The sequence below is a fragment of the Manis pentadactyla genome, chromosome 4, assembly GCF_030020395.1.
Source record: "Manis pentadactyla isolate mManPen7 chromosome 4, mManPen7.hap1, whole genome shotgun sequence".
In the NCBI taxonomy this organism is placed as follows: Eukaryota; Metazoa; Chordata; class Mammalia; order Pholidota; family Manidae; genus Manis; species Manis pentadactyla.
This window is the reverse complement of record NC_080022.1, coordinates 155238225-156206876: the sequence shown is the minus strand read 5'-3', so window position 1 is coordinate 156206876 and position 968652 is coordinate 155238225. Positions and strand designations below refer to the sequence as shown.

At 39.0% G+C, this 968652-nt stretch overlaps 4 protein-coding genes, 1 long non-coding RNA gene and 1 pseudogene across 12 annotated transcripts; 1 reads left to right on the top strand and 5 right to left on the bottom strand.

The window, feature by feature from the left end:
- Nucleotides 1-147392: 147392 nt before the first annotated feature.
- On the bottom strand, nucleotides 147393-177328 carry TBX4 (T-box transcription factor 4). 6 transcript variants are annotated; one of them, XM_036911120.2, is made up of 9 exons: nucleotides 177233-177328; nucleotides 172531-172719; nucleotides 171578-171672; nucleotides 163411-163530; nucleotides 161915-162062; nucleotides 151836-151988; nucleotides 150740-150828; nucleotides 150384-150619; nucleotides 147393-148133 (listed from the first exon to the last, which is right to left on the bottom strand). In XM_036911120.2, the coding sequence occupies exons 2-9, from the start codon at nucleotides 172714-172716 to the stop codon at nucleotides 147514-147516; spliced, it is 1647 nt and encodes a 548-aa protein (XP_036767015.2). In that variant the 5' UTR covers nucleotides 172717-172719; nucleotides 177233-177328; the 3' UTR covers nucleotides 147393-147513. The 6 variants fall into 6 exon arrangements, with proteins under 6 accessions (XP_036767015.2, XP_036767016.2, XP_036767013.2 ...); XM_036911121.2 differs by lacking the exon at nucleotides 177233-177328 and adding an exon at nucleotides 176460-176675 and having other exon boundaries at nucleotides 147393-148130; XM_036911118.2 differs by lacking the exon at nucleotides 177233-177328 and adding an exon at nucleotides 176460-176674.
- On the top strand, nucleotides 167211-171750 carry LOC118925342 (uncharacterized). Its single transcript, XR_005030013.2, has 3 exons — nucleotides 167211-167348; nucleotides 171023-171131; nucleotides 171677-171750. It is a non-coding gene; the product is annotated as an uncharacterized LOC118925342 (long non-coding RNA).
- Nucleotides 177329-206969: 29641 nt separating the features above from the next.
- On the bottom strand, nucleotides 206970-216500 carry TBX2 (T-box transcription factor 2). 2 transcript variants are annotated; one of them, XM_036911116.2, is made up of 8 exons: nucleotides 215592-216500; nucleotides 214222-214489; nucleotides 213103-213249; nucleotides 211884-211960; nucleotides 211617-211780; nucleotides 210530-211167; nucleotides 208889-208977; nucleotides 208275-208385 (listed from the first exon to the last, which is right to left on the bottom strand). In XM_036911116.2, the coding sequence occupies exons 1-7, from the start codon at nucleotides 215987-215989 to the stop codon at nucleotides 208918-208920; spliced, it is 1752 nt and encodes a 583-aa protein (XP_036767011.2). In that variant the 5' UTR covers nucleotides 215990-216500; the 3' UTR covers nucleotides 208275-208385; nucleotides 208889-208917. The 2 variants fall into 2 exon arrangements, with proteins under 2 accessions (XP_036767010.2, XP_036767011.2); XM_036911115.2 differs by lacking the exon at nucleotides 208889-208977 and having other exon boundaries at nucleotides 206970-208385; nucleotides 215592-216493.
- Nucleotides 216501-223143: 6643 nt separating this feature from the next.
- Nucleotides 223144-847066, bottom strand: BCAS3 (BCAS3 microtubule associated cell migration factor). Its single transcript, XM_057499516.1, has 27 exons — nucleotides 847009-847066; nucleotides 846022-846042; nucleotides 844516-844603; nucleotides 837847-837901; nucleotides 832868-832943; nucleotides 824614-824720; nucleotides 785966-786047; nucleotides 742987-743059; nucleotides 685464-685571; nucleotides 680551-680627; nucleotides 665952-666028; nucleotides 662875-662958; nucleotides 646406-646576; nucleotides 629383-629476; nucleotides 599001-599134; nucleotides 573150-573414; nucleotides 549292-549442; nucleotides 522870-522914; nucleotides 515159-515283; nucleotides 512737-512902; nucleotides 510809-510909; nucleotides 478294-478394; nucleotides 475868-476064; nucleotides 471295-471392; nucleotides 244754-244921; nucleotides 235919-235984; nucleotides 223144-223939 (listed from the first exon to the last, which is right to left on the bottom strand). The coding sequence occupies exons 1-27, from the start codon at nucleotides 847064-847066 to the stop codon at nucleotides 223791-223793; spliced, it is 2937 nt and encodes a 978-aa protein (XP_057355499.1). The 3' UTR covers nucleotides 223144-223790.
- A 17497-nt stretch (nucleotides 847067-864563) lies between these two features.
- On the bottom strand, nucleotides 864564-937634 carry PPM1D (protein phosphatase, Mg2+/Mn2+ dependent 1D). 2 transcript variants are annotated; one of them, XM_036911113.2, is made up of 6 exons: nucleotides 936946-937634; nucleotides 917124-917349; nucleotides 909988-910112; nucleotides 881594-881784; nucleotides 876323-876565; nucleotides 864564-866052 (listed from the first exon to the last, which is right to left on the bottom strand). In XM_036911113.2, the coding sequence occupies exons 1-6, from the start codon at nucleotides 937412-937414 to the stop codon at nucleotides 865495-865497; spliced, it is 1812 nt and encodes a 603-aa protein (XP_036767008.2). In that variant the 5' UTR covers nucleotides 937415-937634; the 3' UTR covers nucleotides 864564-865494. The 2 variants fall into 2 exon arrangements, with proteins under 2 accessions (XP_036767008.2, XP_036767007.2); XM_036911112.2 differs by having other exon boundaries at nucleotides 917124-917352; nucleotides 936946-937633.
- A 23030-nt stretch (nucleotides 937635-960664) lies between these two features.
- On the bottom strand, nucleotides 960665-962936 carry LOC118933435 (regulation of nuclear pre-mRNA domain-containing protein 1A-like; annotated as a pseudogene).
- Nucleotides 962937-968652: the final 5716 nt, after the last annotated feature.

The following is a 968652-nucleotide window of genomic DNA, read 5'->3' as shown; positions in this document are numbered from 1 at the left end:
TGATCTAGTATAATATTATCTCAGTATCTTGATATTGCACCTTCAAAGGAACTAATAAACCTGTTAGAATTTGGTCCATCTGCTGAAAATATTTTGAGCTTTTTTGAAAAAATTCTATATCATTATTTTACTGGTGAGACTTAAATATTGTGAAACTTTATTTTCCATTTTTTCCATTTCATTTTTATATCTTTAAATGTGTGCACACTGCAAACAAAAAGTTATCAAAGGAAAACATGCATAAATTCCATTGAGAACATTCTATGTAAGATCCATAGGACATGGTTTTGTTTTTGTTTTTGTTTTTGTATTTTGTTTTAGTCTGTGTTTACTACTGTACTCCCAATGTTATATTTGCTAACTAAATGAACTGAATGAAGCATTCTTCAAACAATATCTATTTCTATCAGGACTTCATCAAATGATACTTGGTTCTCATAAATGCCTATTTCATTTGACCAATTTCTAAACTCTGGTGATCTTTCTCTTTCTAAATTTTTGTTCTCATTGGCCTAACAGCATTAAATCCCTCACACTTTTTCTCTGTTCTTTCAGTTGTGAGCCAAATATTGTTTTTCTTTCTTTTATTCTAAAAGGTATACTTTACCTACAAAGAATATTGGACTCTTGCACATTTCTGAGATGTCCATAAACAGTATTATTCTGACAATTGTGTTCTATAATATGAATTAAATTTTACTAACTGGTTAGCCAAAATGTCATCTATTTTATAAGCCTTGCCTTTTACCACCCTGGGACAAAATTAATTTTTCCTGCCTTAGTGTCTCCAGTGTAATATTTATTTTTTGATATTGCAGTTAATTGTATCTCTGGCACACTGTGATCCCCTAAGTATAAGGACAGCTTCCCATATTACTTGGCATTTCTTCATCCACCCACTCATTAATCTGACATTTTGAGAGACTGCTTTGCATTAATAGCAATGATATGCTCTAGGGATACCAAAGATGGATCATATCCACCAGGAATTCATAGCCTAATTAACATAAAAGCAAATACTTATGTTATAGTGTGATAAGAATTGTAATAAAGGCAAGGGACACGGCAGTGTTTGTTGAGTATATGATACTTGTGTGCACCATTATGATTCTAGTTAGAGGACCTGCAAGTTAACAAAATTTAACACAGGAAACAACAGATTTTCTTTCATTTTTTGATAAACTTAACAATCTTGAGGTATATTCTTGAGGAAGTTCAGGATATGTTGTTTTTCTTGATGTTCCCATCTTCAGCTCTCTTAGCCTCTCTACTATGAGTTATTGAGTGTTAACTTACCTAAAGAGATCAAAGCAAGAACATAGCAAGTATATCTTTGTAGTACTTTAGTGTACCGCACATAGTGTATCATGGAGCTTTCACAACCTTTGCTCATTTGGTTCTCAGAATAACCTGCTGAAGTCAGTGACACTGGTGGTATTACCCTCATTTTATAAATGAGGCAAATGAAACATTAAAATGAGGCCAAATCAAAGTCATGGTGCTTTTACCCACTGTTTTGATGCATTTTGATACTTTCACATTGATTTAGTCTACCTTTATTCCCAAAAAATCTCTTTATACATGGTATAGTCTTGGAATCCTGAAAGCAAACCTCACTATCTTATTTAAGGAGTATTTTCCAGAATCATCTTAACATTTTTATAATATTAAATGAAAATACATTAACATCCATTAAGAAGTGTAGGCTCTTTGAAGGCAGAAAAAGTCCTAGAGCTTGACACAAAGTTGGTATTTAGTAAATATTTTTTGGTGAGAACAATCATCTCACTTCATTTCATCTACTCACTTCCATTGACTGTCCCATAGAATGTTCCCCCTCATGTCACCTTGAACATAATATCCCTCTCTCTGATCACCTTTCTAATCCTCTGTCCTTCCACCTTTTATTCTATTCCTCCTTGTACACCTATTCCCTCAGTTTTCTTCCTGTTTATCAGCTTCCTTCCAAGTTGACTTCATAGTCAGTCACTGGAACTATTCTCTTGCTGAACTATCCACGTTTTTATTCCACTATCCTAGTTCAGCAAAATCCTGAAAGCTACTTTGATATCACAGTCTGCCTTTGCTGTTAGTACATTTGGAAAGTTTAGCACTACTGAAGAAGGTTGTGTAGTAGTATGGATTGGTGTCAGTAGTGTTGTGGCTTTTAGTCTTAACTGAATTCTCAACACTGCTTTTCAGTTCGTGTATTTTCCCTGACTTTCTCTCCTCACCCATCAGCAACTGGATTAAACTAAACTTAATGTTACTTCTTTTCTCAGTCCAGTTCCCTTCTCAGTTGATATACTTCTTCTGGCTAATCTTATCCTTTCTTGAACTGTAAGCTGATGATTGCTGACCCATCATCCACCTGTCTGCTGAACATCTAGGATGCTGGCATCTCAAACTCAATTTGTACAGAACAATTCTTTTCTGAAATCTGCTCTTCCTGTTTCAACTGGTGACACCATCATTCTAGTTCTCCAAATCTTAAACTAGCAAGCCATTCAAGTTTTTGAGTTGAACAATATTACTTCTCTCCCCTATTACCATCTTCACTGTGATTGCATTAATTCAGACCTTCATAATTTTTCTAGACTAGTGTAATAATTCTTAACTAGTCACTTTGCCATCAGTCTTACTCCTAAAGTCCACCTTCTACTTTGTTACCAGTTAGCCAGTCTAAAATGCAAAACTGACCATTTCACTCACCTGTTTAAAACTCACCTGTATATAAGATCAAGTCAAAACTCCACATGAAGGTACATCAGGCTTTTTATGATCTGGTCTTTGTCAGCATCTCCAAACTCATCTCCTGCAGCCCTTTGCTAATTTTACATTCAAGAATACCTATAAAAACAGACCATGCTGTTTCATATCCATTGCCTTTGCTAATGTTCTTCCACCTGTGCAGAGTTCCCTTCTCCTTTACCTGACAAAGTTATGCTCATCCTAAGAAATTCAGCTACAGCATTATTCCTCTGAAAACTTAGCATGTCCTCTCCACTGCATTAAGTGTACTTCATCGAATTTTCATGGCCACCCAGTGCATAACTTCAACATAGTATATTCAACATTTAATTTTTGCTCTTGTCTTCTGTACCAGACTTACATGTTTGTACAAAGTAAGATCTTCATAACTCTTGAATCTGTTACATGCTTTAAAATAGTAAGCACTCAATTTATAGCACTGTTCAGTTCCACATACTGATCTGAACCATGCCATCTTGAGACTGGAGACTTTTACTTAGGTGCTGCTTTAATTTGTTTATTATATTGTTTATTACAGTTTTCATATTTTAGAGTAGGCCAGGACTTTAGAAATCATCTATTTCCCTAATATTAAACATAAGATAACTGAGGCCCAGAGAGATTTAGTACCTAGATCAAGGTCATTGATAGCAAAACAACACACTGTTTTTAATATATATTTCATAGTAACAACTTAGCCTCTTTCTGAAGGCATTCTCAGAGAAATGTACAATTTTAGATAATTGAGAAGTTAACAAATTAAGATACTAATTAAAAAGCCTACTCAGTCACATTGTAACTGCATTTATCTATAGAGTATATTATGAGAAGCAGTGTATGTTGATGATAATAAGATTTTAATGATAATATACTTTCTTGTTTTGTTGTTACAATGATGTGAAATAATTCTCCATTGAGCTGTCTTCTGATGACCAAAATACATATACAAATACACCTTAATAAATTATCACAATAGTGTATTTTCTTGGGAAATTAATATAATTGTTGGTGGATAGGCCTTTCCTAAATCTTTTCACCTTATTTTTTTCTAATCAATTTTTTAAAAGCTTTTTCCAAGAATACTGTTCTCATAAAAATTCAAAGAATCTTCCTGATATTAAATTGCACAAAATCCCTTTGCCATTGCTAAAGTGAATCAGAGCGCAGATCAGAATAAGAAAATTTATTTTATGTCACCAATGACAGTGCTGCCCTTAACCATTTAAAGACCACATTATGGTTAATCAGACTTCAGTGAAGAACTAAGGTAAACTTACTGGCTCCTTTGCTTCTTTATCATTTTTTAAAGACTTCAAATGTAAATAAAGGATCTTTTCATTTTTTATTCATTTTCATGTGAATTCTGAAATGAAAAGCAATTTTTAAATTACTTTGTAAAATATGTTCCACTGTCTCAACTGCAAAGAAAGAAAAAATAAAACAATTTCAAAGTCTGTTCAAAACAAGTAAAAGTATAAGTAAGAAATGTTACATTGGGACAGATAGGCATTGATCTGTCTGATTCCCAGGCACACATAATCCAGATCTCATGCTTTGGCAGACTTGACCTGGCTAAAGGACAGTCAGTAACTCTTGGAAGCAACCTACAGGATCAAAGGGTCTGGGTTGCACCAGCTTTCCCTAAAAAACAATAGGATGGATACTTACATACAAACAAATGACCCATAAACCCAAGTTTCTTCTTTACATAAATATGTCTCAGGTTGCCGGCTGCTCTTTTTCAATTTCCCAGCTACTTTCAATGCTGCTCATCATGTTCATTTTTATTCTGCCAGTACCTGTTTCTCATGTTGTATAGAAGGGACTTAACCACACATGATTTATCCCAGGCCCTGCACTCACCCAGAAACAATCCTAAACTCCGTTATTCCTAGAAGCACTATTGCCAAGGAGAAACATATTTGTATTCCAAAGTGCATGGCTGTAATAACCAAGCATCTGTTATTTACCCATTTGCAACATCAATAGATCCATTTAAACTCTCTCTTCTACCCATTTAAAATCTGACAGTAACAAGCTCTGTGATAATATCCATTCATTCAATACTTAAGTATAAAATACTCTTAAAACCAAAATTTGGGATTTTCCCTGCTGCTACCCCCTCAAAGGTGTACCATGCATGACAAGTCTGAATGTTTACTTTGGTTACAAATGTCTGCAGAAACATATGATCAGATCATATGGTTCTAATAATGTTCCCTTTAGTAGTACTTTGCAGCTTTGACCAATTTCAATATTTTTTCTGGAATTGGAAATTCTTTCTTGTGGGAATGTACTCATTTATCAAAAAATGAATATGTGGTTGTTAAGAACTTTTTGGCTTAATGCAATATGGAATATGGTAAGAAGTTTTCTGAGAAATACAACTTTGCATAGATTGGTGTCTTATTACACAAATCTTTCCCATTTCAACTGTATACTTTTGAGCTTGAAGTAAAAATCTATGATGTTAATTTTTTTCTAGGCTACATCATTCAATATCTCCTCACTCTAAGTTTCCACTCTTTTTACAGTGACTGCCAGGCACAAATGTAATTCAATCCCAAAAGAGATTGGGCAAGTGGAGTGTAAGAGAGGTTCTCTCTTGGTCTATTGTCTTCTCTGCTATAACTGAACACCTCTGTTGTATACTACCATTAATTGCTATAGAAGGTAGTGAGTGAGTGCTCATTTAATACCTGAATCTCTCACTTCCTTCATGAAACCTTGGAGATTTACTCACTTTATACAAAAGTCAGTCCAACATAAGGAAGATTGACCTTGCATATTTGAGATTTGTTTGGTGTCTTACTTAACTAAAGAATATGAAGAAACTTTATGCCCTGAAACCGGATGTATAACAGTGATACCTATTGTTATGAGTATACTGTAAAAGGAATGCTGCTCCCACAGATATATTAGAATGTGGAAGGAAGCTTGAGCAAACTTTGCTCTTTGAAATTGCTGAGGGAATATTTGCATCTTTTAAAATATTCTCTTAAAATATGAAACTTCCATGTAATTTCTATTACAACCTCTATTATGGGAAAGATTACATCCTCATGTTAATCAAATTTGTTTCAAAACTGGTGTTAAAATTTTGAAGGGTATCATTTCATAACTAATATAGACAGAATTTCTTATTGTAGAATATGGAGGTTTGTTAATAGTATTCTCAATTCTGCATAATAGTTTTATTTGAAACAAAGAATTATACTTTTCTCTTGAAAACAATTTCGATTCTGAAGAAGGCACTGAGCCAAAGGACCAGAGTATTAATTTTGCATTTGGACATACTAAATTTCAGCCTTCTGCTTTCTAACTTTTAACTCCTACTACCTGAAACTCAGTTTCCTCATCCATAAAAATGAGGACAATAATACCTATACCTCACAGAGCTGATATGAGAATAAAACTAAATAATGCATGTACATAACAGGCATTAGCAAATGTAGGCTATTACATTTTTTTGTTAACTTGTTTTCTATACTCTTTTATGTTAGACTAAAGATTGTTAAAGTTAAATTTTCTTTTTTCCCTTAAATATACTCAGCTTATGGTTTTCAAAAACATTATCCAGTCTTAACATCCACTCCATTTTCTATTAGACCTTTATAAGTGAAACTGAGATGTTGAATCTGCTAGTTCAGGGTGTATGAAAGGCCTTTTTTTTTTTTTTTTTTTGTAGGCATGCAGACAGGTTTATCTTTAAATGCCATCTGGAATATGAAAGAATGTTCTTTAACCAGCTACTTACAGTGTAGAAATTGTATCAACCAGTCTCTATTCCCGTGTCCTTTAACTGGTGCTGGAATAAATGACACTTAAAGTATTGCTGAATCACGGGTAAGTTTTTATACATTTTTCTTGAAATTTAATATGGAGCTGTTTATGCATGATACTTATGATGAAGGTATCTGAAGTATTGCTGTGCTGCAGATAAATTTAATAAGGCCCATTCTCTTTTTTAATAAAAAATATTAAGTATGATACACTATTAAAAATGAATTATTCTTAGATATAGCATGTTAGTAAATTGGGTGTTAAATCATAAGTATCAAACAAAGCTCAAAAGCCATTTAGTATGGCAGCATAGAAAAATCAGACCCATTATGCTTCCACGTTACAGTGAAATTGCACTTTAAAAACTTGCATTTTTAACGTAATTCTATCTTATTTCTTTGTGTGATTTTTAATCTGCTCATTTAAGACTAATCAGGATTAAATATACATTGGAGACAAAGTCATGACCCACCCAAAGATTAGCCTTGTAAAATAAGGATATGATTTCCAACTAAATATAAAATGCTAGAGCACATCCCTATACCAAGCAGATTCAAAATTATAATGGTAATATAGACAATTTTGGTTATAAAAAAGAGTTCCATCAGAGGCTGAAAGTATTTTCAGCAAATATGTTCTATGAATAAGACTTGGTATGTTCTGAAAGAACCCTGAATACAAACATCACTTTTAAAAAACATCAAATACCAAGTAACTAAATGTGGTAAGATTTTTAAAAATATTTTTAAAAATATTTTCTTAGTGTAATATAGTGTAGCAGGGAAGAATGTGATCTCTGTCTGCAATGAGACTGGTTGGATATCAAATTCTACTTCTGCCTCTTTATTAGCTCCATGACCTAGAACAAGATACTTAACTTCTCTGTGCTTTTGGTTTATATTTTGTACAAAAATAATAATACTTAACCAATAGGGTTGTTATAAGGATTAAATGAGCTAATTCCTATAAACCACTTAGAATAGTGGCTGATACAAGAGCTCATACAATAATCATAATGATACTGATACTATATCATTATTATTATTAACATTACTTTAAAAGTCTTTATTAAAAAGTAAAGAACCATTAATATCTCAACAATAAATAACAATTAGAGGTTAAAACATTTATCCATTTTAGTATTTAAATTGTCTGATGATGGCTAGGCATATGAACAATTTAAACTATAATATTCCTCCTTAGCACTATGAAATAGTATTATAGTCCCTTAGCAACAAGAACTGCTCTACTGCTGTGGATTTTATAAGGTGAGTTTCAATACACATTCAGAGGAAATGCCATTTATAAGCACACAGTTAATTGAATGCTCACAGGAAGAGCATAGTTAAGTCATATTCCTTTGTGAGCTGGTGAATTATGCCTTAGAATTAATACTTCTCTGTGGGGAAAAAATAGAGCCTGGCTTTTTTCCAAGGAAGGCAAAATTGGCAGTATGGGAACATTGGAAAGTTCTGGCAGAGTTACGTATTTTGTTTTTTAAATTAACTCTTCCCAACTGGAAATGTAATACGGAGATTGTAACAGGTTTTGTTCCATTGTCTTGCCTGACAGAAATTTAGACAGGCAGGTAAGCATAACTATTTTGGTTGGGACCACTGGGAATTAACTTCCACATATGACTTTCCTTTTTACACTTTTGACCATATCGTATTTTACACTTATATTAGTGAGTTAGGAAATTACATTGCTTATCATACATGTTGTTTGAACATAACCATCACCAGTATACTGAAAGATAATTTGGTTTTTATACTCTTGTTCAATCTTACTAATAGTAACATGCCAAAACTTAGATATTATTTTTTGCTTGTTTTGCTCTAATGATTTCCTTTAAATATTGAAGATATTTGGGAATCTAAAATCTGAAATGACTGTACATGTAAATGTGTATGCAAATGAAGGATTAGTTCTGCTGTTTCTGACTTTGCTGAAGGTGGTTTTTACAGCTATTATTGGTAATCTTATTGATGAAAATGCAATGTATGTTAGAGATGTTGATATTTTTAACCTAAATACATCATTCATAACTTTATAATAGTTGTGAAAGATAATTTATTATATTTTTATTATGCAGAGTAAAGAAACTACATTTTCTCTGGTCTATAGTTCTTCACATCTTTCTTTTTCCTTCTATCTTCAAAAGCTGAAGGTAACTGCAAAATGTTAGTTTCTTTTATTTTCTGTAAATTAATTTTTTCTCATTGTCTTATTTCTCTCTTTTTTGCTACTAAATTATACTAGTTTATACTAAATTAGAGTTTTTATACTGGAGTTCCTTAAATGACTGCATCAATAAAAATCACATTACTCCATAAAAATATTGTCAGTTTTAGATAGTTAACAGTCTTACTAAAGTAGAAAAGGTGGTAGGAATGTTTTTACATTTTACATGTATGACTTGATTATGGACCTACATTTATATAGCTTGAAACCTGTACTTCAGTGGAAACATCATTAGAAAACCAAGAGTAAATAGATAACAAGGAAGAAAATCTGAAAGAATAAAAAGAATCCCAAAATGTTATAGCAAGCACTTGAATCCTACGTGGAAGTTATTAAAAGAGAACATTGTGTCAATCTGAAATGTACAAATCCTCTCAGTTAAGACTGCTTCTGCCTAAGAATGAGGCATACCTTGGGATCATTGTGTCACTCCATAGCAATATCTTTCAGCAGGATAAAGGATGAACTAAAAATCTCCAGCTATATTCAAAGATCATCAAAATAATGGTCCAGACTGGTAAAAACCTGCTTTCTTTCACATCTCCCAGTTTGGTTTGTATAAAAACTGATAAAGTATATATAAATGAAAAAAAAACTGTTCTAAATAAATTATTTTTAAATGCTCTTTTTAATAATTCATCTCCACTCATGTTATTAAAGCTTCAGAAATTTTGTTATCCTTAGAATTTATATTTGTAAACTTCTAGATTCTTTAGATACCTTAATGCAGTTGAGAAACCATTCACACATTTTTAGTAATCATTAGTGAAAGGATTAAGTGACTATATTATAATTATTGTCTAAGTTTTTCACTAATTTAAATATTTGCCTGATTCAAATTTACTGGGTAATTTTTCCATTTGTTATTATGGAAATCTTTTAGTACATTCCATTTTAATCTTAAACTTGCACACTAACCCCATAAATTCAAACTAATTTTATTTATTAAAAATTTTTTATTTATTGCAATATATCAAACTATATCTTTGGATAAATTCCTAGAAGTGGAATTATATTGTTTTCAGGTGTATATCAGTGATTTAATGGCTATATACATTACTAAATGCTTACTACAATAAGTTGTAGTTATGATCTGTCAACATACAAAGATATTACAATATTAATGACTATATTCCCAATATGAAATTTATTTTATGTTGATGAAACATAAAATTTCATCAATATAAGAAGTCTGTACCACTTGATCTCCTTCACCTATTTCACCCACCCCTTCATAACCCTCCTCTATGGCAACCACCAGTCTGTTCTTTGCGTTTATGAGTCTATTTCTGTTTTGTTTGATTGATTGTTCATTTGTTTTGTTTTTCAATTGCACATTTAAGTGAAATCATATGGTATTTGTCTTTGTCTGGCTTATTTCACTTAGCATAGTACCTTCTAGAACCATCCATGTTGTTGTAAATGGCAAGATTTTGTGTTTTTTATGTCTGAATAATATTGCATTGTATAAATCTACTACATCTTTATCCATTCATCTATTAATAGACACTTCAGTTTCTTCCATAACTTGGCTATTATAAATATAATGCAGCGATAAACATAGGAGTACATATATATTTTCTAATCAGTGATTTTGTTTTCTTTAGGTAAATTCCTAGAAGTGGAATTACTGGGTCATATGCTATTTCTATTTTTAGTTTTTTGAGGAACCTCCATACTGTTTTCCGTAGCAGCTACCACTAAATTTACATTCCTACCAACAGTGTAGGAGGGTTCCCTTTTCTCCACATTAACCAACACTTGTTATTTCTTATCTTTTGTACAGTGGCCATTCTAACAGGTGTGAAGAGATATCTCATTGTGGTTTTGATTTGCATCTTCCTGATGATTGGTGATGAGTATGTTTTCATGTGGGTGAAATAGTAGAAGAAGATAAAGAGGTACAAAATCCCAATTATAACATAAATTAGTCACAGGGATGTAAGTACAGCATACAGAATATAGTCAAAAATATTGTATGTCTTTGTATGTTGACAGATAATAACTACCCTTATTGGGGTGAGCATTTAATAGTTTAGATAACTGTCAAGTCACTATTGTACTCCTGAAATCAATGTAATACTGTATATAAACTATACTTCAATTTTTAAAAATGTTAACAAAAAACCCTATATCCCCAATTGGGAGATTAGTACGTATGCCAAGGTCATAGTTCAACAGGGAGTGGGTGAAAATTGTATTAAAAAAAGAGAGAGAAAATATTGAAATCAGCAAGAAAAATATAAGGTATGCTCAACAAATTAAGTTGATTGTTCATCAGAAACCATGGAAACTAGAGCAATGGGCTGATACCTTCAAAATATTGACTATCAACCAAAAATGTTATATAGAACTAAATTTTCTATCCTAATGAAGATATTTGAGAATTAAATTATTTTATACATTTACCAAAAAAAAACTATCTCCTAAAACTAATAAGTTCAGAAGGGCCATGAGATGCCAAATAAGCATATAAAAATCAATTTTTGTCTATACTAGCAACAAATATGTGGACCCCAAAGTTAAAAATACAGTCCCACTTACAATCAGAAAAAAATGAAATATTTAAGTGTAAATCTAACAAAATGTGTTGGACTTGTATGCTAAAAACTATGCAGTGCTGATAAAAGAAATAAAAATCTAAAACATATTTTTAAATAGATGTAATGTGTTCATTGCTTGGAGGACTAAAGATATCAGTTTTCCTCAAATAGATATATGGGTTTTATGTAATTCTTGTCAAAATCCCATCAGGATTTTCTAAAATGTGTATTGATAAGCAAAGGCACTAGGATAGCTAAAACTATATTTGAAAAAGAAGAATAAAGTAGAAGTGATCAGTTTACTTGATTTCAAGACTTTTTATATATAGCTACAGTAATCTAGATGTGGTATTTGTGAAGGGATAGACACATAGATCAATGGAACATAACAGAGAACCCATAATTAGAACCCCACAAGTATGCCCAGATAATTTTTGACAAAGTTACAAAGAAATTCAGTAGAGGAAAGATTGCCTTTTCAACAAGTGACAATAGACCAATTGGACAGCCATTGGCAAAATAAAACAAACCTTGACATAAACCTCACACATTATACACAATTTAACTGAAAAATAATAAAGAATTCAAGTGTAAAATATAAAACTATTGAACTTTTAGAAAAAAAAATTGATAAAATCTTTGGGATTCAGGGCTAGTAAAACGTTTTTAGACTTGGACTTTAAGTGTGATTAATAAAAGGAAAAACTGATAAAGTGGACCTCATCAAAAGTAACACCTCTTCTGTAAAAGATCCTCTTAGGATGAAAATTCAAGCTACAAGGTGGGAGAAAGTATCTGAAACCACATTTCCGACAAAGGACTACTATCGCAAATATATAAAGACTCTCAAAACTAAACAGTAAAAACCAAGCAATTCAACTAAAATATGGGCAAAAGACATGAAGAGACATTTCACCAAAGAAGATATACAAATTACAAAGAAGTACATGGAAAGATGTTTGATATCATTAATCATAAGGGAAATGCAAATTAAACTAATACTTATCAGAATGACTAAAATTAAGAGTGTGACAGCACTAACTAATGTTGACAATGCAAAGAAACTATATCACTCACACATTGCTAAGGGAATGTAAAATACCACAGCCGCTCTCAAAAACAGTTTGGACATTTCTTTAAAAACAAAGAATGTGCATTCACTAAGATAGAGCACTTCTGAATCTTAAGTTACAGCTTAACAAATTTAAAAGAATAGAAATCATACAATGTTGCTCTCAGACCACCATGGAATTAAATTAGAAATCAGTAACAGAAAGGTGACTGTAAAATCCCAAAATACATAGACATTAAACAACACACTTATAAATAACACATGGGTCAAGAAGAAATCTCAAGAGAAATTTAAAAATATTTTGACCTGATTGAAAATAAAAACATAACTTATCAAAATTTGTGGGAGACAGTAAAATCAGTCCTTATAACTGAGAACCCATATTACCTAACTTGTTCTCTGTAATGTTTATAATTTTGAATGCATATATAAGAAAAGAAGAAATATCCAAAATAAGTCTAAATTGATACCTCAATAAACTAGAAACAAGAGAGCAAATTCAAAGTAAGCAGAAGAAAAATAATAATTTAGAGCAGAAATCATTGAAATTGAAAGTACTAATTCAATGTAGAAAAACAAACCAAAAGCTGCTACTTTGAAAAGATAAAAAGTCATTAACCCTGTAGCCATGTGAACTAAGGAAAAAAAGACAAAAATTACTAATATTAGAAATGAAAGAGGAAACATCACTACAGATCCTATGGACTTTAAAGGTCAATATAGAAATACTATTAATAACTCAGTGCCCACAAATTTGATAACTAGATGACAAAGACCAATTCCTTGAAGGACATCTGCCCAAACTAACACAAGAAAAAACAATCCAAATAGGCCTATGTCTATTGAAGAAATTGAATCAATAATTAACATACTTCCAAAACAAAGCACCCAACCCCAAGTGGGTTAACTCATGAATTCTACCAAACATGTAATGAAGAAATAATACCAATTCCCTACAGTCTCTTTCAGAGAATAGAAGAAAGCATAATGCCTAACTTGTTCTCTGAGTCCAGCATTACCATAACACCAAAACCAGACCAATACCAATACCAATATTAGAAGAAAACTACAGACACTATGTCTAATGAAGATGCATGCTAAAATCATCAGCAAAATATTACTAAATTGAATCCAACACTATATAAAATAACCATTACACTATAACCAGATGGGGTTTATCCCAACTATGCAAAGATAGTTCAACATTTAAAAATCACTTAATGTAATCCGTCATGTCAATAGGCTAAAAGAAAAATCACATGAGCACATCAATAAATGCAGAAAAACCACTTGAAAAAATCCAACACCCATTCAGGATAAAATCTCTCAGTTAAACTACAAATAGTGGGGAATTCCCTCAGCTTGATGAAGAATATCTAAAAAAACCTACAGCTAGGTTATCCTTTTTTTTTTAAATTAAGACATCATTGATACACAGTCTTATGAATGTTTCACATGAGCAATATTGTGGTTTCAACATTCACCCATATTATCAAGTCCCCACCCACCCCATTGCAATCACCATCCATCAGCATAGTAAGATGCTATAGAGTCATTACTTGTCTTCTCTGTGCTAAACTGCCTTCTCTGTGACCTACCTATATTGTGAGTGCTACTTATAATGCCCCTTAATCCCCTTCTCCTTCCCTCCCCACCCACCTTTCCCAACTCTTTCCCTTTGATAACCACTAATGTCTTCTTGGAGTCTGTGAGTCTGCTGCTGTTCAGTTCCTTCAGTTATGCTTTGTTGTTACACTCTACAGGAGAGTGAAATCATTTGGTACTTGTCCTTCTCCACCTGACTTATTTCACTGAGAATAATACCCTCTAACTCCATCTATATGTTGTTGCAAATGGTAGGATTTGTTTTCTTCTTATGGCTGAATAGTATTCCACTGTGCATATGTACCACATCTTCTTTATCCATTCATCTACTGATGGACACTTAGGTTACTTCCATATCTTGGCTATTGTAAATAGTGCTGCGATCAGCATAGGGGTGCATATGTCTTTTTTGAATCTGTGTTCTTGTTTTCTTTGGGCAAATTCCTAGGAGTCCAATTCCTGGGTCAAATGGTATTTCTATTTTTAATTTTTTATGAAACCTCAATATTGCTTTCCACAGTGGTTGAACTAATTTACATTCCCATCAGCAGTGTAGGAGGGTTCCCCTTTCTCCACATCCTTGCCAGCATTTGTTGTTTCTTGTCTTTTTGATGTTGATCATCCTAACTGGTGTGAGGTGATATCTCATTGTGGTTTTAATCTGCATTTCCCTAATGTTTAGCAATGTGGAGCATCTTTTCATGTGCCTGTTGGCTATCTGAATTTCTAGCTAAGTTATTCTCAATGGTGAGAAAGTATACTTATCATATTTAATAGTGAGGGACTTGAAAATTTCCCACTAGATCAGGTAAAAGGCAATGAAGTTCCCTATCAGCACTACTTTTCAACATCATCCTGTAAGTCCTTAATGCAATAAGACAAGAAAAAGATATAAAGCATATATTGATTGGAAAAGAAGACATAAAACTGTGATTGTTTGCAGATGATATGGTAGTCTATGAAAACAATTGAAAGAATCAACAAAAAAAGAAACCCTCCTGGAACTAATAAGCAGTTATAGCAAGATAGCAGGATACAAGGTTAGTATACAAAAATTAATTGCCTCCCTTAATATGAGCAATGAACAAGTAGAATATTAAATTAAAAACAGTATCATTTACATTAGCACCTACCCCCAAATTAAATACTCAGATATAAATCTAATGAAATATGTACAGGATCTATATGAGGAAAACTAAAAAATTCTGATGAATGAAACCAGAACTAAGTAAATGGAGAGATATCCCACATTTATTGTTAGGAAGGCTCAATATTATCAAGAAGTAAGTTCTTCCCATCTTGATCTATAGATCCAATGTGATCCCAGTCACAATCACAGCAAGTTACTTTGTGGATATCAACAAACAGATTCTAAAGTTTATCCAAAATAGCCAACACAGTATTGAAGGAGCAAAATAATATTGGAGGACTGACAATACCTGACTCAAGACTTACTATAAAGGTACAGTAATCCAGACAGTAATATTGGCAGTATAACAGCCAAAAAGATCCATGAAACAATACCGAGCCCACAAACAGACCTCATAAGTATAGTCAACTGATATTTGACAAAGGAGCAAAAACAGTATGATAGAGAAAATAGTCTCCTCAACAAACGGTGCTGGAACAACTGGACATCCACATGCAAAAAAAATTAACCTGGACACAGACCTTATAGTCTTGATGCAAATTAACTCACATGGACCACACACCTAAATATAAACCACAAAAATATTAAACTCCTAGAAAATAACATAGGAGAAAAACCTAGATGACATTGTGTATGCTACACCACCAAAGGCATGACCCATGAAAGAGGTAATTGGTAAGCTAGACTTCATTAAAATTTGAAACCTCCGCTCTGTGAAAGACAATGTCAAGAGAATGAGAAGACATGAAACCAATATAAAATTGTATATCAATGATACTTCAATTAAAAAAGGGGGGGTTAAAAAAAAAGAATGAGAAGACAAACCACATGTGGTAGAAAATACTTGCAAAAGATACATCTGAGAAAGGACAATTATCCAAAATACACAAAGAACTCTTAAAACTCAACAAGAAGAAAAAAAAAACAATTAAAAAATGGGCCAAAGCAAAATTTGAATATGGGCTGTATATTAGATAATAGAATTACACCAATCTTACACTTCTTGAACTTGATATTAATATTGTGATTTTGTAAGAGAATATCCTTGTCCTTAAGAAATACACAGTAAAGTACTTGGGAACAAAGGGTCAGGATGTCTGCAAGTAACTGTCAAAAGGTTCAGGACAATAATAATAATTACAATAATAATATGGATATGCATAAATATGTGTATATATGGAAAGACAGTGACAAATAAGGAGACATGAAAGCAACATGAAAATATTAACAATTAGCCTAGGGGAAAGATTTGTGGGCTTTTGTTATACTGTTCTTGTAATTTTTCTACAACTTTAAACACTTTCGAAATAAAATACTGGAAAAAGAAGTACCCGTTCCCCACCCAAAAAAAAATGGGCTGAAGACCTTAACAGACACCTCACCAAAAAAGATAAAATAGTACACTGGAAAATATTTAGCATGAAAGAGATCTTAATCTCTTGTTATAAGGACACCAGTCATATTAGAACAGGGACCACACTCACCTCATTTTAGCTTACTTACCCCTTTAATGGCTCTGCTCCAAATAGGCTCATATTCTGAGGTAGTGGGGGTTCAGCTTCAACATGAATTTGGTGGTGGGGGGACACAGTTCAGCACCATAATACTGGCATATATAACATTTTTTAATGAAGAATTTCTAACATTTCTTGCAAAACACAGAAGTTGTCTACAGGCAACAAATTCCCTCAATTTTTGTCTGTCTGAAAATGTATTTATTTCTCCTTTATTTTTTAGGGATAATTTATTCAGATACAGAATTCTGGGTTGGTTATTTTTTTCTTTCACCATTTTAAATATTTCACTCCACTTTCTTCTTGCTCTCATGTTTCTTGAAGTCTAATGTGATTATTATCCTTACTCTTCTATAGGTAATGATTTTTTTTTCCTCTGGCTTCTTTCAAGATTGTCTCTTTGACTTCCTTAATGGCTTCTGAGCCTCTTGGATCTGTGGTTTGCTCTTCATCATTAATTTTGGGAAATTATCAGTCATTACTGTTCCAAGTATTTCATTTGTTCCTTTCTCTTTTGTCCTCTTATTACACATATGTTGCACCTTTTGTTATTGTGATTTGTAATTGTAATGGTAATTACACATTTCTTAGATATTCTGTTCTTTTTCATTATTTATCCTTGCATTTCACTTTTGGAATTTTTTACTGACAGTTCTTCAAGCTCACTGATTATTTCCTGAGCTGTTTCTCTAATCTATTGATGAGTCCATCAAGGCATTCTTTATTTCTGTTCCAGGGTTCTTGATTTCCACCCTTTCCTTTTGGTACTTTCTTAGAATTTCCATTTCTCAGTTTCAATAATCCATCTATTCTTGCAAACTGTTCACTTTTTCCATTAGAGACCTTAACATATTTATCATACATATTTTAAGTTCCCAGTATGATAATTTCAACATCTCTTGCTTATCTGAGTCTGCTTCTGATGCACTGCCTTTTCAAACTGGGGTGGGATTTTTTTTGTCTTTTAGTATATCTAGTAATTTTTTTTGAAATCTGCTTCATAGGTGGTACTATATTCTTCTATCAAGAAGTATGTTATCTTCTTTTGATAGAGTTACCAACCTTTGATGTTCAACACCTAGGGCCATTAATTCATTAGGAGTTGCAAAATAGTGATACTGCAATTCATTCTTTATTCATTTATTACATAGAGTATTTTAGGAACAGGAAATTCTCCCTATGTGATATTTGCTATTCAGAGGTATAATTTAAATAGGAATGTCAGAATGAGTACCTTTATCTTCCTTCCCCATAACTAATATAATGAGTTGGTTCACTTACATCCTACAATAGTGGTGTTTTTTAGTTAGTTGTATTTTAGTTTGACTACAAGCTCAGAAACTTAAACATGTTGATATAGTTCAATTCCATTCACATTTTTAAAAACTCAAATTTATTTATATACTAGCTAATATAAGCACTTTCAGGAGACATTACTGTTTGACGTAGAAAAAAATGTAGACCAACGACTTGAACAGACACTTCACAAAAAGAAGGTATTCAAAGGGCCAATAAACACATGAGCAGATACTCACTCTTACTAGTTATCAGGAAAATGCAAAATAAAACCACACATATATAGTGGTATATTTTCACAGAGAGAGTGAATGAACTATAACTATGCTCAAAAACATTGAAAAATCTCACAAACACAATCTTGAAGGAGAAATCCAGATACAAATTCAAAAGCAGGCCAAACTAATGTGTGGTATTTAAAGTTTAATGGTTACTGGCCTGGCAGGGAGGGATCTGTTGATTGGAAGGGACTTCTAGGATGCTGGTTCATAATGTTTGGTTTTTAAAATCTGGGTTAATGAATGTACTCACTTTGTGAAAGTCCAATAAGCCCTTATTATTTGTGTACTTTTCCATATGTACTATTCTTTGATAAACATTTTAAAATATAATAGAAAAATATCTTCCCTTTCATATTTTATTAATTAGTGCTTATTTAGGTAAGAAGCAATTATCAAACCTCATTGGATCCAAAACATTTTAGGAATGTAAGTATGATTACAGCAGAATCCCTTCAAGTTGCTCAGAAATGGTCACTAACAGAAAAACTTAAGCAATGGAGCTGCTAAATCTCCTATGTGATTTTATCATGTTTGCACTAGAAACCAAACCAAATTAATTTAAAACATATATAAAAAAATGAGAGCACACAACTCACAAAGAAGTTTGGCCATTATTTTCTGAACTCATCAGACAAAACAGCTGCTAAAAAGATAATCTTTGTATAATAGGGATTTTGTGGGTTTTTAGGGGAGTCCATTTTAGCACATTTTATCAACTTGTATCTTTTTTTTTATTAAAGTATCATTGATATACACTCTTACAGAGCTCTCACATGAAAAACAATGTGGTTGCTACATTCACCCATATTATCAAGACCCCACTCCATATCCCATTGCAGTCACTGTCCATCAGTGTAGTAAGATGCCAGAGTCACTACTTGTATTGTCTGTGATACAGTCTTCCCCATGATCCTCCAACCACCATGTGTACTAATCATAATACCCCTCAATCTCCTTCTCTCTCCCTCCCACCTCTCTCCCCCACCCCTTCCCTTTGTTAATTGCTAGTCCCTTGGAGTTTGTGAGTCTGCTGCTGTTTTATTCCTTCACTTTTTAAAATTAAGGTATGATTGATATATAATCTTATGAACATTTCACAAGAAAAACAATGTGCTTACTACATTCACCCTTATTGAGTCCCGCCCCATACCCCATTGCAGTCACCAAACATCAGTGTAGTAAGATGCCACAGAATCACTATTTGTCTTCTCTGTGCTACACGGTATTCCCGTGACCCCACACACAACATGTGTACTAATCATGATACCCCTCAATCCCCTTCTCTCTCCCTCACCCCTCCCCTTTGGTAAACGCTAGTCTGTCTTGGAGTCTGTGAGTCTGCTGCTATTTTCTTCAGTTTTGCTTTGTTGTTATACTCTACAAATGAGGGGAATTGTTTCATATTTGTCTTTCTCTGCCCACCTTATTTCATTGAGCATAATACCCTCCAGCTCCAACCACGTTGTTGCAAATGCTGGATTTGTTTCTTCCTTATGGCTGAATAGTATTCCATTGTGTATAGGTACCACTTCTTCTTTATCCATTGATCTTCTGATGGACACTTAGGTGCTTTCATATCTTGGCTACTGTAAATAGTGCTGTGATAAACATACTGCTTATGTCTTTTTGAATCTGAGAACTTGTTTTCTTTGGGTATATTCCTAGGAATGGAATTCCTGGGTCAAATGGTATTTCTATCTTTAGTTTTTTGATGAACCTCCATATTGCTTTCCACAATGGTTGAACTAATTTACATTCCCAACAGCAGTGTGGGAGGGCTCCCCTTTCTCCACATCATCACCAGCATTTGTTGTTCCTAGTCTTTTCTGTGTTGGCCATCCTAACTGGTGTGAGGTGATATCTCATTGTGGTTTTTATTTGCATTTCTCTAATAATTAACAATGAGGAGCATCTTTTCATGTGTCTGTTGGTCATCTGAATTTATTCTTTGGAGATTTATCTGTTCATATCTTCCACCCATTTTTTTTCTTTTTTTTTCTCTTGGTATCATTAATCTACAATTACATGAAGAACATGTTTACTAGGCTCCCCCCTTCACCAAGCCCCCCCACATACCCCTTCACAGTCAATGTCTATCAGCATAGTAAGATGCTGTAAAATCACTACTTGTCTTCTCTGTGTTGTAGAGCCCGCTCCATACCTCCACCACATTATACATGCTAATCGTCCCGCCCCCTTTCTTTTTCCCAGCCTTATCCCTCCCTTCCCACCCATCCTCCACAGTCCCTTTCCCTTTGGTAACTATTAGTCCATTCGTGGGTTCTGTGATTCTGCTGCTGTTTTGTTCCATCAGTTTTTCTTTGCTCTTATACTCCACATATGAGTGAAATCATTTGATACTTGTCTTTCTCCGCCTGGCTTATTTCACTGAGCATAATACCCTCTAGCTCCATCCATGTTGTTGCGAATGGTAGGATTTGTTTTTTTTCTTATGGCTGAGTAATATTCCATTGTGTATATGTACCACCTCTTCTTTATCCATTCATCTACTGATGGACATTTAGGTTGCTTCCATATCTTGGCTATTGTAAATAGTGCAGCGATAAACATAGGGGTGCATCTGTCTTTTTCAAACTGGAGTGCTGCATTCTTAGGGTAAATTCCTAGAAGTGGAATTCCTGGGTCAAGTGGTATTTCTATTTTGAGTTTTTTGAAGAACTTCCATACTGCTTTCCACAATGGTTGAACTAATTTACATTCTCACCAGCAGTGTAGGAGGGTTCCCCTTTCTCCACAACCTCACCAACATTTGTTGTTGTTTGTCTTTTGGATGGTGGCGATCCTTACTGGTGTGAGGTGATACCTCATTGTGCTTTTAATTTGCATTTCTCTGATGACAAGCGATGTGCAGCATCTTTTCATGTGTCTGTTGGCCATCTGAATTTCTTCTTTAGAGAACTGTCTATTCAGCTCCTCTGCCCATTTTTTAATTGGATTATTTGCTTTTTGGTTGTTGAGGTGTGTGAGCTCTTTATATATTTGGGATGTCAACCCTTTATCGGATCTGTCATTTATGAATATATTTTCCCATACTGTAAGATACCTTTTTGTTGAATTGATGGTTTCCTTTGCTTTTCAGCTTGATATAGTCCCACGTGTTCATTTTTGCTTTTGTTACCCTTGCCCAGGGGAGATATGTTCATGAAGAAGTCACTCATGTTTATGTCTAAGAGATTTTTGCCTATGTTTTTTTCTAAGAGTTTTATGGTTTCATGACTTACATTCAGGTCTTGATCCATTTCGAATTTACTTTTGTGTATGGGGTTAGACAGTGATCCAGTTTCATTCTCCTACATGTAGCTGTCCAGTTTTGCCAGCACCATCTGTTGAAGAGACTGTCATTTCCCCATTGTATGGCCATGGCTCCTTTCTCATATATTAATTGAACATATGTTTGGGTTAATGTTTGGAGTCTCTATTCTGTTCCACTAGTCTGTGGCTCTGTTCTTGTGCCAGTACCAAATTGTCTTGATTACTGTGGCTTTGTAGTAGAGCTTGAAGTTGGGGAGCGAGATCCCCCCCACTTTATTCTTCTCAGGATTGCTTTGGCTATTTGGGGTCTTCGGTGGTTCCATATGAATTTTAAAAGTATTTGTTCCAGTTCATTGAAGAATGCTGTTGGTAATTTGATAGGGATTGCATCGAATCGTATATTGCTTTGGGCAGGATGGCCATTTTGACGATATTAATTCTACCTATCCAGGAGCATGGGATGAGTTTCCATTTGTTAGTGACCTCTTTAATTTCTGTTAAGAGTGTCTTGTAGTTTTCAGGGTATAGGTCTCTAACGTCCTTGGTTAGGTTTATTCCTAGGTATTTTATTCTTTTTGATGCAATTGTGAATAGAATTGTTTTCCTGATTTCTCTATTAGTTCACTGTTAGTGTATAGGAAAGCCACAGATTTCTGTGTGTTAATTTTGTATCCTGCAACTTTGCTGAATTCAGATATCAGTTCTAGTAGTTTTGGAGTGGAATCTTTAGGGTTTTTTATGTACAGTATCACGTCATCTGCAAATAGTGACACTTTAACTTCTTCTTTACTGAAGGGCCCCTACCCATAAGATGGCGAACCTCCTGCTTCTCTTCCGAGTCCTCGGTTCCCGCCGGCGCCACCTGAAGCCCAATCACCTCTCTCCCCCCTCCCAAACCCAGCACCTGGCCAATAGCCACCAGCCCCGTAGAAGTGACACCTCAATCAGCTCATGCCCCTTCCTATATAACCCAGCACCTTTCCCTAATAAAGCGGAATTCTCCAGCTGAATTGCTGCTGTGTGTCGCTCCTTTCCTTTCATTGGTGCCGAAACCCGGGAGACGGGACACCCCAACTGGGCCCCGTCTTCCCCCCAACACCAGCAGCAGCTTGCCCTCGTCCTCTTTTTCTGGCGCTGGCTCCTCACACTCACCACTCCTCTTTGGCCTTTGGGTAAGTTTTCCCCCGGAGTGGGCCGCTCTTCCCCGACGAGGAGGGAACTCTCCCCGCCTTAGGCCTTCACGGCTGCGGCGGACCCTCAGGCCCCTCCTCCAACAGCCATAAACGAGGTGACTCCTTTGCGGATGAGAACGCTCCCTTTTCCCCCCCCTCCTCCTTCCGTTCCTTCCACTGAAAATTCCTAGTACTAGGTTCCTCGTGACTCCGGCACTCTGCCTTCTTAGAGAAGTCTGGGTGATGACCCACACTTCCTAAGAAATTCCAACTCGTATACGAGTTTCCGCAGACCCCCAAGGATCATCGGGGACGCCCTTTGTCTCCTTGCGCTCTGCTCCCAGTCCGAGGGTCTCCGTTCGTCTTCCCCTGTTTGTCTCCTTCTCTGTCCTTTAGCCATGGGAGCCTCCTCATCCCTCCCTGGAAGCTCACCTCTTGAATGCCTGCTCAAGCATCTAGCCACCCTCTCCCTGACGCCTGATATAAAACCAAAACTTCTCCGCAAATACTGCTCCCAAGATTGGCCGACATACCCCCTAGACAATAACAACCAATGGCCCGCAGGGGGAGCTCTTGATCCTAACATCACTCGCGATCTCTTTAACTACTGCCAGCGCCTGAGAAAATGGAAGGAGATTCCCTATACCGAATCTTTCCACCTCCTCCGCCCCCCACCTCCCCCCAAGTTCTCCTGGGCTGCAAGCCATCTCCCTCCCCTCCACACACTCCCAGTTCCTCCTCGATTAGCTTTGACCCAGCCGACAAACCTCCGCTTCAGGATTCCCCCTTCAGCCCCTCCCCCTCCTACAGCCCCTCCGCCCTCTTGCCGCCGCCTCCCCCTCCTCTCCTACAACAGCCCCTCCCCCTTCCTCCACCACCATCTCCTCCCCCACCTCACCCCCCTTGCAGTTCAAGCCTGAGCCTTTCAGCCCCCCTCTAACTAAGTTCCAAGATCCTCCTCTGTCTTTGCCCCCATCACCTGTTTCTCCCCCACAGACTGAGCCTGAACCCTTCAGTCCCCCTCAGACTCGGTCCCGAGGGCCTCCCAAAATTATCGCCCCCCTCTGGGAGGTAGCAGGATCCAAAGAATCGTGCGCGTTCACGTCCCTTTCTCCTTAGGAGATTTAGCCCAACTTGAGAAACGCCTAGGTTCCTTTTCCACTGATCCCACGACATATATCAAGGAGTTTCAATGGACCCTCCAGTCATATAGCCTCACACATCATGACATTTTCATGCTCCTGGCCAATACTCTCCTTCCTGAAGAGCACAGCCACTGAAACCCACAGGACTGACCCCACCTATCCCCCTGGCCCCACCGCTGTCCCTGAACAAGACCCACACTGGGATTATAACACTGCCGTGGGTCTATTTTTGCCTCCTGCTTAATAGCAGGTCTGAAAAAGGCAGCTCGTGAAGTAGTCAATTTTCAAAAGCTCCAAGACATAATTCAAAGGAGGGAGAAAACACCCTCTGAGTTCTTAGACAGACTCACTCAAGCCCTATTACCGTATACCAGCCTAGACCCAGAAACGCCTGACGGGAGACATGTCCTTATGACATACTTCCTGGCTCAAAGCTACCCCGACATTAAAGCTAAACTCAAAAAGTTAGAACAGGGCCCTGCTACCCCACAGACTGAGATCCTAACAGTGGCCTTTAAAGTCTTCCATAACCGGGAGGAGGAGAAAGAACGCCGTAAACAAAAGGCTGATCAGGCCAATTTCCAAATGTTGGCCCAGCTGATATAACCACAACCTGGGCACTCTTCTACAAACAAGCCCCCCCCAGGAGCTTGTTTCAAGTGCTGACAAGGACATTGGTCAAGGGTGTGCCCCTCCCCCAGACCTCCTACCACCCCATGCCCCAGATGCCACAAAAAGGGCCACTGGTGGTCTGATTGCCCAGCCACCCGAAGGGGAGGCTGGACGAACAACCCCCATCCTAAGCCCGCCGTAGTGGGGCTGGCAGAAGAAGATTGACGGGGCCCGGGGGCTTCTCGCCCGACCATTTCCATCACCAAACAGGAGCCCAGGGTTACTTTAATAGTAGATGGTTGCCCCATCTCCTTCCTCCTAAATACAGGAGCCACCTTCTCAGTCTTGCGGGAATACCGGGGCCCTACCACGCCTGCCATTACTCCTATAGGTGGGGTAGGAGGTAAATATATTTTCCCATTAAACCCCCCCCCTTTTATGCACAATCCAAGACAATCCCATACCTTTCTCCCACTCCTTCCTGGTTATGCCCCAGTGTCCCATCCCCTTACTAGGACGGGACATCCTTTCTCTCCTCCATGTTTCCATAACTATATCCACTCCCACAGCCCCCAGTACTCCCTTTCTAATGGCCCTCATAGCCGACGACCCCCCTCTACCCAATGAAAGCTCCAGTTCCACCCTCATACACCCTGTAAATCCCAAAGTTTGGGACATTACAAGCCCCTCCGTGGCTCTATGTCCTCCTGCCTCTATCAAATTACGTAACCCCTCTCAGTATATCTCTCAGGCCCAATACCCCCTAAACAATTCAGCCCTCATAGGCCTCCAACCCATCATTCAAAATTTTTTAAACAAAAATTACCTCAGACCCACTCACTCCCCGTTTAATACCCCCATATTATCTGTTAAAAAAAACAAACAGATCTTTCCACGTCGTCCAAGACCTTCGCCTCATCAACATGGCCATCGTTCCTATCCATCCCTTAGTCCCAAATCCATACACCCTTTTATCGCAGATCCCTGCCTCGGCCTCCCACTTCTCAGTCCTAGATGTCAAGGATGCATTTTTTTCTATCCCTCTGGACCCCTCCTCCCAAGATTTTTTCGCCTTCACCTGGACGGACCCATACACAAGACATTCTGAACAACTCACTTGGACAGTTTTGCCACAAGGCTTCCGACTCCACCTTATTACAATACGTGGACGATCTTCTACTCTGCAGTCCCTCGTGGGAACAGTCTCAACTGACACTGCCTCCCTACTTAACCTTCTAGCTTCTAGAGGTTACCGGGTATCCCCCGTCAAAGCTCAAATCTCTTCCCCTTCTGTCACTTACCTCGGGTTTCTTCTATCTCAACAAAGAAAGTCCATTACCTTAGACAGAAAACGGCTCCTCTCTGACCTGCCCGTTCCCAAAACCAAGACAGAAATCCTTTCCTTTCTAGGCCTGGCTGGGTATTTTAGAGCGTGGATCCCTAACTTCTCCCTGTTGGCAAGACCCCTATACGACCTCAGCAAGTGCCCCCCTGAAGAACCATTATCCTCCTCACCCCGACACTCCTTCATTAAGCTCCGTCGAGCCCTTGTGGAAGCCCCAGCTCTCCATCTTCCTGACTTGTTGAAGCCCTTCTCATTATACATTCATGAGAGGTCCAGTCAAGCTCTAGGAGTCCTAGGCCAATATTTTGGCCCATCCTTTGCCCCAGTAGCTTATCTTTCCAAGCAATTGGACCCCACAGTTCGGGGATGGGCCCCCTGCCTACGGGCATTAGCTGCTGGACAGCTCTTGCAGAAGGAAGCTCATAAACTGACATTCGGGGCGCCCCTTACCATTCTGTCCCCACATCACCTAAAGGATCTCTTAACCTACAAAAGTTTACAGACTCTCCCTCCCTCCAGACTCCTGACCTTACTGTCCTCTTTCCTCCAAAATCCCGTTCACCCCCTTTGCCATCCATACCCGAATCATGACTTTTTCCTCCTTTACTGCTCCCTCGCTCTCTCTAGCTTTTTTTCCTCATTCCTATTGTCTTCCCCGCCACCCCAGCCTCCTTTGTATGGCGATTCAAAGTCAGACAGACTTACACACAGCATCAACCAAAAATTACTGCCCTCATTGCCACATCAGACTGCCCTCTGAAAGGCTGCTCTGAGCCTTTATACCTCCACTTTCCTCCCTCCACCGAAGTGTTCACTAGCAGCTACCTTTATTCTCCCTACCTCTGCTTCCTCTATGACCAAAAATAAGCCTGTTGCAGGTGATGACCAGACACCTATGAAGAATGTCCCTACAAGTCTTGCATCATTCACTACATGGGTAACTCCCGGTACCCACAGTATTACCCCTCCAACCCATTCTCTTCAATACTAACAAACCCCTTCCTTACCTGGCTTTAGCCCATTGCAGGCCCTATAATAATCATTCTTCTCGCCTGTCTCTTCTTACCTTGTATAGTAAAGTTTATCAAATCCCAAGTCGGTAAAATCTCTAATCAAACTTTCAACCAGCTTTTACTCAGGAACTACCAGCTTTTAGCCACAGAAGATCCCTCACCCTCACGTAACCTCCTCACCACACGCTGAAATGGACCCCTCTCCCCACTGTAAACTGTTCCTGAAAACAATGGCCGCAGATGCCTGGCTTCTGGCACCCGTATCCTCTTGGCACCATTAGAATCAACAAGTCCTCAACCTATGGTTACAGGGAACCTTCATTGATTTCCAACCTGAAGAAGTCCACATCTCATTCTTACTGTGGGGAGTCCTATCAACCCTTTCCTCCCAGTCCTCAAGCCCTCACTCCCTTCTCCGCCCCCATTCAGCAGGAAGCAGTCAGAGAGAAAGCAACGTCCACAACCCCATAGAGGAGAAAGGGGGGAATGAAGGGCCCCCACCCATAAGATGGTGAACCTCCTGCTTCACTTCCGAGTCCTCGGTTCCCGCCGGCACCACCTGAAGCCCAATCACCTCTCTCCCCCCTCCCAATCCCAGCACCTAGCCAATAGCCACCAGCCCCGTAGAAGTGACTCCTCAATCAGCTCATGCCCCTTCCTATATAACACAACACCTTTCCCTAATAAAGCGGAATTCTCCGGTGAATTGCTGCTGTGTGTCGCTCCTTTCCTTTCATTTACCAATCTGGATTCCTGGTTTTTCTTTGTTTTGTCTAATTGCAGTGACTAGGACCTCCAGTACTATGTTGAATAACAGTGGGGAGAGTGGGCATCCCTGTCTTGTTCCCGATCTCAGAGGAAAAGCTTTCAGCTTCTCGCTATTCAGTATGATGTTAGCTGTGTGTTTATCATGTATGGCCTTTATTATGTTGAGGTACTTGCCCTCTATGACCATTTTGTTGGGAGTTTATACCATGAATGGATGTTGAATTTTGTCTAATGCTTTTTCAGCATCTATGGAGGTGATCATGTGGTTTTTGTCCTTCTTTTTATTGATGTGTGGATGATGTTGATGGATTTTCAAATGTAGTACCATCCTTGTATCCCTGGGATGAATCCCAGTTGGTCATGGTGTATGATCCTTTTGATTTGTTTTTGAATTCGGTTTGCTAATATTTTGTTGAGTATTTTTGCATCTACGTTCATCAGGGATATTGGTCTGTAGTTTTCTTTTTTGGTGGGGTCTTTGCCTGGTTTTGGTATTAGGGTGATGTTAGCTTCATAGAATGAGTTTGGGAGTATCCCCTCCTCCTCTATATTTTGGAAAACTTTAAGGACAATGGGTATTATGTCTTCCCTGTATGTCTGATAAAATTCCGAGGTAAATCCATCTGGCCCGGGGGTTTTGTTCTTTGGTAGTTTTTTGATTACCGCTTCAATTTCGTTGCTGGTAATTGGTCTGTTTAGATTTTCTGTTTCTTTTTGGGTCAGTCTTGGAAGGTTGTATTTTTCTAGGTAGTTGTCCATTTCTCCTAGGTTTTCCAGCTTGTTAGCATATAGGTTTTCATAGTATTCTCTAATAATTCTTTGTGTTTCTATGGCATCCGTCATGATTTTTCCTTTCTCGTTTCTGATTCTGTTGATGTGTGTTGACTCTCTTTTTCTCTTAATAAGTCTGGCTTGAGGCTTATCTATTTTGTTTATTTTCTCGAAGAACCAGCTCTTGGTTTCATTGATTTTTTTCTATTGTTGTATTCTTCTCAATTTTATTTATTTCTTCTCTGATCTTGATTATGTCCCTCCTTCTGCTGACCTTAGGCCTCATCTGTTCTTCTTTTTCCAATTTCAATAATTGTGACATTAGACTATTCATTTGGGATTGTTCTTCCTTCTTTAAATATGCCTGGATTGCTATATACTTTCCTCTTAAGACTGCTTTCACTGCGTCCCACAGAAGTTCGGGCTTTGTGTTGTTGTTGTCATTTGTTTCCATATATTACTGGAACTCCATTTTAATTTGGTTGTTGATCCATTGATTATTCAGGAGCATGTTGTTAAGCCTCCATGTATTTGTGAGCCTTTTTGCTTTCTTTGTACAATTTATTTCTAGTTGTATACCTTTGTCATCTGAAAAGTTGGTTGGTCGGATTTCAATCTTTTTGAATTTACTGAGGCTCTTTTTGTGGCCTAGTATGTAGTCTATTCTGAAGAATGTTCCATGTGCACTTGAGAAGAATGTGTATCCTGTTGCTTTTGGATGTAGAGTTCTATAGATGTCTATTAGGTCCATCTGTTCTAGTGTGTTGTTCAGTGCCTCTGTGTCCTTACTTATTTTCTGTCCGGTGGATCTGTCCTTTGGGGTGAGTGGTGTGTTGAAGTCTCCTAAAATGAATGCATTGCATTCTGTTTCCTCCTTTAGTTCTGTTAGTATTTGTTTCACATATATTGGTGCTCCTGTATTGGGTGCATATATGTTTATAATGGTTATATCCTCTTGTTGGACTGAGCCCTTTATCATTATGTAGTGTCCTTCTTTATCTCTAGTTACTTTCTTTGTTTTTAAGTCTATTTTGTAGTATTGCAACACCTGCTTTTTTCTCCCTGTTGTTTGCATGAAATATCTTTTTCCATCCCTTTACTTTTAATCTGTGCATGTCTTTGGGTTTGAGGTGAGTCTCTTGTAAGCAGCATATAGATGGGTCTTGCTTTTTTATCCATTCTATTACTCTGTGTCTTTTAATTGGTGTATTCAGTCCATTTACATTTAGGGTGATTATTGAAAGATATGTACTTATTGCCACTGCAGGCTTTAGACTTGTGATTACCAAAGGTTCAAGGTTGACTTCTTTACTACCTTACTGTCTAACTTAACTCGCTTATTGAGCTATTATAAACACAGTCTGATGATTATTTCTCTCCCTTCTTATTCCTCCTCCTCCATTCTTCATATGTTGGGCATTTTGTTCTGTGCTCTTTTTAGGAGTGCTCCCATCTAGAGTAGGCCCTCTAAAATACCCTGTAGAGATGGTTTGTGGGAGGCAAATTCCCTCAACTTTTGCTTGTCTGGGAATTGTTTAATCCCTCCTTCATATTTAAATGATAATCGTGCTGGATACAGTATCCTTTGTTCAAGGCCCCTCTGTTTCTTTGCATTACATATATCATGCCATTCTCTTCTGGCCTGTAAGGTTTCTGTTGAGAAGTCTGATGATAGCCTGATAGGTTTTCCTTTGTAGGTGACCTTTTTTCTCTCTCTGGCTGCCTTTAATACTCTGTCCTTGTCATTGATCTTTGCCATTTTAATTATTATGTGTCTTGGTGTTGTCCTCTTTGGGTCCCTTCTGTTGGGAGTTCTGTGTGCTTCCATAGTCTGAGCAACTATTTCCTCCCTCAGTTTGGGGAAGTTCTCAGCAATTATTTCTTCAAAGACACTTTCTATCCCTTTTTCTCTCTCTTCTTCTTCTGTTACCCCTATAATGCGGATATTGTTCCTTTTGGATTGGTCACACAGTTCTCTTAATATTGTTTCATTCCTGAAGATCCTTTTATCTCTCTCTGCATCAGCTTCTATGCATTCCTGTTCTCTGGTTTCCATTCCATAAATGGTCTCTTGCATCTTATCCATTCTGCTTATAAATCCTTCCAGAGATTGTTTCACTTCTGTAATCTCCCTCCAGATGTCATCCCTTAGCTCTTGTATATTTCTCTGCAACTCCGTCAGCATGTTTATGATTTTTATTTTGAATTCTTTTTCAGGAAGACTGGTTAGGTCTGTCTCCTCAGGGGTTGTGATTTTGCTCTATATCAAATTTTTCTGCCTTTTCATAGCGATAGAGATAGTTTGTGGAGCTGTTGCAAGTGATGACTGGGAGAACGTCCCTTCTTGTTGGTTTGTGGCCTTCCTCTCCTTGGAGAACAGTGACCTCTAGCAGCTTGTGCTGGGCAGCTGCGCAGAGACGGTGCTTCTGATTCTTGCCTGGCAGCTATGGAGTTTAGCTCCGCGTTTGCTGTGGCCATGGCCTGCCTCTGGCTGGTGCTCTGATATGGCAGAGCCACATTGGAGGGGAAACAGCTGGGAGACTGTTTATCTCAATGAGGGGCCTCTAAGCTGCCCTGCTGCCCAGGGGGTTAGAGTGCTCAGAGTTCCCTGGGATTCCCAGCTGTTGGGCTATGTGTCCCATGACGCTTCCATCCAGCTGTGGGGTCCCTGTCCCTTTAAGACTTTCAAAAAGCACTTGCTTTTCTTTGTCCCAGGGGCACCAGCTGCGGGGACCTGCTCACAGGTCTTACTGTCCTGTTTCCCTAGTTTCCCCCACGCATGCACTGTGTCTGCGCTCTGGTGCGGATGGCTGGGGCTGGATGATTAGCAGTCCTGGGCTCCCTCTCACTCCCCACTCCGACTCCTCTTCTCCCACTGGGAGCTGGTGTGAGGGGCGCTCGGATCCTCCCAGGTGGCGGCTTGTATCTTACCCCCTTTGCGAGGCGCTGGGTTCTCACAGGTGTGGATGTAGTCTGGCTGCTGTCCTGTGTCTTCTGTTCTCTGTTTTAGGCAGAGTTGTATTTGTTGTATTTTCAAAAATATATGTGGTTTTGGGAGGAGATTTCCGCTGCTCTACTCATGCCGCCATCTTGGCTCTGCCCCCTCTCCAAAAGATTTTTAAAACTCAATCTATGTAATATTTTTAATAGACTTAAAAAGAAAATTCATGACATCTCTATAGATGTGGAAAAAGCATTTGCAAAACTTCACCATCCATTTGCTTTCAACAAACAAGCTGAGAAAGAGAATCTGTGAAAAACCTACAAATGAACCCATTTCTTGAAAGACATAATTTACTAAACCTCACACAAAAATAGAGAATCTGAATTGGCCTATATATATTAAATAAGTTGACTCAATAATTAATAACATGAAGTACCAGGCCTATGTAAATTCACTGGTGACTTCTACCAAACATTTAATGGAGAAATCATACCAATTATCTACAGTCTTTTTCAGAGGCCAGAAGCAGAAGGAATACTGCCTAACTAATTCTGTAATGCCCGCATTACCCCAATATTAAAACCAGATAAAGACATTACAAGAAAAGGAAACCATATACCACTATCTCTCATAAACATGGATGCAAGATCTTCAACAAAATTATTGAATCCAACATGTATAAGAAGAATTTTCCACCACACCCAAGTGGAATTTATCACAGCTATGTAAGGCTAAGTCAACATTTGAAAGTCAGTTAAGATAATCCTTCACATCAATAGGCTAAAAGAGAAAAATCACACAATCACATCAATAGAAGCAGAAAATGCATTTGACAAAATCCAACACACACTCAAAAATTCTCAGTAGACCAGGAAGAAAGGGGAACTTACTTAGCTTGATTAAGAATATTTTTTGAAAACCTCCAGCTAATATCATACTTAGTAGTGAAAAACTTGAATATTTCCCACTATAATCAGGTACAAAGGAAGGATGTTCCTTCTTATCGTTCATTTTCAAGATTGTACTGGAAATTCCAGCTAATACAGTAAGACAAGACAAAGAAATAAAAAGTAGACAAGTTGAGAAGGAATAAATTAAACTATTCCCAAAATTCATGGATATCTACAGGAAAACACAAACAGAAAAAACCATCCTAGAACCAGTAAATGATTATAGCAAGGTTGCAGGATGCAGGTTAATATACAAAGTCAATTGCTTTCCTTAATATGAGAAATGAACAAGTGGAAATAGAAATTAAAAACAATATCATTTACATTAGCACCCACCCCCAAGTTAAATACTTAGCTATAAATCTGACAAGATACATACAGTATCTATGTGAGGAAAACTACAAAATTTGATGAATGAAATCAGAGAAGAACTAAATAAATGGAGAGACATCCCATATTTATTGTTAGGGAGACTCAATATTATCAAGATGTAAGTTCTTCCTATCTTGATCTGTAGATCCAATGTGATCCCAGTCAGAATCAGAACAAGTTACTTTGTGGATATCAACAAACTGATTCTAAAGTTTACCAAAAGTGGTAAAAGACCCAAAATAGCCAGCACAATATTGAAGGAAAAGAACAATGTTATAGGACTGATACTACCTGACCAAGACTTATTATAAAGCTACAGTAATCCAGACAGAGTGGTATTGTCAAAATAACAGCCAAAAAAAATCCATGAAACAGAATACAGAGCCCAGAAACAGACCCTCATAAATATAGTTAACTGATATTTGACAAAGGAGTAAAAACAGCATAATAGAGAAAATATAGTCTCTTCAACAAATGGTGCTGGAACAATCGGACATCCACATGCAAAAAAATTAACCTAGACACAGACCTTACAGTCTTGACACAAATTAACTGACATGGAGCACAGGCCTAAATGTAAACCACAGAAGTATAAAACTCCTAGAAGATAACTTAGGAGTAAAACCTAGATTACATTGTGTATGGCAATGACTTTTAGCTACAACACCAGAGACATGATCCATGAAAGAAGTAATTGGTAAGCTATACTTCATTAAAATTTGAAACTTTTGCTCTGTGAAAGAAAACGTCAAGAGAAAGAGAAGACATGAAACCAATATAAGACAGAATATCAATGACACTTCAATAAAAAAAAAGGGAGGGATTAAAGAAAGACAATGAGAAGACAAGCCACAGGCTGGTAGAAAATATTTGCAAAAGACACATCTGAGGATTATTATCCAAAAGAACTCTTAAAACTCAACAAGAAGAAATAAACAACCAAATTTAAAAATGGGCCAAAGACCTTAACAGACACCTTACTAAAGAAGACATACAGGTGGCAAATAAGCTATGAAAAGATGTTCCGCATCCTATATTATTAGAGAAATGCATATTAAAACAATGGGATAGCACTACACACCTATGAGAATGGCCAAAATCAGGAATACTGACAACAGCAAATGCTACCAAGGTTATGGAGCAACAGGAACTCATTTATTGCTGTGAAATGCAAAATGGTACAGCCACTTTGGAAAACAGCTTGGCAGTTTCTTACAGAACTAAACATACTCTGCCATACAATCCAGCAGTTTCACTGCTTGGTATTCACTCAAAGGAATTGAAAACTTATGCCCACACAAAAACTTGCATATGGATGTTTATACTATCTATATTTGTAACTGCCAAAACTAGGAAGCAAAGAAGAGTTAAAGAAATATACTGAAGGAAGTCCTTCAGTAGGTGAATGGATAAAAGAAAAACTGTGGCACATCCAGTCAATGGAATATATTCAGTGCTATTGAATGATGTAAAGATGTAGAGGAAACCTAACTGCATGTTACTAAGCATAAGAAGCCATTCTGAAAAGGCTACATATGGTATGATTCCAACTGTATGACATTATGGAAAAGGCAAAACTACAGAGACAGTAAAAAGATCAGTGGTTGTCAGGATAAGGATGAGGGAATGAACAGGTAGAACACAGAGGATATTTAGGGAAGTAAAAATGTTCTGTCGGTATAATGAAGGATACTTGTCATTATATAATTGTCCGTATCCATAGAATGTACAGCATCAAAAGTTAGCCCTCAAGTAAACTCTGAATTTTTAATAATGATGATTTTTCATTGTGGGGTCATCAGTGGTAACAATTAACACTCTGGTGAGTGATGTTGATAATGGGGAAGCCTATACATGTGTGGCAGCAAGGAGTGTATTGGAAATCTCTGTACCTTCATCTCAGTTTTGCTGTGAACCTAAGTCTGCTCTTTTTTAAAAAAAAATAGTCTTTTTTTTCATTAAGATGTCATTGATATATAATATTATAAAGGTTTCAGATGAGCACCATTGTGGTTACATTCACTCATATTATCAAGTCCCCCCCCCACACCCCATTGCAGTCACTGTCCATCAGCATAGTAAGATGCTATGAAAATAGTCTTTAATAATAACTATAGCCAGCAATATACTTAATTATGTTGAAAGATTAAATATTTTCACCTATGATCAGAAACAGAAGGATATTTACTGTCACCACTTCTATTCAACACTGTACTGGAGGCCCTTGCCAATGCAATGAGGGGGAAAAAACTGAAAAATTGATTATAAAGGAATAAATAAAACTATTTACATACAACATGTTCACCTATATAGAAAAATCATAAGAAATCTGCAAAAAGATATAAGAACTAATCTACTGAGTACTAGAATAAGGTCTCATTGTACAATATCAAAGTAAAAAAGTAAATTATATTTTTATATATAATGGCATTTCTTTTAGTGTGTATCTGCTGGTGATGAACTCTATCAGTATCTAATCTGACAATGCTCTTCTTTCACATTCATTTTTGAAGGACATTTCACTGGGTATAGAATTCTAGATTGGAGTTATTTTCTATAACCACTTTAAAAATAACAGTCTATTGTCTTCTAACTTTCATTGTTTTCATTGAAATGTCATATGTCCTTTCTTTCCTCTGGCTACTTTTACAATTTTCTCTTTGTATTTGGTTTTCAGCACTTTTACTATGAGACTCCTATTATACTTTTCTTTGTATTTATTGTCCCTGGGATATTAGCACTTCTTGACTTTGTGGCTTGATATCTCTTGAGTGTTTGGCAAAACTCTCAAGTTTTATCTCTTCAAATATTTCTATTGTCCCTTCCTTCTGGGACCCTAAAGGAAACTCAGAAACTTATACACCTTACTTATTCCATATTCACTGAAAGAAATTGCCTCAAAGTGATCTTGTGTCTATGTTAATTTTTTTTAGTCTATTGTGCTATAATTTTGTTGCATATTGTAACAAAAATATTTCTTAATTTAATATCATCCCCAACGCCTCTGGTTAGCTTTCAAAAGAATAAGTATAATCTTTCTTTCTTTGATTTATACCTTTTTGTGAATTAAATGGATATTTTAGCTTTAAAAAAGAAGCATCAATCTCAAATACTGTTTTGGTACTTACACTGTATTTTACAAGCATTAACTTCTCTTCATCCACATTTATGGAAAAAGTCTGCATCCTTCATTTTTTACTACCAACTAGGGATATATGATTGTGGATGCATATTTCTGTTTCAGTTTTTGTTTGAGCAGCTTCCAAAACATCATCCTATAGGTTTTTGGAATCTGTGCCAAGTTCAGCTCATATTAAGTTTCTTTGTTAGAATAGCTTTTTAAAGCATCTGGATCAGAAATCATATACTTCTGCTGCATAGTAAAGAAACATTTGGAAATCATCAGAGACATCATAATAGAGGGTGATAGTATTGTATGTTTTTCTCAGGGTAGGTAAAAGCTAAAATAAAAAAATGATTTTATTAAGAATTTGGAAAATCTGGGCTGATACTGTTAAAACATCTTAAGTAGTTGATGGCTTGCTTTGAAAATAGTGTTATTCTCAGTATCATTGTTCCTAAAGCTATCATGGAATATTTCTGAGTAAAAGTAGAGATTTCTTCTTTTAACCTATTTTCAATGCTTCATAAACACACACACACACACACACACACACACACACACACACACAGGTTAAGAAGGCATGCAAAATTAAAAATGTTTAGTTTAATATCATAATTTTATTTTTGCTTCTCCAAATTTGAAGCAGAGATGTAAATTATTCTTCAGATCATTTCAACAAACAGCATCCATTTGAGGAAAGAGGTTTTAGGTTTGGTTTAGATCTCACTAGATGACAGTAATCTATTTGCTGCCTTAAAGAGAAATACCCCTCTTTTTATTTTAAAAAACTGTAAAGGAAGCCTTCAGTTTCTAATATAGTTCATTATGCCATTTTCATAAATGGTCAAGAATTTCAAAAATAGTCTCAGAACTTTTGTACCTATGAAGTCAACCTAAATCTATGGTTTTTAGCCTAATAGTTTCCAAGATGATTGATGGGTTTTGGAGAGGTCATTTGATTATCCTTTACATAGCTATGAGAAGGTACAATTTAGGTTGTGGTCTGGAAATCCAAGGGATTTAGTGAATAAGCTCCAGACTGTGGAACCAGAAGAAAGTAATTCTTTTTCTGCTTGGAGTGTGACCTTTTTTCTGCTCCCTTCCATGCTATTCTTAAATTTAGAAATAACTTTGTCTTCTATGTTCACTTGCAAATGATAGTGAGCCTATGAAATCATTGAAGTATCATAACCTAAATATACCTTCTCAAGGCTATATAGGAGATAAACAAATGATCTCTAAATCTCATCAACCATAAAATCATATTAATTGTAATTAGTATGACCAGTTTGGTGCCAATTAAAATACCTGTAGTTCTCATTTTTGTCAATCAGACACTTTCTATTGGTAGAGTTTTTTTCCCCAAAATCCCTAATACATGTTTCTTTTTCCTCATCTTATTAGCCAAGGAAGATATTAGAAGAAAGGTAGACAGATCCTTCAGGGAGTAAGGAAATATACTTTTGCTTCTTTATAATTTACCTTATCTCCACCTTAAAGACACAGCTAAAATGTGATGTCTGAAATACATGTAGCAATGAAGTTTTTATTGATTGGTATAAATATGGATGGCTTCATTTAGTGAATACTGCTGGTAGGAGTTACTGGCGTATGTAAAACATTATCTTATTACACTCATTTTATGGAAGCTGATTCTGATGGGACAGTGGAAGGAGAGCTTACTTCAGCTTTCTGGAAAAGCAATTAATCCTACTGCTTATGTAGCAACCATGTCTTGGATCGCATTGGTGTGCTGGCACCCTTTCTCCTTTTATTAAAACAAAAATGCAGCTGCTGACCAGAAGTGCAGTGCTACAAGTAGGGCTTTCATCATGTTGGTAAGAGATTCATATCCAGGGTTGACATCATTTCAGTTATGGCTCTTTCATTATTAAATTTTGGAATTTCAGGTTTGTTTATTAAAGATTTAAAGCTATAGGTTAAATCACCAAATTGAAATCCACTTATTTTCCTATCCTATGATAAGTGGATAAGGTGTGCTAGAAAATGTATTTTTCACATTTTACCACCAGATGAATTATTTTAATGTGTAATGCATTGTATCATAAAGTGACAGTTTTTTTCCCTGAATCTTTAGTATTTCTTCTTTATACATAACTCTCCACAGCCCTCAGTTTTTAGTAAATAAATTTAACAAATGTTTTAGAACTACTGACTATTAATTGTTGGTAAAAATAGTGGGTAGGACTTTTACTTAGCTCTGTGGCAACTTTACTGTGTATTTCATCTGTTTCTCATCAGTCTTGAAAACTGGTAATTCTTTAAAACATGTGGCATTCACCAATGTTTACAAAGATTTTTTACTCTTAGCCTAGTCTTGTATACAGGGCTGTCAATTCATAACCCAATCTTTTTCATGGCAGTGCATCTCTTATTGCAAAAACAAATTAGCAGGATGCCAGAATTAACATTGTATAGTTAACAAAGACATTCTATAAAGACATTAATGAAACAGAAAGTTCTATCTGCAACATTTTATATTTTTAGTGTTTTATATTTCTAGTGTTTTGGGTTTTTGGCATTTTAGCTCTTTCTTTTCCATTAAATCATAGTCTTATTGGGCTTCATTTTTGACCTCTATAAAAATCTTTGCAATAAAAACCATATACAATGGTTGTCTCATGCCCTGTGCCTTCTGTATATGTATTAGTAGGTAATAGTTGTTTTTTTTTAAAATAATTGCTATTTATAATGAAAATAATATTTGAAAAAAGGAACTGGAGTAATGCTTTTGGCATCACTCTGCGTATTTTCTTCAGACTATTTAAATTGTTTGGTTACATATTGCAGGGGGCAGGGTTGAAATAAATCTAAAAGTTTACAGTTCTCAAGATACAAGTATTCACTGTTGTGTTTCAACACCAATTCTCTGACATTAACTGGGTGTCCTGTAATTTAATTAAATTCTGACACCGATTACCCAGAGTCAGAGTCAGACTCCACAGGTTTAGGATGAAGTCTTTCAGAGGACTGCCCCCACTTCAGATACCAGTCACAAGTTTTGGGTGTCACCAAAACACCCACACTTCCGGATAGCTGTTGCTCCAGGAGGGAGGGATTCCCCACTCCAGGCAAGTTCAGTATGAACCCAGTGAGGCCAAATAACGGCAAGAGTGTTGGGGGCATAAAAGGGGCCCATACCAAGCTTTATTCTCACAGCAGGAGGTCGAGCGCTAGACTTCCATCTGCCCATCTCAGTCTCTGGCCCTGGCTCCAGGCTCTGCTCCCCAGGTGCTGCCTCTGCTGGTGGCTCCATCTCCACTCCCTCCTGCTCTTAGCCCCAGGCTCTGCTCTCCCCTCTCTCCTGCTTCCCTCTCTAGGCTTCCTTCTCTCTTCCTAGCTCCATGGGGCTCCAGGACGTCTCTTAAAGCAATATTGCCAAGAAGAATGCAAGCAGGCTAAGTATGACCTCATCGCACATATTCAGTGGGTGATACTAAGATCAGGTGAGGATACTGGCCATTAAATTTCCATTTTCCCCACACCAGCCTACTACAGATTCAGTCAGAGCTTCCCTCAACCTCTTCAGGTTCAATAATTCACTAGAATGATTCAGAACTCAGGAAAATGCTGTACGTATGATTACCATTTTATTATAAAGAATACAAATGAACAGTTAGGTGAAGAGATACATAGAATAAAATCTGGGAAGGTCCAGAGGACAGGAGCTTCTGTCCCTGTGGAGTTAGGGTGTGCCACCTGTATATCGTGTTCACCAACCAGCAAGCTCCCCTGGGCCTGAGTATGCAGATGGTTTCATTACATAGACATGATTGATTCAACTGTAAGACACTGTGATTGATCTCTTCAGTCTACCTCCTCCCCGTGGAGGTTGGGCTGGCCCAAAGTTCTAAACCTCTAACTATGTGGTTGATCTTCCTGGTAACTAACCCTCTTTCTGAATCAATCTAAGAGTCCTGTCTTCAGTAACCTTGTAAGCACAACAAAGACAGTCTATCACTCAGCAAATTCCAAGGGTTTTTGAAGCTCTGTGCAAGGAACCAGGAAGAAAGGCCAGATATAGTTATACTCATACCACAAATATAATCATACCACAACTATCTATTATAATGGTTATAATTACAAGTATTTTTCATTGGGATAAAACAAATAGATATTTAGAAAGATAATTCTGATCGAATATTACAAGCAGAGGTAACCAGTAAATCCATGGCAGTCACACTGGATATGCCTCTTGGGGGAAATGCAATTTTTAAATTTCCGTATCTACATTTAAAGTAGGTTTAAAAATGCATAACTGGTTACTTATTTGATACTAGATTATGAAAATAATAATCTGATCCCAGTTTTATATTTTAAAAAACAAACTTTGCAAAGTAAATGACGAACAGCATTTAGGGTACTTGAAATACGCAGTTTCAACCCATGGAAAATTTTTTATTTATCATTAACCAACTTGTATTCATAATATCCAGGTCATTGCAATTTGCTAACAGAAAGATCAATTTATTTCTTCAGTCACACACTGTTAGTGCCAGTAACTCAAATCTGAATGCTGACTCTCCATAAACCTAAGCTCAACATGCTCATCCATAATATAATTCAAATTACTAAAATTCAGCTTTATGTAAAATACTTAGATGTTCAGATTATAACATAAGATAATAATGATTTCATTGTATGTATCACATTACCAGATCTTATTTGTCCTTTTGTTAATATGACTTCCCATTGACACAATAGATTTCCTTATGAATAATGACTGAATGACGGTGTTCAAATCTTACACAAATAGAAATGTTATAATAGGTAGATAACCAGACATGAACAGGGAGGGGACTGGGGACTTTGGTGTTTGCATTCAGCTAGATACTTGTTTATATTCTAAACATTCTGTGTAAACTGTTCCTGTGGGATGTGGCGAGTGAGGGTATAGATGACAGACCTGCTAAAACTTACTGGTTCCAACATGGAGAAGTTGACCCTGACTTCACTTCAAAATACATTATACACTCATTACCATAGTAAAATTCACACATCCCTGCACCGTGACAGTTCTGAGGCAGACCATCTAAGGAAAAAAACAGGGTATTACCCTGTTTCCTGGAAATCCCCTCCCTATTCTGAGAAAACTCAGCCTATCCTGATGAATATTCCAGCCCTGTTTAAACTCCAGCTATAAGACCACCCACCCCAAGCCCCGCCATATTGCTCATCTCTGGAACATGTTTGCAGGCCCTCCTTGAGTATGTATTTGCTTTACTGAAGTACTTGGCTGCTCACCTCTGGAGCATGCCTGCACTCCCTCCTTGAATGTGTACTTTTGCTTTATTGAACTACTCTGCTTGCACCTGCTTGACCTGCTCATGAAGTCTTTCTCAATCAGAGTCAAGAGCCCCCGCCTAGATTGAGATCTCACCTAGGTGTCAGGGAGATCTCCCTAGATTGGATTTCCTGACAACAGAAATTGAGCAGCCATGCTGTTTCTTATTTTTAGAAGGGTAGGATTTGAATTTAGGTTTGTAAGTTCCAGGTCTGTGAATCAATTACTATACTAAATGTACCTCTTTGTATAAAATAATGTCCTAAAATAATCATAAAACACAAAAAGATATGATCTAGGAATGGCTGAGCATTGAAGCTGAAATAAGATTGCTAACACCATGATGAGGAGAAACCAAGAATGATTTTTTTTAATCCTTTCATTGGGAACAACCATCATTTTCTTCCAGTGGAATTGGCAAACGCAGCAAAACATACAGTTGTCAAGAAATTAATAAAATCAAATAACTTAAGTAGCAAATGTGACATTTGAGTGAATTTATTGTTTTATTTTGGAATAATGTGGACCAACCATCAGAAGAAAAATTTTTCCATTGGGAAAAATCAGTTTAAGATAATAAAATCATTTTTATTTCCTTTTCTAGATTTCTTCTAAGCAGTAAGATAGGAACAGATAGGAACAAGGTATACTCATTATGTATATTTAAACCTCAAATCATCAATTATATAAAATTATATTTTATAGTGTATAATTTTTGTAAGGATGTTATATACCTGGTATTGTCTGTACGTGTATGTGTACTTAAATTGTGTGTGTGTGTGTGTGTATCATGAGAGTGGGAGGAAAAACAGAAGTCCTGCAGTAATAAATTGAAGGAAAAGTGAGACTCAGAATAAGCCATAAACAGAAAGTAAACAGACTTATCTAATAAAATTGGACTTTGGGAGTAAAAAATTCATCTAGATTTTTTTAACAGATAAATATTTCTAGAATTTCACAATCAATTATCTACTGAGTACATATTATGTGTTAACACTATGCTAATAAAGGAAATGAAGGGGAAGTTTAAGACCTGGTCCCTGCTTTCAAAAAGAATGTAAAATCTAATAGGAGTTAACTGAATTAACATACATGAGACAGCAAGAGAAATAAGTTTTGTGGTATTGGTGTGGAATAAATTAGCTTCTTAAAAGAAGTAGAATTTGCAAATTTTAAATAAAAAGCATGTAAATTCCTTCCTAAAGTTTAATACAAGCATTCCTGAAATCAGGTCTTCTTTGTTTTCATTAGGAAATAATAGCTTCTTTGCCAAAAATTATAGTTAACACAGTTCCTTTTACAGAGAAGCAGATTTATTTTAATGTTATAGCATCCCTATTTTATGTTTTTCTAGAATGTAGTTGTTAAAGATTTAAAGCCCTGTTTTTGCACCTCTTTCTGTTCTCCAAAAGCCAGATAGTTAAGCTAATGTTTTGATTCAAGCCCTCATATTAGGCTGGAAGTTCTTCTTCCTCTTTTGCCCCTCCCTTTTGTGCATTATATAAAGAAAAACTATTAACAGAAAGTACCTACAGAAATGCTTAAATTATTAATGAGGATACATTTGCAATAAATAATTTTCTCATTACTCTAAAACTATTGAAATTATTTCAGAAAACATCAGTATTTGATATGAAGACTTCAAACTAAAATTAACATCCACTTGGTGAACGTCATTGTTATTAGAGTTGTACAGATCAAGATTGTTTTACAATAGAGAAGTCATTTGTGGTCAGTAGGGCATAAAATGTGGTTTGAGATGCCAAAGTGTAATGAAATTAAATTTATGCCACTTTATTTTTGCTTTCTTTTCTATAGACTAATCATGAATCTACCATGTCACTTGAGTTTGCTTAACAGCTGGTGTTGATGAAAAGATACTGGTCTTAATATATAGTGAGGGTGGTTATAGTAAACCTAGCATAATATGTTGAAAATTTTTATGAGTCAGTCCATAATGTACATGTGAACTTGTCAAAAAAAAATCAATATCTTAGTGAAGGATAAGTTTGAGGGAAAGTGACTGAGATCAGAGTTCTCAGTCCATTCTACCATTTGTTTTTAAATTTTTTGAAAGTATTTTAAGTTATATGTGGGTTGGATTTGCATATTTTTAGCTAGCTATTTTGCCTCATTAGATTAGTGGACAAATCAAAGATACTTAACTAGGAAACTTTTTCCAATCTGATAGCTTTTAGATGTTAAGAAAAATTAGGTATGATGATATTAACTTGCTGTTAACTAATGTTGTACAATGTTGCTAAATGACAGTCCATCTGTCAAATTAACATCATGACATCCTACTTGTTATTTTAATATGTTGTAAGGATGAAATGTGTTTTTTAGATATGTTTTGCATTTGCACTCAGTAATGGAAAGTACAATATATTATGTGCCTGTGCCCTGAGGAGAGTTTTTAACAAAAATAATTGAAGGTAATAAATCTTACCCCCTTTCCCTCTGTGTTGCCCTTGCCCCAGTATACCATCAATATTATTGAATCTCCTATATGTAGCAAGCTTTCTAGATAGTGAAAGAGACTGAACCCCATTGTGTATATTATAGAATAAACCCTGCAACAAATGCCAAAAATTTGCTTTGTTCTGTAATGTTGATTTAATAAATGCTTCCTATGATCACTTTTATGATGATTGGATCCCTTTTCCTAAGATTGAAATGTGTTCTTGAATGATGTTGCTATTGAACATAAGACAAGTGTTTCAAATAGGAGCATCTACAAGCTAATAAATCTCTTCTACAGGTTTAATTTGATTGCATATCTGGTAGATGTTTTTGCATAAGACACACTGTGAAGGTGCATGATTTATAATGTGTTTGGGTTTTTCTGTTTAAATTTTCATAGGCAGCAGTGATAAAATTTGGTACAGAGAAGTGATGCAATCAAATTTGATATATAACATTATTATCTTGATAGCTTGATCTTGCCAGCATTTCCTGATGTAAATTTTTTAAATCTGAAGATGGTTCATTTTGAGACACATTATTCTAATAACTGGTGTTCCTCCTAGTACTTTTTTTTCATGTGTAAATATATAGTACAGGTGATTCTATACACTATCTTTTCAAAAATGATTACAGGGTTTTGTAGCTTTTATGTAACATAATCCACAGTATTTTCAGTGACTTTCAGTGCATATTTAAATTTGACAATATATTGTGAAAAGCTATTTTTTAAACTATTTAAATGGAAAACTTTTCAACAAGAAATAATGATGTGAATGAAAACTAATCCAATATATATGAATGTAGCCCAGGCTTGCAATATTGGTTTATCCATTAATTTTCTTAGCCCAGGTGTTTGTTTAGAGGGAAGTCATCTCACAAAGTGATGATAGATGTATTTTACTCAGAGCTGGCCATACAAGTCCAACATCTTGTACTTTTTGTGCTCAAAACTGTTTGGTTAGGAACTATTGCATATAAATATTTAAAAATCACAATTCAAGAAAGTTGTTCATGATCTTTCAATAGAAGAAATATTTTTTAAAAGCTTTCAATGAACAAATTAGAACATTTAAAAACCTAGGTAGAAATGAATTTTATTCATAATTTTATTGTAAAATTCTTATTGATAACACTGGAACAGAATTTTTTTCTAAAATTATAACCTTTTACTGATCTTTCACATTTAAAAAATAATGCATTTTGTTGTAAAAATCAAGCAATACAAAAATTGGAAAGTCTACCTATAATTTTACCTCTCACAGAAAACTATTGTTAATACTTTGCTGTGTATCTTCCCAGGATTTTTTTTACAAAATATTTTTAAAATTTACTTATATTTATGCATATTACTTTGGAAGCTACCTTTTTTTCACTTAATAGATCATGGATATCTTTCCATGTCAACCTATGAAACCATCAACACAGTCAAGATAATGAACCTAAACAAACATCACCTCAAAAAGTTGTCTCATGCCTCTTTGTAGTCCCTTTCTTCTACTTCTTTCTCCTCCACCCCAGAAACCCATCCCTAAGCAACCACTGATTAACTTTCTGTCACTGTGTATTAGTTTGCATTTTCTAGAATTTTATATAAATGGAATCATACAGTATATGTTATTTTTGTCTGACCTCTTTAACTTAGTATGATTAAGATTCATCTACGTTGTTGCATGTAACAGTAGTTCATTCCTTTTTATTGCTGAGTCGTGTTCCATTATATAGACACACCAAAATTTGTTTATTTGTTCACATATCAATGGACATTTAGCTTATTTCCAGTTTTTGGCTATTACAAATAAAGCTGCTATGAACACTGATGTACAAGACTTTGAATGGACATATGCTTTCATTTCTCTCTGAGTGGAATGTCTTGATAATACAGTAGGTGTGTGTTTAACTTTTTGAGAAACTAACAAACTTTTCCAAAGTGATTATAACATTTTACATTTTACCAACAAGGTGTTTAAGTTTCAGTTCCTTAATTTTTGCCAATGGTCAGTCTTTTAAATTTTAGCCATTTTAGTAGGTGTATAGTGGTATTTTATTGTGATTTTAACTTGCATTTCCCTAATGATTAATGATTTTGAGCATCTTTTATGTGTTTTCAAGCTATTCATATATCTTATTTGGTGGAGTGTTCAAATCTTGCATCCATTTTTAAAAATTGGTTATTTGTTTTATTATTATTAAATTTTGAGAGTTCTCTATATATTCTGTATTCAATCCTTTATTAGATATATACTTTGCAAATATTTTCTTTCAGTCTGTGGCTTGTCTTTTCATTCTCGTAACAGTGTTTTTCAAAGAACAGAGGCTTTAAATTTTGATGAAGTCAAATTTATCAATTTTTCCTTCTTCGATCATGCTTTTGGTATCATACCTAAGAAATCTTTGCCTAATTCCAGGTTACAGAGATTTTTCTCCTACATTTTCTAGAAGTTTTAGCTCTGTGACATACTTTGGGTAATGTTTGCATATGCTACAAGATATGGGTCCAAGTTCATTTTTTGTATCCAGTTGTTCTAACACCATTTGTTGAAATGAATATCTTTTCTCTACTGGATTACATTTGCACTTTTGTCAAAAATATGTTACCATATGTTTATGAATCTATTTCTAAACTCTCCATTCTGTTTCATTTACTTATTTGTCTTTCTTTATAATACCATAATGTCTTGAATACAATACCATGAATGTCTTTATAAATCTTAAAGTCAGGTAGTATTAATCCAATTTTGTTGTATCAGTGTTGAATTAACCCATTGCGTTTCATATGAATTTTAGAATCATCTTGTCAGTTTATACAAAAAAGCTCACATGAATTTTCATTAAGATTACAATTGGAAGAATTAACACCTTAAAAATATTGAGTCATCAAAAAAATTGAGTCCCCACACTTGAACAAGGTATATCTTCATTATTTAGGTCTTATTTCTCTCAGCAATGTTTTATAGTTTCCCAAGTACAGGTCAAAATATGTTACACATATTTTGTAACATTTATTCCTAAATATTTCATATTTTATGCTATTGTTTTTATTTCAATTTCTAAGTGTTTGTGTTTAGTATATAAAAATATGATTGATGTTTATATACTAAAATATAATTGATTTTTATATATTCATCTTGTGTTCTGTAACTTGCCTAGACTCGCTTATTATTTCTAGTAGTTTTGTATATTGCATTGGGTATTCTACATTAATGATCATGTCATCATGAATAAAGACTTCCTTTCCAACTGGAAGCTTTCAAATTCTTCTTGTTTATTGTACTGAATAAAACTGCCAGTACAATATTGAATAGGCAAGATGAGAGGAGACAAACTTGTTTTGTTATTGGTCCTAGGGAGAAAGTATTCAGTCATTTATCAATAAGTATGATGTTAGATGTAAATTTTTGTAAATGTTTTTTAACAAGTTGAATTTTCTTCTGTTCCTATTTGCTGAGAGTTTTTATCAGGAATGTACATGGGGTTTTCTCAAATGTTTTCTGTGTGTCTATGATTATATGATTCTTTTTTCATTAATTAATTTAGTGATTCACATTTATTTATTTTTGAATGGTAAACCTACCTTGTATTCCTAGAATAAACCCAACTCTACTGTGATCCATTATTGTCTTTATATATTGATGGATTTGATTTGCTAAAATTTTATTTATAATTTTCACATCTATATTTATGAGGAATATTAACTTGTAGTTTTCTTGTAATATCTTTGATGGTTTTGGTATCAAGGTAAGGCTAACCTCATAGTATGAGTTGAGAAATATTCCCTACTCTTAACTTTTATGAAAGTTTGTGCAGAATTGGTGTTATTTCATCTTTAAGAAATTAGGTAGGATTAAGAGCAGGAGTTTTCTTTGGGATTTTTTTTAACAGTTTCAATTTCTTTAATAGATACAGGAGTATTCAGGTTATCTATTTCTTCTTGATTCAGCTTTAGTAGGTTAAATCAAAGGATTTTTTTCCCTCATAATTTATCAAAATTGTTCACAATATTCCCTTATTATCCTCTCAACATCTGTGGGATTTATAGCAAGTATTCTCTTTTATTCCTGATATTAGTAATTTGTGTTGTCTCTCTTTTCTCTTCCTGATTAATCTGGTTAGAGGTTTATCAATTATATTGATTTTCATAAAGTACCAGCTTTTGGTATTATTGACTTTCTCTATTGCTCTCTTTTATTTTATTGATTTCTATTCTATTCTGTTCTTTATTATTTTCTGTCTTTTCCTTACTTTGGGCTTACCCTGTTCCTCCTTTTCTGGTTCTTAAGATATAAGTTGAGGTCAATTATTTGAGAACTTTCTTCTTTTCTAACATAAGCTATTACTACTAAAAATTTCTCTCTAGTCAAAATACTTTCTAATTTCCCTTGTAATTTCCTCTTTGATAAGTGGTTTATTTAGAAGTATATTGCTTAGTTTCCAAATATCTGGGGATTTTAAAGATATCTTTCTGTTATTGATTCCTGATTAAATTGCATTGTGGTAAGAAAACATACTTTGTGCGACTTAAATAATTTTAAGTTCATTGAGACTTGTTTTATGGCCCAAAATATAGTTTATATTGGTAAATGTTCCATAAGCACTTGATAGGAGTGTGCATAATTGGTTGGAGTGTCCAAGTTGATTGATAATGTATTCAAGTCTTATGTACATTTACTAGTTTTCTGTCTCTCATTCTATCAATGATTAAGAGAGGGCTTTTGAAGTCTATAATTGTGGGCTTGTCTATTTATACTTTCAATTTTATCAGGTTTTGTTTCATGTATTTTGGAGCTCTGTTAGTAGATATGTAAACATTCAAGGTTGTTGTCTTCTTGATGAATTGAAATTATTTGGGCCTTGAAGAGTAAGAAGTCAGATAAACAGGAGAAATCATGAGCTCATTGCAATTAGGTTTATTCAAATACATTTGTTTTTCCTTCTACCTCATTCCAAAAAGGATATGAGGTAGATACATTTATTTAGTACTTAATATATTCTAGATACTAAAGGTCTAAGAGAGAAGCCTACACTGGTTGATAACTTCCCACTGGTTTTGAACGTCTTCATTAAGATTGAATCATCAATGAACACTTTTTAAAGGATGTAATGCCTGAAAAATAATATGCTAGACACTGGGGAGGAGGATGATACAAAGTAAATTCATGGTTCTTGCCCTCAAAAACTTACTACCTAGTGAGAGAGAAGGAAATACAAATAATTAGATTCAATATACGTTTAAATTGGAAAGGAAGCCCAAGAAACACATGGTTGTACAGGGAAGGAGTGGCCAGATGAAGATAGGGAAGACTTCCCAAAGGAATTGGAATAAAAATACATTAAAAAGAGTAAACATTTATATAGTGCCATGTACTAGGCACTGTTCTAAATGCTTTATACATATTAATTCATTTTTAAAGATTTAAGTGGGTTTTTAATATGTAACTATAGAAGGAAGATCATAAGTCAAAGCACAAAAGCCTAATCATAAATTCTCTCTTACCTATAAAAAGAAAAGTTGGGCTAATGTTATCTCATTCTCATATTGACCAGGAAAGGATTTATGTTAGATTGAAGAAGTAGCCCATGTGGCTGAATCAAGGTGCCTAGACACAAGATCTTTTACTAGGTTTATTCCCTGTGATGGGAAAAGGCAGACTGTGAAGCTACATTACCTACTGTAAGTTATAAAATCTCATTAAGTTGTAAAGGATTTTTTCCCATTCAAAGCAGATAATTTTGACGGTGTGTTGCTATAGTCAATTTAAAACAAGGAAAAGTTCAAGAGAAAGGAAGGGCTACCCTCCCACAGGGAAAAGCTTTAAGACCTCTGGTATTGGCCACAAAAGCAGAAGTTTAGTATTTCATCACACAATGCAAGACAATGATCTCCATTTATACACATAGAGAAAACAACACTTAAATAGTTTGTCTAATGCTATGTAAGGAATTGGTATTGAACAATGGATTAAATCTAATTTAGCTAATGTATTTGATCAGATGTAATAGGAATAACCTTAGGTACTAAATAAGCAGGTGATAGAATATATAGCTTTGTTAATTCTGGTTAATTTCAAACTACTGTATCCTACCTGTAACCCAGTCTGCTGTCATCTTAAGACCAGGGCCAGCCCTTCCATTTACAGTACTGTGAATCCCTGAGGTATATAAATTAAAGCTGGCCACTTATGGAGATCTCTTTGGGACCACTTATATGAAATGTATAATAAGGTTAAATTTTTAAAAATTAAGTCCAGAGAGGTTTCCCAAAAGTTATGTATAAACTTTCATTAGACACATTTTCCATTTTGAATTCTGGTGGATGGGAGCCAGTAGGTTGGTGAAGCCAGCACCACATACTGTAATATACTCAATACTTAAATGCTTAGTACTAAAATATTTCATGTATTTGGCTGAGTATAAAGCAGCATCTCTCTCTCAAGCCAAGTGACAATAAATAAAAAGAGAAAGCTTTTGCAAGCAAAAACATCAATTTTAATAAGATACTAGAATTACATGATACTTTGACACCTAACCCGAATTTTTGAGTGCAAGAGAAAATATATTTATCTTTGATGGCTTTGGGGAAGAATATATATATATATATATATATTCTCCTTTATTTTGGTTTTTAAATCTCCAGACTTCAGAAGTTTGCCAAGGATAAACAATATTAATGCATACTTAAAATAGCTAAAAAGCCAATTCAGAAAACCGGTAATATAAGTTGAAATGGATAGAAGCCTGAAGTGGTGTCGTTCTGTGTTGCTTTGCTGTTGCTCTCGCTGGGAAAGTGATGGATTCATAATGTCCTTGGAAGGGTGATGAATTGAGAAAAAAATTGTCTTCTGGTAGATTCTGAATTTCAATGTAATCATTCTTGGGATAGCGGGAAGCTTCACATCAGCAGTCACTTTACAGACCCAGCAAGTTACCAGGACAGAAACTTTGGCTTTTTCTTAGAAATCTAGAAACAATAAGCAAGGTATAAGGAAAAATGCAATTTCCATGCATGTCAATGGCCTCTGCCCTTGTTTATGTTTTTCCTGGTTACACTGAAAGGAGAAACTTGGTCCTATTAGAAAACAAAATGCCCAAGACTTTCATACATTCAGATTCTATAAACCGAGGAGGAGATTTCAGAACAACGACAGAGTTTTAATAAAGGAAAACAGAATACCAAACCAGGAATTTAAAAATTGAGGACATTCTCAGTGTCAATGAGAGGAATGGCTACGGAAATTTAGGAACTGAAGGAACTGATTTCCCATGCAGGGTCTTAAAGCCTTCTGGGAGCATTCTTCCCCTAGCATTCATGTTGAATGCAATTCCACTTTTTTCCTGTTCCTGAAATTCCTGGCACAATGTCCTTTGCCAGCTGGGACTAATCACATTCTCTTGTTCAGTGTAATTAGAAAGCTTTGTTTCATTTTGAAACACAAAATTTATGTTCATCCAGAATTACTATATTCCCACTATGAACCAATTAGCCATCACTAGGTTTAAATAAAAATATATCTATGAGTCATATAATCTTAATTCACATAGAAATTCAATGACTAAAATTTAATTTCTCAAAAGATGATGATGCCAGTCAGTTCTTAGCAACTAGAATTCAAGAAATAGAAAATTCACTGGATCTGGCTATAGCCCTCTGGAAAATACATGGGGATTTAGATTCATTTTGTTTTGCTTTTGCATTTGCTGAGGTCAAGTTAGGCAGTGTGGTGTAGCGAGAAGAGGAGAAAACAAGGAGTCAGAGAAACCTGGGTTCTCATCCAGAGTTTGCCACTTATTAGCCAAGTGACATTGGGCACATTATTTAAGCTCACTGAGCATCGGTTTTAAAACTCATATACTGGGGGATAGCAACACCTATTCTGCATTCCTCATAGACTAGCTGTGAGAATCAATAGAAAAATAATGTGATTGAAAGATCTGTATAAAGAATGAAGAAGAATCCAAGTGAAAAGGATTATTCCCACATATAAAGAAATATATAACTACTAAGTAATTGCTACCAGAATTGTAAAACATAAATCTGATTGTGCTGTTTCGCCACTAATTAAACTCTGATGGTTCCCTGTTGACCATAGTTCAGAGCACTTTATCATAGCACAAAAAACCTTTAACAAATGTTACTGCTTTATTTTTCACCTCTTTTATCATCTACCACATAGACATTCATCAGCCACACTGACCTCAGTGTTCTGCAAACACTTTCACATTGCCAATTCTTTGCTTATGCTATTCCCTTTGCTTACCAGGTCTATTCTCTTTACCTATCAAGACTCAAGTGGAAAGTCATAGAGAGTAATGGCTGAGTGGTTGGAATAAACTGGAGGTGGATTCAAATTACTGCTCTGTTTCTTATTAGCTAATGGGGTGTTGGGCAAGTTAATTTATTTCTCTTTATCTCAGTTTCTTTATCTGAAAAATGGGAAGTATAATATCTACCTCATAGAATTGTTGGAAAATTATATGAAATGATATAAGTAAAGAACATATTAAGTAGTCAGTGAATGGTAGCTAACAATTTTTAAATGTTTCTTTTTCTGTGAAGCTTTTCCTGATGTCAGGCAGAGTTGTTCCTTTAGCTTCCTACCACTTTTATACAGACTCTGATAGCACTATGGGAGCACATACATGGCATTTGAAATGACACTCAGTCTTTTATTGATTGATTAATTGATGTTCTTTTCATTGTGAATTATAACTTCAGAAAAGTGTTTAAGTATAAATGTATATCATAATAGAGAATTATAAAGTGAAACTCCTGTGATCACTTGTGCAGGATCATTTTGTTTTTCAAATTGATTAATCTGGGAACTGTGTTTCCCAGAATCCCCTTCCCTACTTGGTTCTGGTTTAGAGTTAGCCAAAAGAGCAGTTTGTGTGAGATTTGAAGTAGTACCCATTAATCTCTGAAGGTCATTCCAATTGTCCTTGCTCTTCTCTGCTTCACATGCAACTTTCACTCAACATGAAGTTTTTAAGATTCATTCATGTTGCTCTGTGTAGCCCTAGTTCACTAATTTTCACAATATGCCATAATTTTTATTTTCTATTCTTTTAAAATTGTTTATATGTCTCTCTCCATTATTTGATTAACCGGAGCTATGTTTTATTTATTTTAGCATCCTCCTCCCATTCCAACCCTGTTCAACCCGATGTATAACAGCGATTATTTATCTCAACTAAGACCTCAACATTGAGTTACAATCCTGTTTCTTTAGTGATCATTTTCTTCCTCCTATGCAAGAACTATTTCCAGTCTTTTCCATTGTCCATAAATCTTTAACTCTCTTGCTTTCCCCTCACTTTCCGCAGATGATTCCTCTACCTTCTCAAAAAAAAATTAGTTGTTATCACACATGAACTCCTTTGACTTCATGCTACCAAACCTAAAACCCACCTGTGCCCATATCCGTTTTTGGCTCCTTCTCTCTTATTACAATGAAAAAGATGGGTTTCCTATTATTCAAGATTAATTATTCTATGTGTGCAATGGAGTCCATTTCTGCTTAATTCTTAGAGCCTTTATTGATCATCTTCCCTCTTTCTTTTATATTTAGCTACTCCTTCTAGTATTTAGACTTGTTCAAGTCTCTTCTTTCTTAAGAAAACTGTGTATTTATCCATCCACCATCTATAGTAATGTCTTCAGTTACTGCACTCTTTCTCCCCCACAGTCAACATCTTGAAAGAGTGGTCTAATTCATTCCTTCTCTTCCCTCAACTTTTACTTATCCTTCAGCTCACTGCATCATTTCCTCCTGATCATCCTCTGGAACTAAAGTAGAAACTCTTGTAACTAACCTCTATCTAACCAACATAACAAAAGTAACTGGTACTCTCCATTACCTTTATAAAACATACAGATTGATGCCCACAACTGAACACATATGGGTAGTATGAGTACACACATGGATTTTTTGTTCTCACTAGATAGTTCTAGGCTTACCAAGAACCAGTTGTGTTTATTCAACTTATTTATTCTAGGTATATTTGTTACTGTAATTTCATAATTGAACTGAGTATTTTGTAACTCATTACATAAATGTTATGTGAAATATAAATAGGAAAAACAAAATGGTTGTTACTATGAAAATTAAATTGAATGCTTTGAAAAAATTCAAAAGAGGAAAATGGCTTTAAATTTTTTCATTGGATTAGGGTAATCAAGAAAGGATTGAAGAAAATGTTAAGTATTTAGGATTCTCCACACAGATTGCTTCATGAGCACTTTTTTCCAAAAATTTTCTTTTTTACTGTGGAGCAAAAAACATAACATAAAATTTATCATCTTAATCATTTTTAAAATTTTGTTATCATTAATCTACAATTACATGAAGAACATTATGTTTACTTGGCTCCCCCCTTCACCAAGTCCCCCCCACCATACCCTATTACAGTCACTGTCCATCAGTGTAGTAAGATGCTGTAAAATCACTACTTGTCTTCACTGTGTTGCACAGCTCTCCCCATGCCCCCCCATATGCTAATTATACATGCTAATCGTAATGCCCCCTTTCTTTTTCCCCGCCCTTATCCCTCCCTTCCCACCCGTCCTCCCCAGTCCCTTTCCCTTTGGTAACTATTAGTCCATTCGTGGGTTCTGTGATTCTGCTGCTGTTTTGTTCCATCAGTTTTTCTTTGCTCTTATACTCCACATATGAGTGAAATCATTTGATACTTGTCTTTCTCCGCCTGGCTTATTTCACTGAGCATAATACCCTCTAGCTCCATCCATGTTGTTGCAAAGGGTAGGATTTGTTTTTTTCTTATGGCTGAATAATATTCCATTGTGTATATGTACCACTTCTTCTTTATCCATTCATCTACTGATGGATATTTAGGTTGCTTCCATTTCTTGGCTATTATAAATAGTGCTGCGTAAATCTCACTATCTAGTGAGAACAAAAAATCCATGTGTGTACTCATACTACCCATATGTGTTCAGTTGTGGGCATCAATCTGTATGTTTTATAAAGGTAATGGAGAGTACCAGTTACTTTTGTTATGTTGGCTAGATAGAGGTTAGTTACAAGAGTTTCTACTATTGTAAATAGGGGTGCATCTGTCTCTTTCAAATTGGGCTTCTGCATTCTTAGAGTAAATTCCTAGAAGTATAATTCCTGGGTCAAATGGTATGTCTATTTTAAGCTTTTTGAGGAACGTCCATACTGCTTTCCACAATGGTTGAACTAACTTACATTCCCACCAGCAGTGTAGGAGGGTTCCCCTTTCTCCACAACCTCACCAACATTTGTTGTTGTTTGTCTTTTGGATGGTGGCAATCCTTATCGGTGTGAGGTGATATCTCATTGTGGTTTTAATTTGCATTTCTCTGATGACTAGCGATGTGGAGCATCTTTTCATATGTCTGTTGGCCATCTGAATTTCTTCTTTAGAGAACTGTCAGCTCCTCTGCCCATTTTTTAATTGGATTATTTGCTTTTTGTTTGTCGAGGTGCATAAGCTCTTTATATATTTTGGATGTCAACCCCTTATCGGATCTGTCATTTATGAATATATTCTCCCATACTGTAGGGTACCTTTTTGTTCTATTGATGGTGTCCTTTGCTGTACAGAAGCTTTTCAGCTTGACATAGTCCCACTTGTTCATTTTTGCTTTTGTTTCCCTTGCCCGGGGAGATGTTCATGAAGAAGTCACTCATGTTTATGTCCAAGAGATTTTTGCCTATGTTTTTTTCTAGGAGTTTTATGGTTTCATGACTTACATTCAGGTCTTTGATCCATTATGAATTTACTTTTGTGTATGGGGTTAGACAGTGATCCAGTTTCATTCTCTTACATATAGCTGTCCAGTTTTGCCAGCACCATCCATTGAAGAGACTGTCATTTCCCCATTGTATGTCCATGGTTCCTTTATCGTATATTAATTGACCATATATGTTTGGGTTAATGTTTGGAGTCTCTATTCTGTTCCACTGGTCTGTGGCTCTGTTCTTGTGCCAGAACCAAATTGTCTTGATTACTGTGGCTTTGTAGTAGAGCTTAAAGTTGGGGAGCGTGATCTCCCAAACTTTATTCTTCTTTCTCAGGATTGCTTTGGCTATTCGGGGTCTTTGGTGTTTCCATATGAATTTTTGAACTATTTGTTCCAGTTTGTTAAAGAATGTTGTTGGTAATTTGATAGGGATTGCATCAAATCTGTATATTGCTTTGGGCAGGATTTTGATGATATTAATTCTTCCTAGCCAGGAGCATGGGATGAGTTTCCATTTGTTAGTGTCCTCTTTAATTTCTCTTAAGAGTGTCTTGTAGTTTTCAGGGTATAGGCCTTTCATTTCCTTCATTAGGTTTATTCCTAGGTATTTTATTCTTTTTCATGCTATTGTGAATGGAATTGTTTTCCTGATTTCTCTTTCTATTAGTTCACTGTTAGTGTATAGGAAAGCCACAGATTTCTGTGTGTTAATTTTGTATCCTGCAACTCTGCTGTATTCCAATATCAGTTCTAGTAATTTTGGAGTGGAGTCTTTAGGGTTTTTGATGTACAGTATCACGTCATCTGCAAATAGTGACAGTTTAACTTCTTCTTTACCAGTCTGGATTCCTTGAATTTCTTTGTTTTGTCTAATTGCCATGGCTAGGACCTCCAGTACTATGTTAAATAACAGTGGGGAGAGTGGGCACCCTGTGTTGTTCCCAATCTCTGAGGAAAAGCTTTCAGCTTCTTGCTGTTCAGTATGATGTTGGCTGTGGGTTTATCATATATGGCCTTTATTATGCTGAGGTACTTGCCCTGTATACCCATTTTGCTGAGAGTTTTTATCATGAATGGATGCTGAACTTTGTCGAAAGCTTTTTCAGCATCTATGGAGATGATCATGTGGTTTTTGTCTTTCTTTTTGTTTATGTGGTGGATGATGTTGATGGATTTTTGAATGTTGTACCATCCTTGCATCCCTGGGATGAATGCCACTTGGTCATGGTGTATGATCCTTTTGATGAATTTTTGAATTCAGTTTGCTAATATTTTGTTGAGTATTTTTGTATCTATGTTCATCAGTGATATTGGTCTGTAATTTTCTTTTTTGGTGGAGTCTTTGCCTGTTTTTGGCATTAGGGCAATAATGTTGGCTTCATAGAATGAGTTTGGGAGTATTCCCTCCTCTTTTACTTTTTGGAAAACTTTAAGGAGAATGGCTATTATGTCTTCTCTGTATATCTGGTAAAATTCTGAGGTAAATCCATCTGGCCTGGGAGTTTTGTTCCTGGGTAGTTTTTTGATTACCACTTCAATTTCTTTGCTGGTAATTGGTTTCTTTAGATTTTGTGTTTCTTCCTTGGTCAGTCTTGCAAGGTTGTATTTTTCTGAGAAGTTGTCCTTTTCTTCTAGGTTTTCCAGCTTATTAGCATGTAGGTTTTCATAGTATTCTCTAATAATTCTTTGTATTTCTATGGGGTCCATTGTGATTTTTCCTTTCTCGTTTCTGATTCTGTTGATGCGTGTTGATTCTCTTTTTCTCTTAATAAGTCTGGCTAGAGGCTTATCTATTTTGTTTATTTTCTCGAAGAACCAGCTCTTGGTTTCATTGTTTTTTTTTCTATTGTTTTATTCTTCTCAATTTTATTTATTTCTTCTCTGATCTTTATTATGTCCCTCCTTCTGCTGACCTCAGGCCTCATTTGTTCTTCTTTTTCCAATTTTGATAATTGTGACGTTAGACTATTCATTTGGGATTGTTCTTCCTTCTTTAAATATGCCTGGATTGCTATATACTTGCCTCTTAAGACTGCTTACGCTGTGTTCCACAGAAGTTGGGGCTTTGTGTTGTTGTTGTCATTTGTTTCCATATGTTGCTGGATCTCCATTTTAATTTGGTCATTGATTCATTGATTATTTAGGAGCATGTTGTTAAGGCTCCATGTGTTTGTGAGCCTTTTTGCTTTCTTTGTTGAATTTATTTCTAGTTTTATACCTTTGTTGTCTGAAAAGTTGGTTGGTAGGATTTCAATCTTTTTGAATTTACTGAGGCTCTTTTTGTGGCCTAGTATGTGGTCTATTCTGGAGAATGTTCCATGTGCACTTGAGAGGAATGTGTATGCTTTTGCTTTTGGATGTAGAGTTCTATAGATGTCTATTAGGTCAATCTGTTCTAGTGTGTTGTTCAGTTCCTCTGTGTCCTTACTATTTTCTGTCTGGTAGATCTATCCTTTAGGGTGAGTGGTGTGTTGAAGTCTCCTAAAATGAATGCATTGCATTCTTTTTCGTCATTTAGTTCTGTTAGTATTTGTTTCACATATGGTGGTGCTCCTGTGTTGGGTGCGTATATATTTATAATGGTTATATCCTCTTGTTGGACTGCGCCCTTTATCATTATGTAATGTTCTCCTTTGTCTCTTGTTACTTTCTTTGTTTTGAAGTCTATTTTGTCTGATACTAGTACTGCAACACTTGCTTTTTCTTCCTGTTATTTGCATGGAATATCTTTTTCCATCCCTTGACTTTTAGTCTGTGCATGTCTTTGGGTTTGAGGTGGGTCTCTTGTAAGCAGCATATAGATGGGTCTTGCTTTTTTATCCATTCTATTATTCTGTGTCTTTTGATTGGTGCATTCAGTCCATTTACATTTAGGGTGATTATTGAAAGATATGTACTTATTGCCATTGCAGGCTTTAGATTCGTGGTTACCAAAGGTTCAAGGTTAGCTTCTTTAGTATCTTACTGCCTAACTTAACTCGCTTATTGAGCCATTATTGACACTTTCTGGTGATTCTTTATTTCTCTCCCTTCTTATTCCTTCTCTTCCATTCTTTATATGTTGGGTGTTTTATTCTGTGCTCTTTTGTGTTTCCTTTAACTGCTTTTGTGGGTAGTTAATTTTATTTTTTGCCTTTAGTTAGCATTTGATTGGTCTGCTTACTTTGCTGTGATTTTATTTTCTCTGGTGACATCTGTTTAGCCTTAGGAGTGCTCCCATCTAGAGCAGTCCCTCTAAAATAGCTTGTAGAGGTAGTTTGTGGGAGGCAAATTCCCTCAACTTTTGCTTCTCTGGGAATTGTTTAATCCCTCCTTCATATTTAAATGATAATAGTGCTGGATACAGTATTCTTGGTTCAAGGCCCTTCTGTTTCATTGCATTAAATATATCATGCCATTCTCTTCTGGCCTGTTAGGTTTCTTTTGAGAAGTCCGATGATAACATGATGGGTTTTCCTTTGTAGGTGAACTTTTTCTTCTCTCTATCTGCCTTTAAAATTCTGTCCTTGTCCTTGATCTTTGCCATTTTAATTATTATGTGTCAGTGTTGTCCTCCTTGGGTCCCTTCTGTTGGGAGTTCTGTGTACTTCCATGGTCTGAACGATTATTTCCTCCCCCAGTTTAGGGAAGTTTTCAGCAATTATTTCTTCAAATACACTTTCTATCTGTTTTTCTCTCTCTTCTTCTTCTGGTACCCCTATAATGTGGATATTGTTCCGTTTGGATTGGTCACACAGTTCTCTTAGTATTGATTCATTCCTGGAGATCCTTTTATCTCTCTCTGCATCAGCTCCTATGTGTTCCTGTTCTCTGGTTTCTATTCCATCAGTGGCCTCTTGCATCTTATCCATTCTGCTTATAAATCCTCCCAGAGTTTGTTTCATTTCTGTAATCTCCTTCCGGACGTCATCCCTTAGCTCTTGCATATTTCTCTGCAGCTCCATCAGCGTGGTTATGACCTTTATTTTGAATTCTTTTTCAGGGAGATTGGTTAGGTCTATCTCACCAGATTACTTCTCAAGGGAGGATGTATGGGTTAGTCTGGTCTATATCAAATTCTTCTGCCTTTTCATGGCGATAGGGTTAGTTGCGGGAAGCTGGTGCGTATGTCGACTGGGAAAATGTCCCTTCTTGCTGGTTTGTGGCCCTCCTCTCCTGGGAGAATGGCGACCCCTAGCGGCTTGTGCTGGGCAGCTGTGCACAGATAGGGTTTCTAATTCTTGTCCGGCCACTGTGAAAGCTCTGCCCTGCTGCCTCAGGTGGCCGCTCCACTATGGCGGAGTGGCTTCGGAGGGGAAACGGGCAGGATGCTGTTTATCGCCATGAGGGGCCTCCAAGCTGCGCTGCTGCCCAGCAGATTAGGGCGCCCGGAGTTTCCTGGAATTCCCAGCTGCTGGGCTAAGTGTCCCGGGATGTTTCCATCAGCTGTGGGGTCCCTGTCCCTTTAAGTCTTTCAAAAAGCACTCATTTTTCTTTGTCCCATGGGCGCCGGCTGAGGGGACCCGCTTGCATGTTTAACTATCCCATTTCCCCAGCATCCAGCACACTACACACTGTGTGTCTGTGCTCCAGTGCGGATGGCTAGGGCTGGGTGTTTAGCAGTCCTGGGCTCCCTCTCCCTCCCTGCTCCAACTCCTCTCCTTTCACCGGAAGCTGGGGTGAGGGGTGCTTGGGTCCCACCGGGCCGCGGCTTTTATCTTACCCCCTTCGCGAGGCACTGGGTTCTCGCAGGTGTAGATGTAGCCTAGATGTTGTCCTGTATCTTCTGGTCTTTCTTTTAGGGATAGTTGTATTTGTTGAATTTTCAAAAATATATATGGTTTTGGGAGATTTCTGCTGCTCTATTCACGCCGCCATTTTCTCATCTTAATCATTTTTAAGTGTACAGCTCAGAGGTATTAAATATGTTTATGATGTGCTACCATCATCACTATCCATCTCCAGATCTCTTTCATAGTGTAAAACTGAAACTCTATACCCATTAAACAGTAACTCCCCATTTTCTTCTTTGCCTCAGCCCCTGGCAACCACCATTCTATTTTTTTTCTGTATTTATGTTTTTTACTAACCTTAGCAGAATCAGATAGCATTAGTCTTTCTGTGACTGGCTTATTTCACTTAGCATAATGTCCTCAAGGTTCATCCATATTGCAGCATATATCAGAATTTCATTCCCTTCTAAGTCTGAATAATATTCCATTGTATGTATATACATCTACTTATCCATTCACCCATCAGTGGACATTTGGATTGCTTCCATGTTATACCCATTGTGAATAATGCTGATATGAACTTGTCTGTACAAATACCTCTTTAAGACACTGCTTTCATTTCTTTGGGGTATATTTCCAGAAGTAGATTTGCTGGATCATACAGCAATTTTATTTTTTAATTTTTGAGGAACCACCAAATTGTTTGCCACATTGACGGCACCATTTTACATTCCCACCAGCAGTGCCCAAGGGTTCCAATTTCTCTGTATCCCCATCAAGACTTGTTATTTTCTGTTTTTTGAAAGTAGCCTTACTAATGGATTTTAGGTGGCATCTTATTATAGATTTGATTTGCATTTCCCTATGATTAGTGATATGCATCTTTTCATGTGCTTACTGGCCATTTACATATCTTTTTTGGAGAAATTTCTATTCAAGTTCTTTGCCAGTTTTTGAATTGGGTTTTTCAGTTTTTTGTTACTGAGTTTTAGAAGTTTTTATACGTTCTTGATAATAATCCCTTAAGAGATATGTGATTTGCAAATATCTTCTCCAATTCTGTGGACTGACTCTTTGTTCTGTTGATAGTGTCTTTTGATGCATAAAATTAAAAGTTTTCATGAAATCCAATTTGTCTATTTTATCTTTTGTTGCCTGTGACTTTGGTGTCATACCCAAGAAATCATTGCCAAACCCAATGTAACAAAGATTTTGTGCTGTTTTCTTCTAAGAGTTTTATAGTTGTAGCTCTTACATTTAAGTCTTTGATTCATTTTGAGTTAATTTTTATATTTAGTATTAGGTCAGGGTCCAACCTAATCCTTTTGCATGTGGATATCCACTTTTCCCAGCATTATTTTTTGAAAAGACTGTCTTTTCCCTGACTAAATGATCTTGGTATTCTTGTCAAAAATCATTTGACCATATACACGAGGGTTTACTTCTGGTTTCTCTATTCCATTGGACTATATATCAGTCTTTATGCAGTACCACATTGTTTTGATTATTGTAGCTTTGTGTACAGTTTTGAAATCAGTAAGTCTAAGTCCTCTAGCTTTGTTGTTTTTCATATTGTTTTGGCTATTTGGGGTCTCTTGAGATTCCATATGAATTTTAGGATGGGCTTTTCTGTTTCTGCCAAAATCATTGTAGGGATCTTGGTAGGGATTACATTGAATCTGTAGATTGTTTTGGGTAGTATTGACATCTAAATAGAAAGTCTTCCAATTTAGAAACATGGGAGTGTTTCCATTTATTTATGTCTTCTTCATTTTTTTTTCAGCAGTGTTTTGTAGTTTTCATTGTACAAGTCTTTTACCTCCTTAGTTAATTCCTAAGTGTTTTATTCTCTTTGATATAATTGTAAGTGGAATTGTTTTCTTAATCTGTTCACTTGCTCATTGTTAGTGCATAGAAACACAACTGATTTTTGTGTGTCAACTTTGTGTTCTGCATTGCTCAATTCAACTTTTAGTTCTAACATTTTTTGTGTGTGTGTCTTTAGGGTTTTCTACACATAAGATCATATTATTTATGAACAGAGGTCATTTTACTTCTTCCTTTGCAATCTGAATTCCTTTTATTTCTTTTTCTTGCCTAATTGCTCTGGCCAGAATTTCCAGTACTATGTTTAATAGAAGTAGCAAAAGTGGGCATCTTTGCCTTATTACTGATCTTAGAGGAAAAGATTTCAGTCTTTCACCATTGAGTATGTTGTTCACTGTGGATTTTTAACATATGGATTTTATTATATTGAGATAGTTTCCTTCTATTCCCAGTTTGTTGAGTGTTTTTATCATGAAAGCATGTTGCATTTTGTCAAATGCTTTTTCTGCATCAACTGAGATGGTCCTGTGGATTTTTTCCTTCATTTTGTTAATGTGGTGTATTACACTGATTGATTTTCATACATCGAAACATTTTTGCATTCCAGGAATAAATCCCACATTGTCAGTGTGTAATCCTTTTAATATGCTGCTGAATTCAGTTTGCAAGTATTTTGTTGAGGATTTTTTTTGCATTAGTCTTCGTAAGGGATATTGATCTATAGGGTTTTTTTTCTTGTGTTTTTGTCTGGCTTTGGTATCCTGGTAATGCTGGCCTCAGAGAATAAGTTAGGGACTAGTCTTTCATCAATTTTTTGGGAAAAGTTTGAGAAGGATTGGTGTTCTTGCTTAAATATTTGGAAGAGTTCATCAGTGAAACCATCAAATCTGTTGCTGGGAGATCTATTCTTTGTTCGGAGATTTTTGATTACTGATTCAATCTCCTTACTAGTTTTAAATTTGCTCAGATTTTCTATTTATTCATGATTCAGCCTTTTGTAGGTTTTGTGTTTCTAGTTATTCGTCCATTTTATCGAGGCTATCCCATTTGATGGTGTACAGTTGTTCATAGTAATCCCTCATAACCCTTTTTATTTCTGTAGAATCAATAGTTATGTCCCCACTTTCATTTTTGATTTTAGTAATTTGAGTCTTCTCTGTTTTTTTTTTAGTCTATCTGGCTACAGACTTGTCAATTTTGTTGATCTTTTCAAAGACACAACTTTTTATTTCATTGATTTTCTCTATTGTTTTCTGTTCTTACTTTCATCTCTCATTTGTATTATTCCCTTCCTTCTGCTAGATTCATTTGTTTGAGTTTCATTTGTTCTTCGTTTTCTAGCTCCTTCAGCTATAAAGTTTTATCACTGATTGAGATCTTTCTTTTTCTTTCTTTTTTTTCCCCTTTTAGTACTCTGAATGTATCAGCCCATGCCTTCTGGCCTCCAAAATTTCTGATACAAAAATATTGATAACTTCACTAAAGATCTCTTGTATGTGGTAAGTCACTTGGCTCTTTCTGCTTAATCTTGCCTTTCAAAAGTCTAATTATTATGTGTCCTGGTGTAGGTCACTTTGAGTTCTTATTGGAGTTTTTTGTTTTTGTTTTTGTTTTTGTTTTGAGCTTCTTGGGTGTTTATTTCTGTCTTTCATCAAATTTTGGACGTTTTCAGCCATTATTTTTTCAAACATTCTCTCTACCCCTTTCTCTCCCTCTTTTCTTTTTGGGATTTAAACAATACATATCTTGATCTACTTGATTGTGTCCCACAGGTCCCTTAGTCACTGCTCACTTTCTTCAATCTTTTAGTTTCTGTTCCTCAGACTCAATAGTTTTCTATAGACACTATTGACAGGGAATTATAGACAATTCAAGTATACTTCAAGTATACTGATTCTTTCTTCTCCCAGTTCAAATCTGCCTTTGAATCCCTCTAGTGAATTTTCATTTTGGTTATTGTACCTTTCAGCTCCAGAATTTCTTTTTGATTTCCTTTTAGGTTTTTCTATCTCTTTATTGATATTACCATTTTGTTCAGACACTGTTTTCTCGATTTTTCTCCACATCTTCCTTTAGTTCTTTGAGCATCTTTAAGACAGTTATTTTAATGTCTTTGTCTAATAGATCCACTCTCAGATCTTTTTCAGGAACAGTTTTGTTGATTTAATTTTTTCCTTTGAATGGGCCATATTCTCATGTTTCTTTGTATCCCTGTGCGCTTTTTTGTTGTTGCTGAAAACTGGACATTTGGCTCTAATAATGTGGTAATTTTGGTAATCAGATTCTTTATATACAGTTGCTTTTGAATGTCCTAATCTTTAATGTCTGGCTCCCAAAAAGGAAATAAGAAAGATGAAGGGACAATAAAAGGGTAACCATCCTTTTAAATCCCCTGGAAGTCACTTCAGCTAAAAGGGTGGCACTTGCAACAAAATCAGGGGAGGTGCAACAAAAAAAGCAACCTGCCTCTCTGTCTGCACCTCTGAGGTTAGAGCCAGTTATCAACAATCAGAGCACAGATCCCTGATATTTTTTGCACAGGGTCTTTTTTGCTACCTTGGCTCTTGCAAGGTAACTTGCAAGGCTCCTGCTCCTAAAACTTGTGCACAGCTTCTTGCCACCAAGTTAAGGGGTGGGGAATAGTAGCTGCTACTTTGCTAAGAGATGATATTGATCAAAATAAACCACAGTTTACTATCTAAATCTTCCCCTGGAAGTTGCAAACCTTCAGTAGACTCCAGAGTTTCAAAACAGTTACAACAAACTGATTCTGCAGGTACAATTGTTATCTAGATGAGGAGACAGATTCCTTGTACTTCTTACCCCACCATCTTCTCAGAATTCTCCTCAGGAACACCTTTATGTTATTAATTTACTTTAAATAACCAAGACAGGGAATTATAGACAATTCATTTTTGGATATTATTTATGCAAAAAGTGGAAGCTGATTCCAATAAACAGACCCTAGTAACAGATCATACTCAAAGAAAGATTTAGGCCCTATATCAAGGACTGGCAAATTAATGTGCAGTTATATTTCAGTTAAAGTAACATGTTAAAGAATGTAAATTTTGCTTGTGAACCCTCCGTTTAATCACTTTTTCAATGAACTAACCATGGTCCTAGGTCCTACTCACCACACACTAAATAAAGGGGTTTCTACAGTACTCTGGATCATCTATAACATATTCTCTAAATCCTAGATTCGTTTCAATTCCAACCTTATTTGACTTCTTGGCAACATTCGACACTATTGACATCTGTCTTTTTAAATGCTCTTTTTCTTTGGTTTCCAGGCCATCACACTGCCCTGATCTTCTTTCCTCTGTGGCTTAATCCTCAGTTTCCTTTGTGGGCATCTCCTCTTCTGCCCACCAACTCTTAAATATTGGTGTGTCTCAGGGATCTTTGCTAGCCTTGTGCTCTTTTCAGTCTATATTCTCTATACACTCACCTTAAATAATCTAAATTATTTCTGTTGCTGATGACTCATAAATCTATAATTCCAAGTCCAATCTTTGTCCTAAGACACACACTTGTATATCCAACTGCCTACTTAACATCTTTATTTAGCTACCCCTCTGTCACCTCAAGCAAAGCATATCCAAAAGTAAACTAATCACCTGTCTCCCACTGAATGACTAGAATTCCTTCTCCATTGTTCCCATCTCAATGAGTGGTACCACCACATCCCTTATTTCCAAACCAACAACCCAATAATGATCCTTAACTATTCTCCATCCTTATCTCTGATATTACAATAAATCTTCAAGTCCTGTTGTCTTTACCTACTGAACATCTCTCAAATCCATGTACTTCTCTCCATCTCTGTTTGTTTCTTTTTTTTTTGTAATGACCTCTCATGATCTCTATACCTCCAATCTCTCTTCTTACCAATCCATTCTACAACCAGAGTTGCATATCCATTCTTCAGTGTATGTACAACTGAAATAGTCTGAACTCTTTAATTTAGCCTACTAGGCCTACCATTGTCTGACTTCTGCCAGTCTTTTCTTGCTAATATCCCAAAAATGTCAGCCATACTGAATTTCTTTAAGTTCCTGCCACATCATACTTTCTCACCCCCAAACTGTTACATGCTATTCCTTCTACACAAAACACTATTACTTATCTTCTAAATCTCAGCTTTAAAGTTTTTTAAACTTTCCTCAGGATCCTTAGCCTGGATCCCATAGACTAGCTTAGATCTGCCTCGAATATGTTACCATTACATCTCTCTTTCCTGCAATTACTTGTTTAATATTTGTTTTCCTGACTGGATGAAAAGTAGTGGCCATATCTGTCCTATTCACTGCTGCATCTACAGCCCAATGACTATCACAAAGCAGGTACTCAATAAATACTTTCTGAGTAAATAAATGAATAAACAAGTTGACAAGTTAATGCTCAATAACTGTTAGTTGAATAAAACAATCTTTTAAAAATATGTATACCTCAACTTCCTATTCAGAGGAAAGTTGTCCGAAACAAACTCATTGCCATGGGAGACATTATTCAAGCATCTGAAATTTTGGAATTCTTTTTTGGATGGCCTTCAGAACATGTGATAAATTCTCCTAAATACCCTAGATAGCAACAAATATTCACCCTTTGAAGTTGGATTTTATTTTGGAAGTAGCAAAATTACTCAGAGCCAAGATGGGTAATCAAGCCAGTTAATACTATCAGAGGTGAAAAGTCATGTGTGATTATAAATTAATGAGTCTGACTTTTCTGTATGGCTCATAAACTGTGTCATAGGCAATTCTAGAAGAGAAGTTCCAAAAATGTTGTCAGCAATGGCAGAATTGTTAAGAGTGTTTGCATAGCTTCCCAAGGTAACTCCTTTGCAGGGGGTCCTGCTCATTTAAGATGTATACAGTCAGGAATGTTTTGTTTTGTTTAATAATTCTTGTTTCCTTTAGACACAATTTCCACATCCATGAGGTTTACTTAAAGCTTTATGACATAGTAGATAGAACCCAGAAATATTAAATATAATATTAAATTTTAAAAAATTAAATATAACATTATAAATGTTTCAAAAATTAAATATGATATTAAATGTTACTTATCATCATTATTGTGAACACTTAATAGCATGCAAAACACTTTACAAATTAATCCTCACCATAATTTGACCACATATCACCACAAAATAAAGCTACTTTAGCCCACCTATCTTAAACACCTCCTGCAGCCAAAGTGTTATGAAATATAGAATAATCCTTTGCCATCTAAAATAGCTCTCAAGGGTACCAACCACTGTGAGATTGGGTTGGCTCGGTTTATTGAAGTTAATGAGTGAGTCCAACTGCCACAAATAGTGCCTTCAGACTCTAGTCAGACATCTCAAAAATATGGATTATTGGTCAGTAGGGAAATCACAAGCAAGAACAGAAGTACAGAAATAAATCTATCTTTGCTATTAACAGCAACAATAATAAATCTCATTTAGGTCCCTCACAGTGATGTGCCAGAAATTATGCTAAGCACTTAATATGCAAGTATTATTTTTTTCATTTCAGAAGCCAAAGCTAAAAGAGGTTAATTAATTTTCTCATTATCATACATCTAGCAATTTGAAGAGCTAGACTAAGAGCATATGGTCTACGTAATTCCAAAACCCAAGTTCTTTCCACTTTACTCAAAGTACATAATGAATTAAAACCAAGCCACCATCACATGCAAAGTACATCACATGTACATTTTAATCCCCCTGCTTTCATTCTAATTCTTTTTGTAGCCCACCTTCTCACTAGTGTCTTCTGGAAGCTTCACTTTCTTTAAAATGACCATCAAGAGTTTTCTGTTGATTTTCTTATTTTCAAATGTTTATTACAATGTTGAACATTTTCTGACTGTGTTCTCAAGTGCCCTGAAAAATTGTGCCTGGTTTCTAATTTCCATTGCAAAAAGTTGTTACTGAGGCTCAGATCCTCCTGCTGATGACTTGCCCTGCAGAAACGAACTTTCCATGATCTTTGTCTCCTATAGAATGGCAGTGCACCAATCCTTCTCTATGGGGAATTTTTCTTACCACTTGATATTGAGTCTTATGGGGGTGGCGGCGGGGGCAGTTGATGGAACAGTTCCAGTTACTAAATCTGATATCTATACCTTGCCTAAGCACAGACTCCAGTTTGTGTGTGGACTTTGCTACTAGACTCTTTCAGACTCCCAGGAATACACTGACTGTCAAAACATTTTTGTTTTCTTTCCACCCTGACTGTGCCATTATGCAGATGGAACCAAACTGAATTACTGTTTTTAACTTGTTGCTCTTGTTGAGGCTCTTGGAGGGAAGAATGATTTGTGTTGTGTAGGTAGGCTGACACGTTATCTCTGTCTTCTGGCTTAATACTAGCAAAAAGACTATGATGCAAGAGCCTTTAGTGCCCAATGACAGGGAAATATCCAACTCAAGGAAATTAGAAAGGAATTAGTAAAGCTTTGTGTCGTGAAAATCAGCAATTCATTCAAATATATACCATGTTATAAATCAATATTTTTCTACCTATTACAAGCTAGCACACTTTAACCCCACCTCTTTATGTTTCTCCTCTTATCTATACTTCTGATTGACTCCATGGTGTTAATTTTAAGATCTGTAGCGTCTGTTTCTAGCTCCTCATAAATTATAACTCTTCACCAGTCTTTACCCTTCATCTTGACTTAATTATTTATTATAGGCATCTCTTAAGTCACATATGTTCATAGAGCTTTTCTAAGCCTTAGAATGATACTGAACCTTCTAAGTCATGCTCTATATTCTCAAAAAGCTTCTTAGCTTATAATGGGAGGATTAAACACATGAAAAAAGAAATCTTACCTAAGAGAAACATTTTTAAGGTTAGAAGGAACAATCAGAAGGAAAATATGCAATGAAGAGAATTAACAGGGATCTTAAAATTGCTGTTCTAGCAAGTCTCTCCATCCATGTGTTTATCTTACATCTTACTCAGAGCAGCCTACGGTATTATTAGTCTGCTAACACTAACTTTCCAAAGGTTCTGGAAAGTGATTTAGCAGCAGGAATTATTCTCACCAAATATACTAGGGAACTAAGTCACAATAGGACTTGTACAAGGTCTCATGACAATTATAGAAATAATATTTAGATGTCCCGACTTCTAGTTAGTTATTTACTAAAAATAAATTGATTTCTTGGTGGGGGTCAGCTATATGTTCCTTCACTATCTATTAGTATACATGATCGGTATACATCAGAATGCTAATATATATATATGTTAATATACCCTATCTCTTACTATACATATTTCTTCCTTCTGCAAAGCTTTAGGTGTGGGAAATAAATTCCAGGATATGATCATTAATGACAAAAGAGTGAAGAGTTACCAAGAAGGAAACCAAAGAAGAGAAATATGCACAATATTTTGAAGAAAATTAACAATGATTTTCATAATCATTTTACACTAAATCAGTGCCTTTCAATCTTTTTTAAATCATGATTCACAGTAAGAAATACATTTTATCTTAAAACTCACAGTTGTTATCCTTACTATACATAATGCACCTTTGATGCAATTTCCATTTTATCTTTTAAAATTCTGGTCAGGACCCAATAAATGGGTCAAAATCCATAATTTGAAAGTCAATACTTAAACTGTCCACAGCTACCATAAAGGAGTAGAAGGAGGAGGAGAGGGTGGAGGAGGACATATGATGATATAGGCTAGTCCAGGTCAGTTTAGTAGAGATATTTAACATGATCCTTTCCCCTGGCTGACAATATGTACATTTTCTTCCAAAGAAACCTAATGTACTTGAGTTCGTATTTTATTGTAAGACTCATGTGGTAATATAGACAGTTTTATTTACCAGCTATGAATCATAAAAAAACATGTTTCTGCATCTTATACCCATTTTTTAAAACAAAGGAAATTGTGCAAATGGTATTCTAATTCCATTTTTTTTTAAACTTCCAAAGAAGGAAGTTATATATGCTCAATGCTGCATATTTGCAGGGTGCTAAAGGATTTTTAGGTAGGTCACTTCTTCTTATTTCAAAGTAACAGTCCAAAAGCAGACATATTCTTTAAAATAAACTAGTATGAATTTTAAATAGCTAATTTCCACTTTTTGCAAATTAATCACTTGCATCAAATTCATCTGTACCTTTTCATATAGTATATCACAAGTGGGTTGCAGCTGGCTGCTTTACAAACTGGAATTGGGATTCTATTAACAGCTCTAGTGAAAGATTCCACTCCAGTATCTGGGCTTCCTCATTGCTACACACACTGAACATGGCTGTAGCATAATTACTTAAAGCTCTTTCAATTAAAAATTGCAAGATAGCTGTCATCAAACTTATGTAATGTGGATCAGCTAAGCATCTGGTAGAATTCATATGTGCAACAGATTAAATACCTATAATGTTTTCTCATCTTGAAGCAAATACATTGCTTTTATAGCTAATGGAAAAATCAGAAGTGTTTCCATTATCCGGGTTTTAAAAATACACATAAACCAAAGCAAATTTCAAAGCAAAATGCATGTTTTTAGAAATTACAATTAAGATACAAAAAATAGCTTTACTTTCATCAGAGTGAAATTACTCTGCATTAGCATTACTTTTAAGACATGCAATACAAAAATCACAAGAGATAAATAGCTTTTGAATAAGTAACATGGTTGCTAAGCATAGTGAATTTTTACCATCTGGAAATCCCATTTAAAATTCACTCTACTTCTTAGCAATATCATATAGTAGAAAATGTACAAGAGAGTATAAAAAGCCTGGGATTTGGTCTTAGCTCAGTCATTATCTGAGAGTGTAAGTTTGGGTGTATTGCTTAACCTTTCTAGGCTTCAATTTCTTAATTTAAAAAATGAAAATATTAAACTGCATGCTTTCTAAATTCCATAATATCTTGGTAATAGTGAGGACTGAGATAGTTATTTAGTATATAAATGTTAACAAGCAGGAATTGTCTCCTTTCCACATTAATTGGTGGGTATCTCTCACCATATAGGGAGAGATAAAGCAGTATCTTTGCTTGAATGCAGGAGAGTTTAATAAACCTTAAAAATATATATATCTACCTCAGTTAGGAACTAACAGAAAAGGGGTTTCTAGAAGTCTCTTCTGGTTATCTAGACAAACCTTGTGATCACTATAATATAAGAATAAATCATATAGAAAAACACATTAGCAAAGACTGAAGAGGGTAATAAGATAAAACAGTGTGCTCATCACCCCTTATCAGTGAGAAAAGGCAATGTGTTTTTATACAATTGAGTTGAACAAAAATAATACTGTAACTTGCGAATACTAGGGCTACCAGAGAGAATGGTGACCATCTGGAGCTAAGAAGTTTCTTCTTTATGTAATCACAGTGATGACATCATTCACAAGAGGCAGAACTTAGTAAAGCATTTATCTTTCATCCCATAACGTGGTGTGTCTTATGTGTAAATTATTTGGGGTGTTTTTTTTTTCTAAGTCTAATGATGTGTTTTTTAAGTGGTTCTGTTATTTTGCCTTGTTAGTACACCACTTAGAATCCTGCCTCTGGGTCTAACAAATTACCGATCCCAATGTAGATACATGTACTTGCTCCCAAATTGATAACACATGCCAACATTTTCTGTATTGCTCTCCAAAAACTCACTTCTCAGGGTGCTCTTGACCCTGATTCCAGTGAGAACTCCACCGCTATTCCTTCTCAGCAAGATCAGCTTTCCTGCGCTTTTCCCACTGTGACTATGGCTTTAAAAATTCGATCTACTTCAGAGAAATAACATGATTTTTACCTATAAATATTATTTGCATATAGTATAGGGCTGAGTGAGGTTTGTGAAATTATATTAAAAGTTATTTAAAACAAAATCTGAAGGATTGTTGGCAATAAATTTCGCCAACTTTAAGGATCTACATAGAGCCTTCCAAATATCTAGGATTCTATCTTTATCTTTCTTCCATAGTGACTTTTTCATCTAAATTCTACAATACTAAACCCCTCAGATACTTACTCTCAAAGGAGCCCAAGATTAGTTTCAAGGAGTTCAAGTTAAAGGTATTTGATTTCTAATTCTTTATGTTTGCCTTCTAGATCTTTGTTTCATATACATCTGTAAACTGACCATCAGTCGTAAAGTACAGGCTTATGCATAAACTGCAGTGTACGTTTAGAGCACATTGGTTATTTATCCATTCATTCATTATATCACTCATTTGTCAGATCTTTATTTAAGTCCCTTCATTGTTCCAGGCATTGTGTTAAGTATTGAGGGTACAAAATGAAATGAGCTGTCTCTTTAGAGTGATATTATAGAAATGATAGCATTAAACCTAATACTCAGCAAGGTCAATGAGACTTAATAACTTCTTATTTTCAAACCCTTATTTGCAATGATTTTTCTCTGTTTTTTTCTATTATTGATTTGACATCATTGTTTCATTCATTTTCTGCTTTCCTGTTTTCAGTAGTTTAACCTAAGAATTATTTATGGTTTAAACACATCTTGCCAGAAAAAAAAGGTATCAGGAAGTGCATTAAAGTATTTTATGAGTTCTTGGTGGATCCTAGTTATTATTCAACTCTCATTTTTGCTTTAAGATAACTTTAGGTTCTCCTTTAATGCTTGGGTCCTAGATGGTGGAAAAATGGAGGGAAATTATCTCTGCCAGCAGGTCTATGGGGATTGGAACTTGAATGTTATCTATTTACAGAAGATTATAATAGGTATGAGCTCAGAGATCAGAAGACAGTGCACACTACAAAAGCAAATATAATTATTAATAGGACACATAATAGAAGGTTTAACTGTGTATACAACAGAAATGAGTAGTCGCTTTCCACCCTGGGAGGGGCTGGTTGTCTTCTTAAAGAGTGTCCTGGTTCAAATGGAAAGCAAAGCAGTGATCAAATGCTTTCCTAGCTAGAGATTAGCTCAGGTGTTTACCTTTAACAGTCTTTCTATTCAGGACATGAAAAATGGCGTGTTAAAATGAAAAAACATTCTGTGTACTGAAAGAATGATGCTGCTAAATGGTAATGTAATTCTTATTCAAACTAAAAATGTCTCTTTAACTCAAATTGAGTCATCAGAATGATCAGTAATATGCTTAAGCCAATAAAAGAAAGAAAGAATGAAATATTCAGAAGTAAAACATGTCCATACTTACATAGCTTCAAGTTAGAAATGGCTGACAAATTATCTTATTAAGTTATCTTACTAGCTATCCACTACAATACTGAATGCTTTATATTTCTGAAGTGCTGCACAAATATTAACGAATTGAATCCATAACACTCTTTAAAGTTTATTGTGTTGTCACTGAGATTTCTAAGGCAAAGAGAGATCATTTCAATGAATGTTCTTTGGGCTGGAGGGACTACATACAGCACGTTCGAGATGCCCTTAAGTTAGACCTGTTTTGGAAGCAAGGTATGCACTTCTGTAACAATTAGACAATAATTCAAGATTGGACATGATTAGTGCCAAAATAGGCAATAAGTGCTGTAGGTCAGAGTAGAAGGTAGAAAACCAGATCTATAGTCATTCTCAGAACTAAGGTCCATTTTGCTCCTTACAAACAGGAGGCATTAATATACCAGTATTTTCTATTACACCCTGACTATTTAAGCAGTTGCTTTGAGACCAGGGGAGGTAATTGCCTTTCCTCAGCCAACTCTGAACACATATGGAGCATACTACTCTTGGACTCAAAGGCAGTTACTTTAGCATCTAAGATGGATACAATTCTACTTGTCAAATTTTCCCAAAACAGAAGACAATTAAAAGGAGCCATTCCCCTGGAGCAGATCTTCAAAATCAGAAATGTGACTGGCAAGTTTGGAGAAAAATAAAGAGTTGGGGCAACACTGCAGTTTTCTGCATGAACTCCCCCTACCACTACTGCCTTTTTAAAAAATAAATTAACTCATCATGTAATTTACAAATGCATTCTTTTAACATATGGTAAGAGTGTAAACATACTGGATTTATTTCAGGGGAAGAAGTAACCTGATTGATTCAAACAGTACCTCAGAATTTATTCAATAATGTCAAAAGTCACAACTTCTTTTTATCACTTTGAATTCACAAAACTGCATCAGAGAAAGAATATGCTTGAGTGTGATTGCTCCCAGACTTGCATTTTTCCTCCACCAAGGATCTGAAATAATACTAAAAAGCCAACCTGGATTCATGTGGATTTTAGTGGCACTCACCCAGAATGATCACCACTGAATGTCATGCCAAACCTGTGAAACAATAATGATATATCCTGGCACCAGTAATTTTCTCTCGGGCATCTGAAATTCAGATCCTTCTGTTAATAAAACTATTCCCCCATTTAATTAGCTAGCTTGCATTGCTTTTGCGAGCTGAGCGCAAGAGTGCTGAGCAGGCAAGTATGGGGGTAAACATGTGAAAAATTAAAAGAATGTTAGAAATTGCCTAATAACAGAAGAGTTCTAATTCCAGAGATGATAATATTCTTACACTTTGAAATGAGCATGGAGATATTCAAAACACAGTTCAGCTGAATGTAGAGAAAGTATACACGGGAATGGAGTCAAGTACTGCCAAGGACTAAGTCTTCATTCCTTTTCATTAGAAAGAGCCCCCACCCACCCCCCAGGCACACGTGTCACCACACTAATAGGCATTAGGAGACACTATTGCACCGTTTTCATCCCAACGTGAGAGGCCTAAGGATGAAATCAGAGATTATCTGCTTGTGAATATGGGGAAAATAACCCACTTTTACTGCCAAGATTTAATGTGATGCTGATGGTGAGTGACATGATCACTGAGAACAGATGCCGTATGGAGTCTCACTGATTGATGTGCAGATCTCCGACAGCAGAAACCTGGGTTGTCGGTTTGCCTTTATGGTTATCGTGCACAGATCTAGTCAGAAAAGGATCCTGTTCATTTATGATGTTGGGATATACATCACACTGACACAGAAATAAAAGTTTCTTCTACCTGGCCTTATTACTCTAAAATGTAAGCAGCAGGGGGAAGTTTTCTAAAGGTGAGACTTGGGAATTTTTTTTCCTTTATCTATTTTTAAAATATTTTTTATTGAAGTATAGTCAATATACAATATTATTTGGTTTCAGGTATACAACATAGTGATTCAACAGTTATATACATTATTAAATCCTCTCCCCAACTAGTGTAGTTACTATCTGCCAACACAGGAAGACGTTACAGAACCACTGACTATATTCTCTATGCTGTACTTTCATCCCCATCATTAATTTTATTATTGAGATTTTGTGTCTATTTATTCCCCTCACCTATTTCACCCACCCAACCCAAGCCCTCACTCATAATTTTAAAGTCCCCTTTAATAAGTTATCTTCTTTAAATGAAGAATATTTTCACTTAATTAATTAGAACTGTTTTCTTGTTTAGAACATAACTTGAAACAATGTTTTATTATCCTTTTACATGGTTGCTATTTTAAAGCGTTTGCCATCCTTCTGGATCTATGTGTGACAACTTTGTTTAACTTGAGATTTTAGAATATGAGGAATCATGGCCCCTTATGCTTCTGCATGAGTTTGAATGCTGCCACAGTATAAAGAGAAAACATGACTTCATCAAGTGCAGTAATAGAGGGACTGACTTGGATCAGGAAACCCCTCAGAAAGCAGCCAGAGGAGCCTCTCCACCTGAACGAAGTTTGGAAGACATGTGCTGCTCGGTTTTAATCGATGTGGTCTGACGAAGCAAATTAAAGAATGAAGTATTTATATAAGCTGCAGAGTGAATGCTATACTTCAGAACCTCAAAGAACTACATATCATGTTAGATACTAATCGTATGTGATCCTGGAAAGGAAAACACTTGGCAACAACATGAGAAATGATGGTATTGGATAATGTGAGGTAATGGAAAGGCTTCTGAACCGAAAGCCTATAAATACCACATTCCACTGGTAGATTCTAATTATACTTTCTGAATTGGTTGGCTCATTTCATGTTTGTTTTAATAGTAACATCTACTAAAGATTTTTCTACTATAAAAGCAAAATGTACTTTTCATTAAAACATTGGATAATATAAGAAAAACTACCCATATTTTTACTACCCAAAGATGAATAATATTTTCTTCTACATGCAGGGTTTTTAAACTTAAAAAAAATAAACCATATATAAAATTTTGTATTCAGCTTTTTAAACTTAACACTGTATCACATGATTTTTTTGTGTTAATTCTTCTAAATTTCTTTTATTAGCTATATCTTTAATCATCAAATAATATACTATAGTGTTCTTAGCCATTCCCTCATTGGTGTTTATCACTTATCAGGATAAGAAATGCTGCAATGAACATTTTCTGCGAAGTTGTCTCTGGATCTTGGTTTATATTTATATAATTGGGTTAAATTATAGAAACTTTTTAAAGGCTTTGATAGAAATTATGAAACTGTTCCAGAATGGTTGTTTCAACTTACATTCTCTCCAGCAGAGTGTGATAGTGTTCACTTCATGGCTCATTCAAATGGCTGATTTCTGAAACTCTCTTGGGTTATCATGAGGCACAGTGGAATTTGGAAAGAGCTGTGATTGCTCCTTGACCCTTTCCTTAATCCCCCTTAATCTCTGCATGTCCAGTCTTCTTCATTATGAGATGATTACACCTCACAAAATTGTTGTGTGAAAAAACAGTAAAAATAAATAGAAAATAAGTCATAATTTAAAAGTACTTCTTAATCCTCTGCTGTGTATGGAATTGTACATACAATTTTTTAAAATTGGAAACAACTAATAAACTTTTATTTTTCCAAAATGATAGGGAAAAGCTTTGGTTAGAGAATCAAGAGACCCATTCTCTACTTTATTCTTTCACTAAATTGCTGTGTGACCTTAAGCAAATTACTTAACCTCTTTGGGTCTCTATTTCTTCATCAAGGAGGGCAGGGGAGTTAGTCAGATTCTCTCTAAAGTGCTTCTGACTCTCAGGTTCTTTGATGCTGTCAAAACCATTTTTCCAGAAATGAACTACCTTTCTAACTATTCCTCCTTCAAAATCCAAATGGAGAGTGTCTGCAATATTTATTTCCAAAAACTTTCAGTGAGTTCACATCTATTTGGCCGTACTAGGGTAACTTTCATGTTTCTATCCAGATTTACTTAAAAAAATATCATGATATCATGATGAGAGCATAACCTTTGCTTGATCCTTTTGTCAGTTAAACAAAAACAGATGAAAGTTATAACAGAGAATCCTAGCATACCACAGAATGTGCCAAATTATGCCCTAAGCTTCTTTATAATATAATGGTTACTGGTTTTGGTACGAATTTCACCCAAATCTTTGAGATTAGAATTTGGGGCTCATACTATAGCACGGAAGATACCCTATTCTAAACAGAGAGCATTACCTTATCTGGGTTTCAATGAACACTTATTTTATTTCACTTCTGTATATACTTTTAAATATGGTGCTAGCAAGGAAAAAATATTTATTATAATTTCCTAGCAGAATTTTTTATGGAAAATTTAGATTTTTTTTAAGTAATAGGTTCTTTTGAGATATAATTCACATATCATAAAATTCACTCTTTTAAAGTGATTTCAGTGATTGTAGTGTATTCACAGAACTGTATAACAATCACCAAAGGTGTGTTAAAAATAATGAATCATGTAGTCAGTATACCAATTGCTTGTTTCTGTTTATTGGATTTGGTATTATGAATAGATCTTTTTATTTTTTTATTCAGGACCTTGTTTGGTTGTAAGAATTTAGACTATTCAGAATTCATAAAATAATTGGCTGTGTTATTGGCACATTTTCAGTTTAATCTGAAATCCACCATCTACCAAATCCTACCTGGAAATCTTTTATTTATGTAATGTAGAAAAACTAAAAGTGCATGTGTGTGATGGTTTTGCAATATGATTAAAATGAATAAAAGGCTGAGAAGAGTTTATTTTAAATATTTAGAGTTATTTAAAAATTTTGCCTTCCTCTGTTGACTTAGAATTCTTAAAATGGATGATTAAATATTATGTCTGGAGAAAAACATATGAAAGTGATAGAGGGATAAGAATTGTCTTTTCTCTTCAAGCCATGAAAAAACAAAAACTACTTGTGTTTTGAGAAAGCCTAGGTATGAATGGTTGAAAGTGATAAATAATAATTGAGACATATTTTATCCTAAGCATTTCATAAGATCAGTTCTGAAAAATGTCTCAATTATTATGACTTTGAAAAGTGATTAAGTAGAAAATCTACTTAAGCCCTTGCCATAAGCTTGCTAGTAATCTTTTCTTAACTATTTTATAAACCAGCTGAATAACTTACTACGGCACCAAATAACTTTTTAGTAACCTGTACTACCAAAGCTATAAAAACATAATACTACATTGTAAATTTAGATAAAAACCTTTTCTCTTTAATATTTCAGTATAACTTTCCAATATAGCATCTCATTTTTCTTCCATACATTATCATAAATTATTCTCTCACTGTTCAATTTGAGTTACTGATACCCATTTTCAGATGGAAAATTTGAAATAAACCTCTCACTAGATAGGTAAAAAAAAGTGAGGCTTAGCTTTTTGCTAGGACCTCAGTAAAGAGCTTAATAAGAACCTCTTCTCGAAGAGTGTTCATACAAATGACTTAAAATGACTTTGAATAAGTCATTTAACCCATATACACCTTATTTTTCTCCTTTGTCAAATGAGAGAAAAGAGTGGTCTAGTTGTGTGGTTACTTATGATAACCAAAAGTAGTTGTATAACATCAAGTAATTGTATATATTGTGTCCCTCAGAAAGACATCAACAAACTAATATTTTTAATATGACCTATAAATTTTCTGATATTTTTATCCACATCTGGGAATCTAGTTGAACTCTTAATCTAAAATACACTGAAACACTATAAGGGTATTAACTCATATCATATCATAGTAACTCATAATATTCTAGAGAGATTATGAGCATTGACTTTTGTTATTTTTCCTTTAAATGAACACTGAGATATATGAGAAGAGGCCTAGCTTGAGGAAAATAAAATGACTAATAATGAGACGTAAGAAAAAAATTTTTTTTAAATGTGAAACAGTTAGCAGAGATCAAATAATTTGCCAAGAAAAAACAAACTTGGAAACAAGTTAGAGACTGGAAATAGTGGGCATGATTTTCATTTCTATAAAATTGGTCGGTTATTTCTGGGAATGTTCTGTGTTTTATAAATGTGATTTATGTTACTTGGGTGCTAGTTACCTAGGCCGCATTGTCCTCTAGAAAGCAACGGATGTCCTCTGCTGTCATCTTGTATCCTTCTGCTAGCTGTGAAAACAGGAGAGAAAGGGCAAAACCCAAGCAAAGTGGTCAGGGAGCTATACTGGGCAATTCTGTCATCAGCAGCTCCATGCACTGAGTCACCTGCCTAGATCTGACTGTTTTATAATTTCTCTCTGAAGTGAGTTCACGTCATCATTCGAGTATAGACGCATAATTCTTTTTTGCAAGATTTTGTAGTGACACCATCTGATAGAATGTGTGCTGTGGAAATTCAGGAAAACTAATATGAGGTGGGAGCATCATCTGTATGAGATTTTTGTTGAAGTGAAACTAAAGTGGGTTCCTTTGGTAATCAGAAGAAACCTTGGGCAAAAATTCTTTTGGAACCAATGAGTACCTCCTTACTCGAGGAAGCAACCTAGAAGATCATTTAAAGTGTATGCTGACTGGACAAGTCTACAACTGTTTAGTTTTCATTGTTTTATTGAAGCATTTGGAAAATTCTGGCTGTAGATGGCAGCATCACACTAATGCATCCTTTCCAAAGGCAATTTGTGGGTAAATTTGTGAGAAACATGCCAAAAGCTCTCTAGAGGACAACAGCTCCTTCACTAAAAAGCAGTCACAATTTTTCTTTGTTGAGGGTAAAAAGTTTCCTTTGACTTTGCAAGCAATCACCTCTAAATTTATATGTTCAGACTTATCCTCAGAGTTTTGAGCATGTTCCTTTAGTTGTAGGATTTGGGAGACACAATGAATGTATATTTTATTAGTGTTTCTGAAAATACCAATTGTAGGGCCTTTGAAAACACGGATTCGTCAGCATTTCACATTAATGGGCCTTTTATTTGTTTATTTTCCTTCCTGATTTATAGACAGCACCCCATTATAGAGGCAATATATCTTCATTTAAATAACTTTCAAGTTATTTATGACTGGCAATGACTTTGAGTCTGGGGTGTTTTGCTTTGTTTTATTTTTGTTAACAGATTCATTCTGGTGCCAGTGATAACAGTAGAGCCTAAAATAAACACAGTTTTACAGTTTTCTGGATGATTGGAAAACTGTAGTTAATTGCATTAAAAGACCTAATTTTTCCATGAAAAGTCCTTTTGCATTTCTGCTATATTCTAACTCAAATTTTTAACAAAAGAAAATAATAAATAATCAATAAATGGTGAAAAATCACTATGTGAAATATTTTGTAAGGTCCTTTCATATCTTATTTCATTTAACCCCTATTACAAACCCATATTATTCTTATTTTGCACACGAGGAAGCAAGGGCAAATAGATTCAGTGACTTACCCAAGATTTCACAGCTAATGGTCTGTAATGTTGATTTTTTTATGCTAAGATCAGTTTCTTCAGAGTCATTTCAGCTGCTTCTCCAAGGAAAAAGACACTAGTAAGTAGGACATGAAAGACGTAAGATAGGAAAATAGATGTAATTTGTAAGCACCTAGATTGAATAGTGGTTGATTTTTTAAATGTGTTTGTTTCACAAGTCAATAAATATTTATTAAATGTCTGGTGAGTACCAGGCCCAGGATAGAACCTGAGGAAACATTGACACAGTCTGTAATACACAGTTCTTGACCTTTTGTCAAGACTACAGACTACAAAAGTCTGTAGGGGGAAGCCAACACATAAATAGATAATTACCACACAGTGTGTCTCTATCAGTGCATTTAGCACATTATAATATATGGTAATATGGGAACACCTTACCTGGGGCAGAGGGAAAGAGAGGCTTCCTGAAGGAAATGATACTTCAGTTGAGCCTTAGAGGCTAGACTAGCCAATTGGAAAGGATAGTGGACGGGCATTCCTAAAAGCGAGGATGCCTAAATCAAGGACAGCATGGTATTCTCATTAAATAATATAATCTAGCTCTAATACTGAAGTGTAAAATTTAGAACATAATTTTGTTAAGTTCAAAGGAAAGAGGGTCACTATTTCTCATCAACTCTTAACTATAACCTAAAAATGTTATAATAATGCTAAATCTCAAGGACACCTAGATGACAACCTCAGCCATTAGACATATAGCTGAGAAGCTGGGAGGGGAAGGAAAATAAGAAGATCAACATTTATTGAATAGCATTCATGTCTCAATACTTTACATTAACTCTGTGATATTAATATTAATGTGTCTCTTTCATGATAAGGCTTAAAAACTTTAAGGAACTTGGCCATGGCAAGCTAGGAAACTGTAGAGCCAGAGCTGGGGCTGTGGTGACACCAAAGTCCATGCTCTCTTTATGCTTTTGTAGGGTTAGGAAATACATATTTTCCGAAATCTTGACTGGGGCCCCTGTAACAAAAGACAGATTAACAAAAGAGAAGCATACAAATTTACTTAATAAAGACTTACTGGACACAGAAGCCTTCATAAGGAAATGAAGACCCAAAGAAGGGACTAAACCTGAGCGATTTTATGCTAGGTGTGATTAAGAGTGCAAAGTCATGGGATAATATGATTCTCAAAAAGCATTTGAGCTGTGTGTAGTGAACTCGGGGAAACTTAGTAAGGCCTGTTCATTCAGATTCCTCTTGAAGTCTCTCTGTCTTCAGAGGCGAGGATGCTCCCTTCCTCATGACTTACTTCAGAGGAGTATCAGGATGTTCTTCCTGTACTTGCTGTTCCTCAAATCCCTTCATCTTAGAATAATCAATATGCCAATATAGGTACGGCAGTAGCATGTCCTAAATCCCGTCACTTTCTTTGCTCATAGTAGCCAAAAGCTAAGCATCACAAAGTCTATATACCATGATTTCCTTATGTACTTTACCCATAAGAAAGTTCCTCAAACTCTGACTCAGGTGGTTTACTTTAATAAATCACAAATCCATTCCCATTGCCTATGCCTCATCATCTTATACAGATGACAAAAATTAACTTCCTCTTTCTTCCTCAGTCTTACCACCAGCAACACACTCCATACCACATGTTTTCCTAAAGCAGAGCTAGTCAAACTCTATCGAAACAAAAACCTTTGCTGCCTTGCACTTGCCTTCATAGTAATGTTCAAATTCATTAGCATAGTATTCAAAGCTGTCCGTGTATGTCTGTTTCTCTCCCGCTCTCTCCCCCTTTCACTCTCTATCTGTTTTTGTCTCCCTCTTTTTTTTCTCTCTTTCCCTCTCTCTCTCTCTCTATGTGTGTGTGTGTCTCTCTCTCATCACTCTCCTTTTTATCATGACTCTCATCACACTCGAATATTTACTGCTCTTGGAACATAGTATGTTTTTACCCTAAAATGTACTTTTCATCCTTTTCTATCTGATAAGATCTGACAAAATTCAATTCAACTTTCAAGGCATAGTTTATATGTCACCAACCTGTGAAATCTTCACATATCTGCCTGGGTTAAAGTAATACTTCCTTCCTTATACTCTCACAGCACTGTTCTTACCTTGTTAGTATCCTTAGCATTTTATTTCACATTTAATTGTATGCATGTATACCTGTTAGACTGTGAGTGTGTTTATACTCATCTTAGAGTATGAAAGTCACTAGCAGTTCCTCAGAAACTAAAATATTGGACACTCAGGATATTTATGAATAGTGAAGCTCCATTGTCTGAATTCACAGAGGCATTAAAATAATGAATTAGGAAGGGAAAAATAAGATTACAAGCTATATAGGCATCCTGATTGTATCAAAGATGTGACAGCTCTCAATAAGGGGAAGATTGAAAACCATATAAAACATAAAAAACTAAAAATACCAACCTGGGCTTATTTACTGTGGAGTCAAACATCCAAAATTTTTTCAGTGTACCCTAAGGTGCCACTGTTACTACACAATACACTATAATTGCTACTAAGAATAATGATCCTATATCATTATGAAAGCATTTACAATTTATTCTGTATAGCACTTTTTAGAAAGCATGATGTCAAAAGGATAGGCATATAGATTAACGGAATAAAATTCGGAGTCCAGAAATAAACCCTTCTGTCCGTGGTCAACTGATTTTTTACAAGAGTGCCAAGACTATTCAATATGGAGAAAATAATCTCTTCTGCAAATGGTGCTGGGACAACTGGATAGCCACATGCAAAAAGAAATGAAGCTGGGCTCCTACCTCATACCATATACAGAAATTAACTTAATGGATCAAAGATTTAAGTGTAAGTGCTTAAACTATCAGAGGAAAACTTAAGTGTCAATCTTCATAAATTTGGATTTGGCAATGGATTCTTAGATATGATACCAAATGTGCAGGTAACAGAAGAGAGAATATAGAAACTGGGCCTTGTCAAACTTTAAAACTTTGTACATCAAAAGGCTCTATTAAGAAAATGAAAAGACAAGCTAACTAATGGGAGAAAATATTTGCAAATCATGTATCTGATAAGGGCCTAGTATCTAGACTATATAAAGAACTCTTACGGCTCAACAACAAAAAGAAAACAGCCCAATTAAATAATGGGTAGAGGACTTGAATAGACAATGTCCAACAAGCACATGAAAAGATGCTCAACATCATTTGCCATTAGAGAAATGCAAAGCAAAGCTGTAATGAGATACTACCTCACACCTACAATGACTATAATTTTTTTTTAAATGGAGAATAACAAGTGTTGGTGAGGCTATTGATAAACTGGAACCCTTGTGCATTGCTGGTGTGAATATAAGATGGGGCAGCTGCTGTGGGAAGTGGTTCCTCAGTAAGTTATAAAATTACCATGTAACCCAGCAATTTCACTCCTAGGGATATACTCAAGAATTGAAAACATGTATTCATACAGAACCCTATATAAGAAAGTTCATAATAGCACTATCGTAATAGCCAAAAGGTGAAAATAACCCAAATAATCCATCAACTGAGGAATGGATTCAACGAATGGTAACATTTTGTTATACTGGCTTTAGTTTTGCTTCTTCAGAAATAAAATGTTGCAGGTACAGGTCAAGTCCCATTTTGTATCTCTCCTTGATCCCATTTCCCTCCCTCCAATCTCCAGAGGCAACCACTGTGCTGAACTTGGTGTGTGCGAATCTGTCTCATTTATTTTTTATACTTTTTACATGTTGAAGCCATAAGCAATGTGTAGTATTATTTCATGTGATTTGTAAACTTTATATAAAACACACTATTCCTATCCCACCGCATTTTGCTTTTTCACTCAACATTTTAAATATATTGTAAAATTTCTTATGTAATTTTAGGACATTAAAAGATTGTCACAAATGTCTCCTAACTTGGTCTCCCTCCGTTTAGTGTCCCACTATCTCCAGTGCAGTCCTGTTTGACTGTTTCATCAGCTGAAAAGTCTAATGAACCTAGGTAACATATGACGTAAAAGGCAATTCTATAGTCCAAAAATATAGTTTTATATTTTTATGTTACAACTGAGATTACACAATTTAAGCAATAAGACAAAAGAAATTCAAAGAAAACCATAGTTAAAAGGTACAGTAAGTTCCCAAGAATCTTTGTTTAATTATATTCCACTTTCTGGAGAACAGTGGCCACATATGTAATTCTAAGCATTTTATAAAAATTAACACTATTGAAAAAAACTAACGAATTATATTAAAAATATTTAAATAATTTGGGAATGGAACTTTGTAGATAACCACATAAAGTCAAAAGTAGGGGCTACATCATAACCATATTTAATATCTATGCACAGCCCCTGCATATTTGTATCTTTAGATTGGAACTTGTACTAGTTGTATTCTCATACCAGTAGTTAGCCTTCAACCAGGATTTGCTTTGACAAACTAATTTTATCAGAGGGTGAACTTCAGTGTTTGATGGTTTTTGTACATCCTCCAGGTACCCCTGCATCTCCCCCAGTCTGGCAACTTTTCATAGTTTGTGTACATAACAAAGGCAATCTCTCCTTTGACTCAGGAAAGACATTTGTTCTGGCCTGGAGTATGAGTCAAGTCCCTGATCTCCTCCCTTCTCTTTCTGCTCCTTTTTTGTGCTCACATTGTCAGCTACAGAACTCAAAGATGGGCCAGAGGTTTGGCTCCAATTAGTACCCTCTGGCACCTGAGCCACGAGGTTGGCAACTCATTTATACATCTTTCTGGCTAACTCACGATCTCATTCAATAACAGTATTTTTCTGGGTGGTATTTTTTTGTTGTTGACCTTTATGCTTAAAAATGAGTCCTTATTTTTCTCTCTGAATCATTATGGCAACATAGGTGTGGTTGGTGAGGTAAACACCGAGGAGATAAATGAGCTAAATCTGAACCTGTAGAAACATCCTATTTTCAGTGCTGATAGTAATGACTTGCACCTTTGTAATATTTTTTTCTGGCTTCTTTTTATGGTGGGTACTGAGTAAGGACGTCGTAAAAAAAAAAAAAAAAAAAAGGAGCTAGGTGGAGGTAAATGGAGAGTGCTTCCCGCCAAGAGCTCCAGCCATCTAAATAAAAGGTTGGCTTTTGAGTGACAAAAATGCACAGGGAACACGTAAAAGAAAGCAAAGATACCTAATAGTTCTCAGGTAGAATTAGTTACCATAACTTTGTAATATGTTCCAAAGTGTGCTTCTTTGAACGTTCAGTTAGAATGAAACCTGTGTTAATTAACATGCAGCTTCTTGTCTTGCAGATCTCTGCCTTTAAAAACCAGGTGGAGAAGTCAATCTCAATGTTAATCTATGATGTTTGAAACTTCTTTTAGCTTTAAAATGCTTTAAATATTCAGCCTCCCAGCTCTGTGGAAAAATAGGTGTTTGTCAAGGAAATTTTCAACTTGCTTTTCCTTCATTTTCGTTGTTGGTTTTTATACAAATAATAGTTCCTAGTAATAATTGTTTCCAGTGAAAAGAAGGTCAAAGTAAGTTGAAAATATTTTTTAATAAGCTCAAACCATTTATAATTTATATAGAATACAGTACTCTGTTACTCATAGGTAATACTGTTTGATCACTGTTAACATGTTAGCTATAAGATAATGATTTCTGCTTGATAATACCTTGCACTTAAAAGTGTATTTAGTGTTTACTTAATCTGGTTTTAATGTGGTGGAGTCATAATACATAAAAGAGAATATTCACAAGACCCATCTTTTGGGTTACACCCATTAACACAAAAGTTGTAATGTTTTCCAAAGTGCCTTCATTTAATTACCAGTTATGCTGAACTTTTCACAAGTTGCATCAATGGTGAGTCACTTAAATTAAAATCCACCAATGTATACAAAAGAACAAAAAAGAGTGGCAAAAGAAGGTTTAGTCTCTAGACAAAAGCAGAATTTTCAAAAGGTACAAAGAAATAACCCTTTGTCGACTTCCCATCCTAAGAAGAGCTGTCAGAAAAATACTGAAGAGTTTCTAGGTATCATGTAAACATTAATAGAAAACCAGTATTTCAGCAGGTGTGTATGTTGCTGTTTAAATTGAACACAGTGGTCCTTTGATCATGTCTCTGAAGAGGTTTTCTTTCCCAGATATGTTACAGCAACTTTTCTTAAAGGTATAGCTAGCTTCCTTTTCTGGAAATTTCTTGAAATCAATATTAGTTCTTGTTAAAAAAAAAATTTCCATAAAAGTAATTTGGAAATTAATTATTGCCCATTCTGAGAACATCTGTTTTTCTTTTAGAATTTCTCCTATTTAGATGAATTTGCCAACTTCTATTATTAGCCATATAATTAACTGATTCTAAGCTTTATTATAGTCAGAACTATACTTTTCCTTGTAAGGCCACACTGTAGTAATATACTAATCAAGGTTCACTAATAAACTATTTATAGTGTACCTACTACATATTTAGGACTAGGCTATGTACTGTGTTAGATAAATATAAGAAAAAAAAGAAAAATTACTGTCTCCAATGAGCTTACAGTCTAGATGAGGGAACAATATTAACATATATTAATATAGTATGTGTAGGACTAAAAATATACATTTTACAAAAATGTAACAAATAGCAAGGTCGTTTTTTTAAAGAAACTATAAAATTGGTGATACATAAATGTGTTTTGAAGGTATCACCACTGCAAATTGTTTTTACCAGTTTCACTTTTTGCACTTTTTGTCAGTGCCCCATGGATATAGCCTAAGAACAAATCTCTCCATCTTTAGGATGAACAATCTAATTCAAACCTGCACCGTATCTTGCCTTCTAGCTAGGCTTCCCGCCTCTCTCTAATCTTACCTTCTCCTATATCTGTCGTGCCTATTGCACCCAGAACATTCTGCTTACAGCTCCCTGCTTAAAACTTCAATCCTTCATCATTGCCAGCTGAACAACGTCCAAGATTTAAATATGCATGTATGACCTATGGCCCTCATTGCCCAACCATCTTCTGCATCTTTCTATCCAGAATTTTATGCTCTTGTAACAATGGATTTTTTAAATGTTATATATACACACATGCTATTTCATACCTTTGGTGTTTTTTTTTTCCTCATTACGTTCCCTCTACATGGATTGCCTTTCCTATGAATCTTTGCTTGGCTAATTATTACTCATCTTTTAAGACTCCAGTTCACACATGGTTTTCTCCTGAGGTTCTGGTTGAACTTAGAAGTCCCTTTCTTTATCATCTTGTGATAATCTATGTAAGTCTCTATTCAGCATATTATATTGAAATCATGAATATATAGAGATTATGCCTTATTTCTTTTTTATGTCATCAGTGCCTAACATAAAACTTAATGCATACATCTGTATGTTTTCTGGAGTAAAGAATAGTTTATAATAGCACACGGTTTATTTTCTTATTTATAGCTTTACTACTTTTTAGCTAATTGCCCTTGGGCAAATCACTTGCCTCCTTGAAACAGTTTTTTCATCTTTAAAATAAAGATAATAATTGCTAACATTTATTTAACACTTATGTTACAGGTTTTCTCATAGCTACTTTGCATATGCACACAACAATGCTGTGAGGTAGATACTATTATTATCCCTCTTTTACAGATACGTAAAACTGAAGCACTAGAAAATGTTTTTAACCATATAGCATAGTCAGTAAGAAATTTAACCACTTTGCATAGTTAGTAAGTGGGGAAGCTAGACATCCAGTCCACACAGTCTGATTCCAGAATCCATACTCTTAACAGCTACACTATGCTTCATCACAGGAGCAAGGCTGTTAGGAGGACCAAGTGAGATGCCGTAGGACACTTTGTAAAGCACATAATATTATGCAAATAATAACTACCTTTTTAGAGCACTAGTATGCATTGGGCATGATGCAAAGTAATTAACACACATTAATTAATTTAATGCTAGGTACTATTGTAGTCTTTACTAAAGATAAGACAATCAAGGCAAAGAAAGGTTGGCCAGCACTGGGTGGTAGAGCCTAAATTCAAGCACGCCACTCTGAGCGCAGGTAACATGTTTAACCATGAAGCTATACTGCCTCTCAAACAATAATTCTTATAAATACAGTCATTGTGTGCTCCATACAGGTGAATTTTGCCATTTACATACACATAAATCTTGCCATTTACACTGTATGTATTTGAAACTATATATGCTTTAATCAAAGTGGGTTTATTCCATTTGGAATCACAAGGAAGTGTTACAAAGCAAAATATACCCGTCATGCAAGTGAAGACTTCCAAGGTTGGCACTTATAAAATACCTGCTTGTCTCCTTAATAGTGTGTGTTTAAAGACAGAATCACACATATACTAAATGTACATACATATATGTTGTCATCAATAAAAGAAATCAATGAAAAATCCAGTTATGATTTAGAAATCAAACTGCCCAGTACATTATTATCTAATTCATTACTTCTTAAATAAGAAGTACCAGCACTATACCCTCTTCTGAAGAATTATAGTATGAGCTAACCTGAGACATTTTTTTAAAATCCTAAATTGGGATCCACTGCTTAGTGGAAATAGAGAGATAAGAGCTCCTAACACCCTGACTTTGGTGGAGTTAGGTGAGAAAATAGAGTGATTTCATTTTAGTACTAGTTTTTAACATTTTATAAGAGTAGTTTGACCTTTATGGGACATGGGAAATAAAAAAGGACTGAAAAAATGTTCCCTCCATGGTTTCTTTCCCATCCCTTCAGAATCACCTACAAAAGAATTCCTAGACCACCTGCTTGAGTATCACTCAGCTGTACTCAGATGGGTTGGCTAATATCTCCTAACAGCAAAAATGCTAAGTGATTCTCCTACACGAGAGACCTGCACGATAATGTGGTCCCTAGCAGCTATATACTTGGCAAAATATGGTGTATTTACCTAATGGCTTGCTATGTGCTTAGTATGTGAAGTTCCTTTCCATGGCTGTTTGTTTCTGTTGGACTGCATGTGTTAAAAATAATATAAGGTCAAATTCCATAGGAAAGCATGGTTCTGATTGAATTTCCAGTCCCAAACTCTGGATGTAAGCCAGGAGGATCTGGGAATATGGCAGGGATAGTATGGCTTACATCGCAGCACACAAAAGTGACTACTTAGGTTGATTAACTAGTGGTAAGGATAGGGTTGGAAAGATATTGCAACCAGACTAATTAGCAAGCAGTCAGATATGGCAGAAAAGTGGGTAAATATTTGCCCCCTCTCTGGAAGGGAGCTAAAAGAATGCACTGGGAAAAGAAGGAAATAAGTGGAATATATGCTGGAACCATGGTGAGAAAAATTAACTCCACAGCATGTCTCACGCTGTTTAAAACTAGAAGTGAAAACTCTTAAATGTGATTTGAGTTAGACGAACCATACAAACTCTGAATATATATATTCAGCTATATAACTTTTGGTGCAATTTATTATAGACAGTGTAAGCCCATTTTAGAGTACGAATTAAGACACAAAATCTTAAAAAATAAAAGAAGTCTGTATAATGTCCCCCAAACTACATTTGTCTAAGTTTAAGCTCTGAAAGGATCCATTTCTAATCTTTTTAGTTTCCTTTGTAAAATACCCAGCAAAACACATGTATTCATGATGGCACTTTGGGGAGTTAACCATGCTGTTATATGACACAGTGTGCCTGAGAATACCACCCTTGAAAAATGGATTGTGATTGTGAGGACGGTGACTTCTCTCACATGGCTCAAACAATTAAAACTTTAACCATACTTGGGTACCCTCATACTCAACATTTTTCTTGGATATTGGTTCTCACTTGTATTTCCACTCTGGGACACTTCCTTTCCATCATCTGCCTGGTTTGCTTTCTCAACTTTTCAACATAATGAAATCTTATTCATTTTTCAAGGAATATTAAATATTACCTCCTGCATAAACTGTTCTCCATTCTCTACCCTCCATCTTCCCCCAATAGAATTATTCCCCCTACTCTATGGATCCCTAGGATCTGCTTCTATTCCAGTATTTGTCTTATTATAGGAAGCATGTATTTGTCATTCTCCCAAATTAACTGTAAGCTGTTTGAGGGCAGGAACTGTCTTATTTATACTAGAACACCTACTCTCCATGCTTGGGAATTTAACATAAAGTCTCACACATGGTTGACACTTAACTTTTCAAAACTGAAGGATCTTCAAAGTAGAAATCATTCTACTTTGTGGGGCGAAAGAAATAAGCATCCTTCCAAACATTCCCCTGCTTTGTTACTAAACTAGTTTCTTTATTTGCTCACATTCTCCACAATGTGAATGTGAGCTTTTTTCTCCTTACATCTGCAAATCTGTTTGCCAATTGTTCTCATGGTGAGACTGGACATGTTATTTTGAATCCATTTATTTATTGAGAAAGTATGTGTTGACTAGCTACTATGGAATTGCTGAAATTTTTATCAGCAAACACTAACTCCTTATTTTTCTAAAATGCTGATAAATATAATATCTGCCACCACATCGTTTATATACCATTTTACAGCTTATGAAAACAAATTTCATTTCATTAAATTTTCCAAAATTTGTGAAATGGACATTATTATTATCTCAGATTTTCAGGCCTTTGTGAGATTCCTGGCTAACTTCACTGAAGAAAGCTTTTGTTTAATTATGTCTAATTATAAAATTTAAGATCTTATGTTAAGACTGAGTCCTGTGCCATCCTCATACAGAAGAGCAAAATGATATCCAGACAGGGGAAGTGACTCCTCTGTCACATATTCTTAATAAAGTAAGAGTCCAAACTACAAGCGAATCTTATCTTCTGAGTACATCACCACCCTCATTCTTGAGGAATTCTATTTATTCACTTAGGGGAAGTGTCATATCTGATATGGTATGACATATTTTGTAAATCTCTTTGTTCTTGTCGTGGTCTTCCTCCTGGATTTGTGTTCTCTTCTCCCTTCCTACTTTCTGAAGTGGTTTTCATGCACACCTACACCACATATAACAACTTTCTCTATAAGTTTCCTCTCTCTAGTAGATTTTATCTGTCTAGCTTGCGGATCCTCGTTTTTTCAAATCTCCTAGTTCCTTGGCCTTTTGTTTTTGTTTTCAATATTCAGATAATTGAGTAGTTTTATAGCATTTAAAGAGAGATCTGGGTGATGTGGTCTCAGGGCGTCATTGCCCAATATTCCTCCTCTGGAGAGAACTGAGTTTTAATAAACTGGAATGAATTTTTAGAGATACTTAGTCGAACTTCATTGTTTTCCAGATGAGGAAAATGAGCTCCGGTGGAGAGAAACTTGCCTAAAGTTAGACACCCTGGATCCAAATCCAGGATTCTAACCATGGTCTTTCTGCTACTTGTATTGCTTGTTGAATGGAAATGAGATCTCTGGGGAAAGGCACTGGCCGAGTACAGGGAAAGGAAAGAAGGAGTTTATGCTGACAAAGCCCCTAAACTTGATAGTCCTAAATTGGTTAAAAATTGAAACAATTCGAGGAGTGTAAGAAGTGACCTTAATTTGCAACTAAACCTGAAGAAGTCTTCTGAAGAGCCTAGCAAACTTTATCTTCCTATTCCAATTTATCAAGTTATTAGAGGTATAATCATTTTTTTTCTTAGGAAAATGATCTTCATGTGACAATTTCCTAGCACTTTATGTCGTTTTGTCTTTAAATACAAGCCCTATTTATTTCAATGGCACATTATGTAGAAATACTGATAGTATCTCAGCTGAACTAGCTGAACTTAAACATAATATGTGAACCCTTTATAATTTATTAACAAGAATTGAGTATAGAGGCTGATTTTCATAAGATTTGGTTCTGTGAAACAGAGTCTTTTGTATTGATTTAGGAAACCTAAATTGAGACTGAAACTTTCCAGACATGGGAGCATTCACATTTTTGTAGTTTAATAGTAAATCATCTTTCATTTAGAAGATTTAAAGACAGGCTAAAGACCTAAATCTTTTCAGTCACCTTCCTGACTAGGAAAAGCCTCTAGATGAGCCTTATTATGGTTTTTTCCTAGTGGATTAGAACAAACAGTTTGATAATGTCCAAATAGGACAAATACTATCACAGGAAAAACAACTTTCTCCTCCAAGAGTTAAATATAAAATTAGGTATCATTAGAGGGCACTTGGAAGACTTTTGAAAGCCGTCTAGCCCAAGCAGGCCAAACCGCTCCCCGGGAACGGGCAGCAAATCAAACCCAGAGTGATAGGCTTGTTGTTCTCCTATTTGTTTTGCTGGATTCTGCTTGATTATTTTGGCAAAGTTAAGCTGAAACGGCACTGCTCTAGAAGTTCTGTAAATTTAAGCTTTTAATTAGGTAAAAGGCTCCTTTGCAAATCTTGTTGAGTGCTCATTTTGTGCTCGAAATGCTTTATTCTGTACCTTGGTGTGTTTTGAAAAGAGCTGTGCTACTCTGAGCTGACTCCCTCCAGTAGCCATGAAAACCCTCCATGGATGCTTCTGAGTTTTATCTGTTTGGATGTTGCTCTGAACATGCCTCGTGCATTTGGACATCTCTGGGATTTTCTGTACGTTTAAAATCTTATTAAAAGAAAACTGAATTCTGCTAAAGTTAACCCCATTTAAAGGTCTTCCCATTACTTAAAAGAATTTTTACTTTAATTTTTTTAAATTAGCTCTACCTGTGAATGGTGGATTTTTTTCAGAACAGTTTTTTTCTTTTTTTCACTAGTATTTTCTCAAATGTTTAACTGATTTGCATGTATTTTCGTATCTGTGGTTTAAACAAAAAAAATGGAATATAGGAGAAAAACAATTATTAATAATGGTGTAAGAGTGTGGCTGTTTGTTTTGTTTTTTTCTAGAAAAAAATTATGGTCTTTAAATTGATATTTTTCATTTGCTAAAAAAAAGCATTTCCATAATACTCTCATATACTAGGGTATTAGAACATGCCTTATAAAAAATTCATTTAAACAATGTAAGGATCATTAGGGAAATCTTGATCAGAATCAGGTAGTGTGTGTGTATGTGAAAACATAAGCCACTTTTTGTGTTTTTTGGTGCAGTTGGAGAAAATCTCTAAATCAGCTTCCTTCTGAAATAGGAAATATATCGCTTATGAATTAGTAACCAGTTAGAGGATACTCTATTTTCAAATAGAATCTGGTCTTCTTTCTACTTAGAATACAATATTTACTCACAGATAGAAAAAGCAGCTACCTTAATGAAAATGAATCCTAAAGTGTACGTGTCAATATTCTAAAGTTAAAGATGTCTACAGAAAAATAATTGCTACCCACAAACAATCTTACCACACTTACTCTTGTGAAACAGGTATCTGAACTGACTGGGGAGCTTTGGTTTTATTTTTGTCAGTGTTTAATTTCCTGCCACAAGCATGCACTTCATGTTAAGGGATTTATGTGATTAAGTGACAAAATGACAAACAAGGCGGTCTGGTGCTCATCTTCCTTCTTTAGTCGACTGATCACCTCTGGATTCTGGGCTCTTTTCAATGAGTGAGTCCCTTATACAAACAAGCTACATTTATCAATCTAAACATTTGATCTGCACATGACCACATTAGTTAGAGATGAAGTCTAAGATAAAAGTTACAGTTAGGATTTAGGAAGACATTTTCTAATTCTGGGTTGGAAATGGTTTCTTGGTTAGCATAACCACCTTTCCTCCTGGTTATTATATTGACAGCACAGTCCTGCACATGTACTTCAGTTTGAATGGAATCACAACACTGTTGCCAAGGTTTAAAGCCTCAAGAGAGGTAAATTAGTCATGATCATATCTTCTCATAGCAATGAGGTTACTTAAAAATTCAGGATCATTTTCTTAAAAGCAAAATGTGCACAGTGAAGGCTTAAGGTTTATACAGAATTATTCTGACACCAGTACTATAGTTTGCATATCTCTCACTTGCCCTTGACTTGACACCCAACTTGAGGGATTTGAGGTGATTAGTAGTGCTCTCTCGCTCTCTTGCGCTCTCTCTCTGTCTCTTTCTCTTTCTCTCTCTCTCTCTCTCTCTCTCTCTCTCTCTCTCTCTCTCTCTCTCTCTCTCTCTCTCTCGTCTCTCCCCCCTCCCCAAGGTGATGATTACTTCCCTGCAGGTACAATTATCCCAACATATCAGTGGTTATGATGAGTGGGATTTATGTAACACTGTCATAAGATTGTGAAGCATTTTATGCTTATTATCTCCTCCCTTTGAGGAACAAGCCAGAATTGTTATTTTAAAAATTCTAGTAGGGAGACTGAAGCACTGTATTTTGAAGGACTTGTCCCACTGATAGGGAGTAATATAAACAACATTTTGAATCCTTGATCTCCTGATTGCTAACCCACTATTCCTTCAACCAGATTGCTGCTCCCTCTTCATTTTTCAAAATGAATAGGAGCTGTTAGCATTTGTATTTCACCCCAAGCCTTGAAAACAACCTGGCAATTGAAAATACATTTATGTATTAGCTTGAATTTGTATTATAGCATATGCTTCTCTGCATATAGTTTGATATCTCTTGTAACAAAAGAAGTGTGGCAGGATGCCCTGACTCTGAGTCATTAGGAGTGAGGCATGGGAGCTGTTGAACTCTCTCTGTGCAGACTGCCCAGGTGCACATGAAGCATATTGTAAGTGTGATTGGATGGTACTAGAACCTCTTTTGCCTTTGGGTCTCCAGTTTCTCTTGTGAAATTTTCTAGGATTCTTCCCTTATCAGCCCCTGTACCAAATCACATATTCACATGCAACTGTAGGAGTTGACTAAACTCTTGCAATGCTGTCAAATTCCTTACACAAAATGGATTATGTCTTTGGTGCTTTATGTGAACAACCAAACCCTCTAATACCCAATTCCTGTAGTCAGCATCAACCTTACTCTAACTGCCTTTCTTTAGATAAAGAAAGAAATTCTTCACAATCTAGTGAAGAAAAGAATTTGGTCTGACTCACATTTAGCTTAAAAATACGCTTTTGAACCTTCCTGTGTTGACAGATAGTAACCTCACTGGTGGGGGTGAAGATTTAATAATATGGGTAACTGTTAGACCACTGTGTTGTGTACTTGAAACCAATGTAAGATTGTGTTTCAATGATACTGCAATAAAAAAATAAAAATAAATATGTTGTTGATCTATTGTTAGGCACAGATAACTCTTGCTTTGAAGTGATTATTTAATGTGTTCTTTATAAAGGACAGGGAATGGAGGATGAAGGAAACTTAGGTAGAGCATTAATTTTGTCCTGGTCTGTCATAAATGTTTTTATAAATGCTATCATATTCAAGCCTCATAAAACCTGCAAGATAAATATTGTTTTCTCCCATTTTAATAGGGGAGAAAATTGAGTCAGAGAGGTTAAGTAACTTGAGTAAGTTACTTAGTAATAAACTAATAAATAACAGAGCCCAAATTCAAGTCCTAGGGTATCTGATAGTTATTAGCCAAACTATGCTTGGAGAGGCCCTTGGGTTAGTTTAAATGCTATCAATAAATATCATGGAAATATGGAACTAAGGCTCTCTTAAAGAGAAAGCTCACTAAATAGAGCCATACGCATGCAAATATTCAATGTAAACACAAAAGAAATCTTTCCCAATATGACAGCTTACGGCATTTGAGAAAAGCTTCACAAAAAAAAGCCCACTTAAAAATATAATTGTATTGTTTTAAAATCTTCTGAGATAACTGTGAGGAAATCTGAGGGGAAATGTGTGTCATATGCTCAATGGCTTGGCAGAATCAAACATCTTTTGGATTCAGACTTTGTGCGGGGAGTAAACTGTAAGAGAATCTGGGACTTTTCGTTGACATTTCAACATCTGGGTAGAGTAAAGGAAAAATTTTCTGAAAAGGGGATTATTTCTATTGACCATTTTACTTTCCTGTGCACGAACCATTTTAGATGGAGCTCTTCTCTCTAGAGGCAAGGGATACATATAAGAAACACTCTTTCTGCTTTCTAAAGGATGTAAATATAGCCTAGGAGAAATTAGATAATAGATTACTTCCAACTCTTAGCATCAGTGGTTAAATTGTGTAAAGATTAAATTTGTGCCTCAAAAAGACCTCAGAAAAACTGTAAGTCCCAAAAAAACACCAGGGTATTCAGATCCAGTAGAGACTCCTAAGGCCAGAAAACAGCACCGAGCTGCTGGGTACCTGGACGTGAAGGAGTAGTTACAGGAGGTAGGAGGAAACCTAGATTCTACCTTATAAGCACTTCTGCATAGACTCCAGTGACACAACTATCCACGTGTTCTGAAAATATTTCTGAACTTTGGGCAGGCTGTAGATGGCACCACGTTTGGTTCGCGTTTTTCTGAATGTTTCGTCTTAACATTGAAGCTATTCATATTCTCAACAGTAGAGGTCCTCAGTACCATAGTTCTCCAACTCAGATGCTGAGAAATCCTCCCGCCCTTGAATTACTTGGCATTTACAGTTGCTTGTGGAACTTAAGTCATTTTAGGGACACAATTGCCTGTTTTTATGTCATTTGTAAATGAAAAAGTTTAGTCCTCATTGTTTGGTCTTGTCTTAAAATTTCACAATCTTTTGTAACAACTGAAATAATGTGTGAAAAGTGACTCAATAAGTGAGATATTTGAAATCTATAAACCATTTTCTTGAAATTTTGTAATTAAAAGACCATGAGAAACTGTTCAGAGAAGATTTTAAAGTTTCTTGAGGTGAAAGACAACAATGATTGGGAAGTGGCTTGGGGTCACTTCTGGTTTTCTAAAAACTGCCAGTTTATTTATTGTCCATTGTGTTTAGAACTTTGAACTTACAAGATACTTGGAGTTGGGGGCTGGGGTATTGTTTTTTGTTTTTTGTACTGGGGATTTTTATTGAATTTTCTGCCTGTAAACACAGATCACTAAGAATATCCCCACTTATCCTTTCTTTTCACCAAAATCTGACTTTATCCTTATATCCTCCAATTCCTTCCTCTCCATAGCTAAGCAGTCATTAAATCTTTATCAGTTCTACCTCCTATATATGGTTAGTGCCATTTTCCATCTCTTAAGCCCTCACTGCCTAATTTAGGCACTTAATTTAGCAATTGTAACCATCTAACTAATTTATTCCCGTTCTCACATCCTTCATAAACCATTCCCAGCACACTTAAAAAACCACCTTTCTAAAATGCCAAATCTCTGCTTAATACATCCAGTGGTTTACCATCACTACTTAGTAGAGTCCAAATTTTCTTAGCATAGCCTGCAAGTTCTTTTATAACCTTGTCCCTTACTACCTTTCCACCTTTACTGCTTCCTTCCTTCACTACAGTCCTCAAATCTATGTTCCAGCCATACACTGAACTACTTAAAGTTCTTCAACCACATCTGTTTTAACCTTTCTGTCTTTATATGCTGTTGTTCTAATATTGCTAATCTTTTTTCTCTCACTCCTTGTTTACCTGACAAACACCTAACTCATCTTCGAAAATCTAGGCCAAGTATCTTCTGCTTTGTAAAATACTTCCTAACCCCAGACAGGGTTAGCCATTACCTTCTTTGTACCCATACTCTACTGTATATATTCTTCTACCAACATCCTCCCCTATTACATTAATTACTTATGCCAGACCAGTGGTTTGGAGCAGGGGCATTTGGTTATGTTTGGAGACATTTTTTATTGTTACACAGAAGATGGGGAGTGCTGTTGATACCTAATGAGTAAAAGCCAGAGATGCTGTTAAACATTCTATTATGCCCAGGACAGCCTCCCACAACAAAGAATTATCCAGTCAAAAATGTCAATAATGCCAAGGTTGAGAAATTGACAGACTGCAAACTTGTGTACTTTGGGTCCTCAGGATATAGAACAGTGCCAAGCAAAAAATTAGGTGCTAAATAAGTCCTGGTTCAATGAGTGAAAAATTTCATAAAATTCTCTGAAGAGAATCTATCCAAAGATAGAAAAACAAGATTCTTTGAGAAAATAACAGAGCCCAAACCACATTCAAAGGTGTAATTTAAATTTTAATACTCCCTTAATAATGCATAGAAATTGGATTAAAATTGTGATCTGATTATGTGTCGAACTTCCCCTCCCAGAAAGTCTTGAAATGTAAGAAAACATACATTAAAAAGAAGAAAATTTAACCATATTAGCTATTTGAAGAATCTCTGAAAAAGAACACTGAGGATAAAAGAAAGGAAATAATCAAAGAAATAATAGAAGAAAGTTTCCTAGATCTAAAGGAAAATAGAAGCCTTCAGATTGAAAGTGTCTACATCAGAATGCCAAGGATAAAGAGAACAAATACAAATAATCTACAAAGGAATAGATATCAGTTTGGTATTATATATTTTGTTACTAAAGCTGGATGCCAAAAGACAGTAAAACTAAATCTCAATATAATGAGGGAAAATTATCTTAAGGCTAAAATCTTATTCCCAGCCAAGTTAACATTTAAATGGGGGGGGGGCAAAATTAAGACATTTTCAGACATGGTAAGACTTGGAACCTTAATAAGAATTTATCAGTTCTCTTTAGAGAATTACTAAACAGTATAATTCAACCCCCACTCTCAGCAAAAGAAATTCACAAGAGATATAAGAAACAAATGATCAGCAAAGAAACAAAGCCTAACGTAAGTCTAGTCATGTTCAGGAAGAGTTAAAAATAATTAACAACAACCTGGAACTAAAATACCAAATGATTTCAGCATGGACAACAAGATAGAAGAGATGAGAGTAGAGGGAAGTGAACAAATGTTTGCTAAGACTCTTGTGTCATTGGGGGCAAGAGGTATGTTGGTATATAGACCAACTGGTAAGAACAATGATAGAAAAAAAATTTTATCAATGTTATAAATATGATTAACTATTAAAAATAGGATATATTGTTTCCAAGTCAATACAGAGAAAAAAGAAAACTAAACCCAACAGAAGGAAATAAAGAGGAAAAGAGAAACAATAAGATGTCATAGTAAATAGAAAACACAAAATAAGATAGCAGAATTAAGTCTAAGTATGCCACTAATCACAATTAATGTAAATAGGTTAAATTTTCCAATTAAAGGATAGAAAATCCAACTGAGCTTTTCACAAATCTTGCTGTATGCTGTTCATAAAAAACATAATATAAAATGATAAGGAAAAGTTTAAAATAAAGAAATGGGAAAATTTATTCCATGTAAATGCTAACAGAAAGAAAGCAGATATAGTAGTATTAATTTGACACAAAATACTCATTTCAGTCTAAAAAGTAAAAAGCAGCAAAAGGTTTGGAAAAAGAAGAATTTTTTGTACAATCCACCAAGAAGAAATAAGAATTTTGAACTCTTATCAACTAGAAACATAGCTTTGAAATTATAATATTAAGTAAAAATTGATAGAAATACAAAGAGAAATCAATCCACCATTAGAGTTGGAGATTCTAACAACTCTCAGAAATCAGATAATTAAGTAAACATGCAAAAAGTAAAGATAAAGAGGATTTAAATTACACAATCAAGCCTGTTATAAATGGTACATGTAGAACATTGTAGCCAACAAAGACAGAATATTTACAAACAGCCATGAAAGATTCTTAAAATTTAGCCGTGTATTAAAGTACAAAGGAAATCTTAACAAATACCAGAATAGAAAAAATCTTATATTCTACAAATCTCTGAACCACAATGCTATAAAAATACAAGTCTTTCTGCATGGAAAAAAATTAAATATCCTTAATACCGTTGTATCAAATCAAAGACTGTCTAGAAGGGGAAACCAATAAAAGCACAACAGATCAAAATGCAGTGGATTCAGACAAAATGATATTTGGAGGAAATTTTAGAGCCTTAGCTGAATTTATTACAAAATAATAAAGATTAAAAATTAATTAACTTTAAAAAAGTTCTGAGAACTACGGGAAAAAAATAAAATAAAATATAGCCCTAAAAGGAAGAAATAATTAGGATGAAAGCAGAAATTAATGGGAAGATCAAACTAGTAGATACAATAATAAAACCAAAAACTGAAATTTTTTTTGAAGGCCAATAATATATACAAAGCTTTGGCATATCTGATCCAGAAAAAAAAGTAGTCACAAATAAAACACATTGGAAAAGATTCAGATGTACTTACCAACCAAAAATTTGAAATCTAAACAAAATGGAAGCCTTTCTGGAAAGTATACAACAGCAAAATCTATTCCACAAGATAAATAATTTAGTATTTCAAAAATAAAAGAAATTTTTAAAGTAGGAAGAAATCTTCCTCTAAGAAAGCATCAAGCCTAGTTTTTTACAGATGAATTCTATAAAGCCTTAAAGAATAATTGTTTCTTTCCATAGATAAAATGCTCCAGAGCATAGAGAATAAGGTAAAGTTTTCTAACTCTGCCTCCTTGGCTGTAACCAAATCTAGACAAGGGCAGCATGCACTTATAGATCAATGTTACTTATGAAAAATTAAAAATTTAAATAATATATTCACAGATCATACCCAGTGATGTATTAAAAGACAAATGCATATGTCCAATTAGGATTTATCTCAGGAATACAAAGATTATTTAATGGTGCATAAATTATCAGATTAGCAGAGGATGAAAAAGAAATCTCAATAGGCTCCACCTCCAAAAAGAACATTCAATGTAACTCAGCACCATTCCTCATTAAATGGATAAAAACCCTATTTTAGTAAATTAAGAATAGAAGCAAACTTTCTTAACTTGATAAAGTTTACCTATCAGAAATCTTCAGCAAATGTATAAGCATTCCTTTCAAAATCTGGAACAAGATAGGATGCCTACTAAAACCACTGTTTAATGTCATACTGAATGCCAATGCAATATGAAAAGGAAAAGAAATGAGAATAATAAATCTTGGTAACAGAAACAAAAGTGTTGCTGTTTGCAGACCACATGATAGTCTATTTAGAAAAATCAACAGCTGGTTGATTAATCAAAAACTAGTAAGAGAATTTAGCAAAGTGGCTAGCTAAAAATCAATACAGAAAAATCCATAGACTGCTTGTATCCCAGCAATTACATGAACTGAACAAGTTCCTAGGAAAAAAACTAACAAGAAATGCATATGACCTACATAAACTACTGAATTTCAATGAAAGTTATAAGAGAAGAATCAATGGAGATAAATACCATGCCCTTATTGGCATGACCCAACATTGTAAAAATACCAGTTCTCAAAGTTCCCGTAAGTTTAATGCAATCCCAATGAAAATCCCAGCATATATTTGTCATAGAATTTGACAAGCTGATCCTCAGTTATTGAAGAGAAACTGAATGAAACCCTAAGAGAACATTTTGATACAGAACAGTGAGGGGGGACCTGCCTTACTGGATATGAAAATATACTATAAATTCATGATAATTATTTGATATGATAATGATAATTAAAACATTGTGACATTGTACAAGAATAGACACTTGGGTTAATGGAACAACTATAGAGGTCAGAAACAGACACACTTACATAAAGAAACTTAATTTATGATAAAAATGGTATTTCAAGTGAATGAGAAAATACTGCTGAGGTAATTAACTATCAACCTAGAAAAATTAGCAAAATCATACCACATCCTCACATTAAATACGACTAAAAGGCTCAATACAAAAAAAATTAGCATCAGAAAAACTATAAAAGAATTTTCTAAATTTCATCTGTAGAAATCCTTCCTAAGCATAATGGAAAATTGAGAAATCATAAAACAGATTGACAGTAAAGAAAAACTCCATACAAAAACTACATAAAAAAATGTAAGCTTTTATAAAAACTTTTGAACTGTTTACTTACCATATGTAAATTACACCTCAATTTTTTTAAAAAGGAAAGAAAAAATGGCAGGGGAAAATAATTGCAACATATGAACAAATAAAGGTAACATTCAAAATAAAGAGTACTACAAAGCAATCAGACAAATTATAAATCTAGAGTAAAAAAGGACAATTGACAGAAGAAATAAAATTGCTAAAATAACATCTGAAAAGATGTTCAGATACACTAGTAATCAGGAAAAGGTCAACATAAGCAACAATGAGATGGCCCTTTTTTGCTCCTCTAGTTGACCAAAATAAAAAAAGGTGATAATATCCACTGTTGATGATGTAAGCAGTAGGCCTTACAACAATCAGAGACTGGTAGAGTTGGAAATGCAATTTTGAGTTTTCATCAACCTATCACTTCAGTTTTTTGGTTTTTTCCTAAGTAAATATTTGTACTTATAGACATTGAAATATGTATGAGGATGCTTATGGAAGCATTGTTTATAATAGCAAAAACAAAAAGAGAAATAACACATTCATGAAGCTAAATATACTAGTTCTGTAGATTCATGGAATATGATCCCATTTATAAACAAAATTTTTAAAATACACACATATGTAAGATATAAATATGTAGGAAATGGTCAAGAAGGATATGTCAAACTATTAACAGTAGTTACATCTTGGAAAATAAATAGATTTGGGGTAGAGATGGGAAGAAAGAACTTTTCAGTATTTATGCTATGTACTTATGCATTTTTAAAAATTTCATGAGAATATATTTTTTGTACAAATAATTTAAAATGTACATAAATGTTTGAGATGACACCCTTGTTATAAAAGCAAGTTTATATTAAAAAGTTTACTATAGAAAATTTAGGAAATTCAGAGAAGGGAAATAGGAAATAAAAATAAGCTTGTTACCCAGAAATAACCACTATTAACATTTTGACAGACTTTCTTAATTCACATATATGCATTTTTAAAATATGAAAGGCACTGTGTATTATGACTATCTTCCCTAACATAAAAATATTTGTGTACAATATCCTTTTTAAAAGGTTATGCATTCCTTCATTTGTTCAGCACATGCAAGGGACACATTGGTGAGTAAAAGTGTAATGTGCTTAATCAATCTGTGATACTTTCAGATTTTTCCAAATGTTTCTGTGTTGAAATACCTTTACAATTAAATTCTTATCGTGATTCTTCCTCAGAGTAGACTCTTAAATTGCTAGAAGTGTGGTTGCTGGGTCAGGCGTAATGTACATTTTTCTATATGTATATCCACGATCCTTTCAGCAAACTATTATTTAATACCCACCAGCACTGCAGAGACTACCAGTTTCTCAGAACCCTGAGCAGTGCTGGATACTATGATTTTTTTAAAATGTGAATTTGATAAGTGAAATGTGGCATTTTGTTTTTATTAATGTTGATCAATTCTTTGATCATGAATAAATTTAATATTAAGAATATTAACCCTTTGACAGTATGTTGCAAATACATATAAACTTTTTGGCTCTCAAGCCATAAACTGAGATTACATTTGATTGCCTTTAGAGGTCTCAGTATATTAGTTGCTTAAACATGCTATTAAGCATGTATTATGCATTGTATGTATGTGTATGTGAAACACATGACTCAACATTCAAAAAATAACATTACCATCTTAGCTTGTGATTCCCTTAAAGGAAAATTATTTTACTTTCAATCAATTAACCATGTTTTAAAAATTAAAAATGTTTTCTGGAAAACTACATTCTTTGGGAAAGCTGTCTTCATGAGAGATTAAAATCTGCCTTAGACTTTTACATGGATTAAGTTTTAAATTAGCATAGAAGAATAACAATATGAATCAATTTGATCAAAGAAAAAGTGTCACTAATTATTTAAACAAGACACTTAGAACAGGGATTTAAAGGCAAAGAAGCGGATTTCCCTTGCATGTGGATCAAATCAGAAGTATCCCATAATTGACTCTTTACAAGACCCTGCTTCAGTATAATGGACTAGATATTAAAGCTCTAAGTATTTAGAGCTAGTTTCCGTCTTTCTCTAAATGGAGGCCCGCCACTAAGAGCTATTTTACAAGTCTGACACATTAGCTGCATCACGGGGAAATACACTGGCTCTGCTTCTAGGGTCCGGAATTTCAAGTGCTTTCAATAGTTAAATGGTGTGAAATGGGTAACGTTGAACCTGTGAGAAGCAATGAGTGCCTAAAAAATAAATTCCAGATGGGAAGGTTGATGAAAAGGGATTAGATACTGAAAAAGAGCTCATACATTTTTTTTGTATATTTAGCCAACTTATTTGTGCATGGCTTTTGAGGGGAAAACTGTAATTTTCCCCCTTCTATTATTTAATGTTCAGAAACAAAGGAGGTTTTGTAAATTATTACTGTCAGATCAAACACAGGACTAGAATAAGAGGAGTCACAGAAGGAGTTTTCTATAACTTTCTTAGAGTAGTAAAGTCAAAAAGGTCAAGTCAAGACCACAGCTCTTCTGTACAGTATAGACTAAATACTAACCGCTTCATATTCTAGTATCCCCACTGCAGTACAGTATTCAGGGACACGTATGTGCTTTAATATACCCAAATTGTTTGCCCTCACAGCATCTTTAGCCATTCACAAACAAAATAAATGAATAATAAAAATAACAAAAATGCTTCGGAAGAAGCATTGTCATGTAATGAGAAGAATTTTAGTATTTGACTAAATGTGGATTCAAATTCAGTATTTGACTAAATGTGCCACTTGATCTGAATCAGATTACTTAATTTCACAGAGCCTGTTTCCTCACTTATAAAGCAGCGATAATAGTCGTATCAGGCAGAATGTTAAGAGCATCACACAGTTCTTTGTCTGAGAAGCATTAAGCAGAGTGGCTAACTTATAAGACCTCAAAATCATAGCTATTATTATTCATAATAAATGCTTGTAGAAATTAATTGGTTTGTAATTTTTCTTCCCAGTAATCAAACTAAAGGCCAGTTGATAGTGTCAAAAAGAGGTCCTATTTGACACTCAAGTACTGGCCATTCTTTCTTTCTCTTGCACAAGATACAGAATATGGGAGAAGACACATCCACACCTACCATCCATTATAATGGATGGAATAGAGCTAAAGCACCACCCTCAGAGCGGGTTTCGAAGGTCTAGCTTCGTATCTTACCAACACCACTGCAAAAACCAACAGCTTCAAGGTTTGCAGTGCTCCACTAGAGCGAGAGTCACTCCGCAACTCCCAGTGCCCCATTTGGCAGTGACTACCCCTAAGTGACAGGTGCTGGAGGATTTGGGATAGAGATCTGCCTCTGACTAGTTAAAATTCTCCATGTTTTCTTAACCAACTCTTTTTATGGTTTGGATCTTGGCTATAGTAAACTCCAGGTTGAACAGACGCCTCAATTATACATCTGAGACCAGCATTTAGCCTTAAATAGCAGTCAAGTTGCCTGCAGATGCACTTTTTGAAATGGGACATAGGCTTTTTTTTTTTCAGCCATCAAGTAGCCTCACAAATCATTTTTACGTGGCTTCCTGGACCTTCGTTTTTTTAGCAAATCCTTTAACGGGGGATTGACTTATTTGGGTATTTCTTCAAAGGAGGGATTTTGCAGGTAGCTCTTCATGAGTCCTGCCACCTTCTAGGATTCGAGAGAAAGAGAGTTTTAAAAGAGAAGAGATGTTTACTTTTGAGAAGTCACTGTTTGATACCTGCAGTCATTAGCTCAGTAACTGAACCTCTGGCAATCTCTGGAGTAAAACAGTGCAAGTGTCTGTATGGTCCTGGCTGGCAGCACTACAGGTTTGAGGTCCCAGGAGCAAGCTGGACAAAGCTGTGATGTTTCAGAATCTCATTAGCATTATTAATAAATGGACATGGTTTCATGTTAACCTAAGAGCTGATTGTGGCTTCTTTCATAAATATGAATTCTATTGTAGGATGACTGCTTTGAAAACAAAACTACTTAAACATTATGAAATTACCTTTTGTGCCTTCACATTGGGTTTTTGAAATAAAAATATATGTATGATTTAGATGGCATACGCCTCTAAGTTAAAACATAAGCAAATCTGCTTAGCCAAAAAGCCAAATTCATTCTCATTTTATTAGGCAGGTGGTGTACATATTAGGTGATTTCCCTCTCGGGTTTTACATTTATTTCATGTGTTTTTCTCCAAAGAACAGGAGTTATTCTGTCAAAAGTGGGGAGGTGAAACCTCGGTTAAGGGGATACTGCAAATTCTACCCTTTCAGCAGAAGTAATTTATAGTTTCATAATATTCCAGAGTTTCTCTTTGTCTTTTACATGACAATTTATGACCAAGGTATTTTTGAGTTTCCCTTACTCCTTGCAAGCCTGAACAAATACACTGTGTGCATACAGGGTCTGTTTCCCTATGCTGTTTTCCAGGTATCATTTTTTTTTCTTCCCCTGACCTCATGTGACATAAGCTGGATTCTGCATTGCATTGTTTTAATCCAGAAGGCACATAATATGAAACTTAACTAGTGAGAATGAGGTTTTCTGTTGTTTTGTTTAAAAGTAATCTTTAAAGCAATCCAGTTGTTAAAATCCAATATTCTGAATATAGAAAAACAGTTCCTGGCTGTCTAGAAAAAATATATATATTTATAAATGTTAAATATAGTATATGCATATTTTATATTATACATGCATATATTATATATATAGTATATTTAACATATAGTATATATAATAAAATAAATGTTACAGATATATATATTATATATATGAATATATAATGTGTGTGTGTGTGTATTTCGTATACCTAAAGAATGACTCTTCTCAGGCATGTGCCTTAGGGTTTAAAAAAAAATTATTATAACATATGTAAAACCATGTAAAAAAAAATAACATAGCAAACACCTCTCTACTCACTGCCTAACTTAAGAAATGAAACATTAGCAATAAAATTGACGCCCTCTCTGTGCCTCCCCTTCCCACTTGCATCCTCCTTCCAATCCCCTAGATGAGGGAATCAGGTGTTTGTCATTTCCAAGCATTTCTGTATATTTTCACTATATATACATGTATTCCTAATCAATTTGTAGTATTAATATCCATTTTTAAAACTTTATGTAAATGTTATACTATGCAAACTCTTAAGAAACTTGCTTTTTTTCTCTCAACATTTTGTGTCTCAGATTCATGCACATTGATATATGCAGCTCTGACTCATTAGTCTTACGGCTGTGTGGTATTATATTGCATGGTTATACCACATTCTATTTATGAATTTCCTGTCAATGGACATTTAGCCTGTCTATTGTTGTTTGCTATTATTAACATTGCTACTATGAACATTCTTGTGCTTATCTGTTTGTGCACACATGCAGTGATTTTTCTGGAGCATATCCTGAAAGTAAGTGTATATTCACTTTTTCTATTTGTTGCCAGAGGATTCACCAAAGTTGTGAATTCTCCTCCCACCATCAGGTTCTACTTCACTATCTTACCATTATGTAGCTTTATAAGATTTTTAGTTTTTGTTAATCTGATGGATGTGAAATCTCCTATTTTCCTGATTACTTAGTGAGGTTTAATATCTCTTTGTTAATTGGCCATCTATGTTTCATCTCCTGTGAAATATAAACTTATGCTTTTTGCCCTTTCTGGGAGCAGGGGGATTACTTATCTTTTTCATACAGATTTGAGAAATTCTTTATGTATCCTGAACTCTTATCTTTGGTTTGTTCTATGCATTACAGATATATTTTTCTAGTCTGTGTCTTATCTTTTCACCTTTTCTATGGTGTATCATTTGTAAACTGAAATTTTAATATTTAAAGTAATTATATTTATCAGGCTTTTCTTTATGGTTTATGCTTTTTGTGTCTTAATTACTATGGCTTTATCATAAATTTTTATTTTTGGTGGGACAAGCTTGTCCACCTTGTTTTCCTTCACAATTATGTCCTCGAATTTTGAAATCGCAGTTACTCCTGCCTTTTCTAACAGTGTGACTTTACTTTGAATATCAATTTCTGGCCATGCAGTGATTTCCACGAGTGGGCTGACCACACCTTCCCTGCCTCGGCTCCTCCCCTGCTCCATCTCCAACCCAGCTTTCTTCTGCCCTCTCTGATTTTCAGAAAAATGTACAAAATGATGGCTATTTCTACATATTTCCAATAAATGATCAGTTGCTCTGTAAAGATTCACAAACATTTCATGCTATTTAGAAATTTTCATGATAAAAGGAATCAAAGAAATATTGATTTAAACTCCTTCATAAATGATATGAAGATGAGAAAAAATTTAACCAAACCAAATTTCTCCACGCAATAGAAATCTAATTCATGACCGAGTACAAAGAACACATGCTGTGGATTCAGACACTTCTTCCTCTTATGAGCTACATTATTCATCCTCTCTTAACGTTGGTTTCCTCATCTATAAAATTATCTCACAAGGTTTGTGTAAGCATTAAATGTTAAGTATCCTGCATGATGCCTGAAATATGGTAGATAATAATGTCATTCTCTCCTTACTTCCATACTGACCCTTCCCCAATGGTAAGCACAGTAAAGTATTAGGGGATTTGAGAAAGCTCCCCAAAAGAGATAGTACCTCAGCTGAAACCTGAAGAATACACTGTATTTAGGGCTCCAGAAGAGCCAAAGAATATTCTAGGTCCAAGGAATAATGTGTTTGGGAGCAGTTCACAGTCTAGTTTCCTTTATGTACACCACAACTATTTTTTTTCTTATTAAAGTCTCATTGATATACAATTTTACAAAGGTTTCACATGAGCAACATTGTGATTTCAACATTTACCCATATTATCAAGTCCTCACCCCCACATTGCAGTCACTGTCAGTGTAGTAAGATGCTATAGAGTCATTACTTGTCTTCTCCGTGCTGTACTGCCTTCCCCGTGACCTACCTATATTGTGTGTGCTAATTATAGTGCCCCTTAAACCCCTTCAGTTTTGCTCTGGGTTTTTTTTGTATGTGTGTGTAGTTTTTTTTTTTTAGGTTATCACTGATATACAATCCTATGCTCAGGTTTCACATGAGCAGCATTGTGGTTACTACATTCCCCCCATTATCAAGTCCCCCCCCACACCCCATTACAGTCACTGTCCATCAGCATAGTAAGATGCTATAGAATCACTACTTGTCATCTCCGTGCTATACAGCCTTCCCTGTGCCCTCCCGATGTTATTTTTGTTAATCATAATACCCCTTAATCCCCTTATCCCTCCCTTCCCACCCACCCTCCCCAGTCACTTTCTCTTTGATAAATGTTAGTCCATGCTTGGGTTCTGTGAGTCTGCTGCTGTTTTGTTCCTTCAGTTTTTGCTTTGTTGTTATACTCCACAGATGAGTGAAATCATTTGGTACTTGTCTTTCTCTGCCTGGCTTATTTCACTGAGCATAATACACTCCAGCTCCATCCATGTTGTTGCAAATGGTAGGATTTGTTTACTTTTTATGGCTGGATAATATTCCATTGTGTATATGTGCCACTGTCTTTTGATAATTAATAAGTAAAAAGACTTGCAGAAACTTCCCTGCAGGTTAGGTACTGTGGTGATGAGCTGCAACAAAGGGGTTGGCTCTTCCAGTGAGTTTTGACTTGAGTCTCTTGTTAAGGATTCCAACTGGTTGTGGGTGTGGGTGTATTCGGGCAGTGGATCGTGACTTGGACTGACCCCTGGGACTTCCCAGGATCCTTTCAGGGGGCCCACAAGGCAAAAGTATTTTCTTAACAGTACTAAAACATTATTTGCCTTTTTCACTCTTCTGATATTTGCAATCACTGATAGCTCAAAAGCAATGGTAGATAAAATTGCTCACTAGAACGTAGTAGTAGTCATTGCCTCTTCACTACCCACACTCACAGTAAAAACAAAAACACAACAATAACAAATAACTATAGCCAGTTTCACTTGAGAATATCCTTTTGAAGCAGTAAAAACCATTAATTTTATTAAATCTCAACTCTTGAGTAAAGGACTTTTTTTAATGGTCTATATAATAAGAAATATAACATATCTATATAACATAAAGCAGCCCTGCTGCGTACAAGTGCAATGGCTGTCTCCAGGAAAATTACCGTGCAGTTGTTTGAGTAGCACGTTGAACTAGATGCTTTTTTCCCGGAACCTTATTTTTGCTTGTTACTGACAGACAAGTTGTGGTTACTCAGATTTGGCAGATATTTTCTTAATGATGATAAAAGGGAGCCGGTCACTTCAACAACAAACATAGCACTTGTTGCCAATGATAGAAGTCCAGCTTCCAAGCAAAAATATAATTTTTGAAAACCTTAAGATTTTCTTGAATCATATCAATTGTCATATTAACAAGTCTGATTTTTTTGATATTGTCTAATAAAATGTGTCAATATTTGGAAAGTGTCCGTAACTCAGTAAACCAATTATTTTCCAAATTACCAATGATTTTAGTATAACAGAGTACCAAAAATTCACTGATAAGGTTTCAGATTCTACCTTGCAACTAACCTTTAAGAAACCACCACTTTCAATTTTTGATACAGCATCAAAGAAAAATAGCCAGCTATCGCCAAATGCTACTTAAACATTTATTGCTTTTTAAAATTTAATTAATAAATATACATATAATTTTTCCCCATTTTAGTTTCTCATGCAGTGAACACTGGCAGACATAACTCACATACGTTAGGACTCTTTGTGGGTCCTCACTAGTTTTTAAGAGTAAAGGATCCTGAGAACAAAAAGGTTGGTAACTGCTGGTATAGAGGGAGAAGAAACTGGGATCTGAAGAAAAAAGTGACAGAATTCAGAAGAGTGGAACTAGAGGTAGAGGTGGGGTTGAAGGTGGTTGACACCCATGCTATTTATTAGTATGGTTGACTGCGTTGAATTAGGTAGGGCAACCCTACAATGTATCTAAAAATATCACAGTATATTTCTTAACAAACCACTGGAGTGAGAACTGATTTCTCCTAATTCATCATTAAGCACTAGTTACTTCAAGTCAAATAACTAGAAGTCACTTCCTCTTTAAGGTGCCAGATTTAGCCAATAAAAATACAGATGCCCTGTCAAATTTGAATTTCAGATAAACAATGAATAATTAGTTAATAGAAGTATGTCCCAAATATTTAATGGGATTCAAATTTAACTGGGTGTCCTGTATTTTTTCTGGCAGAGCTACTTCCTTTTCCAGGTCTTATTTTTCTCCAAAGTAAAATGACTGTACAGCTAAACTCCCATATGCCTACTCTTGTACTAATGCTGGTCTTTCATGGAAAAATGAGAGAAATTAGGAATATGTAGTGTGCGTGTGTGTGTGTGTGCGCGCGCGCGCATGTATTGCTATAACATTGCAACTGGTTCTTTATTGAGAGGGACTAGCACTTACTTTGAGATTGTTTTTGTACTATGTGAATTCATAGGCTGGATGCCTACCATCTTCAACTCCACTTCTAATTCTGATTCTATCCTTTGAATTCTGTTACCCTCTTTTTTAGAGCCTGAAGTCTCTTCTTCCTCTTTATCAGTATTTATCAAACTTTTTTTTGGACTCAGAGTATGATAATATCCCCTTTTTAATGAAATGAAAGGTAATTTTTTTAATGTCCTTTTGGCAAAAGATATATTTAATCACTAAAATTGCTTTGATTTTAATTTGTATATAAAATCTAGATGATTGGAAACCACTGCACTAAGTGGTATCTAAGTTTTCTCCCAGATTTCGCACTCTGTTGACTTTGCCTTTGCAAGTCACAGGACGTGAAGGGCACACAGCCTCTTCCACCTGACATCTCATGTGACTCTAACATGGTTTCTAAACCACATTTTCCTCAATGTGTAATATAGAGAGAATAGCTCTTGCTCTCCTTTCCTGCACTGTTACTGGGAGAGTGAATTAAGTAATGTCTGGAAAGCGCTCTGAGCTCTTCAGAGAAGTACCCAGAAGGGGAGGGAGGTGCCATTATCCTGTTTTGGGAGCAATAGTTGAGTTTTTAGGATGTATTGAAAAGCTGAGAATATGTTTAAAGTATTGTTTTTGATTTGCACATCTTCAGTTTGATCCTTAACATGTTTGCTATGATTCCAGGAATTTTGTGATCTTAGTTCAGTGTTGACATTCTACATCCTTCTCAGGACTCCAAGTCCTCTTTAAGGAATACACGGTTAATGTAATAGAGAAAAATCCAAAATTACACTGAATCTGAGAGCCAAAAATCCAGCTTTTCATTGGCCTCTAATACTGGCCTTAAACAAACAGGACATGTTTTTCTGGAAACACCTGTCAACTTAATACAATAAAAAAGGACAAAGCCAGAATCCTCCAGGTTTATCGAATAACTAAGTCAGACATCATTTGTATTCTTCCAAAGTTTGTGATTGTTTGTTTATTTTTCCATACAATTACTTAGACTAGCCTTTTACCAAAAATAAAAGCACAATAAAAATCTCTGCATCGTGGACAGAGAATTCTTGATCCAAAGCCCCAGAGAGTACCTGACTTGCTTATTCCGCATACTCTGTATTCTCAACCAAAATAGACTTATTTTTAAAGAGAATCCAATTTCCAATGGGTTTAACCTAGAAAAACAGCAAAAAGCTAATAAAAGCTCAGAGGCTGATCCAAGGAAAGCATTGTGGCTGCTACACATTTGGAGGCCTGGCCTCGTGGAGAGCTTTGGAATAGCTGCCAATTCCTCCAGTGAATTTGCTGTGTTCTGGGATATGGGATGGGGCACTGGTAAACTCCTGGTAATTTCTTGTCCAGTTATAAATTATACTTGACTGCTTTCCTATATTGCCAAAACTTGGAATAATTAAGATACCGGAGTCGATAACAGACTTAATCTTTGGAAGGAAATAGAGTGTTGAGGTAACTTCTTCTCTAGGTTCTTTGTACTCACTCTTCACCACCCAAATTAAGGTGATGCCAAATTCGTATTTTATGGTGCATCTGAGGACAAGATTTCTTCAGAAAAAGCATATTTTAAATGCCTAGAGTAAGGCCCACCACTCCATTATCCATTCTGTACCCAAGTATCCCACACTAGGGGTTTTCAGGTATTTTATCCAAGAGGTATAACCTACAATCACTCTTTAAACTTCAGTTGTATTAAGTTATCAGCAGCTGGGTAATCTCTGCAAACATCAGGTGAATAATGAGCTTTCTTATTCCCCCCATATTTGTAAGATCTCTGAATCTGGTGATCTAAGCTCTACCATATATCAACATATATTGTATGATAGATTTTATTCTATGTACAGTGTGGGGTCTGATCAGGAATTTCTTTCTTTCCTGATAGATTTCAAAATCTACCTTGTTTTCCTCATTCTCAGATGGATTGCCTAAAGATAAGGAGCTCAAACAAATTTGGCTATCAATGCTATTAAAATGAGAAGATTTTTTTTTTCTGCTAGATTAAGGATGTAGCATGTCCAATACTTCTCTGAGTCCCAGGTTTCTTTGGCTGCTTCTCTATACCTTAGAAAAATTAATTGGACACCCTCTATATGAGAAGTTCTACCTAGTGAATAACTGTAAAGCAATTATGAAGCATCATAGTCTTCAAGGAAGAAAGCACATATCAAGTTCAAAATAGTAAATGTCACTATGTTAAAAAGTCTCATTGAGGTTCAGATTGATGCTATCATGTGATGTCTCATTTCTAGTATATTACATACACGGGATCCTAATGGTTTAGATTTAGAAGGGCAAACAGAGAACTTTTTGAGTTAGATGAACTCAGCCTATTGGGTTATGCTGGGCCTGAAGCACTGAGAAAGACAAGTGACTCCAAACCAGCTCCTAAAACAATTTTGAAGAACTTGCTTCTCTTCTGCCAGAGTAAATCTACTAGCTCTCTCCCCTGGACCATAGAAAAAAAATCAACAACTATCCTTAAAAAAACAAAACAAAATTTATTTATTGAGGACCTACCATGAGCCAGTAATTATTGATATGTTATTCTATTCTTAAGACAAGTCTGCAAATTAAGATATAATTGTCCCCATTTTAGAAATAAGAAAAACTTGTTTTGAGAGATTAAGGGATTTATTCACGTTAGTAAGAGAACTTGACTTTAAAATGTTAGAAATCCTCTAGTATAAACTGGTCCTCTTTATACAAATAGGGAAACTGAATCCCAGAGAAAGAAAATGAACTTTCCAAGTCCATATTGTTGATAAGTACAAAAGCTGGAGTTAGACCCCAGTTGGATGGTACTTTTTTCTATCACACTCAGATTCTCCATGATCTGAGGGCTCTTCAGCTACAGCTTAAGAAAAGAGGACTAGGATAGGCAACATGCAGCCCATAAAACAAACCAATATATTTAAAAGGAAAGAAATAATACAAAATATGTTCTCCTACCATGATGAAATGAAACTAGAAATCAATATACAAAGAGATTTGGGCAAATCATAAACATGGGGAAATTAACACACTCCTAAATAACCAATGGGGCAAAGAAGAAATCAAAAGGGGGAGTCAAAAATACTTTGAGATGAATGAAAATGAAGATTACGTACCAAAATTTGTCAGATGCAGCTAAAGCAATAGAGGGAAATTCATAGCCCTAAAATGTGTCTGCATTTTTTAAAAAAGAAAGATCTCAAATAACCGAACGTTTCATCCTTTGACATATGAAAAAGATGGGCAAACTAAACCTAAAGGTTGGTTTAACATTTGAAAACCAATTAATGCATTAATTAACATTGCTAGAGTAAAAAACAAAACCTCATGACCATCTCAATAGACATAGAAAAAGCATTAGACAAAATCCAACACAGTTTTAAGATAAAAACACTCAACAGACTAGGAATAGAAGCAAACTACCTCAACCTAATGAAGAGCATTCATATAAATGAGTAAGTCCACAGCTAAAATCCATGCTTAATGCTGAATGATTTGAATGATTGAAAGCTTTTCCCATTAGATCAGGAACAAGACAAGAATGTCCACTTTTGTCACTTCTGTTCAACATTATATTGGTGGCACTAGCCAGGGCAATTGGGCAAGAAAAAGAAATAAAAGACATCAGATAGAAAGGAAGAAGTAAATCTGTTCATTACTGACATGACCTATGTAGAAAATTATAAGAAATCCACTAAAAAACCATTAGAGCTAATAAATGAGTTCAGCAGGGTTTCAAGACACATGATAAATATTTTAAATATCAATGGTATATGTAACTGTATATATAGTTTGTATGTAATAATATACAAAAATCAATCAATTATATACATTTTTAATGAATAATTCAAAAATAGAATTTGAAAAAATATACTTAAAATGGCATATAAAAATAAAATACTTAGGAATGAATTTAGCAAAAGAAATATAAGACTTATAAAAAAATTTTTGAAAGAAATTAAAGACCTAAACAAATGAAGAATATCTTATGTTCATGTGTTAGAAGGCATACAGTTAAGATGGCAACACCTCCAAATTGACCTACAGGTTCAATGCAATCTCTTTCAGAATCTCAGCTGGTTTCTTGGCAGAAATTGACAAACTAATTCTAAAACTAATATGGAAATTAGATGGACCAGGAAATAGCTAAAAAAAAAATCTTGAAAAATAGAATAAAGTTGAAGGACTCACACTTCTCAATTATAAATCTTACTAGCAACAATAATCAAGACAGTGTGATAGTGATATAAGGATATACATACAGATTAATGGAATTAAATAGAAAGTCCAGAAATAAACTCATGTGTCTATGGACAAGAATGTCAAGATCATTCTATGGAAAGAATTATCTTTTCAACAAATGCTACTGAGACAACTGGGTGATAACCATTTGCAAAAGAATTAGATTGGGCCCTTACCTCATATCATATGCAAAAATTAACTCAAAACGAATCAAAGACCTCAATATAAGAGCTAAAGCTGTAAAACTCTTAGAAGAAAGCATAGAGATAGATCTTCATGACCTCGGATTTGGCAATGGGTTCTTAGATATGGCACTAAAAAAATAGATTAACTAGGCTTCATCAAAATTAAAAATCTTTGTGCTTCAAAAGACACAACCAAGAAAATAAAAGCTAACCCAAAGAATGGGAGAATATACTTGCAATCAATCATACTTGCAATTTCTGTTAAGGGACTTGTACCTAGAATATATAAACAACTCTTAGAACTCAATAATAAAAAGATAAATAACTAAATTTAAAAATGGGCAAAAGATCTGAACAGAGATTTCTACAAAGAAGATCAACAAATGGCCAAAAGCACATGCAAAGGTGTAAAATATCATTAGTCATCAAGGAAATGCAAATCAAAACCACAATGGGCTACCACTTCACATCAGCTAGGATGACTAGAAAGTCAGCTAATAAGTGTTGGGTTGGTGGGGTATATGGAGAAATCAGAGCTCTCATATACCACTGATGGGAATATAAAAGGGCACAGCGGTTTTAGCAAACTGCCTGGAAGTTCCTCAAACCATTGTTACCATATGACCCAACAATTCTACTCCTAGGCATAAACCCGAGAGAAATGAAAACAGATGTCCACACAAAAACTTGTTCTCAAATCTTTATAGCAATATTACTCATAATAGCCAAAAGGTGGAAACAATCCACGTCCATTAACTGATGAATGGTTAAACAAAAATAGTATATGCATACAATGGAATATTATAAGCACATTAAAAAGATGAACTACTAATACATGCTACCACATGGATGAACCTTGAAAACACTAAGCAAAGGAAGGGACTCACAAAAGAACAAATACTGTATGGCTGCATTTATGTGAAATGTCTGGAATAGGCAAAGCTATAAAGATAGGAAGCAATTAGCAGTTGCCTAGGGCTATGGCATATGGGAAACAAGGAGGCTATAGCCAAAGGATTCAGGGTTTGTTTGTTTATTTATTTTTAAATCTTTTTTTTTTTGGAATATAGTTAATTGGTTTCAGATGTACAACATGGTGACTCAATAATAACATACATTACTAAATGTTCACCACAGTGAGTATAGTTACCACCTGTTACCAACAAGGATATTACAATATTATTGCTTATATTCTTTATGTTGTACTTATATTCCTATGACTTATTTGATATAGGGTTTATTTTTGAGGTAATGAAAATGTTCTAGAATTAATTATGGTAGTGGTTGACAACTCTGAGAATATACTAAAAAACATTGAGTTATATACTTTAAATAGGTGAATTATATGGTACATGAATTATATCTCAATAAAACTCTTTTAAAATGCTTGACAATGACAGAGAGTTTATAATTAGAGCGCTAATTTCTGTTATTTTTTACAAAGCCGAAGAAACATTTTTAAATTCTCCAAATGTTAAAAAAGAAAAAAAATGAAGCTTAAATTTAAAAATATATATGGTTAAATAAGGTAATATCTAAAATCTCACAAAATCAAGGCTGGCTGGAATCAAAACACCTAACAGTTCTCATCCCATGTGTTGAGATCTTTCTATATATCACAAGGGTTTCCATTGTCAGCTTCAAGTCCTGTGTTTCTTCACACTTCTTTTAAAATTTTTCACGAAGAGTAAAGGGCTGAGTTAGTGATAACAAGAAGAGGAAGAATGCTTTCTCCCAGGGGAGGAGGCCCAGGCACGGAGAGGGTGGTTAAAATCCACAGGGGTTTATTGAGAGACTTCTGTATGTCTTGTACTAGGCTTTGTAGGGAAAACAAAGACAAATAAAATATGATTTCCTTGCTCACAAGGAGCTTACAGACACTAGGAGGAATTCAGTAGAGTAAGTGACCGAGCTGTTTGGGCTGGACAGATGGAGAGAGGAGAGAGATCTACCCTGGAGTTTCCTGGCAACTTTGCATGTTTCACAAAGTTAAAGAATGGAAAAATACTAACCTGATTGGTTACGTTCACTACGCTGTGGGATAGATGACTCTTTTTCACTTCCCTAGTCAGGTCAATCTAAACTTTTAGAGTTTAGACCATCCAACAAATGTACTTTTTTATCTCCATCATCTCATGTTGATCTCCCCACATCTAAATGGAGGGCTCAGAGCAGAGTTCCTCTCGACCTTAACAATACCCAGCCCCATCTCCTAGGACAATCATAGTTTACCTATTGGAGCCCCAAATTGGCCACTTGTTGCATACAGGGTTTCTGTTGCCTTTTTTTTTTTTTTAATAGAGCCAGTAATGTTCTGGATGACTCTGTGGTTAACTCTGGTCTGACCCTGCACCTCGGTGGTTTTATTAGCTGTGTGTTTGGCTCTGGGAGTCTCTTTCTAGCTATTGCTGTTGTTGAGACTATTTGTGTCTCCGGCGAATCTCTCCTAAATCCCCGGCTGTTATCTGGCCTGGGGACGGGTGTCTACGAAGTGAGTGCATTCTTGTCTGAAGTATGTCCTGACTGTCTCTGATAGTAGCCATTTCTGACCTAACTTTACTGGGTACTCAGATATGATTAAGATTAATGAGGCTTACTCTCAGTCATGAACCTATTCAAGGACAAACTTGTAAATCCAATGAGTTCTGAAGATGACTAGTTACTACTTACCTTTCAACCTTAAAGGGATTTGAGGGATGATTTATAACTACTCCTTTTCCCTCCAAAAACATAATTATAAAGATATCATGGAAGATACTGCTGCTGCAACCCACAGATTATGATTCACAAAAAATACACTTCATTAATAATTCGTAAATTGTATTTATGTGTTTGTACAAATTCTACTCATGAATGGTGGTTCAATAAAGTCATTGCTACAAAGCCAGGTCAACACACACCCCAGCTGAAAAGTGGACAGTTCTCATGACTACTATGACAAAATTCAGCCTGAATGGGATTTTCTTCAAAATGTCCACTGACATGACCATGTAAGATCACCTACAAGAAAGACAGAAATGATAATTACAAAATTGTTCAAATGTTTAGAGAAAGTTGGGACACAGGTAAGGATCCTGATGGTAAGTTGCTCCTCTGTTATTATGTATCTGGTCATTCTGGATAGTTTTCCAGGTAGTTGGCTGCTTGCCATTTAAGCACACTTTTCCATCGGTTTAACCCATGCAATTTCCCTGGCTTTTTCTTTTAATGATTCAGAGCCATGCCTATGAATGTGGAGGCAGCATGACAGTGGAAAAAGCACAGGCTCTGAAGTCAGCAGACCTGTGTTTAAATACTGGCTCCTGCTCTTCGTAGCTGTGTGACCTTGGGCAAATTTCTCAAAGGTTTTTGAGCTGCAATTTCTCATCTATAAAATGGGAATAATAAATAAAAATCAAACTTAACTGTGATGACTTGAGGATGAGGTGATATGATGCAATGGTTTTTTAAGTATTTTTCATTCTAAAATTATTTTTACAAATGAAATTGTATGCAGAGCCCCACTGTGAACAAATACAAGTGGAAATGCTCTGTCTGGACTTGTTAAATCATTGCATCTAGCACGAAGCCTGGCACTTAGATACTGTTTAAATGAGAGCTGTTCAGTATTAGCATCACTTAATGTGAAGCTTTTATTCATATTTATGCTTTTATTCTCATGTGTGCTTTTTAATATGGTTTTCTGTCTTACCATCAAGCTGTCATTTGTCTTTTCTCACTATAATTATTGTACCTGTTCACAAAAACCCATCTCCCATCTTTTAGTTTGCTAATTCTTTCTAACCATCTCTGGACTTAAAAACCAGACAACCATGACTTAGAATTATATATAAAATAAAGAATAACAAGGTGCTGCATGAGGGTTTTAGACTCCTTATGTGAGTAAAATACATGATCACATGCCTTGGGATCATATTTTATAAAACAAGTCTTGATTGTTTAAGTCCTGGTTAGCTTTTCAGAAAATAGTGTGATATAGTAGAAACAATATGAGTTTGGGAGTTATGCAGACCTAAGTCTGAATCTCAATTCCTCTCCTTAGTTGTGTGACCTTGATCTCTCTGAACCTCAGATTTATCATCTTTAAAATAGAGCCTATATCATATAATTACAATGATTAAGTAAAGATATATATATATATATATATAAAGCATATAATGGAGTCCTAGACATAAAGTAGGTGACACATGAAGTTTCACTTTCTTTATTTCACCCTTCATCTTCCTTTTCTCCTTGATATTTTGCTGTTCCTGGATAGATTAACTTGCAGACTGGCTCAGGTTAGATACATGATCTATTGTCCATTTTGGAATATGTTAGGAAAAGGGGTAGCAGTAAGACCCTAGGAGACTGAGACTGTGACAAGCTGAGATGAAGTATGGCTATGATTTCCCATAAAAGAAAAAAAGAAAGAAAAATGCCAAGATGATAAGGCAATTTTGTGAAGGCCACAGCATAAAAAAAATCAATGACACAAATATCAGTACAATATATGCAGTGGTGCACCCTTAGTCAGGCACTATTCTAAGCTGTCTATCTTGCCTGCTAATTTTTGACTTAAAATATTGACTATGGTTGTGAGCTGGAGTCCCAGTTAGTTCAAGTATCATCAAAAGTTAAGGTCTGTTTGAACTCAGGACTTCATAAAGACTTTTATAAGGATCTTTGAGGATGATTAAATCGGTAATGTAAAATGAACTATATTTTATCAGAGAATTAGTTTAAACATAAATCCATGAACACAACAATAGTAACACAGAACACAATCCTGACGTTCAGCACCAGCGAGATGGTCTCTTGGTCCTGCTGAGACCCTCTTCTTTGATGGTCAAGCACTGCACAGCCCGCCCAGCTCCTGGGCCCCCAGGCTGTCTGGTGGTCCTCACTGTTCTACTTGTCCAAGTGCTTTTAACTAATCACAGAGAATTTTCAGCTTCTGTCTGCAAGTGCTCAAAGTTTAGTCTTTAACTATAGTCCTTTCGAACTGTATTTCCACAGTACTAGCAAAACTGTTCCACATCTGCTCCTGAAGAGAACCATCTAAAGCCATAACACTCTTTCATCGTGCAGCCTGCAAAATGCATGCCACAACCAGCCATGCTCTACCTTTCACAGCCCTGATATCTCTTGTTCTCACTCACTGGCTTATGTATTCTCCCTTTCTCTTACTTTCTGTTTCATTTTTTAAGGGAGAGAACAGTAACCAGGGTGGAACAACCTGAATAGTCTTCTGCACCGTGAGAGTTGTGTGTTGCACCATACCTTTCTTTCTGGCTATAGCCAACTAGAGTTTTGTGGTTTAATTATTTCATGGCCATATCTATATGGGCATCAAATGCACAAACACATTTTACTGAATTATGAAAAATTTCCTAGCAGTTCCCTTTGTTTTTATGTTTTTTACTCTATTCTTTTTTAATTAAATTTTGATCACAGATTGAAAGGTTTTGTAAGATCATTCTTTGAGGAAAAATAATTACTAAAGCCAAAATTGGGGAAAGTATAAAAGAAAGAGAAATTAAGCTACATAACTCAATTTAATCCCATTTAAAAACTTATATGCTTATTTGAGCCTTGATTGTACCAATTCCAAGTACTCTCTGGGCTTTCCAGTGATAAAGAAATGAGATACCCTCTCTTTAGATAGTGAGGTTTTTTGAAGGTATAAAAGCAGTCATTAAAATTAATAACCCAAAGAAGAACAAATGAGGCCCAAAGGCAGCAGAAGGAGGGACATAATAAAGATCAGAGAAGAAATAAATAAAATTGAGAAGAATTAAACAATAGAAAAAATTAATGAAACCAAGAGCTGGTTCTATGAGAAAATAAACAAAATAGATAAACCCCTAGCCAGATTTATTAAGAAAAAAAGAGAATCTACACACATAAACAGAATCAGAAATGAGAAAGGAAAAACCATGATGGACACCACAGAAATACAAAGAATTATTAGAGAATACTATGAAAATCTATATGCTAACAAGTGCTTTTACAAAAGCTAACATGTACTTTTAAAAAACTGGATAACCTAGGAGAAATGGGCAACTTTCTAGAAACATACAACCTTCCAAGACTGACCAAGGAAGAAACAGAAAATCTGAACAGATCAATTACCAGCAATGAAATTGAATTGGTAATAAAAAAAACTACCAAAATTCCTGGACCAGATGGATTCACTGCTGAATTTTATCAGACATTTAGAAAAGATATAATACCCATTCTCCTTAAAGTTTTCCAAAAAATAGAAGAGGAGGGAATACTTCCAAACTCATTCTATGAAGCCAGCATCACTCTAATACCAAAACCAGGCAAAGACACCACAAAAAAGAAAACTACAGACCAATATCCCTGATGAACATAGATGCAAAAACACTCAACAAAATATTAGCAAACCGAATTCAAAAATACATCAAAAGATCATACATCATGACCAAGTGGGATTCATCCCAGGGATACAAAGATGGTACAACATTCGAAAGTCCATCAACATCATCCACCACATCAACCAAAAGGACAAAAACCACATGATCATCTCCATAGATGCTGAAAAAGCATTCAACAAAATTCAACATCCATTCACGGTAAAAACTTTCAACAAAATTGGTATAGAGAGCAAGTACCTCAACATAATAAAGGCCATATATTGACAAACCCACAGCCAACATCATACTTAACAGTGAGAAGCTGAAAGCTTTTCCTCTAAGATCGGAAACAAGACAAGGATGCCCACTCTCCCCGCTTTTATTCAACATAGTACTGGAGGTCCTAGTCACGGCAATCAGACAACACAAAGAAATAAAAGGCATCCAGATTGGTAAAGATGAAGTCAAACTGTTACTGTTTGCAGATGACATGATATTGTACATAAAAAGCCCTAAAGAATCCACTCCAAAACTACTAGAACTAATATCTGAATTCAACAAAGTTGCAGGATACAAAATTAATCACACAGAAATCTGTTGCATTCCTATACACTAATGATGAGCTAGCAGAAAGAGAAATCAGGAAAACAATTCCATTCACAATTGCATCAAAAAGAATAAAATACCTAGGAATAAACCTAACCAAGGAAGTGAAAGACCTATATCCTGAAAACTACAAGACACTCCTAGGAGAATTATTATTATTATTATTATTATTTTTGGTATCATTAATCTACAATTACATGAAAGACATTATGTTTACTAGGCTCCCCCTTTCACCAAGTCCCCCCCACAAGCCCCTTCAGTCACTGTCCATCAGCGTAGTAAGATGCTGTAAAATCACTATTTGTCTTCTCTGTGCTGCACAGCCCTCCCCATGCCCCCCACACTATACATGCTAATGGTAATGTCCCCTTTCTTTTTCCCCACCCTTATCCCTCCCTTCCCACCCATCCTCCCCAGTCCCTTTCCCTTTGGTAACTGTTAGTCCATTCTTGGGTTCTGTGATTCTGCTGCTGTTTTGTTCCTTCAGTTTTCCTTTGTTCTTATACTCCACATATGAGTGAAATCATTTGGTACTAGGAGAATTAAAGAGGACACTAATAAATGGAAATTCATCCCATGCTCTTGGGTAGGAAGAATTAATATTCTCAAAATGGCCATCCTGCCTAAAACAATTGACAAATTCAATGCAATCCCTATCAAAATACCAACAGCATCCTTCAACGAACTGGAACAAATAGTCCTAAAATTCATATGGAACCACAAAAGACCCTGAATAGCCAAAGCAATCCTGGGAAGGAAGAATAAAGCAGGGGAGATCTTGCTTCCCAACTTCAAGCTCTACTACAAAAGCCATAGTAATCAAGACAATTTGGTACTGGCACAAGAACAGACCCACAGACCAGTAGAACAGAATAGAGAGTCCAGATATTAACCCAAGCATATATGGTCAATTAATAATTAATATATGATAACAGAGCCATGGATATACAATGGGGAAATGACAGCCTCTTCAACAACTGTTGTTGGCAAAACTGGACAGCTACATGTAAGAGAATGAAACTGAATTACTGTCTAACTCCATACCCAAAAGTAAACTCGAAATGGATCAAACACCTGAATGTAAGTCATGTAACCATAAAACTCTTAGGAGAAAACATAGGCAAAACTCTTTTGAGTACAAACATGAACAACTTCTTCATGAGCATATCTCCCTGGGCAAGGGAAACAAAAACAAAAATGAACAAGTGGGACTATATCAAACTAAAAAGCTTCTGTATAGCAAAGGACACCATCAGTAAAACAAAAAAGCATCCTACAGTATGGGAGAATATATTCATAAATGACAGATCTAATAAGGGGTTGAAATCCAAAATATACAAAGAGCTCATGCACCTCAACAAACAAAAAGCTTCTGTATAGCAAATAATACAATTAAAAAATGGGCAGAGAATCTGAACAGACACTTCTCCAAAGAAGAAATTCAGATGGTCAACAGGCATATGAAAAGATGCTCCACATCGCTAATCATCAAGGAAATGAAAATTAAAACCACAATGAGATATCACCTCACACCACTTAAGATGGCCACCATCCAAAAGACAAACAACAACAAATGTTGGTAAGAATGTGGATAAAGGGGGACACTCCTACACTTCTGGTGGGAATGTAAGCTAGTTAACCATTGTGGAAAGCAATATGGAGGTTCCTCAAAAAACTAAAAGTAGAAGTACCATTTGACTCAGGTATCCCACTCCTTGGAATTTACCCAAAGAATACAAGTTCTCAGATTCAAAAAGACATATGCATCCCTATGTTTATCGCAGCACTATTTTCAATAGCCAAGAAATGGAAGCAACCTAAGTGTGTCCATCAGTGGATGAATGGATAAAGAAGATGTGGTACATATACACAATGGAGTATTATTCAACCATAAGAAGAAAACAAATCCTACCAATTGCAACAATATGGATGGAGCCAGAGGGTATTATGCTCAGTGAAATAAGCCAGACAGAGAAAGATGAGTATCAAATGACTTCACTCATCTGTGGAGTATAACAACAAAGCAAAAACTGAAGGAACAAAATAGCAGCAGACTCACAGAACCCAAGAATGGACTAACAGTTACCAAAGGGAAAGGAACTGGGGAGGATGGGTGGGAAGGGAGGGATAAGGGGAAAAGGGGCATTACAATTAGCACACATAATGTAAGGAGGGGCACAGATAAGGCAGTATAGGAGAAGACAAGTAGTGATTCTATAGCATCTTACTGTGCTGATGGACAGTGACTGTAATGGGGTATGTGGTGGGGACTTGATAATGGGGGGAAATCTAGTAACCACAATGTTGCTGATGTAAATGTATATTAATGATACCAAAATAAAAAAGATTAACAACCCATAAAGTGATGAGGACTCCACCATCACCACTAGCCATTACTTCCAGTTCCATGAAATAGTGAAAAGAGCATCAGGCTTAGTCTCAGAACATGGTTGAAGCCCTGGCTTTTCACTTACAAGGTATATGAACTTGGCCAAGTAATTTAGCTTCCCTGAGCCTCAGTCTGTAGCATGGAAATAATCTAATTGTAAGGATCCTCTGATTAAATTATGAGACCATTAAACCCACAAATAAAATTTCATTCTGAAGTCATCAATTTCCATTCTTCTCTCCCTTGGGCTCACTCATGTCCTCTTAGCTCTTGACTCTGCCTCTTGATTCAGCACTACCCTCACCCAATACTTACTCGGCGAGTGTCAAGCTCTTTACGTATATTGCTTTGTTTTATCTTCAAAATAATCCTGTGCAGTAGTCACTGCAAGGATTTTAATCCAGGCTGTCTGACAAAGTCTGAGTATGATTAAAGCAGTGCTGAGGCCACCTTCAGGCAGCCGTAAATACCTGTCACTCTTACTGCCCTGAAGGGAAAAGCTTCTGATAGAGGTTTTCTTTCAGGCGGATGCAAACTCGGCACTAGCCAAAGGCCATTGGAAAATCCAGGGGGAGCCCTGGACATGGCAGGAATGGTGCCCTTCTGCTTATGGAAGATCCCCAGGAAGACGGTGGCTGGCCCTAGGACTGTAGCTTGATGCAGTACCTCTCAGGGCCACGGGGGCGATCTGAGGCCAGACGGGCTTGGTAGTCAACTGCAGTTCAGGGCAGCACCGGAGAGTCTGGAAACCAGAAAGGTTTCCACAGGCCCGGCTCTGCAACCCGTCCAGGCGTCACACTGACCATCTCCAGATGCGCCCTGTCTGAGCTGTCTTTCCTAGCTGGGCCACAGGGAGGCCTGGGGAGATCGGAGAGGAGAACAGCAGGCCCCAAAGTAAAGAAAGCTGAACAGGATGTTTCCCAGCACAGCAGAGGCCAGCAACAGCAAGAGAATAGCACTACCCCCACCAGCACTCAACTTTCTATGAGGTGCAAAGATTGTGTCAGCATTTCCATTTTAAACCCCTAATTTCATAGGCTTACAGCTCAAGTCATAAAAATTCACTCCAGGCTAAAGTTTGGCATCCAGTCTCTTAACTGTTCTTAAGTTGCGTGCTCAAAAATAGAGACGTTTCCAGTTTCAGACAATTTGGGGACTTCTATAAACACCCCAAAACTTCATTTGGTAAGAATGGGTTTTTAAGCTGTTAGTCTTCAATTCAGAAAAAGCCTGCCTCTGTAAATATGCAGAAAATGTGTTTTGAAGAAGTAATCTTGTCCCACCAGAAATATGGATTCCCTACACACTGAACAAGGGCGGTGCGAGCGGGATCTAATGTTATTGTATGAGCACAGTGGCACGTCACGTGTCCTTCACAGCCACTCGCCATCTGGGGCTGGAGCTGCTCTTGCCCTAAAAGATGTTTGAATTTCCAACTGGAATCAGCAACTGATTCAGATTTTTATAGGTATTGGACTTTGACCAATATATATTTGAGCCACAATTATACATTCCTTGCAGGTTTCGCACATACAGGAAAGACAATATATGTCAACACAGCCTGACACAACAGACTGACCTTTACTGGTAGCAACTTATTGGTAATTCAGAGTTGTGAAGGTATCTACAGTAGTCATTAGTGAAAAGTCCTCTAACTTCTTTATTTTAAGATTTCTGTCCATTGTGCTTTTCCCCTAATACTTCTCACTGGCCACTGAAGCCATAAAGACATCCAAAATATTAGGTAAAATGGAAAATAAATTCCCAAGGGAAAGCTCCCAAGAGGGACTTTATAAATCTTAATGTTTGAGAGATCAAATAACAAGAAGCTAATAATTCTGCAAGTACAGTGGTGTTCCCTGAGAGCTGTGAAAGCTTGACTCAGACGACTGATGTGGCTCAGGCTGTCCTCAGGCAGCTCCGCTCCTTGTTCAGTCAGTCAGTCTGACCCCAGGGAAGCGTGAAGAGTCTGGTCTTCTCAGGTATTGGGACTTCGGCAGCTAACAAAGAGGAGAGATGACAGTAACTCAGACATACGCCCCAACTGAAGGAAGAGCAGACAGGGAGCAGGGCAGCCACCATGTGGAATCTCCCCATCCCTGAGCAGGGACTTGCCCTGCTTCCCAAACAGTCCAGGAGACTTGGGGAGTCAAGGCTTATCTCAGGGGAGAAAGGGAATGTCTGACTGTGGCGCCTGGTTTGGGGGCAAGGAGAGGAATCCAGGGCTCTGAGCCCCAGTCCCAAGCTGCCAGCATGGTTTCTATTTCTGGAAACAAAGTTGCCGTCAACAAAGGGATTTTCAGAAACATCTTCTTCATGAATGGAGGCACTCCTGAGTGTCCATGGAACATTTAGGGGTCAGTCAAACATGAAGTTTAACTTTTACTTTTTAAATGTCAAAGGTAAACTGAGATCTATCAACAGTTAACATTTTTACCTTCTGCTGTCTAATCCTTTTATCCACTGCAAATTCCATTCCAAAGGGAGTCCTTAAGGCAGAGTAAAAGTGTTTGATGAATACTAACTGATTAGGGAGGGGAAGCTAGTGAAGATCCTATTAAAATTAATGCATTTCTAAGCCCTTAATACTATTTCTTCATATTTTTAAATTATGCATTCAAATAAATGTATATAGAGTTTATTTGAGGCAGGAAAATATAAGATTGACATTTCTGTACCCAAACACAAGTTAAGAAAAAGAACATCCATGCCAACAAAGACCCCTTTGTGCTCCTCTCCCATTTCAGATTCTGCTCCCTCTACTCTGGAGGTTACCCTGTCCTGAATACCATGTTTATTACTCCTCAATTCTCCTTTAGCATGTGACTCACCTATGTAAATAGTCCTAAACTATGCAACTCAGTTTTTGTTTTGAGCTTCATAAAAATGTCATACTGCATGTATTCTTCTGCACTTATTTCTTTTCATTCAGCATACTTGCAGTGTTCACCCATGTTGATGTACACCCATGTTGACGTACATGACTCAATTCATTTTCACTGCTATATAATAGTCTGTTGTTTGTACTAAAATGTACTTAACCATTGTTCCCTTGATAGGTATTTGGATTGATTCTGTTGTTTTCCTATTGCAAACAGTTCTGCTTTGTTACTGTAACTGCCCCCTGAGGAACATGGCAAGAGTTTCTCTAAGGATTTATTTCTGCCCAGTCATAGCATTGGTACACCTTCAACATCCTAAAAAATGCCAAATTGCTTTCCAAGTGGTTATACGCAATCACCATCAGTACTTATTTGTTCCAGTTGCTCCATATCTTTCTAACTCTTGGTTTTATTTGACATTTTAGGTTTTGGCAATCTAATGAATGTGAGATATTATCCTTTTGTGACTTTAACTTGCATTTCCCATGAAGTTAAACATCTTTTCATATGTTTATCAGTCATATTTGTTCTTTTGTGAAGTGTATGTTCAAGACTATTGCCTAGTTTTCTATGGAATTGTTTGTCTTTTTCTAATTTGTGGAAATTCTTTATATATGCCATATCTTTGTCACTTGATAATGTGGAAAATATATCGCTGACTAGCCTTTTCACTTACATATGCTGACTTTTGATAAGTGAAAGTTTTAATGTAGTTTATTATTACTGTATTTGATCTTTTCTGACATAATTGCTTCACAGGAGGAAAAATAAGCTGGAATTTAGTTCACCTTTAGTGAATGGCTCCTCTAGTCCCTCTCAGATAGTATTGGGTAGGATGAATCTGGAGTTGATTCAGTTTATTTCACACACATTTTTTTTCCAAAGCAGGAGTCTGTCTCTAGAGGCCCTCAAAAAGTACAGGCTTTTGCTGATGACTTTCACCTGTTCTGGGGGAATTCTGCTTAGTGTCAAACAACCATCAGAATCTCAAAAAAAAATTTTTTTTTTCCTGAGAGTCGATAAGAAATTGTAAAAAGGCGTCCTTACCCCCTTGCTTAGGGTTCAGGGTCGTGTGGTAATATGGAGCCAACAAACCTGGTGTCTACACTGAGTTCCAGTCCTTACCCACCATGTAAGCTCTCAGGCCCTCAGTCTTCTCATCTGTTAAATGAGATACTTTCACTTGCTTCCTTACTTGTGAGAATCAGTACGATAATACAGATCAAGTGCCTAAATGACACACAGCTCTCCACAAACGTTGGTTCCCTTCACCTTAGGAAGGCTGTCCTTTAACAGCGGTCAGCCTGTTCAGCCCATCTGTGTTCTTTGGCCAAAAACCTTTCCTCCACCACTCTCCCCGCATTTTCATCTGCAATTCAGCCTAGCTGAAGGCTATAGTAGACAAATAATAGTTGGCCAGGGCTTCTGATTTTGTTTTTTCTTTAAGTACTCAGGAATATTAGCACCATGTTCTTAACCATTCCAACTCAATCACTCACCATGTTCCGTATATTTGTCAAATGGAAAGCCAGTATTATTTTTGCAAGCATGAAACCTCAGAGAGAAACACTTATGAAAAAATGCAATTGGACATTCTGATTGTCATGTTTCACCCACAAAGTTTCACTCACAATGCCGCACAGACTTTCATTCATATTCTCTCTGTCTGTCTATTTTTCATACACACATGCACCTTCTTGTGCAGGTATTTCTTAATTACTGTAATCAGCTCAGAGTAGTCAGCTATGATAAGAATGAATCAGGAACATCTACAGTGGTGTTTTGGTTAAAAGACTCCAAGCCATCTTTACTGCTTTATCACAGAATCTAAGAAGCTTTCTAAGACCTTTCTCTTTGATCAGTCTTTTCAGTTGACCTCACCCTGGCTAGCACCAGGATTTGTCATCTTGGTAAAGTAATGAGATGCCCTAACGTCTATGCTGCTCTTTCTTTGGTCAAATTTATTTTTTAGTAAACATACCAATTCAGGATCTCAGATACATTCCTTTATTTTACAATCTTTCCTGCTTAATCAGTTGCACTAGGCCATTAATCAACTTCCCATTCTGAATTACTTTAACAAATTCTTAATACTTAACATTTATTGATTAAATGAATGAATGAAGTTTTACTTTTTAAAATGTGCTCTTAAATTTACCACTGCTGAAATCATTGTTACAGTTTTTGGTAACTTATAGAATATTTATCTGTGTGTTGGTGATATGTATATTGTTTTTATTATATATTATGTTCAGATACTTCTATCTCATTCTCCTTTCATTAATATCAAAGCCCTCCCTCAACACAGTGATTTTCAATGTTTCTGATTTTCTGAACTCCAATAGTTCTTTATATGTACTGCTCTCATGGCATGTATTCTATACTGCTTCATGTCATAGTTATGATTTTACTTGTGTTACTCTCCACTTCTGGATTGCACATGCAACCTAAATGTCTGCCTGCCTCCTTTCGAAGATCACTTTCTTCTTATATCCTTTAGTACACACAGGAGGAGGAAACTTTTTTTGGTGAGGAAAAGAATTCAATTTTGAATATGTCAAGCTTGAGGTTTCCACAGGACATCAGATCATAATACCCAGAAGGAAATAGGAATATAGATTTTGATACTCAAGAGAGAAGTAATTTGTCTCTTGACCTGAGAATTATTAGTGCATACAGCACCAGTTAAGGTATAAGAGAAGTCACTCTGAATGCCAGGGAAAAGAGAAGAACAACAATGAGACAGTACATGATAGACAAAGAAGTCAATAGATGCTCCTAGGAAAAAAACAGAACAAATGGTAAAAAATGCAATAATCAAATATATAATAAGAGGAAAACATAAGGCAAAAGGATTTCAATAGAGGTCAGGGTCAAGACAAGAAGGTCCACTATCACTACCTTATTTATCATTGTTGTTAAAGTAAATTCTATCCAACAAAAAGACAGAAAAGAAGGGAAGGAGGGAGGGAGAAGAAAGGCGACAGTATTATCAGTATTTGAGAACAATAAGATTGTCTAACTAGAAAATCCAAGAGAACAAAATAAAAACTACTAAAACCAAGAGAATAATAGTACCCAATTACAAAACAAAAATTGTTTTCCTACTGTCTCAGAAACAACCACTTAGAAAATATAACGGAAAAGTGTTATCAATACCATGCACAATAAAAATGAAAATAAGGAAAGAGCGACTTTTGGAGATACAGAGGAAGGAAGTAAAGGAACACCTTTCTGTGTCCCATGTTATGGGTAGCAATTATTTCTTCTGTTGCTGCACTTGAGCTAATTCTGAGTCCCCAATTAAATAACAAACTCCTAGACCACAGGACCATGTCCTCCCTTCTATTTCTCTTCTTAAATCTACTAGAAAGCTAAGCACAGAGGTAGGGGGCCAAGACTACCTGATTCATCCTATTTCTATGCATTTTTCTCAATTTGACTTAAACTTTATGTGGACACTTAATAGAAGGAAATAACCACCTTGTGAACTAATGAAAAAAATCCCTATATCAAAATTATTCCTCCAACTCCTTCCTCCCCCAAACTGAAAACTAACAGTTCCACAAAACAAGATTTAGTATGCACATTCCTGTTAAATGTCTTTGCTTCAGCTGGACATATTTTATAAAAAGACGTTTTAAAAATGAATCTGCTAGTATAACCATAAGAACCACCATTCTCAAACAGAATAGGGTCAAGGAGAAGAGAAAGCAAACTCTTTCAGACAAGTTTCCTGCCCTGTCACTTCTCTCTCCTCATCTTCTTGCCAGCAAATAGATTACCTGGTGCAACAAGGAAGATAATTAGTACATCTGAGGCTGACAGAGAAAGACAAATACTTATGATCTCACTTATATGTGGAATCTTTTTTTAAAAAAAGAAAGCTCCTAGAAAAAGAGATCAGACTCATGGTTACCAGAGCCAGAGGGTGGGGTGAGGGGGCACTGGAGGCAGGTGGTCAAAAGATACAAACTTCTACTTTTAAGATAAATAAATACTAGGGATGTAATGTAAAACGCAGCAGCTATAGCTAACACTGCTGTATGTAACACAGGAAAGTTTTAAGAGAGTCCATCCTAAGCATTCTCATCACAAGGAGAATTTTTCACCCTTTTTTCTTTTCTCCTTTGTTTTCTTTTTACTGTATCTATCTAAGAAAATGGATGTTAGCTCAACCTGCGTGGTAATCATTTCACAATATATGTAAATCAAACCATCAATGCTGCATGTCTTGAACTTATACAGTGATGTGTCATTATTTCTCAATAAAACTGGGGCAAAAAATCCAGGTAAGTCCAGGTGAAGAAATAATGAAGTGAGTCCAAATGAAGAATCATTTGTTAAGACTGTTGTAAATCACTGATGTCTTTTGCCTTATGGTCAACTGAGCCTAGATCCCTGCTTTAATTAGAACAGTCACTTGAGAAGTAAAAATGCTTAAGTAAATTCAAACAAATGGGAGCATAATAGTATTGTACTGTGGATATAATTTGCATTTCCCTGATGACTATTGAAGCTGAGGGTCCTTTCATAGAAGACTTTTTGTTTTGGCAATAGTGTGACTTAAATAACCTAAGAATGCTCCTGCTCAAGAAACTCTTGAAAGATAAAATACAGAAACTTTCTGCTAAGAGAATAGATGTTAAGAGACCTCATTACAAGAAAAAAAGAATTGTAACTGTGTAAGATGTTAATTAAACTTACTGTGGTAATCATTTCACTATATATATATATCGAATTACTATGTTTTATACCCGAAACTAATATAGTGTTATATGTCAATTACATATCAGTTAAAAAACACAGCAACTTTCACTTAAATACATGGCTGAGTTTTAAGAAAATAAGAAAAATCCTCTAAGATGTAGAATGTAAAAAGAACTAAAATCAAAGTTGTAAATTTAAGCTGATGCTTAGACTACCTGAGGGTAATGAGTCAATCTTACTAACCCAGGGGCTTAAATTTTGTTTTTCTCTTTTTAATTGGTTAAGGATTGTTTTTTTAATAAAGCATTTTTAGTAAACTTTTTTAAAGCGTAATCTGCATACAGAAATTTGTACAGATCATAATTGTACAGTTCAATGAATTTTAACAGAGGTAACACATCCATGTAACCAGTGCCCACACCAAGGGACAGACTCTTTGCCCGAACTCCAGAAGCTTCCCTTGTGCCCCATCTAGTCACTACCCACCTAACCTAACGTCTAACAGCACCAAACTCATTTTGCCTGTTAGGACTTGTATAATGAAAACACATGGCATGTACTCATTTTTTGCTAAACATTGTTTGTAAGACTTTCCTATGCTTTTGTATCAAGTGGTAATTCATTCATTCTCATTGCTAATACTCCAGTGTATGAATATGCCACAATTTGTTTATCCTTTCTACTGCAGGTGGATATTTGGGTTGTTTTCACTTTTGAGTTATAATTAACATGAATGGTGCTGCTGTTAATATTCTGTTCATCCCTTTTTGTTAACATATGTACACATTTCTTTTCCACCTATACCTAAGAGGGAAATTGCATGGCCCTTGAGTATATTCCTATTAAATATAATTGTAGGATACTGACTATTTAGTAGATACTGCCAAATAATTTTCCAAAGTGGTTACAACAGTTGACATTTCCACAAGCTATATATGAAAGTCCCACCAATACCCAGTATTGTTTGCCTTTTTCATTTTAGCTATTCTGGTGGGAGCATAGTCATACTGCTTTTATGGTCATGAGTGGAATTTTCCTGATCACTATTGAAGTCAAGCACCTTTTCATATGTTTCTTGCAAATTTGGATATCTTTTTTTGCAAAGAGCCTGTACATGTCTTTTGCCCATTTATCTGTAGGTTCTTTGCCTTTTTCTTATTGATTTATAGAAGTTCTTTAAATGTTCTGGATTTGAGTCCAGAAATATACAAAAAATATCTTCAATATATTCTATTCTACACTTGCTTTTCATTGTCTTAGTGATGCCTTTTGATAAATGTAAGTTTTTAATTCCATATAGACTAATCCATCAGTTTCTTCCATTATGGTTAGTGTTTCTTGTGTCCTCTTTAAGATATCTTTGCTTAGCCCAAGTTCATATAGATATTCTTCTATGTTTTCCTTTAAACATTTTATTTCATATTTCTTATATAAATCACAATCCATCTGGAAGTGGTTTTTATTTTTTTTGTATGGTGTGAGTCAGGAGTCAGACTTCATTATTTTGCACATGGATTTCTAATTAACACAGAACCATCCTTTTCTACCACAGTGCCATCTTTTTGGTAATTCAATTACTGCAAGTGTGGGTCTGCTCCTGGGCTCTCTGTTCTGTTCCACTGGTCTATTCATCTATCTTTGCACCAGTATCATACTGCTTTAATTGCTATAGTTTTATGACAATTCTTCCTATGTTACAGTATAAGCCCTCCAGTTTTATTCTACTTCAGTGCAAGGGGCTTGAGCTTTAACTGACCTAAACAGACAGAAAAATAGGGGAGCTGAAAATGAAACTCAGAATAGCTAAAACCCTCAAAACTTCCCACCTGGCACAAACAAATTTTGCCCTCCTTTGGGTTCTGGGTCTGATTTTGCTCTTCTGAATTGTCTAAGATCCTCAGTCTGAAAAATCAACATAAAAGGTAATCTTCAAATGCAAAAACAAAACTGTTCCAAAGAGATCTGACAAGCTATAAAGACTGGGTTAGGATGAGTTCTTACAAAATTATGAAATAATAGTAGAAAAAAATGTTGTGAAACATCAGTAGACCCAATAAATAGCAGAATCAGACACTCCCCCAAGAACCTCAGATAACAAAATTATCATCCAGAGATCATAGATACTTAAGATAATTAAGTACAGAAAAAGAAGAGTTCCCAAACAGAAAAGGTAATATTTTAAAAAAGACTAAACTCTTTTGAAAGGGGATTGAGGAATTTCAAAGAACGAATATATATTCTTTCAAATTGAGACTATTCATTGATTCTATGGAAGTGGAAAGCCTCAGTTAAAAAGTTGACAGGTTTTAACTATAGAAGCATAAACACAATCTCTGAGCTTTACCCTTTCCAACTGGAGGCATCGAGTGACCTTCCATGTTTGGTTGTGATGTGCTTAGTGCCAGCAGAAGTAGAATAAGCAGGAAATGTTCCGAATGGTCTGGACATCCCTACCAATTCATGTCAAGGATATTTTTCTATCTTAAATGTTAAATGTGGCATTTGTAGTGAAACATCTCCAAGAAAGTAATGCTCAAAAATGACTCAGCAAAATAGAAGTTCAGAGGGAGTTTTCCTGGTGGTTAAGCTATTAGCATTGGAGGGGTTTTTAATACAACCTAAGCAGAATAGGCCCCCTCTGGCTGTTTCAAGCTTAAGTTGTGTGGCAGGCAGCTGAGATAGCTCTCCATATTTAATTTCCCCAAGCTGGATAATGGCACCAGGTTTGGGAGTCAGATCTGGATTTAAATTCTGATTGTAGCAGTTACTGCTGTGTCTGGTCCAGAGCAGGCATCCAGTCCCTGAGACTTCCCTTCCCCTCCCACTTCCAGAACCCTTAACAAAGCCTAGCACCCACAGTGATTGTGTTTTGCCCTTCTGCATCCTAAGGACCCTCATGAAATAGTGACGGTAGCCAGTCACAATCCCTCCTGTCAGGTGCTGCACTAGATGTTTTATACACATTCCTTCATTTCCGTCTTCACGACAACCCTGAGATTATAGATAATCTCTCCCATTTTACTTGCTCAAGATCACATGCTGAATTGTGCTGGAAATGAGATTTGAACCCATGTTAGTTCTAGGTTCTTTCCATAACACTAAATAGCCTGACTTGTGGCTTATTTCAGTATTTTCTATATTCAGCTTCCTTCTGAACACTATTTTCATAAAATTTCAAACACTGGCAAGTAAACAAAAGGGCTTGGCTGATTTTCTTCTAGGAGGCTCTGCGGTCTACCTAACAGCCATGTCTCTGTCGCTGGTCCCTCAGCTATGCCCTGCCTCCCACTCCTGTGTAAACCCCTCACCTAAGGACACGCTTCACTGATGCCTCCTTCAAAGCCAAGGCAGCCATCTGAGAGGATGGAAGAACCCTGTAAAAGGCGGGATTCTGGGGAGCCATCCTGGGTAGAGTTGTGTTTTTCTGCACCAGCACATTTGTGGAGCAAATTCGGTGTGCCCATAAGGCAGCTAATGAATACAAGTGGAGTTCAGTTCTTTGTGTAAACGAGGGAGAGAGCATATGTCTGAACGCAATGTCGACTGCATCAAGGTCATTTTAGAGCTGGTGGAGCTCTATTTGTCTTAGGAAATCTTGAAAACTTTTATAGGAATTCGGAAAATATTTTCAGCCAGCAGGAAAGATAAAATCCTTGCACACAAAGTACAGGCAAAGGCCCAGAGACTGAACAGACAGACTGCTGTAAAACCCCATTTAATAAGGCATTAAAATGCCATCGACCTGGACACATTAAAAAAAAAAAAGCTATGAAAACAAATACCATTGAAATAATTAGGATCTTATGCCTGGGGCCCCCCTGATGCCAAGCAGGGACCCCCCTGCAGGGATCGGAGGAGGAGTGGGCTGAGACAAAGGCGGCGCCGCGCGGGTTCCCAGCCCCCGATGCTGAAGGCATTGCGCTTGTAATAGTTTCCCTCGCCCACAGTGTGGATGACTTGACAGTTCAGTAGCTCAAGTGGGGGTTACGTGCCCGGGAGGACCACCGACCTGTCTTCGGCAAGGGCCGAGAACGCGCTCCCCAACGTGGCGCTAGGACCTTTCTGCTCCGTAAAGGACAAGGAGGCATTTGAAGGCCTACTCAAGTGGGTAAATATGCTCCAAATTGGGGTGAGGGTTGGAGAGTGAACATTTGTTTATGAACGTAGCTATGAGAGGAAAAAGATGTCTTTTCACTAACTCTTGCAAATACGGAAGCTGCCGCCAAGCTATTTCCTGCTGCCCAAGCTTCTGAATAGTTGAAGACCAGGTGCACAGCAGCCAATTTCTTTACCCCCTCCCCCAAGGTAGTTCCCAAGGGCTGCACCCCAGAAATTTGAAAAATGAAGAACTTGTCTTCTTAATATTTCTGGAGTGATTATTTGTTTGGGGTCCCCAGTATTGTGCAAAGTTGCCTGTTATGAAATGCTGCTTAGCAGGCCTAATTGAGGGAGCTTTCATAAAACTGAATTTTAAATCAGATGATGTCTCTGGTGCCCGTTGAGAGCTCCTTGAACATTTTGCCTTTTCATTCTCTTTTTTAAAATTCTCATGTAAATTTGCATCACTGCTCAGTAACTTCCCTTAAAGAAAAAAAATCCTACAGAGAAACTTGTGACCATCTGAATATGTTTCTCATATTTTACTTTTTCTTCCTCCTGTATATTTCCTTTCCTTTTCTTCCAGTAGATTGTATTCACCGTCAAAAGTTGAAAATGAGTAGAGGAAGGCAGAGAAAAAAAAAGAGAAAGGAAAAAGAATGAGAGAAACATTAGAGTCTGCATTTTCTGGGGATTAATTTGAATTGGACCAGTTGGTTTCGTTTTGCAATACAAAAGAAAAATTCAAGTCTTAGGGCCTAAGGCTTTCATTAAATTCAGCTTTGGTGAGTTCTAATAATACAGTGGTTTATTAAAAGCGTGAAAAATGTCATTGCAGCGGCCTTCCCTGAGCAGCAGCCTCACCTCTCTGGTATGACTCATGCTTCCTCCACGGCCGCCTGAGCCGTAAAGTTGTGGCAGGATATTTAAGGTCCAGTGAACCCGCTCCTTGAATCTTTCTTACCATTTGGCTGGCATCACTTCCCAATTAGCAATCTTGCCATCCAGAGCGGTAGCTGGGCACCAAAAGTGAGAGAGGGGCTGGGAGCCTAGGGCTGCTGTAAATGACTGGTCCAAAAAAGTAGTGTGAAACTTAGAACCTCGTCCCCGGCAGGCGTCTGCTGGAGGAAATGAAAGGATCAGCAACCTGGGAGGAGCCCTGTGGCCGACTGCTCCTGACCACAGCCACAGGCTTTTCTGTGTGTGCCGGAAATTGACTGAGGATGCAGGCAGGGCAAGGATAATGATAAGGCAGGCGATGATGCTAAATCATCTACCTCTCAGGGCTGATGAGATTGCTCAATACCTTGCCATTTACCTTCTTGGCCTATAAAAGCAGTGGTTTTTTTTTTTTCATAAAAGTGCAAAAAATGAGCACGGACTGATACTAACTGAACCAACAGGAAGCTTAATTACAATCCCTTTCATTTCTTATTAAGTATTTTCATGCAGAGCATCTCCTTTTGCCCAGGAGCCAAGCCTAGGAGACTGGCCACATAGGTATTACTCATCCCTTGTTGTAAATGAGGAAATTGAAGCCAAGAAAGACTGAGGGACCTGTCCAAGGCCTCCAACAAAATAGTGGCAGAGTTGAGACTTCCTTTCAGGAATAGATTAATGTCCAGCGTCACTGAGTTTGGCAATGGGCTTTGAATGAGGGGCAGGACACTCCAGCCGTCCCCTCCTGGAGGCACTGGTGAAAACGCCTGCTTCTTATTGGAGGAACACTCTTTCTCCTATGTCCTTGAATGTTATCCTGAAGCCTGGATGGTCCCCAGACCCCTGCAAGTGGGAGGTGCTCAGTGGGCTGGAAAGACCAAGCCGGAGTCTTCCCAGAATGGCCCTCCCACCCCCTGGCATTGCACCCCTAACTGTGCATACATCTAGGCTTTGGCATCTGTTAAAGGAGGCTTAACTGTGAGACAGGAGAAGCAATAAAGTCTGGAAAAGCAATAAAAGGAATCTCCCAGAAAAAAAAGTCTCACATCTTTGAAGCATCTAAAATGAAACCTGTGCAGATGGGCATCCTGTGTTAGGGGAGGAGGGACGGCTTGAATTAAGCACAGTTTTAGCTGTATTATCTCATTTAATCGTTTCTATACCTCAGAAGATAGGTAGCACTTCATTACCCCTAATTAAATGGGGAGATAGAGGCTCACGGAGATTAGTAAGAAAGCATATATCCAGTAAGTGGCAGAGCTCCAGGCCCATTCTTTCTCCACTACCTCACTGCGCCTCTTCATCCAGAGCTCTGGTAAACCATCTCCGGGAGGTCACATACAGCCCAGAACCTCACGGGGACTTCTCCATCATCCCAGAGTCTCCACATTGTTTTGATCTCACCTCCCTTTAAAGCAAGAGACTCCCAATATATTATTTATTATTTATGAATTTATCTATAAAGTATACATATATGCTACTGTCCTAATATAGACATTAGATATTTGAAAATGGTGAAGTTAAAATAAACAGAAGAATAAGTTCTAGTATTTTCTTCCATTATCTTACTTTGGAGCGTGTACTGCTATAGATTCAGATAGAGTCCTGAATAAAACTAAGAAATTCATGATTGCAGACATTATTCATGGAATCACAGACCTTTAGTGCTGCAAAGGAGATGAGGAGCTGCGTGGAAGAAGGAAAAGGAGGGTCAGAAAGAGGACAAGTTGCACAGCCAGAAGGTGACAGAACTGGGGCTAGGACCCACAGCTCATACCAAGTCCCAAGGTCTTTTCACTGCTCTCTGCTTATGTAAAAAGGAGCCAAAAGCTCGTTTTCTTGGGCTAGGAAATTACATCCAGGTCTCCAGTGTGACAAGTCAGAACTTAATGCCTGAACCTTTGGTACCAGGTCCATCGACTGCCATGAAGAGACAGCTCCTGGCTTTCAGTCCAGGCACGGACAGAGCAGGAGGGCCAGACTGTCAGCATGTGGGGTCCAGGGAGAAGGAAGATGACACTGAGCTGTATTTGATGCTATTAAAAGCACCTTACATAGTTTTCATCATTCCTAATGGAGCCACGTCATTTTACAGACCCAGCCCTTTCTTCAGGCACCCTAGCTAGGAATTTGTGGGGCAAAGAAAAGGGACTCCAAAACAGGTCTCCCCCAGGTCACGCCAAGGAAGCACACTGTGACCAGGAGTTGGAGTGGCGAGGAAAGGACACCCTGGCTCCACTGCCCAAGCCAAGTGGGGCTTGTGACCATCCCCAAAACATGGGGACCAGTTGTTTCAGAGGCACCTGGATTGTTTACTGCCTCCATCTGTTTGGACCAAGCTGACCCAGCCTCCTGGAGAGGGTGAGACCGAACGCAGTGGCAGTCCCCTCCTTTCTCTGTGAATTGGAGGCAGTGGAAAGCCCAAGTGCTTGGCCTGGTTGCAGATGGTGGAGACGATGGTATATCTAAGTGTCACAAATTATTCACTAAATTATGCTTGGAGGAGTCTCTCAATTCCTTAGGCCCAACTGTAAAGAAGATTCAGATGATAATGTGGGACTCATCTAGCTCAACAGCTTATGTGCAGGTAGGATGACGCCTGGCCCACCTGTTGCAGTCGCCCAGTTCGTACAGGCGTCTACTCGGGAGACAGGTCGGGCTGGAAAGGGAGGAACGGCCAGCAGCCCTGTGGTTTCCTAAGCGGGCATCCCGTTCTTGGTGCTCCACGTAAGGAACCATGCTTGCGGGGCTTCCTGTCTTCCACTCGGTTTGGTTTTTCTCTCCTTAAGAGAGATGAGGCCCGTACTATCTTGGCATAGGCTGTGTGGTCTCCCAAGGAAGGGCTTGGGGGAGGGGACAGTTTGGAATCCCTGAAGGACAAAGAGATGTAGGGACGTGGAGGGCAGATGCTGGAAACGGCCCTGAATCCTGGGGCTCAGTTGCATCCGGGTAGCAGCTGCCTAAGCTGAGAGGAGCTGTCAGTGTGAGCATCACACTCCGGATGCAGGCCTATAGGGCAGGAGGGTGCTCAGACAGCTTGTGACCCCAGGGGCTAGCCTGTGACCCCGCAGATGAGTTGCAGGAGCAGCCTGCTTCCTCACCCACCCATGGCAGCAGCCAGAGCAGAGGACTCTGGCCACACCAAGCTGAAAGCAGAGTCGCCACGGAGGCAGCTCACCTGCCCTTGAGCAGCCTCCTGTCTTCCGCGTGGGCAGTTCCCCACCTCCACGTGTCTGAACAGCCATCAGCCCCGGAGCCACACTTCAGTGCCCAGGAGCGCCACTCACTATAGCCTGAAATTCTTCAGCCTCACGCAGGTAACCCTGGAGAGCGGGCAGCCCACACCGAGGGACTTCCCACGGCGGGCACAGTGCCAGGCCTGAGGAATGAGAGACAAAGTGTGCAGATGGAAGTGATCTTTAGGAAATATAATCTGTATCATTTAACAAGTGTTTGGGGGCAAGCCAGTAGGGAAGGGAAGGAGTCAGTGCTGAAGCCTGGCTTTCTGACTTCGGCAATGGGAGGTTGGCTAATGGTGCCATTTCCCAAAACAGAGAAGGCCCAGGGAGGTTTGGAAGGTAATCATGGGCTTGGGTTTGAACAGGGGGACTTGGGGAGCCTGACATCTCTTAAGCAGAAATGTCCAAGAGTCAGTCTCAGGAGAGGGAAGTGAAATTAGACTTGAGATTCATCCGACATGTTAGTGAAAGAAGCCACAGGAACAGATGGTGTTGCCCGCGGAGAGCACGCCTCAGCCGGTGGGAAGAGGAGGCCAAAGCCCGGCTCCGGAGCACAGCAGCGTGCAGGGCTCGGGCAGAGGGACATGTGTCTGAGAGGGAAGCTGGAGAGCAGAGGGGAAAACAAACAGGGCGCGCGGCCCAGAAGTCAGACTCAGTTCACCTGACGGGCTTCAGCAACCACTTCCCCGAGTGACCCCGCAGCACTTGGATACAGTTTCTTCTACCCTTCTGCTATTTCAGGCACTTTTGTGATCACAACTTACTTTTCTTTTTTCTTTAATTAAGTCTTTTAGTTGGTAATATATACTCATTAATAAAACAGACCTATGATGGAACAATCAGAAACAATTCTTCCTAAATCTTCTCTGTGCCCCTACCACGCACATGCACAACTACACACACACTCACATACACACAACCACACGCTTCATCTACGTCCACACAGATACACATCACACGTTCACACACCATTTGTTTTTATTACAAACAAATGGGAAACCACACATTTTACTCAGAAAATTTCTTTTGCATAGTCTATCATGGAGATATATATTTATATATCCTGTTCTCTTGTTGATTGTGATTTAATGATCTGTAGGTTGGCTACACCATTTTTTTTTACTTTCAAATATTCTTGAGATCATACTCTATAGTATAATCCTCTTTTTCCACTTAGTTTGAAATCAGTTCTCCATGTCATTAAACACACTTTGTAAGCCTAGTTTCAATGACTACATCATATTCCAGAATATGAGTATTTCATAATTTACTTAACCATAATTTACTTTGGGCCAATTAGGGCTGTTAAAAATAATACCACAATGAGTGTTATAGAGTATTAAGCTATGCCCACATTTCTGGTTATTTTCTTTAGGATATGAACACTTTTAGAGTCTTTGTCCATGCTAACCAAATTGCTTTTTCCAGAAAGACTGCAACAATCTGTGCTCCCACTAGCGATGATTGGGAGAGGCTCCCTACATCTTTTCTTAAATGCTTATCAATTTGTTCAGACAAAAGTGGCATTTTTTTTCCACTTTAATTTGCATTCGGATTATTAGTGAGGTTAGTTTGTTCAGGTTAACTGTCATTCTTAAGAATGATCTGATCATGGCACCCATTGCTCTCCTTTTCTAAGTCAGCCCTTCCTCCCTCACCACCAGCCCTGCCCCAGGTGTTGATTCCCAGCCCGGGGCCTCCAGGGGGTTCTCTCCCTCCTGAGGCAGCATCCCTTGCCCTCTGCTCCTAAGCCTCCCCCACTCCCTCCACAGCCCCTCAGCTGCTCTGTCTCGTGGGTTCAGGGTCTGTGGGAGCCCCTTGCTCTGCCTCCTCCAATCCATCTGCACTGGAGAACCAAACAGGAGCCCAGACTTTTCAAGCAGGCAGCCAACATCTTCCACTGGGCTGGGATCAGTGTTGACTGAGGCTGACCCTTCCTGCCCCACACAGGGCCCAAGTAAATGGGGGCCACAGCCTGGGCCTAGCCTGCTGGGATTTGCCCAACTCTGTCTCATTATTTCCTTTTCCACTTTCCTCATCTCCCCATTATTCCAACCCAGGCTTTAATTTTCACAAATGATACAATTTGGTGGTTTGGGGTTTCGACAGGAGAATTCCTATGACCCTCAGAGCGCTGGGACCTGTTTGCCCTTGTTAGAGAAGAGGGGCTCTGGACGCTCTGCAGACCCCGTCAGGCTGTGGTAATAAGCAGGGGCTGTTTGGGCTGCAAAGTGTAAGCCTGGTCCTTCTTAGTGAGACTCCACAGAAATCCCACTGGAGATTTTTCTGCCCCTGCCCTGTCTACTTTCCTTCGTAATGATAAATGGCTGAAAGGAAAACTATCTAATCTCCAAACTGCTTGCTTTTTTCTACTCTTTCTTCAAGGAGAGAAGGAAGAATACAGTCACATAAAACAGAGTCCTTCATCGCCTGCTTCTCAGGAGACAGGTCTTTCCCTTTACATCCCAGGCCTGTTTCTGATCTGTGACGGGCTTGCGTTGGACGCTCCTGCCCGGCGCTCTCTAATCAGCTGCGACACAACTGGCAGTTGCTTGGGCTGCCCATCGAAATTGAATTGATTGCCCGGCCCTTTTGCCATTTTGTTCTGCATACAATTGCTTAATAGCTGTCACCTTGGCTTTTGGTCCCAGCCGGCTGCAGGCTGACTGGTTCCCATTACTCAGGATGGCCAGTGCAAGTTCAGCACCTTTACAGGATGTCCCTGATTGATTCCGTCTGCCTTGGAGACCTGTGATACATTTGCATAGGAGGGAGGAAGGCGCTGGGGGACGGAATAGCAGTCTCTTGGCCGCAGGGAATGCCAGGTTTGGCTGTGAAACTCGCCGTGTTTGAATCATTGCCAGGATTTCTTGTCAGGAGTCTGGCCTCTGCTGACATAGCTGCTAATGAATTTGTAAATTTTTAAAAAATACAAAACAACCTAGCCTGTCCTAACCTTTGCTGTCGCCACCTGCTGCCTGGATGGGGGTGGCAAACAGCATGGCTGCTTTTCCAGCCTGAGCTTACGCTGGCCTTTGAAATGACAGTTTCCTCCAATCCCCCACCCCCTTTCCCTGCCCGCCAAGCGGGAGAACTGGGGCTTTGAGGGAGACATCTTTCAAGTGAAATCCTTTGCACTGGGAACTACTTCAATTAGACAGCAGGGGGAATGTTAACATGCCCTCCGGCCTTTTAAGTGGGTTTTAATTTTATGTTGTAAGATAAGACACTGCAAGCCTGGGGCTGCTACTCCCGCAGCAGGCTCCATTAGCAGGGCAAGCTGCGGCCTCTTGACCCCCTGAGGCACAGCCGAGGCTGGAAGTTAGTTTGGTTTTTTAACAATTTGTCAGGTGGACCCAGCTTCTCCTTTCCTTCTTCCCTTTGTTGCTCCAGGCTGTCCTGGAGCTGGAGGGCAGTTGGGTGGCTATGCTGCTGCTGAGAGTGAAGCCCTGCTTCCCGCAGTGGCCTGGCCAGGGGCTGGAGAGCAGAGCTTGGGGGCTGCCTGCCTTGGGCCTCACAGCTGAACGTTCATCATATTTTTCCCCTTCCCAGGCAGGGCACAGCAGAAGCAGACACCTTTCACGTGGCAGGTTTCTGGCCCCATGATGTATGACCTGTTGGCGCTACTGAATGGTGCCCTTTGTTCCAGGGTGTCCCACGTGCCCCCTTTTTATTGACTTGTTGATTCAGAGGGGCAGGAAAGTTCCACAAATCCCACTGCAGGCCCTTCTCTAGCCATGCCCAGGTGGAGAAGCCCAGCAACCTCATGCTTCCCAGAAAACTAGGAGGAAGCTGTGGCTGCTAAGCGCAAACTGTCCCTTAAGCAGCATTCTTTACCTTGGTCTCAGGCTGCCATAGGTCTGAAGAGAGCCTGGGAGCACGCATGTAGCTCACAGCCCTCTGCCTGGGGTCCTAGAGGGTGTGGAACACCCCATAATGCAGGCTTCACCCAGAAAGGAAAGAGCGGAGCAGGTGTGAGGAACAGCACCCCCTCCGCAGTCCTCTGAGCCAAGCTCAGTAAAGTTTTCCCCTGTGACCAACAAGTCTATGGAGCACAGCCAAGGGGGGAGGAGCTTGGCCTCCTGCAGGAGGAAGTCCCGCCAGAGGACAACCCCAGGGCCACAGGGAAGGACTTTGGGGAAATCCCATCCTAAGCCTGACGAGGACCAGGATTGACAAGGCACCTCTTACCCTTCCCTTCTCTTCTCCTTGCCTCCCAGACCGGCCTGCAGTGGAGATGGTGGGTGAGCAGCTTTGGAAAAGGAGCCACGAGGGGAGGGGCGGGAGGCAAAGGGTGGGAAGCAGGGAGACCTTCCGACGCCAGCTTCTCTTCTGGTCTAGTAGGGGGACCCTGGATTGGATTTCCTCTCCGTTTTCCCACTCCCGCTTGTGGCTGAGCTTCAGGGATTGGTAGAAGAATGCAAGTGAAGGGCCCAGCCAGGCCTGGATCCCTCCTCTCTGGGGTGCAGGTGGCTGATGAGCTCACACATCTGACTGCTGAGGAAGCGCTGGGCTCTGACACAAACCTGCTCTTCTCTTCCTTTTCTGGAGTAGGCGCGCAAATCCCACCAAGAATTCCCTACTTCTGAGACCACCTCCCCCAAATTGCCAGGTTGTGTGCTGGCTACTAAAAGGTGGCCGTTTCTTGCCTACGGCTTTCCCTGCCCATCTGAGGTCTGTGTGGGCCTTAGAATCCAGACCCAGCATCTGGAGATCAGCAGGAGCTCAAAGATGCAACTGCCCCATTGGTCCTGAGTGACTTCACTCTAAGCTCAGAGGCTCCAGGGTACACTGCTCAGAGGCACTAAGGACTCCATCTGGCTCTTGAGAAAAAAACGCAAGCAAAAGGGAGGAAGAGACCATTGCTGAGCCAAGAAATGACAAGCCAGTAGTAAAGAGCATCCACACACTTCACTGTTGTAAAATGGCTTTATGTTCCAATATGTAAAGGGAAATGTCCATGCTATGTAACAAAACACGTGAAGTTGCATATCCCTTGTTAGCTAAGGTGTCTCCTAATAAAGTTTCGTCTGTAATGTGTGTGTGTGTTTTCATATATATATTTATTTATTTGTTTTATCTAAACCATTCTTAGTTTTAACATCAAACGTGTAATAAAAATTTAAATAGATGCCTTTCCAAATACCCCCACCAATGTTCATTTATTAAGTTTATTCATTTGTAAAAAGCAAAGCTGAGTTTGACATGTGGCCTGCATTTGTGAGATATATATATTTATTTATTTATTTATTTATTCATATAATATATAAATAGCTGCTCAGCATGCAAAGAGTTTAGTGATTTCCCAATTTTGATTACAGAGTTCACACCAGCCACACAGATGGTCTGGTGGTGTTCAATGCTGAAAGGCTGAACGGATGACTATAAGATCCACCTCACTGGAGAATTTTCCTTGCTCCTCTGAGCTCACTGGCTGAATTTACTGAAAGAAATGAATATTTTCTCAGTTCTTGTGTTTATTTCTGTTGGGCTTTCTTGCGTTGGAGGCAGGAATTTTCAGGGAAAAGAACAGGCTCTGGAGATGTCTGGCAGCAGCTTGGATGTGCTCTCCTGGGACACTGCCCTGTGAGGTGTATTTCCTAATGATGGTTGTAGTATGCAGATGGTGCCCGAGAGGCAGAGTCCTCCTGCACACCGCAGAGGGTGAGAGATTGTATGATAGGGACCGAGGGTGAAGGGCTTTGCACTTTATTAGGAAACCTGAATGATGACAGAGATGCTACTGGTTGCATTTTTCCTTCCTCTCTGAAGAAAAAAAATGTTTTAGTACTCATCAGGTGGCCCTTAGCACATGACCCTCTCTGTAAGTCATCCCTCAGATCTCAGAGCTCCAGAGATCAATTTCCAGGCCACTAACTGAGCGATCTGCTCTCCCCTCAGAGCAGCTTTGCGGTTTTGCTGAGTACACTTCTCAGGGGGCCTCATGGAATCTCCAGGAGTCAGTGGAGTGGGCCTCCTGCTCTCAAGCCCCCCAGCTCCCCTTACAAACAGAAGGCCAGGGACTCTTCAATGTGTGCAAAGCCCTCCAGCCCAGCAATGAAAATCTTCCCCCAGCTTTCCCTGTGGGAGAGACCTCACTACCTGGCCTTGAGTAAAGCAAAAACCTCTAAATGACACACATGAACTCTCCACTCACATCCCATCCATGGGCATGTCAGGAGAAAGAAGGTAACAGTGGACCCAGGTCCTGCAGCCGAAATCTGAAAAATCTTAGAAAACTCTTTTCCTTGTCATGGCCTCAATTGTATGTCAGAGGACAGATGCTCTCCCAATACACACACATGCATGCACACATACACACACATACGCACGCACCCACACATGCACACACACCACCTTTTGAAATACCATCCCATGTGTCTGGGCAGTACAGGCCACCCACAGAGGTTAACACTGGATTAGGGTCCTGGGGCTGCCAAGGAGACATGGGAGTTATCCGTCAGCCCAGTTCTCTGCAGTCCCCATTCCTGAATGATACTGTAAGGAAGCTTCCCGGGTCAAGGAGAAGCTCTGAGAGTAGAGAAACTCATTGGCAGCATTCAGGTGTGGGGAGGGCGGCTTCCTCTCACACACGGCGGGGAGGCCACGCTCCCTGGGGAATGAGGCGGTGGGCCCCCGCTCCCGGACCTGAGACTGTGAGAGCTGGTTGTAGACACTGAAGTGGGTGTTTCCTGGAGGCTGGGAGCTCTGAGCGGAGATAGCAGGCAGCCGAGGCACCATCGTGGTGGCGGTGAAGTGCGTGGGGAAGGACTGGTAAGGCACAGTCTCCACGGTCTGGACGCTGTAGCTCGTGTACGGTGAGACTGATGTCCACATGTTACAGCCCAGTGGGGGCGGGGGCAAGTCGTCCACCCCGGATACCCCAGCGATCTCGGGCCCTGAACCTGAGTACATACAGGCTTCTCTTGGGGTCACCTCACTGCAGTAGGAGGGGCTCAGCATCTGTTGGTCATAGGGAGGGGGAGAACGGAAATAATGATCCTCTCCCACTGCAGAGGGAGCTTCCAGATAGGGGCGCTTGCAGGGTAAGTCCAGATGGCGGGCACTGTCTGCTGGAAGACAAAGAAACCTTCAGGAAGAGCCATTTCCACCAGCCCAGGGCCCAGAATACCCCTGCTGGATGCCAGGACAGCCTATCCTTGTCATGCAGGGCCCGCCCTTGGCCCATGTTTCCATGGCATGGCCAGAATCATTTTAATCAGGGACAACTTTGATAAGGTGGTCAGGTTTGAGTGTGACCCTGCTCAAAGGCCACAGGGGACATCATTCACTGCACACTGAGCGATGTGCTTAGCCAGGCAGCATATAGCTTCAATCCTTTGCCACCCTGACTCTCAGGAATGGTAGAAAGCCTTGCTGTGCATTGGCATTCTTAGGTGAGGCACATCCTAGCCAAGCGAAGGAGAGGCAATTGCCAGGCCAGACCAGGTCCAGTGGCCACGTCTGTCAGAACCAGCCAGAAATTAAAGCCACAATGCTTCTGCCTCAATCCTCAGCTCCCAGGAAGGCCTTGCAGCTACTTGCAGGCATGCTCCTGTTGCTTTTGGAAGAGGAAGTAAACTTTACATCTGTTCAAAGCTGTCCCATCAGATTGTTAGTATACAGGTTCCAACCTAACAGTGTTTACAAAATTAAGGGAGCTGATAATATGTAAAAGGTGACTCGTACTTTTAAGGCTAAGCTGATACTCTGTTTGGGCAAAGATGAAGTCAGCCGCCCCAAACCGTATGTTGTGTGTCTTCCAACATCCTGAACCGGGAGGGCTTGACCGTCTGGGTGGGACATCCTCCCTGGAACTCAGGGGCGACCCAGGCCCAACCACTTGGGCAGCAGCCCACTCAACAAATTTAAGAGCACTTGCGTAGTGGCTTCTCTTGGCCCCCCTCCTTCTGTTTTCCCTAGGGATCCATCCTGGGAGCTGTCTGTGCACCCTGGGCAGGGTGGCCTGGGAGAGGAGTGGACCAAGTCTGAAGGCCTGCACTCACCTCTCCCCCCACTGCTTCTGGAAGCTTCTTCCCTGATAAGGAGGAAAGTGCCTCTCTCCCACCCAGCTGTTGCTCATCCCTTACTCATCCCTCCTCTCCATCTTCTCTCCAGATTCCTCCTTCCTCTCAAAAGCACTAAACTCTTGGGCTTGGAAACTGGCCAGTCACTCTAGGCCAGGAGTGAGCAAACTTCTTCTGTAAAGGGCCAGACAGTAAACATTTTAGGCTTTGTGGACCAGAAGAATATCTGATACAACTACTCCATTCTGCTGCCATCACATGAAAGCAGCCATGGGTTACTAACGTGTATGGCTGTGCTCCAATAAAACTTTATTTACGGATACTAAGATTTGAATTTCAGATACATTCACATATCATGAAATGGTCTTCTTTTTTCAACTATTTAAAAATGTAAAAACCATTTGGTATGGCTCATAGGCCAAACGAAAACAGGCATCACTTGGCCAAAGGGCCACCGTTTGCCTGCTATAGGTCCTTAGTTCCCACAGCACTGGGGCAGGGGACACCGGGAGCTCCACCTGGCTATCCCCAGGAGCTGGGCTGATGGAACATTTTGGACTGTAAGAAAAACCCTCCAAACCCATTCCCAAGAGAATTTCAGTGACTCTGCAAGGTATTCTGGTGTAATAACGCAGGGCATCTGTATTTTGCAGATGGAGTGATCCAGACCTGTAGCAGAGCCCGAAGGTTCTGGTTCTGGGTCAGGCCTCCTCTTCATCAGAGGCCACGACGGTTCTGCCTGCCTTCCCGGCCTCCACGAGAGTTTGTTTCCACTCTCAAGTCTCTGACGACCCTGCTGTGGTGAGGTGGAGGGCCTGCACTCGTGACCCTAGACCATCCCTATTTTAGCCTTGAGGCTGCTTTGATAAATGACAGCCCCAGTCCAAAAGCCCTGGGCTGCGACACCTCAGCCTCCCTCCATGCTTAGAGGGAGCCCAGCCGAGGACATGCTGTCACCCGCCCTGTGGAGGTCTTCAGAGCAGGGGCTGCCAAGCAATGCCTGGAACTGGGGAGGGGTGCCAGTGTCCAGGGACACCACGGCCACAGGCTACTTGGAAGGATTCTGAAGGCCACGTGCAAAGCAAGAGCGAGAGCCAACGCCCTGTCATGAACTGAGCCTGGCCACCATCCCTAACCCGCAGGCTGATGCTCCCAGGCCACACAGGTAACCAGGGGGGTGTGTGTGTGTGCAGGTGCGTGTCCAGGCACACTCACATGTCATGGGGGCGTTCATGGGTGAGCTTACCCACCCCCCACCCCTGACTCATTAGGACTTCCAGACCAGGAGGGAGCTACCTCGTCTTTTCAGGCAGTGGTAGAAGAGGCTTGAGTCCCTCTGGGCTGGGAAGGTGTTGAGGGGAAGGTCCTGCGGCTCAGCCGCAGCAAACTGCATGTGAGCCCCGTTCTCATACTGGTAGTGCTGGAGCGCCTGGTGGGCGCCATGCAGGGGGCTGACGTCCGGCTTGGCTGAGAGCTGGGTGGAGACGAGCCTCTGCCTCATGATGCTTTTGGAGATCACAGGATATTCCTTGCTAGAGGGGTGGGGAAGACAGTCAGAGGGAGACAGGAAGAGTGTAGATACTTTGAGGGTCACCAAGACCACGTGCCTGAACTCCTTCTGCCTGCCCACCCCCAGGCCCGGGCAGCCCCACCTCTGCAGCCGAGCCACACGCAGGTCACTGTCGTCACTCCCCCGGAATCCCTTGGCAAAAGGGTTGTTCTCAATTTTCAGCTGTGTGATCTGTCAGGAGAAGACACACAGTGGAGTCACTGGGGTAGGGGACTGGACTGCCCTCTGACCTTCCCCACCTGCCCCAGGTACAGACCCCACGGCTGGGCCTGGGGAGCTGCACACCCCAGCCCTAGGCCAGCCAGGAGTCTTGCCAGGTCCTCCTTGTGGCTCAGTGCTGGCACTTATCATTTCTACTTGTTGCAGGCCCTCTGATTCTGTCTCCCACTCTGTGGCCCCACTGTGCTACCTGGCTTCAGTCCCTCCTCACTGTCTCCTGGGTGCCTTTAACAGCTTCCAGTCCGTGTCATCTCCATCCAGTGCGAATGCCACATCAGGTTCTAAGTGACCATTCTAGATGCAAATCTGACTGTCACTCTTCTGCCTAAAATCTGCAGCAGCCTTTGGCCCTTCCCCTACAACACCCACCCACCTTGCCAGTCCCAGTGTGCATGAGGTGAAGGTGTCCTGAGAAGGGCAGTGTGGGCAGAGGCAGAGAGGCCGAGGGCGGTGGCAGTTTGAGATGGTCAGGCTGGGGAGGGCAAGTAGCGAGGTGGGAGGCAGGCCAGGAGACCCAGACCCCCATGGCCACAGCCTGTCTCAGTCTCCCTGCTCCCACTCAGCTGAAGTGCCCCAGGGCCTCTCTCCCCATTCCCTTGCCCTGTCTCCACAGGCCCAGAATCCAACCTTTGAATCCCACCAGGGAGAATATTGTAGAGTGAAAGGGCCTAACACTCGAGTGACAGGGAGAGCTCTGTGCCCCCAGGTTTTACGGTTGCCAACTTCATCCATTCCCCACGACAGACCATAATGACCTCACGTTGGAGATTTAGGAGTCTGGTCTCCTTCCCTGATCGTTACTCAGCTTCCCACTGCTCTAAGGGACATTACAGCTTTCTGAGATCCCTGGACTGGGCCTGCGTCTGCCTTGCTGCACCCAGGGCTTCATTCCCTGCCTCTGTCATGGCACAAAAATGCCCGGTGGTGTCAGTGGTGGGGCTGAGGGCCTGTGGCTGTACCTTGTGATTCTGGTAGGAGGTCACAGAAATGAAGGAAGTCTCTGGGAACACGTGGGTGCAGAAGGCTGTGTTTTTGGAGCCAAAAGCATTGTTCTCATCAGCTTTCACAATATGCAGCCGCGGCTGGTACTTGTGCATGGAGTTGAGGATGATCTGGAAGAGAAGGTTCTCATGCTGAGCTCCAGGTCCCTGCCCTCTGCTCTTTGGCCTGGTTCATTCTCCTAAAAGCCCAGGCTCCAAGACCTGACTACTGGGGCTGAGCCCAGAAAGGTCCTAAAGCTCCCAAGTGAAGAACCAGGCCCCTAGGCCCCAAACTCAGCCCCACGGTCCCCACTTAGGCCCAACACTACTGCCTGGTCCCAGGACCACCCTGATGCCACAGGTCATTCCACTGTGGTAATGGTGAACTTAACTGTTTGAAAGCCCCCAGCGAACTCAGCACAGTGTAGTAGGTGGAATTCTGGGTTGTAGGCAAAAGTCCAAGGTGCCTCTGACTCACTGTATGACCTCATGTAAGTCACTGGACTTCTCTGAGCCTCTGTTTTCATATTTGTAAAATGGGATTGTGATACATAACTTAGAGCCCCCAAGGGAGGGGGGTGTAAGTTCCCCTTGCTTCTCCCTCTCCTCTCCTGCCTCTTCTCCCCCTGCTACCTGCTCCCCGACACTGATGGGGACCTGCCTTTCCTAGACACACCCACGGTGGGTGCTCAGCCCCTCTGCTCACTTCTGTCAGCAGCAAAAGCAGCCTGGCAGGGGGAGAAGGGAGCTGAGCAAAGTGTTTTCTCATCCAGGCACTGGGTCACTCAACATTCACAGAGGCCTGCCAAGGGGCTGCCGGGAAGATGCATGTGCCTCCTGCCCTTAGCACTGCCCCAGGCAGCTCTCAGCCTGGAGGGAAGCACCTTCGTGGGCTAGAGCTCCAGGTACCGAGGTAGGAGAGAAGCAAAGTTCCTAAAATAACAGGGAGGAAGGCCAGAGGGTGCCTGGGGCTGGGAAGGCAAAGGCTCACAACAGGCGGAGCTCATGCAGAGCGCCCAGGAGGCTCGGCCCCGCGGCCCCTGGACTAACATACAGTAGTTGCTGCTCCAAACCTGCTTCGTTCGGCTGCACCCCACGGTAGCAGCTGCATCATGTGCCATTAAATGTATTTTTTATTGTTGACATTTGCCAGACGCTCTCCCCACTGGAGGCAAGACCAGGAATTTGGGGCATTTTATCAGCACTGCTGCTTTTGTTAACCCTTTGGCTCCCGGCTGGGCAAGACTGGCCCCCAGGTCCTGTTCCCCTCTGAGCTCCCTCCTCTCCTTCCTCTTGGCCTGGGAGAGCCCCTTGCCGGGCTGCCTCTTCAGGGTCTGCACCGCCAGGTTCCCAGGCCCAGGCCTCAGGCTGAAGCCTAGTGCAAGGGTTAACCCCTGCGTGACCAGAGCGCCAAGCAGAATGCCAGAGCCGGGCTCTCCCACGGTGGCCTGAGTGTGGGAGGGCCCAAGGTCCATCCTGGGGACAGTCGCTGCCCTGAAAGCAGACCCATCAGAGGAAGTGGGTGGGTTAAGGCCTCTGGCCTTCCCTGGGCTCACCATTTTGGGGAGGATCTAGCAGGAACTAGTTTTTCTGCCTTCTGCACTGGCCACTCCTCCCTCAGCCCTTAGGGACAAACCTCTGGGCCCTCTTTGAACAAGTACAGAGCTCCCCAAACCCTAAGGCAGGTCCTATAGCTGGAAGAACCTGGGGCCTGCCAGACAAAAATCTCATAGTGGGACTGAAGGGCGCAAGAAGGCCAGGAAGGCCTCGTGGACTCCTTTCTGGGAGCCTGGGGAGGGTCCCATGGCAGGGGAGCTGGGTTTGGGGAATCACTTCCCAGTCCCTGTAGGTCACCCCATCACCTGCACTGTTCCACAGCTGCAGGCGCCAAAAAGGACCCGAGTCCCCAGAAGATCCCACTACTGAACCCCCGGGAGGGGCCGCAACACTCCAGGGTGCCCCACGCTCCTGCCTCTGCACCTTTGCACATACAGTTCCTCCTGCTGTCTTGGTCTTCCTTTCCCATTCTCTCTCACCTGCTGGGCCTGTCATCTTGAGGTTCAACTCTTCTGGGAAGCCTTCCCAGATGGCTAGGCCTCTTCTGAACTCCCAGTTCGGAAACTTCCCCCCATGCGCTGTCTGCTTGGCTACTGTGCTGCTTCCTGCTCGCCTCCTATTTCTTCTTGGCCCTCCAATGAAGCCACAAACTCCTCAAGAGGAAGGGCCTTATCTTTCATTCCTTTTGTACCTCCATGAGCCTGCACCCCAAAATAGGAACCAGGAAGTACAGCACAGGGTCACAGGAGCAGGCCTGGCTCATGACCACAAACCCTCAGGCCCCTCTCCTCCTGTCTGTCTTTGTTCACTAGAGACGAGATAACCTCTAAGGCATTTTTCAGGTTGAAAGTACTGATTGAACATGTGCATAGGCTTTCTGTGAGCGCTCACATGCTTCAGCGCCCCCAGCACACAGGGCCTAGTCACTGGCTCTCCCAGGGTGCGGGACACATGGGGAGAACAGAGACAAGGGCCTGACAGGACCTGAAGCAGAGGCCGCAGGCACCTGCACGGCCACATAGTCCTAAGGACACCCGAGGACAGATGGCAGCACCCACTGTGCTCATCTGCCATCTGGGCATAGGCTGGGCATCACCAGCTCCCCTGCTCACAGTCACCCATCTCCAGGTCCAGTCAGTGACCAAGTCCTGTGGCCCCATCTGCAAAACAAAAGCCTCTCATGCCCACTGCACAGCCCATCTGCCCTGGGTTTTGGGACAGCCTCCTCCCCGTCTCCATCTACTCCCTCTCCACGACAAATGAGGCCACCTACCTTCTTAGGACCTTCCAGTTCATCCAGGCAGACTATACGTTGCCTGAGAGCAGAGCCCTTTGTATCTCCCCCTCTTGCCTCCCATGTGCCCCCACCAGTCCTGCCACCAGTTAGAGTTCAGTAAATGTCTTATGCATATAATGCCACCTTAGATGGTTCCCTCTTGCCCCTTGGGAATAAAGGCCAGACTCCTTAGACCATTAGGCAAGGTCTTCAATGACTGGGATGAGAGACTGCCAAACACACACACCTTCTGGGGAGGGAACCAGGCAGGCTGGCAGGGAAACCTGGGAAAAGAGAAACTGCCAGACCTGCAAGGACAGGTAGCAGCCTCCACAGGGTGCAGTCCCAAGCACAGAGAACTCAAGAGGACCCCAAAAGCCTCCATGGATCTCTCCTTACCAGCTGCAAGTCTTGAGCAAGCTCTTGCTGCCTAGTCATTGGAGTCTCCATCTGTAAAGTGAGGCCTTCGGCTAAGTGGTCCAAACACCCCTCCTGACTCCAATAGTCTGGAACCTTGACAGGTTGTCTGGAAGAAGGTCCCATGCATTGAACCAATGCCTCCACCCCAGCAGCCTGGGAGAATGGGAAACCAGCTCAGGGACTCACACCTGGCTTTACTGGGAAGTAGTTCCTCAGGCACCACCTTAAACTACTTTGCCACAGCCTCACATTCATATTTGTTGCAGAGGATATTGGGCCAAATGGGCCAGCTACGTCAACGAGCCCCACTACGTGACTGGTCCCATCATCAACACTGCTTTACAAAAATGGAATTCATTAGGTTTTGGCGACGGTTCAGAAGCCTGTTCTATTTTAGCAGCTGTGATAGCGCCAAAATCCATCTCCTCAAGACATCACCACAGCATGTCCGGCCAGTGAGCGCCAGAACCATCTGCATAGAATCACAGAACATTAAGGGCATGGAGACACAGACCTCAGGGATCTCCTAGTCCAACCTCCTAGTCTACAGATGAGGAGCAGGAGGGCTGTAGTGGGAACGTGACTTGCCCAAGGACACACAGCTGGTTGGAGACAGAATTCTGAGAAGATTCCAGATGGCTTTTGAGAGAGCACACTGCTCTCATCAATAAGCCAAGTAATTAATGATAAGGTGGCGACGTTAGGGCCGAGAATTCACCAGGCCCTATTATTCATCACAGAACACAGTGTATCTGGATGCTAGCCACACAATGTGGCTATTGTCCATTTTATCACATATTAAAACCAGATTTTCCTCTGCATCATAATTTACTTTCTATCATCCCCCTTACCCTCTCCAGAACTGCAAAGAGGTTAGGACAGAGACTGGATCTGTAGCTTAGAAAAAAAGAAGAAAACAGAGACCCAGAGAGGTAAGTGATTGGCCCAAAGAATATCCAGACTAGAACTGAGTCAGGCAAGCCAGTAGGCCACTCCTGGAGCCTTGGCCACATAGGCCCTTGGCCTCACTTGCAGGACAGCAGCCCAGGGGCCTGGGAACCATTCTGCCTTCTCTCACAGTCACAGGAATAACAGTCAGTGGTTACCGAGCCCAGCCTATGTGCCATGCCCTGTGCAGAGTATTCCACACACATCGTATCATTAATCTTTTCAACATCCTGCAAAGGAAACACTGTGATTAGCCCCATGTTAACAGATGAGGGCCTGAGGCTCAGGGAGGTGGAGGCAGCTGCCCAGCCTCAGACAGATGGGAGGCAGAGCCAGAACTGGGACTCATTCTGAGCTGAGCTCGTACCTATAGCTGGCCAGGCCTTGTCTGGAGTTGTGTGGAGCACCTGTTATCTCCCAACACACCCAGCAAGGGTTTGGCACATTCTCAGGGCTTAGTGAACATGGAAGAAAAAAGAAGAAAATAGAGATCAATAGCTCTGGGTCCCCACTGGCAAGCTGACAGCTTAAGCTTTGGGGGGATGTCAGCTTCTGGTGTAGAAAGGACCGTCTCTGTCTAAATACCATCCCTTCCAGCGGGTTCACTCAGTCAGTCACTGCTTACCAGCACCCACTGGTTTGCCAGACACAGGGCTGCGCAGTAACATGTAATAGTGATTAAAAACCTCTAGGTTTCCTATCTAGTGGAAAAGCCACACAGTAATCCAAAAATCAAGCAAAAATAAGCAGTGAGAAAATGTAGGGAAGAAAGATTGCATTTCTAATAGCAACAAACATAATGAGACTACTAACAGGAAACGGGTGGGACCTTACAAAGTAAAACTGAATACACTTTTGAAGGACAAAAAGGAGACTTCAGCAAAGAGAGACATCCCCATCAATCCTCCTAAGTAAATTTACGATTTAAAGCAATTCCAACAAAAATATGTCAGTTTCTCAAAATGACAAGCTGATTCTAAAGTTCATGTGAAAAAATAGACAAGAGTAGCCAAGAAAACTCTGAAAAAGAAGGGAAATGAGGGGAACCAGCCCTGCCAGACACTAAAACTTATTATGAAGTCTCAACAGTTAAGGCACTGGCACACGAACAGACACACATTCAGATGGGGATTTAGTGCACAGAAATAAGGCATCCTGCACCACGGAGGAAAGACAGCCAGTCAATTACTGGTGTTGAGACAACTGGATAGCTCTCTAGAAAAAAAAAAAAAGTTGAATTCACACCTCATTAAATGCCAGAATAAATTCCAAAAGGATCAATGGTTTAAATGTAAAAGTAAATCCATAAAATATTAGAAGAAAACACAAGAAAATTCCCTTACAAGTAAGGAGTGGATTTCAATTACCAAAAATCTAGAATCTATAAAAGACCAACACATTCGATCAAAAACTTCTGTGTAGGAACTCTGGCAAAAATCAAAAGACAAAAGACAAATTGGAAAAACATATGAGCAACTCATATCACAGATAGGAGCTAAAGCTTCCTAGTTGATAAAAGCTTCTGGAATTAATAAGTGATCAAAAATCTAAGAGGAAAATGAGCAAAGGGTAAGGACCGCAGTTCACAGAAGAGGAAATATATTTAAAAATATGCTTAACCTTACTCATAATAAAAGACATACAAATTGAAACTAAGACTGATACATGTTTTTTCCTCATCCTCCCATCCCCCTCCCCTATGGCTACCACCAATCTTTCCCTGTGTTTATGAGTCTGTTTCTGTTTTATTTGTTCATTTTGCTTTTTAGATTCCTCATATAAGTAAACTCATACAGTATTTATCTTTCTCTGATGTATTTCACTTAGCACAATACCCTCTAGGTCCATCCATGTCATCAGAAATGGCAATATCTCATTCTTTTTATGGCTGAGTAATATTCCACTGCATATTTCACCCACAGATCGGCAAAAATCCAAAACTTCGCTCTCCCCAGTTGGTGAGGTTCCAGTGATGGTGGGAATATACACCAGTACAACTCCAAAACTATAAGATACAAATCCCAATACCCTTCAAACAAGCAATTTATCCCTCAGATGTGCTTGGCACAAGTATAAAATGATATATACGTGAGTTTAATCAAAAGAGTTAAAACAGGAAAATATCTGATTCCTTCAATAAGGACTAGCTACATAATTTACATACTCCTTATGGGAAGAAATTCTATGCAGCTATGAAAAAGGGAATGAGGAAGCCCCATATGAATGCCATGGACTCCATGACATACTAAGTTTACAAAGCCAGGTGTGAAAAATGTTTATAGTATGCTACCTTTTGTGTGTAAAAGAAGGGATTTGAGGCTCTGTATTCTTTTGTATATGTCCAAAGACTCACCAAAAAGAAATCAGTACCGGTGGTTACCTGTGATGGGGGTTGGGAAAAACTGAGTGGATGGGGAACCAGTGGAGGGAGATGTTTTTAATTAATTCATTGATTTATTCTTAAACCATGTAAAGACATTGTAGATGTTTGGGTTGATTGATTCTTAAACCACATGGATGTATTTCCTGTTCAAAAACAAATTAGATAAGTATGAGTTATAACTGTGGGAAGTACTGGGACAGAAAGGTGCATGGTGCTCTGAGAGCGCATAATGGGGACCTTGAACTGTTACCCTGAAGAAGTGGCATTTAAGCTTGGATCCCACAGCTCAGGAGAAACTAAAGGGGTGAAGAGGCACATGGCGAGAGGAGGAAGCAGCACAGAGAGGGCCATGCACACGCTTTGCAGTCAAGGCGCTGCCGCCCACAGCCCCATCCTGGGGCTGACTCAGCCTCTGGAGTGGTTAGACTCACTGTGTCAGAAATCATGAGCTGGCCCTCCTCCTCTGCAATCCGGAAGTCCTGGGCCACAAGAGGTGGTGAAGGCCATCCCCCTTCTCATGCAGACACACTCACACAGACATGCCCCCCTGCAGCCATTACCCCCGTCTCCAGATCAGGAGAAAAGACCCACGTGCTGGCAAGCTTGGCAGGATTTAGGCCCCACCCCAGGGAGACGCCTCCTCAACTTTCTGAAGCAACCTCTCTCTCCATCGCATGGTCAAATGCCACAGGACCCCGCTGGGGTGGGAGAAGAGCAGCAAGTAGGAGGGGATGATGGGCAGGCAGCCTCTGTAGCCAGGAGAACAGAAGTAGAGCTCAACTGGGGCCATGGCGTGGCAGCCACGTCCTGCCCCGCCACCCCCGTGCTCCCTGACCCTGCAGCCTGCCCATTCTCTGGCCTTGAGCTTCCTCCCAGAAGCCAGTAGTCATACCATGAACCTACCACTCAAGAACAGAGGGCTTTCCTGGACTCACAGCAAAATCCCACAAGGAGTTTTCTAGCCAGACTCCAGTCCTATCTTTTGGGAACATGTGGCCACATTGTCTGAGGGGTTCCTGTTCCAAGGCCCCACCTGCTGTGTAGGACAGGCTGATGACTCAAGCCTTCACCTGGATCCTGAACCTTTCTGGGAGAAGGCTGCTGAAGTCCCAGAGGTACTGTGAGACCCAAGGGGAAAGTCCAAAGTCCATTTAGCCAAGAAAGTACCTTGAGGTCTGGAAGCTTTTAGGGAAAATTCAAAGTGTGGAGGTGAGTTGTGCAGAAGGAAGGGTTTGTTTGGGGCAAGTGCACAGCACAAGGTGGCTCCTTCCCAGCCTCCTGGACCGAGAAGCCAAGAAAGGTGACCAGGAGGGCTCACAGCTCCCATCAACGCAGGCCGAGGAGCAGAAAGCCGAGGTTCACATGGGCTGCTTTGCCCTGGGGTGTCTAGCAGTTAGCTCACCCTTGCCTACATGCTCAAGGCTGCTTCCTCTCCAGCAACGCTCCAAATAGCTGAAGCTAAGACAGCTCAAGCCCTGGGTTTAGAAAGATAGGAGAAGCCAAAAGAGCACTGGACAAGGAGCCCGAAGGCATGGGTCCAAAGCTCCTTTCCCCCCAGCTCCTGAAACAATCGCCTCACCTCCCTGGGCCCTCCGCTCCACAGTGGGTGTCATAACCAATGAACTGCATGCGCTGAGTAAATGTGGGGATGGGGGAAAGGAAGATGCTCAGCATCCCAACCCTCCAGGAAGAAAGCTGAGTTAACATGGGGAATATCCCTATTGCCGAGGGCAAGCATGGCAAGCGTAGCTAGGGCCAGCCCAACATCACGAGCCCATCAAGCAGCCCCACTGGCCCAGACTCAAGACTATGCAGGGTCACTGCAAACTCCTATGGGCCCCAGCAGAGCCACCAAAGAGGCAAGTCAGGCTGGGACTTGCTGAGCTATGAAACTAGGTCTCTCCTCCATTTCCTAAAGAGCCCAGATCTTCAGCCACTTGACTCCCTCCCCTGCCACTTTCTGCAGGGTCTCCGGGAAGTGGACGAATCCTCTGAGGCACCCCTGCAGCTGGGAACATGACAGCAAGCTGTGCATCCAAAATTCTTGCCAGAGGTCTGATCCCTGGCCCCTCTGGCCGCTACTCAAAGACCCAGCTTCTGCCAAGTTCTGTGCTCACCCCAGTGGTCTGCCCCCTGGGGTCTGCATGTGGGGGCATTTGTGGACAGACACATGCCTGCCAGCTAGGATCCCCACCTGCTGCCCCAGAGGCCCCCAAGCAGAGCAGGCCAGGTACGAGCCAACTGGGAGCAGGGCCTTGGCCAGGATAGAGCTCAGGAAGACCTTGAGTCCTCTCTGCCCCTCAGCTAAAGGCCCTGTGCTCTGGGAGGTGGGGCCTTGGCTGACTCTTCCCACTGGGTTGGTGGCTTGTCTCTCCCCAGCAAGAGGCTAGCGCTGCGTGAGAAGTGCCACTGTGCACCCCTGCATCTCTGGCACCCATGCAACAGCATCTGCCTGCCCCGCATGGGAGACCCTGTGCTACTTTCCGGTTACATACCAACCCATCAGAAAGGAAGCATTGCTGGCATTTTCTATGAGGAACTATGATACACAGAATTCTGATTTGCATGCTGCCCCCAGAAATAGAACTGAGGTGTAGAAGATGCCACAGCTGCACTGCATCCCACTCCAGCTCCCACCTCCCACCATCCACACACTGCATTACATCTGTAGCCCAGGCATCTGCCCCACGCAGCCTCTCCTGCGCCCACACTGCCTCTCCTGCCCACACGCTCTGCCCCAGCCCACCCTGCACCTTCCCTGCTGGATAATACCAGGTCCCCAAGCTTCTGTTTGCCACACACTTGAGCTAAAAATTTCCACGTAGAACACGTATTGTGGGTCTGCCAGGGCTACATGAGGAAGGAATGAGCTTCAGCAGCCTGGGTGGGGTGTGAGCAGCAGCATCCGTGGAGCTTCAGAATCTGTCCTGCGAGAGCCAGGACCCAGGCAGGGCCCAGCCCAAGCTGACATGGGAGCCAGAGCCGGTCCCTCCCTCCCAGAGGGCAGGCGCTCCAGGCTGGCAGCGGCACCGCCACCGCCAAAGAGAGGCTTCAGACCTGTCTGTGACTCTCCTAAGGAAAGTTTGCTTGTCTTATGCTCCAGCAAGTCCAGCTCCAGGGAGATCTGATCCACCATCAAGGTCACTGTCAGAGTTGCCAATTTTTTAGAGCCTCCTATGTGCAAGGTGCTTCATGTGTATTGTCTTATTTAATTCTCACAACCATGAAAGGTACATATAGTCATCTCCATTTTCTAGAAAAGGAAACCAAGGCTAAAAAAGGCTAAGAAACTTGCTCCAAGTTACTCAGTGCTAGGGGACGGTTGTACAGCCGTGGGACTAAGCCAGCCCTTCCACAAACTGGCCTGGCAAAAATCAAAGCCTGGAGCTGGATCCCAGGAGCAGATTCTCCAGATTCCAACCCCCAGTGCCGTCTCAGGACACACCCTCAAAGCCATGCAGTCCCCAGTCTTACGTGGCCAAAGGGGTCCAGGTGGTTGTTTGTCAGCTTGAGCTTCTGGAAGGACACCAGCTGCCGCATCCAGTGGGCGCCAGTGGCAGGAGAATCCGGGTGGACGTAGAGCCTTCCTGGCATGGCGGGCTCAGCCTTCCCTGCCACCATCCTGCCAACAGAGCAGATTGAGCCACAGCACCTGGTTGCCCTGGGGGCTGGGGAAGCTGAGATCCTCTGTGCCCTGGGAGGAAACAATTGCCCCTAGTCCTATCACATTCTCAACTAGGACTTTGCAGAGAGGAGTGAGGAGCAGAGGAGAGAGTGCTGAGGAGGGGGTAGCAATTCTGAATCTCTTTTATTTTACTGCAGTGGAAACACAAATTGTGATTATTTCCTTGAAGGAATGGGGCTAGTCACAAATATATTGTGGGGAGAGGTAGGTACCTCTGTGTATGTATCATATTAACAACTGTATTTACTTCTTTTTTATATTGAAGTATACAATAAAATGCACACATTCTAGTATGCAGCTTGATGAATTTTGACATGATTATACGCATGTGCATAAATCTTTTTGGATTAGTGATATATTTATAATTTTAAATTGTCATGAATTATATTATTTGAAGGGAGCTTCTCAGAGGACGCAGACAACTTTCAAGTTGCTTGCCCCCCAAAGAAATTAAATAATACCAGTCCCCTCAGCCAGGGCCAGCCTTGAGTGCTAATCCAGCCCAAAGAAAGAAGAAATGGAAGCATGGCCTTTGGCCCTGGCCACCGAATCCAGCCTCCTCGGCCCCATCTCCGCTGGCCCTCCTACCCCCCCACCTCAGAGCCCACGTCCTGGCCTGCTCCAGACCGATTCAATCCCTCTCTCTCCTTGACTGTTGTCCTGGGCTCTGGGGCAGACAGGGTTCTGAGGAGGTGGCTCAGGAAAAGTAGCCCAGCATTTATTTACTGAGCCCCAGCTTGCCCTTCAACCCACCTGTTCCCTCTAGCCTCCTGTCAAAGAGTCCGTCCCCCACTGCCGGGCAGCCCACTCACTCTGGGTGGTGGACACACAGCTTAAGACAGAGGGCTCTGTGGCAGCCAGAGGAAGTGAACGGAGAAACTTGGCAGAGACACCTCGGACCAGGCAACTGGGCCCTAACGCTTAGATAGGGAAGCCCCCCAGGAACGCAGCTCCCACCCTCCCCGTGCAGCACTGCCGGAGCCTGAATCTGCCCAGCGTTGCTGGCTGTGTGTCAGCCCCCAGCACAGGCACCAGTGCTGTTTGTCCACGGCTGTGGGGAAGAGCACAGACCCTTGAAACTCAGCAAACGCCCAAACACTGCAGCTCATTTCAGCCCCAGCCACAGTCCCACCTGCAGCAGGTGTGCAGACACTGCAGGACAATTCCAAGGCTGCAGACGGGACTTCCTGGTGAGTCCTGGGCAGACCATCAGGTGGACACAGGCATGGTGCATTGGAAGAGGGGTTGAGGGAAGGCAGGTGGTGTGCGGGTCCCAGGTTCTTACCATTTGTTATCACAGAACTTGTAGCGGTGGTCATCTGCAGGGATGATGTCTATCAGCAGGATGTACTTGGTCTTGGGGTTCATGCCTGTGACTTTCACCTTGTAGCTGGGGAACATCCTCCTGGGGGAAGCCAAGGGGTAAGGCGGAGGCGTGGATGGAGTCCCAGGAGAGATGGCATACTGGGCGGTGGGGGTGCGGGCAGAAGGCCTTAAGAGGCACTGTTGCTTTAGCAGGAGGTCTCAGCACCGGTCAGAGCTGTGTGACCTTGTGTCAGTCACTTCCCTCTCTGGCCTAGGCCTTCCCCTACACAAATGGAGGGCTGCACTAGCCTTTCTCTTTCAGCTCCTGAAGCTGTTAGTCTGTGTGCTTAGAAAGGCAGTGCGTGGTTTCCCAAATTCAATTCCACCTCCCCCACAGTCCCCTGAGAGCTTGGCCTAGTGGCTCGGAGTAGCATAGAGACCCTGGTCAGGAACATGAGTGAGGACTTTGACCCCAACCTGGGTACTTTAATTTCCCTCTTGTCCTTCACCAGTCCATACACAACTGAAGTTCTGGGTTGCCATTATAGGGGACCAGAGCAGAAGACCTGGAAGTCCCTGTCAGCTGCTTCCATAATCAGTGAGATGTCTCCTCTGGGTCGTGTGACTGTGGAGACTCTCGGGCCTCAGACCTACTTGGAGGAAAGGTCTTTGGATTCCTGTGGTGTGTTGAGCAGGGGTGTTTTATCCCTGTGAAGGCCTCACCGGGCCTCTGCACACTAACTGGGTATCAGGGGAAGCGAGTCCAGGAGCCTCATGGAGAATAGCATGGATTCTAGAACCAACCTGCTGTGGCTGACAGCCCAGCCCACCACTGACAAACTTGCTGGGATTTCTCTGTGCCTTGGTTTCCTTATCTCTAACATGGGGATGTGACTCCCTGTCTCATAGGTTGCCGTGTGGATTAAATGAGTCCATTTAGGACTATTACCACTGACCCTGCTGCAATTCCCCTGCCCCAAACCACTGGTTGTGACCTGCATGTATGACAATGGATTCACCAGAAGACAAAGTTTTCTGGTTGCTGCAGCTCATGCTGAGAATATCCAGGACCCTGAGGCTCAGAGCACATTCCAGAGGAGGGCTTCCCCAGGCCCTGCAGCACACATGCAGCACACACACCAGGGCAGCAGCAGGCACGTACCTGCAGGGGCACAGCTCCCCAGCTGGTCACCAGGCCCACGCACCAGGGCAGCAGCAGGCACGTACCTGCAGGGGCACAGCTCCCCAGCTGGTCACCAGGCCCTGAACGGGACTTCTGGGGGCTGGGGCTGGACAGCACTTCCTCACCGTCCTCCGCAGACCCTCCCACCCCATCCTGACTGGTCTCCCGCAGAGGTGTTCCCCAAAAGAGAGAGGCAGAATCCATACCTAACTGAAGCCTCTAAGGGTATTGGGAACCGAATCCCCTGAGCTGGGACAGGGCCCAGTCAATCCACTTTAGGAAAACTGTCCAGTGGTCCTCTGCCTCTCACCAAGCCGAGAGGACCCCCAAGAGAAACTATCCTAGATGCCTCAAACAAATTATTGGAGTCCCCCATTTTGTCATCAGGGTTACCAGCTTACCTGGACAGGACAGGGCTTCCAGAAGGGATGGAGGTCTCTACAAGCCACCAGACCCTACAGCAAGCCCGAAACAGGACCCTGAGGTGGAGGGTTCAACTCCACCCCCAGCCCAGCCCCAGCCCAGCCCCAGTCGGTGAGCCCATGACAGCACCGCAGTGGCTGGGGGGTGGGAGGTGTGTGGCCTAGAGTCTGTGGAAGTGTGTGTGGCAGAGAACATGTGCCTGAGCACACGGTGGAGTGCACATGCGTGCATGCCTGGCTGGAGGAGGGAAGTTCTAGCTGCAAGTCTAGGGACTTATAAACCGTGTGGAAGAATTTGTCTCAGATGTCAACTGAAAGCATTTTCAAATGTCCACCCCACCCCCTCTCCAGGAGTGAGGGCAGTGAGAGGGCTCAGGAACCCAGTCCTGCCTGCTGCTTACCAGCCCCCTGCCCCGCCTTGGGGCACAGCTGGAGCCCTCACCACCCTTTCCTGGCCCAGCCTCTTCCCTGGTGGGCCTAAAGCTGAAAAGCTGAAGAGGGGGACGGCAGCAGCTGCCTCACAAGCCCCCTCCCAAGGGAAGGCCTAGAAACCTGTCCCCTCCAGGCCACCATTTTGTAACTGCTCCATAAACCTCCACAAAATGGGGCAGCCCTGGCTGTGCTCGGCCTGACCAGGCACCGGTGCCCTGCACTTAGCCTGCTTCTCCTGTAATCACTCCAGGTGGCAAAGGCAGAGGGCACACACGTCTTTTCCCCAGGCCAGTGTCCACAAAGGGGGCTGGGAGAAAACGGCTGGCTGCCACTTCACCAGTCCTCATAACCCAGGCTGGCGGTAAAGGGCCCTCCGTTCCCCTTCTCCTATTCCCTACCGCGCTGGGTCAGCTGCTCAGCAGGCCGGGCTGACATTGACTAAGTGCTCTGTAGGCCTGTAAGAAGCCTATGCTCAGCACCCCAAGGCAGGGAGCTGGTGTCCTATGACTGGGTCTCTCCTAGAAGCTGACCGACACCGGATTTCTGACTGATAACAGCCTAAGGGAGGTTTTGTGGACTTGGGGCCCAGAAGATACCTCCTGGCTTCTGTCTCCCCCGCCCACCAACTCCCCTCTTCCCAGTGCCCTAGGGTCTTAGCAGCAGAAGCAAGAAAGGAGTGCAGGACTCCTAGTCTGAACGCGGAGGTCTGAAGCCGCAGCTCCAGGCTGGAGCTCAGTGACCTCCGATTGCCTTCATGGAAACATATACCTGGGTCTCTGTCAGGGTCCAGTTGGGAGACTGCCTCTGGGCTGTGGAGAACACACCCCATGGGGATCTGCTCCACCATCATTTCCCCACCTAGGGGTCTCCACGGGGGCCACGGGGCAAGGGGGCAAGGCGGAGTGCGACTGACGTCGGAGCGCGCTCCTCCCACCCCGTCGGCCCCCAGCCCAGCTGAGAGCACCTGCCCTTGGCCCGGAGGGGCCTAACACGGGAGCGCGGGGGCCTCCCCAGGTCGCCGGGCTGGGCTTGGGGCTGTGCCTTCCTCTGGGCTCACCCTGCGCGGTCAAGCTCCCCCTACTGACACAGAGACCCGACGGGGTGAGACGTCAATTGCTCCTGTGATTTAGGGCGCAGAACGTACCTGGAAACCAACACCTATGGGGGAAGTGAACGTCCCAGAGGGTCGGGAGAGGGCCAAGAAGGGAGCGGATGACTCTGGGCCGCCGGATGCTCCTCAGCGCCGCCACCAGCGCCGGCCGGGCCTGAGTCCGGGTCTCGCGTCGCGGCCTCCCCCTGGCCGCCCCTCCGCCCGGCGCCCGCGCCTCCTCCCCGCTCCCCGCACCCGCGGAAGCGGCCCCGCCGCGGGAATAAACAAGCCGCCTGCCCCGCCGGCCCGCGAGGAGATGAAAGCCCGGCGTTCTCCTCTGATCATGCCCCGGCTCTGGAGGGCTGCGGGGCTGGAGCCTTTATCTACTTAACTCGGAAATGGCTTTGGAATGAGCTGCTAGGATAAGCGTCCTTGGACGTCTCTCCGTGTGGGAGGCTTGCGGGGCGCGGGGCAAGGGTCTCGGGGCATTTTGATTTTGGCAACAACTCAGCTGCTGAGAGCGGACTCGCAAGCTACAGCTGGGCTGGGAGGGCCACGGGGCTCCCGGCTCCCGGGCCAGAGCCGTTGCCAAATTCAAGGCGCTGACCTACTCGCCCCGCACCAAGCCCTCCCGGGGCCCAGGGAATAGCAGGCCCAGGGCAGCCGCCAGATTCTCCGCCCCGGGCCGGGCCCCCTACCACCGCAGCCCGACTTACTCGGGGGTCCCAGGAATCCCAGGAGCAGCCATATGTGCCTTTCCTTAAGTGTGGGCGCAAAACCAAATCGAAGAGGTAACAAGTCTGGAGAGAGGTTTCGAAGGGGGGGAGTGGAGGCGACTGGGGGGCACAAAAAAGGAATTCTGGGGGCCAAAAATGTTCTGTTTCTTTTTCTGGGTAGTGGCTACACGGGTGTGTTCGTTCTGTGACAATCTATAGAGCTGTACAATCAAGATTTGTTCATTTTTCGGCAGAAATGTTCCATTTCAATAAAATGGACATTAAAATCACACACACACACACACACACACACACACACACACACACACACACACACACACACAGGCTGTGGAGCCCAGATCAAGGCAGGCTGCAGGCAAAGGGTAGGATCCACAGAAAACCCCACCCATCTTTCTATTCCTTAGTGTCTGGGGGTCTTAGGAAGAATTCCAGGTATGTTGGGAGGGGGCCGGGTGGCAACTGACAAGGCGGAGTGTGGCAGCATGGAAGGGGGGGTGGCCGCTCCTGCCGCCTGTACTGAGACCACTCCTTTTGTAGCCAAATGATTTCTAAGAGCAATGACAAAGCTACATGATTTATTTCCACTTTTCTCACACACATGCACGTGCACACACACTCAGAGTTTTCTAATTCACTCAAAGCATTTTTTAAGAAATATTTTCCCTGAGATAGGGGGCAGGAATGAGGGTGTGTAGAATGGATGCTGTTTTGGAAGGTCAGTTGTTTCTCTTAGATTTTTTTTAAAGACACTTCCTTCTGATAGACTTTTGCTTTCAGAAAATACTTTAGAAAGAGATCAAAGCGCTCTCTCCCCAACCCACTTTCCCAGTGTCTTCAATCCTTACTTCTCTTATCACCCACGCCACTGGGCTCTGACGCTCTGTATACAGAATGAGGGCAATTGGCTTTGAAGCCCTGGATTAAGCCCGGCCAAATCCTTGCCTCAGAATAACAAACAATACAGGTTCAACAGGAGTTCTCATCGGTAGTTCATTTTTCAAGCGCAAATTCACTGTCACTAACACAAGCAACATTGAACTCAACAGGCTATGAAGGCTGATAGTGGAGATTTATCTGGTGGCAAAGCCATGACCTAGGAGTAGAGCAGTCAGACGGTTAGGAAATTTTCATTTGGGGGAGGTTTATATTTAAATTTTTGTGGAGCTAACTTTTATCTGTGTTTGGGAGAAAATGCAGTTTCTCACATGTATCAAGCTCGGCAGGGATGTTGAGGAGGCAGAGAGAAGGGTCTGCTCTCTGCAATTAACAGCATAAGGCCTCTGGAGGCAGGGCCCTGAGAAATACAGAGACTGGCTGGGGAGGACTTGGCCTCATTTACACCTGACATCAGGGGTTCCTGAGCATTCAAAAATTGTTCTCCCGCTGCGGTTGGCATTTTATTCACCAGATGAAATTGTTTGAGAATTCAAAGTCACTATCCAATGAGGGGGGCTGTTCCCTGCTTTGGCCGTCAGACCTTCGGGCGCTTAGTGCAAGAAACTTATGACCCTAGGCTTGAGAACATTCTGGCTTCCTTCTCCAGGGCCATCCCCTCCCTCAGTCAGACAGTAATTCTCATGCCCCTAAACAGCAAGGGTCTCTGGGGCAAATCAACAGCCCCACATTGAACGCTGGTAAATAAGCATCAAGGGAATTTCTCAAAGTTGGGGTTTTGTTCTGGGGGTGCCTTGGCCTGGCAGCTGCCTAACCCTACTTCTGCCTAAAAGAACCAAGTGCCTTGCTTTCTCTGGGGTTGGGTTTATGTTCTCTCAGTTCTCCTCCAGCTCTAGCCATTGGAGAATCTATGATTCAAGGTTCAGGAGAAGGGTCCAGGCCATCTGCTGGGAAATGGAAGTGTCCCAGGAAGGGTGCCGGTAAAGACACAAAGCAGAGAAAAGAGAAAGATGCTGGACAGGATGCTGACGAACCACAGCCCAAGCAAAGGGAGCTGCCTCCTAAGGCTGCCCCTGGACAGGAGAGGGGTGGGGGGCCCAGGATCAGAGCAGTGAATGTGGTCTTTGAGGCCAGTGGCAGCTGTGCAGGAGGAAAGGGGGTCTGCGAAAACCATACGGGAGAGGGGATGAGTCTAGTGACTTTCTCAAGGACTAGACCTCGTGCAAGGATAACTTTCTGTCAGAGAAATGAAAGACTGTGATGAATCGGTAATTGGTCAACATCATCACAGCCATTTTAAATTGTTATCATCATTCCAAGGCCCACCACTAAGCCTTCACTAGGATCAGGCACAAGCATCTGCCTGAAGCAGGACACTTCTAGAAGTGTGTGTGTGTGTGTATGTGTGTGTGTGTGCTGGGGGGAGGTAGGAGGAGGACCTACATAGATGCAGAAAAACCCACTGAGAAGAATTACAGATGCCTTTTGTTTAAAATGGCAAAGGCCAGGCATGCCCCCAAGAATATGCTGGCCATTTATTTTCAAGAGACAAGGCTATTTCTGCTGCCTAAAAATGGAAATTCTGGATCTTTCTCTTTCTTCTTTCCTTCCTTCCACCCCAGCAGTCACGAGAAATAAATCCTCCCTCTTCATACATGTAATCCACTCAACAATTTACCAAGCACTGCTCACAGGATCCCGGGTTTGGGTCTCATAATAACTGAAACAGGAAGGGTGGCAGGTAGGTCTACAATCACCAGCTCTATTTTGCCCGACACCACTGGGCCACAGGAAGTTCAGTGACTTGCCCAAGTACACTCAGAAAGAGGCAGGGCTTGTAACACCTACCCCCGTCTCTCAGCGACCACTCCTGTGCCATCCTCTGTCAGGCCCCCCAATGCATCCTTCTTCACCACCCCAACATGCAGCAAACTCAGGCCCTGATATCTCCCTGTGCCCTCCCCAGTGGAGGCCCTAAGTGGCCATTCCACCTCTCTGACTTGTCATGAGGATAACCAATTGCACACACACCCATGCACAACAAAACAAAGGAGACTTTGCCAGGCCTGCCAGGGAGGAGACAGAAGGACTATAGCAACCCTGCGCTGCGCCCAGCAACATCCCTCCAACCCCGCCTTTTGGTTCTTTTGAGTAGCCCAGCATTCCCTAAGCAGTTAAGTGGAATTCTTTATAAAGTAGAAGAAAAATGCTGAGAGAATGCCAGACATTTCTAATTATGATTACTAGTATTATTAGCTAACATATATTGTGTGCTTACATGTGCCCAAAGCTGTGCTAAGTGCTTTCTGCACAACTTTATGAAAAAGGACCTATTATCTTAGGTGGACATGAGGAGAGAGCGGAGACCCTGAAGTCTGGCCTGAGGGACGCGCGGATGGAAGTAGCTGCGCTGGAACTGGGAGGCTGGCGGTCTGCTTCCCCATCCCTAGCCCTTGATACTTCACCACTTTATTCCTCAGAAAAATCAATTATGGGCTCCCAACCAAGCAAAGGGACATTTTCCCACCTAACCTGTCTCCTCACCACCACCACCATCCACCAACTGTGAGTAGGTGGGGGCGGAGGCCTGGGGAAGCAGGTTCCTGAACCAGAAGCTCGCAGCTTCCTGTCTGCAGCGATCTCCCTCCGCCGGACAACCGCTCTCCTTGCCAGGCCTGCTAAGCCAGCCGCGCAGCCCCGGCCAAGCTCCCGGTCCTGCCTGGCTCTGCGCCTTCCTCTCCCCCCCACCCCGCCCCCACGGCCCCCGGTTCTCTCCCACAGACACCAGCGCATTTTAAAGATGTTTCCACTTTATAAATCATTCTCTTTGGCAGAGCCAGTCGAGAGCTGCTCCCTGACACACACACACACAGGGCCCAGAGGTGCCTTCCCCTTGGCCGAAGAGGAGGCTGGCAACAGAGGAGCAGCACCGTGGACTGAAAAGTTTGGGGTTCGCGGTAATCCGGAAAAGGGAAATGGGAAAATATGGTCCTGTCCCCTTCCTCCACATGTTGAAGGGCATCTCCGGGTCCCCAATCAATGCAATCTTGAGGAACTCGGCAGGTTCCCAAAAGGTGGAAGACAAAGCAGTCCCCCAGGGGGCCAAACCCTCAGTTGCAGGGACCTCCGGCGTCGCGATCCTTATTTGCATTTATTTGCATAGTGTTGCCCCTCCCCTCCTTCCATCCCTGCTTCTCCCTCGCGCGGGGAGCCCGCTGTGGGCTTCAGCAGCGCAGTCTGAGCCATAGCAGGAGTGGCGGCGGGGACTCCCGTCGCTCCCCCGTCCCCCTCCTACCATGCTGGAGACCTAGAAGACTGCTAGGGGAGCCCCTGGGGATCCTCATTGCTCCCACCCTTCATCGCCCCCAAGTAAACCTCCCAGCGCTGACCTGCCCGCCTTGGTGATGATCATCTCGGTTCCCGCCTCGTGGAACTTCTTCCAGAGCTCCTTCTCATGCAGGCCCACCTTGATGTTCTCGATCGTCTAGGGATGGGAAGGAGGACGACTTACGTTGGCCTGGCCCGCGGCCCCACGTGGAGGCCTCAGAAAGGAGAATACAGACCCGAGGAACTATGCAGAGCCCTACCGTTGCCGGGGACCCACGCCTGAAGATTTCATTTCACAAAATTATCCTGTACCATTGAAGAATTTTAAAAATTTAATGGCTGAAACCCCTCCTTCGGAACTGTACCTATAGTTGGGCCCTCGGAGACACATAAACTGACCGTGCCAGGGTAGATGACACATTCCCACACAAGCATAAACACTCCACGTGGCCCGACATAGCCACAGGCTTGCAGGCAGACACACCGACCAGGAGCGGCACACACACCCTGGGCCAGATGAGCGCACCCGGAGACACTGCAGGACCACATGGACCAAGGGAGTCCACAGAAGGATTCTGTCCATTGTGACCATCAGGTTATCCCCGTGATCCACTTGGTGACTTCCCCGCGCTCTGAGCTCCGTGGGGGCTCCCGCTCGCACGGCCTGGTCTGTTCTTTATGCTCCGTCCCAGGATTTAAGCACCCTCCCCTCTGCCCCATGCCTCGGGGTCGTCGGAGCTGGACAGTTGGTCTGAGCTCGCTCCACTGCCCTAAGGGTCTCCTCCCCCGCCTGTCCTAGAGTAGCCCCGAGGGCTCGAAGAGGAGGAGGGAGGAAAGGCAGAGAGAGCGAGCCCTGCCCCGGGGATCTGGAACAAGTAGATAGTCCAGGATGCAGCCAGAGCCCCCAGGAAGGAGGCCTGCCGTCCGCGGGGTGGACTGACAGACAGAGGCGGCCCTGCAGATAGACTGATGCCCGACCTGTACCCGACAGCCGAAGCGGCCCTACCTGCCCTACCTGCTCTGCGATTGCAGTGGCTGCGACGTCGGCGCCGGAGCCCGGGGGGCTGCCGAGAGCGGCCCCGCTGAGGCCTGGCGCAGCCAGCGCGGGTTCGGGGGCGTTGGTGGCGCTGGCCTCGGCGAGCGGGGGGCCCGGGGCCCGGAAGGCCTCCTCACTCTCCGACAGGCCCTTATCCTGCAGCATCTCCTGTGGGCACACACACCGAGTCACATGCCCAGATCCATCCACACTCGCCAGAAGCCCCGCAGCCCTCTGGAGGCGAGCTGGGGGCCTGGGGGCCTAGCGGGGAGGCCACCCCGGTGCACGTGGACCCCGCCCCCTCCTGAGCTGGGGCACGGCGAATATGTGGAGGATGGACACTCCCCTCCTCCCTCTGGGTTCTGGACCTGGGAGGGTCTGCGTGCAGATTCCGGTCTGCCTGTCCCTGGGTGTGCGGCTGTGTGATGAGCAGGTCTGGGGAAGGACCGCCCTCTCAGCGTTGCCCCAGCTGCACCCCCAATCCCTCCCTCCTGCTGGGCTCCAGTGGAGCTTGAGGTCTTTGGGGTCTTTTCCCGCTGTTGCCTAATACCTAGGATCCAGGCTCACTCTTGACCTCAGGCAGGAAGGAGAGGAGAGCCAGGCCAGGAGGGCAGAGCTGGGCCTCTGGGACGACTCCACACCTGCAGAAGGTGCCTAGGGCTGGGCCGCCCATCAGACCACTGCCCACCCATCTGCCCTCACCCACTCCCTCTGACAGCAGTCAGGTAGAGACTTCGCAAGCCAAAGGCTTTCACTCCTGCACATTCCCACTACATAGACACCCAGTATGTCACCCACATACGCATACACATCCTCACATCCAGACATGGCGCCTTCACACAGCTTCCTAGTCACCCAAACAGCCACACTCTCCTAGGCAGCTCTGATTCAGGCCCTGGACCCCACCAGGGGCCTCCTCAGCCTTGCCCTCACATTCACACTTGCTGGCTCCAAAGGGTTCTGTTTTGGGGCAAAGGACCCAGACCCTCACCAGCTAAGGACCAGGCTGGTTGGGTGGGTCCAGTTCACAGGTACAGCCTAGTCCTGCCACAGGACACAGTTATCCTTCCCCAAGGGTCTGGGACTATTTCACCGACCTTCCCAAGTGCCTGCTCCCTTCTAGAAGCTGGTCCTGAGATATCAGGATGAGACCTCAGCCTGCAAAGACCTGCCTGGCCTGCCTGTGTCCTGGGTGCAAGCCTGCACCGCCTCTGCTTCTCCTTCCCACCTCCCTGCTTTCTCCCTTCTTCTGGATCTAGGCAAGTTTCAGTGGTGTTCCATATGTCTGGTTCCCTGCTTGTGACAGAACCTTCCCCCTTTTTCCTTCCACCTTTCTATTCTCACCTGGAGCTCCCTGGGCATACCAAAGCCCAGGCCCCTCACCCATCCTTTCCACTGGCCTCCCCATCCTGGAGCCTAGACCTCAGCTCCCAGGGCCTCACAAAGTAAACAAGCCAAGTGCAACCGAGGATATAAAAAGGGGCTGGGGCCAGCTGGGGCTGGGAAAAGCCCATAAAGATAAGGCGGACAGTCCCACCGGTCCTCGGGGCCACAGGCATCAGGGAGCAAGTCTCACCGGGCATGGCCAGGGACAGCAGCCGCCTTGGGTCACGTGTAGGTTAAGGGCCAAGAGACCCCGGCAAGGGAGAGCAGCTGTGCAATCTGGCCCAAGTTGCTTGTTCCGAATATATATGGGGTCAGCCGGGATGGGTGCCCGTGATGAGCTGGTCTCAGGTGCGGCGGCCTGGAGCCAGGCAACGGCGTCGTGCGGCTCGCGCCCTGCGCTCCCAGTCCTGCGGGGTGCCGAGCACGTCTGCCGCCCGTGTCCACTGACACCGGTCCCGTCGCGCGGGCTCGGAATGTCCAGGGTTGAACCGTGTTCTCCTTCCCCTCCTCGAGGTTTGCCTCGTCCTTTTCTCTCGGCCACCGAGTCACATCCCGACATGGCCACAGCTCTCCCTCGCTGAAGCTCCCCGCTAACTTCCTTTCCTTCCCTCCCGGCTGCCCCCCCGCCCCGGGTCCCCGCAGACGCCGAGCCTTGGCGCCCTGGGCGGCCGGCTCCGCCGACCCGCCGGAGTCCGCGGCCTGAGCCCGAGGACCGCGCAGACCCCGCGGACCCCGCAGACCCCTGCGCGCCCGCCGCCGGCCGGCTGCGCGCCCTTTTCGCTCGGGTGCATCGCTTTCAGCCGCCTCGTTTTCTAATAGCATTTTTATTTTCACTCTAGATTACTGCTGATATTTTTCTCGTCCTGGGGGAACTGTTATTATTTTGTACCGTTTAAAATATTTTAATTATCTCCATTATCAGAGTAGTATTCTGGTCAGTTCGATAACTTTAAAATTATCCCGCCACACAAATTACTAGTATTTTCTCCTTTTAATACTGTGTGGTTGAAGTACTGTTTTGATTTGCTAATTCATCATTATTAAATACGTTGCTGCTTGATTCTCACTGCTCCATCATTCTAGGGCCTCCTGGCACATTAGTAACAGTACTACTACTATTTAATAATTACTAGATATAGTGTTCTGATAGTGTATCTGATAGATAGTTGTTTCTGTTTTTACTCTGTACCCCTAAAGTGTTCCATCGTTGCTCCTCAGTTTCTGTACTTTGTCACAGTTTCGGATAACTTGTTACGTACCATAACATGTATTATTTTTCTCAATATTCACGCTAATTTTATTCACATCCTTGTAATACTTATTTTACCACAGTTTTGTTAGGATTATTCCTAATACTCCACGTATTCTTCATGACATCGGTAGGATATCCCATTACTTTGTCATTATTTGTAATGTTGCGGACCTTAATTCTCTTAGTTGTTTTTCATCACATCATTACTTCTTGTTACTGCATCATAATTTGTAATATTGCTGTAGCTCTTAATTCTCTGATTATTTTTCATCACATTGGTACAATATTTATTATTACTCTACTATTAATTGATAATGTTGTTGGAACTATTAATGTCCTAGTCATAAATTGTCATATTACTTCTGCAATTCTTGTTACTGTCTATTTATATTACTATTGATCTTAAGATTTTGTGTAATATTTATTTTAATAACTCACCATAGTATTAATAATAAATTATAGTATCCTGTCAATACTATTCATATTTGTATTTCCTTTAATAGCATTTTTCATTGTTCACCTTTTTTCTACAGCTTTGTCATTTGTTGTACTATTACTATTTCTTATACTATTGCTATTTATTTTAATACCGTGTTCTTATCACATTGTCCCTATATTTGGAGTCACTTTAAAATATGTGATTACAATTTTCACTTGTTCCTGAAAGTGCCTATTATTTTACCGTTGTTTTAAAGTACCAGAACTATATTAGTTACGCCGCTTGGCCCTGCGTCCTTGGTAATTGCTCACATTCTGATAATTCTTGATCATCGATCATTATTTTTACATGATGCTCATTTGCTTAAATTTTGACAAGCCTGCTGCATCAAAGGCTCTAGAGTTCAGTGTTCTGATTACACGCATTTCTACATCGGTATTTGCCGCAAGTACCCGGGCCCTCTTCCTTGGCCGTTCTTATTCTGCAAACACCAATTTCAAGGCCACCGCTGTGCTTGTCGCGGCTTAACCTTGTTCCTTTGGCGCTGGCGCTGTAGTTTCTATGCCCTTGGGTCTCTAGACCCAGTTCGTCGGGTTACTCGGAAGAGAGGAGGGCTGGCTCCCCAAACGCTGGGAGTCAGGCCCAGGCGGCAGCCCGATCTGAGGCACTTGGCGCCGCCCTACTGCCGCCTTGACTATTTCCGAGGTCCTTACCCCAGTACCGTTATTCGCCCCCCTTCCAGCTCATCCTCCTCGACCCTGCAGTGGGCTCGGGGTGGCCCCTGTCCCACACGGCCGGCTCAGCCCCATCCCCTCCAGAACCCGCACTCACCCTAACTGCGCCGCCACATGCGGAGGCGCCTGCGGCCCGAGGTCCACTGCAGGCTCGGGTCCGAGGAGCACGGGACAGCCAGGGCTCCGACTCGGGGCCGCTGGGTCAGGGTCCCGCTGCCCGCCGCGCCCTCGGGGCCGGACACATCCCGTCTCTGGATCGGGCCCTTGATCTCCGAGGCTGCACTTGGGGCCTCAGCTCCCTCCTCCTCCTGCCTCCCTGCGGGGCCGCCGCCCCCCCACTCCCCGCTCTGACGTCGCCGCTGTCAATTAGACAGCGCCCGCCGCCCCCCGGAGAGGGGGGCTCAGGGTCCCCGTGCTCCACGGCCGCAGGACCCCAAGCCCCGAGCCGGCCGCCCGCGCCCCCACCACGCAGCCCGGTGCCTCCCGCCGTCCCAGCCGGGCTAGGAGCCCGCATGGTTTAGATTAGAGGGGCGGGAAGAGAGGGAGAGCGGACGGGCCGCGCCGCCCGGGTCCTACCCGAGGCTCGACCGGCAGGACGGCACACCCGGAGCGGCGACACGGCCCGCACCCTGGGCGCCCCGCGGCGGGGTCCGGCCGAAGCCGAGGCGCTCTTGCAGACAGTCGCCCTCCACCGAGCCGCAGGCCGCGGGCTCCCCGCCCGCGCACACACCCCCACCCGTGTCCTAGGCCCGCTCCCAGCAGAGCACGCACTGAATTCATTAGCCCACGTCCCCGGGGCGCGGGTGCACACACGCCCCTCAGCCCGCGATCCGTCTCCCGACCGTGCCCGCCTCACAGTCTCACACCTACACTCTCGGGCCCGCGCCCACGCTGCTGTCGGGCTCGGGGCACCGTCGCGACCGCCAGGGCACGGCCTTGTCTGGGAACGGCCCCTCTGCTCGCCGGCCCCTGCTTGTCCGGGCCCAGGGGGCAGCGGGCGCCGACCCGGCCTGGAGCCCTGGGAGTCGGCGGCGGAGGTCACGGGTGAGGGCAGGCCTTGAGCTCAGGCAGAGAGGAGGCCGGCGGCCGGGCCTGGAGTGCGGCAGCGGGGGAGTGTTGGGCCGGCCTCTGAATCGGAGCCCAGGCCCAGGCTCCAAGGTGCCAGGGCTTGGCAGAGCCTCCTGGGGAAACTGCTGCGGAGGACCAGGATTCTGCCAGCAGCTCCCCGAGATCCCAGATTGCTGACGAGGAAGCCCACAGTGCCTGTCCAGTCTAGGAAGGCAAGGCCACTCTGCTTGCTCAGCGCCAGCAGCATCTGTGCCTCACAAAGTGAGGGCCCCTCATCCGCTTAGACGCCTGCCCAGCCTCTGGCTCTCCACTCCCTCTGTCTTCACTTACCTCTATTCCCCTACATCCATCTGTTTCCTCCCCATAGGACCCTTCAGCTCCACAGACAGAAAAACCCATGTGGACCTCAGCCCATGCCCAAGCCTCAGAGCCTGTCACATGCCCAAAACACTGGGGCAAAGATAGGCCTGCCCACCCATTCCAAAGGCCCCAGATCTCAGTCAGTAGGATTCCCAGATTAGTCCCTGTTTCTCAGCATGGGGTGCATCCTCCCTCCACTGGTTTCCCCAACATTTCAATCAACCTCTGTTCCTTTCCAGATTCTGACCTCAAAATCAGATTTAAGGGAACTGGATGGGGAAATTCCTTCCCTGAAGGGGTCTTTCTCTTTTCTAATGCTAGGAAATAGAAAGCCAGTATCAATGCCTCCCCCACCCAGCTGCACTCAAAGGAGGAAGAAAAACACCAACTCAGAAAAGCCAGTTGCTGCTGTAAGGAACCTGTAACCCGGCTTCCCAAAGGGCCCATGACTCAAGATCCCACTACCCCATCTGCCCTTCACAGCTTGTCTCATGGAGTCCCAAACCAGGAAGGGGAATTAAGGCCTAAGAAGGGTGGAGAAACTGAATCCTCCCCCAGTCCTGCCTCCTCCTGGACTGGAGAAAGGGAAGGCCCTGGTATGTCAGGAGATGCCTAGGGAGTCATGTTTCCTGTATTAAGGAGAATTGGATGACATGCCCCAGCTTCTGCTCCCAAGCCCCCTCCCATGCCTTCTCTGACAGCGACAGCCTGTAGGGAAATACCTTGCAAATAAGTAGTGTACAGACTAGCCAACCAATGATGGTGTGGAATTGTGACCAGGGAGGGCAGTGAACCCCCAGGTACGACGGGAAGACTAGAGCTCGACCACACTCTGGAAAGAATTTGTTGACAGTCATTGGAGGAAGTCCACAGTGAGACCATCTATGTCTTTAAAGAGACTAGAGTGGAGACTTTCTATAAGTGCAAGGCTTTCTGGAGACTCATAGGAGATGGTCCAAGCCAGTATCAACTAGTTCATGATGACATGGAGAAATGAGATACGGAAGGGGTGGGCAAGGCTTGGCAATGAAAAGGAAAGAGCAAACCAGCCAACCAGAGAGATAGGGAGGCCATATGTACTCGTTCTCCATTACTAGACTGGAATACCTTATCTCATTGATTCAAAAATGTACACTTCACATTTTGACCTCTCTGAAACTGGGATGGGCTTTAAGAGCAATGGTGTGCTGCAGTTCATTAGCATTACATACAATAATAGAGAAGCTTACAATTAATGAAGTGTAGTGTTTGCTGATAAATGACCAGTGGAGAAAAGATAAAGACCAATTCTTTGCCCCAAAACTGATTTGAGTCTTAGGCACAAAACCTCTCCTCAGCTAGCTAAGTAGCAAGCTAACTATAACCAGGGATCTATCATACCAACTTGGTTTGGCTTAGGGGAAAGCTCTCAAGTTTGACGTCAGACTGACTTTGGTTTTGCAAACTGGCCCTAAATCCTGGCTCAGCGGTTAGCAGCTGTGTGACCTTGGGCAAGTCCCTTAACACCTACATATAATGGGGGTAATCACACCAACCTACTAGTTATTGTGAGGTTCAGCCAAGTTAACGTATGTAAATACCTGCTATGTGTAGGTAGTTAGTAAGAGTTAGTTCCCAAATATTAAAAAAATGTATCTTATCCCACTTCTCAAAAAAAGGCTTAAGGTTATTTGTGACCAAAATAAGCTAATAAAAATAGTAGGAAAACAAAACAGGATTGAGGAAAAAGGAGAAAGAAGATATGTTATCACTAGGTGTTGACTATGCTGCTGTAACTGAGAGCAAAATCTTACTTAGCAGCAGCAGAGTAAAATGGTGTTCTCCATGTCAGAAAAGTAGAAACAGTATTTATTTGCTGAAGGTAGGGAAACAAACTTTGTCCTGGCCCTAAATTTTAAAGTAATTTCTCATGTTAAATTTTATCCTTATATCTGTACATTGTCTCACCATTTATAAAATAGCACATTTTATGCTGTAATAATGCCATCTTATCTCCATTTTATGGATTCAAATAAATATCAAGTGCTTACTAAGTGCCAGACACATCAATAAGAGGGAAGGACAATTAACCATTTTATTAGCTAGCCAACTGATTGGCTAGCCACGTACTACAAATTCACTAGTGAATGATCTGCACACTTACTAAATAATCAGCTAAAGAAGCAACCCCAAAAGTAGCAAGGACAGCAGGATGATAAGCTGGAGCATCTCAGTCAGTACAGTAGGGTGGTTGGTACAGAGCCTAGGGTGGGTGTGGTTGAAGATGACCACTTGAATGGGCACCATAGTTTGGTGAAAAGCAATTATTAATTTTTTTTTAACCAAGCTTTTTAGAGCATTTTACCAAGCCCTACTGCCCTATGCCAATCATGGAAATTCTACTCCCTGCTCTCATAGTCTCCCTTGTAGCTAGGAATGGTCTGTGACCCAATGTTGGCTGATGAGGCCTAAGCAGAAGACTAGAGGGGAGGAGGTTTGGTGGGAGATTTTTGCTTTCTTGATAAAGGGAAAGACAGAATTTTATTTTCACTTGTGGATAACATTCTTGGAGTTCTCACTCTCTAAATATCTTGAGGCAATAAGGATGAAAGCAGTATGCTAGGGATAGCTGAGTAAAATGAAAGAGCTTGAGTTTCTAAAGGCATGACTGAGCAGGTAAACCAGTGCCAACTTGCTTCTAGTAACATGAGAAAAATAAACTCTACCTCATCATTGTTAGTCTGGGTCTCTGTTACTTACAGCCAAATACACTTCTGAGACATATGTAAATGTCCCAGCTCAGTGTTGAGCACATCCTTAGATACTCCATAATGAAAGATACATATCTGAGTGCCTGTATGTGTCCTTGTGCATGTGCACAAAACTTTCCATTCAGATCCAAGAAACAAAGTCCCTCCGTACTCCCTTACCAGCCATGTTTTACTGTGTGTGCTATGATCTAAGGCCTGGTATACATTTTAAGCCACCCAAAAAGGGAAAGGATAAGTGAGGCAGTAGGGAATTCTCCTGTCCCCTATGGCTTTACAGTTACCCAGCAGCCCCAAATCTTGGTTCCAGATTCTCCAGCTCACTTCCCATTGGGATTATCAAGCTCAGGATGACTGGGGTGGGGACAGGAGCTTGAGCTGATTCTGGACACTGGAGCATTGAGCAAGGGGAATGGGGAGTAGGTAGCAGCTATGGCTGCAGGTGCTTCCTCTCCTACCACAGGTGCAGGTCTGATCACTTGACCTCACCCTGGCCTCCAAGGCCTTCTCCCACAAGGAGAATTAGGAAACTTACAGTTATAAGAATTTAGGACTGGGCTGATCCCTGTCCTGGGTGAGGTAGATTGGTCTGAGCCCCTCAGGACTGAGAGCAGAGGTGGTGATTCATCAACAGCCTGGGTGGTTCCCTCCTATAACTCTTACATGAGGCGCTACAGAGATAAGGAATGAATGATCAAGGCCAGGTTTTGCATAGTCAGGGGTAGCAACCTAGATCTTCTGTTCCAGAACCCATATCTGTCGGCAGATTCTCCGCAAATTAGACTTTGTCCCGGTGTGATCCTGAAAGGCCACTTCTTTTCCATTTCCTCCAGTAAGATTTCCCTAAACATACACACTTACTTTACTATTTTTCTGAGGAAGGTATATCTGCTAGGGTCATGTTAGGTTAAAAAAGAATTCCTAAGTCAGAGAAAGCACTTAATTATGTAACCCCCCTTTTCTTTCCTTCTCTTTTTCCTCTCTGTTCTTCCTAAACATGGATTATCCAAATTGGCTTTTAATTTAGATCCTAAAGGTTTATTTTGAACGAGGCTGAAACAAATTAGAGTTTAAGAATGAGAGAGTATGTGGGCTACCAGAAGTTCTTGAAATTTGAAGTTTAAAAACGTGAATTCAGGTCCCTAGCAGGCTGTTTATAGAGTTTAAGCCTCTGTTTCCTCATCTGAAAAGTGAATTTAGTAACAGCAACTGTCTCTTAGGGTAGTAGAAAGGATGAAGTGGTGTCACATAGATAGAAATGCTTTAAGGGCTTACGATAATAGCTAACATTTATTATGTACCTACAATGTGCACAGAAGTATTCTAAGAGCTTTCTGTACATTCTCTCATTTCAACCTCACCACTCTGTCAGGTGGGTACTATCATAATCCTCACTTCACAGATGAAGAAATTGAATAACTAGCCCAAAGTCATCCAACCAGGAAATGGAGTCAGGATTTGACTGGATCTTCAGTGCTCAAGTGCTTTTAAATATACTGCTTCTACAGTCACTTAACCTAAGTTGACTTCATTTGTTAAACAAGGATAACAATTCCTCCACCACAAGTTGTTGTAAAAGTGTAAAATATTGCCTAACACATAGTAACACTAGTATCATTATTATAAATAGGACTTGCCTAGCAAGAGAAGAGGTCATTGACCTGGAAGACTCTAGAGCCCAATATTTTATTATTATTGTTTATTATCTAAAAAATAAAATACCTACCCAGAAACCAAAGACTTAATCTTCTCTCTCCTTAGACTCCCAAAAGAGAGAAATAGTATATCCTTCATGGCCCCAAGAACATTACACTGTGTCTCCCACTGACCTCCACCAAACTGGCCACTGGGAGAGTCAGCAGGACCCCTGGGAGTGGCTGCTCACCCACCAGGACACGTTGGTGGTAGAATGAAGTGCACTGTATACACAGACTCTACCACAAGCAGAGGTGGTGCTGATGATGGCCCTTTCTACTGGTAACGCCATCTTGGCCAAGAGTAAATGCTTGACTAACCCAGGCACAAATGGAGATAAGGATAAATGTGCTTTCATCTGGAATAAAATCCTCTTTAACAGCTCTTGTTCCTGCCTCCAAGATCCGTAAGTTCCCTCTATCCATCTAATGTTTGGGAAGTGCCTCCTAACATCTAGCTTCAACTCCTCCTGCTGCAGTTGGTCCTTTCTCTAAGGAATCAGAGGCATGCTGGGGCTCTATTAACTGGTCAGACCTCCACAGTAAGTTTCCATTTCCTCAATCAGCCCTGGAAGCTGGGTGCATGGCACTGTCCAAGGAGCCCTGTGCCTAGGAGCTATGCCAGCCCTGGTACCGCACAGGGAATGGACCCAGTCTGTGACTTCTGGGAGGCAGGGCCCGAGGCCATGGCTCCTACAGAATTCAACAGGGCCCAGAAGGGGAGGGGACGAAGGAGTCCCGGGGCCTGACCCCCACATCCCTTTGTTTTCTGAAGTTCCTCCTTTGAACACGTTTATTTATTGGGCCTCATTTAACCTCAGCCATGTCCTCCTGGGATCATTTATTTGGCAACTGTCACTCAGCCTGCTCTGGCATTAACCTCATAATCCTATTGATTTCCTCCCAGTTAGTTGGGAGTCTTCTCAGCTTCCTGGGCCAGTAGGGGCTGATTCCCAATTTTGGTCGTTACCTAGGAAGAGATCCTAGACTGGTAAGGACCTGCCTGGAGGACCATCTGGGGGTTCCTTGTTCCCACCCTAGCCCTTCCCAGAGACCCATTTGCGAGGCCTCCGTAGTTGCTTCAAGTGTGAGGTAAGGGGGCTGAGTGCCCGCCACGACTGCCAGGAACCCTCTGAGTGGCTGCTGGGGTCATCCGTCAGCGCAAAGGACCTCAGTTCCACCAATCACAGCTTTGCTTGGCCCAGAACCCCACCTCCCTCCACCATCTTGGATCCGGAAGGGTAAGGGGCCCAATCACGGAGGGGGAAGTGGAGGAGGGTGGGACCGAGTCCCCAGTGGCTCCCACATGGCCGCTGTGCTTGAGCCTTCCCGCCACCTACAGCTGCAGCTCCCAGACACCAGCCCAGCCCGTCGCCAGGGGATTAGTGTCCGTCTGTCAGCTGGGACAGCCTCAGTGGGGGTTGTCTTGGCTCACATGAGGGCCTCCCCTCACCCTTTCCCAGGACCACACCCCCGGAGTCTGGCTTGGGCCAGGGGAACTTTGTTCAGGGGGTCCAGCAGCTTGGGGTGCTGATCTCTCCCAAAGCTGAGGTGTGGGGTGACAGGAGTCCCCCTCCCCACCAATCCTGGGCCACATGTGCTGGGAAGTTCATTTCCCCTTGTTTTGCAGAACGGGCTTGGGGATTGACCCCAGAAGTGACCCCAGTGTCAGGAGGCATTAATGATCTCCATACGGGCAATAAACAGGCAGACGGGCTGGCTTGGTGTGGAGGTGCCCTGGAATGGGGCTGCCTTATTAGCCTCACATTCACTCATGGGTAGAGGCTTAATTAGCAAGGGCTCCCTCATCTGTCTCCCCTCCCCCAAACAACCTTGAGCTCCATGTGAACATAGCTGGGGACACTGGAGTCCTCTGGCCGGTTCCTCTGCTCCTGGTGAGACTCCTGGAGGCAGCTTCTTCAGGTATCAACTCAGCCATTTGTCCACCAATAACAGGACTTTGAACGTGGTCCTTTTGATAAAGTCTCTTGTTTTAAAAAGCCTCTAGAGGCTAAGTCTACGCATTCTGAGTCGACTCACATTTTTATCATCACAGGTGTGTGACTTAACCTCTCGGGGCTTTAGTTTCCTTATCTGTATAGTTCATTTAAGATTCACCAAGCTAGGCACATGTACATGCTAGGCACAGGGCTAAGCAGCAGCAGAAAAAAGCAGTGGGAAGCCCAGGCCCTATGTTAGGTGAACTCTCAGTCTAGTAGGGGAGACAGACCTCTCAAAAAATGCGGTAATAAAACATGCTCAGGGCTATAAAGCCACATCAAGTGTGATAAGATTACAGAAGAGGGAATGACCAACTCATCCTGCCTTGCTGAAGAAGGTTCAGCAAGGAGACGACATGAGGAGATGACATGGGAGTCTGTCTCTGAAAGATGAATATGCATGATGCCCTGAGAGAGAGAGAGGATGTGCAAAGAGCATCCCAGGAGGGGAGAGCACGTAAGAAGGCACAGTTTGAGGAGCAGTTGGGCTCCGGTAGTGGAAATGGTAGGACGGTGAAGTTTGGGAAGGGCCTTGTAAAACCAGGTTCATAACTTTATCTAGACAGCCATTGCCAGACACTGAGCACCATAGAAAGAGTTCTGGGCAAGTGAGAGCCAGATAGGCCCTGGGCAGCAGAGCCTCACTACAAAAAATAAACGTAGCCACAGGAGATTCTAAGAAGCTGAGAGGCAAAATTCCATCATATGCATTCTTTGTGCCAACTTACTGGATGAACACAAGATGAAGCGCCCAGATGCTTCAGTCGGTGCCTCACAGTTTTCTAAGAGCTCAGAAAGGTAGAAGACCATGTCTGCTAAAGAGAAATGCAAATTTGAAGGCATGACAAAAGCAGACAAGGCCAGTTAGGAAAGGGACATGAACACCTACATCCCTCCCAATGGGGAATCGAAAAGTTTTGAGGATCCCAAAGCACCCAACAGGCCGTTTTCATGTTTTGTTCTGAATATCGTCCAAAAACCAAAGAACATCTGGGCCTACCCACTGGGGATGTTGCAAAGAAACCAGGAGGGCCATGGCATGGCATGGCTGCTGACGACAAGCAAGCAGCCTTAGGCAGAGAAGGTTGCCCTGCTTAAGAAAAGGGTGTTGATGCACGCCGAGCTACAGGCAAGGTGATGGGGCAAAAAAAGGGGTCATCGAGACTGAAAAAAGCAAGGAAAAGAGAGAAGATGAGGACGAAGATAGTAAGTTGGTTCTAGCACTGTTTTCTTATCTACAAAATATTTAACTCCCCTCCTCTGTACACTCACTCCTTTTAAAGAAAAACATCGAAGTGTAAGGCTGTGTAAGATCTGCTTTTAAACTGTACTTTTTTTGAATAGGGAACACACTCCTGAACGTGTCTTCAGCTAGCCCTGACAGGGTGGTGTTTTCACCAGCCACTAACCACCTGGTACAGTGTGGGGGCGGTGACCTGGCATGGAAACCTAAAGCGGGTTCTGGCTGGTGCACAGCACAAGTGAGATGTCTATGGGGATGGCAGTTTTTTCATCTTCAGTTGTCGCTGATGCAGCTTACACGAAGTAATTATTCTGTGAATGGAATACTACTCTGTAATTGCCAAAAAAAAAAGTTGCAGACCATTTAGTTGACATTCTGAATGCTTCTAACACCATTTTAAAAATTAGTATTGTTGTCCTTTTCATAGGTTTGAAATTTTTCTTCTCGAGAAGAAGCAATGAGTTTTGTTTTTGTGTTTGTGTTTTTTGCCTATTTTGGATCACATGAATGGTTACAGTGTTTAGCTTTTCAATTAGCTAGCTGTTGAAAAGCTTGTGTTCACACACCCTGCATATGATGAAGGTGATAAAAGCTGAATTGAGACCAAAAAAAAGTAAAAGACCTTCAAGGGCAATGGGAAGCTGTAAAGTGTTTTTAGGAGGGAATGGGGCTGGACTGATCAGATTTGTATTTTAGAAGATGACTGGTGGTGGAATGGGAAGATTTGGGGTGAGAAGTGGCAGCAGAGATACCAGTTATGAAAGCAGGGAAACTGTTGAGTGATATTTATGAGAAGTGGAGTGGGAAGGAGGCAGGAGCTGAGGATGTCTCTGGGCAGGAGTACAATAGACATTTGTGATTTTGCACACCCTACCCCTCCTGCCAAGATCCACTCTCCTTTTCCAAGGTTCAGAACCCCAGTTTAGGGGAAAGAATCACTCCCATTGGGTATAGTTTGGTGGGACTTCTCAGTGAAGGGGCTCTGCCCACCTCCAGCCAAGACCACATTGGGGGCTCTCTTCCTAGAATGTAATCTTGTGCATAATGCAGAAAGAATTAAGGGATAGGAGTTGGATCGTCTTCTTTGGGCCTCAGCTTCCTTACCCATGTAGTTCATTTAAGGTTCAACAAATACTACATGGTAGGTAACATTCTTATGCTATGTTCTTCAGTCTTTGCACCCTAAAGGAGCCATTCACCTGCACCCACTCAGCTCTCCAGAGCTGCTCTGGTCTCCATAGTTTCTGAACCTGAATCTTCAGTCTTTCCTTCAATTTGGTGAGTTGCTCTGTCCTTCCAATGAATTCCCTCTCTGCTTAAAGCAGCCAGGTGCATTCCAACAGCTTTGAGAACAGAACCCTCTCTGGTCACGATGCCATTGAGTGAGGGACAAGGTGAAGTTGGACATACGAGGGCTGATGAGTGGGAACACATCAGTGCATGAGGCGGGCTTTATACTGGTAGTTGATGAGTCCATTAAGGGAGAATTCACAGAAGGAGAAAAGAAGACCAAGCAGAGAATCTGGAGGGTGCGGAAGGGCCGGCAGAAAAAGGGGAACTTTTCAGAGCCGGGAGAGAGGTCGGCAGTGTGAAATACTGGCAAGATGTCGAGGAGAAAGTAAATGACTAGAGGAGGAGGGCAATTAGAGGTCACTGGGGACATTAGGAAGAGCAGATTGGGTGCTGGGGAGAGAATAGTCTGCCTACTTCCCAGATCGTTGGAGGATCCAGTGAGCTAACTATGGTAAATAGGGAGGCTCCAACAAATAAGAAGCTCATGCTCTGATTTCCCCGGGCTTCTGAAAGAGAGTAGTAGTGCTGGTCTTCTGTACCATCCTTTCCGCTCATGGACATAGTCTTAAATTTGCCAGCAAGTCCCTACACACCACTGGAGCCCCCATCCTCCCATAGGTACCCTCTTCTGTCCTTTGATTTCTTGCCTACATGCACACTTTGCAGTTTGCAAGGTAACCTCACAAACCTGAACTGATGACAGCCCTGAGGGAAAGGAAAGCCTCCAGATGGTATCACCATGGCCTTTTTACAAGTAAGGAAGCTGAGGTTGGGGGTAGGGGATTGAGGGATGGTAGTTAAGGGACTCTCCCAAAGTCACCCAACTAAGAAGTGGCCCCTGCAGACTTCTGGAGTCCAATGGCTTCCAAAGCCTGGCCCCAGAATCAGGAAGCTTAGTGTAATTGTTGATCCCTTATCAGCATGGGGCAGGCTGTTGGCCACAGGCAGTTTGGCCCAGAATGACTGGGTGAGGCAGCACGATGTGGTGGTTAAGAGCGTGGCCTCTGGAGCCGCACAGCTGGGCAACTACCTCGGCAATTTAGCCACTTTGAGCTTCAGTTTCCTCATCTGTACAATGAACAAAGTCATACTCAGGTACTTCACCAGATCACTAAATATTTGGGAAGTGTTTAAGACGCTAGAGAGTACATAGATTTCCTTGAAAGCAAGTTAGTGAACCAGTGACTTAGGCACTTGGTTAGAAAGGACTCCAGCCAATCACTCATCCTTGGCATGGCTGCTACTTTAGAATAAAATATCCTCTTTATTATAGAGAACCTGGCAACCACAGCAGGGTGCAAAGGAGACAAAAGAAAACCCCTGTCAACATTTTGCCTGATTCCCTTCTTTCTTTACTTAAAAAAAAGTTATTTTTAAATTATGAAATAAAACAGATTTGGAAAAGTAGTCATCAGCTTTTCAGGTGAGCATGTTTGATGAATCACTGAGCACCTTTTGTGCATATTTAAGCATTGGTGTCCAGTTTTTATAATTTTTCAGGGTTTTCTTTTTTCTTCCCAATTAATATTTAATCCATTGTGCTCTCGACTACTTGTTAGAGCAAAGAGTTGTAACAACATAAATGCTACTTAATTGAATTATGGCCACTTACCGAATTGTAGGTATGGCATGATCCAAATTTTACAAAAAATTAATTATATCCCTGCAGGGATCCACAACAAGGTGTGACCAGTAGTTGTCTCAAGAGGGAAGGATTGTGGATGTTCTTCGTTGGCTTATACTTTTCTTCATCTCATCTGTAAATTTTTCTATGAGTGTGTATTGCTATTTTAATAAGAAAACAGAGATAGGAACAACAATGATAAATAATAACTAACCTTAAATACCATATGGCAATGTCCTAAATACTTAATATAAATTCTATTACTGAATGCAACAATATAACATAGATACAATCTTCCACTTTTTAAAAATAAACTCTTTATTTTAGAATAGATGTATAGAAAAGTTGCAAAGATAGTAAGTACACAGAATTCCCACATAGCTCATACCCAGTGTCCCCTATGGTTAACATCTTACATTAATACGGTGTGTGTGTCACAATTAATGGGTCACTATTGATGCAATATGGCGAACTAAAGTCCATTCATGCTTATTCAGATTTCCTTAGTTGTTACCTAATGACCTTTTCCTGGGCCAGGGTCCTGCCCAGGATCTCACATTTCATGTAGTCATCATATCTCCTTAGGCCTCTCCTGGCTGTGATGGTTTTTTTGCCTTTCCTTGTTTTTGATGACCTGAGAGTTTTAAGGGGCACTGGTCTGGTATTTTGGAGACTCTCCCTGATTGAGGTTTGTCCCGATGTTTTTCTCATGGCTAGCCTGAGGCTATAGGTTTGCTGAGGAAGGTATCAGAGGGGAAGTGCCCTTCTCATCCTTTCTATCCAGCGTACACATCATCAGTACAACTTAACCACTAATGACCTTGACCTTGACCACCTGGCGGAGGTAGTGTTCACCAGGTTTCTACTATAAAGTTGCTTCTTTCTGCCCCCTCTTCCCACGCTGCAGTAGTTGGGAGGAAGTCACGGCCCACAGTCCGCACTTCAGGAGTGGGGAGTTATGCTCCCCTCTTTGAAGGAGGAGATTCTATATACACTATTTGGAATTTTTCATAGCAGATTTATGTCTTCTCCTTTATTTATTTATTTATTTATTCAATCATTTATTTCTATCAGTACAACTCATGAATATTTGTTTTATACTTGAGGTTAAAATACTATGTTACTTATTTTGTCACTCAGCTTGCTCCAGGTTTGGCCGCGGGGAGCTTCTCCAGCTGGCTGGCTCCTTTGTCCCTTTGACATACCATCATTCTAACCCACCTTTTACAGATGGAAGAACTGAAGTTGAGAGAAAATGAATAACATCCCAAGGGGAAGGGTCACACTGCTGGTAAATAGGGTATCTTTCTAACTTCTGGGCAAAAGCATGACCACTATACCCTACTGCCTCTCTAAAAAATTATACACACACCGACTTCCATATACCTATATATGTTTTTAGAAATTTGGGTTAATTTTTCCCTACTTACAAAACTTCTCATGTCTCTTAATCCACTTTCTTCAGCTCTGGCTTTCTTTGTGTGTGTATGTCTATGAACATCTAATTTGTTCCCACAAGTCCTTGTTATTAGCATTTAATACTGTTCCAATATATGTTTTATTGTTGGACATATCAGTTATTCCAAATGTTGGCTAATACACATGACCTAGGATGAAAATCATTAGCTAAAACAGCATTAGAAATTTAAAGGTAGACCTAAAACACCTTGAGGAGATGGGAAAAATGCTTAAAGACATCTGAAGTTGCAAAACCACTTGAGAAGGAACTAAAAATACAAACACTTTCAAAACATCAGTTGTGCATATGAATGTTCCTCACTTCAAAAGGCCATGCTGCTAATCAACCTGCGCAGAGCCCACCTGCTCCAGCCCATGTCTTCCCGGCCCCTGCACAGCCCCGCCCTGCGCCCTTTGTCTGACAGCCACGGGCGAGAGAAGGCTCCGCCCGCTGCCCGGCTCCGTGTCACCGCACCCCGACCCCCTCCTTGTGCTGCAGTCCCTCCTGGTTCTCTGCATCCCACTGGCTACACACTCATTCCTCCGGCTCAGAGGTGCCCTCCCCCACCTGCTGGCCACCTGGGAAACTCCTCTATCTCACCCACAGCAGGGCACAGTGGATTGGTGCTGCCTGACCTGTGTGCTTTCCAAAACTCTGTTGTGCCCTTCATCTCCTGTGTGCTTTCCAAAACTCTGTTGTGCCCTTCATCTCCCCGGAGCCTCCCAACCGTGAGGAAGGCACCTGTGCCCACAGTAGGCACCGAGGAAACAAGTCAGAAGCAGAGCTGGGCGTTGCTGCATCTGGACTCTGCTCTGGACACTCTCCCGTGGGACATGCCGACTCAACACCTTGCCTGTCTCTTGCCATGTGTGTGTGGGTGCCTGGGCCCCTCCTTGAAGGCGGTTGTCTCCTTGCATTTGCCTACAAAAAAGGAAACAGCAGAGAGCAAAGGGGCCCCAGGTCTCTCCCATCTGACAACAGCATCAAGGCCAGGACCAAAGGGGGGAGGAGGAAAACAAGAGAGCCCACACCCTGGGGGCTGCATGTGCGCCCTCAGGGAGCCTAGGCCAGGGTCTCCCAACTCGGCACACGTAGACATTTGGGCCTGGATAGTTCTTCGCTGTGAGGCTCTCCTGGGAAATCACCCTGCTCTCACTGTAGGACGGTCAGCAGCACCCCTGGCCTCTACCCATTAGCTGCCAGTGGCATCCTCACCCCAGGTTGTAAAATCCAAAAATGTCTCCAGACATTGCCAAATGTCCCCTGGGGGTCAAAGTCACCCCTGTTTAGAACCAGTGACCTAGATTTTTCAGTACAGTGTCTGCCTTGATTGCATTCTTTTCCAGAAATATAATTTATTCAACATGTAACTATGACTTGATTTGTATACCTTTAAAGGACTTTTTAACATTGCTTAAGCCACAGATTTTTTTATTAGGCATGACATTCTGATTGGGGCTTTAAAGATACAGTTGCTGTGGCATATTCTCAAGAGAGGACAGTTATCCTCTTCTAAGAGGAAGGAGAGCGGCCAAGGCCTGAGCTCTTGCCCTCTGCCCAAAGACCTGGCACCCTGCAGAGGAACCCAGCCAGCTCTAGGAAGAAGGGGTCTGGCTGCCGACCCCGATGTCTTGGGTGATCTCTGGCTGTGACACAGACCTTTTCTGAAAATGTTGTATCCCCACTACCCAGATCAGCCCAAGAAAAAATGAAGACAGTAACCCCCAGTGTGTAGATTGGTGTCCAGCAGTGGTCCGTGAACAGCCAGCACAGAAGGGTTCCTAGGCATATTAATATGAGTCAGTATTTATTGATCACTTATGTGCTAGGCTGCAAGCTGAGTGTTTTTTATGCATTACCCTTTTAATCCATGTGAGGTGAGATTATTATTGCTATTTCAAATAAATTGAGGCTCAAACAGATTAGGGTCTGACTCCAAATAATTTGCTCTTATCCCAAAACAGCAGTGGTTCTCAAAAATGTGGTCTCTGGACCAGTGGCCTCAGCATCACCTGGGAACTGAGTAGAAAAGCAAGTGCTGGGGCCCCATGCAGACCTCCTGAATCTGAGGTAAGGTGGGCGGAGCCTCCAGGTGATCCCGATGCCTGCTCAAGTGTGAAAGTTGCCCTGCATGACCCTACCTCCTCAAAGACCCAGGCAGGCCAACGTAATCGCTATTTCTTTTGTAATAGAATGTCTAGACTAGTAGATGAAGGAAATACCCTCTGTCTTGAGTTTAGTAAAGCCTTTGATCTAGTTCTCATGAAACCTTTGAGGATAATGTGGGAAAATGTGAAGGCTGGTGAGGAAAGAGGCAGGACATGGCGTGATGATGTGTCGTTCCAGAGGCACAAGTAGGACTGATGGCAATTGGACTTGAGTAAGAGTGTCAGTTAGCAGGTCGATTCCAGTTGGGCGGGAGGTCTCTACTGAGGAGCCTAGTTTTCTGTCCAGTTTGATTTTTTAATCAATGGTGTGGGAGAAGGCATAGTATCAGCTCAGCAGGCATCACAAAGCTTGGGGAGATGGCAAATACACTGGATACCAGAACGAGGACCCGACATGACTTTGACATAAATATCAGATCTGGCACATTGTCACCAGGCATGGTTGTGCAGGCTGTTCACTACCTAAGTGCATCTTTTAAGTTGAGGGACTAAATAGGGGCTGAATTTCAGCCAGTAGTCCACTCACTTGCACCCAGAAGAAGAGGGGCCTTTTAAAAGTTCACCTGGAAGGTCATTTATGGATTTGCAGCCATGCTGACCCATTTTTTTTTTATTGGGGTAAAATATATATAACATGAATTTGCCATTCTATCATTAAAACATTTTATAATTGTGGCATACAATATACATAACATAAAATTTACCATTTTAGTCGTTTTTAAGTGTACAGCTCAATGGCATTAAATATATTCATGTTGGTGGGCAACCATCAGTGATATCTATTTCCAAAAGCATTTTTATCACCCTAAACAGAAACTCTCTACCCATTAAGCATTAACTCCTCATTGCCCCCTCCCAGGCCCTGGTACTCTCTAATCTGTTTTGTCTCTGAATTTTCCCATTCTAGATACTTTGTATAAGTGCAATCATACAATATTTGTCCTTTTGTATCTAGCTTATTTCAGTCGGCATAAAAATGTCTTTACGCTTTATCCATGTTGTAGCATGTATCAGAACTTCACTCTTTATTATGGCTGTATAGTATTCCGTTGTGTGTGTATACCATAGTTTATTTGTCCGTTCATCTGTGGATGGACACATAAGTTGTATCTACTTTCCAGCTATTGTGAATAATGATACAATAAACATTGATGTACATATAGTTGTTCGAGCCCCTGTTTTCAGTTCTTAGGAGCATATACTTAGTAGTGGAATCCCTGAATCATATGGTAATTCTGCGTTTGGCTTTCTGAGTAACTGTCAAACTGTTTTCCACAGTGGGCTGCATCATTTTAGATTCCCAACAGGAGGTCCAAGAGTTCCGATTTCTCCATGTCCTTGCCAGCACTTCCTTGTTTTTAAATTTTTTTTAAGGTTCTAGCCATCCTAATGGGTTAGCCTTGGTGAAGTTTCTAAGCATTAGACCAGTTCAAAGCTGGAACAAGTTGCCTTGGGAGACAGTGAGTTTCCCATTGTGGGCAGTGTCCAGACAGAGGCCAGGTGATGGATTTCTGGCTCAGTATGGCAACAGGAGTCAGGGACCTCAAAGACTGCCAGGCATGGAGCAGAGCTTATAAACAATCTTGTCTGAGGGTCTGTCTGTCCCTACCCCGAGCATCCTCTCTGTGACAGCTGCTGCCAGGGGTACTGGGAATGTCAAGGCTGAGAATAGAAATCTACTTTTCAAGTGATGTTTCAATATCACTTTAAAAGGAGGCAGAGTGATGTTCTGGGAAGAGCAGACAGGTGTAGTTTTGAATTCCAGCTGTGTTTCAAGTCTGTATGGCTCCAGCAAATTATATAATCTCTCCAAGCCTCAGTTTCCCAGTCTATACAATGGGGAAATTATTGTGCAATCTATCTTCCCCCTCCTGGTTCTGGCAGCACCAAGCCCCACAGTGCTGCCCTATCCTCTTGCTGCAGGGGTGGGCATATGATCTGGCTTAGCCAATCAGAGCTGCCTTTCCCCTGTCCACTGAGTAGATACATGACCCTCAGACAAGCCAGTCAGTCTCCTCCAAATAGTTTGCTCCACGCAAGGAACAGGTCTCTCCCTTCCTCTGGGCTTGAGGGCTATAAAGGCTACCAAGGCCCTGTCTGCCTTAGTCCTTTCTCCTGTTGTGTGGGGACAATGTGCCTGAGATCACAGCCAGTACAGAGGGGAGTCAGGCCAAGGGCGGTTGCTAATAAGGGACAGCCCAGACTAACCAGACTCCCTGGATCTTGCTACACCTAAAGTCCACGCCTGCTTTTATCAATCATAGGAGCAATAAATTCCCTTTTTGGTTTCAGCTAATTTGATTTAGGCTTCTGTTTGTAGGAACCAAAAGAGCTCTGACTAGTATGCCTTTCTGCAGGGCAGTCGTATGAATTAAAAGAAGTCATAGTGCAAAGTACCTTGTGGGTAGCAGGCATCTGGGGAGGGACCAGCAAGCCTGGTTTTCTGGTGTAACCAGTGGGTGGGAATGGGTTGTTTATACGGGTGTTTGAGGGAAGTGAGTGTGTGATCCCTGCTGGGCCAGAGTCTTCCCCTGGGCGGTTCTGAGTGGAAGAAGAGGGCGATTTCCTTTCCCCTGGGGCCAAGCTAGATTTCTGCAACCCTGCAGCCAAGCTCCCTGCCCCATGAGGTAGCTCATGTGTGGTAGGAGAGAATGCATCAACACACAAGAAAAATGCAAGACAAGGCAGAGTGAGAGAGCCCAGGGCCACTTGTGTAGACCAGCTGCCCCTCCTCTGTGCTTCTGGAACCACATGACCCAGTGAGCTGCTCCTTTTCTTCTGCTTCAGCTGGATCTCTGTCCCTTGCCACTGAGGAGTTTCTGACTAGTGTGCTCAGAGGCCTGCTGAGGTTAGGCCACAGACAATTCACTGGGCCGGCTCTATAGCTGAGATGTCTATAGCTGTCCCTCGTTCCTTTCATAGGAAAGGCCAACAGGCCTTCTTGTCAAGCAGCTCTCACATCTGGTGTCTGAGGCAGACTGAGTGCTGGAGGGGGACAGGACAGGCTGATGCAGGGCCCTGATGTCACAGCAGAATACCCTCGCCAACAGCCACATTTCAATTCCTTCCACTGAACTTTTGCCTTGTCAGTATAGCACAGAGAAATAAGTAATGACTCTATCGCATCTTACTATGCTGATGGACAGTGACTGCAATGGGGTGGGGGTGGGGATACCTGATAATATGGGTGAATGTTGTAACCACAATGTTGCTCATGTGAAACCTTCATAAGAATGTATATCAATGAAACCTTAATTTTTAAAAAACTGTTGCCTTGTCTATATACCTGATAGGTGGGCCTATTGTAATGACTACACAGCTAACAGACTTGCTTCCCCGACTCCTGCCTAGTTTAAGAAGGAGGTTTGGCTCCCCTTTGCCCTGGTGGGTGAGGGTGAGTGCATGAGGGGCCTGGGCTGGGCCCCCACGACAGATCTGACAGGTGAAGAACACACAGGCAGGGGGCCTCAGACACACACAGGCATCCTCTGGAGTCCTTTCTGAAGTTTGGTCCACCTTCCTGTGGCCTCAGGCACACTCATTCTGTCTCCCTACAGATTGCCACATTCTACCCTGTGTGCTCAGCACAGCACACTCCGTGTCTGCATTCACATGCTACTCAACAAACATTTTGCGAGCCAGTGCTACGGGCCAGCCACTGTTCTAGGAACAACGGGACAACAATGAACAAAAAGCTCACATTCTAGTGAGGGAGACAACAAACGAAGTAAAATATGCACAGTGTGTCAGATGTCAGTAATGACACAACGCCCAGAGGAAGGGAAGAAGAGGGTGGGGAGGGTGAAGGTGGGTTCCGACTCCACAAAGGATGGCCTCTAAGAAAGAAGTTGGGAAGCAAGGAAGAGTGTGCCTGGCGGGCTCAGGAGATCCAAAGAATTGCTGGTGGGACTGTACAATGGTACAGCCACTTTGGAAAACAGTTTGGCGGTTCCTCAAAAAGTTAGTTATCATTTGACCCACCAACTCCACTCCTAGGCATAGACCTATGAGAAATGAGAACATATGTCCACACACAGGCTTGTCCAAGAATGTCCGAAGCAGCATTATTCCCAAGAACCAAGAAGTGTAACAACCCAAATGTCCATCAACGGGTGAATGAATAAACAAAAGGTGGTATATCCATGCAATGGAATGTTATTTGGCCTTAAAAAAGCAATGAAAATGCTGACACATGCTACCACATGGATGAGCCTTGAAAATATTATGCTAAGTGAAAGAAGACAGTCAAAAAAGCATGTAGTTTATGATTCCATTTAGATGAAATGTCCAGAATAGGCAAATCCACAGAGACAGAAAATAGACTCCTGGGCACCAGGGCAGAGGCCCGGGTCAGTGGCTGCTACTGGGTCCAGGGTTTCTTTTTGGGGTGATGGAAATGTTCTGGAATCGGATAGTGGTGATGGTGCACACCCTTGTGAATATAATTAAAGTGACTGAACCATGTGCTTTAAAAGGGTGGATTTTATGATGTGCGAGTTATGTGTCAATTTTTAAAAAGAAAGAACAAAGCAGGAAGAATGGCGACTGCAAGGGAGCGAGGACACGCGGCCGTTGGCAGCTCCCTGCCGAGGCGCTGGGAAGGCCAGAGCAGCCGGCCCCTTGGTGGCCGCTGCCTTTCCTCCACGGGGAGGCCTGGGCTCCAGAGCGAGGCGTGGGGGGCAGCACCCCCTGGGCCCGGCCAGCTCTGGGGTCTGAGCAGGGAGGCTTCTCACACAAGTGCCTCCTGCTTCAGAGGAAAGACAGATGCGTTCTGGCGAGGCGGGGGCACGCGAACCAGGAAGAAGACAGGCGAGGAGCCATCCCGAGCTGCATGTGCTGCCTCTCCAGACCCATCCCTCACTTTCCCACCTGGGGAACCTCCCCTGGGCACTGCGAACCTCAGTTTTTCCGCCTGTCAATGGAGGAGAAGGGACATCGTCTCTCATTCCCGGCCCAGGGCCCGATGGAGGCACGGGAGGCATGGCTGGTGTGTGATGGGGAGGGGGCTTCAGAGCATCTGGGATGATGCCGTGGGACCCAGGCAGAGTCTGCCCCCAGGTGCTGATGGAAGCTGCGAGCATGGCCTCCTGGGGACTCGCCAGCACGGCCAGAGGAGGAAGCCCAGAGCGTGTAGGAGGTCAGCATGCATGGCCATGGAGGAGTCCTGAGGACTGGTCGCCAACGGGCTGGGCCTCCGCGTGAGCCCAGGCGCGTTCAGCCTGCAGCTCAGCCGCTCTCCTCAAGGTGGTGTGTGGGGGCACAGCTGGGGGAAGGGTGGGGACCCCTGTGGGGGGCACTGGGGCACCACTGGGGGCAGAGAGGCCCCAGACAGTCTACTCAGGGGCCCGCAGGTAGGAGAAAGGGCCCAGCCACCTGTGGTAAAACATTGGCTCCTGATGCCTCAGGACACACAGTCGGGGGGGTATTCTTACTCCCATTGCACAACTGGGGAAACCCACTTACTCAGAGAGGCAGAGTCACTTGCCCAAGGTGGCCCAGCTGAGAGGTAGCAGAGCCTGTCAGAAGTCAGGTCCATGTGACCCCACAGTCCCAGTGCTTCCATTCTGTCCACCTGGAAAACTGAGCTGGGAAAAGAATGGAAAACTGCTCCCAGTGGGGCACACAGGGAGCCACCCGGGCCCCAGCTCCATGGCAGGTTTTGAGTCCAGTGACTGCCCCTGAGGTGGTGGCTGAAGAGGAGATGGGGCATGGCAGGGTGAAGAGGGCATGGAGGCGGTACCATGACCCCCCAAAGAGAGGCAGGACTAGGCTTGGGCTCTGCCCCAAGACAGGCTGTGGCTTTGGGGTTTGGGGCTCCAGGCAGGCCCTCTAAGGAGCCAGTTCCTCTCCTCCCCGCCAGCCCCCAGGTCTCCCAACCACCTCCGCCCTTCGGACCTGCCTTCATCTCAGAACTGCTTGCCCTGAGCAGACGTCACCCCTTTTCTGAGCTGGGGATGGTGCCCCAATTCCTCACATGACCCTGGTGCCCTACCCTGAGCCTTTAAAATGTCCTTCCATCTTTTCGGCATTTTTGTGTGAAGTCTTTTTCCTCTGGCAGTGTTCTCATATGTGCATTAAGCATCTCTTCTGTGTCAGAAACCCAAACCCAGCCCCAAATCTCTGACCCAGTGAGCCAGTGCCAGCGGAAAAGGACAGACGAGGACTGGGGGCGCCTAAGGTTGGAGGGAGGAGGAGCCAGACAAGGCATGAGGAAGTAAAGGACTTTTGACATGAGCATTAGAAAATAATGAAGCATTTAGAGAGGCAGGAGAGGGTAGAACAGCATTGCAGGCAGAAGGAATCTGGGGTTGTCCCTACCTGGGAGGATGAACAGCCCAAAGCCCTTTATTCCCACCTTCCTGTGGACCTGGCATGTTCTGGCCCATCCTTGTCCATGAGTAACCCGAGAGAGAGGACTGGACTGTACTTCCTTGGGGTGAGAGCAAGGGGCTCTGGAGGAGTTGTTGGACTGGACAAACAGGGACTGCCCTGTGTTCAGCTCCTCCTGGGTCAACTTGTCTCACATGAGCATGAGCAATCAGAACACCATTCCTCCCCATCGGAGAATAAGTAGACATGAGTCTGTTTTAGAGAAGAGACTTGAGGTTCAAGGGGTCAAAGCCACAGAATTTGAGGTGCAATCGGATTTGAACTCAAGTCTCTGGCTGCACACTGTCCATGCTCTCATTTACTTCCCTTCATGCCAACGCATGGCAGCAGGACCAAGCTAGAAATTAGAATGGAGGCACAGAGAGTGAGGAGGCACAGACAAGCCCAGAAGCAGCCGCCAGGACGGACTGGGAACCTCTGACCTGAAACAGGCCTGAGGCCGGAGGGGCCGCAGGGGCCGCAGGCCTGAGGGTGGGGGGCTCCAGGTAGAGGCGCAGGCTCCAGACTCCAGGCTGGGACGACTCCAGATCGCCACCTAGTGGTCAGAGGTAGCCACTGCCGCTCAGCTGAGGCGGCTCACCAGTAGCCACGATCCAGCTAAGTGACCTGCAGCCCCGCCTCCAGCAAGAAACCCCCTCCCTGGGCCTGGCTGGGTTCCATGGGAGAGAAAGAAATCTCACCAGTGGGCACATGCACTGGTGTTCACTGCCCTCATAGTTTCTCTGCAACAGCCCAGTTGCCCATGGGCGCTCTGTCCTCAGCTGCAGACACCCCAACACACAGGCCTCTCAGACCACCCCCCAGACTATGCCCTGAAGTCTAGGCCAGATTCCTGAGGCTCAGGGATTTGGCAGCCCATCACCCCAGATGGCAGGGTCCCATCAACCTGCACCTGCCTCAAGGGTAGGAGAGGTCACCCAGCTCTGGTGGGCTCAACCCTGAATGCTATGCAGGGCAGAGGAAAATTTGCCCTGCCCCCAGATGGACCCCAGGCCCCCATCTCAGACTCCTGAGGCTCCTCCGAAGGGGCAAGGCCTCCTCAGGAGAGATAAGACATGTGCGCTCACTGTGCCAGGCACTGGTGTAAACAGTGTCTTGCTTAAACCTCAAACGACCCCATGAGCCAGGTATTATTCCCTCTATCTAGAAGAAGTGATGGGGAATGGTAAGTGATTTGCCCAAGTCACACTTTCATTGAAAACGAATTCCAAAATGGTGTGCATGGGCACCTTACTCAGAATGGAGACAGCAGAGGGGAGGCTTTCTGAAGAAGCCAGCAGGCTGAGTTTTGAAGGAAGACGGGAAGAGATTCAAAGCAGAGGGAAGGGCACCTGAGGGTGAGGAATACCGAAGCAAAGTCAGCACAGCTAACCGAGACCTGGGAAGGCCGACAGTGGGATGGGCCCCTGGGGAGGAGGGAGTGAGTGAGCAGGCCCCCCACAGGCCCCACTGCACAGGGAGCCTCTGGAGGGCTTTGCAAAGGGCAGTGACCCCATCTCATCCTCATTTCAGGAAGGCCCTGGCTGGCAGGAGAGACCAGCAGGCAGACTGCTGGGAGGCTCCCCTGGATTTGGGGTGGAGCAGCTTGCCCTGGAGTGAGGGTAAGGTTGTTGCTCAAGGCAGGGGCTCAGTGACAGCAAAGGGCCCCCTAGGGAACAGAGAATCACCAGCAGGGCTGAAACGCAGGGACTGAAGGCTGGGAGGGGCTCGTTGTGGATGGCGCTTAGTCCATTCAGGCTGCTATAACAAATACCACAGACTGGGTACCTTATGAACAACAAAAATGTATTTCTCACAGTTCTGGAGGCTGAAAGTCCAAGATCAGGGTGCCAGCACAGTCAGGGGAGGACCCTCTTCTGGGTCACAGGTGTCTCATTGTATCCTCACATGGTGGAAGGGGGAAAAGGTCTCTTTTTTAACAGCACTAATCCCATTCATGAAGGCTCTGTCCTCAAGCCTTAGTCACGTCCCAAAGGCCCCACCTCCTAATACATCACCTTGGGGGTTGGGTGTCAACATGAATTTGTGGGGGACACAAACATTCAGACCATAGCAGCCTGCAGCCTTCTCCTGCAGAGGCAAGTCCCTAGACAAGATATACACCCTCCCTCAGGAGAGAGAGACCTGTTGACTGGGACTGAGGTCCTCAGCCCTTAGGAGCTTGCTGCGGCCTACCCCCAGGGGACTTGAAGTGGGGGCTTCTGGTCCAGGGCCTGGGCAAGCATATCCTGGAAGGACCAGCCATGGGCCCTGCTTCTGGTGGGTGCATTTCATTCATTCATTCAGGAAATGCTTTTTGCTCCTCCATCATATGTTAGGCAGTTTTAGGTCTGGTGACCCAGCAATAAGTATCCCTGCCCTGAGGTAGCAAATGACCTCCTAAGAGTCAGAGACCTTAAACAAACATATCTCCACCAGAGGAGACATGGGGATGCGGAGTGGAGGGCTGGAACTGGGGCCAGGGGTGCACCTTAGAGCCTTAGGGAGGCTGGGGAGCTGGGTTCTCCACGGAGATCTTGGCATAGGCATGTCTCTGCATGTCGGCATGCGTGTGTATCTGTGTGGTAGGGACAAGTGGGTGTTTGTAGGTGTGTGGGCATTTGTGTGTCTGAGTGTGTTTGTATGTGCACGTCTGTGTGTTTGTATATGTATCTGTATTTGTATGTGGTTGTCAAGTGAGAGTGCCTGTGTGTGTGGGGGGAGTTGTCCATGTATATATATTTTTGTGTGTCTGTGTGTGGGTGGATATTAGCATAACGTGTTTGGGTCTCCATGCGTATGCACGCTTGGGCATCTGGGGGGAGTCTATGTGTGGGTGTCTGTGTAAGTGGTAGGGTGACCTAATGGGTGACTTGCTAAGATCTAAGAGTTTTCCCGGAACTCAGGATATCAGCTCCAAAACCAGAACTGCAGCAGATACCCCGGGACAGTGGTGGGAGGCCAAAGCTGGAAGGGTGGTCAGCCCCTCTATGAAGGGGTTAACACTCAAACTTGGGGCAGAGTGGAGGAACCAACCTGGCCGACCAGGGCCTAATGAGAAGCAGTCCCACAAGAGCCCACCACAGGGGGCTGGGCTGAATGCCTGTTGGGACTTGGAGGCCCCGGGGCTTCAGAGCAGGAACTCTCAGGGCACCAGGAAGAGCACAGGGTGGGGCCGACCAGACCTCAGGGTGATCTGTGGCCTGCTTCTTAGTAGGTCTACACCTTTGGTTTCTCCTCTGTAAAATGGGGATGATCATACCCACAGCCCAGTGCTGAGAACTGAATAAGAAAATGTATGCCTAGTGCTAGGCACACAGAGAGGGTTGCTCAACTCCTCCCATCTGGCCGAGGAGGAGGCACCACAGGTCTGGGGATATCTTGTTCTCTTGGGGATGGAAACCAGTAATAAGGAGAGTGAACTTGAGATTTGCCTGTTCTAAGTACTTGCCATGTGACATCTCAGGTAACTGGCCAACACCCTTGCTAATGTTTTGCACAGGGGAAGTGCCCGCCCCCACCAGGGGTCCCCAGCAGGCCCTGCTGGGCTGACATGAAGTGCAGAGGCCGCCCTTTCCTTGATCTCTGACAGGCTGCTTCCTCCATGGACGCGTCTCCTATAGGGCCACAAGGGCATTTGTTCAGCTCCTATGCCCTTTCCCAGCCATGAGGCTGAATCTAACTCATCATCACTTCATCAGCTAACATTTCCAGACAGCAGACCCGTGGGATTGTGAAAGAGCTCTTCCTTTCTTTCCTGGGCGGCCTGGGGCACTTCATTTCTCTGAACCTCAATGTCATCACCTGTGAAATGGAGACTCATGATCCACACCTTGGCCAGAAAGGGCTCAGTGAGAGCCCATTGGTGAAAGACGTGTGAACACCACAAAGCCTTCCACAGAGGTAAGGAATTAACATATGGGGAGCACAGATGTGGGGGGCATGGATGTCCTCCATCAGTATCCCCGATTCTTTTGAGGGGGAAGACATGCTCAAGGAACTAGTGGTAGATGCCAGTCACCCTCCACCAGTCTGTGCCTCTCCTGCAGTTTGCTCCAAGGTGGAAAGCAAGCAGGGGCACAACCACATCCCACATGGAGTGGATGCAGCTGGAGCCAGCTGGTTCCCTGAGGGTTTCAGGACCTGGGATGTGATTTCCTAATTGTGAATTCATCCTGGCCACCAGCCGTGCTCCCACCCCAAGAATCAGCAAAAACAGCTTAGGTCTGTGGATGACCCTGCCTGTCCCCCAGGTTCCTCAAACATTAAATGGAATGTTTGCTCCTTGTCCACCTCTTGTCTGAAGATGCTGAGGCCGGGATCACTGGGAACTGGACCAAGGTCCATTGGTCACTCACTGATTAGTTTTTAGTCCAAACCACTTAATTTTCAAGAAGACGATTCTGGGGCGCAGAGAATAAATTCACATTGTCCAAGGTCACACAGCTAGAGCCAAAGCTTGACACTTTACCTATCTCCAGGGTAGGTAAGCAGTAGATGGACGTGTAGATAACTACTGAATTCCCAAAGCCTAGTCTAGCAGGGAAGACGCACACCTGGCTGGGGTCACGACAAATTGGTGACTGTGTCGTGGGGAAATGACCTTAACTGATGTTGACTAGGCTGCTTTCTAGCTGTGAGCCCTTAGTTAATAATAAGGGAGATAATCTCCCAGGGTGCCAGGGCTCATCCAGGGATGTTAAGGGTCAGCTGGGATCAGGCCTCCAAGCCCCACATTGGAATCAGACTGGCAATCTGGCCACCCAACCTCCCCCTTCTCCACTCCCCACTCAAACCTGACCCAGAGTCTTGGCAGCCTTTAACCCAAGGGGGAGATTCTCATGCTGACACCCCTCTGCCCTCCCATTCCCTACCACCTCCCACCGGAACAACGCTGACCCAAAGCCTCCCCACGGCTCTGGCACCGGGGGCCCATGCAGGCAGGACGCCAAGCTAGTAGCTCCGCAGGACTTGCCCCAAGGGCGGCATGCTGCACGCCCCTGAGATCGACCTTAAGGACCCCAGTGGGGGAGGTGAGGAGCTAGAAGAAGGAGCCTAGGCGGACCTTCTGGCAGGAGGAGCATTGGATCCCGCCCCTTGGCCCTGGAGCCTCCTCAAATTCCTATCCCTTCCCCCGGCGCCGTCGAGTAGGTCCCACAGTCACAAGCAGTTAATACCGCGCGCCGTGGATCCAAACCCATAGCGCCTTTCCGAGAGTCCCAGAGGGCCAGAGGCAGGCGATCTCCCTGCCCCCAGAGGAACGGCGAGGCCCCCAGCCCAGCCCGGCTCACGGAAGGCGGCGGGTCGGTGTTTGCAGCCGGGTTTCGCAGGTCTGGAGTTGGCATGGCAGGGCGCAAGAGAAGGGAAGCCCCGGGCGCTCTGGTCCACGCCTCTGCAGCCCCGTCCAGAGCCCCATTCGGGCTCCGCGGAGCGCCTCGGTCTCCCCGCTGCCTGTGCCCGTCTCTGGGCCTGGATGTACGTCAGTCTATGACTGACTCGATGCCCATCTGGCTATGCACCTCTCTGTCCACCCCCGACGCTACCCGGAGACTGGCCGTCTGGCCGCGGCTCGGCCCCTGGCCTGGAGCGCCATCTCGTGGGCACATGCGGGAGTTGCCGCGGCCCGGGGACTGGGCAAGTTTCAGGCTCGCTTCTGACTAGGAGGTGAGGGAAGTTAGCCAAAGGGGCGGCCTGTTGCTCTGGGAACCAGATGCTTTGGGAGGCGGTGTGGGGTGGGGCCCGTGCATCTGCGCCTCTAGAGGGCCCCAAAGAGCTCCAAGGGCAAATCATCATCCCAGGTGCATTCGGACAGAGGAATCAAAAGCATTCGGTGAGAGGTGACCAGCCTGCTCTCCTGGGAGCGCTTTCCGGAGCGTTCCCAGAGGACCCGGCCCTCAGGCTCCTTTTCCGTGGCCCCTTTTCCCGTGTGCGCACCGGTCTCCCCGCTGCTGCCCGGTCTCTAGAGCGGCCCTCCGCCCCTCGCCGGGGCCTACCTGCTGGGCTGGCTCTTCGAACTTTGGGGTCGACGACCGCCGAGAGGAGGAAACGGTGGGGTTGGACTTCGGGTACTTCCCAAAGCAGGGGAGAAAGGCAGGCTCATTGTATAAACTTCGGTCTCGGCGAGCCGCTGTCCCTTGAGCCGTCCTATTCCCGGGAAATGCGGGCATGGGGGCGAGGCCTCGAAAGCGGCGTTCACCTGTGGGCGTCCTGGGGAGCAGGAAGCTGAACGCGCTCCTCTGGCTTCTAGGGGTGCCCTGCGTGGGAGCTCACGGTGCACGGGGACGGCGGACCCCAGCTCGGCGCTCTTCGGAGGGCGGGGTCAGGCCGCCAATGCTCGAGATTTCCCTCGCAGCACCGGAGCGGGGGAAAGGAATCCCTTGAGGACTTGGGAGATTCGCGTTAACCTAAGAGGAAGTGAGGGCTCCTAGATCTCGCGATCCCTGCTGTTTTGCGTGGATTCCACTCCCACACCCGCAGCCTCCCAGCCCTCCTGTGAATCACACTCAGAATCCCACACCGACACGCACAATTCCTTCTCAGATCCCACAGTCCCAACGCACAGGGCGCCGCCGTGCCGCACCAGGTCACCAGCAAGCCTGAGACTCCTCAGTCCCCAGGCATGCCCTCCCTCACACGTCCGCGCTGTCCATTCGGCCGTCTGGGGGCCCTGAAGGGTTAAGGAGGCCGTGGGGCACCGGAGCGGCGGGACGCCAGGCGCCTGGGCTAATTGGCGACTCCGGGAACAATGAGGGCTGGGAAGCCGAGGAGGCGAGTGGCTTAATTGGGCTTAGGGAGCGGGCTGGCCTTTGTCTGGGACAAGGCCCTGCCTCCGACTGCTCGGTTCCGGCAGCCAAACTCAGGCTCACAACAGGGACACAGCGGAGTGACGCGAGGGAGGGGTTGTGGGTGGCTAAAGACGGGGGAAAGTGGGGACGCCTCTCCAAACTGCGCCCCGAGCCGGGGCCCCTCGAAGCTCCGAAATTTTACTCCATCTCACTCGGAGTGCCGCAGCATTGATGTGGCGAGAATGCGGCCTCCGCCTCGCAGGCCAGCCCGACCCTAGCAGCGACCCTGCTCAGGTTACCCTTCGCAGCCCCTCCCGTGGCTGCAGGCCGGTGCTGCCCCCTGGTGTCAGTGGTCCGCTCCGCAGGCTGCTGCGAACCCGCAGCCTCTTCCCAGCACTCCGTCCTAGACGAGCTGATCTTGAGAAACTGGAGGAATGCGCCCTTGCTCATTGCATTTTAGAGGCTTTTAAAGCCTAGACCTCGAATAAGCACACTGTCCACGAGGGATGCTATATGGGCTGAGAAAGGGGCCTCTCTGTCCCGCCCGGTTCCTGGACTGCCCCTTCGCTACCCTGCCCTCTAGAAGGTCGGAGACAGGGAAGCCGGAGCCCACCCTTAGAGGGCTGGGACTGAGTGCTCCCATTCACCGGCTGGGCCTCTCGCCGAATTCAGCGTGGCCTGGAGCCAGCTCCTTCCTTGGAAGAAGCAGAGAGTTCTCTTTCCTCGCAAATGTGTCGGCTGATGGTGGCCTGGGCTCTTGGAGTCCGGATACTGTCAGTTTCGCCTGCACCTTCTCTTTTTCATCATCCCTGGTGTCCCTGGCGTGCTGGAGGCCACTGCTTACAGCCTCCTCCTGCCCCATGTGCCCAAAGCAGGCAGGCTGCTTGGCTAGGGCGTCACGGATCCCCAAGGCTTAAAGAGAGCACCAGGAAGGAGGGGGAGGGGCTCAGTGCCGGACAGACCCGGGGTGGGCTGAAGGAGAGTGAGCGTCCATCTCCCACCCCTTCCCACTGCTAGGACTTGGGGCCGGTTAAAGCGTGAGGATGCCCCCTCAAGAGCTCACAGGATGGGGGCGGGATGGGCCGCGGGAAAGGACGGGCCAGATGGAGACTGGCACAGCGGGACTTTCAGGGAAACCCCTAGCTGGGCCCATTACTACACAGAGGAAAACCGAGGCAGGAAAGGAAATACCTATTGACCCCACACTCCCAAAAGAGATTTAATGAGTTACACGAGAGAACTTTCAGGCTAGACTTACCCACTCTACCAACAGCTCTGACACAGAGAGAATGTTTCTGGAGTCCGGAAGGAAGAGAAATGTTAAAAGATTCTGGGGTCCGCAGTGTAAGGGGGACCACTGCCAAAATCCTCGGAAGGGGGAGAGAGCAGCGAGAACCCATCTTACCAGCCCACCTACCCAGAGGCGCTAAAAGGGGATGAGTTTCCACTATGGTGCCCCAGAAAGGGCGCAGGCAGTCCAGGCGCGGCGTGGCTGGAGAGACGGACAGGAGCGAGCAGCCAGCAGAGGGAGCCCGGCCCTTGGCCTGGGACGCCGCCCGCGCTGGGAGCGCCGGGGGGCTTGAGGCGGCCCGGCGCCTTCTGGCCCAGCCCCGCGGCCCGCGCCGGCACCGCCGGGCCTCGCAGCTCCGCCCGCTGCCCTAGCCTTGCTGCCGACCCCGGGATGCAGCTGCTGCCGAGCCTGGGGCGCCCAACCTTTTGTCCCCGCCTCCAGGCCCTCCTTACGCGTTTGCTGCGCCCCTGCCCCGCGCAGCCCACAGAGCGCACAGCGCAGTTCACTTCTCATAGTAGCGTTTTATTGTTTTCTCGCGTTTTTGTCGTTTTGTCTCGCTCCGGAGCGAAAAGTGAAAACCTGAGGTGGAGCCCGCGGGCCGGGCGAGCAGAGCCCCGGCAGAGGGGCCGAGGGGCCGAGGGGCTGGCGGGGTGGGAGTTCCTTCAGGGGTCGGGGTCTTCTGCAGCCAAGGACCGCGCCCCCCCAGCCCTGTACAATATAGATGCTCATGTAAAATGAAAAAAAATTTAAATGCTATGAATTAATCTCTAAATATTATGTACACAGCAATGTACATCTTTGAATAAATTAATACCAATTTGCATTTCTGGGACCCTTAAAGCTTATTTACACAAATTACCATTTATTTCATAAATATCTTTCTTTCCCCCCTGGGGACTCAAGGCAGGAGTGCCACTCCCGCAGTCGATCCAGGGGTGGGAGGGGAGCCTGTCTCTTGGGGGAAGAGGTGGGAGGACTAAATGAACAGGTCCCTCCCAGCCCAAGCCTACACTGACTTGTCTTCACTGGCGCTAGCTAGCATCCTTCACCCCAGATTCTCAAGTGGCCCTGGCCCCAGGCTAGGCGCTCCGGGGCTCCTTCCAAAGCTCCCACCCCTGACCCCTACACCCTCTGGCTCCTAAAGAGACTGCTGGGCCAGGATGAGGCCTCCCCACAGCGCTGGAGGACCCGGAGAGACCTCCCTGGCCGATACCACCTTGATGCTGGAGCAGATCTGGACCACGTCCAGTGGCTCCAAAGTGACTGTGTTCCCAGCAGCCCGATTCCTTGTGAGGCCCAGGGAAGTGTCTCAGGCCCCGGCTGGCTGGCTGGGGCTCTATTCTGGCTGCTGCAGCCTGCCTTTGCTCCTTTATTTAAATAAATACCCATTATGTGCTGTACACGTCCCAAGCAGTAGGAGTAGGCAGCCCGGGAGGTCTGTGTGGCAGCGGAGCAGCTGGGTGGCCCCTTCACTTGGGTGACTCCCTGCCCGGGGAGAGGGCTCGCTGGCTCTCCAGCCCACTCACCAGTCTCTGGATGCTTTGCAGTTCACTGGCCGCCTCTTTGGCTGAGCCGCTGGGTGACAGGGCACCACGGGGTGGGGCCCCCACTTTGCGGAGAGTCAGCTCTGGCAGCGGGCTGGGCTCCCGGCTGTTGCTGCCTGCAGCCTTGGAGCCCTCCACCACCAGCCCAGTGGAGAGCAGGCTAGTGCTAGGCGGGATGGCGACCGGGATCTGGTAAGGGCTGAAGCGCAGGCGGGGCCGGGCACTGCCCAGAAAGGGGCTCCGGGATAGGGAGCCCGCGGCCGCGGCGGCTGCCGCCGCAGCACTGGTAGCTGGCAAAGCAGAGGCCGCTGCGGCGGCCGCCGCCATGTAGGTATAGGGGTAGGGGAAGAGGCCTCCGAAAGTGGGCATTGGAATTCCCTGGAAGAAACAGAAGACAAGGGTTAGGCAACCCTCCTGAGGTGTTCCTGCCTGGGTTCTAGGGATAGTGCTACCACTGGGAATCCTTATCCTATTGCTTTAGGAATATAAGACCAGAGCTCACATAGTTATTCCTCCAAGCAGCACAGGTAGGCATGAACCAGTATGGCTATGGCCAACCCCAGTTAGAAGAGAAGCTCATTTCAGGTTAGGATGCAAAGGCCAGGCACCATCAAGCCCTATGCCAGATATTAGAGTAAGGGAAGGACATTCCAGGCGGCTGAACTAGCATGGGTGAAGGCCTAGAGGTAGGAAACAGGGCAGGCACCGGGCCAGGTGCAGGCAGGCGTCTCTGGCCATCTTGGCAGGGTCTGCCCACTTAGAACAGTGTCCTCCGCAGCCTTTCTATCTGCAGGTGTCCCAAGGGGCTAAAGAAACACAGATGTGGGGAGGAGCTTTCTAAATTCTCCCTCTGCCTGCCCACCTGTTCAGGACTCTCCTACCTGGGCCAGGAGGAGGGCACAGATGCCAGTCAGTTTATAAAGTGACCCGAACATTCTACAAAGAACTCCTGGTGGCCCCTCAGTGGCAGCTGAGGAAGGAATGCAAAGTCTTTGCCTGTGGAGAGCACAGTAGCCAGGAAACCTTGCACAGACACCATCTGAGTCCATGAGGCCGACTTTTGGATTATCTGACCTTTGAGATAATGACTCTCTCCCCAGAGTATGTGGGCATGGGGAGGAGGGCAGGGAGCTGACTGTGCCGGGCTTCCAGGGAGCCTCGGGCCTGGCTCAGGCAGGGAGCAGGAAAGAAGTAGCTTAGTCAGGAATGAAAAAATATCTTTACTGAGAAGATCAAGCCCTACTGGGCATTCAGACTTCACATCTGAGGTAGGAAGGAAGGAGGAAGGCTTCTTCAGCCCTCCCAGGATTTGGCTCTACTTGATGGCCAGGGGCGGGCTACAGTGGCTTGGGAACTTCACTACTAGCAGGACTCCAAGTGATGCTTCCCAAGTGCTGCGTGTTCTAGGCTTGGCCTTGCACCTGTTGACCAGGCTGTGTCTAGAAGCCCTAACTGCGCTGTGAACTGTGATACCCATGCTTATGACCAGAATTTGTCTGGGGAGGAGACATTCAATACACAGAACCAAGTGTTCAGATTAAAACCTCCAGGCCCTAAACTCCATTTTCTGGATGCTTCCTTGTCAGCTCGAGGCCCAGGTATGTGTTGTTAGTGATTCACTCACACACTCCATACACCCCTGACACCCAGCTCTGTTTAAAACTCATTTTAGAAACCCCTCCCCCACTTTAAAAGTATTTGCTTCTAAACCAAAGGAGACTTCTCAGACCTGAACTCCTATTTTTCTTCCCTTAAGATACGATCTCAAGGGTTCAATTTGCCAGAAACCTCAGAGGGAAGAAAATGAATGTAGAGATTCCAAATCTTTCCACAGGGAATATTCCACCCAAGCAACCAAAGAGGCCACTTTCTCCGTCAGATCTCCTTACTTTGCTGCTGGCTAGTTTCATAAACTCTCCACTGGGAGCTCAGAATTTCAACCTAGGCCAGAGGAACTGAGCCCCTCTTCCCCAAGATGTGTGACTAGCCCTGTCCTTCCTCAGGTCAGAGAACTTCCTGGAGGGCCTGAAAGAGCTAAGAGGCATGTGGGAGGTGGGTCACTTTGGTGGTCAATTGTCCAGAAAAAATTGCAAATTTTCCTACTCCCTTTATCCAGCCACCTTAGCCTTTCAAGGACTGACACTGAGCAAAAGGGTCTTTATTCTCAAGAAAAATGTCCTGAGGTCAGGAAAGTGACTTCACAAAAGCCAGAGGTGGCCCCAGTCTGTCAGAGCTGGAAGAGTCTAGTGTTTAGTGAGTGCCACTCTATGCTGGGGCTATAGGGAAGGAAACAGGCCCACAGAGGGTCAGCGACTTGCCCAAAGTCACACAGGAGTTAGAAGCAGGCCCTGGGCCTATAGTCTTAGCCTCCCTGAACCTAGATGTCATTGAGAGTGTCCACTGGTTCTTCCCAGGATGGAGTTCTTACCGGCTAGCAGCTCAGAGCACCTAGGGCCCCCTCAAGCCCACACCCGCCCCAGCTACCCACCTAGGTCCACCTGCCTCCAGATCACCGGCCTTACCTGAGATGCCAGCATGTGCTGGGAGAGGTGGAACGGAAAGGGCGCAGCGGTGCTTGCTGCACTGGCCACGGGACCCAGGCCGCCTGTGTCCAGCCCTGTGGCGGACCCGGGCCCACTGCCTCCGCCATTGCCGCCGCCGCCGCCCGCCACCGAGGCCAGTAGGTGACCCATGCCCATGGCGGAGAAGGCTCCGGGGCCCATGGCGAATTGTCCCGGGTGCAGAAATAGTGGCTGGCCAGCTCCCAGTGGACCGAAGAACTGCTGCCCGTGTAGGTGACCTGAGAAAGCCAGGCCCGGCAGGTGTCCTGCTCCCAGGGGCGACGCCCCGTCTGTCTGCACCACCAGGGGCGTCAGGCAGGGCTCCTTGCCCTCGCCTGCCTCCTTGCGTCCCTCGTCCTTCCGCCGGACTTCGGAGCGCTCCTTCTCTACGCTGCGCAGGCCAAACGGGCCGTCCCCGACGCTCTCGGCCGGCTCCTTGCCCCTCTCAGGGCTGCGCCGCTCCCGGGCGCGCTCAGGTTCGGTCAAGCGAGGGGGGCTGCCGCTGTCCAGGGCCGGGCTGCGGCCTAGCGCCGGCCCCGCGCGCTCCTCGCTCAACCTCTCGGGCTCTGGGTCGCTGTCCCCGGCGCACTTCTCTTCAGCTGCGGAGAGAGAAGGTGCGCGGGGTCACAGGGGCCCAGGAGGAGACGAACGCGAATACTTTTCCGGTGTCTTGGCGGGGTCGGGGATACTTGGAAAGGCCTGCTCTCCGGGAGGGCAAGTCGGATGATCTTCTAGATCCCGGTCGGGCAGGGCGCAGCTGCAGGTCCCCTAACCAGGACCCCTTCCGTGACAGTGGGAGAAATTCAGCCCTACAGAGGAAACTACTGCCCCAGTCACACAGTGCCAAGGACCTAGATCGGAGCCCAGCCGGGTCTTCTGGCAACCAGGGACCGCCCTCAGGGGAGTCCCGGGTTGGAAGCCCCATCCCAGACACACCGTGGACGCTTCCCGCAGGCCTTAAGGTTAGCGGGACGCCGAGCGAGGAGCCAGCCTGGCGCCCGGACGAGACCCTCCCCGCCTTCCCCTGGTCCTACCGCCCGAGCCTCACCTCTGGTCCGGTGCAGGCGCAGGGGACTAGGTGCTGCCCCCGGGGAGGGTGGCGGTTCCCTCGCGGGGGGAGGGTCGCAAGACGAGGCGTCGGACTCGGCGCCGTCGCGCTCTGGCTTGCAGTGCTCCTCGTACAGGCGCAGAGACGGCAGCGTCAGCTGCTTCCTGGGAATGAGCGGAGGGAGCGGGTCACAGGAGACCGCACCCCACGGCACCACGTCCTGTCCCTCCAGCCCCCCGCTGCAGGGCGGTCCCCTACACCCCTCACCTTTTCTCCCGCCGTCCATTCCCGGTGTCTCGGAAGCCCTTGGCAAACGGGTTGTTGTCTATCTTCAGCTGCGTGATCTGCAGGGACCAAGAGGGAGTGGCGACAAGTCAGGATGTGGTTTTACAACCTGGCCTGGGGCACCCCGAGGTCAGCGGCTGCCAGCCCACCCATAAGAGAGACTTGGGAGTGTCCATTCGATACCCGCCCGCCTGGGAGGAGACCCTCTTAGCTAGAAGGTGAAGTGAGGCTAACTGGAGGGTCTTGCAGGAAGTGACAGAGTCCTTTCCTCCTCTAAAAATTTTATTCGAGGCATAATCCCTTAGTTTGCACGCAGAGTTGAAATCTGCCCAAGCATGCACACAGGCCCATGCGGTCACTAAAGTCAAACAAACCAGCACCTGAGCAGGAGCGCAAGACAGCAGAACACACACATACGGCCTCAGACACACTCAAAGACAAATCACACTCGGCTGCGCACACACAAGTACACACAGACAAAGCAAATGCCCACAGAACCCAGTGAATTCACATGCCTCTACACGTATCAAGGCGCCCCACATGGTGCACGCACACCAGCTCTCGCTCACAGGAGAGCAGCACACACCAGTGCAGGCCTAATGGAGGTGGTGCTCTGCCCCTCTAGAGAGAGGATGTAGAAAGGCAGCGAGCAGAAAAAGTCTTTTAACTTGAAGGAAGTCTCTAAGCACCCCTAGGGTCTGGGGCTTGAAGGGGCTGCTTTGTGGAGCTGTCACCTGTCCCGATCTATGGCTCCCGGGAGCGTGAAAACTGGGCCCTGGGTTCCTAGCGTTGGGTTCCTAGGGTCAGGGGAGCTTGGGCAGATTGCCTCGGGCGCCCTCTCATTTTAAATTCCCATCCCTGAGCCAAGAAATAAACGAATAAAATGTTAAAATGTCAGCACTGGAGTCTCTGCTAATTGCTAAGTAAACATCCCCACCCCAAAGAGCGCCCAGCTGTTCCGGCGTCCCAGGAGCATGTGTGTGCGTGTCTCCGACTTGACAAGAGGGAGCCTGGGGGATTCCAGGGGGTGCTGTGCTTACAGATTCGAGACTTGGTACTCGGGACTTGGCTGTGAGGGCCCGGGGCTGGTGCGGGGGTGGGGTGGGGGCCCTGCGCACTGGTGAGGGTTGGAGCCTGCACAGGTTGGGGTTGGGTGGGGGGTGTCAGTGCTGGGGTTGGGTCCACGGCCTGCCCCGCGCACCTTGTCGTTCTGGTAGGCTGTGACCGCAATGAAGTCGGTCTCGGGGAACACGTAGGTGCGGAAAGTGCTGTAGGGCAGCTTCAGGATGTCGTTGGCTCGCACGATGTGGAAGCGCGGTTGATACTTGTGCATGGAGTTCAGGATGGTCTGTGGGGAGGGCGCGAGTTAGCTGACACCCCCAGACTTTGGCCCCATCATTTCTACTCTCTGGGGACCAGACCTCTTTCCATCGCTGTCTATCTCTTTCCTGGTTCTGCCTTTCCCATCCCACACCCTTCGCTATTTTCTCCTGTCTTCTCTGCTATTCTTCTAGCCTACATTTTTCTTCTATGCTTCATTCTCTCTCAATTTTCTTTATTAAAATTTCTCTCCATTTAAAAAAATTTACCCCAATAGAAAAAAAAAACAAAATAAAAACTCCTACAACTCTTCTCTTAACTTCCCTTCCTGGGCTCATTGTTAAGCAACTACTAGCCCTAGGAGAAAAAAATTGGGTCCTTCAGGGACTCACTGACTGCCCTGCCTCCGAATGGGCAGTTCCGGTTGCCCCATGAAAATCCCCTTCCCAGTCACTGGGGCCCTGGCTCTGGCAGAAATGAAGAGAACCCCCAAATCCCTCCTGGTCAGACATCTGCCTGTGGGAAGAGGGAAAGGAGTCTCAGAAGGGTGTGGAGGTGGCTGATTTGTTTTAGATCTCCTAGTCTGGGGAGCCGGATGGGGACATGGGTCTTAGGGAAGGGTGAGGACAAACTGAGGTAGTGGACAGTTCTTCCAAGCTCAGCACTCAGAGCCCAGTGGCTGCACGATTGAGTTCTGATCACACCTGCCTCCCACTGGACTCAAGTAAGGGCTTTCCAAGGCCTGATCCTTATGAGATAGATTATAAGTAGCCTCGATCTTACTGGCCCCCAACCCCACCATTCCCCAGGCTTGCAGAGACGGTCCCTCTGGGCCCAGGCCCAGCCGGCACAAGCCACAGTGCAGCGACACAGGCAGTGGCCCTGTAGGGTCCTGGCCAGCGCTCCCCTCAGCAGAATCCAGCTACAACCCTCTTCCACCACCGCCCCAGGGCCAGGAGCACAATCTCCACTCCCATCCCAACTCCCGCCCCACACTCACGAAGCCATGCTTATCGGAGATGTTGTTGGTCAGCTTCAGCTTGTGGAAGGCCACAGGCTTGGCCATCCACTGCTCTCCTGTGGCCGGGCTGTCTGGGTGGATGTACATGCGTTTGGGCATCTCTGGGTCGGCCTTGCCCGCCACCATCCAGCGCGAGTTATGGAATTTATACCGGCAATCATCAGCGGCCACAATGTCCATCAGCAGGATGTATTTAGCCTTCTTGTCCAGGCCACTGACTCGCACTTTGAAGGGAGGAAACATCCGCCTGCAAGGAAGGGAAAGGGGGAGAGCCATGGGACCCCGCTCTGTATCAGAGGACTCCTCTCCCCTGACGCACACCACTGCCTGGAGCTTCCCTATCTGTGTTTCGGGTGTCTCTGCTCTGCCGCGTATTATTGCCTGAGGGACCCCAACTGTGGTTGTTACTCTTGGGAGATCCCATTTCCGCCCGTTAGACCTCTCTCATTTTAAGGTTTCCCACTGGCCCTATGCTCAGATCTGGTGATCCTCTTTCTCCCTCATCTGAGATGAAATCCAATGTCCAGGAAAGAAAACCAGGCCATCGAGAAATACCCCCTCTTCTCTTGAATCTCCTCGGAATTAGTTCAGGGGGATATATCCACTTGTAACTGAATAAATTAATTCGGAAGACGTTTGGGGGATTGGGTTACAACGCCCAACAAGGACCCTGACTCTGAAATTCGGGGGAAGAGGGTGAGCCTGAGGCCTCGGTGGCTGAGTCAAAGGGTCGAGGCGCTGGAGACTGTAGTTTTCTTCTGGCCCTGAGGCCTGGGGCTGCTTATGCGGCCGGTGCGCCTCGCCTTTCGGCTGGGTCGAGGCCTCCGGCCCGGTCAGGCTGTGGCTGGGCCGGCTCTGGGCTCGCTGCGGGGAACGGGGCGGCCGGCGGGAACCGACGGGCCAGCCTGGGCCTAGCAAGGCGCGAGTCCCATTCTGAGCTCCAGGGCTGGAGGAGAGTCCGGGAGTCGCTGCGTCTTCCCGGGGCTCAGAGTCAAGCCGGGAGTCAGGAGAGAGAGGCCGCGGGGCTGAGAAGTTGCAGCCGAGACCTTCAAGACCCGCCAGGGCCGAGCGCCGGCGCCTCCTCCTCGGCTTTGGGGCTCAGAACGGTTGGCACCATTCTTTGGGACTGTATTTTCGTTATACCTCATTCGGGAGATTTATATGTTTATCAGGTTTTAAAAATTCGCTCGGTGCCCAATGAGAAGAGTCAACTTGGGTGTCTGTGGGAGCTAAGCGTGGCGCCGGGCCGGAGCCGCGAGCCGCGAGCGGCGGCCTCCGCGCTGGTCGGTGCTGCCGGGTCCCCAGGCCGCCCGCCCGTCCGCGCGACCGCAGCCAGCCGGCTGCCCTACCTCCCGGACTTGGTGATGACCATCTCGGTGCCCAGCTTATGAAATTGGTCCCACAGCTCCTTGGCCTCCAGCGTCACCTTGGGGTCGTCCTCCACCTCGTCCTCGGGCTCCAGGCTCTTAAGCGAGCGCAGATGCGCGGCGGGCGGGTGCGGGCCGAGTGCCGAGACGTGCAGCCCCGCCTCGGCCGCCGCCGCCGCCGCTGCAGCCGCCGCCGCCGCCGCCCCCGCCAGGCCCGGGTCGGGCAGCGGCTTGGCCAGGGCCCCGGGCGGCAGTGCGAGCGCTGGGAAGAAGGAAGGCTGAGCTGCCGCCAGGAAGGCGGACATGGGGAAGTCGGCCGGCCGTGGCGCGTGGAACGGGTGGTAAGCCATGGCGCTGGCCGCCAGCGCCGGCTCTCTCATCGGGACATCCGGCCCAGGCGCCCAGAGGCCGGGGCCGGGGGCGCGCGGCTCGGACCCCCGGCCCGGGAGGCGGCGCGCGCCTAGGAAGGGCGACCCGGCTGGCAAGCGCGGCGGCGGCTCCTCCCGGCTCCCCGTCCCGCGCTCTGCGAGGGGCGCGGGGCTCTGGGCGCGGGGGCGGCGGGGGCTCTGCGCGGGGTTGGGCTGGGCTGGGCTGGCCCGCTCCGGCGCCGGGGACCACGCGCGACTGGTTAGATCTTGTCGTGATCTCTGGAAAACTGTGACTATCTCACATGTCCTGCCCTGCTCGGATCCCCTGCGCTAACGAGCCAGGCCCCCCTTGATTGCTGATTTTACGCTTTTTGGACCAATTGTGGGTCTCCGGGGGCGGGGTTTTGACAGCTCCGGCCAAGCTCTGGCCGGGAGGGGGGCCGGGGAGAAGGTGTCGGAAGCCTCAGCAGTAAGAAAACATGTCAACAGAATAAAATATTAACCAATGACGGGCCAGCGGGCCCCGAGACCCCTCCCCTTGCTCTGGCCCCCACCCCGCCGCCCGCGCCAGCAGCTGCCTGCTCCTGGACGGGAAAGCGCTGCTGGCCGACCCGCCCCGCCGAAAGGGCTTGAGGCTGGGGTCGCCCGGGTCTCAAGGCCCTTGGGAAAGAACCCCCAGCCGCACGCCCGCCCCGAGTGCAAAGCATTGACATGGCCCCGAGAGGAAAGCGGGCGCCCTCCTCTCGCGCCCGGCAGCCCGGCCGCTCCGGCCCGTGCCCCAGCTTGGCCTCCGACTATTTCCTGGCTTCCCGGCCGCGGCGCCTCCCGGGGACCCTGCACTCGGGAGGGAGGCTGCGGGTGCTGGAAAGAGAAGCCGGTGGGCGGGCGAGTCGGGAGGCGCGGGCCGCCGAGGTCGTGGAGCGGAACCCAGGTGGAGGGAGCCGGTGAGTGCAGCCGTGGCAGAGCTCGTGAAGGGCCGGCGTGGGAGGGAGCGGGACGCGGCCTTGCACTCGGGAAACACGGGCACCCCTTAGCCCGAGCCTCCTCTCACTAGAAGACTCAGGAGGAACCTGGAATTCCGGGCGAGCCCTGGACCCAACTCAGTATCTGTCTGCGTTCCGGACCTAGCGCTGAGCTCTCCGACGGCCTGGAGAGCCGTTCATCGGGGGGTAGGAAGGTGATTGTACCTTCCCCCTGAGCACGGGCGGCATGGCGCGGGCCGATTCCGGCCGCCAGATTCCTGGCTCGCGACCCAACGAATTTTCGCCGCATCCGGTATCAGAGACGCAAGTGTGTCTCCCTAAACACGAGCATCCTCTCTACGCTCTCTGCCGCTTTCCTAGAGTTTATTTCCGGCTCTCGGAAGCGCACGTCTCCCAAATTCAGTAGTGCAGGGTGACGAGTTTGGGGGCCGGAGTGTCTGCGCGCACCTGCGGCTGAAAGCCCCTCCGACTCTCCGCAGTCTTCGTTGTCTGGCAGCAACCCCGTCCGCGGTGTGTGTGTGTGTGCCCAGTGTGGGGGTACCCTCTATGCGCAGTGGGAGCCTCAACTTAAGACTTGCGCTCAGAGAGTGAAGCGGACACACACCTGCCTTGAATCCAGCTCCGGCGCTGACCCCCGGACTGATTCCTGGCGGTCGCGTCCCGAAGGACAAGCTAGATCACGCACTAGACAGGGGTGATACTCTTGCCCGCACAACCAATACAAGGGCGGATGAGTTCGGCCAGCGCGGGCGCGGGCCTTGTGCCGCGTGGTGGGCGCGTAAAGCCCACCTCCAGCGGTGACCCGGGAATATCCTGCCAATCCGCTGCGCACACCAGTTGCAGGGTACTTTGTCGCTGCACATTCGGACCTGGCGTGTAAAGCCCGGTCGCCCCAGGTAGTGCGGCTTCGGGACGAGCCGGATCGGTTTGGCCTCCGAAACCTTTTTCCTACGTTCCCGCGCGGGCCCGACACTCTTCGCAACTCCCCTACCCAGTGCGCAAATGGGCGCCGCCCCCGCAGGGTTTTTCTAGACGACCTCTCTCTTGGCTGGGTCGCTCCTCTCACAGTGCCTGCTCTCTGCGCAGAACGAATCTGCGACTCCGCTCTGCGCAGTCTACGCAGCCGGGGCAGGATGCGTTGCAGCTTTGTACCAGCAAAGTCCTGTCGGCTCCATTTTAGGCGGGATGTGGTCCCTGGGGAAGCAAGTGTATGAACAGATTTGCGCATTCGGCTAGGTGACAAGATACTGGGCAGGGCAGCGTTCCTTAGCTGGGTACGGGCCTGGGAATCCGTGAATATATTTGCAAAGTCGTGTGTGTACAGGAGCTTTCATACTTGTAAGAAGGTGTGTACACCTAAGTGTGTGCAATTTAGACATTTTCCTGGCTAATGTCCGTAGCTGGTCCAGGGGTCCAAGGCCCGGAGAGTTTGAGGCACGCTGGCCTTGATTGCTTCCAAGGGTCCTGGCCCAGAAAATCCCAGGTGGCGATGCAGGGGCCGCCTAAGGGATTCAGGATCCCACCTGCCCCAGCCACTGGGCCGCGGATCTCAGCCGGGCTGCCGCCCAGCAACCAACGCGAGGTCCCTCTCAAAAGTTCTGAATATACCCGCCAGCCAAACTCTTCCAGAGACGAAGATCCTAGTCTCATCGAAAATCCACGCAGGGGAGGCCGAGGCAGTCCCGGAGCGGCGCGAAGGGTCAACAAGCTCCCTCTCGATCCCTCCCCCACTTGGGTCTACTCTCTTGCCTTCCCGGGAACTGGCGCCTCTGGGGGGTCCCGGGGACTGAGAGTGCGTGTCTCTTTAAGAGGCCCCGGGGGGCGCCTTGCGAGCCGCCCGGGGCTGGAGGGGGAGGGCACGGGCGGGGGCGGCTGGCGCCAGGCGGCCGAGGCTCCACAACAAAGCTCCGGCCCCTGTCACTTCGCATCGGTAGGGCCCGGCAGACGGGCGGGGGACGCGCGCGCCCCTCCCTCTCCCAGGCTGTCCTGGGCTCCGGCGGCGGGCGCAGGCCTCGAGGTCTTCGTTCCGGTGCGCGCGTTCAGTACGTTCCGCGTTTCCCCCAACAAGGAAATTGGGCGCGGGCGACGCTGTCCCGAGCCTGGCTCGGCTGCGCGTAACCTTTGCGGGGTCAAGAGCCACTGCTGGGACCTTCCTTGGGTTGGTCCTCGCCGGTATCTTTGATCTGTGTGACTGGGCATGGATCAGTGTGCACCCGCGTGGATGACTTACTTGGGGATGTATGGTCGTGTGGCAGACGGGACGTGTGTCCGGGTAATGGAGCGCTGTCGTGAGATTGGTACTAAGTGAGCGGTCGTATATTAGTGTGCACGCTAAATTCAAGTGTTGCGTGTGACCAGGAGTGGAGGTGCCCCTGGGCGCGTCAGTCCCCGTCTTGGAGTGTTGTGTGTGAATGTGGTGGTGGTGGTGGTGGTAGTGGGCGGACAGAGTTGCTTCCCGTTCCGCGCTTCCCCAACTGGACCAGCACCTCCCGGAGTCTTGGCGCCAGTCAGCCCCGCTTAGCGGCCGGACCCGGCTCCCCCGCGGTCCCGAGTCTGGCTTGGATGGGGGCCGCGGCCTCGATGACCCTGGCCCACAGCGGCCTGTCCTGTCCCGTCCACTTAGACAAATTGCCGCTGACAGGCGCGCAGTCTCTCTGGAGTCGCCGCCCGCCCGTCGCCTCCCTCCCGACCCAATTACCCGGCGTAGGGTCGAGCCAAGTGGCTAGGGTGGGGCGGGGGATGCGGGGAGAGCAGGAGGCGCGACCTTTTCCTGGCCGCGTTGTGGCCCCAGACTTGCGCCAGGACGGGAGCCGGGCCACTTCTTCCGCTTAGATCCCGGGAAGTGCCTGGGCAAACACGGCCTGAGTGGCCCAGTCTCCAGTATTCCAGGCTGATGCAAAGGCGAGGCCCAGCCCGGCCGCTCTGGCCCAGGACAGATGTGGCCCTCGTGCCGCGGCGTCACTTTGCACCTTAGGACAAGGTCACATGGTCGGCAACCAAGGACGCATCCCCGTCGAATTTGGAAGATTTCCTGAGTTTTGGGGATTCTGGAACTCTGGGAGCTCCAGACTAGTCGCTGTTGTGGGGTCGAGGTCGGCGGGGTCGCAGCTGTTTGCTTGGTAACCGGGGTTGGCAAAAGTGAACCTGTGTGTGCGTGGACGTGCACGGTTGTGAAATCATGGGTGTGGGTGTCTTGAGACTGCGGCAGCTTCAATGGCGCATGCTGCTGTGTGGTATGACGGGGGCGCAGTGGGGGGAATCACTGGAAGGACCCCTAGGACCCGCACACCTGCGAGAGGGGGCGGGGCTGGCCGGCGCGCGCTCAACAGGCTCTGGATTCGCTTTCAGAGGGAGCAGGGCGGGGATTCCCTGGAAGACCTTCGGGGACAGCGCGGCACAATCCGAGCCCCTGTTGCGCCGCAGTGTCACCTTCCCTCTCTCTCCGCTGACGAGCTACCTAGCCTGTCGGGCCAGCCTCTGGGCCACGAATCAACCTTTTGCCTTTTTGACCTGCAGTTTCCTCTTTCCCTGCTTCAGCCTCTTCTCTCCTATCGGCAGGGCGTGGTTCCCTTCCCCCACTTTACAGATGAGTTTCTGAAGTGCAGAGGTGCGGTAATTTACTGAGGCCACATGGCCAGGTGTTGTGGCAGGGCTGGGATGCGACCCTGGGACCTTAAAAAGAGCGCACGGCCAAATCCACTCCTTAGGAGGTGATGAAGTTATTGTTGTCCTGCTAGCTACCCTGCTCCTAACGCAGGGCCCTGCTGAGACTCCAGGGCCCCACCCTCAGGCTGGGCTCTTGCTTTGAATACAGACATACTAGATGTTCTCTCTCTGCTTCTAGTTTCCAGCTCTGGGTCGCAGGAGGAGGCTACCTTCACAGTTACACAGGGACAAGGAAAGCTTCAAAGTTAGGGGCGTGGGGTTGGAAGCTCTTAGGGGAAGGGGATGGGGGTGAGTGGGATCAGAGTCTTGGACTGTGTAGGGGCACAGGAGAGGTTCCTCTAAGGGAACCCACCAGGGCATGTGTGGTAGGAAGGAGCAGACCTGGGGGATCAGCAGATTATGCCTGACTTCATAAACCTGGGCAAAGCCCTGGCCTTCTCTGGGACTCAGGCTTCTCATCTACCAAATGGGGATGAACAATGTTCTCTTGGGCACCTCCTAGTTTAGATTCTCTGATACGTGAAAATCAGAAAAATCAGTACTGAGAAACCATTTCCAACTCCAGGTGGGCAGCTAACTGCTCTGGCCTCTGCTTGTTTCCAGAGGAGCTGATACTAGTATTTGAGAGAATGCTTGTGAGCCTGGATTTGCCTTGAGACCACTGGGCCTTTTCCCAAATCAATCCCAGACAGTGCCCTCCTTCCTTGAGCTGCCACCCCAGCTTCCATCAGCTTCCATCAGCCTCCTCAAAGACCAGGAAGAAACAGGGAGATCACATGGCTTCAAGGTCAACTAGTTAGGCCACACTGAGATGCAAGTTCTGATGGCCTCCTAGGTGATGCCATTATGGAGGTCTGATGGGGCTGCTGGGGGTGAGGTGGAGATCGCCCTGGGTATTATCTCAGAGGAGAGGAGGCTGGCTGTTCCAGGGCCAGTGGGCAGTAAGGTCCCCTACCCAGGGGCCCAGCTTGCACTTTCAGCTGATTACAGGCTGTGGCAGGGTACGTAACCTTCCCAATTAGCTGGGGGCCAGGCCCAAGGCCTCTCTGATAACCCGACCTCCAGTGGCAGCCGCCATGGGGCCAGCTTATCTGGCCTTTCTTATCCTTCCCCTTCCCCCACATACTCAAAGAATTGCCCTGGCTGTGAGCAGATGAATAACCAGATTGTCCTGTAAGCCCCGCCAGCAAGTCCAGCCCTACACCCACCACTTTCCCTGACTGGAGGAGGCCACAGCTGTCTTGTACCCCCTGGAGGGAGGTGGGCAGAGCCAGGAAGGACTCAAGGCTGCAGGCTGGTTCCCTGCATGGCTGGAGAGAGCTCATAGCTCACTATCTTCACCTCATCTAAGTACCTAGGGTGGATTCAGGGGGCTCACCCTTCCTAGAGCTCTGGACCCATTCCCAGGGAGCCAGGCCATAGGCAGTGTGCACAGGCAGCCTGGTGGCATCCCCCTTCCTGTCCCCTTTTGACTGAAACAGGGCTCTGGCTGAGGGTGGGGACTGTGCCAGGCACATCAGTGTCTCCAGTTCACCAAAACAGGGCAAAACTGTTGATCCAGCAGCCCCCACTGGCTGTGCCCAGGCCTCCTGATGTTCCCAGCATGCCTCACTCTGGCATGTGATTTCTCACTCCACAGGTTGCTAGGCAGGACACCCTGTGTTGAGCTGCCTACTCGGCCTATAGAGCCTAGTGTGATTCGGGTTCCCCTTCTCCCAGCATGCCCAGCTGATCAGGTGGAGGGAACCGAAGGTTCAATCTCTTCTTAGGTGCCAGATTGGGTGGCAGGTGAAGGGAGCAGTGGCCCCTGGAGCTGCCCCAGCTCTGGCTGACGTTTGGATGGGAAGGCCTTGCTTGTTTGTGGACTCAGCTCTTCTGCAGTGGTTACATTAAACTTCACCCCAAACCACACCTGGCTCAGTGGATTTTCTTCAATTCTTCCACACCTCTCTGGGTCTCAGGGAAGGAGGAACCAGGGCTGACATGAATCTCATTTCTGCTCAACACCCCTTTTGCTCCCCCTGCTCCTGTCTCCTTCCTACCATTCACTTTAGGTCCAGAATTGAGGGGAGAGAGGGAGACAAAATCAGGAACTTGCCATCAAAGGTTCCAGCTAGGTTTCCACAAGAGACCCACCATCCTCCCTTGCTCCTTCTGAGTTTGAGAAGAGACAGGTATGAGGTTCCTGCCCCAAAGATAAAGCCAAGGTCTTCATGAGGTGCTCCTTCCCACAGAAGCCCACCAGCACATGCCACAGCCAGGCAAAGTCCATGCCTGTGCTGCCACCAGGACTCACTGGCTCTAGTAACAGGCAAGAAGGTTGGAGAATGGATCTAAATCAGGCCCTACCCAAAGCCCAGAGCAAACATTCTCCTTTTCCTTCCTGTCCTTTCATTGGCCCCCCTCTCAGTTGCCCATGTTGAGGTGGGGGCTGTTGGGAGAGGGACATGTGGCCAGCCCACAGCACTCTGCTCAGCACGTGGAGAGAATCCTGACTCCAGAAACTCAGGAATGGACACCAGTTGCAGCGTGATTTATTGGACAAGACGTGCACTTGTTGACAGGGCCTCAGTAACCACAATTTCCTTCACTGAACAGTACAGGACTAGGGTAAAAGGGCTTACAGACAAGAAAGACAAATCCTTCCCAGGAGCCAAAGGGGAAAGAAAAGAGGAAGGGGGCTTTGTCCTTCCCCCTTCCCTAGTACTCTGGGCCTCAGTTCACCCCATGCCAGGGGGGCGTTGGCCAAGAGAAGCTGGGCAGTGTGTGCCGCAGCCAGGTGAGGGCTGGGGCTGTCCACTCAGGGTCAAAAGGCCCAGCTGGGCCATCCACCCTCTCCTGACCCAGTCCCCCTGCGGGGATGGTTAGAAAATACAAATGTGGATCCGATGTAGGACATCATGTGCAAACGGGGGAGGGGACAGTGCTTCTGCAGTCCCTGGGCCACAGCCCCACTGACTGGGGACAGAGGTCAGAGTGTGCCGAGGTGCTTTGGAGAGGGGTCTCTTCTTAGTCCTGGGAGGGAGGGTGGCTGTTGTCACTAAGCTTGGGGAAGGTGGTTGGTGGAAGAGGAGCCTAGACTGAAGGGTAGGACCAGAGGGGGGTTTCTCCCCCTCCCTCCAGCAGGTGAGTCCGCCAGCCAGTCAGAAGTGTGTTGCTGGTACCTACGGGAAGCCGGTAGGGAAGAGGCTGAGGGGCTGACTCTCGTTGATGGGCAGCGGAGATCGATAGCCATCAAAGTTTCTTGGGATGCTGCCACTGGTGGAACCTGAGCTGTTACTCAGAGTCTCGATGCTTCCCTCTCGCTGTAGTTCTGCAAGACAGAGGAGAGGACCAGGCCTGGTCAGAGTGGGGTCTGGGATGAGGACACACCTGGGCTGGGCTGCCTGCCTCAAGATACCAGCCTGGGTCCACTTACATCCTTGAGCAGGGGGAACTGCACCCGCTCTCCACATGGGCCAGGCGGCATCATGGGTCACAGGGAGCTCAGCTGGAGGAGGGAGAAGCTCCTTGGCTGGAAGACTCCAGTTGTAGGCCATAGTCTTTCCCTCATTGCAGAAACCCCCTTTAGGCCAGAAGTATGGCCACTCTGATGATCTGTCTGGACCACACTGCCACATGGGGGACATGTGGCCATGCCTACATATGCATGCTCAGAAAGCATGCTCCCCCAACTCCACACGTGGCTCCTGTCCCAGATCTACAGGTCAGGCAGGAGGGGAGAGGCCAGGACATGGGAAGGGCTGTGCCTCCCTTCCTGGTCTGTCTCTACCTCTCCTCCCCTGCCCTACCTGCCCCCGGAGCTGCCAGCCTGGCTCAGCCACGCATTTGCTCACTAGTTCTCACCCACACAGTCTTCCTGCTGGCCAGGCCTCAGCTCACCTTTGGTACCTCCTGGGAAGTGCTCTGTTTTCCTGCAGGAGGGAATGCCTGGTTTGAGAGGGGCCTACTCCAACACAGACAGAGTCCCTGCTTGCCTGGAGTGCCTTCTTTCTCCCTTCCTCTTAGCCCTCTAGTTTCCTGGAGGCCCCTCAGAATGTACATGCTCAGAGGCGGGAAGTGGACAGGGAAGCTCCCACCCCCTCTTTTGCCCCTTCGCTGGCCCTGGCATAGCCATGCTGCCATCTTGGATACAACAACTGGCCCCAGCTCATTTGGCTGTGGACACTTAACTGCCCCACCATCTCTTGATGCAGGGCAGTTAAGACAGGTACTGGGGTAGGTGGGTTGGGAATAGACTTCCTTGCATGCTGAATGCAAGGAAGAGGAATTACTTTTTGTCTTTTTGAAAGTGGCCAGTTCCTATCCCCTTTCAGTCCCTCACAGTGGGCTCTGAGATGTGGGCACACACATCTCTGGTCAGCCTCTGGGAGTCTGCTCCAAGCCAGGATGTGGTAATCTGCAACCTCTCCTTCTCTAAAGTATGCCTGCCTGGGACTGAGGGGGGTCTTGAATGTTATACTTATCTGCTCTAGCTTGCAACCTTTATCTCCAGCTTGTCCCCAGGCCCCTGCCACCATTCACACACAGCACAGCTGGCTCTGCTTAGGGATTGGGCCATGGCTTTTACTCCTGGACTCGCCATTACCAGCCAGCCTGGAACTAAACGCTGACCCCTGCTCCCTGCAGGCTACCCCAAAGCACTGAAGCTGCCTGGTAGCAGCAGCCACAGAATAGGATGGGGGAGTCTGGGCTGCCCTCCAGCAGAGCAGACACCTGGGCCCAGGTGTGAGGGGCCCTCAGGCCTCACCAGTCATGTGTGGGGCCTGCACCCAGGCTGGAAGGGTGCAATCAGACACCAGAACCTCCCAGCAAAGGGGGGGCAGTGGATAGAGGGGGCACGGGCCTGATGACGGTCCCTGATCTCCATCAGACACTGGCTGCCCTGTTGGGCCCGACTGTGGGATGAATCAAGAGTTATCTAGATACAGATATAAAACAAGGCAGGTGGCTGTCGCATGAGCTCTCTGCTCCCCTGCTCATTGTTCAGCCTCGCCCTAATTTGGGAGTACAGGCCATTGTGCCAACAGAGGGAGAGCAAAGGACAGACCTTGGGATTTCTATATGCAAGTTTCAGATTCCAAGAAAGTTCCCTCCATTTCCTTCCTTCTTCACAAGCAAACAGAGGAGTTTCTAAGAGATCTCTGAGGCCCCCTGGGCTTCAGAGGCCTGGCCCTCATGCGTGGCCATCCCAGCACTAGGGGGCGCTGATGGCAGGGCCAGGAGGGCAGGAGAGAGGACCACTGGCAGCAGCGAGGAAAGCAGGGGCTTCCTGAGAGCTGGGCACCAGGCCCAAGGAGGAAAGCCCCAGATGAAGGAGCAGGAAAGGCTACTAGTATGAGCAAGAGTGGCCCCTTTCTGGAGCTGGGGGACAGGCCCCGCGCTCTTGATGCCGAGTGCCGACACATCCACACGGCCAAGGAAGCGGAGGAGCCTGGAGCCCGAGACCAAGCACACCCCCCCACTGCCCGGGGCGCAGGCCCGCACAGCCGCTGAGCAGCCCCCTGTAAGTCCGAGTGGATGCACTTCATTCCATCACGTGACAGTGCAGACACAGCTGCCAACGGAGTTTACGAGATGAGTTTGCTGTTCATGGGGGCCAAGTACGGCCCGAGCTGCCCTGTTCCTATTTTCTGTTCACCAGTTAGGCCAGGGGTAACACAGAAGTGGCAGTTCCTCCCCTGCCCCATATCCCAGGGTGACCAAGCTCTGCTGGTGAATTTATTTCCCTTCTCCCACCTGTGCCCTCCTCTGTCCCTGCCATGGCCTGGTTAGGCCTGGGCTTCCCTCCTGGGTAACTTCAAGAGCTCCCTACTGGGCTCCTGACCTCCAGACAGCCCTCTCCAACCCACTGCCATACCAAAGCTGGGCTGTCTGTCTGCAGCACAAACCTCATGTTGCTTTTCCTCTGCTTAAAGACCTTCATTAACTCCTAGCAGTCCTCAGGATAAGGTTAAATTCATCAGCACTACAGCCACCTCCAGACCCCACCTCACAAGTGGCACCTGTTGCTAGATTTGAGGAACCAAAGTAATGAGCTTGTATAGTTTTTGGATCTCCCCAAGCTGCCTTAGGCCTCTGGGCTTGTGCTCATGCAACTCCCTCTGACCATAAAGCCCTTCACAGCCTCCCTTGGCCCCCAGAACACCTACTCATTTTCCAGAGCTTAGCACGGGTGTCTCAGCCTCTAAGTCTGTCTCGCTGCCCTGGCAGAGCCCCCAGGCCTGTGCTCTGACTCCTGCCCCAGGCCCTCTACCATTCCAGGCACCATCTTCTCACACGTGTCCCCACCCAGGTGGAGAGCCCCTCAGGGGCCAGCTCCGTGTCTTATCTTTGTGTCCGTAGTGCCAACCACAGGGCCTGGAGAACAGTGCTCAAAGAACATTTCTTGAATGAATGAATGAATGATAAGGTAAAGAGAGGCTGGGCCTCTTCTTCAGCACAGACTACAGTAAAAGAACCAGAGGCCTGGCTAGTCTTGGGTACTTTTCTACACGCCTTCTGTCAAACCCCCTTCCTCCTCTTCTTGCTGACACGGGACAATGAGTGTGTGCATAAGTGGCAGTGGAGGAGGGGCGCACACACCTTCCCCCCTTGAGTTGTCCCAGCCGCCCAGCCCTAGGAGCAAGCGGCAAATGGAAATGTGTGGCCTTACCTTCCTCCATCCCGAACACATGCTTTGTTACTGTTGGGTTGCTCACGGACGCTGGGCTGTTGGCATTGTTTTTTTTTTCCTTTTTTTTTCCCTTTTGAAAAGAAAAGCATTGAGGAATCTTTTTGGAAAAGATATGGACAATGATCGAGAAGTACACTGAGCCCTGCAAGCAGGTAGAGAGGGAGTAGGGATGTGGGGTGTCACCCTGGGAGGAGGGCAAGCTTGCAGTAGGATTCTGCAGTCAAGAAGGACGTGCATGTGTAGGGGGCTGGGGACCAGCCAGTCTTGGTGGTCCCAGAGATGGAACTGTTGTGACAGAGCTGTGCCCCCCTTCAGTGCTGGGGGTGGGGTGGCCCCCCTTCAGTGCTGGGGGTGGGGTGGGAAGGAAAGGGAGCCTCCGGCCCATGCAGTGCTGGGTGGCACCCATGCAAGCAGGTTGCCAGGAGAGGGAGAGGAAACAGACAGGCTTTCGGGGACACCTCCAGTCATTTGACTCAATGGCTGAGCTTCTGGTGCCACCCTCCTCCCCCGTTCCCAAGACCCCCAGGTTTGGGCAGCTCACCTGCAGCTGAGGTGGGACTTGTGGGCCAAGTCCACCAGACACCTGCTGGGGCCACGGAAGAGTGAGCTGGGGGATTTGTGACAGGGGACTAAGGGGCATCCCAGCAGCCTCCCCACTTAGTCCAGGTATGTAGATTCTGGCTGGTGGGAAAAAGGTAGCTCTAAACGAGGATGAGTAGCAGCTGGCAGGTACGTGGCTGAACCCAGAGAGATGATCATCTTACTGTGACCTCACATTCTCCAGAGACTTTGTGCACCTGGGACATGGGTGTTGGTCTCCCCAACTTACTCAGAGCAAAACCAAGGAAGAGGAGGACGCCACTGGTCCCGAGCATGCAGGCCCCAGGGCGGAGGCGCTGACAATTCCAGCCGGCACTGCAACTGGCTCCCAAAGCCCACCACTGGCTGTGTCCACCCCTTCCTTGCTCGCTTTCGCTGGAAAAGGGACCTGCTACCCCCACATGTCCCTCAATGCCACCGGCCAGGATGGACAACCCATAACTTGTAGGGGGACAAGAGAATGAGCAGCAACTAAAAGGGAGGAGCCTCAGCTCTCAGGGAATAGGTGAAGGAATGAGAAAGCTACATCCTTGTGTTGCCCCCTCTCTATATGGAGCCTGGCAAGATTCAAAGGTGTCAGAGAGGGCAGAGAAGTGGCTGACCTTGTTAGGGAGAAGCAACTTGGATTATGTGGGTGTGTAAGCCAACAGAGACCCAGAGAAGAGTCGTTCCAGTCTCTGTGAAGAGGGAGGAACATGGCTGCCTGCAGACGTCGCCCCACTTCCAGGCCGGGCTGTGCAGAGCGAGGGAGCCTCTCTGTGGCAGCTGACCCTGCTGACACCCTGCACCTGCATCCCACAGTGGGATGCTACGGCCCCTGGGCAAAGGCCGGTGTAGCAGAGAATGGCTCCTGGGAGCTGTGAATGGGTGCTGACGCTGGTGGGGGGGCAGAGGATGGAGGCAGAGGGGGACTCTCTCACAGGCACCAGGTGGCACCCGGGGGCAGGGCACGAGGACCTCCCTCTCTGTGGGCTGTCCTCTTCCTGGGTACAGGTCTTTCCTCCCTGGAGGCCGCCCACGCCTAGCAAGGCAGGGACTTCAGGGAACAGACTGGATGGAGGCCTCTTTCACACAACAGTCCCTTTACTCAGCTCCACGGTCTTGGCTCCCCCATTCCCTGGGGAGGGGGTGTAACCCTGAGGACACAGGGCTTATGTGAGCCTCAAGGAAGAGCTGGGGAAGCCCAGGCAGGTGGGAGCCCCAGTGGGAGGCCAGGAGTGACGTCACTGGGCTTGACTTTCTCCAGTCTCTTCCAGGCTGGACGGCAGTGGGGACAGCTGGCCAAGCAGAGACTATGAGGGAAGCCTCCTTTGGCCCCTGGTAGGGGGGCCACTGTGGAGAGCTCAAGCGGGATCTGGCAACATCAGTGAGGGCAGTGCCGTGTGTGCGTGTCTGTGTTTGGGAAGAGGGTGCCTGGGACCCACTGCCAGTTCAGCCTCCAGGTAGCCCTGGCACTTCCCTGCTACAAAAGGAGCAGAATCTACAGCCTGGGCCTTCGGTGTGCTCAGCAGTCAGCCCTGCTCTGTACACTTAGAGCCTCACGATGCTGCTCACTTGGGGGATTAGCAAAGCACTTTCATTGGGCTCTGACTACAGCCACACACCGCGTCCTAACCCAACCACCAAGCGGCCTCCAGGGAGTAGGACTGGACTCGGGGCAGAGTCCTACTCGGCTGGCAGGGAGGAGAAGGGAGGACACTCCGCCCGCCCCAGCCTGCCACCTCGAGGGCCAGAGAAAGAGGAAGGCGCAGCGTCTGCTTAGGTAGAGGAGGCAGTCTGGGGATGTGGTTAAGAACTTGGCTCTAGCCCCCTGCCACCTGGGAGGCTTTGGGCAAGTTACTCAATATCTCTGTGCCTCAGTTTCCTGCACATGAGGATAACAGTGTCTGTTTCATACCATGCTGGTAAGAATTAAATTAAATAATGCGTGTAGAGTGCATCACCATGTGCTTAAAGCTTCCAGTCAGCAAATGTGGGTTACTATAGTTGCTGCAGTTACATTAGTGATTGTGATTGTACACAGGCCTGCAGGGTCCCTCTCTGTGCCCCCTCTCCAGCAGGTGTCTGCCGTCCAGGCCCCTGCAGCTTGCTCTCCACTGGAGCCTGGGAAAGATTCTTTTTTTAATCAAGATATGGACCAAGGAGAAAGATGGCAGGTATGTGTTTACAGCTTTTCATTTCCCTCCTTGCCTCTTTGTAAATACCCTCTTCCAAGCTGTAAAATAAATTTCTAACCCTGTTGACATGCATTGATTTTCCCTCCTGCGTCCACCTGCCAGTTCTCCCCCATGAGCAGGGCCTGTGGTTAAGCCCCTTGCTTGTGTTGAGCTCAGTGGCACCTCAGGGGAGGGGTGGCCCCAGAGCACAGGGCATTCAGCTAGACTGCTCTATCTTGCCCAGTGCCTGGCTTGGAGAGGTCCGCACACAGAAACAGTTCCAGCCCCCTTCTGCTGTGAGGGTTCTTGCTGGAGAGTGAGGTGGGGCAGTGGGGGTGGGTGGCTCTGACTAGGAGGTTAGGGGCCGTCAGCATCCCTGGGTGGGACATATGGACAAGAGCCCAGCGGCCCACAGGATGGCTGCACATTCAGTAAACAGGTCCAAGTGGGGCCTGGCACAAGCAAGCAGCTCGGCCAGCAAGGGGCCTGCCAGGGCCTGGGACCAACTATGCAAACTTGGGCTTGGAGAGAGAAGAGCTAAGGAGGTTGGGGGCTTGAATGTATCCTGCGGGGCTCAGTGGGACTGGCGGCTTCCTGGTGCTGGAGCCTGGAGAGATGGCCCAGATGCCAACCATGAGGTGGCCCTGGTGGACACAGTCGCAGGCTGCTTGTCTTACACCAGGAGACTACTGCTCTCTCCAGAGTGTGGCTGAGGCAGGCAGAAGTCTGTTCAGGGAGACAGAGATGGAGTTGGCTGAGAACGCGGACAGCCCTGTCGGAGACCACACTCTGCGCTGCAGCCAGCCTCAGCCCAGGGCACTTTTTAGAAGGTTAAAAGGGAGGCAGTTAAAGGAGGCAGCCCGTAGGGAGGCCTCGTTTCCCTCCTCCTCAGACACACCCACCTTTGTGGCTGCAGGCAGCCACCCTCCCTTCTCCTGTCTCCAGCCCTGCACACAGTCTGGGCTCCTCTCACACAGGCTGCACAGCTGGCTGAGCCGCAGCAACGGCAACAGACGAGGGATCCTCTGCGCCCAGCATGGAGGTTTTGGGAGGATGGGGGTTGGGGGAGACTGAGAAGGGATCCCTTTCTCTTCCAGCAGGGCTTTTGGCCCCCTTCCTGGGCGTGCTGGTGGAAGGAGGGGTGGCAGTTTCTCAAAGCTGAGGGGCCCAGGATAAAAGGCTCCTCACATTTAGATAACAGGAATCCTGGAGTAGATGAGAAGCAGGGCTAACTCTGGCCTGAACACCTCTACCTGAGCATAGAGCCCTGGCCCACGGATGTCCCTTATATCTGGCCAGCTCACTGCACACACAGCCTGGGGCTCCTGAGAGCTGGGGCTGAGGCCCAGTTCTGCAGCCCGAGGGCAGAAACACACCTTCCTGCACTGGACTCTCTTTCAACACACAGGGCTCCCGCAAATGCACTTTCCTTTCTCCTTGCTCTGCTCCTGTTCCTCACAGGTACTGAGACCCAGAATGCCTTAGAATAAGGTCAAGACCATATGGCCTGCCCTGCCCCCACCCACCAGCTCTAGACACTGAGGGTAAATCGCTAGTGCTCTTGGCTTAGGACACCATGAACTGCTTGCCTCGGCCACGGGGCCGTGTGTGTGCCTAGTTACCTCTGGGTTTGTGAGGAGACCTGTGGCCTAGGGAGGACCTCAGAGCTTCCTCGGCATCTACTGGCCCCTGGAAGATGAAAGCACTACCAACAAAACACCTGGGCAGGAGCCTGGGTGAACAGACAGCCCTGTCTGTGTGTCAGCCTCCACCCAGAAAAACTGGGGAAAGGGCACATCACCTTTCTTCCCATTGCCTTTTCCCTCCAGGAGTCAAACAGGAAAGGGTCTCAGGCCTCTGGAAATCCTACTCACGGCTGCAGGGCAGTGTGGCATTAACATCATGAGGCCAGGGCTTAGAGGTAGACAAGATGCCAAACTTCCTGATGGGGTGGCCAGGGGCAGGATGAGGGGCAGTGAGCAAGCTGGAATGCTGGGGAAGGGAGAATAAAACAGAAAAGAGTAGGAGGGAGGCCTGAGCAATGAGAACTTGTGCTACGTCGGATAGTGTGTGTGTGTGTGTGTGTGTGTGTGTGTGTGTGTGTGTGTGTGTGTGATATTAGCCAGACGACACAGTACCAATCCCAGGCAGTAAGGGGCTCAAACCAGAAAAGCTGCCACATCCCTACTCCAGGAAACCCGCGTTACCCAGGCCCACCAAGTCTTGGCTTCAAAGGAGAAGAGAGCAGGCTCACTGGCCCAGACCACCTCGACCAACCAACCCCATGTGCAGCGACCCTCTCAGTGCCACAATATTAGTATGACTTTAAATCCTGACCAAGCCAGACTGTGTCCTGTTACAACACAGCACACATGGGGACAGCAATGGCTGAGCAGACCTGGCTCACATCGTACACATGGGGACAGCAATGGCTGAGCGGACCTGGCTCACGTTTCCCTGGCTTTAAGGTCTTTGATAAATCCGTCTGAAGCCGTGCTTCAGGAGCAGCCCTGAGCTGAAACTCCCTGTGGATGCAAGGTGGAGGAGGGCTGCAGTAGGAGGCTGAGAAGGCGCTCTAGCCCCAGTTCTTCCACAGACGTGCTGAATGACCTGGGCCGGCTACTTCACTTCTCATCCGCTTCATCATCTGTCAGGCGGATGGGAGGGGATGCTCTGGCAACCTCACGGGGGTGAGTGAGGCTCTAAAGAGAAAAGGATGTGATGGGGCTTCACAAAGCAGAACACACACCCAACACATGTGAGAGACCACTGTCACTGTGGTGGGGCCCTGGTTAGAAGATCAGACTGCCATCTCTGGAGTTTCAGCAGGCTGAGGCTCCAGGAAAAGTGCCCCTCACCAGAAGGGTCTGAAATGCCCTTTCTTGCTCCAGCTCCTTGACATGATGTTGAGGGCAGATGCCGTCTAAGGGACAGGCTGGGCTGGGTGGTAAGGCAACATGTCTTCGGTGGTAGAGAATGCCCAGCCAGGTGCCATGACATGACTTCTTTGTGTGGGTGTGGCCGCATGCAGGGCAGTGTGGGCACTAATCAGGGCCCTGAAAACATACCCACTCAGCATGGCTATGAGGAGAAGATAAGGCTTGGAAACTCTCCCAAGGAACAGCTGCCTAGCAGCTGGCCTTCACCTGCCTGTCTGCTGAAGTCCGGCCTCAAAGCTCGGTAGACCCCACTGAGCTCCCAGATGGGGTCCTCCCAAGCTGCCCTCAGGGCTATGAGACAGCACAGGGGCCTGCAGACCACAGGAGAGACGCTGCTGGCCTGGCGGGCCAGAGCCACAGCTGGTTCTCATTCAACTGTCCAAACGTAATTAAATTCTCTATGATGGAGCAGAAGAGTTTGGTAAGATGTGGCTTTCCCCACTTTCCATCAATGGTAAGAAATCAGTCTCTCATACCACCAGCTGAGCCTCTCTCCTCCCTGCCCCTGGTCTGTCCTGTTCTGCTGAGGCCGAGGCCTGTGCGCTCTGCTTTCCAGAGCTGATGGGACTAGGCCAGCGTGGGACACATGGAGCGCCTCTCCCGCACTGTCCCTTTACCCACCAGAGAGGATCAGCAGCTGTGGCCAGAGCAGCAGGCCCTCTCCGGAGCAAGTTAGCGCACTGCGAGTTAGTTGGGCAGGGGCGGGAGGTGAGGGGCCCTGAGAGGGCCGCTGCTGTGCCCTGCTCTCCTCGGCGACACACCAGTGTCCTTCCACTGCTGAGAGGTGAGGTGTCTTACAATACCCTGCTGAGAGGTCCCCTCTTTGTAGTTCCTCACAATAGGAAGCACTTGAGAGTTACGAGTCTGGGGTGTCTGGCTGGGCCCTATGCTCCTCTGTGGAAATGGAGCTTCCCACAGCCAGGGCGGGGTGAGGCGGTCTCCCCCTGCGCCCCTTCATCTCTCACATGCAGGCTTGGGACTGCTGAAGAAGGCAGCCTGCCCCCGGGCCTCCCCCACACCTGAAGGAGGGGTGTCACGAGAAACGGAGGAATGGAGAAAAGGCTGAGAGCAGCATGTGAGCCTTCTCAAGGAACCCCTAGGACCTCCATGACTCACGGGACTGCTGGTCATTTCTGGCCTTGTCAAAGCTCTGAACAGGTTAACGGGTAATGGGGTCCAAAGTGCAACCTTCGGAGAGGCAGGGCGGCCTGCTCAACAGAAAGGAGGCCCAGTAACCCGAGGTTTCAGTGCCTTTCCTTGGCCTCCCAATCAGGACTTCCACGAATTCAAGCAGAATGTCCTGGAGAGGGTCTTTCTTTTTGAGTTTCCCTTCCCAACTGGGAAGCTTCAGTTTATGGCTCCTTTTTATGATGGATTTATGACATTCATGGTAATGGGGTCCATTCTACCTCCTCTATGCCTATTTTTCTCATCTTTGTGGTATAGGCTTTATGAGAGATTCTTAATTAAGTTGGGCAGGGTACTTTTCCTTTCAAAACAAACTGTCCTGTAAGTTAATGACTTATGGTGGGTGTGGACGCTACCCAGAGACAAATGGGAGGGAAAACCAGGGGATGGGAGTAGGGGAGAATCTTCTGGAACAGAGCTCTGTGGAGGTCCCTTTAAGACCAGGCCAGCTCCCACGCAGAGTCCCCTGTGCTGCTCACCAGCATCCCTACCGGAGAGCCAGGACCTCTTTCAGGCGGACATGGTGTTTCTGTGCCGAAGAATGCTCACCCTGCGGGTAGGCAACCCCCCACACAAGAGTTGGTGTGAATCAACCAATCCCAACACTGCTAATCTGGATCTAAATAGGAATCATTTTATGCATTTGTTTCTGTTTCCAAATTTTAAAGTTTAGTTTAATAATGGATTTAATTTAATTTCTTGACATCGGTGCCAAAGCAATGTGTCTGGAGCCTTTGTATCAGTGAAGAAGGTTTTAAGGAAATGAACCCAGTTCTTGGTCTAGTTGTCCTAGGCCAACCGGGCACAGAGGATGGCAGCAGGGCCAAGGGTCTCTGCTGCCCCCCTCAGGGTCCCCACTAGGTGCTCTTGAACCCATGCTCTGTGGCTGGGAGAGAAACCCAGGTCCCAGTTAATTGCTGTGGTGCCGCCTGTCCAGATCAAACAGCCAGGCGGAGGCCGGGTTTGCCTTTGTGCTCTGTTCACAGACTGGTTGCTGGTGCCGGGGCTCTATTCATTATTCAATCCAGCTAGCTCAGACGGGCTTTTCCATTTGCTCCTCCAGGAGGAATAACAAATCTAGAAATGCAATTCCACTTTGGTGTATTAAGATATTGATTTGCCTGTCGAGGACCAGTGCATTTGTTCTGTTCAGCCTCCTGTGGGTAGGAAGGGGTTAACCAAATGTTTATCACAAGGCTGGCTTCAGAGTTGAAAGTAATGTGATCAGTAATGAATTTTGTGTTACATTAGGTTGTATAAATGGACAGACAAGCGCAGACAACAAGTGGCCAGGAGTCGGGGCTAATCTAATGATGTAAAAATAGAGACAGCACCAATTATACTAGGGGCCAGCTCCAGGCTCCTGCAGGGACTGCAAATGAATAGGTACAAATCAAATTACTCACTAATAGACGCACTACAAGAGGGGCAGTCAATGGTAAATGCATTAGAGCCTAGTGACCTCTCTGCTCTGCACAGCAGAATCTGAAAATTTGACTTCCATCTTAAAAGTGGGGGGCAGGGAATGAGGTTCTCAAAGAAACTCTTGTTGGGTGAAGACCAGCAACTATTCCCCATCCCAAGCAAGTCTATTGCCAGAAGGTACCTCCTGTCTGAGCTGACCTCTTACCCTGAAGCCTGAGCAGCAGGGGGGTAAGGGGGGAACCTCTTGAGGGACAGAAAGAGCAGAGGGACAAAGCCTTGCACATAGGCCAAGACAGGAAGTTACATACCAACACACTTCACAGCCATGTGTCTCTCAGGGGTGATGTTTTTTACTGCTACATCAAGGGCTGTGTCTGTATTGAAAATAAAATACTTTAAAGAAGATCACGAAATGAACCTTTAAGAGAGCAGCAAGAGCTCAGATAAAAGGGAATAGGTATCAAAATCTGGTTTGACTACTGAGAGCTTTGTAGGGTGTGTTCACAGTCTGTTTCAAAGCATATCGGGTTTTAACATATTTCTCACTAGCCTGAACTGCTACCATTCTTCCTTCTACATCTCCTCCCCAGTCCTGCCTATGGAGTGCCTATATTCATGCCTGTTGCATGGGGCTGAGCACAGGAAAGGATGTGAAAGTAAGGCCAGCATCTTGGGTAGCCCCTCAGGTTTCCTTCCTCCTCTAGGATTCCATGGATGTAGAAACCAGGCTTGAAGTTCAAAGCTGCTTGGCAGTGTGGCTGGGCTGCTTAGAGAAGGATCATGGTGACATGCTCAAATGCAAGAACTATATATGCTTACAATCATCTCCCAGTGGCTTGGGGGTGAATAAAGTATGAAACCAAAGACACTCTAGGCCTTCCAAGGGCCCAGCCCATGACCAGATGGAAGCAGGACCCTGGTAGGCTTAGCCCACACTCCCCCAACCCACCCCTAAGGCCAGCACCAGTCACACACATCCAAGTGGAGATGGCACGCTGGGCCCGGCCAGCTGGAGCCTGGAGATGATGGGAACATGCCAGTAAAATGAGCACAGGGGGCACAGAATGGAAAAAGTCATCCTAAACAAATGAAGCAACTGGATGTTGATTCTCACCAAACTCAATTAAGCACACAGAGGGGTAGAATTGCAAGCTATCGAGCTACACGAAATAAAACATATGTGGGGGGAAAACTGGGGAGGTCTGTGAAGCCTGGTGCTGGGAGATTTTACCAGTGAATTAAAAAATGTCTTATGCAGTGGGCCTGCCTGGGGCAACGGTGGGGTTCAAAGAAAACTGGGCAGGAAGAAATCACCAAATGTCAGGGGTTAGACAGCTGATTCTGGTGTGGGTATTCAGAAATGCCTCCTCCTGTTAACTTCAATCAGATTGGCATGGCTTGGCATTCCTGGTACAGAGAGGCTCTGGGTTTCAACGGGTTAGAGAGTCATTTCCACTCTCCATTTCTGGGTGTATGTGTGTCTCTCCTCTGTTATCAGCTACTGAACCTAGAGGGGTGGTCCGTATACCTTGGACCATCTTCCGAGGGGCAGAGGCAGGAGAAGGAGGGAAAGATGGGTATTTAACCATCCAGGATTGTGTTCAACTTTGTTCAGATCTCACACCTCACAGAAAGGTCAATGATTAAAGGTGAATTCTCTGGCAAAGGAGGAAGAACAGAGAGAAATACTCCCTTCTGTTAACCATTTACCTATGTTAATGTTTCCAGGGGAGGGCCCTCGTCTTGGGATCCAACTGCCATTCCCTACCCTTTTGTCCAAGCCTGTCTAATCCCCACAGGAACTCCATGCTGGGGCAACACAGGGAAGGGGACTCTGAAGGTTCACCAGTGGGGTCACACTAGGGAGAAGGCTGGTAGTTAGAGGTAACAAAGGTGAGGCTTGGTCCAGGGAACCAGAATTGGGTTAATATGGACAGTGTGGCTGAGAGAAGGACTGAAGGGACCACCAGAGTGGGGCCTTTCCCCAGCACCATGTAGAAAAGAATCAGCCATTGCCAGTTAATGGAAAAATGCCACTTGTCCAGGGCCAAGCGGCCAGTGAGTAGGTGGTGCAGCAGCTCAGAGGAGAGAGAAAGAGCATTTGGCTGCAGGGCCAAGGACAGTGTCCCAGAGAAGCGCAGATCTGAGCTCAGTCTGGAAAGGTGACTGGGCAGAGGGGGAGGCAGGGCACATGCTGGGGATGACGGGACCGTTTTGACAGGTGAGTATGTTCTCATGAAGGTGGTGGTGCTGGTGAAATTCGAGAAACGGGTTGTCGTAGAAGGGATCAGGTTGGAAAGGAAGTGGGTACCCCCTCTTGTTTTGAAAAAAAAGGATGGGAGTAACTGTAATATCCCTCTGACCTGGTGACACTGATGGATCTTAAGAACTGGAGACTCTTCCTGGGTGTCTTATTTTAATCCCACATCTTTTAGATAACCTTACCTCAAATCTGTCATTTTCTCTCCCTCATAAATTGGAGAGAAAGGAACATCTACTTGGCAGTGTTGTGATGATCAGAGGACATGCGCGTGGCTGGCACAGAGTCTGAAGCACAGCAGTTATTTGGGAGGTGGCCACCGTCACTCCAGTGGAGAGGAGGAGGTGGGACGACATATGCAAAGTGCTCGGTGCAGCAGTGTGGGACCAGGCCATGAGAGGCCTGGGAGGCAAACGTTCACTACATTCACTGGTTCCCCTTGCTCATGGCTTTGGAGGAGAAAGTGAGCCGCAGAGGGGAAAGGAGCGTGCACAAAGCTTTCCCCATTTCTTAATGAGTTATTTCCAAATGTTGCCCAAAAGAAAAAATCAATCATGCTTCCTAATGACAGTAGCTGGGCGCTGGGGACTGAAAGGACTCTCAATTTGGCCTTTCCTACCTGTGGAAAGTAGCGAGGAGCAGGCGATCTGATGCTGAACTGAGACGCAGCAGCTCTCACAATGCCCCCCACTGCAGCCCCCTTTCCCGCCTCATGAGCAGCAGTGGCTCCCTTCCACCCTCAGCGATGGTGGCACCTGTTCTTGGGGAGTTCACATTTTTGTCTTTGCATCCTGGAAAGACCATGGCATGTGGGCAGGGGACCAATCTGGACTTCTGCTTGTCCAGCGTGGTCAGGTGGGCCAAAGTGGGCAGCTGGGGTTAGAAGCCAGAGAGGAGCCCACCCACTCGCATACTATTGGCTCCTCTAGGGCTGTAAGCTCTGCAGGCAACCATGCCTTACTTCTCCTTCCTCATAGTGCCCAACCTAGCGTGGAGAAACCAGTAGACTACAGAGGGCCTGACTGCCTGCTGTGGCCACAGAACGTGCGCGCCCACTGAGGGGGTCACTGAGAGAAGACCCTGGAAGCATTCTGTAAAGGCACTGTACAAGAGGGAAAATTCCAGGCCTGATTGGGTAAAGCAGAGGAAGGACTTAAGTGAGTGGCTAAGTTGCCTGGATGAATATGTTTGCCTGAGAGTAGGGATATCTAGAAGATAAGAGAATTAATTCACTGCCTGATGCCTGTAATTACTGTCACCTGATCATGTGGCACCTTGAGATGGGAGGGAGCTAATATGGCCCCTCCTGGAAATGCAGCCCTAGCACAGAAATGTTCCCAGCCCTCAGCAGTGGGGTGAGCGTGAGTGCCAAGGCACTGGAAGAGCTGATCCTAGACGCAGGACAGACGCCCAACACACTGCGTGGTTGGTTTTGGGGGTACACATCTGGTCAACTACAGTAACAATAGCTAACATTTATTGAGAGCTTGATTTCTATAGTCCTGAAATAAAGTATGTATTCGAATGCAAACACACACACACACACACACACACACACACACACACACACACACACACTGCTTTTAGTTTACCTTTTGCAAAGCCAGGCAATCATTAGGTATTTGTTCATTAACTCATTGAAACCATCCTGTGACCATTTAAAAACTGTGTATAATGTTCAAAATGTGCTTTTCATGTTAAGAAGGAAAAAAAGGCACAGTCCTCTCAATTAAGTAAAAGTAGTTTCTGACAGAAATCTTTGAAAGGGCTTTAGCTGAAAATAATCTTATTAGCCTTTTCTCCTGAGTAATTAATACATACAAACAGAAAAACTCAGAGGACTTGGAACAGAGCACTGGTCACCAAACTAGACTGCAATTCACTGATATATCGTGAATCAATGTAGTGGGTCATGACTGCATTTTAGAACGTGAAAACAAAAAAAGAAAGTACTAGAATGCAGTACTTATAATATTGTTTTGTGAAAGTTTTGTATATTTGGGCAAGGAAGTAAATATATTTCTGACAGAAGGTAAGAGGCAAAGATTGAGTCCACAGTGTGATCCACAAGAGCAGCTGCTTCTGGACTAGAACAGTCTGTTAAAGAGGCAGTAGACAGGAAAGATGACGGCTCTTTCCTACCTGTAGTGCTGTAATTATAAAGCAGAATGAAACAGTGTTCCCAGGACTGCAGAAAGCCACAGGCATGGGGAAGAGACAGTCCCTCTTGACCTTGAGAGGTGACTTAGTGAACTCTTAAGAGTCAACAGCAGCAAAAGGCAGCTGCCTGAACAGAGATGTGTCAAGAAAATTTTAAACCACTGATCAGGACCTGTGAAGTAGCTCCGGAGCTCTTGCTGTTAGATGTGGAACCAAGAAAGACAAGGTTTGGCAAAAGATTGAAAGAGTTAAAGTCTAAAGAGAAAATGTACTTAATATGTATCCAGAGATGTTCATTAAAATTTTTTTGTATTAGGTTATATCTTTACCTAGACAAAAATCAACTGGAATAAGTAAATGTTTTGCTTATTTGAAAAATTCTATTTTTCTAGAAAAGGCAATATTGAAAGGAATGTCTGCTAAGCAGGAATTACTCAAGTTGTTTTGAGGGGGGTGGTAGGGAGAGGAGAGGCTGTAGGAGACAGCATTCCAGGCAGAAGGAAAAGTACGTGCAGAGGCCTGGCAGGCAGAAAGCACGTGTGCCTAGGGACCCTCCGGGGAGTTCAGCTTGGCTGGAGTTTGCACAGAGAAGTGAGAGAGGAGTCGAGTGGGGGAAGTGGCTGGTCATGAAGGGTTTTATACATGGTGAGAGGGGGTGAACTGAGGTAAGGACAGGGCTGGGGGAGAGGAGTTCAGCTTTGGACATGTGGAAATGTCAGTAGGTGGCTGGATCAATGGTTCTGGAGATGAGGAAAGAAAGCCAAGTGGGAGATTGTTTGGAAACTGTTGGTTTAAGGATAGTAATTGAAGCCACAGAAGCTGAGTAGACTGTCCTGTACTGACTGAGAAAGGAGAACGAGGGCCAAGAGGGGGCCTTGAGAAGTACACGCTGGGCTGACAGAGAAGGAAAGCCAGGAAAGGGAGTGAGAAGTAGCCAGAGGCAGAAGGAAGAGCAAGTGTGCGTGGCTGAACAGGTGTCTCAGGAGAGCTACTCAAGCCCACGGAGCACGGTTCCCGGGGCCAGGGGGAGGCCAGGTGAACGTCCACTGGCAACTCTGGGGAGAGCAGCAGTGGTGGGCAGGCTGTGGGCAGGCGCCGTCCTCCTCCAGGACAGGAGGAGAGGGACAGGTTGCTGTGGGGATGACGAGGGTCTGGGGGCGTGAGGTCAAGAGATTTCTTCAGTGATGACCACCATTCTCTCTCTGAGAGTGAGAGACAAGACGGTGGGGCCCGAGGCTTCAGGAGAATGGGGAAGTCTGAGGCAGAACCCACAAAGGAGGCAAGACACTGACTTCAGGATGACAGACTGAGCACACACGCCATACTAAATAAATAACAAAAACAAAATAAAAACTCCTAGAAGAGCAGAGATCTGTGGAATCGCTAAGAGAGTGAAAACAGGCCAGAAGCCACAGCAGCAAGCAGGGCCTGTGGCAGGATGGCCACCATCTAGGTTGAATGTAGAATTCACTTGTATTGTAAATAATTCCTGTGTGCCTACTCTGTGCCAGACACTGTTCCAGGCACTGGTTTCTGCTACGAAAGATGACTGCAAACTGAGACTAGGGAGGCTGCTGGGAAAATACAGAAGGACTGCCTGGGCTTCCTGGAGAGGAGAGACCACAGATTTGTATAGGCACCAAACTGCACAATTTGTGAGTTTCCTTCAGCAGCCTAAGGGTAAGAGCAGAGTTGGACTGACCTCAGTTTGGAGCTGTGCTGAATGGGGGCAGTGGAGGAGTAACGGGGGCAAGGGGCACAATGCTACTGGTAGGAGGGCAGTTAAGCCAGTTACTTTAGAGCTGGACCTGCCCACCACACATGTGATCTAATCAGACAAATTGGTCAGCACCTGCCTCATAAGTTAGCTGTGTTTTAAAACAGACCTGTGCAAATGTACACGGAGTTCTTGCTAAGATGCAGGTACTGAGTCGGTAGGTAGCACTGGGTGGGGCCTGAGACTACATTTCTCATCGGCTCCCAGGTAGATGCTGTCATTGGTTTGCAGACCATTCTTTGTAGTCAGGTTTTAAAATACCTTGCTCTACTTTTGGGGAGAGCTGTTTTGCCTTATGGTACAGCTCACCAGCAGGGTGCTGGAACTAGCTGACTGTTACATTTTTCAGGAATTCTGCTAGCCAACCGACATCATGTTGACAGCTTGAAATGGGCCGTAATGGGAATTGGAATACTATAGAAATAACCAAATAATACCAATCAGGGCTTTCTGCTGCCCTTTGGGGAGCTGGCTGGTAAACACCAACCAGCCCACCACTAGCTAAACCTGTGTGATATGCAGGGCGCTCTGTAACGGGCTTCAGCATTGGGGGCCGTGGGAGGGCGCTCCATTCATGCCTTGATAATGAGGCCACCAGTACTGGCTGCTGTGCTAAACAAGTGCCTGCTGGAAGGCACTACAGGAGCTGGTAGTCTATGTTGCCTCAGTGGACCTAACAGAGGCAAACACTGGATGTCACCCCACTGGGGTGTCCTGTGAGCCACCTAGGGAAGCAGGGGATGGGAAAAGAGGGACTGTGAGGCTGCTCTGGGTAAAAGGTGACTTGCTGGACATCCTCAGCCATGCGGCACCATACTCCCCTGGCTATCCCCAGGCAGTGGGCTGACTCCAGTGTTGGTGTGTACAGCTGCCCTTCCAAGGCCTGAGCTGAACCACCAGGCTGATACTTTGTCTGAAAGGTGATTCTCAGCAATGGCAGAGGAAAACAGGTTAACTTCCAGAATATGTGTTTACTCGCTGGCCTTTAAAATGGAGGCAGTTTCAAAAAACAACAACATACATTTAATATAGTCAGAGAAAACCAAACGAGTCCTTTTGGTGATAGTTTGAGGAAGAAAATGAAATTCCTCTGCTCAAAAAGGGCGTCTCCTATTTTCTGACCTGTGGGTCATGTAGTTTTAATTTCCTCTCTTTTTTTAAATTTATTTATTTCATGAACCTGCTTAAGACCACAGAGACGCTCCTGAACCCCTCAGCTGCTGGTAGATGGATTGCTGCCAGTTTTGCTCAGGTTCCTCGCTGTCTAGGCCAGGGTGACGTTCCCCAGCTCTGACTGACGGCGGCTTCCTATTGGCTCACTGGAGGACGCTGAGGGGATCCAAGCGGCTTCTGAGGAGAAGCCAGAGCAGCTCTAGCCCCTGCAAGGGCGGCCTCTGGGCAGCGAGCCTGGTGACTCTGGGACCTGGTTTATGTGAGCTGGGCCTGGCCAGGGGCCCCAGAGATGCAGGGGAAAGGCTGTGCTGTGAGCAAGGTTCAAAAAGGGAAAAGCTTTCCTCCCTTTGGCCAGCTTCCAAGGAAAATGGGGTTAGAGCCCCTGGAAATGGCAGAGCTGCTCCTCCTCACCAGACCCAGATGGGAGAACAACGGCCTGGGGACCTACTATCCACGGGTGGGAGGGCTTTATGACAGGGTAGAGGGCTGGTGTGCACATGTCTGTGTGTGTGTGCACAAGGGAGGGACGCTGCTTGCTGCAGCTTCCAAGGTCCGAGTAGTCTTCCTGGCCAGGGTAGAAGGTGCCTGGTCCTCAGAGATGGCTATCTCCCAGGGCCGAATAAGGCGCTTTTCTCCCTCTCTTGCATCTATTCTGTTCTTTTGCCAATTATCGCACAAGCACTACAGGCAGACATGAAGCTAGTGCCGTGAAGACCGATGAGTACGATATGTCTCTATCATCTCAGTGTAGGAGCAGAGGAACTGAATGGGATGGGGAATAAGAGAGAAAAGCTCAACCGCTAAACCCAAGTATCTAACAGACTGGGAAGATCTGCAGGAAAGTGAGACTGTGTGATAAATCCAGGCATTTCAAGCCCTGCCCAAAATGCTTTGAATAATATTCTTGAGCAGACACAGGCAAGCAGGAGTGGGAAGGCTTGAAGCCAGGCTCTGCTCGCCCCAGGACAAAGGTCCCACTGACACTGGAAGGCCGGAAAGAGACCGGTTGGGGTGGTCTTTCTCAGGCATAAGAGCCAGGCTAGAGCAGTCACGAACAGCACAGGCATCTAGAAGGAAGAGGTGCTTTGGAGAAAAGGAGAGGTAGGCTGTACTGTAACTGTGTGGAGTTGGAAGAACTGTGGTCTTTCCTACATGCATGCTGTGTGTGTGCACATGCACGCATGCATATGTGTATACCTGCTTGCTAGAGTAGGGCTCACACATCATCCAAGGATGTCCTTGGCTGCTCTATGGATGGAGAAGCCACCCCAGGCCCCAGATGCTGGGCCAGCTCAGAAGCAAGAGTGCATGTGCAAAGGCAGCATAAGAAAACGCTGTCAGGGAGCTCAGACCAGCCCTGCCGACCTCATGCTTGCTCCCCCTTAGCCTGCCAGCCTATAAGCTGCAAGCATGACAGAAGGAGGTGTGTTCCCGTAGCACTCAGTGCCTAAGGGCTACAGAAAACCGAGGGACCCCAAGGCTGTCCTTTGCCCAGGGAAGGTGTCCCTCTGGGAGCCACGTATACATTATGAGAGTGCTTATTACAGCATTTTTGTATGCATTACCCCACTTAGGAGGGGTTCGGTCCACTGGGAACTCCCCTTTACATAGGGTTTCCCAATACCAGAGGCTTCCAAACTGGCTGGCAGTCAGAGTGCTACCTGAAGGAACAAATAACTACCACAAACATACACCCATCTCCTGTCAGAGAAGCTCCACACCCGCTGGTGCCAGGCATGACCAAGTCAGGCTACAGGTGTGATTCACCTTTACCTGTTCCAGGTCCCACAACGTCCCGGCTCGGCGACTCGGCCATGGCATCGGCGAGCCGCTCCCGCAGGCCCTCCTCCGTGTGCTCCATGGAGGACATGTGCCGCAGCCCGAAGCCCTCTGGCCAGCTCCCGCACACCTCCAGAAGGGTCACGCTCCGGTCGAAGGCACCTGCAGCACACAGGGGACATCTGACATTGAGAGTGTGGCCGCAGCCAGCAGGCGGTTCCCTCTGTCTACACCACTGCTTCCCCCACACCTGGGCTCCCTTTAGCTCTTCCACAGGACGGATGCAGGCGGGGACACCACAGATCATATATGTGCAGGGCAGAATGAAACACCTCGTGCCACTGGATCAGAGCGCAGACCTCCAGAAAATGACTCCATGCCATCGGGCTAGTGGTTTGCGAACTGCTTCCTGAGGGGCTGCAGGGTTCCTCCGGAGTCTCCCGGGGCTGCTGAGGAACTAGATCAAGGGTAGGAAGCCACCCCCATGTTCACCCAAAACACCTCTACAATAGGACTTCACCTAAAAACTCATTTCAAAAAAGGGCAACATAGCTTAAAATGTTTAAGAAGTTTTCTAAACCACTTTATCCTACAACCTATACCAAACCTTTACATTTGAAGCCCAGAGAAGTTATGGCCCAACACCCAACAGCAAGTTTGTGGCAGACTTGGTTCAAGCTTCAGACCTTCTGATTTCTCAGCGTAGAACTCACTTTACTGCATACCGGCTCCCAGCTGCCCAGGGGCATGTGCACAGCTGGGGCACCATTTTGGGGATGCCAGCAACAGAGGTGGCGGCGAAAGCATCTTCAGCAAAGATCCTTCCTTAATCTGAAGCTGTTCCCCAGTTCCAAAAAGTACATGGTGCTCTGCTGAATGCCAAGATTAGATTTTACATGCAAGATCACTTCAAAGTCTAAATTTAAATTACTCTACTTTATTATACAGCAAGTCTTCTGTGAAAGCTTATTTCATCCACTCTCTCTTGGAAGGAGATTATAGTCATGCTCTTTAAGCACATACCATTTCCCCAGTGATTAGGTAACTGAATCCACTGCATTTATTGGGCTTGGTTCCTGCCAGCACCAGGAAGATGGGGAAAAAATGCAAATGCCAACATTTCCCAAAGTTAAAAGTACATGCAACACACACTCTTTATCAGGCCTCGCTTCTCTTCTTTGATCAGCCGTCAGAAACTATCTTCCCGAGGCAGCGGGGACTGGGCAGTGTCAGCACACACCGTCTGCCAATGACAGGTGGTAATAGAGAGGGTGCGAGCCCCAGCCCCGGCAGGCGGCCCTGCCTCTGATAACGGCCAAGGCTCGGAGGTGATAACCGTTAGTAAACACTCTGGCAGCCGCTGACTCCATACATCAGCAAAGAGGGCCGGATAATCCTGTGCTCTCCTGGCCAGACGAAGGCCCTTGGCCAGGCCATGGGGATTTATACGTGTGGCAAGGGTCACTACTGGCTCCTGAATGTCATCAGCCAAGCTTGGCTTTGATTTATCTCTTGCCTCATGGTAGGTTAGATTCTTGGTGCTGGGAGAACAGGCAGCTCGCTCTAGAGATGCCTCTCCTCAAGGAGAGGCCACCTTGGGAGTGGGTGGCCGGGGACCAGCATGCTGGGCAGGACTCAGGAGTGGGGAGCTGCCCTATACCAGCTTCTGTCTCTGTCAGGCAGGGTCAGGGTGTGGGTCCAGGGAGGCAGGCACTGGGCAGTGGGGGTGGGTGCCCTGTCGGCCTTTCAAGGGCCTGAACTGTGCTAGCCATGCCCCGGCAGTGCCAAGGCCCGAGCTAACACTCAAGCAACTGAAGGTGCCCAGTCCCTAGGGACACACCGGGGTGGATGACATAAGCTAAACTTTTGCTTCCACTACCAACTCCCTAAGTGATGTTGGACAAGTCCTTCTATCTCCTTTTTCCATCTCCGAGGTGGAACCAGTGACTCTTCGCCCCGTCCCAGAGGAGTGAAGGGCTAAGCAAGACTCCCGCTAGCAGTCTGTGCTGCCTCACTCTGAGTGGATCAGACCGAGACCCTCTCTGGAGGGTCTGCCTGGGACAGCTGTGCTGAGTGATTTCCCGAAAGGGGAATTAACAATAAAACGTGGGCACTCTCCCTCCCTGGACAAGCAGGGCTGGGCGGCAGCCTTCTTACAGGCAGGAGTGTCTCAGAGCCTGAGGAAGGGCAGGGTGTCCGCCCCCAGGAAGGTGCTCAGTCAGGGTTTGTGTGTCCTGTGCTTAGAGGTCAGGACAGTTAAGCTGATAGCAAGGGCCAAGAGGACTATCAGACGCCACACCAGGAAGACAGGAAAACAATCCAGAGAAAGAGGCTAGAGCAAGGAGGCATCAGGTAGGAGGTGGGCCTGGTCCATGGCAGATGGTAAGAACTAGAGAAGCATGGAGTATTCTCTATTATTCTCTATGGCCAAAGCCAGAGTATGCAGGAGAGAAGAAGCATGGGCAAGTGGAGAGTGGAAGGAGACCTGGACTTAACTACAGGCTCTGACACACAGTAGGCGCATGGTTCCAGGAAAGCTCTTCACCTTCCTGAGCCTCTGATTCCTCATCCATAAAAATGAAAAAAACAGTATAAGCCTATAGAGCTGTTGTGGGGATTGTACAGATAAGTGTAAAAGCACCTGTCACATAGTAAGTGCTCTGCACATAAATATGCTGGTAATTACTAATATGCAAAACTTTATGCCACAGGAAACATCGTCATACATTTTGACTGTCATGATGCTCCCGAGAGGTAGGGCAGGCACTCGATTCCTGGGAGGTTAAATGGCAGGCTCAGAGTCTCTAAGTGACAGCTCTGGAGCACAGGCTCCTAATTCTTAGCTTGGAGCTCATTCCATCAGCTCGCATGCTGCTTCTCTTAGCTGTAGGGGAGAAATGTTACATGGAGACATCACCTCTATTTTTCCTAACTTGTTCTGAGAACTCCTGTCACCTTCAACCAATGCTTTAAAAAACTTTCCCACTCCCAACCGGCCCAAGTCCGTCAGACTATCACGGTCATGCTGATGAGTCATCCTTGTCTACTGGATGGCACACAGGAGAAAAAAAAATGAAAGGAGACCTACTCTGTTCTGTCTCGGCATAGGCGCTTCTAGGAAGTTGTGGGTAGGAGGTTGGGGATATAAGAAATGCTCAGCAAAGGAGCACTGGGTCATTTCTACAGTCCTGAGGAGTCACAGACAGGTTACACTTAGTGGTCCTGCTTATCGTGCTAACAGGGGTCCCAGCAGAGGCTCTGCGATGCTCCTGCCTTGTCCCTTCCTTCCACCCCTGCCGGTCAGATGAGGAGAGCAAAGGAGCTCACGGAGTCTCCCAGGCCTGGAGGGAAGCAAGGGCTGCAGGTGAGTATGTCAGCAGGGCCGGGGTTAACAGGCCAAGCCCTTGGAGGGTGAGGTCACCTCTGCTCGTAGGCAAGTGCACATTTTGTCAGCATTGTCGGCACAGCTATTACTCATCTGGCCAGAGCAGAGACACTCCATCAGATGGGCTGGCCCTCGGAGTCCCATTACGGGAGGAGAAGGAGTCCATTTCAAGGGGGAGAAGACACTTAGTGCAGGCTGCTTGCAAAGCACAAAATGTAAGTACTTAGCAACAAAGATCTTTTGCTGAAGCAATGCTCTGCTGTTTACAAAGCCCTTTCACATTATTTCAGTTAACTCACACATTCATCAAATATTTATTAGTGTCCACTATGGTATCAGTCAAGCACTGTACTGAGGTATGGGGATACAAAGTGAACCCCCTCAAAACCCCAAATCCCTCCACAAACAACAAGAAACCATGGTCTTTCACAAAGCTCTGGGAAGCAGCAGTCATCAGCCTTTTGCAGATCTACATTCTACTGACGCTGAGGGAAATGAGGTGACTAAGGTCACTGGTTCGAAGGGTTACTGTCTCCCTGTGATGCTTCCTGACGCCTTCCTTCAGGGCTGCTCCCACCCTGCTGTTCTCTGAGTCCCACTTTCTGAGACGGAGTTCAAGTCTTCCCACTCACTGAAACCTTGAGTGCCTACCCATGCACTCCCCCATAAAGTCTGACTGTGTGAGAGGTTCTTTACTTTTTGGGGTGATGCTGATGAAAGCTATGACTTATCCCCCAAAACGTGTGTCTGCATACCTAAAATCACATAAGCAATTTCCTGAAACGGTGTGAAGCAACTATGGTTGTGGGTGCCTCTGAAGCCCATCCTTAGACCCCAGGATGGGGTTAGGTCAGGTGCATGGCATTATTCCCATACTGCCCTATGATTATTCTTCTCAAGTTCAGCTCTCTAACCTAGTTCAAAAGTTCCCTGAGGATATGGATTCCTCCACAATCCAGAAGTCCATAATAAGTGCATGGCTCTGTGCACTGCGCTTGCTCAAAACGTGTTTATTTATTGACCGATTATGACCATCTGAGAAATTTGCATCACTTTGGACTCAATACCCTTTTGTGCAGTGTCCCAGAGCCTAAACATCTAGGGCCAGGATTGGGAGGAATAAGATGGAGGTAAGCAGACAAGGGAGCTAAAATTAAATAAGAGAAGGGAAGAAGACTGTAAATGTGCAGAAAACAATGTCACTGTGTCACTTCACTGCCTTCTGTGCCCTTACTTTGGATTTGAGATTCTGGGAATTGGAAGAACCAAAGCAATCTGCCTTGGATGGCACAGAGAGCCAGTCTCCTACAGGTGAGCTTCCTCAGTCCTGCTTCCCAGCTTGGCATCCTGCATATACACTCTTTCCCCAGAGGAGAAATGGGTCAGATTCCTGGGTTTCACAAACCCATTAAAGGCATGCTGTGACAGCTGGCAAGCTGGCAGCTCCCAGAGAGGCTAGGCGAACACGTGCTCTGTCTTTTGTATACTGCTGTTGACGGGCGAGGAAGCGCAGGGGGTGGATGTGACGCTGGCAAGGTGGGATGTTCCTCTGCGCTGATAGTGTCTAATCACACCCTTGCTATTTAGGAGGCTGTGGCACAGTCTCCCCTTCGCATCAATTAGTCTAGCACAGGGTCGGGCTTCGACAAGAGCCTGTTGATCAGATTTCAAGCCACCAGGGAGGCCAAGTGCCAAGAACAAAACTTGTCATTAAACAATGTTCTTTAGGACACAAGCCCTCCTGGGTGAGAGCTCATGATAATAATGACAGCTAAGAAATGATCCCAGGCATGAAATAAAGCAAGCACTGGAGAGCCTGCTTGCCTGCTTTACAAACAGGCTTGCCAAGCTGAGCTCAAGACTGTGCTGCGGGGTGGAGCCCCTCTCCCTACACTCGAGTTGGTTCACAGAAGCCCAGGCTGGGGACACTAGCTTTTCTCAGCTCCTGGATGTGGCCATGGGCATACTTCATGATGTCAACATGCTCTGTGTCAGGACTAATGGAGACTGGTTCACTGTGGGAGGGTGAGAGAATAGGAGGACCCCATCTGTTCTTCTCAATCCTCCAGAGCAGTTCCCAAGATAACCATAATCCCATATCTACAACTGCGTTACAGAGCAAAGGGGCCTGGACCCCAGCAACCTCTCACGACTCAGACTACCTGACACTCCCCACACTTGTGACAGTGTACCATGTTTGTCCCATATTCATCCATCTGGCGGTGGGGTTTGGATTTGGGGGTAGGTCATTTTTAAGGATTTACTACCCCAGTTCAGAAGTGAACTGAGCAAGAGGAAGGAAAGGTACCAGCAAAGAAATGCCTTAGCTTGTGTTGGTGAGCCCAGATATGCTGCCAGGCCAGCAGCAGTGCAATGCACACCTGTTCGCACAGGTCTGCAGGGCCACTGGTGGGCAGGGACTGTTCACTGCTCATCAGAGGCCCATTAGCAGACTGCTGTGTGTGGCCAACATATCAAAGGGGCCTCAGCCAGGGAAGAGGAGTTCAACAGTAATTGAGACACCAAGAATTTCTTTGCAGTGCAACATAGAGTAGTTGTTTTAACCACAACTTTCACAATTGCAAAATAGGATCACAACTCATACTTTAAAGGTTAGTATATATAGATTACAAATCAAGACATCTGGGTTATAACTGGAATTCTCCCATTAACTTTTCTGGTTACTCTAGGTCTTAATTCCCCACTTTCCACATGGAGAAAAACTGAGTAACTCCTATGAGGGGCTCATTACACTGGCACTGACAGTTCCCAGTGTAACTACTAATAAGACACTAACAGGGTAATGGTGCAGTGATGTATCCTAGGGTAAAAGGTACCAGATTTCATTGCTATGAGCCAGAGGCATAATCAAGCATTTACACCATAACAGAGTCTTATCTTTTCTTACAACATGGCAAGCAGAAGATCTGGGTTTAAAGCTAGTTATTTTCTCACTGTAGGACCTTGGGAAAGTCATTTAGCTTCTCTGGACCCTGGTTTCCTTACCTACTGCTGAAGGGTGAATTGGGTTCCCCCAAAAGATATGTCCACCTCAGAATGTGACATTATTTGGAAATAGTGTCTTTGAGATGTAATTAAGGATCTCAGGAGAACATCTTAGATTTAGGGTGAGTCCTAAATCCAATGACTGGTATCCCTGTAAGAGAAAGGGGAGGGGGGTCCCAGACTCAGAGGGAAGAAGGCCCTGTGGAGACAGGGGCAGACGCTGGGCTCATGCCAGGAGAAGACAGGGAGCACCAGGAGCTGCCAGCAGCTGGGGGGCGTGAGGCAGGATTCCCTCCCAGACCCCCCGGAGGGAGTGTGGCCCTGCTGACACCTTGACTTTGAACTTCTGGCCTCCAGAAATATGAGAGAATACATTCCTGTTGTTTTGAATCACCAAGTTTGTGGTAATCTGGTATAGCATCCTTAGGAATATAATACACCTATAAAACAGGGAAACGAATATTTGCCTTCCAGGCTGTCGTGAGCATCCGACCAGACAGTACATGAAAGATGGCTTTGTAAAACTGCACAGGGCCACTCAAACACAGAGCCCTGGGGCTCTGTGAGCAGCTCCTCTTGGGGGATTCTGGGACAGGGGTAGAAAGTGGAGCAAGTGGCTGGGACACCTCTAGGCCAGCAGACAAGCAGTGAGATGAGTGATGCTGGGAGGGGAACAGTCACATCAGCTCTCAGGCTGGGCAACCCCATTATTAAAGCTGAGGGGTGCTGTGTGGTTTCATAGCAACTCCCTTTTAGTGGGGAGTCATGGCATCTAAGTGGGGATGTGTCCCCTGCTTCTCTGAGGATGCCTGTAGTGGGCACAGGAGAGCAGGGAAAGGGGTCTCTTAGCTCTGCGGTTAGGTCCTTACATCCCCATGAATTCCCCATATCTGAGGTTGGGATAGGGTGTTTCAGCTCCCTGCATTCTTTAATACACAGACAGAAGCACAGTCAACATGGGTAAGGATGCAGGAGACAGACTGTTACTGGTGGGAATGTTACTGGTATGAGCTTATCTGTAAGGCAATTTGGCAATGTGCAGTAAGAACCTTGTAAAAGCATGCCCTGCTCCCCACCTAGGGATGCTCACCCTTTCAGAAATCCAGCCCAATACGCCACCAAGCCTTCATGCATAAAGATAATCAACGGTCACTTTAACATAGCCTTGCAAGGGGGTATTTGTTAAGCAAATTAGATTTCCTTCTTATAGGAGACTATTAGGTAATCAGGGAAAATGATGTTTAACCAAGGGAAATTCAAGATATAATGTTAAATTAAAAAAGCTAAGTAATACTGAGCAATGTAAAGGAAGCACAGAAGAACATTTTAAATGGTTTGTGAAAAAAGGTTAATAGATTGCCTCTGTGTTGTTGGGTTATTGGGGTTCTTTTGTTACTTTCTGCGTTCTTATATGTTTCCTGTAACTTTTATAATCAGTAGAAAACAAACAAACATAACACTGAGAAAAAGCTGAGAGAGAGAGAAAATGCCCTGTAAGAGAAGCACTTGTGCTGGGACCTAGACAGCAGGCCTGTGAGGGGCACTCGGGGGGAAGGGCCTGACTGCTGAGGTGCTTCCCCTGTTGAGCCCTGTGCTCAGCCTTGATTTGGCTGCAGCTCCACAGCACATATCTGACTCTTCTCCCAGAGGCCATGGCTGGCTGCACGCAATGTTGACTATGCCTGTGTACATCTGACATAGTTCTTTTTAATTTATATCAGGAATGTGCACCAACTTGCATGTGAAAAATTGCAGAAACAGTTCCACCTCTGTACAAATTTCATACATCAGATCAGAAAGGACCAGAAGACCAGATCTGGAAGGACTTGATTTAAAAATCAAGTCCCTTTACCTGTCACCTTTGTCCCTGCCCTGCCCGCCTCCCGACCTCTACTGTCTTTTGGTTAAGGACACAGCTTCCTAGGAGGCAGCCTTTTGTGACTGCCAAGGAATGTCTCAGCCCCTCACACATCATTAGGAGGTCCCGGAGCTGGGCTCCTGCCTTTGGCCTGGGAGCCCAAGACATCAGCCATCACTGGGGTCCCAGTAGGAATTGCAATGGGCTCCACACCCAGCAGACCTGGAGACGCCTCACACAGGAGCGGTTTCCAAGTCAGGCTGCCCCTGGCCTTTCTCAGAAGACAGGATCCCAGAGACCCTTTCCTCCTGTGCTTTAAAAAATCTGACCCAATCAAGATTGCTACTACCCCTCCCAGTGGGGAGAGAAGAATCATTTTGCAGCTTAGGCTGCAATGAAAATATTCCCTTTAGGATGCTCTGGCCTGCTTCTGAGGGTACAGAGACAATTTATACCCTGTTATAGGATTCCTATGGTAAGGCTCACAGTAAGACAAGACTGCAAGACAAACTATATCCTTGGAAACTTAACATCTCCTTGAATGGAAAAGCTTCATAGCACGGTATCTCTCAAGACAAGTAAGCAAACGAACTGGGTTTTCTGGGACAGTCCCAACCCCAAATAATTTGTTCTGTGATCAGACCACATATCTGGAGAGGCAGGAGAACTGACTTTGTTGTCTGTTTTGTGCCAGGCATGCCATTTCACAGGCATTACCTCCCTGAAATGACCCCCAGAAGCCTATGACATTGATGCTAATATTCCCGTTCCACAGATCAAGAAACTGAGGCAGAGAGAAGTAAAATTTTTGTTCAAATGACAATATCAAGGGTACATCTTATCCTAGGTTCATCTGGCTCCAAAGCCTATGGTTTCCCCACTAAAACTCAGGCATGAATTTTAATTTTCAAAATATGGCTGCAGTATCAGCAAGGAGGTTTTCAGCTTAGTACACCCATCCCCAAATTTAAATGGTTCTTATAGCTAGGCAGTAGCTGGGTGGAGAGAACCATCAGCCCAAATCCTGGGTTTGTCTTAAGATTTCAGTGCCCCACAAATAAGCCAGATTTGAGGCTCTCCACTGAGAACTCTGAAGTCCAAAACCTGGGTCTCAGAAGTCCTCTATTTTTCTTAATTAAAGAAGATGCTTCAAAACCATCAGATTTATCATAAATGGATTTCAGATGTGAGACTCAGTGACACGCAGACATGCATGGCTGGCCCTTTTGGGTTATATCTGGTGCTTCCTGATGATCTGCATTTCCTCAGACGAGACCTCTCTGCTCCTTGGGCTGGCGGAGATGTCTGGGGACCTGGCTTTGCAGGCCTAGGCCCCTGCTGGCCTCAGGGGAGGGTGGGCAAAGGGACTCCTACTGCCATGTGCTCCTCTAAGGCCCTGGGGCAGGAGCTGAGGCGAAGGAAGGGAGGGCCACCCTGCTCTGAAAGAGGGTCCTGGGAGTGCCTGCAGGCCCTGGAGTTGACTGCTTTGACACCCTGCCTATTTTTGGGTCTGTTATTTTGGTAGTCACCTAACCAGGCGGGCTTTAAAATGGTGCTCCCAGCGTGGGCAGTGGGCATTTCCATTTTTAGTGTGTGGTCAGCTTTCTACCTCTCTGCCATCAAAACCCATCAGCTCTCACTCAAAGGCGCAAACCTAAACCACAGTCTTACCCGCAGGGGTTCTGGGATGGAGAGCAGGCCTGGCCTGCCTCTATGACACGGGGTATATTATATAACAGGATCCCTACTTTCCAGGCCCTCTCAACAAAGCTGTTCAGTAAAGACTTGGCCTCAGGGCCTGAGAAGAGCAAGATGATTAACAGCACTGTTTGGACAACGGGGACACCCGCTGGAGCTGGGGTGGACGGGGATGGTTCCCTTCAGCGTGGAGGTCTGTGGGGGGCGGAGGACATCCCACCCTGGGGGGTGGTCGGAACGCAGGCACAGAAGCAGGGATGTTCCTCACGTAGGGGCAGTGAGCAGAGTCCACTGGAGCGGGAGGTGTCTCAGGAGGAATAATACCTCAGCTGGTTTCACAGAACCAGTGCATACTTTGCCTTATTTATTTCATGTTGATTGTGGGATCACAATCACAGCAATTTTTAACATAGGCAGGACAGACCCTGCTGACTCCATTTTACAGATGAGGAAACTGAGGCTGGGAGCAGTGGTGATAATAACTTGCCTCAGTCACCTTAGTTTTATGCCTCACAGGGAAGTTGTGGAACCATCTGGAGGGTCCACGGTGAGCAGGCTAACACACTACAGAAATCCCATCACGGCTGCCTGAGGTGGGTGCAGAACTGGGTCTCACGGTGGCCTGCTGACTCACCCTGCTGAAAACCAGCGCCTGCCCCGCCCTTGTGCCTCAGTGACATCCTTGGCTTTTGACATCTGGCTTGTAGCCCCTTGGGGTCAGGATGGGGCTCAGCTTGGTATCACTTAAATTTATCACACAAGGTGTGCTCAGGGTTTGCTCCACGCCTGAAACAGTGTGGTGCCAGGGAACTGTCATTTCCTGCCGCGACATGTCCGAGTTATTTGCTCGGCCTTGGCTGGTCATACTGACTCAGCCGCCCAGGCGTGGAGACCAGGGAGGATGTAGAGAAAAGTTGAGAAGCTGCAGGAACACACCAGCGGAGCTATGAGGCATGGAAACCTTACCAATGAAAATAACCCCTTACACTGCACACACTGCTTTAGCCTTTATAAGGCCCTCCTAATCCTCACAACACCCCTAGGGCATAGGCGTAGCAACTATCACTGGTCCCATTTCACAGGGAGAAAGTCAGTGCAGGGAGCGAGGTGGGCAGCAGCCCATAGTATCCAATCCTGTGCCCCACACCTTGGCTGCTCCAAGTGTGGGCCTCCAGCAGCTGCCACACTTGGAGCCCTGTTAAAAGTGCAGCCTCTCAGGCCCTGCCCCAGCCTTGTAAGTCAGAATCTGCACTTAAATCAGGTCCCCGGGGGGCTGTGTACACACTCAGGTGGGGAGTGCTGCTTACACTCCACACTTCCTCACTGAGTCCTGTCCCCCAGAGCATTTTCAGCTGTCAATCTCTTAGAGTCTATCTGGTTCTATCTAGTCATTTAAAGACAAGAAAATTGAGGCCCAGGGAGACCGGGACCCGCCTGTGACAGAGGCAGAAGTGAGAGAACCCTGGACTAGCCAATCAGTCCTGGGTCCATGACAGCAGTGACTGCCAACTCCTGTCTGCTTTTCTCTTCCTCCCGCCTCCCTTCAACCCTCAAACCACCCTCACCTGCCAGTCCCTTGGCCTCTTGCCCTCAGTTCCAGCCTTGTGTTAACAGGAGTGCTAGGGCCTAGAGTTAATACTCTATTAAAGCAACAGAGAAGTTCATACCTCCTGCTACCAGTCTAGGAGCCGAGCAGGGGTGCGGAGCACCCAGAGGCCCCCTCACCCAGCGGGGGAGCAGGGGAGTTCAGAGGGCAGCCAACACTTGGGTTGCTTCTGCCCTTTCCCCTCTGGCCCTACTGTCTTTAGGATAAAGAGAGCTAAGGAATTCTGCATGCCTGATGGGGAGACTCTGCAAGGCCTTGTAAAATACCCACTTCATTAGCAAGTGTGAAAAATGTCCAAATAACTGTTAATCTGGTTATGACTTCCCCTCCACTCACTGGTCTGTGTGCCAACTTTGGCGCCTGTGGGGAAAGCGATTCCCAGGCCACGGCTGGAGCTTGGGGCCAGGAATCCCCCTCCTTTCCCCACACTTCTACTCCATTGAGGCCAATCAGGATGTTATTCATTTCCCTAGCCAAGAAGCAAGTTCAAGAGGGCCAGTAGAGCCTTCTCTACTCTGTCCCTGGACAAGAAGTGCCAATTCCTCCTGGGAGGAGGAAGCAATATATTTTGTTTCTGCTCCACGCAGGCAAGGAGCAGCCCAGAGTGAGTGTGTTTGTGGGTGCAGAAGCCTATTTTTGTATCTTGGACCTAGGGTTCATAATGGATTAGAGGAAGATCAGAGTCATCCACAAGGAGAGAAAAAAAAGGCCAAGGAGCCTCCTGGGGCCGGGCCTGGAGACCTCGTATTACTGTGTCTGAGAGACACAGACGTGTCACCCAGCCTTGCATTAGGGCTAACAGCTGAACGAAAGATTAATTTCTCATTGTGCCTCATCTGAGTTCTAGAAATGCCTTCAGGGTTGAAAAGCTACTAGAATAGCTTTTTCATATCCCTCAGACTGTAAATAAATAAATAAAACCAAGCTGTACTTGTTGTAGAAACACCTACCAACCAGTTCAATGAACAACCAGCTCAAATTTACCAAAACTCTCCCGGGCAAGTCATTAGCTCTTTCTGGTCCCTCCCTTAAAACAAGGAGCTGGATATGAGCTCTATAATCTTCTCACGGAGGCAGTGACTTTCCAGCTCTCAAGATCCAATGTGGGTGGTGGAACCCCATTTACTGGGTGAACCATCCCTTCTCCTTCTGCCCCCCATCCACGGGGTCTACCTCAAGGCCCAGCAGCAGTTGCTTGTACCCTTTGAATCTCGCCGAAATCTCTTCTCTTCATTTAGCACCTTCTTATATCTTATTTTTAAAACATTGTGAGATGGGGTGGGGACGCAGATCCTCTGGACAGATGAGGTGGTTGGTTATAAGGTCACTGAGCTCTCTGTTGGTAGAAAGAGCATTCAGTTAAGAGTGGGAAACTAATGCTGGTTCTGGCTCTGCTATGTTCCAGCTGTGTGACAGTGTGCTAAGTCACTAACGCCTTGACGCCGCAGTGTTCTCCACTGCAAAAGAGGAACAGTAATGCTAGTTATTCCTAATTCTCAAAATTATGCTGATTCAAATGACAACGTATGTGATAGAATCTTCAACTGTAATGTGTAATCTCTATGTAAAGTACTGATTTCGCTCTTGGAAGCCAGATGGCCTTATGTTGGTGATTTTAACACTTCCTTCTAGATCTTCTGAGACTTAAGCGTGACGTCCAAGCTGTTTGGCTTCTGGAGGTGTGGGAATGCCCACACAGCTCAGCACACTGCTCATTTCGAAACCAGGAAGTGAAGGCACCAACAATGGCTTCAACACTGTGGAAGATACTCAATGGTTGCCCTCCAGGATCACCCTGAAGTCATTCTGATGCACCAAAGGTATCCAAGAATCAAAGCCTACAGCATGGACCTTGCCACATAACAGGTGCCAAGGAAGTGTTTATTAAATTAATGGATTAAAGAACAAACCTTCACGACATTTTGATCTCAAGTTGTATCATGGGTCTGAAGGGGAACTAAAGGACTTGTCAACCATCCTCCTGCCTCCAGGCAGCACTGCCCTTAAACGTCTCATTCTAAAATAACTCTGAAAAGGATGGTCCCTCTGCTCCTTAGAGGCACAGTTGTGAGTATTCTACTCAGCAGGTACTTCTCCCTGCAATATTAATATAAGTATGATTAATATCTCTACCTGTCCTGGAAAGATAATGTCCCAAGGCCAACTGTTTATTTCTACTATTCATTAATGATAATGTTTGAATTTTAAGGATTTGCAATTTCACACAAGGGGCACCACAGGCCCTCTGAACCACTTTTTTTGCCTAATAAATATACTGTTAGTAGAGACAAAGGCCTCATTCACAAAATTGACCCTGAGAATGGAGTATTAAACATACTTCATGAATTTCACTACTAGGGAAAGTGAGCAGTGCTAGGTCTTAAACATATAAACAAGTAGAGCCAGTTCCTGCCATGGCAAAACCTAATGTCTTCTTTGTATACACATGGTGCCTCTTCTAAACTTCTTTAATGGTCAGCTTTTTAACATATGGTGGGTATTTTTTTTTAATGCTGGATGACATACAGGTCCATTATCCCACAAAATGGAGTGGGCAACCAGACTGTCTACACCAGAGGGCAGTGAGGGTGCTCCCGTCTAAATGCTTTCAGAGAAGCAGAGCTGGACCAATCATCTGTCTAAATGCAGGATTTCCACTGGATTCCCGAATACCCAGACAGCTGCTCAGAAATGGTCCTTTAGATCAGTGGGTTTAACATCTCCATCTCAGCATATCTGGTGGGTCCCATCGGAAAGAGCGGCTCATAGCTATGGGGATTTTCCAGAATCTTGGGCTGGAATCTGTGTGTAGAGTGGGAGGACAGGGATGTGATCTGTGGAGTTGGAAAGATCCCCCAGGTTATTTCTGGCCAACCTCTGGCCTGGGCATCATTCCTAAATTGCCCTAAATGAGCAGAATCACACAGGCTGCTTATTGAACAAACAGATTTCCAGACCCTCTTCCAAGATATTCCAGTGTTCTTATTCTTACCTGGAAATTTGGAGAACAACTGCTCAAGAGCAGCAGACCCTTAAATTCAGCCTCAAGAATCTCTCATGACTGAAAAAGCATGTGACTATCCCCCCCCCCCCCGCGATTATGGCAGCTCAGTCCTAACCATGCGAGCCCCTGGGCATACCAGATGCTCTAAAGGAAAGCTGGCTGCATCGAGAGATTGCTGGCTACTCCCATCTTTCCTTCGTTTCCTCTGGTTTTTCCCTCTCTGACCACCCCCAAGTTTCTCCCAAGGCCTTGCTGTGTTCCTTCTGCTCCTCCAGTTTTGGTGCTTCTAAGGGTTTCATCCTTAGCCCTCTTCTCTTCTTTCCCTGTACACTTTGCCTGGTGAGCTCAGCCACTCTCATAGGCACAACCACCACCGACATGCTGCTGACTTCCAGTCAGTTCCCTCCAGGCCTCCAAATCCACCTGTGTCAGACCAAACATGTCCTACAGGCACCTCCAACTCAGCACGTCCAAAACAGACTCACCATCTAACGTCTCCAAAACTCGCTTTTCCTTCTCTATTCCCTGCCTAAGTGAACGTTAGTGCTGTCTTCTCAGTGCCCCAGCCAGACTCCCTCCTCTCCTTACCGCTTCCCCCTGGCCAGCTGATGAGGAGGTCCTATGCCTTTCACTTCCAAAACCCTCTCGAATCTGTCCCCTATTCCACAGCCACTGAGCTTAGGCCCTCATCAGATCTCACTGGGATTATTCCAACAATCTTTAAACTGGTCTTCCTGTCCCTTAATATAGCTCCCTTCATTTAATTCTTCTTAGTGCCACCAGAGTGACCTTTTCTACAATGCAAATCTGAACACTTTACTCATCTACCCTCAGGATAAACCCCAATCTTCTTAGTGCCACCATCCATCATCTGGCCCTGGCCTGCTCTCCAGACTGTGTACCCTATGCCTCATCTTTCACTTTGCCTCCTGTGTCTTTGCTTCTGCCTGGAATGTTCTAATTCCTTCTGGGTCCAACTGAGGTCTTCTCTGGGCTTAATGTGAGCATAGCACCATGGTGCAGTCAGTTCAGCGAGAGACTTACTGGGTGTCTATCATGGCCCAGCCACTGTGCTGGGTGCTGGGAATTTTGGTGAAGGAGACAGACTCCAAAAGCGGCACTGAAGTACTTTCTGCTCTACCTTTCTCACTGGACTCTACATTCCTGGAGGACAGCATCTGCTGCCCTTTTTCTTTTCTTTTTTTAAATCTCTATCCTAAATGCACAGCATAGCACCTTAGTTCCTGGCAACTAGCAAGAAGGAAAGGAAGGAGGAAAGAAACTGAGGTTGTTTAACCTGAAGAAGAGATTAAGAGCTGCAATTCTAGTGCTCAAACATTTGAAGAGCAATTCTGTGGAAGAGGGAGTAGATTTTTTTTTTTGGTGGCCCCAAGGAGCATGACAGGACAACAGAAGGAGAAGACAATGAGTTGCCGTATTTCAGACCAACATGAGAAGACGTTCCAACTGACAAGCTGCCTCCTACAGCATGGAGACTTGTCCCAAGCATAAGCTCCTCCATGAGGTCTTCCTGGGGATACCTGGGCGAGGAATGGTCCCTCGGCTGCATCCCCACAGTGCTGCACACCCCCAACGTGGTGGTGTGGCACTGTGGTGAAGCCATCTGTTCTTACATCTTCATCTCAATTTAGCACTATGAGGGTTTTGTCTTATTTTTATATTCACCTAGCCTAAAGAGGTTCATGGTTAAAGGAAATGGTTAAAGGCTCTCAGGCTTTAGGACCCTTGTTCTGTTCTTTAATAGCTGCATAATGTTGGGCAAATTAGTTACCTCTTCTGGTTCAATTTATACTGCTACAACATGGGAATAACAAACAAACAAAAAAAATTAAGGCTTAAATGAATGTACCCAGCACAGTGCCTGACACACAGTAAACGCTTAAATGTGCCACTCCTAGCCCACTGATCCTCACAGTGACTCCGGGGAGCTGTTCTGTTCCAGAAAGACGCTGAGACATAAAGACACTTTTTGTTAGGCCACAGAGCTGGACCCAGTGTTTGAGACATCTCATATGGTATTCCTTTCAGGCATTTTTTAAAAGTTTTCTCCCTGATTTTGCCATCATGCTAAAATGACCTGACAATTAAAGGAAGTACTTTCTTCTCTAAGGGAATACAAATGTTCTTTATGAATTACATCACTTCTTCCAAAGGAATTATCTTATCAATCAGGAGAGAAGCTCCGAGCTCACAGAACCTCTCTCCAAAGGAGCTCACTGCTGTCACTGGACTCTCTAGCCCTCCCAGGTCAGTCCCTTGACTTCAAGGACGGCTGTGGCACTGCACCATGGTCACCTTCTCAGAAACAGCCCTTGCCAAGTGCTCAGAACGTGTGAGGCTCAGGTGCATGACCTTCACCTTCACTCCAGCAATTCACTCACCTGGATACTGCAATTGGCGCTTCTAGCATTTTAAGCACGAAACTCCACATTTTGATTGTGACACTTCCATTTGTCTCTCCCCCTTACGTCCCTACTCTTACTATAATGATGCTTTGCAACCTCATTGAGCTCACCAGCCCCTGGAGCCTACCTATCATCTCAGTCCACTGGATCCCTTCTGGGGACACTTCTCTACTGTCCATCCCAGCGTTCAGGGCTCATAGGTCCAGTGACATCCTCATCAACCTTCCAGACCCTCATCACTGCTCCTCCTGGTGTATCTGTCCCTCCTGCTTTGTCAGACCCATCCAGGATGACCCCTTCAGACATCTGACTCCTCTGCTCCTGCTCCCGGGCTGCTGAGCTGCGCTGGAGACAGCCACACACGGTGTTAACTGGCACCATGACAAATCCATCAGCCAGGTCCTCCCTGCTCCTCAAACTTTCTCCCCGTTTATTCCCGGCCAGTTCCCTCCTGTACTTCCCCCTCTTCTCAAGCTCCCAAACCTGTCATAACTCTCTTCCTCCTTCTCAGCTGATGACCTGCCAACTAACTTCCTTTGGGATTTCCTTTTTAGTTCTTTCTTTTAAAGATTCAGAAGTCCACGCATCTTAAAAGAGACCCAGTGCAGGAGCGACAAGCACAAACACAGCCCCTGCAGAATCGCCCGGCCAGCCAGTCAGGCGTAGTGGAAGCGGTGTCTCCGCCGACAGGGGAAAGCTCGCGTGCAGGTGTCGGCTGGGAACAAGAAAACAGCTCTTCCCGCCTTTAGTTTCCCACTGAATACATTCTGGGGAGTGTTTGATTTTGCCCTTGTCACTTCTGTTCTGCATCAGAGAGCTGGTGCTGTGTGAGGCTGAGTGGCATCCTAAGGTGGAAGAAGAAAATGATTACAGCAGGCACGTGAGACTCGCCCCAGGCGGACGGTTTCTAATCCAGATTACCTTGTCCTGCCTCCAAACAAGCAGGAGCAGAGCGGTAATCATGCCTGTGGGATCTGTGTGTGTGTGTATGTGTATTTCAGAGTCATCCCATGAGTCAGAAAATACTTGTCCAAAGTGGCAAAAAGGTGCTAGCGTGACACCGCGACTCCTTGTCACGGTTGCCAAGTTGCCTGATGACCTGGCCCTGCTCCTCCCTCCCCCCAGCCTCTCCTACTGCCCCTTGTCCCTTGTGTTAGGCATAACAACCTCTTTTAAAAAGTCCCTCCAGTGTACTGTGCTCCCTGTCACCTCTGGGCCTTTCCACCTTTGCCTGGCTCATCTCTTGATGACAGCTGAACCGGAACTTCTCTGGGAGGCCTTCCCTCACTGCCCCCAGATCAGGCCGAGCACCCCAGCTCCATGCTCCCATGGCAGAGCCTCTGAACCTGTGTGACCGTAGCACACTTCACAGGCATGGCTGGTTTGTGTTCCCTTTTCTAGAATAGAAGCCCCACTGGGCAGAGATACTATCTGTCTTGTTCCCTATGGTATCCTTAACATTAAGGACCCACCTCCTCTAATGTCTCTATACTGGTCCCAGGGATTCCAAAATTGTAGATGTGGACAGAACATGGATATGTATGTGTGTACATATTTCAGAGTCATCTCACAAGTCAGAAAATACTTGTCCAAAGTGGCAAAAAGGTGCTAGAGGCAAGAGAGCCCCAGAGGGAAGAGAAAGCAGGGCCTAAGAGGGAATCAGTCTCAACCAGACCCAGAGTTTTTTTGTTTTTTGTTTTTTGTACCATTAATGTACAATTACATGAACAACATTATGGTTACTAGACTCCCCCCATCACCAAGTCCCCCCCACATACCCCATTACAGTCACTGTCCATCAGCATAGTAAGATGCTATAGAGTCACTACTTGTCTTCTCTGTGTTGCACAGCCCTCCCCATGCACCGCCCCCCACATTATATCTGCTAATCGTAATGCCCCTTATTCCCCTTCTCCCCCCCTTCCCACCCATCCTTCCCAATCCCTTTCCCTTTGGCAACTGTTAGTCCATTCTTGGGTTCTGTGAGCCTACTGCTGTTTTGTTCCTTCAGTTTTTTTCTTTGTTCTTATACTCCACAGATGAGTGATATTATTTGGTACTTGTCTTTCTCTGCCTGGCTTATTTCACTGAGCATAATACTCTCTAGCTCCATCCATGTTGTTGCAAATGGTAGGATTTGTTTTCTTCTTATGGCTGAAATAATATTCCATTGTGTATATGTACCACGTCTTCTTTATCCATTCATCTACTGATGGACACTTAGGTTGCTTCCATTTCTTGGCTATTGTAAATAGTACTACGATAAACATAGGGGTGCATCTGTCTTTTTCAAACTGGGCTCCTGCATTTTTAGGGTAAATTCCTAGGAGTGGAATTCATGGGTCAAATGGTATTTCTATTTTTAGTTTTTTGAGGAACCTCCATACTGCTTTCTACAATGTTTGAACCTATTTACATTCCCACCAGCAGTGTAGGAGGATTCCTCTTTCTCCACATCTTCGCCAACATTTGTTGTTGTTTACCTGCTGGGGTTTTATGATGCAATGGCTGTAGCCCTAGGCACAGGGTCTTGGATGAAGGTGCCTGTGTCTCTAATAACTCAGAAGCAACTTGTAAGAGGCTGGCCCTTTAAGACAAGGGGACATAATGTCAAAGGATGCACCCGGTGAACTCAGGTTCCCCTCAGTAAAAGAGGATTCAAGTGTTCCAGTGCCTTAGGGTATCACTGAGACTCCCAGACTCAACTGCAGTGTTCTCTCCAACGGAGCTTTGTGCTGGTCTGGCTTGTGCCTCAGCCTGCTCTCCAGGCTCCCAGCCCTAGTTTCCTAACTGTCTAATCTTATTATTGACACTTGCCAGGAGTTTCTTGCCAACTGGATTTCATTTGGCCAACTATACCCAAGCCTGCACTAAGCCAGGCCCCAAGTCCTCCCAGAATGAACTGACTTTACCATCAGCCAAAACACTGGGCTTTGTGGTGGGAAGAGGAAGGGGGAAGACAGGGCGAACAGAGGGGCCGCCCCGTGGAGGCTGCAGAGCTGAACTGAGTAAAGAACACTGCCACAGATCTGCTCCTCTCGCTCCAGGCATAATCCCAACTGGCACTGTTTTCAGAGGAATTAAGCTGCTTCTGACTTAGACTGAGGATAATCACAAATTCCTGGAGGGTAATACTGAGAAGGGAGCTGTCCGGAGAGATACTCGATCACACTCAGACCTGGCAGAGGAACGGCAGTGGGATGCTGGGTATCTTGCCATCCAACTTCTGGGCACAAACCTTTGCAATGACTACATCTCAACTAGGGCTACACATCAGAATCAACTGGGGAGCTTTTCAGAAATATGGCGGTATAAATTTCATCCCAGATCATAATCAGAGTTTTGGGGACATGAGACTGGGGCCTGGGCATCTGTATCTTTAAAAAGCTCCCACAGTAACTCTGAGGCACTCCCTGGTGCTATAAACCATGACGAGATCTCTATCCCATTAGGTCAGCGCATCTGCTTTGGCCAATGTGTTCGTGAAGGAACACAGCAGACCGGGCTTGTGGAGGAGTTCGGTGCCAGCCTTCCATGAACTGAACTCAGTGGCCTGGCAAGATGGGAAACTAGGATAGGATGAGGTGGCTAAAGAGAGGTTACTTTCTGGAGTAGGCAGCATATTCTCATTTTCCTTTAAAAGAGTCTCTTCATACAATGCATGGTTAGAAACCTCTAGCCCTTCACCACATTTGTCTCTGTGGTGCAGTGTCACCTCTGTATGGCCCCCACTGTGACAGGTAAGCAATATGTGCTTGGTGAGCGAGTGAGCACCGGAGGCCGCCTTCAGGCCTGGGCTCTCTGCCTGCGCGAGGGGCTGGCCCGAGCAGAAGGCGGGGTGGGGCAGCGCTGCAGTCAGGGGAGTCCTGGACTGCCATACTGCCCACTCCCTCTGCCTGGGAGCAAAAAGGAATCTGCATTCTAAGAACCAAGCCCTGAAACACCACAGCCTCAGCATGTTCTTAGACACCTAAATTCCTTAAAACTAAAATACCACATTATTTCTATTTAAGAACGTCATCCAAATCATCCCTGAAAAACCAATGTCCCAATACTGGCTGCAAAGTTTAAGATACTGTGGATATCACAGAGAATGGTCATTAACATCTAGGTGGATGAGAGAGCAGAGAATAGGCTGAACTTGTCCGGGTGCTCTGGAGGCAGCGTGGCCACAAGAGCTGTGATTTTGGATTGAGTGTGTTTTCGTGGGTTCTAAGGAAGGACTGTTGGCCTCCTTAAGAAGACAGTTTGATATAGTGGGAAGAGCACTGGACTTGGAGTCAGGAGACCCATCGCTAACCAGCTTATTTCACTGCATAAATACTTTACCTCTGTAAGCTTTGGTATCCTCATGTATGAAGTGAGGGTAAGATATCTGTCCTCCCTACTGGAAGGGTTGTTGAAAGAATAGAATAAGGTAGGAAGTGTATATACACTATCTCTCTCTAAATTCTAATATGAAGTATTTCGAGAACTATCAGGATTTCCTCTGAAGACAGCAGCTTCCCAGCAGGCCTCCCCTGCGGCTGGTTTCTCTCCCATATCGCTTAGACCCTCAGGTGCAGTCAGGGTCCCATTTGCTCCTCACAGATGCAGACTTCTCTGTTTCATGAAATCCCCGGCTTTAAGTTCAGTGTGGGAAGAGACTATGCTGCCCCCTACCCCTCCTTGTTCAGCCCCGTCCCTATCACACCCCTTACTTGGAAATTTTACCTCCTGATTCACTGCCACGCTCTCCAGCACAAATCCCATCAATAGTCACACAGGGGATCCTTCCAACAACCCGGCCTCAGTTCCTGAACTCCTCACTTCCAGTGCTCCTCTCCTATGCCTCTGCCACGGCCAGTCCTTCAACTAATTAACAACATGAGCAAACCCCATCACAATCTCAGTATCAAACACCCCACTCTGACCACCACCTTGGATCTTTCTGGTATCCCAACTCCAAAAGTCCTTCGATCCTGCCAAGATATACGAGCCTCTGTCCCTGCCAGCATCCCTCTCCCTCACCATATTTAAATGTCATAATCAATTCCTCGCACACACCCTCCACTTCTGCACCCCTCTTTCCCTTCACTATACTCCCCCAGTGAAACAAAGATCTTGTTAAATCTGCCTATTCCCTGCCTCCATGAAATTACTTGTAGCTGGAAAAAACATGCATGGTGCTAATGGTCTTAATTTAAATTTATGATCACAAACTTCAAATGGGCCTTTAATGCTGCCCTCTAATCCATCTCAGTCCATTCATTCCCCCACTCTCCCACTCTCCTCTATCCTCAAACTTCTAGTACCTTCTCCACCATTCTCACATTCAGCTCAAGATTTCACTTCTTACTTCACCAAGAAAACCACAGCAGTCAGAAGGGAATTTAAAGTCCCACTGCTGCACCTCCCCACTCACCTGCATCTGAGAGCAGACACCATCCCTCCCTCAACTAGTCTGTGCACTGGGCCCCATATCCTCTTGTCATCCTCATGCTAGTATTTCTTCCATTAAAAGAAAGAACCTCTTGACCCCACTTCCCCCTCTAGCTACCATCCCATTTCTCTCCTTCCCTTAAAAACTCCTTGAAAGAGCTGTCTGGACTTGATGTCTACAATTTCCTCCTTCTCTTTGTCTCTTTGAAACCACTCCAAACACGATGTTGCCCCCACCCATCTACTGAAACTGCTCTTCCAAAGGTAATGACCTCCACATTACTAGATCCCACAGCCATTTCTCAGTTATCATCTCACCTGACCTATCAGCAAGTCAAGTGTGCATAGCTGATTCCTCTCTTCACTTGGTTTCTGGGATACTGCACTCACCCGGTTTTCCTCCCATCTTTCTAGCTGCTACTTTCAATCTCTCCTGCTCTTTTACTTGTCTCCTCAACCTCTAAATGTTGAGGCCCCCAAGTTTACATGCAAAACCTGCCTACTCCCCGTCTTCATGAAATTACTCGTAGCTGGAAAAAATGTGCATGGTGCTAATGGTCTTAATTTAAATTTATGATCACAAACTTCAAATGGGCCTTTAATGCTGCCCTCTAATCCATCTCAGTCCATTCATTCCCCCATTCTCCCACTCTCCTCACATGCAAAACCTTGGTCTAGTCCAGAAAGGATCAGCATGCCAAGGGAAATCCTAGTTTGAGTTCTGTTAGGCCCCTTCTTACGTCTTCCCATTGTATCCTCAGTACCCTTATCACCTTGGTTAGGAGAGAGCCAGTGCCTGGGGGCTCTCATTCACGGAACCAAAGCTTTCTCCTCTTTGGCTTTTCAGGTGTGCCCTGGAGCTGAAGAAGAGGGAACCCTGGGAAAGAGGTCAGAAATCAGACCAAGGAGGGGGCAACTGCCACTGCTGGGATCGTATTCAGGCCCAGTGTGGTGGAGCATGATTGTCAATAAGCAACCTCCACAGAACAGCCTTCCCAGGAGGTCACATGTTGCCTCTTGAATAGGCCAACTGAGGAATAGAGTCCAAAAAAACCATGAGAAAATGGGAGAATCAGATGGGGTTTTGCAACTTTTTTTTAAAGCCAAGATGTTCAACTTTGGCTCACTGAGAACTAGAGTAAGAAGAGGGACGTGACTGCCACGGAGGAGAGAAACAAGGTTCATTTTAGTTGTTATTTTTCTTTTTTTTTTTTTTGGTAAGGGCACCAGACAGGCTTCCTATTTGAGGACAGATAAGGATTTGCTTTGGGACACTGAAAAAAAAATAACTTTTCTCAGTGTCACAGGGGAAAATGTATTCTTCCTGGGAAATGGAAAAGGCATTAGTCAGGGTGAGGGCAGAAGGATTCTACTCCCACACAGGCCTGATTTGCCAGATCCATGGTGTCGGGTCGCCTCCTACCCTTGGGACAGGCCCTCTCCTTCCAGGCTGGGCTTAGCCTAACTTACAGCTCCGAAAGACCCTACCTCCACTCAGCAAACAATGCCAGAAAAACATCTGCTACCCCTATCCCTCTACTTCCCAAAAGAAATGATTAAAAAGTTAAAGAAACACTTCCATATGGAAGAATCCTATCCCAACAGGTCACCACAAAGATACTTCAAACAAAATAAAACGGGAAGAGCTAAAAAAAGCAGAGAAGTTCACAGAATCCACACAATCTTTTATACAGGAGGGAAAAAAGCCACCCCAGTAACTTTACACAGTTCAGAACACCATTTGGCAGTTAAATATGTCCTTAATCTGCTCAATTTGCTTATTATAGTAAAGGTTTAGAAAAATTTGAGAGTGGCATCCAAAACAACTGCAATAATCTCTATTCCTAAAGTAAACTCACAAAATGAGTTAACTTCTTCAACTGAAATATTTCAAAGTTGAAAATCTCCCCACTCCGCTCACTCTCCATCCCACCCCCAAGAGAGTGGCCACAGGGAAGACATGGTCACTTAAAATCAGAACCACTTGAGTGGATTTATGGTTATTCATCTAACAAACATTTTTTGGGCACCGAAAGGTCAGGCCCAGTACTAGTCACTGGGATACAAAATTAAGCATGACATTCAACCTACCTTTGAGGTGCTTGCAACATAGACAGAGTATTATAGTTCCTATTAGAACTCAGGCCCGAATGTAAGCAACTCGGGGAAGCAGCAATGCAGAGACAGCTCATGCTTGGGAGGCACACAGATCTGGCTGCTTAAAATTTAGCCCTGCTGCAGCTGGGTGGCACTGGACAGGACCCTCACTGAGCCTTGGTTTCCTCAACTATAATATGGGGATGCAAGTATCTTCCCTGCAGGGCTGTTACAAGAATTAACAGAAATATCCAAAGGCACGCCACCAGTTGTTGTTGATGCTAGCAAGATTTTCCATCTCTAAAGCCCTGTGAAATGCTAAAAGGTTTCAGCTAAGAAAGAACCTTGTGGATATTTTAAGGCCAGAGGAGAGGCATGGACAAAAAATGACCTTTAAGGAGAGCAAAAAAGAAAGAGCAAAAAAATAACCCCAACAAAAAAGATTCCACTGATATTTAGTTTAGGTAGACTAGAAGTCATAATTTTCTTCGGCGAGTAACAAAAACAGAGGCAGTTCACAGGGAGTTTGGCAAATCAAAGGCCCAGGGAAGCCTGTCCGGGGCTTGCAGAATGATGACGGAGCACTTTGTTGTTCCAAGGGAAAGACCTGGGGCTGAGGGCGCTGAGCAGAGCTGAGCCTTCCATCCAGGAGGCTGTGAGCTGACTTCTTTGGCTACCTCCCTTGGGCCTTAAATTGCTTCCTGAGGCGAGGAACCGGCTAATGGTTTATTTACAACAGGAAGAAGCAATTACCTTGGAGAACACGAGTCACAGACCTCACCATTAGCCAGGACACCGGCCCTCTCCGCCAATAACCGCCAAAGCCATATGAACAAGAAACTGCCCCCACTTACAGAGACCGCTGTCACTCTCCTCCTGGCTCACTCTGGCGAGGAGATTTTATATAAAGTTGAGAAGGGCAGTCTGAGCTGCAATACGAGGCTTTGAGTTGGGAAAGTATAAAGTTATTTTTGGTTCTGTTGCTGCTTTTCTTGTGTGTGACACTGGGCCTTTTTTGTGAGACCCTTGTCCTCCGTGGACAAAATGACATGACACATCATGTCCCCAATCTACCTTCTCCAAAAGAATACTGTTGCTAACATTAAAACCACCAAAAATAGATGCAGAAAAATCCTCGAGGGTGAGTAAGACACAGCACCAGTACAAGGTGCCCAGGCCTGGGGGGTAGGGAAGCCAGGCCTGGAGGGAACACATCGCACCTACAGATTGGAAAGCCACATTACATGTTAAGGAAAAACTGGCAAGTCTGCTGTCAGGGCAGCTGGGTGAGGGTGGTCATAGGTGGGTAAGGTTTCTAGAAAGGCCCACCGAGAACAGCAGGAAAGCCGGGAGCTTCCTATGGGAGTAGGCTCACAAAGACAATGGAAAAGAAGCCTAAGGGAATGCAGGCTGTCTGTTCTGATATTTAATATCCAAGAACTAAAGGCAGAGGAGGTGCAAAAAGCTTAATAGTATTTGTAGTTCAAATTAAAGTGTTCAAAGCCCCGTTATAGAGCAGGGTAATGTATGCAATGACATCTGGGACTGTAATCAGCGAAGCGCTTTCAAGAGCTGCCAAAGCAAACAGCCAAATAACAAATCCACTTTACAGATCATCAATCTGGTCCTGGACTTGCCAAGGTAAATAGTACAAGGCTGAAGTTTGCTTTGCAAACCAGGCTGCTGAGCGTTTAGTAAGGCCTTGATCCAGAGTGGCCCTGTTGGGGCAGGGCCTCTGGAGCTTCATCGCATCAGAAAGTTGACAAGCCCTACATCTGAGCAGAATACAGAGGGGAGGCCTGCACAGTGGGCTCTGGAGCCCAGGAGGGGATGTAGGCCTCCCTCCGGGGTGGGGTCTGAAGGCAGCCGTGAATCTGTAGGCTGCTACAGCTGCCAGGCGAGGCGGTGCCCTCGCAGGTGCCCACTCTCTCACCCAGACTCTGGCCAGACAGATGTTTGTGGATTTCTGAGAAGAAAAACCAGCCAAAAATTGCTTTTTCTCCTTTTCTTCTAGTCATTATGAAGGGCCATGAATTCCCAGTGGCGGAAAGGCATTTCTCAGAAGTCAGCATCCAGAGGACGGGGTGCAGCGCCAGGGCTGGGGATCACCGTGGATGCCCTCCAGCACTGCAGGCCCACAGCGGGCCCTGACCCCCTGCTGCAGGATGTGTGGCGTGGCTCTGACGGGGCAGCGGCAGAGGGGTGCCCTGCGGTCACTGCTCAGGTTTAGAAATGGAGGAAAGGGTCCAGACCTTTCATTCAGACCCAACAGACTCCAGCCTCTCTTTATTTCGGCACCCAACTAACTTTTAGCCTAGAAATACAACCATTTTTCTTCTCTTTCCTCCACCCAAAACTGATCTTGATGCAATATGCCCCAGGCCCTGGAGAAAAGAGAATGGAAATGTGTAATGACCTATTTATTTATGCAATTACTTGTTTAATGTCTGCTTCCCCTCTAGACGGGGCTAACAGATTCCTGGTTGTTTCAGTCTCTCCACTATGTTATCCCCGGGACCCACTGCAGTGTCTAGTCTATGAGCGGCCCCAATAAATATTTGGGAGCCAAAAGGGCAAATGAATGAAAACTACCATGTCCTGAGCACCTTGTATGTGCTGGGCTACCCATTCAGGCTCATTGTTTAACCCTTAGCAAGAGCTTTAATGAGATATTATTACTACCCCCATTTTCCAGGTGAGGACAGAGGCCCAGAAAGCAAATAACCAGTTAGTTAAACTCCCTTCAGTCTGTCAACACTAGTTAACTGGCAAAAAGAGCCCTGTTGATGGGAACACAGCTGCTCAGATGGTCCTTATGCCTTGTGTATTTTGTAGCACGGGGTTCAGAGAAGCAACTAAAGAAATATCTGACAAAGAATACCAGAGTCCGCTTACTTATTTCTAACTATGTTAAAGATACAGGACAACAGCAGCTGTTTTTGGAGACAGGGAAAGAAGAAGTATTCACAAAATATCAGGTCCCTTGACTAAAAACACACTGTAAATCATTCCTGGACACAGGACTCCACCTGCGAGGTCAGAGGGAATGTGCCCCCTCTCCCCCTCTGGGAGGGATTTGCTGTTCAGAATTTAGAGAGCACATAGAAGGCCTTAAATTCCTTAGTCAAAGAAGACTTGAGTAAAATTTGGTCTCCTAAAGGGAGGTCTACCTATGTCAACTTGTTGAGAAAGGGAAATGGGTTGGAAATACTGCAAGGCTGTGAGAGAGGGCAATGGTGTACCAGAGCCCTTGGCCTGTGCTGGGTGCCCCTGGGTGACACGGGTGTGGGGCCACAAGAGCTTACTGGGTGACCTTCTTGAGCTCCTGCACTGGATGTAGGTCAGGGTCTTTCTCCCCAGAGACCACTTCTGCTTAGGATGCCCAGACTGCAGCACAGGTCCCCACCTCAGGTATGGGGCCAAGACCAGTGAATGGGTCCAGCATTTACTGGGCACAAGTAAGTACCTGTTGCTATTATAATGAACTGTCCCTGTGACAACTATTTTTCCCCAAATTGCAACCCAATATCCTTTGTGGCACCTTTGCTTGTTATGACCGATTATGTGCAGGGCACTGGCCCAGGGCTTGAATACACTCTACAAATTCTTACAATAAAACTGTAACATAGACTTTCTCATCCCATTTTATAGATAAGAATTTGAGGCCCAGAGAAGTTAGTTAACCTGCCCAAGGTCATCCAGCTTACCCTTGTCCTACAAAAGCTCCTCTGTGATTTCTAAGGAATGATCCCCATGTTCTCCTTCCCTCAACAGCTTTCAATGGAGATAGCTTTGACGTGAGCTGGGAAGTGCTTTGCTGATGTTCCTACTGTATCAGGATCATCTGCTTACACATCTGTCTCCCTTGCTAGACTGTGAAACATCTGGAGGACAGAGAGATCGTGTCTGACTACCTTTCTGAACGTCTAGGGCTTGAGGACCTAAAATGTGAACCTTGGAGACTTATCAAACTGTATACTGAATGCTGCATTCATGCTGACCTCATCTCCCAGTCAGGGAGACAAAGGGCCAGAAGGGTTCAGGAGCCCTATGAAGCTGGATCGCTAGTCTTGGGGGCAAAAATGGGGCTCTTGGGCTCTGAAGGAAGAAAGGGCTGATGTATGTGTGTTGTACATGGGACTGGCTCGGGTTGGGGCAGAAGAGTGTGGGCTGGGAGGAAGGTATGCTATTGACGATGGTGAGGCAGAGGCCTACCTGGTGCACAAAATGCCTCCATTTTGTCCTGGGCCTGGCTTGACATCCACTGAAAGCTGTCGCCTGATGAGAACTGGTACCCCCTGAAGATGCTACGTGATCAGTGGCTGGGCACACACCCCTCTGAAGATGGAGTTTTTCCAAGAGCAACAAGCACAGTGGCCATGGCTGACAGTCTGGGGGAGCTGCTCCCTGTGCAGTGACTATGCTCGTTATTCTCATGGATTTCATTTTTACACTCATACAGTTTCCCCCTGACCCATATGCTGACCAAGGTCCAGAGACAGGCTTGAGGTAGCACCAGGGAGACAGGAAGAGGTCCTGAGAAAGCATCTTGGGGGGTCTGTGAATGGGTGTGAGGGGCCACTGGGCTGCACAGTATAAGTTGGGGGGCTGGGATTTTCAAAAGAGCACTGAACTTGGACTCAGGAAGCCAGGATAGAGTCCTGGTTCTCTCTGCTTCTTACTTGCAGCCATGACTTCTCTGAGCCTTACAGAGAGTAATTCCCACCTCAGAGGTAGTGGTGGGGATTAATAAAAGTAAAGAATTTGAAAGAACTTTGTAAAATTGTAACACGCTCTCCACATGAGGTTTCTTATTCTATTGTCACATTGTTTCTCTCCTTTCACTCTGTAGCCATAAACCCTCTCCAACTATTCACCCCTCACAAACATGGCGAGCAAGGGCTCCATCCTTCTGAGGAAGGAAGCTGATCTCTCGGATGCTGAAGGGAGAGGAGGAGAGGATGCTCTAGTCAGAGCAAGAAATACAAGGCCTATGGGGCCCTCACCTGAGAGCCGCATGTTGCCTGGCTGGTGTGGGGCATCCTTTACGCCCCCTGTCCTGGTGAGACTCTGCTCCACGTGGGTCACCAGGCAGTAGCTGTTCAAGAAAATCTTCTCACGGCCCACGAAACACCAAAGAGAGGCCTATCTGGGTGCCTCTCCGGAGAGCCTTTCCAGAAGGAGCAGGCCTAAAGGAGGCTGCCTTTTGAGAGAGAGCTGGCCGGCGGCCCAGCTCTAGAGCCTGGCAGCTGGGCGGCAATTCTCCACACTTGTCTGAGGCAGCCTCGCCCTACTCATGGGAGGTCGGGATGCACAGGCCAAACCAGCACACATATGGAGAAGATTAGCCCAACACGCAGAAGAGAGACCAGCCCAGGATGATACATGGCAAAGGCTGGTTTGCTACAAACCACAAAAGTACACCACCCAGATCCATCACGGCCTCAGTTATGGGCAGATAAAGCTTTTGTCAGCCCCAGTGACAGGCTGAGGGTTCAGAAGGGTAGTCACCTGAGGCCAATAAACACAAGCCGCACAGCGATGTGCCGAGTACACGTGACAAGCCCACACCAGGAGGAAATGATGGAAATGGCACTGAAATGTGTTCTTTGTTCATGGTTTTCTCAGTAAGAATTCCCCTTTCCCTTTCCCTTACCCTAAGGAGTGGGATGTATTATTTGGACCTTTCTGTAGGGTGGCAGCAAAGGTATGCTAGAATAAAGCGTGGGGTTATCTGGCTGCTTTCCAACCCTCTGCCACTCACAAGGAAATTTCAGAAGCTCAGGTGTTCATACCCTGACAGAAACTGATTCAGAGAACAGGATGTCCTGGAGTGAAATGAGCCAGTGGGGCTTGCCGCGTGCCTTATACAAGCGGCACTTCTCTCAAGATCAGCAGGAACCTTTGGAAACTGACCAGCCAGAGCCTCTCCCTCCCAGCCTCCACCACCTCCATCCCTCTGCCCCTTCGTCCTGAGGCTTTGAGGGGTTGCTACTGTTCCATAAATATTTCTCTTGCCTTTCAGAAAAGGTTGGAAGCTTCTGGAATGCAGGACAGTCTTTCGGTCTTCTCTCACCTCTACCACATCCAGCAACTACAGTAGGCTGTCAACAACAGATACGTGCTGAGCACCTATTATATGCCTGGGACTGTGCCTAGGTGCCCCTGACAGAACACCAGTGCACGCTCCTAACCAAGAGACAGGCCCTTTGGGAGGCGGCTTCATCCGGCCCACCAGGGACATGGCAGAATTGTTTCACCATGATTGAAGGATGTCAGAGCTAGCAGAGACAACTCATTACCATCTCATTTTGCTAATGAGGAAACTGAGGCCCAGAGAGGGAAGTCGATGTGTCTCAGGTCATGCTGTTGGCAGAGGGAGAGTGCTGGGATTGCACTCTGGGTCCCGGATGGCCCTCTGTGCACATAGGCATCCCCTGTGGGCTCTCCGGATATGTCGCTGTGGGATGACCAGGTGGGCCTGGGGACTCTCTAGGTGGGGGAGGGCTCAGGTCTGAGCAGTTATCAGGTCATCAGCTCAGCCAGGTGGCCACAGACTCCTATGGCTGCCTCCTCCATAAAACCTTCTGCTGAGGGGAACAGCTTGCTGCCCAGTGCATGAAAGCCTGCATTTGGGGGCAGGCCAGTTCAGGGGTGAACACTTGGGGAAGTAGGAGTTACTCACACAGCATTCCTCCCAGTCCGTGAACAGAAGCCAGAAATTCTGGGGACCTTCTTCATTGAATTGAAGGCTTTTCAAGTTGGCAGAGACCTCAAGGCATCTACACTAAATCCAGTCGTGCGGTCATTTGTTCACTTCCTCGGAAACCCCCCGAGTACCTTTCAGATGCTCTCATACCATGTGGAATTTTTCCTACCTAATACTTCACAGAAGTTGGAATTAGGTTTATTTGTGAGATTTGACTGATGTCTTTCCCCTCTCTAGACCACAGACTTCATAAGCCCTGCTGTGTCCAAGCACAGTGCATTTAGTGGTACATGGTAGCACTGAACAGATATTTGAAGGGTGTTGAACTAATGAATGGTGGGCACTCAGTAATGTATGAAGACATGATCTTTCTTTTCTTTTTTTGTCAAGATTTCCTTACTGGATATTTTAGCCAGATTTAACCTGATACTGTGAGTGTTTTGGTGGGAGATACATTCAGCATGACTGTTACCTGGGGCATAGCCCCTAGGGACCACCTATCCTGTTTATCCTGCCACACAGCCCAGGAGAAATGGAGACACTCTTTTCAAAAACACCTTGAAAGAGTCCCTGCTCTGTCGAGTTGGCCCCTCTCTCTCCTGATAGACAGGCCTGTTACTCCTAGAATCCAGCCAGTCACTTTTTGAGAAAGAACCGCTGTCACTTGAAGACTTCAGTCCCTTGCTGGGCCATATATCAATGTTCTTGCTGCAGTGGCTATGTTGCCTGCTGCTCAAATTTGTCCCATTAGACACAGCCCCACGGGGTGGGAATCAGTGTGAAATGTGCCTGTCAGTGACCAGGGAGGAACTGGTGTGTAGCTCTGTTGCTCTGCACAGCCCTCAGGGAGAGCTGACACAGGTCTTTCTAGGCCCAGCTCACCACCCTCTGGGTAGTACTAGCACCCTGAGGCGGAGGGCCACCCTTCCCACCCCAGCGGCCCAATTGTGTAGGGCAGGGCAGGCAGGGCAGGGCAGCGCGAATCTGCCCGAGATTGAGGGTCAGTCCCTACAAACAGGAAAGCTCTTTGCACGACCTGTGTGCAGCCCAGATACCAGGATTTCTGCCCCTCCTGTGACTGAGACTGAGACTGAGGCTGATGGTGCCCCGCCTGAGGTTGGGCTATGGTCCATGGAGACGCAGACTCAGATGCTCTATAGGCTCTGACGCGTACGTAGCTCAGCTGGTGGTGGGAAGAGGGCAGGGTGCTTCCAAAGCAAAAGCAAAGCACTCATGATGGGACCCTAGTGGAAATGGGGTTTAAGATACGAATTTTTAACACACCAACCTCCTTTGCTTTAAGTCTCTAACTTATTTTAGAGTGTTTTTTATTTCTCCTCAAACTTGGCTTTCTAAAAATGCATGACATTCTCAGAACACTAGACTTTCTGAACATGGAGAGACTTTAAAAGATCATTTAATTTAAATCTTCATTTTATAAACTAGGCAAATGAGATGAAGGAAAGGAAATGACTCGGTCAAGATCATACAACCAGTTATAGGGTTGGAAGCAAGGCTGATGACCCCATGCCCAGCTCTTGCCTCACTATTTGGTGCTGCCTTCCCTTCTGGGCTATTTTGATTTGCTTTTTAACACACAGCCAACTCTGAGTTAGGATACATATATATATATAGATAGATATGCTAGAACTGAAATTTTTATATTTATATAATATATAATGCACAAATAAATTTACATATACATATTTACATTTAATCCCAGTTCTAGTCTTCTCTGTGTGATTAATCCACATAGCAACTGTGGGCTTCGATTTCACCAGTGTGAACGATGAAGGAGGTTGGCTCTAAGTACTCCAAGTTTCCTTTCATCTCTAGTTCACTCATACATTCACTCATGCAGACATTTACTGAGTGTTTAGCATGTGTCAGGCACTGGGGATACAGAGCTACAGAAAAGAGTCGTCCCAGCCTGATAGGAAGAGAACCACAGATGGCCCTGTGTGCTAAGTCCTCTAGCAGAGGCTTACACAGGGAGCCCTGGGGGCACAGCGGCAGGAGGCCCTAGGTGAGGAAGTACTAGGCCCCAGCCAGCTGGGGGGAGCATGATGAAATGAGCCCCAGCCCCAGCACCTCACAGACACTATCAACTCTAATCTTTTTTTTTTTTTTTTGTAGATAATTATTTTTTTATTGAAGGGTAGTTGACACACGGTATTACATTACATTAGTTTCAGGTGTATAACATAGTGATTCAACATTTATATACATGACAATTCTAGGTACCAGCTATCACCATACCAAGCTGTTACAATATCTTGACTACATTCATTACATCCCGGTATCAACTCTAATCTTGTCTTTGACAATGAGTTACCATCTTCCTCCAGGAGGAATGTACAGAAGAGAAGGGAAAAGGTAGTGTGGGAAACAGGAGTGACAAGGAGCCAAGTAGTCCACATGGGGCCCGCAGGGTAAGAGAGGGCTGCCTGCTTCTTCAGGGTAGCTTACACGCAGCGGAGCACAGCCGACAGGCGATGGGCGGCCTGCTTCCTGGGGACTCTGCACCACAGTGATGAACAGTCGCTGAATCCTTAGAGGGATGTGGGGGCTACTAAGGCAACAACGACATGCCTTTTGACTGAGATGCCATATGGAGGAAGGAACTGCGAAGCTTGGTCGCCAACTCCTTCCCTAAGCTCTTCTGCCCTGCACACTCTCAAGTTCATAATTCTGAGAACATCTAAGACATTTCTTAGAGCATTTTTGCATTATCAACTAATTTTCCCTTCTAAACCAACCCTCCAAGCTAGGGAGGATTCGTCTTATTGCTTCCATTCTATGGAGTAGAAAAGCCAAGGCAGTTGAGGGCCACTCTTGTGCCTAACAACTTCCTAGGGTGCTCCAGAGGGGAGACTGGAACCCAGGGCTGGAACTCCCTTGGGCTAATTTCTCACTGTGCTACTTATTTTTACGTTGTAGCTGAGTGCTCCACACATACTCATATTTAACCAGTGAGATTTAAGAGGAAAAAAATCCTCAGAATGGGTTATAAATGAGTCCTTCCCTCTGGGGAAGTTTAGGCTCTAGACAAAAGTCTTCTCATCTTTAAAAGACTCCCTTTTGTGAAATGAACAATCTGGCCCGTGGTCATCAGCTGTCTGAAAGACTGCGGGGTTACAGCGAATTTCCCCATGTGATATTAAATCCATGTGACCATTATCCTTTTTCTTTTTTTAAAGCCAACTGCTTAGCAACTCAATCAAATTAATTGTGGTGCTTTCAAAAGGCATCAAAATAGCCACAGCTCTCCCTGAAAAGAAGGCAGGCGCCTTGTTCCAGGAGAAGATGTGAAGCCCCCACTCCGGGGCACTTAAGCAGATATTCGTTCCATGACAAATCCCCCCTTTCTCCCAGAGCCTCTTTTTTTTTTTAAAGAGAGGCTTAAAAATATCAACATCCATAATGAGACTATACTCTCAGCTTACTTCTGGCCAAATTTTATTTTCAGCTTCAAGTAACTGGGAGTTCTTTATGGTCAAGGACAAAAAAACAAGAGGCTGGAAAAACGTCATTAAAAACTAACCAACACAACTCATTTGTTTGAAGTGAGGTGGAGGCCAGAGGAAGGGAAGAAGACTAGGGAGTCCAGGGAGGCCATGTTCTTGGCCAAGCCTCAGGCCTGAAGTTCTGTCAAAGCCAAATCGTGGCTGTTTTAGCCTCACTCCTAAGAGGATGGCGGGAGGCTGGAGGGATGTGTGTAACCCCAGTAGGCAGGACTGGTTCTCACCAAGAGTGATGAGGGAAAAGAATTCTTCCTGTTCTTAAACAGTTCCGTTTGGCGGCTCCCCTAAAGCCTGCTCTTCTAGAGACCAGCCCCTTCCCTCGGAGGGAGCCCCTTACATGGGAGCGGGCTTTAGAACAAGCAAAATGCCTCTACACATGAACTCACTCTTGCTGCGTAATAATAACCTGAGGAAATAAGTAAGAATTGGTGTTATTATCTACATTTTACTGATGAAGAAACTAAGCTGAAGTTCACAGAGACTAAATACCATGCCCAGGATCATACAGACTGCAAGGCCTGAAGTCCAGCCCTCCAGGGCTCTTCCTGCTATTCTATTTCCTTTCCCAGCCAAAGCTTGGGCCAGAATGGAGAACACCAGGCCAGGCTGACTCTCACAGCCTAGAGCAGCCCCAAGGGCAATTCGCTGGTCATCCTGCTATGGCTTGCTCCAGTGTGAAGAATTCCTGATGACAAGGTCCAAACACCAACCTAGGTGACACTTAGCAGAGCAGGTTTCCTGAAAGCACGGAGAGCCTCATGGTCCTCAGGGCTACCCAGAGGGCACACGGGAAGAAGGCTGCTGGGCCAAAACCTCCTACTTCCCTAGGCTGAATGGGGTCATAAGCCACTCACCATCACTGCTTTTTGCTTATGTGTGTTTCCTCCTCGCCCTGGACCATAACCAAGCTCTTTGAAAATGGAAATCACAAGCGCCCCAAGAAGCCAGAGGATGGATGGCTACAGGAGGGCGGGGGTAGGGGTGAAGGAGGTGGTGTATGCATCCTTCTCTCGGTCAAATATAACCAGCATCTTTCTTCTTTTGCTACTGCTGTGTCCTTCCTTGGGCTGTAGATTTAACTTCATGCCACATCTATCCAGAGGACCAGATGCCAGAAGGAAACCGAGAGCCTAATTTAAACAAATGAGCAAAAAAAGGAAATCGGAGAAACTATATTTTTAGTTATGTTTGTAAAGCTCATTAGAAAAAAAGGATAGAAGGCTAAAAGCCACTAGATTTAGGATTCAGAAGACATGAGTTCTAGTTTCTACCCTACTACTTACTAATTGTATGATATGGAAAAATCTTAAAATCTTTGGGTCTCTTCTAAAAAAAATCTATATAATGAGCTAACAGTAACAGTCCCTGCCTATATCCCAGCATGCTGTAAGGATCTTCTGAGATATGGTATATGAGAGCCCTTAGTAAGCATTAAAACATTACACACATGTAATCTATTATTATTATTATGACTGAAGAGCTTATTATACATGTTTTAGGCAGACTGAAGAAATCCTCTTTGCCTATTAAGAAAACATATGTAACATCCAAAGCAAATATTAGAAGAAGTCCAACTATACCCTTTGGGTCCTGCCACTAAAGCAAGTACATGTTTTGTGACTTAAGCAGAGAATTGGGCCGAGAAAAGAGTATCAAGTATTGTAGTCAAGTATTTTCTTTCACCAGTTTTCCCTGGCTAGGAGTTGCAGGGACAAGCGGGGAGCCCTTTTTGTTTTGAAGTGTAACTGTCTACAGACTGTTGGCTTGATGCGGAAGAAAATATGGGTTTTAGAGACCAAGAGACCTGAGTTCAAGTCCTGGCTCTGCCCATTACCAGCCATGCACCTACAGCAATTTGCTGAACTTGGGCCTCAGTTTCTACATCTGAAAAATGAGGACACAAATGTTTATTTATGCAGAGTTGCCATAAGAATTTGGAATGATGCATATAAAGTGATATATAGCAGATGCCTATAAAGCAGCACATAGCAGATGTTCACAGTAAGTGATCTGACATCTTGTATCTTACATATCTCCTAAAATGCGATAAAATTCTAGTGGCTTGCTGAAACAGACATGAGAGAAATTACCTAAAAACAAGAGTAGAGCATGGCTTTGAAGGCTTGAAGGCCTGGGTTACTAGCTGTGAGACCACGGACAGATTTCCTCATCTGTAACACAGGAAAAATACTAGCCTGTTAATATAAAGACTATAAAAGACAAACTATGAAAAACTCTAGAATGCCAAGCATATAATAAGATCAATAAATATCAGTTACAGGGCACAATTTGCTTTCTCAATTTACCTCTTTTCTAGTTCTATCTGAAATTTCCCTGTGCATATTGCATGGATTTCTAAACTCATTTGCTGTTTCTCTAGGCCTATAAGGCAAAGCATAGATGTACAAAGTGGCCAGTTTTTTTTCCTGGCCCACCACACAGAAAATGTTTTGGTTTCTCCCTCTTTTGGCAAACATCTAGGGCCTTGGATTTAAAATAATGGACAGCTTTAGTGTCACAAGAACAGAATAAGCATATCAGAATGATTCTGAATAGGTAAACATCAGAGATATAGGTGTATCTTGTGTATCTCAGAGGTCTTCCCCTCTGTCTCTCACTTCCTATTTCTATTGCTGCCAGTCTTGGCCTCTACAAACCTCTTGGACAACTGTGAACACACCTTTGCTGCCAAGCCTGTTCTTATAATCTAATCCAGAAATACCTCTCTTCTCTCAATTCCTACCTTATTTGATCCTATCTCCTTAGCTAGTAGTCTGTGTCATGTCTAGTAATCTTAGAAACATAAGAGTTCACTAATAAATCTATGCTTATTTGCTGGTTCCGTGTTGGAAGAATGAAACTAAAGGCCAGAAAAATTGTAAAGATGTACTTTTTCCTTTGGAAAAATACTCATAATAAATGCATAGAAAAAAGACTGTCCTCTGAAAACTCTGAGTTCAGACAAAGACATTTCACATCCACTTGCAAAGACACATACTACTTTTCATTTTAATGGAATTATAGCTATTTAGGCTGACTGAAGGCTAAAAGAGATACAGTACTACACTAGAGAGGAAGAAGAAATTACTTTAGTCAATGTCAAAATGACAAGCCATCAAAAATTTGTGGTTTATTAAGGAAAAAAAAAAAGATCTCTTAAACAGACCTAGATGGCCTGGAAAACTTTTGAATTGAATCCTGTGATACACTGTAACAACAAAAGGCCTCCATGGCACATCAAGCAAATTTATAAGAATATGATCAATACATTTGACATATTATTTAATTATGATCTTTAGTGACATAGACAATATGAAAACCTAACATCAACGTTCTGTCAGTGGAATAAATAAATAAATATAATTATTCCTCATACTAATCCCAGCAGAATTATAAATTAGCAGGCCAGAGTGCAGACCTGAGTTCTGAGGTTTCCTTATTAATATGATGGAGTTTGATGTAGGGGGTGTCGTATCACCATATCACCAATAGTGTACCTTTTTATTAGAATAAAGAGCTCTCTGAGGATTTCAGGTTCGAATGGTCAGAGTGACCCTAGGTTCTGTACATGTTACTACTATTCCCGGATCACGGCTGACTACTGGGATGCACACTGGGAGGACTGGGAGGCAGAGGCAGACGCTGGAATTGAGAATAACTGAGTTCTCCTGATCTTGGAATCTCAGATTTGCAGGTGGAAGGACTTGGAAGATCCACTAGCCCTCACCCGTCATTTCACAGAGCAGGAAAGTGAGGCTCTGAGGAGGTAATGGGCTTGCTCAACATCACGTGGCTTCCCAGCAGAACCAGGGTCAAACCCAAGTGTCACGATACATGGAACAAAACTCCTACGTCCCCACAGGAGAGAAAGCAGTTGCTGAGGTGGTCTGCTAGGGCACAGCCAGTATGACCGTAGCTATTCTCATGCCAACAGAAGGAATGCACTCTTCAGTAAGGGCCAGGAGAAATTATAGTTAACATTTAACATTATGGGACCAACTTCAAAGGCACCCCAGCTGGACTCTAATAATGGGAGATGAAACTGCTAGCACCAGCAGAAAGTTGCAGGTGGACAACTCTGGCTGGAAATAGTACTGGTCCTCAGAGCAGGAGCGCTTGCAGAAACCCCCGTCGAGGCTTGGCCTCACCGCAGGGTGGGAGGAGTGGGGAAGAAAACCTTAGGTCTGTTTGTGGTTCAACATGCTATTAAGCCATCCACCCCCTGTTCATGCTACGGGACACTCAGACACTTAGATAAAGCCACATCTGCCCTTCAGGGGAGGGGACAGGGTGTGGCTGCAGAAGACAATAGAGAAGGGAGACGGTGCTGCCCTGGTGGCTCCAAGAAACGGGTGTATTTTGCTACAAGACAGGAAGTGGAGATGGTTGCTGCTCAGAAGCCACAAAGGTGTAGAGATTGGACACTGCATGTGCTGGAGCCTGAGAGGGGAAGCTCCAATTTAGAGAAGTCAGTTAATTTTGGAACCATGGAAGCTCTCTGCCCGTTTCCCGCACATCCTGGGATGCCCAAAGCACAAACACTGCCCTTGCTGTCCCTCTGCCATGCGGTTCCACGTGTCAGGCCTGCAGCGCAGTCTCAGGGTGCTCTGGGTTCCCCTACCTGGCTCCTCCCCACACTCCGAGCTCACCCAGGGTCCCTGTCCGAGGCCGCCCGCAGGTGGGCAGAGGGGAGGAGATTCAGCATCAGGCCCCGCTGCCTGAGGCAGACCATCCAGCTGGCTCCGATTCTGAGCCTCCACTCTGAGAACCAGGCTGCTGTGGTATCCCTGAGGGCCAGCCCCCAGTCTGTGCATTGGCTCTGCCTTGATCCCCTTCAGTTGTCTGAGGAATGAAACTGTGCCTCCTCACCCTGTCAACCACCACTCCCCCACCTCACCCAAGAGAGTCTTGATAGATTCGCCCCACTGCCGGCTGCCCCTAATGCTGCTACCACCCTGCCAGCCCAGATGTCTGCACAGGGCCATTTCCTAGAGCCCCTGTCACCCCACGATGCCAGGAGCAGTGCCGTCTGGGTCCCACAGCCAGGACACCAGGAACCGTCTGGGTTATCAGGCCTAACTCTCAGCTCAGGCCACCACATGAAAAGGCATTTGAATGACTTTTTGCCAATAGTGACAATAATGCCATCAGTAAATGAATGAAAGAATAAAATCACATGACCTGTTAGTTAAGCAGTGGTGTCTTTATGTTGCTTTATTACACCTCATACATCCAGCGCCCCAGGGGAGGCTCTGGAGAGGGCCCCTCTCTCACCAGTCCACCGGCCGGGTCCTGAGCTAGTGAGGGTGGCAGAAAGATGTGGAGCACAGGCTTCTTAGAAGCCTGAAAATGAATTGCACAAATTGATCAAATACCTGGGGAAAACAGCTAAATATAATATAATGGATATAATATGTAAATATATTAAATTCAGAGAGAAGACACTACTCTTTGGAAATCTGAAATTTTTAGGAAAATAAAGCAGTCAAAGCAATTTTTTATACACGCTCTACCCATCTCAGAATTGTATGTATAGGAGTCTCCCCAACTTTGAGGGTATCACCAGTGCCTGATGTGAAAAAAGAATTTTGGATCACAAGGTGGCAGTTTCACAAAAGGACTGGCAATGTTAGCTTCTTGCACAAATCATTCGAATACGTGAGGAATTCTTTAGGGGAAAACAGCTAAACATAATTTAAATTGAAACTGTTAATTTAATAAAACTAAATGGCAGGAATTGTTGTCTATTACCCTGAGGAATCCAGCCCAGCACACATAGTCCTCCATGTAAGCCTGAGCAGAGCTGACTGAAAAAAGGGCCACACCATTCAGGGGCCCTGGATTCCTTTTCTGAAGAATGCACCTCTTTTTCTGATTTATTTTCTCCTCCCCCTCTCCTTTCCTTTCTTCCTTTTATCAGACAACAAAAGTGCATACAGCCCTATGATGAATGGCATCTTAGGCTTTCCTTCAAATTGCACCTCCCATTCAGCATGCATTTGCTAATAAGCACCTGCTCTATATGCGACATTATTCTAAGCACCAGGGAATCACAGATGAGAAGATAAAGTCCTACTCCTGAAGAAGTTCAGTGAAATAGAGACATAGGTGGACAATGGAGATGGAGTTAAGATATTAGCTGTGGGAACCCCTGAGCCTACCAAGGGATGAAGGAGAAGCAGGTGGCACCTGGCAGATGGAAGGCAAGAGGGAGGTGAGGTGAGGGGATGGATAAGAGGCATCTCAGGGACAGGTATGAGCAAAGGCAAAGGGGTATGAGACAGGGGTCAGGAACTGCAGGCCATTTGGCCTGGTCAGAATCCAGAACCCACAGAGAGGAGAGCAGAGGGCTGAGGCTGGAGGCCCGCGGGGTTAGGGAGAATTACTGGCATCCATAATCCTGACTCTCAGCAACCATCGACTCTGGGCCCCCTCTTCCATGGGCTACTTTGCTCTCTGAGGTGACAGCACAGGCACCAAGGCTGAGGTTCCATTTGAGGCTGCTCTGCAGGCCCTCCTGTGCCTCAGAACAGGGAGTACCGGCTGAGATGTGCCGGAGTGCACAAGGGCACGCCACAGGAATGTTTGGGAGAAGATTAAAGGCATTTTCTAAGCAAACTGTTCCTCAGATGGGTGAAGAGGAGTTCCAACATCGGACAAATGGAGTTATTGCTAATAACATTCAAATCTGGAATTCCCTCTGGTGGCTGAAATCAACATTTCTCACAAAGGAAACCTGGACAAGAACAATCTGTATAGAGCATTATCCACTCCCTGCAGACAATTTATTGGCCCAGATTATCAGGTTAGCAAGCCGAAATAATTAAACATCAGGCCAGCTGTTTTAGGCAATTAGGTAACATTTTTCATTTAGGAGACCACACAACAGAGAGGAGAGAATAGAGAGATAAGACCTGTGTTTTGATTTACTGAGTCTCTGCTGCAGATAAAGCCCAGCTTTTTGGAATCCTTCAGGCAATTACTATTTCAGGCTTGGCAGGAACTTGAGTCTGAAAGTAACTATTGGGCTTGTCTTGGCAAGACTCAAAGTCACTGTAGTTCTAAGGTTGTCCCAGGCAGCCCTAGAGGGGAAAATCAGAGGCAAGAGGAAAGCAGGAACCCTAGGGCCACTAGGAGGGTTGCTCCAGGCTTGGAGCTCAGAGGAGGCCAAATCTGGTCCTCCCACAACACGTTCTTAGAGAGGGAATGTGGTCACAGGGTGAGGGCCAGGACTGTGAGTTGGGACTCTGTGGTTCCCTTCCTGGCATCTGTTCTTGTCCGTCCTGTGGGCATAGCTTACACTCTTTGTCTCAGTATCCTTTCCTGTAAGAGGAGAGGAGAGCTGAGCCCTCTCCCGTTTGGGGAGAAAAGGCAGTGAGTGTGCCTGGCAGGTTATCACACAGTGCTGGTACACACGGCAGGGAGGGGCGTGCTGATATGGACATCGGAACGGAACGTTAACCTCCTCCCCACCACTAACCTGGCTACATAGTGACTTTGATCAAGTCCCTTCCCCTGGCTGGGGCTCAGTTTCCACAGCATTAAACCAGGGAGTGGGACTAAACTAGAGGGTCTCTAAAGACCCTTCTAGATCTGACACTGTATTCTTCTGAGATGCCAGAAAAGATAAATCACTGGGCTGCAGGCAAACAAGTTTTTCTTTGAATGGAAAAGAGAAAAGGCCTGTGTGCTGCCAGCTGACATCCCCCACAAGAGTCTGGAGCCAACACTAAGTATGGGGCGGGGAGAGTGGGGCCGTCTGAGGAGACAGCAGGCCCGCGTGTGGTCACTGGCGACACTGTACTGAAACATCCCTTGCTCGAGCTCTTCCACTTAATTGGGAGCTTGCCTTTCCAGTTGTGTATTTTTATCCTATGCCCTGGAACCCAAACCATTAGGTTCGTAGCCAAAGGCTGCTCCTTGTTTAATCGTTAACTGCCTCAGCACCGTGGAGCTCTCCCTCGGCCGGAAAGTCAGCATCCAGATGCTGCACCTCCTCAGTGAGCAGGACTCGAGGGAGGATGTGGAGCTGGACTAGAATTCAGGTTCTGTCCTCCGACTTTGGAAATGAATCCCCTACACCGTCTGGCCCACACTGATCCCAGTTCAGCTGGGCCTCTCCTGTGGGGGTTATTCTGGTAACAAAATGCTTGAGGTCAGCATTTCTTTTCTACTCTTACCCACTCTCAGTGAGGAGCCATCAGGGCTATTCCTTAGGCTCCACTTCCCGTGTCTGAAATGTGGTTGAAAACGAATATTCCAGATGTTTCCTCATATTCTAAATGGAACCACAGATTAAGCTTCCTGCAGGAAGGCAGTATGGCACAGTGGAAGGGGGGAAGTCTTTGGAGCCAGACAGGCCTCTGAACTAAGGCTCTGCCCTTCACAGCTTCATGGTCTTGAGAAAGTATTGATTCTTTGAACCTCAGTTTCTTCTTCTATGGAAGTAAAAGCATCCACTTCTACTACTTGGCAGTAAAACCTCCGTACGTACAAAGACTGATTTGTTCATCATTATGTTGTCTAAGCCTAACACAGAGATTTCTCAATTAATACACACCGAGTCAGTGGTTAAAAACCTCGCAGGATTTGGGGGAGATCAACAAGATTAAAGATGTGAAGTGCCTAAGCTTGTACTTAGCACTTGGAAAGTGCTTATTTATTCGCCAGCAGTGCTTAGGGACAGACACATTTCTTCTACCTGACTGAAACAGATGTTCAAAAAAGAATATATGCCTTTGGTTTTTCCCATTGAAGTCATGAAGAGGCTACCTCATGGGAGGAAACACAGGCACTTAGAAAGCTCTTTGATTTGGGGGTATTTTCCAATATTTTCCAATTAATCAGGGCCAACCCTGAAGCTATTGCTGAAGCTTACTTTCTGGCAATGGAAAAAGAAGCCAATCAGATACAAAGCCACTGATGTCACTGATGGTGGCAGGAGGCCCTTCAGTAATACCAATGGCTTCCTGGCCTTAGGGTCTTCCAAGGAGAATCACAAAACTAGACCTGGGCATGGAAACCAGATTTTCAAGGGCTCCTGGTATACTACACTATTGTTCCAGGACAGAAACAACTCAGAACAAAATGATGAGTGGGATTTTCCTTGCATTGGCCACAATACATATGTTTGTTCAAGAAAAAAAAGTTGGAGCAAGAAGACATGAACGTCTGTGGCTAAAGAAAAGCCTGTTTGTGCCAGCCACAGTGGTGAGATTGTTCAGGGAGTTCATCTTGAAAGTCCAATTACCCCAACAGCATGGCCAAGGTCAGTGTCATTTCGGGGCGTGCCAACACTCCGCTCCAGCCTCTTCAGTACAGATGTGAATTGCACAGGGCATCGGCCTTGCAGGAGAATTGGCCACCAGGAGACATGCCAACCCACGGGGGCTGAGCGCACCTTTCTCCATGCTCCCTTCCATCTCCTGGGACAGCATCTAACAGGCACTGCCTAACTGTAGATGTAGAATCTTGGGCTTGGATTTGGGTCACTGGTCCTAGGGAGTGAATCACTGAGAATATTTGCAAGAGCCAGCACCTCTTAATGACGTGCTGGGACTTACATTTGAGAAGCAAGAGAGCAAAAGATTCTCCTGCTCTGTTTCTAACAGAACTCCCAGAAAGCACAACAATCTAAAGAAGTACAAGTCTTATGAGGCTGAGATATGAAGTGACTTATTTACCCTAACACTTAACTTAAGAAAGTATCTTTTAAACACAGGATGCCAAGTTCCCTTCTGCCCCATATTTCAGGGGGATTTACAAGCAACAATTTACTGACAAGTTTTTCAAGCAGCCTAGAAATTAGAACACACTGATTTCTCCAAACGGTGCATAAATAATGTGTCCTGATATGGATTAAAAAACATTATCTAACATTTTTACAAATCAAATAGTTTGAACAGAGATCCCAAATTTGGACTTTGAAGGATGTAACTCCATCAACCACAGTAAAATCTCAGAGAGATGCTACCACATAGAATCTCCAATCTGGATTTTCTAACTAACCCCATAATTTTATAACTAACCCCAAAGTGGTGGCCTGTTTATGGGTTCATGGGCTACATGGGCCACATGGGCCACAACAATGGGGTTAGTTATAAAATTTCTCAAAAAAAGTTGATTTTAAATCAGTGTTGTAGGAGAAATTTGTATGTCCTGATATGGAAGGCATGTTAGGATCTCTGTATAGTATGAGCTCAAATAAGAAAAAAGCAGGATAGATATATACATATATGTATAATCATTTACACAAAATATGTGAAAATAATAATAACAGCTAATACTTATATAGCATTTACTGCCAGCAGCATTTTTGTGTGTGGTGGGTAAGTAGTATTTTAAGTGTTCCAAACATATTAACCCACTGATTCCTCACAACAACCCTAGGATCTAGTTAAACTATTTTATGGATGAAGAAATGAGGCACAGGGAGGTTAGGTAACTTGCCCAAGGTGACACAGCTAGTAAGAGGCAGAGCTGGGAACTGAGGTCAGTGTGGACTGCTCAAGAGTCCATGTTCTAACCTGCTGAGCTAAACAGCCATGATGTCCTGGGAGATCCTCAGAAGCCGTTCAGAACCCAGCGTCCCCTCTTCTGCCCTCCACCTTCCTTCCAGGTGCCTCCCCCACCACAAGGTCAAGAGAACCTGGGGGTCTTTTGCTCACAGTATTTGCCACCAGAGTGATCTGCTTATTCAGAATGAATTCAGAATGAGACTGGGAGCTCCCTGAGGCCTCTTCTTTGTCACATCTCTTGCACCTTTAATTTTTGGTTCACAGCTTGGCTTAATAATTGGGGTCAGGGGAAATTCTCGCTTCTGAGGGATGGTTCACACGCAGGTGAGACAAGAGATCTGAGAGTTCTTTAGATGGTCTCATTCCTGATTATTCAAATGACCCTTCAAAACAGGGGGTCCATGATATGGAAGCTCATACGCATACACACATTACCAGGGAGGAACTGCTGGAACTATGGAAGCTGAGAAGGAAGAAACGCCTAGCAAATCCATGGAATTCCCATGAATAGTTGAGAACCAGAACCAGGTTCATTAACCTTTGCATTTTTATTATTTATTATTATTAACCACATGGACAGCCGTGACTAATTCCTGCCACATGGCTGGAATATAGCTTCCTTGTAGTTTTATAAGGAAAACCGCTGTATGCCTAAGCTTCTCCTTTAGTTTTAGGCATTCATCTTTAACTACAGGTGTTCTCATTTGCTAGCGTTACAAGGCTTCCTTTTACAGATTGCTGCTGCCTTCATGGGCTTCTTCCAAGGGCTCCTGTCTTCCCCTTGTCATCCTGCCCTTCCTCCTCAACCCATGAACTCATAAACAGGCCACCACTTTGTTACAGCTGCTGTTCCACAGTCCAAAATCCCCCGGGGTCACCTCCCTAGCCCCACACTTCTCGGCCATGGGAGGGAGGGTGCACTTTGGGAAGAGGGGGCAACAGCTACCTGAGATGGGAACTGTTCTTTCTCAGGGCAACAAGCAAGTCAAAACATTCTTTCATGCTGTGATGAAGCTGGGAAGCAGAGGTGTCAGTGAGGCAGTGGAGGACTGGGGCCATGCAGGCCGTACCACAGCACACCGCCACCCACGTCAGGTCCAGTTCTGCGCCTCCTGGTGGCTCCCTGCTACCTCTCCTACACAAGGGCAGTTTGGGCAGGGATGACATAGAGTTTGGTACCGGAGCATTCTCATCTCCCCACACCAGTTCCCACAAAAATTTTATAGTACTTCTCCACAATCCTTCATTATCCAACAATGAACGGGGAGGAGAAAAGGAGACTCTAAATATCTTTTCCATCTCGAAAATTCTGAAAGATGTTTGCAAATCAGTAGAGAATTATCTAATTCCTCTATAAACATTCTCACACAAGCCAAAGTTCTTTTTTCTCTCCTGTCACTAAACCTAGGCTGAAAGAAGCATTAAGTCCTTGTACGGGTAAAAAAATTGACCCTTGTTTGGGTCAAGACACATGGACTCCAAAAGGAAACAGGACCCCAAGCTGAAAACACTCAGAGGACGGGGCGGACAAGCCCTCAGAGTCGCTTCTGGAGGAGCCCCCGCAGCCGATGTGCCCATACGGTGCTCTTCCAACCTGCTTATACTTTGGTACATAAACTTTTAAGTACAATGTTGCCAGATTCTGGTACGTAAAACACTAGCCCCAAAAAACTCAAACCATAAATAATGCCAAGTAATAAAGGAGGGGAATGTTTCTGTTATTAGATTCTTTCATTGTATAAATCTGTTTAATAAGCTGGCTAGGAATCACTGATAGAAAACAGACTTAGTGTGGTGTTACAGACCAACCCGTTCTAAAAGGCCGATATGGGAACTCGTGCCAAGTTATACTTTTCTGTTCTTAACCAATGCAGCTTAAAATGTAATCGTCATTTCCTTGTTCAAAAATGGAAAATGTCTTATGAGTTAGTGTTTAGAGGGAGCAGGGAGAGCCCTCCCCTTGCCCCCCACCCATGCGACGCTCACCGTGTGAAGGCATTTCAATGTACTTTTAGATCACGCTCGCTGCCTTTGTCTTACTGAGAGGAGCTGGGGTCTGTGTATGACTCCCACTTTTTAGTGTCCTATTTCTCAATATTTATGTGTGTGTGTTTGGAAAAATCCCTCTGAATATCCTCCCTTTGACCCACGAACCATGGCAACCACTCTGGCTAAAGAAAATCACTGAACACCAAGGGGTAGGGAGGGGGTGTGATGAGATGGCGGGGTGGATGGGACGGAGGTCTCTGGAGTCACATTCATCTTCCAACACTACGGTTCCTAACGGCTTGTTGATGTTTTTCTGGGGTTGGTTACTGTCATCATGATGGGCTGTAAAATGAAATGCTGTAAACTAGCTGAGGGCCTGAGGAGAAATATTTGCCAAACAGCATAAACAACAACACCGGGAGTCCCCACACACTCAGCCATGCTCACGGGGCCTGGCCGACTGTACCCGCACTGCTGTTTATACCACTGTGACGCATCAGCCCCACTGCTGGCCCAGCGACTTTTTGACCCTAGTTCCCAGGTCCCTTTTTAGAAGGCCCACACATAGCTAAACAGATAAAACAGAAGGTAATTGGATGAAATAGGTGTTTCTTTCTGCCCAATCTAATTAGCACTTGGAAAAGCTTAAGTCTCAACAGTATAAAGGGGCATCATTTTGACACGGGAGTAACTCAGTGTCAATGTAGAGTACTTGGGATACGAAATCAGAGGGCTTTCTGAAGATTCTGGGATTTATATATAGTTCATTTGTTTCTGCATACTCATTTTTGGGGACAAAATTCCATTGAGGAAGATGGGAATTGTTCTATTGTACACAAGTAGATGCCAAACACGGAAGATGAGGTCTAAAAGCGGCTTAGTAATGTACAGCATGATAACAATACAGTACTGTATATTTGAAAGTTGCTAGGAAAGCAGATTTTAAAAGTTCTCATCACAAGGGAAAACATTTAAAAATATGTGAGGTCATGGATGTTAACTAATCTTATTGTGGTAATTTACTTTGCAACATATACATATATATCAAATCACTATGTTGTACACCTTAAACTTTAACAATGCTATATGTCAATTGTATCACAATACAACTGGGGGAAAATAATGAAAAGGTTGCTTACATGTCAGCAAGAGGCTAAAGAAAGTTAATCCAACATTTATTATACTTACAGCTGTGGGAAATACAGTGGGAAAAAGAAGGATGGGTCAGATTATTCTCTGAGATTACTCCCAAGGAACTTGAGCAAAACTCTAGTAAATGCTAGTGAAAGGAGAGGAAAATGGGGAAACTTACAGATAGTATTTGTTTCCCGAAAGAGCAAAGTAAAAAATGACAGAAATCTTTCCTTCTGGAACCGTCTTAGAGGAATTAAGTGGCTGCGGTAGACTGAGGTGTGCTCTCCATGACTGCAGAGACAGAAACCAGCATTTAGCAAGTACCAGCCAGAGCCTGACACTAGGCTGGCCCCTCAGTTCCATCCTTCCTCTTCTAATTCTGTGGCTTATGGGGAAGGAGGCAAAAGGAACCCACAAGGCCTCAGTGGGAATGACTGTCTGACAAACATTGTCAGACCTTTGGGAGAACCACAAAAGCTGAGGGAAAGGACCCAGAGGCTCTGATGTCAAATTTGCCAAGAGATGCAGAGCTGTTCCTAGAAAGATCTGATGCTAGGAAATAAGTAACAGGAGTTAGAAATACCCATTCTACTTAAGCCTGGGGAAAAATCCAAAGTTCCATTAAGGAATGATTAGTAATAGTGAAGACGTATGTACCTATTTTCAAATACTTTCAAGTATTTTAAAGAAAAAGGCTTCTCGAATTAGCTTGGAAAATTAGTATCTGGTGATACTGATTATGTCCCACTGTTAAGGTGTGCTTTGTTTTCATTTAAAAACAAGACAAAGCTTGCTAATCTCTGAGAGCTGTATCTAAGGCTTTAAGTCTGACTTCTTAACAGTTATAACCAAACCACTATTATAGTGCCAAAGTACTTTCATTTTAAGTGGAGTATTCACAGGAAATAAAAAAGCACATCCAGTAATAGAAAGTTCCATATATACATTAACCTCGTGGGGTCTTTACAACTCAGGCGCAGAGACACTAAGGGATGTGCTTAAGTCATGCAGCCAATGGAGAAGCCAGGACGAGGACTCAGTGCACCGGCTGTTTATATCACACTGCTTTTCCACACACAGGACTGGGGGGCTTTATCATGTTCCCATCAACTGTTTGAAAACTGGAAACACATACTTGGGTGTCTGAGGCCTCCTAAGTCAGAAGCCACCCAGTACTCTGGTTAGGGCACTAAGGTAGAGCTGGAGGTAAGCCTTCCCTCTCTTCCTTCCCTCCTTCTGACAAGGCTTCCTAAAGGAGGTGACAGATGTGCTGAATTCATAGTGTGACTGAGAATGGAAAAGCCAGTGAAGGGGCACGCTAGGCATCAAAGAACATGACTAATACAGGGAACTACAAATAAGTCTGGTGATGCTGAAACATAACATTCAAGGCAGGAAGTGGCCAGGGCTGTGGACAGAGGTGCAGGCAGAAGCCAGACCAGAGGAAGGCTTTGTAGACCATGCTAAGAAGCTTGGTCTTTTTACTATGGGCAATCAGGGAGCCTCTGAAAGACTGCAGACAGGGTTGGTGACCCAGTCAGAGATGCAGGGTCACAGGACAGATAAGTGGAGGTCAAAATGAAGGTAGGAAGACCAGATAATTGCAATAATGAGGTAATAAATTAGGTAGTGGTAATAGGAATAAAAAGGAGAAAGGACAAATTTAAGAACTATTTAGCAATCAGCAGGAACTAGTGATTTATTTGTGGGAAGTGAAGGAGAAGGAGGCAACAGTGAGGATGACTCCCAAATCTCTAGTTTTGTTGGCAGGGAAGGTGGTGGTACTGCAAACACACATCAGAAAATAATGACAATTGCACAGCTGGAAGCAGGGCATAGTTAGAATAGATCAAGCTAGTAAAATTATGTCTACTCTTCATCCATCCAACATGTTATTAAGGGCACCCACTAAGTGCCAGGCACAGAACTTGGTGCTGGGGTCACAGAGCTGACTTTCTGGCCTCTGCTGTTCAGGAGCTTATAATCCAGAAGGGAATAAAAAATATAAGCAGAAAACTACAGCCTGGTGTGGTAAGTGGCAAATCCAGAGGGAATGAAAGAGGATGGGGAACACTGCATCTGCCTGAAGCCATGCAGAGCCACAGATTGGCAATGGGAGAGAGGACGCGCCCCCAAACGTTCCCAGGCCCCCTGGGGCCTAGTACCAACCCACTAAAAAGAAGGTAAAGACAGTAATGAGAAATGACAGCAGGAGGAGAAAGCACCAAAGTCCGATTAACAGCAGGTGGTAAGGCTGGCAGTTCAAACTGCTGCCCTAGAAGCCAAGCAGAGATGGGGCGGAACCTAGATCAGTATTCAAACTCTATGAAGCCTACAGCACTAATTGATCAGTGAAGCCCATGTGTTCCTTCTCACCCACTGGATGTTTCTCTGGCAGTTCAGAAGTTCCAGGCTGCTGCTGCATCCCCACACTAGGCACTTGTTTACATTCTTTCCCCAATCTCACAGATGAGAGCCAGGGTTTTTTTTTCCTTTATTTTTTTTAGGCAGCTCAGAAGATGCCCACAGACTGGGTCTCTTGCAGCAGTGTGAAGCTCTGGTTCCCTATAAATCCTCTTCATTTTGTCTCAATAAGATGTCATTCACATATTATTTGAAAAATCAATAATCTCCCTGGCTTTGCTGCATCAGCAGAGCTGCTCGGTACACAGGACGATGGCTGCAGCGCCTGCTGCTCTATCTCAGAGGGCCCGTTGCCGGGCAAGCCTTTGCCTTTTAATGGCTGGCCTGAGAGGCAGGCTGGGGGCACACTGCAAGCTGGGTTTCCACAACCGAAGGGGTCTTATCAATGGTCTTCTTTCTCAAAGCCCTTATTGCAGGTGGTAAGACAATAACTATGTTATATTTGTATATATATTAATAAATAAATAAAGATAAGAAATTTGGGAGATGATCCAGATTCTAATAAATACCTAGATTACAATAAATAAATAAAGATGAGAAACTTGGGAGATGATCTAGATCCTAGCTCGCCTGAGTCTACAGCCAGAATTATTCCATTTCACTGACTTGCTCTGCAAAGTTTGAACTACTACAGGATTCTCTTTGATAAAAACATACCGAAGGACTAGAGATAATCCTGCAAATGAAGGGTTGTATAAAGTATGGTTGCCCTTTCTCTCAAAGCTGGAAATAATACATGAATTCTGGAGTCCTGTCACTTATCAATGTGACCTAAGCTATCTACATTTTAGTTTTCTTAGCAGTAGAATGGGAATAACAACAATATGGACCTTTTGTGTCTGCTGTGAGGATTAAGTATGACTATTCTAGGGCTTTAGGTAAAGAGACTATTTAAAATTAGTGAAATGAGACTCTGCATCTTTATTTACAGTTCTCAACTCATAATAAAGAGGACATTCCACTCCTCAAGAGCCTTAAAATGACCATACTGAAGAAAGCAGAAAAGTTTGCATTTCATTATCAGAATGGTGTGGTTAGCATGTTGAAGATCCTATTAGACGGTACCAATTTTCACATTAAGTGGACATGAGTTATTGCTGAATATTTGAAGCTGTCCCTGGAGAATAAGACATCATAGCCACATAAATGGTAAAGTCAGATTCCGTGGTATGTCTTGATGTGACATTAAGAGGCAAGATGAGGCAAGTCATATTATACACCAGACAGAACAGAAGACTGGGAGTTGGGGAGGGGAAAATTCTGGCTCTTTGTCCCGGCAGGGAAAGAGTAGGATGGGGCAGTGGTAATGACCTGGTTGTATGTGTGGAGAACCTCCAGTTTTTCTTAGCATTAGCTGACAGAATGAGCCTTTCCCCATAGACACTGGGTCTCTGAAGGACGGTCTTAAGTCCAAAGTGACTCTGATTCACCAAATTCTAGGGATGACCTAATTTCTTTTTCATTTACTACCTAAAAATCCCTTGTATGAAAATGTGATATTGGAATATATAAACCTGTGAGAGGGAGCAGATTTTTCATGCTGTAAAAGAATGATTTCTTTCTGTTGAAAGGTCCTTTAAATTGTGATTCCATTCAGAGGTTATCACAGGCCCCCAAGAGATTCATAGATAGAATTCAGGTGGTCCATGGATTTGGCTGAAAAAAAAAGTCCACCTATATTTTTGCTAGCTTCTAACTGAGCACTTACATAAATTATGAATGTAGGCAACAAATAGTAGTTAACAGTACCTGTGACTGCCGCCAATAGAAGTCAGCATTTTTATTGCACATTACTATTGTTGCAATTACACAAGGGATTGGGAAACTTTTTCTGTAAAGAGCCACATGGTAAATATTTCAGACTTTGAGGGTCATATGACCTTAGTCCAACTATTCAACCCTGCTGCTGTAGCATGAAAGCAGGCAGAGATGATATGTACATGAATGAGCATGGCTGTGTTGCAATAAAACTTTATTTACAGAAATAGTATGTGGGCTGTAGTTTGCTGACCCCTGGTATACCCACATTATGTCTTTGAAATTATAGTAGTGATCACTTAGTTAGGGCTATTTAATATGTTAAAAATATGGACATATAAAATATTTTAACAATGATGTTCCTACATATTTTATTTAATACATTGAAAAATATTCTGAAAAGGGGTTCATAGGCTTTATCAGATCACCAATAATCCTTGGCAGAAAGAGGAAGATCTTTCTGTCTTGTGCCTGTTTACAAATGATTCCTGGGCAGAGAACAGAAGTGATGGGGGAGAGGGAAGCTAGAGAAACAAAGTCGGCGTTGTTGAAGACATTGTTGATTGAAGCCAGTCAGATATGAAACAAAAATGTCCCTGGACTTCCTAGGGCAGTTGATGGAAAAAAAGGAATCACTTTCTCTATTTTCAACTATTGCACAGTGTCCCACTTTCTCTGCACCTCTCCCTTGGTTTCCGACAGCATGCACTATTGTTGTCTTGCCTTCCCGTGCCTTTACTTCTTGTTGTCACACATTTTCCTCAAGAGTTTTTGATTAAGATCTGCTCCTTAAGCACAATGGATTTACACAACCCAATTGAAACTTGTCTTCCTGGCGATTTCCTCTCCCAAATGTCACCTGACGAATGCTTTCTGGGGTATCAGGGAGCAAGTTTTCTCTTTGGAATTTTCGATTTAACACCTGAAGTTGAAGGGACAGGGGAGTTGAAGGGCAGGAGGGGACATGGGCCCCAGGCTCCTCTGTGCCTGGTCAAAGCTCTACAAAAACATCCTTGGTGGCTCAGAACAGTGAAACCAACTGGAAATTTATGTGGCAAGTTGCATCTTTCTCATAGAAGGCAGGCTGTTTTGTCTTTTAAGTATAAGCCGTATTTACTTCTAACAGTACAACGGCAAACTATAATGTGAGGAGAGAGCACCTTCTGCTTAGTACTCTACTAAACAGCTCTGGACTACATTTACAATTTTAATAAACTGATTTGTCAAAACTGTCAGAATCAAGGGAGATCATCTGGATACCAGATGAACAAAAATATCTGTAATTATAAGTTGTCCATTTTTCTCTTTCATCTTCTATATATGTATCTGTGAGCAGCTACATATTTTCATGCACATACATACACATAAATTTTAAATCATTAAAAAAAACTCTGTCATGATAGAATTCAGGAGCGTAGAAAATACAATTCTCCTGGGATAACAATGGGACCGGCACGCTAAGCTGCACCCTGCATCTTAGGACCGACATCCTTTTGCTGAACTATTTTGTCAGAGCCAAAACATTTCAGTTTCCTTTCTACTTGGATTGTTCCTAACCCTTGCTGATCACTCACCTGCTGTGTGACCATAAGCAAATAACTAAACCTTCCTGGCTCTCTGATAGTTGTGTGTGAAACAAACATTTTGATACATGATAACTGTTCCACACAAGCAGCGTAAGTATTAATGAGATTCTTTCAGTAAAGAATCCCAAGCCCTCTGAAGAATACTATGAAATTGCCATGAATTGGTCATGAATTAATTAATTTGTGCAAATACTTATCCCAAGTTTAACCAGAATCCCATCATTTGCAGTGTCATTGTTAAATTATGACACCTGGCTATTTTCACCTAGAAGGTAGCCTGTATTGGGGCACATGGAAATCTCTGCTCCCACAGAAGGGGTGAGCAGGCCGAGTGGGATGGCGGTGGCATGCCGCCTGAGATACAGAAGCTGAAGGAGCATGAGCACCACCTCCTAGGTGCGGGACATCCCTCTGGGGGCCTGGATCTGACTTCCTTTTGGAGTGGTTTGCAAAGGCAGTAGGATAGTCATCAATAATCTTTTTCATCTTATTCTCACGGTACAGAATTTGAGCCCGAGAATCGACTCACAGAGAGAATGAAGATGCTGAAGCAAGCCAGTGTTAGGATGGCCAGAAAGATTGGGAAATTGCAGAGAGTTTCCATGTACTAGAGTTCAACATCCTTTTCATTTCATTTTGTTTTTGAGGATCAATAGGGAATGCAGCCTCTAGATGAGGCTGGCTAGGAAGCTGACTCTTTTGGGGAGGGATGTGGCATGGATAGTTGATTTTTAAACCTGACATTAAAATATGACCCCTGATGGGTTAAGGGCTTCAGTGAGTGTCTCTGTGGCAATTTTCCAGCCCTGCTACACACCAGGCATAAAGTGTGCTGGGAAGTACAATTTACCCTGAAGTATTTTGCTGATGTCCAGGCCTGTGTCTTTGGGGAGCGAGAAGAATCTGCCATTCTAAGCAAGACTTGTGGCCTTTTCAAATCAGACATGGACAAAGATTTAGAATGATAGTGCTAGAAGTGACCCTAGAAGATTGCTAGGATATGTTACTTAACTCTCTGGAGGTGAAAGCTAAGGTCCAGAGTGGGCAAGTAACTGGTTCCAGGCCCCACTACTGAAGCTGAAGGGAGGGCCAAGCCAGTGTCCAGGTACTGGTCCAGGGCATACCCAATGGCAAAATGCTAAGCAATGCTCCTTCTTTGATACTATTCTCTCTGGACTATTTAGAAACAGTCTTTTTAAGGTATGAAACACTTTCCACTACAGAGAAAAGCAGAATACGTTGCTAACAATGGATAAAATAAAACATTGTTGAAAGCCTAGCCATTGGGCAGAAGTTGTTCTCAGAATGAACACAAAAACCTGTACTTTTTCTAGACTCCCTACCTCACCTTCTCCATCAGACTGTGCTCACCTTTTTAAATCTCTGTCCATCAAACACTGAGGACCCCCATCACACTGACCTTTCTAGCAGGAACACCTGGACCTGGCTTTCTCTGTAGCCTTGCTCCTTTGCCCACCCCTACAGGGGTCTAGGTCTGCCGAATGATGCTTTAATCATTTGTTAATTTGCTTAAACATCTGGTCAAATTTTGGAAATAATCTCAACAGGAGGGTTTATGCTAACTTCTCTTTGAGAGTTTCCACATGCCCCCTCCCCCTCCCTCTCTCGTACTCATACGCAAGAACAAATCACCGAAGAATGAATGACCTTGGCTCGCTTTTCTCTCAGTTGCTCTTTGGGCACCTTAAACCCAATGTTCTGAAGGAAACACACCGCTCTCCTCCATCCCCACCCCCTTTCTCTATGGACAGTACTGCTTTTTGCTCAGGTGCCTAACCAGACCTCGACTCCTCCTTCTTCATGACAACATGCTGTAAATCTGCTTTCTGGATGCACCATGCCATTAACCCTCACAGAGTCCCCGAACCTTCTCTCACCTTTGCATCCCTACTACGACTACCTGACTTCAGGCATTCGTCCCTTATTATTCAGACTAATACAGTGAGTGCCTGATGGTTTTTTTGGGCCCACACTTCAGTTTGTTTTCCACACTGTAGCCGAAGTGGTTCTTCCAAGACACATATCTGATCATTCTGCAGGAGCTCCCTACAGCTTTCAGGCTCTCAGCAGGACATCCAAATTCCTCATGATCAGCCTTCTATTTCTCCCACTTCATCTCCCGCTTGTGCCCTATATCCTGACCTTCCTGAGCAAAATGAAGCTTTGCTTGCACTCGGCCTCTCTTGTCCTTGGAGAATAAGTAGGACAGTCATGCTGTTCCAGCTTCACTGTCACCTGGCTAATTCCAGCTTGCTCTTCACGACTTGGTCCAAGCAATCATTTCTCCAGGAAGCTTCCCTTGACCCCCAGTTGGTGCTTACTAGATTTGTTGAATAAATGAATAACCCCCAAAAAATGGGAGAAACATGTTCTGGTAAAGATGCCTCTTCCCTATAGAAGCAAATAACAGCTGCCAAGGGAGAGGAAAGAAGGCATGCAGGGCAAGAGGACTCGAGCTGCAGAAGATGCCAGAATCATGGCTTAGACAGAGGCACCCTGTTAGGGTACCTTTGTCACAACTGCCTTTTCAAACGTGAGATCTTTTGAAAGTTCCTAAAGAAGAGTCTCTCCACACAAGACCTGAGCTTGGGGCAGTGACATAATTGCCTGCTTTGGAACCGTCAAATCGGTGATGATGCTATTTGCCTTCGCTGATTCTACCAACTGTCATCTCAGATGGTCACTGGTTCTGACTCAGGATGATCAGGAACGGCCTCTGGGTGGAGGCTCTTTAACCCGACTGGGGGAAGCCAGGGAGCTGTGGAGGCAGACACATTCTGCCTCACACGGTGATGATACACACGTGGCTTCCTGTGTCCTTAGCAGAAAAATAGGGAGAGTACTTTACTAAATATCATCAGCAAAACAAAACTCATTTTTAGAGGAGCAAGAGGAACTTTTCGTGACCCTCCTGGGCTAGGGCAGGAGCTATCTGAGCACCTGTTATGCTTGAAACTGTGATGATCTTCAGAAATTCCAAATGGCAACAACAGACGTCCGGTAAGCCTAGTCTTGAGCTGAGTGGCCTCAGGAACAGGTTTCCCATAGCACATGAGGAACTGGACAGAAGACCCTTCAGCTAGAAGCCACCGCCGTGGCTCTTGGCAGCAGCAATCTCATAGCAGAGGCGCTCTTTCCACTACCCCAGCAGCAGAGGGTCAGCCGCTCTCCTGAACCTGCTCTCAGTCTGCCCTTTGCCCTGGGGATGATGCTGGGCACCCTGGGTCTCAGAGACTGAGGCCCCCTCCCCCTCCCTCTGCCCAGGAGCCAGACAGCTATCACAGAAGTCTCCGTCACCAACACCTCTTCGCCGCCATCACCTGCTCCTTATAAACCTCTTCACTTGAGAATTCAGTTTTAGAAAGGAAGACAGGGGTGGCTAGCTAGGCTGGCTAATAATCCAGCACGATCATTCCAGCGGTTGTGAGTCACTTAAAGGGAGCTCCTTGTCTGGACTGCCCGTCGCAGGCAGCTTATTAGGGAGTGTGGCCTCTAAAGGCTCAGAGATAAGCCTCACCGGGGAGTGCACTCCCCAGTCAAGACGTCATCACCCAGCAGGGGCTTTTTAAAAGCGGGATTTCTCAGCTTGTCTGCTCCATAAAGTGATACCAAGGCCTTCCTGTCAACCATAATCTTGAGTGGTGATGCCATCAAAGGCTTGGTCATGAGGGTGGGCCTGCCTTTGTTTTCTGAATCACTGAGGTGGCTAAATGCTCACCTAGCTCGCCACATTGTGAGCAGAGAGAACTGCCTTAGGGGCAGAGACCTCAAGAGTGAGAAATGAACCAGAAGTCTCAGTAAAAATTGTCTTTGACAAAAAAATTGACGTTTGAAAAAGATTCATCTTATCCCCAAGGCCAGTTGTCTCAAATGCAGGCTCTACCAATCAAACGGGGTAAGAACAGAGCCTGGAAGAAAGGAATGGAGCTGTCTGACTGTGTTTAAGGGACAGACTGTCTGGAGAATTCTGACAAATACGGGCACAGGAGAGACGGAGCAGAGGAGTCCCCAAAGGGACCAGGCATTTCTGTCACCCAGCCGAGGCCTGAAGTCCAAGTGTGAATGCTGAATTTCCTTCCAAAGCTATTTGCCCACCGACACCTGAAGCACTGCATCAGACCAGCACTGGGTGAAAGCTCTCCATTTCTTATCCCTCCTCAGACTCCCCAAATTCATACTACTGGTGTGGAATTTTTTAATAACAAAAGGAATTCCAAATGCCATGCTGTGGGTAGCATGACTCTGCTTCCCCCTTGTATGGCTTAATCAAAAGTCTAAAGGCACTTTGGATAGATGATTCTTCCTACGCTGGGGAGGAGTTCCACATTCCTCAAATGAAGAGGTAAAGGGACCTGTGAGGGCAGGACAGGATACTAACCCAGCTGCTACCTGTGGGCCCAGAAACACTGATGTAATTACCTTTCAGGTTTCTTTTCAAACGCAGTGAGTAACTCCATTATGAGTTTAACTATAGTTGTTGGGCATCTCTTAGATATATACATTTATTTTCTTTTTAAGTAACAGCTTTCTTTGGTGACTGGAAGGCATAAGAACAAAATGTTCTAATCCATTACTTAACTTTACTTAATTACTTTGACCATGGACACAACTGACTTTCCAGCAAAATGAGTTGCTACTTCCAGCAGATGTCTGAACTTGCTGCACATAATGGAATTTACACTTGTGACCATTTGTAGTTACTCAGATCATCTCATCAATAACATGGTAATTTTTCCTTCCTCCTTGACCACTGTTGACCCCCTGGTCACCTGGGAACTCCATGAGGACGGTGACTTGATTTCTTAGAAATGCCTGGTTCAGGTTATGACCGAATAAGACCTTTGTCAGGCTTTTTTTCTATAGGAGTTCTCTGAGCCCTAGTTTGCTCATTTAAAAATGAGTCAGAAAGCTTAAATATTAGTGGTTCTTAACTTTTCTCCCTCCATCTCAACATATCTGGGAGATATGCATCTCTCCCAGTAAGACTGGATGTGATTTTTAAATTGAGGTGGGGACTAGAAAAGAAGTTATCAGAATCTTCTGGAGGGGCAGGGGGATCTTTCTCTAACTTTAAATGAAATTTCCAGCCTAAAGGATTTCTAATATCCCTTCTAAATAAGAAACTGTGACTACTTCCCACCATCCCCTAATTTTCTTTCCATTTTTTCCCCAGTGAGGTTGGGGCCACATTTCTTTCAAGATGACATCAGTAATGTATTTTGCTAATACACTGGTGGTCTCTGAGCTTGCTCACAGAGCATGAGTTCACAGAAACTCCTCTGGTTGCCAAATTTCAGAGGTAATTGGCAGTTATACTCTGAGAAGTCTTTATCAAAGATCTTATATATATATATATCAAATAATACATTTGTAAAAAATGACTCCCAATAAATGATTTTTTCTGCTGTATATAATTAAAGGTTATTGCTTAAGTTTATATGATTTAATTGGAGATGTTTAATCACTGAGTTCAACTTTGCAAATACTCTGTATGTACTGATGAAAAACAGACATCCCGAGGCAGTTTTAAAAAAAATGAAATCCACATATTTTGTTACTTACATGACATCATGTAAAAGTGAGAGTTGGCAAGGCTATCATAACTCGTTCATCAAGTACAAATACAGGGTGCACAATTGGGAACCCTCTGTATTCTCCCAGGCTGGGCTCATGGACCCAATTCCCAAGCATACAGGACCCTCCCCTGCATCCACCACCAATTTACTTTCAGTCAAACAGTCAAACCTGGAAACTGTCCTCCTCTCTCAGTTCTCTGCAAACCTACCTGAAAAAAATGAGAACTACAAGCACTGTTGTGAGAAAGTTCAGTGGCAAAGAAGGGAAGTGGGGGGCGGGGGGGGGGTTGGAACTCATCTAAAGAAAACACTAGGGTGATCCTAGAATCCTATTCCCTGAAGGGGTGAGTGGGTGCCAAGTTCTGCATTTCTCCTAAGTGATCCCAGCAGCTGCAGCACGTTATATGTGGCAACTCTTTTAGGATCTGAAAGGGTTTTCAAAGTCACGCTGGCAGCTGCCTCCTGTCGCCCCACTCTATAATGATTGAACCGCTTGTTCCTTTTATAGAGTTGTTCTCTCCTAATAAAACACTAAATGCTGGTCTGAGCAACTGTTCCAGGATCACTAGATGAAATCCTCCCTCCCGCTTCCTCCTCATCCTACGTGCCTTTTCTTTCCTGGTCAAAACGGCCCCTGTGTAAACCGCTACAGCACGGGCTTACAGAGCACAGGCAGCCCACGTCCTTGAAAACGTGCACATATAAACACACACAAGAGCCACCAATTCCACTGCAACCAAACCTGAACTCCACATCCATTTCCAGCTATTTTAAGAACAGCTACTTTAAAACTGGGCACCCATCCTAAACACACGAAAGCATCCACAAAGCACAAACTGCCATAAATGAAGAACCGTGATTCATTGTGTCAGGAGTCTGCAGAGGGGACACCGTCAAGCTGTTTGTCAGAATCAAAAGCTGTGTCTTGTTTGGATGGGAAGCCCTTCAAAACAAGCCATTTTTTCCTGGCAAATATGAATCATATTTTAAAGGTGTGAACTCTCTTCCAAACTTCAAAATGCAGATGGAAATAACACCATATACCAACCTAGACATCAGCTCAAAGAGGGTTCCTTAATGATCTCCAATCTCACAGTCCTTCTCTAAGTATAAAAGTAGAACTCTTCTGGGAGCTACAGAAAGAAAGCACAATTCCCTTTTTTTACATTGAGTATCCCAACATTTCAAAGTGGCCTTTGTTTAGTTTTAAGGGTTCATGCCTACTGTATATTTAACCTGTATTTTTGTATCCATTGACTAGCTTCTCAAGAGTGGGAGCCCAGGTTATTCAGCTTTTTATCACTGGCAGCTAGCAATGTGCCTGGGATGTAGTAGCTCAGGAAATGTTTGCTGAATAAACAAGTGAAACACTGAAAACAAAATGGACTAGCTTGTAGGTGCTTGGCTAAAACACACAAACTGAAAAAGTCTCTTGATCACATTGGGCTTCTAATGATGGAATCCTACCTTCTTGAAATAATTTTATTTAAGTAATGGCTATTTGACTATAAATGAAAAAAAAAAAAACAGAAAGAAAGTTCAAGCTCCAATGGGCAGGAAAATAATTACTAGTGCTCAAATTCTCTGAGCAGCTTTTCTTTATCTTAAGATCACTTTGAAAATATAAATACAAAAACTATAATTTGTGATTTAACATTTTAGCTCACACTGGTTTGCATACTTTCTTTTTTACTGAGTGTTAAGTACTTAATTCAAACTGATGTTTTTTTATTATGAAAAAAATTTAAACATATAAACAGAGAAAATGGTATGATGAACCGCATCTACATATCATCAGCTTTAATGATGATCAATTCATGGCCACTCTTATTTCAAATATATAAATTTAATTTTTTACTTAAGTTTTGTGACAATCAGACTTTTGCCTAGAGTTCCCCAATTAGTTTATAATTACTACCAACTTCTTAGTTTTGAGAAACTGCCCATTCAGAAGGTGGAAGTTTTGTGCCAAAATATGACATCTGACATGGGTGCAGCTGCTTAAAATATGTCTTCATTAAAGTCAGATGAAGGCGATAAGCTTAGTCCCAGCCTCCAATGGAACGCAAAGTTTGCATTTTTTCTTTAAGTATAAAAGTAGAACTCTTCCCACCAACATACTCCCTCCCATGCTCCCTTCTCACACACACACACACACACACACACACACACACACACACACACACACACACACACACACTCTTTCTCTTCAAGTAAATACCCTAGTTTCTGAACAATTCCTCTAAGAGTGAGTTCCCAGACCATTTGGCCTTGAGCACCCGCACCTCCTGTTCCCCGTTTCTGCACTCACACTTTGAAGGAACCTGAAGGCAAGGGCATGGGGCAAAATAAACGCTCACACAAATTGATTTTAAAGGAAAGAACTTTATATATCTTTTTACTTTTATGGCTTAAGATGGTGCAAAAATGTTACTTACTCCCTAAACAGTTATTAGTCTCTGTAATGTAACACAGCAGATACTTTCTAAATCCTTTTAGCCTTCTCCCCCTTACTGGAAAGATCATCATTTTTTTTTTATTTCAAAGTGGATTTAATAAAGAAAAGGAGTGCTGTTAAAGTAATATGTGAGGCTTTGACATTAAGCAGGGCAACCCTGCGGAGTCGGCAAGAACAGGGTCTCTAATCTCCAGTGATTTATAGAGGCTCTTCCTTCATCTCTGTACTTGGGGAGGGCCAAAAAGTTTAGAGACAGCCTGGCGTCCTTCTTACTCCACACCACTAACTCCTGCTGGCCAGTCTGCCGGCTAAAACTTTTAACCCTTTAGCTGCTAGCTGACAGCACACCCACTAAAGCCAGTTGATGTGTTTTCAGATAGAGTGGTTTCACATTGCAGTAATGCGTATGGAGGTAAACATCTATGTCTGATACTGGGAAATTATAAGCAAAGAGCCAAAAAGAAGCTAAAAACCAAACTGGGCTCATTTGAAAATGTTTGGAAATGGTCAGAAGGGAAGCCCCTTTTCATGAGTGAGAACTTACAGGTTCAGCACCCTCTCCCTGCCTCCGCGTGAGCTGGCTGAGTCACGGTGGCTGCCCTCTCTCCTATGTGGTGCTTATACTTGGAAATACAACTGAAGGGCAAAGTCAAAGTTCCAGAATGTGATTAGAAGGATCGGGCTATATTAAGAGCCCAGAACAAGTTCCAACAAGTGGACTAAAGGGGTGAAGGAAGGACCCTCCTGGTGTGCGCTGGCAGGGCAGCCGGGCCCAGGCTGAAGGATCTATGCCATGGAGCTGACAGGAGAAACTTCAGACATTTTACTGGTTGATAGATACATACTACGAGCATTATGTCCTCGCCCTCTACCCCTATGCTCCAAACCCCAATCCTCTGGTCCAAGGCTCCCTTTGACATCAAGGGACATGCACAACACCAGCCACTATCTGGGCCTGAGCAGGATTTGGTGGGTTTTGGTACAGGGCTGACTATAATCCTCTCGAGAGCATCGGCAGGTGAGGTGGTAGCCCCCTTCTACGCATCACTTCATTTAAAACTGGCAGGGAAACTTCCTGGCCCTCTGGTAGGCCACACTTTGTGGTTTCCTCAAACTTGGATTCTTGTGTCTATCATTCAGACAAGAAGCACTCCTCTTAACCCACCAGGAATGAAGGAGAACTTAGCCGAGTCAAGGTCTTGGACTGAACTGAGTCTGTTAAAGGATGAGAGCATTGCATGTGGCACCAAGTCCCAACAGGACCTGAAGCAGAAAGTACATGCTGATCTAAACCTAGGACAGTCTGCAGCAGAGAGGGCCCTGGCAACAGAGCCCTTGTACTCGATAACCTTGGGCCCCTGCTGCCTGGGCCTCTCCTGACAAAGGAAGATACAGAGCCCCACTTTAAGAGGCTTTCTGGAATCAAGTACACAGGTCAAGAAGACAGACAAAGATCAATATCACTTACTTGAGTGCTGGCAGATGGCAAGTCAAGGTCACAAAACTCACAACTGATAGTAGCACCAGCAAGCAGCAGAAATCTTACTCTTTCCCTAGCCTTTGCCCTGTATTTTCTGTGATTCAAGAAGCTAGTTGAGTGTATCACTGGACAGTGGGGATTGGGAAGGAACCAAAGCAGAGATAGGAAGCACCCCTGCTCAAGAGCTCACAGCCAACTGGTGAGCGAGTCAGCACCAGGGCCTGGAGCTTCCAACTGACAGCCCACTTACACCTTGATGAAGAGCGACAGTGGTTGGGAGCTAGAGCTACAGAGACGTCAGACCTGAGTTTGAGTCCTGGGTCCTATCTTTGGCAAGTTACTTAATCTCCAAGCTTCAGTTTACTCCTCTTAAAATAGGAATAGTAATTGTACCTATCTAATGCTGTGAAGATTCGACTGAGACAAGGAACAAAAGCCCTTAGGACAGTACCTGGCACTCACTGCATGCTGGATGAATGTTCTTAATTGGTGTACTTTTGCTATTACTGTTTTTTCTTCATAAAGTCATGTGCCAGTCCTATTCAAGTGCCAGGGACAGCAAGTGCACTTTTTTGGAACAGCACACGGCCCTCAAGCTGACTGCAAGCTCTGAACCAATGCAGTATGGCAGCGAATTTTCCCTCTTGACAGCCTGCCACCATATGCTTCCTTATTTCTAACACAGCACACACCACATTTGGTTGTAATTTAGCTCTATACAGAATTGTTCCCCAACTTGATAGAGCTCTTCTGGGGTAGAGTCCATGGATTATTGCTAGTCATCTCTCCAGTGTCAGTGTCTGGCTCAGTAGGTGGCCCACTAACAGTTACTGAGTGAATGAATGAATGTAGTTTAAAGGGCCTAGGATGCCTTCTCTGTCTTTCCTCACTCTGGCCAGGATTTCTAGAGTGTAATTTGTCTGAATATGCTGCTTTCTCACTCAAACAGGCCCAGGGCAGAGTTTAGATTCCAAAACATATTTACAATCCAACCTTCTCTGAAGGTGACACATTCAAGGAGTGGCTGTGATATTCTGGGCAACTCTTTCACCAGGCTGTAAAGTGAGCATTTAACACATCACACCTCTTAACAGTGTTCCCACAGATCCTGGCACACTGTTAGCGCTCTCTGTTAGTGTGAAAATTCCCATTTTGTCATGTTATTCTTTTGGTGCCATACCAAGCAGCAGCATGCTAATGTGAGAAAATCTGGAGAAACCCTCTTAGGTCGATGGCCTATGGGGTCATAAACACCATGTCACAGTCCTCCTCTGGTGGCCCATTTACCATGCTTGCACAAACCAGAGGCCTTTCCACGTGCCAGGCGTCACCCGCCCAGGAGTAAGAGCCAACGCTGACATAAACCCAACTACTGCTGCGTCATTCTCATCCTGATGACTTTCAAATGCAGATTCAGATAATTTATGAGCAAGAAGAATTTGTCACACCCCCAACTAGACTCACCAACTGCAAAGGGCCAATTGCAAAGACTCATTTCTAGCCAACAAGTAACAGAGGCGTCACAATATTCTAACAGCCAAGGCCTGGTGTTTAAGTCTGAGGTTCCACAAGGTAAAATCCAATATTCACTTGACTTTTTTTTTCTCTTATTTTAAAGACAAGCTTTCCAGGTCTTGAAAATCAAGAAGTAAAGTGGTGGAGCTCTAGGATTTAGAGGACTAAAACTGATTGGCTCAAAGTCAGGGACAAGAAATGGAAAGGACATGTCACAAGCAGGAGTCTGAGCCTCAGGCTCTTTACCTTTAGAAAGCTGCCAACTCCCCCCTAGCTCTCCCATACCCAGGACAAACAGGCTTTATCGGCCACCCACACTACTTCAGTTAGTAAAAGGGCTTAGGAATGTAAATCACACTGGAGTGAAGTGTGATCCTAATTTGCACTTAATCAAAGCCAATTAGAAGTACATTATTTACACAAAGCCCATGCATCTCAATTATGCTTAGCACAGCCCAAGACAGTTTTGAGTTCAGACCTTAATTCTGCTTAATTAGAGAAGTAAACATTTTCACTGAGTCAATCCTCCAGTCTAGTCTAGAGCCTATGGGTAAACCGAACCAAACACACAGAGCTCCTTACTTTACGGCCAAGAAAGGGTAACTGACACCTGTTGGAAATCAGCAGAAAACAAAGATAAGTTCAGACCTGGGGGCTACTCTGGGTTGGACAAGTAGCACTGGGCTTTCTCTTTTACACAATTATTAGCACCTACTCTGCCAGACGCAGCAGCGTATTTGTTTCTCTTCCTTGTCTGTATTTTAAGAAGACAAACCACAACCTGGGAGGATAGGAAAGCCAAGGAACCCAATTCAGCTGTTAGGTGATAATCTCCATTTCTCTGGTTCATGTGGCGCCTGGTCTCCTGAGGCTGAAGCAGTTCCAGGGTAGCTGGTTTGAGTCAGGAGGGAGCAGGAAAGGTCCCAAGGTCGGAGCCAGGCAGCAGGCTGGGAGAGAGCCGTTTAGTCCGGGTAGAGACTGAGAAGAGGGAGATTAAGGCAACAAGGCTTCCAAAGCCTGCAGACCAGAGAGCCAGGAGAGCACGTGGTGACAAGGCTTGGGGGCAGGCATTCGTCCCCCCGCTCAGTGAATAGGGGCGGGGCACAGAGCGGGGTGCTGGGGAAGCCTCTGCCGCCCGTTCTGAGGGGGCCTGGGGTCACTGTTCTGGGCCCTGCCATGGCTGCGCAAATCCCTCACTTTATTGGTGAGCAGGAGGGTGGAGGACTTATCTGATGGCTCCTCCTCCCCGTGTTTACAACAACTGGCTTGGCCCCACAGGAACGCATGAATGCCCAGGAAGGTGGAAAAGCCAGTAGGGTGAAGCCTAGGCAGCATTTTCTGAAACTCAGACGGAGAAAGGAAAACAGAGCAAAGAAGCGCAGCTGTGGACTGCACTGCTAACTCCAGGCGCCAGAAGCAGTAGAGGGCGGCAAGGACTACGATCACAGCACCGAAGGTGCATTTAAGCGGCCCAGGCGAGCGAGTTCAACTTCTGACTGGAACTCTACTTCTCGGTTCCAACCACTAAAAAATCTATCCATTTTTAACTTCATTTTGGTAAAAATCCCCACTAAGTTCGCTTGGCCAGCCCCTGGTCATCTCTATTTCCTCCCAAGTAAGGAAAAAGAGAATGGAACAAATACAATATAAAATACCTGAGTTTCAGACCTTAATTCTGCTTAATTAGAGAAGTAAACATTTTCACTGACTCAATCCTGCAGTCTAGTCTAGAGTGGGTGTGCAATAAATGCCTGGTGGATCAATCATAGGAAACCAAGACTAAATCGACTCAGCACCAATGGTCCCCTTAGTATTAAAAAAAAAAAAGTAAAATCTCTGAAAGGACTAGGCAGCACCACTGAGTGTCCCAGTGGCTCAGCTGTTTTTGACACATAAAGGAGCAAAAAACGAAATGAGGCAACCATCACAACTTCTTGTATTACAACAATACAACATCAGAGTATTATTCAGATGCAATGCCACGGGCTGCTGTCTTTTTCATTTTAAAGGTGGGGGGGTATCACAAATATATACCTAGCTCTATCTATCTATCCAATTGTTAAAATTCATTTGATGACACAGGTAAGATCTGTGCATTTCACTGTATGAAAATTTTACCTCAATAAAAAATGTTTAAACTTCTACATTTCAGGTAAAGGGCTGGTATATTTTGGCCAACTCATTAAACCAGGATGGAAACAAAAATGATAGTGTTTGATTCTTCTCAAACTGAGGTATAGAAACTTCTAGAAGGGTTTGATCTACAGTACTCTGTGTTGACAGGCTTCCATTTTTTTCATTCAACCCAGCTCTTCTATTTTATTAACAAGGACAAATCCAAACCTTAACTTTCTATAACTTGGGCATTTAACATGTCCTTGGAGCCTTTGTAGGTCAAGCTAGGGAATTTTCCCTTGCTGGCACAGGAAGTCACATCTGTCTAAGAGTAAACCAACTTTAGTTCTCAAAAGATTTTGCCTTTGAATTCTTTTAGCACAACCCAAATGAACTAGGTTCTCTGCCTTTGCATAGTAACCAAATGCCTCGCCCACTTTTTCCAACCATCCAACTATTAGAAGTCACTAGTCTGGATACTTAGTGATAACTTCTCACTAAAGGCTCAATCTCTTCCTCCTTTTTCAGCTCCCAACCAGGAGGCTGAGTAAAGACTTTACATTGGTGAAATATTCCCAGAGAAGCCATAAAGGAAATTTCACATTTATGAGGTTTGCTTTTTCCTAGAGACAAATTTTATTTCAAACCTGAGACCAATTAGGGAGAAAAATAACAAAAGCATGTATGTAGTTAAATGTTCTACCCCAAGCTATACCCTCAACAAAAGTATGAATGTGGCCACCGAGAAACAATCCTGAATAATTCTTTTACAGTGTAAAAAGCACTTTCTCATATACTATTTCATTTAACTTATTAGATATTCACAAAAATCCAAGAGGCAGATACACAGTAGATAACTGGCATGTATATGTCATAGTTAGTCAATGAGGTCTTCTGAATCCAAATTCATTAAATGGAGTGAGGCAACCATCACAACAGTTTCTTCCACTGTTACATGAAACAGTCTAAATTGAAATAGTGAATTAGGAAAAAAATTCTTGACCATCTATTACCTGTGTAGCCTTCTGGTAGAAAAGAAGTAACAGAGAGAAGAAAGTAAAGATTCATCATAAAAACAGAGGACAACTTTTAGTCAACAGAGAAGGGGAGAAAATTATTCTAAATACAACACAAACCCTAGAAACCATTAAAAATTACTGATAAATTCAAACACAGAAAAATTCAAAATATTGCATGGTTAAAAAGTATCACAAACATGTTAAAAAAATTGACAAACTGGGAAAAATATTTGTAGTACATATGATACATAAAGTGCTAATTTGCTTAGTATGGAGAAAGTTTCTCCAAATCAATATGAATAAGACTAATAACCCTGGGAGAATATATTCATAAATGACAGATCCGATAAAGGGTTGACATCCAAAATATATAAAGAGCTAACGCACCTCAACAAAGAAAAAGCAAATAATCCAATTAAAAACTGGGCAGAGGAGCTGAACAGACAGTTCTCCAAAGAAGAAATTCAGATGGCCAACAGACACATGAAAAGATGCTCCACATCGCTTGTCATCAGAGAAATGCAAATTAAAACCACAATGAGATATCACCTCACACCAGTAAGGATCACCACCATCCAAAAGACAAACAACAACAAATGTTGGCGAGGTTGCGGAGAAAGCGGAACCCTCCTACACTGCTGGTGGGAATGTAAACTAGTTCAACCATTGTGGAAAGCAATATGGAGGTTCCTCAGAAAGCTCAAAATAGAAATACCATTTGACCCAGGAATTCCACTTCTAGGAATTTACCCTAAGAATACAGCAAAGTTTGAAAAAGACAGATGCACCCCTATGTTTACTGCAGCACTATTTACAATAGCCAAGAAATGGAAGCAACCTAAGTATCCATCAAAAGATGAATGGATAAAGAAGATGTGGTACATATACACAATGGAATATTATTCAGCCATAAGAAGAAAACAAATCCTACCATTTGTAACAACATGGATGGAGCTAGAGAGTATTATGCTCAGTGAAATAAGCCAGGCGGAGAAAGACAAGTACCAAATGATTTCACTCATATGTGGAGTATAAGAACAAAGAAAAACTGAAGGAACAAAACAGCAGCAGAAGCACAGAACCCAAGAACAGACTAATGGTTACCAAAGGGAAAGGGACTGGGGAGGATGGGTGGGAAGGGAGGGATAAGGGCAGGGAAAAAGAAAGGGGGCCTTACGATTAGCATGTATAATGTGGGGGGCATAGGGAGGGATGTGCAACACAGAGAAGACAAGTAGTGAGTCTCCATCATCTTACTACGCTGATGGACAGTGACAGTAATGGGGTCTGTCGGGGGGGGACTTGGTGAAGGGGGGAGTCTAGTAACCATAATGTTCTTCATGTAATTGTAGATTAATGATAAAAAAAAGACTAATAACCCAACAACCATAGAAAAATGAGCAAGAACATGAACAGAGCATGAAAAACTTATAGAATTTATATGAGAAAAAGATGCTCAATGAAAATCTAAGTGCAATTAAAATTACAATGAAATATCACATTGAACCTATCTGATAGACGAAGCTAAAAAAAATCACATAATATGTGAAAAAATATCAAGTAACATACTGTATTGAAAATGTGTAGAGAAACAAGCACAGCCATATATTTACAGTACATATGTATTACATAGTATAGCAACTATGATGGAAAATTTGGCAGTAGAAAATAAAATTATAAATGCACATACCTTTTAACCTGGAAATTTTACTTCTGGGAACTAATTGAACAGCTACAATTACACAAATGTCTAAAATTGCAAAAGGATATTTACTTGAGCACTGTTTAGAATGATAAATGACTGAACATCAACTAGATGTCCAACAATAGGGGGTTCTAAGTAAACTATAGAAAACCACTGCAATGAAAAACTATATTGTCTACAAAAATGAGAAAAAACCATGAATATTAAAAAAGGAAAAATTTCCAAGATATACTGACTTATGATACAACTAAAGTACAAAAGATTATGCATAGTAGGGTGTCCTTTTGACATAAAGATGTACACAGAATATCCTTGCACTGACAGACTGGTAACAGTGATTACCTTTGGGGAAAATCTAGGAGACAGGGGTTGATGACTTTTCACTATATACCATTTCGTGCCTAATTTTCTATTTTTGTTGTACAGTATGTAAGACCTATTTAAACAGCTGAGATACCGTGGGAATAAAGTGGGCCAATGAGTTGAGACTTGCCAGAAAAAGGCTTCAGTCTGTTAAAGGTCCAGGTATACCCACATGGCTCCATCTCTGCTGCCCAACCGAGCAGACACATGTGAGGAGAGCTGGCGGAACCCCTGGCTCTGGTACTGCCCAGGTAAACACTCATGTGTCACAAGAATGTACTGAATGGGCCACTTCCAGCAGGACGCACACAAACACACACACACAAACAGTACCAATCTTCTCATGTGAACACACCTTTTTTGCCAAGTTACAAGAAGCTTTTTTCATCATTTGATCAAATCTTTACAGGTTCCAAGAAGGAACCTTGATTTCTTCCTGTTATATAGATCTGTACATTGAAGCTCAGAAAACTTAAATTACTCACCCCAGATGCAGAAAATCTTTATGTGGCAGAGCTGTGACTCAAACCCAAATGCCCTAATTTCAAATTAGATATTCTTTCTTCCATGCCAACTACCTTATATTCCCTTTCACATGTAAATCTGTGACTCCTCCTCCATCCCCCTGGTGGTGTGGATTAAAAGCTATGAAGTATTTATTTTACCTATAGAAGTCCCTGGATTCAATGGCATCCAGCAGCCTCCTGCACTTTAACAAACTGCAACTGCCTTTTTCTGGACATCCAGGGTGCTCATGTGTAAAGAGGGCACTTGGACTGTAAGACTTCTGAGATCCCTCACAACTCCACTTTGAAGAGAAGTAGAGGATTTCTTGAGTTCCGCTGACAGTGGGGAGCAAATTACCCCAGGGATGAATATTTAACGTAAAAAAAAAGTACTCATGGCTCTGGAGCCAAGCTAACTACAGAGTTAATGTAAAGAGAGACCGAGAAAGGGAGAAAGAGTGAGCCAAGGGAGGCTCAGCGGACTCACACCGGCACAGTGGTCTGGCCGGCCTGGCGCAGCTGAGCCCAGCGTGGCTTGTGGTTACCTGCCTGGCTTTTTTTTAACCCAAGCGAGGGGTCAGCGCCACCTCACCATGGAGGCCCAACGGCTTGGCCCACTACTTTAAACATGGTTTGTGGGCTACACCAGGATGAATTGAACTCTGTGTCCTCCAAGGGATTAAGATCAGGTGTGCTTATCCAAATGGCGGTGATGGGGACAAGTGAACAGATAATAGGCTACATCAACATCAGACTCAAAATCTTTCTAAAAATATCCTCTGGAGGGCTCCAGGGAAAAATCTGTAAAATATAAACAATGGCTAGTGAATCTTGTAGCCACAACAGGCTAGCCAGAAGCTGCCATTCAATAAGAACCCAAATGATAAGGAATGGAAGGAGCTCCTTGTCTGCTTACACACCTGCACAAAGGGCATCACTGACTGAAGAAAAAAGAAGAAATAAACAAGAGCTTCCGTTCCGTTAAGTGTGTCATACTAGGTTGCCCCCTTTCAAAAACAACACCTTTACTAAGATATAATTCACCTACCATACATTCTACTCATTTCAAAGGTACAATGCAACAGCTTTAATGTATTCATAGAATGTGCAACCATCACCACATCTATTTGACATTTTAATTACTCCAAAAAGAAACGCTGTGCTCTTAACCATCACCTCCCCAACTTCCTGTCCCTCCCGTCAGCCACAGGCAACAACTGATCTACTTTCTGTCTCCCTAGATTCTGCCTATTCTGGATATTTCATATAAAAAGGAACCATACAATCTGGCTTCTTCCAGTCACAAATGTTTTCAAGGTTCATCTCTGTTGTAGCATGTATTAGAACTCCATTCCTTTTTAAGGCTGAATAATATCCCATTGTATGGACATATTATATTTTGTTTATCTATTAATCTGTTGATGAACACTCAAGCTGTTTCCATCTTTTAGCTATTGTGAATAATGCTTCAATGAATATTGGTGTACAAGCATTTGTGTGAATCCCTGCTTTCAATTACTTTAGGTATATCCATTCATCAGTTGATAATAGTTCCCACTGCTTGCCTATGAATGACCACTAATTATTATTTGGAATTAATGCTGCCATGAACATTTGTGTACAGGTTTCTGTATGGACGTGCTTTCTTTTCACTGGGGTATGTGACTGGGTGTGGAAATGCTGCATCACATGGTAACTCTATGTTTAACCATTTGAGGAAATGACAGGCAGCTTGCCAAAGAAGCTGCACCACTTTGCATTCCTAAGGGTTCTAATTTCTCTACATCCTTATCAGTATTTACTATTATCTATCTTTTTTATTACAGTTATCCTAGTGGGTATAGAGTGAGCCTCCCTTGGCTCACTCTTTCTCCCTTTCTCAGTCTCTCTGGTGTATTTCCCTGGTGGTTAATAATGTTGAGCATCTTTTCACATGATTGTCAGTCATTTGTCTATCTTCTTTACAGAACTATCTATTCAGATCCTTTGTCCATTTTTAAATTGGGCAATCTGTCCTTTTATTATTGAGTTGTAATAGTTATTTATATATCAAGATACAAATCCCTTATCAGATATGTGATTTGCAAAAATTGGCTCCTATTCTGTGAGGTGTCTTCTCACTTTTGTGATATTGTCCTTTGAAGCAAAAAAAGTTTTTAATTTTGATGTTGTCCAGTTTATCTATTTTTTTGTTTGTACTTTTGGTGTCATATTTAAGAAACCACTGCTTAATCCAAGGTCACAAAGATTTACACCTATGTTTTCTTCCAAGAGTTTTATAGCTTTAACTCTTATATTTAAGTCTTTGATCCATTTTGAGTTAAGTTTTGTATGTGGTATGAGGTAGAAGGTTCAATGTCATTTTTTTTTGCATGTGAATATATAACCGTCCCATCACCATTTGTTGAAAAAACTGTTCTTTCCCTAAAGAATTGTCTTGGCACCCTTGTTGAAAATCAATCGACCATAAATGTGAGGGTTTATTTCTGGGCTCTCAATTCTATTCCATTGATCTAAATATTTATCCTTATGCCAGGACCATGCTGTCTTGATTACTGTAACTTAGTAGTAAATTCTGAAATTGGGTAATTGAAGCCTATAATTTTGCTCTTCTTTTCAAAGAGTATTTTGGCTACTCTGCATCCCTTGACTTTATGTATGAATTTTAGGACCGCCTTGCCAATTTCTGCAAAGAAGTCAGCTGGGATTTTTATGGGGATTTCGCTGAATATGTAGATCAGTTTGGGGAGTTCCACCATCTTAACAATATTGTCTTCCAGTCCATAACATGTATTTCCATTTACTTAATTTTTTCTGTCAAGCAAAAAAATTTTCTTTACCAAGTAAAGGCACAAACACCTCCCAAAGTCAAACATGACTAGAGACATAGAACTTCAGTGAATTATAGAAAATTTTTCAAAGTGGTTCTGTTTCTATAATCAAAACCTATGTTACTTATATTATAAATGGTATGATCTGGTGTGGATGTTGACAGTGGAGGAAGATAAAAGTTTGTGGGGCTGGCATATATGGGAGCTCTCTGTACTGTCCGCTCATTTCCTGTGAACCAAAAACTGCTCTAAAAAATAAAGTCTATTAAAAAAACAAATAAAAATTTAGGAAGGATAAATAGTGCATCATTCCACTTCTTTGAGGTATCTAAAGTAGTCAACTCAGAAACAGAAAGTAGAATGCGGTTACAAGGGGGTTGGAGCAGAAGGGAAATGGGGAGTTATTTTTCAATGGGTAGAGTTTCAATTTTGCAAGATGAAAAATTTCTAGAGCTCCACTGCACAACAATATGCATAAAGTCAATACTACAGTACATTTAAAAATGGTTAAGATGGTAAATTTTATGTTAATTGCTTTTTTTACCACAAAATTAAGAATTTGAATCTGGTAAAGGGAAAGCAAAAGAAAACTAAAAAATGTGGTGGTGGGGGTTAGTGGTAGTGATACAAAAGGAGAGGGATAGACAGACAGACACTATCATTTACTATCTAATTCTGCCTTCCCAATGGGAATGATGATATACCTTGAAGATAAGAGTTTGTCTTATTTACTTTCATGTCTGAGTAGTCAAGAGAATCTTCAGTTAAGAAAAATATTGAATAGAAAAATGAATTAATAAATAAATGCAAAACAGTCAAGTAAAGGTACAAACAGTGCTCAAAGTCAAATATGACTAGAGACACTGAATCATCAGTGAATGAGAGAAGATCTGTGGCCTGAGTGACATCTACACGTGAGTAATGGTTTCTCTCCAGGCACAAAATGTAGGTCATGATATTAAATATTCAAGAGATACATGACCTAGCATTTTGGGGGGTGGGGGTGTTGGGTTTTCAGTGAGCTCTGAGCATACACAGACTGATCTAGGACAGGTGGTGGACACAGAGGAGACAAAACAAAGGAGAGTCTTTACCCTACGGTCATGTTTCAAGTCAAACACAGCCCTTCCCGGCTAGGCTCTGGAAAATTCCATGTTTTGCCTCCTTTCCACGTCCCTCCTTGAGTTCAGAATCAGATTGTAAGCCCACTGGCATCCCATGCTTCTTGCCAAGGATGACAGTTTTTGGCAACATGGCATTCATTCATTCGTTCATTTATTCACCCACTCACCCACCACCCATGGCTAAGTGTTGGGAATTCAAAGATAAATAAGACATGATCCCTGTTACTGTAGCTCTTGGTAAGGACCCTGAATATTTCTGAGGGACAAGTCAATTTCTTGTTTAAGTTTCCAAAGAAAAAAAGCCTTGACATCACTACTTACTATCTTTTCATTTACTAACCACTGTGGCAATTTAAAAATTAACTTTCCTACCCTAGTAATCAGGGGACAAGAAGAAAAGAATCTTGCTTTTGGAATTCTGGCTTTATAAAGACTATATGGAGTGTCCCCCCATTTGAATGTATCTCTGGCCGGAGATAGTTAATCTCTGGCAATGGATGATGTGCGTGTGTGAGGACACTGTTTATTCTAGCATTTCTGCAATTTACAAATTGAAACAAATAATGGTGGAGACACTCGCAACTAAGGAAAAAGGGTGTTTACAAAGTGGGAGAAAATAGACTAAATAGGCTAGATTACAGAAAATTTCTAACACGGCATGGGATGGGCTCCATAACAACAGAAGGTGCAAAGGGCTATGAGTCACACTTATTGTAGCAATTAGATCTTTTAAAAGATTTCCTAAATATGTCAGTTATAGAAAACTATCTACATGAAGGGCCATCTTGGTAAACCCTGGGGATATAGACAGGAAAATTTTCCGAGGACTCTTGTTTCATCTCTCCATCCTCGATATAGCTTCTCAGATATCAGGTCTAAGTTTAGTGTTAAATCATTCAAACTCAAGGTGCTTCTCACACTTTCCTTTGGAAACTAATTCTCCTTTCCCAACGCTTTCCTTAAATGGCATTCCTCACGGTGACTTTCCTTGTGAGAAGCGTGCAAGAAAGATTTCCTCTAAAAATCCACATGCTGGTCATTTTCTTTGTCCGCTAATGGGCTTAGAGCTCTCTCTCTCTCTCCCACTTTTTCCCTAACCCCTCTCAATTTTTAAAGTTATCTGTCTCCTTTGCCTTTTGTATACCTTCTCATTTTATCCTTGAATGTCATATCTAACTCCTTAAATACTAGGACAAATATGAGGTCAATCCTAAACCACAATTCTTCATTTGCTATCTTGGTTGCTGCAGAAGTATTCACATGAAAAACATCAAATTACTTGTTAATGATCCAAAGGGGACTGCCTAGAATAGATATAATTTTAATGAAAGTGAGGACAAGTTTCCCCCCTGTAGAAACTGACCCTGACCACACAGACTTTCATATGATTTCCTATCTCCAGAAAAACAATAATCAAACAGCAACTCATTAGAGATGAGGAAGGGAAACAGTTTAGTACCTCTGAAAGGTGACACTGGGCTTCCACAAGATAAAGACATATATCTTTTATGGGTGGGTAAAGAATAAGTAGCTCCCAGCTCATTTAGCAAGAGAAGGTATAAGTTCACAAGTGCTTATTAAAAGAATAGTATGGCCTAAGATGTTTTTAGGATAAAAGGATAGACTCTTTCATACACAAAGCCCAAGACAGGACCACACAGACACTGCGAAATATACTACTTGATAGAGTAAAAAGAATGATGATATATGCAGCGAGATCCTGAGGTTCATTTCTTTATTATATGAGCTTGTTTCACTAAGTCTGGGTATGAACTGGCAATCCTTATGTGAAATCAGCATGAACTGAAGCCAAGACAGGATTGCAGAAGCCAGGCCCACAGAGGCAGAATTTTGGTCTAGAATATTTTCCAAGGAAAATGTTGATTAGATGTTTTTCTTCCTTGGACAAGAGGGAAAATAATGGAACAATTATCAAATATCTATTATATGTCAGGCACTAGGCACTTATGTACAGTATCTCATTTAACCTCAAAATATCCTGTGAGGTAACCTGTGTAAGTTATATCTATCTATCTTATACAAGGGTAGTATCTCATATAAGGTGACACAGCTAATTAAAAAAAGGTGGAACAGAACCCAGGCTGTCTGCCTCCAAAGACTGTACTTCTCTGCAAGGTAGTTTCTTAATATCATACGTCTAATATCCCTTTCATATCTTAGAAACCTGACCATAACTTACTGTTCAGCTCTCTTTTTGGGTCAGAGTTTTAAAAAGGATTTATAAGATTTTAAAGATGTAAAGATACAGCTGAAATCTCTGTGTACCTTATACCAGTCCCATTTCCCCCTCCTGCTCGTACCTTACTAATTTTATTCCTCTACAATCTGTTTTTTTTTCCTCAATGTATTTTTAAGGTTTATCTATGTTACCACATATAGTTTTAGTTCATTCACTTCTACTCCATATAATAAATGTATCATGATTTTTCAAGAAAATCCCTCCTTTTGTTCACTTGCAATGAACATTATCTTATGAGTCTTCTTTTATACAACTCAGAACTTTTCTGTGGAATACATGTTTAGGTGGAACCACAGGATCCTAGAAATAATAGTATTGATAATAAATGACACTTCAATAGTACTTATTTTGTGGCAAACATTGTTCTAGGTGGTTGACTAACTTTTACTTTTCACAAAAACCTTATGAGGATTCTGTTACTATCTATTTTTTAGATAGGAAGTAGTCTGGCTCTAGAATCTATGCAACTTTACTAGATATTGAAAACTCCCAAAATGATTATACCATTTTATACTTCCACCATCAGCATACGAGATTCTACATTCTTGCCAACACTTGTGGTCAAAGTTTTAAATTATGCCATCTTAACATGAAGTACTAAATTTTTCCTGTATGGACAATCATTTGTCCCTGCACAATTTATTGACTAGTCCATCTTACACTACTGATCTGTAATGCTATCTCTATCATATTTCAAGTTCCACATACATGTGGATTCCATTTGACTGTCTATCTCTGTAACAATAACATTCTGTTCTATTACAGTTTATAATACAATTTTATTATCTGTCAGACAGAAATTAAATGAGATACTAAAGAAAATCATAATACATCTGTTGTTCTCCAAAACTGTTCTTCGCTGTTTTGACCCTTCGGTGTTCCACATGAAGTTCAAGATCACCTTAAAAAATTCTATGGAAAAAACCTGCACTGGACATTCTCTGATTTCTCTTTCAGACCTACTTTGCACTCCTCTCCACCTTGCTCTCTCCCCATGAGGCTGTCCTCCAGATGGGCAGCCTCAACAGCGCCCCTTCATCCTGGGTTCAGCCAATGAGAGTCAATGAAGGAGAATGAAGAGCAAGAGGAAAAATAAGTCAATGTATTTTCCCCCTGTGGCTTTCCTGCCATGGGGCCCAGGTTAGCAGTGACTGTTCCTCTACAGAAGGCCTGTCAGGTGGGCTTCTCCTAAAGCTATAGGTATAGTACTCTCTGGATCCTGACCACTGTTCCACCCCTTGCTGTTCTTGGCCCTGGGGTGCTGAAGGCTTCTTGCTTTTGATAGCTGAGGATGCTTCACCTTCCCCTGTTGGTTTCTTGGTTTCCCTAAGCTTTGTCTAAACTTTTGTAAACAGACCCTTCATAAACTCTCTTCAGTAGATATTTCTGTGTGTGCCAGGGCTTTGACTTACTCAAAACCTATTTATGATTTTGATAAGAATTTCACTTCAATTTCTTGATTAATTTGAGGATAACTGACAACTTTAATATACTGAGTTTCCTTATCCATAAACATGTTATATCCATTTATCTAGGTCTTCTTTCCTCCCTTCAATTTACTTTTATAAGTTTTCTATAAACGTTTTACATATCTTTTTAAATAATTATTTCTGGCTTCCTTATGCTTTTAATTGTTATTGCAAATAGGATCTCCTCTCTGCTTGGTTATTGCTGGCATGCAGGAACACCATCAATTTCTGTATCCAACTTTGTTAAACTCTTATGAATTCTAATAGCTTGTTGATTCTCCTGGATTTTCTGTGGAGAAAATCTTATCATTTGCAAATAAGCTCAGCTATGTTTCTCTCTTTCTAATTCTTGTATCTCTTACTTCTTGTTCTTACTTCCTTACATTGGCTAGGACTTCCATACAGTGTTGAATAGAAGTGGTATTAAGGGACATCCTTGTCTCATTTCTCACAGCATTCTCTGTGCTAAGTAAAACCACTGTAAATCCTAAAGCTATGCCTTCTAGCTTCCATTTTCCTTTAATTAATTATATTCAAATTTAAATGCTGAGGAGTCACATTTGCCAAAAAAGTCATGTTACTGCTATGTGCCCAGAAATGCACAATATAACATTCTAATATAGAAATGACACATGTTGACAATCACAGTCTACACTGACACAGCCTAATGTGAGCTGTGAGCCTTGGCTTGGGTATAGCTATTTAAACAGTAAGAGTCAACCAATTCCTGCATAAACTGCCACCAATTCATATACTAGAAATTTTGGAGATGGTCACATCAAACATCACATGATTTACCATTTTAGCTTTTGGGACTGGGGGTAAAACGTGCAGAAAAGAAATAAACAGCTTTTTTCTTTTTTAATGAACGTAATAACAGAAGAGTAATGAGGTTGGAAAACAGATGTGGACAAAGGGAAAGCGCATGCTACAGTGTGGCCCACACAATCTGGAAAGGGATGATAAAAACAACTTTACAAGCTGTTTTGAGTCTTGAATTAAAAGGAGTAATCAAGCAAGGCTGACTTATAAAGGGTCAGGGGGGTAGCATCCTGCAGCAGAGACTAAGCAGAACTCCTTTTCCTTAACTATCCCCTGCCCAGCTAAGTCTGGGAAGAAGGATTTCCCTGGGCAGCAGCCTCTCTGAACATATTCTTGCTTGGTGTTTAATAACTGCCATCCAACCTCCATTCTCTGCCCACCCACTCCCCAGGGAGGTACTTCCCTAATGGGTTGGCTCTTTCTAGTCTGGTTTTAGTCTCTGGCTCTTTATATTCTGATGGGGGCACCTCAGTGTCTTTCTATGGCTTCCAGGCACAATGTGTCAAATTAGATAAATGTGTTTGATGTTGGTTTGGGAGGGCTCTCATCCTCTAAATGATTTCTTCCCACACCCTTTCCACCATGTCTGCTTCCTAGAGTAATTAGAATGTGAATAATAAAACAATTCCCACTTGTGAGTATCTAACCCCTCAAATAGAGGTGTTTTTTTAATTTTAACAGTGCACATATAGTAGAGCAACATCAAGAGGTAAATGCAGCATACTGGTGAAAGGAAGATCAAGCCTTATCCTGTTTCCAAGGAGATTAACCACACAAAGAGAATTTTCTTCTGCTCTCATGGGCATTGTTATTAATGGTGTTTTACGGCAGAATTGTCAGACACTCATCAGTTTACCAAACTATGTTAGTCCGCACAAAGTGTCTCTCAAAGTGGTGCTGTGAGAAAGCACTCTGCTGCAGTTGTCTGACTTGGCCTCTGAAAGCTTTCAAACTCAACTACTGAAGTCCAGCCAGCATCTAATTTTACCCGTGAGTTCCAGGAGAGAGTAAAGCTGGTGGGAAGATTACAGAGTTCCTTGAAGCTCTGACCTACAACAGGAAGAGAGTTGTCAGCCTTCATGTCTCTCACCCTAAATCCCAAGGAAAACAACAGTGGCAGGGCGTTTTATAACACGTTCCCATTGTAAAATTGCATATTTCAGAAACATGATGCTGGTTCTCTCATTTTCCATAGACCTCGTGTCAGTACAAACAGATGACCTTAAAATGAAGATTCTTACTTAAGCTTTTCAATTCCATCTGTCTAACCTACTTGGGCTCTCTGGGTTTTCTTGTAAAACTGTAGAAATAATCTGTTTTCAAACTGGCTAATGTCTCTACATACTCAACTCGGATCACTGCATTAACATCCTGGGAATTTCTGATAATGTTAGTGTAAATACCACAGGGATTTCAAAGTTTCAGGGGCATTTTGAGCTTTCTGTAAACAGAGTAGAAAAATAGGGCTTTGAAGTTAAGTCTTGGCTTTGGCATTTAACAACTCAGGAAAGTTGCTTGACTTTTCCAAAACGTATGTGTAAAATGGGTGTAATAATACATACCTTAAAGCATTGTTGGGAGGATTAATGACAATCTGTGTGAGGCAACCTGCACAGTGCTTAACTCATACAGAAGTTAACCCACATATAAACATTGGCTAATGTCAGTCTAAAGTGACAGAAAGCAAATCCATAGTTTTGTTCAGTAAAGATGCCGTGGGTGACACCCTCTAAGGAAAAAGATGACCTCTGGTGCCCCTAAAAGCAGTAGGAGGATCAGCCAACAGGAAAGCAGAAGTGATAGCAAGTGTCTGATGTCTAGGGAGATGTCCAATATGTCTGCCCTAGGCCAGTAATGGACAACTGCCCGGTCTAAGGCTCCTGCCTGGGAAAGAACATGAGCCTCTTCTTGGAGGCAGGCTGACGAAAGGAAAAAAACAAGAGAACCAGTTCCCATGGGTGGAAAACTTCAGTGGCTTCATTACAATTCTCCTGCTGACCAATGTGCTTTCTGGAATAGCAGTTCACATAGTAGCCAGTTAACCTAAGAATGGACCACCACTTAGTGGAGAACCTCAGCTTCTGCGGTGTTAAGCAGGTGATCTGATGTTCTCAGCCTCTATGAACAGGCCTGGACAATTGCTGTGCTATAAAGGACAGAGCTGGACTCTAGTAAGAACAAAGCACAAACGATACCAGAACATTGACCATAATTCTGGGTCATTATCTGGCTAAATTCAGTGTTCTCAATTTCTAGGTCCCCTAGAGAAGAAGAGAGATCAGCATAGATTGGTTCTGCTGACTCCCCCCAGCCTCTTTCAAAATAAAAAAAGTCAGGATCATACTACTTTTTCTAAGCAACTATGAAGTACCTGGTACTACTGCTCATCTATCCCCTATCACACTTCTGCCTCCTAAGAGGAGAGATTTTAGAAAGGGCTCAGACACTAGAAAGCTTCTTTAGTATCCAGTGGAGAATAACAAGTTTACTTCTGACATTCAAATAAGCTGTTTAGGGGAGAAGGGCACTGTATACTTAGACACTTGGGTTTAAGAAGGAAACTCATTTTTTAATCAGGAACAAAAACAAGAATCCCCAAGAGCTCAAGGCTCACCAGAACATCTGTCAGTTTAGAATGGATTAATGAAATTAAGAGGTATGGTAAAATCTTATCTAGGGGGAATTACAAATACAAATCCATACGTTGGAATGGAATGGAAGAGTCAGTTGTCAGTATTTAGCTAGTGCTCTGTGATTCTTCCACAGAGCAACACCTGACTTCCCAAATCAACCAGAGAGTGTATACCAGTCTCCATTATATCAGAGGAGTCTACGGAAGCTGTAGAAAATCATGGCGTTCTACTTAACAGATTTTTAAATTATGAGCAAGGGAAAGAATCTAACACTTATTAAGCACCTGTTTGGTACCAAGCACTCTGAATGTTTTTTCATTTAATTCATGAACTAGGTATGATCTTCTACATTTTACAGAGGCTCAGAGGGTGAAGTAACTTGTCTAAGGCCAACGGCTAGTAAGGAAATAGGAGACCCAGAATTCAAAGCCAGATAAGCCTGCCTCTAAAATTTGTGTTCGTTTGGCAATGCCATGCAACCTCTCAGGAACCATGCTACATATTATGTTGATATCTAGAGGCAAAAAGTTGCAATCCCTTTCCACAATGAGTTTAAAGTCTAAGAAAGAGATAATATATATAAAGACATCAGACAAAACATGGCAAGTACTACATGAGGGAAGTAATTATTAAACAAAACAGACATTCAGAGAAAGAGCATTTCTGATTGGAATGATCAGAAAAGGCTACAAGGAGGAGTGGTGTTTGATCTGAACCTTTAAAGATGAGTAGAAATTCTATAGGCGGTGAAAGAGATGTGTGTGAAGGGACACTGATGACGAGGGCTTTTCAAAAGAAGGAGCTGTGTGTGAGAGATGCGGGCACGGGGAGGCAGACGGCACGCGCAATGGATGATGAATAATTAGAATTTGGCATGAGCAATAGGTTCATCTAAGGAAGATGTGGGAGGTAAGGTAGAAAAGATCAGTTTGAACCAAAGTGGAAATGGGAAGGGAGACTTCAGTGTATTATTATTAATGCTAGGCACTGGGCTGTGTCATTTCATTTAGATTCATTTCACTTGGATTCCTTTGAGGTGGTCTGCTATTCACATATAAAGAAGAAACAGGTGAAGTGGAGGGCCCACATTTATTGTAGAACAGTCATATTTTGAATGATTTTATTGCTCCTAAATTCCATGTTCCACCCACTACACTATGCTACCTTAATCAAGAAAATTAATGACTTTGCACTTCTTTTATTTGAAGAAGGCAACACATCATTAAAGTTTTTAGGAAAAAAATATTGCAGCATAATCAAAATATTTTAGAAATGCTTGGAGACATACTTATGTGCAGTGATATGTCCACCCCTTTCTTGTAGGTTGCTCAAAGACCATCTGCAGGGGTTGGGGTTGAGGCTGAGGAAATTACTTTGGGTTCCTGTGCCATGTAATACAAATAGTCTTAAAACTCTTAGGTCCCTTTTGAAATGGTTATTTTTGTGTGTAGCTCTGTCTCTTGTTACCTGTGCATTCTACTCATTCCTGTCTGGCTTTGAGACTTAATGGTTTTAAAGGCCAGCAGTGGACATCAACCTTGGATACCTAATATCCATAGACAAAGACATTAAATTAAAAAAAACAACAACAAAAAGAAACTACTTCTTGGCATGAAGATGGAAGGTTTGATGACCCCATGCAGTCTGGTCCTGCTCAGGGTCACTTTGAAAATACTTTGAAATACTTTCATGTTAAGAGAGAAGCCTCAATTATATAACGAGCCATTGGCCCATTTATCCTGTGACTAGAGGTTGACAGTGAGTAGGAAACATTTGCTAACTGCAAAAAAAGTGAAGATCAAAGTCATAAAATAAGTATGATATACTTGTGACGTGGAGTTACAGAAAATCATTTCTCAGTTTGACCAGATTCACCTTTCAGGGGAAAAAGGATAGTGTGACATCTCCCATCCCTAAAGTTTAGGAGTGAAGTTGCTAAGATTAGCTTGGCAAGACAACCATCAAGACCCCAAACTTCCTTAGAGTTAAGTCCCATTTCCTTATTATCTAATTTAAATGAATTGCCAGGACTTTACTACAAAATAGCTCAGGGAAAAGAAAGCTGTGGTAAGGTTCTTCACGTGAGCAGCTCTACCAGGAGACCTTTAGTCCCAATTCCTGACAGATACTAGGCTCAAGCAAAAAAGTGTGAATGAATATTCTGATGGAAAAGCTTCACTCAATCCATACACTGCACTTTAGTCAACTGCTGAGATACACACACAAAGCCTTGCCTACTCTGATTTCAGGGCTCAAACGAACAGCCAGGGTGTAAGGATGTGTCCTCTGGGGTTCCAGAGAAAGATGGGAAGACTTAGGGGAAAGGATGGTATTCAAAAGTCTCTGCCCATTGGCAGTCACCACCATTTCATGATGCTTTCCAGGCATTGTCAAACTAACAAGAAATGTAGGAGAGTGGAATGGAGAAACAAGAAACTATATTCTGGAGGTCTTTTGGAGGCTCTAAGGGAGAGAAACTTGGGCACACTCACACAAGCTCTCTTCTTATCTTGTGAGGTGACCTTTGAGAGGAGTAGTTACCTCTAGAGCTGTGGTTTTGCTCTTTGGAAAATTAGGAATTCCATTAGCTGGGAAGGGTATTTTTGACACACACGAGAGAAGGGCAAACTTTGATATTTTCTTCCAATTCTGAGGATGGAGAATTGGTTCCAATCTCCAAAAGATCTAAACAGCAAAATCTGAAACTTCAGTAAGTTATTGTGATCTTTCTGTGACAAGTACAGCTCTTTGAAAATCTACTTTAGTGCCTTCAGAACAAATTTCGGCTAATGAAACCAAAGCGAGTCCCTGAGAGGAAGGTACCAAGAGGGAGAGAGCGGGTTAACACGATAGGGCTGTTCCACCATATCCGGGCAATATCAGGACTTAAAATCTTAAAAGGGAAAAGCGAAATGTTCTCACTGAAGGTTGGGATGAATTTATGGTTGATTTTTCTAGGAAAATTATGGTTGATGTTGTGTAGTATTGTTGCTGATAAGTAGGCAATAATTTTTCAGTAACTAAACACTACGCTTATCTGTTATTTAAAGCAATACCATTCAGTTTTCTAATCTTACTAACTACTTGATAAAACATTTTAGAAAAATGGGAAAACTGATTTGATGCTAGGGCAAAGGAGAGATAAAAGCTCAAGGAAAAGGCAACTGAGGCATATAAACTAAAAAAGTAATTTTACTTTCTAAACTCATGAGCCTGTGAACGTAGAGCAAAGAAATGTGCTTGTCATAGTTTTTAAAACAACCTGAAACTCAGTCCTCTTTCGAGTCGTATTACGTGAAGCCTTAAAGGACCCTGCTGTGGGCGAGGCAGCAAGTGGCCCAACAAGCTTAAATCTCTTCAAGGCTTTAAATAAAAAACACGCACTGAACTCTGACAGAGGACGGTTCTCTGGAGATATCTAGGGAAGGCGCTGGCTCTCTTGCTTACTAAGGAATAAGGCTGAAACTGGGGTTTTAAATAGGGTGGCAGTGGGCCTGACATATAAAAAAGTCTAAAGGATTTAGGTCTTACGGGTATTAGCCTAAGGCTCTTTCCTCTCCAGTTTTCCTTTCTTATATAAATAAAACAAGAGCTGAAGTCAAAATTGTGAAGTCAGGGTAGCAAGATGTAAGGCTAACCACTTTCTGAGCATTGCGTTTCCCACATGTAACTGAGCAGACTGAACTATAATGCATAACTGCTCAATTATTTCTACAGGCCCCTCCAATATCACATAATCAAGTTAGAAAAGCACCCCTCCATACCGCAACTCTCCCCCTACATCCCCCCCTCCAAAAAAAACACACCACCAACAAACACTTCTAAGCTTCTGTTCCTCAGCTGGGACCTGATGACAGGACTTCATGAAGCCCTGGCCCAGAGGTGCCCGTGACTCACCATCCCCTTTACTCTGATCTTCAATCCTGGGTGTGACAGTTTACTAGCCAAAGAGCTGGCGCCCATCTCCTCAGCCCAAATTTCTGGGAAGGACTGTCAATGGAGCCACTGTGGGAACAATAGTAGTGATAATAATGACAACACAAACGATAGTAATAACGCCAATACATGCTATTATTACTGATAATAATAGCTAACATTACTGGGGCTTTCTAAGGGCCAGCCAGGCACTGTCACTGTTACATGTATTTATTCAGTCAATCCTTGTAGCAACTCTCTGAGGATTGAACACTGATGTCATCTCCACTCTGCAGGCGAAGAAACCAAGGCTGAGACACAGGGCAGTCAGGCAAGTAGCAGGAGTGAGAGGTACAGCGACAAATCACTGACTGGCCAGAACCCAAGGGGGGTACCCACAGGCACCCCAGCAGTACAGCAGGATGCTAAGGACAGAATAGAGCTCCTCAAACAGAGGGCTTGGCCCACTGAGGAAGAAGCTGGTGGATTCAGCAGCCGGAGAGTGGAGACATACGGATTCCACTGTTGGTTCTGCCACTAGTGTGGTGGGCAGGTCGATCTCCTGTCTGTAAGACAGGGGCGGGGATGAGATAACCTTTAAGGCCCTTTTCAGCTCTGACGCTCTCCATGAGGGACCATGTTTCGTAAGGACTCAGCAGCTGTTTGATTCCCAGGCTTTTTTTTTTTAAGTTCTTCATTTCTATTTTAAAAAATTGCATGTTCCCGTGGCCCTGGAATGCCTGCCTCCGGCCCCTCTGGAGCCCTGGGTTATGTGAAAGCAGCTGTGCCAAGCGGGCCCATGGGCGGGGCTGAGTCTTCCTGGCTGGCTTGTGACATGTTCCTGACGTACTGTGTGGTCAAGGAGCTGGAGCTGGGGGGGCTGAACAAGGGCCAAGCCTTGCACTTCAGCTTCCTGACCTGGCAGCCATTCAGAGAGACCCTGCTAAGTGCTATTTCCTAAATACACTCTCTTTTCATAACAATCTTACCACATTGCTTTCCTTTACAAGCGCTCTTAAAAAAGGGAACTGGACTCCTTCTGGTTAATCTACACAGACTACATTTGGAAACCATCAGAAACTGAACTCTAAACAAAACGTTATTAATGCGTTGTAATCTGCCCTCTATGTTGCAGATGAAAAGAAAATGTTTTATAGTTTCAGAGCATACGTTTTAATTGCCTTTTAAGAGTGCATATACTTTTAGTACTTAGTGTTATAAAACTGTAGTATCTGTTTCTTGATAACTGTTGAGTGATCTCAGCTATTTTTATTAGTTTTTTTCCTTATCCTTTTCTCCCCTTTTCTACTAAACTGCCACCCATGAAAAGTTCCTTGAGCTCATGCTTGATACAGGGCTCACATATTTTAGATCTTCCTTATAAAGAGCTGCTTAGCAATATCCACCTTAACTATAAAACACTTGTTCCTGAAAATGAGCTCTATAAACAAAGATGGAGTGGGTGGCTTTGTCTAATAACCCAGTATAGCTGGGAACCTAGCAGTCTAGCCTTTTCCCAGTTGCTATTGCTTTTTTATGGGGCCAGATGACCTACAGAGATCTGATGCTCTTGCTACTTCTCTCAACTGCACAGCCCTGTCCCAAGGGACTAACATATCAGTCATCAACCCAGAGGCTTCAAGGGCAGAGTCTTAGATACACCAGGATCCAGTCTTGTTTTCCACAAGGAATCCCAAATTTATTAGAATCAGGCCTGAAGTCAACTGAGGGATTGGACTCTTCTCCAGCTTGTCACCAGGCCGATGAACCCCTGGAAGGACAGGTCACTTGACAGAGGGCGCGGGGCCTAAGGCCTCCACTGGCTCACCTTCCAGTTGGGCAAACAATGCCCAGCTTTTGGACCAATGATTTAAGACTGAATCACAGGCTCACAGGAAATGAAATGGCCTTTCTGAGCTAAGGGTTTCTTGAGGTGGGGCCAGGGGATGGGAGTGCTTATCATCTGAATTACTGGTGAGGAGGAAAACAGGAGAATTGAGCATTGTCTCCTGAGCAGTCCAAGCATTAAGTACTCCCAGTGACAGGAAGTGCCACAAGAGCAGCCACAAATGGTAAAAAGTGCTCTGGGATTCCCCAATGTAGGATAATGTTCAAACTGAGATTCACAGATGCCTTGGTCCAGAAGGGCCCACAGAGATGATGTGGTGCATCACTGATTTCCAGGTGGGGAAACTGAGACTGACATGGGCAGTAACCTGCCCAGGGTCTCACAGCCGGGTGAGCTCACAAGCCTGGTTTCCAGTTCAAGAGGCTCTTCACCACCGACAGGATGTCCATCAGTAAGCAAAAGACGCATCACTGAAAGGAATTCCCTTCAGTTGTCCAAATATGAGAGCCTGTGCCCTTTAATTTCAGTTTCCTTTTAGAGATAGTCATCTTCCTTATCTCAAACATTAACTCAAATGTTTCTTACGATGTCTCCAGTGTTTCCCTAATGCCTTCATGACTCACTGGACATTACGGCTTGATACAGTACAGAGCAGCGTTCAGTTACAACCTTTATCTAAAGCAATGTTTTATGGAAAAAAGAAGCCTTTCTCTCAGTCCTCTTCCCATAAAAATTCACACAACATACTAAGAATTCTTCCAGTGGCTTAGCAGGCCCTATTTTCACAACATATGAGAATTCACACTGGGTGAAGGAGCAGCGGTTTAGAAATCTCCTTCTTACCTTTACAATGATCAGTTGCCCATTGTAAGTTGGGTTTTCTCCCCATCCTCCCTTTAATAGCCTTTTACTCCATAAATGTGCTCAAGAGGGTAAAGGAACAAGGATCGCCGGGTGCCTTCCAGCAGGCAGACAACTTGGGCCCAGGGTACAAACTTCCCTAACACTTCCACCCAATAAACCAGAGGAAAAGATCTCCCCTATAGAAAAGCAAGGCCTTTTCATAGCCTTCTCTAGTTCTACAATGGCTGCTGTGGTTCAGTACCTTGTTTTTTGATTCTTTTCAAGCCTGTCTGATTCAATTTCTGATTCTTAATCTTTGGGGCAGGTGACATTTTAATACCCTAAGAAATCAGCTCAAAAGAAAGCTTTAAGAAATGGAGCCATCACATTTTCATCTTCCATGGGTCTATCAGTTAGATACAGCCAAGTCCTTCTCCCTTTTGACAGGTTGCAGAGTACAGGGTGGTAATTATAAAACTACGGGGCAGAGAACAGCTACGCAAACATTATTGGAAATAACTCCTTCTACCATCATTTTACAGTCACTCCTACAGAATTCTCTTCTGAGATACCTGAAACAACATGAAAAAAAGTTTTTCCTTAGACAGGGTAAAGGAAAGCCCTTCTACCTAGTAGCTTTTGCATTAATCGGTGCTCCAAAAGCAAACTATTTCTTCAGCCAGAGACACAGTTCTATGTTGGGACCCCAGAGTTCATCTCTGCTGCTGAGATCTCTCTGCTTAAGATTTCAGCAGTATGGTTATTGGGTGTGTTTCATGACCTTTTGTGCTAGCAAATATGCCTTTGGAGGATTAAAATTAGCTTTTCTCATCCTAGTTTAAGGAGTGCTCTGCTCTGGGAACATTAAAAAAAAAGCCCCAGTCCTGAGCCAAATACCCAGCCTAGCAGTACTGAAATTGCATTCAAAGTTCTTATTTTTAAAATAAATTTTTGTAGCAGTAGTATAGGAAGTAGGGAAAGAATATACATCATTTCAGCAGATGCCCCTCTTTAAAATCAAAGGATGAAATTACAGGTATTTGAGAATGAACTACTTCTTTAAACTATCCCCAAGTGGTTTGAAGTATTAAAAGTGAATATACTGCTTCAAACCTCTTGACCTATAAAGTCACTCACCTCAGCCTATGTATCCTAATAGGGACTAAATAGAATATTCAATGAAGTCGAGGTATCATTTGTATTAGGAGCCTTGAAATCAGGCTATCAAAATTGGTCATCTGCCACAAAGTTGGCTAGTTAAGTTCCACAGCAACACACTCCTGGAACGACCACTGAGGGACTCAGGCCACCACTACTTCCTCCCTGCTGAGGAAGCATGACGCAGGCAAATTCTCACCATCTGGCTTTTGCCCTCTGATCTTGTGTCTTACCTGCCCTCCCTAGGCCCAACGCACTGTGGGAATTCAAGCCAGTCTGGGGCTGAGACCCTCAACTGCCATTATCTGTAGGAGCTGATTTCTTTGAAAGGTCCTGGAGAACAGGCTGCAAGCACTGAAGAGGGTGGCCTTTTAGAGTTCCATTTTTTAAGAAAATGTAGTGTCAGCCACAACTCGAAAATCTATTCCTTTACCTCTGGACAAAGAATGCAGAAAGAAATAATATTAAATCATCCAGTCCAACTGAAAAGTAAAAACAGGTCTTTAAAACACTTTCGATTTTCAGACTAACGTAGGTCTCATCCAGGATAGGTACGAAGGGATGGGATCAGAAGAAGTTGCCTTGGCTGACTTCAGGGGTAAAGGATTCAAGAAGTGCTCGGGAAGGCAGAAAGCTCTCCAAAAGCAGCTAATTCAAAAGAGATTTCCAAATCAACATCCAAACCGAGGAGATGTGGAAAAATTCAGAAAAGCATCCTACCAAAATATCGCAACAAAGTACCCTAACTCCTTTTTGCAAACCCACAACTGGTAGGAGCTAAGTTCCAGTGTGACAGCCTTTTAAAGCAGCAAGTTGCAACCACAAGTGTGGTTGCTCTTCCAACATTATTTTCTCTGGGAAAATTACACGGGTGGGTAGGGAAGTGAACCCAAGAGCGCTACAGTTTATAAGTCCTGAGGCTTAGGAGGAAAGATGCAAGGAACCTGGGAGAGGGGGCCTCATGGTAGAGAGGAGAAATCCAACCTTATTGCACAGGGTGGCTAAGGTGACCAGCCACTCATCGGGCAGAGTACACTGCTCTATATTTACAAAACTGCTCAATAAAATTTTACTGGCAAGGCAAGAGGAGAAACATCTGCTCTAGTCAAGAGCAGCTGTGGTCAGCAATAAGGCAGTTGGCATGGGGTCAATGCTGCTCTTGTTGGTAGGTGGTATTGTGGTCACCAGTAATTACTTTGGAGAATTTCATGGAGTCAAGGATAACTAAACGGACAAAGAACATTTTATTTTACTTTCTATCTTTAGCCCAGGAGCAAAAATCGTGACATGTTGTACAGAATTCCGAAGCCCAATGCAATCCATATTTTTCATGGCAGAACTTTCTACCTCAAAGACTAGAAACCCTCAAATATAAGTATTTCAAACAATACATGCTTGACAAGTGACCTCTCCACTCCTTATTTCTGATTGAACAGTTCCTGTAGATTGCATTAGTCTTTAAGTGTTTCCTTATGAAAGATATATTATAGACTACTATAAAGAAAATGTGAAAAATATACTTAGCAACTCAATAAATGGTGCAAGTTTTTAAAAACCTCATGTTTATCAAATTTGCATGCTATCTTCAAAGTAAGAACTCTCCATTGAATGGGAATTTGGAGTGTAAATAAAAATCTGTTCAATGCATGCAGTTGTGATAATTTTTTATGGAATGATGAATGTCAGAAAGTAGCATTTAAATTACACTGTACTTAAAAAATTAAACACTTGGGAAATAACCTTTTGAGCCACTGGAAAATGACAAAGTCTAAGATATTTCAATCAAGTTAATTTCAGTGCCAAAGCAATGCATTTTTCTCACCAGAAACTATATGAAAAAACAAATTAACCAAAATGGGTCTCCGAATAATGGGATAACATCAGGCTCAAAGAGAAATTTATGATTGCTTGTCAATTAGGTTACCACACACACACACACACACACACACACATGCTCAAAGGCAAAACTAGCCACATTCATTTTAAATCATGTCAAGGCTGAATGGTTGATATTATATTAAAATGGATTAGCATGACCTGCATTTTAAAAAGGAAAAGGACATTCTCTTACCAACTAAGAGAGCTGACCTACAACAACTGGTATATATAATTTAGGTACACAAGTTCCAATGAGGCCCTTGCCAGGTGAGCCATATCCAAAATATTATTGAATATGCCATCACTAGTCTACCCCAAACCCAGGGGTTTCTAGAAGAACATCCTTAGTTTAAAAGTGAAGAGACAGACCCAGGGACCAATTCTAACCCATTTTAAGCCTATCCCTGACTCCAGAATGCCACCTTAGACAGACAGGTCTGGAGTCATGATAGGTATAAGGCTCTCTCTCCCAGGCCAGAAAAGAAGCCCTGGTCCAGGGGCGAGGCAGGCCAAATTTGGGTGTTGGGAAGCTGGTGTTCTGAGTGTCAGTCATCTCAGGCACTGTGGAAGCTTGGGTAGATAACTTGAACCTTGGAGCTTCAGTTTTTTCTACATGTCAGAGGAAGAGGCCTTCCAGTTATAACATTACATTAAGCCCACAGAGATTCGGTTTCTAGACCCTGAAGAGCTGCCCCATCAGCTTCGCATCCCTCATGACTTTGTACCAGGCAGTAAGAGGTACCTAACAATCCCTTGTTGTTTTTTCTTTCAATGAGACCTTCAATATCATTAAAAAGAAATACTAAATTTAGGTGTTCCCAGAGGAACTGCTTTTTATGATGGTCCAACATTTCAGATTGTTACATTAAAGCCTACAATTTGCAACCACAGAACAGCAGGCAGAGAAGTGCTTCTTCAACTTTTGGTTTGTATGTATCAAATTTTCTACTAGGGAAGAAAACTGATTGACATCAGATTCTTTGGAAACAACTTTTTCACTTTTTAAAATAAACAATTTTATATAGATCAGTGATATTTGCTTAAATGCTGTCTAAAATTACAGTCTATTTTACTGAATTTAGAAAGATGAATAGTAAAATCACAAATTACCATGCAACTACAGTTGTCTTAAAAAAATTGCTCTTACCCTGTATATCCCACTTTGTAAAATGTAGAATTAAATGAAGTCTATGAGCATTAGGCAGCTTTAACACCAAAATAATCTTCTGAATTTTACCTACTGTTATTCTTTTATGACACATATTTTTGCTAACTTCTAGTCATCCTTTTTCTGACCCATGCTTTTGCTCATATTATTTCCATAGACTGAAGGGACTTTCCTTTAGTTTATTTTTTTAATGTAAAAACCCACTTCTTTGTCTTCAAAACAACTACCTTCTAAAGAATTGGCAAAATAAATTTTGATATATCTAATGATGGAATAGTATGCATTCATTATGTCAGGTTACAAATGAAGTTCTCAAGAATCTCTCTGAAAGAAATTGGGGTTAGTTTGTAAAGGCAGTAAGACATGCAATAATCTGACAGGCATTTTTCCAAAGAAGACAAGCAGATGGCCAACAGACAAATGAAAAGATACTCAACATCACTAATCATCAGGGAAATGCAAATTAAAACTACAATATATATACCAACTACTTATAGAGCAACTACTTATAGAGCAACAATCCCATAACACGCACAATGAGATATCATCTCACACCAGTCAGAATGGCCGTTATCCAAAAGATAAGAAATAACAAGTGTTGGCGAGGATGTGGAGAAATGGGAACCCTCTTACACTGTTGGTGGGAATGTAAATTGGCCCAGCCACAATGGAAAACAGTGTGGAGGATCCTCAAAATATTAAAAGTAGAAATACCATATGACCTAGTAATTTGACTTCTGGGTATTTACCTGAAGTAAACAAAAACACTAATTTTAAAAGATATATGCACTCTTATGTTTACTGCAGACTTATTTAAAATAGCCAATATATGGAAGCAAACTAAGTGTCCGTGAATAGATGAATGGATAAAGATGTGGTACATATACACAATGGGGTATTACTCAGCCATAAACAAATAATGACATCTTGCCATTTGTAACAACATGGATGGACCTTAAGGGCATTATGCTAAGTCAGACAGAATAAAACAAATGCTTTATGATTTTACTTATATGTGGAATCTAGAAAACAAAACAAATGACCAAACAAAAAAACAGAAACAGACTAAAAAATACAGAAAACAAACTGGTGGTTCCAGAGAGGAAAGGGGTGAAGGGATACGTGAAATAGGTGAAGGAGGTAAAGAGGTATGAACTTCCAATTATAAAACAAACGTCACGGTGATTGAAAGTACAGCATAGGGAATCTAGCCAATCATATTGTGATAGCTGTGTATGGTGACATATGGTAACTACACTTACAGTGGTAAGTATTTCATAATGTATATAACTTCAAATCACTATTGCATAAGTGAAGTGAATATAATTGGTATGTCAACTGTAGTTCAATTAAAAAAAACCTTTAAGGAACGGTGATGAACACTATTTCTTCTACTCAACATTGCCTCAGAAAAAGTGGCTCATAAAATTCTTTGCAAAAAAGCAGGTTGGCAGGTGCAAGAGTCTCTGAACATGAATTTTCCCTTTAGCTTCCTGCATTACAACCTCTTTGCATCTCATGGGATTGTAAAAACAGGTTCTACCACAGCTCTTCCCAGTAATTTGCATTCCATGACATCCTCCTAATTGGGGGAGGGTCTAGGCATCACAGGCTAGTCATCGAGGATGCTGTCATTACTGAAGCATATACAGAGAGGAGGGCTGGAGTCTGGGTCTGGCAACATTAACCAGACATGGACGGGGTCTAAAATAGTCATGAAAGTTACCACTATAAAAGTCTTTGTGTTTTCAGGTATAGGAATTTGCCAAAGGACTAACTGGGACATATCTAAGGGTCTATTTTGGGTCAGATTCTGATATTTATACTGTCTTCTTCCCTCGTCTTTTTGCCTTCTTCCTCTCAGATGACAACTGCCCTTTTGGTGCTAGATATACTTAGCACTGGGAAACCATGCCCCTTTAATTAAAATATAAAGACACACATACACACATGCAAATACACTGATTCTTACACCATTATCATGAAACCTCTTAGGTTTCTTAGAAAAATCAAGCATTTCTTTAACAAACTTTTTTTTTTTAATACCTGTGTGTTAAATGCTATTAGGAAGGGAAAAGTACAATTTTTAAACTGGTTTTACCTCAGAACTATTATTTTACTAGGCTTATTTACTTCCTCCTCTCTTTATTAGCATAAAGAGCTGGCTAGATTGAAATCAGGGTGTGAGAATACAGAGAACAGAGCCAAAGGGAGAGGCAGGAGCTGGATGATTGAGAGGCTGGCCCCCAGGCCTTGCCACTTGCTCCCACACACCAACCTACAGGTCAGTATAAACAGCAAATCCCTCGCTGGCTTTGCAATCACTTCCTGATAGTCCAAACTCTAACATCAAATCTACTGGGTCAATATGTCTACTGCATGAGAGTTCCCCCAAAGAAAGCCTAACTGGATTGTAGTTTTGGGTTGGATTCTTCTGAAGGGTGAGATGGGGAGGGAGAGTTGAGGGGGAGGGAGCAGACAGTGTCTCCGAGCAAGAATCCTCTCGTGCCCAAATAAAGGAAAATTCCCAAGGAACAGCAGCATATTGGAATCTAATTAAATGTTGAACCTGTTCTTGCCCTTGAATTCATCAAAATGACTTCAAGGACACAACCCTTGGTACCCTTCAAGAATGCTTCTTCTGGGGAATGATTTTTAGTCAAAATATACTGTAGTGTATTTGAAGTTAATTTAAAAGAAATGAGCCCTTTAGTCATAGGGCTCAATGACATAGGTAAATGAACTTGGTCTACTGAATTAGAGCAGATCAGTCTTGAATGTGGGCAAAAACTGGTAAGTTTTAAATGAGCAGCAGCTATAACTCATTATTTTTTAATATCATGGTGTAGTGGAAAGAATGTGGACTTTGGTGTCAAACCTGGGTTCAAATGCATCTTCTCTCAGGCTTGGTTCTCTTATTTTACCCAGATAGCTAAGATACTACCTGTCAATACAGTGGTGAGGATGAGATTATGCATATCAAGTACCTATCACAGAGCAGATATTCAATAAATGGTAGTTCCTGCTAATATTATTATTATTATTGAGGTGGCATGGTTACAGTTCCCAAACATCCAAAGGGTGTTTACCTACACCCAAATACTGCCCACCAGGAGAATGTAACTGCCCTCACAGAAAACCCCAGAGAAAAAGTTTTCATCATATACCTACTTAAAATTCAAGTGTAATACTTTTAGGCCTACTTCCAACATAACAGTTCTGGCTTCACATACCTGAGCATTCTTTTAAAAAAATATATTCACACTTAAAAGGTCAAGTTGTAAAACCATTTGATTAAAATAGTAATAAAAGAGTAAACATTAACTTACAATTTCTCCTTTGGTCTTTACTATCCCAAGTGGTACCACCTCCAGAATAAGTTGCACCTTAAGACATTTTATGATTATCTTGATTAAAATCTTTAAGTTCTTCATATTAAGTAGGGAAAAACCTAATCTCCAAAAGCCAAGTCTAATACTTTAGCATGATCTAGATCCTAACAGGAGCATGCTACCTCGGCCACTCCTGAAACATTAACACACTGAAACACGATCACCCAAAGTAAATGAGGTTTCCTTTTTATATTGATTTTAGAGCTACGGATAAAATGCAAATGATTAACATCATAAAGGAAGAACTGCTCCTCATGAGGCCACCCTAATTTCCAAAAGCATCCCAAGTTACAGCAGGCTTATCTCTGGAATTTCAACAGTTCTCTCAAAGGTTTCTGAGCTATCTGCTAGAGGCCTGACAAGTTGAACAAAACAAAGTAAATTAAAAAACCCAAATCTGTAAAGCTACAGTCAGTATTTCAAACCTAGGCTTTCCGAACCTGGGTAGGTGAACTATCCTCAGTGGTAATGCTGTTCAAGCTAATGTCTCCTCTCCAAATTCACTATGCAGAGAATTTGTTTAAATCTGAACTAAATAAGGATGTTGATGCCAATTAACTCCTACTATCTATAATATGGTAAACTGCTGTTTTATTCACTCTTGCTTTTGTTTTTCAAAAATAAGCTCTGATCTTCCCCCAAAAACTGCAGACCCAACCTATCTGCCATACATAGGAAAAACTGACACAAGGATATGTTATATGGCTTCCATTGTTAAAAATATCCACTAATAAATTTAAAAATCTGAAGTATCCAAGTTTTTGGATTTCTTATTTGTTTGGACTATCTGCAATATCCATTTCGATTTTTGCTATTTCTAGCCATGAAAACCATCACAGGAGTTGGCCTCAGGGCCCTGAGAGGAAATCTGGCTTCCACCTCTGGGACACACGTTTCAGTGCTTATGTCTGACTGACCCTGCCAATCACCCCTCCCAGAAGCCACAAGCTTGGCTTACAATAACAGAGTATATCAAAGAGGACAGGAAAGAAAACAAGACAGTGGCAGGGTCAGGAGAGGATAAGAATACGGTGAGGCTGCCCTGTGGAAACTGGGAAGTGGGGAGCCATATACAAATGGTATCAAATGTGTTTCTCAGAAAAGGCAGCGTCATAAATGCATAAGACCTTAACCGCCCAAGTCAGCTCTGTACCACCATAAAATCACTGGCAGAAGTAACTAGGAGAACAGATTGTCCCTTTATAATGGAACTGGTCAAGAAGTACTCTTGTTCACACAGACTTGTTACAACACATGTGCTTAAACCACAGATTTAAGTGGTGTCTGTTGTAACTATTTACTGATTGCTGATATAAAAACCATCCATGTAAAGTAATTCTCTTCACTATAACCATCTAATTCAAGACTAATGATAATGCATTAGAATCAAGCTTCTTGCCTCCAGATAAAAATGTGCCTAAATCATTCTAAATAATGATCATAATGTAGTCAGCAAATTTAAAAGGCACAGAGAGTAGAATAGAAAAGTGGTGAGGAGGTAAGGGGAGTGGGTGTCTATAGTCAGTCTGGGTTCAAATCTTGACTCTGCCACCTAAAGGCTGTGTGACTGTGTGATCTTGGGGATGTTACTTGTTTCTCTGAATCCCAGTTTTCTCAGAGAATGATTATGAGAACTCAGTGTCCAGACAGATGGTAAACTTTCAATACATTATTAATGATAGCTATGTAAAAACAAAAGATAACTTCTAATGGCTTCTTGATTTGCCAAGACAATTCTCTAAGGTTGGCATTTCAATCTACTTTTAGCCTCACTCCACCTCTCCAGCCCTCTCTTCTACTTCCTTTCACATCTGCTGTCCATCTCTTCCTGCCTCTATTCCTTTATTTGTGCTGTTCCCTCAGCATAAAATCACCTTTAGAACCACCTTTAAAATTCAACGTATCTTCCCTCAAAGTTAGTTCAAATGGTATCTTCCTCAAAAGCCATATTTTCCATATTCCCCTTTCACTAATACTCATAATATTTTGTAACCTTTTGACAACGGACTGTTTTATGCCATCTATTATAATTTGTGTATAAACAGAGCATCTAGTATAGAGCTTTGTCCATGGTAGCACTTCATAAATGTTGGTTAAGGGAATAAACAAATAACAATCACTGTCTTTCCAATATAAGATCTAAGAAAACAAGCAACTTGCCTTCATCCTCCCACTTCCCTATGCAACACCACGAAAATGCCACTGCTGAGTAACTCTGGCAGGACAGGAGACAGAGGTTGCCAGGAGTCCAAGCTGTGATAGCTGGCACTTTTCTCTTTGCATCCAAGGAGTTAAACTGAGTCCTGAAGAGATAAAAATCTCTGGTTTTATTGTTTAGTGAGGCTGCCTGACAAACGAAGATCCAGCTGTAATTGTAACATTCCAAGCTCGGAAGGCGCCAAGTTTTACTAACTATAATTTAACTGGTCCGACTGTTGCAGTCCAAATTCTTGTTTGGATAATCAGCCTTTGTTTGAGTACGGTCAAAAACAGCACAGGCTAGCATTAGCCTCTGGGCATGTCATGTGAGCTGATTACCCTGTGGCTCCCAGTAGCAGAAACTCATACACAAGAGGAGGATTATTTTCCCAGTATTACTGTTAGGCTAACATATAATCAGTCCTTTTCCCCACATGTCTTCTCCAGCCTCCCCCAATCTTTTTCCTCCTTTCATTTTTTTTCTTTTTCATTTTTTTTTTTAATAATTCAGAAGTCTTCTTTCCAAGTTCAAACAAAGTTTAAAGGTGAAAAGGTCAAGAAAGTTTCATGGCTGTGGCTGTTTAGAAAAGGGTAGGACTAACTGGGGTCTCAAGCTCAGCCTCTACTGAAGGCTCAAGAATCTCATATTTCACTGTACTTCTGCAGTGCATAGTCGCCTTGACACAATCTGTTTGGAATGAAATTAAACTCTGTTAATAATTTTTAACATTAATAGAATAATAATAACTCCATTTGCCCAACAACCACTTCATACATAAGCAACTCAAGTGGCTCACTTGTTTGTTAAAAAATACAAATTCTCAAAATTGTACATTTTCATTGAAGGACACCCATTTGGGACCTGCCTGGCCTGCCACTCTGCAAGTCATTTGGCTATAACTAGCCAGGGAGCAATCTGGAAACTCTGTGCCTATCCTGTCACTTGCTTAGTCTGGTCATTCTCAAAGAGCCCAAAGAAGTTAACACAGTTTAAAGTGGTTTAGGACCATGCCTGGCTGACAGAAAATGCCAAGCAGGTATCTTCTATTATTCTTTTTTGGGAGAAATCCTGACTCAGAGGTATAGTTTTAACCATCAGTGGAAAAGTGGAAACACTGCTGCCTGGGAAAGACCATGGCTCAGAAAAGGTGGGAATGATTAGCTATTGGTACCAGGCTTGGTGAAACGCTACCAAGTGGGAAACTGAAGCGGAGCTCTAACCTGGTCTGGAATTGTAGGTGTAAATCTGGGCCTAGCAGCTCCTGCATCGCTGGAGGGAAGCCCACCAAAGGAGAAGGAAACTCCACTCCCTAGGAGGGAGATCTGTTTATTTTGCAATTAACAACAGCAGAGGAACACTTTCTGAAGTCTTTCCTGGAAGGCTCAAAGTTTAATCCTATACAACAGTTTGGTGTTGGATCTGCAAGGTCTTAGCGGAGATGACAGGCAGGAATTAGAGCCCTTCAGACGTGGCTCCAGTTTGAGAGAGAGACGCGGAAACCGAGGAAAGCCCTTCAGGGCCCCAAATTCCAAACGATGCAGTAATCTAGGGTTTGAGAGAGGAGAGGAAGAAAAAAAGGGGGGCTGTACATTGGCTCTCAATAGGAAATACAGAAGTAAGGTGTAATGGATGAAGGTTTATCACGTACCCACTCCTCTACATTCTTGCTATATGCATTCTGGGGCAAAGGAAAAGGGTTTCTTTTGTTATTTTTATTTTTATTTTGGTATCATTAATATACACTTACATGGGCAACATTGTGGTTACTAGATTCCCCCCATTATCAAGTCCCCCCCACATACCCCATTACAGTCACTGTCCATCAGTGTAGTAAGATGCTATAGAATCACTACTTGTCTTCTCTGTGCTATACTGCCTTCCCCATGCCCCCCGCCCTACATTATGTGTGCTAATCATAATGCCCCTTTTTCCCCTTATCCCTCCAGGAAAAGGGTTTCCATTGGGAATCTCCACACTTCAAAGAGCTGTATGTTTAGACCTGTTGTCATCTTTAATATCAATGAATTATAACTTCTAACTTACATAATGCTTAGATTTAAGACTCTTTTTTCTCCATGATGTGGGTACTGAGTGAAAAAACCCACTGATATTAACAATGTTCAGCTCACATTATTTGGAATTGTAGAATGCCACACAGCTGGAATTTTCTTACAGAAGCTCAAATCAAATACAAGTGCCTCAGGTGCCAGAATTGAGGCCAGAGAGGGATTTTCCCTGTACCCTCCTAATGAAACATAACCACTTGTATCTGTTTTACAGATCAGGGTCCTGCATAGAATTTCTCTAGGAAAAGGCTCTCCTACTGGGGAAGAGAGTTTGAGAGGTTTGAAAACCAAAGAGCTGATTCAATCTTTTCATTTTAAAGTTAAAGAAACATGGGATTCAGAGGTTGTGACTTGTCCAAGGACCCTCAGTTGAGTCAAGGACAGGTTAAGACAAGAATCCCTCTTCAGCCTTCCAGTTTGGTATACAATAGTTCCCCATTATCTGTAGTTTCAGATACTCAGTCAGCCATGGTCCAGAAGCAGATGATCCTCCTGACATGGTCAGAAGGTCAACGCCATGCCCACACCATCCACCCCACTTCACCTCACCCTGTAGGCATCACCTCACATCATCACAAGGAGGGTGGGCACAGCACAATATTTTGAGAGAGATCACATTCACATAACTTATTACAGTATATAAAATTGTTCTATTTTATTATTTTTGTTGCTAATCTCTTACTGTGCCTAATTTGCAAATTAAACTTTACCGTAGGTATGTACGTATAGGAGAAAACAGTATATACAGGGTTTAATACTACCTGTGGTTTCAGGCATCCACTGGGAGTCCTGGAACATATTCCCTGCAGATAAGAGGGCCTACTGTATACTTCATCTCCAAACAATGTCTGCTCCATATTTTAGGAAAGCTCTCCATTCTCTGTGTTTTGATCACAAGACTGCAATCTTATAAGAAACATTTCTTAGAAATATTTAACTGACACACTAAGTCAAATTAACAATCATTTTCAGATCTGGACAGTGAACTAAGACAAGCCTGGTTGATGGCCATCTTTAGTTGTAAAATCACTTCTGCTAAAGCCATTAGCCACAAAGTGTTCTGGGCAGCTTGGATTTTACAACAAAACCTGTAAAAGCCCGGGGTCAAAACTCTTCCCTGAGGCCCAAAGGTGTGAAGCTTCCGAAATGAAGCTTGGGCTTTCAGAACTTCTCAATCAGCTCTAATCTTTACCACCTCCTTTCTATTATCCCTCAAAGAGTGTTGCTAGATAACAAGGAGGAAAAAACAAAACAAAACACAAAAAAGAAGTATTTTTAGCCTCTTCTTAAGTGGTGACAAAGTTTATCACACTCCTACTCAAATTAGTCACACAGGTTAGTCCCAAGGGAGAACAGTCTGGCTACAGATCATTGCAAAGGAATGACTTCTTGGAGGCCTAAAACAAACACTTCGGCACACGGTTCCATCTGGAAATACAGTCAGATAGAAGTAAATTCCATGAAATTCCCAACTGATGCAGGCAACGTTATTTTCTTTCTAACACTACTAATCCACACTAGCTGCTGTGGTCTGCTAAATAGATATATGACTCTAAAATAATAATGAAGAAAATAGTGATTTTAATAATGATGATGATAATTATTTCCAATATGTATAATCACAATATAATCACAAGAGCTGAAGATGCTGGGATGCCGATCAAGCAGCAATGGAGAAGAGGGAAAACAACTGGCAGTAGAAGGGCGCTTGCCCAGAATTTCCCACTATTTTGGTTCTTCTCCCTTTGTAGAAAGAGAAAATGGGTTCTGGATTCTCAGGATGAAACTCTGGGACTTGAGGTTTATGAAGACTTTCTTCACAAGCAAGAGGGTTTTCAGGGCCAGAATAGCACATAAATTAGTTATATTTAAGGGTCTCCTAAAGGGCCACAAAGGCAGTGGAGATTCTTACTTGACACTGTCTCTCTGTCCACAAAAGGAAATCAACTCTTCCCCACAGTGCCAGACAATGATTTTGAAGGAAATTAGCACCGCCCCCACTTTTTTGACAAAATGTACCTGCTTATGAAACATTACTGCCAGTATCTACACTTACATAAAACATGCATGCTTACCCAAAATTAAATGTTTCCAAGCTACCTGGGAAACCAAGCACACTGTACATGAATAACACAGTTGCTAACTCTGTGAAATACTTTTAAACTTATCTTCTTCTTACTTTTGAAGATAGAACTCAATAGCCAGCATGGTTTGATATTATAGATTTGGAACTCAAGAATATATGGGTTAGAAATAGCTTTGCTACTTCATGAGTTTATGTCCTTGAGCAAGTGCCTGAAGTTTATAAAACCTGTTTCTTATCTGTCAAATGGGAACAAAAGAGAGCAATAATAATTATAATAGTAACCTCTGCCAATGTTTGTGTTATTGTAGTATTTCTGGGGCTATGCAGTGGTGGGCCAGGGAGGGCTGTTCTGCTTGAAAATTTCAGGGAAAAAGTTAAATAATTTGACAAATGGTTTATATATTAAAACAAACATATACATTGTGGAAGAGAGTATCAACACTAACTTAAGATAAAATCCTAGCTTGAATAAAAACGTTAAGCTGGTAGCAGACAAGGTTGTGGCTCCAGACTTGAGGACTGGGTAAGGGAGACAAATTAAGCATTATGATACATAAGCTTTGCTGTTTGAGATACATCAAGGGAGAAGTTTTAGCAGCACAAAAATGTGTTCCACCAACTTAGACTGGGGCTACCTAGAAAAAAAGATTATTGTATTTAGATATAGAAAATTGGTTTGTGACTTAAAAGGTGACAGCTCTCATTGTTTAGGATAACATCCAATGATTCTGGAAAATACCACACTTGTTGGACCTATTATTTTAGTGCTTTCAAATCCTTTTAAAATACACTATAAATTATGATTACCTGCTAAGGCATCTTCTCTGGTTAAAGATTTCAATGTGTCTATAGTCTCCATGATTTCTCAGCACTACTGGGGCTTAAAATCTCAAAGCAAAATTATAAAGGCCTCCTGAAACTGGAGGCTTCAATGAAGAGCCAGGTGACTGGTCCTACAAACAGGAGTCCACTTGCCAAAGTGTGGAAGATCCTATTGCCAGTTTCTACTGATTCTGCAGGGGGGTGAAGCAAGACTATGCAGGAATGAGTGTAAAGGAAAAGGTGTTCTTATTAGAACAAAATCCTTCCAGGTTGAAAATGTGAAAGGAGCTCTCCAGGTGGGAAGGGTTACATCTGTGGCAACACCTGTGGCATGGCCAGGCCTTTGCACTCTCTTTTCCTGGAGGTTCACTCCCTAGCAAGAGGGAAAGTGTCGCACACCATTGCATGAGCTGCTCGTCCCTTTATAAAGGCTCAAGGATTTATATGCAAAACTCCCTTTCTATGTTAACCTTAGTGCAAATTTTGCAAAAAACCAAGGAGAGATAAAAAGAAAATCATTATAGCAAATATAAACAGCATAAAAAAGTTGCTTTCCAAATACAGGTTCCTGATTCTGCAAATCTCTCCTCAGCGCAAGGACTTTCCTGAGTTTAGGCCAGTGTGCTCCAACCCGACGGACCGGTCTAACTCTATGGGACCTTTGCCTGATTTCTTCTTTCTTGGCATGTGGCACTTCTCTCAGCCATGTGACCTCAGGGCACATAGGGTCTCTCCAACATCCAGGACTATCTCTACTTGTTTATCTCACCTCATTCAAGGGCAAACACAAATTCCCCCCAAAACTAAAGCCCTTTTCTGTTTCAAGTCTTCCCACAGTCCCTATGGTTCTTTGGTCCTTAATTATAGTTTCTGGTCTGACAGGCATGTTTAGGTTGTAACAGCATTAGTAACTAACACCTACCCACAGAGGTCAAATGAATTATCTTAATCTGGGGTCCAGGGTGGATTTCAGAGGGGCCCTAAAATCCCTGAAAGCATATGCAACATCGTGTATGCCTGTCTGCATATCGTTTCTGGAAAGGACTTACCAATTTCAGTAGCTCCTCTGAATAGTTGGTGACCCCCTTAGTATTAGGAACTAGTGACTTAGCCTTTCCAGGTTTGGGTTATGGAACACGCATCCCTCTAGAACCGTCTGTGAGGACTCATTCAGGTAATTCCTCTATCCCAGGACAAAAACTGGTCTGACCAAATGTAACCATTCTGACTTACAGTATAACATTAGCCTAACTATAAAGTAACCATAACCTATATAAAGAGGCATTAGGACCCAGATAAAACACCTCATGGATGCCCAACCTGGAACTCCTCTTCCAGTCTTCATTATTCTTTACCCAAAAGGTGCTACAAGGAAGACCACCAGAGCATATTTTATTGTATGCATAATCTAGTTACCAGATTTCTGACCTTCAGAACTAGAAGCAACAAATTAAAAAGGAAAGGAATGATATAGGCAGAGGCACCAATGGCAATAAGAAAAAAACTTCACCTCTTGAAGCCTCAGTTCCTTCACATGTAAATGGATACAGTGACAGCTAATTCATAGGGTTGCTCTGAAGATACAGTGCCCAATGTAAAGAAAGCTATGGGCATCTGGCCCATCTGTGTAGTCAATAAAAAATGTCTGTCTGGCTCTGGCACTCTCTCTGTCTCCTTCTCTAAGAGATAAGGTTATCAGCCTTGATGGCAGAAAAATAAAGAAAAGTTATAGGAAATACACATAAGGACTGAAGCTTTTGCATTTGAGCAAAGCATATGACATTTAAAAAAACCTCAACCTTTAAGATCTAAGACCCAATACATTATAGGCTTCTAATAATGTGTAATTCAACACAACTCAACAAATAAGTACTGTATGCCTACTATGGCTTGGCCCTATCCTAAATCAAAGTATATTCAAGAAGTAAGCAAGCATCAAATACACTTGAGAAAGATCTCTATACAAAGGGTTAAAATGTCTTAAAAAATTATCTGAACATTTTCTTCTCCAACTATGTACAAAAAGCGTTAATATAATTTAAATGCTTAAACATTGCCAATCTTTTTTCTGACAAGCTGGAGCTACTTGAAAAGTAGGTATCACAGGACAAATATTTCCTAAATTCTCTATGGAGAGGATTTGGGTATAATAGCAAGAATATTAAAATGTATATAATAGACACTATTATAGTCAGCAGGCATTTTAGAAACATGCTATATTTTGAATGTTCAACAAGTATCAAATCAGAATTAGAATGTAATAGAGAAAAAAGTGAGACTTAATTCACAAAGGAACAATAATATATTTTGTAGCTGAAAATACATGGGTAGTCTCCATGATAGCATATGTAAAGAAAAGTGATCCTTTAAACAATCACTAATAGTTAAGCTCCTACCCTCCTTTCCTTGGTCGCATTTAGAATAGGAATAAACATCCCCTTCATCACCATACTGGATCATGCCAAGATCTTAGGTGGAAAAAGAAGCTGGAAGAGTAAACTGATTACACATGCATCAAGAACAAGCATATATAAGTGTTTCTGGATTGTAGGGATGAGATGCTCTGGGCTTATTACAGCTCCCTGATCCAAAGAGATTTAAGGATCTGGTTCCAATTAGATGCTTTAAGCTAGTAAAACTATGTCCATAAAGACACACTTATAGAAGAACTTAGAACTAAGATAATTAAGATGCTGAGGAAACTGATGAATTCCATTCTTGCCCCTTCTCCTTTATTACCCATTTGCTATCCATTTGGAAGAACGAAAGGCCTATGATTTTATGAATCAACCAACAATGGCTAAATTAAATAAACTAATCTAGAGGGACCCTAACAAACCGAGCACTGATACAGTGAATCTTTGGGAAGGAAGTGTACAAGTTCATGACCTCTGACACAGTGGCCACTGGCTAAAACAACACAAGTGTAAAAGGTAAACTGCAGAAGCAGTTGGAATTAGATCAGTGCCATGAATTCAGATGGTCGTTTATTAAGGGAAAGGGGTAATTATACTATTTAGCACGTAATCTGTGTTCTTCTAAGAATACAAGGTCACTAGACCTGAATACAAAGGCAGGCTTGCACAGGGAAGAATTAAGGTAGAGATGAGTCTTATTCCCTAAAATAATGCTAGAGCAAAACTCACACGTCCACCAGGAAGGACTTGCTTGCAGTGATTGCTTTCATTCTAGATAACTATTGACAAATCTCTTGTGGCCAACAGAGAACAAAACTTAGTTGCATTAACTTCTTCTGTCATGTCAAAACCATCTGTAAGTAGTAGCTATGGATATCAGCATGGAATGAATTTTGAGTTCAATTTGAATGTTCTCTCTGTGTTCATAAAACCAAAGGCAGTGAAGTGAAAGAATGGGTTCTAAATATTGTAGATCTGTATTGTCAATGCGTGACTACCGAGCATTTGAAATATGGCTAGTCTGAATTGAGATGTGCCATAGTATATGAAATATACAGCAGATTTCAAAGACTCAGCATGGAAAAAATAATGTAAAATGTTCCATTAACAATTTTGGTATTGATTAACCTTGAAATTGTATTTTAGATATGCTAGGCTAAATAAAACATGTTATTAAAATTCCTTTCACCTGTTGGTTTTCACACACCAGAAAACTGAAGCATAGAGATGAGGAATATGCCCAAGATCACAAAGGTAAAAAGAAACAGAAGCAAGACTCAAATCCCAAATGACTAGCTGACTCAAGAGATATATGAAACACTGCAAAATACTCAAAGCCCTCCCCTCTCTAGTCTAACATATTTTTCGTATGTTCCCTCCTCTTCTCCTTGTCATACCCAGTCCTAGAGGCAAACCAAATCACCCGCCTTTCCCCTATATACACCATGTTTTCTGAACACAGTTTCCCTGCCTAGAATGACTTCCCTTCTATTTTCACACAACAAAATGCAGATCAAATACCTTTTCCATGAAGCCCTCCCTGAACTTCAAGTGGCAATGGATTTCCCTTCCCTCTGAATGTCCCCACTACCTCACCTGTACTTTTGATATTAATTTATAGTCACAGGCTATATAGGTTACCCTCTACTAGTAAGAACTCAGCTTCGTGCATCTTTACATCACTTATGCTTCCCTGCACAGAGACGCCCATAAGAGGTGCCTGGAATTCCTTTTATAAGGGAGTAAATAATAAATATATAGGATAAAAATAAAAACTGCTTTCTAACTTCAATAGGCTTATAATCAAGTATAGGAGGAAAGATAGGCTATCAAACTGATATAAAGCAAATGCTTTTTTTGACCTCAATTAGTGGTGGGTGAAGGGAACTGAAGAATGACTTCACTGTCACCCACCTCCTTCTACTTAAATCCTAGCCCATTGTGATCCTTAGCAGAGCAGACATCCTGTAGGCAGAGCCAGGCTATAACTGAGTTCCTGCTATCTTGTCTGGGTGATATTCTTAACAGCAGCTTTATACACCATATGGAACTCAGGTTTAGGAAATCAGCTGTTTTGAAAATACCTGAGTTGAAACTTTAATTATATGGCCACCTCACTGAAGGCCCTCAAAGAGGCAAATACAAATTACTGCATACGGTATTCTAAGAAATCAAGATATTCCTCTTTTCAAGTATATCCTAAATGCTAGTTTTTCATTTTTTAAAGCTTTACGTCATGAAAATATATTATGCAGCCCTTTACAATGACTCATTGTCAAAGACATCTTTCAGCTATATATTGAAGGTGATAATAAAATAAGGAAATGCATGAGCACAAAGAGAAACAGCACCACAGGCAGATAGGAGAATGACTGTCTCAGGCAGCTTGCAAGCCGTCCAGGACCTGGGGAGAGATGTCTCTATGAACTTTGTAATTGTTTCGAACATTTATTAAAAACAACTCTGAATCCTGTCACATATTAAAAGCAAATTTAGTATTTGTAGGAAATACATTTCAAAATGTATTGGAAACACATTCCAAATACATTACCACCTGCAGTTATGATTCAGGAAGGGGAGATACTGCACTGGAATTCTTCAGATTTGCAGAATCAAACTTCTGATTTTGGGAACGAGCAAGCTGGGAAATGAGAGCAGTTCGGTGTGGAGAAGCACTACCACTGGGGGCAGCCTAGAGGGCTCAGCTAGTGCCTCTGCAGCTCACAAAATACACCCCACATCTTCCAGAGGGAGCGAGTGTGCAAGCAGAGGAAAGCACAAGCATAGGTGAGCAGTAAATGGTTTTGCTCAAGGTTGCTGACTGATGCAAAACCCCGAAACCAGCAGGTACAGGAACTGACCTGGAGGTGCCAAGCAGCCAGGAGGTACCGAGCAGCCAGAGCCCACCTTGACCAACGCCAGTGGCCACTAAACAAAGACAAAAGACTGTGAAAATAAAAAAAATATTCCCACTTACCACATGATGTAACTCACCCAATCACCATAAACAGATTTAATTAACCATATTACCTTATTGGTAATTCACAGGGACATAAGGCAGGAGTCAGATGTTTCACAGGAAGACAGACCAGGGCAGATCCGCAAAACATCTTTGCCTCAGGGAAAATAAAGCTGAGCGATGGTAAAGAGGAATGCTGCCATCTCTTCTTTTTATATAGACTTATGAAATTTTAGACCAGAAGATACCCTGGAGACCATCTATTCCAACTCTCCCATTTTGCACAGAAAACTGAAGCCTATAAAAAAAAGGCCCATCCAAGCACCACAGGAGTCAAACCTAGGTTTCTTGACTTTAGACCAGAAAGAGAGCACAAATTCTCAAAATTGAAATGTGTGGTTTGACAAGCCAAAGAGTGCTCTTTCTTCCAAAGGTTTATGCTGTCTTTATTTTTATCATTTATTTACAGCTCTCACTGTTCTTTCATGTCTTAATTTACTAATTTCATTCAGCCACTGTATGTCTTCTGTACTTGTATCTATTTCAGCATGACTGCTAACAAATTCCCTGAAACTGGGCACTTTGAACACATGGAGGGATTATATACACATTTACTGAGCACCAGGCATGTGTATCCTTAACGGAAATAATAACATTGGCTCCATTAACCAAGCTCTTAACACATTGCGAGGCACTGGGATAAAATAACTTATTTAATCCCCAACCGTCTCATGAGTAGGGTACAATTCTTGTTATAATTTTCATTTTGTTAATGAGGACACTGAGGCACAGTGAGGTAAATCTACTGGCTAGTTAGTGATGTGGTTAGCTTTCTCTCTAACTGTAGGGTTTATACTCAGCACTATACTCTCCTGTAGGCCATCAGGAAATTCTTGTGGTTTTCCCTCTGTATTATGTTAGCCAACTGCAGTTTCCTTTATTCAGTGCCTTGCAGAAGACCCCAAACACAGGCACATCTAATAAAGTTCTTTTTATGATCTTAGTTGGGGTATTAGTCCCAGGAGTAGCAAAGCAGCAGCAGCCATGGGTAAGGTGCTCAGCTCCAAGAAAGCAGAAGGTAAATAGGCCTGGGCCTTCTTAGGATGTGTGTCTGAAAAGTATCCCAGAGGTGTACTGACTTTTTCTTTCTTCCAACCTTGATAATCAGATTTATCCCTTCATAGCTGAAGACATGCCTCTGTTAGTGACAAGAAGTTAAGAATCTTAAATGTCTGAAGGACAGATGATAACCTAGTACTATCACTTTGCTTTGGGAAGAGAAGGCTGTGAAATGGCTTTAAGTGTCTGATAGGTGATTTTTCTCAGCCTGAAAATACTGTGCAGAGTGATAATGATAAAAACCAATTCACCAATTCTCAGTAGGGAAAGCTTGAAATGAAAGCAGTCTCTCTGACATTAGAAGGAAGTATTCTTAGGTTTCTTAAAAAGTGCCAGGCAGACTATTGTTTCCATGTACCTGCGAATGGAAACTGATGGAGAGAATCACTCATGGCAGCTGATGTTTGCACGGATACTTCTAGACACTGGGGTTCTACTATGAACTATGCTTTCTAAATGGAACACAGACATGTTTCCTAAGGGGGCCCTCCTGATCAGACTGAGTTCTTCTGTCACACTAAAAACTTTGTTATTTCAGCCACTATTTTTCACTCCATTCTTCTCTCCAGTTCCCTTTTGGGTCCCCTGTTGGCCCTGGGCACAGATACCATGAACTGTATTTGGCCCCACAATGGGAGGTCAATGTAATGACATCTTTCCACCTCACTTCACTACCACATTGTCTTAGTAAAGAGAATGGATATTCATCCCTTTCTATCCTCAGATTTGAGGTTTTAAGTTATTAGTTGAGAATTCAGTCACTTTGTTGCATCTGAACATCAAGTAATGGAACCAAATCAGATGAAGGAACATTCATTCATTCAATGTGTTTTAACTGTTGAATTACATTTTCTAATAGTAGAGAAAATCCTAGGGTATCATCAAATAATCGAAAACCATCTTTGTGTATAGAAAGGTTGCATCTGCCTGTCAGCCATTAAATAAAACTCTAAAATGTGGGAAAGCTAGAAAACAGAAGCTCTGGGAATGGCATTCTCCAAATAGATTCTTGTGACTATATCAGATGAGAACTCTTTAGTTTTAGCGACACACCAGGAATTTTCTCTGAAAGGTTCTGGGAATGGCAGACTTATTCCTGGTTAGACCCTCTTTCTTGCCCTACCCCCTCAACCCGCCTTGTTTTTCCTGCCCCCAACAGGATGGGAAGAAAATGTCCTTAGGGGACCTTTCCTTTTTTATATTACACAATCTCATCTCTGGAATTCAAGTCCTAGTACTGCTCAGCCCATATAAGAAGTGCTTGTCACCAGGAAGGCGGCCATCTAAACAAGCAGCAGCTGGATGAGAAAAGAGGGCATGTCAGCCCAGAGCAGCAGAAAGGGTTTCTCACGGCAGCTATTTGCAACCCTCCAAGGAGCTACAGAGGCTGCCCATTAAAACCCTGTGAAAACACTTCTGAGGTTGTCAGCAGCAGAGAGCTGAAATAGTACAGTGATCGCTGAGATGCTATCTGCCTCAAGCAATTCAGTGGTACTGTCAATACTATGAGCAAGAAGGTACAAGATAAGCAACAACCTAATTTCTACATCAAAATTTCATAAACTCGCTGGGCTGGCAGCACAAGTAACATGGGCACCGGGAGACCAAACCAATGGACCACCTTGGGAGGGAAAGACCTTTATGTTGATATTTGGCCCAAAAGTTCTGAATGTGCACACCACTCGACTCTCAATACTCCCTAGGAAATTCGCCCAGCAAGGAATGACTGGAATATTCTTCTCCAGAGCACCACTGGGCACCACTTGAGGTATAGGATTTCTGGGTAAGGTTTCTTTCTCAGAGGCTGTATGTTAGAAGACAACTTGCTCCACCATCATCTATTCACCTTTGTTCCCCATGAGAAGAGTCAAATTTTACTGCAAAGGCTACAGAACTGCCTGATTTCATACTTCACTGCTCTGTTTCTGATTTCGTATAAAAATTCTAGTTATAGAGACCAGAATCCTAATTCTCAAGTACCTTCCTTTGTCAGCAAACATAAAGAAGATATCTTATGAGTTTTTGGATTCATGTTGAAAACAACAGATTATATGCTAATCATAAGGTTTTGGAAGCATAGGTCCTAGTAGCATTCCATTTAGCAGCTCTTTCTTTTTGGCTCCATTAAGTCTCACATAGGGTGACAACTAGAATGACTGTCATCCAAACTGGTACACTTTTGAGGGTGAAACGAGCACCACTGATAGATAAACTGGCACAACTGAAAATGGGACTTGGGCCAATCAGGACCTATGGTTACCCTAGCTCAGTCCCTAAAATCTACAGCACACTGAGACCTGAAAAGTTGTGTGACAAAGTAGGAAAAGAGTAAGTGGCTATTTCCCCACAGAACTGACAGTAGGATAGAATGGAGATGCTCAGCCCACCAGCTGGATGTCTCGCTTGCCTAACAACAAACATCAGGCAGCTTGATCTACGGAGTCCATGCAGCAACCGTGAGGACCCAGCCCTGACTCCTCGGTGAGAGGAACGAGGTGTTACCAGTGATTACAATGCAGTGCAATTACCCACTGCAACCTGACATGCAGGCTCCTAGGCCAGCTAGCAACACAAGTCCATGAAGTTTACCTGAAGCCAGGGTCCTTTTGTCTGGCTCTTAGGACAGACCCCAGAGGACAGACAGGACGGGGCTTGGGCACTGTCCATGTAATAAGAGAGAAGAGAAGAATTTAAGGTAATCCCAGCAATCTAAGACTTCAGACTATAGACTTCAGCTAGGGAAAGGAGTATTGCCTAAACTTTTGCATATTTCCCATCATAGTGACAATGGGCTGACAGCAGTCTAGAGATGGGCAGTGAGGAGGGGGCTTCCAACTGAGAAAGTCAGGGGAGCCAGCTCCATGAAGAACGGGGAATGAGGCACTCAACTTAATTTCTCAAGTTCCAACCTTTAGCATTTCTTCCTTTACCCATCTCAATTCTCCTTGTTCTGGCTGGATCAAGATCACGATGGTATACCCAGGTTGTAAGCATAGCGATATTAAATGAGCACTTAGAGAAGATCAGAGAATCCCAGAATTCTGGCAGTAACTGGTCCACTAAATTATCAGAGGCCAATTATAGCAGTGTTCACTCAAGAACATGAAGGACTCTTAGAGGAGCAATAAACTCAAGGACCAAGACTATGTTAGAGAAAGTCTGACACTTTTCTTACATAGTATATTTTGTGCAGGGCATTAGGATTTTTTTTTTCTTAAGTCATTTTGAGGAAGGGAGAGAAAGGTTAGAGGAGTAGAGGCATAGTAGTATGGGATGCAACACCATCAAGAAAAGTATTTCTCAAGCAAATCAACAAGTCAGAGGGAACTGGCTAATGATAGCAGATTTGTAAAGACTAATTTGGGATAAAAATGAGGAATTTTGGACTGTGCCTAGGTTCTGGGAATATACCCTTCATTTAATTGTCTATTCACTAGTTCCAAATAACCATGACAGGGAGAAAAGCATTTCTACTCTTAGTTCCTGTTTATCTTTTTCAAGAAAGGTTTCCTATAATTTACATTACTAGGGCAGGCCAAAATAAGCCACAACGATTTCTGAGTCACAATATGCTTGCCAAATGCTTTCAAATGATTCTAGGCACTGGAAATCACCCAGGTGGGAAAAGAATCTATTCTTTTTAGGAATCCAGATTGTCTACTATCACCAAAGGCAGAGGACACTTTAAAACTAGCACTAACTTTACAGGACATGTGGTAGGCAAACACCTTTGGACTGAAGATCTGGAGTTTAGATAAAGGAAAACCTTCATGAGAGTGGTCAGGTTCATTGTTAACCAATGAACGTTTAAATTCTCTATGTTGGTGGAACAGTATATTTGAAAATTACCTTACATCATGTAAAATCAACAAATATTTATTGAATTGCCCTTTTCACAGGTACAATGACACACATGCACTATAATCCTATGTGTGTTATAATTTGATATCTGTTCTTTCTGAACTTTTTTTTTTTACTTTAAACTTCTGCTTTGGGTAAAGCCAGCTCTGGAAGAAAAAAGCTTCCCCGTCAATACTTTGTATACTTGAGTAAAGGCAAATCTGACAAAATGGTGACATGAAATCCCAATAGCAGCATCTTCTGTTGTAAATAAGCATATAGCAACACGATCCTATCCCACTCAGGCTTCGCAGGCCATGTTCAATTTCTGGACACTCATGATGCACTAAGGGATCTCCCTCCTAGCTTAGAATTTAATCATAGGAAATAGGAATAGAAATGTGCTGCCTTATCTGAAACAGTGCTAAACCTACAAAGGAAGGGAAATGGCTTTCAGAGAGATTAGTATAGAATAAAATGCGTAGCCAGTAAAATATTCAGCAAAATGTTCTGAAATATGAGATCTACTATGGGGGAGGGGGTGCCAACCTACATGTATTAGAAAAGTGGACTTAGATACTATGTTCTGAAAAGCAAAGAGATCCAACTATGACAGGTTTTTCAAATGTGGCTACACATTGCAATCAATCAGGGAGTTTGAAAAATACTGATGCTTGCCCTCCAACCTCAACTGCTCTGAGTATGGCCTGGGGGTAGGGATTTTTAAAAGATCTCCAAGGAATTTTAATGTACAGCCAAGGTTGAGAACCACTTCACCAATTGTACTTGGTGTTCAAGTCTAATGGAGCCTGGATATTGTGAACTGAGGGGTTAGCAAATTAAGGAGGTGAATGAGAAAAAGAAATTGGGAGAGGTTAATGCTAATTTTCTACATTCCTTTTAATTCTAACAATTTTAATTTGAGGTCAAGTAACTTTAAAAATAGGTAAAAACATGTCCCTCTGTATTCTAGAGTCAGCAGCATAATGGACCTTGGTTCCCATTTCAAGTGAGGGGAGCATTGCATCGAAGTGTTTGGAGACTTACATTCAAATGTTATCTGCATTTCTCTAGTGATATGTCAATAGAAGTACTACTACAGATCTAGAGGGGAGGTCAGGAATTATCTGGTTTTAATTTAGATTTAAATTAATTAAGCATTTAGATGCTTCATAAAATACGAAACTGTCATATGCAGAGGTAAAGAGTAAAAACGACAAAGAGCTAGTCAGCAACAGAGACAAGTAAAAACCCAGACCTCCAGGCCCGCCATCCAGAGCAATGTGGATCAGCTAGGCACTATGATGTCAGTGACTCCTGAAATGTTTTCAAAAGATATCTGTTTCTCTCTTAAAAGAGTTAAAGCATTCGACATAAGTGAAATGAATCCCTGTCTTTCACTCTCAAGAAGCAAGCCCCCTGAACTTGAAAAACATTAGATCAAGCCAAGGAGTAGATTCAGAAAAACTATAATAAAAGAAAATATGTGAAATTAATCCTGGTTAGTTATATTTCCTGCCTGTATGCTTCAGCTATCAAAAGAAATCCTGATTAGTTCCTTAAATTTTATCTTGTGGGTGTTAAGAGAAATGCAGGCTGTATTTCTTCTTCCTAGAAGGTAAGTCCATGCATGAAATACATGCACATGGTAAATTTTCTGAGATGAAGTCAACAACACACTTGTTAATGCTAGGTATTACTTAGCATCTGTGTACTATATTCATAGCCAGAGAACATCTTTTTGAATAGCTAGCTTTTAGTAGTTTCTAGAAAAGCCACTATTAATTCCAAGGAGTTGAATCAAATGTTTTGACCCATCAAAATATTCCTATAGTTGGAATGAGCTTTGAAACCAGCCATCCTGTGAGGTTAGTTAAGGTCTGTTAAATCAAGCAATCACTCAGATCCATCATTCTTGCTTTTCACTTTAGGAGGCATTTGGTTGCCAGAATAACTTAGTCGTCCCTTTACACTACATTACTACAGACCTTTCCCTGCTATTCTGGGACAATTACAAAAAGGAAGAAGTCAGAGTTTAATATAGCATTCAATTCTTCCCTGTCTGCTTCTCTTAAAATCATAGCAGCTGGGAGCCTCTATGCTTTGGTATTCATGATGGACTAAAACCACATCCAGAAAATTCAAAATTTGAGTTCTAATCCAATCTCTGTTACAAATATCTATCTGTCTATCCATTCACCCTCCATCTTTTCTTATGACTTTCAAAAATAATTGTGACTTAAAAACATGCAAATATATAGCAGTTAAAGGTCAGGAAGAGAGATGAGCTATAACATAGAGGAGTGGGAAAAAGGAGAACAATTCTTCTAAACCCAAGGTAAGGTGGTTATTGTACTATTTTTCCTTCAAATTTTTGTCAACTGAACAAATAATAAAATTCTCTTACTGCCTTACTTTTCTCATATGGAAAATTTATGGATAACAATTAAACAAGGAAAGGAAGCTAATAGCTATTTATGCACTGAACAGTTTGTTAGGTTCTGAGGAACACAGAAAAGGTGTGACATGGGTCTTGCCTCAAACAAGTTAATTATCTGGTTGGGATTCAATTCTACAACATAAAAATATTTGCATACAATATAATAAGATAGATATTAATTAAATAAAAGTTGAATTCTCAGGAAAGGCTTTTGGAAGGAAGGACCAGAAGGACCTACAGGTAGAGCAAAATTTCCACAGGGAGCTTATAGAAATAATGCTAAATAAATGCTATTACCTAAAAATGGGACATCCACAAAAGCCATTTCATTTTCTACTGTGATTTCAAAGAGATACTGAGAAATGGAAAATGGAAACTATCACCAGTGAGTCTAATGATTGCCTTGGCCACCCTTAAGGCTGGTGTAATCTCATTGCCTAAAACAAAGCAGAAATGAAGGCATCATGGCCAACCTCACTGACTTAAGTATATATACATATACATATTTACAGGACATATACTTATATGTATTCATATTTATATATTTATTTACACACATATTATTATAAAATGTAATTTTTTATATATTCTAGTACATATATGACAATTAAGTATGTGGATTGTAAGAATTAATATTGTTAAAATGTCTATACTACTCAAAGCAACCTATAGATTCAATGTAATTCTTCAAAATACCAAGGCATTTCCCACATAACTAGAACAAATAACCCTAAAATTTGTATGGAACCACAAAATATCCTGAGTAGCCAAAGCAGTCTCAAAATTATAGCAAAGCTGGGAATATCATGCTCCCTGATTTCAAATCATACAATAAAGCTATAGTAATCAAAACAGTATGGTACTGGCACAAAACAGACACATAGATCAATGGAACAGAATAGACAGCCCAGAAATAAACTCACACATATATGATCAATTAATCTATGGCACAGGAGGCAAAACTATACCAGGGGAAAGACAGTCTCTCCAAGAAATGGTGCTGGGAAAACTGGACAGCTATATGCAAAAGAATTAAAATGGATCACTGTCTAATACCATATACAAAACTACTTCAAAATGGATTAAAGGCTTGATTGTAAGGCCAGAAACCATAAAACTCCTAGAAGAAAACCTAAGCCTAACTCCTTAACCTCAGTCTTAGCAATATTTTTTTGGATCTGACTCCACAGGAAAGGGCAACAAAAATTAACAAGTGGGATGACATCAAACTAAAAATCTTTTGCACAGTAAAGGAAACTATCCACAAAATAAAAAGGCAAACTACTGCATGGGAGAGAATATTTACAAATCATATATCTGATAAGGGGCTAATATCCAAAATATATAAAGAATTCATAACAACTCAATAGCAAAAAACCACCATAAAACAACACAAAACCAATCCAATTAAAAAATGGGCAGAAGGACCTGAATAGACATTTTCCAAAAAAGATATATAGATGGTCAACAGACACATGAAAAGATGCTCAACATCACTTATCATTAGGGAAATGCAAATCAAAACCACAATGAGGTATCACCTTGCACCTGTCAAAATGGCTATCGTAAAAAAAGAATAAATAACAAGTGTTGAGAAAGATGTGGAGAAAAGGGAACCCTTGTGCACTGCTGGTGGGGCTGTAAACTGGTGCAGCCGCTATGGAAAACAGTATGGAGGTTTTTCAAAAATTAAAGATAGAACTACCATACAGTCTGGTAATTTGACTTCTGGGTATTTATCTAAAGAAATGAAAATACTACCTTGAAGGAATATATACACCCTTACGTTCACTGCAGCATTATTTACAATAGCCAAGATATGGAAGCAACCTAAGTGGCCATCAATAGATGAATGGATAAAGAAGACATGGGATATATACACAATAGAATAATACTTGGCCATTAAAAAAAAAGAATGACATCTTGCCATTTGCAACAACGTGGATAGACCTTGACAGTATTATGCTAAGTGAAATGAGTTAGAGATAATCCAATACCATATGATTTTACTTATAGGGAATCTATAAAACAACACCAACAAAAGAAAACCAGACTCAAAGATAAAAAAGAACAGACTGATGGCTGTCAGAGGAAAGGAGAGTGGCAGGATGGGCTAAACAGGTGAAGAGAACCAAGAGGTAAAAACTCACAGTCATAAAGTAAACAAGGAGCTGTAATATACAGCATGGGGAATATAGATTAAAAAATTGCATTATAGTTTGTATGGTAACAGATGATAACTAGACTTATGTTGAATGACTACATTATATTCCTGAAACTAACATGATGGTATGTGTCAGTTAAACTTCAACAAAAATCTTAATCAAAAATAAAGTGTATGTGTGTTTATAAAAACTTCATTCCATGCCTGTTTTTTGCTAATACAGCAAACTTTGGATAGCTCTTTAAAGGTATAGGAAAATTCTTTGTAAGGAATTTAGGGGCTTATTACACATCAGCTTATTTTAAAACTATTTGTGCTTCAACAGAGGATATCCTTCCAGTGGAATGGAGCTTCCACAGGTATGTGAGGACAGGGTATGGATAGTCTTTAAGGAGCAACATGTTGAGGATATAAATCTGTCAAGTCTAGAATATTCCTACTGAGTTTTACAAATGACAGAAAACAATAGTGTACCAGTTCCTTCTAACATTAGCTGCTTTGTTCCCCCTCACAGCCTTACAGAAAGATTATTTGCAACTCTTCACATCCTTACAAAATATTCAGATTCTTCAATGAAATGAGGTTCCCACATTGTGGATACACCCACACTGCAAACTGCAACCGTGAATGAAATGGATTATAGTCAGATCTTTGACAATATTAACTTTATGCTAAGCCCTGCTCTGGTGGGCAGCTTTCCCTCTGAATCTATGTCTGAAAAATGTTACCCAGTAAATGCACTATAGACTTTCGAGGAGCTGTTGAGTGGTGATCTGAGTCATAACATTTCATGTGTGGGCACTACAATAATGGTTCCCTACCTGAAATTTCAGATGTATTTTTTTGATGGAGAAATGACCTGGATGCAAAGAAAAGATCCTGAGTCTAATGATGCATAATTCCCACTAGACTAATGCACATCTGCAAAACCAGCCTCAGGAGAGCCTGCCTACCTTATGCGGCCACCTCTGCTGCTCTGGACAATGCCCTTTCCAGTCAGTGCTCTTCCACGGAGCAACACTCACTTTAAATCAGCTTTCAAACAGCTATTCATCCAAGGAAGGTCAGCTCAAATTGGGCAGCTAATAAATCTGCGGCTAAAGATGTGATGAGAGAGGTCAGAAGGGACCCTATGGGACGGGTGGCTCTCAAAGAGGCAGGAAGGTGTCTGGATGTTAAATCCTCGTTTGAAAAGTCTTACAGGGCACAAATACAGTCAGTAAGGGAGAACCACCACTTGGTGGCCAACGGGCTATCAGCTGAACTAGCCAGACAATGACTACTGATTACAGTGGGCAAAGTGGCGGGGAGGTGGTTCCAGCAATTTTTTTTCAGAACTCTCATGTCATTTCCTTTCTTCTGAAGAAGTGAGAATACTTCTGCCACCCCACCAGCACCCTGAGGCCTGTTCTCCTTTTCTCCACCTGGCAGGACCCTGGCTCAGAGAAGGCTGTGAACAGCAGTGACTCTTGCTCACTTCCGTCATCTCTGTGGGTGGGGGTCAACCCTGGCCTGAGACAGATGGGAGAGAGAATCCTTTCAGTTCTGCTGAATGAGATTTACACATTCCTTTATTTGCCCCACGAGAACCTACACCTACCTGCACAGAAGAAAACACCCAGAGTGGATTCCCTGCTTTTGAGGCACTCTTGACTGCAAGGTGGGATGTGTTAGTAGCTGAAAAAGTCCCTTCCCTTTCTCTCCCCATTTGTGTATAACTCAGTGTCAGGGAACACTTTGTGATCCTATTTAATACTACCCCAGAAATGACCTTTGCCAGGTAGTTCACTAATACTACCACCACACAGGGAGAATTCTGTGATTAGCTCTCATCACTAAGCAATTTCAGAGATAGGTCTTAGATCAGAACTTAGTGAATCTGAGGCTTTCACTGATACTATGTTACTCCTGGCCGCTAGGTATGAACGGGGAAAGAAACTTAGAACCCTTACTTCTTAATGCTGGCCCTACCTTTCAAGACTTGACTCCAATGTCAAGTCTTCACACTGTAGAGATAAATTTCTAAATGGTTCCAAAGGGAGTCTTCAGAATTAAAGAGCTACTCTAATGCAAAAACTGTGAATTTCCTTATTATACAACAAGATCATATCCACTGAATTACTTCACTTTCCAGTGGGTAAATGGCTCCTGTGCCTGATGGGATGTCAATAACTTCCATGGCAGTGATGTTGTGATCATGTACCAGGTCAGTAGGTGCCAATATTCCTGATGACACATGGATCAATTTTAACCTTCCTTATGTTCTATACTTTTGTGAAACCTGACACTGTCTTTCTGCAGCTGATGGAATCAAGTCTCAAACCTGGTGAATTTCATGTCTAATTAAAGCATTCTCCAGGCCTTCCTGCATGGGCTGAAGACTGGACCCCATTCAACTGGGTTTCTGTTCAGCTTTAAGCACCGGCTGCAGCTCTCCTACAAAATGGTCCAGGGAAGCCACCTAAAAGGGTGGGTGATCTTCATAAATGGACAGGAAACAGAAAAGATGAATACTGGGTGGATGACAGATCCCATAACTGGCCTTCAAGATACGAGCTGTTCTATTAAACATAGGGCCATTATGCTGGCCGGCCGGCCATCCACTTTAAACCCCAGAGTGATTAAAATGCTGGCAGGAAATGAAAGCTCTCTATTGAAGGTCCTTCCCTGAGGTCCTAATTTCTAACCAAATTTTACAGCACCGCACAGGAACAAAGGAAGCCCAGTCTTCCAAGTCTTCTTTTTGTCACTTTGGACAAAGACACCCCCTCATACTCTTCAAAGAACAATGGCCTCTGTAGAGCCACAGCCACGCCAAGAATGGGCACAAACCATACAGAAACACATTTTAAAAATACATTTTACACTGCCCTTGACATTTCAGATAAATAGAAACCACTGCACTGAAATTCCAAATATTTCATCCTTTCCCTCCTCCCTCTGCCTTTGTAATGAGAATTTTCCTATTCTCCCAATCTACTTGATCTTTGACATTTTGGCCTCTGTGAATGGAGGACACAGTAGAGTAGCCAAATAAATTAATTATTCAGATAATTGCATATTATTAACGTAATCACTGTAACTGAGACAATCGCATGATTTTCACCAGCAAAAGACACTAAGGATGCCTACAAATCTTTTCAAATTGAACAGCTCCAGAGCCATTCCTGCTCCACGGCCCACTATGAGCAAGCCAGGGAAAATACATTATCAGAACAGGATTTCTTTTTTCTTCACTAGCTGTTGTTTCGGGGTGGCTTTTTTTTTTTTTTTTCCTTCTTCAGCAAAAACAGCTTTTATGTTTTTACTGAACCACTTCAGATTCACTCTTCCACACAGTGGATGTTTACTTGGATTTGGCAGGCTGAGAACAGCTGGTTGTTTCCTAACGAATGGAACATGAGACCATATGTTTCAACATTTAAGCAATTTTGAACCAAAGGTATAATTCTGAGTGTCCTTTGTTGAAAGTGTACATTAAATACCCAAAGGATTGGAACTGTATGGGAGATATGCTCCCCCTCAACCTTTTTTTAGCACTTTTCCCTTTGCGACAAAACCACTCACACCACTTCTATCACAGACGTGTACCGCACGTTTGCAGGGAGCACTGGTGAGCTGACGACGGCTCTGCTGCAGGGGCAGCTGTATTTTAAACAGGAAAAGACAGCTAAGCAGACTTTTTCCCTTCTAATTCTGTTTGGGAACAGAATGTGTCCGAGGCCCTCTCTGGGGAGCATCAACAACATGGATACCTGCTTTCCTCATGGAAGCATGGACCTAATAGATTTAAAAAAGAGGAGTCTCTGATGTTAGCATTTAGGATGATCATGTGCTTCATTTCTTCCTTTCCTTTTAGAACATCCTTAAGTTAAGGTGGGCTAATGAGTTAAACTCAAGCTGAGGATAAGAAATGTCTAAACTAAGCAGAACCTTTCATGAAACACACTATCTTGGCTCTCTAATGAAAGCATCCCATTTCTTTTATGTGGTGCTTCGATATTAATTGTTAATAATGCTAGAAAACAAAACTAATAATGTCAGGCTGAGTCAGAGCATTAGCAAGGCGTTAGCAGACCATCAAGAAGAAAATTCTCTTGTTCCTGGAAGAAGTAGAGAACTCAGCTTTAGTAAGAAAATGAAATACAGTGAAGTCAAACATATGTAAGTAACAATAGGATAACTAAAATACTAAGCACAGGTAAGTGATTAAGAAGCCACCAGTTTCTGCAACATCTGAGAGTCCATGAAATATCCTCATTTCAAATTTAGATTTGAAATAGTAAGTTGAAGACAATAAGTTTTTTATAGACTATTTTCTAAAATATTAAATTAGAGTAATTTATTAAGATACAATAGGTAAGAGGTAAAATTATAGGTGAAAACAGGTTAATTCTACCCTAGATTCAGAAAGGCATTTATTTGAACTTGTTCTGAGTTCCTAAATGTCCCAGTCTTTTTAAGTGTCTGCATATGTGGCTGGATATATTTTTCAAAGAGGATGTTAAAAATGGCTCTACTTATTGCCATTACTATATACTTTAAAGATAACTTAACAGAGGTGATCAATATGATCTCCCATTTTTTTCCTCCATCCAGGTTCTTATACAAAAGTAAGATTAATGATACTAGTAATACTTTTTTTCTCTGCTTCCACTTAAGTGCAGGGATCTTACAGAGAATTTTACAAAGCCTATGTTTTCAGACATGTTACTAATAAAATCTCAGCAAAACCAGAAATGTTCTCTCTCCCCACCACTTCCCACCAACAAGACACAAATACGTATATATGTTATTTTTACTTAGTTTAAATCTTGTAGCTCCAGGAAAACTCTGAAAACTGGATCCTCTGACAGCTCAATTTCCTTGAGCTTTATGAGAGTGTAGATTTTCTCCTCTTCTGGGTTCTGGAGCAACATAGGGATTGCTTGGGATAGGAGTGGGTGTAGAGGGCATTATAGCCATGCTTTTTAAGATGGTACTCAATACACAAGGAAATAGGTATGAAGATGTTCACTGTGGCTTTCCTTGTAAAAGCAAAAATTTTAAAACAACCGGAAACAGTTAAATAAATTGTAACACCTCCATACAACAGAAGGCTATGAGGAAGAGCTTGGTGAGTAGGAGCAAAGAATACAGAGCTAGAGCATCTTGGTTTGAATCCAGCTTTGGCTTTTCTGTCTTCGTACCCTTGGACACGTCTGTAACCATTCTTTACCTCAGTTTCATCATCTATCAACACATACACCCTAAAGTTATCATGAAGATTAAATGAATCAATACACAGTTGCCTCTAGAAATATTATCCATTATTGCTAATATGCAGAAAGTAAAAAGTATAAGGTAGATCTATAAGTACCATATGTACTGACAGGGAGCTGATTCTATTACATAAATTGATGAGAGAAAAACAGGCTGGAGAGCAATAGATACTGTAGTACAAGGACAATGAAGGAAAATCTGAATTTCTATTCTTTTATGCACGGAGCAGATAAAAGTTTAAGGAACATGTCTGCTGTCTTTGGCACAATGCTAGAGTTTATGTACAGAAAACTTGGAAAAGGTGCTAAGAACAAGTAATACTGTATCTTCAAATAAAGAGATACTCGAAAAAATACCCCTTTTGTAGCTTGCATGTCAGTTGTTGCCCTAATTCCTTTTTTTTTTTTTTTTGAGTAATTCTTCCAAAACAAAACTACTTTGGATCTATAAAGAATTCTTCGAGTTAGAAAAAGAAAAAACTAGATAGAAGAAAAAACTGGTACATTCACAGGGGAAAACCTCCCCACATTTTTCTAATATAAAAATGTAGTTTTAGTTAATATTATGATTTTTCCTAGTGCTACAAAAGAACCAGCATAGTTTACAGATGGGTGTGTATATATGTATGTATGTGTATGTATATGTATGTGTGTGTATATATATGTGTGTGTGTATAAATATATATGTAAAGCAAGATAAAACATGGCCTTACTGATTATAAAACAAAAATAGCTATTCCCAGCACTCAAGAGTCATCTGGACAGCTCTAATTCAGAATATGGGGAACACTGTGGACATGATGAACCAAAAAAGCCCCAGGATGCCCTGAGCATGTCAGCCGTTGCAACATGTAGTCACACTCCAGGGTGTATGTCACATCACAAAAGTTAATGCTTTTTCTAACTGAGCATAAAGGCTGTTTTTCTGATTGCATCTGTCTTGAACTCTGCTCCTCAAACAGTTCATATCCTATGAATATAAAGATACTCATCTATTAAGTACTGAGTAAAACAAGGTACATTCTACAGGTCCTACAAAGCTTAGTTAGGCAAAACTTTAAATTACCCATTTTAAGACTAACCAGAGTGGGAAGAGCATACTGGGCGAGGGTCTAAAGAACATAAAAAAAGGATATTCTCTGATGAGTAGCCCTTCCTACCTCCTTCACTCTAGACCAGTGGCAGGGTTCAGAGGCACAACAGCATGTGGTAGCAATCACAAAGACCAATTTGTTCTGAGCATGTCAAGGTCAATGACATTATGGCTAAGGAGACTGTCTTGAGCACTGGAAGTCTGCAGTAGTTCCTGAATGTCACAAAGGATCACCTATGGTGTTTGTTTGCCATTTCCTTCATATTTGCTCTCTTAACAGCTAAGCTATCTTTCCTGCAGATTTAGAAATAGGCAGACATGGAAATACCTCATTCTAGTGGTCTTCTGTTGGTCAACAAATAAATGTTACTGATGTTGACAATGTGGGAGGCCCACCAGGAAGCCCAGCTGGATTTGTTGAAATGAAACAACTTTTCCTTCCTAAAACACATTTTATCAGGAAACTGGACTCCGGCTGTATCCAACTTAAGATATACTTTGTCTGTTCTGGCTCTATAAGACAGAAAAGGAGGAAAGAAATAATACTGTCTGTTTTTTTTTTTTCTTTTGGTTTCAACCTTTTTTGACAAGTAGAGGAGAAAATATAATACTTCTTGCATTTCCCGGACAGATAAGTTCCAAAGAAAGTCATTTTTTAAATAACAGTCTTAGAACTCTGCTCCCATTTTAACAGTGGGCTGGAAAAATGAACAGATAGGGGTAATCTGCTGCATATACATCAGAACTTGCTACTTAATTTATTCTTAGTGTGAACCAGAAGTTAGCCTTCGAATTCAGATGGAATTGGATTTCTTATTTTTTATCCTATTACTCTTTAATTTTTCTTCAAATTAGTTTTGATGTTTCAGGTTCTGAGGCATTTTTGTTTTTTCATTCTCAGCCAATGTAAAGACTGAACAACACAATGGCAATTAGATAAAAAGAAAGAAGCCCTGGCACTGTGTTTTCAAGTAATTATATTCTAGAAATATTTAATGGAAAAGCTATAAACTCTGGTTTTAAGAAAGTTACAATGATGGAGCAACAACAAATTTTGTTATTTTTAACGTGGGTATTTTAGTTTAAAAGATTCCATTCAATGTTTCCCAAATTCAGTGTTTCACATAATGGTCAGTCTAATATGAATGTGGGAAAAAAGACAAATCCAGACATGGAATATTATTTTCAAAAAATAGTGAACTAAATGTAAAGGTCCAGTAAAATGTGATATCTAGATTTTTCTGAACTCGTTCACATGACCTTCATTCTATTTATAGAAGTGCAGCAATTCCCATTTGAATATAGAGCAATACCTTGTAGGAGAATTTGGTTTAGCACAAATAAACTTGGGGAAAGTGTTGACTTAAAAATAAAACACTATAAAAGGAGGGAGGGTTTTCCCCCCACTCTGTGAAAATTTCCGGAAAAGTTGTAAACAAAGGCAGGTTTGGCTCACACACTGAGCAACTCTGGTGAGCCGAGGAGGATGAGGAGTATATCAAACCTCCCAGAGTGAGGAAATGTTTGTAAACCAGTTAGTAAATCACAGACAGCCAGGGTCACCATGCTGAGCGACCCACGGGACATGCAGCCAAATCCCCAGCTGTTACAGAGGGGGGCCGGGCACTGCTCACAGCTGGAACCCCACTGTGAATGATCTCGTGGTTCCATTCTCTGCCCTTTCCCCTCTGTCACTTCGGAGCTCTGCCGTCTGAGTTTCATTAGCTCTGGGCCACGGGCAGTGCTGACCACCCTCTGCTGAGTGCCACGGTGAAGGGTCTAGTGCGCTGAAAATGCTCTCTGTAGAGTGATACTGATGGAGCCTTTGGTCCTAGACACAAAGCTGTAAGTTCCAACTGGAAAGAAAAAAAAATCACCCTCAACCTGAAAAAAACAAAAAAAGTTTACAAAGATAAACTGAAGGCAAAATACATAGCTGGACGTTTCCACGACTTTGGAAATATCTTTTCAAGCCCTTTTTGATCACTATTTTGCCTAACTATCATATGATACATCTGTTAATTATTCCTTTCCTGATTTCACACAGATGACAATGTGGAAACTGTTAAGTTCTTCATAAGCTGTCTCTTTTGTGCCCCGTTGTCCCCCAGAAGTCAGGAAGACAAAAGTAAAATAAAAATAGTAATGAAGAACTGCTAAGGGAGAGAGGAGAGTGGACTCACTCTGGAAGGCTCTTCTCTACTGCTCTAGGCAGAATTTCTTCCGGCATGGATTTACATTTAGTTCTCTTCACTGATCTTTACTCTCCAAAAAAGATTTTTAAAAAACTACATATTCTTTCTCTATACCAAACTCAATCTGCCCACTCAGAAAATGTTACTATGCATTTAAACTATGGTATGAATGAAGGATAATTATTAATGGCTTAAAATTTTTCTTAACATGAGAAGTATGGTAATAGATTAAAACATTTATTTTTCAAATACTGAATGAAGAAAAAAGGTGGAACAGATAAAAGCAGGTAACCACTGATTACAACCAACAGAGATCACAGTTAGACACAGTGAGGTGCTTACACTTAAAAAAAGAACAAGAGAAAAAAGGAAAAGAAGTATTAAACTTCTATGAAAAGCTCTTCCCTTTTAGATTGAGGAGATAGAAAAAAAAAATTATTTGTGAAGAGAGGTAGTAAGTGTCGGCACTAGAAAACTTCTCCAGCAAACATACAAATTTCAGTATGAGCCCCGATTCACAAAACAGAACTAAGACCACCTCAGTCACAATGTTGATAACTATAAACATAAACCTGCTTAGAGAAAATTCTGTACCTTGATTACCTAAATTGAAACAGGACAGATACGTAAGACTCAGCTTCACTGTTGAAAAGCTACTGACTTAGTATAAGTTACTCAGGCTGTTTATTTCTATTACTGATACATTGCTTTTATTCCTTTTGAATACTCAGACCCTGTAAGAGTAACAGGGCATGTGCTTTTGAGTTGCTTCTCTGGGTTGGCATTGAGTCAGACACACTTTTATTTCATCTCTCACACTTCTGTCATGATGGCAGGCCAGTGCTGATGCCATATAATTCTCAGCTTTGCTATGTAAAAAATTAACTTGGCCTATCTGAGATCAAATAAGATTTTGGGGCCTAAGGCATTATTATTCTAACTAATGGAGTTAGTCTGACAGCCTAGAGCCGAAAAACAAGGAAAATCAAAGGGAAAGTCAACTCTTTGTTGAGAACTCTGGTCAATACTTCTAGTAATGTTTTAAGGCAATTGAGAAAACCTGGGCTTTGGAGCCAGCTCTGGGATCAAATCCTGACCTCAACATTATTAGCTGTTAGACTGGGCAAGTCATTTCAGATATCATCAGTTTGCTCATCAGCAAAATGGGGATAAAAATCACTACCCACTAAAATCTATCAACTAAGTGTGATGCTTCTGAAAGTACCTGGAAATGGTGTCTGAGACATAAAAAGTACTCAAAAATGTTAGCTTCCTTTCCCCTACTTCTCCCTTCATATCATTGGATAATATAGGAAACCACTGGATAATATAAGGAACCAAGAAAGATGAAAACGCATTAAAAGTCCACGTTTTTTTTCCGGATTGAACATGGAATATACTTCACAAAGCGGACACACCATTCACCACAATTTGGGAAAACTCCTCTAGGGCCTCAAGTCTCTCACCTCCTCTAGCACCACATTTGTTATAGTCTAAGTCAAAATGACTCCTTTAAGCCTCAAAGAAGAGAGTGTATTCCCCAAAATAAATGGACTTGACTCAGACTTTGGATAATGAGCTATTTAAACATGTTGCTCACAGCTCATGTTCTCAGTTTGAGGAATTCCTCTTGGATCTTTTCTTCAGTGGTAATGGATGGTTTCCACGTTACATTCTTTACCCCCTTATGCAGCTGGCAAGTCAGATAAAATAAAATAAATTCAGAACAAATACACACATACACATACTTAGTGCTATTGTGAGTTAGACAAGTGATGACTAATATGGAATGCAAATAGGATTATCATTCACTGGCCGCCTCCTCCTGACTGGCTGCTGGAGGTATTTATTAATGTCAGGTAATCTGCATTTGAGAAGAAATATTGCTGTTATTGTTTGATTTTAGGTTTGGGTTACAATTTATCTTAACATTTTTAAAAGGAAGAGCTCCAAATTTTAATGGGACTAAAAGACAACTGAATAGTGACCTATAAGTTCTTCACCATCTGTCCTCTTTAGCTGTCTGGGAGATGGGTAAACGGAACTTCCTGAGTAAGGATCAAAGACAAATACCTGTCCCACTAAAAATGAGTCAGAGCTTCTACCTTGGCTTTAAAATCCTATGTGAGGGTTGTTTTTTCTTTCTAATGGAAATAATCTTGGACTGAGGCGGGGTGAGGAGAGATAACCCATCAAAAAAGGGCATTTCCCAATTTTATTTGGAATTTCAGTACTTGATCATTAGGCTCAGAGAAGTTTCTTCATTTGGAAAACTATAAAATTAGCCCAACCATACCTGGCCCTGTGGGTGTGGCAAAGAAAGAAAACCCAAATCTTGGCTGAAACAGAAGCAAGATAACAGTAAACAGATACTGATATAATGAGAGAGCCAGCTAGTCAGCCAAACAACCGAAGATACTGTACCACCACCCTAGCTGAGAACCAAAAGAAATTTGTTAGTTTCTAAAGCCTTTCCGATAGGAATGGTTGGCGGCAAAGGGTCAGGATCCAGGAAACTCACATTCCACACCAGCTCTGCCACTTATTTTCTACCTGGATTTGGGCAAGTCAAGGACCTTTCCTGAAGCTCAGGTTCCTCCACTGTGAAATAGAGATAATCTCTTTCTCGCTAAGTTGATAGAAAATGATAAATATGATGACATTTTGTTAATAGTAAGTGCCATACTGATGTAGCTGTTACCTTTATCAAACACACACTGACCAGTAGGGCAGGAATAATAAGTTAACTATTACCTCCCTGTCATTCACTCAGACCACTCTGACTCCCTCTGATGTCTCAAGCAAGCTGTGCTGTGACCTAAACAATATTGAATCACTAAATCAACAGTAAGTTCTAAGGATTTCTGTATGTTTTTTGAAAGAGAGGATAAGAAATGAAGGGGCTCTACTTCAAACTGGCTTAGACAGGATGCTGTAGTTAGTTAGTTTTGTTAAAATTTTCCCCAGCATGTTTCTATTTAAAATCGTCTTTTTGCATTATTCTGGAAGAGAGGGTAACTCTTATCTCATCCAAAATTGGTGTTTCCAATTTCCTTATATAACAAGGCTTGAATGTTGTGGAGGAAGTGGGCAAAAACTAAGGAACCAAGAAAGATCAAAATGCAAGAGACCTATAACCTGTAAGGTTAAGAGGTTATGACCCTAGGGCCCTGAGGTAAGGTGGAAGTCTAGAAAGATGTTTTCAGATACTTTTAAGCAACTAACTTTACAGGGCTTTTTGAAAGAGGTAGAGATAGGATCTAATGCTTAGAACAACATGACTAGCACGAATACGTTAGAAAGATCATAAGGATCCCATCAAAATGACCGGTCAGTGTTAAGAAAGGAGCTTGGTATTAGTAATTCATTATCCTTTGCGTTCACTGTTTAAAATCATTTGTCTGAATGTATTTCTTTTGACTTGTTCATCGTAACTATTATCCTAGTCCTAAACCTTTGGCAAAGCACAGTCAGGCCACAGATTAGAAGGAAAAATAGATACGATTAGATAAGCACACTGAATCACATGCACACTTAAATAATGGTGTCAATCATGTTCTAAATTTGGTTGTGATAGGTACTATTTGCTTTTAAACTAAGGGAGGAAAGTTGCAGTCAGTATAATGTCATGATGTCATTAATGCAACACCACATGCTGGTTTCCTCCCACTGTTTTTCTAGCATTTGATAGGCGTTTCTAATGTTTTGACTGTGGCAGTGTGGAGGAGAAAGAGTGAGGCTGGCTGGTGTCTTATATATTCTACACAATAGGACAGATAAACACACACACACACACACATATAGTTGTACATGGTGCACAAATGACTAAAAGACGGTGAGGAAACGGATGGAAGAAATATCTTCTTGGTATATCTCAGTAAGACCATAATGTATTATGGATTGGGAAAGTTTTAAAAAACATGTAAGTAAGATAAAGAGCTGCTTTAACTGGATTCAGGAAGGAAAGCCTCTAATAAACACTTTTTTTCACTAAGAATTACAAGACAGAGAAAATGTTTGTTTCAGTTATATATAGCACTAGCAATCAAAGTATGGTAAAATATACTCAGTCTTTGGAGCTTGTAAACATATATTAAAGACATTAGTCGTCTGGGAAGAATCAGTGATTTCTAAGTATTGTTCTCTTAAAAGCTTTGGAAACATGCACCTTTCAAACTTCCAATTATGTAAAACTAATCTGCATCAATCTAAGGAAACATTTAGACTCTCAGAGTCAGGAAATTAAACCACTAATTCTTAAATTCTGAGCACACCTCTAGCCTCCGTCTTTGCTTTTTATACTTACTATTTGTAGATAAATGCTAACAAAATGTCTGAGGGAAACTGAACAGTATATTCAAGTCAAATAGATTAACCAAAAATAAGTGGACAGAAACTAAAAAAGGGCCAGGTAACAGAACAGGAGAAAGCAGGGACAGCAATGACGAATTGTCAGAAACACCTTTCCACACTCTCACCTTCCTCCAAAACATAACTGATCTATTATGTAAATTAAGGTAATAAAAAGCACCTCTCCCTCCAAATTTTAGCATGAAATGGCTGTAGGTATTAAAGAAGAAAACATTTAAATAAGTGAATGATTTCAGAATCAGCATTTCTGGTACTTTAACTTTGCATCAGCAAACATCTAGAAGTTATGTGTCTAAATGAGTGTCTAGGGATACTCCTATGTGTAAGCTCAGCGAACACAGACATGAACAAGACCTAGTTTTCAAGGGAGGTCCAAGATGAAGGTGAAGAAGAAAAACAGCAACCTAGTTTTCTTGCCCTCAAAATGTTTAAAATCTAGTACTACTACATAGATAGAGGAGACAAACTCTTAACAGACTCCTAACACACTTCCTTATTACTTATCCATGGAACCATCTAAAACATAATCTAGAAACCATCAGAATATCTAAAAAAATGTTGATGCTTGAACAATATTTGTTTTGATACTCTAGAGCCATGGAACAAAGCGAAGTGGGAAATGAGTACAATTACATAGTAAATCTGGGTGTATCTGGGATCAACAGATAGTGCTGACACTTTTGGTCTTCTGCAAGTCTTTATCCGGCTTGCTTTAGAGCTATTCTTCTTCAGTCCAGGATTCTCTGTATGCATGTAGCGGGGAAATGCACACCTGATTAGAGGTTCACAGCACCTCCCAGCTGCACATTCTCCCTCTGTGAGCAAATCTACTCTCTCAATAAGGTGAGAGTAGGTATCTGAGATGGTCACTAAATTCCTTCTAGTTAAGACATTCTCTGAGTAAAGCTAAAATGTATGTTTCAGAGAGATCATTAGAAGAAGGAAAATGCATTACTTCACTTCTGTGACAGACCAGCACATTCTGTAAGACAATGTCTCTATTTGGCAAAAGACCCTAATTTATGTCTCTTTATGGATTCCAGTATCATGAGCTCATCCTACACCTAACAAATGTATTCATTATGTAAGTTTTCTCTTAAGCGAATACAAGACTGGAGAGAAAGCAAGTGCTTCTTGCCATTCAACTTGGCTTCAGCAGAACTTCCCATGGTTAGGAGGAGGCTGCCCATTTCTAGATAATGAAAACAAATTCATCATCATTGTGTGTTTTTTACTTCACTATGTCACTCTGGAAGGGTCTGAAAGCCTTATACTCTCCACCTTTGCCTCTTGCAGCATCAACAGGTTATAAAAATAATTCTTTGTCTAATGGTATGCAACCTTAAGATGAACTCAGGAAAATAGTATTCGTTATTCTGTTGGATATATTAGATGTGCAATAACGATGTATTATAAAGTAAATCAAATTACAAAAATGAACTCTATCCCTTGGATAAAGTTCTGGGAGTGAGCCAACACCACAATTATTATCTTTTCTAGCATTGAATGTTCTACATAAGTGTTTGGAAGATGTAAACAGGATATAAATCTGAGATCGGTTCTTCAATCTGTCTACAAATAACCATGACATTATATATAAACTATTCTTTAAAGCATATATGCTTTCTGTTTAAGCAGTTAAGAAGTGTATTAGACACTACGATAAACACAAAAAACGAATACCGATAAATGCAAGCCTTCCGTCTCGGAAAGTCTTCACTTATTTGATTAAGTTAGGTGAAAAACAGAGCAGTCATGCTTGTAGCCTTTCTTCCTTTTCCCTTTCCTCTCCTCTTTTCATTTCTAATGCGAATCGGAAGTCTACGTGGAGCAGTCTGGCTAGCCCCAGTCTAACCTCCCCATCTGGAAGGGGACTAACCAGCCTTGGGGCTACTTCCAACCCTTCCCAGCTGTTGGGTTGGGGTTTTTTGTTTTTGTGGGCTTGAGAAAGCATATTTATATAAATGATTGCCATATCCTTTGCCAGCTGTTGACCCTGCTCTTGTCCCGGCTGGGGCATGGTTTTCATTTTTAGCGGCCACAGACTGGAACTGACCCTGACAGAGTTAGCACGCTATGCAAACAGCTTTACGCGCTATTGCTGTGACAGTTCAGACAATGGATGCACAGTGTAATCCAAGGGACCGGTGTTTCCCTTTGGGCGAATGTCACAGAATCCAGAGCTGGGAGTATCAGTTGAAAAAATAAATTTTGAGATTCACTGTGTTATGGAATACCTTCTCTTCAGTAACTCAGAGTGCAGTGATTTCAGCTAGGGTCAGAGCTACAATTTATCAGCGGCAAGTGAGGTTTCCCTTGTACATGTATGAACCTGAAAAGTTCTCCAATAGGATTTGCAAAGGCAATTGTCTCTATAGTTGCATATTTGAGAGGTAAAAATAAGCTGTATTTTCAGTTTATTGTTTAAAACTATGTATATATGCTTCTGATGTTAATCCATAAATAAAAAAATTTACACCGTTATACCTTAACAGGATAAAAAGATCAAAATCAGTTTGGGCTTTTGATCATTACTACAGCCTACCAATAATCATTCCTAAAGATCCAATCAGATCATTTCTTTTGCTCATTACTGACCAGAATAAATCTATATTTAATCTGTGGATAACTGTAGCCATGGCAAACTAGAAAGTTTAGAAATATTCATAGGTAGATAACAGTCAGGGGGACCCACAGGGATGGGAGGGAAGAATATTCCATTAAGGACAATTTATCCTCAACAACCAATATTTCATTTGCAGTTAAATGGGAATAACAGAATAAACAGCAAATTTTTACAGCTTTCATAAATTGTGTTAAGCCCTTCTGGTCATAAGCACAAATGGCATATGTGAAGAATGAATAAATTTAATTTAAGAAAATTGATGTTAATGCTTAAAGCAATATACCTACCAAAACTGAAGATTCATAATGTTTGATAATTTGCAGGACCATTCAGTCATTGCAACAGATTATTATTTAGAGTCTAACTGTAAAGGGAAAGTAGCAAGAGAGCTTATCAAAACGATATCCTGTAGTAGTTTCTCCCCTTCTCTCTCTTCAAGCCTGTAGGCTGACTATGGCAGATGGAGACTGCCATACATAACTGTAATTAAAACGTGAACTCCATCTTAGAGGTCAGAATAGAACAGCTGACAAATCGGGGAGCTGGGAGATAGAAAGAGAAAATATTTCCTGACACAGGCATTTTCAGTCTTTGAAAAACAATCCAAAAGGAAATTTAGCCTATGAATTTGAGCATCACATATTTAGTGTATCTTTTAAAAAATCCTCAGAAGCTTGAGGTCTGGAATTACTTTAAAGGCAGCTCAGAATTTCAATCAGCTTTAGCACAGTGAAAAGTTCAAGTGCTGGGGGAAGTAACCGATGTGATCATTGAAGCTTCTATGAACTCTGATTAACTAATGACAAAATCTATGAAATGACAAAGCAAGATTTTCTTTCTCTGATGCAAATGTATTTGTAATAATGAGGAAAAGAAAATGAAGTCATTTATCCCCCACATCAGATCCTGACTGAAAATTTCACATCACCGGTACAGGCTCATAGGACAGTCTCTAGATACACATTATTTTGTAGGCAGAATATAATTAGATTTTCAAAAATTTAATACTATATCCCTGAATTTTGTATTTATTTTGATTATTGATATATTGGGGCTTATTTCTACCATCTTATTTGTATACTCTGTTCTTTCCTTCTACTATATTAACAGTTTTTAATAATCATTTTTTCTCTGTTTGTTCGGAAGCTACAGATTGTATCTATTAATGTTTTACCCTTCATTTTTTAAATCATACTAATACATAACTATAAATATAAGTTATTCAATCTTTGTCATTCTTGTCTGGGGTTTTAATTCCATACAAATGTATCATAACATGAATGGTTCTATTATTATACTTTTATTATAGAATTTAATTACCAACATAATTCTGTATTTTGCATATCACTATTCCTATATTCACATTTTTGTGGTGTAGTACATCTTTACGGGATTCTTTTTACAGCAAGACAGTGGTAAAACTCTTACTACTGTGTAAAAGTACTGCGTAGTAATTTTAGCTGGGTATAGAATTGTAATTTCAGAATTATTTTTGCTCAGCACTTTGGTGTATTACTCCTTTGTCTTCTAGCATCTAATGTCTCCCAGTGGAAGTCTATTATCTATCTAATTTTCATACCTATGTATGTAATGCCTCTGCTAGCTTTTAAAAATCAATGGTCTTCAATTTTACTGTATATATAAGCATATAAATATGAATTTATTTACATATGTTCTGCTCAACACTCAAGTTACACTTTCAATCTGAGGACTAAATCTCTTTAATTATGGGAAATTCTTAGTTCTTATTATGTGAACATCACTTCTTGGTCATTCTATCATATTATTTTAGAATTCTTATTAGATATACAATTGACACTTGAACAATGCAGGGGTTAGGGGCTTTGATCCCCCCATGAAGTCAAAGATCCACATAACTTTGACTCTCCTAAAATCTGAACTATTGTTGATCAGAAGCCTCACCAGTAACATAAGCAGTTGATTAATACACATTTTTATGTTATATATATATATATATTGCATAATGCATTCTTACAATTAAATAAGCTAGAGAAAAGAAAATGTTTTTTCAAATTGTCAAAAATCTCCAAAAAATTTTCCAATATATTTATTGAAAAATATCTCCATGTAAATGGAACCACATGGTTCAAACCCACGTTGTTTAAGAGTCATCTGTATATCAAAGTTTCTAAACTTTGTTGCAAAATGACTCTTTCACATTTTTATATCTCTCTGCTATTTTCTAAGAACTGCTATCCAAAAATATGGTCTAAAATTGTTACTGAATTAAAAAATTTCTATGCCTTTATTATTTTATTGCTAATATTTTGAAGTGATTCTTTTTTGTATCCACTTGCTCTTACCTGGTTTCATTTCTGTTGGCTTTGTTTTCTAAATTCTTGTTTTACAATGCTATATCCTTTAGAGGATCTGAAATAGAAGCTTTTTTTTTTTTCAGACTTCTATTTTTTCCTTTCATCTGCGTGGATTCACCTCCTTGCAGACTTTATTGTTTGTCTTTCTTGGTATTAATGCATTCCTTTATTTATGGATTTTGACATTTGATTTGTAGGCTCATTTTAAATAGGAGTTACAGTGAATTCTTTTCACTTTCTCTATGAGAACACTACTCCCTGTCTTCTAGTTTAATGGCTGCCTCCACGGAATCCCTAGAAATCCAGTCCAGAATCTGGTCTTATATTAGGCAACTAGGGTATCTGATCCCTTGGTAATATTGGGGAAAATCCATATCAGAAAAAGAGTCAGTGGACAGTTTAGCTCAGTTTCTAAGACTGCCTTTGTCTTCCTACCTACCCAGGCCTACAGTTTAAACAGGCCACGGCTCTTGGCAGCAGTCAACAGCGGCTTTCGTTAGTGTGGATTTGAAGTCACTACATGAAAGCTAGGCTCACATGAAGTGCTCCATGGAAGCTAGACTCACAGCTACCTGAGACATCTTTCAGACACTAATACCCATGGTCTCCACCTCTTGGCTCTTTGCATTTCTGTTTTAATTTTGGTCCATGGAGAAGTCTTATTTTTGACCTTTGGCACATCTTCTAAATTTTCTTTTCTCTTTTTCCCCTATTTTTCCAGTAGTTTATCATCTAGGTCTACACTTATAACATCAACGTTACAGAAAGAGTTCCCCCAGCTAACTTTCTAGTGGTCTCTAAGTCATTTACTTTTGATTTTCCTCTACACACAAAAGGGCCTTATTATTGCTATATCACAGATACTTATATTCAGTTAAGCCATGCTGAAGATTTTTTACACTCAAACAATTTCTCATAATTTATAATTATAATCATAATTAATTTCTTTTACTCTTCATTATTTAAGTAATGGGTGAATAATACTCATGAATATATTCTTTTAAATGATCAAAACAAATGAAAGTATTCCACATCAAAGAAATGCAAATTTAAAGCAAAAGATAATGTTTCTGCATCCTGGATTGGCAAATAGCTAAGAGAGAGTTAAGAGAGTAAAGAAATATCCTTCTTTTGTACTTATATGGCAGTGCAAACCTGCTTGGAAAATGATTTGCCCAATATACATCAAAAGCCTTAACAGAACACAAACTCAATGGATCAGCAAATCCACTTCTAGAAATTTATCCTGAGGAAATAATAACATAAATGTACCAAAACGTACAAGGAACTCATCGTTTATAAAAGCAAAAAACAAAAACCAAACCAACAATAGCAAAACAAACAAAAGCAAAGGAACAAACAAAATATTCAGTAACATGAGATTGGTTAAATAAACTACAGAATACTACACAGTCACTTTAAAAATAGACCCATACAGAGAGGTAAAATGTTACATCAAAATGTTAACTCTGCAAGTATGTTAATGGTAACCTATATTTTCTTTATTTATAGTTATGGTATCAAAATTTTTATTGCTCTATCTATAGATTTATTACTGTATCTACCTATAACTATATATGTCTATATTTATATATATATCTGTAAAGAGTAAAAATGAAGCAGAGGTGGAAGAGTAATTACTCTTAAATGCATGGAAGTCAAAAGCAGGGACATATTATGAGCTTGAGGCCAACCAACTTAATCTCTCAACTGACTGTCCGTAAATGCAAATAGATCCCCCATCCACCTAGAGCTATTTCTTCCTATTAAATAACTCTGAGCTCTCCTTCCTTCTTTTCAAGGTCTCCAATCCAATCTCCTCCTGGTAGGTCAGATCTTGCTGTCAGGCATCCAATCTCTCTTCCATTTCTAATTCATCCATCAATTCTTCATTCTTCCCTTCAGACTATAAATATGGTCCAGTTTTTTAAAAGAAAAAAAAATCCTCTCTTGAAAATGACATCAAAGAAGAGACATCCCATGTCCTATTTTCTCTTCCTATTCATTTGTATTTACTCCACAGTTTTTGGTAGTGTGGCTCTCCTCTCTACTGCTATACTCAAACCATTACAGCTAATGCCTCTCATGATTTGCTAGTTCTAAATCCAATGTATATTGGTATCATTATCATCCAGAACCATTGTATGAGCCTATATTTAATGGCACTGCCGATTCAACCCCCTACTACCTCACCCATAACTTCTAGTGGCACTGCACTTTTGGGTTCTAGTCTTAATTCTTTTTGACCACTCCTGAATGGCTCACCCTTTGCAGACCTGTATATTTTGCTGATTTTCAGAGTCTGCCCTTAACTCACTATTTTGTTTAGTCCATACACCTTCTCTTTCATCTACACTGATTAACTCCCAAATTTTTACTCAGGGCCAGATGGTCTGCCTTCATTGCCTCATAGGTACACCAATTTCAACATTCCTAAAATAAGAAGTATTAAGTTCCCCATTAAACTGTTTCTACCCCTATATCCTCTTATCCATTCAATTAGCACAGATAGAAATCTGGGGTTCATATTAAACCCTTCCCCCTTTCTCAAACCCGATATCCAATCCCTGTGCCAAAGACATGGCACCATGACAATTTTCACTCCTAAACACTTCTCAACTTTCTACACTTCTCCTTTCTTCTCCCTTCATTTCCATTTACCTCTACCCTAGGTCAGGTCAACACTATTTAAGTGGTCTCCTTGATGCCAGTCTTCGCCTTTCTTCAAATCTGCCTTTTCTATAGCTACCAAATTACATTTAAAATGCAAGCCTGACTATAACACTCTTCTGCTTAAAACCCTTTTCCCTTCCTTTCAAGGTAAAGTCCAAACTCCTTAACTAACACACAATGTTCTGGACTCTTCTCTTACAACTCTCTGCCTAGGAATTTATACTATGGCAACATCAACTTCCTTATGAGCCCCATAAATAGATCATGACTTTTCTTGCCTCTATCTCTTTCTTCACTTACACTACACTGTCTGCCTGTATTACTACTAAGTCAGTGCCTCCTCATCCTGGGCATCATATTTCTAGAAAGCTCTCCTTAAATATATTCTCTACCTTCCTCAACTCCAAGTATGCAAAGGAACTTAGCAATAAAGACCATACCCTTCGAAGTCTACTGTTTTTTCCAGTATCATACTATGAGAAATCCAGTTGATTAAAATCTCTTTCATCATAGGTTTAATAGAGAAATTTTTATATATATACTTATATCGCTCTCCTTTTTACACCACACCCTGAGAAGTCTGCATTAAGGACCTGGCCCTGCCTGCTGGGCCTTGTACCCATGGTGTGTTCATTACATGCTTATTCACAGGCTAAGACCTGCTGCTAAGGTTATAGAGAGAAAGAAACTAAATCACCAACAGCAATAAAGCTTTTTAAGGGCAAGTAAAAATCTCCTTCCAGGAATTAAATAAGCCAAGATGTAAGAGAAACAACTTTAGTATAAAAGGCCGAACATTGACTTAGCTCCTAGAGTAGACTTGTGGTTTATACCAGAATAGAAACTAGGAATTGTGGGCAAGTTTTCATGGGGAAATTACACACGGGATACTTGTTACAAGATGACTGATGAAACTACATTAAAACAGGTGATTCTTTTTGCTGAGGAATAGAGAGAAAAAGGTTTCAGGTATCAGGGCATCAACTACATAGATCCCTAAAGTTGAGTGACAATAACAAAACTTGCTAACTCAGGAGCTGGACACTGTTTCACAGCAGGAATAGTGAGGGGAAAGACTGCCCCAGGAGAATGCAGCCCTGAGAGCCGAAAATCCTGCTGTGTATTGGTTAGTTTGCTACGTAAATTATGTGTGTGTGTACAATGGGGGGACCTTAGAAGTTCAAAAGTATGGAAAAGACTGCATTCAGACATTGGGAAATGGATGTTAAAAATATGAAATGTTTCAAATCTTAGAAACAGTTCATATTGCTTAATAGACTAGGAAACAGGCCAGAACAAAATCTGGACAGGAAAAAAACACCTTTATGAAAATTCAAATAAATACAATTCAGATCACAAAGAAGAAATTCTTCTACAATTGGGCAAGATTAACTTAGCATGTTGCACAGATAGAAGGGACTCTGCTAAAAAGAAAAAAAAAAACTTAGCTGCTAATCTTAGGTTAATAGCAAATGACCCCATCCACTCTTAACCTCAAAGACTGACCTCTTGACCCACAGCCAGTGGCCCTGTTCAGAAGCATGTTGCCACCAGAATAAATAAAAAGAGAACATAACGTGCTGAAATTGTTATTGCTAATGACAAGTGACATGCACTTTATACTGCCACGGAGCAAAGTCATCAATAAATAACCTCAAATATGTTTGCCAATATTTTTCTAGATTTTAGTTTCCTGTCCTATGTTTTGAAATTTGTATGTATTTATTTATTGTGGAAGAAGAGTAAACTTACTTTTCTCAGTTCTGGGTATTTTCGAAGGAAACTGTTTAAAGTATAAACTATAAAAGTATGGGAAAACCACGTGGGTAGATGTGTTGGTAATCCGTGCTACTCAATAATTCACATCCACACTCTTTCACAGGCATTGTCCATACTAAAACACAACTGGTAAGAGAGAAGTGCCACAGACATACCAGGATTCTGGCCTAGAACACATGTCATAGACATAAAGGCCAGACATAGGAAACTCTAAAAGCCTTATATTCCAAGTATTTTCAGTAAGTTCTTAAAAATCTCTCAGTGAAGGGCCTATTGTGATGCCTGAGAATGCTTCAAATCTTAGATACAGTTGATGTCGGTAAGTTCATTAAAAAAAAATCAACATGCAGATAGCACTTCAATACTTTTGAAATTTTGAACTCCCCCTACCCCACACACACCCTGCCAGCTTATAAATAAGGTTTGCTACAGTGTTTTTCCCCCTTACCCAAATACATATTGCCTGAAACATTTCTGGAAGGGTAAAGAAACTGATCATATTGTTGGCCTCCAAAGAGACAAAGTGGGTGGCTGGGGGAAAGGTATAGAAGAAAGATTTTTTTACTAGGCACCCTTCTGTATTTTTAAATTTGGAACCTATTAAAGATTTTAAAAATTCAAATGAAAAAATTTTGAGCCTACCTATGACCAAATTTGGAAAGCAGGAAAAAAACATTTAAGTATAAAAAGACATGAATTACAAACAGGAAGCAGGCCTTGAATTAAGTAGTATAAATCTGCATGTGTATACTAGGGAAAATAGAGATAAGATAAAGGGGCAGATAACTGATTTTATACAATAAACCTTAATATACTGGTTAAAAATTATTTTATAGATGGTGTATGAATCCACACCTAAGATATAGTATAAGTAAATAATTTAATGGAGCAGAAAAGCAAGGACACTACATTTTTCACAGTAGCTGGCTATTAAGGTGGAAACATTAAAATTCTATTTCACCTTCCATCCTATGGAATGCTATAAAGTAAACATACAGCTGAAACCAAATTGTGTATACACAATTGTGAATTGCATGCTTCTTACGTTTTGTATTTTCCTTTATTAGGTATTTTCAACTTGAAGATGAAATGAAAAATGAAGGCTTTTTAGTATAGTTACAATTTGTAGCCAAATAAAGGCACATAGAATATAATATAATCCATGGTTCCCAGAGATAAAATTATGTCTAATTGTAAAAGATAACCAGTTTCTCTCTGTTTCTCAAATTTTTATTTTTATAAAATGTTTTCTGCTTGAAAGTTGTTCAAGAGTAAAAGATGCTTTGACATGCTTTTAATTGATTCGTTTTACACTCAAAGGGAGGATAACAGTGATTTGTGAAAGGATTTTTTTTCTGTCTTGCACACATCTCTCATTTGTCCATCTTAATTCAATTAAAGGAAATAAGGACAGTTTGACCGATGAATGAACCATATTTTAACCGAGGACACTTCTATTTAAACTGGAGTGTATCAACCACTGTAATTGTCAGTTAGTTACTTCCGATCTCTAACTTTTGTTTTGAGAGGTCACAGTATGGTCATGGAAGAGAAGAACATATTAGAATATGGGTAAGTATTTAAACCACTAGCCCATTAGCCATTCAAAGAAAGAAAATTTTTAGGGATTACTAGCTTATATGGAGGTAACTCAACCCCACTAGTAGCTTTTGTTGTCTGAAGGCCTATAAATTCAAATACAATCAAATTTTTTTTTTATGTTGAAAAAGTAGGAACAAGTTTTATAATGCTGGGCCTCACAGGTTTTCATAAGTTTTATTGTTGCTGTTTTAATTAGATTTATAGGGGCAATAATTTACCTTCAATTTAACCTACCGATTTTAAGTATTGAGCTTATAAGTGTTTACAATTTTTTTAAATGTATGTAGGATATAATCATCACCACAATCAAGATACGGGACATTTACAGCACTCCAAAAAAGTCTGCTCTCGTGCACTTGGAAAATCAATACCTTTTCCTCAACTCTGGACCTTGGCAGTCACTGATCTGCATTTTATCTCTACAGTTTTGCATTTTGCAGAATTTCATATAAATGGAATCAAGCATTATGGAGTGTTTTATGTTTGTGTTTTTTCACTTAGCATAATGCTTTTGTGATTCTTCCATGTTGGCGTGTGTATCTGTCAGCAATCCCCTTCATTTCATTGCTAAAAATGGAATATAACAGGTTTTTTTTTTAATCTCTCCACAACTAATTAAAACTTGGTTTATTTCCAGGTTTTGGCAATTTTGAATGAAGCTGCAATGAACATTTGAGTACAAGTTTTGTATAAACATGTTTTCACTTCTCTTGGGTACATAACAATGAATGGAATGGTGGGATCTTATGGAAGAGGTATGTTTAACTTTATAGGAAACTACCAAAACTACCAAACTATTTTACAAAGTTGCTGTACTACTCTGAATTTCCAACAATAACATTTAAGGGTTCTGCAGTTTCTCCATATCTTCATCAACACTTGGTGTAACTGGTCTTTTAAACTGGAGCCATAAGAAAATTCATTGTCAAGTGCTCATAAAGAATAAAGGCCTAAAGAGTGGTTTTTAAGCAAATGTGTCTACAGCATGCTGCTCCAAATTAGCAAGAAATTTCTCCTTATCTGGGTAGAAATATATTAATTTAATTTACTCACATTTAATTAAATGGTATTTTAATTTATATGATGCTTTTCTAGTAGTGTTTTCTAGTAGTGCATAGTATCATTTCCCTAATGACTAATGTCAGAACACCTTTTTATATACTTGTTACTTTTTTACATTCTTCGGTGAAGTCTCTGTTCAAAAGCCTGTGTTTTAATTGAGTTATTTTTCTCACTACTGAGTTCCTTTATGAAATAGAGTCAGTTCTTGTTTGCAGTGCTTATGTTCTGTAAAGTCACCATGAACTCTGAATTAGTGAATACTGAAATTTCCTAGAGGAAAAACGTCTATTTTTCCAATAAGGCACATCACAGCCTTGTACTTAGGAACACCAGACAGCACTTCAGCACTACTCTATCTTAAACAGTCAAATCACCAACAAAAAAGCACAAAAATGTAAAACATGTGATACTAAAAAGATCAGGAAAAGGACATTTGTTTACAGTATGAGAGCTGAAACAAGAAGACAGAGCAAATGTTGCCTTGTTCGAAGTCAGCTGGGAATGGGAATGTTTTTGCAGCTTTACCTACGTCTTCTTGCCTGTGCACGAAAGCACAGCAAGCCAGTATTGGTTTAGGGTTACAAATAAATTGTAAATAGGTGAATTCACAGATACAGAATCTGTGAATAAGAGGATCAACTGTTTATGTTCTGTGATGATTTTCCTCCTGTCTGCGGCTTGACTTTTTCTTAACAGTGGTTCTCCATGAGCAAACATTTAAAATTTTGATTTAACTCAATGTATCAATACTTTTCACTGATTCAATGTTTTAAATCCCATCTAAAAATTTCTGCTCATTTAAGAAAAGATATGCTATTTTTTTTCTTTTTCAAGCTTTACTGTTTTAGATTTAAGGTCCCATTTAGAATTAATTTTGGGGTAACTTTACCTGTGCTTTCCATGGGGTCAATTACTTTTTAATTATTATTAATCTTAGCAAATCTCATGTAGAAAAATAACAAACATATGTTTATGGCATTTTTATGAGTCTGCTATACAATAGTTAGCTTGAAGCATCATATGAATTAAAATACTTTTTAATTAAATATAATTAAACTAATATATTTACTTTGAATTACCCAGATAAGCAAAAATTTCTTACTAATTTGGAATAGCATGCTGAAAACACATTTGTCTAAAAACCACACTAGAGACCAAACTTAGGCCTTTATTCTTATGAGCTCTTGACAATGAATTTTCATATAGAGGACACTTTGGCAGTTGACACATGAAATAGCAAATTTTAAAGTAATGCTTTCTTTTCTAAAAGCAAGAAACTATAAATTTTAAAATAAAGGAGAGGTTCTGCATGCTTTATTACTATAACAGCAAAATTTTAAAAATAACATTCAATACTTGAGGAGAAGGAGAACCTTGAAAAAGGGTTCTTTTATTAAGGAAACATTTCCTTCAACAAGTTACACTAGTATGAACACACAGAAAAGGACAGTTCATACAAAAGCCCCAACTTTCTTTCCCTCTAAACTGACACTGAAAGAAACAGTGGAAACTGGTGTTCAGTACAGAACCCATAAATTCAAGCCAAGATTAAGGCCAAGAAAGCTGAAATGAAAGGGGTCCACAGCCACAAGAACAATGTCTTAAAAAGTCAGAGGAACATGGGCAGAGGACCTGAACAGGAATTTCTCCAGAGAAGAAATCCAAATAGCCAACAAGCACATGAAAATATGCTCCACGTTGCTAATCATTAGGGAAATGCAAATCAAAACCACAATGCGATATTACCTCACACCAGTTAGAATGACCATTATCCAAAAGACAAGAAATAATAAATGTTGGCGAGAAAGTGGAGAAATGGGAACCCTCCTATATTGTTGGTGGGAATGTAAATTGGTGTAAACTCTGTGGAAAGCAGTATGGAGGTTCCTTAAAAAAACTAAAAAGAGAAATACTACTTAACCCAGTAATTCTACTTCTAGGAATTTACCCAAAGAAAACAAAATCCCTGATTCGAAAAGATACATGTACCCCTATGTTTATCACAGCACTATTTGCAATTGTCAAGATAGGGAAGCAACCTAAGTGTCCATCAGTAGATGAATGGATAAAGAAGGTGTAGTACATATATACAACAGAATATTATTCAGCCATAAAAAGAAAAGAAATCCTGCCATTTGCAGCAACATGGATGGACCTAGAGGGTATTATGCTCAGTGAATTAAGCCAGGAGAAGAAGGACAAATACCATATGATTTCACTTATTTGTGGAACATAAAAACAAAGCAAAACAGAAGGAACAAAACAGCAGTAGATTCATAGACACTGAGAAGTGGCTAGTGGTTACCAAGGGGGAAGGGGTGGGGTGAAAGGGTGAGGGAGTTAAAGGGGTACAATAATTCTCAATCACAGTATAAGCTGATCACAGGGATGGTAGTACAGCATGGAGAATACAGTCAATGATTCTGTAACATCTTCCTATGTTGATAACTGCACTAGAAGGGGTGAGGATTTAATAATATGGGTAACTGTTAAACCACTGTATTGTACATTTGAAACCTGTATTAGACTGTATATCAATGATACTACAATTTAAAAAAGAAAGTTAAAGGAACTAAGTACAGATATATTCAACAACATGGATGAACCTCAAGAACATTATGCTAACAAGCCAGGCCCAAAAAAATTACATATTGTATAACTCCCATTTTTATGAACCATCCAGAAAAGACAAATACATAGAGACAGAAATTAGATCAATGGCTGTCTAGGGCTGGGATTCATTTTTGAAAGTTTTAAGGGAAGTCAATTAATTCAACATCAGTCCTTTTCCTGTTAACAATCTCCTGCTTCATACTCACTCTTCATTTCCTTTTTATTCCTTCACCTTCTCAACTATGCCCAGAAACATGCAAATTTTATGTTTCATTTCTCTCTCAAGGCATCTTCTCAAGTCTATGGATGTGTAGTTTACTACCACAATGGACCCCTCACTGAGCAAATAAGGCTTCACCAACTAGCATCTCAGACTAGCAATAAGACCGTCTTTACTGAATTCATACTGTAACTCCCAGTTCATCATCATTTGATAACTTAGAAACACCAGCTGGCTGATTTTTTTTTTCTAAAGGGAAAACAAATTACTTCAGACCCTCATAAGGAAATGACTAGCATATTTAAACTTCCAGGTTATGTTAGGACACAAAAGATTTTTTCTGGGTATACTGATCCATAAATGGTTGAGTAAAGGTTCAAAGACAGTATCACCTATAGCAATGAGTAGCTTCTCAGTTCTCTGAGTTGTTATCACAATTATCTCACAGAAAGTCCACACTTTGTTCTGATCTGCTTAGGATCCTTCAGTTGGCCACAATGTGAGCTCTACATGGTCATCTTATTCCCCCCTCATTTCAAGTGCTGCACAGCCAGGGTCATTTTACTCTGTACCTACTGCAGGCAAAGCCATCTGTGAGCTTGGACTGCTACTTTTTGTCCCACTGCACAGACAGCATGGGACCGGCGCTCTCTGATAAAGGTAGCAAGCATTGGCAGCACTTGCTCTGGGATTCATTCTTGAAAGTTTTAAGGGAAGTCAATTAATTCAACATCAGTCCTTTTCCTATTAACAATCTCCTGCTTCATACTCACTATTCATTTCCTTCACTTACTCTAACAGTCCCTCAGAGGTCTTTCTCCATACTTGCAAGGCACACCTGTCCTTCAGGTGACCTAACCACCTACTTTTGGGTACACTGGAGGCAAGTGACAACTTCCACTCTTTCTCTCACATCTTCTGGTAACAAAGGGTCAAAACTTAAGCCACATTATTTCTACCCAGTGGCTCTGAGTTTAGCAGTATATTGGCTCAGTATTCATTTATTATAGCTTGTTGGCTGAATACTTTAATCTCTTATCTGTGCCATAATCATTTTCTGTCTTCATTTATCTTCTGAGATTTTTAAAAGAAGTAATATATATTTTCTTAGACTACTCATTAGAAAGAGAAAACAGAATATTGTAAAGCTCTTGGGATTAATATAAAAATATACAAGAGCTTCTCTGAGCTTTTAATCGGTCCTTCATAACAAGTCCCCTAAACTAATGACTTAATGATGCTTGGCAAAACAGGGAGCACTGAAGCTGTCTCAGACACTAGAATATTTTCAATACTGAGAATTAATTACACAGCAACTCTGTGCAAGTATGTGTCTCTAAGAAATCCCAGACAGCTACAGCTTGCAAACATATTTTTATGAAATACAAACACAAAGGGGTTTCTATGATACACAACTGGATATCCTGGCTGCATGTAAAGGAGTTCTTTTAGATGATGGATGCCACTAGGCCGGGAAAAGTTGGGCTGCAAGAAAAGGACAGTGACATTTCACCTGCAAATTTTTACTAGGACAGACATTCCCTCTTGCCCTCTGGAGCTCATAAGGTTATTCTTGTGTTAATGACCTCACACAGACAGATCCAGTCTTTCTGCTTTTCCTTCTTGTAGAATGATTTCTCTAAAGCCAACGCTGGGCAAAATGCCACTAATACCACCAAAAAGCCCCCACAGTGCTTAAAGGCAAGAGATAGAGGGTTAGGAGGTGATCAAGCTTAGAGATTAAAGCTTACTAAAGCTACAAGATGAGCACAGCTTTTGGTGTTTATTAACTCTTCGCACTAAGCACTCCTCCCCCACCCTCATGGCACAAAACACAAAGGTCTTTTCATCAATGGGCCTCAAAGGCAGGTCTGCTTTAATTTTAAACCTCCAAGAAAAGCATCTTTACTGGAGTTTTCTTTGGTATCCACCACAATCGGCCAACAGTTCCTGCTTTTCCACGTAACATTAAATTACTCATGCCTGCAGACAATGTTTTCTATCCATGCACTGACATCTATAAGGGCTGAGTATTGTAGGCACCATATTCCAGATACAAAAACAAAAACCAAGAAACAGACAAACCAAAACCACACAACCTATCTCTGTGACAATAGGAGGCTAGAATGGGAAAAGGTTAAAATAACAACCAAAAAACAAAAAAAACAAAAAAAACTATTTTAAGAGCAAACAAGTTAATAAAAAAGACCAAAGTGGATTATAACTCGATAGTTTATAGCAGGACCTTCTCTATTAATCTACCCCAGTGGAGGTGTTCTAAGGATCGATTTTTCCTTTTCTCATAAAACAAGCTAATGTTAGGCCGACTGGCCCAATTTACCAGTAATGCATTTTAGTCACAGCACAGTAAAGCAAATCCAACATATCTTAAGTTCCCCAACCCACACCCAGGAAGGCCAGCCACCTAAGTTTAGAATTTAGCAGCTATAGGACTTCTGTCAGTACTCTGTAAATCTCCAGCACCGTCATGCAGGCTACGTAAGCCTCATTCATGATTTCCACTTTCTGACATCTTGAAGGACTAAAATCGGGCTGTTAAATTTGGGAGTATTAATTGCTGAGGGATAGTCATTTGAGAAAAATGTCCCACTGCTATTTGATATGTTATATCCCTTTACTCTCACAACTAACTTAAAAGTTATGTAAATTATCCAGATGAACAAAAACAATTTACGATTATAACATTGTTAAATGAATTACATAACAATGACCACAGCTTCCCAATTATAGTTTGAGACAGATAAATTCGTACTTTATTGATAGCAGGAGCAGAAAGCCCTAATCACTAAACGCCAGCACAGTCTGGTTTCTGTAGGGTAATGACCCATCTCTATATTTGTAACAACAATCTCATTCATCATAATTCACATTAAAAAAATAAGAACTCTAGTCAAGCTAATGGAGGAAACGTGTGAAAAGTGATTGGCTGGGTAAAACTCTGTATGCAGCTGGAGGGTCCTAATTGATTATATTGTGCAGCAACTAAGCCTTCTGCCTACTACAACAGATCTTCATCTAACTGCATTTCAATTGATTTTCACTGATAGTCTTTCTTAGGTCTAAGGCTTAAAGTACTAAACTAATAAAAGGATAAAAGACTTTGTAATACAGATTTCAAAATATAATGTCCAAGCAGGACTTTCACAGAGTAAGATGCCAGACTGGATGTGTATAGTGCACCAAACATACAAGTGCCAGAATCTATTAATTTGGGAGGTAATTTTTAAAAAAATGTTGAGGATTTGGGTCTCAAAAAAATATCTGAGAATTCAAAAGCAAACATTAACCTAAACATTCAGAGATACAAGTATCTAATGTGCATTTTAATATAGAATATAGAAATGTTAATAGAAGATGACCCATTTAGTACCTGTTACATATGTTCTTATGTAATGTATCCATTCTATTGGTTTAGTATAGAATCAAAATGCCCTGAATTTGTTTTACTCACTGTGTGAGTGATGGGTTTGGAAACAAGGCAGGTAAAATGGCTAGACAATGTTTAACTTCCAGGTGAAAGACCTATTGGATTAATTGAAACACTAAACCAAAAATCTCAAAATAGCATTGCTGAACAGAATTTACAATGAAGGTATACACTGCTATCCTTGAGAATTAAACAGTTTAATTGACATACAATAACTATGCCTGAAGTGTTCAAGTTGATGTTTATATATATATACACACACACACACACTCACAAAACTATCACCACAATCAAGATCATGACATATCCATCACTGCCAAAGCTTTCCTCATGTCCCTTTGTAGTCCATCCCTCTCCTCACCCAATCTCTGTATCCAGGAAACCACTGATTGGCTTTCCATTATCCTAGATCACCTAGGATTTTATACTAATGAAGCCATACTGTATGTATTTGTTTGGTCTGGTCCCTATTACTTCACTATTTTGAGACCCACCATGTTATTGCATTTAGCAAAAATTAATTCCTTTTTATTACTGAGTAGTGTTCGATTTTATGGATGAACACCAGTTTGTTTATATATCTACTTGTTGATGAACACTTAAGTTGGTTCCAGTTCTTGGCTAATACAAATACAGCCACAGTTGAATTTTGATGCACAAGTCTGTACAGACATGCTTTCATTTCTCTTGGTTATATACTTAGGAGTAGAATGGCTAAGTTATATAGTCAGCATGTTTAATGTTTTTAAAAACTGCCATATTGTTTTCCAAAATCTTTGTACAATTCTATATTATCGACAGTAGTGGAGTTCTCATACATTATGTATGTATGAGAGCTTCACCTGTTCTATACCCTTGCCAAGACTTGGTATGGCATTTTTAATATTAGATAAACCAATAAGTGTGTAGTCGTATCTTATTATGGTTTTATTTTTAATTCCCTAATGACTAATGATGCTGAACATCTCTGCATATGCTTATTTGCTACCTGCATTTCTTCTTGAGTGAAAAGTGTTCAAATCACTTGCCCAATTTTTTATTTAGCTGTTTTCTTATTATTCAGTTTTGAGGTTTTTATGTGTTTACATATTCTGGATACAAGTGTTTTGTCAGATATGGGATTTGAAAATATTTTCTCCCGATGTGTGGCATCCATTAATATTTTCTCCTAGTGTGTGGCATTCCACTAATAGTATTATTATAAAAACATAATGTTCTTGATTCTAATGAAGTCCAATTTAACAACTTTTTCTTTCACAGATCACACTTCTGGTATCAAAAGTAGGAAAGTAAACTTTCATTGATTTTCTCTATTTTTTTCTGGGTTTAAAAAAAATTGATTTCCACTTTTATCCTTATCCTGGTTTGTTAAGATTGGAGCTGGGGTCATTTATTTGAGACCTTTCTTCTTTTCTAATATAGGCATTTAGTGCTATCAATTTCCCTCTAAGTACTTTAGTGAATCCCACAAATTTTGATATGTTGTGTTTTAATTTTCACTGAGTTCAGAATAATTTCTAATTTTTATTTTTACTTCTTCTTGGATCCATGAGTTATTTAGAAGTGTTAACTTTCAAATATCTGGGGAGTTTTTCCAAATATCTTATGGTTATTGATTTCTAATTTAATTGCATTGTGGTCAGAGACACACTTGGTATGATTTAAATTCTTTAAATTTATTGAGGCTTGCTTTATGGCCAGAATATGGGTTATGATAGTAAATATTTTGTGTGCATTTGAAAGGAAGGAGGTTTGGCTGCTGGTAGTGGAGGTTTTATATATATATATATATATATGTTCCTTAGATTAGATTAGGTTGGTTATTAGCATTATTCAAGCCTTTTACTACCTTGCTGATTCTTTGTCTATTCTTCTATAAATTATTGAGAGAGGGATTTTGAAATCTCCATCTATAATTATATGTTTGCCTAATTCTCTTGCAGTTCATTTTTGCTTAATTTTTGAAGCTCTGTGTTTAGGCATAAAAATTTAGAAATGACAGGTCCTCTTCATGAGTTAACACTCTAACATTATGAATGACCCCTTATTTTGTAATATATTCTTCTTCTAAGTCTACTTTGTCTACCAGTATAACCATTTATATGTTCTTTTCATAGTATATTGTTATTTCCATCCCATTACTTTTATCCTATTTGTGTCTTTATATTAAAGTGGATTTCTTATAGGCTGCATATAGTTGAATCTTTCTTTTTACCCAACATGACAATTCCAGTCTTTTAATTGGGTGTTTAGACCATTTATATTTAATGTAATTTTTTTATATGGTTGGGTTTAAATCTACTGTCTTGCTATAAGTTTTGTATTTATTCATATGTTTTTTGTTCCCATTTTGTTCTCCCCCCTGACTTTTTCTGGGTTCATTAAATATTTTTAGGAGTCTATCTTATCTCATTTGTTGGCTTTTTAGCTATATAAATCTTTGTTATTTTGGCAGTTACTTTAGAACTTATATATTTGTAACTTATCAAAGTCTACCTTTAAGGAATATTACAAAACACTTCATGTATAATGTAAAAAGCTTACATTTTTATCACTCACTTTAAACAATTTGATTATGATGTGCATTGGGTCTTGCTTTCAAACTCTGTTAGGCAGGAATGGAATAAAAACTTCGCCCCCTGTGGAGCCAAAACCCTCTGACTATTCTTCCCATTTGCCTGTAAATTATAAGATTTTCCATTCCGGCACGTGGGAACAGACACTATAGCCAGTCCTGGGTTAGCTTCAGTGAGTGTTCCTTTGAAACTTTTTAGGTGGTTTTTCTCTGGGCTGTAGTATCTCATGTGCTGAACAGTACTCAGCTGAAGGCTTGCAGAATATCCTCTGCAGACCTCTGTAGCATTCTCTCTGTGCAGCTCTTTCCTCTCTGGCACTCCATCCTGTGAAACTAGACACCTTGGCCTTCCAAACTCCCAGCTTCATCTCTTCCACTCAGAAAGACTACTATACCCCACCTGGATTCCCTCTTCCCACAATATTTACTGGTAATGAGCCAGGACAACTGTAAAACTCACTTCATTGGTTTCCCATCTCTCAGGGATCACTGTCCTTAATTGCCTGATACCCAATATCTTGAAAACAATTGTATCATGTAATTGTCCAGTTTATTTGTTTCAGATGGAACGGTAAGTCTGGTACCTATATTCATCAAAGAACTTGTAAAACTCTATTGCATGGAGTATCCAATTAATGCTTAGAAAACAAACATTAATTATTTCACCTTTATTAAAATAAACTTACAGAAATGGAAAGGAACAAAATCTATTTTAAATGAGATTAGTAAAAATATGTCCAATATCCACAAATATCCTTAGCTTAATAAAACTCTAGTTCATTATCTTATTATCAATACCACTGTCTGCTTCTCAAATGATTTTTTAATACCTGTATAACAATGAAAAACTGCATTGATTTTTTTTTCTGATTTTGTGTTTATTTATGAAGGTTGGTGTTGGGAATTTCTAACATACACTAAGGAATTCTTAAACAAAAGAATCCTGTCTCACAGCACAGTTAGGGATACCATGTGCAAAACCCCAAACCAAGTTGTTACACTTTTGTGCAAAGGACTGGACACATAAGAAGTTATCTTCATTCTAGATTTCATAGAAATTAAGTTTAAAGTGATTTACCATTTTGCTTTAAGTGAAATACTATAAAGTGGCCTTAGAAGCCATTTATGGTCAAAACAATTTACAGTAATACCTAAATATGGTAATGAAATTAGTATTAGAATAGCTTAGTAAACACATTTCTTGATTGTGGGTCTTAAAAATTAGCATGAAATAATTCTCATTTTTAATAATGTTAGGTAAGAGCGCATGAGAGAATCCCTGCATACTGCTTCTTAAAAGAGATAATGGTTTATATGGGTAAGTTAAGAAAAGGCCCCCTGCCTGATAGGCCCACAAACAGGAACATACTTATCCACACTTATCTTGAGCAGTGAGATTTTATATTTGTGGGTACTACAATATTAGACAAAATGACAAGAAACCAGTTTACCCTACTCTAGATCTTTCAACATCTTTTATATTACCCCCAGGACATTACTGAAGTGAAGTTAAGTCATTCCAAAACTACTATGTTGTAATTAGAATATAAGGTATGAGAAGCTATATTTACAGACTATAAGCTCTCAGAAGAAGTTAATGAACTGAGGCTGACCTTGATCACTGACTCAGATCCTGCAGCACAGGGCAGTACCTGCTCCCTCTCCCACATTTGCCAACCTTTGCTACAAGAGTAATCAATTTGCTGTCTTGATCTTTCAAGCATATCATACATTTTTTGATCCATCACTAAGCCTCAAACTTGTGGCCTAATTAAATTACTGAGGAAAGACACTTTGGAATTCTAGACTTCGGCAGGAGAAAAATAAGAGATAAATATTTGAATAAGGTGAGAAAATTATGACCTAAGGTCCATGCAGTCATTAATGATTCAAAGTTGCTGTTCAAAATAAATTAAGTTTGATTACTTTTTTTCCCTTTTTACACAAAATGATGTCAAACCATTTTGTAGCATGGTAATTAAATGCTAAATGCACAACATAGAGAGAGAAAAAGAAAAGTTGAAAGGACCAGACAACTTCACATGGTAGGTGTTAAATAGGTGCAGTTGGTATCTAAGAGTCATCAAAAGGATCTTTCAGAGTGTAGAAGTTACATAGGAAAAACTGTGAAGGGACAGAAAAAAGCCTAGAGTTAGAGAAATGACAGACAGGAAGAGAAGACAGATCAGGAAAAAATTTTTTTAAAAGTCAAGCTTGGCCCAGCAAACAAAATAAGCTAATGTTAAATTTTGTCAATGGGCATGAATTTCAGTTGTTCCCAATGAATGATAAAAGCCAATGGAGAAATCAAATTATTTCTAGAATCAGGAGCAGTGCCATATTATACTAAAGAGAAGAGAAAGTAAACCTATAGTTACACCAAATATCAACAAGTAGGTTTGGCAGTAAGGTAAAATCCATGGAGAAGTGGTGAAGATGGTAAAAAAGTAGGAAGGAGGAACAGAGATGAGATTAGAAAAGAGGGAAGGAAAATAGGAATGAATCATGAAAGCACTAAAAACCAGAAAATAAATCACAGCACCCCTTCTACACAGAATGCCCTTCTGTATATACACTGCTACCCATTCAAATGCATTCCTTAAAGGAACCATGGTCCCCTCCTACCCCCACCACTAGGCTCCCACAGCACCATATATGTGTGAGACCCTTCTCTGGCACTGAAGTTTATATTGTCCAGTTAGCTGTATATACTTCTACCCCAAGATGGTAAATTACATGAGTCAGGGACCATTTTTATAGTACAGTACCTAGTACCTCCAGCCCAGGGCATACCAGGGTGCTCAATAGATGCTTGCTTAAAAGCTATCTGTTGGAAACTTAAAAACACTGACAGTGAGATTTCACTTCTCTCTCAAAAATCTAAGTGTTTACAGGTCAGGGAGAGAGTGTAGTTCAGGTAATAAACTGGCAATAAAAAACTCTGAATCTGAATTCTAGATATGACAGTATCTGGCTGTACAAACTTAAGCCTGTATATTAATCTTGGTAAGTTTACCTTCTTTTAAGGTGGTAGAATTAGATAAGGATTCTCTTAGTGTTACGAAGACTATGATTCTTGCTTCCCTGAATGCAAAACATTTATTTTCTGTACCATTAATTTTGCAATTGATCATGGAACGCCATGTGGTATTTCTTCATCTTTCAAGTAATTCAAATGCATTTATGTCCCATATTTCCCAACTAGAGCTCTTTTAATTAAGAAAGGAACAAGCTTTTCTCATCTCCCACACTGTTAAGGACACAATATGGATTCAGTAAATGTCTATTTCACAAAATAAGAAAATGCATGTAGAGCTGTAACTCAGCCTTTTGAGACCCTACTGCAAACAGCCTTTTAACTAGAAGTAGCTGCAAAGGAAGACCATGGAGTGATCAGTTACATGAGCAACTATTTATGACAAAAATATGCCATGAAGAAGTTCAAGGCTTTGGCTTGCTGAAAACCTGCCCAAAGGAGCTCCTGGGAAAGGATAAAAAGGCATAGAGCTGGCTCATCTCCTAAACCAGCGATAATGGGGGAAAACTTATCATGAGATTTAGTTTCCTTTGCTCATTGAGAAGTCCAAGCAGCAATTACCAGCTTTAACTGTGACCATCACCATCAGTTAGGCAGTATCACATGGTGGAAAGACAGAATCTGGATTTTCAGAACCTCAGTTTGACTCCCAGCTCTAACATTCAGTCACCATGTTGAAATTACTTAACATCGCTGAGCCTCACTCGTTTACAAGATATAAAATAATTTCTGCCTGGGTTCTTTCAAGGATTAATTGAGGTGATGTTAGTGAAGAGTTCTCTATAAATTAGAATATTTAAAATTACATAAATGCCTCCAGACTGCATGACACTCCTGAAGTAGGTGTGGCCAAGCTAAACAATGGTGGGGGGCAAAGGTTAAGTTATTTTCTGGAGAGCATCTGAGTTCTTGGGTGAGCTTTTAATTCCTTTGGATCCCAGGGTTTCCTTTGGAAGAAAAGTCTCTAATACTCTGGGTTCTACCCTTGAAACTATCAGATAAGGAGAGGAAAGGGTATCAAAAGAATTATGAATCTAATGAGTAGACACTGTCATAGCACACAATCCCCCAGGCAGGCCTGCTCAGCACTCTGATACCTGGACAGACACCTCTATGAAGAACCAACCAGGAATCATCATTTTTCAGTGTGAATGCTCATGGTAAGGTTTATTTGATTCAACATTCTCCAAACAGATCATGAAAGGAGATACCAAATAGGAAATAGCATGTCGTTGTTAACAGAGCATTCTTACTAATGAAGAGGTATCATATCTAGCATATGTGGATGCTAACTTACAAGGAACTAGAAAATTCTGAAGCATGCTTAATACAAAAACTACACTGAACATACTCTAATTTATTTGATGACTCAGAAGACAGTTCAAGTTCAATATGTCACTGTTTCAGAATCAGTATATACATGATTCCATGGTACTTTTATTGCTTTCTATGAAGCATTTTAAAAATTTCCCCATGTTGATGTCTCCAAAAATTTATAAAGTCATGCCCTTATCCCTGATTTCAGCACCTAACAATATGGTCACTTCAATTAAATCTTCAGTTTATTTGCATTTTGTTTGTTTCTCTGACTCAAAAAATTGGAAGAGTACCACTTCTTAACCTGTATTCCAGAAAGGACTCTGGAATGAAACCTTTAAACCAAATGAAGAATCAGGGCAGCTCTGCACTGGAATAACATATTGTAGCTATTTCTTCAAATGGAAAATATCTTTATCAAGTGTTAAGAGAAAAGAAACACAATCCTATCTTTTGATAGTTGGGAAGAGTTGATTCCCTAAATTTTTGTGTAGAAGAAACGTCTTATTCAATAATATTTATCACGTATGCTGCAGTGCTTCACTTATAACAAGAATATCTATTCTGGTAAATACCTTCTAGGCATTCACCATTATATTGAGCAATAGGGGTTCAACCAGAAATCTGTCACATGAATGTGAATAGAATGTTGCCCTGATCTTCCACAAAGTAAGACTCACTTATAGACCTATGTATAAAACTTGAACAAAATCTATAATTTTTTTAAGGAAACAATTCTAACATCATGATGGTCCTCTTGGATGTCTCAAATAATAAGAAAAGGCAGGGACATTAATAATGTAAATAATACCCCGTTCTTTCTCATATTCCATCACAAGTGGTTTCTCAGGTTCCAGCCTCGGCTAGAGATAGAGCTCCGCCCCAAAGAGGGCACTTTGGCATGGAATCAGTTTCAGAAAGGAAATATATCCCTGAGCTGGTTTACTTATTATTTTTGTTTTCAACAACAAAAAGCTGAAAACTGCAAAAAGCTATCAGAGAAGTCTGCTGAAATAAATGCAGAGTCCAAAAAAATCAGTGAACCATACCAATAAGGTTTCTTACTGGGATCACCTTGGTCCTGCAGCTGTACAACAGACTGTAACACAGAAAAAGGTAGTGAGGAATTCTGTCAGGACATCTCCAAATAAAATATGGTATGTGTATCTGTCCTTTCTCTGTAGTCATATAATATGAGAAAATTCCCTTTCTGTGGAGTAAATTCATATGAAACATCTATCTATTTGTTGGGAATTAACCCAGCTGTCGAGAGCACTTCTGCAATTCCATTGTGAGCCCTCCCCAGTGAAATGATTCTCCTCCTATCCCCATCCCACAGAGGTTTAGAATCTTCCTGGGGCTTCCCCTCCATATGCGAACCATACACACTCCTCTAAGAATGGCAGCTTCATACACATTGCAGTCACTGTCTGTATACTCATCTGGGAGATTTTCCAATAAGAGATCTTCAGTTTTTACTTAAAAATTGTGCAAGACCAGAATACATACATATCATCCAGGGCAGTAAAACTATCACATACAGACCAACCTTTATATTCTATCAACCGAATCTACAATCAACTTATAAATGTAAATCAGCTCTACATTTATCTGGCTATTAAACACAAATTTAGGATTTGTTAGTAGAAGAAATCCTTTTAGTTATGGCATTTAATGTGTGCTTTTGTCTGAACTCTGAGAGAGTAATGTAATTGACTTCGTCCATCATCGCTGCTTGGTGCTGCTCTTCTTTGCCCAGCAATCATGTTTGTTAAGCCAGAGGAGGCAGTACTGATACTTTTGCAGCACAAGCTACTAGTTAAATATCAGCTGAGGAGAATGAGTTCAACCAACCAGACAGTAACTCAGGCACCATGAAACTGGATTTGCGGAGGCTGGTGTGTGTGTTTGGGGGAAGGGGAGGGCGACTACCCCTCAACCAGCAACCACCCTTGCCCTCAGCTGACATCACCTTTCCAGATGGCTTGCTCAACCATTACTTAGACTGCTTAAAATAAAGACATCACCTCTCTTTTCACTCAGAAATGTGTACACTGAGGTGCAAAATGAAAGAAGAAGACTAATGTTATCACATGATTGATCAAATATTGCCTAAACCTATAGTCATAGCTTGTACCACGGTCCCTGTCTTCTAAAGAATGAACTGGAATACACTGTGCTCTGTGATCATGAAATAATGACAAATGCTTTAATTAAATGCAAGAAGTAGACTTTGTAACAGGCCCCAAATTCATCTCAGTACCCCCAAATTCTAAATTCCAAGTGCATGAAAGTCTTCTTTAACAATATTTGATAAGAGATGTTAAACACTTTTCTTTGCCTTTATCTCCTGTAATTACACATTTATAACAAAATGTGCTCTTAAATTGCAACCCTGGTTGCTGAAATACAGTATGCTAAAAATGAAATAACTTTTTTTTCCATTTTAATGTGCTTATAAGCTTCCTGCAAGGCAGCAGCTTAATTGAGACTTTTGATGTTAACTTTTTAAAGACATACTATCCTTCATCATCTGTAGAATATTTTAACTACAGATCTTGCAGTCTTCCCAAAGTTGACAAAGGGAAGGGGGAGGGGTTGGAAGGAGGAAGGCCACTTTATCAAAGTCAATAGAAATACAAGGTATTAATTATGTTAAATGAAGAAATATGGGCATTTGGTTACTTCTGTGGGTCAGAAATATTTTAATCTGTCGCTGCCAGCCAGCTACCTCTCCCTGAACCCCCCTGAATTTATATCAGTTGCAGGAAGACATTAAAGCTCCAAAAAGTGAGGAAAGCAGCCACCAATAGGGCCTTTCCCCATCCCCCCACCAAGGTTTAATGACAGCGACCACAGTGTTACCCACTACCATCAGTAATAAGGCCATGACCTTTTTTTTTATTTTGGAAGTATAGAAGTTAGAAAAATTGGTAACCCCCTAGCTTAAGGCAATAAAAAAAAAAGCCCTAGTGAATGGGAAATAAAACTTTTGTGATATTTAGAAAAGAAAACAAATGGTATACTCAATTGCTCCCAGTCAAAGCAGGGTTGGCTCACACAGATGCAGCTGACTTTGAAGCTTTGCTAAGCCGGCCAAGCGCACGTCCAGAAGCAGAGCTAAGGGAGGGGAAACGTAGCTGTCGGCCCCAAGGCCCGAACGCATTTTATTAAAGCAGCACTTGGAAACTCTGCATACTAACATTTGAGGAGGCCAGCAGCCATTACGTAAATGCAACATATTCCCTATATGACCACCTTCTACAAGGTCACCTAGTAACATTTTAAATATCCACTTTATTTCATAAAGTTTTTCTGATCAAGGAATCAAATAATATGTTAAGAAGTCAGGTCATTATAATGTGTAAGAATTGTCCAAAAAGACAATCAGCATAATAACCTTTTAGTGAACTGTACTTCCCTGCACTTACTTTATATTTTTGAATCTAATAGTATATAATGATTTTGGACAAATGTATTTATAGATGATTCTATTTTCAATATATAATTTTATTTAAATCAAAGATAGCTACCACATTTTTTTCAAATTCTACTTTAATTATAGAAAATTCTCAAAGGAATTAACTATGGGCACTAATAATAAAGAAACTAATCCTTTCCATATAATAAACAGGCAAATACAATTTATCTATTCCAGGATTGGGTTTTCAGAGTTCTTATGGTAGAATTTTTTAAAAATAGGAATTAATCAGAACAAGGCACAAATAAATTACGTGTGTCTTGGACCTTCTATTACATTATAGATAGCTAGGGGACATGTTTCAGCTAAAAATACAACAAACAAAATACAGTAACTAAGCTCACAGGACTCTAGTGAAAAGACAAAGGCTTCCCTTTCCCTGGCTCTTAAAAGAAACGGGATGTAGCCAAGGGCCTTCTCACTAATGTTGAGTCATTCCAACCTTATGCAAATGTTTGCACTTCACTATAGTTTTTCCACCTCCTCAAGGATGTTAAAAATGCACACAATTGCTGTATAAAGATATTCATTACAGAGCTAAGTGCACTTTTTCTAATCTTAATTCAGTGAAAACCCACACATCTGAGTCAGGCTTAAAAACTTGTTGTAAATCAGGAATGAAAGGATTTAGAAATACATTTACCTGCAACCACCTCACAATTTTCTTCCTCATTTCATATACTATCTCTTGGAATAAAAACAGAGCAATAAGAAATTTTACTTTTGTTGATAGTTAATTGTTAGAGGTAACAGCTACTACCATAGGAATTTAAAACTAAACCAAACGAAACCTCAAAGCTGACGCTGGACAACCTTCTCTGATATTAAACCATAGCAATGTTCAATTTTGAAAATAAGCAGAAGTAAACATATTGATTTTCTGTTTCTATGTGTAATTCTTATTGAGTAATCAAAGGCAAAAAATTCCTAGCTGAGACAGTGAAGACCATAACTCTATTCTAGGCTTTAAAGAAGAAAATTTATGACTATATATGGATTCATAAGTTTTTGCTTTAAATGAGAGAAGTTACGGTTACATATATTTTGATTTGTTGATGTTAAGTTGTGTCACAAAATATGCAAGCTGATATATAATTTCTCCTATATATACAAGAAAATAAATACATTTCTGACAATAAAACATGTGAACTTCATAATCAATTGCTGAGCTTTTAGCATTTTATTTGCTAACTTTTGCATTGGTTACTATTTTTTAAATATATAAGACCTTTATTTTAAATAAATGTAGCCAGACTAGTGTGGCTTTCCCACTGATGTCTAAACAGAATTCTTTTCCTGGAGCTTCCCTATACTGTCTCGTGTACTATCCCTCTGTCTCTAAGCAAATACCAGCATGGGCAACCGACTATTTGTGCAACTTGAATTTCATTGTTAAGACATGAGTGGTGAAATTATTCAATAGTCTGAATGAAGATAGCCTGATATTTGATGCAATATTAATGCAATCTGTTTAGTCTTAGTTAAAGCTTCACTACCAAAATACCAACAATTAAAGCTACACAAATTCAGTAAAATACTTTTCAAAAAGGTACCAGTCTTGCAGGTCTAACTTGGTTTTTAAAATTACTTAGAGATTTACCTTAACTACAAGGAAGTGTCTGATCTTGGATTAAGACAAATACCAACCACAAAAAGTTATGCCCATATTCCAGCACTCTTTCTGAAAAATGACTGAAACATTTGAAAAGCTTGGCATAAAGGTACAGGTACTAATGTTATAAGAGATTTGACGGTTGTGTAAAGAATAAGAAAACGTCTCCTTGATGTCTGAAGGACAAGAAAATAAATCTTTCCATGAATGTATAAAAAATATCCAACTATAAACAAAATATCCACGAGTAAGTAAAACTGGAGGTGACTGAAACTGGCTAACTTTTTACAATATTAATGCTAACGGTTCCTCATAGTCTTGGTTTGCATGTTTAACAGCTCCCACTTTAAAAAAAAAAAAAAAAAGAAAGATTCATTTGCAGGGAGAAGCAAAGGGAAAACTAATGTCATACATGGTAAGCAGGGAGATAGAACAAAAATATCAAATCAGCCAGAAATATGCAATAGTAGTTTCCAATGTTGAATCAGGAAATACGGTAGAGAAAAGTTGTAATCTAAAGAGAAAACATTTTTAGGAAATGGCAAAATTAAAACAGAAGTAGATATGTAAAATAGATGAATGAAGACAAGGTCTTCCTGCACCAAGGGAGTTGTTTAGGAGAAACAGTGTCCGTTTGTGGCCAGCGATAATACTTTCCATTCAATAGAGTTTGCAGCTTGCTGATTCATATGATTGCAGGCTGGCGCCCTGCTGGCGAGCCTCTCCACTGAAATTAAATCCACTCTCTTCAGTTATAAATTATAATGCTCTATAAACAACACTCCCATTGGGAATGGGGAGTGAGAGAGAAAGAGAGGAAGAGAAGGAGAGGGAAGAGTGGAAAAAGGAGGGAGGGAGGGCGAAAAAAAGAGCCGGGGAGGGAGAGCGTTTCTGCACAGTCCACTCACTGTTTAATGTTCTGCTCTTCTGCAACAAACGAGGAGAGTAAGTCTTCCACAGACGGCACTCCTGCTGTAATTCCTACACTGACGTAGAGCCCAGAAAGGAAAGTGGGATAGTAATGAGAGTCTATGAAAAAAAGCACTTACAAATCAAGGAGTGTGCAAGAAGAAAGGATAAAATAGATTTTACATGGATTTTTCAAATGTATTATTCAATGTATCTTTGGAATTCCCAGGTAGAACCAAAATAAAATTCCAGATTCTAGTTAGATAAGTTAGTTGTACAGGTTGTGCATCTTTTGATATCCAAATCAATCAGAGATATGCCCTCAAAATGCATGAAGCAAGGGAAACAGAGGAAAGCAAAGATTAAAAGTAATCACTCCAAAACAGCCACAGACAAGGAGTCCAGACAAAAAGAAAGTTCAGTATTTGATCACCTCCAGCAAGCACAGATCAATCACATTTTCTGTTTTATGCATACCTATTTCAGAATTCAGTGCTACATTTATAGGAAATGGATATCTCAATTGTATAATGTTGAACAGGGTTTTTGTGTTTTTTTTTTAAAGTGGTTTCAAAAGGGAAAAAACAGCAAATATTTGGTTTTGTCAATTAGCTGAATAAATAATGTAAAGAGTCCATCATAAAGTTGGTTTGTATGCAGCAGTTTCAGGGCATTCATTAACTTTGTATCCATATTTCAGGTTTCTCTAGTGTGTGTGAATATTTTTTAGGAGTTATTTATGCCCCAAAAGTGAAGTAGGAACTATTGTCATTTGCCAATAAGTATTCAAAGAATCATTCACAGATTACTCATCAACTTTGAAAGGACACAGTTCCATATGAAAAAAAAACAAAACCCTGTAAAGTTCTTACCAAATGATGAACTTGGGCATAAAATGTAAGGCGAGGCAGAAAGTGGAGGGAGGAGGTGAGGAGAGAAGCCTGGTCCAACCTAGGTTTGGATGCAGAAAGGCTGCAAACCTACAGTCTCCAAGGTGCATTTCAGGTGAGGAAATTCTAAGAAAACAGAACCCTCCACATACCACAGACTTCTGTTTCTCTATCTTGTTTAGGAAGTCCGAATATTGTTCTAATGCTCCTCCCAAAGTAACAAGATGAAAGAAAACTCCAGCTTTGTACTGAAGTCACAGAAAGAAGAAGGAAATGAAAGGTGCCCGAGATTCCAGTTTCAGACCTGAGGTAACCTTACTACCTCTAAAAAATTCCAAACCCTGAAAAAAGACTTTAAAATTGAAACACTGACCCAAACCTTAACCAGAGAATTAGGTTTAGAACAACTCAGGTTTTACTCTTTTTTTATATGTCTGGCCGACTGTCTCTGTCTGTCTCTCTGCTTCTGGTTGTGGTGCATACCAAGTAAATTATTTGCTGATAGGTGAATCTCAGCAAATGCTTTCCTTCCTTTGAATGCCTGGTGAGCTTGTTGGGAAAAGTCATTTAAGTCACTTAAAACAATCCCATGAAAAGTAAAACTCAATTCTGAAATAAGAGTATAACTTAGAGCTTAAAAATAAATTAAATAAAGGAAACATTAAAAGATAAATGGAGCAGGATGCTCTGTGGCTGAGGTAATCTGAGTGGAAAGGGAAGAAGGAGGGTTACGTTAATAAATGATTAAAAGGCTTTAACAAGGGCCTATCGGGTTGACCAGGAAAGCATTCTTCTCCTGGGCCCCTCCTTCAGACCACCTTTTTCACATTTGTTCTCAATGCTGATCAATATGGTTTTCATTTGCTGATTTCCATAATGCCATGTGATCTGCCAGCCTGACATAATGAGGCTGGAAAGAGCTGAAGTCATTTGAACATTTTCGCTTGCATGACTGTCGCCAGTTCACCAAATGCCTGTTATCTCAAAGCCAATATTTTTCTTTTACTTATTGACAAATACCAGAGGTGTCTGCCCCTAGACAGATGTAAAGACTCAGCATAGGGTGGCAAATTAAGATTCTAGTTAAATATTGTGCTTCTCTGTAGCTTTTTTTTTTGTCACCATTCTTAACCTACAATTTAAGCTTGTTTAAATAGAGAAAAACAAGATTAAAGAACACAAATACACTCAATTCTGTTGATAAAGCAAAAAATCACAAAGAGTCAAGCACAAATACCTGATGATGCCACTCAGGATATATATATATATATATATATATATATATACACACACACACACACACACACACACACATATATTATATGTATGTATATTGCCCCAATTCAAGTTTTCCTGTAAAAATATCAATTTAGGGCCCACTGTTTGTCTCTGATAACTTTCAACACAATTCACATCAAACTATGTTAATTTTTCCTTTTCTGTCAGTGTTTCTTTAATCTATGATCTAGGATGGAGAAACATTTTTTACCATGTGTCACCTGCTTTTTATTCATTGTATAGTGAAATGAGTTTGTGAGGTCATCTCACATGAGTGAACCATGCACAAGCTTTCCATGATACCATGATTTAATGAGAAATGCCTCATTAAAAATCCTGTTTTGTTTACTGGTCACTTTTCCATACTCAAAAGACAACTTCAAGGAACATACTTCTGAAATTACTTTTGTCTTTTGCAAGCTAAAAACAAAACAAAAAACAGTTACATTCAATCAAAAGAATTCTTCAAATTCACATTTGAAAAATAAAATTATATTTAGTTTAGTACCTTCGTTCACAAATGTTATTACTTTTTACAATAAACACGTTAAATAATAACATTCTGGTGATTAACGAAAGTCATGTTTTAGTTCTCAAGAATGTGAAAGTCTGTGGTGGCAGTTTTGTCCCCAAACTATGAAAACAAAAATCACAGAATTTGGCCAAAAATCCCCCCTAGTTTTCCCAGAAAGGTACATGTGTCATGGCTGAGTCAGCTTCCAATGTTTATTAAAAGTTATACCTCCAAATACTGCATTTGCTCCACTCTTAGTTCACAATCTCTGCTGCTTTATTACATGAGTTTCTGATTCCCTCCCTTTCACCTTTCCCCCCTCCCTTACAAAACAAAACAAAACTGAGGGAATACAGTGAGACAAACATCTAAAGGGAAGGTCTGCCAAGAGGATGAACACCAGCTCACACACTCAACCCTTGCTTCCCTTCTCTAAAAGAATGGGTTGTTGTCTGTTTATTCTCCTTTATCAAATGATGAGACCCTTAAACTGGCTAGTTTCAGAACATGGATTGTTCAAATTTTTTTTGTTGCTATGTGTTGGTTGTTAATTCCTCTGGAAAACAGTAGCACATTGTATGTACAAATGGGAAGATAAAAGTTCAGACATCACTGTTACAAAAGATTTTTATAAATACCATTGAGTTCTGATATAAAACTGGACAGTGAGATAAACAGTGAAGTTTAGCAAAATACAAGAAAACAATAAACCAAAACAAGGATTCTACAGGCATACAATGGTGGAGAGAATGTGTTTGTGGGACTTTTCTCTGGGGCTCTGATATTTTTTAATGATGTTTAAGCAAAGGATAAAGAACACGTAGTCTGTCTAGAAGTACCAAGCTACCTACTCTTATGAATTGCAAATTAAGTAAACAAGAGATGTCATATTACATTTTGAGGGTTGGTAAGGCCAGATCTTTTAAGCACACAGAGTCATCTCTTTCCCTCTGACATACATAGTAAAAACAATAACATAGCAAAAACACAGACAGAAAAGACAATCTTGTCTAAATATGAACCAGGGAGAAAGGCAGGAGTGATATTCACATAGTCTACTGGTGGCAGACTACCTTGTGGGCAATTTAGTTACTAACATTTTGCTGTGCTTGAGCTATAATTACCACACTGAGAGACAGGTCAGATTAATACTCTCCTGTATCATAACAGGTATGGTAATAACAGGTTAGTCGGAACAGTTGAAAAGACTCTCATAGAAGATGAAATCACAATCAGAATAGACTTCCAGGTGAGGTAAGAGTGGGGAGGGCAGGAGAAGGCTACCCGTTTGCAGAAGCAAAGGGAGAGTTCCATGTACAACTGACAGGAAGAAAGTTATCAAGGTTCTTGAGAAAAAAGGGGGATTACAAAAGGATGATAGAAGAACATTTTTAAAAGAAGGAAGAAGGAAAGGCATTATCTCGCACAGTGTCCAGACAGCACAAGTAACAACAGTTCAACAAAACCTCTGGAAGGATGTTTGCAGATCCTTTGCCTCAGGTGGGGCAATCCTATCTTTCAGTGCTTTGTAGAGGAAGGCGTACCTGCCATGGCACCTTTCTCTCCAAAAGGAAAAGGACCAGCAATCTGCAGTCTTGGGGGTAGTTGTGGTCTCTCTCTTTTTTTTTTAACATAACCTCAAGATGTTATACCCTTCATAATAAAATGAAACATGAAGCTTAGTACTGTATCACCTGGCCCTTTCTCTTATCTCCTCCCAGTTCAGAATGCTCACATCTCTTACTGAGATGCAACAGTCTCTCATGTCTGCAGTTGGGCTCAAGGCATTCCAGCCTTAGCACCATCTTCTCTGGAGATTTAGCCCTTTTTGGGAAAACTGACTTAGACCAGCCACCCCAGCCCCTCCTCTTGTCACAACACCACTTTCTGTGGGCATACTGAGGATCTCTGTCCTTCGTGTGCTCCATCACTTTGCAGGGTTGGCGCTTGGCACACTTTTTACAGAAAGCTGGGTGGGTTTTAGGAATGGTCCCGAGTTTGCAGGAGCTCAATCAGCAGGTAGCTGTGGTCTATAGCCACCACGGCTGCAGCAGATGCAAGAGTGCCTGGAATAGAGCGATCGTTCAAAACACAGATGTTAAGCAATGCCAAGAGTTAGAAGCAGTGAGGGGATTTGCAAAAGTCCTTAACTTTTTTTTTTTAAGTAGTAGTAAAATTAAAGCAGCAGGAGAAACAGGAGGAAACAGTAGCAGCAATAGATGAAGTCATCACAGCCTTAAGTGACAAGCTGGAAGTGTAGGTGAAATCCAGTGGTTTAGACGTGGCTACACAGAAATGTGTGGCTCAAGGGCCTCACCATCGTCAGCAGAGATTTACTCCCCTTCAACTCTGAACTATAAAAGAAGGTTTGAGCAAGGGTGGAAAACCAAGATCTTGAGTAGCAGAAGGATTTATAGTCAAGTTTAGCAAGTGAGAAATGAAATGATGAGGTAACTACCTTATTAGTAATGCTAAGGTCAGGACCAGGTCAGGATGGGTTAAGGCAGAAGAGCCCCTTCGTGAGCCCCAGAAGCGGTCCGAATGGCTAAGACATTGGAAACTGGGCCTCAGTTTCCTTGCCTCTAAAATACCAGCAACCAAATCTAACATATTAGAAGTTATACAAAAGCAAATCCAGGTGTAATCAATTAGTGAAAATTAATGAGGAGAGTTGAGAAGCATGCTGTTAAAGGCAGATAAAGGAAGGACTACATTGTTTTGATCTACTGTAAACTCTATGCTGGCAGAATTTCTCCTTCCAGAGCAGGTGGGACTCTGACACATCGCAATGATCGCTGTCACTTTCCAGTCTGTGTGGGTGGTGGCTATTATTTTTAATGTATTCCTACTTCAATAAGTCATAAATAAGCTTACCTATTCAAATGACCATAATAAATGCTGAGAAACAGCACACTGACCCATAAGCAGCAAAGACCCAGAAGGCAACATTTAGAACATAAACTGCCAAGAGCAACCTGATCAGGTTTCATAAATCAGAGCAGCAGTGGCCCTACAAAGTGGCAATGAGAGCTCCAGTAATTGCAGCCTTCTGTCTGGGAGCATACTGTAAAAACAGCCACAGTAAGCACTCCTCCTGACCAATCAATAGACTCCTATTAACCTCCTGGCCAATTACAGGATGATTGGCTAAGCAAACAAAGAATTATTGGCTGTTCAGTTGGGACTTTATTCAGGCCTCTCTCTTCCCCTGTTTCTCATTCTGTTCCTCCTCTCCTCCCCACCCCCTTTCCTGTTAGGAAAAACATCTGCAAACACCTGATATTCATCTACGTCTCTGCAGTTGTACAGTCTTGTTAAATTGTTACCACCTTTTCCACAAGCAGTTTTGGCAATTAACCTCGTGGCCAGGGACTTCAAAGAAAACAACTGTTGAGTTTAACCTCTCAGAGCTACCATAGATTCTTTTATGATTTTTCCTGAAACACTTTCATCCAGAGAGGAAAAAATGCAAACTGATAAAATTAATGTTTATTTTAATATTTGGTTAATTTATTAAGAAGATAAATGCCACCGACATTTGCCGGAACGTGGTGCACTCACTTCTCAAAGTCTCCACAAAGTGAGGTTTTATTTTAATTTACATTCCCAACACATGTGTGCTTCTCTGCTTGTCCACAAATCCTACATTTGCTGGAATCCAAGGATTTGATACATCTGACCCTCTCTTGCCCCTATTCACAAATCTCTCATATGTTTCTCAAAACTGTTTAAAAGTTCAGAATGAAATGCATGTAAAATTAATGCTAAGAACCAAAGTTGCCATTAAAAATCTATTTTCGTTTTATATTTTTACCCTCATAGATACACTTTTTACATTAAAAGCAAGGCTAATCCCCAACCCTCATGAGAATAAACTACTAGCAATAAAGATCAAAATATATGACTGAACAAGCAATACAATTCTTCTTGAGTAATCTTGTGGCCTAAGTGTTTCAATGCAATTTATGCTATGTAACCAGCTTTTTACAGCTGTATATAATAATAATAATGGGCCTCATCTTACCAGCTGAAGGCAGGTTTGTGGGGGGGTGTTAACTCCTTCAAGCCACGAAATTCATTTAGAATTTCAACAAAAGCGATTAAATATTTAGTAGATCCTGAGAACTAAAGATTTCTCCTTTCTCTCTGGCAAGGTCAGGCCTTGCACAATTGCCACGCTTACTTTTGCTACTCTGTGAAACTTGAAGAACTGAACAAATGTTTTAGGGTATGTGTGTAGCTTTTCTACAAGTACCATGAGGTTGAAATAATAAATCTGCTAAGGCTAAGAAGGCAACAGAGCTTTTGTTTGATATTTACAGTCACCAATACCTTCATTGTTATAATGAATTCCCCCCAAAGCCATAAAGAACTATTTCTCTGGAAGATGACCCTCTATGGTACAGCCCTACATGATGTGACAATTTTGCTAAGGGGCCTTGTTTTAACCAAACAGCATTTTTCTGCCAAAAATAGCCACGGTGCCACTCCCACACATCCAGCAGAGAGGTGAGGGGGCACAGTAGTTTTTGGAGTGAGGCAGACCTGAGGTAGAATTCCACTTTTGCTACTTATTAGCTGTGTTAAAAGTGGGCAAGTACAAATCATTATTCCTGTCTTGTTAGGGGTGTTGTGAGGATAAAATGGGGTTGAATATGTAATATAAAGTCACAAACTTTTATTTGACCTGTGTTTTAAAAATCAGGAAATATCCATAAAAAGGTGTATTTTCTGTCTCTCTTGACTAATGGAAGGGCTGCCAGCGCCGGGCCTACATCTCTGCAGTAGTGGCATGGAATGGAGTAGCAGGGGAAACCTTCAGGGCAGGGAATTTGGTGCAGACCCCACCACTTAAAACTGGCCATTGGAGTATCTGAGTTTTTGAACCTCCATGAGCAATTTAAAACAGAGTTTGGAATAGTGTCTGGCACAAAATGTTTGGTACATAGTAAACACTCAATACAAGGTAGTCTAAGAAGAACTACTACACCAAATAAAATCAGTTGACTCCAAAATTGAGGGAGGTTTCATGTATATCAGCTAAACATTTTATGCAACACAGAATATATCAAGCTCTGGAAATAATTAAAAAAAAAACTTCCATGTGTTTCTTTATATAGATAGTTGGAAGGTTTTAAAAATAATACATGTATATATATATACACACACACACATACATACTGATCTAAAGTTCCTACAGCACTTATTTTTATAAGGCTTCTCCTGGAATTGAGCACACAGTACTATCGTATTGGTATTTGCTCCCCCAACCAAGTTGTAAGCTCCTCAAGTGCATATTGCCAAAGCATTGTTGAGAATATAAAAATACCTCTAATCCAGGCAATTAGGGATATGGTCAGTCTCAAACAAGGAAACAGGAGCTATCCTGAAGAACATTTGTTGAGACGCAGAAGTCTGCTAGATCTACACTGACGCAACACCTACCATTGGGAGTGCTGTATACAACTGTGTGAGTAGAACTGTACAAAATGTTTTCGTTTTCTGCAGTGAATGTTCTCTGATATATTATTTAAGATACCAATTTCCATAACAAACTTCATTCACAGATAGTTCAAAGATCTACTACAACTGAGCATACTATACATTCTGAAATAGCAGGATCCAAATTAGGGACATGGTTGTGTTATCTATCATCCATAATCCCATCCCATCCTCTTGCTGTGACTGTGAAGCTTACAAGGAAGGAAACTGAAGAACACAGTGGAAGAGCAAAGCCTAGAATTTAGATCTGCCTCTCTAACTCAGGATTCTAGCATTTTTACTTTAATTATAATTAAGCTCAATTTTCAAAGTCATGAAAACAACCTACTGATTTGATTACATTGCTTTAGACATCTGGGGAGGGAGTGGGTAGAAATACTCCTAAGAGGTCAGTCATTTTAAACAATCTGTGTTCCAAAGCAATTTTCAGACTGGCCCAAACTGGTACACGAAGTACAGACGTGACCTGTGCTAGGGAACAGTGATGAGCCAGCTCCCTGTCTGGAGTAGACTATGCACAGAGGGATGAATCCTCTATAGAAGACTTGGGCACTGCAGGGAAAAGGACAAAAGTATGTCTCTACAAAGAAGATAAAAGGCAACCTCAGATTCCAGGAGTATCTTAGAAGCAGCCAGGGAAGGCTTGGCAGTTTCTGCAAACAAGTGGCCCGGGCTGATTTGTGAAGAAGAAAAAAATGAAATATGTCATGTACATGGAGTTCAAATCGAACCTAAAACTTCCTCTGTCCACTCTTGTTAAGAGGACTTTCATATTAAACAGAACTCCAGAGAGGAAAGCAATTTCTGGTCATTCTCACTGCAATATTTAGCTTTTTTTTTACTTTTTATTTTTTATATTCTTTGTCAACTTAAGTAAAAGGGGGAGGGATATTTGTGCTGAACATTTAAGGACAATTTTTAAAAGGCACATTAAATGGCACGAGGGTCTGGTGCTATGTTGTACAGTTCAATGAACTCCCGCATAGATCAGCAGGACCGTTGGAAATGCCTCTCTCCGTCTGTTTCTCATCTCCAAAGTCTGTGTACTCAGTAGAGTGTGAAGAGAGCCTCTCTCCTCTTCAGAACATTCTCCCGATGGTCCTGCCCCAGCCCCCACTCCCTCTCCATAGCCCCTGCAGCAGAGCACAGGAACTAGAGCAAATGCTTTTGTGAATTAAGAGATCTTGTGAGCGTAAATTTGGGCAGGCTGCTCCTTTCTGCAGGCCAGACCCCGCTGCTGCCCCAGGATGTGAACTGTCAGTTTGCATAGCTGGTGATGAGTTGCAGAACCATCAGCAAAGGTGAAGACGGCAGAAACAAGAAAGATTCAAGACCGGTGGAAATCATTTCACAAGGAAAATCTCAGCCATCAGTGGGAGGAAGCTTTGAAAAATGCTGCCATTTCCGAGTCAGAATGAAGGAAAAATTAAATTACTGCCGGTGAGGCGAGCCAAAGCTGCATCTCCCTCCAGGGAGAGTTTTGATAATGGTAAACATTTGACAGCTGGCCTGGAGTTGTTATCTTGTTCTAACGGTTGTTATGGTCTAAATGAGTATTTCTGATAAGGAAACAGAAAATTTTAAACACTTATATTTTTATGTTTTAAACCTCATGGTGGTGAGCCAAACAGGTTGAGGGCAATTTGTCACCAAGAGCCTACTCAAAATGCTATAATGATCTGGGTCTGGAAATCTCACCAGTATCATTATCTAGTTTATCTATATGAAGTAATTCTTTGATGTAAATCAACTTAGTAAGAAATTATCTTTAATCTTTACCTTCCTCAGCAACTCTTTTACAATTCCAATAGTTGACTTGGAGGAGTCAAGAAAATAAAGGGTTAATTAAGGCAAACTTAAACACTCAAGAACTTAAAGCTCAAGAACATACAGATAAATGCTGTGTTGTTAAATAAATGGCTTTTTAGCGATTGAGGATCAACCATTATAACATTTTATTCTTTCACAAGTTTTATTATTTTATGAAAAACATTGGGCCAACCATCTCAGAAAGGTAATGGATAAAGTAGACAGCATTTTAAACTTAACAAGGACTGTCTAAGGGTTTTGCATCACCAGAAGATGTAGAATGCCTGGAGGGGATATTTCATTATAAAATACTTGATCAATTCCTACATATAGCATAAGAAAACAAGTCGGAGTTTTTGTCTGAAATGTTCCAGGTCTTCACTGGCATTGATCTATCATGGCATCTAGACATATGCGTACAAGGCTCAGAAGAGATGGGAGGAAGTCAGACTGCCTTATATGGATCCACTGATAGCTGTGTCTTCAGACAAACAACTGAAGTCCTGAGAATACTAAAACCCTCTCAACCTACTTAAAAAAGGATATCTACACTCGTAAATTTACTCTGCCTCTGACATTCTACTAGATGGGAGTTTACCAGTGGCCAAAAAGTAGGGACAGTGGCAAGAAAACAAAGAGAAGAAAGGAATCAGGAAACTGCCCCCACTCTGGAATGAACAAAAACTTAGAACTTATTTTCAGAAAAGTTTTATGAAATTTGAGCTTTACCTGCCTAAAATACAATTGGTGTAAAATTGTGGGAATTTAGTATTTAGCAGTCGGAAACAAATTCCTTGAGCATCTACTCAATGCCACAACTGAGGATCCGGTCTCTACCCTCAAGCAGCAGTAGTAAGGCACATAGGCGGCGGGACTCAGCCTGCCTTATTTGTAGGTATCCTATCTTTCTGTGACTTGTATATTTTAGAATGCATTTGTAAGCATTATACCTGACCACAGAAAAAGTTTACCCAAGCTCTTTCTCTATTTCTCTTTAAAAAAAAAAAATCAGAAAATCTACCTTTTTTCCTGTATTTGTAGGAAGTAAGAGTTTCATTATTTTTTTCCCCAGGGACCTTGCCCTGCTTTAATATGAAAGTATATAAATCGATATTAAAGTATGGTATTTTGGGAATGTTTCAAAGTAAGGTCAAACTGGTGTTAAAAACCCTACTAGTGAAGGCTAAAATAACAGTCTGGCTGAACAGTCTTAAGTGCAGCTGACTCCAATTACTAAGTACATCCTAGCGATTTTTTTACTAACAAGAACAATGCAAGCAAGTCTTTGAGTTCAAAAATAATGTCAAAGAGAAGTTATTTCTAGAAAAATTAGATAAATTATCCTAATACTGGAGCCACATAGGCAGCCGACAGTCAGCTTCACCTTCAGCACAGGAAAAGTTGAGTTCTTTCTTTAACAAGTAATTAAAAGAAGAGATGAAGGAGGTTCTAAGAGAGAAAAAATGCTAGAAAAAAATGTTTCTTTTGACTAAAACATACAAGAGAATTGTGGACAAGAAAACATATACATAATCTAACCACTACAAAATGACAAAAACAGTGCTTTCAAATAATTTTAAAAGACACTTTATTATGGAGAATTTTGAACACATACATAAAATAGACATAAAAATATAATGAAACCCGAGCATCTATCACACAACCCAACAACCATCAAACCATGGCCAATCCTGCCCCATCCACATCCACATCCATTTCCCTTCTCCTCTATTATTTTGAAGCAAATCCCAGATGTCATGAAATCAGACACAGTACAGGAAAAAGAAGAGACCCTCCGAGTCCACATCCCACACTGCCTTCTGCCTTTACCTCCATCCACAAATCAGTTTGTTCTGATGAAAATTACTTCCCCACCATAGGACTAATTACTAGTTATATTGTACTTGTTACTATGTTACTAGTACTATTACTACCCAGGGCACTATATGAATCTAGTTAAATAGAGAGCACTGCGCAGAAACATAAGGGTTTTGTTTTACATGAGGGTTGATGACCCCCATATGCCCTTCCATTAAAAAAATCCTAGACCTTCTCTATGGAAACATTCCCTTTGGACCTGTGTTCCTCCATTACCAAAACTGGGGTCCCATCATCTGGCATTAACGAAGGCACAGTGTTTAAAGAGGTACAGTGGTTAAGATGCCAGCTTTTAAGTGTTCAGATACAGTTTTAAATCTGGCTCTGCCAATAACTAACTTTGTGTCCTGGGCAAGTTACTTAACCTGAGGCTGTCTCCTCATCTCTAAAATAAAATGATTACCTCACAGAATTGTTGAGAAGATTAAATGAATATGTATAGAGTACTTAGCCGAAAAAAACCTTAATAATAAATGGTAGCTCATTGTTTAAAATTAAGCAAGAAAATCTTACACATGATAGATATCAATAAAGAGAATGGGGAAGTATATGATGAAAAAGAGGAAGTAAAGGAGGAAATGGGGGGAAAAATACTCCATTTTTATAAAATGCACTGACTTTTGTTAAGAATTTGAATACCCCAGTATTATTGTTTAATGAGATTAAAAATTGTTTAATGGAATTAGATTAAGCTCATAATCTAAAACATAGGTGATTTAACCTGTTCAAAACTGTTGATCCTTAAAAAATAATATGTCCCATACACAGACATATAGGGCTTTGGCTGCAGAACGTATTAGTTATACACCCATGTACGGATACAGGGTAGAGGGTGATGAACCCTCACCTCATCTAAATGAACCAGCGCAGTCCATTTGTACAGGTGATCCAGAGTAAAGCAAAGGGAAGAAGCGATAGTACTGGTGATGAAAAGTGGCAGCGGGGGCCCAGTAGCAATGGGCCCCCCACTTGGCTTCACGCCTGCACCATTTCAGTATTATACTTTTGAAAAAAAAAAATCACCCAATTGAACAAAGGGCACAGCGGAAGCACGCTTTTTGCCTACTTAACATTTGTCAGGACACTTGCAGATTAGGACAAAATGTATCTAAAATCACACACTATTGACCCACTGCATTACAATCTTTAATGTGCCCAATGTCATATAGTCATTTCATAAGGAAAAGTACTGACATAAAAGTTTCATGTAAGATCTACCTCTTAATTAAAAAATCACAAACTAGAAGCTTTTCACTGACTTTACCAAAAGAGTATTCTTTTTTTCTTTTACATTTCAAAGCTATATAAAAGTTGTGCTAAGATGGCCAAAAGCCAGAGTGCTATTTCTCCAGGAAAAAAAAGGGAAAGATCAGCAACTTTTATGTGGTTTTACAAATAAAGCTCCAGTTGGTGTGATTACCCAGTAAATGTCTGATTGTGATAACCACTTAACAAGGTTACTTTTCTTTAGTTTTTCCCACTTCTATTCAATCCTGCTGCTGGAATAACCTTCCTAAACTTATCACCCACTTCAAAAATCTTTCCTTCCTTGTGCCCTGTTCCAAATCTTCCACCAGCACTTTCCTTTCAGTCTGGTCTGAAACCCCCTAGATAGCTGGATCTTCTACCACGTCCCCTCACATATCCTTTCCTAGGTATTTAAAGCAGATTCCAGTCTGTCCTCAAGAGCTTCCGGTATGTGTATGCCTTGATGCCTTTGTTTTTTGCCAGTAGGAGTCTGTTTCCTCAATCTTCACTGATCAAAATTCTACCTATTCCTCACATTCTAGCTCAAGTGGCATTTTTCCACAAAACCTTCTCTGACCACACCAGTTAGAAATAATCTTCCCCTCCTATGTACTCTAAAAGGACTTAATCTGCCCTGTACTATGGTCACTTTATCACCTGAATCCCAAGTTCCTGAGGGTCAGGGAACCAGCCCTTTTCATTTTTTGTACCTCCTAGAGCATGGAGTGTGGTGATTTTTATTAATCACACTGTACTGTGTGCTGCATATTTGAGATCTAGGGAACTGTCAATAATAGCACTTACATCTTTTCTGATAAGCAGTCCACACAAGGAATATCTTTTGAAGGAAACTTCTTAATTAGCTCACCAACTCCTGGACATTATGGTTTCTGCCACAGACAAAGCTCCCACTGAGCCCATCTGATACATGCACATAATACAAATGGAGCAGCCAATTCTCTCAACAGAGGAAGTAAAAAACTGAAGAAGACAAGTGTAAAAGAAAACACCAAAACTGCAAAAATATGGAAACAGTATTTTTGAACCTTTTTAGCTAGATCACCTCTTTAGCTTCATCTTACTTCCCTAAAAGAAGCAAGTCAGGAAACGGGAAAGGGAAAAGATTAAAATTATTTTTTTAAAAGTCTTCCAAATTCTTAGCATAGATGATCTGTAACTCTAAGGAGAGTGATGTATAATCTTTAAGAATGTATCTGTCACTTCTCAGCCTTTTGGCTAAGAACAAGTGAGGAATGCATCAGTGAGCATATCATAATGTATATGATGGTCAAATCGGCCAAATCATTTTTATACACCTGAAACTAATATAATATTGTATATCAAGTCTCCTTCAACTAAAAATGCATCTGCATGTCAAAACTTCAATCACTAGCAATTAATACAAGGTAAGTGCCAGGGTAAAATAAATATAAATAAAAAGTTAACAAGAATTTGAATTATTCTTAAAAATCTAAGAATAATAAAACTCATCTCTGTCTCTATTGTAATTCACTTGCTTTTTTCCTACATTTAATAGATTGAATGGACACACACAATCAAAGGAATAAAATGGGTTTATATGTAACTTGCCCAAAACTACAGCTAACTTACGATGGCATTTGAAATAAAATATTTTTCTCCTTCTTAATGATGATGCAGATGAAAACACATCAACTTAGTCCCATTTTTACTCTCATCACCATAATATGGGTATGAAAAGAATAGTCCAAAACATTGTGCTTTTTGACAATTACTCAGCAATAAACCCAAAGAAGAAATTTTTTTTAAGTTTCCTGAATTCCTTAATGTAGCTTTCATTTGGACCAAGAGCCAAAAAACAAATGTTCTAGTAAAAAGTTCTAAAATTTCATTCAAGCAAAGGTTTCTTTACTCCAACAATAATTCTTAAACACCTAAAGCAATGAGACATATCACATTATCCATTTTATTCTTCAATAAATGGAGAATTGAAGAATTGCCTCTCACTGGATAATTTATCACTACATTAAGTCAACAGAAAAATTACTTACTAGAAGCTGTTCATAAATGTTGAAGTATCAAGTGTAATGTGAGTTTACTCCCTACTAAGTAATTTTGTCCTTCTACAAGTCCCATTGCTGAGGTATAACAGTAATCTTTTCAATTGTATTGTGAAAGTAGATATTTCTATACTTTCCATATGTAGTCAACACTGGTAATTTATTCAATCTGAAACTGGGGTCTCTGACCCCTAAAATATTTGCTGGGGCTAAAGATTTGTGGTTTTATCAAAGCTAAGTCTTCTAAAGCTGTGCTCTCCAATATGCTAGCCATCAGACACATATGGCTATTTACAGTTTAATTAATTAGATTATAAATTTGGTTCCTCGGCTATCATAGTTACATTCCCAGTGCTCAATAGCTACATGTGGCTATCATACTGACCAATACAGACCTAGCACGTTTCCATCATCATAGAAAGCTCAGTTGTACAGGACTATTCTAAAGATTACCAGTCTTACAGGTTGTATTTGCCTTAGTGCCACTGCTCTAAGGCAAGGTGGAAAACAGAACTGATAATGCCACCTATCAATTTTCTTTTCTCTTTTTTTTTTTTAAGCAGAAAATGAGATCTTTATGATGTTTCTGAATAGTTTCCCCACTGCCTCAGGAACCAAAGGAAAAAGTGTCTCCTTGGTGTACTCAAAGAAAACCAACCCAAACAACTACAACAAAACAAATACCCACCATAAAGCATGTAGGCTATGTTGCCAATGAAAAAAACTCAGTATTTAGCATTTTAAACAAAAATCATGCTTCCATGATTTAGAAGCTGTTCATATCTGCTACATATACATATTATCTTTGGTAAATATTTACATTTTCACCTAACAAAGAAGTTAGGCTTCTTGTGGCTGACATCTGGCTGTGGAACAACAGGGCCAAGTGATGTGAACACAGGTATTCAAAACCAGACAAGAGCTGAGTCCTGTGTCCTTTCACACATGCTCACTAGTTATGTGACATCTGAGTAAGTTAATGGATCTTTTTGTGTACGCATTTCCCAAAAAGGTAAGAAGTGAAAATCAGGTCAACTTCCTAGTCTTGAAGTCAGTATTAAGAAAATGTATGTTTGCCATCAACTAGTGCAGTACAAGATACAATCAGTTGCACTGGCAACTATTATGGAAGACTAACAAAATCCACCATAGTAGTGCCACTGATAATAGGGAACAGTAAGCCAAACCATTTTATTAAAAAAACAGCTTTGACATGTCATTAACACACCACAAAAATCATCCTTTGAAGTGTACAATTCAATGTGAATCAAGTGTTTTAATATGCAATTCAACATTTACTCAGTATCTACAATGCGCTAGTGACTGTGCAAAGTTCTAGGGCAATGGTTCTCAAATACAGACAGTTTTGCCTACCATGAAACATCTGGCAATGTGTGGGGACATTTTTGATTGTTATGATGGGGCAGGAGAGTCAGGGGCTCCTAGTATTTAATGCATAGAGGCTGGGGAACCTGCTGAACACCCTGTGATGCAAAGGATGGCCCCATGACTGGAAATTTTCCAGTCCCAAATGCTGGCAGCGCCTGCCTTGAGAAACCCTACAACAGATACAAAGATGAGCAAGAGACAATATCCATCTTACAAAAGCCTGACTGTCTCAGTGAAGGAGGGTAAGGTGGAAACAGAGCAAAGGATACTAGGGATGCAGAGAAGGGATGTTTAAACCCAAACATTGGAAGACAAATAGGAATTTGTTGGGTGTACTCAGGATGGAAAGGAATGATTTCATGTAGCAAGAATAGCAGGGAAAAATACTTAGATATGGAGAAGGCATGTCAGAGTCTAAGAAGTCCTAGCAGTTCAAAATGGTTAGTGCTCAGGGTTATTATCAGAGAGAAAGAATATAGAAGATGAAGTGGGAGAGATATGCAGAGGCAAGATCACAAAGGTTTTGCACGCCATGCTAGGAAAGAGTTTTGATTTGATCTTATAATCAGTGGCTGGCAAACATTTTCTGTGATGAGCCAGGCAGGAAGTACCTTTAGGCCATATGGGCCCTGCCCCATATGGGCAGAAGTCTCACCTCTGCTATCACAGTGAGAAAGCAGCCTTAGACAATACAGAAAGGAATGAATGTGGCTGTGGCCATTAAAACTTTATTCAAGGGCACTAAAATTTGAATTTCATATAATATTCAATTTTAATAAAACATTCTTCTTCTTTTGATTTCTTTCAACCACTTAAAGATGTGAAAACCATCCTTGGCCCGTGGGTTGGATGTACACAGCTGGTGCAGCAGTTTGCCAACCCTGCTACAGTGAATACATGGGACTCAAGATGACATTAGCCGAGCAGATGAAGCTAAAGCAGGGCATTTCCCTTCAGATCTCTGGAGGTACTGACCACCTTGCAGCTATTTCCTGCTAAAGAACAACTAGACTTTGGCCTAAATGTTGTCAACAGCTTGCATGTAATACTTACAATGAGATGATATGCTAACTACAGGAATTAAAAAGCTCATTTCAGGCTACTGTGGTGAAATGATATTTACCTAATGCACATATAAACTGCTTCATGATTCGTGGGCACTTAACACTGATGGAATCTGATTACTGGAGAAAAGTCATCCTTAAACTAGCTTTCCAGTTCTGAGTATGTCCTTGAACTAGGAGAATTAGGGCTAAGTGACAAAAAGTACAAACTATTAAAAATAAATTTTGTATTTATAATCATTTGTTATAACGAAGATAATACCAAAAACCTCATAGTGTCATTATGGGAAGTAAGTAAGAGGGTGCTTGATACATAGAGTTCTTAATATCTCAGACAGTCCCAATATTATCCCAAGTCAAATTTTAGGGACTTCAAGTTACTGGAAACCTCATACCTTTAATTTGGAACTATTTTCAAGAGAAAAGTCTCATAAAATCAATTCAAATTGTGAAAAATATGTATCAGTGTCACTTTTACTAAATTTTAAAAATGTTTGATTTGAACAACACTGTGTAAGAAAAAAGTACACAGTACTAATCTGGAGAAACATTTATTCAAAAAACTTGTTGCTTCATAATTCCAATTTTTTATTACTTTTAAAGGCCACAGTGGTGTACTCTGATAACTAAAGTCATTTGAATTCTAAACAACTATCTTTGACATCTTTGATGTGGCTAACTCTATGAATAATTATGATCTTTCTCAGGGACAATAAACCTATGTCGGAAGGATTGTTTTGAGGATTAGTTGAGCTTTTTGTAAATTTAACTACATAGTGCCTGGTATATAATATATGCTGAACTGATATTTTGAATCATTAACTTGAAATATGATTAGAATCACTACGTCAGTTTCTCTCTAAATTTTTTACCATGACAGAATTCTTCCAACTTTGTAGTACTTTTCTAAAAATTATAGTACAAAATCTAGAAATTATCTAGTCCAACCCTCATGTTATATAAATGGACTGACTAACCAAAATCACACAGGTGGCTAGTATAGTTTAGTATAGAGAGTGAAGCTCTGAAGTCAGACATTTCTGGTTCAACTAGTCTATCAGCTGAGTTACTTCTGGCAAAACCTCAATTTCCTCATTTATAAAATGGGTATTATGAGATAATGTTCATAAAGTACTGAGCACAGCACCTAACACATATTTTTAAAAACCTATCAATGTTTGCTATTATTATTGATCTAAATCTTCCTACTGTGAAATTGTATTTCCTCTGTTCATCATTTGAAGAAATGTGTATAAATTGCTGTACTCTAAACTTGACTTCTATCTAGCCCTACTGGCTGGCCATACTGAACTAAAGCAGATGATTTAATATTTAACTTTCCAAATCAGGCAAACTTCACCTCCTATTGATTCCTTTCTGTGTTTCTCTCTAAGTGTTTCATCTACTTTAGTTCCTTCATTAGTATATCCCTCAATTTCAAATTACTTGGTAGTCTTGCAATGCTACAGTCTCTCTCCAACTCTGCTGCATGGATCCTGGGAATACATATGTGAAAATCATGTGCTAAATATGTCTGTGAAATACTTGGTTAAAGATTAGGCAGTAAGAAATAAAAGATGGTGTTTTCAGAGATTCCGGGCAGTTTTGGGCCAATGAGCATCACAGAAAGCATCCTTCCAATTCATTTGCTTCAAAAGGCTAAGGAAATAACCGATTTCCTTTTCCCTCTTTTCTGTCTGGTTTCTCTGATGTGTTCCCGGATACTCAAAGAAAGATTCAGATGTCCATGAAATCTTAATATGCCTGCTTGAAGCCAGGAAAAATAAAGAACAGTATGCCAGTATTTAAGACCAAGAAGAGTCCATCAGTACTAGAGGGGGAATTTGGTTCAGTCTTGAAAATTACTAAAAGAGTCTTTCTTCCCCAGTTAACAGGGAAGTAACGTCAAATGGCTCAAATTTGCACGGAACTCTACTACCCTGCAGCATGAAGAACTCTTACAAACTTGGAGATTAGTCCAGCTGCCTAAATCTTCATCTGTTGCCAGATGAGTTATAGCAATTTTTGGCCTTTCCTACAACCCTTGTACTTGACATCATTTAGCCTAGACTCAGACCTTGACCTTGCCTTTATAGTAGGGGGAAAAGTGCAGAGAGATGCAACCTCAATAGAAACAACCTAAGTGCGAAAGGTTTTACCCAAGTCTTCTCTCAGTGTGTGCTCTTTAGTGTTTAAGGTTCATCTTTCACCTCATATGGTCATTGGAATGGTATAACTTCAAATACTCCCTTTCATCTGAAAAAAAACCCAAAACATTAAGCTCCTAATTTGTTTCTGTTGTTTGTTTCTTTGTTTTCATTTTGCCTTAAGAAAGAAGTAAAAATGCCAGAAAGGCCATGAGGATAACTTTAAAGGCTGCTCTCACACTAATGATGCTATCTTTTTATCAGCTTTGTTCATCTGACTGAATTAGATTGAAATTTTCCTTTAGCTTCGGATATTTGACAAGGTCCTCTAAGTACACTGAGATTTTCTCCACAAAAAAGAATCTACTTGATTGGATCAGAAACCACTACCTGCCTCCATAAATCAAACCTTTCAGTCGATCGGGGTGGTAGCATTTTCCAAACTTTGTCTCCATTCCTGTTAATGCACGTAGGTCCGCTGAGGAGCTTCTAATGCAGGGACGGAGATGGACTCTGTCTTCCAGTCCCCACTTTTCCTCCTCCCCACCGCCTCCTCAGCACCAGGCAGAGGTGGCAGCACAGTCACCAGGCACGCCCCGTGCTTGCCCCCTGCTCACCAGAATGCTTGCAGCTCCCAAGGTCCTTGATCCTTCTTCCTCCCTGAATGTTGTCGATATTATATTTTGGCCATTCAAAGTAGCTCAGAGGCTCATTGTGTAAGCCTCTCACAGACAGTCTAGATCTTTAGCATTAATTCCAATTTAAGGAATCTTTTGAGAGATAATGGAATTTTGGGTAGGCTTGACCGGAGCCGTGGCTTATGCTCCCATGGCCACAGGTGGTAGATACTCAAAGACCCACGCCAAGCAATGACACCACTTGCAAAGTAAGTGCCCACCTAGACTCGAGTGATTTTGGAATGGTGTCTTTAGGTATGGACATAACACTGGATGTGAGACTTTCAACCGAGTTTGGATTAAAATTACCAAGTGAATAAACAGGAATTTCTTTTTTCTCCTGCCATTCTGTCTTGTAAAAACAAGAAGAAGGGAAGGTGATTATAGACACCTAGCATTAATTTAGTAGAAATCACTGGAAAAAAAAACAGAAGTGTGATTTAATGATCTGAGAAATTAGGCAAGTGTCAAGACCAAAGAATTTAAAAATGGTTATAGGTCAAAGCATTAAAAACTTCTTTGGGGATGGAGTAGCTGTAAGGGGTACCTGGTGAGAAATCTGCCAGGGGTTAATTGCAACCCTGCATGAAAAGCAGTTAACAAGTGAGAATTAGAACACCCAGGAGGAAAAGAAAAATGTTTCCAGTGCCATGAGAAATAAACAACAAAGGAGAAATATTTCCTTTGGCTACCACTACCTCCTTTTCAAAAGCTCAGAGGAGCTATTGGGGAATGCCAAGGACTGGTTTTCTCTCAACTCCCTCTGAAACATTTGTCTTCATTACCACTCTTTTTAATCAGGGCTCCTTCATGAGTGTTTCTGCTCAGCCCCCGAGGGGCAGCTCTGGTCTGTGATAAATCAGAATCCACACCGCAAGTCACTAATCAGCACTCCTAGGGAAAGAAAAACAGAGAAGGGCAGACCGCTGTGCTGAAAAGGCCTGGGGCTCAGAGGCCTCAAGGAAGAGAGGCCTCATGCAGAAATAATAAGTTAGTGATGGGAGGATAGCACTCCTATGTTGAGGGTTTATTCTAAAATCTCAAACACAAAGTGTTCACACTTAATTGTTAAGATTTTAGAATATATTTTTGTTCTAACAACATAAGATAGATTATGAGTTTGCTTAATGAATTACAATTTGTACCCCAGCTCAGTGATTTCAGTACCTAATTCAATAAGACCAAGGTAGAGGAACAGGACATAAATTAATTAATACAATCAAAGTCAGAAGCTCTCCTCACCTCATTTCAGTGATGTCATTAGAAAATAAAACAAAAGAATTCCAGGTGAGAACTCTCTAATGTCTATGATATGACTGTTACTTTGCTTAAATGGAATTAGAGTCATAAAATTAAAAACATTATGTTTTTTCACTGGGAAGGATCTTAGAAATAACCTAAGGGAAAGATTAAATGGCCCTGCTAAAAATCAGCCAAGCTAGTTAGTAGCAGAGTTTCCCCTAGAACCTAGGATTCCAAACATCTTGTGTAACCATAGATCCCTTGCATGAGTCAAATACTGAAATTATATCACTTACAGAGAGAGCAAAGTGAAGAGAAGAGTAGTATATGAATCGGGAAATAACAGGTTCCAATCCTGTGTCCACCACTTACAGATTTACTTGGCAAAATCACCTACCAAGTCTGAGTCTCAGTTTCTTCATCTGTGAAATGGGGTTTACATCTTTCCCTAATATATTATGGGGCTGCTGTGATTCTTCATAAAGTTAAGGTATTATTAAATTATTATAAACAATTTTTCCAAGAGCATGTATGGGCTGAAGCGCTAATAGGATTCATGTAGAACAGAGAAAATTCACTTTTCATAGGAAGATAGCCCAGATTATGGCACATGGTTCCAGGACTCTTGGATACAAGCTTAGATAGGAAATCAATCCTGAGATACAAAATCAAACCATGCAGATTAGCAAGCAAAGACTGAGTACATGGCTTCCAAAATTAAGGCTTACTCTTCTAGTGACAAGCCTAAAACCTACAAAATATCTGCCTATGCCAGAGTGTGTATGGCACAGACTCCAGAAAGAAATCATGGGTGATAGCCAAATACATGATGCTATGCTATGTGGCAATAAAGGCAACGAACCTGCCTAGGAGCCAAGAGCTACTACTGTTCCCACTTTGTTGACATCTTACTGCTTCTCCTCTGTGAAAGTTGACGGCATGATGATGTCATCTCACCACAGTTTGACAGACAGGGAGCTAATCCTTACACAGAGGACCCCCCCTTTGAGGCAGAGTCAGATCTATCCTCAAAATGCTAGTTTTCCTCTACTCCAATATTATTAAAGTACAACTGTAAAATATAACTACTATAACTACTACGGAAATAGCATCTATCAATGTGATGAATACTTCCTTCATCCAACGGCATAAAACAGTCTCCTGCTTTTACTATTTCAATCAGAACCCTTGTCTGTTTCTGACTTTATGAAGAAAAACTCTCAAAAGTCTTCAAGAGAAACGTTTCTTGATATTGACTTTAGGAGCTAGGATCTGGGGCCCGACTGAACTAAAAAGAAGGTCAGTTTGACTTGACTAGAGTGCAGGTGCTTACAGGAAGAGATACACAAGCAGCAGTGCTAGATTTTTGAACCTTCATTCAAAATATTTAGACTTCATGCTGTAAAATGGGATACAACCAAAGGTTCTTGAGAACAGGAGTGACATGATAAAAGCAGTATCTGGGGAAGAAGACCTGTCAGTGTTATGCAGGATACCCCAGGGGGAAGGGGGTGGCAGGGTCGGGGAGACTGACATCTGTGAGGCTGGTCTGGACACAGCAGCAGTGCTCCAGGCCAGGGACGATTAAGCACCAGCCTGTGGTGGTTCTGGTGGAGGAGGTGCCTTGAATTGTACTGATTGTTGTTTTGGAGATAAGAGAATTAATGATAACAAGGAAATTGTACAGATTAGCCTCTCATAATTAACTGGGAAGATATTTTGTTGGTTTTTAAGGACCTCTGGAAGTTAGAATTGAAATAATTATGCAATTATTATTAACTCTAAATATGCATTCGGGAGACCTTTAGATAAAAAGGTGTTCCTAGTCAATTTAGGTTTAGTCATATAAATTTAGTAAAGTTGAATGCGAGTCTTGCAGCTGCCAACCACATATGTGATTAGAGCAACTGGACAGATGCTATCAGGCCATCACCCACAGGCTCTGTGGGGACCTGCCAGCTGGCTGAGCCACAGGAGCACAGTATGGGTGATGATGCTGGGGAACACGACATTGCCTTTACAAGCAACAAGCCAAGAATCGCTCTTGGTCTAGAGAAAAGTATTGGCAGCATTTGTTAAGTACAGATATGGATTTTATTTTTCTTTTAAATGTTGCAATTAAGCCAGATACATAATTTAATGATCTGCTATGGCAAACAAATAAGTCTACCTTATGCACAAAAATGGCCTCAACAGAAGAAATAAATCAAATGGTACTTTCTAAAATATGGGCATGGAAGAACATAGAGAAATTCGTGGGAGAATGGAAGGTGTCAAACAAAGGCTCTAAAACCGAGGATCTGCACATCCCTGAAAGGAACTCAGGTGCTCATGGAAGGGATAGACAAAGCACCACATAGGAAGGGCAAGCCTCTTCTTTTCTGTTTCCAGTGCTTTAAGAAGGCTCAAAGCCCTGGAAGTTGAAAAATCAAGTTTGGCTACTATAAAGCAGCCCCTCTCAGACATATTCTCCTTCCTGATAAATACCCACCCACTAGCAGTCCTAGGAGACGCACAGCAAGCTGAGTGAGTTGTCAAAACTTATCACTATAAAGCGTCCATCTTCCAAAAGTACAACCTTTGCTCAATGCAACGTTTGCCTTGGAAGACAGCGATTTGGAGAGCTATAAAAAGGTGGCTACAACTGATGAGGTTAGCTCTTAAAGTCTATGCTAACAATCATGTAATAAATGTAAAGGTGAATAATAATGGTGGAATGTTTTACCAAAACCAAAAAACAGTAACAACAAAATCACTATGTTCATCTACTTCAAAGAATTTCAAAATTTTTAGCATTCCTCTTTTGAGAAAAAAAAATATGTAAGTTATGTAGACCTCCTCCTTTAATTTCCCTTCTTATTCTAAACCCTCAGGTGGCTAGCCTAGTGCCACAAAGCCTCCGTTACATATAAAGTTCACAGCTCTTCGCTTGATCTCATGATCCTCCATCAAAACAGCCCTTTCAAAACTATTTCCTGTCTAGTTCTGCCATTGCGTGAGTGCTTCCTTGGCTGGGTCAGCTGCCAAATTAAGTCCCTTTGGTAGAAAACTGCAGAGAAGTCAATACAGCCCTGTCCCCCCCTCCACCTTAGGCTTGACATCCGGAAGTGACTTAGGAAGTACTCTAATGGTTACCAAATTTTGGGGAACTGATTTAACTTTTCTGGGCTAAACATGTGTTTAGGACAGACTGCATCACTAATCATCACTTGACCTTGTGACAGACCAAACGTTGACTTCTTTTTCTTAAAAAACAAAACAAACCAACTTTTACCAGTTAGCACAATCAAGTAAATGCAAAATCATGTTGTGAGATGACTTCAAACATGCTGATTTCCAGATGTTCGACAAGACAGTGCAAAAATACCAAAAAAGACGGTTAACAGTTTATGTCACAAACTCTGCTGGGCTACTTGCTTTCTGGGAATTTTACACAGCTGTCAAATGATTTAGGATAGAGAAGACCTCAAGTTTGTCTATCACGTGTCATATTCTAATTCATCAATTATGGGTAAAAGGAACTTTTGTCTTTGAAGCCCAGAAAATGTTCCCAACCTAGTATTATTAATGTGCTCAGAAATAACTGCAGTGTGATCTGTCTGAACAGCAAATACTTGTTATTGTCCTGCATTCATTTAAATAAGCTTGTACAATAATCAGATTGGATATGAATCTTGAACAAAGCTTTGCACATTGCACTAAATTTCTCCCTTGTATATCAGCCATAGATAAAATCTGACTTAAGTCAAAACGTAATGCTGCTCCAGCTGTCCTTGCTGCACGGCCTTCTTTCTTATGTACTTACTCATCCTTGACTCACACTGTTCCTGGTGGAAGTCTTCCAAAAGAAACCAGATTTAGTTGTCAGATTTATAGTATCAAGGAATCTATAAAATGAATGGGTTTTTTAAAAGAAAAGCTAAACTTTGGGTAATTACATTGAAATTCCTTAATCACATTTTCTGAGCTCAATGGGAATTGTGGTGTTTCTTTCCAGAGCCACACAAATGCAGTAAAGAGCATTCCTTCCAAAGGATATGTGACAAGGTCTCCCCACTTGGCAAAATGTTAGTTTCAAGTGGAAGATTCTGAAATTTTCTTTTTCATGCCGCTAGAAGCATTTATCTATCTATATATTTATATCACCCTCCTCACTTTTTATAGCCCCCAATTCCCAACACACACACACACACACACACACACACACACACACACACACACACACACACAGGATTCCAAGCATCTCAGCTGTATAGTTTACCAATGATAGCAGACATCACTGTGTGGTAGGTTCAGTAATATTTGCTTCTCTCCCACCTTCTTTCCCATACAAGAGAATTGTACTTTCCATCCCTTTTAAGTTCTAGCTCAGTAGTATACAACAGAGCTTCCTATGATAATAGGCCTGCTCTATATTTTGTGTTGTCTAATATGGTAGCCTTGTGATGTGGCTGGTACAACTGAAGAACTGAATCACAAATTTTACTTAATTTTAATTAATTTAAGCTTAGATAATGAAATGTAGCTAGTGGCTATCATACTGGACAGCACAGTTCTAACCCATGAGTTATGAGCAAAAGTGACCAGTGCAAGACCTCCAGTGTCCCCTCCCCCTTACCACGGTTACCTGCATTAAGTCAATAGTTGACCTAGTGAACCCAGGCCCCTGAGTGGAAATCTCATGGAGCAGAGACTCCTGCAATCCCTGCAATTACTGTGATGGACAAAACTTGAGCCAGAAAAGCCACAAAATGTACAAGAAAGAAAATACAGCATATACTGGTCTTTTTGAAGATCTTATAGGTCAATTATTACCCATGAAAATGTCACGAAACTCCTACTTCACATGTGCAGACAACGGTGGACTAAGATGGGGAGATGTAGCTGCTCAAGCAGACTAAATCTGTTCTCAAAATATGTATCTTAATATAAACCTTAAGTGCCTGTGATAAAGGGTGGAAAACCTAGGGCACTGTACTACCTGCTTGGAAAAATAACTCAAGAAATCTTAATGCATTTTATGTTGTTCTTGTCATGTAAAACATTCTTGTACTTAAAGTAGTAAAGGTATGTTTGTTAGTAATATTTTTCCCACAAAGAGAAAAATCCCCTAGTCGTGAAAGAGTTAAGAGAGACCAAAATTAGACACAGTTCATGTTAAAGGTTAGAAGAATAATCAGTCATTTGAAAAACACTACATAAACATTTTTCCGGATGCAATTTTCAGTCCAAGGATACATTTCCCAGTAGAAATCAGCAGCTAAAAAGGAAATCATTTCATCTCCATAAGTGCCAAATTGTATCCTGATTTTTCCTGGTCTGGCTCAACTTTCAAAACTAGTGGTTCAACTTCTGCAATCTTTCACCCAATGACTATGTAAACACATCTTTATAAGACAGACATAATCCTTGGGTGGGCCAATTTATGTTGGATTATGAAAATACTTAAAATACAAAATCGTATAATGACTGTTGTCCTTTGGTTTTTCACTAAAAAAAAAAAAATCCAGTTAACATCAACAGTGGTTCATGTGAAGATAATATGACACATATACATTGCTTTCTCTCTTTCAATATCTTTGAAAATAAGTATTACTGACAATTCAGTAATGGACTGCCTCGTATTTTGGCAAGGTGATATGTAAATTAAGAATTTGCAAATAACCTCTGATATACTCACATCACATGCCATACTGTACCACACAATCGGAATGAATTAAACTACTCACACAAGGCCAGGAAAAATTCTCACCCTTGGAAGTACTCTGAATCTTCTGTATTCGGTCAGAGGTTATAGAAACATTAGTTTTAAGGATAAAGTAATCTGAAGTAAAAACCGAAAGATTCATTCAGAATTTATTACTGCCGCTGATTCATATACATCTCACAGCATTCAGAACCCTCCACAACAAAATTCAAGCAGAATCTCAACACTGGAGCTAGGAGAAATCATAAATTTTAAGTCTTCATTGAAAAGTAAACTCTGCTTTTTCACTTCTCCCTTGAAATTCTAGAACTTTTATAGTCAACTACAAAATGCATCATGAAAAGCCTATCTTTAACAGTTAGCATGTGAAGGGGAAGAACTTTAGTTTTTCCATCAGTGGATAAAGTTATGTAAAAGAAGACATTTTGGGAGTCTTTGGAGAATGCAGAATAAATCGTAGCTCTAAGATCTGGAAAAGTCTGGTTGAACATTAAGAGATTTTCCCATCTGTGTCTACACATTCTCGTCTTGGGAATAATTTATCTACAAAACCATTCACAGAAAAATGTAAAGTACTCCTTCCTTCAGTAAGCAAAGCTTAAGAGCTGCAATCACAAACTTTTCATCAGATGTTAAGAATCACATCAATATCCATAATGCTATTCATAAAAATGATTTTTGCCAATATTGCTAAAAGTTATTACAAGGCAAAGATTTAAAACTGCTTAATTCTACAAATTCCTCACAATTTACAGTAGAGTTCTATGAATAATTTTCTAATGGCTATATTAGTTCTTCATCTCTGTTCCTGAGAAAATAAACAAAGGTCACTGAAGCAGTGTGAACAGACTATCAAAATGAACACAGAACAAGGCAGTTTCCTTAATATACTAGAAGAAGCCGATGAATGATACACTTTTTTAATTCACAAAATTTTAACTGAGTACAAGGACATGCATTTCCTGTTCAAATGACTGGTCCTGCCCAAACCAGCATGAAGTAATTAATTAAATATTTTCATTTACTCTAATTTGAAAGACAGAAAACTTTTAACCTGTTTACCAAAATTAGAAACTCCTTAGTTCTTCTGGGAAGAATATACATGTATAGACACTCAAAACTAAAAATTAAAGGTTGATTACTTAAATCCAGTTTTTAAATTCAAAATATTTTGCATTCCTTTCCAATTTAAAACACTCTGCAATGAAAGCCACCATTATTTATCAGTGAAGAAAGAAAAGGGAATTTGTCTTACTTCTCCCCACTCTACACTCTGCCATTGTCACCTGTATCTATTTCCAGGAAGCCAATATTCATTATGGTTAATCTGCCTACTAAATGAATAAACAAAGGATTTCTCTGTCACTAAGTGGCCAGGTGAGCCGATAGCATCTTCTAACACAGAAAATCATCTGTACCATGCAGCTCAGGAAATTACCTGCTGCAGTCCCACCCTTGGGATCATCTGGCAGGCAGAGCTCTCATGTTGAGTAATATATGGAAAAGAGACTGTAACCATTTTTTCAAAGGACTGAAAATCTCACATATTTTAGAACCCAAGAACATTTTAATATAATTAATTGTATAACTCACCAAGGAAAACTAGTGGAGAAAAAAAAACGAAACTTTCACGTTTTCCCTCCTAAAGTTTTTTTACACTAGATGTAAGAACTAATGCCTGAGTATCAACCGTGCAATGAGTAAGAACTGACACAGTACCAATACTTCAATGGATCACAACATCTTAAAACAATATAACAGTTCTAGTGTGGAATGTAATCAACAAACTAAATAAGATATATTGCTTTAATCTTTACCTTTACAGACTGATAAATTCAGAAGCAAGGAAAGCTACATGAACTCAGTGATTCATCAAGACACCAGGAAAAGAACTCGAAACCTATTATTTGTTAATACATTAAACTGGTAAGACTGCCTCTGTGTGTTTCCCTTTGTGAAGCAGAATTCCAGGTCTTGCTTCCCTGTAGAAATCATTTTTCCAGCTAAATAATCCAACAGTGAACCATTGGTGGTAAATAAACAAACACAAAATAAAGTAAAAAAAAGGAGGTCTAAGATCATTGACATCCCTCCAAATGTGTACATGAGGGGGTGGGAGAGAGAGAGAGAGAGAGCCTGGATACCAAATAACATTTGATAGCCTGCAAACGATGTGGTTTAAGCAGGTGAAAGAGCTGGAGGCCTGACTGGGTACATGACACTGCAGCCACAAAACACACTTACAAAACATGAAAACAAATAGTGATTAGGCATTATCACCTTCTCAAAATTTGGTTCAGTCCTACAGGAGGGCCTTGTGATATACAATGAAGTGAGACTAAACCTATCTGCTTGTGTGCCCATGAGAATCAACCAATGTCCTATTCTTGGAACATGGGCCATTAAGCAGCTGAAACTGGTGCTATCTTTATTCAGCTTTAATAATATACTTAGAGAGAAGAGGAGCCAAATTACTGGGCAGATTATGTATCATTCACTAGAGGGACTGGAGAATGGAAAGACTCAGGAGAAAGGGTTACTCAATGGTCTTGCCAATGGGTTTCAGCCCTGGGCAAGTTTGCTACAGATTCAGTGTGACCAAAGAAATGACAGCAAAATGTTCTTTAGGGTGAAAGGGTTTATTACCTGGCTTGTTCTCCCAGTGGTAGGTCGAGCACTAGTGTCTCTGCCTCCACTCAGAGCACTGGGCCGAGCTCTCTATAGCACAGTAATAGGTTTATAGCCTATGGGTGTGGAAGCAGTAGCCCAGCAACAGGCCAGTTACATCATCAAGTAATTTAAGTTCAGTGAGGATCCTAGCCATAGGAACCCCAACTTTCCCCACACTCCACCCCTTCAGGATTCTTGCTTTACAATCTACATGCTCTCAATCTTCCACAATGGTACCTGTGCAAGAAGGCTGGAGTGCTGTAACCAGATTCCACAACAGCAACAGAAGATAACAACAATTTAGAGATAATATCAAAAATTAAGATACAACAAGATTTTGATACAGGTAATAAGAATTATAATAATCCTCAAGCCAGAGGAGGTTCCCAATCCACAATGACCTTAGGGGCAGTAAGACACATGTTTTAATGACACCAACATAGGCAAATCTTGTCCATCAGGTAGAATGTATGCAAGAGAGTGGTCCTGTGATAGGACTGTAGCAGGAAGGGGGTCCTGTCCAGGTCTCATATACCATACTTTTACTCCTCTCCTCGTGGGGGTTACTGAAGGGTCTATATATAGTGCTACTGGAGGTGCATACACTGGCCATAATGATAAAAATCAAAACTCCCCAGTAAGATGCGCCTACCTTCTGGTGATCTTTGGGGGCCACTCGGCTGTTATTCCAGGAATGCAGAGGAGGCCAGCTTCCAGGCCTTGTCCCCAAGGTGCCAGGAAAACCAGCCATCATTGGTCCATGTGTCAAAAGGTCCAAGGCCATGTCCACTCAATGGAGTCTCCAGGGTTTACTGCAGTTCGTGCTGGTGGCCGAACCTCAGCTTCAACAATTCTTCCTTGGTTTGTACTTGCAGTTGTATAGGGGAGGCAGCCATATGTGTTAACATGTCTATGAGGCTCAGGGCTCCCTTTCGGAGTTTCTCGTTCAAACGCCATAGCACTGTCCATAAGTGGACTGACCATCCCCACAGACTATTGGTGTCTGACTTTAGTCTGGATTTTAACAAGCCATTGTGCCTCTCTATCATGCCTGCTGCTGTAGGATTGTATGGCACATGAAACTTCCATTTGATTCCCAACTGTTGTATTCATTCTTGCAATGCATGTCCAGTAAAATGGGTGCCCTGATCACTTTCAATTACCTGTGGTCGGCCATAGGTGGCAAAGACACGCTCCAGGCCTCTTCTGGTCATCTGCTGGTCTGCATAACAGGCAGGAAAAGCAACCAGAAGTCCAGCAGCTGTGTCCACACAATTCATGGCATACCGATATCCTTCTGACACAGGTAGAGGCCCGATATAGTCTGTCTGCCACCTGATGAAGGATATCAGTCCCTTAGCTATTGTCCCATGTTTCTGTGGAACTCAGTGTAAGTCCATTTTGGAGCACACAACACACTTCTGCCAGGCTCTAGTAACTTCTTCAAAGGTCAAAGGCAAGTCCCACTGACGGGTTACAGCCCACTCTGTCTTTTTCCCCATATACAACAAATGCTGATGTAACCATTGCGCTATATCAGAAGCAGGCTTTCCTTCTAACCAATGTATCTGGGCCAATTTACCTGCTTCATCATTTCCTGGGGATGCCAGTAGCAAATGACCTGTCACATGGTATACTGTAATTGTTTTAGTCTGACCACAAGCCCATAAGTCTTGCTACAATTCTTACCCCCAAAGGGGTCAGTGACCAACCAGCCAGTTGGCATGGTACCAGGTTGGTGGCCACAGGGTCAAGCCCCAATAGACAGCCTAACTGTCAGTGCAGACAACTATAGGGGAGGGCTCCTGGCTGATCACAAGCCACATGGCCTGTAGCTCTTCCCATTGACTGCTCTTCCCCTCACCATCTTCCATCCATATTGTCTCAGTCTTAGGATGGAAAGCTACAGCCCTCCATTTTGGGGGCTGTCCATGGCTGGAGCTGTTTGTATACCATGCATCTTTGGGTATAGGGGCTCTTCCCTACTGAAAGGGACTCTCTGCTACTAATGGTTCAAAAGCAAGTTCTTCCTGCTTTTCACTAGTATATGTCACTGGTCCCAATAAGCATTGGAGTTCTTCACTCTAGGGGCTACTAGAGAGGGCACTATGTTGCTATAGGTAAGCACCCCACTTGGCCAGTGTGGGCGTTTGTGCCACACCACCCTTTGGCTTTTGGGTCCAGTCTCGTACCCACCCCAAGATGGGATAGGTGGTTATTACCTTTATCAGGGCCATTTCAGTGATGGCTTCTGTAGCCAGAAAGGCATGATACACAGTAGCCAGTTGTTTTTCTATCAAAGTGTACCGTACCTCTGCCCCTTTCCAGAGTTGTGACCAGAATCCAACAGGTTGGTGAGTTCATTCAAGTCACTGCCAGAGACCCCAGCCATAACCATCTTCAGTCACATGAACATCCAGCTCATAGGGCCTTGATGGACCTATCACCCTTAAGGTCTGCATGGCCTTGATTTCCCGTTTTGCTGTAGTAAAGGCAGATGCACATCTCAGCCCAGTCCCACCTGATGCCCTTTTGTACCAACTGGCATAAGGGCTTCAGAATTTGTGCCAAGTGCAGGATAAACACTCTCCAGTAGCCTAGAAGACCCAGAAACTTCTGTAGCAATGCTACAGTTGTAGGGGTAGGAAAGGCCTGGACTTTATCTATGACTGCTTCTGGTATAACTTTGGTCTTAACTGACCAGATGACCCCCAAGAATTTGACAGACAAACCAGGTCCCTGAACCTTGGTACTGTTCACAGCCCATCCTTTCTCCTGTTGCCTCCAGTCCTGGGGTGGGGCCCAGCCCTCTAGGAGGCAAGCCACCTCAGACCACATACCCACTGGGGGACAATCCAGTCTCCCCATTCATAGCAGCAGTCTAGGTGCTTTACCTTCTAGATCTGAAAGAGAATTGGACGTGAGCATGACATCAATATAATGGTACAGCCACACCATTGGTGGTTTCTCCCATGTAGCCAAGTCCTGGGCTACATGTCCATGAAAGATGGTGGGGCTGTGGAGATATCCCTGTGGGAGGACGGGGAAAGTCCATTGCCGTCCTTCCCATGTGAAGGAAAACTCTTCCTGACTTTCCTGCTCAATGTCAATGGAAAAGAAGGCATTAACAAGATCTACCACATAATGGTATGTTTCTAGTTCATGGATGAGGGTATTCATCAAACCTGCAATAGAGGGGACAGCAGCATGCATAGGGGGTATGACTTTATTCAATTCTCTGTAATCCATGGTCATATGCCAGGAGCCACCTGGCTTTTTTACTGGCCACGCTGGGGAATTGAAAGGACTATGGGTGGGCTTTATAATAATCACCTTTTCCAGCTCCTGGAGAGTTTCTCCAATCTCTTTATGCCCTCCAGGCAGTTTGTATTGTTCGGTATTAGTCACCCACCAAGGCACAGGCAAAGCTATGGGCGGGTGCCTAGCATGTCCCCTCAGAAGTGCCTTCACCATACGTACTCTCAGTCTGAACTCACCTGCAGTGGTCTGCAATCATACACCCTGCAGGATATCAATCCCCAAAATATACTCAGGGACAGGAGATATATACACAATATACACTTTTGGGGGTAGACAGCATATTCCCAAAGGGATTTTGGCTTGTTTCACTCTGATAGCCTTACCCCTGTATCCATCTATGATACTGGGGGTTCCAGGGAACTGCTCAGGGTTACTATAAATCCGTGAACCTTCAGCCCCTGTGTCCACCAGAGCCAGGACACATTGTATGTTCACTGGGGACCAATGGATAGCTATTTCAACATGTGGCCTCTGGTTCCCCCCGGGTCCCTTAGGGCAGGTACCTCAACCCTCCCCTCAGTCAAACCGTGTTCCCCAATCATCTTCCTGTGTGAGGTCAAGTGAAGTTGGCTCGTTCTCCAGTAGGAAGTCTTGCAAACACACAGGCTGGACTTGTGGCTCTGTCTCTGACCTCTGCCTCTTTGGTCTTAATGGCTGGAACTGCTGCTCTGGTTTCAGTTGTTGCCTTAGCTCCAGTAAGATCCTGTTTGATTTCCCATCTAATTTCCTTCCATCTGCTCCTGCCCATATTAAATCAACCCATGCCTGGGTCCTCATAACCTTCATGTGGCCCTTTAAATTCTTCTTGTAAGTAGCAGACCTTATTTTTTTCTGTGTTGTTATTGCTTCAACCCCCCCTAAGTCTGCTACTGTATGTGTAACCTTGCTTATGGGCTGCCCTAAGTAAGGGGCAAGAATGGCCACCAGAGACCCAAAGAGGGATGTGGGAGCCATTTGAAGCACAGTATTTCTCATCCCTGTAGTGAAAGTTCTTCATCTGGGCCATAATTCTCTGGGCTATAGATGGCATTTCTTATGCCTAGCACCCGTAACACCTGGTGGAGCTCAGCGTTATGTCTGCCATCTAGCAGGGGAGGATTGTAGATCACCCTGATTGGGCCACACAGCATGGAGTGCAGCCATAAGCCAATCGAGGAAGGAGTGACTCCCTGGAGTCTGATGTGCATTTTGTAATCGCTGCCTCAAGGCAGGGTGAACTGGTAGAGAAGCCAGCTTTCCTACCTTTGATCCAGACAGAACAATTTCATCCACCCCTAAGTCCCACAGACGCAGGAGCCAAGCTGATATTGACTCTGAGCGCTTCTGCCTAAACTGGGAGCTCAAATCCACCAGCTTAGCCTGAGTATAGAGGTGGAGCATAGAGTGCTCCATGACCTGAGGAGGGGGCTGCACCTCTCCTTGGGAAACCCTCGGCTGCTGGGTCTTTATTTTCTTTACAACCACTGGGCATGCTTTCAATAGAGGAGGGGTCAGTGCCCCTGGTACCACCCCTTCATCCTTCCCCAGCTCCTCCATTTCTGGGGCTGATGGTACCTTTCTTTCCCCTCCTCTGAGTGTCTCCTCTTGCCTCCAGTCCTGGGGTGGGGCCCAGCCCTCTAGGAGGCAAGCCACCTCAGACCACATACCCATTGGGGGACAATCCAGTCTCCCCATTCATAGAGGCAGCCTGATGAAGCACCCCTCCCATAAGGGCAGCTTATTTTTTTCCTTAAGTCAACAATGAATCCTGCCGACTACTCCAATTGTCTTGCCAATGGGTTTCAGCCCTGGGCAAGTTCACTATGGATTCAGTGTGACCAAAGTAATGACAGTAGAACATTCTTGGGGTGAAAGGGTTTACTACCTGGCTTGTTCTCCCAGTCGTAGGTTGAGCACTAGCGTCTCTGTCTCCTCCCAGACCACTGGGCAAGCTCTCTATATAGTGTATTAATAGCTTATTGCCTATGGGTGTGGAAGCAGAAGACTAGCAACAGGACAGTTACATCATCAAGTGGTTTAAGTTCAATGAGAATCCTGGCCATAAGAACCCCAACTTTCCCCCACATCAACATTTAATGAGTATCTACTGTTGTCAAATCCCAAATGAAACAGGGCTCGATTTGCTCAAGGGTGATAAAAAACAGTTATGGTCTTGGTATACAGTATGTGTTATTATTATTATTATTATGTTTGAATGTCTTAGCTTCATTAGAGTTCCCTGGTTTTTAAACTGAATGTGTCACTTACATATCAGCTCCTACAACACTGGCAGAGGAGGTATCCATGTAGGGGAACAGTGCTGTCAATGGGGAAGCACTGAAATGAGGAACCCAGCCCCATGTACACTGTACCTCAGGAAATGCAGAGTAGAAAGAAATAAAAAGGGTTTACTCATAATGTGAGATCTTTCGTAGTTTTTATCTGTTGGGCCAGGTTTTCTGAGATTAGCCATTTAAACATAAATCAAAGTGAATGCAAACTGTATTTGACTCCCAATAGCCATCAGCTTATATTGCTGTATTGACAACAGATGCTAAATATATAAATGTCATATATACATATTCCTGAATTTATTTTTGCTGAGAGGGTTTTTTAGTGTACATGGGAAAATTCAGCATGTCAATTTAAGGAAATGTATATGATTTCCCTTTCAAGATCCTACAAAAACATATGGGAGCAAGATAATGTTTGTCCTGACCTGCCAAAATCCTGGGGAGATCATCTCAAATCCACATCACATTCCAGAGTCCTAATGCTCACACTGGGGCTTTTGCATTAGCAGATGTGTGAAAATGCATGTACTCAGAGAACTCCCTCGTGGCTTCACATCTAAAGAAGCTCCTCTACAACAGCTATTCCAGCCAAAAGCTGAAATGATATTTCCAAGTTAAGTGCACCTTCATTTAAGCCAGTGTCTGGACAGAAAAATTCAACTGAAGAGTTTGTTATTTGGCTCAGAACCAAGAACAGCCTTAGTGAATGTGAGACAGATTTTCAGGAGGCCTCCTGTGTTCCACTCCCAGTCCTCAAATCATATCAAAGACACTGGTAAATTTTTCCTCGCTCATGTAACAATTTCTAGCAATCAAATTTTCCCACTTCAAACACACCACAGGAAGCGTACGATGTATGTGGTGTATCATACACCACACTGTGTATGATTTCAGCTGTGATTAAAATGGGGCAGGGGCGGTGGGGAGCTGTTTGATACTGATCATTATTTTAGGCTGTGCCAGAAAAATGTGCTGAAAGCACTGAGGAAAACTAACTTCCTCTACACACTATCTTTACAATTTTCTTTTTTAAAAATAATAGGTTTTTGAGCCTCACAAAAGAAACAAGTTCACTGTAAAGAACTTTAAAGAAGAAAATTTAAACTGCCCATAATCCTATTACTTGGAGGTTAAATACTATTTACATTTTTGGTCTGTTTCCTTCTAGTTTCCCAAATATCTACATCTATATAACATGATGTATGTATATAAACACTTTTTTTACATATAACTTTACACAATTTTGTATCTTTCTATGTTTATAATGGCAAAATGAAAAGCAGTGGTCACAATATTAATTAGACAAAAACCATTAAATGAGAAAAGAAAGGACATTTTGAAATATTAAAAAGGATACCTAGGTATATCTTACAGTGAAGCCTGTAGAGAAAATGGAAGTTGCATGGCCAGGATTCTCACCTGACCCTGGTCTGCCTGGCCACTGTGCACAGGGCAGTGCTCACAGGCACAGGCTAACACACTTGTTGGCCAATGGGCTATTACTGACTTTATATAAAGAGCTCCACCCAGTGCTCTGGGCTGCAAGGAGGCAGAGAGACCCGGTGGCAGAGGTCAGCTGCTTCATAAAGACATGCCCTGAGGCAGATGGGATTCTAGCGCTTGACCTGCCACCTCAAGAACAAAGCTGGGTATAAACCCTTTTACCCCAAGAACGTTCCTAGTCATTTTTTGGTCTCACCGAATCCAGAGTAAACTTGCCCAGGGCTGAAACCCTCAGGCAAGACAAGCCCTAACAGTTTTGACTGTCAACATTATCACGTAATATAACATTGACAATATACAGCAAAACTAGAGTATAAGGTGAAGTAAAAATATCAGTAGCGTGAGATTTTAATTCACTTTTCTAAGTCCATGATAGCATATATGTATATATGGCATCAGAAGACACATAAACATAATTAATAAGGTGAATCTAACTGATGTAAATATAACTTTATATCCTGAAACCTGTAAGGAGGTGACAAAAGGAGATGAAAGAGACACCTATAAAGAGTCTTAGGTGATACATCTATCAATTGCAATGCATGGGTTATCTGGAACATGGTTTTTAAAATGAGATAATTAGGGAATTAACATTGGATTGGAAATTTGATATTAATTACTGTTAAGTTATTTAAGTGTGGGAATACCTCGCTTTAAAAAAAGAGCCCTTATTGTTTGGAGATGATATGCACTGAAATATTTATAGATGAAATAACAGGATGTTTGAAATTGGCTTCAAAATCATCTGGTGGGGTGGGGAGGTAAGATACAAAACTATGGTGGCCTTGAGTTTTTGAATGTTGAAGCTAACTATTGTTAGATGTGTGAGTGTATCTGTGTGTGTATACACATGCACACCCAAACTGATAATAGCAAGTATAGATAATTCTTCTGAGGAATCATCCTTTAAAGGAAAGAAATGGGTCTACAGCTGATTCCATTTTTAAAATGGACCTCACAGTTCATTCATTTTTATTTAAACTGTTTACAATGCTATCACAGCATGTTAGCAGTAGTTGAATCTAGTGAGTGTTTAGATAGATGCTGCATTCCATATTTAAAACTTATCTAGGAGTTAAAACATTTTCATAATAAAAGTTGTGTACTGAAGTACCTGTCATTCATTGCCAAGTAAAAAAGTTACCTCAGCAATTCTTGCCTGTTTGTACTTTCAAACGTACTGCAGAATAACTTTTTCAAGACAAATAAAATCCACTGGTACTTTGATTGGGACTGGATGAAAGTCCTAAATTAATTTTGAAATACCTGCAATTTTCACAGTACTCAGTTTCCTTATTCAGAAACAATATATTTTTAATTTATGTAAACAATTCTTATCACTCTGAAGAGTTTCAAGGCTTTCTTTATGTAGACTTCCCTTATTTCTTCTTAGGGCTATTACTAAGGTATTTTATGCTTTTTGGTACTATCATGAGTGAAAAATTTTAAAGAATTGATCACCTAATTCACTTTTACTGGTTTACAGAAATAGTATGGAGGTTTCGCACATTAATCAAGTATCTGAATAGTATAAGTTCTTTAAAAGTTGATGCTCTTGAATTTTGTAGATTTAAAACATTATATTGTCTGTAAATGATGATTTTGTAATTATATCTCTTCTTTATAGTTTACTTACTAATAGAGTGATTGTATAATGATGGTCATAGCTGATTGCCTTTTTCCGGATTTTAGAAGGAATGCCAATAGTATTTCATATTAAATATGGTGCTGGTGGTTAGCTTAAGATAGCAATTCTTTATAATTTAAAGAATTTATCTTTTTCTTCCTAGGTATCTCTGAATACATCTAATAAATAAATGCTAAATTTTATCAAATGACCTTTTAGTATCCAGTGAGATTATCATGCTTTCTTAATGGACCAATTAAAACTATATATTACAATAGATTTTCTACCATGGGATAGAATATATTTGGTTATGGTAGATGACTCTCTTACTGTAATATTCAATTTGGTTTACTGGCATTTTATTTGAGATGAATCTAAATGCAAATATAAGATAGATGCATAGTACTCTTTTTTGTATGTATGTTTCTTAGGTTTTAGTCATTTTTAAAGTCCTCTCTTATAGGGGATTGGAAAAATCCTGTGTTCAATAGGTGTTTCAAAGTTCCTGAATGCTAATGCTATTTATTATGAAATAGGAAATGCAAGAGGCCCCCAGCCTGCAAGCACAAAGGTGAGATAATGGCTTCCACATCACTTAACTGTCAGCTTTACTTAGTGTGAGGTGTTGTGTCTAGAGACTCCCAACAAAGCAACCATTAAAAAAATATATAGAATATTAAAGTAATTAACAAACATAAAAACTGTTAACTTTTTGAAAGCTATTAAAAGCCAAAATGAATGTTTTTTTCAGTATCAGTATGGAATAAGAAACAAGAAAGCCAGGTTAGAAAAACAAACAATATGCATTTCAATCAGTAGCACAAGAATCCTGAGAAGTTAAGCCCTACTTTGGTAAATATTATTGAACATTTCTATTGATCATAGGAGTCCTTAGATTTAGTACTAGTTTGCACAGATTCTACCAAGTTGCAATGGAATCTACATAGTAACCTGGAGAAAAAAATACTTTGGTCTTTGGAATAGGTTCTTTATTTGATAAGGTGTACAACATCCTTGAGTAGTGAAATTTAAAATTGCAAGATATTCACAGCACAAAGTTGCTAAGGGAGGCAGTAACTCAAACCACCTCCATATGAGAGACAATACTTGCTTAGTGAGCTAGGTGTTCACCTCTAGCTCTTTCGGTACAGACCAGTTTCAAAGAAGCCTGACTTTGAGATCCCTGCAGGCTTACTAGTAAGGTCTCCAGCACAAAAAGAGACTGGTCTACAAACTCTGTTTGCAAAAGAATAAAGCCAGATAAAGGACGCAAAGCTGTGCCCATACTCCACAAAACAAACGATTCCACACAGTCAACCACACACTCAGGCCAGGGAACTTCATGGCCATGTTGGTTCCAGCATTTTTCCTTGCCAGTTAAAAGATTTAAGTAAGATTCAAATCTCAGAAAAGCTCCCAGGTTTCAACTGAAAATCACTCAACATACCAAGAATCAAGAAGATATCAAACAGAATGAGAAGACCACAGATGCCAGTACCAAAATGACAAAGATGTTAAAAATTATCTGATGAGGCATTTTCAGAATGCTGTGATAAAAATGCTTCAGATAGCAATAATGAACCTGCTAGAAGCAAATGGAGAAACAGAAAGCCTCAGCAAAGAAACAGAAACTCTTAGCAAAGGGGTGGAATATGTAAAGAAGAATCAAATGGAAGTTTCAGAACTTAAAAATTAAATTAAATTAAAAGTTCAGTGAATGTGTTCAATAACAGAATGGAGGGATGGCAGAAAGAATCAGCAAATTGTACAAGAACAACCGAAATTACCCAACTGGACCAATATAAGGAAAATAAACTAATTAACAATATCAAAATTCTGTGGTATTAAAACAAAAAATTCTAACATTTGGATCACAATGGGCCTAGAAGGTGAGGGGTAAAGGAGTGGGGCTGAAAAAGTATTTGAAAAAATAATGGCTCAAAACTACCTAAATTTTGCAAGAGACACACATCTACACCTTGAAGAAGTTGAGTGCACCCCAAACAGTATACTCTCAAACTCTTGAAAATGCAAGAAAAAGAAAAAATCTTGAAGGCTACCAGAGAAAAATATGACAATTTACCTATAGTGGAATCACTTGAGAAGCCAGTGGATTCCTCACTAAAAACCACAAAGGCTAGAAGAAAGTGACACAATATTACCTTGAGTACTGAAAGTAAACAATAGTCAACCCTGAATCCTGTACCCAGAGAAAATATCTTTCAGGAATGAAGAGTACATCAAGACATTCTCAGACGAACAAAAATGAAGAGAACTTGTCAGTGGACTTACTCTAAAAGAATGGTTAAAAGTTCTCCTAAAAAAATAAAATAAAAGAAGGAACTTTGTAATATATGATAAAGGAGCCATGGACATACAATGGGGAAATGATAGCCGGTGTTGGCAAAACTGGACAGTTACATGTAAGAGAATGAAACTGGATCACTGTCTAACCCCATACACAAAAGTAAATTCAAAATGGATCAAAGACCTGAATGTAAGTCATGAAACCATAAAACTCTTAGAAAAAAAAATTGGCAAAAATCTCTTGGACATAAACATGAACAACTTCTTCATGAACATATCTCCCCAGGCAAGGGAAACAAAAGCAAAAATGAACAAGTGGGACTGTATCAAGCTGAAAAGCTTCCGTACAGCAAAGGACACCACCAATAGAACAAAAAGGCATCCTACAATATGGGAGAATATATTCATAAATGACAGATCTGATAAAGGGTTGACAGCCAAAATATATAAAGAGTTCACACACCTCAACAAACAAAAAGCAAATAATCCAATTAAAAAATGGTCAGAGGAGCTGAACAGACAGTTCTCCAAAGAAGAAATTCAGATGGCTAACAGACACATGAAAGGATGCTCCACATCGCAAACATCAGAGAAATGCAAATTAAAAACACAATGAGATATCACCTCACACCAGTAAGGACTGCCACCATCCAAAAGACAAACAACAACAAATGTTGGTGAGGTTGTGGAGAAAGGGGAACCCTCCTACACTGCTGGTGGGAACGTAAATTAGTTCAACCATTGTGGAAAGCAGTATGGAGGTTCCTCAAAAAGCTCAAAATAGACATACCATTTGACCCAGGAATTCCACTCCTAGGAATTTACCCTAAGAATGCAGCAGCCCAGTTTGAAAAAGACAGATGCACCCCTATGTTTATTGCAGCACTATTTACAATAGCCAAGAAATGGAAGCAACTTAAGTGTCCGTCAGTAGATGAATGGATAAAGAAGATGTGGTACATATACACAATGGAATATATTATTCAGCCATAAGAAGAAAACAAATTCTACCATTTTCAACAACATGGATGGAGCTAGAGGGTATTATGCTCAATGAAATAAGCCAGGTGGAGAAAGACAAGTATCAAATGATTTCACTCATCTGTGGAATATAAGAACAAAGAAAAAACTGAAGGAGCAAAACAGCAGCAGACTCACAGAACCCAAGAATGGACTAACAGTTACCAAAGAGAAAGGGACTGGGGAGGATGGGTGGAAAGGGAGGGATAAGGGCAGAAAAAAAGAAAGGGGGTATGATTAGCATGTATAATGAAGGGTGGGCGCAGGGAGGGCTGTACAACACAGAGAAGAGAAGTAGTGACTCTATAGCATCTTACTATGCTGATGGACAGATACTGTAATGGGGTATGTGGGGGGACTTGGTGATGGGGGGAGTCTAGTAAACATAATGTTCCTCATGTAATTGTAGATTAATGATACCAAAATAAAAAAATAATAATAAAATAAAATAAAAAAAGAAGAAACTTTGGAACATCAGAAGGAAAAAGAACACAGTAAACAAAAATATGGGTAAATATGCTTTCCTTTTCCTCTTGAGTTTTCTAAATTATGTTTAAGAATTGAAGAAAAATTTTAACAGTCACTGATGTTGTTCTAAACATATATAGAGGAAATATTTAATATGATTACATTACAGATAGGGTGGATAAAGGGACATAAAGGGGGGAAATCCCTCACTCAAACTGGTAAAATAACAACATCTGTAGACTGTGATGCGTAATGTATAGTTAATATAATACACCCAGACCACTAATAAAGCTATATAAAAAGGCATAATAAAAAATACAGACAAATCACAATGGAATTTTATAAAATGTTCAACCAACCCACAGAAAAGCAGAAAACAAAGAAACAAAAACAGAATAGAATAAAAAATAAAAGTGTACACTTAAGCGCTAACATATAAATAGTGATGCTCAATGTAAATGATCTACCAACATCAAAGAAGAGACAGAAATTGGCAGAAAGAATTAAAAACATGACTCAATTATATGCTGTCTATAAGAAATTCATTTTCAAACATAATGATATATACAGGCTGAAAGTAAAAAGTTGGAAAAGACATATATATGTATACATATACATACATTCTCTTAAAATCAATAATAATAGGAAGACTCTAAAAGGTAATGTTCAATGGCTAATCAACACTTTTTAAATGTTCAACCTCAATAGTAATCAAATATATATATAAATTAAAATCATTTTTTCCCCAAAAAACTTGTTTATTCTTATTCTTTTTTTGGGGTAACTGATATATATGTGTGTGTGTATATATATATATATATGTGTGTGTGTATATATATATATATATATAAAACAAAATTTGCCTTTTAACCCTTTTTGTTCCCTTTTAAAAACTGAACTATAATTGACAAAGAACATTATATTAGTTTCAGGTATACAAGATAATTATTCTAAATATGTATATATTGCAAAGGGATCACTACAATAAGACTAGTTAACATCCATCACCACACAGTTAAAAGGGACTACAGTGAATCTGTAGATTGCTTCAGATAGTACGGACATTTAACAATACTGTATCTTCCAATTCATGAGCACATAATATCTTTTCCATTTATTTGTGTCTGCTTCAGTTTCTTTCAACAATGTCTTATGATTTCAATTATAGGTCTTTCACCTCCCTGGTTAGATTTATTCCTAGGTGTTTCATCCTTCCTGATGCAATTATAAATTGAATTGTTTTATTAGTTTCTATTTCTGATAGTTTATTATTATAGAAACACAACCAATTTTGTACATTGATTTTGTATCCTGCAACTTCACTGACCTTGTTTATTGGTTCTAACAGTATTTTGGTATTTATATACATTTTGAAATGCTCACCACAATATCTAGGGAAGTCTCTAGGGTTTTCTGTATATGATATATTATCTGCAAATCATGACAGTTTTACTTCCTCCTTTCCAATGGGATGCCTCTTATTTCTTTGTCTTGCCTAATTGCTCTGGCTAGGACTTCCAGTATTACGTTGAATAAAAGTGAAGAGAGTGGGCATCCTTGTCTTGCTCCTGATTTTGGAGAAAAATCTTTCAGCTTTTCACCACTGGGCATGATGTTCATTGTGAGCCTGTCATATACATTTTGTTAAATGTTTCCTTCCTCTTCTATTTTTTAGAAGCATTTGAGAAGGATTGGTATTAATTCTTCTTTAAATGTTTGGAAATGTATGAACCGAAGAGCTATATATTGGAAATTTATTTACTCTTAATTAGGAGAATAGAAAAATTAGAAACCTCAAAGCTTAATGATAGATTAGACAAATGATTCAGAGTATATAACCATTAAAGTATGTTTGAAAAAACATATGAATGATAAAGTAGGAGATTAAGTACAGATTTGAAAAGCACAGATTTCAATCCCCCAAGGTTGCTTGAAATAGTAATTACTGATGATCCAAAGCATTTCTCCTGTGTTCTACAAATGACTTGAAGGAAATCTGCTACTAGTGATAAATGAGGCAATTTACAAAATATCATTTAATATGTTGTCAATTTAAGAAAAATTATAAATTTAAAAAATAGGAGGCTATAGAAGTTATATACCAGCATGTTAAGATTAATTATATCTGTGGAATGAAATTAGTTTTTTCATTTTATTCTTTACTCTTCTGTATTTTCCAAATTTTCTAGAATAATATATAATACTAAGAAGGACAAACTTTTAAATAAAGCACCAATAAATGAGAAATGACCTCAACCAAACTTTCTTTGCTCGCTTGCTCTCCCAGAATATACCAGTGCTGAAGGTCTTCCACTTTCCTTGTTTTCTTCTTTTCTGTCCGAAGCTGAGAGCAAGTGTTAAGAATTCTGTAGGTTTTTCCTCAGCGTCAGCACAGTCAAGGAGTTTCCTAAGTCTGGTTTTCTAGCCACACGCCACTTAACTTTTATTGAAAACCTCTCAAATGAAACTAGGCTCCTCCTAAGTTTTTCTGTGATCATTTGGTTTAAAGAAATTGAAGGTCTGAGGGAAGCAAAGTCCAGGATTTGGGTAAACCACATGGGTGGAAAACTGGGCTGGTACAAGGCAGTTTTTCAAAGTGCTATGCCCTGCGGCAGAGTAGTCTTCAATAAACGTAAGTAGGGGATATTTAAATAGCACCCAATTTACTTTTTATTCTCATAAAAAGGGGAGGGATGAAAGAGTGGAGGTGCAGATTGGCTCTATTAAAAGCCACAGCTGAGCCAACAGCAGGGCGAAAACCCATGGAGGTTCCCTGAAGTATGTATTACACAGCTTGTGATGATAAAAAATTCACAGCTTCTCCACTCTCAGCCATGCCTGCATTTATGGTACAATCTGGTGCCCTACTGAAGGACACTACTTGCTCGTGCAGGAATTCCTTAAGCTTCTTCGGTGGTTCCCTGTGGACCCATTAGAAACTTAGATCTATTCTACATTAAGGCTTACATTAAGAATGCTCTGCTCCAGGGCTCAGCAAAGTTACTCTGATAAGCCAAATATAACATAAACATTTTAAGAACTATAGTTTTTTTAAGTATAGTTGACATACATTATATTGGTTTCACATGTACAACAGTTATTCGACATTTATATACATTTTGAAATGCTCACCATGATGTCTAGCTGCAATCTGTCACCAAAGCTATTAAAATATTATTGACTATATTCCTTATGCTGTACTTCACATCCCCGTGACTTTTTTATTTTATAACTGGGAGTTTGAACCTCTTAATCCCCTTCACCTATTTCACACATCCCTTCACCTCCTCTCCCCTTTGGCAACCATCAGTTTATTTTCTTTATTTATGAGTCTGTTTATTTATGAGTATTTTTGGTTTATTTGTATTATTTCTTATGGAGAGGGCAATATTTTTCATTTCATTAAACCCTTCAGATACCTTCAAAAAATGAAGATGTGTAAATAAAGTCCTTTAATGAAGCAGGAATAGATAGGGCAATGAAGAGAATCTCTCACAAGGTGGCATGTAATAACTGACTCGGGGCTCTAGGTGCTGGTATGGATCCTAGGTAAATGAGGCTGTAATTCAATCCTGTAAATGATGAAGTATGAGATGAAGCGTGGATTTGAAAAGCACAGGTTTCAGTCCCCAAGGCTGCCTGAAATAGTAATCACTGGTGTTTCAATGCATTTGTCCTGTGTTCTACAAATGAAACAGCCAAAAACAAGCCTGTGGTATTTTCTCTGTACTTCTCTTTTGACTGAAAAATTTCTTAAAAATAAGCAGAAAAGTGTGTCTTGGTCACTCCTTGGTCAGTGATTCGCCTCCTAGAAGCCTGGAATTATGCTTAAAGCTCTCAGCATCTCTGCCAACATGGGAGTGTGAGTGAGGAGGCAGAGTAGGAGGGGGGACACCAAGCCCACCCAACTCCTGGAAATCTTAAAAAGACAAAACTTTCCAAGCCAAATAGTCATTTTGGTAAATGAAAGCATTTGTAACTTTAGAGGAGTTTTTTCTTTCCCTCTAACATATCATAAGAAAAATCCACACTGTGTTCTAATAGGCAATAAAGCTTTGGTTTAAAGAAGGGTCAAGAAGAGCTAAAACCACTAATGTCATACTTCAAGAAGAAGAGCGGAAGCCAGTGACGCCCCAGCGCTTTCATGATCCCAATGAAAAGTCTCACCCGGGCTCAAAACTATCTGCCAAATGTATGCCAAGAACAAGGTTTACAGCCAAGCTAAAATCTTCTGTGCATAGAGGAGTCATAAAAATAACATATTCAGCATCCTTGGGAGAGTTTTTTACTTACAGAAATAAAACAGAATTATCAAAGTAGGAAGACAGAAGCTAGGAGGGAGAAATAAAAACAGAAGACAAACCAGAGACAAAGGGGAAGAAAGAAGAGACAATAACAGTTCAAGACAGAGTCAAAAACAAATGTAAACAGCCAGTCTTACATCCTCAGTGCAGAGATCTGCTCTTCTGGCAAACAAATGCTTCCACTTCTTCACCTTTTGTAGGCTGGGCAAAATGTACTTACATGCAAAAGTAATTACGATCAAAGTCAAATCCATTTGGGCAGAACTATTTGGGGGTTACTCTTTTTTAAGGAGAAGAAAAGGCTTAAGGAGTTAATTCCTATCCTGTATTCCTCACCAAAAACACCATAAAATGGTTAATTTCAGTTCAGTACACAAGTTGACATGGTTCTGATTAAGCCACAGTGATGGGCTGTCTTTCCCTTAGAAGACTATCAGAGATGCCTTGGAATACTGCAAATGTGTCCAAACAATATAGGATCACAGATTTAAGAATAAGAAGGGTCTCTGAACATCTAATTTAACAAATTGATTGTAGGAATCAACTGAGGATCAGGAAATGAATTGTCATACTGTCACAGTCTAAAGACAGAAGAACTGGATGGCGGAGGAGGTGGTGGTGGGATAATAATTTCCGGGATTTAAACTGTTGCCTGAAATATTAGAATCTAACCTATTGTTACTGGAACATATCCTCAAAGAATCATCTATTAGTTAAGAATAAAAGCTCCAGAATTAGACTGCCTGGCCTTCTACCTGAAATCTACCACTTCTCTAAATCTGTTTCCCCAATAATAAAATGAGGACAATATGACCATTCTCCATTGGGAAGTCATGAGGAACGAATAGGATACACATAAAGAGCAAAAACAAAAACAAAACTTTGGGATAAAGTAAAAGTTATTATTATTATTATTATTATTGAAATAAAATGACAAGGAGAGAACTAACATTTAATGAGGCCTTGTTATGTACCTGAACTGTGGCCAGAAGCTTTGCAAATGTTAAATCTATTAATTTTCACAGTGTAGGAGATGGGTGTTCTTATACACTAAAGACAAAAAGACTCAAGGTCATATACCTGGATGGCTATAGAAACAGAAATCAAACCTACATTTGACCACAAAATTTGTACACTTTCACTACACATCTGTCTATTATAAATATTCATTCATGAAAAATATATTTTAATAAAGAGCTATGTAAAACATGTATATGACAAAGATATTCAGATGGTACTGCCAAAGTGGGAAGTAGTACAGTGTACTTTCTCTGAGCAATAGCTCCTTCTTCTGAAAAAAGGAAACTAAAGCAATATCTTTACTTCTGGGGATTTTTATAAAGAATAAAGAAGGTAATGCATGTAAAATGCTTAACTTAGCATATTAAGTAATTTTCATCATATATACAATTTAATGTGTAGCAAAGAACCTGTATGGACTATGTATAACTCAAGATTGAAGTAGAGATGTCAAATATCCTATTTATTTCCTCTGAATTCTAATTCTATAACTGCCCCAGAATTCATGTTAGGTTTCCTTCAAAAGGAAGCGCATCATGCAAAATTGCATTATGTCAAATTTTTTTTTGTATCATTAATCTACAATTACATGAGGAACATTATGTTTACTAGACACCCCCCCCTCACCAAGTCCCCCCCACATACCCCATTACAGTCACTGTCCATCAGCGTAGTAAGATGCTGTAGAACCACTACTTGTCTTCTCTGTATTGTACAGCCCTCCCCATGCCCCCCAACACACACTATACATGCTAGTCATAATGCCCCCTTTCTTTTGCCCTCCCCCACCTTATCCCTCCTTTCCCACCCATCCTCCCCAGTCCTTTTCCCTTTGGTAACTGTTAGTCCATTCTTTGGTTCTGTGAGTCTGCTGCTGTTTTGCTCCTTCAGTTTTTTTCTTTGTTCTTATATTCCACAGATGAGTGAAATCATTTGATACTTGTCTTTCTCTGCCTGGCTTATTTCACTGAGCATAATACCCTCTAGCTCCATCCATGTTGTTGCAAATGGTAGGATTTGTATTCTTCTTATGGCTGAATAATATTCCATTGTGTATATGTACCACATCTTCTTTATCCATTCATCTACTGATGGACACTTAAGTTGCTTCCAATTCTTGGCTATTGTAAATAGTGCTGCGATGAACATAAGGGTGCATATGTCTTTTTCAAACTGGGCTGCTGCATTCTTAGGGTAAATTCCTAGGAGTGGAATTCCTGGGTCAAATGGTATTTCTATTTTGAGCTTTTTGAGGAACCTCCATACTGCTTTCCACAATGGTTGAACTAACTTACATTCCTACCAGCAGTGTAGGAGGGTTCCCCTTTCTCCACAACTTCACCAACATTTGTTGTTGTTTGTCTTTTGGATGGTGGCGATCCTTACTGGTGTGAGGTGATATCTCATTGTGGTTTTAATTTGCATTTCTCTGATGACTAGCAATGTGGACCATTTTTTCATGTGCCTGTTGGCGTATTATGTTAATTTTCATGATTATAACCTCAAAATAATTTTGTCTCAGACAAGGACATCTGCCAATTTGCAGTTAACTTTTTGTGAATGTTAATGGCACTATACTCATTTCAGGTTTTTCAGTAATTTCTTTTTTTATTCTTAAAACCACATTGTTAAAAAACCATAGTAAAGCAAAATAAAACAATATTGTCTATTCTTGATACCACAGCATTAAAACAAACTAAAGTAAAAATTCTACCATCAATAGGAGCTGACAGAGGTATTAATCCAGAGCCTTTCAGTTTATTAGTATTATTATCATATCAACCAAATTGAAGGCAAAACATAGTTACCATTTTGAAGACAAAGAACCATAGACATAAAATGGCCAGATAATGGCCCTGTAGTTCCCAAACACTAATGGACAAGAAAAGAAAAGCAAATAAATTTTATTTTCAGGTATACTTTCGTATCTGAACTCTTAAAGTTTACTGAAAAGTCAAATACTATTATTCAGATTTGAGGTAGGGAAGTATTTCTGAACAGACTATACAAAACAAACCAGAATAATTTAAACATGTGAAAACAGATCCAGAGGATGGGATCTGAACAGATCCTATAAGTTTCAAAGTGGTTAATAACTCTTAGATCTTTATAGTAATAAATATTGTAGTGTAGAAAGGTCCATCAGTAATTCCTACTCGTACGTTATGCCGTGATAGAAGATCAAGGTGTCAAGTTCATTTATAATCAGGGCATTCTGGGCATCTTTTATGCTTTAATTCATATTTTGAAAAACTAATTAAAAATATTGTAAGAGAAAAATAATCAGTTTGCCTCCCTCTTCCCTGCTCCCAAATACAGAAAAAAATGAGTTTCAAACACTAGCATTCCTTTAGTTTGCATTTTCCCACAATTAGATGGAAAAGAAATGTGACCTTGGGCAATCATCATTCTTTAAGGAAAGCCTTTCTCAGCTTGAAAAAATATTACCTGATTGATAGTGGCTTTCCTAGCTGAAAATAAATGTTTATTGCTTAAAGGGAAAGTGTCTCCATGAGCTGCAAGGATACCTAGCGAGCCATAAGTACAACAGTCTTCAGGGACCAAAACCTCATCAAAGAGGTTTTGCCAATAGTCCCTGAAAACAAGAGGTGTCATTCAATAGCGAAGGTGCTGTATTTTATGACTTCAATGATGAACTCAGTATATGATATAAAAATAAATGAAGAGAGCTTCTAGGTCAGCTATGCACCATATACCTGTTGGTGGTATGAACAAAATCCAGGTAGGTTACTGTGGCCGGGATGCTGTTCAATATCCTGGAAAAGGTGATTTCACAGATTCCTACCTTTTTTTTTCTCTACCACCTACCAGCTATGTGACAATAGACAAGTTATTTAACATCCCTTAATCTCAGTATCTTCATTTTAATAAAAAAAAAACAAGCAAACAATAGTAACTTGCAATGGTAACCTATTGAATTCTGAAAAATATGGTAGGTCTTCAAAAGAATATCATTTATGTTTTGCATGAATAATGCACACATGTTCTAAAAGATTACAGTGAAAACAAAGTCTCCTAGCTTCTGTTCCCTCAGCATTTAGTTCCCCTCCTAGGAGGCAACTACTGTGTTAAGTCGAATGCAAAAATTTGGCTCCAATATTCCTTGCAGAAATGTTGAATTCATTAACATTTATTGAGTGCCTATTATGTGTCAGAACCATTCAGGGTGCTATGGGGCACAAAGATGAGCTACCAGTCTAGAACAGGAAATAGTTCCCAACTAACTTTAATATGAGGTGATAAACACAACAGTAAAAGTTTAAGAACAGAGAAGGTAATTAATTTAATCAATGGAGTGCTTTGAAATAGAGTAAAATTAAGAACAGGTTTCAAGGCAAATGTAAACTTTCAGGCACCATACCAAACTTTTTCTAAGGTCTCTTTAGCTTAGGCCCAGGATTTAGGACCCTTACCATGGCTATAAAAACTCTGATTTAAGATGTATTCACTCATAGCTAAAAATTTTTGATACAGGAAAGTCAGCTCAACAGGAGAATGTCAAGGGATCACTCTGTGGATGCTGTTAAGTGTCCACATTAGGTAGAGCGAAACACAGGGGTGAAAGAGTCTTTTCTCTTCCCAATAATGCAAAGATTATTCATTTGAAAATTATATAAATTAATTTTTAAAAGGGATTACTAACTGGGGAGTTCAATTACAGTTTTAAGTGCAACTTTTGGTATTCTCTACAATGTCAACACAACTATAATCTTAACATTTACGTAATATCTGTGGTCTTTCTAATATTATCTTGGAACACCTAAGTGAGACAGGTTTAAGACTCAAGATATATGTCTCATAGGGATGCCTAGAACATAAATACAAGTCATTGAACTGCAATGGCATTACCAAAATGGTGACGATTCTTCAACAAAACTTTTAGGCTTAAAGGGACTTAGCTCAACTCCCTATATGTCAATATCTTGGGTCCACGTAATAAGACAGGCTGGCTTAAAAGACAGCCCCAAATATCCACACAATGGTATGTCTAAAAGTTAGCCTCATATGACCAGAAGACAAAAGCAAGTCCATTCCTTTTAGTGGCTGTTTGCCAGGCTTAACAGATTCCAGAGAGTAGGAATTTGTTACAGTTAATGCTTTTCAAAGATAACATTAAAACACAAACTTTCATGCTAACCTAAGCCTTTAGTTGTATTATCTGGTTATGTAAAAAGCTATCAAAGATGAGAAATATACTACTTAGACATAATGCCACTTTAAAAAAAATGACATAAAAGATCATTTGAAACACTGCAAAATGTTTACTGATTACACAGCTTACTTAAGGCCCAAGCCTTTAGTAACAGTGATCATAAACATAAGGGCAACCCTAATAAAGGACTCTTGATTATAAAGGACTTCATAATAAAGGACTCTAGGTCAAGATTATGTTTTCCAGGTTTGAGTGAGGTAATACAGATGTAGCATTATTAAGTTTTAATCACTTTATGGTATATCTAAATCCTTGTTTCATCAGAAATCAACACGGCAACAAATATTGACTATCTGTGTCTGTGGCAGGCCCAAATACCAGGCATGAGAAACATAAAGGAAGCCCTTGTTCTCTAATAACCCTCTATTGCAAGGCATTACTTTCCCCTCCTTTTTAAGACATCCTACCTATAGGATAATCTAACAATAATGCCATCCAGAGGTATCTTAAGCCAAGTCGTGAAAGAGCAGTCAGGATCCACATCTACTGTTAAATCATTTTATGCTCCCATTTTCATGGGGCAGATTAATCTCAATCAAATATACTTAAAGGCATTGGTCCAAATAGTGATTTAAGAATTACTACCAGTATCTCCTTCTACTCATTCCTTCTACTCATTCATGGATGCCATAACGTTTGTTTACCCAGTTTCTTTTTTTCAGCATAGACTTAGTTGCAGGAAAAGATCAAACTCAAATGTGTTATTATTTAAAGCTGCACTTCAAACCCTGGTATTGGGATTGATGAAAAAAAATCCTATTTTGGTATTTGAAAAAATCACAATTACAAGCTGCATAACATTAAAGTCACAACTTTTGGCAGGTACTGGGATGCATCAGAGGTGAGATTTAAACTTCAGCACCCAAAATCCGAAAGATACAATGTTCTAATCCTATAAGAATACTATGTTCTGTAATTATGATGATAGCCTCTTAAATACTGTGAAGTATAGAAAAACAGACAAAGCCTCTATTTTTCTTCTCTCCATTAACAAATGAGCCCCATAGTTCTGAATATAAGCATTTTCTGTAACAACAAGCTACCTTTATAACATCCAGATAATTATAGGTTCAGGTCAAGAACTCCAGACCGTATTGATTACATCTCTATGCAATAAGGACCCTCCAGCACTGTCTGTATCCACTATAACAGGGACAGCTTTTAAGTATCTGTGACACTAAGAATTTTCAGTCCTATCAGTGCCAGAAATGGAAAGCCAATGACCAGTCAGGCCTGTCATTTGTTGCCTGAAGCAAAGAGGATAAGCTGGGAATTCATCTGCCAGCTGCATTCACACATTTTCACCACCTGAATAGCTGATTCTCTTCAACTCCCACATGACTCATTTCAGCACACAGTGTTTTGAAATGAATATTTGATCAGGCAGGGTAAAAAGAGTTTGGACTTATCTGAGACGTCACCATAATGCACTTTAAGTAATTCTAAGTATCAGGAGCTAGGTGGCTTACATCCCCTCTTTGCATATTTCTGTAATGGACCTGTTATTTTAATTAAATACGATTAAATGAGATAAGCCATTTGAAAACACCTAGCACAGTGTTGGACACATAGCTGTTTATCAATAAACACTGGTTTCCCATCTTTTACTTCTATCGAATGGCAAATATCCTGAAGATTGCTTATAGAGAGATCATTGGAAGACAGGGATCTCATACTTCCAGAGAAACTTAAAAATCACCCTAATTTTATCAAAACTCTAAACCCTCGTGTAATTATGAACCTAAGAAATAAAGAAACACAGCAGGCTTATTAATACTGCTTCAAGATTTTTGGATTTCAAATTTGACTCTAATATAGCTAGATATGGTTCTCTTTGTATTTATCCTACTTGGGATACACTGAGTTTCTTGAAACTTTAAGTTAATGTCTTTAATTAATTTTGGAAAAGTCTCAAAGATAATCTTCACTCATCTTTTGTCCTATTCTCTCCTTCTTGTCCTCCATGTGTAACAATTACACATATGTTAGACAGTTTATTACTCCACACACTTCTCACACAAAGTTCTTCTATATTTCATTATTTTCCTCTCTTCCTGCTTTAGTTTTGATAATTTTTTGTCTGTTTTTGAGTCTTTGATCCTTTCTTCTTTCACATCCACTCAGCTGTTAAGCCCATTCAACTATTTATTTAAGACATTTTTTTCAGTTTTAGAACGTCAGTTTGGTTCTTTCATATATTTTGTCCACCTTTTTCTTATCCCAATAAAGGAATGACACAATATAAGAATGAATGAGTTCCAAAATAGGAATGACACAAGACAGGAATGTAGATATTCATTAAAAGAAGAAAAATCCTACATCTAACATTATATATATATAATGACTAAGAAAGAGATGATATTTTATTGTACACTGTATGGTCCCAATACATGTTGGGGTCAAAGACTAACATCTAACATTATAAAATGTATTTAATAGTGAAATATTAAAAGCTTCCCTGTAAGATTAAGAAGAAGACAAAAATGTTCACTATCATCACTTCTATTCAACATTGTACTGGAGGTCTAAGAAAGACTAATTAAGGGGAAAAAGAAATGAAAGGTATAAAAATTAGAAACAAAACCATCTTTATTTGCAGATGACATGATTGCACAGTAGAAAATCCAAAGGAATCTACTAGAATTAATACATGAATTTAGAAAGGTTTCTAGATACAAGTTCAATATACAAAAGAAATTATTGTATTTTATATACTATGAAAAAAACCTGAAAGTGAAGTAAATGCTATTTATAATAGCATTGAAACAGCAAATAACTGGAATAGATATTATGAAAAATGTATAAGACTTTGACATTAAAACTTAACAAATATTAGGAGAAATTAAAGAAGGACTAATAAATGGATGGCTATAAAAAAAAGTTCATATATTGGAAGGTTCAGTATTTTTAAGGTATCAATTCTCTCAAATTTGATCTACAGATTCAATGAAAGCCCAATCAAATCTAATCTAAATTTCTGAGGAGATGAATGTATATTTAGTGTATATGTATATGTGTGTGAGGGCATATATATATATATCAGTGGTTTTCAAATATTTTTTGAACCAGGACCCATATGTGCTCTTAAAAATTGATGCCTCCAAAGGCCTTGGTTTATGTATACTATCAACATTGAGAACATTTATGCATAAACTGAGTAAAAAAAAATAAACCCTTATGTATTAACATAAATGACATTTTATTAAAAATTCCCAAAGTGAAAAAAAAAAAGTGAGAAGAGTAACATTTTACATTTGGGGAGAAACCTTTATAATAGACAACAGATAGCTTCTCATAAAGACTTAAGCATTCAATCTGTTGTGATATGCTGTTTTGGCCTCATTCAAAAATGTAATTGGGAAAGTATGGAGCATATTCAGATTCTCAGCTTTTTCAGATTCTGGGGATATTCTTCTTTGATATGACACTTAACAAGTTAGTTGCAATGATATCTGAAACCATGTCTGTTAACTTTGTACTCTTTTATATTAAAATTCTTTGTCCTATTTGCACTTGGAATTTCTGAGTTCATTACCCATATACAGTTTTTTAATACCTAAAATCGGTCATTTGGAAAATCTTCCAAATGTTGATTTATTCACCACTTATCTCATCAGAAATGTTTCTGAACCTGTTAAGCAGACAGTGGTGAATATGTGTAGATACGTGGATACGTGGTTTCCAAATTTCCAATTTCACTGGTAGTAAACATTGTCAGTTTTCTTTGAAGTGACAGGATTACTTTGTTTATTTTTTAGAACATTTCTGCCAAAGACCCATGTCTGAATAAACAGATTGTCCACTGTTCTTTCAAGTAAAATGGTATTCCATGACGAGTTGCTAGTTCAGTTTGTAACAATCACACAAAGCATTTCCTCAAGACAACTATTTCATATGAATTCCACTGTGACATATAGAAAATTAAAAAGAAGCACACAAGCATCAAAATTTAATAAAAATTATAACAATTTTGACTGTATCATAGGCATTCTTAAGTGACTACAGCCTTTATTTTTTTAAACTGTTACTGAATAGCATTGGCTACAAGCATAGTTTGCTTTTACTATGTTAAGATGCCATCAGTTTTAACCACCATTGCTTCTGCACCACCTGTACTGAATGTCAGTCACTACCTGTACTGAAGGCAAATAATGACTTCATAATATTATAAAAATAGTTTTTACTCACAGACCCTTTGAAATCTTGGGGACTTCCAGAGGTCAGTGAACCACTGGTGTGTATGTACGTTTGCGTGTGCATGGAACTGCAAAGAACCTAGAATAGCCAAGATATTCATGAAAAACAAAAGCAGAGACATTAAACTGCTAGATTTCAAAACTTACTAGATAGCTACAGTAAATAAGAATAGTATGAGAGTAAGGTAAAGACATATATAGGGAGCAGAATAGAGAATCCAGGAAAAATATGTTTTTTTTTTTTAAAGGCACCAATGAAATTCACTGGGAGAAAGGCCTATCTTCTTGATAAATAGCAACTGGGTATCTGTATGGAAGAAATTGAACCTTGATTCTTGCCTTGTATCGTAATAAAGAATATTTTGAAAATGATCATAGACCTAAATGTAAAGGCCAAAACTATACAATCACTAGAGAAAAGCATCACTTTAAGACTAGGAGAAAGGGAAAAAATTTTTTGTGCAGAACATAAAACATAAAAGGAAAACAAAAAAAAAAGGGACTTTCACTTCTCAGAAAACACCAATGAGTAAGGGAATAAGCAATAAACTGAAAGGAAATAATGTGCAAAATATCTGACAAAAGACCTGTATCCAGAATATTTACAGAACATCTAAAATTCAATGAAGAAAATAGACTCAAAAGCTGGTGAAAGACTTCACAAGTACGTTATAAAAGAAAATACCCAAATGGGCTGTATGTATATTCAAGATGGTCAATATCAATATTCATCCGAGAAAAACAAGTTAAAACCACAGTTTACAATCACTATAATGGCTCATATATTGCTGTTAAGAAAGAAAAATGGTATAGTCATTTTGGAATACATTCCTGGCAGTGCCTAGTAAAGTTAAGCACATGCCTACCTTGTGAGCCAGCAATTCCAGTCGTAGGTGTATACCCAAAGGGTATGAATGCATATGTAAAAAAAAATGCATATATTAAAAAAAAAGACTTGTACAGGAAAGCTTATAGCAGCTTTATTCATAATCCAAAAGCTGAAAACAACAAGATAATGTTATATTCATACTATACTACAGTGTAAAAGAATGAGCCAGTGACACATATAGGATCTGGATGAATCTCAAAAACATTAAACTGAATAAAATAAATGAGACACCAAAGAGTATGTACAGAATGATTCCATTTACAGGAAGTTCAATAAAGACAAAGCTAATTTAGGATGATAAAAGCCATAGTGGTAATCTCTAGGTCAAAGGTAGTACTGAATGGAATGGGCATAAGGGAACTTTTTGGAATATGGAAATAGTTTCATTTTGATCTGAGTGGTGATTACACAGGTATAAAATTTTATCAAGCTGTATGACTAAGATATGTGCATTTTTGCTCTATGTAATCGATACCTTCATTTTAAAAAATTCTTCAAAGGTGATCTGAAATCCACATTTATCAATTTCTCAAGCTGAAAGGGACTTTGGAAATAACCTATTTTAAGTCCCTCATTTTATGGAAGAAAGCCTTGAGTTTTGAAGCAATTTGCCAAAGAGGTAGTTACAAGCAAAGATGAGACTAGAACCAAAGATTCCTAAGTTGCTAGTCACTATTCCTCCATTATACCAAGCTTCCAAAACAAGGCTTTTCCCAGGAACAATTATTTTCACTTGATTATTTGCTTTAGCTTTTCTCTGACAGTTTCAACAATTTCCAGGGGCATATCACGACTCTGGTTCTGACTAGTTGCCCGGGTGAGGTCCCAGGCTGCTTTTTAATTGCTCACTGGGCTTATATATTCAATGGAGAGAAGCTCTTTTGTTTGTTTCTAAGTTTATAGATGGCACCTATAAGCATAAGCCTCTCAGGCTCTTGGACACAATTTAAAATAGTGTGGCACTAACAGTTTGACACTAATGTCACTAAGACAAATGGAATTCCCGGTTCAGACTTAAACAAATTCTAATACTGCCCCCAATATTGTCCCTTTGCCACCACAGTCTTGGGCAACAGACTACATAAATAGTCCAGACTTGTATTAAAGATGTAGTAATAAAGGTACAAAATAGAAACGTTAGGTCTTTTGGCCAAAAAGTCCCATGTAAATATGTGGTAGCCTGGCGTATCAACAGTAGGGAGAATTCCATCAATTCCTTCTCTAAATGCTTAGGAAAGGCTTAAAGTCATGTCAAGGACTTGGTGCTTGCAAAAGAGAAAGCAAAGACAAGGTTTTAGTTGACACAAAGATTATTCAAAGAAGAAACGTGTCATCAGAAAAAACTCTCCCAACAGCTTCTTCTACCTCTGTCTATAGTTTGTTCATCTTCAAGTGAGGCAATCATTTTCTCCTTAATTGTGCTGAGCTCAATTTTTTTACATTGCTAACTTGAATTTCGTTTTCTGGAATCCTATAAATATTAGAAAGAAGAATGAGAGGAATATTTTATTTAAGTCAGAAGAAGGATGGGGCTGAACACTTTCCTGATGGCCAAATCAGGTTTTTTCCCTATATTCTTAATCTCTCTTACTTTATTTTTGTTTCTATACAGATAGTAGGTGTTCATTAGATTAGAGCTGAAATAATGAGCTTCCTCATTTCTAATAAAAAAAGCCTAATCTTACTACACTGATGGACAGTAACTACAATGGGATGTAGGGGGGGGACTCGATAATAAGGGTGAATGTAGTAACCACATTGTTTTTCATGTGAAACCTTCATAAGAGTGTTTATCAATAATACCTTAATACAAACAAATAAATAAATAAATAATTTTAAAAGCCTGTCTTATTATCTGAATTTGAATATTGACTGTTTCAAGTATAAATAGTGTCAAAGTAAAATTACTGACCTCCTTTTTTCCCCTCTGAGGGACTGTTCACAGGTCAGGACTAAGCCTTCTTTCCATTTCACCCTCATCTGTAATCCTCTTACTGATCCCACAAAGGCTTTGAATACCCAAGGCACAAGCACGCTTGGAGTTTTCGTCACCTTATAATCACAAAGAATATCTGGAACTCTACTAAATGAAAATCACATCATTTATTCAAAGAAATATTTCAATACTTCTAAAGAACTTTATACCCTTTTTATCTGGGAATTACTTTGGAAATAATTTGAACACATTCCTGCCTAAAAGATGAGACAAACTTTTGCACTGGGAACCTTAAATTCTTTTTACAGATGCAGAGAAGAATGGATAGGTAGGAAACGTGACTTGTTGAAGCTTTCAGCAAAATTTCAAGACCATGATTCAAGACTGTCATGGCTTCTGTCGCTCACCTCTAGTTTTAAAATTATGGAGCTAAGTGGTCTCACTGTGGTAGACTGACTGGTATTTCTTATAAATCTCTTCGTTTCTTATGACCAGCATCGCTTGTGTCTGTGATGCCTTTAAGATACAATGACTAAGTCTGTCTGCCCCAGATTGGAATGGCAACTGTAGATACAGTGAATTACAGTCCTTAGGAATATTCTTCCCCTGACGCATCAGAAAAATCTCTGTAAGATAAAAGCTTGCCTCTGTAAGAATGTCCCTCCAGCAGAGATTTAACTGCTCAAATCATCTCCTTGTCGCCTATCCAATTTTGCTTTTTTAGTTAGTATTATTTGTTTTTTTAAAGGTCTGATGCATAGAATGCCAAATACATAAAGCAGGCACAAATGACCATTATAAAATAAATCAAATCCAACCAGTCTGGGTTTTTAAGTGCATCATTTTCTTCAGTAAACAAATTCTTTTGATATTGGGAAAAGTTGAGTATTGAAAAATTATCTCCTGAATTAATTTCTTAGAAGTTATTTAATTATTTTGTACAACAAAAATAATATTTCTCCTGAGTCAATAACAGTAACAAATGCCAGGTCTGCCACTTTGTCACCATTTACTGAAATGCTCACTATGTAACATTAATACCATATACACCAAGGCCTGCTCTAAAGGATAAGAACTCATTTTACTTATCTGTCACGATTTTCCTTCTCCTACTCTCATCTTCCTCAGGAATGTACATAAGTACTGCTCCCACCATTTCCAATAACATTTTACCCATAAAGTGTTTACTTTAGTATTAACAAAGATGTCTCCTCTTCATTCAATGCAGGCAGAAATTTGTCTTTAAATTTCAGTTGCTTTGAGTTATTTCTTGGTAAACATCTATTTTCACAGTAAACCTAAGACAAGCTTAGGATGAATCAGATCTTTCAGGGGTCTCTGCATGGATAACTGAGAAGCAACTACAATTGTTATGAAATTATCCAGCAGGTACGGCCTACAGGTCTGAGAACGAGAGTATAAGTCACAAACGTGGGAGGCCAAATCTGAGCAGGACACTTACAGCTACCTTCCTATTTTCTCTTCAGAGGTCCTACACCTTTATCAAAAAAAGGATATGTGTTATAACATGGATTATGTTTATAACTAAATAACGGGAAGAAATTCTTAGATACCTAACCAAAAGGAATGGAGAGAGAGAGAAAAATAATCCATTCAGTGCTTTGTCCAGAAATACTATCTATGATTCAGAGACACTGATGTTAATTCTTTGGACTTGGGGGAAAAGAAGCAGTTCCTTAAAATCCCATTTATTCTGGGTAGCCTGTGTGTAAGGATAAAATCCTATAAACTCCAATTTCAGAATGGTCTTCTACTTACTCCAGAAGGGAACATCTCACAATTATTGAAACTCAAAATCTTATGTCTTTTGAATCACCAAAGACCAGATAAAACATGTTATAGGAATAACATCTACTTATAAAGCTATTATATACCTGCTGAGTCTAAAATACATGTACTTAAATAGAGACAAAAAGAAGCCAGTCCACAGGTGTATAAAGGCACACAATTTATGCTGTGCCAAAATCACTTAATAACTTAAAATGATGTATTTTAGGAAATGTGTTTCTATCTGAAAGGATGAAGCACAAATATACTAGATGATCAAGAAATATTGAAAGAAAAGTTCTTAGCAAAGTGGCTCAATACTCTGATCTCTTTTAGTTTCAACAGAATAACATTATCAGAATAATACATAGATATCTAAAATATAACATGCAGACCAAGGGTTTTAAGAAAACATTTCCACTTTGAAAATTGTTACAACTGTCAAAAGATTTAATTATAGCACATTAAATTTTCTAATCCTATGCTTCTGAAAAGTACTTATATGAAAAATAATTATACCACCACTAGAACAGGCAAATAGAGCAAGAGCTGTCACTAAAATAGAGAGATAGCTATAAAAGTGTGTCATAGGAACAATTAAAAAGATAACACATTTGGTCCTATACATTGCTTGAAAGTAAGACAAAGAAATGAAGCATGATAAGAGGCGGTGCCATGCGGGTCGTATCTCTAAGCAAAGGCAATCAACACTCAAGATAAGCATCTTTGTAATATGCTGCTGACTCCAACGTATGGGTCATAATCAGAAAAGCACTTCCCAGTTCAGGAACAATTATAAAATTTTATTAGACTCTTTTCTGTAGATAAATCTAAAATAGAATTTCCCCATGAACTTCTTTTCATAAAAAACCCAAACCATTTAGCCTCTATTTTGTTAAACATCAATAGAAAAGTAAGTCTGTTAAAACAGTGGTCCTATTACATACAGTAGATGAGGTTCCCCCAACAAAACATTATTCACTCACTTAAAAAATTCATTGAGCAAAAGGGATCAAAACCATTTGAGGGGTAGAGAGTTACTTATAAAAGTCCAATTCCTCATCAATGGAGTTTAGCTCAAAGTTAGAGAAAATAGCACACATATTTCATTGGTCTGGCTGTCTTTCAGAAAGGAACTATGGCTTTCTGGAATAAAATACGCCTAGAAAATAACAATAAGCTTTGTCATCAAGGAGACCTTTTTCTACCACAAGATAGTAGTTTCAGGTAGAGGCTCAGAGCTGTAGAACAGTATCTTAGGAACTTCTACGATGTGTGTCTCTGATGCAAATGTAAGTAAATCAAGGCAAAGATCTAATTCCTTATATAGGCATCAACTTAAAAACTCCTCTTATAACAGACTTAAAGCAAAAGTATGGTTGCAATAGTTCACTGAAGTTCCTCTCTGCAGCATGAGTTAACCCTACAAAAAGCTAAAATTGAGATAGCACTACACAAGAAATAGAGTATTACCTCAGACTATAGCATTGTATATGACAACTTTTAACAAACCACATGGTAACTGGCTTAGTGACATGAATTTCACTTAACTGGTAGCTAATCACTTGGCTCTAAAACATTAATAATATATCAGCTTAAGAATGTTAAAAAAAAAAAACCACCCCAACAAAGCTTCCTATTATAATCTTGAATAAAATGCTTCAGGTTAAAATACATCATTTCCAGGATTCACAATTGTAAATGATAATTCCAGATGAACAGGATCTGTTAACATTCTCAGATTGAAACTATTATAAAGATTTATTAAGTCACCTATCTCAATATGTCATTCAGTGCAGGGAAGCAAAGAGAGAGACTTTATACACTGCTGTGCTTGTTTCTAAGGGATAGCCGTGGTTGCCAAGTTAAAGCAGAGGAATAAGTATGAGTCCTCAAAAGTAAAAGTCTACATAAAAAATGATGTGAATAGCTCAATCAGATACAAGGGACAATTCACTGATAAAAAAAAACAAAAACAGAAAGGTAAGAAAACGTACAAACCCATTAACTTTCAAACTTCTGAAAACTTTCAGGGACAGAATCAGAAACAGAAGCTTTGGTCTCTCACAAGTGACCTTCACAAATCAGTTTTGTGTTTGTTTCCATTTTCTTTCACAGTTTAAGCCTCAATCAGATCAGCAGTCTCTAGGGATTTTGAAATGGCTATAGATTAAAATCCTTTCTGACTCAACTGTTTGACTAACACAGAGTATTTTATAATTCTACTTGTAAGACTTTTTTTGATGAAATCCTGTTTTTGAAGAAAGCATAAAGCTGTCTTCAGATGCTCCACAGCTGTAACGTAATATAAAACATCACTGTCCTTATTTCCATTATCAATACAATTAGAGATGAGAATATATATTATTAAAAGCAGTTGTATTATTTGGCAGGTGTGGTGGAAAAAGGCTTTACAGTGCAAACGTACCAACTATTACCTACACAGTCAAAGATCTGCTTCCAGGTACTAAGGATACATATTCATGGCTTGGTTTCAAGAATAGGAAGTTAAAACTGTGATAGACTAGAGTTAAATTATGAACTTCTAAACTTCATTCTTTCAATAATAAAATCATTTTGCTTTCAATAATAAAACCATTTAAACTATAGCATTTAGACTCTCTACTTCCACAGATCAGGCACGTTGATACTCAACAGGTTGAGTAAATTGAATCCATATATTGTATTTACGTTCTCTGTCAGGGTTGCTTCTCCACATTTGAGAGATCAAAGGCAAAACAGTCATCAGCCCTGTAGCCTTCAATACTGAGTTCATTACATTTAATCAAGCGCTAGCTTCACCGTGTCATTCACCCACCTCAACAATATTTAAATGAGTGGCATTGCTTAGCAACAAATGTAGGCTCAGTATTGTTTCAGCACACATGCGTGCCCGTGCATGCACATATACCCCAAAATAAAATAAGAAGAAAAAGAAGGCAAAAAAGCATCATTCTCTCCATCGCGCAAGAAAAGAAATTAAAAATGTGCAGGACTACCCTGCAAACCATTTTGGAGGTGGCTTTCTACCTGAGGCAGCATCAATCATGGTGGAAATTCCCCTTCGGTCAGAGATTGGCCGGGATGACCCTGGCATGCTGACTGGGTCCGAGCGGACTGGCTGGATCCTGCAATGCAATTTAATTTAATTCACATATGTCACTGGCATCAAAACTGTTGCTTGCTACAACGAACCTTAAATCAGGAATGCTGGAGTAGCCCAATCCATTAAAGAACCATTCATTCTAAAATGACAAACAGGGAGCTGCAGTCCCTAATTCTTGGACAAGGAAAAGGCACAGCAAACACTCGTTACTCTCTGGACCCTTTCTTCTCCTTGAATGTTATTCAACTGACTCTAAGTAGAGGATTGAAAAATCAACTTTAAAGGGATAAATTAAGAAAAGTGGGGAAGGAAACAAAATACTTTATACTGAAACCTCTGGCATTTGTAAGGGACAATAGGAAGAGTTTTGAGAATTTTCAAATTAAGGAATAACACCATAGCTAGTAATGTCTTCCATAAAAAGCATTGATCCTAGGTACAAAATTTTGAGTAACTCCCTTAAAATACTTATTGAAAGTTACTTTATATATGACAACAAGCATAGGATAATAAAGCTACGCTGGTATGTGGCTGGTATGTGGCTGCCAGAGACTCAGCTAGGATCACAAGTATCTAAGCTACTTTCACAAAATTACCAGTTAACATGTAAGAATCAATTAGAGTCTCAGCAAAACTGCAATTTACTACATATAATTTCAAGTTGCATAAGGATAAATCTATAAATGCCAATAGTCTATTTCCAGCTGCATTAGATTAATCCTATTAACATAAAAACATCTGTATAACTAAAAGATCTGAGAGTCCCAGGAAACACAGAAAAATAAAAACTTGTTATGACAATAAAGCATGCATTTGGGGAAATCTATTCATTCAACAAGTATTTGTGCAATACTAATCATGTCAGTATTATTTTAGGAACAGGAGAAACAAGACATGAAATACAGGGTCTATGTGCAGATATACAGTGTAACAGATGGACAGTCATAACTGATGCAAAGGAAAACTAAAGTGTGAAAATGAATGAAATAGATAATAAAAGTTCAGAAGAAGAAACAGAAATAAGTGCACGGTCCACAGCAGAACGGGAAGATCATGTGGGGCTGTAACAGGAATTGGATCTGTACAGAGTAGTAGGATATGTATATATGCAGAGGAGCAAGAAGTGCCCTTTAAGCAAAGAACCAGAACAAGTGGACCCTTAGATTTGTGACTGAGTGTGATAAATGCACGGCATTTTGAGGAGCATGACTTGGTTAGAGCAGAGAGTTTACAGTGGATATAGGTGGAAGGTAAGAGATTGATAAGCACCATAGGACAGATTATAGAAGATTGAAATGCCAAGTATGGACTGCAGAAAGAGTACTTACTGCTAGCACAGTTTGAACGTATGTGCATTTGTTGTGTAAAAGAAAGAAATGGGAGGGAGGTGAAGGACAATGCCTCTGGCCTCGTACTGGCAGCTGGAAATGTTGACAAATCCTGATGGCTGCTAGAGTATGGAGGACAATATGGTGTACTACTGAATATTTGTTCTACCCTAGCTTATTTTTCTAAGCCAATCAAGGTAATCCCATCATCTCATGGCAGAGCTTCATTAGCTCTGGGATGGGCAGGCCTGAGCAATTCTGAGCCAGTGAGAAAAGAGCAGTTTATTTGAAGTTTCTAGAAAAGATGTTTTCTGGTTCATAAGAGAAACAAGAAGCTAGCCTGTTAGATATGGTCAGCTCATCCAAAGTAAAGTGCCCTCCTGGTCTAAACTTACGTAGGCTAAGAAATTTACTATTATAAATTCAATTTATTTTGTGGTTTCTGAATAATCCAGAGTAGAGGGTGGGGTGGGGATGGGGTATAGATGAAACAAGACTAGCCATGAATTGAGGTGTTGAAGCTGGACAAGAGATATATGGAGGTTTATTCTATTTTATCTTTAACTTTATGTGTTTACATATATTTGAAATTTTTTCCATAATAGAAAAATGAATAAATAAATAAAACAAAACTGGTAGGAGTGATGGAAATGTTCTGGAATTAGATAGTGGGGATATTACTCAACATAGTGAATATAATACAAACCACCAAATTGTACAGTGAATTTTATGCTATGTGAATTATATATCAGTTAAAATAAATAACATGAATAAGGTCTGAAGATCTCATGTGTAGCATGGTGCCAGTAGTTGATAACACTGTATTGTGTAACTGATATTTGCTAAAAGAATGGAATTTAAATGTTCTACCCATAAAATCACATTTATATATAAAATATGTGAGCTGATGGATGTGTTAATTAACTAGATGAAAAAATAAAATAAAATAATAAAATGAAATGAAATGTAAATAATTTCTCAGGAGCAAATCTTGAGTGGAACATTAGACTTTGTATCTCGCTTCTTGTATATTATATATTTCTCAAGTCTTTTAATAAATATTTTATTGACCTGTTTTACATTTTAAATTCTTGCTCCAAGTTAGGAGCTGCTATGAAGTGAAGCCCTGCTGGACTCCCTTATGGATACAATCAACACTATACCTGCACGCTCCCCATTTTGGTTAGGATGCAGGGAGGCAGACTATCACAGCACTACATAATTCCTAGTGAGATTTAATGGGTACAGCACAGAATTCTTGGTGTAAAAGGTCAGTTGAGCCAAGAAATATTATAAATAAAGGCTTCGCTATTTAAAGGAAAAAGTAAGGCCACAGCCACAGTGCCACTATGGGTAAAGAAAGGTAAGGAACTGGGGTAGAGGGATAGTAAACAGCAATGAGAATACAAATAGTTGGGTTTCTAATTGGATGCTGAGTGGGAAATGGTACTAGACAAAGCAAATAATTGAAATAGTGTAGGTCAAATCTGAATTTCCCATCAAACCTGTGTTCTAATGGGGATTAAGGTTTTAACCAAGGGCCTGACCTACACACTCAAATTTTTAAATATAAATTACAAAGGCAGAAATTTATAAACCTGCAAAATAAAACAAAGTATATAAAGTTTATGTGTGTCCATAAACAGGACAATATTTTAATCCAACATAAACAATTTTAAGTCATTCAGATAATACATACTGAGAGCTCTTCAATATACAGAAAAAGTTCCTGAGGAAAATTCTAGCAGGAATTTAGCTTTGTCTGAAGAAACAAATTAGAGAGCTCTTAGACAAAGGTCTATGTCTGAAGTCAAGAGTAAGAGAGCTGGAGGAGGTCACAAAACAAAGGACTAGAACTCTGCATACAGAAGCTAGAGGTGTCCTCCAAAGAAAAGAGGGACAGGGTTTTGTTATAGCAGTGGGTGACAGTCATCAAAAAAAAAAGTTAAATAGGGTCGCATGAATAATTCAGCAAGGAGAATAAACAGTTTTATGGTTACCTGTCTCAAATGCCTTATTATTAACATTTGAGTAACTGAATGACTTACAAACATGAATGACTATGCACTGAATCACTAAGTTGAGGACTGACTCAACTGGACTTCCTGAAAATGGATTGACTATCTAAACTAGATGCTATTTTACAACTGGTACCAGTGAAAACTGGCCTAGCACCTACTGCATTTCACTATTGCCTGACATCTTGGGGAAAAGTGCCATTTCTAGAAAGATGAAGAAAATATGCTGGACAAAAAACCCCAAAATTTTTGGAAGAAAATACAAGATAAAAGGCAAACTAAACAAACAAAAAACTAAGACACTAAAAAAGTTATTAAAGGACACATGATCCATTATATGAATTAGCTTGAAGAAGAAACATCTAGGCCCAATCCACCTCTGTAACAGACTTTGTGTTGTTATAAAGATTTGTTACTAATATTGACAAAAAGGTAGATAAAAACATATTTCTAACACATGATTGGGATACATTTTACACAAATTTTATAAAGTGATACAAAGAAAAGGTCAAAAGGCTAGTTTAGAGTCAAATAAAGATACATTATAGAACATTTTTAAAGAGCAGGCAAGGAAAGGAAGATTATATTCCATTAGACTAAACCCTTCACTCTAATGTGTCAAGTCTTGTTGTAACAAATTAAACCGCTAAGCAAACCTGAGACTACAAAGTCAAAAAGTTCTCCGTTGCATTTAAAAAAACCCTAATGATAAGAGTATGTTGTAAACCTTGTATTATGAAGCTTGCAAGTAAGAATCAGAGAATACAGATGATAAAAATAACAAAGGATTATGCAGGAAGAGGACAGATGAAGTTTAGTTGAAAGATGAAACATCAGAAAGATCCGGAAAGGAGGATATCATCAGACTTGAAGCAATTAGAAATATGAGTAAGGCAGCACAAAATGGCATGGCTTTAGGAAGTGTACTGAATGGAAGATTTAGGGAAGTACAATCTGAAACACAAATGTTTATTGGATGTGATAAGATCGCACATGTGATCCCCAGTGATAACAGGGAACCACAAGCGACCATGCATGTATTCTGCAACATGAAACTGTGCCAAAAAAGAAAATGTAAATATTAACTAAAGTGCTCATTACAAATGAATATATTAGCCAAGTCAAATCACTCCCTAGTTCTTATTTCTTACCTGAGACTATTGAGATCAAGATCATCTGTATCAAAATCCAAAAGGGGCTGTGGAGTATCACTTGGACCATGAGACTGCAGCACAGATGAACTGGATGATATGACTGTGGTCTGGCCTGAGGGGTGGATGGTTTTGAACTGGAACTGTGGACCCATCCACAGACGTCTGTGGGGTCCAGTGTGCGTTACAATTTCTACCTGAAACAAATCAGGAATCATGATTGAAATTTATTATGGCCTCCCTCTGAAACCATCCACAATTCCCCTCATCCCGGTGTCTGGGCTCATTGTCCAAGAAGCCCATCTTAGCCAACTGGGAGAGGGACAAACGTGATGATAGTCACAGTCAGCGCCCTAGAAACAGGCATCTTCATTCACTCTATACAGTACTTACCACTTTGTGGACATGCACTGAATACTACACCTATCAATCCACAAATTAAAAGTAATCCCTTCACTGAGGATCAAGCTCATGACAAACCTGAAGTTGTTCTTGATTTATCAAAGGAAAAGAAAAGGTCTGAAATAATGTTTACATCCAAAGCCAGTATCTTTCCACAATTAAATGTTACAATATTTATTGCCCTAAAAATCCCCCCCAAATCAATCTCTAAATAAAAGATAGCATTATATACTTTTCTCTCAAACTAGATTTGTCTTCAAAATACCATTACTTAGAGTGTTTTCTCAACTACCATGAACTCTGAAGTAAGTATTTAAGGGCTACAAAACAGTAAGACCAAAATGCTTTATCAATTGCATCCTCTAAGGAAAGAGGTAGGGAATGTTGCCAATATTATGGTAAACATTTTAAAGACAAAGTAGACAGCAGAAGACGCTGGGTAAAGACCTGCAAATAAACATATTATATGATTTTACAAATGAGCAATTTGAGTAAGAGACTAAATATGTAAACCTTTGGTGAAAGACAGTTTCTCAGTGTCTTACAATTGCTGCATCCAAGTCTGTATGTATATGTTATTGCCTTCCCATGTGCCTTATTTTTGCCCTGAGTTCTTTTATATTTAGTCACATTTCTCTGCAGTGATTAATTCTTAACAAAACATAACTGAAAAGGTTCACAGAGTGCAGCCCTGTGTTTGTAAGTCCTAAAGGGCAAAAGCATCACGCTCTTGCAACAGTACTCACATTTTCACTCATTACAGGGAGAGAGCTTCTCAGATTTAGGACAGTGATTTCTGATTGAAGTAGTTGTATTCAGCAATGTAAATTAGGCCATGGATAAAGCATTCTGTGTATTTTAAGCTCAAAACCATCAGTGTCACAGAGCCGAGAGGTAAACAGATGCCTGTGCAATTTCACTGAGGCGATGGCCAGATGTTCCTATTCACTCTCCTGTTGTGTGCACTACAAACATATTGTATATACTTTCACACTGACAGCACACATTACCCCTTTTCTCCTATTGAAAAGTTGAAGGGAAGGACAGTAGTTTCTTAGCCAGGATTTTTTTTTTTAACTTTTATCATGGTATCCTCAAGAAAGGATGGACCTCCGTATGCCAGGAACTGAAGCACCAGAGCTCCTTTGAGGAGCTTCCTGGGAGTTTTCGGTGTAATGAAATATTATGACACCTAGAAACAATCTGATTCTCCAGCTTCCAGGTTCGCTTCCATTTTTCAGGCTACCCTCTCTGAGAATGCAATGAAACTGTGCAGGCCTCCACTGAGACACCTGCTAATGAAAAACCGCTGGACTGGTCATCCGAGGCAGCTCATTAACTTCACCAAATGATGTCAGACTTGAGGCAGACACAATGATGCATTTATAATCTCAGCATTTTGAAATTTGCCCAGGTATCTTTTATTTCAAAGCCCTTGAGATGAAGAAAACTTCAGCTGTCAAAGGAGGGGGGGAACGGCCAGTTGAAGCTGTTAAGAACAGGCTCAGAGAGCACTGGAAGCAGCATTTCCTGAGCTTAGGGAAGGAAACCCAGTCAGGCCCATCAGGACCTGCGCAGTTTGGAATGCTGAACTTTCCTAGTCAAAGTATAGGCCCAATCTTCAGAAAATGTTGGCTCCACACTATTGGAAGTCTTCAATGTTTTAACAAGGCCAATTCTTATTTTAATCCAAAGAGTTCATCTAAAATCCTAGTTCTAAAGGATATAAATGGATTGTTTGAAAGGTAAGCATATTTTATACCCTCTGTATGAAAGTTAATGTACACACACCTGTATATAAATGTGTGTGTGTGTGTAAAATGCATGTATATGCATCCCTGAAGCGTTATTTATGAGAAATTCCTAATATGGAAAGACAATTGATTAATTCTTGGTGATCTTAAAAAGAGTTCTCAGTTCTGCCCCTTTTCTTCTAAAAAAATAATTTTTTAAATTCAAGAATACAATGAGACAATGGATTTCTGTCTTCTTCACTTTACTAGGCCATACATTCAGAGTTTTACCTGAGAAAGCCATTCTTCATCTTGCTGTCCACTGTGGTCGGAGGCTGAACTGTCACAGGAGCCGCGCCGGGCGGCGGGTCCTGGGCTCCCGGCGGGGGCCGCTGCGGAAGGAAGACAACACACTTAGACGGCTCCAGCCGAGGCGTGGGAAAACTAACGCGGGCGCGCCCGTCACGGATAGTGCGGGGATTTATACTATAAAATATGACATTTAATACACAAAGGTAATTCAAATAATTAATGAGCAAGAAAAACCACATTTTTAGGAATAAGAAAGCTCCCCAATAAAGAGTAAACTTTAAAAAATATCTATAGGAATTTCGTTATGACGTAGATCACTAGAAAAGAAAGAAACAACTAACTGCATCGTAACAGTACAAGCATGTTAAGGAGCAATACAGTTCTGTTGCTATGTACACCAGTGTATTTCCCAGCCTTCAGGATGTAGGACATTTCAATCACCTCCAATTAGAAAAAAAATTAATTTGCTGCAGTTCCTATTATTGGAAGGAAATTAAAAACAACTTATCAAATAATAAGATTCTTTAAGAGTCTATTTGATAACCTCATATAAATGAAAGGCATAAAAATAATTTTTAATTTGATAACACTTTTAGTTTCTGAAGCATTTCATTTGTCATAAGAAATATTTCCTTTTCTTGGATACTTCAGTAGTGGCCCTGATCTTAAGTGATAGAATATAGTCTTAAAATACAAAAAGTCTACTTTCTCTTACAAAGAGGGACCTTTGCTTAGTTAAAGCAATAAAATGACTCAACAAACATTATGGAGGTTCTACAGTGAACCAAATATTACCCAACAAAAACCTAGCCTCTTTTTTAAAGTCTCATACTACTTATTTGCTGAGTTTTGTTATAAAATAGACTTAATAGACTTTACTTTTTTTTTTTTTTTTGATAATTATTTTTTATTGAAGGGTAGTTGACGCACAGTATTACATTACATTAGTTTCAGGTGTACAACACAGTGATAAAACATTTATATACATGACAATTCTAGGTTCCAGCTATCACACTACCAAGCTGTTAAAATATCTTGACTATATTCCTTATGCTATACATTACATCCCGGTTACTTATTTATTTTACCATTGGAAGTCTGTACTTTTTTTTTTCCTCTTTTTTTTTTTTTGTGAGGGCATCTCTCATATTTATTGATCAAATGGTTGTTAACGACAATAAAATTCTGTATAGGGGAGTCAATGCTGAATGCACAATCATTAATCCACCCCAAGCCTAATTTTCGTCAGTCTCCAATCTTCTGAGGCATAACAAACAAGTTCTTACATGGAGAACAAACTCTTACATAATGAATAAGTTGCATAGTGAACAGTACAAGGGCAGTCATCACAGAAACTTTCGGTTTTGCTCATGCATTATGAACTATAAACAGTCAGTTCAAATATGAATACTCATTTGGTTTTTATACTTGATTTATATGTGGATACCACATTTCTCTCTTTATTATTATTATTTTTAATAAAATGCTGAAGTGGTAGGTAGATACAAGATAAAGGTAGAAAACATAGTTTAGTGTTGTAAGAGAGCAAATGTAGATGATCAGGTGTGTGCCTGTAGACTATGTGTTAATCCAAGCTAGACAAGGGCAATAAAACATCCACGTATGCAGAAGATTTCTCTCAGAACAGGGGGGGTGAGGTTCTAAGCCTCACCTCTGTTGATAACCAATTTCTCACCTGATGAGCCCCCTGCGACTGTGCCTGTCTTAGGTTGTTCCTCCCTTGAGGAATCTTACCCGTCTCTGGCTAACCAGTCATCTTCCGGGGCCGTACAGGGAAATGTAAAGTTGGTAAGTGAGAGAGAAGCCTTATTGTTTGAAATGGTTAGCTTTTTATTTCTTTGCATATTTATGCCCTGTAGCTTCTATGCCCAGCATTTGTCTTGAGGTATCTTTACCACTTGGAAGAATTATGATACTCGGTAAATTTGATATGAGGCACGAATTCTATTTAAGGGTTGTAATTAGGAAGGAAGAAGAAAAGCTATAGAAGTAGCAGGCGGAAGAAAACATGGGAAGATTGATTATTTCTTTGACCTATCTTCTTGTAGAGTAACTTCAGCATGTATAGCTTTTAAGTTACTACTTAAATTGAGCACACACATTAACGTAATAGGAGTATAGTTACATAACCAAAGCATACCTGTAATTACCAGCCATCTCCAGTGAAACCAAGAAAACCAGTTAGGCACCTTAGGCATTTGTGAAAACTTATCTATGATATGGTGGATATTGTCCAACTGAACTTGAACAGTCTGAGAGAAATCAGACAAATTAAAACAACCCATTCCTGGGGAATGTTCACATCCCTTATGTTCTTTTAACAGTAAATAGTCTGTAGTGGTAAGATTTTGGAGCGCTACAATTTGCACTTCTCCTAATTCTTGGTTGAGTTCCAACACTATAGATCCAGTCAAATTTGTTGTTTTACTGTATGCACAGGCCAGCTAAGATATCTCCTTCATTCCCATGGCAAGTCCAGGAGCTGGTGGGATGAGTGCATCTACAGCTGTAGCAGTGCGTGGATCTTTGTTGGGGTTTTTTGATGATCATCTTCTGGCATGAGTCTTCCAGAGAGTGCTGATGTTGGAAGTTCTTTTTCATATCGTATCTTAGTTCATTTTCGGGGTAGCCCAACTAGGCTTTGATCCTCTGTATAAACACAAACAGATCCTTTGCCTACACTTTTATATGCCCTTTATACCCTTGTGTAGAACTCATTGGAGGTTACCACACAGGAACTGCCCTTTTTTTTTTGTTTTTGTTTTGTTTTGTTCTGTTTTTGGTATCACTAATCTAAACTTACATATTGAATATTATGTTTACTAGGCTCTCCCCTATACCAGGTCTCCCCTATAAACCCCTTTACAGTCACTGTCCATCAGCATAGCAAAATGTAGTAGAATCACTACTTGCCTTCTCTGCGTTGTACAGCCCTCCCTTTTCTCCTACCCCCGCATGCATGCTAATCTTAATAACCCCCTACTTCTCCCCCCCACTTATCCCTCCCTACCCACCCATCCTCCCCAGTCCCTTTCCCTTTGGTACCTGTTAGTCCATTCTTGAGTTCTGTGATTCTGCTGCTGTTTTGTTCCTTCAGTTTTTCCTTTGTTCTTATATTCCACAGATAAGTGAAAACATTTGGTATTTCTCTTTCTCCGCTTGGCTTGTTTCACTGAGCATAATACCCGCCAGCTCCATCCATGTTGCTGCAAATGGTTGGATTTGCCCTTTTCTTATGGCTGAGTAGTATTCCATTGTGTATATGTACCACATCTTCTTTATCCATTCATCTATCGATGGACATTTAGGTTGCTTCCAATTCTTGGCTATTGTAAATAGTGCTGCGATAAACATAGGGGTGCAGTGATCTTTCTCATACTTGATTGCTGCATTCTTAGGGTAAATTCCTAGGAGTGCAATTCCTGGGTCAAATGGTAAGTCTGTTTTGAGCATTTTGATGTACCTCCATACTGCTTTCCACAATGGTTGAACTAACTTACATTCCCACCAGCAGTGTAGGAGGGTTCCCCTTTCTCCACAGCCTCGCCAACATTTGTTGTTCTCTGTCTTTTGGATGGCAGCCATCCTTACTGGTGTGAGGTGATACCTCATTGTAGTTTTAATTTGCATTTCTCTCATAATTAGCGATGTGGAGCATCTTTTCATGTGTCTGTTGGCCATCTGTATTTCCTTTTTGGAGAACTGTCTGTTCAGTTCCTCTGCCCATTTTTTATTTGGGTTATTTGTTTTTTGTTTGTTGAGGTGTGTGAGCTCTTTATATATTCTGGACGTCAAGCCCTTATCGGATGTGTCATTTTCAAATATATTCTCCCATACTGTAGGGATCCTTTTTGTTCTATTGATGGTGTCTTTTGCTGTACAGAAGGTTTTCAGCTTAATATAGTCCCACTTGTTTATTTTTGCTGTTGTTTTCCTTGCCCGGGGAGATATGTTCAAGAAGAGGTCACTCATGTTTATGTCTAAGAGGTTTTTGCCTATGTTTTCTTCCAAGAGTTTAATGGTTTCATGACTTACATTCAGGTCTTTGATCCATTTTGATTTTACTTTTGTATATGGGGTTAGACAATGGTCCAGTTTCATTCTCCTACATGTAGCTGTCCAGTTTTGCCAGCACCATCTGTTGAAGAGACTGTCATTTCGCCATTGTATGTCCATGGCTCCTTTATCAAATATTAATTGACCATATATGTCTGGGTTAAGGTCTGGATTGTCTAGTCTGTTCCATTGGTCTGTGGCTCTGCTCTTGTGCCAGTACCAAATTGTCTTGATTACTATGGCTTTATAGTAGAGCTTGAAGTTGGGGAGTGAGATCCCCCCAACTTTATTCTTCTTTCTCAGGATTGCTTTGGCTATTCGGGGTCTTTGGTGTTTCCATATGAATTTTTGAATGATTTGTTCCAGTCCATTGAAGAATGTTGCTGGTAGTTTCATAGGGATTGCATCAAATCTGTATATTGCTTTGGGCAGGATGGCCATTTTGACGATATTAATTCTTCCTAGCCACGAGCATGGGATGAGTTTCCATCTGTTAGTGTCCCCTTTAATTTCTCTTAAGAGTGACTTGTAGTTTTCAGAGTATAAGTCTTTCACTTCCTTGGTTAGGTTTATTCCTAGGTATTTTATTTTTTTTGATGCAATTGTGAATGGAGTTGTTTTCCTGATTTCTCTTTCTGTTGTTTCATTGTTAGTGTGTAGGAAAGCCACAGATTTCTGTGTGTTGATTTTGTATCCTGCAACTTTGCTGTATTCCGATATCAGTTCTAGTAGTTTTGGGGTGGAGTCTTTAGGGTTTTTTATGTACAGTATCATGTCATTTGCAAATAGTGACAGTTTAACTTCTTCTTTACCAATCTGGATTCCTTGTATTTCTTTGTTTTGTCTGATTGCCGTGGCTAGGACCTCCAGTACTATGTTAAATAACAGTGGAGAGAGTGGGCATCCCTGTCTAGTTCCTGATCTCAGAGGAAATGCTTTCAGCTTCTCGCTGTTCAAAATAATGTTGGCTGTGGGTTTATCATAAATGGCCTTTATTATGTTGAGGTACTTGCCCTCTATTCCCATTTTGCTGAGAGTTTTATCATGAATGGATGTAGAACTTTGTCAAATGCTTTTTCAGCATCTATGGAGATGATCATGTGGTTTTTGCCTTTCTTTTTGTTGATGTGGTGGATGATGTTGATGGACTTTCAAATGTTGTACCATCCTTGCATCCCTGGGATGAATCCCACTTGGTCATGGTGTATGATCCTTTTGATGTATTTTTGAATTCGGTTTGCTAATATTTTGTTGAGTATTTTTGCATCTACGTTCATCAGGGATATTGGTCTGTAGTTTTCTTTTTTGGTGGGGTCTTTGCCTGGTTTTGGTGTTAGGGTGATGTTAGCTTCATAGAATGAGTTTGGGAGTATCCCCTCCTCCTCTATTTTTTGGAAAACTCTAAGGAGAATGGGTATTATGTCTTTCCTGTATGTCTGATAAAATTCCGAGGTAAATCCATCTGGCCCGGGGGTTTTGTTCTTTGGTAGTTTTTTGATTACTGCTTCAATTTCGTTGCTGGTAATTGGTCTGCTTAGATTTTTTGTTTCTTTCTGGGTCAATCTTGGAAGGTTATATTTTTCTAGGAAGTTGTCCATTTCTCCTAGGTTTCCCAACTTGTTAGCATATAGGTTTTCATAGTATTCTCTAATAATTCTTTGTATTTCTGTGGGGTCCGTCGTGATTTTTCCTTTCTCGTTTCTGATACTGTTGATTTGTGTTGACTCTCTTTTCTTCTTAATAAGTCTGGCTAGAGGCTTATCTATTTTGTTTATTTTCTCAAAGAACCAGCTCTTGGTTTCATTGACTTTTGCTACTGTTTTATTCTTCTCAATTTTATTTATTTCTTCTCTGATCTTTATTATGTCCCTCTTTCTGCGGCCCTTAGGCCTCATCTATTCTTCTTTTTCCAATTTCGATAATTGTGACCTTAGACCATTCATTTGGGATTGGTGTTCCTTTTTTAAATAGGCTTGGATTGCTATATACTTTCCTCTTAAGACTGCTTTTGCTGTGTCCCACAGAAGTTGGGGCTTAGTGTTGTTGTTGTCATTTGTTTCCATATATTGCTGGATCTCCATTTTGATTTGGTCATTGATTCATTGACTATTTAGGAGCGTGTTGTTAAGCCTCCATGTGTTTGTGAGCCTCTTTGCTTTCTTTGTACAGTTTCTTTCTAGTTTTATGCCTTTGTGGTCTGAAAAGTTGGTTGGTAGGATTTCAATCTTTTGGAATTTTCTGAGGCTCTTTTTGTGGCCTAGTATGTGGTCTATCCTGCAGAATGTTCCATGTGCACTTGAGAAGAATGTATATCCTGTTGCTTTTGGATGTAGAGTTCTATAGATGTCTATTAGGTCCATCTGCTCTACTGTGTTGTTCAGTGCTTCCGTGTCCTTACTTATTTTCTGCCCAGTGGATCTATCCTTTGGGGTGAGTGGTGTGTTGAAGTCTCCTAGAATGAATGCATTGCAGTCTATATCCCCCTTTAGTTCTGTTATTATTTGTTTCGCATATGCTGGTGCTCCTGTGTTGGGTGCATATATATTTATAATGGTTATATCCTCTTGTTTGACTGAGCCCTTTATCATTAAGTAGTGTCCTTCTTTATCTCTTGTTACTTTCTTTGTTTTGAAGTCTATTTTGTCTGATAGTAGTACTGCAACCCCTGCTTTCTTCTCACTGTTGTTTGCTTGAAATATGTTTTTCCATCCCTTGACTTTTAGTCTGTACATGTCTTTGGGTTTGAGGTGAGTTTCTTGTAAGCAGCATATAGATGGGTCTTGCTTTTTTACCCATTCTATTACTCTGTGTCTTTTGATTGGTGCATTCAGCCCATTAACATTTAGGGTGACTATTGAAAGATATGTACTTATTGCCATTGCAGGCTTTAAATTCGTGGTTACCAAAGGTTCAAGGTTAGCCTCTTTAGTATCTTACTGCCTAACTTAGCTCGCTTATTGAGCTGTTATATACACTGTCTGGAGATTCTTTTCTTCTCTCCCTTCTTGTTCCTCCTCCTCGATTCTTCATATCTTGGGTGTTTTGTGCTGTGCTCTTTCTAGGAGTGCTCCCATCTAGAGCAGTCCCTGTAAGATGTTCTGTAGAGGTGGTTTGTGGGAAGCAAATTCCCTCAGCTTTTGTTTGTCTGATAATTGTTTAATCCCACCATCATATTTGAATGATAGTCGTGCTGGATACAGTATCTTTGGTTCAAGGCCCTTCTGTTTCATTGTATTAAATATATCATGCCATTCTCTTCTGGCCTGTAGGGTTTCTGTTGAGAAGTCTGATGTTAGCCTGATGGGTTTTCCTTTATAGGTGACCTTTTTCTCTCTAGCTGCCTTTAAAACTCTTTCCTTGTCCTTGATCTTTGCCATTTTAATTATTATGTGTCTTGGTGTTGCCCTCCTTGGATCCTTTCTGTTGGGGGTTCTGTGTATTTCCGTGGTCTGTTTGATTATTTCCTCCCCCAGTTTGGGGAAGTTTTCAGCAATTATTTCTTCCAAGATACTTTCCATCTCTTTTCCTCTCTCTTCTTCTTCTGGGACCCCTATAATATGGATATTGTTCCTTTTGGATTGGTCACACAGTTCTCTTAATATTGTTTCATTCCTGGAGATCCTTTTGTCTCTCTCTATGTCAGCTTCTATGCGTTCCTGTTCTCTGTTTTCAATTCCATCAATGGCCTCTTGCATCCTATCCATTCTGCTTATAAACCGTTCCAGAGTTTGTTTCATTTCTGTGATCTCCTTTCTGGCATCTGTGATCTCCCTCCGGACTTCATCCCATTTCTCTTCCGTATTTGTCTGCATCTCTGTCAGCATGTTTATGATTCTTATTTTGAATTCTTTGTCAGGAAGACTGGTTAGGTCTGTCTCCTTCTCTGGTGTTGTCTCTGTGATCTTTGTCTGCCTGTAGCTTTGCCTTTTCATGGTGATAGGAATAGTTTGCAGAGCTGGGACAAGTGACGGCTGGAAGAACTTCCTTTCTTGTTGGTTTGTGGCCCTCCTCTCCTGGGAGAACAGCGACCTCTAGTGGCTTGTGCTGCGCAGCTGCGTGCAGACAGGGTTTCTGCTTCCTGCCCGGCTGCTATGGAGTTAATCTCCGCTGTTGCTGTGGGCGTGGCCTGGCTCGGGCAGCTACTCCAAAATGGTGGAGTCTCGTTGGAGCAGGAGCTGCTGGGAGGCTATTTATCTCCATAAGGGGCCTCCCTGCTCCCTGCAGCCCAGGGGTTAGGGTGCCCAGAGATCCCGGATTCCCTACCTCTGAATTAAGTGACCCGCCCTGCCCCTTTAAGACTTCCAAAACGCACCCGCCAAAACAAAACAACGACCACCAAAAAAAAAAAAAAAAAAAAAAAAAAAAAAATCTTTAAATTAAAAAAAAAAAAGGTGGCCGCTCGTTTTTCTTTATTCTCTGGTGCCAGCTTCAGGCCTCTGCTCACCAGTCTTGCTGCCCTGTTTCCCTAGTATTGGGGTCCCTATCCCTTTAAGACTTCCAAAAAGCGCTTGCCAATACAAAGCAGCAAAAAGAAAAAAAAAAAAAATTGGTCGCGCGCTTTTCTTATGTCCTCCGGTGCCCGGCCTCCGGTGCCCGCTCACTGTTCTTGCTATCTTGTTTTCCTAGCATCCAGGGCCCCCTGGGCACGTACTGTGTCTGCGCTCTGGTCCGGATGGCTGGGGCTGGGTGTTCGGCAGCCCTGGGCTCCGTCTCCCTCCCGCTCTGCCTGCTCTTCTCCCGCCGGGAGCTGGGGGGAGGGGCGCTCGGCTCCCGCGGGGCCGGGGCTTGTATCTTACCCCCTTCGCGAGGCGCTGGGTTCTCTCAGGTGCGGATGTGGTCTGGATATTGTCCTGTGTCCTCTGGTCTTTATTCTAGAAGGGGTTTTCTTTGTTATATTTTCATAGATATATGTTGTTTTGGGAGGAGATTTCCGCTGCTCTCCTCACGCCGCCATTTTCCCTGTAGTCCCTAGACTTTACTTTTTAGAACAATTTTAGGTTCACAGCAAAACTGAGCAGAAGATACAAAGATTTCCCATATGTTCTCTGCCTCCATATACCATTTTGATGCTAAGAGAAATAAAGCAATGAAGTACTTGGGGTAGTAGAGAAAAGAAAAAGAAAGGAAAAAAGGAGAAAAAGAAGTAGATGAATATTAAAGAAATGTAGGAAAAAGAGAAAAGAATGAGAAACAGAAAATAATCTCATAATTTCTATCACCTAGAGAGATGTGTATATACACTTCTACAGGTGTATTTTCCTTAGGCTACATTCCTAAAAATGAAATGAAAGGATATGAACATACTTAAATTTCCTAATTCATATTCCCAGGAAGTTATACATACATTTCTATGAACAATGGCTGAAAATGCTAATCTCACTGCACTCTTGCCAGAGCAAAAGTATGGTGAGAAACTGTGTGTCAGTGAAACAGATATAAATGAAGTAGACAGAGTAGAACCTAGGGCAAGATTTTAAAGGACTCATACTACAAAAACCTTGTTAACTCACTAGGAGAGGAGAAATGATACCTACGTCAGTCAATTACTCCTTGGATGGAGTAAGTGTAAGATTTGCAGTGGTTAAAACAGTTACTAGTTCTTAAAAATCATAGCTCTAGAGCTGACAGGCATGCTTGCATCTGGCACAAAACACAAGTGGTCACCAAAACATAACACCTAATTTCTTATGATTTTGAATGATACCATGAAGAAAAGAATGCTATTGTAATTATATAATTAATACGTAAGCATACTCTGGGAAATAATTCTGGTGTGTATTCATTGCAAAACTGGTAAGTACATCTATGTTCGAAAAAGGCTGAGTTGTTTCTAAATCACCTGTCATCTTTTTAATAAATAACCGTTTTACTAATTTCTTAAAACAGAACAAAGCAAAGGTCTCCCTCAAACCCCACCCTCTAAATACTAGTCGAGAGGGTGACCAAGGGTAAATATCTGGAGGTCAGGACACACTTTGGAAAGTAGCTGAGGACGGAGAAGATTTTAGAGAGATGAGGGAATAGGCCATGCATCTAGATATGAGAGAAAAGTGTTACAAAGAGAATATCAGGCATAAGATTTTGGAAGGGAACATAAAGAAAACATCTCAGTAATATAATGGCTAGGTGTGGTGAGGCAGGTTGAGAGTGGAAGATGAGTCAGCAAGGTAAAGAGGGCAGAGAGAGAGGGCCAGCAGACTGCTTAGGCCTTTTTTGTTTGTTTGTTTGTTTTAATGTGATGGAAAGATAGTGGGAAGTTTTTGGGAGAAGTGAGAAATTATACTTTTGTGTAACTAGTACCTTATGTGAATCTTTCCAAGAGTTTAAATGCATTCTATATATGCTGAGCTCAGGCTAGCACTCCGTAATTATTAAGTAAATGGATAGAGTTTTGGATTCTGGACTAAGTAATGACACCAGAATGGTTGGACATTTATTTATGCTTCATCAAAATATAGGATAAACTGAAAAAGGATCCAGTGGCAGGGATGGGGTGAGGAATAAGATTATAAAAGTAAAACAAGATTAGCCCTGAGTTGATCATTGTTGAAATTAGATAATATGTACATAGAGAGTCATTATACTACTGTTTTCTAATTTTGTCTGTTTGGAATTTCCTATAGTAAAAAGTTAAAAAAGAAGAGGAAAAAGAATCCTCCTCCTCCTCTGCTTTCCAAAGAAAGTGGTAAAAATACCAAAATATATATCTATGAAACATTAAATCTGATACCTAACTAGAATTCCTAAATAGAGATTGTAAGAGTTCCATATCTTCTGTACGTTAAAAAATATTTTCCAATTAAGAAAGCTCTGGAGCATACAGAAGACAATATAAAAAATACAAGTCTAACTGGATAATAATTTTCAACATAAAATATCCTTCCCTCTCATTCACATTTCTATATATTTAAAAACTGTCCCCAGTCCATGTATGAACATTCCATGTTCACTACCCTGTGGAAGCAATGACATACTAGGTCACATAAAAAAAGAAATCAAAACCTTGACCCCAGGATAAGAGTAAGAGATTTAAAGTGATAATTAAAAGCAAAGCTTCCATGCTCTCTAATCAGCTATTATCAGGAAAGATATTCTGACATTGGAGCAAGAGTGCCTTAGATAGGAAGAGGAAAAAAGAGGGTCCCTGAGGAAGGACAGGAAATGGCAGAACCCAAGAAGGAATTTTAGGATGAATGGCTGTGGAAAATTGTATCTTTGTTGTTGAGCAGAAATCAAGGAAGAAGCAAGAGATCCCCACACAGTGTAAGCATGGAATAGGCATGCACATAGTTTGTCTACACAGCTGAAACTGTGACAACCTTTCTAAATTCCTCCTGGATCAGGTTAGAGTAATATTTACTATGTGTCCAAAAGTAATATGGACAAGGTCCAGGTAAGGAACAGGCTTTGAAAACGCTTTGAAGTAGAAACTAGGACGGATGCTGCCGAGACCTATCTGAGCCACTAACTAACTAGCAGGGAACTGGGACGTCTCAGTAGCGACAATGAGTATGAATGTCCTCAACTCTCCCATCTCGTATCTTTGTACTCTGTAAGCCCTCTGGGATTTAGATGTGATTTTAGAGGGGGTTATCGTTGATTGAGATTCATTTTTCCACATTTGTTAGAATGGAGGCACAAAAGAAAACTTACTTAAGAGAGTTTATTTTCAGAAAAATAAAGTTACATATCTTGCAAGCCTGAGTTTAATGGACAAATGTACATATCTTCTACCTAAAGAAAAATGTTTAGGAGCTTTTACATTCACCAACTGTTCTTAGATAATTAATAAACTTGGGACAGAAAAAGAATATGGAATTTTGAAATAAAAATCTCAGCCATGTTCTATCCCTACCTTTAGTACAGTAATTTTTTAAAAATTCAAAAGAAGCCTATCCATCTGACTGAAAAGGATACACTGTCAATTTATTTCAGAGAATACAACTTCAAAAGCACTGCCTCTCTACACACAGGCATTTGATAAGTATAGATCAACAAGCAAGGGCAGGATGAACAGGTCATTATGAGGTAACTGTGAGCCAGACTTTGTTTATATTGTGTACTCAGGAAAGCAGATCATGCTTCTAGTGAGTAAATAAAAGCTAAAAAAAACATTAAGTATATTTTGCTGTCTTACAGTGATACATGTGTGTGTGTGTGTCTGTGTGTGTTTCTATGTATATATTTATGTTTTTTATGTGTGTTTATATGCAAAGCAAACAAAAACAAAGCTGCTTCAGCACTGACCTTTGCAGATTAGTCCTGTTAATCTAAACCCAAAAACTTGCAAGTCATTAGAACAACATAATTAAAACTATGAACAGAAAGATTAAACTACCCTTAGATAATGCCCCTAAATATGAATCCCACATAAGAAAATTCTCTATTTTCCAAAATGGAAAATGTGAATTCACAGTATAACTTCTCAAATCTATGAACAGCTTGCAAGAGTTCTCTGGTTTTTAATTTTTAGATGTCTTCTGCATCATAACGTTAAGAATCAATGGGTATAGAATTTTAACAAATTATCCACATAAAATACAGATTTATGAGTTAGAGAAAATTAAAAGTATTGGTTTAGAAGCTATTAAACTATAGGTACAAAGTATTAAGCTATTCAAATAATAATTGTTAAAGAATTATAAACACTATTAACAAACATCTAAAGTCACACTCTTTTTAACACTGACTAATGGAATCAAAATAGACTAATACTCGTTAGGATATGCAGGTTTGAGTCAAGTTCCCAGAATGAGTAATTACTAGTCCTGGAGAAATTTAAACCTCTTAACATATTTCAGGGTGTTTTCTCCAAAACAGTAACAGTATACCCTAAATTCCAAGGAATCAGATTCTTTCTAAAATACCCAAAAAGTAACAGCTAGATCTCAGTAACCTAAGTTCATCTGCAAAATCTAGTCTTTCAGGTTGAAGACAGAAAGTACATTTTTATCATTAATAAACTGAATATACTTTATATTAGGACAGGTAATTACCATTCTTGGTATACTGGACATGGTTTAGATATTTAGGAGAAATCACATCTCCTAACTATGGAGTTTAGAACAAGGTATATAGGGTCTAGATGTTCTCTTAAGATGAAAGAATAAAAAGAATTATTTCCCCACAGAACAAGTATTTGCTTTTAAATTATTGAAAGAAAAAAGATTTAACAACGCATATCAAAGTTAAAAGACTAACTACAATACGGGTTATAAGCATCCGTTTTATATAAATTAACACAAAGCACAATACTGAACAACAAACAGTTCTTGTTTATTAAGCCAATAAAGGGAAAACCTAATTGGGTCTGTTTTGTTCTTGTTCGATTCTTCCATACAATGCTTGAACTCCCAGTAATAAATTCTCTGAGCTGGAGCTCTGGAAGCTTCAGAGACATAGCTAATCAACTACAGGCTCTGCTGCTAGTGAACTCCATGCTCCCAACTTTAGAAGATGTTTAAAAGCTGTTCTACTCCCTGAAATGAATCTCCATTTTACTGGAATCAGGGAAATCTGCTTCTCAAGCAAGGGGGAAAATGCTGACCCAAATGGTGTCTAGTTTTTTTTGTGTGTGAGATGTAGCTCTCTAATTTAGTTTCTGTTGAAAAACCTAAAATATGTTTACATGCTATATATCTAGATCTAGAGAAAAACTCAGAGAGTCTTTTAATATGAAGAAACAAAGATGGATCCAGAGGTTTTTATTTGCAGAAGTGAGAGTGAGCTGGGTCACACTGGCAGCTGAGTGGACAGTGGAATAACCTATTCTTCAGTCATGACGAAACACAGCTTTTGTTTTCCCCTACTCTCTACCACATCCCCACCAATCCTCTGCAAACAATAAAACCCTTACCATGCCGAAGTCTTTAGTGGAGACCTGAGAAGTGAATAATGTTGTGCCAGCATTATTCAGTCCTTTAGGTTATTTAGGGGAACAACATTCCTTTTTCCAGCAACAGAGAAATTTGTGAGTTAAATGACATCATGCTACCTTGAATGAAACAGCTCAAGCTCAAAGTTCACCCAAAGGCCAACAGTGATAAACTCTCATCTAAGGACAAACCTCAATATATATTTTTGGTACTTATTAAAAACAGCATTTATATAGCAGCCATATAATAAGAAAGGGTTCTTTACCAAACTCTGTTTCTGATCAGAAAGTACTCAGGATCTAAGGGAGAAATTCTGCTTGGGAATGTACTTTCTTAGTAAAGAAACAAAAATTTGCCTTTTAAAAAGAAAGGCTCAAAGGCACATATTCCAAAAGCAAGATGGTCTAAGGCATTTCCAATGAACAAACAATTCACAAAAGAAGAAATACAACAGCCAACAAACATATGTAAATAGTGGTAATCAGAGATTTGCAAATTTAAGTAAGTTATGCAGTTAAGTTATGCCTTCATATTATAAATTGGCAAAATAACTCTAAATTACTTTAAAAAGGCAGAAGCCTCTCAGGTCAAATCTAACTACCTTACGAAATGAACAGCATTTTTATTCTTACTTAAGGGAGTAACTATTTCTACCAAAACCTGGAAAGTTCTCTCTCTGACTTATAAATGTTTTGATTTAAATGTAAAGGAATTCACTGATTTCATACCCAGAGCAGTTAAGCAAGAGCATTATATATTACTGGCTATTCTGTTTATTAGGAGCCATTTCTTCTACCAGCTGAAGTGTTACAACACATAAAAGGGAACAAGCTTTACCTAAGTTATATATTAAATGGATCAATGATCTTCCTTGCACCCTGACCCTGTGGTACCATAGATGTTCTCTAATTAATTATTAAAGTTTTCTAACAGTCAGTCATTGTACATCTCTGGTTTCACTTTCCTTTTACTCCACATTCCCAGAAGAACAGTCACAGGCAGTATATAATTTAAAAAATGACATATCCTCATTGCCTATGAGATAATAGATTTCACTGAAAAACCGACGACACTGGGTGCATCTGTGCATCTTCTCCCTGCCTCGCTCTGTCTCCTTTCTCCTACCCCCTAAGTATTATATAATATTCCCATCAAAAACATAAATTAAGGAGCTTTCATTTCTTGTTCGTGCTGCCATAACAGTCATTCAGCATCTGGACAAGTTATACCTGGAGGTAGTCTGGTTTTAGTTTTTGGTTTTGCTCCTCAGGGTAACCCTAAATATCATAAAATGGAAAGAGAATGAAACCTTCTGGTTTCATGCCACCACCAAAATCAGTTACTCTACTAAAAATCTCAAACTCCCCATATACTTGAGAGAACTCAACAGACTGCAGCAATCCCTTCAAAACATTTGCAGTTAAGGTCAAGGTGGAATTTATTTGCCTGGAAAAATAAACACAATGCCTATTTAATGTGTATTATGGCAACTCAATTCACAGTACAACTGCATTATACATACATCAAAACAACGGCAGGATAGCTAGAAAAGTCAGTCCACCCTTACATTTCAAAGGACCATATTAAGATTGTATAACTTGCCTGTAGCTTATAGTTAACAACTTTGTCTTTCCAAGATATAAATTTAAATAATAACAAAACTATTCTTATCAATGCTCACCCTTACAGAAGTGTAGAACACAAGGCATTAGTTAAAGCAATTGCCTCCTGGGAGGGGATGAGGATGGCTGGGAACAGGGACAACTTAGTTTTCACTAAATATTCCTTGGAACCTTTTAAACTGCATATACCATCTACCTATTTAAAAATTTGTATTTACAAAAAGTTGTGGAATAAGCACACTACAATGGACACAGTGCAGTCAATACAAGAAGTAAAGCCATCAGAGGCCTATCAATGAACGATGGAAACCAATGCGAGAAACAAAAGCTCAGCTTACTGCATAGTGACTCATGCAACCCCTTCCCCACTAATTTCTTAAGCTTAGTGCTATTTTCTTTTAAAAGGGAGGTGGACGTGCTTATATATATTCTCTTGCTCACTCACTCCATATATATCTATTTATCATTGCCTCTGTATTTACACACACACACATCAAATACAAGACCAGCTTCTAGCAACTGCTGAAGTACACATGGAAACGTGTGTTTTTGTTGAGGGAAATGACTGTTTGCTGGAAGCTAGAGGCTCTCCTAGGGCTAAATCTATGTAGAATTATGAGCTGTGATCATTCAATAGTGGCAACTGTATTCTCATTCCTAACCCTGTATGTTAGATGCATTTCTTTCAGGAATAATCAATTCTCCATTCTAAATTCAAGGAATGCTCTAAAACATAGTATCTTCTATATGAGACTAAAATGAGTAAAGGAATGCAGAAACTACTGCAAATTGATGTGTTAAAGGTAAGAAATCACTGTTTTGGGTCGTTAAACTGCATTTAGTCATTAACATACCAATTTGTACAAGTAGACAACAGACCAATTACTATAAACTTATTGTCCTTGATCCCATCTACAATGGCACAGCTGAAGAGCAAAGAGTCTAATGTACTCAGTCCAGGCTCCACAATAAAGTCTCCACAATAAACAAAAACAGAAGGGAGGGGAGTTGTTTGTAAATGTAAAAATGTAAAAAGAGCACAAAAAATTTTTTGCAAAGGCATAATGCAGCTCCTTCCATGCTTCACTTATTTATTATCTAGTTACACGCTAGTAAGTCCAGATCATTACACAGCAGGAAGAATTAAGTGCAGATTTTCTCTTGCCTAAGCAAAAGAGGTAAAGTTCTCTTGGCATGCAGAGTTAAAAGCTTTTAGACATGGAAGACATCAACGTTTTCAACCTATACTTAAGAACATAATTTAAAATCTTTCCAAACAATCATTAAGGATCCATAATGTGTGCCCTATAATAGAGAAACTAAATGTTCAAGATTTTACCTCTAAATAAATCAGAAAATTCACACAACCAAGAGGACAGGGGAAAGAATAAGACAGAGTACTAGCCCACAACCATCATAGGGTTTTCTCCTTCCAAGTGCAAGAGAACATTTCTAAGGCTTGCTCTCCCTTCTACTGCTCCACAATATAAAACCACTGGAAAGAGTTATCTCCACAAACTGTTGCCACTGCATCCCTTATGTATTACGTAATAACATTGTGAGCATGTTTTTTTTTTAACTCCCTGTATTAGATACATATTAAAGTACTCATAGGAGAAAGGATACAATAGAGGGTGGCTTTCTCATAATATTTTATTCACTATACATTTATAAAAATATATTTTAAGGGGAAAGAAGAAACAAGAATGACAGAATGTTGTTAACTGTTGAAGCTGCGTAACAGGTAGATTTACAACACTATTCCCTCAACTTGTGTGTATGTTTGAACATTTCCATATAAAAAGAAAACGTAAAGATTTCTGTGTGGATGTTTGAAAAAAACTGAGCAAACATTTCTTGGTTTGCAGACTGACCCAGAGTCACCTTGACTCTTTTCTTGGATAGGGTCTGAGATACGAAGCATTCAGGACTGTTTGCAAACGGCACTGTATGGGTAAGGATCATCCATATTAGCACTTTTAGCTCTTGTTTACCGTATAACATTTAATTTCTGTCCTCTGAACAAACTGAAATAGTCCAGCCTTCCTTCCTCCTTTTTTTACCTTCTTTCTTTGCTTTCCTCCCTTCCTCTTCCCTTCCCTCCTCCTACTCTCTCATTGCTTTCTAAAAATTTTCTAAACACCTAATTAATATCATATGATTACATGTTTATTATAAAGTTCAAAGAATGTGGAATTAAAAATGAAAGACCCACTGGAATAGTAAAAAGTGGTTCCAATGATAATTTCCGAAAATCAAATGTTCTGGCATTTCAGAAGTCTTAAGGTTGAGAATCTTACCTTTTTTAGGTAAAAATTTCAGTGTCTTAAGGCAAGTAAGAAAAAGAACTTCCAGACTAAAGCCTTTCAGAATGCAGCAGACACAAAGAAACATCATTCCCTATGAATTGCTAAAGTGATGATGATGCTCAAAACAAATAGGTATAAGAGAAATTTTCCATTTGCACCAATAAATTAGAATTGCTAAAGTAAAATTTATTTCTATAGCTTTGAAAATGCACATATTAGTATAAAGCCATACTTGTCCAGATGACCACTTAAGAACAGAAGACTACAAATGTGTTCTCTTTACTATGTTTAACAAAAAAGCATTTTTAGCTGGGCCACCTTGTAGTATGTCAGTCATAAAGCCCTTGGAATTGAGAGCAGCAAGGAAGATCTCAAAGGAGAACAAGGACACTATTTCTGTTGACACCATCTACAATCAACAGCTATCATTAGTTAGTTTTTATTCTATCCAAAACAATGCGTGAAGCTTTTTGGATGACTAATCTCATTTAATCTAACAACAATCCTATAAGGTAGGTATTATTAAACCCCATTTTAAAGATATGTAAAGCCCAGGGAACTTAAGTTATTTGCCCCAAATCACCCAGAAAGTAAATGGCAGAAACAGAATTTAGATCTGAAACTCTAAGGACCACATATTCTTAACCTGAAGCATAAACTGCCTCAATTCATCCTGGCTTTACCTAGTAAGTTCATTATTTTAAACTAAAATGTTCATATGAAACATGTAAGATGTTTATTCCCAAATATCAATTACATCATTGATTTGGCATCTGCATGATTTCTGTACTCCATATCTCCTTAATATAATCATTTTTCTCATATTAATCAATATCTATGTATCCTGATCAGAGATAACACACAAAGCTATCAAACAATGGAAAAAAGTTATTCTGACCAGAAGTCTCAACACAGGGAAGTTACAGACATTCAAGGACGCTTTATATGTAATGACAGAAACAAAGAAAGTATGCTGGGCCATACTTTCTATAATACCCTTGAGGAATTAGATTTCACTTTAGGAAATAGTGGTTTGATTTCATATTTAAAGGTATATATGACATAATATATATTTTCCAGGACCACTGGCACCTGGAAAATAGTCTTAAAAGGCAACAGAGTGTTCAAGAGAAGGAAAAAAATACTAACCTCAAAATATTCCTTATAAATCTTAGCTCTGACCCAGACTTGACATCATACAGGAGTGGTTCTGATGCTCTTCATGTGGTCATAAAATACAAAGAAAGCATAGAAGAAAAGGCAAGAAACTGATGGTAAAGGCAGTGAAGGCAGTTCACTGTTTCTTGTCTCTCCACCAAATTCCATAAAAATCACATGGCAAAGCCTCCTGTCATATGACAACAATAAGGAGAACAGATTCAAACTGCAGACAGACAATCTACGGCATTCACCCACCTCCCTATCCCTCAGTCACTGGGTTGGTTACTCTCAGTAAGAAATGTTTTTTTTCTGAAAAGGAGAAATTGATGATAAAAGCTTATACACCATCAAAGCGAAAGTAAAAATTTGGACTTAAATAATGAGAAAGCAAATGTAAGATGGACAGATGGAGGTATAACTGAGAACTGAGCAGAAAGGCTGAATTACACAGTTTCCCTGGTTTTTCTCCTTTTCTGGAATAATCACTAAAAACTATTATGCCATCAGGAAAGCCTGAAATAGATAACGCAGCAGAAATTACTAGTATTAATTTTATTACTTAAGGGGCAGTGGACAAGAGCAGCCTTTTTATTAATGGCAAAGAGGTGTAGGTACACATATAAGCGACACTACCATGAAGTAGGGATTTTTGTTTTAACAAAATCCATATTTATATGATTATATTTCCTATGGTTGAGAGCAGCTATAATTAATGGATTTCCCTCCTTCTCCTAATGCAGCCATTTGTCAATTCAAATACAGAATGTCCAATCAATTTTGATGTATTTAGTAAGCAATTTGTCAAATGGTGCTATAATCCAGTTAATATATTAATTTTTGTCATGGAGAGAGTTCTGACAACTATATAGTTTTCCATAAATGGTTGGGAGAGAAAAATATGTACTGGGACTCAAGGGTCTTTCTTTAGAGATAATACCTCTGTGTCCCAATATTTGAGATCATGCCATAGTATATTTATTACTCAATAAAAAACTGCTTTGCTAGAATAAAGACACCTGAGTTCTACTAGACAGTGTGGTTACTAATTATTTTCAATAAACTGGGTTTCTTTGAATCCCTGTGTGTCTCATGTATTTTTAATAAAGTAAGCAAGCCAATGTGTGTGACACTAAATATAAAATAAGTAAGCTTCTAAAGAGGAACAGGGCTTAACTAATGAAATGTATGCATCTTAAACTTAAAGAGTACTTCTATAAACATTTTCCACTATCCTCAAAGTTTCTTCATGTGAATCGCTAAAGAGCTGGCTCCCAATCTTACTTTTCCTATCTCAACATACTTTAGGTAAATGACGGAGTCCTACCAGGACTTCAGAGGCACTGCCCTCAGGCTATCCAGTTACTGGTACTCTTGACTCTTGAACAGCTGACCTTCAGATTACATGGTGTGAAGCTCTGGACATGACAATCTTCTGTGTCATATATGTATGTGGATATAAATGTATGTCATCCACTAATTGCTATGTTATCTCCATCTTCTCCCAAGCCTAACTATACACTAGGATCTTGAGACAGAACTAGTACATGTGCTGAACTTCCCAGTAGCTGGTCCAAATTTATATCACAGAAGAAATCTGGGCTATAGTGACCAAGGAAGAGTCAAATCCTTTCCCAAACTTTTCAGTGGGAGATTTAATCCCTGCCAGTTTGGGCAGAGCAGAAGACAGGTTTCAAACTGTCACAGTTAAACTCCAGAGCTACCCTGGGCATATTTGGCAAATATTTCCCAAAGATGATGATTCTTGCTGTTCACTATATCCAAATCTTTCTGTATTTTGCTATCAGGAAATGCAAAAGCGGAGATAAAGGCATAGAATTTCAAGAAAACAAAACTGAAAAAAATTGCAAAAATAATTTTGTTTTATGTAATTAGAAGAAAAAGAAAAAGAAGAGAAAAGGAACACTACATTCCTCTTCCAGACATTAGGCTCCCCTTAGCCCATTTATGAACCATGCAAGAGCAAGGGGAAAAAAAAGTCCATCAGAGTGATTTGGCACAAGGCTGTGTATTTAAAAATCTGCAACGTGTACCAGTCCTCCAGACTACCAGACGTCCAATTGTTTCATGCGTCTGCTGAGAAAGGTGCCCTATGTGTCAGAAAAGCACAATGAATATTTTTCTATGACCCACAGGGCAGAGGTCACTTATTATAAATGGATAATGAGACCTAATGCAGTGCTCTGAGTATGGACAAAGAAAGGGTCTATCCATGGCCCCTGGTGGATTGGTCATTCAGGCTTTTATTTCCTCTGCACACTTAATGGAGTCAAACAATTGACAGAAATTCTATAGAGAAGGCTGAAACTGAGAGAAACAACTGTATTCTAACTCTGATAGACAGATACAAATAATAACCCTGAAAAGGCGCCAGAACTCCTGTTACCACTAACATAGCAGACAGCTGTAGCATTCTCCCTAAATTCCCATTTAGTCATTTCTTAGCAATTAACCTTACTGATGGAAGTGATGGCACATCAAACTACGAGCTCCTGCCAGTATCAACCCATTACATTACTGCAGGTAAGCAGACACAGACCATTCTGATATAGCTCCTTATTAGTGGAGAAAAGGGCAAACAGATATCTCCATAACCTCCTTCCCCTATCTCTACTACCCAATTGACAAATTGCACATTCAGGTATATCAGTGTCTGATAGTAAGAACCTTAAACTCAGGTGGGGTTGAGTAAATGACATCAGAAGCAGAGATACTCATGGACTAAGGGTTTTATGACCAATAGATTATTTTTCTTTAATCTATCATAATTAATGTCTTATCTCAGTCAAATCTACCAATTTGATGTTATTAAATATTAATAGCATCAATGGAAAAGAATGCATACTCTCAACAGTGCCTGAAAAAAAGCAGGTTATAAAACAACCTGAAGGAACATTAAGCTACCAATATCATTTACATTTTTGTAAAATACAGATATTTAAAAACAGTCCTTTGGAAAAGCTTTACTTTTGTTTCATTTCAATTTTAAGAACAATTATGACAGGAAGGTGGCTTGACATGCAAATACTCAAATCAAAAATACTAAAGCAAATACAGACATGCCAAGATTTACTTCAGAATGGAGTATAGGTCATTATGTTGTAATAGAAAGGACTTCAGATGCTGAAACATCTCAACAATAAATCAGCAGTGACAGAAAAACCCGAGGAACTATTCCATAGGTGTGAAGATCTATGGAAAGATATGGGTATCAGTAAGAAGCATGTATCCCATAAAAACGAAGATGGGAAAAAAGGTAACTAATCCAAACTTTTCAATTCATCATTTATAAAACTTACAGATTGCTGGTGGTAATTTCATTTAACAATATGACATCTTTTCATTGAAGAAGAATAGGTATTTAATTTCACAATGTTCCCCAGGATATGTTATATATATATATGCTGAACTCAGGGTCACTCTATCTCAAATTTTTAGTCTCGAAGAAAACAACACTCATTTCATTAAAACACTCATGTCTCTATGGCAGAACATATGTCAGCTGATAAAATTAAGTATAGAGAAATCAACAAATATAATTGAATCTGAAGTGGCTTCTTGACTACCTCAGATATTCAGACCTGGATAGAGTGGTATGACACACCCAGTGGCCAACAATGGACTATAAATATTCTTTAAATAAGACCTACATTACACATTTCCTCTACAAGAGAAAAACATTTCTTTCTTCCCCTTCCACCCTACCCAGTCTTGGGCAAATATTTATTATGGACAATGCAAGGAAATATTGTTGAGTACCTCCATCATACTTGGTACATACCACAACAGCGATGCAATCCAGGATGTTAGGTTAAATCTAATATGACATTTGAAAGAGAGCAGCTCAGAAAATTGCTGCATATTTAATTGCTTTTCCAGGGCACTGACAATGACCATGGTAGAGAAGACCAATAATTTTTTTCCTCTTTGTATCAATATGTTCAAAATATATCATCATCATATTATAAAACCAATAAAACAAAAGACTAGTAAAATATTCTAAAATGACTTCATTCTAAACCCAAAAGTGTGGCTTTATGTTACAAGGAAAAATATTTGTTATTTCTGTTCTTTTGGTTGGAGTTGGTAGGCCAGCAGCACAAAATTTAGTTGGGAATGAAGATTTCTTAATTATGTTGCCGATTTGTGACTCTGGTACTTCTAATATCAGTCAAATATCAATACTAGCATTTAGGTACTCTCTATATACCTTTAGTCATTATATACAAATGTATATACCTATAGTCATTATATACAAAGACTAAAATAAAATAAAAATGCTAATGAAGTCCAAGAGATTAGTAAAGCAGTAATATTTTTTAAAAGCAGATACATCAATAGAGAACCCAGCTATTCAAAACAAAAAACAAACAAAAAAAAACTAGAACTGACTTAGTTCTCTTTGGTATAAAACAAACTAAGATTTTTGTCAAAGCAACACTTACACTTTAAAGTAAGATTCCAGTTAGAATTTTTAGAGTGATTAATACTGGTCTCTTACTTGTCATGCTGTCTAGGGTATCACAGTGGAACCTCATCTCTTCTTTCCACATTCTCTCTGGGATAAAATTATTTCATAGGAAACTTATTATTAATTACCAATTATATGCCCAAAACATCTCAGAGGGGGGATCAAATCTGTAAGTACACATATAGAAGTTTTGGGGTTATTTCCAAAAGCCTACAGAACATTACTACCATGATATATACTGCATGCACCAAAACTGACCCGACATTGCAATCACCAATTCTTTCTCCTACAATAGGCAACCTACTTCTCCTAATGTTTCAGTGAATGGCATAACCTATTGCCAGGACAGTAGTCCTTTCCTCTTCACTTTTCTTTAGTTACTCCGTGTTGTTCCAAATCCCAGAGAGTCACACTCCTCTTTCTATGAAATTCAGCCACTTCTCTCCATCCCTATTGAAATTATCCCCATTAATACTCAACTTCTTCCTTCTTTGCATTTCCATACCAATTATTTAATGTTATTAAATTGGTACACATCACAATGTGTTATAGACATTCCTACACATGTTCCTTATTTCTTAATGTTAAGGTAATGAGTCAAAAGTAAAGTTGGTAGAACTGGTATAATGCAAGACCAAGATAATATATAGGGTTAAAGCATCTGAAGTTTAAGAAATAATTATGATCACACACTTTCACTACTGGTCACATAAGAGAGACTAGGTTTATATTATCTCCTTAAAAAACTAAGTTAGCCCTAAGCAAAAGGCTGTTTTGAGGAAAAAAAAAAACTTAAAAATAAGCAAAGAAAGAATCAAACTTACTCAAAGTAACTTGACTGCATCCTCGGAATACAGAATAACCTACCACTCAACAACATGAAATTACAAATGCCCAGCCTCCTACAATAATCATTAGGCAAATAAAGAAGCAGGAAAACAACTCACACCACAAAGAAAAATTAATCAATAGAAACCCCCAGCCCTGCCAAGGAATATCATGGTGAAAAGAATTAGCACACAAAGACTCTAAAATAGCTATTGAAAAATAATGTTCCTTATGTTCAAACATATACATGATGAGGAAAGAAATGAAAAATATAAAAATATTACAAATATAAAAAATACAAATGGAACTTCTAGAGATTAAAAATACAGTATCTGAAATGACAAGTATGTTGAATAAAATTAATAGCAGGTTAGAAAGACCAAAACAGGAGACTTGATATAGTTAAACACATAGAAATACTAACTACAAGACCAGAGAGAGGAAAACAGAATTTAAAAAATGAAACAAAGAGTCAGTGAACTGGAAAAATATCGGGTGGTCAACATAGATATAATTGGAGTCACAAAAGGAGAAAAGGGAAATGACAGCAAAAATATTTGTAAGATATAATTTCATATAAATTTTCAAATTTGATGACAATTATAAATCCACAGACCCAAAATCTCACAAACCCTAAGCAGAAAACCACACCACAATATTATGGTTTAGTTATTTTTTCTATTTTTCTACAGTATTTCTATCATTTCTACTGTTTATAAGTTTTCCACTTCACTGATTTCCACTCTGATCTTCATTATTGCCTTTCTTTTGTTTTAATTTGCTCTACTTCTAGTTTCTGAATGTGGAAGCTGAGGTCACTGATGGCAGAACTTTCTCTTTCATAACACAGGCATTTAGTCCTATAAATTTCCCTCTAAGTGCTGAGTTAATGCCAGCCCACAAGTTATCCTACTTTTCTTTAAACTTTTTGCTTTGAAAATGATTATAGATATATACGAAGTTGCAAAATAGTACAAAGAACTCTTGTATATCCTTCACTTAGTTTCAAAACCAGGAAATTGACATTAGCACAATCCAAAGCCCTTATTTGGATTTCACCAGTTTTATATATACAATTTTATATACAATCATTTTGTGTGTGTCAGAGAATGTGTGTGTATTGTTCTATTCAATCTTATCACATGTTCATTTGTGTAACTTCTATTGCAATCAAGATATATTAACTATTCCCTAACCACAAAAATCTATCTAACCCTTTATACTCATATTCAACACCCTCTCTCCCACTCTGTCTCCAAGCCCTGATCAACACTAATCTGTTATTCATTTCAATCATTTAATCATTTTTGAGGATGTTATATAAATGGAATCCTTTTTTTTTCGTGGTGCTTTTAAGAGTTGTAGTATGTGAACTTTTGAGCCTGGCTTTTTTCACTTGGCATAATGTCCTTGAGATTCATACAACTTGTATGTGTTCTCATTTTCATTCAGTTCAAAATACTTTCTAATTTACCTTTTGATTTCTTCTGTGAATATGTATTATTTGGAAGTGTATTGTTTAGTTTCTAAGTATTTGTGGATTTTCCAGGAATCTATTATTCATTTCTTATTTAATTCCACTGTGGTCAAAGAATATTCTTTGTATAACTTGAAAGCTTTTAAATTTACTGAGAGTTGTTTTACGGCTCAGAAGATGGTCTATATTGGTCAACGATCCCTGTACATTTGAAAAAAATGTGTATTCTACTGTTTTCGGGTGGAGTGTTCTCATTAGTCTGATAATAACAGACCAACTCAGGGTTTAAACTGTGTTTCTCCTAAGCAACATATAGTTGGGGCTTTTTTTTTTTTAAACCTTATTTGACAATTCTGACTTATTAGGATATTTAGACCATTTATGACTACTAGGAACACTGATATGCATAGGATTACACCATCTGGCTTTTTCCTTTCTTTTTTAATGCCTATTTTGAAATTTTATTTTTTATTGAAGTATTATAGTTGAGATACAATATTATATTAGTTTCAGGCGTACAAGACAGTGATTCAACAATGATTTACATTACAGAATGCTCACCATGGTAAAATAAGTGTAGCTACCATCTCTCACCATACAAAATTGTTAGATATTATTTGATTATGTTTCCATTTTATTTCCTTTCTTGGCATAAGTTGCTTTTGATTTCTTTATATACATTTGTAGCATCATAGTTTACCTTCAGGTGATGCTTTATCACTTACATACTATAAAAACCTTACAATAGTATAGTATAGTTTTACTTCCCACATTCCTTGCCTTTATGCTATTGTCATACACTGGTATGTGTGTGCATGTGTGTGTTTTAAAGACTACAATACACTGATAAACACACACACACATATTTTAAAGACCGCAATGCATTAAGATTATTTTGTGTTAACAGTGAACTACATTCTGAAGAGACTCAAATAACTACCATAAAATCCCTCCACATACATGTTTAAGCCATTTTCAGTATTCTTCATTTCTGTTACCATTTTTCTTCTGCTTGAAGGACTTCCTTTAACATTTCCTGTCAGTATATCTACTGCTGATCAATTTAAAATTTTTTGTTGTTTTATATCTGAAAAAATGTTTATTTTGCCTTCATTTTGAAGAAGCATAGAATTCTTTTGCTAACAGTTGTTCACTTTCAGTACTTAAAGGAATCTACTGTCATTCTTATCTTTGTCCCTCAGAATATAACACATTTTTTTCTCCTTCTGGCTGCTTTTAAGATTTTTTTCTTTCTAAATTATTTTGAGCAATTTGATTAAGATGTACTTTGGGATGATTTTCTTCATGTTTCTTGTACTTGGAATTTACTGACCTTCTTGTATCTGTGGGTTTACAGTTTATGTCAGATTCAGACATTTTTTGGCTATTTCTTCTGTCCCATCACCCATCCTTCAGGGTCTCTAATTTCAAGTATGCATTACCCAAGATCAGAGAAAATGTTTTAAAAATGTTTTTCTATCTGTGTTTCATTTTAGATCATTTCTCTTGGTTTGTCTTCAAGTTCACTAATATTTTCTTATGCAATTTCTAATTTATCCTCAATCTTATCCAGTGCAGCTTTTCATAGCTAGGTTTTCCTATTTAAAGCTTTGATTTGAGTCTTTTCAATGTTTCATCTCTGCCTAAGTTTTCAAACATATGTAATACAGTTGTAACTATTAGTGTCACTATTCCTGACTGTGTGAGCTCTAGGCACTGTGCCTTCTAAAGCTCTCTGATGGCTGTTTCTTTGACTTCAGGTAGTTTCCCATAACTATCAGTATTACGCTAAATACTAAAGAGGACCCTTTGCAGATTTTCAGAGATCTCATTCTGTGCAGATCTATTCTCTCGTATATCCTGTCCAGCAAATTCCAGATCAGGAGTTAGTAAATAGCACATATTTAGGGCTTTGTGGGTCATATGGTTTCTACACTATTACTCAGCTCTGTGGTTCTAATATTAAATTGGCCACAAACAATATGAAATATATAAACCAACTCTTTTCAAGTCACTGGCCGTCAGGGAACGAAGGACCTGTGACAAATGAAATGGTGTGGCTGTGTTTCAGTGAAACTTTATTTACAATAATAGTCTATGGTAGTTTGCTGATAGGGGCTCTTCCTTGGTCTTACTGGACTCTCAGCTCTGTCTCTTTTGTATTCAACTTGGACTCCCCCTCACTGCAACACAGCCTAGAAACTCTTTCAAGGCAATAAACGGAGACAATTGTAGGGCTAGCCTTGTTTGTTTTTTCCATCTGTTGAGAATCGTGGTCCTTCATTCCCTGATGGCCAGTGACTTGAAAAGAGTTGGTTTATATATTCTGGGGCTTTTTGTTGTTTGTTTCAGGCAGGATGGTAAATCTGATCTGTCTGTTATTCCACCTTGATGGGGAGCTACTTTTCAAATGGAATCTCTAGATATACCCAATGAAACTAAAGAACATTATTTTCACAAAAAAGTATGAAATCCAATTGAAACATGGTATATGTTTGAAACATACATCTTAACTATTTTCAGTGTTCTTCATTCCTTTCCATCTGGTGTCGAAGGCTCTCCCCACCTTTCTTACAATGCCTTTAAAGGTAGAGGATGACAATTATATCCCCAGTAAAACACAGGGGGATTCTATGGATCCCAGTCACCTTTCTATCATGTATCAAAGCTATATTTCTGTTGAATGGTCTTTTGTTACCATTTGACAAAGAAAACTCCGGTAACTTAGGGAGGAACTTCTCACATGCCCATGGATTATCTTAGAAAGAAGTTCAAAGTCTGACCTCCCCCTAACAAAGCTAGTTAATGTCAGGAACTTAAAAATACGCTGCCGCCAAATTACCTGAAAGAAAAGGAGGAAACATTATTTTTTCCTTAAATAAAAACTTTCCCAAGTCAACTCAGTAAGCCCTGTTTTTAATTTACAATTTGGAAAGCTTTGAAGCAGACTAAAGAAAGTTATTGTCTATTTTGGGATCATATTCAAAGCTGGTTGATATTTGTTAGTGTCTTCTAATGTTTATCTTTGTTTTCAGAAAAGGAATACACTGAAATAAAATGCCTAATTTAGAAAAGGTAATTATAGTACGCAGTTTTTTTGATGGGAGCAAAGTAGTGTTAACACAAAATCACTAATGTTCTCTGCTATAATCATTTTATAAATCATTCCCAAGATTTTTTATAACCAGGACAAAACTTTATTTTTGGTATTAGATTCTTGACTTTAACTTTTACTGAGATACATATAGCAAGATCAGATTACCATCTGTTCATTTACTTTGCACATATAAATTAATCAATTTACTCAATTAAACCATACAATTTGCTGATATTTTACTTTTTTTTAGCTTACTCAAAATGGCAATTTCCTATGGTTTGACCTAATAAGAAGTTACTCCACCCACACAGTGACCTGTGAAAGGCACACTCTAGTATGATTTAGTTTGCAATAAAGCAAATTCCTGGATTTTGTAACATTCTATTCACTTAATATAGGTAGGAAATGCAACTACAGTTACGAATACAAAATCTGGAGTTTTTAGTTATTTCACTTCAAAGTCAGATAAGACATCTTTAGTGTTCAGGCAGGGTTCCCTTTCCCTCCCCCACTAGTCACCCCCTTGCCACATATGCAGAACTCTGTTTATCAACTAGCAGTGTATTTATTATGATTATAGGCCTGAAAGGGGAGTGGGGATTCCTTGCTAAACATCCTGCTCTCCTCTCATCTCCCTGAGACAAAGTCTCTCCATTTCCATTTCCATCACTCTTTGTCTAATATTATTATAATTTCCGGAGTTTGAACAGTTTGCTTCACTTGATTCACAGATCCAAATACTACCAAAGAAAATACTTGCAAAACTTGTGGAGTTTGTATTAGAATTTTACTCCAAATGATTATATTTGAAAATACTTTTAGTAATATATTTACCAACTGTCTTCAAGTTGGTTAATAAGAGATGATTTTTCACTATGGTTAAGTAAAACAAAAATCTTTCTGCATTAGGTATGGTACACTTATGTTTTAAGAGGTCACAACATTTTTTCAAATGGCTTTAGTAAGGGAATTAAAGAGAAAAGCAAGAGAGTAATAAGGAAATCTTCTTACATGAGGCTATCACTTGCATAAAGGGCTTAACAGATGGGCAGGTAAAGGTATTCTCTAAACTGGCTCCAGCACTGCTTTTACCAATTGTATTTCAGGCTTTTACTCCTCTGACACAGATGTCCATGTTTTGTGTACTTAATTGCTTCAGTCATGTAATATACTGGCATGTCCAGGACTCTCAATCAAATAGCCTTTCTTAATGTAAGAAAATGTGATTTTAAAATCCAGGCTAAATCTGTGTCTCTACCCTCAATGTAAAGAAGCAATATAGTAATTGTTACAGAATTACCTATCTCATAGGTATATTTTTTTACCTATTAAGTTATATATATATAGTAACATTTCACAAGATAAAACAAAATCACAGTCAGAATAAATATTTCATTATTAAGTCCCTGAAGTCTATTATTTGAAAATATGTCCTTTTAAGATAAAAAACAAAGGTACAGAATAATGCTCAAATGCATATATTTTTTTACAGCTTTTAAAGGCTTTAGCATCACTTCATTGATCATAATAATGCCTTTGTAAGAGCAAGTATGATTGTTGATATTTAGATTTATCAAGTTATTGACAAGTGATTTAGAACTGGAATCCAGGGCTTTTTATCCTTATCCCAGTGCTAGTCCATCTGGAATTCAAAAGGTCTGACACGAAATGCACCATGTTACCTATTTCAGCTAGAAATCACAGACTCATCAGCAACTTCCTTCATTCAAAACGTCTCTAATTCTTTTCTACTCCAACTCTGCAACATCTTACAGGTTTGTCCTGTCTTCTCTGTAAGACAACATTATTTAAAGCCGGCTCATCTTGCTCCTAGATCATGGAACTTCCACATACCTCCCTTCCTCTGAACCTCCTATTATAAAACACTGCCAAAGTGGACTTCCTGAAGTGCAATTCTGATGGTGTCATTCCAGTGCTTGAAAACATTTGATGACTTGCTCCTGCCTACAGCAGTGGTTCGCAAAATGTTCACCTGGGGATTTTTTTAGTTCTGAGAATTGGACAAAGGTGTTTAGAGTTGCTAAAATCAAGTAATATCAATCAGCTTAATTTGCTAGAACAAAAAAAACTGAAAGATAGAGGTAACTGCTTTTGTTTTTTGCCCATATCTTTTTCTTACATATGTGAGACTTGCTACTGTTTGTCTACTAAACAGACCGATCAAAGTAACAAAACAAAGAAAACCAGTATTAATTCTGAAAGATTCAACTACTTAATTCAATGATTAGTTATTTACCCCCTATTAAGAGAAAGAGGTAAATGTTCTCATGATTTTAATTTGATATTACATAAATGTCATGTTTTTTCCAGTTCATATGAAAGATTTAAATACATGCTTAGATAACCTAGATCCTAACAACTTTTATGTATTCTGCTTCTTGTACCAGAAAATCATTTACACATATTACCTCTCTGTGAAGGCTTTGGCTCTGAGACTTCAATGTATAACCCTTCACTGATGAACCCATCTCCTTTTATTTTACTTTTTAATTAAACAACTGTCTCCCAAATTAGTGAACGCACTGAGGACAAAGTAACATATAAGTCACATTTAAATCACAAGAGCCTGACAGATAGAAGTCATTCAATAAATACATGCTGGAAAAATCAGCAAGTATAAGGAAGCAAGACTGCCAACTATTTGTTACAGTTATGAAGTTTCATAACTTTAGAGCAAAGCCAATAAATACACTTTTTGTTACCATAATATGTAAAACATTATAAACATAAAATAAAACTGGTTTAGAAACACTTACTTCATGCTATATAATATAGTCAGGCAAAATAATAAGTTCAATACAACACAACTCCATTAAAAACATGTCAATGTTGATTTTTAGGAAATTTCTTAAAAATATGCAGTGCTCAAGGCCATTAAGTTAAATTAAGGATCCAGTCATTTCTATAAAATTCAATTATAATTGTAAAGAATTTTGAATTCTATGACCATAAACTGGATAATAAATATTAAACTGTCTTTTTATGCCTCCCCTGCAACAATGACTTTTTCTAGCTCAATCTACATCTTCTCCTTAAGTGAAAAAAGAATCCAGTTCAATCTCTACAAATGTTAGGGCTTGAATATGTAAGTAAATTAATGAACAAAAACTCAACAGAACTACAATTGTAACTTTATCACTGCAAATAACATTCTATAAAAAAGAAAAATCTGCTGATACAGTTTCCACAGTGAAAAGTGCTTAATTTTCTTCATGTCAAAAATAAATACCAAGTTTTTTGAAAGTTTATTATATCCTAGTACCCCCTTTTTTTTTTAAACCTTTGAAAGCACAGCAGATATTCCCTCACCAACTTATATAATTGCAGGGGTGTATTTCCTGGTAGGGAATATGAACACACAGATGAATACTTAATGTGTGCTGGGGCATTTGTATTAAACACCTTACTTGCCTCAGTGTGAGTGTTTATGGCCTATGGCCTATGGACCAGTGGCAATATGCATGGTGGCATTAGAAGTCAGTATTTTAGGAGGAAATCTCAAAATACTGTATGGAAGGAAAAAATGAGAACTACTTACGGCCAGCAAGCAGAAACTGATAATACTGCACTGCATCTGCAGCGAGGAGCAGAGGGTGGTTTGCATTAAATGGTGGTTGCAATTCATTCCATTGAGGAGTTCTAAAGGAACAGCAGAAGAATATCAGTATTTAAGCTTAATAAATGGGATGTGACTCACCATCATTGTCACCACTTACAGATACTGATATAAACTCACACTATCTTTAAAATCATTCAAATGAACATGATGGAGGGTTGAAACCTGAAACACAAGGCCATCTGCTTAAAAAAGAACAAAAAGGTGGCAGTGAGTCATACAAATTACATAAAGCCAGTATAAGTTTAATAGCAGAAGAACCCCCAATAGGGTAGGCAAGATATTCAAACATTGGATAGAGAGGAAGTGTGGAATTCAAATGTCACAACTAAGTTGTAATTTTACCTAATTTCTGACAATTGTTAGAGCTCTCTAGTCTTAGAATATATGTATATTTTAAAATAAAGCAAAGTAGGTAAGATGCTTTAAAAAATTTTATTTCAACAATGACGGTGCAGTAATTTGCATTAGATCTGCCTGTTCCTAAATAGCTTGATAAATAAGATATTAATCTGATCAATTCAGTATAGTAAAGAATGCTGGAGCCTTCAAAAATCAATATAGGAATATTTTTAAATGTCAAAAGGAGAAGGATCATTTTCATATCCATTTTTGCCTGTTTCCATCCATACATTTCAGGACCAATTTTTTCTCCCTTTTACCATTGTACACTATATAGAACCAGTTTTATGCTAAATTTTTATTTCTCCCTCTCTATACTAGCTTATAAAGTTTCTAATGATTATATACTTTTGAGAAGGACTCTGATACTTATTAAACATTTCTACAGTGCTTAACCATTATATCTTGGGGAATTACTTTAAAAGAAACCTTCAGATATAATTCTATTAGCTTCCATTCCCCTTAATGGCTATCTCAATGTACTTTCTATTTTCATGAGCATAAGACTGGAAATAGGGGAAGCACTAAAGCTTTATATGTGGACAGAAAAAACCCAGGTCCTAGAAAAGGTAACACAAAAATGCAAGGGGAAAAGAGTTCAAAAGGAGGCATGCAACAAAGACAACTGAAAACACAGGCCCCCACAAAAATTTGTACACAAATGTTCTCAGAAGCATAATTCAAAGCAGCTACAAAATGGAAATGTCCATCAGCTTATGAATAAATTGTGTGGTATATCCATGCAATGGAATATTATTTGGCCATAAAAGGAATAAAGTTCTCATATGTGCTACAGCATAGATGGATCTTGAAAACAATGATAAGTGAAGAGAGTCAGATGTAAAAGGTCACATTTTGTATGATTCCATTTATAGGAATTGTCCAGAGTAGCCATATCCATACAAACAAAAAGTAAACTGGTAGTTGCCTAAGGCTGAAGGGATGGGGAAAATGGAGAGTGACTACTAATGCTAATGCGTACAGAGCTTCTTTTGGAGGTGATGAAAATTGACTGTGATGACAGTTGAAAATTCACCTTAAATGGGCAAATTGTATTAATATAAATTAGTCTCATTTTGAAAAGGAATTACTGATACATGCAACAACAGGATGACTCAAGTTTGCTGGGTGAAAGAAATAGGACAAAAAAAAGAGTATACATACACTCTATGATTCCATTTATACAAAATTCTAGAAATCATAAACTGATCTATAGTGACAAACAGCAGACCAGTGGTTACCTGGGCACAGTGGGTGGGGTAAAGAGGGGCAGGAGGAAGAGATTACAAAGAGACATGAGAAACATTTGGGGGCAATGGATATATTTTAATGTTCGTTATGGTGATGGCTTCACGGCGTTATAGATATATGTCAAGCCTTATCACATTGTACACCTTATTATTTTATACTTCAATAAAGCTGCTGAAAAGCATGAAAGGAGGTCCTACCGAACCAGAGTCCAGCTGGCTCGAGGTGATGTCATCATTTCCAGTGGGGTGTCATCACTGATCTTGAGGGCGGTGCTGAGCGGCCGTGGTTCCACCATGTGCTCTACCAAGGTCCCATAGCAGCTAATAATGTAGAGAGATTCAACTACAACTTGTTTGGACTGATCTATAAACAGAAAAACACAACTTGGATATGCGTGACAATGGCATAAAAGGAGCACAGCAGTATCTCTACAAGCTATTGACCTTTTGGTCTGTCCTGAAGCTCCCAAGAGAAAAAAAGAAGACAATAATTTTTTACATGGTGCTGCTCCTTGCCTGAAGGTTGCCTGTGAAGCAGATGCTAATAAATATGAAAATATCTATCAAAATATTTTTAAATCTTAAGCAATTTAGTTCAAGAATGATGTAAGTATACTTAAAATTATAGTGAAACAATATTTTACAGTCTCCTGTATATGTCTGCAGTGTAACTTGTCCCACATTATGAAAAATAAACATCAGGTGGGACAGGGAAGGACTGACTGTGTGGACTGAGATTCAGTGACATCAGATGTACTGACTGAACTACATGAGAGACTCTTCATAGGCCTAAGTCAGCCTAACTTCTCATCTACTTCCTCTCAGAAAATTTTCTCTTTGAAGTTTCTGGATTAAAATAAACAAACAAATGAAAAATACACATGTCCTCCTCCCCAAAATCTTCTTCTTTTCTTTCAGTGGGATCACAGGCTCCTATCATAAATGAAGACCAGTCATACATTGAGGTCAGGTGCTAAATATGGACCTAATCAAATGACTTTATAAGAAGTTCATATGTCCTCACTACCAAAACAGGGTTAGTCTGCTATCTTGGATTTTACAGGAAACCTAGGAGCACATGAAATCACTCACGAATGCTGGGTGGGGCAACTTATCTCTGTGCCAGGGGAATCAATTACAGCTGATTGGAGAAAATGGCTAACGACCAGTCAGTGGGACATAAAGGAGTAGCAAGTTAAAAGGGTAATTAGAACAGAAGGGAGAAGCATTTGAAATTGAGCTTCACAGAGGGTTTTAACTAATAACAAAAAGTCATTTTGATAGCATCACTAAAGCCAAGGCGGTAACAAAAAAATAAAGATGGGATAAGAAAATGGAAGGCTTGCATGCTCTACTGTGTCCTCTGCCTCTTAGGTAAGGAACCTGCTGTGCCTGAGATCCTGTTTCCAAGGAAAGGGTCACTGAAAGGCGATAACAAGGGAACAGGCTAACATCTGACTGCCAGAATTAAGTGTAAAGGAGAGCCATTTTGCCAAGAACAATACAGCCCGAGGAACTCATCAGAGAAGTGCCTCGCTAACTCAGTCTGTGACCTACTTTAATAGTACAAAAATAATAAGGGAAAAATCCCAACATTCAAAATTGAATGCTTGGCCCGTGAATGTAGGCATTCTCTTCTACACAGAAACAATAAAGGTATAACATACTAAAACACCAATTATATGAACTTTTAGGTGTTGATCCTGGTGATCAAAGCAGGGGTTAAGATACATATAAATGCAAAGGAGCAATGGTTACCATGAGTGATAAATCTAATGTCTTATCTCTAAAATAGTTCCATTTCAGTTTGATATATAAAATGTGGGATTGACAATACAGTTGATGGAGAAAGCATGTATGAAAATAAAGAGATGGTACAGAATGGAATCCTGAAAATGCTCTCAGCCACAACACCATGCAGAGTTAGACACAGTATGGGGAGAATGTCTAACAATGCAATGCAATTATATTCATTAACCTTCCTGTCGTTTATTTTTCCTTCATGAGTTAGTGAAAATGATGTGTCTATGTTTCTTTCTAAAAATAAGCGTGTTTTTATCTTTTAGTTGATAACATGGCAGAGTCGTTGATAATACAAAAGACATACAATATTTTATTGGTTTTAGGTGTACAACATAGTAATTCTATTGTGTTGACTTCTTCTTAAAATCTAGATTCAGCATTATAAAACCTGAGTTTCAAACTGATACAATCACCTACTAACCAGTGCTTTTAGCTAAAATATTCAACCTCTCTGATCTCAAGTTCTTTATTGCTAAAATAGGGATAACAAGGTTTTTCCTCTCCACACCTTAGAAACAATGGTGTGAAATCAGCTTGTCACAAATGTAAAAGCTACATATAATGGTATGGAATTGAGAATACCTGTAGATTGTTGCCAACAAAATCATAACATTCAGTGGTCAGTTCATTTCACATCTGTGGTAAGAAGATAGCCTTTTGTCTTGACTAGGCTTGAATAGTTAAGGAGAAACATGCTAATGGAAAAATTGGTTTCTAGAATATTGGGCTCAATATTATTCAAGGAGAATTGCTATCAATTTTCCTAAAGAAACAAAAATTACAAACAGCAAGTTTAAGCTTCAGTGAAACTACATACCTTTTTCTCTTTTCAGACCTGCATTATTTGCAAACCATGATCTGGATGTCCCAAACATTGCAGCCACGCAAAATTCTCCGCCCATTGATTTGCTGGGTGAAATTTGTGGAGGTGGTTTAACTTTGCTTAAAAAATAAAATGATAGCAAAAAAAAATTACCAAGATGAAATCAGAGTCCTCAAGATAATGACATATTTTCCTTAAATTCCACCCTGAAGTATTCAAACCCTCCAGCGTGGACATGCATTTTCCCTAAGTAATACCTGGTGGTGTAAGACTGTAGGAAAAGTTCTGCAGTAAAAGCAAAATTACTTCTAAGTTCCAGATTACTACCAGAATAGCAACTTATAAGACCAATAAAAATTAACTCCTTTTTGAAGTATATGCTGGAGAAATCCAAATCACTTCTTTCAGGCAGATAACATTTCCCTGGAGATTTCAAAGTGGAATAATAGAACCAACAGAAATATCTCACACAGTAAGAGCTGATCATTTCATTTTGATACATAAGATGTGGGACTGATGATACAGTTGATGGAGACAGAATGTATGAAAATAACAAGACAGTACAGAATGAAACCCTGAAAATGCTCTCTCAGCCACAATACTGTGCAGAGTTAAACAAGGTATGGGGAGGAGGTCCAACGATATGATGCCATTATATTCACTGATTCTCCTGTCGTTTATTTTTTCATGAGTTTGTGAAAATGGTGTATATTTATTTTGTTCTGTTTCTCATATGTTTGAGCTTAAAGTACATTAAGCTACTTTACATAACTACCATTAAAAAATACTTGCTTTCCTCTTTGTTTCCTCAAATCAGCATTCATATCAATAATTTCTAATATCAACTTTTCACCTTCTTTCTAATCCTTTAGTTCTCTTCTCTTTTGATTTGTCAAAGCTTCCCCCAAACTCCTTAGCAATTTTGCCAGCCACCTTAGATAAATGGCAGTATTGGTTTCTCTAATCCATAGATCAGAGAACAACCTCACTAAATCCTGGTCAAGATCCCAGCGCAGAGGGGGCCCGGGAATAACAGAGCTCTGATGTTCCTCCTCTGCTTGTCAGTCTCCAGTTTCAAGTAACATTATTTCCACCTTCTTTGGCTCACTATTCTTTATCTCTCTACCTTTTAATAAAATATGGTCGGACGGAGAAAGCTTGGTTTTGGGAGTCGGGAAGAAACCTGAATCTGAGTTCCAGTGCTGCCACTTACTAGCTTATTAGACTCGTGGGTCAGTTATTTAACCTCTCAGAGCCCAGACTACTAAAGTGTACAATAAAAACAGTAATGCCTATCTCATAGGGTTATTTTAACGATTATTACATTTGTTCTCAAAGTGTGGACTCTGGCTAGTAGTACCACCTTCAAAGTTCTTGGACATGCAAATATTCACCAGGCCACACCTGAGAACTACTGAATCTGAAGCTCTGGGGGTGGGACCTAACAACCTGTGTTTTTAGCAAGCCCTCCAGGAGATTCTGGTGCATGCTCAGGTCTGAGAACCACTGTATTAGGTAAAGTGCGTATGGGTCTCAGGGTGCTGCCTTCCCATATCACAGTACTCAACAATGCTAACATTTCTGTATAGCACTGCCTTCACCTAATTTCCAAAAAATCAGACTCGGCTTTGCTTTGCTCATTTCGGTTTCCAGGTCCTTAAAGCACTTGAAACAGTCTCTCACATATTTTATTTCCCAAGCCTTCTGTTTTGACATCTTCCTGCTGGGGGAAAGGAAAAAGTCTGGATCAGAGGCCAGTGTGATTGGTCTTTTCAGTCTCCCTTTGTACCAAATCCACAGTTAGCGTACACTGCCACAGATGAAAAGGCCTCTTCTTTCATCATTAACATTTCTGAAACTCTTCACATTACCACCCATAAGAATCACATCCATACTAAGAACACCAACACTGGTCATCGTCAGGTGTCCACTGAGAGGGGAAAAAGACACAGTTTTTTACAAAGTTTCTGTGAGGAAATGAATCTGGTTCTACAGTTTCACATCTTCCTCATTGCATTTGTCACAACTGCAAAAACCTACCAAAAAGAAGACACCCCTCTACCTCCGCTTCAACAGCCATACACCTCCCCTTGCAGCAGCACCGTCAGCCAGCAGCAGAATTGTTCTTTCTGGTTATGATGTGCTCTGTTGTACTGTCTTTGAAAGTAAATTTCTCTTCAAAGTCTTTATTTCTATCAGTGACTACATTCAGTGAGCTGTTAAGTTCCTGTAATTAGCATCTGTCAAGTCCCATTGTCACTTTTAACCCTTTTTGGAGTTTTAGGAAGTTGGAGGAGAAAGAAAGAATATCCCAGAATTTTTTAAAAGGTGTTTCCAATTGCGTGACTATGTATTTTTACTAGAATCACTATCAGGGAACAAAGATACTACAATGTACAAATAAGCTTCACAAGGACAAATCCAAAGCTCTTTGAAAACCACTGAATGCTGTTTTTATTTTTTGTGTTTTAAATCATGTGGTAAGCAACAAAACGGGAAACAAGTGAGCATGCCGTCTCGAGACAATAGAGCATCTAAAGAATGCATCCATTTAAAAATAGTTGCTAGTAGGCTGGACAGCTACCTTTATAACATAATAATAAAGAGTAGAAATATGATAGAACATCAGTTTAATGTTTGTTCATGCAAAAATGTATTCTGTATATTTATTAGCTTACAGTCCAATAATCCAATATCAAAAGCTAAAATCTCTTACACTTCTAAAACATCATACATAGCTTCTAAACACACAACTAAAAAGCATCAACACAGTATCATTTTACATAAACTCTTTATCTCCTGAGAATAAGGGTCTTACAGTAAAAATATCCTTAAAATTACATAAATGATAATTTTTATTCTAATACTTCATTATTTCTTTTTCCTTTGATAGTTCCTTAAATAAAGTTCACTAGTAAAAGTTTGTGTTTAATAAGTAATTAGAAGAATTTTCATCTACTTCCTATGTGACATAGTGCTATCTATGTACAGGTATGGAACATATTTAGTGAATATATTCAGAATAAGTCATTTCTATCATCAATCCACACTTGGAATGACTATGCCATTTAAGCAAAGTAGAACATAAAAATACATAGTGTGCATAGCATATAAGACTTCCAGAAAAATAAAAAGGAGAAAGAATCTAAAGAAAAGACTACTATTAATCAAGTATATTCTATGTGATATACCCAAAGGGAGAAAATTTAACTTTGACTCAATTTACTCTTCATCCTAAATTTTAAGAAGACCAAGACCAGGAATGTTGGTTGGAAGCAGAATTGAACTTTTCCACAATGACCCAGAATATTTCTGTTGTAAAATAACCTTTTGTTGGCAGAAAGATAAAACATTGAAAAATGACACTATGTGAAAGGAATAAAGGGGAAAAGTGCTAGCTTGTAAATCATGTTCACTTACAGGTTGGTGACCCGGCCATTTTAGGAAAGCATTCCAATACCAGCCTTTTTTTCTTTCTTCCTCTCAGTATCTCCTTTTATCCTCTGAAAGGGACCTAATAAATCCCATTCTAAAACTTTTGCAAAGTTAAAAAGAATACCTCTGGGTGTTTGGAGGCCTTCTCTCAGTTATTTATTAACATATTAAGCTAATAATACCACATAAAAAAAAATTTCAGTGTATATGGGGGGTCTAGAAATGCAATTGTGTTGATCATGGTCATAAATGAGAACAAAACATACTGATGAGAACGAAACAAACTGACAGTGCTGATGGACTCCTTCCTACCGAGAGCTCCTTATTTTTCCTCCCCTGAGCCTATCATAAATAATTCCACATTCAAAACTTTTTTCAACTGTGGCTTATCTTTGTGAGCAAAACATAAAGGAAAAATGCAATGAATTAAACTTTCATCACATCAGGCAAAATAAGATTATCACAAAACATTGTATTTACTAAACTTGATACAAGAGAATAACATAATAAAAAGTAAAATACACAAAGAAACAAAAACAAAACAAATAAGATGTTAAATTAAAACTCAGGAGTTTAACTTTCTATCATTTCCTCTTAACCATCTAACCATAGAATGAGAATCATTTTTACTTCCATCAGAGGTTCTGGGGATTAACATTACGGCATCTTTAAAAATATTTACAAAGACTGCTGAAGTTACCCATTGACTTTTTACTGTATTATCTAATACAGTTAGATTAACATATTGAATTTCTCTTGCCTGTTTTTTTTTCTTCCACACTGTTGCAAAAAGAAAAAAAAACAAAACAAAACTCTGATGATATCTGTTTTAAAACCATAGGGAAGTGACGTCCATCTGGATCATTTTTACTATGTCCTATGGAATAGGATACAAGAGGTGTGTCTGTGGATGGCATGAAAAGCAGTGAGGTCTGGTGCCTTGTTTAGGAGGACACAGCATGGAAAGAACTAAACTGAGATAGAAGCACCGTTTATTTCCTTTTCTAAAACAGAAGGGTACACAGTCAATATTTCCGTTTAAATGTTACACACAAAATTGATATAAGAATTACAAGTGGTATGATGTCTTTGTGTTAAAGAAGAAAAATTTTTCTTTATATTCCTCACTGTGATTTTTTTAAAAGGAATTTAGAAGTTTTCTCTCACTCTCAACCTTACTTATCTAAAATAAGAACTAAAAGGGAAACACAGTATTTTATTTTAAACAGACATTAATAACATATCTAAAATTATTATATCATGAATTATTCTTAAAGATTTAACAGATTTATGTAAATTTTGCAGAAAAGATTCTCTTTCCCATACAAATCTTTCCTTTCAAAAATTGTATTTTTTAATCTTCTCAAAAGAGAAAAATTAATTTAAATGAACTATTTATTTATAGATCAAATACTATGACAGTGCTAATTAAAACTTTAATTTGATATGTAAATTTTAGTTCTTTTCTAAAATTAACCTTATATAATAAAAAGACAGGTTATGAGTAAGCATATATTCAAAGGGATCGCCTTTTCTCCACACTGACCAGCATATATTATTTCTTTGATAAGCACTTCAAAAATAACAGTAACTTAAATACAATACTCCAGGCACATTAGGAGCTCAATAAATACTTGTTACTGATTTGTAATATTGAAAGCAAAATTCATTTTTAAAAATTCACAATGGTTATTTCTCTTAAAATTTCTGTATTAAATAAGTATATCATGTGTGATTCTTTTACATTATTTTATGCCGTCATTGAAATTGAAATATCCTGAAGGACATATAATCCCCCGAACGTATGAAATGGCTAAAATGCTGAAGATGGCCTATACAGCTAACTTTCCAACAAACTTAGTTTGTTATTTGCACAGACTCATCTGAAACTGCATGAATTTAAACACTTATACCAGTTTACCAAAGAATGAAGAAAATGTAGAAACTGATCTATCAAAAGCAACAGCTTAGGTAAATATAAATATTGCAACCTGACTGAAAGTCATAATTTTAAAGAAATTTTTATACATAATATTTTAAGAACTACAATAATTTTATATTCTTCCAAAATGCAAATATTGCCCTGCAACTGAAAATACTATACCATATATATTTAGCATACTATTTCATTTCATAATGGTAAATAAAAACATTCTCAGGTTGAAAACTAAATATCATGGAAAAATAGCAAAAACTGTTAAGACAAAGAAGCTCTTATAAACAACAGGGAAGAAATTGTCAAATGCATATTCATTTTGCTGCCTTAATTTGAGGTTTCATTAAGATCTTAATGGGAAAAACATGCACCACTAGGAAAGGAACGTATTTTAAAGGAGCATCTTTTAGGCTAGTATAAGTGACTAAAAACGAGTTTCTTGTGAGCTAACGATGGCATCAAACAAACCACAAAGCAGTCTTCCAAAAGACAGGCAATGATTTAGAAGTCTACTATATTTCATATATCCTTTTCTTTAATCTGGCTCTTTTAATCTTGTTTCAACCTCAAATCATTTTTAGTTGACAAGTGCTTTTGCTTAAATTTGAGGAGCGCATAAGCTGTTGATAGAATGGACTTTTCTTACTTAACATATAACATTTGTTACTCCATCTTTATTTCTATGCTAAAACTTCAATCTTTATTAACACACTAAAACTCTTTGTACTTAGAATGAAAACTTCATCCTGAGATGGAGTTTAATTCTAAGTTTAGCCTACAAATAAATTTTGTCATATGCTGAATCTGGCATTTAAAAACCGACAGCTCACTCTAAGCTCCTAAGATCCATGTATTTTATTTGTTTTTGAAAGAAATCTGGTTAAACAAAAAGAATAAAGATTGACTTTCATGGAACTTTTACTCATTTATACCCTGAATTGTTTAGAATAGTTTTATAAACCATGTCCTAATTTTGCTGCTGCATTTCAAGAAGGAAATTTTATGATTATTTGTCATCCTATTCTTATATGATGATGAAATTTTCAGATGTTTCTGTGGCACATAAACACTGAAATTAGTTTCTGTCAAATTATACTATACCTTTAAGAAGCTTCAGCTTCTTTTTGTCCCAGAAAAAAAGACTGGAAAGTTTTGTCTAGTATAATGGGACAGTATGAACAATTCCCAGTAGCAGTTACAAGAACTACATATGTATGTAGCAAAACTTTTTTAGATATTCTAACTAGATTTATAAGATTGATACACCTTACATTGCCCAAAACTTTCTACTGGCCCAATTATTTTTAAAAGCAAACAATGACCTGATTTAAAGGAGCTTCTTTTTAAAAATTACATTCATGGTAATAGCAGCTAACACTTATTGAGCTCTTACTATATGCCGGGCAGTTTTAAGCTATTTATATTGTTAGTTCACTGAATCCTCACAATGAACCTATGAGGTAGGTACTCCTGGCAACTCCATTTAATAAAAAAGGAAAGCAAGAAACAGAAAGATTTTAGAAAATTCACAAGATCACACAGGGAGTAAGTTTAAGAGTTGGGATTTAAGACCTAGGCAGTTTGATTCTGAGCCTGACTGTTAACCATTATGTTAAATAAACCAGATTCTAAAAACATTCTACTTACATATCTTTACATAAAAGTATTCAATATTCTCACTTTCTTTTCCTTGATTATATCTAAGACTGGCAAAGTTATATTTTATGCATTATTACATAAGAATTTACTAAATAAGTTATGGTGAGAATGCTAATAACTCAAGATAATAAAATATTTAGGAGTTTTTATGTAAAACACAAATTTCCTCTTTGTGCTCCTTAAATACCTTAAATACCTTAAACTATTCAAAGCAGAACTGACACTTGTTCTTGCTCCCAAATAAGATGCAGCAAAAATTTGTAGGGTATTTTTAGTATATCTTCAATATATTTATATTTCAAAATAAATCATGCCTTCAAATGTTCAGCCTGAGATGTAGGAACTTCTACCACTGTACTACTCAAAGCTTTAAGCTTGGGTGTTAGCCTTGTCTAATACACTACTAGCCATAGGAGAGAATACTTCTAATTTCTTTTTTTTAATATTAATTTGTGATTTTTTTACTTGACTTTTCAAGAAATGAAGTGAAACCAAGTAAACTGCTCTTTTAAAACTTAAATATCACCATTATGTCCCATCTACAGATCACTCAGTAAGCCGGTGCATCTATCTGTGATCAGGCCATGCAACTGAAAACAAAAGTACAAAACAGAGTAGTCATTTTCTGAGAGTACAGCAAATGAATTAGGCATGCGGGACTGAACTGGGACTCACCATGGAGCTTTTATGGAAAAACACCCCGCTCCAAACAGATAAGGCCTTCATGGAAAAGGGGGGAAAATGCACAAAAAATTAGAGGAAAACTCATTTAACATTAACAAATACATGCACAGCATACTGTTATAGATTTTGGATAAAATAACTGAAAAGATTAGTAATCATTTGCAATTCTGCTGTTGAGACTAATCAGTTTGATATAACCAGTAAACAGAATGAGGTGTAATAACAAGTCCCTTCATTTTCATAGGGTTAGAGATTTCAAAATGTTCTGTTTCTCCCCCTTTTCTGGAGCACCCCTGTAGGGTTCCCTAAGGGCAAAATAAAATGAATTTCACTTCTGAGGCCGTTTAAAACAAAGTACAGGTTAAATGGAATAATCAGATGAAGAAAAGAGTGGGATCAATAGCAACAGAGGTGAGGTTGTGTGACACAAAATGCTTAAAACTAGCTAAATATAACTAAAAAAATTGGATAAGCATTGTTTGCTGTTCACCAGTTGCAGTCTGAGAGCCAGAGAAAGAAACCACATATTTTCTAAGCTGCTTGTTAATGTAAGTTGACCTGCATATTGCCAACCAAAGGAACAAACCCTAAACACAAGTAGTATGACTTATTTCCATTTAGGGTCATGTTCAGGGAATTAATGTTTCTCTTAATAGTGACACAGGAGGTCAGCTGCTTCTGCCTGGCCTGCACTGGGCTAGGCTGGAATACAGTAAACTAAAGCCACAACTGCTTTTCTTAAATACAACTAGCAATACAAATTCAGACTTTAATGCTACACATATTTCTCTTTAATATTCTGTTCACAGCATTTAAGACATGCTATGGATATATGCACACAAAAAAGACGGACTGATTTAGTTATACCCAAAACAAAATGTTGCTGAGGCATCTGACATTTGGAAGGAAGACAACAAATCAAAAAGGAAAGCACACTGGCAAAACCTGGATATTTTCAACTTTGGTGCTACAAACATTAAAAAAAAAAAAAACCCTACCAATTCACATTAATCTCCCAGTGAGTCGAGTGTATTGGCCACAAACTGAAATGGGGAAAATGCTTTCACAACACTGAGTACAGTTTTGAGGACTGTATCACAGAAGATACAGAGAAGGGAACAGAAAAGTAAGAGATACTAATTAGAAGAGTGATTTGGAAGAACCGAGATATTGGGGAAGAAAAATAAAGAAAGAAAAGAAATTTAGAGATAGTATAAATACAAAGCAAGGAAATCTCTCTCATAGTTAATGCTAAGACTACAACGAGAGATATGTCATCATCTTCATTTTTTAAAACAGTAGATTCCAAACTTTTTTTTAACTGCGACCCCGTATAAATATATTTTAAGGTGTAAGCTCTGTACATGAACATACAGAAATTGAAACACAAATTGAAACAATTCAACTAATGAGTTTTTTGTTTGTAATCAACTTTACTATTTTCAATTTCAATGTTTTGTAAACATTAATGTTGGGATTTAGTTACACTGAAGATTAATACATATTCTAACAGGGTAGGTCTGTGTACAGCTTGCGATTCTATATTTTTGACAAGCTCCTAGGCAATGACAAAGCTGCTTTACAGAACCAGGAACAAAATTACATTTTATTCTATTATATTTCATTAATTTTTTAAAAAGTTAGTCACAGTCCCCTTATCTTATTTCATGAATCACTACCACTGATTACAATGGAAACAAAAATGTTTCCGGAGTTCATCCTGCACTATGACAAACATCCATTTAAATAACTGAGACCATTTGAAGATTTAAAATCTCAGTAACATGGAGATGCCATGCAGAAACAATCAGAAAATGGAAGATTCAGTATGCTTCTGTATGTCCACAAATACCTCCAAAATGAAGACGTGATTGTTGCACAAAGAACCCAGCAACTTTCATTTCCTTCATTAGGCAGGACACCTGAAATAACTATACAGTCCAAATGATTCTGACAGAATCACTGCAATATGGAATATCAAGGCATGAGTTGCTCTTCACTGCATATTGTTTCAACATTGGACAGTCTCCCATCTCATTCCAAATATCAGAATACAGCTGATGCATGGTAAAGAATTCAAAAGTTTTGTTTTAGTCTTTTATGATTTAAAAGGTTTCTCTATTGACCCCCAAAACCAACCAAACAAACATGAAACAAAACCTAAGTTTCTATACTTCACAAGACCAGCTGATGTTCCCTACCCATAAGACCCAGTAAATGCTTTTTTCCAAGGTTAGGTTTCCTTATATGTAAAAAGGAAACATATATTAGCCAAATAAATTAAACAGAAGCTTAAAAAATCTCCTAGGTTTTCCTTTCCAGGCAGTAGCAGCATGCTACCAAAAGGAAGATTTCTACAGCCATTTCCTTTCCGGCAATCCCAACTCTCCAGACACCACACTGTCAAGTTTAAAGACAATAGGGATCTCACTGTTCACAATATGACCCAGTTGTGTGAGTCAAAAGTCATTCTTCTTCAGTCAAATAAGGATCTCCTGGGTAACACAGCTCAAGGAGAAAACAGACTGCGGGAACAAGGTGAGGACCCACTCCTCAGGTCCCCTGGCATGCTCCCAACCTAAACTCACCCACTTTTTATGTACTCTACAAACTGGAACTCTGCCAGGTACATGTAAAAAAAGAGCCACAAACCCCAAAGAATTAGAGTGACTGACATAATTACTGGCTCTGTATGGGTAGTGTCAGCTGTTCTTTTGAAATGTGCCTGTTTCATCTTTCCTCAGTAGCAAAAGAATGAAAATATAAAGTCACAAAGGACAAGTCCGTGATCCAGCTGTCTACACCTATGACTCACCCTTCTCCCTCCAAAATCCCACAGTTGTGGTTTTACATGAGGGTGGTTAGAAGGAGGAAAGGAATATGCGAGTGAGAGCATATGCTGAATTAAAATTGTCTATAGTAACATACGCAATTCAAATTATCATATTCAGATACTAAGAACTTGTGTGTTTTTGAAACACTATTAAATGTCAGCAGGCTTAATACTCCTGCCATATAAAACCTATTCACTTTGTCATGATTATGTACTTTTTAAGTTGAATTCTGACTAAAAACATCAGGACTAACCAAGAGACTAAAAATCCAGAAATATTTACTATAAACTTATTTATAGTCCAGCATGCAATGACTTGGCCACTGGTTCTCAAAGGGTTTCTTCTAGGATTCCCAGAAGACAGGAAGGAATTGGGCTTTATACCATTAATGTTATATAAGTTTTTGAACTGGTTCATTCTTTTTGAATGCCACATAGTACAACAAAAGCTTTGGTCTTACTGGCTAAGATACATGTGAAGATTTTTTTAATGTAAGGAAAAGGAAAACAATTTGATTTGGGAGCATGCTGAAATCCTCTATAACCCAAATCAAGGGCTAAAAGGTATTAATGATGATTAGGTTCAATCAGCTTCAGAGTTAAAGAACTTAGTTCTCTTAGTTGGAGTCTAGGAGAAAAATTCTATAACATACTCTGAAAGTTCTCTTTTTCAACTAATCAGATCCTACCTGAGAATTCAGGCACTATCACATAGTAGATATTAGAATGAGCCCAATATCTACTGTGAACAACTATATGTTAATCAATGGGACAATCAAGAAGAAATGGAAAAATTCTTAGAAACATACAACTTACCAAGACTGAATCAAGAAGAAATAGATCAATTACTAGTAAGGAAATTGAGTCAGTAATAAAAAATCTCCCAACAAAGGAAAATCCAGGACCAGGTGGCTTCACCGATGAATTTCACCAACATTTAAAGAAAAATTAACACCATTCTTAAACTCTTCCAAAAAATCAAAGAGGAGGGAATGCTCCCAAATTCATTTTACGAAGCCAGTTTTATTCTGAAATCAAAACCAGAAAAGGACCCTAGAAAAGGAAATGACAGGCTAATATCTGATGAATGCAGATACAAAAATTCTCAATAAAAAGAGTAACAAACCTAATTCAGCAGCACATTGAAAGTATTATTCGCCATGATCAAATAGGATATATCCCAGGGATGCAAGGATTGTTGAATGTAAGACAAATTAAGAGAATGAAAGAAAAGATCATCTTTATATGATCATCTCAATAGATGCAGAAAAAGCATTTGATAAAATTTAACATTCATCATGATAAAGATTTAACAATTAGGCATAGAAGGAACACATCTCAACATACAGGCAACTTCATTTCAGTGTGCTTTGCTTTATTATGTTTTGCACAGATACTGCATTTTTCACAAACTGAAGACTTGTTGTAACCCTGCATCAAGCAAGTCTATTGGTGCCATTTTTCCAACAGCATTTCCTGACTTCATCTCTCTCTCACATTTTGGTAATTCTCCCAATCTTTCAAACTTCTTGATTATTATTATACTTGTTATGCTGATCTGTGATTAGTGATGTTTGATGTTAATAATTATTTGGTGGCACCACAAAACATACCCATATAAGATGGCAAACTTAATTAGTAACAGTTTTATGTGTTTGAACTACATTGGCCAGCCTTTCCTCTATCTCTCTTCCTCTCCTCAGGCCTTCCTATTCCCTGAGATACAACAGTATTGAAATTATGCCAATCAATAATCCTAGCAAGAGTCTCTCACTTTAAATCAAATGCTAGAAATGATTAAGTTTAGTGAAGAAGGCATGTTTACGCTGAGACAGGCTGAAAGCTGGGCCTCTTGTACCCAACAGTGAGCCAAGTTAGGAATGCAAAGGAAAAGTTTGTGAAGAACATTTTAAGTGCTACTACAGCACAAGAATGATAAAGTGAAACAGCCTTACTGCTCATATGGAGAAAGTTTTGGTGGTCTGGATAAATCAGACTGGCCACAATTTTCCCTTAAACCAAAGGCTAATCCAAAGCAAGGTCTTAACTCTCTTCAAATCCAGGAAAACTGAGAGAGGTGAAGAAGCTGCAGAAGAAAAGTCTGAAGCTGGGAGAGACTGGTTCATGAAGCTTAAGGAAAGAAAACATCTCTATAACATAAAAGTGCAAGGGGAAGCAGCAAGTGCTGATTGAGAAGCTGCAGCAAGTTATCCAAAAGATCCAGCTAAGATAATGAATACTCCACTAACCAAAAAACTCTCAATGTAGACAAAACAGCCTTCTATTGGAAGGAGATGCCATTTAGGACTTTCATAGCTAGAGAGAAGTCAATGCCTGGAGTCAAAGCTTCAAAGGCCAGGCTGAATCTCTTGTTAGGGACTAATCCAGCTGGTGACTTTAAGTTGAAGCCAATGCTCATGACACTAAAAATCCTTGAGCATTTAAGAATTATGCTACATCTACTCTGCCTGTGCTCTTGAAATGAAACAAAGCCTGCATGATAGCATACCTGTTTACAACATGGTTTACTGAATTTCTAAGCCCACTGTTGAGACCTACTGCTCAGAAAAAGAGATTCCTTTCAAAATATTACTGCTCATTGATAATGCACCTGGTCACCTGAGAACTCTGATGGAGATGTAAAATGAGACAAATTTTGTTGTCTAGCCTGCTAGCACTACACCCATTCTGCAGTCATAGATCAAGGAATCATTTCAAATTTTAAGTCTTATTATTCAAGAAATTTTTTTTTTAAGGCTATAGCTGCCATAGACAGTGTATCTGGGATGTATCTGGTTTTGCTCTGATGTATCTGGGGCAAAGCAAGTTGAAAGCCTTCCGGAAAGGAGTCACCATTTTAATGCCATTAAGCACATTGATGATTCTTGGGAAGAGGTCAAAATATCAACATCAACAGAAGTTTGGAAGAAGCTGATTCCAACTCTACTGGATGACTTTGAGGGGTTCAAGACTTCAGTGGAGGATGTAACCACAGATGTAGTAGAAAGAGAAAAAGAACTAAAATTAGAAATGGAGCCTGAAGATGTGACAAACTGCTGCAGTCTCATGATGAGACTTGAATTGATAAGGAGTTGCTTCTTATGGATGAGCAAAGAAAGTGGTTTCTTGAAATGGAATCTATTCCTGGTGAAGATGCTGTGAAGATTGTTCAAGTAACAACAAAGGACTTAGAATATTATATAATTAGAATATATTACTAGAATATTAAATATTACATATATAAAATAATACACAGTAGATAAAGCAGTGGCAGGGTATGAGAGAGTTGACTCCAATTTTGAAAGTTCTACTGTGAGCAAAATGCTCCCAAATGGCATCGCATTCTACAGAGAAACCATCTGTGAAAGGAAGAGTCTATCCATGTAGAAAATCACATGGTCATCTAATTTTAAGAAGCTGACACAGCCACCCCAACCTTCAGCAGTTACCACCCTCATCAGTCAGCAGCCATCAAAGCAAGACCCCCCAACAAGCAACAAGAGTACAGCTTGCTGAAAGCTCAGATAACGGTTAGCATTTTTTAGTAATAAAGTACTTTTTAGTTAAGGTATGTACATTCTTTTTAAAGACTTAGTGCTGCTGCAAACTTAATAAGACTACAGTATAGTATAAACATAACCTATATGCACTGGGAAACCAAAAAATTGATTTGACTCACTTTATTACAGTATTTGCTTCATGACAAGCTCTCAGCTAACATCACACTTAAAGCAAAAGGTTGAAAGCTTTGCCTACTCTCACCATTCATATTCAACATGGTACTGTAAGTCCTAGCCAGAGCAATCAATCAAGAAAAAGAAAGAAAAGGTATCAGAGTGGGGAAAAAAGCAAAGTTGTCTCTATTTGCAGATAACCTGATTTTATATATAGAAAATCCTAAAGACTCAACCAAAAAACTGTTGATATAATCAATGAATTCAGTAGAATTATAGGACACAAAATTACCATACAAGAAATTAGTAGCATTTCTATACAATAACAATGAATTTTCTGAATAAGAAATAAAAGACTGGATTTCTTTTGAAATCTATTCATTTTATTTACAGTAGCACCAAGAAAATACTTAGAAATACATTTAACTAAGGAGTTGAAAAATCTCTACTCTGAAAACTATAAGATGCTGATGAAAGAACTCAAAGATGACACAAATAAATAGAAATCTACCCCATGTTCATGGATTGGAAGAACTAATGTTGTTAAAATGTTAATACCACCCAAAGCCATCTAGATTCAGTGCAATCCCTATGGAAGCACAAAGGACACTGAATAGCCAAAGCAATCCTGAGAAAGAAGAGAACAAAGCAAGAGGTGTTATACTTCATGATTTCAAGCTATACTATAAAGATACAGTCATCAAAATAGTATGATAAAAGCATAAAAACACTAGATCAGTGGAACAATCATAACCCCAGAAATAAACCCAAATACATACAATCAAGTCTTATTTGATAAGGGACAAAGAATACTCAATATGAGTATTTGAGATAGACTAGAATTCTGGTGCTGATGAAGACTGAAATTTTAAACAGAGTGGTCAAGGTAGGACCCACTGAGAAAGAGACAACTGAGGCAAGACTTGAAAGGGATGAGAAATTTAATCATACAGGCATCTGAGGTAACTGTTCTAAGAGGAACCAGCCAGTGAAAGGGCCCTAAATAAAGATAAAATTGAGTATGACATGCACTCACAGGAATTAGTATGGGGTGCTAAGGGATTACAAAGCAGGAACCCCCAACAGGTGTCAGAAAGGACTTGATGAATAAAGGGACCATTCTCCCAGATATACTAACTGAGAGGTGGTAGCATACCTGCCCACCCCAACTAAGCAGGCATGTCCCGAGGCATTCCCCTAATGGTAACCTCCTAAAAACAAAAACAACAAAGAATACTCAATAGAGAAAAGACAGGCTCTACAGTAAGTGGTGCTGGGAAAACTGGATGTTAATATATATAAGAATGAAACTGGACCTGTATCTGGCAACACTCACAAAAATTAACTCAAAATAGGTTAAAACTTAAATGACTTTTTTGGATATGATATCTACAGCACAAGCAACAAAGTTAAAAATAAACAAGTGGGACTACATCAACAAAAGCTTAGGCAAGCAAAAGAAATCAATAATGTGAAAAGAGAACCTACAGATTGGGAAAAAATATTTCAAACCATATATCTGATAGAGGTTAATACCTAAAATATTTAAAGAACTCTTGTAATCAATAGCAAAAAACAAATAACCCAATTAAAAATTGGACAAAGGAAGGAAAAAAATGATGGCAGAGTGAGAAGTGAGGCAGAAACTTCCTCCCGAAACCACTTCTAACACGAAAACACAGCAAATACAACTAATTCTGAAATAGCAACCCAAAGACTGCAGAGCAGACTGCCTACATGTGGGGAAAAGAGAAGACCTTACAGAAAAGGGCAAAGTAGCAAAGCCGCAATCCTGTGGGAAGCAAGCCCTCCCTGTACCACAACTCACAAGAGGGAGGAAGAGAAACGGAGCAGGCAGAGAACAGAAGCCAAGGACTGCTACACACCCAGCCCTGGAGATCTGCTCCAGGAGCACAAAGCCACATTACATGGTGCTCTGGAGATTAGTGGGGTTGGAAAGCAAAGACAGGCAGAATATTAAGAGAGACTACGATTCCATCCACTTGTGGAGAACAAGTACACACAACCAGCCACTTTAGGACAAAACAAAGGTGGGCACAATGAAAGACTTCCCAAGAGTGAGAGGGCTGCTACAGGGGAAAGGATTACACAGAGCTCGCTGCTCACAAGAAAGGAGAGGTGAACAAAATCATCCTAGCATGCTACGCCCAGCAGGTTGGGGACATTCAGGAGCTTCAGACGTTCTATCTTCCTGGATAGTAATGCAGCCCTGAGGTCGCCTACTGCGAGACACAGCCTGCTGCTCCTTCCTCCCAGCAGGTACCAGTACACACACATGCTGCCCCCACCATTGTGCCAGGCCAGCTAGAGGGTGACCCCCATCTATGGCAGCTATAGGGGTATAACTCAGAGGCTCCTCCATGTGCAGTCCACTCACTGGACCTGGCAGTGGAAGCAGGCAAGGCAGCCAGGAAGCTGGAAATAACTCTTTCAGCTCAGCAGGCACCACTGCCACGCATAGAGACCCCTGCCACTGCTCCAGATGCTGAGCAGATTCAGGAGGAAGAGCTTCTGGGCACAAGAGAGCACACACACACAAACTAATTATTCCATAGGAATCATTAGAAATATGAAATGGCAAAAAAATTTTGTACAAACAAGAATCCAACAGACACCAGAAAAAGGGCTAAGTGAAACTGAAATCACCAATCTTCGTGATAAAGATTTCAAAATAAAAATCATAAACATGCTCACAGAGCTACAGAAAAATAGTTGAGATCTCAGGGAAGACTTCAAGATAGAGACAGAAACTTTGAAAAGTACAGTATCTGAAATGAAACTTAAAATGGAGGGATTTAAAAGTAGATTAGATGAGGTACAGGAGATGGTAAATGAAACAGAACTTAGAGAACAGGAAAACAAACAAGCTGAGGAACAGACAGAAAAAAGGATCTCTAGGAAAGAAAAAATAATAAGGAAACTGTGTAACCAATCCAAACGGAGCAATATTCGCATTGCTGGGGTACTGGAAGAAGATGAGAGAGAAAAAGGGATAGAAAAAATTGCTGAAAACATCCTCAATCTGGGGAAAGACATAGTCTATCAGGTCATGGAAATGCAGAGACCTACCAAAACAAGGGACCTCAGAAGACAACACTAAGACATGTAATGATTAAAATGGCAAAGATCAAGGACAAGAAGAGAGTATTGAAAGCAGCCAGAGAGAGAAAAAAAGTTCACTTACAAAGGAAACCCCATCAGGCTATCATCAGACTTCTCAGCAGGAACCTTACAGGCCAGAGGAAGTGGCATGATATATTCAATGTAATGAAACAGAAGGGCCTCAAACCAAGAATACTCTATCCAGCAAGATTATCATTCAAATTTGAAGGAGGGATTAAACAATTCCAAGAAAACAAAAGTGGAGGGAATTTACCTCCCACAAACTGTCTCTACAGTGTACTTTAAAGAGACTGCTACAGATGGAAGTGCCCCTAAGGCTAAATAGGGGTCACCAGAGAAAATAAAACCAGAGTAAAGGAAGTAGACTGATTAATTACTAAGCAAATAAGTGCAAAATTAAATCAACTATCCAAAAAGTTAGTCAAGGTACATACAAAGAGTACAGAATATGACACCTGATATATAAAGCATGGAGGAAGAAAAAGGGAGGAAAAAAAAGAACCTTTAGACGTGTTTGAAATAGCAAAATAAGTGAGTTAAGTTAGATTGTTAGATGGTAAAGAAGCCGCCCTTGAATGTTCCGCAACCACAAATCTAAACCTGCAATGGCAATAAGTACATATCTATCAATAATCACTCTAAATGTAAATAGACTGAATGCACCAATCAAAGATACAGAGTTACAGAATGGATAAAGAAACAACAACCATTTATATGCTGCCTATAAGAGACTCATTTCAAACCCAAAGACATATACAGACTAAAAGTGAAGGGATGGAAAAAGGTATTTTATGAAAATAATAGGGAGAAAAAAGTAGGACTTGCAGTACTTATATCAGGCAAAATAGATTTCAAAACAAAGAAAGTAACAAGAGACAAAGGACATTACATAATGATAAAGGGGTCACTACAACAAAAAGACATAACCATTAAAAATATCTGGGCACCCAACGGAGGAGCACCTAAATATGTGAAATAAATACTAACAGAATTAAAGAGGGAAATAGAAAGCAATGCATTCATTTTAGGAGATTTCAACACACCACTCACTCCAAAGAACAGATCAGCTAGAAAGAAAATAAGTAGGCAGACAGAGGCACTGAACAACACATTAGAATAGATAGACCTAACACACATCTATAGAAGATTTCACCTAAAAGCTGCCAGATACACATTCTTCTCAAGGATACATGGAACATTTTCAAGAATAGATTACATACTAGGCCACAAAGGTATAAAACTAGAAATAAATTATGCAAGGAAAAAAAAGCCAACAAACACACAGAGGCTTAACAACATGCTGCTTAAATAATCAATGGATCAATGACCAAACTAAAACAGAGATCATGCAATAAATAGAGTCAAGTGAAAACAACAACTCAACAACCCAAAACTTGTGGGATGCAGCAAAGGTAGTAGTTCTAAGAGGAAAGTATATTACAATACAGACTTACCTCAAGAAAGAAGAACAATACCAAATGAACAGTCTAAACTCATAATTAATGAAACTAGAAAAAGAACAAATGAGGCTCAAGTCAGTAGAAGGAAGGACATAATAAAGATCAGAGCAGAAATAAGTAAAATTGAGGAAAATAAAACAATAGAAAGAATTAATGAAACCAGGAGCTGGTTCTTCAAGAAAATAAACAAAATAGATAAACCCCTGGCTGCAATTGTCAAGAAAAATAGAGAGTCTACACACATAAACAGAATCAGAAATGACAAAGAAAAAATCACTACAGATACCACAGAAATACAAAGAATTATTAGAGAATACTATGAAAAATTATATGCTAACAAACTGGATAAGCTAGAGGAAACGGACAACTTTCTAGAAAATACAACCTACCGAGACTGACTCAAGAAGAAACAGAAAATCTGAACAGACCAATTAACAGCAATGAAATTAAACTGTTAATCAATAAACTACCTAAGAACAAAATCCAAGCACCAGATGGCTACACTGCTGAATTTTATCAAACATTTAGAAAAGACCTAATATTGATCTTCCTTAAAGTTTTCCAAAAAACAGAAGAGAAGGCAATACTTTCAAACCCATTCTATGAAGCCAGCATCACTCTAACACCAAAACCAGGCAAAGACCACAAAAAAAGAAAATTAAAGACCAATACCCCTCATGAACATAGATGCAAAAATCCTCAGCAAGATATTAGCAAACCAAATTAAAAAATACATCAAAAAGATCATCCATTATGATCAAGTAGGATTTATTCCAGGGATGCAAGGATGGTACAATATTCAAAAATCCATCAACATCATATACCACATCAACAAAAGGGAAAAAAACCATATGATCATCTCGATAGATACTGAAAAAGAATTTGACAAAATTCAACATCCATTGATGATAAAAACTCTCAACAAAATAAGTATGGCGGGCATGTACCTCAACATAATAAAGGCCATATATGATAAACCCAGAGCCAACATCATACTTAACAGTGAAAAGCTGAAAGCTTTTTCTCTAAGATTGGGAACAAGACAAGGATGCCCTCTCTCACCACTTTTATTCAACATAGTTCTGGAGGTCCTAGCCACAGCAATCAGAAAACAAAAATAAATAAAAGGCACTGGTAAGTTAAACTGTCACTGTTTGCAGAAGACACAATATTTTACATAGAAAACCCTTAAGAATCCACCCCCAAACTACTAGAACTAATAACTAAATTCAGCAAAGTTTTAGTATACAAAATTAATACACAGATATATGTGATACTCCTATATACTAATGATGAACTAGCAGAAAGAGAAATCAGGAAAACAATTCCATTTACAATTGCATCAAAAAGAATAAAATACCTAGGAATAAACCTAACCAAGGAGGTCAACACTGAAAACTACAAGACACTCATGAGAGATATTAAAAAAGACATCAATAAATGGAAAAACATCCTGCGCTCATGGATAGGAAGAATTAATATTGTCAAAATGGCCATCCTGCCTAAAGCAATCGACAGATTCAGTGCAATCCCTATCAAAACATCAACAGCATTCTTAATTCAACTAGAATAGTTCTAAAATTCATATGGAACCACAGAAGATCCCAAATACCAAAAGCAATTCTGACAAAGAAGACTAAAGCTGAGGGAAATTATGCTCCCCAACTTCAACCTCTACTACAAAGCTATAGGAATCAAAACAATTTGGTACTGGCACAAAAACAGAGCCATAGATCAATGGAACAGAATAGAGAGCCTAGATATAAACTCACACATATATGGCCAATTAATATATGATAAAGGAGCCATGGACATATAATGGGGAAGTGAAAGCCTCTTCAACAACTGGTGTTGGCAAAACTGAATTGCTAAATGTAAGAGAATGAAACAATTATTGTTTAACTCCAAACACAAAAGTAAACTCAAAATGGATCAAAAACCTGAATGTAAGTCATGAAACCATAAAACTCTTAGAAGAAATCACAGGCAAAAATCTCTTGAATATAAATATGAGCTACTTTTTCCAGAACACATCTCCTTGGGCAAGGAGAACAAAAGCAAAAATGAAGAAATGGGACTACATCAAACTAAAAAGCTCTGTAAAGCAAAGGACACCATCAGTAGAACAAAAAGGCATCCTACAGTATGGGAGAACATATTCGTAAACAACATATCCAACAAGGGGTTACATCCAAAATATATAAAGAGCTCACATGCCTCAACACCCAAAAATCAAATAACCTGATTAAAAGATGGGGGGAGGATCTGAACAGACACTTTTCCAAAGAAGAAAATCAGATGGCCAACAGGCACATGAAAAGATGCTCCACATCACTAATCATCAAAGAAATGCAAATTAAAACCACAATGAGATATCATCTCACACCAGATAGGATGGCCAAAATCCAAAAGACAAACAACAACAAATGTTGGCAAGGATGTGGAGAAAGGGCAACCCTCCTACACTGCTGGTGGGAACGTAGTAATATTAGTTCAGTCATTGTGGAAATCAATATGGAGGTTCCTCAAAAAATTAAAATAGAAATACCATTTGACCCAGGAATTCCACTCCTAGGAATTGACCTGAAGAAAACAACTTCTTGGATTCAAGAAGACATACGCACCCCTATGTTTATCACAGCACTATTTTCAATAGGCAAGAAATGGAAGCAACCTATGTGTCCATCAGTAGATGAATGGATAAAGAAGATGTGGCACATATACACAGTGGAATATTATTCAGCCATAAGAAGAAAACAAATCCTTCCATTTGCAACATGGATGGAACTAGAGGGTATTATGCTCAATGTAACAAGCCAGGTGGAGAAAGACAAGTGCCAAATGATTTCACTCATTTGTGGAGTATAATAATAAAGCAAAACTGAAGGAACAAAACAGCAGCAGACTCACAGACTCCAAGAAGGGACTAGCGGTTGAAAGGAAAGGAGCGACACACAGCAGCAATTCACCGGAGAATTCTGCTTTATTAGGGAAAGGTGCTGGGTTATATAGGAAGGAGCATGGGGTGATTTTGGTGTCACTTCTACGGGGCTGGTGGCTACTGGCTAGGTGCTGGGATTAGGGGGACGAGGGGTGATTGGGGTTCAGGTGGTGCTGGCGGGAACTGAGGACCCAGAAGAGAAGTAGGAATTTCGCCATCTTATGGGTGGGGGCCCTTCATTCCCCCCTTTCTCCTCTATGGGGTTGTGGACGTTGCTTTCTCTCTGACTGCTTCCTGCTGAACAGGGGCGGAGAAGGGAGTGAGGGCTTGAGGACTGGGAGGAAAGGGTTGATAGGACTCCCCACAGTAAGGACGAGTAGATGTGGACTTCTTCAGGTTGGAAATCAATGAAGGTTCCCTGTAACCATAGGTTGAGGACATGTTGATTCTAATGGTGCCAAGAGGATACGGGTGCCAGAGGCCAGGCATCTGCAGCCATTGTTTCCAGGAACAGTTTCCAGTGGAGAGAGGGGTCCATCTCAGCGTGTGGTGAGGAGGTTACGTGAGGGTGAGGGATCTTCTGTGGCTAAAAGCTGGTAGTTCCTGAGTAAAAGCTGGTTGAAAGTTTGATTAGAGATTTTGCCAACTTGGGATTTGATAAACTTTACAAGGCAAGAAGAGACAGGCGAGGAGAATGATTATTATAGGGCCTGCAATGGGCCAAAGCCAGGTAAGGAAGGGGTTTGTTAGTATTGAAGAGAATGTGTTGGAGGAGTAATAATGTGGGTACCGGGAGTTACCCATGTAGTGAATGGTGCAAGACCAGTAGGGACATCCCCATAGGTGTCTGGCCATCGCCTGCAATAGGCTTGTTTTTGGTCATAGAGGAAGCAGAGGTAGGGAGAATAAAGGTAGCTGCTAGTGAACACTTCAGTGGAGGGAGGAAAGTGGAGGTATAAAGGCTCGGAGCAGCCTTTCAGAGGGCAGTCTGATGTGGCAATGAGGGCAGTAATTTTTGTTTGATGCTGTGTGTAAGTCTGTCTGACTTTGAATCGCCATACAAAGGAGGCTGGGGTGTCGGGGAAGACAATAGGAATGAGGAAAAAAAGTGAGAGAGAGCGAGGGAGCAGTAAAGGAGGAAAAAGTCATGATTCGGGTATGGATGGCAAAGGGGGTGAACGGGATTTTGGAGGAAAGAGGACAGTAAGGTCAGGAGTCTGGAGGGAGGGAGAGTCTGTAAACTTTTCTAGGTTAAGAGATCCTTTAGGTGATGTGGGGACAGAATGGTAAGGGGCGCCCCGAATGTCAGTTTATGAGCTTCTTTCTGCAAGAGCTGTCCAGCGGCTAATGCCCGTAGGCAGGGGGCCCATCCCCGAACTGTGGGGTCTAATTGCTTGGAAAGATAAGCTACTGGGGCAAAGGATGGGCCATAAAGTTGGCCTAGGACTCCTAGAGCTTGACTGGACCTCTCATGAATGTATAATGAGAAGGACTTTGACAAATCAGGGAGATGGAGAGCTGGGGCTTCCACAAGGGCTTGACGGAGCTTAATGAAGGAGTGTTGGGGTGAGGAGGATAATGGTTCTTCAGGGGGGCCCTTGCTGAGGTCGTATAGTGGTCTTGCCAACAGGGAGAAGTTAGGGATCCACACTCTAAAATACCCAGCCAGGCCTAGAAAGGAAAGGATTTCTGTCTTGGTTTTGGGAACGGGCAGGTCAGAGAGGAGCCGTTTTCTGTCTAAGCTAATGGACTTTCTTTGTTGAGATAGAAGAAATCCGAGGTAAGTGACAGAAGGGGAAGAGATTTGAGCTTTGACAGGGGATACCCGGTAACCTCTGGAAGCTAGAAGGTTAAGTAGGGAGGCAGTGTCAAGTTGAGACTGTTCCCACGAGGGACGGCAGAGTAGAAGATCGTCCACATATTGTAATAAGGTGGACTCAGAGTGATCATGATGAAACTGTGTGAGGTCCTGAGCTAGGACCTGTCCAAAGATATGGGGACTATCTCGGAAGCCTTGTGGCAAAACTGTCCAAGTGAGTTGTTCTGAATGTCATGTGTATGGGTCGGTCCAGGTGAAGGTGAAAAAATCTTGGGAGGAGGGGTCCAGAGGGATAGAAAAAAAATGCGTCCTTGAGATCTAGGACTGAGAAGTGGGAGGCCAAGGCAGGGATCTGCGATAAAAGGGTGTATGGATTTGGGACTAAGGGATGGATAGGGACGATGGCCATGTTGATGAGGTGAAGGTCTTGGACGAGGCAGAAAGAGCTGTTGGTTTTTTTTAACAGCTAATATGGGGGTATTAAACGGGGAGTGAGTGGGTCTGAGGTAATTTTTGTTTAAAAGATCTTGAATGATGGGTTGGAGGCCTATGAGGGCTGAAGTGGTTAGGGGGTATTGGGCCTGACAGATATACTGAGAGGGGTCACGTAATTTGATAGAGGCAGGAGGACATAGAGCCACGGAGGGGCTTGTAATGTCCCAAACTTTGGGATTTACAGGGTGTATGAGGGCAGAACTAGAGCTTTCATTGGGTAGAGGGGGGTCGTCAGCTATGAGGGCCATCAGAAAGGGAGTACTGGGGGCTGTGGGAGTGGATATAGTTATGGAAACATGGAGGAGAGAAAGGATGTCCCGTCCTAGTAAAGGGATGGGACACTGGGGCATAACCAGGAAGGAGTGGGAGAAAGATATGGGATTGTCCTGGATTGTGCATAAAAGGGGGGCGTTTAATGGGAAAATCTGTTTACCTCCTACTCCGACTATAGGAGTAATGGCAGGCATGGTAGGGCCCCAGTATTCCCGCAAGACTGAGAAGGTGGCTCCTGTATCTAGGAGGAAGGAGATGGGGCGACCGTCTACTATTAAAGTAACCCTGGGCTCTTGTTTGGTGATGGAAATGGTCGGGCGAGAAGCCCCCGGGCCCCATCAATCTTCTGCCAGCCCCACTACGGCAGGCTTAGGATGGGGGTTGTTCGTCCAGCCTCCCCTTTGGGTGGCTGGGCAATCAAACCCCCCAGTGGCCCCTTTTGTGGCATCTGGGGCATGGGGTGGTAGGAGATCTGGGGGAGGGGCACGCCCTTGACCAATGTCCTTCTTGTCAGCACTTGAAACAAGCTCGTGGGGGGGCTTGTTTGTAGAAGGGCGCCCAGGTTGTGGTTTTATCAGCTGGGCCAACATTTGGAAATTGGCCTGATCAGCCTTTTGTTTACGGCGTTCTTTCTCCTCCTCCCAGTTATGGAAGACTTTAAAGGCCACTGTTAGGATCTCAGTCTGTGGGGTAGCAGGGCCCTGTTCTAACTTTTTGAGTTTAGCTTTAATGTCGGGGTAGCTGTGAGCTAGGAAGTATGTCATAAGGACATGTCTTCCATCAGGCGTTTCTGGGTCTAGGCTGGTATATGGTAATAGGGCTTGAGTGAGTCTGTCTAAGAACTCGGAGGGAGTCTCCTCACTCCTTTGAATTATGTCTTGGAGCTTTTGAAAATTGACTACTTTATGAGCTGCATTTTTCAGACCTGCTATTAAGTGGCAGGCGAAGATATCTCGAGAGCGGAGACCAACGGCGGTGTTATAATCTCAGTGTGGGTCTTGTTCGGGGACAGCGGTGGGGCCAGGGGGATAGGTGGGGTCAGTCAGTCCTGTGGGTTTCGGTGGCATGCGTTTGGGCTTAGTCCCAAACTCGTCTATGCTCTTCAGGAAGGAGGGTATTGGCCAGGAGCATGAAAATGTCATGATGTGTGAGGCTGTATGACTGGAGGGTCCATTGAAACTCCCTGATATATGTTGTGGGATCAGTGGAAAAGGAACCTAGGCGTTTCTCAAGTTGGGCTAAATCTCCTAAGGAGAAAGGGACGTGAACGCGCATGATGCCTTTGGATTCTGCTACCTCCCGGAGGGGGGCGATAATTTTGGGAGGCCCTCGGGACCGAGTCTGAGGGGGACTGAAGGGTTCAGGCTCAGTCTGTGGGGGAGAAACAGGTGATGGGGGCAAAGACGGAGGAGGCTCCTGGGACTTAGAGGGGGGCTGAAAGGCTCAGGCTTGATCTGCAGGGGGGTGAGGTGGGGGAGGAGATGGTGGTGGAGGAAGGGGGAGGGGCTGTTGTAGGAGAGGAGGGGGAAGGGAGTGGGCGGGAGGCTTCTGCGGGGGAGACGGCCTGCAGGCTAGGAGAACTTGGGGGGAGGCGGGGGGGGGAGGAGGAGGCGGAAAGCTTCGATATAGGGAATCTCCTTCCATTTTTTCAGGCGCTGGCAGTAGTTAAAGAGATCGCGAGTGATGTTAGGATCAAGAGCTCCCCCTGCGGGCCATTGGTTGTGATTGTCTAGGGGGCATGTCGGCCAATCTTGGGAGCAGTATTTACGGAGAAGTTTTGGTTTTATATCAGGCGTCAGGGAGAGGGTGGCTAGATGCTTGAGCAGGCATTCAGGAGGTGAACTTCCAGGGAGGGATGAGGAGGCTCCCATGGCTAAAGGACAGAGAAGGAGACAAACAGGGGAAGACGAACGGAGACCCTCCGACTGGGAGCAGAGCGCAAGGAGACAAAGGGCGTCCCCGATGATCCTTGGGGGTCTGCGGAAACTTGTATACGAGTTGGAATTTCTTAGGAAGTGTGGGTCGTCACCCAGACTTCTCTAAGAAGGCAGAGTGCCGGAGTCACGAGGAACCTAGTACTAGGAATTTTTGGCGGAAGGAACAGGAGGAGAGGGGGGAAAAGGGAGCGTTCTCATCCGCAAAGGAGTCACCTCATTTATGGCTGTTGGAGGGGGGCCTGAGGGTCCGCCGCAGCCGTGAAGGCCTGAGGCGGGGAGAGTTCCCTCCTCGTCCCCGAGCGTCAGGGCCTTGCCGGATGATCACGGTCAATGGCACTGCGATAGCTCGGGGAAGAGCGGCCCGCTCCGGGGGAAAACTTACCCAAAGGCCAAAGAGGAGTGGTGAGTGTGAGGAGCCAGCGCCGGAAAAAGAGGACGAGGGCAAGCTGCTGCTGGTGTCGGGGGGAAGACGGGGCCCAGTTGGGGTGTCCCGTCTCCCGGGTTTCAGCACCAATGAAAGGAAAGGAGCGACACACAGCAGCAATTCACCGGAGAATTCCGCTTTATTAGGGAAAGGTGCTGGGTTATATAGGAAGGGGCATGGGGTGATTGTGGTGTCACTTCTACGGGGCTGGTGGCTATTGGCCAGATGCTGGGATTAGGGGGCGAGGGGTGATTGGGATTCAGGTGGCGCCGGCGGGAACTGAGGACCCGGAAGAGAAGCAGGAATTTCGCCATCTTATGGGTGGGGGTCCTTCAGCGGTCACCAAAAGGGAAAGGGTTGGGGAGGGTGGTTAGGGAGGGACAGGGAAAGGGATTAAGGGGCATTATAATTAGCACATATAATATAGGTAGGTCACAGGGAAGGCAGTATAGCACAGAGAAGACAAGTAATGACTCTATAGCATCTTACTACACTGATGGACAGTGTTTGCAATGGGGTGTGAGGGGGGACTTAATAATATAGGTGAATGTTGAAACCACAATGTTGCTCATGTGAAACCTTCATAAGATTTTATATCAATGTACCTTAATAAAAAAAATGGGCAAAGGACCTGAATAGATATTACTCCAAAGAAGATACCGGAAAGGCCATCAGGTACATGAAAAGATACTCAACATCACTAGTCATTAGGGAAATGCAAATTAAAACCACAACGAGATATCATCTTATGACATCAGCAAAAAGACAAGTGAGATTGTTGGTGAGATTATAAATTGGTCTTCCCACTATGGTAAACAGGATGGAAGAGCCTCCAAAAATTTAAAATAGAACTAACCTATGATCCAGCAATTTCAACATCTGGGAATATATTCAAAGGAAATTAAAGCACTAACTTAAAAAGGTATCTGCATCCCAATGTTCACAGCAGATTATTTACAATGAACATAGGGGTACAGATACCTATGTAAAGAAGATGTGGTGTGTGTGTGTGTATACACAATGGACTATTACTCAGCCATAGAATAGAATTAAATACTGCCATTTGTGAGAAAATGGATGAACCTAAAAGATATCATGCTAAGAGAAATAAGTCAGACAAAAACAAATACTGTATAATTTCACTTACATGTGGAATTTAAAAGTAAAGAAAACAAAAAGACTCATATAAAAAGAGATCACACATGTGGTTAGCAGAGGCAGAGGGTGAGGGAGGGAGATGGAATTGGAGGCACTTGGTCAAAAGGTACAAACTTCTAGTTATAAGATAAATAAGTACTAGAGATTTAAAATGTATAACATGGGCAACTATAGCTAACACTGCTGTATGATATACAGGAACGTTGTGAAGAGTAAATCCTAGGAGATCTTATTACAAGGAGAAAATTTTTTTCTTTTTCTCTTCTTTTTATTGTATCTGTGTGAGAAGATGGATGTTAGCTGAACCTACTGTGGTAACCATTTCACAATATATGTAAATCAAACCTTAACTTATACAGTGATATGTCAATTCTTTCTTAATATAAAGGGAAAAAAGAATGAACATGTATAAATATTAAATGTACTCAATAGAGGAAAAAAAAGAAAAAAGGCAACATTATATGTAAAATTGTAAAGCTGTATTGTCTAACGATATATTGTAGGAATTTTAACAACTCTGCTACATTCTGTGTGCCCCCTGCTAAGCAGCAACTGAAATGGACTCACATTTCTCACATGCATGTGAGCAAATAAGTCTTCACATCATTTTTGAGTGTTCCTTTCAATTTTTCATTAATTTGATTTTAACTGTTCCCTACTGAATAGACCGTGGCACTTTTGCCTCTTAAATTATTGATCTGTAGGGCAAACTGGAAGCTAGAAATTGAAATCTACAGGCAGGTACTGTGTACTTTGAGATACATTCAACATGAAAATTTAAATTACAAACTTAAGATTTTCATTAGAAAAACATTAGATACTGTTCAAATTCTGCCAGATGTGGCAGAAAAGGGACTAGAATAGCATAAATAGTCAAATTTCCATAGAAAGTTATGCCTGCTGACTTCTAATATACTATATAGTGAACCTCAGCTCCCTTCCCCTGCCAAAATCTATAGTTCTTTGGTAAAATGGAACAAACTATGGTTTAAGTGCTCTAATTATTTAGCACAAAAAGTGGAAACTCAAAATATGGTAAGTATATTGCATGAGTAGACATACCCATATCTATTCTAATGAAAATACATTGTCCATTATTTTGTATCTGGACTAAACATTTATAGCTTAACTATCAAGAACTAAAACGTAGACAAGACAGGGCTAGGAGGTGGAGAATTACCACCTGCTACTCAAATGAGTCTCCAAAGATTTAATTCTCAAAACTTCACTTACAAGGCTTGGGGCTCAGGCCAAACTGTCCAGATAAGCCAAGGTAGACCTAATTGAATCGGAAGGAATAGACCTCCTTCAAGGCCTATGATATGCCAATGTCTTTCACTCACTTAGGAAGCTCTGACAGCAGATATGGTCTACAAATTTCAACTAGAGATAATCAAGAAAATGCTATTAAATGCTTCTATTTCGAAATAAGAACAATCATTTACAATTTCTAAATGGAGCTCTTGGTCAGTACTGGCCTAGAGCTCAATATTGAGTGAGGTTTAGAAATTAGGTAATGGGATCAAAGACCTGGTGGGAACTCAGCCACTTGTAAGGCTGGAGATTATAATCCATACATATAAACTTTTATTCTTCAGATGAAGAAAATTACCTAGGACACATGGTAATAGGTGGCAGAAACAAGATGAAAAGCCAGTGCTTCAGACCCTAAGTCAACATTCTTCCACTACATCACCTCACCTACTCACCTACTTCTACAGGGTGGAAAGGAGCAAGAAGCTGTTCCATTTAAGGAAGAGGAAACTTCCTATGAAAGACAACAAATCATCTCAGGTTTACTGTACTAAAAATGATCAGCTATTTAAGAGTAAGAAAGTAATAACTTCATTCCCAATTTCAGTATTTTTTATTCCCATGAAATCACTCTAACATCTTTTTGAAATTTACTGTTCTCTGCTTGTGCCCACATATGTGTGTACTAAAAATTTGAGATTTAATGCACATAAAAATTAAGCAGACTGATGAAAAATTGTCTATTTAGTAAATTTTTACATAGGAAAAATTAAAACTTTTTTTTATTAAGGTATCATTGACATACAATCTAATGCTCAGGTTTCACATGTAAACACCTTTTTTACGTAAGAGCCTTATCACTTACTTGATTTATAATTCAACCAAACATCTATGAAATGCTGCTTAATAAATTCCTACTATAAAAACTTAACACTCCAAAACAAAAAGCAATCCCTTAAGCACCCAGTTTGACTTTTAATATAGGAGGAGAAATATTCTTATTTACTTATGATAAAAACATGATGGAAGTCTTTCCAATCTCCAGTCTTAGACTAAAAGAAAACTGATTCTGTTTGAATGAGTGATCGTTGAACCAAATGATTTCTAGCACTTCCTTTGCCTCCATCAGTGTACACTGTAGAAGGGTTAAGCAACAGCTGTTGCCAAATAGGCCCTACTTTCTCCAAGTGTTCCTTCAAGGTACAGAACATGAAGGTGTAAATACATCTGTCTCTTGCCATTTGTAGTTCTACTGGCCTCATGCATGTCTTGGAGTGAGACAGATGGTCCCTGACATGGCACAGGTTTTCAGGGATATATAGTTCCAAGAAAAGAGGGCAGATATGAAATATGGTAAGCAAACGTTTTATGCCTTGAAGGTGTGAGTTGAAGTTTCCATCTCAATTTGGTTATTTAAATACAGGATCCTAGGCAATCCTTAGGCATCTCTGTGCTAGAAATATAACTTTTTATGCTTGTTTTATACCTTCCTGCCAAATATCTAGGACAAGGAACAAATGTTAATATAATCCAAGTTAAATATATAATTTTACTTGAAATATTATCAGGCATATTGGAAGTAGTTGTAGAACTTACATGTCTATAAATGAGTCTGCTCTGTTTTTAGTTTCTACATAACCCATGCAAATACTTCCTGTGAATTGTATTTTTAAAATGCTAAGACAGGCACTTCATAGAAGCAAAATTAGAGTAAATTAGAATTTCCAGAATGAAAAGCAACCTGGAAAATAAAAAGCCCGTTTGCTCTTCACTCTGGGGACCTTAATGTGGCAATCAAAATTCTCAATAAATACAGTAAAACTTAATGGAACTAATGCAAACTAGCTAACTGCAGTCTCTGAAAACTGGTCATAGTAAAAAAAATTTTTAATAAATATAGCCTTTAAAATCTAATGGTATGAAATCTAATGATATGAAATGTGTGGGATTTTTTTTCAAAATTTAGCATATGTCAAAATGGAAACTTAGGGAATATATTTTATTCTACAAAACAGTAATAATTTTGATATGGCAAAATACACATATTTCAATAAAAACACTACATTCTAAGTAATACCAAAAATTGTATTCCAAAAAAAATTCTATGGCCAAATGTTTGAGTGAATTATAGTAAAAGAATTATTAGGAAAGTCACAATAAGCAATTTCTAAATATAATCAACAAAACCCTTCAGAAAAATGGCTTGGGGCAAAAAGTCTTGAAATCTAGCAATAGTCAAATATAAGTTATGAACACTATTATCAAAGTGTTTATAGGCCATTGTAATCTGTGTTAATAGGAAGGAAAAAAAATAGTAGGTGGGATAATTCGTGGTGCATTAAAAGTCTGCCACAAGTAGAGAAATCACTGTAGACAACTATATGAAAAAAAACTAATAAAATGAGTTTTTAAATCTCTTCTTTTGATAATTGTACCATGGTTTAAAATGAGAATGTATTTGTCTTTGGAAATAACACACTGACATTTGTAGGAATAAAAGGTTACTAAGTCTACAAAATTCTCTGAAACAATTCAGGAATATATAGTTGGTGTGTGTGTATGTGTGTGTGTGTGTGTGTGTGTGTGTGTGTGTGTGTGTGTGTGTGTGTGTGTGTGTGGCGCGCGCACACATGTGTATGCAGAGAGAGAATGTGAATGATAAGGCAAATATGTAAACTGTTAACTTTTGGGAAATCTGGGTATACAGGAATTCCTTTTACTAGTCTTGTAAATTCTTTTTTCAAGTTTGAAGCTATGTCAATATTTTTAAAATTAGAAATCAATTACTCATTTTTAAACAAATATTAACTATTCTCTCTAAATCCCACAATACAAGACACACTAAAAAGAATTTAAAAACTTGGCAAGAAACAAATGGTTTGAGAATCGAGATAAAAAGCCTAGTCAACAATATGATACATGTATCTTGAACTAATATTAACTTCAAAGCACATTACTCAAATTCATATCACTTAATTCATTAATAACTATTATTAAATAGTCCATAATACATGGGAGCATAATATACATGTCCTAAAAATCTAGGAATGGTGACCAAGTTTTAAAGTGAAAAGGAAACACAGAATTTATCTAAGTTCATAAAGTATGGTAGCATAAGAAGACCACCCATCTAAGGAGAGAGAGTGAAACAGAATGAGTGAGAGATTTTATCTTTTGTTTATGGGAAATTTCAAATATATACAAAAGTAGGCTCAATTTCCATCACTCCCCACAACTATTTGAATTAAATTCTGCATCATATGATTTCATGCATAAAACTTCAGGCACTATCTTAGAGAGATATTTGGAGAAGCTTATTCAAAAAAAGCTAATCCATTATGAAAATAGCATAGCTCTTAAGTTTTAAAAACAACACAGAAACAACATAAAGACACCAAAAATGAATTAAAATTAAATTCAAGAACAATTTTCACTATTCTTTCACTTAAATTCAAGAAAAGACACAAAAACTCGTAAGTGCCTCATAGAATTAACTGTACAATGCTGGGCTGAATCAAGAAGGTACAATTATGTACTAACTGACTTCTGTGAACAAAATAATAACTGTAAAATTAAGATTCAACATTTAGTCCCATTTTGATTTGATTCTACATCCTGGAAATGTAATGCCATACATAAAAACAATGAGCTAACTATAAATGTAAGTTCCTAACAGCCTTACTTATCTTAAATGTAAGTTCATAACCATTCTTATTTATCTTAAAATAAAGAAACTAAAAAAAGAAAGGGAAGTCAACATTCTATTTAAATTATACTACTACTAAACATAAAGAATCAAAGCTGAAATCAGTTAAAAGAAACACAGGCCAAATGATCATAAAATATCTGATTTAGGACCTAGGTTTGCTGTATTTTTCCTTAACATGCCACAAATCCAATTTTTTTCTACATTCAGGAATAGGATCACTTTACATACAAACACCACTCCACTAGGTAAAGGGTCAATTTTTGTGTTATGTGAAATCTGAAGCTCAAAGGCCTCATCCCTGAGAGTGAGCATTTCTCTTCACAAAAGTGACTCCTGTAAACACTCTACCACCTACCACAACAATATTAAGACATATTGATACAGAAGTCAAATAATTTAATCTATTCCCTTTGTTGGAAAAACCCTGAAGACTTCTGGAAACTGAGATGGGGATTTCTCCTGATTACCTGAACACAGGATTTCAAGACAGTTGTTCCATTTCAAATTAGGTTAAACCTCAGGATCACTTAGATGAAAATAGGTTCTTTGCCTATAGACATATTTCCTAGTACAAAATGGAATTCCAGCATTACCATACATTGAGTATCTAATGGTATCTCAGACATACCACTTTAGGAACTCAAAGAAATGATTATTTTATATTCCTACTAGGTAGGAATTAAAATTTTTTTCAGTAGCTAAAATAAGCACAAAGATAACAAGTGAGTCATCACATGTCTTTGAGGGTATTAATGATCAGTCTTGAGTGAAGTCCAAATCTTGGGACTCTGGCTTTTGAAAACTACCCATAATATCACATTGTCCTGACTTTTGATGACATTATTATATGTAAATTATTCCTCAATATAGATGATTTTTTTAAAGTATTAGAGACATGGTTGCCATCCAAAGTTCTCTCCTTAGTGTCTGTGCCAGTTAAAATTTGGGAGTTATTAGAAGTCCAGATCATGTCCACAAAAGCAAGAAAATGAAACTGTACTTTCAGCAAAGCCACAAGGCAGCAAGTATAAGAATAGATGGATCTGCTTTTTATTAGCCAACACTAGTTTCACAACTTGTCACTGCTTTGTTTTTTCTATGAATGTGTGTGTACATGGCTTTGTGTGAGCACATTTGTGCATGATCTATACTTTGTACTTAATCTGCTGCCATTAAGTCTCACGTGGGCTGGAAGACCATAATCAAAACCACCCAAAGAAAAGGTATATTTTGTTTTTATTTTTTCAATCCTCTAAACAGCAATTTAAAAAGCATCAAGCCTGAGGCCTTACCCTGTTCTTTTGGTGATGGTCCCCAATGTCATTGGCTGCTTGATTTGTGCAAGAGGCATCAATACCACCAAGCTGGGCAGCGGGGAGAGACGAGGGTTGCCAGGATTGTTGTTGGCAAAATTATTGTAGGAGTCTTGGCTGTTTAGTTTCCCTACAAAGAGAAACAGAAAGAAAGGCATCAACAAGGGAAGCTTCCTTCTCTCACTGACTCCACCGATCATTAAAGAAAGTTACTAAAGGCAGAATTGACTCCAAAAGAACCATGAGTATATGAATGAGGAAAAAAAACAAATGATACTAGTAACAAGAGAGGCTTGATTATAAACAGAGCCTTTAGCCTTTGGAGAGGGAGGAATGGAGGCCACAGAATTGGATAGATGTTATATGGTTATACAGATAAGTAGTATAAAATTTAATTATGATTTTATGGTGTTATAAAGAAATATAGAATAGTAAGAGAAAATAAAACAAGGCGATGTAGATTAGTGTAGAGGAGGCAAAGAACATTTCCTTAAACAAGCTTGAGAGTAAGTGGGGAGAATATTCCAGCCATGGTCCTTTGGAAGGCTCAGAAGGTAAGAAGAAACATGAGTCATAAGGATGAGTATTGACAGGGAGTAACAGGAGAGGAATGGGATGAGACTGACAAAAGACATAAGCCGAAACATCACCTTCCTCCTAATATCTACCACTCTTCACCAGGAAGTTAAAAATATACATCAACAAATTTCCCTTTGTTTTATGCTGGACATTAATATAAAAACTAAAAAGAACAGTCATTACAGCTCACTAATAACCAGGAAAACAAATTCCTCTGTGAAATAAAATTTGATCTGCAGAGAGAGTAATTACTCTTGGCTCACCGGTAAGGCAAACGCCTCCTATACACTTATCTTTTCCCCCTCTCAACGGTTTTGCATTTTCCAGAATATGCCTAAATGAAATCACGATGTAGCATTGGGTCTAACTTCTTTCACAAGCCAATAAGCATCTGAGTTTCATCCACTCTACATTTTCCTACATGCATCAATAGTTCTTTCCTTTGTATTCCTGAATATGAGCCCACTGTATGGACATACTTCAGTTTATCAGTCATTAGTGAAAGGACATTTGGTTTGTTTGCAGCTTTTGGTTATTATGAATAAAGCTGCAATAAATATTTGTGTATTTGTATATTTGTGTATTTATTGCAATAAATATTTGAATGTAAGGGTGGGTTTCTTTAATAAATAACCTAGGAATGAAATTACTGGTCATTGTAAATGAATGTCTGCATGGGCATAACAACTGTGTGTAAGGTTATGAGAAAATGCCAAATAGTTTGACAAAGTAGCTGAGCCATTTCACATTCCCACCAACAATGTGTGACAGTTCCAGTTCTGCATCCTCACCAGAATTTGGTATTATCACTCTTTTTAACCTTCTGGCTTTTATTTGGATTTCTCTAATGACCAATAAAATGTTTGCTTTTTTTGTGTGTTCATGTACTTATTTTTCATCCATATTTCTTCTTTGGTAAGTATCTGTTCAAATCTTTTGCACATTTAAAACACTGAGTTAATATTTTTGCTGAGATATAATTAATATACCATGAAATTCACCATTTTAAAGTGTACAATTCTATGGTATTTAGTATATTCTACAGACTAATACAATCATGATCACTATCTAATTTCAGAATATCTTAATCACCTAAAAGGTAAACCTATACCCATCAGCAGTCAGCTCTTCCTTTGCCCCACCCTTCAACCTTTGACAACTAGGAATCTCTTTTCTGTTTCCATGGATTTGCCTATACGGGATATTTCATATAAATTGAATCATACAATGTGGCCTTTTGTGACTGCTTCATTTACTTGGAATGTTTTCAAGGCTCATCTATGTTGTGCCAAGTATCAGTACTTCATTCCTTTTTATGGCCAAATAATACTCCATTGTACATTTTATCTATTCATCAGTTGATAAATATTTGCATTGCTTCCACTTTAAGGCTATTATGAATAATGCTCCTAGGAACATTAGTGCACAAGTTTTTATGTGGATATGTGGCTTCAATTTTCTTAGGTACATACACCTAGGAGTGGAACTGGGTCTATCTATATTTATCCTTTTGATGAACTGCCAAACTGTGGCTGCACCAATGTATGAGGGCTCCAACTACTCGACATCCTCAACATTTATTATTACCTATCTTTTTTATTTTAGCCATACTATTGGGTGTGAAGTAGTCTCTCACTGTAGCTTTGATTTGCAATTCCCTAATGACCCCCAATGACTATAGACATTCAACATCTTTGTCATGTCCATTTTGGTGATTTGTCTACCCTCTTTGGAGAAATGTCTATCCAAAACATTTGCCCCTTTAAAAATTGGTTGTCTTTTTATTGTTCAGTTGTAAGAGTTGATTTATATTCTCTGGATACAAATCTCTTATCAAATGATTTGCATATATTTTCTCCCATTAACATGTTGTTTTACTTTATGGTGTGCTTTGAAGCATAAAACATTTTGATTTTGATGGTCCACTTTATCTATTTTTTCTTTAGTTATGTGGGCTTTTGTTGTCATAGCTAAGAAAACACTGCCTAATCCAAGGACACAAAGATTCATGCCTCAATTTTCTTCTAGGAGTTTTATATTTTTAGCTCTGACGTTTAGGTCTCTGATCTTTTTGAGTTAATTTTTACAAATGATGTGAAGTGGAAGTTTACTCATTCTTTTGAATGTTGGGTATACACTTGTTCCAGCACTATTTGTTGAAAAGACTATTCTTTCCCACCTCAATGGACTGCCTTGGGACCCTTGTTGAAAATCAAATGACTATAGATATAAGGAACTATTTATGGATTTTATTCTCAAATTTTAATTCTTTGTAGATCCTGGATATACACCTTTTGTAAGATACATGACTTTCAAATATTTTCTATCACCCTGTGACTTGTCTTTTCATTCTCTTACATATCTTTTATTTATCTTCATAAAGTCCCCTTCAGGAATTTGTTCTGTACATGTGGTGTTAAATTTAAACTATTTGCCTAACCCATGGTAATAAAAATTCAATATAAAAATTTTTATGGATATTTTATGTTTATGTAAATTATTTATATCATTTATACTGTATGATAATTTTTTTTTACAAGGTATGAGATGTGATTTTAAAAAATATAATGAAACAAATGAAAGCAAATGAAATAATTTCTAAGGTTTAACTGAAGTTCATCACAACCTTACAAATATGGATTTAGGATTTTTTTCTGTTTTTTGAACCAGTACCCTCAAAATATTACCTATAATGCCTACTACTCCAATACTTTGATACCTAAAGCCTGAGGCAAGGCAGGATCCATGATCTCTTTCATTTTTTCCATTTAACTGATATCCTGGCCTAATGACAAATTTTGAACTAAATTTTTGAGCTAAGAGAATAGGGTTATGCCAATTTGTACCTCTTTCTTAACATAAGTAGAAATCACATTTAGTCACCGAAAAGAAAGAGACCAAAATATCAGAAGGGAACATACTATATTCTGGAGCAGAAGCACCCATGTGGACATTTGTTATTTCCATATTACTTGATATTACCACCTTGCAGCCTATGGCTACAAAATTCAAGTAAATTACAAATCTCACAGAAAGGGTGTGAAATATAAAGGCAAAGATTGTCAAAGTGCTCTTGAGATACAAGCTGGATAGAATTAGAAAATTTAGACCATTTTCCTTGCTTTTCTGAATTTTCATAATGCCTTGAAATGCCTTTACATTAGGAATTAGGTTCTAAACAACAGATGACTCCTAAAATATACATTTTACAAACCCCTGCGCAAATACATATAGATGTGTAAAAACCCACTGAAGATGATACTTTACATTTCAAAACTCTTAAAATCTCTGTTCAGTCAATGGAACTTGCTGCTTCTAAGTATATCATGTCATAACCGCAAAAATGCTGGCTAGAATTTTGGGGGATTGCATGAAGTCTGTAGATCAGTTTAGGGTATATTGTCATCTGTTAAGCTCAAGAACATGGGATGTCTTTACATTTATTTAGGTGTTTTTTAATTTCTTTGAATACTGTTTTGTAGATTTCAGGGCTCAAGTTTTATACTTCTTTGGTTAAATGTATTCCTATTTAATTCTTTTTGATGCAATTTATAAATAGAATTGCTTTCTTAATTTCACTTTTCAAATTGTTCATTGTTAGTAGAGAAATAAAATTATTTTTGTACATTCATCTGGTATCCTTCAACTTTGCTCAACTTGTTTCTTAGCTTGAATAGTTTCCTGTGCATTCCTTAGGATTTTCTAGGTACATGATCATGTCATCCTCAAACAAGTTTTACTCTTCCTTTCCAGTCCAGGGGTCTTCTATTCCTTTTAGTGCCTAGTAGCCCTGGTTACATCTTTCACTGCAATATTGAACAGAGGTGGCAAAAGGAGACTATGATTCCCTTTGAGTGAATTTTTATATGGAATTATATATGAGTTAAGGTTCATTTTTTCTGCCCCAGTTATATGATTAGCTATAAATACGTATTTATAAACAACAACAACGTATTTATAAATACACTTTTTTTACTACTTTGAATTAAGGAGGCAAATTTATACAGAAAACAAAAGAATCCTTCACAAAAGGTACTAATTAATATCTTATTTCTAAAAGACATTCTGAAATACATTCACTATTAAAATAGTATGGACTCAGGATAGAGGGAAAACTACCACACCATTTCTAATGCTTCAGTGGTAGTGGGAAGGTAAGAGGCTCCTTTTCAAAAATCATTGCAAGATGAAGATGTCTTCATTAGGATAATTAGTGTAATTGCTTAACCAAACGTGACTTCTTTCTTGGATACAAATCTATGGGATTACAAGTTAAACAATTATAAATGTCTCTTTAGCAAACTAAATATAACACATTTACACAAATAAACTAAATATTTATCTCTTTATCCCCACAATTACCAAACCAGAATTCACATTAAAGTTAACTGATGCAAACTACCCCACTGTAGGGATAATAAAAGACAACATTCGGAATGTGTATAAGATGCTTTAGGCTGTTTAATAAATTACACAGTAATATCTATATTCACACAACACAGAACCTTATAGGTAATATGAAGAGTGGAGTCCCATTACAATATTTGATATTTGTGAAAGAATAACAGAAAAATTTTTATAGTTAAGTCATTTGAAGTGATTTATTCTGACACTCTTAAGACCAATATAGATGCAAAAATAGTTAAAAGATTCACCATTAGACAACTATAATAGTATTAATTTGGATCTGGAATCAGACTGCAACATTACATACATCAAAAGCTAGAGAAATCTGAAGACTGTATATATAACACACACACTTCACAACTAGTAGCCAAATATTTTTGAGTGTCTTTGCCTAAGATTACACACTGTGAGGACTGCATTCTCAATGATCATGAAGCTAACAGTCTAATAAACATGAAAGAGGACTGAAGTTCTAATTGCCTAGTACTATAGATAAGTACACATGGAATCCATTATTTGGAGAAGCAATCAAGGAGCAGATGGGACATGACCTAAGCTTTGAAAGATGGGCAAAATATAGGTAGGAAAGGAGAAATATTCTGAGCATGGAGAATAACATGAAGAGCAGAGGGTGTAAAGGGATGCCACATATGTGAGCAACAGTTAGAAATCTCTAACTCAAGAAGAGGATTATAATGGAAATCTGTGGGGAAATGAAATGATTTCAGTTTTAAAAGAACCGTTCAGTTGAGGCAGAGAAGTGGGAACTTAGGTGAGTTCTTCAGCAAGGGAACAGGAGAGACTTTCAGATCACTGGATTTTATAGATAGGATGAATGGTCTTTAAAAAATGGATTCACTGAGAAACTTGTGGTTCTGTCAGCTATAACTCAAACCCTTCACTGGCTCACCAGGATAAAGAAACACCTCAGAAGAGGATAAAAGGTACTTTAAACCTATTCCTCTATCTGCTGTTGTATTGTCAACCAACACCCAAGTGTCTATGGACTTTTATTTTTGGTGTCTGTGTTTATGATGTAGCCTCTGAAACCCAGCCTATCTGAAACAGTAAAGTAAGTTGGGCATATTTTATGTTCATAAGAATGGGGTAGTATCTGTCTTATATTTTATGGAATATGGCAAGGAATTTCTAAAAATAGTTTATTGAAAGGTTAATGTGTTAATAAAATGGTCAACAAAGGTTCAGGAAGGTAAATGCAGAAAGCATCTAATTCTGGTAATCTTCTATAGTGTAGTTTCAGAAAAGATGTGGAAAAGTCAGATGGGAAGGGATAAGTAAAGGGAACATTGATAGGAAATGATCAAGGTAATGTACATGGAGCACAGATTTAAGGAATTTAGGGCTGAAAAGAAGACATTAACAAGACATGATGCCATACATCAAGCAAAGGCTTCATTCCACACTCACTCTTTCACTTCACGCTTTTTGAGCCATACTGGTATAAGGCCCTGTTCTAGTCCTGGACAAGCAAGTCCAAGGGCATCCTAAAGTATCTGCAACATAATGAGACAGAAAGATGTATAAACACAAAATTTTAAATGGGAGAAAACATGCTAAGACAAATATCTGCAAAATGTCTCGAGAACAAAAAGAGATTTTTACTGTTGTTGTAAAGGGACAACTTAGAAGGGACATAAGGTAAACAAATTTGGGGCGTAGAAGAAGAAAATGGTATCTTCTTACCTTTACATTTCTAATAGAAAATAAAGGATTAGATGAGAGATGTGTGAATTTGTTTTTCAATGTATATATTTTTACATGTAGGTGATATGTATTAGCTAATAAGATTTCTTGTCTAAGCTAGTTTCCTCACTTTACTAACTCCTGTTAGTGAATTTAAAAATGAATTTTCATATTCAAAAAATCAAATACACAAAAATCGTGTAATGATCCTTCCTTCCCTTTTCTAGTGTTCAGCATCTTCAATTAAAATAGATTTTTCACTGTCTCTTGTGTCATGGATTTTCTTTGAAAATGCAGCTAAAATCTAACAACCCTTCCAATTTGTCCTTCAGGAAAACTGGAGACTCCCTCTCCTCCCATAAGGCAGTGTCTTACTAACCACTGACAGCTGAATAAATGTTTGTTGAATGAATGAAGGAAATACTTTTTTCCATATCAAGTTAGTACAGGAAAATACAGCCCTATGATCTATAGAAAAATAAATTAGTTTTGGATGGGACTCAAAGTACTTCAGAAGATAGCCAGATGCTGGAATCCATGGCTTTCACTATTCTGCTTAGTCTCATGTTGACTAGGCCAGGAGCCTAGACTTGATAACTTTAAGAATAGATCTTCAGACACTTTCCTACGGTTTTATCAAGTCTAAATTTCCAGACCAGGATTTTTCATTGAGCCTGAAGCCTCTTAATACAATGAGGTTCAGTGAGTAGAAACTTGCAGTATTCCAAGTTTTGGAAGAAGAGATTAAGTCTGTCCCTCTACTTTATGCTCCAATTTCCCTTAAAATGGAGATGGATAGTAGCACTATTTCTTTGCTCCACCTCTCTGGCATGTATGTAACAGTAAAATAAAACATTTCTGAGATCAATGAAGAGTCACTATATAGATGTTAAATGTCACCATCACTAACAGCTCTTTGCTATACTTTTCACATTTTTCTCTACCATATGAGCACAATGGAAACAGCAGAGGTTGGATAATTGCAGTTTTAGTAGTGGGCTTCATAAAACCTTAAAATATATAGAATATTTCACTCACCAGTATACCCTTCCAATTCTAGCTGGGACAAGACCTGTAAGTGACAAATGCCAGGAGAATGAACATTCTCACAGTATTTCTGGCACATCCAAACAGAGGAAGTCCCAAAGATCTCATGAGAAAATAAGCTCTTCTAAGACTCTCATCCCGGTTTTTTGGGCTTACTCTATATAGATAAACTTCCATAAGCCCGCAGGCTCTTGGGTCTTTGTCCAAATCCACTAGAGCTTTGATCCTTTAGAGGTTTACCAATCCCCAAGATAGATGAAGTTCTCTTGGGAGAAAAAAAATCCCCAGTTTCAATAAAGTGGTGACTCAATAACTCCAAGCAGGAATTCTATTTGGGAATAGAAAATCACTTCAAAATCAGAATTTATAAAACATCCCATGATATCTAAAGCTAAGATATTTTGTTTTGTTTTTGTTGCTTGTTTACTGTTATTATTGTCTTTAATGTTACAGTACAAAGCAATAAACCAGAAGAGTTCACACTGCAGTTCAACCACTGACTTTTTGTGTTGACTTTGAAGAAGTTTGCATTTTTGAAAAAGGAATTATGAAAACAACCTCATTGCTCTTTCTTCCCTCCAACCTGCAGCTACCTTATGCTTTGGGGAAAGGGAACTCTCAACCCCCATATTAACATATAATACCACTGTCTGTGGGTCAGGTTGACATAATATAATCTGTTTACAAAAAGTTTCATTAACTTCAAAATATCATTTATGCATTATCCCAAAGTATGTTCTCCCAGACATTCTATGCTATAAAACCACAGAGGAAAAATGGATTAAGTTGAGGATAAAAAAGTAAAGAGAGAAAATAACAATGGGCTTTGTTGCTGCCCTGGAGGAACAGCTTGTCAGGTCAGCTTTGCAGAGATGCATATTCCCCAACCAGTCATCATTAACGGACTCACTTCCACAGGAAAAAAAAAAAAAAAGACAGAGTCTGAAAACTCCGGACAAAAGAAATCCCTGCAGACAAAGTAAAAACAAATTAAAAGACCCATTATAAAACACAGATGCTACAAGGAAAATAAACTTTCCAAGATTTACTGGGCTTTGACAAACTTGAACATTTGTGGAAAAGACATCAGGAACAACTTTCAGGTAACGTGGCTGCAAAGCTCAACTCCTTTCTGGTTTGTCTTTCCCCTCTCTGCAGAAGCCGCCAGGCTGGTATTCTTAGCTTCTGGACGCATCCATGTGAGAACACGCGGATGTGGCAAAGTGCCAGCTACAAGAAATTTCGGAAGCCAGCAAGATCCTGAAGTTGTTGGCCATTTCAGATTATGCTAAATACTGAAGTTAATACCAGTGTATCTGTGTAAGTAATTCTTCTTAAATGCAAACAAGAAGAGGGAAAATAAGACAAATATAACCATATGCCTCCTCCCTGACTTAAAAAAATTTCCCTTTCCTGCCACACTGTGAACCAAGGGAAATAAAAGCAGTTAAAATATCACTGAGCAACCACAGCATACATCAGAGTTATAGATCAGAAAGTACCTTAAAACAGTATTGCATCAGTGAGAAAATGACAACTTTTTGGTATAGGTTTCTAGGGACACAAGCTACAGACTATTGCTCATGGGGGTTGAAGGAAGATTCTAGGAACAGAAGGTGTAAGAAACTATGAACACAGTGGAATAAAGTGGACCAAATGGAGCATGTGGAGGATAAAGGTGCATTGTCTGTTGTCATTAAGGATGCAGGGAGAAACACAAAAACGGCAAAGACTGATTTGCAGAGAAGCAAAAGGACACTGGGCAGAGCTGACAGAGCCCTATAGGAGAGCACTGGTATTAGGAGGTCTGCATTTTCTTCTCACTTTTTGATTCTTATCATGGACACACTTTATTCGCATTAGGCACCTTATTTTTCCAAAGGTTCACAACAGAAACCTTCCTAAATATTAGACTCCTACAACAGTGTCAGATTCTGTTCTCATCACCTCTCCACGTATTTATCCACAAGACCTACTCTTGTTCTGGATATAAACCTCCCAGTCAGTGTTCTTGGTCTGTTATTTTGAGCTTGGACGCTTTGAAACTGGATGAATAAGGTACCCTGAAAGCCAGTATCAATGTGACAACCTGACACTCCTGAGAAGACAATTCTGAGGGAAGGGCTCTATTTCCAAATATCCCATTATTGTTATCCTTCTTTAAACAACTTCCGTGCTCTAAGACCTCATGCAGATGTTCTATTCCCTACATCACATCTTTCCAAAATAAAAACCAGGTAATGTGTTCGTATGGGGCTTTTGTATTTTGCTTTCTACAGAAGACCAAACTTTTGGTCTGCTTTTAATGTCCTACTGTGGAATTGACAGGGATAAAAATCCAAAATATACCAATGAGTTTAACTAAGCTAATGCTGTCATTGCAAAGCTCCCAAATTCTTGATTCTGTCAAGAAGAGTGGGAGCTTGTTTTTGAAACAATCACTGGAAATCTGGGCTCTGTAAAGTTAAAAACATTGCTTAGCTCTTGCTTGCCATCTAATTTAACATTAAAGCTTTCTCAGCCAAACATTTGATAATTATTTAATCAAAACCAAAAAAATCCTTCCAGAATATATAAGAAGTATCCTGTGCAAATGGGGATTTCCTGATGGTGGGTTGTTTTGGGGTTGGGATGGGAGTCTATTTCTTAGTCTCTCTTTCTCTCTCCCTCTTTTCCGTTCCTAGATGAGAATGGCAAGCTTCCCAGCTACAGTTCTAGGACTTTCACCCTCCTTCTTGACCTTTTCTCAGGCATATTCCAGTATAATCTGTAATCTACTCAAGTAGGAAGAGGAAACAGCAGCGCCCTGGTGAGAAACAGTGCCTTCTGACCCACATACCAAACTGGGCGGAAGCAGTTCTTGTTCACTGGAGCCACGGAGAGTAGAACACGCAATTAAAGAAAATGAGTAATACGCACATATTTTTAAAAGGCTGTTAACACAACAACTAAATGGTTTAGGCGACAAAGTTCAAGACAGAGTTCAAGGACAATTCTGACTTGGCATTGATTTGTTTCTCCTTGTGATTTTTTTGGGGAACCATAGAAGGTGAAGTAAAAATACTGTAAACCTTTATACATGTCAAGCAAAAATACTTGTTTCTTTTTCAAGCAAACAGTTCACAGCACCATAGACATCACTATAGATACTTTGGTGGAAGATTGGGAGGTAGGAACATAAATCTGCCACAAATCAACTTGAAAACAAGAATTCAATCTTTTTTTTGCAAGATGAAGATTGAAGTTTTTAATGATACTGTCACCACTTCTTCCCACTACAAAGGATCCTGAATGGAGTTTTGCACTAGTGCTTATTAAATGTCAGTACAATTAAAGCTGTACGTTCTGGAGAACTGAAACTGTACTAATTATTATATAAGTATTTACAAATACATTTATGTTTAATATTAACATAGATACATGTACTTATGTAATGAAATAGACAATTTGCTAGGTGGTTTTCTTTTCTAGTCTAAATACTTTTTCACCAGTTAAGTATTATCTTAATGTGCTCACAACTATTACAAGGAAATCTGAGTATTTCTCTCTCCTTATATCAAAAGGTTAGAAAGATTATACATAAAAATTAAAAGTCAAAATGAATGAATTTTAAAACTGTATGTATAGCAAGGACAGTCTACACTACTCCAAAAACACTGAAGTGGGCTTAGAATAGGGAATCTTGGGATTCAAAAAGAAGCTTAGAAAGGGAGGTGCAATCAAGAGTCAGAAACAACAAATGGGGAAATATATAAGAAATGCATTCAAAAAGTTTCAAAGATAACAGGTGTATATGGACAAGCAATGAAATATACTGTAGGAAAATCTTTTGGGTACATTTCCTGACCACTGTATTTGTGGGACAATTAGGTCTCAATCACACAGCCGACACAAATTTATAAAATGGATGAAAAAAATCTCACCCCATAAATGGGAAATCTATTACCTTAGTTTATTCTTCTTAGAACACTCCAAGATTTAGAATGAAGAAAACTTATGAGTTGGTACTCTGAATATTTAAGAAGTTTAAGCAACTTTTAATTCATTTCAAACATTCAGATTATAGTTTGCCACTCTTTCAACAATGAAAAAAGCAAACGAAACAGTAAATAGAGTGCATTTAACACCAGAGGGAACAAGTAAACCCTTTATATGAACAATAAGTATTTTAAAAATTACCTTGGTCCCTTTATGTTAATATTCAAGTTATTCCTAAGTCTAACATATTTAAGCACCCTCACAATTCTCCACTCTTCTCAATGAAGCTCAAATAGAGTTTTGGGACTAAGTCCTTAGAAGTACAGAGTTTTTAGCTCTATTGGAAAATCCCCAGAATTGAAAACCCAATAATCTAGCAACATCTAAACAAAATTTGGGGTTAAATAAGTTCTCTACAGTGTAAATAAGCCCTCACTGAACTTCTTTTTTGAAAATACTGTGCATCCATATCTCCCATGCTTATCTCACAATGAATTTTATATAATGTCAACAGAGCAAATAGAAGCACTTCACTGTTCAAGGAAAAAATATAGTGACTTATCTGCATCATTCTGCATATTAAAACTGTTGAACATATAAGAGATGGAAGAACTGGGAGTTGGTTCTGAAATAAATACAAGCACTGTAACATGATAAAATACAAAACAGACTGCAACTTGTAAGCATTTTTGTTTTAGATTTGGAAGACTCAAAATGATTTAACATTTGCAGGCGTTGTCTTTTCTAAATATACTAAACATTGTATATTCAAGGAAAAATTAAATATTAAAATCAAAGTATTTTCTGTTGAATAACTATAGTAGTAAAACACAAGGAACTTTCCTAATAATCAAAAAGATAAAATGTAATCACAACAGCAGAGATGCTCTTCTCCCCGCAGCCTCCTTCCTGCTCCCACCCCAGCCCCCAGCAGCCTCCCTCCTGTTACCCATGACTGTGAAGGACATTTTCTGGCTCTATTTCAGCATTGTGACTCAGGTCATGAGAAGTGTCAAAGATGCATTTCCTTCAGATGGGAAAGAGCAACAGATTTTAACAACCATACAGAGATGGGAGTACAGAGCAAAAGGGCCAAATCAGCATTTTTGACAGCAGAGAAGAGAAAACCTTTTATATTCATATATATTTTATTTCTAGCTTGCAAACACTTGAATATCTTTCTATCAAAATATGCTTGTATGTTCTGCTCAAGAAGGAAACAGGAAAGCCATACCTGTATCAGCTGACTAAATTATCAACAATTTGTGAAAGAAAATTATTCAACTCCCCTCCCAAAAAAAGAAGAGAATTAAAGTACATCATATGAATACTAATAAATAGTTCATGTCCTTGTCTTCTAAATTCACTTTTCCAAAAGCAAAACCATGATTTTACCCATGTGCAGAAAAAGTCCTTTGATAGAAAGTCTCTGAGAGAGAGAACCACAAAGAGGAGAGGCGCCGCGACTATCTGGGCACCTCGGAAATGACGACTCTACTTCCTTCCCTGAGATTCTCCTGCCTTCGCAGAAACACTTCTTAATCAGCTGGACTACCAGAAAACCATTCACTTATCAGTACTGCCATTTCTTATGTTCTTTCATCCATGACTTTATCAAATGTGGACACATTTTAATCCACACCAATGTTAGACAAGAGTGAAATATTACTGAACATTTATTAACCATTCTCTTCTATGGATGGTTCCGAACACTGAAAGTGGAGTGACCTGTCTCTCCTGATGCTCCCAACAACAAGGCCTACATTAATCCTACCCTGTCCATTCTGAAGTAGTTTCACTCTAGTGTCTCATGCTGGCTTCAATATTCTCACCTGCAAAAACACATCATCCAATGTTAATAAACTCTTTCAGTGAACCTTAAATCCCTTTCCTCTTCTCATCTTCCACTGAATTCTAAATGTCATTTTGGGCTAAGAACCTATTGTGCTAATAACCCTAATAGTTCTATTTCTCAGTATGTGTAACTCTGGCATAGCCCTGGCCCCCACCCCACTTCACCCTTTTGTAGTTTACAAACTATGAGCCAACAGTCAGATTTTTATTTCCTGCTCAGATTTTTAGTTCAAGACCACTCACGGCTGCTACTCCCAAGTATGATAATTTCTAAATCTGTTATTTAAGTCACTGGTCATTATGCATCCTAAGAAGCCTAAATCCTACTATTCTAGTTCTCCAATTTCTCTAAGACCGAATTTTGAAAAAAATACTTAAACGGAATTTGGCCAAAATTTTCTCACTTCATTATCTTCCTCACTGGAAAAGGCAGGCAATAATGGTAACATGCAAATAGATAAGCCAAATCCTCTTGTTACTCTAATCACTTAACTAAAATAATGTAGTCCTTCAACTCCCTGAAAACTAACTTGTAAATTCATTGCCAGAAAGTCTCCACCATCCCAACCCTACCCTGAACAGAGGGTTCTTTTACTGGGAAACTGACCAGTCTAAGTGAAAAGATCTACAAATACTACTGATGGGGGGTGCCCTAGTAAAACTGCCAGTCCCCCCCGATGGACCAGTCAGATGACCTACTCATGTTCAAAGAGCTGCCAACCAGCTCCTTAGTATGGATTTGTTGATTAGCTGAATAAAAATGAAATAATGAAATAAATTAATAAATAATAAATTTTTAAAGTAAAATAAAAATAAGTATTATTAGCCAAGGACTCCAAGACATTTAAGTCAGTATTTTGGTTTAATCAGTCTGAGGTTGGGCCCAGGCACTAATACTTTTTAAATCTATCCAGGTAAGTTACTGTATAAAATCAGGGTTGAGAACTAATATGAGAGATGAGGATCACAACAAAAAAGCTGAAAAAGGAACTCAGGAAATTGAGATAATACAAGGAGCAAAAAAAAAATTTTTTTTAACTTCAAAAATTATAACTATCAAAGAGACAAACAGAATTACATCTATAACATAAGGAAGGAATGTGATAATAAAAAGCATTCATAGAAAAGGATATTAAAAACATGCAGAAATAAAAATGCAGTGAAGGTTAGGAAATAAAGTTGGAGGTACTCTTATAAAGAAAACAAAATGACAAGGAGATAGAAAATAGAAGAGGAAGTTAGGGGTGCAGTGTAGCAGATCCATTACCCAACTAACATGAGTTCCAGAAAGGGGCAAAAGAGAAAACAGCAAGGAAGGAACTAGAGAACTGAAAGCAGTAGCCTCAGGAATGACAGCTGAGAGTGGGAGGTGGTGGGACAGGAGAACACCATTTTTCACTATAAAATTGTGGTATTGTTTGACTTTTATAATAAATGCACATACTAATTTGATTTAAGAAATTATATTAAATAGGTAAGAAAAAAAACCAATAAAACTCCAATGAATGTTAATGAAAAAGAGAAGCAGAGATTAACTGAAAGCCCTAATACAGCCTCCAGAGTGGAGTTTAATCACTCTGGCCCCATTAAGTAAAGAGGTAACAAGTGCTTAAATAGCAATATATAGAGAATCAAAGAAAGGAATTTTTAGAACACACAGACACCACTTGCTCAAATTATTAAAAAGTTTGCCTACATTCATCTACCTAAATTCATAGGGGCTAGGTATCTGGGGTGGTGTTCTAAAAATGGGTATTAACTGATAGCAACATATTCAAAAGTCCTATTCTCTAAGAAGACACTTTGAAGAATATGTCATAGAAAACATAAGAAAAAGGAAGCTGATTATTATTAAATGTAAGATAAAAGGTCTCATAAAACATCAACATCCATAGTACACCACATTCATACCAGGGTTGCCATGATTACAATCCCCGGAAAGTTTAGAAAAGATCGCCCTCTAGAGGCACGTCTCATTAACCATTTAAAAAAAGAAACTTGAAACCTGGAGTCTGATTTGCCAGTGTAAAAAATACAGAAAAATACAAAATATTTCGGAAGCAATAAAAATCAAAAGAAGAAATTCGGGTTAGCTTCACCAGCTAACTAGTCTATCTGGTATTTACTTAAGGGAAAAATTCGAGAGAGAAAAAATGTGGCATATTTCAAATAAAATAGAAAAAAAGATAAAATATTCTAATGAAGTTTAATCAGTTTTTATAGAACTATATTTTAAAGCATAATTTAGAGGCAATATAAGAGTTTTAAAGATACTCCACAGGTAATTTTATTTTCCCTAAAAACTATCTGAACCTTTCTCTCAATTTTGCTGTGAACCTAAAAATCTCTATAATGTAGTCTATTAAAAAATTATGCTATCTTTGTTTAATAGGTGATTTCTTTAATTAGTGCTTCTGAAATGAAAGTACCTTGTTTTCAGGGAAGTATTAATTATGAGGTCTCTCTTTTCAATTCACTTTCCCTAAGAAATTTATTTGCTCTGTGAGGAACAGCAGGAAGTCACATGAAAATACTAAAAATATGTATGATTTTAGTGTATATTTAATGTAAAGACTAGCATAATGCTACTGCAACATTTTAAAAAGGATGATAAAAGTAGAAGAAATGAACTAGAAAAAATGTATTATATTTGAAAACAAGAAACTAGACATGTAACTTCATCTAAACTAAAACAATAAAGTACATGTAACCACTAAAAATACCCAGGTACTAGACTAAGCCTAAAAGGTTTTTTTTGTACACTTAACATGTATATACTATACATATATACACTCTGTGTCATATGAGGCATAAAATTTAAAGCAGAGCTACAGTACACATGAGTGATTGTTCTTGGCAAAAATTAAAACATACAAATGGAAAATTCAATCCACAAATAAACAACTATGTGGAAAGAAAAGTCAAGAAACATCACATGATTATTGATTGTCTTAAGTAGGTGAAACTATATAAGGCTGAAATGTGTGGTTGCTTTGTATTAACAATTGTGATGTGGTCTGTATCAAAAACCTACTGATCAACAGAAGTAATTACAATAAACCATCAGATGAAGGCCATAAACCGAGTTTTTGAGTGGTGAAAAGAATGCATCATACAGATGCTAAAAAGAAAAGTGATGCTATCATTCATTTAAAAGCACTTTACTAAAATATGGAGGGCTTCAAGTCCAAGAAATTAGAAACCCTCTCTAAGGGGCTCAGAGTCTCATCAACTACTTCTCTGTAGAAGAAGCAGAATTTGGAATTCAGATGCCAAAAGCTGTGACTCAAAGATGACTCTGCCTCTGAGGACCACTGAGTTAAGGGGAAAGGAGACACATTTAGAAACTCTGGAGAACTGAAGCAGTGAACCCAAAACACCTCTGTTAACCTGATGGAAGTAGCAGGAATGAAACAAATTCCTAAAAAGCCCTATCACAGAGTGAAATACCATATTCTTGAACCTAAATTGGAAAACTAATTTGCAAAATAAATAAATGCAGAGGCTCAAAAATAGCTGATTAGTTTATCAAACTCTATTTCCTGATGTATGGTATTAAAATCAGCTGAAAAAGAAGAAAATACTCTACCTTCACTTTCAGTTTTGTGTTGGTGTGTCTCCTCATTTCAGGAACAATGGCAGAAGTCGACTTATCAATACCAAGTCCAAAAATGCTATAAAAGCCTATACATAATAAGATTATAGTTGTATTTCATTCACTCATTATTGAGTGAATTATCCATTCAATAATGGAGTCTGACTTGCCAGTGTAAAAAAAATGAGTTAGTCCTATGTACCTCCTCAGGAATAAACAGTAGCAATAATGATACTGATCATAACAGTTAATCTTTACTGAGGAATTGACATGTTCCAAACACTACTCAAAGTGCTCTGATCCTCCCAGTAACTCTCAAAGGTAGGCATTATTATCATCCCCATTTTACAGATAGAAAACTAAGGCATGGGCAGATTAATTTGTCTAAGAGTCCAGAGTAAAGTCAAGGAGAATAGCTCCTACCACAGGTAGGGTGACTACAGGTCAACTGCCTCCCCACGCAAGGTACAGCCTAGTGATGGAGATCATCAAAAATAACAGGTAGAAACCAGTAAGCAGGAAGTCCAGAGAGAGAAGCAAATGCATGAAGTGCGATACTTGGATGTTCTGGGGGAGACGGCATATCTTCAGCTGAGGTGAGCTCTCTTGAAAGGTACATTCAATGTGGACCTGAAGAAGTTAAGTGGAAAGCAATGCCGGGGGAGGAACAAGGTGTGGAAGCTGTAAAGCAAAGGCAAGTAAGAAATTTGCTTAGGGCATAAATAATAGTGGGAAAATGGCTCCTTCATTCATCAAAAATGTACTAACCTTTTTCCCCTCTGACATTTCCCCATTTCCCTGCTCCCCTTTACATCAATGTTTCTTGAAAGACTTGGTCTTTCAATTTCTCTCTGAAATTGAATACTGGTCTCCAGTTTCTCTCTTCCTGTTCTAACTAAGATCCACTCCTATCAGGACCCAACCACTCCACCAAAACTGTCTTATCAAAGTCATATGTCCTCTATATCACTAAATGTGATGGTATTCTATCTTTTCTTAACTGACCCATCAGCAGAATTTACACAATAATCACTCCCTTTCCTCAGAAAAAAAATTTCTTCATTTGGCCTCTAGTATTTCTCATGCATGATTTTCCTTCCATGTCACTGGCTACTTAAGTTGGGGTTCTAAGGGTTCAGTCCTGGGACATTCTTATTTTCTCTTTTTTTAATACTCACTAAGGTGATCTCATCCGGCTTTTGGCTTTATCTATGCCTTATGAATGTTTATCCTCAGCCTAGTCCTTTCCACTGAACTCCAGACTCATAAAAACAACTACCTACTTACCATCACTAGGAGATTAAAGACACATCTTAAACTAAACATGCCCAGAACTCCTGTTCCTGTCCCTACCCCAAAACCTGCTTTTATTCTGTGTCCCTCATTTCATTTGATGGCAACCCCATTCTTCCAGCTGTTCAGGCCAAAAGCCTTGCTAGTTATCCTGACTCTTCTCCCGTACCTGACAGAAAACATACCAGAAATCTTGATGGCCCTACCATCAAATACATATCAAGAACCCAATTACTATTCATAATCTCCACTATAAACAACTCAGTCCAAGAGCTGTCTTCTCTCACATGGATATCTGCAATACTCTCTGAACTGGTTTCACTAGGCTTCACTCTGATCTTGCCAAAATACAGATTTATCAAGGCAGAGTTCTCTCGCTCTCCACAACTTCTGCATTTCACTCCGAGTGAAAGTCATAGGTTGACATGATCTGGCCACATTTCCTCTCTGACCTCATCTCCTCTGTGCACCTGTACACTGTGCTTCAGCCACACTGGCCTCCTTGCCTTTACTTAACAGTCCAGGAACATCCCCAACTCAGGAATGTTACATTGGCTGTTCCTTCTGCTTAGAACATGTTCCCCGGATATCTGCATGACTTTCTCTCATACTTCCACCAGATCTTTGTTCAAAAGTCATCATCTCAGTAAGGACTGCAGGAAAAATTCTAATTTCAAACTGCAATCCTTTCCAGCCATTCCCTATTCTATCCTTTGTTTTTCTCCATAGCACCTAAAACTACCTACCTACCTATATTCTGTTTAACATTCATATTACTCAACTAGGAAGTCAGCTCTGTAGGAACAGGGACATTTTCACTTTTGTTTACTGCTATATTCCTTAAGCTCAGGAATGGTGCCTGGACACAGTACCAACTCATTAATAATTGTTGAATAAATGAATGCATCTTACAGAAGCTAAAATGAAAAGCAATGTTACCATGAATGAAAACTTCTTCATTCTGACAAGTAATGATTTAAATCTAAATTGTTTTTATTAGAAAAATTTCTAAGGACATTTGAAAACTTCAGCTTGAAGACTTTAGAGTCTACATTTTAACAAATACTACACAAGGTGCCCAGATACAAATATAAACAAGAAAAAGACCCTGTCTACATAGAGGTCAACCTAATGGGAGAGACAGGTGTGTCAATGAACAATTAACATATTATAATATAATAAAAGTATGTTCAGAGTTCCACTATCAAGGCTGATACAGATGATACAAGATTACTAGATGTTGAGAGGATAAGACATGAAGTACTATTTTTTAGCTAGATCATAATGAAGTTAAGATTTTAGTAAGGCATTCAAGGGGGTACCAAGTATTTCAAGTAGAGAAAAGTACTCAAATAGGAGAGATGCCAAGAAATGAGTACCTATGGCACATTCAGGGAAGGGTACATCTATCTAGACATGGTGGGACAAGAAGCTTGAAATAAGGTGGGACCTCCTTTAACATTCTGAAAGTATGGTGAGACACTGAAAGATTTTAAGCAGAAAAGTCAAGGCCATAGTTATGATTAATAAAGGAAATGTTTGTGACAATAATAAAGACTAGAGGCTGTTGAAACAGATAAGGTAAGAAATGATGATTAGGGGTTCTTTAATCATTTTTGTGTCATGGACTACTCGGACAGTCTGGGAAAGCCTCTGGACTCTTTCTCAGAATAATACTTATAAATGCATGGAATAAAATACACAGAATTACAAAGGAAACCAATTAAACTGAACTATAGTTACCAATATTTTTTAAAAATTAAGTTCACCTATAGTAATATATATAACAAATATTAAAATCAGTAATATTAAATAATGTATAATTTCAAAGCAATTATGAGCATAAACAATATTTCAAAATATAATTCAGTAATTCAGAATACTTTGAGATATATGTCATATATAATGTGATATGGAAACATCTGTGTTTCTATTGGTGACAATGTTGTGAGTACTGCCAATATTACCGTTATGTGTTACCTATATTCTTAGTGAAAAGAAATGCTTAACTTTGGTTAGAGGATAGTAAATACCAACATGTAATTTTTTCCTATCCACGTTCCTGGATATTAAATAAGAACCCCTCACACAGACTAAGGTCAAGGCAAAGGACCAGGAATGAAAGAGATATTTAAGGGGAATATATTTCAAATAAACAAACATCTTCTGTTAAGTAAAAAAAAAGGCAAATAGATAAAATAATCCTACCCTAAATTGGATTGACTCCAGAGAGTAAAAAGGAAATATCCCTATATCAACTGTTACTTAACAGTTTCCTTTACTTTGCTAAAAAGAGCACAGACAAACAACGGTAATACCTCCAAACCATGATTCATTTTCAAGATGAATCCCTCCCTGTTCAAAGGTTTACATTGTTTTTGACCAGCATCAGATTGTTTATCCACACGAACTGTAAATACATCATTTTTAGAACTAACCAACAACAATGCCCATTTTGTTTTGACATGTAAAATACAAAAGAGAACACGGAGAAAAATAACCATCACTCCAGTGTCTGCATTTAAAAATGAGAAAAACTACACAAAGTAATGCGGTGTAATTCCGTAATACATTTTTACATAATAGAATTTTAACCCATGTTATGAGGAGCAAAATGCCTCCTGAAATTCCTAGCTTTCAAAAAGGGGATGTTAAGTATGGCAGTATCACCACTCAGCCTAGGTCCTCTCTGAGATGTCTCCTGTGAGTTTTATGCAGCAATACCAGGAGAGTTGTGGAAGCAATAAAGCTGTGAGAAAATAGTGTATTTTGCCTCAGAAATCAAGTATTGCTCTTCAACTATGTATTCATTTACAAGTGACAAATCCTTAATTGACTGGAACTTTGCACCCTTCAGCAAAAATATACTGAAAGGTGTTTGTTCATAGTCATTTAATATCTGTCTTTTCCTTTGGAATGCATGATACAAGAGGGCAGAGATGACTTTTATTTTTTCTGCACATATGCTCATAGCCTAGCACAGAACCTGGCATGTGGTAAGCATAAGAGGGAAGGAAGAATGGGAAGAAAAAGAAGCTTAAAATAATACTCTCTGTTGATGTATAATAAATGTAAGGACTACAAATCCTTCTAATTTCTTACTAATACATCTGGTTCTCTGGTCAACCTGGCTGCCCACACTGAATCTCTGCCCATAGTGTTTGGTGAAATTTAAGAAAAATATTAAACACAAAGAGAAAGGGCCTCAAAAATGTATGGTATCACCTAATTATAACACAAAATATTTATATCCAAAAATCTGAGTAATTATTTCTGAAGTAAAATTTCTTACAAATGGCTGAAAATACAAATATCTCATGGCCTTCCAAATTAAAAAAAATTTTTTTAATAGTTTTTTTTTTAATGACTGTTTTTCACCTGGGACTTATTCTGAACGATTTTTAGCCTTGAAGGTCATGGGTGCTGGTTAAGTTGTTAATGAAACATGAATAATAATTGCTTTTACAAAAATAATAGGGCTGAAGCATTAAAGCATCATCTAAAGTGAAAACTGAGTTCCCAAACTTTTTTGAGTTACAGAACTTCTCCCTAGGATTCCATTGACCTATATATTTCTTTCAGTATATGTTAAAACTTCCCAAGGAAAACAATTTATCTAGAAAATACATATCTACATATATTAGAAAAGATATGTGTCCAAGCAGAAGCTGAAACAGATAAGGACAGGTATACAGCCAAAGGAATGACAGAGGTACTCAAATACTTTTATACACATATCCACGACAGCACAAAGATGGAAACAACCCAAATGTCCATCATTTGGAAGAGTGGATAAAAAACTGTGGTATATACATACAATGAAATATCAGTCAGCCACAAAAAAGAATGAATTATTAATACATACCACAATGTGGTTGTACCTCAAAAACATACTACATGAAAGAAGCCAGAAACAAAAGATCATATACTGTATGACTGCAGTTGTATGAAATATCCAGAACAGGTAAATCCAGAGAAATGGAAAGCAGATTGGTAGCTATCAGGGACTTGGGGAGAGAGAAATGAGGAGTAACTGCATAAAAGAACATGTGTTTTCTTCTGGGGTGAAGAAAAGTTTTGACTAGACAGAAGTGGAGTTGCAAAACACTATAAATGTACTAAATGCCACTGAACTGTTAACATTTAAATAGTTAACTTTGTTACGTGAATTTCAGATCAATTAAATAAGTAAGAATTGTTTTCTGTAGTAACCATAAACTCTCCCTATAAAATTCCCTGTTCTTATAAAATCTAAATTGGTCATCTGCCAAGGAGACTCTGCAATGTTCTAGCAAGAGCGTCATCTAATTTCAACAAATAATTTCTGTCATTCTGGTGCAAATGAAATGGTAGAACTACTCTAGCACTTTCTACCAAGTTCATGATTCACATACACATTTCCACTCAAAAAAGAGTACACACTTGCTCCAAAAAACAAGTACAAAAATTTTCATTGTATCTTACACATAATAACCCCACACCAGAAACCACCTAAATAATACATCAACAGAAGTAGAAAGGATAATTAGAAGATTATTTGTACAATGGAATATGTAATAACATGGAAATATATGAAATAAACCTACGTAGAACAACATGAATTAATCTCACAAATATGTTAAAGAAGCTGAATATCTGTATATTAAGTAATATATAATACATACTGTATAATTCCATTTACATAAAAGGGAACAACAGGGTTTCAGTACTTCCTAAGAAGTAAAACTATTTTTAAAAAGAAAGTGGTTATCATAAAAGCCAAAATCACGATTTATTTTTAGGGAAAAGGGGCACAAAAGGTGAATTCTCATGTTTCATTTATTGGTTGGGGTGATGGTTACACAACTATGTGCCGTAAGATAAATTATTGGGCTATACATTTTGTTTTTGTTTTTTCTGCAACATAGTGATAGAAATCCCAGAGAGATGTATTTGAAAATAAAATGCAAATGCTGTTCTAAAATACACATGACTCATGACTATTCCTCTCCAACAATGACTATGCCTTAATGAACTATAGTACTCATTCTCATTAAAGACTTCTGGTAAGGGATTTCTGGTAAAGACTGATGATATGAGATTCAATATCGAAATTTAGGTAAATAGGCTTGAGTTTCATATTTCCATATGCTACAATGTATCCCTTCTAATAAAAAGTTAGTTAGAAAGCCAAAGTAGCATGGTAAAGATCACTATTACTATATTAGCTTCAATATACTGTATGACTTAATAAATTAAGAGTGTCTCAAATGAGCCTAAAATCTTGTTTTTTCATAAACAGATTAGAAAAATGAGTTTATTTTATCCTAGATCTCAAAAATTAAGGATCAAAGAGAAAAGGATGGTAGGGTTCAGTGGAGAGAGAGAAAATTAGGTTTACCATGTAGAGGTGATCCAGAAGGGCTACTTGATAGACCTGGAACAGGGCTACAGCGACCTCCTTGCTTAGACGTTAGTTCTTGTTCAATCTCTTCCAGCCCAGCACTTTTCTGGAAACGACTCATACGATTCACGACCCGTGGTGACATGTGTGTTCGAACACAGGGCTGGCCACCGTAAGGGTTGATGGGGAAAACATGGGAAGTGCCACGGAGTGTGCTGACCACAACCCAGCGACAGTCATGGCTGAAGCAGATGTCTTGTACCTAGAAATGAGATATGTAAAGACACAAAAATGACTGAAATTACTTGGATTTATCTAAGAGTATCACACACACATCACCAAATATAAACAGAAATGTGTGCCTTGCTATCAAATTTACCTAAGATCAGGTTATAAGCAAAAAAGGTACTCTACAAATGAGTTTGATAGTAAATACTGATTCAAAGTCTGTATCAGGGATTTGATAAGCTTTAGAAGAAGGAATTCTGTCCCTTGCTGCATAGAATGCCGAATAGGACTTAGGCAGTTTCATGCTATAACAGAGTTGTAAGAAAAGATGTCCAAGTCAGGTGTATTTCTCTAAATGAACTTGCTTTCTAATAAGCATAGAACAGTAAAAATAAAAACAGACATTATACTATGTAGTTGAAGTTATTGATCCAATTATTCACTCAGCAAATATTAGTTGGGTACCATGCTAAGCAGTAGGAACAAAGAGGTGAATAAGAAATAAACTTAGGGCCCACAGCCTAACAGGAGGAAAAGACATGTAAGAAATTTACGAAAATACAATATATAAAAAGTGAAGTAACTGTCTTAAGTACAAGGCACAGTGGTAACAAAAGGCAAGAAAATATGAAGTCTGCTTGTAAGAGGTGAAAAGCACATGGTGAAGTCTGAGGGTTAGGAGTGACCCCCCAAACCACCTAAACAGGTCTGGATTCTGGAATTGATTTTGAAGATTTACTTACAAAGAAACACAAGGGCATTCCAGTTTAGACAGATTCAGATATTCCATTTTAGATACAAATGCATAGACTTAAGATTGAAATGATGGGCAAGTAGTTCAGTATGTCAGAAACATTAGTCAGCAAAAGCCAGAGTAAGAGAAGTTTGAATTTTATTTAAGTAATAGTGGAGTTAAGATTCCAGTTTTAGAAGGATTATGGGAATGGAATGTAGGAGAGTGGATCTGCAATGGGGTGAGGGTGAATGAAGATAAATTAGGTAGAAGTCCCTTCAATAGGCAGGGATATAGGACCCTAAAGAGAGGTGGGATGCACAAGAGGAAACGTCTCGAAACACTCTCATGACCAAAACAAAACCGAACAACTCATGTATCTACAGTGGTGGCAAATTCTGTAGGCTTTAGAGTCTGTTGTCTGTTGCAACTACTCAACTCTGCCTTCTATTGTCAAAGTAGCCATAGGAAACATGTAAACGAAAGAGTGCAGCTATGTTAAAAAAAAAAACAAAAAACTATTTACAGAAACAAGGGGCTGACCATTGACTTGATCTAGGCAAAGCTAGTTGCTGATTTATATGACACTTGTTAGGCACTGACTACAGGAGTTCCAATAGTTTCAAATTTACAAATTGGGTTTACTGTGTTTTCCTTGATATCAATCTAATGGTGACAACTTAAACAAAAATGTCTCCATTTACTTTTATACTTAACAAAGAAAGCCCAGTAAAATTCAATGTTGTTCTAACCATTTTAAGCATAGCCTCTAAAAAGAAGGGAAGTCACAGATAATAAAGATTTTCTACATCGACTAAATAATGAACTAAAATAACTTTCCACCACATAAAACAATCATCAAAAAGTGCTTAAAAACAAAACAAAAAGAATCCAGATAAGGCAAAATAGGCAGAATAAAAACATGTTTATGAGTGGAATTTAACATGAAAAATGCATATATATGTATATAAATGTATGATTGAGAGCATATTAACTGTCATTATCACAGGAGCTAAGTAAAACTCTTCTGCCACAGAAACCAACTTTCTAATATATTAGATCTTCAAATAAGCCTAAATTCAGGTTAAAATCACAATATTCCAGAAATATTCCATGAACAAAAGCTGTTAAGAGTATTCTTCAAAGTGCAAGTCTCTAAAAGAACCCAGAACCTTTGAAATAAAAAAGAAATTTTATTCTTATAAATCAAGACAAGTTATTTCATTGCTAGACTATTGCTAGACAAAAATTATCAATTTTTGGGTAAATCTAAAATTCAACTACATGTCTGCCCATTTCAGTTACTATGAAATATCTAAGTGACACACTCATGTTATAATTAAAGAATCTCCTGAAAGTGGACAAATTTAGCTCCCGGAGATTCTAGAATTATTAATAAAAAGTCATTCCACAAGTGTTTTACCTCTGTAGGTTGCCTACAATAAATTTCAGTTAAACTTACAGAAAAGCAAGAGAAAAGAGAAGAACAAAGAAAAATATAAACAGCAGAAGCAAGAGAAAAGAAACACAGTACCAGATGAATTTAATATCATAATATCTAATGCATTAACACAAGACAGAATCAAATATATAAATAGAAACATCTTTAGACATATTGAGTAATTTATCTTCCATCCATCATGAAAGTAAAGCATATTATCTAAAACCTTTTTCCAAAACACTTATAATCAAGACCACTTCCTGGTCTATCAAGTAAAGGAGTTTCCTTTTTTCATTTCAAGAATTCTTCTGATATGAGGTGGTGCTAACAATCAGTGTCAAGGCAGGAAGACAGAATCCCACCTCAATGCCTATTTAGAAAACTGCTGTTAGAGAAGTGATGCTGCTCTGTGACCCTGAAGACACATCAGGACACATAAACAAGCAAAGAAGGGCTGCTGAACATATTTGCTGTCAAGAGACTTGAGAAAGTTTAATCCTTTAAATAACATTACAGAGGATAACAAGTTGCCAAGATGCAAAAATATTACCATGGTATCAGCAAAGAGCTAGGTGGCTTGTCATACTTTATTAAAAATAAAAAGGACTAGGAAAGTTATACTAGTAATAATATGATGACATCACCTATGTGATCTTTTCATTTTCTTAACTGAAATACAGTTGATATACAATGTTACATTGGTTCAGACAACAACTTAGTCATTCAACAATAATACACAGTGTAGATGTACTTCCATCCCCATCATTAATTTATCTTATAATTTGTCATCTGCATGTTTGACTTCAATTTTGGAATGATATTTCTAGTTATTTTCTCATCACAAAATAAGAGAGCTAGATGGGAGTTGTATCTCTGATTTAGCTCTACAGTACTAAATATCATGGCACATTTACCATATACAGATCAGGCAACTGTTACAAAAAGAAGTTAAATAAGTACAGGTGCCAAACAAGTACTGTCCAAATACCTACTCTGAATTTTAGGAAGCAAATATATTTGGATATTTTTTATTTAAAACACTGACTACTCACTATCCTGAACTCAGGAATTCAATCCAAGCAGATTTGGAAAGAAAGGGACATGTTGTATGTCTCTTACTTAGCATTTCAAAATGGTATTAAACTGAAGCAAAGAATGAATGTGGACAGAAGATAACTGCAGGCTTCTTTTAGAACAGGATTTAGGAAACTTTTTCTGTACAAGGCCAGATAGTAAAAGTTTTGGCTCTGTAGGCAAGGAAGCAAAACCATGGGTACTACATAGGTATTTATAAACAAGAAAGAAAACAAATTTTGACAAAATTTTCAGTGAGTATGACTTTTTTGTAAATATAGGTCTACTAATGAGAAAATTGAATCCTATTTTATAGGAGATAATGTTTTGCTTATTTGGGATTCCAAGCTAGTATTATTATCATCATCAAATAGATTCCAATTCTCAAGTATAATAACCATTCTTAGCTTGTGAGAGTTAGAGAAACAGACAGAGGGCCATTCACAGCCCCTGGACCACAGTTTGCTGACCTGTTTTACACATCATCATGGTAGTAAGTGTAGACTTGTCAGAGCTTTATAAAACTCAAAGCAGAGAGGAGGAAAATTTAGTGAAAAACACCACAGTAAGACCCTGATGTCAGGAAGTATTAATCTTAGAGTTTACAAGGTACTCCACAGTAACCTGTTAAAAGGAAAACTATACAGAAAGCCTTCCCATAAGAGGAATCCATACAAGATATGAATTAAGAACATGAGACCAAAGAGATTACAGTTCTTTTCTAGATTTAATAGCAAGCATTTTCTTTTCGTCTTCAAGGTGCATATAGCTATATTCAACAATAACACATAATTGCTGGCAAAAATCGTTTTAGTTAAAGAAAAATCACAAACTCATACACACATAAATCCCACAACCCAGAGTCAATTATCTCTTAGTATCTTGGAATATATCTCTTAATGCACAAGTGGATATGTACATATGTATATATTTATGTATAGATACATATTTACATATATAAATACATATGTATATAATAAGTATATGTGATATATGTAATATATAAAATATAGTCTATATGATATGCATATATAATGTATATAAATACATATAAATATACATGTGTATTATGTATAATATATACATATATAAGCATAATATATAGAATATATTATATATGCTTATTTAATATACATATTTTGTATATAATACATATCAACAGATGTAAGTACATGTAAATACATATATATACTATGTCTATATATAATATATAATACATAAAATACAAACATATATACAATAAGCAGGTATATTATGTATATAATATATGAGTACATATACATATAAATATACATATGTATATATATATCTATATAAATACATACCTGCACATAAATATATACATACATACATAGAAGAAGCATAAAAAAGCAAATTGTATCTACCACTTAATAACTGCATAGCTGTGGAAAAGTCACTGAACTACCCTGTGCCTTCTGGTTCTTCATTTGCAATATGGGAATAATAATGCAAATCTCATGGAGTTTAGGTTTAATGAATTAACATCTAAAGCACTTAGTGCCTAGCACTTAACAAAGATGTTTGCTATTATTATAATTACCATAAAAACATACCCCTACTCTATCCAAATGTCTCTGTTTTCACTGATATCATCATAGACTAAAACTATCATCTCTCTACCAAGTTACTAGATTACTCTTAACGTAGACTCTTAATTGAGACCACCTACAAGCAACAAAAGATAAAGTAGATAAACTGTACTTCTTCAAAATTAAAAATGTTTGTGCATCAAAGGAAACTATCAAAAAAGTAAAAAGACAATCTACAGAATGTGAGAAAATATATGCAGATATGTCTGTTAAAGGTCCAGCATCTAGACTACACAAAGAAGTCTTTCAAATAAGTAACATAAAGACAAATTATAATAAATATATAATAAATATTATAATAAATTATAAATAAATAAATTTAAATTATATATAAATATAAATTATAATAAAGGACTTGAACATTTTTCCAAAGTAGATATACAAATGGCCAATAAACACATAAAAAACTGCTCATTATTAATCATTGGAGAAATGCAAACAAAAATCAGAATGAGATACCACTACATACTGAATAGAACAGCTATAAACAAAGACAGATTAATTAACAAGTGTTGAAGAGGATATGGAGAAATTAGAACTCTCATATACTGCAGGGCAGAATGTAAATAGTGAAGCCATTTAGAAAATTCCTTTAGGAGTTACATATATTTACCATTATGACCTACCAATTTCATTTAAGACAATTGAAAACATATGTTCAAACAAAAACCTAGTCACTAATGTTCACAGAAGTTAAGAGCTCAAAAGTGAAAATAACTCATATGTCTATCAACTAATGAATGCAAAAACAAACTGTGGTATATCCATACAAGGGACTATTATTCAGCCATAAAAGGAATAAAGTTCCTGATACATGCTATAACATGAATGAACTTTGAAAAGATTATATAAACTGAAAGCCAGACAGACAAGGCTACATATTATATGATTCCATTTATATGAAATGCATGGAATAAGCAAATTCATAGAGAGAAAAAATAGATAAAATATCACCAAAGGGGAGGGGAATGGAGAATGGCTACTAATGAGTAACAGCTTTCTTTTGGAACATGTTCTGGAAGAAGTTAGTAGTCATTGATATACACTCTGTGAATATTCTAAAAAGCACTAAGTTGTATACTTCAAAATTATGTCTCAATAAAGCTGTTTAAAAATGAAAGGACTAACTAGCTAGTTTGCTAAAATGAAAGTTCTACAGCTTCTTTTTACAGCTTGTGGCTGTAAAAAGCTGCCCCTTCTTAGAGATTTCTCTATTGTCCTATTCCCAAAGGAAGATAGACAGCTGCTATAAACCCTAAAGTAGCATTTTATTCATGCCCATCATGGCTCACTTCACATCTGGCTTTGGGTTAAACAAGTGACTTCAATATAATATGGGAAAAAGGTACAAGATGTTCTTGTTAAGTTTCTCTTCATTCAGCATAAAATTCTGGCATAAAATGACAGACAAAAGTCAAACAAGTGTACCTAATTTAGTCTGAGAATCCTCACTAGACGCTTGTTATCAATTTAGAGCATTTAAATTTATAAATGTCAGGATTCTTAATTAATGAGATACAAATAAAAAACAGAGTGCTTAATTGCTTTGTAAATTTATTTTAGGTCATATAATTTAGTGTTCTTTAAATGGTTCCTGTGTAATTTGGCATATTTATAATATCTAACACTTGTTTCTTATTGCAATAATCTAAAATTTGGCATATCTAACACTTGTTTCTTATTGCAATAATCTAAAATTTGGCTATCAGAAACCATTAGTCCTCTAGAAAGCTAACATATTTGTTCCTTAAAACATAATGAGGCTGCATTCCCATACCTTCAATTTATAAATATTTTTCCAGCAATCTGAATGATCCATTTTGAATATTTCACAGATTTAGTAACCTAAATCAATAATATTTGGAGCCACCAAAATCTAATATAGTAGACATATACTCACATGGAATATATCTGTTTTATCAAAAACAAAAACACCAACCAAATATTTACTTCACAAAACATGAATTCAAATTACACATGAAAAAAGAGTACTTGAGCTCCAGAATTAAGTGTACTACATTAAAGCATAAAAGGTGTAGATATCAGCATTTTAAAGGACTCCAAATTTATGCTTCAAATTCACCCCCAAAACACAACAATAACAGCAACAAAAATTTAGGGTTATTTCAACATCCTTAAATCTACAGTAGAGATTCACAAACTTCAGTGTGATTAGAAACACCTTAATTATTTGTAAGAAATGCAGATCCTTTGGTCCCCCCTCCAGAATTATGACTCAGTAGGTACTGGGAGGTAGGGAAGACATAAGCAAGAAATCTGTAGTTTTAGAACACTAAGGTGATGACTCTGATACTGACCTACAATCCATAATATGGAGCTAGGAAATAAAATAAAGTGAGTAATAATGGCAGTCCCTCTAACCGTGTACCAAACCTTAGAAATTAAATAAAAGATACCTTTTTTCCCCCAAAAATGGAGTAATAGCAATGACTGCAGAGAACATGACTGGGGCAGAAGACTGAAAAGGGCAGGAGGAAACTTTCTGGGATGATAAAAACGTCTATATCTTGACTATGGTGATGATTATACAGATGCAACAAGTGGGCAGCAAATTGAATGCCCATTTCGTACCACACTCCCTCACCTGACACCACTCTACATGCTTCATATGTGCTTGTCTAGCCTCTCTAACAGTAAGTGTTGACACAGATGTGGTCAGACAGACCAAAGCAGGATCCTATTGCAGAATATTCTGGGAAATTATCCACTTCCCTGATAAAAGGAATTACCATCACTAATGTCACCATTACTCCCCACCTTACTACCTTGAGTCCAGACATGATGCCCAAGGGAATGACAATCATAAAGTAATCACAAGAGGAACAGGAAAAAAAAAGTCACAGAGACATTGTTAAGCAATTGTAACAAAACCAGCAGTATCCTTCTTGCAACATGAGAAAAAATAAACCCTGATTTTTTCAAACCATTGTTAAATGTGATTGTTTCTGTAGCCAAATAAATTCATGTCTAATGATTCAAATACTAATTCCCCCTCCAGCTCTCTCTAAAAAGAAAGAAACCCAAAAACCCCAAAGGGCCAAATGAAGCTGAACTTACCAATCTTCCTGAAACAGAGTTCAAAATAAAAATCATAAACATGCTCATAGAGGTGCAGAAAAATATTCAAGAACTCAGGAACAAATTTAAGATGGAGAGTCAATCATTAAGAAATTCCATATCTGAAATGCAACATACAATGGAGGGATTTAAAAGCAGATTAGAGGTAGTAGAAGAGATGATAAATGGAATAGAAATTAGAGAAGAGGAATACAAAGAAGCTGAGGGAGGTACAGAGAGAAAAAAGGATCTCTAAGAATGAAAGAATATTGAAAGAACTGTGTGACCAATTCAAATGAAACAATATTTGTATTACAGGGGTACCAGAAGAAGAAGAAGAGAGAAAAAGGGATAGAAAGTGTCACTGAGGAGGTAATTGTTGAAAACTTCCCCAATCTGAGAAAGGACATAGTCTCTCATGGAGATCCACAGATCTCCCAACACAAGAGACACAAGGAAGACAACATCAAGACATATAATAATTAAAATGGCAAAGATCAAGGATAAAGACAGACTTTTAAAAGCAGCTAGAGAGAGAAAAAAGATCACATACAAAGGAAAATCGATCAGGCTATCATTAGATTTCTCAAGAGAAACCTTACAGGCCAGAAGGGAGTGGCATAATATACATAGTGCAATGAAACAGAAGGGCCTTGAACCAAGAATACTCTACCGGCAAGGTTATCATTTAAATTTGAAGGAGGGATTAAACAATTATCAGATGAGCAAAAGCTGAGAGAATTTACCTCCCACAAACCACCTCTACAGTGCATTTTGGAAGGACTGCTATAGAAGGAAGTATTCCTAAGGCTAAATAACTGTCACTAGGGGCTATAAAATCACAGCAAAGTAGAACAATTTATTACTAAGCAGATGCAAAATCAAATAAACTACCCCCAAAGTCAATCAAAGAATAGACAAAGAGTAGAGAATATGATACCTAATACATAAAGAATGGAGGAGGAAGAAAAAGGAGGAAAAACAAAAAAGAACCTTTAGGTTGTGTTTGTAATAGCATACTAAGTGAGTTAAATTAGACTGCTAGATAGTATGGGAATTACCCTTCAACCTTTGGTAACCATGAATCTAAAGCCTGCAATGGCAATAAGTACATACCTATCGATAATTACCCTAAATGTAAATGGTCTGAATGCACCAATCAAAAGACACAGAGTCACTGAATGGGTAAAAAAACAAGACCCTTCTACATACTGCCTACAAGAGACTCACTTCAAACCCAAACACATACACAGACTGAAAGTAAAGGGATGGAAAAAGATATTTCATGCAACTAATAGGGAGAAAAAAGCAAGAGTTGCACTACTTGTATCAGACAAAATAGACTTCTTCAAAACAAAGAAAATCACAAGAAACAAAGAAGGACATTACATAATGATAAAGGGGGCAGTACAACAAGAAGATATAACTCTTATAAATATCTATGCACCCAAAACAGGATCACCTATGTATGCGAAACAAATACTAACAGAATTAAAGGGAGAAATATAATGCAATGAATTCATTTTAGGAGACTTCAACACAGCACTCACTCCAAAGGACAGATCAACCAGAGAGAAAATAAGTAGAGACAGAGGCACTGAACAATGTATTAGAACAGATGGACCTAACGGACATCTACAGAACACTCCATCCAAAAGCAACAGGATACACATTCTTCTAAAGTGCACATGGAACATTTTCAAGAATATATCAATACTAGGCCACAAAAAGAGCCTCAGTAAATTCATAAAGATTGAAATTGTACCAACCAGCTTCTCAGAACACCAAGTATGAACCTAGAAATAAATTACACAAAGAAAATGAAAAAGTCCACAAATACATGTTATTAGGCTAATACTATGCTCCTAACATAGTACGCTCCTAAATACTCAATGGATCAATGACCAAACAAAAATAGAGATCAAGCAATATATGGAGACAAAAACACCACAAAGTCTGTGGGACACAGCGAAGGCCGTGCTTAGAGGGAAGTATATTGCAGTACAGGCCTATGTCAGGAAAGAAGAACAATCCTGAAAGAACAGTCTAAACTCACAATTAACAAATCTAGAAACAGAAGAAAAATGAGGCCCAAAGTCAGTAGAAGGGGGGACATAATAAACATTAGAGCAGAAATAAATAAAATTGAGAAGAATAAAACAGTAGAAAGAATCAATGAAGCGAGGAGCTGATTCTTCAAGAAAATAAACAAAATAGATGAACCCCAAGCCAGACTTACCAAGAAAAGAAAAGAGTCTACACACATAAACAGAATCAGAAATGGGAAAGGAAAAATCACTACAAACACAACAGAAATACAAAGTATTATGAAAGAATACTATGAAAAATTATATGCTAACAAACTGGATAACCTAGAAGAAATGGACAACTTTCAAGAAAAAACTTTCAAGGCTGACGCAGGAAGAAACAGAAAACCTGAATAGACCAATTAGCAGCAAGGAAATAGAATTGGTAATCAAAAAACTACCTAAGAACAAAATGCCTGGACCAGACAGTTTCACTGCTGAATTTTCTCAAACATTTAGTGAAGACACAATATTGATCCTCCTTAAAGTTTTCCAAAAAGTAGAAGAGGAGGGAATACTTCCAAACTCATTCTACGAGACCAACATCACTCTAACACCAAACCAGGCAAAGACACCACAAAAAAAGAAAATTACAGACCAATATCCCTGATGAACATAGATGCAAAAATACTCAACAAAATATTAGCAAACTGAATTCAAAAATACATCAAGAGGATTGTACACCATGATCAAGTAGGATTTCTTACAGGGATGCAAGGATGGCACACGATTCAAAAATCCATCAACATCATCCACCACAACAACAAAAAGGACGAAAACCATATGATCATCTCCATAGATGGTGAAAAAGCATTTGACAAAATTCAACATCCACTCATGATAAAAACTCTCAACAAAATAGGTATAGAGGGCAAGTACCTCAACATAATGAAGGCCATATATGACAAACCCACAGCCAACATTCTACTTTACAGCGAGAAGCTGAAAGCTTTTCCTTTAAGATTGGCAACAAGACAAAGATGCCCACTCTCACCACTTTTATTCAAAATAGTTCTGGAGGTCCTAGCCATGGCAATCATACAACACAAAGAAATAAAAGGTATCCAGATTGGCAAGGAAGAAGTTAAACTGTCACTGTTTACAGACAACATGATACTGTACATAAAAAACCCTAAAGAATCCACTCCAAAACAACTAGATCTAATATCTGAATTCAGCAAAGTTGTGGGATACAAAATTAATACACAGAAATCTGTTACATTCCTATACACTAATGATGAACTAGCAGAAAGAGAAATCAAGAAAACAATTCCATTCACAATTGCATCAAGAAGAATAAAATACCTAGGAATAAACCTAACCAAGGAAGTAAAAGACCTATACTCTGAAAACTACAAGACACTCATGAGAGAAATTAAAGAAGATACCAATAAATGGAAACACATCCCGTGCTCATGGATAGCATGAATTAATATTGTCAAAATGGCAATCCTGCCTAAAGCAATCTACAGATTTAATGCAATTCCTATCAAAATACCTACAGCATTCTTCAATGAACTAGAGCAAATAGTTCTAAAATTCATGTGGAACCACAAAAGACCCCAAATAGTCAAAGAAATCCTGAGAAGGAAGAATAAAGCTGGGGGTATTACACTCCCCAACTTCAAGCTCTACTACAAAAGCCACAGTAATCAAGACAATTTGGTACTGGCACAAGAACAGACCCATAGACCAATGAAACAGAAGAGAGAACCCAGATATAAACCAAAGCATATATGGTCTATTATATGATAAAGGAGCCATGGACACACAATGGGGAAATGACAGCCTCTTTAACAACTGGTGTTGGCAAAACTGGACAGCTACATGCAAAAGAAACTGGATTATTGTCTAACCCCGTATACAAAAGTAAACTTGAAATGGATCAAAGACCTGAATGTATATCATGAAACCATAAAACTCTTAGAAGGAAACATAGGCAAAAATCTCTTGAATATAAAGATATGCAACTTTTTCCTGAACGTATCTCCTTGGGCAAGGGAAACAAAACCAAAAATGAACAAATGGGACTACATCATGCTAAAAGGCTTCTGTACAGCAAAAGATACTATCAGCAGAACAAACAGGCATCCTACAGTATGGGAGAGTATATTTGTAAATGACATATCTGACAAAGGGTTAACATCCAAAATATATAAAGAACTCACATGCCTCAACACCCAAAAAGCAAATAAGCCTTTTAATAAATGGGTGGAGGATATGAACAGACAATTCTTCAAAGATGGGTGGAGGATATGAACAGACAATTCTTCAAAGAATAAATTCAGATGGCCAACAGGCACATGAAAAGATGCTCCACATTGCTAATTATCAGAGAAATGCAAATTAAAACCACAATAAGATATCACCTCACACCAGTTAGGATGACCACCATCCAAAAGACAAACAACAACAAATGTTGGCGAGGATGTAGAGAAAGGGGAACCCTCCTTCACTGCTGGAGGGAATGTAAATTAGTTCAACCATTGTGTAAAGCAGTATGGAGATGCCTCAAAATACTCAAAATAGAAATATCATTTGACCCAGGAATTCCACTCCTAGGAATTTATCCCAAGTATGCAGGAGCCCAGTTTGAAAAAGACATATGCAGTCCTCTGTTTAACACAGCACTATTTACAATTGCCAAGAAATGGAAGCAACTTAAGTGTCCATCAGTAGATGAATGGATAAAGAAGATGTGGTACATAGACACAGTGGAATATTATTCAGCCATAAGAAGAAAACAAATCCTACCATTTGCAACAACATGGATGGAGCTAGAGGGTATTATGCTCAGTGAAATAAGCCAGGCGGAGAAAGACAAGTACCAAATGATTTCACTCATCTGTGGAGTATAAGAACAAAGAAAAACTGAAGGAATAAAACAGCAGCAGACTCACAGAACCCAAGAATGGACTAACAGTTACCAAAGGGAAAGGGACTGAGGAGAATGGGTGAGAAGGGAGGGATAAGGGGAAAAAAGGGCATTACGATTAGCACACATAATGTAATGGCGGGTGGTGAGGCACGGGGAAGGCAGTATAACACAGAGAAGACAAGTAGTGATTCTATAGCATCTTATTATGCTGATGGATAGTGACTGTAATGGGGTATATGGTGGGAACTTGATAATGGGGGGGAGCCTAGTAACCATAATGTTGCTCATGTAATTGTTTATTAATGATACCAAAATTTTTAAAAATTAAAAACTTTTAAAAAAATGCTATAATCCTGACTACTACAATAAGGTTATGGCAATAAAAGTTGCTTGGGAGTGAGTTATTTAGAATGGAAACATGGTAAAGACAGATAATACATACACACTATATCCCATTTGTCTACTCCCTCACCCTATCAATTTTTCATATTCAAATTTTCATGTTATTAGTATTTATGGGAAGTCTATTACATGCTTGGCACTCTTCTAGGTGCCAGAAATTTGACAATGAGCTAAAATAAGCAGCATGCAATTACCATCTGAACCAACAATTATACTCTTGGGCACCCATGCCAAAAATATGAAAACAATGTTCACATGACATATTCATAATAGCCCAAAACTGTAAATAGTCCAGGTGAATGTATAAACATACTATGGGAGTTAGGTCTACTTATAAAAGGGCAATATGAGGCAACTGTTCACTATCTTGGGGGTGGCAGGCACACAAACTTACACATGTGATTAAACTGTACAGAACTAAACACACATACAGAGGTGAGTACAAGGAAATCTGGTGAAACCTGTAAAAGGTCAGTGATTGTACCAATGCTAATATTCTGGTTGTGTGACACCCTACAGTTTTGCAAAATATTATCATTGGGATAAACTAGGTAAAACGAACACGGGATATCTTGGTACTATTTCTTACAAGTTCCTATGAATCTACAATCACTTCGTTAAAAATATGAACTAAAAAACCTTGCAAACACCACAGAGCTGGAAGTGCAAATATAAGCTCGCTCCTGCTTCAGACTGAACTTGAGTGGAGGTGAGAATGAGGGACGGCCAAAAATGCCAAGGACTGTAGGGTGAAACTTGGCAGTACTGCGGAAGGGGTTGGGGAGCAGAAAGAAAGGGGCTGTTATGCTTGGACACTCACTGGGTGCTGGCACATAGCACCATAGCCCGTGAGGGAGTTAAGGGGCACCAATGCTAGAGAACCAACAGATGACCATGTGAGAAAAAAGGCCAACACTCCCGGTGGTGCACACAGTGTCTGTAGGCTAGCCTCTCCTGCCATGCACACATTAAACATGATAGTCCATGCTTTTAGAGGAAAATAGTCCACGTCTGTGTGGGAGGAAAAATACCCTGGAATGGAAAGTAAGCAAAATTCTTATTAGGGAAGTGAAGCCAAAGTGACCTTGTGTGTGTACTATTGCTGTGGTTTATATTTGATGAATGTATAACTGGTATTAATGGCTTGATTGTACTTACATGCTTGTTAGTGTCAGAGGATACCCTCTGCTACTTAGCCTGAGATGATAGTGAGAAGAGTGTACAACACACCGCCTACTAGGTTTCCAGTTCTTTGCCATGTGATACAAAAGAATCCCAGTAGAAAAAAGTTGAGGTAAAGACTTAATGGCTGCTGAAGTACTTAGAGGTGTTATCTCAGTACAACATCGCCACCTGCCTGATCCGGCAACCAAATACACTCCCTCCTCTGGACGGCAGCTACTGACCTGCTCCTGAGTCCTGGTAACTGAACAAGTGACTCATGGAGGCCTTGTGACTTTCCAGACCCACTACAGGATGCGTCCCTTCAATCTGATGATGAACACGGTAGTATGGATCCACAGGGCTTGCCAGTCAAATGGAAACAGTATGTTCCTGAGTATGTTCCAGCCTGGCCCTAGCAGCACCTTGTTTTTACAGCTACTTTATCATCTACTCAGGGTCTAAAGCAAAGCCACTGGCTCAACAGGCTCTTGATTCACAGAGCCCCCTCTAAATGCCTACACCTGATTCACTGGCAGCTTGGCTAAAATGAAAGCTGATGGTGTCCACTGGCCCAGGGCAACTGTGTAACCCCAACAAAAACTCTGGAAGGACAAATAAAGTAAGGACCAATCAGCATAGTAGGATATTGGAAACCTGGCACCTGGTTTAAAACAGAGTCACTATAACTGTGGGCCAATCACACCCACTATTTATGTATTGTCTATGGATGTCTCTGTACTACAATGACAGAGATGATTACAGAGAACACATGGAATGCAGGGTTTAAAGAAAAAAGTTTGCTAACCCCTGCTTTAGACAATACTCCGAAGGACTGGAAATGTATTTATACTGACACTTAGGCAGCTGCCTGTAAGTCTTGCCAATGGTCTTGTTTGCCATAAGGCAGACTACGTGCTGGCAGATTGCAGATGCCCCTGTTTTAGGGCCATGAGCTGCGCAAGCAAATCATGGCTGGTAACTGAATAATCTGGGTCACTCATGCGAGGGTGAGATTCCATCTGCTGAGGAGAATGACTGGAAGCAAGCTGCTGATCAGGCCTGTGCTGCCCTGCCCTGCACAGTGATTTCCATCTAAATCCACTGATAATAAATTGTTTGTCTGGTGTTTAAGTCCCATTTATTACCCACTTCTTTAATAACCACTCCAAGTATATATGACGCCATAACTGAAAAGCATAAATATACTCTTAAGTGCTGGGGTCAGCTGTTTATCTCTTAGGACAATGTGTTTGATAGGGTTGCCCAAACACTTGTCCTTTCTGTTCTATCACATGTTAAGAAAGTGTTGATAAACTCAGCTTTACGTACATACTCATTTAAACCTTCCTGATAATTTGACTCTTGAATATTATGAAATATCTCTGGTAACAGAATTTGTCTTAACCTATTTTACTTGATAGCCAAATTTTCAACATTCTTATTATTTGTGTGAAATATTTTTATCTTGCTTTTACTATATTAATGTCTTTATATTCAAGTGAATCTGTAGTAGGAATTTTCTTCCTTTAGATTGGAATATATTAACATTTAATATAATTACTTGATGGTTTAATTTTGAAAGTTTCATTTGATATTTGTTTTTTGTTTATCCCCCGTTTCTTGTGCCTTAGATCCTCCTTTTCTACCTAATTTTGAATTGCGCATTTTTTAGAATTCCATTTTAACTAAAGTATGGTCTTTTCTAGATATAGCATATTGAACCTTGAAATGGTATATAGTTCCATATGCCTGCTTCTACCCCAGCACCACCACTGACCCATTATGCTATACTTACCATCTGCATTACATGTACACACAATAAAATCTCCCCAAAATAATGTTAAAATTACTTATATATAATTTTAACATTGCTACATATTCAAAACAAATTGAAAAAAGGGAAAAAATTATCCTAATAAAGAAATTTTCCATTTTCCAGTCACTTTATTACTTCCACAAGATCCAAGTTTGCTCTGCTATCATTTCCCTTTAGCATGATTTTTAGTGTGGATGTGCTGGTTTTATTTCTCGTACCTACATCTTTGAATGGTACTGAATTCTATTGCTGGGTAGACAATTTTTGATTGCTAATATTTTTTTTCTTTTGGTCCTTTAAACATGTTGTTCCACTGCTTTCTGTCATCCATGGTTCAGTAGTCTGTTGAAATGTTACTCCCTGTATGTGATGCATTACTTTCCTCTGGCTACTTTGAAGATTTGCTCTTTAGTTTTCAGAAAGTTGACTATGATGTTCTTAAACTTGGGTTTTGTTATATTCAATCCTATGAGATGTTTGTTATTTTTTTTGAATATTTAAATTTATGTCTTTCAACAAATTAGGGAGGTTTTCCATCTTTATTTCTTCATATGCTTTTTTCTGCCTCATTCTCTCTATATCTTCTCTTTCTAAACAGATTAAAAGGACTTTTGCCCCATGAAGGTCATATGCAGAGTCTGAAACCATACCTGATTTATGATTTATGAAGATGAGGCTGGAGCTTTTGAGTTGATGGTATTTTAAAGAGGTTTTAGGGTTGATGCTGTAATGTATTGAGATTTTTAGGGATGTTTTTATAGGGTACATGTATTTTGCACATGGGATGATTCTGAATTTGATGGGCCAGAAAGGTGGTGGACTTTTGTGAGATAAATAGTGACCAAAAAAAGACATATTCTGAAACCTGAATATAGTACACTGTACATTCAAAGAGTGACTATTACCTTATACATCTTCAGAGTTTATACTGGATTATCAGGGTTGGTACTAGAAGAAGAGAAGCCATAGAGATGAGGGAGCAGAAATGTAACCAAAGAGACAGAGACTGGAGTGGTGTGGCCAGAAGACAAAGAGTGCTGACAGTCACTTAAAGTTGGAAAAGGCAAAGAAACGTTTCTTCAACAAAGGATTTAGAGGGTGTACAGCCTTGCCAACACCATGACTTTGGACCTTGCCTTCTAGAACATAACAGAATACATTTTTGTTATTTTAAGCCCCCAATTTCATGGTAATTTGTTATTATAACCACATTAAAGAAATATGCAGTAAATTAGGATATCACCCAGAATGATGTGAATTTTAGGTTGTGGACTATCTAGGACTAAGTTGTTGGGTGGTACAGTAAGTGTATATGTTAAGATTTTAAGAAACTGCCAGACTACTTTCCAAAGTGGCTGTACCATTTTTCATTCCCAATAGCATGTATGAGAGATTGACTTCCTCCACTCACTTTTGAGAGTTCCTTAAGAAGTGTTGTAAATAGACAACAATTTGTGCCTTTCACTCCATTAACAGTGTTTTTCAAAGAACATGTGTGTTTTATTTTAATGAACTCTAATTTATCACTTTTTCTTTAATGGATTTTGCTCTTAGTGTCACAGATGAGAAATCTGTATCTAACCCAAGTCACAAAGAGGTTCTCCTGTGTTTTCTTCTAAAAGCTAATTTAGATTTTATATTTAAATCTATGATCCAATTTGAGGTAATTTTTGTTTATGGGTTGAGGTATGGACTGATGCTCATTATTTTACATATAAACACCCAAATGGTCCATCACTATTGTTGAAAAGACTAACATTTCTCCATTTTGTACCTTTGCATCTTTGTCAAAATTAATTGTCCATATGTATGGAAATGTTCCTGGATTTCCTATTGATTACTCTAGCTTTATTAAGGCTTGATAGCAGGTAGATCCTCCAACTTTTTCTTTTTCAATGTTATTTTACCCATTACAGTCCCATATTCTTCCATATGAATTTTAGAATTTTGTCAACTTCTACCCCAAAAAAACTCTTGCTGGGATTTTGGTGGAGACTACATTGAACACAGAGACAAATTTGGAAAGAATTGATATCCTAAAAATAATTAAGCATTCCTGCCCAAGAATATAGTTTAAGTCTCCACTTATTTAGGTGTCTACTCTCACTATTTTTTACTTTTAACTCATTTTGGAGTTACATCTGAACAAGCAAATGGTGGAATTGTATCTCAACCAAAGTTTTTTGGGAAAAAATTTGACAAAAATTACAACCAATTAAAAATGATCAATTACCTATGTCTGTTGCTAGTATACAGAAGGGCAATTGACTTTTGTATACTGACCTAGTCTCCTGCAACCTTATTAAAAATCACTTATTAGTTCTTTTTGTAGAACCATTAGATTTTCTACATAGAAAATCATGTCATCTTTAAATATAGTTTTCCTTCCTTTCTGATAATGATGGCGGTTCTTTCCATGTTCTCGAATTTCTTCTGCAGATCTTAGGGGATTTTTGTTTGCAGCTTTCATCTCTCTGATACTCTGTCCTGAGAACCTTAAGATCTCCCTGGACTCCCAGCAATATCTCATCAACAAATGGACTCTACCAGGCTCCACCGGGGTTCTCTTTTCCTGCACTTGGAAATTCTTTCAGGCAGTAAGCTGGGGAAATTATTGGGCTTTTCTCATTTATTTCCTATTTCTCAAGGATCACCATCCTTCATAGCCTAACGTACAGTATCTAGAACACCACAGCTGGTTTGTTCTTCAGTTGTTTCAGGTAGGGAAGTAAATCCAATCCCTCTCAGTCTATAGCAGAAAAAAGTGGAGGTCCTGATACTGACTCTTTATTTACTGTGTCAGATGTTTCACTAAGCATTTTACATATATTATTTCTGATATTTCCTGAAAGAAACCCTACAAAAGAGGTATTGGCCCTATTTTACAGGTGTGTAAACTGAAGCTTAAGGGAAGTAGAAAACTGGTCCTTGTATATATAATTACTAAATAGCAACCAAGTATGTATAGAAGCTGAGGAGATGAGGAATGGGGAATGTCTGCCAATGGATAAGGAGTTTATTTTATGGGCTATGAAAATGTTCTGAAAATAGATATTGATGATGGCTGCATAATTCTGAATATACTAAAAAACCACTGAGTTGCATATTTTAAAAAGTGGATTTTATATTACAAGAATTATATCTTAACAAGCCAACATTTTGGGGGAAAAAACTGACAAAAATCACAACCATAGAGTTATGCACAGGGTTGCCAGGGTTAGCAAATAAAAATACAGGAAATCCTACAAAATTTGAATTTTAGTATAAGCATAAATAGGCAATATTTCAGACATATTAAAACTATTTGTTTTTATCTGAATTGACCATCACATACTACCAATTAATAATATTAAATAACTACATTCCTTTCCTCTTGAGAATTAAACATACCAACTTTACTATTTTGCAGAATTGCTCTTAAAGTAAAAGCAACACTTACCTGATGTGCAAATGTTTCAAAAGCATGTTTACCATTTACCAAAATTAGCATGTTAAGCACAAAAATGACTTGTGTGTGCTTGACTAAGACATTACGGAAGTATAATAACAAAATATTGTAAGGTTTTGCCACATATGACTTTACTGTTAAAAACCAGGAACATTTTTCTAACTGCATATATGCTTTATGAGGAAAATTACTGTCAGATGCAGAGGATATCCCAAGTCATGGATCACAAAACAATTTAATTCAACATAATTAGATCCACATATTTGATTATTTTTTCCTTGCCTGATTAAAGTACCCTCAGAGTTCTTGGAAGAATCCAAAATGACACGATTTTGAAAAACTCAGATCAGATGCCATATAGATCTCATCATCCATGTTAAATTTTATGTATCATTTCAAAGTAATTTTCAGTAGAAGCCTATAAAAATTAATTTTATAGTCATTAATTCAGTTTCCTTAGATCTTGATGTCTGTTGTTTAGGAATTCCCAATCTCCTAAATTATAGGGCATAACATAGAACCAAATTAATTTACTAATTTCTATTGGCTTTCCTAGCTGTTAAATAGGGATAACATTGGCAGTAGCAAACATTTGCACCTACAAACACTTTTCCGTGTGCAGGGCAGTGTTCTAAGGATGAGAAATACCAAGAAACTTAAGCATCATCTCTATTTCCAGGAAGGATGCAAAGGTAAATTAAATAATAAATAATGCTAACACAAAAGAGGTATCAAAAACAGGCATACATAAAAAAAAAGGTGTGTGTAAAATACTCAAATTCTAGGAGGTTACAGCTATAGTAGAGCATATCAGTAACTACTAAGGAGACAGCACAGGGATTATAAAACTAGATTTTACATATATTTCTATAAACAGAATGTGCCCAGAAGCATAATAAATTATTAAATCTTTACTAAAAATGCTCATCGAATTGAAAACATACAAAAGAAATAAAAACATACGATAACTAAAAATAAGAGTAAGCAAGTTAGTTGTGCCAGAAAGTAAGGACTTTGTCAAAGAATACGTCAAAAGGACACAATGCTCAATTAATAGGTTCCAATTGGCCAAATCTGGGAGACTTTGAACATTAAAACGAATAATTATTGAAAGAATATAACCCATTGAATAAAAAAGGAATCTATTAAACCCAAATTATATATATAAATAAAATAAGTATTACAAAGTTTGATAAAGAATGGGATGTTTACATAGTTTAAAATGACTTCTCTTAACCCACTATACACCCAGAGCACAACAGAGGCAGCAGACTTAAATGCCCATCTCCTAGTCTACCCCCCAAAAAGGTGTATCTACATACTTTAAAAGTTGCTGCCTGAGGGTCCAGCTTCCAATCAGCCTGCATGCAGGTGCTGAGATCCACACCACATTAACAAAATGAAGGATAAAAATCATACGATCATCTCAATAGATACAGGAAAAGCATCTGACAAAATTTAACATCTATTCATGATAAAAAACCCCAACCAAGTGGTTATACAGGAAATATACTTGAACATACTAAAGGCCATATACAGGCCCACACCTAATACTAATGCTTTTACTCCAGGATCAGGAACAAGATAAGGATACCCACTCTTACCACTTTTACTCAACCTAGTACCCGAAGTCTAGCCAGAGCAATCAGCAAGACAAAGAAAGAAAAGCATTGAAATTGGAAAGGAAGAAGCAAAACTGTCTCTATGTGACATAACTATCTGTATCATATACAAAATAGAAAACCCTAAATATATATAGATATAGAGGAAAACCCTAATTATATTTATATTTATATATAGAACCCTATAACTCTCTCTCTCTCTAAATATATATATATATACACACACACACACACACACACACATATATATATAAAATCAGTTGCATTTCTATACAGTAATAATGAACTATCAGAAAGAGAAATTAAGAAAACAATCCCATTTGTAACTGATTCAAAAAGAATAAAATACCTAGGAAAATTTAACCAAGAAAGTGAAAGAGCTGTGCACTGAAAAACATAAGATACCAATAAAAGAAATAGAACAAGCCACAGTAAATGGAAAGATACTCCACGCTCATGAATTAGAAAAGTTAATACTGTTAAAATGTACATACAACACAAAGCAATCTACAGATTCAGTGTAATTCCTATCAAAATTCCAGTAGCACTTTTCACAGCAAACAAACCTAAAAATTTGTATGGAACCACAGAAGATCCCAAAGATCTGAAGCAATCTTGATAAAGAAGAACAAAGTTAGAGGCATGCTTCCTGATTTCAAACTACATTATAAAGCCACAGTAATCAAAATAATATGATACTGGCATAAAAACAGGCTAGAAACTGAGTAAAACAAAGGAGGAAATTATTAACAAAGACTACAGCTATCACTACTACAGTTACACATTGTTTTAGAGTTCCTAACAAATGTAAATAAGAAAAATAAAACAGTAAAAAGCAAAAAATTATGATTTTCAGAAAATATGTTCTACTTACAAAATATAAGAAATATTACTGGAAAGCTATTTGGTTTTACAATAAAGTAAAGCAAAGCAGGAAGATAAAAATTTGTTACAAAATAATCAACAGATTTTTTCACACCACAGCAATAACTAATTTTAAAACATAATTAATCCCTTGATGAAAAATTTCTGTACTGTAAAGATGTGGATTCTAAATACATTACAATATAATTTCAATACAATCCAAATAAAACATTCAAAAAGATTCTTTATATAACTTAATAGGATTACTGTAAAGTGCATCGTAATTAGAAAATGCCCAAGAATAGCTGGGAAAGTGTTTGAAAATCAACAATAAATATTGATATAACACTAAAGTGAGTAAAATGGCATAATGTTAGTAAAAGGTATTGTTTACCTTTACTTTCTATTAGAGAAATTTGGGAACACACACAAAGTATAGAGATTGCTGTAATGAACCACCAACAACAATATCACTGACTTTCAATAATTATTAACACTTTGCGAATTTGTTTAATCTATTAGTTTACTTTGTTTTGTCAGAATATTCAAAAGCAAATCAGAGATATCATATTGTTTTACCCATGACTACTTCAGTATGACTTCAGAATATATGCCTAACAGACAGGCTTAAAAAATTACAGATGCAATTACAGACTGAGAAAAATTAGGTGATTAATAACATTTAATACCCAGTTCAAGGCCAATTTTCTCCAACTGTCTCAAAAACCTCTCTTGAAACTTTGTTTAAATCAGACCACAAAGTTCATACACTGCATTTAATTGATGTGTCTCCAATGACTCTTTTAATCAACTATCCCATTATTTTCTATTTTCATTTATTTGTTCTTTTATCTAACCAATATTCCCCTATTGGTAAATTATCTTAAAGCAAATTCCACAGGTCTGTAAATAACTTCTGTATGTATCCCAAAAAGATAAGGGCATTAAGTCCTTTAATGATATCTATTAAGCCAAATGTTCAAATCTCACCATTTGCATGAGAAATATATATTTTACACTTATGAAATAGGATTCAAACAAGGTCCACACTTTGTACTTAGATAATATTCTCTAAAATTACTTTTTTTTTCAGATGAGTACAAATTTTTATTTTTTTTAATTTTTTAAAATTTTGGTATCATTAATCTATAATTACATGAGGAACATTATGTTTACTAGACTCCCTCCATCATCAAGTCCCCCCCACAAACCCCATTATAGTCACTGTCCATTAGTGTAGTAAGATGCTGTAGAATCACTACTTGTCTTCTCTGTGTTACACAGCCCTGCCCGGGCCCCCCTCGAACATTATACATGCTAATTGTAATGCCCTCTTTCTCCCCCCCACAACTTATCCCTCCCTTTCCATCCATCCTCCCCAGTCTCTTTCCCTTTGGTAACTGTTAGTCCATTCTTGGGTTCTGTGATTCTGCTGCTGTTTTGTTCCTTCAGTTTTTTCTTTGTTCTTAGACTCCACATATGAGTGAAATCATTTGGTACTTGTCTTTCTCCACCTTGCTTATTTCACTGAGCATAATACCCTCTAGCTCCATCCATGTTGTTGCAAATGGTAGGATGTGTCTTCTTCTTATGGCTGAATAATGTTCCATTGTGTGTATGTACCACCTCTTCTTTATCCATTCATCTACTCATGGACACTTAGGTTGCTTCCATTTCTTCGCTATTGTAAATAGTGCTGCGATAAATATAGAGGTGCATATGTCTTTTTCAAACTGGGCTGCTGCATTCTGCTCTAAAATTACTTTTAACACTCACTGCACAGCCATTTTTATTTTCCCGTTATAAGAACTCATAACCCCATCACATTTGCAATGAAAAACTTCCCACATTTTAGAGTTGGCTAGTTGCATTCTTACAGTATTGTTTTACTGGTCCTTCTATCTCTATATTTTGTTTAAAGTAATTTTATCCATGAGCTGAAATAGATTCAGGTTTAATTTAGAGGTCTGGGCAGAAGTATCTCATTGATGATGTTCTATACATCCTACCACATCATATCAGGAAACACATGATATCTGACTCTTCTACTTTGGTAATGTTAAGACTCATGAGATAAAATCAAATGATTATTCCCTAGCTCCATTGTTTCATTAGGGGCAGCAACAGAGTAATTCTTAAAATTCTAAAAATGTTTAAATTAAATACATTTTATTAGTGTCATGTGTACAAAATGATTCATTAATTGTATATATTATGAAATCTTCACCACAATAAAACTAAATTTTAACATTTTTTTAAACTGGAATTCTTTAATAAAAAAAGACTTTCCCTCATTAACTATTTGGTTAACTTAGCAAGAAAGGCTGGGTTAATACTGGATACTTTCCCTTTAATTATCAATTTCTAATATAATGAGCTAATAAACAAGCAACCTACAGTAATGCCCAATGTCTCCTTTGTAAGTATCATTATAAACTCATGGGTTTCTATATATTTAAGATGTTTTATTCTATTATAGAAATCTTTAATGGGAATTCATGATAAACAGCATTTTAGACTATTGGGAAAGGATGGACTAGTTAATAAATGGTGTTGGATCAATGAGCTCTCTCTCAGAATAAAGAATACACACTAGTGTACAGGTCAATCCATAACCACAGGCTCTGTGAAACAAAAGGATCTTTGGGATTTTAGGCTATTAATATTGCAGTAACTACCAAGTGATATTCAGAGTATTAAATACACATAAAGCACTTAGCATGATACCTAATGCTAAGTAAATTGTATATATATGGATGTGTGTGGTGTGCGCTCATTCATGAATGTGCAGTGATGTGCTGGTAAACGTTTAGAACTGGCTCCCTAAGGAAAGAAGCTCTGATTTGTAGTGTTTCTTTATTTCCATTATGTAAACACTCCTACCATGGATGACTTCACACTACCAATATGATGTCACTACATCCAGTGTTGGGGACAGCTGTGCATAACTCATACTTACTGGCCATTGTTAACTAGCTCCTGCATACTACTGAATATTATCAATATAGTCATACACATTATAAAACACAGCCCTTTTTATGTCTTTGTGAATATGTGCTTACACATACATGTGTGTGTACATATGAATGCATTACATAAAACAAAATGGATAGAAAACAGAGATATGGCTAGCAAATGGATGACACGGTTTTCTCTAGAACAAGAAATGGTGTTAGGATAGGAGAGGATAAACAGAACTTTTATCTTGTCAAAATTCATTGAACTGTTCACCTATTGAGTAGGTATTTACTGAGTCAAAATAGGATAAATAATTTTTCTTAATTATCCAGTCTATCACCAAGAACACAAACATAAACGTTAAGCTCTAACGTGATATCAATAACCAACTAGATTAGAGTCGTAATACACAAAGGAAACACCTTCTGAAAAATATACAACTTACTTTGGCTTCAGTTTCTCCCCTGTGTAGAGTATACAGATGATGGACAGCGCTCTGTGATGAGGACCAAGGATGAGTCAGAATTTGGAAGACATGAAAGTCATGACCAAGGGTGTCTGTTGTGACTAGAAGCATTCCTGAAGGACACACCAAAAAAAGTAAAAGTAAGAACAATAATGTATGTGAATGAAATAGTTTCACATATTTTTATTGTTTTAAAATATTACCAAATGAATAGAATTTCCAAAGATACAAGAAACTTCCCATAATAAAAAAAAATAGTTCAGACGTAGTATGTTTTTCTTATGCAAATACACAACCTCAACACCACATCAGTATATAGCACAGTGGGGTATTATGTTCAATGGCTTTATTATGTTTCTGCATGATTAGCAGGGACATGTTTTATACACCTAAATTTACAGAGACAGAGTTGACAAGCTTTTATAAAATAGCTAATCTGACAACAAAGAATGTGAAAATGATTTATCTCCATAGCACTAAAACTCACTCCCACTTTTTGCCGTTTCTTAAAACTTGAATGTTAAGTTCCAATTTTCTATTAATATAATCAATACTCTACTTAATTCACCAGTTTAAAATTTCCCTCTCTCCTGGCTTAATATTTATTGAAATTGCCTACAGCGTCTCACAGAGCAAGTTTTTTTTTCCTTTTTTCATTTCTTGTTTTGTTTTGTTTTTTTATTTTGGTATCATTAATCTACAATTACATGAACAACATTACATTCACTAGAATCCCCCAATCACCAAGTTCCCCCCACATACCCCATTGCAGACACTGTCCATAAGTGAAGTAAGATGTTGTAGAATCACTACCTGCCCCCTCCGTGCTGTACAGTCTTCACCATGTCCCACACACACATTATACATGCTAATCGTAATGCCCCCTTTCTTTTTCCCCCAGTTTATCCTGCCCTTCCCACCCTTCCTCTGCTGTCCCTTTCCCACTGGTAACTGTTAGTCCATTCTTGGGTTCTGTGAGTCTGCTGCTGTTTTGCTCCTTCGGTTTTTTCTTTGCTCTTATACTCCACAGATGAGTGAAATCATTTGGTACTTCCCTTTCTCCACCTGGCTTATTTCACGGAGCATAATACCCTCTAGCTCCATCCATGTTGTTGCAAATTGTAGGATTTGTTTTCTTCTTATGGCTGAATAATATTCCATTGTGTATATGTACCACATTTTCTTTAGCCATTCATCTACTGATGGACACTTAGGTTGCTTCCATTTCTTGGCTATTGTAAATAATGCTGCGATAAAAATAGGGGTGCATATGTCTTTTTCAAACTGAGCCGCTGCATTCCTAGGGTAAATTCCTAGAGTGGAATTCCTAGGTCAAATGGTATTTCCAGTTTGAGTTTTTTGAGGAATCTCTATACTGCTTTCCACAATGGTTGAACTAATTTACATTCCCACCAGCAGTGTAGGAGGGTTCCCCTTTCTCCACATCCTCGCCAACATTTGTTGTTGTTTGTCTTTTGGATGGTGGTGATCCTTACTGGTGTGAGGTGTTATCTCACTGTGGTTTTAATTTGCATTTCTTTGATGACTAGTGATGTGGAGTATCTTTTCATGTGTCTGTTAGCCATCTGAATTTCTTCTCTGGAGAACTGTCTGTTAAGTTCCTCTGACCATTTTTTGATTGAATTATTTGCTTTTTCTTTGTTGAGGTGCACGAGCTATTTATATATATTGGATGTCAATCCTTTATCGGATCTGTCATTTATGAATATATTCTCCCATACTGTAGGATACCTTTTTGTTCTACTGGTGGTGTCCTTTGCTGTACAGAAGCTTTTCAGTTTGATGAAGTCCCACTTGGTCATTTTTGCTTTTGTTTCCCTTGCTTGGAAGATATGTTCATGAAGAAGTCGCTTATGTTTATGTCCAAGAGATTTTTGCCTATGGCTTTTTCTAAGAGTTTTATGGTTTCATGACTTACATTCAGGTCTTTGATCCATATCGAATTTACTTTTCTCTACAGGATTAGACAATGATCCAGTTTCATTCTCTTGCATGTAGCTGTCCAGTTTTACCATCACCAGCTGTTGGAAGAGGCTGTCATTTCCCCATTGTATGTCCATGGCTCCTTTATCATACATTAATCGATGGTATGTGTTTGGGTTAATAGCTGGACTCTCTATTCTGTTCCACTGGTCTGTGGGTCTGTTCTTGTGCCAGAATCAAATTGTCTTGATTACTGTGGCTTTGTAGGAGCTTGAAGTTGGGAAGCGAGATGCCCCCTGCTTTATTCTTCCTTCTCAGGATTTCTTTGGCTACTCGGGTTCTTTTGTGGTTCCATATGAATTTTAAAACTATTTGTTCCAGTTTGTTGAAGAATGGTGTTGGTATTTTGATAGGGATTGCATCAAATCTGTAGATTGCTTTAAGCAGAATGGCCATTTTGACAATATTAGTTCTTCCTAGCCAGGAGCATGGAATGAGTTTCCATTTGTTAGTGTCCTCTTTAATATCTCTTAAGAGTGTCTTGCAGTTTTCAGGGTATAGGTCCTTCATTTCCTTGGTTAGGTTTATTCCTAGGTATTTTATTCTTTTTGATGCTATTGTTAATGGAACTCCTTTCCTGATTTCTCTTTCTGCTAGTTCATCATCAGTGTATAGGAAAGCAACAGATTTCTGTGTATTAATTTTGTATCCTGCAACTTTGCTGAATTCAGATATTAGTTCTACCAGTTTTGGAGTGGAGTTTTTAGGGTTTTTTTTGTACAATATCATGACATCTGCAAATAGTGAGTTTGACTTCTTCTTTACCAATCTGGATTCCTTGTATTTCCTTGTTTTGTCTGATTGCCGTGCCTAGGAGCTCCAGTACTATGTTGAATAACAGTGGGGAGAGTGGGCATCACGGTCTTGTTGCAGACACTTTCTCACTGTTAAGTATGATGGTGGCTGTGGGTTTGTCATATATGGCTTTTATTATGTTGAGGTACTTGCCCTCTATAGCCATTTTGTTGAGAGTTTTTATCATGAATGGATGTTGAAATTTTTTTAATGCTTTTTTCAGCATCTATGGTGATGATCATTTGGTTTTTGTCCTTCTTTTTGTTTATGTGGTGGATGATGTTGATGGATTTTCGAATATTGTAAAATCCTTGCATCCCTGGGATGAATCCCACTTGGTTGTGCTGTATGATCCTTTTGATATATTTTTTAATTCAGTTTGCTAATATTTTGTTGAGTATTTTTGCATGTACTCAACAAGGATATGTTCATCAAGGATATTGGTCTGTAATTTTCTTTTTTGGTGGGGTCTTTGCATGGTTTTGGTATTAGAGTGATGCTGGCTTCATAGAATGAGTTTGAGAGTATTCCATCCTCTTCTATTTTTTGGAAAACTTTAAGGAGAATGGGTCTTATGTCTTCTCTATATGTCTGATAAAATTCAGCAGTGAATCCATCTGGTTCAGGGGTTTTGTTCTGGGGTAGTTTTTTTATTATTGATTCAATTTCTTTGCTGGTAATTAGTCTGTTTAGATTTTCTGTTTCTTCCTTGGTCAGTCTTGGAAGGTTGTATTTTTCTAGGAAGTTGTCCATTTCTTCTATGTTTTCCAGCTTGTTAGAATATAGATTTTCATAGTGTTCTCTAATAATTCTTTGTATTTCTGTGGGGTCCATTGTGATTTTTCATTTCTCATTTCTGATTCTGTTGATGTGTGTAGATTTTCTTTTTCTCTTAATAAGTCTGGCTAGGGGCTTATCTATTTTGTTTATTTTTTCAAAGAACCAGCTCTTGGTTTTATTGATTTTTTTCTATTGTTTTATTCTCAATTTTATTTATTTCTTCTCTGATCTTTATTATGTCCCTCCTTCTGCTGACTTTGGGCCTCATTTGTTCTTCTTTTTCCAGTTTCAATAATTGTGACTTTAGACTATTCATTTGGGATTATTCTTCCTTCTTTAAATAGGCCTGGATTGCTGTATACTTTCCTCTTAGAACTGCCTTCGCTGCATCCCACAGAAGTTGGGGCTTTGTGCTGTTGTTGTCATTTGTCTCCATATATTGCTTGATCTCTGTTTTGATTTGGTTATTGATCCACTGAATACTTAGGAGCATGTTGTTAAGCCTCCATGTGTTTGTGAGCCTTTTTTCTTTCTTTGTACAATTTATTTCTAGTTTTATGCCTCTGTGGTATGGGAAGTTTGTTAGTAGAAATTCAATCTTCTTTAATTTACTGAGGCTTTTTTTGTGGCCTAATATGTGGTCTATTCTGGAAAATGTTCCATGTGCACTTGAGAGGAACATGTATGCTGCTGCTTTTGGGTGTAGAATTCTGTAGATGTCTGTTAAGTCCATCTGTTCTAGTGTGTTGTTCAGTGCCCCTGTGTCCTTACTTATTTTCTGTCTGGTGGATCTGTCCTTTGGAGTGAGTGGTGTGTTGAAGTCTCCTAGAACAAACACATTGCATTCTATTTCCTCCTTTAATTCTGTTAGTATTTCTTTCACCTATGTTGGTGTTCCTGTATTGGGTGGATATATATTTATAATGGTTATATCCTCTTGTTGGAGAGACCCCTTCATCATTATATAATGTCCTCCTTTATCTCTTGTTACTGTCTTTGTTTTGAAGTCTATTTTGTCTGATACAAGTACTGCAACACCTACTTTTTTTCTCCCTATTGTTTGCATGAAATGTCTTTTTCCATCCCTTGACTTTTAGTCTATGTATGTCTTTGGGTTTGAGGTGAGTCCCTTGTAAGCAGCATATAGATGGGTCTTGCTTTTTTATCCATTCTGTTACTCTGTGTCTTTTGATTGGTGCATTCAGTCCATTTACATTTACGGTGATTACTGAAAGATATGTACTTATTGCCATTACAGGCTTTAGACTCATGGTTACCAAAGTTTCAAGGGTAGCTTCTTTACTATCTAGCCATCTAACTTAACTCTCTTATTAAGCTATTATAAACAAAGTCTGATGATTCTTTATTTCTCTCCCTTCTTATTCCTCCTCCATTTTTATCTGTTAGGTGTTTTGTTCTGTACTCTTTTGTGTTTCCTTTGACTATTTTTGTGAGTAGTTGATTTTATTTTATTTTTTTGCCTTTAGTTAGTATTAAGTTGGTCTGCTTTCTTTGGTGTGATTTTATTTTCTCTCTTGACATCTATTTAGCCTTAGGAGTGCTTCCATCTAGAGCAGTCCCTTTAAAATATCCTGTAGAGGTGGTTTGTGGGAGGCAAATTCCCTCAACTTTTGTTTGTCTGGGAATTGTTTAATCCCTCCTTCATATTTGAATGATAATCGTGCTGGATACAGTATTCAAGGACCATATGTTTTCATTGCATTAAATATATCATGCCATTCTCTTCTGGCCTGTAAAGTTTCTGTTGAAAAGTCTAATGATAGCCTGATGAGTTTTCCTTTGTAGGTTACCTTTTTTCTCTCTCTGGCTGCCTTTAATACTCTGTCCTTCTCTTTGATCTTTGCCATTTTTATTATTATATGTCTTGGTGTTGTCATCCTTGGGTCCCTTGTGTTGGGAGTTGTGTGTGCTTCCGTGGTTTGAGAGACTATTTCCTTCCCCAGTTTGGGGAAGTTTTCAGCAATTATTTCTTCAAATACACTCTCTATCCCTTTTTCTTCTTCATCTTCTGGTACTCCTATAATGCAAATATTGTTCCATTTGAATTGGTCACACACTTCTCTTAATATTCTTTCATTCCTGGAGATACTTTTACCTCTCTCTGCCTCAGCTTCTCTATATTCCTGTTCTCTGATTTCTATTCCATTAATGGCCTCTTGCACCTCATCCAGTCTGCTCTTAAGTCCTTCCAGAGATTTATTTCTGTATTCTCCCTCCCTACTTCCTCCTTTAGCTCTTGCGTATTTTTCTGCAGGTCCATCAGCATATTTATGACCTTTATTTTGAATTCTTTTTCAGGAAGATTGTTTAAATCTATCTCCCCAGGCCCTCTCTCGGGGGTTGTCTGGGTAATTATGGATTGGACCAAATTCTTCTGCCTTTTCATGGCAATAGAGGTAGCTCTAGGCAGGCAGCGTGTGCGTCAGCTGGGAGAACAAAGTCCTTTCCTGTTTTCTGGTTACCTTGCCCTTCTCTGCTGCCTGTGTCAGTTACCCGCACTCCTGGAGCAGCCTCCGGATTAATCCCCTAAGGTGCCGTGGGCGGGGTCACCATCAGGGTAGCCCAGAGCCCTGTGGGGAGTGGCAGGCGCGCCAGGTGTGCTCTCCTGTGAGAATGGCGCCCCTTTGCACCTTGCCCCGATTTCTTCTGCCTGCGCTGGGCAGCTGCGCGCCAGTGGCGGCCTTTAGTTCTGGCCCAGGTGGCTGCGCGCTGGGAGGAGATTCTAGGCGGCTGCTAGGTGCACATCGCTGCTCCTGGGCTGCTCCACCGCTGCCGCTGGCTCGTGCGGCCACTACCAGGTTGCTTCGCCACCACCGCGGGCACACACAGCTGCTCCCGGGCTGCTCTGCTGCCACCTCAGGCATGTGCGGCTGCTCTTCGGCTATTGGGCTACTGTGTCTGGGGTGTGCCAGCCTTGGGAACGACTGGCAAGCTGTTTATCACCGTGAAGGACTTCAGGGCTGCATTGCCACCCAGGGGGCTGGTGTGCCTGATGTTCCTCAGGATTCCCAGCCTGCTGGGCTGAGTGTGTGCTGGGACGCTTCCATCCAGCTGTAAGGCCCCTGACCCTTTAAGACTTTCAAAAAGCACTCGCTTTTCTTTTGTCCCAGGGAAGCCAGTTGCGGGGAGCCCCTTGCAGGTTTTGCTTGTCTGTTTCTCTAATATCCAGCACACCATGCAGTGTGTGTCTGCGCTTCTGGTGTGCATTACTAGAGCTGGTTGTTTAGCAGTCCAGAGCTTTCACTCCCTCCCCGCTCCGACTCTTTTCCTCTTGCCAGGGAGCTGGGGTAGGGGGAGTGCTCAGGTCCCGCTGGTCCGTGGCTTGTATCTTACCCCCTTCATAAGATGCTGAGTTCTCGCAGACGTAGATATAGCCTGGCTGTTGTACTGTATCCACTGGTCTCTCTTTTAGGAATAGTTGTATTTGTTATATTTTCAAAAATATATATGGTTTTGGGAGAAGATTTCCACCTGCCCTACTCATGCTGCCATCTTGTGTCACAGGCTCCTCCTCTCTGCAAGTTTTTGAGATGTCATAACTAAGAATTCTTTGCCTAAACTGAGGTGATGAACATTTTGTTTTCTTATCAGAATTAGTTTTACCCTGTACATTTAGATCTATCATCCATTTTGAGTTAATTTTTGTACAAAGTGTGAGGTATCAGATAAATTAACTTTTTTACAAATGATATCCAATTGTTCCATAAAGATATTTTAAGGAGACTATTTCTTATCCATTAAATTCTTACAATTATTAGTCATATTCGCATAGGTCTTTTCCTGGAGGTGCTATTCTATTCCATCAGTTTCTGTGTCGATACTTTCAATACCACACTTTCTTGATTACTGTAACTGTATAGGAAATCCTGAAATCAAGTAAAGTAAGTCCTCCTTTTCTAATGTTTTTAAACATTTTGTCTACTTCCAACTCCTTTGTCTTTCCAAACACAGAATCAGCTTTTGTTGCCTACAAAAAAAAATTCCTAGGATTTTTTTCAGGGATTGTATTAAATCTATAAATCAATTTGAGGATAATGGACATCTTAACAATATGTTGAGTCTTCTGATCTACAAACACTTCATATTTCTTGATATATGTCTTCTTTGGTTTTTCTTCTTGTTCAGCACACAGATTATATATATTCTTAGATCTACTATAAATGGTACTCTTCATTTTATTTCAATTATCAGTATTTTCTTGCTGGTATACAGAGACATAATTTTTACACTGACATTTTTATACTGACTATATTCTGCCAGTTCTAGGATTTATTTAGATTACATGGAATTTTCTTTCCAGACAATCATGCAGTATGTGAATAGACAGTTTGATTTCTTCCTTTTCAAACTACATGCTTCTTTCTTTTTCTTGACTACATTTGTTGAGGTAAACAGGAATGGTGAGAAGCAATAATATTCATGCTTTCTTCTGAGATCAACTTCAAATCTTTAACAGTTTTTATAACATTGCCTCCCACACTGCACCTGGTTATGGTCATGACATCATTGACATTATATTCATTTAATATTGTTGTTACTCAAAACAATAAATTTTTAATGCTGGTCACAAATGTTTTGTCATCCTTTTGTAGACAGATTTATGCACTCCTACTTCTTGCTGAGTTATGTAAGTCTGAATTAATCACAATTCCACTACAATGTTCTGATTCCATCTTCCCACAACAAAATTATTTTCTGCACATGACAGGCAACTCAATGGAAACATCATTCTGACAGGAAATACAATGAATTTACATTTATAACACAAATATATTACTCACCTACTGAAGATAAACTTCATTTCTTTCAGAATCATATCAATATTTTACTCATAATATAATGAATATTCAAGTCAAAGTCCCTATCAGCCAAATTAAGACTCTTATTGTTTTGCATATGAATTACAGGTGAATACTTATCAATATGCTCCTAGATTTTTAAACAGACATTAATATCTGTTTAGTTTCTAGTAGCTAAAACAAATTCAAATTTTTAGAGAAATAACCCACTGAAACGTTTTCCTTATCTTCTGTGTAGCCTATCTAAAATATTTTCTTTTTCCACTTCTCTATGAAAAAAATGTGGCATCTATAATCCATCAATGAGCTTATTCCTTGACAAAACTTCAAAATAGTAAAAAAAGAAAAGTTGAAAGAGCAAAGAAAAAAACAGCTAGTGTAGTACTATACAGTCATGTGCTTTCTGTTAATTTATAATTGCCTATTTTGCACACATTCTTCTGGGAAAAATGACAAACTTTTTTTTCTAGAAAACAAGTTAAAAAGCAGATATACATAAAAGGAAAAACTTGTACAGAGTAGACTGTGGCTTGAGAACTATTTATGCAGCATCAGAAGACTAAACCAGACTCTAGCCTGGCCATAAACTAAACCCACGCCCCAAATGAGGTGCCAAGCCACAAAAAGCATTTGCGTCATCTGGGAATACAAGGAAAAGAAGGACTTCTAATTATAGGGCCTGGAAGCGGAAACCTAGAGTGATTAGCTGTTTAGGCACTGCTGTGTGTTTATCTGGAAGCTTCCTCTCCCTCACTCTCAGCCTCAAGTTCGATAGATGAGCATTAGCATTAGAGGGTGGGGACTAAAGCTCCTGATGGTACATGGCGTTCTCCAAAATCTGAGGTAGCTGGAGAATGAACGTTAAGGCTTTTGTGGCCTCATAAGAACATAAATCTTTAAAACTGGGAGTCAGCTGGTTAGCCTAAAAGGCAAAATTAAAGAGCAGCAAACCTCCACTGTGCATATGCTATAAAATCTTGGAAACATGAGTAGGTATGCCTTTTTTGCCATATCCTATTTATAACACCTGCCTAATTGTACGGGTCTTAATCACATGCAAACATATGAATTGGAAGACCAATTACAAGCTATTCACTCTCTTCCAAAAAGAGACACAAGCACTGAAGTGCTGGGTCAAACAGAAATCTTTACAGGAATTCAGATATTATCACACATAAAATAATTTTGTTTTCGTATTAATTCTTGTGAATTTAATAGTTGCCCCATCAATACGTGGAACTCATTTAGTAACTTTTTAATTTGTAATTATGTATTGAGAAATATTTATGCAGTATCAGAAGCTGCATTTATCTTTTTTAAGTAACTAATCAAATTTACAAACATAAAAGCAAAGAAAAAGAATCCTTGTACTGACCAAAATCTTTTAGGTTTTCAATTACATAAAACCACAATATCAGCCTATTAAAAGTCTGATAAATAAGATCTTTAAACTCAACATCAAAACTCGAAAACAATGGCCTGAAAAATTTCCCTATAGGCAGCATCAATGTTATTGTATTTCTTAAGCTGCTTAAAGGTGTTCCTAATACAATCATCATTGTATTCTTTCATTTCTGTGACACAGGATATATTAAGGTTTTCTTAAATTTATGCTCGATAATACTGCTCAAAGCATGAAGTAAAAACTACCAAATAAACAAAGGATATGATGACTTATTTGATCATTTCCTAAAGTTGCATATATCCACGACCAAGAAAAAATTAGAACATAAGCTCTGATATTGCTCTTACTCATCTGTTCCACACAGAAAAGCCTAAAATCAACAACTGGTTTTCTAGCTCACTTATTTTCTAGCTTATCATTTCCATCCTCTTATATTTTTAGGAGTTTAAAAGTTTAATGTCCTAACATCTTCATTTGAATAATTAGTTTCATTCCTTACACTTTGCATCATGAAATTTTTAGGGTTCTGAAGATCTTTGTCCACAAAAATGGATTTTAGTATTAAATATTCTAATATTCATTATCTTCAACAATTTAATCATCCAACAGACATACAGGAAAGTGGTGCATATCTATGTATAGTCTTGTTTTTCCAAGTGGCTGAATATATTCCTTGTCAGATGCCAGAGTATTTTTAAAACTTTATTAAAACTTTATTAACAATACTTCTAAAAACTTTATTATTGGTGTATGTAATTTATGCAAAACAAATTGCACTCATTTTAATACAGCTTGATGAGTCTTACAAGTATATATAACTATGTAACTATTACTATAATCAGGATAAAGAACATGCAAAAAATTCCCTTGTGTCCATTTGTAGTCCATACCCTCCCATCTCCTGGCCCTAGGCAACTACTGATTACCTTTCTATCATTATGAATTAATATGGCCTGCTTTAGAATTTCACATAAATAAAATTTCACAATATTTTGTTTAACCTATCTGCTCACAGTAACAGTCCATGCATTTATTTATATTACTAACCAGTGTTCCATAATAAGAATTTATGACAATTATGTATCCATTCAGCAGTTGTTTCTAGTTTTTGGCTGCTGTGACTCAAACTCTTATGAAGATTCAAATACAAGTCTCTGTGTGAACATACATCCTCATTTCTTTTAAGTGAATATTTAGACTGGAATTGCTGAGTCATATGTTTAACTTTGTAAGAAACTGCAAAACTGTTTTCCTAAAGTGGCTATATCATTTTACTTTCTCATGAGATCTGTAATATTGTCAGCATTTGGTATTGTCCATCTTTTCAAATTTTAACCATTTCAGTAAGGATATGGTGATTTTTTTATGGTTTTAATGTGTCATATTACTTGGTAATCAGTGATGCTGAAGACCTTTTCATGTACTAAATGGCTATTTGCATATTTTCTTTTGTGACATGATTGGTCAAATATGTTGCCCATTTTTGTCTTTTCATTTTATTTATGTATTACATAGTACATATTACATACAAACATATATAATATACATATATGTGTGTATATATACATCAGATATGTTCTCCCAGTGTATGACATCCCATTTCATTTCTTAATAATATCTTTCCCAAGAGGTTTTTAATTTTAATAAAGGCAAATTTCATGGTTTGTCTTTTTATGTCCCATCTAAGAAATTTTTCTCTATTCCTTCTGGATTACAATGACATACTCCTTAGGTTTTCTTTTCGAAGGTTTATACTTCAAGCTTTTAAGTTAAGTCTATAATCAATTCAGGGCTATTTTTGGTATATAATGTTAAGGAAAAGTTGACTTTTTCCCAGATGGATATCCCAGTTGTTCTAGCACCATTTTGTGACAACTATATTACCCCTATTGAATTACTCCATACTTTGGTCAAAAATTAAATGATCATAAGAGTCTCATCAATTTATGGATTATATTTCATCCATCTATGACTATATTTAACCAAAATCATCCTGTCTAGATTACCATCGATTCAAAATAAGTCACAAGAAAGATTAAAGATGGCGTGAGAGGTGAGAGAGAGGCCTCCTCCAAAAACCCATATAATATGAAAACAGAGTTAATACAACTAATCCTGAAAGTGCAACAGAAAGAAGGCTGAGCCGGACTGCAAATTTTCTGGATAAAAGAACAGACCTCACAGAACAGGGTAACATATCAAAGCCATGATCTGGTGGGAATGTAAGACCATCCCCCACCCCAGCTCAATGGTGGGAGGGAGAGAAATGGAGCAGGGAGGGGGTGGAGGCCTACGACTGCTGAACACCCAGCCCTGGAAATCTGCTCTGGAAGCATGAACCTACATTGCATGGTGCTCTGGAGAGCAGTGTGGTTGGAAAGCTAAGACAGATGGAATATTACGAGAGACAGAGATTCCAGCCACTTGTGGAAAACAGGGATCTACATCTGGCTGCTCTGGGACAAAAGAAAGGCAGACAGTCTGAGGGACTTCCTAACAGCAAGAAAGCTGTTAAAGGGGAAAGGGTTGCATAGAGCTTGCTGCTCAGGAGGAATGACAGATGGACAAAATTCTCCATCTACATTCTGCCGAGCAGGTTGGGAACTGTCAGGAGCTTCAGGCACTCCACCCACCTGGCTGACTACATTGTTATGAGGCCCATCACTATGATACACGGCCTCCTTCACCTTCCTCCTGGCCAGCCAGCCGTGGCTCACAAACCAGCAGTCCCTTCCCTGGTGTCAAGTCAGCAAGAGGGAGGCCCCACTTATGGCAGCTACAAACACAAATCATAGAGGCTTACACCTGTGCGCTTGGACGTCTGGCAGTGGAGAAAGGCAGAGCATCCAGGAACCAGGGAACAGCTCTTTCCTACCCCCAGGCACGAGCACTGCTCCCGTGCAACCCCAACATCACTCCAGGGGTGAAGCAGTTACAGAGAGTAGAGTTTCTGGGCACTAGAGGGGGCCACATAGAAATTTGAAATGCCAAAGGAATATGGTACAAACCCAAATCCCACAAACACCAGAAAAAGGAACAAGTAAAACTGAACTCCACAATCTTCCTGAAAGAGATTTCAAATTAAAATAAACATTCTAATGGAGGTACAGAAAAATATTCAAGAACTCAGGGACGATTTCAGGACAGAGAATCAGTCATTAAGGAATACAGTATCTGAAATGAAACATACACTGGAGGGATTTAAAAGCAGATTAGTTGAAGTAAAGGAGACAGTAAATGGAATGGAAATTAGGGAACAGGAATACAAAGAAGCTGAGGCACAGAGAGAAAAAAGGGCCTCTAGGAATGAAAGAATATTGAAAGAACTGTGTGACCAATCCAACCAGAAAAATATTGCATTACAGGGGTACCAGAAGAAGAAGAGAGAAAAAGGGATAGAAAGTGTCTTTGAGGAGATAATTGCTGAAAACTTTCCCAATCTGGGGAAGAAGATAGCCTCTCAGGCCATGGAGGTACACAGATCTCCCAACACAAAGGACACAAGGAAGACAACACCAAGACATATAATAATTAAAATGGCAAAGATCAAGGATAAGGACAGACTATTAAAAGCAGTCAGAGAGAGAAAAAAGATCACATACAAAGGAAAACCCATCAGGCTATCATCAGACTTCTCAATAGAAACTTTACAGGACAGAGGGGAGTGTCATGATACATTTAATGTAATTAAGCGGAAGGGCCTCGAACCAAGAATACCCGGCAAGATGATCATTTAAATTTGAAGGAGGGATTAAACAATTTTCAGAAAAGCAACAAGCTGTGAGAATTTATGTCCCACAAACTGTCTCTACAGTGTATTTTGAGGGACTGCTATATATGGAAATGTTCCCAAGGCTAAATCACTGTCACCAGAGGAAATAAAACCACAGGAAAAAAAAGTAGAACAATTAATTATTAAGCAGACGCAAAATCAAATCCAAAAAAAAAGAGAACCTTTTGATTGTGTTTGTAAGAGCATACTAAGTGACTTAAATTAGACTGTTAGATAGTAAGGAACCTACCCTTGAACCTTTGGTAACCACAAATCTAAAGCCTGCAATGACAGTAAGTACATACCTATTGATAATCACCCTAAATGTAAATGGTCTGAAGGCACCAATCAAAAGACAAAGAGTCACTGAATGGATAAAAAAATAAGACCCAACTATATGCTGCCTACAAGAAACTCACTTCAAACTCAAAGACATACACAGACTAAAAGTGAAGGGATGGAAAAAGATATTTCATGTACCTAATAGGGAAAAAGAGCAGGAGTTGCAGTAGTTGTATTAGACAAAATAGACTTCAAAACAAAGAAAGTCACAAGATACAAAGGACATTACATAATAATAAAGGGGTCAAGCCAACAAGAGGATATAACTATTATAAATATCTATTAACTGAACACAAGAGCACCTACATATGTGAAACAAATACTAACAGAATTAAAGGAGAAATAAAAAGCAATGCATTCATTTTAGGAGACTTCAAAACACCACTTACTCCAAAGGACGTATCAACCAGACAGAAAATAAGTAAGGAGACAGAGGCACTGAACAAGACATTAGAACACATGGACCTAACAGACATCTACAGAACACTCCACCCAAAAGCAGCAGGATACATATCCTTCTCAAGTGCACATGGAACATTTTCAAGAATAGATCATATACTAGGCCACAAAGAGCCTCAATAAATTCAAGAAGATTGAAATTGTACCAACCAGCATCTGAGACAACAAAGGTATGAAACTAGGAATAAATTACATGAAGAAAACAAAAAAGCCCACAAATACATGGAGGCTTAACAACAAGCTCCTAAATAATCAATGGATCAATGATCAAATAAAAACAGAGATCAAGCAATATATGGAGACAAATGACAACAACAATAATTCAACACCGTAAAATCTGTGGGATGCAGTGAAGGCTATGCTAAGAGGAAAATATGTTTCAATACAGGTCTACCTCAGGAAAGAAGAACAATACCATATGAACAGTCTAAACTCACAATTAACAAAACTAGAAAAAGAACAAATGAATCTCAAAGTCAGTAGAAGGATGGACATAATAAAGATTAAAACAGAAATAAATAAAACTGAGAAGAATAAAACAATAGAAAGAATCAATGAAAGCAGGAGCTGGTTCTTTGAGAAAATAAACCAAATAGATAAACACCTAGCCAGACTTATCAAAAAAAAAAGAGATAGTCTGCACACATAAACAGAATCAGAAATGAGAAAGGAAAAATCACTACAGACACCACAGAAATACAAAGAGTTATTAGAGAATAATATGAAAAGTTATAAGCTAACCAACTGAATAACCTAGAAGAAATGGACAACTTTCTAGAAAAATACAACCTTCCAAGGCTGACCCAGGAAGAAACAGAAAATCTGAATAGACCAATAACTGCAACAAAATTGAATTAGTAATCAAAAAACTACCTAAGATCAAAACCCCTATACCAGATGGCTTCACTGTTGAATTTTACCTAACATACAGTGAAGATCTATTACCTATCCTCCTTAAAGTTTTCCAAAAAGTATAAGAGGAGGGAATACTTCCAAACTCATTCTATGAGGCCAGCATCAGGTCACTCTAATACCAAGACCAGGTAGAGACACCACAAAAAAAGAAAATTACAGACCAATATCCATTATAAACATAGATGTAAAAATCCTCAACAAAATATTAGCAAATCAAATTCAAAAATACATCAAAAAGATCATCCATCATGATCAAGTAGATTTATTCCAGGGATGCAAGGGTGGTAGAATAATACAAAATCCATCAACATCATCCACCATATCAACAAAAAGGACAAAAACCAATGATAATCTCCATAGATGCTGAAAAAACATTTGACAAAATTCAACATACATTCATGATAAATACTCTCAACAAAATGGTATGTATGGGAGTAATTAACTCAACATAATAAAGGCCATATACAACAAACCCACAGTGATTATCATACTTAACAGTGAAAAGCTCAAAGCTTTTTCTCTAAGACTGAGAACAAGACAAGGATGCCCACTCTCCCCACTTTTATTCAACATAGTTCTGGAGATCCTAGCCATGGCAATCAGACAACACAAATAAATAAAAGGCAACATGATTGGTAAAGAAGAACTTAAACTGTCCCTGTTTGCAGATGACATGATATTGTATGTAAAAAACCCTAAAGAATCCACTCCAAAACTACTAGATCTAATATATGAATTGAGCAAAGTTGCAGGATACAAATTTAATGCACAGAAATCTGTTGCATTACTATGCAGTAATGATGAACTAGCAGAAAGAGAAATCAAGAAAACAATTCCATTCACAATTGTATCAGAAAGAATAAAATACCTAGGAATAAACCTAACCAAGGAAGTGAAAGACCTATATTCTGAAAACTACAAGACACTCATGAGAGAACTTAAAGAAGATATCAATAAATGTAAATACATCCTGTGTTCATGGATAGGAACAATTAAAATTGTCAAAACGGCCATCCTGCCTAAAGCAATCTACAGATTCAACGCAATCTCTATCAAAATACATATAGCATTCTTCAACGAACTACAGCAAATAGTTACAAAATTCATATGGAACCACAAAAGACCCTGAATAGCCAAAGCAATTCTGAGAAGAAAGAATAAAGTTGGGGAGGGGGAGGGATTACGCTCTCTGATTTCAATCTCTACTACAAAGCCACAGTAATCAAGACAATCTGGTACTGGCACAAGAACAGACCCATAGACCACTGGAACAGAATAGAGAGCCCAGATATAAACCCAAGCATATATGGTCAATTAATATACGATGAAGGAGCCTTGGACATACAATGGGGAAATGACAGCCTCTTCAGCAACTGGTGTTAGCAAAACTGGGCAGCAAGAGAATGAAACTGGATCATTGTCTAACCCAGTTTACACAAAAGTAAACTTGAAATGGATCAAAGACCTGAATGTAACTCATTAAACTATAAAACTCTTAGAAGACAACATAGGCAAAAATCTCCTCTAATATAAGCATGAGCAACTTCTTCCTGAACGCGTCTCCTCAAGCAAGGGAAGCAAAAGCAAAAATGAACAAATGGGACTACATCAAGCCAAAAAGCAAAGGACACCATCAGCAGAACAAAAAGACATCCTACAGTATGGGAGAATATATTTGTAAATGACATGTCTGAAGGGGTTAATATCCAAAATATATAAAGAACTCACATGCCTCAACACCAAAAAGCAAATAACCCTAATAAAAAATGGGCAGAGGATATGAACAGACAATTCTCCAAAGAATAAATTCAGATGGCAAACAGGCACATGAAAAGATGCTGCACATTGCTAATTATCAGGGAAATGCAAATTAAAACCACAATGAGATATCACCTCACACCAGTTAGGATGGTCAACATAGAAACTGGCAAAGATGCAGAGAAAGGGGAATCCTCCTACACTGCTGGTGGGAATGTAAACTAGTTCAACCATTTAGGAAAGCAATATGGAGGTTCCTCAAAAAACTAAACATAGAAATACCATTTGATCCAGGAATTCCACTCCTAGAAATTTACTCAAAGAAAAGACGTTCTCAGATTCAAAAAGACATATGCACCCCTATGTTTACTGCAGCACTATTTACAACAGCCAAGATATGGAAGCAACCTAAGTGTCCATTAGTAGATGAATGGATAAAGAAGAAGTGGTACATATACACAATGGAATACTATTCAGCCATAAGAAAGAAAAAAATCCTACCATTTGCAACAACATGGATGGAGCTAGAGGGTATTATGCTCAGTGAATTAAGCCAGGCAGAGAAAGACAAATACGAAATGATTTCCCTCATTTGTGGAGTATAACAACAAAGCAAAACAGAAGAAACAAAACAACAGCTGACTCACAGACTCCAAGAAGGGACAGTGGTTACCAACGGTAAGGCATGGGGGAGGGCAGGTGGGGAGGGAGGGAAAAGGGGATTGAGGGGTATTATGATTAATACTCATGGTGTGGGGGGGATCATGGGGAAGACAGTGTAGCACAGAGAAGACAAGTAGTGACTACACGGATGGACAATGACTGCAGTGGGGTCCGGGTGCACTCAGTAATATGGGTGAATGTAGCAACCACATTGCTGTTCATGTGTAACCTTCATTAGAGTGTATATCAATGATACCTTAACTTAAAAAAAAAAGAAAAAGAAATTTAGGTAGTTTGAGTTTTCAAATTTTTATCATCTTTTTCAGGATTGCTTTTAGGTCCTTTGACTTTACATATAATTTTGGATAAGTTTGTGTTGATCATTTTTGGTTTAAATACTCACTTTTAATAAAGTTGAGCATTACTGAATAATATAAACACAAAACACTAACAGGATATCAATTATGAAGTGATAAAACATTTTTATGGAAACATGGTTTCCTATCATAATTGATTGATTTTTCTTACGGTATCATACTGTAACATCGCAATACGGAGGGTCACTAGGATGGCAAAAATGTAAAATTTTTAGATAAAGTAGAAGAATTCAGAAGATAAGTAAGTATGGTTTTGAAAGATTAATGTAACTCCTAACTTTATTCAGGAAAACTTTATTCAGAAAAAAGTATATTATATAATTTCAGAGTTTTATAACTTAAGGGCCTTTGAAACAACTGCCTGATTTCAATTAAAATGAAACCTATGGATAGTGAAATATAAAAGTCTAAAAGGTAAAAGCATTAGCTTATACGTTACTATGTACCAAAACAATGTTATTGTCCTCAAAAAAATTACACACACAGATACAGACACATACCAAACTGAACTAAATTAATGTCACAATCATTGCTAAAAGTTGATAACAAAACACATTTTGAATTGAAGTTAACAGGGGTTTGGTAGACAGAGAACGGACAGGAAAGCAAAATAACATGAACAGCAGAAGACAGGAAGGAAGAAATAAAGAGGGGGAGATCAATTTGCTTGGAACAGATATTTTAGGTATTAAGCTACAAAATATAATTAGAAAGGTAATTTGGAAATTTAGGCATTTCCAAAGGAATGCCATTGTATGTACTTTCAAGATGTGTGTGAAGCCGAACTTCAAAATTTTCTGGGTCAAGCTTATACACGTATGTGTATGTGTATATAAATTCACCAAGCTATGTAAAAGGTGAAGGCAAACAAAAACAAAAACAATGGTGAGGGCACAAAATAAAATTGGTGATTTTATATAGATTGAATGGAGAGAGGGGGGAAAATGATGCTACATGGAGCAATTGGAAAGTTAAAATCTTTTCCCATGGGAAAAAATAACCAATAAAACTTAAATATAGCAGTCTAAGAATGATGTATAAGAAATGGAGATACATGGTAAGGAGACAATAGAAAGGTCAATGCCTCAGATGTGCAGCTTGGCCAAATGGATGGTCAAAGCACCATGAATCATGTATTCCATAGAGTATATACGAAAATATACCCGACTTCAATCAGAGTTCTCCACGGAAGAACAGAAACTATGTGACAAATACTGTTTAGATGGAAGATAAAATTGTTCATCGCTTAGCACTTTTCTTCTGAGTATATTTGCAAATGCAGCAAACATTAGCAAATTGCCAAGTGTCTCTGGAAATTAGGTTTGATTACCTATCTGAGCTGTTTCAAAGCATGACCCCTTAATTACGTTTCACAAAGAGTATATATAAAAATTTCTGACATATAAGAAAGATTATCGGGCAGGTGGGCATTCTTTGCACAAGATACATATATATATATGTTTCTATATAGATAAATATATATAAATATAATGGCTTCTTAACCTATCAAAAAGACATGATTTGAAAGAAGAGAGACCAAAAACATCAAAAAATAATAAAAAATATCACATGAAACAAAGGAACAAAGGGAAAAGCAAAAGACTGCCTCATTTTTAATTAAATAATTGTATTTTCTTATATACTTTTGCTACTTTAAAGACTTTATTAAGATTATATTCATTAATTCTGAATACTTATTACTATGGACTACTGTTTTTACATTTTCCTTTTCATCCTCCATCCCTGTACCCATTCCCCATTTCCATCCCTCCCAACCTAAGTACCCACCATCTTGAATGTAATGTATGTCCTTTGAAATATATGTACCCTTGAGAAATATATGGACTGTTCTCAAAATAATATCCAAAATATCTTACTATGTTGCAAGAGTATAGACCAATCTGAATGGGGACAATGAAACAAGCCTGAAGCTGGGGCAGGGCGAGAACATTTTAGAGGAGAGGAAAGAGGAAGAGATAACAAATATTCAAGTATTTTACTTTTCTAACAGCCAGTAAGGTTGCCAGCATAATCAGGTTTAATTCAACCCTGGCTACTTTGCATATATATACTTGGTTACAAATATTCTTTACTTTCTTCAAAATTTAATACTGGTTTTATACTGTGGCAGTTATCCTTGTTATAGATAGCTACAGTGTTACAGGTATATATGTTTACTTCACATTTTTACACAGCATACCGAAGCATGCATTCACATCTTTCATCAGTTCATTTAAGTGCTAACTGAGGACTTTATAAGGGAAGGGTGGTAAAGAAGGAGCAGGGTTCCTGTTACTGATGGACACCCAGGACCCAAGGCTACATCAGGACTTTCATGCACCCTGGACATTTTTGCTTTCAAGGGCCCCCTTCTCTACCAAAAAAGTATATATTTTAAAATATTTTAGGACTACAGTTGTTGGTATTAAGTGTATATGAAAGCATTCCATTAACTTAAGAGTTAATATATTTTTTATTTTAAAAAGATTTAAATAAACACATTGATGGGACCCTAAGAGTACTGTGAGCCCTAGGCATTGTGCCTACCGTACTTTATGGTAAATCAAACTCCCAAAGTTCCCTGACTTTTATACAAGCCCACTGCCACATTGAACATAGAGCAAAGGGAACAAATTCATCATTGAGTAATCCGTTACATGAGCAAAACATCATTTTATAAGACAACAAAACAGGAGAGTAACTAAGGAACCTGGAATGGAAACATTACCTGCTGAGGGAAAAAAAAAGCTTTAATAAACTCTTCAAGTTGCCTTTTGCATTGTTAGTGACATAGTATAAATTACTGGCAGTGATAATTTAGAAGCTGTTGGATGAGAGGAAAAGTCTGAAGACACATACTTCAGTAAATCTGTGAGGCATATGGATGTTAACAAACATCAAGACAAGGTATTTTTCTGACCACTTGCTGTGATCAATAGGAAAAAGTCTGTGCAAAAAAAAAATTATGTTCGACCTAAAGTTTTTAACGATTAACCCAAGACCACCATCACCTTTCAATACACAGCAGTTAAATAACCAGAAAAATTTCAAGTCTGTTAAAGATGCAGTCAAGCATTCAAAGGGGTACATGTTTAATCTATTTTACTAGAGACCCAACATTCATTTTCCTCTTATTAATGGATGGAAAAGCAATTTCCCTGCCAAGGAAGGGTAATTATTTAAAATGTAGATGTGTTGCACTTCACAGCTCTCAGCTACTCAGCTGGCAGAAATAACACCTCTAGAAAGCAGATCAATTATTTGCCAAATTAAAGACAACAGGTCTATTTTAGAAATGTCAGGCTTATTGCAAAATTGAGCATTCCTTCCTTTTGTTTGTAATTTCTGATTTAATTAATAAAAGAAAATCTTATCTCCTTTGATATCAAAAGCAACATAATTAAATAATATGCCAATCTATTCTACTTAGTTACACAAATATGATGTAGTTTCCACAAGGTATTTTTAATAAGTATCTATTACATATTTCAATCTTATTGTGGTATATGTCTGCATTTAATATAATCTGTCATTTCCATAATTTCAGGAGGGAGATAATTCTTATTCAAACCACAAGTTAGAAATAATTTGGTTTTATTTAACAAATGACTAATTACATTGAATTAAAGCTCTATCTCTGCCCTGCCATAGGTTTTCCACAATTATACTGATGGAGGGAAAGTTAATTAATTATTCAATATATACTTACTCACAGTGTGAAAATCATCAGGCTAAAAGTACCTGGGGACAAAATGAAAGCTTACCTCTAGCAGAAAATATACTGAAAGGATACTCTTGAGGGATATAAATAAATTAAAAACTGGGATGAGGGAGGTTAATAATAATGAAAACAACAGCTGATATTTATTGAGGTCTCAATTTGTTTTCAGTGTAGTTTTAAATATCATTATTAGCCCTCATTTTATTGATGAGAAAATTAAAGAGTTGTAGTGATCCAAGCCAATTAAGTTATTTGCCCATGTAAGTGGCAAGGGGGTGGGACACACACACACACAGAGGACATTTTATGTAATACTAGGTGTCTTCCCCAAATGAATTTAAGATGGGAATCAAGAAACAAATAAGAGTTAGTGAGGTAAAAGAGGACTCCAGGCAGAGGAAGAATGATGTACATGTTTAAGGAGCTGGAAAACATCTAGCATGGCTAAATGTGAAGGGAAATGTAGGTGATCAGGTTGAAGCATTAACTTGTGCCAGACTGTAATACTTCTGGACAATACACTCAGAGAAATAAGGAAGTTGCTGAAAGATGGAAGTATCATTAGCATTTAACATTTCTTATAAAATATTTGAATATCTTAAATTGGAAGTAAACACATGAAGTAAGTACGACCCAACAATCATAGTTAAACAGAATAACCTAGAACTGGGCTGTGATCAAAAAAGATTTTTTAGACTGAGAGTTACTGAATGATTCTTACATGTACTGCTAAAGGTTGAATGTTTGTGCACTCCCAAAAGTCCCATATTGAAACTCCACAAACCCAGTGTGGCTATATTTGGAGATGGGATCTCTAAGGAAGTAATTAAGTAAGGAGGTCATAAGGGTCTGGCTCTGATAGGATTAGTATCCTTATAAGAAAAGACCATAAAACTAGCCCTCTTTCTCTCTCTCCCTGCTCCCTTGTACCAAGGTAAGGCCATGTAAGGATGCATTGAGAAGGTGGCCATTTTTTAGCCAGGAAGAAAGATCTCAGTAGAAACCAAACCAGCCAGAACCTTACCTTGGACTTCTATCCTTGAAAACTGTGAGAAAATAAGTTTCTGTTGTTTAAGCCAAGTCTATGGTATTTTGTTATGGCAGCCCAACCTAATACATGTATACAGGTTATTGTCTAAACCTAACATCCTAGAGAACATTTTACATGTTCAAATGACCAGCAAAGAGACTTTGGAGTTTAATTTGTATTCACAAGAGGCTGTTGTTCTTGCCCTATAACAAAAATAAACTGATAAAAAATAATAAAACTTAAAAAAAAATCTATCTGAAAGCTCAGTAAAAAATCCTAAGGTAGCTGCTCTCACCTTGGGCAGAACACCTGGAGGGAGGAGAATCCATGACAGGTGAGGACAAGAACTCGGCAAACCTTTTGGGCAACTTTTAATAGCTCCATAGGAACTGACACCACAGGCCAGAATGCTGTTCCCCCAAAAGGGCAACCCTGTACCCAACTAATCAAGAGAATCAAGAAGAATAATGCCAGAAGCTGTGAACAAAGAAAGGGAGCTGACATCATCACTAGTCAAGACAGTCCTCAAAATTATGGGCAAAATACAGATATACCCAGATAGAAAAAAGCTGAAAGAAGTCATCTTCATCAGTGAACCCAGAAATAGCCCACAGAAGCAGGTGACTTTATTGATAAAAGTACAGAAGGAATTTAATGGGGAAGAAGAGTATTTTGAAAGAATTAATAAGTAGTAACTGGATATCCATAGGCAAAAAAAAAAAAAAGTGAACTGCAACCCAAACCTGATTGATATGTTGTACAAAAACTAACACAAAGTAGATCATAGATTTTAATGTAAAGTATAAAGCTAGAAAACTATTAGAAAATTACATAGGAAAAAAACAGGCCCCAGATTGATGAACATTTGAAGCATGAACAAAATCAAAACTGATAAAAGAGAAAAGGATAAGATTTGACAAAAAGAATTTTGGTCTACAAAAGATGCTGTTAAAGAGATAAAAAGACAAATTTTTCACTGAGAAAAAAGATTTCCAATTACAGAGGACATATATATATTAAAGGACCTAGCATTTATAAAATGAAAAATGGTAAGAATATCAAATGCTAGCAAGGATTCAGGGAAGGCATGTCTAGAGGATTAGAGTATGATAACAATGTCTCACAAAGCAGAGGATGTCAGTAAAGAGATAACATTGTAAAACAGAAATGAACAGAAATTCTGGAGTTGAAAAATACAACTACAAAATGAAAAATTCAATACAGGGGCTCAAAGAGCAGATCTGAACTAGAGGAAGAAATCAGTTGAGATTATCGAGCCTGAGAAAAAAATGAAGGAAAATGAACAGAACAGTTCTGAGACCTGTGGGACACCATCAAGGAGACAAATCTATGAGCAACAGGAATCCCAGTGGACTAGTAGGAAAAAGAGATAGAAAGAATGTTTAAAGAAAGAATAACTGAGAAGTCCCAAATTTAATGAAAAGCATTGAGGGCAGTGAAACTATTCTATATTATACTACAGTGGTAGATACATATCAATATTAATTTGTCAAAACCCATGGAATGTACAACACCAAGAATGAACCCTGAGGTAAACTATGGACTTCGGTTGATAATAACGTGCCCCTAGAGATTCACTGACTGTGACAGCCCCCACTGTGAGATGGAATGTCCACCGTGTGGGAGGTTTTGTGATGGGGGGCGGGGAGGGTGGTAGTTATATGAGAGTTCTCAGTACTTTCCACCCAATTTGGCTGTGAACCTAAAATGGCTCTAAAAAAATAAAGCTTATTAATTAAAAAAAAAGTTTCCTAAAAAATGTGACTCATTGTGTATCTAAATAATTGAAAGCAACAAACTTATACCACCCATATTGAATCTGCCCAGATCTAAGCACAGAGGCCTCTCTGGCACTTCTAACCAAATCATAAATGTTGCCATTAAAATATTTATTTTAATTTGGGGCTCAGAGTCACAGCTAATAAACAAGAATGGGAAAGAGAAATTGAAAAACAAACTGAATGCAGCTGCTGAACTAAAAGTTCACAACTCTATTTAATGGCATCCCTTTTCTTTTCTGACTAAGTCCCATACCAGACCAATGCACACCCCGTCCAACAACCTACCTTTTCTCCTTATTTCACTTTGCAGTGTCATTCTATCATGTACATTTTACATTGTTTTTAAAATTTCTCAGGAGGTGGGTGACAGGTCTGGTTTGTTCCTGAAGTTTGATGCCCAGGACATTTTAATAATTCTATCATTAAAAATATGCCTCTCTAAAAAAAAGACTTATAAACTTATTTTTATTTTTGAGGGTAATAGTGGTATGTTCAGGTAAACTGGTTAGAAAAAGATAAGGTTTAAAAACAAAAAACCTACAATCAACTTGTTTTGTATGTTTTGTTTTGCATATTCTTTTTAATGAATTTCCCTAAACTTTATAAAAAATATTCTAACAAGCACTATTGTTGATGCCGGGGTTCTTGTTTGTGGAGCCGAAGAATGAGCTTCACAAACAGTCAAGGTAGGAGAGCAAGGTACAGGCCTTTATTTAGAGATAAAGTGAAAGGACACAGCTCCCGGCTCATGCCAGTAGGGGACAAGAGAGTCCGTAGTGGTGTGTTGTCTAGGGGGTTTTATAGGCAGCTGAGGATTTTTCGAGAACATGAAAAAACTTAGGGGTGTGGACTTAAGTGGTCTCTGAATATTTAGAATTAACTTAACACAAGTAACTTCCTCTGATGATTTCTCCCTGAGATACTAGCATCTTGGTCTGGGAGCATATGAAACAAGGCCACCTGCTCAGCCCCCAAGGTGGGCCGAGGTATTGTTTGCTAAAGAGTAAGTTAAGAATTTCTAACGTCTTAACTTCTTGGGTATTAAAATGCAATCTTATCTTTAAGGCGGAATCCTTCCTGCCTTTTACTGTGTTGTTTATGCCGGGGCTTACTTGCTAAATTAGTTGCCCAGTTTGCAAAATCACTTCATCAGATCTGAAGGAGGAAAGACAGCACATAGGCCTGGGCCTTTTAGTATGCTAAAGAGAACCTTACACATGATTATAAACGGTTAGCATAATAAAACGTGTGCTACTCTTCTTTATCTGGGGAACATTAACTGATTTTACTGAAGAATGATTCTAGAGCTCAATGTTTAACATTGAGTTTTAGCAGGGGGGTTTCCTTGCATGTAGTTACATTGCTCTGACTGCAAATATCTTGCCCTGCCCCTCCAGAGGCCCTCACCCTACTCTGACTACATCCATGGTCCCTTTCTCATTGTTATGATTAGCCACACTACATACTCCATGAAAAAGCCTTTAACCAGAGAATTATTAGATGGTCAAAAGAGTTAAGCTTTTTGATACAAATAAATTTAGAAATATGCATGGTTGCATGTAAAGAAAAACTAGAGGGTGTTACTACAGAATATACAAATCATATAGAAAAGCCAATTTTAATAAAAATCATAAGTACTATATTAAGGCCCATTTAAATTATGTATCTTTGTACAAACTACCAATTAACAAAAGTTAAGAAGCTAATGAATAATTCAGCCAAAGAAGAAAACACTGTTTCATTTTATAACATAAATAAGTCTACAGAGGAGGACTTTGAGATTGATAGAAAACACATCATGTGATCTCTCAAAAATTCTTTATAATATAAATAATTCAAGAGAAAAAAATAACAACTACTAAGGTATCCATGCATTTACAAATGGGAATGCAGCCTCTAGCTTCAAATATTTCATATGTATGTATGTGTATCTCAATCTGAGGGTTTGGATAAATCAAGAAATATGATACAAAACAAGACAAGCAAAATAACATGTCACCTCCTAATCAGAGCTGGAAAATAGGAGCTATAGCTGGGCCCAAAACCTTATCTAAGAAGTTGCTTAGATATTGACCATCTTAAAAAAAAAGACTTTTGAATTACTGAGAACTGGAAATTTTATATATATATTTGCTCCTACTCAAGTATTGACAGTAATGTTCTGAGTAACAAAAATTTCTATACATGATTTTGCAAACCAATTTCGTGAGTGGTTGCTGAGTTAAAACCCTCCACTTAATTGAAATACTTAAACAGGTACAAAGCATTTATAAAATGTTGCAAAAAAGATGACACATTAACAAATATATCTGCCACAGGATAAACTGATGAGTCCACTATACAGACTCTGCTTTACAATCTATGTCTAATGTGCCATATTTTTCTTACCTAATTTCTTGCATATTTTTCATTCAACTAATAGTTAGTTACATACCAAGCACTGAATCACCGTTTCCTAGCTAATCATCTTTCAGGTTCCAATTTAGAACTGAATTCCTTTTGAAGAACTTTTCCAGTAGTTGAAGACCAAGTTAATATTCATCTCCAAGCTCTCTCTCCTTACTCCACAAAGGATTTTCCTTTCTTGCTTTAAGTTTTACCACACCAGCAGAATGTCTCCATTAACTCAATCACCAAGACTGAGCCAGGCAATGTGAACAGAGTCTCCAGTGGAAGAACTAGCTTCCATTGTGTTTAGGTGAAACAGGTGAAATCATAACCAACATAAATGATTTTATAATGGACTCTTAAACATTTTAGTGCCATGAACACTAGCATATTTTTGACAATATGGTACCGTTTTCTTAGAAGAATATTTTTTAAAAGGCAAAGTAAAATACTTAGAATTTTAAATATTGACATATAGCAGAATATATGCTTCTTGTTAACATATTAAAATATAGCCTCTACCATAATTTTGACTCAGGTCAAGAAACCTTATTTTAGATTCAAGAAAAAATGTAAGAGATCATAAAACTCATAAAATAGTTTTCATAAAATGATCTTTCCTCCACGAAATTACAAGATTCAATGTGAGACTGAAATAAGAATACAACAGAAGAAAGTCAATTTATATTAAAATGCTACATATACACCAAAAGAATGATTGATGAAAGAAATAACTGGTAAGTTTAACTTAATTAAAATTAAATACTTCTGATCTTCAAAAACATTTTAAGAAAATGAGAAGATAGTCCCAGATGGGGAGATAATATTTACAGAACACATATCTAATACAGGACCATTCTCCAAAATATATAAACAACTCCTAAAACTCAACAAGAGAAAATGAACAACTTAAAAATGGGCAAATGATTTAAAAGAACAGTGGTTGTCAGGGGCTGAAGGAGGGAGGAATAAATAGGCAGAACAAAGGGGATTTTTAAGGGCAGTAAAACTATTCTATACAGTACTGTACTGGTGGATACATGTCATTATATGTTTGTCAAAACACAGAATGTACAACACCAAGAGTGAAGCCTAATGTAAACTAGAACTCAGAGTTTAGTTAAGGAAACAAATATTTAAATAAATGATTACTACAAAATAAATTATATTATAGAGCTATGTAACTAGTGCTCTAAAAACACAAGAAAGTAGGTATAAAAATAAATATTAAAATTTTTAATCTTATTAAAAAATCTGAGAGTTTCAACAAAAATCAACTGGCAAATCTTGATCAGTATTCTGATACCACACAAAACTATGGTTTTCTAGACCTCCTTGTCAAAAAATGATAGAAATAACTACAAAACTCTTTAAATTTTATGTTCTTCTTATAATGAATATAAAGTCACAGACAGGAAAAAATACAGCTTCAACATCTGAAGCACTCTATGGTGCTATGAAATACACATAAGAACAAAAGGAGATTTGACATAAACAGATTAGTAAAATTGTTCACTAGACATTTAGAAAATAATCATCTAGTACATAACCACAAATAAACCTCAGAGTTGAAAAATCCTTAAAACAATGACCATTAAAATTAACCTTATTTCAAACCCTTAAAAAAATACATTTGACGTAACAGATGGACTATCAACATGAGTCATACTGGTTACTCCAAGTAGAGTGCTGTAAGTGACATACCCTCCAGACTGTTTCTTCAAATAAAAATGATGAATTAAGGTATTAGAACGCCAATTATTCAGAGTAATCTATATTATCCTTTTACCATCATGCTTTACTTGAAAAGATGAGAAGAAGGGAAAAAGATGGATCTTCCCTTCAATTTTAACTAATAGGATCACTTTTGCAGAATAATATAAAAACAGCAGTCTCTTTAGATCCATCAACCAAAGGGATAAGATCTGACAAAAAACTAAGTTTAGAAAGTTGGTAAAAAAGAAGAATTAAGCATTTATCCTGCCTTTTAATAAAGAACTGTACTTCATTCCTAGTTGATGATAGAAAACTTTTTTACAGGAAAATAGCAGTTAACCAATGCAAAAGACATAATAGAATAGGAAAACCACCATTCTATAGCCTTTAAGATAACAAAACTATTAATTAATAAGCTGTTTCTGAAATGAGGCCAAAATAACAGTCTGCAGATTACTAACTAATCTCCACAAAAAAAAAAATGCATCTCCAATATGTAGGCATTTGATGGGTCACTAATTTATCTATGTGATCAAACACAGTATCAAAAATTGCTACAACCTGATATAATGTGTCCCCCTAAGGTGATGAATGATGTAGACAGTAATACCTATGAAGTTGAAATAAAGAAAACACTGTTATTATGAAAAAAAAAAAAAAAAGACAAATGCAGAATTAGGATAAGAAATGGGTCTGCGCACTGCAAAAAAGAAAAAAGGTGGAGGCTGTAAATTGGACTAAAAGGAACTAAAGAGATATGTAAGGAGTGAACTTTAATTAGATCTTGATCTGAAGCAGTTAGAGAACACATTTCTGAGACTACTGGGAAATTTTAAATTATGGCTTGGATGTTTGATAATATAATGAGTTAATTTTCTGAACTGCAGTATAATTGGTTATGTAAGATCTTTATTCTTAGGAAATGCTTGGTTAATTTGCAGTGGGTGAAATGCCATCACATATGTAACTCAAAATCACATGGTCCAGCAAAATATATATCATATTAAAATATGAACACTTGTTTAATTGAGGTGGTGGTATGTGTGTCATCACTATATTATATTACAAATCTATTTTTATGTTTGAAACTTTCATAAGAAGAAGTTTGGAGAAAAAAATGGAAAGTAATAGAGCTTTCCACATTGCTCTAATGTCTCTCCTTATCAAATGCCTTAAGAACAACCATAAAAATTAAAATTAAAAAATGGGGAAATATAAGTAAACTAGTTTATAAAATGTTACAAAGTCAAAAAGAAACTCTAAGTTACAAAGAAAGTGCCATTCACATACACTAACACATAGGCTGCAATATTGAAGTTCTTGGCTTAATTGTAATACAAAAATTAACACAACTAAACAACACTGTTTACCTACTATCACTATTCAATCACTACTTTAGTGAGAGCAAAACTAGTGTTTAGCAGATCTCTAAATTTCGATTAAAAATTTATTCATTCATTCATTCAATTCAGTCACTTACTGAAGACCACTTACTTTTCTGATATACACTGACACATGTAAGAAACGTCAGATTTCATATTTCCTATTTTCCTTTTCCAAAAACATCAGTTGGCAAATGCATGATATAAATGGCAAAAAAAAAAAAGGACATACCACTTGTATTAAAAGCCATACAGCACACTGGTTTTTCATGAGCAGGGAAGTGGGCCACAATACCATCACTGTCAGAATCCTCACTCAGAAGCACCTTTACAAAAAGAAGACAAACAGGAGTTAACCTTTATTCACCAACCACTGAGCTTGAAGATACACATAGTTATACCACAGTATTCCTGACCAAATAACATGCTTCCACTATACTGGAAGATAATTCTTGTCAATAGGAGGAGAATGCCACTTTAGGAATGAGGAAAAGATATAACATGCCCCAGCAAATCAACCATATAAACTCTAAGAGGGGTTGACTTGACTGTAAACAACAGACACAGTAATTTCTCGAAGTGTAGGTTCAGGAAAAAACAAAACGCATAAAATCAGCTATGTAAAGCATTAGAGAAGGACAAGAACATACAGTTCTTATTGTGTAATGGTCTGCTAGAAAATTCTTAACCCTGATTGGAATAGAACAGCGAAAAACAAGATAAGTTAAATGCAAACAACCAACCATTTATTAAAGGAATTACCACAAATTTTTTACCTAAAGTACAAAAACTGTGGTCTTTAACTCTAATTTGCCCATTGTGAGTACATTCTTCAAAGACTCTTAGGGAAAAAAAGTTTTACATTAATGGGTATTTATTTTACAAAGCAAGTAATAACTCAAGAGACAAAAACGTTTTACATACCTAATGTTCCAAAGGAAAAACCTACTACACCAATACTGGAGCATAATATTCAGACATAAAGAATTTAATCTCATGCAACCCAGCAAGTAGTCCTACACAGAGCATATGAATTTTTCTTTTAGACTGTAAAGCTTTACAGACATACAAATTACATGCTATAAAAACTATGGATTTTATGTTTATAATTCAATGATTTTATATAGTACCATAGCTGTTTACAATCTATTATATAGAAATACTGATTTGTCATCCTTTCCTACCTTAATGCTTTCATTCTCTTGCCTTACTGTTCTGGCTATTGTTTTCTATTATTGTTATCCAAGCTCTAGCATCTTTTCATAAATAGATGATTTTCACTTCATTCTTAGCTTTTAGTAGATTTCTGAAGTCCCCAAATAGTTTTTTGAAATTCTGTCCAGTAATGTCCTCATTTTCCACAGAGATTTGCTTACCTCTTCCCCATAGCTCACAGGCATTTCCCAAGCATGAATAAAATTATACATACAAATCATCCATTTTAAATATGTAAGTGGATAATACTTAGTAAATTTTTTACAGTTGTGTAACCATTACCACATTCTAGATTTGGAACACTCTATCATCCCCAAAATTTCTTCATAATGAGACTTTAAAGTATATCTCCAACCCCAAGCCCCAGGCAATCCCTAATAAAACAGAATTATGTAATTTATCTTCTATTTTCCTTCACTCTATATAAATTTTTAGTTAAATCATGTTGTTTGAGGTAGCACTGATCTTTTTAATATTGCTGAGTCACGTATTCCATTACATGGAAGTACAAAACGTGGGTTCACCCACCAATTCTAGAAAATTATATTATTTCCTGTTGACTGCTATTATGCATAATGCTGTTATGAATATTTGCATATACATCTTCTTGTGAACATATTTTTATTTCTCTTGGGGAGACACCTAGAAGTGGATTTGCTCAGTCATTTAATAAGTGTATGAAAACATTCTAAGAAACTGACAAACTGTTTTCCAAACTAGCTATTTCATTTTATATTTCTACCAATAAAGCATGAGGTTTCCAATTTCTCAACATCTTCTCAACACCTTTTATTACAAATCTTTTTAATTATGGGCAATCTATTAGAGACAGAAATTAGAATGATGGTCACCAGAGACTATGGGGACAGGGGATGGTTTATTTTATTTATTCATCCACTGTCATTTGGTGTTCATTTGGGTTGCTCCTTCTTTTTGCCTATTATGAACAATACTGCTCAGAACATTCATGTACAAGTTTTTACATGGACATATATTTTCATTCCTCTTGGGTATATACTTAGGAGATAAACTCCTGAGTCACACAGTAACTCTTTTCCAAAGGAGCTGTACAATTTTACATTCCCACCAGCAGTATATGAGGGCTTTCATTTCTGCTTACTGGCCATTGGTATATCTTTCTTAGAAAAATACCTATTCAAATTCTTAATTTTAAAGGTAGGTTATTTATCTTATTATTATTATTCAGTTGTAGGAGTTCTTTATATTCTAGATACCGGTCCTGTATCAAAAATATATTTTTCAAATATTTTTTCTCCTTTAGTAGATGTCTTTAAACTTTCTTGATAGTGAGAGGGGCGGAAGATGGCGGTGTAAGTAGAGCAGCGGAAATCTCCTCCCAAAACCACATATATCAATGAAAATATAACAAAGACAACCCTTCCTAGAATAAAGACCAGAGGACACAGGACAATATTCAGACCACATCCGCACCTGCGAGAACCCAGCGCCTCGCGAAGGGGGTAAGATACAAGCCCCGGCCCCGCGGGAGCCGAGCGCCCCTCCCCCCAGCTCCCGGCAGGAGAAGAATAGGCAGAGCGGGAGGGAGACGGAGCCCAGGACTGCCGAACACCCAGCCCCAGCCATCCGGGTCAGAGTGCAGGGCCCTGGATACTAGGAAAACAGGGCAGCAAGAACAGTGAGAGGGCACTGGAGGCCAGCTGCTGGAGGACACAAGAAAAGCAAGCGACCATTTTTTTCTTTTATTTTTTTTTTCTGTTTTCTTTTGGCGAGCGCTTTTTGGAAGTCTTAAAGGGATAGGGAACCCAATACTAGGGAAACAGGGCAGCAATACCGGTGAGCAGATGCCTGAGGCTGGCACCGGAGAATAAAGAAAAAGGAGCGGACACCTTTTTTTTTTTTTTTTTTTAATTAAAAAAAAATTTTTTTTTAATTTAAATTTTTTTTTTTTTTTTTTTTGTGGTCGTTGTTTTGTTTTGGCGGGTGCTTTTTGGAAGTCTTAAAGGGGCAGGGCGTGACACTTAATCCAGAGGTAGGGAATCCGGGGATCTCTGGGCACCCTAACCCCTGGGCTGCAGGGAGCAGGAAGGCCCCTTACGGAGATAAATAGCCTCCAGGCCGCTCCCCCTCCAACACCACTCCACCACTTTGGAGCAGAGGCCTGAACCAGGCCACGCCCACAGAAACAGCGGAGATAAACTCCATAGCAGCCGGGCAGGAAGCAGAAACCCTGTCTGCGCGCAGCTGCCCAGGACAAGTCACTAGAGGTCGCTGTTCTCCCAGGAGAAGAGGGCCACAAACCAACAAGAAGGGAAGTTCTTCCAGCCGTCACTCATCCCAGCTCTGCAAACTATTCCTATCACCATGAAAAGGCAAAGCTACAGGCAGACAAAGATCACAGAGATAACACCAGAGAAGGAGACAGACCTAACCAGTCTTCCTGAAAAAGAATTCAAAATAAGAATCATAAACATCCTGACAGAGATGCAGAGAAATACGCAAGAGAAATGGGATGAAGTCCGGAGGGAGATCACAGATGCCAGAAAGGAGATCGCAGAAATGAAACAAACTCTGGAAGCGTTTATAAGCAGAATGGATAGCATGCAAGAGGCCATTGATGGAATTGAAACCAGAGAACAGGAACGCATAGAAGCTGACATAGAGAGAGATAAAAGGATCTCCAGGAATGAAACAATGTTAAGAGAACTGTGTGACCAATCCAAAAGGAATAATATCCGTACTATAGGGGTTCCAGAAGAAGAAGAGAGAGGAAAAGAGATGGAAAGTATCTTAGAAGAAATAACTGCTGAAAACTTCCCCAAACTGGGAGAGGAAATAATTAAACAGACCACGGAAATACACAGAACCCCCAACAGAAAGAATCCAAGGAGGACAACACCAAGACACATAATACTTAAAATGGCAAAGATCAAGGACAAGGAAAGAGTTTTAAAGGCAGCTAGAGAGAAAAAGGTCACCTATAAAGGAAAACCCATCAGGCTAACATCAGACTTCTCGACAGAAACCCTACAGGCCAGAAGAGAATGGCATGATATATTTAATACAATGAAACAGAAGGGCCTTGAACCAAGGATAGTGTATCCAGCACGACTATCATTCAAGTATGACGGTGGGATTAAACAATTCCCAGACAAACAAAAGCTGAGGAAATTTGCTTCCCACAAAACACCTCTACAGAACATCTTACAGGGACTGCTCTAGATGGGAGCACTCCTAGAAAGAGCACAGCACAAAACACCCAACATATGAAGAATCGAGGAGGAGGAATAAGAAGGGAGAGAAGAAAAGAATCTCCAGACAGTGTATATAACAGCTCAATAAGCAAGCTAAGTTAGGCAGTAAGATACTAAAGAGGCTAACCTTGAACCTTTGGTAACCACGAATTTAAAGCATGCAATGGCAATAAGTACATATCTTTCAATACTCACCCTAAATGTTAATGGGCTGAAAGCACCAATCAAAAGACATAGAGTAATAGAATGGATAAAAAAGCAAGACCCATCTATATGCTGCTTACAAGAAACTCACCTCAAACCCAAAGACATGTACAGACTAAAAGTTAAGGGATGGAAAAACATATTTCAAGCAAACAACAGCAAGAAGAAAGCAGGGGTTGCAGTACTAATATCAGACAAAATAGACTTCAAAACAAAGAAAGTAACAAGAGACAAAGAAGGACACTTCATAATGATAAAGGGCTCAGTCCAACAAGAGGATATAACCATTCTAAATATATATGCTCCCAACACAGGAGCACCAGCATATGTGAAACAAATACTAACAGAACTAAAGGGGGAAATAGACTGCAATGCATTCATTCTAGGAGACTTCAACACACCACTCACCACAAAGGATAGATCCACCGGGCAGAAAATAAGTAAGGACACAGAAGCACTGAACAACACAGTAGAGCAGATGGACCTAATAGACATCGATAGAACTCTACATCCAAAAGCAACAGGATATACATTCTTCTGAAGTGCACATGGGACATTCTCCAGAATAGACCTCATACTAGGCCACAAAAAGAGCCTCAGAAAACTCCAAAAGATTGAAATCCTACCAACCAACTTTTCAGAGCACAAAGGCATAAAACTAGAAATAAACTATACAAAGAAAGCAAAGAGGCTCACAAACACATGGAGGCTTAACAACACGCTCCTAAATTATCAATGGATCAATGACCAAATCAAAATGGAGATCCAGAAATATATGGAAACAAATGACAAAACAACAACACTAAGCCCCAACTTCTGTGGGACACAGCAAAAGCAGTCTTAAGAGGAAAGTATATAGCAATCCAGGTATATTTAAAAAAGGAAGAACAATCCCAAATGAATGGTCTAATGCCACAATTATCGAAATTGGAAAAAGAAGAACAAAGGAGGCCTAAGGTCAGCAGAAGGAGGGACATAATAAAGATCAGAGAAGAAATAAATAAAATTGAGAAGAATAAAACAATAGCAAAAATCAATGAAACCAAGAGCTGGTTCTTCGAGAACATAAACAAAATAGATAAGCCTCTAGCCAGACTTATTAAGAAGACAAGACAGTCAACACAAATCAACAGTATCAGAAACGAGAAAGGAAAAAATCACGATGGACCCTACAGAAATACAAAGAATTATTAGAGAATGCTATGAAAACCTATATGCTAACAAGCTGGGAAACCTAGGAGAAATGGAAAACTTCCTAGAAAAATACAACCTTCCACGATTGACCCAGAAAGAAACAGAAAATCTAAACAGAACAATTACCAGCAACGAAATTGAAGCGGTAATCAAAAAACTACCAAAGAACAAAACCCCCGGGGCCAGATGGATTTACCTCGGAATTTTATCAGGCATACAGGGAGGACATAATACCCATGCTCCTTAGAGTTTTCCAAAAAATAGAGGAGGAGGGGATACTCCCAAACTCATTCTATTAAGCTAACATCACCCTAACACCAAAACCAGGCAAAGACCCTACCAAAAAAGAAAACTACAGACCAATATCCCTGATGAACGTAGATGCAAAAATACTCAACAAAATATTAGCAAACCGAATTCAAAAATACATCAAAAGGATCATACACCATGACCAAGTGGGATTCATCCCAGGGATGCAAGGATGGTACAACATTCGAAAGTCCATCAACATCATCCACCACATCAACAACAAGAAAGACAAGAACCACATGATCATCTCCATAGATGCTGAAAAAGCATTTGACAAAGTCCAACATCCATTCATGATAAAAACTCTCAGCAAAATGGGAATACAGGGCAAGTACTTCAACATAATAAAGGCCATCTATGATAAACCCACAGCCAACATTATATTGAACAGCGAGAAGCTGAAAGCATTTCCTCTGAGATCGGGAACTAGACAAGGATGCCCACTCTCTCCACTGTTATTTAACATAGTACTGGAGGTCCTAGCCACGGCAATCAGACAAAACAAAGAAATACAAGGAATCCAGATTGGTAAAGAAGAAGTTAAACTGTCACTATTTGCAGATGACATGATACTGTACATAAAAAACCCTAAAGACTTCACCCCAAAACTACTAGAACTGATATTGGAATACAGCAAAGTTGCAGGATAAAAAATCAACACACAGAAATCTGTGGCTTTCCTATACACTAACAATGAACCAACAGAAAGAGAAATCAGGAAAACAACTCCATTCACAATTGCATCAAAAAAAATAAAATACCTAGGAATAAACCTAACCAAGGAAGTGAAATACTTATACTCTGAAAACTACAAGTCACTCTTAAGAGAAATTAAAGGGGACACTAACAGATGGAAACTCATCACATGCTCGTGGCTAGGAAGAATTAATATTGTCAAAATGGCCATCCTGCCCAAAGCAATATACAGATTTGATGCAGTCCCTATGAAACTACCAGCAACATTCTTCAATGAACTGGAACAAATAATTCAAAAATTCATATGGAAACACCAAAGACCCCGAATAGCAAAAGCAATCCTGAGAAAGAAGAATAAAGTAGGGGGGATCTCACTCCCCAACTTCAAGCTCTACTATAAAGCCATAGTAATCAAGACAATTTGGTACTGGCACAAGAGCACAGCCACAGACCAATGGAAAAGACTAGAGAATCCAGACATTAACCCAGACATATATGGTCAATTAATACTTGATAAAGGAGCCATGGACATACAAAGGCGAAATGACAGTCTCTTCAACAGATGGTGCTGGCAAAACTGGACAGCTACATGTAGGAGAATGAAACTGGACCATTGTCTAACCCCATATACAAAAGTAAACTCAAAATGGATCAAAGACCTGAATGTAAGTCATGAAACCATTAAACTCTTGGAAGAAAACATAGGCAAAAACCTCTTAGACATAAACATGAGTGACCTCTTCTTGAACATATCTCCCAGGGCAAGGAAAACAACAGCAAAAATGAACAAGTGGGACTATATTAAGCTGAAAAGCTTCTGTACAGCAAAAGACACCATCAATAGAACAAAAAGGAACCCTACAATATGGGAGAATATATTTGAAAATGACACATCCGATAAAGGCTTGATGTCCAGAATATATAAAGAGCTCACACGCCTCAACAAACAAACAAAAAATAACCCAATTAAAAAATGGGCAGAGGAACTGAACAGACAGTTCTCCAAAAAAGAAATACAGATGGCCAACAGACACATGAAAAGATGCTCCACATCGCTAATTATCAGAGAAATGCAAATTAAAACTACAATGAGGTATCACCTCACACCAGTAAGGATGGCTGCCACCCAAAACACAGAGAACAACAAATGTTGGCGAGGCTGTGGAGAAAGGGGAACCCTCCTACACTGCCGGTGGGAATGTAAGTTAGTTCAACCATTGTGGAAAGCAGTATGGAGGTACATCAAAATGCTCAAAACAGACCTACCATTTGACCCAGGAACTGCACTCCTAGGAGTTTACCCTAAGAATGCAGCAATCAAGTATGAGAAAGTCCAATGCACCCCTATGTTTATCGCAGCACTATTTACAATAGCCAAGAATTGGAAGCAACCTAAATGTCCATCAATAGATGAATGGATAAAGAAGATGTGGTACATATACACAATGGAATACTACTCAGCCATAAGAAAAGGGCAAATCCAACCATTTGCAGCAACATGGATGGAGCTGGAGGGTATTATGCTCAGTGAAACAAGCCAAGCGGAGAAAGAGAAATACCACATGATTTCACTTTTCTGTGGAATATAAGAACAAAGGAAAAACTGCAGGAACAAAACAGCAGGAGAATCACAGAACTCAAGAATGGACTAACAGGTACCAAAGGGAAAGGGACTGGGGAGGATGGGTGGGTAGGGAGGGATAAGGGGGGGGAGAAGTAGGGGGGTATTAAGGTTAGCATGCATGGGGGGGTAGGAGAAAAGGGAGGGCTGTACAACACAGAGAAGGCAAGTAGTGATTCTACAACATTTTGCTATACTGATGGACAGTGACTGTAAAGGGGTTTATAGGGGGGGACCTGGTATAGGGGAGAGCCTAGTAAACATAATATTCGTCATGTAAGTGTAGATTAGTGATACCAAAAAAAAAAAAAAAAGGGCAGTTCCTGTGTGGTAACGTCCAATGAGTTCTACACAAGGGTATAAAGGGCATATAAAAGTGTAGGCAAAGGGTCTGTTTGTGTTTATACAGAGGATCAAAGCCTAATTGGGCTACCCCGAAAATGAACTAAGATACGATATGAAAAAGAACTTCCAACACCAGCACTCTCTGGAAGACTCATGCCAGAAGATGATCATCAAAAAACCCCAACAAAGATCCACACACTGCTACGGCTGTAGATGCAGTCATCCCACCAGTTCCTGGACTTGCCATGGGAATGAGGAAGGAGATATCTAAGCTGGCCTGTGCATACAGTAAAACAACAAATTTGACTGGATCTGTAGTGTTGGAACTCAATCAAGAATTAAGAGAAGTGCAAATTGTAGCGCTCCAAAATCTTACAACTACAGACTATTTACTGTTAAAAGAACATATGGCATGTGAACAGTCCCCAGGAATGGGTTGTTTTAATTTGTCTGATTTCTCTCAGACTGTTCAAGTTCAGTTGGACAATATCCACCATATCATAGATAAGTTTTCACAAATGCCTAAGGTGCCTTAATGGTTTTCTTGGTTTCACTGGAGATGGCTGGTAATTACAGATATGCTTTGGTTATGTAACTATACTCCTATTATGTTAATGTGTGTGCGCAATTTAAGTAGTAGCTTAAAACCTATATACGCTGAAGTTACTCTACAAGAAGATATGTCAAAGAAATAATCAATCTTCCCATGTTTTCTTCCGCCTGCTACTTCTATAGCTTTTCTTCTTCCTTCCTAATTACAACCCTTAAATAGAATTCGTGCCTCATATCAAATTTACCGAGTATCATAACTCCTCCAAGTGGTAAAGATACCTCAAGACAAATGCTGGGCATAGAAGCCACAGGGCATAAATATGCAAAGAAGTAAAAAGCTAACCTTTTCAAACAATAAGGCTTCTCTCTCACTTACCAACTCTACATTTCCCTGTATGGCCCCGGAAGATGACTGGTTAGCCAGAGACGGGTAAGATTCCTCAAGGGAGGAACAACCTAAGACAGGCACAGTCGCAGGGGGGCCATCAGGTGAGAAATTGGGGATCAACAGAGGTGAGGCTTAGAACCTCACCCCCCCTGTTCTGAGAGAAATCTTCTGCATACGTGGATGTTTTATTGCCCTGGTCTAGCTTGGATTAACACATAGTCTACAGGCACACACCTGATCATCTACACTTGCTCTCTTACAACACTAAACTATGTTTTCTACCTTTATCTTGTATCTACCTACCACTTCAGCATTTTATTAAAAATAGTAATAATAAAGAGAGAAATGTGGTATCCACATATAAATCAAGTATAAAAACCAAATGAGTATTCATATTTGAACTGACTGTTTAGAGTTCATAATGCATGAGCAAAACCAAAAAGTTTCTGTGATGACTGCCCTTGTACTGTTCACCATGTAACTTATTCATTATGTAAGAATTTGTTCTACATTTAAGAACTTGTTTGTTATGCCTCAGAAGATTGGAGACTGACGAAAATTAGGCTTGGGGTGGATTAATGATTGTGCATTGAGCATTGACTCCCCTATACAGAATTTTATTGTCGTTAACAACCATTTGATCAATAAATATGAGAGATGCCCTCACAAAAAAAAAAAAAAAGAAAAAAAAAAAAGGACAGACTTCCAATGGTAAAATAAATAAGTAACCGGGATGTAATGTATAGCATAAGGAATATAGTCAAGATATTGTAACAGTTTGGTAGGGTGATAGCTGGAACCTAGAATTATGTATATAAATGTTCTACCACTGTGTTGTACACTTGAAACTAATGTAATGTAATACTGTGCATCAACTACCCTTCAATAAAAAATAATTATTTAAAAAAAAAAAAAAAAAAAAAAAGAACATAAGGGATGTGAACATTCCCCAGGAATGGGTTGTTTTAATTTGTCTGATTTCTCTCAGACTGTTCAAGTTCAGTTGGACAATATTCACTATATCATAGGTAAGTTTTCACAAATGCCTAAGGTGCCTAACTGGTTTTCTTGGTTTCACTAGAGATGGCTGGTAATTACAGGTATGCTTTGGTTATGTAACTATACTCCTATATGTTAATGTGTGTGCTCAATTTAAGTAGTAGCTTAAAACCTATACATGCTGAAGTTACTCTACAAGAAGATATGCCAAAGATATAATCAATCTTCCCATGTTTTCTTCCGCCTGCTACTTCTATAGCTTTTCTTCTTCCTTCCTAATTACAACCCTTAAATAGAATTCGTGCCTCATATCAAATTTACCAAGTATCATAATTCTTCCAAGTAATAAAGATACCTCAAGACAAATGCTGGGCATAGAAGCTATAGGGCATAAATATGCAAAGAAATAAAAAGCTAACCATTTCAAACAATAAGGCTTCTCTCTCACTTACCAACTTTACATTTCCCTGTATGGCCCCGGAAGATGACTGGTTAGCCAGAGACGGGTAAGATTCCTCAAGGGAGGAACAACCTAAGACAGGCACAGTCACAGGGGGGTCATCAGGTGAGAAATTGGGGATCAACAGAGGTGAGGCTTAGAACCTCACCCCCCCTGTTCTGAGAGAAATCTTCTGCATCCGTGGATGTTTTATTGCCTTGTCTAGCTTGGATTAGCACATAGTCTACAGGCACACACCTGATCATCTACATTTGCTCTCTTACAACACTAAACTATGTTTTCTACCTTTATCTTGTATCTACCTGCCACTTCAGCATTTTATTAAAAATAATAATAGTAAAGAGAGAAATGTGGTATCCACATATAAATCAAGTATAAAAATCAAATGAGTATTCATATTTGAACTGACTGTTTATAGTTCATAATGCATGAGCAAAACCGAGGGTTTCTGTGGTGGCTGCCCTTGTACTGTTCACCATGTAAGAGCTTATTCACTATGTAAGAGTTTGTTCTCCATGTAAGAACTTGTTTGTTATGCCTCAGAAGATTGGAGACTGACGAAAATTAGGCTTGGGGTGGATTAATGATTGTGCATTGAGCATTGACTCCCTTATACAGAATTTTATTGTTGTTAACAACCATTTGATCAATAAATATGAGAGATGCCGTCACCAAAAAAAAAAAAAAAAAAAAAAAAAAAGGACACACTTCCAATGGTAAAATAATAAGTAACCGGGATGTAATGAATATAGTCAAGATATTGTAACAGCTTGGTATGGTGATAGCTTGTACCTAGAATTGTCATGTATATAAATGTTGAATCACTATGTTGTACACCTGAAACTAATGTAATGTAATACTGTGTGTCAACTACCCTTCAATAAAAAATAATTATCTACAAAAAAAAACACAAAACTTTCTTGATGGTGCAATATGTAGCACAAAATTTTTAAATTTTTATGAAGTTCAATTTGCTTCCCCACTTTTAGAAATATGTTTTAAGTATTTCTTATATATACATATGTTGATCAACATATCAGATAATTTTTTCCTCAACCAAATATAATTTATAAACCTCATGACAAAAAGTCATATATTTTATATACTTTTACTTTTACCCATTCCATTGTTCTTCTCTACTGCTCAAGTTCCAAGCCTTCTTTTGTCATATAATTTCTTCAGAAAATTTTGATTAGCCATCTTTAAGAGTAAAGCTACTAGTGACAAATTTCTCTTAGTTTTTTCTTTTAATAAGAATGGCTTTATGTCCCCTTCATACCTGAAGGATATTTTCACTGGATTCGGAATTCAGGTTTAACAGTTCTTTTGCTTTACTATTTGAAAGACGTTATACCACCTTCTTCATCTTCATGGATTCTGATGAGAAAACTGCTGCTATATTACTGAGGGAATGTAAAGCAGTACAGCCCCTCTGGAAATAGGTGAACAGTTTCTGACAAAACTAACCATGCACTTATAAAACTCATCAGTCACATTCTTGGGTATTTAATATAGAGAAATGAAAACTTCACACAAATCACTCAAAAACCTTTACACAGATGATCATATCAGCTTTGTTTATAATAGCAAAATTCTAACAACACCTCAAGTGTCTGTCAGTGGGTGTATGGCTCAACCAACTGGAACATATTTATATACAGAAAAACAACAGAGGGATAATAAAGAATGAATTACATGCAATAAACTAACTTTAAGGTTATTATAATTAATGAAAAAGTCAATCTTAAAATGTTACATACTACATGATTTCACTTACATAACTTTCTAGAATCACAAACTTAATGGATCAGAGAAAAAAATAGTGGCTGTCAGAAGAAAGAGATGGGTTAAGTTGTGGATGGGCACGAATACACAGAGGTTTGTGTTGAATAGTCCTGTATCTTAATTGTGGCAGTGATTATGTTAATCTAAACATGGGATAAAATTTCATGAAACTTTATACACCTATATATCCACACAAATGAATGCAGGTAAAACAAATGGTGAGAGCTGAATGAGGTCTGTAGCCTATTAACAGTAATGTATCAGTCAATTTCCTGATTTTGATATTGTACTACAATCTCCTGGTTTTAATATTTGATGTATTTGATAATACACTATTACATAGATGTTACCATTCAGGGGAGGTCAAGGAACCTGGGTGGAGGGCACAAGGATATCTCTACAACTTACTGTGAATCTACAATTACTTCAAAATTAAAAGTTAAAAATGAAAATCAGTACAGCTTTTTAATTTCTCTCACTCTGATAGGTGATAAATGGTATCTCGTAGTTTTATCTTTCACTTATAACAAGTGAAGTCATGGATATAGATTTTATACCATTTTTATACAGATCTTCCTTGACATAAAAAGAAGTTACATCCTGATAAACCTGTCATAAGTCAAATACATTTATTACACCTCACCTAAAGAATACCATAGCCTAGCCTACCTTAAATGTGCTCAGGACACTTACATTAGCCTGCAACTGGGCAAAATCACTTAACACAAAGCCTGTTTGATAATAAAGTGTTGAGTATCTCAGATAATTTACTGACTACCCTACTGCAAGTGAAAAAGAGAACAGATGTCTGATATATACTGGTGTGAGTGTGTCTCAGTTGTTTACCCACATGACCATGTGGCTGACTGGCAGCTGTGGTTTGTTGCCATAGCCCAGCTTCACAAGAGAGTATCATACCACATACTGCTGACCTGGAAAAAAACCAAAATTCAAAATTCGAAGCTCAATTTCTACTGAATGTGTAACACTTCCACACCATCATAAAGTCAAAATATCTAAGTGGAAACATCATAAGTAAGGAACCATCTATATTTTCTTCTGTTAAATATTTGTCTTTTGGCCATTTTTCTATTTTACCTTGATCTTACAAGATTCCCTTTCCTTTTCTGTCTTATAACTCCATACCTCTCTTTCCAGCATAATTAGTATTGAGTACTCTATTTGATGGTTCTAATACAGAAGCCATGCAGTAAAAAAGGCACATTAATTTTGGTGCATAGCAAAATCTCATACCACTACAAAGGATTCTGTAACTCTTCTCTATGAGTCCACAAATATAACAACCAAATACTTTTGGAAGGATTCTTTCCATTTCATTATCACTTTATCAACATACACTTGTCCTATCCCAATACAAATGCCCTGAGACATGTAATTTTTACTCACCACTTAACTAATCAGGCTGAATCCCTAAGTATATGAAGTAACAACTTGACTATATTAAAACAAAGCAAAGCAAAGCACTTTAATTGATGCAAGGTGGATAAGCCTTTATCTAATGAACAAATAATAGACAAAACACCTCAGGAACCATTACATTATCATGAGTAACACTTGTACTCAGATCAAGAAACAGCTCAAGTTTATGTCATCATTCTGGACCATTTTTCTTTGATTAGAGACTTTGCAACATTGCTAACTTCAGTTATATAAATGTGTAAAGGCAAATTATACCACTTAACTTATCCCAGCCACAATAAAACATGAAAGTAACACTGAAAAAAGGATGCAAAGTCAGTCAAATCCATTCCTCCTTAATGCAGTTACCCCACAATGATTCCGTCACCATAAAATCAAACTAATCAATTTAGTATCAGAAAGATGGTAAATCAGTTCTTATACACCACCACTGTAAATATGAAAGTATCTTTATTAAAGGCTCAATGGATTTAAACAGCCAAAAGTGAACATAATGTCAACTTTAGCTCCTGAGATGTCCATAGAAAAGGAAAAACATTATCAAATATCAGTGGGAAAGGGCTAAAAGTGATAAATTATGACAATAACCAATGTAATCTCTTTAATCCAGCATAACCTAAAAATAGCCCTGTTCTCCAACTGAACTATTTATCAGAGTCAAAATGTCTTCTTGACAAAAAAGTTTTAAATTAATCTTGACAAATCTTGACAAAAACAGATTTACATTAATAAAAGGAGGACAGTATTTTTACAAAGGAAATCTTATTGCTTTAAAAAATATGTATAATTCTTTCAAAATGCATGTTGCTACTTCCCATTTATTAGACATCAGCTTATTTCCTGTCTTATAATAGAATTTTTCAATCAAGTCAAAACTTCAGAATGTAAGTGTGAATGCAAACAGATTATGACACCAACAAATAATAGAAAAAATAAAAATTTTCAGGTTGAACACTTAACTTTTTTAACTTTTAAAAGCTAACATTTCTATGATTCTTTTTTCCTAGTAAATTTAACTTGTTTCAAGTGTTAACAATGCACTGATCACAGAAAAATGAACTTTCCAAACTTTGCAATATGCACTCCATTTTCATATTCTAAATCTGAGAATTCCATTTTTGACTTATAAAAAGTTAATAAGGAACTGAGAAAATTTTCAAAAACACATTTGAAAACATAAGGCCTAATGCTGTACTTTTTATACAATGATTAAAAATTTTTCTTTCTACCTGTTTCTATACTTAAATACAATAAATTGAGTTATACCTCTATTTCCCCCAAAATAGTAAGAGATAACATTTTCTCCTTTTAAATAACCACAAATCTGTCTGTCAACAAACGCTAGATGTTTAACAGACTTACTTACACTCCCACACTAGACAATGTTGAAGAGGGTTGTTACTTCTCAGTGAATGTGGGTGGCCTTGGAGGTGAATTAATTAAGAATCAAAGGACAAAAGAAAATATTTTTTACTTCAACACTCATAAAACACCAAGGGCTTATATATTTATTTCCATTTAAAAAGAGAACATCTGTATGTGTCTATCAACTTGAGCTAATTAACACAACTTTTTAAAAAAAGTCATTACAGTCAACTGAAAAGTTTGCTAACACTTCATTAAAAAAGGGTTTTAACAGGAATACAAGCCTGTAACATATTTGGTTAACCACAAAGTCAAGACAGGAGAGGCTGAGAATTATTATGATTCAGATTTCAAATTAAATACAATAGCCAAATTCAATAACCCAAAATTGCAAAAATGTTTTTGTCTTTTATTTGCAGTACAATTTTTTTTGAAATGCCACTTAACTTTACTATAGGAATTAGTAGCAGCCAAATGTAATCTTTCATCAGATATAGAATCATATATACTGGAAGGAGATTTTCTCAAAAGAACATGTGATATTTAGGTTAATACTGTAAAGGATCATATAGTTTCTAAACATTATGTTCTGAAAACAAATATATATTCTATATAAAATTAATAATTTATATTTTACAAATGTTGATCTCCTATTGCAATAATAAATTTTAGATTATATTTTTTATGCAAATGATAAAAAACTATTTGAATTTTTAAATTGCCTTCCTTTCAGAAATGTATTTTAAATAAAATTTAAGACTATGACACAAAGAAAAATGTTTATGAGTGCATTGGGAAGAAAACTAACTGCCTCATATATTTTTCCATGTTTATAAACTCCTAAAAGATTCTCTAGTTTATCTGAAGATATAGAATTTGATAAGCTGTTACCATGTATGTATTCTAATACATACTTTGAAACTGTGTATATTTTCATGTTTATAAGGAAATAACTGTAATTACATTTAATACTATTAACATTGTCACTTGTAACCAAAATTAGTCAATTTTCTAAATTCCCTAAATATATAAGATCCTGTTGATTCCTTCCATAAGCAAGTCTCTGTCTAAAAGGAAATTATTAATCTTCTGATTTGGGTTATCAAAAATGCCATTAAAAAGAAAAACAAAACAATACAATGAACAGAACAACATATAGAGATATAGGACTATTTATTTATGAAACAAATGTCCTGATGAAGAAATAACAAAAGAATTTCTTAGAAACTCAATTTTATCTTCAGGTTTTAAATATGAATAATGTTTCAAATAACAGGTTTTTAACACATTACTCATCATTTAAAAAAAATTCTAACCTAAAATAACCTCAATATCTACAATTCAAAATTAACAACCTAGTACATTTTAGTAGATTTTGATCCCAAATAATAATCTTCATCAGCCCAACCTCTGCAGAAAATGGACATTACATGCACTGGAAATTCTTACCTGACCCTCTCCAACTGTTTCAGTGTCAATTACTGTGATGATGCCTGGGACTAAAGGACTCCGCCTTGAATTACTATGGATGGCAACATCATCTTCTGTCACACCTGAAGGCAGCGTGCCTGTCAGCTGAGTCACCACTTTCCCAACCATCGTCAGGCCAGTTTTCAATGTCTATACCATGAAAGGCAAATGAAATACTTCACATTAGTATTTGGAAAATATGCATTTTGTTAATTCTCCTACCCATTAAATTAATTTCTCTTATAAGCTTATCTATAGCAGTAAACTGTCATAGAAATTCAGTCATATTTTTCATATTATATTAAACTTTAGTTGGAAAATCAGTCTTAGTTTGAGTGAAATGGTCCCCAAAGTCAGCATGGTCAGAGTAAAGCCATAGGTAAATGACTAATAGCTTTTTTTCACAAGGTTGCAAGTACATTTTTATTTTAAAAAATTTGTTTTCCGCATCTCCTTAATGCATATACCTTAAAATAAGTGATATAGTAAGAACTATGCAATGTTCCATTTTTGAAATATTATACATCTAATTTTAAAAAGTCTTTTTAGCTTGCAAAAGACTGAGACATTGGTAGAAACCCCATGTGAAAAGACTATGCTTCCAAAGTAAATTTATAACATACTGTTATATAATATTTTACATCAAGATTTGGCATGTAGATGCCTAATGCTGTGTTGCAGCCAAAAGCCACAGCCAGGTTGGGAAAGAGCCCCATGCACTCCTGTGCCAGTCACAGCTCACACAGGGGATGCTCCTTGAACACTTAGCTATTGTGGCAAGAGGGGATAGCACTTGAGCCCCATGGGACATATCTTAAACAAGGCCACTCCTTGAAGACCAGGAGAGAGAGCTGATTGCCTAATACATAGAAACAAACACAGAGAGTCAGGTAAAATGAAGAGACAGAAGAATGCATTCCAAATGAAAGAACAAGATAAAAATTCAGAAAAAGATCTTAATGAAACAGAAATAAACAATTGACCTGCTTTAGACTTAAAAAGCAATGATTATAAAGATGCTTACCAAAATCAGAAGAATTGATGAAAACAGTGAGAACTTCAACAAAGAGATAAAAAATATAAGAAAGTATCAAACAGCAGTCATAGAGCTGAAGAATGACTGGATGAAGTAAAAGAACAGATCAGCAAACTGGAAGACAAAACAATGGAACTTACCCAGATAGAACAGCAAAAAGCAAAAACATCTTTTTTTAGGTGAAAATATCTTAAGGGAACTTTGGGACAATGTTAAGTGTAATAACATTCACATCACAGGGGTCTAAGAAGAGAGAGAGAGAAAGGGCAAGAAAACTTATTTGAAGAAATAATGACTGAAAACCTCCCTAATCTGGGAAAGTAAACAGACATTCAGGATGGCAGCCTAGAGAGTTAAAATAGGAGTTATCCAAAGAGATCTATGCAAAGAAACATTGTAATTAAAAGACAGTAAAAGTTAATGATAAAAAGAGAATTTTAAAAGCAGAAAAACAACTTGTTACATAAAAGAAAAATCCCATAAGGCTATCAGCAGGAACTCTGAATGCCAAAAAAGAGTAGCATTATATATTCAAAAGTGCTAAAAGGAAAAAAGGGGAGGTTAAGGGAATATTAAGTTTTGCAATATAAGCAAAAATTAAAGTTCATAACCATTAAAATGGCCTTGTTACAGAGACTCCTTTAAGCAGAAAAGAAATGGCACTAATTTATAACAAGAAAACATGAAAGTGAAAACCTCAGTGGAAAAGGTAAATATATGGTAAAGATAGCAGATCAATCATTTATACAGCATGCATGAAGGTTAAAAGACAACAGTAGTAAAATTAATTAAAATTGCAATAGTTAGTTAAGGGATACATAAAATAAAAAGACACAAAATGTACACCAAAAATATCATTGTTGAAGAGTAAAAGGGTAAAGTCCTGAAATATTTTCAGATTTAAGTACCTGTCAAATTAAAACCAAATGCTATATACAAAGGATGTTATATGTGAACCTCACAGTAACCAAAAAACAAAAACCTACAGTAAATAAACAAAAGTTTATTTAATTAAAGTGTAATAACATTTAAAAAGAAATCTAAACATAACACTGAGGAAAGCCAGAAAACTATAAGGGAAGACTTATAGTCTTATAGAGAAGAAAACTACAGAAAGGAACTACAGAGAGGAACTATAGAAAGAGCAGAAAGGAACTACAGAAAACTACAGAAAAGAACTACAGAGAGGAACTACAGAAAAAGCAGAAAGCAACAAAATGAAAATAAGTACATACATATCAACAATTACTTTAAATGTAAATGGACTAAATTCTCCATTGGAAAGACTGTTGCTGAATGAATTTAAAAAAACAAGTCACACCTTTATTCTGCTACAAGTGACTTACTTCCGAAGGACACACATGCACTGAAAAGGAAGGTACGTGGATAGATATTCCATGCAAATAGCTATATCATATATCTATATCATATATCATATATCATATCAGACAAAACAGACTTTAAAAGAAAGAATATAATAAAAGACAAAGATTGACATTACATAATGATAAAGGGGTCAATCCAGAAAGAAGATGTAACATTTGTAAACATATATACACCCAACATAGGAGCACAAAAATATACAAAGAAAATATTAATGGACTTAAGAAATTCACAACAATACAATAATAGGAAACTTTAACATCCCACATATATCACTGGATATATTATCCAGACAGAAAATCAATAAAGAAACATGAGCCATAAACAACACATTAGACCAAATGTACTTATTAAATAAATACAGAACATTCCATCCAAAACCAGCAGAATACAAATTCTTCTCAGATGTACATGGAATACTCTCTAGATCATCTGTTAGGACACAAAACAAGTCTCAATAAATTCAAGAAGATTAAAATCGTATCAAGCATCTTTGCCAATGACAGTGGTATGAAACGAGAAGTCAATTAAAGGAAGAAAACTGGAAAAACCAGGAAAACATGGAGATAAACAACATGCTACTGAACAACCAGTGGTCATCAAAGAAATCAAAGGACAAATTAAAAAATACCTAGATATAAATGAAAGCAAAAACACATCACACTAAATCTTTGGGATACAGCAAAAGCAGTTCTAAGATGGAAGTCCATACCAACACAGGCCTATCTCAAGAAACAAGAAAATCTCAACAATCTGGCTTTACACCTGAAGGAACCAGTTAAAAGAAGAAAAAATTAAGCCCACAGTTCATAGAAGAGAGAACATAATAAAGATCACAGCAAAAATAAATGAAAGTGTGACTAAAAAGATGATAGAAAAAAATAATGAAGTTAAGAGCTGGTTCCTTGAAAAGGTGAACAAAATTGACAAATCTTCAGCTAGCCTAACAAAGAAAAATAGAGAAGACTAGAGTAAGTAAAATCAGAAATAAAAGAGAAGTTACTATTGATACCACAGAAATTACAAAGGATCATAAGAAATTTCTCTAAACAATTATACACCAACAAATTGGACAACACAGAAGAAATGGAAAAATTATGAAAATTTATACAACATGATTGGGAACTTTACATGTATAAGGCTTATTATTAGGCTACAATAATTAAAGTAGTATGAGATATCTCCTAATATCTGTTAGAATTGTTTTCATAATAAAGATAAGAAATGAATGTTGGCAAAGATGTAGAGAAAAGGAACTCTTGGGCACTGCTGGTGGGAAAGTAAACCGATGCAGCCAGTATGGAAAACAATATGGAGGTTCCCCAAAAAAACTAAGAATAGAGGAGAGGATTAAAGACTGTGGGGGGAGAGATGAGAAAGAAACCTCTTCCCAAAACAACACATAATATGAAAATATAGTTAATACAACTATTCCTGAAAGAGCAACAAGAAAGAAGGCTACGCCAGAATGCGTATACCTGGAGAAAAGGACAGACCTCAAGGAACAGGGTAAGGTACCAAAGCCATGATGCAGTGGGACTGAAGCCCTTCCCCGACCACAGCTCACTGGCATGAGGAAGAGAAATGGAGCAGGAGTGAGGGGGAGGTCTAGGACTGCTGAACACCCAGCACTAGAGATCTGCTCTGGGAGCACGAATATACACTACATGGTGCTCTGGAGATTACTGGGGTTGGAAAGCTAAGACAGAGGGAATACTTGGAGAGACTGAGAATCCAGCCGCCTGTGGAAAACAGGGATCCACATCCGGCTACTCTGGGACAAAAGAAAGGCGGGCAGTCTGAGAGACTTCCTAACAGTGAGAGAGATGCTAAAGAGGCAAGGATTGCAAAGAGCTTGCTGCTCAGGAGAAAGGACAGGTAGACAAAAATGTCCAGACACACTTTGCCAAGCAGGTTGGGAACTTTCAGGAGCTCAAGCACAACATCCCGCTGGCTACCTATACAGCTCCGAGGACCCCTACCATGATAAGCAGCCTGATGTGCCTTCCTCCCAGCCAGCCAGCACAGGATCAAAAACAGGCTGCCCCTGACCTTGTGCCAGGCCAGCCAGAAGGAGGCCTTGCCTATGGCAGCTACAAACACGAAACATGGAGGCTTATACCTGTGCACTCCGCCCACTGGCCCTGGCAGTGGAGACAGACACTGAGGCCGAGCAGCAGGAAACAGCTCTTTCCTCCAGAAAGGCACCAGCACCACTCCCCGGCAATCCCTGCCATCATGCCATGGACTGTGCAGCTCCAGAGTGCACCACTTTTGGGCACTAGGGGGTGCCACATTAAAATATGATATGTCAAAGGGACCTAATTCAAACCAAAATCCCACAAACACCAGAAAGAGCACCAAGTGTAACTGAACTCATCAAACTTCCTGAAAGAGATTTCAAAATAAAAATCATAAACATGCTTATGGATGTACAGAAAAGTATTCAAGAACTCAGGGAAGGATTCAAGAGTGTGATTTAATCATTATACAATACAGTATCTCAAATGAAACATACACTGGAGGGATTTAAAAGAAAATTAGATGAAGTAGAGGAGATGGTAAATGGAACAGAAATTAGAAGAGGAATACAAAGAAGCTGGGGCACAGAGACAAAAAAGGAACTCTAGGAATGAAAGAATATTGAGAGAACTGTGTGACCAATCCAATCAAAACAATATGTGCATTATAGAGATACCAGAAGAAGAAGAGAGAGAAAAAGAGATAGAAAGTGTCTTTGAGGAGGTAATTATGGAAAACTTCCCCAGTCTGGGGAAGGAGATAGTCTCTAAGGTCTTGGAGGTACACAGATCTCCCAACACAAGGGACCCAAGGAAGACAACACTAACACACATAATACTTAAAATGGCAAAGATCAAGGATAAGGACAAAAATATTAAAAGCAGCTAGAAAGAGAAAAAAGATCACATACAAAGGAAAACCCATCAGGCTATCATCAGACTTCTGAAAAAAACCTTACATGCCAGAAGAGAGTGGGCATGATGTATTTAATAAACTGAAGCGGAAGGGGGCCTCAAATGAAGAATACTCTACCCAGCAAGACTATCATTTAAATTTGAAGTAGGGATTAAACAATTTCCAGAGAAGCAAAATCTAAGAGAATTTATGTCCCACAAACCGTCTCTACAATGTATTTTGAAGGGACTGCTATAGATGGAAGTGTTCCTAAGGCTACATCGCTGTCACCAGAAGAAATAAAACCACACTAAAGAAAGTAGAGCAATTAATTACCAAGCAGATGCAAAATCGAATCAAGTAACCCCAAAGAAAGTCAAGAGATAGACAAAGAGTACAGAATATTATACCTAATATATAAAGAATGGAGGAGGAAAAAAAAAACAGCACTTAGGTTGTGTTTGTAATAGCATACTAAGTGAGTTAAATTAGGCTGTTAGGTAGTAAGGAGTTACCCTTGAACCTTTGCTAACCACGAATCTAAAGCCTGCAATGGCAATAAGTACATACCTACTGACAGTCACCCTAAATGTAAATGGTCTTAATACACTAATCAAAAATCAGAGAGTCACTAAATGGATTAAAAAAGCAAGACCTATCTTTATGCTGCCTACAAGAGACTCACTTCAAACCCAAAGACATACACAGACTAAAAGTGAAGGGATGGAAAAAGATATTTTCATGCAAATAATAGGGAGAAAAAAGCAAGAGTTGCAGTACTTGTATCAGACAATATATACTTCAAAACAGAGAGAGAAACAAGAGATAAAGAAGGACATTACATAATGAGAGAGGGGTCAGTCCAACAAGAGGATATAACCATTATAAATATCTATGCACCAAACACAGAAGCACCTACATATGTGAAAAAATACTAACAGAATTAAAGTGGGAAATAGAAAGCAACGCATTCATTTTAGGAGACTTCAACACACCATTCACTCCAAAGGACAGATCAACAAGACAGAAAATAAGTAAGGAGACAGAGGCTCTGAAAAACACATTAGAACAGATGGACCTAACAGACATCTACAGAACTCTACACCCAAAACTAGCAGAATACACATTCTTCTCAAGTGGACATGGAGTATTTTCAAGAACAGATAATATACTAGGCCCCAAAAAGAGCCCCAGTAAATTAAAAAAAGATTGAAATTGTACCAACTAGCTTCTCAAAACACAAAGGTGTGAAATTACAGATAAATTACAAAGAAAACAAAAAAGCCCACAAACACATGGAGGATTAACAACATGATAATCAATGGATCAATGAACAAATTAAAACAGCAATGAAGCAATTTACAGGGAAAAATGACAACAACAACTCAACACTGCAAAATCTGTGGGACACAGCAAAGGCCGTGCCAAGAGGGAAGTACACTGAAATAAAGGCTTACCTCAGGAAAGAAGAACAGTCCCATATGAACAGCCTAACTCAAAATGAAACTAGAAAAAGAACAAATGAGTCCCAAAATCAGGAGAAGGAGGGACATAATAAAAATTAGAGCATAAACAAATAAAATCGAGAAGAATAAAACAATGGAAAGAATCAATGAAACCAGGAGCTCATTCTTCGAGAAAATAAACAAAATAGATAAACCCCTAGCCAGATTCATCAAGACAAAAAGAGAGTCTACACACATAAACAAGATCAGAAATGAGAAAGGAAAAATCACTATGACCACCACAGAAACACCAAGAATTATGAGAGAACACTATGAAAAATTATATGCTAACAAACTGGATAACCCAGAAGAAATGGACAACTTTATAGAAAAATACAACAACCTTCCAAGGCTGACCCAGAAAGAAACAGAAAATCTGAACAGACCAATTACCAGCAGGGAAATTAAACTGGTAATAAAAAAACTACCGAAGAACAAAACCCCTGGACCACATGGCTTCACCGCTGAATTTTACCTAACATTTAGTGAATACCTAATACCCATCCTTCTTCAAGTTTTCCAAAAAGTAGAAGAGGAGGGGATACTTTCAAACTTATTCTGTAAGGACAGCACCAGTCTAATACTAAAATCAGACAAAGAAACCACAAAAAAAGAAAATTACAGACCAATATCCCTGATGAACATAGATACAAAAATACTCAACAAAATATTAACAAATCTAATTCAAAAATACATCAAATAGATCATCCAATATGATCAAGTAGGATTTATTCCATGGAAGCAAGGATGGTACAATATTAAAATATCCATCAATATCATATACCACATCAACAAAAAGGAAAGACAAAAACCACATGGTCAACTCCAAAGATGCTGAAAAAACATTTGACAAAATTCAACATTGAATCATGATAAAAACTCTCAAAAAAATGGGTATAGAGGGCAATTACCTCAACATAGTAAGGGTCGTATATAACAAACCCACAGCCAACATCATACTTAACAGTGAAAAGCTGAAAGCTTTTCCTTTAAGATTGGGAACAGGACCAAGATACCCACTCTCCCCACTTTAACTCAACATTTTTCTGGATGTCCTAGCCACAGCAATCAGACAACACAAAGAAATAAAAGACATCCAGATTGGTAAGGAAGAAGTTAAACTGTCACTGTTTGCAGATGACATGATACCCTAAGGATTCCACCCCAAAACTACTAGAACTAATAACTGAATTTAGCAAAGTTGCATGAATCAAAATCAATACATAGAAATCCATTGCATTCCAATATACTAAAGATGAACTAGCAGAAAGAGAAATCAAGAAAACAATTCCATTCACAACTGCATCAAAAAGAATAAAACACCTAGGAATAAGTCTAACCAAGGAAGTGAAAGACCTATACCCTGAAAACTATAAGACACACATGAGAGAAATTAAAGAGGATACCAATAAATGGAAATACATCCTGTTCTCATGGATAGGAAGAATTAATATTATCAAAATGGCCATTCTGCCTAAAGCAATCTACAGATTCAGTGCTATCCCTACCAAAATACCAACAGCATTCTTCAACGAACTAGAGCAAGTAGTTCTAAAATTCATAGAACCAAAGACCCCAAACAGCCAAAGCAATCCTGAGAAGGAAGAATAAAGCTGGGGGATTACGCTCCCCAACTTCAAGCTCTACTACAAAGCCACCGTAATCAAGACAATTTGGTACTGGCACAAGAACAGACCCATAGACCAATGGAACGACTAGAGAGCCCAGATATAAACCCAAGCATATATAGTCAATTAATATATGATAAAGGAGCCATGGGCATACAATGGGGAAATGACAGCTTCTTACAGCTGGAGTTGGCAAAACTGGACAGCTAAATGCAAGAGAATGAAACCGGATTATTGTTTAACCCCATATACAAAAATAAATTCAAAATGGATCAAAGACCAGAATGTAAGTCATGAAACCATAAAACTCTGAGAAGACAACATAAGCAAAAATCTCTTGAATATAAACAAGAGCAACTTTTTCCTGAATACATCTCCTTGGACAAAGGAAGCAAAAGCAAAAATGAACAAATGGGCCTAAATCAAACTACAAAGCTTCTGTACAGCAAAGGACACCATCAACAGAACAAAAAGGTATGGGAGAATATATTTGTAAATGACATATCTGACAAGAGGTTAACATCCAAAACATATAAAGAGCTCATATACCTCAACACCAAAAATGCAAATAACCTGGTTACAAAATGGGTGGAGGACATGAATAGACAATTCTCCAAAGAAATTCAGATGGCCAACAGGCACATGAAAAGATGCTGCACATCGCTAATTATCAGGGAAATGCAAATTAAAACCACAATGAGATATCACCTCACACCAGTTAGGCTGGCCAACATGAAAAAGACCAGGTACAACAAATGCTGGTGAGGATGTAGAGAAAGGGGAACTCTCCTACACTGCTGGTGGGAATGTAAATTAGTTCAACCATTGTGGAAAGCAATATGGAGGTTCCTCAAAAAACTAAAAATAGAAATTCCATTTTACTCAAGAATTCTACTCCTAGGAATTTACTCAAAGAAAACAAGATCCCAGATTCCAAAAGACATATGCATCCCTATGTTTATTGCAGCACTATTTACAATAGCCAAGATATGGAAGCAACCTAAGTGTCCATCAGTAGATGAATGGATAAAGAAGATGTGGTACATATACATAATGGAATATTATTCAGCCATAAGAAAAGAAATCCTACCATTTGCAACAACATGGACGGAGCTAGGGGGTATTATCCTCAGTGAAATAAGCCAGGCAGAAAAGACAAGTACCTAATGATTTCACTCATTGGTGAAGTATAACAACAAAGCAAAACTGAAGGAACAAAACAGCAGCACACTCACAGACTTCAAGAAGGAACTAACTTCAGCAAAGGGGAAGGATGGGGAGAGGGTGGTTGGGGAGGGAGGGAGAAGGGAATTAAGGGACATTATGATTAATACATATAGTGTAGTTGGGGCACAGGGAAGGCAGTATAGCACATAGAAGACAAGTATTGACTCTATAGCATCTTACCACACTGATGGACAGGGACTGCAATGGGGTGTGTGGGGGTGGGGGACTTGATGATATGGGTGAATGTTGTAACCACAATAGATCATGTAAAACCTTCATAAGATTGTCTATCAATGATACCTCAATAAAAAAATTTTTTTTAAAACCTAAGTTATGTGTGACAATTTTTTCTTTTTTGTGAATCTTATTATCTGATTATTCATAAATGCATTAGCAAATAACAATGATAAAGTGACAGGCTGTGTTTGTGTGTGTCTGAAAAGGAAGAAAGGTAAAACAAAGAGAAAATGATGTTATTGGTAAATATTGAGAAAAGATTTAATCATTAGAACCAAAATAGTCGTCTAAATTACAAGACATATCAAAAATTATGTAAAATATTCAGAAATAATTGTTTTCCAAGTCTCAAATTGTGAGGAAAAGTTTTTATTAAAATACTGCAAATTAATCTTAAATAATGTGACTTTAAAAAATAATTATAGGAAAATATGCTCACCTATGTTTGGCATATGCTACAGCTAAATCTTAAAATTAACATATACATGTTATTTCAAACATTTATGTATAAGTAGTATGCAAGGAAAGCTGGTTATAAAGGCCTAAATGTGACTTAAACAATATTTAGATTGGAATTTTTCAAAAAGGTAACAAATTTTCCAAAGAAATTTTCCATTAAAACACCATATTTCTAACACTAATAATACATGGATTATCTTACTGTAGCTATGCTCCAAGAAACTTTTACTATGAACTCAGGATTGGTCAAGGCTCTTCACACAAATGATCTCTACAGATTTCCTCAAAAACCTCAAATTTATAAAAGAGAAAACTGAAGATACAGAAGTAAACAACAGTTCAAACAAGCAGCCAATGACAAAGCCAGAATTCAAAACTAACTAGCAGTTATCTCCAAAGCCTGATTTTAACCACTATCCATTATTGCCTTGTAACTATTCCTGTTACTACTGTGATCTCACACTTTATGAATTCAGAATAGAGATATATACTCTGGAGGGAAAAAAGGAAAAATGAAGAGCATAATAGTGTATCCCAATAATACTTAAATAAAAAGACCAGCAACGCCATTTGCTGAATTCAAGGAAAAAGATATTAACTTACAGCTGAATGAAACCAAGAAAAACCCACAAATCAATTGTAATTGTTTTGTTTAGTGCTAAAAACTCAAACTGCGGTGATTATAAAACACATTAGAATTTCACAATTAGCAGCCAAACATTTGTTTCAATAATTCACAAGAAATGACTTAAAGTCTGTTAGAGTGTTGTCAAGAAAGCCTCAGAAGGACCAACAAAATCAGGTGCTACAGTGTATTGATGTCAAAAGCTGGCCAGAAAGCCTGATTAACCTCTAAGATGCTGATGTACTTACTCCATTAATGCTAATGGAGATGCTCCCATTTAAGCGAGCTATCCCTTTACCAAAGAAAAGCCTTTCAGGTTTAAAGTCTTTGGCTGTATATCGTCCCCACTTGCCCTTGAGCCTATTATTTCATGCTCTTACAGCAATGAATAGGAATAAAACTAAAATAACTGGAGCACACAGAGAGTGGGAAGCAATGTATAAGAAAACCAAAACAAACCATAAGATAAAAGGGAAAGTCCATATAAGAGAACTAGGAAAAAACTTCAGAAAGGGGGGAAAACAGAGTAGTATATTTCACAGTCACACGCTCATGTTACATGAAGAGTTATTGGTATTCCATACAAAAATGCTTATGACTACCAGTGGGACTATCTGATTAGTGGACTAAAGTCTAAACCCCAAATTTACCAGTCATCAAATGCACTTCGTACAGTAAGTGACAAAACAGTACTGTCATCATTCATTAACTTTTAAAACAAGGTCTAATGCACGGGGTGAGAAAAATGCTAGAAGTTTTCTGCGTTAGTAAAGACCTTTGCTTCTAGGAGAAATTTCCTTCTATGTAGAATCAAACACATTGATGAGAACTAGTATCCAGAAGGAATACATAAGGTTGTTTGTTTTAATAGTTTTCACAAACCATATTCAGATACCTGAGTCACCTCACACTTATTAGTCTTTTCACTAGATTTTAGTAGAAAAGGTATGTACATACTTGATGATTTCCTCCATACCAAAAAAAAACAAAAAATGAAGGCTAAGCAAAAATTAGGAATAAAAAAATCTATTTGGCCAAGTGGAGATATTAAATTGGAGTGAGTGTCCTCACAATCTGAGGTATCTAAATTAAAATGTGCATTATATTCCTAACTCATCTTAATAAGAGCATCCACATAACTAAACTGTCTCTGTAAGAGAGGTGCACCTAAGACTATAATGAATGTGTCAGATAATCCAGTATGACCAAAAGTTCAAAGGAGCACAGTGCTTATTCTGTTCTGTTGATTTGCCAAAGGGTCACCAGTCATCTTTAAATTTCCTTATGTTGTGTCTGTTGTCCTCTCTATCCATTAGTGCTAATGGTGCTGCTCCCACAAAAGCTGTTAGTTGTCATTAAGAAGTTATCAGATAATGGGGGGAGTCTAGTACCCATAATGTTGCTCATGTAATTGTACATTAAGGATACCAAAATTTATATATATATATAAGTAAGTAAGTAAGTAAATAAATAAATAAATAAATAAGTTATCAGATAACCAGAAAAAACAGAGGCATTTTTATTAAATCAATTTACCACACTGGGGTTAAAACACAAAAGGAAAAATCAAATAGGACACAGTTAAAGGATAACTAGAAAATATGGACCAAGATTTTTATAAATGTACCAAACTAATCCAATTTGAGCAATTACAGTATTTTTTTTCCTTTATCGCTACCACTGAGAATTCATCACTAGTAGATTCTTAATAAGGAAAGTCAAATAAATTACTGGAAAAATTCAAAAGTATAAAGATTAATTTTAATTGCTATTTGAAAATCCAGAAATTATTGAAAAAATATTTCCTCTAAGAAGATCCAAGTACATATACAGTTAATATATTTATACTTATTGTACAGTGAGAGAAAAAATAAAAATTTAATAATCCTTGTATATGACAAAGGGGTTTTGAAGCCATATAAGAAGCTGTCATCAAAGAGAGAAAAATATTAATGATTATTCTTTCAAGAAAAAGTTATTTGGCAATCAATGTGAATTAAGATTAGCATTTTCTTAAGGAGCACATACTACATGGCTTTTTAAAGTTTTCCTGTTATATCTCAAAAAATATGTTACCTAGAAATGATAAAAAGATTAAAAAGTAATAATAAATTTTATTTTCTATTTTTAATAATGACAGGCTAGGTATATCAGATCGATCTTACCAATGAAAACAAGTAGGAAAACTGGGGATAATTTTTTTTAACTCTGATTAGACATATTGAATATTTAACAAGGAAGTGAAGATATACTAGATCCAAATCCAAGAAAACAAGGAAATCCAGGCATGTGAGCTAGGTATTTAGGTCTAGAAGCATTTTAGTTTTTAGAGAGGGCTTCTAAAAGACTGAGTGGTGCTTTTTTTGATAGATTTGTGGAAACAAGTGGTCATCTTCAATGGGATATATACTTAGTGACTTTCCTGCCATGCTTTAGGTTGTGAACATAAAGTGAATACAATAAAAATAAGAGTAAACCAGTAGTAATCAGGCTCTTGCAGCTACTTCAGGTAATTTTATTTAAATAATTTAAGTAATATCAATCCCTGAAATGGGATTAAGATGAGCCAAAACATATAGTGCTTCAGAATTCTGTTATCATCTCAAACTCAGAATTGTTTCTATAGATTTTTAAAATAAATTCTGGCAAATAAGGAATCAAAACATCATAAATGAGAATCAATAGAAACAACAAACTAAAACCATTTAGATATTGGAGTCATCAGAAAGAGACTTCTAAATGGCAATGTTCATTGTGTTTAAACAATTTGGCAGTTTGAGAAAAACAGAATTCTACAGAACAAGAAAACTATTGATATTTACTAAGAGATTTTATCAATGCATATAGTTTCAATTTTATCTATTTTCTCCTTTATTCTATTAATGTGGCAGATTATACTAATTAATTTTCACTAATACACCAGCCCAATTACCCCAACTGGCTTCTGACACATTATTCTTACTATATATTGTTAATTTTTTTCTAATAGTTTGTTTAAGGTTTTTCATATATACGTTTATGAGTAAGACAGGACTTTAGTTTTCCTTTTTCATATTGTTCTTGCCAAGTTTCAGAATGAAGGTGACTTTTGCATCATAAAACAAGATTAGGTATAACCTGACTTTTTTATTCTAAGGGATAGTCCTTGTAATATTGACATTGTTTATTCTCACATTAGAATTCTCTGGAGAAGGTTTCTAGTTCTGAAAGTATCTTTTGAGATTTTTCTTAGTAAACTTTTATGCCCTTACACAGCAAAGTAGAGGAATTATACATGTACATCATAATGAATTTTTACAAGTCAACATACTATAGGAGTATAATGCATAATGTAATAATAACAAACAGAAAAGAATATATTTATAATTATACTACTTAATTAGAGAAGTCATTTACCATGGAAAACTGGAACTGCTTTATATCCCGGAAAGCTAATTTACCTACAAAGTTGCTGATATCCAAAAACATACAGGCAGAAATTACAACTTTGGGGAAAGGAGGAAATCATTCCAACTTTCCAATCTTTCCTATATAAAATATCTACACCTGGGAAGTAAAATGACAGAATCATCCTATTTCTGACAGGTTTTAGTAAAATAATTTAACAGTATTTTAAAAGAAATCTCAAAATATTCAGGTTACATTGCAGTCCAGAAGTACATAGATAAATATCACATAAATATACAAAAAAAAAAAAAATGTTTCCCAAAACATTTCATGACATGTAAGCTAAAAGGGCAGGGTACAATATATGACTGGACTGAACATGTTAAGACTATCAAGAAATGGGTGAGTTGTATATGCATGGTTTTATTTTTCCTTAATTTTATACATGTATAAATAAGAACATATATAAGCATCAAAATCAGGCAAAAGAAATTAAACAAATTAAACATTAGCCACTTTATTCAGGAGTTAATGGCAGAATTTTATATATTGCCAGAGCTAAAAAGAATTCCAATCAACACCAGCTCCATTGGTGACCAATGGCCTGCTTGAGTTGACTGCATTAAGGTGTTGTCATCAACATAATTTATTAGTTTTAATGTAGAAAACATGAGTATATTCCTCACAGTTCACAATACTATGCTGTAGAAAGTGGGGAGTGCAGACTTGTTTTCAAGGCATATTACATCTAGCCTCATGTCAGCATGTCCACTTTCACTAACAGTAAAACAGGGAAACAGTTACTGAATGAAGCAGGTCACTTTCCTTTTATGTAGGCACACAAACATAATTGTAGCAAAGAGGAGCTAAAAATTTGTCTTCCATCACATAACTGAAACTTATTCAAAAGGATAATACAATGAGCTATTTTGATTAAAGTGTATGATACAGATAAGTCTAAAAGGAATCTCATACTTGAAAACGACATCTCATTCCTGTATTTTGTGGATATATTATAAGCTAATTGAATAACGCTGATGATCCCTACTGTCTCAGATTTCTCTATGTTTAAATAACCATCATAGTTTTTGCATACACAATCAGAAAAGTAAGCAATTCTAATAAAGATTTTGAAATCTAAAATATATAGTGCAGTAAGCATGAAGATATTCAGTATTTCTCTTCTGAGTAAAAATATGTAATGCTTCTCTCATCAAAGAAACACATTCTAAAGCACATCATGTAAGCATTTGTGATCAATCTTGAAGTATTTTTATATTTGTTTTACATAAAACAGTGTGACCTTTGATTCCCTCCCTGTGGTTTGCTTTAAACTGTTGTTCTTTTCTGAATAGCTGTGCTTTCTATTACATGCTGTCATTTAGATTCACTATGTCATCCCTATTATTAGAATTGTTTTGTTATATAGTTCTTAATTCAAAAGGACAGTGATTATAAGAATACCTTATAATCAACATAAACTTTATGAGCCATCACCAGAATTAACCCTCACACACACATGGAAAGAACTCACTTGACATACGTGCAGGGGGCAGCCCTGTGACATCAAAGAATCTTTGAACATGCCAGAGGTTTGACTCAAGATTTCTTAAGGAATAATAATCCTTTCATGTCAACAAGATTCAAAAATGTCCAAAGATGCAAAGGAATGTCAGTATAGATAGAATGGTGCAAATCACAAAAAAAAAAGAACCCAGAAGTTACTACTTAAAACATGTAAAGCTTCTTTCAAAAGTGTTGACTAGATAACAGACTTTAGTCTAGCTAAAACACTGAAATATTTAAAATTGGATAAATACAAACTCTCTAATCATTATAAGAGAACATAAAGTATTATTTATGAACCTTAAGAGATTAAATACCTAATCATTTAGTCACCAATTCTCATGATTGACAAAATATTTCTGACTTATTTTTTAAGTTTGTCCCACATTTGTGATGAAAAGGGAAGGAACAATCTCAGTACAGTTCAGAACAAAGGCCTGATAATTATTCCACATTCCCAGAGACTACTGGATACTCACTTTAGCAGCACTAATGACTGTGGCGGTATAAGACTGAATGTTGTCTCCACAGGCTCCACCACGGGACTGATGACATCGAATCAACTGGAAAAAAAGAGAGAGAGAGAGAGACACCAGAAAGTCATTTCTATTAAACTGTTTAACTCTACAGGCTATTAGGATAGAGCTTATTTACCATGCATAATGATGGTGGTGAGTGGGAAAGTTTGCATGAGTGTATTTCAGACATAACAGCTAAAAGCCCTGCTGAGACATTTTTGCCTCTTTTTATAATCTACTGGTGCCACTCAGGCAGTTTCATGCTCAAATACAATTTTTAATTACAAGATGAATGGTCTTTAAGAATTCATAAACTCTGAAATGGCAGGATTTGGGATCTGGCAGCCTTTCCACAAATAAATTTTAGGAACATAATCAAAGGACTTAGATGTGACTTCCAAACATTAAATATTTAACATGCTAACAAACTGGAGATTTTATCCTCTTAATTCCTACATAAAGATTATAAAAAGAAACTTAAAAAAAGAATCTGCATTTTTAATTTTGTCAGTGGAAAATGGCACAAATTATGCATATATCAACTATGACACACACAGTAGCTATCCACTTCAGAGGGCTAACTAGTTTTACTATATTAGAATGAAAAAGACACACCCTTATTCATTTCTAACATAAATAAATCAACCTGCCAGTTTTCAAAGTGAATTACTACTTTGACATACATGATTCTCTCATGTGTTAAGCAACAAACCAGGAGTAAATTCTCCACTGAACCTACACTTCTTAAATTTAGTTTTTTAAAATTAGTCAAATTCTAGCATTAAAATTTTTTAAATAAAACGACAATACTAGAGTTTTAGAACAGCTCCACACTGCAATATGAATTATTAAAAGCCTATTGAATTTCAGAAAAAATCTACCAAAGATGAAAGCAAAAAAATGCTTTATGTATTTAAAATAAGATCATTTACTAAAGATTAATATATAAACCTTGTGTACTTTTACTCTAAAATCAAATTTTTCTTCATCACTGACTATGTATTGAAAAATATTCCTTCAGTGCAAACATAATGTTATAAAGGAATATCTTTAAATGTCTGATATGAGATGGCAAGCCCCCACACTGAATGGTTGCTTAAGTAGATTTCAAGGTTAGTTATGAGAAGTTTTCCAAATGACAGGTGATCAGCAAATGTGATTTCACTTAGGGAAAACAGTTTGAGAAGTGAACATTTCAGCTAAAATAGAATCACTTTTACACACCATTCATTCATTCACAAATACACATGCAAAGAATTATGAAAGTTATCCCTTTGCTGCCTCCTGCCATAAATGCAAGGGAAGACATTACCTTGGAAATACTATCATCTTTGTCCTGCTTTGGGTAATAAAATAATCAAGGATAAATACATGAAAACAAGCAATACTATCACCTTTCCAATTCAACTAAAACCAAGGCAGCATTTCTACATAAACAAAACTAAACCAGAAATTTATTATTTAAAACTTAGATTCAGAAAATTAATTTGCATCTCAGTTCATCAAAATTAAAGAGAAATCAGAAAATTCTGTACTATGAAACTCTATCAAATAGACTAATCGCCAGAAAATAAAAGTAAGCAAAAAAAGCAATGTAAAAAAGCATATATATTATCTTTAGAGAAAGAAAAAAATACATATATAACAGCTAATGAAATACATAAGAATATAAATAAAACATAAATGTAAAAACAAATGTACACAATTATATACAAAATAAAAATTGTACCTACAATGAAGGAAGGCAGAAAGGGAGCAATGAAGGACAAACTAAACAAAGTAATTTATGAACACCATATTTGACTGAACACCTTCAGCTTTACGCAGCGCAGCAATGAGTGGATTACAAGGAAATACTGAACTCTTTTCATTTGGTTTGATTTTTGACGTGGCATAAGTAAGCAATTTTGCAATTACGTTTTGTATTATAGGACTGAAAAAAACAGAGTAAATGTGCTAATGTCAGGGTCTGCCATGCAAAACAGGATAAATAGGAAATGAGAGAAGAAAAGGAAGAATTCTGTGGAAGTATCAATGTGAACTGCTCATTTCTAAGATATATGTGTGTACATGTGTATAAACAGGTGCACTGGTATGTGTGTATGTATGTTTGCCTACTTATAAATATACATAAGTATGTGTGTGTATATAATAGGTATGTTTCTGAACTCTGTCCACTGTAAGGGTGGAGAAGCAAAAAACACCCCAGTAACAATGAGCAGAACTTCTGGACAAAGCTTACTATCCGATACCATTGCCCACTAAAATGAACCAGGAAAATCAGAAGTAGCAGATTCCAGGACTGAGACAGGGAGATATAAGATGAACCTGGTTACATTCTTATGAGAGCAAATAAGGAAAGAGTATTAAAAAAAAGATGAAGGCATGTCATAATGTCATAAGAACTAGCCTAAGAGAGGCTCTCATTGATCAACTCTGGGACAATGTGAGAACCAAAATAATTAAAGACAAAAAAATTAAAAGCCATTGCAAAAATAGGAATATATGAGTCCACATATGCAATATAGAAATATAGAGATAGAAAAAATATAGAAACAGAAAATAGAGAAGAAGGGAAAGAGGCAAAAAAAAATCTCAATTATAATATAGTTAGTCATGGGGGTGAAAGTACAGCATAGAGAATACAGTCAATAATACTGCACTATCTTTCTATGTTGACAGTAACTACAGTACTTGGAGTGAGCATTTAATAATACAGATAACTCGAATCACTATGTTATACCCTTGAAATCAGCATAATATTGTATATCAACTATACTTCAAGAAAAAGAAAGAAAATAGGAAAAACTTTGGGAAAAAAAACTTAAGGGTGAGCCCAAATCCTCATTCTAAGCAAAAAGGGAGATAAGACAATCAAGAAGGGAGATAGGACAATTATTGGATGTCCAATTAAAACCAAACCAAACCAAAGAAAACAAACTAGTAAGTTAAACATTAACTATTGTTGGTAATCACATTAGGAAAATTCTTCAACACTTGCTCCATTACAAATAACCCAAACAGGAGCCACATCTTACCTTGTTTTCTGCATAAGCAAGCCAGCGGCTCCCAAGAGCAATGGGATTCATGTTAGGCCCTGGACAAGGATAGCAGCCTGAAAATTTTCAAAGGGCAATATTCAGAAATTTCTAAATAAATTGTCTGTTGGTGCACCATATTTTGATACCATAAAGACAGAACAATCAAATGCTTTTATTTTTTCATGTCTCATATAAAATACCCATAATACTAGTCATTATTTTAATAGCCAAATGAAGTTCATTTTTTGTCTCTTCTAGTTTCCTTTTGGTTTTGACATTGTTCGAATAAGAAACAAATCTGGGAAGATCTAGTAGTCATTTTTATCAAAAATTGGGTACTTCAAACAGTTATTACTAGAACAAGAGCAAGAAGCTAAAAGGAAATATTTAAAGTTTGCAAGTCTACAATTTCATAGGTCAAGCAAGAATGTTTAGAGAGGAAAGAGAAAGGATACAATTGGAACAAGAATTTAAGGGCAAAAGAAAAAGAAGACATTTACCTAAAAGGAAATGGTGATAGTATGGTGAAAATAAAAAAGAACAAGAAGAACTTAAAGGGCCAATGAGAAGGCCCAATCTACAAAAGGTGCCTCAGTAGAAAGATGTTAGGGAACTAATTTATCTAATTTTATGTATTTACATTAATCACTCAGTTTCATTCTTTTTGCTTTCAGCCCAGCCGATAACAAACTTGTAAGAAGGATTATTTTGCAGTTCTCTCCTTTCAAGAAAAATAAATCACATATTCCTGACAGTGGACACCATCGATGCATGGAATCACCAACGCCATCTTCCTGAACTCTACCAACCAAGACATAACACAATTCAGTCAAGTAGGTGATGTCTATCATGCCAGAGGCTCTCATCTCCCCTCCTGACTATGCCAATAAGATCTGAGTCTAATGCCTTCAATCTGTCAACTACACAAAATAATACTCCACTGTCTCGCAAAACTGCTTTAAAGGACTACTCAAAGGAGACTGCAGAATCAAAGAACACAGAAAGTCAAACCTACAGAACTTCTGGTTTATCATTCCACAAACATCTGCTTAATATTTTCACAAATGTGTTTCTCTAAATGTACACTGGTAGATCAAACTGAGGTTATCTATTTCATTTAGGTCTCAATTTGGAATCTAAATTTATACGATCACGTGATAAACTAAATTTTGTAACAGTAACCTTTTCTTCCTGTGGCAAAAGAAAAATAGCCAAGTTACCTGAAAGTCATGAGCCTAATAGCAAAAAATAGCATGATCTAAACTGGACACTGCATACCTGGCTATTCCCTACCAGTCAGAAAGTCCCTGTCTCTGTTACTGATCCTAAGAGGAATAGAATTATCACTGTATGAGAGTTTCTTATTCAAAAGCATACTTATTAGTGAAAAAAAAGAATAATTAACTACTTTGACATTTACTGTCAAAAACTAAAAACAATTTGTATTGCCTGTGATTATCTTTTGTTTCTTTATTTTCTATCTTCCTCCCACTAGATTACAGGTATATAAGGTCAAGGTCAAGGATTTGTGTCTACTTTGTTCAATGCTGAATCTCCACTGCCTAAAATAATACTTGAAAAACAGCTTCATAAGTATGTTTGAATAAATTAAACAATGCACCTAATTAATCAAAGCATGTTTATAAGTCACTGGCAAAAAAGTCATCTATGTAAGAAAATTTTCCAAATATTCAAATAGTGTGCCTAGCTAAGAGCCAAATATTTTATTTCAAAATATTTTTTAAGAAAAATCTTTCTTAAATATATATTACACGGGTCCCTGCATTCAGAAAGCCATTTGAGTAGCAAAAGATCATCATTCTGAAATGTTAGTGTTGCTGTGTTCACAAGCACTAAAGAAGCACACATTGCCATTGCTTCCATTATACCGTAGTTGTCATTTCAGCCTCTTCAATTGTCATCTATTTTGAGTTTCATCTTTAAGGAATATAAAAAAGATAATGATCCTGAGAGAAAGTACATATGTCAAATGAAATAAAAGTTATGAGCTTTCTAATTTTCTGTTCATTTAAAAACTTCTTGTTTTTGAAGGGGTGTGTTTGGGATGTTTTAGGTGTTTGGAAAATTGTCCTCTGGTTAACTGTGATATTACTACATTCACTGAATGCATGTTATGGACACATACATAGGACAAAGGCCCACTGAAATATTACAAAGACAACACACTCTTTAACATATGCTGTGCAGTATTTACATAATAGATTTCATGATTACATTCCCATTGAGTAAACTAATCTTATTCAGACAAAAATGTATTTTTATATATATGTATACAGATATTAGAGTTGGCGGAATGAGTATAAATATGGTCTATAAAAATGTTTCGCCCTTTTGGAAACCTCCTACATTGGTGAGAATGTAAATTAGTTCAACCATTGTGGAAAGCAATATGGAAGTTCCTCAAAAAACTAAACACAGAAATACCATTTGACCCAGGAATTTCACTCCTAGGAATTTACCCAAAGAAAACAAGATCACAGATTCAAAAAGACATATGCACCCCTATGTTTACTGCAACACTATTTACAATAGCCAAGACATGGAAGCAACCTAGGTGTCCATCAGTAGCTGAATGGATAAAGAAGAAGTGGTACATATACACAATGGAATATTATTCAGCCATAAGAAGAAAACAAATCCTACCATTTGAAACAACATGGATGGAGCTATACAGTACTATCTCAGTGAAATAAGTTAGGTGGAGAAACACAAGTAACAAATGATTTCACTCATTTGTGGAGTATAACAACAAAGCAAAACCAAAGGAACAAAACAGCAGCAGATTCAGACTCTAAGAAGGACTAGCAGTTACAAAGGGGAGGGGTGGAGTGGAGCAGGTGGGGAGGGAGAAAGAAGAGGATTGAGGGGCATTATGATTGGCACACATGGTGTGGGTGGGGAGGTCACAGGGAAGACAGTGTAGCACAGAGAAGACAAGTAGTGACTCTGTGGCATCTTGCTATGCTGATGGACAATGACGGTGGTTGGGTGTGGAGGGGACTCGATAATATGGGTGAATGCAGTGACCACAATGTTGCTCATGTGAAACCATGATAAGATTGCTTTCCAATGATACCTTAATTTTAAAAAATTAGGTTAAATAAATGAATGAAAAATGTTTCCCCCTCTTAAAATATCAAGAAAAAAAGAACCAAATGAAAAACAAATTCCTGTGAATATTATTCAGCAATAAAAAGCTACATTAGAGGTAGCTAAACTCCTGAACTTTAAAGTCAACTAACTCTCAAACTATTCTGATAACCATTTTGCCTCAACAGATCCTAATAAGTAATTCTTCTTTCCAAATACTAAAGGATACTAAAGCAAAAATGTAGTTTACAATTCTTCACTTTTCAAGTCAATGTTTTTAGAAACTCAAGTGGACCTCAAGAATTACAGTGTACTGGAATGAAAGTGAATCATTTTTCTGCTCTACAAAAAACATTTTACAGCTGGAATCAGCAGACCATCAGCCACTCAGCAATAGCCCAACTTTATAAGCATGACTCTTTTAAAGATTAACCATTGCTGCCAACTAAACTTTGAAAACAAGTGAGGGAGAGGGAAAAAAAACCAACCTCTAGAATACTAGGACAAATCCTAACATGTTTACAATGTTTGTGCACAAAGTAAAGGAGAACTGGATATTAAAAAACTCATATATCCAAATTTAAATAATGGTAAAATCTAAGAAAAGCACACTGAATGAAGATTCTTCCATTACTAAAGAAGTAGTCAAAAAGGTACATGAGACTGAGGCGATTTTAGATGGCATACTCCCGGAATGTTGGTCCTAATGGGGAGGTAAGCAGAACTTGTTTTGAAAAACAAAAACTACTCTCTGTAACACTCTGCTTAATTTTTCTTGGTAAGGACAACTCAACAGATTTCATATATTTTTGAAAAAAAAAACAACAAACGCCTGCATTTATAGTCAACTGACTTTCAACAAGGGTTCCAAGACAAGTCAATGGGAGAAAGAATAGTCTTTTCAACAAATGATTATGGGTCAACTGGATATTCACATGCAAAAGAATGAAACTGAACCCTGACCTTAGACTGCATCCCATAGCAATAAAAAATAAAAAGAAAAATTAATTTGAATGAATCATAGACATAAGTGAAAAAGTTAAAGTATTAATCTCTGGGAACAAAACATAGTGGCAAATCTTTGTAACCTCAGAATAAGCAGTAATTTATTGGATATGACACCAAAAGTTCAAGTGATAAAATATAGATGAATTGAATTTTATTATAGCTAAAAACTCTGGTGCTTCAAAACACACCACCAAAAAAAAAAAAAAAGAAAAGACAACTCACAGGATGGGAATTTGCAAAACATTTATCTGATAACTGGCTGGTATCTAGACTATAAACAGAACTATTACTACTCAATAATGAAGACACAAATAACTCAATATGAAATTTATTGACAAATAAGGTTTAAGATAACAAATAAGCATGAGAAGATGCTCACCATCACCAGTCATCAGGGAAATGCAAATCAAAACTACAATCAGATACCACTTCATGAGATACAAGATGATGGCTATAATCAAAGATAATAACAATGATTGGTGAGAACGTGGAGAAGCTGGAAAGCACATTCACTGCTGGTGGGAATGTAAAATGGTGTGTCACTCTTCCTGGCAGCTCACCAAACAGTTAAGGATAGAAATACCATATGAGCCAGCACTTTGACCATTAGGTACATACCCAAGAGAAATGAAAACATATGTCCACACAAATACTTATATCCAAGAGAAAATGGCCCCAAAATGAAAACAACTAAATGTCCATCACCTGATGAATAGATAAAATGTGGCATTATCCACACAATGGAATATTATTCAGCAATAAAAATAAATGAAGAATATTCCGTTGTCAAGATATACCAGTTTATCCATTCACTCACTGAAGTACAACTTGCTTGCTTCCTCATTTTAGCAATTTGAATAAAGCTGCTATAAACATCTGTGTGCAGTTTTTTAAGGGGACATAACTTTTTTACTCCTTTGGATAAATACCAAGGAGAATGACTGCTCAATCCCATGGTAAGAGGATGTCTAGTTTTGTAAGAAACTGCCAAACTGTGTTCCAAAGTGGCTGTACCGTTTTACATTCCTACCAGCAACATATGAGAGTTCCTATGTTCCACGTCTTTGCCAGCATTTGGTGTTGTCAGTGTCCTGGATATTGGTCAGCCAATAGGTGTGTGGTGGTATCTCATTGCTGTCTTAATTTGAATTCTCCTGATGACATATGATGTGGAGCATCTTTTCAGATGTGTATTTTTCATCTTTCTATCTTCACTGATGAGGTCTCTTAAGGTCTTTGACCTATTTTTTTAACTCGGTATTTATTTTCTTCTTGTTGAGTTTTAAGAGTTCTTTGTGTATTTTCAATAACAGTCCTTTATTAATGTCTTTTAAAAATATTTTCTCCTACTGGAGATGGCTGGTAATTGTAGGTCTGCTTTGGTTATGTAGCTGTATTCCTATTATGTTAATGTGTGTGCGCAATTTAATTAGTAGTTTAAAACCTATACATGCTGAAGTTACTCTACAAGAAGATATGTCAAAGAAATAATCAATCTTCCCATGTTTTCTTCTGTCCGCTACTTCTATAGCTTTCCTTCTTCCTTCCTATTTACAACCCTTAAGTAGAATTCGTGCCTCATAACGAAATCACCGAGTATCATAATTCTTCCAAGTGGTAAAGATACCTCAAGACAAATGCTGGGCATAGAAGCCACAGAGTATAAATATGCAAAGAAGTAAAAAGCTAACCATTTCAAACAATATTGCTTCTCTCTCACTTACCAACTTTACATTTCCCTGTATGGCCCCGGAAGACGACTGGTTAGCCAGAGACGGGTAAGATTCCCCAAGAGAGGAACAACCTAAGACAGGCACAGTCGCAGGGGGGCCATCAGGTGAGAAATTGGGGATCAACAGAGGTGAGGCTTAGAACCTCACCGCCCCTGTTTTGAGAGAAATCTGCATCCGTGGATGTTTTGTTGCCCTTGTCTAGCTTGGATTAATACTTAGTCTATAGGCACACACCTGATCATCTACATTTGCCCTCTTATAGCACTAAACTATGTTTTCTACCTTTATCTTGCATCTACCTACCACTTCAGCATTTTATTTAAAAAAAAAAATAATAATAATAATAATAATAAGGGAGAAATGTGGGATTCACATATAAATCAAGTATAAAAAACAAACGAATATTCATATTTGACCTGATTGTTTATAGTTCATAATGTGACCGAAAGTTTCTGTGATGACTGCCCTTGCACTGTTCACCATGTAAGAACTTATTCACTATGTAAGAATTTGTTCACCATGTAAGAACTTGTTCGTTATGCTTCAGAAGATTGGAGACTGTTGAGAATTAGGCTTGGGGTTGATTAATGATTGTGTATTGAGTCCCCTATACAGAATTTTATTGTTGTTAACAACCATTTGATCAATAAATATGAGAGATGCCCTCTCAAAAAATATATATATATATTTTTCTCCCAGTCTGTGGCTTATCATCTCATTCTCTTGACATTGTCTTTTGTAGAGCAGAAGTTTTTAATTTTAAAGAAATCCACTTCATCAATTCTAAAAAGTTATCACAATACCCAAGGTCACTTAGGTTTTCTCCTACCTTATCTTCTATGAATTTCATAATTTTGTGTATTACATTAGGTCTGTGATCCATTTTGAGTTAATTTTTGTGAAGGATGTATGGTTTGTGTCTAGATTCAGTTCTTTGCATGTGAATGTCCAGTTGTTCCAACACTGTTTGTTGAAGAGACTATCTTTGCTCCACTGTACTACCTTTGCTCCTTGTCAAAGGTCTATTTCTGGACTGTCTATTCCATTCCACTGAGCTATTTGTTCATTTTCCAATACTACACTGTCCTGATTACTGCAGCTTTTACAGTAAATCTTGAAGTTGGGTAGTAACTTGGAGGAAACTTGAATGCATATTACTAAATGAAAGAAGCCTGAGAAGGCCACATTCTGTATGATTCCAACAATATGATATCCTAAGAAATGCAAAACTATAGCGATAAAAGGTTTCAGTGATTGCTGGGGGAAAAGGGCAGAGATGAAAAGGCACAGCACAGAGGATTTCTATGGCAGTAAAAATACTCTGCATAATATTACATTGATGGATATATGTCATTATACATTTATCTAAACCCATAGAATATACAACTCCAAGAGTGAACCTAAGGTAAACTATGGACTTCGGCTGACAATGATATGTCAATTTAGGTTCACCAATTGTAACAAATGCACCAGTCAAGTGAGTAAAGTTGATAATGCGGGAGGCTATACATGTGTGGGGATGGAGAAATCTCTGTATCTTTTGTTTAGTTTTGCTGTGAAACTAAAACTGATCTTAAAACTTTGTCTTTAAAAAAAGAATTTTAAAAACTGATAGATCCTTCAACATGATGAACTATGATTATATCTACATTCAGTGAAAGACACCACCAGTTACAAAAGACCACATATTGTATGAAATCAGAAAAGATCATGAACACCTTTTCCAGAAAGACATATAAGCACATAAAATACTAAATATAATTGCAGAGATTTATTTGACCATCTTACACCTGCTCAACTACCCTGTTGAGATCACATGAGCTTTGGAAGAAAAAAAAAGACTACATGAGTTTTGAATTTAAAACTTGGGATTTTTTATTTGTTTTTCATGTATATGATATGCATCATCAATTTAAAAGTACTGCCATGTAAAGCTCAATGGCTAGGAATTATGCATATAGGAAAGTAAAGTCACAAGTTACTTCATTGTACACATATTCACTGAGTGTTCACTATGTATCAGGCTCCTGCCCAGACTGTGAAAACACCACGGCAGCCCAGTCCATCATATACAGATGGGAACCCGAAAGAACATGGATAGATTTGACTTTTAACTTGAAATGGGCTTAGATCTCATATTAACCTGCCAATCCCTTTTTATAATGTTACACATTTGCTTCTACACATAAAAAGGAAGCCTCCTCTTTTCAAAATTAAACATAATTTTACATTTTAAAGATCCTTTAAATTTATTCCTTCTATTTATTATTCGCCATTAACATAAATTAAGAACAACACTAGTTTTATAAGGAATAAATTTTCCTCCTCCAAATGAAAAAACAGAGGTCAATAGAAAGAGCTACTTATTGTACAATCCTTTGGTCTCTCTGGAGATTTCATATCTACCTTTCAATTTAAGCACACTGAAAATGACTACTAATGACATCTATCAGTCTTTGTCTTTTGTTTTCTTAATCATATGTAGGTTTTGGATTTCCACATCAGACAGCTGCTCAAGGCCACCTTTTCTGCACAAATACAAAGGTGTCTCCTTTCTCATCACATTGGCTGTGTTCCCTTTCCAGGTCTCTATCAGCTCCCTTTACCTGATCCTTCCACCCTTTGGCACAAATTCCCATGATGCTTTCTCTGATGGACACAGCTGTCTCTACTTATTTTACAGTCCATCATTGTATTCATACATAACTAAGGCACTCACAATTGTATTACACAAGAGCTTTTCAAACTACTTTAGAAATGAAATGCTTCCATGATCAAAATAGTATCCTCATTAAGTGGAGAATTTGTCAAATGTGGGCTTTGGTCCTAGTTCTTAAAGAACTAAAATCCAATCAATGGAGAAATCTATGTAGCACATACCATGAATGCTATTCTCAGTCTGCCCACCAGTTCCCCTGTCTTCCAATCCCTGTATCCTTCATCTTTTCAGCGTTCCAGGGAAATTGGCTCATATGCATGGGATAATTCAAATTCAGACACTTTCTATCTGCCAAAAGTTTCAGTCCCTATACAGGATTTAGGGTGGGAGAACCAAGAGGCAAAAGATAAGAGAAAAATTTGCTCCTTTCAAGTTACGAAATGGCTCCATTTGTCCCTTGATTTTAAATATTAGGCCATGATGAATTTTGTTCAAAATGTTAATACAAAAAACTTCAGGGGAAGCTGTATTTCAAAGAAAAGAAGCTAAATTCCTTCATATAAATATTTGCCAAATATCATCAATCTTACACAATCTTACCAACCTAACATCACTCACACAAATCTGGTCTCAAGGGTTTTCAAGTTAAGTAAAATAATATGTAACTAAGAATAAGACACTTCTTAATGGGATTATGAAATGAGATATATTACTACTATTAGTCAAGGTATTCATAGATGAAGAGGCTGGAGAGACCTGTTGTGAAATGCTACAATAATAATATTCAGAGACCATGAGAAAAGAAATCACAAACTTTTATTGTTGATGCTTTCTGAACTTTTTCTAATGTAAACTCTGTATCTAAATATAATATGCGTAAAGAAGTACCCAAATCAACAAAGCGAACATACACATATATATAATTAGCATTCAAAACAAAAAACAACATTATAGTATTCCAAAAGTCCTCTCACACCCATTCCAGTCCTATTCTCCCACAGTTGTGCACTAGTCTGCATTCTGACAACTATACTGAACATCTGTCCTTGAAAGTCATCACTGGGTTTTAACACATGGTTTATTACAGTTATTCCCAACATTAATCCCCAGAAACTATAGTTGTACTTTTACAACACCCCATTTTTCAACATTTTAAGTAATGTAGATTTCAGATTTAATGGGGGCCACACTAAGTAGACTTTACAGTGTCCCCAAATCATGAGAGCCATTTTATAAACACTACCCTGAGAGAGTAAGTGATGATCCTAATGGATCAGGAATTACTGAAAAGTCATTACTGGAGGCCCCAAGCCACTTGACCAGAACTTACATTTAAGCTGCATGTTACTTATAAAGCACCTGATTGCTATTCTAGAAACACTGTTGATCCTTCCAGATCTCTTCATCCTATCATGCACAACTCACAGAATACAAGAGAGACTAACACTTTAACAATACATGTTTCAACTATTCAGTGGATACAGTAACACACAGGGAAGCATTTAGGACTACATGGCAAAGATATTCCCAAAGGATATTAACTAAAGAAGAAAGAACAAAGGTATTATGAAGAAGTAATAATAACTTAGTCTCCCACTCATTTGTATCAAACTTAACTGATATTTTGAGCTTGCTAAAGGCTTGTAAAACAGAAGATCTTATTCCCAGAAGAGGAAATGATACTAAAGATACTGGAAAGATACCATTTTCAAATAAACTCACACTTAAACATATTTCTGGATTTACTCCAACATGTTATATATGCACACATAAATTCATTCCTTTAAACATCCACCACACACTTACTATTAGTTTCCAACACAAACCTGTATCACTTTCCCTAGAGATCAGTACTGATCTTCTCTGAATACTTTTCTTCATTATCTGGTAACTTTTGACAGAGCTGCAATACATTCTCAACCATTTTCGCTAAATAAACATCTTGGAAAAGGAACACTGATACTTTGAAACCAGCAAACGATTGTGATAAATGTTTTTGTTTTTAGGAAACTGAGTTTTATTACTACAAGAAGCAAAAATAAACATCAGAATATTTTTAAGTTAGCTAGAACATAACAGATATGCCTTTCATGATGACCTTACTTCCTTAAATCAAATATAAGATGAGCAACTTTGCTCTCAAGGAGATTACCACCTAGTGGCAAAGACAGAACAAGCAGATAGAAAATACATAGAAGATAAAAGTAAGTGTCTTAACCGGCAGAGATTACATTATATAAAAGAATTCCTAAAGGGTGTTGGATAACAAAAAAGGTCTGTAATCAAATAAATCTGGGAAATATAGAAATGCAGTAAATGAATTTAAACAAATTCAAATGCTAATCACCACTGCTATTCTCCAAAGGAAGTATTTCGTAAGTATATCTGACCAGGGCATCCTGATTTGCACAGTATATTGAAGATCTAAGTGTTCTGTGGACATATTGGAAATTGATATCTTTGGGGATTTAAAAAAAGGAGAAGCTGTTTTAAGTTAAGGAGGTTAAGAACAGTTCATATAAGAACTCTATCTACAGTGTGCCTAGACAGGTATGTAGGATTAAGACACTGTGGGGAGAAAGGGTGCTAATGAAAAGGCCATTTCAGGCAGCAAGCACAAAGCAATAAAGTACCTGCAAGGAACTGAGAACAACGAGTGGTTCAAAGTAAATGTAGTATCAAAAGCATGGGAATAAGCTGTAGAAATAAAAATTTAGCAAGGACATTGGATTAAGTAAGGAGTGTTTTCACATGCCAAAAACCTTGGGAGTTCAGCTGGTAGGAAATGTGCAAGATGACCATAAGAACCTGCTGGCCCAGAACATTTATAGCTCATGCACTTGTTAAACAATGTCAAATCAAGTATGGCATTTGTTCAAATCAAAAGGCTCAGTTTAGATTATAAATTATATGATCATTTAGTGATACAGAAGACATGATTTTCTGAGTTCTTATCATTTAGATATAGATAACAGAATATGCACAGATTAAATTATATAATGTTCAGCTTGTTTCAAAATAATTAGAGAAGAGTAAACAATGAAAAAGATTATCCATTAGTTGATAACTTGAAACTACAGGATAAGTACATGATGGTTCATTATACTACTTTCTTTAAATACCTGTATATAATTCCCAAAATGGAATCTTTTTTTCAAAAATGACATTCATAAGGGATGAAATGATATTCTATGGCAATAGTAATCTATTAAAATACAACATTTTCACCATACCAGTAAATGACATGTTTATCAAATAAGCAAAATTACTGAAAAATCAAAGGTACATTTAACCATTTTAAGGGAACTAAAAATTCACCTTATTTCTGCAAAATCTTCATAATTTCAAGTAAGAATGAAAACTAAGAAAGAACATACTCTAATCTCTCTTTTTCTGCTTAAAAGTATTTTCACTTTTATTTCTACCATAAATGGTTTAATTGAGAAATTATAGTAAAACCTCAGGAAAATATGACATTTCTTTAATCACTTTCTTTGAAATGTGCTAGTTTCTGTACTGATTTGGCCCATTCATTCAAGAGCTTTAAGTACATACAATTTCATCCTACAGAGAGTAATTTGACTCAAAGCAGACATCCTACAAATTTTTCTATTGCAAAACCTCAAAACTGAAAAATACTCCTTTAGGAAAGATGCAAATATCATCAATGTACAAAAACAAAGATATTTTAAAATATAAATTGTATTTATAGCCTATAGTATTCTAGGGTTTTTTAAACATTTTCTTTATATGTAGGTCTTTATTTGAAACAAATACATCTGTAAAACCCATTAGTTAAATGACAGATACTCATGATAATAGAAACAAATTTCAATCATTATGTAGAGGTACACAATTAAAGATAAAAGGTATATCTACATCGTTTTATGCAAAATTTTATTAGACCATACAAACTTAAAAATTCTATTGTTATAATTTTGCTCATTTTCTCCAATAAAAGAGTACTATGAAAGGTGCATTATCATTCCAATGTTCCAAAATTATTACAGTTTGTGTCCTTCAAATCTAAGTATAAGTTTAATACTCAAATCTAATTATTTCAAATCGTCTCTTTATAATAAAGTTCAATTTTTCTTTTAAAATTCTTTATTGGATATTAAATTACTAAAAATCTATATTTTTCACTTAACCACTTAAATCACAAATTTGCTCTTTAAAATAAATACTTCCATTATTAACTTATACTTAACTCATTTCTCTTCAGTCACTCTGACAACTGACTTTATACCCTAGTACTCATTACAAAGAAAGAAACTGACATCTATTGACATGTGCAATATTACTTCCCACATATACAGCCAGTTGAGTCTAATGTTTAAATAAGGTTTAAATTTCAAAGCACACATTGTCATTAAACAAACTATCTTAACAAATAATGATTTGGGATTTTTCCCCCAACTTAAAACTCAGCTAAGGAAGCAAGAGTTATCTTTATTTTTTACGAGAAAAAAAAGTAGCTATGTGCTCCTGACCTGATTTTTAAAGTGGAAATGGCTACTAAGAAATAAAAGTTCTATGTATTAATGTAAAATGGAGTCACAACAGAGACGTCTGACTTTGCAAAGCCAAGACACACATATCATTGATGCTAAAATGGGCCACGTAATATCCAAAGCTTCCTATATTATATGTATACTACATGTGAGAATGAAGTTGTTATTGCAAATATGTGCTCCCCAAAAACTTTTATTTAACTTACAGATATAGTAATAAAAGAGTCTGTCTAGAAATCTACATTCAATAATTACTAATGCATCAATAAATTTCTGATCAGCACAAAATGACTGATAACTGGGTTAATGTACTCATTCATTTCAGAAATGTTTAATGAAAGCCTGCATTGTGCCAGCCTATGTCTTAGGTGCTGGAGATATTAATTTAAATTTGTGAATGGTGTATATTAGGCTTGGTGATAAAATGAAAAATTTCTCAGTGAACATGATATTTATTATTATCTATACAGATCTCTGTGAGAGAAACGATTACAAGCTCAAGGAGACAAGTTGTAATTCTTCACAGACTACAAAATTACAAGCTATATAAGTGATATTATGCTATATATAATACAAAGTATATAATGTATATAATTACATATAGACTGTAGTATATTGATTATATAAGATCATAGGCTGTTATCAGATAGGAATAATGTCTACTACCCAGTGCTTAATATATAGTAGATATTAGGTAGACAACTGATGAATAAACATGTAAACAGTTGTGATATTTCAGGAGATGCAGCAATATGAGTGGGATTCCCTAGTTCTAACAAAACTATTCCCAACAGACCTATTCCTGCAGCATATACATATCAGATTCTCTGGAAAAACAGGTATAGCTTTGCTGGTGAGTTAAAACATAAAAGTAGTACAAGTAGAAGTTAAAATATAAAAGATAAAAATGAAAAGTACTTATTCACTAGATTGTAGTGAAAAAAATTCTAACTCCTGACATCTTTTGGAGTCAATTCCTTCTAGAATATCCATCCTGCTGGGCTGCCCTACAAATCTTGAACTTGTCAGCCCTCAGAATTGCATGAGCCAATTCCCTTAAAAAAAAAAATCACAATCAATCTCTTTATGAGTGTATGTTTGGATCCAGATTCTATGCTTATTCCTCCTACTACTTCTGGGCAATAGTAGAAGTAATGGGATGTAGGAAAGGAAAGAGAGAGACTGACATACTTCCCCCAGTCTCAAATACTTCATGTACTATAATCCAGTTATCTCCAAAAGTATGTCATGTTAATTAAGTAATTTAACAACTACTTTGAAAGTACAACTAGCTACATGAACCTCAATCACAACTACACAAGGAGAAAATATAAGGAAAAACTGAGGCAACAGACTACAAGGTTTGCTCAGTAGTATGAAAAAAAGTGTTTAAAAGACATACCATCAAATTATAGTACTAAATAAGACATTTACAGAAACACAGGGAAATCCTAATAATTGAATAACCACAAAAGACTGATACTATGATTACAATCAGTTTGCTAATTCTATCAGGTAAACAGTATAAACTCAAATGCATATGATAGGAAATAAATCAAGTTGGTACATACTTGTGACAAAAAATTTTTTTGTGAAAGTACAGCTGTCAAAGGCAGCAATTTTCTCCTGCAAAACTACTACGAGGATCCTAAAATTAGAGAGAAAAAAACATTTAAAAAGATGTAAATGTGAAATTCTATAAATGAATCATAAATAAGTTAAATCATCAGATTTAAACATGTATCTAAACCAAGGCAATTTTTAAAAATCAAACATTTCTTATAACATTTATGTTAGAAAACATCTCCCTCCAAAAATGTAAAAATATAACCACAAAATCCTTAATATAATCATGATAGACATGATTAGAGGAAAAAGTGACAGGAGAACAAACTAAACCTCAAAACATTATTTTCCTCTAAATAAAATTTTATTTTCATTCATTATACATCAAATAAATCTATCTTCATTAAGAATGTATGAGATCAATAACCTGGCTGGCTATTTACTAAAAGTGTTTTCCCACTACTGGCTCAAAGTCATGGAATTAAACATAAAGTAGATTTATGTGACCTGTCACTTAAAATGATCGCTGAATTTCCCAATGCAAGAGGGGAAAAAAATAAGAAAGAAAGAAATTCAGACAACTGTTACTCAGTATAAATGAGTCATTTCTGATTGATTCAATATATTAGTTTAATCTGAATCTGTATGAGAGCCCAAGATTTATACATAATTAAGAAAATTAATTAGTTATGTTTTCAAAACCAAAATTACTAAAATACATTTGAAATGAAGTTGTTTTATAAATTGCATTTTAGAGTACTGCTCCTTGCATGACATTGATAGGACCCAAATTTCAAAGGTATTTCCAAAAAGTCAAATAAAAGATTATGATTGTTGTTAAGTATTTGACATACTCATAGGGTATTTTTCCAAATTTGGGGGAGGTAAATCTGAGTAACAGATGTTAATGATGGGTGGGGAAAAAAGAAAAATGCTGTATTTAACCTGCATGCTTTATTAATCTTGTTCATTTGCTGCTGCAGAAAAAATCCCCAACACAGCTGACAACACATAAAAAAGACTGTCATGGCCCTTAACAGAAGAAACCAAGCAATCATCAGACCCAAGTTAAAGGGCTTGGAATCCATAATAAAGTGACAAACTCAAATGAGAGAAAATACAGAAAGCAAAACAGAGATGAGTTTTTCACATAATCCAGCAGTCCCGCCCCAAAATATAACAACATACAAAATGATTTGCAAAAGGAAGGTTTAGCTGAATAAAATTGTTCTATTTAGGTGAAATTCTGGAGGGAGTAAAAAAAAAAAAGAAAAAAAAAGGAAGGTTTAATTTATAATGAATATTGGTAAGTTCAAAAGACTTACAATACCATACAGCTCATTTGTGAATAAATACAAGTGCAGAATTAACCAGGGAAAGACCTGGCAAATTAGATTTGACAGTTTATAGAGCAAAATCTAAGCAGTACCTGCAATTCACATAATAGCTTTCACCACATTTGAACTCATACAATTTCTAATTGGAAAACCAATTCAAGAAAAATAATATAATGTATCCAAATCAACAAATTCCTTGTTGGAACATATCTTCATATGGAGTTTCTTTAAAAAAAAAAAGAGCAGAGTATGAACCTTTGCTACATAAACCAAATATCCAGAGAATTTCATTTCTACTTTTCATTGCTGTTTCATATTCATAAATCACTCTTTTATATGATTTTACTCCTACTCACAAGTTTCATAATCATTAGTTACTTCTGATGGACACACTGATAACTAAAAAATACTGTCTTAATATTAAATGTAATTCATATCTATATTAAAATATTAAATATGTTCATTATTTCATGGCCAAAATTAAACAAACATAAAAATATTTGTTACAAGAAAAGTCAATCCTAACTGTATTTTCATGTGCATCATCTAGAACATAGAATTTGGAACAAGTGCAGAATTAAGAAAAACCCAACTTTGCCCTTGACAGCCTTTGTAACCCTTTAGAAAAAATAATGTAAGATAGGCTTTTAAAAAAATTTAACTTCAGTATATTTTTCTGTTTTCTAGTATACTATGTATTTGTGATACGAGCAAATTGTGATCTAAAATTCTTCTTTGTACTTATCTCCCTCTTCAAATGTGTTCAAGTTTCTCTTTGGTTAAATAATAAGTAATCTACTTTGTGGGAGGACACAGGACACTTGAAGAGCTATCATTACCGTTTTCCAGATTAAGTTTACTATCTACTGGATTCACCCATCCAATAATGTTGACTTGGAATAATTTGATGCATCATTGGATAATTACATTGTCCCAGAAATAACTGTTTCTATTACCTATAACTTTGAGTTTCATATTATTTAAAGTACAAATAAGCACAATAAACATATCTTCATTATGAGTTGCACACTATCACTGAACAGCTTTTCTTTGTCCTGTTTCATGTTTTTGTACTTGAATTCAAATACTTATATCATTAGTATTAAAGCCAATGTGTTGTTTTAATTTGTTTTTGTCAGTTATGTCTTTACCCTTTGGTTTATATTCAGTCTGAATTTCACATTTTGAAATATCCTTTAAAACCTAACCTGAGAGTCTTTTATTAGAAAATTTATTTTATATTAACACAACATAAAATATTTGTTTTCCTTGTTCCATGTGTTTATTTTTTTGAATGAAATGGAGAATTTATAGTTTGCATTCATGACCTTAATCAATAAATTTACCAACACGGAGCTTTAGTTTTCTCAAATGCAGAAGGAAAGTGTTGAGTAGTAGGACATTCTTAAGGTCTCTTACTCCTCTAATATTTTGTGGTACATAAATTAATTCTAGGTCAGGAATAACTTCAACACAGATCTGAATATTTTCCTAAAGATTTTAACAAAATTACTTTTAAAGAAGAAAATCTATATAGTCCATGTTTTACCTCCATTGTGAAGTGTAAAGAAATAAGAACACATGCATATATTGGAGATATTGCAGGTTCAGTTCTAGAACACTGCAATAAAGTGAGTATCACAATAAAGCAAGTCAAATGAATTTTTTTGGTTTCCTAGTGCAATACAAAAGTTATGTTTATACTATACTGAAGTCTTTTAAATCTGCCATAGCATGATACCTAAAAATATTTTTTATAATATTTTATATTTTACAAAATATAAATACCTTAATTAAAAAACATTTTATTGCTAAAAAATGCAAATCATCCCCTGAGCTTTCAGTGAGTTGTAATCTTTTTGCTGGTGGAGGGTCTTCCCTCAATGTTGATGGCAGTCTGGACATTTTAACAGTATTAATTCTTCCAGTCCATGAATGTGGGATACCTTTACTTTTACTTGTGCCTTCTTCAATTCCTTTCATCAATGTCTTGTAGTTTTCAGAGTAGAGATCTTCCACCTCCTTAAATTTATGCCTAAGTATTTATTTTTTTGATACCATTGTAAATAGGATCAAGTCCTTTATTTCTTTTTCAGAAAATTCATTGTTAGTATATAGAAATGCTACTGATTTTTTGTATGTTAATTTTGTGTCCTACAACTTAACTGAATTCCTTGATTAGATCTAAGAGTTTTCTCGTTGAGTCTTTGGCTTTTCTATATTTAAATCATGTCATCCACAAATAGAGAAGATTTTGCTTCTTCCTTTCCAATTCCTATACCTTTTATTTATTTTTCTTGACTGACTGCTCTAGCTAGGACTTACAGTACCATGATGAATAGAAACAGTGAGAGAGGGCACCCTTGAGTAATTTCTGATCTTAGAGGAAAAGCTTTCAATCATTTACCATTCAGTGTGATGGTAGCTGAGGGCTTGTCATAAAGCAAATATTGCAAGCAAGTCAAATGAATTCCCAGTGCATAGACTTATACTGTACTGTAGTCTATTAGGTGTACAATGGTATTATGTCTTTAAAAACAATGTACATATGTAATTAAAAAGTATTGTTAAAAAATGATACCCTTAAAAAGTGATACTCTTATTACTGGTGGGAGGTCTTGCCTCAATGGCTGCTGACTGATGAGGGTGGTAGTTGCTAAAGGTTGGGGTGGCTCTGGCAACTTCTTAAAGTAAGAAAAAATGAAATTTGCTACACTGACTGACTTCAGAAATGATTTCTCCATAGCATGATGCTGTTTCACAGCATTTTACCCACAGCAGAACTTCTTTCAAAATTGGAGTCAGTCCTCTCAAACCCTGCTGCTACTTTATCAAATAAGTTTATGTAATACTCTAAATCCTTTGTTGTCATTTCAATAGTCTTCACAGCATCTTCACCAGAAGTAGATAGAGTCCATCTCAAGAAACTATTTTCTTTGTTCATCAATAAAAACTATTCCTCATCTGTTAAAGTTTTATCGTGAGATTGCAGCAATTCAAATGCATCTTCAGGTTCCACTCATAATTCTAGTTCTCTTTCTATATCACTACATCTACATTTACTCCCTCCAGTGAAGTCTTGAAACTTCAATTTGTAAAAATGCAATATCTGCAAAGTGCAATAAAGCAAATAACAACAAAACGAGGTATGCCTATATCTAAATGCTTTTTTTACAGTTCAGAAATATGTATTGTTTGATGAATGCTAACAGAAAAATTACATTTCGCATCAACCAGAAACACATATATTATACATATTAAAAACTCAGACATGTGAAAAGGATCCACAAAGTAATACTTAACCTTTGTATGTTTGCTCAAATAACTTTTTATTCTTTTCCATTTAATTTTTTAAATGCTGGTTTTGACTCACTAAACAATTCGCAATTCACTAATAAGTCAAGACTGGAAGCCTGAAAACAATCATAAAGAAATCTTAAGTGCTACTCTAATTTGGCAGATTTCAAAAGGTGTTTTCGTAACTTTTTAAAAAAATCAAATATAATCAATGTTATTCATAGAACTCTACATATCCAGAAGGAATGTTACCTTGTAGAAGAAACACATTAAAAAACGCTTACCGCTTGTTGCAATGGAGATCATAGATAGGTGTTTTAAACTGAATGGACTTGACCATCTCCCCAGTACGAAGTGAATATAGATCCACACAACAGTAAGGGGGACTTGTGCTATAAAAAGACAAAAGCCATTATTTTCAAAAAGCTGGGAGGGCCAGTAAACTCCATTTTCTGATTCACAGATAATCTTAAAAACTCTTAGTAAAATAAAGCAAATTGATCGGCTATTTTAAAAAATCATAATATATCCCAATCAATTCATTTCAAGAATGCAAAGTTAGAGGAAGAAAAAAATGAAACTACACAAAGAAAATTAGTACTATACAAATTAGTGCTATATACAACCATAAAAAGAAAGAAATCCTGCCATTTGTGACAACCTGGATACACTTAGAGGGTATTATGCTAAGTGAAATAAGCCAGGTGGAGAAAAACAAATAACATATGATTTCATTTACATGTGGAATTTAAAAACAAAATAAAATGAACAAAACAGCAGTGCACTCATAGACACTGAGAAGTGACTGGTGGCTACCAGTGGGGAAGGGTTGAAGTGGGTGGGTGAAATAGGTGAAGGGGATAAACAGGCACAAAATCTCAATCATAATATAATAACGACACTAGTTGGGGTGAGGATTTAATAATGTATATAACTGTTGAGTCACTGTTGTATACTTGAAACCAATATAATATTGTATATCAATGATACTTCAATAAAAAATTACATCAACAAAAAAAATAGTACTATACAAAATAAAACCCAGAAGATTATCTCAATAAAGGCAGAAAAACATTCAATAAAATTAAAAACCTGTTTATGGTAAGAAATATTTCATGAATATGATAAAGGATACCAACTTTTTAAAATATTTGTTTTATAACTGGATTTTTTAATTGAAATCTACTTATAAACAATATTACATTGTTTTCAGGTGTACAATATAGTGATTCAACAATTATATACATTAGGAAATGCTCACCACAGTAAGTGTAGTTACCATCTGTCGGTCACCATACAGATATTGCATTATCAACTATATCCCCTATGCTGTACTGTTCAACCTTGTGACTTTTTTTTTTTAATTGAAGTATCATTGATACACAATATTATACTGGTTTCAAATGTACAAACTGTTCAAATTGGTTCAACAGTTATCCATATTATTAAATCCTTACCCCCTCTAGTGGGGTTATTATCTATCAACATAGAAAGACGTTATAGAATCACTGACTATATTCTCCATGCTGTACTACTCTCCCTGTGAGCAACTTACATTATGATAATTTGGGGGCTCTTTTCTTTCCCTCACCTTCCCCACTCCCCACCCTGATCCCTCCCCAATGGTAACCACAGTCACTTCTCAGTGTCTATGAGCCCACTGTTGTTTTGTTCTTTCTGTTCTGCTTTGTTTTTACATTCCACAAATTAGCGAAATCATATGATATTTGTCTTTCTCCACTTGGCTTCTTTCTTTTTTTTTTTTACTTCTTTGACATATCTACTTTTTTAAAAATTTTTATTGAAGGGTAGTTGACACACAGTATTACATTAGTTTCAGGTGTACAACACAGTGATTCAACACTTATATACATGATAATTCTAGGTACCAGCTATCACCATACCAAGTTGTTACAATATTTTGACTATATTCCTTATGCTATACATTACATCCCGCTTACTTATTTATTTTACAACTGGAAGTGCGTGTATATATATATATATATATATATATATATATATATATATATACTAGGCAAGACTATTATTATCACTTCCATTCAACATAGTAGTTTGGAAGGTACTGTGCATAAGGCAATAAAGTAAAAAATAAACCTGTCATCATTTGCTAAGAACTGAACTGTATAAATACAAATCTATAAATCGAAGTATATATATATAGACAACCTCACAGTAAAGACATATCATTACTATATGGTTTACTATATGGCTTCATTGTTAATTATTTAATGTGTGGCTCTACAAAGATCATTAGATCCAATAGCAACTGTATTTTTATAAATTAAGGACAAACAATTATAAAGTGAAATTTTAACATTATCATATGCTGAACATATTAATATATTGAATAAAGCTAAGTAAAGATTTTAATATGTTTATACAAAAAAGTAACTAAACAAAGAGAGACCAAAACAAATGGATCTATATACCATAAGTTGGTAGACTTTCTAAACTGATACAGTTCAACCTTAAGCAGAAATCTACCAGAAATGACAGTTGGCAACTATATTTATCATGGTGAGCATTTCCCAATGTATATAATTGCTGTACATTTGCAACCAATGTAATATTGTACATTAACTATACTCCAAAAAAAATCTACCAGAAATGACCACATTTGAAAATAAATATGCATTCCACATGATAAGACTTATATTGTAAAGGCATAGCAATTAAGATACTATGCCCTTGACACCTGAACAAACGAAGTGATCAATGTTTACACCTTAAGTAAGAAAAGAAGAGCAAATTAAATCCAAGGAAAGTAGAATGAGAGAACTATGGAAATAAAACGAATCAATGAAATAAAACTTGAGTAAGCAAAAGAAAAATGGTAAAATCAAACTAAAATCTAGTTCTTCTTTGAAACCAATCTAAAAAGAAACAGATAATTTGACTATTTCAGTATCTATAAAAGAAATTGAACTCATAATTGAAAACTTTGCACAAAGAAATGTTCAAAAATGGCTTCATTTGTAAATTCTACCAATTATTTAAACTAAAATGTTTAGATATCCTACACACTTTCAGAAGACAGAGGAGTTACTGCCCAGCTTATTTTATGAGGACAGTAGCTCCTGATACCAAAACTAAAAAAATATTTCACAAGAAAAGAAACTACAGATCTATACCTGTATGTCTTGTGAATATACATTAAAAAATTCCTCAACAAAATATTAACAAATCAAATCCAGCAATACAAAACCAGATGAGTTTTTTCCCAGGAACAAAAGGTTACTGAATAAAAGAGAACTTCTTCAACCTGATGAGGGGCATCTACAAAAATCCCACAGATGTAAGAATAAGCATTTCCCCAAAAGATCATGAACAAGGCAAAACTGCCTGCTATCAGCGCTGTTATTCAACAATGACAGCTAATTTTTTTTAATGAAAATTTACAAAATATGACTAGGGGACTTCAAATGTATGAGACATTATTAAGCTATAGTACTTAAGATAGTATGAGATATTACCTTACACTTATTAAAGTGACTATTATCAAAAAGATAAGATACAGTGTTAACAAGGATTTGGAGAAAAGGGAACATTTTTGCACTATTGGTGAGAATGTATATTGGTGCAGCCACAATGGAAAACAGTATAGAAATTCCTCAAAAATTAAAAATAAAACTACCATAAGACCCAGCAATTCTACTTTTGGGTATTTATCTAAGGAAATGAAAAGATTAACTCAAAAAGATATATGTACTGCCATGCAGCAGCATTTACAATAGCCAGGACATGGAAGCCACTTCAACTGTCCATCAATGAATGACTAGATAGAGAAAATATGGTAAGTACATTACACACACACATGAATATTATTTGACAATAAAGAAAGGAAATCCTGCCATTTGCAACAACATGGAGGATCTTTAGGGCATTACGCTGAAAGAAAGACAAAACCTGTATGATCTCCTTTATATGTAGAATGTTTTTTAAAAACTGAACTCAAAGATACAGAGAACAGACTGGCAGTTGCCAGAGGCAGAGGACAGGTGGTGGGTGAAATGGGTGAAGGTGGTCCAAAGGTACAAATGTCCAATTACAGCATCAATTAAGTCCTGAGGATGTAATGATGAGTACAGTTAACAAAACTATATTATGTATTTAAAAGTTGCTAAGAGAGTAGATCTTAAATGTTCTCATCACAAGAAAAAAAAAAAGGTAAGTGTGGTGATGGATGTAAATAAGACTTATTGCTGTGATCATTTTGCAATACAAATATTCGATCATGTTATACACTGAAACTAATATAATGTCATCAATTATATCTCAATTTTTTAAAAAGATAGTATGATAATAGCCTGAGCATAGGTATATAGATCAAGGGAACAGAATAGAGAGCCCATACATAAACTCACACATACAGCCAACTGATTTTCATCAAAGGTACCATATGATTAAATGATAGTCTTGAAAATGAAGGTTGCTAAAAATATTAGATATTTGCATGGAAAATATTAAGTTGTCCCCTAACTTACATACAATCAATTTAAAATGGATCATAGATCTAAAAATATGATGTAAAACTATATAGCTTCTAGAACAAAACATAGCAGAAAAGTCTATTTCTTAAACAAGAAAATTATGAATAAGGATATAATTTACACAGAATTTTTTTGACACAGATATAATAAGAAAAGGAAAAAGAAAGCCCCACATTGTGAGACGTTTACAAAAGATAAATTTAGCAAATGGTTCGTATTCAGAATACAAAAAGAACTCTTATCACTCAATAATAATGATACATACAACACATTTTTTAAATGGGCATCATATTTTTAAAGATACCAAGGAAGAAATAAAGATAGCAACTAAACATTTGGAAAGATGTTGAACATCAGGGAAATGCAAATTAAAACCACTAAGGGATACCACTTACACTCACTAGGCTGGCTAAAATTTAGAAGATTGTTAATATAAGAATGCAAAGTAATTAAAACTCTCATACATTGTTTTGGGGAAAGCAAAATGGTATAATTGCCCTAAAGAATAGTGTAGTAGCTTTTTAGAAATTAAACATACCCTTATCATATGTCACGTCTAGGTAATTTGTTACTCATAGTAACAAAAAATGTTAAATGTAGATAAAAGATGAATGGAAAATATATTGTGATACACTAATGCAGTGGAGTATTACTCAATAATTTCAAAGAATGAATCATCAATACAACATAGATGAATCTCAAAACCATTATGAAGTTTTAAAAAAAATGGTCAGAAATAAAAGTCACCATACCATATGAATCCCTTTCAATGAAAAGCTGGAAAGGTAAAACTATAATAACAGAAAGCAGATCAGAGATTACTAGGAGCCAGGGAAGGAGAGAAGTTAAAACATGAGAAACTTTTGGGGATGATGGAAATGCTGCAGTGTATTGATTATGGTGGGTACTTACACACTGGCACACAATTAGCAAAACTGGAGGTGGGGAGAGAATCTAATAAACCTGAATTTCAATCTCTAAAATTGACACAAGACAAAAATTCTGTTCTCAGTGTTTTTATTAATCCAGTCCTCTGCTGAGAAGCAATGAGTTAATAATGAATGAAATATAACATTTTTCGAGAACAACTGGGAAGGAGAAAACAGCTTCTCACCGTCAATTAGCAGCTCATTATAGCTACAGTACACTAGAAATGAATTCTGATCATTTCACTGGCATCCATACAATGCCACAACTGAGATTCTTCCTGCAGAAAGCCTTCAATAGAAGTAGACAAAACAAATGCTATGGAGGCTCAGTTTAGAGTTGACTGAATATAAGTTAGTAAAACTAAAAACTTAATATATGGAAAAAACCTCTTACTCAATGCCTAATGGGAAAAGATAATTCTTTAAAGCAAGTTTTCAGAAAGTCACACATTCATACAGGAGTCGTGCTATCTGCCAATAACACAGTTGTGTACATGCCTGACATATCCTTTTGTTCTCCATTTTCTCTCTTTTTAAAAGCCTTGACTATTTACCTGGGACACAGCAAGACAATCTTAATTTTATGGGTAGGCTGATGAGAAAGCTTTCCATAACATCAACAGTATGCATGCCCCATAACAGAAAGGACGTGTGTTATACTAAAATGTACAGACATAAAACAAGCTTTTACTTTGTATTTAGTATACAACAAACACTGCCACAAGATAAAGAATGAGTATTCATTAGATTTCTAGAGTTCAAATGAGTTAACATCTTTACAGGTTGATGCCTGACCTGAAAATATAAGGCTAACTTCACTTTATGATAAACCTAATTAATACTTTAAGGAAAAAAGTTCCACACAGAAATGTTGAGAGCAAATTGTAACTGAATCCATTGTAAGCAAACATGAGAGGCTGGAAGAAAAGCAAGAATGATGCAATTTGTATTATTAAATGATTGGTTACAGTAACTTTAAATTGTTCCCCTACACCTTTGACTTTCTAATACATAGATATCAACATGCATAGTATAAAATTACTTTGTATTTTTTATGATAAATATAAAATAGAAGTGGATGAAAATTTTTTTTCTTAACTGGCCTTTTCTTTAAGTAACTAATTTTATAGTGAGTAACCAAGGACATATGTTGAAAAATTCTGTATAGAACACTCTGTTACCTCCTATACACATGACCTATACCCATAAAGGAAGTTATTAAGCTTTTATTAGGGACATAAAAGTCCCACCATAGCCAAGAGTATAGAATTTACATGGTTCATTCATTTTAGTGAAAAGGTTTAACTAGAATATTTAAAGGACAAAATTTTTTAAAAGCTTCCATTATTGAAAATGAAAAGGATAAATTAAGCAATTATGAACTATAAAACCAAATGTTAAATTGGGTTACTTAAAAAGAAAAATATTGAAAATATTATAAATATAGAAGATAAAAACAAGAAAACTTTAAACATTTTCATCTAAATATCTTAATTTCAGTATTTATTTTCTCTTTATCCTTTTCTTCACATTTAAATTTTCTTTTTAATGTATTTTATTTTTTAAGAAGAGTTTTTGGTTCACAGCAAAGTTGAGCAGAAGGTATAGAGATTTTCATGTATCTTTTGTCTACCTTATCAACAATGTCCCCCACCAGAGTGGAACAAATGCTACAATTGATTAACCTACAATGACACTAAAAATCACCCAAAGTCCATAATTTACACTAGGGTTCACTCTCAGTATCGTACATTCTATGGGTTGGGACAAATTTAAAATGACACGTATCCAACATTAATATCATACAGAATAGTCTCACTACCCTTGAAATCTTGTGTGCTCTGCCTATTATTCAACATTGCTTCATCCCTAGCCCCTGGCAAACATTGATCTTTTTACTGTCTCCATAGTTTTGCCTTTTCCAGAATGTCATACAGTTGGAATCATACACTATGTAACCTTTTCAGACTAGCTTCTCTCAGTTAGTAATATGCATTTAAGTTTCCCCCATTTCTTTTTATGGTATGAAGGCTCATTTAATTTTATTCCTGAATAATACTCCATTACCTGGATTTACCAGTTTACTTATCTAATCACCTACTAAAGGTTGCTTCTATGTTCCAGCAATTATGAATAAAGTTGATATCAACATTTGTGTGCAGTTTTTTTGTGCCAACTTATGTTTTCAACTCCTTTGGGTAAATACCAAGCAGGGCAATTGCTGGATCATATGGTTAGTGATGCCAAACTGTCTTCCAAAGAAGTGGTTTTAAAATTTTGCATTCCAACCAGAAATGAATGAGAGTTCCTGTTGCTCCACAACCTCACCAGCATTTGATGATGCCAGTTTTCTGGATTACGGCCACTCTAACAGATATATAGCAGTATATCGTTGTTTTAACTTGAATTTCCTTGATGGCATATTATGTGGAGCATCTTTTCATAACCTTATTTGACATCTATATACTGTTTTTGAGATGAGGCCTATCGCCCAATTTTTAGTCAGGCTGCACATGTTCTTATTTTTTATTTTTAAGAGCTCGCTATATATTTTGGATAACAGTTCTTTATATGTGTTTCTGAACTGTTTTCTCCCAGTGGCTTGCATTTTAATCCTTTTGACAGATATTTTGAAGAGCAGAATACTTAATTGTAAAGAAATCCAACTTTTATTCAGAAAGTTGAATCTGTATTTACAAAAGGAAGAGGAAATGAATAAAAGAGGTGAGATGAAAGACAGCAGATAAAAACAACTGAACATAGAGATTCAAGTTATAAAAATACATATTTAATTAAAGAAATCCTGCCTCAAGACTGTAACATCAATCCCAATTGTAGTTTCCAGTCTGCCAACCCATCCCATTTCTTATCTGACAGTCCTCACAATCATATAAGCCAATTCCTTGTAATGAAAGCTGTGTATGTGTGTACACTGAATGATAAACTGGGGAACTGAGAATACAATATACATACCCACAGCCATATGCTTACTCAACAAAGGGCTGCAATGACACCAGGCTTGCATCTCTAGCTGAGCCTTTGACTCTGCTCAGGTCAGACGTGAAGGCTAAGTAGAAGCCTTCACTACACACTCAAGGACTGTCCCAGCTCAAAGACAATTTGCAAAATTTAGAGTAATTTTTTTTTTCTGTTTAAGAAAATCTCTATTAGGTCACTGGCTAAGTGACTTCAGAAATTTCAGTAATCACACAGGACAACAGAGACAGTCTTTACAGAAAGATTTTGGAAAAGTCACTTAATAGTAAGTAGCTGCAGGCCACAACAAGCAAAAACAGCACACCCTGGGGAGGGGGTACAATTTGATGTTCAGAGTTGCCACATTGCAATATTTAAATGTCCACTGTTCAACAAAAAATTGCAAGGCATACAAAGAAAAAGGGAAGTATGGCCCATTCACAGTACAGAAATAAGAGAAACTAATACTGAGAAAACCAGACAATGGATTTATAATACCAAGAGTTTTAATCAATTGTTTTAAATATGCTCAAGAGCTAAAAGAAACTATAAACTGAGGGAGAAAGATGAATTAATAAAGTGAGAATATCAATAAATATCTAGAAATTACAAAAAAGGAATGACATAGAAATAATGGAACTGAAAATGCATATGATAATTAAAATGAAAAGTACACTAAAGGTTTCAAAAGCATAACTGATTACTGGAATAGGCAGATGAAGGAATGCACAAACTTGAGAGCAAAACACCTGCAATTACACATCAGAAGAACAGAATAAAAAAGAATGAAGAAGAATGGACATAGTTTAATATCAACACTATAAATCAACTAAACTTAACCAACTTGTAGAAGATGCCACCCAAAAACAGTAGAATTTGCATCTTCTGAAGTACACATGGTACATTCTACAGGATATACTACATGTTAGCCACAAACAAGTCTCAATAAATTTAAAAATAATGAAAACAATGTTTTTAACCAAAATGAAACAAAATTAAAAATCAAAAACAGAAGGAAAAACTGGAAATTAATAACATACATGTGGAATTAAACAATAACCTCTTAACCACAAGACACAAATATGTGGCACTAAATAATATACTCTTAACCAATGCCACATCAACAGAATGAAGGAGGAAGAAACCACATGATCATCTCAACTGATACAGAAAAGCACTTGCCAAAATTACATATCCTTTCATGATAAAAAAACACAGGAAATAAGGAATAAAAGGGAATTTCCAAATATGATAAGGGACATTTATGCAACATCCACAGCTAATATTATATTCAGTAGCAAAAGACTAAATGCTTTCCCACTAGTATTAAGAACAAGAAAAGGATGTCCACTTTCATCACTGTTGTTCAACATTGTATTGAAAGATCTAGTCAAAGAAATTGGACAAGAGAAAGAAATTAAAAGCTTCTAAATTGGAAAAGAAGCAAAACTATTTCTATTCACAGAAAACATGATCCTATATATAGAAAATCCCAAAGAATACACAAAATAATACTACAATAAATTCAGGAACGTTGCAGGGTACAATAACACATGAATAACCAGCAAGAATCAAAGCAAAAGAGAAATTAAGAAAGCACTTCCACTACAGTAGCAATGCAATCTCTATCAAAATTCCAATGGCCATTTTTACAGAAATGAAAAACAAACCTAAAGACAAATGGGATTGTAAGAGGTCCTAAAGAGTCAAACACTATTGAGAAACAACAAACTTGGAGGACTCATATTTGCCAACTTAAAAACTTACAACAAAGCTACATTAATCAAAACACTGTGATACAGACCTAACACCTGATATATAAACCAATGGGACAGAATTCAGATTCCAGAAATAAACCTATACCTAAATGACCAATTGATTTTTGAGAAAGATGCTAAGTCCCCTCAATGGGAAAAGAAGAGTATCCTCAACAAACAATGCTGGGTAAACTTTAAGTCCACATGCAAAAGAATAAAGTTAGACTCCTCTCTTAAATCATATACAAAAATTAACTCCAGATGTAATAAAGACCTAAATATAAGAGCTAATCCTATAAAACTCTTAAAAGAAAATAAAGGGATAAATCTTTATGATCTTTGATTCAGCAATATTCTCATATAGGATACCAAAAGCATAAGAAACAGAAGAAAAAAATAGACAAATTGGATTATAAAAATATTGCAAACTTATCAAAAAGTATTATCAAAATTACAAAAAAGCAAAAAGACAACCTAAAAAGTATGAGACAATATTTGCAAATTACATATCAGATAAGGGTATAGGATCCAGAATATATTGAGAACTCAAAATGATGAAAACCTAATTAAAAAACAGCAAATAACATGATTAGACATTTCGCCAGAGGAGATATACAAATGGCCAACAATCATGTTGGAAAGATGCTCAACACCATTAGTCATTAGGGAAATGCAAATCAAAACCACAATAAGCCAGGTGGAGAAAGACAAATACTAAGATTTCACTTAATTGTGGAATATAAAACAAAACAAAACAAAATCTACAAAATAGTAGTAGACTCAGAGACACTGAGAAGTGACTGGTGGTTACCACAGGGAGGGGGTATGGGTGAGTGGGTGGAGAGGCTGAGGGGGATAAAGCACTACAAAAATTCCCAATCATAATATAAGTTGGTCACAGGGATGGTAGTACAGCATGGACAATACTGCCAATGATTCTATAACATCTTTTCATGTTGACAGATAATAACTGCACTATTTGGGGTGAGGGTTTAATAATGTGAGTAACTGTTGAAAGACTGTGTTGTATACTTGAAACTAATATAAAACAAGATATTCAGAAATAGGGTGTAGTGAGCAGTGCCCACAATAAGAATTGTAAGTGTGGGGAATTGTCATCTAGCTCATCATATCACACTAAAAATTTACAAACTTAAAAATCTATCTATCTTGTCATAGTAATCTTCCTAAATGGTATCTCTGATCATTTATTCCTGTTTCAGAAACTATCAATGATACCCCACTGCCACAGAATAAAGTTCAACTTTTTATCTAAGCAAGTGAAGCACTCCACAATATGGACTCAACTTTTTTTATATTTAATTTACATTCTCATCTTTCATACAACACCGACTCTAGCTCAGGTACCATTAGTCAAGGTCCTGTATCTCCCTGGCTCTATTCCACCCCATGTGCACACACCTAAATCCAACAGTTCTTCCAATCAACTATGATGATATCCTCCCAGCATGAATCACTTGCTTCTTCCTTTGAAATCTATGATATTTTTATCCATCAGATCAATTGAAGAATCTGCCAGCCATAACTGACTTACTGAGAAATGTCCTACTCACCATCCCATGATGATTCAGCAATCTGGAAGGCCATTATCTTTACTACGAAGGCCCATCCCTTAGTTAGACCAGAGAAGGTATCTGGTGCAAGGCAAGCAATTTATAGGTTGGTGTGAAGTGTAAAACTGTACACATACAGACATATTATAGCACCTAAAAAAAAGCAAAACCAGAGAAAAACTAACTATATTCAGAGGAACAGAGAATTATAGGTGATGGTGATGATAGTATACCCTAATACCTCATATATCACATACCTAAAATGGTTAAATAAAGAGCAAAATTATACAATTATAGTATAATATGGAAGAAAACAATGAACAAAAACCAAAAAGTAAAAATTAGGTTTTATCATCAGAATAATGGAAGAGAATTATGGCCTCTTATCTTTCCATTAATTTATTCATTTGATAAATTTGTTAGTTGTTATTTCTGTGCTGGACACTCTGAACACAAAACAGGCCAAAATTCTTGCACTCAATGAGCATATTCTAGTATGAGAAGAAAAATTTAACACATAAATAAGTGAAATAAATCAAATGAAAAGTACAGGCACCTCATTTTATTGAGCTTTACAGATACTGCATTTTTAACAGATTAAAATGCAACCCTGCACTGAGCAGGCCTGTTGGTGCCATTTTTCCAACAGCATTTGCTCACTTCATGTCTCTGTCACATATTTAAATTCTTGCAATATTTCAAACTTTTTTATTATTATTATTATTTGTTGTGATCTGTGATTAGTAATCATGACTCACTGAAAGCTCAGATGATGGTTCATCATTTTTTAACAAAAAAGTCTTTTTTAATTAAGGTATGTACATGTTCTTTAGACAATGCTACTGCACATTTAGTAGACTACATATAGGGTAAAAAATAACTTTTATATGCTCTGAGAAACAAAAACATTCATGTGACTCATATTATTGTGGTTATTTGCTTTACTGTGGTGGTCTGGAACTGAACCCACAGTATCTCTGAGGTGTGCCTATACTGATGGATCATATGTATAAAGAAACACACAGGAGGGGAAAAGGTAAGTGCCGGGGATGAGAAGATCGGCATCTCTGCCTGAAGAGACATGAGTTAGAATTGGAAATGACCTGGGAATAGTGGTTTGTTTTGATAACTGACAGAAACCTGTAAAAGGGCACAATCTGTTGTGATGGTCACAAGGTGCATAACGGTAGTGTGACGAAGAGTGTAGAGAGATGAAGAAGAAAGCACATCTTGCCAAGAGTATGGAGATGGGATTTCCTCTTAACTTCAACAAGTAGTGATATGAACACTAGGAAAGGGGAATTACATATTTTAAGCTAATCTTTTAAAAATATGAATACTACATAAAACAACTATTTAAAAAGCACATAAAAATTAACAAAGCTAAGAGAATGCAAAAACCAAATTAAGGGAGTATTACTAGGAAATTTTATCTTTTGAAAGAATGCCAGGCTGTAGATATAGAGGAATTTATTTTCAATGTAATAGTGGAACCCAGATTATGATATAAAAGAAAAAGCTTTGAAACAGGTCACAAGCATAGGGATGAAAAAAAGAGAGAGAGGGAGAAGAGACTACTTCGATAAGAAAACAGAAAAGTGGAAAAAGGATCTACATCCCACCATAAGGAGCCACAGCCCATCTATTCCACAGAGTATATAGCATATTGGGAAATGGAAACGGTTTGGAACTAGCTATGGTCAGAAGCTGGAAAGAAGTATTTTAGCACACTTTCTATTTTCTATCATCATATAGAACTTCTTGGCCCCAGAAGTTAACACCAGAGTGACAGGAGCCCATACCTACATATGATACATTATGAAGTAGTATCTTTACATTGTAAATGATCACAAGAGTCCTCATAAATTTATCAAATAATGTACAGTTGTCCACTACCAAAAAACTGAAATTCCATTGCAATCAAAAGATCTCCTATTTTAAAATGTTATCATCCTATGATCTGTGGTTAAACAGTAGTAGGATATACCTAACACTTACTTCTATTAATAAGTCATACTGACCAGAAATTAGTTTCAAAGTAGAAAAGTATATACTGAAAAATCTATAAGTCATTGGCAGTTGTTTTACAATTGTTTTTAAATAAATATATACTGAAGTAAACATAAAGAAGAGTATACATGTCTAAGGTGAACACCTTGGTGAATTTTCAACAGGTAGGTTGACACATGTAACTCCACCTAGACAGAAAAATGCATTTCCAATAACTCAGAAATGTTCCTCATAACCCCTTCCATTCACTAGCCCCCATCCTCCCTAAAGGTCATCACCAGAGATTCTCCTCAGTGGCCTGACTCAGTAAGCAGCCATGTGGGAGAAGCCCCCATGCCGAGGAACTGCAGAGACCCTCAAGCACACAGCCAACAGTATAGCAATGCCCTCAATCTTACATCCACAGAGAAATGAACCTGAGTAAATTCGTAAGTGGATTCTCCCCATGTCAAGCCTGCAGATAAAAATCCCAATTCTGCTGACATCTTGACAGCAGCCTTGTAAGACCCTAAACTAAGGAGCCATTTAAACTGTGCCTGGACTACTGACTGACAGAAACTATGACATAACAAATGTCTATTGTAGTAAGACATTAAAATTAAGTCTGTCCTAACTTGTTACACAGCAACAGATAACAAATACAGACCTTCTCCTTCTTTTACACATAATGATCTTTAAATGCAGTGCAATCCCAGTTGAAGAGCAGCAGGACTTTTAATGGAAACAAAGAAGTTTAAGTTTTTCTGCCATTGTACTGCTTCAAAGAACATCAGGTTGCCTTTTCACCTACTTTATTTGAAGATCAAATTACAGTAATGTAACCAGAGTTACGATTTACTGTTTACTATTTTAATCTATCAAGTTAACTTCTTAAGTAAATATGTGGACAATTATGTTAAACTAATACATATTTATGTAAATTAAAATTTTTTTACCAGTATAAACTATTGTGAAACAAATCTGAGTAGACTTCCATATCTGAGGTTCTTCTGTTACACACTAACATTGTTGGGATCCTAACTTGCTATTACTAATGAAACAGTGACAGTTTCCAAAATAATAAAACTTAAAAACAAATGAGCATTAAGCACTTTTCAACAAAAAGTTATTCTAATGTTCGTAAGTTATATCAGTAATTTGTTCTTAATAAATTGATGCTACACAGTTAAAAGATTTGATCAAATGTACATAACCACATAATTTGGTTGGGTGATCATCAGAACTCTTACTCCATTACTTCAGAATCACTTTATATACAAATAATACCATACATGCTGTAAACATGGAAAAATATTCTGACAAGTCTGTTTCAGATCCAGTAATTACTACATAAAGAAAAAGTCAACAACACAAGTGAGGCCTAGGCAGATGAACCACTAAAAGGGTGGCCTGGTCAAAGAGTAGGAATTAAGAAAGACTTGTAGATACATACAGTTAAGTCTTCCTATTAAAGTGTATCTTTCCATGGAAGAATCAATAATCCCTTTTCATGCCAAAAACTAGGTTATTAGCATCTAGAAAATAAGAAATGACTGAGGTATCTCAGGCTTTTTGTGAAGACTTAGTATGACTTTGATTACTTCAGGGTTTTTTTTTTTTATAACGTATGAAGGAATGACGATGGTGACCTTACACTTTATCCTTGAAATGCGAATGCCACTGTAGGGAAAATGGAAGTTCCATGGCCAGGATCCTCATCTGATCCTAATCTACCTACTGTGTACATGCAATGGTGTAATACTTAGCCTACTGTGCAGGGTATGCTTGCATACCTGTTGGTAATAAGCCACTATTGCCTGTTTTTATAAAAAGGGACCCTGCTTCCCTCCCTCCCAACTGGCCTGGGCTAAGAGCAGAGCCTACAGAAGACAGCAAGAGAGCAGGAGAAGAAGTTGAACCAGAGGCAGAGGCAGAAACGGGCTTGCTATTTGTATACAGCTGGGTACAGACATGATCCTAACACTTGACCTACCGCTGTGAGAATAAATCTTGGTATAAACCCCTTTTTACTCCCAACTTAACATTGTCTTTATTGGGTCTCACCGAATCCAGAGTGAACTTGCCCAGGGCTGAAACCCTCAGGCAAGATAGCAGCCTAAAAATGGTGTACTAGATAGATGTAAAACTACCTTTTTTGCCTGATGGAAAACAAGATTTGACATATACTTAATACAGTATTTAACATCTAAACTCAAATTTATAAATCTCTATCAAAAATACTTAAATTTTGAGTTTCAGAGTCTACTTTTAATTTTCATAACAATGTTTTTTTTCTTTATATCCATGTATTTTATTAAAATCATAGCCATTTCTTGTCCTGGACAATGTTTCCAAAATAGTTTTTTTTGTAATGCAATACAATGAACATCGTGTTAAAATAATGTGAAATATGGCTTTTATGAATTGAAAATTCTAAACATTAATACCATTTTCCTTTAGAAAGACTTTTAGTATTTTTATTCATGATATTTAACAGATTGAACCAAAATTAGGAAAAGTGGAACAAAGTATTTGAGAAAGTGACATTTTCCAAGAATGTGCATGTATATGTGAAACGCAAAATAGCAAAGACATTTTAAATATACCACAAATTGCAAGAAGCATGGAAACACTTATTTTTAAATGGGAAAAAGCTGTACAACCTTCAACATGTGTTACTGAATTTAATCCTTTAAACATAAGAGGAAAATTTTGATAGTATTACATTATTTGTATTCTTATTCAATTCCTAAAGAACAAAACCCAGTTGGTTACACTTTTATTAAGTAATTAAAAGAAAAGCAAAGAAAATGGAAACTTAACCATATTAAAAGCTAAATTAACTATTATTAGTTAATAACAACATTTTTCTTCTTAAAGTTCTGAGTAAAGACTCGGTAATTAAAACTTCTAACACATAAATTGAGAGAGTGATATTAACAAGTGCTTTTAAGTGAGAAGTAATCAGGTATGAAAGAATAGCACCTACATAAAAACAGGAGGTAATGTTCAAACTGGGGTTGGAATTAGATGTTAGTGATCCTTGTCTTACATACTACGTAACAGGCAGCCAAAGAGATAATACGTTATATTTTTTTAAATAAGTTTCTGTTAGATGAATGGGTAAAAAAGATGTGGTACATATTCACAATGGAATACTATTCAGCCATAAGAAAGAAACAAATCCTACCATTTGGAACAACATGGATGGAGCTGGAGGATATTATGCTCAGTGAAATAAGCCAGGCGGAGAAAGACAAATGCCAAATGATTTCCCTCATTTGTGGAGTATAACAACAAAGCAAAACTGAAGGAACAAAATAGCAGCAGATTCAGAGACTCCAAGAAGGAACTAGTGGTTACCAAAGCGGAGGGGTGTGGGAGGGCGGGTAGAGAGGGAGAAGGGAATTGAGGGGTATTATGTTTAGTACACATGGTATCAGGGATCATGGGGATAACAGTGTAGCAAGCACAAAGAAGGCAAATAGTGAATCTGTGGCATCTTACTACACTAATGGATAGTGACTGCATTGGGGTATGGATGGGGACTTGATAATTTGGGTAAACGTAGTAACCACATTGTTTTTTCATGTGAAACCTTAATAAGAGTGTATATCAATAATATCTCAATAAAAAATTTTTAAATAAATAATTAAATAAGTTTCTGTTATTTGCAATTAAATACAAAAATTACTTAGAAATATTCTACTTTCAAAGACAGTTCAAAAGAAGTACCTGTTTCTTTAAAAGGAAGAAAATGAAGTTATAAGCAAATATGCTTAATATACAACAATGAAAAATAAATGCAATGGAAATACAAATTATGTAAGAGAGGTTACAGGAAACAAGAAAAGTCTGCAGTTTACATATCCATATATGAACAAATAAACATATATATAATTTGTATATTTATGATACTATTTTCCAGTATGCCTATACAATCTTCATCCACTAAAAACCATTTGTAAATACAGCACTTAGATTTTTATTTAGGAAAATTTTTCAAAATTTTAAGAAAATAACAGAAATCAGCAAACTATTCTCAAATCCAACCCCTACTGCTAATTTAACTGGAACATATAGACACACACATTTATATATTTCCTGTAGATAAATTGATTAGTCACCACAAAGAGACCATATGGTCCACTGAAACTAAAATATTTCTTATATGGCAAAAATAACTTTGCTGACACCTAATTTATAGGGTTTTTAAAATTATTATTTCTAATGTAATTGGGCTTTTTACACTGTCTTAGGGGTCTTATAGAATTTGCTTCAGTTGCTGTGGGGGTACATGCGGTAGAACTGAGCTCCTGAAATAAAGGAACACTACAACGAGTCTTGAGATTAATGTCTTCGAGATTAACCACTCTGATATTTGACATTTCCTGCATTCCATTACTTCACTTCTCTTACTTGGGAACTATGCAAATGTTCTAATTTTCTTTCCATTTTGCTCAGGCTCTCATTTTATTCAGTTTTCTATTTTCCCTTTTGTACCTAATTTCATCAATTCTATAATTAATTTATAGGTTTTCTTCCTTCTGTTTTAAGAATATCTCTATTATCTTACTCTGTCTCCTCTGAGTTCTTGTACTTCTGTTTTTTGCTCCTTTCATAGAGATAATTAGCTTATTTGATTATAAAAAGTAATTGTGAAATACATGTTTACGATTATCAGTTGCTCCATAACAACATCATTCCACTGTTCACTTACCAATAACTTTCCACTGAGTTAGGGTTTCCATTTGTCTGTTTCATGTGAGTTTTCAAAATTGTTTATAATATCAATTATTATCCTTTAATGAGCCTAAGATCTGTAGTAATGCCCCTTCATTCATTCTTGATACTGACAGTTTGTGCCTTCTATTTTTCTTGATCAGTTTCACTAAAGTGTTACCAATTTTGCTGGTGTTTTAAAAAACTAGCTTTGAGCTTACTTGATTTTCTCTGTGGCCATTTTCTTTCATTGATTTACATTTATTATTTTCTTCTTTTTACTTAGATAACTTGCCCCTCTCTTTAAATTCTTAAAATTAAAATTTCACACCTTCCTTTTTTTCAAGTGTGAGCATTTAGAATTAAAAGAATAAATATCCTTTTATCCCTTAATTATACCCCAAATTTTTGATATGCTGTTTTTTCAATCTCTCAGTTCAAAATATATTTTCTTATGATTTCTGCTTGACCCATAGTTTAATTTCCAAACACTGTATACAGATCTTTCCAGAGAGATGTTATTGATTTCTAATTTAATTATATTGTGATTATAAAATATACTGTATTTTGAGGCTGGCTTTATCACCTAGCATGTGATCACTCTTGGTGAATGTTCTATGCGCACTTAGAAGTATGTGGATATGGTATTCATAATCAGTTGAGTCAAATTGATGTTGTAGTTGATGCCTTCTATATCCAGACTGTTTTCCTGTCTATTTGTCCCATCAGTTACTGAAAAAGCAGTGTTGATCTCTAACTTCAGTTGTTGATTTCTCTTTTTTCCCTTTCAGTTGTAACATTGCTTAATGTATTTTGAAGATTCATGTATTTTGGAACACATATTTAAAAAGTCACTTTTTAAAAGTTTAACATATTTGAGAAATAATATATTTTTGTCAGTCATCTACCTTGAAGAAATAAATGTTAGGTGATCAGATCCCTTATGCATGAGTATAGTCTTATAATATAGGCATAGGTAAGTTTAAAGGCAGAGAAGAAAGAATTAAAGGCAATTCCAAGTAGATTAGATTAAAATTCTGGTAAAGTAGGAAGTACAGTAATTTGCTGAATATGAAAGGGCTTAAACACAGTTATGAATGTTTGTAACAGTTTAGTTTGCCGTCTTTTGTTACATTTATTTTTTAATATATAGACTACTAATATACTAATATCCAAAGCTAAATAGTAAACTTTTCTGAGACCTGCTAAGAAAGGTAAAACTTCCACTAGATAAAAGGAAAACAAGGTTAAAGTGCCAAGTTTTTGAGAATACTACAAAATCTTCAAGTCTCCAAGAAATTATCAAATCTCATTTCCCAATAACATTAAGTACAATGTAAGTCTGTCAAATATCTCCTAAGTTAAAAATCCAGGGATCTGCCCCCTCCAAAGAAATAAATCAACAAATATCAGTAAGAACTAAAACATTTTAAAACCTCTCAACTGGTTTTCATTAGACTAATGAGGTACAAGTGAAACATATTCTAATTACTTTTCTACGTAACCTGATTTAACATGGAGTAGTATGTAACTATGTTGCGGTTATTTTAACTAAAACCCTAACACATAGGAAACATTTTATTTCGAAGCTACTGCCAAGATATGACTCTCAAAATAGCATATGGCAATCCATAATAATATAGAAGAGATATTTGTAAATAACATTAATGATCCATATTAATAATTACATCTCCAAGAACAATGAGAACTATTTAAAACATACAACTAGTTTACTCTAACAAATGAAGAAAAGAACTAATCCTCCCAGAAAATTTTCCATGTTTTTTTAATCATTTGGGGATATTTAAACATTCTTAATGAAGGAACAGAAATAAAGGGAATAAACAAATCTAGTTAATGTCACATGTACATTTTTTAGACCTATAAGCCCTTTCACTCAAAAGAACTATAAGTTTCTAGAAGTCAGAGACTATGTCTTTATTATTGTACATTGAACACAGTATTATTTGTTAAATGAATTAATCAATGTTAAGTACTTATAATCAATTCACTTACTCTATATGATACTATTATGGTAGATACATGTCATTATACATTTGTCCAAACTCACAGAATACACACCACCATAAATAAAGCATAAGGTAAACTGCAGACTTTGGGTGATAATGGTATGTCAGTGAAGGTTTATCAAGTAATAATAATGTGCCACTCAAGCAAGGGATGTTAATGGTGGAAACTTTGGGGAGAGGGGGGTTAGGGAGCAAAGGGTTATATAGAAAATCTCTGTACCTTGTACTACAATTTCCTGTGAACCTAAAACTGCTCTAAAAATTAAAGTCTTTTTTAAAAGAATTAAAGATTAAATGAATTCAAAAGACATGCTGGCAAAATTTAATTTCTGAAATAAATAAATAAAAATGTTTGAGTTTCTACCTTTTGTAATCTTACTTTTCTAACAAATCCTATGTCTGTGGCAGTTCTGTACTTTTGATTATTGTGCATTTAATAAATACCAGCCATTGCTATATAAAGATATTACATGTGTTGTTCCATTTAACCCTTTTGATGATCCTATGATGTAAGTAAAGCTTTACAGAGGAAAGCATTTGTTTCACTATTCATAAAAACTTTTTAATGTTCAGTGATAAAATAACATGTGAAAATATTTTGATCACAAGCAAGGATTTCAAATATTGAACATTTAATATTGTAAGTTGCTAATATTCATTTACTGATTGATTGGGAAACTGATTTATAGACATAGAAGAGAAAAGCAATAACAAAGACTGAAAACAGTGACCCTGCTTTTATTGGTATCAGGTTTCAAAAATGTCAAAAAGAAAACAAATCTGCCCCCATTTTCATGTATTAAATATTAAAAGTAGCCATAATTATAGTAAAACTTATACTGTAGTCTTGGAAATTAATAATTCAGGGCACTAAAGTCTTACTTTATAATTCCCTCTGTAAAAGAAATGAGTACTATTAATAGCAGAAAATATTACACACTTCTCACTATTTTATAACTTTGGAAGATGTGTTAATTTAGTGTTAGAAAATTCTATTGTAACTTTCTATTTTTGTCCTTCTCATGGATATTTTCCTCCAAAATAAGGGAAACCACTGGCAAGGGATAAAGAAGAAGAAAAGCAAAATAGGTAGCTTAAAAACTAAAATTTAGCAAAGATGAACAAATGGGACTACATCAAACTAAAAAGCTTCTGTACAGCAAAGGACAGCATCAGCAGAACAAAAAGGCATCCTACAGTATGGGAGAACATATTGGTAAATGACATATCCAACAACATCCAAAATACATAAAGAACTCACATGCCTTAACAAGCAAAAAGCAAATAACCTGATTAAAAAATGGGTGGAAGATGTGAACAGACAGTTCTCCAAAGAAGAAATTCAGATTGCCAACAGGCACATGAAAAGATGCTCCACATAGCTAATCATCAGAGAAATGCAAATTAAAACCACAATGAGATATCACCTCACACCAGTTAGGATGGCCCACATCCAAAAGACAAAGAATGACAAATGCAGGAGAGGATGCAGAGAAAGGGGAACCCTCCTACACTGTTGGTGGGAATGTAACTTAGTTCAACCACTGTGGAAAGCAATATGGAGGTTCCTCAAAAAACTGAAAATAAAAATACCATTTGACCCAGGAATTCCACCCTTAGGAATTTACTAGAGAAAACAAGATCCTGTATTCAAAAAGACATATGCACCCCTATGTTTATCACAGCACTATTTACAATAGCCAAGATATGGAAGGAACCTAAGTGCCCGTCCGTAATGAACGGATAAAGAAGATGTGGTACATATACACAATGGAATATTATTCAGCCATAAGAAGAAACAAATCCTACTATTTCCAACAACATGGATGGAGCTAGAGGGTATTACGCTCAGCGAAATAAACCAGGGGGAGAAAGACAAGTACCAAATGATTTCACTCGTTGGGGAAGTATAACAACAAAGCAAAACTGAAGAAACAAAACAATAGCAGACTCACAGACTCCAAGAAGGGACCAGTGGTTGCCAAAGGGAAGGGTGTAGGGAGGGTGTGTGAGGAGGAAGGGAGAAGGGGATTAAGGGGCATTATGATTAGCACACATAATGTAGGGGAGTCATGGGGAAGGCACTACAACACAGAGAAGACAAGTAGTGACTCTATAGTATCTTACTATGCTGATGGACAGTGACTGCAATGGGGTGTGAGGGGGGACTTGATAATATGGGTGAATGTTGTAAGCACAATGTTGCTCATGTGAAACCTTCATAAGATTGTATATCAATACCTTAATAAAAAAATAAAAAATAGAAAAAAGACTAAAATTTCTGAAGTCCCCTAAAACACATATACACTTAATTATGAGTCATGTATTATAAACTTTGAATAGTAAATTGATATACTAAGGAAAATTTATGTTTGTTTATGATAAAAGCAATAATGCTCCAACAAAACAAAGTCTTGCTTGAATTTCTTTCCCTACAAGGAAGCTAACTTATAACTGTTTATCTATTATGATAAAGTATACACAGAATCATTTTGCAAATTAACAGATAGGTACAACCATATTTTAACATAGAAACATGACATACTTGAAATGAGAACACTAAAGCCTGGGTCAATCCACAAAAAGATGTTAATTACACCAACTTCCAAGCACAAGAGCCAAATATACCATACTGTGTAAAACCATGCATGATATTTTTATTATTCAGGTGTTACCCTAAACTTTATTATTGTGTATGAAGTTTGAGTGTAAGTATTAAGTCAATATAAAATGTCAAAGAAACTAAGAGATCATCACATAATTTGAGACACACTGAGAAACACAGGAAAACTAAAGTTAATAGATTAAACAAAATCTACTTCTCAACATCAGGGAATACCAAAATATACAAAGGAATGATTTTGAAAAAGATATGTGTAAAAATCTATTACTTTCTATTATTTCCCTTCTCAATACTTAAAATGAAAACAAAAATCTAAGGCTTTGCTTTTATATTTTTTAGAGTACAACTACACATATTGTTCTAAATCAATCTTCTAATTTGACTTATTAAAAGTCCAAAAAAATCATTTGTACACCATAGAGTACATTCATCTTAAAGTTAGGAGGAATATTTATAATTTGGCTGAATATTTTCACATACCACAATATGTGATAAAGTCATATCACTGTCATTTCTTTTTCCTGTGGTATCAGGTTTAGAAAAAAGCAAATAGGACTTTAAATACTTCTCATAATAACATGCACAGTTATTTTACAGTAAAGTTAAAGTAAAATTAAATTGCAACAGGACCAAATGCCTTAAGATATAGAAAAGGTTAAGACATAAGTAGTTTTCCAGTTTTAACAGTATTACTACCATAAAAGATTACTTTTCATAGTAGTTAGAAGAAAAATGCTTTTCTTATGTGGCTACTCTTGTAAAGATAGGGAATGGAGGGAAAAATCAAGAAGAATCTAAAACAAAAGTTGTGAAATACATAAATTATATCCAATGTGAATAATCACAATTTTGAAAATGTATAATTCACTGATTAAAAAGTTTTCATAAACATACGTACTGAAAATAAAAATAAATTATTTGTAACTTAACTCTGAAAGTTGGTGACTCAAAGAAATAACCTTCATTCACAACTCACATGAAAAATTATATGACTGTTCACAGACGCAATGCAAAAGTATAAATATCCAAAATGCAAAATACTAAGCTTATACTGGAGCAGTCTGGAACCACAGTTTAACCACAGCAAGATGTAAAATTCTGACAACCTTATAAGAAATTGTAGATTTCATTATAAGGAATAAAAATTCTCTTTTTGCCCAGGATCAAGAAAACTAGTAACATACTACCAATATAAACTGAAGCTATTTCTATACACTATCTAAATAAAAGACTGCCAAAATAAATTTCTACCCAAGTGAAACCATGAATTTATTTGCAATACAAAACAACAGTGCAGTTAGCGTTTGTCAAGAATTTTCTAAAAGTATTTTAAAAGATCACTATAGGGCTGCGGCTGGAGATACAAATTAGCACAGACATTCGCAGACACATGGACCAACTGATGGCTTTAGAATATATTTTTAAAAGGTCAATGTATTTATCTTACATATAGTACAAAAGCATTGGTTTTTAAAAGCAAAGGATGAAAAGCAGGTGATTTTCACAAAACTCTTTCTTTTTTTCCAAAAAGCGTACACAAAAAGCCAGAAATTTTACAATAGATAAATGAAATGATACAAAATTTCAGGGAAATTAAAAGGAAAAGTCTCTGAGGTTCTAGTCCCAGTCAGATGGGAGTGCTAAAAAATGGAAACTGGGAATTCCCTTTTCAACTTCCAGGATTAAGCGATTTAATAGTTATCAGTTTGAAGCTACAGAAATGGTTAGACTTAAATTTGAAAAGCGTACTTAAAGATTCAAATTCTCCTAAGAAATAGACAAATGTTTCTTCTCACTTATCAAAAACAACATCTTTACATTTTGAACCTACATTTTAAAATAAAGGAGAAACTTAAAAAAAAAAAAAAGCCTACCTCAGGCAAGCCTTAGTTCACTGGATCTATGTCACATTGATTTATAACAGTTATTTCTTAGAGGAAAAAAGCACACACAGATGCAAACAATTACTCTATTTTTGTAGGCAACAAGTGAGGTGGGTGGTAACTGAGAAATTTTTTTAAAATCCTGTCACAATATTCTGCTTTTCTTAAGAAACCCTACTCACACAGCAAACGTTTGCCACATCAGAGAATTTCCAGGGCCTGAAGCATCACTTTGATTCCAGACCGCTGCAGGCATTAGCAGGAGGTAATTAGGGTAAAAAGTTCAGCCACAGTTCCATGTCTAGAGTCCTGCCAGAAATAAATTTCCTCTTTATTCACTGGTTTCTACTGTACCCTCCCTAAGAATCGTATTGAAAACATATTTATCTTTGTAGAGTTTGTTCCTCTTCTAATTAACGTTATGGCGTTTACAGTGTTTAATAATTTAAAACGGCCCCAATCCCAGCAGTTTTGTCTTTAAGAGTGGAGAGGTGCATCATCATTTTTCCTAGATGGCTGCTTCATCTGACAAGTGGCCCACAGCAGTATGTGCTGCAGCTGTTTTCATCAGGCTCTCCAGTCATCATAAACTTAACTTTTATTTCCTTGTTTGAGAAAGGTGCCTGGACAAAATTGACAAACAGATGTGTTCTTTGAAATTTTTCAAGGAAAGGAAAAAAGGCTAATAAGAAAATAGAGTTTAAACTAAAATAGGAAATGTTAACTTTGCAACATATGAATTAGTTGCATTTCATTGTTTCCACAGAAAGAAATATGAACTGTTACATCTGAATAAGGGATAAAACCTAAATATACCACATGTTTAAGCACGTAGAAGGTAAAAGCAAAAAAGACCTCCAAAGGAGCACTCAAATCACTCTTACTCTGCACCCCATCTTCATTCCTCTCTACAAGCACATTCACCCACATCCACACTAGGAGGCTCTAATAGGCCAGTTACCTCACAATAACTCTTTCAACCTTCTTTGATAGTGTGTTTGAAAACAAGATGTTAATAAAATAACTTGAATGCCAAAAAAACACACTTATTATAACAATTGTTTTAACAAAGGATAAAATCAATTAACATTAAGACCTAACACATTGAAAAGACTCTTAAAAATAAAAACAAAAATAAAATCTTGCCTCAAGAACACTGTTTGGTTGTGACAACTACCTTATTGAGGCCAAGAAGTTTATTTCTAAAATAATAATAATCTGTTCATAAATATAAAACAGTACTTCAAGTCATCTGTAAATTTTTTCAAGTTTTTCAGTATAAGTTCAAACAGAGTATCTATATCTTTTTAAATTATCTTCAAGTATTTGATCCCCCATATACTAAGGTATGACTAATAGCTTTACATATAGAAACAAACAAAATTTTGGCCTTCTGTATCCTGCACAGAATACAAAACCCAGGATCTTATAGCATCAAAAACAAAAAACAGAAACAAAAGAAATCAACCAATTTCTTCTACCATTTCACTTAGCATGACCTTTCCCACAACGTACCCCACCCCTCCAGGACTCCCTATTTGTCCTTTCCCCCTGACCCCCTTATGATCTGGATGGCTTCAAGGACTTCTGTCATCTTTCAGAGAAGTTTTCCAACTAGTCCAACAGTATGTTTCATATCATTACAGTTGGATTTACATTTCTCAAACATAAAGAAAAGTTATTAAAAGGTGTTCAATAATTGAAATACCAGGAAGACATTTTTTTAAGTAATTTTTTAAATGACTAAAAGTGGAGAAAAAGCAAACCCACAATTTCAAATCCCAGTTTTTTAAGGCAACTTTTTAAGATGCATGGTATCATCAATATAGGAAATGATGCACATTTATGAAATTATTATAATTATATGACAATTATATACACTAACATTCAATGGAGGTTCATGCAATAATAAAATCCTAGATTTTCACTGCATTTATGTAGCTATTATATGTGATACACCACCAAATGAAGAAATTTTCTATATAATACTGAAACCAAAAGAATATAATTATTTTCCTGTATGGTCAGTACATATTATGTTCTATTTTGAGAACATCTGCCTACCTTAAAGTCATGAAGATTTTTTCTTTTATCTTCAAAATACTTTGCTGTTTTTCCTATCACATTTAGGTATACAATACATCTTAAATTGATTTTCGCATAGTATAAGGTAGGGGACAAGTTTCTTCATTGATCATTATGAATACTCATATGATCCATAACTATGCATTAAGTCCCTCAGCAATGCAGTGCCATCTTTATCATAAAAATATGTTAATCTGTTTCTGAACTCTCTATGTATTCCACTAATCTAATGGCCTCTCATTATGCCAACGAGACTTACGTACAGTCACTTCATAAGTGACCATCAAGTAGTGTAGCCCCACCAACTTTGTCCTTCAAAACTCTAGTGACTAATTCCTGGACCTCTGTATTGATAACCATATACATTATGGAATCAGCTTCATGACCTTGAGGTAATCAGGATATAAAATGTACTAATCAGAAAAGCACAGATAAGGGGTTCACATTAGAAGGACTCCAACAAATGATTAAGAAAAAGACACGTAACAAAAAGAAAAGTGGATAAGAGACTTAAACAGGCACCTCAGAGGATATTGAAAAGCTAAAAAACACATGTAAAAGCATTCAAATTCATTAGTTATCAGTAAAATACAAAATAAAACCCCATGAGGTACCAATTCATTCCCACCAGAATGGCTAAAATGAAAACTGTCAATGCCAAGTTTCCACAACAAGTACTCAACTGGAAGCCTAAAGTACGACTGGTAGGAAGGTACACTGGTCTGCCACCTTAGAAAACTTCTTGGTATTATCTAACAGAGCATAACCCATGACCTAGCAATTCCACTCCTAGTTATATATACCACACAGGAACGTACACCAAAAAAATGCACACACATGCACAAATGTTCCCATCAACACTATTCACAGTAGCTCAAAACACAAATGATCCAAATGTCCATCAGCAACACGACATTGTCCTGTCCTACATTACCTAACCACCTACTTAAGTATTTTTTACGTATCACTTGTCACATTACTATACATTTTCTAACTTGTTCCTCTCTCCATGCTAGAATGCCAGCTTTATCAGTTCATTGATTTTTGTCTCTTTAGATCTAAGTTACTCAACTTTGATTCTGTTAACATTGTAGGTTGGATAATTCTTTGTCAGGGGCTGATGTGTACATTATAAGACATTTAGCAGCAGTCTTGCTTCTGCCCACTATATACCACTTGCATATCCCCCAACCAAGGTGTGACAACCAAAAATGCCCCAGGGCACTGCCAAGTGCCTCTAGGGATCAAAAGCACCCCACCCTTCTCCCTCTCAAAATAAAAGCATTGCCTTAGATTACTACTGAATTCCCAGGTACTGTAATAGCTGAAACTTTGTAGGTATCCATAAATATTTCTTGAAAAAAATTAAATTTCCTTCTTAGAATAAAAGGGGAAAAAACATTAAAATAAAGCATTTGAGAGGACAGAAAAGGTAATCTATAGAAGATATTTTAAATTCATACACACAAGATATGACTTACCCAGTAGCAAGCAAAGATTCCTTACATCTCACCGAGGTGTGCAGTAATTTACTATCAATTATATCAACACAATCTTTGATTGAAACATGATTATGGTTTAGATAAAGCAAAATACCTTTCTCGAATCCCAATACCACAGTCAACCCCTATTCACAGTTACACTTTCCATGGTTTCAGTTACCTGCAGTCACCCAGAGTCTGGAAGTAGACGATCCTCCTTCTGATGTATCATCACCAAAAGGTCAATAATATCCTAACACTACATCACAACGCCTGTCATTCACCTCACTTCATCTCATACAGAGGCATTTTATCCTCTCACAGGAAGGGCGTGTACAGTGTAATAAGATATTTTGAGAGAGAGAGACCACATTGCCATAACTTTTATCATAGTATGTGGTTATAAATGTTCTATTTTATTATTGCTGTTGTTAATCTCTTACTGTGTAACAAATTTCTAGATTAAACTTTATCACAGGTTATCTATAGGAAAACAACATAGTATATATAGGGTTTGGTACTATCCACAGTTCCAGACATTCAACTAGAGGTCTTGGGATGTATCCCCCAACAGAAAGAGGAACTTATTGTACTTTGGTTAAACCCTCAATACCTCACACCAGTCACCATGACTAGTATCAAAAAGACAAGAAGTAACAAGCTTTGGCAAGGATGCAAAGAAAGGGGAACGCTCAAGCACTGTTGGTTGGAATGTAAAGTGGCATAGACACTATGGAAAAAAGTATGGAGGTTCCTCAAAATATTAACAACAGAAATACCTTATGATCCAGCAACTCCACTTCTGGGTATTTACCCAAGTAAAACAAAAGCACTGATTTGAAAAGATATACACATCCCTATATTTAAAAGCATTATTCATAATAGCCAAGATATGGAAACAACCTAAATGTCCATCAATAGATGAATGGATAAAGAAGATGTGGTACATATACACAATGGAATATCATTCGGCCTTAAAAAAAAAAAGAAATCTTCACATTTGCAACAATATGGATGGACCTAGAGGGTATTATACTAAGTGAAATAAGTCAGATGGAGGAAGACATGCACCATACGATTTCACTCATACATATGTGGAATCTAAAAAACAAAACAAAAAATTCCGAAACAGACATAAATACAGATAATAAACTGGTGGTTAACAGATGGTAAGTGGGGTGAGGGGATTGGCTAAATATGTGAAGGGGATCAAGAGGTACAACCTTCAATTATAAAATAAGTAAGTTATGAGAATGAAAAGTACAACATAGGAAATATGGTCAATAATATTGAACAACTTTGTATAGTGACAGACAGTAACTATACTTATCATGGTTATAAATGTTAAATCACTATATTGTACATGTGAAACTAATATTATGTCAACTATACTTCAATTTTAAAAATGTTTTAATAAACAAAATAAAATAAAGATGGGGGTAAATCATCAACTAACACAACCAGGAAGATTTGGCAAGATTTTATTCTGGCTAAATATCATACTTATCAGAGCTACATCAACAAAATTTTTCCCCAAAAAATTGTTGAAAGATACTTGATTTGGAAACTGCCATGGTTCTCCATAATGAATTACTTAATTTTCATCATCAACTTTGTCTTTAAGATAATCACAACACAACGGTGATCTCTTTTTCAGGCTTGTTCCCTGTGTACATGCCCTGCTCCATACAAGTAGAGTACGCGTGCCTGTATGGAATTCCACAAAGCCAGAGTCTATGCAGATGTTCTTTCACTTCTGGTTTTTCTTTAATTTGCAAATCTTGTAATCTAAGCCTGAAGTTGACTGAACCAACATTTAAACCAGTGTAGCAATATCAGCCAAAAACTCAATCTGTTTTCTATTTATATGTCAAGACTGCATCCTTTTGGTGGCTGAAAAAACTGTTGTTTTGAAATGATTACATAGAGTAACTGCAAGCCCCTCAGTGGTGTTATGAACTGGTTCTAGGCGGAAAGCTTTACTTTTAAAAGGTCTTTAAGATGCAGAGCTGAAGAAAAAAACAACCTTGAATTTAAGACTCCCATCTCTGTTTTTAACTTCATGCTAAAGTCAGTTTAAACTACATGATAGCAAAGTATCTCCCAAAAAAGAACTTCAATGATATTCAAAGAGACATTGCATAGAAATGTGCTGCTTTTACTAAGCACCGTGAAGGGCAGCAGGGATGCATTATAAAGGGGCATGAGAAAACTGTTGTGGGTGATGGATATGCTCATTATCTTGATTACAGTGATGGTTTCATGGGTGTATACATATGTCAAAATTTATCAAACTGTACAATTTAAATACGTGCAGTTTGTCATGTTTCAATTATACCTCAATAAAGATATAAATATAGCATGAGCTTCCTTGGGGAATATAAACAATTACCATTTTCCAATGAAAGTCAAGGACGCCTATTCATCAGAGATACTACTAGATACTACTAGATAGTACTGGATTAGACCATGAAGCCTGGAAAAACATGTGCACAAATACTGGATAAGCTGGGCACAGCCACATTTCTCCAACAGTGATACAGGAAAAGCTTTCAAAAAACATGTCATATATTTTTTGTTGTGTATGTGAATGTTTTATATATATATATAAAGAAACTCCTGGTTTAGGTGCCTCACACTGTACTAAATATTTTAAAACAGTGCCTTATTTAATCCTCACAAGAACAGAGCACAGCAGTTGTATATGAGCACCACTTTCCATAAAAGAAACTCAGCTTCACATTCAGTCCATAACAATCTCCTATGTGGTTTTATCAATATGTATTCCCAGCACTGGTGTATGACTGTTCCCATTGCTCAACATCCTCTCCAACTCTTGAGCAAGCCCACAATGTGAAAATTTTTCAAGCATCAGATGATGACTACCCTGAACAGGAACTGAGAAAGACAATTATTCCTCATTATCCACAACCATCCTGAATACTGCAGGATGTCTATCATCTCTGCTGTCCACCCATTAAATACCAGCAGGGCCCCTCCTATTCAGGTGAATAGAAACCATTCTCTGCAGCATCTGACCAACCTAAGACAAAAGTCCTAAAAAGTGGAGGTTTCAAGGTCTTTGCAACAGCCCAGCCACATAATCCCACAGCAAAACTCATAGATGGTAAATTCCTTTCATAGTCTTAGAGCTTTAAAGCTCCCACTTCTGAATATGAGACAATTGAGTAAAGCAAAAGGGAGTCCTTGGGAGCGAAAAATAAATGATAGCTGATATGCAAAACTTAGTAAATAACATTAAGTACATATACTACAAATGGAAGCAAAACAAACAAAACAAATATTTAGGAAACCAGGAGAAACAGAGATAAGAAAATGAGTGGATCAATTTAGATAATCCAAATTCCAAATAGAATCTATCCAATTCTATCCAAATTGATAGGAAAAAACAGAGGAACACAGAGAGAAAAATCATTCAGGAAATAATAAAAGAAAATTTCGTAGAACTGATTGAGAAGCCCACCAGTTCCAGAAAAAAAAAAATGGTAAAAATACAGCCGTATCACAGAACATCATCATGAAATTTCTAAACACTAAGGACAAAGACAAATACTAAAAGCCTCCACAGGGGGGGAAAAAGAAACAGTTTATAGAGTAAGGAACAGGTATCAGACTAGCCTTGGATTCTCAACAGCAGCATTCCAGTAATAAAATTTACTACACAACACAGCTCTTGATAAAATTCTCTAGTCTTAATAATATAAACCCTGAAATGTGCTCCAACCAAAATTATAACATAGCTATACTGAGAGGATCAGATTTGAGCAGGAGGGGATAGAGAGAGAAAGGGTGTGTGTGTGTGTGTGTGTGTGTGTGTGTGTGTGTGTGTGTGTGTGTGTGTGTGCGTGCGCGCGCGCGTGTGTGTGCATGTGCACGTAAGTGTGTGTGATGAGACCCAGAGGAAGACAGAGCTAAACCCCTGCTTTTCATAGCAAGATGTCAGTAGATAATGCCTAAAACTGAAAAAATCAAAGAGTAACAATATAAGCATGTTATTTAGAAACAGGAGGTAAATGCCACATACACAGACACACACATACATATACACTCAAATAGACAGATAAATGATGAATGGATGAGGTTGGATGGATGGATGGATGGATGGATATACAGATGGAGGAGAGTAGACAGATATTTAAAATATATGAGAGTGATTTTTCCAAAAAGGGGAAAATGGACAAAAGAAGGAAGATGAATAACAATCTTTTTTTTCATATTCAATCTTATTTGTTGGGTTTATTTGATTATGTACTTCTACAAATTATTTGATTGACAACATTTGAAACATAATTTTGATTATAATTTTAAAGCTCCAACATTGATTTAAAAAAGGAAAGCCTTGCTCAGTGTTTTTGTGTAAACTTGTAAATTGATATTTGTGCTTATTTCATATAATTAAAATACCCTGTTTTCTAACAAAAAAAAGAAACTGAGCCTCAGAACCGCTGAATAATTTTCTCTAGTATATACAGTAGTAAATTCTTATCTAGGTCTGTGTGACAATATCTTTGTTCTTTCCATATTCTATACTTCTTTTCTGGATTCAGGAGTATCAATGAATATTAAAGAATCCCAATATTAGGTTAAATGCATTTGAAAGAAAATTCCAGAACTAAAAAAGAAAACCCAATCCATTTAACATAAACATTACTATAGGTAGAGCTCCAGTTAGATTAACACTACAAAAGCTGACAATGAAGGCTGAGTATTATCCGGAATATCATAATGTCAAGACTTGGTTTGAAAGATTCTTTTTTCAACCATACATTATAGACTACTATCTTCAGGCAATGTCTCCTTATTTCAGATTTCCAGGAACTCCTGTAAAATTTCCTGATAATTCAGGGGAGAAGAATTTATAGATCTTTACATGTAACAAGAAACTGTGTTATTTCCAATTATATTAGATATTCTTGTCATATACTGTTCAAGTGGAATTAGCTATTGAACAATTGAAAAATGATTGGTGCCAACTGAAATGCTATCAAGTTCTCTACTTTGACAAGTATAATTAATTTATACTTAAAAAATATACATATACAATCTATATTTAATTTCACATTAATGTTTATCATAAACTAATTTTTAGTATTCAATTAATGTATATTTCCCTTTGTGTAAAAATATGGATTTGGATACAACTTGCCACAGTTTGTCCAATTAAAAATGGTGGAAATAATTTTCCATTTAATGCCTTTTCATTTAGTGGCAGAGTTTTCAGGAAAAAATTAAAGTCACTAAGTGGGGCATGCCTGTTTGAGTAATTATGCTGTATTACTGTGTGGAGAAAATTTGTTCATTAAGATAAAGTTCTGTTTAAATCAGAAATGAGAAAGGAAAAATCACTATGGACACCACAGAAATGCAAAGAATTATGAGAGAATACTATGAAAAATTATATGCTAACAAACTGGATAACCTAGAAGAAATGGACAACTTTCTAGAAAAATACAACCTTCCTCGACTGACCAAGGAAGAAACAGAAAATATGAACAAACCAATTACAAGCAACAAAATTGAATCGGTAATCAAAAAACTACCTAAGAAGAAAACCCCTGAACCAGATGGCTTCACTGTTGAATTTTATTAAACATTTAGTGAAGACCTAATACCCACCTTCCTTAAAGTTTTCCAAAAAATAGAAGAGGAGGGAATACTCCCAAACTCATTCTATGAGGCCAACATCATTCTAATACCAAAACCAGGCAATGACACCACAGAAAAAGACAATTATAGACCAATATCCCTGATGAACATAGATGCAAAAATACTCAACAAAATACTAGCAAACCAAATTAAAAAATACATCAAATAGAACATCCATCATGATCAAGTAGGATTTATTCCAAGGATGCAAGAATGGTACAATATTAGAAAATCCATCAACATCATCCACCACATCAACAAAAAGAAGGACAAAAACCACATGATCATCTCCATAAATGCTGAAAAAGCATTTGACAAAATTCAACATCTATTCATGATAAAAACTCACAACAAAATGGGTATAGAGGGCAAGTACCTCAACATAATAAATGCTACATATGACAAACACACAGCCAACATCATACATAACAGCGAGAAGCTGAAAGCTTCTCCTTTAAGATCGGGAACAAGACAAGGATGCCCACTCTCTCCACTTTCATTCAACATAGTTCTGGAGGTCCTAGCCATGGCAATCAGACAACACAAAGAAATAAAACGAATCCAGATTGGTAAGGAAGAAGTCAAACTGTCACTGTTTACAGATGACATGATATTGTACATAAAAATCCCTAAAGAATCCACTCCAAAACTACTAGATCTAATATCGGAATTCGGCAAAGTTGCGGGACACAAAATTAATACACAGAAATCTGTTGCATTCCTATACACTAATGATGAGCTAGCAGAAAGAGAAATCAGGAAAATAATTTCATTCACAATTGCATCAAAAAGAATAAAATACTTAGGAATAAACCTAACCAAGGAAGTGAAACACCCTGAAAACTTTATGCACTCATGAGAGAAATTAAAGAAGATAACAGTAAATGAAAATACATCCCATGCTCATGGATAGGAAGAATTAATATTTTCAAAATGGCCACCCTGCCTAAAGCAATCTAAGATTCAATACAATCCCTATAAAAATCCCAACAGCATTCTTCAACGAACTACAGCAAATAGTTCTAAAATTGATATGGAACCACAGAAGACCACAAGTAGCCAAAGCAACTCTGAGAAGGAAGAATAAATCTGGGGGGATTTAAGCTTCCCGACTTCAAGCTCTACTACAAAGCCACAGTAATCAAGACAATTTGGTACTGGCACAAGAACAGACTGATAGACCAATGGAACTGACTAGAGAGCCAAGATATAAACCCAAGCATATATGGTCAATTAATATATGATAAAGGAGCCATGGGCATACAATGGGGAAAGGATAGCCTCTTCAACAACTGGTATTGGCAAAACTGAACAGCTACATGCAAGAGAATGAAACTGGATTATTGTCCAACTCCATACACAAAAGTAAACTCGAAATGGATCAAAGATCTGAATGTAAGTCATGAAACCATAAAACTCTTGAAAGAAAACATAGGCAAACATCTCCTGCATATAAACATGAGCAACTTTTTCCCCGGGCAAGGGAAACAAAAGCAAAAATGAACAAATGGGACTACATCAAGCTAAAAAGTTTCTGTACAGCAAAGGTCACCATCAGCAGAACAAAGAGGCATCCTACAGTATGGGAGAATATATTAGTAAACAATATATCTGACAAGGGGTTAACATCCAAAATATATAAAGAACTCAGACACCTCAACACCCAAAAAGCAAATCATTTGCATTTCCCTGATAATTAGCAATGTGGAGCATTTTTTCATGTGTCTGTTGTCCATCTGAATTTCTTCTTTGGAGAATTGTCTCCTAGGAATTTACCCAAAGAAAACAAGTTCTCAGATTCAAAAAGACATATGCACCCCTATGTTTACTGCAGCACTATTCACAATAGCCAAGATATGGAAGCAACCTAAGTGTCCTTCAGTAGGTGAATGGATAAAGAAGATGTGGTACATATACACTATGGAATATTATTCAGCCATAAGAAGAAAACAAATCCTACCATTTGCAACAACATGGATGGAGCTAGAGGGTATTATGCTCAGTGAAATAAGCCAGGTGGAGAAAGACAAGTACCAAATGATTTTCCTCATTTGTGGAGTATAACAATGAAGCAAAACTGAAGGAACAAAACAGCAGCAGACTCATAAATTCCAAGAAGGGACTAGTGGTTACAAAAGGGCAAGGGTTAGGGAGGGTGGAAAGGGAGGGAGAGAGAAGGGGATTGAGGGGTATTATGATTAGCACACATGGTGTGGGGGGGATCATGGAGAAGACAATGTAGCACAGAGAAGACAAGTAGTGACTCTGTAGCATCTTACTACACTGATGAACAGTGACTGCAATGGGGAATGTGGGGGGGCTTGATAATATGGGTGAATGTAGTAACCCCATTGGTTTTCATGTGAAATCTTCATAAAAGTGTATATCAATGATACCTTAGTTTTTTTAAAAATTCTGTTTTTTCTTCTAATAGTTTTGTGTGAATATTATTCCTTTTTTTCTTCATGATAAACTCAGTATGATTTTTCTGGGGCAGCTTTAACAATCAGTTTTATGGAGGTAAGGGGTTGGGTGGAGGCATTTGGAGGCTTTAACTGGTTTTCTAGTGGGAGGGTGTTTTGTAGGGAAGTCTAAATAAGCAATTACAGATATGAAACAACACTGTGAATCAAAAGTTCACAAACTCAGAATAGTCTGAATGAAAGAAAGAGTTTAACAGAATTGAGGACTGAGATTTTTTTTAATGGGAACATGCAAATTATGACCATAAGGGGATACCATGATGTATTTATTAGAATAGCTAAAATTACAAAGACTGACAAAGCCAAGAGTTGGTGAGGAAGTAGATGAACTAGAAATCTCATACAGTGCTGGTAGGAATATAAAATAGGAAAACCACACATCTAACATGTGATTCAGCCATTCTACTCACAGCTATTTGTCCAAGAAAAAAGAAAGCATATGTCTATACTTGAACATTATTTTCAGAGCACCATTATTTGTAAAAGATTAAACCTAGAAACAAAACATCTATCAACAGGTGAATGAATAATAAATTGTGGCAATATGCCCATACAGTATGATACTATTCAACAACCAAAGCGAATGAAGTATTGATAAATGCAGCAGCCTCGATGAATTGTAAAATAAATATGGTGTATAACAGAAACCAGACTAAAGAAGAAGTGTAAACTCTAGAAAAGATAAACTAATCTACAGTGACAGAAAGCAGATTAGTAGTTATCTAAAGAAAGGGATCTGGAAGGGAAGAAATATAAAGGGACATGAGGAATCTTTTAGGGTAAAATGCTTTTCATTATCGTATTTGTGGTGGTGGTTTCATACGTGTATATATGTCAAATGTATAAAATTATACACTTTATCTATAATTTACTTCATTTATACTTCAATAAAGCTACTAAAAATGTGTACACACACACATTCGTCTTTCCACTACAATTTATGATTTTGAATGGGTATTAATGTCAGTATATCAAGGAAATTGTATTAATAAATGAAATTTACAACATTTTAATCTCTTGTGCTACAACATAACAACAATTGAATACAAAGTATACTAACCCCACTAAATGCAGGAGGAACCAAGTTCTTCATGGCTCAGTTTGACAATGTGCTCACACTACAGTGTACTTACAACTCGTTTCTACCTGGTCTTTGTCCATTTTGTTCTTTTCTCCTTAACTTAGTCTCAACTTTTCCTTATGCCCCCTCCATTCAAGGTACCTTCACCTTCCTTTTTAGGTAAAATTCTTAAATTCCTTACTTACTAGTGATTTTTCATTAGTATTAATATTTATTTTTAAATTTTTAATGAGGATTATTGCTCTGGTTACCACTTTACATAAATTTCCACCACATTTGTTTTCCCAACAATCTTAGTTCTACTGTACAATTTTGCAGAATATAAGTGTGCTGCCCTTCCATATACATTCTGCATTCTCTGCACCCCACCCCTGCCTTGGGAGACTGACCCGTATGTATCGTGTGGATTGCATCATCGGGTTTTCTGAAGCTTCAGAGCCCTACCTCTGGCTTCTGGCTGGGTTCAGCCTTAGGAACCGTCTGGAGAAACGAAGTAAGGTTGGAGCTTCCCTGGCTGCTCTGCTGTCAGGTTATTGCAGCTAACTGAATTCCTCTACCAGAGAGCACAGTTCCTATCAGGTAACCCTCTTGATATGGCTCTCTTTGCAGGTTCTGCTAATGTCTCTCCCCCCTTGCTTAGAAATAGTAAGGGGTCTCAAGTCCCAAATGTTTCACTGTATTTCAACTCTCCTCAAATTACCAAATTTGAGTACGTCATTGTTTCCATCCAGAATCCTAACACCACAGGTTTCCATGAATACATATGTCATATACTAGCAAATAAGGCCCTTCCTTTAAAAATTAAGCTAAGATTCCTTTGGTTTGGTCATCTATACACAGCCATTTGAGATTTGTACCAATTTCAGGATCACAAAAAAAGATACAACAAGTAGTTTAAAACCAATACATGCTGAAGTTACTCTACAAGAAGATATGTCGAAGAAATAATCAATCTTCCCATGTTTTCTTCCGCCTGCTACTTCTATAGCTTTTCTTCTTCCTTCCTAATTACAACCCTTAAATAGAATTCATGCCTCATATCAAATTTACCAAGTATCATAATTCTTCCAAGTGGTAAAGATACCTCAAGACAAATGCTGGGCATAGAAGCCACAAGGTATAAATATGCAAAGAAGTAAAAAGCTAACCTTTTCAAACAATAAGGCTTCTCTCTCACTTACCAACTTTACATTTCCCTGCATGGCTCCGGAAGATGACTGTTTAGCCAGAGACGGGTAAGATTCCTCAAGGGAGGAACAACCTAAGACAGGCACAGTCGCAGGGGGGTCATCAGGTGAGAAATTGGGGATCAACAGAGGTGAGGCTTAGAACCTCACCCCCCCTGTTCTGAGAGAAATCTTCTGCATACATGGATGTTTTATTGCCTTTGTCTAGCTTGGATTAACACATAGTCTACAGGCACACACCTGATCATCTACATTTGCTCTCTTACAACACTAAACTATGTTTTCTACCTTTACCTTGTATCTACCTACCACTTCAGCATTTTATTAAAAATAATAATAATAAAGAGAGAAATGTGGTATCCACATATAAATCAAGTATAAAAATCAAATGAGTATTCATATTTGAACTGACTGTTTATAGTTCATAATGCATGAGCAAAACCGAAAGTTTCTGTGATGACTGCCCTTGTACTGTTCACCATGTAACTTATTCACTATGTAAGAATTTGTTCTCCATGTAAGAACTTGTTCGTTATGCTTGAGAAGATTGGAGACTGATGAAAATTAGGCTTGGGGTGGATTAATGATTGTGCATTGAGCATTGACTCCCCTATACAGAATTTTATTGTTGTTAACAACCATTTGATCAATAAATGAGATGCCTTCACAAAAAACAAAAGAAAAAGAAAAATACAACAAAGTCTATAAATATAATGTTAGAACACAACACTTAGGGTATCCATAGTTCAGATACTATTTTTAAAGTAAATACTTAGAAAGCCAAATCTCTCTAGCTAAAATTTTCTATAATAGTATGTGTGTCAGTTCACAATTTGTCTATCATGTGTTTTAAAACTATATAGGTGGAGTCAGTGTATAACATCCTAGCTTTCTACCTCACCCCGACAGGAAAACTAAGCATTTGCTTTAAGCAAGTGAACTTGATAAATGATGCTTAATCAACATTCTTGTGACTCTTGTCTACTTAAGGCAAAATAACATTTCAAGATATATATAGTATACCCCTAAGCCACATGAGAGAAAGCAGTTAAACAGTAGTAATGTCATCTTATTTCCTTAAGATTTCATTACACCCATGATCAGATGAACAAGGCATGCTCTAGATAATGCTAAAATCCAGAGGCCGGTGAACCACCCATGATATTGGATAACTAGTGTGCTAACCCAACTCATTAAAAACCTCTATGCCAATGTGGCAGCTCTCAACATAAATGGTGTATCAAAGAGGTAAAAGTCTGTTCTTTGAAAGCATTAAAGACAGCCACACAGCCATGCAGAGAGCTAGAAGAAAATATAGAATACCTACAAACATGAAAGATACCAGAGAAAAGGGCAACTGAATGACTTGGTGCTTGAGGGAAGACCAAGGTGCTGCTGGAAAAGCCCATGTATTGGACCACCAAAGACTGAAAGAATGGCATAAATCTTTCTTGTTTGTCTACAGAAGTAAGACCAGCCTGAATTGTGAATCCATTAGACTTCCAAAAACAACACAATGACATCAGTCAAAAGTGAAAATACTTAGTATCATTTGTAACATCAAATGTGACATTTGTGACAAAAAAAAAGTTGCACACCTATTATCTAAACCAATCTGTTTTCTGGTTCTAATTAACATAACCCTAATTTACTTTATACACAAGTTGAAATAATGTCTCCAGTAATACTTCAGGACCCTGAAACAGTAGTTAACCTCATGGAAGTTTGTAACAAAACTGGAAAATATTAATATTGTGAACTAAATGTATATACTTAGTTATTAATATTATTTTGCTTTTTTTCAAGGTAAGTTAGTTATGTTTTTCTATGCCCTTGATTGCCAAAATTTTAATTTTTCTGGCTATTAAAAACCAATATATTGGAAATACAGCCATAGAATGCCTATTTAATAAGAAATAAGGAATACCTAACCAATTGAAATAAAGAAATTTTCTCACTCTTACAAGAATTTCCTACCTAAATGGCTATATGACGACAGTCTCTGGACAAGACTTCTTTTCTCTCTATCATGAGGTAGTTAAACTACATGATGATCTTCAAGGTTCTTTCCACTTCTAAAATTCTGTTTTCTCAACATAAAGGTCACATCTCCAACTCCACATCATGCATATAAAGTAACGATAGTATTCTAGATTAAATGTTATTCAACGTCTGCAGTCAGCTGTTGAATGATGTTAATCTTTTGCCATTATTCAGAATACCCAATAAGATCCTCACCACAAACAGCTACATTTTAGAAACTGTTTAGTATACAATACACAATGGACTTGGTTTCCTAAAAGAGTGTATGTCTTGTATACTGTCTATACTCCCAATCCGTCCCTCAAATTATTACACAAGGCACTGACTTAATCCCTCGATCAGTAGCACAAGAAACATTATCTCCCTCCAAGACCTTAAATGACTTATCTGGAATGCTTATGGAATAGTCTCTCTCTAACACACACAAAATGATAAAGAAAGGAAACATCACCAGAATATCAGAATAAATGGCATTTGAATGACTGTCATGAATGCAATAAATGACAGTATTTAAAATTGTGGGCCAAGTACAATATATTTGTATCAAAAGGATAAGATATGAGGAAGGCTGGGATTATTTCCATATCAATTCCCCCTTCTTTGAAAAGGTATTTTACACTTATAAAAATTTTTAATTATACAGCAAAAGAATTTTATTACAACTCCCAAGAATACTTTAATAAGCAAGATTAATTATGAATATAAGCAATTGGCATTATCCAAAGCACCTGTTACTCAATAAATCACTTGCCAGGAAAATGGAGGGCAACAGACATGTCTTGTACATCTCCAAAGGAGGAAGGATTTTGCGCACCAATGGCATTGAACATATCAACATCCAAGTTCAGTATATACGGTTCCTCATATTAAGAGGTTTTCTCAATCATAAATATTGATTTACAAATTTTGGAGCTACTAATATTCAAATAAAGGACTAGTATGACTGTAAAGAAAAATTACTAAAATTCATTTGGAAAAAATAAATATTTTAGAGAGCCTACTAGACAGAAAGCATTACGCTCAATACCAAAAAGGAAATGAAGATGACCAAGAAGATATGGTCAGCATCTAGAGATGCTATGACAATCAACAATATCTCCAAGTAGCCATAGCCACTACATGATTGTATGGCTTGCTACACCTGCATGTGACTCAGTCACTTTCCTTTAATTACTCTCCTATTCTTTCCATTCTTTCCATTTCCTCCCTCAATTGTTACTTATATTGGCCAATTTTTATGTGTATGAACTTGAGTCTTAAATTAAACTACCTTGGATGCACTCATATCATCTACTACTTCTTCAGGTGCCTCTCACTTTTTATTTAAAATTTAGGAGTAAGAGAAGGCAACCTGTACTGTCTTGAAATTATTTTGTACTGGACAAAAGTTGACATTGCACTTCATTAGACTGTTTCTTAAATTAGCCACTTCTATTTTTCAGTGTCCACATCTTTTGTATATTATTGCTATCATGTAAAGGGGATGCCCTTTGCATTTGATAAATAATGTGTTAAAAATGGAGGAAAAACATCAGGGAGGTCCCTTTACACCGTGAAAAACCCCAACTAAGTAGCTTCACAGGAGTATGCTTCACACTGATTAAAACAATAAAAGTTTTTTGAAAAAAGTATATTCCACTTTTACAGAAATAGCCAAAATATGTACATAACAAAACTCTAAGAAGTTACTGTTTATGTGTTTTGGTACAAGTTACTTGCTATATTTTAAAATAATTCTCATTGCCTCTGCAGAAATATAACTGTAATACATAAACATGAGGTCAGGATACCCTAAATGCAAAGGCATGTTCCATCTACAGGCCTCGCAACTGAGGCAAAGGCCTGGGTCTACAAATAACTGTGACTGAATCTCCCTTACCTTCAGTTCCTCATGTATGAAATGAGGAAAATACAACCTCCTCCAAAAGCTCGTTATAAGATTAAATGATGTTACATAACAGAAAATGTTTAACAGACCTGATACTAAGAATTCAACATCTGACTTCCATTCCCCAGTGCAATATTAACACAGTGAACAAGCATGTGCTTCATAAAAAAATGTCATTTATAATTTTTTTCTAAATCCCAGGATCTGGGAAACAGACTCTAAAAGAATTCACCTATAACTAGATTTCTCTATTATAATATTCAATTTTAGAGTTACTAAGAAGTGTCTAGTCAATTCAATATCACTATCTGCTGACCTACTACAAACATTTAATACTTAAAATATACACATACAAATCAGTAGCTCAGAATATAAAGAAAATACTATTCACCAAAAACTGTAACACTTCCAAGAAATGTAACAAAATCCTATACAAAAATGTCCTTGAGACTGTAAATATTCTAACAAAGATGCTATTCACAACACTTTAGTTTACTGTAATCAGATCAGCAAATAAGTGGAAACAAAATGAGTATTTCCTATCAGTCTCTTGCATTGGAAAGAAAGATATATAACAGGAGAGAAAAAAAGGGCAAGCAAGGCAAGAGACAAGTTAATAACAGGATACATTAACTTAGAACTTTCAGTCCGTCAAATTACTTACAAACTTAATTCAAAAGTTTCTTTGCATTTATTCATCAACAACCATTCTGAAAACAACCCAGCAAATGATACAAACATACAGAATTCTCTGGCAAATTTATTTCTATGAAATAAATTAAGAAGCAAAAATGATAGGGGGAAAACAAATATCTACAATATTTTTTTTTCAAATAGATGAATGCTATTTTAATCAGAACCCTGCTATCTTATTCATTGACCCATATGTCAGCTTGGCTAGGCCATAATAATCAGATTTGGTCAAATATTCTGTTTTTTAAGATGAGATTTTCATTTACATCAGTAGAGTGTGAGTAAAGCAGATTATCCCCCGTAATGTGAGTAGGACTCATCCAATCAGAAAAAAACCTTAATAGAAAAAAAAAAACTGACCTCCTTGGAGGAAGAGGGAATCCTATCTACAGACTGGAAGTGCAACCTTTCCCTCAGTCTCCAGATTTTGAACTTGCCAGCATTCACAATCATGTGATCCAATTTCTTAAAATCTACCTCCATCTGATCACATATTAGGCCACAAAACAAGTCTCAATAAATCTAAGAAGACTGAAATTATATCAAGCATCTTTTCAAATCACAATGGTATGTGCTTTGAAATCAATTACAAGAAAAACTGGAAAACACAAACACATGCAAGTTAAACAATACACAACCAATGGGTCAATGAAAAAATATGAAAGGAAATAAAAAAATACTTGGAGACTAGTGAAAATAGAAACAGAACAATTAAAAATCTCTGGGACACAGGAGATCACGGGAAGATGGCGACGTGAGTAGTTCAGTGGAAATCTCCTCCCAAAAACATACATATTTAGGAAAAAACAATAAATACAACTATTCCTAAAGGAGACACCAGTGGATACAGTACAACAGCCAGGATACATCTACATCTGCGAGAACTCACCATCAAATGAAGGGGGTAAGATACAAGCTGCAGCCAAGCGGGACCCAAATGCCCACCCACCCCATAACCCGGTGGGAAGAAAGGAGTCAGAGAAGGGAGGGAGTGAAAGCCCAGGACTGCTAAACAACCAGCTCTAGAAATCCACACCTGGAGCGCAGACACAAGCTGCACGGGGTGCTGGATATTAGGGAAATGGAAAAGCAAAACTTGGGGGCAAGTCCCCGCAACCGGTGCCCCTGAGACAAAAGAAAAGCGAGGGCTTTTTGCAAGTCTTAAAGAGACAGGGACCCCAAAGCAGGACGAAGTCGTCCCGGCACACTTAGCCAGCAGCTGGGAATCCCAGGGAACTTTAAGCACCCTAATCCCCTGGGTGGCAGCGAGACTCTGAAGCCTCTCACAGCACTAAGCAGCATGCCAGTCGTTCCCCCAACTGGTGCAGACCCCGACACACCGGCCCAGTAGTTGGAGAGTGCCAGCGTGCGCCGGGGGTAGCGGCGACAGAGGGGACCAGGAGCGGTTCGTACGAGCCCGCCGTGGGGTTGACCAAGCAGCCCAGAAGTGGCCTGCGCACGCCGGCGGCAGCAGCGCCAGAGAAGCCCGGGAGAGTTCCGCACGAGCCCGCAGCAGTGGCAACCGAGCAGCCCGGGAGCAGCCCGCGCGTGTCAGCGGCGGCGGTGCCACAGGGGCACAGGAGAGGCCAATGCGCACCTGCAGCAATGCCAGAGGGAGCAGCCACACTCCCAGCAGCTGACCAGAATCCCAGGCCAACGCACAGCTGCCTGGGCCAGACCCAAAGGCCACTGCTGGTACACAGCTACCTGGCAGGGGCACCGCTATCGTGGAGGAGTGCACCTCCCATTCCTGCCACTCCCCACAGGGCTCTGCACTGCTCTGATGGAGACCACGCCAACAGCAGCTTAGGGAATTAACCCGGTGGCTGCTCCAGGAGCGCGGGTAACCAACACAGGCAGTGGAGAAGGGCAAGGCATCCAGCAAACAGGAAAGGACTTTCTTGTCCCAGCTGACACACCCACAACATGCCTACAGCCAATGCTATCACCGTGAAAAGGCAGAAAAATTTAATCCAGTCCAAAATCATTCAGACAACACCTGAGAGAGGAGCTGCACACACAGACCTAACCAGTCTCTGTGAAAAAGAACTCGAAATAAAAATCATAAACATGCTGACAGAGATGCGAGAAATATGCAAGAGCTAAGGCATGACGTCCAGAGGGAGATTACAGAAATGAAACAATCTCCGGAAGGATTTATAAGCAGGATGGATAAGATACAAGAGGCCATTGGTGAAATAGAAACCAGAGAACAGGAACGCATAGAAGCTGATGCAGAGAGAGATAAAAGGATCTCCAGGAATGAAACAATATTAAGAGAACTGTGTGACCAATCCAAAAGGAACAATATCTGCATTATACAGGTACCAGAAGAAAAAGAGAGATAAAAAGGGATAGAAAGTGCCTTTGAAGAAATAATTGGTGAAAACTTCCCCAAACTGGGGGAGGAAATAGTTGCTCAGGCTACGGAAGCACACAGAACTCCCAACACAAGGGACCCAAAGAGGATGACACCAAGACACATAATAATTAAAATGGCAAAGATCAAGGACAAGGACAGAGTATTAAAGGCAGCCAGAAAGAGAAAAAAAGTCACCTACAAAGGAAAACCCATCAGGCTATCATCAGACTTCTCAACAGAAACCTTACAGGCCAGAAGAGAATGGCATGATATATTTAATGCAATGAAACAGAAGGGCCTTGAACCAAGGATACTGTATCCAGCATGATTATCATTTAAATATGAAAGAGGGATTAAACAATTCCCAGACAAGCAAAAGCTGAGGGAATTTGCCTCCTACAAACCACCTCTACAAGGTATTTTAGAGGGACTGCTCTAGATAGAAGCACCCCTAAGGATAAACAGATATCACCAGAGAAAATAAAATCACAGCAAAGAAAGCAGAACAATCAAATACTAACTAAAGGAAAAAAATAAAATCAACTACCCACAAAAGCAGTTAAAGGAAACACAAAAGAGCACAGAATAAAACACCCAACATATGAAGAATGGAGGAGAAGGAATAAGGGAGAGAAATAAAGAATCCTCAGACTGTGTTTATAATAGCTCAATAAGCAAGTTAAGTTAGACAGTAAGGTAGTAAAGAAGCTACCTTTGGTAACCAAGAATCTAAAGCCTGCAATGGCAATTAAATACATATCTTTCAAGGTACCTTGAACCTTTGGTAACCATGAATCTAAAGCCTGCAATGGCAATAAGTACATATCTTTCAATAATCACCCTAAATGTAAATGGACTGAATGTACCAATCAAAAGACACAGAGTAACTGAATGGATAAAAAAGCAAGACCCATCTATATGCTGCTTACAAGAGACTCACCTCAAAACCAAAGACATGCACAAATTAAAAGTCAAGGATGGAAAAAGATATTTCATGCAAACAACAGGGAGAAAAAAGCAGGTGTTGCAATCTAGTATCAGACAAAATAGACTTCAAAACAAAGAAAGTAACAAGACATAAAGAAGGACATTACATAATGATAAAGGGCTCAGTCCAACAAGAGGATATAACCATTATAAACATATACGCACCCAATACAGGAGCATCAATATATGTGAAACAAATACTAAGAGAATTAAAGGAGGAAATAGAATGCAGTGCATTCATTTTGGGAGACTTTAATACACTACTCATTCCAAAGGACAGATCCACTAGACAGAAAATAAGTAAGGACACAGAGGCACTGAACAACACACTAAAACAGATGGACCTAATAGACATCTATATAACTCTACATCCAAAAGCAACAGGACACACATTCTTCTCAAGTGCACATGGAACATTCTCCAGAATAGACCATATACTAGGCCACAAAAAGAGCCTCAGTAAATTCCAAAAGATTGAAATCCTACCAACCAACTTCTCAGAACACAAAGGTATAAAACTAGAAATAAATTGTACAAAGAAAGCAAAAAGTCTCACAAACACATGGAGGCTTAACAACACGCTCCTAAATAATCAATGGATCAATGACCAATTTAAAATGGAGATCCAGCAATATATGGAAACAAATGACAACAACAACACAAAGCCCCAACTTCTGTGGGATGCAGCAAAAGCAGTCTTAAGAGGAAAGTATATAGCAATCCAGGCATATTTAAAGAAGGAAGAACAATCCCAAATGAATAGTCTTTAACATCACAATTATCAAAATTGGAAAAAGAAGAACAAATGAGGCCTAAGGTCAGCAGGAGGAGAGACATAATAAAGATCAGAGAAGAAATAAATAAAATTGAGAAGAATAAAACAATAGAAAAAATCAGTGAAACCAAGAGCTGGTTCTTCGAGAAAATAAACAAAATAGATAAGCCTCTAGCCAGACTTATTAAGAGAAAAAGAGAGTCAACACACATCAACAGAATCAGAAACAAGAAAGGAAAAATCATGACGGACCCCACAGAAATACAAAGAATTATTAGAGAATACTATGAAAACCTATATGCTAACAAGCTGGAAAACCTAGGAGAAATGGACAACTTCCTAGAAAAATACAACCTTCCAAGACTGACCCAGAAAGAAACAGGAAATCTAAACAGACCAATTACCAGCAACAAAATTGAAGTGGTAATCAAAAAACTACCCAAGAACAAAACCCCCGGACCAGATGGATTTACCTCGGAACTTTATCAGACATACACAGAAGACATAATACCCATTCTCCTTAAAGTTTCCCAAAAAAATAGAAGAGGATGGAATACTCCCAAATTCATTCTATGAAGCCAACATCACACTAATACCAAAACCAGGCAAAGACCCCACCAAAAAACCACAGACCAATATCCCTGATGAACATAGATGCAAAAATACTCAACAAAATATTAGTAAACTAAATTCAAAAATACATCAAAAGGATCATACACCATGACCAAGTGGGATTCATCCCAGGGATGCAAGGATGGTACAACATTCGAAAATCCATCAACATCATCCACCACATCAACAAAATGAAGGACAAAAACCACATGATCATCTCCATAGATGCTGAAACATCCATTCAGATTAAAACTCTCAACAAAATGGGTATAGAGGGCAAGTACCTCAACATAATAAAGGCCATATATGATAAACCCACAGCCAACATCATACTGAACAGCGAGAGGCTGAAAGCTTTTCATATGAAATCAGGAATAAGACAGGGATGCGCACTCTACCCACTGTTATTCAACATAGTACTGGAGGTCCTAGTCACAGCAATTAGACAAAACAAAGAAATACAAGGAATTCAGACTGGTAAAGAAGAAGTCAAACTGTCACTATTTGCAGATGACATGATATTGTACATAAAAAACCTGAAAGACTCCACTCCAAAACTACTAGAACTAATATCAGAATTCAGCAAAGTTGCAGGATACAAAATTAACACACAGAAATCTGTGGGTTTCCTATACACTAACAATGAACTAATAGAAAGAGAAATCAGGAAAACAATTCCATTCACAATAGCATCAAAAGGAATAAAATACCTAGGAATAAACCTAACCAAGGAAGTGAAAGACCTATACCCTGAAAACTACAAGACACTCTTAAGAGAAATTAAAGAGGACACTAACAAATGGAAACTCATCCCATGCTCCTGGCTAGGAAGAATTAATATTGTCAAAATGGCCATCCTGCCCAAAGCAATATACAGATTCGATGCAATCCCTATCAAATTACCAACAGCATTCTTCAATGAACTGGAACAAATAGTTCAAAAATTCATATGGAACCACAAAAGACTCTGAAGAGCCAAAGCAATCCTGAGAAGGAAGAATAAAGTGGGGGGGAATCTCACTCCCCAACTTCAAGCTCTACTACAAAGCCACAGTAATCAAGACAATTTGGTACTGGCACAAGAACAGAGCCACAGACCAGTGGAACAGAACAGAGACTCCAAACATTAACCCAAACATATATGGTCAATTAATATACAATAAAGGAGCCATGGACATACAACGGGGAAATGACAGTCTCTTCAACAGATGATGCTGGCAAAACTGGCCCGCTACATGTAAGAGAATGAAACAGGATCACTGTCTTACCCTATACACAAAAGTAAATTCAAAATGATCAAAGACCTGAATGTAAGTCATGAAACCACAAAACTCTTAGAAAAAAACATAGGCAAAAATCTCATGGACATAAACATGAGTGACTTCTTCATGAACATATCTCCCTGGGCAAGGAAAACAAAAGCAAAAATGAACAAGTGGGACTATATCAAGCTGAAAAGCTTCTGTACAGCAAAGGACACCATCAATAGAACAAAAAGGTATCCTACAGTATGGAAGACTATATTCATAAATGACAGATCTGATAAAGGATTGACATCCAAAATATATAAAGAGTTCACACACCTCAACAAACAAAAAACAAATAATCCAGTTAAAAAATGGGAAGAGGAGCTGAATAGACAGTCCTCTAAAGAAGAAATTCAGATGGCCAACAGACACATGAAAAGATGCTCCACGTCGCTTGTCATCAGAGAAATGCAAATTCAAACCACAATGAGATATCACCTCACACCAGTAAGGATCGCCACTATCCAAAAGACAAACAACAACAAATGTTGGCAAGGTTGTGGAGAAAGGGGAACACTCCTACACTGTTGGTGGGAATGTAAACTAGTTCAACCATTGTGGAAAGCAGTATGGAGATTCCTCAAAATGCTTAAAATAGAAATACCATTTGACCCAGGAATTCCACTTCTAGGAATTTACCGTAAGAATGCAGGACTCCCGTTTGAAAAAGACAGATGCACCCCTATGTTTATCGCAGCACTATTTACAATAGCCAAGATATGGAAGCAACCTAAATGTCCATCAGTAGATGAATGGATAAAGAAGATGTGGTACATATTCACAATGGAATATTATTCAGCCGTAAGAAGAAAACAAATCCTACCATTTGCAACAACATGGATGGAGCTAGAGGGTATTATGCTCAGTGAAATAAGCCAGGCGGAGAAAGACAAGTACCAAATGATTTCACTCATATGTGGAGTATAAGAGCAAAGAAAAACTGAAGGAACAAAACAGCAGCAGAATCACAGAACCCACGAATGGACTAACAGTTACCAAAGGGAAAGGGACTGGGGAGGATGGGTGGGAAGGGAGGGATAAGGGCAGGAAAAAGAAAGGGGGCATTACAAGTAGCATATATAATGTGGAGGGGGTACGGGCTGAGCTCTACAACACAGAGAAGACTAGTAGTGATTTTACAGCATCTTACTACGCTGATGGACAGTGACTGTGAAGGGGTATGTGGGGGGGACTTGGTGAAGGGGAGAGCCTAGTAAACATAATGTTCTTCGTGGTATTATAGATTAATGATACCAGAAAAAAAAATCTCTGGGACGCAGAAAAAGAAGTTTGAAGAGGAAAGTCCATAGTGATACAGGCCTAACTGAAGAAACAAGAAACATCTAAAATAAAAAATTTAATCCTACAGCTAAGTGAACTAGAATAACAAGAACAAACAAATCCCAGAGGAAGTAAAAGGAAGGAAATAATATAAACCATAAATGAAACAAATGAAATACAGGCTAAAAAAAAACAATTTAAAAGATCAATGCAAATAAGAAGTGGTTATTTGAAGATAAACAAAATTGACTGACCTTTAGCTAGACTCATCAAGAAAAAGAGAGGACTAAAATAAATCAGAAATAAAAAAGAAGTTACAACCAACACCACAGAAATACATAGGATTATAAACAAATACAATGAAAAAGTATATGCCAATATATTGAACAAACTAGAAGAAATGGATAAATTCCTAGAAATAAGGGATCTTCTAAGAGTGAACCATGAAGAAATAAAAAATTTGAACAGACTAATTACTGGTGACAAAATAGAACAAGAAATCAAAAAACACCTAACAAACAAAAGTTCAGGTACAGATGGCTTCACAGACAAATTCTACCAAATATTTAAAGAAGAGTTAATACTTATTCTTCTCAAAGTATTACAAATATTGAAGAGGAAGGAAAGCACCCAAATTCTTTCTAGGAGGCCAGCATCACCCTGATACCAAAAACAGACAAAGACACCACAAATAAGGATAATCACAGACCAATATCCCTGATGAAAATAGAGGCAAAAATCCTCAACCAAATATTAGCAAACCAAATTCAACAATACAATGAAAGGATCATTCACAATGACCAAGTGGGATTTATTCTGGGGATGCAAGGATGGTACAATGTTTGTAAATCAATTAACATCATACACCACATTAACAAAAGTAAGGATAAAAACCACATGACCATCTCCATAGATGCAGAAAAAGCATTTGACAAAATTCAACATCCATTCATGATAAAAACTCTCAACAAAGTAGGTGGAGAGGGAATGTGACAAAGGTAACATCATACTCACTGGTGAAAAGCCAAAAGCTTTCCCTCTGAGATGAGAAACAAGACAGGATGCCCACTCTCTCACCACTTCTATTCAACATAGTGCTGGAAGTCCTTGAAACAGCAACCAGGCAAGAAAAAAGAACTAAAAAGATTTCAAATTGGTAAGGAAGAAGCAAAATTGTCACTATTTGCAGATGCCATAACACTATATATAGAAAAACTTAAAGACTCCACCAAAAAACTATTAAAACTAATAAATGAATGAGTAAAGTCACAGAATAGAAACTCAATATACAGAAATGTGTATGTTTCTACATGCTAATAACAAAGTAGCAGAAAGAGAAATCAAGAAAACAATTCCATTTACAATTGTATCAAAAAGATTAAAATAGTGAGGAATAAATATAGACAAGGAGGTGCAACATCTGTACACTGAAAACTATGAGAAACTGATGAAAGAAACTGCAGATGACACAAATAAATGTAAAAATACACCATGTTCATGGATAGGAAGATATAATATTGTTAAAATGGCCACTATATCCAAAGCAGATTCAATGCAACTTCTATCAAAATACCAATGGCATTTTTTCACAGAACTAGAGCAGACAGTCTTCAAATTTGCATGGAACCACAAAAAGTCCTTGAATAACTAAATCAATCTCAAGAAAGAAAAACAAAGCTGGAGATATAAGACTCCCTGATTTCAAACTATACTACCAAGCTATAGTAATCAAAGTAATAGGGTACTGGCATAAAAATAGATACACAGATAAATGCAACAGAATAGAGAGTCCAAAAATAAACCCATGCCTGTATGGTTAATTAATATATGACAAGGGAGTTAAGAATATACAATGAGTCAGAACTCACACACCTCAACACCCAAAAAGCAAATAACCCTATTAAAAAATAGGTGGAAGATATGAACAGACACTTCTCCAAAGAAGAAATTCAGATGGCCAACAAGCACATGAAAAGATACTCCACATCACTAATTATCAGGGAAACGCAAATTAAAACCACAATGAGACATCACCTCATGCCAATTAGGATGGCCAACATAGAAAAGACTAGGAACAAAAAATGCTGGCGAGGATGTGGAGAAAGGGGAACCCTCCTACACTGCTGGTGGGAATGTAAACTAGTTCAACCGTTGTGGAAAGCAGTATGGAGATTCCTCAAAAAACTCAACATAGGAATACCATTTGGCCCAGGAATTCCACTCCTAGGAATTTACCCTAAGAATGCAGCAGCCCAGTTTGAAAAAGACATATGTACCCCTATGTTTATTGTGGCACTATTTACAATAGCCAAGAAATGGAATCAACCTAAGTGTCCATCAGTAAATGAATGGAAAAAGAAGATGTGGTAGATATACACAATGGAATATTATTCAGCCGTAAGAAGAAAACAAATCCTATCATTTGCAACAACATGGATGGAGCTAGAGGGTATTATGCTCAGTGAAATAAGCCAGGTGGAGAAAGACAAGTACTAAATGATTTCACTCATCTGTGGAGTATAAGAACAAAGCAAAAACTGAAGGAACAAAACAGCAGCAGACTCACAGAACCCAAGAATGGACTAACAGTTACCAAAGGGAAAGGAACTGGGGAGGGTGGGTGGAAAGGGAGGGAGAAGGGGAATAAGGGGCATTATGATTAGCACACATAACCTGGGGGGGAGTTACAGGGAAGGCAGTATAGCACAGAGAAGACAAGTAGTGACTCTATAACATCTTACTACGCTGATGGACAGTGACTGTAATGGGGTATGTGGTGGGAACTTGATAATGGGGGGAATCTAGTAACCATAATGTTGCTCATGTGATTTTATATTAATGAAGCCAAAATTTAAAAAAAATTAAAAAAATAATTTTTTTTTTAAAGAAAATACCATGAGGAAAAGTCTGTTCAGTAAACAGTATTGGGGTAACTGGACAGCAACACATGCAAATACATGAAACTGGACCATTGTCTTACACCATATCCAAAAATAAACTCAAAATGGATTAAAGGCCTAAATATAAGACCTGAAACAATAAAACCCCTAGATAAAAACATAAGCAGTACACTCTTGAACATCAGCACTCATAATTTTTTTATGGATATGTCTTCCCAGGTAAGGGAAACAAAAGCAAAAATCAACAAGTGGCACTACATCAAGCTAAAAAGCTTATGCACAGCAAAGGAAATCATCAGCAAAAAAGGCAAACTATTGAATGGGAGATATTTGAAAATGATATATCCAACAAAGGAGTTAATATCCAAAATATAAAGAACATAATTCAACACCAAAAAGACAAATAATCCAATTTTAAAATGTGCAGAGGACCTAAACAGACATTCTTCCAGAGGAGACATATACATGGCCCACAGGTACATGAAAAGATGCTCAGCATCACTAATCAAGAGGGAAATGCAAATCAAGATGAGGTATCACCGCACACCAGTCAAAATAGCTAGTATCAAAAAGACTAGAAAAAACAAGTGTTGGTGAGGATGTGCAGAAGAGGAACCCTTCTCTGTTGGTGAGAATGTAAATTGATACAGCCACTATAGAAAATAGTATGGATGTTCCTCAGGAAAAAAACCTAAAAATAGAAATACTACATAACCCAGTTTCTTTTCTGGTAATTTACCCAAAGAAAGCAAAAACACTAATTTGAAAAGACATAGGTATCCCTATGTTTATTGAACCATTATTTACAATAGCCAAGATATGGAAGCAACAGAAGTGCCCACTGTTATATAAATGGATAAAGAAGATGTAGTACATATATACCACGGACTATTACTCAGCCATAAAAAGAATGAAATCTTGTCATTTGGGACAACATGGACAGACCTACAGGGTATTAGGCTAAGTGAAATGAGGCAGAGAAAGGTTAGTACCATATGATTTCACTTATATGTGTGATCAAAAAAACAAAACAAATGAACAAAACAGAAATAGACTCAAAGAGAACAGACTGGAGATTGCCATAGGGGAAGTGGGTGGGGGATGGGCGAGGTAGGTGAAGGGATAAAAAGAGGGACACTCAATTACAAAAAAAATCACAGGGATTAAAGGTACAGCATAGGTAATATGGACAATAATTGTAATATCTTTGTACAGTGACAGTTGGTAACTACACTTACCAGTAAGCATTTCATCATGTATATAATTGTAGAACCTGAAACCAATTGTATTGTGCACCTGAAACCAATATAATGGTATATAACAACTATACTTCAAGAAAAATATAATCTATACATCTTTCCCTCTCCATCTCTTTCCTTTTTTCCCTCCCTCCCATCCTCTCTCTCTCCCTCCGATCCCCCACCCCCATCTCTCTCCATACACATATACCCCATACCCTGTTGTTTCTGTTTCTCTGGAAAACTCTGGCTAATATAACTCGCACACCATCAACTCATCCCTCAAAAAATGATCCCAACACCAACAATATATAATCACTTTATCCTTCCTTTTTTACCTTATTTTTTGACAAAGTAATACCTCAATAAATGAATCCTATAAAAACAGCAACTTCCTTAGTCATATACTTACCAGGGTCTATAAGAAATGGAACATCTTTTAAAAACTGCAAACCAAACTTAACATCGTTTTGTGGGGCTTCCACAAGTCTACATGCATCTGAATTATGGAAGGCTAACAATCAGGAAAAGTGAAGTCAACAAAGTTTCACTTTACCATCGAAGCCTACCCTCTTCTCTGTGGTTTCCATTTTCTTTCAACAACCTTATCAACATATCAGTTCCCCAAATCTTATGCTGATTTCAATATGGTGTTGAGTGCCTCTAATAAGTTTATTATTTCACTTTTTTTTCTTTTCAACTCCAAACTTTCCATTTGCTTTTTCTATAATGTCTGTCTCATTATTGAGATTTTCTATTTGTTATCATACTTTCCTTTAACTCTAGAAACATGGTTCATTCAGTTCTTAGAACATTTTTACAATACCTGCTTTAAAATCCTTCTCTATAAAATTTAACATTTGAAGACAATCAGCAACAATATTTATTGCCTGCCTTTTTTTCACAATATGCTACACTTTCTTGATATGTTTCATAACATTATGTTGAAAACTAGACATTAAAATTATATAAATATAATATATAACATCTCTGGAAATCTGTCTTCTTCTATAATGTGCAGTTTCTACTATCTCTATTCAGTTTTACTTTTCTTTAACTCTTGTTTTTATTTTAAAGCCTGGTCTTCAGGGGAGCTTCACCTGTGTCTATGTAACTTAGTAGTTAGTCAATGATTTAACAGAGAATTTGTTCAAATACTCAATAAACGTTGTCAACTTTTACTCAAACTCAATAAAGATCATCATCCTTTACAAAAGGATCTATGTGTGGACAAGGGAGCAGATTCAACACTCAAAACATTTTCAAGTCTTCCCAGATTTTAGTTTCCCTGAACCCTTTCATGGCTCCTCTGTACCAACATGAAGCCCCACCTAACCAGGACTTTACGCTAAAAGAGCCACTGACCCTCTCAACTCTTATGCCCCCAAGACTGTAACTTCCATGGACAGTGCTGCTAGGCGTGGCAAAACCTGCCACTCCAGGTTGAATGGGCACCTTCCGAATTGTGTTTTCATGCTTTTCTTTCTTTCTTCCATATTTGACACAGTGATGAGTACAGAGTACATTTTTGCTTACTTCTACCCAGAAATTACACTGGAAGAAATTTGCCTTATAACCCATGTGGTCAAACCATATTCCTAGAAAGCAACAATTAAGACTCCAAGATCTAATCATGTTATACTATTTTCACATTTCTCCTTCTCTCCACTGCACCCATGCTATAAAGTGCACACTATGAGCTGACAGCATGTGTTAAAAGACTGTTGAATGCCAGACTAATATCCATTTTGATAATCTTCTTTACTAACAAAACCATTATCATTTCCTAGCTTTCCTTGTAATTAGAAGTTAAGTTGAGAAGATGCACTAACTGAAAAGAAAATGACTATCTTGAGATCATTAGGGAAAGAGGTCACATTCTAAAGATATCAAAGCTAGGAAGAACCTAGGTCACTAATGATATCATAGAAACATTTCACTAGCCATGTACTGCCTACCCACAGACTTTTAATTACATGGTTTGTGTAGGCCACTGTAACTACCAGCAGCTGAACTTAATTCCTAACTGGAATGATACAGTGAAAAGAATGCCACAAACCTGATAATCAGATCACTATAAGCCATTGAGAAGAATACTATTCTCATTTAATATATGTAGAAAGTGCATAAAAATCTGACTATGAGTAATAGCAAATAATCAATTTAGTCCACAGCCCTCTCACTGTCACACAAAAAACGCGTAGCATTAAAAGATGCCTGCTGGGTTTGAGTCCACAGCTCCACTCCACTTCAGTTTTTCTAAGCTATAAAACAGGATTAAGAATGGTATCTATCTTCTCATAGTACTGCGATAAGGAGTACGAGAAAATTCATGCAATGCCTTCAGAACAGTGCCAAGCACATGCTGCAGCAACAATGTTAGTGATAGCTCATGATGACTAGTAAGTTGTGATAGGCCATCATAAAAGTGACTATATTAAAAACACAAAGTAAAAGACACTTTTCTTAATGATGTTAATTTTCAATTTCAAGACTGAATTTTGATCTATTGTTGGCTTTCTTTTGTCTCTTGCTATCACCCTGCAGATAAGCAAACAGTGAGCAGAGAAATAATGAGATATAAGTAACAGGAAACCCTAAGATGTTTTCTCTTCTTTTCCTTTTCTCTTGTAAGAGCATAGCCTTATACTGACACAGATTTTAAGACATCAAAGTTCCCCCTCTGGAATAACAATATAAAGTTTTAATTAACAGTGGTTCAAAATTTTTTATATTTCCTTACCCAGAAGATCCAGTGCTCTTACAAACACCAAGGAGGGGCCTTTTTTCAGCAAAGTTGTCACACTTTTGAGCACCTGATAAGGAACAAAAAATTAAGTGTGAAACAAAATTTTGAGAAGTATTTTATATATTTCCCATTATTTTCACATTCTCAAATTTTATACCTGAAGAGATAGCAAACACTCATTATAAATTAACATAATTTATACTCTTAAAAAAATAGAAAGTTATAAATAAACCTACAACTATTTTTAAAAGTAAACCACCATTCAAAATCTTTTCTTTTTTAATTGGCACTGAATCCAATCTTTTTTTGGGGGGGGATCCACAAATGTATTTATTTTCTTTGTAATCTCTACACATACTTTGTGTCTGATTGACTCACAAAATCAGCCCACCAAGAGGACTGCCCATCTGGACGGAAAAGCTAAAATTCTTTTCTGGTGTTGAGAAGTCCTTTTATATTATATTATGTCTCCCTCCAGCCATATTTCTGCCAGTAACCAGGAACTATTTCTTCCTGCCACCTCTTTTTTTTAATGAAGTAGAGTTGATATACAATCCTATATTGGTTTCCAGTATACACCACAATGATTCAACAATTACCCAAATTATTAAATCCTCACTCCAACCACTGCAGTTACTATCTGTCAGCACAGGAAGATGTTACAGAATTACTGGCTATATTCTCCATGCTGTGCTAACATTCCTGTGACCAGATTACATTATGATTGATAACTGTTATGCCCCTTTATCACCAACCCCTTCCCCAACCACCCACTCCAACCGCTCTGCAATGACAATCACTAGTCACTTCTCAGTGTCTGAGTCTACTGCTATTTTGTTCATTTTGTTTTATTTTGTTTTTCAATTCCACAAACAAGTGAAATCATATGGTATTTGTTTTTCTTTGCCTGGCTAATTTCACTGAGTATAATATCCTCTAGGTCTATCCATGCTGTTGCAAATGGCAGGATTTCTCTCTTTTTTGTAGCTGAATAATCCATTATGTATATGTACCACTTCTTTATTCATCTACTGATGGACACTTTAGTCGCTTCCGTACCTTGGCTAAGTATCTTGGCTATTGTAGATAATGCGGCAATACATATAGGGGTAAATGTATCTTTCAAATCAGGAATAGTTTTTCAGTGGAGTCTTTAGGGTTTTATATATATATATATATCATGTCATCTGCAAATAGTGACATTTTAATTTCTTCCTTACCAATCTGGATGCCTTTTATCTCTTGAACTTGTTTGATGCCACGGCAAGGACCTCCAGGACTATGTTAAATAGAAATGGGGAGGGAAAGTGGGCATCCTTGTCTTGTTCCTGATTTTAGAGGAAAAACTTTCAGCTTTTCAACATTTACTATGATGTTAGCTGTAGGTTTGTCATATATGCCCTTTATTATGTGAGGTATATACCCCCATAACCATTTTGTTCAGAGCTTTTATCAATAATGGATGTTGAATCCTGTCAAATGATTTTTCTGCATCTATTGAAATGCTCATGTAATTTTTACCTTTTTTTTGTTAATGTGGTGTATGATGTTAACTGATTTAAAAATATTGTACAATCCTTGCATCCCTGGAATAAATCCCCCTTGGTCATGATGGATAATCCTTTTGCTGTATCTTTGAACTCAGTTTGTCAACACTTTGTTGAGGATTTTTGCATCTATGTTCATCAGAGATATTGGTCTAAAATTTACTTTTTTGGTAGTATCTTTATTTGGTTTTCGTATTAGAGTAATGGTGGCCTCACAGAATGAGTTGGTAAATATTCCCTCCTCTTCTACTTTCTGGAATACATTAAAAAGGATGGGTATTAGCTCTTCTTTAAATGTTTGGTAGAATTCATCTGTGAAGCCATCTAGTCTTAGACTATTGTTTGTTAGGCATCTTTTGAGTACCAATTAAATTTTGTTACTGGCAAATAATTGGTTCACATTTTCTGCTTCTTTCTGGGTCAGTCTTGGAAGGTTGTACTTTTCTAGGACTTTGTCCATTTCTTCTAGGTTGTCCAACTTATTGGCATATTATTTTTCATAGAACTTTCTAATAATTATTTGTATTTCTGTGGTGTCAGCTGTAACTATTCCTTTTTTAGTTTCTGATTTTATTTATTGGTGTCCTCTCATTTTTCCTTCATGAATCTGACTAGGGGTTTGTCTACTTTGTTTATTTTCTCAAAGAAACAGCTCTTGGTTTAATTTTTTTCTATTCTTTTATTCTTCCCTATTTTATCTATTTCTCCTCTAATCTTTGTAATGGCTCTCCTTCTACTAACTTTGGGTTTCACTTGTTCTTCTTTCTCTAGTTTCTTTAATTGTAAGTTTATACTATTTGGGATTGTTCTTCTTTCTTGAGGTAAGCCTATAGTGCTCTGTACTTCCCTCTCAGAATCTCTTTTGCAGTGTCCCACATATTTTGAACTGTCTGTCTTTGTTTTTATTTGTCTCCATGTTTTGCTTGATTTCTTCCCAACCTCAATATTATACACATTCTCCATGAGACCACAAAACCACCCATAATTCCACCAACTAATTACCTAAGACTAGTATAATCTTGATGTCAAAACTAAATAAAGGTAGTCAGGACAGAAAAACTTGTAAGCCATTCTCAATATACGTAAATGAAAAATCTTAAAATACTAGAAACTCGATAGTGAAGTATTAGAAATTTTAGCTATATTGACATACATTGGTCTTTACCTAAGAGTTTCTCAAAAAATCTAAAATTTTGTGAAATTCTCTGTATCAATCAAAATTATAATACTCTTTGATAGAGAAATATCACTGCTAAGATTTCATCCTATGCATACACTCAGTCATGAGGAAATTAACTTGTGTGCACTATTGTTCACTATTGCATTGTTTTGTAATAGCAAATGACTAATAAAATCCCAGTATTTAATGGAGCATTTCCTACAGCTGTAAATGAATTAAGACAACATATAAATAAGATCCAACATATAAAATGAAAAGAGCAATACAAAAACAGAAAGATACAGGATGATATCCCATCTTTTGTGCAATAAGAAGACTTATTTGCATATATATACTATGTGTATGTACATATATATACATACATAAACATACACACAAACTCTGCCAAGATATATAATAAATATTAATTAACAGTTACCCATCAGAAGGAGAACAGAAAAAGCAGAAGGTAGGGAACAAAAATGGGAGGAAAGTTTTCACTGGGTATATTTTTTATACTTTTCAGTTTTCAAACCATGTGAATATATTAATTTCCCCCAAAATTTTGCTTTGTTTTTAAATAGGCAGCAAAGGCCAGAAGAAACAAGTAAGTGGGTTGTTACAACTTCTGAAATAAGCTGGTAGACTGAAGACATGCTTTTCATTTTACCTCCTTTGAAAATACAAGTGAAAGCACATTAAAACAAATAGGGTTAAATAAATACATATAGTAACACCAACAAATTTGGTAAATAGATGAGTGATGACTAACTTAGCAACCCAAAGGAAAAGTTCAAATAGTGGTAGGGAGAAACAAAACTTAAGATTGAAATTACTTGACACCTGATTAAAGTTCACCTGAGATTAAAGTTAGGAGCCTGTGAGATTCTTCTGGAGAATTTAACAAGTCATTCCATGAAGAAAGACTAAAAGACACTGTCAATTAGAAGGCTCCCACAAACAGCACAACCAAAGCACCAAAATAAAGTTGACAAACACACAGACCTTTAAATCAGTTTTTCAGTTTGTCACTTAAAAATATCTGCAGACAACCCTTCTGGGTATTTAACCAAAGAAAAAAAAAATACAGTAATTCAAAAAGATATAAGCAACCTTATATATACAGCACTATTTACAATAGCCAAGATACAGAAGCAATCGATATCCATCAACAGATGAATGGATAAAGATGATATAGTACATATATAAAATGGAGTATTATTTGACCATGAAAAAAGAATGAAATCTTGCCATTTGCAACCATGGATGGATATTATGCTGAGTGAAATAAGTCAGAGAAAGACAAATACCTTATGATTCACTTATATGTGGAATCTAAAAAACAAAACAAATGAAAAAATGCAGAAAGGGTCTCATAAATACAGACAAAAAATGGGTGATTGCCAGAGATGATGTGTCAGAAGCGAAGCCTAAACAGGAGGAGGGGATCAAGAGGTACAAACTTCCAATTATAAAGTAAGTAACTCACAGGGATGAAAAGTGCAGCACAGGGAACACAGTCAATAATTTGTAATAACTCTGTATGGTGACAGTTGGCAACTACACGTAGTATGGTGAACATTTCATAATCGTATATAAATGTTGAATCACTATTTGGTACACCAGAAACTAATATTATGTCAACTATACTCAATTAAAAATATGTACCTATGGATACATTCAAGATGGTAGCATGAGAGGTGAGACAGAGAACTCTTCCCAAAACCACATATACTAGGAAAAAATAGTTAATACAACTAATCCTAAAAGAGCAACAGGAAAGAAGGCTGCACTAGACTGCATATACCTGGACAACAGAGCAGACCTCACAAAACAGGGTAACATACCAAAGCCTTGAACCAGCAGGACCCAAGCCCTTCCCCCACCTCAGCTCACCGGAGAGGAAGAGAAACAGAGCAGGGAGGGGGTGAAAGCCTAGGACTGCTGAACACCCAGCCCTGGAAATCTACTTTGGAGCACAAATCTACATTGCATGGTGATCTAGAGATTAGTGGGGTTGGAAAGCTGAGACAGGCAGAATACTTGAAAGACTGAGATTCCAGCTATTTGTGGAGAACAGGGATCCACATCCAGCCACTCTGGGACAAAGAAAAGGTGGGTGGTCTGAGAGGCTTCCTAGCAGCGAGAGGGCTGCTGAAGGGATGGGGTTTGCATAGAGCTTGCTGTGCAGGAGAAGGGATAGGTTGTTTCGGGACGCTCTGCCCAGCAGGTTGGGAATTTTCAGGAGTTCAGGTGCTCCATCCCCCTTGCTGGCTACTCAGTTCCAAGGCCACCTACTGTGACAGGTAGTCTGCTATGCCTTCCTTTTGGCCTGCTGACACTGGCTTGCAAACCGGTAGTCATTGCACTGGCATCAGGCCAGCCAGAGAGAGGCTCCGCATACAACAGCTACATACACAAAGCACAGAGGCTTTCACCTGTGTGCTGGGCCCACTGAATCTGAAACTGGAGACAGGCACTGCAGCTGGGAAGCAGGAAACAGCTCTTCCCCCACCGCAGGCACCAGGATGGCTCCCCTGCGACACCCGACATCACTCTAGGGACTGAGCAGCTCCAGAAACTAGAGCTTCTGGGTACTAGAGGGCACTACATAGAAATACGAAACATCAAAGGAAACTGGTTCAGACCAAAATCTCACAAACCCCAGAAAAAAGGCCAAATGAAACTGAACTCACCAATCTTCCTTAAACAGAGTTCAAAATAAAAATCATAAATATGCTCATGTAGGCACAGAAAATTATTCAAGAACTCAGGAACAAATTTGGATAGAGATTCAATCATTAAGAAATTCCATATCTGAAATGCAACATACAATGGAGGGATTTAAAAGCAGATTAGGGAAATAAGCAAGGCAGAGATTAAAGGTGGTGGTGTGACAGGTCAGACAGCGGCTCCCTCCTAAAACCGCATAAATACGAAAATATAATTAATACAACTAATCCTGAAAGAGAAACAGGAAAGATGACTGTGCCAGACTGTGTACACCTAGAGAAAAGAGCAGACCTCACAGCACACGGTAACGTACCAAAGCTGTGGCCCAGTGGGACCCAAGCTCCTCCACCAGCCCAGTTCACCAGTGGTAGGAAGAGAAATGGAGCAGGGAGGGAGTGGAGGCATGGGAATGCTGAATACCTAACTCTGGAGATTTTCTCTGGGAGCACAAACCTACATTTCATGATGTTTTCATGATACTCTCATGATTAGGGGATTGGAAAGCTAAGAAAGGCAGAATTCCTAGAGAGACTGAGGTTCCAGACGTTTGTGGAAAGCAGGGATCCATATCCAGCTGCTCTGGGACAAAAGAAAGGTGGGCAATCTGACAGACATCCTAACAAGGAAACCATTGGAAGAGGGCTGCTAAAGGGGCAAGGACTGCACAGAGGTTACTTATCAGGAGAAAGGACAGGTAGACAAAATTGTCCAGCTGTACTCTGCACAGCAGGTTGGGAGCTTTCATGATTTTCAGGCACTCCACCTCCCTGGCTGGCTACACAGCTCCAAGGACTCCCTCTGTGATAGGCAGCCTACTACGCCTTTCTCCTGGCCAGCCCCACCTGGCTCTCAAACCGGCAAGCCCTACCCTGGCATTAGACTGCCAGAGGGAATATCTGTCTACGGCAACTACAAACGCAAAGCATAGAGGCTTATACCTATGTGCTCAGCCCACTGGTTCAGGCATAGCTGCCGGGAAGCAGGAAACAGCTCTTTCCTCCCCCCAGACACCAATACCACTTCCCTGAGACCCCAGACACTGCTTCAGGAGCTGAGCAGCTCCACACAGTAGAGCTTCTGGACACAAGAGAGCACCATATAAAACTATGAGATGCCAAAGGAACCTGGTTCAGAGTAAAATTAATATGATTCCCGAGAAAGACGACATGGACCACATGAATCTTCCTGAAAGGGAGTTCAAAATAAAAATCATTAATGTGATAATAGAGGTACGGAAGGATATTCAAGAACTCAGGAATTAATTCTGGTCAGAGATCCAATCATTGAAGAGGACAATGGAGGGTATTAAAAGAAGATTAGATACAGTGAAGGAGACGATAAATGAAATAGAAACTAGAGAAGAGGAATACAAAGAAGCTGAGGCACAGAGAGAAAAAAGGATCTCTAAGAATGAAAGAATATTGAGAGAACTGTGTGACCAATCCAAATGGAACAATATTCACATTATAGGGGTACAAGAAGAAGAAGAGAGATAAAAACAGACACAAAGGGTCTTTGAGGAAGTAATTGCTGAAAACGTCCCCAATCTAGGGACAGAGATAGTCTCTCATGGAGATCCACAGATCTCCCAACACAAGGAACCCAAGGAAGACAACACCCAGACACACAGTACTTAAAATGGCAAAGATCAAGGATAAGGACAGACTACTAAAAGCAGCCAGAGAGAGAAATAAGATCACATACAAAGGAAAGCCCATCAGGCTAACATCAGACTTCTCACCAGAAATCCTACAGGCCAGATGGGAGTGGCATGATATATTTAATGCAATGAAGCAGAAGGAACTCAAAACAAGATTACTTTATCCGGCAAGATTATCATTTAAATTTGAAGGAGGGATTAAACAACTTCCAGATAAGCAAAAGCTGAGAGAATTTACCTTCCACAAACCATCTCTACAGTCTATTTTGGAGGGACTGCAATAGATGGAAGTGTTCCTAAGGTGTAATACCTGTCACCAGAGGTGATAAACCACAGTAAAGAAAGTAGAACAGCTAATTACTAAGCAAATACAAAATTAAATTAACTATCCCAAAAGTCAATCAAGGGATAAACAAAGAGCACACAATATGATACCTAATATATAAAGAATTGACGAGAAAGAAAAAGGAGAAAAAGAAAAGAACCCTTAGATTGTGTTTGTAATAGCATATTAAGTGACTTAAGTTAGACTCTTAGATAGTAAGGAAGTTAATTGAACCTTTGGTAATCACGAATCTAAAGCCTGCAATGTTAATAAGTACATACCTATTGATAATCACCCTAAATGTAAATGGACTGTATGCACCAATCAAAAGACATAGAGTGACTGAATGGATAAAAAAAGCAAGACCCATCTTTATGATACCTACAAGAGACTCTAAACCCAAAGACCTACATAGACTAAAAGTGAAGGGATGGAAAAAGATATTTCATGCAACTAAGAGAGAAAAAAGCAGGCGTTACAGTAGTTGTATCAGACAAAATAGACCTCAAAACAAAGAAAGTCATAAGAGACAAAGAAGGACATTACATAATGATAAAGGGGTTAATTCAACAAGAAGATATAACCATTACAAATATCTATGCTCCCAACACAGGATCACCTACATAGATGAAACAAATAATAACTGAATTAAAACGGGAAATACAATGAAATGCATTCATTCTAACAGACTTCAACACTCCATTCACTCTGAAGGACAGATCAACCAGCAGAAAATAAGTAAGGACACAGAGGCACTGAACAACACATTAGAACAGATGGACAGCTACAGAACTCTACACCCAAAAGCAGCAGAATACACATTCTTCTCAAGTGCACATGGAACATTTTCAAGAACAGAACATCTACCAGGTCACAAAAAGAGCCTCAGTAAATTCAAAAAGATGAAATTGTACCAACCAGTTTCTCAGATCACAAAGGTATGAAACTAGAAATAAATTACATAAAGAAAATGAAAAATCCCACAAACACATGGAGGCATCACAACATGCCCCTAAATAATTGATGGATCAATGACCAAATAAAAACAGAGATCAGGCAATATATGGAGACAAATAACAAGAATAATTCAACACCACAAAACTTGTGGGATGCAGCCAAGGCCATGCTAAGAGGTAAGTATATTGCAATACAGGCCTACCTCAGGGAAGAAGAACAATCCCATACAAACAGTCAAACCTCACAACTAATAAAACTAGAAAAAGAAGAACAAATGAGGCCCAAAGTCAGTAGAAGGAGGGACATAATAAACATTAGAGCAGAAATAAATAAAATCGAGAAGAATAAAACAATAGAAAGAATCAATGAAAGCAAGAGCTGCTTCTCTGAGAAAATAAACAAAATAGATAAACCCCTAGCAAGACTTAACAAGAAAAAAAAAGAGAGTCTACACACATAAACATAATCAGAAATGAGAAAGGAAAAATCATTATGGACAACACAGAAATACAAAGAATTACTAGAGAATACTATGAAAAATTATATTCTAACAAACTGGATAACCTAGAAGAATTAGACAACTTTCTAGAAAAATACAACCTTCCAAGGCTGACCAAGGAAAAAACAGAAAATCTGAACAAACCAATTACCAGCAAAAACATTGAACTGGTAATCAAAAACATACCTAAGAACAAAACTCCTGGACCAGATGGCTTCACCGCTTAATATTATCTAACATTTAGTGAAGACCTAATACCCATCTTCCTTAAAGTTTTCCAAAGAGTAGAAGACAACGGAATACTTCCAAACTCATTCTATGAGGCCGGCATCATTCTAATACCAAAACCAGGCAAGGACACCACTAAAAAGAAAATTACAGACCAATATCCCTGATGAACATAGATGCAAAAATACTCAACAAAATATTAGCAAACTGAATTCAAAAATACATCAAGAGGATAGTACACCATGATCAAGTAGGATTTATTCCAGGGATGCAAGGACGGTACAACATTCAAAAATCCATCAGCATCATCCATCACATCAACAAAAAGAAGGACAAAAACCACATGATCATTTCCATAGATGCTGAAAAAGCATTTGACAAAATTCGACATCCATTCATGATAAAAACTCTCAACAAAATATGACAAACCCACATCCAACATTATACTTATCAGCGAGAAGCTGAAAGCTTCTCTTTTAAGATTGGGAACAAGACAAGGATACCCACTTTTCGAACTTCTGTTCAACACAGTACTTGAGGTCCTAGTCACGGCATTCAGACAACACAAAGAAATAAAAGGCATCCAGATAGGCAAGGAAGAAGATAACTGTCCCTGTTTGCAGATGACATGATATTATACATAAAAAACCCTAAAGAATCCACTCCAAAACTACCAGAACTAACATCTGAATTCAGAAAAATTGCAGGATACAAAATTAATACACAGAAATCTGTGGCATTCCTATACACTAACAATGAACTAGCAGAGAGAGAAATCAGGAAAACAATTCCATTCACAATTGCATCAAAAAGAATAAAATACCTAAGAATAAACCTAACCAAGGAAGTAAAAGACCTAGACTCTGAAAACTGCAAGACACTCATGAGAGAAATTAAAGAAGATACCAATAAATGGAAACACATCCCATGCTCATGGATAGGAAGAATTAATATTGCCAAAATGGCCATCCTCCCAAAAGCAATTTACAGATTCAATGCAATTCCTATTAAATACCAACAGCATTCTTCAACGAACTAGAGAAAACAGTTCTAAAATTCTTAGGGAAACAGAAAAGACCTCGAATAGCCAAAGCAATTCTGAGAAGGAAGAATAAATCTGGGAAGATTATGCTCCCGAACTTCAAGCTCTACTACAAATCACACTAATCAAGACAATTTGGTACTGGCACAAGAACACACACACAGACCAGTGGAACAGACTAGAGAGCCCTGATATAAACCCAACCATATATGGTCAATTAATAAATGATAAAGGAGCCATGGACATACAATGGGGAAATGACAGCCTCTTCAACAGCTGGTGTTGGCAAAACTGGACAGCTACATGCAAGAGAATGAAACTGGATTACTGTTTAACCCCATACACAAAAGTAAACTTAAAATGGATCAAAGACTTGAATGTAAGTCATGAAACCATAAAACTCTTAGAAGACAACACAGGCAAACATCTCCTGAATATAAGCATGAGCAACTTCTTCCTGAACACATCTCCTCGAGCAAGGGAAACAAAAGCAAAAATGAACTCATGGGACTACATCAAACTAAAAAGCTTTTGTAAGGCAAAGGACATCATCAACAGAACAAAAAGGCATCCTACAGTATGGGAGAATATATTTGTAAATGACATACCCAACAAGGGGTTAACATCCAAAATATATAAAGAACTTCCATGCCTCAACACCCAAAAAGCAAATAACCTGATTAAAAAATGAGCAGAGAATATGAAGAGACAGTTCTCCAAAGAAGAAATTCAGATGGCCAACAGACACATGAAAAGATGCTCCACATCACTAATCATCAAGCAGATGTATATTAAAACCACAATGAGATATCACCTTACACCAGTAAGGATGAAAAGTCTAAGAACAACAAATGCTGCTGAGGATGCAGAGAAAGGGGAACCCTCCTACACTGCTGGGGCAATGTAAGCTAGTTCAACCATTGTGGAAAGCAGTACAGATGTTCCTCAAAAAAGTAAAAACATAAATACCATTTGACCTGGGAATCCCACTCCTTGGAATTTACCCAAAGAATACAACTTCTTAGATTCAAAAAGACACATGCACCCCTTTGTTTATCACACCACTTTCTACAATAGCCAAGATATGGAAGCAACCTAAGTGTCCATCACTAGATTAATACATAAAGAAGAGGTGGTACATATACACAATGGAATATTATTCAGCCATAAGAAAGAAACAAATCCTACCATTTGGAACAACATGGATGGAGCTGTAAGATATTATGCTCAGTGAAATAAGCCAGGCAGAGAAAGACAAGTGCCAAATGATTTCCCTCATTTGTGGAGAATAACAAGGAAGCAAAACTGAAGGAACAAAATAGTAGACTCAGAGACTCCAAGAAGGAACTAGTGGTTACAAAAGGGGAGGGGTGTGGGAGGGTGGGTGGGTTGTGAGGGAGAAGGGGATTGAGGAGTATTATGTTTAGTTCACATGGTGTGGGGGATCACGGGGAAAACAGTGTAGCACAGAGAAGGGACATAGTGGATCTCTGGCAACTTGCTGCACTGATGGACAGTGCCTGCATTGGGGTATGGGTGGGGACCTGATAATATGGGTAAATGTAGTAAGCACATTGTTTTTTCATGTGAAACCTTCATAAGAATGTATTTCAATAATACCTTAATAAAAATTTTTTTTAAAAAAAGAAAGAAGCCAGAGAAAGGCAAATACCAAATGATTTCACTTATTTGTGGAGTATAAAAACAAAGCAAAACAGGAGGAACAAAATAGCAGTAGACTCATAGATACTGAGAAGGGACTAGTGGTTACCAAAGGGGAGGGACTGAGGAGAGTGGGTGCGGAGGGAGAAGGGGATTAGGGGGCACAATAATTCACAATCACAATATAAGTAGGTCACAGGGACAGTAGTACAGCATGGAGAATAAAATTAATGACTCTGTAACATCTTGCTATGTTGGTGGAGAGTGACCGCAACACAGTGGGTGAAGACTTGATAATATGGGATTAATGCTGAACCACTGTGTTGTGTATGTGAAACCATCATAAGATTGTATATCAATGTTACTTGAATAAAAATAAATACATAAAACTAAATCAATCAATCAATCAATAAAAGCAGGTTAGATTTGTAGAAGAGACGGTAAATGGAATAGAAATTAGAGAAGAGCAATACAAAGAAGCTGAAGCAAAGAGAGAAAAAAGAATGTCTAAGAATGAAAGAATATTGTGAAAACTGTGACCAATCCAAATGGAACAATATTCTCATTATAGGGGTACCAGAAGAATAAGAGAGAAAAGAAGGAATAGGAAGTGTCATTAAGGAGGTAATTCCTGAAAACTTCCCCAATCTGGCAAAGGAGATGGTCTCTCAGGCCATGGAGGTGCACAGATCTCCCAACACAAGGAACCCAAGGAAGACAACACCAAGACATATAATAGTTAAAGTGGTAAAGATAAAGGTAAGGGAAGACTTTTAAAAGAACCTAGACAGAGAAAAAAGATTACACACAAAGGAAAAGCCATCAGGCTATCATCGGATTTCTCAACAGAAACCTTACAGGCCAGAAAGGAGTGGCATGATATATTTCATACAATGAAACAGAAGTGCCTTGAACCAAGAATGCTGTATCCAGAAAGGTTATCATTTAAATTTGAAGGAGGGATTAAAATTTTTCAGAGAAGCAAAAACTGAGAGAATTTACCTCCCACAAACCAACTTTACAGTGCATTTTGAAGGGACTGCTATAGATGGAAGTATTCCTAAGGCTAAATAGCTGTCACCAGGAGAAATAAAACCACAGCAAAGTAGGACAATTAAATACTAAGCAGATGCAAAACCAAGTTAACTACCCCCAAATCAATCAATAGATAGACAAAGACTGAAGAATACAATACCTAACATATAAAGAGTAGAGGAGGAAGAAAAAGGAGGGAAAAAAAACCCAGACCTTTAGGTTGTGTTTGTAATAGCATATTAAGTGAGTTAAATTAGACTGTTAGATAGTAATGGAATTACCCCTGAACCTTTGGTAACCACGAATCTAAAGCCTGCAATGGCAATAAGTACATACCTATTGATAATCACTCAAAATGCAAGCAGTCTGAATGCACCAATCAAAAGACATAGAGTCACTGAATGGATTAAGAAACAAGACCCATCTATATGATGCCTACAAGACACTCACTTCAAACCCAAAGACATACACAGACTGAAAGTAAAGGGATGGAAAAAGATATTTCACACAACCAATAGGGAGAAAAAAGCAGGAGTTGCCGTACTTCCATGAGACAAAATAGACTTCAAAACAAAGACAGTAACAAGAGACATGACATAACGATAAAGGGGTCAGTCCAACAAGAGGATATAACTACTACAAGTATCTAGGCACCCAACACAGGATCACCTACTTATATGAAACAAATAACAACAGAATTAAAGGGGGAAACAGAATGCGATGCATTCATTTTAGGAGACTTCAACACACCACTCACTCTAAAGGATGGATCAATCAGATGGAAAACGAGTAAGGAGACAGACGAACTGAACAACATACTAGAACAGATGGACCTAAAGGACATCTACAGAACACTCCATCCAACAGGATACACATTCTTCTTAAGTGCACATGGAACATTTTCAAAAACAGATCATAAACTATGTCACAAAAAGAGCCTCAGTAAATTCAAAAAGACTGAAATTGTACCAACCAGCTTCTCAGATCACAAAGGTATGAAACTAGAAATAAATTACCCAAAGAAAATGAAAAACTGCACAAATACATGGAGGCTTAATACAATACTCCTTAATAATCAATGGATCAATGATGAAATTAAAACAGAGTTCAAGAAATATATGGAGACAAATGACAACAGCACAAAGCTCGAACTTCTGTGGGATGCAGCAAAGGCAGCTTTAAGAGGAAAGTATATAGCAATCAAGGTCAATTTAAAGAAGGAGGAACAATCCCAAATGAATAGTCTAAAGTCACAATTACTGAGATTGGAGAAAGAAGAAAAATGAGGCCCAAAGTCAGCGGAAGGAGGGACATAATAAAGAACAGAGGAGAAATAAATACAATTGAGAAGAATAAAACAATAGAAAAATCAATGAAAAGAGCTGGTTCTTTGAGAAAATAAAATAGATAAACCCCGAGCCAGACTTATTAAGACACAAAGAGAACCTACACACATAAACAGAATAAGAAATGAGAAAGGAAAAATCACAGCAGACACCAAAGACATACAAAGAATTATTAGAGAATACTATGAAAATCTATATTCTAACAAGCTGGAAAACCTAGAACAAATGGACAACTTTCTAGAAAAATACAACCTTCCTCAACTGACCAAGGAAGAAACAGAAAACCTGAACAGACCAATTACAAGCAACAAAATTGAATCGGTAATCAAAAAACTACCCAAGAACAAAACTACCCAAGAACAAAACTCCCGGGCCAGATGGATTCACCACTGAATTTTAACAGACACTTAGAGAAGACATAATACCCATTCTCCTTAAAGTTTTCAAAAAAATAGAAGAGGACGGAATACTTCCAAACTCATTCCGTGAAGCTAGTATCACTCTAATACAAAAACCAGGCAAAGACAACACAAAAAAAGAAAATTACAGACCAATATCCCAAATGAACATAGATGTAAAAATACTCTACAAAATATTAACAAGCCAAATTCAAAAATACATCAAGAGGATCATAAACCATGATCAAGTGGAATTCATCTCAGGGATGGAAGGATGGTACAACATTCAAAAATCCATCAACATCATCCACCACATCAACAAAAAGAAGGACAAAAACCACATGATCATCTCCATAGATGCTGAAAAAGCATTTGACAAAATTCAACATCCACTCATGATAAAACCTCTCAACAAAATGGGTATAGAGGGCAAGTACGTCAACATAATAAAGGCCATATATGATAAACCCACAGCCAACATCATACTTAAGAGCGAGCAGCTGAAAGCTTTTCAGATAAGATCGGGAACAAGACAGGGATGCCCACTCTCCCCAGTTATTCAACATAGTACTGAAGGTCCTAGCCTTGGCAATCAGACCAAACGAAGAAATACAAGGCATCCAGATTAGTAAAAAAGAAGTCAAACTGTCACTCTTTGCAGATGACATGATATTGTACATAAAAAACCCTAAAGACTCCACTCCAAAACTACCAGAACTAATATCTGAATTCAGAAAAATTGCAGGATACAAAATTAATACACAGAAATCTGTTGCTTTCCTATACACTAACGATGAACTAGCAGAAAGAGAAATCAGGAAAACAATTCCATTAACAATTGCATCAAAAAGAATAAAATACCTAGGAATAAACCTAACCAAGGAAGTGAAAGACCTATACCCTGAAAACTACAAGACACTCTTAAAAGAAATTAAAGAGGACACTAACAAATGGAAACTCATCCCATGCTCTTGGCTAGGAAGAATTAATATTGTTAAAAGGGCCATCCTACCAAAAGCAATCTACAGATTCAATGCAATCCCTATCAAAATAACAACAGCATTCTTCAATGAACTGTAACAAATAGTTCTATCTAAAATTCATATGGAACCATAAAAGAACCTGAATGGCCAAAGCAATCCTGAGAAGGAAGAATAAAGCAGGTGGGTTGGGGGGGGAATCTTGCTTCCCAACTTCAAGCACTATTACAAAGCCACAGTAATCAAGACAATTTGGTACTGGCACAAGAACAGAGCCACAGACCAGTGGAACAGAATAGAGAGTCCAGATATTAACCTAAACATGTATGGTCAATTAATATACAATAAAGGAACCATGGATATACAATGGGGAAATGACAGCCTCTTCAACAGCTGGTGTTGGCAAAACTGGACAGCTACATGTAAGAGAATGAAACTGGATCATTGTCTAACCCCATACACAAAAGTAAATTCGAAATGGATCCGAGACCTGAATGTAAGTCATGAAACCATAAAACTCTTAGAAAAAAACACAGGTAAAAATCTCTTGGATATAAACATGAGCAGCTTCTTCATGAACATATCTCCCCAGGCAAGGGAAACAAAAGCAAAAATGAACAAGTGGGACTATATCAAACTGAAAAACTTCTGTACAGCAAAAGACACCATCAATAGAACAAAAAGACATCCTACAGTATTGGAGAATATATTCATAAATGACATATCTGATAAAGGGTTTACATCCAAAATACATAAAGAGCTCACATACCTCAACAAACAAAAAGCAAATAATCCAATTAAAAAATGGGCAGAGGATCTGAACAGACACTTCCCCAAAGAATAAATTCAGATGGCCAACAGACACATGAAAAGATGCTCCACAAAGCTAGTCATTAGAGAAATGCAAATTAAAACCACAATGAGATATCACCTCACACCAGTAAGGACGGCCACCATCCAAAAGACAAACAACAAATGTTGGCGAGGATGTGGAGAAAGGGGAACCCTCCTACACTGCTGGTGGGAATGTAAGTTAGTTCAACCATTGCGGAAAGAAATACGGAGGTTCCTCAAAAAACTCAAAATAGAAATACCATTTGACCCAGGAATTCCACTCCCAGGAATTTACCCTAAGAATGCAGGAGCCCAGTTTGAAAAAGACAGATGCACCCCTATGTTTATCGCAGCACTATTTACAATAGCAAAGAAATGGAAACAACCCAAGTGTCCATCAGTAGATAAATGGATAAAGAAGATGTGGTACATATACACAATGGAATACTATTCACCCATAAGAAGAAAACAAATCCTACCATTTGCAACAATATGGATGAAGCTAGAGGGTATTATACTCAGTGAAATAAGCCAGGTGGAGAAAGACAACTATCAAATGATTTCACTCATCTCTGGATTATAAGAAAAAAGCAAAACCTGAAGGAACAAAACAGCAGCAGATTCAAAGAACCCAAGAATGGACTAACAGTTACCAAAGGTAAAGGGACTGGGAGGATGGGTGGGAAGGGAGGGATAAAGGAGGAAAAGGGACATTACGATTAGCACATATAATGTAGAGGGGGGCACGGGGAAGGCGATATAATACAGAGAAGACAAGCATTGATTCTATAGTATCTTACTATGCTGATGGACAGTGACTGTAATGGGGTATGTGATGGGAACTTAATTTGATAATGGGGTGAGTCTTGTAACCATAATGTTGCTCATGTAATTGTATATTAATAATAACAAAATTAAAAAAAATTTTTTAAGTCTTTTGCTGAATCAAGTTAAGTAATGAGAATTAGAAGCACCTCTGATTATTTGAAATAAAATACTATTCTGTATGATATGATGGTAGGTACATGGTATTATTCGTTTTTCAAAAGCCAAAGACTGCACACCACCAGTAGGGAACTGTAATGTAAACTATGAACCTTGGTTGACAATGTGTCAGTGTACATACCACTGTAGAAGGTTGAGGAGAGTGGAAGAGGTTGTACATGTGTGGGAATAGGAGGTGGGTGGGAACTCTCTGTGCTTACCATTTAATTTTGCTATATAAAAACTGCTCCTAAAATAATAATTTTAAAAAGATATACCAAGCACTTGAACATCCATGTTCACTGTAGCATTATTCACAATAGCCAAAAGGTAGAAGCAACCCTAAAGTCCCTTGATGGATGAATAAATAATGATAATGTGGTAAATAAACATGATGGAATGTTATTCAGCCTTTATAAAGAAGGAACTCTTGTCACATGCAGCACGTGGGTGAACCTCAAGGACATTATGTATGCAGTAAGTCATACACAGGCAGACAAGTACTCCATTATTCCACTTACATGAGGCATCTAAAGTAGTCAAACTCATAGGAACAGAAAGTAAATTATGGTTAACAAGGGCTGGGGATGGAGGGAGAAATGGAGAGCTGTTTAAATGAGTACAGAGCTTCAGTTTTGCAAGTTAAAAAAGTTCTAGAGATCTGTGAATGTACTTAACACTACTGACCTGTACACTTAAAAATCTGTAAATATTTAAACATAAATTAATGAGATTTTTATAACAATTAAAATTGAAAAAGGCAGGAAGAGTACATGTGTGTGTATGTGTGGGTATGTATGCATGGCTGTGTATAATTAGATAATAGACACATACATACATATTTAGTTACTAAGTACTAAATACATAAACATAGTACTAAGTACTGAATACATAAAATAAGGATATACCTCTTAGGGGTTTAGGATGGAGATAGTATTTGAAAGAGGTGGCCAAGGGATTTGGGCACTTTTAACAATATTTCATTTCTTCACTGGATTGTAAAAAGCAACTATAACATTAATAATCCGTATTAACAGATCCCTCCGAAAATAATGAGGTTGAATACAGAGAAGAAATGCTAATAATGATTACATGTTTAGACTGTGACATAATACTTTTAAGTTGTGAACATAATAATTACATAAAATAAGCTAAGACAAGTTCTATCATTCCTTGACAGGCTACATTATCAACATCAGAATACGATAAAGATCAAAACTAAAAACACAATTAACGTTTATGAATAAAGTTCTTTATAATTACTTAAAAATTTTAGAAACTTACAACAACCAGTGTTTAAGTCTTTACAAATCATTAATTTACAACCTTGGATTGTATGCTATTACTCCTGCTAAACAAATAAATCAGATTTCACAATTAACAATATGACTTGAACTAAGAACAAGTTAAAAATTAACTGGTCCACAGTGCATGATATTTATGTTCCAAATTAATTATAACCAAACTTCATCTATACAAGTCCAGTTCTTCATTCCTACGTATTTCACTATCACTTTTAAAAATACCTTACTTCTGCTTCCTGTTGTCTACAAGGTCTTTAAGGTTTGTACCTCTATTACACATAACCAATTTGATATTTTGATGAATGAAACATCATGTCTTTAAAATTTAAGTAATACTAGCAAGAATGGTTTGATGTTTCGAGTTTACAGAACCTGAATTGAAGAACTTCCCTGGTTTCAGCTGACCTGGTGAGTTACATAAGTATTGCTGACTTTGCTCTACAGAAGGTCAGCTACCTGACACTTACTAGATTTATACTCTCATGCATATTCAGAGAAGGTAACCAAGCAAAAATTTTAAACTACAAAATAAAGATGTAACTTGAGAACAGCATTATCCCCAATAAAACTACTAGTAAAACTGTGCAAGGAAGAAAGACCAGAGTTTACAATAAGCAAACAAATAACAACAAAATCTCCAAACTTATTTAAGGCATGCTCTTTAGTTAAAAAAAAAAAATCTAACTTCAGAGTTGGAAACTATTTAACAAAACCTTAACTCTACTTGAAATAATTTCACTGTGGATGCTTTGAATAAATACACTTTTTAAAGTGTTAGTATAAAAATTCAACAGTCTCATGAACACTGTAGCTATTAACCTGATTTTTCAAGCAGTATAATAAATAGGAGCATGTATTCTCCATGATGCCTAATGGAGTCATCACCCTCCCATAATGTAATCCTCCAAATTGTAGAGGATTAACTTTTTACATAAAACTGTGTTTATTTGAATGTACAATAGAGTGAATGACGTTACACACACCTGCTCTACAGCATTTAACAGAATGTGGCATGATGATTGAAATGAAAAGCGGCTAGCCAAATCCATCAAATATAAAAACTACTGCAATTCTGTTGCAAAGACCTTTTGTTAAACTCCTTTTATTTTAAATCCTTTTAATTCTGTCCTATAACACTAAAACATTTATAAAAAGCTTAAAATCCTAATAAATCGCACAATTAAAGTAATGAAAATGGGCTTGCCCACCAAATCATATCTCCTCTACCCCTCAACAAATATCAAGACAGTTTCCATGTCAGAATGTTAAACAATATCCCCCACCATACTTATCACTCTAAATTCACTTAAGCCAAAGAGTTTAAGCTCATAAATCAGCCTTAAAGATTTCAAGATATCAAATAAAAAACACTTCTGCAAGGAACCAAAACATACTTAGAGGCAAATAAAACTCCAACTGATAATGAAATATTCCAACCCCTCACTTTTGATGTTGAGTACGGTGTCCTGAAAATTCAAGACTTTTATACAAAAGTACACTAATACTAATGAATTTTAACTGAGAAAGTCTTTCACAGGAAGATTCTATTGAATAATTTAATTCATTTTATCAGTTAAACCACTTCTAAGTCTCCCATTCTATTTTTATTTTACCAAACTAATTTTCTTTTAGAAAAGACTTAATTCAATCAGTCTGTCCATGTCCAGTTTTTCTTATAGATTTTCTCAAATTGTGAGCTTCAAGTTTTAGTCCTATTTTGCAGATCTAAATTTATCTAGAAAGTATGGTCTTATTGTCAATTTATAGTCAACAAATTTTATTTGGCATAATCTAAATTTTGTTCGGATTTTTTTTACCACTAAAAAGTTCCATTTTCTTAAAAATGCTTCTATTTTGTGCTACAAATAGACTCCATTATGAACTGGATAATCATTTCTTACCTAAACAGAGAAAAACATTTTTTAAGAATTTTTAAAACAGAGAAGACAGAGATGAAATGGAGAATGACATTTGTGAAATAGGGGAGTAGATACACAAGGTTCAGACTACATCAACCAACCACAACAAAGAGATCTATTGCCTTGAACTATTTTACCTGAATATGATCACCATATTTCCCGAAATATGATCACCACAGACATCTTTGCCATTTGCCTCAAATATCCAAAATAAACATATAAATTTTAGCCTTTAGTGGCTTCAAAAAGTTAAAATATGAAAGACAACATTTTTCATGACTGTAGCTTTGTTACCTTTCTCTGAAAGTTAAAATGTTCAGCATGTGAAGCATCCTTTAATTTTTAGTAGCATCACATATTATTCCACTATGATGATCAAGCACCTTGTGCTCTTTTACAGATTAGAGTCATCAGACCTTAACAAGTACAAAGTATAAACCATCCATCTGACAGAGGAGTAAACTGACATACAGGTTAAATAAATTATCTAACTTGTTACAGCTCTATAATGCCACAAGTGAACCAGAAAGACAGCCCAGAATTATTTCCTTGCCTATACTTCCTCACTGGAGAAAGCTACTATCAGAAAATTAACATCAAATTCTCTGCTGAAAAACAAACAAAATTATTGATAAAGGCTAATGTATTTAGTTTTATAACACTTTAATTCTCTCACCTGTAAAGTGGGAAAAAGTACCAATACCTCTCATAGGATGGTCCTGAGGATTAAAAAATAAATGCAGTGACAACAACAAATGTTGGCTAGGTTTTGGAGGAAGGGGAACCCCTCCTACACTGCTGGTGGGAATGTAAATTAGTTCAACAATTGTGGAAAGCAGTATGGAGGTTCCTCAAAAAGCTCAAAATAGACTCCAGAGCAGCCGGGCAGGAAGCAGAAGTCCTGTCTGCCCGCAGCTACCCAACACAAGCCACTAGAGGTCGCTGTTCTCCCAGGAGAGGAGGGCCACAAACCAACAAGAAGGGAAGTTCTTCCAGCCGTCACTCGTCCCAGCTCTGCAAACTATTCCTATCACCATGAAAAGGCAAAACTACAGGCAGACAAAGATCACAGAGCCAACACGAGGAAGGAGACAGACCTAACCAGTCTTCCTGACAAAGAATTCAAAATAAGAATCATAAACATGCTGAAAGAGATGCAGAGAAATACACAACAGATATGGGATGAAGTCTGGAGGGAGATCACAGATGCCAGAAAGGAGATCACAGAAATAAAACAATTTCTGGAAGGGCTTATAAGCAGAAAGGATAGGATGCAAGAGGCCATTGATGGAATTGAAACCAGAGAACAGGAACGCATAGAAGCTGACAGAGAGAGAGATAAAAGGATCTACAAGAATGAAACAATGTTAAGAGAACTGTGTGACCAATCCAAAATGAACAACATCCGTATTATAAGGGTCCCAGAAGAAGAGAGAGGAAAAGGGATGGAAAGTATCTTGGAAGAAATAATTGCTGAAAACGTCCCCAAACTGGGGGAGGAAATAGTTGCTCAGGCTACAGAAGCACACAGAACCCCCAACAGAAAGGATCCAAGGAGGAAAACACCAAGACACACAATAATTAAAATGGCAATGATCAGGGACACCGAAAGAGTTTTAAAGGCAGCTAGAGAGAAAAAGGTCACCTATAAAGGAAAACCCATCAGGCTAACATCAGACTTCTCAACAGAAACACTACAGGCCAGAAGAGAATGGCATGATATATTTAATGCCATGAAAAAGAAGGGCCTTGAACCAAGGATACTGTATCCAGCACGACTATCATTCAAATATGATGGTGGGATTAAACAACTCCCGGACAAACAAAAGTTCAGGGAATTTGCTTCCCACAAACCACCTCTACAGGACATCTTACAGGGACTGCTCTAGAAGGGAGCACTCCTAGAAAGAGCACAGAACAAAACACCCAACATATGAAGAATGTAGGAGGAGGAATAAGAAGGGAGAGAAGAAAAGAATCTCCAGACAGTGTATCTAACAGCTCAATAAGCGAGCTAAGTTAGGCAGTAAGATACTAAAGAGGCTAACCTTGAACCTTTGGTAACCACGAATTTAAAGCCTGCAGTGGCAATAAGTACATATCTTTCAATCGTTACACTAAATGTTAATGGACTAAATGCACCAATCAAAAGACACAGGGTAATAGAATGGATAAAAAAGAAGACCCATCTATATGCTGCTTACAAGAAACTCACCTCAAACCCAAAGACATGTACAGACTAAAAGTCAAGGGATGGAAAAACATTTTTCAGGCAAACAACAGCGAGAAGAAAGCAGGGGTTGCAGTACTAATATCAGACAAAATAGACTTCAAAACAAAGAAAGTAACAAGAGATAAAGAAGGACACTACATAATGATAAAGGGCTCAGTCCAACAAGAGGATATAACAATTCTAAATACATATGCACCCAACACAGGAGTACCAGCATATGTGAAACAAATACTAACAGAACTAAAGGGGGATATAGACTGCAATGCATTCATTCTAGGAGACTTCAACACACCACTCACCCCAAAGGATAGATCCACTGGGCAGAAAATAAGTAAGGACACGGAAGCACTGAACAGCACAGTAGAGCAGATGGACATAATAGACATCTACAGAACTCTACATCCAAAAGCAACAGGATACACATTCTTCACAAGTGCACATGGAACATTCTCCAGAATAGACCACATACTAGGCCACAAAAAGAGCCTCAGTAAATTCCGAAAGATTGAAATCCTACCAACCAACTTTTCAGACCACAAAGGCATGAAACTAGAAATAAACTGTACAAAGAAAGCAAAAAGGCTCACAAACACATGGAGGCTTAACAACACGCTCCTAAATAATCAATGGATCCATGAACAAAGAAAAATGGAGATCCAGCAATATATGGAAACAAATGACAACAACAACACTAAGCCCCAACTTCTGTGGGACACAGCAAAAGCAGTCTTAAGAGGAAAGTATATAGCGATCCAAGCATATTTAAAAAAGGAAGAACAATCTCAAATGAAAGGTCTAAGGTCACAATTATCGAAATTGGAAAAAGAGGAACAAATGAGGCCTAAGGCCAGAAGAAGGAAGGACATAATAAAGATCAGAGAAGACATAAATAAAATTGAGAAGAATAAAACAATAGCAAAAATCAATGAAACCAAGAGCTGGTTCTTCGAGAACATAAACAAAATAGATAAGCCTCTAGCCAGACTTATTAAGAGGAAAAGAGAGTCAACACAAATCAACAGTATCAGAAACGAGACAGGAAAAATCACGACGGACCCCACAGAAACACAAAGAATTATTAGAGAATACTATGAAAACCTATATGCTAACAAGCTGGGAAACCTAGGAGAAATGGACAACTTCCTAGAAAAATACAACCTTCCAAGACTGACCCAGAAAGAAACAGAAAATCTAAACATACCAATTACCAGCAACGAAACTGAAGCGGTAATCAAAAAACTACCAAAGAACAAAACCCCCAGGCCAGATAGATTTACCTCGGAATTTATCAGACACACAGGGGAGACATAATACCCATTCTCCTTAAAGTTTTCCAAAAAATAGAGGAGAAGGGGATACTCCCAAAGTCATTCTATGAAGCTAACATCACCCTAATACCAAAACCAGGCAAAGACCCCACCAAAAAAAGAAAACTACACACCAATATCCCTGATGAACGTAGATGCAAAAATACTCAACAAAATATTAGCAAACCGAATTCAAAAATACATCAAAAGGATCAAACACCATGACCAAGTGGGATTCATCCCAGGGATGCAAGGATGGTACAACATTCAAAAGTCCATCAACATCATCCACCACATCAACAACAAGAAAGACAAGAACCACATGATCATCTCCATAGATGCTGAAAAAGCATTTGACAAAGTTCAACATCCATTCATGATAAAAACTCTCAGCAAAATGGGAATAGAGGGCAAGTACCTCAACATAATAAAGGCCATCTATAATAAACCCACAGCCAACATTATATTGAACAGCGAGAAGCTGAAAGCATTTCCTCTGAGATCGGGAACTAGACAGGGATGCCCACTCTCTCCACTGTTATTTAACATAGTACTGGAGGTCCTAGCCACAGCAATCAGACAAAACAAAAAAAATACAAGGAATCCAGATTGGTAAAGAAGAAGTTAAACTGTCACTATTTGCAGATGACATGATACTGTACATAAAAAACCCTAAAGACTCCACCCCAAAACTACTAGAACTGATATCGGAATACAGCAAAGTTGCAGGATACAAAATCAACACACAATAAAATGTGGCTTTCCTATATACTAACAATGAACCAATAGAAAGAGAAATCAGGAAAACAACTCCATTCACAATTGCATCAAAAAAAATAAAATACCTAGGAATAAACCTAACCAAAGAAGTGAAAGACTTATACTCTGAAAACTACAAGTCACTCTTAAGAGAAATTAAAGGGGATACTAACAGATGGAAACTCATCCCATGCTCGTGGCTAGGAAGAATTAATGTCGTCAAAATATCCATCCTGCCCAAAGCAATATACAGATTTGATGCAATCCCTATGAAATTACCAGCAACATTCTTCAATGAACTGGAAATAATTCAAAAATTCATATGGAAACACCAAAGACCCCGAATAGCCAAAGCAATCCTGAGAAAGAAGAATAAAGTAGGGGGGATCTCACTCCCCAACTTCAAGCTCTACTATAAAGCCATAGTAATCAAGACAATTTGGTACTGGCACAAGAGCAGAGCCACAGACCAATGGAACAGACTAGAGAATCCAGACATTAACCCAGACATATATGGTCAATTAATATTTGATAAAGGAGCCATGGACATACAATGGGGAAATGACAGTCTCTTCAACAGATGGTGCTGGCAAAACTGGACAGCTACATGTAGGAGAATGAAACTGGACCATTGTCTAACCCCATATACAAAAGTAAACTCAAAATGGATCAAAGACCTGAATGTAAGTCATGAAACCATTAAACTCTTGGAAGAAAACATAGGCAAAAACCTCTTAGACATAAACATGAGTGACCTCTTCTTGAACATATCTCCCAGGGCAAGGAAAACAACAGCAAAAATGAACAAGTGGGACTATATTAAGCTGAAAAGCTTCTGTACAGCAAAAGACACCATCAATAGAACAAAAAGGAACCCTACAGTATGAGAGAATATATTTGAAAATGACACATCTGATAAAGGCTTGACGTCCAGAATATATAAAGAGCTCACACGCCTCAACAAACAAAAAACAAATAACCCAATTAAAAAATGGGCAGAGGAACTGAACAGACAGTTCTCCAAAAAAGAAATACAGATGGCCAACAGACACATGAAAAGATGCTCCACATCGCTAATTATCAGAGAAATGCAAATTAAAACTACAATGAGGTATCACCTCACACCAGTAAGGATGGCTGCCACCCAAAACACAGAGAACAACAAATGTTGGCGAGGCTGTGGAGAAAGGGGAACCCTCCTACACTGCTGGTGGGAATGTAAGTTAGTTCAACCATTGTGGAAAGCAGTATGGAGGTACATCAAAATGCTCAAAACAGACTTACCATTTGACCCAGGAATTGCACTCCTAGGAATTTACCCTAAGAATGCAGCAATCAAGTATGAGAAAGATCACTGCACCCCTATGTTTATCGCAGCACTATTTACAATAGCCAAGAATTGGAAGCAACCTAAATGTCCATTGATAGATGAATGGATAAAGAAGATGTGGTACATATACACAATGGAATACTACTCAGCCATAAGAAAAGGGCAAATCCAACCATTTGCAGTAACATGGATGGAGCTGGAGGGTATTATGCTCAGTGAAACAAGCCAAGCGGAGAAAGAGAAATACCAAATGATTTCACTTATCTGTGGAATATAAGAACAAAGGAAAAACTGCAGGAACAAAACAGCAGCAGAATCACAGAACTCAAGAATGGACTAACAGGTACCAAAGGGAAAGGGACTGGGGAGGTTGGGTGGGTAGGGAGGGATAAGGGGGGGAGAGAAGTAGGGGGGTATTAAGATTAACATGCATGGGGGGGTAGGAGAAAAGGGAGGGCTGTACAACACAGAGAAGGCAAGTAGTGATTCTACAACATTTTGCTATGGTGATGGACAGTGACTGTAAAGGGGTTTATAGGGGAGACCTGGTATAGGGGAGAGCCTAGTAAACATAATATTCGTCATGTAAGTGTAGATTAGTGATACCAAAAACAAAACAAAACAAAAAAAACAGGGCAGTTCCTGTGTGGTAAACTCCAATGAGTTCTACACAAGGGTATAAAGGGCATATAAAAATGTAGGCAAAGGGTCTGTTTGTGTTTATACAGAAGATCAAAGCCTAATTGGGCTACCCCAAAAATGAACTAAGATACGATATGAAAGAGAACTTCCAACATCAGCACTCTCTGGAAGACTCATGCCAGAAGATGATCATCAAAAAACCCCAACAAAGATCCACGCACTGCTACAGCTGTAGATGCACTCATCCCACCAGTTCCTGGACTTGCCATGGGAAGGAGGAAGGAGATACCTAAGCTGGCCTGTGCATACAATAAAACAACAAATTTGACTGGATCTATACTGTTGGAACTCAATCAAGAATTAGGAGAAGTGCAAATTGTAGCGCTCCAAAATCTTACAACTACAGACTATTTACTGTTAAAAGAACATATGGGATGTGAACATTCCCCAGGAATGGGTTGTTTTAATTTGTCTAATTTCTCTCAGACTGTTCAAATTCAGTTGGACAATATCCATCATATCATAGATAAGTTTTCACAAATGCCTAAGGTGCCTAACTGGTTTTCTTGGTTTCACTGGAGATGGTTGGTAATTACAGGTATGCTTTGGTTATGTAACTATACTCCTATTATGTTAATGTGTGTGCACAATTTAAGTAGTAGCTTAAAACCTATACATGCTGAAGTTACTCTACAAGAAGATATGTCAAAGAAATAATCAATCTTCCCATGTTTTCTTCTGCCTGCTACTTCTATAGCTTTTCTTCTTCCTTCCTAATTACAACCCTTAAATACAATTCGTGCCTCATATCAAATTTACCGAGTATCATAATTCTTCCAAGTGGTAAAGATACCTCAAGACAAATGCTGGGCATAGAAGCTACAGGGCATAAATATGCAAAGAAATAAAAACCTAACCATTTCAAACAATAAGGCTTCTCTCTCACTTACCAACTTTACATTTCCCTGTATGGCCCCGGAAGATGACTGGTTAGCCAGAGATGGGTAAGATTCCTCAAGGGAGGAACAACCTAAGACAGACACAGTCGCAGGGGGGTCATAAGGTGAGAAATTGGGGATCAACAGAGGTGAGGCTTAGAACCTCACCCCCCCGTTCTGAGAGAAATCTTCTGCATACGTGGATGTTTTATTGCCCTTGTCTAGCTTGGATTAACACATAGTCTACAGGCACACACCTGATCATCTACATTTGCTCTCTTACAACACTAAACTATGTTTTCTACCTTTATCTTGTATCTACCTACCACTTCAGCATTTTATTAAAAATAATAATAATAAAGAGAGAAATGTGGTATCCACATATAAATCAAGTATAAAAACCAAATGAGTATTCATATTTGAACTGACTGTTTAGAGTTCATAATGCATGAGCAAAACCGAAAGTTTCTGTGATGACTGCCCTTGTACTGTTCACCAGGTAACTTATTCACTATGTAAGAATTTGTTCTCCATGTAAGAACTTGTTTGTTATGCCTCAGAAGATTGGAGACTGATGAAAATTAGGCTTGGGGTGGATTAATGATTGTGCATTGAGCATTGACTCCCCTATACAAAATTTTATTGTCGTTAACAACCATTTGATCAATAAATATGAGAGACGCCCTCACAAAAAAAAAAAAAAAAAAAGGACAGACTTCCAATGGTAAAATAAATAAGTAACCGGGATGTAATGTATAGCATAAGGAACATAGTCAAGATATTGTACCAGCTTGGTAGGGTGATAGCTGGAACCTAGAATTATGTATATAAATGTTTTATCACTGTGTTGTACACTTGAAACTAATGTAATGTAATACTGTGCATCAACTACCCTTCAATAAAAAATAATTATCTAAAATAAAATAAAAAATTAAAAAATTAAAAAAATGCAGGAGTAACTTAATACTGTTAAATTTAAACCATTAATGAGTTGAGTACACCATGATGTAAAAACATCTCTCAAGGCAAAACACATACAGTGAGAAATATTCCTCTTTCTTATTTCTTCACTCTAAACTTCTAATTCTCCTTTCTGATTCTCCTTTCTGAGTAAAACTACACATTCAGTTTGTCTTGCTTGCATCTTTCGCCTCTCCATCTAAGGCACTGATGAGCACAAAGAATTAGGCCATTAATAATCCTTGGCTCATTCATCTTCAATGGTGAATGGTTGGGCATCTTTCTTTTTATTTTATAACATAATAAACATGTAAGAACCCATCGCCCAACATGAGAGGTAAAACATTACCAATAATTTCCATTTACTTACATAGACTCTTAGATCCTAAAACATGTCACCTAAATTTTGTGCTTCTCACCTAGGTAGCCACTCTCCTAAATTTTGTCCTTCTCACTCCTTTGCAGACATACACACACACACACACACACACACACACAGTTGCATTTTTGTTTTTTGCATTTTAAAATCAGCATTTTGATTAGTTTGGGTGGCTATTTATTGCTGTCAACTATATATATAAATTCACTTGGCCTCAATTTAGTTTCTTTCCATGTTCCACAAGTGAAAATGATGGAAATTCCAAAATAGTCCCAAAGTAAACCAATATATACATAAAAACTGCAAGGTACAGTAAGAGCAGCATGAGGAAAAATCTTAACAAAAACTAGATTAAACAGTAGGTGCCAAGAAGATACTTAGAATGATAATAACTGAGGCCCAATCCTCTTGTTTTTAAGCCTAAAAGCATCACTGGGAAAGGAGACAGGTGGGAGGAAGATTCTATTCTCTGAAAGGCAAGAATCATAGTAGTCCCTTGATGATAGTAAGAAGGGAGGGAAAGTTTAACCGTCCTTTACCTATTCATGAGATCAAAAGAAATAAAGGAATCCCTTGGCGTTTTTATCATTTTCTTTTCCTACAGAATCTACCACAGAGAAGAAAGAACAAACAAAGAGGTGAATACCCCTAAAAACTATATAATGCTTGTACCTTTTAAAGTACCTGAGATTCAACTTCTACAAAGACACATCAAATTTTAAACTATCCGACAAACAAAATTCAATCCAAACTTATTTTTTAATTTACAAAAATTCATACAGAACTTTTACTATGAACCGGGTGCTATTCTACACAATTTTATGGAAAGTTATCCAAAATTTGGAATTAAAGCAAAATGTTGAACTTAACATCCAGCCATAATGGAGTAACAGGAGTTAGATTTAACATCTTGCTGGAAAACTTGAACAGATAAAATGTAAGAAAAGACAGTTTCCAGACACTGAACAACAGGCAACATAGAACAGTGATGGCTGTTTTTGCATTATGAGAGCAGAGGTGAATAGTCATAACAGACATTATATGGCTCACAAGCCTAAAATATTTCCTATTGAGCCCTTTAAGAAAATGTTTACAGACCCCTGGCTTACACTAAAGGCTGTTACAGGTTCACCAAACAAAATTTCAAGTAATTTAACTGTATCCCAGAACAAAGCCCAAAAATATTTAAAGGAGTACAAAATACCAGTGCTGAGCAACATAAAATTCACAATGTATGGCATCAAAACAAATATATCAAGGCATGCAAATAAGCAAGAAAATGTGGCCCATAGTAAGCATATAAATCAGTTAACAGACTACAATGACATTTAAACTCTATGATAAACATACTCTATTTATTTAAGAAGGTACAGGAGAGTGTGAACTTGTTAAAAAGACATGGTAGATCTCTCCATACAAACACACACATACACACACAAAAAATAAAAAATAAAAACGAAAAGTGCAGCAACTGAGATGAAAAAATACACTAGATAAGGTAACACTATTATTAGATACTGCAGAAGAAAAGATCAGGGAACAATAAGAGGCAGCAAGAGAAACACAGAAGGGGAAAAAAATGAAAAAAAATCAACAGAGCATCAGTGAGTTGTGAAACAACATCAAGTAACCTAACACAAAGAGAAGGGAAAGAAAAAATATTTTAATATGCTCTGAGAAAGACTCTGTCAAGAAAATAAGACAAAGCATAGACTTGGAAATAAATATTTGATATATATATTATCATTTTCTTTATATTTTGCAAATATTTTATATATATCTTATAAATATAAAACAAAGGGCTGTTATCTAAAATACACAAAGAACTCCTAAAACTCAACAATAAGAAAATAAACAACCTGGCCTAAAGACCTGATAGATACCTCATCAAAGAAGATATACAGATGACAAAAAAGCGTACGAAAAGATCCACATCACATTATTAGGAAAAACCAAATTAAATGTAATTTATTGGTATTCCATTACATAGCTAATAGAATGACCAAAATCCACAACACTGACAACATCAAATGCTGGTGAGGACGTGGAGCAATAGCAACTCTCATTTCAGGGAATACATGGGAACTCTGTATCTTCCACTCAATATTTCTCTGAATCTAAAACTGCCATAAAAAATAAGGTCATGTATATATATATATTCTATTTTTTAATATATGAATAAGTAATCAACATTTTTCATAAATCCACTATTTTTAGGAAACCATTTCACTTTCCACAGTGACTACACTATTTTATGTTCCCATCAGCAAAACACACGGGTTCCAAAAATTCTGCCACAATCTAACCAACATTTGTTATTTTCCGTATTTTTTATAATAGATATCCTAATGGGTATGAAGTGGTATTCCATTGTGGCTGTGATTTGCATTTCCCTAATGATGATGCTGAGTATCTTTTCATGTGCTTATGGGCCATTTGTCTATCTTCTTTCAAGAAATATCTGTTTAAGTCCTTTGTCCATATCAGGTTTTTTGTTGTTGCTGAGTATTTTGAAATATTTATACAATATGTGAAATGGTATAAAATTACTTGAAGGTAGACTGTGATGAGTTGAAGCTATATACTATAAATCCCAAAGAACCACTAAAAACAAAACAAATCAAACAGACACAGCCAATAGATATAATAAAGGAGATAAACTAGAATCATGAAAATAGTCCAAAAGAAGGCAGAAAAAGTAGGGAAAGGCAAAAATGAACACAGGGAAGAAAGAAGACAGTAAAATGGTAGATTAAATCAATTAACACACACATTAAATGTAAATGGTTGAAAGACACATCGTAAAAGACAAAGTAAACTATTGGATAAAAAAGCAAGACTCAACTATATGCTGCTACAAAAAAAAATGTTTTACATATAAAGCCTACAGCAACCACACAGCTTAGCACAGAGGCTTCTCCTTGTGTGCGGCTAACCAGCCCAGTCCCAGAGGCTGATTCCTGCACAAGGTTGACAGGCACAGATAGCGGAGACAGGTGCAGAATCCGGAAGGCACGAATGGGGCTCTGTTCTCACGGCAGTACATGTGCTACTCACCTGTGACCCCCGGCAGAGCCCTAGGCCATCCAGAGGGCTACCCCGCTGACGGCAGTTCAGGGGATTAACCAGAGGCTGCTCCCTACCCACAGTAGACCAGCACAGACAGCAGAGATGGACGCAGAGTTCAGGAAGCAGGAAGAGGTTCTGTTCTTGCAGGAGGACGCATGCCACTAGCCTGCAACCCCCGCCATTACCCTAAGTCATCTCAAAGGCCACCCTGCAAATGGCACCTTAGGGTATTAAACCAGAGGATGCTCCCTGTGTGCGGTTAAACAGCACAGACAGCAGAGACAGGCAACGCAACCAGCAAGCAGGAAGAGACTTTGTTCTAACAGCAGACACATGAACCACTTGCCAGTGACCACTCCCATCTCCATGAAAAGGCAGAAGAACCTTATTCAATCCAAAATCCCTCAAACACCAGAGAGAGGGCTTGGTGAGACTGAAATCACCAATCTTCCAGAAAAAGAATTCAAAATAAAAGTCATAATCATGCTGATGGAGCTACAGAGAAATATGCAAGAGCTAAGGGATGAACTCAGGAGGGAGATAACAGAAATGAAACAAACAATGAAAGGATTTAAGAGCAGACTGGATGAGGTGGAAGAGACTGTTAATGGAATAGAAATCAGAGAATAGGAATACAGAGAAGTTGAGGCACAAAGAGATGAAAGGATCACTAGGAATGAAAAAATATTAAGAGGATTATGTGACCAATCCAAAAGGAACAATATTTGCATTATAGGGGTACCAGAAGAAAAAGAGAGAGAAAAAGGGATAGAAAATGTCTTTGAAGAAATACTTGCTGAAAACTTCCCCAATCTGGGGAAGTTAATAGTCTCTCAGGCCATGGAAGCCCACATATTTCCCAACACAAGGGACCCAAGGAAGACAACACCATGACATATAATAATTAAAAGGCAAAGATCAAACACAAGGATAGAGTATTAAAAGCAGCCAGAGAGAGAAAAAAGATCACCTACAAAGGAAAACCCATCAGACTTCTCAGCAGAAACTTTACAGGCCAGAAGGGAATGGCATGATATACTCAATGCAATGAAACAGAAGGCCCTTGAACCAAGAATACTGTATCCAGCAAGTTATCATTTAAATTTGAATGAGGGATTAAACAATTCTGAGATAAGCAAAAGGTGAGAGAATTTACCTCCCACAAACCACCTCTAAACCACAAACTAAAATACAATGTATTTTAAAAGAAATGCTCTAGATGAAAGTAAGCCTAAGGCTAAATAGCTCCCAACAGAGAAAATAAAACCACAGCAAAGAAAGCAGACCAACAAATACTAACTAAAAGCAAAACAAAATCAGCTATCCACAAAATCAGTCAAGGGAAACACAAAGAGTACAGAATAAAACGCCTAACAAATAAAGAGTGGAGGAGGAAGAAAAAGAAGGGAGAGAAATAAACAATCATCAGACTGTGTTTATAATAGCATAATAAGTAAGTTAAGTTAGATGGTCAGACAGTAAAGAAGCTGCCCTTGAACCTTTGGTAACAACGAATCCAAAGTCTGCAATGGCAATAAATACTTATCTATAGATAATCACCCTAAATGTAAATGGACTGAATGCACCAATCTAAAGACACACAGTAATAGAATTAATAAAAAAGCAAGACCCATCTATATGCTGCCTACAAGAGACTCACTTCAAACCCAAAGACATACACAGACTAAAAGTGAAGGGACAGAAAAAGATATTTCACACAAACAATAGGGAGAAAAAAGCAGGTAATGCAGTACTGGTATCAGAAAAAATAGACTTCAGAACAAAAAAAGTAACAAGAGACAAAGAAGGACATTACATAATGATAAAGGGCTCAGTCAAACAAGAGAATATAACCATTATAAATATCCATGCACCCAACACAGGAGCACCTACACCTGTGAAACAAATACTAACAGAATTAAAAGGGGAAATAAAATGCAATGCATTCATTTTAGGAGACTTCAACACACCACTGACTCCAAAGGACCATCAACCAGACAGAAAATAAGTAAGGACACAAAGGCACTGAACAACACATTAGAACACATAGATATAACAGACATCTACACAACTCTACAACCAAAAGCAGCAGGATACACATTCTCCTCAAGTGCACATGGAACATTTTACAGAACAGATCACATACTAGGCCACAAAAACAGCCTCAGTAAATTTAAAAAGACTGAAATTCTACCAACCAAATTCTCAGATAACAAAGGTATAAAACTAGAAATAAATTGTACAAAGAAAACAAAAAGGCTCACAAACACATGGAGGCTTAATAACATGCCCCTAAATACTCAATGGATCAATGACTAAATTAAAATAGAGATCAAGCAATATATAGAGACAAATAGAAACAACAGCACAATGCCCCAACTTCTGTGGGATGCAGCGAATACAGTTCTAAGAGGAAAGTATATAGCAATCCAGGCCTATTTGAAGAGGGAAGAACAATCCCAAAAGAATAGTCTAACTCCACTGCACAATTATTGAAACTGGAAAAAGAAGAACAAATGAGGCCCAAAGTCAGCAGAAGGAGGGACAAAATAAAGAACAGAGAAGAAATAAATAAAATTGAGAAGAATAAAACAATAGAAAAAATTAACAAAACAAAGAGCTGGTTCTTTGAGAAAATAAACAAAATAGATAAATCCCTAGCCAGACTTATTAAGAGGAAAAGGAAATCTACACACATACACAGAATCAGAAATGAGAAAGGAAAAATCATGACAGACACCACAGAAATACAAAGAATTATGAGGGAATACTATGAAAATATATACACTAACAAACTGGATAACCTAGAAGAAATGGACAACTTTCTAGAAAAATACAACCATCCAAGAATAGCCCAGGAAGAAACAGAAAATCTGAACAGACCAATTACCAGCAAAGAAATTGAATCAGTAATCAAAAAACTACCCAAGAACAAAACCTCCAGGCCAGAAGGATTCACCACTGAATTTTATCAGACATTCAGAGAAGACATAATACCCATTCTCCTTAAAATTTTCCAAAAAAAATAGAAGAGGAGGGAATACTTCCAAACTCATTCAAAGAAGTAAGCATCACTCTAACACCAAAACCAGGCAAAGACAACACAAAAAAAGAAAATTACAGACCAATATCCCTGATGAACATAGATGCAAAAAATACTCAACAAAATATTAGCAAACCGAATTCAAAATTACACCAAGAGGATCATATACCATGATCAAGTGGGATTCATCTCAGGGATGCAAGGATGGTACAACATTCAAAAATACATCAACATCATCCACCACATCAACAAAAAGGACAAAAACCACATGATCATTTCCATAGATGCTGAAAAAGCATTAGACAAAATTCAACATCCATTCATGATAAAAACTTTAAACAAAATGGGTATAGAGGGCAAGTACATCAACATAATAAATGCTATATATGACAAACCCACAGCCAACATTATACTTAACAGTGAGAAGCTGAAAGCTTTTCACCTAAGATTGGGAACAAGACAGGGATGCCCACTTTCCCCACTTTTATTCAACATACTACTGGAGTCCTAGCCATGGCAATCAGACAACACAAAGAAATAAAAGGCAACCAGATTGGTAAGGAAGAAACTGGAACACATAGTTCTAAAATTCATATGGAACCACAAAAGATCCAATTAGCCAAAGCAGTCCTGAGAAGGAAGAATAAAGCAGGGGGGATCTCGCTTCCCAATTTCAAGCACTACTACAAAGCCATAGTAATATAGACAATTTGGTACTGGCACAAGAACAGAGCCACAGACCAGTGGAACAGACTAGAGACTCCAGACATTAACCCAAACATATATGGTCAATTAATATTTGATAAAGGAGCCATGGACATACAATGGCGAAATGACAGTCTCTTCAACAGATGGTGCTGGCAAAACTGGACAGCTACATGTAGGAGAATGAAACTGGACCATTGTCTAACCCCATATACAAAAGTAAATTCAAAATGGATCAAAGACCTGAATGTAAGTCATGAAACCATAAAACTCTTAGAAAAAAACATAGGCAAAACTCTTTTGAATATAAACATGAACAACTTCTTCATGAACGTATCTCCACGGGCAAGGGAAACAAAAGCAAAAATAAACAAGTGGGACTATAACAAAATAAAAAGCTTCTGTACAGCAAAGGACACTATCAATAGAACAAAAAGTCATCCTGTAGTATGGGAGAATATATTCATAAATGACAGATCCAATAAGGGGTTGACATCCAAAATATACAAAGAACTCATGCACCTCAACATTCAAAAAGCAAATAACCCAATTAAAAAATGGGCAGAGGATCTGAACAGACACTTCTCCAAAGAATAAATTCAGATGGCCAGCAGGCACATGAAAAGATGTTCCACATCACTAATCATCAGAGAAATGCAAATTAAAACCACAATGAGATATCACCTCACACTAGTTAGGATGGCCACCATCCAAAAGACAAACAACAATTGTTGGTGAAGATGTGGAAAAAGGGGAACCCTGCTACACTGCTGGTGGGAATGTAAATTAGTTCAACCATTGTGCAAAGCAGTATGGAGGTTCTTCAAAAAACTCAAAATAGAAATACCATTTGACCTGGGAATTCCACTCCTAGGATTTTACCCTAAGAACACAGGATCCCAGTTTGAAAAAGACATATGCACCCCCATGTTTACTGCAGCACTATTTACAATAGCCAATAAATGGAAGCAACTTAAGTGTCCATCAGTAGATGAATGGATAAAGAAGAGGTGGTACATATACACAGTGGAATATTATTCAGCCATAAGAAGAAAACAAATCCTACCATTTGCAGCAACATGGAAGAAGCTAGAGGGTATTATCCTCAGTGAAATAAGCCAGGCAGAGAAAGACAAGTATCAAATGATTTCGCTCATATGTGGAGTGTAAGAACAAAGCAAAAACTGCAGGAATAAAACAGCAGCAGACTCACAGAACCCAAGAATGAACTAACAGTTACCAAAGGGAAAGGGACTGAGGGAGATGGGTGGGAACGGAGGGATAAAGTGGAAAAAGGGGCATTACGATTAGCACACATAATGTGGTGGGGGGGGAACGGGGAAGGCAGTATAGCACAGAGAAGACAAGTAGTGATTCTATAGCATAGTACTACGCTGATGGACAGTGACTGTAATGGGGTATGTGCTGGGGACTTGATAATGGGGGGAATCTAGTAACCACAATATTGCTCATGTAAGTGTATATTAATCATACCAAAATTTTTTAAAAAGCATTATTTGAAGTAAAATCTGCCAAGCACATATGAATGTTATATTAGATTTTAAGACATTGTAGAACATTTTCATCACCCTAAACAGAAATCCTATATACATTAGCAGTCCTTGTCCAACCTCTCCAAGTGTCTCATCAATCTGCTCTCTGTCTTTATGGATTTGCCTCTTCAGGATATTTCATATAAGTGGAACCACCAATTTGCAGCCTCTTGCAGCTGGTTTATTATAGTTAACATAATGTTGTAAAGGTTCATCAAAGTTATAGCCTTTATGAGAACTTCATTTTTTAAGGCAAAATGATATTCCATTTTAGGGTAATACCATGTTTTATCAGTTAATAAACATTTGGGTTGTTTCCACTTTTTGGCTGTTACAAATATCACTGCTATAAATATTCACGTGCAAGTTTCTGTATAGATGTGTGTCTTCATCTTTATTTTAGCTTATACACCTAGGAGTGGAATTGCTAGGTCATATGGTAATCTATATTTAATAATTTAAGGAACTTCCAAGCTGTTTTCCAGTGACTACTATCTTACATTCTCATAAGCCATTTATGAGAGTTCCATCCTCCTCAACACTTGTTATTATCTCTCTTTTGTATATATCAGACCCTGGATATAACACTACATGTCAATTTCATGCATTTGTGAATAATTAAGGAGAAAAAAATCAAGAAATGTCTATACCCTAAGCTGTTAATACATGCTTAGAATATGGGGCAAAGAAGAGGAAAGGAAAGAGGTACCTGGGTTTATCTCTGATAACATGTGAATTTTCACCTTCTACATTTCAGTATTCTTTGAATTTTTATAACAAATATTTTTCTCAGTTTTTTTTTTGGTATCATTAAGATGCTGTAGAGTCACTACTTGTCTTCTCTGTGCTATATTGTGTTCCCCGTCGCACCCCCTACATTATGTGTGCTAATTGTAATGCCCCTTATTTCCCTTATCCCTCCCTTCCCACCCATCCTCCCCAGTCCCTTTCCTTTTGGCAACTATTAGTCCATTCTTGGGTTCTGTGAGTCTGCAGCTGTTTTGTTCCTTCACTTTTTGCTTTGTTCTTATGCTTCACAGATGAGTGAAATCATTTGGTACTTGTCTTTCTCCACCTGGCTTATTTTACTGAGCATAATACCCTCGAGCTCCAACCAAGTTGTTGCAAATGGTAGGATTTCTTTTCTTCTTATGGCTGAATAATATTCCATTGTGTATATGTACCACATCTTCTTTATCCATTCATCTGCCAATGGACACCTAGATTGCTTCTATTTCTTGGCTATTGTAAATAGTGCTATGATAAATATGGGGGTATATATGTCTTTTTGAAACTAGGATACTACATTCTTAGGGTAAATTCTAGGAGTGGAATTCCTGGGTCAAATGGTATTTCTATGTTGAGTTTTTTGAGGAACCTCTATATTGCTTTCCACAGTGGTTGAACTAGTTTACATTCCCACTAGCAGTGTAGGAGGGTTCCCCTTTCTCCACATCCTCGCCAGCATTTGTTGTTCCTAGTCTTTTCTATGTTGGCCATCCTAACTGGTGTGAGGTGATATCTGATTGTGGTTTTAATTTGCATTTCCCTGATAACTACCAATGTGGAGCATCTTTTCATGTGCCTGTTGCCTTGAATATTTTTAACTAGCTAGAATTACATGGTCTTTATTTTATGAAATTAAAAATACATTAAAGTGAAAGTGTCCTCTGATCCCACTCCTTTGAAAAAACCATTATAGCAGAAAATCTATAACCCTACAAAAAATATAACTTGTATATTAAAACACACATATTGAAATATTTTATTTCACAAGTGAGGTATTACAATACTAAAAAACATAATGGCTACTGAGAATAATGAACAAGAAGAATTTAGTTTACTTGGAATTAAGTTCTAGAAAGACCTAAAAGGTAATAAATAACAGTTGTTATCTGATAGAAGAATACCAATTAATTGGCCATAGCTTTCTGAAATATTATACTGAAAAAAGTCTAAAGCAGGTATAGGTTCATTAAGAAAGTAATCTATTATTGATAGTGACTATGAAAAAGTTGGGGTACAAACTATGTTGATATGAATAAATGCTTATTAAACATAATGATCAGATCACCTTATGTGTATTAGAAAACATCCAAACTCTTCAGTTTTTCACTTTTAGGTAAAGGACAGACTTTCCACAGACACACCTACAGAAAGGGAACTTGCTTTCCTTCCAGGTCATTACTTTCAAAATATTATATCATGCAGCAACATTCAACAAATATTTATTAACAAACACCCTGTATCAAGTACTCTGTGAGGCACTAAAGATATGAAAACAGCCTATAGATCTGGCAAGTAGGAGTCAAATGAGCAACTAAAATAAGAAATCAGTAAGTCCTATGGGAACACAATCACTACTGACATTGAATAAGGAATAAAAAGGATTAGAAGATTGTGAGTATTCTAGAAGAGACCATGGCAAATGAAAAGGTCTGAAAGAGGATGAATCATTTGAGGAAATGAAAGAATTTCAGTACGTCTATCACAAAGGTATGTTGTCAGGGTGAGGAAATAGGAGACTGGGGACACTGGCTACAAATGGCCAAAAATGATTCTGGAAAAATACACAGGGAGGGGAATCAGTTCACCAAAAAAATCTAATGAAACTTGTATGCAGGTACTCTGCTAAATTCACTATTAATTCTAATAGTTTGTAGATCCTTTGTATTTTCTATATACACAATCAAGTTATCCATGAATAAAGACAATTTAACATCTTTCATCTAAGATTATACCTTTTATTTACTTTTCTTGCCTTATTGTAATGGCTAGGACCTGTACTCAATGGTAAATATAAGCTGTTATAGAAGCCATGCCAAACTCAGCAGAAAAGTATTTAATATATCACTACTGAGTATGATGTTGGCTGTAGATTTTTTTATAGATGGTCTTCATTATACTCAAGATTTTTCCTTCCATTCCTGACTTATGGAAAGCTTTACTTTTAATCACAAATGGCTATTTTGTCAAAGGTTTTTTCCATTTTTATTGAGATGATCATATGGGTTTTCTTCTTCATTGTAATAATATGGTGAATTCCACACCGACTAATTTTCAAATGTTAACCAACTTGTATTTCTGAAATACTCTTTTACTTGGTCCTGCTTTGTAATTCTTTTTATATATCACTTTTATATATATATATATATATACATATATATATATATATAAAACTCTTAATAATTATATGTAAATTACACCAAGAAAGAAAGAAAATAAAGACAGAGAGGGAGGAGAGGGAGAGAGGGAAGTATTGGGTATGAGAAGGTAAAATTAAGAAAGACACGACAGCAGAAAATAATTGCTCAACTGAAAGTGAGTAATCCACATTGAGATAATCTCCCAAAGAAAACAGTTAAGAAATTGTTTTTTAATTAATCATTCTAAAGGGTGTAACAGCCAAATAATACAGGTACCAGAAAGAGATAATAAAGAAAACTTAGGACAAGAAATCATGAAAAAGTAACTTAAATTTTCTCAAAACTACACTGTTTGCATTTCCATGTTGAAGGGGCAAAGAACAATGTATGAACCAAAAAACACACTGTAAAGGCTCAGAAGACTGGGAACTAAGCCATACTACTAGCTCCCAGAGAGGAAAACAAGCCACTTACAAAGAAAACGATATCAAAAAGGCTTCAGACTCTTCAACCACAATATTAGACCAATGCCTTCAAAATTTAAGCAAGAATTTTCAAACAAGATCAACCAGACATTATTTTAAAGGAAGCTAATAAAGAACTTAATCTATCAAAATGGGAGCACAAAGCAAACTGGGCCAAAGAGAGGGATGAAATATTATATTTTCCATTGCAAATTTTATGTGATCAGTAGCATTTATAATTTTGATGAAAACAAATCTAAAAAATTGATCAAATGCAATAAAAGTGACACATAATTTTTGCAAGTCAGAGAAGAACATTTAGCTATGTAAAATTGTACTTCAAATCTAATATATTTTTAAAAGTAAGTAATTGGAGAAATTTTTTTTAATTAGACAAAGCAAATTAAACATACTCAAATGCTATAAGTAATACTAACTTTTACAGCTTTATGAAATTTTTCTGACCAAAGTAAAAGTTGAGAAATGCTGAACATCAATAATTGGCATTAAAAAAGCTTCAAAAATGAAATGAAGGGAGAAGAATCTGCCTCTGTGAATTACATACAAACAAAATAGACATAGCAGAGTCCTTTAGCAATAAAGTTTTTGATTCCAATCATCCAAAGAGAAAGCTGACTATTCCAAAAACTTTCCAGAAAAAGATGTTTTACAATCTTCTTTGTCAAAAGATTTCACCAAAATAAAAAAGCAACAGAAAACAGAGCAAGAGACAGAGTACAAAAGAGAAAGAGACAAAGAAAGAGCTGGAATCTGTACATGCCAAATATTTCAATAACAAGGAGAAAAATCTCCACATGACTGCAGATATTTCCCATTTCAATTAAGCAGATTTAATAACTAAATTAATCCTCAACATTACTTATATATATAGTGCATAATGCACATGGTAGTAAGTTTCAATAACTAGCACCCAGCAATTTAGGGAATTAACTGTTAAAAGAAGTATTATAAGGAAGATTTTCCAATTTCTGGTAAAACTTTAAAAATATAATAAAATTAAAATACTCTAATATCCTTTTAAAAAGATTTTGAAGTATGCAAACAATATTAAAATGATTGTGTGCACATGCAAAAATACTATTGAGTGAACACAGCCAAGTTCATGAGAAAATACAACATTGAGAAGGCTCAGATCATTAAAGAGTCAGTAGTTACTAAGGCACCCAAATAACAGATTTAATTTAAACACATATTTGGTTTTTTAAATAAATATAAAACATACACAATATGTAAGTACAACACTAAGAAGTACTCGCTATTAAAGCAGAGATCCAAGGTCAAAAGCCCCAAGTTACACTTCTGACACTGCTGGAAATGCAGACCACAGACTCATCTACAATCAAGATAACGGTGAAAACCAAGCTCTTGAAGGCAGTAAGCATAACTGAGAAGAAGGCAAAGACACGAGAAAAACAGACTTGGGGAATACCCACAAAGGAAAGCTAAGCCAGAAACAAAACAAAAGCAGCACAGTCCGCAAGGAAGGGATCTGGGAAGAGCAATGCCATGAAAACCAAGAGAGAAGAGGCCTTCGAGAAGGAGCCAGCAAAGTCAGAGGCTAAACTGAGATCAAAGACAATGAAGAACAATCAAAACCACAGTGGAAAGTGAATGGCCATATTGAATTGGTTAAGGTTACCTATTTCCATCTCAACTGACAAAACTAAGAGTTTATCTTGTGGGGAGGCAGGGCAGGGGTATGGACACTTGGAGGAAAACAGACTTTAGTTCATTCTTGCTGTCTACAGTCCAAGACCAATAAAAAAGAAACTACTTCTGAACGATTTGTTTCTTCTTAAGGGCTACACTCACCAAACTGTGGAGCAGGCAAGATTCTAGCTGCTCGAGTTGGGCCATGTCGAACAGAAAAGAGCTCCTGTGCTTCTCCACTGATCTGCACAAGAAGACAGAAAAATTCAGTAAATGAAAAAACAGGTCAGACGGTTATTATACAAAACTAAGATCTCCTAAATTTCATTGCAATTTTTTGTTTGAAATGTAGTATGTACACATACACATACACAGACACACATACATTCATGGTTGGTCATACACATTAAGTATATTCATATCTTAAATTATCATAAATAGTTTTAGAAAATTATTAGGAGCACATACTTGATGTGAATAGGAAAATAAATGCTCTATTCTGGAATCTGCCATTTTTATCTTTAATAAATCTTTACCTTTCATTTTGGAGCAAAGCAGCTATGATTTTTTTTAATTGATATTCAGTTTTGCATGTAAGAAAAAGGTAAATATTCCCATATTCTGAAAAGCAGAACTTAAATGTATTGCAAAGAACCTAAGGAAATATAATGACCTAGGTATTAGTTGTGGTTCTGCAACTATCTAGCTGTTAATACCTTGAGTAAATCATTTAATCCCCATAAACCTATATTCTTTTTTCTTTTTTAAGTATATTTTGAATAAAATTTTTGTGTATTTAAGGTGTACAATGTGATGACTTGATATACACATACAATGAAATGATTACTGCACTCATCTCCTCAAAGCCTGATGACAGAACCTGATAGCTACTCTTAACATTTTTCTAGTATTCATTCAATGTAGTATTACTAACTATAGTCATACTTGAACATTAGGCCTTAGACTTTATTCATCCTATGTAACAACAACTTTGTACCCTTTGACCAGCATCTCCTGATTTCCCCCACTCCCCTAAATGGATATTCTTTTGCATTTGTAAACTGAGAAGGTAAAGATGTTAAATAACCTCAAAGATACTTCTAATTTCAATATTCTATTAATAAAAAAAGAATATATAAGCATTTTTAAGTATCATTTTTTATGCACATAGATCAGATACAGTATGAACATCTGTTCATATCAGATTGATTCCTCAGATATAAAAAGTACAGTATTCTATTAATCCAAAGGTAAAGGGGATATGATAATATGTGTCATGTGTGAAAACTGCTTTTCAAAATCAGTGGTTCAAGGTAACAGTTTGTTGCTAATTGGAAGTATTGAGCAGATTAAAACAGAATTAGTTAAGAAAGGCTTTCCAGACTACTTTAAGTGGTAATGTAGTTCCCAATATATTTGTCAAGTGTTTGATGTAATATGCAATATCAGAAAGGGAAAATGGGGAACATTATAAAACTAGTTCTAAGTATCCAAGAACTTACAACAAATGTAACATAAACGTTCCATAGAGGAAACATGCTGATGGCATTTTTTTTAAATAGGTCTGCCAAATAAGCAGCTTAAAATATCAACAATGTATACATTATAAAATAAAGGGCTTATAAATCTTTCAAAATTTAACTATAAAATCTGAGGAACTGCCACCTTTTAGATTAAGTACTTTTTTAGATCATCTGCTTCTCTTCTGTCTGAATTTAAGAACAGCAAACCATATTTTTGTTTCTTATAAATGTGGAAATGCCTAAAGAGCAATTATATTCATTTCGCTTATAAAAATTAATACAACTTATTTATTGGCCGCAATGGCAAATCCCCTCTATCACTTGGAATGCAGAGGTACAAGAAAGGCTAGGCTCTTCACACTAACTATGCAACAGCACCACCTATCACCAATTAAACACACAAAAGCCACAAACTGATACAGTGAGCTAGCAGAATTTAGCTTTCTACTAATTCCTTTGTGAACATTGATTTTCTACCTGAAAACCAGGGCCATTATATACTGTAGCTCTTAAGTCTGCAATTTATTTTTATAGGACAGAATTTAAAATTTAGAAAAAGCCTTAAAAGGTCACTTTGTTAAACCTCCCACCCGATGCAGTAATCAATCTCATATTCTCTGAAATCCAAAAATTACAACCTCCTTGATTTTAAGCACATTTTCACTAAAAGGTAATATCACTAATGTAGTTCCATTATATTATAGTGCCATTATTACCACCAAGGCTGACAATGGATAAATAATCTTCTTCAATATACACAGTATTTCTATTAGTAAGGAAATGAAAAATAAATTATAAAATGATGGTGTAGATACTTGCATTTAAATTCTAATTCAGAGTAATGACAAATACTTCTCACTATAACAAGTAGGTTTATACCTATAACACCTCATAGTATTCTAACACAAAATCTACTGCTCTGTACTATTATTTCCATATACCACAGGTCTAGCATTTAGAAAAGGTTTTTTAAAAGTCTATAATCATATTTAACTGAGCTGCTATACTAAATTATACTAAATAATACAAGTTAAAATAAACCTGTCTTGTATACTCACACTACGATAAGCATTGTTATCACTGGATTTAATACACAGGAGCTTATTTGACCTAGAGAAACATTTTGAAATCTGAACACACCATCCTTTTCAGCGTAACAGCTTTCAAAACAGACCTAAATGCTCTACTTTATTCTAAGCTTCTAATCTAAATCCCTCTTTAAACGTACAGCAACAGGTAAGAAAAAACATTAGGAATGATTACAGAATGTATCCCCACATTCATTACCCAGCCATCATTACCCACAAATTAAGATCTTAAGATCTTGGTTTAATTATAACATAGGGGAAAGGAAGGAGGGAAGAACCATTCTCTATTTATAGATATTTTTGAATGTGTTAAAATCTAGATTGTTAGAAGCACAATTCTATAAAGTATCCTAAGGAGTCACAAGTGTCTAACTTCCCAAAGGAGGGAACTCTCTCATTAGTATGTGTAAATTCTACATGGAATACTATTTCAGAATAGAGACAGTGCTACCAGAGTGTACACAGATAGGATGTGCACAATTTAGGAAGACCACAGAGAGATGGCTATGTCTTTACAAGCTCAGCTTCAGCTGCTGTTTTCAATTGCCTCTAATAATTCTGTACAGTATGTTCACTGCTCTCAAATAAGTGAGTGTCAAAACTGATTGTTTTTACAGGCTTTCAAAGTGATTTTTATGTTTCTTAAAAAGAGGTCATTGAAAATGGCAAACAATCTCAAAGATGAGGATTTTATAGATCATGACAAGAATTTCCAGGAGCTCTAAGTTCACTTTTAAACCAACAATAATAATAAGTATAAGGGTAGAGCTACAAGAAAGGAGTGTACCAAGCAATGTTCCAACTTCCTGGCAACTGCAAAAACTTGGAGAGAGGAGCAAACAGGGAGGAAACCTCTGCAATAGCTCCTCGTGGGTCTCTGCCTTTGTTCTTACTGGCATTTTAATTTCTGATGACAGACTTTTGTTGTTTAGAGCATAAACCGGACGTACCAGTTTGGAGGCACAATAAAGAGAACAAAGAATGATTTGTTCACACTGTAGGAAAAAAATATTTTCCAACCATAGAAAATAGCTTTCGCATGGTGAAAATATGCAAATTACATACCAAACCAAAAAAGAGGGGAGGCTAAAATATAAGTTTAGAACCTCACAACTCAATCTAAGGAAAAAGGAAATTAAAACAGCCGAGACAATAACACACACAGAGAGAAGACTGTAAAAGTTGTGGGAGAGTTTTATTAGTACTTGCAGGGAATGCTAAAGCAAATGAAGGTCATCTAGCCCTCAGAACCTAACTTGTTTCTGAAATCCTAATGACTTTTCAAAGGCACCTGACTACAGAATTGAAAATTCAATCAAATACCAAAGATAGTAATAATAGTACTCCACCATAACACAGAATAAGGACAAGAGTTCATATTTACACCCCTAACTTCCCTTTTAGACACTGGTCAGTGAAAAACTGTGGTCTGCAATTGATTTTGTTTAGCAAGCTTTTTTGAGAGATAACAGACATAGAAATAATACATAAATCATATGTTATGTACAGCTTAATGAATTTTCAATGTTAATACACCTCTTTTACCAGCACAGACATCAAGAAACATAACATTATGGATATTCAGAAGGTCCCTCCACACCCCTTCCCAGTAACAAACCCAACTTAAGAATAACCGTAACCTCTATCTTCACTCTTAATGCCTCACATAAATTTTACTTATTCAATTTTATGTGAATAGAATCACATAGTATGTACTCTTATGTGAATGGCTTCTTTCACACATTATATGCTTATGAAATTCATTCTTTTTGCGTATGATTGCAGGACTTTTTGCCTGTTGCTATATAGATTTCCACTATAAAATAGTACAGTTTACCTACTCTACTGCTGATGGACTTCGGGGTTGTTTCTAGTTTGGGGCTCTTCAGATGTCAGGAAAAAATGCAACACATTCTCAAATGGGTAAAAGATTACTACATATTTTTTCAGTGGATTACCAAGAGTTGTCTAGTGGACACTTTGGTGTGGTTTGATTCTATAAGGATCTCCATCTTTGCCTTGACTGGGCTATTTTACAATATCGTAAGTTGCAGAAAACTAACAGTGATGAAATTATCTCATCCATGGAAATGCAAATGAAGTTTGTCTGATAGAAATACACTTCAACTCCACTCCATAAAAAAGATGATTTCAAGGTCGGGGGCGGAAGATGGCGGCGTGAGTAGAGCAGCGGAAATCTCCTCCCAAAACAACATATATCTATGAAAATATAACAAAGACAACCCTTCCTAGAATAAAGACCAGAGGACACAGGACAATATCCAGACCACATCCACACCTGAGAGAACCCAGCGCCTCGCGAAGGGGGTAAGATACAAGCCCCGGCCCCGCGGGAGCCGGGCGCCCCTCCCCCCAGCTCCCGGCGGGAGAAGAGCAGGCGGAGCGGGAGGGAGACGGAGCCCAGGGCTGCCGAACACCCAGCCCCAGCCATCCGGGCCAGAGTGCAGGGCCCTCGATACTGGGAAAACAGGGCAGCAAGAACAGTGAGCAGGCACTGGAGGCTGGGCGACAGAGGACATAAGAAAAGCGCGCGACCATTTTTTTTTTTTGCTTTTTTGCTGCTTTGTTTTGGCGAGCGCTTTTTGGAAGTCTTAAAGGGACAGGGACCCCAATATTAGGGAAACAGGGCAGAAAGACCGGTGAGCAGAGGCCTGAGGCTGGCACCGGAGAATAAAGAAAAACGAACGACCACCTTTTCTTTTTTTAATTAAAAATTTTTTTTTTTTTTAATTAAAAAAATTTTTTTTCTTGTTTTTTTTTGTGGTCGTTGTTTTGTTTTGGCGGGTGCTTTTTGGAAGTCTTAAAGGGGCAGGGCGGGCCACTTAATCCACAGGTAGGGAATCCGGGATCTCTGGGCACCCTAAACCCTGGGCTGCAGGGAGCAGGGAGGCCCCTTACGGAGATAAATAGCCTCCCAGCAGCTCCTGCTCCAACGCGACTCCACCATTTTGGAGTAGCTGCCCGAGCCAGGCCACGCCCACAGCAACAGCGGAGATTAACTCCACAGCAGCCGGGCAGGAAGCAGAAACCCTGTCTGCGCGCAGCTGCGCAGCACAAGCCACTAGAGGCCGCTGTTCTCCCAGGAGAGGAGGGCCACAAACCAACAAGAAAGGAAGTCCTTCCAGCCGTCACTCGTCCCAGTTCTGCAGACTATTTCTATCACCATGAAAAGGCAAAGCTACAGGCAGACAAAGATCACAGAGACAACACCAGAGAAGGAGACAGACCTAACCAGTCTTCCTGACAAAGAATTCAAAATAAGAATCATAAACATGCTGACAGAGATGCAGAGAAATACGCAAGAAAAATGGGATGAAGTCCGGAAAGAGATCACAGATGCCAGAAAGGAGATCGCAGAAATGAAACAAACTCTGGAAGGGTTTATAAGCAGAATGGATAGAATGCAAGAGGCCATTGATGGAATTGAAATCAGAGAACAGGAACGCATGGAAGCTGACATAGAGAGAGACAAAAGGATCTCCAGGAATGAAACAATATTAAGAGAACTGTGTGACCAATCTAAAAGGAGCAATATCCGTATTATAGGGGTCCCAGAAGAAGAAGAGAGAGGCAAAGAGATGGAAAGTATCTTAGAAGAAATAATTGCTGAAAACTTCCCCACACTGGGGGAGGAAGTAATCAAACAGACCACGGAAATACACAGAACCCCCAACAGAAAGGATCCAAGAAGGGCAACACCAAGACACATAATAATTAAAATGGCAAAGATCAAGGACAAGGAAAGAGTGTTAAAGGCAGCTAGAGAGAAAAAGGTCACCTATAAAGGGAAACCCATCAGGCTAACGTCAGATTTCTCAACAGAAACCCTACAGGCCAGAAGAGAATGGCATGATATATTTAATACAATGAAACAGAAGGGCCTTGAACCAAGGATACTGTATCCAGCACGACTATCATTCAAATATGACGGTGGGATTAAACAATTCCCAGACAAACAAAAGCTGAGGGAATTTGCTTTCCACAAACCACCTCTACAGAACATCTTACAGGGACTGCTCTAGATGGGAGCACTCCTAGAAAGAGCACAGCACAAAACACCCAACATATGAAGAATCGAGGAGGAGGAACAAGAAGGGAGAGAAGAAAAGAATCTCCAGACAGTGTATATAACAGCTCAATAAGCGAGCTAAGTTAGGCAGTAAGATACTAAAGAGGCTAACCTTGAACCTTTGGTAACCACGAATTTAAAGCCTGCAATGGCAATAAGTACATATCTTTCAATAGTCACCCTAAATGTTAATGGGTTGAATGCACCAATCAAAAGACACAGAGTAACAGAATGGATAAAAAAGCAAGACCCATCTATATGCTGCTTACAAGAAACTCACCTCAAACCCAAAGACATGTACAGACTAAAAGTCAAGGGATGGAAAAACATATTTCAAGCAAACAACAGTGAGAAGAAAGCAGGGGTTGCAGTACTAATATCAGACAAAATAGACTTCAAAACAAAGAAAGTAACAAGAGATAAAGAAGGACACTACATAATGATAAAGGGCTCAGTCAAACAAGAGGATATAACCATTCTAAATATATATGCACCCAACACAGGAGCACCAGCATATGTGAAACAAATACTAACAGAACTAAAGGGGGATATAGACTGCAATGCATTCATTCTAGGAGACTTCAACACACCACTCACCCCAAAGGATAGATCCACTGGGCAGAAAATAAGTAAGGACACGGAAGCACTGAACAACACAGTAGAGCAGATGGACCTAATAGACATCTATAGAACTCTACATCCAAAAGCAGCGGGATATACATTCTTCTCAAGTGCACATGGAACATTCTCCAGAATAGACCACATACTAGGCCACAAAAAGAGCCTCAGAAAAGTCCAAAAGATTGAAATCCTACCAACCAACTTTTCAGACCACAAAGGCATAAAACTAGAAATAAACTGTACAAAGAAAGCAAAGAGGCTCACGAACACATGGAGGCTTAACAACACGCTCCTAAATAATCAATGGATCAATGACCAAATCAAAATGGAGATCCAGCAATATATGGAAACAAATGACAACAACAACACTAAGCCCCAACTTCTGTGGGACACAGCAAAAGCAGTCTTAAGAGGAAAGTATATAGCAATCCAAGCATATTTAAAAAAGGAAGAGCAATCCCAAATGAATGGTCTAATGTCACAATTATCGAAATTGGAAAAAGAAGAACAGATGAGGCCTAAGGTCAGCAGAAGGAGGGACATAATAAAGATCAGAGAAGAAATAAATAAAATTGAGAAGAATAAAACAATAGCAAAAATCAATGAAACCAAGAGCTGGTTCTTCGAAAAAATAAACAAAATAGATAAGCCTCTAGCCAGACTTATTAAGAAGAAAAGAGAGTCAACACAAATCAACAGTATCAGAAACGAGAAAGGAAAAATCACGACGGACCCCACGGAAATGCAAAGAATTATTGGAGAATACTATGAAAACCTATATGCTAACAAGCTGGGAAACCTAGGAGAAATGGACAACTTCCTAGAAAAATATAACCTTCCAAGATTGACCCAGGAAGAAACAGAAAATCTAAACAGACCAATTACCAGCAACGAAATTGAAGAGGTAATCAAAAAACTACCAAAGAACAAAACCCCCGGGCCAGATGGATTTACCTCGGAATTTTATCAGACATACAGGGAAGACATAATACCCATTCTCCTTAAAGTTTTCCAAAAAATAGAGGAGGAGGGGATACTCCCAAACTCATTCTATGAAGCTAACATCACCCTAATACCAAAACCAGGCAAAGACCCCACCAAAAAAGAAAACTACAGACCAATATCCCTGATGAACGTAGATGCAAAAATACTCAACAAAATATTAGCAAACCGAATTCAAAAATACATCAAAACCATCGTACACCATGACCAAGTGGGATTCATCCCAGGGATGCAAGGATGGCACAACATTCGAAAGTCCATCAACATCATCCACCACATCAACAAAAAGAAAGACAAAAACCACATGATCATCTCCATAGATGCTGAAAAAGCATTTGACAAAGTTCAACATCCATTCATGTTAAAAACTCTCAGCAAAATGGGAATAGAGGGCAAGTACCTCAACATAATAAAGGCCATCTATGATAAACCCACAGCCAACATTATACTGAACAGCGAGAAGCTGAAAGCATTTCCTCTGAGATCGGGAACTAGACAGGGATGCCCACTCTCTCCACTGTTATTTAACATAGTACTGGAGGTCCTAGCCACGGCAATCAGACAAAATAAAGAAATACAAGGAATCCAGATTGGTAAAGAAGAAGTTAAACTGTCACTATTTGCAGATGACATGATACTGTACATAAAAAACCCTAAAGACTCCACCCCAAAACTACTAGAACTGATATCGGAATACAGCAAAGTTGCAGGATACAAAATCAACACACAGAAATCTGTGGCTTTCCTATATACTAACAATGAACCAACAGAGAGAGAAATCAGGAAAACAACTCCATTCACAATTGCATCAAAAAAAATAAAATACCTAGGAATAAACCTAACCAAAGAAGTGAAAGACTTATACTCTGAAAACTACAAGTCACTCTTAAAAGAAATTAAAGGGGACACTAACAGATGGAAACTCATCCCATGCTCGTGGCTAGGAAGAATTAATATCGTTAAAATGGCCATCCTGCCCAAAGCAATATACAGATTTGATGCAATCCCTATGAAACTACCAGCAACATTCTTCAATGAACTGGAACAAATAATTCAAAAATTCATATGGAAACACCAAAGACCCCGAATAGCCAAAGCAATCCTGAGAAAGAAGAATAAAGTAGGGGGGATCTCACTCCCCAACTTCAAGCTCTACTATAAAGCCATAGTAATCAAGACAATTTGGTACTGGCACAAGAGCAGAGCCACAGACCAATGGAACAGACTAGAGAATCCAGACATTAACCCAGACATATATGGTCAATTAATATTTGATAAAGGAGCCATGGACATACAATGGCGAAATGACAGTCTCTTCAACAGGTGGTGCTGGCAAAACTGGACAGCTACATGTAGGAGAATGAAACTGGACCATTGTCTAACCCCATATACAAAAGTAAACTCAAAATGGATCAAAGACCTGAATGTAAGCCATGAAACCATTAAACTCCTGGAAGAAAACATAGGCGAAAACCTCTTAGACATAAACATGAGTGACCTCTTCTTGAACATATCTCCCCGGGCAAGGAAAACAACAGCAAAAATGAGTAAGTGGGACTATATTAAGCTGAAAAGCTTCTGTACAGCAAAAGACACCATCAATAGAACAAGAAGGATCCCTACAGTATGGGAGAATATATTTGAAAATGACACATCCGATAAAGGCTTGACGTCCAGAATATATAAGGAGCTCTCACGCCTCAACAAACAAAAAACAAATAACCCAATTAAAAAATGGGCAGAGGAACTGAACAGACAGTTCTCCAAAAAAGAAATACAGATGGCCAACAGACACATGAAAAGATGCTCCACATCGCTAATTATCAGAGAAATGCAAATTAAAACTACAATGAGGTATCACCTCACACCAGTAAGGATGGCTGCCATCCAAAAGACAAACAACAACAAATGTTGGCGAGGCTGTGGAGAAAGGGGAACCCTCCTACACTGCTGGTGGGAATGTAAGTTAGTTCAACCATTGTGGAAAGCAGTATGGAGGTACATCAAAATGCTCAAAACAGACTTACCATTTGACCCAGGAATTGCACTCCTAGGAATTTACCCTAAGAATGCAGCAATCAAGTTTGAGAAAGACAGATGCACCCCTATGTTTATTGCAGCACTATTTACAATAGCCAAGAATTGGAAGCAACCTAAATGTCCATCAATAGATGAATGGATAAAGAAGATGTGGTACATATACACAATGGAATACTACTCAGCTATAAGAAAAGGGCAAATCCAATCATTTGCAGCAACATGGATGGAGCTGGAGGGTATTATGCTCAGTGAAACAAGCCAAGCCAAGCGGAGAAAGAGAAATACCAAATGATTTCACTTATCTGTGGAATATAAGAACAAAGGAAAAACTGAAGGAACAAAACAGCAGCAGAATCACAGAACTCAAGAATGGACTAACAGGTACCAAAGGGAAAGGGACTGGGGAGGATGGGTGGGTAGGGAGGGATAAGGGGGGGAGAAGTAGGGGGGTATTAAGATTAACATGCATGGGGGGTAGGAGAAAAGGGAGGGCTGTACAACACAGAGAAGGCAAGTAGTGATTCTACAACATTTTGCTATGCTGATGGACAGTGACTGTAAAGGGGTTTATAGGGGAGACCTGGTATAGGGGAGAGTTATTCATCATGTAAGTGTAGATTAGTGATAGCAAAAAAAAAAAAAAAAAAAAAAAAAAGGGCAGTTCCTGTGTGGTAACCTCCAACGAGTTCTACACAAGGGTATAAAGGGCATATAAAAGTGTAGGCAAAGGGTCTGTTTGTGTTTATACAGAGGATCAAAGCCTAATTGGGCTACCCCGAAAATGAACTAAGATATGATATGAAAAAGAACTTCCAACATCTGCACCCTCTGGAAGACTCATGCCAGAAGATGATCATCAAAAAACCCCAACAAAGATCCACGCACTGCTACAGCTGTGGATGCACTCATCCCACCGGTTCCTGGACCTGCCATGGGAATGAGGACGGAGATATCTAAGCTGGCCTGTGCATACAGTAAAACAACAAAATTGGACTGGATCTATACTGTTGGAACTCAACCAAGAATTTGGAGAAGTGCAAATTGTAGCACTCCAAAGTCTTACAACTACAAACTATTTATTGTTAAAAGAACATATGGCATGTGAACAGTCCCCAGGAATGGGTTGTTTTAATTTGTCTGATTTCTCTCAGACTGTTCAAGTTCATTTGGACAATATCCACCATATCATAGATAAGTTTTCACAAATGCCTAAGGTGCCTAACTGGTTTTCTTGGTTTCACTGCAGATGGCTGGTAATTACAGATATGCTTTGGTTATGTAACTATACTCCTATTATGTTAATGTGTGTGTGCAATTTAAGTAGTAGCTTAAAACCTATACATGCTGAAGTTACTCTACAAGAAGATATATCAAAGAAATAATCAATCTTCCCATGTTTTCTTCCGCCTGCTACTTCTATAGCTTTTCTTCTTCCTTCCTAATTACAACCCTTAAATAGAATTCGTGCCTCATATCAAATTTACCGAGTATCATAATTCTTCCAAGTGGTAAAGATACCTCAAGACAAATGCTGGGCATAGAAGCCACAGGGCATAAATATGCAAAGAAGTAAAAAGCTAACTTTTTCAAACAATAAGGCTTCTCTCTCACTTACCAACTTCACATTTCCCTGTATGGCCCCGGAAGATGACTGGTTAGCCAGAGACGGGTAAGATTCCTCAAGGGAGGAACAACCTAAGACAGGCACAGTCGCAGGGGGGCCATCAGGTGAGAAATTGGGGATCAACAGAGGAGAGGCTTAGAACCTCACCCCCCCGTTCTGAGAGAAATCTTCTGCATACGTGGATGTTTTATTGCCCTGGTCTAGCTTGGATTAACACATAGTCTACAGGCACACACCTGATCATCTACATTTGCTCTCTTACAACACTAAACTATGTTTTCTACCTTTATCTTGTATCTACCTACCACTTCAGCATTTTATTAAAAATAATAATAATAAAGAGAGAAATGTGGTATCCACATATAAATCAAGTATAAAAACCAAATCAGTATTCATATTTGAACTGACTGTTTATAGTTCATAATGTATGAGCAAAACCGAAAGTTTCTGTGATGACTGCCCTTGTACTGTTCACTATGTAACTTATTCATTATGTAAGAATTTGTTCTACATGTAAAAACTTGTTTGTTATGCCTCAGAAGATTGGAGACTGACAAAAATTAGGCTTGGGGTGGAATAATGATTGTGCATTGAGCATTGACTCCCCTATACAGAATTTTATTGTCGTTAACAACCATTTGATCAATAAATATGAGAGATGCCCTCACAAAAAAAAAAAAAAAAAAAAAAAAAAAAAGGACAGACTTCCAATGGTAAAATAAATTAGTAACCGGGATGTAATGTATAGCATAAGGAATATAGTCAAGATATTGTAACAGCCTGGTAGGGTGATAGCTGGAACCTAGAATTATGTATATAAATGTTCTACCACTGTGTTGTACACTTGAAACTCATGTAATGTAATACTGTGTGTCAACTACCCTTCAATAAAAAATAATTATTAAAAAAAAAAAAAAAAAAAAAAAAAAAAGATGATTTCAAGCAGTATGTTTTAGCCCCAATATGATATTAACCAGGTTTGCATCTTACAAGTTGACTTCAGCATGCCTAATTGCCTCTAACTATTCTTCAGATTACCCTTTGAACCAGTTGTAACAAATGCCAAATACTGTATTAATTAATGAGTTAAATAAAATCTATGGTATTATGATTTTACCATTTTTAAAATGACATCATAAAGAATACTGTTATGAATATTCATTTAGTGAACATATATAGGTATTTCTTTTGCATATCTACTAGAATTGCTTTTATAGTAGGAATGTGTGCATATTTTATAGATTTGAACAAAATAGTTTTTCACAGTGAATGTACCAATTTACATTTTCACCAACAATTTAAGAGAGTTTTACCTTCTCCCCATCTTCCTAACAGTTTGTATCAGTCATTCTGGTGGGTCTTCAGTGGGATTCTCACTATGGTTTTAATTTGCATTTTCTTCATGACTAAGGAAACTGATCAAACACTTGTCATATGCTTATTGGAATTTAGTTATACTATTTCGTGAATTACTGTTAAAGTCTCTTGCCCACTACAGTTGCCTGATTCAAAGTATTTATTGACTTAAATCTATTATGCACAGTGAATGAAATACATAAATCAGTCTCCTCTGGAAAAGCAATGCTGCCTCAAACTAAACATATATAAATAGTCTTTATTAGAGTGGCCCTCCATCACGGCAAATAATATAAGACTTTCTGTCCTGATGTACCCTTGATTTTCAGAAGTAGCTATGATAAACAGTACAGAATATGAATGAGATTCGAAAACTCGTTTCAGCAGCTCTGGAAAAAGGTAGAGCTTTTGGTACCTAATCAAATTCCTATCTTAATTCCAGATCCAGAAATGAGTAACCTTTCCCCTCAACTAAGGTATAATGGTTGGTATACTGCAACACATTATCCATCCCCTGAAATGGAAAAATGTTCATTTATAAGGATTTATATGAACATTCAAAGCAAATTGAGTACTTGTTAAATATAGGAAACATACAAGATTTACTAAATCTTTCCCTACAACTCAAACAGTTCAAACATAAAAGACAATAATTACTTGTTCTTTTTCTTAATAAACACTTTAAAAAGTTTAAATCTTTTAAATTAACAAAATTAAAAAGTAGTAGTAATTCATCTAATTTTCAAAATGGATACAGCCTATATAGCAGATCATGTCTAGGCTGGAAATATGAATTAAAAGAACAGAAAAAAGACAATAGAAAAAAGAATTCCTTGTGTTTATCTGAAGCATATCCTGACTTTCAGTCAAAAACACCTTTCATGTTAGAGTTCCCTGGACAAGTAATAGCTCTAGTTTCCCCATGGAAAGACTGAGGGATAAAAGCCAGGAAACCCTAGAAGTTTTATTCTTTTCCCAAAGTAATGGCCTAGGACAACACTGCACAGTACACACAAATACTCGAGGTCATCAGGTATAGACATCACACATCAACATCATCAATGATTTTGATGATGGTGGAAGATAAATTGGACTTGTGTTTATTGACTGTACAAATTTGCTAAATCTGAGGTTGGCTTTAAAATAAGAGTGATGTCTTACCTATCTAATAAGGTAACTTCAGTGATTAAACTGTGTTTTTAAAATATGTAACACATAGTTGGCACTCAAAAGACAGTTAAATCAAGAAGATGCTAGTTGAATGAATGAACTGATGAATAAATGATTGAGTCTATATCGACACCATTATTCAATCTGAATGGCATTTAGCATAATTTGACTTTGCCCCACTGTTCTCAAAGCATGTTTTAATATTTAATGTGAGGAATCTGTTGTAATACCTTATCATAAAACACATTTGGTACAACTCATTCTTGAACCAACTGGTATACTACTTCCTAAGTTTAACAACTCTCAATAAAAGGACTACTACCAAAGCGGTAAGCAGTACCTCTTCCGTGCAACAATTCTTATCACACCAGTCCTCACGCTCCCACTCAAGATCATGGCAGTCTCCACCCTCTCTGGAAAATATCCCACATTCATTCCAACCTTTCTGTGTTTATACAGTGTTTTTACATGCAATAGGTTTTCTTACCAACAATGATGTAAAAACAGCCCATTTAAATATCCAAATGTGGAGTTATCAATCTTTTCTCATTGTTTCACAGGTATTTGTAGACACAACTGAAGTGAAGCTCTTTAAAAAGAACATTGTTTCATTTGTTTTAAACCTAAAAAGTAACACCAATAAAATTTTTTGAATTAAGGAAAAAAAGGTAAGCCATGGATTTTAATTATTGATTATGTGTCAGTATTGGTTCAACAGTTTTAATAAATGTACCTCACTAATGCAAGGTGTTAACAGGGGGAAATGGTGAGGGGATACATGGGAATTCTCTGTACTTTCCGCTCAATTATTATGTAAACCTAAAACTGATCAAAAAATAGTCTATTAATTTTTATTTCTATATACATATGGGAAAATTCTGCAAATAAAATGTTAACTTCTCTGATACGCCCCCTAAAAAAGAGGGAAAAAGATAAAAATATAGAGAGATGTTGGGAACAAAGAGATGATGAGGTCTTATCTAACGAACTGAGTTCCTAAAGCAACAAAAGGACCTCACTCGGCCTTATTTAAGTATGTGAGTGTACCATTAAACACTTTGCTAATTGTTTCACATGTACTAATCATACAGACAATGTAACTGATGAAGTTCTTTAAAAAGATTGTTTCCTGACTTTTTTTTGACTGAATAAGTCACAACAATGATTTCTTTTAATTAGGGAGAAAAGGTAAAAATAGAGAGAGAAATAGGGAAAGGAGTGGGAGATACTATCTGATTCTAAGGTATTCACTTAAGAAGCAATGAACGATGGCACCGAGCTACATGTGGGGCTCTTCTAACTACAAAGCAATCTCTAATGACAGCTGATAGTCTCCAGAATCACCCTGTGAGCCAATCTTGATGATATATTTTCATTTTACACGTAAGGAAACAAAGAAAAATATTCCCCAAAATGACCAAACCAAAGACATCAGAATCTCCTATGAATACACTGGATTCAGAACAGCCTTTTCTCTCTTAATAAGTCACTGCCAGGTGGGGATTTTGTGTTACAGCTCTGCTCCAACAGTTTTCAGAAACTTAAGATAGCACAGTATGAGAATAGTATCCCCAATAATAAACAGTAATTCTTTCGAAAGTTCCTAAAATAAGGATGAAGAAGGGGACCAGTTTTTTGTTTTATTTTTGCTTAACCTAACCACAAATGATTCAGCTAATGTCAGTGTCCGTATCTCTGTAACCTACTCTGTATGTCATCAGGAAAGAAAACGCAGACCACAAAACCACCTAAAACGCATATTTGTGAGGACTAACAACTTATAGAACAGATAATTTGCTAACCACATAAAGCAGATGGCAACCAAGTCTGCATTTTGGTCTTGACACTGAATTCAAAATACAAAAAACTTGAGGCCAGAAGGAAGTAAGTTTAAGAATATGAAAACCACAAAACACAATAATAAGTGGAACTTGTAATCACATTTTCAAACTTGCAAATTTTCACACACATAGGAGTATTTTAAGGCAACTTTAAACTTTCCCCTTCAGCCTGATTTTTTGAAAGGAAGATCAAAGAAAAGCAGTTTAAACTCACACGTTCCTCCAGTTATGCAACACAGATTTAGACATTACACTTCAAAACCCCAGCCATTACTTCAGCACCACCAATCCACATACCATTCCAGAGCTTTGAAGCAGCCCTAATGGTATCTTCCATTTTCAAGTAACACTTCTGTAGTCAAAAAGATCTTACTGGGGGTAGATGTTAATGTAAAACCACTCAGACTACACAGACACACACGCCTGGAGGCAGACTGGAAGGTGTTCAGAAGTCAATGTAACACCATTACAGAGAGTGCCAGCCCAGCAGCTGTCATAAACACTTCATAATCACTCAGACATACAAACTGGAGTTGAAGCCCCTTTAACTCATTATTTTGTTCTGTGCTGAATACTATCCAGTTGAAAAGAAAAAAAGAAATAATGCTACAGATAAGCCAATTCTGGCTTATAGCTTTTTTCCACTTTTAAAAGACTGAGTTTGTCCCATTTTATTAGTATTGTAAACCTATTCTCATATAATCCATTGCTTGAGGACAGTTTTGCAACAGCTATCTAACCAAGGAGAAACATTACATTAAATAAGCCCAAGTTTTTTCTTCTTCTGTAAAATAGATATCATACAAATTTATAAGACTGACAAGATGACAAAAAATGACTGAAAAAAACAGTGTTGCAGGAAGCAGAACTACTAGAATGCTCAGATATTGCAGATGGAAAAGTATATATAGTACTTCTTTGGAAAACTCTAGATAATTTCTCATAAAGTTAGATAAATGCCTAACCTATGACCCAGCAATTCTACTCCTAGGTACATACTCAAGACACAGTGTATACATACCTACAATTGTGCTCATAGAAGCTTTATTCACCATAGCCAAAAGCCTAAAACACAAGTGACTATCAAAAGGAGAACCACTAAACAAACTAGTATTTTAATCAGTGGAATAAAACACATTAATAAAAACAAAAAGGAAAAATACACTGTAATGTATATAAAAAACACATGCAATGCAACAACATAGATGAATCTAAAAACACTGAACAAAACAGGACAGACACAAAGGAGTGTATGTAGTGTGAAGCTCTATATGAAATTCAATACAGGGAAAAGTTATCTATGGTCAGAATACTGATTACCTTACTTGTGGGGAAAGGAATACTGACTGGGGAACTTGCTGTGTAAGAAAAATGTTTACATTTTATTTTCAGTGGTAGTTTCACTTATTTATGTATGTGCACACACATGTATACATAGGTACTTACATATACACACAACACAGGCATCAAACTATAGGCTTCAGAGCTGTACATTTTATGGTATGCATACCATAATTTTTAAAAATTAACTGTGGTACATCCAGACAATGGAATATTATTTGGCACTAAAAGGAAACAAGCTACCCAAGGAGAAAACAATGATTCTGTAACATCTTCCTATACTGAGAATGACCACAATAGAGGGGGTAACGACTTGTTAATATGGGTGAATGCTGAAACCACTGTGTCGTTTATGTGAAACCATCATAAGTTTGTATATCAGTGATACTTCAATAAAAAAAAAGAAACAAGCTATCAAGCCATGAAAAGACATGGGGGAAACTTAAGTGCATATTACTAATGAAATAAGCCAATCTGAAATGGTTACATACCACATGATTGCAACTAAGACATTCTGGAAAAATCCGAATTATACAATAGTCCCCTCTCATCTGCATGGGATATATTCCAAGACCCCCAAGGGATGCCTGAAACCATGGATAGCACTGAACCCCATGTTTTCCTATACATGCATACCAAAGAGAAAGTTTAATTTATAAATTAGACCCAGGAAGAGATTAACAACAATAAAATGAAAAAATTATAACTATACACTGCAAGAAAAATTATGTGAATATGCCCTCTCTCTCTCTCAAACATCCTATAGTACTAGATTCACCCTCTTCTTGTGATCATGTGAGATAATAAAATGCCTACATGATGAGATGAAGTGAGGTGGATGATACAGGCATTGTGATGGAGAGTTAGACTACTACTGACCTCCACAATATCAGGAGGATCACCTGCTTCCAGACCACAGTTGACTGTGGGTAACTGAAACCACAGAAAGCAAAACCGTGGAGAAGGGGGGACTGTGCCTAGACAGTAAAAAGATCAGTGGTTGCCAGGGGAAGGAGTAAAAAGAACTGACTGATTGATTATTTATTTAACCAGTGAGTAGGCAGAGCACAAAGGATATTGAGGACAGTGAGACTGTTCTAACTGTTCTATATGATACTATAATGATGGATACATGTCATCATATACTTGTGAAAACCCTTAGAAAGGACAACACTGAAAGTGAATCCTAATGTAAGCCACAGACTTTGAGTGATAATGACGTATCAGTGTAGGTTCACCACTTGTAACAAATGTACCACTCTGATGTGGAATGTGATAGTGCGGAGGCTGTACATTTTTTGTGGTAGGAGGTATATGGGACCTCTCTGTGCTTTCTGCTCAATTTTGCTATGAACCTAAAACTGCTCTAAAAAATAACCTCACTTCTTTAAAAACAAGTTATCCATCAATGAAGTGCTGAGCTGATTAAATATAAGCTTTAATTTTTTTCATCTGTAAAATGGTAAGAACACTTAATGAGTCAAACTGAGAGAATAGCAGACAATAGCAGACAGTGTGTCTAAATTAATGTGTGTGGTACCTTCTGATTATGAAATTACAGATGTTATGAAACTTTACTATGAAGCAAATTATCAGAAGTCCTCCATCACTACCCAGTGCTCTACAGCACTCTATTCATACCTCCATTGTAACACTAATCTCATAGGCCTAGATTTCTCAACCTCAGCACTGTTGACATTTTGCAATGGACAAATTCTTTGTTGTGGGAGGTTGTCTTGTATACTGTAGGATGTTCGGCAACATCTCTGGCTTTTACCCACTAAATGCCAGTAGCAACTCCCAATCGTGATAATAAAAAACCTCTGCAAACATAGCCAAATGTACCCCTGGGAGCAAAATCACTCCCATTTGGGAAGCACTGAGACAGACTGCAATTCTGTAATGACTTCTTGTACAAGTAGAACAGGATCTCCTCAAGCAGGGCTAAGGTCTTAGTACATTTGTATCTCCTAGTACCTGGCATATGCCCTAAGTTTCAGGTTGACTGAATGGAAATATTATAATGCTAATATTAATTAATAGAAATAGAGATTTTAGGAAGAAGAGATAGATTGGGAATGGAATGGAATGAGAGGGAACAAAAAGATTGAGAAGCTTTCTGAAATTGAGTCTCCAGCACACTTAAAGGTGGACCTATCCAGTTGAAATACTGAAACACATTTATTAGACATATATAATATACATATGTATATGTTAACTTAATATACATATATCCCACTAACTGCTAGACAATGTACCTGACAAGAGATATAAAGACCATTAGGACATAATCACATTTCTGGAAAGACTTACAAAGAATTCTCCCAAGTGCTAATATAAAATCAAGATTCCCAGAAAATACTGGAACTCACAGGCAAAATGAATAAAAAATTAGGAAATCAGAAATTCTCCATTTTACTCTCTTGGGTCTATGCCCAAAATTTATACATTAAAAGCGAACATGAGCAAAAATTAGAAAATAAAAATACTATTTTAATCTATTTTCAAAGTCCCCTGAAACCAAGTATTTCCTATTATTCCACCCTTTCCATCAGAAAAATGAAACAATTGATTATTGACAATGAAGTTGAATGAATATTGAAAGAATAGGTTTCTAATGGATAGCACTTTAATAATTTTAATATTTATAAATAAGACATAACAGTTCCATTTTAAAACAATTCTTACTGAAGTTTATATATCTATAAACACAGTAAATCCTTGAAATTCGTAACTACACATAACTTCTCCCATCAAATTATACTTATGTGAGCCAGTAGTTTCAACCAGAATATTCTCTAGAGTTCAGAATCAACCTGAGGAGATTCTCAACCAAAGGACATTTGGCAATGTCTGGAGACATCTTTAATGTTCTCAAATAAGGGAGTTGCTTTGAGCATCCAGAAGACAGAAGGCACAGATGTGGCTACATATCCTGTAATGTACAGGATACCCACCCATAACACTGAATCATCTGGTTCAAAATGTCAACAATAACAATAATGAGTCAAAAACATATACAATTTGTATTTGCATATTTTCATGCCTTCTAATTTTAAATAATGTCCCTATTTAAAATAGTATGAACCCTTTAAAAGAATCATTTCTAATTTTAGTTATCACCTCTGATATTCACATCAAGGTGTCTGATATTTAAACTAGAAAAGTATACATAAAGAAAAGGACAGAATCTGAACAGACCACTTACTAGTAATGAAATTGATTGGTAATCAAAAAACTCCCAACAAACAAAATTCCAGTATTAGATGGCTTCACAGTTGAATTCCACAAAACATTTAAAGATGAGCTAATATTTATCTTTCTTAAAGTATTCCAGAAAAGAGGAATACTTTCAAATTCATTCTATAAGGCTAATATAACTCTAATACCAAAATCAATAAAGACACTACAAAAAAAGAAAACTGCAGGTCAATATCCTTGATGAACACAGATACACAAATCTTCAACAAAGTATTAGCAAACCGAATTCAAAAATACATCAAAAGGTCATTCATCACAACCAAGTGGGATTTATTCCACAGATGCAAGGATGGTACAGTATCTGCAAATCAATCAATGTTATATGCCTCATTAACAAAAGAAAGGATAAAAGCTATATGATCATCTCAATAGATGCTGATAAAGCATTTGGCAAAATTCAACACCCATTCATGATAAAAACTCTCAACCAAGTGGGTATAGAGAGAACAGACCTCAACATAATAAAGTCAGTATATGCAAAACCCAAAGCCAACATTAAATTCATGGGCAAAGCTGAAAGCCTTTCTTCTAATATCAGGAAAAAGACAAGAATGTCCACTCTCACTACTTTTATTCCACATAGTTCAGGAGGTCCTAGCAGTGGCAATAAGACAAGATAAAGAAATAAAATAGGGGTGCGGGGTCAGGGATATAGTGGAGTCAGAAGGCAAGGTGGAAACCTTCTCCCAATACACACCAACTAAGCAACTACAGCAAATACAACTGGCCCTGAAAATGACCTGAAGACTGCAGAACAGACCACCTACACCTGGTGAAGAAGAGAAGGCCACAAGGAGAAGGGTAAAGTGACTGAGCCACGATAGGACCACAGCCCTTCCCCAATCCCAGTCCACAGGCAGGAAGAAGAGGAAAAGAGCGGGAAGGGAATAGGTACACAGTTGACAATAAACCCACAGTAAAAGTAGTAGACCAATTATTTACCAAGCAAGTATGAAACTGACACTATTGAAAGAAAATAAAGGTAGTAAATCCAACTATAGACAAATCAGTCAAGGGATACACAAAAAATGCAGGTAATGACATCTAGCACATAAAATGTAGAGGAGGAAGAATAAAAAAGAAGTGCTTTTAGACTGTGTTTGAAACAGAGCAATCATCAACTTAATATAGAATGTTATGTAGCTAGGAATCTATCCATGAACCTTATGGTAACTACAAACCTAAAGCCTTTAATAGATACACAAAAAGTTCAAAAGAGAAATCCAATCACAAACATGGAATGTTCTCCAGAATAGATAACATGCTAGGTCACATTAAGAGCCTCAAAAAATTCAAAAAGACTGAAACCGTATCAAGTAACAAGATTATGAGAAAGAAAGGAACAGACAGGAACTATAAAATCAACGAGAAAACAATAAAATGTCAACAAGTACATACCTAAAACTAATTACCTTAGTGTAAATGAACTGAAAGAACCAATCAAAAGACACAGGGTGGCAGAATGGATAAAGAAACAAGACCCATCTATATGCTGCCACAACAGACTCATTTCAGACCTAAAAATATACACAGACTAAAAGTGAAGGGATGGAAAAAGATATTTCATTCATTAATGGAGAGAAAAATGCAGGAGTAGCAGTACTTATATCAGACAAGACTTCAAAACAAAGAAACTAACAAGAGACAAAGGACATTACATAATGAAAAAAGGATGAGTCCAACAAGACGATATAACCATTATAAATATCTATGCACCGAACATAGGAGCACCTTAATATATAAACAAATACTAAGAGAATTAAAGGGGGAAATAGACTGGAACTCATTCATATTAAAAGACTTTAACACACCACTTACTTCAGTAGATCAATCACATAGAAAATAAATAAGGAAATAGAGGCCCTGAACAACACATTAGATCAGATGGACTTAAAAGATACCTACAGAACATCCCACCCAAAAGCAGCAGGATACACATCTTCTCAAGTATACAGGGAATGTTCTCCAGAATAGATCACATACTAGGTCACATTAGAGCCTCAAAAAATTCAAAAAGACTTAAACTGTATCAAGCAACTTCTCAGACCACAATGGCATGAAACTAGAAATAAATTACACAAAGAAAACAAAAAGCCCACAAACACATGGAGGCTAAACAGCATGCTTCTAAATAATCAATGGATCAACGAGCAAGTCAAAACAGAAATCAAGCAATATAAGAGACAAATGAAAACAAAAATACAACAGTCCAAAATTTGTGGGACACCACAAAAGTGATGCTAAGAGGGAAGTATACAGCAATACAGGCCTAACTCAAGAAACAAGAACAATCCCAAACAGTCTAAATTCACAATTAAAGAAACTAGAAAAAGAAGAACAAATTAAATCCAAAGTTAGCAGAAGGAGGGATATATTAAAGATCAGAGCACAAATAAATAAATTATAGAAGAATAAGACATAAGGAAAGCATCAACGAAACCCAGAGCTGGTTCCTTGAGAAAATAAACAAAATAGAAAAACTCCTAGCCAGACTTATCAACAAAAAAGAGAGAGGACACAAACATAATCAGAAATGAAAAAGGCATAATCACAATGGATACTAGAGAAGAACAAGGAATTATTAGAGAATTCTATGAAAAATTATATGCCAATAAATTGGATAACCTAGAACAAATGTACAAATTCCTAGAAAAATATAACCTTCCAAGATTGACCAGGAAGAAACAGAAAATCTGTATAGACCAATTACAGCAATAAAATTGATTGCTAATAAGAAACACCCAACAAACAAAAGTCCAAGACCACACAGTTTCAAAGCTGAATTCTACCAAATATTTAAAGAGCTAATACCCACCCTTCTTAAAGTATTCCAAAAAGAGGAAATATTTTCAAACTCATTCTATGAGGTCACCATTACTCTAATACCAAAACCAAACAAAGACACTACAAAAAAAGAAAATTACAGACCAATATCCCTGATGAACAGAGATACAAAAATCCTCAACAAAATATTAGCAAACTGAATTCAAAAATGCATCAAAAGGATCATCCATGACAACCAAGTGGGATTATTCCAGGGCCGCAAGGATAGTACAGTATTTGTAAACCAATTAACGTCATATGCCACATTAACAAGGAGAAGAATAAAAGCCACCATGATCACCTCAATGATGCTGAAGAAGCATGACAAAATTCAGCATCCACTCATGACAAAAACGCTCAACAAAATGGGCATAGAGGGTACATACCTCAACAGAATAAAGGCCATATATGACAAACCCACACTAACATCATACTGAAAGGTGAAAAGATGAAGGCTTTTCCACTAAGATCAGGAACAAGACAAGGATGTCCACTCTCACCACTTTTATTCAACACAGTACTGAAGGTCATAGTCATAGCAATCAGACAAAAGAGATAAAAGACATCCACATTGGTAAGGAAGAAGTTAAACTATCACTATTTGCAGATGAAATTATAATATATATGGAAAGACTAAAGATTCCACCAAAAAACTATTAGAACTATAACTGGATTCAGCAAAGGTTCAGGATACAAAATTAATACACAGAAATCTGTGGCATTCCTATACACTAACAACAAACTAGCAGAAAGAGAAATCAGGAAAACAATTCCATTTACAATTGCATCAAAAAGAATAAAATACCTAGAATAAACCTAACCTAGGAGGTGAAAGACCTGTACTTTAAAAACTATAGACACTCATCAGAGAAATTAAAGACACAAACAAATGGAAATCTATCCCATGCTCATAGATAGGAAGAATTAATATTGTCAAAATGGCCATCTCATCCAAAGCAATTTACAGATTCAATACAATCTCTATCAAAATGCAAACAGCATTTTCAGGGAACTAGAGCAAATAATCCTAAAATTCATATGGAACCACAAAAGACCTGAATAGCCAAAGCAATCCTGAGAAAGAACAAAGATCGGGATATACACTCCGTGATTTAAAGCTATACTACAAAGCTACAGCGGATCAAAACGAACCTTTTCAGAGGGCAGAGCCAAGAAGGCGGCGTGAGTAGGACAGTAGGAATCTCCTCCCAAAAACATATATATTTTTGAAAATACAACAAATACAACTAATCCTAAAAGAGAGACCAGAAAACAAAGGACAACAGCCAGACTACATCCACACCTGTGAGAACCCAGTGCCTGGTGAAAGGGGTAAGATACAAGCCCCGGCCCGGCGAGACCCGAGTGCCCCTCCCCCCAGCCCCCAGCAGGAGGAGAGGAGTCGGAGCGGAGAGGGAGAGGGAGCCCAGAACTGCTAAACACCCAGCCCCAGCCATCCGGACCAGAGCGCAGACACAGTGCATGCATGGAGTGCTGGAAACTAGGGAAACAGGACAGTAAGACCTCTGAGCGGGTTCCAAAGCCGGTGCCCCTGTGACAAAGAAAAGCGAGTGCTTTTTGAAAGTCTTAAAGGGACAGGGACACCACAGCTGGACGGAAACATCCCAGGTCACAGTCCAGCAGTTGGAAAGTCCAGGGAACTCCAGGAGCACTAACCCCCTGGGCAACAGCTCTGAGACCCCTCACAGAGGTAAACAGCAAAACAGCCCCCGGACCATTACCCCTCCGGGGCACGGCCATAGCCGAGTAGTGCCTGAGGCTGGCCACACCCTCAGCAAGGGAGCTTCCTCCATACCAGCGGGGCAAGAAACAAAGACCGGGCAAGACACAAAGACCCAGTCTACATGCACATGCCCAACACAAGCCACTAGGGGTTGCAGTTGTCCCAGTAAAGAAAGGCCAGTAGCAAGTGGAAAGTTTGGCTCTCCCAGCTGACAGTCAATAGCACCTGTCAACATGAAAAGGCAAAAAAATTTGATTCAGACAAGACTAACCCAGACAGCTTCGGCATCTGCTACATCTTCCCCTGAGAAGGAAACTGGGGAGATAGATTTAACCAGTCTTCCTGAAAAAGAATTCAAAACAAAAGTCAAAACCATGCTGATGGACTTGCAGAGAAATATGCAAGAACTAAGGAAGGAGAATACAGAAGTAAAACAAGCTCTGGAAGGACTTCAAAACAGAATGGACAAGATGCAAGAGACCATTAATGGACTAGAAAACAGAGAACAGGAATGCAAAGAAGCTGATGCAGAGAAAGATAAAAGGATCTCCAGGAATGAAAGAATTTTAAGAGAGCTGAGTGACCAATCGAAACAGAACAATATCTGCATTATAGGGGTACCAGAAGAAGGAGAGAGAGAAAAAGGGATAGAAAGGGTCTTTAAAGAAATAATTGCTGAAAACTTCCCCAAACTAGGGGAGGAAATGGCCTCTCAGACCACAGAGGTACACAGAACTCCCATGACAAGGGATCCAAGGAGGGCAACACCAAGATACATAATAATTAAAATGGCAAAGATCAAAGACAAGGACAAAGTATTAAAGGCAGCTAGAGAGAAAAAAAAGGTCACCTACAAAGGAAAACCCATCAGGCTATCATCAGACTTCTCAACAGAAAGCCTACAGGTCAGAAGAGAATGGCATGATATACTTAATGCAATGAAACAGAAGGGCCTCGAACCAAGATTACTGTATCCAGCACGATTATCATTTAAATATGAAGGAGGGATTAAACAATTCCCAGACAAGCAAAAGTTGAGGGAATTTGCCTCCCACAAACCACCTCTACAGGGCATCTTACAGGGACTGCTCTAGATGGGAGCACTCCTAAAAAGAGCACAGAACAAAACACCCAATATATGAAGGGACGAGGAGGAATAAGAAGGGAGAGAAATAAAGATTCATCAGACCGTGTTTATAATAGCTCAATAAGCAAGTTAAGTTAGACAGTAAGATAGTAAAGAAGCTAACCCTGAACCTTTGGTAACCACAAACTTAAAGCCTGCAATGGCAATAAGTACATACCTTTCAATAATCACCCTAAATGTAAATGGACTGAATGCACCAATCAAAAGACACAGAGTAACAGAATGGATAAATAAGCAAGACCCATCCATATGCTGCTTACAAGAGACTCACCTCAAACCCAAAGACACGCACAGACTTAAAGTCAAGGGATGGAAAAAGATATTTCATGCAAACAGAGAGAAAAAAGCAGGTGTTGCAATACTAGTATCAGACAAAACAGACTTCAAAATAAAGAAAGTAACAAAAGATAAAGAAGGACATTACATAATGATAAAGGGCTCAGTCCAACAAGAGGATATAACCATTCTAAATATATATGCACCCAATACAGGAGCACCAACATACATGAAACAAATACTAACAGAACTAAAGAAGGAAATAGAATGCAATGCATTCATTCTGGGAGACTTCAACACACCACTCACTCCAAAGGACAGATCCACCAGACAGAAAATAAGTAAGGACACAGAGGCACTGAACAAGACACTAGAACAGATGGACCTAATAGACATCTACAGAACTCTACATCCAAAAGCAACAGTGGATCAAAACCATATAGTACTGGCACAAGACCTATAGATCAATGGAAAACAATAGAGAGCCCAGATAAAAACCTAAGCTTATATGGTAACCAATATACAACAGAGGAGCCATGAATATACAATGGAGAAAAGATTTTTCTTCAATAACTGGTGCTGGGAAAACTAGACAGCTACATGCAAGAGAATGAAATTTGATTATTATCTAACTCCATACACAAATGTAAACAAGAAATCAATTAAAGACCTAAATGAAACCATAAAACTCTCAGAAGAAAACACAGGCCAAAATCGCTTGAACATAACCATGAGCAATTTTTTTCTGGACACCTCTCTCCAGGCAAGGGAAACAAAATCAAAAATGAACAAATGGGACTACATCAAACTAAAAAGCTTCTGTACAGCAAAGGACACCATCAACAGAACAAAAAGGTAACCTACAGTATGAGAGAATATATTTGTAAATGACTCATCTGATAAGGGGTTAACATCCAAAATATATAAATAACTCATATGGCTCAACACCCAAAATAAAAATAACCCAATTAAAAAATAGGCAGAGGACCTGAACAGACATTTCTCCAAAGAAGAAATCCAAGTGGCCCACAGGAACATGAAAAGATGCTCCACATCACTAATCATGAGGAAAATGCAAATTAAAACCACAATGAGATATCACTTCACACCAGTTAGAATGGCCACTATCCAAAAGACAAGAAATAACAAATATTGGCAAGGATGAAGAGAAATGGGAACCCTCCTATACTGTTGATAGGAATGTAAATTGGTGCAACTGCTGTGTAAAGCAGTATGGAGGTTCCTCAAAAAACTAAACATGGAAATACCATTCAATCCAATAATTCCACTCCTAGGAATTTACCAAAGAAAACAAAATCCCTGATTTGAAAAGATATATGCACCCCTATGTTTATTGTGGTACTATTTGCAATACCCAAGCTATGGAAGTAACCATCGTGTCCATCAATAAATGAATGGATAAAGGTGACGTGATACATACACATCCACAGAATATTATTCAGCCATAAAAAGAAAAGAAATCCTGTCATTTGCAACAACATCGATGAATCTAGATGGTATTATACCCACTGAAATAATCCAGGCAGAGAAAGACAAATACCATATCATTTCACCTATTTGTGGAATATAAAAACAAAGTAAAACAGAAGTAACAAAATAGGAGGAAACTTGTAGACACTGAGAAGTAACTAGTAGTTACCAAGGGGAGGGGGTTGGGGGGGACAGGTGGGGGAGGAGGATAAAGGGGTACAATAATTTGCAGTCACAATATTAGGTGGTCATGGGGACAGTAGTACAGCATGGAAAATATAGTCAATGAGTCTGTAACATCTTTCTACATTGACAGATAGTAACCGCACTACAGGGGGTGAGGATTTAATAATGTAGGTAACTATTAAACCATTATGTTGTACATTTGAAACCAATGTAAGATTGTATATCAGTGATACTTCAATTAAAAAAAAAGTGGTACATATATACAATGGAATTATTATACAGCCATAAAAAAGAAAGAAATCCTGCCTTTTGTGACAACATGGATGGACCTACTAAATGGGCTTACTAAATGAAATAAGCCAGGTAGAGAAAGACAAATACCATATGATTTCACTTACTTGTGGAATATAAAAACAAAACAACAGTAGACTCATGGACACTGAAAAGTGGCTGGTGGTTACCATGGGGAGGGGAAAAGGAGGCACAAAAATTCTCAATCATAATGTAAGTTTGTCACAGGAATGGAAGTGAAGCATGGAGAATATAGCCAATGGATTTATAACATCTTCCTATGTTGACAGATAGTTAAGTGCACTGTGGTGGGTTAGGATTTAAGACTATGGGTAACTACTGAACCACTGTGTTGTATTCTTGAAACCAATATAAGATGGTACATCAACTATACTTCAATAAATAAACAAATAAATAGCCACATTTAAATTCCAAAAAAAAAATGTGCTACATATACACAATGGACTATTACTCAGCCATAAAAAAGGAAGGAAATCTTGCCATTTGTGACATGAATGGACCGAGAGCTTATTACATGAAGTGAAATGAGCCAGGTAGAGAAAGACAAATGCTGTATGATTTCACTTATATGTGGAATCTAAGCAACAAAACAAACAAAAAAGAAACAGACCCAGAAGTACAGACAACAGACTGCGGGTTACCAATGCAGTAGGTGGGGGTGGGGAGGTTGAAATAGGTGAAGGGTACAAAGAGGCACAAAAATCCCAAATATAAATTAGTCATGGCAATGAAAGTACAACACAGAGAACATAGTAATATTGTAATATCTTTGTATGTTGACAGATAGTAACTACACTTACTGGGGTGAACATTTAATAATGTAGTAACTGGCAAGTCACTATGTTGTGCAACTGAAACTGATATTGCATATCAACTGTACTTCAATTAAAAAATTGGTAAATTTTTAAATAAATAAAAGAATGTTCAGTGCAGCTTTATTCATAACACTCAAAAACTGGAAACAACAAAAATGTCTACCGATTGTATAATGGGTTTTTTTTAATGTGTTGTATTCATGATAAAATACTACACAGCAAAATAAGAATTACTGCTACACACAATAACATGTAAGAATCTCATAATTGTAGTGTTAAGAGAAAGAAGCCAGACAGAAAAGAATACAGACTGTATTATCTATGACTTTTTTTTTTTCATGAAGTTCAAGAATAGAAAAAACTAATTTCTGATGATAGAAGTCAGAATATTGGTTACTTAGAGGTAGAAGGAGGACAGTATTATCAGGGAAGTGGCATTAAGGACCCTTCTGAGTTGCTGGAAATGTTCTATGTATTTTAATATGAGCAATCCACAGATGGTTTTATATATATATATAAATTCAATCTACACTTATCTGTGCATTACTGTATTTAATACATTCAATAAAATTAATAATGAAAGAATTTATAACTGCCTTTCACAAACTCATATGTCAGCTTGTGTCCAAAGAGTATCTTGTTTTAGATTAGAAAAAAATGAAAAATATTTCAAACAAGAAAGATTCCAATTTATAATATTAAATTTTAAACGTATGTAGACCACCTGTATCAAATCAACAAAAATCACATAAAGCCAGTATTGAAACATAAGATTCAACTCCAGATGCAAGCCTTCACCAACATGACACATTAAGAAACATACTCTAAGAAAAAATGTTTTCCTTCACTAATATGGGTGGATTCCAGAAGTTATTTCAAATCATTCTTCATTTCTGCTTTTATTCACTCCATGACACTCAATGTTCTTCTATTAGAGACAACTAGACAGCTATCAATTACTTCTCTTTCCAGTAATAAGAGACTGGATCAAACAAAATAAAGTTCTATTCTCAACGAAGGCAATTTTTTTGATTGGGGTCCATATTCAAATTTTCTCTGCTTGCTAGTTACCCAAATCACTGACTTTATATTGCTCCCAAATGAAACCCATAAAAATTGTTTCCTGGCTAGCAATCTTGACGTGGCAAGGTCTACTGGCACCCAACTTCTAATAAACAAGAGACTAATTGGTATTTACCTCAAATATGCCCTTGCATGTCTTCTCTAAAGCACTTAAAACCTTTAGGGCAAATATTTCCTTTCAAGGGAACTGTTGCACTTTTCTTGACTCAATGTGTTAGCGACACCTAGTGTCACATCTTTGAATCTATTCAAAGCTCCAAGAAAACTCTCCAAATGTTACCTAAATGAATCTAAAATATACTGTTCTGTACAATGCAGTCATCTTCTAGATGCTGTAATGAATATATTTTCAAGATTTTTAAAGATATTGAGCATTTGAAAAGAGAATGAGAAAACCAAGTAGCCATTTGAACAGCAAAAAGGAATGGAAAACTATCAAGTCTTTTACAAAGGTAAATGAGAACCTCTTATTACTTATACTACAAAATGCAATTCTTGTCTTATATGATTTTTAGCAGAATGTAAGTTAAAGTCTAATAATCAAATTCTATTTCTTCTAAAACTGCCATATTACATACCAGGTAGCACCAGCCCCAGGTCAAAACCTTGCAAACCTCCTTGACTCTTCTTTTCTCAGTGTCTAAACAGTTACCACAAGAACAAAATTAGTCCAGGTTCTCAACATCTCACACTTAAACAATATTGAAACTGATACCTAACGGGCTCAATTGTCTTTTCTTTTCTCCTCATTATCTATTCAAATTGCTGACACTGCAAGATCAACTTTATTAAATATGCATTTTGGAATGCTATCTTGGTTACTCAAAAAGACTGGCTGAAAGATTAATAAATCCGAATCCTAATCCTGCAATTCAACATCCTCCCTGAAACTTCTATATCTCATTCCATGTCCACAGAGAATATACAACTGTTAAAATGAATATCAATAATCATAGACATGTTATTTGTATTAAATGAAAGAATACATGACTTCACAATGTCTAGAACATACTCATTGTCAGGAACAACTCCTCCACAAACTGGATGCCCAACTGATAATGCCTGATTACTTTATTTATTTATTTATTTTTAAGTTTCTATTCTGGCATGGATACTTCTGTAAATGACAAACACATGTTCGGATGATATACAACTAGCAAATAGCTATCAGTGTCTAAAAGTTTACTCTCATTTTCTGTATCTATCTTGTTGCGCACAGTAACAAACATTTCACTGACTGTCACCAATTTGTGGACCAGCACCAGTCCGTGGGCCACAAACTTAAAATCAAACTCACTCTTTCCACCCAAATATTCTCTCTACACCTTTCTTGTTTATTAAAAGGCAATGCTGTCTACCTCTGTGCAAAGTCCTCCAATGGCTTCTACAACTCAATTTTTTTAAGTGGGCAAAAGAATTACACAGATAATTCCTAAAAGATATTCAAATAGATACATGAGAAAGTACTTGACATTATCAGTCATCTGGGAGATGCAAATTAAATCATGAGGTATCACCCATCAGAATGGCTAAAATTAAAAAGATGGACAACAACAAATGTTGATGAGGATGTGGAGCAGCTCACACATTGTTGGGAGAAACGTAAAATGGTACAACTACTTTGGAAAAAGGTTTGGATGTTCATTATAAAACTAACCACCCTCCTGCCCGATGAAGCAGCAATTCTACTTATATGTATTACCTAAGAGAAATGAATACACATGTTTACAGAAAGAATCTTCTTACAGATTAAGATATTTCATGTTTACAAGAACACTTTTCCAGAAGACTCTTCACAGCACCTTTATTCATAAAAGGCAAATGCTGCAAACAATCTAGCTATCCATCATTATGAGAAGGGAAAAATGACGGTATGCATACACTGGAATACTATTCAGCACTAAAAAGTAACAAAAAACAGGGATGAATTCCACAAACCTGTTGAGTGAATGAAAAGAGTACATACTGTATAGTAGTACAGGAAGTTTTAGAACAAGCAAAGCTAACTATAGTGGGAAAAAAAATTGAACAGTGGTTGCTTCTGGATGGGCTGGAGGAAAAATTAATTGAGAATAGGTATAAGGGAAGTTTCCTGAGTGATATTCACATTCTTTAACTTGACAGAGATCTGCATTACCTAAGTATGCACTTGTTGAAACTCAGGAAATTGACATAAGACTTGTATATTTAATTGTCTGTTTTACTTAACAAAACCTAATCAAATGTTGAACTCTAATAAATGATATGCATACAAAAGTAGTTAGGAGAAAGCATGCAATTTACTTTGCAATGCATTGAAAAAGATGGATTGATGCATATGATAAATCAAGTATAATAAAATTTAAATAGTAGAATCCAAATTGGGCATTTGAGTTTCCCTGTAAAGTTGTTTTAGTTGTCTCCTATATTCAAAATTTGAAGTCCATACAATGGTTGACACAGCTCTATCCTAGCACAACTTCTCAGACATCATCTCATTCTTCACCTTACCCACCAACTCTAGCTAAATTGCCTTTTTGCTGTTCCTGCATAAAGGAAACATAATTCTACCACAGAGTACTGGCTTTGAAGGCTCCTCCCTCAAATACCCATAAGGACCATTCCTCCACACTTTGGGTCAAAGGATCTTTGAGAGAGGTTTTCCCAGGCCACTTCATATATTACAGCAACCCACAACATCACCCACCCCACCATAACACCTACCACCATCTAGCATGGTACATGTTTATTATCATCTTCCGCACCTACCTAGAATAGAAATTCCACAAGAAAAGTGATTTTGTTCGGGGCAGTGTTGTTTTCCCAGAACCCTGAACAGGGTCTGGCATGTAAAAGGCAATCAATAAATCTTTGCTGAGTGAATGAATTAATAAATGAATGGGATAAGTTTAAATGGCATGGCTTTACAAGAATGTTTGGCAAATCTATCAAGAACCTTACGATATCTACTTCTTTTGATCTCTGCAAATTACATGATCATAAAGATATTCATTTCAATATTCTTTAAGAAGAAAAAAATCTTAAGAAACCTAAATCACTGTCCAGCTATAAAGAAAAGAACACTGCCACCACAGAGCCTCTGACTTTACTGGTTGTCAGTCCAATCTCCTTACCCTGGCTAAATCTTCATTAACTTCTATGCCACTTCCTTATTCTAATCTCTTATTCTTTTCTTCATATTACAATCTAAGTTGAATATAAATTTACTTTGATTTAAACTTATCTCTCCTTCTAGCTCCATCAGAGCAAAGACCATGTCTATTTTATTCACAACACTTATTTTATCCCAGATCTATGCTGAATAAATGATCACCTTTTAAGTCCTCATAGTTCATGGCACCAAATCAACATAAGGGAAGACTGGGAGAAAAAAAAAATCAAGAATATAAGTTTATTTTAAAATAACTGAAATAAATACTAAGATAACAACAGCTGATAGAACTGAAGGAATTAAAAAAGGAAGGATACAGAGCTGCTGGTTTGTTGGGGTTTTTTCAGTTTTCATATTACCTTATCTACTGTGCACTGCAAGGTGGAAGTTACCCTACTTTATAGGTAGTGAGGTCACACCACTTATAAGAGTTGGAAGTGGAATTCAAACCCAATAAAACTATTTGGGTTTTAGTCCACAAACATGTATATTTTTTTTAATTAGCATTTTAAACAAGAGAGCCTATATTTACATTACCAAAAAGAGGCAATGACATTATTAAGCATGAGTGGGAAAAGGGACTGTTTACCCAGAACGTCGACATAACAAATAATCATTCTTTCTTATGTTACATCAGATGTGTTGAAAGACAGGGCCGGACAGCTTGGGAAAACTAGGAAAGCTGGTGTTTTCCTGCAGCCATCTCATACAAAGTGGTAGGAAATGGGCGGTAAGAAGACCAATTCGCACAGTTCTGCTTCTGAGGTAACTCTAATAAGCTATACAGTTGAACCTAGAACAACACAGGGGTTGGCAGTACAACCCCTGCACAGTCAAAAATCCATGTAAACTTTTGATTCCTCCAAAACATAACTAAGAGCCTACTGTTAACCTGAGGCTTACTGATTACATAAGGAGTTACACATATTTTGTATGTTCTGTGTATTATATACTGTATTCTTACAATAAAGTAAGCTGGAGAAATATTTCTTCAAACTGTCGCAAATCTCCAAAAAATTATCTAATATATTTATTGAAAAAGATTCTGTGTAAATGGACCAAGCCAATTCAAACCTATCTTATTCAAAGGTCAACTATATTCCTAGATACCATCTAATCCTTGTTTGTATTTGTGTACTTCACAAATAGACAGTTTTTTTTAATGTTCAACCAGAATATGTTTATTTTCTTAATCTGAGACTTACAGGTGGGACAGTTTTTTTTTTTTTTGAGAGGGCATCTCTCATATTTATTGATCAAATGGTTGTTAACAACAATAAAATTCTGTATAGGGGACTCAATACACAATCATTAATCAACCCCAAGCCTAATTCTCAACAGTCTCCAATCTTCTGAAGCATAATGAACAAGTTCTTACATGGTGAACAAGTTCTTACATGGTGAATAAGCTCTTACATGGTGAATAGTGCAAGGGCAGTCATATCACAGAAACTTTCGGTTTTGATCACGCATCATGAACTATAAACAATCAAGTCAGATATGATTATCCATTTGATTTTTATACTTGATTTATATGTGAATCCCACATGGGTGGGGCAGTTTTATATAAAATCAATATAAGGGAACCCTGTGCACAAACATGAAGCAAAACTGAGCTATGGTTTGGACAGAGATTAACTCTCTGCCCATACACACTTACTCAAAGCAAATTTAATTTATGGTCTCCAGAGATCCCTAAGAGCCAGCATTATTTCTAGGTTGACCAACATAAGCTCCCCACTGTCCAGCACATGCTGACACCTAAATAATTATTGAATAACTGAATAGTGATAAACAAGTTTCAGAAGGGTTTAGTTAAAATAACGGGAAACAGTCACAGTAGTCTATGCAAGATGAATATTTGAAGATACATCACAACCTTGACAATTAAAACTAAAACTAAATTGCCAAACTTCTTGTATGGCATATCTTCTACTATCACATTTGGGAATTAATAAAGTATAGCTCTTAGACGATGGGCTTTAAATTTGAAGTCAGAATTGAGTTTGAATTCCAGTTCCACCTCTTATAAGTGTGTGACCTCACTACCTATCAAATAGGGTAACTTGTACCTTGCAGTACACAATAGATAAAATAATATGTATATAAAGCTATTTGAACATAGTAAGAGCCCAAGTAATGCAACAGAGGGAGCTCATTTTCCCAAACTCTCTTAATTCTTGAACCAGCCCTGACAGGACTACACTACAATAGTAAGCAACTAGTCAATGAAAATTCCATGAAGAAAAGATTATTCAAATCTTTCAAATTACAATCTGGGCATAAGAATTACTTTAAAGAAGTAACTTAAATTACTCAGAAGACCTTTAAGTTACTCAGGACTAAACAAAATTTAGCTTTAAAACTATTAAAAGTGATTCTTCTAATTATAAAGTGGGAGCCTGAGTACCACCAAAGGAATATACTCTATCCAGTCAACACCCTTAATCATACAAGGCTCAACCTTCTTGTTAAAGCTCTAGCTTCCTCTCTGTCTTCAAGTCTGTCAACAAAGAGTGTAATGGATCAAAATGTAGTCTCTATGAATAACACAAAGTCACATTTACAAAATCCTTGGCTCTGATCACAACCTAGAAATATTTCTCTTAGCAGGAAAAAAAAAACACTGCCACATTTTAAGTCTTTTGTTAATTTCTTTAGCATAACACTTTAATTATAAACAACACTGCAGGGCCTTGAAAAATGTCAACTATACATCCAAAGAGGTCAAAGAAAGAAGATACTCATTCCATGGCTAAACAAGTAGGATTCTTCTACCTCTAGAAAATAAAGGCAATCTTTAAAAAAAACACCCTAAATCCTAAATACCTAATAATGTGATACATAATATTATGATTAGATGGAAGACCAAAGTTCATCATAAGTGATTTATCAAAGAATAAAATAACTTTTTTTCCTTACAAGGTTAAAGAATTATGGTGTCAAATGTGCTCATACTTAATAATGTATGCCACTGAAGTCAAATTCTGTACTCAGGAACATCCTGAATTCCATTAAATCTGAGGTTAAACTGCTTGCTTATAACTCTTTTAAAAAGTAACCATATTACCCCAAAGAACCAAAAATGGGGGAGAAAATATTCCAACACACACACACACACACACACACACACACACACACACACACACGGCTTCAAACAATTTGGTGAATGTATTTATTAAAGGCATAAATTCACAGAACCCAAGAATGGACTAATAGTTACCAAAGGGAAAGGGACTGGGGAGGATGGGTGGGAAGGGAGGGATAAGGGTGGGAAAAAAAGAAAGGGGGCATTTGATTAGCATGTATAGTGTCGGGGGGGCATGGGAAGGGCTGTGGAACACAGAGAAGACAAATAGTGATTCTACAACATCTTACTACGCTGATGGACAGTGACTGTGAACAGGGATGTGGGGGGGACTTGGTGAAGGGGGGAGCCTAGTAAACATAATGTCCTTCATGTAATTGTAGATTAATGATACCAAAATAAAATTTTTTTAAAAAAGGTATAAATTAAAATTCTATTGGCCTGGAGCCTCCAATTGCAAAAGCATCACACAATAGAAGTCCATCTTCCCTTTTACCCCCAACCCTCCCATCTACTGGAAAGAGATGATAGGCCATGACAACACCCCCATGTAAGTAACTACAAGCCTAAGTATGCATTCCAAAGTACACATTCCCTACTGAACTGTGATCCTACCAAGCCTCTTCCTCTTTTAGGACATTTTTTTTTGGTCATCCCAAAGAGGAACATGTAGGATTTAAGAGGCAAAGTGGGACCAATATTAGGCAACTTGTAACATCTATCAAAACTGGGATTTATCCTATACAGATATACAGACATACTTAATAATGCTATGCCACTGAAGTCAAATTCTGTACTCAGGAACATCCTGAATTCCATTAAACCTGTAAAATTGCTTGCTTATAACTCTTTTAAGAGTAACCTTATTACCCAAAAGAACCAAAAATGGGGCAGAAAATATTCCAACACACACACACACACACGAACCTTTGTTCAATCAAGTTCATGTATCACATTGTTTCTAATACCAAACTGGGGCATGGGTGAGGGGGAGGACATTCAAGTTTTTTTTCAATATAGGGAACAGGTTACATAAATTTTAAAAATCCAAATAATGGAATTACATGCAGCTGTAAAATTCAAAGAAGAAGCTCTCTGAATACTTGAATACTGACATCATGAGTAAAAACAGCAAGGTACAGACTCAGCAGTGTAATACTGTATAATATACTTCCATCTGTTAGGGAAGGGCAGGGTGGAAGAAATATATTTATATACGTTCTTATTTGCACAAAACATAGCCAGAAGGATACATAAGAAACTAGAAATTCTGATTGCCTGAAGGTAGGGGAAATGAGAGACAAGAGGGGGAGTTTTTTTACCCTTCCATACCTCCTGAATTTTTATCATGTGAGTGATTAAACTGATTCAAAACATTGACTTTCTTTTATGACTGCTGATTTTTTTTATGCCTCTTATAAGCCTCTTTACTCTTCTGTAAAATGGGAGGAAATAAAAATACCTACTTAGTGCAGTTATTATGATGAAAAACTAGATCTCAGATGTAAAGTGATTCCCACAATCCCTGTCCCACTTTACAAACCAGTTACATGATCTCTGATTTCTCACCAGCCCCTTATTCCTTGTGCCTTGTATGGTGCTGCACACATAGCAGTCTTGTAGCAACTGCTTGGAAACAAATGGATGAGAGCTTACAGAAAGTATCACCAGACTTCACATTAGCTAGCATTCTGGAAAAGCACTAAATTTTAAGGAGCCAACCATTCTCATACTTACAGGGATACTCCAGACCTGCATTCCATCACTGTAACCAATCATAATCAGCAAAGGGGGCTCATTCCCAGTACTATGTATTTCATGAAATTCCAGATTTCTTGATGTATCTGCATTAGAATTAAGTAACAAAAAACATATTAAGAAGACATAATGTTTATCAAGAAAACAACCACACTTCTTAAATGTTATCAGTGTAACAACTCTTTTAAATTGCTTTTCAATAAAAAGTGCAGAAGAGGTTCAACCATTGTAGAAAGCAATACTTTCCACAATGTGGTTCCTCAAAAAACTGAAAATAAAAATACCATTTGACCCAGGAATTCCACTCCTAGGAATTTACTCGAAGAAAACGAGATCCCTGGTTCCAAAAGACATACATATCTCTATGTTTATTGCAGCACTATTTACAATAGTCAAGATATGGAAGCAACCTAAGTATCCATCAGTAGATGAATGGATAAAGAAGATGTGGTAAATGTATACAATGGAATACTATTCAGCCATAAAAAGAAAAGAAATCCTGCCATTTGCAACAACATGGATGGAGCTAGAGGGTGTTATGCTCAGTGAAATAAGCCAGGTGGAGAAAGACAAGTACCAAATGATTTCACTCATTTGTGGAGTATATCAATGAAGCAAAACTGAAGGAACAAAACAGCAGCAGACTCAGACTCCAAGAAGGGACTAGTGGTTACCAAAGGAAAGGTGTTGGGAAGGGTGCATGGGGAGGGAGTGAGAAGGGGATTAAGGGGCATTATAATTAGCACACATAATGTAGGGGGGTCATGGGAAAGGCAGTGTAGCATGTTGAAGACAAGCAGTGACTCTATAGCATCTTACTACACTGATAGTGACTGAAATGGGGGGTGAGGACTTGATTATATGAGTGAAGGTTGAAACCACAATGTTCATGTGAAATTTTCATATGAACATTCATAAGATTGGAATAAGAAGCTGAAATTATTAAACTAGTATAATGTTTTTTAAAAAACAATCATAAGCACAGGTACAATTTTAAAAAGCAGGTTCTTCTAGAGAACCATGCAATATTAGTACTCAGCAGCAAAACCATTTGTAATCTATAAATGAACATGAACTACTTTTATAAAATTAGTTAAATATAAAAATTAAGTACAATCATCTGGAATTCCTAACATTTGCAAATTTAGCAATGAAAGAAAAATTGTGTTCATTTATACATAGGAATTGAATCCTGATATACTGGGTATACAGTCCTCTACAAAAGAAATGTATGTTCTTGTCTCATCAACCTTACCGATTCACATCAGGGAGTATGAACTGTCTGTTATGTATCAGTATTACAAAAGATAGCCTTATTGAACAAAACTATTGTACTTTAAATATCACTAATTCAAGCATTCTTTTCTCAGATCACATATCTTCCAGCAAGTTTGCTCAACTTCCATTAAGATTTGTTCTTTGACTTCTTTAAGACCTCCAGCCCACTGACACCCCTGCCCTCTCTCTATTCTTCAGACCCATCTTATAGACACTCTCTTCTCATCTTACAGTCTTTGATCAATCATATCAGTAACATCTGTTAATAAGCTACATTCTCTTATCCCTTTTTGTGGGATCTTTGCATGGCACTCAAAACTAGTAAAACCTCAATCCCAGATGGACCCAACTACCCTCTATGTTTGTTCTATGGCAACCAAGAGAAAAAAAGTCACACAACGAAAAAGAATTGGTACCACTGTAAGTTAATTTGTCTCCATAAACCTCAACTGGACCCTCAAAACTATACAAGCTTACACTATTCTCTGGAACTTCTACAAATTCTTTAATAGTTTTCTTAAACCTTCTCCAAACCCTGATTCCACCCAATCTCTCCTTACTCAGCAGATAATGTGTCTCATACTACACAGGGAAATGTTAGACACTTCCTGTTCCCAAAGACCTACAAGCATCTGTACCACCCTCTTTGCATTCCATTCTATTACTACCTGTTGTCTCTCCTTCCATGTAAAGTAAATCCCTCCATCTGTGCTTTGTATCCCACCCTCCCTCACCCTCTCAGAAACCTTCTTCCAATCATTCCTTTCCTCTGTCTTCAACTCCTTCCATGCTACTGAATATTTTCAATGGGTATTTAAACATACTAAAGTGTCTCCTATCCTTCAAATTTTTTTCAAATAAATCAGTACCATGGAATTTTAGATATAACTGACAAAGGTAAAATTAATGAAATACTAGAGGATAATGTAGAAACTTATTTTCATGATCATGGTATAGGGAAAGACTTCTTAAAAGGACACAAGAAACTCTTACCATAAAACACTGGAGAATTCTACTATATTAAAATGCAGAATTTCTGTTAATGAAAAGCCACCCTTACCAGAAGAGTGAAAAGGTAAGCTGCAACATGGGAGAAGAGACTTGCAGCAATTAAAACCCCACAAGGATTCCTCTAGTACACATAACAATTAAAAACCAATATGAAAAAGATGTTATTAGAAAAAATAGACAAAAGATATGAAAAAACACTTCAAAAAGAGGATATTCAAATAAACCAATAATCAATGAACATTAAAAGTGGCTCAACCTCATTTGTACTCAAAAAAGTGCTAATTAAAATCACAATGACAAAACCAAGTGTTGGCAAAATATGGAGGAAAGGGCTTGCTTATTTATTGCTAGTGTACGTAAATCAGTACAACCACTTTGGAAAACAGTTTGGCAATATATACTCAAGTTAAGGATACCATGCCCTTTGACCAAGTAGTTACACTCTAGGTATATACTCATTAGAAGCATAAGCACATATATACCAAGAAGACACTCACAAGAATATTCAAAGCAGTATTTATAAAGAGTCAAAAGCTATTATCAATCCAAATGTCCATCAACAGAAGAAAGCACAAGCACAGTAGCAGACTGATATGATAGAATACTATTCAGCACAGAGGAAAAATGAACTACTACCATACATATAACATGAATGAACCTTACAGACAAAATGAGCAAAAGAAGCCAGACACAAAATCCTATATACTGAATACTATTTATATAACATTCAAAATCACTATTGAGTGGTAATATTCTATTTCTTAAGCTAGGTGATGGTTACACATGTATAAAAATTCATTCACTGATCCATACCTTTGTCTTATTTACTATAATATATTTGCATAATAAGGTTTTAAAAAATCATAAATCCCTCTCCCTTTATTTGACTACATCACTCCCCTCTACTAGAAGCTAAATTCCTTTAGTGAGGTGTTTATAACTGTCATCTATTCTTCATGTCTCATTCACCTCCAGTCCATTTCAGATGGCTTCTGTCCCTTACAATCCTCCCAAGTGACTTTTGCTATAGCCACAAAAAATTCTCCAAGTTATTGAATCCAATATATGTTTTTCAAGCACATCTTATTAGTCTATTCAGCAGCTATAACCAATGCTCACCATTTTCTCCTTTTTCCCTTGGTTTTCCAGGCATGACCTCCCAGTTTGCCTCCTATTTCTTAGTCACTCTTCCACCATTTGCTCTGTTGGCTCATCCTTTCCTACTACCCTTCAAATACTGGAGTCACTCAAAGCTAATTCCTAAAGTCCCCTTTTCTTCTCAGAGTATACCCTCCCCAAGTGATCCCATTCTAACCACTGCTTGGGCTAGTATCTGATAATGACTTCTTCAGCACAGGTTTTCAGATGCCTCAAAAGAAAATCAAATTCCACTCAAAGATAATGATTTCCTCCTCAAATCTGATCTTCCAGGGTTCCCTTTTTTGGTGACCAACATGGTTTTCTATCCAATTAGCAAAGTCACAAACTGCCTTCCTCCTTCCTTCTTCCTACTAGCAATATATCTATCACCAATCTCTGTGTCATCCTAAATAGCTCTCTTCTTACCCCAACCACCACCACTACCTACTACAACATCCACTACAAAAGTATAAATCTACCACTGCCCACTGACCTCCACACTACAGTCAGACTGCTCTTTTCAAAACACAAATAATGACACACCTCCTCACTTCCATCCTCTACATTACTGACATCCTGTTACTCAAATAAAAAGATTGTATCTTTAACACAGCTTATAATCAGTAATTTTTTCCTGCTGATTTTCTTTTGACAGGCACTTAATGGCATAAAGTTAATATCACTTGATTCTATATCCAGTAAAATTCAGAATTATACTTATTTTCCTAGGGCACAATTAATTCTCTTCATAGCTAACATTTAAGTGGTCTTTATAATTCCTACCATGCTTCAGTATATACATCATCTAGTCTGACATACAACAATCCTGTTTAATATGAAAGCAGGGCCCTATTTCATTTTATCATTGATAAGAACAAGCTAGGTATAATTTACACAAAGCTGAAGAGCAATCTCAGGATTCTTAATACTCAGTCCAGCCTTCTTTCTATTACAGCTACCACCTTGATCCCAGGTCACTACTTTTAGAAGGATTCAAATGCCACATATAAAGCCCTGAGGTCATTATAGGAACAAAATATCCTTTCTCTTATTTTAAATTCTGTTCAGTCATTTGTTGTGCTATTTTTCTTTTTCTAGATGGTGGAACAGCAGACTTCATTACTCTTGAATGAAACTCTTAATTCTGTAAAAGTTGTGTGCTATTCTTCAGAAATGTTATAGCTTTAAGTAATCCTTATTCTTTGACTCTTCTTTTTATATCCTCTATCATACCATCAATCCTCTATCATAACATCATACCATTCTATCCATAGCAGCTCTTTTTTTTCTTCACTGGTATTTTTTTTCTTATCTCATCATATTTCATACAGCCTTAAAAAGAAAGGATTTCCAACACATTCTACAACCTTGAGGGTGAACCCTGAGAATATTATATGCTAAATGAAATAAGCAGGTCACATGAAGACAAATACTATATGATACCACCTCTGAGGTACCTTGAGTAGTCAAATTAATAGAAATAGAAATAGAAACCAAGGGCTAGTGGGAAGGAGAGAATGTGGAGTTGTTGTTTAATGCGTATGGAGTTTCAGTTTTATAAGATGAAAAGAGTTCTAGAGAGACAAAAATGCCAATGTACTTCACACTACTAAGCTATGCACTATAAATTGTTAAGATGGTAAATTTTGTTGTGTATTTTACCACAATTTAAAATTTTTTTGGATTCCCTTAACACAAACCCTTGCAACTGAAAATAATAATAATAAAGCCCATTGAATATAAAAACCGATGCCTACAAACAGTACTAGAAGTGATATTAGAATTGACAAAGTCCAGATGGGCTAGGGTGGTAGAGGGTAGTAAGAATTCCCAAACAGGCCAGAAAGTTGGGAGTTCTTGCTATATTGTAGCAAAGCAGCTGGTTAACCTGATATTTTTGGGACTCCAACTATATGCTCACCTTTAGGGAATCTGATGGGAAATACCAGGATATTAAACTGCTGTGGCTACGTCTTACACTTCTTTCAGTATGGTGCCTCAAGAGAAACAAGCTTAGGTATAAATCAGACTGCCTCAAAGCAGAAATAAAACAGTGACCATGATACAAAGGGTCCTAATCCTGCTCTCGGATCAACTCCAAAAGTAGTAGTCTCTACTTAACACCAAGTCAAAGTTAGTACATTGATTGGGAATGGAGATATATCTAGGAGGATCCAGGACTGGAGAATCCCAACAACCTAGGTCCCTTAGGATCTAAGGTCTTAACAGGATCTCCTGTTAGTTGTTACCTACTCCACCCCCAACCCTATAATAAACCATAATTAAACTGGGTGCAGCTTACAGAAAAGGGACCAACTGGCACCACTTTATATAATTCCTTGCACAAAAGCAGACCTCCCAGGCTGTTGAAAAAAAAAAAAACAGAAAACAATCACCAAAGCAGAGTTTAATTCAAACACTGTAACTTTTAAATCGATTAACAGCTAATAGAGTTTCATTGATAATCTAAAATAACTTAAATCTATAGACAACCAACAGACTTCTAAATTGTTTTGCCTGAACACCTAATACAATCTCCAGGTTTGTCCTAACCTACCAAGAGTCAGGTTGCTAAGCTAGTGTAGCTGCATTCAGAAGAATCCCCTCCACCATCTGCCTCAGGGTGTCACAGAAGGCAGTGACTGAGGAATTGCATCCGGGCTGCAGAAGCAACAGGTGAAGGCAAACTGGCTGATTGCAAACTGACTGATCAAGAAACTCCAGTGCAGTGGAAAAGTTAGTTCTTGTTAGCCTTCTTCAAAATGATGCACTTGCAGCCATCAAACCTACTTTTTCTTTCCCTTGGCCAAATTTTCTTTCAACTCTAAATATCTCAGGTTTGCCACACAAAGACCTAAACAAAAACATTCTTGAAGAAAAAACACAAATAAGAGACAAATTCAAGAAATGCTGTAAGAGACCAGGGAAGTAAGAGGGATCAAAATCCTGCTAATATTTACTATTACCTTAAAACACACACCAAGTATACACACACATACACCCTTAGAGCCAAGATAATAAAAAGTGTATCTCTAAACACCCAGACCAAAACTTCACACAATATCAATATGATATAGACATGATATAGACCAAAGGACGTGTGAGTGCACTAAAATATTTAAGAGGAAGATGTATAAATTTAAAGCTTAATAAATCAACTGAGATATGGGATACTAAGTTAAAGACAACCATTGTAAGTTCAATAGGACACATAATATTAAAATAATTTTCAACCAGGATCCATCTACATTTCCAGATGCATTTTACTTCAATAAAGCAAAGGTTTTATAGAATATTACTTCAACAATTCTTGTTAAAAAAAAAAGAAACATGTCTAGTCAAAGATTATTTTGATGACATTTTTAAATGTTAATTTTGTGATTTTAAAATCATTTCTTTTTTACTGCTGATATGAAGCTCTGCTTTTAAAAATTAATTATTTTTGAACATTTTGCCTATGTTGTACAACTAACTTTTGCTACTATCTGGCACTAATATTTTCAAGACCACACCACATTTTCTTTGTTATTAAATCAAGAAAGTCCCCCAATACATCTGACACCCAAAAAGCAAAAATACACTTCCAGAAAGGAAAGAAGAGCAGAATTCAAGAGGAAAAGATGACAGAAAACAAAAGATCACAGTTAAATAGTTATTAATAAAGGAGAAAGAGAAAAGGAGGAAGAATATACTAGTAAACAAGGAAAACTTGACAGTCATAAAAATAAACAAAATTTTTAAATAAGCTTTCAAAGCAAAGCAAAATAGGACAAGTGTATATATCACAAATAATCACCCATACAAATGACTGATTTTTTCCCCATAAAGAGGGCCCAACAAGTTGTCATTATTTGGATGAAAGAACTAATAGAGAATACAAAATTCAAAAGCAACCAGTTTGCAGAAGAAATACTTAGCCTTGCTCATCCTAGACAGTAGCTTTTAAAAGAAAATGCAGCATCATGTTTTAAAAGTCTTAGAGACAAAGACTGAAGAGTTTATCAATCAACGTCCAACTAGGAAATGAAAACAACCCAGTGTGTTTGTAATTGGGAATTGAATGCAGACAACTGGTTACACAGGTGACAGAATAGCTGAGAAGCCGAAAAAAAGGAACTGTGAGGAGACCTACTGGATTAGCCACAACAGGAAGCATATTACCACCCCTAGGCTAGGGACACAGAGAGGAGTGTAGGGTGCTGGGGTAACCCAGCAAAAACTGGAAAGCAGTGGAGGAGAAGCTAGAACCTCGTAGGAAATACAGCCACCGATGGGGAGAGAGTAATACTCTTTTCCCCTTCTCCATCCTCCCCATCAGTTTCTCAGCACACCTCCCAAACTCATTCACAAGACAACAGACATGGTAGCCTGGGAAACAGACAAGAGGCAGCCCTCTTGCAAGAGGTAACAGGAAGGAGCAGTGAAATGGCATGTATCTGCCAACAAACAGGCCTTGGACAGGCATAAATTCTGTTCCAAAAAAATAATTTTGAAGTCTAAAAAGCTCAACACTAATGATTACTTTGCAATTATATTCAACTTATGGCACTTGATTAACTTCTTTCCTAAGAAATTTTTATCTCACTTGGACTTAAAGTTTAAGGTTAAGCATTGCATGTTACAATTAAAGAATTGTACAATACAGTATTCATTCTAATAAAGTTTCTGTATCATGGTTATGTTACTTTTTCAATTAAAAATGAATTTATTTGAAAACTACTGTAAGAAAAAGCAATCTTTTTCTAATGAGGTCAACCTCAAACAAACATTTAATTCACATGTCCAGAAAAAGTTAAAAGCATACCATTTAAATCTGCATTTTCAAATCTGACCCACACTATTTTCTCCTTTTCTTCTGTTAGAGGTGTTCCACTGTAAGCCTGCATAATAAACAAATGTTTGAATAAAAATGTTTTATAGGTCTAATATTACTGATGTTCAAAACAAAAAGCAATTTAAATAAAGCCAACCCTATCGCTCTTCAACTTCATCAATCCTATACCTTGGGAACTAGCATATTTTGTAATATTTTCACTCCCAAAGAAAGTTATCCAGTAATCTGATCATCTTGGTCATAAAATGATATTTAAGCTATTAAAGAATTGCAGAAACCTAAAATACAATGATCATAGTCTATTAGGAAGCATCACTGTCATTCAAAGGTGCTCAAAAAACTAAATCACCCCCTATATCGGTCAAAGATAAGAAGGCTTAAGAAATAAAATTACTATACATATCTTTTTTAGTCCCCATATGTTTATGATCAGGCAATTACACTCTAGTTAGAATTTTCAAGAGTATTACTTTCTGCTCATCTCCAATTCTAGGTTGAAGGGCATGGGCTAGGGTTGGGGGTTTAAAAAAAAAGTATTACTTTTTCATTATTTTATCTAGCTTTCTAGATCCAACCTATCAGCTGGTTCCTGCAAGCCTGCAAGGGTCGCAAAGATAAGCACAAACTGCCATCAAGTCATAGGAAAAGTGTCAACAGTACCCATCAGTATTCAAAGGGAGTCAACTCTCCACAAGGCAAATGTTTTTATTTAAAAATGCTTGAAGATTATATATACTTACAAGTACTTAGAATGTCAACAAAAGAGCTAAAACATTTTCAATTATAAAGTGATACAGTTCACAGAATAATTATTTAATATAACCTGTAAGAAAAGCATACAAAAACTACCATCCCATATATAATTTGTGCTTTAAATGCATTTAATGTGCATTTAAATGTAATGACCTGCTTTAAACTGCCATGCCAATATACAGCCTCCAAACTATACCATACAAGGTTAATGGCCACTGAAAATACTACTAAAATAGGGTTACTTTAATAGTAGGTTTACTACACACACAAATTATCTTACACATCCTTATGATCTCAATTGTCTTTTTTTAAAAGAACAAGTGAGATATGTATGGGACAGTTAATTCCTTTAGCGAAGAAGAAAACCTGCATTAGCACCAACTAATTCATCAACTTTATCTTCAGCCCCCCTCTCCTCATCTTCTTCCTCTTCTGCCTTGACCTTGCTCTTTTCCTCCTTGAAAACTTTTTATTTTGTAGGAACTTCAGATTATTAAATACATTACATAGAGCTCTCATACACCCCTCAGCCAATTTCCCCTAATGTTAACAATCTAACCAAATCCTACCTACCATGGTATATCTGTCAAAACTATGAAAGTAATATTGATGCATTACTATTAAGCCCAGACTTTATTTAGATTTCATCAGGTTTTCCACTAACATTCTTTCTCTACTCCAGGATCCAATCCAAGATACCACAGTGCATTTAGGACCACTTCTTTTTACCTATATCACAGTAAAGCAGTGACATTTTTTCACAATTTTCTTTGGTTTAGCAGATTTATAATAAGGCTGCTTCTTATCACCCACAGCATTATTCAGCATTCTCCCAATTCCTTTGCAACATTTGCAAGATGCTCTCCTTTGATTCCTGGGCAACAGGCAGAACAAGGCAAGGCTGAAAGAGGCCGTAAGTGCACTGGGATTCTCAAACTTCCCTTCTTTCCCCCTCAGGGCAAAATAAGACCGTAACAAGTCTCATATACCTTTGCTATGCCAAGTTTTCCTCTCTCCTTAGCAGACATGGTTCCCCTTTACTAAGCATTTTTGAGACAATTCTGTGAAGTTGACTGAAGCATCTGAGAGGGACTTCTTGTGTGGCTTCCTGCAGGTTTGCACAAAGAAGACATGTGACATCGTGTCATTTGGCCTCACAGTGTATGATATACTCTGCCCATGTTTCGATATTTTATTCTCAGTGAGGCATTGACTCATCCAGCGCCCAACCAGCCTACACTTGCTACCTTAAAATGGAGATCAATGCACTGCTACACTAAAGTTTTGTCCTTCCAGCACTGGTTATTAGCCCTCCTTCTTCAAGCAAGATCCAACTGCTCTGAGTGTCTTCTTTAGAGTCAAAACTCTCACCGTACTACTGACAGGATTTATTTCTCTTTTTATTCTTTATCTGGTTTCTAACAGATACACACATTCATAAGTGCAAAGTTACTGCTGAATTTTAAAAGATACAGTCACAATCACAGTAGATATCTTGTTTTACTTTTTCACTATAGAGAAAATAACTTCTATTATGTGCTATTGTTAAAAGTGTAATTTTTAATTTTAGCAAATTATTCTATAGGGACCATTTATCATAATTTGCTTGACTGCTGCTAACATTTGGGCTGCCTCTAATTTTTTACATTGAAAATGTGAAAATTTCATACATACTGAAATGGGAAGTTCTGAGCTTCAACTTTTTCTCTGTTGAATTATTTAAAATAAATTTTCGTAAGTATTAGATCAAAGGACACAGCTAAGGGCTTTTACCAGCCATCAATGACACCTATTGAACGCAATGGGAATTCACTCTATTTGTGATAACTGAAGAAACTGATACCAGTCTAATAACAGATTTTCTCCCTATTGGGGGTATTTGGAGACCCAAAGAGTAATTTCTGGGCTCCATGAACTTGATGATTCCCAGAATCGAGCAGCAATTGGAACATAACATCAGCAAAAAATATCATTTTCCAAATGGCTGACTGTAAAGTACCAATGGGGAATTCTGGATTAAATGTAGGAAAAAAGGGACCATGAGTCACCAAATCTGCCCCACCACCTATGTTCATAAAGTCTTATTTTAGCACAGCCACACCCTTTCCTTTACATGAAAAGCAGTGCTGAGTAGTTGTGACAGGGATTGTATGAACTGCAAAGTTTATCTAGTCCATTACAGGAAGTTTGCCAAATGCTGCCCTAGACCATGAAACTTTAGGGTATCAACACAGTGCCTGCCCCATAGTAGATGCTCAAGTAAAATATCTGCCTGCCTGAATTTCTGCTTTCTTTCCACAGTAACTAGAACAATAACTTGGACAATATAAATTTCATGAATGAAGATTCTAATTCTCAGAGCCATGGTTACAACTCTACTTCCATAGTTACTACTCTGGTCCAAACCTTTACAAATGCACAGCTTATCCCTGATGTAATATTTAATGTATAATGATTATAAAAATCTAAATTATCTTCTGCCTTCAAACATTTTTACTTTAACAGTTTTAGCAGCCCTCTATTTTCAATCTATTACTCAATCGAGTATTTCTGTTTCTCTAGCAAACTCTCCAACTATTCCCTCAAAGCCTCTGATCACAGCTTCTCTCCTTCTCTCCTTCAAAAACAGATCACTACACAGGGGTTCCAGTAACACAAAAAATGCCTTTGTAAAAATTCGATAAAGGGGCACTCCAGGGCAGGCAATTACCAAAAATTTTAAATACCCCTTCCTTGGAATTAGCCTCAAGCCAGGGCTCAGGGTTTAAGAGAAGAGAGCAGTTTGTAGAAGACCAAGTTGGATTTCTGTCCCAGATTTCTCTCTAAGCCTGGCATTTTGTGTGGCATACAAGACACTCTACAGCTTTGGTTGCCTATTCTATTCAGCTAGCCAATTTCTTTCAACTTCAATTACCCAACCTTCCTGTTCATTTCAACTAATGCTACTTCCAATGTGCTTTGGAACTTGACTCTTTCACTGTCTCTTGGCTATGCTTTCCCTTAGCAGTTAAATATTCAATCTGTACTATCACATTTAACACTTACTGACAGGTTACTATTACTGCTTGTGTTTCAAGCATTTTGACTTCCCTTATTAACCAAGTTCCTCAAGAAAAGAAAGCATTTGTTCTTCCTTGGGGCCTATTTGCATTAAAGTTGATTGAACATAATAAAGGAATACCAACATTCATGGGTACCTTCCCTTATTTCATTAATACAATTTGTTTAACACACTGAAACCTGGATTTTTTGACTTCACTAGGATGCTTAAGAAGCTGGAACACTGGATCTATTGATGTCCTTTTAGTGCCATTACAGATACCTTGGAAGTCTGACACTTGGAAGGGAACACTGACATCACCACAGGAGAAAAGAGAAACCTTTCCCCCCAGGAGTTGCACTAAACAGCACTTCCCATAGCTACTGTTTCACAAGAATCACCTGACATTCTTACTATGGACACAAGCTGCTGGATGCCACCTGGATTCCCCTGAATCAAACTCTCTGGGAGAGGGGCCTGGAAATTTTTATTTTTAACAAGTGTGCCAAGTGATACTTACATTACATCTGGACAACAGTGCACCAGAGACGATCCCAGGAGGACTGCTCTCAGTCTTTATTCTCATATTTACATAGAGGGACCAGTAAGAGGCTTACTTTCTTGTAATTTAGAGTAACAAGGCATACTCTATCTGTCATAAAAATGCTACTCAATATGACGGTGATACAGATTTGTGCTCAGTATACTATTTAGTTAATACAATTTGTTTAACACACTGAAACCTGGATTTTTAGACTTCACTAGGATGCTTAAGTCTAAAAAAGATAGACTTATCTTTTTAATTAATTAAATGAAATGCAAAGTATATATTGCTTTTCTCACTTCAGACAAGCAATATTTATGACATAAGAAATAGTTTGGAAGTAGAACCCAACTACAGAGTCCCAAGTCCTATCTCTCAACTAACAACTCACCTTGATTCCTACTAGGAGAGCAAGTCCTGAGGGATAATAATTCTGCCACTGTCAGCGCAAAATTAATACATACCTAATAATAATAACAGTGCTTAGGATGTTAAAACACCATGTCTTTCTGAAGCTGATGACACTAATTTCAAGTTTAAGAAACAGAACATTTCAGAGCTTTCCTGGCCAATGGTAAAACCTACAATTTCTGAAAACACACAGACACTTACCTGGGGCACAACATCCTGTAGAAAAGTCACAACACTTTCCATGTAAGACTGCTCCCTGGAAAAGGGTGGAACAGACAAAATTCATCATGACAGTGTAAGACATAACATGGAAAAGCTCTTTCTACATGCCCAAATAGTCAGTCATAATATTAAAAAAAAGAACATTCTCATCATCTGATAATTCTGCTAACCTGCTTTCTAGTTTCTCTGTATATGTTACTCAATGCAAATGAGATTTCAACATTTTTAAACACTGTCTCTTCTTAAAAGTCATAGATCAGAAGGGCTTAAAGATGGCAGCATGCAAAGTGAGACAGAAACCTCATCCCAAAACCACATATAATACAGTAATACAGCAAAAACAACTAATCCTGAAAGAGCAACTGGAAAAATGACTTGAGACAGACTTCCTATATCTGGGGAAAAGAGAGACCTCACTGAAAAGGATAAAGTAGCAAAGTCACAATCCAGCGATACCCAAGCCCTTCCCCCTACCCCAGCCCACTGGCAGGAAGAGAAACAGGGCTGGAGGTGGGTGGGTAGAAGCCTAAGACTGCTGAATACCCAGCCCTGGAGATCTGCTCCAGGAGTACAAACCACCCACATTACATGGTGTTCTGGAGATCAGTGGGGTTCGAAAGCAAAGACAGGCAGAATACTCAGAGAGACTGAGATTCCACCAATTGCGGAAAACAGTTACCTACAACTGGACACTCCAGGACAAAAGAAAGGTGGGCACCTTGAAAGACTTTCCAAAAGTGAGAGGACTACTAAAGGAGCAAGGAATACACAGAGCTTGCTGCTCAGGAGAAAGGACAGGTGGACAAAATCGTCCCAGCACACTCAGCCCAGCAGGTTGGGAACTATCAAGAGCTTCAGGTGCTCCATCCCCCTGGCTGGCAATGTGCACTGAGGCCACCCACCACATTACACAGCCTTTCACTCCTTCCTCCCTGCCAGCACCAGCTTGCAAACCTGCTGTCTCCGCCCACAAACCTACTGCCCCCACCATTGTGCCAGGCCAGTCTGAGGATAGCACCACCTACAGCAGCTACAGAGGCATAAAGCAGAGGCTCCTCCCTGTGAGCTCATCCCACTGGCCCTGGAAGTGGAGGCAGGCACTGCGGCCGGGAAGCAGGAAAGAGCTCTTTCCTACCGACATGCTCCAATGACGCTCACCTGTAACCCCCACCATCACTCCAGGTGCTGGGTAGCTCCAGAAAGTAAACTTTCTGGACACTAGAGGGTACTGCCTACACAGTTATTATTCCAGAGTAATCAATAAATATATGAAACAGTGAAAGAACCTAGTACACACTAAAATCCCACAAACACAAGAAGGAGGGCTAAGTGAAACTGAAATCACCAATCTTCCTGATGAATATTTCAAAATAAAAATCATAAACATGCTCATGAAGCTACAGAAAAGTATTCAAGACCTCAGGGAGTACTTCAAGAAAGAAACAGAAACTTTGAAAAACACAGTATCCGAAATGAAACATACAATGGAGGGATTTAAAAGCAGATTAGATGAGGGAGAGGAAATAGTAAATAAAACAGAAATTAAAGAACAGGAATACAAAGAAGCTGAGGCACAGAGAGAAAAAAGGATCTCTAGGAATGAAAGAATATTAAGAGAACTGAATGACCAATCCAAACGGAACAATATTTGCATATATGGGTATCAGAAGAAGAAAGAGAAAAAGGGATAGAAAGTCTCTTTGTGGAAATAATTGCTGAAAAACTTCCCCAATATGGGAAAGGAAGTAGTCTCTTAGGCCATGGAAGTGCACAGATCTCCCAACACAAGGGACCCAAGGAACACAACACCAAGACATATAATAATTAAAATGGTTAAGATCAAGGACAAGACACAGTATTAAAAGCAGCCAGACAGAGAAAAAAGATCACATACAAAGCAAAACCATCAGGCTATCATCAGACTTCTCAGCAGAAACTTGCCAAAGGCGAGTGGTACGATATATTTAATGCAATGAAACAGAAGGGCCTCGAACCAAGAATACTCTACCCAGTAAGATTATCATTTAAATTTGAAGGAGGGATTAAACAATTTCCAGATAAGCAAAAGTTGAGGGAATTTACTTCCCATAAACCATCTCTACAGTGTATCTGGAGGAACTGCTATAGATGGAAGTGCTCCTGAGACTAAACAGCTGTCACCAGAGAAAATAAAACTACAGTAAAGGAAGGAGCCCAATTAATTACTAAATCAACTACCCACAAAGTCAGTCAAGGCATACACAAAGAGTAGAGAATACGACACCTAATATATAAAGAGTGGAGGAGGAAGAAAAAGAACAGAGGAAAAAAGAAGAACCTTTAGATTTTGTTTAAAACAGAGTACTAAGTTAAGTTAGATTGTTAGATGATAAAGAAGCTACCCTTGAACCTTTGGTAACCACAAACCTAAAGCCTGAGATGGCAGTAAGTACATATCTATCAGTAATCACCCTAAACGTAAATGGACTGAATGCAATTCCATTTACAACTACATCAAAAAGACTAAAATACTTAAGAATAAACCTAACCTAGTAAGTGAACAAACTATACCCTGAAAACTACAAGACACTCATGAGAGAAATTAAAGAAGACACCAATAAATGGAAATACATCCCGTGCTCAAGGATAGGAATAATTAATATTGTCAAAATGGCCATCTTGCCTAATGCAATCTACAGATTCAATGCAATCCCTATCAAAATACCAACAGCATTCTTCAACCAACTAGAACAAATAGTTCTGAAATTTATATGGAACCACAAAAGACATTGAATAGCCAAAGCAATCCTGAGAAGGAAGAATAAAGCAGGGGGAATTATGCTCCCTGACTTCAATCTCTATTACAAAGCCACAGTAGGCAAAACAATTTTGTACTGGCACAAGAACAGACCCATAGATCAGTGGAATAGAACAGAGTCCAGATATTAACCCAAGCATATATCAATTAATATATGATAAAGGAGCCATGGACATACAATGGGGAAATGACAGCCTCTTCAACAACTGGTGTTGGCAAAACTGGCAGCTACATGTAAGAGAATGAAACTGGATTATTGTCTAACTCAATACACAAATGTAAATTCAAAATGGATCAAAGACCTGAATGTAAGTTATGAAACCATAAAACTCTTAGAAGAAAACACAGGCAAAACTTTCTTGAATATAAACAAGAGCAACTTCTTCCTGAATGCATCTCCTCAGGCAAGGGAAACAAAAGCAAAAATGAACAAATGAGACTACATCAAGCTAAAAAGCTTCTGTACAGGAAAGGATACCATCAGTAGAACAAAAAAGCATCCTACAGTATGGGAGAACGTATTTAGAAACGATATATCTGACAAGGGGCTAACATCCAAAATATATAAAGAACTCACAGGCCTCAAAACTCAAAAAGCAAATAACCCTATTAAAAAATGGGTGGAGGATATGAACAGACACTTCTCCAAAGAAGAAATTCAGATGGCCAACAGACACATGAAAAGATGCTCCACATCCCTAATTATCAGGAAAATGCAAAATAAAGCCACAATCAGTTATCACCTCACACCAGTTAGAATGGCCAACATTGAAAAGACTAGGAACAACAAATACTGGCAAGGATGCAGAGAAAGGGGAACCCTCCTACACTGTTGGTAGGAATATAAATTAGTTCAACCATTGTGGAAAGAAGTATGGAGGTTCCTCAAAAAACTAAAAATAGAAATACCATTTGACCCAGAAATTGCACTTGTAGAAATTTACTCGAAGAAAACAAGATCCCAGATTTGAAAACACATATGGACCCCTATGTTTATTGCAGCACTATTTACAACAGCCAAGATATGGAAGCAACCTAAGTGTCCATAAGTAGATGAATGGATAAAGAATATGTGGTACATATACACAATGGCATATTATTCAGCCATAAGAAAACAAATCCTACCATTTGCAACAACATGGATGGAGCTAGAGGGTATCATGCTCAGTCAAATAAGCCAGGCGGAGAAAGACAAGTACCAAATGATTTCACTCATTTGTGAAGTAAAACAACAAAGTAAAACTGAAAGAACAAAACAGGAGCAGACTCACAGACTCCAAGAACGGACTAGTGGTTACCAAAGGGAAGGGGTGGAAGAGGGTGAGTGGGGTGGGAGGGAGAAGGGGATTGAGGGGCATTATGACTGGCACACATGGTGTAGGAGGGGTCATGAGGAAGACAGTGTAGCACAGAGAAGACAGGTAATGACTCTGTGGCATCTTACTATGCTGATAGACAGTGACTGTGTTGGGGTCTGGAGGTGGGGAATCAATAATACAGGTGAATGTAGTCACCACAACATCGCTCATGTGAAACCTTCATAAGATTGTATATTAATGATATTTATTAATAAAAAAAAAAGTCATGCTCTGTTAACTTGATACAGATAATTTCTAACTAGTATTTGAAGGAGTGAAGGCAGAAGGCTAAGGCCAGACCTTCCTCTTGACTCAGAGCAGAAGAATGCCCTAGTTAGAGCAAGAAAAACTGCTGCTGATGACTCAGTATTTAGTGACCTTCTCTTTAAATTGGTTATGAACCTAATCTCTTACCTGCATATAGCAAAAAGAATCTGCATTTTGTTGCAAGTGCAGACATTAGAAGAAGCTATTAAAGAGTTATTAAAAAGTCCTCAGAGAACTTCTGGCACAGACTGGAAAGTAAAAAATAATAAAATGCACAACAATAATAAAAACTATACTGTTAAGGACAGTAAGATATTTTAAATGGGAAAAATATGGAATCAGCAAGTGAAGAAAAATAATTTCTTTTCAAGAATTTCAGATCATATTCATTTCAGAGAGATGTGAAAAAGTACATTTGAAGAAAATACTACGAGTTATCCTAAATCCATAAAAAATATGGCTTAGATACCTACAAAAACTGATAAGGCCTAAAAAAATAAAAAATTTTGATCAGGCCTACCTCTCTGACCTCATTTTTCTGCCACTTTCCTAATTTACTCTGCTGTAGTCATATGCAACTTCAATCCTAGGATACACCAAGCTCTTTGAATCAAGACCTTTTTACACAAGCTTTCTTTCCCAAGGAGATCTCCAGCTAAGTGTCACCTCCTCAGAGGGGCCTTCCCTGACAGCCTTAAGTCACACTCCCCAGTCATTCTCTATAAAAGCACACTGTGCAGTCATCTGAGCCTTTAATTACTTTACTCATTTACTGTTTCCCCCAGGAGAATATAAACTTTATTACAGAAAGGAATCCATCTCTCATATTTGCCTTGTATCTCCAGAATCAATAAGCCAATACTTTAGGCATGAAGCAAATGTGTCAGCATTACATGTTAAAAGAACATTAAATTAATAAAGATATTTTTAAAACACTAAAATTATGTATTGCATTCCAAAAAGCAATATATGTTGAATACCATATAGTGAAGCAGCAAAGAATACTGCCTAAATGAACAGACTCTGGAGACAAAATGCCTGGGTTTGATCAAGATTCCCCTTTTTGGATGTTACCTAAGAGAATTTACTTAAGTTCTCTCTGCTTTGGTTTCCTCACCTGTAAAATAAAGCCTGAAATAATACCTAACTCTGAGCTAATAACAAGCTTAAGCTGTTGCCATCGTCCATAGTTACCAAAGAAATATAGCCCTGGGGAATGGAGGAAGGAAAAAAAAGAAGTAATATGGTAAAACAGCATATTGCATATATACTTTTGTTAGTCTGAGAAAGCAATCATTATGTAACATGTTAAGCTGCCCAAAGGAACTAATCTAAAATGCTACAATTTCCTTTGAACATTTTAAAAGATCATAGAAAACAAGTTTCACATTCTTATCCAGGTACTGAAGGATCTTAACAGTCCATCCTAACCTACTTTAAATATGACAACTTTCCTATATTTTCATTTATGAAAATAGCTTGCCTTACACACTTCTGCTCACTCTATTGCCTTGCCTAAAACATACTCTTGATTCTAATTGCCGAAACTCTATTCAGCCTTTAGAGTACACTGTGAAATGTTAGCTCCTTACTGAAACATTTTCAGATTCAAAATACTAAAACATTCCCACCAAAATATTCCCTCTAAATTCTCATGCTGTCTTATTGGCATTTTTTCTATTGATTATAATGATTTCAAGTACACATTATCTTAAAACCATGTTAGATTACATGCTCCTAAAAAGTACAGATACGTTTTGTCAAAGAATGCTCCGTCTATTGAAATGTACTCTTTATGACACTGAAACTTGATACATTTTATATCATGATCTAGTAAACATATACACACAGATGAATATATTTGTGTCACAAAACAATACTAACTCCCAACCATATTTTCTATTGTGTTCTATTTCTTTTTTGAAATATGAACCTGATCCACCAAACTGACTTAATGACCCACTAATTGTCCAAACTATAATGTGAAAAGCATTACTCTTTAGAATTTAGCAGAGTGCTTTTCACATACTCTAATGTGCTGAATACATCAACTTCACCCTCCAATTATTCCTTTTACTTGGCCTTAGCAATGATACTTATCATCCTATAAAGCCAAGATTAAATAGATTTTACAAAAGTAAGCACTGTTCAGAAAGGAAACCTGAATATTAGTTACTATTGAGTAATCTTTTCTTCGGTTATTAGGCTTATCTGATATTTGCTTACGTGACAGCCTGGGGGCGAACCACAACTCCACCAGTACAGCGACTGGGTCTTCTGGGGGAATCTGTAGCCATAGCTTCGTTCAAAAAACCTGTTTCCAGAACAAAAAAATAGAAAAAAAACTGATCATTGTTTTTCAATGTGGGGGAAGACTTATGGTCACTTGCTGGAAATCCATTGTCAAAAATATTTAAAATGTAGGAAACTTTCCAAGCAATCTACTGCAAGAGAAAAAGGGTATGAGAGGTAAGGAAGACATAGATAAAAAATTTTCACATCATGATGAGATTTTTTGTTTGGACCAAGAACCGCAACACTATTTAAGATTTTTGCAGGACTCTCTAATCCATTGTTAACACAAACTAAAAAGGTAAGAGAACCAGATCATGGGATGGAGAAGTGCAGCTCAGGATCACTTTACTAAAACAAATAGGATACCTTTGTAAGCCAAAATAGAGTAATTTACTGAAATCTTATGTTGACATGGTGAAAATACATATGGTACAATATTTCAAGACAAAATGGAACAGTGAGGTAATACCTTCCAACTAAGACTGCTCAGAATCTATAAGACTACATATTTTAACTATAAATGGTGATGGATGTCACTTCACAATATACACAAATATTGAATCATTATGTTGTACACCTCTACACCTGTAACTAATATGCCAATTATATACCCAAAAAATATATCTACAAAAAAATTATGACACTGCATGATCATAATATAACAAGATTTTAAAATCATGTTTGTTACTGGCCCTCTCACCGGCTATTGTAACCTAATCACCAGAGTCTAAATAAATAATAAAAACTTATATGACATTAAAAGCCCCTTATTCTTTACTGTCACATCACTTGGCTCCTGATCCTTGAATGTCTAATGAGCATCTGAATCACTGGCGAGGTTTTAAGAGCATGGCGTGTATGTACTTGGTTAAGGTTAAAAGAGGACTGGCAGCGATATTAAAGATCTCTTCAGGGCTCAGGAAAAGTCCACTGCCTGGAACTAATCTTGAAAGCCCCTACAACCATCACTTCTAAGTAAGGGGCATTCCGTCACCTTACCTGAAAACTCCCATACTTATGAGCCCCATCTGCTAAACCGAATCACCCTTTGCCCCACTAGCCCAGGTACTCCTCCCTCGGTGGATACCTTACACTCCAGCACCTCAACCCTTAATTCCCATTCCACCCTTTATTTCCCGAAACACAGCCTCTCGAGAACTGTCCTTTAAGGGCCCTGTCTCTAGAGGAACACCCTCGCTAGCCCCTCTGGCCTCACTCACCCTAAAGACACGAGCAAAGCGCTACCCACTTAACCTCCAAAGCGGGGCCACTGCTTCCCCCGCCCGCCCTCTGGCCCCTTGCCCTTACTCCCCTCCCCCTCCACCTCGACAGCTCTTCCTCTTCGAATTCCTGCCAGCCAAGCCCTCTCCCCTCATGCTGCTTGCCCCTCGTCTTCTCCAAGCCTCCCCAAAGCCACAGTCCCACCAACCCTCTCACCGGCCGCTCCGCCGGTAAACGCTGTTCTCCAGCTCAGGGCTCAGTGTTTGGAGTCCCGCGTGATTGACGGCCACCACTTCCTACCACGCCTCACCGGAACTACCTTTCTAGCCAATCCCAACAGCAAACTGTCCACGACCGGGCACCGCCCTTGGAGGTCAGCTTCGCCAACCAGCAAGGAGGAAAGAGGCGGACCCGCCTCCTGAATTTATCCAATCCGCTGGGGCTCGTGGGAAAACAAAACAGCATGCAGTTCGGGTGAAGCCAGGGTGTCAGGTTCGGTTGCGAACGCAGGCAGGCACAAAGGACGTCTATTTTCCTTTGCAGACTGCACTCTCGTGGCTCTGTCAAACAGCATCATGCCCCAGATCCCTGGGCCCCGACCTGAGCTTCACGGTCTGGACGTCAGAGGACAAGGGGACGGGTCTGTTTACATCGAATTCTCGCGACAGCTGGTTCGAAGCTCAAAGCACGTGGACATGGCAGCTGTCAATCACTTTTAGCTGGCCACTTATCCATCCAGAACCATCGTTCTGCCCCTCCTTTTTCGGTGTGTTTACCTTCCGGGAGCCTAGGCCGGTTTTCGAGGGTGAGCAGCCCTGGAGCCGAGTTGGTGTTTGATCCGAGTAAGGAACGCAGCTGGCGATCGTGTCTGTTTAAGCTAGGTGTTTGGACCACGCCTTCCTTACCTGTTTCCGTCTCCCGAGTTGAGAAGCTCAAGCCCTCATCGGTGTCATTCCGTCAGTTACATTTCTATTATAATAACGATAACATTTATTGATATATTGAACGAACGCTCTGTCCAGTCCTAAAACACTGAATAAGTATTATCATATTTAATTCGACAATCCCTCAATCCCATAAGAATATGGTTTATTACTAGACATGGGATTTGTAACAAATTGGCTAATACGGCAGTAAAAAAAACTTTTAAAAGATTTCAACACAGTGGAGGAGTTCGGGAAAAGTTTAGTAAAACTACCTCACCGGACATATGCAGTTCATTAGCTGAGGCGGGGGGAGAGCGAGCCAAGAAACCACCCATTTGCTCTTGATAATCAATGCCAATAAATAGAACACCCAGAGCGCTACTTATCAGGCTGATGTTTGAACGTTGGCTAATAAGATTCTGAACAATTATCTTCTTACACTAAACAAATCCTCAGAACTTTCGGTCTTTTAGGATGTGCTTCCTACATTAAACTCACTAAACAAGGAATCTTTCCAAATTTCTGAATTCCTTTTGCTGTTATTTCTATGACTGGCTTACTTCCTTGTTGTGTTTGAAATGTTTTTTGCATATTTCTCTTGAGCATATCTCATTTTCACCAACTAGAAAGTTAAATCCTCCTTTGCATTAGTAGACTAAGGCTTTCACATTGTTGAACCCTCCTTAATACCTGAACACAACAGCTATTTCAAAATTCAGACTTTTTTGAAAAATAATTACTATTCTCATGCCATCCGGGCCCAGAGCAGATACAAAGCAGAAATCCAGAGGAGACAAATAACTAATAATTATAATATGGGATAACCAGCATTAGTGTAAGTTTTTTCAGTTTAAATAGCTGTTTTCTATGCATTGTTAAACTCCTTAGCTCTTATTATTCCTCTACAAATTAGGGTGGGGCGGGGTGGGACAAAAATTATAAAGAATATTCTTGTACATAAGTTCACTTATTCATTCATTCAACAAATATATGAATACCTACCTAGTGTCAGGTGTATTCTAGGCTCTGGAAATACAGCAATACACAAATTAACCAAAGTGCTTGTCCTCAGCCAGGGAATTTACATTACAGTGGAAGACAAAAATGAACAGAGACATTCAAGTATAAAATGCTGTGGGGAAAAAAGACGATAAATACAGGTGGGAAAAGGCTTATTTTAGGTAGTGTGGTTAGGGAAAGCCTCTCAGGAGATGACATTTGAATGAAGACCTCAAGGAACTATGTTAAGAAAGATGCTCTGAGGGAAAAGCACTCCAGACAAAAGAAACAACATGTACAAAGGCCTTAAGAACAGAATAAGTTTTGAGGAAGAACAAGAAAAACAGTATGGTTTAAGCAATGTTAACTAAGTAGAACGTGATAACTAGTTAGGAGAGGTAAGAAGTGGCCAGATGGAGTACAGTTTGTATAGAATTATAAGGAGTTTCAAGTTTATTCTAGGGTGGGAATCTATTGGAGGGCTTTTAGCTATAGAATTCCATGATAATACTTATATTTCTAAAAGATCATTCTACCTACTCTACAGAGAAAAAAAAATGTTATCAGAGAGAGGATAAGAGTGGAAGCAGTGGGTCAAGTAGGGAGACTGTTTCTGTAGACCAGGTTGGAGAGGTACTCTAGAACTGAGCCTAGAAGTGAAGCAGTAGAGGTGAAAAGTACCCAATTTCAGAGTATTTTGAAAGAGAGAATTGAAAGAACTTGGTAATGGGTTGGATATGTGATAAAAGGAAAAGAATTAAGGTTGATGCTCCCATATTGGGCCTGAGCAACTGAATGATGACACTTACGGATAGGATGAACACTGGTGAAGCTGTTCATTTTTTAAGGGAGTGGGGAGGGGGTGAATGGCCATTAGTTTCATCCTTTGAAATTGTAGAAAGACTAGTATGAGCTTAATAGGATTATTTGAAGGAGTAAATGAATTTAAAGGTCTTAAGAACCAGTTAAAATTTCTCCAAATTGATTAGTTCTAATTACTAATAAATGTACTTGTTCTAATACTCCGTTTTTTCTCCACAAAGATGGTGTAAGATTCATGAGCCTTTAGGTGAGAGAAACTAAAATTCGTGGTGATCATTTTTTGAATGGAAGTAACTTGTGGGTGCTTAGTATGCATTGTATTGCTAGCTGTGTGAGTCATTTCAAAGTATTGGAACGTGGGGAAACTGCAACAATCTGTCTTGTGGGTGAGCAATTCCACCTAGGAAACTCATTTTCAGTGTAAAAGAGTGACTTCCAGTCAGAGTTCTGTGTTCTTCCAGTTGCTGGGATGGTCCATTATAATAAACCACTAATGACTAAAATTGCTCTCGTATGGTCTTGAAGAAAAAAAAAATTCTCAGAGAATTGTCAGGGAGCTTTCAATATGCAAATAAAATTTCAAAATCAGTTCATATTTTATTATGTATTTTTGGTCTTGTAGGATTGAGGCTCTTTTTTTAGGCTCAAGTAAGCCATTGTCTCATCCTGGCCACAGAACAACCTGGATAATAATCACATGATTTAAGCAGTGGTGAAATAATTTTATTTCACATAGAACAATAGTGAACACTAATCTTTTAATTTTCAGCTAAGTAAAAGGAAAAACAGGTTAAAAAAAAATAACCATTGGGAGCCAAGATGGCAGCGTGAGTAGAGCAGCGGAAATCTCCTCCCAAAACCACATATATCTATGAAAATATAACAGACAACTCTTCCTAGAATAAAGACCAGAGGACACAGGACAACATCCAGACCACATCCACACCTGCGAGAACCCAGTGCCTCGTAAAGGGGGTAAGATACAAGCCCCGGCCCGGCGGGACCCAAGCGCCCCTCCCCCCAGCTCCCGGCGGGAGAAGAATAGGCAGAGCGGGAGGGAGACAGAGCCCAGGACTGCTGAACACCCAGCCCCAGCCATCTGGGCCAGAGTGCAGGGCCCTGGATACTAGGAAAACAGGGCAGCAAGAACAGTGAGCAGGGACCGGAGGCCTGGCACCGGAGGACATAAGAAAAGCGAGCTGCATTTTTTTTTTTCTCTGTTTTGTTTTGGCGAGGGCTTTTTGGAAGTCTTAAAGGGACAGGGAACACAATACTAGGGAAACATGGCAGCAAGACCGGTGAGTGGGTATCGGAGGTTGGCACCAGCGAACAAAAGAAAAGTGAGCAGCCAATTTTTTTTTCCTATTTTGTTTACCTAACGCTTTTTGGAAGTTTTAAGGGAAAGGGACCCCAATACTAGGGAAACAGGGCAGCAAGACTGGTGAGCAGATGCCTGATGCTGGCGCGGGAGAATAAAGAAAAACGAGCAGCCATTTTGTATTTATTTATTTTAGTTTTTTGAAATTTTTTATTTTTTTTTTTTTTATGGTCGTTTTGTTTTGGCGGGTGCTTTTGGAAGTCTTAAAGGGGCAGGGCTGGACACTTAATCCAGAGGTAGGGAATCTGGGGATCTCTGGGCAACCTAATCCCCTGGGCTGCAGGGAGCATGGAGGCCCCTTATGAAGATAAATAGCCTCCCAGCCGCTCCTGCTCCCACGCGACTCCACCACTTTGGAGCAGCTGCCCGAGCCAGGCCACGCCCACAGCAACAGCGGAGATAAACTCCATAGCAGCCTGGCAGGAAGCAGAAGCCCTGTCTGCGTGCAGCTGCGCAGCACAAGCCACTAGAGGCCGCTGTTCTCCCAGGAGAGGAGGGCCACAAACCAGCAAGAAGGGAAGTTCTTCCATCCGTCACTCGTTCCAGCTCTGCAAACTATTCCTATCACCATGAAAAGGCAAAGCTACAGGCAGACAAAGATCACAGAGACAACACCAGACAAGGAGACAGACCTAACCAGTCTTCCTGACAAAGAATTCAAAATAAAAATCATAAACATGCTGACAGACATGCAGAGAAATATGCAAGAGATATGGGATGAAGTCCGGAGGGAGATCACAGATGCCAGAAAGGAGATTACAGAAATGAAACAAACTCTGGAAGGGTTTATAAGCAGAATGGATAGGATGCAAGAGGCCATTGATGGAATTGAAACCAGAGAATAGGAACGCATAGAAGCTGACATAGAGAGAGAGATAAAAGGATCTCCAGGAATAAAACAATGTTAAGAGAACTGTGTGACCAATCCAAAAGGAACAATATCCATATTATAGGGGTCCCAGAAGAAGAAGAGAGAGGAAACGGGATGGAAAGTATCTTGGAAGAAATAATTGCTGAAAACTTCCCCAAACTGGGGGAGGAAAAAATCGAACAGACCACGGAAATACACAGAACCCCCAACAGAAAGGATCCAAGGAGGACAACACCAAGACACACAATAATTAAAATGGCAAAGATCAAAGACAACAAAAGAGTTTTAAAGGCAGCTAGAGAGAAAAAGGTCACCTATAAAGGAAAACCCATCAGGCAAACATCAGACTTCTCAACAGAAACCCTACAGGCCAGAAGAGAATGGCATGATATATTTAATGCCATGAAACACAAGGGCCTTGAACCAAGGATACTGTATCCAGCACGACTATCATTTAAATATGATGGTGGGATTAAACAATTCCCAGACAAACAAAAGCTGAGGGAATTTGCTTCCCACAAACCACCTCTACAGGACATCTTACAGGGACTGCTCTAGATGGGAGCACTCCTAGAAAGACCACAGCACAAAACACCCAACATATGAAGAATGTAGGAGGAGGAATAAGAAGGGAGAGAAGAAAAGAATCTCCAGACAGTGTATCTAACAGCTCAATAAGCGAGCTAAGTTAGGCAGTAAGATACTAAAGAGGCTAACCTTGAACCTTTGGTAACCACGAATTTAAAGCATGCAATGGCAATAAGTACATATCTTTCAATAATCACCCTAAATGTAAATGGACTGAATGCACCAATCAAAAGACACAGAGTAATACAATGGATAAAAAAGCAAAACCCATCTATATGCTGCTTACAAGAAACTCACCTCAAACCCAAAGACATGTACAGACTAAAAGTCAAGGGATGGAAAAACATATTTCAGGCAAACAACAGCAAGAAGAAAGCAGGGGTTGCAGTACTAATATCAGACAAACTAGACTTCAAAACAAAGAAAGTAACAAGAGATAAAGAAGGACACTACATAATGATAAAGGGCTCAGTCCAACAAGAGGATATAACCATTCTAAATATATATGCACCCAACACAGAAGCACCAGCATATGTGAAACAAATACTAACAGAACTAAAGGGGGAAATAGACTGCAATGCATTCATTCTGGGAGACATCAACACACCACTCACCCCAAAGGATAGATCCACCGGGCAGAAAATAAGTAAGGACACGGAAGCACTGAACAACACAGTAGAGCAGATGGACCTAATAGACATCTACAGAACTCTACATCCAAAAGCAACAGGATACACATTCTTCTCAAGTGCACATGGAACATTCTCCAGAATAGACCACATACTAGGCCACGAAAAGAGCCTCAGTAAATTCCAAAAGATTGAAATCCTACCAACCAACATTTCAGACCACAAAGGCATGAAACTAGAAATAAACTGTACAAAGAAAGCAAAAAGGCTCACAAACACATGGAGGCTTAACAACACACTCCTAAATAATCAATGGATCAATGACCAAATCAAAATGGAGATCCAGGAATATGTGGAAACAAATGACAACAACAACACTAAGCCCCAACTTCTGTGGGACACAGCAAAAGCAGTCTTAAGAGGAAAGTATATGGCAATCCAAGCATATTTTAAAAAGGAAGAACAATCCCAAATGAATGGTCTAATGTCACAATTTGAGAAATTGGAAAAAGAAGAACAAATGAGGCCTAAGGTCAGCAGAAGGAGGGACATAATAAAGATCAGAGAAGAAATAAATAAAATTGAGAAGAATAAAACAATAGCAAAAATCAATGAAACCAAGAGCTGGTTCTTTGAGAAAATAAACAAAATAGATAAGCCTCTAGCCAGACTTATTAAGAGGAAAAGAGAGTCAACACAAATCAACAGTACCAGAAACGAGAAAGGAAAAATCATGACGGACCCCACAGATATACAGAGAATTATTAGAGAATACTATGAAAACCTATATGCTAACAAGCTGGGAAACCTAGGAGAAATGGACAACTTCCTAGAAAAATACAACCTTCCAAGACTGACCCAGAAAGAAACAGAAAATCTAAACATACCAATTACCAGCAACGAAATTGAAGCGGTAATCAAAAAACTACCAAAGAACAAAACCCCCAGGCCAGATAGATTTACCTCGGAATTTTATCAGACACACAGGGAAGACATAACACCCATTCTCCTTAAAGTTTTCCAAAAAATAAAGGAGGAGGGGATACTCCCAAACTCACCCTAATATCAAAAAACCAGGCAAAGACCCCACCAAAAAAGAAAACTACAGACCAATATCCCTGATGAATGTAGATGCAAAAATACTCAACAAAATATTAGCAAACCGAATTCAAAAATACATCAAAAGGATCATACACCATGACCAAGTGGGATTCATCCCAGGGATGCAAGGATGGTACAACATTCGAAAGTCCATCAACATCATCCACCACATCAACAAAAAGAAAGACAAAAAACACATGATCATCTCCATAGATGCTGAAAAAGCATTTGACAAAGTTCAACATCCATTCATGATAAAAACTCTCAGCTAAATGGGAATAGAGGGCAAGTACCTCAACATAATAAAGGCCATCTATGATAAACCCACAGCCAACATTATATTGAACAGCGAGAAGCTGAAAGCATTTCCTCTGAGATCGGGAACTAGACAGGGATGCCCACTCTCCCCACTGTTATTTAACATAGTACTGGAGGTCCTAGCCACGGCAATCAGACAAAACAAAGAAATACAAGGAATCCAGATTGGTAAAGAAGAAGTTAAACTGTCACTATTTGCAGATGACATGATACTCTATATAAAAAACCCTAAAGACTCCACCCCAAAACTACTAGAACTGATATCGGAATACAGCAAAGTTGCAGGATACAAAATCAACACACAGAAATCTGTGGCTTTCCTATACACTAACAATGAACCAACAGAAAGAGAAATCAGGAAAACAACTCCATTCACAATTGCATCAAAAAAAATAAAATACCTAGGAATAAACCTAACCAAAGAAGTAAAAGACTTACACTCTGAAAACTACAAGTCACTCTTAAGAGAAATTAAAGGGGACACTAACAGATGGAAACTCATCCCATGCTCGTGGCTAGGAAGAATTAATATCGTCAAAATGGCCATCCTGCCCAAAGCAATATACAGATTTGATGCAATCCCTATGAAACTACCAGCAACATTCTTCAATGAACTGGAACAAATAATTCAAAAATTCATATGGAAACTCCAAAGACCCCGAATAGCCAAAGGAATCCTGAGAAAGAAGAATAAAGTAGGGGGGATCTCACTCCCCAATTTTAAGCTCTACTATAAAGCCATAGTAATCAAGACAATTTGGTACTGGCACAAGAACAGAGCTACAGACCAATGGAACACACTAGAGAATCCAGACATTAACCCAGACATATATGGTCAATTAGTATTTGATAAAGGAGCCATGGACATACAATGGCGAAATGACAGTCTATTCAACAGACGGTGCTAGCAAAACTGGACAGCTACATGTAGGAGAATGAAACTGGACCATTATCTAACCCCATATACAAAAGTAAACTCAAAATGGATGAAAGACCTGAATGTAAGTCATGAAAGAATTAAACTCTTGGAAGAAAACATAGGCAAAAACCTCTTAGACATAAACATGAGTGACCTCTTCTTGAACATATCTCCCCGGGCAAGGAAAACAACAGCAAAAATGAACAAGTGGGACTATATTAAGCTGAAAAGCTTCTGTACAGCAAAAGACACCATCAACAGAACAAAAAGGTACCCTACATTATGGGAGAATATATTTGAAAATGACAGATCCGATAAAGGCTTGACGTCCAGAATATATAAAGAGCTCAAACACCTCAACAAACAAAAAACAAATAACCCAATTAAAAAATGGGCAGAGGAACTGAACAGACAGTTCTCCAAAACAGAAATACAGATGGCCAACAGACACATGAGAAGATGCTCCACATCACTAATTATCAGAGAAATGCGAATTAAAACTACAATGACGTATCACCTCACACCAGTAAGGATGGCTGCCATCCAAAAGACAAACAACAACAAATGTTGGCGAGGCTGTGGAGAAAAGGGAACCCTCCTACACTGCTGGAGGGAATGTAAATTAGTTCAACCATTGTGGAAAGCAGTATGGAGGTACATCAAAATGCTCAAAACAGACTTACCATTTGACCCAGGAATAGCACTCCTAGGAATTTACCCTAAGAATGCAGCAATCAAGTATGAGAAAGACCAATGCACCCCTATGTTTATCGCAGCACTATTTACAATAGCCGAGAATTGTAAGCAACCTAAATGTCCATCAATAGATGAATGGATAAAGAAGATGTGGTACATATACACAATGGAATACTACTCAGCCATAAGAAAAGGGCAAATCCTACCATTTGCAGCAATATGGATGGATCTGGAGAGTATTATGCTCAGTGAAACAAGCCAAGCGGAGAAAGAGAAATACCAAATAATTTCACTCATCTGTGGAATATAAGAACAAAGGAAAAACCGAAGGAACAAAACAGCAGCAGAATCACAGAAGTGAAGAATGGACTAACAGGTACCAAAGGGAAAGGGACTGGGGAGGATGTGTGGGTAGGGAGGGATAAGGTGGGGGAGAAGAAGGGGGGTATTAAGATTAGCATGCATGCGGGGGGTGGAAGAAAGGGGAGGGCTCTACAACACAGAAAAGGCAAGTAGTGATTCTACAACATTTTGCTATGCTGATGGACAGTGACTGTAAAGGGGTTTATAGGGGGGACCTGGTATAGGGGAGAGCCTAGTAAACATAATATTTGTCATGTAAGTGTAGATTAATGATACAAAAAAAAAAAGGCAGTTCCTGTGTGGTGACCTCCAATGAGTTCTACACAAGGGTATAAAGGGCATATAAAAGTGTAGGCAAAGGGTCTGTTTGTGTTTATACAGAGGATCAAAGCCTAATTTGGCTACCCTGAAAATGAACTAAGATACGATATGAAAAAGAACTTTCAACATCAGCACTCTCTGGAAGACTCATGCCAGAAGATGATCATCAAAAAACCCCAACAAAGATCCACGCACTGCTACAGCTGTAGATGCACTCATCCCACCAGTTCCTGGACTTGCCATGGGAATGAGGAAGGAGATATCTAAGCTTACCTGTGCATACAGTAAAACAACAAATTTGACTGGATCTATACTGTTGGAACTCAACCAAGAATTAGGAGAAGTGCAAGTTTTAACGCTCCAAAATCTTACAACTACAGACTATTTACTGTTAAAAGAACATATGGGATGTGAACAGTCCCCAGGAATGGGTTGTTTTAATTTGTCTGATTTCTCTCAGACTGTTCAAGTTCAGTTGGACAATATCCACCATAGTATAGATAAGTTTTCACAAATGCCTAAGGTGCCTAACTGGTTTTCTTGGTTTAACTGGAGATGGCTGGTAATTACAGATATGCTTTGGTTATGTAACTATACTCCTATTATGTTAATGTGTGTGTGCAATTTAAGTAGTAGCTTAAAACCTATACATGCTGAAGTTACTCTACAAGAAGATATGTCAAAGAAATAATCAATCTTCCCATGTTTTCTGCCACCTGCTACTTCTATAGCTTTTCTTCTTCCTTCCTAATTACAACCCTTAAATAGAATTCGTGCCTCATATCGAATTTACCGAGTATCATAATTCTTCCAAGTGATAAAGATACCTCAAGACAAATGTTGGGCATAGAAACCACAGGGCATAAATATGCAAAGAAGTAAAAAGCTAACCTTTTCAAACAATAAGGCTTCTCTCTCACTTACCATCTTTACGTTTCCCTGTATGGCCCCAGAAGATGACTGGTTAGCCAGAGACGGGTAAGATTCCTCAAGGGAGGAACAACCTAAGACAGGCACAGTCGCAGGGGGGCCATCAGGTGAGAAATTGGGGATCAACAGAGGTGAGGCTTAGAACCTCACCCCCCCTGTTCTGAGAGAAATCTTCTGCATCCGTGGATGTTTTATTGCCCTTGTCTAGCTTGGATTGACACATAGTCTACAGGCACACACCTGATCATCTACATTTGCCCTCTTACAACACTAAACTATGTTTTCTACCTTTATCTTGTATCTACCTACCACTTCAGCATTTTATTAAAAATAATAATAATAAAGAGAGAAATGTGGTATCCACATATAAATCAAGTATAAAAATCAAATGTGTATTCATATTTGAACTGATTGTTCATAGTTCATAATGCATCAGCAAATCCGAAAGTTTCTGTGATGACTGCCCTTGTAGTGTTCACCATGTAACTTATTCACTATGTAAGAATTTGTTCTCCATGTAAGAACTTGTTCGTTATGCTTCAGAAGATTGGAGACTGACGAAAACTAGGCTTGGGGTGGATTAATGATTGTGCATTGAGCATTGACTGCCCTATACAGAATTTTATTGTTGTTAACAACCATTTGATCAATAAATATGAGAGATGCTCTCAGACAAAAAAAATAAGTGCACACTTCCAATTGTAAAATAAATAAGTAACTGGGATGTAATGTATAGCATAAGGAATATAGTCAAAATATTGTAACAGCTTGGTATGGTGATAGCTGGTACCTAGAATTATCACGTATATAAATGTTGAATCACTGTGTTGTACACCTGAAACTAAAGTAATACTGTGTGTCAACTACCCTTCAATAAAAAATAATTATCTACAAAAAAAAATAATAATAATAATACAAAAAAATAAAAAATAAAAAATAACCATCATCAAGGGTAGGTTCATCAACTGTGTGAAAATTCATAAAGGGGCACCTCACTGACACAGAGTTGAGAGGCCTACAGACGGAGCTCTCCTGCCCACCACTCCTCATCAATGAGGAAGTAAGAGACAGACACCTTACAAGTCATATTATTTTGGCTACTTTACCACCTGGTAGGACAAGAGAAGAGCTTCCACTGCCCAGCAATAGCCCAGCCAATAAGAGACTGTCACAACTCAGTCAATGAGCAGTCATGACGTGAAACTCCCAGTTTCCTCCAATGGATTTGTTGCTTAGAACAGTCCCTCCAACTGTCCCCCTTTCTTCTATAAAAGAGCACTCATCTGTGTTCTCCGGACATGCCTTATTTTGCCATAGCTTGTCTTGAATTACAATTCTATGATTTTCCCAAGTAAACCCATTTTCACTGGAAAAATAAGTGACAGTTTTATTTTTGGGTTAACGATTATATCCATTTGGGTTATTGATAATATTTTTAAATTCAATTAAGTAAATTTGAAGAATGATTTGGCTTTATTAAGTAATAGCAACTACAGAGATGTTCTGAAGGGCTATGGAAAGAAAGGTTTTTAAAGGCAGGACAAGGAAGTCATAAACAGGAAAAAGGATTATTTCAGGTGAGGTCACCTACATTTGGAAACAAAAGGGTCTTATTGGGTGGATTATCTCATCTTCCTTTGGGGAATGGAGAGGGTTTGTGTGATATTATCTTATCAATGCTGACTGGAAAATTCCTGACTGACTACATTTCTTAGGGAGGTTGAAATTAAATTAGGGATTAAGCTTTGGTTTGGTGACTTGGTCTAGCAAAGTGACCCCATGTTGGGTTTATGTCTGTCTTTTTTGGGGTTTTGTGTGTTTTTTATTTTTCCTTCACTGGTATATGAAATTTTTAAATTACTTTTTTATATTGAATACATACAACAAAATGCACATGTTTGTACAGCTTAATGAATTTTTAAAAAATTTTTATTAAGGTATTATTGATTTACACTCTTATGAAGTTTTCACATGGAAAAACAATGTGGTTACTACATTTACCCATATTATCAAGTCCCCACCCATAACCCAATGCAGTCACTGTCCATCAGTATAGTAAGATGCCACAGAGTCACTATTTAACTTCTCTGTTCTACACTGTTTTCCCCGTGATCCCCCACACCATGTGTACTAAATATATAAACATAATACCTCTCAATCCCCTTCTCCCTCCCTCCCCACCCGCCCTCCCACACCCCTCCCCTTTGGTAACCACTAGTTCATTCTTGGAGTCTCTGAGTCGGCTGCCATTTTGTTCCTTCAGTTTTACTTCGTTGTTATACTCCACAAATGAGGGAAATCATTTGAAACTTGTCTTTCTCCGCCTGGCTTATTTCACTGAGCATAATACCCTCCAGCTCCATCCATGTTGTTGCAAATGGTAGGATTTGTTCTTATGGCTGAATAGTATTCCATTGTGTATATGTACCACTTCTCCTTTATCCATTCATCTACTGATGGACACTTAGGTTGCTTCCACTTAGGCTATTGTAAAAAGTGCTGCAATAAACATAGGGGTGCATATGTCTTTTTGAAACTGAGTTGTATTCTTTGGGTAAATTCCAAGAAGTGGGATTCCCAGATCAAATGGTATTCCTATTTTTAGTTTTTTGAGGGACCTCCATACTGCTTTCCACAATGGTTGAACTAGCTTACATTCCCACCAGCAGAGTAGGAGGGTTCCCCTTTCTAGGCATCCTTGCCCAGTTTAATGAATTTTAACATGCGTAATACTCATGTAATCACTGCCCAGATCAGGATACCAAACTTTCTAATTTTTTCCCATCATCTGTTTCACCCATACCTCCACTCCATTCCCTGTATCTTTCTTTCTAACAACAAGCAACAATATGCATGTGTAAGGGCAGTGTACATATGGGAAGTCTGTCTACTCAATTTTGCTGTGAACCTAAAACTGCTCTAAAAAAAAGTCCATTTTAGAACATCACATTTCTCTAAAATTCTCCAGTTGTGAGGTAAAAATACACTAATTACTCACTAGATAGACTTTCTTTGGTGCATTCATTAGGCTGAAACTTTTGTCGTAAGCTCCAAATAAGCAGAATTCCAGACTTTGCAGAATAATAAAACCAACACAACCCAAGCTCAAATCACCACGTATCTATTTAATTACAATAGTGATTGCCATTTGTCCTAAATATTACTGGATAACTGGTTTCTAAAACAGCATTTTCCCACATATCTATTCAAAATTTTAAGTCTTTGTTTATTATGTTGGGTCCCTTCAACCTAACCCACAGGTCTCTTTAGTCCCCTGTGCTCATTCTCTTTAGTCCATTGTGCTCATTCTCAGGCCCCGCAAACTTTCTGAAGACATGGTGATTATATTCCTTTATTCTTTCATTTTCTTTAAACTAACTAGTATATATAAAGTAGCCATATAATTTGCCATCCTAACTAGGAACTCTTTATGAAATGAGGCTCTACTAGTAATTACACCAAAAAAAGTTTTTTCTAAAGGTAAGGTAGGACTGAGAAGAGCCATGAAGAATGGCTACCCTTTATCTCTGACATATTAGTTACTACTTTGTAACTGTTTTCTAATTGATTAATATAAAATTCTATTGTCCACTTAGCTAAAATGTAACCTCTTTAACAGAAGGGATTATTTGTTTCATTTTTGTTCTCCATAATGCCCTATTCCCTAACAGGATACAATACATGTCAGAACCCCAACGATTTATCCCTCAACCTGAAGCTAATATTTGTAATTAAAGATACCAGACAGTAAGAGTATTGACAAAAACAAAAATTAGTTTCATCAACTTTTTTTAATGATGCCCAGGGCATAATTCAACTTCTCTATACACATATAACCCTAGATAAAGATTCTTTAAAATCTGAGAAACTAAATCTATAGTAACAGTTTTAAGAAGCTAAAATTTTAATAAAAATAAAATTAGATAACATTTGTTTAGCTCTATATGCCAGTCATTGTAGTATTATTATCTACATTTCACAGATAACAACCAAGACACAAACCTGTTGAGCTATTTAGTCCCAAATGCAGGAATAATGGTGAAAGTGCATGTTTCCTAAAGCCCCAGCTTTCTTCCCAGAGAACTGAAAAGGGGACCCCCAGGGAAGGGAAAAGTAGTATGGAGATTGTAGAGAGGAAGGAGCTCAGGAAAGTGACCCCACAGAGTACATTAGGCATGAATCTGGACCTGATCAGCATATTAAAGACTGAGAACTTAACTGGCAGATAGATCACTGCCCAAGTCTCCAACTAGCCACTGGGTGATGCAAACCAGGGACAGGTCTAATTGCATGTTGCAGAGGCTTTGGAAAATGAACTGACATCAGAACCACAGATGACAGAAGGTGGGTTGGAACATGTAGCATGAATTAACCATATTGACTGTCTATTAAAACAAAGATATCAATATTCTCCATAAGAGCTGAACAAGATCCAGAGTGTCACAACAATACTCAAATGTCTAGCATATGATCCAAAATTACATGCTATATGAAGAACCAGGAAAATCTTCATTCACATGGAAAAAACAAGTCAACAGATGCTGATACCTAAACGACACAGATTATCTGACAAATACTTTAAAACAAAATTATAAAAATATTACTGCAAATAATTATGAACACTCTTGACAAGAACGAAAAAATAGGAAAATCTCAATGAAAAGAAGATATAAAGAAGACCCAAATGAAAATTTTGGAGCTCAAAAATATACAAGCTCTAACAAGAGGGAAAAAGAAGTTAAAAAGAAATAAAAAAGAATGTGGTCCTGGAAAAAATATTTTAAGAAATAATGGCTGAAAACCTAAGTTTGGTGAAGGACATAAACTTACAGATTCAAGATTCTCAGCAAATCCTACGCAGGAAACCTCAAAGAAATCCATATGCACACAGGACACACCATAACCATACTGCTGGTAACTAAACACAAAGAAAAAAATCTTGAAAGTTGCCAGAGAAAAACCATGCACTACCTACAGGGGATCAATTTGAATGACCACATATTTTTCATCAAAAACCATGGTGGTCAGAGAAGTGGCATATTTTTTAAAGGGCTAAAAGAAAAGAATACTAAAAGGAAACAGAGTGTTAGGAATGAAGAAACAGCAATAGCAATGGTAAATATCTGGATGTATATCATAAATTGTTCTCCATGTGAGCTCTATAAAATGTTTGATTTTTGATAGCAAAAATTATAGCATTGCCTGATCAGGTTTTCAATGTAACATAAGACAAGTATAGTTTGTTACAGAGGATGGTACAGTAGTTTTCTACAGTCCACTTTAAGTGGGTAGAAATTGATTTTAAGTAGACTATAAAAATATGTATATTGTAACCATAATGCAACCATTCTTACTGCCACAATATTTTGCCTCAAAGATCACAATTTAAAATTTCAATTTTTCTTAGTAACATAGTATATTTAGGGGAAAAATCATGATTTTGCCCTGATTATCTTGACTGCAACCACATGAGACTGTAACCTAAGTCATTCCCACATTCCTGACACTCAGAAACTGTGGCAATGTTTTGCTTTAAGCTGCTAAATTTTGAGGTCTTAATATACAGCCATTTATAATTGATACAAATTTTATTTTTTAATCTTTGAAGCATAAGAGAAAATTACCTGTTCTACAAAATATTGGAAAGAACCATTGTGGAAATGATATTGTGATATAGTTAAGAAATACTTATTTTGGTCTTTGTCCCAGGCTCCTGGCTAGAGCTCCTAAAACCTTTGCAACTAAAAGTGATAAAATGTGTTAGAAGCATCTTTTGTCTTTGGTCATTGACACCTGCTCCTGACAGAGCTCCTAAATCTCTTGGAATTTCCTGGTAGGAGCATCTTCATTGTAATGAGGCAACTCTTGGTGCTCCTGGGTAACTTCAGGATTGGGCTGGTGAGCAGACAGTACAAACCATAATTAGAAGCTTGAAAATTTCAGCCTCACCCCCCACACCTTCCTACTGGGACAGGAAGAGCCTAGTGATTAGGATAATTGATCATGCCTACATGACGAAGCTTCTATAAAATTCCCTCAACTATGGTGCTTGGAGAGCTTCAGGTTGCTGAACAAGTATCAAGAGGGTGGTACACCCCAAACTCTTGGGGACAGATACTCCTGCTCTTGGGACTTTTCTGGACCTTGCCCAATGTTTCTCATCTAGCTATTCACCTATATCTTTTATTATATAATAAACCAGTAAACATGCTTCTCTGTATTCTTTGAGCTTTTGTAACAAACTCAAACTTGAGGAGGGGTTATGGGCACTCTGATTTACAGCCAATCGGTCAGAAGTATATGTGACAACCTGGACTTGCTTTTGGGGTCTGAAGTGGGGACAATCTTGTGAGACTGAGCCCTTAAATTATGGGGTCTGATTACTTCAAGTAATGTCAGAACTGAACTAAAATTAAAATATAAAACATTGAGTTGGTGTCTATATAAAAATTGGAGAATTGCTTGGTGCAGAAAACCCACACATCTGGTGTCATTAGCAGTGTAAGTGTGAAGAAAGCAAGAAACAGTGTTTTCCTTTTACTGGACATGGTTAAGCAGTTAAATACTTATATACATAGACTTGAATACTAGAGATTGAAAAGGCTCTGTGATATAATGATACAGAAAAATCAACAAGATATGATTAAAAGATAAACATGTATAGTTGCATGTCTATGCATAGATTATCACCGAAAGATCACATTCAAAAAAAGGGGGAAATGTTGGCTGCTTTGGGAACTGAGGTGGGTGTTCATTATGTACCATTTTATACATGATGAATTTTCCTTTATACTACTGATTTATGTTACACAGGTAAATAAAATTTAAATTAATAAAAATAGAAACATTATTTGCGATTACACAACATCTTTAACTCCTTAAAATATTGGCCTAAATGCAGCCCTAGGAACACATACAGAAAAGACTAATTTTGGCATTTGCAGTTACGTGTTCAAACAAAAACGTCTCCTGAATTACATAGCCACTACTACAATATGGAATTGGACTCTATTTCACTAGAAATGTGATCTAGGAAAGAATTAATGCTATGACATTTTTAAAAACTGATTTGAAAAATAAAGATTATATAATCCATTACTGTAATCATAAACAGAAACTTTAATTTCATGTTAAGGACTAGATTATTTTATTTAAAACCACTGGCAAAAAAGGTGAAAGCAGCTTAGTGGATTTTTTCTTTTAATATACATTCAGATTTGTTGAATTTCTAGTTTGTGCAGCTAAGACAATATAGGTATAAAAGACAGAAAATCCTTCAAGATAAATTGACTCCAACAAAAGAAAGTGTCTGCTAGCTGCCATGTCTCTCTCTTGGAAAGACCTGAAAAACAAACACTTCAGGTTCCAAAAATCCTTTTTAAAAACTAGCCACAACTAACATTTTACCTGGATCACTGGTTATCAATGAATCCGCTTATGGAAAACTGGTATGCTCCCAATTGTGCATCTCTTAGCATACCGTAGTTGCACAATGTTGAATTAACTCTTCAATCCCTTCAATGAGAGGTCTTGTTCTAAATTAAATTTTCAAAATATTTTATTGTAGAACAATTTACCACACCAAAATGACATACTCTTAGTGTTTCAGTATTAGTTCCTTTTAGTTTTTCTCTGTTTTACAAAAGTACACAGTTTTGTTTGTTTTGATTACTACATAATGTTTTATCAAATGCTTACAAGCCATAAAGGACTTAACCATATTCTTATTGTTAGATATGTAGCCTGTTTTGATGTACTCTAAATTAAAATTAAAAAGTCAAGAGTGCAAAAAGGAACATTACATGTATGCTGTTCCTCTAAAGCATGATCATGGTACAAAAGAATATTGATATGTATGATTAAACAAGCCAACAACAAAAATCCAGTAACATTCAGGAACAGTTTACTGATTTATTAGATGAACGAACATATATCCATATAATCAATTGAAACTGTACGATATATAAAATAATTTAAGAAATGTTGGGAATTAGCAGCACCATCCATTATTGTAATTGCAAGAAAAACTTCACTTATTCTTTGCAAACACTAGAAGAGCGTAACTACTTTAAGACCTAATAATGCCACTGAATATCTGAGATGACTGAGAAGGGCATGTTCTTAGGCAAACACCTCCTTCTACTCCAAAGATTTGATGAGTGTATCTGATGATTAATGTTTTAGAAAAATGCTACTGAAATAAGAGATACTGCATAGTATTTTAATTAGGACTAATAGACTAATACCCAGCTACTTTAGCATGGCTCAATTACTTCTGCTTCTATGAAAAATTTAGTTCTGAATCATGAAATTAGAAATAAAAAATAATTTTTAAAAGACACTAGTTGTCTCTAAGAAACATTAAGTGGAACACAGGTCACTATGAAAATACACCATTTTTCCAGTTTGCTTAATAATTTACTTTAAAAAGTTCTGTAATTTTCATCACAAGTGACTTATACAAATTTCTTCATAAGCATTTTTAAAAGTTTAAATGTACTTCTAAAATCTAATAGATTCTTTTGATTTTTTTAAAAACCTTTAGCCCTGTTGTTTCATTTACTGTGTATCAGAGTTAAGAGATTGAATTTGTATGAAGTATACAAATTTACACACATTTTACAGCAACTTACACCCTAACATCTACAAAATTCACATTTATTATACAAGCAAGTACAAGGCCAGGATAAAACTGCTGAACTCCAAAAAAGTCAAACTGTATACTATTTTTATTTTGTCCTCTTAAAAAAGGTTCATCTTCAGCACCAACCTCAAAAAGCCCTCTTATATCTTAAGTTTGAGGATAAAAAACATTTTCTAGACATATTTCAGCACACACAAACAGTTTTTCTGTGCTGGTGAAGTAAAGGATTTCCGATTTTCTTCTGGCCTCGGAGTCTGCGTCGCACGGAAAGTTTAACAGAGTTCTTCCGCTGAGAGGCTGCGGGGAGGCTTGCAGGCTGAGCACCACTACTTCGACTTAAACCATTTCGTCTATGCTTCTTCATAAGAGGGCCAGAGTTGGATTCTTCTAATGTCCTTTTAAAGTTTTCTGGAGGGGTTCTTTCAACTTCTTGGGCTTTCATTTGACCTGGTGTTGACATCTTTAAATTTTTTTGGTCCATGATGGTGCTTGTGGAATTAGTAGGCACAAGGCCAACTGACAAATTATTAGTCAAAGAATCATGTATCCTTAAAGTCAGGGCTTTAGTACAATTTTCTTCAAGTGGCTGTGGATCTTTCGAGGGTATGACTGCAGCCAGGACATACCCTTGAGATATCTCAGGTGGGACTTCTAAATAATTCTCTGAGAAGACATTATTATGAACAAGGGTAGGTATGTGGTCCTTAGAGTTCAGCTGGGGCCAAGGGTCCTCTTCCAGCAACTGAAAAAAGAGAAGGTAAAGCAAATAAGAAATAATTTATTCTAGAATTAAGCTTAATAATTGGACAGATGAAAAGGTTTCACCAGAATAAGCAACAAACCTGTTCATTTTCTGGTTTATTTCCTATTATCTACTTTCTAACTTCTGAATATTTAGTAGTATGTAAAATGTAAAGTGCAACATTAAAGCAACAATGTCATAATGGAAACTCAGATTGTTGCTTTGCACCCATCTCCCAAACACTGTCCTGTAATTTGGGAAAAGCAGGACATATGAGAATCTACTGAGCACAGCTGGGGCAATACTCAAATAAATAAATAAAAATTATATGGGAACCTCCAGGTACTGTTTTTTTTTTTCTCAAAAGCTTCACAGGGGATTCAGATATGCCCTACTTCTTTATATGTAGTACTCTGGATCTACATATACTCAGAATACTCTCCCATCTCCAGACAGATAAGAACATTCTTCCTATCAAACCCAAATCTTCTACTGCAATAATATTTTATAATCATTGTCTTAATATTTCTCAAGGACTTAGTTTAAGCATAAATACTATTTTTTGCCCAAGTGTGTAACATTTCCCTCAATCATCTTCTCTTAATCAACATCAAATTTATTGAAATTGTAATATATTCTGAAAAGCCCAAGTAAACCCTTTTGTAGAATGGTAAATGTAGACATATTATCTGTTCTTCTGATATAAAATCTCTTAGGAATAAACACCTTTCTAAAAAATGCTATTATATAAAAGCATATTTATAAAAAGAATGTTTCCTTTAATGTTTCTAGAATTGGGGACAGGGGAGGTATGAAACAATCTAAAAGCATTTCATAATCTAACTAAACCTAAACGTGAACATACTTCACTGGAAAACGTATTGACTGTAGATCCAATGGAGACTGGAGATGAGAAACCCTAGTTCCTAATTTGGTACTTGCTCAAATAGACTGCTGCTTTTTTTTTTTAACTAGAATATACTCTTTCTTTCTATAGTTATTGGTCCATTTATTTACATTACACTGCATGGTTTATTGAAATCCCAATTCTTCTTACCTGTCTTAATACTGACTAGATGTTAGGCAGCAACCATATTTCAAAGTACCAGTGTTGAGACAGGATAACAGGATAGTCTCTGTTGCAGAATATTTACATATGGATTTCAATAATATCAACAACAAAAGTTGTATGTGACTGTATCTCTCTGCATTAGGTTGATTCCAGTGCTTACACTGGTCACAAGCACATTCTGGCCAATCACTGGCATTCTGTGGGAGTACACTGCATCTGTTAGCACAGGCAACCGGTCAGACTTCTTAGACTCATCTCAGATGAGCTATTTGTATTGTTAAACCTTCTTCTATGTTCATAAAACATTTGAGAGATTACCTCCTAAAAATACATACTTTAAAATTTTCACTATTCTCAGATGCCAACTTTCTGGCTCCATCTTACAATCCACCATTAAACAAATAATCAAAAATTGAGCCTAGAACACAACTGAAATTAAATGTTAATTTTCTGACAGAACTATTCCTCCTTCCTCCTTCCTAAGGCTCTTAAGATTATAAAAAACACCTAAATTTAGTTTTGACCTAAAGAAAAGATGGTGAGACTCAGCTCAATATGGCAGTGTGAGCAGGGTGGTGAAAATATCCTCCCAAAAATATATATATTTTTGAAAATACAAGAAATACAACTATTCCTAAAAGAGAGACCAGAGGATACAATACAAAAGCCAGGCTACATCTACATCTGCGAGAACTCAGCATCTCACAAAAAGGGTAAGATACAAACCTGTGACCTGGCAGGACCCAAACACTCCTCCAATCCCAGCTCACCAGCGGGAGGAAAAGAATCAGAGTGGGAGGGAGTGGAAGCACAGGACTGCTAAATAACCAGCCCTAGTAATATGCACTGGGAGCACAGACACACATTGCATGGTGTACTGGATATTAGAGAAACAGAAAAGTAAAATCCAAGATGGAGACTGCGAGCAGGTACCCACAGCTGGCTCCCCTGGGACAAAAGAAAAGCAGGCCCTTTTTAAAAGTCTTAAAGGGACAAGGGTTCAACAGCTGGACGAAATCATCCCAGCACAGTCAGCCCAGCATGCATGGAATCTTGAGGAACTTCAGGCACCCTAAGCCCCCGGGGGGTAAAGCAGCCCCGCAGCCCCTCACAACAATAAGCAGCCTGCTATTTATTCCCCCCCGGCCTGCGCTGCAAGCAAACCAGCTGACCCACTACAGCTGCAGAGCAGCCAGAGAACAGCCCCACCCACAGCAACCACACAGAGTCCCCTCCAAGTGTGCAGCTAACCGGAACACACAGAGGAAGCCAGAGTAAGGTCTGGAAGGCACAAAGGGGTGCTGTTCTTGCAGGAGAACACACCTGGCATGTCTGCCACCCCTGCAGCGCGCTAGGCTATCCCGAGGGCCGCTCCACCCACAGCAGCTCAGGAGATTATCAAAGAGACAGCTCCTGGTGTGTGGGTAACCGGCACAGGCAGTGGAAGCCAGAGTAAGGTCCAGAAGGCACGAAGGGGTGCTGTTCTCGCAGGAGAACACACCTGGCGTGGCTGCAGCCCCTCGCAGGGCACTAGCCTTTCCCAAGGGCCGCCCCACCCATGGCAGCTCAGATTATCCCAGAGACTGCTCCCAGTGTACGGGTAGACAGCACAGGCAGCAGAAGCCAGAGCAAGGTCCGGAAAGCACAAAGGGGTGCCGTTCTTGTAAGAGAACACACGTAGCGCATCTATGACCCCCTGCAGTGCACTAGGCTATCCCAAAGGCTGCCCCACCCACGGCAGCTCAGGCGATTATCCCTGAGACTGCTACCAGTGTTCAGGTAACCAGCACAGGCAGCATAACCCAGATCAAGGTCCAGAAGGCACGAAGGGGCGCCATTCTCACAGGAGAACACACTCAGTGTGGCTGCAGCCCCTTGCAGGGTGCTAGCCTTTCCCAAGGGCCGCCCCACCCACGGCAGCTCAGATTATCCCAGAGACTGCTCCCACTGTGCAGGTAGACGGCACAGGCAGTGGAAGCCGGAAAGCACGAAGGGCCGCCGTTCTTGTAGAATACACTTGGCACGTCTATGACCCCCTGCAGTCTGCTAGGCGATTCTGAGGGCCGCCCTGCCCACGGCAGCTCAGGAGATTATCCTGGAGACTGCTATCAGTGTGAGGGTAGACGGCATGGGCAGTGGAGCATGGCAAGGCGACCAACAAGCAGGAAGGGACTTTGTTCCCCCAGCTGGCACATGCACCACCTGCCTGTGACGACTTCTATCACCATGAAAAGGCAGAAGAATCTGGTACAGTCAAAAATCATTCAGACAACCCCAGAGAGACACCTTCATGAGATAGATATAACCAATCTTCCGGAAAAAGAATTCAAAATAAAAGTCATAACCATGCTGATGGACCTGCAGAGAAATATGCAAGAGCTAAGGGATGAAATCTGGAGGGAGATAACAGAAATGAAACAATTGATAGAAGGTCTTAAGAGCAGACTGGACGATGTGCAAGAGACTGTTAATGGAATAGAAATCAGACAACAGGAATACAGAGAAGCTGAGGGAGAGAGAGATAAAAGTATCTCTAGGAACAGAAGAATATTAAGAGAACTCTGTGACCAATCCAAACAGAACAATATCCGCATTATAGGGGTATTAGAAGAAGAGAGAGAAAAAAGTGATAGAAAGTGTCTTTGAAGAAATAATTGCTGAAAAATCCCCCAACCTGGGGGAGGAAATAGTCTCTACACGATGAAAGCCAACAGATCTCCCAACAGAAGGGACCCAAGGAGGACAACACCAAAACATATAATAATTAAAATGGAAAAGATCAAAGACAAGGACAGAGTATTAAAGGCAGCCAGAGAGAGAAAAAAGATCACCTACAACCCCATCAGGCTATCATCAGGTTTCTCAACAGAAACCTTACAGGCCAGAAGAGAATGGCATGATATATTTAATGCAATGTAACAGAATGGCCTTGAGCCAAGAATACTGTACCCAGCACGACTATCATTTAAATTTGAAGGAAGGATTAAACAATTTCCAGACAAGCAAAAGTTGAAGGAATTTGCTTCCGACAAACCAACTCCACAGGATATTTTATAGAAACCGCTCTACAAGGAAGCACTCCTAAGGCTAAATAGATGTCACCAGAGAAAATAAAATCACAGCAAAGAAAGCAGACCAACCAAATACTAATTAAACTCAAAAAATAATATCAACTATCCACAAAAGCAGTCAAATGAAACACAACAGAATACAGAATAAAACACCTAACACATAAAGAATGGAGTAGGAAGAATTAAGAAGGGAGAGAATTAAAGAATTATCAGACTGTGTTCTTAACAGCTTAATAAGAGAGTTAAGTTAGACGGATAGATAATAAAGAAGCTACCCTTGAACCTTTGATAACCACAAATCCAAAGCCTGTAATGGCAGTAAGTACATATCTATCGATGATCACCCTAAATGTAAATGGACTGAATGCCAATCAAAAGACATAGAGTACAGGAATGGATAAAAAGGCAACACCCATCTATAGGCTGCTTACAAGAGACTCACCTGAAACCCAAAAAAATACACACAGACTAAAAGTGAATGGATGGAAAAAGATATTTCATGCAAACAATGGGGAGAGAAAAGCAGGTGTTGCAGTATTTGTATCAGATGAAATAGACTTCAAAACAAAGAAAGTAAGAAGAGATAAAGAAGGACATCACATAATGATAAAAGGGCAGTCCAACAAGAGGACATAACCATTATAAATATATATGCACCCAATACAGGAGCACCAGCATATGTGAAACAACTACTAACAGAATTAAAGGACAAAACAGAATGTAATGCATTCATTTTAGGAGAATTTAACACACGACTCACTACAAAGGACATATCAAACAGACAGAAAATAAGTAAGGACACAGAGGAACTGAACAACACACTAGAACAGATGGACTTAACAGACATCTACAGAACTCCACACCCAAAAGCAGCAGGATACACATTCTTCTCAAGTGCACATGTAACATTTTCCAGAATAGACCACATACTACGCCACAAAAAGAAGCTCAGTAAATTAAAAAAGATGGAAATTCTACTAAAAAACTTCTCAGATCACAAAGGTATAAAACTAGAAATAAATTGTACAAAGAAAACAAAAAGGCTCACAAACATATGGACGCTTAACATGCTCCTTAATAATCAATGGATCAATGACCAAATTAGAGATCAAGCAATATATGTAGATGAATGACAACAACAGCACAAAGCCCCAACTTCTGTGGGAATGCAACGAAGGCAGTTCTAAGAAAAAAGTATATAGCAATCCAGGCCTATTTAAAGAAGGAAGAACAATCCCAAATGAACAGTCTAAAGTCACAATTATTGAAAATGGAAAAAGAAGAACAAATGAGGCCCAAAGTCAGCACAAGGAGGGACATAATAAAGATCAGAGAAGAAATAAATAAAATTGAAAAGAATAAGACAATAGAAAAAAAAATCAATGAAACCAAGAGTTGGTTCTTTGAGAAAATAAACAGAATAGATAAAGCCCTAGCAAGACTTATTAAGAGAAAAAGAATCTACACACATCAACAGAATCAGAAATGACAAAGGAAAAATCACGACGGACCCCACAGAAATACAAAGAATTACTAGACAATACTATGAAAATCTATATGCTAATAAGCTGGAAAATCTAGAAGAAATAGACAACTTCCTAGAAATATATGACCTGCCAAGGCTGACCAAAGAAGAAACAGAAAATCTAAACAGACCAATTACAGCAACAAAATTGAATTGGTAATCAAAAAACTACCCAAGAACAAAATCCCTTAACCAGATGGCTTCACAGCTTAATTTTATCAAACATTTAGTGAAGACCTAATATCCATTCTCCTTAAAGTTTTCCAAAAAATAGAAGAGGAGGGAATACTTCCAAACTCATTCTATGAGGTCAGCATCACTCTAATAACAAAACCAGGCAAAGACACCACAAAAAAAGAAAATTACAGACCAATATCCCTGATTAATATAGATGCAAAAATACTCAACAAAATATTAGCAAACTGAATTTAAAAATACATCAAAAAGATCATCCATCATGATCAAGTAGGATTTATTCCAGGGATGCAAGGATGGTACAACATTAGAAAATCCATCAACATCATCCACCACATCAACAAAAAGGACAAAAACCATATGATCATCTCCATAGATGCTGAAAAAGCATTTGACAAAATTCAACATCCATTCATGATAAAAACTCTCAACAAAATGGGTATAAAGGGCAAGTACCTTAACATAATAAAGGCCATGTATGATAAACCCACAGCCAACATTATACTTTACAGTGAGAAGCTGAAAGCTTTTCCTTTAAGATCGGGAACAAGACAAGGATGGACACTCTTCCCACCTCTATTCAACATAGTTCTGGGGGTCCAAGTCACGGCAATCAGACAACACAAAGAAATAAAAGGCATACAGATTGGCAAGGAAGAAGGTAAAGTATCCCTGTTTGCAGATGACATGATATTGTACATAACAAACCCTAAAGAATCCACTCCAAAACTACTAGATCTAATATCTGAATTCAGAAAAGTTGCAGGATACAAAATTAATACACAGAAATCTGTGGCATTCCTATACACTAACAATGAACTAGCAGAGAGAGAAATCAGGAAAACAATTCCATTCACAATTGCATCAAAAAGAATAAAATACCTAGGAATAAACCTAACCAAGGAAGTGAAAGACCTATGAAAACTACAAGACACTCTTAAGAGAAATTAAAGAGGACACTAACAAATGGAAACTTATCCCATGCTCTTGGATAGGAAAAATTTTGTCAAAATGGCTATCCCGGCTAAAGCAATCTACAGATTCAATACAATCCCTATCAAAATACCAACAGCATTTTTCAACAAGCTGGAACAAATAGTTCTAAAATTCATATGGAACCACAAAAGACCCTGAAGAGCCAAAGCATTCCAGAGAAGGAAGAATAAAGCAGGGGTATCTCACTTCCCAACTTCAAGCTCTACTACAAAGCCACAGTAGTCAAGACAATTTGGTACTGGCACAAGAACAGACCCACAGACCAATGGAACAGAATAGAGAGTCCAGATATTAACCCAAACATATACGGTCAATTAACATACGATAAAGGAGCCATGGATATACAATGGGGAAATGACAGCAAGCTCCCAATGTCCCAATGTCTTCAACAGCTGGTGCTGGCAAAACTGGACAGCTACATGTAAGAGAATGAAACTGGATCATTGTCCAACCCCATAAACAAAAGTAAATTTAAAGTGGATCAAAGACCTGAATGTAAGTCATGAAACCAAAAAATTCTTAGAAGAAAACATAGGCAAAAATCTCTTAGACATAAACATGAGCAACTTCTTCATGAACATATCTCCCCAGGCAAGGGAAACAAAACAAAAATGAACAAGTGGGACTATATCAAGCTGAAAAGCTTCGGTACAGCAAAGGACACCATCAATAGAACAAAAAGACATCCTACAGTATGGGAGAATATATTCATAAATGACATATCTGATAAAGGGTTGGCCTCCAAAATATATAAAGAGCTCGTGCACCTCAACAATCAAAAAGCAAATAATCCAATTAAAAAATGGGCACAGGATCTGAACAGACACTTCTCCAAAGAAATTCAGATGGCCAACAGGCACATGAAAAGATGCTCCACATCGCTAGTCATCAGAGAAATGCAAACTAAAACCATGAGGTATCACCTCACACCAGTAAGGACGGCCGCCATCCAAAAGACAAACAACAACAAATGTCGGTGAGGATGTGGAGAAAGGGGAACCCTGCTACACTGCTGGTGGGAATGTAAATTAGTTCAACCATTTTCATACTGGAAAGCAGTATGGAGGTTCCTCAGAATGCTCAAAATAGAAATACCATTTGACCCAGGAATTCCACTTCTAGGAATTTACCCTAAGAATGCAGCAGCCCAATTTGAAAAAGACAGATGCACCCCTATGTTTATTGCAGCACTGTTTACAATAGCCAAGGAATGGAAGCAACCTAAGTGTCCATCAGTAGATGAATGGATAAAGAAGATGTGGTACATATACACAATGGAATATTATTCAGCCCTAAGAAGTAAACAAATCCTACCATTTGCAACAACATGGATGGAGCTGGAGGGTATTATGCTCAGTGAAATAAGCCAGGCTGAAAAAGACAAGTACCAAATGATTTCACTCATATGTGGAGTATAAGAACAAAGAAAAAAACTGAAGGAACAAAACAGCAGCAGACTCACAGACCCCAAGAACACAGAACAGTTACCAAAGGGAAAGGTACTGGGGAGGATGGGTGGGAAGGGAGGGACAAGGGGGAAAAAGGGACATTACAGTTATCAGACATAATGTTGGGAGGGGTACAGGGAGGGCTGCACAACACAGAGAACACAAGTAGTGATTCTATAGCATCTCACTATGCTGATGGACAGTGACTATAATGGGGTATGTGGTCAAAGAAATGTGCTGTAGTGATGTATCACTTAAACAGAGGTACTCCTGCTCAACAGCCATCTCAAAACAAAGATGTGACTACTGGTTTATCTTAGGATTCAAACAGAAGTTGACATGACTGTAGATAGATTAACCTGGTCCTAAATGCCTAATCTAAATGTGAGAAAGTCTTAAAAATAATTCAAAATTAACCAAAATATCATTATATTTATCTAGATGTTATTAAACATAGGATTATTGTAAAAATGAAATTAATCAGAGATATTTTTGAGTACTTAGAACTGTGTCAATTAATAGAAATAAAACAAAACAGTTTATTGGGCAGAAGTTTGCTTTTAGTTACCTGTTAGGTCATAGACAACAATACTAATTATTCTGAATGGCTCTAAATGTTTTCCCTTATTTGGGTGGGGCCAATTGGTTAACAAATAACCAAGGCTACATACAAAAGGTAGTGCATATATAAATCTCCTTATTGTTAGTTTACATTAGATTATTTTTCAGAATTGTAGAAATAATTTTAAAAACATACTTCATGTGCAATTTACGTAAAATTTTACTAATGTCAATCAGGAGACTGCTATATTTTTTATATCAATATTAAGAATACATATTCTTATTACATTATCTTCTGTCCCCTCACCCTTACTTCCTTCTCTATCCTTCCTAAATGTCAACTATTCATATACAAGTACTTTAGGGAACATGAAAACAAATGAATACATTCAATTTCAGAAAGAAGAGACTTTAAAAGGTTTTAATCTGCATTATTATCCAAAGATTTTCAAAGAAAAGAAAGGTTTGACAAGAATTTAGCAAAGTAAGTATAAAATAATTTGTCAATTTCTAAATGAAGAGTCCATGTAAGGAAAACTAAGGTGCCATGTGTAATGTGAAGCAAAAGCAAGCAAAGGAGTGATAGTGTATTTCCTAGTACTGAATATAGGATCACAACACGTCATATTAAATTCATTGTATTGTGCAGCTCTGAACACCTTTAAAAACTACCTGAATACAAAACATAAAATTCCACTGTATTTCCCATTTTAATAGTCAATATTCTGAAAGCATATTCTCAGAAGGCCAAGTATATCAAAGCAGTTATCAATATTGCTAATTTATAGAAGGAAAAAAAATAGGGATGAAATTAGAAAAGGGGAAATATGGTACCATTTAAATTTGCTTATTTGACAGCTTATCTTAAACTCATTCAATATTAACATGGATAAGAAAAAGGAATGATGTTTCTTATCCATGTTAATAGAAAACCAGTTCTAAGGTCTGAGATCCTAATGTCCAGTTCAATCTTGATTCTGAATGATCTTATTCAAACTGCTTAATCTCTCTGTCTTATTGTCTATAAAATATAACAACATCTGTACTATTTATTTACTGTTCTGGGTTATGAGGTTCAAATGAAATAAAATGAATGTGCTTCACAAACCTTTAAATGCTCGCAAATGTTCATAGTATTAGAAGGGGATCAATACATTCCAAATATATTTAATATAGCTGGTATTTTTCAGGGGTCACATCTAATCACCTTTCTATAAGGTGTTATACATGCAGCTGGCACTCAGATTAGCACTGACAATAAGATATATGGCAAAGATCCATCACTTTCTTGAACTTAGTTCAAATCCAAAAATCCTATTATAAAAAGAATCTAAAACTGTTTTCAGGCAACACTCATTAAAGAAATTCCATTAAAATGCTTAAATACTGTAGAATTAGATACCTTGACTGGTGGTGTAGAACAGGGAGAAGGAGTCAGCACACAGGTTTCTTGACTATTATAGTAAGGGCTCTCAGTCAGGTTCAGATAGAGCTCATCTTCATTGGTGAAATTTCCCTGACTGTCCACTCCTGGAGAAATGCAGATTACTATGGCACTGGTGTTATCTGCTCGAAGCATGCGCTGCCTCCAGCGGCCAAGTGCTCGATTCACGAGCATTTTGGCACAAGATTGTCCATGCTTACCCTGTATTTAAAAGAACAAGGAGAAAGAAGGTAACTCAGTTTACTTCATCAAATTTAAAATTTGATATTGAAGGTATTCAATATGGCCTAAACACATACATTTCCAAGACTTCAAACATTTTCCACAGTCCCCACAACTATGTTAAAATGGTACTGCTCTAAATTAAAAACATAAAATCAAAACAAAGTCTCATCCTGTGATTACAGTTCACTTGTATTTTTATCTTTTTGTAGCAAAAACTCAGTCTTCACTGTTAACATTAATTAGAAAAAGTTACATAGAAGTTATAAAGAGGGGAGTAAACAAAGTTATTATAGCTAACACTGCGAAGGGCCAATTTTCTCCTAAAATAAGAGCTTCTACAAATCAAAGACATGACCCAATAAAAAAACTGTCAAAGGATATGGAAAAAACTCAGAGACAAGGAAATATAAATGGCTCTTAAATATATATATTAATGGTCAGTGTCACTCATATGAGGAAAAAAGCAATACAATACGTGGTTATAGTATAGAGATAAAAAAATAGCAACGAGAAATAAAAATATACAAATGATTTCCTGTTATACAAATAAATGTAGCTTGGAATAAAACTTTCAGCATCATATGTGGATTCAGTAATTACTAAGTTTCAAAGAACAGAAATGAAAATGATGTGTTCCAGAAAACATGGCTACATGTCTTAAAAAGTACCTCTAGAAATACTGAATGATGAAAATGAGTAGAAATGTCTGAAAAAGAAAAATGTACCATGAACTGTAAGTGGAAAACAGTTTTGTTATTTTATATAATGTGATAAAAATATATTAAAGTAAACACAACCCAAGAATGGACTAACTGTTACCAAAGGGAAAGGGACTGGGGAGAATGGGAGGGAAGGGAGAGATAAGGGTGGGGAAGAAGAAAGGGGATATTATGTTAGCATGTATAATGTGGTGGGGGGAGAATGGGGAGGGCTATGCAACACAGAGAAGACAAGTAGTGATTCTACAATATCTTACTATGCTGATGCACAGTGACTGTAATAGGGTTTGTGGGGGGGACTTGGTGAAGGGGAGACCCTAGTAAACATAATGTTCTTCATGTAATTGTAGATTAATGATAACAAAATAAAAAATATATATATATTAAGGTAATATTTGCAACAACATGGATGGAAACAAGCCAGGTAGAGAAAGACAAGTACCAAATGATTTCACTCATTTGTGGAATATAACAATGAAGCAAAACTGAAGAAACAAAAAAGCAGCAGACTCACAGACTCCAAGAAGGGACTAGCAGTTACCAAAGGGAAGGGAGTGGGGAGGATCGGTGGGGAGGGAGGGAGAAAGGGATTAAGGGGCATTACAATTAGCACACATAATATAGGTGGCTCACGGGGAAGGCAGTAAAGCACAGAGAAGACAGGTAGTGACTCTATAGATTCTTACTACACTGATGGACTGTGACTGCAATGGGATATTGGGGGATTTGATAACATGGGTGAATGTGTAAACACAATGTTGCTCATGTGAAACCTTTATAAGATTGTATATCAATGATACCTTAATAAAAAAATACATATATATATAAAGGTACTATAAGTACAAAAATACTAGTGTACTATAATATATAATGTATACTATATAATGTATGTACTACAGTACTATAAGCACTAGATTAAAAATGTGTAATGTACTGTAACTCACTTGGCTGTCATCTATATCCCTAAAGTTGACATATTAAAACTGGATAAAGAACTGTTTTTTTTTTCCCATCCTTTCCTTGGTAAAACAGGGAATTATCTTTATTTGGTATTGAACAATCTAGGTATTTATAGTATTCTGACACATTAATGATGGCAAATTGCAAATAAGTCCCTCTCAATTATTTTGTTTAAAACCTTAATATTAAGCCATCCTTGCATTCCCAACATGTGCTACTTTGTAATGATTTTTTCCAACATTGCTTTTTCCTTTCTTATATGAAAAAATTACATACCTCACAACTGATGAAAGGGCAGCATTAATCTCTAACTCATGAATCTCTCACATTCACCAGTGGATATGTTTCACTCAGTCTCCAAACACTAGCTCACTGAGAAGTCATTGAAGGACTCTTTTACCTTTCACTGTTTCAGTGTACCTGTTTCCCTTCCCAGCAAAGCTATGGGAAAGAAATCTCTATAAGCCATTCCCACTATCTTACTTGCACTTTTCTCTCAGCTCACTGATTCTGTTAATTTCGGCTTTCCCAATACTATTTCCTTTTCTTCCATGATACAGTCTCACTAGATGATCTCATAAATTGTCACAGCTTTACCTAACTCCTGTTAACACTCAAATTAATATTTCCAGGTTTCTCTCTCAAATATTTCTAGCTGCCTAACTGAAAATATCTATCTAGGTGAACCACAGGCATCTCCAGTTCAACATGCCTGCATCTGAATTAATTACATCTCCTCTCTTCCAAGTATGTTTCTTTTTGAAAACAGCTATGAGTCACCATGCAGAAATTTGGATGCCATCATATTCTCCTTCCTCAAAAACCCAAGTTCTGTCAATTCTACCACCCATGTAGAATTTTGTTCTTGTGTGTGTGTATGTTGGTTTTTTTTTTTTTACCATTGCTGCCTAGATCAAGCTTGCAAAATTTCTCAGCTGTAATTTTAACAGCAGCCACAAAAGTGGGAGCCTAACAGATCCATTAAAAACCACAAAATCAGTTCCACTGACTGCAATAAGAATCAACATGTGAAGAGAGGTGAAGACAGACATTATAACTATGATTTCACTCATCAAAATTCATCTTCTCTTGGGGATTCTTCACTAATTGTTGCTGCCAACCCATTCTCTTTCTTGCCAATTTTGCATCAGTTTAATTTTGTTAATTGGCAAGGTGGTTTTCTCATACCTCCTAATAAATAGAATCCTCATATCCATTATCACCTATCCTCTATTTTACAATATACCTTGTAATGAAGAAGCTTTCTAAATGCAGATTTAAAATGCAGCTTTTCAATAACATTCTCTCTCCTCTCTGACTTTACAATTCTAGTCCTTGGCCTGGAAGCTTCTCTCCTCCCTTAATCTATTTACCTGATAAATGCAACCCCACCTTTAAGACTTGCTCAAATATCTCTCCATGAAACTTATGCAGTCTTCCCAAATTCTCCCTCTCAGTTCTCATCACACTTGTTCTAAATATTGCTACATGGATGCTTCCTTTAATATTCATTCTGGAAATACTTCATGTTGATAGGTTTTAGCCATCTACTACATACTGGCTTTTGGCCTTCTCATGCCCCTAATGTTTCTCTCTCTCTATCATCATGAAAGAATTCTAAATACAAAAGAAAAAATAGTCTTTATTTTATTTCATCTTTCTTTTATATCTGATGTCACTGACCAGATGCAACATCCTAGCCCTGAAGTTGTAAATGTTAATCAAGACATGACTCTATCTTTGAACAATTCACAATCAAATGGTATTGATAGGTATTTATATATCCTATTTGTAATAACATGATAAATGCTGAGCAAGGACCATATTCTATTTACCTTTGCACTCCGCACCGAGTACCTAATGTTAGCTGAATGAGTGAATGAATGGAGGCAATTTAACACAAGTTCATTTTGCCTTCTTTTCACCCCAAAACAAAGCTTTATCATTCCTCCCATCCTAGAGAAAGATCATCTTTCCAAAGAGAGCCCACCCCCTTAACTCCAGTTATCTCTATGTGCTCTGGACCTTTACTTCATCAATATCCCTTACTTTTTATGTAATGTCAATCTTTTTCTTAAGATAAAACACTCCTTTCAAGATCCAATCTTTTCAGCCTAACAATGGCACATTGCTTTGTCTACCTGAACACTCACTACATCTATTTCACAAAGTACTCTTTCACCACCACTTCCAATCTGCTAATGCCCTCAGCACTTCAACCGAAACTCTTCATCTTTGGAGGTCACTAACAAAATATCCTAACTGTAAAATACCCTGGCCTGGTCTCATCAATCTGCCTCTACTTTATAGAACTTGACAATGTTCACTATTAACTCCAAAACTCTCTTTCCTTGCCAACATGGCATTCCTCCAATTATCCTTACTTTGTCATTGCTCAGAATGAAAAGGAAATCAATTTTCATGCAAGTCAGGAAGGAAATAAAAGGATATTCTCACTGATGGTTGGGTATTTCTAGGTCTACAACTGACTAAAAGGACAGGTTACATAAAGTTACCATGTGACCCAGCAATTCCACTCCTTTGTACATACCTATGATAACTGAAAACATATCCATATAAAAACTTGTACATGACTGTTCATAGCAATGTCATTTACAACAGCCAAAGAGTGGAAACAACCCAAATATCTATCAACCGATGGACAGATATATAAAATATTATATATCCATAAATGGAAAACTACCCAGCCATAAAAGAGAATAAAGTATTGATGCAAGCAACATGGATAAACCTTGAAAACATTATGCTTAAGTGAAAGAAGTCAGACACAGAAGGTCACATATTATATGATCTCATTTATATGAAATAACCAAAACAGGCAAATACACAGAGATAGAAAGATTAGTTGTTGCCAGGGGGTGGGGAAAGGAGGAGATAGTGAATGACTCCTAATAGTTACAGTGTTTGTGGCAGGGTAGTGGTGAAAATGTTGTGGAATTAGTGGTGATGGTTATACAACTTTAAGAATATACTAAGGAACCACTGAATCATACTCTTCAAAGGGTAGTTTTTATAGTATGTGAATTATACCTCAACTTAAAAAAAGAGGATTAGCGAGGTTTCGAAGCCCAGTAAGGGCTGTTCATAATGAAGACAGTGGCTGTGTGCTTTGTTTTCTAGTTTCATTTATTTATTTCCTGTCTCATTCCCCTAATGAGCTGCAAAGTCTAAGTTTCAATTATTTCTAGAGCCAGGCAAATGAAAAAATCTCAAACTGAACATCCTTAGCTCATATTCAAGGCCCCTGAAAAAAGTACCAGAACAATGTGTAGACAATGATATCAAATTATTGAGTCCCTCTCACCATCAAATATTTTTTCTCCTCTTGGTCCTGGCACATTGAGACGGCATCCTGAGGTGGAATCATATTCCAAAGTCCATCACTCCCCAAGATAATATACTTGTGCTTCTGGGGGTCAAGAGTGTGGACACTTGTGTCTGGTTCAGGTGATACTACAAACTCACCACTGAAGAAGTCATAGCTCCACAAATCACCTGGGGGCAGGGGGTAGAGAGAAGAAGCAGCAAGCATTATTTCCAAGCCAGAAGCATCACATCTGTAGATTAAAGGGGAAAATGTTCATGTTCATCTCAACAGATATAGGAGAGCCGTTGGTAATATTCACAATCCACTCATGAGTAAAAAAAAAACCAAACTTCCTAGCAAACTAGAAATAAAAGGTAACTTCCTTAACCTGATACAAGTATGCCTTCTCTCATTTCTCTTCCCATACTACACTGGAAGTCCTTGTCAATACAGTAAGATAATACAAAAAAATAAATCAGATATATGAATTGGAAAGGAAAAATAAAACTATAATTATTTACAGATAATAGTAAGAAATAGAAAATAAAAAATTTTAAACAATTCCATTTACAACAGTGAACCAAATGTAAGGCACTTAGAAATAAATTTAAGAAAAGATGTTCAGGTCTTTTATGGACAAGACTATACAATTAGATTCCAAAACATTAAAAAGACGACCTAAATAAGACAAATGAACCATTATTTATATCATTTAAGATAACATTACGAAGATGTTAATTTTGCCAAAAATAACAATAAAGTCAATGTAATTCCAACCAAAATCCCAAAAGGGTTTTTTGTAGAATTTGACAAGCTGATAATAAATTGAATAGGGAAGAGCAAAGGGCCAACATTAACCAAGATAATTGTGAAGAAAAGGTGGGGAGAACTTGCTCTACATATTAAGGGTCCTAGCAGCTATCTGAAAATCTCCTGCTAACCCCTACGTCAAGAAAGCACCTACATCAAAAAATTACAGAATGAGTCACAGTCACTTGAAAGAAAATTCTACAGATAAAAAGGAGCATTTTTATGCCCTTAACATACCAAAATGACCCAAATTTGGAGATCAATACTTCACCCCTTCAGTGAGCCAGAAAAAGAAAAGGTTCTTAACATAGTCGTCTTCCTTGATTAGCTCCACATAAAACAATGCCCAAACTTCTGCCTTTCAGACCTATTATATATATACCTTACAATGTTCAACAGAACTTTAGTTGACTCAGACCATCAAAAAGATCAATGAAACTGAAATGGAAAAAATTTTTTATAGAAACCATCTGCTCTTCTGTGATCCATAAGACAAAGGTAAGTGGAACAATATAAAACTTCTCTTTTACTCCCAAAAACTGGGTAAGGAGGTAGAAAAAAGGGAGAAAACATTAATTTCTGTCTCTTTTGTTTGTTGTGAAGTACTGTGGGGAAAAGACCTAAATTAAAAGCAAAAGGTTTTCAGGCAAAAAGGTAAATCATTTTTGTCCCTTCAGCAGGTCTGACTTTTTGCTAAACAAGAGAAAGCTCTTTGTCCTTTCCCTTTCTTATTTAAACTTCCCCATTACTTCCCATCAGAAATACTGGCCAATTCAAACATGCTCAGAGTCTAAGAATAAGTGAAATCAATTACTCCATTCTAAAATAGCTAAATTCACTGCTAAGTCATCCCTAAAGGGGCAATTTATCCTTCAGAGTAGCAAAGAGAACACATGTGACCACTAAAAGCTAATTATAATCTAGGCCAGCTCCCAAAGACACATTTACCTCTTTATAGAAGCAAAACAAAGTGCCCTGGCTGATGAAATTACAAAAACGGACATGGGAACAGTTAAGTAAGATAAATATTAAGGCAGCAAATACAGAGTTTCTGGGTGATGCTAAAAGCTTTCAAAAGCCATTTTTTCCCATTATTTGGGATTAATATTGCCACTCCAAGTAAGAACACAAATTTTTATAAAGCAGAATCCCTAATATGTCTACTAAACTTGGAATCTAGGTTTAAAAAAATCCAATTTTTAATGTGATGTAGATATGACAGTGAAGATCACAATTTCTCACTTTTTATATTTTTGTTAAATATTTTCATATTTATAATTTATTTTATAAAATATTAATATTTTATATTAATATTTTTATAAAATTTAAGATATTTTTAAATAAATTGTTTATTTGAATAGTTAATACATTCACATGGAATAAAAATCAAAAGATACAAAAGGTATACAATGAAAAATCTCCCTTTCCCATCCCTGTCCTTCCCAGTTCTCCAATAACTATTGTTCTTAATGTATCCTTCTAGAGATGTGTGTGTATAGATACACATATACATACAGTGCACACACTGTGTACACTCCTTTGGCAAAATCCTCCTCTCAGGCTTATAATTACTCTTACTGATAAGTTCCAAATCACTAGTCCCCAGTATCTTGCCAATCTTCTATTTTTATCTTCTACTTTTCTTACTAAACTTCAATATATTTCTAGAAGGACTCATTTCTCCTAACTTAAACTTCTGAAACTTGGGTTTGACTGGGATTGCATTACATCTATCGATCTGTTTGGAGAGAAATGCCATCTTAACAGTATTAGATGGATCTTGGTTGGATCTCCCATTCCAAGAACACACTGTATCTTTATTTAGGTGGTCTTTGATTTCTTTCATCGGTGCTTTATAGTTTTCAGGATACAAATCATGAACATAGTTTATAACAATTATATCTAAGTATTCATGGTTTTGGTGCAGTTATAAAAGTTTTTTTCAGTTCCAATTTTGAACTGTTCATTGCTAGTACATTAAAATATGCTTAATTGTGTATGTTGAATTTGGATCTTATGATCTTACTGAATTCCCTTACTAATTCTAGAGGTGCTTTTGGAGACTCTTGAGATTTTTCCCTGTGGACAACGTTGCCTTTTGTAGACAAGGTTGATTTTATTTATTTGCTAGATCACGGTGAGATTAGGTTGCACACATCAAGACACTTCACCCCTAAATATTAAAGCTTCAGCATTTATCTCCTAAACATTTTAAGATATTTTCCTATATAACCATACTCCTATGAAACCAAATTTCATATTGATCCAGTATTATGTAATATAAAATACCTGTTCAAATTTCCCCGGTTGTCCCAATAATACTTTTTTAATATCCAAGATCCACCCAAGGATTATTCACTGCACTTAGCTATCATATTTTTAGTTGTTTTTAACCCAGAACAATTACCTAGGTTTTTTTGGTTTTCTTATTTGTGACACTGACAGCTGTGAAGAGTCCATGCCTGCTGTTTTGTAGAGCGACCCTTAATTTGGATTCATCTGATTGTTTCCATCTGTTCTCATGGTAGATACATAAGGGTTTGAATATTCAGGTTAAACATGGTTTTAGCCAGAACACTACATTGCTGAACTTGTATCCTTCTCAGTTTACCACATTAGGAGACACAAAGTGTCACTGTGTCCCATTATTGGCGATGCAAAGCCTGATCATTGGTTAAAGTACTATCTACAAGCATTGTAAAGGTGTCTTTTTCTTTTTGTAATTGTTAAGTAATCTGTAGGGTGATAGTTTGAGCCTGTGCAAAACATCCTGTTCTCCACCCAAATATGCCATATTTTTGCATCCACTAATGATTCTTGAATGAGTCTATGATGGTTGTAAACTAATGATAGAGCACTCTAACGACATATTTCCTTGTCTAAAGGAGAGCTTTCCATTATTCTACCTCTTTAGTATCAGGATAGACTTATAAATTCTTCTTTTCCCTAAAATATTATAGTGTATTCCTTTTATTATTGTTTGAAGCTCAAGTTGCTTTAAATTTTCCAGTAAAAATCCTTAGAATTTGAATTTTTAACAAAATCACCAAGAAATTCAAATTCACAGCCAGTTCCCTTACTTTACCAGCTCAGGGAATCCATGTGGTTTTATCTGAGATCAGATGAGTAAGGATGAGAATTGGGCCTTGAATTGAGTGGGGGTTTTGTTTTATTACTGTCTTGGTATTTGTATACCAAAATAGGATCAGAGAATGTCATTACTGCATGTACTGAAGAGAGGTGTCTTGGACATCATGTAGATGTTGGCTGCTCGCTCGAAGGCCATGTCTTTTGTCCTCAATGGAGGAGAAAGAGGCCTTTCTCCTGCTTTCAGTATATTCTCTACTTGTTTCTGTGGCACATGGCAGCCAGCAGTAACACCCAATGGTCCTTACCCCTAGTAAATCTCAGCACATACCACTACCCCAATATGTGGGTAGCTTCCCACGGCAAGTTTCCCAGCAACTTCTGCCAAACCTAATCCACTTTCAAAACCGCTACCAAAACCGTCTCTTTTAAAACATAAATTTAAGGGAGATTAAGGATGGTGGCGTGAGAGGTGAGACAGTGGCTTCCTCCTAAAACCACATATAATACAAAAATATAACTAATACAACTAATGCTGAAAGAGCAACAGGAAAGAAGACTGCACAAGACTGCATACACCTGGAGAAAAGAGCAGACCTCACAGAACAGGGTAATGCACCAAAGCTGTAGCCCGGCAGGACCCAAGCCCTTCCCCCACCCCAGCTCACCAGCTGGAGGAAGAGAAATGGAGTGGGGAGGGAGTGGAGGCCTGGGACTGCTGAATACCTAACACAAACCTACATTTCATGGTGCTTTCAAGATACTCTCATGATTAAGGGATTGGAAAGCTAACACAGGCAGAATTCCTGGAGAGACTGAGATTCCAGCCGCATGTGGAAAGCAGGGATCCATATCCGGCTCTCTGGGACAAAAGAAAAGCAGGCAAAACATCCCGTTCTCCACTAACAAGGTTCTTCCTAACAAGGAAGGCCTTAGCAAGAGGGCTGCTAAAGGGGCAAGGACTGCACTGAGCTTACTGCTCAGGAGAAAGGACACGTAGACAAAATTATCCGGGTGCACTCTGCCCAGCAGGTTAGGAGCTTTCACGATTTCCAGGTACTCCAGCTCTCTGGCTGGCTACACAGCTCTAAGGACCCCCCTCCATGATAGGCAGCCTACTGCGCCTTTCTCCTGATGAGCAGCACCTGGCTTGCAAATCGGCAAACCCTACCCTGGCACTAGGCCAGCCAGAGGGAATATCTGTCTACAGCAACTACAAACGCAAAGCATAGAGGCTTATACCTGGGTGCTCAGCCCACTGGTTCAGGCAGCGGAGACAGGCATAGCGGCAGGAAGCATGAAACAGCTCTTTCCTCCCCCCAGGCACCAATACGGCTCCCCTGCAACCCCCAACATTGCTACAGGGGTTGAGCAGCTCCGGAGAGTAGAAATTCTGGACACTAGAGGGCACCATATACAAATATGAAACGCCAAAGGAACCTGGTCCAGAGTAAAATTAATGTAACTCCTGAGAAAGATGACATGGACCTCATGAATCTTCTTGAAAGGGAGTTCAAAATAAAAATCATTAACATGCTAATGGAGGTACAGAAAGATATTCAAGAATTCAAGAATGAATTCTGGTCAGAGAGCACCACTGAAGAGCACAATGGAGGGAATTAAAAGCAGATTAGACACGGTGAAGAAGACAATAAATGAAATAAAACTAGAGAAGAAGAATACAAAGAAGCTGAGGAACAGAGAGAAAAAAGGATCTCTAAGAATGAAAGAATATTAAGAGAACTGTGTGATCAATCCAGACGAAAAATATTCGCATTATATGGGTACCAGAAGAAGAAGAGATAAAGAAAGGGATAGAAGTGTCTTTGAGGAGGTAACTGCTGAAAACATCCCCAATCTGGGGAAGGAGACAGTCTCTCAGGCCATGGAGATCCACAGAATTCCCAACACAAGGGACCCAAGGAAAACAACACCAACACATATAGTAATTAAAATGGCAAAGATCAAGGATAAGGACAGAATATTGAAACGAACCAGAGAGAGAAATAAGATCACATACAAAAGAAAGCCCATCAGGCTGACATCAGACTTCTCAGCAGAAACCTTACAGGCCAGAAGGGAGTTCCATGATGTATTTAATGCAATGAAGCAGAAGGAACTTGAAACAAGATTACTTTATCTGGCAAGATTATCATTTAAATTTGAAGGAGGGATTAAACAATTTCCAGATAAGCAAAAGTTGAGAGAATTTACCTTCCACAAACCATCTCTACATTCTCCTTTGGAGGGACAGCTATAGATAGAAGTGTTCCTAAGGTTTAATAGCTGTCACTAGAGGTGATAAAACCACAGTAAAGAAAAAGGAAGAGAAAAAGAAAATAACCTTTAGACTGTGTTTGTAATAACATATTAAGTGAGTTAAGTTAGACTCTTGGATAGTAAGGAAGTTAGCCTTGAACGTTTGGTAACAACGAATCTAAAGCTTGCAATGGCAGTAAGTACATACTTATCGATAATCACCCTCAATGTAAATGGACTGAATGCACCAGTCAAAAGACACAGAGTCACTGAATGGATAAAAAAACGAGACACATCAATATGCTGCCCACAATACACTCACTTTATACCCAAAGACATACACAGACTAAAAGTGGAGGGATGGAGAGGATCATGGGAAGATGGCGACATGAGTAGTTCAGAGGAAATCTCCCCAAAACATATATATTTATGAAAATACAATAAATAAAACTATTCCTAAAAGAGACACCAGTGGATGCAGTACAACAGCCAGGATACATCTATATCTACGAGAACTCAGTATCACACGAAGGGGGTAAGATACAAGCAGCGCCCAGGTGGGACCCAAACGCTCCCCCACCCCAAAACCCGGCGGGAAGAAAGGAGTCAGAACGGGGAGGGAGTGAAAGCCCAGGACTGCTAAACAACCAGCTCTGGAAATCCACACCTGGAACGCAGACACAAGGTGCATGAGGTGCTGGATATTAGAGAAATGGAAAGCAAAACCTGTAGGCAGGTCCCTGCAACCGGCGAACCTGAGACAAAAGAAAAGTGAGTGCTTTCTGCAAGTCTTAAAGAGACAGGGACCCCATGGCTGGACGAAGTCGTTCCGGCACACTTAGCCAGCAGCTGGGAATCCCGGGGAACCTTAGGCGCCCTAAGACATGGGGAGGCAGTGCAGCTCTGAAGCCCCTCACAGGACTAGGCAGCCTGCCAGTTGTTCCTCCAACTGGCGTGGACCCCGACACATGGGCCCAATAGGAGGAGAGTGGGAGCGCACGCCAGGGGCGAAAGCGCTAGAAGGAACCAAGAGCAGATCCATGCGCCACAGGGCTAGCCCGCAACGGCGTGACCGAACAGCCCGGGCGTGGCTCGCGTGCACCAGCAGCAGTGAAGCAAGAGCCCGGTAGAAGCCTGCGCAGAAAAGCCCTGCGCACACCAGCAGCGGAGCCAGAGGGAGCAGGTGTGCTCCCAGGAGCCGACCGGAATCCCAGCCCAACGCACAGCCGCCTGGCCAGACCCAAAGGCCGCTGCTGCCACACAGCTGCCTGGCAGGGTTGCCGCTAGCATGGAGGAGTGCACCTGGCATTCCTGCCACTCCCCGCAGGGCTCCGTGCTGCTCTGACGAACACCCTGCACACAGCAGCTTAGGAGATTAACCCGGTGGCTGCTCCAGGAGTGCAGGTAGCCATCACAGGCAGCGGAGACGGGCAAGGCATTCAGCAAGCAGGAAAGGACTTTCTTCTCACAGCTGACACACCCGCAACCTGCCTAAAGCCACTGCAATCACCATGAAAAGGCAAAAAGATCTGTTCCAGACCAAGATAGTTACACCTGAGAAAGGATCTGCACAGGCAGACCTAACCAGTATCCCTGAAAAAGAATTCAAAATAAAAATCATAAACATGCTGACAGAGCTGCAGAGAAATATGCAAGAGCTAAGGGATGAAGTCCAGACGGAGATTACAGACGTCCGGAGCCAGAGGGAGATCACAGATGTCCGGAGGAAGATTACAGAAGTGAAACAAACTCTGGAAGGATTTATAAGCAGAATGGATAAGATGCAAGAGGCCATTGATGGAATAGAAACCAGAGAACAGGAACGCATAGAAGCTGACGCAGAGAGAGAAAAAAGGATCTCCACAAATGAAACAATATTAAGAGAACTGTGTGACCAATCCAAAAGGAACAATATCCGCATTATAGGGGTACCAGAGGAAGAAGACAGAGAAAAAGGGATAGAAAGTGTCTTTGAAAGAAATAAGTGTTGAGAACTTCCCCCAAACTGGAGGAGGAAATAGTTGCTCAGACTACGGAGGCACAAAGAACTCCAGAGAGACGGGATCCAAAGAGGTCAACACCAAGACACATAATAGTTAAAATGGCAAAGATCAAGGACAGCGACACAGTATTAAAGGCAGCCAGAGAGAGTAAAAAGGTCACCTACAAAGGAAAACCCATCAGGCTATCATCAGACCTGTCAACAGAAACCTTACAGGCCAGAAGAGAATGGCATGATATATTTAATGCAATGAAACAGAAGGGCCTTGAACCAAGGATACTGTATCCAGCACGATTATCATTTAAATATGAAGGAGGGATTAAACAATTTCCAGACAAGCAAAAGTTGAGGGAATTTGCCTCCCACAAACCACCTCTACAGGGTATCTTAGAGGGACTGCTCTAGATGGGAGCACTCCTAAAAGAGCACAGAACAAAACACCCAACATATGAAGAATGGAGTAGGAGGAAAAAGAAGGGAAATAAACGATCATCAGACTGTGTTTATAACAGCTCAATAAGCGAGTGAGGTATGACAGTAAGGTAGTAAACAAGCTAACCTTGAACCTTTGGTAACCACAAATCTAATGCCTGCAATGGCAATAAGTACATATCTTTCAATTATCACCCTAAATGTAAATGGACTGAATGCACCAATCAAAAGACACAGAGTAACAGAATGGATAAAAAAGCAACACCCATCTATGTGCTGCTTACAAGAGACTCACCTCAAACCCAAAGACATGCACAGATTAAAAGTCTCCAACAAGGGTTGGAGAAAGATATTTCATGCAAACAACAGAGAGAAAAAAGCAGGTGTTGCAATACTAGTATCAGACAAAATAGACCTCAAAATAAAGAAGGTAACAAGAGATAAAGAAGGACATTACATAATGAAAAAGGGCTCAGTCCAACAAGAGGATATAACCATTATAAACATATATGCACCCAATACAGGAGCACCAATATATGTGAAACAAATACTAACAGAATTAAAGGAGGAAAGAGAATGCAATGCCTCCATTTTAGGAGATGTTAACACATCACTCACCCCAAAGGACAGATCCACCAGACAGAAAATAAGTAAGGACACAGAGGCACTGAACAACATGCTAGAACAGATGGACCTAATAGACATCTACAGAACTCAAAATCCAAAAGCAACAGGATACACATTCTTCTCAAGTGCACATGGAACATTCTGTGAATAGACCACATACTAGGCCACAAAAAGAACCTCAGTAAATTCCAAAAGATTGAAATCCTACCAGCCAACTTTTCAGACCACAGAGATATAAAACTAGAAATAAATTGTACAAAGGAAGCAAAAAGGCTCACAAACACATGGAGGCTTAACAACATGCTCCTAAATAATCAATGGATCAACGACCAAATTAAAATGGAGACCCAGCAATACATGGAAACAAATGACAACAACAACACAAAACCCCAACTTCTGTGGGACGCAGCAAAAGCAGTCTTAACAGGAAAGTATATAGCAATCCAGGCATATTTAAAGAAAGAAGAACAATCCCAAATGAATAGTCTAATGTCACAATTATTGAAACTGGAAAAAGAATAACAAATGAGGCCTAAGGTCAGCAGAAGGAGGGACATAATAAAGATCAGAGAAGAAATAAATAAATTGAGAAGAATAAAACAATAGAAAAAATCAATGAAACCAAGAGCTGGTTCTTCGAGAAAATAAACAAAATAGATAAGCCTCTAGCCAGACTTTTTAAGAGAAAAAGAGAGTCAACACACATCAACAGGATTAGAAACGAGAAAGGAAAAATCACGACGGACCCCACAGAAATACAAAGAATTATTAGAGAATACTATGAAAACCTATATGGTAACAAGCTGGAAAACACAGGAGAAATGGACACCTTCCTAGAAAAATACAACTTTCTAAGACTGACCCAGAAAGAAACAGAAAATCTAAACAGACCAATTACCAGCAACAAAATTGAATCAGCAATCAAAAAACAAACCAAGAACAAAACCCCAGGGGCAGATGGATTTACCTCAGAATTTTATCAAACATACAGAGAAGACATAACACCTATTCTCCTTAAAGTTTTCCAAAAAATGGAATACTCCCAAACTCATTCTATGAAGCCAATATCACCCTAATACCAAAACCAGGCAAGGACCCCAGCTAAAAAGAAAACTACACACCAATATCCCTGATGAATGTAGATGCAAAAATACTCAACAAAATAATAGCAAACCAAATTCAAAAATACATCAAGAGGATCATACACCATGACCAAGTGGGATTCATCCTAGGGATGCAAGGATGGTACAACATTCGAAAATCCATCAACATCATCCACCACATCAACAAAAAGAAGGACAAAAACCACATAATCATCTCCATACATGCTGAAAAAGCATTCGACAAAATTCGACATCCATTCATGATAAAAACTCTCAACAAAATGGGCATAGAGGGCAAGTACCTCAACATAATAAAGGCCATATATGATAAACCCACAGCTAACATCATACTGAACAGTGAGAGGCTGAAAGCTTTACCTCTGAGATTGGGAACAAGACAGGGATGCCCACTCTCCCCACTGTTATTCAACGTGGTACTGCAGGACCTAGCCACAGCAATCAGACAAAACAAAGAAATACAAGGAATCCAGATTGGTAAAGAAAAAGTCAAACTGTCAATATTTGCAGATGACATGATATTGTACATAAAAAACCCTAAAGACTCCACTGCAAAACTACTAGAACTAATATCTGAATTCAGCAAAGTTGCAGGATACAAAATTAACACACAGAAATCTGTAGCTTTCCTATACACTAACAATGAACTAATAGAAAGAGAAATCAGGAAAACAGTTCCATTCACAATAGCATCAAAAAGAATAAAATACCTAGGAAGAAACCTAACCAAGGAAGTGAAAGACCTATACCCTGAAAACTACAAGACACTCTTAAGAGAAATTAAAGAGGACACTAACAAATGGAAACTCATCCCATGCTCCTGGCTAGGAAGAATTAATATCGTCAAAATGGCCATCCAGCCCAAAGCAATATAAGGATTCGATGCAATCCCTATCAAATTCCCAACAGCATTCTTCAATGAACTGGAACAAATAGTTCAAAAATTCATATGGAACCGTCAAAGACCCTGAACAGCCAACGCAATCCTGAGAAGGAAGAATAAAGTGGGGGGGATCTCCCTCCCCAACTTCAAGCTCTACTACAAAGCCACAGTAATCAAGACAATTTGGTACTGGCACAAGAACAGAACCACAGACCAGTGGAACAGAATAGAGACTCCAGACATTAACCCAAACATATACGGCCAATTAATATTTGATAAAGGAGCCATGGACATACAATGGGGAAATGACAGTCCCTTTAGCAGATGGTGCTGGCAAAACTGGAAGGCTACATGTAAGAGAATGAAACTGGATCACTGTCTAACCCCATACACAAAAGTAAACTCCAAATGGATCAAAGACCTGAATGTAAGTCATGAAACCATAAAACTTTTAGAAAAAAACATAGGCAAAAATCTCATGGACATAAACATGAGTGACTTCTTCATAAACATATCTCCCCGGGCAAGGGAAACAAAGGCAAAAATGAACAAGTAGGACTATATCAAGCTAAAAAGCTTCTGTACAGCAAAGGACACCATCAATAGAACAAAAAGGAATCCTACAGAATGGGAAAACATATTCATAAAGGACAGATAGGATAAAGGACTGACATTCAAAATATATAAAGAGCTCACACGCCTCAACAAACAAAAAGCAAATAATCCAATTAAAAAATGGGCAGAGAAGCTGAATAGACAGTTCTCTAAAGAAGAAATCCAGATGGCCAACAGGCACATGAAAAGATGCTCCACATCGCTTGTCATCAGAGAAATGCAAATTAAAACCACAATGAGATATCACCTCACACCAGTAAGGATTGCCATCATCGAAAAGACAAACAACAACAAATGTTGGCGAGGTTGTGGAGAAAGGGGAACCCTCCTACACTGCTGGTGGGAATGTAAACTAGTCCAACCATTGTGGAAAGCAGTATGGAGGTTCCTCAGAATGCTCAAAATAGAAATACCATTTGACCCAGGAATTCCACTTCTAAGAATTTACCTAAGAATGCAGCACTCCAGGTTGAAAAAGACATATGCACCCCTATGTTTATCACTGCACTGTTTACAATAGCCAAGATATGGAAGCAACCTAAATGTCCATCAGTAGATGAATGGATAAAGAAGATGTGGTACATATACACAATGGAATATTACGCAGCCATAAGAAAAAAACAGATCCTACCATTCTCAACAACATGGATGGAGCTAGAGGGTATTATGCTCACTGAAATAAGCCAGGTGGAGAAAGACAAGTACCAAATGATTTTACTCATATGTGGAGTATAAGAAGAAAGGAAAACTGAAGGAACAAAACAGCAGCAGAATCACAGTACTCAAGAATGGACTAACAGTTACCAAAGGGAAAGGGACTGGGGATGATGGGTGAGAAGGGAGGGATAAGGGCAGGGAAAAAGAAAGAGGGTATTACGATTAGCATGTATAGTGCGTGGGGGACATGGGGAGGGCTGCGCAACACAGAGAAGACAAGTGGTGATTTTACAGCATCTTACTACACAGATGGACAGTGAGTGTGAAGGGGTATGGGGGGGGACTTGGTGAAGGGGGGATCCTAGTAAACATAATGTTCTTTCTGTAATTGTAGATTAATGATACCAAAATAAAAAAATAAAAAAAAATTTTAAAAGTGAAGGGATGGAGAGAGATATTTCATGCAACTAAGAGAGAAAAGCAGGAGTTGCAGTACTTGTATAAGACAAAACAGACTCCAAACAAAGAATGTCACAAGAGACAAAGAAGGACATTACATAATGATAAAGGGGTCAATCCAACAAGGACATGTAACCATTATAAATATCTATACCCCCAACACAGAAGCAACCACATATATGAAACAAATATTGAATTAAAAGGGGAAATAGAATGCAATGCATTCATTCTAGGAGACTTAAACACTCCACTCACTCTGAAGGACAGATCAACCAGACAGAAAATAAGTAAGTTCACAGAGGCACTGAACAACACATTAGAATGATGGACATCTACAGAACTCTACACCCAAAAGCAGCAGGATACAAATTCTTCTCAAGTGCACATGGAACATTTTCAAGAATAGATCATATACTAGGCCACAAAAAGAGCCTCAGTAAATTGAAAAAGATTGAAAGTGTACCAACCAGTTTCTCAGACTACAAAGGCATGAAACTAGACATAAATTATGTAAAGAAAATGAAAAATCCAACAAACACATGGAGGCTTCACAACATGCTCCTAAATAACTAATGGATCAATGAACAAATGAAAACAAAAGATCAAGCAATATATGGAGACAAATGACAACAATAATTCAACACCGCAGAATCTCTGGGATGCTGCCAAGGCCGTGCTAAGAGGAAAGTATATTGCAATACAGGCCTGCCTCAGGAAAGAAGAACAATCCCATATAAGCATTCTAAACTCACAATTAACGAAACTAGAAAAATAACAACAAATGAGGCACAAAGTCAGAAGAAGGTGGGACATAATAAAGATTAGACAGAAATAAATAAAACTGAGAAAAATAAAACAATATAAAGAATCAAAGAAAGCAAGAGCTGGTTCTTCAAGAAAATAAACAAAATAGATAAACCCCTAGCCAAACTTACCAAGAAGCAAAGAGAGTCTACACACATGAACAGAATCAGAAATGGGAAAAGAAAAATCATTATAGACACCACAAAAATACAAAGAATTATTAGAGAATACTATGAAAAATTATATGCCAACAAACTGGAAAACCTACAAGAAATGGACAGCTTTCTAGAAAAATACAACCTTCCAAGGCTGACCAAGGAAGAACCAGAAAATCTGAACAGACCTATTGCCAGCAACGAAATTGAATCAATAGTCAAAAACCTAGCTAAGAACACAATCCCTCAACCAGATGGCTTCACTGCTGAATTTTATCAAACATTTAGTGAAGACCTAATACCCATTCTCCTTAAAGTTTTCCAAAAAATAGAAGAGGAGGGAATATGCCCAAACTCATTCTATGAGGCCTGCATCACTCTAATAACAAAACCAGGCAAAGACACCACAAAAAAAAAAAATTACAGACCAATATCCCTGATTAACATAGATACAAAAATACTCAACAAAATATTAGCAAACCGAATTTAAAAATACATCAAAAAGATCATCCATCATGATCAAGTAGGATTTATTCCAGGGATGCAAGGATGGTACAACATTAGAAAATTCATCAACATCATCCACCACATCAACAAAAAGAAGGACAAAAAACAACATGATCATCTCCATAGATGCTGAAAAAGCATTTGGCAAAATTCAACATCCATTCATGATAAAAACTCTCAACAAAATGGGTATAAAGGGCAAGTACCTTAACATAATAAAGGCCATGTATGGTAAACCCACAACCAACATTATACTTAACAGTGAGAAGCTGAAAGCTTTTCCTTTAAGATCGGGAACAAGACAAGGATGGACACTCTTCCCACCTCTATTCAACATAGTTCTGGAGGTCCAAGTCACGGCAATCAGACAACACAAAGAAATAAAAGGCATACAGATTGGCAAGGAAGAAGGTAAAGTATCCCTGTTTGCAGATGACATGATTTGTACATAACAAACCCTAAAGAATCCACTCCAAAACTACTAGATCTAATATCTGAATTCAGAAAAGTTGCAGGATACAAAATTAATACACAGAAATCTGTGGCATTCCTATACACTAACAATGAACTAGCAGAGAGAGAAATCAGGAAAACAATTCCATTCACAATTGCATCAAAAAGAATAAAATACCTAGGAATAAACCTAACCAAGGAAGTGAAAGACCTAGACTCTGAGAACTACAAGACACTCATGAGAGAAATTAAAGAAGATACCAATAAATGGAAACACATCCTGTGCTCACAGATAGGAAGAATTAAAATTGTCAAAATGGCCATCCTGGCTAAAGCAATCTACAGATTCAATGTAATTCCTATCAAAACACCAACAGCATTCTTCAACGAACTAGAGAAAATCATCCTAAAATTCATATGGAACCACAAAAGATCTCAAAGAGCCAAAGCAATCCTGAGAAGGAAGAATAAAGCAGGGGGAATTACACTCCCTAACTTCAAGCTCTACTACAAAGCCACAGTAATCAAGACAATTTGGTACTGGCACAAGAACAGACCCATAGACCAATAGAACAGACTTGAGAGCCCTGATATAAACCCCACACTATATGATCAAATAATATATGATAAAGGAGCCATGGACATACAATGGGGAAATGACAGCCTCTTTAACAGCTTTTGTTGGCAAAACTGGACAGCTACATGCAAGAGAATGAAACTGGATTATTGTTAATGCTATACACAAAAGTAAACTCAAAATGGATTAAAGACTTGAATGTAGTCATGAAACCATAAAACTCTTAGAAGACAACATAGGCAAACATCTCCTGAATATAAGCATGAGCAACTTCTTCCTGAACGCATCTCCTCGAGAAAGGGAAACAAAAGCAAAAATGAACTCACAGGACTACATCAAACTAAAAAGTTTCTGTACAGCAAAAGACAGAATCAACAGAACCAAAAGGCACCCTACAATATGGGAGAAAAAAAATTTTAATGACATATCCGACCAGGGGTTAACATCCAAAATATATAAAGAACTTACACGCCTCAACACCCAAAAAGCAAATAACCCGACTAACAAATGGGCAGAGGATATGAAGAGACAGTTCTCCAAAGAAGAAATTCAGATGGCCAACAGACACATGAAAAGATGCTCCACATCACTAATAGCCAGGGAGATGGAAATTAAAACCACAATGAGATATCACCTCACACCAGTAAGGATGGCCAGCATCAAAAAGACCAAGAACAACAAATGTTGGCAAGAATGCGGAGAAAGGGGAACCCTCCTACACTGCTGGTGAGAATGTAAGCTAGTTCAACCATTGTGGAAAGCAATATCGAGGTTCCTCAAAAAACTAAAAATAGAAATACCATTTGACCCCAGAATCCCACTTCTTGGAATATACCCAAAGAATACAACTTCTCAGATTCAAAAAGACATATGCACCCCTATGTTTATCACAGCACTTTTTACAATAGCCAAGATAAGGAAGCAACCTAAGCATCCATCTGTAGATGAATGGAAAAACAAGATCTGGTACATATATACAATGGAATACTATTCAGCAATAAGAAAGAAACAAATCCCACCATTTGCAACAACATGGATGGAGCTGGAGGACATTATGCTCAGTGAAATAAGTCAGGCGGAGAAACACAAATGCCACATGACTTCTCTCATTTGTGGAGTATAACAATGAAGCAAAACTGAAGGAACAAAATGGCAGCAGACTCAGAGACTCCAAGAATGAACTAGTGGTTACCAAAGGGGAGGGTTGTGGGAAGGCAGGTGGGGAGGGAGAAGGGGACTGAGGGGTATTATGTTTAGTATACATGGTATGGGGGATCACGGGGAAAACAGTGCATTACAGAGAAGGGACATAGTGGATCTCTGGCATCTTGCTGCACTGATGGACAGTGACTGCACTGGGATATGGGTGGGGACTTGATACTATGGATAAATGTAGTAACCACATTGTTTTTTCATGTGAAACTTTCATAAGAGTGTATATCAATCATACCTTAATAAAAAATTAAAATAAATAAATAAGGCCATGATTATAACAATTAATTTTTATCTCCTACATGGAGTTTTTACTGCTTTAGTGGATCTTTCCCATCAACTGCTATTATTTTCTCCCTTTTTAAAATGGGAGCAGCAAACCCTTTCTTGATCCTAACCTTTCCACACTAACTAAAGTGTCATTTTTCTTCTTCCCTTTATTTTTATTACAAAATCTTAGCAAGAGTGTCTAAACTTGTTATACCAAATTTTCCTCCTCTTGTTCTTTCTTGAATCAACTCCAGTCATGACTGCGGTGTCTCAACATTCCACCAAAAGCTACTTTGCCAAGGTTACCAAAGAACTCCTTTTTATTAAACCCAATGAACTTCTCAAGTTTTCCCTATTCCTGAACTATCAACAATATTTAAAATATTTCTTAAAATTGGGTATAAATGACATTTAACAAAAATATGTCTTATTTTTTAACAAACTTGAACAACTTTCCTGAACAACTTCTTCAACAACTTTCTTCATTTAGCTTTTATTTAAGACACTCTCCACTGAATTACTTTCTATTTCACTTGTGGCTCTTTCTCACTTTTGTTTTGCCTTGTTCCTCCATTCATACCCCACCTCTTCACATTGAAAGTATCTCAGGGCTTATAGTCAGTGGACCTTTTCCCCCTTTCTATCTACAGTCAACTCCTCATTCAATTGCAAGCCTTTGAATACCTTCTGTATGCCACGATTTCCCAAATTTCTATCTCCAGCCTAGAAGTCACCTACAGTCAATTCTCGTATCAGAAGCCAACTGGACATAATCACTTTTTATACGATAAGCACTTCAAGGGTAATTTGTCCCAAACCGAACTCCTGACTTCCCCTTGCAACCAGTTTTCCAGTCTTTGTTAATATCACTAGGGGCAACTCCACCTTCGAAACTGTTCAGTTAAAAAAAAAACCATGACACCTGCATTTGTTGTTCATTCTGCCTACATTCTTGTCCCAGACACCATCTCAATGCCCCATCTCTTTTGGCAAATATCATTTTAAAGACCTCATTCAATTTAAAATTAAAATCACAAATCTCACGGCAACATTCCCTGCTTTACATTTCATGATAGTACTTTTCACTATATAGCACAATATATTTTACATCTTTATCATCTGTAACATAATATATATTCTACTTATTTTAGTTTATTATCTGTTTTCTCTTCACAGAAGAAATTTCCATTAGTCCAGGAATTTTTTATTGTTTTGTTCATTGCTGAGTCCACAGTACCTGGCACATAGCAGGTACTTAATAAATATTTTGTGAATGAATGAACTAACGAAGAAGTATGAACTCTGTGTGTGGTTTTTAAATATGTGCACAAATTCTCTGATACTCTTTTTATGCAGGGCTTAATTCCCCTCCTTCTAAGAGTGGGCTAGAATTAGTGCCTCAGTGCTAACAAATATGGAGGACTAATAATTTATCACTTATGACACAAGATCATAAAAACACACTGTGGCTACCGTATTGCTCTTTTGGATTACCCACCTGGGGAAGCCAGCTGTCACAGCATGAAGACATTCAAGCAACCCTAAGAAGAGGCCCACAGGGCAAAGAACTGAGGACTAGTGCCAATAACAATATGAGTAAGCCATCCTAGAAGCAAATGTCCGAAAGCTAGATGACCACAGCTATAAATGACATCTTGACTGCAACCATGCGAGAGACCCTGAGCTGGAACCACCTAGGCTAAGCTACTCCCAGGTTCCTGAGCCACAGAAACCATGTGGGATAATGTTTTACACTGCTAAGTTTGGGAGTATTCTGTTAGACAGCAGTAAGTCACTAATACAGTGAGATTTTAATAACCAGGCACAATAACTTTGGGGAGAAATGTAGCAATACAGGCATACCTCTCGGAGATATTGCATATTTGATTCTAGACTACTGCAATAAAGGCAATCATGATTTTTTTTGTTTTTTGCAGTGCATATAAAAATATTTATACTACAGGCTATAAAGTGTGAGATGGCATTATGTCTGCAGAAAAATGTACATATCTTTAAAAATTTGTTATTGTTAAATATTGCTAACCATCACCTGAGCTTTCAGCAAGTCATAATCTTTTTTGCTGGTGGAGGGTCCTGCCTTGATATTGATGGTGGTTTTCTCATCTGCAATGATTGCTGAAGGCTGCAGTGGCTATGGAGATTTCTTAAAGTAAGACAATAATGAAGTATATTCTTCCTTTCAGTTTCTCTGTAGCATGTGATGCCATTTGACAGCATTTTATACAGAAGAACTTCTTTCAATATTGGGATCAACTATCTCAAATACTATCACTGCTTTATGAACTAAGTTTATAGAGTATTTTAAATCCTTTGTTCTCATTTCAGCAATCTTCACAGCATCTTCACTGCTGTGAAGAAGATTCCATCTCAAGAAACCACTTTGTTCACCCGTAAGAAGCAACTCCTTATCCATTAAAGCTTTATCATGAGACTGCAGCAGTTCAGTCACATCTTCAGGTGCCACTTCTAATTCTAGTTCTCTCACTTTTCCCACCACATCTGAGTTACATCCTCCTCTGAAGTACCGAATCCTTGAAAGCTATCCATGAGGGTTGGAACCCACTTCTTCAAAAATCCTATTCATGTTGATATTTTGACCTCTTACCATGAATCCTGAATGTTCTTAATGGTTTCTAGAATGGTGAATCCTTTCCAGAAGATTTCCGTTTACTTTGCCCAAATCCATCAGAGCAATCACTGTCTATGGCAGGTATAGCCTTATGAAATATATTTTTTAAATAACAAGACTTCAAAGTCAAAAATGACTCCTTGATCCATGGACTCCAGAATAGATGCTGTGTTAGTAGGCATGAAAAAGACATTCATCTCATTGTATATCTCCATCAGAGTTTTTGTTTGACTGGGTGCATTATCAATCAGCAGCAACATTATTAATTTTCTATCCTTTACCTTTGCTGAATATAGTTATTAGTTCTAACAGTTTTTTGGGGAAGTCTCTACAGTTCTCTGTATATGTCATCTGCAATCATTAACAGTAATTTCTTCTTTACCAGTTTCAATGCCTTTTATCTCTTTTATCTTTTTTGACGGCTATGGCTAGGACGTGCAATACTTTGTTGAATAAAAAGAGACTGGACATCCTTGTCTTGTTCGTGATCTTGGAGGAAAAGCTTTCAGTTTTTCACCATTGAGTATGATGTTAACTGTGGGTTTGTCATATATGGCTTTATTATATTGAGGTATGTACCGTCTATATCCGTTTTGCTAAGCATTTTTTATCACGAATGGATGTTGAATTTTGTCAAATGCCTTTTCAGCATCTACTGAGTTGTGGTTTTATCTTTGTTTTTGTTAATGTAGGGTATGATATTGATTGATTTGCAAATATTGTACCATTTTGCACTGCTGGAATAAATTCGACTTCCTGTGTTAGATGATCCTTTTGTTGCATTTTTAAATTTGGTTTGCTAATATTTTGCTGAGGATTTTTGTATCTATGTTCATCAGGATATTGGTCTAAAATTTTCTTTTTTTGTACTGTTTTTTCTGCTTTTGGATATTGGTCTAAAATTTTCTTTTTTTGTACTTTTTTTTCTGCTTTTGGTATTAAGATTGATCCTGGCCTCACAGAATGAGTTTGGAAGTATTCCATCTTCTACTTTTTGAAATACTTTAAGAAGGATGGGTATTAGCTCTTCTTTATATGTATGGTAGAATTCAGCTGCGAAGCCATCTGCTCCTGTCTTTTGTTTGTTGGGAGTTTTCTGACTACCAATTCAATTTCATGGCTAGTAATTGGTTAGTACAGATTTTCTGTTTCTTCCCGGATCAATCTTGGAAGGTTTTATTTTTCTAGGAATAGGTCCTTTTCTCCTAGATTTCCTAATTTATTGGCATGTAATTTTTCATAGAATTCTCTAATAATCCATTGTATTTCTGTGGTATCTGTTGTGACTCTTCCTTCTTCATTTCTGATTTTGCTTATGAGTTTACTGTCTCTTTTTTCTTGGAAGTCAGGCTTAAGGTTTGTCTGTTTGTTTATCTTCTCAAAGAACCAGCTCTTGGTTTCAATGACTTTTTCTATTGCTTTATTCTTCTTGATTTTATTTATATTTGCTTTGAATTTTATTAGGTCCCTCCTCTAGTAACTTTGCGTTTCATCTGTTCTTCTTTTTCTAGTTTCTTTAGTTGTGAATTTAGACGGTTTATTTGGGATTGTTCTTGTTTCTTCAGGTAGGCCTGTATTGCTGTGTACTTCCCTCCTAGAACCACTTAATTAGCATCCCACAAATTTGGACTATTGTGTTTTTATTTACATTTGTCTCCATGTATTGCTTTATTTGTTTTGATTTGTTTGTTCATCCACTGATTCTCTTCAATCTTCTTTAGAAGCACATTGTTTAGTCTCCATGTATTCGTGGGCTTTTTTATCTTTGTGTAATTTATTTCTAGTTTTATACCATTGTGGTGTGAGAAGTTGCTTGATACAATTTCAATCTTTTTTAATTTATTGAGGCTCTTTCTATGGCCTACTCTGTGACCTATTCTGGAGAATTTTCTATATAGACTTTAGAAAAATGTGTAACCTGCTGCTTTTGGGTGGAATGCTCTGTAGATATATGTCAAGAGCATCTGATCTGACATGTTGTTCTGTGCCTCTGTTTCCTTATTTTTTGTGTGGTTGATCTATTGATAAGTGGTATGTTAAAGTCTCCTAATATGAATGAGTTTCAGTCTATTTAACCTTTTTATTCTCTTAGTATTTGTTTTACATGTTTAGGTGCTCCTATGTTGGGTGCACAAATATTTATAATGCTTATATCCTCTTATTGAACTGACCCCTTTATCATTGTGTAGTGTCTTTGTTGGGACCTCGTTAATTTCCTCGTTTTGAAGTCATTGTGTCCGTATAAGTACAGTAACTCCTGTTTTCTCCCTATTATTTACATGAAATATATTTTTCCATAGCCTCATTTCTCAGACTGTGAATGTCTTTAGGTCTAAAATGAGTCTCCTGTAGGCTACATATAGATGGGTCTTGTTTTTTCATCCACTCTGCAACTCTATGTCTTTTGATTGATGCATTCACTCCACTTACATTTAAGGTAATTATTGGTACATATTTATTGCCATTTATTAATTGTTCTCTAGTTGTTTTATAATTTCTTTCTGTTCCATTCTTCCTTATACTCTTCTCTTGCTACTTGATGGTGTCCTTTAATGTTGTGACTGGACTTCTCTTTTTTAAGTTTTTCTGAATTTATTATAGTCTTTATATTTGTGGTTACCATAAGGTTCATGTGTACTTTTCTAACTATATACCATTCTATTAAGTTGATGATTTTTCTATTCAAACACAGTCTAAAAGTGCTTCTTTTTTATTCTTCTTCAACATCTTATGTATTAGATGTCATAATTTGCATCTCTTGTGGATCCCTTCACTGATTTTGTATATAGCTGTTTTTTACTGCCTTTGCTTTATTTTACTTTCATACTTGCTTGGTAAGTAACTGGTCTACTACATTTACTGTGGGTTTATTTAGGCTTAAGAACATTTCTATCTACAGAAGTCCTTTTAACACATCCTTTAATGCCAGTTTAGTGGCTGTAGATTCCTTCAGCCTTATCTGGTAAATTTTTAATCTTTTCTTCATGTGTGAATGATATCTTGCTTGGTAGAGATTGACGGTCCCTTAGCTTCAGTACACTAAATATTTCATGCCACTCTCTTCTGGTCTGGGGAGGAGCCAAGATGGCGGTGTGCGTAGGGCAGCGGAAATCTCCTCCAAAACCATATAGATTCTTGAAAATACAACAACTACAACTATTCCTAAAAGAGAGACCAGAAGATACAGCACAATAGCCAGGCTACATCTACACCTGTGATAACCCAGCGCCTCACGAAGGGGGTAAGATGTAAGCCGCGGCCCGGCGGGACCCAAGCGCGCCCTGCACCCCAGCTCCCTGGCAGGAGGAGAGGAGTCAGAGCGGGAAGGAAGAGGGAGCCCAGGACTGCTAAACACCCAGCCCTAGTCATCCGCACCGGGAGCGCAGACACACAGTGCGTGGTGTGCTGGATACTAGTGGAAACGGAACAGTAAAACCTGTAAGCGGGTTCCCACCGCCGGCGACCCTGGGACAAAAGAAAAGCGAGTGCTTTTTGAAAGTCTTAAAGGGACACGAGCCTCACAGCTGGACGGAAACATCCTGGCACACTCAGCCCAGCACCAGGGAATCCCAGGGAACTTTGAGTGCACTAAACCCCTGAGCGGGAGCATAGCTCTGAGACACCCCACGGTGGTAAAAAGCCTCCGCCCATTTCCCCTGTCACGGCGCTGCCATAGCGGAGCAGCAAACTGAGACCAGCCACGCCCACAGCAGCCATGCAGAGCATCCTCTGCATCGGCCACGACTGGACTCAGAGGCCCCATCGGTGCCCAGCTGCCCAGCACAAGCCGCTAGCTTTTGCCGTTCTCAAAGGAGGGGAAAGTGCCAGGCAAGCAGGAAGGGACTTTGCTCTCCCAGCTGACAAACAGGCCAAAAGCCTACAACTACCTCTATCGCCATGAAAAGGCAGAAGAATTTGATACAGACAAGAATAAATCAGACATCCCCTGAGAGGGAACCTGGGGAGATAGATTTAACCCATCTTCCTGAAAAAGAATTCAAAATAAAGGTCATAACCATGCTGATGGACCTGCAGAGAAATATGCAAGAGCTAAGGGATGAAATCTGGAGGGAGATAACAGAAATGAAACAATTGATAGAAGGTCTTAAGAGTAGACTGGACGATGTGCAAGAGACTGTTAATGGAATAGAAATCAGACAACAGGAATACAGAGAATCAGAGGGAGAGAGAGAGATAAAAGTATCTCTACGAACAGAAGAATTAATAAGAGCACTCTGTGACCAATCCAAACAGAACAATATTCGCACTATAGGGGTACCAGAAGAAGAGAGAGAAAAAGTGATAGAAAGTGTCTTTGAAGAAATAATTGCTGAAAACTTCCCCAACTTGGGGGAGGAAATAGTCTCTACACAATGAAAGCCAACAGAAGAGACCCAAGGAGGACAACACTAAGACATATGATAATTAAAATGGAAATGATCAAAGACAAGGACAGAGTATTAAAGGCAGCCAGAGAGAGAAAAAAGGTCACCTACAAGGAAAACCCATCAGGCAATCATCAGACTTCTCAACAGAAACCTTACAGGCCAGAAGAGAATGGCATGATATATTTAATGCAATGAAACAGAAGGGCCTTGAACCAAGACACTGTATCCAGCACGATTATCATTTAAATATGAAGGAGGGATTAAACAATTCCCAGACAAGCAAAAGTTGAGGGAATTTGCCTCCCACAAACCACCTCTGCAGGGTATTCTAGAGGGACTGCTCTAGATGGAAGCTCTCCTAAGGCTAAATAGATGTCACCAGAGAAAATAAAATCACAGCAAAGAAAGGAGACCAAACAAATACGAAAGGCAAAATATAAAATGAACTACCCACAAAAGCAGTCAAAGGAGACACAAAAGAGCACAAAATAAAACACCTAGCATATAAAGAATGGAGAAGGAGGAATACGAAGGGAGAGAAATAAAGAATCACTCCCTTCTGGTCGGTAACGTTTCTGCTGAGAAGTCTGCTGATAGCCTGATGGAGTTTCCCCTGTGAGTGATCTTTTTTTACTCTCTGACTGCTTTCAATGCCACTCCCTATCCTTAATCTTTGACATTTTAGTTATTCTATGTCTTGGTATTGTCTTCATGGAGTTCCTTTTTTTAAGGGCTCTCTGAGCTTCCAGAACCTTGGTGTCTGTTTCTTTCTCCAGATTCGGAACTTTTCAGCACTTATTTCTTCAAAGAGACTTTCTACCCCTTTGTTTCTCTCTTCTTCTGGTACCCCAATTATGTAAATATTGTTTCATTTGGTCACAGAGCTCTCTTATCCTTCCTTCACTCCTAGAAATTGTTCTTCTCTCAGTACCTCCACTTCATTGTGATTCTGTTCTCTAATTTCCATCTCACTGATTATCTCCTTTACTTGAAGCAATCTATTATTCATTCCCTCCATTGTATATTTCATTTCAGTTACTGTATTCTTCAGCTCGGACGGCTCTTTTTCAACTTTTCTATCTCTTTGTTGAAGTCCTCCCTGAGATCTTTTCTGCAGATCAGTAAGCATATTTATGACTGTTACTTTGAAACCTTTGATCAAGAAGATTGGCGATCTCCATTTCATTTAGCCATCTTTCTGATGTCTTATCTTTTAGTTTTGTTTGGAACATATTCCTCTGCCCTTTCACTTTGTCAGGGTTCTGCATTTCTTCCATTGTATGAGATCAGCTATGTTTCCTGATCTAGAAAGCAATGGTTTTATGAAGTAGGTGTCTTGTGGAGCCCAGAAGCTCAAGACTCTTTACTCTCCAGTGCCTGGTTCTCTTCTGCAGTGGAGCCCCAGTTGCTGTTGCTGGGCCATGTGTAGGCCACCTTTCTGCTTGTCCTCTGTCAGTGGTCTATCTCAGTCCACCACAGATGGCAGCTCACCTCAGCAGGCCCTTTGTGAGCTAAGCAGCAGGGCTTCTCCTGGGATTGCTGTAGGCAGGGCCACCCTCTGCCTGCCCTGCAGCAATGGAGGTGCTGCTGGGCTAACTGGGTGGGCTCTGGGGCACGTGCACCCTGGGCTGGGCTGCCCACAACGATGAAGGAGCACTTGGAGCTGCTTCCCATAGGCACCTCCCCAGATAGGCTGAATTAGGACCAACAAAGCTGGGAAAGCTTCCCTCTGCCTGCCATGCAACAAAGTTTCCCTCCACCTGCCAGGAAGCAAAGCCTGACACTGCTGGGCTGGGTGGATATGCAGGGAAGCTCTTTAGGGCTGAGCTACCAGTGAGGGGGATAGAGCATCTGAGGCTCCTGAGAGTGCCCGACCTGGTGGGCCAAGGGAGGGCTGGAGAAGTGTCGTCCACCTACCCTATCTTCCGCAGAGAGAGCTCTGTCCAACCCTCCCCCTTCTGGCACCCTTCCCACTCCTGTTAAATATTTCAAACTGGCACCCCTGTGTTGGGTTTCAGCAGGACCATCAGAGCATGCCTGTCCTCCACAAGCGGCAGGACTATCAGTCTCCCCAAGTGCTCCAACTCTCCCTGGTGTCCAGCCCTGTTAATCACCAAGGCCCAATGCAATGTGGACTCATGTTCCCAGGGCAGGTCTCCAGAGCCAGGTATGCAACATTCCTGAGCAATTATCCCCTTCCCTGCTCCATTCTTCTTCCTCCCACTTGTAGGCTGGGATGGGGAAAGGGCTCGGGTCCTGATCAATCATGGCTCTGCCACTTTACCCTTCTCTGTGTGGTCTTCTCTTCTCCACCAGGTATAAGTGGTCTATCCTGCAGTCCTCAGGTTCTTTTCCAGGATAGTTATATCTACTGTAGTTGCTTCCTTTGTGTGTGTGTGTGTGTGGGAGGAGGTTTTAACGTCACCGTCCTACTCTGCCATCTTTTTCGCCTATCTCCCTGCACAGCCCTTGTTAATCGGGCAAATGTCTTCATCTCCACCTTCACTTTATACATCTAACTCTCACTGGCTTCAACCCTGTTCCTTAAAGACATCAAGCCCTCCCCTTGCTGCATTAGGATTCTTTGCTTGCTAATGACAATTTCCAGCTCATGTTAACTTAGGCCAAAAAGGCAACTGATAAGACAACCAAGTAGCTTACATAATAGACAAGAAGGTAGAGAAGCAGGTATGGAAACAGGGCAGGTCCAAGCAATTAAGCAGGAAAATCCAACCATACCAATGCACACTACTGAAGGGGGTCAATATCATTAGGATTAATTCATTCTAACCAGAGCTTGTTTTTAAAGTTTGTCTTTCCAAGATTCACAATTCAAAATCCTGGAACAGAGAATCTGACTGATCTAGCTGGGGTCATATGCCTGACCTTGTATGTTTTAAAAAAGGACCCTGAATAGCAATGTCTAAATTTAGACTGCACATGGTAGGGGAGATGTAACTTCACAAAAAGAAATTAGGATATTATTAAGTAGGAAAAGAACATATATACGGGACAACCCTCAATCTTATATACCACCAAATCAAATGTCCTTTAATTTCCTAATGGGCTTTGTCAATGCTACAGCTCTGCTTTGACTGTAATTTTCCTTGGCCCCTTCTCCTTCTTCAAGCCTTAAAAATATCAACCCTTAATGAATATTCCCTGATCATCCTCTCTAAAGTAGCTCTCCCTTGCCACCTTCTACCCCTCCCACCAATTACTGGTGCATCATCTAGTTTAATTCCTTTATGACATCTTTTTTAGATTAATTTTCTCATGTTTATTAACTATTACCCCAAGTAGGTTATAGGCTCCATGAAAACTGGGACTATTTGCATTTGATCACCAAAGATGAACAAGAGATAGTAATATGTTAGGTAATATGCTCTTTTGAAAATCCAAATGATATGGTGTTATTTCTTAGTTTAATATCCTTCAATGCTTCCGAGTACATTCAGACTAGAATGCAAGCATCTGCCACGATGTGGCCCATGTCTGCCTCACTAACTCCAGCCTTTCGATAATTCCGAGAATATGCCAAGCTCCTTTGCAATTTAGGATCCATGCCTTGAATATTACTCCACAGGCTCCACACAAGAATTGCTCCTTCTGTCATCAAATCTCAGCAAAATAACAGTTCCTAAGAGGAGCATTTCCACCATACTATCTGTAATATAATTTTCCTTCTAAATTTTTCCTTATCACAGGACTCTGTTTCTTTCTCTCATAATATTTCCCAATTTGTAATGATTTCGTTTACAAGTTTACTTGTTCATTGTCTCCCCAACTATATAGTCTTGCTCCGTGAGGAAAGAGTATATCTGTATTATCTCTCCAAAGCCTAACACAGAGCATGGCACCAAGCCAGTACTCAAGCATCTGTTAGAGGAATGAAGGAGAAAAGGAAAAACTGGAATTTCCTAAGACAAATTTTCTTTAGAAGAAAACTTAACCACAACATTCATAGTAAGGTATTTCCATAGCTATAATTCTCTAGCCTTCCTTCCAAAACCAGTGGACTACAAAACAACTATTTTTACTTTGTCATGGGCAATTTACTTTGCTAGCTGAAGAAAAATAGAACCTTGAAGGTACTTAAAAAGAAATATGAAGCGCTATAGTAAGGCAGGACACTTAAAAATACTTTTAGGGGTAACATCAAGTCTGGGCATACCTATACTTCCCCAAGTATGGCTGCGAATTAGCAAAACATTGAACATGATTCGTGATCAAAGAGCAACTGGCACTGAAATCCACACTTTAACCTTCCCCTCAATTTAATTTTAACGCATTTAACATACCATATTTCTACCCCCATTATTACGTGCCAAGTGAGAGTTTAGTTCTCAGTCTCCCCTTTTCCTTTACAACTATATATCGTAGAAAATACAGTATGATTTCAGCAAATGTAAGTCATACTTACCAAGTGCTCTTGCTACTGCCAGGAAAGGAATCTGGTCAATAACTGTGCTCCTTCTAACAGGTCCATTGTGAGTGAGCCGAGGTCGCTTCCAAACTACACGATTCACCCCAGACTTGTTCATCACACTAAAAAACAGAGCACACATAAATATTCTAAATGATTAAAATTAACAATTAAGGTAGTTCAGAGTGTAAAATATCAAATAAAATCAGATTATGTTAACACAAAATAATGACAAATCTGTTTCAGAATCAAAGATGCATAAACCAAAGTTTCTGTTCAGAGAGGAAAGACAAAATAGGATAGATTAAGATGAGGAGAATTTGGAGATTACTTAGGTAAGCCACACAGAACAGAATGGAAGTAATGGAAAGAAAAAGGAGTAGATAAAATGTCAAAGAAAAAAGCAAGACAACTTCATAACTAAAAAAAATTGAGGAGGAGAATGTTCTAAATGGACAGGGATTAAACAGTCATAAAAGAAATTGAAAAGGAAAGGTTATATAGTTTTGGAGGGAGTTGAGAGAACTTCAGTTTTGGTACTTTTTATTTGAGGAATTAATAGGAAATAACTCAATAGAAATATCTAGGTATTTAGATAAATCTGTATTTAGAAGTGTGAAACTAGACTTTGGAAATAGATCGGCTGTAAAGACTGGATGTAGATGTAGAAAACCCTAACAGAAATTTTAGAAATTTAGCACGACGGCAACAGAAATCAGTAATTAGTACAGAGAGGAGTTAGGACACTCCAGGGTACCTAAAACATGGAAATACAGTCAAATCTTTGAGCAAAAAAAAGTAATGACCAAAACACAATAAAGATGGTCTCTCAACCTGTACCTGGCATGGCTCAAACAGGAAAGTGACCCTTAAATCAATTTAATCATAATCAGCCTGAATTTTTAAAAAATCAGTAGAAGAAAAATGTTCCTCTGGAAGGCTAGAAAAACTGCGGGGAAGAGTGGCAAACAGGTTTTCCAAGAAACAATATTAACCTACCTGATATTAGGACCACCTGACAGACACATGCATAAGACAGAAGTTGATAACCATGACTCGAAGATAGGTGATGCTAAAATAATCTAATTAAGTCTTCTCCGGTCCCATGTGTACCCGGAAACCCTTTGATTATAATCTGAAATTTCAGCTCATGTAGAGCAGGCCAGCTGACAATAATATGTGGTCTTCTTATCAGTTATTCTTCTCATTATTAATGAATTGAATGACATCCTGATGTATACTTGAGTCTCTTCTTAGTTTACTATGTTGACTTTAATAGCATGACTCTATCCCCTAAAACTTTATAAACTCTGAAACTAAAACTCGTTTCAAGATATGGAGAGGTGAAGACAGGACAAGTAATGGTGAGTCTCTCCCAAAGGAATGTCACTATGAGATGTCACACACCTCAGCAGCACCAGCCAATGAACCTCCATCTATGGTTTTTCTATCTCTGTTCTAACTTCAAAGGAATGAAGATACTAGAGAGAGAAGAGATAACAAACAGAATAAAACTCTTAATAAAAGTAAAATAAAAGCATAAACCCTGTAAATGAAAAAAGACCAATATTTCTCTGAGCCACCAAAAACATGACTATGGCAGAAGGAAAACAGCACCAATCTTCTTTCTAAAGTAGAAAGCAAGCTCATCTGATGAGGGCAGTTCTCTCTCAGGAAACTTCTTGCAATGATGGAAATGTACACTCTGCACTGTCCAATACAACAGCGACTGGCCACAAGTGGCTACTGAACACTGTAAATGTGGATAGTGTGAGAAGGAGGAATTGAATTATTTTATTTAATTTTAGTTAAATCATATTTAAACTCAAATAGCCATATGTGGCTAGTGGCTACCAGAATGGACAGCACAGGGGAGTCATGAAGCAAGTACAGAATGACCAAACATTATCCATGTGAACACAGAGAAGAAATTAAAGGAAGTTGCTCATTTATTATCCTTTTTGAGTGCCAGTTTCATTTGCAATTCTGAAAGCAACATTGTTCTAGGTCATAGCAAGAGTTAGAACATCAAAGGCAGTCATTTTGTTATTTTTATGCTTTCTCCACTGCTGACCCTCAAAAAGCAAACAAAAGAGTAAACACTAAATCTACCATTCACAAGAATCAATGAAACTTAAGTTACAGAAGAGATACCAACGTTCTGCCTTCCTACCATAACAGGCCCTATTGTTCTTTCCTAAACTTATTTCCTAAAAAGTAAGGCTTAATACTTAGGTAATTACAGTAGCTACCCAAATTGCTTCTAATATAACTCTACCAAGAGCTCTCTTGATACTTAATATTCAAAGATATTATGGTCTCTGTGTTTCTGAGGAACAAAAGACAATGGTACTGGCTAAAACAACAAGTTTTAAAGCCAACATCAAAAAAATCAAAGCAATGTTATAAAAGATGCTGCTTTATTACACTCTCTGCTATTGTCCTGTATGACTGAAAGGCATACACAAAGAACAGCCTGATAATGCAGAGAGCTGACTGAGCAGCAACAGAAGGCTAGAACAACAGAGCACTGGCCAGTTGCCTAGGGTGAGACAGAAGGAAAAAAGGAAATAACTTGTAATAAAACAGCTCAATTTGGGCAAAAGGACACCTGCTCCCAAATGGCAAAGAGCATCTGTCCAACTATTCAGATGGTATTTTAAGTGATAAGACAAAAAACAAACTCTAAAAAAAGTTATTAATAATAAAAATATATCTAATTTTAAGATTCATTAAAAAATTTTAAATATTAATGAGAAAAGATCAATATTATAATTAAGTCTCAATTTTTTAAAAAAAGTATGATTCTAAAACATGAACATATACTACAGAAAAACAGAAAGCCCAGAAAAGGACCCAAATATTACAGGAATTGTTTGTAACTGCAAAGTCCACTTTATATGACTACCAGCAGTAAGCAGCAGTCTCAGATACACATTGACCTTCACACTCATTTCATCAGACTGCAGCCTGAAACCAGGCTCATAACTTCATAGGATTCTGGACAGGAAACACAGTATACTAGCACGGCAGCTTTAGTCATGTAGTCTTCAGCAGTTTACAGAAATACAGGAGCCATTTTCTAGCCCTCCAACTGAGCTTCATATGCCACAGAAATCGGTTTTGTAATAGCCCTTGACTTCCTGGTCCCTGCACAGGTCAAACTGCATGTAATAACGGGCAACTAAGCTCTGTGCTTCCTAATAGAAATTTACAGTCCATTCAAAATCTTCCCTACCCAGATGCAGTTCCATTCAAGGGTCATTCTGCAATAAGCAATGTTACCTTATAACATAGCTGACATTCAATATTTATCGGTAAACTCAAGATCATCTTCCCACTGAAGAAGGATTTTTATGCCTGGGAAGCGTTCTAATCAGAAGGAAATATGTATAATTGTTTCAAGTGGCTACTAGTGCCATCAAGGAAAAAATACTAACTTGTATCCCTACTATATAGCTTAGATTTTAAAGTTTCAAAGATACTGAAGATTAAAATGTAAAAGATGAAACCATACAAGTACTAGAAAAGTGCTTCTCAAAATATGCTTCCAGACCTTTTCAGGATGTCTATGAGGTCAAAATTATTTTCCTAATAATACTATGACCATATGGATACAGTAGAGTTTTTAACAGACTGACAAGACTTGGTATTACACTGTATAATAAAATGTGCCAATATTTGGAAGATCTGCATAACTCAGCTAACCTGTTACAAACAACCAATGAATATGTTACTAAATGACACATGGGGACTATACTATATGATTCCAACTATATGACATTCTAGAAAAAGCAAAACTATGGAGACAAAAGACCCAGTGGTTGCCAGGAGTAAGCGGGAGGAAGGGATAAACTAGGCAGAATACAGAGGTTTTTTTTAGGCCAGTTAAACTTGTCTGTATGATACTATAATGATGGATACATGCCACACATTTGTCAAAACCCTAGAATGTACACCAACAACAGCAACCCCAGTGTAAACTGTGGACTTTCAAAGTAACATGTCAAAGAGGGTCGGTGATGGCAACAAATGTACTGCTCTAGTGCAGGATGTTGATTCTGGGAGAGGATGTACATATAGGAGGAGGCAGGGAATATATAGGAATTCTCTGCACTTTCTCATCAGTTTTGCTTGAACTTAAAAATGCTCTAAAAAAATGAAGCTTATTAATTTAAAAAGCCATGCATGATAAAAAATAATTTAACCAATGGCTCTTAATGAAAGAGTATGAAAAAGACATTGATATGATTTTAGATACCAAATTATTATTAACCTTTAAAAAAATTACTTCTTTTTGAGTTTTGCAATATTATCAAAGAAGAGTACCCCCAAAGGATGGAAAACCTAATAAAATACTCTTCCCTTTTTCAACTATATATCTATGTAAGACCGTATTTTATTTCAGATATTGCAACCAAGGTAGCACACCACAACAGTTTGAGTGTAGAAGCTGATACAAGAATCTAACTGTCACCTATTAAGCCCGACATTGAAGAGATTTCCAAAACCATGTAACAATGAGAGGTTACTAAAGGTTTGTTTTGGAAAATAGCTATTTTTTCATTAAAAATATTATTTATGTTAACACTTAAGGAGTTTATTATTGTTCTTTTTCAATGAATTAACAAATATTTGAAAATGTCTCCATTTTAGTTTCTAAAATGGTAAAATCAATATATATGTAGCCCACATAAAGTGAAACTCTTTGAGGTCCTCATTTTTTAAGAGTATAAAGGGTTCCCAAGGCCAAAAATATTCATAACTGCAATACTAGAAGAAAGCATAAAAGAATTTAATAACCTCAGAATGTGAGAATCGTGTGTATGGTACAAAAACCTGAAGCTGTAAGAGAAGAGATTGATAAGCTTAACTACATTAAAATAAACTTCCATGTGGGAAAAATATTCCAGGAGGATAATAAAAAGACAAACTGTGAAAACAGCATCTGAGACTCAAATTACTTACATTAATTAAAAAAGACTAATTTCTCTAAAGTGTAAGTGGCTACACATTAATATGAAAAAGGCTAATAACTTTCCCCAAATGAACAGTGAATACAAACAGAAATACACAGAAAAGGAAATATAAATGGCTCTTAAACAAAAAGATACTCAACCTTTCTCATAACATAAATTCAAATCAAACATCACCAAGATGCCCTTTTTTAAAATCTAAAATCAGGTATGACAAAAGTTCTATCCACATATACTGCTGATAGAAGTGTAAAGTGGTACAACCTCCATGGAGACAAATAGTTATCAACATTCAAAACCTACTCCTTTTTGGCCCACTCATCACACTTCTAAGAAATGATCCTAAAAATACATTCACACTATAGAAAAACATACATGAGCAGGATTTTTCTTTTTGTTGTAATGATTGTAATAAAAAAATTTGAAATAAATATCCTTCAACAGGAGGACTTGTTAAAAAAATGATGGTATATTCATACATGGTACAGCTTCATACTTGCTGGCATATGAATCTCTCTCTATTAAGGGATACCCAGTAATACTGGCTTCTTGTAGGTGGATAAGAACTGGGTAGACTGTAGGACAGTAGTAGCTGGGAGACCCTCTACAGTACATCATTTTATGCTACCTGAATTTTAACCGAGTGAATGCTAAGAAAAAAATGTGACTATATAGAAATCAAAATTCAGAAAACTGTTAACATTTGGTAAATTTCTACCCTATTCCTACTTCTCTGCATAGTTGCAATGACACATTTTATATCCTACTTATTTTGTAACCAATAAGCATTCTCCTGTTATTAAACATTTTCCCATATACATGACTGTTCATTTCACTATTCTCTGTACCTTTACTTATGTTTAAAAATTGCCATAACACCGTGATTTTTCAAAATTTACCTTTAAATATTATTTTTAATGGCTACATCATATTTAACCATACTCCAGCTGTTGGGCCTTCAAGTTATTTTCAATCTTTATCCATCATTAAATATTGCTATTCAGGTATTTTGGCTCACATTTCAGATTTCTTCTTTGGAGTAGATTCCTGAAATTACTGAGTCTATAAACATTTAAAGCTAGTGGTACATATCATATTCCTATATTAGTTGTACCAATTTATAATCTTACCAACAAAACACTCATTTCAACAAAAATACTGAGTAGTAGCTTTGTTTTTTTTAATCTTTGCTAATCCAATAGCAGAAAATAGTTTCATTTCAATGTTAACAACATTTTTTCAAATGTTTACTATTATTCTGCACTTTTATTGTTTAAATTTCCTCTCCTTTATCTACCTATCAGGGAAAGGCACAGTTTTAGTGTTTTTCTTACTGATTTTTTTTTAACTCTATGTAGTTTAAGGATGTTAACTCTCACCCAGTTTATTATTTCTCTGAAAAAGATAATTTTTACTTAATAAAAACAAGAAAAAGGCAAGTAGTAATATCATGCTAAGGCCTTAGTTAGAATAATTATTTAGAAAACACTGTATTCTATTTAACTTGCCTCGGACCCTGAATTTTTAAAAATTAGTATTGGGATAATTCTTCTTTTTCACTTGTAATTCATGCTTCCAACTTTTAGAATAATCTCACATTTTGTATTTTAGTTTATAATACTGTATCACAAAAATATTATGAAGTCAATTTTAATTCACAGTTCAAAAATTACCTACACATTAAGACAGTTTACAATGTACAAATTAGGATAAGTTCAAATAGAGAAACAAAAAATAGCAAAGGTTTGCAGCACATATGACAGAAATCAAAGAAAAAAGCTGAAGGTTAATTCTCATGAAATTCTATTCCCAAAGACAGACTGAAACTATTCTGCCCTGGAACTCTTAAGGGCTGCTCTGTATAGATTCTCAAAATCATGCTGATCAATACTTAGGTAAAAAGTTTTCAATAAATCCTTAAAGGTGTTGTTACTTGAGTCCCACTAAAATATTTCCCTTTGGAGCCATCATCAGTAATAAAGGTCAATTCAAAATAATGAGATAAAAATGAATGCACATGGGTACTTTATCAGACAAATGAAAACTTGTAATACTAAGAGAGTAATTTCATTAAAAGGGAGAAGAAGGTCAGTATGTTTAGTAAAGCAAGGACTAAATAAAACCAAGAGAGAAAAGACAACACAGCACAGTGATTACCTCCCACCAAGTCCTTCGATTCGTTCTCTTTCCTTAGGAAGTTCTGGCTTATGGTCCTGTGTCACTTCCACAGCTCGGACAAAATCATCCTTCGGGTCATCCTGAATTCCAAGAACCACCCCTGAGTCACCCACGTGAGCTACATACATCTTCATGCCTCGTATGATGACCACACTGGCAGTTGTTCCTGATGTGCTGGGAAGACCTGTCATAGTCTTTGGCCATTCTGCTGTAATTAAGAAATACAGTATTTTACTCTTCCAGGTGTAAACATTAACACTGTATCAGAATAAAAACAGCAACATATCCTGAATTAGCACAGGAAAAAATTTAAGAAAAATATTTTGAAACCAATTCAAGAAGCACCTATGTTAATCCCTTCATCAATATGTTAATACATTAATTTATAAGTAATGCAATTATATTACAACCATCAAACCGATCCTAGGAGAAAAATTTTACAGGATCGAGTTACTAGTTCTATGTAAGTCTTAGTCCTAACTACATTTAGTGGCAAGGATGTGTTAAGAGCTTTGGTATCATATTGCCAGTAGCTTAGTTATCTCTTTATTAATGTCTTTGAAAAGTCTAGATTTGTTATTGAAATAACTATTTTGGATATTTATAACCTAATAAATAATATTTGTCAAGTACTCATACTATATATCAGGTTCTGAGCTAAGAGCTTTACATGTTTTACCTCAAATAATACTGGCAACAAACTAGATAGGTAAGATTATTCCCATTATTTCTATTTTGCAGATGAGGAAATCAGTACTTTGGTTAAGAAACTTGTTGAAGATAACTCAAACATTAAGTGGCACAGACCCCAAATATGAATTAAATTCACTGTCATTAAAATTTCTGAAATATTCTGTATGAGTAAACAATCTACAACACAAAGTTTAAGATAACAGAGTCCAAAAACTGATACATTCTCCCCACCAAAATGCCACCAAAAGGACGTAATATAAATACTAGAAAAAGTCCATAGCAATTATGAAACACAGAAAAAGGTCACAAGCAAATCTGTGGAATTCCTGGAATTTTAAATAAATGGAATTACAGTGAGGGAAAAACCAGAATGCAAAGCTTGTTTTCATAAGCAAAAAATGCAGTCATTGAAGAAAGCAGTGTATCAGTTTTCCCTGTTAACAGAGTCCCAGAAAAGCTCAAAATCAGAGGTAGTGGCCAAAGCTGAAGCAAGAATGGACAGAAGAAGCTTGGCACATAGTTTACCACTGCAGGAGTTAGGAGAGTGCCTAAGTGATCTGAAAAGAAAAAAGTAAAACATTTTAGTTCCTAAGCTGCCAGAGCTATAATACCTCCCTTTTAAGGAAAGTGATGCATCTATTGATAGAGACAACAGGGTAAGGGAGGATAAGGGAGAAGGAAGCGGGCCTGAAATACTGGGTGGGGTGCCATACAACTTTCACAGACTCAAGGCTGCTTTAGTACATTCAGACTAAATATTTCAATATTATATATGTAGAAAAGACATCTCTTGAACTCTACAGTGCATCTCCCCATCCTATCCCACAGAGAGAACCTACCCTAGAAAGGGCCCTGTCATCCACAGCAGAGGGCGGCCTGCAGTGTATCAAATTATGACTTTCAAAATTGCTGAGGGAAACCAGAACAGCTACCAATACTGATGAAGCTAGAAATTCATACACATATACATATGTAAAACCACCTACAACAGTACCAGACACACTGTAAGTGCTCAATGATAGTTTTTGTTATGACCATAATTTAAGAAAAGCAAACAGCCTGACACTCACCAAGAGAAATATGAAGAGAGAAAAACAGCCCAAAAGAAAATATCTGTGGAAAACTCAGAATGTATAGATAACTGACACTGATAAGGTTATATTGGATTATATAAAATATCAATTCTATTTTGGTAAGCCAGCAACAAAAATTATAAAATGTAACTTTTTATTGGAATATAGTTGATATACAAAATATATTATATTGATTTCAGATACATACAAAAAGTAACTTTTTTAAAGAAGCTACCACTCACAGAAGCAACAAAAGTTATAATGTATCTGGAAACAATGCTAAGAACTCTGTAACAGGACCTTTCTATAAAAGTTGTAAATCAGTGGACCAACAGAACAGAACAGAACAGTGAGTAGACTCATGCATATTTAGACACCTGATATGTGAACAGTGGAGAAAGAAAGGACATTCAATAAATGGATAGACATTCAATTTGAACAACATAGGGGAAAAAAAAGCACACACAACTTGGGTCGCTGATGCCAAACACAAAAAAGTCAGTAACAGGTACATTAAAGACCTAATATGACAAGCAAAGCTAAAATGCTTGGGAAAAATACAGGAAGGTACCCAATTCATGATCTCATGTTCGGGAAGGATTTCCTAAAGACGAAGAATTGACCAGCCATACAAAGAAAGTAATTGTGAAGTTTTACTACCATCAAAATTAAGGGTTTCTGTTCAACTAAAGATACCATTACTAGAATGAAAAGACAACATATGGAATGGAAGAAGATATATTTGTTATACATATGTACATACATGCCAAGGGCATGGTATCAAGACTAAACGAAATGGTCCTAGAAATCAAATCAGTAAGACAGACTGCAAAAAAGAAAAATAGACAAAAGGCCTAACTAGGCCTTTCACAAAAGAGGAAATCCAAATAGCCATAAAACATACAAAGGTGTTTGGTTTCTTTAATCAACAGGAAATACAAACTAAAAAACACAATGAGATATCACTACATAATTATCAGGTTGCATTAAGCGTATATAAGGTGGACCAACATGCTCTATGCTCTATCACTGACTACTGATAGGAGTATAAACTGGTACAACCACTACAGGAAACATCTAGGCATTATATGTTTACATCTTTTCTTGTTGTTGTTATCATTAATCTACAATTACATGAAGAACATTATGTTTACTAGGTTCCCCCCTTCACCAAGTCTAGGCATTATATATTAAAGGTGAGGATATGTACAGTCTTCAAGTTTTCACTACCCCTAGGTATATAATATAAATTAATGTACATGTACACACAATACATATGAGCATTCATAGCAGCACTGTTCATATGGGCTAAAACCAAACAACCACCACCCAAATGTCCAACATGACAAAAGATTCTATCACATGTAATGAGTAAGGATTTCACAAGATGCATGAGATAAAAGAATACAAATAACAAAAAAGTGGTATATGTATACAATTTTCCGGTAAGTGGTAAAACTATTAAGAAAAATAAGTAAGTCACTATAGAATTATCATCACGAAAGTCAGGATAGTGGTTAACCCCTGGAGGAAGACAGAATGTGAATCAGAATCACATACAGGGGCTCCCCTGGAGTGCATTTTATAATTATTAACTGAAGTATATATTTATATTTTATAGCCTTTTCTATATGTACGCTAAGTTATATTTCATAATTTTTCAAAGTTAAAACAAAAAAAAAAGAAGAAGAAAGCATCAATTTTGCAGGCACGGGTCACTGAAGACAGCTCCCTAGCCCATCCAATTTTGTACTTCAGTTACAGACATCATTCCTTGAAGCTCTAGAGTACGTTGTATGTTTATTTAGCCAATTTAGTTATTTTATTCAGGGATAACTACAGCACTTGCTAAAACTTTTTCTTTTTTCTTTTTAAATAAGCTAAAGTAGATTCTGTTCTCCACAGCAAAGAATCTTTATTATCACAATGAGGTGAATCTGAGAAAGGTTCTTAAATTCATTCAGGAAACGTACACAGTACGTAAGTAAAAAAGCTATTTGCAAAAGAACCTAAAACAAAATGGAAAGGAAGAAAAGAAGCTGAAACTAAAAGGATATTCAAACACAAAATACTATTTAAATCACATTTTTTTATCAGAAGCAATAGTATGTACAAAAAGACCTAATAATATTGAATAACCCATGCTTTTCCCATTCCTTTTGAAATATCACCTTTATGATATGCTACATTTTGCCTCAGATGTACGTCTGGACTCATCTACTATTTATAACAATTTTTGATAATTGGAAGTTTAAGTTACCCCTCCAATTATTCTTCTTTTTCTATATTCTCTTAAGTATTTTTCCAGATGAACTTTAAGAAACTCATGAAATTAAAAAACAAACCCTCTTGAGGTTCTGATTGAAACTGCAGTAAATTTACATACTAAGGAATCGACATCTTCCTAATTTGTCTTCCTTAATTAAATTAGTCTTATTTTCTAATTTACATTTTAATCTTTCAATTTTTAAAAAAGGACTTAAAAACAAATGACTTAAAACTACGAACATATTAGAAAGAAAGTATCAGTATATGAACTCAGACTTAAGGAAGGTGTTTTTAAAGAAAATATGCATGGCTAATTATCAGGGAAATGCAAATTAAAATCACAATGAGATATCACCTCACCCCAGTTAGGATGACCAACATAGAAAAGAATAGGAACAACAAATGCTGGTGAGGATGCGGAGAAAGGAGAACCCTCCTGTACTGCTGATGGGAATGTAAACTAGCTCAACCATTGTGGAAATCAGTATGGAGGTTCCTCAAAAAACTAAAAGAAGAAATACAATTTGACCCAGGAATTCCACTCCTAGGAATGTGCCCGAAGAATAAAGCAGTCCAGTTTGAAAAAGACATATGCACCCCTATGCTTATCACAGCACTATTTACAATAGCCAAGAAATGGAAGCAACCTAAGTGTCCATCAGTAGATGAATGAATAAAGAAGATGTGGTACATACAATGGAAAATTATTCAGCCATAAGAAGAAAACAAATCCTACCAATTGCAACAACATGGATGGAGCTAGAGGGTATTATGCTCAGTGAAATAAGCCAGGTGGAGAAAGACAAGTACCAAATGATTTCACTCTTCTGTGGAACATAAGAACAAAGCAAAAACTGAAGGAACAAAACAGCAGCAGAATCCAAGAATGGACTAACAGTTGCCAAAGGGAAAGGGACTAGAGGGGGTGGGTGGGAAGGGAGGGAGAAGGGGAATAAGGGGCATTACGATTAGCACACATAATGTAGGGGGTGGCACGGGGAAGGCAGTATAGCATAGAGAAGACAAGCAGTGATTCTATAGCATCTTACTACGCTGATGGACAGTGACTGTAAGGGGTATGTGGTGGGGACTTGATAATGGGGGGAACCTAGTAACTACAATGTTGCTCATGTAATTGTATATCAATAACAAAATTAAAAAAAATTTATGCATGAATCATTAAGACAAAGACTGATAAATTTTATAACAAAAACTAAAATTTCTAAATGAAGTAAAACTACTATAAATATAAAAAGCATATGCTCTTTGAAATAAACTTAAAACTTGGCATACTGATGTACTTAACATTACTAATTAATATATACTGACTCATCTAACTCTCAGGAGAGGTAGGTACTATCATTATCTCTATTTTAAAGATACATTGGCACAGAGGTTTTACCCAAGGCCAGAGAGCTAATAAGCAGAGAAGCTGGGATTCACACCCAGGCAATACAAAGTACTTCTAATCACTATACTAGGAGTTCTTACAGAATTTTAATGTCAAAGTACTATGGAGATATAAATACCTTCAGGAAAACAATTTGAAAACACTTACCAACAACCATAAAAAGATAAACATTCTTTAACCAAATAATTCATACTCATTGAGTTTTTTTTTTCTGAATAATCCAAATGAAGAAAAAAGCTATCTTGTTTTCACTTCAGCCCTTATTTTATAGTGTTAAACACAGTGCACACTTGTGCAGAACCCATTTCCCCCTGTAGTACTAGCATCCGGATCACGTTCTGGAGTACACAGCTTCCACTGCATGCAGTCTTCAGTGGAACTAAAAAACTTGCTTGCTCCCGGCATTGGAGAAAGCAAATGACCTAAACTAGTTTCGATTATTTTCAGAAAGTCTGCATCTTAAGTCAGGAAGGCATGAAGCCAGAAAACTTCTAGAGTTCTTGGGATGCTGATCGATTCCAGAGACTAAAACCTTTCAATGAGTGTCCACTAGCTCCTATCACCTAGAGCCCCAGAGGTACCCTATTTCTGTCCATTTTCAGACCTGCTTTAGTCTTTAGGTTTGATTCTGTGAACTACCTAATGTCCTTCAATAAATTCCCATGTTTTCTCTCCTTAATGTGGACTGAGTTAGTCTGTGTTACGTTCAAAAAACTGTAATACAGGGGGAGGGGCGGAAGATGGCGGCGTGAGTAGAGCAGCGGAAATCTCCTCCCAAAACAACATATATCTATGAAAATATAACAAAGACAACCCTTCCTAGAATAAAGACCAGAGGACACAGGACAATATCCAGACCACATCCACACCTGAGAGAACCCAGCGCCTCGCAAAGGGGAAACCCTACAGGCCAGAAGAGAATGGCATGATATATTTAATACAATGAAACAGAAGGGCCTTGAACCAAGGATACTGTATCCAGCACGACTATCATTCAAATATGACGGTGGGATTAAACAATTCCCAGACAAACAAAAGCTGAGGGAATTTGCTTTCCACAAACCACCTCTACAGAACATCTTACATGGACTGCTCTAGATAGGAGCACTCCTAGAAGGAGCACAGCACAAAACACCCAACATATGAAGAATCGAGGAGGAGGAACAAGAAGGGAGAGAAGAAAAGAATCTCCAGACAGTGTATATAACAGCTCAATAAGCGACTAAGTTAGGCAGTAAGATACTAAAGAGGCTAACCTTGAACCTTGGGTAACCACGAATTTAAAGCCTGCAATGGCAATAAGTACATATCTTTCAACAGTCACCCTAAATGTTAATGGGTTGAATGCACCAATCAAAAGGCACAGAGTAACAGAATGGATAAAAAAGCAAGACCCATCTATATGCTGCTTACAAGAAACTCACCTCAAACCCAAAGACATGTACAGACTAAAAGTCAAGGGATGGAAAAACATTTTTCAGGCAAACAACAGCGAGAAGAAAGCAGGGGTTGCAGTACTAATATCAGACAAAATAGACTTCAAAACAAAGAAAGTAACAAGAGATAAAGAAGGACACTACATAATGATAAAGGGCTCAGTCAAACAAGAGGATATAACCATTCTAAATATATATGCACCCAACACAGGAGCACCAGCATATGTGAAACAAATACTAACAGAACTAAAGGGGGATACAGACTGCAATGCATTCATTCTAGGAGACTTCAACACACCACTCACCCCAAAGGATAGATCCACTGGGCAGAAAATAAGTAAGGACACGGAAGCACTGAACAACACAGTAGAGCAGATGGACCTAATAGACATCTATAGAACTCTACATCCAAAAGCAGCGGGATATACATTCTTCTCAAGTGCACATGGAACATTCTCCAGAATAGACCACATACTAGGCCACAAAAAGAGCCTCAGAAAATTCCAAAAGATTGAAATCCTACCAACCAACTTTTCAGACCACAAAGGCATAAAACTAGAAATAAACTGTACAAAGAAAGCAAAGAGGCTCACAAACACATGGAGGCTTAACAACACGCTCCTAAATAATCAATGGATCAATGACCAAATCAAAATGGAGATCCAGCAATATATGGAAACAAATGACAACAACACTAAGCCCCAACTTCTGTGGGACACAGCAAAAGCAGTCTTAAGAGGAAAGTATATAGCAATCCAAGCATATTTAAAAAAGGAAGAGCAATCCCAAATGAATGGTCTAATGTCACAATTATCGAAATTGGAAAAAGAAGAACAGATGAGGCCTAAGGTCAGCAGAAGGAGGGACATAATAAAGATCAGAGAAGAAATAAATAAAATTGAGAAGAATAAAACAATAGCAAAAATCAATGAAACCAAGAGCTGGTTCTTCGAGAAAATAAACAAAATAGATAAGCCTCTAGCCAGACTTATTAAGAAGAAAAGAGAGTCAACACAAATCAACAGTATCAGAAACGAGAAAGGAAAAATCACGACGGACCCCACGGAAATGCAAAGAATTATTGGAGAATACTATGAAAACCTATATGCTAACAAGCTGGGAAACCTAGGAGAAATGGACAACTTCCTAGAAAAATATAACCTTCCAAGATTGAGCCAGGAAGAAACAGAAAATCTAAACAGACCAATTACCAGCAACGAAATAGAAGAGGTAATCAAAAAACTACCAAAGAACAAAACCCCCGGGCCAGATGGATTTACCTCGGAATTTTATCAGACATACAGGGAAGACATAATACCCATTCTCTTTAAAGTTTTCCAAAAAATAGAGGAGGAGGGGATACTCCCAAACTCATTCTATGAAGCTAACATCACCCTAATACCAAAACCAGGCAAAGACCCCACCAAAAAAGAAAACTACAGACCAATATCCCTGATGAACGTAGATGCAAAAATACTCAACAAAATATTAGCAAACCGAATTCAAAAATACATCAAAAGGATCATACACCATGACCAAGTGGGATTCATCCCAGGGATGCAAGGATGGTACAACATTCGAAAGTCCATCAACATCATCCACCACATCAACAAAAAGAAAGACAAAAACCACATGATCATCTCCCTAGATGCTGAAAAAGCATTTGACAAAGTTCAACATCCATTCATGTTAAAAACTCTCAGCAAAATGGGAATAGAGGGCAAGTACCTCAACATAATAAAGGCCATCTATGATAAACCCACAGCCAACATTATATTGAACAGCGAGAAGCTGAAAGCATTTCCTCTGAGATCGGGAACTAGACAGGGATGCCCACTCTCTCCACTGTTATTTAACATAGTACTGGACGTCCTAGCCATGGCAATCAGACAAAATAAAGAAATACAAGGAATCCAGATTGGTAAAGAAGAAGTTAAACTGTCACTATTTGCAGATGACATGATACTGTACATAAAAAACCCTAAAGACTCCACCCCAAAACTACTAGAACTGATATCGGAATACAGCAAAGTTGCAGGATACAAAATCAACACACAGAAATCTGTGGCTTTCCTATATACTAACAATGAACCAACAGAAAGAGAAATCAGGAAAACAACTCCATTCACAATTGAATCAAAAAAAATAAAATACCTAGGAATAAACCTAACCAAAGAAGTGAAAGACTTATACTCTGAAAACTACAAGTCACTCTTAAGAGAAATTAAAGGGGACACTAACAGATGGAAACTCATCCCATGCTCGTGGCTAGGAAGAATTAATATCGTCAAAATGGCCATCCTGCCCAAAGCAATATACAGATTTGATGCAATCCCTATGAAACTACCAGCAACATTCTTCAATGAACTGGAACAAATAATTCAAAAATTCATATGGAAACACCAAAGACCCCGAATAGCCAAAGCAATCCTGAGAAAGAAGAAGTAGGGGGGATCTCACTCCCCAACTTCAAGCTCTACTATAAAGCCATAGTAATCAAGACAATTTGGTACTGGCACAAGAGCAGAGCCACAGACCAATGGAACAGACTAGAGAATCCAGACATTAACCCAGACATATATGGTCAATTAATATTTGATAAAGGAGCCATGGACATACAATGGCGAAATGACAGTCTCTTCAACAGGTGGTGCTGGCAAAACTGGACAGCTACATGTAGGAGAATGAAACTGGACCATTGTCTAACCCCATATACAAAAGTAAACTCAAAATGGATCAAAGACCTGAATGTAAGCCATGAAACCATTAAACTCCTGGAAGAAAACATAGGCGAAAACCTCTTAGACATAAACATGAGTGACCTCTTCTTGAACATATCTCCCCAGGCAAGGAAAACAACAGCAAAAATGAGTAAGTGGGACTATATTAAGCTGAAAAGCTTCTGTACAGCAAAAGACACCATCAATAGAACAAGAAGGATCCCTACAGTATGGGAGAATATATTTGAAAATGACACATCCGATAAAGGCTTGACGTCCAGAATATATAAGGAGCTCTCACGCCTCAACAAACAAAAAACAAATAACCCAATTAAAAAATGGGCAGAGGAACTGAACAGACAGTTCTCCAAAAAAGAAATACAGATGGCCAACAGACACATGAAAAGATGCTCCACATCGCTAATTACAAGAGAAATGCAAATTAAAACTACAAAGAGGTACCACCTCACACCAGTAAGGATGGCTGCCATCCAAAAGACAAACAACAACAAATGTTGGCGAGGCTGTGGAGAAAGGGGAACCCTCCTACACTGCTGGTGGGAATGTAAGTTAGTTCAACCATTGTGGAAAGCAGTATGGAGGTACATCAAAATGCTCAAAACAGACTTACCATTTGACCCAGGAATTCCACTCCTAGGAATTTACCCTAAGAACGCAGCAATCAAGTTTGAGAAAGACAGATGCACCCCTATGTTTATTGCAGCACTATTTACAATAGCCAAGAATTGGAAGCAACCTAAATGTCCATCAATAGATGAATGGATAAAGAAGATGTGGTACATATACACAATGGAATACTACTCAGCCATAAGAAAAGGGCAAATCCAATCATTTGCAGCAACATGGATGGAGCTGGAGGGTATTATGCTCAGTGAAACAAGCCAAGTGGAGAAAGAGAAATACCAAATGATTTCACTTATCTGTGGAATATAAGAACAAAGGAAAAACTGAAGGAACAAAACAGCAGCAGAATCACAGAACTCAAGAATGGACTAACAGGTACCAAAGGGAAAGGGTCTGGGGAGGATGGGTGGGTAGGGAGGGATAAGGGGGGGAGAAGTAGGGGGGTATTAAGATTAAAATGCATGGGGGGGGGTAGGAGAAAAGGGAGGGCTGTACAACACAGAGAAGGCAAGTAGTGATTCTACAACATTTTGCTATGCTGATGGACAGTGACTGTAAAGGGGTTTATAGGGGAGACCTGGTATAGGGGAGAGCCTAGTAAACATAATATTCGTCATGTAAGTGTAGATTAGTGATAGCAAAAAAAAAAAAAAAAAAAAAAAAAAGGGCAGTTCCTGTGTGGTAACCTCCAACGAGTTCTACACAAGGGTATAAAGGGCATATAAAAGTGTAGGCAAAGGGTCTGTTTGTGTTTATACAGACGATCAAAGCCTAATTGGGCTACCCTGAAAATGAACTAAGATACGATATGAAAAAGAACTTCCAACATCTGCACTCTCTGGAAGACTCATGCCAGAAGATGATCATCAAAAAACCCCAACAACGATCCACGCACTGCTACAGCTGTAGATGCACTCATCCCACCAGTTCCTGGACTTGCCATGGGAATGAGGAAGGAGATATCTAAGCTGGCCTGTGCATACACTAAAACAATAAATTTGACTGGATCTATACTGTTGGAACTCAACCAAGAATTTGGAGAAGTGCAAATTGTAGCGCTCCAAAGTCTTACAACTACAGACTATTTACTGTTAAAAGAACATAAGGGATGTGAACATTCCCCAGGAATGGGTTGTTTTAATTTGTCTGATTTCTCTCAGACTGTTCAAGTTCAGTTGGACAATATCCACCATATCATAGATAAGTTTTCACAAATGCCTAAGGTGCCTAACTGGTTTTCTTGGTTTCACTGGAGATGGCTGGTAATTACAGATATGCTTTGGTTATGTAACTATACTCCTATTATGTTAATGTGTGTGCGCAATTTAAGTAGTAGCTTAAAACCTATACATGCTGAAGTTACTCTACAAGAAGATATGTCAAAGAAATAATCAATCTTCCCATGTTTTCTTCCACCTGCTACTTCTATAGCTTTTCTTCTTCCTTCCTAATTACAACCCTTAAATAGAATTCGTGCCTCATATCGAATTTACCGAGTATCATAATTCTTCCAAGTGGTAAAGACACCTCAAGACAAATGCTGGGCATAGAAGCCACAGGGCATAAATATGCAAAGAAGTAAAAAGCTAACCTTTTCAAACAATAAGGCTTCCCTCTCACTTACCAACTTCACATTTCCCTGTATGGCCCCGGAAGATGACTGGTTAGCCAGAGACGGGTAAGATTCCTCAAGGGAGGAACAACCTAAGACAGGCACAGTCGCAGGGGGGCCATCAGGTGAGAAATTGGGGATCAACAGAGGTGAGGCTTAGAAACTCACCCCCCCGTTCTGAGAGAAATCTTCTGCATACGTGGATGTTTTATTGCCCTGGTCTAGCTTGGATTAACACATAGTCTATAGGCACACACCTGATCATCTACATGTGCTCTCTTACAACACTAAACTATGTTTTCTACCTTTATCTTGTATCTACCTACCACTTCAGCATTTTATTAAAAATAATAATAATAAAGAGAGAAATGTGGTATCCACATATAAATCAAGTATAAAAACCAAATGAGTATTCATATTTGAACTGACTGTTTATAGTTCACAATGCATGAGCAAAACCGAAAGTTTCTGTGATGACTGCCCTTGTACTGTTCACTATGTAACTTATTCATTATGTAAGAATTTGTTCTACATGTAAAAACTTGTTTGTTATGCCTCAGAAGATTGGAGACTGACAAAAATTAGGCTTGGGGTGGAATAATGATTGTGCATTGAGCATTGACTCCCCTATACAGAATTTTATTGTCGTTAACAACCATTTGATCAATAAATATGAGAGATGCCCTCACAAAAAAAAAAAAAAAAAAAAAAAAAAAGAAGGACAGACTTCCAATGGTAAAATAAATTAGTAACCGGGTTGTAATGTATAGCATAAGGAATATAGTCAAGATATTGTAACAGCCTGGTAGGGTGATAGCTGGAACCTAGAATTATGTATATAAATGTTTTATCAGTGTGTTGTACACTTGAAACTCATGTAATGTAATACTGTGTGTCAACTACCCTTCAATAAAAAATAATTATTTAAAAAAAAAAAAAAAAAAAAAAGAGTGATGGGAAATCTTTGAAGGACTATCAAAGGGGGAGTGAGTCATATGGCCTGATTTATTTATTTGTGAAAATAAACTTTATGTTTTGAAGCAGTTTTACATTCACAGCAAAAAAAAAAAAAAAGAAAAAAAAGAAAAAAAAAAACTGTAATACAAAAACTGAACCACAGAGTAAGTTGCAGACAACTTACCCTCAGACAAATGTCAGTTATGGAACCAACAAGGGATTAAAGGATCAAGACTCTCATTCCTGTTCCAGATGGTAACCAAACAGCCCATAATTTACAGTAGTAAGATAGGGCTGAATTTAAAAGAATAGTATACATAGTCTGTAGTCAGCACACTAGGATAGCACTGTGGTCAAAAATCTTTTCTGGGTCAGTTAATACAGAGACACAACTCTGGCCTAAGATGACATATGACTCTAAGAAACCACAAATAATGTGATGTGACTGATTGATAAGACTATAGGTTGAACTGTGTCCCTCCAAAAAAGGTATGTTGAAATCCTAACATCCAGTAACTCAGAAAAATGACCTTATTTGGAAATAGGGTCTTTACAGAGGTAACTCACTTAAAATAAGGTCAGTAGGGTGGGGCCTAATCCAATAGGATTGGGTTCTAATAAAAAGGGGAAATTTGGACAAATAGACAGAAGGAAGATGATGTGAAGACACACTGGGAAAAGTTGGCGATGTGACTGAAGCGATGCATTTACAAGCCAGCGATGGCCAGTAAACACCAGAAGCTAAAAGAGACAAGGAAGGATTCTGCCTTAGAGGTAAAGAGGACAGAGAGAGCATGGCCCTGCCAACACCTTGATTTTGGACTTGGGGCCTCCAGACTGAGAGAAAATAACGTTCTCATTTTAAGTCAACAAATGTTTTGGAAATTTGTTGAAGCAGCTGTAGAAAATGAACGCAATGACATAAAGGAAACAAATCAAAGATTTGGGGATATGGACCTTAGATTAAATCTATTATAAAAATATGTTTCCCATTTACCCACCGCAAGAAAGGTTCAGAAGACTAACTTTAATTCTTAAGGAAGTACTTAGATAAAGAAAAAAATCTTTTAAATACATTTTATTGACTCTTCTCTCTAGGCAAGGAACACTAATGAAAGAGGCTGTAACTAAAATGAGTTCCCTGCTCTCTGTGGGGTTGGGAGAACCCTGAGATCAGGTAAGAGCATTTATTGCCAAAGCAACGTTGGTAGGGTTACCTAACTGACAACAGAGCAGAAGAAAAACTGGATCTCCATGATAGTCATCCACAGGACTTATTTGATTCAAAAAGTCAAAGACAAGAAATAAACAAAAAAATCTTCCAAGTTTAGTGAAAGGAGATGTTAACTTTCTTCAAAGTGCTATGTCCCCATTTTCACATGTAGCTGTACACCAAGGAAAGAGAAATACCCACAACATTGAGTAATTACTGAATGATGGCTATAAGATAATAATATGGGGCTACAGAACCTAACCACAGTTCATTGGTTCACAGCTAAGGCTCATGGAGATGAAATACTAAACAGGAATTTGAATCCACTCTATCTTGGACCCAATGGAATCCCAAACCTATCCCAAAGCTAGGTTAGTCCCTGAATAACCACAGTACTGAATAACTTCCCTTCACAGCTCTTGACAGGTCAGGAAGCCTATTTTGGTAGAAAAGGACAAGTTCAAGACTTTGGAGAACTCCACCAATGATACTCTCCTCCAAGAAAATGAAAAGCTTCATCACATCTCAAAAAATCACAAAGACTCATGTCACCATTACAACACGAAAGCAGCAGTGATCCTACATATTGCATTCTATAGTTTGAGCATTGCAAAAGTCTGAAAGCTCTTCAAAAAATGACAATGCATTATAATCAAATGGTGATGCTAAATGCAGCTGCTGTTTTATTCTCTTTACTGAAATAAATAAAGCGCTGCCTTGGCTATCTGAGATGCATCCAGCAGCAGGACCCTTATGAAATTTGCTTAGATTCCTGGGGGCATCCAGGTTTCTGTTCTTTCTGAAACCTGATTCTTCTACTTTACTTTTTCTTTGTTGCAGGACTAAATCAAAGAGTTTCTTTTTCTTGAACCAATAGACAGTAAACTGCCAACAAGATATCCCATCACTTCCAAACACCATTATAGTATCTAATTCCTACAAGCAAGGGCATTCTCGTACATAACCACAGTTAACCATCAAAATCAGGAAATTAACACTGATACCATACTACCATCTAACCCATCAATCTCAAATTTCATAAATTATTCTGTAATTATAATAAAAGGATAAAATTTAAGATCCCTTATTATATTACATATCACGTCTCTTTAGTCTCTCAATCTGGAAAAATTCCTCACTGTTTCCTCCATGAATTTTAGAAGCACTACCAGGCCAATAATTTCAAGAACACCCCTCAGTTTGGGTTTGTTTCAAGTTCCTCATGCTTGTATTCAAATTATGCATTTTTGGAAGGAATATCACAAAGTGTTAAATATAATCTCATTGCAGACAGTATACAATTTCAATCTGCACCATAAAAAGTCATGCTACCTTTGATCACTTGATTATGGTGGTGTCTATTAGTATTCTTCATTATAGGCTTTTTCCTTTTGTAAATAATAAGCATTACATAGGGAGATAAACTGAAACAATGTAAATACGCTTGTAATGGGTTAAATGGTGTCTCCCCCAATAAGAGTCATGTTCACCCAGAACCTGTGAATGTGACCTTATTCGTGAAAAGGGTCTTTGCAGACGTATTTAGGTTAAAGATGTTAAGAAGAGTTCAACCTGGATTAGAGTAGGCCCTAAATCCAAAGACAAGTGTCCTTAGAAGAGAAGACACAGGGGAGATGACAGAAAAGACACTGGAGGCTGAATGATGCATTTACAAGTCAAGAAATGCCAAAGATTCCTGGCAGCCACTAGGAAGTAGAAGGAAGCATGAAACAGATTCTCCCTCAGAGCCTCCAAAAGGAAATCAACTCTGCTAACACCTTGATTTCAGACTTCTGGCCTCCAAAACAATGAGAGAATAAATTTCTTTTATTTTAAGTCACCTAATTTGCGTTAATTTGTTAGAACATATCTGGGAACATAATATAATTCAGTTCCTCAAATTTTCACCCACTAGTTTCAGCAATCATCGATGTTTCTTGGCTGAATCAATTATTATGGTTATCAAATGTGACTCTGTAGTTCTATTATTTTTTCTACATTTACTAGTGGACTTCACTGTAAAGAAAAGCCTTACATCACCTTTATTCCTAATAGCCAAAAACTGCAGACAACCCAAATGTCCATCAATAAATGAGTGGATATACAAGATACAAACAATAGGATATTACTCAAATCTTAAAAAGGAAGAATATTCTGACACATTTTACAATGTGCATGAACATTAAAGACATTTTGCTAAGTGAATGCATACAAAGGAACAAACCTTGTATGATTCCAATTATATTAGGTACCTAATAGTAGGCAAATTCATAGCAACACTAAGTAAAATCAAGGTTACCAGGAGCTGGGGAAGACAGTAATGGGGAATTATTGTTTAACGGGTATACAGAGTTTCTCTTTGGGATGATGAACAAGTTCTGAAAATGGATAGTGGCACAATACTGTGAATTGTACACTTAAAACTCCCTAATGGTGAATCTTATGTGTATTTTACCACAGTTTTTAAAAGGGGAAAAAAAAATTTTAATTAGAAAACAGGTAAGAAAGCTAATTTAACATTAAGCCTTAAAAAGGCTTAAGAAAGCCATAAAAATACAACTAAATTAGCAGTTGCTTTGCACAAGGAATTGGTCAGCCCTAAGAGAATAATTATGAGATGTGTAAGGCAGTATCTTTGTCCCCAAAGACTTCTCAAGATTTAGCTGCAAGGCAGACAAAATATAATGGTTACCTCACATTGGTCTGTGTGATCTTTATAGGGATTTCACAAAACCAAAAGTATTTTCGTAATAATTCTAATAATTTGCCCTTTCACTGTGTTAACATTTGCACTGATGGTTCAAAAGCAATGGTTAGTAGAATTGCTGGAGCATTAGGAATGAAGGCAGTGGCACTAAAATGAACTAGTAGTCACTGTATTCTCCATAGCCACTCAGAGTCAAAAAAACAAAAAAAGGTAAACTAGTTTCACTTAAGAATGTCCTTGATCATGCAATAAAAATTAATTCATATATTTTTAATATTCTGTATGACAAAAAAGGAAGTATACACAACAGACTTCTCTTCGCATATTATGGCTGTCCAGAGAAAAAGTACTTGTGGTTGTATCAGTTATGAAATGAACAAACTACATTTTTCATGGACCACCATTTTCATTTTTTCTTTTTATTTAACTGGGGCTTAAAAAGTCCCATTTTGGAAAATATGCATCCACTACAATGAACTAGACAGTTTCCCAATCTAAAGACTCTCTGATGAGATCAGTGATATTAACAAATGTGTTTTGACACTGTATACTAAAGTGCATCAATACTTGAAATTTCTGCATCACTCAGTGAACCATTTTTTTCCCAATGACTAATACACCCTGTCACAAAATCACACATGGGTAAAAGATTCATTCAAAGTGCAAGAGAGACCAACAGATCTTAATGTAAAAATACAAAAAGTTTATTGATAAGGTTTCAGATTCCAGTTTGACTAACCTTTAAGAAACTTTTGGTGTAGAATACCCACAATTATCTGAAAAGACTAATAAACCATTCCACCGTTTTCCTACTACGTGTATGTGTGAGGCTGCCTTTTCTTTACATACTTCAACCAGACAACATAGCACAACAGACAGAATGCAGAAGCAGATAGAGACTATTTATTTCAGTATTTATTTTGGAAAAATGTCATTTTTCATTTTAAAATAGATTAACATATAATAAGTTTATATTTTAATGTATTATAATTTTTGTAATTTCTCATATAGTAAATATATGTGTAGAAATAGAAACAAAAGCTTTTTGGGGTCCTCAATCACTTAAGAGTACAAAAGGTTCTGAGGGTAGAAAGTATGAGAACCACTGTTGTCACCCAATGAGCACTACAAAAGTAGAAACACAGGATACTTAATGCTAAAATGAACAAAATTCCCCACAGAAGAAAACATACTGTCTTAGAGCCGGAGGAGTATATTCTTCAGCTCTTTTTTAAGTTGAGAGGGGGAAATTAAAAAAACTGGGATGTTTCCACGTGCCCTGGGAAAAAGGTGAATAGCCTAATGTGACACAAATGTGAATAACAGATAAAACTGAATAGGGACTCGTAAATTCGACTGGGAAGGACTTGGTGTGTAGATTACAAACTGCAGTTTACTTTATAGAAAATGAGGAGCTAACCATGAATTTGGGAGTGAAGTACAATTTTTAAAAAGAAACCTTATAACATATATTTTAGAATAAATAACACGCATTCACATTTAATAGTATAGTCCCTGCTTTATTAAAAATGTTCAAGTAACAGGGTTTATACTTGATCATTTTAGTTCAAACATATGGCAAATACACGTTGCTCCAACTAAACTACAAAATAAACAGGACTCTAAATAGTTCTTTATGTCTAATCAGCCTCTATTTTGTTGTCTGGCTGTTCACTTCCAGTCGCTCTGCAGGCAATGAAATAACATATTTCTGGAATATACTGCAGTGCTTTCAGCTCTGCTCCGCCTACACAAAAAAACAAAACAAATCTATAATAGGGGCCTCGGGGATTGGATGAGAAACGCCTCCCACAGGCGGACTGGCTGTTCTCTGAGTCAATCAAATAATTCTTGGCAGAAAGCCAGGCAAATAGAAAACAGGCTTTTAAAGAAGCTGGTCTTCAATTCTTTGACAATATCTTTTTTAAATGTTCTGTATTTGACCAGTCTTTACAATCTTGACAGTCTTCTCTATGTTCTCTCTCCCTTGGCTGAAAATAAAGCAACATTATACAACCAAAAACAAGAGGATTTCTTTAATCACAGATTTACCTTTTCTCTAAGAAAGATTCATGCCATTCATTTCATAGCAATGACAAGCAACTACAACTCTGTATGGTAACATGTTGGGTACAGAAACATTGGTTGCTTTAGCAAACATTAAAGTTTAGACGAAACTACATCAAATTTTTATAAATAAAGTTCTCTATTTCCTTTTACCGTATCAGTTATTCCTTAACTCTTGCAACTTTGACCGGCAGTTACAAATTCTAAATACTTTGAAGTAGGAAATGTTGAGAACTATCTGACAGCAATTAGCTACGGCAACTACCTCCAAAAAAAGTGTAATTTTAAAACGCCCTAAAAACATTTAAAACATACCCCTAACATGGGGCCAATTTAAAGAGGTAACAACGCATTCCGCGCATTTATTTTCCATAAGCACTTCAAGCATAAAGATCCTAATAACATTTTGTACTCACTGTAACCCAATTCCTTCCCAGACATTAAGTCGCTGGACGATTACATTTTAGCCTTTCTAAATAAGCTTACAGTTTACTCCAACTACCAGCCTCCTGCGCTCAATCTGGAGCACTGACACCACCGGTAGGAGACAACCGACAGGGACAAGTTATTCAAGAGCAAAATTATGACAGATTCTAAGGAAACACTGTAATTGGACCGTCTCCCGCTTCCTTCGCGTGGCGGATAGTAATAACTCTTCAATACACCTTTTGGCCAAACTCTGGCGCCAGGTTTCAAACATGTTTCGCTGGTTGTCACCAAAGCGATGCCGCCAAGGGAGAAGACTGTTCCCCATTGATCCTTGGTGGACAGAAATGACGGGAAGAGCAGTTGCAGGGAGACAACGATCCTGTGTTCCTAAGGACCTTCTATATGCCCAGACCTGCACCCCGAAAGCACTGTGTGCCCGAGAAGTCTTCACTCCCACCCGTGTACACTTTGATAGGGCTCTCGGTGCCGGGGGCCCACGCGGTGCTGATGCTATAAAAGCCCTCAACTAACTGAAAAAGAAGCGGGCGCCAAACAAGCCAGGGAACTTACCCAGTTTCTTCCACATGGCGAGGTGACAAGCGAGAAAGCCTTTGCGGATGGCAGCGCAAACCTTCGCCGGCTCGGACGAGGTGAACCCCTTCTGCTTCTTGATGAAATCCCACAAGTGCTCCCGGGCAAACTGTGCCGCCTCTCGCCCGCCGTGCCCGTCGCACACGGCGAAAAACGCCACCGAGGAACGGCGGCGGCAGCGGCGGCCGGGAGCTGGCGAGGGCCCAGGGTCCGGGGGCAGGTCGCGAGTTTCTCGGGCTGCCACCGCGGGGCCTTTCCCCAGGACTTCGCTGGCGGCAGCCGGCGGTGACAGCTGCGGAGGTGACGGTTGCGAGAGCGACCGCCGCGGCGAGGGCTTTTCTTCAGCCGTCGGCTCGGGCTCCACCACAATTTGTGTAACGTCCTCCATGTACTTCCTCCCGCCCTGGTCAGAGAAGACGCTCACTCCCAGCGAGTACAGCCCCGCCATGGCGGGCTGGCCGGGATCCCGCCGGTCCCACGCAGCCCGCCGAATAGCGGCGGAAGACACACTCGGCGCTCGCCGGCCAACTATTGTTTATCTTCGAAGACGCAGAAGCGGGGGAGGGGGCGGTACCGGAGGGGGGGCGCGCGATATCGGGACTTGTCCGCGAGAGCTGGGCCGGAGCGCCGGGACGAGAGGAACCAAGCAGCTGCGCCTGCGCAGCGCGCCTTCCCGAACGCCCGTGTCCACCACACAAATCAGACGTTCTCCCCGGTTGCCGTCACCCGGCTCTCTAGGCCCGACCAATCCGAAGTCGAGTCTGCGGGATCCCGCCCATCGCCCCCACCGCGCGCTCCTCCCTGCAATCGCCGCGCTTTTTCCTCGCGGCGCGGGCGCTGATCCCTTACGGAAGCCGCGCGAAACCCGGTTCGCTTACTCTAGCAGTGAGGGTTTTAGCCCTTGGGCTTTCTACGGATGCTGAGCCCTTTTCAAGCAACTTGGTGTGTCACTTTTTGGCTCAGTCCCAGGGATCGTAATGCCGCCTCCTGCCCTTGCGTGCCGGTGCGCCTGCAGGCAAAGCCGTTGAAGGCTCGAGCCTCCCACGAGGGTGGACAATCTGGGGGAAAGACCTGCCGGTCCTAACTGAAATGGCGGGAAAAAAAACCCTCACTTTGAAAGGTTCATTGGAAAAAGCATGGCACTCTTGAGCTGGATTCGGGTGGGACACCGACTGGGAGTTGAGTGAGGCAATCCAGTTAAGAAACTTGGGATATTTTCACCATCAGCTGCACTGCACAGTCTCGTTTCACACAACTAGGTGTGTCGGACATTTAAAAGGGTTATATTTTAATTAATTTTCAAACAGCTCCGCTATTGTCAAACGTAATACTTTTAGTGACGAGCCCTGGGTACAGCAGTTTGTTTACCTTTTCGGGAGCACCACTTGAAAATAGCTTACAAAAACTGCGAGTCGCTCCAGTGCTCTAACAATTTGGGTATCTTTCTATGCCGCTCAGCAGGTTACAATCTATGCGCTAAAATCTTGCACAGATTTCCATAATTAAAATAAACATTAGAGTGGGCAGGTTAGTATGTTCTTAGCAGCAAACGTTCTTGTCAATCAGTTTAAAGTTAACTCGTTTTTGGCAGCGTCACCATCAACTCTGTGCCCAGAAAAGTCTTCAAGATTTTCAAGTGGAATAATACTAGTACAGAAATGGGAATGGCAAAAATGTTCACACAAGCAACTGACACGAAAAATACAATTAGAAAAAAATCCTTATACCAGTAAAAATACAAATAAGCAAAAAGCTTAAAATGTAGAAAATATGAATAGATAAATTAAATTAGAAATATAGGCAAGGTATCCTCTACACCAAAATGCACTAGACCAGCTGGTCCAAGGGTAAAAATACTTGGGAAAAAAAATTCGAGCTTCTTTTGAAGGGTGATCATAATCCTGTAATAAAAACCTAAAAAATAACACTAGAAGGAAATCTATAAACCATATTTTATAACTATAAATGCAAAAATCCTCAATTAACTATTAAACATAATCCAATTACCTCTCTATACCACGAGACCTGCAAGAGAGAAGAGTTTGTGTAGCTCTTTATTATTCATCTTAAACAGTTTACCCATCTCCCCTCCCTACCTAAAGATTACAAAAAGACAATTTCATCATACTTTATAATCGTTTCCACTCAGTCTCAACCAACTGCCTCCAGGTCATCCACCATTATCACCCTGATTAGCATCTCTATGCTACCCTCCACTTCTATTAACCTGATTCTTTATTCCTCTCACCAACCATCCTCATCATTTCACTTCACACGTCAGATTTCAACATCTGTTATCAGCCATTTCCCCTTTATCCTTCAGCTCTTCTTTAAATGTTCCCATCAACTTCCTGTTCCAACTGAAAACTTGTTTATCAGCTAGCAAAACTACCTCCTTTGCAACTTTTCAAGTGTAGATTATTTTTCCTCTCGCAGATATTCTTATCTCCTCATGTTGCCTCCAAATCATTTCTCTTCCTCCTTCAAAAACCCTAGCTCTTTTAAATTTAATGCCTACTGCCACTACACCAAGATGCTGTCACCTACTGATCCCTAGTAACTTCCCCCTTCATTTGTTCATGGCTCACTGTCTTTCTTTCCTCCACTATTCTTGTCACTTCTCAGCCACTTCATTTTTCAAAATGTTATCCATATTTTTCATCCAACTCTTTGACTTCTCAATTCCTCAGCCTCCTCTTCACGGTGAGGTGGACTTGCTACAAATGTCCATCCCTCCATCTGTGTTCTAGATAATCTCTCCTCTCTCCTTGAGAGCTTTGCTCCACTGATATCCTTTCTCGCTCCTATCTCATTGATTTCTTCTTTTCTACTGGATCATTTCCATCTGTGTGCAACCAGTTCTGGTTCCTATTTTTTGAAAGGGTATCTCGCCGCGACCCTCAGCCCAGAACGACTCAAGAGACACTGGCGCACACAAGAGATTTTATTATCTGAATGAGAAAATGGCTGCCCTCAGAGAGAGGAAGCAGCAGCTCGTGGGTGAGGAAGCACGTTTTTAAGGAGCAGGGGGTACGGTGTGTTCTGCGTTGGTGATTGGATCTTAAGGGGTGGGTGACCATCTGGTCGTTGGGGATTGGATCTTAAGGGTCTTAGCGCGCCAGAATTTGCCTTCAATTTTTTTTTTTTTTTTAGATTATTTTTTATTGAAGGGCAGTTGACGCACAGTATTACATTACATTAGTTTCAAGTGTACAACACACTGATAAAACATTTATATACATAATTCTAGGTTCCAGCTATCACCCTACCAAGCTGTTACACTATCTTGACTATATTCCTTATGCTATACATTACATCCCGGTTACTTATTTATTTTACCATTGGAAGTCTGTCCTTTTTTTTTTTTTTTTTTTGTGAGGGCATCTCTCATATTTATTGATCAAATGGTTGTTAACGACAATAAAATTCTGTATAGGGGAGTCAATGCTCAATGCACAATCATTATTCCACCCCAAGCCTAATTTTTGTCAGTCTCCAATCTTCTGAGGCATAACAAACAAGTTTTTACATGTAGAACAAATTCTTACATAATGAATAAGTTACATAGTGAACAGTACAAGGGCAGTCATCACAGAAACTTTCGGTTTTGCTCATGCATTATGAACTATAAACAGTCAGTTCAAATATGAATACTGATTTGGTTTTTAAACTTGATTTATATGTGGATACCACATTTCTCTCTTTATTATTATTATTTTTAATAAAATGCTGAAGTGGTAGGTAGATACAAGATAAAGGTAGAAAACATAGTTTAGTGTTGTAAGAGAGCACATGTAGATGATCAGGTGTGTGCCTGTAGACTATGTGTTAATCCAAGCTAGACCAGGGCAATAAGACATCCACGTATGCAGAAGATTTCTCTCAGAACGGGGGGGTGAGGTTCTAAGCCTCACCTCTGTTGATCCCCAATTTCTCACCTGATGGCCCCCCTGCGACTGTGCCTGTCTTAGGTTGTTCCTCCCTTGAGGAATCTTACCCGTCTCTGGCTAACCAGTCATCTTCCGGGGCCATACAGGGAAATGTGAAGTTGGTAAGTGAGAGAGAAGCCTTATTGTTTGAAAAAGTTAGCTTTTTACTTCTTTGCATATTTATGCCCTGTGGCTTCTGTGCCCAGCATTTGTCTTGAGGTATCTTTACCACTTGGAAGAATTATGATACTCGGTAAATTTGATATGAGGCACGAATTCTATTTAAGGGTTGTAATTAGGAAGGAAGAAGAAAAGCTATAGAAGTAGCAGGCGGCAGAAAACCTGGGAAGATTGATTATTTCTTTGACATATCTTCTTGTAGAGTAACTTCAGCATGTATAGGTTTTAAGCTACTACTTAAATTGCACACACACATTAACATAATAGGAGTATAGTTACATAACCAAAGCATATCTGTAATTACCAGCCATCTGCAGTGAAACCAAGAAAACCAGTTAGGCACCTTAGGCATTTGTGAAAACTTATCTATGATATGGTGGATATTGTCCAACTGAACTTGAACAGTCTGAGAGAAATCAGACAAATTAAAACAACCCATTCCTGGGGACTGTTCACATGCCATATGTTCTTTTAACAATAAATAGTTTGTAGTTGTAAGACTTTGGAGCGCTACAATTTGCACTTCTCCAAATTCATGGTTGAGTTCCAACAGTATAGATCCAGTCCAATTTTGTTGTTTTACTGTATGCACAGGCCAGCTTAGATATCTCCTTCCTCATTCCCATGGCAGGTCCAGGAACTGGTGGGATGAGTGCATCTACAGCTGTAGCAGTGCGTGGATCTTTGTTGGGGTTTTTTGATGATCATCTTCTGGCATGAGTCTTCCAGAGGGTGCAGATGTTGGAAGTTCTTTTTCATATCGTATCTTAGTTCATTTTTGGGGTAGCCCAATTAGGCTTTGATCCTCTGTATAAACACAAACAGACCCTTTGCCTACACTTTTATATGCCCTTTATACCCTTGTGTAGAACTCGTTGGAGGTTACCACACAGGAACTGCCCTTTTTTTTTTTGCTATCACTAATCTACACTTACATGACGAATATTATGTTTACTAGGCTCTCCCCTATACCAGGTCTCCCCTATAAACCCCTTTACAGTCACTGTCCATCAGCATAGCAAAATGTTGTAGAATCCCTACTTGCCTTCTCTGTGTTGTACAGCCCTCCCTTTTCTCCTACCCCCCCATGCATGTTAATCTTAATACCCCCCTACTTCTCCCCCCCTTATCCCTCCCTACCCACCCATCCTCCCAAGTCCCTTTCCCTTTGGTACCTGTTAGTTCATTCTTGAGTTCTGTGATTCTGCTGCTGTTTTGTTCCTTCAGTTTTTCCTTTGTTCTTATATTCCACAGATAAGTGAAATCATTTGGTATTTCTCTTTCTCCGCTTGGCTTGTTTCACTGAGCATAATACCCTCCAGCTCCATCCATGTTGCTGCAAATGATTGGATTTGCCCTTTTCTTATAGCTGAGTAGTATTCCATTGTGTATATGTACCACATCTTCTTTATCCATTCATCTATTGATGGACATTTAGGTTGCTTCCAATTCTTGGCTATTGTAAATAGTGCTGCAATAAACATAGGGGTGCATCTGTCTTTCTCAAACTTGATTGCTGCATTCTTAGGGTAAATTCCTAGGAGTGGAATTCCTGGGTCAAATGGTAAGTCTGTTTTGAGCATTTTGATGTACCTCCATACTGCTTTCCACAATGGTTGAACTAACTTACATTCCCACCAGCAGTGTAGGAGGGTTCCCCTTTCTCCACAGCCTCGCCAACATTTGTTGTTGTTTGTCTTTTGGATGGCAGCCATCCTTACTGGTGTGAGGTGATACCTCATTGTAGTTTTAATTTGCATTTCTCTGATAATTAGCGATGTGGAGCATCTTTTCATGTGTCTGTTGGCCATCTGTATTTCTTTTTTGGAGAACTGTCTGTTCAGTTCCTCTGCCCATTTTTTAATTGGGTTATTTGTTTTTTGTTTGTTGAGGCGTGAGAGCTCCTTATATATTCTGGACGTCAAGCCTTTATCGGATGTGTCATTTTCAAATATATTCTCCCATACTGTAGGGATCCTTCTTGTTCTATTGATGGTGTCTTTTGCTGTACAGAAGCTTTTCAGCTTAATATAGTCCCACTTACTCATTTTTGCTGTTGTTTTCCTTGCCCGGGGAGATATGTTCAAGAAGAGGTCACTCATGTTTATGTCTAAGAGGTTTTCGCCTATGTTTTCTTCCAGGAGTTTAATGGTTTCATGGCTTACATTCAGGTCTTTGATCCATTTTGAGTTTACTTTTGTATATGGGGTTAGACAATGGTCCAGTTTCATTCTCCTACATGTAGCTGTCCAGTTTTGCCAGCACCACCTGTTGAAGAGACTGTCATTTCGCCATTGTATGTCCATGGCTCCTTTATCAAATATTAATTGACCATATATGTCTGGGTTAATGTCTGGATTCTCTAGTCTGTTCCATTGGTCTGTGGCTCTGCTCTTGTGCCAGTACCAAATTGTCTTGATTACTATGGCTTTATAGTAGAGCTTGAAGTTGGGGAGTGAGATCCCCCCTACTTTATTCTTCTTTCTCAGGATTGCTTTGGCTATTCGGGGTCTTTGGTGTTTCCATATGAATTTTTGAATTATTTGTTCCAGTTCATTGAAGAATGTTGCTGGTAGTTTCATAGGGATTGCATCAAATCTGTATATTGCTTTGGGCAGGATGGCCATTTTAACGATATTAATTCTTCCTAGCCACGAGCATGGGATGAGTTTCCATCTGTTAGTGTCCCCTTTAATTTCTCTTAAGAGTGACTTGTAGTTTTCAGAGTATAAGTCTTTCACTTCTTTGGTTAGGTTTATTCCTAGGTATTTTATTTTTTTTTGATGCAATTGTGAATGGAGTTGTTTTCCTGATTTCTCTCTCTGTTGGTTCATTGTTAGTATATAGGAAAGCCACAGATTTCTGTGTGTTGATTTTGTATCCTGCGACTTTGCTGTATTCCGATATCAGTTCTAGTAGTTTTGGGGTGGAGTCTTTAGGGTTTTTTATGTACAGTATCATGTCATCTGCAAATAGTGACAGTTTAACTTCTTCTTTACCAATCTGGATTCCTTGTATTTCTTTATTTTGTCTGATTGCCGTGGCTAGGACTGCCTTCAATTTTAACAACAACAAAAAAACTTCCTTGAACCTTTATACCACCCCATTTCTCTGCTCTCCACAGGAAAAATTTTGAAGTTGCCCCTAACTAGATTCTACTTCCAATTTCTACTTGACAATTTCTCCTTAGCCCATTCTAGTCAAGCCGCCATTCCCATCATACTGTAAGACTGTTCTTGTGGCATAAACAAACCTCTGTTTCCAAAGCTAGTGATGACTTTACCGTTCTTACTACTGTGTGTTCCAACTGAAGCAGCAAGTGGAACCACTGTTACTTTTTTGAAACTTAGTAGCAGGTCACAGCATTGCTTTCTTCTTGAAATGTTCTTCTCTTGGTTTGAGAGCCCACACTTCCCTGGTTTTCTTCCAAATTGGTTGACAGACCGCTCTTCATTTTCATTTGCTGATTTCCTCCCAGCTAGACCTTACTTAGATTGTTGGGAGTGCCCAGGGCTTTGTCATGGGCTCTTTTCTCTACCTATGCATTCTCCCTGGGTAATGCCACTAGGTCCATAGCTTAAAAATTATGTGCTGATGACTCCCAAGTTTTTATCTCCAGTCCTGAGATATTTATATATCTAATCCCTGAATTGCAGATCCAATATGCAACTGCACACTTAACAGTTCCAAATAGATGTCTAATAGGCATTTCATCTTATCATGGCCATAGCAAACTTTTGATTTCTTCTCCGTATTTCCTCCTCCATCAGTCTTACCCGTATCAGTAAGCTTCACCAGTCACCACACTGTTCAAGCCAAGAAACATAGGAACTCTGTTCCCCTCTTACCTTCTACACCCATGTCCCCACTAATCCTTCTAATTCATCAGCAAATCATTTTGACTACATCTTCAGAAGCAATACTGAATCCATCACTTCTGTACGATAAATTTTAGCTGGAATAAGCAGGCAAAGAGAGGCAACAAAGGGCCAGGTAATTTATTTAAATACCCCCGGGTGAGGTTCCGTGGCCTTTTTGCCAGAGGTCAGAGAAGTCACGCCCGGTTAGGGAGGTGGGGCGCTTATAAGGGATTAGGAGGGGGAGGAGTGGGCAAGCTATCCTAACGGGTGTTGAGAGGTATGATTGGCTAAAGGTGGCATAATAGTCAACTAGAAACTTTTTTCTTTCCAAGAGGGAGGAGGCTGACATCCGGGTCTTAGTTGGCACATCAGGATGGAATTCAGGGAGAGCTGTCCCCTTTCCATATACGGCGCGGACTTTGGGGTCTGGTCTGTTCTCCCCCTATGGCATCTGTCTGTTCTGTTTCCATGTCCTTGTTTTTCCTTCCTCCAGCCTAACATTCCAGCCTTTTGGTCATAATGGGCGATGACTCAATCTGGCTACTTCTGGCTGACAAGGGGCGTCGTGGGGATTTGAGGCTGGTATTAGGCTGAAGGAGGGGGTTCAGTGGGAAGAGGTGCGTAACGGTGAAGTAACATCTGATTGGTGGCGACATGGGTCATCTGTGTTAGCCGCTGTTGGAGAAACCTGAGCACACAAGGGGCAACTAAGAGTAAACCACAAACCGTTATTAAGGGGCCCAGTAGGGGCATTAGCCAGCTGTTACGGGTGCCTGGAATTCTGGATTGAGTTTACATCTCAATGACTAGCATTGGGATTTAGTATAGATAAGACTGCATTATTGAAACAATACTTTTCTCTAAAATCACCCTGATTTTTATTAGAAGTAATTAGATTAAGAAAATAATTAAAAGTTGCCTTGATTATTTGCATAAGAGCAGCAAGAAGAGCAATTGATCACATGGGCTCTTTTAAATATGCTTTGCTGGAATTTTTTTTTTTTTTTTAGATAATTATTTTTTTATTGAAGGGTAGTTGACACACAGTATTACATTACATTAGTTTCAGGTGTACAACATAGTGATTCAACATTTATATACATGATAATTCTAGGTACCAGCTATCACCATACCAAGCTGTTACAATATCTTGACTATATTCATTACATCCTGGTTACTTATTATTTTACAAGTGGAAGTGTGCACTTTTTTTTTTTTGTCTGAGGGCATCTTTCATATTTAATGATCAAATGGTTGTTAACAACAATAAAATTCTGTATAGGGGAGTCAATGCTCAATGTACAATCATTAATCCACCCCAAGCCTAAATTTCGTCAGTCTCCAATCTTCTGAGGCATAACAAACAAGTTCTTACATGGAAAACCAATTCTTACATAGTAATTAAGTTCTTATATGGTGAACAGTACAAGGGCAGCCATCACAGAAACCTTCAGTTTTGCTCATGCATTATGGACTATAAACAGTCAGTTCAAATATGAATACTCATTTGGTTTTTATACTTGATTTATATGTGGATACCACATTTCTCTCTTTATTATTATTATTTTTAATAAAATGCTGAAGTGGTAGGTAGATACAAGATAAAGGTAGAAAACATAGTTTAGTGTTGTCAGAGAGTAAATGTAGATGATCAAGTGTGTGCCTGTAGACTATGTGTTAATCCAAGCTAGACAAGGGCAATAAAGCATCCACGTATGCAGAAGATTTCTCTCAGAATGGGGGATGAGGTTCTAAGCCTCACCTCTGTTGATCCCCAATTTCTCACCTGATGACCCCCCTGTGAGTGTGCCTTAGGTTGTTCCTCCCTTGAGGAATCTTACCCATCTCTGGCTAACCAGTCATCTTCCGGGGCCATACAGGGAAATGTAAAGTTGGTAAGTGAGAGTGAAGCCTTATTGTTTGAAATGGTTAGCTTATTATTTCTTTGCATATTTATGCCCTGTGGCTTCTGTGCCCAGCATTTGTCTTGAGGTATCTTTACCACTTGGAAGAATTATGATACTCGGTAAATTTGATATGAGGCACGAATTCTATTTAAGGGTTGTAATTAGGAAGGAAGAAGAAAAGCTATAGAAGTAGCAGGCGGCAGAAAACCTGGGAAGATTGATTATTTCTTTGACATATCTTCTTGTAGAGTAACTTCAGCATGTATAGGTTTTAAGCTACTACTTAAATTGCACACACACATTAACATAATAGGAGTATATCTGTAATTACCAAAGCATATCCGTAATTACCAGCCATCTCCAGTGAAACCAAGAAAACCAGTTAGGCACCTTAGGCATTTGTGAAAACTTATCTATGATATGGTGGATATTGTCCAACTGAACTTGAACAGTCTGAGAGAAATCAGACAAATTAAAACAACCCATTCCTGGGGAATGTTCACATCCTTTATGTTCTCTTAACAGTAAATAGTCTGTAGTTGTAAGATTTTGGAGCGCTACAATTTGCACTTCTCCTAATTCTTGATTGAGTTCCAAGAGTATAGATCCAGTCAAATTTGTTGTTTTACTGTATGCACAGGCCAGCTTAGATATCTCCTTCCTCATTCCCATGGCAAGTCTAGGAACTGGTGGGATGAGTGCATCTACAGCTGTAGCAGTGCGTGGATCTTTGTTGGGGTTTTTTGATGATCATCTTCTGGCATGAGTCTTCCAGAGAGGGCTGATGTTGGAAGTTCTTTTTCATATCGTATCTTAGTTCATTTTCAGGGTAGCCCAATTAGGCTTTGATCCTCTGTATAAACACAAACAGACACTTTGCTAACACTTAATATGCCCTTTATACTCTTGTGTAGAACTCATTGCAGGTTACCACACAGGAACTGCCCTTTTTTTTTTTTGGTATCACTAAACTACACTAACATGACGAATATTATGTTTACTAGGCTCTCCCCTATACCAGGTCCCCCCTATAAACCCCCTTACAGTCACTGTCCATCAGCATAGCAAAATGTTGTAGAATCCCTACTTGCCTTCTCTGTGTTGTACAGCCCTCCCTTTTCTCCTACCCCCCCATGCATGCTAATCTTAATTCCCCCCTACTTCTCCCACCCTTATCCCTCCCTACCCACCCATCCTCCCCAGACCCTTTCCCTTTGGTACCTGTTAGTCCATTCTTGAGTTCTGTGATTCTGCTGCTGTTTTGTTCCTTCAGTTTTTCCTTTGTTCTTATATTCCACAGATAAGTGAAATCATTTCGTATTTCTCTTTCTCCGCTTTGCTTGTTTCACTGAGCATAATACCCTCCAGCTTCATCCATGTTGCTGCAAATGGTTGGATTTGCCCTTTTCTTATGGCTGAGTAGTATTGCATTGTGTATATGTATCACATCTTCTTTATACATTCATCTATCAATGGACATTTAGGTTGCTTCCAATTCTTGGCTATTGTAAATAGTGCTGCGATAAACATAGGGGTGCACTGATCTTTCTCATACTTGATTGCTGCATTCTTAGGGTAAATTTCTAGGAGTGCAATTCCTGGGTCAAATGGTAGGTCTGTTTTGAGCATTTTGATGTACCTCCATACTGCTTTCCACAATGGTTGAACTAACTTACATTCCCACCAGCAGTGTAGGAGGGTTCCCGTTTCTCCACAGCCTCGCCAACATTTGTTGTTCTCTGTGTTGTGGATGGCAGCTATCCTTACTGGTGTGAGGTGATACCTCATTGTAGTTTTAATTTGCATTTCTCTGATAATTAGCGATGTGGAGGATCTTTTCATGTGTCTGTTGGCCATCTGTATTTCTGTTTTGGAGAACTGTCTGTTCAGTTCCTCTGCCCATTTTTTATTTGGGTTATTTGTTTTTTGTTTGTTGAGGCGTGTGAGCTCTTTATATATTCTGGACGTCAAGCCTTTATCGGATGTGTCATTTTCAAATATATTCTCCCATACTGTAGGGTTCCTTTTTGTTCTATTGATGGTGTCTTTTGCTGTACAGAAGCTTTTCAGCTTAATATAGTCCCACTTATTCATTTTTGCTGTTGTTTTCCTTGCCCGGGGAGATATGTTTAAGAAGAGGTCACTCATGTTTATGTCTAAGAGGTTTTTGCCTATGTTTTCTTCCAAGAGTTTAATGGTTTCATGACTTACATTCAGGTCTTTGATCCATTTTGAGTTTACTTTTGTATATGGGGTTAGACAATGGTCCAGTTTCATTCTCCTACATGTAGCTGTCTAGTTTTGCCAGCACCATCTGTTGAAGAGACTGTCATTTCGCCATTGTATGTCCATGGCTCCTTTATCAAATATTAATTGACCATATATGTCTGGGTTAATGTCTGGATTCTCTAATCTGTTCCATTGGTCTGTGGCTCTGCTCTTGTGCCAGTACCAAATTGTCTTGATTACTATGGCTTTATAGTAGAGCTTGAAGTTGGGGAGTGAGATCCCCCCTACTTTATTCTTCTTTCTCAGGATTGCTTTGGCTATTCGGGGTCTTTGGTGCTTCCATATGAATTTTTGAATTATTTGTTCCAGTTCATTGAAGAATGTTGCTGGTAGTTTCATAGGGATTGCATCAAATTTGTATATTGCTTTGGGCAGGATGGCCATTTTGACAATATTAATTCTTCCTAGCCACGAGCATGGGATGAGTTTCCATCTGTTAGTGTCCCCTTTAATTTCTCTTAATAGTGACTTGTAGTTTTCAGAGTGTAAGTCTTTCACTTCCTTGGTTAGGATTATTCTTAGGTATTTTATTTTTTTTGATGCAATTGTGAATGGAGTTGTTTTCCTGATTTCTCTTTCTGTTGGCTCATTGTTAGTGTATAGGAAAGCCACAGATTTCTGTGTGTTGATTTTGTATCCTGCAACTTTGCTGTATTCCGATATTAGTTCTAGTAGTTTTGGGGTGGAGTCTTTACGGTTTTTTATGTACAGTATCATGTCATCTGAAAATAGTGACAGTTTAACTTCTTTACCAATCTGGATTCCTTGTATTTCTTGGTTTTGTCTGATTGCCGTGGCTAGGACTTCCAGTAGTATGTTAAATAACAGTGGAGAGAGTGGGCATCCCTGTCTAGTTCCCGATCTCAGAGGAAATGCTTTCAGCTTCTCGCTGTTAAATATAATGTTGGCTGTGGGTTTATCATAGATGGCCTTTATTATGTTGAGGTACTTGCCCTCTATTCCCATTTTGCTGAGAGTTTTTATCATGAATGGATGTTGAACTTTGTCAAATGCTTTTTCAGCATCTATGGAGATGATCATGTGTTTTTTGTCTTTCTTTTTGTTAATGTGGTAGATGATGTTGATGGACTTTCGAATGTTGTACCATCCTTGCATCCCTGGGATGAATCCCACTTGGTCATGGTGTATGATCCTTTGGATGTATTTTTGAATTTGGTTTGCTAATATTTTGTTGAGTATTTTTGGATCTACGTTCATCAGGGATATTGGTCTGTAGTTTTCTTTTTTGGTGGGGTCTTTGCCTGGTTTTGGTATTAGGGTGATGTTAGCTTCATAGAATGAGTTTGGGAGTATCCCCTCCTCCTCTATTTTTTTGGAAAACTCTAAGGAGAATGGGTATTATGTCTTCCCTGTATGTCTGATAAAATTCCGAGGTAAATCCATCTGGTCCGGGGGTTTTGTTCTTGGGTAGTTTTTTGATTACTGCTTCAATTTCGTTGCTGGTAATTGGTCTGTTTAGATTTTCTGTTTCTTTCTGGGTCAATCTTGGAAGGTTGTATTTTTCTAGGAAGTTGTCCATTTCTCCTAGGTTTCCCAGCTTGTTAGCATATAGGTTTTCATAGTATTCTCTAATAATTCTTTGTATTTCTGTGGGGTCCGTCGTGATATTTCCTTTCTCGTTTCTGATACTGTTGATTTGTGTTGACTCTCTTTTCTTCTTTATAAGTCTGGCTAGAGGCTTATCTATTTTGTTTATTTTCTCGAAGAACCAGCTCTTGGTTTCATTGATTTTTGCTATTGTTTTATTCTTCTCAATTTTATTTATTTCTTCTCTGATCTTTATTATGTCCCTCCTTCTGCTGACCTTAGGCCTCATCTGTTCTTCTTTTTCGAATTTCGATAATTGTGACATTAGATCATTCATTAGGGATTGTTCTTCCTTTTTTAAATATGCTTAGATTGCTACATACTTTCCTCTTAAGACTGCTTTAGCTGTGTCCCACAGAAGTTGGGGCTTAGTGTTGTTGTTGTCATTTGTTTCCATATATTGCTGGATCTCCATTTTGATTTGGTCATTGATCCATTGATTATTTAGGAGCGTGTTGTTAAGCTTCCATGTGTTTGTGAGCCTCTTTGCTTTCTTTGTACAGTTTATTTCTAGTTTTATGCCTTTGTGGTCTGATAAGTTGGTTGGTAGGATTTCAATCTTTTGGAATTTTCTCAGGCTCTTTTTGTGGCCTAGTATGTGGTCTATTCTGGAGAATGTTCCATGTGCACTTGAGAAGAATGTATATCCTGTTGCTTTTGGATGTAGAGTTCTATAGATGTCTATTAGGTCCATCTGCTCTACTGTGTTGTTCAGTGCTTCCGTGTCCTTACTTATTTTCTGCCCGGTGGATCTGTCCTTTGGCGTGTGTGGTGTGTTGAAGTCTCCCAGAATGAATGCATTGCAGTCTATTTCCCCCTTTAGTTCTGTTAGTATTTGTTTCACATATGCTGGTGCTCTTGTGTTGGGTGCATATATATTTAGAATGGTTATATCCTCTTGTTGGACTGAGCCCTTTATCATTATGTAGTGTCCTTCTTTATCTCTTGTTACTTTCTTTGTTTTGAAGTCTATTTTGTCTGATATTAGTACTCAACCCCTGCTTTCTTCTCGCTGTTGTTTGCTTGAAATATGTTTTTCCATCCCTTGAGTTTTAGTCTGTACATGTCTTTGGTTTTGAGGTGAGTTTCTTGTAAGCAACATATAGAGGAATTTGCTTTTTTATCCATTCTATTACTCTATGTCTTTTGATTGGTACATTCAGCCCATTAACATTTAGGGTGACTATTGAAAGATATGTACTTATTGCATTGCAGGTTTTAAATTTGTGGTTACCAAAGGTTCAAGGTTAGCCTCTTTAGTATCTTACTGCCTAACTTAGCTCGCTTATTGAGTTGTTATATACACTGTCTGGAGATTCTTTTCTTTTCTCCCTACTTATTCCTCCTCCTCGATTCTTCATATGTTGGGTGTTTTGTGCTGTGCTCTTTCTAGGAGTGCTCCCATCTAGAGCAGTCCCTGTAAGATGTCCTGTAGAGGTGGTTTGTGGGAAACAAATTCCCTCAGCTTTTGTTTGTCTGGGAATTGTTTAATCCCTCCATCATATTTGAATGATAATTGTGCTGGATACAGTATCCTTGATTCAAGGCCGTTCTGTTTCATTGTATTAAATATATCATGCCATTCTCTTCTGGCCTGTAGGGTTTCTGTTGAGAAGTCTTATGTTAGCCTGATGGGTTTTCCTTTATAGGTGACCTTTTTCTCTCTAGCTGCCTTTAAAACTCTTTCTTCCTCCTTGATCTGTGCCATTTTAATTATTATGTGTCTTGGTGTTGTCCTCCTTGGATCCTTTCTGTTGGGGGTTCTGTGTATTTCCGTAGTCTGTTCGATTATTTCCTCTCCCAGTTTGGGGAATTTTTCAGCAATTATTTTTTCTAAGATACTTTACATCTCTTTTCCTCTCTCTTCTTCTTCTGGAACCCCTATAATACGGATATTGTTCCTTTTGGATTGGTCACACAGTTCTTTTAACATTGTTTCATTCCTGGAGATCCTTTTGTCTCTCTCTATGTCAGCTTCTATGCGTTCCTGTTCTCTGGTTTCAATTCCTTCAATGGCCTCTTGCATCCTATCCATTTTGCTTATAAACCCTTCCAGAGTTTGTTTCATTTCTGCGATCTCCTTTCTGGCATCTGTGATCTCCCTCCGGATTTCATCCCATTTCTCTTGCGTATTTCTCTGCATCTCTGTCAGCATGCTTATGATTCTCATTTTGAATTCTCTTTCAGGAAGACTGGTTAGGTCTGTCTCCTTGTCTGGTGTTGTCTCTGTGATCTTTGTCTGCCTGTAGCTTTGCCTTTTTATGATGATAGGAATAGTTTGCAGAGCTGGGACGAGTGACGGCTGGAAGAACTTCCCTTCTTGTTGGTGTCTGGCCCTCCTCTCCTGGGAGAACAGCGACCTCTAGTGGCTTGTGCTGCGCAGCTGCACGCAGATAGGATTTCTGCTTCCTGCCCGGCTGCTATGGAGTTTATCTCTGCTGTTGTTGTGGGTGTGGCCTGGTTCGGGCCTCTCTCCAACATGGTGGAGTCGCGTTGGAGGGGGAGCGGCCTGGAGGCTATTTATCTCCGTAAGGGGCCTCCCTGCTCCCTGCAGCCCAGGGGTTAGAGTGCCCAGAGATCCCCGGATTCCCTACCTCTGGATTAAGTGTCCCACCCTGCCCCTTTAAGACTTCCAAAAAGCACCCGCCAAAACAAAACAACGACCACAAAAAAAAAAAATTAAAATTAAAATTAAAAAAAAAAAAAAAAAGTGGCCACTCATCTTTCTTTATTCTCCAGTGCCAGCCTCAGGCATCTGCTCACTGTTCTTGCTGCCCTGTTTCCCTAGTATTTGGGTCTCTATCCCTTTAAGACTTCCAAAAAGCGCTCGCCAGAACAAAACAGCAAAAAATAATAATAATAATGGTCGTGTGCTTTTCTGGTGTCCTCTGGCGCCAGGCAACCGGTGCCCGCTCACTGTTCTTGCTGCCCTGTTTCCCTAGTATTGGGGGCCCTATCCCTTTAAGACTTCCAAAAAGCTCTCGCCAAAACAAAACAGCAAAAAAAAAAAATGGTCACGCGCTTTTCTTATGTCCTCCGGCACCCGGCCTCCAGTGCCCGCTCACTGTTCTTGCTGCCCTGTTTTTCTCTTATCCAGGGCCCTGCACTCTGGCCCGGATGGCTGGGGCTGGGTGTTCGGCAGTCCTGGGCTCCGTCTCCCTCCCGCTCTGCCTATTCTTCTCCCGCCGGGAGCTGGGGGGATGGGCGCTCGGCCAGGGCTTGTATCTTACCCCCTTCGCGAGGCGCTGGATTCTCTCAGGTGCGGATGTGGTCTGGATATTGTCCTGTGTCCTCTGGTCTTTATTCTAGGAAGGGTTGTCTTTGTTATATTTTCATAGATATGTGTGGTTTGGGTGGAGATTTCCGCTGCTCTATTCATGCCGCCATCTTCCACCCCTCTCCTGGTGGAACTTTTTGTAAGGAATTTGAGATTGAACTTTTAAGGGCTTCTTGAGGCTAGAAAGCCAATCCAGACTTGCCATCAGGTTGTGCATGCAGTACCTATAGATTTGGGTGAATTCCTCTCTTCTTGAGGTTCCTATACCTGCCAGGAAGTGACCTTCTTTACTTACCTGGTAAGGCTGCCAGGAACTCTGTAAGCAAGGTACCAGGCCAGTTTCTTAAGGGGCTTTGTTGGCTTTATAAAGTAAATCTTAGTTCCTTAAAGCTGTCTGTTGTTATCTGAGTTTACACACATGTCTCTAAGGTATGACATTCCAGTCAAAGCCTTGGTAATATAACCAGTGATTTTAATTGGTTCTCTTACAAGGAAAGCAGATTGTTATTGAACTTGTGCAAATAAATATACTGCCATGAAATATAAAAATAGTTACTGAGAGTTTTTAAATTCTGGAGGGATCAAGTAGAGAGAAAAATAAAGTTTCAATTCTGCTTATAAAGGCAGTCATTTACTAAACTGTTGTCAGCTTAAGAGAAAAAGCTTAAAACACTTTATCAACACCATTTCAAACAAAAAGCCACCAAAATCATCTTCCTTAGTTTACTTAATCTTATGAAACCAATACCTGTTCTGCTGAAATCTACTTCTTTACTAGTGTAGGAGTAATAAAACAGTGACTATAAATGGCAAAAGACTTACAAATTACAAGTTAAAGATCTGATGAGAGCTTACTGTAAGACAGTTGACATAAGGAAATTCTGATATTTCTGTAATAAAAAACATTCAGTAACAAAGTTCAGCATCATTCCCTTTGACAGTGCTTTCCAGGTAATTAAGCAGGTAATTATATATCAGGTAAATCATTTTTGGAAATGTGCTTCATAGCACAATTTCTTATTAGGCACAAAATATGTCTATATAACTTAGCAAACTTTAAGAATTTTGGTTACTACAAAAATTCTCAGGCTGTTTGCATATATATATATATACTCTTATACATTAGTACAGTATTATTATTAAGATATTTCTTTGCTAGGCTTGTTTACTTATTTTTAGCAACTATGCTAGATTACTTACAAAACTTTTACTGAATGTTAGACAAAGCTAAGCTTTTAAGCATTTTATTCTTAAAAGATTTAGCAGATAACATTGACTTAAATGACCTTAGGTAAACTTAGGCAGCTGATAACAAGGACATGCCCGCCTCAGCTAAACTCAAATTAGCTTTCATGCTTAACATTTTTTACTACTAGATTCTCTGGAAGTTCCAGAATGCTCAATCTTCACAATTGCTTGTTTTTAAATAAAATATTTTTCATTTATACACTTAGACACACAAACGTACAAACTGAGATACAACGACTACAGTCAGCAACACTTTTTTCATAAAAACTTATACACAGATAGACAAACTGATACAAAGACTTAAGTTACTGATATCTAATTGCCATTTCTCTTCTCAGCTTCTTGTCTGTGGCTTCTGGAACTAGAGGGCAGGAGGAGCATGTTCCGGTGGGGGAAGAGGGCAGTGAAGGTGGAAGGAGAGGGGGAGGGGGTGGTGCAGCCACCGGAAGAGGAGAGCAGGACAGCGGCATGGTTGAGAATGCAGGACTTTAAGATGGAGGCGACACGTGGGAAGACAAAGGACTTAGAGATGGTGGTGGAGAGAGGGTGAGGGGATTGCGAGCTGAGGGAGGTGGGCGACTGAGGTTTTCTGGCGGATCTGAAAAGGAAGGACTGAGCAGAGTAAGAGGCTGACAATCTTTAACTGGAGATCGGGCCAGAAGAACCTGAGTTATAGAACACTTAACATAAAGGTTTTGATGGGAGTGCAAAGTCCAAAAAGCCTCCACATATGGGATTTCATTCTACTTTCCGCTCCGGTGGCAATAATCAGTTGTCAGTGAGTAGGCTAAAATCAAAAGTTCCCTCAGGGGGCCAGCGAGATTGGTTGTCCAAGAGATACTGAGGCCCGGCCTCAGAGCAAAGGAAGACTAACTTACGTTTGTGGACTTCCCGGGACAAACAGAGTAGCCAGATTAGAAATGAGACACTGCAGTGGGGTCTGAGCCTCTGCTTTCATGGGCTGGTTCCTCATGTCTGCGCTCACTTCCCAAAAAACATCCCGCTGAGAGGAGCGCCCAGCATCCCAAGTGCACCAAGTCAGGGGAGACGGCCTGGGAGTCTCGGTGAGGGACGTCTCCCCCACCACAGGGCCAGGGGCGAGTATCCCAGATACTCGCAATGGATGGGCTGAATGCCCAGACCTGGACGTAGCTATGATTTCGGACTAACCAGGTGAAATGGAGTTAGGAAGAGAAGCAGACCGGGGGAAACTGAGGGACTCACCGGAAAATAATCTACGCAGCGGAGAGCAGGGTGAGGTCCCGGGTCGGGGAAGGAGGGGGCGGGGCCGCTGGTGGCCAGTCAAGTCCTCGCGCTCACATGCCTCCCAGGTTTCGGCACTATATGTAAGATAAATTCTAGCCGAAATAAGCAGGCAAAGAGAGGCAACAAAGGGCCAGGTAATTTATTTAAATACCCCCGGGTGAGGCTCCGTGGCCTTCTTGCCAGAGGCCAGAGAAGTCACGCCCGGTTAGGGAGGTGGGGCACTTATAAGGGATTAGGAGGGGGAGGAGTGGGCAAGCTATCCTAACGGGTGTTGAGAGGTATGATTGGCTAAAGGTGGCATAATAGTCAACTAGAAACTTTTTTCTTTCCAAGAGGGAGGAGGCTGATATCCGGGTCTTAGTTGGCACATCAGGATGGAATTCAGGGAGAGCTGTCCCCTTTCCATATACGGCACGGACTTTGGGGTCTGGTCTGTTCTCCCCCTATGGCATCTGTCTGTTCTGTTTGCATGTCCTTGTTTTTCCTTTCTCCAGCCTAACAGCTTCTATTGTCTCTACCTTTGCCATCCCAGTTCAAGCCACTATTACCTCTCACTGGGACCAGTACTTTAATTGTCTCACAAAACTACTTTCTTTCATTCTTGGCCCTCTGTAATCCTTTTTTCCACTACTATTGGGAGCTTTCAAAACCACAAATCAGATCAAATCATTCCCCTACTCGGTATACTCCATGACTTCCCATCACATTTAAAATAATATGCAAACTCCTTACAAAGGTCTACATGATCTATTTGGTCCCTAAATGTTTGTCTAACATTTCATAACAGTTTCCCCCTTCCCCACTACCCTCCGCCTTCACTGGCTTTCTTTTGCTCTTGGAACTGGCCAAGCTGTTAGGGACCTTAAGGCTTTCTGCATTAGCTGTGTTCTTCCACCTCTAACAGCTTTACAAGGCTGGATTAATATTGCTATTCAAATCTCACTTAAATATTAAGGGACTCTCCTAACCATCCAGTCTAAAGTAGCCACCCAATATTTCTATCATATAATTCTCTTTCAACTCTCTGCAAATGACTTCTCACTACCTGATCTTTTTCGTTTGTTTGCTTATTTACTATCTCTCTTGATCAGAAATAGGCTCCGTGAGAACATGTCTTGTTCATCCCATGAGCCTAGGACAAAACGCTGCTATGTGAATTGATTAATTAATTTAGCAAGAAATGTGTAAAATAGTATGAAGAAAACTATGAAACTTTACTAATGGAAACAATAAGTCCCTGAATAACTAGAAAACATGCTACCTTCTGAGATGAGAAACTTAATTTGTTCCGAATTTACAAATTTATTATAATTTTAATAAAAATCCCAACTAGATTATTTTTTTACTTGACAAGTTGATTGTAAAATTTATCCAGAAAAGAGATAAGAATAGCCAAAAATGTTATTGAAAAAGAATATTAAAATGGTTAGCTGTCCTGCTTCTATCAGAATATTTTATAAAATTGGCAATGGCCAAATGGACCAATGGAATAGAAAATAGAGTCCAGAAAGGGATCAATATATACATGTGAAGGAGATGTGATGGATATGGCATTTCAAACAATTGAGGAAAGGATTTATTATTTACTAACTAATGTTAGGACACCTGGTATCCCTTTGTTGGGACAACTCCATCCTTGAGGGGAAGAAAAAGGTGAAGTCCTTAATGTTAAACAAAATGGCAGCTTTAAAATAAAATGGCAGGTGGATTAAAGAGCTAAATTAAGAAAAAAAATGTAAGAGTGGAAGAAGAAACAATGACATTTTCTGACCTATCAGATTTGCAAACATCTTTTAAATCTGATAATATGTAGGGCTGGAAAATGTGTAGAGACAAGCATGTTCATTAACTATTAGTGGGAATGTAATTTGGTATTTTTACTTCAATCCATATCAACTGAAATTTAAACTACATAGATACATTCATCTAGTTCCACTGCTATGAATTATTCATATGGGCATCTTTGCAAAAGGTATATATATAAATAAGGACTTTTGAAGCAGCATTCCTTATCATAGTAAATGAATATTTTTTTAAATACTAGAAGAAAACATGGGGTAGAATATACTTAAAAAACCCTTTGAGCTTTCTATTCCTGTATTTCATGCTTCAAATATGGTTTATGCTTAACATGTCCCCTTTTTACTTCTGAGATCAGTTAAATAGGACTAAAATTTCATGTTCTATTTTTATGGATAAAATGTGTTTTTACATTTAAGTTCATTTGGAATTATATTGGCACGAAGGGAGTTCACATTTCTAATAGGTATGTTTCCCAATGTCTTTTGTGAAATGATTCATTTTTTATCTATTGGTTACTGATCCTTCCATTTTTTGATAGAAAGTTTTTATATACCCTGAATCTGTTTCAGGGTTAACTATTCCTATCCACTGATTTGTTGCTTTGGCACCTATATCTTGCTTTTAATTATTGAGTTCAAAATCTTCAAACATACCCTGTAAAAAGTAATCTTAGAAGCGAAACAAGAACCTCATTATTTTTGCTATTGTTTCTTTAACTGGAAAATATCAGTAGAGTCTATGAAGTAGTGGTCCATTGTTCATCTATTAAAGCCAGCCTGTGTATTTAGAACTGTGGGATCATATGTCTCAAGAGGTTAAATTCTGAAACCCTGCCTTTATTCGGACCCTGTTGTTTCTGCAACTCAGTATTTAACAAAAATAATCAGTTTAATCTTGCTGCTGCTATCACATTCATTGTGCTCAAATGTAAATTAGTAGGAGACACAAAATTACAATCACTGATGCCTGAGTCCCAAAGGTGTCAAACCTGTATGTGTTCTTAATTAGCCGTAAAAATTCTATCTTTCCTGTTTTCTACAGATAACTGGTTTCAGAGTCACTCATGTGGAAAGAATATTCATACCTTTTCTCTTCAGATAGCTCTACTTATATACTTAGTGTAGCATTTTTTTCTAAAGAGATCTGGCCTACTTGTGATTTTTATTGCTTTTCCTTGATGAAAAGTTCCATTTTTCTCATTTTCTGAAAAATTAAACAATAGCTATTTGTTTAAATAATTTGGAAAAAGCATTTTTGTTTTCTTGAAGTAATTACTGTGTGCTCTAGTTTTACTCAGCGGTACTGTTTACTCTGCTTCTGTTGGAGAAAGTTTTAAGTCCCAAACAGCATGCCCTTCAGAATTAGAGACAAAATCAGAGAAGGCAACCTTTAAGATAGAAACTAGTGAAATTTAAACACTGCATTTGTTTTTAGGTGCTAACAAGATAATTTTGGTTTCTGAGCTGGGGCAGGAGCAAATTGTTTAGAACACTCACTGCCTCCTCTGTGCTGAGATAATAAGGCGTAACAAGTTTTTTCCCACGTGTTCTTCCTCTATCCAGTCTGTGGAACTTGAGTGAACTTAGAAGGACCTCAGAACTTACTTTTAAAGAGGGTAAGCTTGTATTTTTAGGTGAATATTGGTCAAGCAGTAAGAACACTTAATAATTTACTGTTGGCTTTTGATTTAATCCTTTCATTTTTTTTCCCGAAGATATTCTCTCAGAAAAATCCTGAGTGTTTTTTCCCCCCAGCATGGGCTTTCACAGAAAAATCTACTTCACTTTCCAGCTGTTTAACTTGGCACAAGTTACTTAGTACCTACCTCCTTAGCTGTAAAAAAGATAGATAGTGCATGGATGGAATATGTAATAAATAGTGTCTGCCTATAAAAAGCATTCAATAGATGTTAGCTTTTATCATTGTTATTAATCATTTATTTCTATTAAGCTTCTTGACTAAATTTTCTCTGTAGTTTTACTTTTTACCTCATTCTCCTATAATTTGGCCTCCGCACTCTTTACCACCCTGAACCATCCATCCACTTCTTCCCTCCCAGTTACCAAATTCAATTCCAATTCTCTTGATCATTGACTTCTCTGCTTATTTGTAGCTTTCACCACACATAAACATATATACATACATATGTACCTTAAACATTGTATTTTAACTTATTATATACAGTCATTTGTCAATCTTTTGATGTAGGGCCAAGACCTTTACTTTGAATATCAGTCTACTATTTGGAGTTTAGCATCCCTCCTTTTTCCATAAACCACACCAATAGTATATCATATATAACTTTCAGCTTTGATTCTTTTTTTGTGTGTGTGGGATTTAAAAGATGTTTTATTAACTATCTAATTTGAATCTGCTTACAACAAAAAAATAATGTTTAAAGTAATGAATGAAAAAAATGTTTATCCTAAGTCATTACTGAATACAAATCCACAGCTTAATAATGAGATTTAAAAAGAAGCAAGGAGAGCATGCAATTGCTCTAACACATAGAGTTAGAAATAAAAGGTAGGAGTACACTTGTTTTGGTAATTCTAAATATACAAATATAGTATTTACTAGATCTACCCTGCAGTGTAGCACTGCTTAATTTCCAAATATACAGTCATTCAAAAACCTTAAGGAAACATTAAAAATGTTCCAGGCTACTTTCGTGAATATTAATGGATATTGTGTTCTTGAGATATCAGAGTTAAAAATACCATATTGTTTTTAAAGTTAAAGGGCTAAGGGAATAATTAAAGTATCATTTTTTATGTTTCTTTTAATCCCACAGGTGGCTTTACGTTAAAGGTATCAATGTTAAAAGGAGACTTATTTGACAAATAGAAATCAGTTCCAGAATCAAAGTTGTCCTCTTGGCAGAATATCAAAATTTATAACTTTTCCAAAACATTTTCATAATAACCTACTCAAATAATTCTAAACAATTTAATCAAGGGGGTCCCTATTTAACACTTCTTCTACTCTTACATTGGCAGTTGGAATGGAAACCCTCTAATGCTACTGTGGGTAAGTCCACTAGGCTCTGATCTGACCCTCAAAATGACATCCCTGTTTGGTGTTAAATTACTGATCTCTAGGGAATAAGAAATCAAAGGGATTGAGAGGCCCAGAACTGATATTTTTGTCAGGGAGAAGGATGAAGATTAAGTTGGAACATTTAGTCCCTTCCACAATCAAGCCCTACCTATACCATAATAAAGCCTCAACCAACTCCTGATTAGTTCTTACCCTTTAGAAATTACACACCATATAGTAATTAGATATGGAAGAAAATAAAGAAAAACATTTTAATATACATGAAGAAATAGAAACATAGAATTTCTCACAAGGCCTGAATCAAAAAAACTTACAAAAGATCATCTGAAAATAATCACTATTTGTGAGCTTATTAATACACAGAGATCATCTATTTGTTACTAAGTCATATTAACTTACCAATAAAATAGTAAACATACCAACATTTTAAACAATTTTATAAACTGTCATTTCTTTTGTTAGTGTCACTCTCTCAATCATATACAAAAATAACACTACAGGAATATCCACCTAACCTGTCTCCATCTCTTGTAAAGTCCTGGACACTGGAAAAAGACTGGTCATCAATCTTCAGTGTAGATGTCCGCGGCAAAGGGCAGGTGCATGTGGCTGCCAATGACATTAGGCAATCGAGATAAGTCTGGCAGGCTCTGGATCCGGGATCTGAGTTCTTTGCGTACGAGGGAAACTGGCTACCTTGCGCTTGTATTCTTCCAATTTATGCTCTTTCTCTGCAAGGGCTTCCTTTTGACAACGAAGAAAATCTGCTAACATTCGAGTGAGTTGCTTCCTATCATCTATTTCTGCCGCCAATCTGCCATTATAATCTGCCAGCAACATACAAGCATCCTCTACCATTTTAGAAAGCCTTTCTTCAGATTCTTTATCTGTTATCTTATCTAGTAGAGATACTTCTTGGACTTCAACAGGCAAAGATGCTATTCTCCTGAAGCCGCATTTTCTAGATCTTGTAATGCTCTAACGAGATCTAGAGTCTGTGGTGGTTCTCTTGGAGATCCCAGAGAGGAAGAGTTTTCATCATCTACCTTTACTGTTCATAAATTCGCTTCCTAGGCTTCTTATCACCATACAGAGCTTGCTTAAGTTGTTCTAATACATCATTTTCATAAACAGACCTTTCTTCCCAAATAGATAACACTCTTCCAAGGTGTTTCTTACAACTTTCATCAGTTTCACTTGAAACATGCTTAAAAGCCTCCACTATAACTGGTGCAAAATCTTTTGTAAACTCTGGCCCCTTCCTTTTGCTGTTCTGAATGACATCATTGGCTAGGTAGAGAAAAGTACCTTGCATATGTTTTCTCGTCAGTTTGTAAAATCTTCATCACTTTCATTGCTTAAAAAGACAGGCTCTAATGAATTTTGGTTTGGCTTTGCGCAGCTCCCGCTCCCACACAGTGACGATGGGCCGCGAGTGCTTGCGGTGGTGGATGAGCCACCTGGACAAGGTCTGCACGCTCTGCTGCGAGTTGCTCAACTCCGACAGCTTCTTCTCCAGCACCGCCTCAGAGAAAACGGACATCCCTTCGACACAGCGTTCACGCCGTCCACGCGGTGGGGCTGAGGGGAGGAGAGTTCCGCCCCCTCGCCGCGGCCTCGCTCCTCACCCCACCGGTCCCCACGCCCTCACCCTCACTGCCGCCACAGCCAGATCGGCCTCAAAGCAGAAAGATGGCGTCCGGCGGCTCAGCTTTGATTATTTAAAATGGAACAAACTTAAAAACATACTCAAAATGCTCTCGATGCAGAAACCTTCTGGCTTTTATGATTTACCCAACCCACCATCAGTCCTTTACAGTAGTCTCACATATACCTAATTCACAACAGCTTTTTTAAAATAGATCTGCCTTTATTAAATCTTCCTAAAGCATTCAATTTAGTTTTTACAGAGAGAACTTTTTTTCATCCACTCATGTATCATGTTATATAACATTTAATTAAATATGTAATTAAGCAGGAACTACTGGAACAAACAGGTTTGTGAACTAGCATTGACTCAACTGTGAGAGCAGTAGTGTGTGTATGTATTAGAGGACTGAAGTCTAGTCCCAAAGTTTCGGCATGTAATGGGCATCAGTCTCTTTTAGAGGCAGTGGAGAGTACTGGTTAATCAGGTAAATCATTGAAGTGGTGATTGGTGGAAAGAGCTTCTATTGCATAATTATTCTTGGAAGGGTTTTAATGAAAAATGAATTGAAGAAGTTAAAGGATTAATAGAAAATGACTATTTTTGTAATAAGAATAATATAGCTTACTCGGCCTACTTACATACAACAAACTAAAAATTAAATAAAATATGTTCTAATATACATGGACATTTTGTTTTTCCCGTTCAGCATCCATTCACCCTACTTTGAGTAAAATGATACAAAGATTTATTTTTTCTGGGGCATCATTCCCTCCCCTACTCTCAAGTTATGTCCTTGGGTAGCACTGGTCCCAGCCTCAGCTCTGGGAGACAACTCAGAGTGAATTGGGCCTATCAACATACTCCATCTCTGCGGTCATAGTGATGGCTTCATTAACAAGCTCATTAATGATCAGAAGCCAATGAAGTATGCGGAGACATTTCCTGGGGCTTCTGGGAGAGAAAAGCTTCCCTCTAATAATGCAACTACTGGAAGAGACACTCACCTCGGGACTTGGTGTCTACAAGAACAGCAGGGAGTGAGGTCCTGGTGACATCATTTGAACTTTGAATAAAGGCATGACTATCTGTGGGCTCACCAAGGGTCTTTTCATTGTTCCTTTCTAGTGAAACCATTTTACCTTGTATTTTTTTTCACTTGTAACATAAAGAATCCTCACTGACAAAAACAAGAATCTCTTGTTCCTCCTTGATAGGAAACTGGGAATGGCCTGTAGCTAGTTTGGTTGGTATTGTTTAGACTCTGAACTGTTCTACATTCTTCTGTGTTGCCCTGTCGTTTTCATCTCATGTGGTCTGTTCTGAAATTTCTGCTTTTTTGTGTACTTCTTTGATATGTCCTAGCTGTTGCTTATGTACTAATTCCAATAACAGTTTTTGTATCCTGAGACTTTATTTATTGATTTATTTGTAACAGGAAATTATTTTCATGTTTACTGGCTTTCCACTCTCAAATATCTATTACCTCATGACCTTTCCTCATTCATAAACTCATAAACTCACTTTGGATTTATACATCAGGAGAGTGATGGTAGAGAAAAAATGAAATATTCCATTTTTTGTTTCAAAAATCCTTGGTATGCAAAAACATAGAATTCATTAGAGCCAGTCTTTTTAAGCAATGAAAGTGATGAAGATTTTACAAACTGACGAGAAAACATATGCAAGGATTTTCATTGCACCATTGATCGTAATGGCAAAAATCAAAAACATTCATCAATAGTGGAATAGATAAGGAAATGTACATTCATACAACTGTGATAGCACTTAGAAGGAAAGTTCTTTTGGCACTGACATTAGTTACCAACCCATCAACCTTTCTTAACTCCTTTCTCCATTTGCCACATTCTCTATAGAGGAGAAGTCTAAATACTCTATTCCTAAACTCCATTGCACCTAGGTCATGGGACAATAATGACCAATGAGGTGCAAATGAATGTTTGTTGGGGTATTCTGGAGAAAAATGCAGCTGGCATGCTTTTCCCCTAGCATACAACTATGAAGGAAATGCCAAGAGAGGTAAAGAATCTAGTCCTGACATCACTAAACCATCGAAAAAATGCCAACAGCATTCACCTCCAGAGTACTTGCTATGTGAGAGGAAAAATAAACCATTTCTCTTAAGTCACTCTTGGTTGGATTTTATATTTTCAGCCAGAAGCATTCTTAACTAGTACACTATGTCAATAAGGATACTTCTCAAAAATAATTTTACAAGATATTAAATAAATAATGTTAAATGAAAACAATTTGATATGGTCAAATTTATACAAATTTATATGTTTATACAAATTTAAATGTATGTCAAGAAATACTTGATATTGATAACTACTATAATTTGGGTAATACATAGGTAATATAAAGAAATTTAATGTGCCTAAAATATAAAATATGTACTGGGAAAATACAAACATACTTATGGTAGTAATTGCCTTTGGGGAGTGGAGATGGAGAATGGAACTTCGGAGTGGAATGAGAGGTAAAAGGATGTCAAATTTATCTGTCATATTTCAATAATTTTATTTACAGTAAGACAAAGAAACATAACAAAAATGTTAACTATCTTCAGTCCTTGGTAGTGAGCATACAGATGTTCATTTTATTCTCTGAATTTTTCTGTATTAAAAAAAACTTCACAGAGAGAAAAAGCAAATGATTCTACGGACTATATGAGAACAAATGCTAAAGGAGTCACTAAAGAATTTACATCGTGGTGTGCATAAGAGAAGGTTATTCTGTGCCTGGTCCTATTGAAAGCTAAGCCTGCGCGTGACAGTTGAAACCCTCCAGATGGTTTTGTTGTTTAGTTTCATTGATTTCTATTCTGTCTTTAGTATTTCCTTCTATATTTAGTTTTAGTTTTATTATGCTTTCTCTTTCTAGATTTTAACAGGGGAGCTTAGATTATTCATTGGAATCTTTTTCTACTATGATTTAGAGCCTTAATTTCAGAGTAAGAATCCTGTAAATTTTATGTTATATTTTTCTTTTCACACAATTCATATTATTGTCTCTTTTCCCCTGAAATATCTTTATTAACCCAAGGGATTCATAGAAGTGTATGTAATTTCCAAACTTGAGGTTGTTTTGCTTTTAACTGTTTTGTTACTGATTTTAAGCTTATTACCCTCTTATCAGAAAATGTTTTGCAGGAATTGAAATTTTTCACTTGTTAAGATTAGTTTTATGGCCCAAAATATGATGTCACAGTGAATGTCATAATGCACACTTGAAAAGAATGTCCAATGTGTTGTGGCCAGGTAACATACCTGAATGTCATTAGGTCCTGTTGGTTGGTGGTGTTGGACTATGGTGGTGGTGTTTGAGTTACAGACTTTTCTCTTTTCAGTTGTATCAATTTTTCCTTCCTGTAATTTGAAGTGCTTTCATCAGGTGAGTGTACATTTAGAATTTGATGAATGGAATCATAACATTATGAAATGTCCCTCTTTACTCCTTGTAATTTTCATAGCTCTGAAGCTCTCAATATTTTGTCTGGTATTAACATACCCTTTAGCTTCCTTTTGTTTAATATTTCACATTTCCCTTAATTGAGGTCAGATTCTCTTAGCTTTCCATGACCTGTGTCTTTCTCTCTCTCTCTCTCCCTCTCTATTTTTTTTTTTGCATTCATTCCACAAGACTTTTGTTTAGATGAAGGATTCTCTTCTGGGTTGGCAGTTCTTTTCTTTCCTCACTTTAAAGATATTATTCAACATTCTGTGGCCTCCATTGTATTTCATGAGAAAACTGTAATCTTTCAAATTTTAGTTTATCTTTGGTTTTCAGCATTATGACATGTTTAGGCCTTATCAGGCCTAACTGTTTGTTACTGATTTTGAGTTGAGGCCTTCTCAGACCTAAACTCTTGGAATTTGCTGTTTGGGGTTTGCTGAGTGACGTGAATCTCTAAATTTATGATTTTGTCAAATCTGTGATTATTTCAGCTTTTAGTAAGAATTTTCTCTCAAATAATATAATTTTCTTTCCCTTTATATAATACATATAATGTGAAATTTAGACAAATTGATACTGTCCAAGAAGTTTCTAAGGATGTATTTATTTTTTACAATGTTTTTTTTTCTTTTCTTCAGTGTAGATAATTTCTATTGCTTTGTTATCTTCAGCTTCACAGACATTTCTATCATCTCTGCTCAGTGGTTGAGCCCATGCACTTTTTCAATTATATTTTTCAGTTCTACATTTTTCCATGTGTATCTGTTTTTATAGTTTCTATTTTTCTGCTAAGAACTTCAGTCTTTCCAGTTTTTTCAAGAGTGTTAATCATTAGTGCATGTACTATGCTTATAACACCTGCTTTAAAATCTTTATATGATAATTCCAGAGTGAGGCATCTCAAAATAGGCATCTGTCCTTTCTTTTCCTTGATAATTTGTCAAATTTTTCAGTTGTGTGTATGTATGTGTTGTTTGTTGCACCATGTGGACTACAGTTGGAATTTTATTCTGGCCATTTTGTATATGATATTGTCATTTCTGAGTCATGTCTGCATCTTCTCAAGAAGGTTGATTTGTTTTATTTATTTATTTACTTTTACATTTTAGTAAGGTATGATTGATATACACTCTTATGAAGGTTTCCTATGAAAAAACAATGTGGTTACTACATTTACCCATATTATCAAGTCCTCTCGCATACCCCAATGAAGTCACTGTCCATTAGGGCAGCAAGATGCCACAGATCCACTATGTGCCTTCTCTGTGGTACACTGTTCTCCCCGTGATCCCCCACACCATGTGTACTGAGCATAATACCCCTCATTCCCTTCTACATCCCTCCCCAACCAACCTCCTTCACTCCTCCACTTTGGCAGCATTCTTTTAGTTATACTGACTTTTGTTTCTCTGCGAAATCTCGCTTTATTTTACTGATTTTGTTGTTTAGTTTCATTGATTTCTATTCTGTCTTTAGTATGTCCTTCTACACTTAGTATTGGTTTTATTTGCTTTTCTCTTTCTAGATTTTAAGATGGGAGATTGGATTATTCACTGGAGTCTTTTTCTACTATGATTTAGTACCTTAATTTCAGAGTAAGGATCCTGTAAATTTTATGTCATATATTTATTTTCACCCAGTTCATATTATTTTCTCTTTTCCCTTGAAATATCTTTATTAACCAATGGGTTACTTAGAAGTGTATGTAATTTCCAAACTTGAGGTTGTTTTGCTTTTAGCTGTTTTGTTACTGATTTTAAGTTTATTACCCTCTTATCAGAGAACGTTTTGTAGGAATTGAAATTTTTCTCTTAAGATTAGTTTTATGGCCCTTAATATGATGTCACAGTGAATGTAATAATGCACACTTGAAAAGAATGTCCATTGTGTTGTGGCCAGGTTACATACCTGAATGTCATTAGGTCCTGTTGCTTGGTGGTGGTGGTCTATGGTGGTGGTGTTTGAGTTACAGACTTTTCTCTTTTCAGTTGTAGCAGTTTTTCCTTCCTGTAATTTGAAGCTCTTTCATCAGGGGGTGTACATTTATAATTTGATGAATGGAATCATAACATTATGTAATGTCCCTCTCTACTCCTTGTAATTTTCATAGTTCTGAAGCTCTCAATATTTTGTG

Coding starts and splice junctions, on each gene's coding strand:
- TBX4 (XM_036911120.2), bottom strand. CDS start 172,716: ATGCTGCAGGATAAGGGCCTGTCGGAGAGTGAGGAGGCCTTCCGGGCC. Junction 162,063..163,410: donor AAGTTCTGTGATAACAAATG/GTAAGAACCTGG, acceptor CTCTGTTGGCAG/GATGGTGGCAGGGAAGGCTG. Junction 151,989..161,914: donor ACCTGGACCCCTTTGGCCAC/GTAAGACTGGGG, acceptor CTTCTCTTCCAG/ATCATCCTCAACTCCATGCA.
- TBX2 (XM_036911115.2), bottom strand. CDS start 215,989: ATGAGAGAGCCGGCGCTGGCGGCCAGCGCCATGGCTTACCACCCGTTC. Junction 214,490..215,591: donor GTCATCACCAAGTCCGGGAG/GTAGGGCAGCCG, acceptor CCTTCCTTGCAG/GCGGATGTTTCCTCCCTTCA. Junction 211,961..213,102: donor CAGCCTACCAGAACGACAAG/GTGCGCGGGGCA, acceptor TGGTCCCTGCAG/ATCACGCAGCTGAAGATAGA.
- BCAS3 (XM_057499516.1), bottom strand. CDS start 847,066: ATGGGTGGTTTCTTGGCTCGCTCTCCCCCCGCCTCAGCTAATGAACTG. Junction 786,048..824,613: donor TGCAGGTCTGGAGTATCCCT/GTAAGTATGAGA, acceptor CTTCTTGTGCAG/ATCAGTGGAGAAGCACAGGA. Junction 510,910..512,736: donor GCCAGCTGGACTCTGGTTCG/GTAGGACCTCCT, acceptor CTGTTCCTTTAG/AACTCCTCAATGGAATGAAT.
- PPM1D (XM_036911112.2), bottom strand. CDS start 937,414: ATGGCGGGGCTGTACTCGCTGGGAGTGAGCGTCTTCTCTGACCAGGGC. Junction 917,353..936,945: donor CGCCATGTGGAAGAAACTGG/GTAAGTTCCCTG, acceptor TCTTAATTACAG/CAGAATGGCCAAAGACTATG. Junction 881,785..909,987: donor GGCAGTAGCAAGAGCACTTG/GTAAGTATGACT, acceptor CCCTGCCCCCAG/GTGATTTGTGGAGCTATGAC.